At 46.5% G+C, this 1,153,433-nt stretch overlaps 4 protein-coding genes, 4 long non-coding RNA genes, 1 other non-coding gene and 2 pseudogenes across 11 annotated transcripts; 3 read left to right on the top strand and 8 right to left on the bottom strand.

The window, feature by feature from the left end:
• Positions 1 to 79,143: 79,143 nt before the first annotated feature.
• On the bottom strand, positions 79,144 to 83,473 carry LOC126528284 (DNA-binding protein inhibitor ID-1-like). The gene is made up of 2 exons (XM_050176175.3): positions 82,887 to 83,473; positions 79,144 to 80,755 (listed from the first exon to the last, which is right to left on the bottom strand). The coding sequence occupies exons 1-2, from the start codon at positions 83,250 to 83,252 to the stop codon at positions 80,672 to 80,674; spliced, it is 450 nt and encodes a 149-aa protein (XP_050032132.1). The 5' UTR covers positions 83,253 to 83,473; the 3' UTR covers positions 79,144 to 80,671.
• A 106,710-nt stretch (positions 83,474 to 190,183) lies between these two features.
• LOC129384105 (calcium-activated chloride channel regulator 1-like) lies at positions 190,184 to 738,897 on the top strand. The gene is made up of 17 exons (XM_055069245.1): positions 190,184 to 190,323; positions 314,402 to 314,494; positions 383,487 to 383,579; positions 414,368 to 414,537; positions 424,416 to 424,704; positions 473,998 to 474,107; positions 514,972 to 515,154; positions 528,176 to 528,303; positions 531,062 to 531,176; positions 549,199 to 549,426; positions 575,911 to 576,180; positions 634,654 to 634,761; positions 674,173 to 674,391; positions 679,686 to 679,956; positions 683,979 to 684,146; positions 698,837 to 699,127; positions 738,256 to 738,897. Exons 4-17 carry the CDS (start codon positions 414,376 to 414,378, stop codon positions 738,816 to 738,818), a joined length of 3,105 nt encoding a protein of 1,034 aa, XP_054925220.1. The 5' UTR covers positions 190,184 to 190,323; positions 314,402 to 314,494; positions 383,487 to 383,579; positions 414,368 to 414,375; the 3' UTR covers positions 738,819 to 738,897.
• TRNAS-UGA (transfer RNA serine (anticodon UGA)) lies at positions 231,594 to 231,666 on the top strand. Its single transcript has one exon. It is a non-coding gene; the product is annotated as a tRNA-Ser (tRNA).
• On the bottom strand, positions 275,398 to 278,686 carry LOC126528283 (uncharacterized). Of its 2 annotated transcripts, none has more exons than XM_072284224.1 (4): positions 278,207 to 278,686; positions 276,450 to 276,732; positions 276,209 to 276,315; positions 275,398 to 275,644 (listed from the first exon to the last, which is right to left on the bottom strand). In XM_072284224.1, the coding sequence occupies exons 1-2, from the start codon at positions 278,499 to 278,501 to the stop codon at positions 276,638 to 276,640; spliced, it is 390 nt and encodes a 129-aa protein (XP_072140325.1). In that variant the 5' UTR covers positions 278,502 to 278,686; the 3' UTR covers positions 275,398 to 275,644; positions 276,209 to 276,315; positions 276,450 to 276,637. The 2 variants fall into 2 exon arrangements, with proteins under 2 accessions (XP_072140325.1, XP_072140326.1); XM_072284225.1 differs by having other exon boundaries at positions 276,466 to 276,732.
• Positions 297,505 to 308,661, bottom strand: LOC126528618 (uncharacterized). 2 transcript variants are annotated; one of them, XR_008611884.2, is made up of 5 exons: positions 308,520 to 308,661; positions 308,245 to 308,465; positions 302,653 to 302,748; positions 300,396 to 300,481; positions 297,505 to 297,590 (listed from the first exon to the last, which is right to left on the bottom strand). It is a non-coding gene; the product is annotated as an uncharacterized lncRNA (long non-coding RNA). The 2 variants fall into 2 exon arrangements; XR_007599058.3 differs by having other exon boundaries at positions 308,245 to 308,652.
• LOC126527828 (uncharacterized) lies at positions 611,303 to 613,526 on the top strand (annotated as a pseudogene).
• LOC129384107 (uncharacterized) lies at positions 659,317 to 661,372 on the bottom strand. Its single transcript, XR_008611885.2, has 2 exons — positions 661,105 to 661,372; positions 659,317 to 659,449 (listed from the first exon to the last, which is right to left on the bottom strand). It is a non-coding gene; the product is annotated as an uncharacterized lncRNA (long non-coding RNA).
• Positions 738,898 to 902,686: 163,789 nt separating the features above from the next.
• Positions 902,687 to 926,906, bottom strand: LOC126527827 (uncharacterized). Its single transcript, XM_072284552.1, has 5 exons — positions 926,785 to 926,906; positions 923,833 to 923,947; positions 906,882 to 907,109; positions 904,954 to 905,112; positions 902,687 to 902,794 (listed from the first exon to the last, which is right to left on the bottom strand). Exons 1-5 carry the CDS (start codon positions 926,850 to 926,852, stop codon positions 902,687 to 902,689), a joined length of 678 nt encoding a protein of 225 aa, XP_072140653.1. The 5' UTR covers positions 926,853 to 926,906.
• A 4,622-nt stretch (positions 926,907 to 931,528) lies between these two features.
• Positions 931,529 to 971,275, bottom strand: LOC140213220 (uncharacterized). Its single transcript, XR_011890161.1, has 3 exons — positions 971,001 to 971,275; positions 957,120 to 957,229; positions 931,529 to 931,708 (listed from the first exon to the last, which is right to left on the bottom strand). It is a non-coding gene; the product is annotated as an uncharacterized lncRNA (long non-coding RNA).
• A 65,313-nt stretch (positions 971,276 to 1,036,588) lies between these two features.
• Positions 1,036,589 to 1,069,024, bottom strand: LOC129384104 (uncharacterized). The gene is made up of 4 exons (XR_011890160.1): positions 1,068,859 to 1,069,024; positions 1,048,889 to 1,048,964; positions 1,040,159 to 1,040,355; positions 1,036,589 to 1,037,027 (listed from the first exon to the last, which is right to left on the bottom strand). It is a non-coding gene; the product is annotated as an uncharacterized lncRNA (long non-coding RNA).
• A 55,439-nt stretch (positions 1,069,025 to 1,124,463) lies between these two features.
• LOC126528661 (U2 spliceosomal RNA) lies at positions 1,124,464 to 1,124,681 on the bottom strand (annotated as a pseudogene).
• Between the last annotated feature and the right edge of the window lie 28,752 nt (positions 1,124,682 to 1,153,433).

The following is a 1,153,433-nucleotide window of genomic DNA, read 5'->3' as shown; positions in this document are numbered from 1 at the left end:
CTTGCAGAAACGTAGAATATAGCCGACGAGCGTCGTGAATGTTCTGCGTGCTTCCGTGAAATGCTTTATCACGATACCTGTCAGTATATATACTGCTGCTCGAGTGCACGCGTTTTCGCATTTCATACTTCTACTCCAATACCGATTGCTTGGCAAGAGCTGTATGCTAGTCAGCTCTAGAAGTACGTTTTGGTTCTTGTAGCACGCGCAGAGTGCACCATGTATGCGTAAAATTTTGCAGAATTTCCTGGGCAATGCAGTACAATCCATCGCGTTAATTAATTGAGCTTGTGACTCTAGACACCTGTGCTACTTAATTACTTGTGAATCAAGACACGTTAGTTCAAGAAACGTAGCTCCACCACGGTATAGGCAGGAGTTCCTTTTCCTTCCTTTTTTTTTCTTGAGGAACGATAGCAACAGTCGAGAAAACGCAAGGGCGCTGTAGACACCTAAGAAGGGCTTGTAAGAGCAGAAGCCGGCCATCATTTCGCATGAGACGCGCTTCCATATGCTTCTCATCTCCTGTCGGCGTGTAGTGAAAGAATAAATAAAAAAAACGAAGCGAAAGAAAGGGCAGAACGGGAGGACCTTCGTCCAATCAGACCCAGATAGAAGAAAGCTGGCCTGCGCATTGCCTCCGGGTGTGTACGCACCCGTCCTGCTGGGCAGAGGCTGCTGTCTTCTATCGCTGCTAGAGCGCAGAGACAGCTCAGAGGAACCGGCGTGCCCGGGCAAATCCGTGTCTCGCCCGTGCCAGACGCGCCAGAACACGCGACCGCACCCGCAATCATCTGGAGACGCAGATGCCTACAATATCGCTCGCTATGCGCGCCTTGCTCGCCGAAAGCCACGCCGGGCACGGGTAAGGCCAACGCCTGCGGCGGGAATGGAAACCACGGGTTTCCGAGAGACGCGTCTGGATCGTGTAGGGCCGGCCGCGGCAATCAGCTGGAGCCGCTTACGGCGTCGACCCACATGGATGGCGACACCGCCGCGAGAAAGGACGGCGAAAACAAGGACGCACATGTGAGACGGCATCTAAAACTGAGCAGGCATGCTCGAACGGACGCTCCAACACTCATCGCGAGCACAGCTCGTGTGCGCATGAGGTGGTGGAACCGTCCGGGCTCTCGCTGCTGTTATAGTACTCTTGTAGAGTATGAGTTAATCACCCTTTTACAGTGCTATGAAATTTCTGTTTTGAAACCTTTCGAGGAAGCAGTGTCTACAAAGAGACGTATTTTAGCGAAGTCGGCATTTATAAGTAAAGAATTCTGCCACTTGAATTCTCTTGTCATGCTACGCTCCGCCGTAGCATGAAAAGAGAATTGAAGAAACAACAAGAGAAAAGACAGAATAACTAAACAATCGTCAACAAAGCGGAAAACTTTCTGCCACTTATCATCAAGAATTCCAACCAATTTTCTATTGACCCTACCAAATAAAATCTCGCTCAACATAGCAGCCACTCTGTATCGAATAATTATCTTTTCCTTTTCGTGTACAGCTTTCCAACGTATTCAACAAAGGCGAACCTGACGTGGAGGGGCAGGATCTCTATATATGTCTCGTCAGAAACACTGTAGCGAGAACAGAAGGCACACTTGTTATTACGCTCGCAGGTATACTACAAGACGGAGAAAATTAGTTTCCTTTTGCAAAGGCGAATAGAACATATCCTGAACATCAACGATGGTAGAATGGCTGCCCCTTGGATTATGGTTGTGTGCAAACTGCGCCACCGCTTCGGAATAGCTAAGTGCTGCTGCAAATACCCGTACCAGAATCGTTGCCAAACATACTTTTTTTTCCACTGGCGCTAGCCTCCAATGGAATAGCGAGCTTCTGGATCTATAGTGGAAAAATATTTCCAAAACATTTCCTCCGTTTCCTTTCTTGAATTTAACTGAATTCTAGGGCTTTACATGCAAAAACCACGATTTTATTATGAGGCACGCCGTAGTGGGAGATTCCGGAACAATTTTGACCACCAGGGGATTTTTAACGTTGCACCAATGGACATTTTTTTCAAGTTGGCATCCTATTGTCACAATTAATTTCACTGCGTTTCATTAGCATGCAAGCCAACATCTTTTAGTGTTCAAGGCATGTCCTGTTTTTACTTCCTTCGGTCATTGTTCCAGTAGCGCTGCCGCCATCTAATGAACGTTCAACAATTCGCCAAGTTTTCTATTGTGATTCTTCACTGCTGGGATTCGCACTTCATTCAGAGGCTCTGAACTTCCCATACGAAGTGCCCCCAAACGAAAAAAAAAAAAAAAAAACGCATCGTAATGAAGTCACCATGCCATATCAGGCACCACACGTAAAGGTCTTCCTGGAGCATGAATGCGAACATGAACAGTTAGTTGGTCGTAAAATTGCAGCACTGCTCGTTTGATCATAAATTTATTCTATGTGTGTTGTTTAAATGTTTTTTCAGCTACTATAGCATTTTAATGCACTCAGGAATTTGATTTGTCGGCATGGATGCATCATGCATGCAACCTTCGAGCGAAATGAAGGTCAATGAGTTGCTCGTGAACCATCGCCAGTTTACTTGTGCGTACATTTACGATATAGCAGTATTATTGGAGACGGTGGCAAGACTACGTGCGCAACTTGTAGATACTACGATATAGCAAGAAATTGAGGACATAGACCTCCTGGTAAACATGTCGAAATTCGAAGTTGCCCTGCCGCGGATTAAGTAACTCCGACGCATTGTCAGACCCTAACAGAGACTCTGTCAGAACCACCTAAGCCGAAACGGGAACTGAGGATTGTGCTCTGGCTTCTCAACTGCTTTGAGACTATGTGCCTAACTATTCAACACTCGTCTTGCCACTGACAGGACCACGCAATGAACAAACTGGTTTCAAGTACACTGCCATAGAAACTCCGAAGTACAGGTTGCACTCACGAAGGCCATCGCGACCGCTATTGGGTTGACAGGGCCCGACCGCTAAGAATGCATTAGAAATGACAGTTGACGCTTGCCTCTCACAAAATGTAAGTGCAATTGAGCGACCAGTCACACTTAGGAGTATGTAGCTGAGCACGTCGCAACATGAATTATCCCCAATTCAACGGCAGGCGTTCGCAATAATGTGGGTGCTAAAAATTTTGGGCGACTGACCATTGGAAACGGAGGTCAAAATAATGACTGACCGTGACACGCTGACTACATTGACTCGCTCGACACCCTCGAGTGCTACGCTAACAAGTGAGGTGCTGGCGATCCAAAAATATGGCCTCAAAATTGTTCTGCTGAATAAGGCTTCTGATGCGCTTTCGCGACACGAAAGAGTATTCGGGTTGTGCAGATCACATTTCTTTTGTTATTATGGCGTAGTGTTTGACTAAGCCAGGTTTATTACTTGATCTTCAGCTGTCGCATTATTTGCCCCTCATCCCATGGTCCTGTAAGACTTCGTGTTGCACGTTTCCATGTATGCGTGAAGTATTATGTGCTCGGTTTCAGTTTAGCTAAAACAGAGCAAAATGCACTTTAGGCGTGCTATGTTCTCAACGCTGAGTTTGCGTAGAAATGATAGACAGCACGAAGGACAATTAGCTCGTTGCTGCTGCCGCGATTCCTCACAGTGTATTCACAGCTAGTTTACGCGGTAATCGAGAGAGATATGTTCATGTTTACCTGTGCGCGCGTGACACCATGATCGTTAATTTAATTAGTAAGCAAATGTTTACAAGTTCATACGGCAGACAAAACTATTATCCTTACTTCGTATAGCTATCTACTCATTTGCTATCGCAATCGATGCTTCTCCTTTCGGGAGAAACTGCGACCTTTCATTTTTTATTGACGCCACGAGAAAAAAATAGAAACCATAAGTTTTGCTTTATAGTTAACTTGACGAGGACATCAATATCAGATGACGCCAAGAGTGGATTTTGGCGAATTGGGACCACTTGAGGGCAGCAGCGAGGTAACGGGCTCTGAAAGTCTTGGGTCAAGCGAACAAGCATTGCAATCACCGTTTACAATTCAAATAACATGTGCCAGCTCTCAAAACGTTTGTTTTGTGTTCATTTCACCTGCGTCTCTTGGTTTCCGGAGGTAGGTTCACGAAAGGCCTGTCCTTGGCGGACTGTCATAGAGCTGCTTGTCAGGAGCCGTGGGCGTCGACAATCCACCCGCTCTGACTTCACGGAAACACCGATCGGCCATGGTTCTCTGAACCGCGTTTCAATCAAGCGGCTTACGGGCTTAGTTCTAGCTGGTGATTGATGGGCGCGGATTAGCGACAGGGCGTGCCTCTTTCGCTTAGCCGCTATCGTTACACGTGTTGCTAGGAAGGTCGGCACAACGACACCTGTTTGACGCTCCATAAGCGTTCTTTAAGTTTGCCAGGTGAGTGGTGCGCAGCACTATCAAAGCACGATGTTTTCTTCCTCTGGCCAAATCACAAGCCTCTCTCGAAACCGCGATAGCGAGCACTTATTTTCTGGGATCTCTCGTTGTTTATTCAGAAAAAGAAATGTCTGTCATCTTTGATCAGAAATCTCCGAGACTAGGTCACTAGCTCCGCGTATAATGAAAGGTTATATTTAAATGAAGATGTCCCATTTGGTATTCATGAGTGAAGCTGGAAACTTCGCTGCAAGATATGCGGCCACACGGATGTGATCGAAATTTTAATGTGGCCTATATGCCATTAATTGTCACAATTTAGTTGTCGGCTGGCGTTTGATGGTGGGACGATTATTGCGGACGTGAATCCCATTTTGCGTCCTAATTGTATGGCTGTGACAAGGAAGCCAATAAGCACGCTTCGCAGTAGACGAGCGTGAGATCTCCAAGGCTGAAAAGCACGGTCGGGCTAGCAAAGAGATGGTTTCTTTTCCATCAAAATTCGTGGACCTCCGCACCGCGACTCTGTATACGCCATACAGCAAGACTAATTAGTGATTGAGCAAAAGTCAGGCAAGGGGCTTCTCTTTGATGTCAATCGTGTCATTCAAGAATCCGGTATGCTACAAGTCGCCACGATGATTAAGAGCACAATTTTAATGCATGTCTACAGTAGTTTTCGTATTGAAAAGCCTGCAACTTCTTTCTATAGTTGTATAAATTTGCTGCATAGCCAGGTCTGCTCATTTCAAGCTGCTGACGAGGTCCTCTGTAGTCCGCATAAGATATTCGACAGGTTTCGAGAAGAGAGTTGATTTAATGTTGCGCATAGTGCAAAATTTATTGCTACAGATAGCGCCACAGAATGAGAGAGAGAGAGAGAGAAACAACTTTATTCGGTCCACTATAGACGTAAGCAAGCTCCACGTCACCTGGCTAGGCCCACTCGGGGACCATCAGGTGAAACCTGACGGCCCTCTCGCGAGCCCTCTGGACTGCCAGGATTTGAGAGGTGTGATCCTGGGCTTTAATTAACCTCATCATTTCCTCTTGAGTTAAAGGGGGACCGGCAGAGGCGCAGCCCCACAGGACATGTTCGAAGTCCGCATAATCACCACAGAGAGGGCAGTCCGGGCTTGGGAACCGTTCGGGGTACATTGTGTGCAGCGCCGCGGGGCTCGGGTAAGTGCTTGTTTGCAGAAGCCTTAGAGTGACTGCCTGGGCCCTGCACAGCGAGGAGTGCGGCGAAGGTAGGAGTCTTCTTGACATATAATTATGTTTGCAGATTTCGTTGTACGAGTAGAGAGGCTCGGGTCTCCCAGGAGAGGACGCGTTGCCCAGCGCACGGTCAGTCAAACCTCGTGCAGCCGAGTGCGCCTCCTCGTTGGGGTTGATCGAGGCACCCTCAATGGTTCCAAGGTGCGCAGGGAACCAGGCCAAAGAGTGATGTTTCATGTCTTTGGCACTTTGGATGATACGTAGGGCCTGGGGAGCCACCATTCCCATCTGAAAGGCCCTGACAGCGGCCTTGGAATCAGAATAAATCGTGTCGTGTACACTGTCCGTTAATGCAAGAGCAATAGCAACCTGCTCTGCAACGCTGGAATTAGAAGTGCGGACGGTAGCGCAGCTAAGGATTTTAGAATCCCCGTCGATGACCACTGAGGAGAAGGCCTCTTCTTGAACATACGAAGCAGCGTCTACGAAGCATGTTCGGTCCTTGTTCAAGCGGGCACTGGCGAGCAGAGCTTTACCCCTGGCTCGTCTTCGTCCTTCGTTGTAGGTGGGATGCATATTTCGTGGCAACCGGTGTATGTAAATCTTGGACCTTACGTCGCTAGGCAGCTTCACAGCGTCGAGACTGACGACCGTGGGGTTACGTCCCAGCTTGCCAAGTATGGCTCGGCCCGCTGGCGTACCGGAAAGTCTGACAAACTGCGAAAATTCTTGGGCTTCAATGATTTCTTCGAACGTGTTGTGAATTCCCAAATTGAGGAGGTCTTTTGTGTGCGTTCGGATGGGAAGGCCGAGGGCAAGCTTGAAGACTCTTCTGATTAGGGCATTGATCTTGTTGCGCTCCGATACAAGCCAGTTGTGCATAGCCCCTGAATAAGCGAGGTGGCATAACACGAAGGCGTGGATAATCCGGATCAGATTGTCTTCCTTGATTCCGCGGTACCTGTTGGCGATTCTTCGGATCAGGCCGAGGGCGCTTTCGGTCTTGGAGCAAATGCGTTTGAGGGCGGCTCCATTGGCCCCGTTCGACTCGATGAACATTCCTAGGACCCTGATAGTGTCTACCCGCGGTACTGGGGAGCCCTTACCGGTGAGTAACGTAATGCGGCTCTCTGTTGCTGGCTTCCAGGACCGGTGTGAACCGCCTCTGGGCCTCTTCTTGTAGAGCAAGAGCTCGGATTTAGCGGGCGAGCACCTTAGCCCGGTGGGGATAAGATACCGCTCCGTCACATCGATGGCCTCTTGCAAAGCACCCTCGACCTGCCCTTCACATCCACTGGAGCACCAGATGGTGATGTCATCCGCGTAGATCGTGTGGTTAATGTTCGGGATTTTGTTCAAGGCCCTCGACAGGTTGATCAGGGAGATGTTGAACAGCGTCGGAGAGATCACTGCCCCCTGAGGTGTTCCCTTTGGCCCAAGCTGGATTTCGTGGGTCAAAAACTCGTCAATCTTGAGTCTAGTGGACCTTGAGGAAAGGAAGGAGCGCACGAAATTGTACGCCCGTTTGCCAACGTTACACTCTGTCAGGCTCTTGAGAATAAAGGCGTGCGATATGTTGTCAAAAGCCTTTTCCAGATCCAAGCCGAGAATTGCCTTAGTGTCGGCGGAGGTAGAGTCAATGATCTGGTGCTTGATCAGTCTCATGGCGTCCTGAGTCGAAAGCCCCGACCGAAAGCCAATCATGTTGTGTGTATAGCATTCGTTAGACTCGAGATGGTCAGTGAGGCGGTTAAGCATGGCGTGCTCGGCCATCTTTCCAACACACGACGTCAGGGAGATGGGCCTGAGATTGTCGATGCTCGGCGCCTTACCTGGCTTCGGTATGAGTACTGTGTGGGCTGCTTTCCAGCTCTTGGGAATGAGGCCGCTGCACCAGATATCATTCATCTTGTGCGTAAGGAACTCGATTGAGGCGTCGTCGAGATGCTTGAGCATTTTGTTGGTGATCCCGTCGGGCCCAGGGGCAGATCTGCCGTTGAGGGATGCGAGAACTCGCTTGACCTCAGCCACGGTAAAATCCTCGTCCATAGATGGTACGTCACGCCCTTCGTACTCGGGAAACTGGGGGGGCACCGGATCGTCCGTGGCCTCCAGGTACTTCTCTATGAGGTGCTCCGTGACTGCCTCATCTGGAGTCGAGTCGGTCGCCAAATGGACAGCTTTCGCCAAAGCTCTCTTCTGGTTGGACTTGGTGTTGCCATCGTGCAGTAGGTGCCTAAGGAGACCCCAGCTTTTACCGTTCTTGAGCTGGCCCTCCACCGAGTCGCACAGTTCGTCCCATTGCTGCTTGCATAGCACCTTGCAATGAGCCTCTATCATCTTGTTTATATCGGAAATTTTCTTGCGTAGTCTTCTGTTATGGCGCTGAGTCTTCCATCTCGCGAGCAGTGCCTGCTTGGCTTCCAATAGATGCGCCAGCCTACTGTCCATCCTGTCCACCTCCAGATCGGTTGTCACCTCCTTGGTGGCTCTAGCCGCATCCTTCTTTATCTCGTCGCACCAAGAGTCTAAGTCCATATCATCGTTAAGGACGCGCTCGGAGCGGTTGGCTCGGAACAAGTCCCAGTCAGTGAACCTAAAGGTCCTCGTTTTGTTACGGGCAGCCTTTATCACCGCTTCGATGATGCAATGATCGCTACCGAGGTCCATGGCTGTGTTGGTCCACTTGACGTTTTCCAGGTTCTTGACAAAAGTAAGATCCGGAGTCGTATCTCGGCACACCGAGTTCCCTCTCCTGGTTGGGAAGTCTTTATTGGTTATCAGCGTAAGATCTTCCTCCGTTGCCGCGTCCCATATGTCTCTACCCTTCTTGGTATTGGTACAATAGCCCCACGCCTGATGCTGAGCATTAAAATCCCCCATGACGACTAGAGGCTGACAGCCGGCCAAATGCACGGCCTTCTTGAGAATACCACCAGGCCTGGCTCTGTGAACGCTGGGTCTGCAGTAAACATTCAGTATGAAGATACTGTTTCTTCTTAAGCGCTGCGTAGGGGGGTCGACAAGGAGTTCGGCCATGACGTACTCGATCCCATTGTCCGCGGGACCAAGGTCTCGCTGAAGGCACGTGAACTTTTTACAGACCAGGATGAGAGACAATTGCCAAGTTTCGATATACGACATCCTCTGCTTTGTACCGAATTCCGAGAATTCTGTACAAAAAAAAGTTATTTAAACACAGGCCAATCTATTGTTCCTTTAAAATCACTTATGAAAGACGCACGCCACGAAGACTTTTCGTCCACACTGGAAATTCAGATCGCCAGGGCTATGCAAGATGCTATGTGTTCATTTCGGCCATTGGACCACACGAACAACTAATATTCCATATTACAGAGACGTTGCAACATATAAGTGAAGCAGGCCATGAGATAACCTTTCAGTGGCTTCCAAGTCACTGCGGGATTATCGGCAATGAACGGGCGGATCACGCTGCCCGCTCAGCCCATACTGAGGAGCGCCACGTCCCAATTCCTCATTCTAGAACTGACGCAGCACGGAAGCTCCGCCTACTTGCTCGGCAGTGCACCGCGTCGCAATGGAATGAGCCACATTTAAGAAACACGCGACTGTACTCACTTGATCCAACACTAAGTCTTCGAGCGCCATCACAGCTTCGCCGTAGAGACGCCACGCTTCTATATCGACTTTGGTTGGGCGTTGCCTTTACTAAAGCCTATGCATTCCGCATAGGGATGACCGACAGCCCAACCTGTGACCACTGCGGCCATGAGGAATCAATTGGCCATATATTGTGTGCCTGCCCGCAGTACAGTACACAGAGGGCACGCCTTCGCCACGAACTTGACCAACTGGACGACCAAGCGTTATCCGAAAAACGAATTCTACAACATCGAAAAGACCTACCGTCACAGAACAAGGCCGTGCAAGCGCTATTGCGCTTTTTGCGATCTACCGGCCTGTGTGAACGACTTTAACTGGAACGCCTTTTGTGTGTGTGTGCCTCCATGTGTGCGTGTTTTTGTTTTTCCTTTTTTTTTGCGTTTTCCTCTCTGTCATCTTTCTAACCCCTATCCCCCATCCCCAGTGTAGGGTAGCAAACCGGAGACTCATATCTGGTTAACCTCCCTGCCTTTCCTTTTTATTCTCTCTCTCGGCCATTGGAGAAATACGCAGATTTTGATGCGGAAACATGGAGCCTCCATGAAATCCACCATCGAGCGGAGCTACGGTACAGAGGGACTAAACCGGTTTACTACTTGAGAGGCGAGACACATTCAAAAGAAAATTCAGCATCGCCTCCTTGTACTGCAATATCAACGCTGGAAATCTTTTTGTGAGTCTCTCGATCCACGTAAACCTCTGTCGGTTGTCTGGAGAAAAGTCCGCGGACTTCTAACTGTTCCTAAACAGCGTCGTCCATTTAAATCACCATCCCTTCATCGAGGACGCTGAGAAGATGACGCAGTCGAAGATTAATGCTCAAGAATCGCGGGTCCTTCGTTCCAGCCATGCACACCTATTCCTATTGTCCCCCCTTGCTCCCGAGATCCTCGTGTGGACGCTCTTTTCCCCATCCAAGAACTGAAGGCCGAACTTGTGAGCGCAGGCGATCTTCGTCTCCAGCACCCAATTCCATCACATATTCTGCGTTTGAAAACTTTGGTCAAGAGGCCAGAAATTCACTTCTTCGCCCACACAACGCATCATGGCGTGATGGCCTGGTCCCTACCACGTGAAAATCCAGTCGCCTTGCTTTACTCCTCAAGCCTGGCGAATTTTTCTTGCAATTGTCATCTTACCGTCCCTGGCCAGCTGTGTCGGCAAGGTGATGGAGAGAATGGTCCTTACGGTTGGGATTTTACTCGGAATTTTACAACGTCTATCCAGACGTAATGGCTGGCATTCGACGCGGACGCTCGCCAATAGAAAGCGTTATTGACCGTGTAACATATCATTGCTACGTCATACAGCACCAGAAACATCTGAAACGAATCGCCTCGACCTCATTTTTTTTTATGTTATATGTGCGTACGACAATGTAGATCATCATGCAATAGTGGCCGCCTTAAAAGCTGTAGGGATTGGTGGACCCGCCTTTCGCTGGATACGCAGCTATTCAAATGGAATATCTTCCTTTATTTTGACGGAAGATTGACAAACGCCGTCTAGTTGCGCCAGTCGCGGTTTATCGCAAGGCTGAGTACTGAGCCCGGCCCTGTTAAACCTGGTGCTCGTTGGTCTCGATGATTCGTTAGCGCAATCCGCACAGCTTTCCTTATAGGCAGGCGGCATTTGCATATGGACTTCAGGAGTGACACGTGTACATGTCCGTGCATGACTTCAGAAGGCTTCAATGGCCGTGTCAACATACTTAAGAAGGCAAGGCCTGAATCTTTCATTTGAGAAATGTGCACTCATTGCGTTTACTCGCAAAGCGATGGCCCTGTGCGCTTTGCGGAATAATGACCAAACTGTACGACACAGGCGAAAGCACCGATTTTTTGGCGTCATTATTGATCGCGACTTATCATGGAGCCCTCACGTCTCGCACATGACAAAGCGTTTGGCCGCCATTCTGGACCTTCTCGCTTTTCTCGGTAGGAAGTCCTGGGGCGCAACAGTACCATCAATGTTGCAACTATATAAAACACTGTAGTTTCGGGCTTCTTTCGGTACAGCTTGCCTGTAGTAGGAAATACTTGCACTACAAATATCCGCAAACTCAGACTCTGCAAGCACAAGCGCTCAGAACCTGTCTCGGTCTCTTACAAACTACGTCATCTTTTGCGACAGTAGCCTTTTACAGAGAGGCTCTGTTGACAGTCTACATTGCTACAGATGTCATGAGAACACACATCCGACACTTGACTCGGATTCCCTTACAACACCTAGCTTGCTTGCTTGACAACAAAGAGGCCACATTCAACCTTTTCCAACAGTATTCTAAGACATCAGGTATACTTGCCATCACAATTTACGCCTGCTAAACGATTATCAGACCCATTGTGGTGTTTGCACCAGCCGCAAGTGCAACTTAAAAATCCAGGCATCAGAAATAAAGCTGGAGCGCCGTTGCAAGCTTCGAAGCAAGCAACTTTGGAACACATTCGCAACGTGCACAGATTCCGGCATCATGTCTATACCCATGGTTCGGTAAAACTCAACAGCTCTGCTGCTGCAGTCACTATCCCGGCAAAGTCTGAAGGAATAAAATTAAAAACTTGATGTGTGACCACATCGACGAGTGCAGAACTTGCGTCACTCTGTACTGCACTTCATTTCATTATTCAGAAACCTGTACAACAACGGACAGTCCTTAGTTACTCCAAGGCAGCCATTCAGTGTATACAAAGCCCAATGCACCGCGGACCCAATAAACAACTGGCCTCACAAATGCGACAGATATATCATCGCAGCCATGACAAGTGACACAACTTAATTTTTCAATGGCTTCCAGGAAAATGCAGCGTCAACGGGAATGAGCACGCCGACGAAGCCGCCCGATCTGCACATGAAAGAGAACAAACGCTGTGGCTGGATTGCGATCGATGTGCCGTGAGTGTACTTAGCCCCTGTGGGACTAGAGTTTTTTCACCATGTGTCGTTTGTGTTCTTTGTCCGGGACATACGGATTCACCTACCACCTGGTCACCACGATGTGAACAGAGCATGCCGTGCCCTCTTTGGCTAGGCGTTTGCATTTACGAACTCACATGCTTTCTTTATTGGAGTGGCCAACAGGCCCACGTGCGACACGTGCAACGGCGATCAGACGCTCGCACACATTATCTCTGTCTGCACGCGATATAGTGCCGAGAGACAGATGAGGTGCAGAGTACTGGACCAGTTGGACAATCGTCCACTATCAGAACTAAAAGCTTTAGGTCAGTGCTCCCAAAGGACATCCGCGCTGAAGGCCTTACTCGCATCAGTAAGGTTCCAGTGGTCTACGAGCCTTCACGACAGACTTTAAGAACGCCGCCCCTACCGCTCTATAGTGCATGCGGTTTGTTCGAGCTAGTCTCTCTTTCTTTCTGTCTACCTCCCCCTTCCATTCTGTTTCTCTTTTTATCCCCCTTAACCCTTCCCATCCAGCCAACCGGAACTAGCTCTGGTTAACCTCCCTGCCTTTCAACGTATCCTTCTCTGTCTCCCTCGTGAATTTATTTTGTCGCACGTCGCAGGCGATAATCTACACCTGGTAGGAACATGGCTGCGCGTGAATGTCTATGGAACCTGACGTATACGTATGCAGTTCACATGGCATCAAAAGCCGCTCACGAGAAGAGCAGTTTTTAGAAGCCACCTTCTATAAAGTACACCGTATAATAGCAAGCCGCATACATCGAACACGTCTACCGTGGTTTTGCGGAAAAAGAAGCACAAGCGGCAATATTATGTTCAGTTACTTTTCGTCGCATTAGATGGGGACAAAAATTTTCACACACACGGCGTATAGGGACACGTGCGTAGGGTTGTCTGCGGCTGATCCCCTTTTCTTGCCTCCCCTGTCTGTTACTGATTTTTCATCGTCATGTACATTTATAGCGGTGCTCGGGAAAGTAAACTTCACTTGTTAGTTCAGCGCTGTGCGCGTCCGCTTTCTTGTCTCTGTCTGATACGGTCAAAAATATCTCTATAATGCAGAGCAATCTCGCCTAACGATCAGCTTTGGAAATATTTTGTTCCGCGATGAGAGAATCGTTCCGTTGCTGCTCTCCTCACCGGTATAGCTACGAAGAAACTTCTGCGTGAACTTTCCTCCGTTATTTCCCTGTTCCCCCACCATCGACCTTAGGTCTCCATTTTCCGAATAAGTGTATTAATTCACTCGTTCATTTCTGCATTCATTCGCGCCCCAACGGCATGGGCGCGGCATCAGGTTCCGTTTTCTATTTCAATTCTTCTTTAGCGATTCACGTATAAGACGTCCGCGCATATTACTGGGTGCGCATAAAGTGGCTTGATAGACTGGTAATTTCGACCACTTGGTACGTGTTCAAGTTAAATACAGTAAAAACGCTTGATTCAGGATGAATATGACAAAACTGACGACGCGCTGCGTCTCTTTCCTTCTGTTCGTCGCGTCTCGTACGCTCTTCTCTGTTCAAAGGCTCTGCATATGCTCTTAGCATCGTGACAATATAACCTCGCGAAAATGCACCGCCACAGTGACGAGTTTCCCACCTTTAAGTGTGAGATCTAAGTGAGATCCCCCTTACTACTGCTGAAGCATTTCCTAACGCCATGGCAAATACGATAACTCTTAAATGTGTAAATTCTTCTACTGCACAGACCTATGATATATGCTTTTGTCCTGCTACAGGTAGCAGGTGCGGTGCCAGCTCCATGCGCTTAAAGTTAGCAGAGAAACCCATGTACTATTCGCACCGATGGGCATGAGGCCATTAATCATGCTCTTAAAGACTACGTTCGTATATAATTGGGCGCAGCACCGCTTAAGATTGTTAAACTACCAGGCACTATAGAATCCAAAATCTCGCACGCAGGGCTATTCAGACACGAAACTTCCTTGCTACAGGCAGCTACTCTAGTCATCTCCTTGCATAGATTTCCTTGTACTTTAGCAAGTAATTGAGAAGACTTCCTCTCTACCGGCTAAAACGGAAGAAAATAGCGTTATCCAGTCCTACTCTACTGTCGGTGTCGCCTGTTTCTTTCTCGCCTGCCTGCCAGCGAACTAAAAAAAAAAAAGAAAACACGGAGATGAATGCAAGCGCTGCAACTGTCTTGAACACAAAAGTTACCGAAGCGTATGTATGAAAAAGTGACATCAATTGATTCGTCTTGTGCTAAGCCTAGACGGCAAAGCTTCCGCTCTCGAATCTTCGTGTTCTTTCTCGGGTTACGCCACCTCGTTGCATCGCTAACGGAGCTCAGTCATAAGACGACTTTGTAGACAACTAAGAAGCTGCAGAAACGAAGTCTTTCATGTTTCATGATGCTGGTGGATGCAAGTCGGACCAGCGGGAACACATTGTCTGGCTCTCGATGAGTAAGCGCATTGACAGTTTTTTGAAAAAAAATAAACAAAAGAAGCAATCTACTCTTGATTGGCACATATATCCCTTTATACCAACGCTAAAGCTTTGAGTCTCGCGATATTTTTAGACGTCAGTCGTTTCGGTCAAGCGAACGTAACAGCCACACTTTCGCTCATTAATCAGCGGCAAGAATTAGAAGGCCACTAGCTGCCCGTCAGCAGAACATTTGGGATAAACGCGGAGAAGGAGAGGGAAGATCAAACCCACAACTACCGGAACAATACGCACATCTGCACAGCGCCATACGGTACACAACGGCCCCCTCCCTCGCAACCTGGCGGCTACGTCACCGTTTTTTTTCGTCCCCCCGCCCCGTCCACACAAACTCCGGCTGCCTCCGCCGAGAGGCAGGGTCTGAACCCAGCGCCCGAACGCCAGCCGGCCAACGGCTACGGCACGACTCCGCGCAGCTTGCGCGCACGCGGTCTCCCTGCTTCGTTCTACGCGTCGGCCACGAGACCGAGAACTGCGCCGAACGTATCGCAGCTGCGTCCCATCCAGATAGGTGGCGTTGCTTCGGATCGCTGCGCTTCGACGTGTAGGGGTTGGGTCACACGTGGACCACCCGTCCGCGCTCCCGGTGGGCCGGTCGGTCGGCTGCAGACCGCGCGCGCGCTCTTTCGCGGGGAACCCGCGCCGAAGCAGCTGGGTGCCAAAACCGCGCGCGGTGCGCTGAACGCGCTGGCAGCGGCGCCGTTGCGCCCATTGAACAAGCGCAGCGGCGCTTGGACGAGACAGCTGACGCGGCGGGGCTCACGCCCGCACGAGCAGCACAGTCTGCCTTCTGTTCGCTGTGCTCCCACCGCTAGACTACGCGCAAACTGCCGACTCGATGATGCTTTAATGTGCCCTAATAGCGAGGCCGCGTGCGGACAGCTCGTGAATGGTCCTGGCCCGAAATGCGTGCCGCTACAGATAGTTATCGAAACAGCGTGCTAACGAGAAGAAAAATGGACACAGTACAAATAGCCAAAAAAGTGTTCCTAAATGTATTTTTTTTTTCTTTTTGCAGCCAATGTATCAAGTACTGCAGGCTTTTTCACTGTACTGCAAGATAATTTTTTGCACAAAGCCGTGACAATAACGCAAGAACAAAAGTATCCCAGAATTTTTGACGCCCTACTTATATCAAGAAAAGATATTTATGTAAGCTTAACCTATGCTCTGCTACGCACTGGCATACCGAGACGAACCACTCTCTGAAATCGTTCGTATTGACTTTCAAGATAATATATCTTGCTGATCAGCTGTCGTTAACGCTTTCTCTGCAGAATCGTTGCTGGCGACAACTGAGGACTCCATGCTTGTGATTGAGTTTGACGTTTCGCTATTTAACGGCTCATTTTGAACCTTTTCGGACAAGACGTCAAGCTATGAAAAATACATATGTTGACACGGAACATAAGAAGACGGACAGGACAGTCGGTACTGCACAGTCGCTGTCATGCAGAATGGCCCCGCATCGCACACTTGCTGCCTCGTGCTTCTCGGCCACGTTGTTCTTTTACCTTTTTCTCCGCCATTCCAGCAGCACTCTCGCATTTGAAGGTTTGCGTACAAATGTAATTTTAGCTGTGCCGTACGGAGAAAGGCCTTCATCGGCGAATCACAGATGTCATTCCCAGTTTTCGTTGTGTTAAATGCGCAACGAAAACCTCCACAGAAATAAGTGGTTATTAAAGTAAAGTGTGCGCCGAAGCGCGTTGTAGTCGTGCTTCATCCGCACAAAAGTGTCCTCAACAATAAATAATCATTGTCACCGTCGCAATTATCACCATTATCATTACACTGATGACATTGATGAACACTGACGAACACTGATGAACGAACATTGATGAACACTGACACTGATGAACAACCTCATTTGTGAGCGACTTTTACCGCCACGCCCCGAGGCATTATTGTACAAGCGTGTGTCGTCTACAAAGTGAATAACCTATGCCAGCACATAAGCTATACACTGTACAGTAACACAAGCTTTGTCCTAAGCATCGTAACCGAACTACACATGCTCTCGATTAAAGCCAAAGTCGTTATTTTCACCTTCGCCGTAGAATACCACTAGTAAATACTGCCTCCCAACACCCAGTACACTCAGGTATCTGGTGTCACGTCTTCAGTACCTTCTGTCCAAGGAAACAAAATATTTTATATAACGCAACGTCTTTACAAGGAGCATCGGGTGGTATGAAGTTGCAGAAGAAATAATAATTTTTAAGCGTTACATCAGCGACAATATTTCAATGTAACGCGACAGACTAATTTCAGAATCTAACTCTGACTTACTGTGTTCGTTGAAGAAATCGAAAATATTTACTTATACGAAATCTTCAACCGATACATATAGGCTACATACTAGTCGTTACACAGCACCGTTACAATGTACACATTTGATGCGGTGCAATATGGCTGGCTCTCCCATCATTAATATCCGAAACTCCATCTACTTCGCTCCCTTTTGACTAGCGAGCGTTACTAACAAGCCCTCATACGTTCGCACCCCTGTGTTACTAATTCCTTCTCCGCAACCTTTGCTGACTGACCGAAGTTTATTTTGGGAAGTTTTGTACTGGAGCTGCCCTTACGCTAGTTGTCAACTCTGCTCGGGCGTCGGCAAGCTAAAATGTTTAACGAGTGCTAGGGGCTCCATTTGTGCGCCTGCGGCTAACTCTCATCACTTGATTTGACTGCGTCCAGGTCCTGGCGATATCAACTGGGTATAATGCGTCCACAATCTCCCAAGTGATGTAAGCCTACGGTTTTAGAGTATTTAGCCTATTACCGAAACGCCAAATTCACAATGTCATAGTCGCAGCACCTGCATTACACAGGGCTGCTTGAGTTTATTTGTTGCCTTTTTTTTTTCAATGCTCCGTATGCCTTGAGGCTGAATCCCCTAAATTAAAGCACGGAGAAAAAATTTACGATGTGCATGACGTTTAGCGCTATTCATAGGTGCCCGACGTCTGTTGTACTTGCACAGGCATTGAAAGTCGCAGAGATATCAGACCTTAGTATTTCTCCTTTTCAAAAATAATTATGTTATTCCTACGGGACGACCAACGTAGGAAGTGAAAGAAAGAACCGGACCTTCTCTCACATCTTTCGTTGACCGTCGGAGTGCTAACGAAAAAGGCCAGATTACCAGCTTGCGTGTTCTTCCACCCTTTCGATATTTTTTATTTCTTTCTTCATTATACATTTTCTGTTACGCAAAAGCTCGATGTTGCAGTGGGCGATGTAAGCGGCGGTGTGAAGCACGTGTAAAGCTTAATTTCCTTAATTAAGATGTCGGTTTGGATTGTGCAGATCCGCAAAGCTTTTGGTGCCTTACTTTCTATGACCTCGCCTACGAGCCCCATTGCGGTTTTCTTACAAACAGCTACTCAAAAAAAAAAAGACCAGATTGTACTAAGTACTCGAATAACTGCAAATTGAAGAGTGACATGTGAAGTGATTCCACAGCCGCATCCGACGATAACTTTGGTGAAACACACGAGGTGGTTTGAGGAGTGATGTCACTTCAGTAGTGAAAGTGCCTGATGGTTCCGGGAGGACGTGCGTGTGATATGCGTGACTGCACGGATGAGCACAAGCCCCGAAACTGCGCCGATACGAAAAGAAAATTGCGGCAGAACCAATCTCGTGATGCCTGCCGACGATAATGCGCTTGCATTGAATCGATATAGTGGTACAACATATTGATACCATCGAAAGAATTTATGTATGAGGCGCGCACTACAGCGGGACTCTTCTTTCGCGCTTGCCTAAGAGCACTTGACGCTATCAGGCGCCGCTGATTGCACGTGCCTGCACGTGAAACGAGTCATGCGGCACCTTGGCTACTCGCTCGCGCTTTCTCCGGACACGCTGCGCCATCTAGTGGCACTGCCGAGAAGTCTGCGGGTGGCCTCCGAGACGAGAAGCGTGGCATGCAAGTGCCTGCGAACAATGAGAAGGGTTCCCTCGCTGGCCCCACTCTGAGTGTCGCATAGTGGGCGACCCAATTTAGTGAGAGGTTCATTGAAGAACAGCACATAGGCCAGTGCATTCATGGCGCAGCTCGCTAAAGCGTTGTCGTGAAAGGGTTTCATTGAAAGCGTCACATACCGAGTGAACTTGTGGCGCAGCCTGCTACTGTGTCGGGTTGTTGTCCTTTGGGACAACAACCCGAGGGGGTTCGATTAGTGATATCTTTGTTATATAGTTCGTCATGGTAGACCAGCACATAACAAATGGCAATTAACAGTTACCCTCGATGGCGTCAAACACGTTCATCTAAAGATGGCGCGCATCTTCTGGCTCATAGCCATTGACACATATTCGCATCAGACAGGCTAAGTGAAGGCCACCATGGGCCGAACGGTGCTTACCCATTCCGCCAAGTCGGCGCCAAAGAGTTTCTTCGAACAGCGGTGCCTACCAAGTCCCCGGTCTACAGCGAACCATGTCAACTTGAAAGGTTCGTTGAAGAGTGGGGCGCATGCACACATTGGCACATACAGACAAAAGTTGGCGCGATGGTTGGTTTCGAACCATGTTACCTCAGCACAGCAACCCGATGCGCTAACTTTTCGACCACTTACTACCTAGTGTCCAAGGTAAGCGGGATAACGGTTACATACATACATACATACATACATACATACATACATACATACATACATACATACATACATACATACATACATACATACATACATACATACATACATACATACATACATACATACATACATACATACATACATACATACATACAAAGCCTCCTGGAAATGCGTGAAGCGTTTACAGCCGCCATCTAATCTGGAACAACTTCATTGCTTAGCACGCAACGCCGTCATTGTCCGCTGCAGTCTTGTGCCCGGTGGCCTTGGAAGTATATGCCCGGATGTCACCCCGCTAAGCGTCCGCTTGATGCACAACACCCAGTACAATGTGTCCAAATGCGCAATGTGCATTACAATGTGCAATGAAGCATCCGTAGCATGCTGCCTACCATCTAAGTATATGCACATTCAAGTAGGTGTGTTAGTTCAATCCCCATGATCGACGGTGAGTAAACGTTTCCTTTTCTTGGACATATGCGTACAGTGATACATTGGATGTATAGTGATACATAGGCAGGAAGTGCCTTGTAAACGACGACTGAGCAATCCAAGAACTGAGTTTTCTGCTAAATTAACTAGAGAGACAGGCAGGTCGGAAGTTGATTCACGCTGACCTTTAAGCTGTTCTATCATAATTAATGTGCCCATCTCTATAGTTGAAAATTATCAGTGCTTTCGCACGAACTTGGCAGATGCGTATTTCTGGCGTTGACTTTTTGCTTGATGCGTGTGTCAGGAGAAAGGTTCTAGGCCTAACTAAAACATTATTACGTCTTTAAGTGTGATAGTTAAAAAACTCTACATCTCGCGATGCCTAACGTAGAGTGCTTGACACCTCCAAGAGACGAGCAATGTCACGCATAGATGTACTCGACGTAGAATCATGAACGAAAGGTATGCGGGACCAGAAGGCTTCGATGAAAACATCGAAATCAAAAGATACTTCAGTGCAGTTAAATAAAGATCCCTCACGGAAATTCAAATCGCTTTCGGGGGAAAGATCGAATTATTCGTATGACATGCATCTACGAAAGTATTTCATTTCTTGAGATCGTTTTCTTGCTCCGAGTCGTGTTCCAATGAGCAAGGAGCAGCCGCCGAGGCAGCTGACACGGGCAGCCGTCACAGCCGGTGGGGATGCCTGCGCCTGCCAGCCGGCTGTAAACAGCTGTTCTTCGAAGCTGCTCTCACACTTGAAAATGATTTCATTTGGGGACGCAGATGGGGTAAATGATGAGAGACCGGTCAAACGTATCTTGTCATGAGCACGTAAACAGTGTAACTATGGCCATAGGCGCCACTACGATGCGCAGTCACTACAATGTACGTAGTACGCTGATTCATAAGCATTTACACAATGGAATATGTTCACATATATACTTAGTATATAAAAATGCTGTTTCGCACGAAATATCCCATATTATTGTTTTTTTCCTTTTTTTGTATCGGCTAGCCCCAATTTTATCGTGAGATTGAACAAACGCATCACTTGAGCCTGAGTTGTCTAGAAGTGAAGATCACACTGCCTAAGAAATCAAACTACTATCATTAAACAAAAGTCAGCTCTTCAAGAGTAACAGGTTATCTTATAAAATGCAGAATCCAAGCAAGTGAGTGCCGCGGACGCATCAATTTATTTATAAATTCTTGCGAAAGCACTACGTATTTTTTGCTTTACATCCATAAATACCAAGCACGTACTTCTGTTAAACGTAAGAATTTCCTCAAGTTTCTTCCTGCTACATTGGGCGTTGAAACTACGAGGAACTGCAATATATTTCGCACTTTCACAGAAATATTAGGCATTTTCTCGGGGCATTCGTTGTTATTTGTCTCTTCTTTTGCAGTGTAACCACCATCTGCTTGTTTCGAATACCGCGTCTAGTTCTGCCTGCGCTACTAAAATGCAGTAAGCAGTACTATGCTAACGTAAAGCTATGCTATGCTATGTACGTTACTAACGTAATGCGCCTTAGTATTCTTCATAAATGAAAGAGAAATGAAGGTCAAAGCAAATAATACCTAACTTGTTTGATGTTCCAGTCATTCATTAAGTGTAGCCAGTGACCGCAGCTTCACAAAAATTTCTGAAAAAGTTATGACATGCTTTATTTTTATTTTTCTTACTTTCCGAGATAGTATCGCGAAGCGCAGGCATTGAAGACAATAAACAAAGCCGAACGACGAGAGGCTTGAACAGCTGATAAGTCACGTTCATCGCTTCCAAACAACCATCGCCGAGCACCGCAACCGGATACGTTTATGGTAGCTTGGGCTTCGCCGTTCATTCATTTAAGCGGGAAGTGTTCATTCTTTAGCGGGCATGCGGGCGCGTACACACAGACACGCCCGGCCTTACGTCACACGCCCCTCCGCGTTGTCCACTCTCATTCTCGCTTCCCTGTGAAGGAAAGAAAGAGAAAGGGCACAAGTCTCTTCGCGCTCGTAATCGCACCACTCACGCACATTTCACGCCACAAAGGTGGCGAGGACGACGAGTCTGTTTAAAAGAAGGGAAGGGGGCGCGGGGGGGGGGGGGGGGGAGGGAGGCGGTCTCCAATGTTCACTCTCACGCACGTACAGCTCGATAGGGCAGATGACACCGAAAAAAAAAGAAAGGGATGTGCGGAGAAAGCTCGACACAAAGGAAAGAAGGTTTGGAAAGAGAGAGAGAGAGAGAGAGAAAACGCGCGGCGAGAAAGAGGGGAGCGATTGAAGGAAACCGAACGTTACGCTGGTTGTTTCGTTCATCCATTCATTCCGCGAGCACGTGCTCGGTAGTAGCTGACGCAAACTTGCCGCGTCCAGTAGCAGCAGGCGACGCACACAAAAAAAGAAAAAAAAGAATCAGCGCGGTGAGGACGCGACGTCGACACCGGCTGCCTCCGGAGACCTAAGCCCGGTGTTTCGCCATCAGCGGCCTCGCGACTTTTTGGGTCTTGGGCAGCCGGCGCGCGCGTTTATACCGAGATCCCGCGCGTCAGGACAGCTGCTAATTGGGAGCCCTCTCTCCCCTTCACGCAACCGGTGCAGCACAGAAGGCACGACGGTTGGTAGGGGAGAGGGGGGGTCGCCGAACGAAGGGGAGGATGGGAGCGTGGGGAAGGCCTGCGGGAGCGAGACTCCCCCTTTTCGTGCAGCCGACATCGGCAGCAGCGGGTGGGGTCAGCTGCCGCCGCGTAGTCGATACGTTCGTTCGGCTTCCGGGGGCCACGACCGCCGGTGCAAGCGGGACGACAAGAGGTTTTTTGAAACAGCAGCCTACGGAGAAGGGAGGGGGGATGCGACGTAGGGGGGTTTGCGATGGGACCACGGCAGCCGGCTGGCCGTACGCGCAGATGAGCCGCGCCGCAGCCTTGAATGCGCCGAGAACGGCACCGATGCAGACGGCGTGGACGGGCGCGTTTGGAACGCAGCTGAACGCAATCGCCCACCGCTGCTTGGGACCTGGTGACATCTGCAGCCCAAGCGGCTGTTCAAGCCCTGCTCAAACACGTGGACGTTATACCCCGGCAAGAACGACCGTTACTGTACTTTTATTATGAGTACTTGGAACATTAGCTGACTCATTTGATTCTTCAGTACAGGCCTAAATGTACACTTCTCCGATGACGCCTCAGGCGGCTATTAATGCGAAGCATTCTCCGCCACATTCCGTGCACTTTGCCGGAGGCCGCTAAGTAGGTCGGCAAGTAGGCATTTCATGTCTCGCCACACTTCTGCCCACTGTACAGAAAGAAATTCGTGACCGACAGGGGAATGGAATCTCTGCCTTCGAGCACAGCAGCCCACTGTACTAATCGCTGGGCCGCGATCGCACACATAGGTGCCAAAGCTGACTAGCTTTTTGAAACGTTTGTAGTGTTCGTCAGCGCATGCGTCACGCGCCAGTTTCTGGTGTTTTTTACGAATGAGGGCTCGTGCCCTGAGACACTGTGTTAGGTTTAACCATCTCAGGAATTGGCCTAAATTCCCCAGCACTGGTAGCAGCTAATACTACATAGGAACTAGTCGTAGAAACTGGGCGAATCTTTGCCGCCTTCACGATGGCAAATACAACAGGTTTTAACGCTTCGTCGCCAGAGCAAGGTCAGCTCCACATGGTCGCGAAGCTTTGGATGAAAAGCGTTCCAGAACCAATTGAGTGTGACTCCGCCAAGGGTGCTTAAGGGAGCTTAAATTAAAATGCGACTAGTTGAGGGGGGGAGGGGGAGTAAACGCTATTAAGAAGAAAACTGCTTTCGAAATAAAAAAAAACGTGCAAGCTTTATTTTAGTCAAACAAAGTGTAATTCTTAAACAGCTTTAAATTCAATACATGTTATGCGCAAAGAAGAGGTGATTGCGTTTTATTTGAGTCTTATTAAAAAATTATTTAAAAATACATTTTCCTCAATGCTCCTGGAGGAAAATAGGGGCGTTCACGCCGCTGTGGAAAAACACGCTCGCAAATTTCATCTGCTACGGTAAGCACCCCATGTTTTGCATTTCGCTGCTCCGTGAGGTTTCTTGATTCTGTCCTTCCGGTGGCGCAAATTTTACGCTTGCTGAGCGTGGTGTTTCTGAGGAGTGTTGCATCGTGAGTCATAGTGTTCAGTGAACAGTTTTTCCGTGAAGTGAATAAGACACATCGAACAAGTGTGGGCGTCAGCGACCATCGGGCAAATGCTGAAACCGATGGGCTCGAGCCTGGGGAGCATCTGGGGTTATCCAGGGTACGAAGAGTCACGTTCAAGTGGCGAGTTTCCCCACTGGCGAGGTTTTAGCACATCCATATAGAATTGATTGTTTTCTCGTACGCTCCGTGTTTTCTGCCCTCGTCATGACACGTTTCATGTGATTGATTGATTGATTGATTGATTGATTGATTGATTGATTGATTGATTGATTGATTGATTGATTGATTGATTGATTGATTGATTGATTGATTGATTGATTGATTGATTGATTGATTGATTGATTGATTGATTGTGTCACAGTCACCTTGTCACTCTGCATTAAAATGTTCTCAAACGCGCAGCAGGTTGTGGGGTATGCACAACACTAGATAATCTACTAATTTATGTCCGCGCCAAGGTTAGCCTGCGTGGGACTCTGCTGCCATCCTGGAAAAAGCCAGAGGTTACAGCGCTCTATGTTGGTGGAAACACACATCCATTTTTTTTAACAAACGGTGCAACTAACTCTTGAGTGGAAGCTTATCATTGAAAAGAAAGGTGCACAGTCATTGCATTTTACTGGTGCTGACACATGGGGCAGAGACTTGGAGACTGACAGTGAAGCTTGAGAACAAGTTAAGGGCCGAGCAAAGAGCGATGGAACGAAGAATGCTAGACATAACGTTAAGAGAAGAAAAAGAGAGCGGTGTCGATCAGAGGAAACCAACACAAGCTCAAACTATCATATGTATATTTGAAGCCAGCAGCGCAAAAAAAAAAAGAAATATTCGCAAGTTCTATCTTCTTGCGCTGATTGCCTCAAGAATGGATATACCAACCCTTTCAGCCAACTATTCTTTTGTCGTATACAGGATGCTTCAGCTAACTTCGATTGTTTTTGAAAATGGCCTCTGGCAGATAGCGCAATTCTAGCCCATGAGCTGGTTTACTCTAAGAGGCGGACATTACTTTTACAAACTATTGAAATGCATAATCGACTAATGAACAAAAGTTCCCTAACACAGTTTTTAACTAATTGCCTTGGCACGTATTGCAATTTACAACTTCTAGCTGGTGAAACTGCAAGGCATATCCACTTGACAAGAATTGTGTGGGTGACGCCATTTACGAGATATGCGCCGTTAAACTTGCGGTAAGAATGCACTGTCATTCCCCTTACTTTCTTAACAAAACGTCGTCTTATGCATTGAAGCAAGAAAGTAACTGCAACGCCAATGCATTTCTCCCCAAAGTTCAAGAATTAATATCACGAAACTGGTGTCATCCTGGGAATTCGTTCGAAGTGAATCCGCCTTGCCAACTCCCCGGCTAGAATTTGTAAACTGCAATATGTGCCATAAGGCAATCAGTTACAAACCTAATTACTATTTTTTCTTGATTAGTCGTATATGTATTTTCTTTTTGTGCAAGAAATGTCGGCCTGTTCGAGCAGGTCAGCTCATGGACTAGAATTGGGCTATCTGCCACAGGCAATTAAAAAAAAAATTGAAAGTGTTCGCTCAAGTATCCGGTATGTAGTTGCTGAAGGGGTGTGCTGAAGCCACGGTGAGTGGGAACATCGTATACTCCGTCATCCTGAAATATCAGTTTCTTGCGCATCTTCTTATTATCTTCGTTTCTTGATTCACTGGTACAACTATTCACGTGTTTCGGATATAGCACCTTTTTTTTGTATCCTATTGTTTATTATAGGTGTATTGCTATTTCAGGTAAAAAAATACGAACATCTACGGGACTCAAATCGGGACCTGTGCTTCTTTGCACTACAGCCGTTGGTTCACTATATGTGGGCTAACTATATCGAGGCTCTCTACTCTATGCAAAATCCGTGTCAGAATGCATGACTCACCTACGGCTCGATTTCTTTATTCGTTGACTGATTACCCCTATGACTGATTGAACAAGTGATTGACTCGTTGATTGCGGCACCTCGAATAAGGATGCCGACGGCAAAGCTCTGACGGCGCGCGAACAAAAGCGCGACTCCCTCTCCTTATACGAAGGTGAGCGGCGACCATCTGTCGCGGCGGCTTACGACAACCAAAGAAAACGATCAAGGGGTTCGGCGCGTTGGGGATCTAGAAGGCGGGAGGCGCTTACTTCGCTCGCGTTACGCAAAAATGCCCGGCGGTGCGGCAGCCGGGTCTGGGAAATGCACGTGCAAATGGAGACCGCGTGAACCTCACGTGCCTTTGACGCGACTCGGAGAGGGACTCGCGATGGCAAAGGGCAGGAGTACCACGCAAGAACGTGGTTCGGTTGCGCAGGCGTCCTCCCGTAGTGAGCGGGACTCTGCAACGGAAGAGGGTGAGTGCGATACCGCTAACACATCGATCACGAGAGATCGCCTCCGGCTACGGTGGAAGTCTACGCTGAACTGAACATTGATGGGGCGATGCGGCAGTGCATGTGACAGCGAGTTTTCCTCACTTTCTACCGTTTTTTCTTGGGTTTTTCTTTCTCTCTGTCTACGGCTTGGCCACATAATTTGTAGCCGGCTGAGCTACACGGAACAACTACATCATCATCATCATCATCATCATCATCATCATCATCATCCTGATTGTTTGCACTGCTTACATTCGAAACACGCTATTGTACAAGGAGGTCATTCTGACGGAGTAATCTTCTACTAGGTTTATTTACCTGTCACACATGAACGTGGGAGCTCCGCTACGTCGTTCTTTACGCACAAAGCGCCGTTTCTACTCTATAATACGCTTTGGTGCCTGTGGAGGCTTTGTTTTTGTCAGTCTTGAGAAACTGCCAGTTTGCAATTGAGAAGACGCTGCGAAGGCCGTGAACAATGGCGGGAAGAGAAACGTAAGCAGAGCGCAAGAATACAAAACATTTTTTTCGCTATAATACCGGTCGTCGATTGGCTCTTGTGTGAAGCACTACACTGAGTACGTCATACAACTCTTACACCCGGCCGAACGTTTGCCGCCGGCTAGTGTCCTTCTACATAGGAGTACTATGTATACAATGTGTATACATAGGAGTACGTGTATACAATTTCCATGTTTGGCCGGATCCTTATCACATGACACAATAATCGTTAGCGTGGCCTTCTATACTACTTGGCTTCTTAAAAACAAAGTTTTCAAGAATTATTAGCTTTTGCCACAAACTTTAATTTTACCGCTTTACTGCCTTACTTAAGAGAGAGAAAAAGCTCTTCATTGAAACACAGATGATTGTGCTAGCGTATAAGAAGGCGCCTCCACACTACTCTGCATACGGGAGGGCTCAGGGACAGAACGTACCTAGGAGGAGGAGGGCAATAAAGAAAAGAAAACGAGAAAAAATGCAATCATGGGTCTTACACGTGAGACAAAGACGATCCGTGCTAGAGATTGCCAAGCTAGAACTTCTCAATTAAACCTATGTCATCAAGAAAGACAAAATAAAATTCTAAAGTTTACCGTTGCTTTGTAGGAGAAAGCAAATGTGACCTAGTATTCTTGCTAAATCTAGTGATTGTGGGGAAGCAGAGACTGCTCCAACGAAATAACTAATTCCCTAGTTTCTGTAATTTCGACATTCCAACAAAATTTGTTCCGCAGTTTCTCATGCAGCACAGTTATCACAATACGGATTGGCGGTGAGTTAGTTCAAGAGGTAACAGGTTCTTATTGGTGAATGCGGCACTCAGACGAAGTCGATGATATATAGTCTCAAGGTGACAGTGAAACTGATGTGGAAGTCTGAATTTTAGAACGGGGTGTATTTAGCGGAGAAAGGCATGTTGAAGCGATGAGCTACCTAGGTATTACTTCATAATTAAAACCAAAGAACAGGTAGCAGGTCACGGTGACACGCTGAAAGCGTCACGTCATTGCCGTGCACGTATTGTCCCGAAGGGGAGTTCAGAAGCGCAAAACCGAGAAAAAAACGCAGGTTCTAAAGGAGCTAATGTAGTTCCCGATACATATTTTTGTGGCTCAATCCGTGCTACATAAAAGTGTTTTTTTCCGAGGATAAAGACTCCCGCGAATACACGCGAAGTGCCTCGATCAGCCAGTCGCGCGGCAGTTTTTCGTGCATTTGCGGGCTGCTTTCACGCTGGGAAAACACTTTTATGTAGCACGTATTGAACAGCAGAAAGCTGTATCGGGGGCTTTTTACGTCCCTCTACAATTTCCTCATTGACACTTTACATCTAATTCTAATATTTGAGATGTTGATAAATTATTTAAGAATAATGATATACTTAGGCGGAATGAAAAAAAAAGATAATTGATTATCTCCAAGCGACTGCAAAGAACATTACCTCGGTTCTGCACAGCTACGTGGCATTCGCATATGTTTAAACTCTGACTAAGGTTAGCCGGTACATTCTGTATAGCGACAAGTAACAGAGCCTCCTCCAAAGTGCGGGCTCTGTGACGCTCACCCGAACACTCCGTACACACTATGGCACTGCGGGCCCCCATTCCGAACACTCCCCAATGGCTCCACTCCCACCCTACCTCCTACAGCCACGAGGCTCAGTGCAGTCACCACGCAAGATGACCAAGTGATCCTGCTGCCTACACCGACTCTGCATTCGTGCAGGTGAGCAGCGGGCCCCTGGATTGAGGGCCCAGTTCAATGCACAATTTTCTTTTTTCCCCTAATAATGTTTAAAAAAAATTAAATTATGGGGCTTTACGTGCCAAAACCACTTTCTGATTATGAGGCACGCCGTAGTGGAGGACTCCGGAAATTTTGACCACCTGGGGTTCTTTAACGTGCACCTAAATCTAAGTACACGGGTGTTTTCGCATTTTGCCCCCACCGAAATGCGGCCGCCATGGCCGGCTAATAATGTTTACTACTACTACTACTACTACCACTACTACTACTACTACTACTACTACTACTACTACTACTACTACTACTACTACTACTACTACTACTACTACCCGACGTCCCTCCAGAGAAGCGCTGCAGATAACCTAGATCAAATAAGCCCAGTTAATTTCAGTTTAATTCAGGCTCCTACTATTAGGTCATTATGCTTCACGGACTCGAGGTTTTCTTCTCAACGCGTTACATGAAATGCTCAACTCAATTCCTATATAATTGCGATAGCAATTGCATAGGAATGGGCATGCATAACCCGCGTTCATAAAGTGAAATGTCACTGTAATTTTTTTCCGCTTACCCTCTTCGAAATAAATAAATATTTGGTTGGATTGTTCAATTATTGATCTATCGATTTACTAAATTAGTATTTATTTTATTAGTTCCTGCGTTAACGTAAAGAAAATACTCGAAGAAAACAGAACAAAAATGTCCACACGTACGCTCTCAAATAAGTTCCCACAGGAACTGCGACATTGTTGAACGTTGGGTCGGCAAACCTTTTGTGATGCTGGGACTCGTTTTTAACACTCGCTCATTGGGGGACAGCACCCTCAGGAGAGGGCAAAAATAAGTTGCTAGAAAGACAACAAGCAATAGGGAGATGCCACGATGCCCTGTTCATGTTGTAATGTGGTTTAGCGAGAAGCTTTAGACACGGCGTGATCTATACAGACACAAATGCATGATGACGCAGCGTTGTCAGAAGAGGTATTTCTTTTTTCTAAATGGAGAGAATACAATAAAGCGCGTATACTATTAATTAAAATTAGTGTCATGAAGAACTCCGTCATGCATAGCAATGCAATTGTCACCGCTATGTTTGCACTGATTGAAAGCAGATAATTGCTAACATCGTTAACTAATTTCTCATGAAAGCAGTTCATCCGAAGAGTCGAAGTTTGCTGCGCAGAGAGAGCGAGAAAACCTTAGTGATACGAAATGGTGAGAGATCAGGCTGAGCCACACTACTCTATAGCTATAGCTGTAATCATGAGTGTGAGTTAACGCTCGACATTGAGAAGAAATTTGGGTCCACAAAAAGCGATTCAAATAAGAGCGCCTGTAAACATTAGGATGGCAGTATAATAATCCTAAGTAACTCCTACTTTCTTACATTACATACGCTTCAAACTTTCTTTATTGTTTATTTTCGGTTTTCGATTGTACAAGTCAATCATTACGAGCACCTATGAACGACAAGAACAATGTGCTTGCATTGCTGAATGTTTTATTTGAGATAAAAATGACACGAATCGTGGAACTGACTTCAAAGCTTAAGGACAAGAAGAGTTGAAACGACTTCTGAAACAACTTTGTATATTGCCATTATGAAAGGGTGAAGGAATAAAAAACGTATTTGTAAAAAATGAAGGCAGAATGATTCCCTTCATATCTGTAGTGGAGGATGGAGATCAAATGGAAGTCTTTGTGAGCTAAGTCTCGTAAAGTGAGAACGACCACTTAGAAGAGACTGCTTGCCAATGTCGATCGCCGGAGTGAACAGCTGTAGTGATCAGATAAACTTTCTAATTTCGCGTCTCTTTCGAAGAGGGTATGTTTCGTTATCTGAAGTCTGATATTTAAAGCGGATCGCCTGAGTGGCACTAAAAAAAATTAAATTATGGGGTTTTACGTGCCAAAACTACTTTCTGATTATGAAGCGCGCCATAGTAGGTGACTCTGGATTAATTTTTACCAACTGGGGTTCTTTAACGTGCACCTAAATTAAAGCACACGGCTGTTTTAGCATATCGCCCCCATCGAAATGCGGCCGCCGTGGCCGGGATTCGAATCCGCGATCTTGTGCTTAGGAGCCCAACGCCATAGCCACTAGGCAACCATGGCGGGTCCAGAGCGGTACTGCACGCAGGCCTCGCCCCTTGCTCCTTCGTGTAGCACTACAGACTAGGACCCGCATTCAGAAAAAATTCTTAATTACGCTGGAGCTCTTCGTGAGAGTGGGCCTATCGCGATGCCGGGTGTAATATTAGCAAAGGCGGCCGGCCAATTGGCGCTAGCAGCCATGTTTTCGCAGGGACTACGAGATCAGGCGTATGAACGGTCGTGATAGGCCTCGGCCAGTGCTTATCGCATGCTTGCTGCCAGCGTTCGCTCTCTAACAGCTGTCACATATTAAACCTGCAGTCACTGCACATGCTGGGCCGACCGATTTTGAGTGTGGTTGAAATTATGCGCGCTCGCTCTAAAGGCGGCTGTGAGAGTAAAACCACTCTTAATTGTCTCCATCTATCGCTGTGCTGACGGGTGTGCTTCGGTTGTAGGAGATCATCCACTGCTCAGCCATATCGGGCTCGCGACATGGCCCTGCGTATCAAAACAACTCCAACTAAGGTCGTTTGAAAATAGGACACCAAGAAAACGTGGGAAGAAGGGACGAGATTATATGGTACAAGGAGCCGTGGCAAATCGATCAACCGGGAGCATTTATTAGTACAAAAGCACTTCTCGCCCATCGAATAGGTGCTGTGGCTGACGAAGAAATAAGCTTTGTTGATGTTACGGGGCAAATTTTACTAAATAACGTCTTTTTAACAGGAACATGGCAGAACTGGGACAAAAAAAAAAAGAAAGACAAAATGGACAGCGCTGACTTATTGTTTAAGTTCACGCGATTTGCGTATCAAGAATATTTGAGAAAAAGAAACTGTCCCCGGACCTTCGCGTTCATTCACCACTGGCCTCCCATAGGATCACAAAGCTTCAAGATTGTCACGCGATGTGCCACGTTGTCCCCAGTACCCAATCTTGCGTCACGAGCTCGGGCGCGAACAGAGCTATACGTTAGCGGCATCTGCGGCCGGGTCCTCCGCTGCGATCACCGGCTGGCCCCGAGGGTCTTCCCACCGGAAGCAGGCTGCGGGACCGCGTCGTCCGCCGATCGAACAGCGAGCCGGTAATAAAAGAAAAACAGGCAGCGCGAGGGAGCGAGTTCGGCGGGCGCGGACCATCGGTGCACGTGTTCGCGGACCAGCCGCCTCTCTTCCTGCGCCGTCACCAGCCGCAGCGGTCCGCATTAAACGTCGCACACACACACGCGGGCGCACACACACGAACGCGCGCTGCCACCCTCCTGTCCAGGTGGGCCGATATAACCGTTCCCACACGCGGTCACATATGCGCAGTCTATAGTCGCCGCGTAGGGGGCAGCACCGGCGCGCCTCGCAGTCGTCGCCTTCTTTCCTGTGTGTTCTTTTTGTTTGTTAGCGCGCTTTCTCTCTCTTTCCCTACGCCTTCGGGTTTCGCTTTCCCGCTTTCTCCCCTCGCAGCTCCCTTTTCCATTTCAGGCTCCCTTGCCGTACGGCTCCCTCCCCCTTGTTCCTTTTTTCACGGTCCTTTACGCTTGTGTCTGGGCTTCTCCTCGTCCCATGTTGTCATCTGCGTCTGCTGCGCCAGCTCGCCACGTAATCGAAAGTCGGGCAACATTTCTCCCCAATTTCCCCCAATAAAAAGTTTCCCGCTCTTTCTTCTTTGCTGTCGCTCCAGCTTGGGAATTTTGGGAATGATCATCTTCGTTTTTTTTAGTATTTGTAGGTTCTGTGTGTTCTGCGAGCACCTTTGGCAACATAAATGTGTGCTTGCGTTTCTGCATGTGTGTGGGCACATATCTGCTGATCTAAGCAAATGAACAATGAACGCACGTGCTCATTTCTGTGTGTGTTTGTGGGCGCGCTAGTAGACGGAAAATGCCCCAAAACTATAACGGAATGATATCGTTTCGGTTGCGCAGAATACCATCGCTTGGCAAGATTGGAGAAGGGTATGTGGTGCGTCAGTGTTGGTGCACTAATATTGCACTCTGGCGTAGCAAGGTGCTTGTGGTTGAGCTATTCGTGAACAAAAATATCAAGCTTTAAGAAACATTAAAATGCCCAAGTATTAGTTTTGGTATAATGACTTTTGACGACTACGACGACGATTACTATTATTGAAAGCATTCTAAAGAAGTTGTGCATTTATCTCCCTCATGTTAGCTATAGCTCTCTGATCTGTCCATCTTTTTGCTATCCCTTCTGTCGGAAATCACGTCACCAGCTCTATTAACGAGCAGATTTCACAGGGCCTGCTTCGTCGGCGCGAAGCCAACCATCTTCCTGATTCTTCAAACCACCGTTAGGCGGAGAACCTACAACTGTGAACGCCAACAATGCGCATCACACGCCAAAGCACCTGAGCAAGTAATGCTTGAAACGCTTCGCATGCATCTTAGAGCCGTTTACAATTGAAGTTGTGTTTCGTGTTTGAAACTATGTGTAATGTTTCAGTAAGACGAGTTGGAAGGTAGAGAGATGGGTGCTCGCTCTCAGTGTCAGTATCTCGCGTAATGGTTTCGCTTCTTTCATTATTTTTCTCAGGGTGCTTCACATCAGGCATGTCTTTCAAGGGGGAGGGCAACATGTCTTGTTTTCAGTGTACACACATGAAGTCGGCTTTCTCCCATCTGTCGCACCTATAGGGATGGGAACGCGCACGGAATTCAAGTTCTTTAAACTACTCAAACGCTAACTGAAAATCTGACCATTCTTCATCTGCCCTGCAAGCGTACACATTTCATGGATTCTGAAGGTGCTAGAAATACGCCGCAACTAAATTTTCAACGGACATAATCATTGGCACCTGAAAGGGTTAGACTTTACGGTTATGCTTCACTTTCCCTTGTAACCCAACTGTGTCCTTCCTTTTGCTCATTAATACAAACATGGCACTGCCAGTATTCGCAGATTCGTTGGATTCATGCAGCAAACGTGCTCCTCCTTAGCCGGACAATGCCGGTACTGTTGCTGTTGCCTAAACGCAGTTCGAATGGTGCTTCCCTGCTCCTACGGCTCCTTCCGTTCCGACAGCGGAGAGCCGTGCAGGAGGCCGCAAAGAAGGTTTCAAAAAGCGGGGTTTTCAATGGGGAGTAAGCTCGTCGTGAACTGGCTGGGTGCGCGCACGCGTTGGGTGGCATTTGCACTCTTGACTGCACTCGCCGTCCCGCATGTCCATCTGCTGACGGGGACGTGCTGACAGACCACACCCATAAGCGAAATACAAAGCGAGAACGAAGGTCTGGCTTTTCTCGATCCCGGTACTGCTGAGCTTTTTCTTTTTTTCTTGGGGGGGGGGGGGGGGGAGAGTTTAGTAATTCGCTCGTGGTGATGCTTACGGCTTTGAGCATGTACGAGTGTGTGGAGGAAGAAGAAACATGCGGCGAATGACAGCTCCGCGTAGCTATTCCAGACTTCCTTTCACGAATGGCATGTTCAGAGTTTACATAATCATTAACGCACCATACAAGTGTTGACGAACAAACATTTATTTCAACAATGACTTAGAAGGTTTTGGCTAGTCGCTTTTCTATAATGTTAAGTGGGGCAGCGTGAAGAATTACAGAAAGACACAGAAACGATGTGGACGAGCACTTCGCCGTGTTACTGCGCTCGTCCTCTTCTTTTCTGGGTGCCTCTGTCCTGTTTCGCGCTGCACCACTAAAACATCAACAATGGCAGATGGTGGCGAGTTTAACTATGGTTTCGCGAACTTAACGAGGAACAATAGTGCGTCAATAACTAAACGCGATATAAGCAAATTGAACTGAAAATGACGGTTAGTTTTTGTTATGCTGGGCATAGATTGGTTCATATGTCAGAAACCCACTATACCCGCCGCGGTGGCTCGGCGGCTATCGTGTTGCGCTGCTAAGCACGATGTCACGGGATAAAATTACGGCCGCGGCGATCGCATATAGATGGAGGCGAAATGCGAGAATGCCCGTGTCTCGTGCATTGAGGGCACGTTAAAGATCCCCTGGTGGTCAAAATTACCTGGAGTCCCCCACTACGGCGTGTCTCATAATTAACTCGTCGTTTTGGCACGTAAAACCCCAGAATTCATTCATTCACTTAAGAAACCAACTAAAAGATACCTATAATTGCTGAAAAGGATTATTCATGCGTTCCTTATTCTATCCTGATTACTTGGCAAGATTTTTGCTTTCTCAAGGCAAAATTTTCTCCTTTCTATTCTGAAGTGTAAGGTAGGGATGACTGCATAGAGGACAAGCAAGGAAGACAAGACCGTACACTTCAACTTCTGGCAAAACTAAGGTCTTTGGTTTGTTAGCGCTCGTGATGTCCGAGGGATGTCTTATACCTAGGTGCGAGTCTACTTCCACCTGGTAATGTAAACCTGTGAACTTGTGCATATTTATAGAATCAGAAGTTTCACCAGCATAGACATGCTGCTTTCTTCCAAACATTGTGGACACCCTCCCCCTGCAAAATACAGGCTCAATGAATAATAGTAGAGTACTTTCAATAGGCTCGAGAAACGTCGGTACCCAAAAACTGTATGCCAATCAGTGTCGCTCTCACGGGTTGTGCCCGCATTTCAGACATGTACTGTGCGCTAGCAGCAAATACGCAAGCTTTTATTGGCGCACAATACAGCAATCTGGCTCTCTTTCCATCATAGATGCCGGAAATAAGATCCTTTCTTGTGAACGTGAAAGAAGCCCGCGAACACGCGCGAAATTTCTGCGCGACTGGCAGCTCGAGGCACTTTGCGTGTATTCGCGGGCTTCTTTGACGCTCGAAAAAACACTTTAAGTAGGACGTATTGAGCAACAGAACGCTGTATCTGTAGTTTTCGTGTCACTCTCCAACGTTCTCATTGGCACTTTTCATTAATTTTAATATTTGAGAAGTTAATTAATTAATTAAGACTAATTATATAACTAGGCGGAATGAAAAAGATAGTCTGAGTATCTCCAAGCGAGAGCAAACAACTTTTCCTTTGTTCTGTCCCGCGACGTAGCATTCGCATATTTTAAACTCCGGTTAATGTGAGCTGGAACACCCTGTATAGTATGTTAAAGCAGCAATAAGGGTAATTTATACGAGGTGATTACTTCTTAAGATTTCCTGTATCTTTAATAGTGCCTGTGGTAGAAAGCATAATTCTTGTCCTTGAGCTGCATTATTCGAAGAGATCGACATTACTAGCCCAAGAAGTGAAAACGCATATTAAACGAATTAACAAAACCTCACTAATTATGTACTGTACGCACAATATTGCCATTTACGAATTCCAGCAGGTGAGTGCGCAAGACGTTTCCAGTTGACATGATTCGGTAGGATGACACCAGTTTCGATATATTATTTCCCAAAGTGATACACAAGATACATTGTCGTTCCAGTTACTTTATGTTTCAACATAAAAGAGGGAAAACACGAGAAAGGCGGGAGATGGAAATTCAAGACGACGAGCACAACGAGAACAAGGTAAAAGCAGGAGACAACGCTTCCACGAAACGACTTGTCTTTTTGAAAAAAGAAAACAAGTCGTTGGCTCCCGCTTTTAGTTGTTCTCATTTTGCTAATGCATAAAAGAGCGCATCGAGAAAAAAAGTAAGTAGACCAACAGTGCATATTTACGGCAAGTTTTATGGTGCATATCTCCAAACTGGCGTCATTGTGGAAGTTCATGCTAAATGCATACGTCTTGCAAACTCTCCGGCTATAATTCGTAAATTGCATTATGTGTCGTACAGTAATTAATTGGGAATTTCAAAAGTGAATCTTAGTTATTAGTGGAATATGTGTTTCTGTTTGTCGTGCAAGTCATGCCCACCACTCTGACTAATCCAGCTCAAGGACTAGAATTGTGTTGTCTGCAAATGTCGATTTTTAAAGAATACCGAAAAATTGGCAATGCCAAATGGGCACCCAATGCCAAATTGCCCATCTTTTACTGTACGGACACAAGAAAATTTAGCTAAATAAGGAACAACAATCATTGGAAAAATGTTATTTGATAACACGCCCATAATTTCACTTTCTTGAGATGAAAATTTAAATTTCCACCAACTTTTCCTTAAGACACGAAAGAAAGTTACAGTGACGTTTCCGAACATTTTTCTTTTATTAGGAAGCAGTTTCACAAAATACTTTAATGTTCTTTGACCCTTATTACCACGGTGATAGTGTCCAAATAATAACGTTTTCGGGAAATTTTTCAAAAGATATAGTATGTGAAGAAAAGCTGGAATTATTTTTATACAACTATATCTAAAACGTACTATGTTCTAAAATGTTACTTATGCCAGTATGCGGCGCTCAGGCTATGAATTAAATGCCTGACATTGGCAAAAAACGCCATTCTGGCCCATGTTTTGACGTTGGTAACACACTAAGGCGGTCCATGGAAAAATATGCTGAAAGCAGAAATAATTGAGAAGCACAATTATTTTCGCCGGGGATATTTTAATCGAAGCAATTTGCCTTTTCATCGAGGAAAAGAACTTTGAATTTTAGTCTCACAATTGCAATATTTTGCATCGGCTTCGACTTCACCATATGTCACATTGGCGAGAAATACAAACCAGCGTGGTGCGGCTGTTGGTGTGTGCGGAAAAGAATAGAAGCTGCGATCGCCAGAAGTTCGTAATAATTTAAATCCTGAAAGTATTCCTGCTGACGGATAGATTGACATTGCCCAAATCCGTGATTGCTGAATAGATAGATAGATAGATAGATAGATAGATAGATAGATAGATAGATAGATAGATAGATAGATAGATAGATAGATAGATAGATAGATAGATAGATAGATAGATAGATAGATAGATAGATAGATAGATAGATAGATAGATAGATAGATAGATAGATAGATAGATAGATAGATAGATAGATAGATAGATAGATAGATAGATAGATAGATAGATATGCGGCTGCCTACGCACGAAGTGGTAGAGCGGGCCACAAATTGCTTTCGTGAGCTCGAAATGGGAGCACTACTTCCACCACACTCGTACCATGCCATACCCCTCATACCGACACTCCCACTAGTAACCGTAAAACCGGTGAAAAACGACGAATACACTTGGTGAATACTGTTGATATGCAGCTTTATTGCACATATTTCACTATTTCCGTGGCATGTTTCTACAATTATTCCAGCGACTTGGGGCCCGATAGGCAGTAGTAGACAAAGTTTTGGTTGGGACACGCAGCACAGGGCCCTTGTGACGCCAATCCTGAAGAAACCAATAGGAAAAGCTGTTTAACATTGGTGGCATTGTGGCATGTGGTGGATGAACCGTGTGGAACTTTGGGTAGTGCACCGCGGCGTGTTTCGTATGGTCTCAGGTGACTCAAGTTGTACGGGCGAGTTCTGCGCTGTTTCCAGGGGCAACGATAACTTTCGAAAGCAAAAGACACTAGTAGCGGAACAATGGTAAGTACGTACGTCATCAGCCATGCCGACTGTTTCAGCTGACAGTGCGCTGTTCTATTCAGCATGTGAATCCAGTTCGGTCCAAGTTCACACTACTCCTTCATTCACGTTTTTTTCAAGTGCATGGGCTAGTTGGGGATCAATCGCTGGTGCCGCATCCAGGAACGCTGACGCACCGTAGGAAACATGACACAGTGCAGACATGTTTGAGTCAGTGTGTCCTTACAGTTGAGCACTGCAACAATAAAAATGATCTGTTTGCAATATGTGTACCGTGCGCAACGCATAGGAGTACCTGCATCATGCAAGACCTATGCATGCAGCCGTGTATACCAGGATTGCTTCGACGCCTGCGTTAGAAGCAGCGCGTACATATTCAATGAAACTGTTATTGACTTTTGATCTATTTCTTTATTTTTGTAAAGAGCAGATGGTGTGAGTGCATTACCGGGAAGGTGAAAAGGCGTCATCAGTGTCTTGTGCAGTCGGCACGCCTAAACTGCCAAAATCTCTTCAGCTTCAATTCAAGTGTTTCTCGCTGCGATACTGTAAACTGTAGTCACGAAAAAGATAAGCTCAAAACCAACCTCCTAATGCATCTCCAAAGAATGCGTCTGATTAACAAGTTAACACTGCAACATTATGCCGATTTACAGCATATGCGGTGGAAATGAATACATTCCGCAAAGGTGAAAGGCTGGGCCTACAGTAACAAACTTTGTGGTAGCTCTGCAAAAAGTGTTGCCATGCGTATCAGTCACAACAAAACTGTTGTGTGTCCAACCTACTTGCTCGGAGGCAACCCTATCAAGTCTGTTCGGGCCGTTCCCATTCTGAGTCTAACATTCCGACCTTCTCTCGACTTTTCTGCATATGTCACTGGCGCTGTATCTAAGGGCCGTTGCATTCTTGGGTATGTGTCCCATGTCTGCCTTACCGGTGCCCCTGAGGTTTTCCGAGCACTCTGTCACTTCTATCATTCTATCATTCTGTCACGCCTTGAGTACTGCTCATCAGGGTAGTCCCTGTACCAAACTCACGTCGCTGACAAAAGTGAGCTTATTCAGCGCCGGGACAAGACACCCTCCACTTCCGTCTATTCGGTCGTCGCAAGCTCATGCCAGCCTACGAGGATTACTTCAAAGCCCTCAAGTGGCACACCCTGCAATACCATCGCACCATTGCACTAATCTGTCTATTCTGCAGAGTGTTTGACGGCTAAATGAAGAATAGCACTCATTTTTCTTCTTCAGTCCGTCTGAACAAGCGGTCAGCACAGCCTGAGCCCCATCATGCCTGTACGGCCGGACACCACAACTTCATGCTTACATTTGGCATACAGAGCTTTCTCCCCATTTCCCTGGCCATTTGGACTCCCATTCCTTGCGACTGCAATGAACTGGCGCTCCTACGTGGTGTGCGCTCGTCGACATTGTGCGTGTGTGTGCCGTGCTCTGCGATTGAGCAAGTGTGTGTGTGTGTGTACGCGGAGGGGTCTCCAGCATCCTGGAAATTGCTGCTCTAGATGGCTGGCTATCAGACGCTCTAGCGTACAGGCATCAGCCTTTCTTTAGCCTTGCGAGCTGTCTAGTTTGCCATGTTACCACGAAGATTATTATTATTATTATTATTATTATTATTATTATTATTATTATTATTATTATTATTATTATTATTATTATTATTATTATTATTATTATTATTATTATTATTATTATTGTTGTTGTTGTTGTTGGAATTATCACTCCGACCACATTGAATGTGTTGAAGCCAGCGTGACATGTAATTCAAAATATTTCTGGAGCTTCATGCGCTCTCACTCTTCGAAAGAGAGCGCCAAAGATGTTTGTCTTCTTGATGAAAACGGTGATGTTGTCTCGAACACTGCTGATCCCCTTGCAGAGCATTTCTTCTCTGTATATGGCGTAAAAGATGCTTCAAGTAACCTTCCTTCTCAGCTTGGCACGGTGTGTACGCTGTAAGTCAATGAAGACGTTGTTATCAAGTGTATGAAGCGCCTCAAACCTTCCCTTTTTTGGGGTACGGACGGTATTCCTCATGCAGTCACCCTTTCAGATGCTGTGTACGAAATTGTGCACAGCAAGATAATGCATCAACAGCAAAACCACTGATGAAGGTAACGATATTTAAAATGTATTGCATGCATCCTGAAACCATTAGTATTGGGGCTGTGCTACAATTTTGAATAACGCGCAGAATGTTTTAGCAAAATGAGCGGAAACGTAGATAGTTGCGTGTTCTTACTCGGCGTCAGTATGTTTTTCATGATTTCATGCACCAGGCATAATTTTCAATTGGCTGAATTAATGATTTTCAAGTTTTTAAAAACCCGAAAGAGTTTATGTACTCATATTTGATGTTCCCTTGTTGAGTTTTCGCATGGAGTCAACATTCTGTGAACTTGACAAAACTCAACAAACAATTGACAATTCTTAAGCTTTTCTGCAGCTTTACACTTTCTATGATTCTGAAGATGCAAGAAATGTGGTGTAAGCAAGTCTTCCATCAATGGGATAAAGTGGTGTCTGAAAGAGTTAAGATGCATGGAAGCGTACATGTACCCTGTTCTCACAAGAATATTCAATAGTTCCCTAAGGTCTAGTACATTTCCTAGCACTCGGAAGGTAGCATGCATATTGCCCGTGCACAAATCAGGTGCTAGAGGTACACTTATTAACTGCCAAAACTATTTGAATTGGTATTGCATTCCTTGCTTTCTCTTAGCGTTAAGAACATTTCAATAAATGAACAGCGTGACTTCGTGTGCCGACGACTTAAAGCTATTCGAGACTGTCGACAGTGTTCACCACTGCATCGACCTCCAAAAATAAATGTTTTCTATGCATCCAGAATAAATATTCAAGCATCACATTTGCCGTTCTGGCAACCACAGTTCAGCCGTCTCGAATACACCTAAACTCGCACCTCTAGACTCGAGACTTAATTTATCAGACCTTGTGTTCCTACATGAGGTGTTCCATGGAATCATACATTCCCAAAAGCTTCTTGATCATATGCAATTTTTCGTGCTGCTGCCATGTACCAGGGAGCATTCTGCACTCTCGGCCTGCACCTACTTAATTAAAGACTGTGTTATGTATGACTCGACTCCAGAAAACAGGTAATAAGAATTTTGGGTGGATTGAGATATTTCTGTGTTCATTTCGTGTTTTATTTATATGTCGATAATCATGTTGCATGATGAACTTCCTTTTACGCTTCCTCGTTTTTTCTCGTTATTTGCTTCTCTTTCTCGCATTGTTTTGTATACCACATTTGTGTTCTCTGTACATCTTGGCTCACATGTTGCTTTTTGAGTGCCCCAGTACGAAGGCTCTCTCATTGGTTTATGGGCACTATAATAAACATTGCTTGATTGAGTATTGTAGTATAATATAGTGTATTTAATTATGTATTAGTACATTATTTCAGTACAGTACCTTTTTGCAATATTGCTAAAATGTGATAATTAAAAAAGAAAGCATCAATTAAGAAAGTGCAATAAAATGCTATGTGCCTGATCACATGCACTGTGGTATTAATTTCTTCTAAAGTTTAATAGCTATTGGCTACCGTAGCCAGTGCTGTGCGATAAAATAACATGCCACGGTAATTACTGCATGCCTGGCAGAACAAATTGAATGTAGTTCTCATTCAAAATATCATAGTAGGATATATATATATATATATATATATATATATATATATATATATCACGGAAATGAGCGGCCCCCATGCATTTGAATAATTTCTTCAACAGTACGACTCGGCAAACCAACAGAAGAGAAAGGAGGTCTTGTTCTATTATCCCATGCAAACGACTCGGCAAACCCTCTTATTCTCAAGGTTGTATTTTCTGACGTTACGCCATTTCATTATAATCGAGAAAGACAGACTTGACATGTTGAAACCAGTTACACTAGAACATGGCCTTTGCAGAGTGGAAATTTTTCTAGCAATACACTCAATGCCACTCAATCTGAAGGCCTCCCGATGTGGTTTTGATGCTCCAAAACAACCTAGAAAAATAAATGAGGTCTTCCGTGGGCAAGATTAGGCAGAAAAAAGATGCGGGAGGAGAAAAGCTACGATTTACGTAATCTCTCGCTGTTCTAGATGTTTTTTGTGAACGCTGCAGGTGTTTCAATTCCTCTCGCTGATTTTCTCTGAACCCAATTTTTCACGTTTATTTCGTACACCAAGCATAATAATATTGACGCGCATACTTCTTTCTCTGCATCCGGTGACCATAATTTAACCGGCTAACAAATGTTAAACGTTAGAGCTCGGCTCAGCATGTGTCTGCACATATAGGAAGTTTCGCGAATGTGAACGATGGTTCTATCCGTTGTATCTTGTCGACGAACCTTGCATAATCTGATTTCACACGTGACACGAATGGCGTAGTAGTTTCTAGAAGGCGCGCGGGCACTGGCGACTACGCTGGAACTTTCGACGATTGACGTATGCAGATCAGATTGACCTGCAGATCAGATTTCCGACTATCACCGTCTTTGCTCGCCGCTTTCGTTGCGATTGAGCGTTACTTGTTTTTCTGTGCACAAGTTCGCCCAATAAAGTGTTAAATCAGTAAATCCCAGTTGTAACTCTGCATCGTTCTTCGCCGTCACAACGTGGCAGTATTTCTAGTACAGATTTTTCAATGATACTTTGCGCGTCTAATTCTTACATAGTTTGCTGTGCAAGAGTGACCAAAAATGAAATCGGTTGACATCTTCTGACATGAGATGAAATAAAAGGTGGTGGTGGTTTTTCAAGGCAATCTTGCCGACAGACGACGACGCGAGCGCAAGCGCTGATGTCGATATTTTCTGCGGTATTGTTCCGGCAGTCACAGGTAAAAAGAAACAATTGCTGCAGCCGTGCATTCATTAACCAAACCTGTTTCTTCTACCTGAAAGAGCATGCACATCGCTAGCATATTGTTTGAAGCTCAGTTTAGAGCAGGCTCTATTAGGCCGCACATTGACGGATGAAGACAAAATAGTCCAGCAACACCGAGCCGCAGCCGAGGAGCGAGCGTCTGCCCGCGTCATAGCTTGTGCCCAGTGGTTGCTTGCCTTTTTCCTCCTATCGACGCGTAGCGACGCGTTCGCTTGTCGGCGCGTGCCGAAGCTTACCAACGCATGCCTGTGGTTGGGCCTTTAGGGGCCCGTTGCTGGATTGAGCCTCAGCGTCCCTCGGCGTAACCTCGCGAACGCGCTCTTGCCACTCCTCGCGCGTTCGTCGTCGACTTCTTCAACAGCTGGCTGCGATGCCGCATATCATGCCAGCTATGCACACAACCGCACTTGGATATCGCATTAGGGAGTATCGTAATCGTGGGACATTTATTTTTTGTTCTTTGGCGTATTTCTTAGGGCTTACTGACGAAAATAGAGAACGGCTTTGGTGTCGTACATCAGTCAATATTTACGCAACCTTAAAATTGTGCATGGTTAGCGATTAGCGACATTTTCGAGACATTTGCGCGAGAGGGAAGCTCGGTTGCAGTGCACGCGTACTTGGGTAGTCGTCGTAGAGATGTTCTCAGATATTACATTTTAAGGCGAAGCCTTATAATATCTCATTCTATGGTATCCTTCAACTACTTTGTGGGCAGGAATTGTCACATTTATTATATCCGCGAACAGTTAGCCGCGAACCTTCCACTTTAATTAAGCAATAACAGCTGTTCTTTTCCCGTTATTCAGGATGTTGAAATAAAGTTTGGTGTTACCAGTGAAAAGTTCTCTGCCAGCTTATCAGCACAGGGAAATAACCACTGTTTAGGTGATCAACTTTGAAAAAATTGTGAAAAAAGTTGTGCTCTTGTTCTTGCTGATAGAAAAGAGGCTTGCATCTGAGTGTGTAAATATCGCCTGTAACAGACCTAGCAATTCTTTGTCGACAAACATTACGTGAACAAACCAAGTTAGTGCACTCGGAGCACTTGTCGTCGCCGTAAAAAAGCCTTCGATAAGCAGGACACTTGTACCCTCGTAAACCTCTACTTGAAGTAATGGAAAACACCAGTTAACAACGCTCACTGCATCTGGGATCATTGCCTTGGTTGCGCTGCGTGTTGCTCTGTTTCGCGCCTCTCAACAAAGATCAGTTCGGGTTTCAGTTTAAAGGGCAACTCCGGCAATTTTTCGGAGTCAGTGGATGTCGATGAAATTCGCTGGGTATGTTCCCCTGAACACTTTCGCCATGTCCTCAAAAAAAAAAGTAGGTTTGATAGTTGCACGCATTTTTTACTAATGAATTTAATTAATTACCTCGAACGCCCTACGTTACCTGCTCCTATGTTACAGGCCACATTATGCATGAGGTCAGGAGTGTTTTATGCTCAGCATGCCGGGATCACAGACGACAGCGACGAGAGCGTCGAGGAGTCGATGATCGTGAGCTAGCGCATAGCGCGAGAAGTTGCGTTCCCTGTAGACAGGCACAAGATAGACATGTAGCGCATGGCCGCTCGCTCTCATTGTGGCGGGTCGAATGCGAACGACCATCTATAGCTATTGAATTCGTCAGAGTCATAACAGTCAATATTTGACTGATCCGAAGAACTGATGCGGCTGACATTGTCACCCAAATGTCCGGCGCGGTCGCGAATCAGCTGAGCTGGTGCTCGTCTCTGGTTTCGTTCGCATAGCGGGCGATACCGGCATGCCTTGCGTGCCTTCCTCCCTTGGGGACACTCCAGACGTCACATGATCAGATTCGCTAGGCTGCTTGGTCAGGTTCCTGTTGTGTTCTCGCGCTTTCTTTTGCATATTTAAAATTATTTTCGAATTCGCGGTACCATTCTATACTATCAGACATGTGACACGAGGGGTCTCGGTAACTACTTTCGTGAGGAGGCCAACCGAATACGAAATACAATACGCCTCTGTACCGGTTTGATACCGGGCCCGTAGGATATTGCTGTAGAACCACGACAAGACTCACTTACAAACAATGGGGTGCAACCCATACATGAGTAACTTTATGCGAAATACATTGTATAAGCAAAGCTAGCTAGACCTGCGGCCTCAAATGAGAATATACAACACATTTCTAAATGCACTGTACTCTCAGTCAGGAAGATCCATACGCTGTACAGGACATTATCAAATGAGCTGCTGTCTTAGAATACGGCACACAAAAAAAAGTTTCCTGCACAATTTGTCTACATTACCATCCCCATGCTTAGCAGCTCATCTGGTAACCTCTGACATATAAGTGCAGGCGTTTTGTGCCAGAAATGCGTTTGCTGGCCAGTAATGCGGCGAACATTTGTCTTTGATCATAGTGTCCATACTTTGTGAGTTTGCACACGTTATTTCTACGCTTAACTTCCCATTGTAAAATTTTGAAAAGAAGGATCGAATTGAAATAAAAGGATATTTCTACACAGTAGTACTGATGAAACTTTAGAGAATACACTTATGTTTTATTACAAGATGTGTTCTAAACTTCATGGGCATCATTGTAATCTGATTTTATGTATTTGTCAGTATGTTTCTCAAATTATTATTCAGTTTGCCTTGTGACTGATCAATAAAGATTTTCACCTTTTAAGAGAGAAAATGTTTCATTTGAGTAACTCCGCGCCTATAGATTACATCCCATTCACCAAGCATAAGTGTAGAAGCTCCTTATGAAGGAATAAAACGTTCCCCACATCTAAGCAATTCGAATCCCTTCAAACGTGACCGTGGATCTACATCGTGCTTTCAGACTATTGAAAAGAGTACTAGCACTCTGTTTGGGGAGTAGAAACACTCGGCTTGCAGGAGTAGAAGTACTCCGTTTGGAGGAGTAGGAGTACTCGGTCTGGGGGAGTATTATTACCCCTGTGGGGAGAGTATGAGCACTCTGCGGAAGAATACTAGCACTCCCTGTGGGGAAAGTATTAGCACACTGCGGAAGAGTACTAGCACTCCCTGTGGGTAAAGTGTTAGCACACTGCGGAAGAGTACTAGCACTCCTTTGCGGTGGAGTAACAAAACTCTGTCGGGAGGAGTTGACCTACTCTCTCTCAAAGAGGGTCGATCTACTCTCGAAAAGAGAGTGAAATATGGGACAAGCAATTACTCCCTCTAAGAGAGTTCCCGGAATTTTCTTTCTTTTTTGAGTGTAGCTTCAGGAAAGCATGCGGGCATGGGTGAATACGCTGGAACTTTCGACGATTGACGTATGAAAGCAGACGCGCTTGACCCGAAGATCAGATTTTCGAAGATCGCCGACTTTGCTTGCCGCTTTCGTTGCGATTGAGCGTTACTTGTTTTGCTGGGCACAAGTTCACCCAATAAAGTGTTAACTTATTAAATACCAGTTGTGACTTCGCCGTCATTACAAAGTGACAGTATTTCTAATGCAGATTTTCAATGATAATTTGCACGAGTATTTATGAGACTGTTGGCTGTGCAAGAGTTACCAAAAATGAAATCGTTCGACAGCTTCTGATACGAGATGACATGGTCGTGCTGGTTTTTGCAAAGCGATCTTGTCGACAGATGACGGCGCGAATGCAAGCGCTGATGTCGATATTTCGTGCGGTATTGTTACGTCAGTCAAAGGTAAAAAGAAACCGTTGCTCGTGACGTGCATTCACATAATCAAACCTGTTTCTTATACCTGAAAGAGCATGCACATCACTAGCATATTGTTTGAAGCTCAGTTTAGAGCAGGCTCTATTAGGCCGCACATTGACGGATGAAGACAAAATAGTCCAGCAACACTGAGCCGCAGCCGAGGAGCGAGCGTCTGCCCGCGTCATAGCTTGTGCCCAGTGGTTGCTTGCCTTTTTTCTCCTATCGACGCGTAGCGACGCGTTCGCTTGTCGGCGCGTGCCGAAGCTTACCGACGCATGCCTGTGGTTGGGCCTTTAGGTGCCCGTTGCTGGATTGAGCCTCAGCGTCCCTCGGCGTAACCTCGCGAACCCGCTCTTGCCACTCCTCGTTCGTTCGCCGTCGACTTCTTCAACAGCTGGCTGCGATACCGCATATCATGCCAGCTATGCACACAACTGCACTTGAATATCGCATTAGGGAGTATCGTAATCGTGGGACATTTATTGTTTGTTCTTTTCCTTATTTCTTAGGGCTTACTGACGAAAATAGAGAACGGCTTTGGTGTCGTACATGAGTCAATACTTACGCAACCTTAAAATTGTGCATGGTTAGCGATTAGCGACATTTTCGAGACATTTGCGCGAGAGGGAAGCTCGGTTGCAGTGCACACGTACTTGGGTAGTCGTCGTAGAGAGGTTCTCAAATATTACATTTTAAGGCGAAGCCTTATAATATCTCATTCGATGGTATCCTTCAACGTCTTTCTGGCCCGGAATCGTCATATTTACTATATCCGCGAACAGTTAGCCGCGAACCTTCTACTTTAATTAAGCAATAACAGCTGTTCTTTTCCCGTTATTCAGGACCTTGAAATAAAGTTTGGTGGTACCAGTGAAAAGTTCTCTGCGAGCTTATCAGCCCAGGGAAATAAGCACTGTTTAGGTGATCAACTTTGAAAAAAATTGCTGAAAGAAGTTGTGCTATTGTTCTTGCTGATAGAAAAGAGGCCTACATCTGAGTGTGTAAATATCGCCTGCGATAGACCTCGCAATTCTTTCGCAACAAATTTTACTTGAACAAACCAAGTTAGTGCACTCGGAGCACTTGTGATCGCCGTAAACAAGCCTTCCAAAAGCAGGACACTTGTACCCTCGTAAACCTCTACTTGAAGTAATGGAACACACCAGTTAACAAAGCTCATTGCATCTGTGATCATTGCCTTGGTTGCGCTGCATGTTGCTCTGTTTCGCGCCTCTCGACAAAGATCAGTTCGGGTTTCAGTTTAAAGGGCAACTCCGGCAATTTTTCGGAGTCAGTGGATGTCGATGAAATTCGCTGGGTACCTTCCTCTGAACTCTTTCGCCATGTCCTAAAAAAAAAAGTAGGTTTGAGAGTTGCACGCATTTTTTACAAATGAATTTAATTAACTACCTCGAACGCCCTACCTTACCTGCTCCTCTGTTACAGGCCACATTATGCATGACGTCAGGAGTGTTTCATGCTGAGCATGCCGGGATCACAGACGACAGCGACGAGAGCGTCGAGGAGTCGACCATCGTGAGCTAGCGCATAGCGCGAGAAGTTGCTGTTGCGAGAAGTTGCGTTCCCTGTAGACGGGCACGAGATAGATATGTTTCGCATCGGCGCTCGCTCTCGTTGTGGCGGGACGAATGCGAACGACCATCTGTGGATATTGAATTCGTCAGAGTCATAACTGGCAATATTTGACAGATCCTAAGAACTGATGCAGCTGACGTTGCCACCCGTAGGTGCGGCGCGGTCGCGAATCAGCTGAGCGGGTGCTCTTCTCTGGTTTCGTTCGCATAGCGGGTGATACCGGCATGCCTTGCGTGCCTTCCTCCCTTGGGGACAAACGAAGGCGCGAGTGCAAGCGCTGATGTCGATATTTCGTGCGGTATTGTTACGTCAGTCAAAGGTAAAATGAAACCGTTGCTGCAGGCGTGCATTCATATAATCAAACCTGTTTCTTATACCTAAAAGAGGATGTACATCACTAACACATTGTTTGAAGCGATTGCTGCTCTCCTCCTCTGCTGCAGGAAGGAAGGAAGGAAGGAAGGAAATCAACTTTCTTCGAAGTCCTGCAGGCCACGAGAGCTTTGGGCTCTCATGGAGTGGGCGTCTCCCACGACGGAACCGGGAGGCTGAGTTTCCCGGCGGCGTAGTGGACCTGCTAGGCAGCCCCAAGTTGGGGAGCTAGCTCTTTTCTCCGGAAGCTGAAGGAACCCGTCATAGCTGAAGGAACCCTTCGCGTATTTCCGCATCAGGGAAGTACTATAGCAGTCATGTCTACTTGTAGACAAGAGCGTAGGCCCGAAACGAAGGATAAAAATTATGGGGTTTTACGTGCCAAAACCACTTTCTGATTATGAGGCACGCCGTAGTGGGGGACTCCGGAAATTTCGACCACCTGGGGTTCTTTAACGTGCACCTAAATCTAAATACACGGGTGTTTTCGCATTTCGCCCCCATCGAAATGCGGCCGCCGTGGCCGGGATTCGATCCCGCGACCTCGTGCTCAGCAGCCTAACACCATAGCCACTGAGCAACCACGGCGGGTGAAACGAAGGATATTTGTCACTTGCAATATTAAAGTGAAGATGTCTAACATTCAAACCTGCATGGTTTAAATAAAATTGCTGTGATTAGTGTAGCATGTAACTACATAAAACTGCCATTCAGAGAACAGCCAAAGTCGCAGGAGCTGCAGAAAAAAAAACACAAAAGGCGAAGCATATGTTCTCAAATGACTTTGGCGGGAAAACAGATGTTGGGCAGATAAACAGGGCATGATGATGCCGAAAGAAATGCCGTAACGCAGAATTTGAGCAACAACTCGGCATTTAGTTGTTAGAGCTAATCATTCGAGGATTTCTAAGAATACAGTGCCCAAAGGAAAAAACATACATCGTATTACCATTACCAAGCTCTTTCATAAGGCAACGAGTCTTCACGTAATCTTGTGTGTCCGTGCGTGTGCGCGATAACCTAAACATTTTTTTTTCTTCCCTGACTGCCTGCCTCTCCTTGTGTTTGCAAAATTCACCGTCTCCCCTGTCACCGGGCACACACCGACGTCGCAATCAACCAGATTCACTTGCTTTCCCCCTTCTTCGTTCTTTTCAAGCGGATCTCCTAAAGCCCGGATCGCACTGGCTGCGCAGCGAGCACCCAGCAAACCGTCATTCAATCGTGGACGCCAGCTGCCCATGGCCAGGCTCTTTCTGGGAAGCGGAATGCGGGCTAGCGTCCCCCCGAGAGTTCGAGACTCTTGGGAAAGAGTGCACGTGCCACCGACCACCAAAGAACTCGAGCTCTGGAACCCGGTCCAGGGAAAGGGCATCTGGGGCCAGGTATAGTACGTTGGGGAGCGGGGAATCAATGAATGGGCAGTGGTGGAGTTTTTTTTTTTTTTTTTTTAACCACGCACCTGCCTCTGAACCGAGAACCACGTGGTCCACTTCGCCGTTTCCGTGTGTGACGGGCCACACCCCGCTTTTTCCCAGCAACTGCTGCCGCCTCGATTTCTTTTTATTTATCGTCTCTTATTATTTTTTTGAAATCTTTATGCCATTCATTGTAGCAGAAGAAAGAACTGAGTGCTGGTTGACGGTAAAAAGAATATCGAAGGGGACCCACGACGTGACCTGCGATGCTGTTTATTATTTATTTTTCCCTCTTTTCTTTATTTATGTTGGACGAGCTATAATAATAATATAGAAAATTGCGGCACACTCGACGACGTTTAGCATGGACAGGGGACCACGGACACACCTCGACACGTGTTTCATTCTTTTTTCGTGTCTAGAGAACGACAGCTGTGCAACGCGGCTGTACGGGTGAGGGCTCACTGTAAGTGCACCTCCAGTTGGTCTGCTCGGCTCCTTAATACATGCTAGACGCTTACTTGTCCCCGTTGTCATATCTTTAAGGTGAGCGTGTCACGCCGCGTGTGTGTCGATATGCCGAAATTCCTTATTGACGAGGGCTCATTTCGACGCATGTACAGCGCTCAGGAATTCTGACGAGTCTCTCGAAGCGCGTGGCTGACGACAACCTCTGCGGCAGTCGTGCGCTCGGGACCCGGTGCTTAATATTTGGAAGAGTCCAGATATATCTGGAAGAGTCCAGCGCCTACCGGTTGGCGCTGGACTCTTCGAGGTGATGCATTGTGGTTTTGACGAGAGGGAGAGATTTTTTTTCGTTACGCATTGTGAAGTCACCGGAACCCCGAGCGATCACCCACGCAGAGCGTAACCGCGGCGTAAGAAGCACTATAGCTGGCCGCGTTGCGGTCCTCTTTGAATAGCTGTGCACTAACCCTCATCATTTATTTCAATATTAGTGATACTGATTATCTCTACCGTACTCGCAGTGCTCGCAGCATATCTTACTGTGATGCTTATTGCTGTTCTGTGACTGAAATCTCGACACTGCAATGATGGGCTCAAAATTTCAATGGGGGCCAAGTGCGAAAACACCCACGTACTTGTTAGATTCAAGTGCACTTTAAAGAGACCCAGGTGGTCCAAATTTCCGGAGTCCCCCAGTACGGCGTGCCTCATAATCAGATCGTGGATTTCGCACGTAAAACCCTATAATTTATATTTTTCCAATGATGGCCTCCTCCGCAGAGGCTCGTTTACATTCTGGGTGTGAGGTGCACCCCTCCACCGTTGTCATGCGTGCTATTCAGCACGCGTTTACAATTTCGACACTTTGTAACAAAATAATCTGGCCAGGGTGGAGAGCGGTCGCCACGCAACTTTTTGTGACAGACAATAATTTTCCACGCGTGCGCACTCTTGCGTTCCCGAGCCCACGTGCTTTCCTAGAATAAGTAGAAAGTGGCCACTTCGTTCCTATGACAGGTACGCGGCTTCTATTATTCTGCATAGGCGCCTATAATTGCCTCGCGTTTTCTAATGCGTCCATTCGGGCGAATAGCAATGGCAGCGGTCCTTTTTTTCTATTTTTCTTTGTTTCCCAGCTCCAATATTACAAAACGTGTGTTGTCATTAGCTTTTTCTGACGCATCCCTCGTACTTATTGCGTAAAAATTTCGCGCTTAATCTGCCGGTCATCTGCAATCCGTATAACAAGGCTTTTTTTTTTTTTTTTTTTTTTTTTTTTTTTTTTTTTTACACAGCCCCTTAAGACGTGATGCTCCCACGTGCAACTCGGCACAGTGCTATAGCACCGTCATGCCGGCCATATGTCAGGCCAGCATTGTCTTAGAAGTGGGTGCCCAAGACATGGATTACTGTCCCTGACGCATGTCCTTCAAAAATACATACCAGGGCATTGCAACTTATCTTTCTTCTCATTTGCAGTCTGTTGATATGCATAGTTATATCATCTTTTTTCCTCTTATAAATATGATACTTGTGAGCCAGCGCATGTCTCGCGAATTTCTTCTATGTTGTCCTCGTTTCTGATGAGCGCTACACGAACGACAAAGTGAGCGTGACGTAAGAGGAAACATCGGCATATTTATTTATTTTTTATGTATCGCGCATGGTGCTCTGACATTTGGTCAACACGAATAACCCGATGCCGCATTCCGTTTCTTCACTCGCCCTAATGCAGCTGCCTGAATTATCCATTGGGGACACTTCCCAAGCAGCGTGGTGTCCAAGGCTTCCGCCAGGGGGCTAAGAGCGGTATACAGGGCGAAGCTTTCACCTGCGTATACGCATGCCTACATTTCCATGCGATGCAGTCTTAGCGCCTTCTCATATATATATATATATATATATATATATATATATATATATATATATATATATATATATATATATATATATATATATATATATATATATATATATATATATATGTATAGGTGTGTGTGCGTGCGTGCGTGCGCGCGCGCGTGCGTGTGTGTGTGTGTGCGTGTGTGTGTGCGTGTGTGTGTGTGTGCGTGTGTGTGTGTGTGTGTCTGACGGCATTCCAACGATACCTAAAAACCTAGCGCGGAATTAGTACGTGGAATTGTTTTTACACGCTGGTGCTCGAGCGTTCTGACATCACGGTGAACAGACAGCCGTGCCCTCCCATCGAAGCCCATCACCTGCCTCGTCCGCGTACACAAAGGGAGCGACGTGCGCGAGCCACCCCCTCGACCTTTTCCTTTAGCGCAGGTCAACGAGGCGAGACGCGAGCGGTCGCAGCGCCAGTCGAAGTACACGTTATACTCCTCCACCATGTTAAGTGTACTCGCAGCTCCATTGACTGACTCGAACGCCAGGGCGTTCCGCTTCTTTAGGAAAGAAGGAAGAAAGAACGCGCGCAGAAAACAGGTGCACGAGGCGGCCCGCGAGGTGCGTACTGCGAAAGACGGATTTAACGAAAAAACCCCGCAAACAACGAAAAAAAGTAAAGAGGGTGTTTGACGAAGCGGCGAGGCGAGATGGAAGGTTGCCAACTGGCGGCATGCGGCGGGCACGAACTCGCGCTCGCCGCGCATCTCAAACGCGCTCTCTCGCTTCGCCCCCAAGGTGGTGGTGGTACAGTGGTGGTGCGCTGTTTGAACAGCTGCGCACGTCGTTCCTAGCCAGCGCACGCTGGACGCCGCCGCGCCCAGCGGTCTTGAGGCGGCGGCACCGCCTGCATAGCTGCGCCAGGCGCGCAGATTGCGATATTGCCTCGTCGTCGGCTCCGCCGCAAAAGACGCCCGTTTTTGTGTGTGTGTGTGTCTGTGTCTGTTTGTGTGCTCATACCCCCCCCCCCCTCCCGTCGAGATATATTGGCCTTATATTGCTGGCCGGATGGCGGAGAACTCCGCTCGCAAATAAGGGAACGTGCGCGCTTGCTCGCGCTGCGACAAATTGCTCTCTCGGACACACACAGACCCCCGGTGCTCGGTGGCGGAGGTGACAACAGGAATGGCTTATGAGGCGGCGTAAGTACCCTAAAAAATTTGCGGTCACCGCCTTTGTACTCAAGCTGCTGCAGCAACTTCTTCACTGTAAAGCAGGATGAGCAATAAATATTCGTGGCGAGCCCTTCGATTAGTGCGTGTTCATACAATTGTAGCTGGCTGTAAAACAAGGAAGAAATGTGAGCATGTGATTTGAGTCCCCTCTACCCATGTCTTTTTCCATATATATAGGTCCAATAGCGAACTCAATATTTACTATGTCTTTTCTGTGCATAACGGCGAAACCTTTCTGACTTTTAAATCCGTATTTTATATTTTTTCTAATAAAGTAAAAAAGAGACAGAAGGATTCAGCATCAGTGCACAAGGAATTTGTGTCTACAGCCCTAAGCACAGCATCTACTTCGGGACATTCATGTGGTGTCAAATGTGGAACCGATGGGGTGTCGAAGCATTCCACAGGATTAACCGCCATACATTACGGCGAAGCTTCGTGTATGTCGTTTACGTGCTTTGTTTCGTAACCTAATAGGATCATATATAGCATTTCTCATGAACAGTGATCAATTAACGTATAATAAAGTTGTTCCTACTGGTGTTTCCCAGGGTAGCATATTGAACCAATTACGTTTTGAGCTATACACCAAGGGCATTGGGAACGTAAGCGACAAAATCATTTTTCGTTACATGCAAACACGACACCAGCCTCTGTTTTAGAAGAACATGTGTGTTGGACATTCGAAATCAAGGTGATGTCCGTCTATGCTTCTTACGCCATTAGTCCCTCTACAACTCGCTCCCATTAAATGCCAACAAAAGAAAAGTGCTTTTTGCACCCCGGAGCATAGTTATTGACTCTTCTGCTACTGTTCGTAAAACTGGATCTCCCGTTACAGAAACTGCACCTTGTTTTAAGAGCTTGGATGTACTCTTAGGAACACCTACAGGGAAGTGGTCACGTTGATTCTGTCACAGCAAATATTTTAAGCACCGTGGGAATCCTTTCAAAGTGCAGGTATTGATATCTTGGGCGTGTTTCTTTCTTTGTTGTTTTATTCTGTTATACCTATTAATTTCTGGTGTGTGGCACGACTCCTTTTCCCAGCACAAACGCATACAATACAAATACCTTCTATATGCAATATCGTCAGTGTTGTGTTCGATTCACCCTCCGAACCTGCCGGGGTTGCTTAGTGGCAATGGTATTGAGCTGCTAAGCACAAGGTCGCGGGATCGAATCCCGGTCGTGGCGGCCGCATTTCGATGGGGGCGAAATGCAAAAACGCCTGTGTAGCGTGCACTGGGTGGACGGTAAGGAACCCCAGATGGTCAAAATTGATCCCAAGTCCCTCACTACGGCATGTCTCATAATCAAATCGTGGTTCTTGCACGTAAAACCCCAGAATGTTTTTACAGCAAAGCTGTACATGGCTGGGGTTCCATGCATATTTGTTCTCCGTGGGCAAACACTATCATCATCAATGGCTCATACCCCCGTAATCATTCATACTCCCATAAGCAAGCAAAAAATGCAATGGCTCATAGCCCCGTACGCAGAGCCTGAAAGCCATCAGCAAAGTCACGCGAACACTGCTTAAATTCTTTCTAATAAAGCATACAACATACAGAACAGCATATCGAAAACTATCGTTATCAGTGGCGCATACCGCCGTGAGCAATGGCTCATACTAAGCAAGCAAAAAATGCAATGACCCATAGTCCCGTAAGGTTCATGGCTACTCACATTGCGTGAATTAGCGGCGATGACACTAACCCTGTTTTCGTTGTCGATGATTTCAATGTGGAACTGTCGGGATCGAAAAGGGAGCGGTTTACGCGTTCATTGTTGCAGTCATATCCCTTGCGATGCCACACCGATCCGGTCCAACCGACCGCCCAGCGGCGTACGTGCATCGATTTGACATTATCAAAGAATGTAATTGCAGTGTCGAGTGAAATAGTGACCACCGATCAAGACAATAAATGAGTTAGTACCTTTGTCCAAAATTATGTGTCACTTCCGTGTCGTGTGCTAAACAGCTTCGCTGGTACACCACCTTCACAGAGTGGAATGGCTCATGATTATTTTTATTCACCCTCCGAAGCTATTTCTGAGGTACTTACCATAATGTCCGTAATGTAATTGTGCAATTATGTGCTGCCTTAAATATAATAATTAAGCTTTAATCAAACTGCGTTTCTTGTTGTGCTATCTGAGGTAAAGCATATAATGCAAACGTACGATCCCGGAGCAGATGGAGTTTATTAATTCATACCGAAAATACGTACAATCCAAAGCATGCAAATGCCTTTTATTGATTACCCCTTTCTATCAAATTCATCCAATATTTCTGTCCTTTCAAAGTGATTTCTGCTTCTTTTTGTCTGTACAGTCTACAACCTATATTGACATCTTGTAAGAGGCTTTTCTGTTAAATTTTTCTTGCTGAATTGTTCTTTGTTGCTGCTACATAAACTACGACATTGTAGTCACTGTTGTGTGCGTATGTATAAGCGATGTTCTTGTTGGGGGAGGGGGGCCGGGTTGCGCATCCTCTCGGCAAGCCTGTGAAAGACTCATCCTAATAATATAAATAAACGTTTGTGGCTGGCTGGCTGCCGGTCTTGGAGTATTGATGGTGTTATAACGAGTATTATGGTTTTAGGTTTCAAAGACCCCCAATACTCTTAATCACTCGCGAGGCAATACAAGCCAATATCCGCACTTAATGAGGGCTAAATCTAATCTTCCTTTGAGAAATAAAAATAGTGCACCACTAGCATCTACTCATCAGTGATACAGCCACATTTTAGAGGTGATCCACCGGTTAACCTTTTATGTTTCATTAGCCTCTCATTGGAATGAAGGGAGAGGAATGAAGATTCGCGTCTTATGGTCGAGGCATAGCATACCAATAATGGTGCAAGAGCGTGTATGAGTCAGCCTTCGATTGCCTTATATAAGGAAGAGATGAAATGCCTTAACAGTTATTTCTCTCGTAGACCGGCACGTGCACCCGATTGATACGAGGTGCTACCATTCCAAAGCATGCACAGATGAGTTTTGTGTCTTCTTTTGCCTCAGTGCTTCCTTCAGGTGATAGTCGGCGTTCGTGCTGTCCACTTCTCTTCTCTTGTGTCCTTGTCTGCACGCCTTACCCCATCTTTGCATTATGAATCCTCCCCAACTATCTCAGCTTTCTGTTGTTCTAAAATGTTTACGATATGCGCGGAATCATTTCTTTGTTTTCGCGTAGAACACCTACTAACTATGGCCATCGAATTATCGCATATATATTGCCTATTATTTTAAACCACCAGCATTGTTTACTGTAGTGCTGTGATAGCGTTTTTTTTTCTTGATGTCATGAAGACAAAGTACAGTATTTCCTTTTCAGTCCTAGAATTTTAGTACTATATTTCAAGTGTATTCTTTTTGTCGTTATATCCTTGTCGCATATGAACATTTCCTTAATTTTGCCCCTGTAAAAGTGCAATTATCAGGCACAGACCCCGTGAATTCTTCTGGGGCTTTTAGTCTGTCCCCAGCATTTTTGTTCTTGCTATACATGTAGCATAATGCCGAAAAAGAATTAATGGAAAATGAATGAATGAATGAATTAATTTTACCAACATGGTTACACATTGAACATCTTCAGCGACGTTTCATTTGCATCCTGTACGATAGATTTCTGGGACGCCGTGTATATTATGCCTATGAGCCTGTACTGCAAATGTTTAATATTTCTCCTAGAAATAAGCCGGAAATATCGTGTTCCCTTAGACTAGCGTAAACTAATTTACAACCACATCTCCTGACCGCGGATACTGTGGGCTGTACCGTTCGGCGGACCTCGCTCAAACATGCGTACTCCCAGCACCTTCCACGGAAATTCATGCTTGCGCCCCTAACGCTTTAACACATCTTGTAACACAACAAAGTAGCTTACGTTATGATCTTGGGATTCTCAGCTCTTGTATTATTTGCTCTTTGTCTGACTTTCTTCGATTTAATTAAACTTCTTTTGTCACGCACCACTGTTCTTTCTGGTTTTCTGTTTTGTTTTCCGAGGAACACAAGTGCACCGATACTAAGGCGTAGAGCTGGTCTTGGGCACTTTCAGAAATACTCAAAATGAAACAGCTATCACGGCTATGTCGACGGACGGCGTAAAAGAGCGCCGCGCATGGCCTGGTTGCTTGGCTCGGCACTGGATGGCTTATCTCCGAATAGCCACGGGAGCCCGCAAATGCAACGCAGGGGCACTCCCTTAGACGCACATAGATAACAGTTAACAAAAATAAAAAAGAAAAGAATGTCGCGTTGACCTATCCCGGGCAGAATGCAGGAAAGCACGCAGGCTGTTGCGGGCAGGTGCCCATGCCTTAGTGAGCTATTGGCCTAACCAGAGGTGCTCGTCCTCGCAGTTTTTGTCTCCGCAATGAAAGAGGCGCAGTTTGGCACGTTCCAAGGCAAATCAAGTGCAGAAGTGCGCCCATGCGTAGCTCACTTCTGAATGAATTCGCAATTACGATGAGGTATCTAGGTTCAATGGGGGAAAAGTCAAGACAATTTCTTGTACTTATTGCTTTCACACTTCTTAACTATCCTCTAACATCCACCTGCGTCAAAATTTTAATTCCGAATGATATTTTTTTATTGTTGTTTAGAGAACGTACGGTTAAGAATGACATTCAATGACTTTGCTGGAACACACGGTATATACCAAATATTTAGGTCTGATAGCACGGGAAGTCCGAAAACTATGTAAACATATAATTCCCATGGGAACAGCCAAAAGTGCACAGTAACCGTTGATGTCCGAGCACCACATACTATGGCAGCTAAAGAAGATGACCAAAACGAGAACATGGTAAGAGCGGGAGCCAGCGTTTGGGCAAGTGGAGTTGTCATTTTCAACACACACACACACACACACACCATGAAAAAGACAAGTCCACTTGTCGAAACGTTGGCTCCCGTTTTTAGCTTGTTCTCTCTTTGTTCATCATATCGAATTTACATCTCCCTCCCTCCCTGTGTTATCGTGTCTAAAGTTAGATATCTGACAACTAGGTGTAAATGCCCTCTTGAAATGTTAGCCATCAGAAGAAAAAAAAAAGAAAAAACTGCATGAAACGCTGCAAGATACAGAGGCATCCACACCAAGCGGTCTTCCGAAATCGTCGAACTGCGCGGACTCGCCTAAATGCGGAGTCATCCCGAACGCAGGGGCGACGCACGGCGAACGGCATAACGCACACAGGGGGCCAGCCGCGCAACACTAGCAACCACTTTGTCACTGCCTCGTCGGCGAAGCCTGGCGCGAGACCGTCACGCGTGGGCTCACGGGCCGGGGTCGCCAACGGAGCGGTTCGTATTCTATACGTCCGCGAGAAGGACGAACGCGCAGTCGCGGTTGGGGGAGGGGAGGGGGGACAGCGGCCGAGTGGAAGAAGAAGCGCCGCTGCAACAGCGCTGGTAGCACGGCAAAGGCGGAAGACGCAGAAGGACGCGCGCCTTCGTCCTCACCACGGGAGGAAACACACGGGCACGTCGCGTACGTCACCCGAACGCACGAACAAATAGAGGCGCGGACACACGCACGCAAGCAGGATGCGGGACCACGGCGGTGGCGTCAAGAGACAGCGCGAAGATGAACGAGAAAGTGCCGCTGTCGCTTGGCAGGCGGTGCGGTAGAAAATAACAGCGCCAGCGTTAAAGCGGGAGCAGGAACTGCGCCCCTTACATCCACGCACGCACACACACACGCACGCACGCACGAACACCGACACCGACGATGACGTTGGCATTTCGGTGTCGGCTCGTTTCATCTGAGCTCTGGGGCCGCTTTTAGCGCCCGGCTGTTGCGGAAATGAACCTTCTTGTTTCGCAGTTTCGGGGGGCGTAGCGCACGGCTACTGATGAGCATTGCACCGCTTCGAGGCAGCACCCTTGCCAGGTGCTCCATTGCAAGATATGCGTTGCGTGTTGTTGGCAACGGCTGCGGTTGTTGCGGAGGCTGGTGCGCCTCAGTTAATGCGAGCGTCAAAATACGCAGTTTGTCCTGGCGTCTCATTACGAGCGAGATTAGGAAACAAAGTGAGCTTGGCAGTTAGAATCTATGTGTGTTGCGCATTTTAGCACAGTACAAAAAACACTGCCACCCTAAACTATAGCTGTTACAAACTGACTAAAAATTTGTCCCGTTTTTATTTCATGTTTTTTTTTTTCGTGGATATCTGTCGACGGAGTAGTTACGCTCTGAAGCCTCAAGATTGCAACAATAAATTACGTCCGTTCAAAAAGTTCGCCAGGTGGAGCACGGCTCCGTTCGTGAAAAAAAAAAAAAAAAAAAAACGTACGCCCACGTCGCCGAAGCCAGAAGTGGCCGTCTTGTGAAACGAAACATTACTAACGCACTCACGCACACACTACGACGCTATGAATACGAGCCGAAAGTTGACTCCATTCAGCATGCGACGGGGCACCAAGACAAACGTGTTTCTCTGCATTTTTTTAACATGACCGCACTGTCGCAAGGGCCAGTGTGAAAGCTTCCGGCGACACTGTCATTGTGCGGCTTTCAACCACTACACCAGGCTGACTAGTGCACCTATGAATTGTTACTGACACCACGCCACCACCGTCTTCACTTTCGATGAGGACAATATGTACAGCCTCCCCTTTCGCGTCCGAAGCCGCACTGCATGCACTGTGCGAACGTTCTGAATGGGTTGCATTACAGAGGCTGCTGTTCAATATACGAGGGCGAATTAGTCTTTTCCTCTATTTTTTTTAGCCCAATTACGGCTGTAAATGCGAAGTCAACATATCCATTCCCAGCGGTGGACCTTTCTTGGACCAGCCCGGCAATATCTGCCGGCAGCTCCGCGGCACGGCGCTGCTGTCAGTTGTTCAAAATGGCATTTGTGCTTCACAGGTCCATGGGGAACACATATGTCAATGAGAACCGCCGACAAGCTCAATTCATTTCACCGGGAGAGCCTGGACCACCCACCGCACACTCCGGTACTCGCCGCTATTGATTTCCACGTTTTCGATCCGCTGAAGAAGTTCCTGGCAGGACAGCGATACAGATGAAACGATGAAGCCAAGACAGCAGTTCGACGGGGCATCTCAGATTTTGTGCTGCGATGGGACAAATGTCTGAACCGGTGTGGGAGCTACGTAGAAAAACAGTTCAAGGTACGCGAATTGTACCTATATTTGTAATTACATCTATGTACCTTATTTGGCTAATAAAAAATAGGGGCAAGGACGTGACGGCACCGCCCTGGTCCCGCGCCCTGCTTGCGCCTGCTTGTGTGTGCGTGTGTTCGCGCCTCTATGTGCTCGTGGGTATGTATGTCGCGCTCTCGAGGAACTGAGTGTTTACGGTAATGCCAGTGCGGACCGCTGCCTGGAAAAGTAGGGGGGAGGAGGGGAAAGCGGGGCACAGAAGGCTCGTGCCGGTACTTCATTGAGGAAAATGCTAACGAAGAGCGCTTCTGCTCAAGGACACCCCGAGGAAAATAACGTTCGCACGGGCACCCATTGTATTTCTTTCTTCTTTCCTTCTTCTTTATTCAATACTGCAAACCTTGTACAGGTGCAAGCAGGGTGGGTTAAATGGCAACAAAACAATAAACAATAATAACAAAGTAAAAAAAAAACATCAAAGTGTGCGTGGAGAACGAGGAGTTTACCAGAGGACATCATCTCAATAAATGAGGAGGTTCGATGAATTAACTTGACTAACTGGCTGGCTGACAATAAATTGCTTTGTTCACTTATTAATTTGACTGACTGACTGACTGACTGACGACTGACTGACTGACTGACCGAACGACCGACTGGCTGGCTGATTGAATTTTTTTAATTTTTTTTCTTATGCATAGCTCAGCCTGGGCAGTAGGATAAGCCCCAGAGCAGCCTCTGGATATCGAGTATGGTATGACTGGTAACAAAAAGACTTGCACATACGGCGTATTTCTCATTTATCATTGCCCTGCATCTTGGCATTACTATTGTGCTGCTAGATAATCGAGCAGTCCAAGCCTTTCTGCTGCTGAGCCCTTAGTCGTAGTCCCGATAGTTGGCGGTAATATAGGCTTGGAATGTTCCTTTACCGCAACTCTAGGTTTGCAGCGTGGTTGTACTCGTCTCGTAACCCGGGTTTACAATCCCTGCACATGCCACGATTTCATATCTCTACACGCACTTCCTCAAAGCTGGCTCCGTTTGCTACTGGAGGCATCGGAAAGGCTTTGTAGCGGGTAAAAGTTTTAGCGCGATAGCGTGAACGACCCCACGTCCAGGGTCGAACGTCTTATGAGTGATAAGTCATTCCGAACCACGTATACCCAACCACGCAGACCCTCCGTGTACCGCAGGGATGTTACTAAACTGATTGAATTTCTCAAAGTAAAAAGCATCAGAAAAATCGTAAGTATGACTTACACATAACACACCGACACGACAGCGTCGAACAGTAATTTGAATATGTGAGAAAAGTTAATTCTGTTAGGCGGAAACCTAAACACAAACCCCATTTATAGAGCATTCATAGAGCAACGCGACCAGTTCCTTGCAACACCATCACATGGCGCTCACCTCCGTGCATCCGCGGCGCACACAAGATGCCGCGTTTCTGCCAGAAAGCTCGCATTGCCTTCCCCACCATGCAGCGTTTCCAGCTAAACAATCAAGGCTACACAAGCTGCAGTTGCCGGGAAGCGTGAGAAGCAGTCAAGGATCTTCGAATATTATCGCCTTCCACTCTTAAAGGCGAAGCTTAAGCGCGCTTCAAACTTTTGAGATTGACTTACGATACCAGTAAAGCCACGCGGCTACCCTAGAATTGCATTCCCTCGGCGCGCGCGCCACTACCTTCCGACCGTGGCCGTGCATTTCCACCTTTTCCTTCAGTGAGTAGCGTAAACTTCCCGGGGCCGCCACTGCCGAGCTTTCTCCTGCGCGCACACAGAGCGAAAGAGTGCCTTGCGCCTATTTTACGCTTCAGGTAAGAAAGAATCACATAAGCACCATACATCACGTGCGAAGGATAAGCGGCCCGCCTGTGTACCGCAGATGACTGGCCGTTTTCTCCGACAAGATTCTGCCGCGAGGCGCTTTCATTCAAATTTCGTCACTCACTTCGTCACGGGGTGTTTCCGCCTGACGTAACAAAGCGGTCTACGCTGCCGGCGTGCTGGGTTTCTGGATTGCCTGGATTTGGCCTTTAGTTTCGAAGGACGAATATCTCTAGTTTCGTGCGACTTCTTGGAACTCTAAGGGGAAAAAAAGGGTATGCCATAACTTGTGACACCTCAGAAGTTTTCCATACAAAGAACCGTCTTCATGTTAATAATAAGAGCTTCCTTTATTCTTGTTTTTCCGGGACTCTGGTGCGAGTTAGTCGGTTCATGATCTTGAAGCAAACTTTGACCAGCTGGAGGAAAACGGGTCGAAAGACGAGGAACACGAGGTAACACAGACGAGCACTGCGAACCGCGTTCGTCTGTGTTCCTTCGTGTTCTTTTGTCTTTCGAACCAAAATATCCGAGCTAGTCCAATGTTTCCATAAGAACATTTTCGTTAATTAGTGTTTTCAGGGTATGTTGGGCAGTATTTCCGCCTCACCGGTGAGCTCGGCTGCGAAGACAAGTGTCTCACGGTCATAGCTTTTTTTATAAAATCCTGTGTTGTAAAAAAAAAAAAAAACACCCTGTGTATACACTGGCACGGCTGTGCAGTTAGAACACTGTCACGAGCATTTCACGAGCAACGCCAAACCTTGCTATCGCTGTCGGTGCTTCGCCCTTCTCGCGAAACTTTCAATTTTTCACTGGAAGGAAATGCGGTGTCTGTGCTCACTACTTTCAGCTCCACGAGTCTAATGTTATCAATGCTTAAGCTGAAACTTTCCGCCGAGGACCACCTTCCATGCCCGCTATTCAAATAAATGTGAAACCCTGAAATGCTTTTATACGGGGTGTTTCTACGAAGACTTTTAAGTGATATTGAAAAATAGTCGTTTTGAAATAAAAGGACGGTTCCTTCGGAGACATAACGTCAATGATGGCGACGACGGGGTGACGGGTGATACGGCGTAATTAGTTTCTAATTAACGAAACATCTAATAATTAATTTTTAAGCTTTTAGCTTCAGCGGTATCATCGTATTTCGGAAATTAAAGCGAGCCTACATACAAGCCATGTCAACTGTTGGATCTGGAAAACACCGATTACCCGCGGAGCGTGGCACGAAGAGTTTCGGCTATCAGAGGGCGTGATACCGAAACTGGGAAGCTGCAGCGAGCGCGAAGCCTCGCCCTTCGAGGCGACGTTTTTTGCTACGTCAACCAGCAGGGAGCAGCCAGCGCATTCCGGCTCCGAGCTCTTCGCGGTCACAGCGTGTTGGCTCCCCGCTGCTCGGTCACATAAGGTACATGTTTAACAATTAATAATTGAGTTTGTTAATTATCGCTAATAACTCAGAATCACCCGCCAATCGTGGTCGCCGCTACATGTCAACGAATGGACCACCCTTTTATTTCAAAACAGCCTTTTTCTAAATATTACTAAGTGTCTTCGTAAAACGCCCAGTCTAGTACCCCCCCCCCCCCGCACCCCTCGACCAATATGAATAGAATTTGTTCTATTTGAATGCGAAAATTAAATTATAATGTCTAGCAAGCAGTGCTGTGATTCAGGGCCAGGAATGTGTTACGAAATTTCCCGAAAATTTTGTAGCTAAAAAAAAAATAAAAGCCCGAATTTTACAAATGTGCAGCCCTGCACTAAAAGAGTTATCGCACTTCCGTGCCCTACATCTGTTTAAACATCTCAAGCGGACATCTCATACACTTAAATTTACAACTTGTGCGAATTTGTTACAATGCTTACGTGGTTTTACTAAAGTCGTACCCATATATTAGCGGTATTATAGTCAGAGGTGTGCACAATACATAAATGTTTCCCCACTTATGTGCATTATTATATGCATTTTTACAGAATCATGACGCATGTTTCCTTGCTGAGCTACAGAGTTTCAAACAAGAGAGCTTCGTCGATGTAATTGCTTTTAAAAAGTTTGTAATTTTCAACAACATTTATTCAGAAATTTGCGGCTTAAGTTATATTGTGCTTTCTACACTCACTTTATGTTACATGATTCATTCAAATCCGACGAACGTTGTCAAATTCGGTGCAGTGCTTGCCGAGAAAAACAATTTCTCTGCACCCATGTATGTAAGCTTCTTCTTAAGGGAGGTAACTCTACATGTTCATCAGCTAGTATGAGAATGCAAAGGACTCAATACGTTCCAGTAAATGTAGCAGCTGAAGGAAGCTACTTCATTGGAGAACAGAAATCGACCACGTACTAACGTCAAAGAGACCCGTAACTTACTATGGAGCTTCGCTTGTCAAGCTGCCAGAGTGAGCTGTATTTAGTTTATTTTCCCCTTGCTCACTTCCCCAAGTAGTTCTACAGCCATCATTTAAGCATATTATCTATCTTTTTGTTAACACCTGAAGTCATGAAGGGAGCGATAAGACGCAGACAAATTTGTCTCTGATCAGTTGCGTTGTCTCAAGTATGTCCCCGCGGGTTTCGCTATTGACTCTTAATTACCATTGCGAGTTGGTTGTAGTGCGATGTATCGTCTCGACTGACCACGCCCTTACAAAAATGACTTTAGACTGTCTATAGAAAGTCTATAGACTTCTCATAGACGACCTTTCCTTTCTATAGATTTGGGCTTTTGTTGATACAAAGTCTATAGACTGTCTATAGACGAAAGTCGATAAAGGTTCTATTTCTTTTTGTCTATTCGCAGTCTATAGACGGTCTATAGAAAAAAAGTTAATAAGGTGTTCGTTTCCTTTTTGTCTGCTTCCCCTCTATAGAATACCTACAGACGACAGTCGACACAGTCTCTATCTATATTTTTCCATACTTTGTCTATAGACTTTCTATAGACGAAAGTCGATAGGGTTTCTATTTCTTTTTGTCTACTCGCAGTCTATAGACGGTCTATAGAAAAAAAGTCGATAAGGTGTTTGTTTCTTTTTTGTCTACTTCCCCTCTATGCACTACCTATAGACGAAAGTCGATACAGTTTCTATCCATTTTGTCCATACTTTGTCTATAGACTTTCTATAGACGAAAGTCGATAAGGTTTCTATTTATTTTTGTCTACTCGCTGTCTATAGACGGTCTATAGAAAAAGTCGATAAGGTGTTTGTTTCTTCTTTGCCTATTTCCCCTCTATATGGACTACCTGTAGACGAAAGCCGATACAGTTTCTATTTATTTTTGTCCATACTTTGTCTATAGACTCTCTATATTATGGACAATAGTCGACAAGGTTTCTATTTCTTTTTCTCTACTCCCGGTGTATTGAATTTCTATAGAAGAAAGTCGATAATGTGTAATTCCGAGTTCCCATACCCCCCGCCCTCTGCGAACACGATGATATGGCGCTGGTTCATGCACGACGGCACCGCAACCCCGGCGCGGCGGGAAAACCGTGCAGACTGCTAGTCTGCGTTCGGTGCAGCTGCGCCGAACGAGTATCGCGGCGGAGCAGGCACCGTCCGAGTTACCAAGGTCTTCCAGGCACCCGAAGGCCCTAAACCTGGCTGCTTCCCGGACGCACACTTCGCGAAGACCAGGTGGTGAAGGTCAGATGGTGATGATGTGGCAAAGGTGGTGAATAAGTGGCGAAAGCCGGCAGACCAGGTGGTGAATTCACCACCTGGTCTGCCTCTGAGTTGTCGTGGTCTTGCATGTCTATAGATTAACAATAGACAAACTTCGTTAATCTGGGCCCAACCCGTGTACGCTGTAACCAAGCGCAGGTACCGGTGGATAATACGTAGCTGCGTTTGATATAAGCCACTGAAGTTGTATACTGCTGAGATTACTGTACACTGTAAACGGAAATAACTCTGAGGTGGGAGTATAATGCTTGTCCTCTAGCGACGCCCCGGTTCGGAGTTTATTATACTCCGTATGATCGGAGTAGAATTTTTACTCCGTGCGAGCGAAATTCTTGCGTGGAATTATGGGAGTTTTTTCTGTCTTTTCTGTATTTATTGCTTTGCAATGGATGGAGTTTTTTCGACGTGCAACGGGAGTATAAAAAGAGGCATCGCGTGAGTTTGCGCGAACATTTTTACATACAGTGGCTGCTTTCTGTCTTTTCTGTATTTATTGCTTTGCAATGGATGGAGTTTTTTCGACGTGCAACGGGAGTATAAAAAGAGGCATCGCGTGAGTTTGCGCGAACATTTTTACATACAGTGGCTGCTGATCAAATTTGGAAATATGCACACGAGACCGCGTCAAATTCGACGAAACAAGTCAATGAAAGCACATATATCATGACATACATAAACACCTCAGAAACGCCCAATGCAGAAATTTGAAAGACATCCCACGTACACGCGATACTCAAGAAGCAACGGTGCCAGTATATATAGCCACGATACTGTTTGCCCCGAAACCGCCTAGGGAGCAGCTGTGCTGTTTTCAGAATTACGACTCACATGCTCGTTCATACGAAATCGGCCTCTCTGAAATCAACAGAATACCTTAATCAACACAAAACTCTTAATTCAGAATAGTGAGAGAAAAGAGTTAATGACGTAATTTTTCAAAATTAACATGCCATTCGGTGAGTGCTGAAGCGACTTCTCACACTGCCGGCGTTCGCGACCAAAAAGTAGTGCGTTAGTTACAGTAAGCAAAAAAAAATGTAAGTGTGTGCGCTTCATAGCAAAATTAAATTTTTGCGATATAGTGGTAGCGTAGCAAGAAATTATTACCTGTTAGCATGACCCGCAGCAGCCGACGTAACACCGAAATATGCGCAGTCATACATTTTGTACACCGCACTACTTACTCTTCGTCCAAGCAATCTCTCTCGGTTGTGAAAAGGAGCTACATCGCTGATCTGTGGAGTGAATCCTTAAACTCGGAGCCAGCAGGCATGCGTCTAAATCAGTGTCTTGGATAGAGCGTAATGTTAATGCAATATCGGAAGCAACGACGTGACCAAAACCTATATGCGCGATAACAATTCGATTCACATCGCTCAATAAGAAGCTTTATTTACAGTACGCATACTTATGTCCTACCGTTTTTCTTCGGGCGAAAATATCCGTTCACAGATAAATACGGTTGCTTGCACTCCGGTCTTTCTCACTGGCAACGCAGCACCGCAACGAACATGGGGTACGCCATTCATGTGCGACTAGCACGGACGTCGTCGCTCGAACAGTGGCTGCTGTTGCCATTGCTACGCGGTCCTTTCAAACATTACACCGGACGTTGTCAGCACGCACCCAAAGGACATAAAACTCGTATTTCGCGTACTGAAGAACACAAGCCAGGGTCACGCAGCACGAAAACAGTCAGAACCTGAGCCGACATCACGAGCCAGTGAGTAGCTTCGAGGTATACCAAAGCCTTCTTCCGCACTTGAAAACGTTGCTCTTGCATTCATCGTTGTCAGCAAAGTGATCAGAGCTAACGTACTTGAAGCTGAGATACAGTGAGCTTCAGGCATGCCTATAACACTTTTTGGAAGGAAATACGTGAAACAAATTGACGAAACGCTGTCACGGAACGACGCTTCAGAGATGTAAACAAACCCTCAGCCATGAGCACTGCCGACTCCGCCGAACGCGCCCCAATTTCTTTCTCTATGCGCGCCCGGTCGCTGCCGAGGCGCACAGCCTCATGGGAAGCGCTACGTGACCAACCTGTTTCGGCGGAGGGGAGTTTTGTAAAACTCCCCGTCGGAGTTTCACGGGAGAACAAGATGTTTAAGCGGAGTAAAATCGCGTCATGTCGCCCTAATACTCCTGCAGCTAGCCAGCGGAGTGAAACGAGGGAATGGCGCTGTTTTGCTCCCTTACATCGGAGTAAATATTTGAGGAGGGGGGTTTTTAGGGCACATCACCTGTTAAAAACTCCCAGGTGGGTTTATTTTCGTTTACAATGTAGAGCCTATTTCTAGACATTAGTATACACATAGTGTATACCTCCGCATTTGTTGACCCCATGATATGATCTACGTAGTCGCTCTCGGCAATCCCAAGACAGTCTTCACAGTTGTCGCATCACTTTTGCGGCAGTAGAATAAAGAAAGCAAAACGCCGGTCCAATTGTTACAACAGATGTTATGAACGCCAGCTTCAGCTACAAGTGGATTCCAGACAGGCATCGAGCTAACAGCAAAGACACTCGTAATGTTTGTAGCTGACAACGCGGACATTGTGAATGTGCGATGAACCGATGTCGCGCATGTGGTGTTCGCGTTGTGTGTCGTCCGATTCTCGGATACTTTTCACATTGTCTTCATATCTCGGCTGCGTCACTAACATTGGGCGGTTTTTTGTTGATTGATATCCTGCACTATAAGCTCATCAAAGTTTCTCATTCACTTAAAATAGGTGCCAAATTCTCTGAGCCCACCCACTATTTCGCCGGCGGTATGCCTGCGCAGCCACGCACATGAGTACCTCAATGCTGTACTGATTGCTTTGACCTATCATCGGAACAGAATGCGGGCATCACATTTGGCGGTACCCTGGAAGATATGCTACAAGTACGCTGTATTACTAATCGACGCTGGCAATAATGCGTCTGAAACGTCTGAAGACCCCTGTAACGGCTTTTACAAACAGCGCATTCATGTTAGCGTTCCAGTCTCATACGATAGCCCACAGCGTTTGTCATACAACCTGCCAGCGCATTTCCTTCGTCCATGAAAAAAGATGAATAATGGTGATAAAGATGAATAAGCCACCCGTTCCGGCACGCAGAGAGAGAGAGAGAAAGAGACAAAAAAAAAAAATGAAGGAGGAAAAGGCGCTCTCACTCCTCCGAGCGCGCACGCCCTCGCGCGAGGAGCTCCTGCGCATGCTCGGAGCCCTTGCGCATGCGCGGCGGTGCGCCGTCTCAACGAGTTCGCCAGGCACGTAAACGCTTGTACCGGTGTGCGGTGTCTGCCTGAACGTTGGTGTCTGTGTATGCGTGTCTTCTTTGTGGCATCACACGTCAACTACACTGAACGGTAAGCTTTAGCAAATATGTTTTGCGTCAATAGCTCATGATTATGTTAGCGCATTTCGCAACGCGAAGCGGCTGCATGTAGCGCAGGCGACTCGGGTATAGTGTCGGTTTGTCGTTGACATGGTTTGATAACGCGCTCTTGTTCTCGCTTCTACTATACGGAATGTTTTACGGCGAGCGATCGCTCGGGCTTGTTCATTTTAGCATTATATCTTAGGTGCGTAAAGAAGGAAGTACACAATGCTTTAACTTGATACTGAGCTACCACTAAGCGGATTGTGTATGTTGGGCAGCCAGTGTGGTAGATCTCATTTCGTGGCGCTTGATCCGGCCGCGATGAATGCTGCGCCGCATGTGTAGTGAAATTCTCGTGACACGCTTTACGTATATATCTCGAAATTGTGTTAGCATCAAGAATGTTCAGACAGACACGTATAGTTGAATAACTGCTAACGTACTCGGATGAAAGGCCGTGTTAGCGGGGCATGCATCAGCAGTGTGTGCGCTGCCGTTTCCGCATTGTTTAAAAGTAGCAGTATCTTTAAGGTTCCTGGCAACCAATCTAAATAATTTTGGGAAGTTACCGCAAGCAAAACACGACACTTGAAGAAATATCAAGCAGAAATCTCTAGATTCACCCAATCTATTTATATGCAACCACAAACGCTTTTGGAGCATGAAACCTGTGATAAGCTCAGTCACTCGCAGCTTCGCAACTTAGCCGAAAAAATTGGAGAACAATAATTTAGTCGCTCCGGGAAGCACCTTTACACGTTTCAAACTGAAGGCATTGCGTTTGACGGTAGTTGGAAGATTTGTTTTTTGTCTCTTTTAAACAGTTTAGCAGCAGAAGTTATCTTACGCGCTATATGAAGAGCGTTAAGCGCCTTTCGATGCTTCGGCGTTATGCAGTTTACGTGCTCTTAATCACTAGGCAGCTGCTGGCGCAGATTCGCATTGTGCCAGTCGTGCATGGTATGAAGCCTTTGTCGTGCGTAATAAGTGTTCCGGTTTTCATTACTGTTGCATGTAGTGCCGTCGTCTTGGACAGACTGCATACTATATGCGCTGTACAAAAGAAAAGAGGCAGATTATCAATTTGGTGTTCTTTTCTGAGTAGATAACGCACATATTATTCAAATAATTCAGTGGACATTGCATTTGTTCTACCCTTATCAACACACCTAAGAGATCGTAACATGTTTTAGTTGATAAGTAACCTGATCAGTACGCCCCCATTCATGTGCATTCTACTGAAAGTGTGGCAAATGTATTCATCTCGAAGTATGAGAAAAGCGACATTGCAGACTGTTCTAAGCGGAAATAAATTAAAATGTTAACGTGATTGTTCAAAACTGCAGTCAGTATGTTGAGCATGTTCGTTCGGCACGGGCATATTGCATTAACACCTGAAAAATGTGCGCAGTCCCGCCGGGTATCTTTGTTTCAACAATTATTATTATAGGAATTGTTTGGGATTCTCGCATTTCCTTTATTTTTATAAGTACACTGTGTGTCACGTGAACCTGTCTTGAAACGAAACGTACAGTTGCTGGCACCGGCGACCATTACGGTTGTCTAACTGCTTATCATACTGTAATATAACGAAACATCATAATGGTACTGATTAATATTGCCATATAGTCTTTAGTCAGAGGTAAACAAAGTTAACTAGAGGCATGATGAGAGCAAATTATATAGAAAACTACTATTGAACCGTAAAAATAACTCATTGTATAGTTTTCCCTCACATTGTTGCATTTCTTTTACGTGTGTCTGTGTCTTCCGTGCTGTACTCATGTGGCCATCAATTAGCCCTTGTCAGCTTTATTAAAGGGACACTAAAGGTTACTATTAAGTCAACGTGGACTGTTGAAATACCATCACAGGAACCTTGAAACGCTTGTTTCGTGCCAAGGAGAGACTTATTTTAAGAGAAAATGCGTTCTGAAGCGTCCGCGTACCTCTAGCGCAGTTCAAATCACCCGCCCTCCGATCGAGGAGTACTGACATCATGGTCTCATAGTGACGTTGCGCCATCGGTGAGTAGAACGGCGTCCGCAGACGGCGCTGCGGCTTTTCTGCGCAAAACGCAAACGCGCGGCCAGAAACAGAGCCAAGACAGAGCCGACAGCAGAGCGAAAGCGCGAGTATGGTGGCTAGCGGAAGGAGAAGCGAATTACGTCCCACATTACGTCCCACGGCACACGGAGAGTCCGCTTTCGTTAAACTATAGGCTGCGGCGAGCTCGCAGCGTGGTTGGCGTGGTCTGTGAGAAGTGACGAGCCTTTTCGCACTCGCAACAGGGCAGAAAAAAGTGCGAATCGAAGCAAAACTCGGCCTAGAAACGTGCTTCGCCACAACCAGGGCTCAATACGACCCAAGCCCCCAAGCTGGCACGACCCAGATGTCGTTTCTCGCACCGCCACCAGGCGCCGCTACTATACCTCAAACTCCAGCGCAAGACGCCCATAAGCTGGTACTTCATCCTATGACGCAAACTTCGACGCTCGTCGCAATGGACCCTGACACCGACAGATTGGCTCGCGATGGTGGGCTCAACTTCAGCGATTTGAGCACCGACGAGCGCGACCTGCTGCTGTGGGCTCGCACTGCCGGCGTCGTTGCGTACTACGACGGCGGCCTCGACACCGGCTCTCCGGAGCGGGAAAGCAACGAGGGCTTCCCACGACATCACATGGACGTGGCATTCTCGCTGCTTGTTTGAAATGAAAGTTTCGCGAGCCAGCAGAACCCTCACAGCACGACGCGATAACGAAACTACTGAAACTCCAAAGCGTGCGCGGCGCAGAGTCGAGCGAAAACGAAACCTTTCGAACACCCATATTACTGAAGGGTAATATGGGGTAACGTCAAAATGTTATTTTTTCTTAGAATCGAATAGACGTAGACAAGTAGCATTTTTTCCCTCTTATAATCGAATGAAATGATATTTTTAATACGAGTAGTTGAGTATTAGTAAAACAAATTATGAGGAGTGCTTTCGTCATCGGGCTAGTACCGGAATGTCGCTGGGGGGTCTCAAATCGTGTCATGCATTTACCTCAATTTCTCGGTTACTAAAGCTCTGTTCGCGATTATATTGACGCCTTAGACATTCTAGAACATTGCTCTACCACTTTAACTTGAGTTTCTGGTAACCTTTAGTGTCCCTTTAAACAAGGGATTCAAGTCAGTTGCATCTAATACTACATGTCAAGTGACTGACGTGTTATTCGTTATATCTAAATATTATGAACTGGCAGTACTTGGCAAGCATTAAACCACAATATTTTTTTATTGCACTTAAGCTGCAGGCGTCATAGATTGCCAGAAAATTTTCATGAAGACAGCCAGGGAAGGTTTGGAAAAAGATCGGGAAATTTTAAAATGGCCACATAGGTATGCTGTCTTGTTATATGTCATACAAAGTTTCCAGAGAATCTCTGTGTTAAATATATTTTTTAAACGTTTCACTTCATAAAAATTGTGGGAAATTGGTTCTATCTATTGAAAAAAAAAAGAAGGTCAACCATACTGACAGGCCATTTCTTACTCAATATGTTTTTTTTTTCGTTAACTAAACGTCCTGAACCTCGATAGCCTAGAAAAAGTTTTCATCTTTCAAAGCACCTTAAATAATTTACTGTGATGGAATTCATTCGAACTATACTATCAGTTCTGTTTCCTAGGAGGTGCATATCTGTCGTGCCATGACACAAAGTGCTCGTGTGGTATTTCGGGTGCTCATGTGGTATACCTAACTTGGAAACCTGTTAGCATGCCCAAGAGGCCTCATTACCTGTAAGAAATTAAGTGACCATATCAAAACAATCTGTTATGTTATGGCCAATGACCCACTCATTTAAAAGTATGAGAAAGACATTTAAATGTGTATTCAGCAAAATATATTACACATCTTAGGCATGATACTCTGAATATTCCAGTCACGTCTTCTGAAAATATTCCTCTGCACGGGCATACTTAACTACCAGCCAAAAAAAAAATGTACAGACAGCCCAACCGGGTAACGTTTCAGCAATAAATATAGAGACCATTTGGGATAAGTACATTAATGCATCATATATGAACTTGTCATAAAAGGGAACATACTGTTGCTGGCACGAGAAGCAGTTGTGACTGTTTAATTGTTCACCCTACCATGCAATAAAACATTGTATAAAGGTACTGATTTGTATTGACAAGCAGCCATTAGTCATAGTTAAACCGTATTAAGTATTGACTTAGATGGTTTGAGCAAATATATTAAGCTGCTTAATGAACATACAAAGAATGCACACTTGTTATTTTTGACTCATATTGCTGCATCTACTTATTTGCAGCATACACCTGCAGCACCTTTGGGACTAATGACACAAAGGTCAAGGCCAGCCTGGCGACCATGCTTGCCAAGGAGTAGCGTAAATATTTAATCTGTTTCCATTATAGCACAAGACATGAATTTAAGGAATTCATCTATTATATCGAGCAATAGAAACGGTTAATGCATTGCCGGTGCATTTGTTTTATTTTTTGCACTGCATGATTCAACACTATATTAATTCTTTCTGTTTATGCAACATATATGAAAGTATATACAGCTGGTTCAGGAGCATTATTAATCTACTAACGGTAATGCATAAGTGCAGATGAAAAGGAACAGGTGCACATGCATAACTACATTCAAAACGTTTTGCTACCGCATGTAAAGAAAAATTTAAACTAACTTGTAGATAGCCGCTATGGAGTTATGGCCTTATACACTCTTTGCAGACTTGTCTATAAAATGTCTGTCTATAGAGTGTCTATAGATTAATGAAAATTCATGTTTGTTGACAAATGTCTGCAGAATGTCATAGAAAAAGTGTATCGGATTATAAAGTTCTGTTTTTTTAGACTGAAGTCTATAGAATATATATAGACTATCTATATACATTTGTCTATAGACATTCCATAGACTTCAGTCTACAAAAGTAGAACTGTATATATAGTTCTACTTTTGTAGACTGAAGTGTATAAAATGTCTACAGACAAATGTCATCTACAGACATTCTATAGACTTCAGTCTACAAAAGTAGAACTGTAAGCCTATACACTTGTCCATAGACATTCTGCAGACAACTGTCTACAAACATGAATTTTAATTAATCCATAGACACTCTATAGACTCAGACTTTTTATAGACTAGTCCATAAAAAGTGTATGGCCATAAGTCTATAGACAGTCTATAGACTCAGACTTTGTATAGACTAGTCTATAAAATCTGTATGGCCATAAGTCTATGGACTGTCTATGGATAGTGTATAGACAGTCCATAGACTCATACTTCTTATAGACCGTTTCATCGGGCGAGGAGGATACGGCGCGCGGAGAGCCTTTCCTCCTCTCTGGCTTGGGCGATCCGGCGCGGCGCTGCTTGAAAGTATTGCTGTCGCGTGCAGCGGAACGATTTCGAGATGTTTTAGACCTTACTTTGTGAAATTTACGCCATGTTCGTTCATATAAGGTCGTCAGGGAAGCCTTTCGGTGCATCGGTAACTACTGTAGGCAGAAATATGTCTTGTGGGCGCAAAAATGTGACGCGCATAATCAGCCGCGGTGTACGCGCATATCAGTCGCGGTGCGTGTATGCGTTGTTTACTATATTGCTTATATCGATTTTAATTCAACAAAGAAAACCGGCGTATCTGTATTAGCAGCATTAAATGGTAAATCAGCTCACTGTCTGATCGATTGGCGTAGGGAGTAAAACATAAAACATAAGAGCGCATGCTCGTGCACGGCCAACCTAAGGCAACCACGAAACGTCTAAGCGGCAGGCGCTATCAAATATTTGTGATACACTGGCATCGTTCTCACGCATTTCAAGTGTAGTATGCTTGAAATTACCATATGTCTACGCTAGCCTTGCTGCATGAGGCCCGTGGCGCTGCTCAACACAGCGATCACGGCGGTTGGTGAGCCAGCACGATACATATATAAGCTGTGTGCTTCGGCATTGCCTTTTTGGCCTGTATACAGCCATAATATATGAGAGTGTTCGCATAAAAAGAATGTGATGGCTATTTTTGAGCGCGAAATTTCCGTAATACGTGTGAGTACGTCGTAGAGAACTGAACGAACACAACCGAAAAAAAAAAAAAATCGGTTAGCATCCTCTTTCTCTAAAAAGCAAGAGAAAACGGGCTAACGTCTCACAACGTTTATAAATATATAACCGCTGATACCGTATGCTTGGACCATGCGCTATATAGAAAAAAGATATCTGTAATCCAGCACCTACTACTGCTTAGGACGCTCGCGCAGTTCGTAAACGGTCGCTTTGCTGGACAAGCTTAATTCAGACTGTATAAGGTATGCTGCTATTACTAGCCAAAACTATTTTATTCATGGGTGGAAACCTCATCCATCCAACCCAGTAGTCACGCAATGTAACCTGCAGCGAATAGTTTGAATGCTGTCAAAGTATAATAGCACAGCTCCTATCGCAGCAGAACGGTACCCACGCTGTTACGATCGTCGCGTATGTTTCATGGCTCCTAAACCGCAGCTTAGAAATAGAGGATAATACTGTAATAAGGTCACATTACTGATTGGAACATTCGGAAATACACAATTGATCTCCGAGGCTGATTGTAGGCTCAAGTATGCGCGCACACATCGCGCTGCGTGTTCCGTCCACCTCAACGCCAGCAGAAATTCCGGCCATGACGCCTTAAACCACTTCAGCAAGTCTCACAGAACCGTTTACCGTGTAGAAGACGCGCGTCATACTAAACAGACCGCACGACCGCGAAAACAAACGCCAGAACTTGCCGCCGAGCGTATACCTGCCATTCAAAAGACCGCTTTCACCCAAGCCAGTATGGCGCTGCTCATAGGCGGCGCCACTGCGTTCACAATATGGCGGCGCCTACAAAAAAACGGTCTATAGACTAGTCTATAAAAAGTGTATGGCCATAAGTCTATAGACAGTCTATAGACAATCTATAGACTCAGACTTTTCTTAGACTAGTCTATAAAAAGTATGGCCATAAGTCTATAGACAGTCTATAGACTTCATAGACAAATGTCTATAGACTGTCTATGGACTTTCTATAAAATTTTTTGTAAGGGCACGTACTGCCAATACTTGGAAGTTCCAGTATGTGGGAAAATATGAACGGAATACAAAAAAAGAATTATTTGGCAGAGCGTTTATTGATGTAGGACTATCACATGAATAAATATGGGCACACCAAACCTATACGGCATCGCAGTCTACTAATGCACTGAAGATTAGATGACAGGAAAACTTACGTGTTCAGGACCTAAGAATTGCAAACAAGACAAAGGGCCACGGAAATTGGATACCTCAAGTGATTAATTAGCAGCAGTCATAAGATTGCGAAGCCTGGAAACAGCACGAGGGCTTCCCTTGTTCAGCCATTACTGACCATTGAAGTACATTACCCAGTATTACAGAAATCATCAAAGCCCAATAAGTTTTGTGACGTTTCCCGAGCAAAGTGTTAAAACTTTCCGTGCCTATAGAACGTACTTACCTAGGTTTTATGATGCTCGTTGAACAGTGTGGGCGCCGGATTTTCGCTGAGTGATTTCAGCGTCAAATTTATGCAGTCTCGTTCAAAAGCGGCGGCACAAGCCTTCTCAAAACATTACCGTATTGGTGACGGAAAGGATCGAGAGGTGATGTACAGCGCAGAGCTCGCAAATGGGGCCGCGAAACATTCCTGAAATTGTCTGCCCCGGGAGTACTCCGTGGCTGTTGTATTCTGTGGTTAAGGGCGATTTTGCGGACTCGAATCCCTCCCACGGCGCCCACATATACGTGGGACCAAATAGCAAGTTCGCTCCTCGGGTACGTAGATTTGGGTGCATGTTAACGAAACGCGGATGTTAGAACTTAAAATGAACAGCTTTACACCAAGGCGTTTCTCAGAGGCACATACCTTCAGTGTTACTTTGGCAGGTTATGCCCCATGAACAAGTTCTTAATAGGAGTTATAGAAATAGCCTCTACAAGTGGTTTCACGCAACAAAGGAAAAGCCGATGGAGAAGTGCGTGCCTCGGAACTCAATATGAGAATGTCGGTTCTGCACGTTGGAGAGCGCCTCGCCGCGCCCGTGCGATGCACAACAAGCGTGTAACCTGTCCCCTAAACAAACTGCATGCTGGAAAAGAGAGCTGTAGAGAAAGTTGTCAAGCCTGCATAAAGAGGCTTCGCCTTTTTCCTTTTTTTTTTAAGAACGAGACAATCTCTGCAGGCCAAACAACAGCAGCCGTCCCTGTCGCTCGAGAAAGAAAGGCAACCTCGCCTGCCTGAAGACAATGCTATCGTTGCTTGGCGGGCATCCAGCAATCTAATCGAGCGTGGCTTCTGGGAGGAGGTTAGAAGTAAAGGATAAACGCTTGCGGTACGCATACAACAGCGGAGGCCATTGTCTTTACTGCCACTCTCGGCCTGCAGGAAAAACGCGCCGGCCGCTCCCCGCAGCTGCCAAGAGCTCGTCGGCGCGTGATTTCCAGACAGATAACGTGAGACGGTCGCTCGCGCAGAAGACGGGGCGCTTATCTGACAGCGAAGCGGGTTATCGCTCCGCCACCCACGCTGCAGCAAATGTAGTCCGCTGGACAAGCACGATTTCTCACGACCAAGCGGCAGATTTTCTAAGTTGGCTGCGTTTAAAGGGCACCGACTATTCCGGAGACATAAAAAGTATATCTCATTATTTAACATCCAAACGTGACTCTGCCACGATTGGAAGACCGCTATCATTTGTAAATGTCAAAAGAACGCAAAGCTATAATTTTATAGGTTACAATTCCTACAACAACGCTATTTCGGCAAAAGTGAAATTTAGAATTGACACAAATTTCCATTAAACCTGTTCCTTGGCGAATCTTCTGGCCCATTTTGTTTCTTTACACTATTTGTTCCTACGCCGGCCAAAACTAGCGAAGGTGCATCAACAAACGCGTTGTGCTGTTGGTAAATGAAGTTCAACGCCCAAACTTGGGGGCGCCTTGTTTAATATGGCAGCAGCCGGTTGCGAGGTTTCGTGGACGAGGCAGTGTTCGGCAAGGCCTAGCTTGCACAGTTCAACAACGCAACATTCGTGAAGCTGATTTGTTTACCTCCAAAGTAAGCTAGAAGAGCGAACTGGGATGCCTTCTACTTGATCAAGTGAGCATTTTCGCTACGTCATGGTCATTACGATTTCAGGCGTTAATACCTGAGCTGCTCTACGGGTGCACTTAAGCACTGAACTAAACCTTCTTTGTATGAGCGCGGAGGCTGTTTTTGCATGCAACTGTAGGCTGGAGGTGCTCAAGAAAGTTGACACGTTTTCGGAACAATATTGCGAGACTCTGAGGGAGCCTAGAGAACGAAATTGAAGACTCTGGGCGAAATTCTTCGCTGTTTAAATGTCTATAACAACAAAAAATTTTTTTTCTTTTATGTTACGTGGAATTCACGTCGTGATATTATAGAATATGGGAAAAGGAGAAAAAATGACAACATTTGCACAGGAAAGTGAACTTCAATACCTTTTTTTTATTATCGAAGACATTGCTTCTCGAAGACGGTTTTATCACAACAACGCAAAAGTATAGGCTTCTCTCATCTTGTAGGAGGCTCTCTGTACAAATAATATAATTACAATTGGTAGGAAAGAAGCGTGTAAAACAATAATGTGTGTATAATGTGACGAAAGGTAGACAACTGGCACGATTATATTGAGTAGACCCACCGGTACACACCAATCTCGCAAGGATGGCAGTCTCCTATGAAGCATCTAGATTCCTAAAAATGGTCCACAATTTTTTAGGAATTTTTTTGAAATGAAACGTAGGTTTAAGTAGGTTGGTTCAGATCAAAAGAACACATCACAGGCACGTTATTATTTATCGAGGAACGGTGCAATTACCGCACCTGCAGACCATTCTATAAGTAATACCAATGTGAAGGCATAGGAGCGAACGTGCAGCGTCAACTACCAGTAAAATTAGAACGCAAGTTGCAGGGTCATTGAGCATATCTCAAACGCCACCAGACTAGCTGTAGAAAGTGTGCTTGTAGAGCATATATCTAATGCCAATTGCCTTCCTCGCGCAATGTTTATCTGTATATTTGAATCTGTTTGTACTGTTAAGATGTGGGAGGGAAAAATATGTTATAAATAAAAAAACCGGAGATCCCCAGAAAATGCTACTCAAATAAGATGCCGCAGAAGTAGGTATAAACCACTACACACACCTCGCACACTACTCACTCCGGCACACACGCACGGAAGAAAAAACATACATTTGATTGCACATGATCAGCAAATGAGCAAGAAATTGCTGCATTCTGGCTTTCTACATTTGGTAGGGGCGACATCCGTCTCCGTACTTCACGCGCTTGTGACGTCATACATGGGCAAGATAAACACAGTTCTAATTGTAATACTGCGCTGGTCCATAGAGCTCACGCTAAAAGGTCAACTGCCGGCAAGACGTGGTCGCTGGCAAGACGAAAAGCTGGTGGCATGTGTCCGAAACAGCCTGCAAAAGGCCAGAAGCCCTTTTTTGGCGCTTCTCTTAAGCTTGCCGGAGGGTAGCCGACACGCCTGGTGATGCTGTTACGCGAAATACGATAGGCCAGAGCGCGGATTCTGAAAGCAGCTGGGGCAACAGCGTGGTCTTTGCTAAACGTGACTCTCTGCTGTATAAACCGCGGAATTGTGCACCAGTCTGCGGCAGGATCCGCAGCTCGGCGTTCTTGTCCGAGACGGTTCCGCGCTTTGCCAGATGCGTCATCGCAGGTTCTGTACACGATGGTTGCTTGATGCGACGTGGGATGGGACGCATATCTGCTGGAACCTGAACGGCCCGGCGGTGTTCAGAGATGAAGGCGCCGTCACGCCGTCTTTTCCCGGGATTGCTCGTGGAAACGAACGACTAGCGTGGGACCCGGGCATGGGGAGGGGCGCTTCTTTCGAAGTGAACAGCGTCAGGGATGTACATAAACGAAACACGACAATGCACGAGACAGTACCCACTCGTCCAGATGTCTCACAAGTCCTAGCACGAGACCGGGCGCGAAGGCGGTACCACTGTAGACATTATGTCGGCAAGGTGACTTGGGATCTTGTCTGTGTGAGTCGCCTGCAAAAAGAAGGAAGGAGGCATAAGCGGAGTCGCACTTGACAAGCATGCAATGCACGCAGTATTACGCAAAAGTGCCCTCCATAGCAGGCAATGCAGTCTGAAACCAATCCGCTTCATGAAGAACCACTATATTACTTCAGTACCTTTCAAGCGACACTACATTTCGCCGACTCTTAACGCAGATAAGTGCCCCGAAGGGTTTATTTTCAAGGTATCCACATATTAACAATGTGGGCTACAATGCTCTATTACAGTTTAATAGTTGTATTAATGCTAATTATGGTTGCCCCACAAGACCACCACATACTTTCGACAGATTTCCCCATCGACTCAAGAACGAAGTAGACACGATGCTGATATGGTACTTATGTATGTTTACCACGGCATCGTCAGCACCACGCCCTTCAACGTACCGTAGCTTACATCCGGCATAATTTCCGAGCCTGTCAGCAGAACACGAATAAATATTCGTCAAAAGAGGACCTTCGCCGCGGAACTTGAAACGGAAGAGCTTAAACAGGAATGCGCTCGAGATCGAAAGCCCGTGGCAAGGACAGAAAGTACGCCACGGCAGGCGCCCATCCGATGAATATGTATTGGTCGCTCCCCGAACAACATCGCCCACCAAGAACCTTGCCAAGACACGCACGGCTCGCAAAAGCCAGCACGTGCGTCTTCCAGCGCTAAGGGATGCGTCAGCGAGCCGTGGAAAGGCGCGCTAGAGACAAGCAGGCAGCCAGCAGAGGAAGGTAAAAAAGCGGGGTCCTTCGGACGCGGCGGGGACGTTAGCGTTACAACACAACGGTGGCCTGACCCACATCGCCATCCAGGCAGCGGCCCCTGCGAGCGCCATCGTCGGGGAGGCCGCAGAGAAAACCAGTTCTACGGCGCTGCCGTCAAGGAAGTCAAACACCTCCTCGCTTCGGCGAAGTCTTTCTTTCTTACTTCTTTCCTCAGGGACCACTCGCTCAAGGGAACATGCACCTGCAGCTCGACGTAGAGACATTGCACGTCACAGGGCTAGAGAGGCAAACAATTGCAGAAAAGCGTACGAGCAGATCCGAGGTGCGCCCCTTCTGGCCTTTTCGGCGAGGGTTGAACGCTCGCGCCGTGCTGTGATCGCTATCGCGGTAACAGCTAGCAAGCAAGCAAGCGCGAGACTGCAGCGCTAGATCCGGCTGGGGAAACCGGCCGCTGAGCGAGCCATGATTGCGGAGCCAGACAGCCACGTCAGCAGCGGACCATCGCTGTGGAAGAAAACAACGCCGCAGACACCGCGTCGGCAAAGAACGGAGGGTGCAGAGTCCTTCTGAGGCCTCTACACTGCAGGTGCAAAGCATGGACAGTTAACTGTAATCTGGCAGGAGGCTTGTCTCCACCGGCCGACAAGCGCCGATGTGAACAAGCGCACGGCCAGAGAAGTCAGCACAGCTCGTATCTCAAAAGCTGAAGCTGGACGCAGGTCCTTATCGCTTTTCAACAAGGCCTATGGTCTGCAAACGTAGGAACTAAAACGGGATTATAGTAGCGGCAGTTCGTGAAATGGCCGAGGAGCGCAGTAGCAATTCATTCCAAGCCATGCACCAACCGGCGGCGAAGCCAATTATGGGACGAGATTGCGTGACTGCGCTTCAACCGCAGGCAGCGGTGCGAGACGGCACGTGATGGCTGTGGAAAAACGCCACCACACGCATTCCGAAAACTCTGCCGCCGCCGTGCCCCGTAGCGACGTAGATAGTGCAGGAGACACCTGCAGGGGAGCCCTACGGCGACGATGTTTCGCACGCGTAAGTGGCTCAAGAATGTAGCAGCTCCGAACGTGACGTTCGTCCGATGTCGTCATGATGAGGAAGTTTACGAACGTCGGCAGGCCTCGAACGAAAGACAGCCGCATATTAAATCGAGTTGTACGCACGCAAAGCTTGCAACATGCAATGCACAATGCCGTGAACGTCAGCCAATGCCGTAGGTGCACGATACAAAAAATTAAAAAAAAACCTGCCTACTTTATTGTAGCGCGCTTACTCCATCCGCCGCGTTCGTCACGGCCAAGTCAGAAATACAAAGACGCTTCGTCCTACTATTCACAGTGCTAGAACGTACGCAGGAAAATGACACCAACACATACCTCCTGTGCCGAGCAAGTGTTGGCCACGGCGTTCGCGGAGGGGGGTAGGACTCCCAAGGGTTGCCGCGCCGGACTCGTGCTAGAGCCCGCCGGATGTGACGACGAGCGGTTGGCGGGGTGCGTCTCGAGGGCTATCTGCAGGTCGAGGATGTAGTCGATCACGTTCTGGATGATCTCGAGCTTGGAGACCTTCTTGTTGCGGGGCATGTTGGGCACAAGTTCCTTCAACTTGGCCAGCAGCGACTGCATTTCTTCGTGGTTCAGGTCCCGCTCCTTGCGGCCATTGCGACCGACACGGCCTTCGGCCACCTTGGCGAGGCACCGGCTGATCGCTTGCTGTTGCTCGTTCTGCGCCTTCATCGTCATTTAATCCTCGTGCGGTGGCGGCACTTTGGTAGCGATGAACCGGTAATCCACGAGGCGGGGAGGGTGAGGTGTTAACACCCTTTGGAGATTGCGTCGCTTGTGCACCACACGATCAACAGCGATCGCCACGTAGTTTCGAAGCTCTCGACGTACACGAAAGTTCAGTTGCGATCGAAACACTACCTTCTGCGAGCGCACGAAGTGGGCAGGGAAATGACTTGCGAGCGAGGGAACTCGCTTTTTATACCACCATGAGGCTGCACGCCCAATGGTCGAAGCCGTGGGAGGAGCGTCGAGCAAAGGGCGGCAACCAATGCGAAACCAAAGGAGACGGCCTCGCTAGTTGCGCTCTCAGACGCCAGAGGGCGCCACCGACTGGCCCTGGGTAGAACGACGCGCGCGCACACGATCACCAGTCGGTCGCGCGTCGCGCTCGCGTCGGCTCGCAGCTGCGTCGTCGCCGCGCATGTCCCGTCCGCGTCTATTTTTGCTTTCCTTCCGGCCGCTCTCCCTCTCCCCTGTTTCCCACACGGGACGTTTCTCCTCCTCGCCGGTGCGCGCGAGCCAGCTGTCCCAGGCGGTGAAAGCGCGTGCCTTCTACCCGGAGCCCCGGCTGACTCGGCTCCCCCATCACCTCCGTTGCACCTGTGCTGGCGGCGCGGCTCCCTTTTGCTAAACGGCGCCGTGCGACCTCGCGCCGCGTGGCTTGTTGGCTCATCGCGGAGCTCTTCGCCCAGAGGGGTCTCAACGCTGCGCCCTTCCCCTCTTTGCCACCCCCCTTATTTGCCTTCGCGTCATTCTTTCTCTCTCGATGAATGCCTTCCTCCTCCCTCTCAAGCGCTCTCTCCGCGCTCGCCGAAATCGGGGTTCAGGTGGCCCGCTCCCCGCGCACTGGTTACGTTTTGCCGATTTGTGTTACATGCTTGTTTCTGCCTTCCTTCCTTTCGTCTTATTTATTTATTTGTTTCTCTCTGGGCCCCGTTCAGGGGTTGGCGGGGTTGCCCGAGTACGAGCCTGAGCATCGCAGAGGAGCCAGTATGCCGGCAGCTGCCGTGGAATATGGTTCGCGAGCACGTACCCTCGCGGTGTCCGTACTTTTTCTTTCTTTTTTTTTTCTTCAATTCAATTTTGTGCTGCTTGAGGTCTGTTTTCCGCAGATTGTTTTCTCTTAATTTCTGTAATAAGCGGAAGTGTAGCTATATATATATATATATATATATATATATATATATATATATATATATATATATATATATATATATATATATATATATATATATATAGCATTTATTGATAGGAAAGACAGAGAGGTCGACCTGAGCTAGTGCGCTCTAGTCTGCTACTCTGCACTGGGGAAGAGGGAAGGGGAGTGAAAGTATTGGGATGGATGATGATGATAAAAGAAGTGGTGAGTGCTTATGTACATGAGACAGTTGCCTCGCTAGAGCCGCTCGTCGAGCTTGGTGTCCTGCAGGAACTTCAACAAAACTTTTGTTGCACGCACTGAAATTGCAGTGTCAGGCCATGGGCCGAGGATAGCTTCCTCCGACAGTAGTTGTCTGCCAACGCTGGCTAGAAAACTGTCTAATGTCCTTCGCTCCAGCATATATGCTGGGCAGTCGCACAGTACGTGTTGCAGTGTTTCGGGCATCTGGCAGTGTACACAATCAGGGTTGTTCGATTGGCCGATGAGGTGTGCGTAGCGACGGGTGAAAGCAACGCCGAGCCGAATCCTGTGTAGCAATGATGTTTTGTTCCGTGTAAGCTTCGGGGACAAACAGAATTTACCGTCTGGGTCAATCGTATGTAGACGTCTGTGAATATTATCAGAGTGGGCTCTATAAGCCTTTGTAAGGTCCTGCATGAGTGCCTTGATCATGGAGTTGGTGTCAGGTCGCCAGTAGGCAATCCGTACTTCATTAGAGGAAGAGGAGGCCGATCTTGCCTCACTGTCAGCGAGTTCATTACCAAAGACACCACAATGGCTAGGCATCCATTGAAAGGTGATCACGTGGCCACTTAACTTGGCACTGTGATAAAGCTCGACGATTTCCAGCACGAGCAGATAGTATGGTCCTTTAAAAAGTATTTTAGCGCCTGTAGCGCTGATTTGGCATCGCACAATATCGTCCATTTATGGGGTGTCTGCGTTCTCATAAAACGGACAGCCTCTCGTATTCCCGCAAGTTCTGCAGCCGTAGTTGTCGATTTGTGGTCTAATCGAAGTCGTTGAGTAATTCCAAGTTGTGGGATGACAAATGCGGCCGTTGTGGCAGATGGCGTGACCGAACCATCGGTATATACTTGTACAGTCCCACTATATGATGTAAATATATGGGACAGGGTGAGCTGCTTCAAGCCAATGGAGGAAACGTGAGATTTCTTCCGAATTCCGGGTATCTGAAGCCTCACTAGTGGTCTTGGCAATGTCCATGGAGGTGTCACGGGGATGTCGGTGGCCTGGAATCTTGCAGGTACAATGCTTGCGTGACATGCAATAGCTTTAGAAAAAGCACAGTCAAGGTTGGTGCTTGGAAGTGTTGACAGTGGATGGTGTGAGTGTCTGGTTAGCAGGCGAAGATAGGTTCGCACAGGTTCACAAGACCTGTATATGTCGATAGGACAAGCCCGTGCTTCCGCTATTGTGCCCTTAGTTGACGTGCAGCGTGGCAAGCCAAGACATATTCGTAGTGCTTGTGCCTGAAGGCTCTCCAGAGTGCGTATACAAGATGACCCCATGTTAGATAACACAGGCATGCTGTAGCGTATGTAGCCCACAAAAAGTGCCTGGTACACTTGGAGCAAACTTCGCTCAGAGGGGCCCCATCTCAGTCCTGATATTACGCGAAGAACGTGTATGAAGTTGGTCAGTTTAGCCCTAAGCGCAGTAACATGTTTGGTCCAAGAAAGGCTGCGGTCTATTATCACGCCGAGATATCTCTCAGTACTATGGAAAGCATTCTAATGCCTTTTTTTTTTTTTAAATCTCTGTTATGATTTCCTTATGATTTTGAATGGCTCCGTGGGTATTTTTATGTGCGTTGTGACGGAACTCTTCAAAAATTTCGCTGCTAAATTATGGGGTTTTAAGTACCAAAAACACGATTTCATTATGAGGCACGCGCTGTAGTGGGGGACTCCGGAATAATCTAAACCACCATAGGTGTTTTTAACGTCCACCTAAATCTTCGTACACGGGTGTTTTCGTATTAGGAAAAAAATAATTTCGGGGTTACTTGTGTAAGACGTGCACAACAAAAGTCACTAAATATAGCATTGTGCATCAAGCATCCCTCATTCCCGAAGAACATCAAAAAGGGGCCTTTTCCGCCCTCTTATCCGGGCTTATTTATGCTGGTTCGAAATGAATCCATTTTAAATGAGGGAACGGTATATAGATCTATCCGTGAATTGGATCACGTACAGAAAAGCGCTGATAACGCCGTCATTAAAGGTTAACCTTCGCAACGGCCATTGACGTATAGAATGGCTATAAAAAATTGCTAGAATTTATAAAGTTTTCTCTTTCTTGGCCTTAGGTTCAATTGTGGACGTGTGCTTAGCGCCTTTGAATCTTTAGACTTCTTACTCAAATAGTACGTTCTGACGCGCGAATGTCAAATAAAACGTAATACCGCTTTTTACGATAGATATGCATGAAACTACAAACATGCCAATGAAGAGATAAGCGTGCCAGGAAATTTCCTAGTGAACGAAAAGCACGTCCGTTCCCTTTGTGAAAAGAGGACAAATAGGAAATAAAAACTGAAAGGCTCATCGCACACATGCATAGAGAGAATATAGCGCTCCAGCGCAGAATGGGGGGAATCACGTAGTCAATATTAATTGTATTGCAGCTTTGCAAGCCTGATCTTTTGGTAATGTCAAATCAATGAACCTAACTTATGAAGCAGAGAACCACTAAGACGTGCGTTTATTCAAATATAACCATGTGCACGAAAAGTATTTAAGCACTTTCTTTTCCTTCGCTAAGTGACTTCTGATTTTAATTCAAATGTGCTTGTTGGTATATTTACATACAGTAGACTGTCATGACTACCACAATGATCTGCAAAGGTTTCCAATTTATATTGATATGAAACTTACCTTCATTTCCTTACACAGATCCCGAATACATAGATTTATAAGTGGCGTAAAAGTGGGATAGGTCCACGCATCAGATTATGAGATATTAAAAATAAAATGTCACAACAGTGCAAGAAAACACTGATGCGGTAGCAGAGGGTTATTGCAGATGTCTAAACTCTATCTTAGTTCCTCTGCATAAGCACCGTAAGTACCGAAGTACTGTAACGGGTCATCATTGGCACATTTAAGGGCTGTTTTCGCTGCCTTACTTCATGTCGGGACTTCGTGTCGACACGATGACGTCATACTGGCCTATCATATGTCCTGATATGTAACAGACTTAACGTTCTATAGAGCATACCTCTCCTTTTGATCATACATATTGAATCGCCCGCAAATATAAGAAAATAAAACACAACGACCAGAAACTTCAGTGAGTCTTCAACGCAATGGCATACTTCTAACTCTGAACAAGGTTGAGCAGTGGTTCGTGCTGCATGAAGCTATGCGTAGTTGGCGAGTGACGTCACAGTTGTCCCGGCTGCCAGTGTCGACGGCTGAGGCTGCATGTCCATAAATTACTGCAGCCGACACGTCGATGAAAATTATGTCGTGGCTGCAGAGAATGAGAGGGCACAAACGCGCTCGCGTGTGTGTTCGTGCACGTGCATGCATGTGTGGGTGTGTGCGTTCTCATCGAAACCACTGCACGGCTTAACAAGGTGGCCCCTAAAGCATGTTAGTACTGTATTATCGATGGTTCACCAACACGGAAACAACACTTCACTTCGTCCCTTCGTGTCTGATGTAGCTCACCATCGACGCCCCATTGCACCTGCACATTCTCCTGCAATTCTAAGACCCCTTTTTACAACGTTCCCGTAGTAATCACGTAGTAACGCGTCCATAGCTTGCCTCAGCTTTTTCCGTTGCCTACGTGTTCACACTGGATGAGCATGACTACCTGTGCCGCTCAGCATACCTGTGCTTCGGCGGATGTTGTAGACGATGACTGGGTGAACGACAGGAAGCTTCAACCACAGCTTCAGAGGACGTGTAAGCACTTTCTGAGCTCATTACGCCTTGTCCAAACCGCGCGAACCGCACATACGATGCTCGTATTAAAAGTGCGGATAGAAGCGTATTTTAAGCTGTCGAAACTTTCCGCTTCTTTATTAAATCGGGATCTGTGTGTTGGGCCCTTCTTCCTTTATATGGCGAACTCTTTGAAGCAGCTGGTTGCCATGTTTTTGACTCAAGTTCCTCGCTGCGGTCGCTATCTGTTTATTTTCTGCCTAATCACTCGCGCGTATGCCCAGCTGTCGATAGAGTTGATTGTGCTGTGCACAGTGCTTGGAACATATATGTTCTGCGCATCGTAGTAGCTTGTAGCCAGGACGAATTATCGCTAGTCACTCGTTTACTCGGTGGACCGTCACGAAAAGCTCAGCTTCGAACATCCGTGTGCTGTCGTTGTAGACGCCGTCACCCATGCTTCGGTGCATTGACTCAAGCGTGGGTCCCATTTACTTATTCCTGTAACGTTGGCGATAGAGTGGGCGTAAGTTTGCATGTGAGTTAAATGTGTGTAGAGAACGTTCGAGAAACTTACTATGTCAGGAAGCTACGCTACTCCCTTTTTCATTCTGTAACGAGCACTCCTCATTCTTGCCGACGTTCCGGGGCTGAATCCCCCCCCTTTTTTTTTTTAAAGTTCACGATGCAACACTGGTGCATGAGTGAATTTCTTTATCCCCGAGGAAAGCCACACATCTCGAAGCGTCAGTAACACGGGCAATTGCAGCAGCGGTTCGTGACCTTGACCGCTATAATTCATTCAATGTCTGCCCTTCACTACTTTTGCAGTGAACTACTGCAGACGTCTTCCCTCTAGCGCTCCGCATTTTGCAGCATGAATGGTGCACAGGGCACTAGCGAATGCCCAGTTGTATTTCCGATAGCTCACCGCACAGTAGCACAAAAGAAGCTGTAATGGCTTCGTGTTCATGCGCTTCCGCGTGAGCAATGTGCGGCGCGCTAGCGAAATTGCCATCTTGTTGCTCTGTAGCAAACTGCTCCGGGAACAGAGTCTGTAGCCTGCCGTAACTCGATTTAATGCCTTGTGAGAATATTTTGTTTCGTTTTCTTAAGAACTATTTTATGCTACTTGCCTGCATGAACGTATCCTGGCGCGTTTTCCTCATACATGGCTTCATCGAACTGCCGAACGAAGACAAAATATCTAGCTGTTTAGTGTGACCTTCTATACAGCAAAATGGCTATGCTAGCTCGTGCTGGGTGGAACACGTAGTTGGATGAGCCTTGGCGTAGTGGACGTACTGTAACTTCTCCATTGGACTTCATTATTTACTCACGGGGTGCATGGTTACACTACGCGCACATGAGAGCGGCGTTCTTCTCTCTGAACAGAAGGTTTACCTTGCTCCGAAACCGTTGGCTTGTGACCATGGTAGACATAAGCATTGGGACGTTACCTAAATTAAAATGTTGGAAGCCCTTGTTATAACGAAGTCGTTGGGACAAGAAATGAACCTTTTGATAGATGGCACATACAGCTCAATACACAGATGCCTTAGCAGTGTCATCATCAAAAGGTAGGACAATTGAGGACTCTGGCCAAACTGTCGCTGAATGGGCGCTATCTCCGCTGGCTTGAGAGCTTGCAAAAAGAGTACTCACACTTAACACCGCCCAATAGCGGTGAAATGACAACGACAAAGTTGGGCGGCATCTGTCTTCTGTACCGATCGTAATTGCAGTGTGCCCGCTACGTTTACAATAGCCATAAGCTCGGGCCAAGTCCGGTTCATGTTAACGCTATAGCGGGTCGGGGTGAGTTCTTTCAAACTGTCTGCAGGGGTATCGGCTCACTCACCCAACCCCCCGACAAGAGAGGGAGAGAGAGCGATAGATCAAGGAGAAGAAAGGCAGTGAGTTAAACCAGACGACCGCCCAGTTTGCTACCTACACTGGGGGTAACAGAAAGGGGAATTGAAAGAGGAAAAGAGTGAAAAAGTGAGCATTAAGAGCACTTGGGATGATATACAGGGACAAGAGACATATAAACATGGGCGGGTCAAGCTTGATCAGCTCGACTTCCGGCTCGACTTTGTCGTGTCGAGTTGATGTAAACGAAGGAACATTGAGTCACCAGTATATTCCACCACGGGTCGGGGGATCTTTCAAAGCGTTGTTTCCCATAGCAGAATGATAGGAAGGAAAGCGAAGCGTCATTTTTTTTTTTTTACATATAGGGTTCCCTTGCAAATTTTCAGCTTCGTCTCAAGTGCATCCAAGTACCAGTCCATGAGAAATAATCAGGCCTGGACAATTTGGCGCCACAGTCGAAATCAAAAAAAAAAAAAAAACCTTCGAATGAAGCGATCATTAACCGAATAAGGTGATATTGTTATAAGATGGGTTCGATGTAGTAAATGTGCAATGGAGCTCATTGCCAAGGTTTAAGTGATACAGTTCCTGAAATGTCCCCAATATCTATTTCTGCTGTTGAATACGTGCTACATAAAAGTTTTTCCAAGCGATAAAGAAGGCCCACAAAATACGAAGAACTGCCCCGTGACTGGACGCACGGCATATTTTACGTGCTTCTGCGGGCTCCTTTCAGCACTGGAAAAAACTTTTATGTAGCATTTATTTGGCAGTACAAAGATAGATCGGGAATTTCTCACGATGGTCTAAAATGTTCTGATTGACAATTTTGCTCTCATTATAATATTGGAGAAGTTAATTATTTAATTTAATAAGTTGTTACAATTAGGCGAAATAAAAACAATAGTCCTACTTGCTGCAAGCGACAGCAAACAACTTCACATTGGTGCTGTTCAACCACATTAAACTCGCTTATTTTTAAATTCTGGTACAAATTACGTGGGACACCCTTTATGTATTCTGTCATCTCCCGTGAAAAAAAAAAATACACGATCTGATTTAGAGACACACGGTTAAGGGACTCAATATTAATTTTGACCACCGATGTATCCGATGTATGAAGGTGGACTGAATGCCGATAGGTAGTTGTAGACGCTGCGTTTTGATTGAGGACAGGACAATTCCGCAGTGGGATAGTTGGTTGGACATATTTAACGCTGTTGCGCTGAGCGACGAAGGGATAGGAATTGAGCGAGAAAACAACACACGTCACCTGAGCGCAAAAAGGCGTCGTGTGTTATTTTCCCGCTCAACTCCTGTCCCTTCGTCGCTCTGCGCAACAGTGTTAGGTATTGTTAAGAATGGCCATACGGGGTGGCAACGTGCCAGCTTTCAGCCCGCTGCACGTGTTCCAAGCACACCAGTCGGGGCGCCCTTCCGAGAGCTGCGAACGGCCGGCAGCCACGAGGCGCGTGATCAACTCCGGAAATTGGTACTTGGCCGCACCACCCGGGACAAAGCAGTTCTACGAGGCCCTCTGACGTCGGCACTGAAAGCTGGGCAGTACCGAGAACTGCGGATGACCGGCAGCCACGTGGCGCGCGGTCAGTTCAGGAATGTGGCACTCCGCCGCGCCACACCATACGGAGCACAGTTCTACGAAGCCCTCGGTCGTCGACTCCGGAGCCTTTGTGTGTATGGGTTCGCACCTGTGTGTTTGCGTGTGTGTGGGCGTAAACGATACTGCGGAACGACTCCCCTCGGTCGTTGACTCCGGAGCCTTAGTGCGGGGCGGCGGCAAGTTTACAATGCTTGGACGAACCTTCCCGACCATTCCTGCTCCGTCCTCGTCCGAACGATGACGTCGAACTATGACGTCAAGCGGAGAGCTTATAAGCAGCGTTTGCCGGCTGCTCGTGGGTGCTCGTGTCGTGATCGTTGTCGGGAGCTGAGTGCTCTGTCATACTAGAAATGTACTAGTGAGCTGTGTGCTCGTAAACTGTTTGCTGTATGTTAGTTTTGCGGGCTCCATATGGGAGTCGCGCTAGTCTGCCAATGTATCTTGCTTAAAACTGTTAATATGTAAATAAATCCTGTTCACCGAGTTCCTGTCTACGACCTTCATCTCCTTCAAATGGTGGCAGCGGCGAGATAGTCCGACGACTCCTACATCTGGTCGACAGCGGTAGGACCGTCCGACGAATCTGACAGTATGTGTAAAGACACGCTATTCCTTGCGAAACGGATTACGGGACATCAATCATTTGGAGTCCCTTGGAGACCTTGGCCTGTGCAAAAAAAAAAAAAAAAGCGAGAAGGATCTTAGGGCAGAATTGTTCGTTAGAAAAGGAGGAGCAAAAGAAAGATGGAGTGGTAGGGAGGTCAACCAGACACACGTCCTGTTTGCTACGCCACACGGGGCAAGGGGTTTAAGGGATGAATAGAAAGAAAGGGCAGGAAGGGAAGAATGTACTCTCAGTGTGAACACGTGAGGTTGTCCATGCATCACTTCACGCCTATAATCGGACACTGAGGCGGGTCAGTTTGATGAATCATAGAAATTCCAGCGTCGCTTTGCAAGCCCGTGGCGCCTGGAGCCATTGTCCGAGGATCTTAGTCTCTAAAAATGGTATGCTGTCTAATCGATTCAACACACTCCGAAGAATGCCGCGTGCGATGTCATAGAGATGAGAAAAACAGAAACACGTGCTCGACCGTATCTTCACAGTTTTGTGTGTTGCAGATCGGTGTGTCGGACATTCCCGTAAGGAATGAGTAGGCTTTTCAGAAAAGCCAACCGTAACCAGAGCCGGCCCAATAAAGTTCGATAACGTGTCGTTAGAGAAAATTCCCGACTACACATATGAACTTAAAACTTTGTGAATTCAACTCATGTAATCGAAACGTGGCACATTTTATTTGGCATAAAATGAAGGTCCGTCAATGTCATAGTACTAACTCACCTTCAGTGCACATTAATGTACAGGCTTGTCTCCCCTTCTCCCCCCCTTTTTTTTTCAAGCATCCCTGCAGGAACATGCAGTTTCTGATGAAGAAATTTAGAAGTTGCACTTCTTTCGTGAATGGCATTGCCAAGATGAACGTTTTTTAATGCGAGCAGCAGTCAAATGCGCCTTTTGTAACAGCAACGCAAACACGCACCAGAACTGTGAAGACACCTTCGCAGAATAAAGTGAAGAAAATTTCGCGAATTGATCGATGTATAGCCTACCCGCCACGCCACCGTATTTTTCGTATACCTGCGCTCCGATGCGCGTTCTTGCTCTCTGCCTATGTGATTGTTGTTACATAGGCCTTTTCTTTACAGCCTCTGCTTCACGGTTCGAATTCAAAAGTATAGTGCGCGCACGCTGTATTTCAAAAGTGCGAGTACGAAAGATACTGGCGGAAAAGCTTTTTCACGTGGACTGAACACTTCGGTCATAATCTTGCAAAATGCCGTCGAGTTCAAAATACTCAGAGGCGAGACGCTGTCCATGGCTAGGGTCACGTGCTTCAATATTCGCAGCAGACGTTGCTGCCATTTGGTGCCGACTTTACCGTAGTCGAGCTTTCCTTTTGTTACTTATTTTTCTTGTCAGCGGTGCCTGTAGCACAGGTAACCTAGCCGAATAAATGGGTGATTTAGAAATACCTGTTTTCTGTGCAGGGGTAGTGGTTGCTGTGCATGCTACAGAATCATAGTGTTCACTTCTGCCCACGGTGTGCTGAGAAGGTAACCTAATTTTTTAACGCACTGTTCCTGCTACGGGTGCAATGCCAACGTCGTCGCCTGACGGGAGCGCGACAGACGGGAAGTCCTCACCTGCGTGTGTCACGTGGTGGCACGAACATGCACGTCAACTTAGCCGGTGAACGACTTGCGTCTCGCTGTGCTACGCGGGTGGGCAGCGCACAATAATTTCACTGAAGGGAGAGCGTGCAGCAGAAAACGCAAACAGCTGCACGCATTTTTTTTTTTTTTCACTTCAAGCTTTTACCACAGTAAGAAAAAATTGCGAGCCGAAACAATCCAGGCGCGGAGAAAGAAAAACACTGGTAAATACTTACGAAGGATTTTCCGACGGGTGCTCCCTGAGCATCGCCATGATGGCTCCGGGACTGCTGCCAATACGCGTGAGACCCACTCAGAAGACAGCTTTAGTTACACGTACGTAGAGGCTTCACGTACGCAAACGTGAAAAGCCTACGTACCTTACGTGCACGCCATCTGAAGCGCTTTTAGCTACACGTACGCGACGCACGCCAAGAGGGACCCCGTAGCTGCATCTATCGGGAAATGTCAACACGGCGGTAGCCAATTCAATCCTGTCGCCGTGTTTCGATGCGAGCCGTCTGCGCGCGCGCGGCCCGCTATCGCTTGTTCGTGATCTTGCGGAACTCCCGCGCGAAGCTGTCTACGCGCGCAAGAAACGCACGCAAAGAATTGAATCTCACGTACGTCCGTGAGACGCGCGCGCGCGCCCGCTACGTTCTACGCATGCGCACTGCTCACACGTAGAAGCTCTACGTACGCAAAGCCTCTACGTACGTGTAACTAAAATTGTCTAAAAGCACTTGAGAAGCCACAACACGCGCCTTTGAAATCAGGCGCAACCGTCCACAGACGGAATGTTTCATTTGCATCTGTGTCAGAGGACGACGCTGTGCCCAGGCAAGATGCGGGTGCGGCTGCGCGCAATGCAAGTTTGGAAGGAAGATTGCGGCTTGGAGGTAATTTTTTTTTATCTGTTACATAACTGTTCTGGCACAGCGTGGCGTGATTTAATTTCAAGAAAGGCTTGCGGAATGTGTATCGTGGCCCGTCGCGTCGGCTCAGAGGCAATGGTGTTGCGCTGCGAAGCACGAGGTCGCGGGATCGAATCCCGGCTGCGGCGGCCGCATTTCGATGGGGGCGGGGAAACACCCGTGTACTTAGGTTGAGGCCCGAATTTCTAGAGTCCCCCAATACGGCGTGCCTCATAATCAAGTCGTGGTTTCGGCACGTAAAGCCCCAGCATTTTTTTCTTTTTTTGCTTCCTGAGCTGCATTACTCTCCGAGGCAAACGCTATTTGCGTGAGAAATCAAAAGTATTATTTGAGTCGTTAACAATGTTTCGCTAATAAAGTTCTAAACAAATTACTTTACTGCACATATTGCAATTTACGAATTGTAGCTGGTTACTATGAAAGTAATATCCCCTTGGAACGAATTCTGAGGACGATATCAATTTCGTGATATGCGTTTCCAAAGTTTCAGGCGAAATGCATTGGTGTTCTAGTCACTTTTGAGATTGAGTGCATAAAAAGAAGTTTTAATTTAAAAAAATAAGTGGTACAACAGTGCATTTTCACTCAAAGTTGAAGATCTTCATTTCAAAACTGGTGCTAGTTTCAAAACTTGTTCCAAGTGGATGGGCCCTGTGGATTCACTGACCTCAATTTGTGTATTGCAATGTGTGTGCTAAAGTAATAATTTAAAAAACATCTTTTAAGAATGTTGGGCAATATATATACGCATTCACATTTCCAGTGTGTGTAGAGTCCACCCCTATGAGTAATTCAGCTCAATGAGTAGATTTGCGTTATATGCCACAGCCTGATGTCCAAAAATTACATTAACGTTAATAAACCACCCGGTATGTTTGGCGGTTCTGTACTGGAACGTGAGCACGAGCAAATGCACAATAGGGTCTCTGATTGTTCAGATAGCAGCTAAATACTATTTAGTGCGCTTACTCATCTCCTACATGCAATAACGAAGGCGGACGCGTACCTTGCTTAGTGAAACTCAAAACTGCCTTTGGCCTCCGGTACTGCCCCCTTCTCTTCCTACTCCATCCCACCCCCCTTCCCTTTAAGTTACCACGTGCAAGTCGCACCTCAATTGCGCCATCGTTCTCCTTTGACAAATGAGTGGGTGTGACGTCAACCGCATTCAGGTCACGAATGCACACATTTCGCCCAGTAGCACCTGCGCCGTCACCTCTAATCAGCCACTTTCAATTAACAAAGGCCCCGCGCGAAGGAACCCACGCCGCGAATTAAACACCACCTGTCAACTCCTGCGCGGAAACTGCGTAACGAACCAGCCGTGCTGAGCACGCCCACAAGAGTGGTTGTATAGAATGAGGAAATGGCAAAGTCCACAGTTTCGAAAATACTTGACGCAAGGGGTGCTGCCAAACTACCTTGAAGCAGGGCAACCTCATTTCTGGTTATAATAAATCAATGGCACCAAACAGACGAGGTCACGAACACACGCATAGCCACGAGCGCCATCTTCCGTCTGGCTTCCAACTTCAAATCGCTTGTATAGTGCACGTTTTCTGTTCCTTCGTATCCTTGTCTGTTTCTTGCAATGGCATCTATCAAAACTATGTGCCCACTATAGCCCACGCCTCAGGACTACTGCATTATAACATTACTGATGACTATAATAATTGCATGCATGTTTCGGAAACCAAATAAAATTATTCTTCTTTTGTATACCTATTTTTTTTTCATCGAATCAAATATATGCAAAGAGGTGTCGGTGCCATTAAAATACGTAGGTGCCGGTTGCAATTTGTCTTACCTGTGACACAAACAAGAAGAGGAAAGCATTAGAACTTGAAGAACGCCATCGCAGCTTTGAGAAAACAGCTGGGCAAGACCTCATGTGACGAGTCAAAAAATAAAATCGTTGATAAGGAATTTTTTTCTTTTTTTACTTTGATTCCTTTCGGCATATTGCTTCAGCAAGGCCACCGTAGACAGATTTTGGGAAAACTGTGGGCCCTTTATTTGCCATAGTAGACTGAACCAGAAACAAAATGCGATGGCATGTTTCAGGATGTAACAGCACCCCTAAATAGACGGGATACATTTCGATTTACCGCATGTATTGCTCCCACACGGCTCTTACCGGTCGGGCCCGATGAACGGTTGACACCGCTCACGTGCTCCCTAGAGCAAACAAACAAAAAAAGCATCAACTGTGTAATGGAAGCTCACCTACAGAGCGAAAGCTGAATATGCCCTTCTTATTGACTGCTTTTATGCATAAATTCAGCTTCCGTTGCTTTACACGTGCCTTCGAACGGCGAAACACTTTGCTTTCCGGTTGTACACAGTGGTCCACTGTTAAAGGCAACGTTTAAGTGCCGAGCACGTTCACATTTTGCTCTCTCGCAAGAGTACAATGGCGTAGACTTGCAGCAGATACCTTGTGGTTGGCAGCTTTGACTCCTTTAGATACACCTGTGCAGTGCACGGACACTGCTTCCACGGTCACTTGCAGCTGGGGCGCCAGCCAAGTAAGAACCGCTCATTTGAGTGTTTCCTTGAACAATGGACCGCACTGCACAATGAAAGGCATGTCACTGTTCCAAGTTTTAACAAGATCTATACGTTGAATGCCTTCAACCAATATCCTCAGATTTTTTGGGCATGGACTCCCTCTTTCGTTGATGGTTTCATTGACCCACTGCAATGCGTTTATATGGAGCTTTTCACGCTGAAAAATTACACGTCTGGCCGCAAGCTGCCAGAAATAAATGACCTCTTTTAAAAGAAAGGAACTACACGAGATATAAACTATCCGTAGTGCCACACTGCCAGTTTACCACCAAAGACAAATGACACTTACGGCCCGCTGTTTTCTTAGAGCGCATTTTTCTTATACAACGTACGAGAGAGAGAAAGAGAGGGATGTTTCATGCTTGCTGCGTAGGCGTTTCAATATTTCCTGCGTGTTTCCTTTTATATTATTCGGCTGGCTTCTTACCACGTCACGAGAGAGAGAGAGAGAGAGAGATAGGAAAGACGAAATGGTTACTACGTAGGCGTTTCAATATTTGCTGCGTAACAGTTGCTCCTACTGCATGGCGTCCCTACCTGCAAACGTGCTACCGAGGTGCGCCGACGTACGTGGAAGAGAATATGGCCCCGGCACGACGCTTCGCCGTGGGAAGTCATCGCGTGAGGGAACCTCGGAGATGAAACGGGGACAGACCGCGAAGTGACGCGGGTGACATTTTCGGGTCAACCGCTCCGTGGCCAGCGGCAGCGCGGCGCCTGCATGCACGGGACAAAACCTGCGGGCCCCACGCTCGCTGGCGTCTACACCTTCCCCGTTGGTTTGGAGCGTAATATGCGGGAAATGGAAGCTGTCGTGCGACTCTGTGGGCGCGAGGCGGACGGCTCGCGGCCATGTGGACAGCCACGCTGCTTCTGGCTGCTGCCGGGGCTCGGTTGATCACTTCGACCCTTTGATGGCTGGGGTATTGCATATGCTGCGCTGAAACTTGTTATTTAAGTGCGGTGACGTTATTGTATAGCCCAGCTTCTATAGCCTAGCTTGTATAGTCTAGCTTTCTTATGCTTGAGCGAGTTTTCGGTTCTGGATAGTTCGAACTACCAAATGATAAATTATTCTTTACTTTATTAGGTTATAACAAACAGAATATTCGACTTTCTTTCTTGAAAGATGGGAAATACTGTTGGGACACGACTTTCTATAGATCCTTGATGCACAACTGTGTTCGGGCATTACAGGGTTGAAGGAACGAATTAACAGCAAACAGTTTAGATATCTGAACATTTGTTCCCGAAACTACAGTTCTCTTCATTTGGAGGGAAAATGCTGATTGTTAGAAAAGATAGCGAAGGCGAGACTTTGGTTTTTGTTTTAACTTTACTGTTTGCACCACAGTACCGTACGTCGATGCGACAGGCCACACCAATAATTGGAAAGTTTCTCGTCATTCATATCTCGTTTTAATGCGAGAAAACGAATGAGATCTTGATCGTTTGAGCCCATTGTTAGTTAAGGATGCACTATATCTTTATTTGTCGAGGAAATGGTCGCTAGACAAATCTAGAACGCCGTGAAAATTCATGATATCGCAGTGAGCTGATGACAGAACATTAGAGCAGCTCTCAGAAATCCGTTCCATTAGTATATTATTCCTTGGAACTGCTCGCATATCTTGTTTTTTTTTTTTCTGAATACTAATACTAGTGCTGTATTCATATTAGATATGCTTTAAAGATTGCCCGCAGGAATATACCGGTACGCGCCCCTTTTTAGCGAACTTTCTCGGAAAAGCTGTCATTTATTTTAACGAGAAATTAGATGGTTAAGCAAAGTAACTCTTTAGTTGGTAACTTTATGGCTCACGTGACAACTGAGCTACTGAGCCCGAGCCTTATTTAAGCTGCATCACTTTCGCATAAATCCCAGGAAATGGCAGCAGTCCTCGTTCTTCATTGTCCGCCTTTGCACTGTTTACCTATATACTTACGCGGTTCATCAACTATCCCTGTCCACCGCATTGGCAAGAGATTGCATACATGTGGACATAACAGTTAGGATCGCTATATGGCCGTAGTTGGCGACTCATTTTGGTAAATGAGAGAGAAGGCTAAGGGCATCAGAGGGGCTTGAATTTTGGTAAGTCTTCACCATACAAAAAACAAAAATGCAAAACAGTAAACAAACAATGAAGCCAGAGAAAGCATATGAGAAACTATGTGTTGAGCTTTTTTAAACGTTTCGAAACAATATTGTAAAAGCGAGCGAAGTGAACGAAAAGATAATAAATTAAACTACCCTGACGGTCATGTTCCTGTCCACAAGTAAAGAAATGCTCAAGAAACTGGACTGGAAGATGGCAGGCGCGGCAGCTAATTTTGTAAACCACCGCACAGGTATCATGAAGGAGAAGATGCAGCAATATGTCTTCTCGCACCCTTTCTTCTTCCTTTCACCTTAGAATTTCCAAATTTCAATCAAACCTGTCGATTATTTCTCCATATCCTTTCTTTGACCTCACTGCATGTCTCTGCATATCGAAGTAAGTGTACAACGGAAATCAGTACAAATCCTAAATGATGTGGAGTCGTCACTTCACTAAAGTGTCAGAGGCCATGCTGTTTTGCAGACAGGGTAAACCAGTCGAATTAGAAGTGTTAGCCTTCGCGCTTTACCGGGTTAGTTGGTAACCTATTTCCATGCAACCGCGCACCAACGGACGGCGGAATAAGACAGAGAGAGAAAAGAAAATGTGGAGTTTCACGTGTCAAATAACGATATTCTATCCAAAGGAAATAAAATTGATTGATTGATTGATTGATTGATTGATTGATTCGCACGCCGTAGTAGGGTACTTCGAATTCATTTTGACCACCTGGTGTTCTTTAACGCACACGCATCGTACGGTACCCGCGGGCGGTCTTGCACTTCGCAACCACCAAAATGTGACTGCCATGGTCGGGATTCAATCCCGACCGTGGCTACGGCTTACCTACGCTGCTAAGCTACTACGGCTTACCGTAGTAGCTTAGTAGCGCAACGCCAAAGTGGCTACTCCTCCACGGCAGGTAGAGGGAGAGAGAGGGAGGGAGAAAAAAAAAAACAGGGCTTATATTAATCTTTTATTTCTCTCCTCCGTGCGTTGGTACGAAGTTGGTTACAACGTATCGTTCTTACTGCAGACCTATACTTGGGGCCGCAACGACCTCGAAAATCGTATAGAGAAATTGCTGCCTACTTAAGTTGCCGCTGGAGACAGTTGCGAGTCAACCGCAGCCTTCCTTCTTTCTTCTTTTTCTTTTTCTGAAGATAATTTCTGGTATTTAGCGTTGTTGGTGTGTATACCTGCAGCAGCTCGGACGGAACGACGCCCAACTTTTGCGTCCCGAATCGGTAACATACTACAGCTACAGGGCCACACTCGCTGGGCACAAACGAAGCTCGAGAGGACACCTGCATCGGGCGGTCTCTCACAAACGGGCACGCCGTGACCGCGCGAGTGGCTCTCCAAGGGTGCGCTACTCGCGGGAAGCGTGGGAAAGTTCAACAAGACACGAGAGCTCGTTTCCTCCCCTCACCGCGATATCTGAGAGCCAACCACCACGGCGATATGGGAACGTGTGTAACGGGCCGCCTCCGCCCCGATAACGGCGGTGAACCTGCGAAGAGAGGTGGTGATATCATCGGCCACGGTCTCCTCGCGACGTGTTTCGTCCGGCTCTATCAGGTGCGGGGAGAGAGCGAGAAAACAGAGGGAGCAGCATGAACTTTTCTCTCAGATGGACACACTCTGTTCACCTGTGTTGCTACCTTGTAGTGTTCGAGAAATTTGTGGCGTGCCATTTCATCCTGCGCATTTCTTTCGCATGGCAGTGCCTGTACGGCACCTGCAGTGCTCGTTACACTTTTGATGAGTCATATTATAGTGTGTGTGGTTTTACCTTTGGAACCAATTAATTCTTTGAGGCCAATTTAGGCCAATTCTTTGAAGTCAATTTAGACAAACAAAGTCTATCAACGAACCTCTATTTTTGCTAATGTCGCGCTAAGCGGTCGATTATTACATGATAAATCTAATAAAGTTCAAAATAGAATTTCTTTTTCTATATTTTGCGCTAACATAGGTTATGTCCTGCAAATGACCCCTAGTTAAGGAAAAATACACATGACCATAATGAAACCCCAGCTCCCGTACGTCAGTGGGACATCACAGATTGAATATATATATCATCATCACCAACCACTACCATCATCATCATCAGCCTGACTACGCCCACTGCAGGGCAAAGGCCTCGCCCATACTTCTCCAACTACCCCGGTCATGTGCTAATTGTGGCCATGTTGTCCCTGCAAACTTAGTCTCATCCGTCCACCTAACTTTCTGCCGCCCCCTGCTACGCTTCCCTTCTCTTGGAATCCAGTCTGTAACCCTTAATGACCATCGGTTATCGTCCCTCCTCATCACATGCCCTGCCCATGCCCAATTCTTTTTCTTGATTTCAACTGAGATGTCGTTAACTCGCGTTTGTTGGTGGTGTATTTCGTGTAACTTTAAGGGATACTTAACGTTACACCCATCATTCTTCTTTCTATAGCTGGTTGCGTCGTCCTCAATTTAAGTAGAACCCTTTTAGTAAGCCTCCAGGTTTCTGCCCCGTAGGTGAGTACTGGTAAGACACAGCTGTTACGCACTTTTCTCTTGAGGGATAATGTCAACCTGTTGTTCATGATCTGAGAATGCCTGCCAAACACACCCCAGCCCATCCTTATTCTTCTGATTATTTCAGTCTGATGATCCGGATCCGCGGTCACTAAATGCCCTAAGTATATGTATTTCCTTACACTTCCAGTGCGTCGCTACCTATAGTAAACTGCTGTTCTCCTCCGAGACTGTTAAATATTACTTTAGTTTTCTGCAGATTAATTTTTAGACCCACCCTTCTGCTTTGCCCGTCCAGGTCAGTGAGCATGCATTGCAATTGGTTCCCTGAGTTACTAAGCAAGGCAATATCATCAGCAAATCGCATGTTACTAAAGTATTCTCCATTAACTCTTATCCCCAATTCTGCCCAATTCTTTCCAAGAAACAGAGGCACTTCGTCTCGGACGCGAGAAGTAGTTAAACAGGCGTTCTGGCATACGGCATGCTCTCTGTTACTTTACCATGGCGCAGTCGATGCACCCACGTAACGTTATAAACAATGCCAACAAAGAAAGCGTATCGGGAATTAGTTCTTTGTTTAACTGAAATGTATGAAGTATAAATAAATTAAATTGCCTGAAAATTAACAGGCCATCGACGGCATACGAACACAGGTATTCGCATTACGCGTGCGATGCTCGTACCAAATGAGCTACCACGGCACCCTATTCCCGTCCACTTTCACGGGTATTTACGTATGAGTACTAACCCTGGGAGTGTTAGCCAGAGAAACCGCTCACAGTCTTGGCGGTGGATGTACGTGAAACGTTATTTTCTGCCGCAAATTCTGACCAGGTGCGTGAACTTGGCAGAGGGCAATCGGGCAATGAACTCTCATATGCCGTATGCATGAAGTATCCCAGCTGCGGCCAGTTGTGCTTTAGTTCACTTCTGATTGTCATGTAATATAATATCTACAGATCTAATAAATTACAAAGTAAGTTTCCTTGTGTTTTCACCGTTTACATGGTCTGTTGGAATTCTGTGTTTAAAACCGTGCCCCTCAGTAATTCTTCTGTTCATCAATAAACATATTTGAAGAAATCCAATTTGAATAAATTCAGCGTGGATTTCTTCATATAACTACACAGTGATTAAGAGCCCCTAACTATATATATATATATATATATATATATATATATATATACACAGAGAGAGAGAGAGAGCAGTCCTTGTTTGTTTGGTCACAGACTGAAGTCCAGCTTAACTGAGAAATATTATTTGCGTTATTATTTCTATTCTAAGTGTTAGAATGTCTCCAAAACAGGACAGTAGTTGTCATTGCTTGCTTATTTAAAGAAATAACTCAAGGAAAATGAATGGGAAGCACTTTCTGCTGACCGCGTTGGGACGGTCTTGGACAGTCTGCTGGCACCTGAACGGTGGTCAGCGGAGACAGGGCGGGGTGGGGGGGGGTAGAGTAAAAGGACAGAGAGAGAGGATTAATAAAGGGAAAGTCAGACATCCACCCATTCGTACGAATTGCTACACATGAGACTCATACGGGTTCGTCGAAAGAAAAGCCTTGCAGTTGAAGAAAAATTCGTCCTGGTCCGGGACTCGAACCCGGGGCCACCGCATTTTCGGGGCAGCCGCTCTACCATCTGAGCTAACCAGGCGGCTAGCAGATGGCAGGGTGAAGTCGAATTTGTCAACAACTCGAAGCAAAGGCAAGAGTTTGACGTAACAGTTCTACGGAAACCCGCAAGATGGAAGGAAGCAATTAATACAGAGAAAATCGGACATCCACATCCGGAGGCAAGAGTTTGACGCAAAGGTTCTACGGAAACCCGCATGGTGGAAGGAAGTAATTAATAAAGGGAAAATACATCCACACGGATGTGTGTCGGATTTTCCCTTTATTAATTACTTCCCTCCACCTTGCGGGTTTCCGTAGAACGATTACGTCAAACTCTTGCCTTTTCTTCTGAGTTGTTGACAAATTCAACTTCGCCCTGCCATCTGCAAGCCGCCTGGTTAGCTCAGATGGTAGAGCGGCTGCCCCGAAAATGCGGTGGTCTCGGGTTCGAGTCCCGGACCAGGACGAATACTTTTTTCAACTGCGAGGTCTCTCTTTCAAGAAACCCATACGGGTTTCATATGTATCAATTGCTACGAACGGGCGGATGTCTGATTTTCCCTTTATTAATTACTTCTCTCCACCTTGCGGGCTTCCGCAGAACTATTACGCCAGAGAGAGAGAGGATAACCGAGAGTAAGAGAAGGCAACTATTTACGACTGAGAGACTAGGTCTGTTTCGCTTGGATTGCCTCACGAGAGTGCGCCTCTTTGTCCCACACGCTTGTGCTGTTACGTGTCGTAGAGCAGCCATGCGGGGAAGCACGACTGCTCGAGGAAGTCGCACCGTGATTTGTAAGCTCTGCTGTACACGTTGTGAAAGGGGTCTAGGCACAGCCAAATGCGCGGCGAAACAGCATTATTTCCTCAGTGCAGTTGCTGGATGATAACGCAGGCCATCCGTTCGATCGTTTTTTTTTATTATTTTTTGTCGCTAAATTGAACGCGACTTGCGGAATGCTCCACAGGAAATACTTGGGCTTGACTTAATGCCCTTGGTTGTTCAATGTGATCTAAAATGTGGGCGCACAGGGTTTATGAAACTCATTACGGACAAATTTACGAATGAATGCAAGCTGTTTTTTGCCAGAAAGCCTACCATTGCGTGTGGCTGGCCCTGAAGCAGCGTGGCGGAACTGTGCGAACACAAAAATTTGTGGAAAAAACGGAACAGGGGTAGGGGGTCACCTTAACTATCGCAAAAGAGGGGAAAAAAATGTTACGCGAAAAAGGAAGTGGCGCTGTACACTTCGAAGGTTGCAAGCGTCGTAAATCAAACACACAAGGGGGGGGAGGGCAGGTTACGGCCAGAAGCTTCCCCCGAATGCGTCCGTTTTGCCCCTGGTTCCGGGCTGACAAACAAAACTAGACCCGCCCTCGCCTCTTCCTCCTTTCTCAGCTCCCTTTCTCCCTGCGCGTTACACTCCATTTCCTCTCCTCCGCTTCCAGCGCATGGCGGAAATGCCCATTCCGGCTTCTCAATTTTCTCTTGTGGTTAGCCGTCGGCCGACAAGCAGCGGCCCCCAAGGCTGGGGCAATTCGTCGCCCGGCCGGCCGTTCCTCAGGTAGGAGGTGAACGCGGCTTCGCTCGGTCGGGACACGGCACAGGCGGGCTCGAGCGGACGGGGTGCAAAGGGGCAGAAATGAAAAGGAGCGGGAGAGGCAGAAGAGGTGTGTAATAGGCGTCGACGCCGCTTTCAGTTAGACTGGCGCCGCTCAACTGGTCCGATCGGCGTACCTCTACGTCGGTGCTGCTCGTAGTGGTGTAGTGACCGCACTCGGCCCTCCAGAAAGCACGGCTTTCCCACTTCCCTTCTTTCTCTCTCTTCCTTTTTCTTTTTTTTTACTTTCTTACCCTCGTTTAAAGCGACAAGAGAAGGCTGCGCCAGCGAGAGGATTGAAAGGGGGGCGGAGCAGTTAGCGGGAAAAGTTATGATTGTGTGTGTTCGTGTTTGCTTGCTGGCGGTGCCAGCGCTTGTGCGTTCGCGTTTGAGCCTATTTGTGTTCGTGGGGGTCGAGGGGAGTGAGAGTGTACGTACGTACACGCACGACTCTTAGGCAGCAATAAAGGAGACCTGTGAAGGGAGGGAGGGAAGGTGGAATGGTTGTTATGGCGCCAAATGGACACCGTGAAAAAAGGAGGGGAGTTGAGGAAAACCGCCGGTGGCTTTTGTGAACCGAGTGCCGAAGAAGGAGACACAGCATGAAGAAGAGAATGAGCGAAAGACGGGAGGGGGGCGGGTCCTTTTGTGGAGCCCGCGTTTTTAGACACGATTCGCAAAAGGGAAAACCGACTGGCGCCACACTATACACCTTCGCGTTCCCGGCGCCGTCGTGGCCAGGAAGCGCGCGGCTAGACGCAAAAGAATGCAGAGCGGTGGTCGCTTCCTTTGTAGAGCTCTGGAGCGCCGGCGCCAGTCGTTCGATGACGGCGGCCGAGTAGCTAAACGGGAAATGCCCTGCGGGGGTTTTTCGGAGAGTTGCCTTTGGGGGCTGCGGCGTCGTGCGCGCATCGCGTATCTGTTTGTTTTTGTTTTGTTCTTGTTTGTTTCTTCGGTGCTGCGCTTACGCTGGCTGTGTCCTTCGATCCCTGATCTTCCGGAACGAACCGGACGCAACGCGGCGGCAAGTGTGACGCCAATTCGTCGAAGACGACCTCATCAGCCGCGGTTCACTCTGTTCCCGGTGCCGGTAGTTTGTTGGCCGGGATTGCACTCTTACATAGCTTTTTTTTTTTGTATTCGTTCGGCAAGCACCTGCCTCTGTTTGAGAGGTTGATGAGTCAGATTATTTTCCAAGAGAGTTGGCGGACCGGATACCGCTGCGGAAAGACTTATCAAAAGTCACGCTCGTGGTATTCGGTTGCGTCCCGTTGTGTGTGGCAGTTTGACCTCCGCACGTTAAAGATAGAAAAAAAAAAGCTTGTATTTTGAAGTAAAGCTTTGAATACTCTGAATTGTAATACTCTGAATTGTAGAACTCTGAATTGTATTTTGACCATTTCCAAAGAGGCAGTCGAGTTATAGTTTAGAATAATGGTGTACTCTTTTACTGTTATGGGCTTCGAATTGACCTCAAATGTCATGGTTATAAATAAATAAATAAATAAATAAATAAATAAATAAATAAATAAATAAATCACACTTACGCCATATAACCATGCACATTGGTGAAGAAAGGGTAGAAAAGCTGCACGACAGCAGCCTCACAATTAAGGCACCAGCCATCCCCGCCGAAATTTATTTCTTCTCTCGAGGGACGATTAAACGTATTGCAGACTCACCTTGATGATGTCATGTCCACAGCTCGTGCTTTCGTGCTGAAAACGGTTTCACAATTGTTACGCGATCATTCGGAGGAGCGATATGGAGAAATTTTACCGAGGTTTTGTAGCTAACGCTTAGGCGTCCTTCTAGCCAGATGGATTTGATTAGCAGCAATTAGGTACTCCGTTTGTCGTTTCGCGTGAACCTTCGCATATGCGCGAATGGTGAGGGTTTAGTTCATTTTCTTTCCGCCCTTCTATTTCCGGTATGGCGCATACTTTCTGAACACATTCGCATTTGGTGCTGTATCGTCTCTTATGCACGTACAAAGGTTCTCACGCCGTTTATGTTTTGGGACTCGTAGGTGACGAAGGGCGTGGAGCTGTAAACGACTCGTTTCTTAATCTAGCTTTTTCTCGATTGTTCTTGTTATTCGCGAAAGCTTTTGGCATCAGGAAGATAGGCGAACCATCCCACACGGGCACAACCAAAAAAAGCCTACGTCTAGCATATTAGCCGTAATAAACATGAGAAGCTAAACCACTTCCGATTTGTACGTACCATGTATTGCGAGCCCATTTAAAGTTATAGAAGATAACGAACTTCAGTACGTGGTAAAACGCCTTAGCGTGCTCTTTAGGGCAACAGTGTCGTTATGTATTACAGGTAAGTGGTTAAATGACGTCTCGTCGTCGCTGCACCATTTAAGTTTTATAATTTTATTCATATGAATTCAAAACGACAATAACTGTTCATTATTCTGAGCAGCATCCTACGCTATTACTGTGCACTTAGCAGCTAATATAACAGACAGGTAAACAGCATGCTTCGAAAGATTTCGTAAGCTTTAAAAAACATCCCGATGTTACTGCAGTGAAAATGCAGCTTATGCTCCGCATGTATGTCTCATTTAGTCGGCGTTTTGTTTTTAACTCTCGTTTAACCACAATTCTTGGTTGCTACGTTTTGTCAAACGCTCTCATACCGACACATACGTGCAAACACATCAACGGCGCACACACACGTTTCAATCGGAGACAAAAGAACACGCCAAGAAAACTTTCTGACCAGGAGTTCACCTATAGAAAAGCTTACTGTAAAACAACCTTTCTCCTTTTATAAGTACGGACACCGTTATGCGGGAAAAATGATCATACCGCTACATCTGATCGCAGGAAAACTCTGTATTAGTTGGCCCACCGAGTCACCGAAGCAATAAACTTATCAATACGAAACCTTGACCAAAGTTCACGGAGTGAAAGATTTATCACCCTGAAATTCACACTATCAGGAAACTTACCGGACTAAAGATCATGGCTATAGATTTGCTCAAAATACCGCACACAGACCAAAAGTCCTTCCCTCTGCGAGTAGTATTAAAATGGAGTATTTGTAGCCGTTTAGTAAACGCTTTCTTCATCAGCGTGTCACATGACCCACGGTGGCTGAAGCACCGGCCCGGTGCTGATTAGGAGGCGGTCGAGTGATACGACTTGAGACGCACGACGTGGACCACGTCAGAGCGATGGTGAGCCACGGTTGGGTCAAGAGGGGCGATTTAGTACATGACGTCATTATCTACACGCAAGACACGGTAAGGGCCAGAGTAGCGTGACAGTAACTTCTCCGAGAGGCCAACGCGTCGCGATGGTGACCAAAGGAGAACCAGGGCGCACGGTGTGTAATGGACGTCACGATCGCGGGCGTCATATAAGCGCCGCTGATTTTCCTGCGACTCCACAAGTCGACGTCGGGCAATATGGCGCGTTTCCTGGGTTTTGAGTATGGCTTCATGCGCGTACTCTGATGTGAAATTCAGTCTAGCAGGCAGAACGACGTCGAAAGGTAGCGAAGGGTGGTGGCCAAACAAGACGAAGAATGGAGAGAAGCCTGCCGTATCATGGCGAGAAGAATTATAGGCGAAAGCAACGAAAGGCAATGCGACGGCCCTGTCACGATGGTCAGCGGAGACGTACATAGACAGCACATCAGTAAGATTTCGGTTGAGACGCCCGGTTAGACCGTTCGTTTGTGGATGGGGAGAAGTAGCAAGCTTGTGTTTAGTCGCGCACGAGTGAAGAAGGTCATTGACAACTTCAGAAAGGAAGTAGCGACCTGGGTCGGTGAGGAGCTGTTGAGGGGCACCATGGGGAAGAATGACGCTCGCTAGGAGGAAGTCGGCGATATTAGTTTCATAGCTTGTCGGAAGAGTCCGTGTTATTACATATCAGGTGGCGTAGTCTGTTTCTACAGCAATCCAATTGTTTCCCGAAGCATTCGGATGGTACGTCAAGGGTTTAAAGAGGACCAACAGGGAGTGTGGTCGGCTTTTTGTGTCGTTGACAAAGGTCACACGCACCGATATAACGGCAGACGTTGTGGTATAGGCCAGGCCAAAAGAAGCACCGACGAACACGGTCATAAGTCCGTGACACGTCAAGGTGACCGGCAGTCGGTACATCATGAAGCTGGGCGAGAACAGTCTGACGCAGATGCTCGGGCACAACGAAGAGTCGGTCAGGACTGTACAGGCGCATGTCAGAGCGGTACAATATGCCATCGTGAAGTTCAAACATGCGAATGTAAGGATCGGGCGTCGTTAAAATCAGCCGTTGAATAAGATCTTGTAAGGAGGCGTCCTGACGTTGTTCGGCTTCAATATCCAAAAATCAGCCAGAAAGAGAACGGTGAAAGGTATGCCGGTCGCAGAAACGTCAAGTGGGTCGACAGGATGGCACGACAAGCAGTCCGCATCTTGATGTAACGGGCCGCTCTTGTATGCAACTGAATGGTTGTATTCTTGAAAGCGCACAACCAAGCGGCCAAGGCGCCCTAAAGCATCTTTCAGGGACGAAAGCCAACACAGCGCGTGGTGATCAGTGGTGACTGTGAATTGCTGGCCGTACAAATAGGGGCGAAATTTACCCACTGCCCAAAAGAGAGCCAGACATTCGCGTTCGGTGAGAGAGAGAGAGAGAGAAGAATACAGGAAGGCAGGGATGTTAACCAGTCAATAGTCTGGTTACTTGCGCTCAGGAGGGGAAAGAAGGTGGCTGGAGGAGGCAATAACATGTTCTCGGCCTGGTTGTTTCTGGACCAAGGAAGTTCCAATGCTGTGGCCCCTGGCATCGGTAAGGACTACTGTTGGAGCGGAGGGGAGATGGGAGGGGAGGTAAGCAGCCAGATCAGCTCGGTGAAATCACCAGCTTGCTCAGGGCTCCAAATGAAGGCAGCGTCTTTCTTGAGGAGCTGATTAAGGGGGCGCCCAACGTCCGCAAAATTTCAGACAAACCGAAGGAAGTAGGAGCAAAGGTCCAAGAACCTGCGAACGTCCTTGGCACATGTTGGTACGGAAAAGTCCTTCACTGTCCCTATCGACGAGATATCCCTATCGACGAGATGTCCGAGCACAGAAATTCCATGACGACCGAAGTGGTATTTGGATGGATTTATCTGTAGCCCCGCCTGACGGAAAACATATAGGATCGTCGATAGGCGTTCGAGGTGTGTCGCAAAAGTCGGCGAAAAAACGATCACGTCGTTCAGGTAACAGAGGCAGATGGACCACTTGAAACCGTCTAGGAGGGCGCCCATTATTCGTTCAAATGTGGCCGGGGCATTGCATAAACCGAAAGGCGTCACTTTTAACTCATAAAGGCCATCGGGAGTAATAAAACCGTCTTCTCGCGGTCAATGTCATCGACGTCAATTTTCTAGTAGCCGGATCGAAGGTTTATGGACGAAAAATATTGTGCTCCATGCAGGCAATCCAGGGCATCGCCAATGCGTGGTAGCGGATAGACGTCCCTCTTTGTTACCTTGTTGAGGAGCCAATAATCCACGCAAAATTGCCAACTGTTTTCCTTGTTATTGACTAATACAACAGGGGATGCCCTTGAGCTGCAAGAAGATTCAGTGATGTTACGAGAAGCCATCTTCTCAACGTCGTGTTGGATAATGTGTCGCTCAGTAGGCGAGACGCGGTATGGTCGCCGATGGATCGGGATCGCATAATCGGTGTTTCTTCAATGTTTGACAACAGTTGTTTTTCCCAGAGGGTGCTCTCCAAGGTCAAATATGTCCCAGTATGAGTCAAGGAGGCAACGTAGTTTTGAGCACGCTGGGGTGGAAGGTCGGGAGCAATCATTTTCATTTCCACATTCAAACCTGCATGAAGGGGCAGGAGTCGAAGCAAGAATTGCACACGAGGGGCTGTCATAAGTTGAAGCCGATATGGGGTAGTCTCGGGCCGGTGTGATTTGCGCCAGTGAAATTCCGCGCGGAAGTACTTGTGTGCAAAGTCCAAAGTTCACAAGCCGAAGGCAGGACGTGTTGTCCGTAATGGTAATGACGGTGTGAGGAAAAGCGACGTTATGCGAGAGCAGGACATCCGGATTGGGGGATACGATGTAGCCACCGTCTGGTACAGGTGGAACGGGTGAAACATATATGTAGGTAATGGCACGCTGAAGGAGGCGAATATGGTCTGCGGAACATAACCGTATCGGAGCACTATCGGGAGGTTCAATAGCATCAATAATAAGTACTATCGTAGCCAAGCGAAGTACGAACAAGCCAGGGCTAGGAAGAACGCTATCTTTCGGCTCTGCCTTCGGCAGTAAGCATAGAATCTACAAGATTTCGGCTTGTAGATTTCGGCGTGAGAACTGTACGATCCATGGGGACTGGGTATGCAGCAGTGCGTTGACATAGCTTTCTCTGATTATACATGAAGATAGTATTTTACTTTGCACTCCTGTGCTCGACCATTATTTTGTGATGATATTACCTAGTCTCCAGAACGCTGACCTAACCTGGTCTAATGCAAACATACAGGATGCAACACAGCCTAACTGTATCTTTGACAAACTTAAGTATCTCTTATTATTACACGAAACATTTGTTCGGAGCGCTCTTTTTTGTTTTGCCTTAAAGATGGCGATGCATTCTCCAACATTTAACATTTAACAAGTAACATTTCGTGGCTATATCGATAGTTATTCGGTGAAAATCTTATTGTTTTGACATAGGCATTGCAGAGAGAACATTTCTTGTTTGTCCTCGAGGTATTTCCAGAGCCACTGCTAGTACAACTGAAGAACGTAGGGACGAATAGATGGAATGAATTAATAAATAAAATCATCATGTAACGAACAGTCACTTGCTCGCGCCTCCGGAGTACATCGCTGGGATCTTTCAGGCGGGAACAAATTGAGCAATTACAGACCCCTGTCCAGGTCCCGGTTCCGACGGTTTTCGCTCTGGGGATACTGTCCAGTAGGCGCCAAAACCGAGAAGCCGCAGTCGAAAGAGGTGTCCAAATCTTCGCTAAACAAGAAAAACAAAACGAATTAAGCGATGATTTAGCGGTAAATGCGAGAGAAATGCGCTATGTCGCACATATATGGTGTTCCGGATTCATGATTAACACCAACCACGTTGATCACATCCCAAAGTGTCACTCAGGAGCTCACTCGTCACATGTCCGGCCTCCTTGAGCAGCAAAATGCAATAGACGGCGCTCCGCAGCTGACCAAGGTCAATTGCAACATAGGTACATATAACATACATACATACATGCATACATACATACATACATACATACATACATACATACATACATACATACATACATACACACATTGCGGCTGAAAGTATATCAAAAAGTGTCACGTGTGGGAAGCTGATCGCATATATATATATATATATATATATATATATATATATATACTTTTACCATGTGAGCAGCTTCCCACACATACACTTTTTTCCCGCTCTGACAATCCTAATGCTAACGGATTAAAAAAAAGACAGCAAAAAAGACACAAGCCTCCGTCCAGGTGTATGGTGGTCCCACTAGCAAAGAAGGACGCCACGATTATTCGCCTTGCAAAGGGAATTCCACCGCCGGCTACCCAGGACGCTCTCCTTCTTAGTTCACGCGTTTTTTCTTCGTCCAAGGAGAAGAATACTGGCGGCAGCGGGCACAGAAAGGGCAGAAAAGAGAAGCGAGGCAGCCCAACAAGAACGAAGCGAACGCCGATCCGGTCTTCGCTGCGAAGGCATCCCGGCCGGCGCCGCGGAGGCGGTTGCCAAGGCGACGCCCCGCCGATGCTCCTGCCGGTTCTCTTGGTTCTTCAGCCGGGACGTCCTGCGTGTGGTCGATTGAAACGGTCCTCGCAGGGTTGCATTTGTGGCAACGGAGCGGGCTCCCGCAGCATACCGCGAATGCTGACGGCGAAAGAAAACATATGTAGGATGCCTACCACACCTTTGGAGCATGGCAGACAGAATTGGTCTTTATTCACTGGGCATGCGCTAGCGTCAGGAACTTTGAGCTATACTTATATTTATTGTCTACTAGCTCAAATTACCACGCGCTCTTTCATTCAGCTTGGGCAAATCGCCGCACTTTTCATGCACTTATGGAGACGATGACCATTTGCGGGAGTTCTATAGACTACACGACCACACAATCATTGTGATGATGACGATAAGCTGAGCCTTCTCGTGTAACGTAGCTTTTGACGTATGCCGTCAAGCGTAATATTTAGACATTTCTTGTGATTTGTGATCTTCAAATGTGAAATCCATTTAGGTGCACCGCCAATCGCCAATTAGTTTTTTAGTCCACGGTTGTCGACCGAATGTATTACTTACGGTACTTAAAGTCTAGCGCGGGAGTGAAACTACTGTTTGCGCAGTTATCGTTGGACAGCTGGCTAACCGTGTTCTGATAAGAACATCACCATCATCATGCATACTATTAGTATTGCTTTCGTAGTGGGCTGGCGACAAAAGTTCACCTAGCCTGCTAGCACATAAAGCTGGGGCTCCATCTGGGCGGGACGCGGTACGAATACAATACGATAGAAAGACGTCACGGATTTACGAATGCGGCATGTTGGCGTGGGTTGGTAAAGTTGCCTGGTTACGGATAAACAGCGCGCAGAACGGTGGGAGAAATCATCTAAGGAGAAATAAAGCAACCAGAAATCAAAGCAACTACAAAAGAAAAAGAAACAAAAAAGAACTAACATAATCACAAATATAGGTGTCGCGCAGACGCCGGCGCACATTTTAGGGTCAGCTGACAAGGAGCAACGTCAACAGTGTGACAGATAGCAAACGACACAGTCGCCCACACACCTCTAAACGTCTTTTTAAATTTTAATATACATGAAAAATTTATACTAGTTATTTAGCGTTCAAGTACGCCGTGCCATCTTGCAGGGACTGCATGCAAGGCTGGCTTACGTACGGACGGCTGGCTCTCCCGTCCAGGCGCTTCGCGACGTTTATCGGTATCCTCGAGTTACACAGCACGGTATCTTGCAGCAAAGCTTATGGCCGTTGATGGATGGGTCACCGCGGACACAACGCCGCAGCTGACACTTCGCAGGGGAGCCATTCTGTAAGAGTCCACCTAGTGGACATGTCAATTTTCTCTGCTGTTGAAGCTCTGATTGGCTGGGCTGGCCTGCGCGTCCCCAGCAGCGAGGTGCCACAGCCAAGCAGAACTTCAGCAGCAGACGAAATGGACATGTGCATTAGGTGGACTATTACAGGATGCCTGCCCTGCATTCCCACACCTTCGAAGGGGGCAGCAAAAACTAAAAAGCACAGGAACGCTATCAAGACCATGGAAATGCCAAATTTTATTGCCGCTCTTTCCTCACACATAGAGAAACGTCAAAATGCATTTCTTTTGAAATTGTGCCTATAAGTATATTCCTTCTTTCGTGATATCGTGAACCTGTCACAAAAGGGGTTACAGGGTCTTTTTAGCGGACTTCTACTCGCTTCCACAAGAAAGAAAAAGACGAAGAAAGGAACGGTATGATATCTGGACGGCAAAGTGTACAACAATTCAACATTACAAATTGGATTTCCGTGAAAGCAAGTGACCGTTTAGTCCACAAGTAAGCATCACTTACCGGGCGTATGCTTTGTTGTTTTGCTTTATTTATGACAGAGTTAGGAAATGACGGAACATGGCCGGTAAATTGTTTATTTTATGCTATTATAATGCGTCGTTCGCCTTCAGCGTGAGCTGACTCTCAAGGGTGCTCTCTGCCATCATACACGTAAGAGGGGATCGGTGACGTGCCTTTGAAAAAGAAAATGCAGTAATGGTCTCACCTGTACAGCTCCTATCCATGTGGCACCAACTCCGGCTCAGTGATTAGCCCATTTAGGGCCGCACTGGACAAACATCCAGTGTTCGTCCGGTGCTGCAGTCGTCCCAGAAAGAGGTATTACCATCAGCTTTAGGACTGACCACCCAACGACATCTACATCTGCAGAACTAGCTGCTCTTCGAGCTGCACTTTGTTTTGTCAATCGGGAACCACCTCGACAATGGTCAATTTTCAGCGACTCAAAGGCAGCCCTACAATCTGTACTATCAGCTCTGCGTCGCGGGCCATCTGAACAGCTCGTATTCGATATTAGATGCCTACTTCATACATCACATGAGAAAGGACATCACGTGACGTTTCAGTGGCTGCCAAGTCACTGCGGCGTCATCGGAAATGAAGACGCCGATAAAGCCGCTCGGACAGCTCTTGAAGACACACAGGAAGAGGCCATACCACTTTCACGTTCCGACGCAGCCAGCAGACTTCAAGTGCTTGCACAGGAGATCACGCTCTCTCTATGGTGCACACCAAGCAGCCAGACCAACCGCAGCGATCATCAACACGACCTGCCCTCCTTGATGCATCTCTGTATGCCAACCGGACTCCGCCGAAGTGAGGCCACCCTGCTTTATCGCTTATGGCTAGGGGTGGCCTTCACGAAATCTTACTCGTTTCGCATTGGAATGGCCGACAACGCTCTCTGCAATGCCTGTCTTTGCGAGGAGACGCTGGAACATATTCTGTGCGACTGTCCTGAATATAATGTTCAGAGACAGTCCATGGCGTCCGTTCTAGCGCACCTTGACAGTAGACCATTGTCAGTTGCAACCATTTTCACATATCGCCGACTGAAGACATCGCAGCTGAAGGCGACGAAGGGACTACTTCGGTTTATGAAGGATACGGGCTTGGACAAGCGACTGTGACAGTGATGTCACGTACCACACAAGAGTGACAGACTGTAACCAACGATGTGTGTGCCGTGTTATGTGCCCTCTATCTCTTCTCCCCATCTTTCATCCCCCCCATCCCCCTCCCATGTGTAGGGTAGCAAACCGGTTAGGCAAAACTGGTTAACCTCCCTGCCTTCCTTCTCCACTTTTTCCTTTCCTTCCTCCTACTTAGCTAAAAGGGTGAGTCTACAAAGTCACCTTATATTTTTGCTGGATTGCATTTCGTCTCCTGCGGCGCACCGTGATGGCTTAGCGACTTAGGCGTTGCTCTGCTAAACAAAGAGGTCGCGGGTTGAACTCCCAGCCGCGGTGGCCGTACATCGATGGGGGCAAATTCATAAACGCAAGTGTATCGTTCATTGGGGGCAGAAAAAAAGGAAAAAAAAAACAGGGGTGAAAATTAATGCATAGTTCCCGACTACGCCGTGCCGCGTAATCATTCGTGGTTTGGTTACGTATCACATTCTGAAACGTGGTGATTTTCTCCTCCGCTGTGGACCTGCAAGGGCGAAGCCGTGCCACCATGACCGCGGCCTTACTCAAGGTGGCCGTCACAAAATGAGTCACAAATGATAAGTAAAGAGCCTTCGTTTTAAGACATGTTAAGAAATACGATGTCCGACCGGCAAGCATTGTAGGATATTTTTACGGTGTACATTGGTCTCGGTGTACACTGAGGCGCGGACTCAGTGTACACCGAGACCATGCGGTCTGCACCCCGATAAAGGATGCCGAAGAAAAGGTTACAAATTGAACCGTTGTGTAGCCTGAATGCCTAATAAAAGTACATTATAGTTTAATCTTGAAGATGAATATCTTTCTTTTCACGAATTCACGAGAAATGAATTATTTCCAAGCGATTTCAACGCGTTGCCATGGTGTTAGTGTTGTAGTGACTATGAAGCAAGCATTCGTTATAGTTGAAGCAGGTGAATGCATTAGACATATTCTCTATAATAATAATAATTCAATGGTCAATGTCGATACAACGCCCTTTTTCAACCACTGTTTAGCTCTTGAAGTGTCAAACTTCTTGCCGACCTCTTCTTTTCCGTATATATGTTCGCTCCATGGTTAGATAGTTCATAACAGATTGAGCAGAAATCCATCTCACCAGAATGTACACTGTAATGTGTGATTAGCACTGTAGTAACGTGGCGACCTACCACAATGCCACGCCAGAGACGCGTCGGGGGAGAGGGGCGCATGCGGGCTGCTCCCTCGCGCTTCCTTCCCGACACACGGTACCATCTAGTGGCGCGGCCATGATTTTTGCGCGTGGTGCATGTGTGAGTGTACATATTTTAATTGTGTAGTTTTTTTACAAATTTGAACAGCCCCACATACCCAGTGACCCAAGTATGCCTCAAAAGGTTCACTGAAGAACGGCATATAGCGATTACCCAAGCACATCAGCGTAAAACAGGTAATACTAAAAGATACGGCAAAAGCATGAAATGCAAGCACACCCACGTACTTATACTTAGGTGTATGTTAAAGGATCCCAGGTGGTCCAGATTATTCGGGAGCCCCCTCTAGGGCATGCCTCATGATCAGGTAGTGGTTTTGGCACGTGAAACCCCATAATTTAATTTTTTTTCAAGACAAAAGCGTGAGCGAAATGTGGTATAATTGAAATTGTATTGTTATGCGCAGACGCATCATTGTGTCGTGATAAAGCGGCCATAGCCAAGGGCAGTGTCACAATTCTTGCCACCTGCAGCTGAGCTTTTCAACGGCTGGCTCAATGGACCGTTCCACCTGCCATTCTTCTCACGTAATTTTAAAGTGCGGAGTGGTTTAGCTGCGATGATTTATTAAGAACGTACTTATTCAATGCGACATGGTTGGTTGCTCAATAACTGTGGTTCTTCGGCTGCAGGTGCTACAAAATCAATTATTAGAAAAAGAGACTTCAGTGATTCTTTCAGCTATGAACTTAATGTGGGGTCAGCAGCAGGCTTTTCAAAGCGGATGCGCCATTGTTTTCGCTGCTGTGGAGTAAGAATATGGCTCATAGGCATGAGAGAGATGTTTTAAGAAAACGAGTAACAGCGCGGAACAACGGCACGTGACTGAGACAGGCGAAGTGCTGTCTCAGTCAAGTCCGAATGCTGACGCAGCGCTTCGTCTGTCTCAGTCACGTCCCCGTTATTCAGCGCTGTTACTCGTTTTCTTCAGACATGCACTAACCAGCACAAGCTTGCACGTTAATGAGACAAATGTAGACAGAACGATGTAATAACGTCCGAGAGCGAGGAAGAATAAACAATGCGAAACATTCGGAGACACAATGAATAGAGCAATCTCACCAAGTCAAAAAGTGTGCACCATAGGGCCCGCATTCATTTAAATGTGCAACATTCCCGGAAGCACGAATGAAGTTTCGGTGCGCTGATAAAACAGTCCCGTGGTCAGAGTAGTGGTGGTGTAGTGAACTAAAGTATGCGACCGAGAGATGTCGCTGACAAAATCACAGCTAATATCATCACCGTTAGGTATAGTGAGCAATATGGCCGCTGCAGCAGTGGCTGCTGGGGCTCGTCGCGCTGCTCGGTCGCTGGTTTTGGGACGTTTTGTTACCGCTTCCAAGGCGGTATTCATGTGTGCGGTACTCTAGCGTGACTACATATATATTTATTATATGGCCAGCTTACTGAGAGGCCTTAACCGGCCAGAAAGAAATGAAAAATAGTTCTGCACAACTATTACGTCCAATTTATAGACTAAATATTTAGCCCCGTTGAGCGCCCCTGGCAGACAAATTACGAATTAAAGGGCCCCCTGAAACGGTTCGGACAAATTTTGTAGACGCGGGGGGTACAGCTTAAGTAGAACATTCGCACCACAATTTAAGTGAAGCGTTACGTATTAATGGAGCTGCAAGCGATTACAAGTTACTCTCCTCCCTAGCCACGCTTTTCCTCCTCAACTCGTTCGCCGAGCGATCGGGGCTAAGCTCCGCCTTCACTGGTCCTGCGTCACGATGCGACGTCACATCGTCCATTTCCGGTTGTTTTGGAGCCCGCCCCCACCCGCGAGAAACCTCTCCGCTAGCCGTTTGGCCGTCGACCCCAAGCGAGAGCTATCGAAGCAGCGTGCGTTGCGAGCATTCTGTCGTAGCGCCGAACGTGTCTGGTATTCCGGTAATCACACACTATCTGAATATTTCGACGGAACGATGGAGGCATAAACTCAAGTTGATGAAGGAACTTTAGCATAGACGTACGTGAGCTGCCTTATCGGTCTCCACGGTCTAGCCCCCCGCTGGCGCAGAGCTTAACCAGTCAAAGAAAGAGCTAATATTGCTCTAACCAAGTGCAAAACATTCTAAACATTTACAAAAACAACGTGTTAACGATTACACTCCTGCGAAAAATTTACACCAGCAGCCAAGAAGATTACACTTTGTTACTGCTACTGTGTGTGGTTGAGCTCTATGCCACCAGGTGGCTGCACCGTGCAGACCATTCACATTTGCGCTTCTGTTGCATCCCCTGAAACCACACGCAAGGGGACACGGCCAGGCCCTGTCCCCTTGCACTTGCGTTTACCCTAATACCGGACTCGCGAAACCCTATTGCGTTAGTAATCTTCCGGTGTAAAGTGACAGCCGCAATCCCACAAATCCTGGCGCCGATCGGATAGCGGCAGTCCGATGCGCTGCAGCCAGTCCGCTCGTTTACTGGCTTGCAGAGGGACACGATGTCGCAGCTTGACATATTGCCAGTCGCTACGTTTGCAGTCCACAACGCAACAAAGTCGAATCATAGCGCTCGCGAAAACACAAACCGACACTGACGGCGGAGCTCTCGTCAAAGACAGAGCACGTTGTAACACAAGCAGACGACACTTGCTGTGTGCCGGAAGTGCTTAAGTGTACTGAAAAATTGTTCTTGTGCATTCTCTTTATGTTACTTTCTTGTTATAAAAACAAATGAACTAACATTCCAACTATTACGAAGATCGTTTGTTTACCATAAAGTTGGAAAAATTATTGATCACGCGCCCTGGTCAGCCAATCGGATAGCTCGCCCCACTGACGTCATATGGGTGATTTTCGTCATATGGGTAGGGGCGGCTTTAAATTGCGCCGAGAAGTGTGCTGCGATCGGCAGCGATGTGCATTTTAAAGCCTTATAATAAATTACACGCTTTACGCGGAGCACTTAGATGTGTCAATTAGTGATCAGAAGGACCTACTCTAACGACTCAGTACGGTTGTAGAAAATCGTCAAAATCGTTTCAGGGTCGCCTTGAAGTAAACGACCAGATTACAGTAGCTCCACTTACGCGCTTCATGGTGCAACGTGCCGCGGTTGATTCCTTGCCCTCTATGGCGATCGCTGGAACTTTGAGAGTGTGCGGGGCCTGGTTAAACCTCGTAATCGAACGAACGAGCACAGCGATAGATTGAAGCGAACGCGGAGCGCTGCGGGCGATGAAATAAGAACCCACAAGGAGGAAAGTGGAGGAGGAGGCTACTGTGGAAGCACGAGGCAGAAAGCGGAGGAGGAGCGGAGGGGAGACGGCCGGCGCATGTTCTGAGCTGCCAGCGGCCACAGCATCTGCAGCCACTTGGATGTTTTTCTCCACCGAAGGAAGAGAGGCGGTGTAACGAAAAAAAAAAATAATAAATAACGGCGGTGAACCCGTACCGCACAGCCAGTTTTCAACCTTTAACGCCCATCACGCCAAAACATCTTTCACACTAATGACTCATTACGAATTGTAAGCACTGTAGATTTCGCGGTGTCAGCGCGATATTCCATAGGCGTTTCATAAATGGTTCCTGAAATGGTTTTTGTCGTACGCCTAGACACGGAGACTATCTCCGAAGGAATGCTATCTCACAGTAGTTTCTTGTGAGCGGGCTATGATAAAACAGGTACGTTTGGTTAAGCATTGCCATTCTGTCATGCCACGGCCTACCCCCTCAACTTTTAACCATCCGACCAGCGTTATGTCCCGTCTCTTTCAAGCAACGAGAAAAACTGTCTACTTCAGCTTAAATTAAAAAGAGTGTGTTCTTGCGTCGCTTTCCTACGCAGTTCCACTCATTACGCCTGAATTTCAAGGAGCGTATACTTGGACACGCGGCAGCACGACGCTCAGTGGCTGGCTTTCGTTACGTGAAGCGAAAAGAGGCGGACGCCGCCGCAGTCGTTCTCCGCAATGTGCAAACTACAAAGTAGCATGTTTGCGGCATTATTACGTACATATTTAATAATACGCCCATATTCGGTGGTCTCTGTATTACACTCTCAAGATTTCTCTGAAGTCGTAAGCGGAGGAAGGGGGGGGAGGGGGGGAGCGCTGCCGCAGCTGGACTCGGGTTGCCGCTAACTTGGGAATGTATTAGTACAAACTATTTCTAACATTTCCTCTAGTATTGAATTACAAAAAAGTGCGTCGACATTGGGGAATTGAACACACATTCTCTGCGTGGGAGGCGCAGAGGGTACCACTACATCTAGCTCAAGATGGGGCTTTCTGACGGGCGTTTTGATAGTTTTAACACATGTGTAAGACATGTTCAGTTGCCCTTCGCAACGTTTATTTTTTTTCGCATCTCGCCTTGTTATAACGGTTTTCTGCTATCACTCTGGACAAATGTTAAACCAAATTTTAGTCTCTGACAACTCCGGTGTCTGCGGTTGCCGCTGAAAGCATCTTTCTCTTCAAAAGCGTGGGTGATCGCTGTGCTGAACGAGGAGGATTCTGTTGACATAAACGTGCAGCACTCGCGTTTTCTACAACGTGCAGTTGCTGCAGTTTACTCTCTCTACAGACGTTGATGTGCAAGGCGAGCGTAATACAGCGCCGGTACCACTTATGTTCCTGCCGCCAAAGATGACATCGCTGCTCCTATTTCCGTGCGAGAACCCCTTCACGTCCCATGGGCTGCCATCGCCAGAGCTGTGGCAGACGATCCGCATTTTCAGTCAGAAGTGGGCCATTGGTCAGAAGAAACCATACATATTGCATTTAGGCACTTACTTTAAGAGCGCGCAAATTACCATGCATACGTATGCAATTAAATATAAGCTCAATGAGCGGAATGTTTCTGTAATTCCCGATGACCTAACGTGGGTAGCTAATAGCATCGCTCACCCGAGTGACATCACTCTCCGACTCTACGTAGCGTTGGCAGGCGCGGCTGAAAACGCAGGGGTGCGGTGAAACTGCGATCTTTTGCGATACAGATATTGAAGCCCGATTGAAAACCATTTGAAAGAAATATTGAAATTTCCCGCCTGGCGTGCAGCGTTCAAATCACTCTCTTAATGATCAGAACGACCTAACCTACCGGCTCTGTGCATTTGTACACAATGGTAAAAATCATTTCGCCGTCCCTTTAAAGAGAGTATTGCCGATGTCGGACATTCCACTGCGTGTTTTCTTGATGTAAATGAAGCACGCAGCACAGCGCAAAGAAAGAGGGAAACAGAAGAAAGGGGAAAGACAGGAAGGTTAACCAGATGGGTAGATCCGGTTTGCTACCCTACACTGGGGAGAGAGGGGAAGGGGAGGTAAAGTGATAGCAAATAGAGATAAAGAAAAAAAGGATCATAGACATAAAATCACAGTCAAATAACTTCACCGTATACCGCCACCACACAGCACAGCACTTGCAGCACTATAAACATCTATTCAGGCTATAGCCGCTTGTTCAATTCTGTTCTTCGAGGTGTATAAGCAAGTGACGTTTGCTGTTGTATAGTGTACATTTGCCCATAGTGCTCGTAACGACAAGCCTATTATGGTAAAATGCATCGAACAAGAAGGTTGCGGAACTCGCCTTCGTAACGCGAAAGATAACACCGAGGACATGAGTTCCGGTCGTCAAGTTTAATTCGCTGCCTATTATGCGTTGTCAAACCAGAATCCCGCATATAGCTCGTATACCCTGACAACGTGATAGTTCATATGGTTTCAGCAACCCATTCATTAGGCTTCGCCGCTAGGCCCATCACGTCGACGAAAGGACGACAGCCCGTATCTGAAGCATCTATGATCAAAAAATTTCAGCTGCATAGGCAATTGTTCGGGCAGAATGAAGGAGTTCCGTCGAGAGCCAGACCCCTGCAAAATAGCACGGCGCTTTGATACACGGCGTGTTCTTGATGGGCATAGAGGCACGAAAGGAGGCGTGGCCGCCTTTTTCCCGAGCTCGGACATAGCGCACCCATAGCAGGCGCATATGGTGGACGTCTCACAAGGCTCGGCGTAGGCATCGCCCACGATTCGCTGTAATTGCGCGATTCGAGATCATCTGGGTGTCCACCCACTTGACGTCGGGGGTTCCTCCCACATCAGCTGATGCCGAACTTCCAGGGGCTCGCTGTTCATCTGGGCAATACACATCATTTTTCTTGTCGTTGTTGTTGCTTTTCTGCCACTGGTACGACGGCGTGGCGGCGATGCGCCGAGAAGTGGGCGCAGCCGGTAGTTACACTGCCGCTTCTGCGCCCCAAGCACCCGTATACGGCGTGCAAGAGCCGTACATTAAAGAAGGACGTCTACCGCGTGTTCTGGGTGCGCTCGCACGCGCGCGTGCCCGGATCGTATTCGCGCCCGTGGCGAGCGAGTGATATACAAGGGAAGCGTTTAATTTCTTCTCCCACGCGCCCACGTATTCGCGGCAACCTAGTCGGCGAGGTGTGGCTGGAAACAAAGTGCCGAATTGTTTCGCGGATCCCATTAGTAACTGGAGCGGGCGGCTTCCTTGCGAGGCAGCGCCACTATACGCAGATAGGCGTGGCTCAGAGAGGCCCCGAGGCGATGCGCAGAAGCTGCAGGGACGGCAGCGCACGCTTTCTTCGGGTTGAATAGCGCGGGCGGGGTCGCCGGCCCTTCAACGGCCAACATTGGTAATTCGAAATTTTCGCGAGAGGCTCGCTCCTACGATGTGACGAAGGCAGATGGGAAAAAATCGAAAAGAGAGGAAGCGTAAGAAAATAAAAACGTACTTTAAAGAACGACCAGCACACTTCTAAACGTGGTGAAAAAAAAAAAAAAAAAGATTTACCGACGATTACGATACTGCCTAATGCGAAATTTGAGCGCAGCTCTATACGTGCTTTCATTTCCCGATATATTGGCTGGCGCCGACAATCTGTCTCGTGGGGCACGTTGCAAATGGAGCGATGCGTTGCAAAACAAGTAACACTCAAGCACAACGATAGCGGCGAGTACAGTCGGTGATAGTCGAAAATCTGACCTGCGGGTCAAGCGCGTCGGCTTTTATCGGTGAATCATCGAAGGTACCAGTGTAATCGAGTGGCTCCCAGAAAGAACTACACAATTCGCGTCGCGGGTACAATTACATTGCAAATACTATATATTGCGCCATCTGTCGTAGTCTCGTGCAGCACTCTCACCGATCTCGGCGACTTTCGTTCCCGAGGTAGAAATGAGGGACGTAAAACGGCACCATAGACATGATTTGATCACACGGAAAAATCCCCAGAAGAAAACAAAAACTAACAGCGCTCGATAAACACTAAAATATGAATAAAGCACAAGATGTTCTAAACAAACCACAAATGCAGCTAACAATTGATTGTACCGTTCTTTTTGTCAACCACGTTTTCTTTTTTTTAATTATGGGGTTTTACGTGCCAAAACCACTTCCTGATTATGATGCACGCCGTAGTGGAGGACTCCGGAAATTTCGACCACCTGGGGTTCTTTAACATGCACCTAAATCAAAGTACACGGGTGTTTTCGCATTTCGCCCCCATCGAAATGCGGCCGCCGTGGCCGGGATTTGATCCCGCGACCTCGTGCTCAGCAGCCCAACACCATAGCCACTGAGCAACCATGGCGGGTCGTCAACCACGTTGATTCTAGTCCGTAGTTCTCGCAGCTATCTGACCATCCCAGCCTCCCTGGCTGCGCCGCTGCACGAAAGGAATGTTCTTACTTTCTTTCACCCGTATGTGTTGCCTCAAAGTCCGGGCTTGGCCGCATCTCGTCCATGGTCGGTACTCGCGACGGTCCTGTAGATGCTGGAAACATATGGGTCCCGTAACTAGGGAACCACCCCATCTGGTGCCTGCGTGCACCACCGATTTATTTCGGGCCCAGTAAATGTTGCTTCATCATCATCATCCTGTAGATGCCGTCGCCTGTGTATCACAGTCGGACCATCCACCTGTCTCCGATGCTATTGTCCCGGTCGTCGTCGATGACGTGGCAGTGAGGCTTAAGTTAGTAAAAGCAAGACGCAGAAGACCAGGACTCAAGAAGAACACAAACGACAGGACCGCTGGTCCTGTCGTTTGTGTTTTTCTTGAGTCGTGGTCTTCTGCGCCTTGCCTTTACTAATTCAAGCATGAACCAACTAGCCCAAGAAATAGTTTTACTTGAGGTTTAAGTTGTTAGGCCTAGCGACGGGTTTGGCCGCCGTTACCGTCCAGTGCCTTGTTCAAGTGACGACGAGGCGCCCGGGGGACTGTCTTACGTGGCGTTGCTGGCCTGCCTTCGAAGCGGAATTGCTGTTGCACTATCTGGGACTACCGTGGGAGGCTGCAGCAAGTCCGAGGATCCTCGCTCAAGCGTCGCCAAGGTCGACGGCCACGCCTTGGAATGCCAGCGTCACTGCCTCTGGAACCGAACACAAGTTGCTCCCGTCGCCAGTAAGGTGCTGGCGAGACAACGTTGTTCAGTCAGAGCCATGCAGGCAGTGCCAGCTCAACGTTGCTTTTCTCCCGATCACGGCTCGGGTCACGCGCCTCCAGCCAGAGGAACCTTCCTTTCAGGTGCTCGTGCTCATTCGAACGCTTTCCTGTCGTCGTCGTCGTCATTGCGCGCAGCACGTCTATTACCCATGACAGGCTCTCTGCTTTCCTCCTCAGCCTTTCGCCATATTCTCTTCCTCCACTTTCCGCCTCATGCTTTCAGTGTAGCCTCCTTCTCAGCTTTCCTCCTCGCGTTTCCTTCTTTCATCTCTCGCGGCGACCCGCGTTCGCTTTCATGTTTCCCTGTGATCGCTCGCTCGGTTACACCGAAGACCGACGCCCAGGCGCGCCGAGTCCAGCGCTGGAACGGGCGCCTTAGAGTTGTGCTCCAAAATTTGCATTCACCAGAAAATAATAACGTGAACACTCCGAGAAATAAACGAGAATTGATCCCTTACAAATACAAGAAAATCAGACAGAAATGTTCTCGAAAAAAGACGCTCAAGCTTCTCTACAATATTATTGAATACCCCGCTCGCCATATCTTCATGTTAGTAGGTATGAACATTTGCCGAATTGCTTTTTGGTAATGTTGGGGGCCTAATTTCATTAGTGATAATGCACAGCCATCGCCAGACTAGCGAAACTAAGCTGGCTAAGCAAGGGCAGCAGCCAACTGAGCTGCATTGTTTATTAACCAAAGAGAAATTCGCAGATTGCTATGGAAGCGTTACATTTATGTATAACAAATGTAGAGGCTGCGAAAAAGGTATTCTTTAGAATTTATGGAAACACATAAATCTGGTAATAATTTCACAAATACATTTTCCTGTGGCTCGTAAATCGACGGCATGTTCATAATAAATTGTGAATGGTTCCCGACTGTTTTCAGATATGGCATAGAAGGGACGGCGCCAGACCGAACTTGTGCTGATATAAATTCAATGGTGGAACATGGCAGTGCAATATTGTGAGGGTGATTTCCAGATTACATGACTGACACGTTTAGTCATCTCATGCAAAAAGCAGATAATTAAAGTCTGTTATTGTATTAATAAATTTTGCAGATGCTTGACGGAGAGAAATTTTCCAAAACCAAGCCGCGTGTCGCTGAGCCGAAGTCGACACAACAGCCACGAGTGGTCCATCAATGCAAAGGTGCGTAGGTGTGCCGGCTATTACGCTTCAAAGCAAGCCACGGTGATGTGGCATGGATATGAAGCGTATGAGACTTAAATTAAAAAAAAAAGAAAGAAAGATGGTGATGATTCTAATATATACAAAACGGTGCCGAGGAGGAGGCCAGTGATTTGGACAGTGTCGGGCACACGTGACAGTCGCTACAGCTGTTGTGGAAACATAGATTGAAAGCTTACAGATTGCTGAAATATCAGTAACAGGTCTACCTGATGGATAAGACGAGAATAGTAGAGGCTGTAGGAACGATAGCGTAGACCAGCTTGGTCTCTTTGGTATCAATGAAAGATAACGATAGAGAAGAAGGCCCAGCGATAGTGGACAAAGGAGTGCCACGCACGCTCGCCTATGGGTGCGTGCAATCAGCATTGCTTGCAATAAACTCAAAGTGGCATTGCTAACTACATTTAGGTAAACATTCAGTGGATACAGTCACAATCTGTTCGTGTGACATTCCTGAGGAGTTGCAACGTATAGTATACCTAGAACCGTTTTTGAGCTACACTCTAGAAAAACAGTTGCACTTTTTCGCGTGTATGTTTGTCGCGCAACAATAGTCGCCATCTGTCTTGCTCGCGCTTTCTTTCTTGAAAACTTGGCGCTCGCTACTTTGCTGTCGAGAATGCTATGTGAAGCTGATAACGTGCAAGCCGTTCCTGACTTGGAAGTACCGGGCTCGCAGTGTTAAAGAAAGGAAAGACAGGCAAGAGAGATGACGATTATTGTTGCGGGACAAGATAAGCCAAAAAGGGTGTAAATATTTTAAGAAGTGTAACTCGTGCAGAGTGTAAAAAAAAGTCATATGTGCTTTACGAGAATCCAACAAACTTTGTATTGCTACCTTACTTTCTTCTTGAGCGACTCAGACTATTTTATTACAATGAGCTTAGGTAATTATATAACGATGATTAGTCAACCAACCGTTAGAGTACTGCTGTAAACGCAAAATCTTGAATGGAGAAGGTGTAGAACCTCTTGAAATATGTCTATAGCCTATCTTTTCTGGTTGATAGCGGCTGTAGTTATAATTTTTCTGGGCTGCAAAGAAAGTGCGCGAGATCTGAAAAAAAAAAGAAGCAGCACGTCGTTAGGCACTAACGCGCAGACATATCAGTGCCTCTCAGACAACTTGCTACCAACGAACGACCGTTGCTGCACGCAAGCCATAAGCAGGAATAGGATGCGAGGAAAAATCATAGGCGATGGCCACAACCGTCATCTCACATTGACATGCACCCCCGAAACACCTTCGCTCTTTACTCCGTTTGTCAGCACTAATAACCCTTACAGACAGACCTTCCAGATTTGCCACGCGTCATTTGCCGCATAGCGAATGGCAACGTTTGCGTCACTGTTTCCACGGACAATATATCTTGGGAAAAGCGGAAGCCCAGTCAATTGTATTCAAGGCATCTCCCACCAATTAGGTTTGCGTGCGGCATCGATGATAAGTTCGTATCACGTCTGAGGACACTGATTCAGCTGCATGCGGGAGCATAGTCACGTGGCGACATTTTCAAATCTTGCACTCTTTCTTTGCATACGCGGTTGTATTAGAACCACCGCAGCTATCACAATGGATGGATATTACTTGGATATTTCTCAATAAGCTCTGCAGCTTATCTGTTGAAGATTTTGCGTTTGGAACAACAGCTTGAAAGTGTGAAAATATTATTGCTAGTTATTATATACGCCCATTCTCAATAACATTGAGTTCTTCAAGATGACCGTGAAGATTACGAAGTTTGTTGCATTCGCGTAACTCCCACATAAATTTTTGAAATCTTGACACGAGGTGTAGTTAAAACACCCTGTGTGTGACTTCTGTCGTTACTTGTCAGGGAGAAAGTCTACTTGCCAGGGAAAAAATCTAGATATGATGTTCGACCTCAAAGGTGTGGGACATTCTAAGGAAAAACAAAGTGGTTACTTTTCTTTAGTCAACATGCCCTAAAGGGACCATGCGATCAATATTTTCATCTTGATTGACATGTCAGGCTGTACGATCCTTAAGGCGACATGGCAAAAAAATGTGAGCGCATTCAGTGCGGTACAATATTTGTACGTGATATTTTAGTACTATAGTTTAGACATCAGTAGCCGAGAAAACTAACGGGTGATGAAATAAAATTCGCATATAGTGACTGCGCCCTCGGAGTAACGCCAGCCAATCTGGAAGGCGTTGCTGTGTGAAGTGCAAGCATCAGAAGCGATTGTAGCAGCCGGAAATACGTCATGGTCACCATGCCTGGCTTCGTTGTCACATGAATAAGTGTTTCGCAGATCAGCTTGACAGTTTTTAGAGACGTTCTCTGGTTTGTGCAACCTTTATCTAGTGAGGGAAACAGTTACGGGTGCAGTGCACCGACCAAAGAATTCAGCAGCTGAGGTTCCCTTCGAAAGGAGAGTTTCCGCATTTACACTTGCACAGCTGCGCACATGCGCCACCTCAGTATTGCGCACATGTTTTTCGGGAATTATGTTGAGCAAAGGACCTAGAGATCTTCCAGCACTTCATGACGTCACACAACACACGCCAAAGTGATGATCGCTGTTGGTGGAAGGGGCTTAGAGGCGCCATTTGAAATGGAATTTATCAGCTGCAATGTGCGCTGACAACCCAGTTTTTCGTATGATTCATCATAATTCGCACCCTGGTCTCTGTTACAATGATACACTGATATCAGTTGGATTTCGGCCAACATATCACAAGGACCCTTTGTGAACCGTTCGAATGGGGAAGCGTGTGTGTTAGGATGCATCGAATGATCAATTTGCCTCCTCACTACGTATATCATGGCAACTATTAAGTGTTTATTATGCTACACAAGACGTGCTAGCATATATAGAATCTTAGCTAGCACGACTAACCACCTAAATTATACAAGCGAGGTACAAGAAGCATGGAAACGATAAAAATTTTAATTTGAGCGAAAGGTATGTAGTTCACGGGGTGGAAATGGCAATGAGCGTCTGTTAAATCTATTTAATTTTGGCTACAGGCCCTACACTTAGGCGTCCTCCGGAACTTGTTGCCCTGAAATGACGCTCAGAAAAATAGGGTAATATTATAAAAAAACAACTTGTCTCTTTTCAAAATGAAAAATAAAGAAAAGGTCAGTTCGCGATGTGAAAATTGATGTAGGTTTACTGATTAAAATATTTGCTTACATGAACCATTAAAAAATTGGTTACTGAGAACAGCTAATTGATCGTGTTTTCCTCTGAAAGGGGGGGGGGGGGGGGGGCATCTTGATCAATGAAACAGCGTCTCAACTGTCTTCTCAGCAAAGAGGCCTTGTCGCTGGAAGTCCAAAGAGCCAGCGCTGTGGCAAGGCGCAATATGAACAGGTATTTGTATTTATCGAAGTTCGTAAATATGAAGGTTTACCTAGGTAAAATATTTAAGTTTGTATTATTGATAGCGCACGTCTGTGGACAATGTAAAAGTGGAATTGTCGAGACTGTGCTCCAGCTATCAGTTGTTCAACTTGAGCATAAGGTGCGTTGTTTTCATTTCATTGTTTTAGCACTATTTAACGTGTGAGCTCGCTGTTTCCATTTTTATGAGCTTATTCTCCCTTAAAGTACCATTCACTCACTGCTTTTTCACCATGAGTACTAGAGCAATGAGCTCTTCTTTGTTCCTGAAAGGTCAAGATGTTTGGAAGCATCAGAATCAGAAAAATTTCACCTGACACAAATATCTTTGATGGTTTGGGTAGAAACTCTCTATGTTTCATTAGTGAATATGAACAAGAGAAATGTCAAGAAATTGCGAGCTTGCTTGAAGAAAACTTGTTGATGAAAGGGAAAAAGCCACCACATATAGCGACTAATGGGAACATAATTTTTATTTCTCTTTTGCAGCGTCGGGTAGCTTAGATAACTCTTGAGTGATAGATCACCCCATTTCACGGCCTTCAGAGGTTGATATCATGATTATCTATCGAGGCGAGCCTGCTCAGAGTCACATCCGCTAATAGGCGTGCGGCGTTCAATTGCAGTTTGCTTTAATTTAAACTTTTTGTTCAAATATGTATTCATCCTAGCTGACACTGTTCCATTCAGTAATTGGCAAATACTTTATGTCGAAACGTTGAAAAGGGTATTTCCCTCAAAAGGTCTCCACTGCAGGCAACATAGTTTTCGGTCTTAACAACAAAGCTTTCTCAGAGTATTCATTAACTCCAATTCTGCCGCGTTCAGAAAGAACATTTCCGGAAAATAAAATTGAATTATCCAGAATACACTTTGAGAGCCATGCAACAACAACACGAAAGGATCGCGCACATAACAATCACATGTTGTTATAAGCGGAAGTAAGCTGCACATTTTATGTAGAAGTGGAAGGGTACCTCTGTTAACTGAAAATGACGTTTCTCAATTTAAGTAACCTACCTCGAATGTTTTGTAAACTAAAATAAACGGTTATCTTGTTCTCTTGAAGCGCTTATCGAGAGTGAGTCGACAGATTTGCGACGTTTAACTTTGTCACCCAGACGAGACGTTTCAAGTTCTTCGAAAGGTTTTAGTTTTGTTTGTATTGTGATAAGCAGTTTCAAAGCCTGAGCGGAAATCATCTTTCCGTCGGTTATTCTTAAAAATTTGACATTTCCTTCAAGTGTCAGAAATATTGTTTCGTATGTTTCGAGGTTGCTTGATAAGGTTCTTTTTGTTGTTCGCACAAATTCACAAGGAAGACAAAGTTCCAGTCCATCAAATGTAAAGTTTTCTCACTATGCAGGAGAGACCTCAAAGCTTGCGTGGTTCTCTTAAGGTTTTCTCAGATTCTTTGGAGCATGGGCGTAGTGTTTGAAGGAGTCATCTATTCAAAATAACTTTCATAGACAACGCCCGTGGCGGATGTAATATACAGGTGAATAGCTTTCTTTGGAGGTTTCACCTTCTATTGTGGTTGAATGGTGGTCGGTGAGCGGTGGTCGATGGTCCGACTCGTAGAAGAAAATGACCGTTCATTTTCTCGTTCCCTCGTTCATACATTCGCTCGTTCTTTTGTTTATTAGTACGTTAGCTTGGTTACTCGCTCATTCTTCCGTTCGTTCGGGCTATTCACCTACAATTACAATCACCTTCATCGGTTAGAGCAAGGCTTTTTTTTTGTTGGTTGAGTTTAGCCATAATCGTTTATATCGCATGGCCAGAAGCTTGCAGCCCGCCATTCATCGAATGTGCCGGCAGCACCTGCGTTGCAATCCGTCCCGCTGGCTAGTCGACCTCGCCTGCAAGGCACTCGGAGACCGTGGGAAAGCGCCCACTAAAGATTGTTTATGCAGTGCCCAGAGTCCAGGTGCTATTACGTTGCTCGCTCTTGTTATGACGTCTAGGCTGCAGGTGAAAAGCACGCTTTCCCACCCAGCCGTCACTTCGCTAAGGAAAGCTTTCCCCCGGATTATCTGGATCTTTGGATTATCTTTGGAAGCACTTGCTACAGTTTACAAATACTGGATAAATTTAGCGTGTACCCTGTTCAGGTACACGCAATGGTGCTTGTGCAATACTGGGTTACCGGACAGTGGCAGCGAAATCCCGTGATGCTTCGTCTAAGCACACGCTTTATAGACGCGTTTATGTGTTCTACAACGTACTTCAGCTGACGTTAGCCAACCTGTTCAATGAAAAAAAGAATACGAAAGAATTACTCTCACCATGGCTGTCGACTGTAATCCGAATAGCAATCAAGGAATGTAGCGACAGACGATATTCCTCAAGTGACGTTTATTTAACACGTGTAGTGGTAATTGTGCGGCTTTCGTTGCTCTGGTGACGTCACTACGAAGGCGTGATGACGATGTCATGACGAGAGTAAGAAATCGCGGAGATCGAACGGGAATGGAACGGCCACAACTCAAGACCAGGAGCACATACTTAGTGGCCCAAGCAGGTAGACCACTTGGGCCACTGGGTCGGCATAAGAGGATGGATAGATAGATAGATAGATAGATAGATAGATAGATAGATAGACAGATAGATAGACAGATAGATAGATAGACAGATAGATAGATAGATAGATAGATAGATAGATAGATAGATAGATAGATAGATAGATAGATAGATAGATAGATAGATAGATAGATAGATAGCCTCAAAAGGCTGAAGTAGCCAAAGAACGATTATTCTCATTATAAAAGATTAAAAAAAACACATAGTGCACGATACAAGCTCGAGACCTACGGTGTTTAGTCGTCAGAAGTATGATAACAAAACTCTGCAGATGTTTCGATCGTATCTAGCGCCATGTTTCTTAAAATTATGTTTCGTTTCACAGAACAGTTTGGTTAACGTTAGCTGGGACGCACAGGTATAGGTTTCCTTTTGGAAAAAAAAGCATTTAAAAATGCAGCGGGTATATGATTACGCCATCGCCGAAAACTTGCAGCAAAAGCGAAGTAGAATACAGTTGTTTAGGGCGATAAAAGCTCTTTATTTGCCCAGTTGAGCTCTGAGACAAGAGGAGGTTCCACCAACCACTCACGTTTACGCCTGCCGGAACGTGGGAACCTGCAAACGCTAAGCAAAGGACGGACAGCCTGTCTATTGTTATCATACAGTATGATTGTTCCCACGGGACAGATGACGCCACCAATTCAGCTATTGTCATCTTTCTAATAACTGCAAAGTTAAATTTCATGACGCCCGTTTCATGCCCTGGGCCGCTATTTTGTAGCGATGCCTTATGCCTTATTCTATGCTATTCTTATCATCCACCACACACGGCTGTCCGATCCCGTTGATAATGTGGGCAGACCGTCGCTCTGACTACTGGCCAAGCGCGAAAAGCTTGAAAAAGCATAGAATCGGAAAAGGCATCGCTACAAAATACCGGCCCTGCAGCTTCTCTACCTCGTTCCCGAGGTAGAGAAGCAGTGGGGAAGAGACAATTTGCGAAGGATAGAAAGAACATTCTCAGAAATCGCGGACTTTATTAAAGCTCCACACGCTCGTGAGAATATGGTAGCTCACATAGAAGAAGAATTTTGAGATTGCTGCCTCGGATGTTGTTTACGGTAGATGTAAAAAATTTTTGCATTATTTAGTTTGGCTCATTTGATGTACCAAGTGCTTTCTGTACAGTCCATCCGCTATCGCATATTAATACGTTGCATTCGTTGCCTAGATGCCCGGATGTAAAGGCGACTGTGTCCGTTTAAATAAATTTTTAACGATATATTACGGGCTAGCTTGATTCCCACCTTTCCTATCCGAGAAAAGCACTGATTAGCTGTGCATAAAGGTGGTGCTTTTTGAAACCATCACCCTTCCCGGATAATTCATACCAATTACATGTCCTGATTGGAAACGCGTTTCGTGAACAGTTGCCATAATCGATTATTATTGAAAATTTGTGATCCTGCTCCATCAACACTTTTATTTCATCTTATTGTACTTATTTTCGTGTACTTTACTCTGCACCCTTCATTGACGCGTTCATGTTTAATGCGCCATATTATTTCGGCATTCGCTATTCGCTGTCTTAAATTATGCTAACGCGCAGTTCTCGTCTGTAATGTGGTGGCTTGGCTGTGCAAAATCATTAGCATTGTTTGCTGGAAGGTTTACTTTCTCTGGGCAACCTTTAGTATTTAAGACTTCATAAAAATGATGAACCCTTCCTCTTTGACTCAAAAATATTATTGGAGTGATACACCGACTTACCATTTTATAGCGCGATCCAAGTTTTATGAGCTGACTGCTGCTCGAAGAATGCCGTACGTTCAGCTCAGTGCAGTAAGCCCCAGCAATGACCTCAAAGCGCACGTAAGAACGGCTCAATTTTCCGAGACGGTATGCAGCTGCGTGCGTTCTCTTCTTTTTCCTAAAACATCTGCTGAGGCAGTTTCGAGGGCATACTGCTATTAACAGCTGCGTGATGGTCAAGACGCAGTCGGAGCGTGGGAACGTTTCTTCGATTCCATTCAACGCCAAGGTCTTGCATTCCTGATCGTTTCGCTGATATTTTCCTCGTTCAAGCCACTCGACATGTCCTGACTTGCAAGGATGTTAGGACGCCCAGTGGCAGTAGTCGAGCGGCCGTTGGCTTTCTTGCTTCTTTTTCACGCTGTAATGGCTGATAAGAAAAATAATTCTTATAGCTTTAATTTATACAAGCACGAAATAATGCAAATATAGCGTGGAGTGGAATAGAGGAAATGTAGCTTGAAGTGCGATATGCAGTGATCACTTCGGTATCAAGAAATCGTCGCTTCTGTCGCCATCAGAAAACGTTATTATTTTGTCACAACAATGAACACATCCAGGTACAGTAATCGCAACAAGAAACGGCACCGAAGAATATCTGGCGGCTCTCCGTTCTCAAGACACTTAGTTATATTACATATCTAAGCGCTTAGTCATTAAAGACGGCAGTGGCATGCAAGCGTGCAAAAGACAACAAAGTAAATAATTTAACTTCATTTAGGGAATACTTGCAACAAGTGCGTTTCACATATGTTTACATCTCATAAGGAGAAAGGCAAACAAAGGGGGAAAAATGACTACTGAAAGTTTCACCACGAATACAGAAAGAAATAACATTTAAGGTCCTCTCTCATGACAATGGCGAAAAGTGTAAACGTATGCCTAACACGTGCCACCTGCCTAGTTCGTTCACAGTTTAAGCTTAAGAAAAGCGCAAGGACATCACACGATGGCTACGAGTCTGTAACACGAATGTTTATACGTTTGCTGTGATGTGAGAGCAAATAACATTTTGCAGATGTTTTCAGTGTCTGTGGATTTATTTATTGCAACGTAGCAATGGCGACGTTGTGATTGGTAAAGGGAGTTAGCGCCTGGCGAGGCAAAGACAGTACAGAGCGATCGATCTCGGACAGCAACAACTTGCCCACTGAGCATTTTTATATATATCAAGGGGCAGTGCAGAAAGTGTTGGCTGAATGCCTTGGTTGCAGGCTCTGTCTTCATTTGTGCCACTGCTTGCCGATCCCCTCGTGGCTCGAACCAAAGGTCCCTCATGTCCCTGTCGCTTCGCTTCTGCTTCTACGGCTCGGACCGATTAACTCTCTCACTTACGTCGCGTTGAAGCTTGGATGTTGACTGCACGGTACGCAATTTTTGCTGAGCTAGGCTTTCGCACTTTGGGAACCTAAAGGTCCGGCTTCCATCATGACACATTGAGCATAAAGAAAGCATAAAGCGTAAAGAAAGAGTATAAAGAAAGAGCGAGGCAACTGCCGCGCTCCTGCTGGTGCGCACTCGATGAAATAGGTCGGTTCTGCCACCCGGGATAGGTAAGGGATGGGCTGAGGCCAACGCCATCTAGTGGTATAACCAGGAACCGGGATTTGCGTGACCTTAAAAAGCTGTCTTCGCTTATCTTCTGGCCTACCGTCTCTCTCCTCGCGTGCGGATGACAACGATGCCGCGGAATGGATCGAGTAACGGCGTAATAAAAACTAACGCTTTAAAGACATCAGCAAGAACAGGAAAACCATTAACGTACACCAAAGTAAGCATCGCCAGCGTACATTAGGACAGACAGACACCGACACACGCACACAAACACACACACACACGCACACACCCGCACACGCCCGCACACACACACACACACACACACACACACACACACACACACACACACACACACACACACACACACACACACACACACACACACACACACACACACACACACACGCACACGCCCATACACACGCACACACGCGCACACACGCCCATACACACACACACACGCACACACACACACGCGCACACGCGCACACGCGCACACGCGCACACGCGCACACACACACACACACACACACACACACACACGCACACACGCACACACGCACACACACACACACACGCACACGCACGCACACACGCACACACACGATGGTTTACAGAAAGTGATAGCTATACTTCTGCTCATTGCGATAAAGGGTTACGGAAGAAAAACTGGCACACTGCGTGCCTTCATTTCTTGATGAGAAGTGGCTCCACTGCTTTTCGGGAAACTGGTAACGCATCTTCCACATAATCACTCTGCCCACAAAAGGCTGTGGACAAGGGCACATACCACATTGTAAAAAGACAAAAAGTGACATCTCCCACCCTCCTCCACTAAAAAAAAAAAATTGCTGACGATTACGATGCTTCCTAATGCGAAATTCGAGTGCACCTCTGTTTGCATCTTCATTTCGCGATATATTGGTCGGCACGGGCAACCCGTCTCGTCCGGCACGTTGTAAACGGAGGGAAGTGTTGGAAAACAGCTAACATTCAAGCAAAACGATAGCGGCGAGGGGAGTCGGCGATAGTCGAAAATGTTATCTGCGGGTCAAGTGCGTCGGCTTTTATACATGACTTTTAGAAATAGTTATAGGCGCAAAAAATAGGACACGGACAACAGAATAAAGGACACGGACAGGCGCACACTCGCAACTGTTATACATGACTCGTCGAAGGTTCCAGTGCAATCGCGGGACTTAAAAAAGTACTACACAATTCGCGTCGCGCATGCAGTCAAAATACATATGCTATGGCGCCATCTCGTTGTCTCAAGCGGCACTCTGTTTCCCTCTTTCTCTTACGCCATACTCTCCTCCTCCGCTTTCCTCCTCGGGCTGTCTTCTCTCATCTCCCGCTGCGCTTCATCTCCCGTATTCGTTTTCATCTTTCGCTGCTCTCGTACGCGCGTATTTCCAATTGCTAGTAGGTACAGCGGGGCGTGGCACTTGCGGCGACGACGGACGTTTGCGCGCATGCGCCAGTAACAGCGGGTGCGAGAGAAAAAAATGTGGGGACTTTTGCTCCTTGAATATACGACTCTGCCTAGGTACTACAGAGGAGTTTCTTGGCGCGCGTTGTATGCATTTGTCCTTAGGCGTGACGCCAGAAGTCGCGGGGCTCGGTAGTACTGAACTTAAAATCGCAAGTTGGCGGCTCGATGCAATTATATTTATTAGTCATGTTTTTAGTAATGAAGACAACGTGTCATTATTTCGCATTATTGGCGGTGCCTCCAGGACACCAAAGCGGCAACGGGGACATCAAAGCTGGAACGCGGACTGGTCCGTGGGTTGGGGCTCGCAGAGGCCTGCGCGTGCCAGGGGTGTATAAGATCGGCTGTTCGCTATCGCGGACAGCCAATTTTGTATGCTAGCGCTTGGGTGCCCCGGAGATCCTGCGCCGCCTGCTTTTACCCTAACATTAACTGGCCTCTGCTTTCTGTAACCAACACGTCACCGTTATCCGAAGCTAAACAATTTATTGATCTTATGCTAGACTTCAGCCTACATCAGGTGATATCATGTCCTACAAGAGGGGATAACACCCTTGACCTTATGCTCACATCTTGCCCCGATAGCTTAAGTAGCGTTACCACACTACCCGGTCTTAGCGATCACAACCTCATACATATCTGCATGACAATAGCGCTTAAGAAAAAGTCACCCACAACGAAAATAATAAAAGATTACAAAAGGGCGGACTTTGACGCCATAAATAACGAACTCCAAAATTTTTTTAATGATTTTCAGCAGTCTTACTTATCAAGAACTGTCGATAGCAACTGGCAACTTTATAAGAATGTATTGCTCAACCTGGAAGCTAGATATATACCAACAGTTCTCGTGAAATCCGACTCTAACAATGAATGGTTTAATAAACGACTGAAAGCTCACCTTGCTAAAAAGAAAAGGCTTTACCGAAAAGCCAAACTTACAAATAACTCAGAAACATGGGAAAAATACGAACTGTGCGCTAACCAATATATTCAGGAGCTGACAATAGCCAAAGATAACTTCTTTAATCATGACCTTCTGAAGATTCTACGATCAAACCCCAATAAATTCTGGCGCTTGCTTTCACTAAAGACAGCTTCTAGACAGATTGAACTAACAGATCCGGGTGGTAATCTCATTAATTCTGAGAAATGCGCGTCAGCTCTTAACGACTACTTCATCTCAGTTTTCTCCAACACTAATGACACTCCCATTGAACCAATACCACCACTCCCAATAAACTTAATGCCAGACATCAAGATCAACCCTGATGGCATATGTAGCCTCATTAATTCACTCAAACTAACCACCTCAGCCTGGTGTGATGGAATTAACGCGAAAATACTAGTTAACACCAGTAACATTTCTAGCCAGGTACTACATCTAATATTTACGCAATCCTTAAAGACTGAAAGCTTGCCCGACGACTGGAAAAAGGCCCATGTCGTACCAATCTTCAAGACTGGCGACCGCTCCCGTGCTATAAATTATCGGCCAATTTCACTGACCAGCATTCCTTCTAAACTTCTAGAACATATAATCTCATCCAACCTAATGTCTCACCTGGAATCTATCAACTTCTTTTACCCTCACCAGCACGGCTTCAGAAAACTATTTTCATGCGAGACCCAACTCGCCGAGTTCACCCATGACATTCTACATTTCATAGACCTTCATTTGCAGATTGATGCCATTTTCTTGGATTACTCAAAAGCATTCGACCGCGTTTCCCACAATCACCTACTTCAAAAACTTGCATCTATCGGAATCCCAAATAGCTTGCTTACCTGGCTTGAACACTTCTTAAAAGGGCGCACACAGTTTACCTCTGCAAATAACCATAATTCATCTCTTAGCAGCGTAACATCGGGTGTGCCACAGGGCGCTGGTTTATCGTCTCTACTTTTCCTCATCTACATCAATGACTTACCTGCTAACATTAAGAATAAATTACGTCTTTTCGCGGATGACTGTGTCCTATATTCCCCAATCAAAGGCTCGAATAAAATCGCCGCTCTACAACAGGATCTCGATTCCATCGCAGTATGGTGCGAGAAGTGGCACATGCCGCTTAACCTTACTAAATGCAAAGCTCTGTCGTTCACCCGCAACCACAGCTTAACCAGTCACACCTACACAATAAGTTCAGCTCCTATCAATCATGCCCCGTCTTACAAATATCTCGGCGTTCACATGACATCGACACTATCATGGGCAACTCACATTGACACCATCTGTTCTAATGCTTCACGCACCCTTGGATACTTAAAACGCAACCTGAAAGCCGCATCACCAGAAATAAAAAAAGCTAGCATATCTAACATTCGTACGTCCGCAGTTAGAATATGCGTCATCTATCTGGCACCCTTCCCAATCATATCTAACCTATGACATAGAAGCAATACAAGATCGCGCTGCTCGGTTTATAACTTCCAATTACTCTCGTGATACCAGCATAACCGCACTAAAACGTACACTTGAACTACCGTCACTTGCTTCCCGCCGGATCATCTCTCGTCTCTGCTTGCTTCACACCTTTTATTACCATCCACACTCCAGGCATTCCCTGTTAAATCCACCCTTACGCACATCCTCTCGCTTAAGCCACAGTCGTCCCATAGCAAACATTAACACCCGATCATCTGCCATGAACACTTCATTCTTTCCCGACGCTATAACCCATTGGAACCATTTTCCAGAAGATATCGTGACATGCACTGACCGTAAAACGTTCCGCGAAATGTTAAATAACCACACTGCTTAATTGCCGATCCCACCAACCCTTACTCTAACACGATGTTCCCTTCTTTTTTCACAATTGTTCCTGAGTTGTATTTGTTTATTGTTGTTCTTTACAGTTCTGTACATTTCTTCTAACATTGTTACAAGGATTAAAGCCCTCCCTTATGTAATGCCTCCGGGCCTTTACGGTGAAAATAAATGAAATGAAAGGAAATATAACCTCAGGTGCTCTCCTGAGGCCTCCGTTTGCCGGTTACATGTGCCCTCCTGGAGCAGTGCTTGTAAAGAATCCGATCTATCGTGGCGACGAAAAATGCGACCCGCGACTTAACCAGTCCGAATATTGCCGCTTCAGACACAGCGATCACCAAGCGGCGTCCGCACCCACTGCCTCACCGCGCGGGCAGCCAGCGGCGGAGCGCATAATCCAACTCGACCGCACTCAGCAAAGCCGGCATGTCTAGGGGACAAACGAATACAACGTGCGCCATGAAACCTCCTCCGTAGTGCCTAGGCAGACTCACATATTCAAGGAGCAAAAGCCGCCAGATTTTCTCTCTCACCCCCGCTCTTGCTCGCGCCTGCGCAGAAACATCGAGCACTGTCAAAAGCGCCAAGCCCCGTTGTACCTACTAGCAATTCTAAATACGCGGCCTAGCCTCTAAGAGCTGCGCTCTAAAAAAGCTTAGTGTTTGGACAGGTGCACATCGCACATCAAATGCCCGTGAAGGAGATGGTTCTAATCGCTGCTTTTGTTTAGAATGTAGGGTAATAAAGTGTGTCCGTGCGGCACAATATGTTTTTATGACGCGATTAACTCGCGATGACTGTCATGTAAGCTTTAAGGGAAGAGACAATGCGTCATGCCTCCCTTCAATAAATGGGGGGGGGGGGGCTCATAGGGTAGCTTCCCCCAGCATAGCGCGCACATCGCACAATTTTGTACAGTGTGTCCAAACCATCATGCACAATGATTTATAGTTACGCAAATGCCACGCAGCTGGACAGATCCAGGGTAATGTTGTTTGTCGTCGCTTGGGCATACTCAGATTATTTTTTATTTACATTCCGCCTAATTACATGATTAGCCCTAATTACTTATTGAACTTCTCAAATCTCATATACATATATGAAAAGCGTCAATGAGAAAATTGTAAAGCAACCTGAAAAACTCTCGATACAACTTTCTGTTCCTCCATACGGTTAACATAAGAGCGTTTTTCCGACCATGAAAGAAGCCTACGAATACACGCAAAACCGCCGCGCGACTGGCCACTCCAGACAATTTAAGTAGATTCGCGGACTTCTTTTACGTTCCGAAAAACCATTTTATGTAGCACGTATTGAGTAACAAAAAGCTCTATCGGGAGTTTTTCTTGTTGCTCTACAATTTTCTCATTGACAGTTTTTATCCATTATAATATATGAGTTGATTTTTTGATTAATTAAGACTAATTATGCAATTAAGCGGAATGCAAAAAATAATGTAAGTATCTCCAAACAACGGCAAAACGTGACCTTGGTTCTGTCTTTCTACGTAGCATTTCCATATCATTACATCTTGGTGCATGCTAATTCGCACCCCCGTATATCATGTGAAGCGTTAAATTTCAGAATCTAGCAGAGAAACAGGTCTGCCAATAATTTTTCTCGAACAAGGGTGGTGACCGTAATGTGCAGTGTCTCATGGGAATGCATGCAGCAGTAGGAAAACACCTGCTTTCCTGTTACGCATGCCACATCAACCGACTAATCGCGATTACATCATTAACCCAATAATTAGAGAGCTACAAGTGCCCCGGACAAGGCACTACTGGCAACAAAATCACCTCCAGAGCTCATCGGATGGGTGCCGCAGTGATGCAATTGACCTGCCAAGGGAGGGCTGAGCCCCTCTTTAAAAAAAATAGAGGGGGGGGGGGGGGGGGCGCGCCAACTCCCGGGCCCCGCGTACTTTAGGCACTGGGAAGAGAATGAGAAAGTATATGGTGGCGACATAATTTCGATATGCTAATCCTCTTACGGTAGCGGTAACTCTTGTCGCAGCACTTAAGAGGCGATAGTGCAACGCGGTTATAGAATGATGAAATTAGTAGAGGGCACCTGCCACGACACATATTGATCAAGAATTCTACCCGCCACAGCTCCTTAGTCTATATCTCTAATAGTATGTTGCTCTTTGTCATAAAATTGCGCCTTGGTTAATAACGTTCAAGAACAACAACAACTACAACAAGAGCAATCCTGACTCCTGCTTAATCCGTTAGTTATCGTCATGTTATACGGGAAGAGTGCGTACAAGTATGTAACATACACCCGTGAGCAAAAGTATGCGGATCACAGGGTCACCGAAGAAACTGAATTTGTTGGTAATTAACAAACGCAAACTGGAATTAATGAGTACACTGAAACGTTCGCAATGCCAAGTTTGCACTCAAGTCCTCAATTTCAAGGTGCGTTCGCAGGCAAAGGGAAAAAGAAAGACGGCTTTATCGCGCAACCCCTGGTCCGTATACTTTTGCTCATGGGTGCACATAAATACAGATGAAAACACACCTTTCTTTTGTTACTTGCATCTTTAAGCAGTTGACTGTAAAATTAATGCTGATAAATAAGAATGCCGTCTTTCCCAGCACTGTAAAAATCAAGGGATTGCGGCTTACCGTAAAATTTACTTTTGTCTGATCACTAAGGAAACTGCGGGTTGTCAAGAAATACACGTGGCAAAAAGCCCAGGCGAAGGTCAATTCTGGCATTTCTGAAGTATTTTGTGTTGTGTAATATTTACTTATACCCTCGCTACCGATAGGGAAAGTTGTTTCTCATAGCTTTCGTCATAGTGAGTTCCCATATCGTCTTTTGTCTGGATCTTGGAATGGCCTAGTGTGTGTAATTGTGTAGAAGACTGTGTTTGCCTATTTATGCATTATTTCGACAAATATTTAGCCACATTGCGCTTGCATCCGGTCAAAGCAATGTTCTGCGTTGCACACTTTACTATTTCAACATTTGATGACCTGTTGTCCCTGAATTGCGTGACCGTCATTCGCGCGGCGCGCTAGAGACGGCCGCTTAGTTGTTTCTCACTTGCGAGCTCCTCAATTGACCGTACAGACAGTTTGCAATGGCGTTACGTAAATGAAATTATGTAAATGACTCGTTTCTGTATTTTCTTCAGAAAACAAGTTTCGCGCGAACTGAACATTTCACTGTGTTTAAAAATGAGATTATAGACTGTGTGTGATTGAATGTTAAACGGTAGTTTTTTTTCTCTCCAAAATGTGGGTATTCTAATGGCCATGAAAACATTCTTATGAAAATACCCGCAGTAATTTTAACAAGAAAGGCGAGGAACACTTTTCTGTTTGGCTGGCTGTAACATTTCATACTCTTTAGAGAAACTTGTACACAAACAATATAATATATATATATATATATATATATATATATATATATATATATATATATATATATATATATATATATATATATATATATATATAGTGTGTGTGTGTGTGAGTGTGTGGTGTCACAATATAATGAATATATCAACACATAATATTGTCCATGCACAAGTCCACGTGTCAATATCTTAAAAGGACCTGAAAAATAGGAAAGGCACGGGCGAACAAGGAACAGGAAAGACCGTAAAAGAACTGTCATTGCCTGCGCTTGTTGGCAAGCAAGCGCCCAGAACGAATGATAGTGACGAAAAAGTACGTTTTTTATTAGAAATAATGGCGTTGTGATTGAAGCCAGGGAAGCAACCTATTTGAGGCCCCTTCTCGAAATATTTCTCAATAGTAACATTGCCCCCCCCCCCCCCCTTCCTTGATAACGCACGCGCAGAAAACGAACGACTAATTTGTTTCTTTCTGAATGAAGTGAATCAGTCGTCGGTCAGCGCCTGAGCTGTTCGATCTGTCAACGCTTCATTTTCTTGCAGTCTGTTGACTTTTTATTATATTGAGCCAACTTGCCTAACAACACATCTTGTTAGGCCATTTGATTCTGCTTATAGGCAATGTGCTTGCGCCGGAAATCTTGCCTCAGTGACTCGGCCGACGTAAAACTGAAAATATCTTTCTTTATGCGCAGTTTCACGAAAATAAGTGCCTAGCGTGAACTAAACAGCCGAATGTTATGCTTTATTCTGTCGTGCTCCTTTGAAAATATCCAACGCTCGTGCAGCAGCGTTTATTGAATAGGCAGGTTTCCCCCTACTAATATAAGGGTATGCGTTTTCTCCAAAGCGAATGCAACCCGGTGTCCTCGGCGCATAGAGTAGGCTGGTAAAATTGAACTTTTATTCAAGTGTGAGAGTTTATGCACGTACGGGGGAAGGCATACGCGTATCCGCGGCGCTACACCCCGAAGACACTCCAAGCACGCTCCCTCCTGCACTGCATACCGAACGTCGGCGTGCCGCCAGAGATCGCCCTCGACAAGGTCACAGCTCGTACGAACGCCGGTCGCCGATCGCGAATCAGCGTCGTTGTCGCCGTCGTCATCGTCGCATCGGCTCCCCCCGACAAGCACGCCCGGGGCGTCCTTCTCCTTACTTCGTCAGCTGCGGCGACACGTAACAACGTTCGACCAATCGCCGACCGTGGGAACGGGAGCCTAATCGAAGTTGTCTCGCATGTCTCTTATCGGACGACGCGTAAACAGTGGCCTGCTGGCTGCGCTGTGCTCCATGCTCTATGCGCTGCGACTCATCTATGACCCCCCCCCCCCCCCCCTCTTCCCTCTCTATCTGTGATCGTGTGGGTATGTGGCTGCAGTGCAAGTCATACCATCATCGGCAAGGCTAGGCTGCGTGCGCTGAACGAGTGGATAATGGGCTTGCGACTGCCTTGGGGCCGCCGGCTTTCTTGTGAAGTGGCGGCGGTGCTCTACATCGGCGCAGGTGTTCTCACTGTTTATGCGTCTCCGTTTCTTCTTTTTTTTTCCCACTTGACTTGATCTCGACACAGCCCGAGGTTTCTACTTGTTCCTTTCTTTGTTGAGTATTACAAGATGTCCATATTGGGAGCAACGTTAGCTAGCCTTTTCTATGCGCTAAATATGCATGTTATGGTGGCAGTGCAGGATGTCTCTGACCAAAGCACATAGTATCGAATTCCCAAACGACTTTATCGGGCCTTTTTGCGCACGATGACATGACGGAAATAATAAACATGTGACATTTTAAACAACTGTTTCAAATTAAGGGCCTTCTTTTATTTGTAGTGATGTCGGACGGACAGCTTGAAAACTTGCAGGCTGTGAAGCCTCGTTCGAGTGCCAGGCCGTCAATTATCTTTTTTGATATTTAATTATCAGCGAGCACCAAAGGAACCTCTCTTCTTTGGACAAAAAACGAAACGAAGTACTAACTTTATCAACGGTTCAGGGAGTCTATTTCTCGGCAATCATGTTTTCTTCCTGTCCGAGAGAGTAATACGTTTGTTTTGAAGCGCCTTATTCCTGCGTGGTTCGGCCGGAAAAGAGGATTAAAGTCATCAATGCATTCGGTATCAGTGATGGAGAAACGTGTTTTGACATATTTAGGTCATGTCTCTAATAGGCCAGATACGGTTATCCATTGTATTAAATGTGTCGATGGCGCTTGTTTATGCTTCATAGCTCTGCAGGGCTACTCCATTATGGATGTAGGTTCAAAATAATATGCTGACAAATATGTCGATTGGAATAACTCTTCAGGCCTCACAATGTTCCTTTTCTAAAGAAACTGGCAGTTTCGTAGATAAAGTTTATTTAGCACATCTCAATTTTGCTTTAAAGGGCCCCTCACCAGGACTTATAGCAAATTTTGATAATGCGCTGAAACTCGTTACGTGTCCCCTAAGGAGTGTTCTACAGCAACAAGCTTTAAAATTAGTTCATTAATACCAGAGATAGAAATATTTGAAGTGCCACGAGCACATGTATTAAGGATGGGAGCGTCACCGCCAACATAGACACTCTCCCCACTTGTCCGGTCTAGCCTCTGCAAGCGAAATTCCTTCCCTGCGTCCTCCCATACCCAAGCCGGAAGATCACGTGACGAATACGTCATGGGGCCCCGCCTTCTTTTTCTTTTCTCTCTTGCGTTTTTGCCGAGTTGCGCACTTCCGGTGGCGGTCTCGCGTTTGTCGCAGATCGCGCAGCCGGCGATTTCGAGCGCTCTGCACGAGAACTCCTGATTAGCGGAATAAGTCAGGACCACAAACGCGAGCGCTGAGGTCGGTGCTCGCGATAAGCCAGTGCTACAAGAACACTGAGGCAGACACAAGCTGATAAAAGAGCATCATCGCGTCCTGATACACGGTAGAAAATGACATATTACGTTCTCAGCGCGCGCAACTGCCCGACGTGGAAAAAGCAGATGAAGCAGAATTACATCTCTCTTGCTACGGTACGAAAAAAAAAAAATGCGCAGTCATTCGGTTTGCATGTTTTATTATTGCTGTAAACTTTAATTCGTCTACTGAAGCAACAGATTAAACAAATCTGTTGTTGCTTTGAATATTTCTCGTAGTGACGCGTCACTATGAGCGACGTCACAGCACTGCTATGTACGTAGGCGCACTTTCACGACATTCATTCATTCATTCATTCATTCATTCATTCATTCATTTTATTTCGGCATTACGGTACATTACAGTTTGTACAAAAATGCTGGGGGCACAGACTAAAAGCAAGAAGCTTGACAGGGTCCGTACCCGACAGTTGCACTTTCATAGGGGCAACAGGAAACGTTCGTATGCAACAAGCTTACAATGCCAAAACGATATGTTCCAAAAATCAAAACTAAAACTGTTGAAATCAAAATTGAAAACTGAAATTATTTACTTTGATGCACGATATTAAAGTTTATGAAAACTTGGAGAAACATTCCAATACAATATCAAAACTTAACAGCAGCAGCATTACAGAAAACAATTCTGGTTGTTTAAAAGAGTAGGTAATGTATATGCGATCATTTGTTGGCCATATTTAGTACGGGTCCGTGGCGTAAACCAAAAAGTGATTTCGAGCGTGTGATCAACATGCATTCTTTCAGTCAAATTAGCAAGTTCTTTCAAGCACAGATTGGTTGTTTTAATGCCTTGTTTATAGCGTGCCATTAGTAAAGAATCGTACAAGTCGACAACAGGTATTACGTTTAGGTTTCTACACATGGGCCCTGTGTGTTCGGTATACGGAGCATTGACAATCAACCAGACAGCCTTTTTCTGTAATATAGAAAGCCTCAGAATGTTGTAAATTGTGATGGTTCCACAGACAAGATAGCAATAGCACAGTTTTGAAAGGAAAAGTGAATTATACAACAACAGTTTTACTTTCTCAGCCAAAAGAAAACGTGTGCGTGATAATATACCAACCGAGCGAGAAAGGCTGGAACAAACAGAATCACACTGCGAATCCCAAGACATGTTTTCATGAAAGAGTACGCCAAGACATTTCACTGCAGGAACCACCTCAATTTTTTATGTACCGAGAGAAAGCGCTAAATCAAAGTTGACTTTCTTGTTTTTAGCTCTAAATAATATCGCTTTTGTTTTTGACGTACTTATAGTTAGCGAGTTGTTCAAACTCCAGGTGTGCAGTTTCGAGAGTGCGTTATTTGCTCTGGATTGAATTTCCAATAAATCTGATCCTAAAAAGATAAGTCAGTATAGTCAGCATAAACTATAAATTGAGTATTTTAATCTATTCGTACTACGTCATTAATATATATACGTTAAAAAGTAGAGGCCCTAGGATGCTTCCCTGTGGTACTTCGCTGTTTAGGGATCGAAAGCTTGATTTATAGATATTAAGTTGTAGCTGCTGCTGGCGACCACTCAAGTAGCTTTGCATAAGTGTGTAAAATGCCCCACGGAATCCGTAATGCTCTAGCTTTTTTAAAAGTGTGGTATGATTAATACTATCAAAAGCTTTTGAATAGTCGATGAATACTCCATGCAAGTATGTAAAGTTGACGCTCGAAACCTTCTAATATGATTTCTTTTTGAAGAAGTAACGCGGATTCCGTGGAACGTTTTTAACTAAAACCAAATTGAAACGGCGTTATCACGTTATGGCGACTCAAAAACCTATTCATTCTTATGTGAATCAACTTTTCAATAACTTTGGGAAAAATGGGCAGTATGGAAATAGGCCTGTAGTTTGATACATTATATTTGTCACCGCCTTTGAATATAACGGTGACTTTAGCAACTTGTAACTGTCTCGGGAAATCGCCAGAAGAAAAGATTAGATTGATCACGTTTGTTAGGGCTGGGGATGATGTCAAGCACGTACTTGACCAGTTTGTAGCTATGTTATTAGCTACGATTGTGTACGTTTTTTTCCTTTGCTTTTTTATACGTGTCCTCACTCAGTTTCTTGCTTATTTTTCGCTTATTCCAGTCTTTGTTTCCCTGCTCTGCATCCCGCTTTATTTTTTTTATATAACAATTAGTCAAGAGTTCTGGTGCAGTCTCTGGCTATGGGACTGTCGTCTACTTATCATTACTTGTAACTAATTGTATGAGCGAATGATAAACTGAAACTGAAACTGAATGCCGTGTTCTAATTCATATCCAGCTTTTCTGAAGATGATGAAGATTATTTATTGACATCCCCTTTGGGACGGGGTGAGGACAAATTGACACTTAGCCCACTTGAGTTACTCAGGTATGCTGTCACTGCTTTTTCTTCCTTCTAGCCTTCTTATACACATATCCTTATGCTTCTCTATCTACTTTGTACCGCTGCCTATGCCTGTAATGAATCCGGTAGTATCAATCACTTCCATGATTTTTTCCACCAATACTCTAAATGTCTCTTGCTTATCTCGACTCCTCACCGGTTCATATTTTCGTCTACTTTAAATCCACGCGCTTCTGGAAGTTGTAGGTTACGTACTGGTCTGGCTGGGTGAATCCCTTTGCATTCCTTTAGCATGTGTTGAGCGGACTCCGGGTTTTTTGCTACAGCATACACATGCCTTATCTAATTGCGAATATTTGCTCCGGTACGTTTTTGTCCTTAGGCAACCAGCTCGAGCTTCAAATAGCAAGCGACTTCCCTTATTGTTATACTACATACTTTCCATTCTAATTTCTTTTTTCTCATTCTTCTAAATCTTCATGGCCTTTTTCGTTTCAATTTTTTGCATCCAATTCGCTGTGTCTGTTTCTTTCACTTTGTTTGATTACTCATGGTTGCCTGTCTACACTTTCAATTACCTTGTACTTAGTTGCCACCTTTCTTGACCTCTTCCTCAATTCTGTGTCCATGCTTTTTAGGTACAGATACCTGTGCCCTTTAGCCGGGCATTTAGTTTGATCCATGTTCCTGAGTCTTTCTTCAAAACTAATTTTGCTCTGTGCTTCTCCGACTTCAAAGGAGGCCCATCCCATGTTCCCTTGCACTGCTTCATTTGTGGTTTTTCCGTGGGCTCCCAAAGCCAACCGACCCACCGATCTTCGGTTCCATTCCGACCCCGACAAGATATCCAAATTTTAGTCACAGAATGGCATTTGTGAAGGTCATCGTTGACACTTTTGGGGAGCGACGCTGAGTTGGTACTTGTCAGCGTTGCTCTCCAAGCGGCCGCGCCGCGAAGCAAGCGCGTTTTCAATGGAACGAGCGGGGTTATCGCGAATAAATAAAAGTACAGGTAGATTATCTACAAATTACAGGGTTTCTTAAGACCTATCTGACGAAGTGAACGGCGACAGCCTACTCTTCCTCTTATCATTCGTCGCTTTCAGTCATTATTAGACATTACTGCTCACTACTAAGCATTTTTAGTCATTTTTAATCAATAGTGGTCATTAGAAGCAGTCGTTAGAAGTGTTGGTGATATCATAGTCATTAGTAGTCATTACTTTTCATTACTAAGCATTTCTAGTTTTTTCTAACGAGTTGCAGTCGCTACAAGTTGTCGTTAGACATATTGGTCATTTTGTAGTCATTAGTCATTACAAGTAATTTCAGTCATTGTTAATCATTACTGCTCACTACTAAGCATTCTTAATAATATGTGATAAATTCTGGTCATTACAAGCCATCGTTAGACATGTTGATCATATAGTCACCAGTAGTCACTACAAGTCATTTCAGTCGTTATTAGTTATTACGGTCCATTACAAGCATTTTTAGTCATTTCTAATCAATTGTAGTCGTCACAATTCGTCGTTAGGCATATTGGTCATGTCGTAACCATCAGTAGTCATTACAAGTCATTTCAGCCATTATTAGTCATTACTTTTCATTACTAAGCATATTTAGTCATTTCTAATCAATTGTCGTAACAGCTTGTCGTTAGAAATATTGGTTATTTCATAGTCATTACTAGTCATTACAAGTCCTTTCAGTCATTATTAGTCATTTGTAATCAATTGTGGTCATTGGAAGCCGTCGTTAGATATAATGGTAATTTCGTAGTCATTACAAGTCATCAGTAGTCATTTTAGTCATTGCTACTAATTACTAGACATTTCTAGTCATTTCTAATCAATTGCGCTCATTACAAGCTGTCATTTGACATATTAATAATTTTGTAGTCGTTAGTAGTCAATACAAGTCATTAGTCATTATTAGTCATTACTAGTAGTTATTAGCCTCTACCCATCTCTAATATAACGTTATCATTCACTAACTCTAACTATCAATCATTTTCCATTCTTTAATCTGTCTTTGATCTGTCTCCATATGGCGTGATGACGCTTCGGCGGACACTACGGCGGTCAGGTCTGCTGACACAAACTTCACCATGAGCCTAGAAAGGCTTTCGCCTTAAAAGGCAGGTACACAGAAGTTCTAGAAGACAAGCCACACGAGACAAATTCAGTGATTATGCTGTGGAAAGCGAGAATATTGTTCCCAGAACGTTTAATTATTCAGGCATAGAAGCCTACAGAAACGAGGAAAACTTGTACCCGATTTTCGAGACAAAAACGGACACTGTCAAAAAAGTACGCCGGCTATAGTTATAGCTGGTGTATTTGTACGTAGCACGAAGACAGAGCTTTCGATCATTGCCTATCTTGACTCTGCATACATAGTGTAACACTCTTCCTAAAAGCGATTTTTAAACACAGTCGGGGCAAGGGCACATGATATCCTGGTAAACACAAGCGTATCAATGCTGTGTCGTTGGAGCAGTAACCGAGTGTTTTAATCGCACGCACCCATAGTCCCATGTCATGTCGGAAGCGGTTCAATACCGTATCATGGGATGAAAGCAACATAGGACTTAGCTCCACAGTCTGCCATCAGAAGGTAGGAACAGAAAACTCAAGCTTTGGTAGCTAGTAGGAAAATTTATTTGTGTGAAATACAATGTGGCTGAAGCTGGTGCCATGTATTAAATTCCTTATCAGTACAAAGCGAAGAAGACTAACCCAAAGCGCATCAGAATGGTATCAGCAAGGTTTAAAGCACCCCATTTATTTATATGTAAACGAAAAATCTAACGTTTCGATTAAGCTGGCAAAAACGCATTTCGCCTGACTACATACAAACAAAACACGTCTTTCAGGCTCCCAACATCAAAGCTCTGAAGAGTGGTCCCGCACCACAACGACGAATTGTTCTATACTGTAAAGATTGATACAAGCGCTTCGAAACATTATACACGCGATCTCTCCATGCTCTGGGATAACCAAATGTAGCAGCAAGTTTGGATTTCTCTAAATAGGTGCCCGGCCGTGTTGTAGGGCGTACGCAGCTATTCCTTTAACTGTGTCGTTTAATTGCAGAAATTGCAGTGGATTACTTATTCTACCTCTGCAAAGCACTATACAAATGAAGCACGCATGTCTTGACGCTGTTTCTTAAGAACGGAATGTGACAGCACGTGTAAATATACATAAAACGAAAGACATGCTACGGGTAACATGCGGACAAACCGAGCGTAGTTTATTGCACGATAAACAAATGTAAATACAACGCATGAAAAAAAAGAACAACTGCACTGACATTTTCGATCTAATCCTGCAAGGTTGCTCAGTTATGAACTGTTCCCACTTTTTAAGGTGAAAGGATTAACGGCTCATTGCAATGGCTCCTACCCAAAAAACGCATGCGTCGTCCGGTCCGATGGTACAAGGAATGGCTCATATCCAAAAAGCACGTCATCCTCTCCAATGGTACGAAACCTATCATCATCAGCAGTAGCTCATACCTCCTTAAGCAAGCAAAGAATGCAAGACTCAACGCTCTCGTAATGCAGAGGCTGAAAGCACTCAGCAAACCGACGCGTGCAGTGCATACGCATGCAATGCATACAACAATCACGCATACAACGCATTTAAGAGTGTCACTGCAAACAGGGGAACCTGCGTAGGGAAAGGCTTTACCGCCTTTTGTCGCAGTTCCCTCTTTCATCTTTGAAGGAAAATAAACCTCAACCTCAACCTTTTCGGCACTGTCGGCGGCGCATTGGCTAAGTTTGGTTTCGGGATGCCCTTTGGAGCCTTACGCAAGGATGCGAAGCGAAGGCCGTCGGGCGCCGATTTTCTCACCTACGACATGAAAACACGATGATGGCGTATGCAACGTTGCGACTCCCCACTCCAGGGCGTGCGATTCTGGGCGCGATTTTCTTCTAAATTAAGTCTTGTCGTGGTTCAAAACGAGCGCTGCGAGGTTTCTGGAGTGGTATGTTAAAATGTCCCTGAAGCGGGTATGGGACGAATTGTGTAGATGCGTAGGGCACAGCGACAGTAAAAGATTCGTCCCGTAATTTCGGTAAAACATCTCATATTAAAGCGGCACTGACACAAAAAATTTGGATCTTGTCGTTCCTGCTAAGATAAGGAGACAATGACCCGGTTATGACGGAACGAAACTTCGTTTGCTACAGCGCGCGACGGTTAATTATTTAGAACCTTGTTTATAGCGAGTGGGCCAAGCTTCAATTTGAGAGAGGAACGAAAGGGGATAGTAACTTTGCAAACACAGCTGGTCACGTGATCGCAGAAAAGTGTGACGCGGTGCGTGCGCGCGAGATTGGTTGTTGCTAGTTGTTTTTCTCCATCTACGTACATGCCACGCGCTGTCCTCGCCGATTTCGTCGTCCTCGTCGTCCTCCTTATTTTATCGTCAAGCGGCGACAATCTTCTGCTCGCACTCATACCAGACGTGGCATGTCACCTTTAGCCGTAGGCATCTTAAAACCAACCACTTTTACCACGTGACAACCCTGCTAGAACGACTCAGTTCCATGCTAGCGCCGTTTTGACAATAGCTGGCTTCCCCTAGATAAAGGCAAATTCACATTGTTGTCTGAAGGACCAACCAAATAAGAGTGCCATGTGTGATTATGAGCCACCCGGACGATAAAGTGCAATCTTTCTGCAAATTTCCAGTAGGCCAAAGCAGAGGTAAGCTTATACTTTTTTAGAGCGCAGCTCTTTGGCGTCCGTTCCTGGGTTTCGCGTCGTCGTCGGCGTTGTCGTCGGCCTCGTAACCAGCTCCGCCCCCCTTTCATCCCCCCAGCGCTAGCAGCGACCGACTGATACCGCTGGATGCCGCTGACGCCGCTAGAGAGTCAAGATAACGTGACTGCATAGAACACCGTCGCCGCCACGCAGAAAGAGGAGGAAAGGGTCCCCCCTCCCCCTGTTCTTGTGTGGCGGATAGGGTGCTCTTCAGTTGCCGACGCGCCGGTTATTTCACGTAGGCCCCGGCACGTCGACGAATACGTGACCACCTTCCCACGGCTAGACCTGGTTCTTAGCGCTGCGGAAGCGAGGGTATCGTATTGTTTGTGTCGGCATCGGCGGCGTTGTCCCTGAAACCAACTCCGCAGCTGGGGTTGACTCACTATCGGCGTCAGCGGCATCAGTCAGTCGCTGCTATCTCTTCCCTCCTCCCTTTATCGTGTTGTCCGCTTGCTGCGCGCTTCTGCCCCCATCGTTTGCCGCTGGGTGTACACGCCGCCCCCCTCCCCCCTCTTCCTGCGAGTCTCCGGTTGTCAAAGCGCCGGCTCGAACTTAATTCCTTTCTTCGCTCCTCCTCCAATGCAACCCCTGTGCGGTGGCAATCAGAGAGCCAGATCGGTGGCGGCGGATCTGTATATGTGCACCGCCCGAGCCGAAATTGCCGCTGCCGTTCGCCCTGTGCGGTGGCAATCAGAGAGCCAGATCGGTGGCGGCGGATCTGTATATGTGCACCGCCCGAGCCGAAATTGCCGCTGCCGTTCGCCACTGCGAAATTATCTTGCTGGTAGTAGCTGCCTACTTCGCCCCTACCGCACTCACGAAAGACGTCGTGCACTTCCTGCAACTCGCATTAACCGTCCATCGATCCACACCGATGTTAGTAGTGGGGGACTTTAATGTTGACATAAAGACAAACAGCAATTTCCTAACACTTATGCGGGAGAACATCCCGTTCCTCTCGCTCGTAACGCGTCCCACGGCTGTGACAACCTCGCGAGGCACTTGTATAGATCTCGTCTTTGAGAATCAAGCATTGGTGTACCAAGTCGAACATATATCAGTCTATTTCTCCGACCACAAAGCTTCCTTCATGACTGTCAAGAACTGTTAGTGGAGTCTTTGTTAAAGGAATACGTGTGAAAAATAAAAAAAAAATTCTGTGATAGCGCATACATGTGTTGCTCGATTTCTTTGCCTCAATCTATCGAAAAGGTGAAACAGCTTATTTGCTGCGCTCAAATTTCGCATTAGGAAGTAACGTAATTGTCGGTAATTTTTTTTTTCTGCGATCGAATTTATGTGGGCGAATGTGGCTGCTCTTCAGCAGTGTCCCCTCTTTGCGTCGAGTGGGGCTCAGGAACTCGATCCACTTCTGCCACTGAAGGCCGTTGCGGGAAATTCTATGCACGACTATGCCCGGCCCTGGATGTGTTGTGCAGAAGTCGACGACTCAATACGCATCCGACCTCGCATTTTGTGCGTAGTCATTGCAGCACAATCTGCGCAGGTAGTGCGGGAAATATCAATGGACACGACAAAACCAGCTACAGCTACACATCACACTACGACTGAAAACCGAGGAAGACTGGAAGAACAGCGGTGAAGGGCTAGGTCGTGAGACGAGCAAGAGCGCGTAGAAGGAGCATGATGACCAACGCAATACCGCGACGTAGCGCTGTTGTTGTTATGCTAGTTTGCTCTGAACGAAAATTGGTTCGCCGAACTATCGTGGTTGAAATCCGTCTAAATTTGATCTACATCATGATCTTATGTCGCGTCGTCTGCCCCCGCTGTCTTGGAACCAGCGCACGAAGCCTCTCCGACCTCTCCGCTAGCCGCCTGGCCGTCGATCCCCAGAGAGAGTTATTTAAGCAGCGTGCGTTGGGAGCATTTCTGCCGCAGTGCCAAGCGTGTCAGGCATTCCGGTAAACGCTCGCAAGCTGGGCGTTCTGACGGATGGGCGGAGCGTATAGCTCAACCAGCCGAGTTCAGAGCTAATGCTACTGTAACCAAGTGTAAAGCCTTTCAGATGTAAAAAAAAAAAAAAGACAACGTGTTCAAGATTACAATGCTGCCAAAAATTTACACCAGCAACAAAGTAAAAAACACATTTTGTTAATTACGTAATTACTTAACTACTGCTATAGTAGCTCTGCGTTCGTCTGGTTAAACTCTGTGCCACCGAGTAGCTGCACCCTCTAGCTGGTTCACGTTTGCGCCTTCGCTCACCAGCAAAACCCCCAGTGCGCCTGCATTCAGCGGAATACCGGACGCGACAAACCTCTCCGATGTGGTAGTGATTCTCCAGCATGAATTGGCCGCTTCAGCCGCGTAGGTCCTTGCGTCCGTGGTATACCAACTGCCCAAGGCGTTGCATCCTCTCCGTTTGCCTGTCGCCTTGCTGGACACGATGCCGCAGCTTGCATGTCGCCATTCGCTAGATTTTCCAGCCACAACACAACAAGCATAATTCATGGTCCTCACGAAAAGAAACGTTGAGACCAACGTTGACCGAGAAGCTCCCATGAACACGAAGCAGGGTGTAACACAAGCAGACGGCACTTGCAGCGTGCCGGAAATGCTTGACCGTAGTGATAACTTGTCGCGTATTCGATTTAAGTAACTTTTTTTTACAGAAGCAAATTAACCAACATTCCAACTATTACGAGCGACATTTGTGTACCATAATGTTGGAAAACTTATCGATGACGGAATGTGAGCAGCCAATCGGGAGCCTTACCTGACTGACATCACGCGTGCCCGCTACGTACATGGACACGGAGGCCGGTTCAAAACTCCGAGGAGCGGCGCTTCTGCTATTGGAAGCGATACACATTTGTAGAACCATATAATAAATTACAGGTTTCATGCAGAGCGCTAAATGTGTCATTTAACTGAAGGACCTACCCTAACGACAGAGTACGTTTGTGCAATATAGTCAAAATCGCTTCAGGGTCACTTTAATAGTATATGTTAACTAATATTTGCCTTTACTGTATCTTCAAAGCTTGTGGCTTTGCTTAATTGCCGAGTAACCAATGCTAACTTCCCTCTGCATTAGTGAAGATTTACTTGTTTATATCCTAGCGTTCGTTGAGTGCCAGTTTTCAACCATAGTTGACTACGTTGTGATAAGTGGCTCTGCTCGTTTCTTTCGCCCATCCAGTGACGTCACGCTTTGCCAAATCCGTTCAGGAAAGTAGAATAACAATAAGAGAAAAGTTGAAAGCTCGGCTTTCTTTGTTCATCGCACCTAGGATGAGCAGCAGGCGATGGCACTGCTGTTCCGGCGAAGCTATCAGATTTCCTTTTATCATTCATCATCATGTTCATATAAAGCATACAGACTTTTTTGAAATTCTTTCTAGTGAAACCACTAGACATCGTCATTCAATGTTTATTCGTCCCCCTGTTATACATACCGATTGTTTCAAGTACAGCTTTTTTCCAAGAGCTATCAAAGAATGGAACTCTCTGTCGGAAGAAGCCGTTTCATCCTCATCAATTGATTTTTTCGCAAAACGCATTGGAAATATTCTAGCTTGTAAATATTATACTTAACTTTGTGTCCTTGTTATCTTCAGCGGTTTACGCTGTTACCTCTTGGTGTTATTAATTTTAATTTATTGTCCCTTTTTGTGTTTCAATGTACAATTTACCATGTACAAAATATGTGATTTATAATTGTTCGTATTCCTCTCCTGCTATAGCCCTGTGTAAGGGCTGGCAGTATCTGTAAATAAATAAATAAATAAATAAATAAATAAATAAATAAATAAATGTCCTTATTTCTAGATTCTCTACCTACTCGACCCTCCTCACTTTCTAGCCAACCTCAGCTGGACCCGGTCCCTAACGCTTCTGTGCGCCTAGACCCGGGTCCGCACCGCGATCGACTGTAGTATCGAAGCGAAACTTCAGCCGAGGGTTAAAGTTTCTCCCAGTGCTGCCCCCATATCCAAGTGATACTTGATACTTGAGGGCGTGAGACTTGATGCAGGACGTCAACATGAGCGCAGCCATCCCTAACGACATCCTGAACAAATGAAACGCAACGCGGCTTCAGCGAAGATTCGAGGTCAATATTCATGACAGTGGAGAGAAGGTAGCCGGAAGAGACATCGACTGTGAGACACTCGCCTATTGTGGGAATCTACCGCTCTTGCAGGGGTTAGGACCAAGAGCAAAGAAAGTGATATTGCGTCGCTGTATGTATATACCTAGCTAAAGAAATGAAGCCATTAAGCTTGCTAGTTTGTTGCATGCTTCCGAAAATTAAAATCTGTTGTAAGCGACGGCGAGCCGAAACCACACTTTTGATGAGAGAAGCCATTGTTCAAAAATCCTTTGTTGATTTTGACCACACAGTGCGCATGAAAATATTTCAAACTGTAGCTTAACAGCGATAGCTGCTGAAGTTTATTCAGTTTTGGTGAAGTTTATCATAGCTATCATAAAACGTACTTACCACAAAAATAGCCGAAACAGAAAACTTCATTTGGCCCTATAAACGTTTCGATCTCACACCTTAATAAATGTTTGCTGCATTTGGGGTTTATCATGGCCTCACACAATAATAGGCTATCTTGCGTTAACGATGTACTTCCGGTTCTTCCATGTAACCAACGTCAGGCGCATTATCAGCGCGGCACTGCGTTCTTGTCATAAAAGTACTGAGTGCAGGGTGTTAAAGAAAGGAAACACAAGACAGGCAAATGACGAATAATGCTTGGGAGGAAGTTAGGCCCCAAACGGTGTGAAGTTCTTTTTATATTTGCGTCCCTTAAAGCATGATTGTCACAGCCATAGAACAAATCAAGAGCCATGTATTATATGCCCTCAAGGATTTCAACGATTTTAGTGTCAATAGCACCCCGCATAACGAATCCCTAGGGACAACAAACTCTATGTGGGAGTTATCGCGCGAGGTCAGCTTGACGGGAAGGCTACGAGTGCTTTTGTTCGCTCAATTCATTTCTCCTCACGCGCTGCCTCTACTGCTTAGGCCGCTGAGCCATACTTGTGATTAAAGCTCATTCTTCTTCTTATCGTGTCCAGCCAGCGCCCACGAATTAGCCCATAGCTGCACGACTGTGCCAATCCGAAAAGCGGCGCCAATTTGTTTGTCCGTGTTCCTAGCGAGAAAGACGTACGCAGCGATCACACGAAGAAGCGGGGTGGGCGCGCAAATTACGGGGGCGCTGAACGAACGTGTCTCACACCCACCTCAACTTGGTCCGGGAAAAAAACAGCTAACGTTGCAGGTAAGCAAAACGAAAACAGAAAATGCCCTGCATCTTTGAAGGGAGTGCTTGACCGCTGCCGCCGACGTTCGTCCTCGTTTTTGGGACCCGGGCCTACGCACACGGCCTGCTGGTCAGTTGATGAGAGAAGGCGTCAGTGCAACAGCCTCCCCGTGAACGAAAGCACTTCTTTTCACGGGAAGGCTGCGTTATATTTATATAAGGTTGCGACGTTCGGAATTCTGTTGTCTGGCGTTTGAAACGACGGTGCTTCAGCGCCTAAGGTTGACGGAGCGACATCCCGTTGATTCCAAGAGATGGCGAAGGATACGAATGATGCGGCGTTGATGTGGATTGCCAGTCACGTGCGTAAAGCGTGCTTGCACGAAAGGCTGCGGACGTCATTTGTGTCAATAAGTGTGGGCGCAAATTAAGATTACTATCATCATGTCTTATAGATCAAGGGTGTAAAAGAGCGGAAGAATTAGTTGGGGAATGGTAATTATGCCATTTTTGCATTATCGAGAACACTTCAGATCTCTTGTAGTGCCGAATCGCAGTGACGTAGACATGAGTGATACTTTAGTTATATAATATAAAGCAAAGCGGCTCCTTGCGCATACTGAACTCAATGTCAGTCATTAGTATAAGGGCAGCGCTTGTACGAATAAAGCTTCATATACACACACTGCTTGGCCTAGCTAGACAGTAAGGTCAAGGCTAAAAATACAGAGGCCCTAGTCTTTCATGAAAAGCTTATATTTAATAAATTGACTGCCAATATTTTGAATCTGTTGGCGTTGATTCCAAGACGGAAAAGACAGGTAGATGAAGAGGATGGCAACTTTTAGTTGTCAGTCGCCAGCAACCTTTCTGCAGGTGATCGGAAAGGCAGCCAATGCACTGGGCGCTTTTTCCAATTACTCCAGCCAGTGAAATATGTAATATTTAAAGCCGAACTATCTCATTTACCTTCACTTTCTAGTCTTTTATCACAATATTAAGTTCCAATGAAATTCATGCTGCACAATTATATGCAGGGCATATACGGAGGCAAACATCCGGCCTAAGTATCAGTGCGTCTCCTTCTTCAATGTCACACTGAGAGTTGCCGTTTCACTCTTCACCGCATCCCCGATCGCCTGCTCCTTCCGACAACTCGCCTTATATTGGCAGCCTATAGCTACCTTACACCCGACGACGAAGTTAGTGGCCACTGGCAAGTATCCTCATGCCTGTTGGACATTTATTGAAGCAAAGCTTTCTTTGCGTCTTCTTCCGACTTTCCGGGCGCTGCTGTTGCTGCTATGCATGGTCCTGCCGCGCGTGGCGCTCGGTTTCTTGCAACGCCACCAGATGGCGCTCGCCTCCGTGCATCCCAGCCGACACCGCTGCGGGCAGGAATGCATAGTATATGCGTACGGCACGTGCAGTGCTCGCTTTCATACGTGACAAAAATGAGGTGCTGGTCTGTGATAGCGTAAACAGTACAGTCGTCGATAGCCCGAGGAGAGCGCTTGGTGCTGGCATCTCTACAGCGTGCTGGCGACGTATGCAGAAGGAGCACGTAAGCACGAGTCAGCAAAACGGCTCCATAGCGTGCACTCAGCTTCGAGGACACCTAGGACTGAAAGAAGCGTCGCACGGAACAGGAGTGTCTTCGCTACGCAGCGAAACATGGTGCAAACGGCGAATGTATGTAAACAATACATACATGCAGTTATATAAGTTTATTTACGTACAGCCCCATAGTTCAATTAAAATTTCACACTTCCATAACGATTCGATGTGCCATGTGAGGCAACGATTATGCTCAACCCTCTCAGGCATTATGAACAACGCCGCGCAAGAACACCTCAAGATAACACGTCTTCCGGTGCGTTCTGCGGTCTACGCAGACAAACAGCAGTGGTGCACGCCAGGCAATGTGTAACATCAACTTACAAATTTCGTATTGGGCTAAACGCTGAAGAAATCACTCCTTCGCAGCCAACGTCGCTGCTAATTATCGTCAATCAAAGCAATGAGCATACAAAGCTTCGCTTACATCGATTCCCACAATGCGTGGGATCCGCCGATTTATTATGTACGGCTTTTCGGTGAAGCTGTAGAAGTGAGACAAACGCTCACATAATGCGAGGCAAATATCCTTCTCCCTAGCTGTCTTCTTACTTACACACCATCCTTCCCTACTGCTACCGTGCTCTCTTTTTTGTTATGCTCACCCTCAAATATGTAGAAAGCCAGTAGCGTTACGGCAGGCAGTTACATCTTCGGACTGTGCGAGACAACTGCGAAGAGAAGGGCGGTTATCGTCTCCGATTTGAGGCCTCGCTTATCGCTGCCGCGATCACGGCACCCATAATGATCCCCTCGAGGTGTGCATCAAGATGCCCCACACGAAATCCAGCAGTCGTTCTCGCGCCTCAAACAACCTTCCCTTCCCACGCCAAACGCTGCAATACGTAGCAGGCAGAGGCGAAAACGCTATCACGAGCCACAGAAACGAATCGCGTTCTGCAGGCATAGAGCAGGACTAATTATAGTACAGCAGCCCCGAAGGCGCATCTCGCACGTCCATATACGGGCGCAAAAGATGCCGCGCGCGTTCACATGTGTTTCTCTTCCAAGGGCCGATTAGCGACGCCCTAGTCCGTGTCATGCCGGCGCCCTGTACCACCTCTGCTCGCGCGACTGATCGTACTGCGTACGAAGCGCGGCTCGCTGTTCGTGTTGTTCGACGACCTGTCCCGACGACGAGGAGGCGGCACTTCCAGGGTACGCGCCGCGTCGCTGTCGGTGCCACTGACCGACGGCGATTGGCACGTGGGCGAAGACGCCGACGAGACGCGCTCGGTCACTCCGCTGTGGATGAAGGATGCCAGAGCGCACACCAACGCCTCTCGAGAAGCTCGAGTAGCCCCCGTGCGGCCGTGTGGGTGTCCCACTCCCCTGTGCCGCGTGTATTCACGCGGGGTGCTTGACCGTGTCCCGACCTGCCGGCGGGTGGCGCCGGCGTCGCCTACTCGTCCGGCTGTCCAGAAGCCAAGCCCAGTATACGTGGAAGAGTCGACCGTTCACTAGCCGTCACCTTAGCCATCTGCTGTGGATGGACGATGTCCCCAGTTTTGCGGAACATGTAGTGCACGAGCTGGTATGCGCGGGGACACATTTCATTCGATCCTGTTCGTTTATTATCACCCACCGTTAAGGGGGCGGAGCGCCGCTCGCGACACCTTGACGAAGTTGGCAGGAAGAAAGGAGACATTTGAATGAAGACGCGCCACTAGGGTAGACTGAATTACATGGTCTATATGTTTGCATCACATGGTATGCTTAAAGAAATGGGTTGACATTTGAGAGAATAATGTGTGCTCCGGGATTAAAAAAGGGCACAATCTTCCCGACCTCCCCTCTGATGGCAACGTGCTACATTCAACATTCAATGGACAGTGTGTAGAGGTATGACAGCAAAGCTGAAGAGTAAGCTTTCGTGTTCTTCAAAAACTTTGCGTTAATTGCATCACCATCACATGAGGACGAAATATATAGTTTGTAAAATAACATAGCTATTACAGCAAAATCGACTACCATAGTCTCCATTGGAAAGAAATCGTGATTACGCACCTATGGCATGACAACGACAGTTGACTATGTAAATACGCTTGCGATGACTTCATTCAGAACAGTACAATATTAATCACTGCACTGCACGTCTCCAGCAAAGTGAACAAGTCAAATGGCATGACTATTTGGAGATTTAACAACGTTCCAAAATTTGGAAGGATTTGTGGAAAGAAGGAACAGAAGCGAGTGCATTCTTCAGAAAGAATTCTTTGTGTCTTTGATAGAGAGAGAAACATATCAGGCACGTTACATTTAAATAGTACTTTGACACCGCATATGTAATGTTGAAGTAAAATCTCAAGGCGGGTGTTCCGCACACAGAAATTACGAAATAAATAATTATACCATCAGCAAATGTTTTTATGGGTAACGAATTCTTGTCGGCGAAGTGGCTAGGTGGAGATATTAGTCAGTGCGCAAGAACTTGGTAACCACCTCTATGCAGCAAGAGCATGACTGTGCAGCAAGAAAGAACACGTTTTGAGTGATATTCGGTCAAGAGGTCCGCGTAGCGCTTAGGTGATCGCGTGTCCTGACAGCCGTAGCGAGTGAGCCAGCTAGAAGGTGCATTAACATCGGCACCATTGTGGAAAGTTTAGCGCACACTAAGCGAAGTCAAGACTGGTGCCTACTGACAACTAACTTTTATTCCTAAAAACAGCACATACATACCCTCGAGAACCATATCATGATCACCGTGCATGGGTTCTGTTGCTAGTTGCCACGGGCTCTGTTGCCCGTGCGCGGGGATCATAAGATGGTTCTCAAGGGGTTTTAATATGTGCAGTTTTTAGGAATAAAAGTTCAGTTGTCAGTCTGCGCTGGCCTTTGTGTTGTTTTCTTGTTGTCTTGGCTTAGTATGCGCAAAGCTTTCCACAACGAACTGAAACAAACTAACCCACCTTTCAATTTTGTACCATCGGCATGGTAGCCTGGAAATTCGACAATTTTCCCGCGCTCTCCAGATGCGCGGAGGGTAGTATGTAGCAGAGCTACCGGGGGGGGGGGGGGGGGGGCATCCTTACAGCAGCAGGTGATTCTTCGCATTCAACTAAAATGAAAACGAGCTATCTTGACGGTACTTCTTTTTTTTCTTGCTCGGAATTGAAAAATATGCGAATATTTATTTTGGCGAGGTGTGGAGCAATGACACCGCCATGTTAAAGAGTGCAAATTGTAAGACGCACTCTTTCGTGTTGTATCAAGGCAAAGATTTTGGTGTTCTTTTTAGTTATTTATTTATTTAAAGGTATAACACAGGCTGTGGTCGGAGAATTGAGTCACGGGGGTATTGTACAATAAAATAAGTGGTGAGCCTGAACAGGAACAACAAAAAGTATCCGTAAGCAGAAAAAAAGCAAAAGGGCATTATTATACAGTCTCAGTACGTAAAATGCACATACAAATGCTCGCGGAAACGTTCGCGGTTAGTGATTGTGACAATGGTATCTGCAAGATTGTCCCAAAGTGCGACGGCTTGTGGCAAGGCCCAAGAATTGAAAGCTTTAGTTTTACCGAATATGCGCTTGATGCTGAGGTGATTATGAAGGCGCCTGCTTTGTAAAGTGGCATTGAAGATTTCGTATATATGAATATATTTATATATAAAGCACAAAAGAGCAACAGAAAGACGATTACTTAACGTTTCGAGTGGAAGATCTAGCCTAATTTTTGTTATAGTGGAACGGACGTTGTAAATACATGGAATGAATCAAGCGGCTCTACTTTGTACGGCTTCCAGTGTTGCCTTCAAATACTCTGGATGAGGTGACCAGATGCACGAAACAAATTCAAGCTGTGGGTGGACGAAGGTTAATATGCCAATTTGCGCGTATGAGCTGAGCATTGAGGCAAATTTTGATGTACGTAACCCAGTGTTAGTGACGCTTTAGTGCATATGTTGGTGATATGCAATTTCCATGAAAGTTCGGATGTAAGGTGCAAGCCTAAGTACTTATATGACACCGCACGGGGCAGTGAAATGTTGTTTGTAGAATACACGAAGTTAGAACGTGACTATTTGCGAGTAAAGAAAATTGTTTTGCATTTAGCCGAGTTCAACGTCATAAGCCAGTTACCACATCAGGCATAAACAAGGTTAAGGTCCTTTTGGAGGTTGAGGGGGTCATCATGACATTGAATAGTGCGGTATACGATGCAGTCGTCAGCAAATAGTCGCATGCAAGAGGAAATGTTAGAAGGCAGGTCTTAATGTCAATAAGAAAAAGTAAAGGTCCTAGCACGCACCTTTCTGGAACACTGGAGCTGACCTCTGAAAAAGAAGCAATATTATTGGCGACTTTCGAAAAGACAGAAAGTTACGAAGCCAAGCCAGCGTTAGTGGGTAAAGTATAAAAGAAGATAGCTTTGTGATGAGGCGGCAGTGGGCAACGCAATCAAATGCTTTCGAATAGTCAAGAAAGATGCAATTAGTATGAAGGTTAATATCCGTGGTAAAGTGCAAGTCAGTGCCGAATTCTAGTAACTGCGTATCACACGAAAAAGATTTTCGGAAATCATATTCATTATTAAAAATACGTTATGAAACTCGAGGTGGGTATAAATATTTTATGCAATAATAGGTTCAAGCATTTTTGCAACAAATGCAAGTCAGTGATATAGGGCCGTAGTTATCCGCGATACTTCTGTTACCGCTCTTAAACACTGGAATTACTTTTCAAACTTTCCAGTCAAGTGGAAGATGTCCTGTTGATAAAGATTGTGTGACAATCTGGTATGATATTTTATTAGAGATGACAATGTATTCTTCAATATTTTAGAGCACATGTTATCGGGACTACCAGAGGAAGATGCTTTAAGGTTTCTGATGAGGCGTGCGATTCCTTCGATTGTGATGGCAATGGGCTCCATGAATCGAAGTTCACGATCAGGAATAATCGGCTCTTTGGAATTATCATCAGCAGTAAATATAGTTGAAAGGAACCTATTCAATTCCGATACGCTCGCTTGATCTGACAGCTCGATTTGGTGATCATTTTGTAGCGATGTGAGCAATCATTCGCCTAAACGTTCTAGCATTAGAGCTATTAATGAAAGTAGGTCGCGTGAGTAGTATTTGTCCTTAGCAGAGGTTACTTCAGCGCAATACTTCTTAAGCACTTTTTATAATGAGCCCATAAATGTGGATTGCGCGATTTTTGGCACGTTTGCATAAGGTTCTTTTTTTTTGTTACATAGACTACGAATATATTTATTACCCCAAGGCTTATATTTATCATTTCTTCTTGTAACTAGAGAAACGTACACAATAATTAAATCTGAAAGGGCGTCGTAAAAGATTATCCAGTTATCGTTATTGCTACGACTTGGGAAGGACGACACGAAGGCTTCACTAAAGAACACATACAGGTCAGTATTCATTTTTCGCATAGTTAGCCTTCTTATAATCGCGAATCTGTTTAACCGTGGCTCCCATAAATTTTCAATGCACCTTAATTTGTAACCGCAGCAGTTTATAGTCCCTAAAACCATCGACGTAGGAAACTGGACCGACTGTTCGATGAACGTTAGTTAATATTAGGTCTAGAACATCGCTTCCTCTAGTGATCTCTCTTAAAATACGAAACAAGTTGAAATCTAAAGTTGGGATAATGGACTCACCCGAATTGTCACAAGGGGGGGGTGGGGATATATGAGGCCAATCAATGTTCCGTAATTTAAATGTCTCCGAGTATGTAAACATTATCAGCAGAATTTTTTTTTGTAGCGTTGTCAATACTGTAACGTTATTGTTCTACAAAGGATTGGTCATAATTAGCAGGACGACAGCTAGAACCATTTAATAATTTGACAGATGAGGATGAGCATGCGACCCAGATAATGTCAACTGCTGAGTTAGTGTCAATGATATACGATGAAATAGTTCGTTTAACAGCGACTAAGACGCCACCTCCTCTTTTTTTTTTGTGCGGTTGTGCCTATATACGCTGTACGAAGGGCAACCGTGAAAAACTTTTTTTACATTTCCGGCCACAGCCAAGTCTCTGTTAAAACGATAATGTCGGAATGACATAAATAGTTCCTAGTGATTATATAGAACGAATATATAGTTATAATAGTTGACGATTGTCTATTTGGCTCGTACTCTGCACAAGTATTGCTTCTCTGTAGCGTAGCGCGGACGGATACAGATAATCTGTGCAAGCGTCTCATCACAGTTGCATGTGTCGCACATGAGGCTGTTGGAAGAACTTGTAAATGCGACGTCTACTCACAGATGGTGCAGCATGGTCTGTTCTTGTAGTGGTAATCCATGCAGTAGCTGTATCCTTTTATACGGAAACAATGAACGCAAACGACGCATGAGAAAAACATTCGAGACCCGCAGGGGGAACATATATTCACGTACATCAATCGCAGCCTGCTGCTTATGTTTGCGAAAGCAGGAATTGACCATTTCCATTGACCACATTGACCATTTTCACGTGCAGATCGGGTGACTTCGTCGGCGTGGGCATTTACGCTGCTATTGCAATGTCCTGAAAGGCAGTGAACAATTATGTTGTGTTCCTTGTCATGGCTTCGATGATGTGTCGAATTTCTGAGGCCATTTGTTCGTTGGGTCAGTGGCGCAAGTCAGTGGTTTTGTTTGCTCTCAAGGCCTGCCTCAGGATTACAAAAGGCTGGCCATTGTTGTGGTGGTTTCTGAGTAATGAAATAAAGTGCAGCACAGAGTGCAGCAAGCTATGCACCCGTTTATTAAGAATTTAACATAAAAAATTTTTCAGATTTTGGCGGAATTTATGACTCCTCCAACAGAGCTGTTGAGATTTACCGAACTATCTGTGTATACATGTTCCCGGAATCTGTGCAGGCTGTAAATCTGTTCCAAAGTTGCATTTGTGGTTTACCGCAAGGCGAAGTAATTAGCCCTACACTGTTCAGCCTGGAGCTCGTTAGCATCGGCGATTCATTGCCGCAAAGCCTACAGCTCTCCGTATAGGTTGACATCTTTTCTCGCTTGGGTTGCCACGCGGTATACCGTCAGTATGAAACTAAATATAATCCTGTAGGCCCGTTTCGTAAAGACACTTAATACTGACTTATAAAATATCTTGTCCGCAATCCATTTTTCATAGTCTTCAGCTGGATGACCGTTCGATTTTAGATCTTTCAGCAGATTAACCCGAATTGTTTTTGCCTCAGGGCCTGTCCAAAGAACAAGGCGGGCATCTGCTGCGGGCACAGGAGTGCAGCACTTCCGACCCTGGATAATTTGTTCGTATGGTTGATCGCAGCCACTGGACCGTAGTCTCCGGAGAGACGCTATACTCCGGAGAAAGATTGTGGGGAGGGCAGCAGACACGCGGGCGGAGGGGGCACACGTGTACCGCCGGAGGATGGATTTTCGGGCTATGAAAAAAGATAGTGAGATTCAGAAGGAAGGGAAAGATGAGGAGCTGCGAGTGCCGAGAAAGCGCGAACAGCGCAAAGTCATTGTTGTGGTCATGACCATGTACCTGCACCCAGTGCACAGTAATGTTCACACGTGTTGAATTGGGAATGTTTGGATCTGCTCACAAGTACGCAAGGGCGGTGCCCCATGTACAAAAGTGGCGCGGTGTTTTACACGTCCTATCAGTAACCACTCTTGCACTTAGGCTCACAACGCGTTGACACGATGAATGAGTGCATGTCGAAAGTCCTGTTGGGAGTGGGTAGTTTGATAACTTTTGGCAGACATTGCCAAAACGCACGTAGGAGCAGTTGTCAACGGCGACTGACAACCGAATAGGGCCTGTGGAGCCTGCTTCGAGAACACCGACTCAGACGTCGTGGAAGGTAGCTGCGCCAATCAAAATTTCTCAGTTTGGTAACTGGCTTGTTTTCATAAACGTTGTCTTGCACAGGTCGTCGCAGCGAGGCACAAAAGACAGTCCTCACAGCAGAAGTAGTGGCTATACGTAACACTGCACTCCCAAAGTGGCCGGTTTTTTTCACAGAAAACTGCCGTCTTGGCTGAGGTTTTGTTGGATTTGACAGTGTGAAGCCGATATTATGAGCTTTCAAAAGAAAAAAAAATTGGGCGAGCAGACGGTATACCTCGTCCGCACCCCCCCCCCCCCTCCCTCCACACACACACGCACTTTTGACAGCGAGCGAGCAAGTCACTGCCTCCTTCAGAGGCCACTTGACCCCTGGGAAGCCAAAAGACATGCTAGGTGAACAAAATCAACCCGAAGATCCGTACATGGTGTCTCTACAAGTCTGTGGGTTAATTTTAAACGTTAAGCCCCATATAGACTTCTATATCTCCATTATAAGGCTTGAATACGCCCGTCTACTTGCTTACCAACGAGCACTATAGTTTGACAAGTTTATTACCTGCGGAGTGCACGGTGGCATACAAGAGTGCTTCCCAAGCCCTCACTTGCGACGTCATGTTATAGGAAGCCGTATCATTGTTTCCATCAACAATTTGGAAGCGTGTGCTGTGACCTACTCAACATGGAAGCCTATGCTCCCAGTGGCTTCGTGAGTGCCTAGGTCGCTCGGTGCTGCTAAGGCGCTCCGGGACCATATGTCTCCGTTCTAACACATATCATATCATCACATATTATCATCACACATCATCATCACATATCATCACCCGATTTTTGAGAAGCTTTGTTAGTGGAGCCTAGCGAATCTGAATGTCTTAAAGCTGATATAACAAGATTATTATTCAGCAGAAGCTATATTTATTAATCTGGCATAAAATGAGAGACTGTTTGAACTGGTGAGGTAGTTAGTGCCAAATTTTGCACAACGGGAGCACTACAGTGGTACAGAAAAAACAATACATAAACACGAAAGACAGCCCCTTGCAACTGAGGTTAATTAAAAAAAAATGAACGAGTTCTATCGTGGATGCACTGACACCTTTTTTTTATAACAAGGCCAACATGTTATAGGGGTGTTAGTATGGAGATGAATGCGATAACTTTGTTATAATGCAACCTGCATTGCATTTACCTCGATGCCTATCTGAACGCCCCTCCTTCTGTTGCTATTTTATTCGCGTATCTCAATCACATTCACAATGTGACTCAATTGCAATACAAAATTTAATATGTTCAATATCTGCATATTTTGCTGCTACTCGAAGAGATAAGTTAATTTTTACGTTTGAGCCAAAAAAAAAGGCCAGGTTCCGCTGTCCTAACTGGTAGAGAATGCGAAACAGCAAGAGTGTTGGTGCACGGCAATAACCGTAGTATTCCGTTTAAGCGAAGCGACAGGCAAACCGCAGTGATGTGGCTTGCGAGTTTCCCGTCTTAGCCGAGCACGTCTTCTCATCCGCTGCGCGAATTGGACAGGACGAAATAACGAGGCTCTAAATGCACGAGATAAAAAGATAATTTATGCTGCGCTGCAAACCGATTTGCACCCTTAACTCTATTTTCTGTCTAAACTCACGCCCCTACAGCCCTTGCCGGTGCAAGGATGTGAGCTACAGATCAGTTTGCACTGTTCAGGACCCTTAAGCGTGTAAACGGCTTTACAGTGTGAGAAGTAAGAGAAACAACTTACCGTGAAAACCAGCAGCCGGCATGCGGGGTGTTGAAGCCAACCGGGCAGCTGCAACGTGGGCTGCGTGCGGATTCAAGCTGGTGGCCAAAGACACGTATGGATTGTTCGCGGAAAGCTACGACGATCATGCTTTAGTGGGTGGATGGGAAAGGGACCGCCCTTGAAATCGGAAGGACGCAGACCGTGTTAGGCGAAGTGGTGATTCATCTGGCTGCTACTAGTTGGGCCGCGAAACGGCTTCAGGGGCCAGTCTTTATCAAATAGGATATCAGTGGTTCCCGTGTGTTTCCATGCGATTGCGGTGCCCTTAATTCCTTAAAGACGCATGCATTCAGCGGGCGGAATTTTCAGAAGGACCGAAGGTGCTGGAAGAAGGGATCTTGCACATTCTGCTTGCGTTCCTAGATGACGTGGGTATCGAGCACTCATGCGGGTCAATTTTCGGGTTGATTTTGAGCGACAGAGACATGCAAACTGCTGATGAAGATTCCCTAAATGAAACGCCCGCCTGCTAAACTACGCCGCCATCTCCAAAATGAAAAGGTAGTCACTGCAGTATTGATTAATTGCTTAATAACGTTCAACGCACGTTCAACGCATTCCTGGAAACCTCCGATGAACGTTAGCATGAAACCTTACTACTCCAAGCTAATTTACTGTTCGGCCCCCCTTTGGCTTCATCAGGACGTGGGTAGCGGCTGCCACTCGCTAACACGCAGCTTCGAGCGTCTCGCTGGTCAGGACCAAGAAACACGCGGGCACAAAGTAATCACGAGACAAGTATAATCTTCGTGAATGGAGCTTTCCCACGACACGAGGGGCCGCGACAGCGGCCACCACCTGGAGGCAGGTGTTGGCGTCGCTCTCCCTAGGTCCCTCCCTGCACTCCGTGGGAAGGACGGCACAGGTGTTGTTCAACTCGGGCAAAGGAGAGACCCGCGGGATTCCACGGAGTGCTTCTCGCCGGTCTCGTATTGCCGCTGGAAGCCGCACTGGGCGAAGCCGTTGTCGGTTACCGTTTTTCTCGAGGGGAAAGCGCCGAAGTCGACCCCGACTCCGTCACCTGCCTCAGGAGACGATGATGACGCAACCAGCCCGGTGGTCACCTCCAGGGGTCTTGCACTCCGCGGGACCGTGAGAACCCATTGTATTTCGGTGCGGCGGTCATTAGCGTGTAATTTTCGGACGCGACAGTAGCGGTGGCCGCGACGGGCATTTGCGTCTTGTAAAACTTCTGACCAGTTAAAGCCATATGGCGAGGCAAGCGTCTGCACGGCAGATGCTCTCATTCGTCCGATTAGTGCAATGTATTGAAGTGTCGGAGGTGTCCGCAGAAGTATTTCCCGCGACCTCATTATTTTTTTTTTTTTTTTGAAGTGGCAAGCGGCAATTTTCGGTCAGCACCTAGAATTGGCATTTAGCTAATTCTATAATGCGTACGAATGTGTCTTTAGCAAATGGTGTCTCATGTATTTCTCTTCAGTGCTAACATTGATATACCATGCTGTGTTTACTGGGAACATATATTTATATTGCTTAATGCTTGTATTGTGATCTGTCCAACACTATCAGGGCCGGAGCCATTGTGAAGCTGCTTGTAAGTGGCTTCCTGCTACATTTCCTGCATTCTGTCTGTCAACATTGTAGGAAGTGACTGAAAAATAAATAATTTCAATATGAAATCAGCACGTTTCAGGATTAGCGGGGGTTTACAAGTTATATCTGAAGTTAGTAAAACATAAAGAATTCTTGATTGATATCCCTCAACCGCCTTACTTCCGTTTTGTTTCCCCAACGAATGTGCTTCACACATTAAAGAACACCGTTTCATCGACAGTGAAAACACAGTCTCGCCTGAAAAGGCTCCACACTATCATGTTACACTGAAATTTAAATAGTAAAGGACGTCTGCGTTGCCGATCAACAGGTGAGGCAAGTATTATTGCTGAACTGTGTTTTCAATTGCTGATAATTAGCGGACGATCTGTTGTTACCTGCCTACACAGTGTGCATGAAGATTCATGCACCCTCTCATGCATTCGCATTTTCGACGCGTTGAAAATTACATGTTTCAGATTCACTCACTCTTAAGTATCAAAAATCGTGCAGGCGCCTATATATTATGGACACGCCCCACTTCAGCACGGTTGTCTGTTCATTCATGAGATGTTTGCTTACACTAGAGCTTAGTTGCTTTTGCTCTCAGCAGCCCGTGTACCCAGAGGTAGAGCAATAGAAACCTCAGTGCTGGTTACTAACTACACAAAGCAGCCGCACCCAGCATCGCTCAACATGTAACTTTCGTTTTTCACATTCATTAGAAGTCCTCCTGCAGAGCTACATAGGCAGGGCAGCATCACTTGAATTGTAGCGGAATAGCGCAAACTGCACATCAAGATGTGAAGTACAACACGTGATCACGACGCCGGAACGCGTCACGGTTGAAGTGCTTCCGCGATTCGCGAGAGGACCCACGGGTTTTTAAGAAGGCGTTGACCGCGCCATTCCCAAGGTAGGCACGGAAGCGCATCGGCGTGTACACGCACCCCATGAATGAAGGTGACAGCTTGAATGAAATTGCCGGAAGCTTGTAGTAAACGTGCGCGCACATCTGAGCGCTGGCAATGAACCCCGCTGGATAGTCGCTTTTGGACCGGGCCAGCAACGAGAGTGCAGTTGAGCTTGCCGAAATTTTGAGACGCTGGCTAACTTTTGGCGATAAGTACTTTACTTTAAGGAAGCTTACACAGCACAATAACTGCATCCTGACATTAGACATGTAGTTGTACGTATGAAGGCGCGAGTCGTGTGTGGGGCGCACAGGCTATCTCCGTATTGAGTTGTCCTATAGTTATCAAAAGGCGTGTAGGATCTAGCCTGGCTGAACGCTTAGCGATGTCGTCATAGTTTTAGGCCTGCTAGCTGCGCAAGCGATTGCAGGAATCTGCCAAAGATACGCCGTGTGTTTTGGCAATGGTAAGAAATTTTGGCATTGGTAATCTTGCCTTCAGAGCAGAGATTTAGCGCCGTGCGGATGGGAAGACGAAAAAAAAAAGCAACACACACTTTAGAGCATGCAAAGAACGGCCCACGTGCAAATATTCACGTGCTTTCTTTGGTTCTCTTTCTGTTGTCTTTGTCCGCTCGTCTAGCATAGGATAGCCAACTGAATTGTTTTCTGGCTTAAGGTCCACGGTTTCTCTCTTTCTTTTTTGTCTCTCTCCTGGCACCAGATCTGTTGATTTCACAAGGGCGATCACTTATCAATATTTCGCATTACGTTACCTGCTGTACGCCTAAACAGTTCTAATCTCAGCTAGCCTATAACATACCTTAATTATTCTCAAATAGCCAATTATCCTGGTAATTACAGCAGCAGTAATTAATGTTCATATATACAATAATTAATTTACTACGGTTCGAAAATTGCTAAATTAAACAGAATCGACATTCTCAGCAAGTGAAAATATACCGTCAGCGGCTCAGTAACACCAATTGGTTTGACACTTGAACGTGTCCGGGAGCGCAGAAGCCAGCTACTCTGCCGAGTATCCGGCGAAAGCTAACAGGATGTCTATGTTTTTGTGCGAGTGCTTTGTGTAACAACAAGCTGGTCTCCTTTTGTTCCGAGGGTACTCTTGCGACGAGTCGGTTGAGCTTGCTGTTGCGACGGCGCTAGCGGCTTCGTCAGCGCGACACCGGAAGACGGTTCACCTTCCCACGATCCCACGCTGTGTTCAAGCAGAAGAGTGAGCCGTTCTCTTGTTCTCGTCCACATATTTTTGGTGCCGCGATGTTCCGCAATGAATTAAGTGCCCCCCCCCCCCTCCCCCTGAAATTACGCATTCGGTAGGAGACTGGGTAGGGTTGGCGTACGTAGTCTACAGAAAATATTGCAGGCTCTAATGTTTTCAAGTCTATGACCAAAGAAATGAGACTGGCAAGTAGACGACAAAGCATTCGGTATTGGGTACGTACCTACGACTAACCATGGATGGTTTCTTCATTGGAAGCGTACGAGATTGGAATATTATCTTTCTTTTTGTCTCTTCATTTGTTGGATAGCTTCAACACCCCTCTACGTTTCGAGGTGGCTGCGTATCGTTGCCACACGAGCCAAATGTCGATGTTGCGGTGGTAAGCCCTTGATATGCCATGCAACGGGTTGGCCTGGGCCGCATCGCCGCCAAGTTGTTCCATAGCTGTCGCGAAATGAAACCACCTCTGAGCAGAAAATTGAGAGAACTTTGTGAAGAACTACGGGAGAGGCCTTTGCCCTGCAGCGGGCATAGCCAGGCTGATGATGATGATGATGATGATGATGATGATGATGATGATGATGATGATCTGTGGTGTTCATCGCGTTCAATGATTTTCGTTCTCACAGAATCAACTTATATTGCTTCAGGACTGCCCACACAGTAAAACCTCATGCATTAGACCACAGCGTGAACAAGAAATGCCCCTATTTCATAACATTTGATAAGCTAGGCTTGGACCACACCAGCTGATGTCGGTCCTGTGGGCCAGACTTCGTCACTGTCAAACGTCACGAAACCTTTGACGCTATAAAAGAACGTGTTTTCACGTAGGCCGTGTTTATTCGTTTGTGCAATACCAACGGAGCCAGTGTGCTTTTCTCGCCGCCACAACTACATATATATATATATATATATATATATATATATATATATATATATATATATATATATATATATATATATGTATGTATGTATCCCAAGGACAGCTTTCTAGCGCAGTTTTGACTAACCATAGAACGTTTCTGCAAAATATGTTCGTTATCGAAGGTTGCAGTTGGTTCTACTGTTTGACTAGAAGACTTAAAAAAGATGATTTACGATTACTTCAGTTGTACAAGTCTATTGGGAAAGTGTTTGAGGGTACCAGTGATATCCTGCAGTAGCAGAAAAGAAGGTCCTGGGCACGTTATTGTTTGTATTGCAGAAATTATTATGCAAAGCATCCCAGTCAGGCTAGTTTAGCTTGATTTTGTGAAGTCAGCACACCAGTTTTCTTCAATAAATGAATTGGTGAATGGGATAGGCCATATGCTTAAAAGATAAATTTTATTGCATGTCTTTGCACTTGTTCCAGTATGGTAATACGTTGTTCTGACACCAAATATAAACAAACTTTATACCGATATTAAGAATTTAGTGACAATTATTACCATTTACTTGGTTCTATAAAACGCGATTATTACCAAATAGGCTGATTTTCATATGTCACTAAGAAGGGAAATCATCATTCTACGTGAGAGATAAAACAGTGTCGAAGACACGGCCTTGGCGCACTCATTATGGCACTGGAAATAAATTGGCGGGTTCACAGTTAATTTGTACAAACTTTGACTGGTTAGCCGGGCTGCTTTCAATCGATAGGTCTATGTGGACTGCACTTTGTGGTCTCCTAATGTCGACTGAGATCCTTTTTGTTTCAATTAGTTTCATTTTCTGTGGCACACAATGAACGGCCTTAGAAAAGAGTAGCCACATTTTGTCCGTTCTTTCTAGAATCTATTTTGATGCATGTCGCGTGTTATTTACGTTAGGGGCATGCCATTTTTTTATCGAAATGAAAATAAAAGAAAGAGACGTAGTCACCTTATAATGGTGACGGCTACTCCTTTTTTCGTAGCGGAAACAACAATATAAAATATCTGCAGGAAAATAAACAGAAACCACTTCACACGGTCAGAAATCCACAGCAGTCCTGTACATCCATGAACATAGCAGTGTGTGTGTATATATATATATATATATATATATATATATATATATATATATATATGACACTGAGGAGTCCGTCAAAGGTCTGTTGTACGTGTGCCTCCATTAGGAGGGTCGGTGCCTTCTACTGCAAGTTATTTTGTACCACACAGGCTAAAGTACATGCATTCTCAATGGCATAGGTTCCAAGTCCCGGACCACAAATGTCTCCGTGTGACCGCTACCGCGCTTCCTTAGGTCTTCCTTAGGTCTACCGCGCTTCCATGGTATTGCGCTGTAAGCACAAGGTCGTGGAACGGAATCCCGACCGCGGCGTGCCGGATTTCGATGGGGGCCAAATGCTAAAACGCTCGTGTCCCGTACACTGGAGCCACGTTAGATATTTCCTGGAGGTCGAAGTTGTGCCGGAGTCCCACACTACGGCGTGCCTTATATATATATATATATATATATATATATATATATATATATATATAGCCTGTGTGGTACAAAATAACTTGCAGTAGAAGGCACCGACCCTCCTAATGGAGTCACACGTACAACAGACCTTTGACGGACTCCTCAGTGTCTTGTCAGTCGCATGAATGCGGAATGAGAAGCTTTTTTAACCGGTACTCCAAGACGCAAGTAACACGAAGATCTCGAATTGCAGCGAAGCAAGTGCTTATAGCAGACAGGTATTTGAGGAATGATTGACAATGCACCGGCAACAACAGTTGGAGTGTAGCAGATGCATCCGTCAATCAGAACCGTGATACGAGCATGTGCACTGAATTATCTTGCAGTCTTGCACTGAACTGAAGCTACTGTCAAAATACAGTAGCAGACAGACCGGGAGGTGCAGTGCAAGTGAGGTTTGTTATGCCGCAGTTAGCCGAGTGCAGCTAAATATCTTAGCTGGAGTTAACTGATAAAAACCCAGAAAGAATACTTTTCTGAATTGAATTGTGAAGTTAGCTGACGTAAGTTTGTTTGCTCCTTTGCAGATATCTGAAAGCGCGTCATACATGCTGGCTCCTTCAATTATGCGTTAGGGGGATTCTGCAATGACGTTGATTGGGGAGACGGACACCCAGAAAAATTGGGGAGCCAGTTTGCTTCAACACATTACTCGGTTCCTAACGTGCCGCTATAAGTAAGCGAAATGCATTTTCTCAGGTAAAAGCTTGTACGCTAGATAATTGTTTGCGTAATGCGTCAATTTGCATCTTGTCGTGCAAGTATCAGCCACATTTCTTTTTGTTAGAGTTGGCATATTCTTAGTTTATATTATATTCAACCTGAAGCCGAAATAAACACATCAGATCTATGCCGACTATAAAGGCAACAGTAGCTCTAGAGAGTAGCGGAAGTGACAAAATTGCGCCGCCTTTTAGCAGATAAGTCCCTCTCAAGATTTGAGTATTGTGAGCCAATCAGCAGCTGCACTCCGCAATGTCATGCGAGCTGCCAAAGATTCCATTAGCGCGACGACCATCTCGCTCTGTTCTGATAGCTCCCCATGCCAACCTTCCAGATATTGTTAGCGCGAATTCGCGTTGGCGACAATGGTGTAATCTTCGGGCACTCACCTATTGGCTGTCTCACTTGCGTCACATCAACGCCTGCAAGATCGGAGGTCGTAGGTGCGCGCAGAATTCCTGGCCTGACCACCCCACTTCTTCTTATTGCTGGTGCGCAAACAACAGAAGGCAAATAAAAACATAGCCAAAAGGCAGGCTCGTCTTAACGCACCGCTTCTGAAGAGGTGATACCCACTGTTGAAGTGGCCGCAAAAGTCCGAAGCTCTTCACAAGGTCGCACGAGATATTGGAAAAGCCGTGGAAGTTTTGAGTGTTGCATGCTTCGGGATCCTTTTCCAAATATTTTCAGCTGTCTGTACAGAGATCTATGGCTGAATGATCAGGCTGTTTTTCTACTGTTTCATTATATATCTACTGTTTCCTCAGAAATAGGTGTGCACCTGGCTATTCCACGCGACATGCTACTATATGGGTCCAGATGCAACAGTGTGGGCAGACACTTGGATTTTTATCTTTGGCTTGGCGCTTTTTGGCCATACCTGGCCCTTGCGACAACAAGATCCATACATCACCATCACACTTAGGGTTTTGCGCTTCACAGTTGTTCAGTATAAACGTTGTCTTTCTTCTCGTTGGTCGCGCTCTAGTATATTACGACTCTAGAATAACGTGTCTCACCGACGGGTGCCTACCTCAGCACAAGATGAAGCACAAGCATACACCTACAGCTGGATGAAAACATGTTGTCAGTGCAAAGAGGCTGAAACTGTACAAATTTCATTTATTGATTTGACAGTACTGCCACTGATTTTTTCTTTTGGGCAACCAGACCAAGGGTGATGCATCGAAAAGAAAACGGGACCCTTTAAAAGCAAGGATAACGTCGAAATAAAATTTTAACATAGCAAGGTCATACATAGTCGAACACGGAATACACTTATGCGCAATGATGATATTCAAGCTGAGTAAGGAATTCCAGCGAGCTCGAGTAAGTTGCGTGGCCATAGATACAGCGTCTTTCTTTTGAGGAGCTAGCATTTCAAAATATTTCTATCAGAATAACCGTCGTTATGAAACTCGCCAATTCACAGTTCGAATAACAAACAGGTGGTTCATTACTATGGCAGGATGAACACAGAATGGTGAGCCGGAATATCCTCTGGTTAAGCTTCCGGTATTTACTTTTTTTCTCACACTTAAAAAAAATGACGGGAGGAAAACATGTGAATGCTATAGGATGCCAATAAAATAAAGAGAATAAAACCTTTGCGACCACGGCCACCAAGTGAACTTATCGTACCGATGTTCTCCCAGCGAATTGTTATCAGTCCTCGGGGTATGATTTCCTGTAACCACTGAGCGTGCTCTCATGTACTAGGCGATTTTGACGAATAGAGCAAGAAGATTAGTCGTTGCCGATTTCCGCTAGTAACGGGGCTGCCTATTTCTTACCAGAGGCGAGAGATACGCGGAAGCCGCGATGCAGCGGCGGCGATATGTCTATTACTGGTGGCAGTAATTGGGCCATTTTGGAACGGCTGGGTGCCCACCTACATCTTTGCCCACCTACGCCTCTGGTCACTCACTCTCAGTAAGCAGGAGGGTTATTAGGGGCCACTTCTCTATTTATTGTTTAAGGTATTCCGCCATCCGCCCGCGTACACCACCGGCAGGTACCGATAGAAGATAGGAGCGCTGTTAGGCACCGCTTCTCCATTCAATCTTTACGTCCTTCACTCGCTTACCCCTTTCCAAATGTAGAGTAGCGCAATAAAGGACACCAGCTCGTGTAGACTTCTCTGTTTGTCCTGTAAATAAAGCATCTCTCTCCCCCAACGACACATGTACATGGCTGGCACGTACCTATACGAGGAGGCGTGAGCGCTGCGAGTGCAGCAACTTGCGCACCCGGCGCCAGTCTTACTTCTAGGGCAGCACCACGCCAAGTGCTATGGGGCTGCGCCTTTTAAACAACCTGTCGTGTGTTCCGGCTGCGCCGCTGAAGGTGCAAATGGCCGGATCGCAATCGCGTTTCGCAGGCAGGGCCGCGGGTAATATAAGCTGGCAATTTGGGCTGGCACGCGTCGATGAGTTCGCGGGCTTTGGCAAGGGAGGTGCGGCGCAGGAGCAACTGCTGGATCGTTTTGCGACTCGCGCTACAAAATGCCAGCGCGCTCCTTTCTTACCCGTTGTTGCTCGAAAGGGCGTACAGCATGCCCGCGTAGGGTGCAGGATGATGCATTGAAGCTACGGGATGGGCTGCGAGGGCTTGTTGGTAACGCTTACATTGTGGAATTTTGGTAGCGTCCAAACGTAAGGGGGTGCGCACGTAGGAGAATGAGTGGTAGCGTTTCCCTGTGTTGCGAACACTACGAGGACGGTGCTCCGAAGGGCTGCCAATAATTTTGATCAACCGTGTTTTATCGAGTGCGCTCGACTTGACTTACCAAAGCATTTCGACACGCGCGCACGTACGCACGCACGCACGCACGCACGCACGCACGCACGCACGCACGCACGCACGCACGCACGCACGCACGCACGCAATTATCCTGCACCAAGATTTCAAGATATGCAAATGTCACGTAGCTGGGCAGAACCAAGGTCATGTTATTTGCCGTTGATTGGAGATATGATCATTTTTTGCTTTCCGCCTAATTACATAACTAGTCCTAATTATTTAACCAACTGCTCAAATATTATAATTAGATGAAAAGTGTTTATGAGAAAATTGTAGCGTAATATGAAAAACTCCCAATGCAGCTTTCTGCTGCTCAATATGTGCTACATAATAGTTTTTTTAGAGGGTGAAAGAAGCCCGCTAATACACGCAAAATTGCCCAGCTCGAGGCATTTCGCGTCTATTCGTGGGGTTCTTTCACGCTCATAAAAACTCTCTATTGTAGCACGTATTGAACAACCAAAAGGTGTATCGAGAGTTTTTCACGGTGCTCTAAATTTTCTACAAATTTCATCGAATGATAGTATTTCAGAAGTTGATTAATTAATTAAGACGAGGTAAGTAATTAGGCGGAATGCAAAAAAAATATAATCTGAGTATTTCCAAGCGACGGCAAGCTACATTACTTTGGGTCTGCCCAGGTACGTGGCATTTGCGTATTTCTAAATCCTCGTGCATGAGAGTTGTGGAATACCCTGTATTATACGTATTTATGTATTTATGTCTTTTGACACGCCTATTTCTTTACTTTTATCCGGTGACCGCGTTTCACCGACCAAGAAATCTTGAAAGAGCGCGAGACGTGCCTGCACCATTTACAACTTACTAAACTGCTATCGTTGATTCTATGTGTTGTCTACTTGTTTTCCTTCCCAACAAAGCTTCCCAACAAAGAGTTCAATTCGTAACTCAAAATTTTGACACTGCGTCGTTCTTCATCGTCGCTACAATGTGACACTATATATAATGAAAGGCGCGATTTTCAACCTACCCTATGGAAAAGGGGATTAAAAGGGAAAAGGATGAAAGGAAGAAAAACATAAGAAATAACAAAAATAAAGAGAACGAAGATTGATGCCCACCCTTTGCGACTGTACATAAACAACGCAAACAGTCACACAGGTTTACTGACTTCAGAAACTGCAGCAATAAGTGTGACGCTTTCCTTCGGTTCAAATACCATCGATGGTAAGAGTTTTGATAAATTTAGGTGCAACTAACCCAGTGCCAGTGCATCATGGCCGAGACATGTAAAGATCCGTTAGAAGTAGTCCTAACAACCACAGCTGACATAGGTAGTAGTTCCCCAGTTTTATTCAAAAAAAAAAAACAAAAAACGAAGCGATTAAGCGATTAAGGCAACAATGTTGCTTAGAAGCGGGAGTGCCCTTGTCGTAGTTACAGCATGAGTGATGGATTGAGAGTGCCGGTGGCAGCCAGATTGCAGTTTTGTCAGTTCAAGGAAGCCGCAAGCGTCTGTCAGGATATGCACGCGAATGTGGCGAATGTGGCGAATCGGGCCTGCTGGCACATAGTTCAAGCGGCGGCCACGCAGAAAAGACACGGACGGAGAAAAGACGACAAAGACGAGCGCTGAACTTCCAACAAAATTTTTCTGTTAGTACAGAGGCGAAGAATGTCAACGGACGCTGCTGCTTCGAAACCTTCCAATTTAACAACGGCTAAGCATTTTGCACCAAAAAATGTGCATTGGGCAGCTTGGGTAAGTTAAATAAAAATATTTTAACGTGCATCGCCCCGTTGTGGCACAACGGGTATGTAGTAAAGATGCTTATTATGTAGCACTTACATATCCAAAATAGAAGGATAGTAGAATGCATAGAAAAAGCTGTACAACATTTCACTGACAACACTCGAGCAATCGTCTTTCGCCAACCGTCGTTAAACAGGCAACAGCAAATCTTTAATCGCATAGTTTGCAAGGGCGGAATAGGATTTTAAGATAGCATGAATATGCTGTGTCGGGGTGTTCCAGCATACGGCTTAGAAAATTAATATCCCATTTACATAAATCGCTCTATGCGACTTCTAGCTTAAAGTTTTTACAACTGTTTGCTTGAAGGCATAGGCTAGCACTTTTAGGCCATGACGATGTGGACAGAGTATGAGGAAGGCAGTTTATTTATTTATTTATTTATTTATTTATTTATTTATTTATTTATTTATTTATTTATTTATTTAAAATACTTTCAAGGCCCAAAGGCACGACAGGAATGAGTGGGGGATAATGGCAAGGCGTGAAGCAAAAAAAAAAAATATATATATATATATATTACAAGGCGTCTTGTAAAGCGATTTAGAACTTGTAGTCATCAGTTATGCTGGCGATTGTAGAGGGAAGGGGGTTCCATGCGACACTTGTTCTAGGAACAAAAGATTTTGTGCGACAAGACGGTAGACCCACCTTGAAGCGATGATCGGTCCTTGAAGATATACAATGAGGTGGATGAAAGAGAACGTCCTTCAGCTCGTTGTTGTAATAGATTTTATGAAAAAGGTTAGGGCAAGATGGCTTTCGACGCAACGAACGGTCACGGAAGTTTAGCGCTTTCTTCATAGGTGTGACACTGGAATGGCGTGAATAATTCGATAGGATGAAACGTGCTCCGCGATTCTGAATGGCTTCAAGAGTTTGAGTGAGTGTAGTCGGAGTAGGATCCCATACGGCACATGCGTACTCTAATTTTGAGCGTACCAATGTTTTGTAAAGTGCCCACATAAACTGAGTTTATGTGAGCATGCAACCCAGAAATTTCGCACTGATGCAGTACGTATATCCAGATGTTTTGATGTCAGACTGTATCACTATGGGAGAGGTTTTCCAGATGGCTAAAAGAGCGCGGGCTTGTTTATTTCTTCCGAGATCTGCAATCACGTTGCTCAGTTCGAGGACAGGCGGCCGCAAACATCTGCGACTTGTTTGACAAATTGTGGAAAAGTTCGTGCGACTGCGTCAGACACCGAGGTCGCTTCTTTCCTGACTTTTTTTTTTTCCTTCTCCAGACGTGCTACATGTCTCGACTTGTAGGTACGTGTCGTTGCGCACACTACCAGAAGGTGCCGTCTCTGTTGTAAATTAAAAATCACTATGAAGTTTCTTTCATTTACACTGGGAATAATTTCAAATCAGTGTTAATAAAGTGCTTCGACCCTTGAAACAATGTGCTTGTTTAACATTCAGCTGACCGTGCCTCGGTACAGAACCTACTGCCTCGGATGGCACGACGGAAAACAAAGTAAAATAGAAAAGCAAAATTCACTATGCGTGTCGCTTGTAAGACATCTTTATATTGGCTGGCAACCTTAGCTAATTTCTTTTCCAATGTCAGGATTAGTTAGAATTTGTTCGTGAGAACAAATGTAGCGAAGTAAATTTTACAGCAGAGTGGTTTTTCTCTCGAGGTTTCCTTCACACTCCGGTTGGACGGAGAGTACGCCATTGTCTGACATGGCAGCAACTGGCCTGCTGGCTTCATACCAAACGGCACGAAGCTACGATCAAGCTACCGATAAGTTTTTACTACCTTTGTGCCCTCAGGTGAAGTGAATTGCGTTGTAGACTTTAGCCGCCAATCATCGCACCTCGGCAGCGAGGTTCTGGCTTTGACTTGGCGGTCTCCTTGAGATCGATTTTTGACAATGAGGAAATAATGAAAGCCTAGTACATGGTGCAACACAGGCGGTCGGCATTGTCGCTGTCTTTGATAGGCGTAGATGCAGGTTCGAGCACCCACTCTCCATTCGTGGGTGCTCGAGCCTTGAAACTTTCGAAACATACAGTGGCGTAGGCAAAGACCCGGAAGCGTCAAAAGGCCAGATTTCAAAAGTTTGGGTGGTTCGAAATAAGGAAGTATAAAACCAACGTACCCGTTTCAAGGCCCCGCCTTACAATTTCTAAGTGCTTAAAGGGACACTAAAGCGAAACAATAAATCAATTTAGACTAATGAAGGATTGTTTGAGAACCCGGCAGGCAGTCATTTCAAAAAAACTGTTGGATGATTAGATGAGAAAATGAAGGTCCAAGTATCAGTATTTGAATTTCGCGCCGAAACCCTAGCGCCGGTACGTCAGCATGACGTCAGGGATTCCAAAGTATGTTTTCGCATTTGGGCCGCGTTGGCTGAATAAAGGTTCGCAAAACTTGCCATGTTTAATGTTTGGTTCTTTCGAACACAATGTAGATAATCTGTACCGCTATATAAAATTCGTAGACCTTAGAAGATGCCATCAAAATTCAAGACGTCACAGCGAACAGTTGGGTGTTGAAAAAAAGTTGAAAAAAAGCGGCAGAATCCATCTCATGATGACATGTCGACGGTAATGCGTTAGCGCTGAATCAATACAGCCGCAGAAAGTATTGCCACCGTCGGAACGAGTGACGTGTGAGGCGCGTTCTGAATCCGGACTCCTCTTTCGCGCTTCTCTAAGAACAATCGGCGCCATCTAGCGCCACCGCTGCAAAGCCTGGGATAACATCCAAAATGCACAGCACACCGGTGCGAGCGAATGCTTAGAAACTCGTTATGCCGCAACGGGGCTCCCCTCTTGCTATTATATTTTGGATACGCTGCGCCCTCTAGTGGCGCTGTCGATAAATCCGTGCGTGGCCCCCGAGACGTGAAGCGTGGCACGCCGAGCCTGCGAACACTGAGAATTGTTCCCTCGCTTACACCACACTCAGTGACTCATTGCGAGCGACCCAAGTTGGCGAAATGTTAATTGAACAGGGGTACATACCTAGTGCATTCATATCGCAGCTCGCTAAAGCCTTGGCTTGAAAGGCGTTCATTTAGCAGTGACGCATACCCAGTGCATTGGTGGTACGGCCTGCTAATGCTTCTGATTTGCTTGAGAAAGCTTAGCTTGGCTCACAGTTGAAGGAAAGAAGTCACAAAAGACTAGAAGAGAGGTTCGCGCTACAACGACTGGACTATCAACTGAGCATTTATCCAGTCGTTGTGGTGTGAACCTATCTTTTTGTCTTTTGTGACTGGTTTTTTCCTTCAACTATGTACCAACAGGCCCGTATCTCAACTCTTCTGCAAAGCTTGGTCCAGTTTCGTTCTTTTCCAACACCAGGTTTGCCTGTGTTAATTGATTGTTCCGCTATATTTACTTCTTGAACACTATCGCATACCGAGTGGCACATACTCAGTGACCCATGTGGACAGTAACATGGTTTATTGAAGACCAGCACAGACCGTATGGCACACGCCCAGTGCTTCAAGTAGGGGTCAAAAAGTTTCATTAAACAGCAGTTCATTGAATACCAGAACGCATGCACACATTACCACATACTCAGTGCCCCAAGCTGGTCTGATTGGTTTTGAACTCTGTTACCTCAGCGCAGTAGCACGGTGCGCTAACCAATTGACCACGAACTACCAAGTGACTCAGGTAGGCGGGAAAATGGTTAGACATGAACATGCCAACAAATAAAGGTAGACAGGTGGCAATGGAAAGTGCGTGAAGTACCCAAAGAATGCTAACCCATTAAAATGGAATGGCGAAAAAGGAATGCCGTCGATGGATCGACGAAGGTAGTGTGACGACGGTGGCATGATGACAATGGAATGACGTACTGATGTGATCACGATGGTGCGATGATAGCGTGCCGACGATGGCATGATGACAACGGTATGCCGACGGCGGTGAGGACGATGGCTCCCGACGATGGCAAGAAGAGAGCCATATGTCGAAGTTACAATGGCGGTGATGTAATGACTGTGACAGCATCACGACGACGATACGGAAACAAATGCAAGAAGAGGACGGTATGACGACGGTGCAATAACGACGAGGGCGTCACAACGACATATGGATAATGGCTGGGTGAACAGTGTATGATGACAACGGTGTAATGATCACTGTATCATCTAAACTGTATGACGCAGTTGCCGCGACAACTAACGCATGACGAGATTCGAATGATAAAGCTAGTGTGATAATGAATTGCACAACCACGACGGCATGACGACGAAGGTCCTAAACGGATTCATGACAGCAACTGTCTTTCGGTAGCCTCATGACAAGGGCGGCATAATCACGATTGAATGGCGACACCATGATTGTGATGGCATGACGGGAAAAGAATGACATCGATGAAACGACGAAAGCGGTATGACGACGACGGCATGACAACAGAGTCATGACATTACTTAAGGAATAACAGTCATAAAACGACAGCGTGACAACGATATGACGACGATTGTGTGGCAGCGACTGCGTGTGACGACAGCATGACGGGAGTTTGATGACAAAGCTGAACTGACAAGAATACAACGAGCACGGCCGCATCACAATCACGAAAACATGCCTAGTGGCTCAAGCAATAGACAACTTGGAACACTGGGCCGTACTAGAAGGCATAATGATGACAGAATGACAAAAGACAGACCACAGCGGTATCACCATCACAGTGTAACAAGGAATGTATGGCCACTGTATGACGACGATGGCGTGAGCAGAGTCGAATGAAAAAAACTCGAATGATGACGTTGTAAACAGCACGGCGCCATCATGATAGCGAGTCCATACATAGTTGCCCATGCTATTAAACAACTTGGGTCACTGGGGCGGCGTAGAAAACATGATAATGACAATGGAACGACAACGACGTCACTGAGACAACTAGCACATACCTAATGGCCCACGTGAGAGAGTAGACTTGGCCCACATGACAACGACGTCACTGAGACGACGAGCACATACCTAATGGCCCAAGTAAGAACGAAGACTTCGCCCACACGACAACGACGTCACTGAGACAATGAGCACATTCCTAATGGCCCACATAAGAGAGTAGACTTGGCCTACATGACAACGACATCACTGAGACAATGAGCAGATAATTAATGGCCCACGTAAGAAACAAGACTTGGCCCACCCGACAACGACGCCACTGAGACAACGAGCACATACCTGATGGCCCAAGTAAGAGAGTTGACTTGGCGCACACGACAACGACGCCACTGAGACAACGAGCACATACCTAATGGCCCAAGTAAGAAAGAAGACTTGGCCCACACGACAACGACCTCAGTTAGACAATGAGCACATACCTAATGGCCCATGTAAGAGAGTAGACTTCGCCTACACGACAATGACATCACTGAGACAATGAGCACATACCTAATGGCCCTAGACTTGGCCCACACGACAACGACAGCATGAGACAATGAGCACATACCTAATGACCCAAGTAAGAGAGTGGACTTGGCCCACACGACAACGACATCAGTGAGACAATGAGCACATACCTAATGGCCCACGTAAGAGAGTAGACTTCGCCTACACGACAACGACATCACTGAGACAATGAGCGCATACCTAATGGCCCTAGACTTGGCCCACACGACAACGACATCAGTGAGACAATGAGCACATACCTAATGGCCCAAGTAACAGAGTAGACTTGGCCCACACGCCAACGACATCAGTGATACAATGAGCACATACCTAATGGCCTAAGTAAGAAGACTTGGCCCACACGACGACGACCTCAGTGAGACAATGAGCACATACCTAATGGCCCACGTAATAGAGTAGACTTGGCCTACACGACAACGACATCACTGAGACAATGAGCACATACCTAATGGCCCTAGACTTGGCCCACACGACAACGACATCAGTGAGACAATGAGCACATACCTAATGACCCAAGTAAGAGAGTAGACTTGGCCCACACGACAACGACAACGACATCAGCGAGACAATGAGCACATACCTAATGGCCCACGTAAGAGAGTAGACTTGGCCTACACGACAACGACATCACTGAGACAATGAGCAGATACCTAATGGCCCACGTAACAGAGTAGACTTGGCCCACACGACAACGACGTCACTGAGACAACGAGCACATACCTCATGGCCCAAGTAAGAAACAAGACGTGGCCCACCCGACAACGACGCCACTGAGACAACGAGACATACCTGATGGCCCTAGTAAGAGAGTTGACTTGGCCCACACGACAACGACGCCACTGAGACAACGAGCACATACCTAATGGCCCAAGTAAGAGAGTAGAATTGGGCCACACGACAACGACATCCGTGAGACAATGAGCACATACCTAATGGCCCACGTAAGAGAGTAGATGTGGCCCACACGACAACGACGTCACTGAGACAACGAGCACATACCTGATGGCCCAAGTAAGAAAGAATACTTGGCCCAATCGACAACGACGCCACTGAGACAACGAGCACATACCTAATGGCCCAAGTAAGAGAGTAGACTTGGCCCACACGACAACGACATCAGTGAGACAATGAGCACATACCGAATGGCCCACGTAAGAGAGTAGACTTGGCCCACACGACAACGACATCAGTGAGACAATGAGCACACACCTAAAGGCCCAAGTAAGAAAGAAGACTTGGCCCACACGACAACGACATCAGTGAGACAATGAGCACATACCTAATGGCCCACATAAGAGAGTAGACTTGGCCCACACGACAACGACATCAGTGAGACAATGAGCACATACCTAATGGCCCACGTAAGTGAGTAGACTTGGCCTACACGACAACGACGTGACTGAGACAACGAGCACATACCTAATGGCCCAAGTAAGAGAGTTGACTTGGGCCCCACGACAACGACGCCACTGAGACAACGAGCACATACCTAATGGCCCAAGTAAGAGAGTTCACTTGGCCCACACGACAACGACGCCACTGAGACAACGAGCACATACCTAATCGCTCAAGTAAGAAAGTAGGCTTGGGCCCCACGACAACGACGCCACTGAGACAACGAGCACATACCTAATGGCCCAAGTAAGAAAGAAGACTTGGCCCACCCGACAACGACGTCACTGACACCACGAGCCCATACCTAATCGCTCAAGTAAGAAAGTAGGCTTGGCCCACTGGGCAAAGCTAGCTAGATACCTAGACAGCTTGCGAGATAGATAGATAGATAGATAGATAGATAGATAGATAGATAGATAGATAGATAGATAGATAGATAGATAGATAGATAGATAGATAGATAGATAGATCGTCTTAGCCTTGGTTATAGGGCTGCGTAGACGTTCTCACACTGCGTCCACCTGATACGTTGTTCGCATTTCGGCAAGGCTTGCGAGCGGTGCAGCGCACGAACGTGAAAACTGCGTGTAATGGAAGGTGTCACCTTCATCATTGATAAGCATAAGCATATGCATAAGCATAAGCATAAGCATGAAGTTGCATGCTGCGTAGGATGTAAGCAAACGCGATTGTACGCATCACTGTTAGTTCTATATGATTTAGCCTAATGTGCATCACTTGACAATCTAGCTACGCTTCACGTGAATTCAAAAATGCACCTTTTATGTGCCGTGTTTTTTTTTTCTCCGGAGCAATGCGAATGTACATACATTTAGCAACTCGCTAAATGTATTGTTTCGCTTCTTAAATCTGTTTTCTTGCCGCGAACTTCAATGCTGCATTCCCGAAGAATATACTGGTTTCTCGCTCAACTGCTCATTTCTACTTGTTACGCTTTCCACCCACTCGAGACGCTTCGATTGAGACATTTCAGGAGACATTTCACTCACGCCGTAACGCCGACGCCACTGTCGCCGATTAAGCGAGATACTTCCCGCTCAAGGTATTGCTTAAGTTTGCTGATTGCATCCTGCTTTGAGATTTCCTGCGGTCTCACCACATGGAGACAAAAGTGTTGCTTTGCGCGCAGCACCCGAATTACGCTCCGGCGTGCGCCGCATCGCAAGTAAACACCGCCATCTCGCTGGAAATCGCCCGAACGAAGGTCGCAGCCGCAGCGAGTGTCGCCAGCCGCCGCGAATGAGCGTCGGCGGCGTCGAGTCACCCGGGCCCCGCAGCCGTCGCGTCCCCTTCCCCTTCTCTCGTCAGCTGCACTCGCGGCGACGTGTAAAACAGCGTTCGACCAATCGCCGACCGTGGGAACGGGAGAGGCTAATCGAAGTCGCTTCGCGCGTCTCTTATCGGTGGAGCGCGTAAACAGTGGCCGCTACCAGCGCTGCTAACAGCAGTGCACGCGGCGTCCTCTCCGTCCACGTGTGCCTGCGTATGTGAGCGCACTGCGAAAACGCTCTTGACAAGAATGTGTCTGTGTATCTTCGCCTCCGGTCTTTCCAGCGAAGCGTCGGCCGTGCTCCACATCGACGCAGGTGTTTCGGCTCCTTGAGTTCTTGCCTCCGGCAATCTCTCTGTGTCTTTCCTTGACATAGCTACGCTTTCAAGTAGCGGCAGCGGCAGCAATGCTTGCGCTTTCTTGGAATCCGCATTGAAAAGAAAAACATGGGGGAGAGGGGGGAGGGTAACGTCGCTTAGAAAGTGTAAGAAGGGTGTCCTAGTTCAGTGCGCTCATGCCAAGGAGTAATCGTTTGATTACCCATTGAGGCAGACTTGATCCGTGACAGAACGAACTTAATGCGTTTAAGTTTCTATGGAGACATTACATGTTTCCAGTTTCTCCGCTTGTGCGTCGCCTATTTCACCCAGTGACCTAAGTTGTCGACAAGACTGGGCCGCAGGCACATGTTGACTGCTTTCTCGCCGAGCAGACAACTTGAGTTAGTGGGTAGACGACCGAATGGACAACTTGCTGCTGGCTACTGTCTAGTCTTAGAGCTAGCATGGGTAACTGGGTACGCTCCACTGAGCGTGTGGCCGAACGGACAACTTCGGCTCTGTTTAGGTGATACTGGTAGGTGCTCTTCCTTGGCCAGTCCCCCAGAATGGATGTGCTAAACTGACACAAGGCTTCAAATATATAGCGATAGCCCACCATCCACAACAGACACCTCCGTTTCGAGCGTGACCGCTTGATGGATAGCAACCGCAACGAACTTGCAGACAGCACACTAGTCATTGGTACGAAGGGGAGCTTCAACCAAGGCGCGGTGATTACATCAAGATATACTGTGTAGTAGTAGTTAGTATTCGGCAATGAGGTTGTCAAAGAGACTGCCACTTCGTAAGTGTGCGGATGTGTCCATAAGGTTTTGTGATTCACGCATGGCTTGGGGATACAATGATCACCATAAAACATACAATAATCACCACATAAAAATATAATCACTAATTACACACTCATCATAAAAAACATATTCGCATGAGTCACCAATTATCTCGAAAGAATGAATGCGGCGGAAGATGTTTAGTAACACAATTGAACAATCAACCGACTGCTAAATAAGATCATGTACGACGAAACACACCAGTAAATTCTATATTTCGCTTGTGCGCATGAAGCTCTAGTTAATATGCAGGTCATTTAGGAATCTGTTTTCTCTTGGGTGCCACAATATTCGCTACCATGGAGTTTAATAAAAAATAAATTTTACAGACCCCACGTACTACGCGAATAAAAGCTATGCGAAGCATTCTACAGATAACTGTCTTTCCAGTGTACACTATGGGGTTCTGCAGAGCAGGCCACATGGACCAGCATGTTTGCGTAAGGCGAGAAATGCTGCGGTGACGTGAGCGGCAGTGTGACTTTAGTGACACGATGACGGGGACGACGATAGCACGATGACGATGGCGAGGACAACAGACTTTTATTCTCCATTCAAGAAACATTACAACACGTTCCAATACGGCATGGGTCGATCCTGAAGAGGTGCGCTATGGGTAATAAAGGGTAAAGCACTGGTGAATGTTAGCCGATCCCGAAGGCTGCGCGTTTTAATACGGCGCATGGAAGCACTAGCTCTTACGAGAAAAGATTGGTAGAACGTGGCCCCGTATAGCTTTTTGATAATCAACCTGTTGCTAGCTGATGCGACGCACGAAAAAGGCGTAGTAGGCCGTTGCACGTTTAATCACTGAAATTGTGCCCTAACGGAAACTGACGCCGACCCACGCCCTCTGCGACGTGGCACACGCGCCAATCGTCGCAAAGACAACTTTCTGTGGAAGCTCAGTCAAAGCTACGCGCACGCTTTCGCATATGTTTATGTTTTGCATATTCCTATGCGTTCGCATATGCCTATGTTTTGTGCTGCAATGCACAGCACTGCTTTTTACAAAGAATTTTGTTATCTTATTTCAGTGTTTATTTGGAAAATTGAAAATCTCTGCCTGTCTACTGTACTCTCAGGTTGATTAAGGGGGCAGGACCTCTGTCAAGCTTACGAGCTTTTAGTCTTGTCTCCTTCTCTGTCCAAGAGAAAAATAAGCACTGAATTGAATTGAATATGCGGAGCTTCTGCTCTAGCGTTACTACGAAAAGTAGTGTCGGCGTTTTGCTTGCGGTTTTGGTTTTACGAGCACATTCAGCACATTAGCGTTTTGTTTTTTTAGTGCTTTCATGTGAGCTCACTCGGGGAATAATTATTATACGTGAATTAGTGTCAAGGAAAATTGGAAGGTGTACCGTTGTCCAAAAGCGAACATAAATGTTGATATAATTTGTGAATGTCGCACTGCAGCAAATAGATATGAGCCCTTTACCAAAACACGTACGTCGCTTCTTATTTTACGCTAAGGCGAGTACTATTGAACCAAACGTCCAAACTTTGAAATGCGCCGCAATATGTAGTTTGAATGATATAGCTTCTCTATTTGTTATAAAATAAACCTTCAGCAACAACAAGAAAGTCACAGGCCTGCGCGGCACTCGTAGAACAGCCACAGCGTAAGCTGGAGGAGCGGTTCGATAGGAGCTCCATTTTCGGCAGCACGCACTAGAAGGTCTTCGCGGCGAAGGCTTTTTGCGTCGTCTTCACAAGAACAAACTGAACGGTGCGGCCGGCGTCGACGGCGGACTACGGCTTGTTATTCTCTCTGCACAGTGTTTTGCTGAGCCCGGCGTTGCCTGGGTGCAGCTGTCCGTTAGATCTACGATTCGCTTCTTCAGCAGCGGTTCGTACCTTGCGACGAGGGGCCGTAACGTCTACCGAAGAGTAAACACCGGTATCGAAACTACGCGGCGCATATGTTCACATACCTTGACACGTGGCACGATGCTATGCAACTGCTACATGCCCTAATGCATGGCGGTATGAAACGCGACCGCAATGTAAAGTTCGCACGTATCGACGCTGCGCAGCACGCATCTCCCGTCGCGTGACAAGTGGCACGATACGATGCTGCTGCTGAAGATTATAAAAATGATTTATGAGGTGCCCTTTCACACTGGGCGGGGACGAATAGTCACTTAGCCTACAGTTAATCGGGTATGCTATACATGTTATTAATTCTAGTATTTTTGTATCCATCACCTTACCCCCGTATTCATAAATGCATCTTAACTTGAAGCCCACGCTTGACTTGATTTAAATGACTCCTGCCGTGAACACACCAAAGGTGTGTTCACGGCAGTGTCATTTATATCAAGTCAAGCATGGAATTCAAGTTAAGATGCATTTCTGAATAAGGGGGTAAATCTTTTTCTTCCTCGATACTTCCTTATCTATGTTGTAGGGCTAACTACGCAACTTCTACATGTCGTGACGCCTGGTGCTAAAATATGTAACTGAAGTGCACAGTGTGCGCGTATGGGTGCGCATCTCACATCGCGTGACTCTCCGCGCGCTAGGACGCATGCATAGGGCATGTTTCCGCACCCACTAACAAACGCTGACGTGGCGCAGTCGTAGAGAAGCTGACTCCCGCGCAGAGGGGCCGGGCTCGATCCCTCTAGGAACTGAGTACCTTTTTCTCATTCCTGGCGATATTTGCAACGGACACCAAATGCGGCGGCAGTGGACAACATCGCCAACCAATACGGCTATCAGAATTAGCCCATAACAGCTTACGCTGGGAAAGAATAATAATTTGTACGTTCCGTTTTGCGCTGCGTAGCTTCCAGTTGCCTACATTCCCGGACTACGTGCAGATACGCAACGAAGTAGAAATTCATCGACGCTTACGATACTCCCTAATGCGAGTTTTGAGCCCAGGTATTTAGGTGTTTTGAATTCGCGATATATTGTGACAAAGAATTTGATTCCGGACGACTGGGTTCTCTGCTCGGGCAGCTTGTTTAGCAGCAGCGGCAGACGAAGCATTTCCCCCGATTGCGTTGAGCATGTCACAAACCTGTACACGTGGCGATGCGATGCAGCTCCTACATGTCATGATGCCTGACGTAATAAACCGCAACTGCAATGCAAAGTTTACACGTATCGACGCTACTCGGCGCTTATCTCGCATCGCGTGACAAGTGTCACGATAGGATGGTGCTGCTGATGATGACGATAATGATGATTTATGGCATCCCCTTTGAAAGAAAGCATGAATGCGGGACCGCGTTGCTCGCGCGGGGCCCATTCTCTAGCGGCGGTGGTGCTGGCGTAGTAGTGCCTGTGCAGTGGGTCCGAGGTCCTCGCCAGCGCTTTGATCCATATATGGTATCGGTGGACGAGCTCGCCGCATGCCTGGTCGCCGATGCTCAGCACGTGTCGTGCGGCCCTCTGCTTTCCTCCTCACCCTTTCGGCATACTCTCCTCCTCCACTTCCCTCCTCATGCTTTCGCTGCACTAGGCCTTCTCCACTGTCTACCTAACGCTCTCTTCGCTATCACCGTCTTTCTTCCCCCGTTGCGTTCCGCGTTCGCAACTTCATCCTTGGCCGTGCTCATTCGCCCGGTTACACCGACGCTTAGAACGACAGAAAGCTGAGCTAGTTGGTAATGGATTCATTACGCAAAAAGAGCTGAGGCGTGCAGACAGGACAAGAGTAGAGGAATGACCACGAACGCCGACTATCAGCAGAAGGAAGCACTGAGGCGAAAAAAGAAAGAAGACACAGAACTCATCTGCGCAAGCTTTGGAATGGTATCGCCACGTGTCAGTCGGGTACATGTGCCGGTCTACGTGAGAGATAACTGTTAAGGCACTTAATCTCTTCCTTATGTACAGTTTACTTTACATAACTTTTACTTGCAGAGATGAGTTTTGTGTCTTCTTTCTTTTTTCGCACCAGAGCTCCCTTCATTTGATAGTCGGCGTTCGTGTTGTCCACTTCTCTACTCTTATGTCCTGAATGCACGCCTCACCTCTTTTTTCGATAATACGCCGACGCTCATTGCAGGAACGGGCGCCTAAGAGGAGCGCTCTAAAAAACGCGTGTTTCGGCTCCGTAGCTTTGGCCGCAGAAAGCAGTCGCCGGGTACAATTACCGCAGGCACGACAGGATAGTACGTGACTTGCCGAGAGTGCCTTGGTTTCCGGCGCGGGGCGTAGCCATCGGTTCCAGGCATGTTGGCTAACGTAAGGTTTGTGAGAACACCTGTCAAAGATAAACTGCGATATAACGCCCCCCCCCCCCCCCCCCTTCCACACCGTAGGCCTACTAAATAAACAAAGAAGAGGGCTCCCTGCCGATACACAAGCACTAGAGGGGAAGAAATTTCGACGTCGCGGGATATTTACGATACATGAGTGGTCACCGCAATCTTTATGATTCTTTTTCTGGTACTCAGCTGGCCTACAGAGCAACAAGATGGAGTAGTTACAACCTTGAATCACCTCTCCTGAAAAAACAAAAAAAATGTCGTACACAGGAACGATGCGCACGCATGTCACTGCTGGAGACGCTGATCACCTTGCGGGGGTTTGCGCCATCATATTGCATCAATACCTCAATGTGAATTGCTTTTTCAGTCGTATAATAAAGCAGTAACTCAATGAATTCATTTTCAAATTCGAGGAACGGAGAAGTTACCGTGCTCTGTAGCATGATGTTAAGCATTCATTTCATGTAATGTGGTGCCTCATTCTCCTATGAAGGCACTTTTACTAATTCACCAAATTGCCCATCATAAAGAGAGTGTCCGTAAACCTAAATTTACTTCCACGTTCTGTGTCACCTGCAATGCGTGGCAAGCGTTGGAATGTTTAGAAACCACACACGCTTGAAGTAGGGAGGATCTCGTCGTACCAAGGCCTCAATATATACAATTTCTTTCTACTTGTCCTATTTACAAACCCTATCGAAAAATTGTCCATAAGGAAGGTTCCTTGCGATGGCGCTTGTTCTGTGTGTACCTTCTCTTGAGCCGTTTAAGGTGGGCATGCGAAACCTCCAAGTATGCGCTAACTATAACCAAGCAACAAGCTCTGTTAGGGCGCTCAGGAACCTGCCGGCTATAAGAAAAAAAAATGCATACGCAGCCTTTTGAGGGCCCTATTAAGTTATTAGGCATAATAAATGCGCTAACTGCATTAGAGCTGTTGATATAAAAGTTATTCATAACCTTATGCTCAACCGTGGCCGCCAATATTTACCGAGCAAAGAAACAGGTACGTGCACGCTATGTTCAAGAGCTTCACCGGCCTTTCATACTCTCCGATTATCTTACTTTTTACGTTTAACGACGCAAGCGCTGCTGATTAAGGCGAACATTGCGTACAGTGGTAATAAGCTGCTCTAGGCAGAATCCTGACGTTCTAAAAGCCGCTCGCACCCTTTTATTTGGGACCATTCGCATCGGGCCTGCGATCGCGGCACCCATAAAGAACCGCCGGAGGTGAGGACCAACAGGTGCAACACGAACGATACCATCGTTTGGGGCGTCAAACCACCACTCATCCCAAATCGGTTTACTGGTGTATAGGCGAGAACGCGAACTCCGACAACAGAAAAAAAAAATGGGCAGTCTATGGTAACGTGTAGGGATAATCAGACGGCACAGGCTGTAATCCTTCATACAGATATTTATATGAGGTGTGTGTGGAAACACGGTGCTTGCGAAGGTGGTGCTGCTCTTAGTGGCGATAAGTGACGCCCTCCCCCTAAAGTTTCTGTGGCGTGCGCCGCCTTGGCTTGCGAATCTTATCGTGTTATGTAAGCAGCGCTGTGCAAAGTGTTCTTGCGTGACCGCTCCTGGCTCAGTGGCGGCTTCTCTCGAACACAGACGCCGCCGGTGCCACTGACCGGCGGCGATTGGAACGTGGGCGACCGCACGGACAGGACGCGGGCGCTGTAATTCGGCGATATCCAAGATGCAGAGTGCACGCCCGACACGGCTCCTCAGAGGTGTTAGCCGCCTCTTTGTGTCGTAGGTGTCGCCCACTCCCAGTTTCGCGCGTGTGCGCGGTGTCTGAGAGGGGGGTATACCTGCACGTGTATATGCCTTTGAGTGAATGAGTGCAAGTCTCTCTCTCTGTGTGTGTGTGTGTGTGTCTGTGGGCGGGCGTATTTTTGTTTGTATTTGGGGCCAAATTATATAAGTGAGGTGGTTGACTTCGACTTACAGAGTGCACCAGAATAACCTAGACACCCAACCGGATACTGCCTGGAGGCATGCGGCGCCTGTCGTAGCCCACTCCTTCCGTTGTGCTCATACCATCCCCAGTCGAAATGACTCCCGCCTTCTAGGTGGCGCCTCTGCGATGTTTTTTGCTTAAAGGAAGGCTTTCTGTCCAAGACCGAACACAGCCACATTACTCGCAGCGAGATCACACCCATGTGTATCATGTGCGCGAATGTAACACTACGAGGATACATGTGCAGTTTAGGAAAAAAAAAAAAAACAAGACTCAAGCAAACAGGACGGGTTGTTCCTTAAGACAATGCTGCTAACCATTATGCCACGCGTGAACGAACGTGCTACAGCATACTTGGAAATACATTGTCGTTAAGCTTAGTTATCTCAAAATCTCCACCGCAATGCTACCTTCTTTGAGAGATTAGCAACTAAGACGAAGTTCTTTGTACTGTGACTCTTACTGTGCAATAATATGCGAGATGCCACATCTTGGGGAAGACAATAGCGCGCCTCCTAGTACGGTATACATATCTGTCATCAGGCTATCATTGGCAATTACGGTTCTTCTGATTCACTCACCGTTTGACGACTGATTCATCGATTTAAGGCATTAAACGTCGCGAAGTAGAACACACGAGAAAGACAAGAATGAAGTGGTATTGTTTATCTTGTGACCAGCCGGGGTCCCTGAAAAGCACTAAAGGTCTGTCCGTGGCTGTTTTGGCATATTGTTCTCATCATAATCCTGCAATCACCGGTGCAAGAAATAAAAAGCTTTAATTTTGTGCAGAGAAGAGAAACATATGCGCACAATTAGCCCTTTAATGACGGCTCATATATATACCCCCTCTCCCTCTGTCGCCAAATGTTCATTTGTTATTTAAGTGTGCAAAACACATCGAGAAACAGCATGAACAACGAAAAAACATACTTTGTAGAAGTTTTTTCAGTGATAGGATAGAACTACAGGCAGGAAACTGGAAGTGGGCTTAACCCCAGCTACGTATGGCTTCATTTAGAATTTGTACAGACATCTCTCGTGGTATGTGAACCACAGTCGTACATTTCATTTGCATTACATCACGTATGCGACACTCCCGGAGATCTTGCAGCGGTCTGTCTCGTCTGAGCGCGATTCGAAAAGAAAACGAGTCACGTGCCAAACTTCATCTTCCTTCTCCTTTGTTTCTGCCCTAAATGGCGCTTGCTGCCTGTCTTTCAGTATTGTATTGGCCAATGTCGTTTATGCTGAACCATCCTACGTATTACTGAAACTCCGGAACAAAAAACTATTTTATGGCATGTTGCCTATAGGCAATACTCGTCGATAAAGTGTTAAAGATTGATGTACCAAAAGAGACAATATGATGCGTCATGTTGTCGGTCCGATATTATAACCAAACAAATAACCGTAGACAGATGGCCTGTTTGAGAAATCATGTATATATTCCAAACAATACCTTCATGGCGACAGCAGTTGTCAAAAAGGGTATACACAATACAACACACGTGATATTCCCCTTGACAGGACTCGTCTTTAGGTGTGCATTTGAAAAAATAGAGCTCCTGTGTGAGTGTTTAAAATTTTTGACAGCTGTGCTACAGTCTTGCACACATTCATGCAGAAAAGTGTGTAGGCAGCGCTCACCGACAAAATGATCAATTGCGCCATTGCCTCTGCATGTAAATTTCCACCGGACACGGCCTATTTATTGTCCTCGCTCAATCATTGTAGTGCATCACTCATTTTCCTGTTGCACAAAAAGAATTACATGAAATTGTAATGTTCTCGCATCACGCGCGGTCCACAATTTTTTTCCCTCTGGCTATACAAGAACGGCATGAAAGTTACTTTGTCTATCCTGATGAAGACCTACGTTATGATTCTGAAGAAACCGTCCTCTCTCAAAGCATTCCAAGAAAAGATCGCCAATCTACACATATTTTCATTGTTGGTCGTGGAGGTGATAAAAGTAAGCCGAGAATAAACATTGAAGCATACGAAGTTGGCTCAAGCTAGTTTGCACACTTCTGATCTAAAGAGCGCGAAAGATGGGGCAATTAGGCAAGAAACACGAACGACAAAGCGCTAACCTTCCACTAGCGTTTATTAGATGTTGTACACGGAATATAAATGCACAAAAGGGAAATGGAACCTTGATACTAACGCAATGCAATAATTCGCGCTCGTGTTTCTAGCCTACTTACCCGTCTGTCGCGCTGATGAGAATCAAAAACGTGAAGCATCCTCATAACATTAACAACAGAGGGGACACGGCGCGCGCGAGGGCGTATACAACAACAAGAAGCATTTTAGGCTGCAAGTGCACAAGTAGATAATATGTTGCAGATTCACCCGACTCCTATCACATACGGATTATGGTCGATTCGATGCTAGTATCTCTTCAAGGATATTGGCAGTCGACTGCTCAAAAGCGCAAACATTTCGTTTAATATCCGCAAGGACACTCCGCATCAACCAGCATCCACTCCTAAGATCCGAGCCAACGACAACAAAACGAGTCAGGGATATGCTACTCTCTTATCGCGCGTAAGCTTTAAAGCGATGGAATTGGCGTCGCGAATACAGCTGGCAGCAGCTGCGACTTGTAGGAGTGTGCACTTTGTGTACGATGTGTATCTCCAGAAAATGCACATGTGAACTAGTCGCTTGCTTATCACAGCGAAGGAAGATAGCACATACTGACAACAACACTACTGGCCTCCAGAACATGAGCGTTCAAGTGTTTTGTTAAAATTATGATCTTAGTAAAGCAGCAGCAAAGTTAATGGCTGAAGTGCGTTGTTGATGACAACGCGTGGCAAACGCGGACCTTTTTGGACTAAGCTTCCTTCGATAACAAAAAATGCGATCCGGGCAATACAAAATGGCATAGCTTAGTTCTACTGAGGAGCTTTTCTGTAATGGAGTAAAAATTATGCAGTCCTGCGCAAGTAAAAGCCGCAAGGAAACTGCATTTACCAGTGCAAAACAACAGGATAAAAAGAGGTAGACAAGAAGCTAAATCAATAAACCAATGAAAACGTACATTTATGAAGAATCTTTTTGAAGAACCTCGTGCACCGATGGAGCTAATACGATGAAACAAAAGAAACGTGTGCTTGAGAAACCTTGCACACTCCAATCAGATCAATTTTCCTTTTTTACACAAGAAATATTTTCAGAATTTTTTCGTAAATGTTCTACCATTGAACTGCAGTGCGAGTGCTTCTCTCAGCGGTCTTTGTTTCGTACCCGGAATGACTCATGGAGCCTCTAACTCTTTCATTAACTTCTTTCAATATTTGATCACTGGTGAATTTGACCAGCTTTAATGTAATGGAATATTCTGGCAATATTCTTGTGGAAAAAATCGAAATCGTCTAATGAAAAATAATTCTGGGGCATAACGAGCTAAAACTGCGATCTGTTTATGAGGCACACCGTAATGGGAGACTGCGGATTAATTTCAAGCACCTAATTTTTGTTAACGTGCCTCCAACGCATGGGACATGGCGTATTTGCGTTTCGCTCCCATCTAAGTGTGGCCGCTGCGGTCCCGATTAGATCCCGCGAACTCTTGATTACAAAGCCACACCATAGCCGCTAATCCACGGTGGCGGGTCGTCGGATACACGTGCAAATGCAGTTCCATAAATTCGACCACTTCTAATTATTCTTAGGTTACAGTTATTACCAGTTGAAACCGAAAAATATTGAATTGGTTTGTAAAGTTTCAGAGTGAACGTTTTTGCTTAAGTGTACCATAACTTTAATAAAAGATGAAGTTTGCTTCAGTCTATTTTTTATTTAAGGAGAGTCACATCTTGTAGTACCACATGCTTGGATTCGCAAAACTTGTAATCATAGACCTCTAATTTGATTCCAACATAAATTTACCACCATGACCCATAATACCCAAACAGAAATTTTCCTGTCAGTACATTTGTTGTTAAAAGCAGAACGAGCTTATTCCTTTGAATTATACGTATTTTGTTCTCTTTCTTTTATTGTATGCTTCTTTTATTCTGTGGCAAACAATCATGCAAGTAGTTGGTTTTGGGGCGCAGTAATCAAGAATTAAAATTGTCAATTTCTTTTAATCATGGTTTTAAACCTTTGCATTTGCCATATTCGTCCCAGGAGTCCTATGACATACTCTCACCCACCAGGAGCTCCTGAAAGGAAAGGACAGTGCTATCAGGGTTGAAGAAAGCAAATTCGCACAATATTGATGTTCACTGTGGCAGAACAACATTACGCTCTATTGGGTATGCAATTTTAATTAGTTTAAACCGTATAATGAAGCTTGGAAATATTGTGAAGAGAAAAACTTTGCAAGCGACTTCGAGGGCGTAAACAAGAATTCAGCGATGAACAGACAAAATTAGAAGATGCATTTCATTGTTTTCTGAACAGGATTTTGTTTTGTCTCATCGTTAGAATTATTCTTAACTAAGAACGGCAACGTTTAAAACATCTAAGCCCGCGAACCTACCCGAATATCATAAGGAGCGGCACTCAGTGTAATCAGTGCGGCAATAAATGCAAAGAAAATGCAATAGAATATCAAGATACGTATCTTTTATGCCATCAATAATACTATTACATAAGTTGTGGTGTCTAACCTTAAGTACAAGTTAGAATATAGCCACGATGGAATGGCTAATAACAAGTAAGTTTCCTTTACTTGGAATGAACCAAACTTTCCAGAATGACAATAAATGAAAGCGCATTAGGTACTGACTACAACAGCTTTAGCTGGCATGACACGTAAAACCGGAATTGTGCAATGGCGAAGGTTCAACGATGGCAGTACGATTATTACATCGACACAGAAGGACAGAGAGCGACAACGGGATGTTGACGATGGCAGTGAAGATGACCAGACCAGCACTACTTCGATTGTTTTACGGGACCACACGAGCACTACTACGATCGTTTTACGAGCTGTGGAAACTTCTTGCAACCCTTGGTATGCGAAAGAAGCGTTTCTTTTACTTCGAACCTCGTGCCAAGACATATGATAATCGCACTTATTAAACCGAATTTTCACAAGAAGTTACACAACAGCGCTCATTGATCGTTCATAGGCTATTTGAGAGCCCAGCCGCCTTTAGAAAATTGGCACAGGCTTCTGCTATCCTTCGGTGCTGTTGACGTTTGAGTGCGTGGTTCAAACATGTCTTCTTCTGTGAGCGCTCTGTCGTCCAGTAGGCTTAAAGGTGTGCCCTCAAACATACTTTCATTATCATTGAAAGAGCGAAGTTATGCGGGTCTGTACACCGGTCTTCTGGTAATTAAAAGTTAGCGAGAGCCACAGCCCATCACTCCGATCCGAAAACAATAGGCGTTCGCAAGGGCGAAGCCCAGCCATACGTGTCATAATAGGGCGGCATGGCATTGAGATAGACCAGACGGCTGTCCAAGGCACGATAAGGGTAAAAAAAGTTCATCCTCGTCTGGGCACATATTCTGACTTCCGGCGCTCTGCTGCACTGCAACGAGCAGGTATCATTCACAGCTAAGTACTATTAAAGAACTCGCTGCTCCAGACAACCCAGAGTGTTTTCAAAAGGCGCTTACGAAAGATCTTCGGACACCTCTAAAAAAAGAAAAACATAAGAAGCGTGTTTGTTCGTCACACATGCGCCCTCGTTACTAGGGCAGACCATCACGTTGAGCAAAGCGGATCCCCATGTTTTCGACCTTGGCCGTGACACATGTTGCGGCTGCATCAGCGGCCCGCGTCCTGCTATGAAGTCATCGTTTTTGGCACCGAGATAGTTGGTCAAGGCTGCTCTAGAAAGACAGAGAGTATAAAAGAGGGGGGGGGGGGGGGGCTGCAGGAGAATGGAACACTTTCACGTTGCATGGGACGTAAGAAGGATATTTTGATTTGCTTTTGCTGCACCAGTTGTGCTCCAGGCTGATGGCTCGGCATTTCACCGTTAGGCCATTTCCCTTACTTTGCCCTCCATGGTTCAAATGTTTCTTTTTTTTCCCGATTGGCCTTTAGGTCCAGGACGCAAGATTCGTTTTGAGCAGATTATATATGTGGGCTGACCTCGCGTTGATTACGGTATTTTCAGCGGAAACAAATAGGTCAAATGAAAGGGAAAATACAATACCGGCTAGCAGTGTTTGAGGACATTTATTCTGCAGGAAATGGAATATGTATCCATCTTTCACAGACATACCATGGCGCGTCTTGTAACGTCGCACCAAACTTGAACATTTGCTCCTACGTTAAGCTTACAAGGTAAAGTGGTTGCCTGAGTATTTTTGTTTTAGCTGTGTAGAAACTGGAAAGCTTGAGGAGTAGTACATTTATGTGAAATTTGACATTAGACTTGGCGAATATCTTTTGAGGAACTTGATATAATAAAACAGCAGTTGACAACATATCTTGAAGGGCGGCGTCAACGCCTGAAAGGAGGAAGTGCTTCAAAAAATAAGCCTTAATGTAATGCGTGTTAAAATGTCTCCAGAAAGGCTTTATGTAGCTACATAAATTTTTATATACCCTCAAGGTATCAATCTTCGTGAGCTCCCACTAGAAGGCTAATATGTGCGTAGGCAACACCAAGTAAAACTAATGCAACGTCTTTGGTTAGCAATGAGGAGGGAAGCGCTGTCTTCCTTATCTTAAACTAAGAAAAGTAATGCTGACATTTCTTGATGACTCGCGACATCTTGCATTTATCTCGTCGTGCGCGTAGGCTTAGGCGTTCTAAACGAACTAACGATCCCATAAACCTGGACTGGTTTCACAAGGCAAAAGATGGACTTGATTTCAAAATGCAAACGGCCAAAGATCGTTCAACTGCCTCGTCTGTGAAGAACTAACACTCGTAAATGTTGGTCCTTTATTTTACCTCGCGATGCTTCACACACTTCATTCAAAATTGATAATGTCGTCATCAGTGATCCGTCAGCAATATCGGATGCTTTTAACAAGTATTTTCAGTCCGCTTTTGCACCCGGTAACAAATTCATTCCTTCTATCCACAATATAGTTTTTTTTTTCTGAAGAAATCATTGACCTAAAGAATGAAGGCATTCTCAACCCCGTAATAAACGTGGATACCAGGAAATGCGCTGGTCTGAACGCGATACACAATGCATTCTTAGTTCGCTATTCCTTGTGTTCACCAAGGTATCTGAAGGTAATATATAAGAAATCTTTATCATCTGCGACTGTTCCATCCTCATGGAAGTTAGCTATAAAGTGCTTCCTATCTATAAATTCCTCTTTATAAGCAGTCTTTATCGAACTACAGGCCAATTTCAATAATATCACAGTCATGCAAAATCGTAGAACATATCATTCATAAACACATAGTACTTTTCCTGCAATCTGAAGACTTCTCTGAAGCATTTGACGCAGTATTGCGTTCTAAACTCCTTGCTAAACTTAACGCTGTACTAAATAACCCTGAACTAGTTGACTGGATTTCAACCTTTATTTCACTTCGTTCCCAGTTCGTCTCTCATAGCTCGACCGAATCTACTGCTATATGTGACATATGCAGTTCCTCAAGGCTCCTTTCTTGGACCACTGCTTTTTTAAATTTACAAAAATAATTTACCGGTTAACATCCCTTTTAACATTCCTCTTTATGCCGATGATTGTGTTCTATATGAAGTTATTAACTCATCTGATGATCATTACCGCCTCCAAAAGTCATTTGCTTGGTTTTGCATTTGGTGCAACACCTGGCATATGAAAATTAACTTTGATAAAACCGTTATGTCCTTCCGTAAAAAATTTCCTTTTTCATTACTCCTTCTCTAACCGCGCTGTGTATAGCGTATCTGAGTATAAGTATGTCGGTGTCATTTTTACACATAACACGTCATGGTCTAATCACATTGATTACATTTGTAACGAAGCACTAAAAAATTAGGTTAGCTACGTCGTACACTATCCCGCTCTCTAAAAGATACTAAGCTACTGTTTTATAAATCGCTAATTCGTCCTGTTGTCGACTACGCATCTATCGTTTGGAACCCTTATAAGCAGTGTGCAATTAGCAGGCTAGAAGCAATCCAGCAAAAAGCTGTAAGATTTATTTGTCACTGTTGTGTCGTGACTTTTCACCATCTTTTGCACTTAGTTCCTTGAATTTAACTTCGCTCTACTCACGTCGCCGCATAGCACCGTTGGATTTCAAGCACAGAGTCGTCAATTCTTCTGTTAGGCTTTCAAAAAATATACTAACCTCGCGCCAGTCCTCAACGAGACATCACTACTTGAACTTGATGCCCTAATTTGCATGCCACTAATACGTTTAAATTCAGCTTTTTCCCTCATTCCATAGAAGATTGGAATTCCTTAGCTGGGTCTATTCGCTCGCGCTCACCCCGAAGTTTTGTATCTGCCATCCAGGATGAACGGTCCTAGCACATCACCCTCATCGTTGTATCGTACTCCTCTCTTTATAGTTCTCCTCTGTTATCCACTCCTGCAATAGCGCTTATTGCGCTGCAGCACATACAAATAAATAAATAAATAAACAAACAAACAAACAAACAAACAAATAAATAAATAAAAAATAAATAAATAAATAAATAAATAAATAAAAAACAAACAAACAAATAAACAAATAAATAAATAAATAAACAAATAAATAAATAAATAAATAAATAAATAAATAAATAAATAAATAAATAAATAAATAAATAAATAAATCAGGAGAATATCCACACGTCACCGCTTGTAAGAGACTGTCTAGCTAGCCAATAAAGCACCGAATACGACATTGAGCTAGAGAAGCTTCGTGCAATTCGTCGTCGGGCAGAGCGAAGATACAGGCGCACGAAGTCTGTACATGACTTGAGGTTGGCCAGAAGAACTCAAAAGAAAATTCAGCGTCGCATGGACAAACTTGCATCACAAAGATGGAAATCATTCTGCGAATCTTTGGATCCACGAAAACCATTGTCTCACATATGGAGAACTGTTCGTGGTCTCCGTGGAACCCCTCAGCAGCGCCACCCTTTTAAGTCTATGGCCCTTCACCAACAATGCAGCGAGATTGACGTAGCGGAAGCTTTCTGCAGGAGGATTGCTGGCGAAAGTAGTTGCGCTGGAACATCGACGCTCCGCCACTCACCAATTTCACGCGACTCCCGCATGGATAGTCCTTTCTCCATGGACGAGCTCGAAGCTGCACTGGCCTTGTGCAAGCGTTCATCTTCACCAGGACCCGACGGTATAACCTACCGTGCCCTGTGTAATCTTGGCGATGAGGCTCGAAAAGTGCTCCTGCTCCTGTTCAACAGCTCCTGGCAGACAGGTACGGTTCCCCAAGAATGGAAGACCAGTCGCCTAATTCCACTGCTCAAGCCTGGCAAGTCACCTGTAGACATTGCATCATACCGACCAATTGCGCTTGCCAGTTGCATCGGAAAACTAATGGAGAGGATGGTTCTAGCACGGTGTTGGAATCGCACCGCTGGCCCGAGTTGTTGGGGTCTCGGTGCTGACGCCCGATATTGCCAATGGGTCGCAAGCCCCAAGGGTAGCGTTGGCCTGGCGGCCTGGGGCACTGGAAGCATCCGAAGGTCCCGGCAAAGCAAGAGAAGACTGGTAACAGAACAACTTGTTTATTCTAACATAGCAAAAGAGCGGCCGGTCAGATCGACCGAAGTGGAGAGACGGGAGAGCACGTAACTCAACAGTACAAATCGGAGCCTCTCTCTTGGCGTCCGGGGGCAGCTGCTCTTATACTCCCGGCGTCGCGGTCCAAAAGGGAAGGAGGGAAGGTCACGGGATGAAGGTCACGGGACGGCGCAGCAGGAGCCCACGACGGCGCGAACTGTCGGGCCGAGAGACCTGCTGAACCGAGTGTAGTGACGCATCGCCAACCCTCACCCACACGACGGCGCGAACAGTTGAGCCGAGAGACCTCCAGGCTCCTCATTCGGGGAACTCCGCTCCCCGGCTGCCGCGCTTTGACAAGCGAGGGCACACACACACACACGCACACACGAAGACACGTGGCACTGAAACACGCCTGGGCACGCTTGGCGGGTAGGCGTTGCGGCGGCGTCGGACGGGCCAAAATGTCCGCCGCTTTGAACAAAGCCCCGGCGTCCGTTGCATCCGCGCCGGCATTACCGCGCGTTGTAGGCGAAACGTAACAGACCGCCCCGCCGGGGGAAGGAGATCCCGATGGTCAGGGGACTGCATCCGCTGTCCGGAGGGATGTCGCTCGATGATGCTCATAACCGAAGTTGGGCGTCCTTGGGCGTTTCTTGAGCGCAGCGCACAGAGAAGGCCTCGTTCTCACGTTCAGGTGCACACAGGACACTGCAAAGTGACTTCGGGAGAGTTGACATTTTTGTTCTCGTTTCCGGCAAGCGTTAGAACCACGCCAAAAGTCAACCGCTCAGTCAGCAAGCACGGCACAACCCTCACTAAGCCCTGCCAGGCTCTTTCCCCTTTTATACTGCTGCCTAGTTCCTTACAGTAGTTTAGCAGCACTCAGAACGCGTCCACAAATCGGAAAAATTGCACTAAAAAGCACATCATCACTTTGAAACACTACACAAAAGCAATAGGTTAAAAATCCTGCCTCAGGAAGAAAAACATCAGTAACAAGCAATTTTGAGGCTGATTCCCACGTTAGGGGCTTCGACTTAAGCCATCGGCGTTACCGTTGAGACTCCCCTTTTTGTAACGCACCTCAAAGGAATATTGTTGCAAAGCGAGGCTCCAGCGCAGGAGGCGGCCGTTTTTGGGAGAGATGGTCTGCAGCCATTGGAGAGGGCAGTGATCCGTTTCAATGATAAACCTCGAGCCAGCTAGGTAACATGACAATTTTTGAACGGCCCACACGATACACGCACACTCTTTCTCGGTGGCGCTATACGCCTGCTCACGACTCGTCAGCTTACGACTAGCATACAGGACGGGGTGTTCTACTTCTCCATTTTCCCGTTGGCACAGTACAACGCCCATGCCTCGCTCACTAGCATCACACTGAACAACGAACCCTTTTGTGTAGTCGGGCGATCGTAGCACAGGCTGGCTTGTTAGGGCGCTCTTTAGGGCGCTAAAAGCTCTTTCCTTCGTCTCATCCCAGACGACTGTTTGCGGCTCTGTCTTTCTTAGAGCATCCGTCAAGGGAGCCGCGATATCAGAGTACCTGGGGATGTACCTCTGATAGTAGCCGGCGACACCTAAGAACGACCGAATATCGGTCTTCGTGCGCGGTTGCGGGAAGTCTCGCACAGCGGCCACTTTTATTTCAGAGGGGCGGCGACGACCCCGACCAATCACGTGTCCGAGGTAGACAACCTCGGCCTGTGCTAACTGGCACTTGGGAGCCTTGACTGTCAAGCCCGCATCGCGCAGGCGGGTTAGCACTGCCCGCAAGTGCGCCATATGTTCCGGCCAGGATGCGGAGAATATCGCTACGTCGTCTAGATACGGTAAAGCGAATTCTTGCTGTCCCCGCAACACTTTATCCATGAGGCTTGAAAAGCAGTATGGCGCGTTCTTCAAACCAAAACTCAAAACTTTAGGACGGAATGTCCCCATGGGTGAAATGAACGCCGCATACCTACTAGCCTCTTCTGTAAGTGGAACCTGCCAATAACCCCTGACAAGATCTAGGGTGGAAATAAACTGAGCGCTACTCACTCTCTCAAGGCGCTCCTCGATGTTAGGGATCGGATAAATTTGATCCTTAGTGATGGAATTAAGCCTGCGGTAGTCGACGCAAGGACGAGGTTCCTTGCCCGGTACCTCAACCAAAATCAAAGGGGAGGTATAATCACTCTCACCCGCTTCAATAACACCGAGCTGTAGCATTTTCGTTACCTCAGCCTCCATAATATCGCTCTGGCGGGGTGACACCCGGTACGCCTTAGATCGTACTGGCTCTGGGGAGGTAAGTTCTATGTCATGAGTAAGGACAGAAGTCCTACCAGGCCTCTCAGAGAACAGACCTTGAAACTCTTGTAAGAGCTGGTGTAGTTCTGTTTTCTGCTCAGGCGACAGCGATGCTTTCCTTATTAAGTCACTAATGACTTGATCGGTGTCTTTCCTGTTCGTCACTGAGCCTAGTCCCGGAAGCTCGACCGGAAGCTCTTCGGGCACGTTTACCATCATGCACACCACTGCTTCCCGTTGCTTATAGGGTTTGAGCAGATTACAGTGGTAAACTTGCTGTGCTTTCCGCTTTCCTGGCAGACTCACCACGTAGTTAACGTCCGACAGTTTTTGAACAATCCGTGCTGGGCCCTCCCACTGCACGTCGAGTTTGTTCTTTAGCGATGTGCGCAATATCATGACCTCATCGCCCACCTCAAAACTACGGGCCCTGGCTGTCCGATCATAATAAACCTTGGCCCTCTGCTGGGCCTCTGCCATTGCTTCACCTGACAACTCCTGTGCCCTTCTTAAGCGTTCGAGGAGCTTAAGCACGTACTCTACCACGACTGGGTCGTCGCCCCTGCCTTCCCATGATTCTCGAAGCATGCGAAGCGGAGATCGCAGCGAGCGACCGTACACCAGCTCAGCTGGCGAGAACCCCGTAGCCGCATGCGGCGCGGTCCTTAATGCAAACATCACTCCAGGCAGACACAGCTCCCAGTCAGTTTGATGTTCAAAACACAATGCTCTCAACACGCGCTTCATGACGGAGTGGAGCTTCTCAACGGAATTCGACTGGGGGTGGTGCACTGAGCTGTGTAACAGCCTTACCCCGCACCTTTCGAGAAAGGCTGTCGTCAAAGCGCTAGTAAACACTGTACCCTGATCTGACTGGATTTCTGCAGGAAAACCAACTCGCGCAAATATGGACAGTAGTGCATTGACTATCTCAACTGAGCTGAGTTCTTTAAGCGGCACTGCTTCAGGGAACTTTGTCGCTGGGCAGATCACAGTCAAAATGTGTCGGTACCCCGTGGCTGTTACCGGCAGAGGTCCCACTGTATCAATAACGAGCCGTCTAAAAGGCTCCGTAATGATAGGTACCAACTTCAACGGCGCCCTCGATTTGTCCCCTGGCTTGCCCACCCGCTGACAGGTGTCGCATGTCTTCACAAAGTGGTCTGCGTCCCGAAAACACCCTGGCCAATAGTACTCCTGCAAGAGACGGTCCTTAGTTTTCTTAACTCCTAGGTGTCCGGACCACGAACCCCCATGCGACAAGCGCAACAGATCCTGACGATAGCATTGAGGCACGATCAGCTGATCGAACTCCACTCCTCTGCGGTCTAGATACTTCCGGTACAGGACCCCACCTCTTTCCACAAAGCGAGCATTTTTCTTGGCGATACCTTCCTTGATAATGCAGCGTATGTTTTCTAGGCTGCCATCCTTCTTTTGCTCGGCTATCAAAGCCGAGCGGCTGACTTTTAGCAACCTGTTAAGTCCGTCTGACGTAGGCGCGATGAGCAAATCTGGAGACAGCTCTTCTAACTTTCCCGTGTCGGGAATTTCCTCTCCAGTATCTGCTGCCTTTAACGCTACAGGCTCAATTTTATTCTGTTCGGGCGTGCTCTGAATACCAGCTTGCTGCGCCTCTGACCCTTTCTCATCGTTCAACAACGTCGGCCCCGCAACTACCGCCTTTGCAGCGAGCTCTCGAACCTTCGATCTGGTTAAGGCCTGAACGCTAGCCTCACCAAACAAAAGCCCCTTCTCGCGCAGGAGGTGATCGGACCTGTTCGAAAATAGGTACGGGTACTGGGGGGGCAGCATAGATGACACTGCGGCCTCCGTCTCAAGTGCTCCGAAAGGTCCTTCAATAAGCACTTTTGCTACCGGCAGACACACGCTATGAGCTTCCACTGCTTGCTTGATCCATGCGCACTCGCCCGTTAACATTTCGGGTTCTACGTAAGAGGGGTGAACTACATCCATTGTAGCTGCGGAATCGCGAAGCACTCGGCACTCTTTCCCGTTCACGAGGAGGTCTCGCATGTAAGGCTCGAGAAGCTTCATGTTCTCGTCAGTGCTGCATATAGACAAAAACACGACTTGTGTTTTTGTTTCTGGACACTGCGCCGAAAAGTGACCCGGCTTCTGGCACGTATAACAAACGCGCGCTTGCCTCGTCTCGAACCGCTTTCTGCGTTCGGCTTCGGTTGCCGCCGTCTCCTTACGTTCGGTCGGACTGCTTTCACTCGCATCCGCACTACGTGTATCCCCCTTTGCTCTCATGGGCGTGAACTTTGGCCTCTCAAACTTGGAGCCAAATTCACCCTTTTGACCGTCCTTAGCTCCACGAGCCCGACGCGTCACAAACTCCTCGGCTAACTCAGCGGCTCTAGCCACCGTACTAACGTCTGGCCTATCCAAGACCCAGTACCGCACGTTCTCAGGTAACCGACTATAAAACTGTTCTAGCCCGAAACACTGCAGAACTTTCTCGTGGTCACCAAACGCTTTCTCTTCTTTGAGCCACTCCTGCATGTTTGACATAAGCCTGTACGCAAACTCTGTATATGACTCACTTTTGCCTTTCTCATTTTCCCGAAACTTCCGACGGAACGCCTCCGCTGACAGCCGGTACTTTTTTAGCAGACTCGATTTCACTTTGTCGAAATCCTCTGCCTCCTCTCTCTCCAAGCGAGCGACTACGTCGGCCGCCTCGCCGGGTAGCAAAGTGAGCAAGCGCTGTGGCCACGTTTCCCGAGAGAACCCCTGCTTCTCGCACGTTCGCTCAAAGTTAACCAGGAACAAACCAATGTCCTCTCCAAGCTTAAACGGCCGCATCAGGTCAGTCATTTTGAACAATACTCGTTCTCCTGCACCGTGTGCCTGACTTCCATTACGAGCGCGTTCCATCTCTAACTCGAGACGCTTCATTTCCAAAGCGTGTTGACGGTCGCGCTCTCTTTCTTTCTCTTGTTGCTCTTTACGTTCGCGCTCATCTTTCTCTTTCTGTTCTTTAAGTTCGCGCTCCTGTTTCTCTTTTTGTTCTTTAAGTTCGCGCTCCTGTTTCTCTTTTTGTTCTTTAAGTTCGCGCTCCTGTTTCTCTTTTTGCTCCTCCCTCTCCTCAATGGTCTCAAGGCATTCCGACAGCTCGTCATCCTCAGCTTCTAACTCAAGAATAGCCCTTAGCAGTTCTGGTTTTCTGAGTTTGTCTGAGACATCCAGACCCAACTCTCTCGCAAGCTCCAGCAATTTCGGTTTGCGCAACGACTTCAAATCCATGGCTGCTCTGAATGCTGCTTTCTCTACTGCCTACTATTGTCTTGCCGCAAACTAACCCGGCAGCAACGACAACCCCAATTACCAGCTCTGTTTCTAACACTAACAAAAGCCTGGCAAAACTCAGAAGAAGAAAGTCCCGCACTCACCAAACCTTGCAGCCAAGACTTCAGCGCAGTCGTTCCGCTGCAGGCAACCAGTCATCACACAGGGCTCGTTGCGCTGCTCCCGGATGGTCGTTGTGCTGCTCAGCATACAGTCAACCGCATCTCTTCGCTGCTGGCCTCCGTTGTCGCGATCTCACCGCTGGCAACCAGATGTTGGAATCGCACCGCTGGCCCGAGTTGTTGGGGTCTCGGTGCTGACGCCCGATATTGCCAATGGGTCGCAAGCCCCAAGGGTAGCGTTGGCCTGGCGGCCTGGGGCACTGGAAGCATCCGAAGGTCCCGGCAAAGCAAGAGAAGACTGGTAACAGAACAACTTGTTTATTCTAACATAGCAAAAGAGCGGCCGGTCAGATCGCCCGAAGTGGAGAGACGGGAGAGCACGTAACTCAACAGTACAAATCGGAGCCTCTCTCTTGGCGTCCGGGGGCAGCTGCTCTTATACTCCCGGCGTCGCGGTCCAAAAGGGAAGGAGGGAAGGTCACGGGATGAAGGTCACGGGACGGCGCAGCAGGAGCCCACGACGGCGCGAACTGTCGGGCCGAGAGACCTGCTGAACCGAGTGTAGTGACGCATCGCCAACCCTCACCCACACGACGGCGCGAACAGTTGAGCCGAGAGACCTCCAGGCTCCTCATTCGGGGAACTCCGCTCCCCGGCTGCCGCGCTTTGACAAGCGAGGGCACACACACACACACGCACACACGAAGACACGTGGCACTGAAACACGCCTGGGCACGCTTGGCGGGTAGGCGTTGCGGCGGCGTCGGACGGGCCAAAATGTCCGCCGCTTTGAACAAAGCCCCGGCGTCCGTTGCATCCGCGCCGGCATTACCGCGCGTTGTAGGCGAAACGTAACAACGGCTAGAATGGTACCTCGAACATTACCAGGTATATCCAGATGCAGTGGCCGGTTTCAGGCGTGGCCGTTCTTCCATAGACAACGTCATCGACTTGGTGACGTACGTCGAGCACCAGAAGTCCTGCAAAAGATTATCTGCTGCTCTGTTTCTGGATGTCAAAGGAGCGTACGATAACGTAACGCACGAAGCGATTTTCAACGCGTTAGAGGCAGTAGGACTTGGCGGCAAAGTATATTTGTGGATAAGTAGCTATCTACATAAGAGATCCTTTTTCGTACTTACCGAGGATGGCCCGACCTCCCAGCATTACAGTAACCGTGGGGTGCCTCAGGGCGGAGTACTCAGCCCAACGCTCTTCAGTCTAACACTCATTGGACTCACCGACATCCTGCCAGGCACCGTTAGGCTCTCCATCTATGCCGACGACATTTGCATTTGGACGTCGGCTGTGACGCGACTGCAGCTTCGCGCGCGGCTTCAAAAGTCAGCTACTTTAACATCATCCTACCTTAGAGAACAAGGACTTCGTATATCATACGAGAAGTGCGCAGCGGTGGCATTTACCAGGAAATCAATGTCACCATACGTGTTATCCGTCGACAGACACATGATCTCGTACAGCACGAGTCACAGATTTTTGGGGGTGGTCCTTGACAAAAATCTCTCCTGGACCCCTCATGTGAATTATGTAAAAATCGCCTGACAGGAATTTGCCATATGTTTAAGTTCCTTGCAGGAAAGACCTGGGGAGTGCCAATACACTCTATGCTGCAACTGTACAGGGTCCTCTTTATTGGATTCCTGCGGTACAGCCTACCGGTCATGTCCAACACCTGCAGAACTAACCTGAACACAATCCAAAGCATCCAAGCCCAAGCACTCAAGATATGTCTCGGTCTACCGCGGAGTGCGTCAACGACTGAAGTTATTGCAGTCGCTCAAGATTTCACTATTAGAACGCACATTAACATTGAAACAATGCGTGTGCACATAAGACACTTCGCCCGGACCCCTACCCACCACCTAGCAAGTCTCCCAGTAGATAGGCCCCACACGACATTCAGTGCGACTGTCTTCGCGCACCGTGCCTCTTTCAGGTCAGGTTACACACCTGCGGCCAGGCCTTCTATTCCTCCATGGTGCATGCGCCGTACTCAAGTGAACCTTACAGTCCCAGGACTTCAGAAAAAGTCCGACTTGCCATCATCAGCGCTCAAGCAACTAACTTTACTTCTCTTGTACGAGAAATACAGTGACTGCACACACGTCTACACTGATGGATCAACTACATCAACCAGTTCCGGCGGCGCTGTAGTTATACCAGCAATGGGAATAACCAAGCGGTTCAGGACTTCCCATATCACTACGTCTACAGCTGCAGAGCTCGCGGCTCTCCGCGACGCGCTTCAAGTGATAAATACTGAAAGTCCTAGTAAATGGGCAGTCTTCTGCGATTCAAGGCCGGCCTTGCAATGTGTACATTCATTTCTCCGACATGGAACTCACGATCAGCTCACGTGCGAAATCGCGGAACTTGTCCATCACTTAAGAGAAAAAGGCCATGATATCTCTTTTCAGTGGATACCAGGTCATTGCGGTATCATTGGTAATGATGACGCCGATAAGGCAGCTCGGACGTCAAACCAAGAAGACCGCTGCGTCCCCATTCCGCTCTCAAGGACCGACGCCGCGAGACAACTTGGCATTCTGGCAAGCACTATCTCCTTAGCAGAGTGGAATACCGTACATACAAGGCGCACAAGACTGCACCGACTAAACCCGTCACTTCAACTCAGACCTCCAGCCGGTGTGCACCGGCGTGAAGCGTCTCTTCTGTGTCGGTTATGGCTTGGAGTGGCCTTCACAAATGCCTACTCAGCACTAATTGGAATGGATGATAGTCCTGCATGTGATGTTTGCGCATGCGAGGAGAACATTGACCACATATTGTGCCATTGTCCTCAATTTCAAGCACAAAGACAGTATTTGTCCGACACATTGAGGAAACTAGACGATCGTCCTCTGAGTGAACAGACAATATTAGAGCACCGTCCCGACCGATCATCGGCTCAGAAGGCAGTGAAGGCACTTTTGTGTTTTCTCAGAACTTCTGGTTTGCTCGAGCGACTTTAACTGAAGTGCTATCCGTACACGTACCTACACCTTCTCTCTCCCTTCTTTCTCTTCGCCTTCTCCCTTCCCCCAGTGTAGGGTAGCCAACCAGACTATTGACTGGTTAACATCCCTGCCTTCCTGTATTCTTATCTCTCTCTCTCTCTATCTCTAGCCAAAAAATTGATGCTACTGCTCCTGAACCTTTATGGTCGCAGTGGACAGTGGGCACGGCGGGCTTCATCGGCGCCTTTTTTCTAGAACTACAAAAATAAAATCTTAAGGCTGGCTTGTAGCGCTACACAGAAATAGTTTAGAAGAAAGCAAATTCGAGCGGTTCTCCACTGCGGTATTAGTCACAACTCTCCGAAGGATATTTTTCTGAAGGTGTCAGCAGGTGTCTTTGCATAGATACAGGACAGTGCTGTCTGAAACGTAATATATATATATATACATATATATAATATATAAATACATATATATATATATATATATATATATATATATATATATATATATATATATATATATATATATATGCAAATTTTTTTGGCAGAATACCAATATAGTACCAAATGATACAATCTGTACAAGAAAGTGTCAAGAAGGTGTTGTATTGAACGTATGTAGGAGTGAAATGAAAAAGGAGTGAAAATGAGAAAAGTACATAAAAACAAAAAACAGGGCACACGATCTGAAGACAGGCCGAATATTCGCCCACACGCAGTCTCCGAATAAATAAACTTAAGATTTATATATTGCGTGTTTTTAGTTTATTTAGTTACCAATTTATTCATTTAGACACCACCCACACAAAAAATAAACATATCTTTTATTCGATTCTGAATTAGAAGGAAGCGCCGGATATGAAAGTAACGACGCAGAGATTGCAAAGTAAAAGAAAACAACAAGGTATTTTATACAGAATGAAAAATTTTCGCCTCATTATATATGTATACTCTTACACGAATTATTGGTGTATTAGCGAGAAATGAGCGCGTCTCGTGCAGTACGTATTCCGCAGGACAATGGACTAAGGAAACTTCCATAAGTGCTTTGACAAAGCTTGTTTGTTACTCATTCACCGTCATTTTTTTTAGCAGTTCGTTCCTTTCTTTATCAATGACAATATAGCCGAACCACTCACACTACTGTTGATTAAATGAGTGCCAAAAGAGATGTAAACTGACAACTAGCGGTGACAAGGAATAACGCCGCCTGCTTTGCCTAGCGAGCCAGAACTGCTTTCAAGATGTGACCGATGCTACGTATCAGTAGAATGTGACGTCCTGTACTTAAATGGCGGGCTTCCACTGCCTTCTTTGTGCTTTCAATCTTTTTTTTGTTTGTGCAATTTCCACAGGTGTCCTTAAATGTGCGTGGCAACGCTCAGTCTGCACTGGGACAACTGGTTGCTGCTTAGAATCCATGCGCGAATAGAAACATTTATATAGAAAAGAATCCGACTGCGTTTTGCTTTGCACGCTTCTCGACCGCTAAATTGCCATGCCCGACGCCGGGATCTTCGAGCGTGTGCACAGACCAGAAAGCACAAGTGGTTGTAGGGGCACGAAAAAGAGAGCCGTGCGATGACCTGGCAATGACCATATGTAACAGCAACAGACGGCATCCATATGGTGCCAACGTCGCCCGCCGGGAAGGCATGCTGGTTTCACAACGTGGCTGCCCATCAGCGAATGCCACGATTCTCGTATGTCCACGCGAAGGACACGTGTTCATAAGTGGATTTAGTTTGTGAGTGCTAAACTATGCCTTTCTCACTTCATCGACGCGTTGGCGCCTGTACGACTTCGAACAACTGGGTCACATGCCCTCGTTGTCGACAGCTTTAACCGAATTGTCTCAGAAACCAGTACCAGTGCTTTCGTACGCTAAATGACACATCCCATCCTTCTTTACCTACAATGCGCCGTCTGGACACCTTCACCCTGGCGATAACGTGGCCATTGCGTATTCTTAGGCAATGACGAAGTTGAAAACGAGTAGAAAGTGAAAGCGATCATTAGAAAAAATTAGTGCTGAGCACGTATATTTTTTTACGTGTCTTTAAACTATGATGTATATCTTCTGTTCGCCACACACATTGCACCTTGCGCAAGCGGTATCACTTATTTCAGAAGGGTTCCTCTCGGGATTAGTCTGTTGCGCTACAACATAAAGCTATTCCAAACTTTTCTATTCCAATTCTGCAATCAGCCCCCTATGATTGGTCAAAAAATTTTCGCGCCACCACCCGCTGCGCCTGTCTGTCACACGACGTCAAGAAAACCGTGAAAATACCTAATCTGATATGATATGTCCACACTGATTATGCAGGAATACGCCGAATGAAATAAAAATAATTTCTCATTCGGCGTCTTTTTCGCCATTAGCGAGAAAGGCGTCATTTGATCAATTGCTATAGGTCAAACTTTTCGGGCTGGGCCTACTTTGCCTGTCTGTCACGCGACGTCACAAAATCGCGAAAGCTCACCGCGTCAAAGGGACGTGTACGCGTTAAAGGCGCATTAATGTGCCGAAGAAAACTGAAAAATTTTCTGAATAGCCGGAGACTGTCCCATTCCGAAAGGAATAAAAGATGGCTGCTCGCCGACCGCTGTGGCTACTGTGGCACTGGCTACTCGGAGGTGCTGGGGTGCATGAATTTATTTGCATAAGAGATTTTGCGTGGCAGTATAAAGTTATCGAGACCTTTCAGCACGCATACGACATTGCTCTGCCTATTCTTCACGCTGAGGATCCGTTTTAGCGACATTTTTAACCTTCCCTTGCAGGGCGCCGCGATTTTCAAACAGGCACTGCAAGTTAACGGGAAGCGGACCAATCGTAGATGTCGGCACCACCCTCCTCGTCCGCTTAATCTATTTCATTGTGCGGGATCGGCCCGATCGAAATTCTCTCTACTTGAGCGTGGTCCTCGTCTCCTCGCAGCCAGTTATATAAGAAAAACTGTTCAATATGGGAGAAGCTATTCGCTTTAAAAGCAAAAGAAAATAACATCCTATAACAGAGAAGCCAGCTTGATTGCGCTTTTCAAACAACGCTGCGGGTTACCATCCTATGCTTGTCTCGGTGGTTACGTGAATTTAACGTCAGGAGATTGGAGTAAAAAGAGATCGGAATAGTTTTACATTATAGGGCCCCTGGTTGCGAAAAGTGCTTGCAGCAAATAAAGAAATATTTGAAGTTACAGTGGAACATGTGCGCTGCTCCTTTTCTGTGCATACCAATGTTCTCTCTGCGCCACACTAAAGTCTTTCGGGAGTGGCAATGCAAACGTAAAAAAATTTAGTGATGCAGTGGCACTGAGAGTGTACCGAAAAATCATGTTAACACCCACGATGCCATGACACTGACTGTTCCTTTAATAAATCACGTAAGACTCGCTATTTCTGCCTACAAAAATGCAGGGATAGACATCTTGTGCTTCCGCTATCCCTCAAGATCGCAGACGCTGCAAATCACTGTTCCTTCAACTTTCCACGTTTTTCATGTTTTCGCAACTTATACGGGTGTGTGGACATTTCTGGCGCAACTTTGTGGTTAATAATCTTCACATATGTTATTTTTGTACTGGCACTATGTTTGAATTCAGCGAATTTTAGGAGAAGGAAGAGAGTAGGTGGCTAAGTATATTAAGAGTGGTAACACAAACAATGGTCTATTAGCTAAACAAATTTAGGAAAATGTGTTTATTTCTTGCCTGCTGCACTTAAGACGGCAGCACAATTGCACAGTACATTGTCCCTGACTATATTTCACTAGTCAATATGAATTCCGAGATTCGAGAGTATGTGTTAGAAAGTGCGCCGTCTAAGACTCCAGCTCATGTAGTCACAAACGGGCCTCGGCTACAAACCTTGCCTCGCTAAAAAAAAAGCAGTGCCGCTTCTCGGCAGACTAACACAGTGCAGCTAAAGAAAACTTCTTGCTTCCACCGACAAAGAACTGATTGAGAAATACAGTTTCAATCCACTGCGGGATCACCGGGCTACAAAATATTTGCTCAGAAAACGCCGTAGGCTATAATTCAAGCCCAGTCGAGATCAAGGAGTCCACTTTTTTAAGTCGATGTGAGTTCTATAGAGTGAAGGAACATTCTATAACACGGTGCTAAAAATAGCGAGATTGTCGTATTTTCTTCTCACGTTGTTTCTTACTGGTAAATTTTGTCACGTTGATGTCCTTTCTAACATAATATCGCTTCTTAAAGGAAGTTCGTCGGTTTCCCCGCTCCGCAGTAATGTGGGTATATAGAGGGCCCATATGCGAGGTACAAGCCGTTTAATGAATGCAGGTTCAGATACAGTGCATCTGGGAAATACCAGAACTTTAGTTACGCGTTGTCCTCCCACTGTTTCTATTTACTGTCCTCTTGTTCGCAAATTCACATCTTCCTTGCGGCTTGGCCGATACAAAAATGTAATACATAACCTTTCACATACTAACATGCTGATGAATTCCAGGTTCTACCACGTGGAGTTTGCTTAGCGGATCAGTAAAAGACGGCTCTCTGTCCATGCCCGGCAAGTGGCCGCCTCTTATGTGAAAAATAACACGTTCTTCAACCTTGGTCGACCAAGTCCTGTTTTTAGCTAAAAGTAACTCGGCAAACATACCCATTGCACACCTCAAACTTGTTCCAGAGTCTGACGTGTTTCTGGTCATCTCCAAGGTTCGAGGCACTCGACACATCGTTCGCTTCGAAAGCGCCGCCTCGCGCCAGTCTCTCTCTCCATCACGGTGCACAGAGGCAGGCCTTGAGTTGAACTTACAATACATAATGTGCAAGTTAAGATACCGCGATGCTCTGCTCTTGGGCGAAAGACAATCGATGGAAACTGTCCGACCTAACGACACACTACTCTATCGCACAAGGATAGAACTTATAATGAGAAGAAAAAACGCGGACTACAGATGCATGGAAATTTCTTTGCGACATTTCTTGTGTGTCAGACAATACTGGGAATTGGAGCGCGTTTAATTTGGTGTTGTTAAATGAAAAACAAGCAGCGCAGCAATATGTCTACAGCTGCTACATTTTTTTTTACTTCACCAATGTCTCCTCTGGCTGAGAATAGCGAGTTCGAACAGATCTCCTAAGTGAGGACTCAGAAAAAAATCAACGTGGGAAAAATGCATTTTAAAGCTTGTGCACTTGCATATAGGTGCCCATTAAAGCACCCAGGTGGTCGAAGTTAATCCAAAGTCTTTTGCTGTGCCATAACTTATAACCTACGGTGCTCAATTCGGGAACATAAACTGCAAACTGTAATATACTATATACAGGGTGTTTCAGGAAACAATACTAAAATTTTTTTAAAGTTGCCTGTGGGAGATATGGTAGATAGTTCAATCCTAGTTTATGAGTCGGTCTACTCGAAACGGCGGACACTACTCTCACAAAAAATTGAAATGCAAAATAAACTAATTTACAAGAATTCGCTAATTAACGTTTTAACTAATTACACCCACATTGCTATCCACAAATTCTAGCAGTGGACTTCACAAGGCGGATCTATTTGGAACGAATTCTCAGGACGACACCAGTTTCGAGATATAAGTTCCCGAACTGTGCGGAGAAATGCATTGGCGTTCCAGTTGTGTGCTTCAGTGCATGAAAGAACGCTTTGTCAACAAATGAACTGGAACGCCAATGCATTTCCCCGCAAAGTCTGCTAATTTATGTCTCTAAACTGGTATGGTATGGTATGGTATGGTATGGTATGGTATGGTAAAACTTTAATGAAGTCCTGCAGGTCGTTAGTCCTCACGTAGCGGGCCGCTCCCACGTGGGAACCGGAAGGCCGAGCCTCTCGGCCGCATCGTGGACCTGCTGGACAGCCCAGAGTTGGTCAGCCAGAGGAGGGCTGCAGAGAACCGCCTCCCATCTGGCTGAGCTGTTATCGATGATAGAGTGTGACCGGGCACACCGCCAGAGCATGTGGTCTAATGTGGCTATTTCTCCACAATCGTGGCAGGTAGCAGTGGTGTAAGTATCCGGATAGATGTTATGTAAGAGCGACGGATTGGGATAGGTATTCGTTTGTAGTAGACGGAGCGTTAATGATATTGGAAATCCGTTCCATGTGGAGCCACCTTGCGAACTCCACGGCTAGAATTTGTACTGCAATATGGGTCATAATGTGATTAGTTAGAAATTTAATTAGTGAATTTCTATTAATGAGTGGATTTTGCATCTCATGTTTTTTGCAAGTATTGTCCGCCGCTTCGAGTAGACCAGCTCATGAACTAAAATTGTGATATCTGCCACACGCAACTTCTAAAGATTTTTTAAAGTGTTCGCTGAAACACCCTGTATATGCAGGGTGTCCAACGTAACTTTAGACAAAGCTTAAAAATATGCGAACGCCACATAGCTGGACAGAACCAAGGTAATGTTGTTTGCCGTCGCTTGGAGATATTAAGATTATTTTTTTATTCTACCTAATTACATAAAATGTCCTAATTAATTAATCAACTTCTCAAATATTATAACTAAATGAATAATGTCAATGAGAAAATTGTAGAGCAACATGAAGAACTTCCGATACAACTTCCTGTTCCTCAATACGTTCTACATGAAAGTGTTTTTCCGAGCGTGAAATATGTAGAACATATTGAGGAACAGAAAGTTCTATCGGAAGTTCTTCATGTTGCTCTACAATTTTCTCGTTGGCACTTTTAATCTAATTATAATGTTTGAGAAGTTGATTAACTAATTATATATAATTATCTAATTAGGTGGAATGACGGAATCAAAAATAAATTGAGTATCTACAAGCGACGGTAAACAACGTTTCCATTGTTCTGTCCAGCTACGTGGTATTTGCATATTTTTAATGTTTGGCTAAAATTACGTGGGACACCCTGTGTATCATATATATAATCATATCATAAGAGGCCAACAAACATTGACACCAAGGAAAACACAGGGGAAATTACTTCTACTTACTATGTAAGTACACGTAATGTGCCCTACTATAGGTTCTCCTTGGTGTGAATGTTTGTTGGCTTCTGATCATATGATAATTGTACTACTGTTTGTACCTACTGATGAAAATAAATTCATCTAGAATTAAAAATCGGGCTCCTTGGTTAACCCCCTTTGTTTCGTATATATATACGCACCACTGCTAATACAATGTCTGCCAAAGCCACGAAATGCTTGGTCGCCAGCGGATGGTACGCCGAAGAACGATTGAGGGGTTGCTGTACACATAGAAATGATAATGTTAAGAAACGCCCTTACGAAAACTACGATAAAAGCGTAACGATAATGAACAAATACCAAATAATACCACATAATTACAGCACTCGATAAGAGAGACACTGTTCGGGCGTATTTATGGCTAGAAGGGAGGATTTCGTGGCTGCCTCTTTACTCCCACCAAAATCCAAGAAGCTCAGAAGGAAAATCTAACGAAAGACGAACTTTCTGAGGCCTTATAGAAGTCTCAGGAGAAGGAGACTCGCGAGAAGGAACGAGCTCAAATCATGTAGGAACTTAACATGTGACCTTCGGTTCCCGTATAGAGGGTAAACAACCTTGGCAAAAGAAAGAATAACAGAAGTTTATCGCTGGCAGTTGCGTCTACAAAGGTGCTGCCACGAGAACAATTTTCTTTTGCGACAGCGGAACCTCCGACTTCTCCTCCATCTCTGCGAGATCATAGCGCCTAAGAACGTCTTCTCCTTCCGGTCCCTACAGCTTCCATTCGGAACGCGGAATTCTTATACCGGCCTCGGCCAGTTCCGGAACGATAGCTGAATGAGGCCAGTTCCTCATATTTAGCAATTCTTACGGCCGGCGTTCTTCCTTTTCACCCACTGACACGGAATTGCGCGTCAGCGGGAGATTTCGCGGTCCCAAAATGCAAACACTTTGGCGAAAAACCCTAGTGCCAAGGTCTTCGGCCTTCATTCAGTGTCGAGCACCGACTTCCACTTCCGCCGAATTCCTCTCTCAAAGCTCGTTTCCGTGTGCTGCCGTCGAACGTAGGAGCCACCTTGACTTCCAGCCCGCGTCGTTCCCACGCGTCGGCACTCCCGGAACAAGACGACTCGTCGCAGGATGTGAGATCATATACCTTCCGCGTCTACGGCTGGCGGAAGCGAAAACTGCCTGCTCGGGGAAAGGAGAATTGCGCCCAAACGCACGAGAGACAAGATCGAGCGCGAAATCAAAAATCTCCACGACGTCCTTGAAATGAAATCAACCACCGGCGTAGAGGAGAACGCTTTCTCGCAACTATTTCCCGGGCACGTTTCCTTGTCCTTCGAAAACGCTGCGTAAGAAAGAACGAAAGAAAAAAAAGAGAGGGAGAAAAATTTGAAACTGCAAACAGCCAGAGGGAAGCCAATAACAACGGTTCTGACCTTGCGAGCATTGCGACCGTCCCTGAGCTAAGGGCACGCGGAGGGGGTGCCGGGGGGGGGGGGGCGGAGAGAAAAAGTAATTCCGCAACAGTAGGGGGTGCGGGCGACGACGTAACCTCGTCGTAACGCCAAAGCACCCTACGCGCTTTCTTCCGTACATTCAGCTTTCCCGGGACCCTCCGCGCCGTCGCAGCAAGGTTTACTCAAGCTCCCTTCACGTTCTTCCGGCGTCTATGCCGGAGTCCCGCAAAACGTGTACGCGACCGCGTGCGAAAGAAAACATTTAAAAAGGGAGCAGCGGGAGCGAAGGAAAAGTGGGCCTCCCCACTCCCCACGAATACCGTGCGGAATGAAAAGGCCTCCCTGCCGGCGTCCACAACGCGCTTAATGTTAGGCGCGCAGGTATGAGAGTGAGTGGGTGCGGAGAGAGCTTAGAAGGGAGGGTGACCGTGGAGCAAGGTTACGCGGACTCGACCGAGTGGTTGGGTAACTTCTCGGAACTCTCCCCTCAGCTACCGTAACGCCGTGTTACCACTGGATAAAGAAACTATGCGAAAAGCGACAAAGAAGCTCCCAGCCGGAGCCCAGTCTTACTTCCCCGGCTTTCCCTACCTCTCCACATACTTTGGGCGACAGGGGAGTGAATCTGTGGGAACGGCGACCGGCCGCATGCAAAGCAGACACTTCCAGGTGTCGTGTTCACCTGCCTCATGCCGACCGCCGCTGGCAGAGAAGCCGAATTTGATGAGTTCCGTACCGAAAGTGCGTGGTGTCTCTGTATACATGCTGCGAGAAGAATAGGATATTGAGAGGCAAGTCGACTAGGAGTGACGCTCGATGTTCCTGTATGTGCAAGATTTAGGCGTTTCAACTTTCCTGCTCGCTTCTATTGGTAATGCTTTCGTAATCAAGAATTCTAGTGCGCAATTTATGCTGTCATGTTCACAGCGGGCCTTTTTTCTCGCTGCGAATTTATTTTCGTTCCCTCTTGACTTCCTCCTGTAGGCAAATTTTGGAGATTTTTATGTAGTCACACATAACGCAATACAATTAAAAATAGACACGGGCGCTATAAACGCTTTTATTTATTTATTTACAAAACGCGATGCACTTTGAGACACGCTCAGAGTAGTTGAATAGGTGTTTTACACTGATGAAAACATGTCACTAGAAATAATCATCGCCACCTGAAGAAGGCAAACTGAGGCGCCTGACTTGTTATTCACCACCCATAGAGACTTGCGTCATCCTGGAGCAAGTCTGTTATGCACGCAAGCTAAAGGGCCTACCTGTCACCTTCCTAACTACTAGCTCAATTACAAAACGTAACCAAGGCCTACATCTAAGGCCATTGTAAGGAATGTATCGTGGTGAGCTGCATCATCGCGTCATGAAGAAACCAACACGTTCACCGAATTCAGGAAATGCGTAAATTTTGTATCTCGTTTTACCATAACTGATACAGCAGCCTGCGTGTGTTCATATATAAGACCATGCAAGAAAATATGTGCAGATATTGAGCCAATAACCTTAACTGCAGGATTACACCTTGTCTACTTAGAGATCTGCGAGTCCCCTACACCACGTATTTTAGCCAGTAAGTGATGCAATAATTGACATTACTGTAAAGGCACAACAGCAGCTTCTCGCACGCGCGTGTAATTCGTTTTGGCGGACATCAGAACTGGGTGATAACAGAAATCAGCTTCTTACTTGCTCGATTTGATGGGATAACAATTTTTCTGTACATACTGAAAGTGGGGCATTCAAGCATTGCAGTCTACAAGGCACGATTATAGTAGTAGCATGGACTTACAAATATCAAAAGGTCGTTCAAGAAACTTGTTGGAAATGAATCATGCTCTACCATTCCATCTCTCTGACTTGGTGATGCGGGAAAGTGGACTGCAGAAATAAAATTCATATTTTTTGACAAAAAAAAGAACCTCGAATATAGAGTCAAGCAAGGAAAATTTTTTTTAATTTTAAATGCAGTAAACAAAGGTTCTATGCCAACTAGGTTTAAATTTAAGCGTTTAAAAAGCCTTATAAGAGTGATAAATATTGTGATTGTCAAATTTTCTGAACAATTTTAAGTGAAGAAATAATAACATGGAATTGCACACTTTTTGGTCATATAAGAAATGAGGGAGCTACGTAAAATGTCTCTGACCGTGGTTCAAATCATAGAACACATTTTGGTTTGCAGCCACATCAGTAGATGGAAATGTTCCCAAGGCACCGCAGATAACTTAATTGAGGCAAATAGGACAGACAAATTTACAGATGAAACCTAGTGAGCCTTTGGAAAAAAATGAGTGCAATTTTCACTATATCTTCATTTATCGGAAGGTTGCTTGATGTAACGCGAGAGCTTAGCATTATTTTATTATAATCCTTTGGAGAGTGACCGATGTCTGTACACACCAAAAAAAAGATTGCTTGATGAGCAAGATCATCATTCTGACTTTCGTTTTTATGGTCCACTGCTGGACGAAATGATTTCCCTACGATTTCCGCTTACTAATGAACGCAATCTTCGGTGACATCAAAGTCTAGGCCTTACAGCCTGTCACGTATCTTCACAGGCACACAGAAAAGCAAAATCATCGCGGTAAAGGAACATAATTGGTGAGTAGATCCAGTGCTGACAGAACGGTGAAATGGCAGGATAGTTCGGTACGACTGACAAGCTCTAAGTTATTAAAAGTTGAAATCGACATTCTTAGGTACAGCGACAGGGTGCCGTGGCAAGCCAGCGGTGAGCGTCATCAAAGTCGCTAATGATCTCTGTGCAAATATATGCTGACAATTTTTTGACACTGCTACTTTAGGAAATAAATATAATTCAAAATACTTGCGGGCCCTTCGGAGAGCGCTCTCAACAACGGACGCTGTTCTTGGCGTCTGGCTATAGGCTACTACATTGATGCAAACATTTCAAGGACGTTTCTGCATTTTTTCCAGAAAATACGTCTACGAAAAAAGAAAAGATGCGTACTGACTCAAACAAGTGTACCGAGTTTAATGAGCCATCTCGAGCTTAAATTATAAGTAGTTTATTTTACTTACTGAACTTTAGTTAAGGCTTAACTATCATTAACGAGTGTGGTGCTTTGGGTACGCTTGACTAAGTGTTGTACAACATTTCTTCTGGAAGAGGAGGCATGCAGCTTACCCACATGTCTTTCCTTACCTTTTCACTTTCGGTACCCTGAACTACCTGCCCACTATAGAATCTCCAAATATATTTCCTCTTTTCAGTGACGAAAACCGCTCTAGCGTAGCAAGAAGAAAGAACAAGGAAAGTTCCCCCATTTTTTGCCAACCACAGCCTCTGACTAGCATGTTTTTTTTTTTGAATAAAGCGGGCACCAACCCCTGCTAAATCAAGCGCTTTTCGTTGTTTTTCGTTGCGTAGTCTAGAAAAGAAAAAACTGCAAGCGAAATAACAAAATTAAAAATGCGTACTCGATAACAAACGGAGAAGGGCTATATGACCCACACGACAAAGATCACACACACCCACAAAAAAAAAAAGAAACCTATTGTCGCGGCCCACATAGTGAATTTAGGACGGGACGCGGGAATTCACACAATCGCAACGTGGACGACCTCTCGCAGACAGCGTTGCGTGTTCTCCACGACTCCAAAAAATGGAATCGGGAGGTTTAGTCGTGTAGGCAACACGCGAAAGTTTTCCGGCTTTTATTATATCTCTGCGCAGTCCTTTCGCCCACGTGGATTCCAAAACGTTTTTGATTGCCTAACATTATTTTAATACCACAAGCTATAGCACTGCAAGGTCCCGGGATGGCCCGAAAGCGGGCCCGGCCGGGCTGGTTAAAGCGACATTTGGAGTATCCAGGCTACTATCCAGTTCCGTTTACTGAGGAACGTATAAGTCCGAGTTTCCAGCACATGTGGGAGCTTTGCGTAGATCCAACGCATTGTGCGCAATGCAAAAGTGACAAGTTGGAAAAACTGGCTGTGGATTACATTGGCAAAAAGTAATAAAAAAGAGAGTTGCACTTTTCTTAACCTTTTGTTCCAAAACGTGGTCTAACTTTTTTTTTTGTTGCTACAAAAACAAGCTTGCTTGTCACGCTCAGCTCCGAAATGCTCCTGGTACGGTCCGACTGCTACTAATTTTGGGGAGTGCACTATTTTATCACTTTCTAAGTAACATTATTCTATTGAAATTCCGTCATTTTACCAATGTTTATTTATTCTACCGCATATCTGGTTGCTTTAGCGTAACCACAGTACACGTCGATGACTCCCACCTGCATAGAATTCGCCGTGTTCTTCATGGACCTTAAAATGATGCACCAGAATTTCCTTCATCGTCTGCCTAGCAGGGTTGATATGGCCGTGCATATCCCGCCTTAATTGTTTTCGTGCCCAAGTTAGATTAGGCGGGTTTGAAGTTTCAGCTACTTTTGCACCTAATATAACTTAAGGCCTTGCAGCAGGAACTATTTACTTCAGCCATTTTATTGCGATAGCCCTTAGGACACCCAAGCTGCGCTGGCGCCGCAGCTGTCGTGCTGTCAGGGCATCGACGTGCACGAAGGGCCTGCGCATGCAAGATTACACGGAGTGAGTTTAGCTGCAAAATCGTCGAAGCCAAGCCATCCCTCACACAGTGCGTAAGACCGCGGGTAGCTGGCAGGCGCTCCATTTTGTTCCGCACCGTGTCACAAGATTAATCACAGTCACGCTACGCTCAATGAGATCTCCCTGTAGCCGGACAGCGTTCTGACTTCCGCAACTGGCCTGGACATTTTGCTCTCGCAGATTAGCCTACTGACCGAGCAGCACGTCTGCGACGATGAAGCTAAATCTTGCTCGTCCAGACGCTGAAAGCTTTCCCAGTTTTCCGTCAGTCTCGTTCCGTACACCATTGGGATGCAATGCCGGTAATACCATTGCGGACATTTCTCAAGCGACAACGTAGTGGTATGGGAGGTGTTTTCCAGGGTACATTTGACACGGCACAGCAGCGGCGCAAGTTCACCCGTTTCGAACCGTCGTGTCCCTACGCCTACTGTAAGAACACCGTGCGAAGAGCTAGAGCGCAGCGCTAGACCTCGTAGTTGTCGTCAGTGCTACGCGACGGGCGATGACTGCCACTTACATTACAAGCGCGTATAATTCCTGGGGTTTGCAACATTGAGGTACCCCGGCCTCACTCCGCATACGAGAGTGTTAAATGAAATGCCTTGCCAAAACCTTTCCGCCCAGGTTTTAGTTGTGTCGGCCTTCTCATGTTTCAGGAACACGCGCCCTGTCAAAAAAAGAAAAAAAGACTTCTGTAATCTTCTGTTGTCACTGCATGCAGTTTAATTCTAATGTCTTGACACGCACCACGTAAGCGAAGACAGTTTTAAGGCATTGCCTGTGTTCCTCCTGCGGGCCTGGACAGGGCACATTCATATGTTCACGGGCTGATGCTTGGACATTCCACACGGGCTGAGGCCAGACTTCATACGGTAGGCCGGTGCCGGGTCGAAAAATTCCGCTCACACAGCGCCTTGCTCCAAGCACTCTCGCGCGAGTTAATTGAAGCATGTGAAATAATGACAAGTCTTGAGTCAGTAGCTCATCAAACGTGCTGCGCACGTCTCAGCCATGCTTCTTTTTTATTATCAAAGACGTTCAACTTGGATCGCATCCGCTTTTCAGAGGCCGTTCATTTCCTTTTGTTTGAGTTTTTTCGACACTTGTAGTCTACATCGGATGACGCAGTGCAATAATCAAGTGGAAAAAACCCGGATTTAGTATGAGCAAAAAGTTAGCCACTGCTAGGGACAGTCTATTACGCGGTCGCGATGACCGCCTGGATTCCGCGTCTTGATGATGTGCCGGGCCGGCACGTTGTCGCTTTAATGATAAACAATTTGCCGAAAATGGGCAGTTTTATAGCATCCAATCATTCCTTCACAAAAGCTTCGCTTGAAATAGATTACTGAATGGGCGTCACATCTGCATAATTCCTTTACAATTTCATCATCATAGAGATCACCTTCCTGTATGCTTCAGGACTAAGTTATATTGATTAGTATTTCTGGTACAAGCGGGAGCCATGGTTATTTTTGTGATGTAGAAATTAATCTTTTCGTGAGAAAGCTCAGCGAACGAAGCTTCGGGCTGGCCTAGAAACAGTTGAAGTGATGACATTTAAAAGTGTTTATTCGACCAAGCGGGCAGTGGCCGTGGGAGTTGCTATAAGTATGAAAATAAGGAGCCGGTAGCTTCAGCGATCAGCAACGAAGAAAGCTACGACAAGACGTCCAATCTTGTGTAACGACGCAAGGAAGGGAGTGCTTCCTGTCAAATTGTCACCCGCTTGCAAATCTCGTCGTCGACAAGCCCCGACGTGTCGGGCGCAGGTGTTCTTGAGTGGCGACAGGGTCATCTGTCGCGCTCTTAACGAAGCCGGCGTGTGGGCTGCCAAGGGAGACGAAAAATAAGACGAGACCTCATTGGCGACGTCGTTGTCCCTTCTTCATCACGGAAGCCTTCCAGACAATGTCGTCAAGCAATATAAGTGCTTTTCCGTGAACGCTACCTCCGTCATTTTGCAACCACCTGCGCTTCTGATAACACGGGCCCAAGTATTCGGCTTTTCAAGTACCATAATTTACACGTAAACATAGGGCACACATAGGAAATAGGACATTAATACTAAAATAGCAAAAACGAAAATTTGGGAAAGGCATCAGAGCATTCAAGTACCACTGCAGCAGCGAAAGTCAAAACGCCGCATCTATAGTTAAGTTTCCAAATTTTCCGCCGTAATAGCCTGCCAACCACATCACTGGTGTGGATAACGCTCGTGTATTTAGTCCTTGCGTGGACTTTTTATTTAAATCATAGCAGAGTAGCCTTTTTTATTTTTTAACGTATCTCTCTCATCCCCCTCCCCCCTTTGAGTTACGTTAATTCTGCATAGCATACATCCATAGGACACTTCCACTTCCATTACTTGCGCTTAATGAATTAAATAAAAAAAAACGATAAATTACGCGAAATATCAATGTTTCATTAGTCATATCAGTCATACACGAAATGCGAAGGTTGTGGGATCGCTCCCCACCTGCGGCAAGTTGTTTATTCATCCACTTTAATTTCCATTAATTGATAGTTTCTTTGTTTCATTTATTAGGCACAAGTAATTTCCCCTGTGTTGTCCTTGGTGTCAGTGTTTGTTGGCTTCTTATGATATGACTCATAAAAAGTGAGCCCTTCGGTTAACCCCCTTTCTTCTCGTTTATTACATAACGAGGGTCCCCAATCTGGCAACATTAATGCCTTGAGGTAGGATGTGTGGGTTTATTGACCGGTTGCCTTCACCCAAAAAGATCACGTTACGTGACGCCTGCGTCAGAAAGGATGTTCCACATCCGCCGCCAAGGTCTGTGAGTGGTGGCGCTGGCTAACACTCCCAGGGTTCTACTAGGAAACATGAATACCGAAGAAAGTGGATGGGGAAACGGCGCCGCTGTAGCTCAATTGGTAGAGCATTGCACGTGAAATGCGAAGGTTGTGGGATCGGTTCCCACCTGCGGCAAGTTGTTTTTTCATGCCCTTTTATTTCCATTGATTTATCGCTTCTTTATTTCATTTGTTAAGCAGAAGTAATTTCCCCTATGTTGTCCATGGTGTCATGTTGTTGGCTTCTTGTAATATGACTAATAAAAATCGGGCCCCTCCGTTAACCCCCTTTCTTCTCGTGTACGCGTTAAAGGTGCATTAATATGCCGAACAAAACTGAATTTTCTCCTGAATAGCCCATCCTGCCCCGTTCCGAAAGGAATAAAAGATAGCTGCCGCCCATCACTCAGGCACTGGCTACTCGCACCTGCTGGACAGCATGGGTTTATTTGCGTATAATAAAGCTTTCTGCGTGGCCGTGTAACATTTTCAAGCACTTTCGGCACGTTTACGACCTCGTTCTGTCAACTCTTCATTGCTGAGAATTGCATCATTATTTAAGCTTCCGTTGCATGCCGCCGCGATTTTCGACCAGCCACCGCAAGCTATGTAAGAGAAGGCGGACCAATCGCAGACGCCGGCACCATCCGCTTCGTCCGGTTATCTATATTCAGTGCAGTGGCTCGGTCCCATCGAATCCCTCCCCGCGCGAGCGTGATCCTCGCCTATATTGTCAGCCATTTAGATAAGACAAGCGGCATCAGTGTAGGCAATGTTATTCGTTTTTCAAGCAGACAGAAGTGACCTCCTATGAACGAGGAGAGCGTTTGATTGGTCTGCTGAGGCAACCATACGGGTCACCGCGTGATGCTTGCGTCGGCGGTTACGCAAATTTGACGTCAGGAGATTGGAATAAAAACATGTCGGAATAGTTTTACGTTATAGGACCCTTGTTCGCGTTGTTTCTGGTTTTAAAGCAGTTCGTATACCACTTTTTCGTACCAGAGTAGATTATAGTAGATAAATTTTTGGTTAGGCACATAATAATCTCGCAGCCATTATCAGCATTGGTGCATCGGAATTTGGGCTTCAAGTCCACAGCATTAATTTAGCTTCGAGTATCGTCCAGTGTTCACAGATTTATTTCCTGGAGCACGATTTTATTTGCGCTGACTCCGTTCTGCGTTCAAACGTGCTTTCGTTCGAAAAAAAAAAAAACGAAAATCGGCGCGTCGGCTCTAACATATGCTACGACACGAGCAATTATACTTCGCCTACGGCTGTTCGTTATAAATAAATCATTAAGGGATTCAGAAAGGAATACGCACGAGCGGGCATTTCTATCACTTGTGTGAGACAAAAAGAATCAAGGAGTAGACGCAGAGGGCGGGAATCCACATTGGAATGCAGTAAATTTGAATTGCAATCCCCACCTATGTTCAAACACAATCTATTCAGCGGGCATAACAGAGTCATTGCTCCCACAAGGTGGAAAAGGCGTCAACATTAACGTCAGGTGATCGGTACACAATCGCAAGAAGATTGGATTGAAGTGTAAGTGTTTCGTATAGTGTGGTGTGGTTGTTGAAAGATAATTGACAAAATCACGTGACAGTCACTCTGAAGACATCTGCATCCCTCCCGCGCTACGACGATGGGATCTATGAATAAGCTTTGATAACCCAGACACGAAAAAAATATCTTGACAACGGCGCCATATCAGACTTACGATTATTAGTTCAAACCGGAAAGTGAATTGGTTAATAAGGGCTAATATGTGATCCGGTTTATTACAGGCAGGCTGTGGGAGCCGAAGTGCAAGAAGACAAGATAGTAAGCATAACCAGGATGAAAAAGGTCGCGTGCTCTGGCCATCGGGTAAGAGAAGGCCTAAACAAGTTTAAGTGACAATTAAAAAATATTCGCACAATTTCGCTAACTCTGTCTCACACGCAATTTGAACAACATAAAATGCCTCCGATCGGCCCACGAAGACTTTCCCGCCCTTTACCCATGCAAAGCGCCATTTCATTTCCTTTGTCTTTGCGATTGTCACGCAGAGCGATTTTGTGAGTTTGGACAGAAATCGGGGGAGGGGCTCGTTCACGAAGACAGGCTGCTTAGAAGATAAACCAATCTCTTCCTCGCTGAACCTTGCTTTTCATCCATTTTCAATCACTGCATCTCGTTTCGTAAGGCGGCGAAATGGGTTGAGAATGTCTTGACCAGCATCAGGATTCCGTAGTGGAACATAATGACAGAGGCCTATTTCTTGCTCAATTATTGGCACGCCAAGCACTTCTCCAACTTTCTCACCATGCGTCCTTAACGTCCTCTTTTTGCAAGCAAGCAATGTCTTTCAGTTTGATATCCTTATTTCTGGAATATTGGTCCTATGTTGTTATCTTCAGTATTGCAACGTTGCATCTGTAGGTAAAGAATCAATAGCAATATGCCGACGCAAACCCACGTGCTCAGCTTTTAATTTCGCATGCTGTGTTATCTATACACCGCAAATTATGCAAAAGCTGGTCTAAAAATTAGTTATTTAAAGAAGCCATCTCTACATGACCTGCGTAAGGCAAGGCATACTTATTTTTTCCGCCTTTGTGTTTTTAGTCTTCGCGTTGAAATTACATTCGGGACTTCTCATTTCTCACTTTAAGTTAAGAGCCTCACTTCGAAATCCTAGAAAATATACTGCGAAGCCTCAGTGTGCGCAAAGTAATTTGCTATATTAGCTTTTTTACAAGCCTCTTTCGATTTTGGTTTAAAAAACGTGCATGTGTCGTGACGTCATGTCATCTAAGCAGGTGACCTAGAAGCAGAACGCCATAGTTTGGCCCACTACCGTCAGCGCTCGGTTGTCTGCTGTGCTGCTAATCCGGCCACGTGAAGAGGAGCACCGTAGCAGACGGCCGACCGATCTTGAGCAAGTACCAAAACTTAACGATGTCCTGTGGTCACGTGTCAGCCTACTGCGTCATGATGACACGACAAACATGCCTCCTGGGAAATGAAACTGAAACTGCTTCCTAGAAAATTTATTATACTAAGTCACGTTGGCCGCACTAGGTCTTGCCAGTATTTGTTCAAGGGTTTGCAGGTCTAGGGCGTACACTTAGGGCACAAAAATTAGAACTCTAAACTGTCACGTGAGTAAGTCTTTTAAGCAGTAAACTTTCTATTCTACTATTCTGCTTTCCTAGGCTTCGACGTTCTCGGTAGGCAAATAGGAGGCCAGTTGGCACATGTTAGCATAACCTTGTGCGATTCTTCAGCAATATTCGTTTCATGAAAGGGTACTTTTTAAGAAGAAGGAGCTATACTGGAAGTTGCATGCTGTTCAGGTTGGAGATGCGGGTCGGAAAACTGCCCACCGAATACTTGACGCACCACTGCATCGAGCGATAAGCTGTAGAGTGGAAGACAGAAAGCCAGTCAGATCGCTGGCAATCCTTATGATGCTATTGTCAGGTACAGCATTCGAAAGACATAGTATTCCTAATGAAAATCACACCCAGGGCAGCGTATCCATACACGCAATTTCATTTTACCAAGCGAAAAAAAAAACATTTTATCACTTGCTCGCTTAACGGAACAATGAAACATTCTTGTGATGCATTGCAATATGTTATTTGATTGCAATTAGGCGCGAGTATGAAAAAAAGATATATTTCTTTCGCCAGCATTTTGTATGTTTCATCCTGGTATTTTGTTAACTGAAGGAACTGTACCTGCTAGTTTATCTATGAATTCGCTGAGGCTGACATGCGTGTGCGTCGTTGTTTGCGTATGTGTGCGTTCTATCGCTAATTATACGCCGTCTTACTGACGTAGCCTCTTATCATAGCTGTAGCGAATAACTCCAAGTAATTACACAGATACAGTATTAGAAATGTTTAAAGTTTAAGTGCCCATCTCGCCCAACAAGCGAAAGTAAACCTCATGCAACCATAGGGTCGACAAGAGAAATGGAACGTTTAAGAATGTCGATCCTACTGTAGTTTTCAGAGAATCTGTCATATGTCAAATCTCGCCTTTATGAAAGGATACTTTGAACAACCACTCACGCGCTCACGCACAACTATCGAGTGCGCTTGCCAATCGGGACGACACGTTGAAATTAGGATCCACCAGAAAAGTATTGGCTCGACTCGATACGCTACTCCCGCACTCGCTCTCGCCCACGATAGACCTCTGCTCCACATCTTGCGGAAACAAATGAACTCTCCGACAGCAGACGGTGGCACGACGCCGATTAAAGCTAGGGGCTCGTCTGGGCTAGGCTTGGCTTTTTCGGAGACTCAGATGAGTAGGCGACGCCGGCGCCACCGCCTCCAGGCTGGGTCCCGGTCAAGCACCCAGCGTGCACGCACGGTCCATGTGGGCGACCGGCGCGGCGCGCAGGTATACTGCTAGCTCTTTATGAAAAGGCCGTTGGTGCGGCCCCTGCGTCCTTCTGCGCAGCGGAGTTGACTGCGCGTGTCTCGTTGTCGCCCACGTATACGAATCGCTGCCGGTCAGTGCCACCGAAAGCGGCGCGGCGCCTACGAGAATTACCGCGGTCGCGTCGGGAGCGGTCGGCCAACACTTCGCCGCCAGAAGGCTGTACACACACAACGCGATAAGCTGCGCCAGCTGACGGTACCGGTCGCCGGCATCGGCGAGGCGAGGTGCGCTAATCGACGCCTCTAGCAGAGCCATCTTGGCCGGCGGCTCCTTTGCGCTCGTGGAAGCAAGAAAGATCACTGCGCGTGTTGTCCTATGATTAGACTCACGCTGTTCTCGGAGACGATTCGTTTCTCCGCCACCTGATCGCGCTCCCGCCTCCCCTTTAATAAAAACGCGTTGCGTGGGACGATCACTTCTTCGGCCGTATGAGCGATGGCGAATGCAGTGTTATGGAGGGCTGATCACGTCGTCTTGGGGGTCATTATACGGGCGCTCCGATCCCTATTGAGATAGGAAGGAGCGCCGTGCGAGGTAGATGTTGGAGCGATATCTTCAGAACGATGAACGCCACTGTGGAAATTGGACTTCAGTACAAGCATTTATGATGACAATAAAGTTATAAAAGTTGCGCGCTTATGGGTGGCGGTATATCTCGTGTCTAACACCCTGGAGGAGGTCGAACGCAGTTTTGTTTTCCTTTCTTTCATATTTTTTGTTGTGGGAAAGAAACCCGGCTACACAAATACAGATGGCACAATAACTGCACGAAAAAAACTTTATTAGCTATCACTGACTTGTGTTAGATGTTTCGGTGCTCACCACATGGTCTTATTATTACATATTTTCCAACTGCGGCTTCTTTCATCGCGGCCGTAAGTCGAACTTGCTGTCCTGCATCGTATTTTTTACAACAACAACATTAAGGGTAAGCGTGTAAACAAGCACCATGAAGGGTGTAAACCAGCACTTTTCAGGGCGCGAGGATGTTTCTGTGCCGTCTTGTTATCGATACCACCAGAGAGTAATTTGGCGCAAGGTTTCAGGTGTTCCACTCAAAAGAACTTAACATAGACAACATCGAACCTTGATATCACTAGACAAGCCCCACTGATAATCACGACATGCTATAAACATGAGATCGGAATCGAATGAATTGAAACAATTTCAAAGGCATGCGATGGGTCTATGGGCTATGAATGCAGTCATACATTGAGAAACGTTAAGAAAGCATGATGCTTGCCCATGTGTTGGGGCCAATAATACAGAGAACTACGAACATGCGCTCAGGATGTGTACATAGCCGTGTGCTGTTCGGCAGGGACACTTCCCTTAGAATAAATGAATGTTGACATAAAAGCCGCAGTTCCACACGGAAGGAGAAAATTCAATAGCGATGGCGAAATATTACACGAATGCGCGAAGTAAGCTTCGTCAATTGATAGGCCGTATGCATTGCAGTGCACATTGGCCTACAATCTAAACAAACATGTTATAACGCGCGCACAAGTGATCGTGGGCAGACCACAGTCAATGACCGCAAACACTCGCTCTCAAAACGCTGGCGTTATCAAGAGCAGTAACACTTCTTTTGGGCCTAGTTGGTACATAGTTGGTCAAGAGCGCCGGCCGCAGAAAGCGATCGCTACGCGCTGCCTCTCACTACACCATTTCAACCATGCTGCGTCTCCGAAACGCAGAATACGTGAGCTCCAACACTATAGGCACAGTTAAAGACAGAGCGCATTCTGCTCCACGTCAGCTCGCTCACACGCGTGACGCGCGGGCTGCGTATGTGCTCAGCCACGGCCGGGCGAGAGGAGGAGACGAGCGCTCTGCTGCCCCAGCGCACATTCGATCAGGTGCCCTTTCCAAATTGGGCGAGTGGGAAGACGCCGCGCGTGAAACTGCCATACTTCTAAGCTGAGCCTCGATTGCCTGCCCTCGCAGCCGCAGCATGCGGCGCACGGTCTGCTCACTGGTATCCTACTTGAAGTTATGCCGAACATAACGAGTACGGCGACGGCGAAGATTCGATTGGAGTGTGAATATAATTGCTATACAAACAAAATATGTGTCGGGTCTCGCATAATTCGGTGGAGCATGCGTACCGATCAAACAACGAGAACGTGTAACAATAATGTTTATTACCAACTTCCACATTTCGAATGTTGTTTGTAACTCAGTGTATTCATCCGAACCTCCTGCACAGGTCGCCTTTTAAGGGGCGTATACCCACCTGTGTTCTTTGTGCGAATTGCCAAAGATGGTAGTGCGCATGTATGTCTTCACAACAACATCACTCATACGGGTGTTGGTCGCTTAACACTAAGCGGAAATAAGGAATTAGACTGAAACTATGCAATACAAATAATCAGCGAGCCATCCGCGGATCACTTAAATTTAGGGCACTGCACGTGTATGTTTCACGGCAAGGAACGAATCCTCAGGAAATAATGTTCTGCGAACTCACATCCTACAACCTGTATTTGTCTTCAGACGTCGTACCTATTTTTTGCCTTCGAATTTCCTTCGTGCAGAGCAGCAAGCAAGAGTAGTCCCCTGAGGACAGGATCTGCCTTTTTAACAATAAAGTTTTTTTTTCTTCCCCATCAATGATTACTCACGTAAAACAAGAGTAAGATACCGCTACGCATTCACATGCGCACGCTATCCGTAACATATGGATACTGCAGTCGTAACAGATGTGCATAGATTTAACGATCGGCAGTGAACAGGGTGTCAATTAAAACATTATAGGTTGTCATACTGCGCTAATATTCGGGCTGAACTAGATAGTTTTTGAATAAGAAAGACACTCTTGTCGGAAACCACCCTAATAGGTCAATGCCCACTGTGTTTAGTTGCTCACCACGACGTCGCATGTTCGGTGCCTGCCGCAATGATCCCGTTCCGAAGGGGGTGATGCGTAAAAGCACTCGTGTTCCCTGCATTGGGTGCACCTTAAAGTACCTCACGCAGCGAAAATCAACTCTAACTTCTCCACTACTGCGTGACTCGTAATGAGGTCGCCAGAATTTATGTCAAATGTCGTCGGGTAGGAGAAGACTGCTTTCTACGGGGTCAGTACGCAGGCCCCCGAACCTTCCTGCGTAGGCAGGTGCCGCTGCGAAGCGTAGGAACGTCGGGAGCAGCGGTCAAGCACACCGTCCACTCGGCTTCGCGCGTTCGCCTTGCCTCCTATATATTTGTCTGCATGAAGACAGCTTCCGTGGGCGCAACGTGTACAGGCGCGACCCCCTAATTTGAGCCGCCTTCGCACGGCTGTTACGGATTGCGCGCGGCGTGGGCTGACAAAGAGAAGGGCGCGCCGCTCACGTTACGGAGGGTGGTGTCCGGAACGCAAGTCACGGTGCTAAATAAAACCCTTTAGTCAATTTTGTCGCCTACATATTACCAGGTTCTTCCCTTTCTACAGAAGAACCCATTGATACCGCCTCTGCCGTATCCTTTCATTCACGAATTCTTTGGTGAGATCACAACGAACATGCGGGAAACTATCGACTCATCTTCTGAGAAACATGGCGTGTACCACGTTTAACTCCTGTTTAGCGAGTATTAGAGATTTGTGGTGCTAACCAGCAGAACAGGTAGAGTGTGGTTGAACGCGAGCGCAGGAGGCCTACGGCTTTTGAGAAATCTGTCGATTCTCTGAAGCAGATGAGCGAAAAAAAAAAAAAAACAATGCCTTAGGAATGATTGCGGCAGACATAATGGCGAGCGCATAAATCTCGTAGCTCACTGCTAACACAAAGTAAGAGGACAGAGAACGAAAAAGAGCTTTGGCACTTTAGCTCAGTTGTAACTAGTCTACTATATAAAAATAAAATACCGGGAGCAGAACTCCGCACATGAACATCAGCAGTTAGATGACAGGACAGTCGAAAGTTGTCTTGACGGGCTAGGAGTGATGAAGTATACGAAGTCATTAACTGAGTAACCCAAAGAAAGACGAAAGAATAGCCCCACGAGCGAATGAAGCCAGTTACATGCATAATCAATGCCTCATCAAAACGCAGTTAGATCTGCGCTAACGCGTGCTTAAAGACAATGCTACTTGTTAAATAAAACGCAATGCGTAGAACTTAGACATTTTGCTCGTTCCACAGTAGTACGCGGTTGATGATTGCAGCTTGTTTCCACTAGTGAAAACATGCACTGACTGTATGAAATGAGGCAAACATCTCAATCGCAGAATTTTTCGATGGACGCTTATTTAGACAGAGGACGACAAAAATTTACACAGATGAACTGAAAAGGTACGCTGTGCACAAATGCCTCACAAATCGTTAAATGCGTAGGAAGGAAATCGGTGATTTTCTTCCGTTTTTATCGTCACACATGTGCATATAACATTCTTCACTGTTTTTGTGCCGTACGTGATATACGTTTGAGCAAAAGTAAAGAGGTCCATTCGAAATAACGTGGTACAGCTTGCCAATCGAATCTACGGAAATTCAATGCAATGCACAAAACTCCGTCAACAATCCGCAGAAAACATTTGTAGGTGAGGCACACGCTAGCACCAGTTTAAGAGTGGTCTCGTGCAGAGGTACCGTACATAAAAGTGAGCACTTACATCATCGTACGACCGAAAGATATCACTGCGCAGAAAACGTTTCAGGGCCAATAACCACCGTGCCCTTAACCATGACGCCCACGCTAGAATGTAAGAGCGGACCATACACATCCCAATGTGGTTTGGTACACTGCGTACGCAAAATACGCAGTGAAAGCGGACGCCCAAGAATATCCCACTCTTTCGCGACTTCTACATTCTTAACCTTTTGCAGTCGGGTGTGGGAGAACAGGGACCGAATTGAAAAGCTTTTCGTTTGTAAGTGTTCTTTATCACCGGCTGGCCGGCTCCGCTAATGATGTACGTCCAACATCAGGAGTGGCACACCGTAAAACTATTCCTTTATATATTCTAATTGGCTGAAACTTTATCGTACGAAAATCATAACGTGAGAGCTTCTTGTGAATGTGGGCTTAGTCATAGAGACACTTAAATACGTTTAAAACAATGTTGCCCTTGGAAAACCGTAGGAGGCGGCCTACACGTACCTAACAAGCGTGACCTCCTACCCCCTATACTACCCCGCGCAGCTCGTTCAAAACTTTTTTCTCTTACTGACCTCTCTAGTATTTTTTTTCCTTTATTGTTCTTAGCCGGTGCTGAGGTAGCCGCGGCAAATAGAAATTTATCCAAGCGCTGACCAGGCATTATGCTGTTGTGAACAAAAAGTCCAGTTTGTAGGGTTACGAGGGCTGCGTTTAATCAGAACAACTATCAGTTAAAGTGGTTAACTTAAAGCACTCTTCTTGCTTCTTGGCTATCCATAGACCAAAAAAGAGCAAGGTACTTAAGTAGGTAAGCTTTGTTTACAGCACATCTAAGGAGTTTGTTTTGATTTTAGCAATGGATGTGGTCATTACGCCATAGCTAGGAACATTTCTTCGTGATCTGCAAAAAGATGTAATTACAATCCCAAAGTTTTTGCACACGTGAGTGCGGCTCATGTCTGTTTATTTGCTCAAATATAATTTTATCGCATAACGGATTATCGCATATCAATGCTTCCATGCGTCCTGTTTAATAAGTTAAAAGGCCGAATAAAATGAAATTGAAATATTTACGAAAACAGTTCAATAACGGCGAACTCGTTACAGTAGCGTTATAGTGCTATAGTGTTATAGTTATATCGTTTTGTGCATAATCAAAGTGCAGTCATCGTAGTACATTTACCGTTTCTCCAATAAATACGATAACAAGATACCGTCACGAGCGAGATAACTCCAATAGAGCGATTATCATGTAATGCGGGCACCGAAGCGTTTCAGATCGCCCACGCCACGCACCACACGCGGGCAGTGCATTAAAACGCCGACGTACGGAATCGGCCACTAATGGCCTGCCTGCGCGAGATGCAGCGGTGAAGATAGCAACGGAGAAGCATTCGGCGGAAGCCACGCCGGTCGAGGACCTCTGGCGGGTGCGTAGGAAGAGTGAGTAGGAGGCCTATCTTTATGCCCTAGTAATAACAGCCACTTCTCGCGGAAAGAAATAACTAGGATTCGGAGTGTTGAGAAGTCGCAGGGCGAAGTGAAAATCAACGACGCATGAGAAATAGGAGGCACGGATAAAAAAAAAAAAAAGACACTGAGTAGTCTCTGACCCATTCGGCGTCATATTACTCGCCATGCTCTTGCATCTGGGTTTTCGAATGATAAAAGTGATCCGACCTCGTTAGGATATTTTGTTTTTCTTGTTTCTCGGGACTGGTTATGTAGAGTATGATAAGCAAGGCAGTGCGAATATCTTGCGCCATATGTCTCAGTAAATTTCTCAAACCTACTTTTTCACGGAATTATGTGCTATCACTGCTTGGCAAAGCGGAAAGTCGCGGTATCAATTAGCTAAGAACGCGAGAAAATGCGAGACTGACCCTATAATCCTAATGGACGTTGGTCATGTCGAGTTATGTGGCGTCTCACTGCTGGACAGACCGGCCCCTTTCGTTAAATGCGGGCTTGTAATTTTTGTTCAGACGGCTATTTAATAATCTACAAAACTTTCGGGCGTATTGTTTCCCGAATACAGGAAAGAGAGATAGACTCAGTGTACCTGATGCGGGCCCCGTCACCGGTGCAGTTTTGTCTAAATGGGAAAAGTCGGACAGTGACTAATACGAGTTCGTCAATACTAAGATGGCAAATTGTCTATTAGCTGCCCTCGCTGCCGTCAAACCGATAAGCGCGTGGCCACACAACACAAGCCATGCCCTTGCTGTACGTTGCTGTAAGTATTATAGGTCGTCAAGCCGCCTCAACCACTGTCAGCATGCAAGACAAAAACACCCACCCGCCGAGATGTCTAACCGACACCACATAACGCACGCTCTTGTCCCAATCTGGAAGGCCGGTTTGGACCCCTAGCTGTGAACGCGCCTCAGTGGCGTTTAATGTGGGCTTCGAGCCCAGTTTCTGTGTGTGTGTGTGTGTGTGTGTGTGTGTGTGTGTGTGTGCGTGCGTGCGTGCGTGCGTGCGTGCGTGCGTGCGTGTGTGCTTACCCATACTGAATACTCTAATTAACAAGGACAAACTGATAATAGTTGAACGACTACGCCATGCCTATTTTAACGAGTGCCCTATAAAGGGTTATGCTCGGCCAAGGTTTCAAGTGGTTGAGCCATATGCACACCATGTTTTAAAGTATGGCGGTTTAAATACAGGCAACTGAAGCTCTTATCGCAAATGCTCGAAAGAAACAGCGTCACTCGAAATCCGGGGTCGAATTCACAAAGATTTTTGTTCGTAAGTGTCGTTCGCCATTGGCCGGCCGCATTTGTTAATGATATGTCCAGCATCACCATTGGCTAGCATCGGCTTTTATGAAATGTTTTGGCGTAAGAACTTTTTGTGAATGCGGGCCCCGTTTTTGAACGGACAAAGTTGGACAAGCCTGTTGTCTTTATTTCATTTGTATACACCAATATTGAAGATCAAGATTCGGCAGCTTGCACGTCGTAGAACATGAAACTGACAGGAAGCCCTGAGGCCAATAGTTGGGTGTAAAGACGTTCGTGCCACCACAAACTCACATCGGCCTCCTATTCAGCACGCATAATCTTACCGAAAGCATCTTACGAGTGCTATCATATTTTTTTTGCGTTCTGAAAGATGATGTTCTGTGTCTTCATAGGCGACTTGACAAAAGCAGACATAGCCTACCGGTGTATTGCTTCCAATTTCCTTGTACGAAACAGCGGCATTGTGGGCCCATTATTCGACTAAGACAAAGGGAGGTAGTAGCCCGCGCAGCCTACCGGCACCAGCGTCTCCTTAAACGTTGATGCCAAACAAACAACGATACGCGACGCTGAGCGACGCTGTGTGTGTGCGAATCAAACTTTTCCCACGACACTGAGAGCAGGGATGGTGTCCAATTTATGGTGGCAGGTGCCGGCAGCAACTCCCCTAAAGTGTTTTTCACGAACTTCATGCCGTGCATAGGGCACAGGTGTATATGAGCTGGAGCGCACGAAACACTGCGCTGTACGCCTTTCGGCGCCGTTCCGCGCGCGCATGGAAGCAGGGCCAAGGAGGGGCCGTTGTTTCTTCTCGGTTCTCGCTTTCTGAAAGGAAGTGGGAAACGACTGTGCCTCTGTCACCTGCTGCCGCTGGAGCACGGCGCAGCCGACAAAGGGGGCTCAGCTCGTGTGAGGCCCAGGAAACCGTGGGAACCCATTGTCTCAGTGCGCGGGGCCATTGTCGTGGAAGTCGTCCGGTGCGCGGTAATTTTCCTGCGCGACGCCAGAGGCTGACGAATGTGCGCCACTTCCCTCCTGTCGTCGGTTGTCGCGAAGAAGGTGAAGTTACACACGAAATTGTGATGTTCGGTGTTGTCATATCTTGAGCTCCTTTTTCCTGCGTCAACATTAGGCAGCGATAGCAAGGGCGGAAATCCCTAAAAAATTAAGATGCAAACGCAGCAATTCTCCCATTGTGAGCCTGCTAAACCGGTACTTGTTTCTTTGTTTTGTTGACGGTTGGGTGGCGCAAGTCCAAACCGTGGTGGATGATAGGCTCATTAAGATGTCCAAAGCTACCGTGAAGCCACAAGGTAATGCATAACGGAGGGTTTCGGAACATTCGTGAATGCCCGAGTTTCTTAAAGATGCCAAATATGGATACAAGAACATTTTCGCACTGTGAGTTGATTGCATGTAGCCGCCTCTGCCAGTGGTCCAATCCTGTACGTTACATTGAGCATCAGAATAGCTTAGCTGTGTGGAACTATGCTCAAAATACACATTTCGTCGACAGAGGCAATGAGATCGTTTTCTAAATGCGCGGGTTCAATACGCAGGTATGCTTCGAGAACTATAGGGAACCTGCAACACATACAGGGGTCGCAGCGGCGTGCTGCGTCAGCACCACCAACGGCCAGTCAGGTGTTACACCGCGTGCTACTACGCGCCCCATAGCTGAGGGGCCTTACACGCGTTACCCAGTGGCAAACCGTCCGTTTTTCCCTGCGCGCTCGCGACTGTGGCGTTGGCAATCAATGCGTATGCCGTGTTTACACAGCATGGACCTAAAGAAGTTAAACTGGTCATAATGAAAGAAGATATCCGGGAAAATAAAACACGTTGCTTGCTGAAATCTTTTTATCTGCGGGTAGCATTTGCTGCTTAAGAATGATCCTATTGCTTTTTAACGCTGGCAGTAAATACTTGAGGTAAGGTTATAACGTTGTCAGTTTCGGGTGAATCAAGCCTGGCATACATGCGATATGTGAACATTAAACTGCGACTACCTTGGCATTATAATAGCGCAAGTCGGCGCACCGTGTAAATGTATACTGAGAAAACAACTGTGCATATCGCAATGTTTGCGGCACAGATATTACATAGCGTCGACGTCAAGGCGTGTGTGAACTGCTCCCGTAGTTTTATTCGACTGTGCTCGCTTATTCCGCATCGGTCGTGGACCACAGGGACTATGCCATACAATAAAATATTGAGTATACCTCTTCAGAATAATGGCTGACCGGGCTTGTTGGCACGAACATATACTTCAGCAAACAGCGCAAATATATGGACGCGGAAAAGGGGCACACCCTACAGGCGAGACGACACGGGCCTTCTCCGTCAGTGTAAAAGACCATTACTGTTCGCTGCCCCACTCACTTCTTTTTGAAGTCGTAAACGAAGGCATTGTGGCATACGGGAGCGCGCACTTTCAAAGCGAGTGCGGAACAAGTGTAGACAGGTTCGTCGACTTGCTAGTGTTGTATCGGCGCTTACTAGCTCGTCGGTTAGCAAGAAGAGGTTATGCAACCTGTGATCAATAAATGCGGTGAATGGTAGACTTCATTATTTATTTCCAGGAGAGGTGGCACGTGTATGCACGAATACAGCTGATTGCCCTTTAAAATTATCGCGTTCTATGGTTATTCATTTTGGGGAGCACGTGCGGTGGTATCGTATACTTTGTGCGAAGGCAGCTTGTGTGATACGATTGAGTTCAGTCTTAACAAGCCTACCTGGCATTGCGCGTCCTTGAAACTCACCCGACTGTCACGGAAACGCTCGTATTGCTCGTACAAAGTACACAAACTTTTTTGACAAAACACTATTTTCATGCACCTGGCCCAGCACTTCGTGACATTCCCCTTGGCATCCTCTCAAGTTTGACACAGTTCATGTTTGTACGTTTCCCCATTACACCTTTAACATAACGCTGCAATACACCTTGCAGACTAGACAGAGATTGACGTGAACTTCTGAACATCTCGAACAGCTTCTCGAACGGTAACTGAGAGTCGTCGAGCTTCACTGACCTGACTATCGACCAGTAGTACCAACAACACCTGATGCGAGAAATTTGTTCGCTATATATATTGATCGCAAGTTGCATACTCCCATTTGCTGCTTTAATGCGAAAGCATTAAAAGGCTCATGAGGCGGAAAATCCGGCATTGTCGGCGTGACCAAACGATGGTCCAAAAACGTTACGAACCCTTGACCTTTGGTGAGAGTTGTACCCGTGACCTTTCGTGTTAAATAAAGCTATGCACGGTGGACCTTTGGTGGCCGTCCAGCCCATGACCATTGGTCCTAAGGCAATGTTAATTAGGGCGCAATTAATTAAGATATAGGTAATCAATGCACTCGATCCCATGGCCATTGGTGGAAGTCGAACTCAAGACTCTGGGTGTTAATTAAGCCATATTTAATTAAGGTACAGTTAATTAAGGCACTCGAACCCGTGGCCTGTGGTGGAAGTATAACCCATGACCATGGGTATTAATCAAGGCACAGTTGATTAAGAAAGAATTATACGGGTCACTCGGACCCACGAGCTTCGGTGGAAGTCGAACCCGCGACCTTGGGGGTTAATTAAGGCACATTGTGGAACATTAAGGCTCCGATTGTGGAAGATTTGGAAAGAACAGACACAAAAGTCTGCAGGGCTGAGAGCTTTAACTTGTAGCTTCAACTCTGGGCGAGAATGAGCGCTTCCGTGAGATATTTCTTTGGGGCGGGTCGCTTGAGTGTGTGATAAGGCATTCTGCTTGCTTCATATAGTAGGAACAGCAGCTAACATAACCAAACCATTCAGGCCTTGTCGAGGCTGATGCACCGCTAAGCGGGCGCGCAATTTCCGGGCCTCTTTCACGGTGACCACAACTGTGCGCACCCATGCCAACAACTTCCGGCAATCGTTTAGAGACCGTCTTTGTTATTGCGCATGTGTTCCACAGCAGTGTTAGTTCACATCGCGTTCAGCAATGCTAGCAAGAGCGGTACCCTGTGCATCCCGTTTATGCAGCAGAGAAACAATGACGTCGGCGACACTGGCGGGCTGTCTACGTTCCCACGATGCAGCGATGCAGCGAACTGGTTCGCAACGCCCACCAGGAGTGCAAGCAAACCTGGGGCCCTATAACGTAAAACTATTCCAATATGTTTTTATTCCAATCTCCTGACGTCAAATTTGCGTAGGCACCGACGCAAGCACTAGGCGGTCACCCGCAAGGTCGTCTCAACAGACCAATCAAACGCTCTCCTCGTTCATAGGAGGTAACTTTTGCTTACTTGAAAAACGAATAACATTGCCGACACTGCGCAGCTTGTCTTACCTAATAGGCTGACAAGAGGCGAGCAGCACGCTCAAGTGGAGAGGGATTCGATAGGGCCGAGCCACTGCACTGAAAGTCGATAGCCGGAAGAAGATTGTGGTGCCGCGGTCAGCGATTGGTCAGCTTTCCCTTACTTAGCTTGCGGTCGCTGGTCGAAAATCGCGGCGGCATGCAACGGAAGTTTAAGAATGACGCTAAAACGGAGCCTTGGCAAAAAAGAGTTGGTCGAATGAGGTCGTAAACGTGCCGAAAGTGCTAGAAAACGTTACATACACACGCAAGAAGCTTCATTATACGCAAATAAACTCATGCTCTCCGGCAGGTGCGAGTACCCAGCGCCTGAGCGATCGGCGGCAGCCATCTTTTATTCCTTTCGGAACGGGGCAGCCTGCAGCTATTCAGAAGAAAATTCAGTTTTGTTCGGCATATTAATGCGTCTTTAATGCGTACACGTCACTTTGACGCGGTGAGTTTTCGCGGTTTTGTGACGTCGCGTGGCAGGCAGGAGAAGTGGGTGCAACCCGTAAACTTTTGACCAATAGCCGGGGGCTCATGGGGAAAAGGCGTCGAATCAGAAATAAATATTTTTCTTTTTTCGGTCAAGCCATGCATAATCAGTGTGCACAAGTCATTTCAGATGGAGAGCTATCGCGGTTGTCGTGACGTCGCGTGACTGACAGGTGAAGCGAGGGTGGTCCAAAAAGTTTTTGGCCAATCGCGGAGAGCTGATTACAGAATTGGGATGGAAAAGTTTGGAATTGTTTTACGTTATAGCGCCCCTGTAAGCAGATTGATGAAATTGACGTGCAGCGCGTCTGCAATGAGCAGGAAGGGTAGACGAGATTGAGAATGAGCTAAAAATATGTAAATGATTCACAAAATCTAACACGCGCATAAAGTTGGCGTTACGGAAGTCGAAAAAAAAAAAGGAAAGGCAGTTGCCCCACGCAGAAAAAATAACTGTGCTTACAGAATGCTCGCAAGAAAAAGTAAGGGACAGTGAACTTTCTTTAAAACGCTCAAGGGCGATGCAGGAAGGCGAGCGGAGAGACAGGGTCAAGGGAGTAAGAATGAAGGAAGCGAAGCGAGACGCGTATCCATTTCCCCCCCGTGTGGTTCTTTGACGTGAGACGTTGTGAGGTGCGTCTCCGTGGGAAGCGAGCAAGAGAGGCAGCGGTGCTTTTCGCAGTCACTGCTCTAAAACGAAGCTGCACCTGCCGAATTTCTCGCCTATCGCTATTCTACGAAGGACACTCGCTGGGTTATACAGATTTAGTAGAAAGCTACAAGCGGAAGAACCAAGCGGGCAAAACCCGCGGTTGTTTATGATGTATAGCAAAATAATGTCCATGGAAGAATGGTCCGGTGAGTTTCGGACACCGAAGATTTTTGATAAAAAAATATGAAACCCAGCTGTATATTAGACAGCTTTTTTACATATTTAGCGCACGTCGAAGACACAAAGCCGCGATGGCATGTTTCAGCAGTGATGTAGGGACGCTGCTCTTTTTGCACCAGTTTAACTTGAAGAAACAGTAAGGGCCGCGGGTAAAAATGGATGCCCGGCTAAAGAAAGTGCTTACGCATCTGCACCTGAGAAGTGTAGGCACAGAATGGAGGAGGAGATCAAGAAAATTTATGATCAAGTACAATGTAATTGAAAGTGTAAATAGACAACCAGGAGTGATCGAAAAGAAAGTGAGAAAAACCACGAACAGTAAATTGGATGCAAATAATGGAAACAAAAAAAAAAGCCATGAGGATTTACAAGGATGACGGAAAATAAATTAAATGGAAAATATGTATGATAACACAAATGGCAGTGCCTTGCTATTTGACGCTCGACCTGGTTGCCTAAGAACAACAACATGCCGGTGCAGATATCGGCAAGAAGGTGAGCCATGCGTATGCTGTAGCAAAAATCCGGAGCACTTACTAATGGAATGTGAAGGGATTCATCCGGTAAGATCTGTAAGTAACGCACACCTTCCAGAAACATTTGAATTTAAAGTACGTGGATGAATCAACCAGTCAGCAGTCGAGATAATCAAGAAACGTGTAGACTATTAAAGAAAAAAAAAAGCAGGCAAGATATTGATACGACGGGATCCGTTAGGGGCATAGGTAGCGGTACGGGGTAGACGTTTTAATGAAGAATACAAATATCAGGGAAATGTATACAGTGCTAGAATAAAAGGTATGTTTACCATACCTGATTAATTCGATTAATTACTTCTGCATTCAGTACGCAACATAACAATTTCTTGTATTTTCTTAAAGATATTGCTACGCTCATTGAAGCCCATTCGGAATCTGATCAGCTTTGTACCAAGTCGTTGCCATTGCTACTGGCAGCAGCGCAAATAATAGTAGGTGGCTGCTCTACCAGAAGCATCCCATATAATAAGGCAACGCCTACAAAACTTTATCTAACGGAACATCAAGGTTTGAAGCCAACACTTTTGCCAACACCATGCCTTCGTATTTTCACCTCGTTTCGCTTCTACGTTATGTTTCACAGCAGCAGGCAAGACACATCCAAGCAACGCAAGATAGCTGAACTTTATATAAGCATTCTAAATTCTACAAACTCTCCCATTTCGACGATATCTTGAGTGAAAGCGGTAATGTTGCTGGCTGGCAAAACCGGCCAGCAACAATACTCTTTTATTTGGAAGGTTGCTTAACCTGTATTTAAATGCCTCACTAAAGAAAAGAAAGCATCGACTTCAGTGGAAGAGCGCTCGGTAGTACTGCCAGCTGACGTTAGCATTAAAGCCATATCTGCTAAAATAAAAAATCTGATGGGGTAGTACTCAACACTGCTGACGTCGTCCGCTGCCTTGGCAATATTCTAAGCGTGATAAATGGCTACTCTTCGTAGCTAAGTATTTCCAAATGCGTTTCTCTTGCCCAAACGGCAAACTGCACGTTTTTTTTAAATATATAAATTCTTATTACGATGACTTTTAAGAGTCTGAGTAGTATCGAAAAAGTTTTTTGAAGACGATGGTATATACTATTTTATTACAGGTTAGGATAGATGCGAAAAATTGTAAGATATTTTTTTTATATAGTGAGATGGTCTGCATGTTAAATCTCAAAAAAAAATTTTGTCAGACATCAAATCTTGTTTAATTGCATAATAGCCGTACAATTCTTAAATCTTGTTAGGCGGAGCTAGCATTACTGAATCAAAATTACCCACACAAACAAAACGTCAGAATACTGCTGGTCGTAATGATTAAAGATCTACACTTTCATCCTCTTTGTATATATTAAAAACCCATAAAAATGGGCGTTAATACAACAGCTCACGTCTTAGCACAACAAAAACAGGGTCCGCTGAACGTAAAGGAAGTCAAGTTATATGGAACAACAATGTCAGTCAAGTCGGAGTCGTCAACCCTTGGGCAATCGATCAAGTTTGTATTACACTTAATTAAAGCGAACCTCAGATCCCAGCATCAGTCATAAAAAAACGTGCTGTCACCACACAACTGCTTACCCTAATAATGAAAGGGGGAAACCAATATGAATGTGCCTGCGGTGATCCATCATGTCCGAAAGGGCCTAAGATGTTTGTGTCTTGCTTTTCTGCTTGAAGCATACCTGTGCTGTTTGCTTTTCAAATAGTGAGAAGAAGAGTCGCTTCAGGGCCCTATCACAAGCCATAGCAGGCTTTGAAAACGGTATGCCTTTGTTGATATATATTTAAATACACTCTATTCGATTAGTTACACCCTTCTTGGTTGAAGATGTATCGCGGTCACTGACGTAGACAAGGAGTTTTAGGGGAGCACCACTGGATCCCGAAGCGTTAAATATCCATTTAAATAATAAAAAGAAGCAATCTCCATACGCAGACAATGAAAAATTGGGAGTTATGATTGTACCGTGAACTTTCTGCATCAGTGGCCTTCAATGGGGTCGTTGATATGGGCTTTGCGACCACGCATAGTAGCTATCGTATACGGAGAAGAGTTGGGTTGAACTTATGAAAATATTTTTGCAGTCATCTCATTAAATGCATGAAATAGGTCTGCAGAGTCAGGCTTAAAGTTGATAGATTGAACCGTAAAGTGATGCAACCGACGTTAGGATGGCCAAAGGAGGACTCCAGGGAGCGACGACGAGCAATCCCGCTAAATATCCACATCTGCCCTTATAGTGGCCTGCCAGGTAACCTAATTGGTAGGCTGGTAGCACCTTTCTGTTCCCGTATTAAAATTTGCATTAGTGCAGCATAGTCCTTTGTTCGCCTCATAAGGGCGCTGATCTCACTCCATACAAACAATTTTTATGGGCGATCTGGGCTTAAAGAATATGCTCGATTAACTCTTCTTATTGTGGTACGACTGTGTTGCTGAACACCAATGTATGATGCATATGGAACTGCCAACGACCACGCAACTCGTTGACGTTTCTTTGTCTTCTAGTGTGTGGTCTGGTCCAAGTGATGCGGTCTCGTACCACTTATTTCTGACTGCGCCATTGGCATAATTTTAGTCTTATTCATCACACACTGAGTAGCTTGGAGTTAATTTCCTTTCCTTTTATCCTCTGGTAGCTTCAACGCTAGACAAGTAGGGAAGGTGTTGAAGGTCCGAAGTCGGCGCCCCTCGATGATTCGAGTGCACGGTGGCAGCGCGAAGGAAGAGCCGTTGTCCGATAAAGGGACGCTTTATTCAATCGCCAAGGCGTCTGTCCGAGTCCAAGCCCGAAGCTCCGCTTCAGATCGGGCCGTCTACCCTTTTGTTCCGAGCGAGGGTGCAGATGTAGCGCCTTTTCTACGGCGCAGCCACTAATCCGTTTTCTCTCCACGCGTGAGTGCTTCCCGCGTGCCCTCTTCGCGGAACCCACTGCGTGTTTCGTTTCCGATTATTGGCCGATACATCAGGTGCGAACTGGTCCTGCGCTCTGCCGTAGTCGCCTAACTGGGCCACGAAATAACAGCAAGGTCAAGTCCCTAATCTCAAACTGACTCTTGGATCAGCCAGAATGATCCCAGCAAGTGCTCTCCATGAAATCCTTTAGACGTGAAGTAATAAAAGAAAGCATAAGGCGAATCCCGTCAGACGCAACTGCCACATTCGGAACTGTTATGGGGCATTCGTAAGCGTAGAAAAATATAAATTTACGAAGTTACCTCAGGGTTCCCCGTCTATACTACGCAATATGGTTTCACGCGCTTCTTATACACACTGCGTGGGCATATCCAAATTCGGGAAAAGCATGAAGAAAGTGCTTTCGATTGGTGAGTCAGTTGGTGCGAAGTATCCCGAGATCTAATTACATCGGTCATGTTTATATAATCATACCATGTAGTAATCGTAATCCTACTCGCCTGTCTCGAAACAGGACCTTGTATCAAGAAAAGGGGAAGTTATTCCTGTGCTACGAAATTAAAGCTCCCTACTCTTCAATAAGGCCTCCTAAGTTTGAATGAGTAGTGGGTGCCAAAAGCAGTGCAGCACCTTCCAAGTTCGCAGGTCGAAATTCAGACAGCACCACCAAAAATGTCGACAACGCTGTGTGCGCATTTTTTCGTCTTTAATCCTCTGTTCAAGGCGGAATCCCAGTCTACTTGCATTTTTGTTCCGACAAGCGTTCTAGCCTTTCTAGATGAAAGCTCAAGAACGGCAAATATAGCGCAGTCTCTGCTCGGAAAGACATCTCCAAAGTAATTTTTCCGACTGCCCATATTTGAATCTTCGTTTTGTAGTGCTTCGAAATATGAATTGTCGGCACTTTCATGGTTACGGAAGCGTAGAGGGACAAAGAGGACTCAAGATGAAAGCACACGAACATTTCGGTGTTCTTTCGTCGTCTTTGTCTCCTCGCGCATTCCTAACCATTTTTCCAGACCAATTCACCCAGTTGGCCATTTTGTCGGCGCTTTCGCATAATGCCGACAAGTGGTCGAAAAAAAAAAGACAGAGGAGGAAAAAAAACACATTTGCTTTTCCCTCAAACGTCCTTGTTGGAAATCGACGTTTTCGTACAAGATGGGCCCATCTAGGCAACCTTGGCATTAACAAATGACTTTGCTGATTCAGCGCTGTCCAACAGCGAACACCCACTTTGTGTTTGGAGCTACCATTGCATGAAATGTGATCTGTACTGAATGCTGACCGACGTGTAAAACGAGGGTAGACAAATAGTCGGTGCGCTCTTAAAGGGTGATCCGAAGCAGGTTCAAGGTGATTGGCTGAGGGCTTGCTGAAATAATATCAGCCAAAGCAAAAAAAAAAAAAAAAAACGCCTCGTAGAGATAATAGCGTCAGTAACCATATTTTCGCAAGAAATTGTCCATATATTTGATTCACTTGTCGCGGTGAAAGTGAAGTCAGGTGACGCTATGTAATGTTCATTTGAATGGCGTCGGACTTGATGAAGGTCCACGTTTTGGATTCCGTGACTATTCCCACAGAAATTACGGTTACAACACATTAGTATTGACGTTCTCTCTCTTTGTGAGTGAGGTGGATTGTAATGCCTAATAAATTATTTGTGGAATTTGTACTATCTTGTTTGATCTATAAGGATGAATATATACGCATTTTCGAGTAAATGTAAGCGTTATAACAAGGCATGAGCGTTCAAGCAAGAGTGCGTGAGCTATGCGGGGTCGTTACTTGAAATAAATGCATGTTCATTGCTAATTGACTCACGAATTCCTTTTGATCCGCCAGAAACTGTTTTCCATAGATGTCAGTGCCATATAACTATAGTTAAAAGTGGGGTAAAGTATTTACATTTACTTATTGACCTTACAATCGAAATCTGTATTCGAACATGATTTTATTGCGCTTAGTGTTACACCGCAGGAACTAGTGCACTAAAATAAGGAACAAAACGCGGATGTACTTGTGTGACGTATAAGACCGCGTTTGGTTCCTTAAGTTCGTCCACTAGTTCCGTCACTGCAACACTAAGCGCTATACACTCATGAACGTCCACCAACTAGCCCCGTTCTTTTCCTAGAATTTCCATGTGTATGTATGTATATGTTATGTGTATAAATGCATAAATAAATAAATAAATAAATAAATAAATAAGACCTATTAAACAAATAAATACATATTTACCTTAAATGTTTACACTCGGTCTGATACCCGCTCACATGCCTCAAGGACGAATACATTGCGCAATGGCTGGTAAAAACTTTCCCTGACAGTTCATTCCTACTGTGCAGTGCAGCGTCGCACTTGGGCAAATATCGACTTTCGCGCGCAAACTCCGCATTTGAAATTGCAAGGGCTGCGCAACGTTTTCCCCGCAGACCCTTAGCGAATTCCTGCGCACCGTTTGCCAGAGCGAGCAAAGAGTTGCTACTATCTTTCTTTTTTTTTTTAAGCTTTACTTTCCTTTTTCTCATCCCCCCCGCAAGCTGCAGATGTTGAACCTGAATGCGGTCGTCGCTCGCAGCGCGTGGGAACGCGTAGATTGTGAGGGAGCGACCCGTTAGCGCGAGCCTACGGCAGCTGCGTGGCTCCCGACCCGAATAGCGATCCCCTCGGCGGCCGCGAAAAGCCGACGACTCCCGAGCGTCCCGGAATACTCTCCGGCGGCGCGCTCGCGATGGTCGCCGAATAACCGGAAACACACGTGCAAGCGCTCGTGCGGAGACGGCCGCACTCGGAGGGAGCTCGTCTCTCGACGCGATGGTTGTCCGCGGTCACACGGCGGTGAGTCGACAGCGCCCGCGAGAGGGCCAACTCGTCCCTTGGAGATGGTCCAGCCACGCTACGCAACGTCGAAGCCTGTGCGCTTTATTTTAAAATGCGAAGCGTTCTTGCAGACTTCCGCCCAGTTTTGTGTTGCGGGTATCTAGCCGGTTTCAAGCTGTTTTCGAGGGGCGATCTCGAAGCTAGTGCAGTCTAAAATGCTGGCCGATATGCCATTGGAACCACAGGGCGCGGGGCGTTTGATGTGCGCGCTCTTCAATGGGGCTATATGGGACCCAGTTAGGTCTCTCTCTGTCTACGAAAGGCTTATGTAGATAGCATATTACACTGAATGTAGCCGCACGTATCGTCCAATTGCGATGAGACACGCCAGTAGATTGTTTACTCCATTGAGATGGTCAACCATATCACCTAGAGTTGACTTTGCTGAGGTTATTGTTCTTTTTCCAAATTGGTAGCACACGAAAAAGGCGAGACCTCAACCAATGGGCGTAGCGGCCAAGGGAACAATGAGGAAACCCGGAGAAATTCTCCTCGTTCCACTACCAATGAGATCAAAGTCCTCCAGACGTGTGCTGCTGTACGATGGAGTATACGTGCCGCGCGGCTACTACCCGCATGATCGTCACGCTGTAGACAAGAGTACGAGGTACTTGAATTCATGCAGAGTCTGCTTTAGAGTCGTGGCGCTTGCGTGGAACAAGACGCAAAGCTGAGCGTTGCCGATGTTTCTAAAGGAAACAGAGTGCGTTACATATCTCCTATTTGCATAGGCAGAACAATCATCTAGTAAAATCAAACATTTTGCGATTCAGGCTGGGTGAAGCAACGGCAATGTTTATGCTTATTTGAGGCAGGATTTTTCACGCCTGCTGTGGCGCCGACATCTCCGATCCTGCCTAGCGGCGCATGCGCAAATTGTCAGTGAATAGCTATAAATTCTCCATGATTGCAGACTCCTCACAATTATTCATGCGTAGCAGGAAGCGAGGACATGTCAGCATTCACAACAACATTGCGAATAGCCATTTATACATGACCGTGCGGACCACTTACCTTGACAGCCAAAACCAAGGACGGCCTTTGTACGCTTTATAGGTAAGTGCTCTTTGGATGCGGGCGCATGACGCAAACGAAAAAGGATGTCCGGCCTTGGCTGACCCGCTGCTCACTCTTAACTAAACGCAAACAAGTCGCCACTACAACTAAGCCGAGTGGATCGCACGTGATGATGACTCGCTTTGTCTTACGTCCTTGGCGGACGGCCTGTCGTAACACGCTTCTGGAGCTTCACCTAGCGTGACTTTGTTTCCTCCCGAAGTGTTTCTTTGTGTCTTTTGTTTGTTGGCATGAAACTGTGTTCGAGAAAAGGTAGAGTGGCTTCCGGAGGGCAAGAAATGTAAGTATGATTGGCGTCGGGCGGAAGGATTAACAGTGAACCATATATCGAGGTCAGCTATGTTAAAAGAATTCAGAGTCCTGAATATGCGTTTCATATTTCATGTTTCACAGTTTCATGTGCCTCCCGCACATGAAGCAAAAATTTAATGCCAATTCATCATTGCTCAAATCTCATCTATGAGAAATTTCGTGACAATAACTATTTATTCATCATAATTAAAAAAAAAACAGAAATGTTCGAAAGGAGGAATTAAGGGAAAGCTCTTGAAGGCTTTGAAAGTACGAAATTGCCACACGGAAGGCGCAGGGAATCTAGCGGTTTGTGAATCTGGAATTTGCTGCATTCTAGGTGAAATCGAGCATGACAGAAAACTTAATCGCTACACCATTCTCCATAGTCACTTAAAAAACAAATGCGTATTCGTTAAGTTTACGTATCTTTAACGCGCCAATCGCACCACTCACCCTCGCTTACCTCCTTGTAATTACCGCCTATAAATAAAAAGAAAAGATAATGCTGTGAGTTATCGAAGAAAGCATTCCACAGTAAGTTAAGCAGAACGTTCGTCACTTCAAGTAGCTTGAGTCCTGTGATCCGCTTCATTGTTTCTGCCGATGAATGCAAAAAAGAAAGAAATCCACCTGCAATTAAAAATTACTAGCGAGAAAACTGAATTTTCTCGTAGAAATGTAAAATGTCCATGTACTATAAAGCAAATCATCTAAAAATAAAGAAAAAAAAAACATCCCGTACTTATCACAACGGCAGTCCGTAAAAAAACAAGCACTTGAAGCCAACTATTCAATGAACTCACCACGAGCTCCATACACTGTTGTGTATGGAGGGTTGCAAAAGTCGTTGAGCAGTTCCTGATAGCATCGCATGCCTCAAGGCTGAGACCGCAGACCGTGGCCTATTGGCACAAAATTCGTACAGTGGGACAGCCGCATCGCAGTGCGCCGCGGCGGGTTTCTCAGTTCACGGCCATAATTTGAAGGACGCATTCCAAGGTCTTCCTTTTGGCCAGTTCGAAACTTCCGACTTCCTCTGTGTCGCCAAATACCCGTCTCCATTCGTCGTTGTTACACTTCCGTTCAGGATATAGGGATGTTTCCCCTGCACGCACATACGTGCACCTTAACCGCAGAGTTCCCACGGGTCGTCACCTCCCGGAAGAATACGAAACGGTGTAGGAAGTGCAGATGAACACTCCGTGCTCACTGTGCGCAGATGCGGAAAGCGACGGCGATATGAAACGAACGAAAGGCTGGTGCCGACAGCGGTCGTAATGCAGCAACGTCAGTGCACGCTGATCTCGCCCTTGAATGAAAATCCAACCCACTCAAAGAAGAGCCCAACAGCCTTTTTCGACATTGGTATCTTTCGTTGTATGTAATGCTGAATGTTAAAAAAAAAAACACGAAGAGCACTAAAAAGAAACGTCATAAACGAATCAAAGAGGGAGACCAGAAGACAACTGTGGCGCGCTTTGGCCTTGTCAGCACGCCGCATTCTACTACGCCGGTTGCGGAAGTTTAGCGGGGTGCTGGCGACGTAACCTTGTCGTAACACGGAAGCGGTAAACATGGCCGCGACACGCTAGTTGCCCCGCACATCCGGGTTTCAACAGCGGTTTGTAGTTCGCAGAGTTTCACCTTCTTCCGGCGTCTCCTCTCGGCACCTCGACACCAGCCGGCAAGAAACCTAAAAAGAGCCAATGTGATACACCTAGGGGAAATAGAGAAAGGTCTTTCTCCCCGCTCCCAGCGCACATTCACTGAATGTGAAGAAAGTTGGGGGTCCGTCTCCCCGTCTCGGCCGCGGGGTGCCAGAAAAGAAAAGCATCTGCAAAAGGGAGGGGCAAAAGTGAGCGCGGATTGCGCAAAGCAGCACCGTCATGAGTGAGTGGTTAGGTAACTTCTAAGAACTCTCCCCTTCCCGCATCGAGTAACATCGTGCTCAGCAACACAAGAGGACTCGCACAATGTGATAAGCACGCTGCTTTCCTTAGTTCACTCCCCTCCGTGCCTTCCCACTTTTTTTCTTTATTCTGTTCCCAGTCTTCCTTATTAGGACTGCCAGACGAGCTTGCGCTATGGGAAAGCTGTGAGACTCTTGCACAAATTCTCGATTTCCGCAAGATCACCTGCCCCGTGTTGTGAAAGTTAACTGGAAATGCATCAAAGGGTCCCTGGTCCCCGGGTCTGCTCTGAGAAACTCTGAAGGAATGTTACTGCTAAATTTGAAAATCAGTATGCTAGATCTGGCCGCTTCATATGCTTTAAGCGACGGTGCTTGCAGACTTGCTGTCTCTCGTGGCGTGAAACGATTGCAGAGTTAGAGGCATGGTACTTTACTTTTGGTTCTTCCCGAACAGCAGGTGTGGAGCACTCAATGGGCTGCATATTTCCGGTCTTTTAACGAAAACTTCGAACCATTGGAATGTAAAAAAATGTTCAGGGGTTTTGCACGCTAACGGGGCGTGCCGTCGTCGGGAAATCCAAAATAATTTTGACCAGGTGACATTCTTTACCGTGCATCTTAATTTAAGCAACAGAACGCGAAGACACGCACGCACGCACGCACGCACGCACGCACGCACGCACACGCGCACACACACACACACACACACACACACACACACACACACACACACACACACACACACACACACACACACACACACACACACACACACACACACACACACACACACACACACACACACGCACGCACGCACGCACGCACGCGCGCGCACACGCACACGCACGCGCACGCACACACACACACACACACACACACACACACTCTCTAGTAGGACTGAACAAGTTTTGTGAAGTTCAATGTAGGGCCAGGGATGACTATAAAAAAGCATGAAGCCAACTCGTGCTCTCAGCGCTGTATGTCACGGTAAAAAAAATTGAAAGAAAAGGACAGAAAAAGGAAACGTTCCATAAGCGAAGCAACTGGTATATCAAAGACAGCGAAGCTTAAAAGCACTTTTTGTTGGGCTAGTTAGTAGCTGTTCATTACAAAATATAGAGAGACCAAATAAACGGACACACACAAGAGAAGAGAATGGGACAGGGTGCCACTCGCAACTGCGGTGCCCTGTCCCGTTCTCTTCTCTTGTGTGTGTCTGTTTATTTGGCGTCTTTATATTTTATAAAGGACAGCGAAGCTGTTGAAGGGAGTCCACACGCCTTTCGGAAGTCGTACTGGTCTTTTTTAACAGCGCTAGAAATCTACCTGACTTTGCAAACTCTACAATATCCTACCCTAATTCTTCGCTGTATCAAAGCTTCTCGTCACAGACCTGCATTCTTTATTTATTATGATGATTATCAGACAACCGGTACAGCAAGAACTTACCGCCAACAAAAGCTGATTGTAGCCAAATGGTTCAGACACGAGACCCTTAATATATTTGTCAATTTCAGGACCCTCTTAGAAGACCTGCAATGTGGAGCCGGTTAAACGTGCCGTGAAAAAAAAATTGTGACTTTAAAACAAACGAAGGAAAGAAGTGGTCTAATAGTGTGAAGTGCACGCGAGAGAACTTTAATTCTGCAATCTGTATAACTTTTTGTAATTACGTTTGAAAACTAATTAGGGTGCTCCAACGCAGCCTATGTTACTGGCTGTTCGTTGACACTTCACGTCGAGCAGGCCGCCCAATGCCGCCGCCGGCATTCATCCCCACCGTGTAGGAACAGCTACGCAACTCTGCATAAAAACGCTTGATCGTTCTCCTAATCCTGTTACAAATAAACTCTAAAAAGTGTGCGAATATATTCCAAGTAGTTGGTGAAGCTATGTCGAATGAGAGGAAGAAGTTGCTATTAGTGAAACTGATGTGCAACACCAATAAGCGTGATACACAGTAACAGCGGCAAGAAGCTCGAACAAAAAAAGAGGCGACGCTCTAGGACATTTTCGCTTCATAAGTTGCACTTTCGAAAGTGATTGAGAAGAACCTTGATCCTTATACTGTGCGTCTTCTTGTTCCACACTCGAAACTATAGCCCTTATATTACACCGGAAGTAAAGAAGGCACGACGAACAAAGTGCTGCCGGAAAGTACATTGTCCGCCTTGCCCGTCTTCCGGTCTAATTTTAGAGCTGTAGTTTCGAAAATGCTAAGTAGAGCGTTTTTGCAGATACGTTACACTTATTCATTAGAAACTATATGGAATGAGATTAAGAGTGAAGGGAAGGCGCTTGCCAATAAAGCGGAAGCTTTACAGACAGAGTCGCGAACTTTGCATTGACTGATTCAGGCTGAAAAGGCAGAATCCGAAAAAGAAGCGCCCCATGTTCGAGGTTACCGTGACTAGCAGGGTACGTGGAAGATTGCCGGGACGGTCTCGGAGCGTATTTCTGAGTCTCAGGCGCATGAAAACTTTTCGCAGTAATTGAGTTAAAGGAATCGCAGAATTGCTCGAGCCTACGCATGTCGGCAGTCAGATTGTCTCTCATTTGCGAGTAAACTGTGGCGCTCGACTACACGACGAAAGTAAAAGGCGCAGCGTCCCTTTCAAAAGCGGATTTTTATTCACGCAAGCACTGAATATGTAGCTGTTTTATCCATCGAAAAAAAGGAACTGCAAAACGTGCTTGTGTCCAATGGAACAATTCTAGTCATTCAGCTGGATCTCTCAAAACAGGGCGATAACCTGCTCAAGAAAGCTTGTACTTATGACAACCAAAATAGGCCTAGTGATTGCTCTTGTATTTCTTCATGGTCGTGGCAAGATGCTACAAAATCCAGCCCTATGTGTACGTATGGCAGTCATCAACAGGGCGCAATTGTTTTCCTCATACCGCGATAGCGATGTGCATCTCAAAAAAAAAAAAAAAGGAAGGACAACGGACTTCAGCGATTTCTTTGAGTCTAAAGTCATTTAATGCTATGGCAGCATTCTAACACAGTGAAAAGCACCATGTCTGCTTGTTTGTTTTGGCTACGCGCTTCTTTCTCAAATATTGTGCAAAATCCTTACAGCGAACTGAGGAAGAACCAGGCGTTTATCGGGCTCTTAGGATGGAAGGGTGCGGTCGTACAAAAACGCTCATCTTCAAGTAAGAAGTTAGAAAAAGAAATATTTATTTTATTGGTGAAGGGTAAATATAATTTCATGGTAGTTCGGGCGCGGACTGACAAATTTTGAGCTTCCCTTCGCTGTGCTGTACACAACTTACTTTCTTATGACATAATGTTGTGGCACTCGCACCAAGTACATGGAAATAATTTAGCACTCACAGACTCGTGCTATATAAACAGGCCACATTTATTTAGTTAACATGGATGGCTTTAGAGGAAATTTTATTCACAGTTGCTTGGCCAAGAGGCTTGGCTAACCTTTTCTTTTTCCGCAGTAGTTTGCATTTGACAAATAATTATACATTTTACTCACTTAAATTTGGTACATCATGTTGATTTTTATTTCTTTTTTGTAAACGCCGCCTTTCTTTGCTTCAATGGTTCAGTAGGACAATATCTAAGCACACACCTTTCCAACGGGACTGCAGCTTTGCATCTGAGCTGACCTGAGATATTTAAATTTCCTTAGGCAACTGTTAAATTAAAATTTTGCACACATCAGTCTTGAGGCCACAGGTGAGGAGGTAGTAGCTGTGTTAAAGGCTTCATGCTTTTAAGATTGAATGATCCGTTTCTTTAATCACGTCTGCATAGGAAATCCAAATAGAATATGCGCCGAAACCTTCTACTACTATTGATGTCACAAGCGAAATGAGGCAATGTCAGCTACGACATTAGAACTATTTCGTTTTCTCCGCAAATTCGCAGTGCTAATATTTAGGACACCTGACACCTGTGAATATTGTGAACTACTTTGTAAATTACGAGGCGCTGTCGCTGAGAAGTCGTTGTTGGCATTGACGTTGTCGATGCTTTTAACGTTATTTTCCACGAATAACTCTTATTCACGGTGAATTTTTTCTGGGTACGGGCCATGTTTGAGAATTACCATCATCATTGTCATGCCAGCCTTGCTTGGGCTGACTACACTGTTTTGATCACTATGCCAAAGAATTGTACTCAAACTCACCGCCAACCCATAAACAACAATATTTATGCTATGCACATCATGCAATCCTAATGCATAACATTCTTTTTCATGGCCTCTGAAATGCATGCACATATGCTACTACTCGCAGAGTCTGTGTCGAGCTCACAGTCATCCAATAATTGCCCAGCATTGTTATTGCACGATAGGTGAGTGGCCACTCGCTCGAATGCCAAATGCGCATTTCTTCACAGGTATTCGTTGGTTGAAATCATAGTTGAGGTGGTTGTGGACAAGTTTTATTTTTATTGACGCTGGGGTAACGACGATGCTTGGCTTGATGACGTGACCTAACAACGAAAAAAAAAATGCTGTCCGTCGTGCATGATGAGAACGGTCCCCTTCATCGTAACAGAATGGACGAACAGACAGACGTGCCTGACACATCAAGTTTCGAGCGCCGAAGTGTTTACGCAGTAAAAGTCAGCATACGCAAGCACCTCGGAGCAACAATTTCATGATATTTAATTTAAATACGCATATTGACGATCCTTCGACGTACTGGTACACTGGCTACGAGGTCGTGCCAGACGACATTACACAATCATAGCGTTGCCGCGCATGACCTCAAGTCATCCGCGTAGTGTGTCTCTAGCCATTCCATCTGCGTTGACCAACTTTTGTACTTTATTTTTCTGTTGTTTAGTTATTTTGCTTTAGAATGTTCGTTTTTCTGTTCTGTTTCTGTCTGGTGATACGTTCGTAGCATCGGTACAATGCTTTTTAGAAGGGAGCGCGCTGGTATACGTATAAATTGTTTATATTTTCCATAAACATTTCTCACGAGTAAATCTGAGTTGCAAAGTTATCGCTAAGCGTAAGACGCGTGTTTCTGCGTATGAAGTATCTCGAATGATATCGCTAGTTGTATACATTGTGTGTTGTCACCAAACCTTGTGCATCTGACTGGTACGAATATTGCTGTACTTTCTGGGAGGCACGCTGGCGCTAGCGATCACGCTGGAATCTTCGACAAGTCAGTTATAAAAGCCGACACGCAGATCATATTTCGACGGTCGACGACCATGCTCGTCAGTATCGTTCTGCCGGAGCGTAAGTTCATTTTGTGGGCACAGGTTCGCTCACTAACAGTTAGTTTTGTAACTCGGCGTTGTGCTATCGTCAGTTCTTAAACGTCCCTACAAAGCGATATTACTAAACTTTATAGTGCAAAGTAATTAAAAGAAGTAATGCGTTCTGTGGAGAAACCTGCGGAAGAGTGGTGAAGCGATTAAACTGCTGCTCACTAAATCTTGGTTCAGCCCATGTTTGAGTAAGCAGCCGTGTTGCGATATCTTACGACAGAAAAGAGCACCAATGCATCGTAAAACGTTAAGACGAAACGAATTAATCGTAAAGCGCGCGAGTGTATAATTATCTGAGATTCATCGCTTATAGTTGCTGCGAAGGCAAGCCGCGCAAAGGAAGATTATTAGACTGAAGCTACTCTGTAGGCTCTGACTATACTCCAGCGATTACGTTCAAGCCGACGGCAATAAGCGAACTGGCAAAAAACATGACGTGATGCCTAGCGACTACTTTTCTCACAGCTCATATCTTGTCAGCAGCTACAGACCCGTCATCATCTAGCGTCGAATCTCTGCTTACTAAAAACTGAGGCATATAATAATAATAATAATAATAATAATAATAATAATAATAATAATAATAATAATAATAATAATAATAATAATAATAATAATATTAATAATAATAATAAACAAATACACTTGCTTGTGAAAGTGCATTTTCAAAGTTTTCGAGTGCTGCTCCTGTCTTTTAGCTATGTTCTGCTGTGGAATACCGTACACTTGAACACACGCATGATCACTTACAGGCAGCATTGTTGGTGCTTAATTATTCCTGTCCTCTGTCAAATAAAGTCATGCACGAATTTTTAAGGCGAAGTGCTCTCTTTGTATTTTAGGTCATTTTCGTGGTAGGTCAGTGCGTGGTCTATGGTAGGCGATCAGACACGGCAAGGAGAACAATCTGTAACTCTCTCTGTGTTTGTTTCTCCTTCTCCCTCTCTCAATATTTTACTCTCCCTCTCGCTGTCTGGCTCGTGCTATTCTTTCGTTCGGAGTATTCGTTTACATTGACAATCATTGTCGATGGTTTCCGCCCATTTTTAACGCGAAATCGTTAAGGGCCTCCTGTAGCAGAAAATGGCGTCGGCGTCGGCGGAGTTGTCCGTGAACCAAAATTTCCGTACATATATGTATATATACGTGTATATTTGAATATATATGTGTACATTCATATATATATATATATATATATATATATATATATATATATATATATATATATATGTATATATATATATATATGAATACGTGTAAATTGGAGAAGTATGGGAGAGGCTTTTGCCCTGCAGTGGGCGTAACCAGGCTGATGATTATGATGATGACGTGTATATTTATATGCCATGCCTAGCTATATAATATGCGGTATATGCGGGTTATATTGCCAGACCCTTCTATTACTCAAGTTGCTCATACCATGTCTTAGATTTTTGACAAATTTATTCCACGGGATTTTGAGTTTGTAAGCCCGCAAATACATGTCAGCAATCAAAACACCGACAGCGCATGTCTTTTGTGTTACATCTTGTCAGATTTGAGTATTAAAAGTGCGAAACAGTAACACTAGCCTGAATATGATATAATTTTTTAGGCGCGGCTGTGCACTACTTCCAAGATCGGCCCACGCACGAGGCCGCGTTTTTACGAGAAGGCTCGCCTTCGTGCATAAAGGTCGCCGCTAACATTTCCTGTTAAACATTACGGTTACATAAGCTGCGATTGCCGGGAAACGTGAGAAGCAGTCAGGGCTCTTTAAATGCTATCGCGGTTCGCTCTTAAAGGCGAAACTTAAGCGTCCCCCGAATTTTCGCCCTCCTTTTCTTCACTTCACTTCACTTTATTACCTTAAAGGCCTCCGGGGTTGGGGGTGTTACATAAGGGGTGGGTTACGTGTATAAATCATAATAAACAAAGAAAACACGTAATGAACATAAATTATTCGCTGTTAAATATAGTAGTTATACAATTCAGAAATTTGGATGTACAGATGATTGCGGCGATGTCGTGTGGAAGGCCGTTCCAGTCCGGGGCTGAGCGTGGAAAGAATGAAGATGCGAAAGTAGCAGTGCGCGTACGAAGCCGTGCAACTTGAAGGGGATGACCAATGCGGGGGGAGATACGTGCCGGCGGATTGATGTAGGGCGGATGACGAAGTGAGCTGTAATAAAGTTTATGAAACAAGCACATACTAGTAATACGACGCCTACAAGCTAGAGATGTTAAACCTGCCTCTGCTTTTAATGATGATATACTGACGTTATATGAATAGCATGAATATATGAATCTTGTGGTTCGACTTTGTACTGATTCTAGGGAAATTGTTAGATAATTTTGGTTAGGGCTCCAAATAGCAGAGGCGTATTCTAATTTAGGACGGACAAGTGATTTGTAGGCAAGTAGTTTTACGTTTTGTGGGGCATGTCGTAGATGACGTTTTAAGAATACAAGGGTTCTGTTAGCGGATGATATGATTTTTGTGACATGTGCGTTCCAGGTTAGATCATTGGACAATGTTACGCCGAGGTATTTATAAGTGTGAGTTAATTCTACCGTGGCATGCGAGATTTTGTATGAGAAGAGGAGAGGATTACGTTTTCGGTTAAAAGACACGAGTTTACATTTATTGGGGTTTAGTTCCATGAGCCATTGGTTACACCAGTCCTGTACGCTGTTTAAGTCATTCTGGAGGGCGAGCTGATCAGAGGTGTTATTGATTGTGCGATAGATGACACAGTCGTCGGCGAAAATACGGATGTTACAAGAGACATGCGTTGGTAGGTCATTAATGTATATTAAAAATAATAGCGGGCCAAGGACTGATCCTTGCGGGACACCTGATGTTACGGGAAGAGGACTAGAGGCTTGATTATTAACGTAAACATACTGGGTGCGGTTAGCAAGGAATTCACTTATCCACTGTAAAATGTTAGGATGAAGGTTTAACCATGAAAGTTTTAGTAACAAGCGTTGGTGGGGTACTTTGTCAAACGCTTTCGCGAAGTCCAGGAATATTGGATCAGTTTGAAGGTTACAGTCAAGGTTCATATGCAAGTCATGGATGAAAATAGCCAATTGTGTATCACAGGATAGGTTTCCACGGAAGCCATGTTGAGCAGGATGAAAAAAAATTAATAGTGTCAAGAAAATTAATTATGTGGGAATAAATGACATGTTCCATGATTTTGCACGGCACGCTTGTTAAAGAGATGGGGCGGTAGTTAAGGGGTGATTCTTTGTTACCTGATTTGAAGACCGGAACAACCTTTCCCACCCTCCAATCGCTGGGAATGCTACCTGTGGAAAGTGATTGTGCAAAAAGTTTTGATAGATACGGTGCGGAAGCATGGCCAGTATTTTTGAGGAACTTGGGGGTGATTTCATCAGCACCCGCTGAAGATGACATCTTGATATTTTCTATAATACATATAATGCCGTGCGCAGAAAACGTCATTGAAGGCATAGGCAAACTTAGGTTGGTAGTTGCGGTAGAAAGTGGCATATCGGTTTCGTGTGTGAAGACGGATGAGAAAGCGGTGTTAAAAATATTTGCACAGTCAATGTCACTTGTCATCTCGCCAAGTGGGTTAGCTAGTGTGATGATCGGAGCCTGTTGAGGATTTAGTACTTTCCAGAACTTCCTCGGGTTATTTGTTAGGATCTTGGGGAGGTCAGTTTGGAAAAAAATCGCGTTTGGCATTACGGATAGATTGCAGGTATGTTGATTCGGCTGTGTAATATTTCTCCCAGGCGCATGCGCTTGGGTTGCGTTTTGCTGCACGGAAAAGTCTCTTTTTTTTTGTTCTCGAGTGTCTTCAAGAGCTTTGAAAACCATGGTTTGTTGTGACTTGCACGAAATGTGATAGTGGGAATAAACTTCGCGGTGAGTTCGGCAATTTTAGTTTTGAAAGTGAGCCAATTATCCTCCAGGGATCGATCATCGAAACCCGTCTCAAAGTTTGGAAATGACGCCGTCAGGTGATTATTAATTTCTTCGTAATTCCCTCTGTCATAAAGGCGAATTGTTTTGTGGAAAGTTTGACGCGATTCAGGGGTGACGGTGAAAGTAGCGTGTAAAACTTTGTGGTCGCTGATTTCGCGGAGGTAAGTAAGCGATGATAAACTTTCTGGGTGGTTAGTTAGAATAAGGTCCAAGATGTTAGAGGATTCATGTGTGACTCGTGTGGGTTCAGTTACTAACTGGGTGAGATTGAAATTCAAACAAACGTCAACGAAGTTAGTTACTTCGGTGTTGCCTGTTGGTGTTAGGTTCAGCCAGTCAATGGAGGGGTAATTAAGATCACCAAAAAGAATAATGCGCGCGTTGGGATATTTGCCAGTTATTTGATTCAGACTATCGTTTAACTGCGAAGAAAAGATTGGATTACTGGAGGGGGGTCTGTAGCAGACGCCTAGTATGACGATTTGTGGTATAGAACGACAGATTACCCATAGTATTTCAAGCTCCGATTGGATGTTAATAACAGAACAAGGCAACAGCTGGTTAGTGGCAATAAGAACACCTCCTCCTCGTGAGCTCTTGCGGTCCTTGCGAAAAACGTTAAATTGCGGCAAATCAGCCAAAACTTCCGGATCGGTGACGTCGTCTGTTAGCCACGTTTCTGTTAGTACGAGTATATTGCTGGCAGATGAAGAAACAAGATTACAGAGGTGTTCACACTTTGGGAGGAAGCTACGTATGTTGGTAAAGATAATAGAAAAAGAAAGATTTGGCAGTTTACCGCGAAGGCTTTTAGAAGGAGGATTAGTAGTGCGGCGATAAGTCGTATGCTATGAGATTTCATGTACAGATTGTAATGGCTCGTCGAATGCATAACGTTTAGTACCGATACACAAGGTTTTATAGCGCAAGGAAAATTTAGTGTTAGTAGCTTTGGCAAACTTTACAAGGTGCTCTCGCGCTTCTCGGACAGGGCGTGAAAAGTCCTCTCCTATGCTGTAATCGGTACCCTTTAACTTACGGCCGTTTGAAAGAATCAGCTCCTTGGTTTTATAAAATGTAAATTTGACTATTATGGGTCGTATGCGATTAGCAGAATGGCGCCCGAGACGGTGAGCCCTTTCAATTTCTTTGGGGTCAATGGATAAGTTTAAGTGATCACGGCACAGGCGGAGGACTGTTTCTTCAGATTCGGGGTATGTTTCGGATGCATTCTCATCTTTAATGTTGTAAAAAATTAAATTGTTACGTCGTGAGCGATTTTCGGCATCATCCAAACGGGCTTCTATACCTCGGATTTCTTTGGTTGTTTGGGTGGTGTTAGCGCAAATGGTGTTTATGTCGGTGCGTAGGGTTACAACATCTTGATAATTAGTTTCCAAGGCGGATAACCTGTTACTCAGATCAGAAATAGCTTGTACCGTAGTAGTAAGTTGATTTCTAAGTCCTTGGACCTCGGCGATTAAATGTGACTGTCCATCAGACAGTTTCTTTGTCCGAACATTTACTGACTTGCGAGCAGTGGTTTAAGAATACCTGATAGTTTTACACATATCAGATTGTTGTTTTTTGCGGAGGTCGTTTCTGACTTTCCTATCGCATTGACATCCCGTTTTCTCCTCAGGCGGATATCACCTGCTTTGGCTTTTACTGATGCAGGCGGCAGCTAATGCTCTAAACAGGCAATCAAACAACCAAATGAATAAATAAATAATCAGCTTAACTAATAATTAATTAATTAATTAATTAATTAATTAGGTCTTTCACGAGAATTTCAATTATAGTGCAGCAAGTACATCAATGTTTAATTGACAAATTATCGCTACTTGCTCTTTCAGTTGTCCTTTCAACTTTTTTTCGGTTCTTTATTCCTACAGGAGGTTCTTTATGTACTCGTTCATACACACGCCCACGTACAAACACAGGTGTGTGCGTGTGTTTGCTATTCGCTTGAAGCGTCTGTTGTGCCGCTGGATTAAAAAAATATTAATAATTTCCTTAAACCAAGAAATTTTTAGACAAGCTCAGCGGCTGTCTCACTATAGCATATATGCGTTTCAATTATATGGGGAAAGCTACAGACCAAGGAATAAAACATATACTTTCAAGGTGGTATGGTGATACGAGCCTCTGATCGGTGGGCAGTGGTCGACCACGAAATATGTTTGCATGCGTGTCAATGCAAAAAAATTAGGCCCGTTCTGCTCCTATTACATTGTTGCAACAAAAGCGACATTACCTCCTCTTCAAGGCCTCAGCAGAAACATGGTAACACTTGAGTGCTCCCGCACTGAGAGCCAGAAAATTACGCCTACGATTTCCCAACACACACTGCCGCTCCATAACGTAATTTCATTCGGCCTTTTTTTTTTTTCTGCGTATAGTTGACGTGTAGTTCTAGCGATAGTTGACTTGAGGGAAAGTTCGTTCATGACCGCCGAAAAGAGGCGCTTGAAGACGGGGTAGGATGGAAGGAGCACAGAGACACTGCCCTATGTGTGCCTTCTCCTTCCTATCTTGTCTTCTAGGGCTGCTTTAGTCTGTATTTCTATCCTCCCTACGGTACGTGTTGAACCAGCTACCTAAAACACGCAAGCCACTTGGAACAAGGCGGTATGGCCAATAGCCAGGCACGAAATTTTCAAGTCCGTTAGTGAAGCTGCAAATTCATCGCTCTTCTGAGTTTGTCCGCTGTAACAGCAGCACGAACAATGAAGTCCGTACATCACGTGCTGAAATAGCGCCAGAGGAGCTGAACGCGCCGCTTCCATTAGCGCAAGTGATAAAACCACCTCTCTCTCGAGGGCAGACGTTCTCGAGAACGACGGTCCTGACGAGAACAAATCGGTTGTGCTCTTTTGTGGCTCGGTGTGAGCCGCCAGAGCGTCCATTAGTGCACTCACGGCTACTTTTTCCTTCAGTCGGTGAGCAGTTGCCGTCCCATCGTTCGTGTTTGCTCCGTTTCTTTTTCGGTAGCGACAATGCGGTATTTTCCCTCTGTACTTGAAGGACCAGGGAGTCGCGCAGAGGCGCATATACAAGCCGGAATGCACCAAAGGAATGGAAGATCACGATTGTGCTGCCGCCTATCTCTTGCTTAAGTGTTTGTTGAGCTGGTCCACCTGAACTGTGCAGCGGAAAAGCAGACATTGAATTCTTGTAATTCATTGAACTTAAGACTGACATTTTTGTTGAGCACGAAAAACCAGTGAAAAAAAAAAAAATGTTTGCTCCTCGTGAGAGACCAGTAATTGCTAATGTCGCTCGAAATAAAGAGAAAGCCACTGAGCCACACTGAGGTTTTTGGAGAAGTCGAATGTTTGCGTTAAAGGTTTTGGTCCAATAGGCAGAGTCTACCGCAAAGAGAGAGAGAATGAAGAGGAAAGGCAGGGAGGTTAACCAGATATGAGTCTCCGGTTTGCTACCCTACACAGGGGATGGGGGATAGGGGTTAGAAAGATGACAGAGAGGAAAACGCAAAAAAAGAAAAAAAAAACACGCACACATGGAGGCACACACACACACAAAAGGCGTTCCAGTTAAAGTCGTTCACACAGGCCGGTAGATCGCAAAAAGCGCAATAGCGCTTGCACGGCCTTCTTCTGTGACGGTAGGTCCTTTAGATGTTGTAGAATTCTTTTTTCGGATAGCGCTTGGTCGTCCAGTTGGTCAAGTTCGTGGCGAAGGCATGCCCTCTGTGTACTGTACTGCGGGCAGGCACACAAAATATGGCCAATTGATTCTTCATGGCCGCAGTGGTCACAGGTTGGGCTGTCGGTCATCCCTATGCGGAATGCATAGGCTTTAGTAAAGGCAACGCCCAACCAAAGTCGATATAAAAGCGTGGCGTCTCTACGGCGAAGCTGTGATGGCGCTCGAAGACTTAGTGTTGGATCAAGTGAGTACAGTCGCGTGTTTCTTAAACGTGGCCAGTGTGTGCCAAACGGCCTGTCATACAAAATTTCACGGCGCGTCATCTGCTATCGAGAGCAGAACTAGGTTAGAAAGGTCTCCTCGTCTTGTTTGTAGTCGTGTCAGTTTTCTTGCTCGGCTCGAGGGTTTTATAATTTTTTTTCCGTTTTCTCACGCAGCGTGCTCTTTGACAACCATCGCGGTGCGTTTGTCAGGAAGGCTAGACCACGAGCGGGAGTGATACAAAAATGCGCCGCAAACAGTCCCGGTTGACGACCCGTAGATAGGTGCCATGGCCTGCGTAGTGCATTTTGCAAACGTTTATCTGATGACGATAAACGTATCTGATCAATAAACGAAGAGAAGCTTTAATGTCTTGAAGCATATAGTTTTTGAAGGCATAGAAATATAAAGACGAAGAGGAGTGCAAATAACACAAGCAAAATTTAGATGTACTTTGTGTTTTCCTTCATCGACAGACTGCCATATATGATACAGCGAGACGCTGCAGCCCAGTATGCCAAGCAACTCACTGACATCTATTCTTATTCATGCTTTTCTCGCTTATGGCTGCCGTCAATTTGTGTAAGCTGAAATTAGGCCACCTTTCTAATCCTCGTTCCCAGGAGCCCTCTGATAACGCCCGCAAGTATGCGCTGAAACCACACCGACTGCGCCGTAGACTGAACCTCGATATAGTTCCTTTACGCATTGCACAGAAAGCAATACGCCATGGTTGATCTTCTGAAACTTACGTACATTTTTTATAGGGATCATATATAGAATCCACAGAACAGGGCGTGCCAAAATAAAATAAAATGTTGTTCTCAATATCTCTTTTTAGAAAAAAAAAAAAAGGGAAAGTCTGATTGGGAGGGCACAGAGAAAGCGTCCGTGAAATGTCTTCACAGGACCGTTTTCCGACACGTTACAGAAGAAACAGAAACATGACAAAAGAAATGCACTTTGCACAATAATGTACTGGCATGTTCGTTTAACACAGTGTAATAAATACTGAAAGGTTAATTGCTCAAGCAATATACAAAAGTGTGTGGTACTTCAAACCTTTTAGCAATGTTTACTGCATCGTCTGTTGCTAGTAGCTCTTTCGTGTAATGGACATGGTCTATCGGTTATTGTTACGGGTGTCAAAAAAAAAAAATTGTGTTTAGGGTTGTATGGTGCCTAGTGTTCACGGCACTGTTTTTCACGCTCACCTTACAGCGCTCTATCAATAAAGAAAACTATATGTCTGGGACGAGAAGGCGGTCCAGTTGCTCTAAAATAGCCTTAGTAGGCAATCACTTAACGGTTGGCAAGAATCGATTTCTCTTCTAAGCGATGATATTTCTTTATAGAGCCGAGTTGGGATAGAACGGAGGTCTTTATTGAAAAAATACTGTTCATTATTGTGAAAATTCCTTATAATTATAGTTCTCCAAAAAACTACCAATAACGAACATAACAATACGCACGAGAGCCGTTTTGTTCGCAACAGATGGAGCGCACTGTGCTTAATCTGGCAGAAACGTCCTTCCACCATGCCTTCAACATTTTTGTTCTGTCTTGAAGTGATCTTCGCGACATGCCCTTGACTGGCAGATTCACAATGTCATCAATGCCATAGATTTCGAGAATTCATATTTGTTACATACGTAACCATTCTTAGCATCAACGTGGAGCACTTAAATTGCATCTTTAGTGCCTGTGTCAATAGCTTTTCGGTAATTTCACGTGGACGTGCCTTCCAACAAAGCTACTCAAGCATGACATAAAAACAAAAAAGAACAAACAAACAAAAAGAAATTACTTGCAGGCACTAAAAGTGGAAAGCCGGTTTGGCTTCAGAACTGCGGCGAGAACTCGTGCTGGCCAAACGTGAATAAATTAATAACTTCAGCCGATACACTTGGAACTGCGTACGTGTGGGAATGCTAATTATACCGTTTGACGACCGCGGAGTGTCGTTAACGGGCTTATTGTGTACACTCTTCACATGGCACCGCGTCCTACCTATTGGCTGTGACATGAGGTGCCCAACCACGCACGCACTAGACCACACCTTTAGTCAGCAAGAACTGTCAAGCCGCGGCGGCGTTCCGGAAGCGCAATGGGGCATATAATGCTTTCGCATTAATAACTGGATCAAAAAATCAAGCATGGCGCTGCGGTAATTGGCTGCGTTCCATCACATGAGCTCCGAGGTGTCATGCAGCCTTCCTGCTCTACTCCAGCTTTAACAAGGGTACCAGGGATCTAGAAGGGGCACGTCAATCATAACGCCACTTGTTACGTGGGCCAATGAATTTTTGTCGCTAGCAGACTTGAGTGGGAAAGCGAACGTCCGTTCTTTGACTTTAGCAAAGGATCTGCCAAAGTACCCCATGTAAACCCGCACCTCGAATAAAAAATCTGAGTGCTTCCCATTGATATTATTCGATGGATTTAAGATTATTTTTATTAGGCTGCAGGTATTAGTTCCCCTAGATATGAGGCACAAAACGTTTTTTCAGGCGCCCCTCTCTGAAGTGGCGAGAGCCTTTATCGATCTTAATCTATGTAAATGACTGGGCGTGCATGGTTCTTGTTGATGCGACTATGAGGTTATTTGCTAATGACTGGATTATATCCGAAATAATTTCAAAGCAGCGCGAACATATCGCATATTGCAGAGTTCTGTTTCTGCTAATAAAGCGCTGGGTAAGCGATGTGGCCTATGGCTTAAAAAAACACTTAATAAACTGTGTTGATGTGATAACACTGACAAAAGTTTCCGGAGCTTCTTCCTATCCAATACAAGGTAAAAGCATTTCAGAAGTTGAAAAACATAAAAGCATTGGCAGGATAACGGACAATAAATTAAGCGTATCTACTCACTTATTTGTCATTCGTGTGCACGCCCTTCGTTAAAATACCACCGGAAAGGAAGGCGAAAAGAGCGGCATCAAGTGTTTAACTTCTAGATTTAACGCACGTCTAAAAACCAGGCTGAATGCACATCTTTTGTGCGGGACTGTACTTATTAGAAATGATAAGAGTCGTGAATGCAGTTAGAGAACAAAAACCTGTTGCCCTCTTCGGTCATTAGAAAACGAAATACTAGTCCTTTCGCATAATGCAAAAAAAAAAAAAAAAAAAAAAAATTCGTCGACTCTGGAAGCTCGACGAAAAGCTGGCTGTCACATGTTTCTTTGTTTTTCTACGTAAAGCACAAATGGAATACCCTCGAATATCTCGAAGCCTTGAAAATCCGTGATCTCTTCAATGTCACTCGTTAGTTACCATTGTTACCATAACATTTATCAGCATTTTCTTTCTGCGATCTTTCGAAGAACCCAGACGACGTTGAAGCTTATAGCCTTACAGCTGCCCTTGAACGCCCCATTTTTCTCCGTGCCGTCATGTTGCTGCTGCGCCATGTCGTTACTCACGATCTCTTTTCGGATCAGTTGTAATCCTATGTGCTATTAAAACCTTGTGCTTGAGCCGTCTCCTAGCGTGCGGTATACAAAAATAGGAAAATGAATAATATATGTTTGCTCCCTATCAATGCTTCCCTTTAAAAAAAGAGGACATGTTCCACAAAAAAGAAAGCAACATATTTACAATGAAGAATCTTTATTCACAGAAGTAGCCATTCAGCCTTCCTTTTCATATCAGCAGAGGTGTCGTCTGCTTTGCCATTCGCTCATTGCGAGATTGCACACAATCTTGAATCATTCGTCTTCCATGCGCTTTTTAGCGCTGTTCCTTTTGAACAAGCAGCCATTAGAACAACGCTTGCTTCTTCATCTGTACCTGTAATTTCCACTCTAGTCACTACCACCTTCGTTCTCTTTGGTCCATGCCTGCAAGGTACATAGGGATAGACAAATTAGGTGCTGTTTGAACATGGTTTCTTCGCCATATCTTATGATGCGCGCTGGTGTGGTATTTGTAGATTAGCAAGTAACGTACTTAGCTTACCATGGAAAAGTAGTCTAGTCTTAATCTAAATGTAAAGAAATATTTCATGTGGAATTGCGTAAAATATTCCAGTGTTCAATTATCACTTGCCCCAACGGGAACAGCGGTGTTTAGATTTAGATGTTTATAAATAAAGGACGCGTATTCTCCGAGCACTGTATAAAACAAACAGTAATATACTTCTCGCAGAGGAAAAATTATTCTTTTTATAAATATCGTCAAAACGGTAGTGCCGGGAACATCCATTTCTCTAGGCTAAATTTGTGCAGAAGGAAATAGTTAGAGTTAGAGGCAGTCTTCGTACGACTTCGCCTTGCAGTGTGAGAAGCTTGCGCTGTGCTTAGCTGATGAAGTAATTGTTCCTCGCGTCTTTCACTCACGGAGCGCGGCATCTTAGAAATCACAGAACGAAATGAACAGGCCCATCGCGTTCAGCATTTACTAACCTTTAAAGGGCCTTGCGAGCTTGTCAGTCTCAATATACGGAAATACGTATGTCTGACAAAGGTAAGCATGCAAGCCCTCGTCCACGATACCTTGCTCGTCCTCGGTTCTGTGGAGGAAAAAAATAGAACAATTCAAGTAGCCCTCTTAACAAAAGCACTTGCCTTGTGCAGTGGTTGCACATATGATATACTGAAGGTTGATGATGTGAAAAAAAAAATTCACAACTAGAGTGACACAAACCTATTCAGTGCTGTACCATTCAAGCAGAGGCGGTTTCAGTGGCTCAGATCAAATGGCTTGTGATGCAGCGAAATGACGCTCGCTAGATTTCTTGCGATTCGGGCTGGGGGAAGGCCTGAAAAGGGCTTCGGCACGAACCTTCAGCATTGTCTGTTGATAGAGACACTAGTCACAGTGCCTCAAACGATTCAGCACTTCACGTTGCTTTTAGAGTTCGTTGCCGCAGGTCTCACAGGGAGTGCCGGCTTCACTTCCGTATGGCCTTTGTCTTTTTGTGGTTTGCCTGCGAGGTAAAAAAAAAAATATTGCGTCAACTCAGGGTAGATTGCGGAGGACACTGGAAGGTCAAAGAGCGCCATCGTGTGTCATAGAAGCAAAGCAGTGGAGTGTTATCGCGGCATAAAATTGATTCAAACACTTATTGTGTCTGTTTTACCAGAATACTTCTCACCAGAATTTACGCCTAGTTTTCGGCAGTATTGTTCAAATATCACCATGGCTATCCTCATATTTGTCGTTAGCAGAAAATCTCACCAAAAATAAACCTAGTTCTCCCCAATCAGGATACGAGGGAGCTATCAGCTTAACGTTGCAGCTAGGCACCTTTCTTTTAACTGCACATTTCACACACTCTCTATTGCTACCTGCTCGACTAGCCTGCCCGAAGAAATACACTGAGATGGTATGGCGCTTAGTGCCCTGCCCAGTCAAAATCCGCATTGTGAGTATATTGTATACAAATATCCAGTTTCTAGAATAATTTTCATTACAAGCATAATTCAAGCGGGTGAAATGCACATGGCCCATGTGCAACGTGTGTTTAGTCAGCGCAACATCTTTTTAAGGGGTAAGGTCAGATGGCTGGCAATCATTCATTCTACACTTGCTGTGCGGGTCTTTTTATATTAGCTTTATGGACGAGCAAAGTAATCACTCTCTACTGTACGAAAGTCTTCACAAGATACGTTTAATAAGTTACGCAATAATTGCTGTGAATTGCCCTGTTCTTTTATAAAGTTCTTGTACTCTATTTCGTTTAGGCATGAGCGCTTTTTGTTGTTGCCTGGAACGTTGCTTAGGAGCGCTGTGCACCTAAGACTAAATAATGGAACATCTCGCAAGGAAATTAATTTATCATTATCCCATCTTTGAAAATTTTCGCTTTACTCCTGCACCCCGAAATTACTGCTGCGAGCGTAGCGCCCATTTTCTTTTCTCATGTTTAAATTTTCGTGTTCTTTTCTGCATTCAAAATAAGTGGACTGAATGTTTTCACTGTGTTGGAACACCCGGTTGAAATGAATCGGCAGTGCAGCTCCAGGGGCATACCGACGAGGAAGATTTTAACTGTCCAGGTGTCTACCCCCCCCCCCCCCTCACCCCCTTCCCCTGAAGTTAAATTGGAGTTGAGCAAGCACGCTAGCGCACCCTCGTATTCAAGCACGCCCATCTGCACCCTCGCCTTACCCACCACACACACATCACACACGCACACATGCGCGCGCGCGCGCGCGTTTTGTGTTTTCTTTGAATTGCAAGCATCCCGAGACGCCCTTACGCAAGCGTCAGGAGGTTTTTTTGGTGCCACTCAGAGGATTGCAAAAATACGACAGCAGCTCTTAATCAAGCAGCTTCATTAAAAATGGTTTGACTGGTGCCAGGGCCGCAAGTGCGGCTGTACATATCAGTGAACACGCAAATATAGCCACGTACGACGAGCCTAGTGCACAGGAAAGAGGGCTGAGCGCGACACGTACCTGTTATGAGGAGGAAGTCCCGGCGGCAGCAATGCCTGACGGACGCCACTGGTGTAGAGGCGTGGGCTGCGGAGTGCGCCTCGAGGGCGGTCTCGAGGTGCACGATGTAGTCGATCACGCTCAGTATTATCTCCAGCTTGCTGAGCCTCTTGTTTCGTGGCATGCTGGGCACCAGCTGTTGCAGTTTGGCGAGGAGCGACCTCATCTCGGCGCGGTTCAAGCCGCGCGCCCTGCGGCTCGCACGACCTTGGGTTGCTTTATTGGTCATGCCGCGACTCAACGCTTGACGTTCCATGACCCAAGCCCAAGCGGACGCTTTTGAACTAGGCCTTCCGGAAAATAACAATAAAAAAGGCTACCACTTAAAACACGCGCTTCTGGAATAAACGGCAACTAATTTGGCAGAGCCTTCGAAATTAATGAAAGTGAGCGAACAGGCGAGCTCTCCACGCTGAGAATACGCGCAACTGTTAGGGCGCTGAGCGAGCTTCGCGGTTTTATACCCCGACGAGAGAAAGGATGAAGGAAGAGGGGAGGAGGGCTCGTAGTTTGTTCTGCACTCAGACCCCAGGTGGCGCCACATCCTTGTCCTTGTTTGAAAGCCTACTTGCATGAAAACTCGCTAGATGGAGCTCGCGCAATAGCGGAAACTCGCCAGGAAGCGCTTCGCGCGCCTTCGCGTTCTTCCCCAATGAAAGCTCGCTTTGCTATCCTGCTGGGTTTAGCGCAGCTGCTAATGGTACAGGACAATATTACACTATATATACGAGTATAGATATACAGGTTGTGCAAGCTGTTATGCACGCAGCGTAGAAAAAAAAGAACAGCCTGATCATTATGTGCGAATAAAACCAAGTGCATGCTTTTTGGAGTCCAGTTGGGAAACCGAGAAGTTAGGACACTCAGTAAGTTAATGACGTAACTCGTAATTGCTACTATAATTGTGGAGAAATATATTAGTGGCTTGTAGACAAACATGACAGGCATCTACATAAGGTATTTTCAAGAAGACATACATCGCGTGTGTAATTTTTACGACGAAGATAAAAAGGCCGCGAAGTATGAAAAGAAAACTTGTGTCTATGCGATGGATCTCACGAGGTAGCTGGCTCAGTGAACATTCTCACGGAGTCTCATCATGTGGTACTTTCGGAGGGGCGGTGATAACTGCCCGAAAGTGTTCTCCAAGTAGGGAGCCCGAAACATGTGCGGAGGCGTGAGTTCTCGTTGGCTTAATTCCCTGTGGCATTATGATCGTCATCGTCATCCGCCTAATTTTATGCCCACTGCCCAGCGCGAAGACTTTTCCCAGAGGTCTTCAAGTACCCCTGTCTTGCGCTAGCGGATGCCAAGTTATGCCAGCGAATTTCCTAATTTTATCAAACCACTTAATTTTCTAGTGCAATTGTCTACTCTTCCAGTTCCTTGGTGCCCGTAATGTCACTCAAATATATCACCGGTTGCCTCTTCTACGTATTACATGTGGCATGCAAGTTCGCATGACGTCGACCACTTATTATCCGTGCGCTAAGCCTGGACACTGAAGAAAATAAAACATAAAACGAGTAGAACAGTTCTTACGGAGACAAAAAAAAAGTCGATCTTACTACAGAGTGTAATTTAGAAGAAAAAGCATGGAGCAATTACTCAGTACGAGAAACAGCTCCTTCTGGGTAAGATATTATAAGGATTATATAATCAAGGAACATAAAGATAAGATGCCTGTCCGCACTCTTTATTCTCTTCAATGCCACATTTGGCAAACAATCACTAACATTTCTTGGAAGTGTGGAACTCTGGCTGTCTTACAGTTATTTTAAGCAATCGTTACAATCTGCCACTGTTTTCCAACTTTCAAAGAATGCTAAAGTGATTTCAGTACACAAACATGGCGACAAACATTTAGTTTGCAATTATAGGCTAATCTCCTTGATGTCAATTGTTTTTAACTGTTGGAGCACATAATTAGCAAAGTTATGATCGAATACCTAACCGAACATAATATTTTGGCAAATGTACAACATGGTTTTCGTGTTGGTTTTTCTACCTCGTCCCAACCAACCGATTTCCCCCATGATATTGGCTTGGTGTTTAATATGCGATTATAAATGGACGACATATATATAGACTATTGAAAGGCGTATGACAGCATATGTCACCACATACTCTTTCCTCCGTCTTTTCATTTTTTCCGTATACATCAAAGTTGCGCTTTCCTCACCAAGAATCTCAACAAACTAGCCCAACTTCATGTCTTGATCCTTCGTGAGCTCAGCTCCCATATTACTGGCTTTAAACTGTTAGATTGGCTAACTGATTATTTGCACTCAACGACTCCATTGTTAGCTTCAATTCTAACCTCGGGAGATCCCCGAGGCTCAGTGCTATGCGTATTGTCACCCATTGTTTATATTAACGATGGCGTTGAGCCTATTCGAACGCTTCCGGATAGAATAAGGTTACACGCCGATGATTGAGTGCTTTACTATAGTGTCTCGAACCATAGTGATCCAGAATACTTAAATAAGGTACTTCGAAGTCCCTTTAGTGCGACTGGCGTGGAAAATGTAAAATAAGTTTCAGCTTCAAAAAAAAAATGAATCTAGTAATGTTTTACTAATGTAACAATACCCGAATACAGCTACAGGGTTAACTGTACTAATTTAACTCGCGTTATTAAGTTCAAATACCTAGGGCTAATTTTCACACTGAGTCTAAGGTGCGCAGGCATATAGAAATAATCTATGTAAAAGCTCAGCGAAAACTCGCCTACTTAAAGCGCCGTCTGAGAGGCGCATCAAAGGAATGCAAGTTAGTTGCTTGTAAAGCCGTACCAAGGCCCCTACTTGAATACGCATCAGTTATGTGGTCACCCCATCATCCATGCGATGTTCAAAAACTTGATAGCGTCCATATGAATGTCATTAGATTCATTTTTCGCAGATATGGCCGCTATTTTGCACATTAATTACACGAAAATAATCTGCCACTTCGTAGCCTAGCCTACAAACACAATATTCAGTGCATTATTAGGCTGTGTCAGATTGTTCATGGAACTTCATCGATAAAAGCTTCCGTTTATGTTGTAAAGCGTACGTACTGCGCCGCGTACTAGAGGGGCCCACTCCCTAAATACCGTTCCTCTTAGGTCATGCGTAGATTGTTTTAAGTTTTCTTTTTTTCTCAAGCACTATTAAGCAGTGGCATAATCTTTAAGGTTCTGTTACTGACATGCGTCTCTGTGAGTTTATAAACTATGTTGATGTTGCATGACTGTTTATTACTCTTTGTCCTCGTTACGTAAACGGCAGCACAATTTATATTTTGTCTAATGTATGCTGTCTCATGTCTCATATGTATAAGACGAAGGTTTCTTTTCTTCATTATCTTTGTTGATATATATATATATATATATATATATATATATATATATATATATATATATATATATATATATATATATGTATGTATGTATACACACTCCATTAGTCTGAACTGATTTATTGTTTCGCTTTAGTGTCCCTTTAAGAAATCAACGTATCAAATATTGTCATTAGATGAAACGTGACAGCGAGAAAATTGTAGAGCAACATGAAAAACTCCTGACACAGCTTTCCGTTGCTCAAATCGTGATACATAAAAATGTTCTCTCGGGCATGAAAGAAGCGCCGAATATACACAAGTTGCCTGGATCGGCTAGTCGCGCGGTAATTTTGCGTGTATTAGCGGGCTTCTTTCACGGCTGTAAACACACTCTTACTTAACACTTATTGAGCAAGAGAAAGCTGTATCGGTAGCTTTTCATGTTGCTCTACAATTTTCTCCTTGACACTTTTCATCTAATTACAATATTTGATAACTTGATTATTTACTTGAAGCTAATTATGTAATTAGGGTTAATGCGAAAATGTTTTCTGAGTATCTCCAAGCGACGCCAAACAATATCACCTTCGTTCTGTCCAGCTGCACGGCACTTGCATATTTTTAAATCTTGGTGCGTGATATTTGGGACACCCTGTATATAATCGAGTTGGGCGTTATTGAACTGCTCTGGACACCAACTGCGTCTATCGGCTTCTTTGCTGTGAATCGCCGTCCATTGGCACTATCAATAAGCATTGATTTCAGTTCCACCAGCATGTCGATCTTAGGTTGTCGAAACCCGCGGCTTAATTCGGATAACATCGAGTCATCCACCCTTGGGCCCTTCGCTTCTCCGGTTATCCAACGTCAGGCTTGACGCGCTCTGTTAACGCGGTGTGGCGCGCGGGAGCAATGAAGCCGCTTCTACTGTATGCGACGTGTGGGGGTTTCGTACGTTTCATGGGCTATACATGCCGAAAGGCAGCTATTATTAGGGTTACTCCACGTACTTCTGTTTTTTTGGTGTAACTGGGCGACGTTCCTTTGTAGAACAATTACGCAATTGGCGTTGATATTGGGTATGCCCTGCGTAAAGGTAAGGGAAGCTGTAGGTTAGGGAAGAGGGGACGGAGCACTTCCCCCCGCCCTCCCTCCGTTCCCTGGGGCCATCGGGAGTCAAACCCCTGACGAATAGCTTCCTTAACGTGGCCAGTGGCGTAGCTAGGTCGTCCGGCACCCAGGGCCCATAGGTCTTCTGTCACCCCCCCCCCCCCCACCCACCCGGGGTGCAGCCGGCGGAAAGAGGGGTGTCTTCAGACGTATATGACACTACCCCCCCCCCCCCCCCCCCCCCCCACTGGCCCCTTGCACCCGGGGCCCACGGCCCCCCGGCCCCCCCTGTTGCTACGCCACTGAACGTGGCACAACGCATTCACAACGCGACATGGCATACCTGACAGGAAAGTACCGAGCGCAGAGTTTTCAGGAATGGGAAAGAATATGTATTACGAATATTTCACTCTAACAAAAGTTGGCCCTATGTGGAGAGCGTCATGTCCCCATAGGATAACTCTCAACCGCCTTACTTGTGTTTCCTGTCTTGAAAACTCAGCTTTCACTGTTTTCCAGACAGAGGTGTCATGTCACGGGGATAATAGCCACGCAGATTGAGTTTTACAAGTTCCTTGCGCCCAGCGTTAAAAACAGAGGAGCCATGCAAGATAGCGGACCATTGTAGATAGCGTGGGAAACCTTACATCAGAATTTGTTTCCGGCTACTTCAATTCCTTCCACCACATGCAGCCAGGAAATGCACTTAAGAACAATTGACTGTTGCGCTAGTTCATCTTGCACTTATGCTTGGCAAAGTTAGCTCAACAAAAAGACAGTGCGCCCAGGAAGGCTTGAGAAAAACACGCTTTTCTTGGCCTTCCGTTTCTTTGTGCGTTGCCTTTTCCTTGCCTTTATTTTCCTCATCAGCACAGCCTTTATGATCCGACACCTTTAATCGGCATGGCGTCGCCGCTGGGCCGTGGCTTTGGACACCACCTATTATTTGGGTAGAGGCTAAGCCGCAAAGCATGCAAACTTTTTGAAGGATGTGTTCGAGGCCAGGATACGTACAAAATGTTTTACACTTTCGCCAGAGTGTAGAATCGTCGCTGGTGCCCTGCAAAGAAACATTAAAAAAAGTTACTCTTTGAGGCATATATTATCCCTCTACAATAATCGCCATCTGTCTCGCTTACGCTTACCATTGGTGGTTGCTTAGTGGTTATGCTGCTGGGCTGTTAAGCAGCAGGTCGCGGGATCGATTCCCGGCGACCGCGTTTCGATGGGGGCGAAATACGATAACGCCCTTGTAGTTAGCTTTAAGTGCACGTGAAAGAACCCAAGGTGTTGCAAATTATTGCGGTGACCCCCCGCTACGACGTGCCTTCTAATTCATCGTGGTTTTGGCACGCAAAACCCAATTAATTGATTTTTCTCTTGCTTACGCGTTTTTTTCTCATTTACTTAAGCAAGAGGCGCGTCATTTCCGCGTCTTTTACTTACGCGACCTATTTCACGCATTTTTACTACGCCACGTGCACATCTACGCTTTTGTTATGCCACAGGGAGCATGGAAGTATGCTTCTTTTTAATTTGAAACGCGAGCAGATATATTTGTACACACTTTAGCGAGGAGCGCGCCGTCCGCCTGCGCTCCCCACTGGTACGCCCAAGTAAAACTCGCCACAGGGTGGCCGCGCCATCTGCTGATAACTAAGAACACCGTTTCTGCAGATATAATGGCCTCTAAGATTTGCATTTAGGCCTTCCAGGTTACGAATATGCCCTGTCCAACCACCTTGGTAGTGTCACGTTTCCGAGCCGTCCCACTCCAGGCTGTCCTCTGCGGATCGATCGGAGTACGCACTAGTTCGACCGCAAGCCGCTATGTGAGCGGTCCACCGAAGCATCGCATCACATTCGTTGGACGTCGGTTACCGAAAATCAGCTTTTGCGCAATACAGCACTGTTATGCGGCGAAGCAGTTGTACACGCATGCGCTGAGAGACTGCTGTGCGGCGAAACACCAACGAAACGATCGAACTCGGATGAAAAGAGATACCCAACAAAACAGTAAATTAAGCGGATAAGATACGGGAACGACGTCATCAGCGACACTGACTTAATTCAACAGGCTTTTGTAGAGTATAACAATGAACTGCTGGCACAGAAACCTAAGGTGGATGAAGAATTTGACGGTGAAGTCCTTGGACTTATGCGGAACTCACAGCATGTAGCACTGATGTACTTGAAGTGCTTATTACGTTGCAAGAGATAGAGAGAATGATAGGTGCACTCGGAATCGCCAAGACGCCTGCGCTAGATGGAATAGGAGGGGCTTTTTATAAGGCTTTCAAGGAAGATGTAGCGACTTCTCTGCACTGCGTAATCTTGCTAGTATTCGACGAAAAGCGTCTTTTTGGATAAGGCATGTTGTACTTTCCTCAAAACAGAATATGCTCAACTGCCGGTAATATCGTATAAACCAGTCAGTTTGACGAACGTTGACTGCAAAATTTTCACCAAACTTTTAGCGAGAATATTACAAAGAGTGATGAATCAAATCGTGGCACCGCATCAGACGTGCGGGATTAAAGGCCGATCAATTTTCACAAATGTTCATGTAGCCCGAAGTGTCTTAAAGTGTGGCGACGCATTGTTGTTGCTATGATATAACGAGATCTAGAGAAGGCCTTCGATCGCGTGGTACATGAAATTCTGTTCAATATCTTAGAACAGGTTAATGTCGGCTCAATAGTATTAGAAGGAGTTAATATGGCATATGTAGAGTGTTTTACAATTCTAGTCGTAAATAAGGTTTTGACAACACCGTTTCAAGTGCTCACATCATTGCAACAAGGATGCCCGCTATCTCCATTGCTGTTCGCTAGAGACATAGAAAACTTTTGTTTAAGGTCAGAGTGAACAAGGGGGGTAATTTTGCATAAGGGCGAGTCAAATTGCAATATTAGTGCATGCAGGCGACATAGCTGGTTTCTGTAGAGAGAGGGAGAACGTCATTGAAACAGTTAACATTGCTAACAAATTTTCTCGAATGTTCGCAAGCGCCGTTAATTGAGACAAACGCTTAGGTTTATAGCACGGGAGCTGGGAAACCAAACCACCTTTGTTTCAAAACATACAGTCGACTGATGAGACGCCAGTAAAATCCCTAGGTGTACCTCTGCATCAGTACAAAAATGCTACTGAGTACTGGAATGGAAAAACTGCTTTAGTGCGAGAGCAAACGTTTAGCTAGGATGGACGCAGTGGTGTAGCAACGAGGGAGGGGGGGACCATGGACCCCCTCCCCCCAGTGGGGGGAGGAGGGGGTGTCATATACGTATGAAGACACCCCTCTTACCACTGGCTACCCCCGGGGGGGTGACAGAAGATCTATGGGCCCCGGGTGCCAGACGACCTAGCTGCGCCACTGGGTGGACGTGAACTGTCGATGTTCGCACGGTCAAAGCTGTGCAGTTTGCTTTTTGTTTCGAAAATTTGGTACGAGCTTCAAGATTTGTGCGTGAAGAGAGTCAATGTACAGAAGCTGCACGGAGTTTTCGCAGTCCCTGTGTGGGGCTCAACTTCGGAGCGAACAAGCCGGAACAATTGCTTCCCTCTGTGAGAGAGGGAGGTCTGGGACTAGCCCATTTGTTCCTTCGATAGGTGGTGTCTAGGTTCCCTTTTTTACGCATTCAAAGCGACCCTTTTTGCGAGCTGTAGTAAAGGTAAAGCTAAGTGGAGGGTTACCTGATTTTGTTGTGTCTAGGAACGATGCAAGATGCATAAGTGTTGGTGGTTTCTTACGAGAGGTTGTTTCAACTTTCCAGCTTTTGAATATCGATTTTCTTCGGAGTACTTGTTTAGAGTTAATAGAAGAAAAATGTACAAAGGTGCATGTGATTTGATGCTACCAGTGCCTTTGTACCGGTCCATATACGGTGCATGTCCAGAAGGTGGCCTTCTAGAAAGACTGCAAAATATGCCAATTCGTTCTTCAGCAAAAACTTCCTTTTTGCAGCTTCACAACAATACGTTGCCAATTAAGCCCTGACTTGTAGAAAAAAGCTGTTTTGTTCCGGAGTCTGCTGACTGCCTTTTGTGCAAAAGACCGGGACTATTGAATATATGTCTTCCTCGAATGCTTGGATGGTGAATTCCTCAGGGACATGCTCCAACGAACCGAAAAATGGACCTCCCATTGTCACATCGAGGCATCCAGTTTTTACCTGTCCCAAATTTCGGAAACATACCTCTGGATATGGTCATGTTACTGGACCTGCAAAGTCAATGGAAAGTGTTAAGGCAGTCCGGAATGCTGATATAGATGCTCGCTCTGCAAGGCAGTGCTTTATTGATAGCATCTTATATGTTAGAGCAGCCCTGAAGAGTCGAAGTGATTCTCCAGAGGGGGTCAGTACGATGGATGAACTTGGTAAGTTGAAGCGTTTTTAACGGGCCTTCTACCCAATGGTGGTGGGTGTCTTTCAAAACATTTAATGTACAGTGTTATCTCTTGTTTTTTTTCGACAAATCGGTAATAAAGGAAAATAAAAACGAGCGGCGGTTTCTTGGTGGCTGTGGTGCTGGGCTGTTCAGCACCAGGTCGCGGGATCGAATCCCGGCGATGGCGGCCGCGTTTCAATGGGGGCGAAATGCGAAAACGCCTATGTACTTAGAGTTGGGTGCACGTTAAAGAAACCGAGGTGGTCCAAAGTATTCCGGAGTCCCCCCACTAAGGCGTGCTACCTAATCAGAGCCTGGTTTTGGCATGTAAAGTCCAATAATTGCATTTTGTCGTGCTTACGCTTCATCTGTCGTAGTCTGATTCTAAATCAAACATACTTCACAAATTCTTACTATGTCGTGTTCACATCTACGCCTTTGTGATACTACGAGAAGCATTGAGGCATGCTCCGTTTTACTTTGAAACGCTAGCTACTAAATTTAACAAGTGCTGAAAGCACTGTAGCGAGGAGTGCGGTGTCCGCCTGCGCTCCCCACTGGTACGCCCCAGTAGAACTCGGACGGATGGTTAGGTGGATGTATGTTACAAGAGAGAGAGAGAAAATAATGCAGAGAAAGGCAGGGAGGTTAACCAGAGGTAGTTCCGGTTGGCTACCCTGCGCAGGGGGAAGGGTTAAGAGGGATAAAAAGAGAAATAGAGTGGAAGGGGGAGATAGAAAGAAAGGGAGACAAGCACGAACAAAGCGCGTACACTACAGAACGGTAGGGGGCGGCATTCTTAGAGTCTGTCGTGAAGCCCCGTAGACCGCAAGAACGTTAATAGCGCGAGTAAGGCCTTCAACGCGGATGTTCTTTCGGAGCATTGGCCTAAAGCTTTTAGTTCTGAAAGTGGACGATTGTCTAGCTGGTCCAGTACCCTGCACATCACTTGTCTCTCAGCACTGTATCGCGGGTAGACACAGATAATGTGTGCGAGCGTCTCGTCGATGTTACATGTGTCGCACGTGGGGCTGTTGGCCATTCCTATGAGGAAAGCATAGGCGTTTGTAAAGGCAACGCCTAGCCACAGACGGTAAAGCATGGTCTGTTCACGTCGTGGTAATCCAGGCGGGAGGTGCATCCGTATGTCCGGAGACAACGAACGCAACCGACACATGGTGAAAACATTTGAGTCCCACAGGGGCAAAGTACACTCACGGGACATCAATCGCAGCCCAGCCGCAGCGTCTGTTCGCGAAAGCGGAATGAAAACTCGTTGACCACTTTCATGTGCCGATCGGGCGGCTTCGTCGGCTTGGTCATTCCCGCTGATGTTACAATGTCCTGGAAGCCACTGAAAGATTATGTTGTGACCCTTATCATAGCTTTGATTATATATGTGCCGAATTTCTGAGGCCAGTTGTTCATTGGGTCCGTGGCGCATTGGGCTTCGTATGCACTGAAGGGCTGCCTTGGAGTCACTGAAGACTGTCCATTGTTGCGGTAGTTTCTGCTTAATGAAATCAAGTGCAGCACGGAGCGCCGCGAGTTCTGCACCCGTCGATGTGGTCACACATGAAGTTCTTAATTTGATTTCCTCAGATTGTGCCGGGGTGATGACTGCAGCAGCAGCGCTGTTGAGTTTTACTGAGCCATATGTGTATATATGTTTCCAGAATCTGTGCACGTTGTGAATGTGCTCCAAAGTTGCTTGCTTCAAAGCTTGTAATGGCGCTCCAGCTTTCTTTCTGACTCCTGGAATTGTCAGTTGCACTTGCGGCCGGTGCAGACACCACAATGGATCTGACAATCGTGAAGCGGGCGTAAATTCTGATGGCAAGTACGACTGATGTCTTACAATAGTTTTAGCAAAAGTTGAAAGTGGCCTTTTTGCTGGCAAGCAAGCAATATGGTGTGAGGGAATCCGAGTCAGGTGTCGGATGTGCGCTCTCAGGACATCTGTATCAATGTAGACTGTCAAAGGCGCGTCTCTGGCTATGGCCACTGTCGCAATCGATGACGTTGTTTTGGGAAGACCGAGACAAGTCCTGAGTGCTTGGGCTTGCACGCTCTGGAGTTTGCGAATATTTGTAGTACAAGTATTACCTATTACAGGTAGGCTGTACCGCAGGAAGCCCAAAAACAGTGCTTGATATAGTTGCAACATTGACGGTACTGTTGCGCCCCAGGACTTCCCGCCGAGAAACGCAAGAAGGTCCACAATGGCGGCCAAACGCTTTGTCATGTACGAGATGTGAGGGCTCCAAGACAAGTCTCTATCAATGATGACGCCAAGAAATCGGTGCGTTCGTCTATATCGTATGATTTGGTCATTAATCCGCAAAGCGTACGGGGACATCGATTTACGAGTAAAAGCAACGACTGCACATTTCTCAGCAGAAAGCTCCAGGCCTTGTCTTTTTAGGTATCTTGAAACAGCCGTTGAGGCTTTCTGAAGTCGTGCGCGGACTTGTACACGTGTCACGCCTGAAGCCCATATGCAAATGTCGTCTGCATATACGGAGAGCTGTACAGTTTGCGGTAACGAATCAGCGAGACCAACGAGCACCAGGTTGAAAAGGGTAGGGCTGAGTACTCCGCCTTGCGGTACACCACGACTGGTATAGCTAGATGGCGTTGGTCCGTCTTCAGTCAAAATAAAGAAAGATCTTCCATGCAAATAGTTGAATATCCAGCGAAAGGTGCGTCCACCAATCCCTACAGCTTCTAAGGCGTCCAGAATTGCCTGATGATCTACATTGTCGTACGCACCTTTAACATCAAGGAATAGGGCCGCAGTGATTCGTTGCAGATGTTTCTGGTGTTGTACGTATGTTACCAGGTCGATAACGCTATCTATTGACGAGCGGCCACGTCGAAAACCAGCCATTACCTCTGGATAGACGTTGTAGAATTCCAAGTACCATTCTAGCCGTGCAAGTATCATTCTTTCCATTACCTTGCCGACACAGCTGGCCAGTGCTATTGGACGGTAAGATGACAATTCCAACGGGGATTCGCCAGCCTTGAGGAGTGGAACAAGCCGGCTGGATTTCCACGTTGTAGGGACCAAGCCGTCACGCCATGATGCGTTGTATAGGACAAGAAGGGCATCTCTGGCCTCTTGACGAAGGTTTACAAGCGCAGAGTATGTGATGCCATCGTGTCCTGGTGACGAAGATCGCCTGCAACCAGCAAGTGTGGCCTCCAGTTCTTCGATGGAGAAAGCAGCGTCCATACGAAGATCCCGGGAGCAAGGGGGCACAATGGGAATAGGTGCGCAAGGCGAATACGTGAGCGCCGGACCCGCGATCCTTGCGCAGTAATCTTCGGCCACCTCGACTTCTCGGCGTCCTTGATGTAGGGCTAGAGACTTAAATGGACGACGCTGTTGAGGAGCTGTTCGAAGACCACGGATTGTTCTCCAGACAACCGACAGAGGTTTACGTGGGTCGAGAGACTCACAAAACGACTTCCAGCGTTGATTGTGCAGTACAGCAAGACGACGCTGAATTTTCTTTTGAATGCGTCTGGCCTCTCTAAGGTCGTAGAGTGATTTAGTCCGTCGGTACCGTCGCTCCGCTCGCCGGCGGACTGCACGGAGGCTCTGTATTTCCGAATCAAAATCTGTGTATTTTTCTAATGGCCGAAATGAGCGCATAGCATCCTGCATAGCCTTGGCGATCTCAAATTCTAGTGTGGACGAAATGCCTTCGTGGCATGCGTCTTCCATAAGGGATTTAAACACGGGCCAATCTATTGTTTGTTTAAAATTTGATGGAACGGATTTGGTGAGGCCTTTTATCTGCAGGTAGGTAGGAATGTGGTCGCTTCCGTGGGTTTCTATATCTGCGAACCAATGGACGCAGCGAGTGAGGCATCGCGAAACAAATGCTAAGTCTAAACAACTACTGTATGTCCGGCCGCACAGAAACGTGGGACTGCCATCATTTAGACAACAAAGTTCATGGTCGCAAGCAAAGGACACGAGGTTTCTTCCTTTCGAATTTATCTTGTTGCTTCCCCAAAGTGAATGATGCGCGTTGAAGTCCCCAACAACAATCCATGGACCAGGTGTCGCATCTATAATGTCACTCAGTCTCTGCCTATCAAAACGACTTGATGGAGAAAGGTAAGCGCCCACTAAAGTAAACGTAAGGTTTTGTTGTTTCACGGTCAAACACACATACTGATTAGTGTCATGTGGCCGCACTGGATGAACAACATAAGTCAATTCACACCGTATGTAGATGGTCACTTTGCTAATGTCAGTACAAGTCGATGACACATGAGGTTCATAGCCTGGGATCCGGACGGGTGTCTGTAGCTTCGGTTCACAGACAACAACAATGGGGAATCGATTGGTGAAAACGTAATGGCGAAAATCACTGCGGGATTTCAGGCCACGGGCATTCCATTGCATAATAGATGCTTCCTTGACTTGTCTGAAGAACGGCTGATGCGGTAGAGCCATTGTGCTTGCTACTCGAGGCTCGCAAGAAACGGATCCAGGCCGTCCAGCACTTGTAGTGCACCTCGAGCAGATGGCGTCTGCATGTCGTTTAACAACACGCGAATGACATTCATTAGAGATCTTATTATGGCGATGACTTGCTTGTCTTGACCTCGCACGTGATCTGTGCCCTCATTGGTTCGTCGGTAGTCCACCGTCGACCTTTGTTGGGCTGGAGGACTTAATGTCGGAAGTGCAGGCCAGTCGTTTGCAGTAGAGTTATTCACTGCGTCATCAGACACCGTGTTGTTAGTGTGGGTGAGCGCCTTGGGAGCACCAGCCTCAGGAAGTATCGGCTTTCTTGCGACGGTATCAGCATTTCTAGTAGACGAGGATCGTCTACGGTGACGGCGGACACAACGCCGTCGTACTTTGGCGGCGGCCGCTCTTTGAGTTGAGTTGTCTCTCACCATTTGTTTGAGGACTTTCCGCTCTGTCTTGTGTCTCGGGCAGTCTTTCGACGATGCTTCATGGGGACCGGAGCAATTGGCACATTTGAAGTGAGTCGCACGGCAAGCATCTGCACTGTGCTGCTCAGAACATCTCGCGCACACGGTCGAATTTTTGCATATGCCGCTGACATGCCCGATCTTCAAACAATTACGACACTGAAGTGGTCTTGGAACGAACGGTCGCACTGGATGACGAAAAAATCCAACTTTCACGTGGGACGGCAAGCTACCTCCCTTGAAAGTTATCCTCACACAGCGTGAATCTCCTAGGCGACGGATTTCAATAATAGGAACGTCTGCTGTGGCGGGTTTGACCAAAATAGGCAGATCGTTGTCGTCGATTGACTCATCGACATCATAAATCACACCTGATATAGTATTGCTGTCCTGTGGTATTATGGTGCGAACATTTATCTTGCCCAGCATTTTCACTGTACTCAAGATATCCAATGCTGCTCTGTTCTTGACATCAACCGCGAGAATGTTCTTACGGGTGTTAACTCTCATATCCGTGATCTCATTTGGAACAACAGCCTCTAGTGTTACAGATACGGCTTGCCTGTTTAGCCGATTCAGGTTGTCGGTCGGCGTCACGGGTAAGAAGAGGATGGTATGAGCCGTGTCATGGGCCTTTGCTGCCGCCGTCGTCCTTGTTGAAGACGAGGAGGCAGTGACGATTCTCCTCTTTCCTTTTTGCCTCACAACTGTCAAGTGGTCGCCGTCATCCGACAGATCTTCTGAAGCAGAGTAGTACAGTAGGGTGTCCTCGCTGCCTGTGTCGCTCATCAGCTGATTGCGCTTCCTCGGAGCGCTCGACGCTGTGACGTCGGTCTCCTCCGGACGTCTAGCTGACTCCGCTTCCATCGCCGAAGGTCTCGGAAGCGGCGCCTCCCGAAAACACGCAAAAATACTCGCAAAATGAGAACAGTAGAAAACGGGGTTCCACACAAGAGCCACTTCTTCGTCTTCGTCCGTATGTTACAAGACTCCCCTTTGGTGCGGTGTGGTGAGTTGCGTCACCAAGCTGTTGCTATTGTACTGCTTAATGTCCTACCTAGGTTAAAAAAAAGAAAAAAAAACCACGATGAATTCTCATAACCAATTTGCTGACCCCCTATAGGGAACTTCGTCTTTTCACATCTCCGATGTTCGTCCTTTACCTACTATTGTTCCGCCAATCTTACAATCGCCTCTTACTAATCTCTATTGCGGACACGTTTACTTTCGCCCTGCTCTCGCTGAACCTAAGGGTTTCAAGGAGGCCAGCGGTGCCCAAATCGACCGCTGGCCAGATATTTTCACTTTCTAATAAAACATGCTCGATCGTTTCCCTAGCTTTACCGCATCCAGCACATATTTATCCTTCTTTCTTATATTCCGCTTTATAAGTGTGTGTGGTAAGGCATCCCGATCTCGCTTCGAAATATAATCAGCTTCCCTTCGAGTTATCATGAGTTGTTTCCTTAATGACATTGTTTTTTTCCTCTTAAGCAGTTACTCATGGCAGGATGCTTTTCCATTGCTGCCACCCATGAGATTATCTCAGCCTTTCTGACATTTCGCCTGACGTTCCTTGTTGCTGTGTTGCTCATCATTGCCCAACTCGCCGCAGGGTAGCCCCGCCATCTATTTACAACTAACGACACTGTTGCTGCCGATATAATGGCCTCCAAGATCTGAGTTAAAGCCTTCCAGGTTAACAACATGTGGTGTCCAACCTCGTTGGCGGTGTCTAATTCCTCCGCCGTCCCACTCGAGGCTGTCCTCAGCGGATCGAGTGCAGTATGCACTCGTTAGACCGCATGAGCTGTCCACCGAAGCATCGCATTACGTTCTTTGAACGTCGGGTTACCTAAATCAGCTTTCACGCAATACAGTGCTGTTATGCGGCAAAACATACAATATGTACTGCGGGAAACACAGTTCACTTTGCAGCCATATCATCTTGGAATACATTACAATTTGTCGTAAAATTCCAGAAATTCCTCGATTTTGCCATGAGCTGAAAGTTTTCGTTATGTGATAAGTAAGATATACAGGACACTGTATAACGAAATTTTCATTGTAGACCTACCATTCTTATAGTTGAACCTGTTGCTTAAGTCTTTTTCATTTCTTTCTTCTTTTTATTCCTTTTCCTCCACTTCTATGTTAATTTTAACTTGTTTGATGATATCACTTAATGCAAATAGATTGTTGCATAGTATTATCTTCATTTGCTTACACATGCATTTCGTTATTTATCATTTTCGTAGTCGTACTGATTCAGCTGCTGCGTCTCGCCGTTGTAACTTTTACGGCAACCATCAACAGGAGGTCCAAATTCAGATCTTACTATGGGAATTCCTTCTGAGTACCTCTATCTGTACAGTAGCTTTGCGAAAGTATAAAAATTGATTGAGTGATTGGTTGATCCATTGATTGATTGAAGTGAACGTGTGACTCTTATGTCGATTTCATCAACGACACTTGCGAGCACTTAATGCACTAAATATAGGTGCAGCTTGCTTGTCGTTAGTAAGTGTTGCAAACATGTAACACAACCATAACACAATAAAGACATGTATGATTGTTGTACCTCCTCACTGTTTATTTGTGAAACTCAATTTTTAGTGTCGTCCGGTGGTAAGCGATCATAAAAAATTAAATTATGGGGTTTTGCGTGCAAACACCACTTTCTGATTATGAGGCACGCCGTAGTGGAGGATTCCGGAAACTTCGACCACCTGAGATTCTTTAACGGGCATCTAAATCTAAGTACACGGGTGTTTTCGCATTTCGCCTTCTTTGAAATGCAGCCGCCGTGGCCGGGATTCGATCCCGCGACCTCGTGCTCAGCAGCCCAACACCATAGCCACTGAGGGTAAGCGATCATCTAACCACACACCGTCACTGGGCCTCCGCGGTGGCTTCTCGACATTCAGAGACATAACCATGGCCTTATGACCTGTAAAGTAGCAGCAGATATACTGTAACTTCTTAATGGTATCGTGTTTGTGGAACACCAAGCCTATGCACGCTCCCTTGCTTGTAGTGACACTCTTGCACACGTTGTATGCGTGATTCTAACGAATTTATGCACTGCATGCTTCACTTTACGGAGCGCTTGTAGTATTTGCATTACGAGAGGGATGAGGCTTGCGTTTTTGGCTTGCTTAGGGCGGTATGAGACAATGCTGATAATGGTACTGTTTGTACCAATGGAGGGAACGAGGTGTTTTTGGGTATGAGCCATAGTTTTTGTACTATGGGACCGGACGGCGAGTTCTTTGGGCATGAGCCATTGCAATGAGCTACTTAGGACTTTCGCCTTAACAACAACAACAACAAGAAATCTTGTTTATGTGAAACCACTCCGAAGAGCGCCTTTGCTTAATATTCCTCACGGACGCTAGCTCAGCTGAACCGTTGAGCTCGTCTGAATGTATATGATGGCGCCAGCAGTAGAGATGTGAGAGCTCGGAAAAAATGGAAAATGCTCCAGATATTGTTTTCTCTTTCTTTTTTTCCTAAGGCAGAAAAATGCGAGAGGTCAAAACCTACTTAGCAAAGTGCAGTACGATGATGTAAACATGCCAAATTTATCTTGGTGTCACTTTGTGAGTCCAAGCATTGGATGACATTTCATCCTGTTGCTGTGAATTATTTCATCGTGGTGATGAGCTCTACCTCCACATTTTTTTGCTCATAGACGTAACTTCGGCATGCGTCGTTTGTTGCGCGACAGTTCTACCTTTTACGGTTGAAAAATGACAAGCAGACGGCGCTCCAATTAATTCGCAATGATTCGTCCCAAAGAACACAATCGCATCTTGAAGAAATCATGAGGATCTACAGCTGGGTACTTTAAGACGCCTGCAGGACATGCCCGCATGACCCTCAAAACATTCAGTAAAGGAAAAACATGAGCCATTCCACTCTGCCAAGGTGGATGACCAGCGAAGCTGTGTAGCGCACGACAAAGAGATGACGCAGAATTTGGAACATAGGTACGAACACATCTATTGTCTTGATCGCAGGTCATCGAGACGAAAGGTGGACACACATATTTATTTTTATACAACCGCGTTCATTCGTGTTACACATTCGTTATATAGATTCGTGTTTTCATTTCGCAATACATTCAGGCAAACAGTTTGAGACCGAAATCACCGCAGCGAATGGAAGTGGGCCAGTGCCGCCAGCGCCTTCGCAGAGGTAGGGGCAGTATGGGAACGGTCGCATGATGAGCCACATCGGAGCCAGCTGTAGAAGAACACGACGACGACGAACGCGCGAGCAGGGGCACGAGCCATTGCTCATAACGATACATTTTTCTCGCACAGATTTGTTCGTGGACATGAAAAATGCACTGCACCCTAGGAATATACAGCTCCGATGTAATTGATTTTTGTAATGGAATAACATGGTGAAGATCGAAAAAATTGCGATAGCTCTTCACGAGGTTCCCAACCCGTTTGCAGCAGGCAACCGGCAGGAAGCGAATGACATTCTGATTGAATAACAAAGAAACTTTTGTTGAACTTGTATAGTATACAATAATAATAACATCACTAAGAACACTGCATTTTCTTCGTAAACTGCGTAAGTTGTCGAAAGCCAAAAGAAAGATGTGCTTAACTTTTTTATGTGGTGTGAAAACAATTGTCGCAAAAGTAATCGGTAGGAAATCATACTTATCTCAGCTTTCCTAACTTACGGGAATTTCGAGCCCATTTCACGGAAATCTCGTAGTGTAAAACAATATTACGACTGGGAACTTTGCTTGAGGTACGCCACAGGAAACTTTTCGAATTGTTCCCTTGCACGTAGTTACTTGCACACACGGCTTGCGTGCATGCAATATACAGATCATGGCGTGATAAGGATAACCGAGAAAACGTTTAGTAAGCTCAAAGCAAATCTTTCAAGATAAGAAAATTGGCCATGCTGCGCTTGCTGGAACAGCACTAACTCATTCGTTCTCAAGTGTAATCCCGGATTGCACCGGGTTGCTTGTACTTAGTACACTCGCAAATGGCGACGCCATGTGGATCGCTGTTGAAGTGGTTTCGTTTTTTTTAATTCGAAGAATTTTCTTTGATTTTATGTACAAATTCGGTGTTAGTAAATAAGTGCTGATAGATCAACACGATATGTGCCTGCTCAAAAGAACAAGAAGCCGACACTTTGTTACTACAGTCTGGTCATACACAAAACATCTAAATATATTATGAGATGAAAAATAACCACTTTGATGCATGTGATCTCATCTCATGCACATAAAAGGCACGTACATACGCCCACCAGGAACATTATCTGCTGTGCCTGTACCCGTGTATGCACGGGCCTCTTTGTATTGTGTGGATTGTCATGCCATCAATTGGCATGTGCGTCACAATCAATACAACAAATACAATCTAATTCACGTTAGTACTGAGAGATCCGTGGTTCTTTACGATGCGTCATGTTCCCAATTCTTACCGGGTCTCTTCAGGCCGTAGGTTTGTCCAGGTGGTTTCAAGCTGTGCTGGAGTCATCGTCGTTTCGTTGGTGGTTGTCGTCATGCCGGGTCCTTGAACGCCATTGTGAAGCACTATAGGGAGAGTTACACGACACCTTTCAATGTATTTGCGACGAGGTACGCGTTAACACAAACATATCTTGTTCCTTGTTGCTACAATATGATAAGCGCACTTCATGAGCCGGAGGTAGACGTGCAATCCCCGCCAATCCTACGCCGTTCGTTTGACCTAGAGCATTTCAATATACTCGTTTCACCAGAAATAGGATGTGTACTGTTGTGAAGCAATTCTTGATGCTCGGAATTTTAAGGGCCACCAAAAGGCAAAATGTGGGAGCTTTCCCAGTCATCACTTTCAGTAGTGGAGCGCATTCAAGAATCATGGCACGGAAATTTCTACATTAAAATTTAGAAGTAAATCAGGTTTGTGTAGCTTCCTACTATGCGCCATTAGCTCTGCCGGAATTAATTAATTTTCAAGGATTTTTTAGCAATGCGGAAGGTTACAAAATAACGTGTCCTTGAAATAATAGCCCTTGAAAACCAGTTACCTGATATCGTGCAGCAAAGCAAGCAAAACACTTTCATGCTCTTACAGCAGTCCGCTAACTTCCTTACTTCTTAACCTACACAAGTTTACAAATTTTGCAAGCATACTGGTCACATGCAATCTAACTTAGATCAAGTCATTTAAGATATTTATTTGCGCTTCTTTGTAGACCTCTACACGGCATTTCTTTTGAGGGTTGGCAGGTGAAACAGGATGGGAACGCTTACAACATAGCCAACTTAGTGAAAATGTTCACCGTAAAGCACCTCTTTTACGGTATCTTTGAAAAGTACATTTGAAGCAATGCAGTCTATTCAAAAGAACATTCAAAAGACCACTTACAGTATTTCCTAGAGAAGCAATGAACACTAACAGTCATAAGATGCTTCCTTTTTAAAGATACCCCCGCACTTTTAAAACTCAAAGCCCAGTATGCTCTCGATAGCACTTGAACAAATGGGCGTAATCAAGTCATTTGAGTTCAGCAGTGTAGGAGCACTAAAAAAATCAGTCATTAGATTCCGCTTAGTTTCGGTTCTTTTAAGGTTAGATTAGGTCAGGTGAGGCACCTTGCGATATTCGTGGCATGCCGTAGTGAAGAACTGCGAAAATTTACACCAACTGCGGCTCTTTAACCTGCACTTCAATCTAAGTACACGGGCGTTTTCGCATTTCGCCCCCATCGAAATACGGCCGCCGTGGCAGGAATTCGTTCCCGCAACCTTTCGCTTAGGCACCCAACACCAAAGCCACTAAGCAAATATGGCAGGTAACAACAACAACAACAACAACAACAACAACAATTCTTATTTCTAAAGTACATTGTACATGCGTCAGTCCTGCGAAAGCCACAATTGGGCTTGTATAAGACATGCAGACATGTACACACATACGTCTTCACAAGCACATCTGGCGCTTACAATTATCACCGTGCCACACAATTACTTTTACATTGCACAATAGAACGGAGTACATGATTGTAAACGAGGAAATTATTTAACGAACTAAAAATCCAATGAAAGCTTTGCTGAAAGGAATTTTCTGATCACATTTTTACCAAAGCCACTGTGTAGGTGTATACAGAAGGAGATAAGGGAGGTCTATTTGTCTTACAGCCGCTTAAATAAGCACGTTTTAGTGTTTTCTTGAGCCTAAATTTGGTGTGGACTGCCGCAGATTACAGGGTAAATAGTTAAACAAAGCTAGAACAAAGTACTCACTATTTCTTTACGGTATTTTATTGCTCAACATGGTATATATATCGTCATTTCAGTCTAAGGCAACGGGAAGTTACACAAGGCATTTTAAAACGATTGTTCGAGAAATGTCTCGGGACTATTGCATGCAGTAAAAATAACGAAATACCTTAAAATATCGGTGTTGCCTTCGAGACACAAGTCATAATCTATAGTGTTCAGAAGTGAGCGCATTAGTGAATTTTCACCAACGACGAGCACAATGACCGCAGGCAATAATTACTGGAAAATTGCTTTATGACAAGATGCGATTAATTATTGCTGTCAAAACGAGCTTGACGTAGCTGTGTTTCTTTGAAGCTGAATGGCGGAGGTGGCATGCGTCACTACAGACTTGTTGAGATTAAGAGTAAAACGAAATGATTTTCAGTCACAATAAGTCAGCCGTGATACGTAGGCAGATTGCCGGTTGCCCCTTTTTATTGTACATTGTTCGGGTTCTTTTCTTGTGACACCTCATAGACTAAAATAGGTTAAAATCATTTGCTATACTCTGGCTAGCAAATAAATGTGGGAAAGGGAGTTGGTATTGTTAAATAATTTTTTACCAGTAGTCTCTGAAGCCATTCATTAGGAACCAGATTTTACGTCTATCAAACCGTGCATCTGTAAACTTGTTGCGAATGTGATTGCGTTTAGCGAGTCGGTAGCTGCATTATCTTGGTTTCGAGAAAGGATAAACCAAGTATGTCCCAGTTAGAGCCTCGGCGACACAGGCTGACAAGCATGTATTTCGTCGTATTGCACCAAAGTATTCCGCTGACATCTAACCATCATTAGCGTTGCGCTATTTAAGTGTTTAAATTCGATATTCTCTCCTAAATTTATCATAAAGAGCAACAAATCTACAAATTTACGGAGCGGGCACAGTTTATAGAAAACTGCTGATTATACCCTTGCATTTGCCTATCGAAGAACCCTGAAATTTTATGCCGTTTTTAAAATAAAAATTTCGTGAAAAATTCTTTAATATATTTTCTTTTTCATAAACTCATAAATATTTGCCGAGCTACCGCAATAGCATCGCTAAACATCTGGTAAGAGCATTACCTTTTTTGATGTAGATAATCAATGCCAGGACGAAACGAAGCCCTCTAAGGATGCACGTCGTCAATATGGTCATTCAGGGCCTGTTCCTGCACCGTCATTAGGTATAAGTAGGTTAGTCACTGTTACAAGGCATCTCTATTAAAAGTGCCGTAGAAAACATCTTTCATGCGCCCGCCCACATCACTCAATAAATCATCGTAACGTTGGTGCTTTTTGATGCGAAAGCATCAAGTCACCGAATAAGCAAAAAAAAAAAAGCCAGCGTCTATAGAAGCATCTGTAGCAACTTGGCACGGGCTCAAAGATCCTGCAATATTTGCTTCCGGCATGTACCTATGGCTTCACAAACATCTTTTGGGTTTTTACACTCAGATTATTTGTCGCACAGGAAACGCCCGACGCCCTCAAAAACAAAACAAAAAAAAAAGAACAGAACACGTCGAGACAGAGCGCAACTACGGACGAAGGATGATTTTTCTTCACCACTATTTGATACGCTAGCATGGAGCCATGCGCAAATAATTTGGTTTTAAAAAGTTCCTTAGCGCCAAGTTTAATAGATGGGATGATCGTGCACTTGGTCCTAATATCGAAATATTTTCAGCCTCAATGATTTCTGTTGGAGCCGTGTCATGCATGAAACACAGAATGGTGTATGTGCTGAGAAATGGTTCACATCCACGTTATTTACAATGACACTGACTAAAATCATGTGAACATTAATTAGCAGCTAGATAACATAGCCAGTCAAACCGACTGATAGAGACACGCTATTTTTCGCAGGTGCACACTTAAACTGCTCAAGCCTGGCTCGAAAATCTTCGGCATCCGCGAAGCCCAGAACAGCCTCCAGCGGAACCAAGAAAGGGAGCTGTTATACCGTGTTACAGTGTGATAGCTCACAACCAAGAAACAGTAGCATACCAATAAAAAAATGTAGTTTTTCAGCCCCTTGGAAACTTCTTTAGCTCTGCCAACGTTAAGACGGCAATAGGAGCCAGAAAGGATGAAAAGTAACAAAATCGTCTTCGTTCTCTGCACGGACAATGTCATTTATAGATTTGCCCTCTCTTGTGGTAATCAGTGTATCGGGCAGATGGGCAGGTGCTTGAACGATGAAACACAACTATGTCAAAAATGTACGTTTTGGTTGGCTCGCTACTTATTGTAAATCCTGTGGATGTGAATCATTGTTCAACTTATGCCCTATCGTATGTTTTATGCATGACAAGCTCACAAGAAAAATCAGCGGGGCTGAAAATATTTCGATAGGTCATGAGAGCATAAGCACCTCATCTGTTAGCGTTTCTGATAAGGAACTTGTTTTTCTTACAATTTTTTGCATCTACCAGTGTATAAAATTTTGGTCAGGAAAAATAAACATTTTTTGTTACTTGCGCTCTGTGTCATCATAGTCCTTTTCCTATACTGTTGTCATTCGATTTGCGCTATACAGTCCGAAGATCACGAAAAAGCAAGCCCAAATTTCCACTATATTGGTGTTTTACCAGTGCGATATGTGAAGGCACTTTTATTTTTCATTACTGCAATCATTCCCCTTACCGAGCGTGAGGCAGATTTGCAAGGATATTTAACGGAAGCAGAGTAAAGCCGAAGGAATATACAAATCATAGTGTCATACAGCTCACTGAGAAAATGTTTAGTAAGATGAAAGCAAATCTTACAAATAAAGACCATTGGCTACGTAAAGCAATTGTACCTGCTGCGCTTGCACAAACCGCAATACTTTTTTTTCCTGAAGCATCGCTCCGGGCAGCACTGGATCCCTCTAACCAAGCGCACTAGTAAACGCACATCGCGTGGATTGCTGTTGAATTTGTTTCATTTTTTTTTTTCGAAGATGAGTATTCTTGGATTTTATATAGAAATACGACGTTAGTGGATAACCGCTCATAGATGAACACAAAATGCGCCCGTTAAAGAAAGCAATGCGCAGACACTCTCTCGTCATAATATGGCATACATCAAACTTCTTAAATATATTCTGACAGGAAAAATAAACACTTTGATGCGCGTGATCGCATCTCATGCACGAAATAGGCACATACATACACACATCTAGACACATATAGACACATGTAGACAACACTGTGTGTTGTGCATGCGCCCCTGTATTGATGGGCCTCTGTGTTATGTGCATTATCATGCCATGCCACACCAGCCACGATATAATTCGCGTTATTATTTATAGCTCCGTGGTTCCCCCTTTACGATGCGCAATATTTCCAATTCTCACCGGGTCTCTCAGGGGCGCGGGTAGTCGCCGTCGTAGTTTTGAGTTTTACTGTTGTGGTCGTTGCTGTCTTGTTGGCAGTGGATGTCCGACCGGGTCCTTGAAGACAATTGTGAAGCAATATAGAAAGAGCTATGTGACACCTTTAGATATATTTGCAACCAGATACGCGTCAAGATAAGCATATTTTGTCTCTTCTTCCTACAAGATGACAAGCTCACTTCATGGAGCGGAGGTAGACCTGCAATCCCCGCGAATCAGAGCGCAGTACCTCCTAATCCCACACCATTCCTTTGACTTCGAGCACTTCTATATTTCCGTTTCGCAAGAAGGATGGTCTATTCGATCGTCAACAAATTCTTGAAGCGGGAACATTAAGGCCAAATAAAAGGCAAAATATAGCAGCTTTACCAGTCATAAATTCTGTAGGGGGCATCTTCTGCAAGCCTGGCACAGAAATTTATAAAATAAATTCAGAAATAAATCACGCGTGTGTAGATTCCTACTATGCGCCATTATCTGTGCCGGAATACAGTAACTTTCGGGAATTTTTTTAGCAATGCGAGGATTTATGAAATAAAATGTCTCTTTGAAATAGCCCTTGAAAATCAGCCGCCTAGTATTGCCTGGATAAACATGCGTAAAACTTTCATGCTATCGCAGTCGTCCGCTTCCTTTATTACTTTTTGTTATATACATATTTAGAAATCTTTCAAAAATACTGGTCACATGCCGTCTAACATAGATCAAGGCCTTTCCATTTTTTATTGGCGCTTCTTTCCAGACCTCAGGACCGCATTCCTTTAGGAGGTGGCAGTTGTTACAGGAGGCGAACGCTTGCAGGATTCCTAGTTTACTGAAAATATTCACCGTTAAACATCTCATTTCCAGCATCTTTTCAATGTACATTTGAAACGCTGCAGCGATATTCACAAGAAGACCGTCAAATGAATTTACTGCCATGCCATACTGGCCTGACATGACATACTGGCATGAGGATGAGACTAAGGCACCTGACGACGAACCAACTGTGTCATGGGCAGAATTGCCACCAGTACAAGATCGCCGACCGTCAATGGAACCTGGATCGATGTACAAGGCCGCTAAGAAGCGTCCAGCGCCATCTGACAATCCATTGCCCTCGGGAAAGGAGGCTCGGGTTCCCAAAGTGTCGAAGTTGACAAAACCGCTCCGGGGAACACCTACTCCGGCAGATGTCCCTAAGATTTCCTAGAGAAAAAGGAACACTAACGTTGCTCTAAGATGTCCCCTTTGTAAAGGTACCCCATGTTTTTAAAACAAGCCGCTCTAGCTCTCGAAAGCATTTGTAAGGAAAGAACACATGGGCGTAATCCAGTCTTTCGGGCTTTGTATTGTAGGAGCATTAAAACAATTTTAGCCATTCCATTTGGCTAAGTATAGGTTAAGTTTAGGTTTAGCTAAGTTTGGACACCTTGCGATATTACTTTTATGCTCTTAACGCCTGTCGCCGACCTGCGGGCCACTACAGATTTCTCTCAGTGCTTGAATGCTCAGCCAACCGCTGCTGTGGATTGGTGTCCTCAGCACTGGGCAATTACTCGAATTACGTAAATTTACTTGTCCCACTCTGAAGCGTTGAAAGTTAGATAAGAACGTAATTCAACGTACAAATCACGCGCCACGCGAGCTTTGTTTGAAGCTAATCACCAGACATATTAACTATAGGTGTACGAGGTATCCCTGAACACACGCCTATATTGCAAATCTGCACGGGAGGGAAACCTCATCTTTGTAAAGATACACCTGCCTTCATAAAACCCTACCCATTCAGCACTTTTGAAGGTATTCGTAAGCGTCGAGTATTAGCGTTATCCAGTCATTTTCGCATATTGTGGCACAAATTCATGTGCGGAAATTTATGACAGTATGCCAAATGAAACGCTGTACAGTGAATTCTATCCTTCCCCCGTACCTCTCAGTCGATGCCTGCATAATGCCACCAAGAAGTCGCAAATCGCCAGGGCTTCGATGAACAGCGCGAAGACCATGCACGCCATGTATTATGCATGCATCAACGCCGTAAATCTAGCCGCCGTCTCTCACGTACCGACAGAATCGCTGTGGATCATTGAACTAAAGAAACCAATCACAACAGTTAGGGAAGCGGAGATGCAGCAACCTCATTCGTAAAACACTGGCGATTTTTATTGATGTTAGTGGTGCCAGGGCCAGCTATGGCAAAAGAGCGCCAAGGCAAAGGCCATGAGCTGTCAATGCATCATCAACATCATCATCATCATCATCATCATCATCCTGGTTACGTCCACAGCAGGGCAAAGGCCTCTCCCATACTACCCCGGTCAGGTTCTAATTGTGGCCATGTTGTCCCTGCAAATTTCTTAATCTCATCCGCCCACCTAAATTTCTGCCGCCCCCTGCTACGCTTCCCTTCCCTCCTTGGAATCCAGTCCGTAACCCTTAATAACCATCGGTTCTCTTCCCTCCTCATTACATTCCCTGCCCATGCCCATTTCTTTTTCTTGATTACAACTAAGGTGTCACTAACTCGCGTTTGTTCCCTCACCCAATCAGCTCTTTTCTTATCCCTTAACGTTACACCCATCATTATTCTTTCCATAGCTGGTTGCGCCGTCCTCAATTTAAGTAGAACCCTTTTCGTAAGCCTCCAGGTTTCTGCCCCGTACGTGAGTACTGCTAAGACACAGCAGCGGGGGTATTCTGTAAGAGTCCACCTAGTGGACTATCCATTTCGGCCGCTGCTGATTGGGCGCAGCTGTACGAGAGAGGAGGAGACGAGCAGCCCTAGCCAATCAGCAGCGGCTGAAATGGACAGTCCACTAGGTGGACTCTTACAGAATACCCTTCCTGGTATACACTTTTCTCTTGAGGGATAATGGCAACCTGCTGTTCATGATCTGAGAATGCCTTCCAAATGCTGCATCGACTGAGTTTCAAAGGGTAGGCGTAACACGGCTATATAGAGGCCTGGGGCCGAATAACGTAAAACTTTTCCAATATGTTTTTACTCGAATCTCCTGAAGTCAAATTTGCGTAAACATCGATGCAAGCATCAGGCGGTGACCCGCAGGGTTGTCTGAACAGACTAATCAAATGCTCTCCTCTTTCTAAGAGGTCACTTTTGTTTGCTTGAAAAACGAATAACATTGCCGACACTGAGCGGCTTGTCCTGTCTGATTGGCTGACAAGAGGCGAGGTGCAAGCTCAAGTGGAGAGGCTTTTGATGGGACCGACCCAGTGCACTGAAAATTGATAACCAGATAAGCACGTGCTGCTGGCGTCGGCGATTGGTCCGCTTTCTCTTCGCTTGCGGTGGTTGGTCGAAAATCACGGCGGCATGCAACGGAAGCTTAATGATGACGCTAAAACGGATCCTCAGCAAAGAATTGGCAGAACGAGGTCGTAAACGTGGCGAATGTGCTCGAAAACGTTACACGGAAACACAAAAAGTTTCATTATACGCTAGTAAAACCATGCTCTCAGGCAGGTGCGAGTAGCCAGTGCATGAGCGATCGGAGGCAGCCATCTTTTATTCCTTTCTGAACGGGGAAGCCGGCGGCTATTCAAAAGAAAATTTAGTTTCGTTCGGCATATTAATGCATCTTTAACGCGTACACGTCACTTTGACGCGGTGAGTTCTTGCGGTTTTGTGACGTCGCATGACAGGCAGGTGAAGTGGCTGCATATATGATAGATAGATAGATAGATAGATAGATAGATAGATAGATAGATAGATAGATAGATAGATAGATAGATAGATAGATAGATAGATAGATAGATAGATAGATAGATAGATCTAACGGCGACTATCCACAATATTGCGATTACATTTGAGAAATGGTGTGACACGCCGTAAATTAGCTGATGTGACTGGCACTAGAGTCGACACGGCACACTAAAAAGGCCGCAAGGACAAGCGCCCAGCGTCTCACATCCTGCCTAAGTTAGCGGTTGAAAGATATATTTGTATATACCTACCAGGCCCCTAGGGTGATTACGTAACGGGTGGACGTGTACAAAAGATTTCAAGGAATAATTGTACACGAAGAAAAAGCTAGTCGTAGCAAATCAATACACGAGCAACAACAAAATGAAAGAAACACACAATATACATAATCCCTTACATAAAACCGTTACAACAGACGCAAAGAGGAGCTATTTGCCAAGTAAAAAAATTACAGGGTCTCTTAAGATCTCTCTTAAGAGGTGAATGACGAATGCCTACTTTTCCTCATTATTCACCTCATTAGTAAGCATATTGAGTCATTTGTAATCAGTTGTAGTCGTTAGAATTCGTCGTTAGACATACTGGTAATTAGTAGTCATTACTAGTCATTACAAGTTATTTCAGTGATTATTAGTCATTACTGGTCATTACTAAGCATTTTTAGTCAATTGTAATTAATTGTAGTCATCACAAGCCGTCCTTTGACATATTGGTCATTAGTAGTCATTACAATTCATTAGAGGTCATTTAGTCAATACTACTCATTACTAGAGATTTCTACTCATTTCTAATCAATTCTGGTCATTCAAGCCGTCGTTAGACATATTGGTCATTTTGGAGTCATTAGTAGTCATTACAAGTCATTAGTAGTCATTAGTAATCATGAGTCATTATTAACCTCTACGAATTATAACGTTATCATTTGCTAACTGTCACTGTCAACGATTTTCCATTCTTTAATCTATCTTCATTAGCGTCCACTCCGGTGGTCATGCCTGCTGACACAAACTTCCCCATGAGCATAGAAAGGCTTTCGTCTTAAAAAATGCGCGCGCTTGCATTGTAACAAATTTAAGTAATGCTAGTGGCTCAAGTAGGCTAATCTCATAAAATTTTTCATCTACCGGGCACTATAGCTAAGACGATAATTTAAGCCCACACAGGTGTCTCAGAAAGAAGGCTTCGCAGTTAAGATACGTTCATTTTTCGGCGGTCGAACGTCCGGGGATTGCGTTTTAGATCTGTACTGTATTTTGATTTGTTGAATAGGTGTGCCACCGGGCGGTCGGTTTGCATCCTGGTTATCTCAGACGGTAACAATTTCTTAGACACGCCAGCCCTTGTGGAAAACCCCCGCATTTTTTTAAGTATGCTCAATGAAGAAACACCAGGGAATACCATGCTGCAGACAAGCAATAAGACGATTCCACAAGGCTATAAGTAACAACTATCATTAAAAATAACAGTATAAAACTTCCGGCACTCGCCTGAAAACCATGAGAAAAAAGTATTTTTTTCACATTATCTTGCCTGAGTAAGCTGTGTTTTTCTTGTCCTAGACACAAACTATGCATGCATTTCCAAATCAAAAAAATTTTGGCAATTTTGTCTACATGAGGCGTTTCACCTGGGTTCCGTCAGGATACTAGGCCCACTTAGCGTTTACTCTTCTTCTCAAAGGAACGCCCCGATAAAGAAGTTGAAAACACTCTGCTCTCGGCAAAGATATTAAGCGACTAAGAAATATGTTCACAAAGGACGCCTGAGTAAATAACCTAGGACAAAATAACAGCTCTTTACGAGAAGCTTCAAATAACAGCATAAGTATTATTGCAAAAAAGTGTTACCGGGTGAAAAGACGAGGAGTATCGATGCTCTGGGACTTGCGCAGAAGTTGACGATTACAGACGCTGGTGTAGCGTCGTCCAGGCCGTGACGATCAACGCCGGTGAAGCCTCAAGCTCGAAGCGGACTGGCAGCCGTAAGGCGTTCCCCCGACGAGGCTTGGGCACGGGGCTGGAGACGCTGGGTGGGCCCATGGTAACGCCCTTGCGACGTTCGCCAACCGCTGCACAAAGGTGCCGATGTGGTGCCTAATTATAGGTGGGAGCCTGAAGCGAACCTGAGCCGGGAACCCTGGCTTCCACCCGGCCCTGGACGAAACCTTCTCCCTCGTCTGCCACGCTGGCCGCGTTCTCCGAATATTGTCTCGCGCACCTTGCTCGCTCAGACCGGCGCGCGCAACGCCGCCCTTAATGCCACTTTGTCGTCGTCGTCTGTGTGCTCATAACCATGGTTATGTGACTGGGCCGTTTCGCTTCTGAGCACGGGGTCACTAGCTCGCTTCCCGGCAGCAGCATTTCGCACACAAAATATAGACATATAGGGTTTTTCGTGCCAAACCGCCATCTGAGTATAAGGCGCATCGTAGTGGGGGACTGCGGCACAATTTGGACTACCTGGGGTTCTCTAATGTTCAGCTAAATGTAAGTACACCGGGGTTAGCGGATTTAGGCCACAACGATTTGCAGCCGCCGTGGCCGGGATTTCATCCCGCGACCTCACGCTCGGCAACCCAACACCACTAGCAACCACGGCGAGTATTTCGCTAACATCGAAATGCAAGACGCTTGTTTACTCAAAACTGGGAGGTTGTAAAGAAAATCAAATGGCTCAAGTAGCCCACAGCATTCATGGCGCGTCAGTTTGGCTCGCCCCAAGCTGGAGTGACGGCGGATAATCTCGCCAGGATGTTTCGTGTCACAAATGATATGTCGGTAAACGAGGCTGTACCGATGCCTTGAGTCTTCAAAAGCCTCCGCGTTCAGGGACAGAGCCAATGCTTCGTACGACACATGTGCACCGGGAACATGTGCAGTTGCTGTGGGAAAAGCCTCACGTCGATCAAGTTCATCGCGAACTATTTCTTGCACATTCAATGCAAGATTGCTTGAGAGGGGCTCACGTCAGTGGTCGCAACATTAATGACGTTAGTGAGTCTATGGAACTTTGATGCGATGTGGCGAGCTTCAAGAGCTTCAAACGATCGACAATGTCTAGTGATGTCAGTTGCAGACTCTAAGTTCTCCTTGCCTGGAAGGTTGCGTGAAACGTCTTCAGCAATTAATTTGAGATGTCCAACCTTATTTTCTTCTGTCACATATGACTTCACATATTTGCCCAGCTTCAGTACCCCCGTAACATATATTGCGCAGCTCTCACCTGGTACTTGAGCTCGCTGCGCCGGCGTCGCCTACGCGCGTTTCTTTTTCTTTGCGAAACTTCCCACCGGGTTCCCGTAACACGTCCACGCGATTCCTTTGAAGGAGAATGGGACGTTGGCCAGCTGGCTGGTGGCATTACAGTGATGATATAGGCTCACCCGGAGATGGGGGTTCAGCCATTTCTCGGCGTCCTCTCCCGCTTTTCCAGCAAATGTCCGCTGCTCCATGTAACGTTGCCCAGGAGCAACGGAAGATGACTGCGTGTTGTCACCTTCAGGGTCCATGGCCGCATGTGGAAGGCCGGCGAGCCTGCGGCTTTGGCAAAGCTCCAGAAGCTCAACCTTGTTGTGGTTCTTTGGGGTTCTGCTGCCGTATCCTGCACTTTCCACCAATACTGTTACAATGAAACGTGTTTATTTACAAATGCGAGGATGAACAATTATAGAGGAAGGTTTAGCTCGGAGATCCACTGAAAGTTTGGTTTGTAGTTGTTCCCTATCGGATAATTAGTAAAGAAAGGCAGGAAATATTGCAACATATAATGCAGACTAAATTTCCGAATATTTAGGGACTTAGCGCCTCTAGAACATGAAATTATCTGTTAAAATCAGTAAAATGAGATCAAATGAAGAATAATCGTTTTAAAGGATAGTCTGGTGTTCTAGCTTGTGGGCTCATTCCTTCACTACAGGTCCTTACCCACTGCGGCCAAGAAGCTGGTGGTCAAAAGTTAACGTAAATCGGGAGCGAGAAAGACCTAAACGTAATAACAGACTTGCGCTAGTAGCTTGCTGGCTTGATGCAGCATTGTTATAACAGCTTGTTTTCTTGACAGGACACAGAAAAAATGTGCACAGGACAGGCGACGCACTCGGCGTCTGTCCTGCGTGCATTTTTTCTGTGTCCTGCCCTGAAAACGCGCGGTTATAACCATGATCCATCAATCTAAAAGAAATAATAAGCCAGTGGGAGCTACAACGTTTAAGATAATTATTAGATATAGATTTACCTGGCTAACACAGAAATAAGATAACTGTAATTAGACCTGAAGAGCCCATTTTTTCGTATTTCTGGGGATATTAGAATAACTTAGAACAAGAAATAAGCGTTTATTTACCTATCCAATTATTGATTACGAGGAAGAACGTGGTAACCTTCTTGTGTTACGGAGAAAGCCTCAAACGGCCACAGCAGAAGTCCCGAAGGAGTGGGTATTAATTTCATTTAAACAGATACCCAACCTTAAACTGACTATAAGTATTCTCGCTCCTTGTTTTTAAGCAAGGGGAGCATTCCTGCAAGTTTAAATTCACGAGGGCACCAGGTACTCATGAGAGAATAAGGTATATTAGACAGGTCTTCTGAGGGAAGGTCCAGCAATGCTTTCAACATACCTGATGTAATGCCATCTGAACCCGGAGCTGTGCCTAGGGAGCACTGGAAACGCGCTCAAGCTTTTCCATTGCTACCTGTATGACATCATCAGAAGCATCAGTGGCTATTCTATTGCCTGTTTTCAGGCGAGAACCGTTATCTGTTATAAGCTCATTTAAATATTGGTATGGCATTAGTTTAGCATTTGAAGGGAAGTATCATCTAATTCTATCTGGTGACTTGGATGGGCCTGTTGGTTGAATACGTTGTACTTGCACATTCAACAGTTTTGACTTTGCCTGTACAACTACAATCTGAGGTGTGCGTAGTCGTGGCTAATTGTTATTAAAGCATCAAGTTGATTCAATATTCGAAACACGCAGGTGTTCTTTAGGAGAATCATAAATTTGTACGTACCTTTGGATTGCCAGGATCCTGAATTTACTTTTTAAACATACTATTCTCGCTTTCATATATACAACGGTGTTTGGAGCAAAGTTAGGGAACCCAAAGCACAATCGCACAGCTTCCAATTCTAATAAAACCACAGGCTGCATTTTATAAGCTGCGCTGCTTGAAAACAAGAGACCCAAATTCCATGATTGGTCGGACATACATTTTCTATATTAAAATAATGTATATCTTCGCAACCTATATCGTCATTTGCTGATCTAACACAACCATCCCACGGCACTAGTTGCCTTAGATGAGACTTTTCAATATGGCTTTTCCAGTTTAGTGTCCTATTATACGCGATTCTCCGGTATTTAAGAAAATCCACCTGGGCAATGAACTCTTCACGATACGTGAGTGAAATGTGAACGGGAACATATAAAGGAACGAGAACTGCACTTTTAGTGGCGTTCAGGGACGTGTACCTTCCCTATCCAAGTTTCAAGAGGTTAAAGAGTACATAATTTTGTAACGATTGATGAAGAAAATGTAGATCATCATTCCATGAAAAAAGCGATGTCATCGGAATAAACGTATACCTGAATTTCCTGAAGCAAAGGAATGGCGCTTACAAATATATTAAATAAAACAAGAGATAACACTCCCCGTTGCGGTACCCCGTGTTTCTGCTTATACCTGGAGGTTGAAGGTCCGCTGTGAAAACAGAAGAAATCTCTTTCCCTTAAAAATTCTGAAACCCATGCCGTGATGTATTTCGGGAACCTGTCATGCTCTAGTATCTTTATCAGTATGCCGTGCTTCACAGAATTATAAGTATAGCTATAGAGCTAGGGACACTAATGCTCAAAAAGGCGCACAACCCAAACCAACCTCGTTCACTTTCTGTCGTCGGCCAATTGGACGCGCTAAGGTACATGGCGTTTCAGCGAATACATTAAAAAATGAATAAACTTTGCCTGTGGCAGTTAGCACAATTTTTTGAGTGGCGAACATTACTTGCTCAAAAAATTGAATGCATAATCGAAATATTAAGAAAAATTTGCTAATTAACTTTTTAACTAACGAAATTTAGATGCATATTGCAATCTACAAATTGAAGCTTTGGGGTTTGCGAGGCGGATCCCCTTTTAAAGAATACTCAGGATGAGAATTGTTTCGAAATACTAATTCCTGAACTTTCCGGAGAAATGCATTGGTGTGCCAGCTACTACTTGCTTGAATGCATAAAACTACGTTTTGTTAAGAAAATACCTGGAACCTCAATCGTTTTCTCACCGGCGCATAAAGTAACCTACGCGGACACCGCTTGCGGCAGAGACGGGGCTATGGTATCGACGGTTGTTGATGGCAACGGGTGCGTTAAGATAGCGTGCGCCACGTGCACCAGGGACGCCTGTACAAGCCGAGGAGGTTGCAGTAGCAGTCGCTTGAGCTGGTACAAAAGCGGGGGTTATGCGATAGAAAACTACCTATCCTCAATTTTAGGAGAGGGAGAATCTTGGAAAAGGCCCTCCAAATTCAACGCAAAAACCGTCCTAGGAGGGACGCAACATTATTTGGGTTCCGGCCCATGAAGAACTCCCAGGTAACGATGCCGCCCACGAGTTCGCCTGAGCACTCTACCGCCGGGCAACTCTAGAGCAGCCAGTTCCAGGGATCAAAGATAGCATCATCACGTACAGGAAAATTGTAGATCATTACAATGGCAAAAGAAGAGTCTTTCCACCTCCGCATCCGCCTCTCTCTCTGGAGGACGCTCGCATTTGGCGGTGCCCCCAGGAAAACAATTATACATCACCATATTGGATCTCTTAACCCAGACGAAGGACTAAAATGACGCCCTGTGAAAAATTGTTAAGGAGAAAGGTACGCTAGACCACGTAATAAGGGAGTGCGCTGGCCCCCCAGGGGCCAAGGAACAGATTGAGAGTAGTGATGCCTGGGAGGCCTTGCCCCAGAGCCAGGCTGAAGACGACCAGAGTCGAGCAATCCCTCTGGCCTTTCAGGCTGCGAAGACTCACCGACCTCAACGCGCAGGGGCTGCTTCGTCCTCTTACCCTACACGCAGGTAGGGTAAGAGGAGGGCGCCCCAGCTCGGTGGAATAATAATGTTTTCAATCAATCAATCCGCAAAGTTTGGGAAGTAATATGTCGAAACTGGGGTCACCCTGAGAATTTGTTGCAATTCTATCCGCCTTCTGAACTTCATGGCTACAATTTGTAAATATCATTATGGGCCATAAGGTTATTAGATAAAATAATTTGTGGGTTATTGGTAATTAGTCCATAATACGTTCCTATTTTTTGTGCAAATAGTGTCCGCCGCATAGAGTCGACCACTTCATGAACTAGAACGCAACCTTTAGAAAATTTAGAATTATATGGGATTTAGAAATTGGAATTTCGAATGTGTTCGCTGAAGCATCCTGCTCATAGCATTCATATATTTGCTTTATATGGCATATCCCTTAAGCGTATTATTAGCATCAAATGTTTGGCCAATTCCGTGCAGTAAGTGTGCGTCATTGCCTCTGCTTCTTCCTTCTGCGGATGGCACGCACTCACGTGGGGGGATTGGCTATGGCTCGCAGTGAAAACACCGCGAGCGTCTTTTAAAGAAAAACGACGAGGACCAGGGCAGTTGCGCGAGCACCGCGCGCCACTCGCATCTGGTTTTCCGAGCTCGAGGCAGGAAGGCTCTTCGATCGGTCAGCGTTCTTCGTTCGAGCTGAGCACCGGGTAATATTTTATTCTGTTTGGTTGTTCGTTCTTCCCTCGTTGAGTCCTTTTACTGACGTACATATTGGGCGCCACCGGGCTTCCGCGTGTTGCCTTCAGTCTTTGAGCAGACCTCGCCTGCGTGGGTTTCGTTCTTACCTCGGGTTTGGCTTTTCAGGTTCATGTTGTTTTAAATGCTTTTCGTGTGATCTTTCGTGTGAAGTGCATTGCTGTGACTCTGGCACCTTCTAACTTAACTATTATCTGGGTGCAGATCCCGTAGGCGACAGGGCTGTGAGCCTCCCAAGGTGACCGTCCAGACCCCTACCAGAACTTCACCCGGCATCTTCATTCAGCTGTGAAACCGGTGAGCTACTTTAATTTTGAGAGACAAATCTCATGCGAAAGCGTAGTCCGCTGGGTTGACTCCACTCTTCACCGTTCATGTATGTCTATTTTTAATATATCTATAATATCATATAATAAAAACAGCCGTCTTCATATCATTATTCATACCATATACGAGACCAGTTTTATAGTCTGCTGAAGAATAGTCTTGTTTGTTGCGACCACTAACAAGCGAATTTGCGTATTTACTAGTAGTCAACAAAATGGAATATTTATTTATAGCGGAAGAACTCGTACAATATTTACTAGTTTTCAGTGGTATTTCATCTGTTCTGAAGACGGTGTATACCAATGTAAGGTTCTAGTACTAGGTGCAGAGACTGTGCTAATATTTTTTCCGATGCATGCTGCACTGTAAATGCAATTGTTTTATCCAATAACTATTATGGGAGAATGCTTTTAAACGGAGAAAATACGTCAACAGCACATCCGTAGCGTACGCGTAATATGTGGGGGTGCGCACACAAATCTTGCGGAAAAATTTAGCTACAAGCTTTGTTCGTATTCTTTGATTCTTTTACACACCCACACACATCTGTACACACGGCCACACTCGTGCACACAAGCACATACCATCCTATGCAAGCTCTCCAGCACAGAATTCCCGCGGCTCTAACCATTAGGCCACGCATTCATGTGTGTATGTATGGAATAAAATACATCTACGATTTTTTTGTGTGCAAGCCATTGCTTTGAAATTCTTAGGATGTTTAGAGCGCGTTAAAATAGCAATTTATTTCTGAAAAGTAGGCACGTTAATTTTTAGCTGACAATGCAGAGGAAAATTTCTAATTAGAGTTTTTACAACATGATTAAGCAAGCAAATCGTTTGTTGTGATTCTACACTTTACTTTCATCTGTTGAAAAAAAAAGAAAATTTTATGACAGTAGAAGTACGGTGGCTTCGGGCGCGTTCTTCAATGAGATCTGCAGTGCACCCCATGCCCTAATGCAGAAGTTACCGCATAGAAATACAGCAGTCATGATTGCTTTTCAAGGGTTTTTTTAATGCGAAGCATCACTTAACCGTATCCGTTCAGAGCAGGGTAACTCGCTAGGAGACGCCAGTTTTTGCGTCGATAACTTCGCCGACCCAGGTTAAATAGCGTATAGTGCGAACTGAGGTGACCTGTGGCGGAACGTAATGCACGCAAGCACAGGCTTTATCTCTAACAGCAAACAGCTGTCTTCATGCTTTCGTGATCATTCCGTCTTGGTCATTTCATTGTCTTGATGTTGATTATTATTTTTATTTTGCTCTCATCTAATGTCATCCTTCCATGTCGCCGTCATTGCATTGTCATAATTCCGTTGTCGTCATGCTACTGTCGATCTCGCGTCGTTCTCTCATAGTCACGGCAGTGCCACCGCGCTCATTAAATTGTCTTTTTGTGGCAGAAATTGCACTGGTGTCAACCCACGGTCGTCATATCATTCTCTTCACGCTATCGTCGCAAATATTTGTCGGGCCATTGCCTCTAGAATATCATCCCATCGGCATTACTCGTCTTCTTGTTACCGTCACACAATCATCGTCATAACGTTATCGTAATCCCAATGTCATATTTCCTGGGAGTCACGCGATGGTTGTCACTCTTTTGGAGTTGTACCATCGTTGTCACTATTCGTGCACGTTTGAACCACACAGATGGTTCACATTACGTAGATAATCATTAGGTACATTTCCATGCCTTCAATATTTAATGTATAATGAACTCTTCTTGAGAAGCATGATATAGTTAGAAGTTGAAAAAGACTGCCGTTATGATACTACAGGCAACAGACGGAGAAGGCATTTGACGAAGAGTAAAAGTGTTGTCAACTTTATTATGGCAATGAAGAATTGCAAAATATGCAGTATCATGAGACGAACCTTGATAATCAAATGTGGCAATCTGTAAATCAACTGAAAGGGTGCCCATTCTGGAGTTTAGCGATATATATGGGCGAGCACAAGTGGGGTTCCTGGTGTTTATATGCCAGACATGTATTTCTTTTAAATATTTCCTCAGGGTCATTGCCTATGTTATTTATGCTCGTTATGGTGCTTGCCTGAGCCCTATACTGAGCCACGCCTGATTGTAGCGAATTACCCCCGTTCTATTCCCACTTCAGGCAGGCTATGCTACACAAGGATATATTGTAAAGTAAGCGCAAATACATTATTTACTGAGCCGTAGGCCCTAACGAAACGTCGGCGTGTTGTCTCCGGCTATGTTACTAAATAAATGAGCGCGAGCAGGACTGCCAGACAAAAATAACAAGAGCGTTTACAAACAACTCTATTTCTTTCAATAAAAAGCTAGAGCTTGTCGAAGCGATACCCCTACCTAGCTTTATTATCGAAATAGAAACAATGCATAATGCTTGAATAGGTTAAAGAAATAATTATCGGGGTTTTTCAACTAAAAAGAAAACGTGCAACATGCGTTAGCCAGGCATAGCTTTCACTACGATATGAATAGCTTGCGTTCGTATTATGCACTCTAGTCTCTAATATTTTTTTAGCTACTGTCACACCTTTCTTCTTTACCTATCGTGATTTATGTACTCTGTGTACGTTTCTTGTAAAAAGTAATTTTGTGGTAACTGCCGGGGCTGCGCTCCATGTTTCCTTTTTGGTCTACGTCATTTCAGGTGAATTAGTCAATGGTCCTTCTTCACCGGTTAAGTTTCTTCAAACCGACGCGGCGCCACAGTACACTTTTGAACCTAAAGCGCGCTGCTGGGCCATCTCGGCTGCGCTTTGTCTTGTTGCTTCATACAGCGTATATCAGAACCATGAGCCATATTACTAGTTTGATCGGAATTAAATGACTCCTATCGGCTCATGCTCGTTATGCTCCCAGGAACGGAGGAAGCCTAAAAGCCGTGAAGAAGGTACTAGGAATAGGCAAGAGTCAGATGCATGCGGTCAGAGACAAAGCCGGCAATATCATTACCAATATATGCATAAGATAGTTCAAGTAGCTGAGGAGTTCTATAGAGACTTTTTATACAGTACCAGTGGCACCCGCGACGGTCATGGAAAAGAGAATAGCCTAGAGGAATTTGAAATCCCACAAGTATCGCCAGAAGAAGTAAAGAACGCCTTGGGATCTGTGCAAAGGGGGAAGGCAGCTGGGGAAGATCAGGCAAGAGCAAATTTGTTGAAGGATGGTGGGCAGATTGTTGTAGAAAAGCTAGCCAGCCTGTATACGCAATGCCTCATGACCTCGAGAGTACGGGAATTTTGGAAGAACGCTAACATAATCGTAATCCATAAAAAAGGGGGCGCCAAAAATTTGAAAATTTATAGACTGATCAGCTTACTGTGCGTTGCCTAGAAAGTATTTACTAAGGTAATCGCAAATAGAATCAGAAACACCTTAGACTTCTGTCGAGCAAAGGACCAGGCAGGATTCCGTAAAGGCTACTCAACAATAGACCATATTCACCCTATCAATCAGGTGATAGAGAAATGTGCGAAATATAACCAACCCTTATATATAGCTTTCGTTGATTAAGAGAAAGCTTTTGATTCAGTCGAAACTTCAACAGTCATGGAGGAATTACAGAATCAGGATGTAGACGAACCGTATGTAAAAATACTTAGATATCTATAGCGGCTCCACAGCCACCGTAGTCCTACATAAAGAAAGCAACAAAATCCCAAAAAGAAAAGGCGTCAGGCAGGGAGATACGATTTCTCCAATGCTGTTCACAACGTGTTTACAGGAGGTATTCAGAGACCTGGATTGGGTAGAATTGGGAATAAGAATTAATGGAGAATATCTTAGTAACTTGCGATTCGCTGATGATATTGCCTTGCTTAGTAACTCAGGGGCCAATTGCAATGCATGCTCACTGACCTGGCGAGAAAAAGCAGAAGGGTGGGTCTAAAACTTAATCTGCAGAAACGGAAGGAATGGTGAACAGTCTCGGAAGTGGACAGCAGTTTACGATAGGTAGCGAGGCACTGGAAGTGGTAAGGGAATACATCTGCTTAGGGGAGGTAGTGACCGCGGATCCGGATCATGACACTGAAATAATCAGAAGAATAAGAATGGGCTGGGGTGTGTTTGGCAGGCATTCCCAGATCATGAACAGCAGGTTGCCATTATTCCTCAAGATTAAAGTGTATAACAGCTCTGTCTTACCAGTACTCACGTAAGGTGCAGAAACCTGGAGGCTTACCAAAAGGGTTCTACTTTAATTGAGGACGATGCAACGAGCTATGGGAAGAAGAATGATGGGTGTAACGTTAAGGGATAAGAAAAGAGCAGATTGGGTGACGGAACAAACTCTAGTTAATGACGTCTTAGTTGAAATCAAGAAAAAGAAATGGGCATGGGCAGGAGATGCAATAAGATAACCGACGGTCATTAGGGGTTACGGACTGGATTCCAAGGGAAGGGAAGCGTAGCAGGGGGCGGCAGAAAGTTGGGTGGGCGGATGAGATTAAGAAGTTTTGCAGCGACAACATGGCCACAATTAGTACATGACCGGTGTAGTTGGAGAAGCATGGGAGAGGCCTTTGCCCTGCAGTGGGCGTAACCAGGCTGCTGCTGTTGCTGCTGCTGATGATGATGAGGATGATTGGCTCACTACCATTTTTCAGCACGTGTCTGGCAAAACATGCATGCACTATGAATCAAACATAATCGACTTCACAGTATGCCATCACAAAACACTTGGGAAGCAAAGCCAAACGTGCCAACCACTTCTCGGAATTCATGACGCTGCGGGCGCTTCGTCCGCTTCGAGTGAAGTACGTGACGCAAAGCTTCATTGTCGCTAACGCCAGCAGATGGTGCTGCCCTGAATGCTAGACTGCAACATATGCTAAAGTTCTATTAATATAGTGAAAGTTCATAAGCCTAAGCACGCTAGGTGAAATTCGAAGAAGATGCCATTAAAAATCACCCCCACTATCATCACGCACAGAAGAGAACAGGGAGGACTTACTTATTGTGTCCGCAGTACGCGCCACCATAAACACATTTTAGTGTGTTTGCGTGTGGCCAACGCAACGCACCACTTCTCATGAACAGGAATTAGGGACATTTCGTTAAGTTTCCTTTTTTCGCCATCGCGTGGCGTATCAACGGTAAAGATTTAGAAAATCGCGCCTTGACGTGTGCCATGACGCAGAACTAAAGAAAACACAATAAAAAGAAGCACACCCCGAGACTGTCGCTTTTCCTCGGTACATGGAAATGAGTGCGCGTATGTATCAGCGCTATCTCGAAGACGGATAACTTGCATACTGGCAATGAATTACCATTTTGCTAGGCACCCGGACAGACAGCACATCGGCATTCTGGAGAGATGTTCGGCCGACATAGTGGCTCTCGCAAGTTGCCGTTGAATATGTTTTCCTTGAGCGTTTCTTTTTAATTTCTGCAACACGCTGGTCATGGTCTTGCGAATACGTAACGTTTCTGTTTCATGGATTTCTATAGAACCGTTGTCCCGCATTGTGTGGGGAGCTTTAGCTTGAGCCTATCTCCGAGGCTCGCTGTATGTAATAGGCCGGAATGCTTTTATGAGAAAATCGGTAAACCGTTTTGAATCAAATTTGTTGCATTTAAGAAATAAAATTGCATTGCAGAGTGCAGCAAATACCATTTTTATTTAGACAACGGATATTTTCACAAAAGTTGCAGGTAATCAGTAAACTTGAAGAAAAGAGTAGAAACGTGAAGTTTACAAATACGCAGCTGAGACATGCGCATTCTACTAATACAAAAGCCATAAAAATACGCATTTCGATAAACTGCATCCGTTGGAGCATGGAAAGCGAACAAATTTTTTATGCACGAATTTACAACTCATGCTAATTTGTTAGAATGTTTGGAGGGTGTGGCTAATGCAAAATTTAGAAATATATATTGGTATATTTCAGCGTAGCGTATAATAAATTACTGCTCTCTGCTTTAGATGTATTGTTAAGCGCAGTTTGAAGAATTGCGATATCGTTTTAATAAGTGAAGTACAGTTGTACACGTGTAGCTCGGTTTCTTGAAATTTTGTGATATTAGGATTCTTAAAGTTTGCGTAAAGAAAGTAGACTTTCTGAAATCACAACATTTTAACTTCTTTAAAATTCAACATAATTCATAACATTTAGTGCAGTGGTTTTTCTGAAAAGCGATTGCAGATTTCGTTTGTGTGTAGATAGGAGCCCGCGAGCTGAAACGGTAAATGACTGCTTGCTGCGGTACGCCACATCTGCAGGTAGTCGACTCCAAGCAGCAATTATTGTTGAAAAAAAAATGAATATTTAAAAATCTTACCGCACAACTCATCTCATGATGACAGTCGATAATAATGCCCAGCATTCAAGCCTGTAGCAAAGCCGCATATTTCTGATGTCGCATTTGTTTACCATTCGTAGTTGTCATTCTCAGACTTTGTTGGTTTGGTTATGTGTGGCCTCATCCGGTATCCTCTCCTATTGGTGTAGCATTCACTTGCCATAGTGACGCTTGAAGATGGGGGCGTGACGACGAATGTGTGATGGCGACACAGTAATGACTATGGAATCAGAGAAGGAATGGATGTCAATGGAATTGCAAAGTCGGTATGACGACAACGGCATGATTACAATCATATGAGCATTCTTAAATGATGACGTTGGTTTAATGACGACAGAGTGATGACTCCAACATCAGGACAGCTAAATGATGATGGGCGCATGACGACTATGGCGTGACGGCGATGGCATGATGACAACCGAATGAGAACAATGGCATGACGAGGACGGCATGATAGTGACTCTGTGACCACGATTTCGTGACAACATTGGCACGACAACCCTGGCGTTATCACGATTGAAGGACGACAGCGTAATTACGATAGAATTACGAAGACGGATTGGCGTCGCTGAAAGGACGAAAGCATTATGAGGATGACGGAAGGACAAAGGGAAGACGTTACTGAAGTGATTACAATGGAGAAACTACAGCGCGAAGAAGCCGGCATGACTACAACGGTATGACGACGACTGTGTGACGACGCGGCATCACGAGAGCTGGATGACGATGTTAGAAAGAAGACGATAGAACGACCGCGATGGCATCACGGCCGCGGTATGAGTACCAGTGCATGGTGAAGACTGTATAATGACGACACAATGACGTCGATGGCACGAAAAGGAGAGGACGATCGGGCGACCCCGAGTGTATGACAACAATGGCATAACGGCGACTGTATCAAGAAGCCTCTACGACAACGATGGCCTGATAACGGCGACAGGACGAGAGGTGGTCGACGGAGCTGGAATGATGATGATGCAATCACCAACACGGAATTACCACACGAGTACATACCTAGCGGCCCAAGCTTTTCTGACAACTTGGCCCTCTGGCTGAGTGTCAAAGGCGTGACGACGGCATGACTGTAGTCAAATAACAAAGGTTAAATTAGGATAATTGAATCACTATGACGGCATCACGGCCATGACTTGATGTCCCGAGCTGCTAGACAACTTTGTCCATTGTGTCGGCGAAGGAGTCTAGACAGGTAGATACGATAGATAGGCTCAACACGCCTGAAGTAGGCAAATAATGCTATCGTATCAAAATATTTGTACTGCACAGATACGTCCAAACTTTCAGTTCATGTTCCGTACGCAAGGAAACAAATGCGGAGCTTTAAAATTTAGCACACTGCACGAGCAGGGGCTCGCGCGACAGCCCAGGCTCATCCCGGCCTGTCGGCCGGGCCATGTCCGAGTAAGCAATTGCTGAAACGGGCCCGGGCCGTTCTCGGACCGAGGAGCTTCGGGCCGGGTTCGGTTTGGTTATTGGTTAGGCCTGGACATGCTCTTTGGAACTCTAAAAACTAATGACTATAAAAACTGCACGCTTAAGACTGTGATGACTAAAAATGTACGCTGCAATGATCAGTGCGCATTAGTGGCGCTCTTCGCGCTCGGACAAAATGGCATAATGCAGTGATCAACCGCGCCCACTTTCAATGCAATCGGCGTTCTTTGCCTATTTTAGGCATGTTTATCTATCTATCTCTCTATCTATCTATCTATCTATCTATCTATCTATCTATCTATCTATCTATCTATCTATCTATCTATCTATCTATCTATCTATCTGTCTATCTGTCTATCTATCTATCTATCTATCTATCTATCTATCTATCTATCTATCTATCTATCTATCTATCTATCTATCTATATCTATCTATCTATCTATCTATCTATCTATCTATCTATCTATCTATCTATCTATCTATCTATCTATCTATCTATCTATCTATCTATCTATCTATCTATCTATCTATCTAATGCCGTGCGCACAGCTCAATTGTTTTCTACAACGTTGAGACACTACGCGTGCCCTCGAAGTCATAGTAGCTCCATGATTATTGTACAGTCAACATGATTGTTTTATTCATGTAGTTCTTGTAACGCTGTCCTACCATAATCATCATTTCAGAAATGTTATCAAATTGTCGTCATACTGATCGTCATACCACCTTAGCATTTCTATCGACGTCACTCCATTGTAATCATACAGTCGTCATTCAATCGTGATTATGCCGCGGTTGTAATGCCATCGTCGTCATTGCAACGTCCACATACGGTCATTGCCGCATTTTTTTTAATACCATAGTCTTGATACCTTCGTCGTCGTCCCATCGTTGCTATTCCAGCTTCGTCATCTGATTATCCTCATGTCGGCGTCCCGCTATCTTCGTCATACAGTCGTCGTTCCGCTGTCATCATCGTAGACTTGTAATTTCACTGTTGCCAGGCCGACGTCGTCACGCTGTCGTCGCACCGTTGTTATCATTACAGAAATGCCATACAATTGTTGTCATGCCGTCGTCATCATACCGCCTTTGTATTTCTGTCGACATATTTTCTGCTTTTTTCTGTGATAATTGTGCAATCAATCAATCTGGAATATACAATCATCATCATCATTGTAATCATGTCGTCGTACTGATAATGCCTTCATCGTTGTATCGACGTCATTATTTTTTCGTAATTCTATCGTTGTGACTGCATGCGCCGTCGGCATGTGGTCCTCGTCCTACAGTCCTGAGGTATCCTTGGCGAGCAATGGTCCTAAAAAAGCAGACCCATCACCGGTACAGTGTGTGTTGCATAAGGCCACATCACTTGAAATCTCAAAAGGATTAGTGCAGATTGTAAATAAATGTATCCTAGTCAATGCGGTGAGTCGCTGAGCTAGTTGTGCCTACATTGCGTGAATGATTTACGCATGAACTTCTGAGTCCTATCAAGATGGGTTCTGCTGAAAGTCTTCTGTCTTCGCAACACTAAAAAGCTCTAACTTCGTTTCACAAGCTGTTTGTAGAGCTCTGGAAGGTAGGTGCCGCATAGCCAACAGGGTAGAGCGCGTCAGAAAATTGTGCTCCTACACGCGTGTCGCCCCTGCTATAATAATTACATTGGATCCTTCTATTTTAAAAGAAGTGTACTAATATTTAGCTTATTTTTGTAGCAGGAAGTGATGGTGTCTATTCGATCATTTTTTGTTTGCTTCTTGGACGGGCGGCGCCCATTGCGAAGGGACTGACCTCATTTATTTTTCTACCCAGAAGCAGGCAAATTAATCCGGAGCCATCCACTAGGGCGTCTGCCATAGCTAATTGGAGACGTTCTCGTTCTCATTTTCGCTGCTCTCACTGCAACAGTACTTCTTGATCTAGATTGTGTGCAAACAAGAAGTGAATCAAGCTACCCATTAGTTACCCGTTCATCGTCTTCGTCACGACTGAGCTTAGCACCGCTGGTTGTTCCGCCTTCCAGGTTGATCACAGCAGCAGGACCTTGGTCAACAGCATCGTCGAATATGTGGTCCAGTTTTCTAATTTTCCCGATTGAGAACATGCTCCACATAACTCTTCCACGCAGTCGGTAGCGTGTCGTCCTCTTCGAAACGCTGCACCACCTTGGCGAGAGTCGGAATCTCCCCTCTCTGGAAGTAGCTGTGCACCACCCCTCGCAACACGTTAATGTCAAAATCGCCCAGCTCATTTGTCCGTTCACTATCTTTTCCACCACAACAATTTTTTTGTGACACTACTCTGCCCGCCTTCGCCGTCTCGGTTGTCCACTCGTAGAGCATTCGCTCACTAATCTGGATGAGTTTTGCAGTCCTCTTGATAAGCGGATTCAAGCTTGAACTGCCTCCGCACTCGACGCAAAGCCCTTCAAGAACCTTTAAAGCTATCTGCTTCGCCAGCTTGGGTAAACAGCGCACATTCGACGGACGGCACGCATGGGACACAACCGGATCGGGCGACACCATGTTGCCGAAAGTCGGCGCATCACCCACTTGTAACAGCCCTCCGAGGAGCTGTGTTCGTGCGGGTCAGTGCTATCAGTTTCGCGACTGATTGAAAGCGCTCTCAATACTTTAAAATGGTGTAACTCCAAACTGTTCTAAATTTTTACGTTTAATGTTTTAAATTTAGTCCTAAACTGCTCAAACATTTGAAGGACTATTTGCTGTGCTTCTGTAGCCTTATTGGCTAAGGATTCTCTACCTTCCACAGCGCTGCAAACAGATTAAAAAACGAAGTGTAGTCAACATTGTTCCCAGGTTATTCGACGTAAAAATTTTAGAGGTGATCATGCTCAGGCGTGAGAGGGACGACCTGACGTTCGATGGACGTAGCGCTGTGAGCTTGACAGCGGCCCAGCCTATCAACAAGGAGACGCGCAATGGGGTCTTTTGGAGTGGCGGCGAAAGGCAAACTAGTAGTACGGCTAGACATCACCAAGTCAAATCAAACAACATGACGAATAGTTAGATATTTACGTTGCAATAGTACTAAGGAGGGCGGAAACTATAGGATTGTTGCTAGAATCGCTGAAAAAAGAAAATTCACTGGAATATCTTAAGCTATCCAAACATTTTTCAAAAGCGCAAGACATTCTATAGAGTCAGCGTGGTCTGCAATATGTTGTTGCCGCCAGCATGTAACAAGTGAAAGCTAAAGCCTGCTGCACACTTGAAGTGCCACCTCGCATTGTCGCGTCGCTGCTTTCGCCGTCTGCGGCTTCATGCGCTCGTAAAGCAGGGTCAGAGCCGCGCCACCGACATTTCTCTTTTCACTTTATGTTGTATCCTCTCAGCAGGTGATTAGAACTTACGCTGTTCTTTGTATTGTATGGGTGGTTTCAGTGAATGTAAGCATTGTTGAGTTCACTTTGCTGAGCGCTTGTAGCCTCCGCCTAAGGGGGGTATGAATTACTGCATTTTTTGCTTTCGTACAGGGATATGAGCCCTTGAGAAGGCCACGTCGTTTTCTTGTCCCCCTTGACGAGACGCCGCGTTTCTGTACGTTGTACGCGTGATTCCAACAAATGCATGTACATTGCCTTTCAGTTTTATGAGTGCTTGTAGCCTCTGCATGCCGAAAGGGTTGAACCATTGAATCTTTTGCTTGCTCGGGGGTATGATCCATTGTTAATGATGATAGTTTTTGTACCATTGTAACGGACGACGTGTTTGTTTTTCACGGCCACCTGATGTGCAGCGGTCACTGATGTGCCGTTCTACACTGCCTCTGTGTGATCACTTCATTGAAAAAACAAAACTAATATGAATTTTCAGCGAGTTCTTAGAGTACTTAAGTGGTAGCAAATAGACTCCGGAAAGTTCATTTATAACTTGTTTTATTTATGCCTTAGGCATAGAGAAACTCACTACTGGTTTCTATTATTTTTCTTGATTGTTTCAAGCCAGTTGAACATTCTGCCGTAATTTATCGTACAATTAGTCGAATTAATTCAAATTAGACTTTAATGTGTTTCTTGTTATAAACACTTCCAGCCTACCCGGATGCTGCAGAGTTTTTCAACATTGGTGAGGGGATGTGGAAAAGAAAACAGAGCGCAGAATATTTATTGTCTCAGTGAATTTTTAATGACATTTCCACGCGCTAAGTTGCTCAACGCTCGAGTTCGCAGTGTTTTTTTTTTTTCTAGCACTGGCTCGGTTACTTGCGAATTTACATGTACGAACAAGATCATGGACCAATCTGACGCGAAAAAATATACGTTGCCTACGTTGTACATGCACTGTACGAAAACAAGCGTAGACAGTCCAAATTCTCAAACCCAAAAATAGACAGTAAAAATTTGCATATATTTCGAAAGAGGGGTGCCTAAATTGTCTACTAAAAACTAACACCTTTATAATGAAGCAGAGTAAAGCAATAAAAGTGTTATGTTATTTGTGAAAATATGATTGCACATGAGCGTTAGCCTTCCAGATCACCAATTTCTGTTTAATGAAAAAAATGGTGGCCCTTTATTATGATATTCCTGAAAGCCCATAGGGCAGAGTATTCAAATATACATGCGCGCGAAATTTATTGCCCGGAGTTCAATCACTGTACATACCAATATTTATCTGAGATTGAAAAATGTCAGATGAAATGGCTGGCGTCGTGTACAAGAGTGTTCACCTATGTCTTCGCTATAGTGTATACTGCCACAAAACTATTAAAAAAATTTGTACGACCATTCTTACCCCAATTTAAGGCACGTGCATCAACGGATGTGCGTTGCTACATTTTTCTCCCAAGATGTAAGTACGCGTTGCGTCACTCCTTGTGGCTGTTGCCAGCCTGATCTTTCCATATTTTCCTGTCTTTTGTATATGTGGGTTTTCATACCAAACATCAATACAATAATCTGTCTAGGTTCTGCTAGCAGTCAAATGAAATCAAATGCTGTTTTCAAGCATAGCTAAAATAGCCAGCAAGAGTTGACGCAGAGCAAGAAGGTGCTTTGATGCCTTTTGAAGACCACCCGACACTCGTTGATCGCATGACAGTGTCTTCACAGTAACCGAGAACTCGACCTAGCTTGGTATAGCCTCAAGGGCTAATGGCGAATAGAACCGGGCCAGGCCGGGTTGAGCCGGGCCGCAATATTTTGGGCCCGCGTCTAGTACGGGTCAGTTTTTAAAACAGCAGGCAGGGCTCGGGCTGCCCAACGCATGATACTTTCGGGCTGGGCCCAGGCCCAGGGCTGAAAAACCGCCTCGTGCAGTGCTCTACTTTGGATAGACTGATGAGCATCATATTCTCATTTGATTATTGAAGTTTCAGTAACACAGCTTAAGGGGCATAACCTGCATCTTTGTTCAAGCAAAATAATCCAGTCAGGTTCTTTTGCAGTGAAGCTGCATGTGGCTAGTCCATTTGTCCCATCCGTCGTTCGTCCGTCCGTGTGTCGCCTGTACGCAGAAAACTCCTCTGCCGTAATGCTGCGCCGTCCATTCGTCCATCCGTGTGTCGCCTGTACGCAGAAAACTCCTCCGCCGTAATGCTGTGCGCATGCGCGAAAAATAAAAGTGATGCTGGGTGCTCTGAATGTTATCATCTTATCGACCATGTTATGAGGCATGACTTTAATGGCCATATGAAAAACGTAGGATGGCGGTGCTCCTTCGCTCCCACTGGACCGTAGAAAAGCATACGAAAACACAATAGTGCGCCCACCAACCCTCGACTTTAACGTCGACCTAGCGCACCCCGATGGGCAAGTGGATTGTATCCTTCCTGTTGAAACAGTTTGGAATTGAGTGCTATATGGACGTCAATGTGCGGCGCGACGCGTCATCGGTCGTGTATAGAGGTGACCTTTCGCAAGTACTTGTCTAGCATAACAGTACAACCGATCGCGGTGTACCACAGCGGCCACAAAGCTACCGTCACTGTGGACAAGAACTTCGAAGTTACGTGTATGTGGCTTTATTCATTCAATATATCAATCCAATAGTAATCAGTGTAAATCAATATACTCATCCCAATAGACCTTCGTTGGTTATCCTTCTTCACAGAGTGGAAGGGCAATATTTTATTTCCTTGCTCTTAAACTTAAAAAGTGGTTGTAGGCCCTCAGGACGAACCTTGCCACGACAGGTATGATTTTTTTCTAGTGCATTATTACCCATCAGAAAATGAATCCCATACAGGGCAACCCTACTCCTTAATTGGTAAGACTTGTTCATACGGCGCTTGTTTTAGGTAATGCTTACGTGGTTGAAACGTTGTTGTAAGAAGCCAGGGTCACGCCCTGCACTTCTACCTACGGTATTACCTGTTATAACCTAGGGCCTTCCTCTGACAGCATAACATCTAAATGTTTGACTGATGAGTTATTTTTTTTGTGTGTGGACCTAACCAGTACCTATATCTGATTTTATTATATTTTCTAGGAAAGCTAGCGTGCACACACTTATTCATGTTCAGGGACATGTTATTAGTGACACTATTCTTCAACGCGCTTCAGGTCGGCCGCCAATGGAAATGCCTTATTGGATGCCCTTGCACACAGGGCACAATCTTCAGCAAAAACTGTATCTCGGTTTGTGTAATATCAAGTGTGATAAATAAATACAAGAAAGAGAATCAGCCTCAGCACGAAGCCCTCCGGCACACCAGACGTAGAACCAACATAATCTCAGCAACTCCCATTCAGAACAGCTCTTCGACGTAGTTACTTTGGAACACTGCGTTGGAGCCTGTAGATTCATAAAAGCATTTACGCATTAATATGACCGTTCGCCTTACTTGGTCAACCTATATCGACATTAGTAACAACGCAAAAAAAAAAAAAAGAATCGAACTTTGGGTTATATGCTCCGGTACATTTACAATGCCACCATCCTCTCTGAAATTATTACTGTAGAAAACACTTGTTCGAACGAAATTATGGTATGCATCAGCCTTGTAGGATTTCAGTACCTTAATTAGCTCAATAGAACTTCCGAAAATTACTGCGCTCGTTTTGTATTTTCACCTTATGATCGAATAGACTCTAACCACAAATAAAGGCAACCTTGAATTTCGAACTCATCACTGATATCTCCTTCGCAAAATATACCGAATCGTATTGATTACCTTTACAAATCAGGTATCAAATCTAGCCACATTATGTTTCTTAAGCTCTTTTTGTCCTTGGATGGATTCGGCTTCCCAAAGAAATCCGAAAGAATACTAACAAACGAAAGTTTCATGGAACGTTAACTGTAGCTTATGTTTTGTGATTTCAGCTTGATTACTGATTGTTATTCTATAATTTATTGCAATGTCAGGTAATATTGTGTAACTGTGAAGCTGCCTTCGTCATGTCAAAGTTCGGAAGTAACGCTTTAATCATTGCATTATTTCTTGGTCCTTCACCACTCACTCCTTTCTGCAATGCCTCCGAGCGCTGATGGCGTAAATAAATAACTAAATTGTAAAAAAATATTTCTTGTATGAGGGGCGGTCACCTTCGGTGATGTATTATCATCGGCATCATCATCATTGTCGTCAGAAGCAGCAGTAGCAGTCGCTTGCGAATTAGTGGTCGCTCTTAGAACCTTATTTTGTCTGTGCATGAAAGTTTTTAGTCTTCATTACTGAAATAACAACCATAAGGAACGAGAACTTGAAAGTTGTAGCGCATTTGCGGATTATCTCTGAAAACAAACTGCCTTTGTATTTCTGGACTCATGCGCTAAAATAACAAAAAATGCGATGTTTCATAAATGAAGTGGATGAAACAAACATGCTGCGAAATGACAAAGCCGTACTTGTGATGTCCATTTCATGCCTAAAGACAGGAAGTTTATGCGAACAAACGAATGTGTATTACGACATTTTCAAGCACCTATTATATTTTTCGTACAAGTGGAGAAGCCAGTTTAACTTTGGATTGATTCTCAATTCGACTTATTTGTGTTCGCGCCATATAAATGATGGAGAAATATGTGCATGAGCAATAGGAACAAATGTTAAAGGACAAGATTCCTATGAATTTTTGCGAAATTTAACTGTGTTTACCATCTAAACAGGACACTTTTACCGATGAACAGATGAGAAATTGAAACGATTCACATGCATCGAAGTTTGTCTTGCGAGTATGATGAAGTACACTTTCAGTATTTTTTCATGTAATTTACAGTATATGACAGTTGATGTGAATTTCACTACAATTTCCTGTTTTTACGTATAGGCTACTGACCCTGTACAAACTACTTTTTTTTCCTAATACGCAAAACAGGCTGCAGAGTTAGTTTCATGTACACATCGGGACAATGACGAGTAATTTGTCGATCAGTTTCTGGCCATGTCTAAGATAGGAGCCGCTTTCTCGTTTACGTATGTCTTGGTTCAGAACATGCGTGTTAGAAGCGGTCATTGTCCGCGCTTTCTGTGCAGCCACGGAAGTCATTGTGAAAAACTTTCGGTGTTGACAGCTCGCGCCAACGTAGTGGGTTTTTTCGTGAAGCTGTGATGGTTCGCGCTTTAGAAACTACTTTTTTTCCGCGACATGACATACGTTATCAGGGCAGGTTTACAAATATGAAAGCCATGAATCAGGCGGTGGTACCTAGGCGAAAATTAGTATGCCCGAGAAAGGTGGACTTATACAGTCACGTTTCTGGGAAGCGATGATAACATTGTAATTTAAGACAGAACAGAACTTCATACACAGTGCTTTTCCAAATAGCCTATTAGAAGGCTAAGAAGGCCTATTATTATTAAATACAAATTTTTATCGGAGACACTCTTGGTTGACTTTATTATATGCAATAAGCGGCTCCGTAATTTTGACCGTGACTTAACGTAGGTAACTTGACGTACTCCATGTTATAATACCAGTCAGCCTACTCACACTTTCAGCATTAATAATCCCATCTACCACAGCCTCGGCTACATCTCAAGAAGCAGCCACTTACCTCGCTCGGCGTAAGACAGGTAGTCAGTCGTAAGGCAAGCCAAAATTCTAATAGAAATGCGCAGTACTGAATTAGTATGGAATCTTCAGCGATATAAAACCTATGCAGTCCCTATTGCAAAAACCAGCGCCACTGGGACCCAGTGCGCCGGATTATGGGCCCAGTGCAGCGCGCTGGACGCTGGGGCGCTGGGAAGGCACTGGGAAGGCGCGGCGTACTGGGAGGCACTGGCTACTCGTGCGAAAAACAGCTCTAGCGCGTTAAATATGCGGTGCCTGGGCACCGTATATATTTTATTGAATACAGAAAGCAAGAAAGAGCGCTTTAGTGCAATAAAAAAAGAAAAAAAAAACGTAAAAAGTAAAACTGCTCCGACAAGGATTCGAACGTCCGACCTGCAGATCCCAAGCCCGTCACCTTACCACTACGCCACACCATCAGACGGAAATGCCCGGATAATTTGGTATGTTAAAGCCGAGAAGCAGTTTGTTTCGCAGAGCTACGTCTGGTACAGACATGGTTGATGCGCTATCGCCCAGCAACTAAAACTCACGTCTGTACCAGCAAGAAAAAGTTGCTGTCCGTATTCAGCAGTATGCTTGGAAGTGCCATGCCATCGATTTTCACTTGCGATTGCTATTTTAATTTCGAAAAGAAGTCCTAAATGAACCGCCGACCCGGGATGGTGTATGGCCTGTTACTGCCGATTTCGACAGCCATTTCTTGTTCTTCACGCAAAGGATATGCACCGTTTCCTTAGTTCAGTGATGCCTTTCAGTCAACACGCATGTCTAGTCATAGATATTCGTCAGAGAAGCGCGGGCTAGTGCTGGGAGCCTTCGGCGATAGCACACATACCTGTGTTTATGACGCGTCACATCTGCGGTCACCGCTTCTTGTGCTGGCACTGTAGACATGAAAAAATCCTTTATTTAAGAACATCGATGCGAGAGCTGAAATATAGAGTGATTTATCCGTGTTAGATTTCTTGATTTCTGCGCCTAGACACGCCAAGAGGACGGACTCGGCGGATTCGCTAGGCCTAAGCTTCGGTGGGGAGCGATCTCGGCGCGGGTAGTTAAAATAGCAATCGCAAGCGAAAATCGATGGTGTGGCACTTCCAAGCATACTGCTGAATACGGACAGCAACTTTTTATTTCTGGTACAGGCGTGAGTTCTAGTTGCTGGGCGATAGAGCATCAATCACGTATGTACGAGACGTATCTCTGCGAAACAAACTGCTTCTCAGCTTCGACATGCCAAATTATCCGCGTATTTCAGACTGATGGCGTGGCGTGGTGGTAAGGTGACGGGCTTCGGATCTGCAGGTCGGACGTTCGAATCCTTGTCGGAGCAGTTTTATTTTTTTTTACGTTTTTTTTCTTTTTTTTATTGCACTAAAGCGCTCTTTCTTGCTTTCTGTATTCAAAAAAATATATACGGTGTCCAGGCACCGTATATTTAACGCGCTAGAGCTGTTTTTCGCACGAGTAGCCAGTGCCTCCCAGTACGCCGCGCCTTCCCAGTGCCTTTCCAGCGCCCCAGCGTCCAGCGCGCTGCACTGGGCCCATAATCCGGCGCACTGGGTCCCAGTGGCGCTGGTTTTTGCAATAGGGGTACGCACGAGCCTGTACAGTATCAGATGAGAACATTTATTTACTCTGTCCATTCACCACCCGTGCCAATAAACAAAAAGCAAGCTGAGTTTCTATCCCTAGGTTTGCGTCCTGAAGTCGCCTGACCTAGCTTAAGTTCTACCCTTCTACCCTCAGATATTCCATCACCAAGAGAGCGTGTAAGTCAAAAAGCAGCCTCGCCTTCATAACGTATAGTCAGCGTCAAAAGCTTACGGAGCACGAAATCTAAAAAGAAAAGGGTTGTAGTTCTGCTCTTTAGGCACGCGGCGTGGTATTCGAATTTTTAGCACGCACTGGTCTACAGTAACCAAGCGTTCTGAATAATTTTACTAGCTGCGGGCTTAGCTGCGTTGAAAATGAACTTATTCGCAGAACCTCGCCCTCGCCGTTTAAGCTTTTGACGGCGACTGTGCCAATGGCAACCTGTATTTTCTTTATTCTGCATACATTCTAATGATGGCCTTCCAGCCAACGTCATGCAGTGCTTTTGTCTGGTTAATCTTAGAACAGTCATCGCAAACATGACGTATTGAGTAAAAGAACTCAACTCGCACGTACATTATTATTAGCAGAAATTAGGTTTAATAAGTAGGTAAAAAAAACAGGGATAATAAAATTGCCCATATTATTTTACTAAAACATCAGTACTGCTACAAAACTGCACGAGCTCACCTCGAGCACCTTCGTAAGCTTTGCCGGACACTGAACGGATGACATTCAAGGACCAAATTGACGTGTCTTGCGGCAGCATGGCAGAAGAGGGAATGTCTTGCTTAGTGAGACCCAAGGAAAGGCTCGACGACTTGAGGAACTCGACTTGAGGAACTCCATTCCCTTCGACCATTCACTGATAGCGCGGACCTTCGTCTCCCTTTGGCCATTGACTTGCACATGCTGATGTGTGTCATTGTTTGTGAATAAGTTCACGCGCGCTGCTCTTCTGGCACTCCGGAAAAGACCGTTTCTTCTTTACCAACTGGCTTGCGCGACATAGTAAGCAAGAGCTCACGTCCGCTTCGCGTCTACCATGCTGCGACGGTCCCTGCAATCGCCAGGTACCAACGCATGCCAACATTGCGGTGCTCTCTCCACTGATTGCGACCCCTCTGCCTACACTAGAAGATTACGCGCCACTGGCATCGTTGTCACTGCCATTGTGTGCACAGCGTTACTACTTCCCTCCGCTTACCGCCAGACCCATTTGCTATAAGGCACATCTCCCGAATTTGTCGAAGGCTTCAGCAGGATGACCAGCCTGGCTTTGCTCCTGAGGAACGTACAGGAGTACGTCCAGCAACGACCTGTCGGCGCATGTCCTGCTGGTCTTCCTATGACCAGTCACGTTCTCATCCCTACCCTGTGAATTCTCTTGAATCTCACAGAAGGTAACCTCCTCCATGTCGTCGTTCAGTGTCGCCTCTTGAGGCTGCTTCTCGTGTCACGAACGCCCGCTTGAAAAACTCCCTGATGCAGTTTTAGCAGGGGGAACTACATCCAGCGGACCGCTTACATTCTCCTAGAGCAACCGGCAAACTTGTCAATGTTGTACAAGGTGTATACGCGTTGAGGCTCTCGTTGAAACGGGCACTGCTGTTTCGATTATTCGTGCCGTCTTTTGTGTTCGTCTCCGAAAACATACACGCCTTACTGCGGCCCTAATCGTTGTGGAGCGACAAACCTTAGCATAATTCCAATCGTGCAGTGTACTGTTCGCGTCTCCACAGACGGAATTCGCCAACAAATTGTTTTTGCTGTATTTCGTGAGTGTGCCCACGAACTCATCTTGGGTTGGAACTTCTTTACTTTTGCGTCGGCTTATATTTCGTGTCATCAGCGTCCCATACAGATGGATGCCACCGGTTGTTCTCTGACTTGCCATGAAGACTCCATTCACCTCGTCAGCTGCTCCGATTACGGTCATTAGTCATCTGGTGATGGATATATAACGGTCAACTTCGGCAAGATTGTGGATGGCAACATACTCATGTTACGCTATCTCGATTAATTCTATAACCCCTGGCCTTAGTAGCTCCTCTTAAGGGTCTACTTTGCTGACCGCCTTAAACCAAAGTTCCGAACCCCAACTGTTGCCCCGTGGATCAACTGCCACAACTACTGTTGACACACATTTAATGCAATCGTCGTCCTTCCGACGGTTCCACCAGAGCAACGATTGCAGCCAAGTAATGCCTCTTCTACACTTACGTCGGCAACCATAAGCCTTGACCTGACGCCTGCCCAGAGGCAAGATCTCGTCGCCATGTTGAATAAGCACCATTCCTTGTTCGACGTCATTGCAGCCGTCCTCAGTACGACTACCATCGCTACTCACTGCATAAACAGTGACGGCTCCCGTATTCTTCACTTGTGCCCATATCGCGTGTCTCTTACAGAGAGAAAAATCACAGGGAAATGCGTCTGATATGCTTACCCGAAATATCATACGTCCTTCCTCGAATCCCTGGTATTCTCCAGTTGTTCTAGTGTAGAATTAAGACGGTTCGGCGCATTCTTGCGTCGATTACCATTCACGGAACAACATTACGTGCAAAGATCATTACCTCCTGTCACGGATCAACAATACAGTAGGTTAGGTGCACAGCGCAGAATATTTTTCCAGCCTTGACCTTAGATCAGGCTACTTGCGAAACCCGTGGTCCGAATCCGAGGAACAAAAAGGATATTTGCTACGTCAGATGGGCTATGTCGAGTTTAATGTGACGCATTTTGTAATGCGAAATACGCCTGCCACCTTCGAAGGCATCATCGATAATGCCTGGAGTGGTTTAAAATGGAAAACATGTATCCGCTGTGTCGACGAGTTCGTAGTGTATTGAACGGCGTTCTAACAACATTCGCAGCGTCTTGATGAAGTTCTTGAAGGGATCATCGATAATGCCTGGAGTGGTTTAAAATGGAAAACATGTATCCGCTGTGTCGACGAGTTCGTAGTGTATTGAACGGCGGTCTAACAACATTCGCAGCGTCTTGATGGAGTTCTTGCCTCTCTTGAAAACGCTGGCCTACCACTCAACTAAAAAAATGCAGTTTCACCGCTAAAGCCCTCAATGTTCTGTGGCACTTAATCGGCAAACAAGATATTTGACAGGACCCTGATAAGCTTGCCGGAGTCCTCGAATTTCCCCGTCCACTGCGTCAAAAAGACATGTGCAGTTTTCTCGGACGTCCTTCTTACTTCCGGGGCATCATACGCAACGTCGCAGCTCCTGCATCCCCACTACATCTCCTCATCGCAAGTAACGTGCCCTTCGTTTGAATGCGAATGCGCTTTCGTGTCTTTGAAACACGCTTTTACCTCATGATCGGTGTGTACCACTTCGATTTACACTGGCGCTAGCGGTCAGTCTCGGGGCCGTTCCCTTACAACGAGACAATACCTTCCGCGAACAATAATTGCTTACGCTTGTCGTACTCTAGCCGTTAGAGAAAAGAATTACTCCGTAACCGAGCAGGAGGGCCTTTCTGTTGGGGCAGTAACGAAATTTCGCTCATATCGTCAGGATCGCCATTATAGAGTTGTTACCGACCGCAAACCATTGTGCTGTATTTCATCGATAAAGAACTTATCCGGTCGCCGCCGTTGCTTGGTGCTTGGCTTACAGGAGTGAGATTTCGATGTCACCTACATGACTTGAAAAAAGCATCAAGACGCCACTTCACTATGGTGAAATGGCGCCCCAGCAGCATGTCTTTGTACGAGCGTACGTCCCGAGTACTCTTTCTTGGGTTTACCCACCCAAGCGCTCGATTCACTAAAACCCTACCGCCCATCTGTCCTTGTATGCCAAATACGGGTCGACCCATACAGCGGAACTATTTTCCAATGGATGGAAAGTTTTTCTTCACCTCCGAACGCCCCACCTTGTCGACAACATAATCAAACAAGCTACACAGTTGGGCCTTACGTCGCTACATTTATAACGTCCATGAGAACGAAGTGACACCTATCATACCACGTTGTCTAGAACAAGATGTGCTGGAAGCCCTTCACGATAATCCGACGGCTGGTCATCTTGGTTACCAAAAGACATACGACGGAATACGAGGCGGCTGCTCCTGGCCTAGTGTCTTTTCAGCCGTTAGAAAGTAGGTCGCATCCTGCGTTCATTGTGAAAGCCACAAACGACCAACAAAAGCTCCTTCTGGCTTTTTGCGACCCCTTCTTTATACCGCTTCGTCTTTCTTAGTCCTTGAATAGGCTTGTACAGCACTAGTCCGACAATCTCAAATGGCAATCGTTGGATTGCGACAGCCGTTGACCATCTAACACGTTACGCAGAGATAGCCTCTATACATTCCGGGAATGCGGTTGAAGTTGCTCATTTCTTTCTATGCAAACCAGATATTTTGGGCCAAGAAGTCCCTGGCGTTCTCCTCGGCACCCGCTGCGAAGTGTTCCACTCTTCTATCCTTACTGAAGTTCTGCACGCCTCAGACACTATTCACAAGGCGAGTTCCAATTGCCTTATGTAGACCAACCGGTTGACAGAGAATTTTAGTAATACCCGCTCAGATATTACTGCTATGTACATCCGCCCCGGTCAGGCGAACTGAACTGTAACCTTTCCCTTCATTACATTCTCTTATATCACGGCTACGAAACGTACCACCGGCTCTTTGTCTCTTTCTACTTGTCCATGGTTTCTCACCAATCTATCCTTCCTTTCGACTCATCTACCCCGCGTAACTCCTTTCCAACAGTTTTCGACTCGTCTCGCGGACTGCCGCCACCTCGCTAGCATGACCACCGCCATATCTCAGGACGCTCGAAAATCACTCCACAAATCGACCCACCCTGCTGTCATTTTTTCGCCTGGCAACGAAGTTCATCTTTGGACTCCTGTGTGCGTTCTCGCCATATGCGAAAAATTCCACGCTCGATTTATTTGACCCTACATCTTCATTGCGCCGACAGCTGCTATTAACGCGTTTCGGCCGTGAGAACGCCGTTCGATCACAGTTGCCTAGGTCAGAGACACTGCACGTCTTTCGTTTAATAAAAGCATATACTCGACGAATTTTATAATATTCCCGTCCGGCCAGGCGGCCGCTTCCCTATCGAGAAGGAATTAGTGTGAGCACAACACATGCCTGACTCATCATCTCTATATATCACCAACCATTGGACATCTTCCTACCGTGTAGATATCATCATCAGTTACACAGCTTGATCTTCGTGGTGCCAGCCCGACCTCGGCTGGAATAAATCAGTTCCTTATAAAATATATTACGGCTTGAGAAACAATACGTACAGGCACGTGCATATTTCACCCAAAGCATTCGAAAAAAGAATTTAGCGCTTACCGCTGCACTGTTCATGCTCAGTTTATGCCGAGGTACCAGATTTTGAACTATACGTCGTTCACTATAAAACTTGGCGCAGTTAACTGCACGTTTTTAAAGCAAAAAGTAAAAAGAAATGATGCGGTTTTACGTGCCAAAACCCCCATCTGATTTTCAAACACGCCATGGTGGGGGACTCAGAAATTTGGACCAAGTGAGGCGCTTTAACGTACACCTAAACCTATGTACACGGGTAGTTTCTCGTTTTGCCCCCATGTAAATGCGGCCGCCGTGGCCTGGATTCATTCCCGCGACTTCGTGCTTAGCAGTCCATCATCATAGCTACTAAGCAACCGTGGCGGAAATCTGCTATACCACTCTGTAGAGGTGGATCACCAGTGAAGCTGTGTATTTGGGCACCTTAATGGCGAACTCTCCACTGTCGTGCGGCAAATGCCGTATGCCCATAAATGCAAGGCAAGGCGCGCCTTAGACCTCCTTGGCGATGTTGAGCTGCGGAGGATGATGAGGCACTGTGGGTTATACATACTCATGTATTGTTGCGAAACATGCGACGATACCTTTTACGAGTGAATCCCGGCACGTAGAACAAACGTACACCTCACCGCATTCCGGGGGCGCCGCATACATCACCGCAGCCCATACCATCATGCGTTGGTCGACGGCCTACAGTTGAGGAACGGTTATGAGGTCACTCGAAAATCACAATCGGTGGCACAAAAGACAGGCCACACTAAATTGGTTCCACACAAACTCCCTCTGAAACCTAGCCGTTGCTCCGGCGAAAAGTTCCAAGTTAGGGGAATCGGCGCCATATGGACGGTCCGCATTTCTTTCCGCCTCGCGGTACTGGCGGGCAGACTGCTTACGGGACTGCCACCGCTGTAGAGCGGAAGGAAAGGGGAGGATATACTTATGCGCTTAAAACGGCGAAACCAGAGGACGGGGACGGCGTGGATCAAAGTGTAGTATTTCTGATCAGCTTAACATCGTATATGTTGGACTTGAAATTTTAAACTTATCTTTGCAAGTTGCAGAGTGCTTCAGACCTGCTTCACTTTTGCCGAGGCTCGGCCCGGTATTGCACAATTTTTGAGATTGGCCCATGTGTGGGGAGAAATTCACGATCGACACGGCTCGCTAAAGGCACGCAATTTTTTCCAGCTATATGCAGCTTCGCAGTAAAATACGGAAAGTTGCCTTCGCTATGGAGATGCAAGATGCTGCCGCAACGCCGAAATCGTAAACTTGGGCGCCAGCAGGCGGTGACACAAGCTTATGCTTGTCTCAGCGCGGTAGAAACACGCATTCCTATAACCGAAGTCGTCTTAGCGCTTATTCCTTAAAAGCTACACAACTACCTGTGTCAAGTTTACAGTAAACGACGTATACTAAGAAATGCGATATTTTGTGAAATTTCAGGAAGAACAGCTCAGCGGTGAGCACAAGGGCATTTTTAGAAGACTTTAAGCAAAATGCACACGTCCTCCACTCTTAGCACGGTCACATTTATTAACGGGGCATATTCTCACAGATTTGTGCACCTTTAGTTTATAAGTTAAACATCAACCTTTACAAATTTGGCTTCTATTAAAGGTAAGTAGGCGTGCACCTAAACTAGAGGTTACAATATTTTAACCTCTAGTATAGGCATACAGTATTGGAGTGCCTTTGCCTAAATATAGAGGTTACTTGCTACAGTATACCGCTTGAACCATTAAAATGTTTACACAAAGCGGCTTGTTGGAGGTCTCAGATGGACACCGCGCTGCGCATGCTCCATATAGCCGGTGTCGCCTAGCAACGGGGACGCTGCTCTTCTTTCTTTCAGGATTCTTTCTGCTTGCGCCTCTTCTTTCTTACGCGCTTCTTTCTGCGGCCGTATTAGGCAGCCTACGATAATGCGCGGAGAAATGTGCGCTCCCGCGGAGGACGCCCCTCGGCCCAACGTTGCGTCGGCCAATCCTTTTCGGAGGCTGCCTTTGCACGCGCTTGCGCTTCGAAATAGTTCACGCGTCCACCTCGTGCGGTTTTCAGGGCAAAGTGTGTTCCTGCGTCCTTCTCAGCCTAAGAAAAAAAAAAAAGAAACGTTGCGTTTTGCAGGCAACTTAGACCTTACGCGTACCGCAGCATCTCCTGTTCGACCTCCAGGATATGAAGACAAAATAATGCCACCTACTCCCCCTAAAGGCGCAACAAAGGTGAGCGCGGGAGCCACAGAAATTTCTTTACTTTCGAATTGTATATTGTAATTGACAGACTCATATCCTTTGGGTAACAATTGTGCAGCTGCTCACCAATAAATGAGGCAAATTTTCGCTTTGCCAACGTCAACTATTGCGACTGTTGGCTCGCGCTGTTGCTGTTTTTCTTCTCCGGCATTTGTGCATTGGCTGCATTTGTGTTTACTCGGTGGAGTGCTCGTAAGGTATCGTTTAGCATGCGAAAATGAAAAATAAAAACAATGAATTTCAGCTGACTTATTTTCTTTTTTTATTTTGGCATGCTGAATGATACCTTTGGAACAATCCACACAGTAAACGTAAATCCATACGCAAGAGGAGAAAAACAGCGACAGCACGGGTCAAGGGTCTGTACGCTTCACGTTGTTACGGGCAAAGCAAACATTTCCTTTATTTATTAATCGCTTAACAGCTACACAATTCTACCCAAAAAGAGTATGCGTATGTCACTTACTATGCTATTCGTAAGTAAAGATCTGTTCGCCCGTGCTCACCTTTGTTGTGCTTTTTGAGGATTAGAGAGAATTTTTTCACTACATATCCTTGCGGTCGATGAGGAGGTGCTACGGCTTGTGTAAACTCTAAGTTGCCAGCAAAACGGATCTTTTTCTTTTTTTTTGCTTAGGCTGAGAGACACAGGGACAGCCTTTGCTGTGGAAACCACACGAGGTGGACAGGTGAACTATTTCAAAGCGCAAGCGCGATGAAGAGACAGTCTACAAAAATAACTGGCCGAGTGGCGTCCTCCGCGCAAGCTCACAATACTCCGCGCAAAGTTGTAGTCTGCTTAATCTTGCCGCCGAAAGAAGGGCGCAAGAAAGAAGAGGCACAAGCAAAGAGAAGCGCGAAAGAAGGAAATGACGTACCTATGTTCTTTGGCGAGAGCTGGCTAGGTGTACCATGCGCGGATTTGGCCTTTCTGGTACAAAACCCAAGAGGTGGCGCGTCCCCGTAGCTATGCCGCACCCGGCTCGGCAGACCATATAAAGAACGGGGCACATATAAAATTATCTGCAAAAAAACTGCTCAGCTGAAAGGGGCAACAAAAGGTTAGTTCCATTTAAATCACTTAAATCGTTTTATATCAGCCAGCAAAGTGCTACTGCTAGTATCCTTTCGTATATCTGACGAAATGAAACTCCCCGTGAGATAGTCTATTGCTCAACATTTCAGCAAATATGTAACGGTAATGTTCCCAACAATACAGTTCAAAACACAATATGAAGGCTTGAGTAGAAGGTACAGTTAGCTTGTATAAATATTTCGATTATAAACAGACAGTTCCACAACTATAATATAGGCTTGTTTAGAATGCAATATCTTTATTTGAAAATACAGCATAGGATGCACCACAAATACAGCAGGCCTTGATGGCACATGACTAGATTTGAAACTTCAAAACGAATAGTATCACTTCCATAATATCTCAGGAAATCACTTGTATCACATCACGGTGTTTGAGCCATGCATGTCGTCATTAAATCCGTGTTAACTGTCTATGCAACAGTTTGTACTGCAGTCAGGAAGCAAGGAAACAATGCAAAGGTTAAGTATATGAGATTGCGAGCGCTACGGCATGAATTGGACACTTGTGTTCAGATCCACCTTGGACACTACCGAAAAAAGGAAGCTTTACGCATCATGTACAGCTTTAGAGCAGGACAATAAAGACGCTCCCAATGTAGTGTAGCAAATGCAAAAAATATACAGAGTTTCGGCTATGGTGACACCTCAAAAAGAAGACGGGGCTATAAAGCCATGCATGCTTCCAAACCAATATAAATGTAAATTGGCATCAAGACCAAAAACCAGTCTTACAGCCTACGTCTCCACAACGATAACCTTAGAAACAAATTTTGAAATTAAAGCTCTATACATGTCCATTTAAGCACTGGAGGAAGCATTTTCTCTGTGCATGTGAGCCATAAGTATCTCTCAAAGGTAGTAACATTTGCATCATAATACACTATGAGCTATACATGACATCAGTGAAATGCTGTTAACTGCCTGCGTAAGTTTGCACTGAGGTTAGCAAACAAGAAAGCGCGGAAAATTTGAGCTGCGCCATGACGTTACAGGCAGAACAGCAGGAATGGGACAATTGTTGTTATATCACCTTTGAAGACCACACAAATATTGTTGCACACCCTGGTGTACATAAAGAATATGGTTCCAAAGACACTCCAACTGCAATACAGCAAATGCAAAAATGCAAGATTTTCAATGTTTGATTATGGGTAACATCTGAAAAAGAAACACTACCATAGAGCCATGTACAGTGCTTCCAAGTCAATATTATAGGGAAAGCGAGAGGGAGACAAAAAAGCAGCCTTTCATGCTGTAATTGAGCAAGAATAAAATTAAGAACGGATGTTGCAATTACACGTCTGTACATGTTCATGCAAGTAGTACAAGCAAAGATTGCATACATGTGACCTAATATTAATATCTTAGCAACTATACCAGACGAATATTTCAAACATGCTGACGAATGTGTAGCAGTGTAAAATATTAGTAAAATCATCACACTTCAATTGTGGTACTTGTATGATACAACACACACACCACCACAAATATCAATATCACCTTAATAAAAGTATAGCTCACTAGTTAACATTTGTAGGTGTTTAAAGTAAATGCTCATATTGCAAATGGAAAATCAAGCCTACTGAGTTTGATAACGTTGTTATATACATTTCTATTGCTAGCACCAGAAGTAGTCGCTTTCAAAGTCTACTTTAAAGCACCCTGATCTTGTTACACAGGCTATCGTCTAAGCTTGATAGGTTTTCGCTGTGTTTTCCTGCGACAATGTATCAGGATCACAGAAGGCCATGTGACACTAACAGGACACGTGTGGCATCTATAGATGCTATGTTCGTTCGTACGCGGACAGTTTGGGAGCTCAAGGTTGCTCTCCTTTTTTTTTTCTTCACGGCCATGAAGCAATAATGAAAAAGACTTTCGAGCACAGCGCTGCGTGGCAGAACACATTTATTGCTACAGCAGCACCCGGAATGATACAAATGGACACAAATATTGAAGGTTCGTGTGAAATATGTCTAAATAGAAATACATATGTTTTATACTATCATAAGGAAGACGATCTCAGCCATGTTGAGCGCCAATCATGTCTGTTTGCGGCCAGTATGTAAGCTGTTAATTCTCCGATCTCCAGTGGAGCCTACAAGAACAGAATAGTAATCTCAAACTCTTATATTTACGTGTTTAAGTCGCACTGCAAACAGCTATCAACATGTAATGAAATATGCACAAGTTAACCACAAACAGATAAAATATTACCACAGAACATAAAGTTAAACACGCAAAATTTAAGTATGTTCTATCAAGGATATTTCGGTAACAATAAAAATTCAAGGTTATATACTAAAAATATTATTCAATTCAAAGTAGTCATACAAATTGATTTCTAAGTCAGCTCATGCTCCTCTTAAGTACAAAAAACAACACCAGAAGAATGTGACAGTTTAACAGTAAAAACGCCATATCAAGGGATTACGAAATGAACTACTGCAATTATTATTCTTTAATTAGGGATAGATTACAATTCATTTGTAAACATATGACCATATCACCACAATACACCAGTTCCGTGCATGAGGTCTAATGCTGGGTGTACGCACAAAGATGCAACATGTACTCGAGCTTAAGAATAAGCTTAAGAATAACCAACACGGTGACTCATAGAGATAAAAAAAACGTGTTTATGAAGCGAGCGAGTAGTGCGCTTCAATAAAACTCAGTAGCCTAAGCATGAGCATGAATTGACAGTGAAATATACGACACACACACACCAGCAAATAAATAATTGAACAAGAGGCATTGCTTACCTGGGTCACATTTATTGCTGTCTTCAGTATTCGTTACAGCAGTCACAGCACAAGCGATGCTCATTACTCTCGCGTAAGCGAAGAATTTTTATCTTATTCCATCGGCAATGCGGCTCCTTGCAGCGGCCAGTGCCACGCAGCGCGCCAATATGTCGCTGCTCCACGGCGGCAGTGCTTCTTTTCAGCGGTTCACGTATCTTTAGGAGTATTTTTGGTAACTGTACCACGCGTCACGAGCGACTCAGACACACAACACCCTTGGTAAGCGTACACCACGATATCGGAGGGCGTTTAAACGTGGTTAAAGCGATGAAACAAAGCGCGACACGACCGTTTCAAAAACGCCGCATCGGCGATACTCTTCTCGGCATGCTTCTTGAGAGCTACACAACGCAGAGGAGATATGACTGTGCTCGCGTTTGGCTGAAGCTGAAGCGCGTTTGATTACGGCGTCCATCTACAGAGAGCAAATAAAAACAATAATCAAGCTACAGTTCCGCCAAACTGTCACATAACAGTATATCAAGATTCTAATATTCTATACTTTAAAGATGTTGCTGTTCGTTCGTATTTGTATATTTTCTCTCTGCTCATTTGGCCGGCCGCCATTGTGGCCTTATACTGTGAGTGCCCGTTCATCTCTCTGCGAGACCTTACTGGAGCGGCGGTCGCCCGCTGTCATGTGAATGTAGCGGCGTCATTATCGCGTGTTAGCGAGTGAGCAAAATCGGTGCCTTTCTGGCGTTCTCTATAAGGAGCCCGACATTTGATGCAGTTTAAGAACGACCTCCTATTATGCGTTATAAAGGAAAAAAATAAAAGAAACACACCGGCATATTACATTCTGTTGCAGTATAGAAAACATTTTTCTCCCCCACAGAATAGTTATTGGGCCTGCTCGACGCATTCATTCTATCGGTCGTCATGCTTTTAGAGTATTCCAGCGTGCGCCCGCGTGCACCTTTCACTGTGCGCCCTGCTGTCCAAGGGTATCGTGTTTCAGGAGAAGACTACAAACGCGACTAAAGGAAGCGTTGATGCTCAAATAAAAAAAAAATTATTGGGTACAAATGTACATTCGATCACCATAATGCATCTGCGTTTAGTTTTCCTGCAGGCAGGTTTTATACCACAGCATAAAATGCGTGCAGTGATAGTGGTAGGCTTTCCACCACACTGAACCGTAATTGCAATGTAGGCCACAGCATCGTTGCCACGATACTCTCCGATGTATGTTTAATGTTTCTGTGGCTTGCTTTTACAATATAATGGCACGTATGCAGTATATAAAAATGGTCACTTAATTGCTGCCGCCGGTTGACTTGAGCATGCGCTCCTGAAAGATTTAAGCTTTTTTTGTATTGCGAAAACAAACATTCCGACTGGCACCAATAAGATCTTAATTTCGCCCAACCTGCCTCTGTTCTGCGGCCGCACACCACATTTTACACGTTAGTCCTGGCTGAAAATATCATATCAGGGTCGCCAATGCGACACAATAATCAGCAAACTTCCAATCCTTAGAATAGGTCCCCTGAGCCATGAATTACAGCTTTCTTCATATAAGTTACAATCTAAAGGTTACCAGACATTTGGCGTTGGAGTAACATTTAAGATAGCATACTTCGACACATGTAACTTCTAGCCGCGACTGAAATTAACAAAAAACACTAATATCAAGTTGGTTTAGTAACCTCGTTCCCTTTATGTTATAGGTTACTAGGAAATAAAGGTAAACTTAAACGTTGCCATTTCAACACCAACTCCACCCCACTCACACATTCTCGTTGACGCCTTGGTCGAATTTACGTACTGCGTGGCTGTCGCTGTAGAAGCACTAACTTATAGTTTCGCACAACGGAAAAAAGCATTAAAAGCTTTAGCACTTTTTATCGTTCCAATGAACCTCCTTGGATCTTGGCCCAGCAATACAAGTTTCGAGATGAACTGCTTGGTGATGAGTGGCAAAAAATTAACTGGTAGTTGGGCACCCGCATAGAAAGATGTCGATCTAACTACAGCCGAAGTCAAGCCTTTAACTAACAAAAGCGTTCCCTATTGATTGCCAATATGAAGCGGCGGTGTATCGCAACAATGAGAAAAACACCAGAGCCGATTAAAGGAACTTTTAGCATCATTGCTCTTCGGTGAGCTTGCGACTAGCCCGGGAAATACGATGCACAGCCGAACAGCAACGTATGAGTAGGTTTAAGCCTGCACCCCCCACATGAGCTGCTGCATGAAATAGGGTGGCCGCTCATTCAGATAGGATCCCCATAGCAGAGTCCGTGTGTCTTGCCTATAGCACACGTCGTAAGGAATTCTGAAAAATGAAGAGATATTTCTCCAATCCCAGCAGCTCCACTCCACCAGTACAGTGTCGCATCGCCACAAGGTCTTTTTATAATGCAGCGAGTTCACCGGCACAAAATTTGTATACCTTCATGCGAGTCCAGTGAAGGGATGTTAAGTTGAATATGGGCACTGTAGCAGACTAGTCTGTCGTCAGCCCTGCCATGTTTCATGAGATCTGTCGCAACTTTCTTATAACGTTGCTACGAAGTCGCCACTACGGTCTTAATGGCAGTCGACTGAACAATGCTTCCGTAGCTTGCTAAAACTATTAACAGGACGGCCATCAATGCATCGTTGATTTGCACGTCATGTAGATAATATACACAAGCTTTTTGGAATACATGCGTTCAACCACCTTGACCTGGGGCCCTATTACGTAAAACTATTCCAATATGTTTTTATTCCAATTTCCTGACGTCAAATTTGCGTAACGCAAGCATCGGGCGGTTACCGGCAGGGATGTATGAACAGACCAATTAAACGCTCTCCTCGTTCATAGGTGGTCACTTTTGTTTGTTTGAAAAACAAATAAAATTACCTCACGGAGCAGTTTGTCGTATTTAATTGGCTGACGAGAGGCGAGGAGCACGCTCAAGTGGAGAGGGAATAGATAGGGCAGAGCCAGTACAGTGAAAATCGATAGCCAGATGAAGAGGGTGGTGCCGGCGTCTGCGATTGGTCCGCTTTCTCTTACTCAGCTTGCGGTGGCTTGTCGAAAATTGCGGCGGCATGAAACGGAAGCTTAAGAATGACGCTAAACGGATCCTCAGCAAAGAGCTGGCAGAATGAGGTCGCAAACGTGCCGAAATGGCTCGAAAATGATAGACGGCCACGCAAGAAGTTTTATTATACGCAAATAAGCCCATGCTCTCCGGCAGATGCGAGTAGCCAGCGCCTGAGCAATCGGCAGTAACCATCTTTTATTCCTTTCGGAACGGGGCAGCCTGCGGCTCTTCTGAAGAAAATTCAGTTTTGTTCGGCATATTATTGCATTATCAATACGTAAACGTCACTCTGACGCGGTGAGTTCTCGTGGTTTTGTGACGTCGCGTGACAGGCATGTGAAGTGCGTGCAGCCCGAAAACTTTTGACCAATAGCCGGGGGCTAATGGCAAAAAGGCCTCGAATCAGAAAAAAAAAACTGTTTTTCTTTTGTCGGTCAAATCACGCATAATCAGTGTGTACGCGTCACATCAGATGGGCAGGCATCGCAGTTTTCGTGACTTCGCGTGACAGACATGTGAAGTGCGGGTGGTCCAAAAAAGTTTTTGACCAATCGCGGAGCGCTGATCGCAGAATTGGAATAGAAAAGTTGGGAATAGCTTTACGTTATAGCACCCGTGTTGCACTTGATTGACTACCTGATACTCTCCACGTCCAGAACAACTTGCCCGACGTATTTACAGGTTTCGGAATGCTTCAAGGTCACGATCGAAAAAAATATGGTTATGCTTACGGTTTAGCTTATGGTTATGCTTCATGATTTAGCCTATGGTTATGCTTATGGTTTCGCTTATGGATATGCTTTGGTTAGCTTATGGTTATGCTATACGTGTGCCTTGTGTAGTTATGCAAATTGCTTTTCAATGATATGTACCGTAAGTTATGCGGGATTATTAAACTTATTTATTCATAATTGTTGGGCAATTGAGCAATGCAGCTCTCTGTATCGGTAGTATCACTCTCTTCTCCTTTCACATTGAATGCGCATGCCTATTCTCTGGCAAGAGGGTATATAGTCGGCCTCCGCGAAAAACATGCGCTTGCGGCGAACGTCAAACGATGACGCATAGCACGCGGCAGTGGCGACCTGCGCCATAGGATAAAGAACAACTTTAGAGAAGGGAAACTGTACCTTCCGCAGTGGTTCGAAAATAAGCAGCGGCAGCGCATGGAACTTACCTAGGTGGACGCCAGATGACGCTGCTAAATCAGGAAGCAGAAATGCGCATTTTTTTAGAGCATTATCCAATATGGACAGAACGTGCGACTTTATTGGCAGAAGACAAGCCGTGTACACTCTCGTGCAATAGCAGAATTAAGATTTGTATGTAGAGATACGCTGGAATATGACGCGAGCTCCTAAGCGACTCACCATCGTCGTCGCACATGGCGGTCTAGTAACGAGCGACAACCAGCGGCGCAAGCAGATTGGACAGAGTGGCCCGCCTGTTTGCAGCAGCAGTCGCCGTTAAAGATGAGCAACTCGCACTGCGAAGCAATCGGGTGAACCAGGCATCTGCTGCCTCAGCCAACGCAGCGACATGGACTACCTGGCATTTTAGCCTTAACTCCTTTCCAACCTGCACGTTACTTTTCTTTCGGGGCCGCTAATGTGTGGCTCGCACTTGGTGTCCCATATTGTTTCAATATGGACAAGTCGCTTTCGTGGGCATCACTTTGATCAGCCACTTTTTCGGGCCTTTCCACCCAACTTCATGTACGTCCGACCATGTAAGCACGTATTCTGGTCTCCGTTCGTGCTTAATCGCGGCCGAGAAAGGCCAGAGGCACAATTTGCCCATGGCTGCAGCAGGAAAGGGTGAACGGGGAGCACGAATCACGGTGTGTAAATTGGGAGTCTATGTCGCTGTGCACATTGCAGGAGCAAATGCTTACTTCGAGAGACTGCTTCCCAGTGCAACCGACCAGGCCGCAATATTCTAAAAACATAACACTGCGACCGCCGCCAAGTGACATAACAGCAAAATTAAACAGCAGTCAATCACATCACCACATAAAGTTCAGACAATACATTATACATTGGCTACGAACCATATGGCAACAGTGAGCATTCACATACACGGGTCTCTTAGGATACATTCAGCCGCCTACTTACAGGCATAATGCTTGCCTTTGTCGCATGTGGTGGTCTGGTAACGAGTGACAACCAGCAGCAGAAACAGATTGGACAGAAAGTCGCACCTGTTTGCAGCGACAGTCGCCATTAAAGATGAGCAACTTTCCTTGCGAAACAATCGGGTGATGCAGGCATCTGCTGCTGCAGCCTACACAGCGGCATGGACTACCCAGAATTTTAGCATTGACTCCTTTCCAACATGCACATTTTTCTTTCGGGGGCCGCTAATGTGTGGCTCACACTTGGTGTCCTCCATTGTCTCAATATGAACAAGTCGCTTTCGCGGGCATCACCTTCATCAGCCACTTTTGCGGGCCTTTCCACCGAACTTCATACACGTCGGACCGTGTAAGCATGTGTGCTAGTCTCCGTTCGTGCTTAATCGCAGCCGGGAAAGGCCACAGGCACAATTTGTCCATGGCTGCAGCAGGAAAGGCTGAACGCAAAGCATGAATCACGGTGTGTGGAAATTAGAAGCCACTGTCGCTGTGTGGACTGGAGGAGCAAATGCTTACTTCGAGAGAATGCTTTCCAATGCAACTGACCTGGCCGCCATATTCGAAAAATATAACACGGCGACCGTAACCAAGTAAGATAACAGCGAAATTAAAACAGCAATCAATCAATGCATGGGGTTCGGAGCATAGATTATACATTGGCTACGAGCCATATGACAACAATGAGCATTTACATACACGGGTCTCTTAGGATACACTCAGCCGCCTACTTACAGGCATAAGGCTTGCCTTCGTCGCATGTGGTGGTCTGGTAACGAGCGACAACCAGCAGTACAAACAGGTTGGACAGAGCGTCGCACCTGTTTGAACCGACGGTTGCCGTTGAAGATGAGCAACTTCTATTGCGAAGCAATCAGGTGATGCAGGCATCGGCTGCCGCAACCAACACAGCGAGATGGACAATCCGGCAATCCAACCTGCATGTTTGTTTTCTGTCGAGGGCCGCTAATGTGTGGCTCACATTTGGTGTCCCACTTTGTCTCAATATGAACAAGTCGCTTTCCTGGGCATCACCTTCGGCAGCCGTATTTGCGTGCCTTTCCACCCATGTTGCTATCAACTTCAAACACGTCGAACAATGTAAGCACGTAGGCTGGTCTCCGTTCATGCTTAATCGCGGCCGAGAAAGGCCGCAGGCACAATTTGCCCATGGCTGCAGCAGTAAAGGCTGAACGGGGAACACGAATCCCGGTGTGTAAATTGGGAGCCTATGTCGATGTGCAGATTGCAGGAGCAAATGCTTTCTTCAAGAGACCGCTTTCCATTGCAACTGCCCAGGCCCCCACATCCAATAAGCATAATACGGCGACCGTAACCAAGTGAGATAACAGCAAAAATAACTGGCAATCATTTACCGCATAGTGTTCAGAGAATACATTATACATTGGCTACGAACCATATGGCAACAGTGAGCATTCACATACACGGGTCTGTTAGGATACATTCAGCCGCCTACTTACAGGCATAATGCTTGCCTTCGTCGCATGTGGTGGTCTGGTAACAAGCGACAACCAGCAGTACAAACAGATTGGATAGAGCGTCGCACCTGTTTGAACCGACAGTTGCCGTTTAAGATGAGCAATTTCCATTGCTAAGCAATCAGGTGACGCAGGCATCTGCTGCCGCAACCAACACAGCGAAATGGACTATCTGGCATTTTAGCGTTAACTCTTTTCCAACCTGCACATTTCTTTTCTGTCGAGGGTCGCTAATGTGTGGCTCACACTTGGTGTCCCACATTGTCTCAATATGGACAAGTTGCTTTCGTGGGCATCACCTTCGGCAGCCATTTTCGCGGGCCTTTCCACCCATACGGCTATAAACTTCATATTCGAACCATGTAAGCACATATGCTGGTCTCCGTGCTGAGCAAATCATGGCCGAGGTAGGCCACAAGTACAATTTGCCCACGGCTGCAGCAGGAAAGAACGAACGGGAGCACCAGTTACGGTGCGTCTATATTGGGAGTCTATATTCACTGTGCGGACTGCAGGAGCAAATGCTTACCTCGAGAGACTGCTAACCTATGCAACTGACCAGGCCCCCACATCCGAGAAATGTAACACGGCGACCAGAACCAAGTGGGGCAGCAAAACCAGATTCTGCAATCAATCATTCTGTGTAGCTTGCACAAAGACCCGGGCTATCGAGGAAGAAGAGCAATCATCAACGAGACTAGGAATATGAAAAATGAGAAAGCTTGCATTCAAGAGAGAAGCCACTCTGCTCTGCAAGCATTGAAGGCCAAAACATAAAGAAAAGTAAAATGGTGTATAGCAAATGGTGCGTAGGTCAATGCAAGACACATGTCAATGTTGCATCAGATATTTCAGGAGAGGAATTGTGCATGACGACATACACTCAAAGGTACTGCTACAGATATGTTATGCTGCTAGAAAGTGACTGGTATTAAATATCAGCGAAGAATCGGTTGACCTTTATGTTTGGATGAGGATGAATGATTTCTAACGAGAATGGGCAATGAAAAAGCTTGCATTTATAGAAGAAAAATTACACTTGACACAAATGGAATTGACATGGCCAGGAAGCTGATTAAGGGCAAACTGACGGAACTCTTTCGGCAAGCGTCGTCCTTGCTTGATCAGAAGTTGCACGTGCATCTGAGGACGAAGAATTTCTATAAAGTCCTTTTTGAGTTACTTGGATGACTCAGCCAATTTGTCCGTGCTGGTGGAATGGTGGCTGAAGCTCTTTTCAGTCTTGACACAGTGATCTGCAGACTTGATATCTCATGCAAATTCTTCTGTATGCGCTTCTTTGTTCGTGGTGTAAAAGCCTTGCAAATTCGGCTCCAGCCCCTTTCTGTTGGTGTGGATAGTAGCTCCTGTGATGACCAAGATGTGCTTGGCGTGGACTCTGTTGGGGCAGAACTGTGACACATGAGATACAGCACAGATTAGCCAAACTCATGTGTGTTTTCTTTTATGTTCGAACCAATTGTACTGAACCCTAAACATGAACAAACATTCGTTTCTGCAGTAAACAAATGACATGTATCTCGAGACTAGCAAGCCAATACATCATATATCAGGCATATTTATTTCTGAACCACATGTTTACCTTGTAGAAGCAGCCAATGTCCACACAATGGCCTTGTTGTAGCAGGCAGCAGCTTCTGTTAAGTGTGTGGAGTGTGTTGCTTTATACTGGTGCCATCCTCATTACTGCATGTCTGGAACAGAAATATTGACTAAATCTGAAATTGAAAAAGCACAATTTTGCAATATGAAATGCAAAAAGGTGTGACATATATATTGTAATGGTTTGCGACTACAGAACACATGCAACTGTACCCTGTCTGTCCTAGGGTGCTTAAGCAGCACGTTAAATAAATATTGCTATTGTCAATAAATTTGTCTGCCTAACTATACAATGCATGTAAACAGCTTAAGTATTATTAAGATCACAAATGAGAACATTTGTGCGTTCATTAATATACGGGTAGAGATCACACTGCTGGTTCCACAAGCAAATGCGTGAAATTCCTGAAGCTGTTAGAACTGATGCATTATTTTTCTGCACGAAACTGATGCACTGCTTCACTAGTGCAAAAATAAATGCCCTACGGTAAACCAAACTGAACAGCAAGAACATTTGGAACCAACAAATACGAAATATGAGAATTATCACGCTTGCAACTGTTTAATACATTAAATTGTGTACTTTCACTTCATTTTACCAAAGGATTATTCGGTTTTGTGAACGAAAGAAGTTGCCGGCGGATTCGAAAAAAAAGTTTTATATGTATATTGTTAAGGCTACCAGTCAGTCACCTATGGCCACGGCTACAATTAGATGAAAAATGAGACGCGTGTTTCGATATTGCTCTTTCTTTCCCGATTGTGTGTGTATAACGACAGCCTCGCAAGTAACGGCTTATTTAGGAAACAGCAACGGAGGATCTCGACTGCCGTATGTTGTGCAGGATCTAGTTCGTTAACTTGTCTCCGCCTGTAAGGTAATGAGACGAATAATATATAACATTTAAAGCAGCGGTGTTAAACGACTCACCGTTATTGCCGCTGTTAGCCGCACCAGAATCCAGCTCCTGTTTCGATGCAGACGTGTTCCGAATGGCTCATGACCGACACCCGTCTTTCAGGCTTGCATGTCCGCTTGCAAACACGTCACTTCACCCCAGGTTAAATAAAGCGAGACATAGCGCAATAAACTAGTTTTAGCAAAAAAGACGCAACCAGTCTGAGTGCACGAACGAATGAATCCGTGCCGCCATGCACTCGAAAATACCGGTAAAAATTTTAAATCCAAGCCAGAGGTCACGTGAAAGATCGATGATGCTGAATGCTATTTGCGTTTACAGTGACAAAGAAACAATAAACTTACTTACAAAGAGTACAATGTCTAATTAGCAATGATAATTTCGCCCTCTTTTTTATGTAATAAAATGCTTCGGTAATTGTAAGAGAAAGTTTGCAAGACAAAATTGCGCTTATTACGGCGCATCTTGCGGAAAACGTTCAAACTAACGTAAGCATCCCGAAGTGATGCTACTATGCTGGTTTTGTTAGCAGCAGCGCGCGGTCAATTTTTCGCCCTCTGTGGCCATTTGTTGAACTTGAGAGTGTGCGGGGCCAGCCTGCGCCGACTCCGAACACGCTTACGGAGCCAATAGGCAAGAACGGCACCACGAGCGGCGCTGCTGCGCCGGCGTTGAGAGCGCCGCATGTGGTGCAAAATTCCACTAGCGGGTGATACGGCTCTCCCATCTCTCGTTCGCGCCGCCTTGATTGCTTCTTGCACTGCGCGTGTTTGGGCACGTTTCGTACTGCGCGCGGTGTGTGCCTACGTGTGTGTGCGTAGATGTTTTATTCGAAGGACGATGTACAGTCTGTTTCACACTCAAGGCAAAACTCGGAGCGCAATGCATAGGGATGCGGCAAGCGCTTGAGTCAGACGGCGGCAGCGGCTCGCGCACGCGCAGGTGCTCGAGGGGCGGGGTCTTGAGCGGCGTCGTTTGCTACGGTGGCGCACACTGGGCCGCATTGTCGGGAAGTGTTTTGTTGTCAGTTGCAGTGCGCCGATCTCGTCGTTACTGCGTGAAATGAGCCGGTATTCTTTACTAAGCGTTGTGCGACGGCCACTGATACGCCTCGCAGGTAAGTTCATCACTGAGAGGCGCAGGGCAGTCACAGACGACGTACTGATTCCATACATTCTTGACGGCCCGTTCCTGGAAGGCGACTATATATTATAACACGATTGGCAGCCAATCCACAATGCTCGTGTTCAAGAACTGCTGGAAGAGCGCGCCGTCACTCTCTTGGAGTGGCCGCCTCAATCATCGGGCGCCAACATCATTTAAAATGTCTGGGGCTCGTTGAAAGTATCGCTGGCGCACGATCCCCTCTTCAGTCACCCGACGATAGGCTTCGATCCACCATTGTCAGCGACTGAGACGTGCTGCGCATGAACACGTCCCCGATCAAGTCACTCTACACTTCACTGCCTTCCAGGATGAGCGGTGTCATCGCTGCTGCTGGGTTCATGACGAGATACTAACTCAAGTTCGGAGCGTGACGTGTCCAATTCCCCGTCGGCGGGCAGGGTTTGTCTGGTGTAGTGAATGATTTTCGAGAAAAATCGCTTCCAGCTCAATCTCTTAAACTAAAACATTCCGTTAATCGTATCCGTTTGTTTCATCGTGTTCAACCCACATCGCTATCATTGTTGAGTGCTTTGTTTCCTTTCGAGTCAAAGACTGAGCACGTTGCGCGGACATCTTGGTGCCTCTTGTCGCCGCTTATTAAGATAGCTTACACAGTGAAGAAATATACGTGCGCGCGCTCAGTACCCCGCCCTTTCGAAAGAACAAACGAAGCATGCTGTCACAAGAAGTTTGTCAAACTCCATTATCGCCAATGAAGGCTCACAGTTTGCCGTCGCACAACGTTTAGGAAAGAATATCAGCTCAGTTCCCGCAGTACCGATGAAATCGGTGCACAGCCCCTGACTAGCACGCTTCCCGACAATGCGTCCAGCGCGCGCCGCCGTAGCAGACGACGCAGATCACGACTCCGCTCCTCGAGCGTCTGCGCCTGCTCGAGCTGCTGCCGCCGCACGACTCCATTGCTTTCCGTATCGCGATGCAATACGTTCCGAGTTTTCCCCTGTGTGTAAAACAGACTGTACACGCTGTTTGCCTTTAAGACGATAGGTACGCTTGACGATTATTTTTATGGCTGCAATGCGGCGAAAAGGCAGCGTCTGCTCAGCCATGTAAGTGACGCTGAGCAGGTAATTGGAAACGACATCGTATGTGCCGCCGGAAAAATCGGCGGCACGTACGATGCGGCACATACATACGGCACTTACGAGCCAAAGTCATTTTTGCAGTTTCTCACAATATGTTTGCTACAAATCCGTGTTGTCTCTGATGGCGACAACGGATTTTCATCGACACTGTGCGAAAATAAAATATACCGCTACATAGCACAAGCACGACATGCGCACACAACCTTAACTAGTACGTCGCCTACAATATAGAATAGAGGCAGCAATGTAAATAGCCGGGCCATTTTTTAACAGTGCTCAAGAGACGGAAGTTGAAAATATTGGTAATCATTTATGCTTCAGCAATGCCGGCGCGACCAAGACGCGGGCGTGTATCGTCCAGTAACTCGATTGATCGGTGCAGTGGAGATGCAGGAATGAACTCCGGTCATGTGCAATGCATCGTGCACATATTCAATTTCTCGGCACGCGTGAACTTCGGCTACTGCTAGCGCATACAACAGAAGTGGTTTCCATTCTTGGGCAGCGCACACACAAACGAAACGCGAGAAAGAAGGGCTGGTTGAACAACTGAAAATTTTTGCATGAATGAAAGTATTATATACCGAATAATTAATAAATTCATGTGGATTACATGTAAACACTGTCATACACTCAGGAGCGATCAATGAACGAGCTCGCTTCGTTTGCCAGTTGTTTACTTCGTTCGGCGCACCGCAGTAATCCATGTCTGTCGTCTGATTTTTTCGTACCATTTTCTTGTGAATCGGCAGTATTTCACGGGTGGCATCAACCCTTTCATGTTTACATTGCTGTCGAGATAGTTAACAACAAAACCATACTTTCCGGTCATCCGAAGAGGCGCCGTCGCAAACAAGAGACGTTTCGCGGGCAGCGCGAACTGAACGCGGGCGCGATCTTGAAAGGAAGCGGCGGCGGAAACCTACACCCGTTGGAGGTGAAATCGTTCCGCCATGGGAGAAACGAGCGCTGGCGTCTAGGATGAAACTTGGCCTGCGGACGTCCATTCCGACATATGCCGGCTCGCGCGAAGCGCGGTGTTGACTAGCGTAGTGAAGCTTTTTGCTTCAAAACATTTCTTCCGTAGGCATCACCTGGTAATGCGCCACTGCCTCTCTTCGAACACATGAAGATGAAGTTACAGCTTATGAAAAACATCAGTGCCAAACCGGCAGTAACACAGCCTACACCTTGGTAGGCACCGATGGTTGCCGTACGAAAGTCATCGAAAGAACGCCGGATCAGCACTCGTGTGATCTAGCTAAACCCGTCGTCCCTACAACAGTCCACAAATGTCAAGTCAGCAGTAAAGCAGACACTAGGACGAACCCTCGCGCTCAACAATCGACGCGAACTCAGGATTGTCGGAAATCCCGCTGAGCGAACGAATAAAAAAAGTGACCAACCTAATCAGTATTTAGGGTTAATGGTACATAGCCTGCAACAATTCAGAAGCATCTCAGCACCAGAATACTTCCAGAGATGAATCCCTGAATTTTTGGAGTGCCATGGTATAGCAATTCGCATAGACAATGTCAATTGGCGCTCCATCAGGCTATAACAGAGCCATCTACCACTTACGGTTACTGAAATAGTGAAGGTTAATCAAATTGTAGCAGTTGTGCGGTACAGTTTAGGTGAAGACCAAAAGGTGAAGGCCAAAAGGCCTGACGAGGCCGTCGCCCTGTAATCTGCCGTAGCATTAGACACAAAACACTTCGGAAAGCCGGGGTCACACGAAGGAATGATAAGCACAAGCTTGAATAGACAAAACTTGCGTTCTTACATTACGTACTAAAGAACTAGAAGGAATACCCCGATGAAAGGAAGCTAGAAACAATAAAGATACCCAGACCAAGCTCGTTCATCTCCGGCCCATTAAAGGCTTCGCCAAAGACCTGGCAAGTGTTGTGCCCCACGTGTCCAAATTTCTGCCCCTTCGACTGAGTGCATTATTGACAAAATTAAATTTTGTTCAATATACATCGCCAGAACAAAACCCTGCCGACTGGAAAAACGCCCTTCTGTGAGGTCCTCTGAAGGCCCTGCACTCGCGAGTCAAAGCGATGCGTTTTACGGCAGATGCCTTTTCCCATGTATTCATAATATTCTACAGCAGAAATAATGCAAACGAATCTACGAAGGAATGATAAGCACAAGCTTGAATAGACAAAACTTGCGTTCTTACATTACGTACTAAAGAACTAGAAGGAATACCCCGGTGAAAGGAAGCTAGAAACAATAAAGATACCCAGACCAAGCTCGTTCATCTCCGGCCCATCAAAGGCTTCGCCAAAGACCTGGCAAGTGTTGTGCCCCACGTGTCCAAATTTCTGCCCCTTCGACTGAGTGCATTATTGACAAAATTAAATATTGTTCAAGATACATCGCCAGAACAAAACCCTGCCGACTGGAAAAACGCCCTTCTGTGAGGTCCTCTGAAGGCCCTCTACTCGCGAGTCAAAGCGATGCGTTTTACGGCAGATGCCTTTTCGCATGTATTCATAATATTCTACAGCAGAAATAGTGCAAACGAATCTACGCAGCAGTCGTGTAAAATTTCATTGTTCTGCCTAAGTCACACCGATGCCACGACAAGATAAGAAATGAAAGCCTTGCCTCCCGTGGGAGACCGAAAATGTCTACAACTACCTACTGCTGCGATCTTTTCTGCCATTGATGAATCACAGACCACCCATTTATCTGCTTGGATCCAAGCCAATTGGAGGTTTCACACCACTGCTAATGCGAGTGCGTATAGAGCTGATGTACTAGTTATGGTTAGCGACTCCAAAGCAGCCACACATAACTTCGGAGCAGGCAGGGTCTTTAAGCCAGCCCTGTCCCTCCTCGTGGCCCATCCTTTCCAACAAACTGTGGCATTAATCTGGACTCCCGCGCATGCAGGCCTAGCCGGAAACGAGGCGGCTCATGCCAGTGCCCGAGGATTTAGAGTCCGGGCTCAGGCATCAGATGTGTCGGACCTCGCCACGGAGGAGGCGCCGTTTACAGCGCGGGATCGACTTAGTACCTACCATGACATATGCACACACTACCGATTAGTCCGTTTAACCTTTCCGCCACTCATGGGCAAATCCCCGCGCAGGTGTAAAGTTCTGTGGCGACAGCTGCAGACTCACACATTTATATCCCCTTAACTCCTCCACCGCATTTATCCCTCCATTTGCCTTTCTCCCTCTTGTAAATTCTGCGTCTCTCCCAAAACAGACTTAAACTACATCATGTGGGGGTGCCCTGATCACCCCCTTCCCCCTTTCCTCAAGCAAATAATATCTAGTGAGGAACAGTGGGAGATTGCCTTGCGCAGCTCGAGGCCCAACTTTCAGGAGGCCATCCTGGAGTGGGCTGAGATGATAGAGGAGGCCTACTTCAAGTAGTTCCTCCCCCCACCCTCCATTCCGTTGCCCCCTTCCCTTTCAAGAGGGATAAAGTTTTTCATCATCGTCATCGCTATATCTGATGGTCTTTAAATTTCATTGGTTGGCTGGGCACATTTAGACTTGTCGGGAGCAATCTGAGGTCGCCCTGCGCAAGCGTTGCCCGGATTACCTGTTTTAGACTCTTCAATCGAGCCGCTAAAGCAAAAGCAGCATACCGACGTCATTTGTTCCCCCAATGCAGGCATGCGCTAATTTAAGTTGACGATCAAATCGAGACTTCGATATGATGCACAGATAGGACTGGCTTCACATGGACTGCATTGCGCAAAGAAATGGTAACTTGATATTAGCTTCACACATCATTGTACAGGCAGTAGGCATCATCGTACTGCTCAATTCCACTGAAGACATCGGAGGAGAGGACAACAAACGAAATTGGCCTACCTTTATTCGTTCCATCCTACAGCGCTGATACCTACGGTGGTTTAAAGACTCTTATAAACTGAGCCGATTCCACGCCCTGGTACATATACAGCTTCATATGCGTCATCCCACTGTGAAAACTGCAGCATCGCAGATTTTTTTCCATAAAAATGGAAGATATGCTCCTTATGTCATTTTTTTTCGGCCGCTCAGTCACTAAGCCTCATATACTAAAATGAATAAAGCTCCAGCCGAGGTAATTGCATTATAAACAATGGTACTTTTCGCAGAAAACAGACTGCGGGCCATGCGACCGACAACAATGTGGTTTACACAGTCTCCAGGATGATTCACGGTTTAATTACCTTTTTTTCTGAATTCTTCCTGTTAGCCGCGCTTAGACAGACGACATGAAAGAAACGTTGATTTAATGTGGAACATGTGTCACTGAAGAATAGTATTGATACTATACCATCAGAATCAGGGGCGGAATTTACTTAATTGCGCTGTTCATACATAACTTTTTAGCCAAAATGTTCTTGCACATTGATAAGGGTGCAAAAGAACTGGCAGCGCATTTAACTTGTAGCGTCGGATGCAAGCGAGAAGGAATAATAGCTCGGATTAACCCTTTCCCACTGTAGGGAAAACTTATTTTTTATAGATAACGCTAGGTATATTTTTCTGAATAACTACTGCAGAATGAATGCCCTTCTCCCGCTTAAGAAATGTCATAGATATAAATTGCTAGAATCGACATTATGCGATAAAATTTAGCAAAGTTCAAAAGACACGCTTATGCCTACTAAGAAAATTGTAATCAAGAATATGAGATATACATGTATTGCCGTCCTACAGGCGCTGTCTCCGAAATGGTCAACATTTTTTGTTGAACAGCTATTGTAGTTCAAAAATTTTACTGCAAGAGCTACCCAGGTGGGCCTGCTTGGCCGAGGCAGCCGATGTTCCGGGCTGCCTTGCGTGGTCGCCTTCACTTTCTTAACAAAATGTCGTTTTATGCATTCAAGCACAAAAGCAACTGGAACGCTAATCTATTTCTCCGCAAACTTCAGGAATTACTTATTCAAACTATAGTGCCATCCTGAGAATGCGTGTCACGTGGATTGGCCTTGCGAACACCACGGGTAGAATTGGTTCATTGCAGTATGGGCCACAGGGAAGTTAGTTAAAACTTAATTAGTGAATTTTTTATTAATTAGTCCATTTTGCATTTCAATTGTTGTGCTGGTTGGGACCACTCCTTCGAGTAGAGAACCTCATGGACTATAATTGTGCTTTCTGCCAAAGGCAATGGCTAAAAATTTCTGAAAGCGTTCGCAGAAATACCCTGCATATTTTGTATCTACATCGTGTTTCTTTGTAACAAATATCAGAAATTAGAGTTTGAATGCATGTTAAGTGACCAACACCAGCGTGCCGCTGGCATATCTTTTTTCTTTTTTGAAGTGGGTGAGCGTGTTCCAGTCTTAATTGGCAATCAGTCGCCCCCCCCCCCCCCCTTCCCCTCCCGCCCTTTCTAACAGAGCGCATCGCACCCTTGGCTCAAACCGTATACCAGAAGCGTGCTTTACATCGGCCGTTCTCCGGAGGGAGAGCAAATATTAAAGGCGATATTCTACAGATATCACTTTCGCTTATAAGATCACCTTCAAGAGACACCACACCAGATACATCAAAGTAGACGGCTGTAAGCGTTCCATTCTCGTTGCAAAGGTAATGAACTTGGCACGGCGAAAGGAACATAGCTGCATTGTTTCACCAGCCCGGCGAGCTCCACCTTTTGTATGAGCCGCGTGTAATGACACAAAGCAGCTTACCACGTTCGCGGGACAATTGCAATTCGGGAATGCTCTGGAGCTGCTTTCGCCAGCTTGGCCTTGGTGATGTCTATCCAAGGACGCAGCCACCTTGGGAAGCTCAAAGCTGTACCGCCTTTTTGTTCTGCATCATACCCCTTCCATTGGCACGTACGAAAGTCACAAGTATAGAGTGGAGATTAGTGCACAAATACAGGTAATATAAACATAACGCTCATGTCGAAACGAAACTACAAGTGGAAAAGCACGTCATTCGCCGCTGGTGCCGCCCCTGAGAGAGAATGAAGGACAGGCTCCACCACCGAGTCTGGCTACCTCAATACGGTCTTACAGAAAAAGAACTAGGAGTGGTGCATGAACGAACGCGAAACCGGAAGCAAACACTGGAGAAGTATTTTACCAAAACGAGAAGCCTTGTCACATTGAGGAACCAGTCTTATCCGAGCATGGGCTAGTGCGACCAATATGGCCCCCGACGCGTTGTCGTCGTGCAATGGTGATGCTGTTCCTTTCCTAGAACAATGGCACACACCCACAGCGAAAGGCATAGGTCGGCAATCGGATGGTATTTTAAAAACAAAGACATATATGAAAATAATTCAAATGATATTAGAATCGAAACAAGATTAGACACCATTATAAAGCAAGCGAACTGACATATTTATTTCAGCAAACAGAGCAAAAATAAAAAAAAATTAAAATATGGTGTTTACGTGCCAAAACCACTTTCTGATTATGAGGCACGCCGTAGTGGAAGACTCCGGAAATTTTGACCACCTGTGGTTTTTTAACGTGCACCTAAATCTATGTACACGGGTGCTTTCGCATTTCGCCCACATCGAAATGCAGCCGCCGTGGCTGGGATTCGATCCCGCGACCTCGTGCTCAGTAACCCAACACCATAGCCACTGAGCAGCGCAACAATGCGACACAGGGAAGGAGCAAGGACACCGCGCCTGTGTCGTGTGCTTCATTTCTGTGTCCCGTTTTTGCATTGTTTGCTGAAGTATTTGTTGGTATGAGCACGTGCACCAAGCCACCATTTCGAAGTTCAACAAATATATGAAGTTAAGAGAAAATAAAGGAAAGGTGATGTAAATGCTTTATCATACAAATTCAAGTCAGTCTATATTTTTCATATAGGAGGTTGTGGCCAAGTACTGCACCAGGGTGGCCAATCCTGCTCTGGTGAGAGAGTGCGTTACCGGTTCTGGTCATCGGGATCAGGCCGCACTCCAGGCCTGTTTGTGCAATTTTCTCAACACACGGTTCTGTTTTTTTGTATTTTCCGGTGGAGAATTGCGCGGCACCGGGATTTGAACCACTGTCCTCTTGCACGGGAGGCGGATACTCTACCGTCCCCGCAGGAGTTAAATACAAAATTAAATTATGGGGTTTTACGTGATAAAACCACTTTCTGATTATGAGGCACGCCGCGGTGGAGGACTCCGGAAATTTCGACCACCTGGGGTTCTTTAACGTGCACCTAAATCTAAGTACACGGGTGTTTTCGCATTTCGTCCCCATCGAAATGCGGCCGCCGTGGCCGGGATCCGATCCCGCGACCTCGTGCTCAGCTGTCTAACACCATAGCCACTGAGCAACCACGGCGGGTCCCGCAGGAGTTGTACGCCTCATTTAACCTACAGTGGTGCCTTATTTGATCAGTCAAGGTTGACCAATCTAAGCTCGGGTATCCCGGACGGAGGCACTGGTATTTATGACCTGCACATGTGTGGCCATACATAATTGCGGATATATATGTATATATATATATATTTTAGGAGGGTTCCCGTACAGTGATAAAATTTAAAAAAAAAGGAAGAGAACAAGTGATTTGAACTCGTGACCCTTTAATGTTGTCCGGAAAGATAGCTCAGTCGGTTGGTTCGACAGGCCCCAGGTTACCTTGAAGCGCCATACCTCCTGCTCCGAGCCTCACAATTACGTGGAAAGAGACTCATGTTGTCCGCGATAGTCGATTTGGTTGGAAGGCATACTTTCTTGGAAAAATGGCCGCCCGTGGAGAAGAGCGAACTCGAGCGGCTTTAGAGACTACGAAAAAGCTTGATCACGTGCTCGGCGAGCGCGTGATCGAATGCGCGTGCTATTGCTTTGTCTCTGCGTGTAGTAGTTAAGAGAGCTAGTTTAAGGGAGGAGAAAAAGGAAGGAAAGGAAAGTCTCTGAAGCAAAATTGCAGCGCCGTGGTTTTAAAGCGCACCCATGTTAGAGAAACGGAAGGCGATATAAGCGTACGTGGCCATGATACGCACACGACAAACTGCCTTAATATATTTAGACTTGAGGGAAAGCTTCGTCAACAAACGATAACACGGCAATCAGCACTCGAATACGAGGAGAGACATTGAGACATGGAAAATTCCCTTGAAATAAGTGTGGTTTGCGAGACAAATGCTTGTAAGTATTGAACCTTTTAAAAGATGAGGGGAAACATGCGCTCACCGAGAGGGCAGCGTCCGCACGAGACCACCTCCAGGCACCTTATTGAGATGTGGAGGGCTTTGCGGCCGGAAAAAAAGCCTCCCTTCTCCGTCGGCCAAGAGTAGAAAACGTGTTTTCCGATCGCTCAAGGTTGCGCGTACATAGTATAACTCTAGCGTCTAGGAAAAGCTTAAACAGGGGCGAGAGCGGCACGCATAGTGTGGGAAGCTAGCCGTCAGAGTAACCATCTCAAGGACTGCTGCTGGCGAGGGCGAAATACCTTTGTGTAATTATAATAACTCTAATAGAACTACTTTCGAGAAAAAAAAACTGAAACGGCCCAGCGGGCTATATTACGAGAGCTATGACTGATAATTTTCTATATATATATATATATATATATATATTCATCTCATCTGTGGGATCGAATGCAGACAGGCCGGCATTGGAATCTGAACCTGGCAACGTTTAACGTTAGAACGTTATCTAGTGAGGCGAGTCCCAGTAAATGGGATATAATAGGGCTCAGTGAGGTTAGGAGGACAAAAGAAGCATATACAGTGCTGAAAAGCGGGCACGTACTGTGCTACCGGGGCTTAGCGGAGAGACGAGAACTAGGAGTCGGATTCCTGATTAATAAGGAAATAGCTGGTAACGTACAGGAATTCTATAGCATTAACGAGAGGGTGGCAGGTCTTGTTGTGAAACTTAGTAAGAGGTACAAATTGAAGGTAGTACAAGTCTATGCCTCTACATGCAGCCATGATGACCAGGAAGTCGAAAGCTTTTATGAAGACGTGGAATCGGCGATAGGTAAAGTCAAAACAAAATACACTATACTAATGGGCGACCTTAATGCCAAGGTAGGCAAGAAGCACGCTGGAGACAAGGCAGTGGGGGAATATGGCATAGGCACTAGGAATAAGAGGGGAGAGTTTGCGGAACAGAATAATATGAGGATAATGAATACCTTCTTCCGCAAGCGGGATAGCCGAAAGTGGATGTGGAGGAGCCCGAACGGCGAGACTAGAAATGAAATAGACATCATACTCTGCGCTAACCCTGGCATCATACAAGATGTGGACGTGCTCGGCAAGGTGCGCTGCAGTGACCACAGGATGGTAAGAACTCGAATTAGCCTAGACCTGAGGAGGGAACGGAAGAACCTGGTACATAAGAAGCCGATTAATGAGTTAGCGGTAAGAGGAAAAATAGAGGAATTCCAGATCAAGCTACAGAACAGGTATTCGGCTTTAACTCAGGAAGAGGACCTTAATGTTGAAGCAATGAACGACAATCTTATGGGCATCATTAAGGAGTGCGCAATAGAAGTCGGTGGTAACGCCGTTAAACAGGAAACCAGTTAGCTATCGCAGGAGACGAAAGATCTGATCAAGAAACGCCAATGTATGAAAGCCTCTAACCCTACAGCTAGAATAGAACTCGCACAGCTTTCTAAGTTAATCAACAAGCGTAAGACAGTGGACATAAGGAACTATAATATGGATAGAATTCGACAGGCTCTCAGGAACGGAGGAAGCCTAAAAGCAGTGAAGAAGAAACTAGGAATAGGCAAGAATCAGATGTGTGCGTTAAGAGACAAAGCCGGCAATATCGTTACAAATATTGATGTGATAGTTCAAGTGGCTGAAGAGTTCTATAGAGATTTATACAATACCAGTGGCACCCACGAAGATAGTGGAAGAGAGAATAGCCTAGAGGAATTCCAAATCCTACAGGTAACGCCAGAAGAAGTAAATAAAGCCTTAGGAGCTATGCAAAGGGGGAAGGCAGCTGGGGAGGATCACGTAACAGCAGATTCCTTGAAGGATGGTGGAAACACTGTCCTAGAAAGATTGGCCGCCCTATATACACAATGCCTCATGACCTCGAACGTACCGGAATCTTGGAAGAACGCTAACATAATCCTAATCCATAAGAAAGGGGACGCCAAAGACTTGAAAAATTATAGACCGATCAGCTTACTGTCCGTTGCCTACAAAATATTTACTAAGGTAATCGCAAATAGAATCAGGAACACCTTAGACTTCTGTCAACCAAAGGACCAGGCAGGATTCCGTAAAGGCTACTCAACAATAGACCATATTCACACTATCAATCAAGTGATAGAGAAATGTGCAGAATATAACCAACCCGTATATATAGCTTTCATTGATTACGAGAAAGCGTTTGATTCAGTCGAAACCTCAGCAGTCATGGAGGCATTACGGAATCCGGGTGTAGATGAGCCATATGTTAAAATACTGGAAGATATCTATAGCGGCTCCACAGCCACCGTAGTCCTCCACAAAGAAGCAACAAAATCTTAATAAAGAAAGGCGTCAGACAGGGAGATACGATCTCTCCAATGCTATTCACAGCATGTTTAGAGGAGGTATTGAGAGACCTGGAGTGGGAAGAATTGGGGATAAAAGTTGATGGAGAATACCTCAGCAACTTGCGATTCGCTGATGATATTGCCTTGCTTAGTAACTCAGGAAACCAATTGCAATGCATGCTCACTGACCAGGAGAGGCAAAGCAGAAGGGTGGGTCTGAAAATTAATCTGCAGAAAACTAAAGTAATGTTTAACAGTCCCGGAAGAGAACAGCAGTTTACGATAGCTAGCGAGGCACTGGAAGTGGTAAGGGAATACATCTACTTAGGGCAGGTAGTGACCACGGATCCGGATCATGACACTGAAATAACCAGAAGAATAAGAATGGGCTGGGGTGCGTTTGGCAGGCATTCTCAAATCATGAACAGCAGGATGCCACTATCCCTCAAAAGGAAATTGTATAACAGCTGTGTGTTACCAGTACTCACATATGGGGCAGAAACCTGGAGGCTTACGAAAAGGGTTCTGCTGAAATTGAGGACGACGCAACGAGCTATGGAAAGAAGAATGATGGGTGTAACGTTAAGGGATAAGAAAAGAGCAGATTGGGTGAGGGAACAAACGCGGGTAAATGACATCTTAGTTGAACTCAACAAAAAGAAATGGGCAAGGGACGGACATGTAATCAGGAGGGAAGATAACCGATGGTCATTAAGGGTTACGAACTGGATTCCAAGGGAAGGGAGGCGTAGCAGGGGGAGGCAGAAGGTTAGGTGGGCGGATGACATTAAGACGTTTGCAGGGACAACTTGGGCACAATTAGTACATGACCGGGGTAGTTGGAGAAGTATGGGAGAGGCCTTTGCCCTGCAGTGGGCGTAACTAGGCTTATGATGATGATGATGATGATGATGATGATGATGGTTATGATGATATTTTTCAACTCCAAATAACGTGATGTTACCGTTGAACATGAAATAAATTGTGGAAACATACCCAATGTAATACTTTTGTCTCGCTGAGGTAATCAGACACGTTTATGGAAATTTCCCTATTGCTGTAGTCTAGCACACATGCTCCAATTAAAAATTCATGTTGCTTTAGTCCGTCGATTCCATTTATTGGAAAGCAAGTATGGGAAAATGCGCGATCAATCATTTCTACAGGTTGGGAATGGTCGTATTGAGGAGATATTGCCAGAAGACAAGTCATGATATTTGACAGCTTTGCAAGAAAAAGAAAACTGGAACGTGCAACATGTCTAAGAAGTCAACATTTCCTCTAGATGTAGTGCAATAATCTTATACTCGGCAGGTGAAACTCGGTATGAGCTCTGCCTGATTGCCAGGGTCGATCCATTATCAATTGCATGGGAAGTACGTGCAGGTGGTACAGAAGCTTGGTGACCTTTCTTAGTTAAGTAAAATACGGACACACATTTGGAGAAGATGCTATTCAAGTCGAACCACTTGTCTGTCGTAGTCATATCATGAGAAGCCAACAAACACTGACATCAACGACAACATAGGGGAAATTGTGCTTAATAAATGAAATAAGGTAACGATAAATTAATAGAAATTAAAGTGGATGAAAAAACAACTTGCCGCAGGTGGGAACCGAACCCACAACCTTCGCTTCTCGTTAATTACATAACGAGGGTCTCGAATCCGGCAACATTGATGCCTTCAGGTAGCATATGTGGGTTTATTGACCAGTTGCCTTTACCCAAAACGATCACGTTCTCGTGACGCCTGCGGCAAGAAGGGCGTTCCACGTCCACCGCCAAGGTCTGAGTGGTGGCGCTGGATAACACCCCCAGGGTTCTACTAGTACACAAATACCCAAGAAAGTGGATGGGGAAACGCCGCCGCGGTAGCTCAATTGGTAGGCATCGGACGCGAAATGCGAAGGTTGTGGGTTCGGTTCCCACCTGCGACAAGTTGTTTTTTCATCCACTTTAATTTCCATTAATTTATCATTACCTTATTTCATTTATTAAGCACAAGTAATTTCCCCTATGTTGTCCTTGATGTCAGTGTTTGTTGGCTTCTCATGATATGACTAATAAAAATCGGGCCCCTCGGTTAACCCCCTTTCTTCTTGTCTGTCGTAGGACACTTATTAACCATGCTCAGACACATGGTGTCACCTGGGCCGGTAAGTTAGGAGGCATCGTCGTTCTCAGTAGTTATCACTGCAATGGTACTGCTAGTGCCCCACTCAAATAAGGCCAGTCGTATTCTCTTGCGCAGTACTACAGGTTCAAAAAACATTTATGTTCATGACTACATCGAAGTCTGTCCACGGCAGGTGAACGGACAATAATCATACGATGTGGACTTGCGCGACCGACCACCCACCGCAACGGCTCACTATTTTAAGTACCAAGGATTAGAAGGGTACTCTGGTCATCTCGGACTCGACCAACAACATCGGGGCGTCCTGCGGGCTGAGCAGGCCGGCAGGAAGTGCGGGCTCCAGACTGCTCACATACCTTTTCATCCTTGATGACAATGAAGTTTTATGAACGAACAAAACTCCTAATATGGTTCCTACTTTCCTCGCTGAAAGCTCATAACGCGGTACCAGTACGTACTTCTTTGCACAGTGCATACGGATCGGCTAGACTAGAACATCACAGGGATAAGCGTCAAAACCACAGATACGAGCAGGCATTCATGCTATGGACGGCGCGAATGCCTGCTTGTAGCGGAGCAAGTGGACACTCCATTCGCTCCACGAAACGGAGCGCACTTGTCTCAAAAATACTTTTTCACCGAATCAGGCCTTGACGCACAACTCTTAACAGAAGGAATGGCTCCGGTGAAGATTAAAGCTGATCTGGGAACTTCATCTATGCGAAGATAAACCTTATTCTGTAACACGTAAACTAGTGGAGGCAGTGTGCGTGCAGTGAATTATGTCAAGAGTCATCTCCATCGGCCTCGCTGGTTAGTTACCCGGCGGAGGAGAGGTAGCAGGTCCGTGGCCTGGTGATGTTATAGACTGGCTCTGGCAGGATGTAGGTGGCATCAAACTCAGCCCAGAGGCAGGCGAATCACTGCGCAACTTCTGTGGGAAGTCCTCCCGACAGTAGATATTTGGAGGCCAGCGATAATTCTTGCACTTTTTGTGCACCGAGCGAAAGCTGGTGGTCTTTCATACTGTGGTATCGAGACACGACGGGGCTAGGAGCAGACGGGGGATGTAAGTCCATGGACACCTGACAAAAAGAACATGGGCGCTTCACGTACCGCACCACATTTTCCATGTGGCTGATCATATATGAAGGGCTCTCGCCCAGCTGGGGCGACGGCGGATGATCTTGTCAGGTTATTTCGTGTCTCAATGATATATCGGAAAAGCAGGCTGTACCGGTGCCTTTGAGTCTTCAAATCCCTCCGCATTCACGGACACAGCCAATGGTTCGTACGACGGATGTGCACCGCGAACATGCGCAGTTGCTGTGGGAACAGCCTCACGTCGATCAATGCCATCGCGGGCTATTTCCTGCACATTCAATAAAAGATCGCTTGAGAGGGACTCACGTCAGTTCTCGCAACGGTAATGATGTTGGCCAGTCGACGTAAATTTCATGCGATGCGGCGAGCTTTAACAGCCTCAAATGATCAAACGTATTAGGTTGCGGTGAACGTCCTCAGCAACCCATCTGAGAAGTCCGACCTGATGTTTTTCTGTCGTATGTGACTGCACTAATTTGCCCAGCTTCAGTACCTTCGTAATATATATTGCGGAGGTCTCATCTGATACTAGAGCTCGCTGCGCCAGCATCTCCTACGATCGTTTCTTCTTCTTTGCGAAACTACCCTCCTGGCTCCCGTAACAAGTCAACGCGTTTAATTGGAGGAAGAATTGGACGTTGGTGGGCGGGCTGGTGGCATTACAGTAATCGTGTAGGCTCACCCGGGGGTGGTGGTTCAGCCATTTCTCTGCGTCCTCTCCCGCTTGTCCCTGCAAATGTCCGCGGCTCCATGTGACGTTGCCCAGGAGCAACGGAAGACGGCTGCGTGCTGTCACCTTCAGGGCCCAAGGCCGTAGGTTGAAGGCCGGCGAACCTGCGGCTTCGGCAAAGATTCAGAGGTCACACTACCGTTGTAGTCTTTCGGTGTTCTGCAGCGGTATCCTGCACCTTCTAGGAATACTGTTACAATGAAACATACTTTTTCACAAATGCGAGGATGAAGGAATATAGCGGAAGGCCTAGCTAGAGCAGCCATAGAGAGTGGGTTGTTGCTGCCTATCGTGGGATTGGCAAAGCAATGCAGGAACTATTCCAATATATAATGAATAAATGTCCGCAAATTCAGGGACTTGGCGCCTGTACAACGTGAAATTATCTGTTAGTCAGTAAAGAGAGATCGAATGAGGAATAATTATTTATTATTTATTTATTTACATTTACCTTACAAGCCTTCGAGAAGGGATTGTGTAAGGGTGAAATTCGGTAACATGTTAGTGTGGAATCGAAAAAAAAAAGAACATCCGTACAATGAAAGGAGTAGTCACGTGGAAAATTAATATGAAATTAGCAAATACAATATGAAGAGCAATCACAAAACAGTAAACACACTAACATAATAGCATAACAACATTTTATAACATTTTTGCATGTATACGGTAAAAAGTATAGTAAAAAATTAGGATCAGTGAAATTATTTTATTAACTTGTGGAAAAATGCAGGAAAGAAATTAAAAGAAGGCAAGACGTGCTAAACAGTTGAAATGGCATATTGATCGATGCACTGTGCTTGGACTGGCAAGTGTCGTTATCTGGTAGAGTGTTAAACGGACCGCACGGGGCAAAGCTGATAAATTAGAAGCGTGTGTATTGCCATGAATTCGCGTGTGAATTCGAGGATAATTTCTTCAGGTTTGATAAGGTTAGGCCAACTGTGTGAGTGAATCTATGAAAGAATATTAGAAGGGAAATATCAGGGCGAGTAATAAGATGTTGCAACGAAAGATCTACTTTTATTTGCATTACATTTTACTGGTCATACTAATTTTCTGAAATGAGACGGCTCGCTGTATTCTGGATACTCTCCAGGAGTTTGATGTGGTATTTTTGATGAGGAGACCATATACAAGAGGGGTAGTCAATTTGTGGCCGTACAATAGTTACGTAAGCTAGTTTTCTTACTGGTGAATGCACAGTTCTTAAGTTGTGGCGCAGAAATCCTAATGAACTGGAGGCGTTAGCTGAAATGGAGGTGATGTGATTAGTTCATGAAAAATTGTGCGTAAGGAGCACTCCTAAGTACTTATATTCTGTGGTGTAGTTAACTATGTTAGAATCAAAATGATAAGAAAAGTTAGAGTTAACAGTTTTTCGAGAAAAAGAAACTAGTTTGCACTCCGAAACGTTTAGGGAGATAAGCCGCGTAGCACACCAATCACTGATATGTGCAAGATCATTAGGGAGTGCCGCCTCGTCAGCCGAACCGTTAATGGAACGGTATACAATGCAGTGATCAGAAGATAATCGTAAAGAGGATATATTATTCGGTAAGTCGTTAGTGAAAATCAAAAGAGAAGAGGTCCGAGTACACTACCTTGAGTACACCGAAGAGGCGACGTCAGGCAGAGCAGAGGAAAAGCTAGCAACAACAGTGAACTGTTCCCAATTAGAAAGAAAATTACGAATCCATGATAGGGTTAGTGTGTGAAGTTTTTTTGCAGAGAGCTTTGATATCAGGCGACTATGGACTACACAATCGAATGCTTCCGAGAAGTCCAAAATGATGCAGTCAATTTGCTTACTACAGTTCATATGAAAGTGTTAGTCTGACCTTAATTCTGGTAGTTGAGTTTCGCAATAAAATCCTTTGCGGAAACGATGCTGTTTCTGGATAAAAAAGTTATTATATTCAAGACGAGAATATATATGGGATAAGATAATGGGTTCTAACATTTTGCAGCTAATGCACGTTGGCTATATGGGACGGTAATTTTCACTAGAACTCTTGTTTCCTTTCTTAAAGACAGGCACTACTTTTGTTATCTTCCAGTGCGTACGAAGCATACCAGTTGTCAAGGGACTGGTTAGATAGATGTAGCAGAATATTGCTCGATAATGGTATTGTGCTGTTTAGTATTTTAGAATTTACACCAACTATTCTAATGGATGAAGACATTCTAAGGTTATCTATAAGATCGACAAAGCCTTTTAAACGGACGCTAAAGGCGAATATTAGGTCAAGCTAAGATGATAGATTAGTGCTCGAGAATCTCTAAGGCGCCAATATTATCGCTGACAGAGCGTTAATATTTTAGAGAGTCACGTAAATGCAGGTCATGAATAGAGACTTCCCGGGATCTTTAAGTACTTGCCCGATGACAAAAGCGCTCCTCGGTCAAATTCTGCCACTAGTACTCAACCAGTCGTTGAAAAAGCATTCTTGCATTGTATGATAAGATGAAATAAAATGCTACTTGTTCAGGTCTATTTCATTCTTAGTAAGAAGCACTCACTGAAATTACCCTTGACAACTACGCGGGTGGTCGAAAGGTTTCATTTTCCCTCGACTCTACGTTGTTCACGTTTTCGCGTTTCAATTTATTTTCGTCATCGCGTAGTACTGGGCTGGTTTTTCCGGCTCACAAAACTCGCACGAATTGCAAGTAGCAGCGAGTTCAACTTCCATGTGATGTCGCGGGATGCCCGAACGGGCTATCTATGAAAGTGTTCTGTGGGTTTATACCACTTTACCAAAAAGCAGCTGCAGCGGCGAATCCACCGGTCTGTCTTGGCTGGGTAGCGCCGTCTCTCTGGTGCCGTTTCATTCACCGACCGCAGCAAAGGGTGATGATGGCGTATGCAACGTCACCTCTCCTCCAGTTGGGCGGCGGGAAGTTTGAATTCCGGTAAAGGTATTCGGACCCTTAAGGTGCAATTTTCTCGCAAACGAAGTCTTTTCTTGACATGAAAGAAGCGCTGCGAGGTTTCTGGAAAGGTGTCTGACCAGTCCACGCCGAATGAGTATTTCATTTTAGTGTCCCTTTAAAGTGATAGGGATGGGAGTCATGTCCTGGAAATGAAAATCGGGTACAAAAGGTATGTTAGAACTATCTTCTCTTGTAAAGACGGATGTGAAGAAGGAGTTGGATGCTGTCGGACACTGAATGTTAGGAATATGCGAGTTGTTTTTATCCTGCAATTAAGTATAAGAGCACTTATTACTAGGATTAACCATGTTCAGGAATTTTTTTGGATTGCTCGTAAGGATTCCCGGTAGGCCTTTTGAAAACAATTTATCCTTGGCGACCAATAAAGCTGTGCAGTACTCTTAGATAGTCTTTGTATTTATCCCAAGCCAATGTTGTTTTAACGTGCTTCGCGTTTTCACATAGGTGTTTTTTCTTGTTTCTCATTCTGGGAAAAGTTTTAGTACACCATAGGTTGGAATTATCGTTAGCTGTAAGAACAAGAGGGATGTGCTTTTCAATTAACGCAGACAACTTATCTCTGAATAGAACCCAACTTTCATTTACAGATCTGCTGCAAAAGGATGGCTTCAATACAGCAATAAAAGTGTTCTAGTTATGAGTTAATGATACTATACCTAGCTTTATTGTAGTCTCTAACTTTCCTCGTTGTGAAACCAGTGGATGCGCACGGAATGTCGATGGTCACTTGAAGTAGCTGATGATCACTGAATCCATCTAAGTAAGTATATGCGCGACAGTTTCTGGAGCTGTTAATAAAATGAGTTCAAAAAGAGTCGAATTACGAGTCGGTTGATTATCAACTTGAAGAAGGTTAAAATCTAATGTTAAAGAAAGAAAGGGTGTGCACATATGACACGATGCATCAGGTTAAATCAACCCAGTGAATTAAATGAAGATTGAAATCTCCGAATATATACGTTATATCTGCCTGACATAGACCAATTACCTCATTAATACTATCAGGTAATGCAGTTAGGAAGGAAAAATCAGAATCCGTCGCACGGTAACATTTACAAAGCAGTACGTTCACAGTTGATGGAGAGCAGGGTACCCAAATGCGATATTCTTTTTTATCCATAATAAGGCACCGCCCCTCATTTCTTATCACGGTCAGGGTCGCACCTGTATATGTTGTAAGTCGTGTTACTGGGGAATATTTCGTTGTCAGTTATTCCACGGTTTAAACTGCTTTCGGTAAAAGCAAGAGCATCCGAATTGCAGTCGTCAAGCAAAGAAGAAACAATTTCGCGCTCTGACATAATACTACGAATGTTAGAAAACCATAATGATATATATGTGGAAGTAAACGTTTGATCCAGTTTTTGTTTATTGTGTGCATGCCTATTGTGTGGGAGCTATCTATCTGTTGACCATGACAACTGCATCAGTTGTGACATCGTAGGTGTAATTCGGCCGACATGCAACTTACACGGCTTGTTTTCATTCTTAGCAAAACTATTTGATTTCCGCTTCGTTTGTCGCATTGCGTGTGAAAAGTCCTCGCGGATTGAATACCTTGATTTCTTAAATTTAGACGCCGAAGTCATGATATGCTTTTTGTCTTTTAAACGAGTGACCTATGCTATAAATGGTATGCGCTTTTCTTGAGAATGCTTACCCAAACGGTGCATGCGCTCGAGTTGTTGATCCTATCATGGTAACGCCAAATTTTTCCTAGCAATACTTGATACTTTTTTGCTCGGACGCAGCGCAATCTTCTTTAGGATGATCATCTATTCCAAGATATAAGATCTGAGCGGCGTAGTCTATCTTCAGCGTCTTTCCTGCTTGAAGATGATGCTGCCGATTGCTTGGAAACATTGCTTACAGCATGAGAATTTCTCCCGGCTTCGGCAGTGCAACACGAAGAAGCCCTCCAGAGCCCGCAGCCTGCGCCCTGTTAGCATCAGGCGAGACGCCAGCAGTATTCGCAGAAACTGTCGCCCACACCTATTGTCCGACTTTGGGCCAGCACCGCCTCCGTTAATTGTTCAAAACTCCCTTCCCGCGGACGCAGGCACGCCGCCTACGCTCTCCGACATCGAGGGTATGCACGCTGTCTTCTCTATGGCGGAACGTTTAGCGGCAATAGAGCTGTCGAAGCCATGCAAGGCACCAGGACCGGATGGCATACCGTATGAACTTATTTATACACGGAAGGCAAGGTTCCCGAAGTGCTGTTGGGGGCCATAAACAAAGCTTGGGCTACAGGAGTCATCCCCGATTCTTGGCGGCATGCAGAAATGGTCCCTATTCCGAAACCCGGAAAGCCCCAAGATAATATCGCTCATATGCGCCCAATAGCACTAACCTCAACGTTAGGCAAGCTGATGGAGCATATGCTCGCGACACGTATTACATGGTGGCTCGAGCGGTACTCATGGTATCGTCCTGGCCAAATCGGGTTCCGTGCTCATCTAGGCGCAGAGGATGGCCTTGCGTAACTATCTTCTATGGTTCTCATCGGAGGCCGCTCCCGAAGAATTCACACGATTCTGGCAATGGATATTCGTAAAGCGTACGACCATGTGAGTCACGAAGCAATTGTCGGAATTCTCCATTGCCTTCAGTTCCCTTGCCGTGTCTGCAGATTCGTCGAAGCCTTCCAGTGCGCTCGCGCCTTCTCCATTCGCCTGGCTGGGCAAGCAGCAGGTCAGTTCGTCGCACATCGGGGTATCCCAGAAGGATCTGTGCTCGCACCAGTGCTTTTCAATATTGCTTTCCTTCCACTAGCTTAGAAGCTAGCCATGATACCTAGCGCACAGTACATAATGTGCGCAGATGACATCACTGTCTGGTCAGTTGATCCTGAAACCTGTCACGAAGAACAAGCACTCCAAGAGGTCCTAAACGTGACGCACAACTGGTGTGCTCAGATAGGGCTTGACATTTCCAAGGACACGACGACGTACATGTCAGTAGCGAACAAGTATGGGCGCCGTCTACAGGCACTCCGATCTCTTCAGTTAACTCTGGATCAGAAACCATTACACGAGGCTTCAACTCTCCATGTACTCGGCCTTGAAATAGATTCCCTCGGATCTACTGGACCATGGGTCAAGAATGCAAAGAAAAAGGCCGCAGAAACGACACAGTTGATACGTCGGATTGCGAAGAAATCTGGTGGAGGAAGCACCAACATGGGCCGCCTTCTTGTCCATTCTGTATCGCAACCATGACTCGTCTACAGAGCCCAGTTTCATCATCTCACGAAGGCACAATGGGCTCGCCTTGAGGCAAATAATAAACCAGCAGAACGTTTTGTTGGGCTAGTTGGTGCACCTTACTGAAGTACTAAAGCGCCAAACAGACGACACGAGAAGAGACACGGACGAGCGCTTACTAACAACTGATGCTTTATTGACGGAAACACACAATATATATACGCAAATTTGGCGGCGCAACTCGCGCATTGTCAAACATCACACGGTAACCAGGCAAAAAGCGATAGAACGATTGTGAAGGTGACGTTCGTGAAGATGACACGTGGTGTACAGGGCCAAATGGCTATAAATAATAATGGTTACGCGATACACAAACACCGCCGTAAGGGAGTACCCCGTAGAAACGAAAAGATTAGGAATTTTCACCTAGCGCAGGCGGCGCAGCAACATGCTCAGTTCTAACTAAGGGCTTCTAAAAATGACATTTCACTTTTATACAGATTTTTTGATGGTTCGCTCACGCATTGAAGGCCCTTCCTTTTAATGTGTAAGGCTTCCTTCAGCTCACGGGAAACGCTGTCGCGACTGCTGTCCAGAACGATGGTATCTCTTAGGCGAGGCTTGCACCCGCACTCCTTGCATTGGATGGCCATATTAGAACCAGTTCCTTTTTCCTGTGAGCGTTCGTGTTCTTTTAGCCTTTCATTTAAACACCGCCCCGTTTGTCCAATGTAAACCTTTTTGCATGAGAGCAGAATTTGATAAACTACCCCTTCCTGGCAACTGACAAGCTTCTCGATACTCTCAACTTATCATTCGCACAGACTCTACTCAAGACATCCACGACATACGTAGGGTACCTCGGTCCACTCAGACAGCATTCACCGTCTTGCTGCCGCTACGAATACCCTTATAGTCGTCCAGTGGGTGCCTCGAGCAGCCCTGCCGGGTCTCTTTGAAGCAGATATGGCAACCCACCCACAGATTATAACATACTCGCTTCCACATTTTCCTGAAGACGCCTGTGGACGACTGATCCGGGAAAAGAGAAACCTCCGACGTACCACACGAGCTCTCATACCTCCGTGTGGGTCACACCTCCCTGGTGGGTTAAGCCGCCGAGAGGAAGTTACGTTATGGAGGCTACGTGTCGGGGTCGCGTTCACGCCGTCTATGACCGCTCTCTGGCCCGAACAGTACCATGGTCCTTACGGCTCATCGTGCCATTTTCTAACATAAATCGAAAATGTGACAGTAACATACCTATTATGAACGTGCCCAGGACTCTATCTAAGCCGTCTCCGCCACCTCTGGGCAACAGGCCTTCGGCCTGGCCGCCCACCCGACCTTGAACGTTGGATTCATGAACCACATAATCGTTCACTCCTAGATTTTTGCACAAGTCGAATCTGTTCGTGTACTTTTAAAATCCTTTGTATTATGCCTGACGGCATGCTTTCGAATTAAAAAAATATGAAGATGTGGCAGATTCCGATTTTCGGATTTTTTCACAGAGCAGCTCAACTTCGTTTTGTGCTGCCTCTTGCTTTTGTTTCGTCTCCTTGAGTTGTGCAATTAAAGCAGCCTGACCATTTTCAAGCTTTTGAATGGATTCTAAAGCCTGGGCAACTGTATCAGCTTCAGTTTTGGACATTGGACAAGGATTTGGTTCAAGGTCTCCAGAAAGTATTAGCATAAGAGCAGATAAAGGACTGTGAATGTGAGAATACAACGGTTTGCGCATGCTGTATCGAGGGTAGTAATCGCACGTTCGGGTTGCCAGCTGGTGAAGCAAGTTTCGTCCAGAACCGGCTTCCAGCACTGTGATGCACATAGCGGTGCCGGTAACTTGACACCATATTGCTCGTTGGGATGAACAAGTTAAGAACAAACCGCCCAGGAGATAGCGCCCTGTAACACCAACCAGCGTGAGCGTGCCATTCCCGACGAGCTGTCACGCCCAAGGTGCGCTGCTGATGGCTGGCACTTCAGGCTTCCGCACGCTGTGTCGAGGGTGGTCGTTGCACGTCCCTGTTGCCAACTGGTGATGCAAGCTTCGTACAGAACCGCCTTCCAGCACTGTGATGCGCAAAGTGGTGCCGATAATTTGACAGTATAGTGTTGGTTGGGATGAACAAGTTAAGAACAAACCGCCCAGGAGATAGCGTCCTGTAACACCACACGGCGTGAGCGTGCCATTCCCGACGAGCTGTCGTGCCCAAGGTGCGCTGTCGATGGTTGGCACTTCAGGCTTCCGCACGCTGTGTCGAGGGTAGTCGTCGCACGTCCGGGTTGCCAACTGGTGAAGCAAGTCTCGTCCAGAACCGGCTTCCAGCGCTTTTATACGCACAGTGGTGTCGATAACTTGACACCATAGCTTTGGTTTTTATGAACAAGTCAAGAGCATACCGCCCATGAGATAGCGCCCTGTAACACGAACCAGCGTGAACGTGCCATTCCCGACGAGCTGTCGCGCCCAAGGTGCTCTGTCGATGGCTGGCACTTAAGGCTTCCGCACGATGTGTCGAGGGTTGTCGCTGCACGTCCCTGTTGCCAGCTGGTGATGCAAGCTTCGTCCAGAACCGCCTTCCAGCACTGTGATGCGCACAGTGGTGCCGATAATTTGACAGTATAGTGTCGGTTGGGATGAGCAAGTTAAGAACAAACCGCCCAGCAGATAGCGCTCTGTAACACCAACCAGCGTAAGCGTGCAATTCCCGAAGAGCTGTCGTGCCCAAGGTGCGCTGTTGATGGCTGGCAGTTACGGCTTCCGCACGCTGTGTCGAAAGTAGTCGTCGCACGTCCGGGTTGCTAGCTGGTGGAACAAGTTTCGTCCAGAACCGTCTTCCACCACTGTGATGCACACAGTGGTGCCGATAACTTGACACCAAAGTGTTGGTTTGGATGAACAAGTCAAGAACAGACCGCCCAGGAGAGAGCGCCCTGTACACGAACCAGTGTGAGCGCGTCATTCCCGATGGGCTGTCGTGCCGAAGGTGCGCTGTCGATGGCTGGCATTAAAGCTTCCGCACGCTGTGTCGAGGGTAGTCGACGCACGTCCGAGTTGTGAGCTGGTGATGCAAGCTTCGTCCAGAATCGGCTTCCAGCACTTTGATGCAGATAGTGGTGCCGATAACTGGACGCCAGAGTGTTGATTTGGATGAACAAGCCAAGAACAGATGGCCCAGGAGATAGCTCCCTATCACATGAACCAGCGTGAGCGTGCAATTTCTGATGCACTGTCGGGCATTTAAAGGGTATTCCGGAGTTCTAGCTAGCTGGCGTATTCCTTTACTTCTGGTTCTTACCCACTACGGCATAGCAGCCGGTTGTTAAAGGTTAAGGGAAGCTGGAGCGAGAAAAAAACTAAATCATAAGTCAAGGTGAGCGACAACATTTCGGATAACTGAGAAATGTCACATACATAATTACGCAACTAACTGAACGTAAACACACTGCCGTGAAGGACACCAATATTTATTCCAGTAGAAACAGAGGTGCTGAATGTCTGGGGATGGTATCAGCCCTATTATTTACTTAAATCATTCTGCAAACAAAATTTTCTGTATCTCGATGCACTGATGTAAGCTGTACCCGGTACACCAAGAATCAGAGGTCCACTTATAGGCTTTCTGGCTACTACATCTGCCATTTCATTGAAGTATAAAGTGCGGTGGCGGATAAGCCACCGCGAATTTTAGGGTCTAAATTTAGAAGCATACGTAAGATTGCTGTATTCGTTGCCGTGGAAAGCGACACACATGCCGATACAAAATCTGTAACTACGAGAGCTGACGATTAATTAGCGGGAAGCTTGCGCAGCTCTAGGTCAAAAGCCAACAATTATATGATGAAAATAGGCTTGTAATCTGGAAGGTCTATAGAAAAAGGACCAACAGACAGGAGGAGAGAAAATGCCTACGCCAGCATTCTCTTCACACAGTGAAGCACGCGTGGCTACTATATTGCTTGCTTCCAGGTGAGAAAGGCAATCTAGTAATGCGTCACTTCAATATTGGTATGAGATTAATTTATCATTTCAGGAGCAAATATCGTCAAATTCTATCTGGTGACTTGGATTGACCTGTTGGTTGAATACGTTGAATTTGTACATTCAACGGTTTTGACTTTCCCTGAACAAATACAATCTGAGTTATGCGTCGTCGCGGCTAATTAATACTAAGACATGAACTTGGTTCATTAATATAAGCACACATTTATTTTTTAGGAGAATCTTCAATTTGTAGGTATGTTCCGCTTGTGAAGGTCATGAATCTACTTTTAAACATGCCATTCTCGCTTTCACATACAGAACGGTATTTGCAACAAAGTTAGCGTGTCCTAATGACAATATCCCAGCTTCTCTTACTAATAAACCAGAGGTTGCATTTGATAAGCTGGTCTGTCGGAAAACAAGACATCTATACTACATGGCAGCTCGGACAAACATGTTACATATCATAATTATTGTATTTCTTCGCAACCCATTTCATCGATTACTGATCTTACACAACCATCCCACGGCACGAATTGCCTTAGACGAGACTACTTCTGTCGCTCTTCCAGTGGAATGTGGCTTTTCCAGTTGAATGTCACATTATACGCGATTTCTAGGTATTTAAGAGAATTAGCCTGGAGAATGAACTCTTGAGTAAACATGAGTGAAATGTGAACGGGAACATCTAAGGGAACGAGGAGTTTAGAAGGACAGAAAGCTGAGCTAGTTGGTACGGAATTAAAGGGTAAGGCCTGCAGCCATCATAAGTGCAGCCATCCTGCACGCCTATGTTAGATGAATGCGTGATATTGTACAGGCATAGGAATGAAGATACGCGTATTATGGTCGAGGCATGACCTATTAATAGTGGTGGAAGTGCCTGCATGAGTCAGCCTTTGATTCGCTTCCATCTGTAACAGATTAAATCCCTTAATAGTTACCTCTCACGTAGTCCGGCTCGTGTGCCCGCCTGACACTAATGCCATATGAATATTCAAATTATTCCATTCCAGAGCATGCGCAGGTGAGTTTTGTGTCGTCCTTTTTTCGCCTCAGGGTTTCCTTCAGTTGATAGTCAGCGTTCCTGTTATCCACTTCGCTTGTGTCCGTGTCTGCACGCCTTACCCCTTCTTTGCATTATGAACGAGAAGCTCACTTTTATTGACGTTCAGAGGCATATTTATGTTCCCTATCCAAGTTTCAACAGGTTCAAGAGTAAATAAGTAATTTTATAATGATTCATAAAGTAAATGTATATCATAATTCCATGAAAAAAGCGATGTCATTAGCATAAACGTATACCTGAATGTCCTGGAGAAAACGGATGGACCTTAAAAACATATTAAAGAGGAGATAACACTGACCTTTGTGGTACCCTGCGTTTCTGCTTATACCTAGACGATGAACATCCTCTGTGAAAACAGCAGAGTTCTCTTTACCTCAAAAATTCTGAAACTAATGCCGTGTTGTATTTCTGAAACCTGCAATTCTTTAGTACGTTTATCAGTCTGCCATGCTCCACAGAATCATAAGTATAACTAGATCTAGGGTCACTAATGCTCCATATGGCACAGAGCACAAACCAGCCTGGTTCACTCGTCGACCAGTTTGACGTGTTAATATGCAGGGTTTTTCAGCAAATACTTTCGAAAATTCATAAACGTTTCCTGTGGCAGATAGCGCAATTTGTCTTCATGAGGTGGTCGACTCGAAGTGGCGGACATTTCTTGCTGATTATGATACGTGCTGTTTAATGGCGCAGAGGTCAGGTATGGCCAAAGAGCGCCATGCCAAATGGTAATTTTAACAATGTAATGTGAATGGCGTGGACAGTGAATTCATCATGGTAGATGGGACATGGCTGTAAAAACACCTAAGAACTGTCGCTGTAAATGGCGTAAAATACATAGCTACTAAAATGGTGACACTGATTAGTTAAAAGAGATGGGGACATTTCTTGCTCAAAATACTGAACGCATAATCGAAAGATTAACGAAAATTTGCTAATCAACATTTTAACTACCACACTTTAGCCCCATATTGCAATGTACAAATTCGAGTCATGTAGTTCGCAAGGCGGATCCAATTCGAACGAATTCTCAGGATGAAACCAGTGTCGAGATTTTAATTCGTCAACTCTGCGGAGAAACATATGGGCATTCCACTTATTTTTGTACTTGAATGCATAAAAATGACATTTTGTTAAGAAAGTAACTGGAACGTGACAGCCTTTCTACGCAAAGTTCGGGAAATATTATGTCGAAATGGATGTCACCCTGAGAATTCGTTCCAAGTGAACCCGCCTTGTGAACTTCTGGCTAGAATTTGTAAATTGCAATATTGGCGGTAAGGTCATTAGTTAAAAAGCATTTAACGACTTTTGTTATTCATTCAATGATGCGTTCGGATTTTTTGAGCAAGTAGTTTCCACCGCTTCGAGTTGATCACCTCGTGAACTAGAACTACAGGCTACCCTTAGAAAATTCCGAATGTGTTCGCTGAAGCATCCTGCTCATAGCATTCATATATTTCCTTTACATGGCATATCCCTTAAGCATATTAGCATCAAATGTTTGGCCAATTCCGCGCAGTAAGTGTGCGTCATTGCCTCTTCTTCTTCCTTCTGCGGATGGCACGTACCCTCGGGGGGGGATTGGCTATGGCTCGCAGTGAAAACACCGCGAGCGTCTTTTAAAGAAAAACGACGAGGACGAGGGCAGTTGCGCGAGCACCACGCGCCGCTCGCACCTGGTTTTCCGTGCTCGAGGCAGGAAGGCTCTTCGATCGGTCAACGTTCTTCGTTCGAGCTGAGTACCGGGTAATATTTTATTCTGTTTGGTTGTTCGTTCTTCCCTCGCTGAGTCCTTTTACTGACGCACATATTGGACGCCACCGGGCTTCCGTGTGTTGCCTTCAGTCTTTGAGTCGAGCAGACCTCGCCTGCGTGGGTTTCGTTCTTACCTCGGGTTTGGCTTTTCAGGTTCATGTTGTTTGAAATGCTTTTCGTGTGATCTTTCGTGTGAAGTGCATTACTGTGACTCTGGCACCTTCTAACTTAACTATTATCTGGATGCAGACCCCGTAGGCGACAGGGCTGTGAGCCTCCCTATGTGACCGTCCAGACCCCTACCTGAACTTCACCCGGCATCTCCATTCAGCTGTGAAACCGGTGAGCTACTTCATGTTGAAAGCACAGTGCGCTGGGCTGACTCAACTCTTCGCCGTTCATATATATCTATTTTTAATATATCTATGATAGCATATAATAGAGCTGTCTTCATATAATTATTCATACCGCATACGAGACCAGTTTTATAGTCTGCTTAAGGATAGTCTTGTTTGTTGCGACCACTAACAAGCGAATTTGCGTATTTACTAGTATTCAACAAAAAGGAATATTTATTTAGTGCGGAAGAACTCGTGCAATATTTCCTAGCTTTCAGTAGTATCTCATCTGTTCTGAAGACGTGTGTATATTAGTGTAAGGTTCTAGCTGTAGGCGGAGACCGTGCTAATAGTTTCCGACATCGTATCCGATGTCTGCTGCACTGTCAATGCACTTGTTTCATCCAATATTTGTTATCGGAGAATGGTTTTAAACTGTGGAAATACGTCAACAGCACATGCTTGTTTTCCGTAGCGTACGCGTAATTTGTCAGGATGCACGCACAACTCTTGCGGAAGGATTTAGTTGCAAAGTTTCCTAAAATTCTTTGATTGGCACACCCACACACACACCCACACTCGCACACGCACGCAAATACCATCTTATGCAGGTTTCTCCAGCATAGAAACCCGCGGGTCTTGTCACTAGACAACGCACGCATGGGTGTATGTATGAAATAAAACACATTTACGAATGAATTTTTCTTGTGCAAGCCATTGCTGTGAAATGCTTGACATGTTAGGCGCGCCCTATAGCAGCAACGTATTTCTGAAACGTAAGGACGTGAATTTTTATCACACAATAGAGCGAAATATTTTTATTATTAGAAGACGATGAAATAAATCACGTGTTGTGAGTGAACACTTTCAGTAGTTAAAAAAGTTTTTTTTTTCTGACAGGTGAAATATACTGGCATAGGGAGCCTTCTTCAGTGAGATGTGCAGTGCACCCACTGTCGTTACGCAGAAGCTATCGCTTAGAAGCACGTCAGCCCACGATTCCTTTTCAGGGGTTTCAGCATGGCCTAGCCTAGCCTTATACAAGTTCAAAGCAAGGTGGCAGGCAAGGAGGCGCCAGTTACGACTCTGATAACTGGGCTGATCCCGGTTATAGTGAAGCTCGGAAAGACACGAGACATCGTGTAAACAAAAGCCGTAAATAGTGAGAATTCAGCCGCCCCGTGGCAGAAGGTACTGCACGCAAGCGCAGACTTTATCAAGGAATAGCCGTCGGTTTCACGCTTTCGTGGTCATTCCGTCTTTGTTATTTCATTGCCTTCACGTTCTCATGTAACTTCCTAAATCCGCTGTTTTTATTCTGCTGCTGTCGTAGCATTGTCATGCCGTCATCACGCCGTCTTGAAGCCGTTGTCGTCATAGCGTTGTCGAAATTCTGTCGTCGACAGCCATTGTCGACCTCGCGTCGTTGTCTCAAAGTCATGGCAATTCCGCCGTGCTCATTACATTTTTTTTGTGGTAGAAATTGCACTGTCGTCAAGCCATAGTCGTCATATTATTCTCTTCACGCTGTCGTTGTAAATAGTCGTCGTCCCATTGACTTGTGATTTCTTCCCATCGACATCACACGTCTCGTTTTTCTCTTCACGCAATCATCGTGGTAAAATTGTCGTCGTCCCCATGTCGTTGATTCCTGAGAGTCACGCAGTCATTGTCCCTCTATCGTAGTTAAGCCATCTTTGCCACTATTTTCACATGTTTACTTCGTCTATATCTTTCAGAAATGGTCCACATCACGTAGATAATTATTTCCATTTCCATTCCTTCACTTCTTTAATGTAGCATGAAGTCCTCTTGAGAAGCACGATATAGTTACGAGTTGTAAAAAAGAATACCGTTATGTTGCTACAGGCATTAGCCTGAGAATGCATTTGACGAAGAGTACAAGTGCAGTATCAGAAGATGTACCTTGATCAGCAAATGTGTCAATGTGCAAATCAACTGGAGGGATGCGCTTTGTGCAGTTTAGTGATATATATGGGAAAGCACAAGAGGGGACCCTGGTTTTTATAAGCCTGACATATATTTCTTTAAATTTTTTCGTCACGGTCATTACCAATGTTACTTATGCTCGTTATGGCACATCCCTGAGCACCATATACTCCTACCCATGATTGTAGCGCATAACACCCACTCAGATGCCACCTTAGGCAGACTATGCTACACTGGGATACATTGTAAAGTAAGCGCAAATATATTATTTTCTGTGCCGCATATCCTAACGAAGCCTAGGCACGTTGTCTTCAGCCATGTTACTGAAAAAAATGAGCACGAAGAGGACTGCCAGACCAAAATAAGAAGAGCGCTTACGAACAACTCTAGTCATTTCAATAAAAGACCTAGTTCTTGTTGACGCGGCAACACCACCTAGCTTTATAATCGAAATGTTTTACCTACAAGGGTAGGTAAAAAAAAGAATTATAGAGGTTTTCCAAATCCACAAAGAACGTGCAACATTCGTTAGCCACGCACGACTTACACTACGACATAAAGAGTTTGTGTCCTCATTGTGCACTCTAGTTTCTAATCTTTATTAAGCTGGTATCCCACCTTTCTGCTTTACCTATCGGGAAATATATACTCGGTGTTTTTACTTCTTTCTTCAAGTAATTCTGAGCTAAGTGGCGGGGTTGCTGTAGGTTTTTTGTTCCTTTACGCCCTTTCAACTGGATTAGTCGATTCTTCTCCAGCTGTATAGTTTTCTTTGTACTGATACAGCGCCACACTGGACGTTCGAACTTACAGCGCGCCGCTCGGTCATTTCGGGAGCACGCTGCCTTGTTGCTTCAAGTACTCTATATGGGAACCATGTACCATGTTGTTAGTTTGCTCCTGAATTAAACGAATGCGATCGGCTCACCACCCTCTTCCAGCACTTTTCTGGCAAAAGATGCATGCACTATTAATCATGTTGCAAAAAACGCGGAGACGTACTTGTGAGGCGTCTTTATTCCATCTGGCCTACAGGCTACGTCGGAGCAACGTAGAAAACTCTCACCTCACATCGCACTTGCGCGAGGCAAACGCTCAAGTCTACCAGTCACTGTCGTGGCGCAGTATCGCGCCGCGTTGGATCATACTCTACCAAGCGTTCGACGAAACGCTACCGCGCGTTCGCTGTAACACTCCTTGTCTCCTATTTTACGAGTGGCTATTACCCAAACGGTCCGGAGGCCGTTGCTTTCGGCAGCTTTTTCTGACGGTGATCGCTCGGGAACTGTCAGGGGTGGGTGCTGCTCCTGCTCGTTGATGCACATGTCGGGCATCCGGTGGTTCTGCTGAGCTTGGCTCAAGCACTTTTCCAGAATGCGGCAAATCGATTTCATGATGCTCAGACTTCTCGTCTGTTTCCAGAAAAGACCTTCTCAAATTATCAGCATGTATGTATCGCACACGGGTTGCGACAAGTACCAAATATGTACATGGCGATTTCACACGTGTCAGTTTTCCGGGCAACCTTCCAATAAGTTCACCTCGCACCGAGCGCACCACAACAGAATCACCGACATAAAAAGAGCGCGACATACCCCACCAATTGTCTGCGGACAGTTTCACTCTCTCCGCCCTGTCTAGCAGTTCACTCCTAACATATGGTTGGAGCAATATTTGCCAAGTTCACAGTTCAAGAACTCGGCAAACGAGTTCAGCGGGCGCTTTACAAAGAGTTCAGCGGGCGTTCTACACGTGAAATTATCAGGCATCGTGCAATAAGAAAAGAAAATGTTGTCAATTTTGTGCTGCAACGATCTGCTTTCTCATTTCTCTTAATTTATAGTAGCTTCTTAAGAATTGATTTCTTTGTAGTTTGTACAGCTAGTTCCGCCGCCCAGTTTGATTGTGCGTGGTACGGTGGCGTGGGCGTACATTTCACACCGTTAGCTTTCAAGAAGAGTTCAAATTCTTCATCAACGAACTGAATGCCGTGATTGGTAACAATCCCATCTGGAAGCCCATGCGACGCAAACTGAGGACGTACAATTTGCACAGTTTTCGAGCCTGTGTATAATTTTCATTTCAAGCCAATTTGAATATGCATTCACTGCGATCAATAATATATTTCCTTCTTTAGAGGCAAAATCTACGTTCATGTACTCTTTCCCATGGGCAATCGCTCCCTGTTCACCGGCACAAAGGTACAGGTTGAAACGAAGGAAACACAGATTGGCAAGATTTACATTGGTGTGCTACTTGTTCTATAGCTTATCGATGTCTGGCCACTACACCACTGAACGCGCCACTGTCGTCATTAGGGTGATTCCCAAATTCTGCTAGAAAAAGCTATAACCTTTGTTTGCCAACTTTTAGGCACTACAACCCTTTTGGTCCAAACAATGCAGCCATTGTCAACTGCATGCTTGAACCGACGAACCCAAAATGGTTGTAGCTCATTTGAAACACTTTTTGGACAACGGTGCGAGATCATGTTTCCAAGGCTTGTTGGAAGCCTGTCACAGTCTGTTGCACGTTCAATATCTTTGGCAGCGAACAGCAGGTCACTGAGAATAGAAAGGTACGAATTTTTTTCAGCGAGCTCTTCCGTGTCAGATAACGGCAGATAACAGCATGAGTACTTGCTCTTCCTAGCCCGTGCGCTATTAGGTGTCGATAGTTAGCCAAGAAGGTGAACCATTTATGCACTCTCGCTACAGCAACAGCGCTTCCCTGCCTCTTTAGGCCGAACAGTACTATCAGTGGATGTTGGTTTGTTACTACGGTAAAGGTTTTTCCATGCAGGTATTTATGAATTTTTTACGCCAAAGACGATACTCAGGGTTCCTTTCTCAACGTGGCCGTAGTTGCACCCTGGCGCCGTGAGATTGTGAGGCAAAGGCGGCGATTGGTAACAATCCCATCTGGAAGCCCATGCGACGTAAACTGAGGACGTACAGTTTCCACAGTACCTTCCAACGCCTTCCAACGTCATTCTCCACATGTGAAAGTAGTTATCCGACGCCATAATCCGGGGCATCATATGGGATTTGATTGTCTTTGCGAACAGCGTATCACTCAAGATTTTCGTCAGTCGCCAGCGCCTTGCATTTATTGAACGCATCGGCACAGTGTCGTGACCAGCGCTTCTTGGTCTCTTTGCGTAGCAGCTCATGTAAGGGTTCCAAAGCCAGTTCCAAATTTGGAAGGAATTTGAAATAAAAATTTACCAAACCAAGAAAGCGTCCAGCTGCGTCACATTGACCGATTTCGGTGCCTTTTTTGTGGCTAGTACCTTATCCACAAAGGATGCAACCGGTGCGTGTGAATTTTGCGATCCAGATAAATTAATTTCTAGAAGAGCTTCTACTTTTCGGCGTTGACCTTTTTACCGTGGTTACTTAGGCTTATGAGCACTTCCTCGACTCCATTCTCGGCACTGCTCGTAGTTCTCGCCAGATATTATGATACCGTCCAAGTAGCAGGCGGTTGCCCAGGATCTGATTCATTACTGCTTGCAATACGGCAGGCGCGCATGCAACGCCATAAGGCAAACGCTCTAACCTGAAAGGGCCCACGTGCATATTAAACTACTATAGAGGGCAGAGAATCAAATATCCTCCGCCACACACACTACTTACACAACAGGAAGCAGCCGACTGGAGAAGGCTACAAACCGGAACTTTCTATAATCTACACATACTAAGTAAAATGTACCCGACACAATACAGAAACTCCTGCCCATGGTGCGGAGAAATACCAACTCTTTACCACATAACATGGGAATGTAAGCATAACTACACATTCCATAAACATAAAAACCTGAGTGCGGAGGGATGGGAGGGCCTGCTCACCAGCAGCGAGCTCACCGCCCAAAGGGCAATGGTGCAGCACGCGTGCGAAGTGGCCAGGCTCAGTGGAGCCCTGGAATAGGGGCACACCCGTGCTGAAGAGCCAGGCAGCAAGCGCAAGACGGCTCACCGCTAAACCCCTTGATAGTATCAATAAAGTTTTTCTCTCTCTCTCTCTCTCTCTCTCGCGCACTCAGATTACAGAGAGCAAAATCATGGAGCAATATGTGTGAGACATGCTTCGGCGAAATAGCATACGCCCTTCGTCTGGTCCCTGGTCTTCCGCAGTTGTTCTAGTGTAGAAGAAAGACGGTTCCGTTCGTTCTTGCGTCAATTACCATGAACGGAACAAAATCTTGTGCACTGATGTTTACCTTGTGCCACAGGTCGACGATACACTAGGTTCGGTCCTGATTCTAGAAAGAATAAAAGGCATTTGCCAGCACAGACGCGTTGTGTTGACTATAATGTGATGCGTTTTCTAATATGCAATGCGCCTGCCTCCTTCGAAGGCATTATCAATAATGTCTTAAGTGGTTCGAAATAGAAAACCTGTATGCATTGTCTCAGCGAGTTTGGAGCGTTTTCAACGAAGTTCTCACAACACTTCCAACTTCATGAAATTCTTGCCTCTCTTGAAAACGCTGGACCATAGCTAAAGACTAAAAATGCAGTTTCGCTAGCAAGGCCATGAATGCTCTTAATCGGCATACAAAATATTTGACCGTACCCTGAGAATCTTGCCGCAGTCATCGAATTTCTCCGTCCGCTGCGTCAAAAAGACCTGCGCTGCTTTCTCGGACTTGCTTCGCACTTGCGGCGCTTCATACGCAACTTCGCTGCACCTGCATCCTGACTTCATTTGCTCCTCGCAAGTAGCGCGCCTTTTGTTTGTTCCCACAAATGTGAAAGCACTTTCATGACTTTGAAATATGTTTTGACGTCCGACCCAGTGCTACGCCACTTCGATCCCAGCGCGCCCGATATCCTTCACACTGTGCTAGCAGTCATGCTCTTGGAGACGTTCTCCTGCAACGAGACAATACCTCCCGCCAACAAGTAATTGCTCACGCTAGTCGTACTCTAACCACTCCAGAAAAGAATTACTCCGTAACCGAGCACGAGCGCCTTGTTGTTTAGGCGCTGCCAAAATTTCGCCCATATCTTCAAGGCTGCCATTATAAAGTCGTTACCGACCATAAATCAGTGTGCTGTATTTCACTGATAAAGAACTTATCCAGTCGCTGTGGCTGCGTGCTTGGCTTACAGGAGTGCGATTTCGATGTCACCTACATGGGGCTTTACAACGTAACACTATTGCAATGTTTTCATTCTAATCTCCTAAGGTAAAATTTGCGTAACCGCCGACGCAAGCGTCGGGCGGTGACCCGCAGGTTTGTCTGAACAGACCAATGAAACGCTGTTCTCATTTATGGGAGGTCACTTTTGTTCGCTTGAAAAATGAATAACATTGCTTACACTGAGCGGCTTGTCTTCTCTAATGCGATGAGAGAGGCGAGGAGCACACTCAAGTGGAGAGGGACTCGATGGGGCTTAGCCAGTGCACTGAAAATTGATAACCGGAAGAAGAGGGTGGGGCCGGTGTTTGCGATTTGCCCGCTTTCTCTTACTTGGATGGTGGTGGCTGGTCAAACATCATGGCGGTAAGCAACTACAGCTTAAGAATGCCGTTAAACCGGTCCCCAGTAAACAAGAGTTGGCAAAGCGAGGTCGTTAACGTGCTGAAAGTGCTTGATAATTTTACACTGCCACGCAAAATGTTTTATTCCTTTCGCAACGGGGCAGTGTTCGGCTATTCAGAAGAACATTCATTTTTGTTCGGCGTATTAATGCATCATTTGCGCGTGCACGACACTTTGACGCGGTGAGTTTTCGCGGTTTTGTGACGTCGAGCGACAAGCAGGTGATGTGGGTCCAGCCCGAAAACTTTTGACCAATAGCCGAGGTCTAACGGCGAAAAGCCATTGAATCAGAAATAACTATTTTTCTTTCGTTCGGTCCAGTCATGCATAATCAATGTGCACGCGTCATATCAGATGGCGAGCTATCGCGGGTTTCGTGACATGGCGTGACAGACAGGCGAAGTGGGGCTGAACCAAAAAAGTTCTTGACCAGCGGCGGAGGGCTGATTGCGGAATTGGAATAGAAAAGTTTGGAATATCTTTACGTTGTAGCACCCATGGTTTGAAAGAAGCGCCCAGACACCAGTGCTCTATCTTGGTGTCCTCTGCCGAACCATGGCGCCTCAGCATCACGTCTTCGTACTAGCGTACATCCCGAGTTCTCTTTTAGGGCTTTGCCCATTAGAACGTTGGATTAGCTAAAACCAGAGAGTCCATTTGTTCTTCTATGCCACCAACGTATCGCCCATAATGTCGAGCTATATTCGAGCGCATGGAAGGTTCTACTTCACTTGCGAACGCCCGACTTCGTCGACAACATAACCAATTCAAGCTGCACCGTGGTGCCTTACATCGCTACATTTATAACGTGGATGGCAACGAATCGGTACGGATCATACCGCGTTGTCCTCGGCCAGAGGTGCTGGAAGCCTTTCACGATCATCTGAAGGCTGGTCATCTAGGCTACCACAAGACATACGACAGAGTACGAATTCGCTACTCCTCGCCTGGCCTCTTTTCAGCCGTTGGCAGGTACGTCGCATCCTGCGTTCATTGTCAAAACGCGAATGACCAACAGCTCCTTCTGGTTTTTTGCAACCTCTTCTTTCTACCGCTTCGTCTTTCGTAGTCCTTGGAATAGATTTGACCAGCCATCTTCCCAAAATTTTAAATGGCAATCGTTGTATTGTGACAGCTGTTGACCATTTACCACGTTACGCGGAAATAGCCTCTCTACATTCGGGGACTGCGGTTGAGGTTGCCAATTTCTTTCTACGCAAGTTTTTTACGCCATGGAGTCCCTCGCGTTCTCCTCAGAAACCACTGCAAGGTCTTCCTCTCTTCTATCCTTACTGAAGGTATTAGTGCCTCAGACACTATACACAAAACGAGTTCCGGTTACCTTCCGCAGACCAACCGCTTGACGGAGAGTTTTAATCTACCTACTCCGATATTATTGCAAGCGTACATCCGCCTCGACCAGGCGAATTGGGATGCAATATTTCCGTTCATGACATTCGCCTATTACATGGCTACGCAACATACCACTGGCTTTTCTGTTTTTTTCTCGCCTACGGTTTCTCACCAAGTTTCGTACTGGATGTATCTTTCCTTTCGACCGATGTAACCCCAGTAGCTCCTTTACGAGAAGTTTTTGCCTCGCCTCGCGGACTGCCGCCACCTCGCCCGCATGAACACCGCCATCTCTCAGGACACTCGGTAGTCCCTTCACGACCCGACTCAACATGCTGTCACTTTTTCTCCTGGCAACGAAGTTATTTTTTGGACTCCTGTGCGTGTTCGCGTCATACGCGTAAAATTCCTCACTCGATTTATTCGACGCGGCATGATCATTGAGCAGACAGCCCCTATTAATGCGTCTACGCACTCAGAACGCCGTCCGATCATAGTTGCCCAGGGCAGAGACAGTTCAGTTCTCTCATTTAAAGGCATATACTGGACGCACTTCATGTTACCCTCGCGCGGTAAGGCGACTGCTTCCACATCGAGAGGGAAATAGTGTGAGCGAAACACATGCCTGACTCATCATCATCTCTACATATCACCATCCAGTGTACTTCTTCTTCCCTTGTATATATCACCATTATCTGCACAGCTTCATATTTGTTGTATCAGCACGAGCCCGGCTGGAATAAAGCAGTTCCGTATAAAATATATTTCAGTCTGAAAAACAATACGTACAGACACGTGCATATTTCACCCAAAGTATTCGAAAAAAAGAATTTAGCGCTTACCGCTGCACTGTTATTTCTCAGGTTTTGCAGAAGTATCACATCTTGAACTATACCTCGTTCACTATAGCACCTGGCAGAGTTAACTGCACGTTTCTAAAGAAAAAAATCTGCGTTAGCACGCTGTAAAGGAGGATCCCCAGCGAAGCTTTGTATGTGGGTCCCTCAATGGCAGACTCTCCATTGCCGTGCGACAAACGCCGTATGCCCATAAATAGAAGGCAAGGCACGCCCATGCCCTTGTGCACAATGTTGAGCCTTGGCGGATGATGAGGGACTACGGGTTATACATACTCATGTATTGTTGCAAAACACGGCACGATACCTTTTGCGAGTGAATCCCGGCACGCAGAACACACGCACACCTCACCGCATTGCGAGGGTACCCACTACTTCACCGTAGCCCATGCGATCGTGGGTTAGTCGACGTCCTACAGTTGAGGAATGGCTATGAGGTCACTCGAAAAGCACAAGCGGTGACATACAAGACAGGCCACACAAAATTGGTTCCCCACGAACTCCCTCTGAAACCTGTCCGTTGCTACGGTGAAATGTTCGAAGTTTCCAGCGTCGGCGCCACATGGACCGCTCGCATTTCTTTACGCCTCGCGATCGTGGCGGGCAGCACGTGTACGGGACTGCCGCCACGGTTGAGCGGAAGGAAAGGGAAGGAGATACTCAAGCGCTTAAAACGCCAAAAAGGGAGGACGGTGCGAACGTAGACACTGCCGGTGCGGGTAAAAGTGTAGTATCCATTCTTACCAGCAGAGTATTGTACATGCTGGACCGAAGATATTAAATTTATCTTTGAAAGCTGGCACAATGCTTCAAACCTGCCTTACTTCCGCCGCGTTTCGGCCCGCTATTGCAATATTTTGGAGATCGGTCCACGTATGGGGAAAAATTATCGATCTACATGGCATGGTAAATGTATGCCATTTTTCCCAGAACCTAGCCATATACAGCTTCGCTGTAAAATATGGAAACCTGTCTTCGTTACGGAGATACACGCTGCTGCCGCGCCGGCAAAATTGTAAAATTGTGTGCCACCAGGGGAAACACAAGCTTATGCTTGTGCCAGTGCGGCAGAAATTAGCATTCCCAAAAACGAAGGCGACTTTGCTCTTTTTTGTTGAAACAACACAACTACCTCTGCCAAGCTCGCCGTGGAACCCGTATACTAAAAACACGGTATCTTGCTAAATTTGGGCTAGAACATTGCACCGGTAAGCGGAAATTCTTTTTAGGAGACTTTAGGCAAAATACGCTGGTCGTTGTAGGCACCACAAGCATTATAAACGAGTTGTCACACGCTGCGATAGTAGGATGGGTTTATTTGCTCGTTTTTGTTTATGATACTTCATCACGGACGCCACCCCACTTACGCATTCTCGTTGAATTAAGCACAGCGCTGCTGTCGCAGTAGAAGTACCAACCGTAATGAAGCAGACGCGCGTCGTGTTTCCGATTGCAGCTCGGAGACAACGACGACGACCCGCGCTGTGATTTGCAGGAGAGCTCGGGCTGTTCGCTGCTACTAGGCTGCTGTTTATCTGCTGGTTCTACCATTAAATGAACATCATTACATTTGGTGGAGATGGCTGAAATCGCTCGAATCAACGTGGAGCTCCGCAATCGTACGTAGCACACCGTCACCATGATTGATGCGCCCAACGCACCGACTGTACCCCTGGCTGCCCCTGTGAATTGCGCCGGCGTTCTCCTTTAGTGCGTCCCGACCATCTTTCCCGGAACCGCAGCACATGACGTCGAAGACTTGCTGTGCTCCTATGAACGTGTAAGGGCTCACAATAAGTGCAACGACAAGTGTAAACTGAACGTCATGTTTTGCCTTGCTGACATCGCAAATCTATGGTTTGAGAATCACGAATCTGACATTAATAGTTGGTCCTCACTCAACACTCATCTCGCCGAAGTGTTTGACCGCCCCACTGTCCGCAAGCTACGCACCGAACAGCGTCTACGCCAGCGAGCACAGCAACCAGGCGCGACTTTCTCCAGTTAAATTGATGTCTTGGATCTCTGCAGCCGTGTTAATCCAACGATGGCGGAGGGCGAGAAGATCAACCGAATTCTGAAGGGCATTGAGGACGATGCGTTTCAAAAGGTGCTGGCCATTAGTGCAAGAAGCGTCGCCGTACTCTTCAACCTGTGTCACAGTTGCGACGAATTGCGCCGCCAACGTAACATCGACCGCCAAAACGTCCCACAGGCTGACTCGGTCTCGGCCATTCCACTTGCCGCTGGCCATACCGATCCTTCTGCTCTCGTCCTTCAGCTCAAGGATTTCATTTGCGAGGAAGCGGCCCGCCAGCTGTCGCTGCTCCTCACAGCCAGGAGCCTGCCCCAACACTGACTCCGGCCGTGCAGCAAGCGATCTATGTCCGACGCACTCATATCTGAGTGCGTCAGATATCAAATATCTGACGCACTCACCCCGTTCCGCACGGCCACCCCCACCGTCATATTCCGTCCCACCACCAACGCACCGGGTTCCCGTTCCACGGCATTCACCCTAGCTTCTTCATCGAGCCGACACGTGGCGCACGCCAGAAAACAGGGCTATTTACATCGCCTGTGGCATTGCTGGCCACGTTGCGCGCATATGTCGTCGTAACATGCCCTCGCACCTTGACGCCTTGGACCAGTTTCCCTACGTGCCATAACATACCGCCGATATACGCTGCCAAGATGTCGCTAACTCACCGCAGAGCCCTTTCGATCGCGACCGCCGTTCACACAGTCACAATTCTCCTCCTCCACGTCGACGGTCGCTGTCATCTAAGCGTCGTCGGCCACCTACTGCTGAGGGAAACTGATTAGCGCAGCTTCGGAGGCAGGAACTGCAAGCTCATCGAAGTTTCTAAGGCCTGCAAAATGCAAAATGCCAGAAAAGCTAAGGCTACCCACACTCCCAAAATATGACAGAAAACTTCACTACGTAAGTTTCGCTGCCCCTAAAAGTTTAACATGTTCACCGCCTTTAACGCTTCTTCTTGGGTTCTCTTCTGCTGATAAAACACGATGACACCTCGCAGAAGGTGAAAAGCTTGTTCTACCTCCGTAGCCGGCCACATTCCGACAGTGGTCAAATGCACAAAGGCGCCTTCAAATCAATTTTGGAAACCGATAATAAGTAATGTGTTGTTGATGTCAGCGCTTGGAATCGCTAACTACCTGCGTGTTATAGTCCAAGTGGAATCTCATAGAAGTCCAGGCTATTCAGTCAACATCATCACATTGATCAGCACTAACGCTTCCACAAATAAACTAGCCGAGTAAGAATGCACGTTCAGGTGCACGTCAGAGTGCTGCACACCAAGTTTCAGGAAGCACATGGAGGTTCAACATTCTAGAAGGTTGGGATGAAATCGGTTCAAGTGGTTGATCTTGTCAGACTGACGCACTTCGTTCGGAGCAGTCGCAGCACATTTAGTACGAGGCCAACGTTGGGTTGGTGATATGCAAGCAGCACCCAACGCAATTCTGTAAAAATGCAAAAGTGGCTTTGCAGAACGAAGCGAACTACGACTCAACAGCAGCATTCAGTTAAATTTCCGGACGAATTACGGGTGCTGAAAAGCGTCATCAGCAAATTTTTATACTCACTGCAGGATAAAAGGCTCTCCTTCTGACCTCTAATTACCGTTGATCTGCGCTAGCTAATTCCAAGGTATTCCTGAAAATTTCCTTATTTCATTACCCCACCTAATTTTATGCCGTCCACAACAGCGCTCTTTTTGCCCCAACACTTCCCGCCCTACGAATTACTCGGCCAGCCAAGCGTAAACTTTTCTTGTTAATTTCGACTACCGCTACCCCGTTTTGCTCTGTGATCCACACCGACCTGTTCCTCTCTCTTAGAGTTAGGCGTAACATATTTTGTTCCATCGGTTCCTTTAGTGATCGCTGTTTTCACGCTACATTGTTAACCTACAAGTTTCTGCCTCAGATGATAATACTAGAAAAACTGAATGATTGCACACATTATTTTCAACGACAGCGGTTAGCGTCCAGCCACGATTTAGTAACGCGAGCTGTATATGCTCCGCCCTATTTTCATTCTGTAAAGTTGCATCTCATTGTCGAAGCTACCTGTCCGTAATTGACATTATAGACCTTATTCCTGTACATCCTCTGGAGGCTGAACGCCGATCATGAATTTTTGTTTGGTTGACAGGATATTCGACATTACCTCTGAATTCTGCATTGTTGGAAACTCAGCGCTGACGCCCGTTGTTGCAAATGGGTCGCAAGCCCCAAGGGTAGCGTTGGCCTGGCGGCCTGGGGCACAACTGGAAGCATCCGAAGGTCCCGGCAAAGCATGAGTCGACTGGTAACAGAACAACTTGTTTATTCTAACATCGCAAAAGAGCGGGCGGTCAGGTCGACCGAAGTGGAGAGACGGGCGAGCACGTAACTCAACAGAAGAAATCGGAGCCTCCCTCGGCGTCCGGGGGCAGCTGCTTTTATAGTCTCGGAGTCGAGGGCAAGAGGGAACGCCTGATAGAGGACCACGTGACGCGCGGCACGGGCAGGCTGAGAGACACGTTGGGACGAGTGTAGTGACGCATCCGCCGGCCGGGCGCCGGTCAGACCTCCTCGCTTCACACTTGGGGAGCTCCTCTCCCCGGCTGCCGCGCTTTGACAAGCGTGGGCACACACGCACACACGCACACACGAAGACACGTGGCACTGAAACACGCCTGGACGCGCTTGGCGGGGAGGCTTTGCGGCAGCTCCGAACGGGCCAAAATGTCCGCCGCTTTGAACGAAGCCCCGGCGTCCGTTGCATCCGCGCCGGCTATACCGCGCGTCGTAGGCGAAACTTCAACAGACCGCCCCGCCGGGGGAAGGAGATCCCGATGGTCAGGGGACTGCATCCGCTGTCCGGAGGGATGTCGCTTGATGATGCTCATAACCGAAGTCGGTCGTCCTTCGGCGTTTCTTGAGCGCAGCGCACAGAGAATGGAATCGTTCTCTCGTTCAGTTTCACCCAGGACACTGCAAAGTGACTTCAGGAGAGTTGCCATTTTTCTCTCGTTCCCGGCAAGCGTTAGAACTACGCCGAAACTCAACCGCTCAGTCAGCAAGCACGAAACAACCCTCACCAAGTCCTGCCAGGCTCTTTCCCCTTTTATACCACTGCCTAGTTCCTTACAGTAGTCTAGCAGCACTCAGAACGCGTCCACAAATTGGAAAATTGCACTAGAAAGCACGTCATCACTTTGAAACACTACACAAAAGCAATATGTTAAAAATCCTGCCTCAGGAAGAAAAACATCAGTAACAAACAATTTCGAGGCTGATTCTTACGTTAGGGGCTTCGACTTAAGCCATCGGCGTTACCGTTGAGACTCCCCTTTTTGTAACGCACCTCAAAGGAATGTTGTTGCAAAGCGAGGCTCCTGCGCAGGAGGCGGCCATTTGTGGAAGAGATGGTCTGCAGTCATTGGAGAGGGCAGTGATCCGTCTCGAAGCATGCGAAGCGGAGATCGCAGCGAGCGACCGTACACTAGCTCAGCTGGCGAAAACTCCGTAGCCGCATGCGGCGCGGTCTTTAATGCCAACGTCACCCCAGGCAGACACAGCTCCCAGTCAGTTTGTTGTTCAAACCACAATGCTCTCAACACGCGCTTCATGACGGAATGGAGCTTCTCAACGGAATTCGACTATGGGTGGTACACTGAGCTGTCTAACAGCTTTACCCCACACCTTTCGAGAAAGGCTGTCGTCAAAGGGCTAGCAAACACTGTGTCCTGATCTGACTGGATTTCCGCAGGAAAACCAACTCGCGCAAATATGGACAGTAGTGCATTGACTATCTCAACTGAGCTGAGTTCTTTAAGCGGCACTGCTTCAGGGAACTTTGTCGCTGGGCAGATCAGTCAAAATGTGTCTGTACCCCGTGGCTGTTACCGGCAGAGGTTCCACTGTATCAATAACGAGCCGTCTAAAAGGCTCCGTAATGATAGGTACCAACTTCTACGGCGCCCTCGATTTGTCCCCTGGTTTGCCCACCCGCTGACAGGTGTCGCATGTCTTCACAAAGTGGTCTGTGTCCCGAAAACACCCTGGCCAATAGTACTCTCGCAAGAGACGGTCCTTAGTTTTCTTAACTCCTAGGTGTCCGGACCACGAACTCCCATGCGACAAGCGCAACAGATCCTGACGGTAGCACTGAGGCACGATCAGCTGATCGAACTCCACTCCCCTGCGGTCTAGATACTTCCGGTACAGGACCCCACCTCTTTCCACAAAGCGAGCATTGTTCTTGGCGATACCTTCCTTGACAATGCAGCGTATGTTTTCTAGGCTGCCATCCTTCTTTAGCTCGGCTATCAAAGCCGACCGGCTGACTTTTAGCAACCTATTAAGTCCGTCTCCCGTAGGCGCGATGAGCAAATCTGCAGATAGCTCTTCTAACTTTCCCGTGTCGGGCATTTCCTCTCCAGTATCTGGTGCCTTTAACGCTACAGGCTCAATTTTATTCAGTTCGGGCGTGCTCTGAATATCAGCTTGCTGCGCCTGTGACCCTTTCTCATTGTTCGACAACGTCGGTCCCGCAACTACCGCCTTTGCAGCGAGCTCCCGAACCTTCGATCTGGTTAAGGCCTGAACGCTAGCCTCACCAAACAAAAGCCCCTTCTCGCGCAGGAGGTGATCGGACCTGTTCGAAAATAGGTACGGGTACTGGGGGGGCACCATAGATGACACTGCGGCCTCCGTCTCAAGTGCTCCGAAAGGTCCTTCAATAAGCACTTTTGCTACGGGCAGACACACGCTATGAGCTTCCACGGCTTGCTTGATCCATGCACACTCGCCCGTGAACATATCGGGTTCTACGTAAGAGGGGTGAACTACATCCATTGTAGCTGCGGAATCGCGAAGCACTCGGCACTCTTTCCCGTTCACGAGGAGGTCTCGCATGTAAGGCTCGAGAAGCTTCATGTTCTCGTCAGTGCTGCATAATGACAAAAACACGACGTTTGTTTTTGTTTCTGGACACTGCGCCGAAAAGTGACCCGGCTTCTGGCACGTATAACAAACGCGCGCTTGCCTCGTCTCGAACCGCTTTCTGCGTTCGGCTTCGGCTGCCGCCGTCTCCTTACGTTCGGTCGGACTGCTTTCACTCGCATCCGCACTACGTGTGTCCCCCTTTGCTCTCATGGGCGTGAACTTCGGCCTCTCAAACTTGGAGCCAAATTCACCCTTTTGACCGTCCTTAGCTCCGCGAGCCCGACGCGTCACAAACTCCTCGGCTAGCTCAGCGGCTCTAGCCACCGTACTAACGTCTGGCCTATCCAAGACCCAGTACCGCACGTTCTCAGGTAACCGACTATAAAACTGTTCCAGCCCGAAACACTGCAGAACTTTCTCGTGGTCACCAAACGCTTTCTTTTCTTTGAGCCACTCCGGCATGTTTGACATAAGCCTGTACGCAAACTCTGTATAGGACTCACTTCTGCCTTTCTCATTTTGCCGAAACTTCCGACTGAACGCCTCCGCTGACAGCCTGTACTTTTTTAGCAGACTCGATTTCACTTTGTCGAAATCCTCTGCCTCCTCTCTCTTCAAGCGAGCGACTACGTCGGCCGCCTCGCCGGGTAACAGAGTGAGCAAGCGCTGTGGCCACGTTTCCCGAGAGAACCCCTGCTTCTCGCACGTTCGCTCAAAGTTAACCAGGAACAAACCAATGTCCTCTCCAAGCTTAAACGGCCGCATCAGGTCAGTCATTTTGAACAATACTCGTTCTCCTGCACCGTGTGCCTGACTTCCAATACGAGCGCGTTCCATCTCTACCTCGAGACGCTTCATTTCCAAAGCGTGGTCGCGCTCTTCTTTTTCTTTCTCTTTTTGTTCTTTTCGTTCGCGCTCCTGTTTCTCTTTCTGTTCTTTACGTTCGCGCTCATCTTTCCCTTTCTGTTCTTTAAGTTCGCGCTCCTGTTTCTCTTTTTGCTCTTTAAGGTCGCGCTCCTGTCGTTTTGCCCTCTCCTCAATGGTCTCAAGGCATTCCGACAGCTCGTCGTCCTCAGCTTCTAACTCAAGAATAGCCCTCAGCAGTTCTGGTTTTCTGAGTTTGTCTGAGACATCCAGACCCAACTCTCTTGCAAGCAGCAGCAATTTCGGTTTGCGCAACGACTTCAAATCCATGGCTGCTCTGAATGCTGCTTTCTCTACTGCCTACTATTGTCTTGCCGCAAACTAACCCGGCAGAACGACAACCACAATTACCAGCTCTGTTTCTGACACTAACAAAAGCCTGGCAAAACTCAGAAGAAGAAAGTCCCGCACTCACCAAACCTCGCAGTCAAGAATTCAACGTAGTCGTTCCGCTGCAGGCAACCAGTCATCACACAGGGCTCGTTGCACTGCTCCCGGATGGTCGTTGTGCTGCTCAGCATACAGTCAACCGCATATCTTCGCTGCTGGGCTCCGTTGTCGCGATCTCACCGCTGGCAGGCAGTTGTTGGAAACTCAGCGCTGACGCCCGTTGTTGCAAATGGGTCGCAAGCCCCAAGGGTAGCGTTGGCCTGGCGGCCTGGGGCACAACTGGAAGCATCCGAAGGTCCCGGCAAAGCATGAGTCGACTGGTAAACAGAACAACTTGTTTATTCTAACATCGCGAAAGAGCGGGCGGTCAGGTCGACCGAAGTGGAGAGACGGGAGAGCACGTAACTCAACAGAAGAAATCGGAGCCTCCCTCGCCGTCCGGGGGCAGCTGCTTTTATAGTCTCGGAGTCGAGGGCAAGAGGGAACGCCTGATAGAGGCCCACATGACGCGCGGCACGGACAGGCTGAGAGACACGTTGGGACGAGTGTAGTGACGCATCCGCCGGCCGTGCGCCGGTCAGACCTTCTCGTTTCACACTTGGGGAGCTCCTCTCCCCGGCTGCCGCGCTTTGACAAGCGTGGGCACACACACACACACACGCACACACGAAGACACGTGGCACTGAAACACGCCTGGACGCGCTTGGCGGGGAGGCTTTGCGGCAGCTCCGAACGGGCCAAAATGTCCGCCGCTTTGAACGAAGCCCCGGCGTCCGTTGCATTCGCGCCGGCTATACTGCGCGTCGTAGGCGAAACGTAACAGCATATTATTCTTCAACCTGCTCTTACACTTTCTCGTTTAAGGCACTCAATGAATTGTTCCAGTGCGTCCCTAGCGTTGCTTAACAAAACAATTGGCGAGCTGAAGGCTGTTGAGATATTCGCAATAGATCGTCGCTCCTCGTTCATCCCTGTCTAACAGTTTGAATATTTCTGTTAATCTCAATGAATATCATTGGAAAAATTGTCTTTTTGCCCGACACTCTCTAGATAAGTATTTTTGCACTTTTCTTGCGCATAATTTAAACATGTCAAGCTGGAGCTGTCAGTGAGGCCGAGTCGAAGCCTGAGAAGCTGCGGGTGCGTGCGCTGTGGCTGAACGTAAATATGGAAGTTACACATAACGTGGTCATCCGGGCGTAGAAGCACTTGTTCATCCCGTCGCAGAATCCCCGCCCTTGTTCCGCTCCAGGATCGATAGTGCCGCTTGTGACGCTCCCCTGCCTTGCGAATATTCTGATGGGGGACTTAAAGTGCCAGCGCTGCGAGAGTTCTTAAATTGCGCGAAATATGGCACCGAAGAGGCGGATTGTCACTAGCGAAGGAACGAGCGAGAGCTGTGACAGAGCGAAAAGGAGGGCCCGCGTTTGAAACAAGACGCACAGCGGAGATGCGTCTTGTCGCGAGGAGGCTCGAGAGCGCCAGAAAGACGAGGGTGTTAGGGCAGAACCTTCCCGTCACGTCCTCGAGTTCGAAAAGGATGTTGCGCGACGGCGCGCCCAGGGCGAGCGTGCCGAGAACATTGGAGACTCAGAGAGCCTGCCGAGATCGCACGCAGCATCGGTGGAACCTCGTCTCGCAGGAGTGAGCCTTGCTAAGGCTTGTGTCCAACACAAATCATCGCTTTTGCCTGAGCCCTTGGGTGCCCGGGAATTCAAAGCGAACGAGGGGCCGGTGCTTCTGTAATCAGGTGGTGTATTGGGTGACGATGGTTAGAGGCTGGCCACGAGAAACGTCAGACACCCAGGCAAGTTCTGCCGACATCGCAGACCGAGAAGCGATGACCTGTGTGGCTCGGAGGACGCGGGCGAGTTACCGTACGATACAGGAGTACGACGTTATAGAGCGCTGGTAAACTCCAGCAAGTGAGGAACAGACCATGAATCAGAACGACACAGTTCGTGACGGCAGAGGCGTCGACCGAACTAAGCTGTCCCGGTGCATCGCTCGTCACTACGAAGGACGGCGCACTCCATATCATGAGCATATCTTTGGCACATGCTACTGAGCTGCGCGCTTCAGAGGACGTAGGTGGTCATGCGCTGCGCAAGGCGGGCACTGGACAAAGGTCACTGTACCCTAATCAAGCAGCCAAAGATAGGCGGCCGGGGCCCGAAATGTCATGCCACAGCGAATGGGGATTGTGTTTCGCTTCCGTTGCATCGCGACCATTCGAGGGAGAGCAGGAATGCGACCCCAGGGAGAACGATTGGAGAGAACCTGATATTCAGAAGGGCAGCCGGCGCTGATTTGATATTTTCGTTTTGTTGATATTGCTATGTAAATTTTTATATTGCATGGCGTCTGTTAACTGTTCGATTTTCATAGCCTTTATTTTATGTATATCTCTGTTTTCTTATTTTCTTTAATATGATGAATGTTGTGTGTCGAGCGCCCGTACCTGTTTTACTGTAGTGCGGTGCCGTGATTTTCGCTGATACGCTTACACGGGGAAGTAGAACACATTTTGTGTGGCGATCATTTCATTGATTTTGAGCCCTTGCTTTTCAGGCGTTGTTGTTTTATTTTGCATTTAAGTTGTGTTGTGGGTTACGCTGCCTGGTTGAGAGCGTGGCGGCGAGGTACTTGACAAAGTGATTTGTTCGAGTACTTGCACGAACCGTGATCAACATGACGAGGTGATTGTGCGCCCGACCTTGGAGTCCACAAGGAGCACGGATTTCTTCAGGTGCGCGTGCCCGACTGCGTGGTGGATTTTCAAATATTTTTCGAATAATGTTCTTGTCGTCGGAGTGGTCACAAAGTGCGTAGGCGCGTTCCTCTCTACATGGCGACCTTACCCGCCGCAGCCACTTCGCTGCTGATGCGGCGGTAGGGAGGGAAGCTCTCCGCTCTTCTTGAACTCGCCTAACTTGCGGATCACTTGGGACGCCGGTGCGTGACGAGGGTCGGGGTAGCCACGGCGAGAAGGTAGAGTGGTTCGAAAGACGGAGTGGCGTTGTGGTGCACTAAGAAAAAGCTGAAGATGGGTCGCCAGGCTTCGGCGGTAGACCGACAGACGGTGCAAACCATAAGGATCTATGGCAGCGAGGTGCCAGCAGCCCAAGACTTCTTTAAATCGGGATCTCGGCAAGCATGCCACAAATAAGCCTTGCGTTCCAACCGGCTCTCAGAACTTTCCGCCGAATTCTTTTTTTTTTTCAGTGGTGTTTCGTCTTTCATTTATTTTTACCATCGTGTGTTACGTTTCGTATATTCTGTTAGTGCAGTATTTACCGCTTTTAATGACGCGTGCATTTTGATTGGCCTCGCGTATCTTTTCTATTATTGCGCGAGTCTTAAATTTTCACGTGGTGGCGTTTGTGTTGCGCGTCGCGTCAGAGATTGGGGTATGTGACCAGCACGCCTTCAGCGAAACTTTGTACATTACTGCGTGTAGTTTGACTAAACTTTTTTAATGCATCTGCATTGATTTTGTTTTATTAAACTGAGTAGTTGTTTCTCCAAGTCGCCTCCCGTCTGCGGCCTCAGGTCCATGGCCGACCAGGCTTGAGCCTTATCACAGGTCAGCAGTGGAACTATCCGTAAATTCACGTGCGTTGGGTTTGTTGTCCCCGCATCCCCTCAGTTTCCGAGAGTACAAATAGTTGTACCAGAATCTTTCACATGCACAGACAATAAGATACTCTTTAGTGCTTCGAAAACTATGTAATTCAGACGCGCAAAATATACAACATACAATGTTAGCACAATCTTCGTGATGCTGCCTTAAATACAGTCAGTGAAATGAACAAAAAAATTGGTCTGTTTGGACAAAGCACGAAGATTCAGTTAACAAATTAGTCGCATGTAAAAGAAAGCGTCTTTTATGCTCTAGGCATTGTTAGTCTGTCTACACTGTAGGGCTGAAGAAAGTAGCATGAATTGCACCGTCTTATTGCCTTTCTGACACATTCTTCTACTATATACCCTCCACTGAAAGAACACGCGTCTGTAGTCTCAGAGGAACATTTAAATCTAATTCGCACCAGAAGACTTAACATTTATTTGCAAGTACTGCTTTTGTCATAATGGTGACCATAGCGAAACCCTTTAAGATGTATGTTGACGGGCTTCTCTAAAATCAAGTATTGAATCAGATGTTTTCTTCCATTATTAGGTGGTTGATGACTCTACTTTGGTCGATGTTACGCGATCGTTGATAATGTTTAGTGTCAGAAAAGTAAATCTGGTGGCATTCGACTCTTCTTGTGTGACCTCGTTTCAGTAGTCATTGTGTTGTGGGCCGACTTCAATATTGGCCCAGCTGAGAAATGTAGTGCCTGAATGACATATCTCCCAGTTCCCAGTACTGTATATGGTCAGATAATTATGTGGTACGTAGCTCACTTTGACGCAGGTGTCCTTGTATTATTTTTCCCTATTTGCTTTTGTACTTCACATGGAACATTTCACGTTGTTCTGTCGCATGTCTTTTATCTACATTGTGTCGCCTGTATCTTTTCACTATACATTTACCGCTGCACTGAGCACTATATTAGACCTTGGATTAGTTGAATAATTGCTTTATTGATGGATCATACATTTATACAGAAGCCTATACTTGCAATAAATTTGGGTAGGGCATCTGCATTTCCATATTATGTTGGACGTCTGCTGAATCTATATTTAAAGCTGGAATAAAAAATACAGATGCCACCCAACTGAATTACCCAGCGTACTTCTCAAATGGGTAAAAGAGCAGGTTACACACTGATTCCGAGGACTTGAACGAATAGAAAGTTAGGAAAATGATTCCCTTAACAGATTGTGATTTGACGGTACCATGAACTATATTGTCGCGTAGTAGTGACGGTGAGGAAAACAGAAATACTGGGAATGACGAAAATATCGTTTTAGTGGGTGAACTTGTGCCCTCAAAAACAAGCTACACGTGAAGAACGGAAACAGCGACGAACACAGTCGGGCGATCATCGAAAATCTTTTCAGCTGATCAAGTGCGTCGGCTTTTATACATCAGTCGTCGAATGTTCCAGAGTAATCGCTGGGACCCGCGTACCTTCCACGAAGTTCTACATTATTCGCGTCGCGCACACATTCAATCGGATTACACAAGGTTTGGTCCCGGACAGCGGATGGAACCATCAATAACATTCCAGAAACTTCCGATACATGCAAGCGCGTCCTGCGCTGTGGGATAACATTTGTTAGGCGGTGAAACGAGTCTCTCTATAAAAACAAGTACACGTGTCAATACCCCCCTCTTAAATAGCATCGACCCGGTGCTGCAAATAAACGAAAGTAATGAAGAAAAACACCCGTAGTAAAGAAAACAACAAAATAAGGAAGTTCCTCAGTGTGCGTAAAAGGGTTTAGGACACACCACGTGGATCACTTCAGATGATGCGCGGCGCCGCTGTGAATGCGAAATGCCGTCTGGCACGACCTTATAGTCCAGTGCGCCAATAGGTCTGACAACGTTGTAGGGTCCAAAAGAGCGTCGCAATAGTTTCTCACTCCGTCCTCATCGGAGTATCGGGGGCCAAACCCAAATACGGTCACTGGGCTGGTACTCGACGTAGCGTCGTCGGAGGTTGTAGTGTAGGCTTTCGGTACGCTGCTGGTTCTTGATCCGTAGGCGGGCGAGCTGCCGGACTTCGTCGGCGCGCTGGAGATAAGTAGCGACGTCAAGATTCCCTTCGTCAGTGACGTGCGGCAGCATGGCGTCGAGCGTCGTCGTCGGGTTTGTTCCGTAAACCAGCTTAAACGGCGTGAACTGTGTTGTTTCTTGCACCTCCATGTTGTAAGCGAAGGGTACGTACGGCATAACGGCAGAACGGCATCCCAGGTCCTGTGTTCGACATTGACGTACATTGCTAGCATATGGACGAGGGTCTTATTCAAGCGCACCGTGAGACCATTCGTCAGCGGGTGGTAGCCAGTTGTCTTCCTGTGGCTTGTCTGGCTGTATTGCAGAATGGCTTGGGTTAGCCCTGTCGGTTATGAGGACTTTCGGGGCACCATATCGCAGGAGGAAGCTCTCGACGAAAAATTTTGCCACTTCGGCTGCGCTAACTTTCTGCAGAGCTTTGGTTTCAGCGAAGCGGGTGAGGTAGTCCGCCGCCACGACAATCCACTTATTTTCGAATGTTGACATCGGAAACGGTCCACACAAGTCCATCCCGATCTGCTGGAAAGGTCGACAAGGAGGCTTTGATCGGCTGTAGTAATCCCGCTGGCCTAGTCGGTGGTGTCTTGCGTCGCTGACAGTCTCGGCATGTCTTGACGTAACGGGCGACGTCGGCAGTTCGGCGCGGCCAGTAATACCTTTTTTGCATCCTCGATAGTGTCCGGGAGAAACAGAGGTGTCCAGCGGTCGGATCGTCATCTAGGGCGTGCAGTACTTCTGGACGCAGCGCTGAAGCAACAACAAGAAGGTAGTTGGCGCGGACTGGAGAGAAGATTTCACGAGTAGGTTTTGAAGCGTCAACAAAGACAATCTGCGCTTAAGCGATCTAGGGACAAGGTCGGCATTCCCTTCTAAATACTCAACGAGGCCTGTCAGCTCCGGGTCCGTTCGTTGCTGTTCAACGAAGTCTTCCGCGCTTACTATTCCAAGGAAGGCATCGTCATCCTCGTCGTCTTGCGGCGGCGGGTCAATGGAGGCGCGTGATAGGCAGTCGGCATCAGAGCGCTTTCGTGTGGACTTGTAGATTACAGTTACGTCATATTATTGCAGTCTGAGGCTCCACCGCGCTAGCCGTCCTGAAGCGTCCTTTAAAGTGGCTAGCGCGGTGGAGTCCTGAAGGGGCCTTTAAACAACGCGTGATGGTCGATGACGACTTTGAATGGCCTGCCATATGGGTAAGAGCGGAATTTGCTGTAGCCCAAATGATGGCGAGGCAATCCTTCTCAGTCGTAGAATAACTGCCTTCCGCTTTCACCCGTTATATCACCCGTTCAAGTCCGTTTTTCCTCTGAGCTAGGACGGCACCGAGGCCTAGGCTACTGGCGTCCGTGTGGATTTCGGTATCGGCGTCCTCGTCGAAGTGCGCCAGTACCGGCGGCGACTACATGCGTCTTTTGAGTTCTTGAAATGCGTTGGCCTGAGGCGTTTCCCACTTAAAACTCGACATCACATATGGTTAGATGTGCGAGCGGCTCAGCGATGCGTGAGAAGTCCTTGACATAGCGCCTATAATATGCACACATGCCAATGAGTCTATGCACTGCCCTCTTGTCGATGGACTTCGGAAACTTTGGTGGCAGGTGTTCTTGGCCGGTCGGGGCGGATACCAGATTTCCTGATTACGTGGCCTAGGAACGGAAGCTCATCGTAAGTGAAGTGGCACTTTTCCGGCTTCAGAGTGAGCCCTGATAACTTGATGGCCTCCACTACTGTCGCAAGCCGCCTAATTGATCGTCGAAATTTCCGACGAAGAAGACAACGTCATCCAAGTAAACGAGACAGGTCTGCCACTTCAATCCTGCTAAAACCGTTTCCATCGCCCGCTGGAACTTTGCAGCCGCCGAGCACCGTCCAAATGGCATAACCTTGAACTTGTAGAGGTCGTCTGGCGAGATGAAGGCGGTCTTTCCGAGATCTCTTTTGTCGACTTCTTTTACCAGTAGCTAGACTTGATGTCCATCAACGAGAAGTATTCAGCGTTGCAGAGCCGAACCAATGCCTCGTCTATCCGTGGGAGGGGGTATACTAATTCTTCGGGAACTTGTTCAGACGACGATAATCGACGCAGAAACGCAAGGTTCCATCCTTTTTCTTGACCAAGACTATAGGAGCTGCCCACGGGCTTTTCGATGGCTGGATGATGTCGTCGCGCCGCATTTCCTCGACTTGGTGCCTTATGGCTTCATGTTTTCGCGTCGAAACTCGGTAAGGGCTCTGGCGAAGTGGTCGAGCGCACTCTTCGGTTATTATGCGATGCTTTGCGACTGGTGTTTATCGAATCATCGATGACATCGAAAAGTACTCTTTGTATTGTCGGAGAAGAGTCCTGAGCTATTGCTGCTTGCTCATGGCGAGACTTGGATTGATGTGGAAGTTTGGTTCGGGAACAATGGCCGACGATGTTGATGCGGCAGAATCTGAGAGGACAAACGCATTGCAGGTTTCCACAATTTCCTCGATGTCTGCGATTGTCGTGCCCTTGTTGTCATGATTGAACTCATGGCTGAAGTTAATTAGCATCACTTCCGCTTTCCCTCCTTGCAATCGAGTGATCCCTCTTGCAACGCAAATTTCATGGTCGAGCAGTAGACGTTTTTCACCCTCGATGTCACTTTCTACGTCAGCGGGTGTTTCGGTGCCGATGGAACTAATAATGCTGGTGCGCGGTGGGGGGGGGGGGGGATGCTCACTTGACCTTCGAGCACACTCAAGGCGTGGTGACAACGAGAGCTCTCCGGTGGTATCACCTGATCTTCCGACAGCGTTATCGATTTCGACTTCAGGTCGTTGATTGCACCGTGTTGGTTCGGGAAGACCATGCCGAGAATGACGTCTCCTGAACGCTGTTGGAGGATAACGAAGGTGGCAGGGTAAGTCCGGTCATGAACGGCAATTCGTGGCGTGCAGATTCCAGTCGGCGTAATGAGGTGTCCTCCAACGGTCTGAATTTGAGGGCCTTCTCATGCAGTCTCAACTTTCTTCAACTGGGCAGCGATGTGTCCCCTCATTATCGAGTAATCGGTCCCTGTGTCAACTAAGGCGGTGACTGCGTGGCTGTCGAGAAGCACGACGAGGTGGGTGATTCTTTGTCTTGCGTTAGTTATGTGTTGGCGTTGGGTCACGGCTGCGTCGCGTTGACCTGCGACTGGTACGTGGCGTCGTCAAGTCGTCTATCGTCGGCGTATTCGTTGCTTCCAGAATTCGTCGGGACGGCGGCGTTTCGTTGTTATGTCGTCGAGATAGTCTCTTCGGCGTCTTCGTCGGCGCCGGAGGATCTTCATCAGTTCGACGAACAGCAACCGCACTTCCATCGGTTGCTGCTATTAGTTTTCCGGATATGGGTTCGTAGAACGGCCCCGGGCTGGGCCAGTGTATGGTCGGCGCTGCGGCGACACGTAGCGGCCTTGGGATGGCGAAGGGGAGGGTCGTCGAGGACTCCACTGAGTCGCGACGATGTCATGCGGGCGCTCTCTAAGCTGTGGACGCGGCGCGTTGACGGTGAACCCCCTCAATCCCAACTAGTAGCGGTATGGGCATCGGCAGCACACATGGCCAGCCTCTCCGCAGCGATAGCAGAGCGGGCGGTTGTCCGGGGCTCACCAAATGTGCGTCTTCCTCGCGTAGCTGCGCTGGGCGACGGATGGGCATGTTGGCGGCAGCGGTGGTGGATGACGGAATTGCAGCGTTACAGGATCCTAGTGCCATCGCGGAGGGGGACCTTGACGGCGGGCGATGGTGGCGTAGGACATCGCTTCTGGCTGAGGTTTTGGAAATTGTGGTTTTAGCTCCGGAACCCCAAGCAATCGCTGAACCTCTTCTTTGACGATTTCGGCGAGTAAATCCACTTGAGACTGCGATCTTGGGTAGAACTTCTGCATATCCTCCCGTAAGACTGCTCTGATAGTCTCACGTAGATCGGTGGCCAGTGATTGAACTCCGGCGTAGTTTGTAGAGTTGGTGCGGCGGTTGAATTGCCGGTTCCCCATCTCCACTGTCTTTTCGATGCTGGTGGCCTCGCGAAGAAACTACTCGACGGTATTCCATCGGCTTCATACCATTTCGGCGAAAAGCTCCTCCTTCAGACCCCGCATCAGTTGGCGGACTTTCTTCGCTTCAGACGTTTCCGGGTCGGCGTGGCAGAATAGAGGGCTCATTTTCTCCGTGAGGATCGCAGTGGTCTCCTCTAGGCGGCTGCACCGGCGTTTCTAATAGCGCTTGGGCTCGTTCTCGGCGTACGACGCTTGTGAATGTCTGCAGGAGGCTGATTCGGAAACGGTCCCAAGTCATTAAGATGGCTTCTCGGTTCTCGAACGACGTTCTGGCAGCGTCTTCCAATGCGAAAAAGATATGTCGCAGTTTGTCGTCACTGTTCCAACTGTTAAATGTTTCCGGGTCCTCGAACGTTGAACGACAGAAAGTCGAGGCTCTCTGAGCTGCTGCAGCACGATGGGGGACGCTGAGGCTGCTATTGGGGTTGATTTGGAGAAGCTTCCTGCTCGTCTCCGGCAAAAGTCCAAACTCCGGGGGCTGTTCTTGCAGCCTGCGGCTAGCGCGCGGGTTCTTGTTGAAGTTGGTGTTGTCATCCGCGTTCTGGCTTTGGCCACGTCTTTGTAGGGGCGTCCTGTTCATGAACGCAAAGCACCTCCGCCAGATGTCACTTAGTAATGACGATGAGGAAAGCAGCAATATTGGGAATGACGAAGCTAGCGTTTGATCGGGCGAGCTTGTGCCCTCAAAAACAGGCTGCACTTAAAGAACGGAGACAGCGGCGAACACAGTCCGAGCGATCGTCGAAAATCTGATCAGCGGGTCAAGCGCGTCGGCTTTTATACATCAGTCGTCGAATATTCCAGAGTAATCGTCGGGACCCGCGTGCCTTCCCACGGAGATCTACATTATTCACGTCGCACAGACATGCAACCAGATTACACAAGGTCTGGTCCCAGAAAGCGGATGGAACCATCGATAACATTGCAGAAACATCCGATACATGTAGGCGCGTCCTGCGCTGTGCGATAATATTTGTTAGGCGGTGAAACATGTCACCCAATGATAACAAGTACATGTGTCAATATCAACATTTCGTTAGCTTGCACTCTTAAACTTATCGAACCGGAGATCTCGGAGTACAATGGCCTGCTACTACCAAAAAAAAAAAAACTTTGGTTCCTGAGCGGCCTACTTGCAATGAGGCAACATAACATGTTCAGACATTGGCTGATGTTGCATAGATTATCGAACTCTCAATTTTGAACTATTGCAATAGGTGTTCATGAGTTTTGTCGGGTGCTTGCCGTGTTTGCTATGAAAACAGATATTTAGCACGTTCGCATAATTTGAGTTAGGCCAGTTTCTCAGTGGAATAGCAGATATTCATTCAGCCATCACCAGGAGACACAATAGAGCGAACATGTTTTTGGTACGGTAAGCGTCAAATCCGGCACATCTCTACGATCCGTCTCAGCACTGATGTTATCTTTGATGTTTACAAATGGTCGGAACAGAAATATACACAAATATCGGGCTGTTTACAGGTAATTGAAATTTGTTGAATGAAGCAAAGACAATAGTAATCACTGAGCTCAGTAGTGCACTGCATTATCTAGCGCATTCTACCGGCTTCATGGTTTGCTCAATCGTATTGTCAATAACAAAAAAGGAACAAGCTTATCATTCTCTTGCGAATTGAACGTTATGTTCGGTAATGCACGCAAGCACAAATATTTACTGGTATAATCTCCTTCAATCTCAATTGGAAAGTGCACCTGGATAACATAGTGGTGGGAGCCATTAAGAAAATTCTTCAAGGTAAAGGTACTCTACGCAGACCATCAAACTAAGTTTTTACCATGCGTCCATATATCGGACAGATTCTAAAATACGTTAATATACTGTGGGTCCCATTCACAAGTTGTGGTACCAACAAGCTTGGAGAGGTTCAGGGGAAAGCGGTTAGATTCATTTTAAATCGCAATCAGTACTTGAATTTCCCCGAGAAATTGTAGTGCATCGTTACCTAGATTATAAAGTCGAGCTAAACATAATCTTCGTAGGTTTTTTACATATGCTACTCCACATCGCATCTGAGATAAACAACAGAAGTTTATTTTAACTATGGAAACAATGTAAACACATTATACACGAGCTTTCACAATGCAAGCATATTCCAGCAACAGAAACACATTTTATTGTTACATTTTCTAAGATTCATACCAGAATTAAAAATTAAATTATGGGGTTTTATGTGCCAAAGCCACTTCCTGATTATGAGGCTCGTCGTACTGGAGGACTTCGAAAATTTCGGCCACCTGGGGTTCTTTAACGTGCACCTAAATATAAGTACACGGGTGTTTTCGCAATAGGGCCGCCGTGGGTGGGATTTGATCCCGCGATCTCGTGCTCAGCAGCCCAACACCATAGTCACGGAGCAACCACGACGGGTTGCTCCGTGAAATGATGAATGAGATGATGAATGAAATGATTTTGGCTGGCATATATGAAAATTGCGTAAAGTAAAACTTTCTAGAGCTTCTTTGAAATCCTGTAACAACTCTCCTTTAGTTCAGACATCCTAATGAGACTGTAGAAGTATCGTATTTCTTTCCTCTATCATGTTTGCTTTGATACGACATGCTCTTCACTGAAGTATTTAGTTTCAATATTGTTATTTCTCTGCTTCAGGAGGGTGTTATTCTTGGGTGAACTTCTATGTTCACACTAGTACTACACATTGTGCATGCTCTCGCTTCGTTTTTAGTGTCTATTTTTGGCACTTTTAGCCAAATGGTTTCATTGTCCTGCCAATTATTCTTGTTTATTTTGTTTTGAGAACTCTACCCCTGTAAAGAAACTACCAAGGGTATCTCTGTGAGACAAAAGGAATATACTTTCATATCTTATTGTTTGCATATTTTCGCTCGATGTACCAAAGGTATATAACGACTTTAACCGTAACGGTAGTTACAGATAAAATCCCAGCTGCATGATTAGCATACAGTTAATTGAGCTTGCTTGTAAGGATTACACTAAAAATAGCTCGGTAAATACATAATGAAAATGTTCATTTTACTCATGTTTTCTCGCTTCCGTTACAGAAGCAGTCATGGTTACGTTGTGGCCTCTGCTTTTGACAATAGGATTCTTTGAGCATCTTTACAATGCAAATGCAATTCGGTTGGATGAAACAGACGGGGGCTATATGGACTTGTTAGTCGGTATCCACCCCGACGTACCTCCGAACGAAACCCTGGTCGAAAACTTGAAGGCAAGTAGGAGATTCTACACTTTATCTTACGCTAGTCGTAAAGTGATGTGCTCTGATGTAGTAAATCAGTGTCATTTGACCGAAAATGCCAAATTTCTCGCGAGCTTCCTGTAGCTGCCACGCCTTGAACTTAACACCTGTTTATGCCCGTGCTAACACATTCAAGTACCATTCTTTTGTACGTACAATAGAGATTTGGAATTCTCTACCCGGTAACATTCGTTTACTATCAATAAAAGTTTTCATAGCTACCACTGGTAAGCACTTCGCTAACATCGTTTCTTTTCGATCATTCATCTTTTTGTATTTATGTGTCTTTTTATAGCGCAATGTATAGTAATATATAACGTTCCCGCTCCAGCTTTAGCCATCTATTAGGCGGTAGTTTACATGAATAAATAAACAAAAATTGTCTTGTTGCGTTTTTATCCATCGTGCCATCTTAAAACCTCCCAATCGACGGGGAAAAGATAGAGAGACACACATGGCACCGATGAAGGAAGCACTAACGTAAAGAATATTGATGACCGAAGCATGATATATATCTACAATACAAGTGCGTGCGTGGAAAGTGAAGCAAACAAAGCGTCTTATCCATCAGCAGGATGTACATTTCACTTGCCACACGTGAGCACTTCAGAAGCCACGTGTACAGTGCTCACGGAATGAAAACCGTCACTTCAGGGCTAACTAATGCCCATACTTCTGTGTCCACCGGCTGCAGTTCGTGTCAAATCGACGTAATTTTGGCACGTACACTTAGATCAGTGTCCGCTTCACGTTTGCTGACCAGATGCTTAGCGATATGACATGGTACTCACGAGTACTTTGCACATATGCAGGGTTATACTGAATGCTCCCTGCAGCATTTCATTCCGTGAGTACTTTACAATGTTTCGAAGTGGTTTAGATAGGTAATTATCTCCTGGCGTCAGCGCGATGGATGGCGAACAATCGTACGAACTATCAAAATTTATAATCTAGTGCAGTTGTGCAGTTTAGCTCGTTAACTGTGGGCTGTGCTTTGTGCTATCCACGCAATGATAAAAACTTCCGGCAGAATCGATCTCACGATGTCACAGTGACTGTAGATGTGCAGTATAGCGACACTACGTATTGCTGGCTTCGATAAGAGTAATGTGCGAGGCGTGTACTTCAGCAGGACTCCTCTTTCGTTCTTCCCTATGGACACTCGGTGCCATTTTCGGTGGCCGCAGCGAAGCCTGCCTATGGCCTCTGAAATGCATGGCTTGCAGGTGCGGGCGAAGGCTGAGAAACGCGTAGTAGGGCAAGCGGACGCTTCTCTCTGAATTCTCTCTGAACGCGCAGCGCCATCCATTGGAACTGCCAAGAAATCTGCGTGTGGCAACTGAGACAAGATGCATGGCGCGCCCATGTCTGCGAACGCTGATAGATTTCTCGCTTGGCCGCACACTCCGTGCACGTACTCAGTTACCAAAGAATATAGCCTAGAGGTTATTTGAAGAGTAGCACATGCCCAGTGCATTAATGGCGCAGCTCATTGAAGCGTTGGTGTGAGAAGCCTTCACTAAAAAGCGCCACATACCCAGTGTATTTCAGGTGCAGCCTTCTAATGTCTTGGTTTACTCTCCTTGAGGAACTCTTGTGACGTGGCTATGTTCGCGCGTCCCGCCAGAGAAACTTAAGGCATACCTTTCGTTATTGTAGACCCAGTTACCCAAGTTGGCGTCAAAAACGTTCATTGGAGACCAGCACATTTTGAGTGGCGCATACTCAGTACTCCAAGTCGACGTCAAAGGCTGTCTTCGAATAGCAGTACCTACCATTGTCCCACGTATACACTGACACATGTCGGTGTGAAAGAGACTCGTTGAGAAGTGTCACTTATGCTCACATTCCTGCAAACTCAGTGACCCAAGTTGTTTTTATGGTTGGTTTCGAACCCTGTTACCTCAGCGCAGCTGCCCGATACGCTACCGATTCGGCAAACTCCTACTCAGTGATTGAGGTACGTGGGAAAAAGATGCAAACATGCATAGATGGTTGCAGCACCCCGAAATGTGAGCGTAATATTAACAAAAAAAAAAAAATGCTATCGCATTAAAAGGGGCACACAGCCGAAGTCACGACAGGGGATTCCCTAGTGGCACTGAACCATATTTTGTAATTTCGGTGTTTTAAGACGATTGTTAACGCAACTCCCAGTTTTTCCTACGCATTGAACTATGTATTCAGCAATGATTCTTAGCAGAATAACAAGTTTTAGCGAACAATGCAATATCATTCACTGCGCGCAGTGTGGCTTCTGGAATGATCGATAAACGGAAATGGCACTGCTAGAACAAAAAGAATTTATCTGCGATCGCTCGAAAAGAAACGAGTTGCCCTGTGAATACACGTCGATTTTACAAACGCTTTCAAATATTTAAATCACTTCACCCTGTTAAATAAACTTGAAATATACGGATTTTGCGGAACGGCTCTATCGCTTCTCACGTCCTACCTTAGTGAGTGCAAGCAGTACCCGTATTTCAATGGCTGCTCTTCTAATATATTACCCATATCTGACGGCGTACTCTAAGGGAGCATTCTGGACCCATTTCTCTTTACCTTATATCTGAATGACATTGTTTACGTCGATCCAATGGTGAAATTTGACATTTACGTTGACGATGCGACACTGTTATTCTCTGCAGGAAGTACGGATGAGCTAATTATGAGAGCGAACAGAACGCTTGTGGAATTAGATACATGGACGCAACTTGACAAATTAAGTGTAAACATTACCAAAACGAAATCTGTCATATACCTTGCGAAATACAAGACGGTTAACATTACCTCAGGCATTGCACAACTTAAAGATACAAATAGTAAGCGCATTTAAAATACTCATTCTGTTTCAGTGAAAATATGATCTGGGACATTATTATAGAGCACGTTGTTTAAGAACTGTCTCCCATTGTTGGACTAATGTACGCCAACAGATATTCTGCCGCCAACGGTTAAGCTTTTATTGTATAATGCCATATTCTTCTCACATAAGAAATATTGCCAATCAGTTTCGGAGAACACAACAAAAAGTTATTTGCAAAGAATCATGACATTGCAGAAAAAGATGTTAAGAAATATTGAAAGCGTCCCCAGGAGCCACCCTACCCACCCTTTCTTCTTAAAGTACTGTATAATGAAAATAGAGACGATATGTCCGCATTGCTTGTGTTCCCCGCATGAAATAAAAAATAAGTTATACCCTACTACAGTTGGCATCGCTTTCTAAAAGGACCTTGCGAGAGACGAAGCACACAGCCATGGCTAATAAAAACATGCAGGACAGGATACGGACGACAAATGGTAAACAGAACGCTACCGCATTTCTTAAATTTCCTCCATAACAACGGATTCACTCCACAAACAGCATCGAATCAGGAACTGAACTTGTTTTTATGTGGCAAAACTCATTTCTCACAAAAGAATTTCATATGGCTTTTCATCTCTATATATGTATGCTATACGGACTGGAAAGTAACAATGTGCTGTTCATACTACAGAACGTGTGCCATTTTTTCATTTCTTTCACTATATATCGCTTTTTAGTTGTACTTTTTGCATCGTTATGCGTTTCCTTTAACATTGTTCGTTCACACAGTTTAAAAACTTCTTATTTCTCGACTCATCTATTCTCACTATTGTGGACAAGTTATTGTTGGGTTAATATTTGTTTGTGGTTTGCATGTTGCTATGCCAAAATGTTTTCTTTGTTCTATTTCGTACTCCAGGGAGCTGGTAACTAGTCAAGCTGACTTGTCGGCTTTTTTCCCGCGCCCCTCACTCCATGAGTGAAACAAAGGATACTGTTATTATAATTATTATTATTATTAACATTATTATTATTAATATTATTATTATTATTATTATTAACATTATTATTATTAATATTATTATTATTATTACTATTACTATTGCTTCCCGTGAGATAGCGGGATTAAATTAACAATGGCCATGACGTAGGGCACAAGGCGCGTTTCGTGCTCCACAAGACATGAACTGAGGTCTGGCTCCTGGAGCATTCACGAACTTGAAAGGTTCAATAGCTTTCGTGGGGTGCAAGAAAAAGCATTTTGACGCCAGCACACGGCGCAACTGTTTTCACCTGATGTGATACGTTGTCGAGATCATGTGGAAGCGAAGCAAGCCGGTTATCTTTAACTGGCGTCACTGAGCTTGTAGACAACGCCTTATCTGCTTCAGAAGCTTTTTGTTATAACTTGAATTAACGCGCCCGGCTGACCAGCGCTTGATAGGCGGCTGACCTGAGATTCGAAACCTTGCTGCATTGCGTGCGAACACGACTGCCTGAGAGCGTTGACAATGATGACGTTCAGAATGCCAGTTCTAACAAATTGCGATTGAGCTTACTGGAAATGCAGAAGCGGCTTTCCACTGCTCAGTTCACGTTACCAGCGTAGTGTCATCTTGAAAGCTCACCTTAAGTTCAAGTATCCTAAGGAATTATTCACAAGAAGCTTGCGCATCATTTGAACGACTCCTGGTGTTTTTTAAGTGCGTCTAGAATTCAAGAAACAGCCAGATCAAAATAGTTATCGGAATATTCAATGAGCATATAACAGCTATGAACGAACCCGCACACCTTACCAACGAAACTCTACTACTGCAAGACCCTACTGCGAGACCCAACGAGACCCTACTGCGGCTGCGTCGTACCCCCTCATTGAGCGGTATGAGGTAAATACAAGGCATAAATCGTAGTTAAGGCGCAAAATCATGGCAGCGGAATACATTAGAAAGTTTGATCGACCGTACGATTGTCCCCCGTTAATGGTGCTGACACCAAGCGAGATTGCCTACGTAAAGCAGTTCTGAAGGCTACACATGGGCTTTGTGAACCGTTACCATGTGGTAAGATATGTCCATGCTAGTGTTGCGCAAGGCGGTTCCCTTGCTTTATTCTTCTATTGGGCCTCTCTCTGTAACATATCTATATAGGGTCTCCCAGCTGCCATGCAACAATTAAAAAAATAACTAAAGACTTGTCTGCCGATGAAACCAAATGCAGTGAATAACTTCAGAGCATTCCGCCTCTCCAGACATCATGGATTGATGGATGTTATGAGCGTCCCCTTTGGAACGGGATGTTTGGTTGCGCTACCAAGCTCTTCTTACTTTATTGCCGAATTTCCTACTTAAGATAAAAAAGAAAACAAAAGAATCGAAAAAAACATGAATTCCCATAAACAAAGTTCGCTTAACTTTGTTTTTTGTACGTCTCCGTTTGCTGTTTCTTCACTTTTCCTCCGCCAATTCTCAAATCGCCTCACACTAATCTCTTTTGCGGACATGTTTACTTCCCCTTGCTCTTGTTGAACCCAAGGGCTTCAACGAGGCCACTGAATCCCCTAGCTCGACCCCTGGGCAGATATCTTCACATTCTTATAGAACACGCTCCTTCGTTTCCCAAGCTTTACCGCAGCAAGCACTTGCTTGTTGTTCATTCTTTTTATCTCGCTTTATAAGTGTGTGTTCTAAGGCATCCTAATCTCGCTTCGAAAATTAATGGGCTTCCGTTTGACGTATATTTCTTTCCTGATTTAGTTTTTTCCTCTTCAATAGTTACTCAGGGCAGGTTTGCTTTCCATTGCCACCAGTCATGACATTATCTCAGTCTCGGACTTTCCGCCTGACGTTTACTGGTGCTGTGGTGCCGCATAATCAATGTTATTCCTGTACAAATACCTGGACACTCTCCGAGCCCATTTACTTTCTTCCGTATTCTTCTGTAGTTCTTCATAATTAATTTTAGTGTCAGCTTCACTCACTTAAAAATTGTGCAGCCCATATCACTCTGCACAGCTTCATTTGTAGTATTCCCATGAGGGCCCAATGCGAGGCATCCTACTGAGTCCTGATAGTACCTCTGATTTCAAGGAAACAGCCGCATTTCCAAATGTAGGAGCTGGAACTATTGCACACTTCCACACACGCCGGAGCAGCTCGTACCTATCGCATCTATTGCATCAGCACCACTATGTGCAGTGCTATCTACCGGGAGAAATTCAATGTACATCTATGTCTTGGTGCCATCACAGTAAGCATAGCAGCGTAAAATGATCAGTAGATGTAAATAATAAAAACAGTAGGTACCAAATGCATTCTCCTCAGCGTGAGGATGGATTAGGTAGTAGCTCATATTGCCGTTTCTTTCTCGTTGTGAGGCCGGAGAGGCAGTCACAAGCTCGAATTCATATTGAAGTGGGGTGTCTCAGCCACTTGCGAGCTGCCATTTCGTTACGTCAACAAGCCAGTGGTAGGCTACACAAATAGAGTGTAGGAACGTTTAGTTGGCATGTGGGCCGCATGCGTACGTAGTACAGGATGCGTTGCTCACACTGCAAAGCAATCGCGCCACAACACTTTTACTTTGCTGTTTGCTCTGTTGATCTGTTTTGCTCAGTTAACAAGTTATATACAAGGTGTAAGCTTTTTATTACGATAGCATGTATATGACACTCGAAGCGCATTTCTGCCGTCACGGTGACGTTCTGCATAAAGTCTAAACGCAGTAACATTCTACGATAAATAGTAAAATAACATAAATACGACAACGTAATAAAGGGAAGGATGCAGTCGCAGTTGTTGTGGGCAGCGGAAGCCTACATGTGAGCATGTTGCCGAGAGTAGGATTAAAGCGTTCAGTCATACAACTGATTTGTGGATGATAGGCGCTTGTAGTTCTGTGGACAAAATTGCATTCGAAAAGGTGGGTTCTGCAACTTCGTAGAGGACTGAACGACCACAGTCACTCGCTAGCTCGCGAAGCGCACGATGTCGAAGAACAAGCTTACAAAGGATGAACAAGCCGACCTCACGGTGCTGTTGCGCCGGGGGTGCTGAAGTTCGGCGTAGCGCGTGAGAAGGTCCATGGCAATAATGACCCAGCGGTAGCCATCTGAGGCGTATGGTAGATGGCCGTACAAGTCAATGCCGATACGGTCGAAAGGCCGGGAAGGACAAGGTTATGGTTGGAGCGGCCCTATGAGCTTGTGACCTCTTGCGGCCGTTGGCACTTAGAGCACGAGTGGACGTACTGCCGAACGAAGCCGTACATTCCTCGCTAGTAGTATCGAAACTGTAGGCGTGCATACGTCTTTAATACGCCGCCAGCGGCACATTGCGGATCCGCATAAAAAGACGCACAGATGTCTGAACGTAGATGACGAGGAATCACTAGGAAACATTTACGGCCATGAGGTAGGTAGCTGCGGTGGTACAGAAGCACTTCACTGATGGCAAAGTGGGGAGCAGTGCGGCGAAACGAGTGGTCGGTGCGGCGTGGTGATGGTAAAGACAAATATTCTAGAAGAGAGGCTATCCAAGGATCATGGCGAATGTAAGAGACGAAGGATCGTAGCTGGAGACAGACTGCTGTTCGCGCAGCTCGTTGTAGCTCTGGCAGTACTGAACGACGTCCGTGAGAGCTTGGGGATGTTGGGCAATGATCCTCTCGAAGGCGTCGTCTTCGATCCCCTTGATGATGTGTCTGATTTTATCAGCTTCGGATATAGCAGGATTGATACGACGGCAGAGGTCGACAATATCTTCAATGTAGAACGTTAAGTTCTCGCTGGATTGCTAGGCGCGACGGCGTAAGCGCTCGTTCTGCACGAAACTTGCGAACAGTGGGTCAGTCGAAGACTTCCGCAAAGCTCGTTTTAAAGCACGGCCAGTTGGCAATATTAGATTCGTGGTTGTGGAACCACAGCTGAGCCACACCCACCAGGTAAAAGTTGATGTTGCTCAGTTTGTTGCCGTCATCCTACTTATTCTGGGCCCCTACCCGCTCATACAAAGTGAGCTAGTCCTCGACGTCATGCTCCTCGGTGCTGTTAAAAAAGACTGGGTCTCACTGTCTTAGTACGCCTGAGCCGGTGACCACCGGTGATGTCGTAGCACCTTGCTGTGACACGTCGGTAGGCTTTGCCGAAGCTGGGGGTAGAGTCCGGGTACCGAGGTGCAGGATGAAACATGGAAGCAGCACGCTCCACAAATAGACAGTATGCGTTTAGTTGCGCTCGACGTTTTGTATTATTGCACAGATACAGGCAAGGGCCGAGCGGAACGAGCGCGAGCACCAACAACCACCGTCTGATTTGTCTTCTGCTGGCGACCGTATTTCTCACTCTCTCAAAACAGAAGATGAACAGTACAGCCTTTTGCTAAGTGAAAACCCGACAAAAGATGTCCCTGAAAACATCTCGCTTCTTCCTAAGTGCGATACAGCGGGACAAAAATTAGCATGAACACAGGCACCACTGTTTAAATGCACGACAGCTGATTGGACCAAGCTTAAGGACAACGCTGGAAAGGTAGAGCACGCTCAGGCGTTTGGGGAGGTTTCAAGGCGAGAAGGCTGGCAACTCCACTAATTGGGGTGGTAAGCTCAAGTCAGGCCTTGAAAATTTTCTGTCATTGATCAGGCGCCCCAGCCTTTCTCTGTGTTTCAAGGCATCGAATTTGAAGGGGAAAGGTCACGCGCAGTTGTAGAAAGCCACTCATACGTGCCTGCGAGCTTGTGAGGCCAGGCGCTACTATAAAATACCACGTAGCAAACAACCTCGAATTGCCCGGCAACCATGTGCGCCTATTCCTACCCAAAAGGCACCATGCACAAGGCTTCGCAGAGCAGTTGGCTTGCCGAGGAGGTTGGCTTGACGAGGCTAGGGGAATCACCTGACACTCCCTCTTGGTATTTTGTCTTCCTGCATGGCTGTATGGATTGTTTAAATTTTGCTTGCGTGTCACGCAGCAAGCCTCTGGATACGCTGGCATCTTAGAACGCGCGTACACACGCATCCCTGAAAGAGACGTGTTCCATTCTGCGCATGCGCACTTCTCTCATCTTGCCTTGGAGCATACGCAGGCTTGTTACGTACGTCTAACTAAACGTGTCTAGCTTTAGTGCTTGATAAGTCGCCTACGTAAGAGTGCTACGCTCTGCATTGTCCGCACGCGGAGAACGCAACACGAACGCTACGTGACGGGTATTTAGCCACCGAGTACGCACGCACATCAGACTCGCGCGTGTACGTGGAGGCCCTCGCGTGGTGCTCTCATAGTTCTAGTTTGTTTTTTGCACAACGGTGGCTACTGTGCAGTAATATGGCTAGGAATTCGGCTAGCACGTTTATATTGGCCTGCTTGACTAGGTTTACGCACGGGATCACTTCTATGTAGTAAATTCACTCTCGTTATCGTCATGCCGCAGTGCTAAAGCTGTAGAATTTACCTAGAGGCCCTAGGGTATCACAGATCGTGGTAATGCGTCACGTATAACGCGAAGTTAAACTGACGAAAACTGTCTAGTGCGGACAATAAACGAATCGGTACGTCCGGAAGTGCAAGAATATTGCATGTGTACACGTCGTACCTTTTGGCAGCGCTGTGGACAGTCGGGCCACGATCCCAGACGTCAAGGTTTCTCCAGCATTGAAGGGTGTCATCCTTGTCCGTGTTTAGCCACCCTAAAAGCGGGGTCAGCCGGTATTTCGTGCCGTGCCATTTCGAATGAATCTCTGTGGTCGCGAATCATGGCCGCTGACTAGTGATGAACAGCCGCGTTTATTGCGGTAGCTGACTTCTCCATGGACGTGGGTGTAGTTAAGGAAGCTGAGGAATCTTGCAATGACATTTGTTTTGTCGGTAGCTAAGCTTGCTTGCTGCTGCATGCCGAGCCTATTTTGTCGTTCTCGCCAGTGCTGGTCATGGCTTCACGGTCATGTTACGCTGGCTCTCTAGGCCACAGCACAATAACAGTATTCAGTTTAGCTCTGTACTTGTCTTTAAGCGCCTTTCTAGAATAAAATATTTCTGCAAACATGCAGGTGTTGCTGAGATCGTCGTCGATCTTTCTTCATAATGCTACTTTTGGGCGGGTCTTCTTCAAGCAAGTCTTTGTGCAGTTTCCAAAAACATGGCCACAACGCAAAAATGCCCGAAGCGCGCCGAATTGTTGCTTCTCAAAGAATGACGTACGTGTTCAAGTCATGAAAGCAGATCAAGGGGACCCCTTCAGCACAACACAAATACGGGGCTGCGGGGAGCCAGGAGACTTCATTCAACTGTCGTCTCATGTACTCAAGGAGCTAAACAAGCAAGAGTCTGCAGTGGCAAGTAAGTAAATTTTGAAGCAATTATTGTAATTATTGTTAACGTCATTGTTATTACTATGACAAATAATGTAGTAGGATTTAATATTTGTTTCAAGCACCCACGAACAACACTAACCTACTAGGGTCGGCACTCGCATACAAATACGAAATGGAGATTATGAGTGAAGAAAGATAGTGTAACGGGAAATTGGGTTCAACGACCCCCCCCCCCCCCCTTTTGCAACCTTAGATTCGTGAAGGCGCTGTGACAGGTCTCTGTCAAGTTTGGCTAAAAACAGATTACTTAGCACTGGTGCTAGGCAAGAACATATACACACTCCTTGTTTCTGCAGATACAGGGTACCTTTGTCGTCGATAAACGTAGATGACACATAAAACCTAAGTAATTCAAAAAAATTGTCAATGGATGTACCTGTTTCCGTGCGAAACCTAACGGCACCATATGTATCTATGCAACTGTCAATACAGGTTTTACAGTCAATACAGCGCCTTCACGAACCTAAGGTTGCAAAAGTTTTTAGATATGTTGACGACATTTTAGTTGTAATTGACTGTTCATCCGCTTGTTTTGCTAATGAATGTGCTCCTGTTTTTACCACTATTCGTGACTGTCTAAATCTACTAGAAGTGACCTTTGAAATGCCATGTGACGGGAGGATTAGATTCCCTGACATCAAGTTTGTGCTCACCGATAACGAAACATGCTGGTGTTACGAACTTAGGGCAAGTAAGCCACTTTTACCATTTTATTCCGTGCATACAAAGCTTGTGAAGAGGGGAATCGCGAAGATGTGTTTCAGCGAAGCACTGAAAAAAATCATGCCAACACCTAATGCACGGTAGTTTCGAACGGCAAGCCTCGCGTTTAAGCTGCGCTGGTTACCCGAGCTACGTGCTTGTGTCAGTCGCAGGACTGCTTAAGAAGGCGCAGCAAAGCAGTTCGGAGCAGGTGCACGTGTCGAGCACTGACATGAATAAAAGAAAGGTTGCCGTCATCCCCTATATACACGGGTTCTCCCATGGAATAAAGAAGATTGCTGGAAGGAGCGGCATCAACGTCGTAATAATAATATATGGGGTTTTACGTGCCAAAACCACTTTCTGATTATGAGGCACGCCGTAGTGGGGGACTCCGAAAATTTTGACCACCTAGGGTTCTTTAACGTGCACCTAAATTTAAGTACACAGGTGTTTTCGCATTTCGCCCCCATTGAAATGCGGCCGCCGTGGCCGGGATTCGATCCCACGACCTCGTGCTCAGCAGCCTAACACCATAGCCACTGAGCAACCATGGCGGGTCGGCATCAACGTTGTGTTTTCGGCACCTAATAAATTGGTCAGCCTCTGTAAAAACACAAGGCCATAAAGAATCCGACGTAGCGTATGCGAACAAGAACATAAAAACAAATTCGTTTATTGCATCACCGGTGTGGTATACCGTATTCCTCTCGGGTGTGGACAATCCTACATCGGTCAAACAGGCAGATGGATAAACTACAGGCTACGAGAACACAGTAACAAAGTTAACAACGTGGACGCTGACGGCTTTCATGCCATCCATTGCCAGAGATGCAAGTGCAAACCAAGATTTAAAGAAACAGTCACCATGAGTAGAAGCAGATGTGAAATGACGCGCTTGATAATAGAAGCCAGGCACATATCACCATTCGGTGACGCATGCGTCAGTAAAACTTCCATTTCATTATCTTCAAAAGAGCTGAATTATCTTTGTTCGCGTTGAACGTGCCCATGTCTGTGAATATGTGAGTCAAGAAACTGCCTACGTGTGGTTCCCAGTTTATATTTTTTTGTTGATTTTTCCAAAAATGTTACACATGCTGTATGACGGGTCGAGGGTGTATATATAGCGACGAGAACGAGAAATAAATCTGTTGTTGAAAGTAGCGCTGTGTGTGTCAGATGTGCCTTTTGTTGTCCATGTCAAGCTTGCGCTATAACAAAATAAGATATGCCGTACCAACAAGCCCCCACTCCTCATCGGCTTGTCGGAGATAACCCCTGGACCGGTTTTAATGAAGTTTTTCACATTTTAAAGAGAACGCAACATTTTTGTGACCGAAGCCGAATTTCGATTTAGGGCCTGATGTACTTAAAAAAATTTTTAAGAATTTGCAAGCTCCAAATCGAAGCACGAAATTTAAATTCGTAGCTCCGCACCAAGAACAGATATCGCAGTTCTGTCAAATGTAAAATGTATCCATTAGATCATCCAAAGCGAACAAATTTGTTGTGTGAATTTTTATCTTATGTGAATTTGTTACTTCGTTTACAAGGATTTTGCAAAACCTCCACTCGCATAATACTCGTCTTAATAAATGTATTCTAAAACTTTGTCCGCTCTTGATCTACTATTAAGTGTAATTTAGAGCGCTTTTATATCATTTTTATTGATAAGCTACTGACTTGTAAACATGATAATTTCGTTTTGTGAAAACTTGCAATTTCTGCCATTTCTGCCAGAATTCGCGATCAAAATCAGTATATTTTAACTTTTCCATTTAAATGCAACAAATCTTATATACCTTATATCGCCGTTAAAAACGATTTCTCCCTTTCTATTTATTTTTATAGGAGCCCCTGAGCCTAAGCTTCCCCTAACAACCCAGCCTGACGTACTAATTTTACGGGAAACCTGGTTTAGTCATTAGAAATGTTTTCATAATAAGGATTTTTGATGTTATTGCTAAAGTCGCTTTTTTCTAGGAAGCTCTTAACGATACTCTGGTAAACTCAATCTCGTCATACGGCAAAATATATTTCCAGGTCCACAGAATGTGGAATTTTGAAATGGGCGTTAGCATTACAGTTTACCTTCCATTTTATATTATATTGGCTTATATATTGGATGATATTTGAATTAGAGAGTTTTTTTGTCTAAGTGCAAAAATGAAGTCATGCTTTGGTGCTTTCAACTCGTATCACGTTTCATGGATATTCACAATGGATGCTTGAGGTACGCGTGTATGGGACAGGAGCATAGATAAAGATTTCAGCAGGAACACGACACAACCTTCTTTTGTTCATGGGTAATCTCGCTCAGCGTTAGATCTGTCATTTCCTTGAGCAAGCTTTGCTATGGCAACACGGGCCACAATTACCCAATCGCTAAAGTTGGGTAAGAACATTCCGATTATCTATTTAAACGAAAACAAACTCGCATTATTTGATTACCTTGGTTGAAGGAAGAAACTTCCTTTAACGAAACTCCTAAATTGGTAATGTTTGTAGGCTGAATAGATTGCACCACGCATAAGATACAGGAGTCCTTAGAAGTATTGGCTAGGTGATAGAAAAACGGCTTTACAGAGCACCTTGGAACTTCTGTTTTTGCTCCAACTTTGTCGCACTACAGTGTTAACCTCTTCGTAACTAGTCCAGGTCATGTTAAGAATATAAACTTCACCATCTGGCTAGGACGGAATATTGCACTGTTGTTTCAAAAGCATTCAGCTGATATTTTTAGAAGTTACCCTACTCTTTTACTGATGCATAGATATCCCACGAACGGAAAATCGCCAAAATTATTCTGTTTAAAAAGCAAGAACCAGGTGACATTATCGACAGCATACGACCAAATCTCTTAAAATCAAATGTAGTAAGTCTATGAAAATGGTACTTCATGTGCATATAAGCGATTTAAAAGTGAACCTCTCTGGTTTATTTGTGAGGACTGGACAACGTGGGCACAACGTTTAAAAAAATAAACGCGGTTTTATGCTAAAAAAACACGACAGAATTACAGTGGTGGTGGACACGCACCAAACGCGGCTACGAAAGTGAACTCCTGCTTGCGCAACATGTGACATAAGGTTGCCAGAATACGTGAAGGCTCACATCCCACCCCGCTTTGCTAAAGTCCGTGATGGGCTTTCACTGTCACACCCCACCGCTCTTCTTAAAAGTCATAATATTGCAGCCACTGAGGTTTCTGAACGAGACGCCGAGGCCGGTCACGACAGTGTAGTGCGGCGTAGTCATTGTAACTTGGAGCAGGGTGTGACAGCTCAATTGCGGGTCCTTTGTCTTTCTTGATTACTGAAGAATCCATCACTGGTTCGCTCGGCTTGCAATTCTTAACAAATAGCAGCGTTTGATTGTCTATCTGAAGTGCTAGGCCTGACATGGAAACGTGCAAGATAAACATATGAATGATGAAATGGATTCAGTTGGCTGATATGAGCAACCTTTTCATCGGCTGTCGAAGGACGTTTCATGTTAGCATTGACACGGCGGATCATAAAAGTAGTAGAAGATTTCTGTCTTATGATCTTGTATTGGCCTGTAAATGTTGGAGCCAGCTTTGTTGTAGCATCAGTAATAGGCTCTTGGCGTTGGAGTTACACATACTGACCGACATGAAAGGTCACGTCACCATGCGTTTTATCATAATGACTTTCGCGACTATGCTGTGCCTTTGCGGTGTTTTGTCGTGCTGCAGCACGAGTTCTTGCGCGATATAGAAGTCTTGTTTCGAGGGTCTCATCTCTTGGACGATGGAACCCTTGTGTTGGTAGCTTTCTAATATACCTGTGGAGCAGTCCAAAAGGCGAGAATCGTAAGCTTGTGTTCTGGCTTGTGTTCACGGCAAACGCAGCAGCACAGAGTTTCTTTTCCCAAAGAGATGGATGCGAGCTTCACATCTTCTTAAGTACCGAGAGGAGTGTTTCATTGCTTCTCTCTACCAGCCCATTACTTGCTGCATGATAGGTGATTGAAAAGTGATGATGAATGCCATGACGTGCAAGAAAGCGCTTGAATTCGGTCGACTTAAAGCCCGACCGTGGACTGACAGGCAATGGTCTGGAACACCGTAGCGATAACACACGGAGTATAAATGCTGAATTATCTTGCGGAAGTTGAGGAGACTGCAGCTGGAACCATAAAGCACGTGACAGTCTATAACATTAAGTATGTACACGGTCGTCCACTTCCAATTTGAACACGGCTCCGGGCGGCCGGCGAGGCCGGGGCTCCGCGGAGCGCCGCTCGTGGGTGCCGGGGTAACTAACGCGCCGGCGCACTGGCAGCCCCAAGCGTGGCCGCAGCCGCGTCGTCTGCTACAGCGTGCGTGCACTAGTGTGTGCTGGCGGCTGAGGCCGCGCCTGTGGCTGCCAGTGCGCCGGCGCGTTAGTTACCCAGGCGCCCACGAGCGGCGCTCCGCGGAGCGCCGGCCTCGCCGGCCGCCTGGAGCCGTGTTCAAATTGGAAGTGGACGACCGTGTACCTGCTGATGTCGGTACAGGGCAGTGTAACGTGATCCAGAGCGATTGTCGAGAATGGAACCTCCGATGACGACATGAATCCAAATTTACCGACATTGTTGGTCACTGGTCGATTGTTTGTTTGGCAAGTCTGACATCCACAAAGCTACTGTATTATCATAGAGCTCATTTTTGGCCACCAGTAGCGTTCTTTACATGCGCGCTTTTTGTCGGTATGACAACCATTATAATGTGCCAGCTCTAGTACGAACTGCCGCAACTTATGTGGGGCAACAATAGTGTTCAAGCTGGGAGATGTACGATGGTGTAGTATGTTGTCTATGAAAATAAAATCTTGAGGTGGGGGCATCAGTGTCATCTAGCAGCTGGCGTATGTATGGCAGAGCGCTCCTCACCTTGCTCTTGAAGCTGGTACAGTGTGGTCATGGGCTCAGACGCACTATAAGCAAGACGTGACAACACATCGCCACTTACGCTCTGCTTGCCAGGCTTCTGCTGCACAGTGATGTCAGACTCGACCAGATTCATTAGCATACTGGTAATGCGCCGCGATGGTTTCAGTTTTGTGGGAAGACATGCTACAGTATAACTATCTGTGAGAAGAGAAAACCTCTTGTTGAGAAGATATTGCGGAATTCGTGGCAGATTGCCCAATATATGGCCAGGCGCTCCCATACACTGCTGTGCAGCTTCTTTTAAGCAAGGGTCAATACTCTGCTGGCATACTCAAGCAGCACATAAGCATATTCAAGCAGCTCTGAAATAGAACAAGCATGATCTTTTAAAATGTCACAGGGACATGTTTAAGTCCAAATGGCATACGCGTCGATTGAAACGTGCCACGATGTGTAATGATGTTTTCGGTTGACCCTGTACACGCACTCTGACTTGCCCATAAGCAACCTTCATTCGAGCCACGGGAACAGTGAGCAACCGACAATATCGTCCATGATATCATCAGCACGCGGAAGGGGCTGTGCGACACTGATTGCTTGCTTGTCATGTGTTATATAATTTACACTGAATCGCTTCTTTGTAAGTTGAAAACAACGACTGGGAAAGCACAAGGGCTCGAGGATGGCACAATCATACATTACGCAAGAAGTTCTTGACACTGGCTCTCAATGAAGCCACGGTCCTCTTTGCCGTATCTCTAAGGTTGACGGACATATGGTAATGTCCGTCAACCAAGGAACAAGGGACAAGGTCAATAGAATGTTCATTACCTTTGTAAAGACACAGATCGTTGTCGTAGGTGGCGAAGAGGACATCTGGCGCAAGACGTCTTGAACTGCATTGACTTTTTCTAGCTGTAACTGAGCATTGGGCAGCTGTGGGCATTGACGTTAAAGCTTGCCATCATTCCTGAAAAGTTGTATCTCCGGGTAACGTGGTACTATTTCAGGTAACTCTTCATGCTGGTCAAGGGATAACCATGTCGGTTGGTGTTGTCCGGCAACGGTGGAAATAGCAGGCAGCCTGTAGATGACGTTACTTCTGTGAAAGGAGAAATTGTGCTACTGGGGCAGCACAAAGAATTGGACATCCTTGGTAGCACTTTCTCTCGCCACCGCATCACAACACCCGTGCTAGGATGGTGGATTTCCATTGGATGAAGTGGCCGTACAAGAAGCTCAGCATGAGCTGCCTCAAACGAGTCCTCCGCAGGAAGCAAACGCAAGGGGTTTCCAGCCAGAACTAGAATTTCGAGTACTTCAGAAACAGGACCAACATTGATTCGAGTACATAATGTACCAGCTGGCATGACGGTACGGCCACATACAAAAAATATGCGAGGTTTGGTCCATGGTAACAGGTTGGCAGAGCCAATGATACTGAGCGAGAGTATGGTCTGTTTAGAACCATTGTCTGGAAAGGCATCTGCAGTGCCTACGACTGAAATATCTGCTTGAATTACAGCACACTAAAACCAGTCATGGCTGCTCGACGGCGGACGGTTGTCGGCAATGTCGGCAAGCAACCGTTCGATCATCTCGTCCTTCGAACCGGTGGTCTCCAGGTTACGACGCGATAGTTCATGACGAATATAGTCGGTTGTGGAACGATAGAGGTCTTCCGCGGTGGCTTCGTTCCAATTTATGAGTGACATGTGGAGGACGAGCAGGTAGGCAAGCTCGAATGGGGCTAGGGCAGCCAAAGGTGCAAAGCGGGTGGCGAGCTGCAATTACCAACTCAGGCGAAGCGGACGGGTGACTCTGGGTTCGCCGGCATGGTTGGTCTTCGACTGTGCCAAATGTGAGTACTAGGCAACGTGGATACAACGTTTAAGAGAATTAATGTGGTTTTATGGGCAATAGAACACGGAAAAATTAGTGATGGTGCATGCGCGCCGAACGCGGCTACGAAAGAGAGCTCCTGCTTGCGCAACATGCGACACAGGGTTGCCAGAATACGTGCAGGCTTTCATAGTCCTTGACAAATTGGATTTTTATTTGGCTATTCAATGTGACATGTGCACGTGGATCTTAAAGATCGCGTTAGCATCACCCGGCACAATAACAGTATGCGGCTTTAGTTACCTTGTATATATGAGAAGCCTTTGGCTGTGTTAAACATGCAATTTTAATCGGCAACAGAATCACAAGCTTGCTGGATATATTGCAGCGTTCACGAAGGAACTTTTAGGAGAGAGAGAATTCCTTTGTTTAATAAGAGGCTCTTCTTCTGAACACAAGCAATCAAGAGGTCTGCCTCAAGATCCCGAGCTTTCACAAGTAGTGTTTATTAATTAACTGCGCAGAAGCTCAGTTAACCAAGGTGCGAGTACCTACATTTATGCTGACCCGAGTTCTTTTCTCTTAGGGCAAGGAAAATTCATTCATGTTATCAAAGTTTGCGATGTTATATGAGCGAACTGGAATTCTAGCCGGATACCTTACGTTTGAACCTGAATGCTAATGAGTACCCCATTCCTTTTTTTCTTGTTCAAAACAAAGTACACATAAGACTATTGGCTATGAGATGGAAAATATCCAAGAGATAGTCGGTGAAGTACCTTGGAGGCTGCTATAGTGGATCTCGGTCCTAATTGGTGCCCACGTGTTTAATTGACTGCGACAGTGGGAGTGCGTAGAATGAGCACTTTGCCAGAGCTGAGGAGCCGAAAATCAGGTTTTTGATATGTAATACGTACGTTTGTCCAGTGCTATAATTTGACGGCAGTGTGAGAGCCGAACTTCGAGTCAGTGCTCCAGCATACAGCGTCAGGTCACTAGCTCTATTAGAAACGAGGCGCATTGCATTTGTGCCTAAGATTTCTAAAATACGTTTCCAATGCCGTATTTCCCTGAAATCGCGAATGTCAACCTGGAAATCTCATTTTATGGTTGTATCGACTTTTTTAAGGGTAAATGAACCACGAATAAAGCATTCTATAGGTATTTTCATCTTCGATGCAGAATTTTATTTTCGGATCATTAGCCAAGGTTTTATACAAGAAACAATATTTGTGCCAACAACAGTTCAGCCAATAAATGTGCAAATTTGCAATCTTTTTCCCGTTAAATCTACGTGTAGCCACCAGGAAATGTTGATCGATAACATTATTCTGAATCCACGAGAAAGTACTACGTTGCGTCATCTTAAAGTATTAAATGATTATTTTATGACGCCACGAGCAAAAGTCATTGCGGCGTAAACATTAGAGTGCAATGAAAGGACGGGAATTGAGATATTCTGCCTGCACTCGCCCTGTAATTTTCGTAAAAGTTGCCAGATTGTATGCCTATTTTAGGGCGCAGCTCTTAACGGCCCGTTTCAATGGCAAGCGTCGACGGTGGTGGTGGCGGGGCAACCGGGCGAACAACCACAATAGCGAAAGCTGGAAGAACGAACACGGAACGGCAGATGAAAGACGCGAGCCGGGAACGGTGGAAACGAATGACAGCGGCCGTTTCAGGCACTTCCGCGTGCGAAACCGCTTTCATGCGGACCCGCCTGCCCGCTCGTTTCGTACTATCGTCTACTCGCGCTTGTTTAGTTTGCTTCGTATGGTCTGGTTCGTGCTCGTTTCGATTGTCTTGGTTTGCGATTGCTTTGTAATCAGATTGTATGCGCGATACGAACGGTCTGAAAGCCAAGCGGTGCCAGCGATTGCACTGAAGCCTTCGGCAATTCATGTATGAAAGCCAACGCGCTTGACCCACAGATCAGAATTTCGGGTACTGCCGACTCTGCTACTTGTCTCTTTCAAATTATTTGCCTTATTATATCGCGAAATGAAAATACGTATATAACTGCGCTAGAATTTCGCATTGGGAAGTATTGTAATCTTCAGGCAATTTTCCATTGGCTCAGTTTATGGCAGTACTGTAGCTTTAGATCGCTTTATGGTTCAGTCCTTCCTGTTCCACCACTGACAGTATGCATGAATGTGGCTAGATGTTGGATGCATTCATTAATAAAAGCCTTATAATATGAAGCACCAAGTTCCAGATTATAGGTCTCTGGTGTTTCCTTGGAGTAGCGAATTCTGCTACACACACATGCTTGAGGTGTCCTGCAGAAACTACGTTCCCGCATCACCTCCCTGAACATCTAACAACCAAGGTATGATTTGGTCCCTCGCCGCTCTTCTTTATTAACGAACTGTCAACTGAGCAATTTCTGCTATATTTTTCGCCGCTTTACTGTGGCATGAAAAAGAAAGCTATTTGAAGTGCCTCTTCGAAGATCTAACATGTCATTAACGAAAGTTATTTCATTTCAAACCTCCAGTATCCGGTTCAGCCACAGGGATATTTGCACTGCTGTAGAAGCGTCTATAGTATCCAACCAGCCCTGTTAAAATAGTACATTTTGCTCTTTTCTTTCTGCAACGTTCAATTACAGATTATTCGATGTTCTTATTGCAATTGGTTCTATATTAAAAGGCAATTCTAACTTCGGCGGCACTAAGTCAGACAAAACATGAAATGCTGTTTCTTTATTAAAACTTCGAATAATCAGCCCTTTTGTTGATAAATACGTCTTAATCGTTAGTAGCCACGTGTTCTTTAGACAACAACAGCAACAAAACACCATAATGGCATTGACAAGGAAATTGCATCAACAATTTGCTGGGTTCTAGAGGGTTCCAGGAAGCACGCAGAATTTTTCATACCTTTGGCCAATATCTCCGCTTGTTGTTTGTGGAATGCTGAGTGTACGCGTTACTATTGAAAAAGAGAAGCCGCTTCAAGATTTTCCAAAATCAGTGCGCTACAGATTGTAAAAATTATGTATGATGCGGATGTATTTAAATTGTTGTAAATGGAGGCAAATATTACGATTATCCGTTGAAGAAAAAAGCAAGCATGCTCTGTTTGCATTCCTTCGGGGTAGAAAGGTGCTACCAACAGCCTTAACATCAGATTCAATCGGTTTGATCCAGTAATAAATAGCGCCTCCCCAGAAGACATAGGTTTAGAAAATTAATTTGCCAGCTCGCTTTAAGCTATCTTTCTTTAAATAGATCCTTCGGATGGCTTCGCGTGATTTTCATGATCTGAGCTAGATCAGACTGCACTATCCTTGCGGTATATAGCCCCTGGCCCAGTCACAACTACAATGTTAAAAATATGGTTACAAGAATCGCCTAACATTTCTATTAGATATGGTAAATTTTTTCATGAGAAATGCTTGGCATCCGTTGCAAGGAAAGCTTGCCCAAGCAATAATGATGCATAGGAAAACAAGGGAAAGGTAAACTGTGGTTACCATTAGGTCCATTGCGCTGTAGTCATAGTCAAATTATTTGAGATGATGCTGCCCCTTGATATCATGGAATGTTCATGATAATTGAATTTTTCCTCCCTGTTATATAGGTACCAGGGCCTGCTGCTCCATGTAGCATGCGCACGACAACATAGAAAGCCGCATGCAACTCGCTAGAAGCCATAAGCAACATGCTGCTTTAGTGACCCGTGATATTGACACGTGGAGTTGTTTATCTTTTTCGGGTGAGCGTTTTTCACCGTTTCACAAATGATATCGCTCAGCGTGGGACGCGCCTGCATGTATCGGAAGTTTCTGGAATGATATCGATGGCTCTATCCGCTTTCTGCTGTCACCCAGCCTTGTGTAATCTGATTGTATGTATGCGTGGCGCGAATGGTGTAGAATTTTCGAAGACACGCGGGCATCAGAGAGTCCTCTGGAACAATCGATGGCTCGTGTATAAATACCGACGCACTTGATGAGCATATCATATTTTCGACGATTGCCAACCGTGTGCGCCGCTATTGCTGCGCTTTGAGTGTAACTTGCTCTTGTAGGCATAGGTTCGCCCAATAAGAAATCAATTTCGTCATTCCCAGTTTTTCCGCTTTCTTCACCCTCACCAATACGGCACATCTGGTGGAGGTGCTTTGCTTTCATCTACCGGGCGCCTCCACAAGGCCGTGACCGAAGCCCGAACGCGGAAGAAAACACCAACATCGCCAAGAACCACCGAGGTAACCGCAGGCTGCAAGGACTGCCCCCGGAGCACGGACTTTTGCCTCAGACGACCAGGAACTTCGCCGCCAAGTCAACCCCAATGGCAGCCCCAGCGTCCACCACCGTGCTGCAGCAGCCCAGGGAGCCACTGACGTTCTGCCGTTCAACATTAAAAGCTGTCTGGAGGCGTATGGGAGGGTAGCTTCGTTTAACAGCTGCAACAGCTTCAGCAAGCTGCGGCATGTCTATGTCGCGTTGGAAGACGTTGACAGGACGTGGTTTGAGTATTCGGAAGCTATCTTAAAACGTGAGACCTGTTCCGAAGTGGCTTCCTGCTGTCGTTAACAAGCGCCTTACGCAAAGATGAAGCCCAAGCTCTACCAAAAACCCGAGTGCAGCTGCACAATGAGACTATCGCGATCTTTACAGAGATGAGCAGTCTCTTCCGCCTCGCCGACGAGGAAATGTCTGAGGAGAAGAATGTCCACCTACTCATGCATGGTGTGAAGGGGCATGCATGATGTGAAGCTGAAACTTTTCGCCGCAATGGTACGAAGGCCGCCTAAGACCGTCCACGAATTCCTGCACGAGGCCACCAGCACCGAGAAGACACTGGAAATGCGGAACGGGCAATTCAGTTTCCGCACCAACTCAACAAACTATGCCAGAGTTCAATCTCTGTAATCGGCGATCTTCGCAACACTATCAAAGCGCTCGTGCGGGAGCGGCTTCAGAAGCTGTTCCTTTCATCGCAGCCTCAAGTGGATTCGATTGGTGACGTCATACGCGAGCAGCTCCAACAATCACTCCCAGTAACCGAGGTAGACGGACATATAGCGCGCCCTCGGCCACCGCATGCTCTGCTAGCACTTCGGGGAAGCCGGACATGCCCACCGCGGATGCCCGTACCACGAAATGGGACTACGACGCCCTCGCTATATCGCCGACTACCTCGCCGCCACTCAGTGGAGCCCTCGACGACCGTCCCGTTCACCGTCACCGTTCGCCGCCGCCGCAGAACCATCCATAAACTGGTCCCGCCCGAGGTTGGTCTGTCAGCCCATATCCGGAAAACTAAAAGCAGCAACCTATGGAGGTGCGGTCGCTTTTCATCGAAGTGGCGAAGAGCCTCCTCCGCCGACTTAGGCACCGAAGAGACTGTCTCGAGGACACCATAACACGCCGGCATCCCGATGAAGCCTGGAAGCAAAGAATGCACCGGCGAAAGACCTGACAGCGTGACGTACCAGCCACACGTCAACACGACGCAGTCATGATCTGACGGCAAAACCTAAGTGCTACGCAAGACAAAGAACAACCGACCTCGACCTGTTCTCGACGGCCACGCAGCCACCGCCTTAGTCGACATATGCGCCGACCACTCCGTCATCAGTGGATTATTCGCCGCCAAGCTGAAGAGAGCTGGAATTTGGAGAGCTGGAAGACGCCTCATAACGCCGATGGGAATCTGCACAGCGAGAATTGCAGTTCTAGGCCGGGCCTACCCTGCAACAGTGCTCAATAGAGATAATTCTCGGCATTGACTTCCTGAACCTAACGGCGCGATCATCGACCTGGGGTTGAAGCCGGTAACACTGTCCACAGACCAAGGGATACCAACAAACACGCCTTCCAGTCAGCGTGCCTGAAGTGTATTTGATGACCATGTCAGCATTCCGCCTCAATCCAGCATTGTCATTTCTGTCGGCAGCGAAACACCCGCAGTCGTAGAAGGCGTCATCTAGGGTGGGAAACGTCTACAGCTCGACCTTGCAATTAGCTTCGCAAGAGGTATCGCTCGACTGCACGGAAGGAAAGGGAAATTGATGCTAACCAGCTTCAGCCAGGAGTTCAACCGCATGAACAAGGGCACAACGATTGCATATATCTAGGAAATTGTGGAAACCAGCCATGCGTTTGTCCTCTCGGATTTTGCCGCATCTACCCCAGCGACCAAAGTCTCGAACCAGACTTCGATATGAATCCAAGTCTTCCCATGAACACGCAGCAAAAGCTAAGGACTCTTCTCCGACAATAGAAAGAGTGATTTTCGACACGTCATCGAGGATTCGACGAACACCAGTCCCAAAGCATCGCATAATAAACGAAGAGTGCGCTCGACCACTCTACCAGAGCCTTTATTGAGTTCCGACGCCAGAGCATGACATTATTGCACAGCAAGTCGACGAAACGCTACACGACGACATCATCAAGCCGTCGAAAAGCCCGTGGGCATGACCTGTAGTCTCAGTGAAGAAAAAGGACAGAACTCTACCTTTCCGCGTCGATTATCGTCGACTGATTAAGATCACGAAGAAGGACGTATACTCCCTCCCACGCATAAACGACGCATTGGATGTGCTCCTCAACGTTAAGATCTTGTCGATGGACATCAAGTCTGGCTACTTACAAATAGAAGTTGACGAAAGAGGTTGCGAAAAGACCGCCTTCATCATGCCAGACGGCCTCTATGAGCTGAAGGTTATACCATTTGGACTTTGCTTGGCGCCTGCAGCGTTCCAGCAGGTCATGGACACCGTATTAGCAGGATTGAATTGGCAGACCTATCATGTTTACTAGCATGACGTCGTCGTCGCCGGAAATTTCGACAATCACCTTAGGCGGATTGCGACAGTACTAGAGTCCATCAATCACAAGCGCTCATGCTGAGGCCGGAAAAGTCTCTTCGTATACGATGAGTTTCTGTTCCTGGGCCACGTCAGCAGCAACTCTGGAGTCCGCCCCGACTCGCAGAAGACAGCGCATCGTCAAGTAGGCAGTTCGTGGATTCGACGGTTTTTTATCGATTCTGTACCGACGAGGACGCCGATACAGAAATCCACACTGATGTCCGTAGCCTAGACCTCGTTGCGGGCCTAGTTCAGAGGAAAGGCAGATTTGATCGAGTGATTGCTTACGCTAGCCGGTCGCTGTGAAGAGCGGAAGGCAATTATTTTACGAGTGAAAAGTGATGCCTCGCCATCATTTGGGCTACAGCAAAATTTCGCTCTTAACTATAAGGCAGGCCATTCAAAATCATCAGCGACCATCACGGCTAGCTAATTTAAAGGACCGTTCAGGACTGCTGACGCGGCGGAGCCTCCGGCTGCAAGAATAGTCCATCACTGTAATCTACAAGTGTGGTAGAAAACACTCTGAAGCTGATTGCCTATCGCACACTTACATTGACCCGCCGCCGCAAGCTTACGAGGATGACGACGCCTTCCTTGGAATAATAAGCGCGGAAGATTTCGCTGAATGACAACGAGGAGACCTGGAGCTCAAAAGCCTTGTCGAGTATTTGGAAGGGCACATTGACGTTGTCCCTAGGGCATTTGCGCGACGATTGTCCAGTCCGAGCCAATTGCCTTCTTGTTCTTCCCAAGGCGCTACGTCCAGAAGTACTGCACGTCCTGCATGACGATCCTACGGCCGGTCACCTCGGATTCTTTACGACGCTATCGAGGATACAGGAAAAGTGTTACTGACTGCGCTTGACCGCCGACGTCGCCCGTTACGTCAGGACATGCCGAAACCGCCAGCGACGCAAGACACCAGAGACAAGGTCATCAGGGTTATTACAGCCGATCGAGCCTCTTTGCGGACCATTTGGACTGGCTCAGACCCTTTGCGACGTCAACATCCGGAAATAAGTGGATCGCCGTGGCCACGCACTACCTCACCCGCTTCGTTGAAACGAAAGCTCTGCCGAAAAAGCGCAGCCGAAGTGGCGAAATTCTTCTCCGAGAACACCCTGTCGCGACATAGCACCCCAGAACTCTCCTCATGGCTGACAGAGGAACGGCCTTTACAGCGGAACTCATCCAAGCTATTTTGCAATGCAGCCCGACGAACCACAGGAGGACAACTGCCTACCACTCGCGGACAAATGGTTTTACGGAGCGCCTGAATAAGACCCTCGCCGACATGCTAGCTAGGTGCGTCGACGTCGAACACGATACCTGGGATGCCTTCCTGCCATACGTAAACTTCGCTTACATTACGGTGGCACAAGAAACAGATCACGCCGTTCAGTCTGGTTTACGGCAGGAACCCGACGACGATTCTCGACGCACGCCGTGCTACCGCATGTCACCGATGAAGAGAATCGTCACGTTGCCACCCATCTGCAGCGCGCGGAAGAAGCATGACAGCTTGCCCACCTGCGGATCAGGAACCAACGGAGGACCGGCAGCAGACTCTACAGCCTTCGACGACGCTACGGCGAGTACCTGCCCAGCGACCATTTTTGTATTTGGACCCCCATACGCTGAAGAGGGCTTGGTGGTAAGCTTAAATGCCGCTATTCCAGACCTACATGATCATCCGTCGCATTGGCGCACTCGACTATGAGGTCGTACTAGACATTGTTTCGCTATCAAATCGGCGCTACTCACGACCTGAAATAGTCCACGCCGTGCGACATAAGCCGTTCTACCAGCGCTAAGGAACTTTGGGAGTTCGTGTAGCTGACATACGCACTTTTTTTCGGACTGTGTTACTTTGGACTTCGTTCCTCTAAGCCATTTTAACTTTCACTCTCCTGTTGTGTTTGTGGCATAGGGTCGATGCTTTCTGAGAGGGGGGCATTGACACTTGGTTTTATTTATCGTTGTTCGGCTGAGCGCTTTTCACAGTCTAATTTTATCACTCAGCGCGCAGGCGCCTAGATATCATCGAAAGTTTCTGTAATGTTATGGATGGCACTATCTGCTGTCTGTTGTCACCGAACCTTGTGTAATCTTACTGTATGTTTGCGTGGCGCGAATGGTGTAGAATTTTCTGGAAGACGTGGCGGCACGAGACATTACTCTGGAACTGTCGATGCTTCGTGTATAAAAACCGACGCACTTAACGGGCAGATGATAGTTTTGACGATTGCCGACCGTTTTGGCCACTATTTCTGCATTTTGAGTGTAACATGGCTTTGTGGGCACAAGTTGGCAAAATAACAAGCCAGTTTCGCCATTTACAGTTTTACAGCTGTGTTACTCCCCGTCCCTACGACGTGGCAATATCGCTAAACCATATGAAACCGTGGGGCGCACTGTTTTAGTATACCGGTTAACAACGTGTGGAGTTCCCAGATAAAAAGTAGAGTGGTTTTACTCATTTTCCGGTGAAAGAGTATTCTATTGCTACAATAGCGGCTTTATTTTTTTATACATAGACAAAACGAGAGAATTACCGCAAGGTTGAGATTTTTCACCAGTGCTTTTTGACATTTCTATGAGCGTAATTCCCCGTCATGAAAAAGTAGCTACTCACTCTTACGCAGGCGATATTGCGTTTGTCCATCTTCAAACGTCATGCGCACACTGTCTGCAAACTTGTCTTTATGCCCTAGAGTGGTTGTTAGATGTTAATCTGTTTTGTTCCATGCAAGAAAATGATATTCTTGTTTTTATTATACATGGCCTACTGCATATCACTGTCTGGCCATGTTTAAGACATACCAGAGGTAGAGTGTAATAAATACGCCTTCCTCAATTGCCGCCAACACATAAATTATGTGACTGCCAAAGGTACCCGTGCAAATGGCATATTGTGTAGTAGGCTGAACAATCGTAGAATAGGACTCGGAAGGCATACACTTTTCTAATGACATATTGTATGTCCGTTTGTCCTCTATTAGGATTCGGTTGCCTATTCTTCTCTGGAACTCCAGCCTACAAGTTGCCACCCTCTCATCCTATTAGAAATAGCAGCATTACGTTTGTGTCTAGGGATTCCTAAATCACATGCAAATTTAGTTTTTCGTCTGGAATCCCGAGTTCCTCCTCTTGCACGCAGGTCCAGAGATTCTTCAGAATTTCTGAATGACCGCTGCGACGTTCTCAATCATTATGCATTTCACAGCCTGTGTTGCTTTTTGAGTCAAGAGGCCACGATTACATACGAATAACATTCGTGCAACAAAACTTCACTTTTTGGACGTGTGCCTCTCTGATGTAATTACGATTCCCGACGGATCTGTTGCCGTTGATATTGCCGCGCGTGTTCTCCGATGAAGAAGATGGCAATGGCAGTATGCATGAACGTTTTTATGACAGCTCAATGAATAAGTCGCGGTGGCGCTCACTCTTAAAAAGGCGACCTGCCGCTGTGCCTTCGAATAATGCTCCACGACCCGTCTTTTTGACATTGGGACACTGGTGAAGGTGCTAGAGCCTCATCATCACACGGGCAACCCGTATCCGGACCCGTTCACCCGGTCTCGAAGCTTCACCTCTCGTAACGATTCCAGTGCACCGTTTCAGTCGGCGCCTGCTCGGCCAGAGCCCGGACTCCCCTGCCACTGCGACGCACACCATCGTGGCTACATGATCGGTGCTTCTCCCTCCTTCATAGACGGCGACTAGCCTTTCCCAGGTCACTTGGACACCCTCTCATCCGAAAATGTGTACGGCGATGCTTTCGAAGATATCTAGGACCGGCTTGACGAGCGCGAACGCGTCGCTCTGGTGAATCACTGGAACGAACAACAAAAACTCGTCCATGCATATTTCGCGCTAGTGAATATCGCTCGTACATGACATGCGAATTGTGAAGCGAGCTTCCTAACGTGGGGCAATTTTCGTCTTCAGCTGCTCGATACATTCCCGAGCTCGGACCGGGGTGATTACGCGCAAGAACTTATTGAGGCTCGGGTACTGAAACCCAATAAAAGCGTCGTCATGTTCGCGATGGATATGGCCCGTCTGTTTCACTGAGCAAACCCCCATATGACCGAGGCAATTAAACTGTGCCATCTTGTGCAGGCAATTAGGAACCGCCGTTTGCCGGCCTTGTACAAGACCAGCCAACAACGGTCGAAGAATTCATCAAACGACTGTCATCGAATGGCCACTTCAGCACCATTGCCGCCACTTTGACCGCCGGCCCAACAACACACCAACAAGCTCCGCAGCTCAGATTATTGACCAGATATTGACCTTTATGGAGCATGGATAGAGACATCCTGCTTGAACAGCTGCGAGCCTTCGGCGTTCCTCCTAAGGAGTCACCAGTCGTTTCTATTGCCGAAGTCGTGGGCCAGGAGTTGCCGCAAGCTTTTTCCTCCCCAGCCCCATGTCTAAAGACACGTCCGCTCACCTATGCTGACATGGTCCGACGTTGTCCCCCTTCTCCGTCGGTAGCGCCATTTCAGCCACGGCCCATTTCCTTACCGTGGTGACAACGGGAATCTGTGAGACGACCTCCAGTTTGGGTTGCCAACTTGTGGCGCTCGGCCGGCCATCGACCACTCTTGCTTCCACTGTGGGGAACTAGGACACATTGCCCGTTACTGTCCCCATCTAGATGCTGAAATCGGCCCCTTTTCCCCTGCAGATTCTTCACACTTCGACGCCCTGAACAGTGATAAGCTGTTGCCCAGCCCAGCAGCTTCACCACTTCATCGCTGGCAGCCCCGTCACCTTATATTTCACTTACATTACAGGCAGTACACTTTCCAAGCCGCCAGAGTTTCGCCACAGACGTTGGCAGGGATGGTAGTCCGCCTAGTCCGCGCCGGGGAAACTACGGCAGCGACCTCTGGGAAGCAGGTTGCCCTATATCGAGACGCGAGAAATATCCCCCCCACTCCCAACGAAGACGATATGACGACGATAAATATTAACGCCAGCGAAGACGCTTTGACGAGGACGACTGCTCACGCTGATGACGTTGTCCGTGTCAATCTCAGATTTTTGGTGGATGGACATCACGCCACTGCACTTTTTGACACTGGCGCAGACCTCTCTATTATGCGGGAAGAGTTGGCGAACCGTATTCGGAAAGTGAAGGCGCCGTCGACAGGGTCCCGCATAAGAAGTGCCGGGTGTCAGCTAAACGGCACCAACGGGAACACGCCCCGTCTGAATCCGCCCTGTTGATTCTAGCTTCACGGCCATTTTCGTAATTCTCGCCGACTGCTGCGAAGACCTCATCGTGGAGATGGGGTTTCTGCAAGATCACGGCGTATTCATGAACATTTTAGAAGGTAGGCGGACGTTTTCTGACAGCCCATATGCCGACACCATGAATGACGGGCAACATGAGCGTTTACGAATTGCCGACAATGTAACCATTCAGCCGCGATTTCGTCGCCTCGTATCTCTGTCCTGCAAGGAGCTCTACCACGGGGATGCGACGGCGGAGCAAATCGTTGCGCTATCACTCACGCGAAGCGTTTTCATTGCTAGAGGTTACTCGATATGACTTACCGGCATGCGGCAGTCCTCACGAGCTTCAGCAACGGATGCCGTGAGATCCAGAAGGGTGCCGCAATTGCGTACTGTACCGTCATCACCCGTGTAAAAGATTGTTTAGCTCTACACCAAACGATTGTCCCGCTCTGGGCACCTTAGTCTGTCGACGTCTACTCCAGGCTGTCGTCTTACGAGCGGCAGTGCCTATTGTAGATCATACACAGATTCGAAGATAGCCTTTCGACTACATCAAAGGTCAACTAAACACAACCGACCATGCACCATATCATCACGGTAATACTACGTGGCCGATTAGACAAAATATATACCGCGTAGCTCCAAAGGAAGGTGGATGTTCAAAAGCAAGTGAAGAAGATGCTTAAGGGTGATCCTTAGAAAAGTCGTTGGGCGTCATTCAAAAAAACAGACGAAAGTTTGCGATTCTGCGTAGATTACTGCAGGTTAAACAACCTCACGAAGGAGGAGGTCTATCCGCTCTGTGGCTGCAGATAGACGTCATTCTTTTGTAGGCTGCGACATGCACGTTATTTTTTATCATTAGATCTGCGAGACGGGTATTGAGATACAGGTCGATGAGAGAGATCATGAGAAAGAGAACTGCCTTCAGGACTACAGACTGTCCTTCTTTTCGGTTCGTGCCCAGCCCCTGCCACTTTTCAGCGTCTAATGGACACCATAATATCAGGCCTGGCGAGACAAACATGCTTGATCTATCTAGACGACGTCATAGTGTTCTCAGATAAATTCGAGGAGCACCTGTGCCGTTTACTCTCTATTTATTCTCCAAGTCACATGCTCGGCTGGCCTGACACTAAAGCTCGAGAAATTTGATTTTGGTTTAAGTGAACTGCGCTCCCTCGGCCTCATCTTCAGTCACGAGGGTAAACGACCTGACCCAGACAAAGAAGCTGTGGCAAAGCTCCCCACACCCTCAGACATGAAGTCGGTGAGGCGCTTCTTGGGGTTATGCGCCTATTAATAAAGATTTCTTTGCGAACTCCTCATGTATTAATGCACCGTTAGCATGCCTAACACGAGACAATGTTCGATTTCTGTGGGGTGAAAATGATCAAGTATCATTTAACGAACTACGCCAACGCCTGCAAACGCATCCTGTTGTGCTCACTTCGACCTGGAGGTTGCTACAGCACTTCACAGTGATCCGCGCAATGTTGGTTTGGGTGCCAATCTGGTGCAGTGTCAAGACAGCTCCGAAAAAGTAACCGTCTACGTCGGCCGAGCTCTATCTCATACAGATGATAACTACTTTAATACAAAGAAAGAGTGCCTCGCCGTGGTGTGGGCGGTTATCAAATTTCGCCGGCATTTGTACGGCCCTTTATTCAAGGTTGTCAACCATCATCATTCTCTTTGTTTGATGACTAACTTGAAAAACCCATCTGGCCGTCTGGCGCCTGGAGTCTTAGGCTTCATGAGTTCGACGTGGCCTTTTACAAATCAGGGTAGAAGCACATCATCACCGACTGCCTTTCGCAGAAACCCATCGAGCTCGCAGGTACCGATGATGCGGACGTGGACGCTGCTTTTGTAGGCGTCGTCCACGCCGTCACCATTTCACAAGAGCAGCGCCACGATCCAGAGCAGCTCCCACTCATTAATTTTTTGGAAGGCTAGACTAAGTACCATCTGCGAATCTATGGCAGGGGACAGCCGTCGTTTGGTCTGCGGAACAATTTTTTCTATGAGATGAAATTTTCTGTCAGCGGCAGCACCTGCTATGTTGCCGTACCCGAATCTCTTTGAAAAGAAATCCTAAACGCATGCCACAATGAAGCCACCGCTAGTCATCTCGGTCACACGAGAACATTGTCCCGACTCCGACGCGACTACTATTAGACAAAGCTTCCCGCTGCTGTAAAACATTATGTACAAACTGGTGCTGACTGCCAAAGACGCCAAGCATCTCCCGGCAAGCCTGCAGCTCTCTTACATATAGTCGAGGTACCAGGCCAGCCATTCGCCCCAGTTAGAATGGATTTCCTGGGCCCATTTCAAACTTACAGCTAGTAGTACTTAAATCATTGTTGCCACCGATTGCCTGACGCGCTACGCAGATGGGAAAGCTACAAAGCGGGGTACAACAGCCGAATCAGCTCATGATAGCTATAGGGGCTTGTTGGTACAAGATATCTTATTTTATTGTAGCGCAAGCTGAACAAGGACAACAGAAAGGGACATCTGACACACACAGCGCTATTTTTTAGCGTTGCGTGTGTCAGATGGGCCTTTCTGTTGTCCTTGTTCAGCTTGCGTTAGAACAAAATAAGAAAAAAGAAAAGCAGCTCATTTTTCTTCGAAAACGTCATCCTTCGGCATGGGGCCCCAAAAGTAGTCATCACAGGCAGGGGAACTGCCTTCACTGCCAAAGTCTTCGAATCGGTTAGGAGAATAAGCGATACAAGCCAGCGTAAAACAAACGGATAACATCGCCAGAACAACGGACTAACAAAGCGTATTAGTAACACCCTTGCAGACATATGCATGTATGTCGAAGTGGAAAATAGAAACCGGGATCAGATTTTGCCTTACGAAACATTCGCCTACAATACCCCTCGACAAACTATTCGAACGCCCTTCAGCTTAGTCAAGGATCGCGAAGCCACGACGACGTTCTAGGACATGTTGTTGCACATACCTACCGATGTCGAAGAATTTACTCAAAGCGCCGAAGGAGCCAGATAGCTTCTCCGCGTACGTATCTGCCTTCCGCAAGACCACGATGCCAAATGATACGATCTTCGACACAGGTCTGTTTTCTACATTCCCAGCGATAAAGTATGGTTGTGGATGTCCATTACGCTGTCATGGCCTTCCGAAAAGCTACTAAGACGGTACTTTTGGACGTACAGAGTGATCAGCCACCTGCGTGACGTGAATTACGAGGTCCTTGTTGACAGTGACAATAGCTACAGTCGCCACAAGCGCTTACCTGAAGTGGTCCATCTGGTATGGATGAAGCCATAGCTTTCGAAGAAATTTTTGGTTTTTTCTTGCGTGTGTTTCTCTTTGACATTGTACATCGCCTTCATACGCCCAAATTGCACATTGGGACAACGATTTCTTCAGAAGGACGGAAATGCCGCGCCTCTACTCCAATGAAGAAGACAACGCGAGTATGCATGGGAGCTGTTATCATGGCGCAGTGAAGAAGTCGCGGTTGCGCTGAGTAAAGAAAGGCGACCTGCCGCTGTGCCCCTAAACTGTGCTCTACGACTTTTGTTTTTAACATTGCGACAATATTCAATTCGATGAAGTTTCTTACAATAATGGCAAAATGGCTTCCACGTCATATTCTAGACGGTCCTTTACAAGATCATGTGCAGAGCCGTCAAACAAATCGTAATATCGGTGGATGCTCCGCAATGTGAAAAGTCAGGAGTAAGTATATGTTCCCCAATTCATGTTTGGATATTCTCTCTTCGGCTGCCAGATTATATACCCATCTTAATGGTAGAATTCATGGCACTGGTACTGTCTCTATACGTAAATTAGGCCCATCAGTTACTTTACCGAACCGTGATGATTCGTTATCATTGTGTTCATCCCTTACTGCTCTTGACTCGCGCAATGGGGACGTTTGTTTCATTGATACGTGATATTTCAGAAATGTGCGTTTAAGTTGGCCGCCTCTCAATAAAGGACGAAATATAAATGAATTTGCACGTTTTCTAGACAAGGCATCGAGGAGCGGCCGTATGCTACCCGTATTGTCCTGTGAATGCTCATGTCACGGCTTCTATATTTCGCAAGAGTCTCATTATGCCGCCAGCGTCAGACTCCGCAATAAGTGCGTGGATTACCGATATCTCGATTGCCGACCACTGCGCATTCCTAATAGATTGCGAAGGGATTCACCCAGCAAGAGTCGTACACAACACGCACCTTCGAGCACCGCTTTGATTTCAAGTAGATGGAAACATCAACCGGTCGGCAGTCGAGATAAGCAAGATACGTTTAGTGTAGAGATGGAAAAAATTGACCGACGATTACGATACTCCCTAATGCGAAATTTGAGCGCAGCTGTACACGTATTTTCATTTCGCGTGTCAATATTTTGCATAATGATTAAATACATATATATTAGGAAGAAAACGCTGTAACTAGCGTGCTTTCTTTCCATACAGACGACTCCCGCTACTGTCGTAGCCATCGTTGCTGCACAGCCAGTCTTGCGCGGCACTGCATTTTTCTTCTCATGCTTTCGTTGCACCAATGACGACGACAGTGGCCCTTCGTCGGGGGGAAAGCGTGCCACCAGTGTCAGCGGTGACAACACCCAAGAGAGCATTACATCGAGGTTTACTCCTTAGCTGTTCAGAATCGCGTCCATGCGGAAGAAGTGACACATGCCACGCCTACTGGTATCGCGAATGACCTCAGCAGCTGTACACACCCTGCCCCCCCCCCCCCCCCCCCTCTAACCCTCGGAGGCGCAGATGAGACCGCCACGTGGCGGCGGATGCCGTGGCCGCCGGCAACTCAGCGCAAGTATTCCGTTTCCCCTCCGCTCTTGCTGAACTTCCCGCTTCATGCTTTCCCTGTTGGCTCCTTCTCCACTTTCGTCGTCGCGCGCTCTTTTTCATCTACGCCTGCGTTCAGCGTCTTTTTCATCTGTCGCATGTCCTCGTTCGCTCGGTTACTAAGTATAACGTCGCCGACACAAGCCGACTCTCAACGTCGACACAGGCGCTTAAGAGCTGGGCTCTCAAATTAGAAGTGTCCATCATGAGGCTGCGCTGCAGCAGACCTACAGCAAACGTCTATCTATCCACATCTAGTGTGGTCACTTCATCAGTAAGCGGCTTTCGTGGCGAACCGGAGAGAATACACCATTTCTTCTTGGCTAGTAAGCGTCTTTCTGTAATAAGAAAGAAAAATGTTACTGGAAATCGCACTTCACAACATTGGTCTAGATTTACTTGTGCCTGTGATATTCTTTTTTGGAACTTGTATCGCTGGGTTCATCGACAGAAATGTTTGCTTGGAGGTTCAAATATACCTGATCGAATCAATTACCCTCCTCCTCACTACAGTTTTCTTTAATTCGTTCATTTACGTATCAGTAGCTTTTATTTATAAACATCTCTTCCTACACGCGGCGGAGACTAAGCGCCCCTCACACGCAGTTATATCTTTAGGGGAGCAGATGTTCTGGGGAAAAATTCAAGGGAATTCGTGCTGAGAACCTATGGATCGCTAAAACAGTGTTTGCTCTGTTTCCCTGTTATTTCAGATAAAGCAGAGAGGGGGACAGAAAAGCTCTGGGTGGGCAAGGCTTACTACTGATACCATTGAAGTGTACATGCTGGAGAAAGGCATTAGCGAACAGATTTGCCGCACCTGAGAGAGAATGATTAAAGTCAGCGCAACCTTAGTCCTGAGAAGGTGTACTTAATACTGTCCAGCTTACTCCACATAAAGCTCTATACTGATGGCGGAAAACAAACGCCTTGGCGGAGAATTGAGTTTATGTGTGCATAAACAGGAATCGGCTTGACATAGTCATTTGCATAGTGGTGAAGCCCTGCATGTCAGACGATACGAAGGTTAGGCGTGCTCACGAAACGAGCAATCACCCGTAATCTGTGAATCGTAAGGCCAAATCATAAGCCGCACTCAGTTAGCAATATTAGGTGCTACTTATGCCTTTCTCCATCAGCGTACTGAAATGAAAAAGAAAACCTCGTTAATGGCATGAGAAGGAGGCCATGGAATAGAATTCAATGAATTTAACTCTGTGATACTTAGCCACCTCCAACAAGAACACAACTGTAGGATCCCAATTTGGTTTATCACATTCCATGTAAAGCCAGAAGATAATGAATGCAAAAAAAGCATGGAATATTTGCGGCCGGAATAATAACCAGAGAAGCCAGAGGAGAAATATAAGCCAGAGGAAAATAAAATTGAACACAAAACATCTTGCCACTGTTGGGGTATGAATCTACATTGTCGGAGGCATTCGCTTCGCGGAAAAGCTCCTCCGTCTAGGAAAGTGCCCTCCAAGCACAAAGCCATTTGTGGTTTCAGTTTAGGTCGCTAATAAAACTGTGGCACGAAAAGACCCGTACAATATGAGTGAAAAGAGATATGATTGAAGAAGGAGTTGGCAAGATGGTGGGACACTAACAACATTAGACCCTCTGCCTGACCGCTTGCATCGCATATATATATCGCTCCCAAGGAAGATGTAACTTTCCGGCTTTGTACTGTTTTTCTTGTATTGAACTTTATAAGGGTGTTTCGCCATTGGGACAGAAAAAATATCCAGCCTGATTTCAAAAGATAGTGAGGATACTTTGAAACCATAAATAGGTACCTTCTGCTACATCTAAATAGATCTTTCTCAAGTTCTGAACGCCCTCAGCCAAGTGTAGCTGCAGGTCAGCTTCATAGAAAGCCTATTTTTTAAAGAAATGAAATGCTTTTCGGCCGGGATGGTTCAGCTAAAAAGCAGGCAGGAGGATTGGGTTCACAGGATTCCCATGTTTGTGAATTCGTGCGAGGTTCAGTCTCACAATTTATACGGTTGGATGGACATTTCAGGCTTTCTATAAATTACTATGCAATAAAGAATAAATGTCTTGCACGTTTGATGCAATATGACGTGCCTTTCAATTAGGATCCGGAGTGTGAATGAGCCTATAGAGAACTTGTGAAACTGCCATGTTCAAATTCCGTCCACCGTACACCATTAATTTTTCCATCGCGTTTGACGCCACCGCATCACAATACGCAACGGGTGCATTGCCTTATGAGAAGCCTTAACAGCAATCTGATAATCAGAAGCACAATGTAGTCGGTTATTACAGTTAAAAATTACCCGCCATGTTAAGAATACTTTCACAGTTTTCAGAAAAAGCATTTTCAAGCATACCTGTAGAAACGGCTGTTCATTGCTTGTACCGATCGTCAAGCTTTGAGACATCCCGTAGGCATAGCACAACAAAAGGCACGAATTACTATGTATTTAAACTCCCTACAACACTATCATTAGGGCATATCGTATTGCCCTGCCTGACTGCTGGCACATGCTGACGTCCACATTACTTGTTCACCAAAAAAGTGAACACATAGAAGAAATAAATTACGTGCAGCTGTGGCAGTACACCGTGTAAATCTTATTCGTTTACGGAAAATATAATGTCCCACTGACAATAATTTGCAAGGTACATTACCATAATAGCGCAGAGTGGTGGGGACATGACGGCTTTTAGCACACTTAAAGCGAACTTCTTCAAACAGTTTCACGTGGCCAAGTGTGAAATACTTGATTCGCACTTGCCGACTATCCCAAATGACCAACGTGGCATTCAAGCACGCAACGTATGTAACGATAGCGCCAAATCACTTATGCACCCCCTTTGAAGTCATCCATATGGAGTTCGTAAAATCAAAAAGGCGGAAGATACGAAGAAAACAGAAGCCTTCTTAAGGTTTCCAAGAAGGACATGGTTGAGGGAGGTAAGGAAGGCGCCAACTAGGCAAATGGTCTTCAAGCCAAAGGCTTCACAAATGCAGCTATCATATTGTGCACAACGGATGTGCCTTGCGGAGCGCAAGGTTAATGAAGCGGGCACGAAATCGTTTCATGACCCGATTATATTGCTCATGGTACCATCCTGCAGGAGACAGCCTTGCTGAAAGTGCCATTTACGACCGCGTAGTGCATGAAAGTATACTGCAAATTGCAGAATGACTGCGATTGCGACTCCCTCGAGCCTGCTGCAAGACATCACAGTTGCTCATAGGCCATTCGCTTAAGGTGCAGTTGCTCTTGCCGCCTATGGTCTGGTGCCTGTTCTTCCTACTGATTGCGAACTCGCCCTCTTCGAGAAGCTTAGTCTCACGGGAGTGAAGAAAACTGATAGCCAAGAAGAGGTCTACAAGCATAGGAGCATGGAGACAAACTTTGAAAGGAGACGCAACAGCGAGACCTACCTGGCCTACCTACCTACCTGACCTACCTACCAGGTCCTAAGTAGGAAAGGAATGCGAACTGTCGGCGATAAGCTTTATGAAGTCTTGTTGTAGTTAAAAAGGCAACTCTGAACAGCATTTCTGAAAGCTTCCTGGTACATAGGAGCCTATGATTAAACTGAATTCTCCCTCGAAAAAATTGTTGAAATAAAACTCAAGCAGGTGCGATAAAGAAAAGCGGGGCCACGCTAAGTCTGCTGCAATTCGCACATGAAGGACGGGAGAAGTCCTGAAGAAATAGTGTGGTACGCGCAGAAAATTCGCAGAATAACTAATGGCGGATGAAGCTCGCCTTACCGAAATAATACTTTCGTTAAATGGTTGAGCCAGGACCGCTACATATATTTCAACCACGTCACCCATTAAACACATATGTCGTCGAAATGTAATTCACAGGGGTAGCTGAATGGGTACGTTGGAAACTTTGCACCTTTGACTAGCAGCGCGACGATATACATGGAAAGTGAGAGAAGTAAAAGGAGAGAGCGCTGGCTTGCTCAGGCCTAAATAGCATGCTAGGGCACAAAAGAATATACGGAAGGGTGACACGTGTCTCAAACTTTGCTTCCAAGGAACGATATAGATATAACCGGTCTAAATATTGCACTTCTTTATCGCACATTGACAATGAAGGCGCACTTACACAGCGTTCTCCAGACTTGAATTGTATGAGCTTCAATAATCTCGAACAACACCTATAGTCGGGCGAGATGGTGCTTTGTAGGTCGACGGAAAATAAGCGCATAGGGAGACACAGGAACAGCCGAGAAAGACATAGGACGCGCGCTAATTTACATGTAATTTATCTGCAGCCATGCTAGCAAATGTATGCGGAAAGGATGACAAGCGCTGTGCATAACAATGGAAGAACAGTGACAACGCAACCGCAATAAATGAAACTGCAAAACGCGTTCAAGAAACACGACTTCTGCCCTGAAGAGCCTCAAAGACGTATCGCTCACACATTTATCTCCCGTTTTCCTGATATAAAAGGCTTCCAATTTTTAACGCGCAGACTTATAGCGACCTTTGCGTAGGATTCTTATGCCACTCAGTAGCGGTTTACGCGGGGTGCAGTTGGCGCAATGAAAAGCAAAATTTGTCCCACCTCCCCTAATAGTTCTCGAATGTTCCCTGGCTGGTCATTAACGAAGCGCCCAGTCTGGCCTATGTAAGCCGTCCAACAGGTCAACGTGCTCTCGTACAAGACACTCGTATTGCAGCTAACTGCTAGCTATGCTTTTTTCTGCTTCCGCTCAGATTTCCATTACGCGAACTGTGTGAGCACGGCAGGGCGAGCTGCTTCGGAGCAGAGAACACTACAGGTACGCCATGTGGGTTCGCCACTTTCTTCACGTGGTGGACCACCTTGTGAAAATACGGAACCACACAACATCTCTGCTACTCCATAGTTACGAAGTGCCCGTCTAAGCAGCTTTTTAACAACAAATCGAATGCGAGGAGACCCCTTATTCTCAGATTTGAAGAAATTTGCCAGGAATTAGGTATTCTAGACACACTGCCAGATGTTGCCCAGAGACCCGAACCACTACCACCTTGGCACACCTTTCCCAGTGTAGGTGACTACACACTGACACAATTTCATAAAAAGCAAACTCCACGTGAACATATATTACAAGAATTCTTGGCGCTAGACAAAAAGTACAAAGAACACACAGCATTTTATACTGACGGTTCTAAAACATCACTTTACGTCGGAAGTGCTGTAGTGCAAGATAAATGGGAAAAGGTAGTCAGGTTGCCTCAGTGCGCGTCAATTTTCTCAGCCGAATGTCATGCCATTTCGGTGGCTGTATCAAAAATAGTCGAGATGAACATTCAAAACAGCATTATCTACACGGACTCGCTAAGTGTAATCACAGCACTGAAAGCCAGAAACGTAAGGGAACCTTTAATAGGAAATATCATCCATAACATAATAACTGCTCAAACGCAAGGACACGAAATTAAGCTTTGTTGGATACCAAGCCATCAAGGAATTAGAGGCAACGAGAGAGCTGACGCGTGCGCCGCTCAAGCCTGCCATAAGGATGTGAGTACTGTAAATATACCCTATGCAGATTGCATGAAGTTAGTAAAAAACAAGCTTAAAGAAAAATGGCAGCGTACATGGAATAGCGAAGAAAATGACAAACTACATTTAGTAAAACCAATTCTAGGAGAATGGAGATCATGCAGGCATCAGGAAAGTTTCATAGAAGTAATTTTATGCCGCCTGCGCATCGGACACACACACCTAACACAACTTTCTACTGACAAAACAAGACAAACCCGTATGTGAGAAATGTGGAGATGAACTCACTCTAAATCACATTTTATTCTCGTGCACACAACTAGAATGGCTAAGGAAACAATATTTTACTGTATTTTACAAAGAACGCATTCCCTTTCATCCCAGTCTGCTGTTAGGAGATAACCCGCTAGTAGAAACTTCATCTGTTTTGAGTTTTTTGAAAGACGCAGCGATCCTAAACAAAATATATCACAGAACTACTAATTCTAAAAATTATTACCCAGTTTTTTCAAGCATCTTATGATGCACCTCACCCATTTTCTCAGTCCTGAGAAGAAGGCTGAGGTCTTCAATTGGTTTGTTAGGCTCCTCAGAGTCCTTGTCTGGACAAGGACCTTCGCTGAGGATACCCAATTTTTGAAATAAATTATACCAAGTGTTTGGCGCATGATAGCCTGAGTTGCTTATGCGCCATAAAACCCAATACAATACAATACAATACAATACAATACAATACAATACAACAGGTTTAATCGGACTCTTCTCACGCACGGTCTCCTTCTCAAACATGGCTTGCAGCGCTTTTCATAAAAGGCTTCCGTCACAGACACAATGATGGAGCAGGGGTAATCAGCAGACACTATCCGGATTATTTGCTTATTAAAACTATACTGCCCTACATGCGGGCATGAGTTCGTGAGGGCAGACCCCAGGCATTGGTATGTGATGGCTCTTTTCACTGTTTTCGAATGTGCCGAAAGGTTAGATAAAATTTCCTTTTGTGCCCACGGAGCATACTCCCAACACACATAACCATTCGCTAAGGTAATGTTAATATTGATAAATTATGGGGTTTTACGTGTCAAAACCACTTTCTGATTATAAGGCACGCCGTAGTGGAGGACTCCGGAAATTTCGACCACCTGGGATTCTTTAATGTGCACCTAAATCTAACTACACGGGTGTTTTCGCATTTCTCTCCCATCGAAATGCGGCCGCCGTGGCCGGGGTTCAATCCCGCGACCTCGTGCTCAGCAGCCCAATGCCATAGCCACTGAGCAACCACGGCGGGTAATGTTAATATCTTAAAACTGCAACGAACGCTGCGAAGGCAGTCCGTGCGTAAACTCTAAACCCCTCCCATTCTTTTGAAAGATGGCAATAATGCTACTCACCGAGTTAGTGTTCGTCAAAATTTGTAGATTCTTAAGAATAACCTGAATCCAGAATTTCTGAATCCAGTAAAATCCAGCGCCACTAGAGTGAAGTGCAAGGCGGTTGATTTGTGAAAGACTTGCAGCTGGACTGGTTATTGAATGCTATTGTGGATACAAGGTGCAGTGCCCTGTCTGTGTTTCTTATGGCCAAAACCCATAAGCCGAATGTTCCTTTTAGGTCTGTTAGTGAAAAACGGTACTCTGCAGGATGTTCTGAGCAAGCACCTGCAGAAACACGTAAAATCCCTGCAGATTCATGATCCCTTTAAAACTAAGAACTCAAACCAAGTCGCGAATTTTCTTGAGATGTAGGAAATGTGTGGACTCTCACAGGACGCCAAATGGTTCATTGCATGCACAAGGGCCTTGTGGTCAGTCAAGGCAGTAAATGCACGGCCTTCTGGAAATGGCGAAAATGTTTGATATCCAGGTAAACGGCGAGTAATTCACGGCGCAACGCACTGTAGCGAGACTGCGCAGGCTTCAGTTTCTTGGAGAATAAGGTGAGTGGATGTCACGCATTGTGAATGTATTACTCCAGAACCGCACCAACGGCGGTGTTCGAAGCGTCGGTCATGATGGCAGTGGACGCTTCTGCCTTTGGGTGTCTAAGCAGCGTGGCATCGGCGAGGGCGGACCTGACTTGTGAAAGCGTCGGTGGCCTCTTCAATCCACTGACGCACTCGTTTACGTTCGTTTACCAGGAGAGTGTCTAGCGGAACCACAAGTCGTGTGCAATCGGGAATGAATCGGCTGTAGAAGTTGACGAATCCGAGAAATTGGCGAAGCTTCGTGAATGTGGTCGGTCGGGGAAGATTTTTGATGACGCGAATCTTGGACGGCAGTAGTGGAATGCCGTTAGCGTCGACAATATGACCGAGAAAATCGAGTTCGGTTTGACCGAATTTGCTGTTGGTGGCATTGATGACAATTCTTTTACTGTCAAGGCGTAAAAACAGCAACCGGAAGTGGTGAAGATGTTCTTCTGCGGAAGAGCTTGCGACGAGAAGATCGTCATTGTATGAAAAAACGAAAGCAAACCTCGGGTGACGGAATCGATGAAACGCTGAAAGCATCGGCCCGCGTTCCGTAAGCCGAGAGGCATACGGAGAAATTCAAAAAGACCAAAGGGTGTGGTGATTGTGGTCTTGGGAATGTCTTATTCAGCGACCGGTAGTTGATGATAGGCGCGAATGAGATCGATCTTAGAAAATATCGTCGCACCGTGCAACGCTGCCGTGAAGTCCTGAATGTTCGGTAGAAAGTATCGATCAGGAACTGTAACGTTGTTTAAAGCACGGTAATCACCGCAAGGGCGCCAGTCTCCCGTCTTAGGCACCATTTGAAGCGGTGATGCCTAGTTACTGGAGGAAGCGCGCACGATGCCAAGTTGCAGCATATGTTCGAACTCCGCGCGAGCAATCTTGAATTCCTACGGGGAGAAATGCCGGGGTCGGAAATACTGGTGGGCCGGAGGTGTCGATGTGCTCGTACACGTCATGCTGCACCGGTTTCGTCCAGGTTCGGCAGGCGCTTAGTTGCGCGGCGAAAGGTTCGTCGAACATGGCAGAAATAGGCGCGATTGGCAATGTTCCTGATGATGGAACGCCGGGAACGGATAGCTAGGTCACGGAGTCGATGAGGCGGCGTCATTGGACGTCGACAAGGAGTCTACAGCTGTGCAAGAAGTCTGCTCCAATGAATGCACGACGGATGTCTGAAACCAGGAAAATCCAGCGGAACGCTTCTCGAAGGCAAAGTTTAGCCTGACGGAGCGTGACGAGAAAACTGGAATCCTGGTGCCGTTGACGGCTAGCAAAAACGACACAGGTGTAGCTTTTCGGCCGGAGTGGTGGGCGGGGAGAATGCTGACGTCAGCTCTTGTGTCGACTAAGAATTGTTGTCCCGTAACTGTGTCCGTCACGTAGAAAAGCGACTTGTGTATTGCGCTGGACCACTCGTCGCCGTTAGAGGTCGGCCGGCCTATTTCCCTGCCAAGCGCAGGGATGCGGACAGTGACAAGCGTCGATTCCAAAATGGCGGTGGTAGTAGCAAACGCCAGATGTTGTGGTTGATGTTTCATTGCGGGTGCAGCTGCGTCTTGATTTGGTGGAACTACGGCTGCGTGGGCGACGAGATGACGAGCGGCAATGTTCTATTCCACAGATGATGCGTTCCATGCCACTCACACAAGGTGTCAAGCGGAGATTGCGCTGCTGAAAGCAGGGTAGGGTTGGCAGGGCGGTTGTATTATCACCCGGAGATGATGCCGTGGCTGCGATTGCTGGGGTGGCTGCTTCCATGATTTTGTCTGCCAAAGTGGCAAGCCCGGTATTGTCCACGGTAGAGGCTGTTGCCAGGATCATCTGCACGTTAGCCGGGAATGATTGGAAAAACAATTCGCGCCACAGCGCTTCGTCGATGGATTTCGCGTTGTTTCCGAGCAGCAGCCTCATTCGGCGAAGAAGTTGACTAGGGCGTCGGTCGCCGAGTTCTTGAGCGGACAGAAGCTGCTGGATGCGAGAACGCTGTGAAGCTGCTGTGCGCTGTAGCAGGGCTGCCTTGTAATCGTCGTAGGCGGCGGTAGACAATGGGGAGTTCAACAACGGCGCTGCAACGGCGTAATAAATCTTTGAGGCTTGAGACTGGATACCAGTGACTCGAAATTGCGATTCCGCCTGAAGAAACCACGCCAAGGGATGCTGGCCCCACTACTGTGGGAGTTGGACAGCGATGGCCGAACAGGAGGGCTCACCGCGTTCCTCGGCAGAGTTTTGGCTTTGAGCTCTCGTAGCGTTGGTCTGGTACATCGTCGTCTATACCACATCAGCGTATGGCAGTATCATGTCCGCGGTCACCAAACTGTGGTGGCGAGCGACTACGTAGAACGGTAAGGTCTCGGGCTCTCGCGGGAGAGGAATACCGACACTGGATCTCTTAGCGTAGCATTTTTTTGTCCCTTTCAGAATGATAGCCCGCGCCGGAGCGTGTTAGCCGCTCGTGCCTCGTGTAGACGCAAGCGTCTACGTAATTCTCATGCGACGCCGATGCTGCTGCCGTTACAGTATAATTCCAGAACTCTAGTGGTCTGACACTGAATTATTTTATGCGGGTACTGGAGTTTTATCTTAATGTTACATTTATCTCTTTTGAAAACAGATTTTATCGTCAGAGACAAAGGATCTGTATTAGATCCTGCGTAGCGCCGATTCTTTGTGATGTCTTTTTGGAACGCACCATTGAACACAGCTTTAGGGGGATGGGTGTGTTAATGGTGTTCAGGAATGTAGATGATTATCTGACTATTCTTAAAACTACAAATTGTGACCTACACTAACTCGGTGGATAGCATTATTGAGACCTTTCAAAAGAAAGGGAGGGGTTTAGTGTTTGCGCATGAACTGCCTTCTCAACGTTCGTTGCAGTTTCAGATATTTACATTACTGAATGATTGTGTGTTGGGAGTACGCTCCGCGGGCACAGAAGGAACTTTTACCCTAGCTGTCGGCACATTCAAATACAGTGAAGAGAGCCATCGCTTACTAATGCCTGGGGTCTGCCCTCACGAAGTCATGCCCGCATGTAGGGCAGTATAGCTTTATAAACAAACAATCCGGTTAGTGTCAGCTGATTACCCATGCGTGGTCATTGTGCCTGTGACGGAAGCCCTGTTACAAAAAAGCAACTTGGCCATGGTTGGGTAAGGTACGGTAGAAGAATCCGGTTAAACCTGTTGTGGTTCCGTATTTTCACAAGGTGGCCCACCACGTGAACAATGTGGTGAGCCGACCTGGCGTGTCTGCGGTGTTTTCTGCTCCGAAGGAGCTCGCCCAGGTGCTGTGCTCACGTACTTCGCGTGATGTAAAGCATAGCGTATGGAGAAAAAAGCATACCATAGCGTATGGAGAAAAAAGCATACCATAGCGTATGGAGAAAAAAGCATACCAAGCAGTTTAAGTGCTGTACGGGGGTCGTGTACGAGATCCCGTTGGCCTGTCGGATGGCTTACATAGGCGAGACGGCGCTGCATTAATGGCCGGACCGGGAATCGTTCGAGGGCTATTAGGGGAGGTGGGACAAATTTGGCTGATCATTGCACCAACTGCACAGTGCGTGAACCGTGACTGAGTGGCATGCGAATCCTAGGCAAAGGTCGCGATAAGACTGAGCGTGAATTGTTGTAAGCCTTTTATATCAAGAAAAGGGGAGCTATACGTCTGTGGAGGCTCTTCGGGGAAGAAATCGAGTTTTTTGAATGTGTGTTGTAGTTTTATTCATTTGGGTTGCCTTGTCAATATGTTTTTCTATAGTTGGTATGCACTGCACATGTCATTCCTTCCGCTTATATTTGCTCGCGTGGCTGCAAATCAATTAGATGTGATTTAGCGCCTGTTGTGGTTCTTTCTCGGCTGTTCGTGTGTGTCTTCCTGTGCGCTTATTTTCCGTCGATCCAAATAATCTCCCTAGTTTATATAGCTTTGTGGTGATTAATATGTGTGCCTTCAGATATGTTTCCGCGATGATGGCATTGTCAATGGATGCGGAGATGACCAGAGAGGGAGTCACACACAAGATTGTCGCACCCCTGCAATCGTTCTTTGCAAGCGGGTCCCGTCTGACCAATTTATTCGCGGCTGCAAGTGTATTGTAAGCAGCTGCTGCAACGTACTCACCACGAGGTGGCCCAGCTGAACGGGCGTGCTCCTTTTCGTCTCTGACAGTCACGTTCTTAATTCTGTTCCATTGGCCTTAGGGTTTGAAAGTCGCATCGACCGTGGCGATGGATGACCCAGAAGCAGCTTTCAATGTTCCCTGACCCGAGGACATGGAGTTACATCCGTCTGAAGACGCTCTCACGCCAGAGGATGCGCTAACCCTAACTAGCACCTCGACCGATGACATGGTAGACACCGCAGCTTCGAGAAAGACGCCGCTGCTGTGCAGACGTTAATACATTCGCTCCACTTGCTGATCCTGAGCTACCAATGGAAAGCAAACACAAGTGGCGGTGATTTACTCATCTCAAATCTACTCATCGTACCCATCGCCAACCACTTGCAGAAACGGGCACGCGGAACCCAGCCCGCAATAGGTGCAGCTGCAGCAACTAAAGGCGAAGCTGCGTTTCGTAAGGGCTTCTCTCGCTACAACGGCAACGCGACACCAGACTTTCACTCGTATAACACGGACTCGGCGGCTGCTCAAGAAGGTGATAGTGAACAAGGAGCATGGAAGACCGTCACATATAAATGCCGAAGTGCAGGGAAGAAACAAGCAAACGCACGTGTGCAATGCCATTCATACGCTCATACTGTGAGCCTAAAAACTCAAGAGGCATGAAGAATCATGGATGAAAAGTTAATTATCTACGAGGCAATCTGTAATCAAATTAACCACGCTCCCCCAACGCATGGAAGGGAAGCTGTCCCGATCGTTGAGATAAGATACTTGGGCAGGAGTAATCAAAGAGCGGTTGACTGTGATGATCGCGACACGCGAAATGCCCTTCTGACTTTAATACAGCTTCCGATAAATGGGAAGCCAACTGCATTTCAAGCATAAGGGGCCATACAAACGGATCAAATCGTGGGAATTATCGGCAAGGCATTGGGAATGACTTCCGAGCAGCTTATGATGAACCTGCGCTGCCGAAAGTGCGACATTGTCAGCGCTCGTCCCATTAGGAGAAAGGCACAGCTGCAGTCACCATTAAAGGGACTAGCCTTCCGCACTAAACTGAGAAATTCTTTCACAAAACGAGTCTACCAGTTCAAGTCGCAGGTCTAGGCTTGTGAGACTTGCCACAAATTGGGACACGCAAAACAGCATTGTCCGAGCTTAACAGCCCGCGCTGCGCCACATGTGGTGGAAAGCAGCATGGCAATGACAAGGTCTGTGCCAAACCGAAATACCGCAATCGCGGGGCTTGCGGCATTTCTGGCGACGGCTCGAGACTGCCTCCAGTGCATAACGATAAGACAAAAACTTGCGCGTGAACTCAAAACACCCTCAGAAGCGAAGGCAAAGCTCCAAGAGGTATCAGCTGCGAGTTCAGGAGCGCCCTCAAAAGACAGTGACTATGAGACACAACTTTTACACTGGACCTCCCCGTGCTCCATCAACATCAACTCCTGCGATGCTGTCGGAAACTAAACCGCTTTTCGACCACGGCAAGCATACCTTTGCTAATGTCGTCAAAATCACTCATAGCGAAGCGTTAGAAGAAGCGAAAGCGAGTCGCGCCAAAATTACAGGTCAGCCTGTGGCCGCCTGACTCTCAGCAAATGAAGGGGAACATGTTCGCGGACAAGCCAACGAAACTACCTCTCGGGCCCTCACTGTCGGTGCACTAAGGCAGAACCAGAATAAGCTGCTAGAAACGTAGCCAAAACCACACTCAGTCAGATTACAAGGCCATCGTCTTTGCATGCTTGGCACAAATGGCACACAACATAATGTCAAGGGTACAAGCGATGATAGAAGAAGCTATCGAAACATGCTTCCGCACCTCATGGAGCGCCTAAGTCTCAATGGAACGCTCTCCTTCGGTCTTACCACCACCGCATCAGTTAATACGGCCAGTGCAGACGCCTCCGATGCAGATGGCCCACACACAACACGGCTCAACTAAGCACTCACGTTAATGTTCGCAGTCATGGTCGGGATGGGGGGAGGGAGCCATCCCGACCTGTATTCAATGAAACTGCCACTCCCTCTAGAAGAAAGACGCGGACGTGATTTTAAGTTGAAGCCTGTTGCATAAAAGTCTCAGACCCGCCGTCCTGGCATTGCAGGAAGTGAACTACTTCACGCCAGGCTTACCATGCTCCGAGGGCTATGGCTTCTGCGAAGACACCGACACACCTTCGTGCACAGCTGTGTATGTGGATCGAAGGTTCACCCACACAAAGCTTGACACTTAGCCCTGGTGTTCGAATATTGCTGGTGTTACTGGATGCCGGATTCAACTCGCTCCCGAAAGAATAATTGTTTTTTCCATGTACACGCGTCCAGAAAACGTACGAAGGAAGACTAAGCGCGCCTTGGTAGACTAACGGCTACATACAACATTTACGGAAGATCGATCCCAAAGATACAATACTAATCTGTGGAGACTTCGATGCTCAACACCTACCTTGTAAATAAACTAAGTGCAGCCGACGCGGTAGTCGTATCACGGAAGAGTTTGAACATTATGGACTAGCGCTCCTGAATCTGCCGCAATGCCATACGAGGCTTGGATAGGACACAAGGCAAGCAGACACGACGCCAGACCTAAGATGGTCCTTGAGGCCCAGAAACTGCCAATGTAAACGTCTGGAGGACCCTCTTGGCAGTGACCATCTTCCAATTCCATGACAGAACAACAGATTCCTCGTGCCGCCCGTCGTCTTACAAGCGAGATTGTATGATTAGGGACAGGGACAAATATCAAATGCTGCTAGACGAAAACGACCAAATTAATAATCTTGACTCCTTAACCCAAGCTATGACGCGTGTCAAGCGAAACAGCAAATAAGGCGCTGCGGGTTTCTCCAGACCAACAAAGATCTGAATAGGCATTTCTTCATCTATGACAACCCCAGGCACAGACTTTTGTCTCCTTATCGAACGAAGGGGCGCCCCCGGGCACTACAAACTAAACTGCGCTCTTTACAAGAAGAAATTGTGAAATATATGGGCGAGTTAGCTTCCGAGCATTGTATGCAGGTGTGCCAGTAAATCAATGAATCGGCCAATTCAGGCACGGCGTGGGCTATATTGAGATCGCTTCTTGGGCACCTTAACACCTCGGACAGCACAGCCCGCGTTGCCTTGAAAGAAGACGTCACCAATGCCGAACTGCCGAAAGAAAAAGCGGCAGACATCTTTTTCCCCAGTAAAATACTACCATCAATAGAACATAGGCGAGAGAAAATGCCTAAGACGGAAACGATGATCTAAACGAACCCTTCACGGCTAGCGAGCTCGAAGACTCTATACGCAGAATCAAGCGCGCCAAGCGTTCATGAAATCGCGGCAGCGCAAATCAATAACCTTATCGAAGGATGCAAAAATTGCTCTTCTGGCAGAGCATAACAGTATATGGACAGAAGGCACTCTCCCACAAGAATGGCGCCACTCGATTTGCGAGTCTACTCCGATACCAAACAAGCCACCGAACTGCCCGGGAAGCTTAAAGCCCAGACTAAACAAGTACGCTTGCGGACGCGCGGAAGCTCGTGTCCGTGCTCCTGCGCATGCGCAGACGGTGCGGCATGGATCGTACGCGTCGAAACGTGGCGCGATCTCGGGAAACAGCTCCTTTCTGTTATCGCGCGCTTAGGCTGCCTCGCGTCGGCGCGCCTGGCTACGCAGCTTGGCCGCGGAGCATTCAATTCTCAGTGAAGCAGTTTTATATCATGCAACGAAGTGATTATTTCCTTTTTATGCTCATCTAATAGCAATACAAATATAACAATTGCGTGTATAGATATCGAAGCATTTTGAAAACTGTCAAAACAAAGTACGAAGCAGCGTCTGCCAAGGCGTCTATAAGTTAGCCCAGTGAGCGCGCGCAGTGGCACGTCTTAGCGGATGCAGACCACCATTCGTTGCGAGGCGCGGCAGGCGCAAGGCGCGCGGACGCGAGCTTGCACGCGTCCGAGCGGTCACGGCTTAAGAACAGTTTCGCTCACGTCATATCTGGGCAAACTTTTAGAGAGCATGGTGAACGCAAGGTTAACATGGTGGTTCGAGTTAAATTGCGTTTTGCCTCACACTAAGTATGGATTCTGTTTTGGTCTGTCTACTCAGCATATTGCGTTCCACCTATAGGAGGACGTGCCCGATGCGTCGCCCTTGTGTACTCGCATAGTTGTTTGCGTGGGCGTTAGGAAAGCTTTCGATAGCCTTACCCACGCCTCTATCATGCAGGCGATACAAGAAATGGGCAACAAAGGTAACATGCAAAACTTTATTGCTGCGTCGCTGCAGGAGCGAACATTTCAAGTTCAAGTAGGCAGCGACCACAGCTCCTATCATCGCAGCGGGGTTGGAGTCCCACAGGGCGGTGTAATCTTACAAACAATATTTATTATAGTCTGAGCAGTTCTTCCTGCAAAAGTAGAGCAGATCACAGACATGGAGCCCGCTATTTACGCTCATGATGTCACGCTTTAGACTACACGAGGTTCCCTGGGAAACAAGAGGAGGCCCTACAGAGGGCGTTAAATAACATCGAGAGCCTTACGAGGCAGATAAAGCTTACGCTAGCATCGGAGAAGACCGAGTTTGTCGTTATCCATGGTGGGAAAGGGGCAAACGCGAAGGACGAGGAAAAAGCCAGCGTCCATCTCTCGATCGGACAGACACCCATTCTCAGGAAGCGGGTCATCCGCATACTCTGGATGTTCATAGACGAGTAGTGTATATCCATAACATGCTACAACCAAACAGTTAAGGCCACCAAGCAAGCCACCTAAATCCTCCGCAGGATTGCCAAGCGTACGAAGGTCTGAGGAGCGCTGTGCAAGTGTCGCTTCATTCTGAGTGTGCGATAAAGAAGTGAAATGTTTTCAGGGTGTCTACCAACCGGGAAAACCGGGAAAACCGGGAATTCTCAGGGAATTTGAACAGTCTAGAAAAAGTCAGGGAAAACTCAGGGAATTTGTGCTTCTATCAGGGAAAATTAGCTGTAACTTTATAGAAAGGGAACGAAAGTCGTGTTAATGGTGGCTCCAGTAACAGAGGAATCGCAACGAATCGTCATTGACGCCGTGTCATCGGCACGATGTAGTGCCAGAGTAGTTAACGACCGATTTTCTAACGCCCGATTTTTCGGACATGCCCGATAATTTGCACGGCTTTGAGGCACCACCACGTACTCCATATAGTCAATGTGCATTGCCCTGACTGCAGGTCTGAAATGGCATTAATCAAAGCCGCCACCGCCGCTATTTTGATTATCTCGCCGCCTCGAACCGGCACTCTCGCAGGCAGATCCGCTTGCAGCCGTAACCACCACCGCGGCAACGCTAGGCCTAGCTGCTTCTATGTTCGCTATTAAGCTTCTTGCCGTGCGGTGCCGTGTTTTTCATTGAAAGAATTCGCCGCTATCACCAATGGCACCGACTCCGTCTTTGTAATCCTCGCGATTGGCTTTGAAGCTTCAGAGCACAGCGCGTTGCGTAATGCCAGTCTCCGAAAGTTAGCTTCGCCTTAGTACATTATTGTTAGGCGGTGAAGCATAACAAGCGTGGGAAGGGGGCAATTGTCACGGGACACATTATGTATTCCTTAATTACATATGCGTGCACACCGTCTCCTGTCACAGTACAAGCCCTGATATGCCTAACAAGCGTACTGGCAGGCCTTCAGAGCTTTTTCAGACGTGCCTGTGGTAATTTTAGCCCTTAAAGGCAGTTAAAGACATGCATTAATTTTTTTTCAGACTGCCCGTTTTTTTTTTCAATTTTTTTTTGCGGCTCCTCGGAAGTCCGAAAAATCAAATGTTGACTGTACAACTGAACAAGAGGATGCTTCAGATGATCCATGTGGTGAGAGCACGGTAGAAGGAGGATGAGAACAGAAAGGACCGACGCACTGAGGAATTAACGGGAAAGGAAGGGTGCGGCCGCCTTTTTGAAGGAGCTTGAGCTAAAAAAACTAAGTGTTGGCTGACGCTGAGACACAGGTGTCCCTCATCCAAACCAAAATAAATTATTTAAGCAGTGAAACCCAACACTGAGATGCTGTGTACGGGCTGAGAGTATGTCAGGACAGTTGAGATTGACTTCCCAGCTGCTAAGAGAGAACCTTAGTTGTGACAAAGTTCAGGACCTCATACAGATGAGCTTGCTATCAGTTGATAGAAATAGCTGATATTAAAAAATATTTACTTATGTATGCATCTCCTTTTCATTCGTATTTGAAAACGTTCGGCCACCTGCGTAGAAACCTACGTTAGTGCCAGGGGCCTCACCTGCTCGATGGAGAAGTCCGAGCTCCTAAGGGTGTGGCGAGGCAAACAAAATCGAACGGTCCCTACAAGCGATGAGCTCAACCTCAACGTATACCTCGCGGGACAACGCATTCCGGAGAAGACCACCATTCGGATGCTGGGGATGTGGCTTCAGTTCAATCAACGGTGCAACCATACTCTGACACTGCTGAAGACTGCCACCATGCAGGTAGCTCGTATGATCAACAGAGTATCTAGCAAGAGACACGGTATGAAGGAGAGCGACACACTTAGGCTAGTCACGAGCCTCGTTGTTAGCAGAGTGGTGTATAGCCTTCCCTACCACAAATGCATCAAGCAAGAAGAAGAACAAGCGGACGCCATACTGCGAAAGGCGTACAAAACTGCGCTTCACCTGCCGCAGTGCACATCGACCGAGAAACTGCTGGCCCTGGGACTGCACAATACCTTCAGTGAACTAAGAGAACCACTACTATGCTCTCAAGCACGTAGGTTGATGCAGACCCCCACGGGAAGGGTGCTCCTGCGAAGATACGGCGGCGGCAACATGATCCAAGAGATCGAGCGTACCGAGGCCATTCCGGACAAGTATCGCAGTACACTGCGAGTCGCACCGATACCCAAGAATATGGACCGGAACCTGCACAAGGCGCGTAGAGAAGCAAGAGCGGAGTACGTGCAGAGAACCTTGGCGAACAAGGACAACACAAGGTATACGGACGCGGCAACGTTCGTCAAAGACGGAAGACACAACAGCAGAGCAGTGGCGTCGGTGGTTAATTCGGACCTCAAGGAGATCACCAGCGCATGCCTACAGGACTGCACGGTAGTCGAGGCCGAAGATGCAGCTGTGGCTCCGGCAGCACTGGAGGGCTATCGATCTGGCAGGTCCGTAACAATAATAACAGACTCTCAAGCAGCATGCCGTAATTATACAAACGGCAGAATTGGGCGCACAGCACGCCACATACTCTGCTCATGCGACCCGGGAAACAAAGTTCAGCATACCATAATCTGGGTACCAGGGCACACTGGCATAACAGGGAACCAAGAGGCGGATAGGATAGCTCGAGGGCATACCAACCGGGCGTCCGACACATCCAGCCTTGAAGAACCCGAGTCAGTGCCCATGGGCTACTCAGATATCCTAAATTATTATAAAGGGGTCAGACCGAAGTTCCCACCCCCGGATAAGGATCTAAGCAGAGAGGATGCTGTTGCATGGCGACAACTGCAGACGGGTACTTTCCCGAATCTAAACATTCTCAACAAAATTTTCCCTACACAATATGAGGCTAAGTGCCCATGGTGCGGAGAGAAACCACATCTATACCATATATCATGGGCCTGTCCAAATATAGAGTCCCCAACTATCTATAAAATTAAAAACCCGAGTGCGGAACAGTGGGAGAGTATGCTTTCCAGCGTAAGCTTGAACGGCCAAAAGCGCCTAGTAGAGCGAGCTCGCGAGCTGGCCATACTCAGTGGAGCCTTGGACTAGGGCACCAACCCTGTGATTGCAGACAGAAGAATCCATCAGAAGATGGAAGAGGCCGTCTGAAGCCGCGAAAATCTCTTTTCTAGAGCCTAATAAATGTTTTCCGATCCGATCCGACTCAATTTGGAATGGGCTTTACCATTTCTTTCGCTGTGCATTTTACTAACACCTTCCTTCTGTTTGTTTTTTTAAATAACATAGATATTACTCCTTACTATTCAAACTGGATGAAGTCATTTTTTTGTTTCAGCATGCTTACTAGAGAGTGACAGCATCGGGCATCGTGGTGTCAGCCTGTCTTGACATAAAACAAAGTTCTGGCTCATTCAGGGAATTTCACAAAGGTGCTCAGGGAAAACCTGGAAAACTCAGGGAATTTGGAAATGTCAACTTGGTATACACCCTGCTGTTTTAAACACATGATCTGTATGCCATTTGTTGAAAACAAAGCACAGAACACGTATCACCCATCTGTACTTCTTGCGATGCTTTACTGCGGTATTTAATCCTGGTTTATGTGCGCAGCAAAATTGCTGTAAATCACCGCTTTTTTTCTGTCAATTCTCTTACTTCCCATGTAGAGCGTGGTGCTTCTAACCAACGATATGAACACTTGCCTGATTTTTGTCACTCCACAAGTGCTATCGTTTATGCCTTTTTCACAAAGTTCTTAAAATACAAGAGCGTTTTTTTAAAAAGAAGCCCTTGTCGCCCCTCTATTTTATATTTGGTCCCTCACCGACCGCAGCTCGAAAATCTGGGGGCGAATTTGGCATAAATAATTTCATACTTTCGAGTTTATCCCTAAGAAAAGCACGCACTGGAATAACAAGACAAGCGTAAACTGCCACTGGAAGTCGACACTCTTCGCCGACACAGATAACTACAAGACCACTGTATTTATGTTAATATTGTCAGGTAGGAGTGGTGGTGAATCAAGCAGCAACACTGTTACTAAAGGAACTAGCGTATTATTGGGCTAACTTGTGCCGAATGCATTTTCCTTTTGTTTTGTACCCCTACTCCTTTCTGTCACGCCTTCAAGCCCTAACTGTATGTGAAGCATATAAATATAACAAATAAGCAGTGTATATATATATATATATATATATATATATATATACACTGCTTATTTGTTATATTTATATGCGTATATATATATATATATATATATATATATATATATATATTTCAAGTAATGTTCACCACGTCAATACGCGACACAGTGATACATTGTCGCTTGGTCAGTACTTAATGGTTATGAATGTAGGCATAGTTGATATGTTTTTATGTTGAAGATGTGCCTTCGAACTGCTAAATGGGTTGGAATGTAGCTATTTAGATATCGCTTGTATTAAAGGGACAGTAAAGAGAAATACTATTCGACACCACGCAATGCTTGTTCCGTACCAAGAAATCGCAATTAAAATATCCCACCATCCAATCGCGGAATGGTGACGTTGCATGCGTCATCTCCACCCTTTGCTGCCCTTTGCTGCCTTTAATGAGTTAAACGACGCCGGACAGATGGCGATATGCATTTTTACACAAAAAACAAATGCACGAACATAGAAAACCGAGTCAAGACGGAGCGGTGCGTTTGCCGCTGCACCCGCTTTTGGTCTACTGGGGTGAACAGTTCGGTCATCCCGCGAAATCACATGGAAGTGGAATTGTCTGCTACTTGCAGTTTGTGCGAGTTTCGTGAGTCAGCAAAACTAGGGCAGCACTACGAGATAACGAGTGGCCCGGAGTCGAGCGCAAAAAAAAAAAAAACACATTTCGACCACCCGCGTAGTTGTCACTAGTAATCCTAATGAGCTCTTCTTTTAGAAGAAATAGAACTGGGCAAGTAGCATTTTCACTCGCCTTATAATGCTATACAATGTTGTATTATAACGAGTGGTTGAGTACTACTGACAGAGTTTAAATGACGAGTGTCTTCGTCATCGGGCAAGTACATGAATGTTCCGGGGTAGTCTCTAGTCGTGTCCTTCGTTTACCTCAATTTCTCAATTACTAAGGCTCTGTTCGAGGTAATACTGACGCCATAGAGCTTTTCAAGCACTAATCTATCAGTTTAGCTTAACTTACCATTTGCCTTTCGTGTCTCTTTGAAGGAGTAATTTCTTTTAAAACATGGCCGCCATCCTGGCCGTCTACAAGGGTAATAAGCTCCTGTGCCTTAAGATATCTTGCGGTTCAACACAGTTCGCGTGTAAGGACGCCGAAATTCCTGATTGCTTCCTGATGCTTTTCTGTTCTTTTTTCTCTAGAGGACTTCTTAGAAGCGTCCCAGTTTGGTGACGCTGCGGCGGGTCACACCATTTTCACGCTTGTACTGTCCTTTGAACATGCGCATGGCCCCTCAGGCGACTTGTCCCCGGACGTCTAACCGAGCAGTTTCGCAGCATACCTACGTATCATCCCTTTGCGTATAACCATGCCTTCTAGTAGCCACCGGTGTGCTGCTAATGCTGCGAAGCAGGAGGGGCCTCGCGTGCATGCTGTCGCTATCATTGGTGTCACTGACATCACTGTCACTAACACTGTTTTACCCTACACGCGCAACTGTAATTATTAAAACACTGTGTGTATTTGGGGATTTCTATCGTGAACTTGCAACAAAGCTGCCCACCGGTTCTTACAACAGCAGTTTCAATATCTTGTTACGACCAATTCCAAGGAAAATAGAAATCAACGAAGCTTTCATTTATGTATCCATTTACGTATTTATTTATTTATAGGTAGTTCTATCTCCGTCAAGAGATCATAACAAGGTAGTACATTGTTTACTATGGAAAAGAAAACGAAAGAACAGCATATGTGACAAGAAAGTAGTTTGCTTAGATAAATACACATATCAGAACTGTATTTGGATCACAGAAGTTGAGTGTCTGATTTGGCTAACACCTTCATTATTAAGTTTATTCGAGGCGGTGGCGATTCTTAGAAAATGGAATAATTTAGCAGTTGTTTCTTTGGGTTAAGGGTATAGTGGAGAATGTAGCTCTCTTGTCTTGTAAAAACTTAAGTGATCAATTCCTATGTCATCACTTCAATGGCGATATTAGCTGGCGGAATGTTTGTCGACGTATTTAAGTTCTGTCTTTAATTAACGATTATACACATTTATTTACGAGAGCACTGATTGATGTACGACGATATCAGTTCAAGCGACTGGTACTGCTCCTGTTGGTATTAGGTGTGCTTTATTATTGTTAATATTACTACAAGGGTGGAAACTTAGGCGCAGCAAAGATAGAACACGTGAAGAAAAGGCAGGTAACATATTGTTATAGGGAAGAATTACTACATACGGCGTGAGTAGTTTCAACACACACGCTGGACAGAATTCTCAGAATGTTACTCAGGCAAAGGTTTCCATAAATTCATTGAAACATATAATTTTGGTAATGCATATACAAGACAATCTATGCTGATAAACCGCAGAAACAAAACCGTTTATAGCACGGTAAACAAAGAGCGAATGTCTATGTTTTAGTGATTATCTTACAAACCGTTTTCTACTCGTAACCGACGTTTGTCTTTGACGCATACTCGTGTTTTGCGCAGTGCGTATGCATGCGAAGTATTTGGCCAATGCTGCCAATGAAAAAAAAAAAACAATGAAGCACGTCGAACTAAAGAGACATACGGTGGTTGCAAACATTAAGAAATTTAGATGCCTACAAATTGTTGTTGTCCTGTCTTTACTACATGTAGACGAACCTATGGAGTGACGGGCGCGCCAGAGGTCATTTGGTATGACATGACGGCGTTGACCATATATTGTCAACGGCTACAACGTTTTGAGAATATCACTGCAGCTAGTGCTCACTGTTCACAAATAGCGCCACGGCTAATAAAAATATCGTTTTTTTTAATAATTGTATTTCGATAAGGTTTCAGTTGTTCAACTTCCAACGAGGTCACTCCTTAAACCACGTAGGAGAGTTAGGTTATCTATCCTGTCGCAAGGAACCGCCTGCAGAAAGGAGGTACTGCACTCTGATGCATCACCTAATGTGATCGCCATTCCGGAATATGTCCCTAATTGAGAAGGACCTTTGGCGCGCACATGTGGGAGGTGTACTAAGGCTTTAACTTTCATCGATGCATAAGAAAACAAAGATACATATTCTATAAAGGCGCCTTTATACTGAGAAATTTATCTCCTGAGAGAGAGTGAAATCTGTGTCACTGACAAAATAGCAGAATTGCATCAAAATTAGCGTGTAGTGCGCCGAATTTCTCAGCCTACTAATTTGATATGATGCACTGCGCAAGTGCAGATGCTACTCATAGTTGCTGGGCAACTTATGCCATGTTTGTTCCTAATTTATGGTTACTTACATAGTATTTTTTACGTTTATTTGTGAAAGATGCAAAACCACATTACCGACGACGCGGCAGTCATTATATTAGGTCAAAGATTTCATGAAAAACTTTCATAGTAACCGAAAATCGATTTAACCATGTTTCGCACCATGATCCTTTAGAGTCACCAACGCTAGTCCATAAATTGCAACGGAATGCTAGTTAACCGCCTCTGTCCATTCACGGTGTTTCCATAAAACGGAACTGACGGTTTCTGCTACATAACCTACTATGCGCAGTAGGCCGCGCTCAGATGTTCCATATCACTATATTTACATATACATAATGCGAAACAAATTATGCTCCTACTTAGGGACCAACGCATTCAACAATGAGCTAGAATGGTCAAATCAAATTTCTAGAGAGCAGCACCACGCAGAAAGACAGTGCTACGTACCCATGTCCAGAGCCCTATTCTGTCGGTAGCAGCACTGCAATGCATTCCCACGTCCACTTTACTTCTCTTTTAAATTAAACATTTATATGTACAACGCAGATATGTTCTGAAGATTTGTTTTCGCAATACGCTCAGACCATATTCACAAAACGATGTAAACTATGTAAACGGAAGAAACGAGAATGCTATCCTGAACGCAGCAACGTCTACGCCATCTTGGAAAACAGCTAACCGGATACTTGGAAGCAATCTTGACTTGCACCTTCATGCTGGCCTTTTCTGGCGCTCTCACATTTCCATTTACTTGTGGCAAGGGAACCTTTTTTCTCGTACGAATAAAATGGGTCTCGCGCTAATCGAAGCGATGCGCAATTTTATGATATCTCCATCACCGACGCGGCTTCCTAGATAGGCAATTCATGTCGGCAACCGATGATTACGTGCCTGATGGAACAATACGACCTTATAAATGCTGTTGAATTCGTACTTTCAACACGAACGTAAGCGATCTTCGCATGTCGGTAGATGGTTATTCTTTCAGGTCATGTATGCCGGAAGAACGCTTCTTTGGTGAGAAAGTGTTGTTGCGATCGGATGCCGCTCCAATTGCGCTCATCGTATACATTTGTTCGGAAGCTTCAATAAAAGGAATATGGTTATTGGTGAACATTTATGCTGTCTTCTCTTTCAGCGTACGCCTTTGTGAATCAGTGGGCGCAGTATCGTTATGGCGTCTTTTATGAGCATGGGCGCCAGGGACACCCAAAGTACCCAATCCTGTACTGCCGAGATGCTTATAAGGTAAGCTCTAAGCATTTAATTTCTTTCTGCAGCATAGTTCAACTCAAGTGATCCTTAACTACAAAATATAGAAGAGTGAAACAATCTGTCAAAATGTAGACCTGTCTAGGCACAAGCGTGTGATGACACCAGGTTACCATGGGCAGACACGGTTGTTTCACTGACGTCTATTGACTTTTCCTCTTACAAGTGCTTCAGGCTGCAATACTCATGCATACTGTTACAGCGTTTCCAATTCCTGATCCTAACTTCCGGCAACTCGTACATCGCATCTGCGATTTCTCTGTCGTGCATAGCCTCCTGAATTTTCCGACGGGAAGAGGGGGGGGGGGGGTTGCATTTTTTTGTCGCGTATGACGGTTCGGCGTTTTAAACGTTAGTTACCCTCAAGCCATGCGCGAACCGGCGCCCCTAGTTGCCGATCCACACGTCTTCTAAGCAGAAAAACCTTATTAAGGCGACAGCGTTTAGGGCACCCTGACACAGAAAATTGAGTATCGGTGTCAGCGCCGGTCGCGTTAACCGTGAGCGAAAATTTCTCTATATATTTAGGTAAATGTATAAGCCATTTCTTGCTATATGTCATACGGTATGTGCACATTGTAGGGCTATATCCTTATATCCCTAAAGTTGCTCATACCTTGTCTCAGACTGTTGACAAAGTTATTCCTCTGAGTTTTGTGGATGACAGCCCAAAACAAATGTCCCGAAACATGCCTGTGACAGCAAATGCCTTTTATTGTCAATGTTCTTAGACTTAAATATTAAAAGTGCGAAACAATAACAAAAGCCTGAAAATCGCGTAATTTTTTTGGCGATACCGGGATCCGCCTACGCAAGAGGCCGCGTTTCTGTGAGAAAGCTAGCCTTCGAGGATCGTGCTCGGCGCCAGTGTTTCCGGGTAATGGTTGCGGTCACATAAGCTGTAGCTGCCGGAAGGCGTGAGAAGCAGCCAAGGAAGTTTGAATGCTATCGCGTTCTACTCTTAAACGCGAAGCTTAAGCGCCCTGCAAATTGTTCGCCTATGTGATCACTTTAATAAAACTTTAGTGATACAGTAGTTGGTACAACTGCGGTGCAACATAAGTTCCGTGAGTTCGAATGCCGCATGGACCCAAAATGCTTGAGGACGCGACTTGTGGACGAGCGGATTAGCAGCGCATCAGCTCTGCCCACTTTCGGCTAAAGCCACGAAATTTCGACCGGAACCCTACCAAAAGAGCTGCAACTGTTTTGGTGAAATTGAGTGCTACCTGTGGGCACCACTCGCAACCAGGTGGGAATATTTTCCGCTCTTTAGGGCCGATCTTCACTTGTCTCTTGGCAGCGGCGCTCGGCCTCACGGCTGCACCGACGCCCGGTCGCAAGTGAGTCGCCCTACCGCGAAAACATGGCTTCCTAAGAGTTAAAGCGCCGCCCCGACTCGGGTGCAATATCTTGGGCCGAGATTCCTGCAGCTTCAACACCAGATAGCCCGGATTCTACTCCCATGGAGAACGAGATACTTCTCAGGTTAGTCGAACGCCGCTCCTGCAAGCGGAATTGCAACTCCAAGAGGGTAGTCGCCATGACGACAGGCCGCTCAGCAGTGCAAAGTGCTGTTGCGCGCGCTGCAGCGCTTCACGGCAGGCCCGCACGTATGCCCGGAGCGCTTTGGAAACCAAAGTAGCTTCTGTGGCTTCAGCCCGATAACATTAGCATCCTAAAGCTCCGGGTGATCGTAGCTCTCAAGGATATATAGCGACATGGCGAGCTCCGAGCAGCGTTCGCGGCCTACCTGGCAACCCAGGCCGCAGCATCACTCACCCTGCTCCCTACATGGAAGCAAAACCTCATCGTCGCACGCACCCGAGACTCTGACGTCACGGACAAGCTTCTGCGTGACTTTCAACATTACTCATCAAAAGACCGGCTCCTCGTGCGCGGCCACTTCAAGCTCACTGGCACTGTGTGCCGCGGCGTCATCACCGTAACCAATCACGGGAATCCTCAGTCTTCCAAAATAAGATCCAGTGGCATTCCTGAGGGCCTGCCGATATCCGCAAGCTTGGCAATTCCAACGTTGCGGCGCTCACCTTTGTAGGGAAAGTGGTGCCGCGATTTTAGCATTATAACTCAGAGGTGACCCTTGTGCGTGTGTGCACGAGAACTGTCCCGGCCTGCGGGCGGTACGGCACTGTGGGCCACCGGGCGGACACACACGCACTAGCCCGGAAAGCGACAAATGTGGCCTGCGTGGCCAAATGGTGCCGACCACCGATGGAGTCACGGCACCTGATGAAAGCCACCTGTGCAGTCTGCGGGCAAGCCCAAGCAACCAACTCCCACCACTGCACGGGAAACTTCCGTCATGAAAACGTTCCCGGCCACACAGCCAAATGCCCTTAAGCCCCCAGCAACCCTGCGACCCAGCAGGTCATCCCGTCATCCGACTTCGGAAGCCATCGCCGGAGCGCTGCGCGTTGCTAACGACGCCGACCTCAAAACACTGTCGCCCCCTCCCCGGCCGGTGAGGTCAACGCAAGGGAAGAAGACGGCGCCCCCACCAACCCCACCAAGCGGCAAGGACACGCGCCACTTCTCGGCCCTCAAGGCAAATGACACTGTCGGCGCCACGGCATCAACACCTCAACACGGGAAACAGGTGAGCAGCCGGGCATGAGTCGCCTCCTCACCTCGCGCAGTCTGCAAGCACGACACAGAATACAAACAGATCGACGTGCTCCGGGCGTGAAATGAGCATTTGCTCAAAAAAATTAAAAAGTTCGAGTCGAAATTGACGCCCGCCACTCCGAGCCCCCCGAACTCGTATGTGATGGAGAACGACGCGAAACTCTCGGCTGCCATCGTTGCAATCATCTCCGCGTTGGAGGAGCGCCTTACCTCCAAATTGAAATCTATGATCGAGATCACCATGGACGAGGTCTTGACCAAGGTCATGACTGCCGTTCCTGCGATGACATCAAAACACGTCCTCGAAAACCGCCACCTGTTCCGCCGGTTGGGGCCCGTTAAGGACGTATCCCGTGCTTCGAAATTCAACTGTCTGGTCAATGATTAGGAGAATGAGAACAGCTACCCCGCTCATACTGTCATCACCTCCTGGGTGATGCACACAGCTGGCTCTGGGGCAGCCACTTCCTTCTCCTTCCCCTACAAAATTTTAACCGGGGCGAGACACCTTAGCCAACGGCAAAACCTTTGGTTAATGTGTTCATCTGGGCATTTCAACATTTATAACACAATTGAATTGTAGAAGCTTTAACGACCACACTAAGCGGACCAATTGTCTGTAACAGCTGTGGTTGTCCTTCAAGAGAAGAATTCACGTTGCATTTACAACCTACATGATGTTCCAAGAGGATCGCGCGTCTTCTCTTCTCGTACACAGCTAGCGTAGTGGATCTCGAATTACAACTCGAGTGTGCCTATGTAATGGTAACTATCCTACCACTCTGCCGCAGGGACCCTTCACTGCATGCCCTCAACGTGTAGCCTTCTCTCAAACTCAAGCGAGTGAATATTGCAGACTTACCTAGTCGCCCACGAAGGGTAGTGGGTCTCGATCCCCCCCCCCTGATTGTGGGAATTTTGACGCTCCCAGTCAACTGCAGGAGTATCACAAAAAAGGAGCTGCGCGGACGTAAGCTGGCAAAACTTGCGTCAACGTTGTACCTCACTCTCCACATGGACCCCGTTTACCCGACCCGACTAGGAAACTCTGTGACACGCGATACGTGTTAGGACATAACTTTCGCTAGCAACATAGGACCCGCCGACTGGCTCAACACCGAGGCAACCCTCGGCAGCGACCGCTGCGTCCTTAACACTACACTATGCATGCGCCCCCTCAAGCGTTTCACAATGCGAGCCCGTAACCCAGATTGCCACAATTTCAGGCAATGTTTGGCACACTAGATAACACACCCATTTCCGAGAAGGGTTCCTGAGCATGGTCCCAACACTTGCTGACACACCTTCGCTCGCATGGAAGTCGGATCCAGCTGTCAGAAGCATTAGCGGACGTGGCTAACCTCTCCAACACTTCTGGGAAGCCGGTCGTGGCCGCGTCCGTCGCTGGCGACGTCAGAAACATAACCGAATGCTTAAAGCTCGAATTACCCAGCTGACCCAGAGAGCGGCCACGTACTCCGCCTGGGTGGATAGATGCAATACCGCCCTCACCAACATTCTCACCACTCCACCTATACTAGCCCCCTTTGGCCCATCCACTCCTACAGGGTGCGAACCGACGTCTGTGGTCACGGTATCGGAGCCGTCTTAGCCCAGCGCAACTAGGGTCAAGATCGATGTTATCGCCTACGCTAGCCCCTTCCTCAGAGCAGCGGAGCGCAACTATTCGATTACAGATCGTGAATGCCAGGCTTTGGTCTGGGCGGTTTCCAAATTCCGCCCGTACTTTTGACACGCGCTTCTCTGTCATCGCGGACCACCACGCGCTCTGCTGGCTTTCCTCACTCAAGGATCCTACCGGCCGGCTAGGTCGCTGGGCTCTGTGGCTGCAAGAATAGTCGCGCCGATTACATCAGGACGCAGACTGCTTATCATGCTACCCAGTGGACGAACCACCCGCCGACCCTGACCCCGACGCCGACGCTTGCGCTTTCTCAGTTTCTCAGCTCCTACACGTTGCCAACGAGTAACGCCGTGATGCCAGTTTGCGTGCCATCATTGATGACTTGGAATCTTCGTCTTCTGATTCGTCCCTTCACCTGTTTGTTCTCCAGGACGGTGTATTACACCGCCACAATGTACACATCGACGGTCCTGCCCTACTCCACGTCATTCCTAAGCACCTTTGGTCAGCTGTTCTCTAAGAACTTCACGATTTACCAACGGCAGGTCACCTTGGCGTCTCCCGCACCTACGACCAGATTCGCCGACGTTTCTTTTGGCCAGGCCTTGCCCGCTCTGTCGGGAAATACGTTGCGGCATGCGAGAAATTAGAGTGTTGAAAAACACCATCGACGGTGCCTGCCGGGTGCCTTCAACAGCTCGACTTTCCTTCGGAGCCGTTCCTTTGCATTGGCTTGAAATTACTTGGTGCTTTCCCTGTATCCACGTCTGGCAACATGTGGGTCGCTGTGGCAACAGATTACGCCACAAGCTACGCTATATCACCAGAGCCCTTTAAATAAGCTGCGCCACAGATGTCGCCGATTTTCTTTTATACGACGTGATTCTGCAGCATGCCGCTCCACCCCAACTGCTCACTGGCCGTGGACGGACATTTTCTAAAGTCATCGCCGACATCTTGCAGTCCTGCTCATCTAAGCACAAGCTCACTACGTCTTGCCATCCACAGACTAATGGTCTCACGGAGCGTCTGAATCGCACCCTAACAGACATGCTTGCCAAGTATGCCTCGTCCGACTACACTCCTTGTGACCTTGCCCTATCTTATGTCGCTTTTGCATATAATTATTCGCGTCACGACACTGCTGGTTATTGCCCCTTCTTTCTGTTGTTCGGCCGAGAACCCACATTGCCACTGGATGCATCCCTTCCCTCAACCGCAGCAGAGACTTGACTTGACACCATCACTTGCACTTGACAGCATCACCAGGGAAGCCCAAGCACGCGAAATTGCCCGCGCTCGCCTCCTGACCTCGCAAGAAAAAAATCAACGCCATTTGTACGATCGCCAAAATAAAGACGTCCACTTTTCCACTAGATCTCTGGTACTCCTGTGGTTCCCTACTCGTCATATTCGCCTGTCACAACAACTCCTGTCTCGATACAGAGGCCCCTATCGAGTGCTGCGTGCCGAGACTCCATTTACCAACGAAATCGCCCCAGTTAGTATCAGTGCCTCATCTGCCCCGAATCCCACTGACGTTGTGCAAACCATAATACTGTCCTGTTATCACGGATATTTACACGCACCCGAACGATGTTTGCGCCGCCGGGGATGATACATGCATATTGCGTGTTCCTTGTGGCTGATGCACGCGGGCGCACCGACGAAGACAACGAACGCTCCCTGGTTCTCGAGCTGTAGGCGGAACGTTCCAGCACTCTTGGTGTAAGTACACTTTGTATATAGTCTCCAGTTGTTAATCCTTCATTCGCTTAACAATAAAATAATGCATTACCGCGTATGCTTATTAGTGACGAGATTGCGAAAGAAACTACTAAGTTGTTCCTAATACTTCCTTTTTTGCTTTTAGGAAAACGTAATTTATAATATTTGCGCGACTATAGAAACTTGTAAGGTCTTGTATACCAGAATCGGATAATTGTCTGATATTAGTGGTAAAGGCTGTAACATACATAAAATTGTATTACATATATTCAATATAACAAATATCTATTCCATTCTGACACTGCTCTACTGTATTTGATTCGTTCTCAAGAAGTTAGTGACGCTTCAATTCGTGAGCACGGATTACGCGCGGGCGTGTGGACGACACGAACACACACAAAGAGCAGCGCAGCGTTGAAGCACAAACTGAAAGGACGCGAACGCAGTCAGGGACGCTACATTTTGCTGCACATGCAAAGAAGAGACGCCGCGAACATGCACAGCATGCACCGTGGCATCGAAACACAAATGAAAAGGGCGCGAAGGCACTCGCATACGCTACATATAGCTACACATGTAAAGGAGAGGCAAGTCTGGGTGGTGCACTCAGTCTAGGCCTCCACTGGCTCTTACGGCTCGCTGAGCTTGGTGCAGGGGGGCCAAATGGCTGCCCGGGTCCTCGCTTAGGAGCAGTGCCTCCCACTGCCGTACGAAGTCCGTGACTCATAGAAAACGTAAGTTCACGTTTCTTGGCTGAGCCGTACATTCCCACGTTATGTGGGTTAGCGCGGGTTCTTCGCCGCACCACGGTTCTTCGAAGCCACCTGTGTAATAAGTCGGGTGCTTCTTGTGTAAGAGGTTTAGGTGTGGGTATGAATGAGTTTGTATGCGACGCCAGTCTTGGGCTTGTCTTCTACTTAGTTCGGGTGCGGAGGGCCGTAGGTCCGTTTCTCCCTCCTCTGAATCTTTAAATATGTCTGGCCGCCGCTTGGTCGTTGCTTCTTCGAGCTAAGTGGTCTGCCCTTTCGGTCCCGCCCAGTCCGTTGTGTGCGGGGCACCACGTAATGCCGTGGTCCAAGTCCAAGTGTAAGCCGAGTATTCTTTGGGCGCTGCGCGGTAGCATTCCCCACATTTACAGTCGACACGCTGCCTGCAAGTCTGTACGCACATCAGCCGACTGACCCCTAAAGTCGGTATCTCGTATCGCCAGCGTTATTGCCGCTGCCTCTTCTGTGCATACCAAGGTAGTCTTAACCGTAGCGGTTGTAGTGGTGACTCTGTTGGTTGCGGCGATCGCCTAGAAGTCCCTGCGAGTGGTTGCACTCGCGCCCGTGTTGTAGGCGGCTGGATCCTTGCGGAATCGCTCCTGCAGAGACCTCGTCCTGACCTGTATGCGGCCTGCGTGGTACCTGGCACTGATATTTCTTCGTATGGGTAAGACATGGACGTGCTTCATAAAATCTCGAGAAAACAAGTCTGTTTCGTCTCCCCAGAACAGGGGTCGAGTGTTATATCCCAGTCTTCGGAGAATAGAGAAGCCCTGAAACGTACAGCTCAGCCTTTCCCTCTGCGATATCAGAACTACAGAGGCATGTTCTTCATATTTGTTGTAAACACCCAACCGCTCCAGGCATTCCGCGCTGGCTGCGTTAGGGTGTCCCAGAGCAGATTTATATGTCGCTCTGATAAGGGTGTCCATCTTCATTTCAGTCAAGTTTTTGGAACGGGAGTCCGTAAGTGATGTGGCTAATCGCAAATGCTTGCATCACGTAATATTTTCACGAGGCTGGCTTCAAAGGCAGCAATTGAAGTGTGAGGCAAGGCACCAAGGCAACCAGTAGGCACTTTCCCAAGGAAGTAAGGACCCAATAAAGAAACGACAAAAAATGAAAGTGTCCTACTCAAGAGATAGAATTCGCGGAACTGTCAACACATCCACAAAGGGAAAATAAGTGATATTAGAGATTATAACGTGAGAAACGCTAAGAAACCGTTAAAAATGGGCGCAGCCTGAAATCAGCGAGAAGAAAACTTGGCATCGGACAAACCTATGATAATGAAAGATAAACCTATGAAACCTATGAAACCTATGAAAGATAAACAGGGTAATATCAGCAATCTCGAAAGTATAATAAGAGCAGCGGAAGAATTCTATAATGACATTTGCAGTACCCAGAGGACTCTAGAGCACTCTATTCGAAACAATAACAGTATACACAAGCTCCTCGGGTAACTAGAGATGAGGTCAGAAGGGCCTTGGACGGCAGGAAATGGGAAAAAGCGGCAGGAGAGGATGGAATAACAGTCGATTTCATCAAAGATGGAGGAGACATAATGCTAGGAAAACTGGCGGCTCCCTATACGAAGTGTTGATCGACTGTAAGGGTCCTAGAAAACTGGAAGAATGCAAACATTATACTAGTCCGCAAGAAGTGCGACGGTAAAGAAGTGAAAAATTATAGGCCCATTAGCTTACTCTCAGTACTATATAAAATATTTACCAAAATAATCTCCAATAGAATGAGGGCAACATTGGACTTTAGTCAACCAAGGTAGCGGGCTGGCTGCAGGAAAGGTTACCCTACAATGGATGAAATCAATGTCACTAATCAGATTATCGATAAATCCGCAGGATACAATAAGCCTCTCTATATGGCTTTCATAGATCATGAAAAAGCATTTGATTCAGTAGGGATACTAGCAGTCATAGAGGCATTGAGTAATCAAGGAGTACAGACCGCTTACGTAAATACCGTGGAAAATATCTACAGAGATTCCACAGCCCCCTTAATTCTACGCATGAAAAGTAGGAAGATACCTATAAAGAAAGGGGTCAGACAAGGAAACACAATCTCTTGAATGCTATTCACTGCGTGCTTGGAAAAAGTATTCAAGCTATGAAACTGGAAAGGTTTAGGAGTAGGGATCAACGGCGAATACCTCAGCAACTTTTGGTTTGTCGATGAGATTGTTCTATTCAGACACTGCGGACGAGTTACAACAAATGATTGAGGACCTTAACAGGAAGAGTGTAAGAGTGGGACAGAAGATTAATATGCAGAAGACAAAGATAATAATAAATAATCTGGCAACGGAACAAGAGCTCAAGATTGCAAGTCAGCCTCTAGAGTCTGTGGAGGAGTACGTTTACCTAGGTCAACTAATCACAATGAACACTGACCATGAGAAGGAAATTCACAGAAGAATCAAAATGGGTTGGATCGCATACGGCAGACATTGTGAACTCCTGACTGAGAGCTTACCGTTATCATTGAAAAGGAAAGTATACAATCAGTGCATTTTATCCGTGCTGACACGCGGCACAGAGACTGACAAAGAAGCTTGATAACAAGTTGAGGACCACGCAAAGAGCGATAGAACGAACAATGCTAGGCATTACTTTAAGAGACAGAAATGGAGCGGTTTGTATCAGAGAGCAAACGGTTATAGGCGCTATTCTAAGAGACATTAAGAGAAAAGATGGCGCTGGGCAGGTCATGTAACGCGCAGATTAGATAACCGTTGGACCATTAGGGTGACAGAATGGGTACCGAGAGAAGGGAAGCGCAGTAGAGCACGGCAGAAGACTAGATGGTGCGACGAAATTAGGAAATTTGCGGCTGCTAGTTGGAATCTGTTGGCTCAGGAAAGGGGTAATTGGGGATGGCAGGGAGAGAGGCCTTCATCCTGCAGTGGACAAAATAGGCTGCTGCTGCTGATGATGATGATGAATATTTTCCTCTTCCGCAAGCTCGTCGCGGCTGCGTTGCACTTGCCATATCATACGTACCACACTCTTAACGGTTGGTTTTAAGCTCCAAATTGTGGCATTGACATTGCCGTTCTCTTGGATAAGTAAGCCAAGTACTCTCATTTGGGTGACTTCACGAATGGTCTGGCATTCGACATGTAAGTCTATTCTTGGTGTGGCAGCTTTCTTATGACGGTTGCTGTGTACTCGTATGAACATTGATTATTCGGGTGCGCACGTCATAGATTCGTGCTTGGTGAAGTTTACCACCTTGTCTATGGCCTCCTGTATAGGTCTTCTTTTTATCCATAGGAACCCCGGTGTGCCCACAACGTTATGTCATCGGCGTACATTGTACATCAGAGCTCTCGTTCCTTCTCGGCGTCATAGGGCCAGTCGCCTAATCCCGACGTCGAAAAAAAGCGTTGACGAAATTGAACCCTCCGGAGTCCCTGAGTTGGGCATTTCAAATATGTCAGATCGCGTGCTGTCTAACCAATCGTTGCCTTCCCATCGCGAAGGAAGGTAAGGACGTACCAAAACACCCTTCTTCCGCAACCTATGTCTTCTAGTCCTTCGAAGATTTTTCTTCCCGTGAGATCGATGTCAAATGCTTTTTGATCGAGTGCCACGAGCGCGGCAACTGTCCTGGCTTTTTTGCTTCGTGGCGGGTTCAAAACATCGTGGGGAAGCATAAGAAAGGCGTCATTAGTGACGCGTATAGCCTGAAGACGAGCATAGAGCAGGGAAAAAGTTCATTGCACTCCATATAGTTGCTCACTCGAGTTTGGATCATCTTCTTAAGAAGCTTCCGTGCACACGACGTGGGCGATATTGGTCTCATGTTGTGCCAGTCTAGGTTTAGCCGTTTCAATATGAGTATGACAGTAGCCGTTGTCGATATTTCCTGTGTAGTGCTTCTGTGTATTCTCCTGATGAATTCTTTTGTCCATTCTGTAGCACTATTCCGCGACGTGGTCTGCCTTTACTTCCCTCTATAAGCTGCCCCATCTGTTATGGTGGTGTTTCCTAATCTATGGTGAACCCGCGTCGTGGTAACTGAGACACTAATCCTGCAGTCATCACTGCCGAGGTCTTCCCCTAGGTTGGTACAAGTGACAGCTCTGTCACTGTTGCGGAAAGTAAGGTCAGGTGTGGTGTCTCTTCACTACGCTGTTTCCCGTTCTGGTTGGTTCACCCAGTTACGTCAGCAGGACTAACTCATTCTCCTCTGCGAGGTCGGATAGCCTTTAGCCATTATGTCTGCCTCGATCATAGCCCTAATCAGAGTGCGGAGCTTTAAAGTCCCCTAGGATAATTGCTCGGTCATTGCTTTTCACTTTGCGCAGTGCGGCCGTCACTAGCTCATCTAACCTTGCCTTCCTGTCTCTATGTTGTCTGTGGACGTTAGCATTAACTGTTTTTGGTTTGCAGCGTCTGCTTGGCCAGACCGTGAGGACATGACGTTGGACACCGTAGCTAGGATGTAGTCCACACTCACCGCTTTCTCTGCCCGTGTGAGTGCTGCTATCTGAGGATTGCCACGGTTCGTGTGCATCTTGTATTCTCTGAGGTTCGGTGTCCGCTTCCCTGCTTACTTTGTGCATATGAGATCCGGGGGAACAGGCGTCGCATCTATAAAACTTGAAAGTGCGCCGTGTTTAGTTCTACGAGTCCTGCAGTCTAAGAATCCTGCAGTTCCACTGCCAGACCTCTATGTTTTCGGCTACTCTCGTGTGGCGATTAGCCATCTACATTAGTTTCGTTGTCGGTCAGCTCTCTCGCTTTAGGCCTACGTGTAGGAGTTCCTGGGCTGGCACTTTTTCGTTTGTTCGCTCCCTCTTTCGTGATTTGGAGTGTCCTCGATGTTTCGTTTGAAACTGTACAGCTCTCTGAAAAGAAGTTGGATTTGTCGCACTACGGTATCCAGTTTGTCATATTTTCCTGTCAACTGCGGGTCGTGTTCTTAGTTTTTCCTGGCATTTCTTTGTTTATGTGGGGCTCATTTTGTTTGAAATCAGTTAGCTCCCTTCGGATTTCTGCAAGACTGCCTTTTAAAATTCTGTTCTCCTCTAAAATCTTCTGATGGGCTGGACTTTGAGTTACTGGACTGGCATTGGGACACAGTACTCGCGCCCAGCTTACATGTTGTGTAGCGGTGGCCGCCCTCTGATGTTTAGCCTGCGGAGCCCTCTCCTGTTTGGAGCCTTGAGGCTGCACATTGCGTGCTGAGGACGCTAACCTAGATCTCTGAAAACTCCATCGTCTGATAGGCGATCTCCATCTGGATCTCAATCTTCTTGTTTGCCTGGGTTTGGAGGCTGTCCCCTCTTCTCCTTGAGGGGAGCTCTGGCAAATGGCTGAGCTGCAATTCTTCTTCTGTTGCACAGAACCGGGCTCGGTGTTGTTGAGCAGCTTTGTGCTATCCGCTCCTCGGTCGACCTTGTGATAGTCTTTGCTTTAGGCGTTTTTTGCAGCTTCGGTCGCCCGTGAGGTGATGCCCCCCGCATGTGGCCCATGGCGGCGAGCACTCGTGTCCTTCTTCGGGCTGGAACGTCCAAAGATTACACACGCTCTTGTGTCCGGTCGCGGGCAAACGTCCGTGCGGTGGCCGACGCTGTGACAAATTTTGCAAACCTGCACCGAGTTGCGGTATGGATGGCATGCCATTTCCCCACCGCACTAGTAGACGAAACGCAGTAGGACCGTTCCGAGAAAAGTGATGGCTGCGCTCTTCGAGTCCCCTAGCATTCTTGCCTGAATTATCTCGATGCCCTGGGTGCGGACCCAGGGGTTTACCTTGATTGTCTCTTTGGGTGTGTGCGGCGTGAGTCCATGAATGACACCCCTGACGGCGCCTTCTCCTGTGGCAGCGTACGCATTCAGCGCGTGCGTCTTGACTGTGAGAGCTGTGATCTTTCGCAAGATCACCGCTGCGACGTGCGGTGTTTGAGCGCTGTTTTATTCGCAGTATGAAGTGCTCACGATTTGTTGTGGCCCGCCGCGGTCACTGCTTCTGCGAGCTTCAGGCTGGTCAGGGTTTTCAACTAGAGTCCTTGGTGCGGGTGGTGAATGACCTTGAATCATCCCGCAGCAGTAGTGGTAGCTTGTTCCATCGCACCCTACGTCGGTAAATGTGGGGCGAACTCTTGTGTTCCTTGTGCGAAGGCTCGTTCCGTTTCGCCTAGAGGCGTTCCTTCGCTTGCTGTTGTTTTTTGGCAGAGCGTGAGCACCGTCTGCCATCCCGCTTCGTCGGGTACCCTCGTAAACCACCACAGTTCCTCAGCGTCTCTGAGAAGCGTTGGAGTAGTTTCATCTTTACGAGATGTTAAGGCTTAATAGTCCATGACGTCGTCCTCTGTGGGGGTTTTGTTTGGGAGGGCGCGCCACGTGAGGCGCCCTCCGCAACAGAAGACATTTCTGGAGACGCCTTTTGCGTCGGTGTTGTGTGCAGACGCCGCACCGACGCGACGTAGCCATAAAGAAAGACTTAGCACTAATGCATGCTAGCTCCTACGCCGTGTATCTGGTAGCTTCTTGAAATTGTGGAGTCACCGGAAACTGGTATATGTCCAAGCGGATGGTGTCCCTGGGTTCCGTAGAGGTCCATGGTTCAGGTGATACAAACTTTTGGTCGGTTACTAAAACTATAACCAACGAAAAACATGGATATTGCGCAGCTCGAAGCGGGTGCTGCTGTATACGACGACGCCGCTTATCGAACCCTGCAAAGAAGAGACGCCGCGAACATGCACAGCAAGCACCGCAGCACTGAAGCAGAAACGGAAGGGTCGCGGACGCGGTGATTCTCTTCTCTTCCTCCACGGTCATTGCTCCTGCTGCGTTCGCGTTCTACGCGGCTACCAAGTTTCGCTGATTTAACAAACGGGCCACATAAGCTTGCGCGTAAAAGTACATTGCGTGCACCCCCAACTAAAAACACCTGTTGCCGACCGCTCTACAATCGAAAGAACGCACTATGCGAAGAACTGCCAGATGGCTAGAGCATTTGTAAACTCTTGTATCAGTGCGCTTGCGCGCTGGAATAGCCTTGCTTTCAATCATGTTTCCAAATGATGGGGGCCAGGTACTTTACAGAAATAGAGAGAGAGAGAGAGAATGCTTTCATGGGGGAAAAAAGGAATGCTTGCTGAAGGGTGAATAACGGTCACATTAGAAGCGTGTGAAGATGCGAAAGGGCGAATGATTAAAGAGCTACGTATAAGAAGGAAGAGAGCCCATGGACCTAGAAACCATGAATGAAGGGGCAAAGAAACTAGAAGGGTACATGACGTCACTCAGGTAGCCTCAGCAAGCCAAATCCTTTACGACGACCCTTTCTCAGGGGGCTCATGTGCGCGGCGGCTTTTGTGAAGGAATCGACTGATGAGGTTGCTGGAGCATTGAACATTGCTTGGTTCGTGGTAACTTTTCGCATGCTTTTACGATGTGACCGCCACCTGCTTCGCTTCCTGCAAGTTGTCATCCGGCACTCTTTTTTTCTGTAGTTGCTAACAAATACATTTATTTGGTTTAGGCTTGAGTTAAGATGCCTTACAGCAAAGTATTAGTGACCACTGGGTGCTGTTTTTGAGTTAGCGCCCCAGTTTCTTTGCCCGTTAGGCTTCCCAAGAACGGCTCACGTAGCTCCGAGATTGTTCAGTGACCGCGCCAAGCCAATTGCACTGTCAGATCTCAGGCGCCGTTCCATACGAAAGTTTGCTCCAATGATAAACGGGGCCGAAGTCTTCGCGAAGTGTAAATTGCGATTTAGAAAAGGGGCGCAGGGGCGCAGTGGCGCATTTCTTTCTGTCCGCAAGTGCGCGACCACCGGTCGCCATTTGCTTCAAATGCAGTGGCAACCATGCAGTGGTGCTATTAAATAGACTAAATGCATATGAGCAGCGTTACATCCTACCAAAATCAGCTAATCTGAGCGGCCGAGCTTTGCAAAGGACTCTCATGCACTGCTCAGTTCGGTAGCGGGTTCTCGCGTTTGCTGCCGTATTGTTGCTTCCCACTTCTTGTGTGCGTATCATATCAAGTGAAGAGTAATTCATATAACTCCAGTATGGTCATAACTGAATTGCACTTACCCCGCGAACGCATTATCGTCATGTTTAATTGATAGCCGACTTCTAAAAGAGGCCATTAAGATAAGAGATCTCAAAGGGGCAGAACAGCACCTGCAACATACCAAGGCGCGAGCTCATGAGCCATCCCATCCTCATCTTCTTCTGGGAGGAAGTGGCCCAAGAGGGTGGCGCAAGCGCGTGTCATTACCCCTGCTCCCAGGTGAGCATCGACTCTATGCTAAACAAATCGTTGACGGGGGGAAAGACTTGTCCCAGGGCCATAGCAGTGGTACCCAGCACCATGACTATTATGGTGAGTGATATGCTTTTAACCGCACGACGTTCACAATCTCGGGCCGCTGTTGTCGGCGGAGTGTTAGCTGGGTGCCATCCATAAGAACTTCATAGTTGAGATCACTCACTCGCCGAAGCATTTTGTAAGGACCGAAGTACCGACTAAGAAGTTTGTCCGCAAGGCCTTTACGGTGGAAGGGCGTCGAAACTAACACTTGGTCACCCGGTTGGTAGTCAACTTGTCGGCGGCTGAGGTTGTAGTGTTGCGCGTCAATACACTGCGGTCTCGTGATGTTCACGCGAGCCATTTGGTGTGCTTCCTCGGCACGCTGCACAAAACTATCGGTGTCTTCATCAAGCCTGTCAAAATCGTGACACGGTAACATGGATTCTAACATCGTCTCAACTTAACGACCGTAAGCAAGAGAAAACGGCGGGATGGGGCGAAGAATCGAAGCTCCGAAACGCTTACTTCAGCCTTTTGAATGGTGCTCACACGTGGTTCCAGAACCACATAAGTGTTCTGACATCATGGCGATAGTTCTGTTACAGCCTCTTGGATACGAACGCCAGCTCCGATCACCGGGAACGAACAGAATGGGTCCTCCAATGAGAGCGCGGCTATGTACGTGGAAGACATGATGCGTCTCCAGGTGAGCTGACCCTACCATGCCTGAAGACAAGAAGCTGCGTCAATTGATGCGAGGCCTGAAAGAGCAGCTTTTTGGTGGACTCATTCGTAGCCCGCACAAAACGGTTGCAGAGTTTCTGACTGAAGTCCTCACCATGGAGAAAGTCCTGCACCAGCGCTGGCATCAGTACGATCAGAAAGTGAATCTCGCCTCTGCTCTCAGTGTACTAGAAGTTCTCACGGATGACGTCGGGTCGCTTGGCGAGATAATTCGATCGATCGTTTGTGATGCGCTGCGACAGCTGCATCAGGGGGCAGCAGCCTTCAGCCTGCTTAATAGCTAGCGCCTTGCGTGACCAAGTGCAGTGTGCGCTCGGTGTACCACGTTACGAAGAATCACTTAAGGCCGCTCCACCACTTCAGGCATTGCCAACTGAAACACGACGCACAATATACACTCACGTTTTAAGAGACACCAATCCGTCGCCGGCGACACCTTCTACCGTGAGCGAATACCGGCGTGCGACTTATGCCGACGCACTCGGGCACTCTATCCCTGCACCAGTGCCGCTAACTACGGTCACCCCACAATGACATGCTTCAGTCAGAGCAGGCGGTTCGTTATTTTGTCGAGGCTCGACTAGCCGTACGTAAATCGGACATTCGGCGCATGCCTGACCGACGACTACGCTGTTAACACTGCGGTGAGGCGGGCCATGTCTACCGAGAGCGCCAGTACCACCGCCTTGGACTACAGGGGTTTCCTGTTAATTCACCTCTAACCCGTTTCGGATAACGGCCAGCTGAGATTGAAAACTTTATCGACCGACAGCAAAGGCCACCGTCATCAAGGCGCTTGTCCCGGTCGCTGTCACCACGTGAATTCTGTTCGAGAGGTGCAAGTCGGATGTTGCGAGGACGATCCTTCCGGTAACATCCGAGTGTACATGCGAAGGCGAAGTACTCGGAGAGTGGAACGTCTCCCTTCTACTTGCCCTCTGAATCATTGATGTTAAGGATCGCCAAGCTAACGTCTGGATCACTAGCTTCACAACTAAGCATCGACACCCTTTCCGTGGCACTGCCGTCACTTACTTTGAAGCATTGGAGGATGTCGTTGAGTGTTTCGCTTGTGAGGAAAGCGGCAGGCGACGAAGACATTACAAACATGGACATAAACAACGAGGTGTAGGAGTACAATAAGGAGGCACTGCGAGGACTGTTTTGTGAATTCAAGGACTGCTTCGCTCGATCATCTGAAGTCAGTCAGACGCCAATCACGCAGCACAGGATAACTACTTACAAGATGCACGTCATACTCACCAGCAGTCGTATCGTGTTTCGTAGAAAGAACGCGAAACAATTCAACAACAAGTCAAGGAGATGATTGACGATGGCGTCATGCAACCTTCGTACAGTCAGTGGTAGTCACCGGTTGTCCTGCTGAAGAAGCACAGCCCTTACCGCTTTTTTGTTGATTAAAGAAAACTGAATAACGTCACAAGACGTCTGTCCTTGGCCGGTCATAGATGACTCTCGAGCGGCTACAGCGAGCCAAGTATTTTTCTCCCTTGATTTGAAAATGTATGTAGACGATTGAGGTAGACGAATGCGACTGGAAGAAAACAGTCTTTGTCACCCCGGATGGACTTTGAGTTTCGAGTACTTCCGTTCAGGTTGTGCTCTGCAGCAGCAACTTTCTAACGGATGATGGACAATGTGCTAGCCTGTCTCGCATACCTGGATGATGTGGTCCTATATTCAGACAGCTTCTCCGGACATCTTGAGTGACTGAGGCAAGTGCTCAAGGCAATCCGATCGGTCAACCTCCCCCCAAAGCTCAGAAATGTCACTTCGCTTATGAAGAACTGAAGTTCCTTGGGCGTGTCCTGAGCGCGTAAGGCGTCTGTCCCTATGCTGAGAAAACTTCCGCTGTAGCTGCTTTCCCGACCCCTACCGACACGAAAAGCGTCGGACGTTTCCTGGAGCTGTGCGTGTACTACTGGCGTTTATACGCAATTTTTCTAAAATTGCCGAACCACGTACTCATCTCGCTAGAGACGACTCGCCGTTCATCTAAAGCTCTGAACAGAAAACGGCGTTCCTTGAGCTTCGAGACCAACTGGCATCGCCCCCTGTTCTTGGGCATTTCGACGAGGTAGCCGAAACGGAAATTCAAACCATCGAGAGTAACGTCAGTCTCGGTGCGGTGTTCGTACAATGTCAGCAGAACGGCGGAAGGGTCATAGCTTACACCAGTCTCACCCTATCACGACCTGAGTACGATTACACTACCACAGAGAAAGAGTGTCTTGCCGTCGTATCGGCACTTGCAAAGTTCCGACCTTATCTCTATGGCCGCCCATTCCGCGTCGTGACGGATCATCACTCTTTATGCTGCCTGGCAAACTGAAGAGACCGTTCTGCATGACTGGCACGGTGGAGCTTGCACCTGCAGGAATACGACATGGCCATGGTGTACAAGTCAGGCCGCACAAACGCAGAAGCCGACACACTGTCGCGCGTGCCTGTTGAACCTGCCGATCTACACACCGAAGATGACAGCGCTTTCCTCGGCGCCATAAGCGAGGCAGACGTATCTACACGGCAGCGAGCAGATTCTGAATGGCGACCTATCAATGAACACCTAGAATGCTGCAACGTACGTTTTCCCCGACAAATTGCTTGCGGATTGTCGTCGTTTCGTGTGCGACAGGGAATCTTATACAAAAGGAATCCTGCTGCCAGCAACGAAACCTACCTTTTGGTCATATCAGCAGAGCTTCGTGAAGAAATCCTGTTCGCATGCCATCTCGAGCATCCGTCCGGCTACTTGGGTTTCACTCTGTGATGTGTCCTGCGCGACATGGTGCGGTGGTCGGAACGGACGGGAGCAGACGACAAGGAGTGCGCGCGCCGAGGTGAATTCCGTGCTGGGAGGAGGAAGAAGACGACGCCGAAGAGCGTCCGGCGCGTGAACGCGCGGCGCAAGAAAAGGAACTAAAAGAAGAAAAGCCAACCAATTAGGAAAGACCACGGGGCGTCAGGCAGCCAATCGGAAAATAGCGAATCGGCCAGAGTGAGAGAAAAGGCGAGGCACGCTGGCAGCACCGGAGAGACGCCGGAGAGACGCCGGGAGAATTACAGGAAGCGACGCCAGGAGGAGGTCAACCACCGGACCGGGAGTTGAAGACGGGCCGTCGGGTGTCGGACCCGAGAAACCAGGACTTCACCCGTCCGGGGCCTCCTGCCAACCCGTTCCTGTCCATCGCCAGTGTACCCGAGTGTGCCGCCAGCTGCTCAAGACCGGTGAGCTTCTGCGCCCGTGGGCAGGACGAGACTAGTCGGGCTACGGGCCCGAGTTCTACACCCAGCTGCCCGGCCAGAACACCGCCGCCGTCTGCTCGTGCCGCCATGCCGCCTGCATTACCTCTCCAAGCCAGAGCGGGCGCGCTCCGGTCGCCCGGTCTGCGATTCCACACCCCGACCTTTGGTGAGACCGGCGCAACTCCTTTTGCCTTTTCGCCGTGTCTCCGCTTCGAGACTGTTATGCGTCCCTGCCGTCATGGCAAGCCCTGACTCGCGCACTAGTTAGCTTCACACTAGCCCCAAATGTGTCTTACTAGCGTGATTTCTATTAGAGTGTTTATTTTATTATTCTTATTTCTTTCTATCATTTATTTTATGCTTCTAGTTGGATTAAAATATTTGTGTGTGTGCTTTTCAAACCAACGGCTTTGTCCTCAATTGGGTTCTCGGAGGCTCCGCCTAAGAGAACCATTAAAACCTTTGAGTTACGAACCTTTGTCCCCATATTGGGGCATCACACACTCGAGTCCTTGCTAGGGTACGGAAATCGTATTGCTGGCCGAAAATCGCCAACTGCAATAAAAGATACGTCCAAGCCTGGCATGAATGCCAGCGCCGAAAGTCACTCAGTGCGAAACCTGGGTGATTGCTGAATCCTATCAAGGTGCCTCGAGGGCCCTTCGATCAAGTCAGCATGGACCACCTGGACTACGTCATAGCGCCCCAACCATTACAAACGGAGGGGTGGCGTTTACCGCAATATTGCTTGAAGAAATTTACAACTGAGTTACACCACGCACCGAAAGACGACCGCCTATCATCCGCAAGCAAATGGCTTGGCGGATAGGCTTAAGAAAACGATGACTTACATGCTGTAGAAGTACAAGGATGTGCAGCCTAGGTCATAGAACGACGTACTGCCGCACGTCACGCTTGCGTAGAATACCGCTATGCAACAGGCCACACGCTTCACGCCATTTTCTCTTGTTTACGGTCGGGAAGTTCACGCGATGTTAGAATCCATGTTACTCTGTGACAATATCAGTATCGTGTCGGCCTGCGGAGACGGTCTTTTACAGGCATGAAAGAGACAAATAGGCGATGCTCGTTCTGATGCCGTACCCTTCGCACTATGCTACAAGCGCTTTATAGAAGCATATGAAGGAACGCTGCATGCCTGGCGCACGACCATAGAGATTCCACTGCGTCACTTCAACTTACACCGATTGTTAGTGGTGAGGAGAGGTTTATTTGCGGCCCCTGATGCAAAAGAATGGCGACAGGCAACGGTGAGATAGCCCAAAGCACTGTCCGAAAAATTCGCGGACGCTTAGGCTTCGCCTTCAACAGTGTAACGCGATAGCGTTATCGCACCCCGTTCACACCGCCCACTCATTAGCTTGGCATGCTCTTGAGTCACAAAAAGACATAGTTTTCATATACAACACTTCTAAGTCCACAGCAGAACTTTGGGGCATCCTCGCACCGGTCCCCGCACGGCCCCAATGCGCTCAAACGAGATAAGGGGAGAAGCTGGCGAGGGGCGCGCCACCTGGCGGGGCAGCGCCGTACATTGCGAGGGGGGGGGGGTCTTGTCTGTTTGCCGCAAGATGGCTCTGCGTGTGCGCCAAGCGCAGAAGAAGTGAAGTGGAAACGTACTTCGCTACTCGTTTAACTGCTATTTCTGTAATTTACATGCTCATAATTACCGATATACAGCGCAGTATAACTCTCTACAGCACGTTTCTAAGGCAATACCGCATCCACTAGAGGCGCTTTTGTCCCGCTTGCAACCATCGAACTAATGGCTGAGTGGTAGCGTTTATGTCTCACACTCCGGAGGCCCTGGTTCGATTCCCACCCAGCCAATCTTGCAAGTTGTTTTTATTTATGAATTGCCTTCCAGGATTTTTTACTCACGGCCAACTCCACCGACGCCAACGACACCGGCTTTTCAGCGACACGAGCTCCTTAACGCTGTCGAGTTGAGACTCCAACAATTAAGAGTGCGAGCCGAGCCGCGCGTTTGAGATGCAGCTGTGCCGCGAGACTCGTCTTCTTCTTCACAAAATCCCACCGGACAATATGAACCGCCCTGGCGCCTTAAGATTCGGGAGGCAGAGGGTCATGGTAGGGCTTGAGACGCGAGACGTGGACAATGTCACGCCGGAGCAAGTCCTCAGGTGGTGACAGTGGCTGAATGAGAAAATTAAGGCCCTTCGAATTTTTGGATGAGTTTTGAGGAAAGCCCCGGCATTTGGAAAGAGACAGACAGCCACACAAGAACGCCTTGAGCGTAGGTGGTGTCTGGAAGTGAGTCGGTGCGGTTTTCTTTCTGGCGCTGCTGTTGCTCTGCCGTAACGAAGCGCGCTAGGAAGCGGCATTCTTTGGCTTGTCATGCGACGCCGGACACAGAGGTAGACACTCGGAGGTGTCAGGACGGTATGGAAGGAGCGTGTCAATGGCATGCATAGGCTCGCCACCATACAGGAGGAACAAGGGTGAAAATCTCGTTGTGGCCGGGATCGCGGTGTTGTACGCGAACGTGCTGAATGGGAGGATGCGGTCCCAGTTATCGTGATCAGATGCCACGTCCATCGAGAGCATGTCTCCAAGTGTGCGGGTAAATCACTCTGCGAGCCCGTTAGTCTGGGGATGCTATGCCGTGCTTGTCCGATGAATAATGTGGCATTCCGAAAGCAAACCTTCGTCGACTTCGGAGAGGAAGGCGCGGCCTCGATCGCTGAGGGGTTCTCGAGGTGCGCCATGTTGAAGACCGTAGCGATGTAGGACGAAAGAGGCTACATCCCACGGTGTAGCACTTGGTAAAGCAGCAGTTTCTGCGTAGCGTGTCAAATGGTCAACCGCAACTACAATCCACCCATTGCCGTCTGGTGTCATAGGAAGTGGGCCGTATAGGTCGATGCCAACAAAATCGAAGGGTGTGGCAGTGCACGGGAACGGCTGCAAGGCACCAGACGGGCGTAAAGGCGGCGATTTGCAACGTTGACAGTCAAGACAGCACCGACCAAACTTTTGTACAAAATTCTACATGCCACGCCAGTAGTAGCGGTGGCGAATTTGTTCGTATGCGTTGAAAACTCTGGCGTGGCCACACTGTGGATCGTTGTGGAAAGAGGCACAGGTTTGTGACCTTAAGCTGCGGGGAATCACCAGAAGCCACCGACGGCCTTCAGCAGCGTAATTGCGTCGGTGAAGCAGCTGGTCACGAATGGCGAAACGAACTGCTTGGCGTCGGAGGTTTCGAAATACAAGGATGGTCGATGATCCAGATAGATAGCCGAAAAGAGAAGCGAACCACGGGTCACGAGGTTGTGCAGTGTCAAAGGAGTCCATGTTGAGTGATGACACGGAGTGTGCGGAAGTTGTTCCGCAGGCCGAGTTTGAAGGTAAGGGTGAAGGAGACTGGGCGTCTACGACTGAGTGTGTGCGCCCGCTGCGGTATACGACGGGAATATCGTACTCCTGGATGCGTAGTGCCCAATGGGCCAGGTGGTCAGTGGGATATTTCAAGTTGGCCAGCCAACAAAGCGCCTGGTGATCTGTGACCAAGTGGAATGGGCGCCCGTACAGGTATGGTCGAAACTTGCCAAGTGCCCATACTAAAACTAAGAACTCTTTTTCGGTGACGCTGTAATTGGCATCAGGCTTCGTCAGCGTGAGACTCGCATAGGCGACTACATATTCGGGGTAGCCGGGCTTTCGCTGTGCGGGGACGGCGCCGAGACCGACCCCGCTGGCGTCTGTATGTACCTCAGTTGCAGCTGACGGGTCCAAATGGCGAAGAATAGGTGGGAAGTGAGAAGACGACGCAAAGTAGCAAAGGCGGAGTCACATGCAGGGGACCTGGAGAGGGCGGCGTCACCGCGTTGAAGCTGAGTCAATGGCGCCGTGATCGATGCGAAATTATGAACAAAGCGCCGGAACTATGAGAATAGGCCTACAAAGCTTCGAAGTTATTTGATGGTCTTAGGCTTCGGAAATTCAGCGACTGCTGGAATTTTTGCAGAATCTCGTAGAACGCTGTGCTTCGACACAACGTGGCCAATGACGATGGGCTCTTGTGTGGCGAAGAGGCACTTTTTGAGGTTGAATTTGAGGCCAGCGCTCGTAAGACAGGTAAAAACATGTCTGAGGCAGAGCACGTAGTTCGGAAAATCAGGCGAGAAAACCACGACGTCATCGAAGTAACACACACAGATCACTTGGGGCCACCCAGCGCGTTGTCCACGAGTCGTTCAAACGTCGCAGGGGAGTTACAAAGCCCGACAAGCATCACGTTAAATTCATATAAGCCGTCAGGCGTAATGAATGCGGTTTTCTGGCGATCGGCCGCAGCCATCGGGACATGCCAGTACCCTGAACGCTAGTCGAAGGACGAGAAGAATTATGCTCCCTCAAGACTGTCGAGGGCGTCGTCGATGCGCAGCAAATGATAGACGTCTATGCGAGTTACTTTATTTAACCAACGGTAGTCGACGCAAAGGCCAATAGACCGGTCCTTCTTGCGAACGAGAACGACAGGATATGCCCAGGGACTGTGCGAAGGTTGAACAACATCGCGGCGCAGCATATCTTTGAATTCGGTGGTAATTACACGACGCTCTTCGGCAGAGACGTGGTACGGTCGTTGACGTAACGGCTTATGCGAACCGGTGTCAATGTAATGGTGCACTTCCAACGTGCGGCCCAGTTGAGGTTCTGAAACATCGAATGAACTTCTAAAGTGGTGCAGGAAATCAAGGTCGGCGCGTTCGGCAAGTGTAAGGGTATCAGTTATAGCACTCGAGAACGCATTCCTGGACGTCTCCTCAAGCGCAGAAATCGAAGATGGTTGGCCGGAGTCCCGTCAACCGAAGACGAGGAGTCGAGGAGTTCTACGAAGCCAAGGCATTCACAAACGAGCAACGTAATAGGCGCACAGAGGGGATTGCAGAAGTATATATTGCTGCAGCTGCCGGCAATGTCAAGCGTTGCGCAGGATAGTGGGAGAGATTTGTGGCTCATGAAGACGCCAGATGGTGGGAAGAGGACCGTTGCATCACTGATGACATCGAAAGAGACGGGTACGAGGGCGAAGCAGCCAGGCGGAATACCCGTGTCCTAGCGCACGGTAAGTTCAGAAGGGTGATCACGATCTTCGTGCAATGGTGTGTTACACAAAGGGGAAGATTCTACTTCGACACATGCGCAGTCGATCACGGCGTTATGACGGGATAAGAAGTCCCATCCTAGGATGACGTCATGCGAGCAGGCGGCAAGAACAATACACTCGACGACATAAACAATGCCGTGAATATGCACACGTAGAGTACAGGCTGCGTGCCGAGGGACGTGCTGCGCGCTTGCCGTACGAAGCGACTGTTCAGAAAGAGACGTGGTCACCTTGCGCAGTGAACGGCCTAGTTTGGCGGCTATAGCAGGAACGGCTGAGCCGGTATTTACAAGAGCGAATGCAGGAACACTGCCTGCAGAAATTTCGACCACGTTAGCAGGACAGCCGCGAGGACTTAGACAGTTCAAATGGGGCACAATTATTGCCTCTTGAACGGCGACGTTCAGGTTTATTGGTCAGATGGTGCGGGACGCCGACGCATTGGGGAGAGCAAGCGTCGGCGAGGGGATGGTGAGCAACGCGACGGAAATTCTGGGATGTTAGCACGAGCATACGGTTGGGGGGAATGAGTGGCGTATTGACAAAAGGTCTGGCTAGCGTACTGAAAGGGCCGAGAGGCATCGCCGAACGCTTGAGGGCGCCGGCGACAATATCGGGCGACGTGTCCGGGAATGCAGCAAGAAAAACAGATAGGACGATTGTCAGGCGCCCTCCAAGGATTAGTTCTCGGTGCGGTCCATGATGCAGCATAGGCTCGCGGTGGCACCTTTTGGGACTGGGTCGAGAAAGACGCCGGCGGAGGCAAGCGCATACGTAAGAGGCGCAGCCTCATGCAGGACTGGCTGCACATTGGTGAGAGGCAGTGAGACAGACTGCACTGTTAGCGCAGAGTTGAGATTCGCGGCTGCAGGCGGCTGATGGTGTGCGGAAGAGAAAACTTGTGCGACCTTTTGAAGAATGAGGGTGCGAAGCGTGTTTGGAAGACGGGAGGTGGGCTCCTGAGTGAAGGGGACTAAGGAAAGCTGGCGGCCAACTTCCTCACGCACGGAGTCTTTGACCCGCAGAAAGAATGAGGATCGGTCGTACGTGCTGTCAAGGCTCGCCAACAAGTCGTCGTTTCCCATAGCACGCCGAGCAGAAGCACGTTGTTTGCTGAACTCATCATAATTTTGGCATAGGCTGACGACTTCGGAAATGGTGCGGATTCCTGGCTAGGAGCCCCTGTAATGCGCAGTCATCGATGCGTTTCAGAGTATGGTGAGTTCGCTCTGCTTCGGGCATGGTGGCGTTGACCCGTTTACAAAGATCCACGACGTCTTCAGTGTAGCTCGTGAACGTTTCAGCCGTCTGCTGTGCTCGGGCGCGCAAGCGTTGTTCAGCGTGCAGCTTGCGAACAGCGGGTCGGCAGAACACTTCCGTAAAGGGTGAAAAGACCATGTGAGTACGGCACTTTCGTGGTTGTGAAACCCAAGTTGTGCAACAGCAGTCAGATAAAAGATGACGTGGGTTAACTTCACTGGGTCATCGCGCTTGTTGTGCGCACTCACCCGTTCGTATGGCGCGAACCAGTCTTCTACATGTTCATCATCTGCACCGGCGAAGATCTTGGGGTCCCGTTGTCGTGGAACGCCGGTACAGGTGACGGACTGTGGCGTGGGAGCCGTTTGGGATGAGCTGTTGGTTATGGCGTGCGGTAGAGTTCCTGATCGCAGCTCCAGGGTTTCAAGCGACGGGGTTTGAATCCTAGCACCTCCACCAATTAGGAAGAGGTTTATTTGCGGCTCCTTACGCCAAAGCACAGCGACAGGGAACGGCGAGACAGCCCAAAGCACTGTCCAAAAACACGCCAGCAATCAACAGCGCGCGCCGAGCCACGCGTAGGCGATGTGGCTGTGCTGCGACATGGGTCTTCTTCACAGTGGAATCGCTAGGGCTGTCGCCTCGGAACCCGCGCAGAACGAAGGAGCGTGGTTAACTCACATGACATCAGCCACAACTTCCCTTGAATTACCGTGAGTATTAAAGCGAAATTTTCTTTACAAACACTACCTGTTTTGCTTGGAGATGGTTCTACGACGCCTGCAACAGAATACCTACAGCGGTTGAAAAAAAATGAAGCATGGCTGCAGCATTCACAAGACAGATTTCTCCATTAATCTTGGCTCGTGGCCAATAAAATTCGATTGCCTGAGACAATAAACTTCATATTCATTCATATTTATAAAAATTCATATACTATTCCATATGCTCGCATGGATGTTTCGCGCTCCTTCTTGTGGTGTAAATCCGAGTGGGGGGAGACGAGGGCACCCTAGTTGGCTGAGGCAGACCTCCGTAGAAGTGGAATGCTTAATAGCAGTAGCATCATGTAGCATCAAAGTTCATTTAAACGCTTCGAAAACGTTGCGTCATCGCTGATGCCACGCAGGCACCCAGGACCAGCGCAATTTTAGTGATAAGCATTCTTTGTCTACATCAGGTGTTCTATCTATCTATCTATCTATCTATCTATCTATCTATCTATCTATCTATCTATCTATCTATCTATCTATCTATCTATCTATCTATATCTATCTATCTATCTATCTATCTATCTATCTATATCTATCTATCTATCTATCTATCTATCTATCTATCTATCTATCTATCTATCTATCTATCTATCTATCTATCTATCTATCTATCTATCTATCTATCTATCTATCTATCTATCTATCTATCTATCTATCTATCTATCTATCTGTCTGTCTGTCTGTCTGTCTGTCTGTCTGTCTGTCTGTCTGTCTGTCTGTCTGTCTGTCTGTCTGTCTGTCTGTCTGTCTGTCTGTCTGTCTGTCTGTCTGTCTGTCTGTCTGTCTGTCTGTCTGTCTGTCTGTCTGTCTGTCTGTCTGTCTGTCTGTCTGTCTGTCTGTCTGTCTGTCTGTCTGTCTTTCTTTCTGTCTGTCTGTGTCTGTCTTTCTTTCTGTCTGTCTGTCTGTCTGTTTGCCTGTCTGTCTGTCTGTCTGTCTGTCTGTTTGCCTGTCTGTCCGTCCGTCATTCCATCCGTCCTTTCTCTCACGCCAACCCAGTAGCCCAAATTGTCTAGTAGTTTACCTGATAGTTATGTGGTCGTGGCGGTGATGCGGTGGAGATGGTCTCATCGTCGACATTCCAACTGTGTAGCCGCAGTGTTTGCTTGGTAGCTATGGTGTTGCTTGCGGCGGCCACCTTTCGATGGGGGAAATAGCACCCGTGTACTTAAATATAGGTGCACGTTAAAGAGCCCCAGTTGGTTCCGACTATGGCGTGCCTCACAATTGGATCGTTATTTTAGTAAACAAAACGCCATATTTTTTTTCCGACTTCGCAATCTCAGTCTCGTCATGCCGTTCTCGTCACGCCTTGTACGACCTCTCATTGTCTGAAGTTGCGAAATGGTTTGAGCCACTAGATGTGCGCTCGTGGTCGTAACGCTGTCGTGCTTGTTGCATCCTCATCATTTTAGCTTTGTCATCCAGCACTCGTCGCCCATGTTACACCGTCACTGTGAAGTTATCACGATAAAGCCGTCACCACACCATTGCAGTCCTACTCTCGTATTCACCTATTGCCACGTGGTAGTGACGGCGAAGACCGAAAAACTGCATGACCAAACTACCGTTTTATTGGGCGAACCTGTGCCCTCAAAACCAAGTTACCAGAACAGCGATAGCGGCGAACACAGTCGGCGATCGTCGAAAGTCGGATAAGTGGGTCAAGCGCGTCGGCTTTTATACATCGGGTATCGAAGGTATTGTTGGTGCCCGCGTGTCTTCCAGAAACTTCTACACCATTGCCGTCGCGCGTACATGAAATCTGATTACACAGGGTTCGATGACAACAGAGAGCGGATAGAACGACTGATAACCTTCTAGAAACTTCAGATACATGCAGGCGCATAGTGCTCTGTGCGGTGACATTTGTTAGGCGGCTAAACGTGATTACGCGATAAACAGGTACACTGGCCAATACAGCCCTCCTAAAAAGTATCGTTCCGATGCTAAAAACATAACACGACAGCGAAACACAAAAGGATAATTAATATAGAAACCACATCCCCCCAAAGTAAGACAGTCCAAAAAAAGAAGTCATAGTCACCTACGGAAAGTCATTCGCACTGGTAGAGCGGCTTAAGACACACAACGTGGACTATTTCCAGTCGTGAGCGGTGCAGCTGTGATGGCGAAATGCAGTCTGGCACGACCTCATAGTCGAGGGCGCCAATGCGTCGGATGAACTTGTAGGGTCCAAAATACTAGCACAAACGCTTCTCGCTGCGTCGTCGTCGGCGTATTGGCGTTCAAACCTAAACACGGTCTACACTTAAAGCTAAACAAACCTAAACTCGACGTTAGCGCCATCGAAGGTTGTCGTGTCGGCTGTGGGTCCTCTGCTGGTTTTTGATCCGCAGCCGGGCAAGCTGTCGCGCTTCTTCGGCGCACTGGAGATATATCGCGACGTTAAAATTCTCTTCGCCGGTGATGTGCGGTACCGTGGCGTGCGTCGAGACTGGTCGTCAGGTTCCTACCGTGAGCTAGACTGAACGGCGTGATCCGTGTCGTTTCTTGCGCCAGCGTGTTGCAAGTGAAGTTTATGTACGGTAGGACGGCGATCCAGGTCTTAAGTTCAACGTCGGCGTGCATCGCTAGCATGTCGGCGAGGATCTTATTCAGGCGCTCCGTAAGACCATTCATCTGCGGGTGGTAGGCAGTTGCCCTCCTGTTGATTCTCTGGTTGTACTTCAGGATGGCTTGGATGAGCCATTCGAAAATACAGTACCTTTTGGGCGCCATGTCACAGCAGGGCCGGTATTCTGAAACGTTCGCCTTCCGCGAAACTATCGCCTTGGCTACGCCTCCGCCAACGGCGCGCCTTAATTGGCTGTTTTAACGGAACCGGAAAATAAGCAGTGCCTTCTAGTAGTTCCTGCCTACGTAATTTTAACGTCATGGTGTCGATGGCTGCTCTCGCCATAAATTGAATAAACCAACACGTCCTTTGTCGTCTTTTGGCGTTCGGTTGGTGGTGGAGCGTACTAGAGATAAGATAGGTGGTAGTTTATAGTAGTCTTCTTCGTGGCGTCTTACATGCGTTGTTTCGCGGCAATATTTGCTGGTTAATTTAAAATAAAACATTTTACACTTCTTTATTCAACTTATTTTACCTAAAGCGGTCGTAACCAATTACAGTCAGTGCGCAGAACCCGTACTGCGGCCACAACACTCGACAACAACACACCCGAGCCGCTCTGTGCTCGCACGGTGCGTTCTCGCATGCGATGTGAAGCGTTGGACACCATGTCTTGGTAGTGCACGTTGACGTCACGGCTAAGCAGTCGCTTGATTTATCGAACGTAAGTTTCGCTGCGGCGAAACTTTCGCGGAAGGCGAACGTTTCAGAATACGGCCCCAGGATTTTCTCGAGGAAGAATTTGGCCACTTCGGAGGCGCTACCTTTCGGCAGTGCTTTCGTTTCAGCGAAGCGGGTGAGGTAGTTCATCGTCACGACGATCCACTTATTTCCGGAAGTCCACCCCGTTCTCCAGAAATGGCTGCCAAGGAGGCTCGATCGGCTATAGTAATCCCGCTGGCCTTCGTGGTGGTGGCTTGCGTCGGCGAGTCTCAGTATGTCTTGACGTAACGGGCGACGTCGGCAGCCGGGCGTAGCCAGTAACATTTTCCCTGTATTTGCGATAGCGTCCAGGAGAACACGAGGTGCCGAGTCGTCGGATTGTCATGTAGGGTGTGCAGTACTTCTAGACTTTCTGGACGCAACGCTGAGGGAACAAGAATGTACTTGGCGCGGACTGGTGAGTTCTTCTTTACGAGTAAGTTTCTTTTGAATCGAGAACAAAGACAATCCCCGCCTAAATGCCCCAAGGACAACGTCGGTGTCCCTTGCAGATACTAGACGACGCTTTATAGCTCACGGTGTGCTCGTTGCTGTTCAGCGAAATCTTTCGCGCTTATTATTCCAAGGAAAGCGTTGTCATCCTCGTCGTCTTGCGGCGGCGAGTCAATGGGGGCGCGTTATAGGCAATCTTCATCAGAGTGTTTTAGTCCGGGCTTGCAGGCTACAGTGATGTCCTATTCTTGCAATCTGAGGCTCCACCGCGCCATCCGTCCTGAAGGGTCCTTTAAATTCGGTAGCGGACACAAGGCGTGATGATCACTGACGACTTTGAATGGCCTGCCATATAAATAAGGGCAAAATTTTGCTGCGTCCGAAACGATGGCGAAGCATTCGTTTCCGGTCGTTAAATAATTGCCTTCTGATTTTGACAGCCGACCGGCTATCGTAAGCTATCATTCGTTCAAATCCGTGTTTCCTCTGGACTAGGACGGCAACGAGGCCTAGGCTACTGGCATCAGTGTGGATATGTGTCGGTGTCCTCGTCAATGTGCGTAAGTACCGGTGGCGACTGCTTGCGTCGTTTCAGTTCTTGAAATGCATCGGCCTGTGGCGTTTCCCACTTGAACTAAACATCACATTTAGTCATATGTGTTAGCGGCTCAGCGGTGCGTGAAAAGTCCTTGACAAACGCCTGTAGTAGGCAGCCATGCCAAGGAATCTACTCACTGCCTTCTTGTCGATGGACTGCTGGAACTTTTCTATTGCAGCTCTCTTCTGCGGGTCGGGGCGGATTGAAGCTTTGCTGATCACGTGGCGCACGAACAGGAGCTCATCGTACGCGAAGCGGAACTTCAGAGTGAGCCCTGATGACTTTATCGCCTCTAGTACAGTCAAAAGTCGCCCAAGGTGATCGTCGTAATTTCCGGCAAAGACGACGACGTCATCCAAGTAAACAAGACTGGTTTGACACCTCAGTCCTGCTAAAGCCATGTCCATTAGGCGCTGGAACGCTGCAGCCGTTGAGCGCAGTCTGAATGACATGACCTTGAACTCGCAGAGGCCCTCTCGCGTGATGAAAGCGGCCTTTTCGCGATTTCTCTTCGATTTTTATTTGCCAGTAGCCAGACCTGAACCGTACGCAAAAACATACGGTTCCGTAGTCTTTCTTCACCAAGACAACAGGTGATACCCACGGGCTTTTCAACGGATGGATGATGTCGCCGCGCAAAATTTCGTCGACTTGTTGTCTTGTTGTCGTCGATTTGTTGACACGCTGTCGCGTAGAAACTCGGGAAGGTGTTTATCGAATCATCGATGACGTCGAAAAGCAGCCTTTCTATCGTCGGAGAAGACTTCTGAGCTGTTGAATTTTAATCATGGGGATACTTGGATTTATGTCCCCACGGTCGTCGGGGTGGATGCGGCAGAATCCGGGATTACAAACGCATTGCTGGTTTCCAGAATTTTATTGATGGATGGCATCGTCGTGCCCTTTATGTGCTTAAACTCATGGATGATGTTTGTCAACAAGACTTTCGTTTTTCCTCCGTGCAGTCGAGCGATCTCTCTAGCCACACAAATTTCATGGTCGATTAGAAGACGTTGGTGACCCTCGATGAAGCCTTCTACGTCTTCAGATGCTTTGGTGCCGACGGAAATGACAATGCTGGAGCGGGGTGGCATGATGACTTAATCTTCGAGCACACTCAAGGCGTGGGGACTACGACAGCTCTCCGGCGGTGTTTCTTGATCTTCCGACATCGTTATGGACTGTGTTGGTTGGTTGTGTTGGCTGAGGAAGTCCATGCCGAGAATGACGTCTCGTGAACACTGTTGGAGGATAACGAAGGTGGTAGGGTAGGTCCGGTCTTGAACAGTGATTCTTGCGGTGCCAATTCCAGTCGGTGTTATTCGGTGCCCTCCAGCGGTCCGAATTGAAGAGCCTTCCCATGCAGTCTTTCCACTGGGCGGCGATGGGTGCACTCATGACGGAGTAGTCGGCTCCTGTGTCCACTAAAGTGGCGACTGCGTGGCCGCTGAGGAGCACGTCTAGAGCATTTTGAGAACATCCTCTCAAGCTGCTCTCGCACGACCGATCTGATGGTCTCGCGTAGGTCGGCTGTGCCCAATTAATAAATTTTGGCGCAGTTTGCTAGGATTGTGCAGCGGTTGAATTGGCGGTTCCACATTTCTAGTGTTTTCTAGATGCTGGTAGATTGGCGAAGAAACTCTTCAACGGTCTTCGGTGGGTTTCGTATGGTTCCTGCGAAAAGTTCTTGCTGTACACCAGTCACTAGCAGGCAAACGTTCTTCTCCGCGGACATTTCTGGGTCAGTGTGGTGGAAGAGATGGCTCATTTTTTTCTGTAGAGGTGGAAACGTTCTCGTTTGGTAGGTACAATCGGGTTTCCAATGGAACTTCGGCCCTCTCTTTCCGGAAAACGCTCAGGAATTTACAGGTTGTAATGATGGATTCCCGATTCTCAAAGCATGTCCTCGCGGCATCTTTCAAGGAGAAGTATACATTGCGCAGCTTATCTTCAGAAGCCCATGTTGTTGAAGGCTGAAATCCCTTCAAAGGTTTTGAGCCAGATTTACGGATTGTCCGCCGAAGCTCCACGGAATGCAGTTGGCACCCTGGGTTTCGGAAGCCCCATGGGGGACACTGAAGCTGCCGCTGTTCTTGACTTGGCGAGGTTCTTTCTGGTCGGCTCGGATAGAAGACCTTGCTCTTGGGGCATGTTTTGTAGTCTGCGGCTTGCTCCATGGTCCGGGGCGACGCTGATGCTGTCTTCCGTGTTGGGGCTTGGATTACTGCTTTGCGGGGGCGCTTGGTACATGAACGCACTTGCACCTCCACCAGATGTCACGTGGTAGTGACGATGAAGAAGGCAGCTTTGGGGAACTTGTGCCCTCAAGGCAAATTACACTCAAAGAACTGCTACAGTAGCGAACACAGTCAGCGATCGTCCAAAGTCTGATCAGCGGGTCAAACGCGTCGGCTTTTATACATCAGTCATCGAAGGTTCCAGAGTAATTGCTGCTGCCCGCGAGTGTTCCAGAAAATTCTGCACCATTCGCGTCGCGCATACATGATATCCGACTTAACAAGGTTCGATGAGAACAGACCGCAGATAGAAGCACCGATAACTTTCGATAAACTTCTGATACACGCAGGCGCCTACTGTTATATGTGATAAACCTTGTCAGGAAGTGAAGCGTGGCCGTCGACGAAAATAAACAAGTAGACGTGTCACGATTGTCCTCATACCATTATCATGCCATCGTCGTCGTACAGTGGGTGTCGCGCATTCGTCGTCATACCGCCGTCGTGGTGCCGTGGCGGTCGTTTCATCCGATTCGCCACTTCAGTTTTGTCATCTGACTGTGGGCATGCCACCGTTATGCCACCGCCGTCGCCACGCTGTCGTTGTGCTATCGTTATAACTTCAGTTATAACGCCATCGCATTGTCGTCAGGCGGTTGTCGTCATACCGACTTCTTCATTCGAGCGACGGCAATCCTACTTCGCCATTCAAACATAATCATGCCATCGTCTTTCAGTGGTAATTATACCCAATTGTCATGCCAATCAATCAATCACTGCATTGATCATTCAGTGAAGGAATCAGTGGATAAGATGTTTATCTTCAACATAACTGTGCGTCGCCCCAGGCTAAAAGCCGCGAAATGCAGTTTGAAAGGTGCCTTTGGGCCCGTACACAAGGCAGCATACACAAACAAATTTATCGATAACGTGCAAAGTATGCTCCCATTGTTTTAATTTTATGTCATTTATTTTAAAACAAGCATGATTTAAAACAAGCATGTTTAGACTAGTATAGAAAAATAAATGACATAAAATTAAAACAATGGGGTTTTACGCGCTAAAACAACTTTCTGATTATGAGGCACGCCGTTATGGAGGACTCCGGAAGTTTCGACCACCTGGGGTTTTTTATCGCGAACCTAACTCTATGTACGCGACTGCTTTCGCATTTTGCACCCATTGAAATGCGGCCACCGTGGACGGGACTCGATCCCCCGACCCTGTGTTCAGAAGCCTAACACTATAGCCACTGATTAACCACGGCGGATGACATAAAATGTTGATAAAACATAACCGATACATACATTTCAAGTTAGTCGTGTTACTGCAAGTAACAAACTTTATAATGACACCACGTGATTATACCACATCAGTAATTGGTAAAACACAAGAAAATAATTATAAAAGAACACATATGGTACTTAAATATGTCATGCAAAAGAAAGAAAGAAAAAGAAAGATGGCAATCAGGTAAAGTACATGAAACTGTAGGGGTAGGGAAATGGATGGGAACGCTCAGTATTGTTTTGAAACAAAATATTTGCGCAACTGTTTTTGAGAAATGTGTTAGTTGATCCCGTTCTGCTGATATTTGTTCAAAAGATATGGGACACTGGAAGTCAGGGAGTGTTGGCCATACGATGTGCGCCATCGCTATACCAGCCATCTCTAGTGGCCTCTAGTTCGAGGATCGCCTATTTGTTTTTCCAGCCTGGAATGAATGTTCGAAAAAATTAGGGTTTTGTTTGAAAATAAATGGGAGTGGAGTATGCGGTACTGATAAATTAGCGAGGCGTTTATGATTAATAACGGAGAAAGAGTTCTCTGGTAGAATGGGCTTACGAAACGTTTGCAACGCATCGTATCGCTTTCTTCTGGAGCAAAACAATTCTGCGCAGATTGGTCAGCGTAGTTGTAGCCCATTCAAGTGCGCAGCAGTCTACGCGAGCGGTGAAACAATGCATCATATATTTGCATTTTGTCCTTGCTAGGAATGAAATGGCGGCACCGCGACAGAGCTCCCGCAGCTGAAGAAAGTTATTTAGCAAGATAGTCAATATGAGCTGTCCACGTCATATCATCAGGAAAGATGACGCCTAGTGATTTATGCGTTGGCACAATGTCGATTGGAGTACGGCCATCTGCTGGCAGAATGGCGTGTTTGTGCTTAGCACTAAATAAGATGGCTTTTGTTTTACAAGCGTTGATTTTGATTCATTCATTCATTCATTCTTTATTTACAACATATTTTACAATATACGAAAGCATTACTGGACCCATAGCCATTGGCTAGTTCCGGGTCCATAGTGAACTTAGGCTATAAAACGCAACAGGCGAGCACACAAAAGCAGCAGATATATTACATAATAGTAATATAAACATAGATAACTCAGACACGCAGGTAAATATAACTCAGTGTTCTTTCATCCTCAACGCGCGCGAGCAACAAAACAGGCATAATACTTAACAATGACATTGACTTGCACAACTTGAGCAATTGACATGTACAACTTAGACAGGAATCTAAATTTAAAGAAGTGTCCTTTTATCGACAGTATTTTTCAAAAAAGTATTTTCTCACAGCAGACCTAAAGTTACGGGCTTCTTTTATATATATTGGCAAAGAATTCCAAATAAGTACGCCGTTAAATTCCACGAACCTTTTCCCGTACAGATTTTGACATGGGGGCAAATTAAAACACTGATTACTTGCAGCTCTCGTATTTCGTAACGGGGTTTTAAACAAGGTAATTGGAAGTGGATTATTGTTTTCGATACTACTATGAATTACCTCAGCAATTTTCAATTTATACAATGCCTGCACTGGCAATACATGCAGTGAGCTATACAAGTACGTACTGTATTGTGTACACCTAGAAGAGGTGATAATTCTTAATGCACGTGTTTGCAGACGGAATACAGGCTCAAGGTAAGTTATAAAGTGTTTCCCCATGAGTCAATACAATACGATATGTGGCTCTGAATGAAGAAGTACAGAATGCGTAGGATAGGATATCCGAAACATTCACGAGCCTTAAGAAGAATATAACATCCGTAAGCAAGCTTGGAACAAAGGTGTTTAATGTGAGTTTTCCAGTGCATGTCTGAATCAAAGAAAATGCCTAAATATTTGTAGGAGACAACTTGTTGTAGTTTTATGCCACGTAATGATATGTCCAGTATTTCAGTATTGAGCTTTTTTCTTCCTGTAATGAAAAACTGTATACTTAGTCTTACTAAGAATAAGGGTCAGTTCATTGGACGTGAACCATTTAAAAACATTATCTAATTCTGCATTTATTTTATCCTGTATATCGGGCAGACTGTCTCCAGTAAATAGAATAGCGGTGTCGTCAGCATACATCGAAGCCTATGAATGCCTAAGCGTTGCAGGGAAATCATTTATGTAAAGTGAGAACAGCATGGGCCCAAGAACGGAACCCTGTGGCACACCTGTTAGTACAGTTTGTAAAGTAGACGTATAATGTTTAAGTATTACTTGCTGCTTGCGGTTACTGAGGTAGCTTCGAAGCAGGTTCAGGATTTTGCCCCTAAACCCTAGATTGTTAATCTTGTTCAGTAATATCTGATGCTCAACTGTATCGAAGGCCTTTTTTATGTCGAGATAGACAACTACCGCAATTTTATTCTGCTGGAGAGCCGTATTAGGTAGGTGCGTCAGGGTGAAAACAGCGGAGGAAGTTGATTTCTGAGGTCTGAAACCGTGTTGGTGGGGGCTCAGTATATTGTATTTGGATATGAATTTGTTTATGTGCACAGAGAGTATCTTTTCAAACACTGTGTTGATCACGCTAGTAAAAGAAATCGGCCGATAACTTGATGGACTAGAGCGATCTCCGTCCTTATAAATCGGAATTACTTTTGCTATTTTTAATTCTGAGGGATATGTTTCGGAATCAAGGGAATGATTAAATAGGTGAAGGAGGGGACCCGCTAATATGTCAATGTTGTCCTTAATTAGCTTTACAGGTATTTTAAGAGCGTTTTACTCGACCATTTCCAAATATTTGAAAGCGCTGCTTGAGCTTTCTTGAAAACTTCATTTATCTTCCGACCGGTTACGAACAGACTTGTGTCGTCCGTATACATTACAATGGAAATGTTGTGATTTACTTGAGTAACATCGTTTGCGTACACATTGAAGAGAAGAGGGGCCAGGAGGCTTCCCTGCCGAAATCCTTGGGAAACATTTTTAGAAGAGGACAAGTAATTATTAATCGTGACACATTCTTGGCGATTATTCAAATAGGTCTCAAACAAGAAATAAGCTCCTCCACGTACGCCATAGCAGTACAATGTTTTAATAGTGTTGTGGTTGAATAATCAGACGCTTTTGTTGAATCTATAAAACAGGAAGAGTTAGTTTTCTTCGATATTGCGATGAATTATTTTTTTCTGTGTTAATAATGCTGTTTCCGTTGATTTTCCCTGGCTAAGTCCATGCGGGCAATCAGAAATTATACTGTGTTGGGTGAAGAAATTGTTTAGACAGTAAAGAAATATTTTTTTTCAGTACCCTTTGAGAATACTGGGAGGATTGATATAGGCCTGTAGTTAGTTATCTTGTTCCTTTCACCGCCTCTATATATAACAGTTACTTTTGCAGGCTTCATCGCAGTCGGGAAACAACCACTTGCTGATACTTGATTTATTGTATATGCAGGGGGGATGAGAAATGTCAATAATATATTTTACGGGTCCTATCGGCATATTATCAACATCTGCCATATTACTATTCTTTAAGCCATGAACACCTGACAAATTTCAAGTTCATCGGTGGGCGCAATCAAAATACTCTTTACAAAAATGATTCACGCTGACGTAAGACGAATAGTGTGATGGCTTTGTTATATTTACAAAGTGGGAATTGAAGTGCTCGGCCAGTGCAGATTCCGAGAGCAGTTTGTTATCGATTGTTAGCTCTGTTATCCTATCGTTGCTGTTTCCATGTTTCAAAACTAGATTGGTCACCTTTCACGCTTTTACAGGGTGCTTATGCGATAAACCAGAGATGTTATCGTAATACAACCCTTTCGCCTTTCTTAGCTCCGAGTTTAATAGGTTACCATACTTTTTAAATGCTACTAGCAGGCACAGTTTTCTTGACAACAAAAATTGCTTAAAAAGTCTATTTTTGTTTTTCATCATTTTGATATGTTCTGGTCTAATGCACGGTTTCCTACGGATTTCTTTCGTTTGAAACATTTATATGGAAAAGAAACGTCATAAATTTGCAAAAGTATGGACGAAATTCAGCGCAGGCGTCAGAAGCACTGGTCTTGGTATGCACCGCAGACTAATCGTTTTTGGTGTTTCGGACCCGAAAGGAGTCTAAGTTTTGCTTAGATAGACACCTGTATCTTACAAACGTTTCGGGAACATCATCTCGTGGCCTAGGTGTTCAGTAGGCGATTACAATAGGGCAATGGTCGCTTATGTCTGAGCATATAGTACCAACACTGTGCACACAAACATCTAAATTTACAATGAAGGTATCAAGTCCGGATTTTCTATCTTCTGTTATGCGTGTAGCTGTGGTAACGACGCTCTGAAAACCGCGGGCTCGGATTCCACTTACCAGCTCGGCAGAGTGCACATTCGTGCCAAGGGAGTTTGTTAAAGTCACCTCAATAAGCATGGTTCCTTGGCTGAGCGTGGTGAATTCTAACATTTCGTCTAAAAGATCTAAGAAAACAGCTATCTGTCCTCTGGCAAAGATAACTGCTGAAAGAGAGAAATGTGCGTTTATTGCGCCTTCTTTTACTCAGCTTGTTTCTGAGCGCTCAGCCACCGCGAGTCACTATGTATCAACAAGCCAACATCGACGCCCCTGTCATGCCAACGTCAGCAATGCGTCATCATCATCACTATGTCGCTATCATGTATCTGTTGCCTTACCGCGGTGGCAATGCCGTTGTGGTTGTGCCATTATCGTCACTACAGCTTGGTCATCCAACTATCCCCATGCTGTCGTCGCCATACCGCCTTTGTTGATCTGTCGCAATCAGATTCTTGTAATTCAATTGCCACTATGCCACAACATTCATGGCGTCGCGTTAATCGCGTCGTCTTGAAACAGTCTTTATCAAGCTTCCGTTGTCATTCCCTAGGCGTCATGCCATCATGCTCGTGCCGTTGTCGTTACCCCAGGTTCATCATCCGACCCTCGTCATGCAGTCCACGCGATGCCATTGTCGTCAAATAGGTTTCGTAATACAGTGATCATATGGTGACTTTTGTCAAGGACTCATCGTCATTCTTTCCTCCTCATACCGTGGTCATGCCATTGTTGTCATTGCTGCGTCATCGTACATGCATTGTGATATCGTCATCATAGTAGTCGCTCCTTCGTCACCATTTTAACTTCGTGTGCGGACTCTCTTGAAGCCGTCATGCCCCTCGTCTTGCGTCACGCTGTTCTGTGACCATCGTCATCATTTAAGTAACATCCCATTGGGCCCATGGCCTCGTCGTCATACCTCCATCGACGTCGTTGCTTCGCCGTCCTATTGTAATCATGCTCATTTATTATTGGTTATGTGCTGTTGTCATGCCATCATCGTCCTTGGGTCACCGTCAGTCACTATCATAACGTCCTTTATCATACTGCCGCGATCGTGCTGCAATGGTTGCGCCATCGTCGTAATCGCATCCTCATCTCCTGGTTTTGTCATACTGTCGTCGTAATCCCATCACTGTCATTAAATCGTAATCATTCCATTTTGCTATTTTGCTCGTGTCACCGCCATCACGTTGTGATCGTTGTAACTAATCATCATTAGGTATCGTCATCTCATTGTGGTAATGCGGCCATAGGCATCATTCCATTTGCGTCATTGTGTAGGGGACATAATAGTCATATTTAAGCCATTCTAATTGGCGACCTTGGCAAGCGATTGCCATAGCAAAGTTTCACGATACTGGATAATTCCCACAATGACCCACAGATATTAAAACAACCAGACTTCACAAATATGATTTGTTGATACATTCCTCGTGAGCTAATCGCATTACCAGCAATGGTAATCGTGAGATGAGTTCTGGCAAAACATCTTTCCAACCAGTTTTCAAGCCGCTATATTCCCACTTTCTAATGTCTGAGGAATGACGCTACCGAAGCAGAAGCGTGTAGAGGCCACGAAAGCGTCGCGACTAAAAGTCACCGCTTACGCATCACGTGACCAGGGCCTATTTATCGGCTTCGAGGTTGTTGCACGGCGCTCGTTTTCCTTTACCTTCATGATAGCAGCTTTGCGTGGCAGAAGTTACCACGACTGCAACAAAGAGTTCGGCGCCGGAGCGCAGTGTAAGCGAGGCACGCACGCAGGCATTGTCGTTCTGAACATAGAAAGCCTCCACAGTCTTACTTAAACTCATAACTTATTTTATAGCCCTCGTGTAGTTTTATTTTCGCGTAAAGTTGCTGTCAAGCGGCACGTTATTAGCGCGTATCAGCAGTCATGTATTTCAGATATGTATCGTACTTTTTGGGCCCTTGGAGGAAAAGTAATGCTCGCGATACGGATAACCTTGCCTACACAACAGTGATGCTTGATATTAGTTTCGCAAACAATTCCGAATGCTTCAGCTGTAAAGAAAGAGTAAAACAAAGTGCTGAGAGAATGCCGCTACCACTAGACAACCCAGAGTATTGTGGCGTAGTGTTCACCATTACTGCAACAATCTACTAGGCAATAGGCAATGGCTGATAGATTTTTCCCGTAAATTTCTGTGGGTTGTTCTATTGCTTAACATGTAAGCAGAAGCATTTTTCTCTGCTTTATTCACGAGCCTATTTCCAGCAATGCCTTAATTTATGAGTTGGTATGCAGACTAAGGATCTGAGAACTTGTCAGCGCTTTAGAACATTATCTGATCAACCTGTATTTATTTCTTCTAGACAACAGTCCTCAAGAACACATGCTCCGACAAGCTGATGGTGTCCTTTCATGAGGAAAGTTTGGAAGGTGGATGCCACATCGACCACGAATGTCATCTTACTGAAAGGTGCCAGGTGGAGGTCCATCAGTCAGGCACAGCTGTTTCAAAATCTTCGATCATGTTCGGAGTTCGTGTCCCTAAAGTAAGATTTTATTCCGTTACTTTTGTAATCTTTCATGTTGCCTTCACAGCATGTGTACTAATAGTTATGGGTACTAAAACATGGAAGATCTATTGTGAAAGTGACAACAGAGGAACAATACGTTATCTTTGTGTTTCTGTCGGTTTGCATTTCCCGGCTTAGTCTAGCGCGAGAAGGCCCGAAACGCTGAGAAATCCCGCATATGCTGTTCGGTCAGTTTCCTTTTATTTATTTCATAAGCAGTAAACATGCTTACATAAGTATACAGAAGCAGGTCCCGAGGCATGTAGCTTAAAGGGCAATATATTTGTGCAAGTATATAACATAAAAGAGCAAGGTAGTAAGCATAAAATGGAATATTATGCAAATTAAGCGGTGTACTAACTGCAAATACCATGAAAGCAACAACTAGCAATACAATTAAAACACTAGTTAAGGTGTTCAAGCACAAACAAACCAAAATGTTTAAAAACTGTACAATTGAAAAACATAAAAAGGAAAAACGAAAGAGAAGTTTGCAGGAGGGAAGTGATTTTGGTTATGTAGTAGAAAACTAAATAATGTTTCTTTGAAGAGACTGAAAGAAGTAAAGCTCCTGCCATCTAGTGGGAGGCTGTTCCAGGTAAGGCGGGGAAATTCCAAGACTAGTTATCATAATTAGTACGTATTAGTGGCAATAAGTGATTGTTAGCTGCCAATTTTGCGCGGTTTAACACAAGTAGCCTCAGAAAATATGTTTAATTGCGGAGGATTACTTGTTATTTTAACTAAGCTAGCAGGCTAACATATATTTAACTAGATTATTTGCTGAAGTTGCACTGGGGTTGTGAAGCATATTATAACCGCTGCAGTGGAATGATTACAACGATATTTCGATGGCCTGATTCTGCAAATACTGTACAGTGCTATGCGTGTTAGTTATGTGTTGCCCCGCATATTAACAAAATAATTTAGGAATGTCTGTATAACAGAATAGTACAGGCTTAGCATTTCTAGTTCTATAAAATAATACCAAGCTTTAAGCAAAATTCTAATACGAGGAGCAAGTTTTCGCTTCACTAGGCGATAGACTTTGCAATAAGATTGTCTAGAATTACACCAAAGCATGAGCATGAAGGAAATCAGCTATACGTAACCAATTATTTCTACTGCCCGAAATGCTAGCACCTTTTCTGCGTACGCATGGTGTCGCGTGCATCACCAAAACGCTGGTCAAACTGCGTTGTCAACTATGATTCCAAACATTGCCGAACTCCACGTCTGCAGTGCCCTGCCTGCAGAGCACCCCCCCTTCCCACCCGCGCACACGCTTTCTTAGTCTCTCAAATATGGTCATCTGCAAGAAGGCTGCCTCCCTCGCAATGAACAAAACTATGCATGATTACCATGGTGTGGAACTTTTTCTTAGATGCACGTAGTCCACCAGCACGCGAAAGCAGTTCAATGCAAGCATGAAGTTACCTGCAATAGGCAGTGGCTGCTGCTTTAGAAAGCCTCCATGTGCCAATGTTTAGGCCATCATGCAGAAGTCGTCCACGGCTTCATCCTCTACTGGTTGACCAATCCTATATCTTGTTGCCGAGTCCCTTATTTCAAGCATCACAGACCCGTGCGCTGGCGGTGCTTGCCACCATTTAACGATGCAGCAAGCATGTCGGCAAAGTGACTGAATTTCGCGCTTCGAATATTGCCACTGGACACGTTTCTTCCATCAGCGGTAGCACGGCCCATGTACGACGCACGTTGCGTCGAGAAGCAAGCTCTTTACATTCACCAGGCGTCCAACGCTCCCCTCTTTACCTCGCAAGGCAGCTAGCGACGCATGCATGCTGGTGCGACGCCTTCCCGACACTCCGATGATGTATCAGCGACTCAAAACCCATCCCTGCCATGTCATTCTTTCACTCAGTTTAGTCTTGCAGACCAAGGCAGAACGTAGCGGGCACGCCGCTTTATCGTGTAGCAAGTTTAAAGGGAAGCGAGAGATAAAAGCCTTGCTGCAACACACGGCTGCAACGCACTGGCGCGCCACCTTTATAATCTCAGAAGCAAAGCAATCTTCGAGACAATGCAAAAGACTGCGTGCGTACGCACGCGGGGCTGCTAGCGTGTGCACGGCTGCAGCACACGCTTTAGACATGACGCGTTTCCGTTTTTTACTAACTTGCATAGTCATCGTGGATCAGTACTGGTCAGGTTATATTCTTAGAACGTTTGTAATATGCAGCCATTGAGCAAGTTATGAAACTCGCTTCAAATCTTGAAATTTTTTGCCAGGATACAATTTCCTTCAGTTTTTCTGCCTGTAGGCATGCGGGGCGACTTATTTTTTGAGGATACGCAGGCATCTTAAAGCTTATAAAAGCCTATTACTGCGAGAATAAATGTATGAATTTTTCTGGCGAATTCTCTCCATTGGCGTTGGCGCGCTGTGATATATATATATATATATATATATATATATATATATATATATATATATATATATATATATATATATATATATATATATATATATATATATATAGAGAGAGAGAGAGAGAGAGATCAGAATACTTCTGGTGAATTTTTTGCCAGGATATATGCATATGTATCTCTACATAAGCAGATATAAAATTGTCCGAAAGCCGGATTCTCACAAAGGATCTCTGGCACAAAAGCGCGCTACCTAACAATTTGTCCCCGGACGCTTGCTACTCTAGGCATAACAGAGTAGCAATTAGAATTGCCTGTGTCCAGGGGACGTTAGCTGCCAGGATGCTGTTGCTTCTACCCAGCAGGAGTTGCCTTACGTACTACCGGTCGTTGCCGCATAGTGGCATTGACGTTGCGCAGCTCTATCCCGAGGGTACGCGATCACATCGCTGCCGCGGATGAAAACGTCAAAAAAAGCAGGGAAGAGATTGAAACAACAGGACCCATTACAAACATAGGTAGTGGTGCAAGGTAGACAAAAAAGTTTTGATTAAGAGAAGAAAGATTGAAGGGATGTATACAAAATGCTAGAATGAAAAGCATGTGTAGCATACCTGAATACCTCAAGCAGGCTAGGTGAATATTTGTCACAGCCTCGTTTCATAGGGGATGCCAATAAATCGTTAACATCACAGATCAATCGCGGCTGCTGAATTTCAACGTAGAGTGAACGCAAAACGCCCGTGTGCTGTGCACGAAGTGCGTGTGAAAGAGCCACCCGGTGTTCCAAATTCATAAGGAGTTTTCCTACTACGGTGCGCTTCATAATCATAGCGTGGTCATTGGATGTCATCGCTGAAGTATGCTTTTCGCCTTCCCGCGTGCTGTGTCGCCCAAATGTGCTATATATGCCAATAGCTTTCACATCATTCCAGGAGTCACGTTGTCACCCATCCAACTCGTCGCTCATGTGGACTTTGAGGGATTTCCCAAGAAGTGGATAGATCATTCGATGCTCCAAGAACTAATAAACGTACAAGACAATTATAGAACAAGTGCTCTTGGCGGGCGAAATTACATGTTAAATTGAAAATAATAAGAGCGGCTGGAATAAATGATCCATTATTGAAGAAAATACGCACGAAAGAAAACATGCCAATTAACAAGAACATTTGGTTGGCCTCTATTAAAGGTTCCTCGACTGCGCAGCTACCATCCCTGTGTTTGTCCCAGAGATTTGAAGCGCAGCGCTAAATATTCCTATCAGAGTCAGTGCTTCTCCCTTCGTGTGGACCTTTCACTATTTTGAGTATGCTTACGTCTCAGAGATAATAATGAAACTTCGTTGCATTAGACTGCAAAAATGAATAGCCACTGCAGTCATTTCAATTGGTTGCTCTTTGTAGTTATGTGGTCCAAGATGGTAAAATTATGTATGAGAAAGGAGAGGTATAGACGACGAAACGCAGGCTCGCATTGTAGACAGGAGAGTAGCTAGTTTTTGTGGGTATGGCGTTCGCATGAGCACATGTAAAGAAATTCTAGGGTCGTTACGCAGTGCCATTTCATAATGGCCGTCAGATGGGCATACGTGCGCGATTGCGTTTAAGTTATGTAAGCATCACCGCGTCGGTATAACAGATATGGCGTAGGGATCCGCTTTTTCGCTGATGTACGCATAAATCTTGCCGTTGCTTATGTGATAGTATTCATTTTTTTGGCAACATGGTAAAAAAAAAAAAATTCCGCCGTGGTTGCTCAGTGGCTATGGTGTTGGGCTGCTGAGCACGAGGTCGCGGGATCTAATCCCGGCCGTAGCGGCCGCATTTCGATGGCAGCGAAACGCGAAAACACCCGTGTACTTGGATTTAGGTGTACGTTAAAGAAACCGAGGCGGTCGAAATTTCCGGAGTCCACAACTACGGCGTGCCTCGTAATCAGAAAGTGGTTTTGGCACGTTAAATCCCAGAATTTTTTTTAATGGCCAAAAAATATAGATAGGTTTGACAGATTCGTCTACGATAGCTGCAGCCAGATTAGTGTTTTTTTCGGTATTGCGACCGTGAAAAAAATTCGAGCAAATGGCTTAAGCAAGTAACCTTCTACTAAGGGAAAAAGGGCACAAGAATAAAATGTACTATCGGCCAAAAAAGTAAGCAGACCACCGCTCAGGTGGCCGGAGCGGCTGCGGGGCCACACCAGGGCGCTGCTGTCTCGCTCCGCGCGCTGACGGCGAGAGTGCCCCGGCTGACGCCAGACTTCGCCCTCACTCTGACGCGGTGCTTTGTCACGCTTGATAAATTTCTAGTGCACCGTTCGGTTGCTCTACTGCTGGCGGTCGCGAAGAAGGAAACAAGGCGAGTAAGCCAAGTCATCGTGGTCGACGGCAACTTTTCATCGCACTGAGGACCCCTTCAAGCGACGGAATGTTTCCATGAATGAACTTTCATGACTAACTATGGTTATTCTTATTCGTCTTCCCAATTATCTCTTCGTGGCCGTACTTTTGTAAAGTTTCATTATGGCCTACGCATTGTTGTATCTATTTAAAGCAGTTTTCAGAGGCGTCGCTGATGGTAATATTAAACGTAGTACTGAAGACAATGACGGAAAAGTGATCTCGACATATAAGCCGTGCCCGCAGTAAACCTTGCCGCCTGCGACTATCGCGCCGGCGTGAAAGAGCGTGCGTCACCGTACCCGCCGTTGCGGCTACTTGTGCGATGTTGCCTAAAATCGAGCAGCGGTGGACGCCGGCGACATGCACTAATATAAAAGATAAGGTGAATATAAACAAAACAACAATCAGAACGGGTCTCCATTCCTTCTCAGTGCCGCGGTTTGTTGTCCGGCTGTCGTCTGCCCCTGTGCGACAGCGCCATGTGCTGGACTACCGGCGATGCAAGGTTTCCTTCGTCGAAACCACCAGCAGTAAAGCAAACGAACGGTGCACTAGAAATTTATCAAGCGTGACAAGGCTCCGCGTGAGAGTGAGGGCGAAGTCTGGCGTCACCCGGGGCACTCTCGCCGTCAGCGCGCGGAGCGAGATAGCAGCGCCCCGGTGTGGCCCCGCAGCCACTCCGGTCACCTAAGCCGTGGTCCGTTTACTTTTTTGGCCGATAGTACATTTGCCAAGGTGAAATAAAACTTACATTCACCTTCTTGGCTCGCAATACACGAATTCCAATGGCCTTTATAATGATACTGACACGTGTACTTGTTTGTCTTTATCGGGCGACACGTTTCACCGCCTAACAAATGTTATCGCACAGCGCAGGACGTGTCTGCATGTATCGGAAGCTTCTCGAATGTTATCGACGCTTCCATCCGCTGTCTGTGACCGAACCATGTGTAATCTGATCGCATGTGTGCGCGACGCGAACAAATTTGTGGAAGGCACGTGGGTCCCAGCGATTATTCTGGAACATCCGACGACTGATGTATAAAAGCCGATGCGCTTGACCCGCTGATCAGATTTTTGACGATCGCCGACCGTGTACGCCGCTATCGTTGTGCTATAAGAGTAGCCTGTTTTTGTGGGCACAGGTTCGCCGAATAAAAGTTAGTTTTAAGTTTTGCTACTGTAATCTTCAACGTCACCACCACGTGACATCTGGTGGAGGTGCTTTTCGTTCTTGTACCGGACGCCCCCGACAAGCCGTGATCCAAGCCCGGACCGTAAGAGAACACCAGCGCAGTCCCGGACCATCGAGCAAGCCACCGTCTTGAACAGCTGCCCCCGGAGCACGGACTTCTACCTGAGAAGACCAAGAAGATTGTGGCCAAGGCAACCCCAATGGCAGCACCAGCGTCCCCCGTCGTCCTGCAGCAGCCCAGGGAGCCTCCGACGTTCCGCGGTTCAACATTCGAGGACCCGGAAACCTGGCTTGAGACGTATCAGACGGTCGCTGCATTTAACAGCTGGAACAGTGACGACAAACTGCGACATGTCTTCTTTGCATTGGAAGACGCTGCCAGGACGTGGTTCGAGAACCGAGAAGCCACCCTAACGACCTAGGACCTTTTCCGAAGCGGCTTCTTGCAGACATTCATCAGCGTCGTACGCCGAGAACGAGCCCAAGCACTACTAGAAACCCGAGTGCAGTTGCCTAATGAGACAACCGCAATTTTTTACAGAAGAAATGAGCCGCCTATTCCGCCACGCCGACACGGAAATGTCCGAGGAAAAGAAAGCCCGCCAACTGATGCGTGGTGTAAAGGAGGAACTTTTCGCCGGATCTGTACTGCATGAAGCCGACCGAACACTGTCGACGAGTTTCTTCGCCAGGCCACTAGCATCGAGAACACACTGCAAATGCGGAACCAGCAATTCAACCGCCGCATGAACTTGGCAAGCTACGCCGAAGTTCAGTCACTGGCCGCCGACGACCTGCGCGAGACTATCCGAGCGGTCATGCGGGAGGAGCTACTAAAGCTGTTCCATTCATTGCAGCCTCAAGTGGCTTCGATTGCCGACGCCGTAGGTGAGGAGCTCCAACAACAACTCGGAGTAGCCCCTGAATCGCCGCAGCCTCCACCGCAAGCGATGACATACGCCGCTGTAGCCTGCCGTGACGTTCCCTGTCCGCGCCCACGGCAGGGCCCAGTGAAGACACAGTTGGGCCGTCCACCACCACCCCCGCCACCAGCACGCCAACTCGTCACCCCACGCGGCATTCCAAGGAAGACTGATGTTTGGCGCACCCTGACAACCGTTCGCTTTGCTATCACTGCGGAGAAGCCGGGCACATCTACCGCCGATGCGTATACCGGGAGATGGGACTCCGAGGCTTCCTCATTAACGTGCCGCGACCACAGATTTGCGAACGACATCGCAATATCGCCGACTACCTCGCCGTCACTCAGTGGAGCCCTCGACGACCGTCCCGTTCGCCGTCACCAGGCCGCTACTTGTCACCGCAGCACCGACCATACACCGGCCCAGCCCGGCGCCGCACTGCGAGCCCATATCCGGAAAAATAAAAGCAGCAACCGATGGAGGTGCGGTTGCTGTTCGTCGAACTGACGAAGATCCTCCGCCGCCGACCAAAACGACGAAGAGACCATCTCGACGACATAATAACGACACGCCACCGTCCCGACGAAGTCGGGAAGCCAAGACTACACCGACGAAAGACGACTTGACGACGCGACGTTCCAGCGTCAGTTCAACACGACGCAACCGTGAACCGGCGCCAAGACCTAACTGCTACACCAAACAAAGAATCGCCGACCTCGACGTGCTTGTCGACGGCCACGGAGCTACCGCCTTAATGGACACAGGGGCCGATTACTCCGTAATATGTGGACACATCGGCGGCCAGTTGAAGAAGGTTAAAACTGCATGGGAAGGCCCTCAAATTCAAACCGTTGGAGGACACCTCATTGCGCCGACTGGAATCTGCACTGCAAGAATTACCGTTCATGACCGGACTTAACCTGCCACCTTGGTTATCCTCCAACAGTGTTCACGAGACGTCATTCTCGGCAGGGACTTCCTGAACCAACACGGCGCAATCATGGACCTGAAGTCAAAATCCATAACGTTGTCGGAATATCAAGCGATGCCGCCGCAGAACTCTCGTAGTTACCACGCCTTGAGTGTGCTCGAAGATCAAGTGAGCATCCCGCCGCGCCGCAGCATTATTATTTCCGTCGGCACCTAAACACCCGTTGACGTAGAAGGCGTCGTCGTGGGCGACCAACATCTATTGCTGCTAGACCGTGAAATTTGCGTCGCAAGAGGGATCGCTCGACTCCACAAAGAGAAAACGGAAGTTACACTAACCAACCTCAGCGAAGAGTTCAATCACACCAACAATCGCGTACATCGAGGAAATTATGGAAACCAGTAATGCCTCCGTCCTCTCGGATTCTGCTGCATCTGCCCCGATGAGCATAGTCCCCGAACCAGACTTCCACGTAAATGCAAGTCTTGCTATGAGTAAGTAGCAACAGATCAGAAGTTTTTTCCGACGATACAAAGACTGCTTTTCGACGTCATCGAGCATTCGACAAACACCTGTTGCGAAACATCGCGTAATAACCGAAGAGTGCGCTCGACCACTCCGCCAGAGCCCTTACCGAGTTTCGACACGAGAACGTGAAGCTATTAGGCAACAAGTCGACGAAATGCTGCGCGACGATATCATCCAGCCGTCGAAAAGCCCGTGAGCATCTCTTGTAGTCCTGGTGAAGAAAAAGACTGAACACTACGCTTCTGCGTCGATTATCACCGCCTGAACAAGATTGCAAAGAAGGGCGTGTACCCCCTTCCACGGATAGACAGCGCCATGGATCGGCTCTGCAACGCTAGATACTTCTCGTCGATGGACCTCAGGTTTGACTACTGGAAAATTGAAGTCGACGATAGAGATAGCGAAAAGACCACCTTCATCGCGCCAGACGGCTTCTACGAGTTCAAGGTCATGCCATTCGGATTGTGCTCAGCGCCTGCAACGTTTCAGCGCGTCATGGACACGGTGTTAGCAGGAATGAAGTGGCAGACGTGTCTTGTTTAATTGGATGACGTTGTTTTCTTCGGCGGAAATTTCGACGATCACCTTAGGCGGCATGCGACAGTATTAAAGGCCATCAAGTCATCACGGCTCACTCTGAAGCCAGAAAAGTGCCGCTTCGCTTACGATGATGAGCTTCTATTCCTAGGCCACGTCATCAGCAAATCTGGAGTGCGCCCTGACCCGCAGAAGACGGCTGCCATCGCAAAGTTCGCGCAGCCAGTCGACAAAAAGGCAGTGCGCAGATTCCTTGGCATGTGTGCGTACTATCGGCGCTTTGTCAAGGACTTTTCACGCATCGCAGAGCCGCTAACACATCTAACAAATGTGATGTCGAGTTCAAGTGGTATACGCCACAGGCCGACGCATTTCAAGAACTCAAACGACGCATGCAGTCGCCGCCGGTACTTGCGCACTTCGACGAGGACGCCGATACCGAAATCCACACTGACGCCAGTAGCTCAGGCCTCGGTGCCATCCTAGTCCAGATGAAAGGGGGACTTGAGCGGGTGATACCTTATGCTAGCCCGTCACTGTCAAAAGCGGAAGGCAATTATTCTACGACTGAGAAGGAATGCCTCGCGATCATTTAGGATACAGCGAAATTCTGCCCTTACCTCTATGGCAAGCAATTCAAAGTCGTCAGCGACCATCACGCGTTGTGTTGGCTAGCTAACTTAAAGGACGCTTCAGGACGGCTAGCGCGGTGGAGCCTCAGACTGCAAGAATACGACGTCAACATAATATACAAGTCCGGAAGAAAACACTCTGACGCCGACTGCTTCTCACGCGCCCTCATCGATCCCCCGCCACAAGATGACGAGGACGACGACGACTTCCTTGGAATAATAGGCGTGGAAGACTTCAGTAAACAGCAGCGAGCAGACGCGGAGCTAAAAGGCCTCGTCGAGTATTTGGAAGGGAACACCGACGTTATCCCTAGGGCTCATGAAGAACTTCTCACGTGCTCGTGAAGAACTTCTCACCAGTCCACGCCAGCTACCTTCTTGTTGTACTGTCAGCGCTGCGTCCAGAAGTGCACGCCCTACACGACGATCCAACCGCTGGTCACCTCGGATTCTCCCGGACACTGTCGCGGATACAGGAAATATATTACTGGTCGCATCTGACCGCCGACGTCCCCCGTTACGTCAAGACATGCCGAGACTGTCAGCGACGCAAGACACCACCGACAAGGCCAGCAGGATTACTACAGCCGATCGAACCTCCTCGCCGACATTCCAGCAGATTGGGATGGATTTGTTGGGGCCGTTTCCGACGTCAACATCCGGGAATGAGTGCATCGTCGTGGCGACGGACTATCTCACCCGGTTCGCTGAAACTAAAGCTCTACCAAAAGGCAGCGCAGCTGAAGTGGCCAAATTTTTCGTCGAGAACATCCTGCTGCGACACGGTGCCTCAGAAGCCCTCATCACCGACAGAGGAACGGCTTTTACAGCAGAGCTCATCCAAGCCATTCTGCAATACAGCCAGACAAGCCACAGGAGGACAACTGCCTAACATCCACAAGCGAATGGTCTCACGGAGCGCCTGAACAGGACCCTCGCCGACATGCTAGCAATGTACGTCGACGTCGAGCACAAGACGTGCGACGCGGTCCTGCCGTATGTAACGTTCGCTTACAACACGGCGGTGCAAGAAGCAACACAGATCACGCCGTTCAAGTTGGTTTACGGCAGGAGCCCGACGACGACGCTCGACGCCATGCTGCCGCACGTCACTGGCGAGGAGAATCTTGACGTCGCTACCAATCTCCAGCGCGCCAAAGAAGTCCGACAGCTCGTCCGCCTACGGATCAAGAACCAGCAGCGTACTGACAGCCGACATTACAACCTCCGACGACGCTTCGTCGAGTACCAGCCCGGCGACCGTGTTTGGGTATGGACCGCGATACGCCGACGAGGACTGAGTGAGAAACTATTGCGACGCTGGTTCGGACCCTAGAAGGTCATCCAACCTATTGGCGCGCTAGACTGAGGTCGTGCCAGACGGCTTTTCGCATTCACAGCGGCGCCGTGCACGATCCGACGGGGTCCACGTGGTGCGTCTTAAACCATGTTACGGACGCTGACGAACTTTCCTTATTTTGTTTTCTTTGCTACGAGTGCTTTTCTTTATTGCTTTCGCTTGTTTGCAGCATCGGGTCGATGCTTATTAAGAGGGGGGGGGGGGTATTGACATGTGTATTTGTTTGTCTTAATCGGGCGACACGTTTCACCGCCTAATAAATGTTATCGCACAGCGCAGGACGCGCCTGCATGTATCGGAAGCTTCTGGATTGTTATCGACGCTTCCATCCGCTGTCTGTGAGCAAACCTTGTGTAATCTGTGCGCATGTGTGCGCGACGCGAATAATGAACTTTTTGGAAGGCACGCGGGTCCCAGCAATTACTCTGGAACATTCGACGACTGATGTATAAAAGCCGACGCACTTGACCCGCTGATCAGATTTTCGACGATCGCCGACCGTGTTCGCCGCTATCGTTGTGTTAGAAGTGTAGCCTGTTTTTCTGGACGCAGGTTCGCCCAATAAAAGTTAGTTTTGTCTTTCACAGTATTGCTACTGTGTTCTCCAACGTCACCACTACGTGACAATATTTGAAGGGTGGTCATTCTCCACTACACGAATGACTACCAAGCCGCATGTCTCAACTTTGCGGATAACGTCTTTGGTTTCAGAAGACCATTGCATCTTGTCAGAAAATATTAGCGACATTGCGGCTTGTTAACACTGGATACCCCGTGGGTCATTTAACATAGAACATGAACAATCGTCGCATGTGTGTCTGCGTGGCGCAGTTTCCTTGCTTGACTCTGATTCGACATGTTTAGGCGCTTAAATGGGTGTGCGGTATGTGCAGACGACCAAAGTTATTGCCTATGGGTCCGCTAAAGAACGCTAAGTGTGTGAGCGCACTAAACACTTTTTTAAGATGCCATACACACAAGCACGCATTGCAACTTTAGGGGTTCGTCGTACATTCACCACCGATACAAATGCGGCCGTGCAGCAGCACGTGCTCTCGCGCAACCAAATTATGCTCCACGTTCAGCCCAGACTATCTACTTCGTATTAGGGACACGTGTGCTGTCTCGCGAAACCTTTGGGACTGATGAAACTGTATACAGGATTTATGCAATCAAACACGCCAATAATTCTATACTATACTACACTATACAAAAATCCCAACCAAGCTTATCATTTATTTAATGAAAGAGTGAACAACCATTTTCTTTGTGAGAAGGATGGCTCATAGGCCTAACTCGGGAAGAAGCGGGGAAGGAAGAAAAAAAGGGCGTTAGAGCATTTCGACAATGCCGGTCTCTCGCAAATTTATAGAGGTCCATGAGACGATGCTGAATCTCAACTTGCGGATTAGTAGGCTCGCGCAGCGTTGGCATAGTGACTGCGTACCTCTGGCGAGCACTGCAGAAAACACAGCCCCATACCAGGTGACGTATGTTCGGTCTCGTTAGCATTTTCACATTGCACTAAGCCCAGTCAAGCACAGGGTCTGGCACCTGATTAGTACAGTCGTCGTCTTCGCAGGCTTCCCCCGTGTCTGCGCTTGCCAGCGGGTAATGACGTGGAAGCCAGGGCAAAACAAATGATCAATTTGTGTACCAACACTTGGCACCCAAGCGGCAAGGTTTAAAGAAGAGGAGATATGCTGGCCCTGAAGGACTTGCGCTGTTCTAGCCATGGTGTGGAGGGAATGCTATTCTTGGTCTGTAGTGGTGAAGGAGACACGGCAGACTTTGGGAGGCTTCAGGGGGTAGATAAAATTGCGTATGGCAGCCTGTGCGTTTGCTCTGTGCTAGGGATTTCACACTATATGGCGAGCATTTATCTGGAAGCCATCAGCTTACATTCGCTCAGGTTGCCAATCTTCGTCCATGGTTTGTGAAAGCTTTTATTGGCCCAAGGCAACAAAAGAAAACACCCATTTTAGTCGGATGAAAAGCGAGAACTGGAACTTAATTGTTAGTGAAATAATAATTTGGTTGGCTACATATCTACAAATGCCTATTTCCATTTATACTGAGAAGCATTACTTGCTTTACAGGTAACTCATTTTTGTGACTCGGAAGCGGGAGAGCTTCAACACAACTCCTTCGCACCGAACATGCAGAACGACATGTGCAAGGGCGCGTCCACCTGGGATGTCATCATGCGGCACAAAGACTTCAGGCGGTACGTGTACTTTGCTATTGTCCAGATCAATGACGTCCCAGAAATCCTACTTGAGCACAATGCTCTGTGTGATGTTGTGGTGTAACACTATACTATAACCGTAAGCGCATAAACTTGTAGGTTTGTCAGGAAAAACTTAAAGGCACGCATAATTATATTGCTCGTATTAACGATAAATACGGTCAACATAAGGTGGCCCAGCTATTTTGCACAAAGCTGCACGTTTCAATGTTTAAACAGAAAAAAAAAAATTTCAATAAACGCTCATTCCTCCTCCTCCCTCTCGTCAACCAGGCAGGGTTGTTGAATGGGGACGTGTCAAGAAGGCGGCACGTTTTCGCTGGCAGAGGCCGCTCTTCCCTGCACGCATTCGCCTAGCGAACCAGGCGCTGCGGTACGCGACGCGAAGGCGGCGCGCTACCTTGCGGGAGTGCGCAGTAGTGTCTTCAGGGCGTTTAGTTTTATTGAGGCAGGGAAACTATAATATTTGCCAGGCATTATGGGTAATATGCAACATATTTCTACTGAATGTTATGTGCCGGGCATGAAAAACTCTGTTGTAATCCAGCAAATCTTTGTATAAGGCCTGCATGATGCTGGGGACGCTGGCGTAAGTAATCGTCCGTAAAGGCTGGAATTAACTGACACTCATGCCAGACGTTCTTTTTTTTCTTCACGCGACGTTACAAATAAACAATGCAGTGATTATGCGAACAGCACAAGATACAGCGCGTGGAAAGTAACGCATGACATACGCTCGGAGCATGTGACGCCAATACGTGCTCAGAAATTCAGTGCGTGGATCTTTGTTGAGTTTTCAAACCCAACTATTCAATCCACACTATCCAATGGGTAACGAGCTCGTTAGACTTTAGGGGTATTGTGATTTTCCTGCACCAGATAAAACTGCTATTCTGCTCCTGTTGCCTGCTTGCTCAGTAAAAGGCAAGAACGTTAAAGGGACGCTGAAGAAGTTTTAGAATTGGTAGATTTGCGTTGGTTTCGAAGGCTGCCTAGTATAATTCAACTCCTGAAGTTATTTTCTCGATTGTGCACGTAGCAGCGCTGCAATCGCCGTTCAAATTTTTGTTGAAACTCCGCCCCTCCCCCTCGCCTTGCGGCCAAGCGTAGCGGTGCAAGCCGGGGCGCGAGGATGACGTCAATACAGGGGTAAGGTGAGTGCTCTATTCGACTCACGCAACCCGCCGACACCTAAGACGACGTCACGATCGTCTTAGCCATCAGAGCCCGTCAACCCACGCACGGCATCTGCCACAGACGCTGCGGCTTGTTTTTGCTAAATAAAGCGAATAGCTGTGAATCGTGGCCTGTTAAACTATGATTTTCGTATTGAGGGAGTAAAAAACTTCCATAATTCGCTGAGAGCTCAGTTTTTTTAGAAGCGCTTCAGGTGCCCATTAAATGCGTAGCCTAACTATCGGCTTTGTTCCTAATAGTTCCAGCATTCATGTGATGGAAAGAAAAGCAAGAAAGAGAAGTAGTTTTCGCCAGCTGCCGTCAAAGGCAGGAACTGGACAATGTTGGCGGCATCACGACTACAACAATGCCGGCAACATTACGACTGTTCCAGTGCCACAAACCCTTGATAAAACTCTGGAGAGGAAACTACATCGCATTTTGTCCTCTGGCTACATCTTTCTATGAAGCGTAATGATAGCTGCAAAGTGCGATACGGAAAAAGCAATGAAAGCTCACAGTATTTCCACAAAAATAGTATGAACAAAATTTCCTTTCGCAATTTTAAGCAGCTGCGGCTTTAGGTTTTCTGAGCGTGTAGTGGTGGACCTAACTACTGGCCACGGGCGAGCACACTTCGTTGAAGATGGATGAGACGGGCCTTGAATACGTAGATTCAAGAGCATGTTGCAACAGCTTAGGCGGCCAAAATTAATTAGCAGCCCTTGAAAACGATGTCACGGTAGCGCATTCTTTTCTGCTGTTTTCGTATGTTAATTGCAGGTAATCTGTCGAAGTAGTAAACCGCATTTGCTCGCACTGAGTGCATTACTGCTTTCCCAACGAAATCTTGAATACTCTCGCCTTAGAAATAATACCCTTACGTGTGGCGAAAAAGAAAACAGTACGTTTGCTTAGGTGAAACTGCCCTATCATGAGCACTTTTCAGATTTTGACACCCTGCAGGATGTTCTGATTTTATGCTGCCATGAATGGTCAATCTACTTCTCATAAGATGGGGCTTTGCTCACAAGGTCGATAAAGTCCCGTGCATGTTGCTTAATTCAATTACCAGTGCTCAGACGACAAGACGACAAACATATATAAATTGATAATGGAAAAGTAGTGTTCCTATATCATCTTCTGTGATTGCATAAGAGTGTGCTACCTGTACGGAAAATACAATCAACCTCCGATTACTGTTATGGGCAAAAAGTAAGTACGGAGCGGTAAAAGAAGAAATTAAATAGCGTGAAGAAGTTATGTCTAGTACAGTCTCACTGTTGTAAAAATGACACAAGACCACGAAAATGCTGTTAGCGAAGTAGACGAGCACAAATGGATATCATCGACTGACGTTACCTTCCATTATATGCAGTCTCTTACGCTAATCTCTCGATTCTCGCTTAACACAACATAAAAAACAAAACAAATATGCCTTCGTGTTTGCCCGTACACTGGGCCTATCTTCTCTTCTGTTGGCGCATGGCATTAGTCTGTATTAGGAGTATATATATATTTTGTAAGTGGCAACTTGCTTTTTCTCATACCTTGTGTTCAGGCTGCCTGCTCCAGATATGTCGAAGCCGATCCAGGTGGACATCATAGAACTCCAGCAAAAACCAAGCGAGGTCCGACGAGCTGTTCTTGCTTTAGACGTATCCGGCAGCATGAGTGTAAGAACCTTTTGCTTCCTGCGCTCTTTATTATTAATAACTTGCTGGGATATTCAACCAATAGGCATAAATGCAGTCGCAACTTCCATGTGGTACCTTATGTTGTGAAGCAATCACTGAGCACCGATCCCTATATTTACAATACCCTAATAGAATTCCAGCTCAAATAGACAAGTAACGTCTTTACGCGCACCTGAGCCATGCTCATTACGCTAGAAAGAGATGAAGCACTGATAGCTCTTTTTTTCCGATTGTCAGTTACCGTGTGTTCTCATTATAAAATATTAAGAGAAGCACACGCACACACAAGAGAAGATAACGGGACAGGGCGCCCTGTCCCGTTCTCTTCTCTTGTGTGTGTCCGTTTATTTGGCGTCTGGGTGATTCCACGAGAGATCAACACGGGTAAAAAAATTCATATTTTAGATATCATTGAATATTTTATATTTTATGCACATATCACTCGGTAGCACTAAAGTGAACGTGGCTCCTTTATTTAAATAAATATTTTAGGAGGAAAAAAATAACTAGATTCTTCAGTGTGGAGGTGCCTATATTATGCCCAAGGCATTTTCACAAATTCACAACGATGTGAAATACATTATGTTACAGCTACAAGGAATACATTCTTGTGTGTAAAACGTAGACGTAAAGAAGGGTCAGCTAGCACTGTTTGAGCCTTCCGTGTAAAACGCAAGTGTTTTAGAAAAATTCCTTAATTTGGTACAATCTTCAAAAGTTGCTATATTTACGATTTTTTCTCAACTAAACCAATCCATGTAACCTTTTGAAATTCGCTGGACTGTGAGACGCTGTATCACAAATAACCATTTCTAAGATTCGCTTCAAATTTGAAGTTTTGACAAAAATAAACGCTATTTATGAATCAAAATAAAAAAAAATCCATCGTAAATTTTTTCTCAAAATGTCGTAAACAACTGTTTACAAGCACGTGGAAAGGAATATTAAAAAACATGTCTAATTATTTTGTTTGTAATCACAATACAGCTGGCAGAAATGAGAGCTTTGCCAGAATGCAGCAAGGTGCTAAGAGAAAGGGACATTAGGGTAAAAAGAGCGTGCATAAGGCTCTGACTTGCCTAAACTTGACCGTGATTGCGACGTAAAGGCAGTTATGACCTCATAATTAATAGTTCTGCATAAAAGTGCGTTTAGTACACTACATATTCGCTTGAATGGGAATAAAGTAGCTTCAACATAACTATTACGTGACTTATTTTATTTAACGGCAAGTGCCTGCACCTTGTAGCGTAGATAAGTTGTGCCTTCTGTTAATGTAGGTTTGCATTTATTTGTCTGCTACAGAATTAACGGTTAACTCTGTGTGAATGTACACAGCTAACAGACTGTACAGCAGGTAAATGCCTCTGAAAATGTCGTACTGGTCATTACATGAACGTCATTATAAAACCTAAGAGGCGGTGGTGGGAGTAGCGATAGTGGTTAAGGCAGGGTTAGCCGGCAGATAGTGCCAGCGATTGCTTATTTTACCGGCTCTGAAGAAAAAGAAAAAGGAACTGTTAGATCGCTATATAATGAAAAGTTCACAGTCCCTAAGGATCACCACTTGTCGGAAAGTTCAGTTTCTTAGAAAAACTGGAAAGAAGCACGACACTTCCTCTTTCAGATACTTGGGTCTTTTGGGAAACATTACCTGTTGCGCGCACTCATAAGGAAATTGCCTTCTGCGCAAAACCTCAAGTAGAGCATTTATTTCTTCATTGAAGTATTGGCAGGACCAGATGAACTCTCGGCCAAACTTGCTGGTATACAATGCATAGGATAGTTGAAGCACCACTGACGAATCCTAAACGATGATAGCGTGCTGAGAACACGTCTTCAGTTTACGAAGCACTGCAGTACTGGCAGCTATTTCCACATTTTTTTGTAGGACCAACTGATCCAGAGGGCCAAATCACGCAGTTGTAATGGAGCGAATCCAATACGCAGTGGCACAGTTGCTTGCCTCTTGACTTACTGACCCATCAGTGTACACTGACGCATATGCCGCATTGAAGTGCTCTAACATGGAGGCAGGTAGAGGGCACAAGGAACTTCGGGCATGGCCGATGTATACGCTCAGAAAGGCTTGATCCTTTTTCAATTACCTGCAGCAGTGCGAGACACTAATACAACGCGATCGAAATTGCTGGCTTCGGGCTCGCTTAACCAAATGTGCCAAGACCGTATGCCTGGAACACGTGGCAAAGATTTCCGCTGGTTCTTTTTGAGGCGGCGAAAGTTCTCTACTTCATCCGCATCTGCATAGAGCAGTTTTACGTTTTTTAGCGTTGTGGTCATCTGCACCACCATTTCCAGAGGCTGACCTAATGACTGTAGTGCTGCCTGCTCTGAGATTGTAGAGTGAGGCTTGGTGCTTTACTAAGCCACCAACGCCATCGCAAGCGTTTTTGCCATATCCTGTGGCCGAAAAAAGCCACTTCGTTGACGCGTGCTCCTTCTCTGACAGCTCGTAGAGCTGATACTTGTTTTTGAAATGGCTACTGGCGTCGTCAGACACGAATGTAACATGTTTGTCAAGCTGAAGTTCTTCCTTCATGCACTCATAGATTTTTTCCAGTTCAAAGCAAGCGTGTGCAGCATCATGACATACGTCATCACTGATGACAGCAAGACATTGAGTGGGTCCTCTACTCGTGACGACACTCGTAAATAGCGAGACCTGTCTTTAGTGCCAATGGTATGATTGTACCTCGTTGGGTACAACAGCGGTCAAATTCTCTGCAAAGTCAAAGTGAAAGACACGGGATCCGTGCTGTTGATTCCGTTTGGCGTCGTGTATTGCTGATGCTTGGATGCCCCTTATGTAATCATGGGTGATCCACTTGACAAGCCATACTCCAAGCTCCCGCAGAAAGGTAGTAGCCTGTGCTGTCTTTATTACGAGGGTGCCATTTTCCCATACCGCATAGTTTACCTATGTCTCTTCAGGGATTCCCAAACTTGTAGTAGTTAAAACATCCTCATTTGCACAATAATCACAATGGCCAAGGAAACAATCAGTCGTGGGCGAGGTGCAAAGACAGGGCTCTTGGAGGTGGGTAATTGTGTAGGCACCTTCAGTGAGCTTTTCTAGCGCGGAAACACACTGTGTGGCATTGGCACAATATATGCAAAGGCACACTTCTTGTTGTGGAGCAAGAAGAACCCATTTTGGCCGGAGAGAATGAAACTTTGAGAGCCCAATAGATGTATCTGGATTGGCTTCCTTAAAGACACGATATGTCTCCCGCACCGAGCGGGTCATGAACCTCTTGGCAGCATACTGTTTGTTCCCATCAATCGAAACAGATACTACATCCTTTTTTGTTGGCACTTTGCCGAGAACATCCATGCTCATCTTTGGTATAGTATTCCGCAGCGGTCTGGACGTCTGTTGGTTTCAACCGTGATCTCTCAGGTGCGTCTGGTGCGTCTGGTGCAGACCTTATTCCACGCTTGTCGCGCCAACGTCGGGATTTGTATATCATGTAGGCTGACAAATTTGGAATGAGAGCTTGAACTTTTCGGCGCTCCAGTTGGCTTGGCAGCAGTCAACAAGCGCATCCGCTCTTGATACGAAGAGCACATGTCATAGGCTTTTTTAAAGTTGGTGAACCCTTCGATGCACACGCCGCATTTCGTACCTGAGGGGTCCAAATGGCGCTTGCACTCTACGAAGTGACATTTCGACCTTGCAGTGCCAGCGAGTTGAATTTGCTTTAGCACCGGGCGAAAGTTCCATAGTCGCGAATCCGACTTCTGCTGATGAACGGGAGGCAAAGTTTGAAGTGCATGTAGGCACTCCTGTCCACCTCCCAGTTCGTCTTCTTCTGGTAAGAATTCATCGGCTGTTTCAGCAGGGGAAGCATCGGAAAAATAGAGCATTTCTCTTAGTCACCGGAAGCAATTTTGGCATATCTGGTCGTCATGCTGTGCATGGCGGGCAGCTCGCGGCAAGAGTTTTTGCAGTGCAGATACACCAATGTCTCCAACCTTGCGCAAATTTCTTTGAAGCAGTATTTTTTTTTTGTGCACCTTCAAGTAATCTGCAAAAAAGACGCTATCACCGCTGTAACAGTGAGCCACCGCACCTCTACTCACACCTCAAAACTACTGCGAACACTGTTAGCGCTTGTCTATGATGAATGACGACTGTGCGCAGAACCCTCAGCACAAAACTGGCCTGTCGTCTGTTTCGAGGTCGTTCACGCCTGATACAAGCAGACGTCAAAATAAGAGCTCCTACCTGAATGAAGTGGAGGCGAAAATTAAGGTGTACTAGATTGACTCCGTAGCTAATCTAAATGCCTTTTTTTATAATAAGTATAACTGTGCCATCAGCTATAGGTGGTGTTTAATGGATGGTACCTACGACATATTACTGGCTCCCCGATTGCTTCCGGCGGTTGCAATCAGCAAGAGCATGACGTTCGATATTAGGTTGTGTTACCCAAAGAGCGCCATCGCTGGGGCAATAACTTGTACGCCAACTATACCTGAAAAAGCTTAAACTAAATCATTGCTTCCAAAACGGGGAACACGGTGTCTAATATCGGAGTTGTCGAGCAGAAGGCAGCTCTTGAGTAGACGGCCGACGGCAGCGCATCCGAACCAACGGGAGTGTACGTAGCTTATTCTGTTTAAGGCGGCGGCCGCACTGCCATAAAATTTCAACGTATTTTACTTCACTTGATCCTTCTACCAACACCTCCCGTGTATTCACTACCTATTCTGCTAAACCCTACCAACACGATCAAAAGAGACTGTTTTTACAGCCGCCGCATCTGAAAGCATGAACTAAATATAGGCGCCAATGATGGCCGATGAGAAGCATAACTCCAGGAATTTATGTCGGAAATCCCGACATTTTAGAACGGCGTGGTTGAAATAATTCCAGTTTACCACCAAAACTGCCTTTACGTAGCAATTACGATCAAGTTTAGGCAAGTAAGAGCCTTATGCACGTTTCTTTTACCCCGATGTCCCTTTTTCTTAGCACCTTGCTGCATTCTGGCAAAACGCTCATTTCTACCAGCTGTATTGTGATTACAAGTAAAATTATGCAACATGTTTTTAACATTCTTTTCCACGTGCCTGTGAACAGTTGTTTACGAGATTTTGAGAAAAATTTACGATGGGGTTTTCTTTATTTTGACTTTTCAATACCGTTCGTTTTTGTCAAAACTTCAAATTTGAGGCGAATTCTAGAAGTGGTAATTTGTGATACAGCAAGAATATTCAGCACAATTATTGAATAAGTCAAGGTCTCCCAGTCTAGCGAATTTCAATGGGCTACATGAATTGGTTTAGGTGATAAAAAATCGTAAATGTAGCAACTTTTGAAGATTGTACCAAATTAGGGAATTTTTCTTAAACACTTCCGTTTTGCACGGAAGGCTCAAACAGTGCTAGCTGACCCTTCTTTACGTCTGTTTTACACACAAGAATGTATCCTTCGTAGCTGTAACATATTGTATTTCACATCGTTGTGAATTTGTGAAAATGCCTTGGGCATAAAATAGGCACCTCCACACTGAAGAATGTGGTTATTTTTTTTCCTCCTAAAATATTCATATAAAAAAAGGAGCCACGTTCCCTTTAGTGCTACCAAGTGATAAGCGCATAAAATATAAAATATTCAATGAAATCTCAAATACGAATTTTTTTTACCCGTGTTGATCTCTCGTGGAATCACCCGTCTTCATATTTTATATTTAACAGCTACCAACTAGCCTAACAAGAAGTGCTTTTAGCGTGTGGTCTCACTGTGATGGTCACAGTGATCCCTAGTGACGTGGTCTTGTCTAGGGGTTCACGCAGGGCAAATAGCAACGCAGGCCTCGTCATAGGGGTGCAGTATAGTTCACTGCAACCTAAGCGCAAGTAATGATAATAATAATTATCAATAATTGTAGGAATTTGATACGTTTATGTGGATGTCTTATTTTTTATTAACAATTGTTATAGTCAATCAATCAATTAAAGCTGTTTGTTAAAGTGCTCAGGAGCAACAGCGAGAGTCTTTGTGCTGGCGCACTCAAAAAACGATGCTCAGCAAAACAGAGTGCAAGCGCACACACAACGAAAGATTATTTCGCGAATACAGATTTTAACAGAGCATAAAATGCGTACACGAATAAAATACGAAACAAAAATGGAAACATAAAAAATTACAGCATGACGCAACACACAACAAACGAGAGTTTTTGCTCAGTTATTAAAATTCCTCTCCAACAACTTTCAGGAAAATATTCAATCCAGGTCTGTCGATATCCAGACAGTGGGCGTTATCTGTCGCCTGCCCTGTAGATACAGGGTCACAAAAATGGAAAGGCTGAAAGGGCCGCTGTTTTCTTGTGCCTTTTTTTCATTTAAATGCGTAAATTACAAAGCAACTGCCATAGGCAGGTTTTTTCATCTATTATAATTGTGGGGGAAAAAAAAACATCACAATATTTGTGTCTACAGGTGAAGCTAGGTAACGTTTGTGTCTCTGTTAGCTCTATGGAGATGGAACGCTTGTAGCAGAATCGTTGTTCAAATATAGGTGTGAACTTTCTTCGCAAACGCTGTTCAAATATAGATGTGAACTTTCTTCGCAAGCTTTCGAGAAGTTCAGAATCTGACCTTCAAATGCCGTTCCAATTGACGCAGGCGTACTGAAAAAGTGGAAGTCATACGCTCTTATATAAATTTACAAATGACCCAGGTTGTTTGAACTACCTCGTTACCCGGTATACTGTCACGTGAGTTCGAAGTGCACGCTGCCTCGTCTTTTGAGCATTGTGCGAGAAACTCGGTGAGCTATCCAAGTACACTCCAAGGTCTTTTCTTCCCTGTGCTCTTGGCAGGACAACGTCTTCAACGCTTTTGACAAATAAGATCCTGTTAGTTTTCCGCGCGAAGCTAACAATTTTGGTTTTTGATGCGTTTATGACCAGTTTGTTTACAGCGCACCATGACGCGAAATTCGCGTTGTTCTCCCGAAGAGCGGCACAATCATTAACATTTTTACAACTTAGAAGGATTCTCGTCATCAGCATATAACGAACGTGAATAATTCTGAGTGACAGCTCAAACGTCGTTAATGAAGAGCGAGAAAAGAAGAGCGCCCATGGCAGACAATTGGAGAACTCCACTTGTAGCACCATAAAGTTTGGACGACTGACCATTTACGCTAACGTACAGTATTGGTCGCGTAAGAAGCTCCTTGTTAGCTCTCTGACAGAGTAGGACAGATGGTGTGCCAACTTTTCAAGAAGTATTTTGTGGAACACAACACCAAACTCAGGTCAACCTAAATGACATGCAGTGACCATATCTTATATACTGGTTGAGAGGCGTGCATCATGAAGCTGGCGAGTTTGGTGGTAGTGGAGCGTCCCGATATGAAACTATACATTTGAGGACTTATAATATTTTAGTACAAGCTTAAATTCTTCAGTGCGCATTTAACTCGAATAATTTTGATGCTGTTTATAGGAGAGAAATACAACTGTAGTTACTCACAGCAGTTTTTACCTCTGACGGTAACCACCAGCGATGTTTTCAAAGCCTTTGGAAATGTGTAAACCAGAATTAAACATTTTTCTTTAAGACGCACGGGGCATACGTCTTAATCAAAGCAGGTGGAATGTCATCAGGAGCACACGAAAAAGAGTTTTAACAGTTTGATGCTCGTGAAAACAAGTTCCTTTCAGACCGATAGACTTGAGACCGGGCAAGGGTGGTTGGAAAGCTGTCTAGCTCCGTCACTGTACCCTTCACTGTAGACAGACCCGAAATGTAGGGCGAAGGCGCCTGCTACATCTGGAACAGGTTCGCTTTCGCCGCTAAGTAGACAGATATCTTGCTTCCTATGCTGGATGACTCTACCCGAAAGTGTGTCAAGAAAGAAAATAAATCAGTCAACCATATTTATTTAACGTGCCTAGGAACAACCCTAAGGTCAGAGTGCTGGCACACACACAATAAAATCCAAAAACAAAACAAAAACACCGCATATGAGTATAATTGAAAAAAACAACGAATAAAAAGAATGGTTGTGAAAAGTACAGAACAGAAACAACAAGGCGGCATGTAAATAGAAAAGGAAAGGGAGAGGAGGGCCGTTTAACAACGCATGAAACTGACACAACAAGGCAAAGATCAGAAAGGAACGATGACAACGAGTTATGGAAAATATCCAGATCATGAAAATAAGCGTTATAACGACACTTTATTATGTGGACTGGTGTGTGTTATTGACGGCTGGCAGTGACATGGAAAGGTCTATGTTCTCTAGTGATATTGTGCAGAATAGGAAGCATACTACAAGTGAGGAGTTTGGGACAGATGAGGATAACATGAAGGAGTCTGAAGTGAAAGGAAAGGTCAGCGCCATTAGGTCGGGAGCGAAGTAAAGACAATGACAATAGTCCAACAGTGTAAGAACAAGGTGCAAAGTCGTTGGCGAAGCGGTGGTGATGTATGCTTAGAAAGTTGTTCTGGACGCAATCCATAATGTCACTGTTGTATCTGTAAAAGCCATTCCAGACGACCGACGCATATTCAAGTTCAGGAAGACAGCGATCTGTGTATAATTTGCGGAACTGTGTAGGATACAAATTCCCTCGATAGTCGTCAGAGATAAGAGAGCACATACCTCGACATAGAAACGCGTTTAGTGTGAGCAGAAAAAGTGTAAGATTGTATTAGAAAGTATGCCAATATCACTGACCTCAGGGACCTTACACAACGGTACAGAATCTACAGAATTAGAAAAAGGAATGCTTTCTCTTTTGCGTGTGAAAGTTATGACATTGTCCTTAGCTGCGTTCAAGAAGAGGTTATTATTTTGCATCATTTAGAAAAAGAAAGCAGGTCCGACTGAAGGGTGCGACAGTCACCAACAGTGTGAATTTTCTTTGAAATGTTGATGTCATTGGCATATAGAACAAGAGTTGCGAATAACAGAATGAGGGTTATTAATAAAACAAAGGAGTCGTCCTTGAGGGGGTGCCTCTAGTTGTCACGTAAAAGAAGACGTTTGGCCATTGACGTTAACATAACATCATCTGTCAAGAAGATAACCGCGCAAGAGACTGAGCACTGACATATCAACACCACTGTGCGTAAGCTTCATCAGAAGCAGTGAGTGGCAGACTGCATCAAAGACTTTGCTGAGGTCACAGTAAGCGATGTCAAGTTGTCCCCTTTGAAGTACCGGCGCGGAGACCTCTGTCATGAAAGTTGCGAGATTTGTCATAGTGGAGTGGCCGCTGAGAAATTCATGCTAATTTAGAATGAGAGTTCTTCACATAAAAGACAATATGTGGGAAAGAGCCAAGCTCAGAAATTTTACACGAGGCACAGAGACGAGAAATAGTGCGATAATTTGCGACATCGGTTTTACAGCCAAACTTAAACAGAGAAAAACGCGAGCACGTTTTCTCATTTGAGGGTAAGTGGAAGTAGTCAGAGTTGTTAAATATAGATGTCAATACTGGAGCAAATATACTGCAGTAAGCTTTAAGAATGGCGGAAGACATGCCAACGGGGCCGCGGGACAGGGAAGGCTTCAAGCGCTTTACGCATTCATGAAGGAACTTTTCTTCATACAACACAGCACTAGATGTATGAATCGCCCTCTGTTGCTGATTGACTCCAGCGTTGAGACCTGAAGCTTTATATAATGGTGACTATTGGGCAGCCAAGCAAACCGCGACTGCTTGGACTTCTCCTCTAGAGTGAAGCAGGCTGAAATGCTCTCCAGGTATATTATAGCGCTTACGTATTTACTTCCAAAATACCACAGGCCGGTCAAAGGCACTCTTTTCCAAAAGAATAATTGGCGCTCTTTGGCCATATTTGGCCCTTGCGCCACAAAACACCACATTAATCATCATCATCTTCTAAGAATGCAATATATGAATCTTGATTCCGCTTATAGAGGCGTTTACAAAGAGTCGGGAAAGAGCGCATTCCTGTCTACTCACTAGGCACATGTATTCTAGATTTACAGTGTGCGCGATCGTTATGTATTAGGGCGTATATAAGTTCTGACGAGAATCAGTGGGTATATTTAGAGCGTTTACGTCCGTACTGGGCAATGTATTCGCGCATTCTGCACAAAACAAGCTTCGTAAACTGATCTACTCGGTCATCCACATTGATGTTTTTCTGAAACCAATGAGGAATCGGTTAGGGACAATAAATTATTTAACCCAAGATAATCACCACGCTTGAAAATAAAGTGAGATTATTCATTTTTGCCACTGGAGGAGCTCTGCCTCAGGGCTGACACAGAGGCAGTAATCTCAAAGGTTCGTGCGAGAACGAGATCCATTTAAAACTTGAACATTCAAGATGTAAAGGTCTCGAAGTTGCGACAGGAATTGGCAATCAATTTATGCTACTTAAGAGAGCCGAACGAAAGTCCAACAACATGCTTAATTTTGTTCTCTATGTAATTATTGGAAATAGAACATCCAAGCTTGTTCCATTCAATTCCAGGTGTACCAAAATCACCGAGAACGATTACTCTCTGCTTGCTATGGAAAGATATTACGCGATCAATAGAAGAGATCACCTCATCAAACAAAAGAGTGGTAATATTGGGCTTTGAATGGAAATATCCAACGAAAAATTTTTCGCAGCACGCTAGGCTGACTTTTAGCCAAATCGAGTCCTCTACGCTTTCCATGTCGTTGCGCCGAATACACCTGAGTTAGTTGTCAATAGCAACCAGTACACCGCCACCTTTTGAGGTCCACTGAAGTCTCTACCAATGTGAAATATGTTGCAATGCGGTGGAAAGAAGCTCCAAGAGGAAATTTCACTGCAGAATCAAGTTTCAGTAGTAATAAAAATAAGAAAAGAAGGCAAAATGGCATTACAGAAAAATTCAGCTGCTTTGGTGCGAAATACAAGATCGCTTTGGTAAAAGACGTCCAAATCACACGCCACGTTGACGCTTGTGAGTTATCTCGGAATGAATAAGAATGCCCCGGTGAAGCACCACACGGAACGGTTTGAACAGGCATCCCATTGGCCATATTGACGGGTCATTGAGACGCTTAAGGGCTTCATTGTCAACGTCTCCATGAAAGGAGACGTTCGTTCGTTGTCATTAGGCATAGCAGCCTGCTGTCACACAAATTGCAGCAAAAGGAGTGCGATCAGGAATTCAAAAGCTGCACTTGGTCATCTGGCCAGTTACACACTTCGTATTCTTACGTTTTTAACACTTTCTCAGCGATGGAACTGCTATTTCCCCCCAAAAAAGGGTCCGAGCAAAGCATGCATGCGCCCTTGCTGGGCGTCGTGCTAATAATAATAATAATAATAATAATAATAATAATAATAATAATAATAATTAATAGTAGTAGTAGTAGTAGTAGTAGTAGTAGTAGTATTGTGCAGAGGTTTCAGGCTCTCAGCGATGTGAAGCGAGCAGTGCCTACATCGTTGTTGTTGTTGAATGGTGTCGTTTAAATCATTTAATTGTAAACCCTCTTAAAACTCAGTTCATGTTATTTAAAACAAAGCAGAAGATCGTGCCGTTTTTCCCCCGAGTAACTCTCGACAGTCACCTTATTTCTGCAGCGGACTGTGTTTTGTTCCTTGGCATAAAATTAGATCCTCACTTGAAATTTACTAATCATATTGCGTTTATTAAACAGAAAACAGCTTTCGGCATAAGAGCTCTCATAAAATCACGTGCATTCTTTTCAGAACACGCATTATTATCTTTATACTTTGCGTTCATTCACAGTCATATCACCTATGGTATTGCTTCCTGGGGAAATACGTATAACTGCCACCTCTCGTCTATTCAACACATACAGAACCAGGCTATTCGCATTATCACCAACAGTTCCTTTAACTCAACTGCTCTCCCGCTACTCCAGGCAAACTTTATACTACCTGTATCTGGCTTGTTTAAGTATCATCTAAGCGTTTTCTTTTTTAAGTTACTTAACAAACAGCTTCCTTACGAATTTGTGGCCTACAAATTACTCACTAATACCAACCACACTAGGTTTGCGCATAATTACAACTTCTTATTACCTAAATGTAACACTAACTATGGGAAAATGGCATCCTCGTTTTCAGCTTTAAGAATATGGAATGACCTACCCCATTCACTTAAACTAACGTCATCTTTGAATATATTCAAACATGAGTTAAGATGCTTTATTTCTTATTGTAAATAGTTTCATGTCCTATATTATGTTCTCTGTATAATTATGCTTTTTGATATATGTACTTTTTCGTTTGTTGTCTCTTACTAATGTATTGCATTACGCGCATTCATTTGTTTTCCTTGTACTCTTTTATATTTGCTGCTTTAACCTACGTTTTGTATACATCTTTCTTTTTTTATTTTTAGAACCGAGAGTCCCGTTGCAGTCATTGACTTTGGGACCCTCGTCTGCATACTATTTGTTGTTTACTTATTGTTTTTGGAATGACGAATAAAACTGAAACTGAAACTGAATCTTTGGAATCAGGCATACAGCGTATAGGACAGCGTGTGTTTCAATAAAGAACAAGCACAGAGAGCTTATGAGCAGGAAAGAAGCATCCGAATCGAAAAATTGGTAATAAGTTGCTTGTGGCAACAATATCAAGCACGTAGCGTTTTCGGCATACGTTTGCTGGTAAGGATTACAGTTCCGCAGGCTGCTGGGGCGACGACAGCTAGCACGGCCATGTGGGGAGTGAGGTCCCTAGCCTTTCGTGTATAAGGGAACCAGCCTAGCTGCTGATTTCAAAAGTGTTTCAGTAAAACTATGGGTGGTGCCGTGCTGTCAAAATTGTCATTGCTACCATTACTATCAACTATTAAAGCATTGCGTGCACGTTTTAGCAGCTGTAGTGGCGGTTTTCAACAGTTTCGCAAGACATGCACTTTCGCAGGGCGGGATGGTGCCTCAATATTTTACTTGAGTTTTCGTATAATTTCTTTGCAAGATGTCGTCTAGTGCAGATATTGAGATTTCGAGCTTCTAGCCATTTTACGCCAAACAGCAGTTTTATTGCTATATTTCAAGCAAAAGCTTGAACACGTGAAGTGTGTTGTTGAACAGCCTGTTGAGAACCTTGGGCTTCAGAAGTCTGGTAGTGCTGGTCTGTCGAGCGACCTGTGCCAGAACGCCGACGTTCCAGCGGTCAGGCCTAGCGTTGCCAGCAAATCGGCCACTTCCCCATCGGCGATCCCTCGACGGGCGTTCCTCTAATCGGGATTGGTTCCGAGACGGTAGGTGAGATAGCTGTCTTCCGTGGCCTTGTCCTGCGGACGTTCCAGGCAATATCTATCGTAAGCGATGAAATGGCCCGGCTGCGCAGTGACAACGAGTGTCCTCGTAGGGAAAGCGCGCTGACATCGCACAGCAGCCTATGGGTGTGCTACGGGTCGAGGTGGGCTTTCTGCGTTATGAGCTTCGCACTGAGTACAAGGCGTCTTGGCTCATTTCTCGTGCCGGTGCACCCGTCCAAGACAACGTATGCTGCTACCATCCGGATTCCTGCGCCGAAGGCTGCCACTATTGACAAGTTATCCAAGGCTACATGGAGAGAAGGTTGACTTGCCTGCCTCGGAGCTGGGGAGAGCAGGATATATAGGTGGTTAAAATGGTCCCGGGACCGAAAGCCGTTTTTGGGTCCACACTCTCTCCGGAAAGCTCCTTTACTGAACTGGCTGCGCACCTCTCAAGCGTTGCCAACTGCCCGCAAACGCCCCAAGAGATAGCAGGATTCGTATGCCTTGTTCCACGTCTACGCCAATGAAGGAAGATTTTTGCCCCGGCAGGACCCCTTTTTCTTACCGAAACTGCTTATTTGAGCAATTTGAAGGGCCACTCCGCGGCAGTATAGCTTCACACAATTGAGTCAGAAAGCCTTAGCAATGATAAATATGAATAGCAATTCTAATTTTTACTATAAAATGTTCCCAGTCTGAGGAAGAAAAATAGTAATTCTGCAGCAATTTCTTTTCATTCGCTTCTATATTAGCTTCGACAGACACGTTGCTTCCTTCCGATATGTCATCATCAGGTCATTTTCCACCTAACTATAACGTCTAGCGCACAGATCACGACAGCAGTAGCGGCAAGAACATCGGAGAAGGAGCCTTGATTGCTGTTCGCACGGACTGGTACCCGTAGCCGAGTCTCTACACGTAGAGTAGTCTCTACATGCCCTGCAGGGGGGGGGGGGGGGGGGGAGCACATACTATTAGGGGCATTTTACATTCACCCTCAACGAATCCATCTTTATCCCATGAGCGCCTACAATCATAACCTTACAATACTTTGGAGATGTTAACGTATGTGGAATACAGTGGGGCAACCTGTCCACATTTTACCTTTACAACTATATTTGACAGAGAAGAATTCTTGATTCAATTGCTTTGACCAATCTTTTACCGTTAAACTACGTGCCGAACTCTCATGGCAACATATTGGACTTAAGCTTTTCGAACATGGAAAGCGTGCGTCTCTCCTGTGAATACAGAAAATTGGTTTCAATAGACAATTATCACCATTCTTTAAATTGTGACAACAATTGGACAAGACTTGAAAGAAAATGCGCCGAGGGTGCCAGATTCATCGCAGTGTATATAATTTTGCCGCATGCGATAACATAAGTTTTTACCAATAGTTTTCTAAGCAGACCTGTCCCCTATATTAAAGTGAAATAATTCAAATTATCAAGTGCATTATTTCATTAAAATTTTGCGGGTCGGAACGCGTACCGACGCTGCCATAAAACAGATTCGTATTTCACGCTCCACATTTTGATTTTCGACTGAGCTTCACAAATCACTGAAATGCAAAAACCGCGCCCGCGAATGAGCGAAGAGAGAATTTGAAAAAATGTAAAGCTATCTTCAAGGAGCACCAATATATTAGTCAAAAACTGTACGACCGGGATCATATTAATTATATTAACACAGTCAAAAATATTCGCAAACCCTTCAAACCTCTCCAATATGTGCAAGTAAGGCCGATGCCAAGTGAAACAGATGCTACCTCTTTGTTAACAAGCACTCATTAAACTATTGAGAACGTATCAGGTGCGCTTGCACGGTGCTTTCCATTATAGTTATTCACGTTTCAGCGCAAAATATACAAAAACGCACACAGTGGCACAAACAGAACAGGCTCCTATCTTCCAACTAAACCACATGTGCCGATGGTGTTGTGTATCAATGGCCGCCAACGTGCGGCAGAATGTACGTAGGGCAGATGTAACGCTGCCTAAATGAGCGGTTAAAGGAGCACCTCAGGAATGTTACAAGGGGCACCGGGACACTTAGTGTTACGCTGCCGTGACGGTGCGTGTGCTTCGCATATTTAGAATATTCGTCTCGTTCAGCGACAAAGACCGTTGCACGCCCGAGATTATGGAACCTGCAGTAGTGAAAAGCAATATTAATGAGTGCGTCAGTACGCCGTCCTTTCTCGTTATCTCCAAAAAAAAATGCAATTTCTTGAATACAGCTGTTAACAAGCTCTTATAAACGCACACGTATTGGTGTGATCAAGTGGTTCCTTATGTTTTCTCTCTTATTTTTGTCTCATGTTTTCTGTTTTTCAGTATATATCTAAGATATCTGCAATTAAACGTTAGTTGGAAGTTAGCACCTGTTTTGTTCATGTTTCTTAGTGATTTTCGTAGATTCTACGTTAAAACATTAATAAGCATGGATTACGGCCTAGCCAGAACCAATGCTTTGCTCCTTTCAATCAATTTTCTGCAGAAGCGGTGGTCCCACTTCGTCCGACCTTGTACTGCAGAGTGGTGATGCGCCAGCCACTGCGTCTATTAGTGAAGAACTTATCCCAAAAAGCATTCACAGCGCAAAACCATAGCTGTCATGTGGCCGGGATGGTATTCCTATGGCTTTAATTTACCTGTTCAGTGATGTGCTCAGTCGAATCCCAACTCTATTATGCAACACGTGCTGCAGAACACGTGACGCTCCCTCTACCATGGGAAATATCACGTGTCACTCCCATCCAGAAATCTGGCTCGAAAAGGGGCCCACAAAGCTGCAAACCTTTTTCCCAGCTATGCTCCACTTCAAAAATATTTGAGCCTGTCCTGCACACATTATTCGCTTGTAGCGTATAAACGTGCCTGATACCTAATGAACATGAATTTCTATCGGACCATTCAACAGCAACAAACTTCGTCAGGCCATGCATCACAAGCTGTCGACAACACCAATTAACTTGAAACTCTTCTGCACCACTGACTCTTTCCTGCAGGACTACCTGTTAGATGTACAGGGATATGTCACGTGCTACCGAGAGTCCCCAACCACGTACATTGGTACCAGGGGTGTGCCACAGCCCAGTTTTATTCGACATTAGCCCTTGAGCCTATACGAAGCTAGGTCGATTTCTCGGTTACTGTGAACATACTGTCATGTAATCGACGGGTCTCGGGTGGTGTTCAAGTAGCATCAAAGCACCTGTTTGCCCTGCGTCAACTATTGCTGGCTATTTTAGCTATGCGTGAAAAAAAAAACATTTCATTTCATTACAAGCCGAACATGGAGAGTTTATTACGTAACTGTTTGGTATGAAAACTCACACATACGCTGGGCAGTTAGAAAAATAGAGATGGACCAGGCAGGCAACAGCCACCTCGAGTGACAGTGCCTGCTTACATTTAGGGAGAAAGATATAGCAACGCACAGCCGTTGACCACCATGATCGTGCATTAAATTGGGCTAAGAACGGCCGTACAACAATTTTTAATAGTTTTGTGGCACTATATAACATAGCGAAGTCATAGGGGAACACTCCTGTACAAGCCGCAAGCCATTTAATCTTGCTTTCTTGAATCTCGCATAGGTATTCTGATGTACAGTGTTCGAACTCCAGGCAGGTAATTTGGCGCAAATGCACATTTAAATACGCTGGTCTCTTGGCTTTCCCTAATGCCATAATGCATGGCCACTAGAAGTTTCTTTTTGTTATTAAACAGAAATCGGTGATCTGCAAGGCTAACTTTCATGGGCAATAATATTTTCACGATGAACATGGCATTCTTGCTCTTTATTCGGCTTCATTATAAAGGTGTTAGCTCTTCAGTTGACAATTTAGGCACCCTTCTTTCAAAATATACGGAAATTAGGTGCCTTTCTATTTGTTTTAGTAGAGGGCATGTAGGACGTAGGCAACGTATGTTTTTTTTTTCCTGTCAGATTGGAATATTATCTGCTTGTTCCTTCATGTAAATTCGCAGGGAACCAACCCAGTGCTAGAAAAACATATAATGGCTGAGAACTGGAGAGTTGGGCAACTTAACGCGTGAAAATAGCATTCAAAAGAAAAAAAACTCACTGAGCCATTATATTTTCTGCATTCTGTTTCTTTTTCGCATCCTCTCACCAATGTTGACAAATTTTGCAGTACGTAGGTACGCTTAAAGTGTTTATCTTGAACAAGGTACACTTGAAAGTCCAAATTGAACAAGTTGCACTAATTGTGTGATAAACTTCGGCAGATTGTTCAACTCGTTGAAAATTCTCATTGAACAACTCCTTGAACTTGTTGAAAATGTGTTGTATTTTTGTTTTTATATTAAAGTTATCATTTACTGGGAGTGCAGAGAAGCACATCAGATGGCCGTGAGAAACGAATGCGTCGTCCGTTAATATGGAACAAAAATTGCCATCATCAGCAATGGGTTAACACCCCCCCCCGTGCAAGGAAAAAATACATTGGCTCACCCTCTCGTAATGCCGAGGATAAAAGCACTCATTACACTGAAACGTAAAGTGCATGTATTAGTTGGAATCACGCATACAACGTACTGAAACGCGGCGTCCAGTCGAGTTATGCAAAAAAAACCACGTGACCTTCTCAATGTCGCCATAGCATAACCATGCTATGGCGACATCTTATAGCACCGTATTCAAAATTATTACCCTCGCCTGCCAAGAATAGCACATGTTCTGAACTAATCTGTACTTCATCTCATCTCGTCCATATTGCAGGACCACATGCGACTGGAAACAATGAAGGGTGCTGTTGATGCCTTCCTCTTGTGCTTACTCCCTGACACTGTCCATCTGGCTATTGTCAGTTTCAGCGAAAACGCACATGTAGAGCATTCCATGGAGCCTGTCAACATGGGAACTCTCGAAGGATTTCGAGATGCTGTGAAGAAGATGCAGACGAGATCAGCGACGTGTATCGGCTGTGCTCTGAGAAAGGCCTGTCAGGTACGCATTTTCACTGACTTTAATCACCAATGATTAAAAAATCAAATAGGAGAAATCGCGCTTGAAGAAGGAATCTTCTAGCGTTTTTTTTGCACACGCATTGAATATATGTCTATGGACAGGCGTACTGGTTCGCGTTTATTGAGTGACCGCGTTTGACCGCTTAACAAATGTTACAGCCTAGCGAAGCACCCGCCTGCATATATTGGAACTTTCTCCAATGATATCGATAGTTCTAGCCTTTGTCTGTTGTCATCGAAAATTTTGTAATCTGATCGCATGTGTGCGCGACGCGAATTGTGTAGTACTTTCTAGAAAACTCGCCGGATCCAGCGATTGAAATGGAACCTTCTATGACCCATGTATAAAAGCCGTCGCGCTTTTCCCGCTGATCAGATTTCCGAAGGTTCCGAGCTGGGTTCACCGCTTTCGTAGTGGTTTCACTGTCACTTGTTTTCTAGGCACAAGGTCTCCCAACGAACGTTAGTTTTCCTATTGCCTTCTTGACGGTCGCTACAACGTGACATCTGGTGGACGTGCTTGTGCATTGATGTACTAAATTCTCTTGCAAAGCGGCAATCGAAGCCGGAAGCCCGGATCATCGAGCTAACCTCTGGCTTCGAAACTTGACCTCCTAGCGCAGACTTCTTCCCGAGAAGAGAAGGAAGTATAAGGCCACAATAGTCGCCATGACAGCTACAGCTCCACCTAAGCTGATCGTGTCCGCCTAAACCGAGCAGGCACAGGCCAGCAGGCACTGTGCCTGCTGGCCTCGCAGGGAACCAAGGACCTCCCACGAATCGTCATTTGAAGACACGGAAACCGTGCTGCAAACGTATGAGAGTCGTTACGTTCAACAACTTGAACAACGATGACCAGTTGCGCCATATTTACTTCTGCTTGAAAGACGCCGCCAGGACGCGGTGTGAGAACTGTGTGTCCTACCTTACAACGTGGAAGTTTGAAGTGACTGTCCATCCCTATGTTGTCCCCACTACACGGAAAGATATTTTACCTAGCCTTTTGAATCATTGCCCCTGCTCCTCACTCAAGCGGCTCCCCGACTACGGCGCCACCCCAGGCACTAGGAAAACATGGTTTTACTTGTAAATACATCCAGTCAAATGTCCATTCTGAATCCGTCAAAATGCGTATTTATTGCTTTCCCTAAAAAGACCTCCTAACAAGTGGTGACCTAGGAGACTCGCGTTTTTTTTTCTAACACTAGCCATGGGCGACGCTGCCTCTACTCCGACTGGCGAACCCCACGATTACGTCACCTGTCATCGCCGCAGATTTTGCGCTTCCCACCCTTTGGCCGAAGAATACTCGCGTTTGGTTTATTCAAAAGAAGCTTGTTTTCAACACTGGCGCATCATTTAACAGACGGCAAAGTAACTGGACGTCGTCGCCTCGCTACCCTCCGACATCGCCGATGCCATAGACTACTTGCTAGCGGGTACGCCTTCGGCCACCGCATAGGACGACCTGAAACACTCCGTCCTGCAGGGCCTCGAGCGATCGCAACAGCGTAGGCTCCAACAGCTGCTCACTGGGGAACTCCGCGACCAGCGACCGTCATAACTGCTGCACCGGATGAGTCCCGTTACTGGGTGAGCACTCCGCAAACGAGAGCCAGCTTCCAATTTTGCGGAAGTTGTTCTTACAGCCTCTCACGCAGTCTGCGCGCCTGGTGCTTGCGGTTTCCGACGAGAAGTCTCTCGATCAGCTAGCTGCACTCGCTGACCGCACATGCAACTGCTCGTCTTCGGCATAGCTACCTATTGCCGTTGCGAGAGTCTCGCAGACTGAAGACCGTGGTAACATGGGCGACCAACTTCTGCGCAACCATTCGCCTACACAGTTTAGCAGCGCACGTAGAGACTCGCTGCGGCAGTCGTGCTGGTATCACCGTAGCTCTCGCCAATAAGTAGGTGCATTCACCCCTTTTCTTGGACGGGAAAAGCAACACCCAGTCGCAATGAAGGCATGCGAAATCGGCCCTCGAGCAAGTCACTTTTTCTTTGTAGTCGGCCGCCTCATCAGCACCCGCCTCCTCGTCAAAACCGCAGCCGAGCTGTATATCGTCCGCAGATCTCCCACGTGGCAAGTTCCCACCCACGCTCCACGCACTAAACAACACTGCTAAGCGTCATATGGGCTCCAGTCAATAACGCTAGACAGTGGCCTCTGGCACTTGCACACATGGGTGTTTGCCGGGGCGTAGCCAAGGAGGGGGGGGGGGGCTATAGGGCTTCAGCTCCCCCCCCCCCCAAGAAAAAAATTGTTCGTGCTGTCATGCGCCGTGGACCAAAACAACTCCCGGCGCCGGAAACCATGCTAGATTTTGTCTCGAACGTTCTTTTCACGCTCGAGAACACATTTTAGCACGAACATTGCAAAAGCGGGCTGGATTTCGCGGTATCGCCCATGCATCGGGAGACACATATCGTAACGCAAGGAGCCCCACTGAACACAAAGCTTCAAGGGCGTTTTGATGGCGAGCGGGCTCGTGACGGCATATCGTGGAGGCCGCGGGATCTACGGAGCGCTTGGATTTAAATTCTGAAATTTTATGGGTATAACGTTCTCATAACCTTTTGATGCGAAAGGTACATTGACATTTACAAAGTCGTGCTTTAGATTTTCAATGCCGGAACTTTGTGGGTTTAATGCTGGTATAAACATTTGAGGCCAAGCTGCATTGACTTTTCTAAAGTCGTACGTCGGACCATACAAACAAACACGCCAAATCAATACACTGTCACACAAGTTCACATAGCACGCAGCGAGGTCCGATGAGACGAAGCGTTGTGGTGGTTCATTTGTGCCTTCATGTCACAGAAAAGAATATCAACATTTTTCCCCGGCGCCAAAGCATCCTTGTGAAGACAGTAAAGCCAGCAAGGGAAACTAAATTCCTATTTATTTTTCTACTTGGACCTTTATTCGCGAGGACACATTGAGCCTCTTTTTCTTCTTCTCCTTTTATTTTTATTCTTGCTACCAGCGGGCTGCTGATCCAGCCAGAGCCCATGCATTTTTCTCATGCTGCATCGACCACTGCGCGGCGCACTTTGATGGCGCGTTCGTTTTTCTCTCGCCGACTAAATTTTCGCCTGGGAGAGCATTTGACACTTTCTGGCTAGCAGACGAGAAAAAGAAACAATGCATAGTCGCTCGCCGCCAGCACTGCGGGGACTCGACGGATAGCGACCCGTTCGCTTGAGCGCAACCTCTCCGAAAAATTTTTTCTCACCGGTGTAGGATACCGAGCACTATGCGTGTGGATGTCTGTGGCAAAGCGTTTCACGTTTTCTTCGATATTCCTTCGGTAGCCACATTAGGTGCCCAAAGTAGGCATTCCATTGTGGCCAACATGCTTTTATTTGCGCTTTTTATTTCCGTGCCGCCGCCCCCACAAAAGAGAGAGAGAGAGTGAACTTTAATGAGCACCAGCAGTTCAGTCGGCTGGGCCTAGGCCTCCCACGAAAGGACGTCGAGGTCTTGCCTCTTCACCGCTTCGTAGGCCTGCTGGGTCGCCCAGAGTTGGTCGTCGAGATGGGAGCTGCGCAGGGCGGCGTGCCATCTCGACGAGAGGGTCACAGGATTAAGGTCTCGGTATTGATGTTTGCACTCCCATAGCATGTGGGGGAGTGTTGCCGATTCAGTTTTACAGACCTTGCACGTCTGGCTCGGGTAGATGTCGGGGTATATAGTGTAATAGCGTGTGAGGGAGGGGTATGTATTCATCTGTAACACGAGAAGGGTGGTTGCCTGTGCCCTGTTTAACTTGCGGTGAGGAGTGGGGAAGGTTCTTCTTGCGAGGTAAAATGACTTCACAAGGTCGTTGTATCTTGTAAGGCGGTCGCGTCTGCGGGTGCACCTGCGCCGTCTCCAGCACGGTTGACTAGTCCTCGTGCTACGGAGTGTGTAACCTCGTTGAGGTTGGTGAGGTACGGGTGGACAACGCCGGCGTGTGCTGGGATGCAGACGAGGGTGACTTGATTTTCAGACGAATGCGGGGCTTGTCGTAAGATACGGAGTGATTGCTGAGAAATACGACCTTTGATGTAGTTGTTGATTGCTGCGCGGGAATCGCTCAGTATGGTGTGACAGGCTGGGTCAAGAGTGGCCAGGGCGATGGCAACTTCCTCGGCCGTCTCGGCATTTTTGGTAACGATGCTGGTAGCATGTCAGAGCAAGCCGCCTGCTGTGGCAACCGCCGCAAAGCGCCGTCCATCTTGGTACTCGGCTGCGTCGACGAAGGTGACGCCCGCGGTGTTGGCATAAGCTTTGATGAGAGAAGTAGCTCGTGCCTTCCTGCGTTATTTGTTGTAGTCTGGGCGCATGTTTTTCGGAATAGGGTCGGCGTGTATCCATTGCTGAATGTCGCGTGGTATTGGGTGTTTTTCTCCATGTTGACGGTGGTAGGTGATATTAAGTTTGTTTAGAATGTAGCGGCCCGTTTCCGGGAGGGTAAGCCGCTCTAGTTGAGATCGACGTTGGGCTTCGAATAACTCGTCTATCGTGTTGTGGATACCTAATTGTAGTAGAAGTTCCGTGCTGGTGTGGTTGGGTAGTCCTAAGGCCTGCTTATAGGCTCCTCTGATGATGATTTCCAGTTTAGTCTTTTCAGCTTTGTACCAGTTGAGAAAGGGTGCAACGTAAGTAATGTGACAGACGATAAAAGATTTGACAAGGCGGATGAGGCTTTCTTCCTTCATACCCCCTCGCCGGTTGGTCACTCGTTTCAGCAGTCTGGATGTATTAGCCGTCTGTCGAAAGATCTTGGAGATAGCCGTAGAGTTAGCTCCGTTGGCTTCTATGGTCATACCAAGAAGATGCTAGGAACCACGGGTATAGGTCTGCCATCCCTCAGGTTGAGCTCTATTTCCTCGTATTGGCGTTTAATCGTGGAGCCCCGCGGTGGGCGACCACGGAGTGTGGGGCGGTATAGGAGAAGCTCCGAATTCTCAGGAGAACAGCGGAATCCCGCGCCTTCAAGATAATTTTTCTACGACGTGAATGACGTCTTGTAGGGCAGTTTCGATTTGGCCGTCACAGCCCTTTGCTGCCCAGATTGTAATATCGTCGTCGTATATGGTGTGTTCAATGCCGTCGAGGTTTTTGTAGTTCTTGTGCTAATCCGAGCATAACCAAATTAAACAGTATTGGGGAAATGACAGAGCCTTGCGGTGTACCCGTACTGCGGAGGAAGAATTCCTCCGATCGAATGTCTCCGACCGACAGGAAGGCCTTCCGATTGAAAAGAAAGTCTCTTACGTAGTTGTAAGTGCGTTCTCCAAGGTTGAGCAAGGAGATGCGTTCGAGAATGGTCGAGTGCCTTATGTTATCGAAGGCGCGCTCGAGGTCGAGGCCCAAGGTCGCCTTCGTGTGACGGGAATGCCATCTAGGATTTGATGCTGAAGTTGGAGCATAGCGTCTTGGGTGGAAAGATGCTGTCTAAAGCCAATTATCGATTGGGGGTAAGCACATGTCTTCCAGGTGAGTGTTTACACGGGTTAGGAGTGCGTGCTCCATGACCTTGCCTACACATGATGTTAGCGATATGGGCAGGAGATTGGCGAGGCTAGATGGCTTACCGGGCTTGGGGATAAGAATTACTTTGGCCGTTTTCCATGTCGGGGGAATGGATCCATGGCGCCAGCAGTTGTTGTTGATGTATTCGGTGAGTTATTGCACCGAGGGGTCATCTAGATTTCTTAGTGTTTTATTCGTAACACTATCTGGGCCTGGCGCCGAACGGCTGTTCAGCTTATGCAGGGCAGCATGAATCTCTGCCACGCTGAAATCTTCATCAAGGGCAGGGTTGGAGGTCCCTGTGTATGGCCCGTGAGGTTGAGTGGGCCCCGATGGTATGTACCTTTGACATAAGCTATTATTAACGTGATCCTGGCTATGCGTCTTGCTTTCTGTGAATAAAAGCTTGGTGAGGCGATCTTGTTGATATGAGTGGGTGGTGGTGCTATCAATCAAATGTTTGAAGATTTTCCACGACGGGGGTGGTGAAGTTGCCCGTCTAGAGAATGACAGAGCTCTGTCCGTTGCTGTTGACTTAGAACGCGGCAGTGTGCTTCAATTTCCTTGTTGAGAAGTGCGACCTTCCTTCTGAGTCTTCTATTGAGCCGTTGTCCCTTCCATCTGGAGAGGATGGATGATTTGGCATCGATAAAGTCGGCGAGTCTACTGTCCATGCGCTCAGTCGGGGCGTCTGTTGTGATATGCGGGTGGCCGATTTAGTATCAGACAGTAGATCGCACGACCATGATTCTGTGTCGGTAATGGGAGTGTCCGTCGTTACTGTTACACGGCGTTTACGGAACGCATCCCAGTCCGTCCAAGTAAAGTCCCTTGTTTTTCTCATAACGGCTGTTAGGTGTGGGAGAGTAATTTCGATGACAGAGTGATCACTCCCGAGGTCGTGTTGGGTGTTGCGCCAATGGGCGTTGTCTGCGTTTTTGGTGAAAGTGAGGTCTGGTGTCGTGTGTCGTTCAGTAGAAGTGCCGAGGCAAATGGGCAAGGCTGGGTCACTAATGAGTGTAAGCCCGAGATCATGAGAGTCTTGCCATAAGTTACGATTTGCAGCAGAGCTGTGTCTGTAACCCCATCCTGTGTGCGGGAGATAGAAGTCACCTCCGATGATAAGGGGGCTGCTGCCTGCGATGTTAAGGGCCTTTTTGAAGAGGGCTAGAAATTGACTATGGCGTTGAGATGGAGTATTGTAGATATTGAGGATAAATATTCCTTCCTATCGTTTTCTGTGCGGGATGAGCTCAAAGAAGAGGTGTTCGATGCGCCGATCGTTGAGATCTTGTTCGATTGCGGTAATTATTTTTCGAACGAGTGTGGAGACTCCGTGTGGAGCGTTGTTCATAGAGAAAGGCTGATATCCTGGAAGGTTGACCGGAATATCGTGCGTTTCCTGGAGTAAGATTACATCGGGTTGTCATGAAGTAGTAGGGAGGTGTTGACGGAGAACGGGTTGTTTATGGAGGTAGCCTCGGCAGTTCCACTGCCACAATGTTGTGTCAGTGTTAGTGTGGGCCATGATGAAGGATAGGGGATGCCACAAGTGGCAGGGTGGCGGCGATGGTTTCTGTGGTGTCCATGGCTATGGCTTGAGAGGTGGGAGCGGTTTGTGAGAAAACGGTTTGAATATTAGCTTCCATGGCAGTGACTTCGTGCATAAGGGCGATTAGAGAATTCTGTAAAGTTTCCACCGTACTTTGGAGTGTTACGAGCATATCCTTTACTTCGGAGCGTACTTGGCCCTGAGCTTCTTCTGAGAGGGCTCGCTTTTTTGGGGCTGGTCTTAAGAGTTTTTCGGTTTGGCTGTATGTAGCGGGTTCTAGGGTGTGTGTGGGTCGGGTTTCGGGTTGTTTGAGGCTGTGAACCTCCTGGTTAAGCTTTTGGATTACATCACGCATAACTGCGTTTTTTTTATTAAGGTGTTCGATATCTGTGTTGTCTGTGTTGGGTTTCGGCAGTTGGATGAGGGGATTTTACGTGACCCTCTCGCGAGACGCCCGTCTGGGCCTCTGCGAAGCTCACCTTTTCTGAGGTATATCTAGCTCGTGGAGTCGACGTGGATCTTGATCTGGAACTACCTCGGTCCGACCTCGGTCTGGAGAGGGAGTGGGACCGGGACCGGTGCTTGGTCTCCATGGACGGGAAATCTTCTGATTGAAGAGCTGAATTCTGCGCTACTCGGCATTCTCCGAGGCGTCTTCGTATAACGTACGGCGTTTTGTACCTGGCAGTACACGCTTTGTCCACAGTGGGGTGGTGTCCTCCATACAACGTGCACTTGGGTGTACACTGATGATCTTGATCTGGGTTGCGAGCTCTGCAGCCCCAGCAGATCTTGCATTTCTAATGTACGAGAGCGAGACGAATGAAAGTGAGCCAACCCACCCCGCGCAATAATGGTTCGGCTCATTATTTGCGAAGCATGCGCATAGCACATAGGCATCTCATTTACAAAAGTGACATGCAGGGTAGAGGATAAATGTTCTGTAATGCTCTCATACACTGGGTTGAACGTGATTGCGTGACACAATGGACACTCCAAAAGTTGAACAACATGGTGTGGTGGGGTTTCTGACAGATGACCTAAACATAAACCTAAACCTAAACGTACTCAGCAAAATTTATCCCACACAATACAATGACAAATGCCCCTGGTGCCACGAAACACCCACGTGGGCATGCCAGAAGATAGACGTGGTACCCGTTATACCAAACCCGACTGCGGAGCAATGGGAGGGAGTGCTCTCCAGCGATCGCCAGGTCGACCAAGAAGGTCTGATTCGGCGAGCACAACTGGCAGCAGCGTCCAGCGGAGCCCTGGACTAAGGGCAACCGAACGTTGAGCTAGAAGATGGACGAAGTCATCTGAACGCAAAAGACCAGCGTACCTAGAGCTGATAAAGTTTTTCACTCACTCACACTCGCCGTATGGCTGCCGTCTGCATTGTACATTGTACTTAATTGGCCATGTATTGCTATTCTATTGGCCACTTAATTGGCCATCATCACAGACTGATGATGATGATGATGATGATGATGATGATGATGATGGCCACTGTGAAGCGTTGGATCATATGGTTCAAAGAAGGACGTGAAAGTTGTAAAGACGATCCATGGCCTGGTCAAAGCCACCGTACAATCACCCCCAAAACAATTGCAGAGCCTGATTAGACAAGAACGGAGGATGAGCATCGATGAATTGGCAGGGCGTGTGAACATCAGTCACGGTTTGGTTAACACCATAATTCATTAACATCTCGGTTAGCGACGCTTGTGTGAGCAATATATACCCAAGATTTTGAACCATCGCCAGAAGACGGAGAAGTCTGCCGTGACTCATCTAATCCGGTATCACGATGAGGGTGACGACCTTTTGTCTGCAAATGTGACCGGGCACAAGTCATGGTGCCGCTGCTACTAGCCTGAAATACTAGGGCAACGCTTACACTGGAAACATTTGATTTTACCACCCCAAGGAAAGCAAAGGCCGTCATTTCTGCCGGAAAGTTGTTGTCTTTCTTTTTATTGTCCGGGGCCATTATTGATTGAATTTGCTAAACCTGGACAGAATATCAAGTGCTACCGACAATGTGAAACGTTGGATTGGCTGCATGTCGCAATGAACAACAAACGACGCGGCAAATTGAGCAATGGGATCATCTTCCTCCCCGACATTGCCCAACCCCACGTCGCTGATGTGGGGTTGGGGTTGTTGGACAAAACTGGCAATGGCAAACTTCAAGCGGGAAATGCGTCAACATCCGCCATACAGCCAAGACCTGTCGCCTTGGGACATCCACATTTGGGAGTATTTGAAAAAAACTGCTCAAGGGAACCAGATTAGTGTCGGACGATGACGTAGAGACAATTAGATTTTTGAAGCAGCAGCCCAAGGAGTTTGATGAGACGGGAATTACGCGACTCGTTAGTCAGTGAGAAAACTGTCTAAATGCTCATGGAGACTATTTTAAATAAAGTACCTGGTTGGTCATATATTCGCATTGGCTCACTTTCATTTGGCTCGCCCTCGTATATTTTGCAGAAGTCCTGCTTTGTATATGTGCTATTTCTTTCGACTATAATTTCGGAGCAATTACTCGCAGTACACGACCGGTGACAGCTGCTCCTGCGCAATAAATTCTCACAAAGGACAGTGTCATTGAGATTTTTCCCTGGTCGTTGCATATGAACAAAAATTTAAACACGGTTCTTCAATGACAGACAGAGAGAGAGAGATGCAAATCAGAGAAAGGCAAGGGGGCTAAGAAAATTTTATTAAAATATTTGTCCTGAACTTGTTCATTTCATGGCCTTTACATTTTGCATATAAGCGGCATGCGGTACTTTGCTGGTTTCAAACTGATATAGTTCTGAAGTTCATGTGGTTTAGTTCTAAAGTTCGTGCTTTACTTATCAAATAGGGAGAAAACATGGAAGAATTGATATCAGTTATTTCGGGCACAATATTGGGACATAGGAGTGTTTTCTTTTGTGAAAAAGTACATACTTTACTTCTTTGGGAGTGCGTAGCGTTCAAGAATTCGTTTGCAGCATCTTTTGCAATAGCAACGCAGTTATTAGTAATGTGTAATGTATTTGATCCCTCTATTATTTCTATACGGAGGAGCCCGAGCTACAAAGTGAGCCTCCCCCCCCCCCCCCCCCCCCCGAACGAAATTTCTGTCCACGCCACTGGGTGTTTGTGATCGACGACGATAGCTTTGCCACGCTAGGATCGATCTTCCACAGCCATTTAAACCGAGATATGAGTGATCGCTTCCATGATTGCACATCCCTCGATATACTTGGCCTGGAGTCCAACCTCATCCTATCTGGCATCCATACGTTTTGGCTGGTCTCAACGTTCGCAAGATAATTGCTGAGTACCCGCAACTCACGAAACCCCTAAATGATGCTAGAATAGCAGTTTGGGCTTGTTAGTTTGCGCCACTTTGTCTTTCACGGGCAGCGCATCATTTCGTCCTGGTGTTAACAGCGCAAAACGTACACGAGACACGAGACGAGAAGACGGCACCACAAGCGCTGACTTTCAACAACGTTTATTTGAAAGAAACACGGCTTCTTATACCATTGCCCACACGTGTCGCAGTCACGTGATCGCACATCATGTGAAACACGTACTTTTTCTTTTCTTTTTGCACTCAATATAGTGGTTGTATGTGCAGAAGCTCAATTTCATTTTTTTTGTCAGTAACAAGGGCGGCGTGCTAACGCATTGGCCACGAAGTCTGGCAATCTCGTCTGCGTCAATTATCTTCCGGATCAGCTGGTCACTGTGTGTCTTCAGCACTTCACTGCATCGAGCCGTCTCTTTCGACGAGCCGTCTGAATTCGGCGGCGCAAGCTTTAAAGGCGCAATCTCTGACATAGATACCTAGATTCCTGTTAGCCGGCTCGACGCTATAAGGAGCCGTGTTTCTTTTAAATAAACCTTGTTGAAAGTCAGCGCTTGTGGTGTCGCCTTCTCGTCTCGTGTCTCTCTAGGTTTTGCGCTGTTAGCACCAGGACGAAATGATGCGCTTTCCGTGAAAGACAAAGTGGCGCATTATATCACCACCACGGGCCCACCTGTTGGCGCCCTACCACGGAGGTTCCCACGACGAAGGTTGGAGTTCGCCCACCGTGTCTGCAAACAGATGCTTCAGCTCGGCTTTATTCGTCTTCCTCCAGCAAGTGGTCTTAGCCTTTGCATCCGGTCCCGAAGTAGGACAGTGGGGACTGGCAGCCTTGTGGTAATTACCGAGCTATGAATGCCGTCACCACTCCGGATCAATATTCCCTTCCACGCATACATGACTTGGGCGCCCGTATCGCAGGAAGCAAAATATACAGCAATATTGATTTGATGAGCGCGTACCACCAAATTCTGTCGAACCCAGCGACACTCCGAAAATAGAACCTCTATTTCACTTGTCATATTTGAGCTTTCGTGCATGCCTTATGGTGTGAAGAATGTCGCATAAACTTTTTTAAGGTGCATGGACGATGTTACATGGGAACTTCCGTTCATTTTCGTCTACATCGACGACATTTTCGCTGTAAAAGTCACAGACGAAAAGCACAACAAGCACCTCCGGCTTCGTTTTGGGTGACTAGATCAGCGCCGGCTGGACCAAAAGCCCAAGAAATGCATATTCAGGGTCAAAGGCCTGGATTTTCTCGGACATCGCTTTTCCCTCTAAGGTATCAAGTCACTGGAATCACGGGTGCGGGCAATTGACTACTTCCCCTCTCCAACCTCCTTCCGAAAGTTACGCGAGTTTCTGGGGCTAACAAGTTTTCACAGTCGCTTCATATTATCCTTTGCGCAAATTGCTCAGCCGCTTACGGTCCCACTGTGTCGCGCCTACAATAAACCGCGTAACTAGCTTCCTACTTACTACTTCTGCCGCTTTGTAGGGGACCGCTTTGTAGCTAGCTTCCTACTTGTGCCGCTTTGTACGAGACCTCGCCACCATCGCCGCTCCTCTTCTCAATCTTGTGACTTTGAGCGCGTTTTTTTGCGGTTGGACGAGTGTGACGCCGCCTTCGAGGCCCTCAAAGGATTTTTCAATGAGGACCAGTGCTCCTTCATTTCGATACAACTGCCTCTACTATTTCACGCACTGATGCAAGTGGGTATAGAATTGGTGCGGTCCTACTGCAGTGCTATCAAAGTCTGAAGGACAAGTCGTGGCTTATGCAAGTCATACTTTTTCCTACCGAGGGCCACTATACTATTACAAAACCTCGCAGTCGTATGCTCAACACAAAACTTTCGGCTCTATCTATACGGCCACCATTTCACAATTGTGACCGACCATCATGTCCCTGGAAATCACATGTGGACGCCTCGACCAACGGGTACTGCGTTTGCAGGAGTGTGGCTTCACTGTCACGTATAAGTCCGGCAAACAAAATACAGATGCCGATGCTTTGTTGCGCTGGCCGCTCTCGCCAGACGGCTATGCTTCACCTTCGGTCCGCACTTTACCATCTAGTCAAACGTCCAGCGACACGCTCAAAAGCCTCGTACAGTCATTGCCTCAGTTGACTTTTTTTGCGTCTACTGACCTCGTCTGGCTCCAGCGTACTGATCCATACTGCTGTACGCTGACCGACCGTATCATTGGCTTAGAACGACCCTCCAACAGTCGCTTAAGGCAACGTTCATGTTTTACACTTCACGGTGGACCGTTATTACGATTAATTTACGATCATTCTGGTAAGTGATAGGTGCCAGCCATACCCCGCTCATTTAAACCTTTAGAAGCATTCCACGACGACACGAAGGCTGGCCACTTGGGCTTTCGCAAGACATGCGACCGCATCAAAATGCCATATTTATGGCCTTGGCTTTCCATCTCGGTCGTCTAATACATTGGCTCCTCCGCGTCATGCCAAGAGGGAAACCACTCGACAACCTTTCCAACCGGTACTCTGCAGCCTCTATCATGCCCGATAACACAAGCCAACCCTTGCGTGGGGAGTAGAAGCGTCGGGTTGCTTAGGAAATTTTATTACTCCATATTTTTTGGACGATACACACATTTCCCAGACTGCACAATGTTGTGGATTGGTCATATTTCTTTAGGGTGCAATATCTTCCACATCGGCTCACGAAAATGCTTCAAATCAATATACTTGGAACGCAAGAAGTTAGAGGACGCCGTTAGTTGAGACAATCTCTTCAAAAAACCTTTTATCTCCTCAATTTACTAGACGCTAGCTTTCACAGGGAGTTTTGACTATTGCATGAATACTCTGTGTGAAAGCTGTGATAGTGGATAAAAACGGTAGCATAGGAAGAAACAGCACAGTCTAAAGTACAAATAAATCAAGGTGGTTGTCTGCAGTACACACTGTCTCTAAGTCTTCTGCGTATGATTCACATATACGGCGCGCCTCATCGTTTCGCCTCCCCCCTACACTTCTGTGGCTTCTTGGCATCCTTCAGAGTGGTCGTACTAAATTTGGTACAAGCGTAGCGTATACGTAGTGATCAGCCGTTTAGTCAAATTCTCTATCGCGCGTGTCCCTAAACCTAGGCAGAAAAGTCATAAAATGCTCGCGAAGTATTGCTCGTATATGCGGCTCAAATGGTGGAAGCTCTCGAGTGAATTTTCTACAATGCGCAATTACAAAAGTAATATGCATAACCCGAATGCATAAACGTTTCACGTGCTTCCTGTGTCCTTGAAGCTGCGGAATAAACAGAGAAATTGCCTTAATGGTTGTAGACAACTTATATTTTGCAAATGTTTTAGAAGACGCTGCCTAATGACAGCTGAAATGCCGTGCCCACAAGATTTGAAGGTGAAAAATCTGTCGTGGTCAAAAACACACCTCAATCGATGAGCGCGGGCTCTAGCTGTCGAAATGATGGTGTGAGCATGAGAGGTTGCAGCAGCCTGCGAGTTGACCTTCGTTCTGCCTTTGGCTTCAAGGTTAACTAAGCTGCGAGACCTCAGTGTACACGAAGCTATGAGCTCTCGGCGCAACTGGACCCTGCATTCAACACAGATCGCCGTCAGGATCGGACCCGAGTGGCAGCGCTCCGCCTGCTGTACAGCCAGTTTTGGTGGCTTTGGTGTAGCTTTTTCCTAGCAAAGTGCGTTTCAAACATAAACCGCAAATAACTTTCTCAAATTAGAACTGGGTCAAATATCGTCAAATAAACGAATCACTGACTAGTGACGTATTTTAGCGGCATATTCTAGTGACATAGCTAAATAGCTGGACATCTTGTTGGCATAAATTATAAAAGGTCGCTAAATCGGACGAATAATTGTTAAAGGGGAATGCATGGTCACAATAAATCGTTACGCGCTATTTTTCTTTGTGTTCGTGCGTTACACTTGACCTTATTCGCTACTTTCACGTGCAATCGCGGTGACAAACAGAACACTACCAAAATTGTGAGTTATCAACGTAACTTTTTTATTAAAGAACTCGTACCAAGAAAGCCGTGTGTCACTCAGAGTCGGCCATTGTGGAAATTAAGTGTGAGGTTCAAGTACATATACATGACTTATGGCACGTTTTAGTGTAATCGCTTGTGCTCGCTAACATTCCCGAAGACACACCACTATTCACGCAGAGCACCGCAATATGGTTAGATAGTATACCTGTGGAATAGAATCGGAGGCAACATTCCAGAATGTTGCCTCCGATTGCTTTGTAACAGTGGTCAGCGGCAAACCGTTCCGTGGAAAAAGAAGACAATATACACGTATAAATATGACTGACCAACATTTCGGCATTACTGCCCTCGTCCAGGACAGCTCCTAGATACTCATTCATTTACAAAGTGGTGGCTGTGGCAGACATTTTGTCAGCACAGCTCTGCTCTCTATGCACACGGACCTCAGGCAGGGGAGCTCTTGTGTTCTGTTGCCATGAAATGCAACAATTAGTGTGCCCTATCTTTGCTATCAACTCCGCGTACGGTGCATGTACACCCTCAGATTTTTTTCCTTATAGACCACAACGATGTGCGCGTGGAAATAATAAAACTTTTCCAATTCATTGTAATTCCGATGAGCTGCGGCTTCTATATAGCCATCCCCTCCCCTCCTTATTGCAATAATCCGCTATTTCGCAGACCTCTCAGCATATAGGACATAATTTATTTGCACAAGGTTGCTCCAGTTTTCAGTAAACTATCCACGCACATTTATCTTCTGCATTCTGGTGGCTTAGTGCCTGTGAGGCCGCGCTGCTAAACCAAAATTGCAGGGCCGATTCCCGTCTGTGGCCGCCACGTCTTAATGCGCACGAAATGAAAAACAAAGCGAACGCATTCAAAAACGCACGCATACCTTGCATTGGGTGACACCATGCAGGCGCTCTTCTGAGTCTCCTGCCACGGTATGCTTAATAATCAGATCATAGATTTGATACATCAAGCTCAGAAACCAAGACAAACTATTAGTCTCTGTGGGAGGTACTGACTTCAATTGGCGACAAACCAGCCAAGATAACTACTCGAAATACTAGGAGCGGCAAATAAAGCTTCGTTAAAAGAGAAATTGGGACCTTGAAAATCTTGTGGTAGGATTAGTTGTTTAAAAGTGCGATATTTATTAGACAAACACAGCTTGTCATGGGAACTTTGTAGTGGTAATGCAAATAGCTGTATTAGCCTACTCATACCTTATGGCTTGTTGCGACCATAGAGTCTTTCTTTTCATAGAGCTGCTTCACGATGGTCACTGTTTTGTATGGCAGATGAATGGTTAAATGAATAAGATATTTCAAAAGCATCCTTCTTTTACCGGTGAAACTACTTCTAACCTTTGCTTAACTGTCACGATTCTAAGTGTTCTAGGAACTTGGGAATCGGAGCCAGCAGTCCAAGAAGTGCAGGAGCAAATGACTCGTGAGCGCGCACGGCTGGGTACTCTTGGGCGCGGCCGGCCAAGAATTGGTCACTCTGTGGTGGAATAGCAGTAAGCGGGGTAAGCCTGCTGGCTGGGGCTAAGAGACCGCGCCGATCCCGCACTGACGCCCGTAACGCGGGGCTCCAGCTGCCTCATGATCGTGAGAGAGGTGGAAGGCACCCATTCCATGGCCAGTAGCCGCGTCTACCTGGCCTGGTGCGTGATCATCTCAGTTGTGCGAGCTGCAGCTGTGGCATTCACCAAGGAGCGTTTCTGCCGACTGCTGCTCTGTCACCGTTATCGGGGGTATATTGAGACACTGGGGCGCAGCGGACTCTCACGTTCTGCTGAAGCTACTAGCACCACCGTTGGAGAAAAGACCTGCCGGCACGGCTACTGCATCAGCGCGGCACAGTACTGCTTCAATGCGACTTTTCCAAGCACGGAGACCACGCGTGGCTCCAAACTCAGCGACGCTCTCGCGTCGCCCAACTAGGAGACGTCGGAGAGCAACGGCTACTAGATCGTTAACGGTAAGCAAGTCGGCAAGGCACGCAAAGGCAAGCTTTCTAAGATAGCTGCTCGGAAGAACCGCTGCTCGGGTAGCGAAGCCGAGAATAAGAGCGGCGCGTCGTGCTCGTCTTCGCACGAGGAGAGTGAAGTCTCTGACTCTGGCGGCGGTACCTCGGCGCCGGCCGTGGGTAGCGACAGCGAAGACGACGATGACGTTGATTCCGAAGAGGAGTTCAACAATGGCTACGACGAGAACATTAAGGGCGCTTGAAGTCAGTTGCCAACAGTATAGTCGAAGCTCGCACCGTTCGAGGGACGCTCATCATCACCTGCGACCTGGGAACGATGCCGTGTGGTCACTCTGTGGTGGAATGGCAGTAAGCGGGGTAGCGCAACTTCCGGTGAGCTGCTGCGTACACTCATAAGAAAGAGGTCGGACCCAGGAAGCTGAGGGAAGGGTTTAGTGCCTTCTGGTTCCTACAAGACCTCGACAAGTCGGAGGCTCCACCACTTGGTCTGCCGCGTGTTCGCGAAGCGTACGTCCGGGATGCCAGCCACGTTTAGGGCCTTCGGATGTGGAAGACCCTCGTAACTAGGACGCTGCCTGCTGCGCCAATCCTTGTTCGTTCTAGCAGCCTGCAAGGTTCGCTAGCCGCCGGGGGTCGGTGCCGTCGCTGCAATCCACCATGTGCCAGTGCCATCATCAGCTTCGCAGAGGGAGAGGAAGTATGGTAACTCGGGCATCGAGGAGAAATCGAATCGAAGATATCGAGGAGAAAGTGAGTCTAGAGTGCGAGCTGTGGTTCGAGGATCTGCTGGGCGCTCTTGGGAGCAGGCCGCCATGACTGTAGACTGCTAATGTGGACTGAGGGACTATGCCGTACGCACAGCGCACTCCAAATTTAGAAAAGAGTATAGCTCGTTAGAGGTAAAAAAGATGTACTTTTATACTTATGGTCGATCTTTAGCATATCAGAATTTTCAGCAGCATGTGGGTAAGCCAGCCTCGATGATGTTTCTGAAATAGAACTTCTCACACCTAAATAGTCAACCGTCGAGAGTGCCTGAACCTGTAGGTAGCATACTTCCCAACATACCCTAGTCGGAGCAATGAACGCTACTAAGCAGCGCCACTCGCGGCAGCAGATGAGAAGGTTGTCAGGCGGCACTGTGGAAGGCATATTATGTAGGAGTTCAAGATCTTAGACTGTCTCCTGTGCATTTTTTCCAAATGCCTACCGTTCAATGCCGCAGCAGCCTCAAAAAGACGAAGGGCCGACATCCACCTGTGAAATTCTAGAAATTCTATATATAACCGGATAAGTATTGCTAAAATGTGGATACAAGCATGCACCGTGGCGGCTGTTGGCCGAGAACAGTATCCAAAGGATGTTTAACTGAGCTAGTTGGTTCATTCTGCGATATTTATAGCGGCAGAATATTGTAGAACATGGACACTAAAACAGACGAACATACATCCACATAGACCTACTGTCAAATGATGTCTTTAGGGAAGATACCGCGCTTTTTATTTCGCCGCCATAGCTCGTCCCTTTTATCTATACGAGGCTACTTGTTTGCTAAGCGACTTCTTTTCTAGTAAAGACCGCTGACGGTGTGCTTAGACATTGTACTACTCTTTGACTAATCTCCCATGACTCAAAAATCTCCAGAGTTAACCTGTCGTCATCCTTTTGAGGACGTGTACATCATGCAATTTAGGGGAGCATGTGGGCACTTGTTTCTCTTTTTCTTTTTGTTTATCTTCCAATGATTACAGTGCAAAGCAAGACTGCTGCCAGGAGTCCCCGACACTGATGATGCGTGCTCTCTTGTCCAGTCATTCAGGCATCTTTTATTCTCAATATGTATTGTTTTCCACAGGACATGGGGATAGTATGTACTGCTTAAACTTTTGACCCAGCCACAGTCTCGTGTCTGGTGTGCGATCTGGGATCTGGATTTTCCTTCTTCACTTCTGCACACATACTTTTTGCCTGTTCGAGTCGTAGAGGTACACATGAAGCTGCAGCCAGATGACACCAGGCTCAGCAGAGAGCAGCACAAGCTGCAGGTTTTAGTCTTAACTTCTTTTCGGTGTAATTTTCAGGTCTCACTTTTTTATTGCGATAGAAAGCATAAGGACACTCCAGGCGCTATTATGCCATCGGCGTCACCTTCGCCGTGATGTTCCGTATAAAGCCCAAGGGCAACACCACCATTACTGTGTGCCGTTCGCTGTGTGTGGGAGTGAAATAAAGCGAGGGGCGCCGAATATCGCGGCCCCATGTGCCGCTATCGATGGAGGAAAGCGCAGAACAAACACGCAGCCTTCTGTCGCGTGAAAGGTCGTGGAGGAATTTGGGGATGGAGGGGGCATGACGTTGCGCTCCGGCATCACCTGGGTATTTTTCGACCGCGCGCGAGGGGAATTAACGATCGCGGCTCCATCTTGCGCAAGAGAGGAAAGTGGGGAGGCAATGCGGGTGAGTGGCGGCGCAGCTTCTACTAAGCTCCTTAAACTTCGTAAAGTAGCGACACTCTCCTCCTCCGCCTTCACTCCTCCTCGTTTCTTCTCTCTATCAAGCTCCCTCCTCGACCGTGGCGCCGCCTAGGCTGCTCGAGCGTAGCAACGGCACCAACATGCGCTCCTCGCCACTCCGTAGACGCTTCTCGAGTAAAAATGGCGCTGATGCACGGCGCGAGGGCCCACGTGATGCTATTAGGCCATTAGCGACGCGACGTTGGCCTCGTCCAGAGCGCGCCAGGAGGAGGCGGTATGCTTCAAAGCGTGGCAGTACTTTACGAAGTTTAAGGGGCTTTAGCTTCTACTCGTATCACGTCAGTAACTACGTAGTTTTCGCGATCGTGGGCGTCGTATCCTGAAAGTGGTCTGCAGAGGGCTCATACCTTTGTACGTACGTGCTGTGTTCTTGCCGCTCAGTCTGCGTTGAAGCGAGGGACAGCACGAATAAATTTGCTCGCTGCTGCGGCCGCACATGCTCACGCGAGCGATCAGAGTGAGTGTCCGCTGTCATCGAATGTGGTGTGTTCATGTTTGCTTGTGCGTGCTGACATCATGCTTGTTAATTTAGTTTATAAGCGAACGTTTCCATGTTTATACAGCCGATAAAGCTACTCTTCTTATTTCGCATAATTGGTTACTAATTTGGCGCCGCAAACTATGCTTAGCCTTTAAAGCGAAAGTGCGAATTTTTCGTGTGTCGCGCAGCCCTGCTACCCACTTTTTATGTCATTAAGCATACCTAAGTGTTTTTCAATACATGTTTGTAAACAAAACAATACTTTCCGTATATCAGTACTTGCAGTGAGCGTCTTAAAAATTATCGGGTTTAACTTGCCAAAACCACGATCTCGTTATGAGGCACGCTGCGGTGGAGGACCTCGGAATAAGTTCGACCAATTTGGCTTCTTTACCATGCATAGATATTTCCATATTTCATCCCCAATGAAATGTGGCTGCCGTGTCCATAATTTGATCCCGCGACGTCGTGCTTAGCAGCGCAATATCATAGCCACTAAGCAAACAGGGTGGGTTCAGTAACCTTTTTCAAACAGTTTACGACAGGCTCCCATGGAGCCGCTCCTCGAACTTAACGATATGACTATGATGCGTGTCGCATGTTGGCCTGTGACATTTTAGTGTCATAGCGCACCCTCTACTGGCTATCTAATAGGAAGAACACTCTGGCAAGTTCAACGTGTGTTTTAAAGAGGCACGTTTATGCAGGTAAAAGAGTTTACTTGAAAAAGGGAAAATTACCATTGTGGCAAAAATGTAACCACAACATGCGCTACGATGGACGAATGCTCTAGGTTTTGACATAGAACATTTGCTAGGGCGCATTGTCAATATTTTATTGAAAACAACTCCTGAGGACGCACACAAATAACGGTAAATTTAAAGCCACACATTCATATTCGCACCTGTGCTGTTTTTTCATAACCACTCGTGAGGCCAAAATATTCATATATATATATATATATATATTCATATTGACACGTGTACTTATCTTTATCGGGCGACCACGTTTCACCGCTTAACAAATGTAATCGCACAGCGAGGGACGCGCCTGCATGTATCCGACGTTTCTGGAAAGTTATCGATGCTTCTACCCGGCTGTCTGTTTCGCCGAACCTTGTGTTATCTGATTTCATCGCGTAACGCGAATGGTGTAGAACTTTGTGGAAGGCACGCGGGTCCGAACGATTAGTCTGGAACATTCGACGACTGCTCTATAAAAGCCGACGGGCTTGACCCGCTGATCACATTTCCGACAATCGCCGACCGTGTTCGCCGCTATCGTTGTGCTATAAGTGTAGCCTGTTTTTGTGGGCACAGGTTCGCCCAATAAAAGCTATTTTTGTATTTCACCGTATTGCTTCTTTCTTCACCGTCACTACCACGTGACATCTGGTGGAGGTGCTTTTCGTTCATGTACGGGACGCCCCCGACAAGCCGTGATCCCAGCCCAGACCGCAAACAGAACACCAACGTAGTCCCGGACCACCGAGCAAGCCGCCGTCTGCAAGGACTGCCCCCCGAGCACGGACTTCTACCTGAGACGAGCAGGAAGATTGCCACCAAGTCCACCCCAATGGCAGCCCCAGCATCCCCCGTCGTGCTGCAGCAGCCCAGGGAGCCCCCCACGTTCCGCGGTTCAACATTCGAGGACCCGGAAACCTGGCTCGAGACGTACGAGAGGGTCGCTGCATTTAACAGCTGGAACAGCGACGACAAACTGCGACATGTCTTCTTCGCATTGGAAGACGCTGCCAGGACGTGGTTCGAGAACAGAGAAGCCACCTTAACAACCTGGGACCTCTTCCGAAGCGGCTTCCTGCAAACATTTCAAAGCGTCGTGCGAAAAGAGCGAGCCCAAGCTCTACTGCAGACAAGAGCGCAGCTGCCGAATGAGACTATCGCGATTTTCACTGAGGAAATGAGCCGTCTGTCCCGCCACGCCGACCCAGAAATGTCCGAGGAGAAGAAAGTACGTCTACTGATGCGTGGTGTAAAGGAGGAACTTTACGCCGGTATGGTAAGAAGCCCACCGAAGACCGTCGACGAGTTTCTTCGTGAGGTGACGAGCATCGAGAAGACACTGGAATTGCGGAACCGGCAATTCGACCGACGCACCAAGCCAACAAGCTACTCCGGAATTCAATCACTGGCCACGGACGATCTGTGCGAGACCATCAGGACCACTGTGCGCGAAGAACTGCGCAAGGTCTTGCCATCGTCGCAGCCTCAAGTGGCCTCGATCGCCGACATCGTGAAAGAAGAGGTGCACCGATCGCTAGGAGTTCCTGAGCTGCAACCACAATTACCGCAGCCCCAGCCAGAAGCGATGACATACGCCGCCGTCGCACGCCGTCCAGGTCCCCCTCCGCGACCGCGCCAGGGCCCTGCAACGACCCAATTCCGTCGTCCACCGCCGCCCCCGCCAGCACGCCCACCCGTCGCCCAGCGCACCTACGCGAGGAAGACGGACATTTGGCGCGCCCCCGACCACCGCCCGCTCTGCTACCACTGCGGCGAAGCCGGCCATGTGTACCGCCCATGCCCATACCGCGACCTGGGATTGCGAGGCTTCGCCGTCAACGCACAGCGCCCGAGGAAAGGTGAACGACCTCATGACATCGCCGACTACCTCGCCGCTATTCAGTAGAGCCCTCGACGACCATCGCGTTCGCCATCACCAGGCCGCTACCTGTCGCCGCAGCGCCGACCATACACTGGCCCAGCCCGGGGCCGGTCAGCGAGCCCATATCCGGAAAACTAAAAGCAGCAACCGATGGAGGTGCGGTTGCTGTTCGTCGAAGTGACGAAGATCCTCCGCCGCCGACGAAGACGATGAAGAAACGATCTCGACGACATAACGACACGCCGCCGTCCCGACGAAGTCAGGAACGCAAGACTACACCGACGAACGACGACTTGACGACGCGACGTTCCAACTTCAGTTCAACCCGACGCAGCCGTGATCCAACGCCACGACCTTACTGCAACGCCAGACAAAGAACCACCGACCTCGACGTGCTTCTCGACGACCACGCAGTCACTGCCTTAGTCGACACAGGGGCCGATTACTCCGTAATGAGTGGACACATCGCCGCCCAGTTGAAGAAGGTTAAGACTGCATGGGAGGGCCCCCAAATTCGGACCGCTGGAGGACACCTCATTACGCCGACTGGAATCTGCACGGCAAGAATTACCATTGATGACCGGACTTACCCTGCCACCTTCGTTATCCTCCAACTGTGTTCACGAGACGTCATTCTCGGCATGGACTTCCTGAATCAACATGGCGCAGTCATCGACCTGAAGTCGAAATCGATAACGCTGTCACAAGATCAAGTGATACCGCCGGAGAGCTGTCGTAGTCACCCCGCCTTGAGTGTGCTCGAAGATCAAGTGAGCATCCCGCCGCGTTCCAGCATTATTATTTCAGGCGGCACTGAAACACCCGCTGACGTAGAAGGCGTCATCGAGGGCGACCAACATCTACTGCTCGACCGTGAAATTTGTGTCGCAAGAGGGATCGCTCGACTCCACGGAGGGCAAGTGGAAGTTATGTTAACCAACTTCAGCCAAGAGTTCAAGCACGTCAACAAGGGCACGACAATCGCATACGTCGAGGAAATTGTGGAAACCAGCAATGCCTTTGTCCTCTCGGATTCAGCCGCATCTAGCCCGATGAGCATTATCCTCGAACCAGACTTCACCGTGAATCCAAGTCTTCCTATGAGTAAGCAGCAACAGATCAGAAGTCTTCTCCGACGATACAAAGACTGCTTTTCGACGTCATCGAGGATTCGACAAACACCAGTTGCAAAGCATCGCATAATAACCGAAGAGAGCGCTCGACCACTCCGCCAGAGCCCTTACCGAGTTTCGATGCGAGAACGTGAAGCTATTAGGCAACAAGTCGACGAAATGCTGCGCGACGACATCATCCAGCCGTCGAAAAGCCCGTGGGCCTCTCCTGTAGTCCTGGTAAAGAAAAAGGACGGAACCCTACGCTTCTGCGTCAATTATCGTCGACTGAACAAGATCACGAAGAAGGATGTGTACCCCCTTCCACGGATAGACGACGCATTGGATCGGCTCTGCAACGCTAAATACTCAAATCTGGCTACTGGCAAATAGAAGTCGACGAGAGAGATCGCTAAAAGACTGCCTTCATCACGCCAGACGGCCTCCACGAGTTCAAGGTCATGCCATTCGGACTGTGCTCGGCGCCTGCAACGTTTCAGCGCGTCATGGACACGGTGTTAGCCGGACTGAAGTGGCAGACGTGCCTTGTTTACCTGGATGACGTCGTTGTCTTCGCCGGAAATTTCGACGATCACCTTAGGCGGCTTGCGACAGTGTTAGAAGCCATCAAGTCATCTGGGCTCACTCTGAAGCCGGAAAAGTGCCGTTTCGCTTACGATGAGCTTTTGTTCCTAGGCCACGTGATCAGCAAATCAGGAGTACGCCCCGACCCACAGAAGACAGCTGCCATCGCAAAGTTCCCGCAGCCAACCGACAAGAAGGCAGTGCGCAGATTCCTTGGCATGTGTGCCTACTATAGGCGCTTTGTCAAGGACTTTTCACGCATCGCGGAGCCGCTAACACATCTAACCAAATGTGATGTCGCGTTCAAGTGGGAAGCGCCTCAGGCCAAGGCATTTCAAGAACTCAAACGACGCATGCAGTCGCCGCCGGTACTTGCACACTTCGACGAGGACGCCGATACCGAAATCCACACTGACGCCAGTAGCCTAGGCCTCGGTGCCGTCCTAGTCCAGAGAAAAGAAGGACTTGAAAGGGTGATATCGTATGCTAGCCGGTCGCTGTCAAAAGCGGAAAGCAACTATTCTACGACTGAAAAGGAATGCCTCGCAATCATTTGGGCTACAGCTAAATTCCGCCCTTACCTCTATGGCAGGCCATTCAAAGTCGTCAGTGACCATCACGCATTGTGTTGGCTAGCTAACTTAAAGGACCCTTCAGGACGGCTGGCGCGGTGGAGCCTCAGACTACAAGAATATGACGTCACGGTAATATACAAGTCCGGAAGAAAACACTCCGACGCCGACTGCTTATCGCGCGCCCCCATCGATCCCCCGCCGCAAGACGACGAGGACGACGACGCCTTCCTTGGGATAATAAGCGCGGAAGACTTCACTAAACAGCAACGAGCCGACCCGGAGCTAAAAGGCCTCGTCGAGTATTTGGAAGGGAACACCGACGTTGTCCATAGGGCATTTAAGCGCGCGTTGTCTTCGTTCACGCTACAAAACAACCTGCTCGTGAAGAACTTCTCACCAGTCCGCGCCAGCTACCTTCTTGTTGTACCGTCAGCGCTGCGTCCAGAAATACTGCACGCCCTACACGACGATCAAACCGCTGGGCACCTCGGATTCTCCCGGACGCTGTCGAGAATACAGGAAAGGTATTACTGGCCGCGTCTGACCGCCGACGTCGCCCATTACGTCAAGACATGCCGAGACTGTCAACGACGCAAGACACCACCGACAAGGCCAGCAGGATTACTACAGCCGATCGAACCTCCTCGGCGACCATTCCAGCAGATTGGGATGGATTTGTTGGGGCCGTTTCCGATATCAACATCCGGGAATAAGTGGATCGTCGTGGCGACGGACTATCTCACCCGTTTTGCTGAAACTAAAGCTCTACCAAAAGGCAGCGCAGCCGAAGTGGCGAAATTTTTCGTGGAGAACATCCTGCTGCGACATGGTGCCCCACAAGTCCTCATCACCGACAGAGGAACGGCTTGTACAGCAGAACTCACCCAAGCCATTCTGCAGTACAGCCAGACAAGCCACAGGAGGACAACTGCCTACCATCCGCAGACGAATGGTCTCACGGAGCGCCTGAACAAGACCCTCGCTGACATGCTAGCAATGTACGTCGACGTCGAACACAAGACATGGGACGCGGTCCTGCCGTACGTAACCTTTGCGTACAACACGGCGGTGCAAGAAACAGCACAGATCACGCCATTTAAGCTGGTTTACGGCAGGAACCCGACGACGACGCTTGACGCCATGCTGCCGCACGTAACTGACGAAGAGAATGTTGACGTCGCTAGCTATCTCCAGCGCGCCGAAGAAGCCCGACAGCTCGCCCGCCTGCGAATCAAGAGCCAGCAGAGGACCGAGAGCCGACACAACCTCCGACGACGCTTCGTCGAGTACCAACCTGGCGACCGTGTTTGGGTCTGGACCCCGATACGCCGACGAGGACTCAGTGAGAAACTACACCGACGCTATTTCGGACCCTACAAGGTCATCCGACGTATTGGCGCTCTGGACTATGAGGTCGTGCCAGACGGCATTTCGCATTCACAGCGGCGCCGCGCACGATCTGAAGTAGTCCGCGTGGTGCGCCTTACACCCTTTTACGGACGCTGACAAAGTTCGCCATTTTTGTTCTTTTCTTTGCTACGAGTGCTTTTGTTTATTACCTTCGTTTGTTTGCAGCATCGGGTCGATGCTTTTTAAGAGGGGGGGTATTGACACGTGTACTTTATCGGGCGACCACGTTTCGCCGCTTAACAAATGTAATCGCACAGCGAGGGACGCGCCTGCATGTATCCGGCGTTTTTGGAAAGTTATCGATGCTTCTACCCGGCTGTCTGTTTTGCCGAACCTTGTGTTATCTGATTTCATCGCGTAACGCGAATGGTGTAGAACTTTGTGGAAGGCACGCGGGTCCGAACGATTAGTCTGGAACATTCGACGACTGCTCTATAAAAGCCGACGCGCTTGACCCGCTGATCACATTTCCGACGATGGCCGACCGCGTTCGCCGCTATCGTTGTGCTATAAGTGTAGCCTGTTTTTGTGGGCACAGGTTCGCCCAATAAAAGCTAGTTTTGTATTTCACCGTATTGCTTCTTTCTTCACCGTCACTACCACGTGAGAATATATATATTCATATATTCCGCGTTATTACTAATCTTAATACATGCCTCGTATGATTTTTATTTAATACTTGCAGTTGCTGGGTTCTTCAAAGCACAATCCAGTAGGTGGAACTATTCTGCTTTTCACCGACGGCGGGGAGAATGTGGAGCCCAAAATTGACAAGGTCCTACCGGAACTGTTAGAGGCAAGGGTGGAAGTTCTGGCTATGGCGATGGGAAGCGAAGCGGAGGACAAGCTGGATCAACTTGCTGAACAAACAAAAGGGAGATCCTTCCTTTTTCCAGACCGTCACGGGAACACATCTACGGACTACATCGCAGCCATCACTAGCCGCAGTCGGTCGGTCAGTACCTTATCTTCGAATACACCTTGTAAATTAAACCATGTGATATCTCCAGTAGCTTCAACGCCTTCGTGCAGCGTGTTCGCCGTAGCCTAGAGCTCTATTTCTTCGTGGAAGTTCATATGCCACTGGGGCTGTTCTATAAAACTAGATATATGTTGTCGTGTCCTGAGGAGAAGACTCAACGAAGCACCAAGCTTACATTTGGAAGTTATGAGAGACGGGGAAAAATGAGTTATATTACGCGCTCTGATTGAAGTGTTTCGTTCATTTGGCGAGAAAGCAGAAATTTTCTATCAATTATCTGTCATTTAGCGAATAAGAAGAAACTATCTGTCAAGGGTTCCTGGGTAAAGACGCTACATGAAATGGGCAAAATGTTTTCTGTGGTTCGGCAGAACTTGTGGCAGCGATATTAAAGGCGGTCGTTTAGAGCCACGGGCGCTACTGACGATCAGAGCAATTTCCTCCAAGGGAACAACGCGCTTGAATTGGATGCGACTACTGAATCCCAAACAGATAACCATATTCTTCTTGTGCACTCGCATCAATGTGAATAGTTCCCCTCGTGGATGACTTGCGTATGTTTCATGTTTTGCGTGCAACTGACCCTAGCAAAAAGCAAGTAATATTGTACACCCACGACGGTTTCATCAGCCCTCCTGCCTATTAATGCCTAGGTTTCTGTCGTCATATGCACGGTTTCATGCATATTCTAATGACAGAATAAACTGGGGAGATGTTGCAGTAATTCTTCTGGCGGTACTAAAGGTAACACCAGAAGTAAAGAAAGCCTTAGGAGATATGCAAAGGGGAAGGCAGCTGGGGAGGATCAGGTAACAGCAGATTTGTTGCAGGATGGTGGGCAGATTGTTCTAGAGAAACTGGCCAGCCTGTATACGCAATGCCTCAAGACCTCGAGCGTACCGGAATCTTGGAAGAACGCTAACATAATCCTAATCCATAAGAAAGGGGACGCCAAAGACTTGAAAAATTATAGACCGATCAGCTTACTGTCCGTTGCCTAAAAAGTGTTTACTAAGGTAATTGCAAATAGAATCAGGAACACCTTAGACTTCCGTCAACCAAAGGACCAGGCAGGATTCCGTAAAGGCTACTCAACAATAGACCATATTCACACTATCAATCAGGTGATAGAAAAAATGTGCGGAATATAACCAACCCTTGTATATAACTTTCATTGATTACGAGAAAGCGTTGGATTCAGTCGAAACCTCAGCAGTCATGGAGGCATTGCGGAATCAGGGTGTAGACGAGCCGTATGTAGAAATACTGAAAGATATCATTAGCGGCTCCACAGCCACCGTAGTCCTCCATAAAGAAAGCAACAAAATCCCAATAAAGAATGGCGTCAGGCAGGGAGATACGATCTCTCCAATGCTATTCACAGCGTGTTTACAGGAGGTATTCAGAGACCTGGATTGGGAAGAATTGGGGATAAAAGTTAATGGAGAATACCTTAGTAACTTGCGATTCGCTGATGATATTGCCTTGCTTAGTAACTCAGGGGACCAATTGCAATGCATGCTCACTGACCAGGAGAGGCAAAGCAGAAGAGTCGGTCTAAGAATTAATCTGCAGAAAACTAAAGTAATGTTTAACACTCTCGGAAGAGGACAGCAATTTACAATAGGCAGCGAGGCACTGGAAATCGTAAGGGAATACACCTACTTAGGGCAGGTAGTGACGGCGGATCCGGATCACGAGACGGAAACAATCAGAAGAATAAGAATGGGCTGGGGTGCGTTTGGCAGGCATTCTCCGATAATGAACAGCAGGTTGCCATTATCCCTCAAAAGAAAAGTGTATAATAGCTGTGTCTTACCAGTACTCACCTACGGGGCAGAAACCAGGAGGCCTACGAAAAGGGTTCTACTCAAATTGAGAACGACGCAACGAGCTATAGGAAGAAGAATGATGACTATGGGAAGAAGAATGATGGTGTAACGTTAAGGGATAAGAAAAGAGCAGATTGGGTGAGGGAACAAACGCGAGTTAATGACATCTTAGTTGAAATCAAGAAAAAGAAATGGGCATGGGCAGGACATGTAATGAGGAGGGAAGATAACCGATGGTCATTAAGGGTTACGGACTGGATCCCGAGGGAAGGGAAGCGTAGCAGGGGGCGGCAGAAAGTTAGGTGGGCGGATGAGATTAAGAAGTTTGCAGGGACGGCATGGCCACAATTAGTACATGACCGGGGTTCTTGGAGAAGTATGGGAGAGGCCTTTGCCCTGCAGTGGGCGTAACCAGGCTGATGATGATGATGATGATGATGATCATGATGATGACGATGATGGCGTGTGCTCGCCCGCCAAGGAGCAGACACCGCCAACTCGATTTGCCACGTCCCCTTGGCATGTGTTAAGTGAATGTAAACCCGCCACAGCTGCTGTTCGCGGAAAGCCTGCTGCCACGTCTTAGCTAGCTGAGTCATTGTAAGGATTACAGGTTCGCCTGTGGAAAAAACTATTCAGGTGAAGTTTCTCAAGCCAAGAATCCAAGACGTAGAATATTTATTTCAGATATTGCCTTGAATGAACAGTGGAAATATTCTAGTAAATATGTAATCTTGGCTTGAGTGAAGAGCAATTTTGCACTGCACGGGCAGTAAATAAATATTCTGAATACGTTCTATTTGACAGGGCTGCAATACGCTACTAGGCGTTCGTAAAGCCTTTGTTTAACATGAATTTGCCACATTCGCACTAAATTGAGCACGAAAGTCTCCGTTTACCAGGAAGCACCATGAACTCGGCGACACAATGGAACAGTATTTAATGGCACCTCGAACACTGGATGCTTCGTATATTTGAACAAGCACCAAATGTGTGATTGCTCTGTTGTTGGATTAGGAAACCCTGCTCTCTTCAAATCCCTAGAAATAGATATAAGCCCTGCGCTAGAGTGGGCAGCGTCGAAGTTGAGACCAAAAAACATCACCACTACAAGACAAAGGAGTTAGTGCGCCGGTACCTAGAAATCGTTAAGAGCTCGGCGAAGCAAAAGGCGAATACTATTAGAAAGCCCCCGAAACAGTTAGCGAAACATGACATGCCTTTACTGGGCAAGGTATTCAGTTGCAACAGGCAGCCATACATTAAAGGGCCCCTGAAAGGGTTAGGACAAATTTTGTAGACGCGTAAGGGATTATTCGCATGCAGCAGCGGCAACGGGCGCGTGCTTCAACGTCGCCTAATTTTTGCCACACTACTCTGGAGAACCATCCGCTGTGTTATCACCGTCGTCTGATCTTCGGGCGGGATAAGAAGCTACTGGCTCGGCGACAACTGCATGGCACCGCCAATATCCACAATGGAAGCTGGCAGCGTATAAAGAAACAGATCACCGGGGGCCCTAAATTTTCCCCTGCAACAGCAGCAAAGGGCGCACGCTTCAACGCCGCCTAATTTTTTCCCAACTACATTGCAGAACCATCTGCTGCGTCATCACCATCGCCTGATCTACGGGCAGGGTAAGAAGCTACTGGCTCGGCGACAATTGCATGGCACCGCCAATATCCACGAAGGAAGCTGGCAGCGTATAAAGGAACCGATCACGGAGGCTCTTTATAGTCCCACGCAGCAGCCGCAACGGGCGCACGCTTCAACGTCGCCTAATTTTTTACCAACTATTTTGGAGAACCGTCTGCCGCACCATCACCATCGGCTGATCTACGGGCGGGATAAGAAGCTACTGGCTCGGCGACAATTGTATGGCACCGCCAATATCCACGACGGAAGCTGGCAGCGTATAAAGGAAAGGATCACGGAGGCCCTTATATTTCCCACGCAGCAGCCGCAACGGGCGCACGCTTCAACGTCGCCTAAATTTCCCAACTACTTTGGAGAACCATCTGCTGCGTCATCACCATCGCCTGATCTACGGGCGGGATAAGAGGCTACTGGCTCGGCGACAACTGCATGGCACCGCCCATATCCACGATGGAAGCTGGCAGCGAAAAAAGGAACGGATCACCAGGGGCCCAAAAATTTTTCGTGCAACAGCAGTAACGGGCGCACGCTTCAAGGTCGCCCCAATTTTTCCAAACTACTTTGGAGAACCATCTGCTGCGTCATCACCACCGCCTGATCTACGGGCGGGATAAGAAGCTACTGTTTCAGCGACAATTGCATGGCACCGGCATTATCCACGATGGAAGCTGGCAGCGTATAAGGGAACGGATCACCGGAGGCCCTTCAATTTTCCACGCAGCAGCCGCAATGGGCGCACGCTTCAACGTCGCCTAATTTTTTCCCAAGTACATTGGAGAACCATCTGCTGCGTCATCACCATCGCCTGATCTACGGGCGGGATAAGAAGCTACTGGCTCGGCGACAACTGCATGGCACCGCCAATATCCACGATGGAAGCTGGCAGCGTATAAAGAAACAGATCACCGGGGGCCCTTACATTTCCCACGCAGCAGCTGCAATGGGCGCACGCTTCCACGTCGCCTAATTTTTCCCAACTACTTTGGAGAACCATATCCAGCGTCATCACCATCGCATCATCTACGGCCGGGATAACAAGCTACTGGCTCGGCGACAACTGCATGGCACCGCCAATATCCACAATGGAAGCTGGCAGCGTATAAAGGAACAGATCACCGGGGGCCCTAAATTTTCCCCTGCAACAGCAGCAAAGGGCGCACGCTTCAACGTCGACTAATTTTTTCCCAACTACTTTGGAGAACCATCTGCTTCCTCATCACCATCGCCTGATCTACGGGCGGGATAAGAAGCTACTGGCTCGGCGACAACTACATGGCACCGCCAATATCTACAATGGAAGCTGGCAGCGTATAAAGGAACGGATCGCCGGAGGCCCTTAAATTTCCCACGCAGCAGCCGCAATGGGCGCACGCTTCAACGTCGCCTAATTTTTTCCCAAGTACATTGGAGAACCATCTGCTGCGTCATCACCATCGCCTGATCTACTTACGCGATCAGAAGCTACTGGCTCGGCGACAACTGCATGGCACCGGCAATATCTACCATGGAAGCTGGCAGCGCATATAGGAACGGATCACCGGGGGCCCTTAAATTTCCCACACACAAGCCGCAACGGACGCACGCTTCGACATCGCCTAATTTTTTCCCAACTACTTTGGAGAACCGTCTGCCATACCATCACTATCGGCTGATCTACAGGCGGGATAAGAAGCTACTGGCTCGACGACAACTGCATAGCACCGCCAATACCTACGATGGAAGCTGGCAGCGTATAAAGGAATGGATCACGGAGGCCCTTAAATTTCCCACGCGGTATCCGCAACGGGCGCACGCTTCAATGTCGCCCAATTTTTTCCAAGCTGCTTTGGAGAACCAACTGCCGCACCATCACCATCGGCTGATCTACGGGCGGGATAAGAAGCTACTGGCTCGGCGACAAATGCATGGCACCGCCAATATCCACGATGGAAGCTGGCAGAGTATAAAGGAACGGATCACCGGAGGCCCTTCAATTTTCCCACGCAGCAGCCGCAATGGGCGCACGCTTCAACGTCGCCTAATTTTTTCCCAAGTACATTGGAGAACCATCTGCTGCGTCATCACCATCGCCTGATCTACGGGCGGGATAAGAAGCTACTGGCTCGGCGACAACTACATGGCACCGCCAATATCCACGATGGAAGCTGGCAGCGTATAAAGAAACAGATCACCGGTGGCCCTTACATTTCCCACGCAGCAGCCGCAATGGGCGCACGCTTCAACGTCGCCTAATTTTTTCCCAACTACTTTGGACAACCATCTGCTGCGTCATCACCATCGCCTGATCTACGGGCGGGATAACAAGCTACTGGCTCGGCGACAACTGCATGACACCGCCAATATCCACGATGGAAGCTGGCAGCGTGTAAAGGAACGGATCACCGGAGGCCCTAAAATACCCCACACAGCATCCGCAACGGGCGCACACTTCAACGTCGCCAAATTTTTTCCTATGTACTTTGGAGAACCCTCTGCCGTACCATCACCATCGGCTGATCTACGGGCGGAATAAGAAGCTACTGTTTCAGCGACAACTGCATGGCACCGGCAATATCCACGATGGAAGCTGGCAGCGTATAAAGGAACGGAACACCGGGGGCTGTTAAATTTTCCACGCAGCAGCCGCAACGGGCGCACGCTTCAACGTCGCCAAATTTTTTCCCAATTACTATGGAGAACCATCTGCCGCACCATCACCATCGGCTCATCTACGGGCGGGATAAGAAGCTACTGTTTCAGCGAACTCTGCATGGCACCGGCAATATCCACGATGGAAGCTGGCAGCGTGTAAAGGAACGGATCACCGGAGGCCCTAAAATACCCCACACAGCATCCGCAACGGGCGCACGCTTCAACGTCGCCAAATTTTTTCCTATGTGCTTTGGAGAACCCTCTGCCGTACCATCACCATCGGCTCATCTACGGGCGGGATAAGAAGCTACTGTTTCAGCGACAACTGCATGGCACCGGCAATATCCACGATGGAAGCTGGCAGCGTGTAAAGGAACGGATCACCGGAGGCCCTAAAATACCCCACACAGCATCCGCAACGGGCGCACGGTTCAACGTCGCCTAATTTTTTCCCAACTACTTTGGAGAACCATCTGCTGCGTCATCACCATCGCCTCATCTACGGGCGGGATAACAAGCTACTGGCTCGGCGACAACTGCATGGCACCGCCAATATCCACGATGGAAGCTGGCAGCGTATAAAGGAACAGATCACCGGTGGCACTAAATTTTCCCCTGCAACAGGAGCAACGGGCGCACGCTTCAACGTCGCCTAATTTTTTCCCAACTACTTTGGAGAACCATCTGCTGCCTCATCACCATCGCCTGATCTACGGGCGGGATAAGAAGCTACTGGCTCGGCGACAACTACATGGCACCGCCAATATCCACAATGGAAGCTGGCAGCGTATAAAGGAACGGATCGCCGGAGGCCCTTAAATTTCCCACGCAGCAGCCGCAATGGGCGCACGCTTCAACGTCGCCTAATTTTTTCCCAAGTACATTGGAGAACCATCTGCTGCGTCATCACCATTGCCTGATCTACGGGCGGGATAAGAAGCTACTGGCTCGGCGACAACTGCATGGCACCGGCAATATTCACGATGGAAGCTGGTAGCGTATAAAGGAACGGATCGCCGGAGGCCCTTAAATTTCCCACGCAGCAGCCGCAACGGGCGCACGCTTCAAAGTCGCCTAATTTTTTCCCAACTACTTTAGAGAACCATCTGCTGCGTCATCACCATCGCCTGATCTACGGGCGGGAAAAGAAGCTACTGGCTCGGCGACAACTACATGGCACCGCCAATATCCACGATAGAAGCTGGCAGCGTATAAAGGAACGGATCACCGGAGGCCCTTAAATTTCCCACGCAGCAGCCGCAACGGGTGCACGCTTCAACGTCACCTAATTTTTTCCCAACTACTTTGGAGAACCATCTGCTGCCTCATCACCATCGCCTGATCTACGGGCGGGATAAGAAGCTACTGGCTCGGCGACAACTACATGGCACCGCCAATATCCACGATGGAAGCTGGCAGCGTATAAAGGAACGGATCGCCGGAGGCCCTTAAATTTCCCACGCAGCAGCCGCAATGGGCGCACGCTTCAACGTCGCCTAATTTTTTCCCAAGTACATTGGAGAACCATCTGCTGCGTCATCACCATTGCCTGATCTACGGGCGGGATAAGAAGCTACTGGCTCGGCGACAACTGCATGGCACCGGCAATATCTACCATGGAAGCTGGCAGCGCATATAGGAACGGATCACCGGGGCCCTTAAATTTCCCACACACAAGCCGCAACGGACGCACGCTTCGAGATCGCCTAATTTTTTCCCAACTACTTTGGAGAACCGTCTGCCATACCATCACTATCGGCTGATCTACAGGCGGGATAAGAAGCTACTGGCTCGACGACAACTGCATAGCACCGCCAATACCTACGATGGAAGCTGGCAGCGTATAAAGGAACGGATCACCGGGGGCCCTAAATTTTCTCATGCAACAGCAGTAACGGGCGCACTCTTCAAGGTCGCTCCAATTTTTCCAAACTACTTTGGAGAACCATCTGCCGCGTCATCACCATCGCCTGATCTACGGGCGGGATAAGAAGCTACTGGCTCGGTGACAACTGCATGACACCGTCAATATCCACGATGGAAGCTGGCAGCGTATAAAGGAACGGATCACCGGACGCCCTAAAATTTCCCACGTAGCAGCGGCAAGGGCGCACGCTTCAACGTCGCCTAATTTTTGGACACTACTTTGCAGAACCATGCACTGCGTTGTCGCCGTCGCCTGCTCTACGGACCGGATAAGAAGCTGCTGTTTCGGCGACAATTGCATGGCACCGGCATTATCGACGATGGAAGCTTGGAGCGTGTAAAGGAACGGATCACCGGAGGCCCTAAAATTTCCCACGCAGCATCCGCAACGGGCGCACGCTTCAACGTCGCCTAATTTTTTCCCAACTACTTTGGAGAACCATCTGCTGCGTCATCACCATAGCCGGATCTACGGGCGGTATAAGAAGCTACTGGCTCGGCGACAACTGCATTGCACCGCCAATATCCACGATGGAAGCTGGCAGCGCATAAAGGAACGAATCACCGGGGGCCCTTAAATTTCCCAAGCAGCAGCCGCAATGGGAGCACGCTTCAGCGTCGCCGAATTTTTTCACAACTACTTTGGAGAACCATTTGCTGCGTCATCACCATCGCCTGATCTACGGGCGGGATAAGAAGCTACTGGCACGGCGACAACTGCATGGCACCGGCAATATCTACCATGGAAGCTGGCAGCGCATAAAGGAACGGATCACCGGGGGCCCTTAAATTTCCCACGCAGCAGCCGCAATGGGCGCACGCTTCGACGTCACCTAATTTTTTCCCAACTACTTTGGAGAACCGTCTGCCGTACCATCACTATCGGCTGATGTACGTGCGGGATAAGAAGCTGCTGGCTCGGCTACAACTGCATGGCATCGGCTATATCCGCGATACAAGCTGACAGCGTATAAAGGAACGGAGCACCGGAGGTCCTTAAATTTCCCACGCAGCAGCCGCAACGGGCGCACGCTTCAACGTCGCCTAATTTTTTTCCCAACTACTTTCGAGAACCAACTGCCGCACCATCACCATCGGCTGATCTACGGGCGGGATAAGAAGCTACTCGCTCAGCAACAACTGCATGGCACCGGCAATATCCAAGATGGAAGCTGGCGGCGTGTAAAGGAACGGATCACCGGAGGCCCTGAAATTTCCCACGAAGCATTCGCAACCGGCGCACGCTTCAACGTCGCCTAATTTTTTCACAAGTACTTTGGAGAACAATCTGCTGCGTCATCACCATCGCCTGATCTACGGGCGGGATAAGAAGCTTCTGGCTCGGCGACAACTGCATGGCACCGCCAATATCCACAATGTAAGCTGGCAGCGTATAAAGGAACTGATAACGGAGGCCCTTAAATTTCCCACGTAGTAGCCGCAACGGGCGCACGCTTCAACGTCGCCTAATTTTTTCCCAACTACTTTGGAGAACCATCTGCTGCGTCATCACCATCGCCTGATCTACGGGCGGGATAAGAAGCTACTGGTTCGGCGACAACTGCATTGCACCGCCAATATCCACGATGGAAGCTGGCAGCGTATAAAGGAACGGATCACCGGACGCCCTTACATTTCCCACGCAGCAGCCGCAACGGCCGCACACTTCAACGTCGCCTAATGTTTTCCCAACTACTTTGGAGAACCGTCTGCCGTACCATCACTATCGGCTGATCTACGGGCGGGATAAGAAGCTACTGGCTCGGCGACAACTGCATGGCACCGCCAATATCCATGATGGAAGCTGGCAGCGCAGAAAGGAACGGATCACCGCGGGCCATAAATTTCCCATGCAACAGCCGCAACGGGCGCACGCTTCAACGTCGCCTAATTTTTTCCCAAGTACTTTGGAGAACCATCTGCTGCGTCATCACCATCGCCTGATCTACGGGCGGGAGAAGAAGCTACTGGCTCGGCGACAACTGCATGGCACCGCCAATATCCACGATGGAAGCTGGAAGCGAAAAAAGGAACGGATCACCGGATGCCCTAAAATTTCCCACGTAGCAGCGGCAAGGGTGCACGCTTCAACGTCGCCTAATTTTTGGACACTACTTTGCAGAACCATCTGCTGCGTCATCACCATTGCCTGATCTACGGGCGGGATAAGAAGCTGCTGGCTCGGCGACAATTGCATGGCAGCGGCAGCATCGACAATGGAAGCTGGGAGCGCACAAAGAAAGGGATCACCGGAGGCCCTGAAATTTCCCACGCGGTATCTGCAACGGGCGCACGCTTCAACGTCGCCTAATTTTTTCCTAAGTACTTTGGAGAACCATCCGCCGTACCATCACCATCGGCTGATCTACGGACGGGATAAGAAGCTACTGTTTCAACGACAACTGCATGGCACCGGCCATATCCACGATGGAAGCTGGCAGCGTATAAAGGAACGGAACACCGGGGCCCCTAAATTTTCCACGCAGCAGCCGCAACGGGCGCACGCTTCAACGTCGCCAAATTTTTTCCCAAGTTCTTTGGAGAACCATCTGCCGCACCATCACCATCGGCTGATCTGCGGGTGGGATAAGAAGCTACTGTTTCAGCGACAACTGCATGACACCGGCCATATCCACGATGGAAGCTGGCAGCGTATAAAGGAACGGAACACCGGGGGCCCTTAAATTTTCCACGCAGCAGCCGCAACGGGCGCACGCTTCAACGACGCCAAAGTTTTTCCCAAGTACTGTGGAGAACCATCTGCCGCACCATCACCATCGGCTGATCGGCGGGTGGGATAAGAAGCTACTGTTTCAGCGACAACTGCATAGCACCGGCAATATCCACGATGGAAGCTTGCAGCGTGTAAAGGAACGGATCACCGGAGGCCCTAAAATCTCCCTCGTAGCAGCGGCAAGGGCGCACGCTTCAACGTCGCCTAATTTTTGACACTACTTTGGAGAACCATCCGCTGCGCTATCACCATCGCCTGATCTACGGACGGGATAAGAAGCTACTGGCTCGGCGACAATTGCATGGCGCCGGTAGTATCGACGATGGACGCTGGGACCGTAATATGCCCCAATCAGTTGCACGCGTCGGCAAGCTTTGGCGGGCGCCGACAAGCGAACGCTTTACTTCGCTTTGGTCGGAGGAAGAGGGCCGCAACCACTGGACAGAAGCTCTGACGCGCGCTGAAGCTCGCTCTTCTTCTGCGGCGCACTCTTGCTTGACTATTTTGTTTTTATCCGTCAAAGTCCTGCTTAAAACAGGCTGCTGTACACTAAGCTTGAAACAATTATGTATCTGTATGCGCTTTTAGATATAAAAACATGTTTGGATAATGAATCTACGCCTGCCGCTACAGTCTGTTTTTGTTTTTGAAGCAACAATAGTGCACAAGATATCGACATCAATGCGCTCGCGCGTCGTCTGTCTGCAAGATGGCTTTGCGAACATCTGCACGACGATGCCATATCATATGGAAAACTGTTGTACCATTTCATTTTTTGGTAGCTCATTGCGCCGCCAACTATGTAAGAATTAAGCGTGCAAAGTATCACTGAAAAAATCTGTTGGAAATATTGCCACATAGAAGTGACGGTAAATAAACAGTGCCGACTCAATCGCAACGATAGCGGCGAGAAATCTCGGCAATCGTCGGAAATCTCATCAGCGGGTCAAGCGCATGGGTTTGCATACATCAGCTGCCGAAAGTCACAGCCCATTTGCTGGTGCCCGCGCGCCTTCCAGAAACTACTACACAATTCGTGTCGCGTATGCAATCGGATTAACAAGGTTCGTCGACGACAGACCAGAACAATCTATAACATCCCGCTGAAATACGGTAACCGGATACAGAAAGCATCCGTGTAAATATAATTATGCTTGCTGGTGCACGAAAAAAGGTGAAAATGTGGGTTCTGAGAAAATCAGCAAAAAAAGAATTGAAACACCTGCAGCACTCACAAAAAAACTAGAATAGCTAAAATTTAAGTAATTCGTAGCATGCCTCCCACCGATTCTTGATTCTGTCAAATCTAGCCCATGGAGCACCTCTATTATTTTAGGTGGTTTTAATGCATCAACACCGCATCCGGGGGCCTTCACATTGAGTTTATTGCTACAAAACATTTTCACAGTGTAAGGGCCATGTTCTATTGTAACTACTTTCCACATGTCAAGTTTGTCTTTCTTTACATTAATGGAATGACATACCGTTAGATAATACAAGCTTGACAATTGGAGGGTTTTAATAGGGGTCTTTCGTTGGCCTTTGCCAAGTCGTACTATTGAAGCGCTTATTGGAATGTATGGGAGCAGCTCATTTGCATAGTATAAGAAGTATATAAACAGGTTATTTTCACAATTTATATATTTCGTCACCACAAAAAAATTGCAGTTTATTGTTTTTAGCCTGGTATGATGCTTTGATTGAGAAAGATACAATAAATTTGTTCTGCGTGCGTCTGTGCGGCACGTAATAATTGCTGTGGCATATTATTTAGTTGCACAACACTGGATACAGTTGCCAGCTATCATTAAAACTCAGAAGAAATCAATAGCACAATGCATATGATCATGCACATAGCATATTATAATTGCACTTTCTTAGTTCATGCCCTTTCTTTAATTGCAGAAAAGCTACTGCACTGAAATAGTATACTAGTACGTGCTTCAAAAGCACGATTTTATACTACGATAATCATCAATCATTCAAATATTTATTGTAGTGCCCAGGAACAGCTAGGGAGCCTTTGTACTGGTGCACAATGGTGTACTGGTGTACGAACACTACGTGAGACAAAATGTACAGAAAACATGAATGTGCTAGACAAAAAAGTGCAAAATAGAGAAACAAATTGGGAAAAAAGGAAACGATGAAAAGTAAAAGGGTGTTAATCCTACCTGATTATCTACAGATACACAAAACAATGGAAATGAACCCTGTAGTATGTTCTGGAGTCTATTCTTGTATAGCACAATCTTGCAACAAGGCCAGGCAACGAATGCGGAATGCTATCTGGTATACTGTTGCGGCATGAACAAATGCATACGATCAAGAAGGTTTGGGGAATGTATAATATTATGGACCACTTTATGCAGGAACAAAAGGTGTGATTAATTAAGTCTTGAATCTAGAGGTGCTAGTTGAAGTGTATTTGAGAAGGCTCAACTGTGGTCGCAAGAATGGCAAAATTGGTGCTTTAAGGTAGATATCAATCTGTTCTGGATGCGTTCATTGAGTTCAGAATTAGATTTGCTCATTGCACCACCTCATATAGAGGCATACTCTAGTAGTTGGAGGCACACAGCAGAATTTCAGAAACACAGCAGGTGAGTGGAAATCATGCAATATACGGCAATCAATTCCAAGAGCGTGAAGGGCATGATGTGCAGTTATCTATGTGAAGAGAAGCTTAGCATTTTGTCGAAGTACACACCAAGATCTTGCATTTCATCGACCCTATGGAGTGGAGGATCACGTAGGGTGTATCAAAATTTCACATGATGCGTTTTCTGCATATAACTTAACGCCGTAGTATTGGAAGCGTTTAAGAGTACTTATTGTTTCTGCACCAGTTTGAGAATCAAAAAATGTCTTTTTGGAATACGATGCAGTGGTGAACACTGTGGACAGTCTCAAATACTTTTAAGTTGTCGGCACACAATATCATGCGGTTCATTTATTAAAATGCTCTTAGCACTAACAGAAAGCAAGGAATCCGATATCGACTCAAACACTTTTGACGCACTGCAGAGGGTAGCTATAGGCCGGCAGTTAGTAACTGCACATCCAGCACTTGATTTGTGCATGGGCAATGTCCATGCTACCTTCCGAGTGCTAGAAAAGCTACTAGACATTAGGGAACTATTGAAGATGCTTGTCAGAACAGGGAACAAGTATGCTTCCATACGTCTTAAGTTCTGCGGAAGAAACACCATCAACACCACAACAAAGGGAAGGTTTAAGGCACTTCATACACTTGAAAACAAGGTTTTCATTGACTGACAGCGTACACACTGTGCCAAACTGAGAAGGAAGGCTACTTTAAGCATATTTCACACCATATAGCAAATAGAATTGTTTTGCAAAGGCATCAGCAGTGTTCGAGACAACACCACTATTTTCATGAAGAAGACGTACATCTTTGGCACTCTTTTTAGGAGAGTGAGTGCGCACAAAGCTCCACAAATATTTTGAATTATGTGTCACGCTGGCTTCAACACAATCGTTGTGGTCGTAGTGATGATTCTAATATTAATAATAATAATAATAATAATAATAATAATAATAATAATAATAATAATAATAATAATCTTAGTGGTAACTTTGCACTCTAGACTAAAAAAGAAGGCTGATGCCTGTATGTTATAGCGTCTGATAGCCAGCCATTTAGAGCAGGAATTTGCAGGATGCAGAAGACACGTCCTTCCCATTCGCGTTCACACACATGCACGCACACACACTTCCTCAATAACACCGCACGGCACACACGCACACATTCGACGGGTGCACAACACACAGGAGTGCCAAGGGCGGTGGAGAGAAAGCTCTGTATGCCAGATATAATCATGGAGTTGTGGTGTCGGGAAATACAGGCGTGATGAGGACTGAGGCTGCGCTCAATTGTTCAGACGAACTGAAAGATTAGCGCTGTTCAGAGAGGCATCAAGCACCCTGCAGTATAGACTAGTGCAATGTTGCGCTGGTATAGCAGGGTGTGCTACTTCAGGGGTTTGAGGCAATCCTCGTAGGCTGGTATGAGCTTGCGACAACCGAAAAGACGGGAGGAGAGGGTGCGTGTTGTGCGGCGCTGAACAAGCTTAAATTTGTTAGCGTCACGAGTTTGGTACGGGAACTATACTGATGAGCAGTACTCAAGTAGTGATAGAATGATAGAAGCGTAGAATGCTCGGAAACCCTTACGTCATCACGGAAGAGAGACACGAGACGCAAACCAAAGAATGGGCCGATGCTTACAGTGCTGGTGACATATGCGGAAAAGTTGAGAGGAGAGCTAAATGTTACACCCAGAATAGGAATGGCCCGAACCGTCTTTACAGAGGTGCCTCCAAGGAAGTAGGTTGGACGTGCAGCAGTTTTGTTGTGGCTGATACGCATGGCAGCAATTTTTGCATTGCTTCTACAAAGTTTGTTATTGTAGGCGCATTCGTTCACCTTTAGGAAACGTATTTATTGCAAGCACATATGCTGAGCATCGGCATATTGTTGTCGAAGTGTTAACTTGTTAATCAAACGCATTCTTCGCAGATGCATTAGTAACTTCGTTTTGAGTAGACCTTTGTCATTACTACAATTTATAGTATCGAAGCAAGAAACATTTTAATAGAAGCTGAAGGGATTCCAGCAGTTTAAGCATACCGACCGCACAAAACAGTGATGATGACACTTAGTCACCTTCCCCGCAATGCACTCACACCATCTACACTTTCCATAAACAAAAAGTGACACAAAAAATCAATTACAGTTTGACTCAGTACTTGCTGCTTTTGAAGCAGGTATCGAAGCAATCATGGTATACGCTTTTATACATACGTCTTGCATGATAGAGGTCCTGCTGTGCACTGCACACGGGGCACATGTTCCAAGCAGATAATTTCTCTTTGCAGTGCTCAAGTATAAGGACACACTGACTCAAACATGACTGCGTTGTCACGTATGCTTCAGTGCGTCAGTGTTGTTGATTGCTACACGAGTGATTTATCCCCAACTAGCCCAAAAGACGGATGCACTTGAAAGAAGTGAGTGGAGGAGTACAGTGAATTTGTACTGAACTGGATTGACACGCCGAATAGAAGAGCGCAGTGTCAGCTGAAACCGGCGGCATGGATGATTATGTAAGTACTTCCCACAGTTCGGCTACAAGTGTCTTTCGCTTTCGAAACTTATCTTTGCCACTGGAAACTTGAATCACCCGACATCAAACGAAACACGCCCTAGTTGACCACCCCAAGTTCCACAGGGTTCATTCACTACATCGCACCAAGTCAGCAGTGCCATTTTTAAAACACTGCAGCACCAAACGGACCTGAAAATTCATTTTCTTCGACAAAGTTTTTCAGCTGGGTTCGTTCACTCGCCAGGTATGAACTCGATGGACGCGCTAAGCCTACGCGTAACGTAAACGACATCGGCGATAGGCGAGAGCTAATTATCCAGACTTCGGAGCTACGGACGTTACGGAAATTGTGATTCGGTTGGCTGTTTTAGCCGACGATTGCACTGAGCCCGGCGGAACCCAGTGGGCAGGTTGGATTAGTCGGCGTTGTTTGAAGCCGCTTCGGATCCATGTCGCCGTGCCACAACCCACGGTCGTCGGTGGTCGGTCGTGTCGTTGTTGGCCTACTATTACATTACTGTCTTTCTCGGAACACAGTCGCGCGCGTCGTGCGTCCAAAGAACTCGGACGATCGTTGGTACCGGCGCGTTCGCACGGGCGGCCATTATAGGCATAGAAGCCGGAGGCTTCTCAGCCTCCGATTGGTTGACACTTGCAGTGCGTCGCAGCCTCTCATTGGTGCACGCCGGCGCAGCTTCGCCTCGCGAAAAAAAAAAAACATCATCGGCAGTGGACATAATCTCTGCGCGTCGTCACGCTTCGCCGTGTTCTCGACCGACGCTTTTGACGCTTCGCCGCGTGCCGAAGCTTTGCGACGCGTGCCAGTAGTTGGGGCATAAAGGAACGCCTCATGGAGGCCCTTAAATTTCGCACGTAGCAACGGCAACAGGCGCACGCCTCAACGTCGCCTAATTTTTGCCCAACTACTTTGGAGAACCATCCGCTGCGCTATCACCATCGCCTGATCTGCGGGCGGGATAAGAAGATACTGGCTCGGAGACAACGGCATGGCACCTGCAGTATCGACGATGGACGCTGGGAGCGTATAAAGGAACGGATCACCGGATTCCCTTAAATTTCCCACGCAGCAGTGGCAACGGGCGCACGCTTCAACGTCACCTAATTTTTGCCCATCTACTTTGGAGAACCATCCGCTGCGCTATTACGGTCGCCTGATCTACGGACGGCATAAGAAGCTACTGGCTCGGCGACAATTTCATCGCACCGGCATTATCGACGATGGACGCTGGGAGCCTATAAAGGAACGGGTCACCGGAGGCACTGACATTTGTGAAGTGATTTTTTTTAAAGAGAAATGGAAGAGATAAGTGCAGTGCCGTAACTGTCTCTCACAGGAGGACACCTCAACAGCACTGCACGGGGAAAGGGGTGTGGGGAGAAAAAGATGGAGATAGTGACCGGAAGTAAAAAAGAGAGAGAGACCGGAATAGCAAAAAAGAAAAGGCGACAATGTAGCTAAGCGTTTGCGGGGCCGTACAGCCGCGCTCTGAGGTGTGTTGCTTCACAGAATTCCATCAATGCCGAAAATGCACGCTTGGTGATGGAACTGTGAGCATTGGGGAAGAGTAGGCACTGCAGGGTGGTGGATGGCAAGCCACATCGGCGGTAGGAGGCGTACAGAGCCTCCCTCTCGGTCTCCAAGGCCGGGCAGTGAAGCAGAAGGTGTTCCAGTGTCTCCACGTCGTCGCAGTTACCACACACGGGGCTGCCGGTTCCCGTGAGCCTGTGTGCGCGCCGCTGTTTTGTAGCAGCCGATGCGCAGGCGGAGAAGGAAGGCGCAGTCAGCCCGAGAGAGGCCCGCACGCGGGAGCAGGCGCGGGGGCGTTCCCGCCGGACGCGCCGATCGGGGTGCTGCGCAGTGAGGCTGCGCAGAACCGCTGTCTTGGCCGCGTCGAAGCTCGTCACCAAGTGGGTGAGGGGAAAGCGCTCACCGTGCGCCGCCTTGGCGTGGGAGTCAGCCTCCTCGTTGCCTGGCAATCCTATGTGTGCGGGTATCCATTGGAGCGCCAGATCGCAGCCTTGATTCACGATGTATCGCAGCTTGCAGCCAACTCGAACAACAAGGGGCACCCCGCCGTAGTCCCTGGCCAGCATGCAGCGCGCCGCACGAGTCAGTGAGAATGGCCGCTGACACAATGTTCGGATGTTCCAAAAGGAGGTCGGCAGCGAGATCGATGGCAGCGAGTTCGGCCACTGTCGATGACGCGGCAAAGCGCAGTCGGCACTGGCGCGTTTCCGAGATGTCCGGTGCCGTGCAAGCCGCAGCACCAGACCCGTCCGGCGTCACCGAGCCATCGGTGTAGATGAGAAGTCGTCCTGCCAGTCGCTCGTGCAGTAGGGAGGTGGTCTCCTGCCTCATGGCGCACACCGCAGTTCGGCGCTTTGATGCGACGCCAGGCACCGCGATGTTCACGTCGAGCAGACTGGAGTAGTACGGCAGGGAGACGAACTGTGGCGACGACCCGATGAGCTTTGAGAACTCGGTGGCGCACTTGCCCATTCCCGAGTTCGGCAGGGAGTGGAGTCTGCAGACGAGCCGCTGGCCCTGTGATGAGCGCTGCAGGCGCTCAATGTGGTGGAGCGCCTGCTTTCGTGCACGAAGCGATGGCGGCCAGTTGCCCAGTTCCGCGAGTGTCGCCCCTACTTGGGAGGAGCGGGGAAGGCCGTATAGTTCTCGCACCGCCGTACGGTGCGCCATGTCAATGGCATTCCAATTCGCCGCTCGAGCGTTGGTGGTGGGGAGGGCGTAGAGTGCCCTCGATGTGGCCACAGAGTTGTAAACGCGCAGTGCGAGTTGCGGCGTGCATCCGTGTCCACGCGCGAGAAGAGAGCGCGCGGCGCTGGCGACTTTCCTTGATTGCTTGCAGATGTGGGAGACGGCCGCATTGAAGTTGACTCGGCAGTCGATCTGCAGGCCGAGGTAACGGACGCTCTTGCGCCACGGGAGAGGGCAACGGCGCGAGTCAGCGGTGGCGCTTCGGAACGTGCTCGCGTTCCTCGCGGGTGTACCAGTAGTGCCTCTGTTTTGGTCACCGACAGCTGGAGCCCGATGCTTCCCATGTACTGGTCCACCGCGTCAATTGCAGTCTGGACAGATGCACGCACCTGATAGCCGACTTGAGTAGGGCCAGTCGCAAAGAGGGCGATGTCGTCAGCGTAGATTGCAACCCGTACTTCGTGCGACATCGCTTTTGGGATGTAGTCCGGAAGTCGCGCGAGGGCAAGATTAAACAAAAAGGGGCTCAAAACACTGCCCTGCGGAACACCAGAAAACACACTGCGCGGCCGGCTGAGCGCACCTCCAGCCCGCACCCGAAGCGTGCGATCAGACAAGAAGGCTTGCACGTAGTCGAGTAGCCGGTCGGTGATGCCGAGCTCGTGCAGCGCACTGATGATCGTAGAATGCGGCAGCCCATCGAAGGCGCCCTGTACATCAAGCATGACGAGGTAGCCGGCCTCGCGACGGCTCGCCGCCTGCTCGAGAGTAGCGACAACCTCGGCCAGGGCGTCAGCCGTCGCGCGCAGCCGGCGGAAGCCGCTCTGCTCGGGAGCGAATGCGTCGAGTGCCGCCGCAATCCACTCCAGACGACGAAGTGCCATAGCTTCGAATGTCTTACCGGCGACAGACGTGAGTGAAACCGGGCGGTAGGAGCTCACGCTGCTTAGCGGTTTGCCACTCTTGAGGAGAGGTACCACGGTTGCTTCTTTCCACTCGGGAGGGACGACGCCGGTGCGCCAGCCGCGGTTGTACACCTCCAACAGCGATGGGAGCTGCTCGTCGTCGATGTTTCGCAACGTCTGGTAGGTGATTCCATCCGCGCCCGGCGCAGAACGTCGCCTACGAGCGTTGAGCTCGATGCGAAGCTCGCTCAAGGTGAAGTCCTCCGTGCACAGCGCCTTCACCTGCTGCAGAATTCCGTTCGTCGGGAAGTAGCGAAGCGGCGCGAGGAGAGCGGCTTTGTTGTGCTCAGGAAGATCGGGAAGCTCGAAAACTGGGCCATCCGGCGGAAGCAACGGCGGCGGCGGTGCAAAGGCGGAGGCGAACGCGTCCGCGAGCTGCTCCGCGCTCAAGCCCTGTGCGACCGCGATGGAAAGCGCAGGACAGCGAGGGACCTTTGGTCGACGGAGAGCGCCGAGAATGCGCCACGGGCGCGATCTGTTGCGCGTATCGTCGAGCGACACACACAAACTGCTCCAGCTCTGATTGCGCCACTGCCTGGCATGACGGCGGCACGCGGCATCAAGGCGATTGTAGAGAGTCCAATCCTCTCTCCTGTCACTCTTGATAGCTCGATGTTCAGCGCGGCGCCGGATAGCTCGAAGGTTAAGCAGCTTGATGTCGGGCACCGTCGTTCCCGCAGGCACAGAACAGCATTTCGTGGCGGCGTCGACACAACGTGTCACGTGAGTCAGGAAATCCGTGTTCGCAGTAGGGGGCGTGGCACAGAGTTTCCGAAACTGTGTCCAGTCGGTAACACGATAGGAGCGCCGCGGTCCATGGGCTGGAGCGTGCGGCTCGAGGGAGATCGGGTAATGATCGGAGCCCTGAGTGTTGGGGCTGCGTCGCCACTCGTAGTGGCAACCCTCGCTCACAAGCGACAAGTCGATGGCGCTCTTCAGCGCACCCCGGCGCACGAATGTGGGACTGCCGGTGTTGAGAAGTAGGAGGCCCGCAGAGAGGATGGAGTTCAGCAAGTCCCCACCTCGCGGCTCGGTGTGTGGGCACCCCCATGTTGTGTGGTGACTGTTGAAGTCACCCAACACCACACAGTCACCTCCGATGCGAACGACAAGCGCAACCACGAACGAGGTGTCCCACCGACGCACGGGCCGAACATAAACACTGGCGACACAGGTGTCGGCACCCCCAACAGGCACAGTCACGGCCACGCACTCGATTCCACTGGTCACGATGTCGGTGACATTTACGTCGGCTTGCGCGAGACATGCGCGAACATACAGAGATGCGCGGGACCGTCCAGGCGAATGCAGCGGGTCGCAGCAATGAGTCTTGTTGCAGGTCTGCGACTGGCATTCGGTGGCACTGTGATAGGCCACAAATCCGGGGAGGTTAAACTCGCCGGGACGCGCGTAAGTTTCTTGTAGCGCGAGCACATCGTATTCGTGTAGTGAGAGGTGCTCGGCGAGTTCAGCGTGACGGCAGCGCATCGAGCGCACATTCCACTGGAGGATGCGCGGCCGACGTTTCGGAGATCGCCTATCCGTGCTGGGGCAGGGCTTGCTGGGCTGCAAGTGCCGCGACGCACATTTGCCGAGTGGTGTCGTCCATCGCTGCTGTCTCTATGAGAACGCGCAGTGCTGCTGCGAGGGCCGCAATAACTGCATCCTTTGGATCGGAGGTGGCGGTGGTAGTGGGCTGTTCCGTCTGCGCTTGCTCCGCCGGCTGGGCGCCGCGACCGCTGAGCGCGTCTCTGAATGACAACCCAGGTTGTACGACCGCGGAAGGACGGGTGGCTGCTCCTTGCTTCCGTCGGATGACGTCTGATGAGGCGCGAGCTTTAGCGATCGCCTGCTGTCGCGTGAGAGGCTCTGGCGACAGTGACAACAGTACGGCAGCCTTCCTCTCCATTTGCCAGTTGGGGCAGCGCGGATCCGAGGTTGCGTGATTCCCGCTGCAGTTAATGCAGCGCGGCCTCTACTCGGTGCAGTCGGCGGTGGCGTGCGATTCTCCGCAACGGAGGCAGCGGGCATCGCGCGAACATGTTGCGCCGGCGTGACCAAACAAGCCGCATCGATCCCACTGGAGTGGCCGCGGGAGTCTGGGACGAACCGTGTGACGCTGCTTGAAGAGGAGCACTTCGGCTGGAACGGCGTTGCCGGCGAATCGCACCGCTATGTGGTGGCCCCTGCGCTCGCATGAGAGGACGGTCACGGAGGCTTCAAGGTGGTCTCTTATTGTGTCCGCGTCGAACGAGCGGTCGACACCGAAGATGGTGCCAGCACAGGTGTTTTTTGTGAGAGCTTTCGCCCTCACTGGCACATCGCCGACGGTGCGGACTTGTAGGAGATGTGACAGTTCTGCCCCCGGGAGCGCGTCCACGGCGACAACATTCCGTCGAAAGTTCACCCGCACGCGGTGTGCTCCCTGAATAGCTGAGAGCTGTGCGGCCATAGATTCTTGCGTCAGTCTCAGGAAGTTGCCTTTCTTCCCTTGGGGACGAAACAGGACCGTGTCAGCGCGTTCTCCTGGAGCTGCGCCGTCGACCGAGGGTGTATGTGGGATCATCTCGAGAGGCCTGTAGCGCGGCTTCCTTTTCCCGGCCCTCTTGGGTAGTGAGGGGTGGTTAGCGCTGTGTTTATTAGCCTGCTCGCTTGAATCCCTGGCGGAGATGAGTGCTGGGCGACGTTCTGGCTCGGTGTGGGGCTGTTGCTGCTGGCTGCTTTGCGGAGCGAGCGGCTGGAGCGGCCCGAGAACACAGCTGGGGCGCGGGTGCGCCGAGCTAGCTGGGTCGGTTGAGGAGTGCATGCCTTTTTCCCCCATTGCCTTTTTCACTTCGGCGCCGTCGTTGCTCATACCTTGAGAGCTTGTCGCAGGTGCGGCCCCGGCGTGAGTCATTGGCGAGGGAGACTGACCCTCTCCCTTTCGCTCTGTCGGGCGCGGACGAGTGGGTGGCTCTGCCAGTGGGGGCTTTTGTTGTTCCCCGTTCGACTTGTCGGCGCTTTCTTGGAGAGCTGGCCCGTTCTGCGAATGCTCGGCAACCGCTGCCACGTGGAGGGCTAGGGAAGGTGACGCCGGGTGGCTTTCATGGCGCCGGCGGGAATCGTTCGCTTGTTTTTCGCCATGTTGCGGAGCTTCGACAAATGGCGGTGGGCTGCTTTCCGTCGCTGCCGCGGTCGTAGTTTCGTTGTCAACGCGAGTCAGCGGTGAGGCAGGCAATGATGCAGACGACGAACGATCAGACCTCGCGGGATTAGAGGTTGGTGACCCGCTACACGAGGCGCTGAGCGATGGCGACGACTCCGTGCTGTCAGAGCTGGTGGCCGGCGAGGAGGAGATCGTGCTGCTACTCGGAGACGTAGGCGCTGAGGCATTGCTGTCGCTTTCCAACTCGGCGAGAGATGCGGCGGCAGTGGTGTTGGCGGCCTCTCGGCGATGGCGGTTGCCACGTGCGTGGCGGTTGGCGTTCTTGCGGCCGGCGTTCTTACGGGTTGTCGGTGACAGGCGCTTTGGCATCCCTTCCGAACCTAGCATACGGCGGGCCTCCAAAAGTAGCAAGTCCAGTGCTCGCGAGCGAGGCTGTGGTGTGCCGAGACGAAACCCGGGCACTGTATCCTGGGTGTCATCCATGTCAGGGTCCAACCAAGGGCCGGAACGGCCGGCTACAGGTTCATACCTTCTCCCCTGGGAGCCCTAAAAAGGGCTACGCTCAAGAGCGCTGTCGTGGGAGAAGGTTAACAAGTAGCTAGGGTTAGGGATAAAAAAAAACTCTCACAACGAGGGCTGTAGCGAGTGCCGTGGTCGTCGGAGCGAGGGGGAATGCGACCGCTCGCTACGAGTGTCCGGGAGCGTCTCGCACTGACATTTTGCATGCAGCAGTGGCAACGGGCGCATGCTTCAACGTCGCCTAATTTTTGGTCAGCTACTTTGCAGGTTGTTTTCTATACTATAAGTTATTTCTCGCGCTACCGTAGCTGCTGCTGCTGCCGCCGCTGCTGTTTTCTCTGCGATGTCTAAGGAAAGCTTCATAGAGTGCTTAAAGTATCATGGCCAAGTGTCTGAGGGTGATATGTTTATAACCTGTGCTTCCTTTGATTACCCTTACCACCATGAAGATTGCGGTGGCCTTAGAGCCTCTAAATTCCGCAAACAAAATGACTCTTTGAAAGCTTCTTGGAACTGGGCACCCTGTGTAGTGGCTAGTAGCAGAAGCCCATTTGTTCATAGTGAATCAAATGTCTCCAACATTTAGCGCAATCTAACTGAGCTTAATGATAACTTTTTCATGCTCCTTCCGCTTGTCGCAAAAGTAGACGCCCTTCCTGAACTAGTCACGAAAGTGACCGGCATTCAATCGTCCCTCGCTCTTATCTCTGAAAAGTACTGCCAAATAATGGACAAACTTAACCAACAAGAGAAGTATGTTACTTCCCAGAAGAGGGTAGAACACCTTGAATCGGTTAATTCGCCAGTAGTTGAGCAAATGAAGCATCAACTCGATGACCTGGAGAAGTAGAGCCGACGCCAGAACATTGAAATTCACGGTATTGTAAAAACTGAAATGTAAACTTGCTTGAAAACATTAACGACCCAGCCCGAACATTGGGACTGCGCGAGAAAACGAGCTCCGACGCTGACGCCCTTCACCGACTGCCAGCACGGCCCGGTAAGGAATCTGTTTTAATTACGCGGTTTTGTTCAACCCCCCTTAAGGAAGCGTGGTTATAGAGTCGCTCTGTTCTTAAGATAAAAAAGCCCAACATGCGTATCTTTGAGAACATGGCTGCTTTCAACAAACATCTCCTGTGGCTTGCGCGAAAGAAGCTGGAAGAAAAATGCTACCGTTTTGTGTGGCAAAAGAATGGGCATGTGCTTGTCCTTGAAGGCGAAGGAGATGGCGTCACTCGTATCGGTAACGAACGTGACCTCGAAAAAATGGTATTGGTGGTTAAGCCTCCGTTCTTAAATGCGATAGTGATTTCCGATGCCCATCGCAAAGGATTCCTGCCGCTATCCTGATATCGCGTCTTTCCGCAGCGTTGTATCTGTGCAACAGAAGCAATATTTTTTTTCTTATTACCGTTTAAATGCGCAGAGCTTAAGGAATAAAGAGGAAGAACTGCACTCTTTTTTAGTCTTCTGTACGCCATCATTTGGATGTACTGGCGTTTAGTGAAGCGTGGTTTACTTGGGACTGGGATGCCGCACAGCTCGATGGCTACGATTGCGACGCACTATGTAGAAAAAAAAAACAGAAGGGATGGTGGCATGGCTCTTTATGTCAAAAATGAATTTTCGTATAATGTTACACACGAATACTCTGTTCTTGACCCAGATTTTGAGTCCCTTTTGGTCACAACTAACGTATTCACACTTCGAAGTTATCTATCGCCCACCCTCTGGACCCTTAGAATATTACCGCTTTTTTTAACGATGTTGGAATGTTTTTTTATATTATAAATTGGCAGTTATTATTATAGGTGATTTCAAGATAAACATTTTAAATCAAACTGATTTAGTTGCAGAATTTGTCGATAATATATCGTTAAATGGTTTCTCGAATGTTATTGACGTTCCCACAAGCATAACGGCCACTTCTGAGACTCTGACTTATGCCTCACAAATCTTGATAAAAAAACTATTAATGCTGGTGTACTTACCACCGCTTTCAGTGATCGTATAGTGACCACAAAATAGAAAATCCGAGTGCGGAGCAGTGGGGAGCGTGCTCACTACCGGAGACCCTAGCCTCCAACGGAGGCTGGCGGATCATGCCCGACGAGCAGCCACGCTCAGTGGTGCCTGGCATAGCGGCGCCAACCATGCAAGCCGGAGATCATCGTCAACCAATAGAAGATGAAGACATTCGGCCTGACCGCTGAATTACTCTTTCTAGAGCAACAAAGTTTACTTCCTCCTCCTCCGACACGCTCGGTGCTTAGGGTGACACCCAAAGCTACAAGCATTAATGTTAGGGCTATAACATCGAGTTTTATTGATCATTTTCGACAACTTGTATCGTTTATAGACGGGGGTAGATTAATGCAAGAGACCAATTCTAATGACCTCTATGATGCATTTCTTGATAAAATTATAGTAGCATATGATGGTGTGTTTCCGATCAAAATAACTAGGAAGTGTAAGGAAGCAAGAAAACCTTGGATAACCCGAGAGCTATTGCGTCGAATAAAAGAAAAAAATAGTATAAACTCTTCCATAAATTTACAGAACACAGGGACTTGGCAATGCTTATTGAATTTAAAAAGATCAGAAATAAGCTGAGCTCTGATATTAAGAAGTCCCGAATTTCTTATATGAATAAATTTTCCGAAATATATTATGACCCTCAGAAAACCTGGTGCACTAGCAAAGATTTACTACGAAAAACACGAGCTGACGGCCCTCAAGAAATGAAAATATATAGGCAGAGATTAAGTGGTAAGGCTCTCGCCATTGAGTTTAACCACCACCTTTTGACGTTTGGAGCTTCGAAAAGGACCACCTGTGAGGAATTGGAAACATATATAGAACAGAATTTGCCACAAGCTTTATTTCTTTACCCGGTTACGCAAGTTGAAGTTGCTGGTAAAATTAAGTCTCAAAAGTAATGCTTTGTGTGGTTTCGATGGCATCAAAACAGCCCGAATTTAAGCGGTCTCAGATTTGCTTTCCGACGTACTTTGCCATTTAATGAATACTATTTTGTTGACAGCAATATTTCCGGATAAAATGACAGTTGCTAGGGTTTCAGTTCTGCATAAAGGTGGTTCTTTTGACTGTATTTAAAACTACAGAGCCATATCAGTACTTCTGTTATTTTCAAAAATAGCAGAAAAAGTTATAAATTCTAGAATTTCTTAGCATTTATGTAAGCACAACATAATATGCCAATATCAGTACGGATTTCAGCAAGGCAAATCGACTGAATCAGAATTATTAAACATCAGAGAAAAAATTGTCACTACTATAGAAAATCAAGTGTACTCAATATGTATTTTCTTGGATTTTAACAAAGCCTTCGATTCTATTAAACATCCCATAATGTTTGCAAAGTTACCGTACTATGGAATAGGAAGACTTCCACTTAACTTACTACGTAATTATCTGAGTGACCGCAGTCAGTTCGTTGTAGTTAATAATGTACACTGGTATACTGAATTCAAAAGTTAGGGAGTTACGCAAGGATCTATATTAGCACGAACAATATCCTTGCTGTATATAAACGATATTGTCAAGATCCCCTTGACCGCAGACATCGTCCTTTACGCATATAATACAAATGTTTTTTTTTTTTTCACATCTAATAAACTTTCCTCTCTCACTTGTACTGTTAATTTATGGCTTCAAAATTTGTCCTGCTGGTTAGATGCAAATAAACTCTTATTGAATGTTAGAAAAACCAAATACATTGTCTTCTCATCTGTTACTAAACCAGTTCACCGTGATAGTTCTATAACGTTTTGAGCAGGCTTCAGAATACAAGTTTTAGGGCTACTATTTCATGAAAATCTTCGATGTACAAGTCACGTGAGTTTTATGAAAGGTATCATTGCTACGATCTCTCCAATGCTATTCACAGCGTGTTTACAGGAGGTATTCAGAGACGTGGATTGGAAAGAATTGGGGATAAAAGTTAATGGAGAATACCTTAGTAACTTGCGATTCGCTGATATTGCCTTGCTTAGTAACTCAGGGTACCAATTGCAACGCATGCTCACTGACCTGGAGAGGCAAAGTAGAAGAGTGGGTCTAAAAATTAATCTGCAGAAAACTAATGTTTAACAGTCTCTGAAGAGAACAGCAATTTACAATAGGCAGCGAGGCACTGGAAGTCGTAAGGGAATACATCTACTTAGTGCAGGTAGTGACGGCGGATCCGGATCATGAGACGGAAATAATCAGAAGAATAAGAATGGGCTGGGGTGCGTTTGGCAGGCATTCTCAGATCATGAACAGCAGGTTGCCATTATCCCTCAAGAGAAAAGTGTATAATAGTTGTGTCTTACCAGTACTCACCTACGGGGTTGAAACCTGGAGGCTTACGAAAAGGGTTCTACTCAAATTGAGGACGACGCAACGAGCTATGGAAAGAGATATGCTCAAGTAAAACTCTTGCTTGGGCTAGTTGGTTCATGTTTGAAGTAGGGATGGAAAGAAGAATGAGAATGATACTATGGAAAGAAGAATGATACGTGTAACGTTAAGGGATAAGAAAAGAGCAGATTGGGTGAGGGAACAAACGTGAGTTAATGACATCTTAGTTGAAATCAAGAAAAAGAAATGGGCATGGGCAGGACATGGAATGAGGAGGGAAGATAACCGATGGTCATTAAGGGTTACGGACTGGATTCCATGGGAAAGGAAGCGTAGCAGGGGGCGGCAGAACGTTAGGTGGGTGGACATTACCGGGGTTGTTGGAGAAGCATGGGAGAGGCCTTTGCCCTGCAGTGGGCCTAACCAGGCTGATGATGATGATGATGGTGATGATGATGATCATTGCTAAATCAATTGAAATGCTAAATAGAATTCGGATTTCGGACGTTGCTGCCAGTAGCGCTGCTCCGCCAACACAGGAGACGGAACGATCGACTCCAAGGTGTGTGCCTCCCAGGGTCTCGTCAGCCGAGGCGAGGAAACGAAGGCGTACAAACCGCTCCTATGAGCCGATGACCAACGGCGCTTAAGAGGTGATAGACATCTAGCCAGATGGCGATACAAGTGTCTATGGAGCGGTGGGAATCTGTCGGCTACTCAAAAAAGAAAATGATAGTCCACATCACAGGGCCCGAAAAGGGCTGTGTAGGTAAAGTCAGCTTTCATACATTAGACATACAGCACGAGTCTTTTCTGCAAAATGGGCACAGAATATTGCAATGAAATATCAGGGAACTTATATGCAATCCAGATTATATTAAATAACATCTGCATAAATTAAGTAGAAAAGTACTGTGTATCCTGGAAACACCTAAAATCTATACACAATTTGTGATACATTATGTTATTTTTTTTTGGAAAGACCACGACAAGTCTGACGTCTCATTCGGCCGCGTAGCCCTAGTCATCTACAAGTGTGGCTTGCCAACACTTGCTCCCCCAACACCCATTGAGGCATTGTCAGTGTAGCGAACTTTGGTTACTGTCTTCTCTCTATATAGACCAGCCAACTACCAACCCAGAAAAACGTATCTCTGTAGCCTCACAGAGCAACTGCGGAGCCCTAAATTCTCCTGGGTGATTTACATGCTGATAAATATTTGTGGGGAGACCCCCGTTGTGATACGAAAGGTCGAATCACTGAAGCTTCTTTCGGACTTCTGGTGCGTGCCTATTTAATACGAAGGAACCCACGTATTACAACCTCCAACACAAATCGTATTGATCGATAGATCTAGAAAAGTAGCTCTTTTGCCTTACCTGGAATGGGATGCCATCAACAATCCCTTTATCAGCTTATTTATCACGTGATTTCATAAACAGTTTAGTTATAAATACTGCTGTCGCATACTTTACGCTTTTATTTTTGACGCAGCCGAAAAGCTTATTCTAAAAACGAATGGTGTTTGACATAAAAGGCGAAAGAGACAATAAATCTTGGGCCGCACTGCGTAGATCGCCAAGTCCGAAAAATCTCGTAGCATTTAAGCACTATAAATCGCAGGGCAATGCGGACCCGTCGTCAGGCAAAGAGAAAACTGGGTTGGGATTCTTCCGGGTATACGTTCATACATACAGGAGTGCAGAATTGCTTATGAAAGTTAAAGGGGCAGGAAATTCATCCGTTACCTCTGGCGAACAACCAAGGGAACACCTTAAAAGAGGAGGCAGACGCTACTGGGGAGTACGATGAGCATGGGCCAAGCTCAATCCGCTACACACAATCGTTCCTGAAGTATAAATAAATATAAGAATGTAAGTAAGTGTTCGTAAATTTCAACAAAACGAGCCATATAACTGTGCTTTTAGTATTGCCGTTTTCAGGGCTCGCTTGATTGCATGGAAGAGCTATGGACCGGCACCTGACAGGGTCATGTCCGTCATGATTAAAGCACACACAGTGACAGGCGAGTGAAAGCACTCGCACTTTTCAACACTATTTCGGCTTCAAATACTCTCAACCCGCATGGAAAGAAGCGATTCTGGTCACATTTCTGAAGCAGGGTAAAGACCCTTCATCGGCGGCAAGTTATCGCCTGACAGCTATTCGAAAGGAAAAAGATGAATTGGCGACTAACGCACTTCTTTTAACTGAACAAAATCCTCAATCCCTATCACTGTGGTGTCAGAATAGGACGTTCCAGAACTTTTGGTTTCATTTCTCCTTATTACCTTAAGGACCTCTTGCGGGGTATAACATATGGATGGGCATAGAAATAATTTTACAGAAGGTTGTCCACGAGGTTGTTCTACAGAACACTTGTTACCTCTTCCACGAAGCAGATGAAGTTGTGATGACGGTTATGTGACGACGAAACCTTTTCCAGTCCAGCTGCGCGATGAAGAAAATGACGAACAGGCAACGGTGCTTGCACTAGGGCGAGTGACATTTAGTGGATGGCCTGTGCGCAAAGATATACACGAAGAAGGTGAAATGTAAGGTGCGTGGTGAAGCGAACTGGTGTAAGCCTATGGAATAATGATCAGCTCGCGATACGGCAACGGCACACTAACGTATCCAAACCAGAGTTTACTTCTAATCGTGAAACGCTGATTTGAGTATGAGGAGTGAATTTGTTATGGCGCGATTTTCTATGGATTCTAATGCGTGGCTGAGGTAAATCTGGAGAGGGTGCCACACAGGTGATTCATATTCGACTTTCAGCCTAAACAGTGTTTCATATACTAGTAATTTTACCTGTTGAGGAGTAGTGCGGAGGTTGTCTTTAGGAAATCCCAAGGTATTGTTAGGACATGATATGATTTTAGTAACAAGCGAGCGCCATTTTAGGTAATCCGTGATCGTAATGCCTAGGTTCTCGGTTGAGTCCACAGTGTTGATGGAGATGTCATGTTTGTTTGGGGAAAACGACACCAATTACGGCTTCAGGAAATTTACATACATTTACAATTACTAGCTTTTAATATCATTAACCCGTGTTCCCACCAGTATGCTGCTCTGGTCCGGTCATTCTGCATAGAAGTCATCGTTACTCTTAGTGATAGATCCATAGGCAACGCAATTGTAAGCTAACCTACAAATGTGGAAGGAAACATGCCATTGTAGATCGGTACTGCATATTAGGAACACGAGGGGACCTAAAACGGAACCAAGGGGGGGCGCCTGTTACGAGAAGAAATTCTGAAGTAGTAGTATTATTGCTGACTAACTACAGTAGGTTACTGAGAAATTCTTTTGATCAATGTTAGCACGTTACGGTGGAAGTGCAAGTGAGAATTTTAATAAGTGTTGTTGAGCTGCCCTACCGCAGCTTTACAAAATTTAGATGACATCGGTTACAGTGTTAGTATCGAGATCTGAGTATAGGCAATAGAGGAATGTAGTTAATTGAATGTCACACGAAACCTTTGCGTAAGTCGTGTCGCGACGGATGGAAAAAGTCATTACTGCCTAGGAAATTCATTACGTGTGACTATATGACATGTTCCATGATTTTGCAAGGGACACCAGTTGTCGATGTGGGGCGAAATGTTTAAGGGTGAATTACAATGACCAGCATTGTAGACTGGAACCACCTTGTTCTTTCTCCACTCATTCGGGAGGGTACCTGATGATAATGACTTAGAAAAGAGCACGGTTAGCTACGTCGCAGATAGGCCATTCGTGTTTTAAGAGCTTTTAGCAGATTTCGTTAACACCGACTGATGAGGATATTTGTCATTAGCAATGAGTGCGGATATTCCATGTGGTGAAAAAAATATCCCGCATTTGACACATGGTCCAGATAGAGAAAGCAGGAAGGGGTGCCTGTGGCTCGACAATGAAAACTGATGAAAAAGCCCTAGTAAACAGTTTGGCACAGTCAATGACACGTAAAATTTTACCATCTGCCGCGACTCTGATACGAAAGGATGACTGGAAATTTATTACTTGCCAGGATATTTTGCGGTTATTGCTGAGCACCCGGGGTAGGTCTGAATGAAAGAATGAGTGCTTCTGCTGCCGCAGGGCTATAGACCTTTGCACCGGAAGCCTCGAACCAGAGAATCGGAAACGGATACCAGGCCCCCGGTAGCGAGAGTAGCTAGCGTCTCATAGTTGCCCTCTCTTGCTGGACTGTCACGCGCGCTGTTCCCGCATTGACTGCACCAAGTTCTCGCGAAATTAAGCTTAACCGCACAGGCTATGCAAACGTCCGGGCAGCACTGCGCTGTGTACGGTTGTTCGAACAACCAGAAGCGCAATGCAGCAAGAAACGTACAGTGCAGCACGCACAATGTTCTGCAAGAGGACTGCGGCTGCAACATATACCTGTTGCATCGGTTTCCTGCCGACGCGGTACTGAAGCATCGCTGGATTAGCGCTGTAAATCGTAAGGGATTCGTCCCTACGGAGTCGTCGCGCGTCTGCTCGGTTCATTTTGTCGACGGGAAGCGGACATCTGAGAATCCGGAGCCAATGCTTCAGCTCGGATACGCGAGGAAGGTAAGATGCGCTGTGTGTGTCTCCATCGTCAGCCCCTAACGTTTAGATGGGCTATAAATATGCAAATATGAGCCAACAAGGTCAAATTATGGGCAATCGTCATGACAGTGGTCGTTTTCTAATTAATCGTAGGTCTTGAAGGGGCGGCGGCGCATCACGAAACAAGATGTCCAAGTGCCGAAGAAGGTAGGCTCGCACGTTGTGTTCGCGATAACATCGGTAATAAGCGTTCCCCTTTCATTTCCAGAGAGCAAAAGAAAATCTTGTGCCACAGGCGGCCCCGTCTCCCAGTCCTCATCTGACGAATGTATGCGCGACTGTCAGACTGATCTCTCGAAACGCACCGAAGCGCGTTTGATATCTGTTTGTGTTCACCTTCAAGTACTAAACATATCGAAATGCATTTTTCGCAGGTACAACGCAGCAATTACAGTTGCAATGCTGGCTTGCAACTGCTTTGCTCTGCTGCTTTATCCGAGGTATGTGCCCACAGTTTATTAACAATGCTGTAAAATTCAAATGGCATCTGTGCCACTGGACTCGCCGAGGTGACTAACTGGCCATATCGTTTGACTGCTGTGCTCAAGGACGTGGAATCGAATCTCGTCCGTAGCGGCCGCGTATTGATGGAGGTCACTGTTGTGCTAAGTCGTATGGTAGAAATAAACCGCATCCCTCCGCTATGGCGTCCCTCGCAATGCATGCGCGGTTTTGGGACGTTAAACCGCTTCATAAGATCTGCGCTGCTGCCTGCACCGAGAATTTTCCGAAACAAGGCAGGCCAAACTTTGCTCTGTACAGCGCTTGCACGTACTAAGATTCTATAATGGGATCTAAAGTGAATGCCCTAGCTAATTTGACTTGCCATATTGTACACAATCACCTGAGCTCATACTCTGTTTAATTCATTTCTGAGGACTACATTATTGACATTGACTTTGGCTCCAGTGATTTTTTTAATTGCCACAGATAAAATCATTGAGGATGTTGTTACTGTATCTGCACTGCAGCTAATAGTTTGCTCAACTACAATAACATGACGCTTGAAAAAAAAAAAGGATGACCAATGAAGCCATGCAATTGGTTCTTATTCTATGTCTCAAAGCTGCATTGCTTTTCTACCTCAAAGCAGAAACCAGTCCTTATCGTTAAGTGCTATGTACTTGTTTTTTGTTTTTACCATTCTGAAGTGTGCTAATTAGCACATGAAAGCATGAGTATCCACAACAGCTGCACCGGTAGTCATCGTAGTCGTCCACAAAGAGTCACAAAATTCCACAAAAAAAGCAGGGCATCGGGTAGAGAGGTGTACAAAATATTTCCAATAATTTTTTATACATGTTTACCAGACATATTTAAATGCTTGGGCTAGTGATAAAATTAATGGAGAATGATTTAGTTATCTGTGGTATTGCCGATTAGATTGCCCTGCTAAGTAATGCAGATGAATTGCAAAGCACGATTGACGACACAGGCAAAGCAGAATGATAGGTATAAATGTACAGAAAATTGATGTTCCACAGCCCCAGCAGGAAATGACAGTTTACGGTGGCTAGCGAAAGCATTGGAAGTGGCAAAGGTGATTTAATTAGGGCACGATGTGTCTGCAGGTCCAAATCATGACAGCAAAATTGAAGACTACGAGTGGGCTGGAGTGCATATGGCAGGTACTATCCGATCATGAATGGTACTAGAGGAAATTATGTAACAGGTGTACCTTACCGGTACTCACCTATGGGGCAGAAACATTGAGGCTAACGGAGCCTTGTTGCACCCAAACTGAGGACAATGCTCTGAGCTTTGGAAAGGAAAATGATACATGCAGCCTTAAGAGACAGGATGAGAGCAGAGTGATCAAGAACTAATGCAAGTTAATGACATCCTAGTTAGTCCAAAATTAAGACTAAGAAATGGGTGTGGGTAGGGCTTGTAATGCGAAGGTAAGAATTTGTTCGTCATTAGGAGTATCGCCCTGGATTTCAAGATAAGCAACGCATGCATGACAGGGGGCAGCAGAAAGTCCGGTGGGCAGATGGCACTGAGAAGCTTATGGGTACGAGTTTGCCATAGCTGGCACAGTACAGTGTTAAGTGGAGAGAAATTGGAAAGGTCTGTGCCCTGCAGGGAGTGTAGTTTGGCTGGGTAAGATAATGATGATGATCGAACAAGTGTGGCAAAAATATACATTTATTACCATTGCACTTTACAGGGATATGAAGACAGGTTGAAAGAAAAAAAGAAAGGAGCAGCCACGGTCAGAACTGGCAGCGTATAACAGTAACTGCAGTTAAACATGTGAATCTGCATGACTTCATTACACTGTGGTAGCACGCAAACATACAATATTTCGTCTCCTGAGGAAGGACCTGAGGAGGCACAGCTTAACACGCAGCATAGTTAATAGCGACTTGACAGTCTAGAATCCGCAGAATTTTTATCCTTACACTGTACTATGAAAAGCAATTTTTTTTACTGCAAGGTCCTCATATCATGCTGATTACTTTCAGGTCACACAGACGAAGGGCAGTTCTGTTGCCTGTATACCGCAGACAAAGGCGTGCTTCGAGACAGCCAAAGTGAGTTCAGTAATGGCTGCATGAGTGCACTTGCACTCCCAGATTTGGGGGCTATATTTCACATGGGCCATATTTCTGTGCTGTGATAGTAATAACAAGTTCTCTGTTCCTACAGACGAAAAACTCGTTGTTTTACTTATTTCAGAGGGTACAAACACCTAGTACTAGCGTTAATGCAGAAGCAGGATTGCCACCAACACACCATGACAAGGTGAGGGGGACAATTGCACCATTTCATTCATATTTGTTTGTCGTATAATGGTGGTTAAGCATTCATGTATCAAATGTGACTTCAGACAACACAGACCATGGCTGCTGCTGACTCCAATATCACCGCAAGACCTCAAGTACAGTGTACAAGCAGTGTGAGTGAAACATTGCTTGCCACACTTAACTGACATCATTTAGTAAATGTAGTGTCTTCACAACCATTTTTGGTTTTGGTCCCATCTGGTAAATGTAAAAGTGACCAACTGTTACATTTAACACTTTTCAACAGTAATGTGGTGCGCAAAAGCTCGCGCACCTTTGTCAGATTTCAGTGCAGCCTACATCGTACCAAAAACAAAAACTTTGCACAATTCCTTTGTCACACACACTGGTTCCTAAGGACCATGCCTGCTGCTTGCAAAAAAAAAAATTCCTGTAAAAAGTAAAGATTTCAATGTACCATTTTTATTTGCCCTTAACATTGAACTAAAATTTCCTAAGTTGTGGAATGGATGTGGAGTAACATACCAAAATATGCCATGTGTGTATAGCCATTTCAGAACTGATTTAATTCAGGTCGTAGTGCGAGAGACCACACAAACATTAAAGACCACCTGGCTTAGTACACAAGTGCATGCGTTTCAACCATGCTCCGATTTACTGTTCACTAAGATGCTAATCGCTTGCATTCAGCTCTTCTGAGTATGGTTGAACGACTCAAAACACAAAGCTTGGTGCCTTGACTCTGACATCCTACCTTTTATTTCTTTAGGTTCGAAAACACAAGTCAACACAGTGGGAGAATGTGAACTATGAGGACCACTGTTATCCGCAACTTCCCAAGATTGCGCTACACAAAACTTCATTTGTGGAGAAGTTTTCTGCTGATGACAATTTGTTTTATACGGGCATCTTGCAAACAGCTTTCAACAATCTTGTGAAAGCAGTGTCGACATTGGCCAAAAAGGCAAGCATATTGTCACGTGCTGACCAGCTAATGATGTGCCTTATGAGGCTTCGTCTTGGTCTTCTGTACGGACATTTAGGGAGAATTTTCCAGATGTCAGTTTCTGCTGTGGGGATCAACATTCGCTACATGTTTCAAAAGCTGTGCAAGGTAATGAAGTGAGTTGTCAACTGGTTGCCAAGAGAAGACATCAAGGACGGCATGCCAGCGTCCTTCACGGAGAGTGGATATGGTTCCACAACGTGCATTCTTGATTGCACTGAAGTTATGTTGCAGTGCCCAAAGAAGCTGATGGTCAGGGCACAGACGTTTAGTAGCTACAAAGCACACAACACTATAAAGTTCCTCGTGGCTATTGCCCCTAACGGGCACATCATGTTTGTATCTAAGGCATATGGTGGACGTGCTTCGGACAAGCTCATCACAAGGGAGAGTGGCATTGGAGATTACTTCATGAGAGGTGATGAAGTAATGGCGGACAGAGGTTTCTCCCTTGACGACGAGCTACTTGTGCAAGGTGTTCGGCTAAATACACCAGACTTCACGAAAGATATTTTTTGATGCAACTGGCATAGTTTTCAGCAAATACAATGTCACATTTTGTTTTGCAGGAAAAAAGCAGTTGACTGAAAAGGGGACCACCACAACAAGGCGCATTGCATCTATCCGCATTCATGTGGAACGTGCAATCAACCGGATCAAGACCTACAGAATCTTCAAACAGGCACTCCCAATCAAATCAAAACAAACAATTAGCGATATGGTTTTTGTCTGTGCAGGGTTATGCAACCTTAAACCTGCTCTCATTCAACAGGGTGTCTAGTCCCCAGAAAACATAAAATAGACAAGGAAATCAAGGAATTAATAGAATACCATTAAAAAGCATAACTTTCTGTACATGACTTCCTGCTGGATCAATTGAAGTATAGGGTCTGTTATCGTTGGTTGCAATGTTTTTTTTTTTTTGCCCTTCACTTGTAAAGAAATTTCCATTGGCTCAGTGTGAGACATTTAAATGAGTAGTTTGCTTCACATCCTGTTAAATTCAGAGAGTTGAAGGAACAATGCTGTCAGCTTCACAGTAAAAATAGTGCAGTTGTGGTACTTTGCAATAAAGTGCTTTATTTTGAAGGTTTACTCCAGTTCCTTTTTTATCAAGAAGCACCTGGAGTATTCATATATTTTCATCACTCTGTTACACTAGAATCTAATTTTCCAACTTCAGTTTCAGGGCACCCCTGTGAACAGCAGTCCTAATCTCAATGTGCCAGGGACCTTCGCCAACATTTGAAAGTTGAGCATGAAGCTCGTCTATACAATTAAGCAACAAAGGCACACAAATTACGGTACATTTGTCAGAGAGGAGGAAATGCACAAAAACACAATTGGCATCAACTAAGATGCTCAATAATTTGTCAGAAAATCTGCACATAACTTTAGGATATAACTTCATCAGCAAGGCAAAAAGGCATAAATGACTGAAAAGGAATTCACTGATTTGTCCTTGTGTTAAGTAATTGGTACACATTTTTGTTTCATATAAGGTGAACCTTATGCATGACTGTAATGGGCACCATACACGCCACCATACTGGGCACTGGTGCGAGAATTTTATCTCGTTTGCACATGGTTCAAAAACGTTTACCGCGGCTAATTTCTTCTAAAACCTGAAGTAATCATTTTACAGTTGCTTACATCAGTTCATCGACAGGCTCGACTATAAACACTTATTTTGCCATATTTGTGAAGCAGCTTATGTGAATGTACTGGTACCGAGTGAACTGTCATGGTACCTTACTGTACGGTGTTCAACAAATGAAACGCGAACAGTAAAACAAGATTTCAACTCGGGCAGACTGAATAATTAGTATTGGGTTGTCAGCTTCACGGCATGTGGACCGGCGGGTGGAACTGCTAACAAAAGTAGCTTCTATTAATTTTCCAGTAGCTATTATTTTGGCCTCCTTAAGATTGTCTGTTTTCTTTGTATTTCATTTGTTAAGGACGGCACTTCCAACGCAACCTTCTGCTTGAAAAGCATGCTAACAACGGGGTCTGATTGCCCTACCTGCCAACCCTCCCAATTCGCCCAGGAGACTCCCGATTTTTTACTGAACTTTCCAATTGTACGATCACTGCCTCATATCTCCCGAAAAGCGGTCTCTGTTCGCGCAATAATGGTTTTTGCGAAACCGGCACTGCGGAATCTACAGCCACATCTGCACTAGCACCATCGGTATCATCAATTAAGCAGCCAATTACGGTGCTTAGAAAGCCAACCAAAGCCAAAGCCAATGTCGCTCTTGCATTTCATGTATGCCTGTTCATGCCTTCCTCCATTGTGCATCTTGTTATTGCTACGTATGTGTCACAGTGTGTGATTAGTGTTGGCTATGCCGTCTGTGTGCGGTGCAGCGTGTAAAGGTATTGTGTGCCTGATACCATGGTGCTACCAAAGCCCAAGAAAAGGTATCTGCAGAAGTGTTTGGGGTCATATACTTCCAAATTTCCGTTCTTTTTGGCATCAAGAAAACATTTTGCATTTTGCACAACGTGTGGATGCGATGCCATCATGTCGCACGGTGGCAAAGGCGACGTGAAACTTCATGTTTCCACGAAGCATCAAAGCTATGTTCGCAACGCTGAGCAGCAAGGCAACATGGTGAACTTCCTTCGGAACAATTGCGATGACAGTGTCATACGTGCGGAGGGCCTGTTTACGGAATTCCTCGTCGAACACAACCTGCCCCTTAGTGTCAGCGACCACGTCGGGCCTCTTCTACGGAAAATGTTTCCGAAATGCGACGAGGCGAAGCATTATGGATGCGGACGTAAGAAGGCAAGCGCAATTGTAGGAGAAATGGCATCAGATGTGCAGAGCACGATGCTGGAGACCATCAAGCACCGTGTTTTTGCTGTTGCGGTCGACGGCAGCAACGAAACTACTGCACAGCTGTACCCGATTGTGGGGACGTACTACGTCCAGGAATGCTCGCGCATTGAAAGTATGTTATTCAGCATTCAGGAACTCCACGGGGAGGCGACGGGACGAAAAATCAGGAACGTCGTGTTGAAGGCAATGGAGACCTGTGACGTACCCCGTGTCAAACTGCATTGCGTTTTGTGCCGACAACGCAAATGTTATGCTAGGGAAAAAAGACGGCATCGCCGCAGCCTTAAAGGAGGCACAAGAAAACTTGGTTGTGATTGGCTGCCCATGCCATCTAATTAACCTTGCTGCTGAGAAGGAGCCACGTGCTTGCCGGCTACGTTTGGTGAGGTTCTTGTGGACATCTTTTATTACTTGGAGAAAAGCTCTAAACGCCAGGACAAGCTGTCTGAATTTCAAGAGATGCACAATGTAGAAATGCAAAAAATGTTGAAGCATGTACCGACTCGTTGGTTGTGACTAGGCAAGTGCCTGACAAGAATTCTTGACCAGTGGCAACCTCTGGTTAAACCTCTTTAAAGAAATCAAATCAAAGAAGCAGTACCCATCCATTTTAGAGTCATATCAGATTCCTCGTAGGCCTGAACCATCAGGAGGTGCAAAGTCCGACGAAGCCAGTCGCAGGCGTAAAGCACCAACCGAGAAGGATGCCCCAGCTACAACAAAAAAGCCAGAATGTTAACAGAGTCTGCAAGACAAGAAATTGTTCCGACTCGTGAAAGGCTGCTTCACTTTTTGACCTCTGACATTAACTTGGCTTTTGGATTTTTTTTAAGTGTGATCCCGCTTTTTGAGAAAGCCAATTGCCAGCTACAGTCACAGGCACCTCAAATACATATTCTGCAGTCGGTTCTGCTCCAACTCCTCACTGAGCTTTTGACTAGGTTTGTCTTGCCAACTGCTGTAAAGGGTGCTACTTCTCCGCTTGAACTTCTATATCAAGATATCCGCAATCAGAAGGCAGACAGTGATCTGGTCATTGGGTACAGTTCGGTACAGCAGCATTGTTAGCGAAACTTAGTTCACATGATCAGATCAATTTTTCACTTGTGTCCGCTCTTACTTTATCACTGCGTGCGATTTCATGAGGAACATATTCCGACTTGAAAATGCAACTCTGAAGAATGCGGAGGTTGCCAACCTAAAATTTACTTCAGAGGCATCGCTCTCGAGTCTTCGTTACTTTATTCAGAGTTTCCCTCAGCTGCTGCCCCGAGATTCCAATGAATCTGCTGAAGATGCTTTAGATGCTCTTGAAGCCGAGTTTGCAACACTACAAGCGTACAGTTTTCCAGAGGACATTCTGAATGAAGAAAGGTGCGACGTGCAGTGGTCTATGATTCGAAAGATGAAAAAAACTAACGGAAAACAGATGTTTCACCGAGTTGCCAAGGTGATGCTGAATTTACTCTAGATACCGCACAGCAATGCAGAGTGTGAGAGGGTTTTTAGCAGGGTGCGAAAAACTAGGACCGAGTTCCACTCATCAGTGCAACACAACCCTCCAAAACCTGCTGCTAGAGAAGGGCCATCAGTCTGGACCATGTTTCGAGCAGAGCTACTCCGTGAAAGTTTTGAAGCGAGCAAAGTCTGCTACTGCAAGGTCCCTGCAAAAGGACTCATCGAACACTGCTTGAAAGTTTGAACAACCCCTCCCTCCCTCAACCCCCCCCCCCCCCGGTCCCACCGGACGTTGGAGCAGTGAATGGCCCGCCCCCTCCGTTGCCGCAAATAAAGTCTCCCGATTTGTTATCGCGCCAGGTTGGCAGGTATGGATTGCAGAACGTGACTGAGAAGCTAGACAGGCTAAGCAAACTGGTGACTCTAAATATTAATATGTAGAAGATTAATGTAATCTTCAACACCCTCTAAAGGGAACCACAGTTTACGTTCCTGCAAAACATTGGAAGTGGTAAAGAGAGTATGTCTAATTATGGCAGGAAATGACCGCATATTCGGACCATGTGAGCGAAATAAACAGAATAAGAATGATATGGAGTGAACTTAGGAGACACTCTGATCACGAACAGCAGATTACCAGTATCCCTTGAGAGGAACATTTATAATTGCTGTACTTTACCTGTACTCGCTTCTGAGGCAGAAATGTGGATGCTAGCAAAATGGACAATGCATTGAGCTGTGAAAAGGAAAATTATAGGGGGCAACATTAAGAGACAGGAAGAGAGCAGAGTGGTTCAGGGAACGAACACAACATAATGGTACCCTAGCTCAACCAAGAAAAAAATGGGCATGGCATGTAATTCCAAGGCAACACGTTCAATGGTCCCTTAGAGGTAAAGCAGTCTAAGCGAAGTGAATGGTAGCAGGGTTAGGCAGATAATCAGGCAGATGAGATTAGGAAGTTTGCACGGGTAAACTGGCTGCAGCTGGCATAGCATAGGATTGATTTGTGGGATATGCCTTTGTCCTGCAGTGGACACACTTGATAATGTCAATTAATATCGAAATGATGCCATAAAAGGGAAGAGCATTTCCTTGCTGCAAAAAGACGAAACTTGGTGAAACACATCACCAATTAAGCACGGCCTGCAAAAGTGTGTGAGAGTGAACAATTTGGGTTGTGACTGTCACTGTCCTCGAAAGAAAAAAATAACTGAAGTGATGGTCTGACACTTAAAGAATATATATGTCCCCACATGCCTGGTTTTATGAATGGCAGTTTACCAATATCCCTCAAGAAGAAATTATATAACAGCTGCTTCTTACCGGTGCTCACCTATGGGGCCGAACCCTGGGGGCTTACTAAAAGGGTTCAACTCAAATTGAGGACTACACAGCGAGCCACGGAAAGAAAAATGATAGGTGTAACGTTAAGGGACAAAAAGAGGGCTGAGCGGGTCCAGGAACAAATGCGAGTCAATGACATCCTCATCAAAATAAAGAACAAATGGACATGAGCAGGGCATGTAATGAGAAGGCAATATAAACGGTCCTTAAAGGTACCTGACTGGATTCCAAGAGAAGGCAAGCGTAGCAGGAGGCGGCAGAAAATTGGATGGGCAGATGAGATTAAGAAGTTTGTAGGGATAACATGGTCGCGAATAGCACAGGACCGGATTAATTGGAGTGATATGACAGAGGCCTTTGCCCTGCAGTGGGCGTGATCAAGCTGAATATGATGATGCCTTGTTTTACACATGCTACGACAATGTGCATATTCAACTATAATGAGCAAATGTGCTTATATCGATGAAGTATATCCATTTTGCCACTGGTGTGTAAATCTAACAAGCGAGGAAGTAGCTCTGAAAAATAGAATTTTTTCAGACGTGGTAAAGTCTGCGACACATACTTGGGATCAAAAGGCACTTGAACAATGACATCATTTTCCACACTCCATACATAAAAAAAGCATATCTGGGTCTTGGTGCAGAGCATCTGAAACTGGATCTGGCTGTAATAGCCATTTGGCCCACTCTCTTGAAGTACAAGTTCGGCATCTTTGTTTAGCCGTACATCATACTTGCCACTACTGATAAGTGGCACACAGTCATTCATGTTGGGACATTTGATTTCAAGAATGGCATCCATTCCTTCAATAATTCCATCAGCACTAGCTGAAAGCCACGGCAGCTCAGTGTTCACCACTGTTCCTATTTGGTTTAGAGTAAGCCCAGTCTTTTTTGAAAACTGCTTTCGGGCAACAGGCTCCATGTGTTTGCCATACTTGGTGGCAGCATTGCCAGAAAAGCTGGGGGAAAGCATCCCCATGGCTGCTTTCTCGCATCCCGTAGTGTCTCTTTTTGGTACCTTGTTGACATTTGAGGCGGTCAAACGTAGCTTCCGCGAAAAAAACCACAGTGGCGTTGCTTGGCTTGCAGTTTCTGACTGAAGCACCTCAGCACCACGGTGTGACAATGCCACATACTTTTCATAAAACGTAGTGCACACCGCACAGCTTTCGTTTCCGTGGTCGCCATGCTCATTCCCATCATTGGCTGGTGGTGGAGGCACTTGCCGCTGCATGCTTGGATGGAACGTCTCATAGATAAGAGTGCCTGCATAAAATATAAGACATCACAAATCAATTATGTACAACATGTTTCATCCCCTTGCTGGTTAAGCCTTAAAACAAACGAAAGGTGAGCTAGGATTGATTGGTTGGCTTATGGGGTTTAACGTCCCAAAGCGACTCAGGCCACCTGGGGTTCTTTAACGTGCATTGACATCGCACAGTACATGGGCCTCAACATTTCGCCTCCATCGAAATGCAGCTGAGATCGAACCCGCATATTTTGGGTCAGCAGCCGAGTACCATAACCACTGGACCACCGCGGCATTGCGCGAACCGCAATTGTAAAAAGGCACCTATGTGCTATGCATTGTTCATGCACATAAACATATCTGTGTGGCTGAAATTATTCTGCAGCCTTGCACTACAGCCCCCTTTCTGTCTTCCTTTCCCTCCCTATCCATCCTGTCTCTTAAGGCACGGGACAGTGAACTAGTTTGAGTGTCTTTCCCCGAAACTAATTTTTAATGAACCAACGCTTCAGGCTTAATTCACACATTTTACACATTGTTCTACTAGTGTTTTGTACTTCTTAGCTTGCAGTGAAGTGCATGTTTCTCCTGCCGTATTACGTTAAAATGAAACTAGTGGAAGCATTCATTTACATAACAGTCCTGAAAGAAGCTTAACTGTTTTCACACCACAGACATCGGTCTATAACTGAACCAGCAACTCTATTAAAGCTTAACGTGCTGTCAGTGTTCAGCTTCTATGATGGCCAGAGATATAAAAGGGGCTCAAAACATGGATATAAGGTCTAATGCTTGCACTTTTGTCTTTTTGAGTATCACTCAGCAGTGCTCTAGCCTTTTATTTGTAAGACTGTTTAGAGACATGCCAAATAATGATAGTAATTTGAGGAAGTGTTAAAGCTATTTAGGATATAGTCAATTCCATTTACCTGGGGTATCAAATAGGTATGGAAATGGTGACTCCGCATGAAATTTGCGGATTTCTTCTCGGGTCATTGGCACAAATGATGGTCTTTACCGCTTTGGGGGGGGGGGGATCATCCACAACCTGCTTCTGCACCTTGAAAGTTACTTCTTCAAGCGTGGCTGGTTCAACATTGCGTTTTGTGCCACTGTTCCACAATGCAGCCCTGTCTGTGCAAGAAGTTGTAGTGTAGCCTTTTGCCACAGCCATTTCTATTTTCCATACGATTGCACCGACGTGGCTACAGGCTTTTGTTTGCCCTGCCATGCAAGTGCATCCGGCTGTGACAACTTCTCCGTGTTGTTTCACGCACGTCCAAGCAGTCGTTGGTGTTGCATTAAGGGACTGAGATGGGCTTACCGTGCCCTTCACGTAACATAAGTCACTGGATATCTTCTGAGTGAAAACATTCCCCACCCACCCACTTTGCACGTAGTTATAGGACTCGAGGGCCCTGAAGTTTTTCATCTGTTGAAAATCACATGCCTTGGAGTTCACAAGGTAAAATATAATATCTGCCGCATTGAGACTTGGCCACTCCCGCATATCTTCACACCAAGCAGTGACTCCATTTGGGTGGCTGTATGTGCTATTGTCTGAAACAAACCAAAACAAATGTATGCAATTTTAGTCGGTTTCAGTCTTTAATACAAGAATACACAAAAGAGTGCTCACAGGGAAGCCAATTTGGATGCAGGGAAACACGCGCACGCATGCAAACGTGCACACAAGCACACAAAAACAATCGAGTGATAATTCGGCTGACGTTAACATCTAAGAATCTCATCTGCGTGCCCTTAAACGTAACAGTACATCATGCCTTATAAAGAAGGCATATACGCCAGGTAACTGTACTCGACGTTTCCCTGCGTTGGCAGTTTACCTTGAGTAAGTGCGTATGCTATCCGGACAGCGGTGTTCGGGAGAACTTGCATCCACAGGCTGAATGCAGTTTCGCGCGCTCTCTGCACATAAGCTAGGAATGGACGGCCGATCGGCATTAAACGCATAAGTGTGTTTTTATAGCTTTGGTAAATTACCTTACAGCACGGAAATGCATCCGGTACGTAATGTACGTAATCGGCTACCTAGAAACCAAGCACTTATCGCATAGGCACAAGCTAGCGTTTTCGCTAGCGAAAGCACCCCTTCGCTTTTTCCTGTATTTAAACCACCAAGTAATTTGTAACATACAACAAATTAGAGCAGTTTCCTTAGGCGTCACACACAGTGGGCGAAACAGGATCCTGATCGCTTTTTGCGAGCATAGATTCCAGCAGCTCATCGCGAATGAGTATCGTGCAATGACAAAGCTTCGAAAGCCAGTCGTTACTGTCTCGTACAAATTTAAAAGATCCTCGGTGCACTATCCGCATTTCGAATGGTACCATTGCACGGCACGATGTTGACTGCATTCAACGTCATGAACTGCGCACACTTAGCCGTGACTAGGTGGCCTAAACAATTACTTACCTCCGATATCGACGGGTGCTTCAGAATCAGGCGGCAAGCCGACAGTGGCTGATGTCGACGCCATTCCGCAATCGCACGGACTGATTCGCAGCCACGGGTGCTCACAACAGGAAAGTATTCGCCTTAATAATGCTAAACCGACACCTCTCAACACTGGTGATACTTGGACTAAAGGTCCAAAGCGACGCTGAGGAGAATTAAGCCACAGAGAATCGTCGGTGAAGGCAGCTGCAGCGCTGAGCTGACGCTTGCCGGCGCCATCCGGCAGTCGCGCGCAGTCGTACCGCCGCTGCCAGCAGGAAAGTTTTCGTCTCGATGCGTAGCCGATGCCTCTCGACACTGATCGGAATAGCACGAAAGTGGCAAGACGACTCTGTGAAGGCCGAAGACACGGAGAAACACAGATGTGGAAAGCAACAAACGTTTTTAGCCCTGCTCGTTGATAGCAACAGCAGCGATACGCCGGCGGAGGCTGAGCAACAACAGTCCAATATGGCGTCGCCGCCAAGCAGACGCTAGACGGCGCCAGTAGTCTAAATATGGTGGCGCCCATGGAAGCCTCAGTGCAAAGGTCTATATACTGATCATATTTTCCACATGTTGTGTGGGGAAAACGACACCAATTACAGCTTCAGAAAATTTACAATTATTAGCTATTAATATTATTAGCCCGTGTTCCCACCAGTGTGCTGTGCTGGTCCGGTCATTCTGCATAGAAGTATCATCGTTACTCTTAGTGAGAGATCCATAAACAGTGACGACAAACGGGACGGTTGTCGAGGGTTCCACTGAATGGCGGTAAGCTAATCGGTGATACCTTGAGGTCGTTCGCCAAGCTGTGGCCACGGTGCGTTAACGCCGTATCCGCGTAGTCCGATTTCGCGGTTTCGGCTCCGGCGGTTGACGTGGTCTGCTTCTCCACAGCAGTGGCACCCGCCGTGGTGGCTCAGTGGCTAAGGTGTTGGGCTGCTGAGCACGAGGTCGCGGGATCGAATCCCGGCCACGGCGGCCGCATTTCGATGGGGGCGAAATGCGAAAATACCCGTGTGCTTAGATTTAGGTGCACGTTAAAGAACCCCAGGAGGTCAAAATTTCCGGAGTCCTCCACTACGGCGTGCCTCATAATCAGAAAGTGGTTTTGGCACGTAAAACCCCAAATATTATTATATTATTACAGCAGTAGCATGGCAATCGGTGGTAAGGAGCACGCCAGACACTTGGAGTGCTCCTTACCAGAAAAATCAAAAAGTCTTCCTTGGGTGGTTGCGCTGCACGACGGGTGGGCGAGCTGGCGGCGGCGGCGGACAATGGAACTGCGTCGTTACGGCGCCCCGGCTGGATCCTTGGCGCATTTGTATATAAACAGTTTTTCTTATGGATATTCCTCGATGTGGAGAAGGCATACGATACAACGTGGCGTAACAGTCTTCAGGGACTTGTCAAGAACGGGCATCGTGGCAATACGCTAACCCTAATAGAAAACGATTTATCTAAGCTTACCTTTGTCGTCAAAATAGGCAACATATTGTCACGTCTCTTTATACAAGAAATTAGAGTACCTCAGGCAGGCGTATTTTCTTATATATTTTTATAATAGCCAGGCGTATATTTTATTATGTATACGTAGACGATGTAGATTTGCAGCGTATGGATTTCCGTATGGGCGTCTTCATCGAAGTGCGCAAGTACCGGTGGTGACTGCATGAGTCGTTTGTGCTCTTCAAATGCATCGGCCTCCGGCGTTTTCTACTTGCACACTACATTACATTTCGTAAGATGTGGAAGCGGCACAGGAATTCGTGAAAAGTACTTGACCAAGCTGATCTAGTAGGTGCACATTCCAAGGAATCCACGCACTACCAACCTGTCGACGGGATGCTGAGACTTTGCGATGGGAGCATCTTTCTACGGGTCGGGGCCCACTCCAGATATCATGGTGCGTCGCAGGAACAGTAGTTCTTCGTACGCAAAGCCATCCGGTTTCATAGTGAATTCAGAAGAATGTCTTTAGCACTGTTTTGTGGCGTTTGGAGTGCTCTCGAAACTTGCAGAAAGAACGACGACGCCATCCAAGTAGACGAGGCAGGTCTGTCACTTCATCCCTGCTAACACCGTGTCCATCACTCGTTAGAACGTAGCAGGCCCCGAGAAAACTCCGAATGGCATGACATTGAACTCAGAGGCCATCTGGCGTGATGAAGGCGCTCTCTTCGTGATCCCGCTCGTGGACTTCTACTTGCCAGTGGCCAGCCTTGAGATCCATGGACGAGAAGTATTTATCGTTTCAGAGCCGATCCAATGGTGTGATTCGGTTCTTTTTATTCATCAAGACTACTGAAGATGCCCATGGGCTTTCCTAGGGTTGGATGGTGTCGTCACGCAGCATTTCCATGACTTATTGCTCTAAGCTACACGTTCTCGCGTCGAAGTTCGGTAAGGGCTCTGGCAGAGTGGCTGAGCACATTCTTCGGGTATTATGTGATGCTTTGCAACTGGTGTTTGTCAAATTCTCGATGACGTCGAAAAGCACTCTTGCTACCGTCGAAGACCTTTGAGCTCTTTGTGCGCAGTGACGGCGAGACTTGTATTTATCGTTTCAGCGCTGATCCAATGGTGTGGTTCCGTTTAACTCTGCAAGCGCTGTGTCACGCTTATGTATTTTTTAAAATACGGCGTAGAATTGAGCCTGTGACTATAGAATAACAAGAACTGCCACAAAATCAAGCTCGGTAAATTCAGCCGAGGAGACGTAGGCGCATTAGGAAGTGGGCTTCTGAAATTATATGCGACCGGGTGTGTTATTATTTTTGCGATGCATTCATGGGGAATGGGAGCAAAAGCCTTTGGCGCCAGTATCTGGAATGTTTTATGGCGTCTTGATCAACCGTACCCGATAGAGTTAGTATTGTGTGTGAATTTTGGCCGGTCTTGAGTAATCTGTTGGGAAAGTATACAGCTGACGCCTGTAATACGAGCTCTGCCACTAAGTAGTGCAAAAATATTTTCGAAAAATTTTATTTCCTTAACACATAGGGTGCTTGACCGCTATCCTCGGAGAAGTGATTGTGGCAGTAACTTCATGTTCTGTAGAAAGTGTGGGCAGGTTACGTCTGATTATTGTACGATGTCCGATAGTTAAACTTGTGATGATGGTACAGCCAGTGTGTGTGCGACAGCACGGTGTATGAAGCGCATGTTTACATTGCATGTGGATTCCCGTGCGCGAGACGCAAATCCGCAGCCGATTTTTCTTCACAATGAACTTAAATGCAACGAATGTGTACAGGTGTACCCAGGCCTGGTGCTCAGATACATGTAGGGTTTGGCACGACGAAAGGGGCGCAACAGAGGTTATATGGGTCACCTTTGAGCACCACTTCTCCACCCACCGGCTGTTGTTGCAGAACACCCGCCGTAGTTGCGGGAGGCAGACTAGAGCTGCAGTCTGATACATTCCGATAAAATTGGTACACGCGCGCTGCCTTTCAGGTATTAGGCGAGGATGAGACTTCCATGTTTCGAAGGGATGCGTTCCCCCAAACCAATCGCGGCCCCAGCTAATTGGTGCATTGAAACTCCACACACGAAATGGCCGCACTGAAGCGGCCCAAATCCCCTTTATTTTGGGATGTGTGCGCGTGGGGAGGCACGGGGGGACCTGGAGGTAATGAGGGTTTTGGCAGGATTTTAACGGCGCAGGCACCTTTCCTAAACAGTAGGGCCTGGAGAAAGCCGAGAGCCAGTCAACGGGTGCGCTTATGCCCACTTTTGAGAAGCCAGTGGGTGCCCGGCGATAATAAAGATCGAACACACGACCTCTTCCAGGCGGGGCCAGCTGTAAGCCCCACATTTCAAGAGGTTCGCAGCGAGACCACCAAAAACCACATAAATGGCTTAACAGAAGTGATAGTTGGTGATAGGAAAGCATGAAGAAAATGGAAACCGAAATTGCTTAAAGGTGAGCGTAAAAAATTACCGACGATTACGTTACTTCCTAATGCGAAATTTGAGCGCAGCAAATAAGCTGTTTCACCTTTTCGATAGATTGAGGCAAAGAAATCGAGCAACACATGTATGCGCTATCACAGATTTTTTTTTTATTTTTCACACGTATTCCTTTAACAAAGACTCCACTAACAGTTCTTGACAGTCATGAAGGAAGCTTTGTGGTCGGAGAAATAGACTGATATATGTTCGACTTGGTACACCAATGCTTGATTCTCAAAGACGAGATCTATACAAGTGCCTCGCGAGGTTGTCACAGCCGTGGGACGCGTTACGAGCGAGAGGAACGGGATGTTCTCCCGCATAAGTGTTAGGAAATTGCTGTTTGTCTTTATGTCAACATTAAAGTCCCCCACTACTAACATCGGTGTGGATCGATGGACGGTTAATGCGAGTTGCAGGAAGTGCATGACGTCTTTCGTGAGTGCGGTAGGGGCGAAGTAGGCAGCTACTACCAGCAAGATAATTTCGCAGTGGCGAACGGCAGCGGCAATTTCGGCTCGGGCGGTGCACATATACAGATCCGCCGCCACCGATCTGGCTCTCTGATTGCCACCGCACAGGGCGAACGGCAGCGGCAATTTCGGCTCGGGCGGTGCACATATACACATCCGCCGCCACCGATCTGGCTCTCTGATTGCCACCGCACAGGGGTTGCATTGGAGGAGGAGCGAAGAAAGGAATTAAGTTCGAGCCGGCGCTTTGACAACCGGAGACTCGCAGGAAGAGGGGGGAGGGGGCGGCGTGTACACGCAGCGGCAAACGATGGGGGCAGAAGCGCGCGCAGCAAGCGGACAACACGATAAAGGGAGGAGGGAAGAGATAGCAGCGACTGACTGATGCCGCTGACGCCGATAGTGAGTCAACCCCAGCTGCGGAGTTGGTTTCAGGGACAACGCCGCCGATGCCGACACAAACAATATGATACCCTCGCTTCCGCAGCGCTAAGAACCAGGTCTAGCCGTGGGAAGGTGGTCACGTATTCGTCGACGTGCCGGGGCCTACGTGAAATAACGGGCGCGTCGGCAACTGAAGAGCACCCTATCCGCCACACAAGAACAGGGGGGGGGACCCTTTCCTCCTCTTTCTGCATGGCGGCGACGGTGTTCTATGCAGTCACGTTATCTTGACTCTCTAGCGGCGTCAGCGGCATCCAGCGGTATCAGTCGGTCGCTGCTAGCGCTGGGGGGATGAAAGGGGGGCGGAGCTGGTTACGAGGCCGACGACAACGCCGACGACGACGCGAAACCCAGGAACGGACGCCAAAGAGCTGCGCTCTAAAATTTACTCATGATTACAATATTCCCAATGCGAAATTTGAGCGCAGCTTTACACGAGTTTCATTTCACGACATAATGGCTAGCGCGGACGATCTGTCTCGTGTGGCACGTTGCAAAGGGAGCGAAATGTGGCGCGACTGCCTCGTTAATCGGGACATCACGACAGGTAGCGTCTGGGTGACGCGTGACGCGATTCCCAGCCACTGCTGCAGATCTCCGCTTATGCAGCGCTTTGTTTGGATATAGACGACGGGCGCTACTACGGCGCTTTCTCGTTCACTCTAAAAACAAAGAGTTCCGAAAACTCTCTCTGGGGGAATATTGGCTTGTCTCATATTTAACTTTTTGTTTTAGAGAAAGATCGATCCCTTTGATAGAGAGTAGAATACCTCCCTCGGACAGAATGTTATTACTTCACCACCATGGAGTGCTAATACTCTTCAGCAGAGTGCTAATACTCTCTTCCCACAAGAGTAATAGTACTTAACCAAAGTGTTCGTACTCGCCCAGACCGAGTGCTTCTACTCATCCAAACCCAGTACTTCTACTCCTACAAATCGAGTATTTCTATACCTCCAAACAGAGTGCTTGTACTCCTCCTAATAGAAACTTCTTGCTCCTTCAGAAGAGAGTGCTAGTACTCTTCCCATTAGTGTGAAAGCACTCAGGATGTACAAGAAAGCGTTTGATTCAGTCGAAATCTCAGCAGTCATGTAGGCATTACGGAATCAGGGTGTAGACGATCTGTATGTAAAAATACTGAAAAATATCTATAGCGGCTCCACAGCCACCGTAGTCCTCCATAAAGAAAGCAACAAAATCCCAATGAAGAAAGGCGTCAGACAGGGAGATACCATCTCTCCTCCCCGCAGGGGCGTCTGCGTAAGCAGGCGTTTGATGTGTTGCGAAACCACGTACCCGAGCACATGGGGGTTGGAGCCTCCCGCGTGTAGCCGTGCGCGGCTTAGCCGTGTCCGGGGAAAAGGCGATCCTGGGGGTTGAGCCGATGCCGGGTGTTCGGACTGTTAAGCCCCCCCCCCCCCCCCCCCCCCCTGTGGAGGCAACAGACCTCTTTGGCCTCGGCTTCACGTAGACGGCACCCCCGGACTGACCCATCCGGGGGAAATCGATAGTTGCCGTTTCCTCTACCCCTCTCCATTCTGCGTGTTTCTCTCTTCTTTTCAATCTTTCCTGTGTTCTCCTCTCTTCTATTAACTTCCGACTTTTCTGGCAGGGAGGGTTAACCTTGTGTGGGTGGCCAACCTTGGGTACTCCAGATTGGGTTATAGTAGCACCGTACAACCGGCGAGCGCCGGTATTACTCGTAAGACTTGCTCCGTCCCCATGTTGGGCTCGGTGGTGGGCGGTTGGCGCTGCTACCGAACTCAAGACTCCTATATGGCTTCTGGCAAACCACTTTCCTTTGATCGCCCTCTAAAAAGAGGGAGCACCGATGCAACGTTCCAATTCTGTTTGAAGAACAATCAAGAACACTTCCCTAAGTACCAAGTAATCCACAGTGAAGGCAAGAAGAGCGTGCGTAAATTCTCCCCCTACTTGGTGGCGAAATGCCTCGCAAACACTATAGGACCTGGCTACAAAGCCACAAAGATGTCCAATGGAGACCTGCTTCTTGAATTGAAGGATAAAACTCAACATGATAAAATTAATGACTTGAAATGCATTGGCGATGTAGCAGTCACTGTGTCGCCACATCGAACCATGAACACGAGCCGTGGAGTAATTTCTGGAGAGGACTTCTTGGACCTTAGTAACGAAAAGTTGCTTGAAGGTTCCCAGGACCAAAATGTGATCAAGGTAGAAAGAATCTTAATCCGCAGGAACAATGAACAACTTCCAACAAAGCACATTGTACTAACCTTTGGTACCAGTGTGTTGCCTAGTACAGTGGATGCAGGCTATATCAAAGTACGTGTTAGGCCGTACATCACAAATCCTCGACGGTGCTTTAAGTGCCAGAGGTATGGACATGGATCTCATACATGCCGAGAAAAGCAGACTTGCGCGAAATGCAGCTCAAACGATCATCCATCAGACCCTTGTGACTTATCTTCACATTACGTGAACTGTGATGGAAGCCATCCAGCTTACTCCAGGACGTGCCGTAAATGAAAAAAAGAAAAAGAGATCATTGCATTAAAAGTCAAAGAAAATATAACATTTCAAGAAGCAAGGAAACGTCTTTCGTACTTAGATCACACGAGCTTTTCCGAGGTGGCGCGATGGGGACCTGCGTCACAAGCACCTCGGTAGTCTACCGCGGTCACTGATAGTGGTCCGGTAATCACTCCGCCTGCCCCTCTGGTGGCAACAGCAGGTGCTGCTCCATCAACTTCGAAGGTGAGCCTGCAGACTTCGGTTCCGCAGGCTCCAAAGCTAAACCGAACTCCACGGCCTGGGACTCAAGTCTCAGCGCCTAGTTAACGATCCTCCAGCGCCTCCGAGAAGGTTATGGAGGTCGATCAAAAATCCCCGGTGTCATCGACGCCGAAAGATCAGCGCTCTCAGGAGCGCGCTAGGAGAGAGCAAATTCCTGTAACTGCTCAAAGAAAGGGACCGGTAACCTAAACGGTTACCGCCCTTGTATACATATCCATCTATCTTTACCGCGTGCTCTTGAACACAGACAACAAAAGTCTTCCGCGATATGGCTACGCAATTCAGTGGGATGCCAGGTGCCTATTTCGCAATCTAGATGATGTCATAGATCTACTAGAGGAATATCAGCCACGACTATTCTGTGTTCAAGAAACACATTAAAAGTGTACACACAAGAAATTCTTAAGACAGTACATAGTTTTCCATAAACATCGAAATAATGGTAACTCTTCTTTAGGCGGTGTCTCAATTATAGCCCAAAAGTGAGTAGCATGCCAGCATGTATCGCTCCAGAGTTCATCTGAGGCAGTGGCTGTTCGGGCTGTATTGTTCAATCAACTTATAACTATTTGCTCCATATACATACAGCCTGATGAACGGTTTGACGCAGCAGAATTTGAAAAGCTGACTGACCAGCTTCCCAAACCCTATATAGTAATCGGAGACTTCAATTCTCACAGCACATTCTGGGGTTACTCAAGATGTGATGCGAGAGGACGGGCAATATAAAACTTCCTTCTTTCCTCTGGAGCCTGTCTATTTAACAAGGCAGAGCCAACCTTTTACAGTTCCGCACACAACACGTATTCATGTATAGATGTAGGCATAGGGTCAGCATCACTTCTTCCATACCTGGAATGGAGAGTTATCAGTAATCCATATGGGAGCGATCATTTCCCAACACTCCTAGAAACAACAAAGTGGCACGATGGGCCAGCTTACCCCCAAAAATGAAAACTTCATAGTGCAGAATGGTCAAAATTTAGCAACATAAGTAAACTGTCCCTAAAGGATGTGGAGCACCTAGGTGTAGAGGAACTGACCACCTACATCACTGAACATATCCGCTGTTCTGCTAAAAACTGCATACCTCAGTCCTGCACAGATAAAGTCAATCCGAAACCGTGGTGGAACAAAGACTATGAATCTGCAAAGAAACGCCCGAACAGAGCATGGAGTAGATTTTCACGCTACCCAACTACAGAAAATCCTATAGAATTTAAGCGGTGCAAAGCAAATGGCCACCGTATCCGCCGAATATCCAAAAGGGGAAGCTGGACACGCTACGTATTATTAATAAACTCATACACAGATGTTAGCAAAGTATACAGCACGGTACGTATACTAAAAGGACAACGTCCAAATCCTTTTCCTGTCACCCCTGGCTCTGGCGATACAATAGAAGATCAAGCAAACAGTCTTGGTGAGCACTTTCAGAGGGTATCAAGCTCCGAAAATTATACCGTAAGGTTCTTACACCATAAAAAAGCTAAAAATGTTCCTCTGCGTCCAAAGAAGTCGTTATCAGAAGGATACAACAAACCACTAACATTACATGAACTAAAGCTTGCCCATGCTCTTGTAGCAGTTCGGCTCCAAGCTCTGACACTAACTTATGAAATAATCAACAATCTGCCTGGAGAGACCCTAACCTGCATCTTAGGTCTGTACAATAGGATTTTCGCAACTGCTCATATACCTTCATCTTGGAAGGAGGCAATAGTGCTACCAATACTGAAACACGGCAAGGACCCTACCTTAGTTAACAATTACAGACCAATTGCACTCACTAGCTGTTTACTTAAAATATTTGAAAATATGATTAACCATCGTCTTGTGTTCTTTTTAGAATATCATAGTATCTTGGACCCTCACCAATCTGGCTACCGAAGAGCAAGGTCTACAACCGATGATCTTGTTGTCCTTGAGTCATATATACGTGATGCATTTGTACACAGCCAATACTGCCTATCTGTATTCTTTGATATTGAGAAGGCATATGATACTGCCTGGCGATACGGTATGCTGCAAGACCTGTCGTCCTATGAAATTTGTGGTTATATGCTGAACATCTTGCAAAATTACCTCTCTGAAAGGAATTTCCGCGTAAGAATGGGCAATGTACTATCGCGCACTTTTCTTCAAGAAAACGGCGTACCACAGGGAGGAGTGCTAAGTTACACACTTTTCCTCATTAAAATGAACTCTCTGCACTCTACTATGCCACCCATAGTGTCTTATTCTATGTGGACGACATTCAAGTCAGTTTTAAATCTTGCAATATGTCCATATGTGAATACCAGATACAGTTAAGTGTTAATCGGCTTGCGAAATGGGCGGACGAAAACGGGTTCCGATTCAATGCAGACAAGACTACCTGTGTGCTGTTTTCCAGACGAAGAGGGATATGTCCTGACCCAAGCATTAGGATGAATGGGAGAAGCCTGGTAATTAGAAAAGAACAAAAATTTCTGGGCGTAATCTTCGATAGTAAGCTAACATTCATGCAGCATATAAAACAGTTGAAGCTTAAATGTCTTAAAACCATGAACCTTTTAAAGATATTATCTTACAAGTCATGGAGAACAGATAGGTATTGCCTGGTATCTCTATTTAAAAGCCTAGTGTTGTCACTCATAGACTATGGATGTATTATTTACCAGTCAGCTTCAAAGACAACAATTAAGCTACTGGATCCTCTCTATCACCTAGGTAACCGCCTAGCACTTGGTGCCTTTCGTACGAGCCACGTCGAAAGTTTATATGCAGAATCGCATCAGTGGCCGCTGGATTATCAGCGTACGTATCTGGGAGTCACCTATGCAATGAGAACCTTGTCGCTAAGAGAAGATCCATGCAAAGCACTCATAGGTGATCAGTCCACAAATGAGTTGTATTTTAACAGGCCTTCACAAGCTCCGCCGCTCCCGTTAGGAGTAAAATCTGTCGCGGAAAAACTCGGTATCGTTTTCGCAGATCTGCAGGAAAGCGACTATGCTGAACCCATCCCACCTTGGGAGCAATGTACAGTTACCTGTGACTTGTCCTTTAGAGAACTTGTCCAAAAAGAACTTTTCCAAAAGAGTTGTCCAAGTGCAATCATCCAGCAACATTTCTTGGCCCTTGAAGACAAGTATAGATCGATGGCATTTTTCACTGATGCTTCGAAGTCTGCAACTTCGGTATCATGTGCAGCCCATGGCCCAAACTTCTCCCACACTAAAACCTTGCACACCCATAGCAGCATTTTTACAGCCGAAACGTACGGTATCCTGATCACTGTTGAGTACATAGTACAGCACAAGATACAAAAGTCCATAATATACACATATTCTTTAAGCGTTGTCACAGCCCTGTCCTGTGGCAAAGCAAGCCGAAACCCTGTAATTAACCAGCTCCTTAAACACATTGACGTAGCGTATAAACAAAACCTGGCTCTTGTTGTATGCTGGGTGCCAGGCCACTCTGGGATCGCAGGCAATGAAATGGCGGGCAAAAATGCTGGACAAGCGGCTCATCGGGATACAATTGATATAAGCTGGGTACCTGCTGTGGATATAAAACCTGTGGTAAGAAAGGCGCTCCGTAATCATTGGCAAACGGAATGGGGCAATGAAGTAGAAAATAAGCTGCACCTGCTCAAACCGCAGTTAACGAAATCTTTTCCATTGAAGCTTGATAGACACACCGAAGTCACCCTGGCACGACTCAGAATAGAACACACTTATGGCACACACAAACACCTCTTCACAGCAACTGACCCACCGACGTGCACACGCTGCGGTGAGAACCTAACCGTCTTACGTGTCCTCATTCAATGTCCTGACCTTCACCGACACCGATTGGCTCATTTTAGAGAACTCTACTCACACCATATACCACCGATCCCTCGATGTTCTTATCAGAGGATGCAATTTTTAACTATGAAAGAGTGCTTAATTATCTTGCAGAAGTTAGCTTCCTCGACATTACCTCATACCATCCTAACCTTCAGATTGTGCCTCACAGGTGAGGTACAATCTGATGCACAAAAGTATGTCCGAGCTCTTGCACTTCTTGCGTAAGCAAGGATTTACAGCAAGGGACTCGGGCAATCCGCTATAATGTACTATGTGTGCCCATAACCAATGCATTTAAGGCTTTATATTTATCTTCGTAGGTATTTTAGAATGCAGTTACTACTATTTATTGATTTGTCTTACGTGTAGGCCTCTATACAGCCTCTATGTCATAGCCCTAAACACAATTTTACTAAACCAAAACACATGTCATGGCGCTCTTTGGCCTTAAATGCCCTTGCGCCAATTAACTTCAGTCATCATCACGATCTCTCCAAAGCTGTTCACAGCGTGTTTAGAGGAGGTATTCAAAGACCTGGATTGGGAAGAATTGGGGATAAGAGTTAATGGAGAATACCTAAGTAACTTGCGATTCGCTGATAATATTGCCTTGCTTAGTATAAACTCAGGGGACCAATTGCAATGCTTGCTCACTGACCTGGAGAGGCAAAGCGGAAGGGTGGGTCTAAAAATTAATCTGCAGAAAACTAAAGTAATGTTTATTAGTCTCGGAAGTGAATGGCAGTTTGCGATAGGTAGCGAGGCACTGGAAGTGGCAAGGGAATACATCTAGTTAGGGCAGGTAGTGACCGCGGATCGGGATCATGAGACTGAAATAATCAAAAGAATAAGAATGGGCTGGGGTGCGTTTGGCAGAGATTCTCAGATCAGGAACAGCAGGTTGCCATAATCTTTCAAGAGAAAAGCGTATAACAGCTGTGTCTTACCAGTACTCACGTACAGGGCAGAAACCTAGAGGCTTACGAAAAGGGTTCTTCTTAAATTCAGGACAACGCAACGAGCTATGGAAACAAGAATGATGGGTTTAACGTTAAGGGATCAGAAAAGAGCAGATTGGCTGAGGGAACAAACGCGAGGTAATGACATCTTAGTTGAAATCAAGAAAAAGAAATGGGCATGGGCAGGGCATGTAATGAGGAGGGAAGATAACCGATGGTCATAAGGGATACGGACTTGATTCCAAGGGAAGGGAAGCGTAGCAGGGGGCGGCAGAAAGTTAGGTGGGTGGATGAGATTAAGGAGTTTGCAGGCACGACACGGCCACAATTAGTACATGACCTGGGTAGCTTGAGAAACATAGGAGAGGCCTTTAACCTGCAGTGGGCGTAACCAGGCTGATGATGATGACTCAGGATGTAGTACCATGATCACGTTAGAAGGGATTCACAATACTTAAATGTGGGAAATATTTGATTCCTTCATAAGCAGCTCCTGCAATTACGCTTGGTGTTTTGGGTGTAATCTTGAGTCGCAGAGTTACTCAAATGAAACATTTTTTTCTCCTAAAAGGTGAAAATCTTTATTGATCCGTTGTTGAACTTCCAGCTCGACAACAACAAGTGCTTCCAGGACTACGGATACAGCGCGAGTACCGGCATGCACAAGACTCTTGGGGATTCCATGAGGACTGACCACGACGCTGGTCCAATAGATGTGAGTATGCGCTTTATGCCGCATAGGAAAAATATTCGCAGATGCACGTTAAGCTTCCGCGCCAATATAACCACCTGTTTATTTTCATTAAGAGGAAATACCTTACTGCTCTTTGCAGAGTGAGAAGTAGATGAGTATTGGGTTTTTACCTGTTTTGAAGTGGAAGCAGTCATTAAGATACCATTGCTTGTAAATAAGTTGTCTTTGCAGTTATGGTGTAACAAAATTTAAGAATATTTAATGCTACTTCTTATTTTGTAATCAGAGTTTCGTTCAAGCTTAGCTTAAAACACAGGTATTTCACCTTTTACCAATCTCCTACCTCGTGTCATCAGAATTAGCCTGCACTCCAGGTTTATAGTTCGAATACCGGATCGAAGGCCAAGCCATCCTTAAGAAGTCCTTCGACTTCACATTGTTACGCAGGTAAAGTATGAGTCATTTTCTGCTAAATCTACCCAGTGAACGATTAGTTTCTTTCACGAACTTTTATCGTGAAATTCGTAGAAGTTAATTGGCAATTAGCGATACTGCATGACACTGACGATTAATAGTAAATTCAGCAAAAAATTTTCGATCCACTTTCTTACAACTGGTCTTTTGGCACGAGAACTGTTCCTTTAGGTCAAGTGCATCATCGGGCTATAAGGAAAGCGCTAGACTAACAGTTCCTTTCGGCACCGTGTCCAGATTTGTGAACGCGACCAGTGGCGTAGCAACGGGGCGGGGGGGGGGGGGGGGGGGGCGTAGACCCCAGGTGCATGGAGCCAGTGGGGGGGCGGGTGTCATATATGTATGTATGAAGACATCCCTCTTTCCGCCGGTTACACCCGGAGGGGGGGGGAGGTGTGACAGCAGACCTATGGGCCCCGGGCGCCAGACGACCTTGCTACGCCATTGAACGCGACTGTTGTTCTTTTTAAGCGCAAGGGTAACTGGCCTGAGCGCCACTTCGGCAACTATATGTCTGAAGCCGCGAAGTATGCGACCGAGGAAGGCGCCTGGAGGTGACGAAAATCATGCGCCAAGGAAAGCACGTAGGAGCGCGAGCGCGCTATATATAGGGAGCCTCTATAGATGATGGATGGAGGTTATGACCGTCCCCATTGGAACGGGACAGTTGGTTTCGCTACCAAGCTCTTGTTATTTTATTTACTAATGTGCTACCTATGTTAAAGAAGGAAAATACGAAAAGGAAAAAAAAACACGATGAATTCCCATAACGAAAGTTTCTGAACCACTATCGTGAACTTTGGTTTTGTACACCTCCGTTGTTTGTCGCTTCCCTACTTCCAGAAATCTTCCAATTTCCTGTTACTAATTTCTATTGTGGACATATTTACTTTCCCCGTGCTCTTGCTGAACCCAGGGGCGCCATGGACGAAACGTTAATTTTAGGCATCGCCTGACGTTTGTTTGCAGGCGCGAGAGAGAGAATCTGTGGCCTTTTGCACCTTGAACATATGACTCTGCCTAGGTACAACGGAGAGGACATGGTGTATCTCTCATCTTAGCATTTTAGCAAATGCTTTGTGCGTTTGTCCTCTAGATATGCCGGCATTGCGGAGTGAAGTCGAATTTGTTTACGCTTAGGCGCTGGCTCCTGGCGCGGTGAAATAGGTGAAGCAGCGGACACCGACGCCCCATTCCGCGACTGCTGTGTCGGACAGACTGTCTCGCACCTGCGACGCTGGTGATGAGTGAGTCATTTGCTTGCCCTTCACGGCGCTGTACTGTAAAAAAAACTTCACTGATTTTACCGAGGGAGGAGTAGGGGTCGTAGCAGGGGCAGGTGCGTCTTATGGGGCTTCGGCCCCTCCATGAAATTTTTTCGTCTGTCATGCACCCATACCCAGAAAATCTGGACATACGTTTAGTGTCTTTTTCCTCCACCACGTGGTGTATCGACCTTAAATATTTGAAATTTGCGCCGTGGCGTATGCCATGGCGCAAAACTAAGGAAAACATAATAAAAAGACGAACACCCTGAGACTGTTGCTTCACGTCGGTACGAGCGCGCTTATGTATCAGACTTATCTTGAAGACAACCTGCTACTTGCTCGACTGGCAATGAATCTATGATTTTGCTAGACTCCTTGCCCGACAGCTCATCGGCATTCTGGGTGAGATGTCTGGCCGAGATAACGGCTCCCGCAAACCTTCTGTTGGGTTCCTTTTCTTCATTGTTTCTTTTTTTCTTATTATTTGTTAACCACTGCGGCCGCGGGCTTCCGTAATAGCGTTATGTTTCGTGGGTTTCCTATAGAACCGGTGCGATGCAATAAAAGGAAGCTTTAGCTCGAGCTTTCTTCGATGCCGGCTGCTCAAATATATGTAAAACGCATAAATAAGAGATATGTCTGCAACATGGAAAGTGTAAACCGCTCCCTTTTCGCTACCCCCACATCCACATAGAAATAGCCGACAACTACAACCGAGGTAGTGCCATTATAGCTAATTCACGCAAAGTGAGTATTTCACTTGCAACTGTAATCTCATTCTTTGATACTGTCAAATCGATGCACTTACGCCGCTGGGTGGTCGGCTGGGCCGACTTGCTGTGGCACCGCAAGGACTATGTGTGCTACACGGAACGCGTAAACCATTCCCTTTTCGGTACCGACACATACACATTGAAATCACCAACAAGGACAACAGAGGTAGTGTCATCGAAGCTAATTCATGCAAAGTGAGTAGCCAAGAACCTTACGGGAGTATGAGTCATTGTATTTTTTGCTTGCTTACGGCGGTATGAGCATTTGCTCACGGGGGTATGAGCCATTGGTGTTGACATTTTTCGGCATGCTGTTCTGTATGTTATATGCGTGATTAGAAATAAGTTAATAAGCACTGTTCGCTTCACTTTGCTGAGTGCTTGTAACCTCTGCCTTACGGTGCTATGAGGCATTGCATTTTTGCTTGTTTACGGGAGCATGAATGCTTACGGAGGTATGAACCATCGATGATAGTTTTTGTTCACGGAAAACAAAAATGCCCGTAACTGTATCCATATAGAGCTTGCAGTGAAAGCGAAATGGTGTGTTGGGCTTTGAGCGTTACTTCGTTTTCAGAGGATAAGTGCGCGAAATATGGAGTTAGATTCACGACTAACAATTTTGGAATTTTCTTTGTTCTTCACTATCACTTCTATGTGACAGTAAAAACATGCTGCATTTTCATTTAGTGAATTCGCGTAAAAAAACCGTGCACTTTTGCCCCCGCAGGGGCGTCTGCGTCAGCAGGCGTTTGGTGTGTTGCGACACCACGTGCCCGAGCACACGAGGGTTGGGCCCTCCCGCGTGTAGCCGTGCGCGCCTTAGCCGTGTCCGGGGAAAGGGGGATCCTGGAGGTTGAGCAACACACCTCTTCGGCCTCTGCTTCACGTAGACGGCACCCCCAGACTGACTCACCCGGGGGAAATCGAAATCGGCAGTCGCCTTTCCCTGTCCTTCCCTCCAATCTTCGTCTTTCTCTCTCGCCTTTCCCATCTTTCCTTTCTTCTCATCACTTCTCCTCACTTCCTAGTTTTCGGGCAGCAAGGGTTAACCTTGTGTAGCTGGCCAGCCTTGGTTATGCTGTATTTGGTTATAGCAGCGATGTACGGCTGGCGTTGGCAGGGTTTTTCTAGCAGGAACTTCTGTCACGTCCCCCCGTTGGGCACCATGGTGGGTGGTCGGCATCGTGGCCCAAAACCCAACTGTACCTATGGAAAACGCTTTTCCTAAACTCCCTGATCGCCCTCAGGAACGAGGGCGCACCGAAGAGGTCTTTCAGTTTTTCGGACGCCAAGTCCGCAATTTTCCTCGTTTTCACGTGATCCACGCAGAAAAACCAGCTAAACAAGTGCGAACAAAACCACCGTTCCTTGTATCGAAGTCTCTTACCGAAGTTTTTGGTCCAGGATATAAGGTGTCGAGGATGGCTAGCGGTGACCTCCTCTTGGAGCTCCGCGATCAGAAGCAATTTGAGCAACGGCCTCACGTAGTATCATTTGTGGAGACCCAAGTAGTAGTAACCGCGCACCGCACGATGAATACCTCCCACGGCGTTGTCTCGGACGATCATTTGCTGGAGCTCACTGAGGCTGAGCTCTTGGAGGACTTCAGTGAACAAAATGTTATAAATGTCAGAAGAATTAAGATGAGGCGAGATGGAAAAAAAATCCAAACGAAAGACTTGATAATCAACTTCGAATCGAGTGTCCTGCCCGACTCAATCGAGGCCGGGTACATCAAGGTCCGTGTCAGGCCGTAGGTGCCAAATCCACTCCGATGTTCCGAATGCCAGCGCTTCGGTCACAGCTCGCAGAGCTGCCGAGGCCGCCAAACGTGTGCAAAATGCAGTGCTCAAGAGCACACCTCTGAAGCTTGTGAGAACGCTCTCCACTGTGTAAACTGTGACGGGGAGCACGCCGCATACTCGCGGTCGTGTCCCTCCTGGAAGAAACAAAAAGAAATCGTAACGATCAAAGTAAAGAGAATATCTCATTTAAGGAGGCACGCAGGCGGGTATCGTACCTGCCCAAGAAAACCTTTGCCGATGTGGCGCGTCAGGGGGCAGCGTCACAACGGCCTCCGGCGGCTGTCCGACCCACAAGTAGTGAGTCGGCAGCTACACCATCTGCCCCCGCGGCGGTTGCAGCTAGCGCTGCTCCACCAACCCAGCAGACGGGCCCACCGACCCCGAAGATGGGCGCAGCCGAGGCTGCCCCAACCTCCGAAGCCCCTTCCAGCGCTGGCAACAGCCAGCGCAGCCAAATCTCTCAGGGAGCCCCATCGACCTCCGGGCTGGTGGGCGCAGGGGTCTTGCCTTCCGGGGCAGGACCCTCTCGGAAAACCTCTCGCTTGTCCGGCGCTTGTCCGGCGTCTCACAGGAGGCAATGGACACTACACCTGTACTCAAGGCGCACCAAACGCCTAGAGAGCGCCGAGACTCGCTCGAACACTTCAGAAAGGGCAAAACCCCTATTAGAGGGCCTCGAAAGGACTCTGTAATCTAAGGCATCGCTTCCGTTTCCGTAAACACAGCACCAATTTTCTTTAAATATGGATACACAAATCATTCAATGGAATGTCAGAGGTATTCTTAGGAATCTTGATGATGTGCAAGAACTCATCCATAAACACAATCCAAAAGTGCTGTATTGACAGGAAACACACTTAAAATCAAAATACACTAACTTTCTTCGACATTATGTTACTTTTCGCAAAGATCGCGATGATGCTGTCGCATCATCGGGCGGTGTTGCAATTGCAATTCAAAAAAGCATAGCGTGTCAACGTTTACAGCTACGAACGGCCCTTAAGGCAGTGGCAGTTCGAGTTGTTCTGCTAAACAAACTTATCACTACTTCCTCGCTTTATATACCCCCCATTACAAAGTAAGCAAATATGAATTTCAGTCCTTTATAGATGAATTGCCAGAACCCTATGTTGTATATGACCCAAGTGGCAACGAAACCGGGGAACTCGGCGGAGAACCCCTGGACTAGAGGACGCAGCCGCAGTCGGGGATCACCCGGGGATCGCCGCCAGACTGACCGGAGTCGCTCCAAGGGCCACTCCAAGGGCCGGACTCCCAGTACCAGCCGTTCAAGGGACCGCGGCCATAAAGGAGATGGATCTGCCAAGAAGCAAGCGGTAAGCTGGGCAGCGCAGTTCCCACCTCTGTCTCCCTCTCCACATCTCCACACCCCTTCAGTCACACAACGCGTTAGACCTAAACCCACGCCGCAACCCATGGTGACCGACAATGAGCCGCATCTTAATGACTCTACACAAACCTCTCCCACCAACTACTGTACACAACAAGCACTGAACGAAATGGCCGTCTCTCTAAAGACAGAATTGGTTGCCATAATGCAGGCAGAAATGCAAAAATGAAGGAGCTCATTATGCCGTAAGTCACAGTGCCACTTCAACAGCTAATATAACAGGCCCTGCAACCTGCTGTCCAGCAGATAGTGGCCGATATTAAACAACAAATAGCGGCTTCACTTGGCCAACTTTCGATCCCTCCGCCTTCATCCAAACGCTCCCTGTCCCCTTCACGTGAAACACAAAGATCACATCCTTCGTCCTGCCCGATTACCGTCACCGGACCGAAAACCCGCCTCACTGGGCCCGGAGCACTCACTTCCCGGCACCTCCCAGGCTGTTGAGCCGCCACCGGGACAGTCCCCGGGTATAAACCACAAACAAATAATACATGATCAAGGCCAGAAACCGTAAGGGGACACGCGCTACCCCCCAACTCCTAAGCGTGTGGCAATGGAATTGCAAGGGCTACCGCCGGAAACGCGAATCCCTTACGCAATTCATTGCCACACAGCCCCATCCCCCCGATGTAATAGCGTTGCAGGAAGTGCATTGTACTCCTACACTTCGCGGCTACAACACACACAGGTGCAATAAATAGCAACACACCACACCTCACAGTCACTTTAGTGTCCAAACATTTGACCGTTATCGAACACACCCTTTAACCTCACCCATACCGCACGTACTTCTGGAATTGGTGCCGTGCTCTCGCTTCCATGGCAACCTCTTTGTGCTTAATATCTACAGCGCACCTAATGCGAGGAAGCATGAGTTCGGACATCTTTTTGCACACCTATGCAAGGTGGCTAAACAGATGGTCGGTGTAGGCGACTTCAATGCCCCGCACCCGACCTGGGGTTACAAAACAAACATCGAAAGGACGCCGGCTTCCTCAAGTTCTTGCGTTACATCGCATGACTCTGCTGACAGAACCCGATCAACCAACACGATTAGGCAACAGCGTGAGCACAGACAAGTGCCCTGATCTCACTATGGTGAGAGGGGTAGGTCAACACTCTTGGCGCAATTTCGTGGAGAACTTGGGCAGCGACCATTACATTCCAGCTACTTAACTGCAGGTACAACCAACACGCACTCCTGAACGTACTGTTAAGCTAATCAATTGGGATAAATTTAGGCGTAATCGGTCCTCCCTAGCTCCCCAGGACACCCTCTCCCTTCAGGAATGGATCAAACTCCAAACTGATCTAAAAAGGGAAACTCAACACACCACTGCGACAACAGAGACACCCGATGTGGATCTCCATCTGCTCCATCTCTGGGAGGCCCGTAGAGGCCTGACTCGGCGGTGGCGGCGGCAAAAACATAATCGGAAACTTCGTCTGGGTATTGCCCGCTTACTACGGAGGCAGATGACTACGCGAACACCCTCACTAATAACAATTGGCATAGCCTTTGCGATCGCCTCAGCGGCACGCTAAGCACACCTCGGGCCTGGTCGCTACTCCACGCATTATTAAACCCTACGCAAACCAAAATACGCACTAGCAACAGAGTCCGCACCATCCTCCACAAATCAGGCCTCGATGACACTACTCTACTTCACACTCTACAGCAACGCTACATTGCTACAGGCACCCGCCCCACCTACAGAGACTACCCACACATAGACGCCACCTCCCTAGAGGCCGATATTACAGAAGCCGAGGTTAGGGCGGCCTTACAGGGTATTAGGCGCAACACTGCACCCGGGGCTGATGGGATTCAATACACACTCCTACGCCACCTAGATGATGGGGCCTATAAAGACTTAACTGCATTCTACAATGACCACTGGAGGAATGGCACGCTTCCACAGGAATGGCGCCATGCGGACATCATGCTAATTCCTAAGCAAGGCAAGCCACTGTCCCTCCACAATCTCCGACCTATATCCTTAACTTCATGTGCAGGTAAACTCTTCGAGCGCGTTGTACTTTCGCGGCTACAACCCTTTCTCGAAGACAGCCAATTCTTTCCGGATACACTCTTCGGCTACCGCCCTAACCTCTCTGCGCAGGACATTTTGCTGCAGCTTAAGGAGGACGTTGTGGATGGCCCCACTACGGCACAAACCAGAGCTATTCTGGCCCTCGACCTCAAAGGGGCTTTCGACAACCTCTCCCACGATCCAATTCTCGACAATCTGGCTTCTTCCCAATGCGGCACACGTACTTATAACTACGTCAGAGCTTTCCTGTCGGACCGCACAGCCACTATTGGCATAGGAGAGCGCCGGTCGGACGTCATCGCACTCACAGGTAGAGGAACACCACAGGGCTCGATCTTATCGCCCACCCTCTTCAACGTGGCTATGGCTAAGCTGCCCCCCTTGCTAGACCAGATACCCAACATCCGGCACGCTCTCTATGCCGACGACGTTACGATCTGGGCAACCCAGGGATCCGACGGGGCCATCCAGGATGCTCTCCAGGAAGCTGTACGTGTCATGCAGAACTATGCAGCCACGGGAGGCCTTTCCTGTGCAGCCGAAAAGTCCGAATTACTCCTCGTGCACAAGCGGCGCCGCAGAACCGACGAATCCCCTAATATCTCCCTGTTCTTACACGGCAGCCCCATCCCTCAGGTAGCTAGACTCCGCATCTTGGGCCTCCACATTCAGTCGGATGGCAAAGCCTCGCACACTACGCACCTTTTGGGTCAGCAGATAGCACAAGTCACAGATATGATAAACCGCATTACTAATCGTAGAAGAGGCCTTCGCGAGAAAGACGTCCTCCACATAGTACAGGCTCTGATAATCAGCCGGCTCACATATCACCACCCCTATCACAACCTCACCCTCACTCAAACTCAGAAGATGGATGCCCTTTTGCGGAAGGCAGTGAAAGCGGCTCTTGGGCTGCCTCCACATGCTTCCACAAAACGGCTTCTTTAGCTTGGTATCCACAACACCATAGGCGAGCTTTTGGAGGCTCATCGCAATGGTCAGCTCCAACGTCTCACACGCAGCCGTCAGGGCTACGCTATACTTTCTCGCCTTGGATACCCTGTCCCTGAGACACCCACACACGTCCCACAATATCGCCTCGCTCCTGCTCTACGCGCTAGCATACAAGTAGCTCCAATTCCCCGCAATATGCATCCCCAGCGACACGCCGGTCGTAGACGCGCCGGAACTCAGGCCCTGGCACGCATTTTTGGAGACCGCACCACAATTACACCGGTTTTGTACACGGACGCGGCCTGCTACCCAGAGAGGCGGGCCATGTGTTCAGCTGTAACTGACAATACAGACGCGCTTAGGGTGTGTGCCACAGTTCTAACAACGCACAGCTGCTCAGCAGAGGAAGGGGCAATAGCCCTGGCCATTGTCCATGCCTCGACCCTCTCCGCACAAGACACCCCCATCACCATAGTGACAGACTCGCAGGCTGCCTGCCAGGCCTTCGCCCAAGGACTCGTGACTGCACACACACATCGAATTATCTCCTCTGTCCCGCCTCCCACGTTACACAGGGTGCGTATCGTCTGGACTCCTGGACACGTCTCTCTACATGGTAATGAACGCGTTAATGCGGTAGCCCGAGGTCTGACTCGCCGGGCACCATCGGAAGAGCTGTCCAACCCAGACGACGCACCGACAGAGCCCCTACAGTACACTGAGACGCTCGAGTACTACCGACAAAGTCGTCATACCTATCCACCTCCTCATCCTTCGCTTAATAGAGCAGATGCCGCTGTCTGGCGGCAACTGCAGACCAATTCATTTCCTTGTCTCTACATGCTACCTATCTTTCATCCCACCCTGTACCCTTCCTATTGTCCCCATTGTGGGATCAAACCGATGGTGTATCAAGCCATATGGGAATTCCCTAACCCTTCAGGTGTTCCTCCTTTACCCAACCCTACCGTTTCCTCTTGGGAGTCTGCGCTGCTCAGCACAAGCCAGCAGGAACAGCAACGGCTGATCCAGCGGGCTCGCGAAGTCGCGCATGGCAATGGAGCCCTGGACTGAGGGCCCCACTCATCGATGAAATTTTCTACTTGCTTTACGAAATAAATGTTTATTCTCTCGCACTCTCTCTCTCTCTCTCTCTCTCTCTCCACAAGCTCCTAGGTGGAAGATAGACACAGCCGACTGGGAGAAATTTTGAACTCTCACTAGCATCTCATGGGCTGACATGTCTTCTTTAGAAATTGATGCTGCGGTGGAGTATCTTACAACATTCATAATAGATGCCGCATCAAAATGCATATCCGAAGTGAGTGGTTTGGCATGCAAACGACGTGTACCGTGGTGGAACAGCGAATGTAGGATCGCCCGTAAGAATCAGAACAAGGCGTGGGCGTTGCTACGCGCTTCTCCCACTGCTGAGAATCTTGTCAACATTAAAAAAATAAAGTCCCAAGGCAGGCGAACCCGCCGACAGGCCAGAAGAGAAAGTTGGCACAAGTTTTATCGAGTATTAACTCGTTTAGAGATGAGGCGAAAGCCTGGAACAGGGCTAATAGGATTAGAGGACGGCAAAGTTGTTCACTCCCTCTGGTAAACACACAGGGCGATACACTGCAAGACCAGGCAGACTCACTTGGGGAGTATTTTGAGAGCGTGTGTAGTCCAACAAATAATCCTTTCTGAAATACAAACAAACAGAAGAACGTAAGCCATTTACAAGAAAAAGTCGAGAGAACGAGGCTTACAACCGTCCCTTTAGTATTACCGAGCTGAGAGCTGCCTTGATCACATGCAAGAGCTCTGCACCAGGACCTGATAGAATTATGTACGACATAATTAAGAACGTACACACTGACACACAACTGACTTTACTTGCACTTTTCAACACTATTTGAGCTGTTGGATATCTTCCACTTGCATGGAGAGAAGCAATTGTGATTCCCATTCTGAAGCAAGGTAAAGATCCTTCGTTGGCATCAAGTTACCGCCCGATAGCCCTCACAAGTTGCATTTGTAAGCTATTTGAGAAAATGATTAATCGGCGACTCATACATTTCCTCGAATTAAACCAAATGCTTGATCCCTTTCAGTGTGGCTTCAGAGAAGAGGGGTCCACAATCGATCACCTTGTGCGCATTGAGGGAAAGATTCGCGACACCTTTCTACATAAACATTTCCTATCCGTATTCCTCGATATGGAGAAGGCTTACGACACAACGTGGCGCTACGGCATATTGAGAGACTTGTCGGGAATGGGCATCCGTGGCAATGTGCTCGCCCTAATACAAAGCTATGTGTCCAACCGTACATTCCGCGTGAAAGTCGGGAGTGTACTTTCACGTCCATTTATACAGGAAACTGGTGTACCCCAAGGAGGTGTGCTCAGCTGCACCCTCTTTATAGTTAAGATGAACACACTGCGCGCTTCATTACCACCAGCTATTTTTTATTCCGTCTACGTAGATGACATACAAATAGGTTTTAAATCCTGTAACCTTGCAGTGTGCGAAAGACAAGTACAGCAGGGATTGAACAAGATATCTAAGTGGGCAGACGAAGACGGGTTTAAAATTAACCCCCACAAAAGTTCTTGTGTTCTCTTTACTAGAAAGAGAGGCCTGGTTCCCTATCCTTGTGTTCAACTGTGTGTACATCAAATGCCTATCAACAAAGAACACAAATTTTTAGGTATTATACTTGACTCCAAGCTTACTTTTATGCAGCACATTAAATATCTTAAAGAAAAATGTCTACGGACAATGAACTTGCTTAAAATTCTATCCCACTCAACATGGGGTAGCGACATGAAGTGTCTGATGAATGTTTATAAGAGCCTAATTCGATCACGATTGGACTATGGTGCCGTCGTATGTAACTATGCCGCTCCAAGCGCACTAAAGATCCTAGATCCTGTCCACCATTTAGGTATCCGTTTAGCCACTGGCGCTTTCAGAACAATCCCGATTGAAAGCTTATACGCGGAATCAAATGAATGGTCCCTCCAACTACAGAGAACTTACACCAGCCTTACATATTTCCTAAATATACACTCCAATCATCAACATCAATGTTTTAACGCTGTTAACGATATGACCTGCACTACATTTTTCCATAATCGTCCCTCTGTAATAAAGCCTTTCTTGCTTCGAGTGAGGGACCTTAGTGATGAGATACATGTCCCACTCCTCGAGCTTCGCCTAATGCATCCAACCAAGTTGTTACCGCCTTGGGAGTGGCAGGTCATAGAATGTGACATATCCTTTTTCGAAGTAACAAAACACGCACCAGAGATCAAAATACGAACTCATTTCCTAGAACTCCAGCACAAGCACCCCTGCGCAGAGTTCTACACAGACGCTTCGAAGTCTAAGGCCGGGGTGTCGTATGCTGCCGTCGGCCCATCCTTCTCAGAATCCGATGTACTACATCCGGAAACGAGTATATTTATGGCCGAGGCATACGCATTACTGTCTGCTGTGAAGCATATAAGAAAATCAAAACTTCAAAAGTCAGAGATATATACAGACTCCCTAAGTGTCGTGAAGGCCCTGATGTCACTCTATACACACAAAAATCCAGTACTTAATGAACTATATTCCATCTTGTGTAAAGCGTACAGATCTAACCAGCATATCATTATATGCTGGGTGCCTGGCCATAGGAGCATCGAGGGTAACGTTCTGGCGGACGAGATGGCCACGTCAATTGCATCGCAAGCTGTTAACCCTACCGCTGCGGTGCCTGTCACAGATCTGAGGCCTTTCTTGCGAAGGAGATTGCGAGACCACTGGCAACGCATGTGGGACGCGGAAACGGATAATAAGCTCCACCTCATAAAATCACAGTTAGGATCTGGCCCTCTACTACAATATCGCGCCGAATAGATGTCATATTCTGTCGTCTCAGAATAGGACACACGTTTGGCACCCATAATTTCATACTCACTGGAAGTGAGCCTCCAACCTGTGGTAGATGCGGGGAGAGGCTGACCGTACTCCACGTCTTCCTGGAGTGTCGGGAAGCCGAATCTGAGAGGGGACATTTTTCCTTAGCACACCGACAGGACATTCCTCTTCATCCTGCTATGTTCCTTGGTCCAGAACCGCTCTTTAATACAGACACAGTCCTAGGTTTCCTCAGAGATATGGTCTTACATGTTATTAGTCCCATGTATTTGTAGCGCCTCCTCTGTCCAGAGGATGCCACTGCGATAATTTTTGCATAGCACATGCCTCCAAGCCCTTGTTTCAAGGGCTCTAAGGACGCAGTAGTGCTTTAGCATTTCTTATAATCTGATATATTTTACCTATCATGTCATTCTTTTCAAATGCATCTAAATGTTCATAGTACAAGTCATACGTCATCGCCATAATATTATTATACAGATTTTACGCATTTTAGAGCGTATATTTTAAGGCCCCTTACAGCCACGTTACACCAAATTCATAGTAATCATAATTACACTGCAAACTCATTAGCACAGGCATGGCGCTCTTTGGCCACACCTGGCCCTTGCGCCGTAAAACCCCATACATGATCATCATCATCATGCACTTTTGCGCCGCTTGCGTTTGCTCTTCGAACACAATATTTTGTAAATCACAGCCAAATTTTTCCTCTAACAGATTGCCAAACAGAGGAACATGGATATGCCTCAAGAGAAAATAAGATTTGATTGCTTATTATTCAGGTTTCACCGGACGGCACAAAAAGAAAATTGATGAAAAGGAAAGATGAAAAGTGAGGGAACGACAAACAAAAGAAAGAACAACAATTGAAGGGATTGCCAGAGTGGACAAACTCCAAGAGTAATGACCGCTAACAGTCGCAAGCGTTCGTATATAGTAAGCAGTCGTTTTCGAGAAGCACAGTTGGTCATTGTGGCCTTGACTATTTATTAGTACTAAGGATAAGTTCCCGAGACATTTTCCTCCGAGCGCAGCCTGCCATCCAAGCGGCTAATACTGAGCTCCTGGAGCCGAGCGAGGAGCGTCAGAGGTTGAGCATGCAGCCTCCGTAGATCTAACGAGACGCATCGGCCTAGAAACTACAGGATGGTTGCTAATGCATTTTGATGACTCGGATATGTTTGTCAGGTGACCCAAGACACGACCCTGTCTTCTAACGCCTTATTACGCTGGCGTTCCTGTACAGTAAAATCAGTTCTGAAGGGAGGCGCATCGTAACATGCGGTAGTGTTGCTTACGTTTAACATATGTAACGTATCTTTCCTACGTATGTAAGCTGAGATACGCTACTCGAAACTACCTGCTTAAAATAGCGTTTCACTGAACCCATATTGTTAGTATTCCCACAATCACAAGAGTCGAAAGTGTGACCTGTTCTTTAAGTTGTAAGTTGTCACATGGAGTTGTAATGCACGGCGCCTGCCTCTAAAAAATACGTAATCGAGTTTGGCCGCTGACGAAAATATTGCCAAGAATCCTATTCAGGAGGCGTTTATTACCATGAACTGCGGGGCGCCTATACCACTGCAAAGGACGGATGTTAGGTGGTGACTGCAATCGTTTGCTCGCCATATGACACATATACACTGGAATTCAACTGGATTCACCAACGCCCTCTTGTATTCTCTAGACCATTAATTGGGACTTCGCCTGCCACCAGGATTCTTCTTTTTTTTTTTTTATCTTGATGTGACTCGCCCCTTTGGCAACGTGCTAAGACTTGCTTCTCCCGGTACTCGGTACGACATTTTAACGCGACAGCGTTAAGGAACTCGTGTTGCAGAAAAGCCGGTGTCGGTCGTCGGCGTCGGCCGTGAGCGACAGATGGCAGAAGGCAATTCATAAATAAAAACAACTTGCAAGATGAGCTGGGTGGGAATCGAACGAGGGTCTCCGGAGTGTGAGGGAGTGTGAGATGAAGACGCTACCCCTCAGCTATGAGTTCGATGGTTCAAAGTGAATGCGGTGAAAAGTGAATGCGGTGTTGCCTTAGAAACGTGCCGTAGAAAGTTATACTGCGGTGCATATCGGTAATTATGAGCATATAAATTACAGAAGTCACAGTTAAACGAGTAGTGAAGTAGGTTTCCGCTACATTTCTTCTGCGCTTGGCGCACACGCAGAGCCATCTTGCGGCAAACACTGAAGACCCCCTCCTCGCAATGTACGGCGCTGCCCCGGCTGGTGGCGCGCCACTCGCTCGCTTCTCCCCTTCGTCTCGTTTGAGCGCATTGGGGCCGTGCGGGGACCGGTGCGAGGATGCCCCAATACCGTTGCATTTAATAAGTTTTCTTGCTCTATACCCTTCCATCTTCCAGCGTGCGTCACGCGAACCCTCGTGTTTAGCCGACGCGGCTCCTCTTACCGCTCACAGCGCGATTCCTAGGTGCGACGTCCGATGCGGGCCGCCTCTGACGTGATCACTGCGCCGTAGTCTGGTCGGAAAGCGTCCCCTGCGATGTGTGCAGTGCTGCTGGCGAGGAGCCCCATGATCGCCTCCGCCTTCATGGCACAGCGGCCCGGCTGTCCGTGCCGATCACGACGTTTGGCTCGCGTAGATCGTTTCTTCCTCCGAGACACCGAGTTCCTTGGTTCGTTCCGCTTGCTCAAGCGCAAGTTTCATTGCCGCGCCGAACGCTGCGTTGTTCGGCGCTCATCGCATGATTGGTGAATGAGTGGGTGGTGCAAACGGGGTGCGATAACGCTGTCGCGTTCCACTCTTGAAGGCGAAGCTTAAGCGTCTTCCAATTATTGTTTATAATTTAATGAATAAATGATTAATTATTCATTACTAATTAATAAATAATCAATAAATATTTGATGCAGCAAATAGCGCCTCTTCATTTCCGTAATAACCGTCTCTCTCACGTGGACTCTGTGTATATTTGTGGCAACGCAGCGACAAACCTACGCCTTAGCTTTGCACCGAGAAATCCAGAATTGTGATATTTAAAGGGACACTAAAGTGAACAAGGATTTCTTCTGCTTCAGTAAATTACCGTTCTACAACACCAAAAACACCACTCTTACAACAATAAAACGTTTGGTAAGCCAGAAAAAGCGCAAGGAAAAACGGGTGGCGACGCCTACTTAAGTTTCCGCACCTTCAGAGCGAATACGTTATTAACAACGCTAACCGTATGTTAGGCTACGTGAGCCGCAACTTCGCCACCTCACAATCCAACCCAAACACCTACCAGGATGCGCCCTAAATTAGAATACGCTACTTCTGCATGGAATCCTGGCCAACGGCTTTTAGAACTAGTCCAAAATACCTCAGTCCCATTTATCTTTCCTAATTGTAACAGAGCTGCGAGCGTTTCCTCCATGAAAGATAATCTTAAACTTCCTTTGTTGTCTCTTCGACGTAGATTTTCACTGCTAGCAATCTTTCACATGATTTATCATTATGCGGCACTGCACACGCGATTCTTTACAAGACCCCATTATGTATCACAACGTGTTGATCATTGTCATAAAGTTGCGACCTATCTGTGCAACAGAAAGCATTTTTCCCAGCCCTTTTTCCCTCGCACATGTATGGATTGGAACAACCTTCCCGATGATATCGTAAATACTACTGACAACCTTTTTCGTGAAACTTTAGCTAACATTGTATGACCAGGAACTTCTTTTTGTGACAGAGTAGCTAACATTGTATAGAAAGAAACCGCTTGTATTCTAGTACTATGTCTTATTCATATTATTCTCTGCGTTATGTTTACTTTCTATGTTCCACATGTTGTTTTGTACCACTCCCCTCTATAATGCCTCTAGCCCTGAGGGTACGGTAAATAATACCTAAAAAATTAAGGCACTCGAACCCACAATCTTAGTTGAGATAACAACACTGGACCCAGGGTGGGAGTCGAACCCACGGACTTGCGTTGTGGTATGTCTAAACATCGCGGTGATCGCAATACTTTCGCATTCATCTATGTAGGGATAACGAAGTGCCCCTTGAATTTTTTTCGGACAGGCCGATATGTCGACAGCGTATCGGTCCTGGGGAGAAATGAACGTCGTGGTTGCGGCTGTCGTACGTCGTGTTCTGTGTAACTTGTGAGCCTCTGGTAGTTCTCTAAGTAGGTGTAAGCATTGTGCCAGTTGCTCAACTCTGCGCAGTGTGGTGTCATTACTATTATGTATTTTACCCGACCAGTAAAAGCCCTTATCTACACTCATGGAATCTTCGATCACACGCCTCTTTGAGGGTGATTTTACCGTTTCTGCGCAACTTATCCGAGAGACGCGAGTCGCGTAGGCCGACAACGAATCTGTCTGGTACTCGCGTTTCTTTAAGTGCATTTGAGTGGTAGGCGCAGCGCTTTATCACGCTGCATAGTTTTGTGTAATAAATATTGACGTTCTTGTCTCGTTGCTGTACACGTCGGTGGAAACAGGACAACTCGTATAGCTCATTACTCGGATGCACGAAGTGCTCGGTAAACCTATGAGGTAGGGAGCCGTGAGCAGGCAATGCGGCGAGCTGCGTGATTCCGGTTGAAGCTGTCGCAGGTACAGTCAGTTGGAATGGCCATGGATGGATGGAATGTGTCGAAGGACAAAGTTGGGTCGCGGCCGAGCAGCAGATAAGGACAAAAAATGACCATCCCTTCCCCTACCCAAAAATTGGGGTAAGCGAAGCTTGCCCTGCGTGCACTTGACCTTCGTCACAGTTAAGTAAGCCACAGGATACCGTGAAGGATTGCTTCGTCCTTCTGGTGCCTGAGCTCGATATCTCGTTGCTATCGGATTGTGTGGGCTGGGGCGGCTCTAACGGGAGGATCGGCGTGCCGGCTGCGAGCCTATCACGCGCGAGTTCTCACCGTCCCTCATCGAACACTGGCTTTACCTCGGGGGAATGCACAACACGTACCCGTCCCATGCGTTTTGCGAGACTGAGCTGAACCGAAATGAATCCGGCGCAGCGCGCACGTAACCTTTTCCTGCCTGGTCCGTCCCCGGCTGAAGCGAAACGGCTCTGATTGGGTGCGCACATCACGTGAGCGCGCGGCTGTGCTACTGGAATCCTTCCTAATGACTCAGTCTCCGGCGCCGGCGCAGCTGTAAGCTCATCAGACCCCCTTTCCCGTAGCTGCTCTGCTCTGTGAGCAAGTGGGTTTTAGTGCGTTAGCAATTATATGGACACTCTAGGCGCATTTCTGCTGTCGGCGTCGCCAGCGCCGTGAGAGAGAGAGAGAGAGAGTAAACGTTTATTGTAATAGAGGCTGTTAGGTTATGGTGGGTGGAGCCCCTCCTCCAGGGCCCCACTGGTCACAGCGGCTCGCCGGGCCTGGTCAACGGTCGCCAGTTGGCTTCCCAATTCCACTTCCGCGAGTCGCGCCTCCCACGACCAGTTATGTAGAATGTTGTCTAGCAGCGGCGAGGTGGCAGCCGCCGGACGTGACGCGCACTGGAATGTGATGTGTTCCAATGTCAGTGTTCCTTCGCACCACGGGCATGTGTTGCTGTATTTGTCTGGGTACATTTTGTGTAGCCTGTATAAATGTGGAAAAAGTGTTTGTTTGCAGGCGGCGCCAGTCCCGTGCTTGCCTCCTGTCTAGGTCTGGGTGAGGAAGGGCTTTGGTTCGCCTACTTAGCCGTTGTAATTCGAGGATTTCTCTTGGCGCACCGGGTGTAGAGGTGTTCTCTCGGGCGGTGTGGCCCGCGGCTCGGCCTGTCATGCCTCGAGCCAAGCGGTCCGCCCGTTCGTTCACCGCTATCCCTGTGTGCGCCGGGCACCAGGTCACGCAATGATCCATGGAGAGTTCCGTTCCTAGGATGCGGAAGACGCAGCCCGGTAATGACCCCCCAAGGAAGAGGCGGCAGGCGTCCTGCGAGTCTGTCAGCACGTAGGCCGATTGGACCTTAGCTGCCGCGGCGCGTATACCCAGGGCTATGGCCACAGCTTTGGCCGTTGCAACCGATTTCTTGTGTATAGATGCTGCTCGGTTGTTCGTCCTTGGCTAGTCACGACTGCTGCAAATGTATTGAGGGTGCCTGTATTCTTGTGATACGAACTCGCGTCTGTAAAGTAAGTATCCGGATCGCTTCGCCGCCTTAGTAAGGTGGCCACCCGCGCGCGTCTCCGTGCCGCATGATGGACTGGGTGCATGTGACGGAGGATCGGCGCCACGTGCATCCGCTCTCGGATTTCAGATGGCAGTAGGATTGTTTCGTCGCCACAATATTGTGGTGTCAGTGGATAGTGAAGTCTTTGTAAAACCGAGCGTCCCTGGGGTGTCGTGTTTAGCCGTTCACGCTGCGCCATTAGAGTGGCCGATGCATATTCCTCGAATCATTCCTAATTCGTTCAGTCGGATCGTGCTTGTGCTTTCAGGCAGGCCGAGTGCTGCTTTACAGGCGATTCTTATGAGCTTATCCGCGTGTTCGATGTCGTTACGCCGCGTGGTCTGGAAAGGCAGAGCGTACGTTAGACGGCTAATGACGAAGGCGTTTACTAGTTGCATGGTGTCTGCTTCGGTCATGCCTTCTCGGCTGCGTGCAACTCTGCTAATAAGCACAGTTGCGCTCCGAACAGTGCGTCTGAGATTGGAGAGCGCTATGCTAACGCTGCCCGTTTCTTGAATGCACATTCCCAGTACGCGCAGGTGGAATGCCCTCTTGATGGGCTCTCCCTCTAAGGTGAGCTGCAGATGCGGAGCCCTGGTCGCTAGGGTATGTCTAGGTCTAATATGAATATACTCCGATTTCGCTGGAGCGCACCTCATGCCTGCTCGCCTCATATAGTTTTCAATGGTGCTGATGGCCTGTTGAAGCGTGTCTTGTCGGTTTCCGTAGGACCCTTTGCAGGCCCAGAGTGTAATGTCGTCTGCATATAGGGCGCAGCCAAGGTCCTGGTTCTTCTGTAAGTCCAGGGCCATTCTACGTAAGCCGATGTTAAAACAAACGCTTCGCTTTTGAAACTGGTTCGTTCATTTTCAACAAGGGGGAAATTTGTTTTTTTTTTTCATTTCCAGCTAAGTTGTGTAAGCACAGGTTTAGAATTATAGCCAGCGTAAACAAAAAAGAGTCCGTTCGCATTGTCTTTGTCGGGTTTTGTCATCTGCCAGAAAGTCACGCGGTAATTTTTTAAAGGAATGGAAATAGGTCAGCAATTTGCGCTGCAAGCATTCGGGGCAATTTGGCAATTTACACTTGCAGATAAAGTATGGTGCTACGTCGTCTGTTACGCAGGCAATCACAGAAAGAATAGTACGTTTCTATTGAATGGCTATTATGAAGAAAGAAAAGAAAGAATAAAAAATTGGAGGCTTATCAAGGTTAAGCGCAGTGGATGCGAAGCGTGTTAAGCAGCTGCCTCAGTGTGGATGGGGCTAAGTAACGAAGACGTGGTTTTAGGTTAATCGTCGTACTTTATTCTTTGCAGCCCGACAAACACACTCTTATGGTCCGTAAATGCATGACTCTTGGTTTGCACGTCACTTATTCTGCATTGTCTTTGAGTATTTCTACACAACACCAAGTCTAAACTGTTTCCCCACTGAGTCCCGGCGCAAAGACGCTGGCGCGGTTGCGGGCACAGAGACTGACGCGGCGGTGGGCGCGCGCCGCTTCATCCCTCGCGTGACGTCACATATCACGTGATGCAGCGATGGTGGCGCCGCCACCACGTCGCGCGCGACGGCGCGAACCGAAGCGTGGAGGCCAACGCCGGGCGACGTCCGACGGCGCGATATGAGGCCCCATCTGCAGCCGGTGTGACGTCATCACGTGACGTCACATCATGTGATCTCACTTCAGGGTCAATGGTGGCCACCGCCGGGAGGCGACCAACGGCGCGATATGAGGCCCCATCTGCAGCCGGTGTGTCGTCATCACGTGATGTCATGTCACGTGACCTCCTTGAAGGTCACTTGAAGGTCAATGGTGGCCACCGCCGGGAGGCGACCGACGGCGCGATATGAGGCCCCACCTGCAGTGGGGTCATGTTACGTGACCCCACTTCAGGGTCAATGGTGGCCACCGCCGGGCGTCGCGCGAAGGCCCGAAACCTACCTTAATATGCTTCGCATAAAAAGAAGTGGTGATAATATGGATCCTTGAGGAGTGCCCTTATCTGGTAGGCGATACAGGGCAGAACGTGCTGAACCTAGTCCTATTTTCGCGGAGCGGCTGCTCAGGAAGTCTTGAACGTAATGAAATACTCTTTCTCCACACCCGACATCTCGTAGTCCGTCTAGTATTGTAGTGTGTGAGATGTTATCAAATGCCTTATGGACGTCGAGTGCTAGCAGGATTCTGTCCATACTGCCTGGAGGAGGAGCCTCACCAAACGCTGGAAGCGGCAGCGGCGTAATCGCAAACTTAGGCGCCGAATAGCCCTGCTGGCAAACGAAGCTAACACCTATGCAAAGGAGCTGAATAATCAAAATTGGCGCAGCTTCTGCGCCTCTCTCAGAGGCACCCTCAGCACCAAGAAGACCTGGGCCATTCTTCGGTGCATGTTAGACCCAACTACCACGCGCACCGAGACGTCTAACGTCATGCGACGGCTCTTAGGAGAATACAAGGGCTGAGAACAAGAACTACTCGAGCACCTAAAACGCACCTACACCGGCGCTGCCCAGACATCTTCACACGTTATGAGAGAATACCAAGGACAGGATAACTCGAGCTTGGACGCCCCCATCACCTTCTCAGAGCTCTACGCAGCGGCACAAACCTTCAAGAACAGGGCTCCTGGACCCGACCAAATCACCAACGCAATGCTGCGCAACCTTAGTGATGTAGCCCTACAGCACTTAGCCGACTTCTTCAATGAACAGGTCTGGCGACCGGACGGAAGACTACCGCGAGAATGGAAGGAGGCAGACATCGTGCTTATACCAAAACCGGGCAAGCCGCGCGAGCTGAACCATCTCAGGCCCATATCGCTCACGTCTTGCATGGGCAAGCTCTTTGAACGAGTAATTCTAACCCGACTCGAAGCCCACATCGAAGGAAACTCAGTCTTCCCTGAATCCATGTTCGGTTTCCGCAGGAGAATCTGCGCACAGGACGTCTTTCTTCTATTAAGAGATGAGGTGCTCGATCCTCCTCCGGGCAGTATGGACAGAATCCTGCTAGCACTCGACGTCCATAAGGCATTTGATAACATCTCACACACTACAATACTAGACGGACTACGAGATGTCGGGTGTGGTGAAAGAGTATTTCATTACGTTCAAGACTTCCTGAGCAGCCGCTCCGCGAAAATAGGACTGGGTTCAGCACGTTCTGCCCTGTATCGCCTACCAGATAAGGGCACTCCTCAAGGATCCATATTGTCACCACTTCTTTTTAACATCGGCTTACGTAGAATGATCCTGGACTTACAGAAGAACCGGGACCTTGGCTGCGCCATATATGCAGACGACATTACACTCTGGGCCTGCAAAGGGTCCTACGGAAACCGACAGGACATGCTTCAACAGGCCATAAACACCATTGAAAGCTATATGAGGCGAGCAGGCATGAGGTGCGCTCCAGAGAAATCGGAGTATATTCATATTAGACCTAGACATACCCTAGCGACCAGGGCTCCGGATCTGCAACTCACCTTGGAGGGAGAGCCCATCAAGAGGGCATCCCACCTGCGCGTACTGGGAATGTACATTCAAGAAACGGGCAGCGTTAGCATAGCGCTTTCCAATCTCCGACGCACTGTTCGGAGCGTAACTGGGCTTGTTAGCAGAGTTGCACGCAGCCGAGAAGGCATGGCCGAAGCAGACACCATGCAACTAGTAAACGCCTTCGTCATTAGTCGTCTAACGTACGCTCTGCCTTTCCAAACCACGCGGCGTAACGACATCGAACAAGCGGATAAGCTCATAAGAATCGCCTGTAAAGCAGCACTCGGCCTTCCTCAAAGCACAAGTACGATCCGACTGAACGAATTAGGAATGATGAACACTTTCGAGGAATATGCAGCGGCCACCCTAATGGCGGAGCCTGAACGGCTAAACACGACACCTCAGGGACGCTCGGTTTTACAGACTTCACTATCCGCTGACACCACAATATTGCGGCGACGAAACAATACTACTGCCATCTGAAATCCGAGAGCGAATCCACGTGACGCCAATCCCCCGTCACATGCACCCAGTTCATCATGCGGCACGGAGACGCGCACGGGCAGCCACCTTACTAAGGCGGCGAAGCGATCCGGATACTTACTTTACAGACGTGAGTTCATATCACAAGAATGCAGCCACCCTCAATACATTTGCAGCAGTCGTGACTAGCCAAGGACGAACAACCGTAGCAGCATCCATACACACGACATCGGTTGCAACAGCCGAAGCTGTGGCCATAGCCGTAGCCATACGCGCCGCGGAAGCTAAGGGCCAATCGGCCTACGTGCTGACAGACTCGCAGGACGCCTGCCGCCTCTTCCTTGGGGGGGCTTTACCGGGCTGTGTCTTCCGCATCCTAGGAACGGAACTCACCCTGGATCATTGCGTGACCTGGTGCCCGGCGCACACAGGGATAGCGGGGAACGATCGGGCGGACCGCTTGGCTCGAGGCATGACAGGCCGAGCCGCGGGCCACACCGCCCGAGAGAACACCTCGACACCCAGTGCGCCAAGAGAAATCCTCGAATTACAACGACGAAGTAGGCGAACCAAAGCCCTTCCTCACCCAGACCTAGACAGGAGGCAAGCACGGGACTGGCGTCGCCTGCAAACAAACACTTTCCCACATTTATACAGGCTACACAAAATGTACCCAGACAAATAGAGCAACACATGCCCGTGGTGCGAAGGAACACCGACATTGGAACACATAACATTCCAGTGCGCGTTACGTCCGGCGGCTGCCACCTCGCCGCTGCTAGACAACACTCTACATAACTGGTCGTGGGAGGCGCGACTCGCGGAAGTGGAATTGGGAAGCCAACTGGCGACCCTTGACCAGGCCCGGCGAGCCGCTGTAACCAGTGGGGCCCTGGAGGAGGGGCTCCACCCACCATAACCAAACAACCTCTATTGCAATAAACGTTTACTCTCTCTCTCTCTGCTGTAGTGTCAGGACTGTCTGCCAGTCGTCGTCCGTCCGCTGGCGTTCCGCGGCGTTGTGGCGAGCGGAGCCTGTTATTTCGTCTTCTGTTCTGTGTACATTTGTTACATCCATGTTCTCTGCTGGTGTTGTCTCACCTTGCATTGTCGTCGTCATCTGAAGTTCGCTAAGCGTTCCCGTAGCCATGCCCAGGCAGAACGGTTGCTGCCGTTCGCGTTCCTCACGCGTCGGAGCAGCACCGGCTGCTGCGCTGAGCTGGCGTCGGGGTTATCGACGCTGCCCTGTAGTCCGGGTTTGTAGGATCGCTGGGCTTCACGAGCTTCACCGAGGGTCACGTGGGCAGCACACCCGTGTTCCTTGTATCCTCACTAGTCGACTGGTATCTCGGTACCGTGGGTGGAAGCACTAGTCTACCAAAAACACATCGAAACGCAGAGCGCGATGCAAGCAGTACTCGCTAGCGCCGTGAGGTTCCGTATGAGCGAAAGCATCTGAGCGTGAGCCCATAGAGAAAGAAATTTCAACAAGAGCGGACACTCCCATAGAGCCCAGCGGCCGAATTGACTGTAGCACCCCAAGCGGATGTTGTTGACTTCTCCCGGTTTCGGTTTTGGGCGCGCGCGTTTTGAACACCACCTGGTACCCGCTGCGCTGGCTCCGCTGCTCGGCGCGGCATAATTTTTTTTATTTTTTTCGCTTCTGCTGAACCTCGCGTGGCCTTGGCGTGGAGTCGTTTCATTAACAAGTAGAAACGATTGCGATTGACCTTTACAAGAATGCGCCGAATCTGTCAGGTGCAATTTCATAAAGAAAACGAAAGACGTCTTCTGAAATGATGAAATGTTTATTTTGCTCTATATGAATGCTCGTTCCGGGCTTCTTCTGCACTCATCCAAAGTTGTGGCACCAGGTAAGCAGCAGTCGTTGCCGTACGATGCTCCACCGGATGCCATCAGCTGAAAGAAAGTAAATTACAAGCATGTATCATTTCGGTACATTGACCTAACAGGAGTATTGCGTGTAGAGGCGAAACGTGCGTAAGTTGTGAATGAGCGGCATTACAGATAAATTCACTTTTACGTACATTTCGCAGCAAAGACAATGCCATAAAATCTGAACATCCGATTTTCAAGCACCCCTCCTTTCCCGGGCATTATTTCCTGCACTTTAAGTGCACAAATACACGGGTGAGTGCGCGTTTCCAAAACAACTTGGCCTTAGTCGACACGATGGTAAGCCAAGTACACAAAGGTGGCTGCAACACAGGCTCAGCCAGACCATGTTACACGCTCGCAGAATGCCTTCTAATCGCACTCAAGTCAGACTCGTAGGTACAAAGCCTGTTTTCAGTCGCTCAGAACACGTGTTATGTTCTTGAGCTCCTCCGTGTTATCTTCTACGCGTCCTGCCGGCGCATGCAACACTCCCGTGTTATCGCTCGGCAATCGCTCGTAGCGTTTTCGAGAAGCGTGAGTACCGAAATAAGGTATATCTTGTTGCAGGGCTATCAAATGCGTCACAAACTTGTCCCACTAAAATTCAGTACATGCAAAACTAACTCATTACGGCCGGCTTGCTTTTTTGCTAACAGTTTCACAACCCCAGGCGCGGCGAGGAAGCCTCAAGATATCCCGAAAAGTTACCAAATAAATTACAATACTTTTTCGGGTCAGAGAATGCGTCACGAACTTCTACCAGTAAGATTCAGTACACGCGAAACTAACTGCGGCACACAGCCGAGCTGCTTTTCGCTAACTGCGTCAATAAGCCGGGCGCGGCAACCGTGCTTCTAAACTACCCCAAATATAACGAGGCTAGTTACAATAATGTTGGGGGCCACAGAATGCGCGAAAACTTGTCTGTCTTAGGCGCTACGACGTAGTACACGCATGTACAGTCGCGATCAATTTGAAGGTGATCGCTCGAGCGACGACCAAAACTAGGAGCAGCGCCACGTTACGTCATCACTGTCGGTCGAGAGGGAAACATCAGATATCTCCCCTCTCTCTCCTTTGGTGTTCCCTGAAAAGCTGTCACTCCCGTTACCGTTCGCGGCATAACCTGCGAATTTATTTTGATTGCGTTATGAGCTTTTGCACAGAGGCGTCATTGTTAGCCAAACAATGCATTAGGAAGCGACGCACACAGATCATTGCCATGAATGGGAAACAAACACAAAAATGTGGCGAGTTGGTCTTGGGGGTGATGGTTGCCGGCTGGAAGGGCATAATAGGGGAAGAAGGCAGCGCAATTTTTATCTTCGCAGTTCCGAAATCGGCCGCTATGCTGCTTGGAAGGCCCGCCGGTCGATGCTCGCACGATCACCTTCAAATTGATCGCGACTGTACACGCGCAACTGCGTCACACGGCCGAGCCGGTTTTCGCTTACTGCGTCAATAAGCCGGGCGCGGGAAGCGTGCCCAAAAACTACCGAAATAAGTTACAGTAATGTTGGGGCTCATAGAAAGCGTCGCAAACATCTCCCGGGACGAGGCATTAACTCAAATTAACTGCGTCAGGACGGTGGAGCTGTTTTTCGCTAACTGCGCCACTCGAACTAAGCCTAAATGTGCTTAAAATACGCCGCACACTGTCAAACACAATTTCTCACCTTGCCGTAGTCCAGTGTCGAAATGCAGACGATACGCAAGAGAAGCATAGAGAAGGCCGGGAGCCCCCCAAAAAATGGGCTATATCCAAAACAGACGGGTCGCCGAGCACGCGAGCTTCGCACGTACGACCGGCCTCGCTCACTCCTGCGGCTTGTCTGGCGCATGACGTATGCGCGCGTCTGGCGTGCCGCTAGCTTGTTGCTAGGCAACGCAACAAAAAGTTGCAAAGTATAAGTTCATTTACACGCAAAACTTTTTCACTTTTAGTGGGAAGGTATAAAAAAAATAAAACGTTGTCTGGAAGATTATTTCGCATTCTTTTTTTCTGATGCTCGCGTCAACTAACGGATGTTGTTGAAACTAGGCGTGACGTGTTTCCTGTTGCCAGTTTTTGAAGAGTGTCCCCTCTTGTTGAATTTCTTTCTCTATGGTGAGCCGGTGAACGCGCTTTATTCTAGGGGCGTCTGCGTCAGCAGGCGTTTGCTGTTTTGCGACACCACGTACCCGAGCACACGAGGGTTGGCCCCTCCCGCCTTCTCCTTTCCTCTCCATCTTTACCACCCTGCAACCCATTCCCTGTGCAGTGCTGTTGAGGTGTCCTCCTCTTAGAGACAGTTACGGCACTGCTCTTATCTCTTCCTTTCTCTTTAAAATCACTTAATCTAGCGTGCGCGAGCGAATAACGCGGCTGGGATGCGGGCCCTCTCTTGGGGCGCGCGAGGCAAGGCATTGGGCAAGGGTGGTCAGGGGAAGGAGGAGGGGTGTTCATTTCTGGGGGCTGCCAGGGTGTCTTGATGTCCTCCTCGCCCGCCGTTGCACACATAGTGCAGACAAACGCGGCGTCTACTACTGCGTTGGCCTCGCGAATCGCGGACGCCGTCATAGACGCCTTTGGCGAACGCCGCAGGGACGTGTTGCCAGCGCTCGTGTGTCTTGAAAGCAATCTGCGACATGGCCAAAGTGCGTGCCCGCACGATCGTCATCTTCAAAGCGATCCGAGAGAGAGAGAAAAATGACTGTGGCTTAGCTAAGGTTAAGCCCAGGATGCGAAGCATACTAGCCTTTATTTTAACGCGACAGCGTTAAGGAGCTCGTGTCGCAGAAAAGCCGGTGTCGTCGGCAGTGGCGTAGCAAAAGGGGGGCCGGGGGGCCGTGGGCCCCGGGTGCAAGGGGCCTGTGAAGGGGGGGAGGTGTCATATACGTCTGAAGACACCCCTCTTTCCGCCGGCTACACCCGGGGGGGGGGGGGTGACAGAAGACCTATGGGCCCCGGGTGCAAGACGACTTAGCTACGCCACTGGTCGTCGGCGTCGGCTCAGGCGTGCGTCGCTTTCTCAGGCGCACATTTCGTTGTCGCGCCGAACGCTGCGTTGCTCGACGCTCACCGCATCCGATGCGGGGCGCGTAGTCGCTGCGGCGTAGCCCATTGTCTTACACCCCTTGGCGGGTCGACGGGAACGCTCTTGAAGGCGAAGCTTAAGCGTCCGCTTTGCAGCTGTTATGACGTCATATGGTAGCTACGCGGCCGCGCGCGGCGCAGCAAGGAAGAGCGTGGTTGTGCGGCTAGTATGCTTCGCATAAAACTTTATTTTCATGTTGGTTAGTATGTTGGAAAGGCCCTCAGTCTAGAGCCTCGCTTGCGGCATTCTTCAGTGCAGCACTGATAAACGCCGCAAGGTACCGTTGGTCATCGGCGCTGGCTGCTTCTGTCAGCCACCCGGCATGGGGTTTAGGGGAAAGGTTTGTGGGGGCAGGAAGGGGAGGTGGGGGTGGTTCACAGGACCAGAGGATATGGGATGTGTTCGGATGTTCTCCACAATATCGGCAGGGTGGGGGATCTTCAGTTAAGAGACCGCGGAGGAGGTGCATTCGCGCTGGTGTAGGGAGTGTTTCTGTCTGGGCCTGACGAATCAGTACACCCTGTTCACAGGTGAGCACTTTGCTGAGCTTGGGGAACTTGCTTCTTGCCTCTTGATATGGCCGCAGAAGCAGGGGAGCCCACCTTTTCGTCTGGGCTGGTCGCGGAATGCAGGGTGCCTGGTTCGAAGTCTCGCAGGCGAGCTGATTAGCTCTTTCATTTCCCGGCAGTCCATCATGACCAGGTATCCAGATGATTTCCAGAGGAGCCTGAAGGTGCTCTTGAATAAATGTCGAAATGTGGGCCGGGAGATCGTTGTGCAACAATTTCCTGCAAGCCGCCATGGAGTCGGTAAATATGATTCTTGGGTAGGCTGAGTTACTAGGGGCATGTGTTTGATCGCGGTTGCGATGGCTGTCAGTTCCGCTAAGGTCGGATCTGTCTCTGGGTGTAACTCAGTATGTACAGTTTGGAGGTCGTTATTCACGACTGCTATAGCGGAGCCCCGTGCACCAACGCTAGCATCATCGTAGAAGTATATGCCGTCAGGGTGTCTTGCCGTGTACCTCTTGAAGTAGGCAAATCGCTGTCGTCGCCTCTCCTTGCCTCGTTCTGGATTCATATGGCGTGGCAGTGGAGCTATGGTTAGGAGTTCGCGTTGTTTCGGTGGTAGTGGGCGCGTGTTCAGAAGGGGCGCAGCTTCTGGATGATGACCGATACTATGGAGCCTATGCGTGCCTTGACACGTGCGCTGCAAACGCACTTCTTGGCGACGACGATGAATGCCGATTAGTTCCGCCACCGTGTTATGGCAACCGATGTCAAGGAGGAGCTTAGTGCTGGCACTAAACGGGATGCCGTTGGCCAGCTTTGTCGCCTTGCGGATGAGCGCATCAAGGCGATTGATATCGTGCTGATGGAGATTGGTATAGGGCAGGTGATAACGCAGGCGCGACATAATTAGTGTGTTTCTTAGTTGAAGCATATCTGCCTCTTTAACTCCATTTGCTCGGTTGGAGACCCTACGCATCATGTGCAGCACCTGTTCTCCTTGCCTGAGCAGGTGATGCACCGTCGCAGCGGGACCTCCATCTTTCTGGATATGGAGACCGAGGATCTTAATACATTTTGGTTGGGAAATCAGCACGCCTTCGTTTACAATTTGTATGGTGGGCGGTCTCCATCTTTTGTGATCGACCAGTAGCAACTCAGATTTTTCCGGCGCACATCTAAGGCCAATAGTTTGAGCAGACTCATGCACCCTGTTCATAGCCTGTTGGAGAGTTTCTTGGATATGCCCTAGCGAACCCGTGCTGATCCAGATGGTGATGTCATCTGCGTAAATCGCATATTTGATGTCAGGGATGTCTCGTAGCGCTCTATGGACTACGCACATGGCAAGATTAAAGAGTGTGGGTGAGATCACGGAACCCTGCGGGATACCTCTCTGCGGATGGGGATACTGTTGTGAGGTGATGTCGCCTACTCGTAGCGTGTACGTGCGACCCCGTAAGAAGTTCCTAATATAGGTATAAAGCTTGGTTCCGCAGCCAGTAGCTTCGAGCTCTTGCAGCATAGCATCGTGGTCAACATAGTCAAAAGCTTTCTTGAGGTCTATGGCAAGAATATCTCTAAGTTGAGCGCTGCTTGTTTCCTTCGTGATTTCTTCGTGTAGCTGCAGCAGAACGTCTTGAGTAGATAAGTGATGTCTGTATCCAATCAAATTATGGGGTAGGTGTTGTGATTGTTCAAGATGACTAAGAAGTCTGTTAAGCACGATGCGCTCCATTAGCTTACCCACGCATGATGTTAGCGTTATTGGACGCAGATTCACTATGGCTTGGGGCTTGCCAGGCTTCGGAATGAAAATTATTCTGGCTGTCTTCCACTCTTCTGGCAAGCTGCCCGTGTCCCACACATTGTTAATTTGCTGAAGTAAGAATGCATGATCGGCTTCTGTAAGGTTGCGGAGCTGTGTTGTCGTAATTTGGCCTGGTCCTGGCGCTTTATTCGGCTTTGCTTCTGCTAAGGCACGCCGTAGTTCCGCTAATGTGATTGGGCCGGTCAGACCCTCATTTTCTGGCTCTGCGCTTTTGTAGTCGGCATACTGTGGTTGCGCCGGATCCGCAATGTGTGTTGTTATAATTTCGTTGAATAGGTCGTCGGTATGCTCAAATGTTTCGAGCAGCTTTCGCATATTATGGGACGTTTCCGTCTTTGTCTTGGTTGGGTCAATGAGTGATCGGATGAGATTCCACGTGGAGCTCATATTCAATGTGTCATTGAGCTTGTTGCACGTATCGTACCACTGCTCACGAGTGAGATGTTCAGTGTAGTGGATGATCTGCTCGTTGAGCGTGTTGATGCGTGAGCGTAGTTTTTGATTGAGCTTATTTCTTTTCCATCTCTTAATGAGGGCATGTCGTGCCTCCCAGAGATGAAGAAGATGCTTGTCCATGCTTGGTTGCTCCCACTTCCCTATTATTTCCTTCGTGTGTGACTGGATTCGTTGCCTGACCATCTCTACCCAATCTTTCAAGTGCATGTTTTGGAAGTCTCCTTCATATGTCTTGCGGAACTCATTCCAATCCATGAGGCGATGCTTGCGCTGGCGTTTTGGGAATCCTTTGATTTGCAGAAATATCTGTATGACAGTGTGATCACTCGTTAAAGTATCGTGGGTGTTAGCCCATTGCGCTGACAGTCGTCCTTTAATGAAGGCGAGATCCTGCGTGGTATCCCTTTCTACGGAGTTTCCGTGCCGCGTCGGGGAGTCGGCCTCGTTAAGGAGAGTTAGCTGGGCCTGTTGCATATGGTATAGTAGGGCGGATCCTTTGGAGGAGTTTTTTGTGTATCCCCATGAAGTGTGTGGCGCGTTGAAGTCGCCTGCTATTAGATGATCAAAATACTTCGTTGGCCGCAGATTCGCAACCTCCTTGAAGAAGTCTACTTTCAGTTTTGGCGGGCTATAAACATTCTTGATGAATAAGTGGGGCTGTGCCTTGCTCTTGACAATTTTAGTTGGAAAGACGCGTACAGTGAGGCTCTGTTCCGTGCTGCGGACAACATCTGCCGCTATATCTTTACAAATAACAATGGCCAATGTCGAATTACGGCTACACGCCGTATAGCCTGCCAGATGAGGTGTTTGGTTAGTTTCCTGGAGTAGGAGGATGTCGGGTCGATGATCTGGAGCGGCTATGTACTGTGTGAGAAGGCCCCGTTTTCGAGCAATCCCTCTACAGTTCCACTGCCACACCACCAGATTAGTCGCCATTGTTCTAGTGATGATTTTGCGGGGCGCCCGCTGTAGGGTAAGGAGTGGGTCGCGTTACGCTGGTAGATCGACGTGCTTTGGGTCGTTCGCACTCTTCCTGGCGCGGTAATGCGACCATCGCAGCCTGCACTTGTGTAGAGACCATCGCCTCTGCCTAGCTGCTGAGGAGCTCGTTGAACAGGGAGCGAATTTGGCTCATTATTTGTTGAGTGTATGTTTTTAGCGCCTCCTCAACTTGAGCAGCAACCTGTTGAGCTATCTTGGCCTCTAGATTGGTTTGTATTTCTTTCATTTCGTCCCTTAGTTGTTTAAAATCTGATTCAAGGTGCTGTAGGGCTGTTGTGTGGTATCTCGCCTTTTTCACTGCCGGTTGCAATGACGCTGGTTCTACTTCCTGTACTAAGGGTTGCACTATATCACCCAATGGCGTAGCTTCAGGTGCGTGTGCCTCTGCTTGCATGTCCATGTCTTCGGTAGGCTCTAGTGATTGTGACTATAGTGTTGACATTTGATTAGGTCTGCGGGTTTGAAGTAGAGCGTTCTTATCATCCTTGGCTACTTTTTGAGCGCGTGTTTGAACTTGATATGCATAGGTCACGGGGGGGAAAGGGGAGTTGCCGGGTGACTGACTCACGTTTCGCTGGTTGGTGGGTTGCTCGTCTTGTTGACCTCGGTAATGGTTGTGATCCGGAGACTGGCTGCCACCTCCGGGCCGGTTGCAGTCCCCGGACTGGCCGCCGCTCCCGGAATGGCCGCTGCTGCCGGACTGGCTTTGGCCCCCGAAGTGGTCCCGGCCCCAGGAATGGCCGCGTCCCCTAAATCGGCTGCGGCCCCTGGATCGGCTCCTGCCTCTGGAGTGGCTGCGGCCCCTGGACTGCTGACGGCTTCTGGAGCTACTTCTGTCTCTCGATGTGTTGTCGGAGTTGCGTTTTGGGCTTGGGCTTCGGCTTGCGATGGTGACTGTTTTCATTTGCTTGTTGTCCTTTCGTTGTTTCAAACGCTTCAGGTAGGCCGCTTCTCTGACCGCTTTATCAGCGGCTCGTCGCACTTCACAAGTTGGGTCATCGGCCTTGTGGTCCTTGCCACAATTAGGGCAGCCTGGTTTGCAGTCATGATCCCCTACAGGATCTCCGACAGACTTTCCACATGTTCTGCACCTTTGTTTTCCATTGTCGCGAAAAACATCTGATCGGTGTCCTGTAGCAAAGCATGTTGAGCAAAATTGCGCCTTGGGTCGGTGAGGGGCGCAGCGGTATATACCTCCGCCGAAGATGACCTGACGAGGTACATGCGAGCCCTTCAAAGTTATGATTGCAGTGGCTGTTTACCCATCATACGAGCCGCAATAATTTCATAATTTGGGGCTCTGAGTTCACGCATCAATTCTTCGGTGGGGGTGTTCAATTCCACGTTGTGGATCACACCTCTACACGAGTTGTGGGGCGAAGCGATATAGATGTGGACAGGGTAAGTTTTGCCATTAAGAGTCGTTTCGTTAATGCGCTGGAGCTTTTCTGTCACCGAGGAGTCATCACTGGTTATTATGGCCAAGTTCTTTTCTTTTTTGATGTCTACTGTAGCGGCGCTAGCCTCTGCAGCAGTCAGGGCTGCTGAGGCGTTTAGCGCGTCGTGGAGCGTTCGTGGGCTCCACTGAGGTAGGAAAAGGCCAGTTGGCGGATGCAAAATGAGCGTTGCAACGTGCTGCGTACCTTGGGAATGTTTTGATACTCAAGTGGTCCATCCATCAGCGTCGGTGACGAATTTCGGGGCCATTGCTGCTACAGGAGTGCTGGCCATTGGCGTACTTGACGGTAGGCCTACTCTCCCACCCGTTAGGGCTAGCTGGGCGCCCTGCCAGGTCCGCGACAAAAGCACAGAAACTCACAGTACGTTGGTCCGATCACAGCAGAAGTTGGCCAGAATGTTGGGATGATGTTCTAGAGGAGCCGACTCGTGTCTGAGGACTGGCCCTTGTCGAATAAGTTGGCATGCGGGTCTTTCCTGTGGAGCGATGCGAAGGCACGTATGCTCGGACAGGAGCTACGCTCGCGCCTCCAAAAGCGATCCGAGATGTTTGCAGAGTGCGCGTAGCGTTGGCAGCTTGGTATGCGCTGTGCTTCCGACGTTTCCTTCGTGTTCACGCCACAGATGCACGGAGGTCAATTGGCTCGCGGCTCCTGCTGCGATTCCTAGCTCCAGCGAGAAGGGTTCTTGTTTACCTGTGCGCGCGTGGCAAATTGCTAGTTAATTTAGTTAAGACATGTTGACGGGCTAGTTGGTTTGAATCCATGATAGAATGGGTTAGCGCGACTGAACAAGGACGTACAGAGAAGCAGACAAAGACAGCCCTGTGTCTGTGTTTGTTTCTTTCTACGTGCTCGTTGAGTCACGCTTACAAACTGTATCATTGTTGACTTAGTAAGCGAATGTTTACAAGTTTATACGGCCGATAAAGCTGCTGTCCTTACTTCGTACTGTTACCTACTAATTTGCTATCGCAATCGGCCCTTCGCCTTACTGGCGGAACAGCGATTTTTTGTGTGACCACATCAACGTCACTTCTGAGTCAATACAAGTTCTAGAATAGCAGCGGTCTCATAACGGCAGCAATTACATGCAGAGGTTATGTAGGGCAACATTTCGTCCCAAACATCGTGGTCCGGATAAATGTACATGGATCGCATCATCATCAAAGTCCGGTTGAGTCGCTCGGTTCAATCGCTGAGTAAGTCCATTGGTCTGCGGGTAATAAGCTATGGATAGCTTGTGCACGGCTGAACAGGAACGTAGAATATATTTGACAACGTGGAACAAGAAGGCGCATCCGCGATCAGTGAGCAGATTACTTCTGCGCACTGTAATGTGCTATGACATCAAACAGAAGGAAATCCTCAACCTCCGTAGGGTAGCTTGTCGGCAATGCTTGCTTAGAGGAGCCAAGCTGGAACCACATGGCGCGCTTTTCGCTAGCGAAAACACTCGGCAAACGCCCGCATTATTGCTGACCCGTCGGCACGCGCAAGAGTACGGCGGGTACGCGCCAGCCACGACTTTGGACGCCTACGCCCTATCGATGTCCGTTCCGAACCATTCTTTATCATCGACATTGAGTTCCTAGGCCCTTTATTTATGCCTAAAACCGGCAACAAGTGGGTCGCTGCCGTGAATAACTACACGACTCTTTATACATCTGGTCCCTTGAGCCGTTGACAGAGTGCGCTGGCAGCAACGTAAGCGGCCGGACGGAGTCATTGCAGAAGGATAACTATTATTTTTTTGCAGGAGGATAACTATTACCGAAAGGTTATATTTCATAGTAACTAATTGACAGCAAGTTGTACTGTATGTGAAAAATCATTTGGGACGAATATAACGTGAAATGGCCTGTACAGCTGGCGACAAAATTGCAAAAATGGTAGTGTTAGCCTATGTTTAGTCGTAAGTTTGACATTGAGGTGGTCGGGGTAAAATATGCTAAATAGTGTATTTATTGGAAACACTCATTGTCTACATACTGAGAAACTTTGACCAAATTATTCTTTGTTGTAAGCAAGAAAAACATTTCTGAATTTGCGTTATACCGGTCTGTGTGCTTGCACGTGCTTCCATTCGTAGGAAAGCGCCCTAGACAAGACTTCCGCAAGTTTACACTCTGATCTTCAATTATGAAATACCTAGAACATATCTAGATGCTTTCAGGGGAGCACGTAACAAAGACGATAATTTCTGATATTATGCCCAAGAAATAGCGACACATTTCCCCTTTGTGACTCATGTCCTGCAGAAAAGGTTAAGTGTATACGCAAGACGGTGTACGTACAGTGCTCGCGGCTCTTCCTGAGAACTTGCAGCCTACCGTGCTGACCTCTTATATCTTCAGCGACATCATGGCATCGCACTTTCAACCGCAATTATCAATGCTAAGTTTAAAACGGCCGAGGCCGTCCTTTAGAAAGGCAAGAAGACTGGCTGCTCTAGTTCATCCAAGATCTCGGCATAGTGCCCCACTTCGAGATTCTCATTAGCGAGTGACACGTTATCACCGTCATTCCGAATCGGTAGTCAAGCAAATTTTTCAGCTGCTGTTCAGATTTTTGCCAGTCAGTAAACTCATTTTCATTTTCATTTTTTTGGTTATCAAACCAAACGCTCGCCGTGCATTGCAAGTAGAACATCAGATTGACCAACATTACTTTTGCATTCCTTCTGCTGTGGATACTCACGCGCTCATACATGACAATACATTTTCCAATTCGAGGTTCTACATTCCTGGATCTATCGGATACGCCAAAAGAACGGTTGAAGTTGTCGGCACTGGCCGAGGCTCCTCATGGCCATGCTTTGATTAAAACGCGCATTCCGTATGCCATTTTGTTTTTCACATTACTTATGTTAAGGTGAAATTTAATAGGACGATCATATTCCACACCTAAATAGGTGCAATGGTCAAATGCAGTGATTAGGTGATTGTTGATTAAATAGATTGAAGGCGCTCAGGTGATCGCTGACGTGAGGGAAAGGCGACAAGATTGGTCTTATTATGATTATTCTGCAGCTTGTTAAGTTGACATGTGGAAATTTTCATGAAATTTTCGATTAGCTAACGTGTTAGCGTTGATATACAGTTGCCAAAACTAAATATATTAGTATCATCGGCGTACAGGGGATATGGTTTGTACATTTCGCGCGTGGAAGCAATTGACGGCCCTTTTCTCGCCGCCTTTGCAATACAATTCATCAATACTATCTCAATACTCCTTCATAATTTCTAGAATTACCCCATGACCATCAGTCCCCAGCAGCCGCGGAGCTCCTGACCAACGTGGCGGTCAGACCCATAACACAGCAGAGGCTGCTAAGAACCTGTGGACCAGGATAGGCCGCCAATGGAAACTGATCACGGCAACCTTTAACACACAAACTCTGTCGAGTGACGTTAGTTTAGCGGGACTCTTTGAGGAACTATCAAACATAGTTTGGTATATCAGTGACCTTAGCGATATTAAAACTGGTGAGGCTTATACAGTGCTGACTAACGGCCATGTCCTCTGCTATAGAGGTCTCCCAGATAACAAGCAATACGGGATAACATCCTAACCCAAAAGGACATAGCGGGCAACATTGACGAATTCTACAGCAATAATCAGAGGGTAGCAGTAGTCATAATGATACTTAATAATAGTGATAGATTAAGGATAGTACAAGCCTATGTTCCCACATCCAGTCACGATGATGAATTATCAGTTTTATGAAGATGTTGAATGAGCGACGAGAAAAGTGCGAACTCAGTATACTGTAGTAACGGGCGACTTCAATGAAAGAGTGGGGAAAAGCAGGCTGGTGAACGAGCAATCGCCTACTACGGCGTCAATTCTGGGAACGCTAGTGGACACGTACTGGTAGAATTCGCCGAAAGGAATAAGCTTGGAATGAACACCTTTTTGAGGAAGCGTAGCAAACAAAAGTGGAGCCGAAAACCCCTTATCGTGAAACAAGAACTGAAATTCATTTCATACTTTCGGCAGATCCCAACATAGCCCAGGATGTAGAAGTGCTATGTAGGGTAAAGTGCAGTGATTATCGGTTAATGAGGGCTAGGATTCACCTCAATTTGAAGAGAGAAAGAGTGAAATTTGTCAAAAAGAAACAACTCAACCTAGGGGCAGTAAAGGTGACAGGCAAATTCAGACTGGCAACAGAGAGATGAAGATGACATAGAAGTAATAAATGAAACCGTAACTAGGCTTGCTACAGAGGCAGCAATTGAATTCGGAGACAAAGCACCAAGGCAACCAGTAGGCGAACTCTCCCAAGTAACAAAGCACCTAATAAAGAAACGACAAAGAATGAAAGTGTCCAACTCAAGGGATAAGATAGAATTAGGGGAACTGTCAAAACTGATCAACAAAGTGAAAATAAGTGATATTCGAAATTATAACGTTAGAAAGACATCCGCTCATGCAGCGCTTTGTCTCCGTGCAGACGACACGTGCTACCCTTGCGCCATATTGTAGCCATCGTCACCGCACTGCCCGTCTTGCGCATGCCTACGCTTTTCTTCTCACGCTCAGTTTCCATTAACGACGAGAGCGGTCCTTCATTGCGGAGAAATCGGGTAACCAGTGCCAGCAGTGCCAACACCCAAGGGAGCGCCACATCGAGCCTTACTCGTAGCCGCTCGCCATCGCCTCTCGCAGGAACAATGGTTCCCGTTACGTACGCTGGTATCGCGGACAGCAGCTGACCCGGCGGGTGAGCGCAGCAGGCGCGTAGCTGAGTGTGGGAAGGGGCACCTAAGAGCTGCGCTCTAATAGAAATAAGAGGCTGAGGCATGATAATGTTCTAAGGCCATAGGATGCGATATATACACCTTCGTGTTTGAAGGACCCATTCACAGGTTTCACTCTAGGCCTGCGTGATAGATTTTACGTAATGCCTCCCTAAATTGAAATGTCCAGCTTAGAGCACACCAGCATTTTTTTTTTTCATTAAACAGCTTCTTGTTAAATCTTGATAACGAAGAGAGCGATGTCTGCCGTTATGTCATACAGGACACGACGGACTAGTATACGTGGTCAACTGCGACAGGTGCCTTGCATACATCTCGGTTTGGTGAGTCTGCGCACTGGGTGCGAAGGAAATACTGTCGCGCTAACGAAACCTGTAGTTTACCCACTGGGGCGATACGCTGAAAACCGTGCTCCTCCTTGCTACACTTTAAACTGCGGCAAGATGGTGTGTATTACAAATGAGGTAGCATAGTTAAGCCACAATTAAGTGCCTGCACTGTGTGCATGAAAAGTTCTAGAAAACTTTGTAAGCATGAACCGAGAGCTGTTAGTCTTCAAACTGCTGAGTTCCATGCACTTACTTGTATCTGGCCTGTAATACTGAACGCCCCGAAAGCACACTTCAACAGGCGGCATAGATCGTTCTTTCTCGTAGGCAAGCCAGCGCATTTTTTCACATTACACACAGTTATTTATTACTACTATTTTTACATCCCAACGCCCTTACTAGAAACGGAGTTATCAGAAATTACATTTGGGTTCATCGCCGGTGTAGTGCTACCGCTCTCTCTTCCGGAGCTTGCACCGTGGAGGCTTTGGCCGAAACGGGTAGTGCCCACAACGCTCCGTCCAATTAAATTTACGGTGGTGCGCAGTGTAAATGGTAAAGGAGGCTGCACAACAAAGGAGACTGCCGCTGAATATCGGAAGTGTAAAACTAGGTTTTATGTGCCCACTTTGATTACAGTGGAATTTCGTAAATTTGTATTACGTAAAGTATCATATACATTCCTACCACTGCGGACACTTTTGTGGTCGTGGATAAGGTTATGCTTGCTCGTGATGTTTCCACACATCTATCTCATTGTCCCATGAAGGCTCCACGGCGTCATTATGTGCAGTTTAGATAGTTGGGTTTGACGGTACCATGCGGAAAGCTTGACCGGCATTTCATTTCATAAAATTCAGGAATATTTGTCACAGAGGTCCTTAAAAGTTTTCTCTAGCGTCTACTATGATTTACTCACAACGCCTAAATGTGTTGCCGGGCTATGTAAGTGAACCCAAGGTAGGTTGATAATCTAACTACAGAGTGAAAAGTTTGACACGTATTCTTCTGTGAGAATGAAATGTACAATTCGAGGTGATAATAAACTGTGCTGTTACTTTTACATGCTTTAATAAACGGTATGTATTTAGTGCGCTTTTATTCAGATTTGTGTGTTTATTTTTGTTTGGTGATACTGATGTGATCTTGCTGGTATCGTCATTTCTTCAGACAGAGGTGGAGGTGTTGTGAATTTTTTCAAACATATCTGAGCGGCACCTTCTTTCCCGCGGTCTCTTCCATTCTTTTCACGGAAAGAAGATTTTATTGCAATGAATTGGGCTGTAAAAAACTTGGAGTCCTTATCTTTTCCAGGTAACGGCCCAAGTGAAAATCTTCACGGGAACTCTCGAAGAAAACTTCATTATTGACGATGACCTGGGTAACAACACAATCATCACCGTGACCCAAGTCTCCACTGAAAACTCCTCACTGGTGGTGTTCCTCGTTGACCCCACAGGAAAGAGGTGTCGAAACTGTCGAGAGGTTATAAGCTACCAACGAAAAATTATTACCATTCCCAGTCCCGCCACGGTAAGGCTATATACTGAGAAACGAAGAGTGGCCTAATGTTACGATTAGTCTTGATTCATTTTATTCGTGTGCGAAAATGACAATAATAGCAGTCCTAAGTGCATTGTTTCGCCCATGTACACACATCGTTATCTGAATATCGCTCTTAAATTGACCTGCTAACTTATTTGCTATCTCTGCGCTCATTTGGTGCATAAATACAACAGCCAATACTTGTGGCACAAATATACAGTATTGCCATGTGTACTAGCTTTCATTTACCCGGTGACAAGTTTTCACCGACTAACAATTCTGAGAAAGCCTTATACGTCTCATGAAACGCAGAAAGTAGCCGTCGTCCAGCAACACGCAATGACCTCAGTGGCATCGTGTCTTACCCATATGCGAATATCCACGCAATAATTTTGATGGCATGCGGGCCATCGTCGTCGTCCTGTTCTATGAGTAAGCAAACAACGCTCACGCAACAATTTAGATGGTTCGTGAGCTTATGCTGGAGTCAAACTCACTACCTGTGGCATATTTCAATGTTAATTTAGGCACAGTTAATTATTAGAGAGCTAAGGCACTCGATCCGAAAACCTTAGGTGGGAGTCGAACCCACGTCCTTTAATGTTATTTAGGGCGAAGTTACTAAACACAATTAGATAACCTCAATAATTGCACTCACAGCCGCGACATTTCGTCGTAAAGAACAAATATTAAGAAGTAACAACGCATTTGAATGAGAACATCAAGTAACTTAAAGAAGGTCTCTTGAGCGTGCAGGCTTTAGCCTTCGCCCTCTTTGGTGTATGGTAAGGTCGCTGTCAATTATTTATCGCTCTGCGCAAGACGCGGCTGCGTGTTTCCGAAAATTCGTGTAGCCGATTCTATTCGTTGTATGACTCGTCGTCAGACCTCTTGTAATCAGATTGCATGCGTGACACAGCGTATCGTACATATTAGAACTTGTGCAAGCATCACCCATTAGTTGAATCGTTTGGTCAGTCAAGTGCAAATAGCCGACGTGTCCGACGTGCAGGTCTCATTTCGACAATGGACGCAAGTACTATTATTATGATGATTATTATTATTATTGTTATTATTCGGATTTACGTGCTAAAGCCACGATCTGATTATGACACATGCCGTAGTCGGGGACTCCGTAAATTTGGACCACCTGGGGCTCTTTAACGCGCACTACATCTAAGTATAAGGGTGTCCTTGCATTTCGCCCCCATCGATATGCTGCCGCCACGGCCGGGATTTAATCCCGCGACTTCGTGCTTAGCTGCTCAACACCATAGCCGCTAAGGAACCACGTCGGGTAATTGACGTATGAGATCTGTTGGAAAAGTATCCGACCTTTGGCCAAAGAAGAAAAACTGGCCTAACTGTAATGCTGGAAACTTAATCACTCTCAAAGTAGTCTTCTTGGAACTCCACACACTTCTCCCAGCGGTGCTGCAATTGTCGGAAGCATTCTGAGAAGACTTCTTTCGGAATGGAGTTTAGCTCAGCTGTCGTTGCAGCCATAATGTACTCTCTTGTGTGAAATCGCGCTCCTTTCAGTGGCCTCTTGATTTTGGGAAACAGCCAGAAGTCGCAGGGGGCCCTATCAGGAGAGTAAGTGGCCTGTTGAACTACAGGAGTCTGGTGTTTCGCCAAAAAAGCTGAATCAAATGCGGGGAATGTGCAGGAGCATTGTCGTGATGGATGCGCCAATTTCCTGTTGGCCCCAGCTCCGGTCTCTTGCGCCGCACAGCATCACGTAGGCGACGGAGGGCATCCCTGTACTACTCTTCGGTGACGGTTTTACCCTATGGTGTGTACTCGTGGTGTACCACACAGCAGGAGTCAAAGAAAACAGTCAGCATAACTTTTACGTTGCTGCGCACTTGGCGCGCCTTTTTTGGTCTTGGTGACGTGGAATGCTGCCACTGAGACGAGTGGGATTTGGTTTCCGGGTCTCACCCCCGTACAACCAAGACTCGTCACCAGTGAGTATGGTGTTCATGAAGTCTGGTTCACTGTTTGTGGAATTCAGCATGGCCTGTGAGGCTTCAACACGAAGTTGCTTTTGCTCCACCGTGAGCAGCTTCGGCCCGAATTTTGCCGCAACTCTCTTTATCGCCAAATGTTTGGTCATAATAAAATGTGCAGAAAAAGTGCTGATGCCCACCTCTTCCGCAATTTGTCGGATAGTCGCACGACGGTCCCGCATCACCACAGCGTTCACTTCGGCAATGACCTAGTCACTTCTGCGTATTGATGGCCGACCGGAGCGTGGCTCGCTCTCCACCGATGTGCGGCGGTGTTTGAACCGATTTTACCACTCCTTAATCTGTGTGCTGCTCATAGCATCGTCACCGAAAGCCGTGTGAATCTTACGAATGGTTTCCACTTGTCTGTCGCCCAGTTTCTGGCAAAATTTGATGCAGTAGCGCTACTCCACTCGCTCCGCCATTTTCCTTGCAATAAAAAAAAACACGACGAGAGCATTGCGCACTACCTCACTCAAACGCTGCGTCCCAGCGACTGACGCTGTCAGCAGGCGGGAAAAAATTTGCGCATGCGCATGAAGGTTCAAGGTCGGCTGATTCAAGCGCCCTTCTTTCATATCCATCAGGTGCTCACGAAGACGTAATTAGGTCGGATAATTTTCTAACAGACCTCGTATGTGCTCTTCACCATCGTTCTGCTATTATTCTGCCTGAGGGAAGTATATGTGTATCACTGAGTACATGTACCCCTCTGCGACGCTGCCTCTGCCATGAATATGTAACGCTACTGCGTGTGCGGCTGTAGTGGCTGTAGTAGCTGTAGGGAGCGACTTCTCCGAGTTCAGCGAGTTGATTGACCGCTTACCTTAGAGGTAGCCGGCATGCGGCCATAGGGAGAGGGCCGTTAGTGAGCAGCCGTGAGCAGGCAGTTTCTTGAACCTTGGAGGAGAGCGGAACCTGCATCGGAAGTCGGCCAATGTTGTGGCTTCCGATGGCTTAGTTTCTCGAAGCCGAGGCATACTTACAAACTGCGCGAGACCGCTCCCGTTTGCGGCAGTGGCATGCTATCAGGCAACAGCAGCCCGGCGCTTTTTCAGTTCGGACGTTTCCACGCGGTACTCCGCACTTTAACAATTCTCAGAAGTTCCCGCAGGATTTTGGTTATTCGCCTTGAACAGCACGTGTATGTGTAATTTCACGCAGTTGTTTTCCTTTTTTATACAGTCTTTGATTATAGAGTTTGTTGCGTATTGATGACGTATCGTTTTTTTTGTCACGCATTCTTTCTAGTGGGAAGCTATATGTGACTAGCCGATTCGTCCATCCGTCCGTCCGCCCGTCCGTCAGTCGCCTGTACGCCGAAAACTCCTGGAGAACCCCATGTACATGCCCAAGCAAAAAAAAAAGAGGCACGCGATTAGGCTACACCACTTAGATGGCAGAAGGCCTGTTTGCTCCGATGCATGACGTCGCGCTATCTGGCCTGAAATTTCCATTGAAAAGGCTGGCGGTGTGAAAGCGGTGATGTCAAAATCACTGTTGCCTATTGCCTACTCGGGAGTATCCCCACTAGATTCTATGGCATTCAGGCTAACTAACAAGACGTCATGGGTCGGAGTCAAAAGGGCTTGTGCTATCTAGGTTGTGTTGGATTAGCTGCGCGACTAGTGACGTCTTTTCCCCTACGTCACAGCCAAGCACGCGTGCAGCAGTTTCTCCGAAATGAGTGGGTCACGCGTCATACGCGCTCCTGTGTAGTCGGCTGCTTTCGATCAGCAACGCCATGAGCAGAACCGGGAACGAGCTCGTCTATGCCGTGCCAATGCTGGAGCCCATGTACAAGAACAGGCTCGTGCAGTTGATCGTAAGCAACAACTGTGTACCGAGGATCCGGCAGCCTACCAATTCGTCGTGTATGAAACCGTCAGTATTAACCCAGTGATAACACCGGGGAGGCACGTTTCAGCTTAGCTGGTAAACCACCTGTACGGAGTGCTTGGGCGGTCATATTTTATGCATTTCTTAGCAGTCGTGAACGAAGGATCAAAATTTGTTTCTTCAGATTTTCTGGTTGTGTTTACTGACTTTTCTAAATTACATTATTTCTTCGTTCTTCGGTTGAGACCTCACAGATTTGTTATCTGTCATTTCTTAATTATATGCATTTTGCTGAGATTCAATTAAGGTAAAGTGTAATTGTCGTGTGATCTCCAATTTCTGTATCTATACCAAGGCCAGCGCTATAAGCCGCATACTAGAATGCATCTTCTTATGTTTATAATCAACGGTACATTCGATTGCCAAAAATGGAATGACAGAAACGGTTGCTGGTTTCTTTATGTACTGCTGTTGTCTACATATGTCTCCTCTACAGCAATAATAGCTGAAGTTTCTCGCTCACACGGCTCTGTGTATAGGACTGTGATGGTGACCTTATCTCTTACATTTGGCATGTTATTTCATAATGCATTACTTGCTGATTGTCTGATGCATATTTACATCGTCTTTTTAATGTGTATATATCACTCATAAAATCTGGCAGAAAGTCTTCTGTGGAATTGCAATATAGCGCGTAGCGTTCTTTCAAGCGAACTATTGGGCTTATTCAAATTCCGTAGTTGAATTGCCTGCATTCGCAATTCTTCTGTGTAGGCCCTGCGTTCGGTGCGCGATGCCCTGCTTGATTCTGACTACTACTTTCCTCGACACTTTGCCGATTACAATTGCGCACCATAGTCAAGAATTGTCGTAGAGAAGTAGTAGAAGCGATGGACTCACCAAGAAAGTTTGTTTTCTTTTTCCTGCCTGGCTTATGAAGTGACGCCAGCCCTCCAATCACCCCGATGCCCAGTGTACTGGGCGTTTGATGAAAAAGCAGCGGCTCTGTGAAATACTTTGTATGGATATGTGTCGACATCTCTTGGTGTCGTAACGAAATATAGCAAGTGCGTGAGAGTTTCGGGCGCTCACGAATAAATAGTGCTAGGTTTAGACAAGTGCGTTTATTCGCAGGTAAAAGTTGAGGCTTATGTTCCCGGACGTGGATGGCTTTACTGGTTTTTCGCTACAGAAAACGACAGGAACGCAAACGAAGGAGAAATGGGGCACCCAGGCCAGTAATTAAGCTCATCTAAAGCGCAAATATTGCGTCTTATATGATTGGGCTTTCGCATGCAGCCATCACACTGCATTCTATCTGTTCCATTGACTGATTGATTGACGGACTGAATAAGTGAGTGATTGAGTGATTTGTGTAATAATACTTATTATTATTATTAGACTGACCTGCTGCACTCTTCTGTGTTAAAGGCGGGCACATGGAAGGTTCAAGTGGAGAGCACAAGCAAGAACCAAGTCGTGGTCTCCATCCTTGTCACGTCCCAAGCCAGAAGCCTGACCAAGAAACCGATAGTGGCTTCGTGCGAAGTGTTGAAAGTGGAGGTTTCTAACCCGAAAGACTTGGTCATACTGGTTAATGTTAAGAAAGGGGAGCGTGTTGTCATCGATGCAAACGTAACGGCACTGGTCATCAACGAGAATGGGCTTGCGTGCCCTGTCCGACTGCTTGACGATGGCAAGGGTAAGGACGATCGGAAATTACTCGTTCTAGTTCAACTAGGCAGAGAGCTTCACGCTTTCAGAAGATGCTGTAGGTAATACACGTGTTGACCCCCTTAAACAGGAGCGAGACATGTCATAATTAACGCAGGAGGAACCAAGCCTGCCCGTTTTGCACACAGACTATGCTCTGTGAAATTCCATCTTTACTAGGCGCATACAAAGAAGTCGAAAAAGTAAAGAATGATGGTGGCCTTGCAGACCACTAAGAAGAGTTTAGCTTGTTCACTGCTTTATTCTTGTTTGCTCCGGCATTAAAAGCCATCTGTGAATAGACGTACGCTTCTTCCTTCGGGTAAACATACTTACATATAGCACGTCCCATATATATTTCTTGTTGAAATTGTCAGTGCTTTCCATAGTGTCGTGTTGGACTCGTGGTGTTTATAATGCATTGGTTTCTTCCGGTGCAATTGCGCATCAAAACCCGCCAAGCGTCTCAACGCGCTGCTTTACCTGCGAGAAAAGGTGTTCAATGTCTCATGTCCATGAATACGGCCGTGGCGTAAAGGTTGCAATATCAGCCCTGTGTGATAAATGTCCTGTCTTAGAGCCCTGTCATGGCACAGTCATACTAATGTTTATATAAATATTTACAGCACAGCACTTTATTGAAAAAAAGATGAGTTTTCAAAGTCAAAAAGCAGTTTCAAAGCAAAAGCAGGACGTTTACTCCAATCCATGTTGTAACCTCCGATCCCATGCTAGTTGAGTCACCCGGCTTGCAGCTCCTGTGAACACTAGCGTCACTGTTCTCCACTGTTGTCTGTAGTAACTGTATGAAACTGCATGCTTGAACCTTTCAACTCGTAAAGCACTTCTTTGCTGCACTGTTGCCAGATAGCGCCATCGCGTTAATCACGTTCAGCGTTAGAGGCCAGGTGCGCTACAAAAAAGTGTTGGAACTCGGAAAGAAAGCTTCGCATTAAAATACTGTGCTGCCTACAGCAGCCCTCATAAATGTTTGCTGCACAAATTCTTATAAAATATGGAGCGAAAATTAGGCACACTCGACTGTAGCTAACGTCTACATACGGGGAAGCACAAATGATTTATAGGGAATGCTTGCACAAATATTGTAAATGTTAAGGAGCGAACAGTTGTGTAGAAAAAAAAAACATGTTGTGCAGGATAAATTTATTATTGGTGAAATAGCATGTTTGCAGTTACAAGTTATAAGATAGAAAGCAACGCGTACGGCACAATACCAATGGCTCCAGGGTATCGTACCTACTGGTCCATACTCAGTTTTCTTAATAGAAGATGCAAACCGAGTGGTCGTAGCGTGCACACACTGTGCAGATGCCTATTGCCCATACACAGCCAAACCAGGGGCAGTTGGGTTTAGACCGTACTACTACGGGTTCAGCTTACAAAAGTCACCAGATCGGCGGCGCTACCACCGGGATAAACCCACGAAAATTATTCAATAATAACGCCAACCCGCCTTCTAGAAAGTGGCTGCCCTCGACAAGAATGCTTCACAATTTAAAAAAAAACGGCCTACCTCACCGAAAATGAGTATCAAAATATCAGAGTGGGGTTTATCCAAAAAGAAATGGGGTGTTCTATGTACGCTATGTACACCTACATTGTTGGTATGCAAGAGTCGTGCTCTAGTAGATGGTTCTTCACATGTGCTTGTGTCGTCGATTGCGCGGGAGGCGTTGTGAATGGCAACGTGCAGGGGCTCGCCTACATAGAAATAACTTGTACACTTGGTAGGTCAAAATCCCTAAAAAACTCGATATACATGTTGCCGTCGATAGTTCAGGTGCGCGTGAGCATAATTTCGTTTCCAGCTTTCTTTACACCAAGCTTACCTCATGTATATTGAGAACTGAGTGTTTTCGTGCTTGAACACGCCAATGTAGGAGTCGCCGCAGGTACCTAGGGGCATTTTAAGCTCGGCGAAGTTGTCATAGCTCGGTAAGACTTCCGTTTTCACAAATTCATGTATGTAGACACGAAATTGTTGATCATTTCTCCGTGGATGGCAAGATACTAGGCCGACACAGCGGCCTTCTAGTGCCTACTATGCATTTCATCGGTAGCCAGCTTTGGAACGCTGATGATCGCGCTGCTGTTATTCCTCGTAGGTGCGTGCCTTCTTGGAGCTGGCCATCTTGCTACGTTGGCTGCCTATTCAGACAAGAGACGGCGCCATGAAGTGACAACGCCTATGCTCACAAACTAAAGCAGACTGAAGTAGCGACACAAGTTATTTTGTTTTATAAATCGCATGATACTATGTGCAACAAAGGCGGCGCTAGATTTCCTAACATCACTAACATAAAATCCCCCCGCATACTCCTAGGGTGAAGCAAGCGCAATGAGTATAATACATTGCGTTACTGTCTCATAAGAAGATTTCATAACTCAGGGCTCTTTATAAGCTCCCATCAAACTACGCGATCTTCAGGATCTGCCATGTTTTTTTCATTTAAGTTTGATAACCAGAAGCAAGGCTGGTGTATCAGTATCAGGAATTCTATATCAATTTTGTGCAGAGCTCGTCTACGATGACTGTCCTAATAAAAGGAAAACCGAATGTCGGTTACATAACGTAACATAATGTCAAGGCCGCCGTAGCAGGCTAAGGTTTTTTTTTTGAAAGACCGATGTGGCTAGACGAGAACAGCACAGCAGCACAAACGAATGTGCGTGTTAACAGTCATCCGTATGGCGGCGATTTTACTGGGTTCTTCTTTTTTTAAATGGGTCACTCTGAGCTGTTCAGAAGCGATCTGAGGGGCATTGTCAACTCACGCTATGGCAATGCAGAAGTACGTAGTGGATGAGCTCAGACTAGCACGAATTAAACTGTCAAGAGGAGTAGAAGAAAACAAAAAAGGCTCGTGTTCATAGGGAAAGGCGGTGAAGAGGTGCTATTGTTAAGTTTAGGCGAGTAATATATCAATAACAGGGGAGAAAGTAGCATCCCAATCACAGTGGTTGGCGGAAACGCACATTGGCAATATGAATACTCTCAATACGACCTGGGTGCTCAGAAAGAAGTGGATATCGGAGCACGCATTAGAATTGCGGTGTGTAAGCGTGGTGAGTAAGCGACTGTTGGAAGAGATGGTGGCGAGGCGGTTCCAGGCGGACGCTGCCTTGGAAAGGAGTTCGAGTGAAGGCTTGTACGCCATCTAAGATCTGGGCCTCGTATATGTGGTCTACGAAAAGTGAAATGTAGTAAATTTACTTATACCGAAACTACAATATAACGCCGTTTCATGATTGGCGACATTAATTTGATGAGCAGTGAAGGAGCATAGTGACATACCGTGTTGCCACTCTGTGTATACTTCATGTATAAGGCCTCTACTGGAGCCAGGTTCGTCTCTTGCGCCTGAACAAATAAAAGAGCATATGCATGTTTTATTGCCGATTATGGATTTGCAAAGACACAACGCAAACCGAAATCAGGAGGCCAATGTTTAGGCACACGACACATGCTCACAATTTCTATGCTGGCCGAGCTGTCATGATTGTAGCTCCCGCAGACAATGGCATTTCAGTTCCTTCAAGTGTTATTTCTATCAAACTGCGCATTCTGCGCGCCACTCGTGTCTCTTCAGGCCCTCCAAATTATGTGGTTGGAAACGTAAACACCAGTTCTTTCGCTCTACCGTCCTAAACTTATCACTGTCGTATCTACAGAGTACGACATGGCTTTCAAGTTTAGGGAAGCTTGCTGCTCATATGCCGTCCACACTGAGCCATCACGAGCGCAGCTATAATAGTTGCATGAAAATGAATTCTCCAGTAGTTTCTGTAATAGCTACCGCAATAAAAAATCAAGTAATTGAGCTATATAAGTGCGCACATTAAGCAACCGAAAATTCCCTGTCGTTGTGGCACGACATGAGTAATATTGTGCCGCAAACGATGTCTTACATCTAAAATTTACTTATTAGTTTTTGCATAGCTCTGCGGTTTCCATTGACGCATCGGCACCTCTGGCTCCTAATTTTGCAGATCCGGATATCTGGGGAAACGACGGGACATACAGCGGCTATTTTGTGGAGCTCAGTGGAAAAGGTCGTTACTCGGTGACGGCTTATGTTCATGGTGACGGCAAGGCAAGACATGCGGACCGAGTAAAAGGCTTCCCCACGGACATGCGTGCGGGAGGGAAACCACGGAGTGAGTTAATCCGACGTGCATTTGTGTCATTACATGTCTTAAACGCTTAAGCGATCGAAACCAGTAAAGGACCACACATACGTTATCATAACTAAACAATTTTGCGTCTATTGATCTTTGATGTAGTATGGTTTTCTATGTATTGAAAGTACAATAATCAGGGCTTACAAACAAAAGTTGTTTTACTCACACATGTAAACAAGAAAAAGCACATACACCGCTATAAACATGTTCTTTTAATCTCTTAGCCGGTGTTTATTGAGCCGTAGGCGATTCTACTAGCAGCTTGGCCATGTTATTTTGCAGCACACAAAAAGAAAACACGATAATGTGTATACATTTATTGTTCTACACCACCCGTAAAGAAAGCGAAACAGTATCGTAGTATTATGAAGTATGAAACAGCGCAATTCTCAGCGCATCAACGAGACAAATCAGCCCGAGCCATAGTTTGCGACTAACAAGTGCAACCCTCGCATTGCCGAACATTGAAGGGTACTTTGATCAAGAATTTTCAATCCGCTGCATTTCTTGGCGAACATTGTCTGTCTGTCTGTCTGTCTGTCTGTCTGTCTGTCTGTCTGTCTGTCTGTCTGTCTGTCTGTCTGTCTGTCTGTCGCTAGCTAGCTAGCTAGCTAGCTAGCTAGCTAACGACCATGAAAGCATCAAGACCTATGCAGCTAGCGAGCTGCATAGGTTTTGATGCTCTCATGATTGTTTCGTTAAGTTGGTAATTACCAACATTTGAATAGTATGACGAGAGTGTATGACGACCATAAATGATCCCTCACGATATGAATATCATGAAATTTGTGTCATGTAGGTCATGAAAAGTGAGGGGCGCCATGTCTTGGCGCTCCGATGGTCGTTTCGTTAATGTGGTAGGTACCAAAATTGGCATACTATGACGAAGAGTGTATGACGAACACAAATGATCAGTCATGACATGAATATCAGGAAGTGTATGTTATGTGGGTCATCTGAGAACCGCCTCCTTCTTCGTACTCTCATGGTTGTTTCGTTAACTTGATAGGTTTCGCATAACATCGATTCCCACATATCTTGAGATCTGCCGGCTTTATTGTTCTTCTGTACCATTGCATAAATTGTCTATACGGCAGATACATAACAATTTACTTTCGGTAACACGCGCAGAGGAACAGTGGAGAAGGATTGCGAATGTGTGCTTTAGGCAACAAAATTAGGGGCAAGAAATGAAGGAGAAAAAGTCCAGTCATAACATCTTGCCGACCCCCTGCCGCACTTTAAGTCTGGTCCATGCATCATTAACACATTTAAAGTCGCAATAGCTTTAGGTAATAAGGGAGTATTTTAATATTACGGTTGCCTGAGTTCAATTTGGCCCTGAAGAAATCCCAACAGTACTAAACAAAGAAAGATGATGAAATGCGCTTGCCATAAGATTCGATACCTATGCTGAAATGCGAAAATGTTCCTTTGCTTCAAAATGCTGAAAGCCTCAAAGCTGGCTTTTTCAGCAGGGCCGCGATTAAGGCTTTTACTGAACTAGATGTCTGGAAAGTGAAGTGCTCAGAGAGCGGCGTTCCTACTCCTACTGACAAATACGACACCACAATTACGTCTCATGCAATCGCCACAGAGTTTCACCTTCACAGCTTTTGGCCCAAGAATTCACCTCAGCTCTAAAACAGTGCCGATGCCATCGACCCCTTGCTAGCGGATACGCCTTCGGACGCAGCTATTCAACGCAGTGTGAACACTTGTAGTTCAAATTGAGCAACAGATGTTCAAAATTTAAGGGCTCAAGCTATTCTATGAGCGACAGTTTTTCCCAACTAATTAGTGACATTAGAAGGAAGCTATAGCAAAGGACAAAAGGCAAGCGTGACCACCGCGACACGGTTAGATTAATTTACGATAAAGTTTGCAGAAAGCGTCGCCTTTTCACGTGGGACAATGAACAAAACGACATAGCTGAAGCTGAAAAAAATGACTAAAAAAAGAGGTCAACAACGCGCAATACTCGTAATTGTCAACGCTGAAAATTCTGAATATAAATTGTCGCAGTATTTTCAATAAAACGCACAAACTCGAAGCTGTTCCCCTTGCTTATCAGCCAGATATAGTAGCACTTGCTGAAACGTGGCTGCACTCTGATATCTTGTACCGCGAAATTGTACCGCCAGGGTGTGCAGTTGTTCGCAAGGACAGGAAACTAATAAGCTAATAAACTAATATAATAAGCTAATAAACTAATATATATATATATATATATATATATATATATATATATATATATATATATATATATATATATATATATATATATATATTCCATCTTTATATTCAATCGTTACAGGCGGACGGATTCCCCAAGCTATATGCTTGGGGAATCTAGCCGAGCCAAAGTGTACAGGCTAAAATTCTTGTATTTATTGCTAAACCATCGTTGCCGGCTAAATCCCAATGACCGATGACTGTGTTAAAGAAAGGCACGAAATATTCTACACACTTATGCGTGTGTATCCTGATATTGAAGTAGTATTGTGTAAGCTCCATGAGAAGAATGAAATAGCATTTGTCATTGCTATCGACAGACCACCTGATGCTGAAATACCATATCTAGAAACACTTTACGATTATATGCACGTGCACATACCCCGGCGTAAAAAAATGTTTATAGCAGGCGATTTTAATTTGCCTGAGTTAAACTGGCACTCGCTTAGTCCGGCGACAGCGACTACCAACATAATTACCGACATCGTGTTCACATTTAAGTTGTTAGAGTTCCAACACGTAATCAAAGCTCTTCGAATTCAGTCCGGGATCTTGTTTTTTATCAGTGGTCACTTTTGAAAACGCACTTTGCATGTAGAAACAGTACAAGGCTTGTCTGACCACGATATTGGTTTTTGTTCCTTAAAATATGGAAGTCCAATTCTTACACAAAGTACACCGAAACGGGTACCTGCATGTAAAAGAGCATATATCTTGCTCATGAGTTTCCCACCTTACACCTTTCGTGAGGCGAACACTCGTCGGTAGATGTGATATGGACAACATTTACAAGTATTGCTAAGCACTTCTTAGTTACATTTATTCCAAAACTAAACAAACGGTTAGAAAGCACAATCCATGGATCAAGGATGAAATAATCCACATGAAACGCCAAATGAAGAGGCTTAGAACGGATAGAAAAGCTCGCTCGGGCAGCAGTATTGGGTAACAAATCTCTGTGCTGTCAAGGACCCTGAAAAGTAAAATAAGCCTGGCTAAAGGACACTTCCTAAATCCCTCTCTACACAGCTTCATTAGAACAGCTCTGCATAAGTTGTGGCGACACATAAGTGTAAAGCGTAATAACCAAGCACCTGCGCCTACCTAAGGCGGAAACCAGAAAGCCAATTTTTTAACACCTGCTTTCACCCCATTTACACTGTTAATAACGGCCTTTTACAATGTTACCCATGCATATCAAGTAGCCAAGGCAAGCCTTTACAACACACCCTTCATATCGCAGACGGGCGCGTTTTCACTTTACTAAACATTTACCAGAAGAAACGCTCGGGTCTAGATAACATTCCAAGTGTCCTTTTAAAACGATACGCTGAACCCGTTAGTAAACTCCTCCAGCTTATATATTTAAAATCGCTTCGCGTTGGTCGCCTTCCAGCTGAATGAAAAATTGCTAAAGTCATTCTTGTGCATAAGTAAGGTGATACTCCTTCCTCCGCTGACTACAAGCCCATCTCACTCGCATGTACCTCATGTAAAATGCTTCAATATGTCATCCTAAATTACCTTACAGAATACGTCGAATCTGACAAAATACTGCATTCTAATCAGCATGGTTTTCATAGTGCCCTATCCAGTGTTGCCCAATTAGTTGAAACACTACATGACTTTGCCAAAGATACTAACAGCCAAGAAAAAAGCGACGCGATCTGTTATGGATTTTTCCAATGACTATATATCAAAAACCGTTCGCGTTCTATCTGGCGTACCGCAGGGTTCGCTTCTGGCACAACTGGTCTTCTTGTTGTACACAAATTATATAACTAATCACATTGACGTAAGCTTTAGACTCTTTACCGATGACTGTGTTAAAAACCACATATTTAAAACTCGCGACGGCAAAATAAAAGTTGACAATTCCATGAACGTATAGCCCAGTAGTGCACAAATTGGCAAACGGTATTAAACGTGGAGAAAAAAGTTTATATGACCATAACAAACAAGAAATCAACCCTTTTCTATCCCTACAGCATTATTTACCTCCTACTAGAGAATGTTTCACAGTATAAATACCTCGGAGCATTGGTAAGAGGGGACGAGTTGCTGACTGGTTTTTCTCTGGTTGTCTGTTGCATCGCCTGCTTGCGGAAATTTATCGATGTGCATTTTGATTGTGTATTCACTTTTACCCCTGTAATATTCTCTGTGAGGGATTGACAGTACTTCAAAATAAAATAAATAAAATAAAATTTCAACCTAGGCGTGAGTTTTCGCGATTGGTGCATAAATAATGTTCCATCCCTTGTTGTTTCGGCCTGTAGTCCAACGTCATCTCATCTAGCATCCGTACGTTTCTTCTCGTCTCAACGCACAAGATACTTGCTAAGTGCCCGCCACTCATGAAGCTCCGAAAGATGCGCTGCTCGTGTAACACAAAGTGATGCGTCATATTGCTACCTACGGCCCACCTGACACCACCCAGCCACGGACGCTCGCTGGACAGAAGTTGGAAAATTCGTGCCGTGAGTTTGGTACACAAGGTTCAATTTGCCGTTATTCGTCCGGCCTCCAGCGATTGGTCTTCACCACTTTATCTTGTTCTAAAGAAGGACAGGGCAACCGGTGATATTGTGGGGATTACTGAGCTTTAGCTTTAAATGCTGTCTCTACTGCGCATCAATATTCCCTTCCACACAAGCATGACTTCGGCGCGCGACTCACAGGAACCAAAATAGACAGCGAGATTGATTTGATTAGCGTGTACCACCAAATTCCTGTCGAACCGAGTGACATTACGAGGACAGAAATGAATACTCCGTTTCGCCTATCCTAGTTTGTCCGTATGCCTTACGGCTTGAAGAAGGCAAACTTTTCAAAGGTTCATGGACGAAGTTACACGCGGACTCTCGGTCATTTTCGTCTGCCTCGACGACATTCTCATTGAAAGTCGCACAGACGAAGAGCACAAAGAGCGAGCTAAGGCCAAGTTAACGAACATTCAATTAACATATAATTAAGACAATCTAAGCCACGACGTTTAGCGGGAGTCCGACCCACGACCTTCAGTGTTAATGCAGTTTTATAATAATTTGGGCACTCCAGACACTCCAACCCATGCCCATTGGTTGTAGCCGAACCCACGTCCTTTGGTGTTTCTATAGTAAAATCAATTCCGTCACTGTCACTGTCAATTGGCAATTATAAGCTCTAATCAACGACCTATGGTGGTAGTCGAGCCCTCGACCTTTGGTGAGAGTCGAATCCACAACATTTGGTCTTAAGATAAGCAAAGTAAATAAGGTAGAGTTAATTAAGATAGGAATAATTAAAGGAAAACACGTAATCACAAGTAAAGACGCATTGAAACGATGATCTCGATTAATATTAAATGCCTCGTCAGCGCGCAGGCTTTCGCCTTCATCCTCTACAGCGCATGCCAAAACACTGTCACCTTTTTCTCAACTTTCCTCAAACACTACCAGAATCTCTCTTTTGCTGTAAATGGAACATCGGTTACGTTGTCTGCTCTCTAAACCACACAGATCTCTCTCTTTCCCTTAAGGTGACGCCTAAGATTTTTGGTTTCGTTAGTTTCTGCGGGGTCCTTCACCTGCTCTCAAGCTTTTTGTTAGCCTCAAAGTGTGAGCCCCATATGTTAGCATCATATGTTAGCACCGGTGGAGTCATTGTGCACGTTTCTTTTCAACGATAACGACAGTGGTAAGCATTTAGACAGGATTTGATAATGCCTGCCAACACACTCCAAACAATGTTTATTCTACTCTAAATTTCTTTCTTCTGATCAGTCTCCCATCTGTAAATATGCCAGATAAATCTACTCCTGTACAGACATTACAGACGGCGTGGCGATCGCAACTTCTTGCTCCCTTGCCAGTCTATTCAACATTACTTTTGCCTTCTGGGTATTATTCTTCAACCACACTTTTACACCTTCGTTCATGTACTCAATGTTATAAATGTAATTTGCCCAGCTCTTGCCGATGCTGGACAATACCATTATTCCCATTGAATAGCGTTCGATACGACGTGGGTAGCGGCATGCGTTTGTTGGTTAGCCATCATAAAATGGTATCTGTTATAGTGAAGCAAAACAAGAACACAGGAAGAAGCGGCAGAGGGGCACCAGTGCTTGTGTTCGTCTGTCATTTCGTCTTGTGTTCAAGTTTCACTGCGCTGTACCAGATACCATCCCAAGACAGCATTGGAGAGATTGTGCCTCCTTGCCTGGCCCTTCTTCATTAGTAACTTTCAACTTTTTTTTGTGCGGAAGCACGGTAGCTGTGGATCTTTTCAGATATTTCCCAAGATATTCACGTATGCCTCGTGTACGCCTTCATTACGTATTGCGAATATTAGTGCTTGTATCTCAACTTATAAAAATGCCTTTTCATAATCGAAGGAAGCCATGTAGAGAGGTTGATTATACTCTGCAGATTTGTCACTTACCTGATTGACGACACCGATCCGATGCGTTATCCCTCGCGCAAGCCAGCCTGTTCTCTCGCTTGATTGAAGTGCTGTCCTGATTTTATTGGAAATTTTCCTTGTGAATATTTCATAGAACACAGAAAGCAAGCTCAGGGGCCAATAATTCACCAAATATTTACCGTCTCCACTATTATGGATTTTCATTATGTTGGAATGCTTCCTGCTAACTGGTGCACTAGAAGTCGTGAGGCATTGCGTATACATAGCCGAAAGCTTTACAAATATTATCGTTCCTTTATCTTTGACTAAATGTATTGATATTATCTTCTCCGACCGCGTTTTCCCGAGGCCGTGTTTTGCAAAGCCTTTCTAAGTTAATCGCTAGTTATAGAAGGAGCCTTTGTATTCTTTTCCACGCTACATCAAATGAAGGCATGGCTGTTCTGGATGATGTACTGGTCAGTTTTAGTTTCTGCTGCTGCTTTTACTGCATCATCAAAATTGCTGATGACAACTCCCTGCTTATCTTTCAGTGCATACAGCTTGTTTTTTTCCTACGCAAAACTTTTTCTCACTGATTTCATGCTGCGGCCATTTTTACTGTTTAAATTTTCCCAATTTATAATTTGAATGTCCCTTTATTTCTTCTTCATCAGTTTTCACAGTTCAGAAAATTCTCTATGATATGCAGAGTTCGACACTTTCATGCATTATCGTTTCTTAGGTCCTTTGTTACTAGCCCTGGTGCCCTTCCTCCCACTTCAGTTGCTGCTTATGAAAGCGGCCATTTTTACTTCTTCAATTTGCCCAATTTATAATTTGAATATCCCTTTATTTCTTCTTCTTGATCAGTTTTGACAGTTCAGAAAATTCTCTATGATATGCAGAGTTCGACACTTTAATGCATTATCGTTTCTCAGGTCCTGTGTTACTAGTCCTGCTGCCTTACCTCCCGCTTCAGTTGCTGCCTATGAAAGCAGCCAAGTTACGGTTTGATTCACTACCTTCATGTTAACTTCATCTTCCTGCTCTAAACTTCCATACCGTTGGCGAGCACCGGGCTGAATACATCTGCTCTGGCCCTTACTGTGTCTAAGTTGGCCGTTTCTTTTTGACTAATTTGTACTGATTGTCTCTTCAAATTGATAAATCGTATACCTCATCAACCTATAGTCACTGCAATTTATCCTGCCAAGAACTTCTACAACCGGAATTATGCTGGAATCGGCACAGTGTATGAAATCTTTTTCATACCCTGTTTCTCCATGAGGGCTTTTTGATTAGCACTTCTTGTGAGTGATTGCTGAACGAGGGTACTCATTATACGGAGCTTATTGCTTTCCGAAAATACTACCAGCATCTCTCTTCTGCTGTAAATAGAATCGATGCTCTAGTTGCCAATTTCTTGTTGGGCAGCCTTCATTTTGCCCACTTTCGTATTGAAGTCCTGCTTGACTACAGTACACTGAGTTTGCACCTTTCTCATTGCTAATCGAGTGTAACCTTTGTTATTTGCTAAGATGAACGTGCGAGCATCGACCACACTAGGACACCATAAATTTATCTCAACCGGAATAAAGAGAACTTGACCGGATTAAAATCCGGGCTGCCTCAGTGCTCTGTAATGGCACCAATTTTATTCCAGCTGTACCTCCAGATCAGAAATATTATTAAATTTATACCAAGACAATTTGCGGATTGTTGCATAATTTACAGATGAATAATCATCTCGTCCGATACTGACACTTCGCACTCTGAGCTGGCGAAAATTGTCGGTTGCTCTGAACAGTGGCAAATGGAAATAAATATTTCGGAAACTAAGAGCACAGCTTTCTTCAGACCTAGTAACCCCAGGGTTACCCATTGCTTGACGAACGCCACTAGTATTGCACATGTACGCACAATAAAATACTTAGGAATTCACTATTCTGCAAACGTTTCATGGAATCCATATATCGAAGCGATTACTAGTAGCGCGTGTAAAGCTATATTAGGTCAAACCGCTCGGCAAACAGGTGCACTAAATTACCAGCCTACGCGACAGTGGTTCGTTCAGAACTGGAGTGCGCGTCCTTTATTTCGAATCTGTATCACTCATTCATGATAAACAAGCCCAAGGCGGTCCAAAACAAAGCAGCCCACCCATCGAATCTTTCCGCGCCTTGATCATCCCTTTAAAGTGCAGGCCGTTCTTACGCGCATAAACGTCTTGAGTCACTCACTCCTCTTTTTCGTGATATATTACTGGAATATGTTACCAAATCAAATCGTGTTATGATGATTTCTTACGAAAACTAACACTATTTTAACGAACTCACGTCTTGCTTATTCGTTCAAAGCATCAGTGTGTTCTCGTGCTTACTTTTTTTCCCTCACCATATTTTGATGTTCCTCGTGCAAATGGCTTTGTTGTAGGTTAGCACCGAGTTCCTTGTACTGCATCAATTTTTTTCTGGTTGTTTCTTCCTTTATTATTACATGCAGTATCTGCTGGCATGTTTGCCTATTTTACCAAGCATTGTCCTTGTATGAAGTAACCAAGTAGCGTTAATTTTGACTAACAGGTTTTTAACAGGTTTATTGTTTTTCCCGTTTTTATGTTTGTGTTCTTGTTTTTATTTTAACAAGCATTGTCTGTTTAAATACGTGTTATGTAACTATCACTGATTTACTCTAACACCTCTATGCAATTCCCGTATGGTCTTTTAGTGTACTCGAATAAAAAAATTGGCCGAGTCTATGAAGGTAATCCTCCTAAGTAAATACGAGCACAAAGGTATTGGAGTGGCAGAGCTAACCAAAAAACTACAACCCCCCCCTTGCAGCACATAGCTCCACCGATAGTGTTACGAGCGAGTATACAGATAACTTCCGTAACATAGTAGACATATCGGAGAGCTACAATCCCGATGAAGTTGATCTCCTCAAACGTAGCGCAATGCTTTGTCCCGCGAACAGCGCAGTAAATGAGCATGAACTACACAAAGATATTCAGCACGTGAACACTGATAGCCTAATCGTGCCCAGGCACTAAGATACACATAAAGCTAATCTCAAAGTAAATTCTACAGTCCACGCATCATTTCCGCAAGCGCAAAATTTGTCCGTCGCTCAGCACCAAATTCCTAAAACCCCCCAGAAACAATGGACGTTGCAACAAAACCAGTAGATAAAAGCGGCCGTATCTTAATCTGGCCAATAGAAAACTATCAAATGAGGCCTTGGACAAATAATTTATCACGCCCATTACGGAAAACTTGACATTAACCCAACGTCGGTATACAACAACCTAGTGCAAAGTACAATAGCGTAGCTCCTCTCCCAGGAACGAATCACCCAGTCTGAATATCGCTTCATGATGCCAGATAACAAAGAAGCCGGCCGCTTTCCCTTTCTTACTAAAATATAGAAGGTTCGCATAGAAGTACTCGCAGCAGAAATTCCAAGCAAGCCTATAGTGTCTAGTAACAACGCATATACCGTGTCACAATCTAAATTCTTAAATCACAATCTGCCAGACATCCCTACCACTCCGCAATCTCTTGTATAAGATACGCTCCTCATCCTTCGAGATATTGACTCGATTAACGTCAATCAAGTCCACTCCGACCACGCTATTATAATAACCCTAGGTCTTTCTGCTTTTAACACTAACAAGCGCATGCGTCACGGAATTGAAGTCGTGTCGAATTTCCTCGTAGTCAATCCTGAAGCGTACGCTCCTGATGTTTGCTGTTACGTTTTGAGCGACTCCTCACGCTCAACTATTTCCAGTTATACACTATTCGCTACCCACAAGCTTTCGGCCCATGCATGGGAACACCATTCGCTCCCACGTATGCCAACATTGTCAGGGGACAGTTTGAAGTAAACGTGACAAAATAATGCTATATAAAACCCCACAACCTCCTGCGCCACATTTTTGACATATTGATACAAAGCAGAAAAACAGTTCAACAACGCGCGCAGGTTCGTGCGCCCCCCTCGCCCCCCCCTCCTGAGGAAAACGGCGCATTGGAAGAAAAGACGAAATAATGGCACGTATTTTCGCCGCACGCACTCGCATCGCAGGTTGCCGTTGTCGGCGTCTACAAGAAGACGAGGTGACGCGACGCTCGAGAGAGAAGGCCTTCCTGACCTCCCATTTAGAACGCGGCAGTGCTTTTTATTTACCCCCAGGGCACAAGTTAGACCACGATCAATAGTTGCATCTGGACTCCCTTAATTCTCCGTTACACTATCATTAATATGGGAACATGCCACAAACGCGCTAACCTACCTAATCGGCCATTAATGACTGACACTTGATTTCACGAAGTGACGACGACGCTCGAATTACTTCGTTAAATCTGGAAGTTCGTAAATTTGAGAAAAAATTTTTTCGGTCCTTCGAAATCTAAAATGCAATGTAGCGACACGAAAAAGCTACCGCGATATTTTCGTATGATCTGCCTCATAAACCATGACATTACGAAAGTAACCACCGCCGCCTCTATCGAGGCGCTATTGAATCGGCTGTTCTGTTCAAGGGAGCGGCGTGCGGCCTCGTCAAAATAGAGCGAGGCATGTGAACATGGCGCCTAGATGTTTTAACGCGATAGTTTTAGAGTGCACGCTGGGAGGAGCCGTCTGTGTCAAGATGAGAAAGAAATGACAACATATTTACGTAGCTATTTTAGGAAAAAGTTCGTTAATTGAGTTCGGCCAAGTTAGTCGGGTTGATTATAACATTAAACCCTAAGGGTACTTGCCAGCGAAAGGAAATTTCTCCGTTATATCGGGAACTTATTAAAAGAGGGTTTCGTAAGATGGTGTTTTCACTGTAAGCGCTTTCACCTGGGTATTATTTTTACAGATCACCACTTTCCTATTCGAGTCAACTTCCCCAACACGGCAGTTTACATAGAAAAGGGAACACTGAGAACGGCACCTTCCCGGAAGCCCACGGATATCCAGGAGTACGCCAGTCATCACCCTTGACACTGCGATCCAGGAATTTGTTTCCGACAAGCGAAATGAATAAGACAAATCTGTAGTGAAGGCAACGATTGTATCCACCACTTAAATTACTTTCGAATAATGCAAGCGGAAAGAATTTATCCCCTAATTCCTCTCGGCTGGCTGAGGAAGTCGCGCGAATATTACCGAGGGAGAAGCAATTACCTTTGAAAGAACCTACACCATAATCTCGCAGATCTCAGAATCTTAATAACAAAATATCTTAACGCCCTCCCAAACATAAACACCCTATGAAAATACCACTAAATATTATCAAGTAACAAGCGTCTGAGAAAAGCGTTCCAGGATGAACCAAGGGTTATCTGTCGCTTCAACAGAAGCTACAAAGACATGCTAGTGCATGCAAAAATCAGTCAACATTATTCCCCCGTAATCAAGGCTTGTTCTCGCCTCAAGCGCGAAACGTCCAAGCACCTTCAAAAAACCACAAATAGTTATACACACGAAGTTAAAACCAACATGTACAATTTCGGATGCGATTTATACGTTTTAGTGTTCCTTCTTTCAGAAGCACTATATCGGTGAAACGGGACAACCGAGGAACCATAGGTAAAACAGACATCGCGCGGAAGCAGATAAAAAGCTTCGCAAAACCATCGCCGAGCATTTCAATGAACCAGGTCAAAGCTTCTTTCTGTATGCTTCTGTATTCTGTATGTGCCAGTAACTCTGCGTACTACTGTCAAATTTACGTTCTGCATGAGGCTGAAAACACTTAAATTAGCTCATTCATAAATAGCTCATTCATAAGTTCAAGACATTGCAACAAATAGGCATCAGATAGATAGACCGAAAGATTTATTTCTCTCAAAACAAAGTACAGAAATGAGAGAGCACACAAGGAAAGAAGCTGCCAAATGCAGCTTGAGGACTCCCTACGCCCCACGAAGCAGCAGTGTGGTGAAACAACGGCAATGCGATAGTTTGCAAACTATACACAACTGAAGAATTCGAATTAGCGAAAGCATTCTCAATACCCATAATTACATCATTGTAATTTTACCCTTAATATATCGCATATTTGTGATTTTACACAATCAACGCAATTACACAATTTCGTGCTAATTCCCGTTACAAAATCCTAACCCCAACGCAGACAATAATACAGATAAATATAATTTATTCAAGTCCCTTACAATGCATTGTCAAACAGTTACGCAGGTGAGCTATTCGGTGGAAGGTTCAGAATGATTTATCGATTCCATAAAAGTTTGTGTAGAAAAAAACATAACAGAAAAACGGTTATCTTCGGGCAGATTTAAATACTTCGGCAGATTGTACGATAAAGACTGTGCGGTAATTGGTGCGACTTAACGGTAGTGTCCATGCTGTACAGTCACGTACTTCATATGTAGGTTCATGACGTACTAGGTGAAACATTGTTACCATAAGGCTATTGTTCCTTGCTACAGCAGTTTTGTAAATGCAAAGCAGTCTGAACACATACAAGCTAGTTATTCTCACAAAATTGAAATGCCTGAAAAATTGTCTGGTATGAGCATTCGACGGTACATTAGCTGTCAGTCTTATTGCACGCTTTTGTGCAATGAGAAGGCGCTTTTTATTGCGCTGTTTCATTGTGCACCAAGCTGTGTGGCAGTAAGTGATCACTGGCGCTATAAATGAATGATAAATGAGGAGTTTAATCTGTGTAGGAAGGGTTAACCAAGGTTTGCATACCACGCCATTTAACCTGTTCATTTTAGCACGAATATACTCAATTTGTAGGTCCCAATTGAGCATCTGAAAGAATACAACACAGATATTATACTGGGCACGATATAAATCTTGTCATTACCTAATAATAGTTCGATATTACCACTTACTGCTTTATTTTGTGTCCTGTATACCACAGCTTTTGTTTTAGAAACGGAGCTCAGAATCTGTTCACCATGCAAAATCTTAAAATATAGGAGACAGCACCTATTGTTTTGTTATGGGGTTGGCAATCATTCTGTTTTTTCCCATGAGCACCATTTTCTGTCGCTGCATTTATTCTTTTCTTTCAGACAGACGATCTTCACTAAGGGCCAGCAGATCAAATAATCCCCAGCCCCCTTCGTCCAGGCCCCTTACACGAAAAGAGGAACCTATAGAGATGCGTCAACCTCCTGACACACGTCTCTTCCTCACATTCCTCTGTCTACTTTCAGTAGCACACCTTTTTTTTTCAATTTTACACACTCCGACTTACATACCCTCTGTCGTTGCCTCGCCCACCCGCCTTAGCCTCTCTCCACTTCAGAAAAACCGTATCTACGTATACTGTGCAGAGGAGAGTGTATACCGCTTTGAAAAAGACAAGTGCTCTCATCGAAACCTTTCCTCTTGCTTTCACATTGATGTCGTTTTGCTCATCGTCTTGAATTTCCATCTCTTGCATTTCCCGTGTTTTCAATGAAGTGAAAGAAGGCATTCAAGAAGAATCTAGGTGCCAAGCTCTTTCCCATTGACAGTAAAATGTGCTGCATGTGTTGGCACAGAAAGTTAAACCTCTGCACAGCAAACATGATTCCTCTCTGAATAAGCACTGTCGTGTCATGTTAGCCACTTCATCGGCCTTTCCCTCGGTGCAGTACAATAACTGCGGTTATCTCTTCCAATAAAAAAAAAGTGCATCCATGGTAATTTCTAGTATTGATTTCTGGCGTGAAGTAAGAATTGAAGAGAAAAGTCTATATTATATTTCTATTGAATATTTAAACGATAATCCCCGCCCTAAATATTTGACGGGACTCAAAAAAGAAAAGGGCTCACAAAGGGGTACACAAGAGAAATGAAGCAATACGCTACAAACATTGTGTCCACTGTGAACAGCGTTAAAATGAGCCGTAACTCACTCATTATTCAACATGCGCATTTTAGAATTCTCTTTACTGATGTTCAGCGCACACTGCGACGTCAAATCGTTATTCAGAGTCGAGAGCGGTTTTCTGTAAACTTCCGTCTCGACTGCTGTGCCCTAATTTTTCTCGGTATTTACACTGTCTTTATGTGGTTTGCAGAAGGGTGGACTGTTGTAGCAGGTCCGACACGTAGAAAGCCCGTCAAGCAGTCCGTAAAGCCGACGCCGACCAAATACGACTCTCTCCTAAAGGACATCCAGCCAGTGGCGCCGTTCCAAAGAGTGACGGCCAGTGCTTTATTCAAGGTCACGGAAAACTTGAAGCTTGCTGATGTTCCGCCGGGGGAAATCAAAGACCTTCGGGTTGTCACAGGGAACATAGAGCCTGATGGAACACCAACTGTGACACTTACCTGGACGTGGCCCGGAGCCCACATGAAACAAGGAACAGGTGAGTATTGTTACGAACGTGCATCTCATACTCGACAAAAAAATTACGTCAGAATACTCAACAGGAGCAATATGGCTGCCAGAAATATTTTTATTGCAAAAACTATATGCGCAGTCCAAGCGTATTCCTGCCGTCAGTGTCACCGTGATGTTCATCATAAAGTACAAGGGTGATAATACCGTCGCCCCACGTCCTATGCTGTATGTGCCAGTGTGATAACACGCCAGACAAGCCAACAATCGCAGCTCACTGTGGCACGCGCGAAGGAAAAAGCGGAGACCAAACGCGCCGTCTTCCATCGCGTGAAAGAAAGGGCATGAGGGGACGGGAGGGAGCGGCGTTTTGCTCCGGCAGCAAGTGCGCATTTCGCGACCGGACGCAAGAGGAACTGACGGTCACGAACACATAAAAATTGGATTTAATCGCTCTTTCTGCACACGCGTAAGGAGCACTGGTTGGGAGTAGAAAATGTGGGGACTTTCGGACCTTGAGATTTATCTTCGCCTAGGTACTACTAGGGAGAACATAGTGTGCTACGTTAATGCTTAGCTGAGCTAACAGCACAGAATCGACATAATGCGTGGCGAGGAAGGCGTGTCAGAGGTGCGTTTACCACGTTTCTTTTTTTGCGACGGTAGCATATAAGGTTCCGATAATCACGGAGGGATACATTGGGAAGTCAGGTGTCTCCTCAGATGACTTTAATGGCATCGTGCCAATGCATTGTTCATTGTGACGTTGAGCGTACCGCACACTTAAGGAGATTCGCGCGGGAACGGATACAGTTTAGGAGTTCAACTATTTGTATGTGAAAGTAAGAAAACTAAATGTCGCTAAGCATTTTACTAGCCCCTGATAATTCTCACAGCTGTACCGCAACACTCGGAAAGCATTAAGCCGCGCCGAGGCTTCTATGAATTGGAACACATGTTGTATCCTGTAAAAGTGCGAAAAATGGACGTCGCCATGAAATGTTTCATAGCTGTATATAGGCCATTGTCAAAGCTGTACAGCAATACTGATCGGCTACGCGGTACATGTTCGTAGCTTCTCTGAGGTGCGTGTGCGCTTGTATATAATTAAGGAGCGCGTACCGAATTCCCGTTACAGTCTTGTATACAGAGCGTGCTAGGTTGGCGACACAAGCGCTCACACCACCACGGCTTGTTCCGAAATACCTTTCAAAGCCTGCCAGTACATTTATTACGTACCTATGAGTTTGTACTGTGGCAGGAGACGAGACGGCGAGCTCCGCGAGTATCGCTCTATATCCATTGACAGTGGCCCCTTTAGACTATTGGTATGGTGCACCGCAATACATTATCTATGCTTGACCGCGTAGCAACAGTGCACTGCGACGAAGCTCACAGCATGGTATAGCACTCGAGCCTTCTCGGTGACTGCTGATGGAAAACACAAACACGTTCAATAGCTATTCATCGATCTTTACACCTGTTAGGATCCCGTACGCCTGTGTCCGTTAGCAAAAGATTGATACAATTCTGGGCACCTGCAGTGTGTAAAAAATAGGAAACGTTGTTAATGCAGACGTTATGCTCCAGTAGGAAACGGCAATTCAGTGGTAACTCTGTGCAGCTGGATCCGGTCCTATGGAAACAGACCCGGCTCATGAATCCTAAAGTAGGAGCTGAAAGGAATACTCTAATGCTGGTATATACACCTCTTTATAGTTAGTCAGTGTCAAAGGCATTGCACTGAACTTTGAGACGATGTATTAATACGCAGCGCTTTTGTGGCGAATAGGAGAACAATAGCTGAGACCGATGGTTTGAGATGAGGCAGCACTGCCTTCACATGTGCATTGAAATTGTATTGATTATTTGTGTAACGTCAGTGCACTCACTTTCTTTAGCCTGACGTTACTGCAGCTTACAGCTTTTGTAGGTGAAGGTGGTTCTTTACTGGAAACAAGCTTTGATTTATCAAATAAAGTTGCCATGTGGTAGTTTTGCAAGCTTGCCTCTGGTCTTTGTATTTTTTGAATCTGGAATATCGGGCAGAATGCATGTGTTTCAGAGTTTGACCTCCATCAGATTAATGGTAGATTTCACCTCGAGGTAGCTTCCTAAACCACAGGATAATAGACATGAATTTCAAGTGAGCACTTCGAATTCAACTCTTTTTATGAGGCACTTGACTCCTCCGTCTGCTCTATCTTCCTACTAGTGCATTCTCCAGCAGCTACTGTACTTGTTTCTGTGCACGTGTATCCTCGTGCAGTGACAAGTGCCAGAACAATTATTTTCTCTCAGTTGGCACAAACACTTGGTACATCGCAGACTAGTGTGAGCAAAAGGACATAATGGCAATTCCTTCCTTTCATGCCATAAAACACTGTGCCAGGCAGGTATGACATAATTTACACTGTATAGATGCACTTAGCCAAAGCAGCAAAGTTGACAGGCGAGTTCCTGGTATTAGTCCCTCCTGGTATCGAAATCGGGCCTCCCCTTGCACACAAATATATTCGCGAGCACAGTCTCTCTGCCTACTATACCAAGTGTAACCTTGTGATATTTTAGTAATCTTCATTACTGTATGAAAGTCAATTTCTGTACAACGCAGAATAATACTAGACCTTTATTTTGACACTGTAGGTCACCATATAAAGCAAAAGCACTTGAGCCGAAAAAAAGTTTATCGCAGAAATGTTAACATGCTTCAATAGGAAGTGCAGTGCATATTATTTTTACAATGATATACCCCATTGGTCATATGCTTGCACTATAATATGCACAAACTGAACAGCATCTACAAAGAAATGGCTACCACAACACAGTTATGTCGGGTCTCGCACTATTTGAATTCGGACAATTTATATATGGGGCGGATGATGGCATCCCGGCTCATCATATCACACTTCTAGGGGCAGCAATTATGCTATTTATGTATACAGGAAGAGCAGTTTTATTGGACTGTGGCGTTTTACATGCACCTATCTTCAAGCACACATATGTCTTTGCACACCGCCTGTGCCGTTGGGAAGCCGGTACAGCTGGTTAGCAATGTGCATGCACAAGACACCTGCTTCGTCCCTTTCGGAAGCCATCTTCATAGTGCACAACGTAGCGAAGGTGAAGGCCTCTAAAGCAATGTCTATATGTGTGTTTTTATTTGCCTTTCACCTACTTTTGCTAAGAGAAATGCCGTCTTCGGTTAAGCCAGACCAGTGAACATTCCACGGCAGTGTCGGGCAACCTTTCATAATCTTCATCATAAAATTCTAGGAAACTTTCTGGTATGCATACATGCAATCAACAGGAACGCAAACTGGACAGGCTAAAGGCTGGCTGATTGTACAGCTCTACATAGCATACCAGGCAACACTCAGAACAGGCAAGTCACATTGGTCATGGGACCTATAGCAGATAATATAGCAAGCAAATAGATATAGTTGTTACCTGTAGTATATTATGCATGTGTGTAAACTTCTTATGAAAAATATCTTCAGTCACCTTTTATTAAATATACCTTGTCAGGACCTTCATAATCACTTAAATTGTTTGGTCTTCAAGTAAAAAAAGTGAACACTTTCTGCATACTAACATTCATTCTCATGAAATATCTAGTGGTCCTGACCTGTAGAAGAGTACACAATACCGAAATTATTGAAGTATTTGAGCCTAATCTTCAAAAGATGATAAAGTTTGGTAGGCACAAACGGGGCTGTGCCTCCCAAATAATAGGGTATTTGCAAAAAACTTTCTTGATGGCCTAGTTCCTAAAAGGTATTTTAGAACGAAAACAGTGCAAAATTATTGGAAAAGGAAACGAGAGAGACACGGCAGTGACTTATGACCTAACATTTATATTGTGTGTGACAAAATATTTTATTTTGTGTGTGAGAAGATATACTCACGGAAACGATGTGGTTCAAGGCAGGGGCAACAAGAAAACATAATGTGAGGTCGAATATGGGGCAGGAGTGAAATGTCTAAACCAAGGCAGCAAGCTCACTTCGAAACAATAAACAGAACAGGAACGTTAGGGAAGCTGCCGTGCCCGTCAGAAATGCAAAAACCACTAATGTTGAAGTACCTTTTCAATATCCTGTTAGTTTCCGCTATTTTGATTCTAAATGGACAAATGCTTTCCCAGTCATTTGTTAGAAAACACGCGTTCCACCAAAAGACAAAGCCTACTATTGCTAGTAACTTTCTAGGTCAATGAAACAAGATAGCATCTGGTTTATTCAGTATTGAAGTAAGCTTCTAATCGCTCCCACCATAAATAGTTCACTTGTTCACTTTGACCAAGCCAGTTATCCGCTGGTATATGCCAGGATTTGTTTATCATGTACCGCTGATGACCTGCTGATCCTGGTGATAATGTAGCGAGAATGCCGTTACATCATCATCATCATCAGCCTGGTTACGCCTACTGCAGGGCAAAGCCCTCTCCCATACTTCTCCAAGTACCCCGGTCATGTACTAATTGTGGCCATGTTGTCCCTGCAAACTTCTTAATGTCATCCGCCCACCTAACTTTGTGCCGCCCGCTGCTACGCTTCCCTTTCCTTGGAATCCAGTCCGTAACCTTTAATGACCATCGGTTATCTTCCCTCCTCATTACATGTCCTGCCCGTGTCCAATTCTTTTTCTCTTTTTCAACTAAGATGTCATTTACCCGCGTTTGTTCTCTCACCCATTCTGCTCTTTCCTTATCCCTTAACGTTACACCCATCATTCTTCTTCCCAAAGCTCGTTGCGTCGGTCTCAATAGAGAGTTTTAGCCCAGCGGGTTTACGGCCAGCGGAGCGGAGCGGGCGAGCGGAGACGCGACTGCGCACGCGCACCACGCTGAGGCGGCCAGCGGTTTTACGGAGCAGCGTTTACGCCCGCTGGAAAGCACTCCCCAGCGGAGGGTATACGCAACGCGCGAGCGTGCGTAAACGCGCGCGGGCGTGTATGGGAAATGCAAGATGGCAGCCGCGAACATGAACGCCGGCAGTTCTGCATCGACGACGGCGACTGCGGCGCTGACCCGTACATTAGTACTCAGTGCATTATTAACAAATAATGTACTGAGAACATGTAATATATCTTTATTCAACATTTCTTGCATAATAAAAGCAAGCGTAATTCAAATTCATTTCTCAGTAACTCCTATTCGGACCACTAGGTGGGGCAGCAGAGCGCCCCGCTCTTTACCCCGCTCGAGCGGGTGAGTGATCCGCCGGCACGGAGGAAGGAAACTAAGGAGAGGCCCTACCCCCTCCGCGCAGCGTGCGTCTATTTGTCGTACAAAAATCCCTCACGTGACCTGATCCTAGGTGCCTAGGGACAGCATCGTTTAGGGATTTTTTAGAAGGCGCGATGCTGGCGCCGAGCGACGCCGTGGCGTGTTCGTCCTCGGCGTGATAGTTCTCTGGACCGCACGTTGTTCAACATTGCTCATGTGGTTGTTACGTGCGTTGCTTGTGTGTTGGTTGTAGGTTCTCTGTTATTGGCGGAAAGCCGTGAGTAGTGGTGGTGCGGCAGCGCGGCTTTGGCCTCGGTGAGCTCTGGCAGTACAGAATCTGCCTTGTGTGACCCGTGCTTTCTTGAGAACCCGGCGGTGGTGACAATTGAAATAATTAAGTGGCCTAGCGCCTTGGCAGCGAACCGCGATGTGGCGTCGCCGTGTCCGACTTTGCTTAGCGGACACCGAGTTATGTGCTGCTCGCTGCAAGTCATATAAATGCAACTGCGTCGACCGCCCACTGTTAAGCGCTGAATGTGTGTTTGGTGTGCTGTGCTTGAAACGAGTGGTGCAGCCGTGCAGAGGGGGTGGCGGAGTAGCAGAGTGGCTTAGGGGCTCCGTTTGCGAATTCACAGACATGTGCTCCCGTCTTGGTCTCATTAGCTGCTGTCGCGGGATTGTGGTGTGCTAGCTCCTTGCCTAGTATGAAGTGATGTGATAGCACAATTTTTATTAAGTGGACAAGATGCTGCCGAGATGGTTGCAGCACAGCGTTTTTTTTTCTTCCAGGCACCTTTTCTACTTGAAGCTTCCGTTGCAGTGTTTCGAGCCTCATTGAACCAGCACGTAGTGTATATAAAAATTGGACACTGATTGGGAATATCACCTAAGTTCATGCCTATATATAGTAAAAAGATGTAGCACGACCAGACAAAATAAAAGAAGGGGGTGGGCTGCAGCAATGCTAAGTGTTAAATGGTGCTTTATCCTTTCCCTAAGTTTTCTGTTTTTGTGCTTTTTATGGATCCTCCGCAGTAACCACGCGAGTGCCGAACTTGAGCTTATTGGTTTCAAGTCTCATGGTTGTTACTAACAGAACAGTGTGATAAACAAACAAGGGCTTCGAGGCATCCGTTCACCTTGCTTGCCTTATGGTGCTGCTTCATAAGCACCGTGAGCATCCAGGCCAACTAGGAAAGGAGCTTTGTTGCAATCGCTTCTGAACTGTATTGCCACCAAACCAACAGTGCTCGAAATGACAGCTTTTGGACAGTAGAATGCTTGCACCCAGCAAAATAGTAAGAAGGAAGCATTCAGGATGTGCAAAGTGGGCTTTTGAAGCTGGCAGCATTACTGAAGGGGCTTTGCCCATCTGCCCTCTTTATGGATGCACAAAAATGATTTCCTCTTTAAGAGAGATTGTTTCAGAGGTCGTTACATGCAACAGTGTTGGGTGTTTAGTAGCTTGTCTTTGCCCACTGTTAATAATCTGTTCCTTCTCCAGTGCCCCGGTGAAGTGCCTACTTTTTGGACACAATGTGCTCTCCATGCATGCATGCATGTTTAGCTTGTAAAGACGTCTATTACCCCTTGCCTCAAGCTGGTCCGTGCTGATGTCACCCAAAAAGCGATCGGGGAGTATGGCAATGTACACTTACAAAACACTGTTGATACCAGTGAAACCAAATTAATGGAGCTGCTGTTCTTTTTTTGTCCACTCCATCCTCGTTAGTTACAATGAGCAATGTCCGAACAGAAGGCATATGTAGTTGGTCATGCATAGCCTGCGCACTAAGACTTGTTGGCATGTTATGGCCTTAGCACAGTGTTTGGATGTAAAAACCGTCTGACTTGTTGATGACTTCCTTCTCTTTATCATACTTTACCTGATGGAGCCAGCAAGTGGGTCAACCTGATGTTCAACAGGCTTCCCACTAGTTTTCCCAGAGTCTCCTTTACCAAGGTGCTGCTCATAGATATGTTTTCTTGACCTTGCACTGCACTTCAACCATGGCCACACCTGCTAAACCTGTAGCATGCAATCAAAAAAGTGCTATAAAGCATGTTCCTCCAAACTCGTGACATGTGCTACAAGGCCTTGAGGAACACCCTCATCATACTGTACGAAGCTTCGCATGATAAGTGCGACAATTAACATCTGCTGGTTTTTCAGTGTTATTCCTGTCCAGCTTGCTGAAAGCTATCCTGAGTGCTTCAAAAGCAAACGACTGCTGCTGGACAAGAAGTGCTTAAAACAAGGGTCGCTATAACCACATATGTCACACGATATGAAGAAGGCCACTGAGTATACAGGCGGTTTACTTCATATCCAACAAGCTTGGTTTTCCCTTTGCTAGTGAGTAAACTCAACTTGCCCCGAATACATGGCCTGTGACAAACTATGTGCCAGATGCTGTGTCCCCTGCAAAGCTGAATATGTGTATGAGATCCTGACACCCTGCAGCGGCTTCTACACTGGGCAACCAGGCTACTATAAAAACGACTGCCTTTACTAATATGCTAATAACATGAAAACGGGCAGAAATTTTGCTATTAATTGGACCCAACTGCAGGTGCAAGCCACTCTTCCACCAGATGTGCGTTGTTCACAGAAACTGGAGCTCTATAAATGCAGATAAAAACAATGATGTTTGAAAGTAGCAGAGTTGAACTATATTCTGCACAAGCAGTGCTACCTGCAGTGCTGGTACCTTATAGCCACAATTCATGGCTGCATCACCATGAAAAGGCACTATTCTTGAATTATTAACTTCTATTATATTTATGGTGGCCATATATAGCAATTACATATAATCCACATTGTGTGCAATATGGTTAAATGTCAATTATGATAGCCATTCCTAATCTGAAATGCAACAAAAGAGCAAATATAGGCAACAAATTGCAATTCAAAGAGAACCAGTGCACAGGATAAGTGACAGACTTCCTTTTATTGAAAAAGAAATGTCAAATGAGTCATGCCACCAGCAGTGGGTAGCAATCTTTCAAGCTTGGGTGACAGAGGCAAAACTTAGCAAAATGCTACAATCACGCTGTAAAACGGCCTTGGACACAAAAAAAAACGACGTCATATTGTACAGAATGAAAGGGCAAGACTCCATCTAAGAACAGTCTATGGCACCACATACTTGACATGGTGTAAAATATGTTGACATGCCCTACCCATAATGAAAAAGCAACAAACACAGAAAACACGCCTTAAATGCAATGTGCAGAGTCTGAAACCAAGAATAAACAACCCGAAAAAGGCTTCGTTAAGGCTTTCAGCGATTAAAATTGTCAAACTGTCTCATCACTTCTTAATGAATCTGCACAGGTGAAAATGAAGGAAAGCCCAATAGCAGGGCTGCAGAAAATGTCACCGAATAAATATACTTTGCTTACCAACGATACCTGTGGTTTAGTTGTGGTCTGACTTTGCACAATAATTGTGTATAAACTTTTCTTGTTTAGAATATTTAGCGGATAGGGAAAAAATGACCATAAAAGCACCAGGTGTATGCATAGTCTACGCACGAAAAGCCACTGCTTTCTTACTTTTTTTTCTCTCTACTACTATGCATGAGTATTTAAGTGCCATAATAGCACTGCTAACATCCTACTGCAAAACACAAAAGTGGGCAAGTTGTGGCATAAAGAAAATTGCAGTTTCACTCGTAATGTGAAACTATGATGCAGTAGCTGGTGAAATATGCACAGGAAGCTTACTTGCAGCGTTTGTTGAACAATTGCCAATGCAAGTCGGTAATCTTCAAAAGTAAAATAAGTAAGAGTCGTATTTATTTGTGGGAGTTGTTCCTCCCAGTGTTGAATTGGAAAGACTCGGCTTTTCTTCCTCCTCTTTCATATCCGGACTTGGCCACTGCTCTACACCGAAACAATCCTTTAGCTTCTTACTGCTGAATTCATTTTGGTGTTCTCAAATATATATTTGGGCTACCCATTGCTAGGTCTCGTGCTTAAAGAATGAATCAATGAAATGAATCATTTCTCAAAGAGCATGTGCAGTCCAGCCAAAAGCAGGGCAAGAATCCGCATTGTGCTCCTGCATTGAAGGTGAATAACACGTACCATAATGGCGAATGTGCTTTAGTAAGCTTCCCTGCAATATTAATTTGTAATGTACAAAGAATTGTCAATGAAGCTTACCACGAGCATAGATGCACTTGCAAATTATGTCACAACTGAAAATAATGAGCACAGTGTAAACCTATGTGCCCCTTCCACTCTTAGTATGCTTTACTGCATGATGCTTATTTACACCCCTGTACTGCGGTGTAGCAAGCTACAAAAGAAACGTTGCATAATTAGGCTTTTTACGATTATCTTTCTCGCAATACACTAATATTTCGCGGTGAAGCCTAAGCAATGTACTGCGGTGAAACATACTAAAAGTGAAAAGGGGCCACTGTCACTGGACATAATAAGAGTTCTGTAATTATACACTCGCGCACCCGCGGCCTCTGAGGTCGCCTAAGTGGACATACTATGCTGGCTGATAGCGGCCCCCTCCCACTTTTAGTATGCTTCACCGCGTAACTAAAATGCACTCCGGCGAAGCAGCCGTACATCTTTATTGAGTGAATAAACAAGTGGTTTTTACAACAGTACAGCAATAAAATCGCACTATGCATCAGTCTACCACACGGAAGAGCGTCGCAACATACGGTAGCTGATTCACACAGACACGTGTTTATGTTTACGTTCGCACTCCTTGCGTAATAAGACTCCCAGAACTTCCATAATAGAACGTAATTTACAACACACAAACGCAAATAACACAGACATACGTCTCGTTTTCAACTCGGCCGTCATGCAAATGACATATAGCGCGGAAAAACGTGAACATGCTGTGTGTTAGCGTCGTAAACTTCATACTACGCAAGGAGCTAGCACACCACAATCCCGCGACAGCCGCTGAGACGAAGACGGGAGCACATGTCTGTGAACACGCAAACGGAGCCCCTAAACCACTCTGCTCCTCCACCACCCCCGCTGCACGGCTGCACCACTCGTTTCAAGCACAGCACACCAGACATGCATTCAGCGCTGAACAGTGGGCGGTCGACGCATTTACATTAACATGACTTGCAGCGAGCAGCACATCCCTCTATGTCCGTTAAGCAAAGTCGGACACGGCGACGCCACATCGCGGTTCGCAGAACTTCGCTGCCGAAGCGCTAGGCCACTTCGATATTTCAATTGTCACCACCGCCGGGTTCTCTAGAAAGCACGGTTCACACAACGCAGATTCTGTACTACCAGAGGTCACCGAGGCCAAAGCCGCACTGCCGCACCGCCACTACTCACGGCTTTCCGCCAAGTAACACAGAACCTACAACCAACACACAAGCAACGCCTTCTCAAAATCCCTAAACAATGCTGTCCCTAGGCACCTAGGATCAGGTCACGTGAGGGATTTTTGTACGACAAATAGACGCACGCCTCCGCGCACTAGGAGAAAAGTGTGTCGGAAATGACGTAGTAGGTTCTCATTTTTTTGCTGCTTTTTCATTTTTTTTGTTGTATGGCCACGCCTTTTGGGCCACAATGGCGGCGTTGTTATGGTTTTGAGCGCTCACACGTGTTGCTCTGGTAGGTTTCGGGCCGTGGCAAAGGCGCTGAGTGGGCGGGTTTGCGTTAGTCACCGTGTCTTGTTGCGCTGTGTTACCTGCACCGTGCTCTGCCAGATGTTGCGCGAGCGCGCGACACCACGCGCAGCGCGGCGTGGTTTCGCGAAAGACGTAAACAAGAGAGGAGGGTGGCCCAAAAGGCGGAGCATCGCCATGAGCAACGCCAAATTCCGGCTTCACTTTTGCTTCACAAAGAGTGACGTCAGGGCCTCTCCTTAGTTTCCTTCCTCCGTGTCCGCCGGGCTAAAATTCTTTTTTCGCGAGCCACTCCGCTGGCGCAACGGTGGCGACCGCGAGCGGAGCGAAACGTAAACCCGCTGAGCTAAAAGTCTCTAATTTAGGCAGAACCCTTTTCGTAAGACTCCAGGTTTCTGCTCCATACGTGAGTACTGGTATCGTAAACTGCTGTTCTCATCCAAGACTGTTAAGCATTACTTTAGTTTCCTGCAGATTAATTTTCAGACCCACCCTTCTGCTTTGCCTCTCCAGGTCAGTGAGCATGCATTGCATGGTCTCCTGAGGTACTAAGCAAGGCAATATCATGAGCGAATCGCAAGTTGCTAAGGTGTTCTCCATCAACTTTTATCCCCAATTGTTCCCACTCCAGGTCTCTGAATACCTCCTGTAAACACTCTGTGAATATCATTGGAGAGATCATATCTCCCTGTCTGACGCCTTTCTTTATTGGGATTTTGTTGCTTTCTTTATGGAGAACTACGGTGGCTGTGGAGCCGCAATAGATATCTTTCAGTATTTTTACATAGGGCTCATCTACACCCTGGTTTCGTTATGCCTCCATGACTGCTGAGGTTTCGACTGAATCAAATGTTTTCTTGTAATGAATGAAAGGTATATATAAGGGTTGGTTATATTCCGCACATTTCTCTATCACCTGATTGATAGTGTGAATATGGTGTATTGCTGAGTAGCCTTTGCGGCATCCTGCCTGGTCCTTTGATTGACAGAAGTCGAAGGTGTTCTTGATTCTATTTGCGATTACCTTAATAAATACTTTGTAGGCAACGGCCAGTAAGCAGATCGGTCTATAATTTTTCAAGTCTTTGGCGTCCCCTTTCTTATGGACTAGGATTATGTTAGCGTTCTTCCAAGATTCGGGTACGCTCGAGGTTATGAGGCATTGAGTTGCGTATATAGGGTGGCCAGTCTTTCTAGGACAATGTTCCTGTCATCCTTCAACAAATCTGCTGGTAACTGATCCTCCCCAGCTGCCTTCTCCCTTTGCATAGCTCCCAAGGCGTTCTTTACTTCTTCCGGCGTTGCTTGTGGGATTTCAAGTTATCGTCGTGGGTGCTACTGGTACGGTGTAAATCTCTATAGAACTCCTCAGCCACTTGAACTATCTCATCAATATTAGTAACGATATTGCCGGCTTTGTCTCTTAGCGCATACATCTGATTCTTGCCTATTCCTAGTTTCTTCACTGATTTTAGGCTTCCTCCGTTCCTGAGAGCATGTTCAATTCTATCCATACTATAGTTCCTTATGTCAGCTGTCTTACGCTTGTTGATTAACTTAGGAAGTTCTGCCAGTTCTGTTTTAGCTGTAGGGTTAGAGGCTTTCATACATTGGCGTTTCTTGATTAGATCTTTCGTCTCCTGCGATACCTTACTGGTATCCTGTCTTACGGAGTTACCACCGACTTCTATTGCACACTCCTTAATGATGCCCATAATATTGTCGTTCATTGCTTCCAACACTAAGGTCCTCTTCCTGAGTTAAAGCCCAATACCTGTTCTGTAGCTTGATACGGAATTCCTCTAGTTTCCCTCTTACCGCTAACTCATTGATTGGCTTCTTATGTACCAGTTTCTTCCGTTCCCTCCTCAAGTCTAGGATAATTCTAGTTCTATACCGTCCTATGGTCACTGCAGCGCACCTTGCCGAGCACGTCCGCATCTTTTATGATTCCAGGGTTAGCGCAGAGTATGAAGTCTATTTCATTTCTAGTCTCGCCATTCGGGCTCCTCCACGTCCACTTTCGGCTAACCCGCTTGCGGAAGAAGGTATTCATTCTCCGCATATTATTCTGTCCTGCAAATTGTACTAATAACTCTCTCCTGCTATTCCTAGAGCCTATGCCATAATCCCCCTTGCCTTGTATCCAGCCTGCTTCTTGCCTACCTTGGTATTAAGGTCGCCCATTAGTATAGTGTATTTTGTTTTGACTTTACCCATCGCTGATTCCACGTCGTCATAAAAGCTTTCGACTTCCTCGTCATCATGACTGGATGTAGGGGCGTAGACCTGTACTACCTTCCATTTGTACCTCTTATTATGTTTCACAACAAGACCTGCTACCCTCCCGTTAATGCTATAGAATTCGTGTATGTTACCAGCTATATCCTTATTAATCAGGAATCCGACTCCTAGTTCTCGTCTCTCCGCTAAGCCCCGGTAGCACAGTACGTGCCCGCTTTTTAGCACTGTATATGCTTCTTTCGTCCTCTTAACCTCACTGAGCTCTATTACATCCCATTTACTACCCTCTAATTCCTCCAATAACACTGCTAGACACGCCTCACTAGATAACGTTCTAACGTTAAACGTTGCCAGGTTCAGATGCCAATGGCGGCCTGTCCAGAGCCAGGTATTTTTAGCACCCTCTGCTGCGTCACAAATTTGACCGTCGCCGTGGTCAGTTGCGTGGTTAGGGCCGGGGTTTGATTATTTTATTCATATAGGAGGTTGCTGCCAAGTACTGCACCAGGGTGGCCAATCGTGCTCTGGTGAGAGAGTGCGTTACCAGTTCTGGTCACCGGGATCAGGCCGCACTCCAGGCCTGTTTGTGCAATGTTCTCAACACATAGTTATATTTTCGGTGGAAAATTCCACCGAAATATAACGTGCAAGAGGACCGGGATTCGAACCCCGGTCCTCTTGCACGCGAGGCGGATACTCTACCGCCACCGCAGGAGTTGTACGCATCATTTAACCTACAGTGGTGCCTTCTTTGATGAGTCAAGGTGGACCAATCTGAGCTCGGTTAAACCACACAGGTGGCACTCAACTAGAGAAACCTGGCATTTATGACCTGCACATGTGTGCCCATACATATTAGAGAAATTTTTTTACGGGTGTCTCCGTGCAGTGATAAACTACAAGACATATAAAAAAAAGGAACACAACAGAGGATTTGAACTCGTGGCGCTTTAGTGTTGCCCGGAAAGATAGCTCGGTTGGTTGGTCTGTCAGGCCCAAGGTTACATTGAAGCGCCATAGCTCCAGAGCCTCCTACTTACGTGGTAAGAGACTGATGCCGTCCACGATACTTCTTCTTGGCATACGTCTTGGAAAAATGACCGCCCATGGATAAAACCGAACTCAAGCGGTTCTAGAGACTAGGAAAAGCTTGATCAGGTGCTAGGTGAGCGTGGCACGCTTAGCGTGGGAAGCTAGCCCGAGTAACTATCTCAAGGACTGCAGCTTACGAGTGCGAAATACCTTTGTGTAATTATTATAACTCGAATAAGACTACTTTCGAAAAGAGAACCGCCCAGAGGGCTGTACTACGAGTGGTATGACTGATAATTATATATATATATATATATATATATATATATATATATATATATATATATATATATATATATATATATATATATATATTTCATGCTGGGAGTGATTGGAACCTAACCTCAATCTGACTCAACAGCATCATGAAGCTCTCGGTTATACAGTAGAATGCGCTTAGAGCAATTTCTGCTGTGCCACATAACACGTCCTGAACCACTGTTTACCACATGTTCTGTTACGATATTTTACAGCTACATAAATCAGATTGAACACGGCATATTATTTTTATCCGAAGTTGCTAACCTCCACACCAGCATTCACTACTACCCTACACAACACCATGAATACTGGTATTTGTCTGACCAACGTATGAACTATAATTTTCAAACTCTAAAATATACTTTGCCTTTTGTACTAAACAGGCTTGACTTATCTTGCACCTCGATCTATACAATTCCTTATAATTCCCTTTGAGACATCTTTAGCAATCTTTTTTTTTCTCTTGTGTATTGCCCTGCCACCATTTCTCTCTTATTTGGATTAAATGTCTACAAAGAGATGTTATTGTATCTGTTGTATGGTTCGTTTTAGGCTGCACCACGAGTTGTTCCTTTTTAAGCCTTCCTCGTAAATAGATTTGCCTTGTGCTGTCTGTTTTTGTGCGTGTAGCTGCGCCAATGCACCCATGGGGAAGGAAAGCTGCAAATTAGTGGCTTTCCTCAGTCATGTACCTACGTATGCATGTCCGGAAAAAGGCTCTGAGGAAATGACGCTTGATACAATTAAATGAATATTTTCGTCTGCAAGATTTGTGAGTGGTTGTAACGGCGCTCGCAATAACAGCAACAGCGCTCGCATTCGATCCCATAGATGAAAAGAAAAAGCACACATACACATATATATGTTTTTTTACATACATATGCATACATATAGATATATATATATATATATATATATTCTTCCCTTGTCTTGTCCATTTATTATTTCACTTTTTCTGTATTGTGTTCGGCTGGCTATTATAGTTTAACACAATGAAAATCAATGAGTTACAACAGCAACAACAGCAGCCTGGACTGGTTATAATAAGCAAGAGTACCTGGGGAACAGAAACTACAAATCCAACACTCGCGTCATCTACTTTTGGACTAAAGCGAGGCTGACCGCCAAATGTGTTGTCTCTTTCCATTTACTCACTCTGTCAGTAACCATTGCACACGCATGCTCAACATCTTGCTTCCATGTGCAGAGATATCTTGAAGACGAGAAAGCTCGAAGGCTGTGTTCATTACAAATGTTCTGAAAAATTGCTACTTTATTCTCCAAGGTATAAATGGGGGGCCACTTATTTTATGGTAATGTATCAAAGAAAACTTTCCCAGTAATGAGTGAACTCTGCATGATTCACGGCTGCATGTAATTTATTAGTTGTTTCATACAACAGGTGCAATAAATCTTGGAAGTTAAGAGACAAGTAATAAAGCAAGGGCTCCTGCTCATTTAACTCCTGCCGAAATATACAAACCAAGATGTTCATGCAGCAGCGCTGAGAATTTTTGTATTTCAGTGCCTGAAACTGCAGAAAATTCAAAATTCCGCAATAAAGTCGCAAGGAAAACATCAAGTTCAATTGTTTGTTGGACATAGCAGATAAATATAAATGCTATATAAATGAAGTGACGTCACTGGGTGTACATATGGTTATAATTTCTCTGAAGAAACTTTCTGGTCACTATTTGTCTTGCCGTGCAAAGAAGGCTATGTCCTAATGCAGGTTGCATTCAGTGTTCCGAAAGGCTAGCCAAATTTCATGTTTGGCAATTTTGCACAGGCATTGTTCACGGCTGCAAATGTCTTGTGGACTTTTGTATGTTGACCGAATTGCTCATTGTGGTAATGCGTAGGTAAAGAAACCACTTATCATCTTTGAATGCTTTTGGAGAAAGTATCAGCGCATAAGAGGAAATGCGAAAGCCATCTAAACAAAGAGCTACTGCTTAGTCAGCACAACCAGAACACAATGGAAATATTGAAGACCTTATATTAAAAGGGAAGAGGACAACTACACTAGCAATCCACCAGCTGCATTTAGTAGAAAATAATTGTGGCATATGGAAGAGCACACTTTGCTTTAGCTTGATTCCTCTCGAGAAGTTTTTCTGTTTGCTAGTTTTTGCTTCAGTTCTGTTACTCTTTACAAGGCACCTTCCACGCCAAAAAACATGGGCCATATTGAGAAGCATCATAGGCTCCACAAACACAAGAGTGGTGGTGAATACCACCTTCCAAAAAATAAGCAATAAAAGGGAACAGACGTGGAACTCGTAGAACAGCTTCAAAATGCTTATTTGAAGACAGAACAGACATCACATACAGACACCGCGTCACGGACGTACTGGTGCGTCAAAAATGAGAAACTTGCTAGCCGCGTAACGGTGGCAGATGTTTATGCCGCGGCAGTAATTCAAAAAGAACACGGCCCCAGGTAGTGATCAAATCACGAACGCTATCATTTGCAACTTAAATTACAACACATTAGCTCAACTAACAGATTTTTTAACAAATATTGTATGGCACCCTGGTACAGTGTCACGGGAATGGAAGAAAGCTAACATTTTTCTCGTACCGAAACCAGCAAAACTTAAACACATCCAAAATTTACGGCCTATATCACTCACTTCATGCATAGGAAAACTTTTCGGCGAGGTGGTACAAACGTGCCTTAGCAAGCATATTAAAGATTTCGGAATGTTTGCACACTCCATGTTCGGCGTTCTACCACACATTTCAGAGCAAGAGTTCTTCCTACCCTTAGAAGAGAAAACGCCTAACCCATCAAACGCACGCGAGGAAAGTATCATCCTAGCACTAGAAATCAGAAATGCTTTCTATACTATCTCCCATCTAACTATTCTCAAACAACTTCAGAAAACTGGATGCGTGCGGAGAACGAACATACAATTACACAGGATCTTATCAAAAATAAAAGCAATGATTGGTATAGGGTCAACGAGATCCGCACACATTATACTAACCAACAAAGGAACTCCGCAAGGCGTCATCCTATCCCCACTCCTCTTCAATATAGGAATGCAGAAATTGGCGTTTGCTTTGAGAGTTTACGGAGCCGTTGGATACCCATCGCTCTGTTTCACTTTCACTATAGGCAACCAGAGGCTCAGACGCAGGAAAAAGAGTGCACACTGCAGAACACGATTGAGCAAGTGGAACACTTTTCTCGAGAGGCAGGCGTGAAGTGCGCACCGGAAAAGTCGACGTATATAGGAGTGGAATCCATAAACTTGAGGAGGACTAAGCACCCGGAGTGAAGCTCAATAATGTATATACAGCCAAGTGGAGAGGTACAACTGAGAATACTCGGCATATCGATACCAAAGAACGGCAAGTTATCACACATGCTATAAATAACAAATGTGGTGCAAATGATTCACAGTGTCACAAAACATAGAAAAGGCTTCAAAGAAGCAGAGACGATCAGACTCATACAAGCATTCGTTAGAGGCAGGTAGACCAATAGCTACCCCTTTCAAAAAGTAAATAATGCCCAAACGACCAAAGTGAACTCCATAATCAGGACAGCGTGTAAGGCTGCCCTGGGGTAAACAAAAAACACAAGTACCGAGAGGCTGGAGACTCTTGTTACTTACGACACATACGAAGAACACGCCACTGTGGTAGTTGTGGCACAGAGAGAACGTCTGAATTCGACAGAACAAGGAACAGCCCCGGTGCAAAAGGTGGGAGATCTCGTGAGAGCGCAGTACGGCGGGGAACAAACAGTTTTGCTACCCAGACAAACACGACAGAAAATTCTAGCTTCACCAGTCCCAAATAATACGAGCACGGAACACCAAACGAGAAGAAAAGCGTGGTCAAAGGCTTTACAAAACAAATATGGAAGCAATCCAGACATACACTACATGGAAGCGCCTAGAGTAGCAACAAATTCACAAAAGCGGCCCTCAATCAGTCCACATCAATAATGGCCTCTATTCGGGCCCCTTTGACCTGCACCTTGAGGCAGTAGCCATAGCACCAGCCCTTCACGATGCAGAGGCAAAAGAATACTCTGCGTTGGTTATGACGGACTCCCAAGCCGCATGCCGTTTATTCATGACGGGCACCACCCCACACAAAATTCAGAGAAGACTAGGCACCATCCTAGAATTGTACCATGCGATGATGTGGTGCATGGTACAACTGGTGCAACGACTGGTACTTGGATGCTTACGAATAAGCATCCAAGCACCAGTCGGTCTTGTCGAAGAGCCCTCGCTCCACCCACACATCCTCGAAAACTAACGAAAATACAGACAAAATACAACCGGCCATACGCCTACCATACGGGAGTACAGGCCTAGGACTGGCGCCGTATACAGACTAATATATATCTATGCCTCCAAATACTCATAACAGAAGCCAACAAGGACACCAAGGACACCATAGGGCAACTACTTGTACTTACTAATTGAGTTAAAGAAATGATAGATTCATGGAAGGGAAAGTGGATGAAAGAACAAAAGTCTGCAGCTGGGAAACAAACCCACATTTTCGCATTACGTGTGCGATGCTCTTAGCAATCGAGTTACCGCGGCACCGTTTTCACAACCACTTGCTAGGATATTTGTTTTACTCTGGTACTAACCCTGGGAGTGTCAACCAGCGCCACCACATAAAAACATTGACGGCATATGTGGAACATCCTTTCTGCCTCAGGCGTCACGAGTACGGGATCTCTTGGATGAAGGAAACTGGTCAGTAAACACACGCATGCTACCTGAAGGCATTATTATTGCCCGATTCAGAACCCTCGTATTGTCATGAAAGAGAAGAAAGGGAACCGAGGAGCCCGGTTCTTGTTTTTCATGCGAGAACCCTTCCACATCCCGGTTACAGCGGCATATGGGATGTAAAGGGGTTCTCTCATGAAAAATAGATGTAGTAATACAAATCTTTTTTGTAGCACAAACATGAATGGTACTAGCACTATGCCGTGTTCATTTTCTTGCATTCCAGACGCGTGCAGGGAATAAGCTGCAGCAACTGCAAATTGTTGAGGCCGCCATCATTACAGTAGCGAGATGAAATGTGAAAGAGATGCGGATACAAAGTTCAAATCAACCGCATAACAAACTTGAACACATGACATGTGTCTTAGGAGGCAGGACATGGCCATAGCCTCAAGGTAAAAACTGGCAGGGGAATGCCATGGCTTGAGAGTAGAGCAAATTTATGCAACTGTAGGCTCTAGGCGATATACTCTCTATGTATAGGCTAAAAACCATTTCAGGGGCACTTCACGTTTGACAAACCTTGTCTCTTTGAATAGGGGTATGTAGGGCCTGCTCACTTGTTACAAGCATGCTCAAAAAGAAAGGAAGCCTTTCAATGCATAAGTCTCTAAAGAAAGAAGAATGAAGTTTTAGTGCATGAGAAAATCTACAAAATGCATAGGTGTAAAATGGGAGTAAATCCTATTTTGAAGCATCGGGAAGATCAGTCTTGGACACCATTGTGAAGTCGGAAAGTCCAAGCGGCCAAAATGGTGCCATGGTTGGGGCTGTGCCACATGCCAGGCGAAAGTTAGGTCCAAAGCGGCACCCCATAGATGACAAAAAGGTGTATTACAGATTTACATGAATCGCAAGAAGGGCTCTATGGCTCACTACATGTCAGTCTTTTGATGTCTGAACCTATCCCACAATACTCCAGCTCTGCTTTTTATCCAGTTAATTTCCCCCTTGCACTCGTCGAGGGCGTTCACTTTTCTTCTTCTTGGTCAATCAAAACTGTTGAACCGTTTGTAAAATACCGCCCATGACGTCGCACTATTCCGCCAAACTCCGCCTTTAACGTTGCAAGATCGCCCCCTCATACGAGGCAACCACGTGGCAATATGAGCACCTGGAGCTTATGCAGTTCTCACAGAGAGAGAAACTTTTATTGGCTTAAACGATTTACGTGCAGTAGTCGTAGACCCTTTAGTCCAAGGCCCCGCTGGCCTCGGCCGCCCGCTTGACCTGTCTTATGAAGGACTGTTGTCCGGCCAGGTCTGAGCTGGTTAGCTGTGCCTCCCATTGCTCCATTGTGTGGTGTGTTTTATCAAACGGGTATGATTCACAATCCCAAGTAATGTGTTGTAATGTTGGTATGCCTCCGCACCATGGGCAGTCGGGCCTGTAGCGAGTGGGGAACACGGCATTCCAGAAGTCGTCGACAATGGCACCTTTAATCACGCAATGGGATCTCCATGACGGCCAGCTTGTCAGCCCTGGGTGACAGAACAGCCGAACGTACAAACATAACTGCCTGACCAATTAATCTCGGGTAACGCTGATCCAGATGCCAGCGCCCTGGCTTTGAGAAAAATACGAAGTGCGAATAGTGCGCTCCACCGCTGCACGTGTGCCGGTCAAGCACACTTTGTCCCAAGGAACCACCAGGCACAACGCAGAGATCGTGTGTGTTTAGTCAACATCATTTAATCAATTGCATCTGTTCATTTAGCGATATACATAATATTTCTTATTTCTTACTGCAATATTATCAGCCCTTCGAATTCACAGCTTATCTTTCTTGTGGATTAGAAACTTATTATTATGTCGCATTCAATCCACAGTCAAAAATAACGTTTCTTCTTACCTCTGTGACGTAATAAAGGGTGTACCACGAGGTAGTGTCCCAGGCCCCTTGCTGCTTTAGTTTACAATAATGGCATTTGCACTAAGATAACTTCCAGTATAAGGATTTTTGCCGATTAATACACTGTCTACCAGGTTATTAAACGAGATAATTTCAGTTCAATTTATTTCACCATACATATGGTCGGAGCTCTTGGGAAAAAACCTGTGTCAAACAGCTTGTCTGGGCCCAAGAGACCACATCAAGATAGAGCAGCGTGACGATGTAAACATCAGTAAAAAGTTAAATTAAACAGCATCTTAATGACCATCTTACCCTTCAAAATGATCTTAGCGCTATTAAATCCTGGTGTGAAAATGGCTAATGATCCTTAACTAAAAGCCAGGTAATTTCGTTGAGACGTAAGTACTCTACCTCTAGATTCCCTTGTTCTGGAAATAATACAATGTTACCTCGTGCTTCTTGATAAACCTACCCAGGATAACTCCTACCCTTTCCTGGGTGGAGCACATAACCACCACTTGCCCTAAGGCATCTAAGCACTTGCCTATGTTCATCATAATTTGCATAATTCCAACTCATGTACGTTAATTATCCTATATAACTTTCGTTTGCCCGCAGCTAGAATTTCCTTCAGCAGCTTGGTTTCATCAGCTGCACTTGTTAAGAACGTAGAGTGCATTTAAAATAGGGCCACTTGATTTATATAATCTAACTACCACCGCCATTTCAGTATTACTAACCTTAAACAAGAACTTCACCTACAGCCGTTGGATACCCATCACTCTGTTTCACTTTTATGTCTTCGGTGTAAATACGTTCATATCCAACCGTCTCGTCACTTACCAATTCACCCTACCATGTCCACATCACGATGTCTACATAATAACCAGAGAATCAAACGCATTTATGGAAGCTCTCAAGCTTTTATTTTAATAATTTTAATTTGTATGATGTGCTCGTCTGACGAGCGTGACTCGATCTCGTGCGCCATATATAGATGAAAGCGGAGAGGCTGCACAAGAGGGAGCGAAGGAGGAGGGGGCGCCATTGACTGCGCAAATAAGTGGGTACTTTGTACGGCCGCGGCAACGTAAGAACGTGAAATGGATCTGCAGACGGCTCATACCTTTTTGCGCGCTGTGTTCACTCTGCTCTTGCGTCGAATCGATAGACGGCTCGGTCACTTCGCTCACTGCTGCTGCTGCGCTTGCTCACACCAGCGTTCAGCGTTTTGCGGCGAGTGTCCGCGCTAATGGAGTGTGATGTGTTCATGCTTGCTTGTACGCTCCGACATCGTGCTTGTTAATTAAGTTACTAAGCGAATGTATCGAAGTTTACATGGCAAATAAAACTACTCTCCTTACTTCGTATAGCTATCCACTAATTTGCTATCGCAATCGATGCTTCGCCTTCCTGGGGAAACTGCGACTTTTTCTGCACGTTTTCTTGCGCCCTCTACAAAACGCGAATAATGCAAGGTGACAGATTCCCGACAAGAATCACTAAAAACTTCAATTGCTTTCAACTAAGCTAAGTGTGGAGTTGCTTTTGTTTTTTTGTCCAGGACACGCGTTCATAGCCACTATAGCGTGCAGGGTGCACGGAATGCAAGACTCTTGACCCGATTTTTTATAGCCATATTACGGCTTGTAATGCCAAATGAGCAAATCCAGTCCCAGCGGTGGGCCTGCCTTGGCCCGTCCCGGCCCTATCTGCCGATAGCTCCGCGGCACGGCCCTATGGTAAGTTCTTAAATATGGCGGTTGTGCTTCACAAATCCGCGGCGCCCGAGCAAGGAACTGTGATTATTTTCTATTGAGCAAGGGACAAGCGCCCATCGAAATCTGCAGGGAAGTGCAGCCTACGTATGTAGAAAGTTCTCTCGCTTTGAGAAATGCCAGGTGTTGGGTGTTGTGAGTTTGCAAACGGCCGTGAACACTTGAATAAAAACTAAAGTTCGAGGAGACGCGTGCGTTACTGACTGACATTTCCAGCATAGATGCAACGAAAAAAACGGATGGGCGTGTGCATTTCAAGGATATTTTCCGGGACATTTCGTATAGGTGCGTTTACGACATCGTTCACGGGTCTTTAGGGTACCGTAAGGTTTCATGTCGGCGGGTGCCTAAGCATTCGGACGACATAATAAAAGGCACGTGAATTATTGCTTCACTGCATCAGGTGCAACGAAATGGCAAGGAGGTTGAAAGTTTCCTGGACCACACTGCTACTTGCGATGACACGTGGATCTCGAATTTCACGCCGGAATCGAAGCAGCAGAGCCTGGTGTGCAAACATCCAGGTTCGCCTGTGAAAAAAAAAAAAAAATTCCGCTCTCATCTGTTGGACAAGTAATGGCAATGGTGTTCTACGATCGCCGAGATCCGCTCCAGTGGATTTTATACCACGAGGGGCAACCATGAATGCCACGATTATTGTTCCACACTGACATGCCTTCAGGCTGCTATGAGGCAAAAACGCCGAGGCCTTCTCGATGTCGACAACCCGGTTATCATCCAGGACAATTCCAGGCCACTCAAGGCAATCAGCTTTGATGAGACGGCCATTTCAATCGGAGAATCTGGACCACCCACCATACAGTCAGGACCTCGCCCCTGGTGATATACACGTTTTATGCCCGCTGAAGTAGTTCCTGGCATGACAGCTATTCACGTGCAACGATGAAGCTAAGACAGCAGTCCGACGGTAGTTCCACAGTCAGCCGGACGAATGTCACTAAAGTGGTATCTCAAATTTAGAGCTGTGACAGGATAAATGTCTGAACCAGTGGGGCGTCCTTGTGGCAAATTAGTGCAAGACACGTACAACAGTAGGTATATTTGAAATTACCCGTATGTGCGTTAATTTGGCTAACAAAAATAGGGTCAAAGGCTTTCTGACTCGCCCTCATAGCCCACTTGGCTTCCATAAGAAACGTCATAAAAGATTTAATTCATAGTAATGCCTCAACAACATGGGAGCGAGAAAAAAAAAACAATGCTATGAAAAACGCTCAAGTTGATTTTTTGTATCGCAGTGGTTAGAGCATCATCCTGTGCGTATGAAACATGAACTTTTTTTGTAGTCAAATATCTTAGTTTGTTTATGGGCATAGTGCACCAGTAAGTAAAGTAGTCTGGAAATGTTTTGCTGACTATGAAAAAAAGATTGTTTTCTTAAGAGGTAGCTTTAGCTCGAATGGTCCTATCTAAATACATGTAAAAGGAAAATTCATTTTTCTCGGCAACCACTGCACCAAAGTTGACGAAGTTTGTTGCATTTAAAAGAAAACTTAAAATCTAGTGACTGTTGGTTTTGAATTTTTGAGTTAGGTTGTGAATTTTTTAATAAAATCGGCAAAAATGGAAAATTTCCAAGAACGCAACTATCAAGCTTACGGAGTTTACTCAACAACAAAAAAGCATAATACAATTCTATGAATTGCATCTAATAGTACATGTAAAGCGGACAAAATTGAGATGTTACAGAGTTTACGGAGTTTGCTCAACAACAAAAAATGATAATACTATAATTGCATCTAAGCGTACATTTAAAGCGGAAAAAATTGAGATGTTACACATGAATATAAAAAAAATTTAGTAATACGGAAATACAGCTCTTGCAGAACCCTTATAACCAACGTAACAATTTCACGTAAGATGTAAAGTGACGTATCAAATTTGTCCGCTTTGAATGGTCTAGTGGATGCCGTTTACAGAACCACGATATCTGTTCTTGATGCAGAGCTATGAATTTGTAAACTTCATGCTTCTATTCTTTTCAAACGGTCGAATATTTGGAAATCTTTGTAACAAAATTCAGGCCCTAAATCGAACTTCTGCTTCCAACAGTCACTAGAACTTAACTTTCTCTCTCAAATCAAAGAAATTTCATTAAAATCGGTCCAGGGGTTATCTCAGAAAATGGTTTTTGCGTTTTACATGTATTTGAATAGCCGCGTCGGAGTTGGGCCCGAGCTAAAGCTTCCTCTTAAGGGTAAACTTGTTATTGCGTAGCCCCGTCATAACAGACAGCAGGCATAGCATGCCCTAGCCGGTCTGCGACTTTTTTATTTCATTTATTGTACAGCCCTAAATGCCCGAAGGCATCACGTAGGAGAGGTGCAAATACGGGGTAGTACGACTATGTTCGTAAAGGCAATACACGGGATGAAAAAATACAGGGATTGCTACGGTAATTCTATAAGAGCAAACTTATAACTCAAGCACATAACAACAATTCAAAAATTCATAGTGCGGGATTGTGAATTCATAACGTAATTTTTCCATTAAAACAGGTAGATGCACTATTGTGCGTTTTAGCAATTTAAAGGCATTCATTGAAGAAAGAATCAAGAAATGACCATCGTTATGTTCTGATAAAGGTGACTGCATAGCGATTGTGTGAAACAAGTTTGCTCGCAGCACCAGGCGGTGCTGTCAGGAAGGGGGTTTCGCAAGTCTATAGCATTGAGAATGAGTCGCTTATTGCTGACGTGCGTCCACGAATGTGTACTCTTGGATGAATGTGGTTAAGACGTGATGTTGTTGGCAGTGTCTTGAGCAATCGTTACAGAAACTGCGTGTCGTAAAAAAGGAGGGCAAAGGACAAATGTGTACATTGATCAGAGGTGCGCGAATAGCGCTTTTTGAGGCTGACTTGAATATGAATGCTATACTGCCAAAAGCAAATCCATTTGAACATCGAAGTGTTTGCTAATAGTGGTAAGCTGTTATGAACACTTATATAAAACATGCCCAGTTAGCAAGTTTCTACAATTACTCAGTGCGTAATGAAGCGGTTTTTATTAAGATCTCAAGTGGTGCCTTAGGGGCAAACACGTATTTCTTTGCGTGCACAGGGCTATTCAAAGAGTGCGAATGATCGTTTTGTAGCCTGTAATGTGTGGATACCTTAGCAACGTAACCTGCTTCACTGCGCAAGTTCACATGCATTACGTCTATACTATGCCCGCTAGGGTGAAAATTTACTACACTATTGTTCTAACTGTACTAACTTGAAGATTTGAAATATTCGAAAAGTATTCGAAAATTGTTCGTACTTACGAACAGTGACTATAAGATTGGAAGGCCGAATTGAACAACGCAATTTGGTTCGTTTTCCGAAAATCTCGATTATTCGCACACCCTTTAAAATGATTCGACGGGGCTGAAGTTACGATCTAATGGATGTCGTCTTATACTTTTTGAACGCCTTCAGGGCAGGTGGTGGCACAGTCAACACAGTCGTGAAAGAACAGCGCGAATTATGTTTTTATGCATTTGGGAAGGTCATTCATGTAAACTAGGAACAATAATGGTGATAGCCCAACGCCTTTAGGTACACCAGAGGTAATGTTAGCCCGTAGGGAATATAAGTTGTTCACAGACGTTAAGGTGGACACGCCCTATACGAATGTGCTCCAGTGAAGTCAATAAATTGCCGCCCAAACCTAGGTGTGAGTTTAGTGAGCAGATTGTTATGTGATATGCGGTCGAAATACTTGTAAAATTCGAGAAAGACGCGTCTATTGATGCGTTGTCCTTGGATTTCAAGCTATTGCGCCTACAATAAGCGAGCTGAGATTTACTGGATAGACTTTTCCTAAATCCGTGCTGCCGCTTGTAACGGAAGTTAATAGATTCTCAGTGGCGCATTAGGCCATTTACAATCTAGTAGGCGCTCGAGTGCTTTCAACGGCAAACTCGTCAATGTTAATGGGTGATAGTTAGTTGTAGTGGAAGGGTTGACTGACTAGGTAATTGGGATGTTTTTCGCCATTTTCCCATCGTGGAGTACGACACCGTGGCAATGTCTGCACAAACAGGAGACAGCAATTTGCTTGGGATTGCTGTTGATGTGTCCACATGAGACAGATGAGAACGCAAGGGAATATGCAGCGATAGGTACAGCGTAACGCAACAACTTAGTTTGATTTAAAATTGCCGGTGGTAGTTTATTCAATAACATATAACGCCAACAGAGAACAAGCCGCGCTTGACTACGTTCTCCTTTACCCGACACGCGGCTGCAGGTAAATACTCCGGAATAAGCTGTGTCTCCACTTGTGTATTGTAGCGCAGTGGTCGCAGCACTGCGCTTGTGCTTGTACACGTCGTAATTGAAGTCACCTGTTCGCCTGCTTTTTGTTTATTTATACTGCATTATTATGTTTCCCGTAAATCAATAACTGTGCGGTTGTTCTTGTGTGTGTTGTGTGCGTGGTTTAGGATGATATTTCCGCGAGATAATTTATTGTATAAGAGCTGCTTGTGTGCATCATTCCCCGTCTGCATTATTAGAGGAGAAACCTGTGCTGTATGTGACGTACCTGCAGAGTTTTGATGACTGTGCAGAATGAGTTGTATTGGCCTTACGTTCGATGCGGATGCACCGACATGAAATGCTTGTATGCACAGCGTGCTCGTTATTTATTGCGTTTTGGATAAAAACTACAAATTAAAAATGTAACTTTTTAAGCCTACGTCGTAATATTGTGGATATTATACACTCTCATCATAACGGATACGTTGCCATGAAGAAAGCAATCGCATGAAACTATAGCCACATAATGTAATAACTCCACAAAGTGACTGCGTGCATTACGTGCGCGCATTTCCACCAGGTGGAACTGCTCCATTTCTTTTCGCGTTTATTTTTGTCCCCTTTACAACTACACTTCGCATTACATTCCCATAACAATAAACACCAAGATCACAGGAGCGACCAGAATGGTTCTTAGAAACCACAGTGTGGGCGTATGCAACTACTTTAGCCCCCTCCATAAAAAAAAAAAAAAAAAAAAAAAAAAAAAAACTGGCTACGCTTCTGTAAGGAGGGCACGCCCACACTGATCGCGACCGGGTTTTCGCATTTGATATGGTTCAATCACTTCTCTCTCTCGTATTTCGTGTCTCCCCTACCAACAATACGAACCAGCCCACCTACTAAATCATACGTTTCACGTTAGTTTAGGGAGACATTGACACAACGTCCCATCTGCCCGATATACACCCTTATGCGAAAGAGAAGATTCGTACTACATTTCTCAAATTTAGTAGCATAGTGAGAAGTGGATATGCTCTTAGGGTTCCCATTTTAACGCGACAGCGTTAAAGGGCCCCTCAGCAGGTCTAGCAATCTTGAGCTGAGCGTGCATACAATGGACGCTCACGATCGCTTCTGCTAAGAATTAAAACTATACGCGCCGCGGAAAGAGCTGACATTGCACACTATACGCCACTCGCACTTCTCGCGGCCTAAGCGCTCGAAAAAGGTGAGGGGCGGAGGGGGTATGACGGATGTCAGCAAGTGTCCTTACGTAAATGTATATGCTGTGACGCTGCTCGTATCGACACGTGATACTTCGAGGATTATTCAAGGCAACATCTGTTTGTATAATCTGATGCCTCAATACACTACTTAAAGTTCAGAGTAATAACAAAATACACAAACCGGATGTTTGCGTGTTTTTGAGTTACTTGCTACTGCAGCAAGAGAGATATACCTCCCTTTCTTTTGCTCTTTCGCACGTCGTGCCAGTCGCGCGCGCCGAGAGCAAAGCTTTCATCTTCCCTGTTCCAGCGCGGGATCATATGTGATTCGCTAGCGTCTGCCTCAGTGTTCGTCTATTAGTGTGTTGTCCTTCGACTTCAAGCTATTGTGCCTACAATAAGCGAGCTGAGATTTACTGGATAGACATTTCCTAAATCCGTGCTGCTGCTTGTAACGGAATAGATTCTCAGTGGCCCATTAGGCCACTTACAATCTAGGAGGCGCTCGAGTGCTTTCGACGGCGAGCTCGTCAATGATAATGGGTGATAGTTGCACTGCAAGGGTTGACTGACTAGATAATTGGGATGCTTTTCGCCATTTTCCCATCGTGGAGTACGACATCGTGGCGGTGTCTGCTCAAACAGGAAACAGTAATTAACTTGGGATTGCTGCTGATGTGTCCACATGTGACAGATGAGAACGTAAGGGAATATGCAGCGATAGATACAGAATAAGGTAACAAGTTAGCTTCAACAAGTTCAATTTTTTTGGCTACCTGTCGTATTGACCCAAGGTGGAAGTCAGGCTCCAGTCGTCGCGATGTAAAAAAACCGTTTATTCAACACACACACACACACACACGCACACGCACGCGCGCACACGCACGCGCGCACGCGCACACGCACACGCACACACACACACACTGATGTAGAGAAGCGCCCCCTGGGGAATAAAGAACTCTGATGAATAACGAAACTAAATACAACGTACTCCCTCCCGTATTTTAGTGATTAGTTGTTAGTAAGTATTAGTACGGAAACCCCCAAGGCATGCACACTGTACTTATTTACACATATTTACAAACTATGTACACAACGTCAGACCGCCAACTTTTTGGTCTCCCGATGTGCTGCAGCCTGCACTGCTACAGCCGCCTTCTTCCAGGACGCAGGCGCGGTCTCCTGGCATACCGCAGCAGCAGTCTACGAGCCGAGCGCCGGCCACCGGCCTGCGCTCTCGGGTCTGCCGCTTTGGACGTCGCACTGGCGACGATGGCGAGGAGGTCGTAGACTGCTGCTTCTGTATGCCAGGAGACCGCGCCTGCGTCCTGGAAGAAGGCGGCTGTAGCAGGGCAGGCTGCAGCACATCGGGAGACTGCGGCTGCGGCGTGGCAGGCTGGCCTGGTTCCCAGATGCCCCTCTCCGGAACCCTGGAAAGCATGGAGGCATTCCACGTACGGCCGTCTCCAAGTCGGAAAGAGCTGGTCCTCTGTTCTCGATCACTTTAGTTGGTGCAGAAAAGGCGCAGTTACCCTTGAAACGATCGGACGGCTTTTTGATGCGGACAAAATCGCCTACGGCTATCTTCGTCTTCTTGGTGGCTCTCCTTTTGTCCGCTCTGCTGTTTACGGCGAACCCTTTGATGAAGTCGCGCCAACTCCTTGACTGGGTCTTCCGCAAATGCTGGTGCTGAGAAACCCACGACATCCAGCCTGGTTCGGAGCATTCTACCATGCTGCAGAACTGCTGGAGTGACACCGGTGGTGGAGTGCGGAGGGCAGCGGCAAATGGCAAGATATTCTGTGACAGCTTGCCGGAGTGGTCGTCTTTGTAGGGGCGAGATGAATGAAATTTTTCAATGTGCGATTGAAACGTTCTATTTGCCCATTGGCTTGGGGGCAGTATACCGAACAATGTGAAAGACTGACGCCTCTGGTTTGCAGGAAAGTGATGAGCTCACGCGAAGTGAACCTAGGTCCATTGTCACAAACTATCTCTTCTCGGTAGCCATCACGGGCAAGAACACTTCTTAAAAAGTCTTTCACGGTGCTCGTGGACACTTCGGTGCAAAAATACACCTCTGGCCTTTTAGAATCGTAGTCAAGAAGCGTTACAGCAAATCTACTGTTGTGAGCTGCATGCTCCAAAGGACCAACAATGTCTAGGCCAAGCTTATGCCACGGTAGCTCAGGCTATTCAACAGGTTTCAATGTTGCTGGTGATGTCTTGGCGGACTTATCTGCCTCCAGGCAGATTTGGCAGTTCTTTACTGCCGTTACCACTTGATTATCTATTCGTGGCCACCAGAACCGCTCACGCAGTCGCGCTTTCGCTCGCGTGATACTCGGATGTGTCTCGTGCGCGATGCCCATGATCTGAGCCATGAAGGAGGACGGAACAACGAAGCACTTTCCACGCAGTAGCAGATTATCGACAACAGAAAATTCTTCCCGGATGGTGTACAATGGTTTCGCCTCTTCTGGTATGGACTTCTTCAACGGCCAGTAACTCAGCATGAATGACTTAATGGTTTCCAGGCAACTGTCGTCGAGGGTGGCCTGCCTGAACTTCTTTGTCACGCAGGCTGGCTGAATAAACGAGACAATTTCTTCTTCCTTAGCAATCTCTGTCTCCGAGGTAGGTGCTGGCAGCCGAGAAAGTACATCTGTTACAGTGTTTGTGGCCCCCTGCGGTATTCAACAGTGAAATTGTAGCAAATCAGTTGTGCACTCCAGCGTGCGATTCGGAGTGGGCATCTTCCATGTCCTTGTGACGACAGCAAGGACGCCAGTGCCTCGTGGTCTGTTCGAATTGTGAAATGGCGACCCCAAAGGTACGTGTGCCATCGCTCACATGCCCAAGTACATGCAAAAGCTTCTCGTTCACCGACTGAATATTTTCTCTCCGCAGGCTACAGTGTACGAGATCCGAAAGCGACTGTGCGGAGCTCGTGGCCAGCTTGTTGCTGCAGGACTGCTCCCAGCCCACAGTCGGACGCGTCGGTCGACACAATAACTGGCTGTGATGGATGGAACATCTGGAGGACTGTACTCGACGAAAGCATTTCCTTGACCCTCCTGAAACTGCTGTCTGCTTCAGCAGACCAGATGAATGGCTCAATTTTGCGAATTAAGGATTTCATAGGCTCAACCACTTGTGCCAAGTGTGGAACAAACTTGGAGTAGTATTCTACGAGACCCAGGAAAGAACGAACGGTGGCAACATCACTTGGCACTGGTGTGTTAACTATGGTGTCTACCTTCTCTGGAAGTGGCGAGATGCCACGTGCGGTGACCTTGTGCCCTAGAAACGCAAGTTCTGGAACGTCGAAGAGGCATATGTTCTGCAGTTTCAGACCTACGTTCTTGATCTTTTGCAGCGCGGTCTTCAAGTTCGAAAGGTGTTCTTCTGCGGTCTTGCTAAAAATGATGACGTCAACAATGTAGAACAAAACGCCAGGGCAGCGGTCAAGGACTGTCGCCATCATCTTCTGAAATGCCGTTGGGGCAGAAACCAGCCCAAACGAAACTCTTTTAAAACGGAAAAGGCCTTCATGAGTGAAGAAAGCTGTCAAATCCCTTCTGTCAGGGTGCAAGAGAACCTGGTGGTAAGCGGAAGCCAAGTCAAGTTTTGAGATGTGTGTAGCGTTTACCAAAGCGTGAAGCAGCTCCTCTGTGTGGGGCAACGGGAAGTTGCCTGGAACAATAGCTTTGTTCGGCTCTCGAAGGTCTACACATATCCGGATGCTACCATCCTTCTTGTTAACAATAACAATGGGGGACACCGATTCAGAAGCATCGATGCTTTCGATGATGTCAAGGCTCAGCAACCTCGAAGTTCATTTGATACTGGTGACCGGAGCGAGTACGGCAGAAGGCGAAGCTTCGAAGTGACAGGCTGCACGCCTACCCGCGTCTTGATGTGATGAGTGAACCCATTAGCAAGACCCAACTGGGGACTGAAAAGTGAACTGAACTTTTGTGCTAAGGCTGGCGGAAGAGCTTTGTTACGGGGCTGCGTGCTTGACGGTATGGAAATGGAACAGGATAGCGGGTCAACGACAGTCGGCATCGGAGCAACGGACGTGTATAAGCGCTTCAGAGCAGTACCCTCAATGCAAAGATCCAAGGCTTTGATGCCGTCAAGACCGATCAGGCAAGTTCCTCGGTGAACAACATAAAAACGTAGCGACGCTGCGCGGCCTTTAAACCGAACGTCTGCCTCGAAGCAACATAGCACGGGAATCGGCCGTTGAGAGTAGTCAAACACAGTAACATGCGGAGCAGGCAGGAGCAGAACGCTGTGAAAATATCGGCTGAATTCTTGCTCCGACAGGATTGACAGACAACCCTGAATCAACAAGGAATGTGAAAGTGACATTCGCGACTTGCACTTGAATGTGAATTCCGCTACGCGCCGAACGTTGCAAAGTCAAAACTTGCTTAGCGCTGCTAGATGATGAAACATCCTCATAAAATTCAAGTTCATGGACTCGGCCTTGCATTTGAGTTAGTTTGCGGTTGCAACCACTTTGAAAGTGGCCCTTGCGACAGCAAAACGCAGTCTTGCCATGCGCTGGGCACTGCGCCGCTGACGCGATGTGGTCCCGCAAGCCGCATCGGAAACAATGGCGAACCGGAGCGGCTACTCTGTTCTCGGTTCCGCTCAGGGCGGTTCCGCTGCGGTGCACGTGAGCCGCCCGCGCTCCTCGTTGAATTCTCCGCAAAGGTGGCTGCCGGTTGTGAATTCCTTTTAACGCGCGAGCGTTAAGGAGCTCGTGTCGCAGAAAAGCCGGTGTCGTCGGTGTCGGCGGCGTAGGCCCTGAGCGATAAATCCTGAGAGGCACTTCATGAATAAAAAACAACTTGCAAGATGGGGCGGGTGGGAATCGCACCAGGGTCTCCGGAGTGTGAGACGGAGACGCTACCACTCAGCCACAAGTTCGATGCTTCAAAGCGGTACAAAAGCGCCTCTAGTGAATGCGGTTTTGCCTTCGAAACGAGCCGTAGAAAGTTATACTGCCATGTGTATCGGTAGTTATGAACCTGTAACTTACAGAAGTCGCAGTTACACGAGTAGCGAAGTGCGTTTCCGCTACATTTCTTCTGCGCTTTCCGCACACGCAGATTCATCTTGCGGCAAACACAGAAGACCCCTCCTCTCAATGTACGGCGTTGCCCCGACAGCTGGCGCGCCACGCGCGCATTGGGGCTGTGCGGGGACCGGTGCGAGGCCCGTCGCGGCCCGGACTGCCTCTCCGCTGACGACGCTTCGCGGTGCTCCCTCACGGGTTGCAGAATGAAGCGTCCTTCCTTTCTTTAGATCGCTATCTGTCCATCTCTCTCCCCGTGCCGATCACGACGTTTGGCTGGCGTACATCGTTTCCCCCTCCGAGACACCGAGTTCTTTGGTTCGTTCCGCTTGCTGAGGCGCACGCTTCGTTGCCGCGCCGAACGCTGCGTTGCTCGACGCTCATCGCGTGATTGGTGGGTGCAAAGTCCGATGCAGGGCGTCTCGTAAGTGATCGCTGCGCCGTAGCGCATTGTCTTACACCCCTCGGCGGGTCGACGGGAACGCTGTCGCGTTCCACTCTTGAAGGCGAAGCTTAAGCGTCCTCAAATTTTTTTTTCGAGGAATGCCAGAATGGTTTACGACGCTGCCGCAATAAAATTGCTTCGACCGAAGCAGGAAGCTCCCTTAGCTCATCAGCCGTCTGCTCACACTGAAGTGCAATTCGAACTGTATTCTTGTATGAAAGTGTGGAACCCTCGAGCAGTAACCGCTCACGTACGCGATCGGAAGCTACGCCGGCAACGAATTGATCCCGCAGGGTATCAACTTGCGAGGCAAATAAACAATGGGACGCTAGCTCCCGTAGAGCGGCAACAAAGCCATGAACGGACTCGCCTTTGTTTTGGCTGCGCTGGTGAAAGCGATGACGCTCGAGGATAACGTTGCATGACGTCGCAAACTGGTGCCGTAATGCGGCGAGTGCAGAGTCGTATTCATCAGGAGGGGCCACGACAGACTTGTCATCGGCGAGTGCTGCGGCACTTGGCTCTGCCGGTGCTGGGGCGCTGGTCCCTGCATGTAGCGTCTGATAAGTACGCTGGCCCTCCGCCCCCAAACGATGCAAAAGAATAGCTTTGCGTTGCTCCGGCTTGAATGCGGCGGCTGCGGATGCCTGCAATTACACGTTGAACATCTGCTCCCACTGCTTCCATGGCGATGACGAACGGCGTTTATTCAACATATACAACCATATATATATAATGAACAAAAGCGCCCCCTGAGGAATAAAGAACTCAAATCAATAACGAAACTAAATACAACACTACCGCGTTTAGAATGTTATCAGAAAAGCCAGCCGCGTTTAGAAGCTGAATCTGCCCATGAAAACTTCGGTCATCAAAACTACGGAATGAGACGTCAGACTGGGCCCTCAACGAAAGGAAAACGGCCTGGATATCGCCATACGACAGCGGGAGCGATTAGGTGTTCCCGTGCACAGCGCCCAAAATCGTGAGCTGCGCGGAATGAAACAAATGCAACCGACGCGACCGGTCGCGCGCGCTACCGTCAGCGGAAGTGCGTCAAAGGGAAGTAATTTTGCTTGCGCAGGCTTGATGGAGCAAGTAGAGAAAGTGTCGTTGTTGGGCGTGACGCTTCCCTTCTGAAATAATTGGTGCGCGGCCCCGAATATTTGTATCTTTGCTATTAATTAGCCAATTTGAAAAATTCAATTGGTAGAACGCTCCCAAGATAGCACAACTTCCATCGTGTAACCAAAATTTGACATGGGACTCGGTGAGGGGCCCTTTAAGGGCCCCGTGTCGCCAAAAATCCGGAGTCGGTGGGGCATCGGCGGAGTTGTCTGTGAGTGAAAACTTCCTTATATATTTAGGTATATGTAAAAGCCAGGTCTTGCTACATGACATGCGCTATATGCATGTTATATTGCCGCCCTATTCTATCACTAAGGTGTCTCATACTTTGTTTTACATCACTGACAAAATTATTCCTCGGCATTGCGACAATGACAGCCCACAAACAAATGACATGATACAAAACACCGACAACCGCATGCCTTTTATGATAAACCTTCCCTGACATAAATACTGAAAGTGCGGAACAATAACACAAACCAGAAACTGATGCCGTTTTTTTTTTTGTGTGTGTGGTTGGGGGAGGGGGGTGCTGTTGTCCACGACTTCGGGGAACAGCCCATGCAAGACCGGGTTTTTGCCAGAAAGCTAGCCCACGTGCGCAGCGTTCGCCGCCAGTGTTTCCCGGTAAAGATTACGGTTACATAAGTTGCAGTTGCGTGGAAGCGTGAGATGTAGGCAGGTCTCTTTCAATGCTATTGCGTTCCACTCTTCAAAGTTAAGCTTAAGCGTCCTTCAGTTTTTTTTCAATTGTTGCACAAATATTCCTGTTCTTTCTTTTTTCAACCAGTTCAAATTTTTTTTTCGGCTACCGCCTTTAGAATGTTATCAGAATAGCCAGCCTCGTTTAGAAGCTGAATCTGCTCATCAAAACTTCGTTCATCAAAACTGCGGATTGAGGCGTCAGATTGGACCCTCAACGAAAGGAAAACTGCCTGGATATCGCCATACGACAGTGGGCGCGATCAAACGGCCGTAACCTAATACAGCCCAGATGGCGCGTGGACTTACCTGCCACAAAGTCGGCGCTTTCGGCGAGCCTGTTCCTCACTGGTCCCTTCACCCCGACCGAAGCATTCGTATTTATGGCCGCTGACAGCTTAACAAACATCAGGTACAATTTGTCTTTCACATGAAATAGTAACTAACGAAGTAAAAGTATTTCTTCACTGCGCCTGTTGTGCCAAGCACGTACGAAATCGGGAGCCGCCCTGCGAGAGCAGTTCACCGCCGGCACGCAGCACACACAGCCTTCTCAGCAAGGCGTCTCCCTTGGTTTGCACGTTTGTTCTTTGTAATGGCGGTGTCGAGCAAAAGAATCGTTCTTGTTTAAGCTTGGCATAATTCTAGTAACGGTAGTCGTGCCGGAAAAAGTTTGCAGTCTAAGACGAGAAGGAGCTGGCTCGCAAGTTGTGTCGGCCACGCGTCCAGGGAGCTTTGACTAGCGCCTCTGTCGCCGCGGAGCCGTGAGTGGATCGCGCGCCGCTTTCGCTGCTTGCGCAGGCCTGCTATTATTGACGATGTTCGTATAAAACAAGGCAACCTCGTCCAAAGCTGTATCTTTCACACCTACACGCGAGCACGTGGTCTAGGCGTCGGACAAACCGCTCGCCCTTTCATACGCTTGCCCCGTGTGTCCTGAATCGGCGTATGAGCATTATGGCACACAGAAAAAAAAGCGTGGTATAGCACTATCTCTTATATATGTACAACCTTACTGATTACGCGGCTCACTGCAGTATCACTGTGTAGAAAAAAAAAAAAACGATTATTCGATCACGGAGATTCTTCGTGCACAGATGGCACCATTGTCGCGCCACTCTTGACAACAGCGCAGAGAAATATTGCCAAGGACACGGTGTAAAGCACGGCATAACTCGGTCTCTCATTGGTCGATGCGAGCGCGAGCAGTCACCTTACTATAGAGCTCCCCTGAGCCATCGTAGGTATTAGTCTTTCCATTCAAACTAGTGCTCATCGTGACTTATCAGGCTTACAAGTGCTTAATCAATTTTGTTTAGAAAAATTACGCTTGATAGGATGTGGTGTAGCAGTTTTCAATACGCAGGGACCAGCAATAGCGATAGTGACGCCGGCAGCTACAGAGAGGGTTGCCAGTGCTCCTATTTATACACGCATCAACAAACACCCACTACTTGCATCACAAGATAAGGGAATATGTTTTGTATTCTATGAACAGATGTCATGCTTTTTGCATTGGTATTGTTCCGCAGAGAAAAGCAGCCGTAACCGTAGAATGGGTGGTGTGCGCAGACACTGCAGTTGTCGCGCTGCCGGGAATAAGGCTATTCATGCCAAATATTGGCTAGAACGTATCGCTCCGAGAAAGGTAGCTTTGCAGTACATTTGTCCATCCCTGCAGTAAAGGAAGCGTTAGATAGATTTCAGTATGCTTTAGTAGGTGTAATATTTAGAACTTACACTGGTGCTCATCAGGCGTTCTAAGGCCTACCAGTGTGGAGTTTGTTGCAGAAAGTTATGGCTTGCTCTGCCATTGCACCCCTGCGTCCAACACGTGGGTTCCCAAAATGGCGTGAAGAAACTCGGGCAGCAAGATAGAGGATATCCAACTTTTCTGACCATGGCGGAAGGTGTCCGTCTCAATACGCAACAAACGCGCCGGATACTGAGGCAAGCGCAGCAGTCCCAACCATCTACCAGTGCAGCAGGCTCGAGCAGGGCAGTCAGTCTAGGGTGGCAACTAGGGGTGTGCGAATATTCCAACCTTTTGACTAACGTATCGACTAGTGTCCTATTCGATTTGGTCTTCGAATCGAAGTCAGTAGTAGTAAATGTGAATATTCTCCGAATACCTTTGGAATAATTTCAAAATGTCAACTGCGCCGAATTAAACATCACGTTTGACCGAAAGTACGGTAAAATGCCCCTCCCCCCCCCTCTTGACGTAGCATCCACATCAAAAATGAGGATGCATGCAGAATACCAGGGAACGTCGCTTTGCCAGCCACACTTTGAAAGCAATCATTCGCCCTTTCTGAAGAATCCTGTGCACGCGAAGAACTTGCGTCTTTGCTGATAATGCTCCATTTGTGCTTTCAATAAATAAGGCTTCGTAATGTGCAATGAAGTCACACAAACTACCTAGGTTTAGGAATGCTTGGGTTCGAAGACCGCTTAATGTCAGTTGTGATAGAGGCTGTTCATTATTCAAAAACTATTGGAAACTATTGGATATTCGGTTCGATTCTGGGACTATGAAATTCGTATTGAATTCGTTCTCACAAATCACTATTCGCACCGCCCTTGTGCCAACAGTAGGCGGTCGTTTGTTTACTTGGCCGCTGAAATGCCTTCTGTAAAACAAAGAGGCTCAGTAGGAACAGGGAGCAAGCACAATTGCGATATTACACTGCAAGACCCCAGTATTTGCAGCATATTTGTTAAGCATTCAGGCATTTCACCGCATGAAATAATGTAGGCTGTGGATTTCGTCACATAATTTCTATACCCTAGTATTTATGCAGCGTCTGCAGCACGCGCATGATTTGTCACGCACTCCGCTGCCCCTATGTGCGTGAAAGGAATCCGGCTTCATGCACCACTCATAAATGACGCATTTAGGCTGTAAAAATGCCATGTGTAGATGCTTTGATTCATGGCAAATTTACGACATTACCAGCGACGTTAATCGTTGGTTGAGTTTTCCCGCGATATCATTTTTATTTTGGTGAGCTTTCTTTTACTCTTGAAAAAGAACCACGATGCGCAAAAGCAGACGCGAAGAATAATTCATATTTTCGACATCGATATATTAGATATTAGACCTAAGTGCTATAAATAAGCAACTAGTAGATGATCATAACAGAATAAAGATTTTTTAAGTACACAATATATAGGATAGGCTTCTTCAGATTGTTGTTAAAAGCGCAAAACTGCTTTCGCCGGCATATAAGCTTGCGCTTTTTTTTTAATTGGTTAGTGAATGCTTGAACATATTGTATATATATACTGTCCTTTTGACTCCATGGTGTTGCTTACTAACTGCTATCAATCTAACTCGTGGGTCAGCAAGCGAGCAGATGCAAGCTCTTTCTGAAGCTCAACGCGAGTGTAATGGCATGTGCCAGCGTTATTATCTTTCTTTTCGATTGCAGCTTCGGCCGTAGAGATCCGAGGAGGCAGAGACTTCGACGCGGTTCGATCAAGCTTCGATAGCCAAGAGGAGATATCCAAAGTGATGAAAGGCACCCTGACCCCCCTTTCTGCTGGTTCTGAACACGCGGTGACTCTTGCTCTTCCCCACCAGTGGGTGGTTACGTCAAGTAATGGCACCGGCTCCAACCTCACCGCGTACGTGGCAGCGCAGGTGATTAATGAGGATGGCCTCAAGTCTGAAACGTCAAGGGTTATTGAGATACTGCTCATAAAGCCAAGCAGTTTGGAAGAGTCACCTTCACCGGGAAGGCCTCCCAAACAGGGAACGACGCCGGCAAAGGCTGAAACCCCCTTTGATGACGGAACAATACCTACTCCGGAGGCGGATGGGGACAGCAGAGAACACAGCATGTCCATTCTGATGTGGATCTCATTGGGGATTGTAGGAGCGGCCGTGGTTATTACCATCGTCGCCTTTCTCCTGCTCAAGAACAAGGCGCACATCCCTGACGAGAACGAGATCCTGGCCAATAAGGGGGACAACACCATGGCGCCAAGCTGAAGATCCGCGTATCTTGGCCTTGTCACAAATAAACTATCAGGCACAGCTGGCGATGCCAGTCAAAATTTTAACCACTGGATAGCAGGTGCTTGTTTCTTTTGCTAGATTTGCAATACCTTCTTAGAGCCATAAGTTATTTCATTATTCAGTTCGACATTGTCAAATATAGCCCAGTGGTATTTCTTATGTTACTGTTCTACAACACACAAGGTAAACAAATGGTGCTTAGTTTTCTTGGATCGAAGAAGGGGAGTGTCAGTTGCGGTTTAGCCGTAGCGGTATGCGTGGTTCGGAATGAACTTTCGCAAGGCGGTCGACGCTTTATGCCGCATGCAGGATTAGTGCACTCATTAGTGGAGCCGTTAGGGCGCGGCGTCAACATAGTGTTCCTTCCGCCAAGAACGCATTGCCTGATCGGGAACTCTGATCACTTTAGCAAGCATATTGCGAAAGCAGCAATGAATGCTGTCTGTACAAAACGCATATCGTTCACAGGAGCAGAACCACAAATTTTGAAATATTCATATCTTGTATTAGTCATAGTCGTTCACATATGAACTATTCACCGTATTCCCTGGAAAAACATTCTGAAATGATGTGTTAAAGTGCGGCTTATTATACCATCAGTCCTAAAATTGGCACGTGGAATCTAGTGCCTGCGCCACATTTCCTTATAAGCAGGAATGCTTTGAACACTGACTTATTTTAAATATGAAAACATATGTGAGCGACATAAATAAAATGTAAATGGCGATATGAGTAATATTCATCGGACCATCTGTCCTTGCTGCATTTTTTCAAAACTAAAAACGAAGCCCCTCTGCAAATATTTGGAGCGTGCGTTATTTTCACCTTGAGTGGAAGGCGATAGCGCTCAAAGATTCCCGACTGCTTCTCACGCTCCACGACAACTGCAGCTTGTATAAGCGGAATCTTTACCGGGAAGCGCGGCTTCTTGCATCGACCGATATGCGCCGGAGCGAGCGCCCTCTGGAGGTGTTGCAAGAAACCAGGCGCGCCGTTCTATGAATGGTAGGAGCACTGGAAAATGGGTTTGTGCTTGAGTTGCCGCGTAACAGAATTACGTTCTCTCGTAAATTCAATATAATCCGACGATAACATGCCTGTGCGTTGTGTGTAAGCCGTACTTTCTTCTGGCGCATTTTACCTTGAGAAAATGAATTTGTTCAGTGGTTGAGTTCAGTAAAGAAAACACAGAGGGCCTGCTTGGTTGGGTATACGTCGTTCAGAACATCTTGAGAGAAGGCGGTTGATGCGGGATGCCGACGCCGAATTTTCTGCGACACGGGGCCCTCAACGCTATTGCGTTAAAAGTAAAGGTAAGTTGTTCATGATATCGCCGAGAACGCGTTCTTCTTTTTCGTTCTTTTTTTTCGACCCATGCTGCATTCAATGAAATGTAAGCTTTACCAATGAAATGCTGCACGTACCTCCAGAATACATCCGGAGACGTTGATTCGCCTTAAGCCAAATGAATACCTTATTTCTCGGTTCGATACGTATGTCTTTGTATATAAACCAACAATAAAGGTAATATCCAGTCATGCCAGTGTTAGGCCTTTACCGCAATTGGTGAGTAGAGCAAAGGAGAGCGCAGGGTGGCAGGAGGACCATTGGGTTTTGTGGCAGCTGTACTTTTTGCAGCTCTATACTGATGCCTTTCTTCGGCTACGGATAGCCCTTGGTAAGCGTTCGCTTACGGTGGTGGCAACGCGGCTGCTAATAGAAGAATGCCCTGGCTAACTAAATAATTTCTTGGCCTAATTTGTTTCGCAACAAAACGTGCCTCGTCCTCAATTTTAAAGCTAAGATGTCCTTGCCTGCTCCGACTCCTCCACTGCTGCTGCTGATGCGGCTCCCTGGTGTCCCGTCGGCAGGTGGTTGCGAACGTGAATAATATGCACGGCATAGTCACGCAAGAGAGGTCTATAGACAAGCCCACATTCTCCGCCGATGACAACGCTTGTCAGGCCCCTATCGGAGCAAGGCGAACGTTCTCGGGTGTGCACGCCCATCTCCGCCTCCTATCGCCCCGCTAGCTGCATCCTATTACGACTTTGAGGTGGTCCCGTAGCGCTCGTCACCCGTTTCGTGACAGAGCGTTGGTAGCGAAGACTCCGAGGCAGGCGTCGGTGAGAATAATAAAAGGGACTTTATACACTATATACAGGTCATTATACAGGACAAGATCGGATCGGCACTGGGGCCGAGAGCTCACAGCAAGCGCGACCGTTCCCGCACGGCGACGTCCGGCGAGACTCCAACGCGTGACACATCTCACTCCACTCGAGAGCGGCACTCGGCTCCCGGTGGTTCGGTGGATCCGGTTCTCCAGGCGGCAGCGTCGGGGCTTATAAAGCCCCGAGAAACGATTGTTACTCAAATGGCCCAATACAAAGCCAGCAGGCGACGGTCGTCCGAGAGGTCCAACCAGCGACAGCGCTGGCCACCCGCTTCAAAGTTGCCGTGTGCGATGACCTCCAGGGAAAAGGAAATACGGCGCCGGGCTGTCTAGCACTTTGTTGCACGTTTGGACATGTCGCTTGCCGATGCTTCTCCTTAGGACGCCCCTGCCTCACGGCTCAGCATCTTGACTTGTCAGGGGAGAGTTTAGGGCGCTGTGCCTTTCGGCGCAGCGCCGGGTTTGTCCAAAGGGCGTTCGCAGGATAAATTCTGCGTCTTGTAGATTCGGATTCCGGCTGGTGGTACGGGCACAATCCCCCTCGTGGTGCACGTGGCCTCTTCTTTATTCAATTTACGCGAAAAATTGTCTTCGATTGATGAAGGCGCATCTCTTAAGCCATAGGAGTTGTCTTCTTCGAGGCAACTGCTAGGGAGGTTCGATGGAAACGCCGCTGTTAAATTACTAAGTCTATGTGTAGAGTATGACGACAGAAGTCAAAATACTGAAAAACGAGAACACTTCGCTGTGTTAGCTCAAAAAAGTGCGTAGAGGGCCGGGGGGCGTACGGGGTGAACGGGGTGGTGCAGCTGACTTCAAGTTTTAGTAGAAACACGGGTAAGCAGGTCCTATAACTGTTGGGGTCCTAATTTTTCTTGCAAACAGGAAGAAAAGGTGCACTGTTTTGACAGTTACAAAATGAGCAATAAAAAAATAGAAAGGTAAGCGAAAATGACTTTTTCAATAGGCACACATTTGAATTGCTTGTTTCAATTGAAATTCGCTTTACTTACACAATCCGCTCTTTGGCGAATGCGTTGCTTTGCTTAGCACGAGGCCGTGTATTCGACCACCGGCCATGGCGGCCGCATTCGGAGATATTTAATGCAATCAAGATATTATGCAATCAAGAGCAATGTGTCGTGCAGATAAAAACGTAGGCTTATGATGCACATATTTTTTTTTCATGACTTGCTCCGTGCTGCTGATGTAACGACGGATGGCTAGCTCTGTTTGGCGACGATCGAAAGGTGAATTTGGCTGTTTGACCTTGATTCAGATCACATGGTGTCGATTTCCTTCGACAGGAAGCACTTCTGGCAGACTGTCGCCTTAGAGCTAAGGCACGTAATCCGGCGCACACAGGAAATCGCAGGAAATCGTGCTTTGCCATTACAATTACCCTGAGCCACTCAGCGAAACAGGGGAATACCACGTGCCACCTCCCCCCCCCCCCCTGACATCGCATATTTTTCATGTGCAAGCATTATAGGACTATTTACTTCCGAACTCAGTCCGTTCGTCCGTCTTCCGGCCGTAACGCATGACACGATGCGCCTCACATGTATACGTGGAATCTTATGGTGGTATATGTACATAAACAATGTTTATTGCAGCAGTACCGAGGGAGGTAGTGGCGGTATAGTGCATGAGGGAGACGAATTGCTGTTCTGATGAGAGAGTGACGTTGTTGAAGCTTGGTGGTGCTTCTCCATTTAGGTGCACCCGTTCGGCAGACATCGTGAGCTCCTGACTGGGAGCTTACTGGTATGATTGAAAAGGAAAGTATACAATCAGTGCATTTTACCGGTGCTGACATACGGCGCAGAGACTTGTCGACTAACAGAGGAGCTTGAGAACAAGTTAAGGACCGCGCAAAGCGCGATGGAACCAATAATGCTAGGCATTAAGAGAGAGAAAGAGAGAGAGAAAGAGACTAGATAATCGTTGGACCATTAGGTTGACAGAATGGGTACCAAGAGAAGGGAAGCGCAGTAGAGGACGGCAGAAGAGTAGATATTGCAACGAAATTAGGAAATTTTAGGGTGCTAGTTGGAATCGGTTGGCGCAGGGCACGGGTAATTGGAGATTGCAGGGAGAGGGCTTCTATTGCAGTGGACTTAAATAGGCTGATGATCATGATGCTGATGTACTAGTATAGCTCAACTGGCTCTCAGAAATCTTTTCACCGATGTCAGGTGCCACACGAAGCCTGACCTTGCAGTGGAACGAATGCAGGATTGAACTTACGACCTTCAGGTGAGAAGTATCTGCACTGATGACGCAGCTGCCTCATTTCTCCAGAGGAAAAGTAGAAAGAGTTACCTATAAAGAAGGGGGTGAGGCAACAAGACAAATTCTCAAATTTTATTCACTGCATCATTAGAAATCAAGCGATTATACTCTCTACTTCTACGAGATCAAGGGTTCTGAAGTGACCACAAAAATAATTGCATCGCAAGAACGAATTTGACGTCGCATCAGAAACATTCTATCGCGACGACCAAGGGCTTTCTAAAGTAGCAACAGAAATATCCTATAGCGGCAACAAGTGCTGAACTCGCAAGAAAAGCGCTCTATTGCCACAATGATTCCACCGTCGAAACAGGAAATTTCTTTTGCGACGACGAACTCTTTATGTCACGGTGTTACAAATGTTACACTTTCTCTCGCAACCGCACACATTCTGGTGTAGTGCCAAAAGCGTTTTCCTTCACGACGCTTTAAAATTTTAGGCCTGTTTTACATTGGTGGTTTACCCTTTCTATTTTAAGCGGTATTCAAAGCTGCGTTCTCTGAATGCGACAATGCTGATAGAACCAACAACGGCATTAAAGTCGGCGTTACCAATTGTCGTAATTGTGACACAAATGATAGCCCTACCTGGTTCCTCAACCTCGCCCATTGGCCGAAATCATCGCATATGCGGCAACAGCTGCGTATCCACTTTTAAGGCTCTTTTTGGCGTAAGCAGAAATATTGCACAAGAATATGTTTTGGGTTGTTCGACAAAGCTGCGTCAAAATGTGCATCGCTCAGACGTCATTATTCTAGCGTGAGAAAAACGGCACGCTGTCCAAATGAGCTCTTAAACATGGGCATAAAATGCTCGCGGACAACTTTCTCTGGCTATCAAGGGAAAGCTACAGGCGAGTGGCTGCTGCACACAGGTTACCGCTGCAAGTTGTCGGGCAGTGTTTGATACTGTTTTGGCTACTCGGAAAAGACCCTGAATTGACGCAGGCAGGGAAAAGCCGCCAAATAAGTAAACTTTAAACTCGGTGCTGCATTCGGTCTTATTTACCTGTTGCTGATAAGGTGTTTGTTTTGTGTTCCCATGACTAAGCTAACGTGGATTAAACTTGGGACTTTTTTCAGAAGCGCTCTCATGCCTGCGCGCTTTGTTTCCGTTGCTTTTTCTCCATGGCCATCGAATGTTGCCCGCGAGTATAAGTAAATGAACAAGATGGGTAACTCGATGACCGAGGAAACTCGCTGTCAAAGCCCTGCAGCGAGGAAACGAGGCAGCAGCAGCGAGCTAAATGACCTTCCTGCAGTCACTCACATCAACACGAACTAGGCTTTGAAAACAAAGCCCAGCGCGGCCTCTCTACTTGTTGTTGATGGCTTTCAAGATAGAGGCCCGGCCTTGCGCGCGAAGCCGCGTGCGTCACCCGGAGTAGAACGTCGCCGCCTTCCGCCGCGCCCCTCGAAGTCTCGCGTGTGACGGAAGGCGGCTCGCTTCCTGTCCGCTTTCCGCCGTTGCGTGCGCGAGATTGAGCAGCGATTGTCGGCTCACTCTCGCACGCTTTCACTCGCACATACAGCATACGGCACGTCACCACGATTTTATCCCCCGTGAACTTTATACGGAACGTCACGGCGACGCCGACGGCTGCAATGCGCGTGGAGTGTCCATATAATCGTTATCGCAATAGTATGACCGATGGCGCATAAGAGTACACACGCGTCACAAATGCGGCGATGACACAACTTTCTCAGTGAGGTTCCGGTCAACGAAGGAAATCAGTGGCGATGGAAACAGACTTGCAGATGTAGGTCTGGTTGGGAATCGAGCTTTCCTGACGTTACGGTCGCACCACGGCACGGCCTGAATAAAGGTGTGCCTAGTGCGTGCGTTGTTGAACACATCACTTCCGAGCAATCTGGCTGGCTGCCTAGTACGTACTTCAGTTGGCACGTGACGGCGCAGCCAATGGCGAGGGGTTGGCGCCACGTCATGGTTGGCGCCACGTCATGGTTGGCGCCACGTCATGGTTGGCGCCACGTCATGGTTGGCGCAACGTCATGGCGCCACGTCAAATGAGCGCGCTGCCTTCTACGTGTCACTTGCTCTTCAGAAAATACGCAGGCACAAACACTGAATCAGCACAAAGCACCCTAAAGGGCCACTCACCTGCTCACATAGAAAATTCACGTTACCAGCTGGAAGTTATTCGCGCCCTCTGGGGAGTTCTCAGCAGCAAGACTTTCGAAATTTAGTTCCTTAATAGCCAAGAAATAAATATTTCAGTGCCGTGAACCCATGATTTCACGAGGCGAGGGCCACTGCCAAGAGAGACACTCTCTCCACTTGCCCTATCCAGCTTCCGCAAGCGAAATTTCTTCCCTGTGTTCTCCATACCGTAGCTCGAGGATCATGTGACGCACATGTCTCGGGTCCCGTCTTCATTTTTGTGTTCTATTTTTTGCTTCGCGGCGCACTTCTGATGTTGGCGTCGGGCGCGCGCTGTTGCATTTCTCTCGTTTTACGAACACAATTTTCCGCGCTGTGCACGAAAAAGAAATACATTTTGGGGTTCTACGTGACCAAACCACTTTCCGATAATGAGGCACGCCGTAGGGGGGGGGGGGGGGGGAGGGGCTCCGGACATGTTGTCCACCTGGGGTTCCTTAACCTGCACCTAAATCTAAGCACACGAGTGTTTTCGCATTTCGCCCCCATGGAAACGCGGCCGCCGTGGTTGGGATTCAATCGCGCTGTGCACGGGAACACCTGACTTGCAGCATAAGTCACTGCTACGCGAATACTGAGGCAGACATGAGCGAGTCACAGAGCATGATCGCGCGCTGGAACACGGTAGAAAATGACACTCTTTCGTTGTGTGCACGCGACTGCACGACGTGGGAACATGCAGAACAAATGGAAGCACACCTCTTGTGCTATGGTACGAAGCAAAAAAAATAAAAAATACAAGAACACGTGGACATTGAGCTTGTGTTATTATTTCTACAAACTTTAATTGGTCGGTTGATGCGACAGATTACACAAATAACAGATATTGCCTGAAATAATTCTCGAAATCACATGTCATGAGCGACGTCACAGCACTGCCATGTACTACGCCGTCACACTTGTTCGATATGCCTCGACTCGCCGGCAGAGAGTGCGGCGGCCGCGAGGAGAAAAGAAAGAGGCGTTCGGTTAGAAATTTACTCATGTAAGACTTTGCAGACATGACCGTTTGCGCGCATTGTATCACGCCGCCTGTCAGCTCAAGATAGCCAGACCTGGTGGGGGGCGCTTTAATGCATGTCGGAAACATCAATCGAAAATATTTCACCAAACGATTCTAATGCTTTCGCATTCCCACACGTAGGCAGTCTTAAGTGTCTCTGCCCAGTTTTTTTTTTGTTTAGTTTCTTAGCGCTCCATGAAATTAAATGTTCAATCCTGGTTTGCTACCGTGTACTCGCCTGAACGGCCTGAACAATAAAAAATGTGGTGTCATCTATATGGTGCAGAGAAAGCCAAGAATTTCATAAATCCGCGATGCCGATTATTAGTATACCGACGACGGAGAAATAAGCACCACTCTTCCAGTTCTGTTGTCGCTGTGTGCGCAGCGCAGAACTCAGCACATCCTAATGGAATGGGAAGGGATTCACGCAGTGAGAACCGTAGGTACCAGAAGCACTTGGGTTTAAAGTGGATAGAACCGTCAGCCGGTCAGCGGTTGAGATAAACAAAAGACGTTTAGAGTATTGGTGAAAAAAAAAGTAGGGAAGAGATTGACACGGCCGGATCTCTTAAAATGTTAGATAAAAAACATCTGTAGCATACCTGATTAAATCATACAATCTAGGCGACTATTTGTCACCACCCCGTTTCAAAGGCGATGGCATTAATTGATCATCAATAACCAGCGGGAAACTTGCACAAAACACCGCAATAAGGGCCTCCTGCTTTTGTGTAGCTTTAACGACAATGACCGTGGCAAAACGCAGTCTTCGAATCGGCTTGCAATTCTTTCGCCTGAAATTTCCAGTGAGAGTACGATTTCTAGATGACGGAAAAAAAACTATGATGCCTGTTTTTTATGGTTGAGCTCAAGCAAAAGGTCAATAACTGCTTTTCCCTGAATTTCTGGTTTGGCAGGACACCATGTCTGGAAGAATTCTGCCCGAACAACATGAGTTGCGCGACGCCTTGTGCAGGGTAGTGAGGTAGAGCTAAGGCACTTCGCCTCATTTCACACTCTGCTTCTTGGATGACATTGTTCTTCGCATGGCTCAGTGCAATGTCACTTGTTATTTTGCTGTTTAAAGTCATTAAAATTGGTCGGAGGGGATCGAATGCTGCGTTGTTGATGGGGAACTACAATGCCAAAATGCTGAAAAAGGCGGTCTTCAGGCCCTCGTACATGTTCTGGACTGGTAGCGGAAGGCCAAGACCAGAGAAAGCATCGGTGGGAATTTCTAGCTTTAGGAGCAGCTACCGCCAGATATGCGACAACACACTATTTACGTATAATGGCGCGTCTACATCCGTGCAACCACACGATAGGGCTGTGCAGACGGCACGGCCACAGCTGCATACGCCATGAGTCGTCGAGCTTCGGTGGGCTCCACTCATCTTCCAGCGAGGGCATGTCGGCCGGCTGGGATTTGTAACTGGCGATGCCGAACTGGTCCTAGTTAAGGCTCTAATTATTCCGTCCGGGTCACCACTGTCGAGTATCGAGGGGTTGCAGCGGAGAGCCAGAACAGGACAGTTAGTAGGTTTTTGTAAAGGGGCACTACGTCTCGTGCTGGCGGCGCCAGCACGCGACGCCCAACTTTATTGTTCTCTTCTACTACAGCCAGCAATAAGGCGGCTGAAGAGAGCACCGACCTTAGCGTCCCCGCCTTTGCGGCGTCGGTGAGCGCTACAACATCCAACTTTAGGAATACTTGGATTCGAAGCCCGCTTTATATCAATTGTGAAAGAGGCTGTTGATTATTTCAAAATTACTCGGTATTAGATTCCTATTCTACCATCATTATATTCGTATTCCATTTGGTTTCAAAATTGACTATTCGTGCAGCCCTAGTGGCAACAGTAGGTGGTCCGTTGTTTACCTTGCTAGTGAAACGCAGTCTGCAAAACAAACAGGCCCACTAGGTACAGACCCGCAGCACCGTCTGTGCAAGCAGACGTTTGGTGCGTTGTTATATCATGCACCAGAGAAAATGGGGGTCGGACCGTCCCGCGTCTTGCCGTGCGTGGTTTAGCCGTGTCCATGGGAATGGGAATCCCGGGTGTTCTGCCGATGCCAGGTACTTGGAAACTTAAGGCTCGCCGGCGGAAGCAGCCCACCTCTTCAGCCTCTGCTTCAGGTAGACGGCACTTTTGGACTGAACCACCCAGAAAAATCGGAAGTCGCCTTTTTCCGTCTCCCTCTTAAACCTTTATCTTTCCCTTACACTATTCTATCTGTCCTGTCTTCTGATCACTTCATATCATTTTCAAGTTTCTTGGCGGCCAGGGTTAACCATGTGGGCATGGCCTTCCTGGGTCATGCTTATATGGTTATAGCAGTTACGGATGACAGGTGCTTTTAAAACACTCCCACATTGGGCTCAATAATGGGAGGCCATCTTTGCTGCCGAACATCTACAAATTTATATGGTTAAAACTCCCTCTTTAGCAAACCCTGATCAGAAACCGAAAAGTCATCGGACCGAGGCAATAAATTTTACTAAATCTGGTGATAGTTTCATGAAGACGTTTGTGATCGCATGTGAAAGTGAACGAAAAATTCAAGACATGTTCACCATTCTTAACGCCAAAGCACTCAGTGAGTGTATCGGACAGACCTACAAAACAAGGGAAAATGAATTCTGAAGACCGCTTGTTCTAAGTTTTGACAGCTTAGCGCAGCAGAGAGCTTAAGAAACTTCAGAAGATTGGTGAGAACACTGTGTCCGTCAAGGAACAATATACACTGAACTATGCTAAGAGTGTAATCTCAGATACAGAACTCTTAAAGTAGACGTGGGAATCGAAGAAGCTCCGAATGATCAGGGTGTTCTAGCTGCATGAAGACTAAAGTTTAGGAAAAATCACAACGAAATTCCGAACAAACATGCTGCGCTGGCTTTCAACACTACAACGCTTCCAGTGTCGTTAATGCTGCTAACCTGTACCTTGATGTGAGACTATATTTGGCCAATGCCCGCCTGTGCTTTCGGCGTGAGAAATATGGGTGTGGATCCCAGTCACGTAGACGAAGTGCAACGTGTGCTAAATGCGGTCATGCAGACCATGGCGTTGAAACGTGCCCAAACAAGTATTGTGTATATCGCGAGGGTCAGCGTGCGCCCTTTTCCAGATCTTGTCCTGAGTAGAAAGAAAGGAAAAGAAGTGATTGAATTGAAGGTGTGGCAGGGCATATCACTAATTGAAGATGGAAAGAGTCGCCCTTGCCCATAGACACACCTACGCAGAGGCTGTACGTAAATGAGCCGGTAATGGTGTCAGTTAGCAACTTCGTGGAGCTGCTGGACAAAATTTCAGCGCTCCGGCCCTCGCCCCAAGAAAAAAGAAACAGATACACGTCACACATCCTTCCCAAGAAGGCCGGAGGATTCTTCCGGGCCTGGCGGCAGCCAGTGCCCGGTTAAGGGCATGCAAGTCTCAAAGTCGGTGCCGAAGGACCGATTTGTTTCCTTCAAAACGCCACCTTCATCAAGCACCAGTGAAAGCCCACAGGGCACTGAGGTGGTGGAGCTGTGTCCTCCGGACACGGATAAAACTAAAGAGCCTACACCTGGTAAACAAACAAAGCATTCCGCAATTCTCCCTGGAAAACAGAAAAGAGGTAGACTTTCTGTCACTGCCCCTCCTAAGGACACGTGATGTGAAAGAAATTTACACAAACTTTCTGTTCATTTACGCGTCATCTTTGTGAATTTCTACACAGAACTTCTTCAAAAACTACTTAATAATCTACATCCAATATGGCTACTTTTGTGCACTGGAACTGCCGTGGTTTAAGTGCCAATATTGATTATATTTACGATTTTTTGATTGAAGTGAGGCTTATTTCAGGTATTTGCAAAAAACTGCTTTTCAAGTGTGCTTAAGCTAATTCTGTGTCGATATAGCAGCTTTCTGAAAGATAGGGAGCAGTCCTCAGTCGCGTCTGGAAGAGTCGCTATAGTTGCTACTAAAGGAGTTCCAGTGGGCAAGGTTAAGCTTGAAATAAATTTAGAAGCTGTTGCTCTAGATGTTCAGATAGAAAAAAAACAATCACTGTATGCTTTGTCTACTTACCACCAGATAAAATTATCGCAACAAACGAGCTTGAAAATCTTGTAAAGGAACTTCCACAACGCTTTCTTTTATTTCATGATCTTAATCTTCATCACAGCATGTGGGGCACTAGCCACACCGACACTAGGGGAATCATAATAGAACAATTTTATTCAACTGCAATGTATACCTATTTAACGATGGAAAGCCAACATGTTTTATAGCAAAAAAAAAACACGATCTACTAGAAGCATTGACCTCTGCAGCGGCACACCGCCACTTCCTACGTTTTTCAGTTTTTCTTTTTTGCGGATAGTGGAGGGAAGGGGGTGTTAGGGAAAACCTATGAGGCAGCGACCTCCACGCTATAATACTGAAACCTATTGACGTGCCTCCAACAATGCGAGTGCAAGGACAAGAGATGGAAGCTCGGTAAAGCAGGCTGGTGTCTTTTTTTAAAGCTCTGAAATAAAGATTGACGATGTCATCACACTCAATATTGACGCCTTATTTGATTTGATAACAAAACAACGTTTAGAACCAACTGAAAACTCAATACCACTGTCACAAAAGAAGCTTCCACGTAGACCAAAACCGTGGTGAAATGATGCACGTGATAAAGCCCGCAACAAACAAAACTGTGCGGAACTCTCAACTAACCAGATATGCAACTTCCGACAGTTTGTTGTTTTTTAACCAAAAGCGCAGTGAGGCTAGGAGGTAAAGACGAATAACAATAAGATCATCAAGGTTGGAATACATAAGCTGTGTAAACCCTCATACAAGAAGCGAAGTAGTCAGGGAAGAAGTGAGAAATATTGACGGTGTTCATAGAGACTACACACTCTCTGTATTTGACGACAAAGTGGATCTTAAAGGACAAGCATATATACTTGGAGAGTACCCCACTAGAATTTGGAGCGATGCTCACTACCATCCTTAGTTTCTTAAGATAAAAGCCACTGCAGAAAAGAACAATCTTCGTATATCACTGATAGCAGTGTACCGTATAATTGTAGTGTGTAGTGTGATAGCAGTGTACCGTATAATTGAAAAAAAAAAAACTTACAGCAAAAATCATTACAAGAATTCTGTACATTGCAATAGACATATTCCCTGATCCGCACAAGCCGTACAGAGCATTCCAACGAAAAAAGCTTCACAAAATTTCAATATATTTTAAAATACTGATATTCGCTGAATCGCAAAAGCTGTACAGAGCATATTGATAATAACAAGGAGTCGCATACATACTGGTATGCTGAAAGACATCTCGCATGCTTGGTAGGTTGAGCAGCCAAAAATCTACAAATAGTAATGACAAGCAAGCGATAATAGCACTTGCATATATTGTAAATCAAACAGCAGAAAGAAAAATTACGTTTATACATACATACATATGCTACATAGAACATCAAGTCTAAGTGCAATTCAGTTGGTTGCAGAATGACTGGACGCTCGGGCATTCCACTGTACTGGCAGAGAGCGCATTCCACTCACCTATCGTCCGAGGAAAAAATGTTTTTAAATACATTTGTTCTGCAAGAAAATTCCTTTATTTTCTTCTGATGATTAGATCGTGTTGCACGCCTCGTGACTAAAGTAACATACATATCCTTATCTATCCCCAGCATATCATGGTAAAGTAAATGCATGTATTTCAGACGGTCCCTATATCGCCTTAATTTTAATGTTTCCAGGTTAGTGTTGTTAATAAGAACAGTCGGAGATACGTGCCAGCTATATCAGTTAAATAAGAATTAACAGATTTTCTTTGAATGTTTTCCAATTGAGTAATGTTCTTCAGCGTGTACGGGTCCCATACTACCGAGGCGTACTCGAGAGTTGGCCTAATATACGTTTTGTACGCTAAAAGACGGATTTCGTGTGTGGACTGTCGAAGCGATCTTCTCAAGTAACCAAGTTTGCGCATTGCCTTTTTTGAAATTGGAGATATGTGATCGTTCCTTCTAAGGCCGGATAGAATTACGAGGCCTAAGTGTTTGTAGCTACCAAGCGTAGATATATTATTACCACTGAAACTGTAAGAAATCTTTGAGGGGTGGCGTTTTCGTATTACTTACATAGGAACCGTTTTCCTTGCATTAATATTCATTTGCCATGTGGCAGACCACGCTTCCACCTTGGCTGGTGAAGAATTCAAATGGACTTGATCATTTACGCTATTAACTTCTTGATATAGTATACAGTCGTCTGCAAATAAACGTATTTTCACATTTGCTTCTTTTATTAGGTCATTGACAAAGATTAGAAAGAAAAGAGGCCCAAGGACGGACCCCTGTGGAATGCCTGATCGAACCGGTGCCGATCCAGAACGCGCGCCGTCGATAAACACATTTTGCCGCCTTAACGACAGATATGCTGAAATCCATGAAATCAAAGAATCACTTTCAAGTATTGTTTGTAGCTTTAACAGCAGTTTAGTGTGAGACACACGGTCGAATGCTTTTTCGAAAAATGAATAATAAATCAGTTTGGCCCTGCTCATCTAGAACTGCTGCGAGTTCGTGGATAGTTTCCAGTAGCTGTGCTGTTGTAGGCAGTCCCTCCCGAAACCCATGCCGCCTGGGATCAATTATATTAATGTCATTTAGAAAGACCGAAATATGTTTAAATATAATAAGCTCAAGGGTTTTTGCAGATGTGGGTAACAATAAAATTGGTCTGTAAGCAGTGATAAGCGACCTGTTTTCTGATTTGGGTATCGGGGTGACCTTTGCGTACTTCCAGTCATCCGGAACTTCTGCACGCGATAAAGACTTGCTAAATATGATGCACAGAAATTTTGAGCACCACTCGGCATATCTCACGAGAAAAGCAGTAGGTATGCCGTCCATTCCAGGTGATTTCTTTGTATTCAAATTTAACAAGGAAGATAAAATGCCTTCTTCAGTCCGAGAGATATTTTCAATTGGCGAGCAATCAACTGGAAGGTCGGGCCATTAACTAGAACGAAGTCGGTTTAACCGCTAACTAGGGGTGTGCGAATATTCGAAATTTTGAATACGAATCGAATATTTTCCTTATTCGAAGCGTATTCGATTCGAGAAATGCATATTTGGAAATTTCCTAATATTCGAAGAGGGCCGAATAACGATAGAAACGACGAATATTCTGACAGACGGAATAATTGAGCAAGTAACGAATTATGTGCTTGCTCCGCATTCTCCTCAGAACATGTTTATTCACTGAGAACTTCACATGACCGTCTCTTTATTTGTATGCTCTGTTTCAGTCTATCTGCATGACGCACGTGGGACACGATCAGTTTCAGTTTCTTCTTACAAAGCTGTATTCTATGGCTCTTTCATAACCATATATGACGTCCTTTAGGGCTCTGTAAATATATGTAATAAAATATATATCCCAAAAGTTTTACCTGGACAATCTTTAGATGTTTGGAAATTAAAAAGAAAAGAATATGTCCGAGGAGAACGTTGCATCGCCATCGACGACTCCCGTCTTGCGTTCCCGCTTTTCTCACGTAAGCGCCGGCTCTTTGCTACCTGCTATGCTGCTTTTCCGTGAGACAAACGGAAAACACGCTAACTTCGCCACTGCGCTATTTGCAACAGTCTCAGTGCTGATACAGCCCTCGATCAGGTGTGTTCTCCAAGAATGGCATCAACTGCAGATGAGGAGCCACCGAGCAAGCAAGAAAAGAAAGACGGAAGAAGTTTCCTTTGGCGGCACTACAGAAAGCTCTCGCCGCCGACAGCTCGGTGCAAGTCGTGTGATCATGCTCTTGAAATGTTAACGGGAATGACCGCTACTGTTGAAAATCACATGAAACAGCACCCTTTGTTGATGGAAGAGTACAAAAAAGAGGCTGCCGGAAACGCTTCGTTGAAGAATCAACCGACACTGGATGATATACTTCAGCAGAGACAGCATTCATTGTCTCAGAAGAAAGAAAACACACTTCACCAGAATGTGGCAGCCATTCATTTCCTCACCATTTCGGCCACATCAGTTCAAAGCACTGGTCGAAGCAGCTGTACAGTCGTGCTGCAGTCAGCCATCGCAAACAAAATTGTCACGTGTGCTCGTCCCGCGCATGTACAATGACATAAGAGCAAAGGTACGACACGAGCCGCGAAAAGCACTTGAACACGGAACAAACACACTCGCTATTCTTAGTGATATCTGGACGTCGCGTGCCAACGAGGCTTTTGTAAGCCTCTCGCGTCATTTTCCTGCGGTGAAGGTCGACATGAAAAGTTCACTTTGAACACGCGACATATGCCGGAGTCGCACAGCTGTGAACATAGCTGCATCATTGGAGCAGCTATTCACCGACTGGGAGATACCAATCGACTGCGTGAAGTACATCGGGACGAACAGCGGCCGCAATATCTGAGCGGCTGCCAGGAGACTGCCTTGGCTCCAGCGAGCCTGCTTTGCGCACACTCTGCACCTAGTGATCAGCAATGAAATGTCGTGTACTCCGGCACTCAATAGACTCTGCAAGAAGGCGAAAGCGATCGCAGTGCATTACAAGCATAGCCATAGTGCACAGAAAAGACTGAACGATCTGCAGACGTAGCTTATCAAAGACGTGCTCTATGTTGTGCAGGATGTTCACACAAGATGAAACAGTCATGACCCCATGCTGTCAAGGCTCCTTAAGCTCTAAGAGTCCATCAGACTTGAGCTCACCCTTTCGGGCACGAGCTTAGATACCTTTAACTCTGCAAAGTGAAGAGATGCAGTGGAGTTTTTGGAGGCATTGAAGACCTTATTTGACTCAACTATGACCTTAAGTGCTGGAAAGTACCCCTCATTCTCCTGTCAAATTCCACTTATTTTTGGGATGCTGCACTGCCTCGAAGATTGTAAAGGCAACTCAGCGTTTGCTAGCAATCTCGCAACATGTGTCAAGACTCGTTTTGCTGAGTGCGAATTTGATGAAGTGGCCAACCTGGCCATGTTTCTTGATGCACGCTTTAAGGACACAGTTCATCAGGCGTCTGGCTAGATGATCTGGCTGAAAGAAATTGTAACAAGGGAGCTCCACGCAGCTGGCGTAGAGCCCAGTGAGGACACTGCCATGCCAGCGTTGAGTTCGTGTCCGCTGGTGGTATCCACTGTATGGAAAGCTTTCGACGGTCTAATGATGAACAAGGAGAACGCACATTTGGTATCTGCCTCTGAGAGGGAAGTTACAGACTATGCGGAAAAGCATCTTCTCGAAAGGGGCAAGGATCCTTGTGAGTGGTGGCAGTCCATTGGTCGCTTCACGTACCCGATTTTAAGTACACTCGCCCAGAAGTACTTCGCTATCGCTGCCACTTCAATTCCAAGTGAAAGTCTTTTCTACCGTTTGAAATGTTGCCACAGTGAATATAGAGCGTTTACTTTCTGAACATGTTGAGCAGTTAATTTTCCTTCATGATTATCACTAAAAAGTGCATTACTTAATTGAGAGCCTTACCTGTCATTACCTGAGCGCGTTATCTGTAATGAGTCTCTTTTTAAGCAGCAGTTAAACCAAGCCTGGTAAAATGCAATATTATTTTTAACAAGGGTTATAAAGCTATTGTTACCACATTTTGCAACTTTTTAATGCTACATACATATTCAATATTCGATTCGACATTCGAAGACAATTTTTTGCTTTATTCGTATTCCATTCGTATTCGAAAATTTAAATATTCGCACACCCCTACCGCTAACCCGTTGTAAGATCTTTTAAAGTTTTCCTTCTTTTCGACGTTCGCTGCTTGGGGTGATAGAGAGAAAGCGTATGCATTGGCTCCTGCCTTGTGCCTCTCTTCAGTGACCTAGATCATGCTCATTACGATATGATTCTGTGCTCTAGCTTGAAAGCATTAGAGGTTGCAAAAGTTTTTAGGTATGTCGATGATTATCCTGTATTTCTCCAATGTGACAATGAATATTTGGCTTCTGATACGTCTGCTGTTTAAGTTTGTCTCCAGTGTCTCCAACCTCTTATTTTGTGATGTGAGGAGCCTGCTAATGGCTCAATTCTGCTTTTAGATTTCGCACGTTTTTCTCAGTCATGTGTTTCGTGGGTTGAGTCCCGAGGGAAGAAAGTCATTAAACGATTTTCATCAACGCATTGCAAACTAATTAAGCAGAGTATCATTAACCTTTGCTTTAAAAATTCTCTTCAAATATCCTGCCATCACCTCGTATACAGAAGCTTCGAAAACCAAGTTTGCTGAAACTATGCTGACAGCCATGGCTGGTAGAACGTTAAGAAAAAGAGATGATCACGCGGATTCCGTGGTACAGCAGAGCACAGGTAGAAAAGAGATGGTAATGCCGTAGTTGCTCCAAGCTAGCGATAATCTGAAGAAAATTGGGAATCGTATTAGTGTCGACGTCGTCTTTACAGAGGATTTGAAAATCTCTGGCTTGTGTGCGAAAGTTAACAATACTACAAAGAGGCGCCACGACTGCAATAAAAACGGTGGAACGAGTTTGTGCATAGAAAGAGTGGTGTACTGTATTTCTTTAGACTGCGGATGTGAATACGTTGGTCAGATGGGAAGGTGCCTTAATGATGGCTTGCGGGAACGTTCGAACAATGTCAATAATCTGATAAAGACTATACTCCTCTAGCCACGCACTGCTTGCGCTGTGGCTGTAAACCCTTATTTTACAAATTACAGTTGATATATCGAAACCCAGCTCAAGTGACTAGGGAGATCATTGAGGCGTTCGAAATGATTAGAAGTGACAACTGTGTAAGTTGCCCATCTCTTTTGCTTTGAAAAAGTGAAATCTTGTTCATGGCGCAGTAGCTGCCTATGGTGGATAATTTACCGAAAATAAATCTACGTTGTGACAGTGACCTTTGTTTTCTTCCAGTAGCACATTGGTGTATATGTGGTAACAAAGTGCAATACATATTCAGTTGTGAGTAGCGCTGTGTCTTCCTTCTCTTCTGTTGTACTGCCTGCTATATTGTGCTTTGCCTCAAGTTTACAACATGTAGAGTAGGATTCTTCAGATTTCTGCCAACAACGTACAATTGTTTTCACTTACAAAGAAGCGTTTTCTTTATTTAAATAGGTCAGTGAATACTGGGACATGATATATATGCGTCCTGTCTTTTTGACTCGATGACGTTCATCTGTAGCAGCTGTCAATCTATCTTGTGGTTAAGCAAGCGTGCAAATGCAAGTTAACGACTTTTTCTCAAACTACAGTGTACTAAAATGGACTAGTGTGTTCAGGGGTGGAAGGCGTCATGCATTGCCGTGAGGCCGAAAGTGCGGAAAGGTCCGGCAATTGGATGCCAGCGCATGCGAAAGCAGCGCCGCCACCAACACCCATAGGGTTTACAGTCGCTCATTTCTGCTGTTCTCAGTTGCGCTGGTTGCGCGCCGCTACTGTGTGGGTCCAAATTTGTATTGTTGGTGATTTCTTTTTCTAATTTATGTAGTTCAAACAACACATTCCTTTAAAGTAAAGGCTTACTTTTGCCCTGAGATAAAGCATATAAAGTATTCAATTACTTTAGATTATCGAAATTTGAAAGAAGGCATGTAAGTGAAACCTATAATTATGAAATAATGAATTAATCTCAAACAATACAACTAGTTAATTAGCTAATCGATTAGTTAAAGCAAACATTGCTGTTGGTTTACTTCACTCATTTCATTAAAATAATTAGGTAATGAGGTAAATAATTATTTTGCTACTGTTTATCTTGCTATTTCCAATAGAGTGTTGACCTTGGCAGTTTTAGAAATTAAGTAGCCAGCCTCCTTACAGGATGCCGATGTATTGTTTAAGTCATATCTGTATACGAAGGAGTAGTTTGCATTCATACATTTTTCATGTGTGACACGTAATTGTGAAAATCACATGTGCATTTGGGGTCTTGTCTATTTCCTGCAGCCTAAAGATATATGAGCAACAATTGTGTCTTCTACGTTTAACTGTTGTATATTACTTGATTTAATATTGCCAAATTTTAACTAACAAGCTGACTAGCCTTCCTTTAAAATATGTTGAGCCTTTCTTAGACGCCCTCACGCCCTCGAAGCATACCTTGGATAACCTTGAATACGAAAAATGAAGCTGCAAACATTTACAAGCGCGACCGGGGCAACGTGTAACGGTTGCAGAGCACGTCAGAGGAAAGAAAGCGGCTTTCATCCAGCCCGTGTTGATGTGGAGCCACCTGTTGATACCTGCAAAAGGAGCCTCAGCCACAGGTCCTCCCTGAACACACTACCCCCTTCTAGTGCACTGTACCCCAACTGAATGCGAGCTTCATTGCGTCCGCCAGCTTTGTTATCTCTATCTTTAATTACAGCTGCCGCAATAGAGATCCGAGGCGGCACGGATTTTCACGCGCTTGTTTCGGGGTTCGACACCCAAGAGGTTATATCCAACGTCGTCAAAGGCAACCTCGACCCTCTCCCTGCTGGTTCCGAACACATCGTCACCATTGCTCTTCCCCGCCACTGGATGGTTACGTCAAATCCTGACATTGAGTTCAACTTGACTGGGTACCTAGCAGCGCGCGTGCTTAATGCGGACGGACTCAAGTCAGAAACGTCAAGGGTTATTATAATACAATACGCAAACCCAAGCAGTCCCATCGCATCCCCTGCAGAAGCACCTACCATTGTTACACCGGCAAGGCCGCCCATGAAGACTGACCCAGTGAAAATCCCGAAAACCCCCAGTGCGGACGGGGCTGATGCGAGCCAAATGTCCATCTTCATGTGGGTTATGCTGGGGATACTAGCCGCAGTCGTTATGTCCATCGTGATTTGTGTGCTGCTCTGCAACAAGGCGAACAACCTTAACGTAAACGAGACCACGTCGTGAAGATGAAACCACCACACTGCCAAGCTGGTAACGCGCATGGCCCGGCCTGGCGAAAATAAAGCATTAGGCACAACTGGCGATGCCAGGCAATATTTGAATCGCTGGCTAGCAGGCGCATGGTGTTTTTTTTTCTTTACAAGATTTGCAATTGCTTATTTTGGGAGAGCAATGATGTGGATACTCCTAGCACATTTTCGCTGTCTCAGTCGGTGTCACCGTGGTTTAACGGCGATAACAGCCGCGCCGCACACAGTATGTTTTATGTGCGAGTGAAAGCGCGCAAAGGGAGGCAACGATAGCGGCTCCCCTCCTGTTCCGCGCGGAACAGAATTCGTCTTCCCTACGCAAGCAAAATGTGGCACAGACCGCGAATGTATGTATGCACGGTGAACATACAATTGTAACAATAATTTGAATTCTCTAAAGCCCCTTAATTCAATTAAATCTTAACACTACTACCACGACGCGAAGTGCCACGTGAGGCGATGGTAATGATCAACCCTAACACAGGTTATGAACAAAGTTTCAAAGTTCAAAGTTTCAAAGTTTATTTGTCAATACAGCATACAAATACATAAATTCTGACCTGCCTAAGCATGTTGTGCTTGTTGGCTGGTCAGGCAGCAGGTGGAGAGTCTTCTAAAATACTAACTTCATATACATGCGATTCATGTTATACACGACATTGCCGATACATCTGACAGCACAGGATCGCGTACAAATCAAGTAAAACTACACAAGGCAGTAAATTTACGCACCACTCAATGACGCCCAACAACGCCTCAAATAAACATATCTCCCTCTGCGTTCTATGGACTACTTAAACAGCAGTAGTACACCCAACGTAACGCCTTACATCAACTCACCACTTCCGCATTCGACTAAACGCTCATGAAATTACACATTGGCTGCCTACATCACCGCTACTTATCGTCGGTCAAATCAAACAGCACACACAGTTTCGCTTGCATCGATTCCAACAGTACGGGGGATCTGCCAATCCGAAATGCGAAGCACTTATTGGTGAACATTCTCCACTTTTAATCTATCTATCTATCTATCTATCTATCTATCTATCTATCTATCTATCTATCTATCTATCTATCTATCTATCTATCTATCTATCTATCTATCTATCTATCTATCTATCTAATAATTATATTAGCGCAGGGAATACTCTCCACTAGTGCTGACGTTCTCGAAAGAGTGAAAATGCAGGCGTTGTACCTATGTGGTGCATGATGTTACATCACCCTCCGTGGTTGCTCAGTGGCTGCGGTGTTAGGCTGCTGAGCACGAGGCCGCGGCATCGAATTACGGCTACGGCGGCAGCATTTTGATGTAGGCGAAATGCGAAAACACTCGTGTACTTAGATTTAGGTGCACGTCAAAGAACCCCAGGCGGTCAAAATTTCCGGAGTCATCCACTAAGGCGTGCCTCATAATCATAAAGTGGTTTTGGCACGTAAAACCCCATAATTAAAATTTTCCAATGAAGTTACATTAAAAAATTTCTAAAATATCTAAACAAAAATGCATAGCAGTACTACAAATATATTTCCGCTTCTTTAGCACTAAGTGAATGCAAATAATAATTGTAAGCAGATGACAATTAACGCAAACCACTAAAATTAAACATAGATGTTTCGGCTCCCACATGAGATCCTTCTTCACGATGATTGTGAATAAAGCTGCAGTTGAACCATCCCTTATATATATATTTTTTTTTTTCAATTTTTAGGGTTGGCGTTCAGGTTTAAACTAATTAGCTTGCCTTTTTCGACCAGACCAGACGTGTTTCCGTCGAACTTTCATTTATATCAATGCAAAGAATTAGACACGGGTAAATATCACAATTTTCTGATAGGACTAGTAAGTGTCGAGTTGTCGAACGTAGATGCATATATTTACAGCACGCACGTATATCTTGTAATTAGGTGCCATGCTTGTACTGCCTAGTAAGAAAAAGTCTCATAACTATCAGGGAATATTGGGATTATTTTTAAACACAAGTTCACTGATAATCTTTCATAAAACTGCACAAACGGCCTCTAAAAATGTTTAGGGCCTGGCGGCAGCCAGTGCCCGGTTAAGGGCATGCAAGTCTCAAAGTCGGTGCCGAAGGACCGATTTGTTTCCTTCAAAACGCCACCTTCATCAAGCACCAGTGAAAGCCCACAGGGCACTGAGGTGGTGGAGCTGTGTCCTCCGGACCCGGATAAAACTAAAGAGCCTACACCTGGTAAACAAACAAAGCATTCCGCAATTCTCCCTGGAAAACAGAAAAGAGGTAGACTTTCTGTCACTGCCCCTCCTAAAGACACGTGATGTGAACGAAATTTACACAAACTTTCTGTACATTTACGCGTCATCTTTGTGAATTTCTACACCGAACTTCTTCAAAAACTACTTAATAATCTACATCCAATATGGCTACTTTTGTGCACTGGAACTGCCGTGGTTTAAGTGCCAATATTGATTATATTTACAATTTTTTGATTGAAGTGAGGCTTATTTCAGGTATTTGCAAAAAACTGCTTTTCAAGTGTGCTTAAGCTAATTCTGTGTCGATATAGCAGCTTTCTGAAAGATAGGGAGCAGTCCTCAGTCGCGTCTGGAAGAGTCGCTATAGTTGCTACTAAAGGAGTTCCAGTGGGCAAGGTTAAGCTTGAAATAAATTTAGAAGCTGTTGCTCCAGATGTTCAGATAGAAAAAAAAAACAATCACTGTATGCTCTGTCTACTTACCACCAGATAAAATTACCGCAACAAACGAGCTTGAAAATATTGTAAAGGAACTTCCACAACGCTTTCTTTTATTTAATGATCTTAATCTTCATCACAGCATGTGGGGCAGTAGCCACACCGACACTAGGGGAATCATAATAGAACAATTTTATTCAACTGCAATGTATACCTATTTAACGATGGAAAGCCAACATGTTTTATAGCAAAAAAAAAAAAAAAAACACGATCTACTAGAAGCATTGACCTCTGCGGCGGCACACCGCCACTTCCTACGTTTTTCAGTTTTTCTTTTTTGCGGATAGTGGAGGGAAGGGGGTGTTAGGGAAAACCTATGAGGCAGCGACCTCCACGCTATAATACTGAAACCTATTGACGTGCCTCCAACAATGCGAGTGCAAGGACAAGAGATGGAAGCTCGGTAAAGCAGGCTGGTGTCTTTTTTTAAAGCTCTGAAATAAAGATTGACGATGTCATCACACTCAATATTGACGCCTTATTTGATTTGATAACAAAACAACGTTTAGAACCAACTGAAAACTCAATACCACTGTCACAAAAGAAGCTTCCACGTAGACCAAAACCGTGGTGAAATGATGCACGTGATAAAGCCCGCAACAAACAAAACTGTGCGGAACTCTCAACTAACCAGATATGCAACTTCCGACAGTTTGTTGTTTTTTAACCAAAAGCGCAGTGAGGCTACGAGGTAAAGACGAATAACAATAAGATCATCAAGGTTGGAATACATAAGCTGTGTAAACCCTCATACAAGAAGCGAAGTAGTCAGGGAAGAAGTGAGAAATATTGACGGTGTTCATAGAGACTACACACTCTCTGTATTTGACGACAAAGTGGATCTTAAAGGACAAGCATATATACTTGGAGAGTACCCCACTAGAATTTGGAGCGATGCTCACTACCATCCTTAGTTTCTTAAGATAAAAGCCACCGCAGAAAAGAACAATCTTCGTATATCACTGATAGCAGTGTACCGTATAATTGTAGTGTGTAGTGTGATAGCAGTGTACCGTATAATTGAAAAAAAAAAAACTTACAGCAAAAATCATTACAAGAATTCTGTACATTGCAATAGACATATTCCCTGATCCGCACAAGCCGTACAGAGCATTCCAACGAAAAAAGCTTCACAAAATTTCAATATATTTTAAAATACTGATATTCGCTGAATCGCAAAAGCTGTACAGAGCATATTGATAATAACAAGGAGTCGCATACATACTGGTATGCTGAAAGACATCTCGCATGCTTGGTAGGTTGAGCAGCCAAAAATCTACAAATAGTAATGACAAGCAAGCGATAATAGCACTTGCATATATTGTAAATCAAACAGCAGAAAGAAAAATTACGTTTATACATACAGACATATGCTACATAGAACATCAAGTCTAAGTGCAATTCAGTTGGTTGCAGAATGACTGGACGCTCGGGCATTCCACTGTACTGGCAGAGAGCGCATTCCACTCACCTATCGTCCGAGGAAAAAATGTTTTTAAATACATTTGTTCTGCAAGAAAATTCCTTTATTTTCTTCTGATGATTAGATCGTGTTGCACGCCTCGTGACTAAAGTAACATACATATCCTTATCTATCCCCAGCATATCATGGTAAAGTAAATGCATGTATTTCAGACGGTCCCTATATCGCCTTAATTTTAATGTTTCCAGGTTAGTGTTGTTAATAAGAACAGTCGGAGATACGTGCCAGCTATATCAGTTAAATAAGAATTAACAGATTTTCTTTGAATGTTTTCCAATTGAGTAATGTTCTTCAGCGTGTACGGGTCCCATACTACCGAGGCGTACTCGAGAGTTGGCCTAATATACGTTTTGTACGCTAAAAGACGGATTTCTTGTGTGGACTGTCGAAGCGATCTTCTCAAGTAACCAAGTTTGCGCATTGCCTTTTTTGAAATTGGAGATATGTGATCGTTCCTTCTAAGGCCGGATAGAATTACGAGGCCTAAGTGTTTGTAGCTACCAAGCGTAGATATATTATTACCACTGAAACTGTAAGAAATCTTTGAGGGGTGGCGTTTTCGTATTACTTACATAGGAACCGTTTTCCTTGTATTAATATTCATTTGCCATGTGGCAGACCACGCTTCCACCTTGGCTGGTGAAGAATTCAAATGGACTTGATCATTTACGCTATTAACTTCTTGATATAGTATACAGTCGTCTGCAAATAAACGTATTTTCACATTTGCTTCTTTTATTAGGTCATTGACAAAGATTAGAAAGAAAAGAGGCCCAAGGACGGACCCCTGTGGAATGCCTGATCGAACCGGTGCCGATCCAGAACGCGCGCCGTCGATAAACACATTTTGCCGCCTTAACGACAGATATGCTGAAATCCATGAAATCAAAGAATCACTTTCAAGTATTGTTTGTAGCTTTAACAGCAGTTTAGTGTGAGACACACGGTCGAATGCTTTTTCGAAAAATGAATAATAAATCAGTTTGGCCCTGCTCATCTAGAACTGCTGCGAGTTCGTGGATAGTTTCCAGTAGCTGTGCTGTTGTAGGCAGTCCCTCCCGAAACCCATGCCGCCTGGGATCAATTATATTAATGTCATTTAGAAAGACCGAAATATGTTTAAATATAATAAGCTCAAGGGTTTTTGCAGATGTGGGTAACAATAAAATTGGTCTGTAAGCAGTGATAAGCGACCTGTTTTCTGATTTGGGTATCGGGGTGACCTTTGCGTACTTCCAGTCATCCGGAACTTCTGCACGCGATAAAGACTTGCTAAATATGATGCACAGAAATTTTGAGCACCACTCGGCATATCTCACGAGAAAAGCAGTAGGTATGCCGTCCATTCCAGGTGATTTCTTTGTATTCAAATTTAACAAGGAAGATAAAATGCCTTCTTCAGTCCGAGAGATATTTTCAATTGGCGAGCAATCAACTGGAAGGTCGGGCCATTAACTAGAACGAAGTCGGCTTAACCGCTAACTAGGGGTGTGCGAATATTCGAAATTTTGAATACGAATCGAAAATTTTCCTTATTCGAAGCGTATTCGATTCGAGAAATGCATATTTGGAAATTTCCTAATATTCGAAGAGGGCCGAATAACGATAGAAACGACGAATATTCTGACAGACGGAATAATTGAGCAAGTAACGAATTATGTGCTTGCTCCGCATTCTCCTCAGAACATGTTTATTCACTGAGAACTTCACATGACCGTCTCTTTATTTGTATGCTCTGTTTCAGTCTATCTGCATGACGCACGTGGGACACGATCAGTTTCAGTTTCTTCTTACAAAGCTGTATTCTATGGCTCTTTCATAACCATATATGACGTCCTTTAGGGCTCTGTAAATATATGTAATAAAATATATATCCCAAAAGTTTTACCTGGACAATCTTTAGATGTTTGGAAATTAAAAAGAAAAGAATATGTCCGAGGAGAACGTTGCATCGCCATCGACGACTCCCGTCTTGCGTTCCCGCTTTTCTCACGTAAGCGCCGGCTCTTTGCTACCTGCTATGCTGCTTTTCCGTGAGACAAACGGAAAACACGCTAACTTCGCCACTGCGCTATTTGCAACAGTCTCAGTGCTGATACAGCCCTCGATCAGGTGTGTTCTCCAAGAATGGCATCAACTGCAGATGAGGAGCCACCGAGCAAGCAAGAAAAGAAAGACGGAAGAAGTTTCCTTTGGCGGCACTACAGAAAGCTCTCGCCGCCGACAGCTCGGTGCAAGTCGTGTGATCATGCTCTTGAAATGTTAACGGGAATGACCGCTACTGTTGAAAATCACATGAAACAGCACCCTTTGTTGATGGAAGAGTACAAAAAAGAGGCTGCCGGAAACGCTTCGTTGAAGAATCAACCGACACTGGATGATATACTTCAGCAGAGACAGCATTCTTTGTCTCAGAAGAAAGAAAACACACTTCACCAGAATGTGGCAGCCATTCATTTCCTCACCATTTCGGCCACATCAGTTCAAAGCACTGGTCGAAGCAGCTGTACAGTCGTGCTGCAGTCAGCCATCGCAAACAAAATTGTCACGTGTGCTCGTCCCGCGCATGTACAATGACATAAGAGCAAAGGTACGACACGAGCCGCGAAAAGCACTTGAACACGGAACAAACACACTCGCTATTCTTAGTGATATCTGGACGTCGCGTGCCAACGAGGCTTTTGTAAGCCTCTCGCGTCATTTTCCCGCGGTGAAGGTCGACATGAAAAGTTCACTTTGAACACGCGACATATGCCGGAGTCGCACAGCTGTGAACATAGCTGCATCATTGGAGCAGCTATTCACCGACTGGGAGATACCAATCGACTGCGTGAAGTACATCGGGACGAACAGCGGCCGCAATATCTGAGCGGCTGCCAGGAGACTGCCTTGGCTCCAGCGAGCCTGCTTTGAGCACACTCTGCACCTAGTGATCAGCAATGAAATGTCGTGTACTCCGGCACTCAATAGACTCTGCAAGAAGGCGAAAGCGATCGCAGTGCATTACAAGCATAGCCATAGTGCACAGAAAAGACTGAACGATCTGCAGACGTAGCTTATCAAAGACGTGCTCTATGTTGTGCAGGATGTTCACACAAGATGAAACAGTCATGACCCCATGCTGTCAAGGCTCCTTAAGCTCTAAGAGTCCATCAGACTTGAGCTCACCCTTTCGGACACGAGCTTAGATACCTTTAACTCTGCAAAGTGAAGAGATGCAGTGGAGTTTTTGGAGGCATTGAAGACCTTATTTGACTCAACTATGACCTTAAGTGCTGGAAAGTACCCCTCATTCTCCTGTCAAATTCCACTTATTTTTGGGATGCTGCACTGCCTCGAAGATTGTAAAGGCAACTCAGCGTTTGCTAGCAATCTCGCAACATGTGTCAAGACTCGTTTTGCTGAGTGCGAATTTGATGAAGTGGCCAACCTGGCCATGTTTCTTGATGCACGCTTTAAGGACACAGTTCATCAGGCGTCTGGCTAGATGATCTGGCTGAAAGAAATTGTAACAAGGGAGCTCCACGCAGCTGGCGTAGAGCCCAGTGAGGACACTGCCATGCCAGCGTTGAGTTCGTGTCCGCTGGTGGTATCCACTGTATGGAAAGCTTTCGACGGTCTAATGATGAACAAGGAGAACGCACATTTGGTATCTGCCTCTGAGAGGGAAGTTACAGACTATGCGGAAAAGCATCTTCTCGAAAGGGGCAAGGATCCTTGTGAGTGGTGGCAGTCCATTGGTCGCTTCACGTACCCGATTTTAAGTACACTCGCCCAGAAGTACTTCGCTATCGCTGCCACTTCAATTCCAAGTGAAAGTCTTTTCTACCGTTTGAAATGTTGCCACAGTGAATATAGAGCGTTTACTTTCTGAACATGTTGAGCAGTTAATTTTCCTTCATGATTATCACTAAAAAGTGCATTACTTAATTGAGAGCCTTACCTGTCATTACCTGAGCGCAATATCTGTAATGAGTCTCTTTTTAAGCAGCAGTTAAACCAAGCCTGGTAAAATGCAATATTATTTTTAACAAGGGTTATAAAGCTATTGTTACCACATTTTGCAACTTTTTAATGCTACATACATATTCAATATTCGATTCGACATTCGAAGACAATTTTTTGCTTTATTCGTATTCCATTCGTATTCGAAAATTTAAATATTCGCACACCCCTACCGCTAACCCGTTGTAAGATCTTTTAAAGTTTTCCTTCTTTTCGACGTTCGCTGCTTGGGGTGATAGAGAGAAAGCGTATGCATTGGCTCCTGCCTTGTGCCTCTCTTCAGTGACCTAGATCATGCTCATTACGATATGATTCTGTGCTCTAGCTTGAAAGCATTAGAGGTTGCAAAAGTTTTTAGGTATGTCGATGATTATCCTGTATTTCTCCAATGTGACAATGAATATTTGGCTTCTGATACGTCTGCTGTTTAAGTTTGTCTCCAGTGTCTCCAACCTCTTATTTTGTGATGTGAGGAGCCTGCTAATGGCTCAATTCTGCTTTTAGATTTCGCACGTTTTTCTCAGTCATGTGTTTCGTGGGCTGAGTCCCGAGGGAAGAAAGTCATTAAACGATTTTCATCAACGCATTGCAAACTAATTAAGCAGAGTATCATTAACCTTTGCTTTAAAAATTCTCTTCAAATATCCTGCCATCACCTCGTATACAGAAGCTTCGAAAACCAAGTTTGCTGATACTATGCTGACAGCCATGGCTGGTAGAACGTTAAGAAAAAGAGATGATCACGCGGATTCCGTGGTACAGCAGAGCACAGGTAGAAAAGAGATGGTAATGCCGTAGTTGCTCCAAGCTAGCGATAATCTGAAGAAAATTGGGAATCGTATTAGTGTCGACGTCGTCTTTACAGAGGATTTGAAAATCTCTGGCTTGTGTGCGAAAGTTAACAATACTACAAAGAGGCGCCACGACTGCAATAAAAACGGTGGAACGAGTTTGTGCATAGAAAGAGTGGTGTACTGTATTTCTTTAGACTGCGGATGTGAATACGTTGGTCAGATGGGAAGGTGCCTTAATGATGGCTTGCGGGAACGTTCGAACAATGTCAATAATCTGATAAAGACTATACTCCTCTAGCCACGCACTGCTTGCGCTGTGGCTGTAAACCCTTATTTTACAAATTACAGTTGATATATCGAAACCCAGCTCAAGTGACTAGGGAGATCATTGAGGCGTTCGAAATGATTAGAAATGACAACTGTGTAAGTTGCCCATCTCTTTTGCTTTGAAAAAGTGAAATCTTGTTCATGTCGCAGTAGCTGCCTATGGTGGATAATTTACCGAAAATAAATCTACGTTGTGACAGTGACCTTTGTTTTCTTCCAGTAGCACATTGGTGTATATGTGGTAACAAAGTGCAATACATATTCAGTTGTGAGTAGCGCTGTGTCTTCCTTCTCTTCTGTTGTACTGCCTGCTATATTGTGCTTTGCCTCAAGTTTACAACATGTACAGTAGGATTCTTCAGATTTCTGCCAACAACGTACAATTGTTTTCACTTACAAAGAAGCGTTTTCTTTATTTAAATAGGTCAGTGAATACTGGGACATGATATATATGCGTCCTGTCTTTTTGACTCGATGACGTTCATCTGTAGCAGCTGTCAATCTATCTTGTTGTTAAGCAAGCGTGCAAATGCAAGTTAACGACTTATTCTCAAACTACAGTGTACTAAAAGGGACTAGTGTGTTCAGGGGTGGCCGGCGTCATGCATTGCCGTGAGGCCGAAAGTGCGGAAAGGTCCGGCAATTGGATGCCAGCGCATGCGAAAGCAGCGCCGCCACCAACACCCATAGGGTTTCCTGTCGCTCGTTCCTGCTGTTGTCAGTTGCGCTGGTTGCGCGCCGCTAGCGTGTGCGTCCAAATTTGTATTGTTGGTGATTTCTTTTTCTAATTTATGTAGTTCAACCAACACATTCCTTTAAAGTGAAGGCTTGCTTTTGCCTGAGATAAAGTATATAAAGTATTCAATTACCTTAAATTATCGAAATTTGAAAGAAGGCATGCAAGTGAAACCTATAATTGTGAAGTAATGAATTAATCTCAAACAAAACAACTAGTTAATTAGCTAATCGATTAGTTAAAGCAAACATTGCTTTTGGTTTACTTCACTCATTTTATTAAAATAATTAGGTTATGAGGTATATAATCATTTTGCTACTGTTTATCTTGCTATCTCCAATAGAGTGTGGACCATGGCAGTTTTAGAAATTAAGTAGCCAGTCTCCTTACAGGATGCCGTTGTATTGTTTACGTGATATCTGTATACGAAGGAGTAGTTTGCATTCATACATTTTTCATGTGTGACACGTAATTGTGAAAATCACATGTGCATTTGGGGACTTGTTTATTTCCTGCAGCCTAAAGATATATGAGCAACAATTGTGTCTTCTACGTTTAACTGTTGTATATTACTTGATTTATTATTGCCAAATTTCAACTAACAAGCTGACTAGCCTTCCTTTAAGCATACCTTGGATAACCTTGAATACGAAAAATCAAGCTGCAAACATTTACAAGCGCGACCGGGGCAACGTGTAACGGTTGCAGAGCACGTCAGAGGAAAGAAAGCGGCTTCCATCCAGCCCGTGATGATGTGGAGCCACCTGTTGACACCTGCAAAAGGAGCCTCAGCCACGGGTCCTCCCTGAACACACTACCCCCTTCTAGTGCACTGTACCCCAACTCAATGCGAGCTTCATGGCGTCCACCAGCTTTGTTATCTCTATCTTTAATTACAGCTGCCGCAATAGAGATCCGAGGCGGCACGGATTTTCACGCGCTTCTTTCGGGGTTCGACAGCCAAGAGGTTATATCCAACGTCGTCAAAGGCAACCTCGACCCTCTCCCTGCTGGTTCCGAACACATCGTCACCATTGCTCTTCCCCGCCACTGGATGGTTACGTCAAATCATGACATTGAGTTCATCTTGACTGGGTACCTAGCAGCGCGCGTGCTTAATGCGGACGGGCTCAAGTCAGAAACGTCAAGGGTTATTTTAATACAGTACGCAAACCCAAGCAGTCTTGTCGCATCCCCTGCAGAAGCACCTACCATTGCTACACCGGCAAGGCCGCCCATGAAGACTGACCCAGCGAAAATCCCGAAAACCCCCAGTGCGGACGGGGCTGATGCGAGCCAAATGTCCATCTTCATGTGGGTTATGCTGGGGATACTAGCCGCAGTCGTTATGTCCATCGTGATTTGTGTGCTGCTCTGCAACAAGGCGAACAACCTTAACGTAAACGAGACCACGTCGTGAAGACGAAACCACCACACTGCCAAGCTGGTAACGCGCATGGCCCGGCCTGGCGAAAATAAAGCATTAGGCACAACTGGCGATGCCAGGCAATATTTGAATCGCTGGCTAGCAGGCGCATGGTGTTTTTTTTCTTTACAAGATTTGCAATTGCTTATTTTGGGAGAGCAATGATGTGGATACTCCTAGCACATTTTCGCCGTCTCAGTCGGTGTCACCGTGGTTTAACGGCGATAACAGCCGCGCCGCACACAGTATGTTTTATGTGCGAGTAAAAGCGCGCAAAGGGAGGCAACGATAGCGACTCCCCTCCTGTTCCGCGCGGAACAGAATTCGTCTTCGCTACGCAAGCAAAATGTGGCACAGACCGCGAATGTATGTATGCACGGTGAACATACAATCGTAACAATAATTTGAATTCTCTAAAGCCCCTTAATTCAATTAAATCTTAACACTACTACCACGACGCGAAGTGCCACGTGAGGCGATGGTAATGATCAACCCTAACACAGGTTATGAACAAAGTTTCAAAGTTCAAAGTTTCAATGTTTATTTGTCAATACAGCATACAAATACATAAATTCTGACCTGCCTAAGCATGTTTTGCTTGTTGGCTGGTCAGGCAGCAGGTGGAGAGTCTTCTAAAATAATAACTTCATATACATGCGATTCATGTTATACACGACATTGCCGATACATCTGACAGCACAGGATAGCGTACAAATCAAGTAAAACTATACACAAGGCAGTAAATTTACGCACCACTCAATGACGCCCAACAACGCCTCAAATAAACATATCTCGCTCTGCGTTCTATGGACTACTTAAACAGCAGTAGTACACCCAACGTAACGCCTTACATCAACTCACCACTTCCGCATTCGACTAAACGCTCATGAAATTACACATTGGCTGCCTACATCACCGCTACTTATCGTCGGTCAAATCAAACAGCACACACAGTTTCGCTTGCATCGATTCCAACAGTACGGGGGATCTGCCAATCCGAAATGCGAAGCACTTATTGGTGAACATTCGCCACTTTTAATCTATCTATCTATCTATCTATCTATCTATCTATCTATCTATCTATCTATCTATCTATCTATCTATCTATCTATCTATCTATCTATCTATCTATCTATCTATCTATCTATCTATCTATCTATCTATCTATCCATCCATCCATCCATCCATCCATCCATCCATCCATCCATCCATCCTTCCATCCATCCATCCATCCATCCATCCATCCATCCATCCATCCATCCATCCATCCATCCATCCATCCATCCATCCATCCATCCATCTATCTATCTATCTATCTATCTATCTATCTATCTATCTATCTATCTATCTATCTATCTATCTATCTATCTATCTATCTATCTATCTATCTATCTATCTATCTATCTATCTATCTATCTATCTATCTATCTAATAATTATATTAGCGCAGGGAATACTCTCCACTAGTGCTGACGTTCTCGAAAGAGTGAAAATGTAGGCGTTGTACCTTTGTGGTGCATGATGTTACATCACCCTCCGTGGTTGCTCAGTGGCTGCGGTGTTAGGCTGCTGAGCACGAGGCCGCGGCATCGAATTACGGCTACGGCGGCAGCATTTTGATGTAGGCGAAATGCGAAAACACTCGTGTACTTAGATTTAGGTGCACGTCAAAGAACCCCAGGCGGTCAAAATTTCCGGAGTCATCCACTAAGGCGTGCCTCATAATCATAAAGTGGTTTTGGCACGTAAAACCCCATAATTAAAATTTTCCAAAGAAGTTACATTAAAAAATTTCTAAAATATCTAAACAAAAATGCATAGCAGTACTACACATATATTTCCGCTTCTTTAGCACTAAGTGAATGCAAATAATAATTGTAAGCAGATGACAATTAACGCAAACCACTAAAATTAAACATAGATGTTTCGGCTCCCACATGAGATCCTTCTTCACGATGATTGTGAATAAAGCTGCAGTTGAACCATCCCTTATATATTTTTTTTTTCAATTTTTAGGGTTGGCGTTCAGGTTTAAACTAATTAGCTTGCCTTTTTCGACCAGACCAGACGTGTTTCCGTCGAACTTTCATTTATATCAATGCAAACAATTAGACACGGGTAAATATCACAATTTTCTGATAGGACTAGTAAGTGTCGAGTTGTCGAACGTAGATGCATATATTTGCAGCACGCACGTATATCTTGTAATTAGGTGCCATGCTTGTACTGCCTAGTAAGAAAAAGTCTCATAACTATCAGGGAATATTGGGATTATTTTTAAACACAAGTTCACTGATAATCTTTCATAAAACTGCACAAACGGCCTCTAAAAATGTTTAGGGCCTGGCGGCGAACAACGTTTCCAAGAATAACTGCTATATGACTTGCAATAGAAAGTGCTGAATAAATGGTGACCGAAAAAGAAATCAGAAGTTCTGAAAACTGAAAGCATAAGCTGCTGAAGGATCTGTTTGCTGTAAAGACATGTGAGAGGACATGCTGCGTGAAAAAAATAACTGATTATGAAAATTTATATGACTAGACTGCCAACAATATTAAAAGATGGACTCTAAGCAAAAAACGGGGTTGTTACTTGTCCTTGCGCTACGAAACCAAGAACAAAGCTGGCATTGCCTATTTTCTTTCTGCTTGCTTCGAAAAGATTTGTTGTTTAATGTCTGATAATATGCGATATTGTGATAGCAAATGAAGCACAGCAGCAACTTTAGCACTCGCCTATTGTGAAATATTTGGCTAACCTAATGTTATCAGAAATCCTCAGAAATTATTCATTTTACAATACAATACGGTAGCGTGTAATACTCAATTAAAAGTATAAACTTCAGATATTCGTACAACCTTACGAATATGAGTGCTTTTCTCAGTGTTCGACCCGCGTCGAACCAATATGAACCGTGACTATACGTATTCAGGCGGTGGCTAGTATGGCAACGCCGCTCGGACCGTACCTCGAAAGCGATCTGCGATGCCGACAAACACTGCCGACTGCTCATAGCTTCGCACGCTGTGTTCTTGCCACTTCGCGTTGAAGAGAGATGCGCGGGCCCGTACCTTGGAAGCTGTTTAAAATTAAATTATGGGGTTTAACGTGCCAAAACCACTTCCTGATTATGAGGCACGCCGTAGTGGAGGACTCCGGAAATTTCGACCACCTGGGGCTCTTTAACGTGCACCTAAGTCTAAGTACACGGGTGTTTTCGCATTTCGCCCCCATCCAAATGCGGCCGCCGCGGCCGGGATTCGATCCCGTGACCTCGTGCTTGGAAGCTATTTGCGAAAGTGGCAGTGTGCTGCATTTGCTGAGAGCTCCGTGAGCGCTGTGTTCTCGCCGCGTCATTGGCGTTGAAGTGAGAGGCGGCACGAAGGTGAATTTAGTCGCGGCTGCGGGCGCCATCTTGAAAGCGGTCATCTTACGGAACGGAGGGATCGATAACGGTTTTCGTTGCGGGCAAGCATATAGCAGTTGCCAGTTGCACGCACAGAATAATAAGATTTAACGCTGTATGCGTGTATATATATATATATATATATATATATATATATATATATATATATATATATATATATATATATATATATATATATATATATATATATATACATATATATATATATTGTTACGGAAGGATGAAAGAAGAGAGAGGACGAAGAAGATCCCAGACGCTGGCTGCTGCTTGTTGTTGGTAGTCAGCCATGTTAACAATTCTGACTCAGCCTGTATATATATTGTGAATATAGTCTTTCTATACTTGCAACCTCCCCGCAACATATTGGTGGGAGGTGCGGGGTACCGCGGCTGGAAACCGAGCTCCGCAGTGGACGTCGCATCACCGTCCGCACCATGAATGACAGGGAGCACCCTGGATCAACGTCGTTGCCGCTTCCAACGTCACTGTCGCCAGCTACATCGCTGTCACCTTCGGTTGTGGTTGTGCAACCCAAGGTTCCTGGAACTTTCTGCGGGACCGATGGCGCCGATATCGAAGGGTAGGTGGCTATGTACGAACGCGTCAGCGGAATCAAAAGATGGGACTCAACGCTAATGCTGGCTAACGCCAAAGGTGTGGTGCGAAAACCACGATGAGGCGCTAACCAGTGGGGAACAATGCAAACAGAAGTTGACAGAGTTGTTTGGCAAACCATCCGGCCGTGATATTGCCGCAAAGCAGGAACTGGCCTCCCGTGCCGAATCCTCCACGGAGTGCTATGTCTCGTAGATCCAGAACGTGCTGGCACTTTTTCGTCAAGCCGATCAGGACATGAGAGAAGCTAGGAAGGTCGGGCACGTACTTAAGGGCATTACTGAACACGCCTTTAATCTGCTCATGCGCAAAAGCTGCTCTACAGTTAATTCATTCATTCAAATAACTTTATTTCGTGCCCTGCGATTTGGTGGGGTGGGCCTGGACCCCGCCTAGCTTTCAGCCAAGGGTTGTTGGCCCTTGGCAGCTTCCTCGGCTCGCTGGACGGCCCAGAGTTGGTGCTGCAGGTCTGAGCTGAGCAACGCAGACTCCCAGCGTGCGCGGAGACTGTCGCTGTTTGAGCCTGCATCCACGTTACCCTGTATTACAGCCGTACATTCCCATAGGATGTGCTCCAGGGTGGCTCTAGAGTTGCAATGTGTGCACTTGTCGGATGGGTATAAATATGGGTGTATTAGGTGCATGATAGCTGGACTCGGATAGGATCTGGTCTGTAACTGCCGCCATTCTACAGACAGTTGCAGTTACATTCTACAGTTGATGTATCATTAAAGAGTGCCGACAGTTCGAGCAGGCCACAAGCCGACGCGTCTTGCACCCATTCGCCAGACTTCCCAATACTGCCACAACTTCAACCTGTGAAGATCAACCCGCACAGCAGCATCGTCGCCATCAGAGGACGTGGTGCAAATGGTTCGACGTGAACTGCATGCGATGGCGCCCGCAGCTTTCTGTTCGCGTATCCCTGATGCAACCACTTTTTCCGTTCCTCTCGTACAAGCCATCGTTCGCCAGAAACTTGAAAACATTGGTTTACATTCTGTATGTGCTGTCGCCAATACCAGAGCTAACGCACGCCCTTCCACACTTCTCTCCGCGTTATCGCAACCCGACTGACCTGAGAACTGTGGAGGATCAGCCGATCTGTTACACCTGTCGCCACATTGGTCATGTCGCCCGATACTGTGGCAACTCTTGACCCTCAACACCTCGCACGCCGACCAACCTGAGCCGTTTTGATGCAAATGGCCGCAATGTTTCGCCCACCACCGAGTCTAAGAGCGCCGAAAACTCTGCTAGGAACACATGTACAGTTGCTCACCATCGGCGCACGGACACAAAACTCGTTCACCACAAAGACATCGTCCATCTTCCCGTTCACCGCAGCCATGTCACCTTTCGTCTCATGTGGCATTTGGGCACAACCTTTCGGAAAACTAAGAAATGCAGCCCTCGGAGGTGCTGCTGCATTGCCTACTACCGCAGCAAATCCTCTGTCTGTGCCCACAAGGAGAAGTGTACTATATATTAAAATAGACGGCGTACCTGTCCAAGCACTCGTCGATACTGGAGCCCACGTATCTGTGATTTATGCTAGCCTACGTAGACGTTTAAAAAAGGTCCTCACCCCAGCAGCTGCCCGAGTGTTTCGCGTGGCCGATGGCGGGGTGCTTGTTGCTCTTGGAATGTGTACTGCGCGTTTAATTATACCCGGCCGCCCTACTTCTGTTCTCTTTGCTATGGTCGACAACTGCCCTGACGACGTTATCCTTGGATTGGACTTATTATCCAATCATTCTGCTCTCATCGACTGCCCGACCGGCGTTCTTCAGTTAGCGCTGCCTCAACTCGCCGATGCTCTGAGTACCGCCCGAACGCGCTTGTGCTCGTTTGAAGATGTGCGTTTGTCATCCGAGCATCTTACTTAAGTCACTTCGACCGCGAAGTCACAGGTTCCTGACGGTCAATATGTGCCTAACCCCATCATCCACGTGCTTTTAAACCGGAACGTTGCCGTTCCGCACACGTTGGTCACGGTTGCTAATAACGACATCGTTCTACCGCTTCTGAATTTCAACCTGTGCCCTCAAGTGCTTCAGGCCGGCATGTTCTTGGCCAGCGTTTCTAGTGGTTGCGAATTTGACATTGAGAGTCTGAATGCCGAGAGTAGCTTACTAGCGCCAATTGCAGCTGACAGTTCTGGTTCCTTAACGGAGGACTTCGCGAAAATGATTGCACCTGACCTCTCCTCTGCGCAGGCCACTGATATACGTCACCTACTTGAATCGTACAGTGACGTCTTTGATTTCGGCGACAGGCCCTTAGGCCAAACATCTGTTGTTCACCAATGTATAAACACTGGAGACACGAACCCTATACGTCGGCGTCCCAATCGGGTATCGCATGCTGAACGTCGAGTCATGCAATCAGAAGTGAACAAGTTACTGTGCAAAGGGGTTGTCAAGTCATCAGCAATCCCTTGCGCTTCGCCTGTCGTCCCTGTGGAACAGAAAGATGGTTCCTGGCGTATTTGCGACGATTATCACCACTTCAAGAAAATCACCCGAAAAGACGTCTACCCCCACCACGCAATGATGACGCCTGCGACTGCTTGCCCAGAGCTAAATACTTCTCATCCATCGATCTTCGATCCGGCTACTGGCAGAATTCAACTGAGTAAATGGACCGCCAGAAGACGGCTTTCATCATACTAGATGGCTTATATCAGTTCAAAGTCATGCCCTTTGGTCTATGCAATGCTCCTGCAACATTTGAACGTGTGATGGACTCTGTTCTATGAGGCTACAAGTGGACCACCTGTCTTTGTTAACTTGACGCAGTTATTGTTTTTCCTCCGACGTTCGGCAGTCACCTTACCCGACTCACGGCAATTCTTGCGGTCTTCCGGAAAGATGGCCTTCAAGTAAACTCCACGAAGTGTCAATTCGGGCGCCGCGAGATTACCCTGTTGGGACACCTCGTTGACGCGTCCGGTGTCCAACGAGATCCGGAAAATGTTCATGCCATACGCACTTTCCCTGTGCCACGTTTTGCTTCTGACGTGCGCTGCTTCGCCGGCCTGTGTTCTTACTTTCGCCGTTTCGTCAAAAATATCACCGACGTTGCTCGGCCTTTGACAGATCTTTTAAAGAAGAACATGCCATTTTCATGGGGCCCGGAGCAGGCTCACGCGTTCGCCGCTCTCATCGCGTTTCTGACCACCCCTCCCATACTTGCCCACTTTGATCCGTCTGCACCGACCGAAGTCCACACTGGCGCAAGCGGCTGTGGCATCGTCGCTGTTCTCGCCCAACACCAGAATGGTACCGAGTGCGTGATAGCTTACGCCAGCCGCCTGCTGTCAGCGACCGAGAGAAATTACTCCATCGCCAAGCGGGAGTGCTTGGCTTTAGTTTGGGCTGTGGCCATGTTCCGGCCATATTTGTAGGGCCGCACGTTTTCGGTCGTCACACACCATCACGCACTCTGCTGCCTGTCGTCCCTTCGGCACCCGACTGGACGACTTTGTCGCTGAGTTTTGCGGCTCCAGGAATTTTCATTTAGTGTCCATTACAAGACTGGAGCAGACCTGGAGCGCAGCGGTGGCGTAGAGGTAGAGCACCCGCCTCGCGTGCAACAGTTCCGTGGTTCGAATCCCGGTGCCGCGCAAATTTCCACCGGATTTTTAAAAAATCCGCGTGTTGATAGAACTGCATAAACAGGCCTGGAGTGTGGCCTGATCCCGGTGACCAGAACCGGTAACGCACTCCCTCACCAGAGCAGGATTGGCCACCCTGCTGTAGTACTTGGCCACAACCTCCTATATGAACACAACAATAAAACCCCGGCCCTCAGTCCCCAGCAGCTGCGAATCAACTGACCACGGCGGCGGTCAGGCCTGCGACGCAGCAGAGGGTGTTAAGAATCCCTGGCTCCGAACAGGCCGCCATTGGAATATGAACCTGGCAACGTTTAACGCTCAAACGGTATCTAGTGAGGCGAGTCTCGCAGTACCATTGCAGGAATTAGAGGACAGTAAATTGGATATAATAGGGCTCAGTGAAGTTAGGAGGCCAGAAGGAGCATATACAGTGCTAAAAAGCGGGCACGTACGGTGCTACCGGGGCTTAGCGGAGAGACGAGAAATAGAAGTCGGATTCCTGATTAATAAGAACTCTACAGCATTAACGAGAGGGTGGCAGGTCTTGTTGTGAAACTTTATAAGAGGTACAAATTGAAGGTCGTACAGGTCCAGTCATGATGACCAGGAAGTCGAAACCTTCTATGAAGACGTGGACTCGGCGATTGGTAAGGTCAAAACAAAATACACTGTACTGATGGGCGACTTCAATGCCAAGATAGGCAAGAAGCAGGCTGGAGACAAGGCAGTGGGGGAGTGTGGCATAGGCACTAGGAATAGCAGGGGAGAGTTATTAGTAGAGTTTGCGGCAAAAGAATAATATGCGGATAATGAATACCTTCTTCCGCAAGCGGGATAGTTCCAGATCAAGCTACAGAACAGGTATTCGGCTTTAACTCAGGAAGAGGACCTTAGTGTTGAAGCAATGAACGACAATCTTGTGGGCATCATCAAGGAATGAGCAATAGAAGTCGGTGGTAACTCCGCTAGACAGGATCCCAGTAAGCTATCGCAGGAGACGAAAGATCTGATCAAGGAACGCCAATGTATGAAAGCCTCTAACCCTGCAGCTAGAATAGAACTGGCAGAACTTTCCAAGTTAATCAACAAGGATAGAATTGAACATGCTCTCAGGAAAGGAGGAAGCCTAAAAGCAGTGAAGAAGAAACTAGGAATTGGCAAGAATCACATGTGTGCGTTAAGAGACAAAGCCGACAATATCATTACTAATATGGATGAGATAGTTCAAGTAGCTGAGGAGTTCTATAGAGATTTATACAGCACCGGTGGCAGCCACGACGATAACGGAAGAGAGAATTGTATAGAGGAATTCGAAATCCCACAGGTAACGCCGGAAGAAGTAAAGGAAGCCTTGGGAGCTATGCAAAGGGGGAAGGCAGCTGGGGAGGATCAGGTAACCTCAGATTGTTCTAGAGAAACAGTCAAGCCTGTACACGCAATGTCTCATGACTTCGAGCGTACCGGAATCTTGGAAAAACGCTAACATAATCCTAATCCATAAGAAAGGGGACGCCAAAGACTTGAAAAATTATAGACGGATCAGCTTACTGTCCGTTGCCTACAAAGTATTTACTAAGGTAATTGCAATTAGGATCAGGAACACCTTAGACTTCCGTCCACCAAAGGACCAGGCAGGATTCCGTAAAGGATACCCAACAATAGACCATATTCATACTATCAATCAGGTGATAGAAAAATGTGCGGAATATAACCAACCTTTATATATAGCTTTCATTGATTACGAGAAAGCGTTTGATTCAGTCGAAACTTCCGCAGTCATGGAGGCATTGCGGAATCAGGCTGTAGACTAGCCGTATGTAAACATACTGAAAGATATCTATAGCGGCTCCACAGCCACCGTAGTCCTCCATAAAGAAAGCAACAAAATCCCTATAAAGAGGCGTCAGGCAGGGAGATACGATCTCAACAATGGTATTCACAGCGTGTTTACAGGAAGTATTCAGAGACCTGGATTGCAAAAAATTGGCGATAAGAGTTAATGGAGAATACCTTAGTAACTTGCGATTCGCTGATCATATTGCCTTGCTTAGTAACTCAGGGGACCAACTGCAGTGCATGCTCACTTACCTGGAGAGGCAAAGCCGGAGGGTGGGTCTAAAAATTAATCTGCAGAAAACTAAAGTAATGTTTAACAGTCTTGGAAGAGAACAGCAGTTTACGATAGGTAGTGAGGCACTGGAAGTGGTAAGGGAATACATCTACTAAGGGCAGGTAGTGACTGCGGATCTGGATCATGAGACAGGAATAATAAGAAGAATAAGAATGGGCAGGGGTGCGTTTGCCAGGCATTCTCAGATCATGAACAGCAGCTTACCATTATCTCTGAAGAGAAAGGTTTATGACACCTGTGTCTTACCAGTGCTCACGTACGGGGCAGAAACTTGGAGGCTTACGAAAAGGGTTCTACTTAAATTGAGGACGACGCAACGAGCTATGGAAAGAAGAATGATAGGTGTAACGTTAAGGGATAAGAAAAGAGCAGATTGGGTGAGGGAACAAACGCGAGTTAATGATATCTTAATTGAAATCAAGAAAAAGAAATGGGCATGGGCAGGACACGTAATGAGGAGGGAAGATAACCGATGGTCATTAAGAGTTACGGAATGGATTCCAAGGGAAGGAAGCGTAGCAGGGGGCGGCAGAAAGTTAGGTGGGCGGATGAGATTAATGAAGTTCGCAAGGACAACATGGCCACAATTAGCACATGACCGGGGTAGTTGGAGAAGTATGAGAGAGGCCTTTGCCCTGCAGTGGGCGTAGCCAGGCTGATGATGATGACAAGACTGGATGCCTCCACAAGGACGTTGACTGCCTCTCGCATCACTCCTTGGATCCTCGCGATCCTGTTTCGCAAGATCTGGTGACCTGCGTGATTGCTTTGACTGACATGACCGAAGTACGCGCTTAACAACAACGCGACGCATCGTTAGATTCCATCATCGCCGGAATGCAATCTGGCCGCTCCGACGACACGTGCCGCAAGTTCGTGCTGCATGACGGCATCTTGTAGCGCCGCTATACCAATACTGACGGCCTTGAGTTGCTCCTTGTCCTTCCTCGTCGTCTGCGATCCGTCGATCTCGACCAACTTCATGATGCACCGACCCCGGGGCACCTTGGAGTTTTGCGTACATACAATCGCGTACGACGCCGGTTCTTCTGGCCGGGTCTCTGCCGCTTTGTGCATCGTTATGTCGCAACTTGCGAATTCTGTCAGTGCCGGAAGAAATCTCCCCTGGCACCTGCCGGACTACTCCATCCAATTTAAGTTCCCTCTGAACCGTTCTTTCACGTAGGCCTTGACCTGCTTGACCCTTTTCCGACGACGACTAGAGGGAATAAGTGGATCGCCGTGGCTACTGATTAGGCGACATGCTACACGATAACACATTCGTTGCCGACTAATTACGTAACAGACGTCGCCGATTTTCTCCTCCACGACATGAATATCCACAACGGTGCACCTCAAGAGTTACAGACTGCGGCCGCTCGTTCTTATCTCGAGTTGTCGACGACCTCCTCCGCTCTTGTGCGACTGAGCACAAGCTATCCACCGCCTACAACCCGCAAACGAATGGTCTTAGAGTACGTCTCAGCCGAACAATCACAGAGATGGTGTCGATGTACGTCTCCAACGATCACCGCGACGGGGACGCCACGCTAGTTTACGCGCCGTTCGCGTATAACTCGTCCCGACATAACAGCGCAAGGTATTCGCCCTTTTATTTTTTGTATGGTCGCGACCCCACATTGCCCTTTGACACCATCCTCCCTTGTGTGCCGTGTGTTGGAACTGAGTACGCTCGTGAAGTCATCGGTTGCGCTCACATGGGACGTGAAGTTGCGTGATCTCGTTTATTAACCTCGCAGCATATACAAAAAGAGCGTTACGACGGCTGCCATCGCGATGTTAAGTATAGCCCACGTCCTTGGCTGCTCCTCTGGTCCCCATGTCGTCGGGGTGATCTCTCTCAGAAGCTTCTCTCTCGCTACACAGGGCCTTGTAAAGTCCTACGCCCAGTTAATGACGTAAATTACGAGATTTCGTCGCTACAATTTGATGGATCCTCAAGTCAGACGCCTGTTGACGTCGTGCATGTTTCGCGGCTGGAGCCTTACTTCGCTCGCAATTCTTCGCCTGCCATGCGCCGATGATGATGATGAAAAACTTTATTTATCCCTCTTTAAAGGGAAGGGGGCAATTGAGTAGACGGTGGGGGGACGAACTTCTTGAAATAGGCCTTCTTTATCCTCTCAGCCCACTCCAGGATGGCCTCCTGAAGAACGGGCCTGGAGCTACGCAAGGCAGCCTCCCACTGCTCCTCACTAGATATTAATTGCTTGAGGAAAAGGAGAAGGGGGTGCTTAGGGCACCCCCACATGACGTGGTTTAAGTTTGCTTTGGGAGAGACACAGAATTTACAAGAGGGAGAAAGGTAAATGGCGGGATGAATGCGGTGGAGGAGTTAAGGGGCGGAAAGGTGCGAGTCTGGAGCTGTCTCAACAGACCTTCACACCTACGCGGGGATTTGCCCATGAGTGCAGGAAAGGTTAAGTGGTCTAATCGGTAGTGTGTGCAGATGTCGTGGTAAGTAAGTCGATCCCGCGCTGTAAACGGCGCCTCCTCCATGGCGAGGTTCGCCACGTCTGATGCCTGAGCCCGGACTGTAAATCCTCGGGCACGGGCATGAGCCGCCTCGTTTCCGGCAAGGCACGCATGCGCGGGAGTCCAGATCAGTGCCACAGTTTGATGGAAAGGATGGGCCAAGAGGACAGAAAGGGCTGGCTTAGAGACCCTACCCGCTCCGACGTTATGTATGGCTGCTTTGGAGTCGCTAACGATAACTGATGAATTTGGGATTGTGAGGGCCAGGGCTATGGCCGCTTCCTCAGCCTCCTCCGAGAAAGAGCTAAGAATGGAGGCGGCCGCAGTGACCTGGCCGTGAGAGTTAATGACTGATATTGCGTAATGATTTCTGTTCCCATATTTGGCGGCATCAACATAGAGCACGTCTTTTCAGGTGGAGAATTGTTTTTGGAGAGCCTTTGCTCGCAACCTCCTGCGCTGTTTGTGGTGCACAGGGTACATGTTTTTAGGAAGTTGGGGGATGCAGAGGTTTTCGTGTATGTCATGTGGAATGGTGTATTTAGTCTTGATGATGGGTGCCGGAGTGATAGAAAGAGTTTCTAGATTGTGTCGACCTGTTGTGGTGTTAGAAAGTGCCGAAACGGCGGCGCCACCCGGGGGTCCTGTTACAGCCTGATGGAAGTGTGAGGACGAAGAAGACCGGAGATGCCGGCTGCTGCTTGTTGTTAAGGCCGACACTGTTGACACTGTCGATGGTAAGGCCGACACTGTTGATACAAGTGTCGGCCTTACCATCGCTTCGTTTGTGGAAGCCGAGAATGCGAGTTGTTTTGCCCGTTGGAATTGGTTCATTTTCAATTCGGTGACGGATGAGGTTGTGGTAGTGGCTTGCTGAGTGGCCTCTTTGGTTCGCAACTACAATATATTCTGACTTTTCCGGTGAGATGGATAGACCAGTGTCTTTGAGATTGGATTGTATAACGTTAATGAAGCGCAAAAAGGAGTTACACCGGAAAACGCATCGGTACTAAATCGCGGTGCTGTCATGTTGCCAGGGCTTCAGCTGGGTATTTCGCGCTCGTGATTATTCGGACTTATAGTCGGTCCTCGAAGAGCTCGAATTGTTAGCCACTGAAGTATAGATGTGAATTTCGATTAGGCTATTTCAGTCATGCGTACTATGCACGTCTGCTGACCACAGCGGCAATTTGGCACATTTGGCACAGAATCCGGAGTCCCTCGGGTGAAATCAGGAAGATTAAAGAGAAAAAAAACCATTTTACGTCTTTTGCCACTGCTTTAACATCATGTTTACAACATTTAAGAAGTTGACTATCGATCGCAGGAGTCACGGTCATTCAACACAACTAAGCAGTAAAGGAGCCATATGTCTCAAGGCAAGAAATGCTCATCTACTCCCACATTGCGTGGAATTCATAGAGTTTGATTTGAATACACTAGCACGCCAGGTATTAGGGAGCTGTTTAATATTTTTATTTCGAAATACCATCACTTCATCTATTTAGCTAGTGAAGTGCCGTTGTATAGTTGTAATTGCCAGCTGGTTTGGCCGTCAGCAGGTCGCCATCTTGTACACACTCGGCCTTTTTCTCGGAGGTTTGCAGCTGCTTGGCCGCTGCTTCCTCCATGTTCCTGCACAAACCCGCGAACATCAAATCGCACAGAGAAACACAATTGCGTTTCTATTAAGTGTTTAAACAAACTTTACCCGGATTTTAGGTGAAGCGAGATTCATCAATTTGCTTCTAACATTTTAAGCATATATTTAAACGCATGGAGTGCTCACGCCTATTTTGGCATTTGTAATAGCTGTGCTGCAGAGGCCCTATAACATAAAACTATTCCAGTATGTTTTTATTCCAATCTCCTGACGTCAAATTTGCGTAGTCGCCAACGCAAGCATCGGGCGGTGACCCACAGGGTTGTGTGAACAGACCAATCAAATGCTCTCCTCGTTCATAGGAGGTCACTTTTTTTTGCTTGAAAAACGAATAACATTGTCTACATTGAGCAGCTTGTCTTATCCAATTGGCTGACAAGAGGCGAGGAGCACGCTCAAGTGGAGAGGGAGGCGATGGGGCTGAGCCACTGCACTGAATATTGATAACCGGAAGAAGAAGGTGCTGCCGATGTCTGCGATTGGTCCACTTTCCCTGACTTAGCTTGCAGTGCCTGGTCAAAAATCGCGGCGGCATGCAACGGAAGCTTGAGAATGACACTAAAACAGACTCCAACAACGAAGAGTTGGCAGAACGAGGTCGTAAATGGGCCGAAAGTGCTCGAAAACGTTATACGGCCTTGCAAACAGCATTATCATACGCATATAAACCCAGGCTCTTCGGCAGGTGCGAGTACCGAGTGCCTGAGCGATCGGCGGCAGCAATCTTTTGTTTCTTTCGGAGCGGGCCAGCCTGCGGCTATTCAGAAGAAAATTCAGTTTTCTTCGGCATATTAATGCATCTTTAGCGCGGGCACGTCACTTTGACGCCATGATTTTTTTCGGTCTTGTGACGTCGCGTCACAGGCAGTGGAAGTGGGTGCAACCCGAAAACTTTTGACCAATAGCCAAAGGCTAATGGCAAAAAGGCGTCGAATTAGAAATAACTATTTTTCTTTTGCTAGGTCGGCTTCGCCTGAGCATGGTAGTAGGTCACACGTGGACGCATTACTTAAGGAAGTTAAGGAGCTTAGAGAGGAGGTACGCCGACTCAAAGCCACCAAGGCAAACCCAAATTCCAATGAAATAGAGGCGAGTGACCAGACGCCACAGGTAGTCGAACATATACTCCGCGTAGGACTAGTGCACTAAAGCAAAGCGTAAGGCGCCCCTTCCGAACGACGAGAGCGACTCGGAATCGTCTGAGAGAGAGGTCCAGCAAAGAAAGATGCTGGAGGAACTGGTTAGGATAAGTAGAGAAAATAAGGAAAGCGTAATGCTTTTGGTCCAAAGAGTGACCATACTAGAAAATAAGGCGGCGATTAAGGCCAAAGCCAAGGTCCGAGCGCAAAGCAAGGCAGTGAATCACTCCGAGGTTGCTCTGGCTGTGGAGCAAGGTATGTTGTTGTAGCATCATGGCGGGCGATCACAAAGAGCTGGTAATATGGCAGTGGAACTGCGCTAGTTTTCAAAAGCAAAAGGCTCCGCTACGGCAACTTTTGGAGAATAAGGTGGAAAAGCCGCAGATTTTGTTAATACAGGAGACACTATGTGACGACCCTACCCTCTCTGGCTTCAACACTGTGTCGGTCAGGAACGAGGGAGGCAGAGGACTAGCTACGATGATCAAAAAAAAATCTAGCCTTTATTGAACATCCAATCCAATCTAGACGGGGTAAGATGGAGGCCCTTTTCGTGGTGGTTATACCGCACGGGCGTGTCAAGCAGAGCGTCTTTGTGCATAATGTCTATAGCCCGCCGTCGGACCAGAGACAGACGTTTAACTCCCTGCTTAGGAAGGCGACGTCGATAGCCAAACACTCTCCTCTGATAGTCGCCGGGGTCTTTAACGTCCCTCATAATGCATGGGGCAACGTCAGACGGACTGTAAAAGGAGAGAACCTGGCGAGGATCCTGGATGATCTTGCGTTTTCGGTAATCACGGAACCAGGGTTCCCCACTAGGCTGGGCACGTCAGTTGCGCGAGACACAACGCCTGATTTGGCCTGTGTAAGGAACGTAGGTAACGTAACGTGGGCCAATAGGCAGGAGAACCTGGGCAGTGACCACTTCATAGTAGCGGTAACATTAACGGTGGACGCCCGACCGGCCAGGGTATTTCGAGCCACGGACTGGGAGGAGTTCAGGAAACTTAGGAAGGAGCGACCGAGCACATTTTCCTCGTTCGACGAGGCTATCGAATCGCTAACGGAGGACGTCAAAAGGGCTACTAAGGTAGTACAAACAGAAGCGGAGGTCCTAAGAATGGATCCGCACCTAGCGCATCTGTTGGAGGCGAAATCGTCAATTCTGATGAGGTGGAAAACACAAAGGTTAAATCGTAGGCTCAGGAAAAAGGTTGCGGAGCTTAATAGAGAGATTGAGGGATATTGCGCGGAGCTCAATAGGCTACAATGGGACGAGGTCTGCGCGGCAGTAGACGGGTCCATGCGCTCAGGAGGGAAGTGGAACCTCCTCAAGCACCTCCTGGGTGACGCGCAGACAAAGCATAATCAAAGGCAAACACTTAGTAAAGTCATACAACGGCAAAAACAGGGGGGAGGTACTGAAGACTCACTTTTGAATGCGATCGCGGATAGATACCTTCCTGTAGGGCCGACGCAGGAAGAAGATTATCCGCAGATCGAGTCCGCGACGGTAAAGGAACTGGACGCGCCTTTCACAGAATCGGAGATCAGGGTGGTGATCTACAATTTAAACAGCAGATCGGCTCCGGGTCCGGATAGAGTTTCTAACAGGCTATTACGAAACCTGGACGATAAAGCAGTGGAACTACTAACTAAGGAGGTCAACAGAGTATGGGAGAAAGGACAGCTGCCTGCCGGATGGAGGTCGGCTATAGTGACACTCATCCCTAAACCAAGAAAACCCCTTTATTTGGACAACATGAGGCCAATATCAGTAACCTTGTGCATAGGCAACGTAGCGGAGCACGCGATCTTGAACAGGGTTTCCGGGTACATAGAGCGCAGAAACCTCTTCCCACATAATATGGTTGGTTTTCGGCCCGGCCTATCGATGCAGGAGGTTATGCTAATGCTAAGGAAGCAAATCTTTGATAGCGGCACCCGGGACGTCAGAGGGATTCTCGCCGTGGATCTCACTAAGGCGTTCGACACAGTGTTTCATAGATACATTCTGCAAGCCACGGCCGGAATAGGCCTGGGAGTCAAATTCCAGGCCTTTGTCAGGTCTTTTTTCATGAACTGCTACTATTCAGGTGGGGCAGATTCGGTCGAGCGTGTACGGATTGGGAGCTCGGGGTACCCGTGAGGGATCAGTCATCTCGCCACTGCTCTCCCAATATAGTCATGGAGGGTCTATCAGATAGGCTGGGCGGCCTCCAGGGCATAGGTCACGCACTTTACGCAGATGACATCACGATCGGGTTCCCAGGGGGCTCCCTAGCTGAAATTGAGCAAGCTCTACAAGCGGCCTTGGATGAGACGGAGGCTTCCCTCGTGGACACGGGTCTCAAGCTGTCTACGAGTAAATCGGAGCTGTTGCTTTACAGACCCGCAAGGCAAGGGGTTCGGGGTCTGACACCCCTCAACCAGCTACCCGTGGTATTATACGCGAATAATGGGCAGAAAATTCCTAGAGTTGACTAAGTTAAGATCCTAGGCCTGCTCATAGACGCGAGGGGCTGTAATACCAGGACAATTACCCACGTTAGAGCCAAAACGGAGAATATGTTGCGGGTAATTGCTAGGGCGTCCAACCGAAAGAAGGGGTTAGGTGAAGACAACCTCCTTCGGATGTACAACGCGTTCCTCATGAGCCATAATAACTATGTGGCGCAGCTCTAGTGTGGACAAAAACGGAAAAGAACAAATTAAATACACTCATGCGCAAGAGCCTCAAGAAAGTGCTAGGCTTGCCTATTGCCACGAGCTCCAACTGGCTAGATCAACTCGGTATGCACCATAGCATAGACGAGATCATATAGGCACAGGTCACTGCCCAGGTGGTTAGGCTATTCTCGACGAGGTCGGCATGGCTCCTAGGATAATGGAGGACCGGCGTATAACGTTTACACCAGAAACGAGGGCGAGCTACCTGGGGAGGCCCTTCCTGCGGAACGTACATCCGCAGCATAACGAGGGTAGACGTAAAGCCCGTGCAAGAGCCATATTGAAGAAAGTTAGAGATGACAGACACTCTGTGGTCTTTGTCGATGCGGCGCAGTACGGGAACAGGAGAGTGTTCGCGTTGTCGGTTCTAGACCTTTTATGAGTTTTACATGAGTAAATTTCTAGCCGAACGCCTCTTTCCTTTCTCCTCGCGGCCGCCGCACTCTCTGTCGGCAAGTCGAGGCATATCCAACAAGTGCGACGGCGTAGTACATGGCAGTGCTGTGACGTCGCTCATGACACGTGATTTCGAGAATTATTTCAGGCAATATCTGTTATTTGTGTAATCTGTCGCATCAACAGACGAATCAAAGTTTGTAGAAATAATAAAACAAACTGAATGTCCACGAGTGTTTTTTTCTTTTTTTGCTTCGCACCACAGCACAAGAGGTGTGCTTCCGTTTGGTCTGCATGTTCCCACGTCGTGTAGTCGTGCGCACACAACGAAAGAGTGTCATTTTCTACCGTGTTCCAGCACGCGAGCATGCTCTGTGACTCGCTCATGTCTGCCTCAGTAGTCGCTTAGCACTGACTTATACTGCCAATCAGGTGTTCTCGTGCACAGCGCGATTGAATCCCAACCACGGCGGCCGCATTTCGACGGGGGCAAAATGCGAAAACACTCGTGTACTTAGATTTAGATGCAGGTTAAGGAACCCCAGGTGGACAACATGTCCGGAGTCCCACCCCTACGGCGTGCCTCTTTATCAGAAAGTGGCTTGGGCACGTAGAACCCCATAATGTATTTTGTTTTTCGTGCACAGCGCGCAAAATCGTGTGCTGCGTAAAACGAGAGAAACCCAACAGCTCGCGCCCGACGCCAGCATCAGAAGTGCGCCGCAAAACAAAAAGGAGAAAACAAAAATGAAGACGGGACCCGTGACATGTGCGTCACATGATCCTCGAGCTACGGGATGGAGAACACAGGGAAGAAATTTCGCTTGCGGAAGCTAGATAGGGCAAGTGGAGAGAGTGTCTCTCTTGGCAGTGGCCCTCGCCTCGTGAAATCATGGGTTCACGGCACGGAAATATTTATTACTTGTCTATTAACGAACTAAATTTCGAAATGCTTGCTGCAGAACGCTCCCCAGACGGCGCGAATAACTTCCAGCTGGTAACGTGAATTTTCTATGTGACCAGGTGAGTGGCCCTTTAGGGTACTTTGTGCTGATTCAGTGTTTGTGCCTGCGTATTCTCCGAAGAGCAAGTGACGCGTAGAAGGCGGCGCGCTCATTTTACAAACTCATGACGTGGCGCCAACCCCTCGCCATTGGCTGCGCCGTCACGTGCCAACTGAAGTACGTACTAGGCCACCAGCCAGATTGCTCGGAAGTGATGTGTTCAATAACGCACGCACTAGGCACACCTTTATTCAGGCCGTACCGTGGTGTGAGCGTGACGTCAGGAAAGCTCGATTCCCACCCCGACCTTCATCTGCAACTCTGTTTTCATCGCCACTGATTTACTTCGTTGACCGGAACATCACTGAGAAAGTTGTTTCATCGCCGAGTTTGTGACGCGTGTCTACTCATATGCTTCATCGGCCATACTATTGCGATAACAATTATATGGACACTCCACGCGCATTTCAGCCGTCGGCGCTGCCGTGAGGTTCCGTATAAAGTGCACGGGTGATAAAATTGTGGTCACGTGCCGTATGCTGTATGCGCGAGTGAAAGTGTTCGAGAGTGAGCCGACAATCGCTACTCAATCTCGCGCACGCAACGGCGGAAAGCGGACAGGAAGGGAGCCGCCTTCCGTCACAGGCGAGACTTCGAGGGGCGCAGCGGAAGGCGGCAACGTTATATTCCGGGCGGCGCACGCCGCTTCGCGCGCAAGGCCGGGCATCTATCTTGAAAGCCATCAACAACCAGTAGAGAGGCCGCGCTGGGCTGTGTTTTCAAAGCTCAGTTCGTGTTGATGTGAGTGACTGCCAGAAGGTTATTTAGCTCGCTGCTCCTGCCTCGTTGCCTCGCTGCAGGGCTTTGACAGCGAGTTCCCGCGGTCATCGAGTTATCCATCTTGTTCATTTAGTTATACTCGCGGGCAACATTCTGTGGACAAGGAGGAAAAGCAAAGGAAACAAAGCGCGCAGACGTGAGAGCGCTTCTGAAAAAAGTCCCACGTTTAATCCACGTTAGCTTAGTCATGGGAACTCAAAAGAAACACCTTATTAGCAACAGGTAAATAAGCCAAATCAAGCACAGAGTTTAAAATTTACTTATTTGACGGCTTTTCCCTGCCTGCGTAAATTCAGGGTCTTTTCTGAGTAGCCAAAACAGTATCAAACACCGCCGGACAACTTGCTGCGGTAACATGTGTGCAGGAGCCACTCGCCTGTAGCTTTCCCTTGATAGCCAGAGAAAGTTGTCCGCGGGTATTGTATGCCCATGTTTAAGAGCTCATTTGGACAACGTGCCGTTTTTCTCACGCTAGAATAATGACGTCTGAGCGATGCACATTCTGACGCAGCTTTGTGGTGCAACACAAAACATATTTTTGTGCAATATTTCTGCTTATGCAAAATGAAAAAGCCTTAAAACTGGATACGCAGCCGTTGCCGCATATGCGATGATTTCGGCCATTGGGCGAGGTTGAGGAACCAGGTAGGGCTATCGCTTGTGTTACAATTACGACAATTGGCCACGCCGACTTTAATACCGGTGTCGGTTCTATCAGCATTGTCGGATTCAGAGAACGCAGCTTTGAATACCGCTTAAGATAGAAAGGGTAAACCGCCAATGTAGAACTGGCCTAAAATTTTAAAGCGTCGCGAAGGAAAACGCTTTTGTCACTACATCAGAACGTGTGTGGTTGCGAGACAAAGTGTAACATTTGTAACGCCGTGACAAAAAGAGTTTGTCGTCGCGACAGAAATTTCCTGTTTCGACGGTGGAATCATTGCGGCGATAGAGCGCTTTTCTTGCGAGTTCAGCACTTGTTGCCACTATAGGATATTTCTGTTGCCACTTTAGAGCCTTTGGTTGTCGCGACAGAATGTTTCTGATGCTACGTCAAATTCGTTCTTGCAATGCAATGATTTTCGTGGTCACTTCAGAACCCTTGATCTCGAAAGTCTTGCCAGTATAATCGCTTGATTTCTAAGCATGCAGTGAATAAAATTTGAGAATTTGTCTCGTCGCCTCACCCCCTTCTTGATAGGTAACTTTCTGTTTTTCCTCCGGAGGAATGAGGCAGCTGCGGGATCTTTGTAGATATCTCCCATCTGAAGGTCGTAAGTTCAAACCTGCATTCAGTCCACTGCAAGGTCAGGCTAGGTGTGACGCCTGACACCGGCGAAAAGAATTCTGAGAGCCATTTGGGCTATACTAGTACATCAGCATCATCATCATCAGCCTATTTATGTCCACTGCAATAGAATGCTTCTCCCTGCGATTCCAATTACCCGTGCCCTGCGCCAACCGATTCCAACTAGCACCCGAACATTTCCTAATTTCGTTGCACTATCTACCCTTCTGCCGTCCTCTACTGCGCTTCCCTTCTCTTGGTACCCATTCTGTCACCCTAATGGTCCAACGATTATCGAATCTGCGCATTACATGATTTGCCCAGCGCCATTTTTTTCTCTTAATGTCTATTGAATATCGTCCATACCCGTTTGCTCTCTGATCCAAACCGCTCTTTCTCTCTGTTAATGCCTAGCATTCTTCGTTCCATCGCTCTTTGCGCGGTCCTTAACTTGTTCTCAAGCTCCTCTGTCAGTCTCCACGTCTCTGCGCCGTATGTCAGCACTGGCAAAATGCACTGATTGTATACTTTCCTTTTCAATCATACCAGTAAGCTCCCAGTGAGAAGCTCAGGATGTCTGCCGTACGGGTGCACCTAAATTGGGAAGCCCTACCAAGCTTGAACCACCTCACTCCCTCACCAGAACAGCAATTCGTCTCCCTCATGCACTATTCGGCCACTGCCTCCCTCGTTACTTCTGCAATAAACGTTGTTTATGTGTATATACCGCATAAGATTCCACGCATATATGTGAGGCGCATCGTGTAACGCCTTACAGGCAGGGAGACAGACGGACGGACTGAGTTGCGAAGTAAATAGTCCTATAATGCTTCCACATGAAAAATAGGCAATGGTCAGGGATGGCGGGGGTGGGGGAGGCCAGCGCTCGGTATTCTTCCGTTTCGCTGAGTGGCTTAGGCTAACTGTAATGGAAAACACGATTACCTGCGATTTCCTGTGTGCGCCGGATTAGATGGCTTGTCTCTAAGGCGACAGTCTGCCAGAAGTGCTTCCTGTCGAAGGAAATCGACACCATGTGATATGAATCAAGGTCAAACAGCCAAATTCACCTTTGGAGCGTCGCCAAACACAGCTAGCCATCCGTCGCTAAATTAGCGGCATGGAGCAAGTCACGAAAAAAAATGTGTTACGTCGGATGCTGCATCCAAAGCCTCCGTATTTATCTTCACCACGCGTTGCTCTCGATTGATTATCCTCAGCATGGCACAGGAGAACTTCTTGCATTAAATATCTACTAAAGCGGCCACCATGGCCGGTGCTCGAATCCATGGCCTCGTGCTAAGCCGAGCAACGCATTCGCCAAAGAGCAAGCGGATTGTGCAAGTAGAGCGAATTTCAATTGAAAAAAGGAATTCAAATGTGTGCCTATTGAAAAAGCCACTTACGCTTACCTTTTTATTTTTTTATTGCTCAATTTGTAAGTGTCTAAACAGTGCACCTTTTCTTCCTGTTTTCAACAATGATTAGTACCCCGAGAGTGATAGGGCCTGCTTACCCGTGAAGATTAGTTTATTTCGTAATTCTCCAAAAACTTAGTCAGCTGCACCCCTCCCCCCCCGCTTCACCCCGTACCCTCCCTCTCCCCCTACACACCTTGTTTATAGAGCTAACACAGCAAAGCGCTCTCGTTTATTAGTATTTTGACTTCTGTCGTCATACTCTACACATCGACTTAGTAATTTAACAGCGGCGTTTCCATCGAAGTTCCCTAGCAGTTTCCTCGAAGAAGACAACTCCTATACGCCTTCATCTATCGAAGACAATTTACGCGTAAATTGAATAAAGAAGAGGCCACGTGCCCCGCGAAGGGGATGCAGCTAGCGGGGCGATAAGAGGCGGCGATGGGCGTGCACACCCGAGAACGTTCGCCTTGCTCCGATAGGGGCCTGACAAGCGCTGGCATCGGCGGAGAATGTGGGCTTGTCTATAGACCTCTCTTGCGTGACCATGCCGTGCATATCTCACGTTCGCAACCACCTGCCGACGGGACGTGCCAGGGAGACGCATCAGCAGCAGCAGTGGAGGAGTCGGAGGAGGCAAGGAAATCTTAGCTTTAAAATTCAGGACGAGGCACGTTTTGTTGCAAAACAAATTAGGCCCAGAAATGATTTAGTTAGCCAGGGAATTCTTCTATGAGCAGCCGCGTTGCCACCACCGTAAGCGAACGCCTACCAAGGGCTCTCCGTGGCCGAGGAAAGGCACCAGTATAGAGCTGCAATAACATACAGCTCCCACAAAACCCAATGGTCCTCCTGCGATCCTGTGCTCTCCTTCGCTCCACTCTCTAATGACGGTAAAGACCTAAAACTGGCATGACTGGACATTAGCTTTATTGTTGATCAATGTACAAAGACATGCATATCAAACCGTCTTTGTGTGTCTTCCTTTTGTGTGTGTTAAATTGCGGCAAAAACATGTCTTTTAGCAAGCACCAACTAGGCTAACAAGCAGTTGCACACCGAGAAATTGAGCATTGATTTGGATCTAGGCAAATCAACGTCTCCTGATGTATTCTGGAGGTACATGCATAGGCAAAGCTTGCATTTCATTGAATGCAGCGTGGGTCGAAAAAAAAAAAAACGAAAAAGAACGCGTTCTCGGCGATATCATGCGCAACTTACCTTTACTTTTAACGCAATAGCGTTGAGGGCCCCGTGTCGTAGAAAATGCGGCATTGGCGTCCAGCGTCCCGCATCAACCACCTTCTTTCGAATATCACTCCGAACGCCGCCTACCCAACCAAGCAGGCCCTCTGTATTTCCTTTACTGAACTCATCTACTGAAATAATTGAATTTCTTAAGGTAAAATGTGCCAGAAGAAAGCACGACTTACACATAACGCACAGGCATGTTAGCGTCGGAATATTTTGAATTTATGAGAAAACATATGTCTGTTACGCGGAAACTCAAACACAAACCCATTTTCCAGCGCTTCTACCGTTCATAAAACGGCGCTGGCCATTCATAAAATGGCGCTCGCTCCTGCGCATAGCGGTCCATGCCAGGGGCCGCGCTTCGCGGTAAAGAGTCTGGTTACATAAGCTGCAGTTGTCGTGGAGCGTGAGAAGCAGTCAGGAACCTTTGGGTGCTATCGCGTTCCACTCTTCAAGGTGAAACTAATGCACGCTCCAAATTTTTGCAGAGGGGCTTCGTTTTTAGTTTCGCAACAATGCAGCAAGGGCAGATGGTTCGATTAATGGCAGCGGCGGCAGCAACGTGTCTACATCGGGGCGTGGAACCGGCGACATGGCGGGAGCGCTTACCGGTTTTCTTCTGGTTACGCAGGTCGTCACATCGAGCGTATCGCTTGCAGGAGCCCCTTCAGTGCCCACGTCGGATGACGAGGTGTGCTTGATGAATGTGACTGAGGCACTGCAATGTTCGTCGAGCGAGGATTTCTGGACGTGCCAAGTACCAACCGAGTACGGACTTTTTTTTACTTCGAGTGTGCAACACTGTGTTCTGGGCGGCAACGGTGGTGACTTACGGCTACAAATTCATCGTAGCGGCACTTCGTCGGCGGGGCGTGGAACCGGCGACATGGCGGGAGCGCTTACCGGTTTTCTTCTGGTTACGCAGGTCGTCACATCGAGCGTATCGCTTGCAGGAGCCCCTTCAGTGCCCACGTCGGATGACGAGGTGTGCTTGATGAATGTGACTGAGGCACTGCAATGTTCGTCGAGCGAGGATTTCTGGACGTGCCAAGTACCAACCGAGTACGGACTTTTTTTTACTTCGAGTGTGCAACACTGTGTTCTGGGCGGCAACGGTGGTGACTTACGGCTACAAATTCATCGTAGCGGCACTTCGTCGGCGGGGCGTGGAACCGGCGACATGGCGGGAGCGCTTACCGGTTTTCTTCTGGTTACGCAGGTTGGTCCTGTCACTAATTGTCTAAAGCGGCAGTATCTTGTTTTGCCGGTTCCACCCCAAACTTTGTTTACCGTACTATGCTCTCGTCAATCCGGAACTGACCCGACAAAGGCACAAAACAAACGAAAATTTGCTCTTTTACGGAGACCCGCCTTCTACCTGCTGCTTTTATTATTGTGTGGAGGGGATATAGAATTAAATCCAGGGCCTACTGAACAACTGCGCAGTTACTTGAAGGGCAAAATGCTATCATGGCAAAACTAACGTCCATGGAAGAAAAACAGAATAAGCTCACTCTTGATGTAACAGATTTGAAAGCTCGTTTTCTTTCGTTGGAACTAAAAGCTGCGAAAATTGATGGCATGAGTACTGCTTTAACAGCTATTGAAGTTCAGCAGCGGCAGGATCACGAAGCACTGGCGACAATTACCAAAAAGATTGACGACGCTGAAAATAGGGAACGACGCAACAATTTAGTGTTTTATGGTTTTACGGACGCAGTTGCAGCTGAGACAGCTGTAAAATCTGAGGAACTTGTCGCAAATTTGTGTGCCTCAAGGCTTGAGCTTACTGATGTCAGCATTGAACGTGCGCATCGAATAGGGCCGTATCGTGAAGGCATAGCACGTCCAATAATTGTTAGATTTTCTTCTTTTAAGGCTCGTCAATCTGTGCTGTCAAGAGCACATAAGTTAAAGGGAACAGATTATAGCATATCGGAAGATTTTTCGCGTTTTGTTCGGGACAAGAGAAAGAAATTGTGGGAGTTTGCAAGGGAGCATAAGCAGCAAGGAAAGAAGGTTATCTTAAAGTTCGATACGCTGCACTTAGACGGTAAACGGTATCAAGTACATAGCACCACAGGGTGCGTAGTCCAACAATGACCACTTTGTACACCTAGAGTTGCGCAGCCGCTTACCGTTATGGTTATCAACTGTCAGAGCGTAAAGAACAAAATCGACGATTTCTTTATGGTGGTTCGATCGATACGACCCTCAATCATTTTGGGCACAGAGTCGTGGCTTGATTCTGCAATTGCTGATTCTGAAGTTTTTCCTCCTGGGTATCAATGCTTTCGTCGCGACCGTAGTGCAAGAGGAGGAGGGGTGTTTATACTTGTAAGTTCAGATATACCTAGTATATTGTTGGATTGTTCTGTTACTGATATTGAATGTGTTTTTTGTAGAATAAGGCTCCAGAATGGGAAAGGTGTAGTCGGTTCATATTATAGGCCTCCTAGCACAACGTGCGAACAGTTATTCAAATTGTCTGAGTGTCTTGAAACGATTAAAGCGGATCATATTTTGATCGGGGGTGACTTTAACCTTCCACATATTAATTGGTCAAGCAATGAACCAAGGTATACTGCCGGAGGCCGATTATATGCGACTTTTTTTGATATTCTGGACGAGTACACATTTACACAGTACGTCCGTGAGGCATCTCGAAATGACGGTACAGGTCATGTTCTTGACTTGCTTCTTTGTAATATGCCTAATATTGTATCGAATGTCCATGTTTTACCCGGCGTTAGCGACCACAATATAGTTGTGGCTGATGTAAATGTTGAGACTATACCTGTTCCCAAAAAAGCTGCCAGAAAGGTGTACGCGTACACTAGAGCAAATTATGATGCAATTAATTCGGCATTTGAAACCTATTTTCCCACTTTTGATACACTAGCAGCCGAACTGAATACTGAACAGTTATGGAACGTGTTTAAAGAAAAACTATTTCATCTGCGTGAAACTTTCGTTCCCACTCGAATCTTGTCAACTAAACGCACTAGAGATAAACCATGGTTTAACACTCTGCTGCGTACTCTACTGCGACGTATAAGGCGAATGTACAGGAAATGTAAAAAAAATAATTCTGTAGAAAACAAGTGTGAGCTGAAAAGAATGAAACTTAACTTTTAAAGTCTAACTAAAGTAGCTAAGAATTCTTACTTCTCGAGTCTTGGTAAGAAGCTAGTGGAGGACTCGACACAGTTTTGGAAATACGTTCGTCTCAATGGTAAAGATAATACATCTGTTCCTCCTCTAAAATATTCTCACACAATCGTTGACGATGATGCGTCTAAGGCAGCCATCTTTAGCAATTATTTTTCGTCCGTGTTTAGTCCAAGTTTTTCACGCGTTGTTAACATGGTTTCTCAAACTGAGGCAGAAGTGATGCCCGAGGTCACTTTTAGTGTGCCTGGTATTCGAAAATTGTTAGAAAATCTCAAACCAGCAAAAGCGTGTGGCCCAGATGATATACCAGCGGCGATATTAAAGAACTGTTCGGCAACGTTATCGTTGTACTTTCACCGTCTATTTCAGAAGTGCTTAGTTGAGAAAGAACTACCTTGTGATTGGAAGTTAGCACGTGTTACACCTATTCATAAGAATGGGCCAAGAAATGACGTTGAGAACTACAGGCCGGTGTCGTTAACCAGTATACCATGTAAGATATTTGAACATGTCCTTTATAGTTGTATAATGACACATTTGGTTAAACATAATCTTCTGCATTCTAGTCAACACGGTTTTCGGCAAGGTTTTTCTTGCTCAACACAGCTTGTTGAGTTCACGCATGAATTGGCTCTAGCAATAGATAAGCGTAAAGTAGTTGACTGTATTTTCTTGGACTTCAAAAAAGCGTTCGATGTTGTTCCCCATGACCTTCTTATTAGTAAATTACGGGGCTATAAACTGAATGAATCAGTTATTGCATGGATAGCCGAGTATCTCTCTCTAAGACAGCAGTCGGTAGTTCTCAACGGTTGTTCCTCCGGATATGTTCCCGTGACCTCAGGAGTTCCTCAGGGCTCAGTTCTGGGCCCGCTATTGTTTCTGATGTATATAAATGATATTACTATTGGCCTCAAATCTTCGTTCAGAATGTTCGCGGATGACTGTGTAGTTTACAGGATTATAGAGAATGAACGTGATTCCGAATACCTGCAGCATGATTTGAATGTGATATCATCCTGGTGTGCCCATTCAGAAATGTCGTTGAATGTTAAAAAGTGTGTTCACGTCACCTTTACGAGGAAACGTTCATACCAGTTTAATTCGTATACCATAAACAGCGCTACTTTAAGCACGGCCAGGGAATATAAATATCTAGGAGTTTATTTAACGAGTGATTTGAGGTGGTCTAAGCACGTTCACCACATCAAAGTAAAGGCTGCACGTGTTTTGGGTTTCTTAAGGCGAAATTTCAGCGAACTTCCATTTAATTTAAAAGAACAACTGTATTTCACTCATGTGCGCTCATTGCTGGAGTACGCATGCGTTTGCTGGGATCCGTATACCAAAGAGCTGATCGATACGCTTGAAAAAATACAGAATAGGGCAGTGCGATTCGTTCTAGGTAATTGGGATCGTCAACTTAGCATGAGAGAATGCAAACGTAAACTTAAATGGGAAGAATTGAAAGATCGTAGACGAAACCTCAGGTTGAAATTTTCCCATAATATCTACCATTCTAAAACTGGAATCAATAAGGAGAAGTACATTCAAGAGCCGTCCTATATATCCCAAAGAAGGGACCACAGTCTCAAAGTGAATGAATTTTCCTTTAAAGGTGACGTCTTCCGCTATTCATTTTTTGTTAGATGTATAAGAGAGTGGAATGATCTTCCGCCTATGATTGTATCCAATGTGTCGAATGATGCTTTTTACCGCGCTTTGTGTAATTAGTTTCTTTATTGGTGTCAAATATGATGGTTATTTTTATGTACCCCCCTGCTGTAATGCCTGCAAAGGCGAAGCAGGTATCAAATAAAAAAAAAAAAAAAAAAAAAAACGGCGAAACTGCTCCTGTTGCAGATCCTACTTCACCTCCCTGAGGCCTCCTGCGACCGGGAATCTGGAAATCGGACAGTTCTGCTGCTGGGATCCTACGCCATTCTTGAAGCCATCACCACCGAGCTTGATCATCGAATGCCAGGCGTGCTACTGTCTGCGCAATCTGCCGCCAGCGCGCTGCCGTAAGCCCTGAGACAATCTGCGCAGGCGCCAACTGGAAGCCCGCACAAGATAAAACGCGAGCACTTGGACCGTTCGGCTACTTGGCAGCGGCGGCAGCAACGTGTCTACATCGCTAACGGCGAAACTGCTCCTGTTGCAGATCGTACTTCACCTTCCTGAGGCCTCCTGCGACCGGGAATCTGGAAATCGGACAGTTCTGCTGCTGGGATCCTACGCCATTCTTGAAGCCATCACCACCGAGCTTGATCATCGAATGCCAGGCGTGCTACTGTCTGCGCAATCTGCCGCCAGTGCGCTGCCGTAAGCCCTGAGACAATCTGCGCAGGCGCCAACTGGAAGCCCGCACAAGATAAAACGCGAGCACTTGGACCGTTCGGCTACTTGGCAGCGGCGGCAGCAACGTGTCTACATCGCTAACGGCGAAACTGCTCCTGTTGCAGATCGTACTTCACCTTCCTGAGGCCTCCTGCGACCGGGAATCTGGAAATCGGACAGTTCTGCTGCTGGGATCCTACGCCATTCTTGAAGCCATCACCACCGAGCTTGATCATCGAATGCCAGGCGTGCTACTGTCTGCGCAATCTGCCGCCAGCGCGCTGCCGTAAGCCCTGAGACAATCTGCGCAGGCGCCAACTGGAAGCCCGCACAAGATAAAACGCGAGCACTTGGACCGTTCGGCTACTTGGCAGCGGCGGCAGCAACGTGTCTACATCGCTAACGGCGAAACTGCTCCTGTTGCAGGTTAGTGCAATACTACTCAAAGTTAAACTGGATTGTGCCAAAAGCCGCTGCTGCCTCCTCTGCTGTTATTGATTGCTTGTCTAAGCTCGGCAGCGGTGCCTCGAAAGACGCGCAAGTTAAGGGATCTTGCTTTGCTTTACAGGTGAGACATTTGTTTCACAAACATCTTTTGGTGTTATTTGCTTTCTGCGCACTGCTGCCGAGCTTAGCGCAAAGTGTCTGTAAAACTGTCTGTAAAAGTGTTTTGTAAGAGTGTTTGCGATGGCAAAGAGAGTTGCAAAAGACGCCGGTGGCGATTCTGAAAAAGATGCGTTGGATATAAAAGACCTCCGGGAATTAGTGAGAGCATTTGACATTTTTAAACGAGACTACAGATCAGATATGAGGGAACTGAAGGACAGCGTATCCTTCTGTACGGACATTTGCAGTGACGTAAAAGGCATAGCAGATGACATAAAACAGCTCTGGAAGGAAATGCATGACATTGTAAACCAAAATAGCGCACTGAAAGCGGAAAACGAAAGGCTCGTGAAGAACTGGAGCAATACCAGCGCCTCAATAATGTAGAAATAAAAGGAGCACTATCGGGAGAAGATCCAGTGAACACAATAAAAAAAATTGGGAAGAGCGTGGGTGAAATTGTCGAAGAAGCCGATCTTGATACGTGTCATTGGGTACGTGGCTCGCAGCAGGGTGCACAGAGCATTATTGCTCGTTTTGTGCGACGGAGCAAACGCAACGCGTTCTTGTCTAAATGCAGAAAACAAAGGATAGACAGTTCAGTGCTTGGAAGTACGGCGAAGACGCCTGTTTACGTAAACGAGAATCTCACGCAAGCTAATAAGGCGCTGCTTTCAGCCGCAATCCAAAAAAAGAAAGCTGCAAACTGGAAATTTGTCTGGACAAACGGCGGGAAAATTTTGGCAAGAAGGGATGAAGGCTCGCCTGTAATCCGTGTCGCCACACAAGCAGATCTGAGTAAGATATCTGCTGATACGGCTGCGCATTCATAGTGGCTTACGTTCGAGCGTAGCGTCATCTGAACATTTTTGGCCCTCATTCTTGCCATGGCCGTGCTAGAAGAGGAGATTAATTATTACACGATTGATGCTTTTAATTCTAAATTCTCTCTCTCCAAAAATAATTTTTGCTTTCTGCATATCAATAGCAGGAGCATCAGCAATAAAGTTGATGACATTAACCACTTTCTAGGCTCCTGTACTGTATCATTTGACGTGATAATGTTCACAGAGACTTGGATTCACGGAAATGAAGTACCGTGTCTACCTGGGTACCATTCTGAGCATTTGTGCCGTAGCGTAAGGAAGGGAGGGGGCCTTGCTATATATTTTAAGGACACACTTAGACGTGAGAAGCTGCCCCACCTATCCGTCATGAATGATGATGTGGAATGTTTAGCCTTACTCGTTGGCAAGATACTAACAGTAGTTGTTTATAGGCCACCGTTAGGAAAAAAAGAAAATTTTCTTCATTTCTTTGAGACACTGTTATGTGACAATGCTTTCAGTAGGGGCACATTTGTCATTATGGGCGACATAAATATTGACCTGAAATCCTCAGACCCGTACTCTAGAGAATTTACGACCTTGTTGTCAACGTATTCCTGTCAAAATTATATAGATATACCCACTAGAATCACAACACACAGTGCTACGTTATTGGATGTCTGTATAACAAACCTCAGTGCAGATTATATAAAACCGGGTGTTTTTTCTTCCGACATTAGTGACCATCTGCCACTCTTTCTTCTAACTACTCGATATAAATATGAGGCTGATGAGCCGGTATCATTTCTACGAAACTTCAGTGATAGCTCACGCGAGGCATTCGTTAACCTAGTTCAAGAGCAGGACTGGAGCGTTATATTAGAGCATAGCGATGTCGACATTGCATATGATATGTTTTTTCACATGGTCTATAGCTGTTTTGATAAAGCATTTCCATTCAAGAGAATCGTGGTGCGTAAAAATAAAAAATACAGAAAACCTTGGATAAACAAAAATCTATACCAACGTATAAAGGATAAGAATAAATTATACCACGAATTCCTTGGCTGCCGGGATCCTGAAGTGTTTCGTAGATACAAAAAAATCCGAAATTCTCTGAACAATGATTTAAGAAAAGCTAAAAATAATTACTACACAGCAAAATTTGAGAACATTTATGACAACCCTAAGAAGGTGTGGGAAATGGTAAATGCATTAACAAATAGAAAAAAACAGTTTGGTGATATAAAGGAAATGACTATAAATGGTAGAACTACTTGTGGTCAGGATCTGGCTAACTCAATGAATGCCCACTTCATAAATGCAGGATGTTATGAAGAGCCTAATGCCACTGATTGTGAGACTAATATTACAGCTATACCCATGTTAGAACAAACAATATTCATGCAACCAACATCTCCTACCGAAGTGGAAGCGTCCATAAGGCTGCTGAAAAATAACGTCGCCCCTGGAATTGACGAAATTGGCTCCAAAGAATTAAAGCAAATATCTCGCTTTGTTTCGGGGACAATTGCTCACATTATTAATCTCATGCTAACAACCGGTGTTTTCCCACATAAACTTAAGATAGCACGAGTAAGAGCTATATTTAAAGGAGGTGATAGAAATAATTTATCAAATTACCGACCGATATCGGTGGTCCCCATTTTGTCCAAAATCTTTGAAAGTGTGATTAACCAACGGCTAATTTCTTTTTTTGACAAACACAAAATCTTGTCTAGTAGCCAATATGGATTTCAAAAAATAGATCAACCGAAGAAGCGTTGTGCAATATTAAAGATAGCATACTTACTAACATTGACAGTAAAAAGTTAACACTTGGTCTATTTCTCGACATAAAGAAAGCATTTGATTCAATAAAATACGATATCTTACTGCACAAATTGTCTAGATATGGTGTGCGGGGAGTTGTATTAGAGCTCGTTAAAAACTACTTAAGTGACCGCTATCAGATCGTGCAAATAAAAGACGCCACATCATCACAGCTAAAGTTAACGCAAGGCGTTCCACAGGGGTCAATATTAGGACCGTTTTTATTTCTTGTTTACATTAATGACATTGTAGCTATACCCAACTCTCCTGAACTTATTATGTATGCCGATGATACTAATCTTTTTTAATTCCACAGATTTAAGATTTAGAAAGACGGGCCAACACTTACCTTGCATCCCTCGCGGCTTGGCTCCGGGAAAATAGCCTGCAGCTTAACACAACAAAAACAAAGTACATAATATTTCGTGCACTTAACAAACTACTAAGTAGAGAAATAGTTTTAACTTTTGAAGGGCAACAGATAACCAGGGTTAAAGAGCAAAAGTTTCTTGGTGTTTGGTTCCAAGAGCACCTTTCATGGAATGTACACATTAATAATTTAGCTACCGAACTCTCCCGATCTGTTGGATGCTTGTATAAAATTGCACACTTAATACCTATTTGGCTGAAACAAAATCTATATACTTCACTGTTCTACTCCAGATTATCGTACGGCGTATTGGTATGGGGTACCACAACAAAAGCTAACTACAACAGGCTCATTATTCTACAAAAGAAAATATTGCGCATTTACGAAAACTATCAGGGACCATGTCATGAACTAAGCACATTACCATTATTTTTTAAATACCGAATGCTTAAAGCTAACGACGTTTACGATTTTAAACTACTGCAGTATATATATAAAAATGCACTCTATATACGCGAAAACATTAATGAAGCTCCTTACGATATGAGACTAAAAAGAAAACGGACCCTAAACACAAGGACCAAGTATGGTAAACAAACAACCAGGTACCAAGTACTAACAATCCTAAATAAGCTAGAAGATAACATTGATTTCAGTATGGCAAGAAACGCCTTCAAAAACCATGTGAAGGAATTTTTACTAACACAGTGTTTGAGAGAGTGATTATTGCTACATAAGTATATTATAACCCGCTTTTTTTCCTGTTTTTCTGTTTTACGTGGATACGTACATGTCCATGGTTTATATGCTGCACTTTAGTGTACTATGGTGTACTATTATTATCTATATTAGTAAACAAACTGTAACCCAAAAATTTATGTTATTTCTGTTCTCAGTTTGTGTAAACTCGTGCATGTGTTAAAATATGTAACGCTGTGTGTGTCCGCTCACTGCCAATCAACTACCACTAAATAATGTATAATAACAACTTATATTGGGGGTACAGGGGCCCCTGTCAGGCGCTGTGCGCCTTTTGCCCCTGCACCTTTCTTGAAAGTGAAAGTGTACTCATATCGCCGTTTACTTTTCATTTATTTCGCTGACATATGATTTCGTTTTTAGGATATGTCAGTGATCAAAACATTCCAGCTTATAAGGAAATGTAACAAAGGCAACATATTACACGTACCATATTTAGGACTGATGGTATAATAAGCCAGACTTTAACGCATCATCATTTCAGAATGTCTTCCCAAGGGAAACGATGAATAGTTCATGTATGAACGACTATGACTGATACAAGGCGCGAATATTTGAACATTTGTGGTTGTGCTCCTCTGTCAACGATGTGCGTTTCTTTATAGACAGTAATTATTGCTGTTTTCGCAATATGCTTGCTACAGTGATCAGCGTTCCCAATAAGGCAATGCGTTATTAACATATTGGTCGCTGTTTACGCGCAGGCGATTTATTCTTGGCGGAAGGGACACTGTATGTTAACGCCGTGCCACAACGGCTCCCCTAATGTGCGCAGTAATCCTGCGTACGGCGTCTCGCGTCGACCGCCTTCTTGCGAAAGATCATACCAAACTGCGCATACCGTTACGGCTAAACGGCAACTTAAACTCCCCTTCTTCGATCCAAGAAAAGTAAGCACCATTTGTTTACCTTGTGTGTTGTAGAACAGTTCCACAAGAGATGCCACTGGGCTATATTTGACGATTTGTCGAAATGAATAATGAAATAACTTATGCCTCTAAGAAGGTAGTGCAAATCTCGCAAAAGAAAGAAGCACCTGCTATCTAGTGGTTCAAATTCTGACTGGCTTCGCCAGTTGTGCAAAATGCTTTATTTTTGCCAGGCCAGGGTACGCGGATTTTCAGTTTGGCACCGCAGTGTTTTCCATCCTAATGGCGGGCATCTCGTTTCCGTCAAGGTTGCTCGCCTTGCTCCTGAGCAGGAGACAGCTGACGATGGCAATAACAGTGATCGCTGCTGCAATTGCCAAGGGGATCCACATGACGATGAACGTACTGTCTTTTGTGCTATCACTATATGCCTCCGCAGTGGGGGTCGTTGCGTCATCAAGCGCTGGTTCAGCCTTGGCCGGCGTTGTCTTCTTGGGAGGCCTTGTCGGTACAGGTAATGCTGCGAAAGGGCTTTGGTTTACGTACATTATCTGAATAACCCTTGACGTTTCAGACTTGAGCCCAGCCGCATTAATCACCCGCGCTGCCACGTACCCGGTGTAGTTGAAGGCGGCACCGTCATTTGTCGTAACCACCCAGTGGCGGGGAAGGGCAATGGTGACGACGTGTTCAGAACCAGCAGGGAGGGGGTCTAGGTCGCCTTTGACGATTTTGGATATAACTTCTTGGCTGTCGAAGCCCGAATGAACCGCGTAAATGTCCGTGCCACCTCGGATCTCTATTGCAGCAGCTGCAATTGAAATAGAGATAACGCTGGCACACGCGATGACACTCGCGTTGAGCTTGAGAAAGAGCTTGCATCTGCTCGCTTGCTGAGCTACCAGAGAGATTGACAGCACTAATTAAGCAACCCCATGCAGTCAAAAGGACGGTATATATACAATATATTCAAGAATTCACTGACAAATTAAAAAAAGCGAAAGCTTATATGCACGTAAAAGCAGTTTTGCGTGCTTAACAACAATCTGAAGAAGCCTGTCCTATATATAGTTTTCCCAAAAAATGTTAATTCTGTTGTGATCATCTACTAGTTGCGTATTTATAGCACTTAGGTCTAATATGAAGTTGATCGATGTCAAAAACATGAATTATTCTTCGCGTCTCCTTTTGCATATCGTGGATCTTCTTTCTCTAGAGCAATAGAAAGCCCGCCAAAATAAGAATGAAATCGCGGGAAAACTCAACTAACGAATAATGTCGATGTTAATGTCACAAATGTGCCATGAATCAAAGCATCGGAACATGGCATTGTCACGGCATAAATGTGTCATTTATGAGTGGTGTATGAAGCCGAATTCCTATCTCACGCTTTCCTTTGCACACGCTGGTTCATTTGGCGTCGCTGGCGGAGAGAGTAGGCGTGGCGCCATTTTTTAAATATATGTACACTCGGACAAGTTTGTCGACACAGGGGCAGTGGAGTGCGTGAGAAATCTTGCGCGTGCTCCAGACGCTGCATAAATACTAGGGTATAGAAATTATGTGACGACATCCACAACCCACATTATATCATGCGGTAAAATGTCTGAATCATTAACCTATATGCCGCAAATGGTGGCGTCTTACAGTGTAATATTGCAATTGTGCTTGCTCCCTGTTGCTAGTGAGCCTGTTTCTTTTACATAGGGCATTTCAGCAGCCAAGTAAGTAAACGACCACCTACGGTTGCCACAAAGGTGGTGCGAATAGTGATTTGTGAGAACGAATTCAACACGAACTTCATAGTCCCAGAATCGAATCGAATATCGAATATATTTTCCAATAGTTTTGGAATAATGAACAGCCTCTATCCCAATTGACATTAAGCCGTCTTCGACCCCAAGCATTCCTGAAGCTAGGTAGTTTGTGTGACTTCATTACACGGTACGACGCGTTATTTATTGAAAGCACAAATTAAGCATTATCAGATACCAAGCAAGTTCTTGTGCACAGGATTCTTCAGAAAGGGCGAATGATTGCTGTTAAAGTATGGCTGACAAAGCGACATTGCCTGGTCCTCTACATGCATCCTCATTTTTTATGTCGATATTATGTCACCAGGGGAGACATTTTACCGTAATTTCGGTCCAATGTTATGTTTAATTCGGCGCAGTTGACGTTTTGAAATTATTCCAAAGGTATTCGAGAAATATTCGCAATTACTACTGCTGACTTGGATTGGAAGACCAAATCAAATAGTTCACTATTCGATACGTTAGTCGAAAGGCTGGAATATTGGCACGCCCCTAGTTGCCACCCAAGAATGACTACAGTGCTCAAGCCTGCTGCACTCGTAGATGGTTGGGGCTGCTGCGCTTGCATAAATGTCCGGCGCTTGTGTTGCGTATTGAGACGGACACCTTCTGCCACGGTCAGAAGAGTTGGATATCCTGTCTTGCTGCCCGAATTTCTTCACGCCATTTTAGGACCCTACGTATAGGACGTAGGGGTGCTATAGCCGAACAATCGTTAATTTTCGGCAACAAAGTCCACACTTGTAGGCCTTATAACTAGAGATAAGCACCAGTGTAAGATTTATATATTATACCTACTAAAGCATAGTCAACGCTATCGAACGCTTCCTTTCCTGCAGGGAAGGACAAATGTACTGCCAAGCTACGTTTCCCGGAGCGATACATTGTAGGCTATATTTGGCAGGAATAGCCTTTTGGGAGCGCGACAACTGCAGTGTCTGCGCACACTACCCATTCTACTGTTACAGTTGCTTTTCTCTGCACAACAATACCAATGCGAAAATCATTAAATCTATGGATGGAATAAAAAACTTACTGCCTTCTATTGTGATGCAAGTAGTGGGCGTCTAGAGTGTTCACTTGCGATTCTACAACCTTCCTATTCGTAGCTGACTCCCTATTCTTACTGGTGTTTGTTGGTGCGTGTACAAACAGCAGCACTGGCAACTCTCTCTCTAGTTGCCGGCGTGACTATCGCTATTTCTGGTCCCTGCGTGTTGAACACTGGTGCACAATATTCTAGCAAGGGTATTTTTCTCAACAAAATTGATTAAACACTTGTAAGCCTGATAAGTCACTATGAGCACTAGTTTGAATGGAAAGACTGATACCTACGATGGCTCAGGGGAGCTCTATAATAAGGAGACTGCTACTGCTCGCATCGACGAATTAGAGACCGAGTTATGCCGCACTTTACGCCACGTTCGAGGACGAATTTATCTCCGCTGTTGTCACGAGTGGCGCGACAATGGTGCCATCTGGGCACGAAGTATCTCCATGATCGAGTAATCGTTTTTCTTTCTACACAGTGATACTGCAGTGAGCCGCGTAAACAGTAAGGCTGTAAAGATATAAGTGATAGTGGTATACCATGTTTCTTTTTTTTCTGTGCGCCATAATCCTGCATACGCCGATTCAGGACACATGGGGCAAGCGCGTGAAAGGGCTAGTGGTGCGTCCGACGCCTAGACCTCGTGTTCGCTGCAGGTGCGAAAGATACAGCTTTGGACAACGTTGCCTTGTTTTATACGAACATCGTCAATAAAAGCATGCCAGCGCGAGCGACAAAAGCGGTGCGCAATCCACTCAAGGCTCCGCGGTGACAGAGGCGGTAGTCAAAGCTCGCTGGACGCGCGGCCGACAGAAATTTCGAGTCAGCTCCATCTCGTCTTAGAGTGGAAATGTTTGCTGGCAAGACTACCGTTTGTAGAATTGTCAAGCTTAAACAAGATCGATTTTGTTGCTCGACACTGCCATTACAAAGAGCAAACGTGCAAACCAAGGGAGACGCCTCGCTGACAAGGCCATGTGTGCTGTGTGCCTGCGAACTGCTCTGGCACGGCGGCTCCCGATTTCGCCCGTGCTTGGCACAATAGGTGCAGTGCAGAAATACTTTTACTTCGTTAGTTACTACTTCATGCCAGAAACAAATTGTACCTGATTTTTGTCAAGCTGTCAGCGGCGATAAATCGGAAAGCTTCGGTCGGGGTGAGCGGACCCGTAAAGGCCGATCCACACGACGGACCAAATTGCTCTTTTGGACCGCGGTCCGCGCATCACGTGATAGGACGTCACCAGTTCGTGCGTATCGTCGTTGGCCCGCGCAAGACCGCGGCCCTCGCGGTCCAACAAATCACCGAGGCTTTTCCCGCTTCAGTTTTGGCGGCAGACCGCATGCAAACCGTAGCGATTTTGGCGTAGCCAACGAATGTTGTCCGGCAACAGAGTGTCCTCAGCCAAATCCAATCTAGTTTTCAGCTCAGCAAAAGCCAGTCAAGGCAGTCGTTTCATGTCCGCCGTTCCGCCTACGCGTGCGTGCAGCAGATATATTTTTTAAACACCGTGTCCTTTTGGAGTGACGAGGAGGTTTTTATTTTGTATCCCTCGTTGAGCAGTTCCCGGCTGTGTGGGACTCGAGCCGGAATGATAACAATGATAACACTCTGGCAGAGAGTGTAGCTGGTTGGTCTGCTCTGCCGTCTGCTATGGCGGTCCGCCGTGTGGATGTGCTCTGCGCCGGACCGGACCGCGGCGGGCCGTGACGTCGCATCACGTGACCGAGAGGCCCGCGGACTTGATCCGTCGTGTGGATCTGCCTTGAGGAACAGGCACGCCGAAGGCGCCGACTATGTGGCAGGTAAGTCCACGCGTCACCTACGCTGTATTTGGCTGCGACCGTCTGATCGCTCCCGCTTTCGTACGGCGATATCCAGGCAGTTTTCCTTTCGCTGAGGGTCCAATCTGACGCCTCATGCGGTCGTTTTCATGACTTATTTTTTGATGAGCAGATTCAGCTTCTAAACGTGGCTGGCTTTTCTAATAACATTCTAAAGGCGGTAGCCGAAAAAGAACTGAACTGGTTAAAAAAAAAAGAAAAACGGCCGCTGCTTAGCTTGGTTAAGCCTGGTGATTGCAAAGCAATAGTGTGTAGCCGAGCTGCATACTGGGCACGCCGCTTAGAAAGTCGTTCTTCTTCCGTCTCCGTAGCTCGCTGATGCTTCCTCTTTGCATTCTGCCGAGTTGCCTTGTTCGGGAGTTAGGCCGCTTTCAAGAGTGGAACGCGATAGCGTTATCGCACCCCGTTCGCACCGCCTACTCAAACACGCTACGCCAGCCAAACGTCGCGATCGGCAAAGATAGCCGGGCCCCGACGCGCCATGAAGGCGGACGCTATCATGGGGCGAGTGGTGCACCACGTGTCGGGGCAGCTCCGTACATTGCGAGGAGGGTGTCTTCTGTGTTTGCCCCAAGATGGCTCTGCGTGTGCGCAGAGCGCACAAGAAATGTAGTGGAAAGGTACTTCGCTACTCGTGAAACTGCGACTTCTGTAAGTTACGCGGTCATAATTACCGATATATACCGCAGTATAACTTTCTACGGCAAGTTTCTAAGGCAACACCGCATTCACTAGGGGCGATTGTGTCCCGTTTTGAAGTAGCGAAATCGTGGCTCAGTGTTAGCATCTCCGTTTCGCACTCCGGAGACCCTGGTTCGATTCCCACCAGCTCAGCTTACAAGATGTTTTTCAATTATGAAATGACGTTATTTATGTGACGTCACTCTAGGTCACGTGGTGTGACGTCACGCAGCGAGGTCACGCTAAAGGTCAATGGTGCCTACCACCGCCTCGCCACGGAACGGGCTGAAGTGCGACCTAAAGTAGTATTGCTTCGCAATAAAAGTACAGAAATAATTGCGCTATGATTGAAAAACTTGAAGTACGCTTAAGCTTAGCTTTAAAGAAACCTGACTGCTTCACACGCTTGCAGGACAACTGCAACTTATGTAACCATAATCCACTGACGGCGAAAGCAGAGCTTTCTGGCAAAAAAGCAGTCTTGCGTGGGCTCTTCCTCAAGGTCGTGGACAATAGCGCAGTGGGACCGAGAACATGTAAATCACCAGGGGCGAAGTCCTGATTGTATGGTATCTCATCGGCGCTTCTAATTGCCTCGCGTGGCCTGGCATTGTCGTGGATGATAACCGCGTTGTCGACATCGAGAATGCCTCGGCGTTTTGACCTCATGGCAGCCTGAAGGCTTGACAGTGTGGAACAATAGTTGTTGGCATTGATGGTTGTCCCTCGTGGCATAAAATCAGCTGCAGCAGACCTCGGTGATCGCAAAGACCGCTGCCATTACTTTCCCAAGAAATGGCAGTGAATGTTTTTTATCAAAGGCGAACCTAGATGTTTCCACACCATGCTCTGCAGCTTCGATTCCGGCGTGAAATGCAAGATCCACGTGTCATTACAACTAGCAGTGTGGTCCAGGAAACTTTCAACCTCCTTGCCATTCCGTTGCACCTGGCGCAGTGAAGCAATGATTCGATTGCCTTTGTGTCCTCCAAATACTTAGGAGCCCACCGGCATGAAACCTTATGGTGCCCTAAAGACCCGTGAACGATGTCGTAAACGCACCCATACGACATGTCAAACTCCCGGAAAATATCCTCGGAGTGGACAAGCCGCTCCGCTTTCCTCGTTGCATCCATGCAGGAAATGTCAGTCAGTAACGCACGTGTCTCTTCGAACGCTAGTTATGATGCAAGTCTTCACGGCCTTTTGCAAACTCACAACACCAACACCTCGCATTTCTCAAAGCGAGACAACTTTATACATACGTAGGCTGCACTTCCCTCCGGATCGCGATGGGCGCTTATCCATTGCTCAGTAGAAAATTAATCACACTTTCTTGCTCGTACACCGCGGATTTGTGAAGCACAACCGCCATTTTCACGAACTTACCATAGCACCGTGCCGCGGAGCTACCGGCAGATAGGGCCGGGACGGAACAATGAAGGTCCACCGCTGGGACTGGATTTGCTCATTTGGCATCACAAGCCGTAATTTGGCTATAAAAAATCGGGCCGGACTTTCTTATTGCCCATCGAACAAAATTTTAAACAAGAAAACGGTGTTTCAAAAAGGCTAGTCAAGAGTTTTGCATCCCGTGCACCCTGTAGTGGCTATGAACTCGTGTCCTGGACAAAAAAAGCAACTCCACACTTAACATAGTTGAAGGTAACTGAAATTTTTAGCGTGTCTTGTCCGGAATCGGCCCCCTTGCATTATTTGCGTGTTGTAGAGGGCGCAAGAAATCAAGTGCAACAAAAGTCGCAGTTTCACCCGGAAGGCGAAGCATAGATTGCGATAGCAAGTTAGTGCATAGCTATACGAAGTAAGGACAGTAGTTTTATTGGCCGTGTAAATTTCGAAACATTGGCTTAGTAACTAAATGAACAAACATGATGTTGGCGCGTACAGTCAAACATGAACACATCACACTCCATAAGCGCGGACACTCGCCGCAAAACGCTGGACGCTGGGGCGAACAAGCGCGGCAGCGGCAGCGAGCGAAGTGTCCGAGCCGTCTATCGATTGAACGCAAGAGCAGAGTGAACACAGCATGCACAAAGGTATGAGCCGTCTGCAGAGATCCATTTGACGCGCTTGTACGCACTTGTTTGCGCAGTCAAAGCCGCCACCTCCCCCCTCACTCCCTCCTGTGCTGCCTCTCCGCTTTCATATATATATGGTGCGCGAGATCGAGCCACGGTCGTCAGACGAGCACATCATTAAAATTAAAATCATGAAATTAAAACCTTCAGTGGTCCCAGAAATGCGTTTGATGCTCTGGTTTTTATGTAGACGTAATGTGTGCAAGTGGGATGGTGAATTGGTAAGTGACGAGACGGTAGGATATGAATGTATTTGTACAGAACACATAAAAGTGAAACAAAGCGATGGCTATCCAACGGCTATATGTCAAGTTCTTCTTTAAGGTTAGTAATACTGAAATGGCGGTCGTAGTTAATTATATAAATTGAGTGGCTCCATTTGGATACACTCTAAATTCTCAACAAGGGCTGCTGATGGGGAGACCAGGCTGCTGAAGCAAATTCCAGCTGCGGGCAAACAAGTTATATAAGCTAATTTAGGTGCGCATGAGTTAGAATTATGCAAGTTATGGTGAAAATAGGCACGTGATTACATGCCATACCGCTAGTGGTGGTTATATGCTACTCCCAGGAGAGGGTAGTAGTTATCCTAGGTAAGTGTATGAAGAAGCATGAGGTAACATTGCAATATTTCTAGAACAAGAGAATCTAGATGCAGAGTACTTACGTCTCAACGAAATTACCTTGCTTTTAGTTAAAGATCATTAGCCATATTTTACACCAGGAGTTAATAGCGCTAAGACCGTTTTAAAGGGTACGATAGTCATTAAGATGCTGTTTAATTTAGTATTTTACAGATGTTTACATTGTCACGATGCTCTACATTAATCTGGTCTCTTGGGCCCAGACAAGCAGTTTCACACAGGATTTTGCCCAAGACTTCCGACCATGTGTATGGTGAAATAAATTGAATTTAAAGTGAAATGAATTTGTTTAATAACCTGGTAGAGAATGTATTCATCATCAAAATGTCTTATACTGGAAGTTATGTTAGTGCTAATGGCATTCTTGTAAATTAAAAACAACAAGGGGCCCAGGACACTACCCTGTGGTATACCCTTTATTACCTTATAGAGGTAAGAAGAAACATTATTTGTGACGGTGGATTGAAGGCGACAAGATAAAAGATTTCTACTTCACAATAAAGTTAAGCTGTGAATTCCAAAGGCTGATAATTTTGCAATAAGAAATAAGCAATAATATGGATATGGCCAAGTGAACAGATGCAATAGAATAAATGATGTTGAGTAAACACACATGACCTCTCCGTTGTGCCTGGTGGTCCCTTGGGACGAAGTGTGCTCGACCGGCAGACGTGCAGTGGTGGAGCACTATTCGCACTTCGTAGTTTTCTCAAAGCCAGGGCGCTGGCAACTGAATCAGCGTTACCCGACATTAATTGGTCAGGTAGTTACGTTTGTACCTTCTACTGTTCCGCCACCCAGAGCTGACTAGCTGGTCATGATGGAGAGCACATTATTTAATTAAAGGGGCCATTGTCGACGACTTCTGTGGGAACTACATAGGCTCGAGGTGCTCAAATTGCCGCGTGGTTGCCTCGTATGAGGGGGCGATCTCGCAACGTTAAAGGCGGAGTTTGGAGGAATAGCGCGACGTCATGGGCGGGATTTTACAAATGGTTTAACAGTTGTTATTGACAAAGAAGAATACCAGTGAAAGCCATCAACGTGTGCAAGGGGGAAATGAACCGGATAAAAAGCAGAGCTGGAGTATTGCGGGAGAGGTTCAGACATGAAAAGACTGACATGTAGTGAGCCATAGAGCCCTTCCTGCGATTCATGTCAATTTGTATATACACCCTTTTTGTTATCTATGGGGTTCCGCTCTGGACCTCACTTTCGCCTGGCATGTGGCACAGTACCAACCATGGCACCTTTGTGGCCGCTTGGACCTTCCGACTTCACAATGGTGTGATAGACTGATCTTCCCGATGCTTCAAAATAGCATTTACTCCCACTTCACATCTATGCATTTTGTTGATTTTCTCATGCACTAAAAACTGCATTCTTCTTTCTTTAGAGACTTATGAATTGAAAGGCTAGCTTTATGTTTGAGCATGCTTGTAACAAGTGAGCAGGCCCTACATACCCCTATTCAAAGAGACAAGATTTGTCAAACCTAAGCGCCCCTGAAATGGTTTTTGGCCTATACATAGAGTATATCGCCTAGAGCCTACAGCTACATAAATTTGCCCTACTCTCAAGCCATGGAATTCCCCTGCCAGCTTTTACCTTGAGGCTATGGCCATGACCTGCCTCTTTATACACATGTCATATGTTCAAGTTTGTTATGCGGTTGATTTGAACTTTGTGTCCCCGCATCTCTCTCTCATACATTTCATCTCGCTACTGTAATGATGGCAGCCTCAACAAGTTGCAGTCGATGCAGCTTATTCCCTGCACGCGTCAGCTATGAAAGAAGATGAACACTGCATGGTGCTGGTACCATTCATGTTTCTGCTACCAAAAAATATTTGTATTACTACACCTATTTTTCATGTGAGAACCCCTCCACATGCCATATGCTGCTATAACCGGGATGTGGAGGGGTTCTCGCGTGAAAAACAGGAACCAGGCTCCTCGGTTCTCTTTCTTCTCGTTTGTTACAATAGGAGGCTTCTGAATCCGGCAATATTGATGCTTTCAGGTGGCACGCGTGTGTTTACTGCCAGTTTCCTTCATCCAAGAGATCCTGTACTCGTGACGTCTGAGGCAGAAAACATGTTCCACATATGCCGCCAAGGTTTGTAAGAGGTGGCGCTGGTTGATACTCCCAGGGTTAGTACCAGGAGTAAAACTTAAATATCCTAGCAAGTGGATGTGAAAAGAGCGCTAGCGCCGCGGTAATTCAACTGGCAAGATCATCACACACGTAATGCAAGAATCTGGGTTTCCGTACCAGCTGCGGCGATTTGTTCTTTCGTCCACTTTCATTTCCATGAATTTATCATTTCGTTAGCTCTATTAGTAAGTACAAGTAGTTTCCCATATGTTGTACTTGGTGTCCTTGTTTGTTGGCTTCTTTTGATATGAGTATTTGGAGCATGGATATATGTTAGTCTGTATACGGCGCCAGTCCCTGGCCTGTTCTTCTGTAAGGTAGGCGTATGGCCAGTTGTATTTTGTCCGTCTTTTCTTTAGTTTTCGAGGATGTTGTGCGGGTGGATAGGGGGCTCTTCGACAGGACCGACTGGTGCTTGGATACTCATTCCTCAAGCAGTTTGGTCCGTCCTCTCGTTTCCTTCGACTCCAGAGTGCACCAGGCGCCACATCATCGCGTGCTCCAATTCCAGGGTGGGGCCTAGTGTTCTGTGAATTTTGTGTGGAGTGGTGCCCATCATGAACAAACGGCATGCTGCTTTGGAGTCTGTCATGACCAACGCAGAGTGTTCTTTGGCGTCTGCATCTTGAAGGGTCGGTGCTATGGCTACTGCTTTAACGGTGCAGGTCAAATGGGTCCGAATGGAGGTTATTATTGATGTGGACTGATTGAGGGCCGCTACTGTGAATTTGTCTTGCCACTATAGGCGCGTTCATGTCGTGTATGTCGGGATTGCTTCCATATTTGTTTTGTAAAGCCTCTGACCACGCTTTTCTTCTGTTTTGGTGTTGTTCCTCGCTGGTATTATTTGGGATTGGTGAAGCTGGAATTTTCTCTCGTTTTTGTCTGGGTAGCAAAACTTTGTTCCCCACCGTACTGTGCTCTCAGGATATCTCCCACCTGTTCTCTGGAATTCAGATGTTCTCTCTGTGCCAAAACCACCACAGTGGCGTGTTCTTCGTATGTGTTGTAAGTAACAAGAGTCTCCAGCCTCTTGGTGCTTGTGTTTTTAGGTTACCCCAGGGCAGCCTTATACGCTGACTTATACTTTGGCCGTTTCGGCATTATTTAGTTTTTGAAAGGAGTGGCTATTGGTCACCCTGCCTATAACGAATTCTTGCATGAGTCTGACCGTCTCGGCTTCTTTGAAGCATTTTCGTTGTTTTGCGACATTGTGGAGTATTTGCACCACATTTGTAATAGTTTATTTTAATGTCTATAGCATGTGTGATAACTTGCCGTTGTTTTGTATCGACATGCCTAGTATTCTGAGTTTTTGTACCTCTCGCATTGGCTGTCCATGCATTATTGAGCTTCATTCCGGGCGTTTAGCCTTCCTCAAGTATATGGATTCCACTCGTATATATTTCGACCCTTCCGGTGCGCATTTCATGCCTGCCTATCGAGAAAAGTGTTCCAGTTGCTCAATCGTCTTCTGCAGTGTGCACTCTTTTTCCTCCGTCTGAGCCTCTTGTTGCCCCTAGTGTGATGTCGCATGCGTATATGACGAGCTCTAGGCCTCAGTTCTCCCCGAGAGCAAACGCCAGTCTCTGCATTCCTATATTAAAGAGGAGCGGGGATAGGATGGCGCCTTGTGGAGTTCTTTTATTGGTTAGTATGATGTGTGCGGACCTCGTTGATCCTATACCTATCGTTGCTTTTGTGTTCGATATGATCCTGCGTAATTGTATGTTCGTTCTCCACATTCACTTTTCTCAAATTGTTCGAGAATATTTAGATGGAAGATAGTATCGAAAGCTTTCATGATTTCTAGTGTTAGGGTTATACTTTCCTCGCGTACATTTGATGGGTTAAGTGTCTTCTCTTTTAAGGGTACGAAGACCTCTTGCTCTGAAATGTGTGGTAGAAAGCCGAACATGGAGTGTGAAAACACTCCAATATATTTAATATGTTTGCTATGGCACGTTTTGACTACCTTCTCGAAAAGTTTTCTATGCATAAAGTAAGTGATATAGGTGGTAGATTTTGGATCTTCTTAGGTTTTGCTAGTTTCGGTACGAGAAAGCTGTTAGCTTCCTTTTATTCCCGTGACACTGTACCAGGGTTCCATACAATATTTGTTAAAAGTCTGTTAGGTGAGCTAATGTGTTGTGATTTAAGTTGCAAATGATAGCGTTTGTTATTTGAGTACTACCTGGAGTGGTGTTCCTTTTGAATGACTGCCGCGCATAAACATCTGCCACCGTTACGGGGTGAGCGAGTTTGTCATTTTTGATGCACCAGAATGTCCGTGACGCAGTGTCTGTATGTGATGTCTGTTCTGTGTTTAAATAAGCATTATTGAGGTGTTATACGAGTCCCGCGCGTCTGTTCGCTCTTATTACTTATTTTTGGAGGGTGGTGTTCACTACCAGTTTGGTTTTTGTGGAGCCCATCATGCTTCTCGAGATGGCCCATGTTTTTTGGTCGGGAAGGTGCCTTGTAAAGGGTCACAGAGCGGGAGCAAAATAACTAGTAAACAGAAAAATTTCTCGAGACTAATCAAGCTAAAGGAAAGTGTGCTTTTGCATAAGCCACACTTATTCTCTACTAAATGCAGCGGGTGGCTTGCTAGTGTACTTATCCTCTTCCCTTTTAATATAAGGTCTTCATTATTTCTATTGTGTTCTGGTTGTGCTGACTAAAGAAAAGCAGTATCTCTCTGTTTAGATGGCATTCACATTTCCTCTTATGCGTTGATACTTGCTGCAAAAGCATTCAAGGATGATAACTATTTCTTTAACTGCGCATTACCACAATGAGCAATTGGTGAACATACACAAATCCACAAGACATTGCCCGCCGTAAAGAATGCCTTTTGAAAATTGCCAAACATCAAATTTGGCTAGCCTCTCGGAACATAGAATGCAACCTGCATTAGGACATAGCCTTCTTTGCACGGCAAGGTAAAAAGTGACCAGAAAGTTTCTTCAGAGAAATTATAACCATATGCACACCCAGTGACGTCACTTCATTTTCCGGCACCCGGGAAGCTGCTGAATCTGCCCCTCCCTTCTTCTTTTTCTTGCCACTCCCTCACAATTTCTAACGCACATACTTTAGAGCGAAAATGAAAAACCTAAAAGGCAACACTTCAATTCTTGCCTGTAATTAAGCATTTACATTTATCTGTTATGTCCTACAAAAAATTCAACTTGCTGTTTTCCTTCCGACTTTATTGCGGAATTTTGCGTTTTCTCCAGTTGCAGGCATTTGCAACAATAATCAGCGCTGCTGCATGAGCATCTTGCTTTGTATATTTCGGCAGGAGTAAAATGAGTAGGAGCCCCTTCTTTATTACTTGTCCCTTAATTTCCAAGAGTTATTGCACCTGTTGTGTGAAACAACTAATAAATTATATGCAGTCGTCAATCACGCAGAGTTCACTAGTTACAGGGTAAATTTTCTTTTATACATTACCATACAATAAATCGCCCACCATTTGTACCTTTGAGAATGAAGTAACAGTTTTTCAGAACTTTTGTAATTAATGCAGCCTTCAAGCTTTCTCGTCTTCAAGACATCTCTGCTCATGGAAGGACGATTTTCAGCATGTGTATGCAATGGTTAGTGACAGAGTGAGCAAATAGAAAGAGACAACACATTTGAAGGTCAGCATCGCTTTAGCCCAAAAGTAGATGACAATAGAGTGTTGGATTTGTAGTTTCTGTTCCCCAGGTGCTTTTATTTATTATAACCAGTCCAGGGTGATGTCAGTTTTGAGTGGAAGTGCTGTTGTAACTCAGTGATTTTCATAGTGTTAAACTGTAATAGCCGGGCCCAACACAATACAGTAAAAGTAAAATAATAAATGGACAGGACAAGGGAAGAGTGGTTCATTACAATGGGAGGAGGGGGACATCTCTTAGACAAGTTGCACTCTTTGTCTTTTAATATTTGTCTTAGAAATTCTAACAAAACTAAAGCCACACTTTTCAGAGGTAAAAATCAAGCTCTTTCTGACAGCGCAACTCTTACCCGAGGAGCACACGCCATAGCAATTACAAGCACAGTCAAAATAATGGCAGCGCATTCCAACAAACTTATGTTATGGGATGCTCCCACTGAGCATCTGCAATGTAAGCCTTCTCGTGTAGATGGAATCATGAGAAATTTTCAGTATTTATTACCTGTTAAAGCAAAGCTTGTGTTATACCATGCATTATTTGAATTGCAATTCAAATACTGAATTCTGGTGTGACGCCTGAAACAATTCGACAAATATTTTAGTCTTCAAGCTTAATGAGTGGTCGTGACGGCATTCTATCTACATCATCAGCAGGATTAGTGGGTCATCAGTGGTAAATGATAAATAAATCCTGACGTTATACCAGCCAATAAGTGCCTTTCTCAAGGTACACAAACGAACTATTTCATGGTAGGAGTGATTGGAACTTTACCTCAGTACTGACTCAACAGCATCATGAAGCTCTCGCTTATACAGAGAACGCGCTTAGAGCAATTTGTGCTGTGCCTTATAGAACACATTCTGGACCAATATTTAGCACCTATCATATCGTGCGCTTAACCAATAGGTACTGCTACCATATTTTACAGTTATACAAATCAGGCTGAACACGGCATACTATTTTTATCCTGAGTTGCTTACCTCCACACCAACATTCACTACTACCCTACACGACACCATGAATACTGGTATGTCTCACCAACACATTAACTACGATTTTCAAACTCTAAAATATACTCTGCCTTTTGTACTAAACAGGCTTGACTTATCTTACACCTTGATCTGTGCAATTTCTTATAATTCACTTTGAGGCATCTTTCGTCAATTCTTTTCTCGTGTATGTCGCCGTACCACTATTTCTGTCTTATTTGGATTAAATGTCTACAATGACATGGTTTTGTATCTGTTGTATGGTTCGTTTTATGCTGCACCGCGTGTTGTTTCTTTTTGAGTCTTGCTTGTAAGTAGATTTCCCTTGTGCTGTCTGTTTATGTGCGTGCTGTTGCACCAATGCGCACATGGGGAAGGAAACACAGTCAAGCGGCGAATTAGGGACTTTTTTTCCCTTCTCTTTAGTCATGGACCTACTTATGCGTGTCTGGAATAAAGACTCAAACTCGGAGGAACTGACGCCTGAAACAATTAAATAAATATTTTCGTCTTCAAGATTTGTGAGTGGTCGTAACGGCATTCTAGCTACATTATCACCAGGATCAGCAGGTCATGAGAGCTAAATGATAAACAAATCCTGACATTATACCAGCTAATAACTGTCTTTGTCAAGGTGAACAACTCAACTATTTTATGGTGGGAGTGATTAGAAGCTTACTTCAATACTGGCTGAACCAGATGTTATCTTGTTTCATTGACCTAGATAGAACTAGTAATAGTAGGCTTTGTCTTTTCGTGGACTGCATGTTTTTTCATAAATGACTGGGGATGCATTTGCCCAGTTAGAATCACAATAGCGGAAACTAACGGGACATTCAAAAGGTACTTCAACATTAAAGTGGTTGTTGCACTTATGACGGGCACGGCAGCTTCCCTAACATTCGTGTTCTGTTTATTGTTTCCATTTTAGCTTGCTGGCTTGGTTTAGACATTTCACTCCTACCGCATATTCAACCTCACATTATGTTTTCTTGTTGCTCCTGCCTTGAACCCCATCCTTTCCTTGAGTATATTTTGTTACACACAAAATAAAAATTAAGTGACAAGTCAGTGCCGTGTCTCTCTTGTTTCCTTTTCCAATAAGTTTGTACTGTTTCGTTCTAGAGTGCCTCTTAGGAACTAGGCCATCAAGAAAATTTTTTGCAAATACCCAATTATTTCTGAGGCACAGTCCAGTTAGTGCCTAGCTAAATTTATCATCTTTTGAACATTCTGCTTAAGTGCTTCAATAATTTTGGTATTGTATACTCTTCTACATGTCAGGACCACTGCACATTTCATGTGAATGAATGTTACTATGCAGAAAGTGTTCACTTGTTTTACTTGAAGACCGAACAACTCAAGTGGTTATGCAGGTCCTGACAAGGTTAACCTAACAAAAACTTACTAAAGATATTTTTCAAGATAAGTTTATCTACACACATAATATACTACAGGTAACAACTACATCTATGTGCTTGCCACTGCTACAGACCGTTTCATCGGGCGAGGAGGATAGGGCGCGCGGAAAGCCTTTCCTCCTCTCTGGCTTGGGCGATCCGGCGCGGCGCTGCTTGGAAGTATTGCTCTCGCGTGCTGCGGAACGATTTCTAGATGTTTTAGATCGTACTTTGTCAAACTTACGCCATGTCCGTTCCTATAAGGTCGTCAGGGCAGCCTTTGGGTGCATCGGTAAGTACAGTAGGCGTAAATACCTCTTGGGGGCGCAAAAATGTGACGCGCCTTATCAGCCGTGGTGTACGCATATAATTGGTCGCGGTGTGTGTATGTGTTGTGAACTATTTTGTTTTATATTGGTTTTAATTTAACAAACAAAACCAGCATGAAATGGCAAATCTGCTCACTATCTGATCGCTTGGCGTAGGGAGCAAAACATAAAGCATAAGAACGCATGCTCGTGCACGGCCAACCTAAGGCAACCACGAGGTTCCTGGTTCCTGTGTGTCAGAGTAAAGAGCTTTCGCTATCCCTTATCAAGCATTGCTATATGTTTATAGCTGTTTGTATAAGGAGTGCTTTCTTTGAGTATGTATCCTCCTTTCCACCCCTGTTATAGCCCAGATGAGGCTGACAGTATAATAAAATGAAAATGAATGAAATGAAACATCTAAGCGGCAGGCGCTATCAAATATTTGTGATGCACCGGCATCGTTCTCGCGGATTTCAAGTCTAGTAAGCTTCAAATTACCATATGGCTACGATAGCCTTCCTGCATGAGGCCCATAGCGCTGCTCAACACAGCGATCACTGCGGTTGGTGAACCAGCACGATACATGTGTAAGCTGTGCGCTTCGGCATTGCCTTTTTGGCCTGTATAGAGTCATAATATATGAGAGGGATTGCATAAAAAGAATGCGATGCCTATTTTTGAGGGCAAAATTTACGTAATACGTGTGAGTGCGTCTTAAAGAACAGAGCGCACACAACCGAAAAAAAAATTCGGTTATCATCCTCTTTCTGGAAAAAGCAAGAGAAAACGGGCTAATGCCGCAATACGACCTCGCATAGTCACGCCGCACAACGTTTATGAATATATAACCGCTGATGCCGTTTGCTTGGACCATGCGGTATATAGAACGAAGATATCTGTAATCCAGCGCCTACCACTGCTTAGGACGCTCGCGCAGTTCGTAAACAGTCCCTTTGCTGGACAAGTTCAATTCAGAGTGTAAGGCATGCTGCTATTACCTGCCAAAACTATTTTATTCAGGGGCGGAAACCTCGTCCATCGAGCCAAGTAGTCACGCAATGTAACCTGCAGCGAACAGTTTGAACGCTTGTCAAAGTATAACATCACAGCTCCTATCGCAGCAGAACGGTACCCACGCTGTTACGATCGTCGAGTATGTTTCATGACTCCTAAACCGCAGCTTAGAAATAGAGGATAATACTGCAATAAGGTGACATTAGTGATTGGAACATTCACAAATACACAATGGATCTCCGAGGCTAATCGTAGACTCAAATATGCGCGCACACATCGCGCTGCCTGTTCCGTGCACCACAACGCCAAGAGAAATTTCGGCTATGACGCCTTAAACCACTTCAGCACGCCTCACAGAACCGTTTACCAGGTAGAAGACGCGCGTCATACTAAACAGACCGCATGACCGCGAGAACAAACGCCAGAACCTACCGCCGAGCGTATACGTGCCGTGCAAAAGACCGCTTTCACCCAAGCCAGAATGGCGCAGCTCATAGGCGGCGCAACTGCGTTCACAATATGGTGGCGCTTACGAAAAAACGGTCTATAGGTCCCATGACCAATGTGACTTGCCTGTTCTGCTTGTTGCCTGTTATGCTATGTAGAGCTGTACAATCAGCCTGCCTTTGGTCTGTCCAGTTTGCGTTCCTGTTGATTGCATTTATGCAAACGAGAACGCTTCCTAAAGTTTTATGCTGAAGATTATGAAAGGTTGCCCGACACTGCCTTGCAATGTTCACAGGGTCTGGCTTACCAGAAGACAGCATTTCTGTTAGCAAAAGTAGGTGAAAGGTAAATAACAACCCAAATGCAGACTTAGCGTTAAAGGCCTTTACCTTTGCTACATTGTGCACTATAAATATGGCTTCCGAAAGGCACGAAGCCGGTGCCATGTGCATGCACATTGCTCACCAGCTGCAGCGGCTTTACATCGACACAGGCGATGTGCAAAGACATATGTGTGCTTGAAGACATGTGCATGTAAAACACCACAGGCAAATAAAACTTCTCTTTCTGTATACATAAAATAATTGCTGAAACTACAACTGTGATATGATGATCCGGGATGCCGTAATCCATCCCATACATAAACTGTCCCAAATAAATAGCGCGAGACCCGACATAACTGTGATGTGGAAGCCATTTCCTTGTTTGTAGATGCTGTCCAGTTTGTGCATATGATAGTGCAAGCATATGACCAGGGGGGGGGGGGGGGGGGTGAGCATTGTAAAAATAACATGCACTGCATTGCCTATTGAAGCATGTTAACACTTGTGCGATAAAATTTTTGCGCCTCAGTTGCTTTTGCTTTATATGGTGACCTACAGTGTCAAGATAAAGGTCTAGTATTATTCTGCCATGTGGAGAAATTTGCTTTCATACAATAATGAATATTACTAAAAAAATGTTCCATCAACCAGAAGGTTACACTTTGTATAATAGGCAGAGAGACGGTGCTCGCGCATATATTGGTGCGCAAGGGGAGGCCAGATTTCGATACCGCGAGGGACTAAAACCAGGAACTCGCATGCGAACCCTGCAGCTTTGTTTGGCTAAGCGCATATATACAGTGGAAATATGTCATACCTGCCTGGCGCAGTGCTTTATGGCATGAAAGGAAGCAATTGCCATCATGTCTTTTTGCTCACACTAGTCTGTGATGCACCAATTGTTTGTGCCAACTGTGATACAAATTAATTGTTCTGGCACTTGCCAGTGCACGAGGATACGCGTGCACAGAAACAAGTACAGTAGCTGCTGCAGAATGCACTAGCAGCAAGAGTGAGCAGAAGGAGGAGTCAAGTGTCTCATAAAAATCGTTGAATTCCCAGTGGTCAACTGAAATTCATATGTATTATCCTGTGATTTTGGAAGCTACCGCGAGGGGAAATCTACCATTATTTTGATGGAGGACAAACTCTGACACACGTGCATTCTGCCCGACATTCTAGATTCAGAAAACATAAAGACGAGAGGAAAACTTGCAAAACCACAACATGACAACTTTATTTGATAAATCGAAGGTTCTTTCCAGTAAAGAAGCACCTCCACCTACAAAAGCTGTAGGCTGCAGTAAACGTTAGACTAAAGAAACTGAGTGCACTGACGTTACACAAATAATCAATACAATTTCACTACACATGTGAAGGCAGTGCTGCCTCATCTGAAATCATCGTTCTCAGCTACTGCTCTCCTATTCGCCATAAAAGCGCTCCGTATTAATACATCGTCTCAATGTTTAGTGCAATGCCTTTGTCACTGGCTAACTATAAAGAGGTGTATATACTAGCATTAGAGCATTCTTCAAGCTCCTACTTTAAGACTCATGAGCCGGCTCCGTTTCCATAGGGCCGGATCCAGCTCTACAGGGTCACCACTGAATTGCAGTTTCCTACAAGACCATAACGTCTCCGTAAATAACGTTTCCTATTTTTTACACACTGCAAGTGCCCAGAGTTTTTGTCACTCTTTTGCTCACAGACACATGCGTACGGTATCCTTTTCATTCAACTAACAGGTGCAAAGATTGATGAAAAGCTATTGAACGTGTTTGGATTTTGCATCCGCAGTCAACGAGAAAGCTCGAGCGTTGTACCATGCTGTCAGCTTCGTCGCAGCGCACTTGTGTTACGCGGCCAAGCATCAGTAATGTATTGCGGATACTCGCGTTGCTCGCCGTCTTGTCTCCTGTCACAGTATAAACTCATAGGTGCGTAATAAATGCACCGGCAGGCTTTGAGAGATATTCCGGATCCAGCTGTGGTTGTGTCGCCAACCTAGCAGGCTCTGCATACAAGATTGTAGCGGGAATTCTGTACGTGCTCCTTAATTATATACAAGCACGCACGCACCTCAGAGTAACTACGAACCTGTACCGCGCACCCGATCAGTATTGCTATACAGCTTCGACAAAGGTCTATGCACAGCTATCAAACATTGCATCGGGACGTTCATTTTTCTCACTTTTACAAGATACGAAATGTGTTCCAATTCATCGAACGTCGGCGCGGCTTAATGCTTTGCGAGTGTTGCGGTACAGCTGTCAGAATTATCTGGGGCTAGGAAAATGCTTAGCGACGTTCAGTTTTCTTACTTTCACATAGAAACAGTTGAGCTCAAGCTGTTTGCGTTCCTGCGCGAATCTCCTTAAGTATGCAGTACGCTGAACGTCACAACGAACAATGCATTTCCAGGATGCCATTAAACTCATCCGAGGAGACACCTGACTTCCAAACGTGTCCCCGCGTCGTTATCGGAACCTAATATGCTACCGTCGCAAAAAAAAAAAAAAAAAAAAAAAAAAACGCGGCAAACGCACCTCAGACACGGCCTCCTCGCCACGCATTATGTCGATTCTGTGTTGTTAGCTCGGCTAAGGATGAACGGAGCACACAATTTTCTCCCTATTAGTACCTAGGCGAAGACAAATCTCCAGATCTGAAAGTCGCCACATTTCCTTCTCCCAACCAGTGCTCCTCACGCGGGCGCAGAAAGAGCGGTTAAATCCAATTTTCACCTGCTCGTGTCCGTCGGTTCCCCTTGTGCCCGGTCGCGAAAGGCACAGTTGCATTTGTTGCAAAAGCACAGTTTTGCCGGAGCAAAAATCAGTCCCCCCCATGCGGGAACGCCCCATGTCCTTTCACGCGATGGAAGACGGTGCCTTTGCTCTCCGCTTTCTCCTTCTCGCGTGCCACAGTGAGCTGCGATTGTTGGCTTGTCTAGCGTGCTTTCTCGCTGGCACATACAGCATACGACGTGTGGCGACGGTATTATCACCCTTGTACTTTATACCGAACATCACGGCGACACTGACGGTAAAAAAACGCTTGGACTGTCCATATAATTCTCGCAATAAACACATTTCTGGCAGCCATATTGCTCCTATTGTGCATTCTGACGTAATTTTTCCGCCGAGTACGGGATGCGCGTTCGTAAGAATACTCACCTTTTCCTTGGTTCATGTGGGCGCCAGGCCACGTCCACGCAAGTGTCACAATAGGTGTTCCGTCTGCCTCAATCTTGCCCATGACAACCCGAAGGTCTTCGATTCGAGCAGGAGGAACATCCTTCAACTGAAGGTTTTTGGTGACTTTGAAGGTATTACCGCCTGTTATTCTCTGGAAAGGCGCCACGGGCTGGATATCTTTTAGGAGAGAGTCGACGTTGGTCGGCATAGGCTTCGAGGACTGCTTGACGGGCTTTCTACGTATTGGACCGCTTATAACAGTCGACCCTTCTGCAAACCACATAAAGACAGTGTAAATACCGAAATAAATTGGGGCACTACAATCGAAATTGAAATTTACGGAGAACAGCTCTCGACTCTGAATAAGGATTTGACGCCGCTGTGTGCGCTGAACATCCGTAAACAGAATTCTAAAAGGCACGCGTCGAATAATGAGTTAGTTACGGCTCATTTTAACGGTGTTCACAGTGGGCACAATATTTGTAGCGTATTGCTTCATTTTCCTTATGAGCCCCTTTGTGAGCCCTTTGGAGCCCTTTTCTTTTGTGAGCCCCATCAAATATTTAGGGCTGGGATTATCTTCTAAATATTCAATAGAAATATAAAGTAGTCCTTTTTCTTTAATTCTTACTTCACGCCAGAAATCAATACTAGAAATTACCATGGACACGCTTCTCTTTTGTTGGAATAGATAACCGCAGTTATTGTATTGCACCGAGAGAAAGGCCGATGAAGTGGCCAACATGACACGACAGTGCTCTTGAGAGAAGAATCATGCTTGCTGTGGGGAGGTTCAACTTTCTGAGCCAACGCATGCAGCACATTTTACTGCCAGTGGGAAAGGGCTTGGCACCTCGATTCTCCTTGAATGCCTGCTTTCACTTCATAGAAAACACGGGGTATGCAAGAGATGGAAATTCCAGACGATGAGCAAAGCGAGAACAATGTGAAAGCAAGAGGAAGGGTTTCGACGAGCGCACTTGTCTTTTTCTAAGCAACATACGCTCTATTCGGCACAGTATACGTAGATACGGTTTTTCTAAAGTGAAGAGAGGGTAAGGCGGATGGGTGAGGCAACGGCCAAGGGTTTGTTAGTGGAAAGGGGTAAAATTGAAAACTAAGGTAAATTTATGTGTTTTGCGTGTTTGCTTGGAAGTGTTGTATGTAATGGATGACTTAAGATTTAGCTTGGAACGACGGTTTAGCACAAAATACAAGACCTTTAACCTGTGCGCTTTGACTCGGCTAGACAAGTTGAGAGGCCAGCGACTTCCAGCATATCGCTTGGGGAACCCGTTCGCCTTTAACGATTGAACATAAATCGCACGGCTTTCCTTCGTACCCTTCAAGTGTGAGAATGTTGCGCTTTGTCTACGGAAACCACGAAACGCTGGCATGTTCCAATATTGCTCGGATGAGACTAGTGTAAGCAAGAAGCCGTGTTTAATATGTGGAACACATATGCGAAGAAACATTTTCTTTAATGCTTTTTCAGATATTTGTCCAAGATGCGCGTCCCAGCTGAGATCAGGACTTATCAATACTCGTAGGTATTTATATTGTGGAAAATTCTCTTGTAAGAGGTAAATGATGCTGCAGGCATTGAAAAGGGTTGACTTCTTGTTTGTTACGCTCACATAAACTGTTTTCTCCGCGTGTAATACCGTTTGCCACTCTGTGCACCACTGGGTTACTACATTCAGGGAATTGTTAAATTTTGTTTGGTCATCGCGAGTTTTAATTGTGTGAATTAGTACACAGTCACCGGCAAATAGTCTAATGTTTACGTCAGTGGGATTAGTCATATCATTTATGCACAACAAGAAGAGCAGTGTTGCCAGAACACAACCCTCCGGTACGCCAGATAGAACAGGTACGGCTTATGATATATGGTCATTTTGCGGTACATACTGGTAATGGTCCGAAAGATAAGCTTCAATCTAAAGCGTATGGGGACTGTCTTCTACTATGCTTTTTAGTTTAAACCTAGAGTTTAAGGTGAGCAACGCAATCGAAAGCCTTGGAAAAATCCATAAAGATTGCATCGCTTTGTAGTTAGCTGCTAATATCTATGGCAAACTCACGTAGTGTTTCAACTAATTGGGCGACATTGGATAGGACACTGCGATAACCATGCTGATTAGGGTGCAGTATATTGTCATATTCGACGTATTCTGTTAGATAATTTAGGATGATATGTTCAAGCATTTTACATGAGGTACGTGCAAGTGAGATGGGTTCGTAGGCAACGGGAGAATTATCACCTGACTTATGCACAAGAATGACTTTAGCAATTTTTAATTCAGCTGGAAGGCGACCAACGCGAAGCCATTTTAAATATATAAGCTGGATGAACCTACTAACGGGTTCAGCGTATCGTTTTAAAAAGACGTTTGGAATGTTATCTAGACCAGGGCGTTTTTTCTCCTCAATGTTTAGTAAAGGTGAAAACGCGCCCGTCTGCGATATGAAGAGGGTGTTGTAAAGGCTTCCCTTGGCTACTTGATATACATGTGTAACTTTGTAAAAGGCCATTATCAGCAGCGAAAATGGGCTGAAAGTAAGCGCTAAAAAGATTGGCTTTCTGGTTTCCGCCTTAGGTAGGCGCAGGTGCTTGGTTACTACGCTTTACACTTACGCATCGCCACAAGTTATGGAGAGCCGTTCTAATAAAGCTGTGTAGATAGTGACTCAGGAAGCGTTTTTTCGCCACACTTACTTGATTTTCAGGGTCCTCGAGAGCACAGATTTGTTGCCCAATACTACTGCCCGAGCGAGCTTTCCTATCCCTACTAAGCCTCTTTACTTTGCGTCTCATGTGGATTATCTCATGCTTGATCCATGGATTGTGCTTTCTAACCATTTGTTTAATTTCGGAATAAATGTATATATGCAGTGCTTAGAAATAGTTGTAAATGTTGCCCATCATTTCTATCGACGACTGCTCGTCTGACGGAAAGGTCTAAGTTGGGAAATACATGAGCAAGATGGGGGTCATAATAGCAGCGTCATCTGCTCTCTTACATGCAGGTACCCGTTTCGGTGTACCTTGTGTAAGAATTCGACTTGCATATTTTAAGGAACAAAGAGAATATCGTGGTCAGACAAGCCTTGCAATGTTTCTGCATGTAAAGGACATTTTGAAAAGTGATCACTGATAAAAGACAAGATCTCGAACTGAATTCGAAGAGCCTTGATTACGTTGTGGAACTCTAACAACTTGAACAAGGTTAAATGAGAACACGATGTCGATAACTATGTTACTAGTCGCTGTCGCCGGACTAAGCTAGTCCCAGTTTAACTCAGGCAAATTAAAATCGCCTGCTATAAACATTTTTTTTCCTTCGGGGTATGTGCATGTGCGTATAATCATATAGCGTTTCTAGAAATGTTATTCATCATCATCATGTTATTATCATCAGGCTGGTCTGTAGACAGCACTGACAAATGCTATTTCGTTCTTCACATGGAGCTTACCCAATACTGCTTCAATATCAGGAGCTACAGGCATAACTAACTAGGATATTTCGTGCCTAAATAGAAGGGATATGCCTCCATCTCTTGGTTTCCTGTCCTTGCGAACAGCTGCCTACCCTGGCGGTACAACTTCGCGGTCCAAGCTATCAGAGTGCAGCCACGTTTCAGCAGTGCTGCTATATCTGTCTGATAAGCAAGGGGAACAGCTTCGAGTTCGTGCGTTTTATTGAAAATGCTGCGACAATTCATATTCAGAATTTTCATCGTTGACGATTTCGAGTATTGCGCGTTCTTGAGCTCTTTTGTTCGTCGTCTTCTTTCGGCTTCAACTATGTCGTTTTGTTCATTGTCCCAGGTGAAAAGGCCTTATGCGAACTTTATCGTGAATTATTCTAACCTTGTCGTGGTGGTCACGCTTGCCTTTTGTCCTTCGCCATAGCTTCCTTCTGACGTCAATATTTAGTTGGGAGAAATCGTCGCTTATAGAATAGCTTGAGCCCTTCAATTTTGGACAGCTGTTGTACAAGTTGCACAACAAGTGTTCAAAATGCGTTTAACAGCTGTGGCCGAAAGCGTATCCGCTAGCAAGTCGTCGATGGCATCGGGGATGTTTTAGAGCGGAGATGCCTTCTTGGGCGAAAAGCTGTGAAGGAGAGGCTCTGTGGCGTTGACAGGAGACGTATTCGTGGTGTTGTCTTTGTCAGCAGGAGTAGGTACGCCGCATTCTGAGCACTTGACTTTCCAGACATCTACTTCAGTAAATGCATTTATCAAGGCCCTGCTGAAAAAGCCACCTTTTAGACTTTGAGCATTTTTAAGCCAAGGAACATTTTGCCATTTCAGCATAGGTATCGAATCTTATGGCAAGCGCATTTCATCATCTTTCTTTGTTTGGTCCTGTTGGTATTTGTGCAAGGCCAAATTCAACTCAAGCAACCACACATTTCAAATACGCCCTTCTTACCTAAAGCTATTGCGACTTTAAATGCGTTAATGACGCATGGCGTACATTTGAAGTTCGGCTGGCGGTCTGCAAGATATTGTGCGCTGGATTCTTCCCCGTTCAGTTCTTGCCCCTAATTTTGTTGCCTAAAGCACACATTTGCAATCCTTCTCTACCGTTCCTCTGCGCGTGTTATCGAAAGCAAATTGTTATGTATCTGCAGTATAGACAATTTATGCAATGGTACAGAAGAACAATAAAGCCGGCAGATCTCAAGATCTGTGGGAATCGATGTTATGCGAAGCAGTGTGCGGGGAGCCTATCAAGTTACCGAAACAACTATGAGAGTACGAAGACGGAGGCGGCTGTCACATGGCCAACATGACACGCATTTCATGATATTCATGTCATGACTGATCATTTATGTTCATCATACACTCTTGTCATAGTGTGCCAATTTTGGTACCTACCACATAACAAAACGACCGTCGGAGCGCCAAGACATGGCACCTCCCCCCCTTTTCATAACCTACATGACAAACATTTCATGATGTTCATGTTATGAGCGATCATTTATGTTCGTCATACACTATCGTCATATATTCAAATTTTGGTACTTACCAAGTTAACAAAACGACCATGAGAGCATCGAAACCTATGCAGCTAGCTAGCTGCATAGGTCTTGATGCTCTCATAGTCATTAGCGAGCTAGCTAGCTAGCTAACTAGCTAGCTACATACATACATACATACATACATACATACATACATACATACATACATACATACATACATACATACATACATACATACATACATACATACATACATACATACATACATACATACATACATACAGAGCGACAGACAGAAAATGTTCGCCAAGAAATGCAGCAGATTGAAAATTCTTGATATCAAGCACCCTTCAATGTTCGGCAATGCGAGGATTGCACTTGTTAGTCACAAACTATGGCTTGAGATTATTTGTCTCGTTGAGGCGCTGAGAATTGCGCTGTTTTATACTTCACAATACTACGATACTGTTACACTTTTCTTACGGGTGGTGCAGAACAATACAACTATACACATTATCGTGTTTTGTTTTTGTGTGCTGTAAAATAACATGGCCAAGCTGCTAATGGGATCCCCTACAGCTCAAGAAACACAGGCTAAGAGATGAAAAGAACATGCTTATAGCGATGTATGTGCTGTTTGTTGTTTACATGCATGAGTAGAACAACGTTTGTTTGGAAGCCCTGATAATTGTAGTTTCAATTCGTAGAATACGTAGATGCAAAATTGTTTACTTATGATAACGTATGTGTGCTCTTTTACTGGTTTTGATCGGCTTACTGGTTTTGAACGTTTAAGACGCCTGTAATGACGCAAATGCACGTCAGATCAGCTTACCGCGTGGTTTCTCTCCCGCATGCATGTTCAAGGGCAAGCCTTTTATTCGGTCCACGTGTCTTGTCTTGTTGTCTCCATGAACATAAGCAATCACCGAGTATCGACCTTTACCGGTGAACTGGGTGAAATAACCGCTGTATGCCCCGTCGTTTTTCCAGATATCGGGGTCTGCAAAATTAGGAGCCAGAGCTGCGGATGCGTAAATTGGAACCGCAGAGCTATGCAAAAACTAATAAGTAAATTTTAGATGCAAATAGACATCGTTTGCGGTACAACATTACTCATGTCATGCCACAACCACAGGAAATTTTCGGTTGCCTAATGTGCGCACTTATATAGCTTATTTATTTCAGATATTTGAGTGCGGCAATTATTAGAGAAACTACTTGAGGGAAATTTCTTCTCATGGAACCATTATGGATGCCCTCGTGATGGCTCAGTGTGGACGGCATATGCGCAGCAAGCATCCCTAAACTTGAAGGCCATGTAATATGTTGTAGATACGACAGTGATAAGTTTAGGACGTTAGAGCTAAATAACTGGTGTTTAGTTTTCTAACCACATAATTTGGAGGTCCTCAAGAGACACGAGTGGCGCGCAGAATGCACAGTTTGATAGAAATAATACAAGAGGGAACTGCAATTCCATTGTCTGCGGGAACTACAAGCATGACAGCTAGGTCAGCATAGAAATTGTTAACATGCGTCGTGTACCTAAACATCGGCCTCCTTGTTTCGGTTGGCGTTGTCTTTGCAAATCGATAATACAGAGTATATACAGAGTGGAAACATGGTATGTCGCTATACTATTTCACTGCTCATCGAATTAATGTCGACAGTCATGAAATGGCGTTATATTGCAGTTTCGGTATAAGCAAATTTACTACATTTAACTCTTCGTAGACCACAAATACGAGGTCCAGATCTCAGACGGCGTACAAGCCTTCACTCGAACTTCTTTTCTTTCTAAGACAGCGTCCAGCTGGAACCACCTCGCCACCATCTCTTCCAATAGTCGCTTACTCACCACGCTTAAACACCGCAATTCTATTACATGGTCCGATATCCACTTCTTTCTGAACACCATGGTGATATTGAGAGTATTCATATTACCAATGTGCGTTTCCGCCAACCACTGCGATTAGGATGCTACTTTGTCGCCTGTTATTAACCTACAACTCGCCTAAACTTAACAATACCACCTCTTCACCGTCTTTCCCTACGAACACGAGCCTTCTTTTTTGTTGTCTTCTCCTCCTCTTGACAATTTAATTCGTGATAGTCTAAGCTCATCCACTACGTACTTCCGCGTCACCATAGCGCGAGCCGACAACGCTTCTCAGGTTGCTTCTGAACGGCTCAGAGTGACCTATTTTTGAAAAAAAAAAAGCCCCAATAGGATCGCCGCCATAGGGATGACTGTTAACTCGCAGATTTGCTTGTGCTGCTGTGTTATTCCCGTCTTGCGTATCGGTATTTAAAAAAAAGACTTAGCCTGCTACGGTGGCCTTGAGACTATGTTACGTTATGTAACCGACGTTCAGTTTTCCTTTTATCAGGACAGTCATCGTAGAGGAGCTCTGCACAAAATTGATACAGAATTCCTGATACTGATACACCAGCCTTTCTTCTGACTATCTAACTGTTGAATGAAAAAAAAAATATGGCAGATGCTCAAGACCGCGTTGTTTGAAAGTGGGAGCTCATGAAGAGCCCCGAGTTATCAAGCATTGTTATGAGAAAGTAACGGAACGTATTGTTATACTCATTGCGCTTGCTTCACCCTAGGAGTATGCGCAGTGATATTATGTTAGTGATGTTAGGATATCTAGCGCCGCCTTTGTTTCACGTGGTGTCATGTGATTTATAAAGCAGAATAACTTGTATCGCTACTTCAGTCTGCCTTTGTTCATGCGCATAGGCGTTCTCATTCCACAGCGCCGTTTCTTGTCTAAATAGGCAGCCAACGTAGCAAGGTAGCCAGCTCCAAGAAGGCGCGCACCCACGAGGAATAACAGCTGCGCGATCGTCAGCCTTGCAAAGCTGGCTACCACTGAAATGCATAGTTAGCCTAGTATCGTTCCATCCACGAGGAAATTATCAATAATTTGGTGTCTACATTCCCGAATTTGTGAAAACACAAGTCTTACACAGCTGAAAATGCCCTTAGGTACCTGCTGCGACTCCTACATTGACGTGTTCAAGCACGAAAACACTCAGTTCCCACAGTACATGAGGTAAGCTTGGTGTAAAGAAAGCTGGAAACGACATTTTGAACACGCGCACCCGAACTGTCAACGACAACATGTATATCGAATTTTTCAGGAATTTTGCCCCACCAAATGTACAAGTTACTTCTACGTTGACTAGACCCTGCACGCTGCCATTCACAACGCCTCCCACGCCATCGACGACACAAGTACATGTGAAGAACTATCTACTAAAGCACGACTCTTGCATACCAACAATGTAGGTGTACATAGCGTACATAGAACGCCCCATTTCTTTTTGGATAAATCCCGCTCTGAAATTTTTATACTCATTTTCGATGTATGCCGGATTTTTTTTAATGTGAAGCAGTCTTTGTCGAGGGCAGCCACTTTATAGAAGGAGGGTGGGCGTTATTATTAAACATTTTTTGTGGGTTTATCCCGGTGGTAGCGCAGCCAGTCTGGCCACTTTTGTAAGCTGAACCCGTGGTGGTACGGTCTCAACTTAAGTGCCCCTGGGTTGGCTGTGCATCGGCAATGGGCATATCCACAGGGTGTGCACATTGCGGCCACTCAGTATGCATGTTCCTTTAAGAAAACTGAGTATGGACCACTGCGTACGGTGCCAATGGTTATGATACCCTGGAGCCATTGTTTTGTGCCGTATGCGTTGCTTTCTATCTTATAACTTGTCATTACAAACATACTATTTCACCAATAATAAATAATCCTGTACAACATGTTTTCTTTTTCTACACAACCATTCGCTCCTTACCATTTACAATATTTATGCAAGCATTCCCTATAAATCGTTTGTGCTACCCCGTATCAAGACGTCAGTTACAGTTGAGTGTGCCTAACTTTCGCTCCATATTTCATTCAAATTTGTGCAGCAAACATTTTTGAGGGGTGCTGTAGGCCGCACAGTATTAGGATATATATATATATATATATATATATATATATATATATATATATATATATATATATATATATATATATATATATATATATATATGTGTGTGTGCGTGTATACGTCGTGCTATATGTAAATATTCTACGGGAAGGAAGAAGCGTACATCTTTTCACAGATGGCTTTTAATGGTGGAGCAAACATGCATAGGGCTGCGAACAATCTAAACTCTTCTTCGTCGCCTCTAAGGCCACCATCAGCGTTTACTTTTTCCACTACTTTCTATGCGCCTAGTAAAGACAGAAATTTTACAGAGCATAGACTGTGTCCAAAAGGGTACCTGAGGCCTTCGGCTCCTGCGTTATTTATGACATGTCTCGTTCCGGTTTAAGGGGGTCAACACGTGTAATACCTGCAGCATCTTCTGAAAGCGTGAAGCTCTCTGCCGAGTTGAACTAGAATAAGTAATGTCCGATCGTCCTTACCCTTGCCATCGTCAAGCAGTTGGACAGTGCACGCAAACCCATTCTCGCTGATGACCAGTGCCGTTACTTTTGCATCGATGACAACACGCTCCCCTTTCTTAACATCAACCAGTATGACTGCTTCATTTGGATTACCAACCACCTCCTTCGACACTTCGCACGATGCCACTATCGGTTTCTCGGTCAGGTTTCTAGCTTGGGACGTGACAAGGATGTAGACCATGACTTCGTCCTTGCTTGTGCTCTCCACTTGAACCTTCCATGTGCCCGCCTATACAGAAGAGTGTAGCACGTCATTATTAATAATAATATTAAGTGCGATTACACGAATCACTCACTCAATCACTCAATCAATCAATCAATCAATCAATCAATCGAAAAGATAGAAAGCAGTTTGATGTCTGTATGCGAAAACCCAATCATACAAGAAGCATTATTCGCGCTTTAGATGAGCATAGTTCTTGGCCTGGGTGCCCAATTTCTCCTTCGTTTGCGTTCGTGTCGTTTTCTGTAGCGAAAAACCAGTAAAGCCATACATGTTCGCGTAGATAAACCTCAACTGCTATCTGCGAATAAACGCAGTTCTCTAAACCTAACGCCATCTCTTCGTGAGCGCTCGAAACTATCGCGCACTTGCTATATTTCGTTACGACAGCAATAGATGTCGACACACATCCATACGAAGTATCTTACAGAACCGCCTGCTTTCTCGACAAACGTCCAGTACACTGGGCATCGGGGTGATTGGAGGACCGGCGTCGTTTCATTAGCCAGGCAGGAAAGGGACAGAAACTGAACTTTCTTGGTGAGTCCATCGCTTCTACTACTTGTCTACGGCAATTCTTGACTATGGCGTGCAATAGTAATCAGATAAGTGTCGAGAGAAGTAGTAGTCAAAATCAAGTGGGGTACCGCGTACCGAACGCAGGCAATTCAACTACGGAATTTCAATAAAAAATACAGTGCGTACATAGACCATAAGTTTGGTATTTACTGTTGTCAAACACTTAATTCGTGGTGAAAGGGGCACACTGGGGGACCGTCAAAGCATATTTGTTATTTTTATAATTGATACCTCTTATTACGATGCCCTTCTGTTCGCATCGCTGGTTGCAACCAACATAGTGTAAGCCCAATAGTTCACTTGAAAGAATGCTACTCACTATATTACAATTCCACAGTAGATTTCCTGCCCGATTTTAATGAGTGATATATAAACATTTCAAAGGGCGATATAAATACGCATCAGACAATCAGCAAGTAATGCATTATGAAATAACATGCCAAAGGTAAGAGATAAGGTCACCATCAATGTTCTATATACAGAGGCTTGTGAGCGAGAAACTCCAGCTATTATTGCCACAAAGGAGACATATGTAGATAACAGCAATATATTAAGAAACCAACAACCCTTTAATTCATTCCATTTTTTGGCAATCGTATGCATCGGTTGTTATAAACTTAAGAGGACGCATTCTAGTATACGGCTTATAGCCCTGGCCTTGCTATATATAAAGAAGTTGGAGACCACATGACAATTACACTTTAACTTCATTGAGTCTCAGCAAAATGCATATATCAAAGAAATGACAGATAACGCATCTGTGAGGTCTATATCGAAGAACGATTAAAGAATTTAATTTAGAAAAGTCATTAAACACAACCAGAAAATCTAAGAAAAAAAATTTTGATCCTTCGTTGACGACTGCTAAGAAATGCATAAAAAATGTCCGCCCAAGCACTCTCTACAGGTGGTTAACCAGCGAAGCTGAAAATGGCGGCCCCGGTGTTATCACTGGGCTAATCACGACGGTTCATTACACGATGGCTTGGTAGGCTGCCGGATCCTCGGTACGCAGTTGGTGTTTACGATCGACTGCACGAGCCTGTTTTTGTACCCGGGCTCCAGCATGGGCACGGCATAGACGAGCTCGTTCCCGGTTCTGCTCAGGGCGTTGCTGATCCAAAGCAGCCTGCTACATAGGAGTACGTATGACGCGTGACCCATTCATTTCGGAAAAACTGCTGCACGCGTGCTCGGCTGCGAAGTAGGGTAACTACATCACTACTCACGCAGCTAATCCAATACCACCTAGATAGCACAAGGCATTTTGACTCCGACCCATGCGTCTTGTTAGTTGGCCCGAATGCCATAGAATCTAGTGGGGATACGAGTAGTGATTTGACATCACCGCTTTTACACCGCCAGCCTGGTCAATGGAAATTTCAGGCAAGGTAGCGTGGTGTCATGGATCGGAGCAAAGAGGCCTTCTGCTATCTAAGTGGCGTAGCCTAATCGCACGCCTCTCTTTTCTTTCTTGGCCATGCACATGGGGTTCTCTAGGAGGAGTTTTCGACATACAGGCGACTGACAGACGGACGATGGACAGATGGACGAATCAGCTAGTCATATACAGCTTCGCAGTAAAAATAACGTGCACAAATGAAAACGATACGTTGTAAATGCGCGACAAACTCTATAATCAAAGATGTATAAGAAAGGAAAATGACTACGCGAGATTACACATACACGTGTTGTTAAAGGCGAATAAACAAAATCCTGCGGGAACATTTGAGAACTGTTAAATTGCGGAGTACCGCGTCGAAACATCCGAAATGAAGAAGCGCCGGGCTGCTGTTGCCTGATAGTATGCCACTGCCGAAAACGGGAGCGGTCTTAGGCAGTTTGAAGTAGGCTTCGACTTCGAGAAACTAAGCTGTCTGCCACAACAATGGCTGACTTCGGATGCAGGTTCCGCTCTCCTCCATGGTTCCAGAAACTGCCTGCTCACGGCTGCTCACTAACGGCCCTCTTCCTAGCCGAATGCCGGCTAACTCGAAAGTAAGCGGTCAATCAACTCACCGAACTCGAGGAGACTTTGCTCCCTACAGCTACTACAGCCACTACAGCCGCGCACGCAGTGGCATTACATCTTGATGGCAGAGGCGGCGTCGCAGAGGTGTACGTGTACTCAGTGACACGTATATACGTCCCTCATGCAGAACGATAGCAGAACGATGGGGAAGAGCACACACGAGGTCTGTTAGAAAACTATCCAACCTTATTACTTTTTGCGATCACCTGATGGATATGAAACAAGCGCGCTTGCATCAGCCAACCTTGAACCTTTGTGCGCACGCGCGGATTTTTGCCAGCCTGCCGATAGCGTCAGTCACTCGGAGGCAGTGTTTGAGTAAGGTAGTGCGCAATGCTCTCGTCGGTTTTTTATTTCAAGGAAAATGGCGGCGACACTGGAGCAGCGCTACTGCATCAAATCTTGCCAGAAACTGGGCGACAGCCAAGTAGAAACCATTCGCAAGATTGAGACGGCTTTCATTGAAGATGCTGTGAGTAGCACATACATGAAGGAGTGGTACAACCGGTTCAAAGACGGCCGCACATCGGTGGAGAGCGAGCCACGATTCGGTCGGCCATCAACATGCCGAAATGACCAGGTCATTGCCGAAGTGAACGCTGTGGTGATGCGGGGCCTTCGTGTGACTATTCGAGAAATTGCGGAGGAAGTGGGCATCAGCACTTTTCCTGCACATTTCCTTACGACCGAAGATTTGGCCATGAAGAGAGTTGCGGCGAAATTCGTGCCAAAGCTGCTCGCGGTGCGAACTTTGTGTTGAAGACTATCAGGATATGCTGGATTCCACAATTAGTGACCACGACATCATGAACATCATAATCACTGGTGGCGAGCCTTGGGTGTACGGGTACGACCCGGAAAACAAATCCCAATGGTCACTGTTGCAGCATTCTGCGTCACCAAGACCAAAGAAGGCCCATCAAGTAAGTGAGCAGCAAAGTCAAAGTGATACTGACTGCTTTCTTTCACTCCCGCGTTGTGGTACACCACGAGTACGCACCATAAGGTCAAACAGTCACCAACGAGTACTACGGGGATATCCTCCGTCACCTACGTGATGCTGTGCGCTTCACGAGACCGGAGTTGTGGTCAACAGAAAATTCGCGCATCCATCACGACAATGCTCCTGCATATTCCTCGCACTGGATTCAGACTTTTTTGGCGAAACACCAGATTCCTGTAGTTCAATAGGTTCTTTACTCTCCTGATATGGTCCCCTGCGGCTTCTGGCTGTTTCCTAAAATCAAGAGGCCATTGACAGGAGCGCGATTTCACAGAACAGAGGACATTATGACTGCAATGACAGCTGAGCTAAACACCATTCGGAAAGACGTCTTCTCAGAATGCTCACAACAAAGGCAGCACCGCTGGGAGACGTGTGTGGAGTCCCAAGGAGACTACATTGAGGCTGATTTGGTTTCCAATGTTCCAGTTATGCCAATTTTTCTTCTTCGGCCAAAGGTCGGATACTTTTCTAACATACCTCGTACGTCAATTACCCGGCATGATTGCTTAGCGGCTATGGTGTTAAGCAGCTAAGCACGAGGTGGCGGGATGGAATTCCGGCCATGGCGGCAGCATTTCGATGGAGGCGAAATGCGAGGATACCCTTCTACTTTGATGTCGTGCGCGTTAAAGAACCGCAAGTGGTCCAAATTTACGGAGTCCCCGACTAGGGCATGTGTCATAATCAGATCGTGGTTTTGGCACGTAAAGCCCCATAATAATAATAATAATAATAATAACAACAACAACAACAACAGCAACAGTAATAATAATAATAATAATAATAATAATAATAATTGCGTCCATTGTTGAAATTACACCTGCGCGTCGGCCACATCGGCTATTTGCACTTGACTGACCGAACGATTCAACTAATCGGTGGCGCTTGCAAAAGTTATAGTATGTACGGCATTCATTGTGTCACGCATGGAATCTGATTACAAGAGGCCTGGAGACGAGGTATGCAACGAATAGAATCGGCTACAAGAGTTTTCGGAAACACGCAGCCGCGTCTTGCACACAGCGATAAGTAATTGGCAGTCACTTTACCATCCGCCAAAGAGGGCGAAGGCGAAAGCCTGCACTCTCAAGATACATTCCTTAAATTACTTGACGTTCTCATTCAAATGCGTTGTTACTTCCTATTACTTGTTCATTGCAACCAAATGTCGCTGGTGTGAGTGCAATTACTCACGTTGCCTAATTACTTGTGCTTCAGTAACTTCACCTTAATTAACACCAAAGGACGTGGGTTCGACTCCCACCAAAGGTCGTGGGATCGATGGCCTTAGCTCTCTAATAATTAACTGTGCCTAAATTAACATCGAAATAAGCTATAGGTCGTGACTGACTCCCGCATAAGCTCACAAACCATCAAAATTGTTGCGTGATCGTTGTTCGTTTGCTCATAAAACAGGATAACGACGATGGCCCAGACGCCATCAAAATTATTGCATGGACTTTCGCATATGGGTAAGACACGATACCGCTGAGGTCATGTGATTTTTGCATCAGTCGTGTTGGTGGACGACGGTTACTTTCCGCGTGTCGTGGGATGTATAGGCTTTCTCCTTAGAACTGTTAGTCGGTGAAAGGTTGTCACTGGGTAAATGAATGTTAGTACACATGGTAATACTGTATATTTGTGCCGCAAGTATTGGCTGCTCTATTTACGCACCAAATGAGCGCAGAGATAGCAAATAAGTTAGCAGGTCAATTTAAGAGCGATATTCAGATAACGATGTCTGTACATGGGCGAAACAATGCACTTAGGACTGCTATTATTGCCACTGTAGCGCACGAATAAAATGAATCAAGACTAATCTTAACATTAGGCCACTCTTCGTTTCTCAGAATACAGCCTCACCATTGCGGGGCTGGGTATGGTAATAATTTTTCGGGAGTCACTGGTAACATCTTGACAGTTTTGACACCTATTTCCTGTGGGGTCAACGAGGAAGGCCACCGGTGAGGACTGTCCAGTGGAGATTTCGCCCACGGTGACGATTGTATTGTTGCCCAGGTCATCGTCAATAATGAACTTTTCTTCGAGGGTTCCCTTGAAGATTTTCGCTTGATATGTTACCTAGAAAAGTCAAACTCAAAGTCAAAGAGTTTATTCAGACAACGTATAGTACAGTTGCCTAGGGCGCAGACCAAAAGGCAAGTGGATGCCTGACAAGGAGTCTGCGCCCTTCTTGCTCCCATTCGAGAGCACAAGACATTCAGCGCATAAAATAGACACCAAACGAGATGAAAATACAGAATGATTGGTTAACACTGAAACGGGAGTTATTTCATATTGCATGCGGAACTATTACACTGTACTGTTATTTTTTCGGGTTTTCATTACTGTGCAGATGTCTAATTCTGTAGTTGTAAACATGAAGATTGAGTTTTGGATGTTGGACGTGATATACGCTGTAAAATCACAGTTACTTGCGTGAGATTTATTTGGAGCCTCTGATATAAGAAAGTGCTCATTAAGTTTGTCAGCAAGCGACGCCCCTGTGTAAGGCACTTCATTAATAACGAGTTCAGAGAAGCCGCCTCTTTTGTTGTTGGACATTAGCTTGTTTACTGTACTCCATACTTCTTTAGGGTTGTAGCAGATATCAGTAAACTTATGTTTGTAATAACTAGTCCTGGCTTTTTTAATATCAGAGCATAGCTTAGTACGAATTTGTTTGTATTCAGTCAAATAGTCCATATTTTTCGTGCTGATGAAAGAGGCAAATAGAAAAGATACGGACTGCAAGCTCTTTTACAGCACAATTAATTGCAATAAAATCTTTCCGTCAAAAGAATGTAAGAGACCGGGGTCAAGAAGGTGCCGCTCAGAGAGGTTTGAAAGAATTCACAATACTTCCACCTCTGTCCAAAGTAATCGACGATACCAGTAAGACCACATCAATATCACAAAACAAAAATAACCACAGAAATCAGAGTAAAAGTGAACTAAATACATAACATTTATTAAAGCATGTAAAAGTAACAGCACAGTTGGTTATTACTTCAAATTGTATATTTTATTCTCACAGAATAACACATGTCAAACTTTTCGCTCTGTAGTTAGATTATCAACTTACCTTGCGTTTACCTAAAATAACCCGGCAACACAATTAGGCGTTGTAAATAAATCATAGCAGAAGCTAGAGAAAGCTTCTAAGGACATCTGTGACAAATATCCCTGAATTTTATGAATGAAATGCCGGTGAAGCTTTCCCTACGGTGGCGTCAAACCCAGCTATCTAAACTGAACATAATGGCATGGTAGAGCCCTCATGGGGCTATGAGATAGATGTGTGGAAACATGACGAGCAAGCTTAACCTTATCCATGGCCGCAAAAGTGTCTGCAGTGGTAGGAATGTATACGATACTTAACGAAATACAAATTTGCGAAATTCCACTGTGTTCAAAGTGCGCGCATAAAATCTAGTTTTACACTTCCGATATTCAGCGGCAGTCTCTTTTGTTGTGCAGCCTCCTTCGCAGCCAAACATTTTGGCGTCGACGCCGCAACGCGCATCTGCGCATCCCATTGCATCTTTACCTCACTGTGCACAATTCGGGCGCACCTAGATGAACGCAAGCAGGCGCTAAGCGCCAAGCTGGCGGTCGTCGTTCTCGCAATTGTGGAGTTAGCGTGAGGAGTGCGGCACTAGCAGTTTATTCAAACTGAAAGCGATGCTATGTCGTCAGTGTGCAGTTTTTGGCTGCCAAGTGGCAAGAGAAGTGAAATGGACGGCACCTGTTCCAGCCAGGCCACAAGCTTTGACAAGCTAGTCTAGTTTCTACTCTTCCTTAAGCTATGTTTAGCGGCTCATAGGTGCCAAAACCGGAAGTAGCGGCGCCTAGGCAATGATCTAAATTCAAGTTTACCCTGCGCACCACCGTGACGTTCACCACCCATTTTCGCCGAAGCCTCCGCGGTGCAAGCTCCGGAAGAGAGCGGTAGCACTACACCGGCGATGAACCCAACTGTAATTTCTGATAACTCCGTTTCTAGTAAGGGCGTTGGGATGTAAAAATAGTAGTAATAAATAACTGTGCGCAATGTGAAAAAATGCGCTGGCTTGCCTACGACAAAGAACGATCTATGCCGCCTGTCGAAGTGTGCTTTCGGGGAGTTTGGCATTAGAGGCCAGATACAAGTAAGGGCATGGAACTCGGTAGGCAAACTTTGGTTTGAAGGCTAACAGCTTCAAACCTGTTTAGTAAAAAAATGTTGCTGTGTTCTAAGCTGGGCATGACAATTAGCGAGGCATTAAGCAAAATATATCACACAGGCCTTGAGCGAAACCTGTGAACGGGCCATACAGATATGAACGTATATATATCGCATCCTATGGCCTTAGAACATTATCATGCCTCAGCCCCCTATTTCTATGAAAGCGCAGCTCTTAGGTGCCGCTTCCCACGCTTAGCTACGCGCCTGCTGCGCTCACCCGCCGGGTCAGCTGCTGTCCGCGATACCAGCGTACGTAACGGGAACCATTGTTCCTGCGAGAGGCGATGGCGAGCGGCTATGAGTAAGGCTCGATGTGGCGCTCGCTTGGGGGTTGGCACTGCTGGCACTGGTGGGCCGATTTCCCCGCAATGAAGGACGGATCTCGTCGTTGGTGGAAACTAAGCGTGAGAAGAAAAGCGTAGGCGCGCGCAAGACGGGCAGTGCGGCGACGATGGCTACCATATTCCGCAAGGGTAGCACGTGTCGTCTGCACGGAGACAAAGCGCTGCATGAGCGGATGTTTACCTGCGGCGGCTGCTCTGAACCGCACCCAAACGCCACCTACGCGCTGCTTCTCGCAATATCCCGAGTAGCGAGTTAGGCGTGCCACATTTCGCTCCATTTGCGATATACCGCACAAAACACATTGTCTGCGCCACCTATGCTACTCACAGCGTTCTCTTCCAAATATAAACCGTGCACTTATAAATCATAATACAAAATATTGACCAGCAAAATGAAAACTCGTATAGAGCTGTGCTCAAACTTCGCATTAGGGAGTATCGTAAGGGTCAGTGGATTTATCTCTTCCCCTTCCTCCTCAGCAATGTAGCAGGCTAGCTGAATCTCTGGGTTTCTTCAATATGTTCTCTTGTCCCCCAAATAAAGCTTCGCTTCACATATATTCGAGCCATTGTGTTACATCTGTGTCATGATTTTGTAACTGCATGTGGCGTGTTGTACAACATCCGTAATTTGTGCGTGCAGCCGTGCAGCGCAGGAGTTTATGAAACCTGCTCATTACTGCTGCTAATGGAGGTATCCTGACTCCTCTGGCTATTGTACAGGTCGGTATAGAGTTCTTAAACTGCTTTTACTATACCTTCGAGATTCCTGACGATATTACCCTGCTTATCTTTCAGTGCATACATCTTTGTTTGTCCTATGGCAAGTTGTTTTCTCACTGATTTCAGGCTACGTTTATTTTTACGGCTTCTTCAGTAAATAGTTTTAGCTGGGCGATTTCACGGCCAACGGGGCGGAGCGGGCCAGCGGATACACCAGCGGAGAGGCGCGCGAGAAAATAGTTTTAGCCGGGCGGATCGCCCGTCTTCTCGAGCGGAGTAGAGTCACTTGCTCTGCTGCTCCACCTATTGGTCGTCATAATTCGAGTTAGAGTGAAAAGAATATCAATTAAACCTGCTAATAATGCGCTGAAACTGTTTAGTAAAGGTAGGTTCTGTGTTTTTAGTTAATTATTTGGTAAGTGTTGCGTTTTAGATATACAAAAGAGCAGTCTGTTAAACAGAATATGTTCGCCAGAGCTGGCCAAGTCAAGCCGAAACAAAAGAAGTAAGCTGTTTCCGCGCGCATTCGCGAATTGTCGGCTGCTACTGCTGCTTGCATCATGCCGAAGAGCATACTACAGGACCCGCTGCTTCAGTCGCAACTGACCTGGACCGATATTGGAGATGTGCTGTGCCTGGAGGTATTTGGAGAGACACGACGTGAGCCATTTTCAGTGCACGGACTTTTGAACATTGATGCTATGGTCGATGGCGTCTTTAGGACGTATTTTTGTTTCGAGAAGGAGCATATAGGCAGACTTCAGTGTGCCTTGCGCATACCTGATAAGGTCGTAACTGCGCAAAGGGTTGCGGTTGCCGGAAATGAAGCCCTCTGCATTACCCTATGACGGCTGGCATATCCCAACCGGCTGTGTGATCTTGAAGATCTTTTCGGGCGGCACAGTTCAACGTTGTCATCACTGACGAACGAAGTTCTGCGCCACATCGACGAGCGGTTTTTTCATTTGCTCGACGATGTAAATAACCATTCTTGGCTCAATCTCGACACGCTGGAGAAATTCTCGCAGGTAAGTTGCAATTACAGCAGAATCAACGTCAAGGTTGTCAAAATTTGCAATTACAAATTTACACTCAAAATTTCACTTCAAATTTTCAGGCCGTTCACGCAAAAGGTGCCCCGCTGACAAACTGTTGGGGGTTCATCGACGTCTTCCTCAGCTGTGAAACATCTCCGGGCTTTCTTGTAAGCGGGCCTGAGCTGTTGTCGCCGTCGACAACGCAGCAGCGCCGGCGCTTGTGTTGGCGGCTGCCATCTTGAATACCCATACAGGCCCGCGCGCTTTTACGCATGCTCGCGCGCTGTCTATCGCTCCGCTGGAGAGGGCTTCCCAGTGGGCGTAAGCTGCGCTCCGTAAAAACGCTGGCCGGCCCAGCGACGTGCGCATGCGCAGTGGCGTCTGCGCTCGTCCGCTCCGCTCCGCTGGCCGTAAAAACGCTCAAGCTAAAACTCTCCAGTCTTTCTCACGTTATAATTTCGGATATCACATATTTTCGCTATGTTGATCAGTTTTGACAGATCCCCGAATTCTATCTTATCCCTTAAGTTGGACATTTCCATTCTTTGTGATTTCTTTATTAGGTTCTTTGTTACTTGGGAGAGTTTGCCTACTAGTTGCCTTGGGGCTTTGCCTCCGACTTCAATTGCTGGCTCTGGAGCAAGCCCAGTTGCGGTTTCATTCATTTATTACCTCTATGTCATCTTCATCTCTCTGTTACCAGCCTGAATTTGGCTGTTTTTACCTTCACTGCCTGTAGGTTGAGTCGTTTCATCTTGACAAATTTTACTCTTTCTGTCTTCAAATTCGGCTGTATCCTAGTCCTCAATAACCGAAATCATTGCACGTTATCCTACCTATCACTTCTACATTCTGCACTATGGAAAGTATGAAATCAATTTCAGTTCTTCTTTCACGATTAGGGCTTTTCTGGTCCCCTTTTAGTTGCTACGCTTCCTCAAAAATTTGTTCATTCGCAGCTAATTCCTTTCTGCGCATTCTACCAGCATGTGTCCAATAGCGTTACTAGAATCGATGCCGTAGTTGCCAATTGCTCGTTCACCAGCCTGCTTTTCCCCACTCTTTCATTGAACTCGCCCATTACTACAGTATACTGAGTTTGCACTTTTCTCATCGCTAATTCATGATCTTGATAACACTTATCTAATTCATCATCATCGTGACTGGATGTTGGAACGTAGGCGTGTACTACCTTATATCTATACCTATTATTGAATATCATTACGACTACTGCTAGCCTCTCATTAATGCTGTAGAATTCGTCAATGTTGCGCGCTAAGTCCATATTGATTAGGAATGTTATACCATATTGCTTGTTATCTGGGAGACCTTTATAGCAGAGGACGTTGCCGTTAGTCAGCACTGTATTAGCCTCACCAGTTCTAATATAGCTAAAGCCACTGATATCCCAAACTATGTTTGATAGTTCCTCAAGGAGTCCTGCTAAACTAGTGTCACTCGACAGAGTTCGGGTGTTGAAGGTTGCCATGATGAGTTTCCATTGGCGGCCTGTCCTGGTCCAGAGGTTCTTAGCAGCCTCTGCTGTGTTACAGGTCTGACTACCGTTTTGGCCAGCTACTCCGCAGCTGCTCGGGACTGATGGTCATGGGTTAATTGTTTGAATTATAAGGGAGTATTGAGAGAGTATTGAGGAATTGTATTGTAAAAGCGGCGGGAAAAGGGCCGTCAATTGCTTCCACGCGCGAAATGTACAAACCATATCGCCTGTACGCTGATTATACTACTATATTTAGCTCTAACAATTGTACATCAACGCTAGCACGTAAAATAAACAAAGATCTCATGAAAATTTCCACATGGGGTCAACTTAACAAGCTGCACATTAGCCATAACAAGAACAATGTTGTGTTTGCCTCCCGTCAGCAATCGCCTGAGCTCCTTCAATCTATTTCCATCAACAATCACCTAATCACTGCAGTTGATCATTGCACCTATTTAGGTGTGGAATTTGATCGTCATCTTAAATTTCGCCTTCACATAGCTAATGTGAAAAAGAAACTGGCATAGGGGATACGCGTTTTAATCAAAGCACGACCACGAGGAGCCTCGGCCAGCGCCGACAACGCCAATCGTTCTTTTGGCGCATCCGATAGCACCAGGAACGTTATGTGGTACCGATAACCTTGAAGTGGAAAATCTATTGTGATGTATGAGCGCGTGAGTATCCACAGCAGATGGGATGCAAAAGTAATGTTGGCCAATCTGATGTTATACTTACGAGGCACGGCGAGCCATGAAACCATTACAACCATGAAAATGAGTTTACTGGCTGGGAAACATCTAAACAGGAGCTGGAGGACTTGCTTGACCATCTAGTCGGGATGAAGAATGCCACTGAGAAAGATCTAGCGACTCGTTCATAAACGTCTACGGAATCATATGTTGCTTGCATCCACGACGTGCTTGCTCTGTACCGCAACGTTGACACCATAGGCACAGGCACAGGGGGTTGGAGGCTGGAGGGTTCGCTCCCCGCCTTCCGATGATTACCGATGGGGTCAGGGAGCATCATGACCTCTTTTCCACAGTATTGGACAAGTCGACAGAACTACTGCTCCCTAAAAAATAAAAGTGCAGCACAGCCTTAAATTGCCGCGGGTACCTAGATCTGTCTCACATTAACAAAGGAGAAGGATGACAACAGTAAAAGTTTTAGATCCAGTTCACTTTCTATTTTGTTTTCGTAGATGACGATTCCGAGTCGCAAGGGCAGCTCTCCGAACGTCTACTGTCTGAAATTTCTGTGCGAAATCAAATGAACGGCAAATTTCATAAGTGCAGATGTTTCTTTCATGCACATTCTCTTCTGAGATTTTGAAACACACAAATCAACTCTTGACTCAAAACATCAAATATGAACTTGCCTTTAAAAATAAGCCCGCAGAGAAACAAATCATGCTTGATAATAAGAACAAGACGTCCATAGCAAAATTAATTGGACTCTGAGCTCTATCATAAACTCCACAGCATTAACCCATCTTGAGCCAATGACGGAGTGCCGGACACTGGGAATGGTTCAACAAGGTGGTCTTGTGCCGTGCGGGATTTGGTACCAAAAATTTAACACACAGCCACCTCTTAAGCAGGGGTGACTAACTGGTGTGTGAAGAGTGCTCCGAGAGCTGATCATTGGTACATTCCCGTGAGTTTTCCCCACAGTCTCTACGGGAAGCTGCCATATCTCGCACAGATATCCTTTGCCACTGTGGCGTGGCAACTTGTTACGCACAATACACATCGCTTATTCTCCTTGCGCTTCGATTCCGAGAATATATGTCAATCAGACCAACTGAAATTGATTTGAAGCCTGTCGTCAAGGGTCGGAATCGCAACCACCCTGGGACGAACAATCAAGTGCGTCGTCGACACCCGCAATCAACGTGGCCATTAGAACTGCAGACTTGACAACTCTCGGCTGCACATACCATGAGTGATATACGTCTCACTGAGAGGCATGCCAACGTTGTCTCTGGAAGTGACCTATAAGGCCGCTATTGGCAACGCTGGATGTTTTGCGCACGGCCATCGGAGAAAGAGAAAGGTGAGAATTTTCTCGAACTCCTAGGCCCCCGAGCACGTCCCACACCACGGCCTAGGCCCTCCATTCCCGGCAACCTTGACGCCGGAAGGTGCGCACGGACAGACGGTTAGAGAAGGCTCGAGCTCTTTGAAGGAGATAAGGGAGAGAGATTGAGAAGCAACTTGGCCCGCGCGCTGCGGTGCCTACTCCCTTTCTCAGCGCCGCCGCTAGTTGCTTGAATTTTCGTCCCATGTATGTTATGCAAGAGTGAGGTCGGCATGCAGCAGGTCAGGCTTCGAGTAGAGAAGTAGACAACCTCGACTTGTGGCGGAACTCGTGTGAAGTGTAAGCGTCGAGCTCAAGTGTTAATTGTGTCAGCTTTCGTGGCTGAGTGCGAACGTTTTGTTATTTTTGTGTGTTGTGTTACTTTACTATTTTTGATCTGTTAATCAACTCTGTCCGCGACACGTCCCACGCAATATCAGTGTCCGCCTCCAGGTAGGTACCACAGCGAAGAAAGAGCCTTGAACTTTAGTCGACCTATTTGTCCTTTGCACGTAGAGAGTACAGCACTTTTTGCAGGAACAAACAACCGGCGCGCTTTTTATGATTTCATAACGAAGCTGTTTACCGCTAGCCGCCCCGTATTAATGAGCCGCATGTGTGCTCTCGTAATCGAGCTAAATGCGATAGCTAACGCCCACGTCGTGATCAAAAAACACCTTACGGCAAAACCAGCTTTATCGCGAACGCTCTGCAAGAAACGACTGTAACTCTTAATTTATCATATCTATTCCTCCCCAAATATACGACAATTTGCCGCACGGACGACTCTATCATTACTCGGAATTTCATTTATTCTTATTATGAGGTAGTTCACAGTGAAGTTGTAAATGTGTAATTCCCGTCTGCTGTCAATACACGGGTTTCTACGGGACGGAAAGTGGCAGCCGCATGTCTGTCTGCTAGGATAAAGCACCAGCGCTTAGATGTTTTATTAACCTAATTAACTACGAAGTATGCTCAATCGCAAAGTACAAAGAAGCACGCGTTGTTTCATGCACATGTTTGCTTTGCTGTCCAACCACGTTAACACCGTGGATCGGGGGCGAATTTGGAAGCACAACGAAACCTTCACTGGCATTCCACCTTCACAGAATATTGGCCCCATTTTTTTTCTTCAAGCCTTGAACACACTTTTGGCACTTCATTCTTTGCTGTTCTTACCTTACTGGTATTCTGTTTCAGGTAACCAGGAAGAACAATGGACATAAATTTCATCAAGAACAACAGACCTCCCTAAGAAGATGAAAAAATGGCACTGCCATCTACCTGGCATGGGCCTTTCAATGTCCGCTTCTGAACCTACCGAGGTTTGCCTTAGCCGTACAGATTCGACATCCGCCCCTGTAATCATTGCCTCCGCTCGCGTCCGTATTGTTGGTGAGGAGCCACTCCCCAATACAAACGCACCACAGGGACGACATTATCAACCAGCTTGGAAACATTGCAAGAAATGGCTTTTGTATGACGCGCCAGTGGACCAGGTATTGTGAAACATGTCGCACTGCTTCTGAGACGAAAATATTTTCTTACAAATATTTCCAGGGATAAAGATTCTAGCTTGAGGTTTGTGCGAAATTGCTGTTTAGCTGGCAGAATGTCCATAAAAAATTTAAAGATCATGAGGCCTCGAATCTGTACCGAGCGAACATGAGCGTGCGTGAACAGGGGCGTGAATGAAGTAACTCGTAGTCTAATTCTGAAGCAAACCGAAAGGCAAGACGCAAGGAAAGCGGTGATAGCAACGTTATCTTCATTGAAGTACTTGGGAAGCCAAGGATTGGCAGCGTATGGTCATGTCGATGCAGAAAGTAGTTCAGGACAGTTTCTGGAACATCTCGCAAATGACATTCCTGAACTGCAATCACTGCTTTCTCGAACCAAGTACACGTGGCTCTCTCATGACATTTTAAACAAAATGTCGGAAATTTTCCCTCATAATGTTCTCAGGTCACTCACTAATGAGAATCGTGAAGTGGGGCACGATGCCGAGATCTTGGATGAACCAGAGCAGCCAGTCTTTTTGCCTTTCTAAAGCACGGCCTCTGTCGTTTTAATCTTAGCATCGATAATTGCCGTTGGCCATGCAAACATGTCGCGGCAAATATAAGAGGTCAGCGCGGTAGGCGGCAAGTCCTCAGGAAGAGCCGCGAGCACTGTACGTACACCGTCTTGCGTACACATTTAATCTTTTGCTGCAGGACATGAGTTACAAAGGTGAAATGTGTCGCGATTTCTTGGGCATAATATCAGAAATTATAGACTTTGTTACGTGCTCCCCTCAAAGCGCCTAGATATGTTCCAGGTATTTCATACAGAAGATCAGAGCGTAAACTTGTGGAAGTTTTCGCTCACGAAGTGGACACTAATGGCCACTTTTCTGATGTCGATTGTTCAGAAGTATAGCCATCTGATCCCATTTCATCATGGCCTAGTATAAGGAGAACGGAACGACGCCTGAGTCAAAGCTTTTTTGGCGAAGCTATATTGCCAACTAACGGTTCTTTCGTGTGTATAGCAAAAAACTCCCCATGAGTGGGCCGATCCCGAAGATAGTCCAATAACCGGCTGACCCGCGGCGGGGGTGAAGCAGGCGTTAAATACAGTAAGTATTGGGTTGCAGAAAGGAGTGCTGCGATTTCACGACGCAGAAAAAATGGGCAAGGCCTTCAAGGGCGAGTGTTAGCGCACTTGGAAAAGAAGGATTTTGCCGATTTTGGAACAAGGCACACGCAGAGCCGCGTGAATTGCAACCGAATGTTGAGGATAAACTCCTTCGCAAAGGCAAAGACAAAGGAAGAATCCACGATGACATGATGACGGCTATGTACCTCACGTATTTCCTTCGGCCGAGGACATGTACCGCCAGCAGTTCTACGAGGTATTGTGCACAGCAGATCCCGCGCTGGACGACAGGTATCCACCAGAAATGCGGCAACCCATAACGCAGATTCAACGGTTATGGACTGGGAATGGTGGCAGCACGTGCCTGTTAAGATCTGCGCGCAATAATTCGAGCGTCAACGGCTTAACTTTCACCGTAGTATACTCATGGAGATAGCAAAGCAGCGTAATACTCCCTTGAAAACGTTGCGGTATGTTGTAGAGAAGGTTTGGAGCGATAGCTGTGAGCAGCTACGAGGTGTCTTGTGCGAATTGGCTAAGCTTATAAAAATTGCTTTTACTATCCCATCCTGGTCTTGCAAATCTGAGAGATAGTTTTCATGCCTCTGTCGCGTCAAAACGTACTTCAGGTCAACAACGGGACAAGCGCGGTTAAATCACATAGCTCCCTCGCAAAATAAATCTGTGTCCTTGTGGACGAGTTTATTTGGAGATTTACTGTGCGTAGAAACGCATTCTCGAATATGCGGTTGCCTTTGTAAAAAAGACAGTGAACTTCATCAGAGTATGATGCGCCAGTTTTATACAAGCTGTCACAGCCCCTGACGTTTAATTTATCCCCCCCCCCCCCCCATAGTTCACGCATTTCACCAGTTCTCGATTGCAACCTTTGCCCTTGGAGCATTGCTCTAGTCTTTTTGTTTTGTATCGAGTTTGGTAGTTCTCTAAGTTTCAGGGGGGGGGGGGGGGGAGGTGAACAGCTCATGCTGTGTTTTTAGATTTTAAATTGGCAGATTACTGTGGAAATGTTTGTACTGCCCAGTGTTCCTTAGACACGAGGAGTTTAAAACTCTTAATGTAGTTATAATTGTGAGCTTACTGCGAAAATGTTTGTATTGTCCAGTGGTTCTTACCAACACAGGGCTTGTAGTGAGTTTGTAATAGTTGATTTCTTAGTTTGTCGAGGAAATGTTGGCGTTGCTCAGTGCCTTCTCTAACTTTTATTAAGGATATTATGATTATCTGCAAAGAGTTTAGGTCTCTTTCAGCTTCTTTTATCACTTATTTATTTGGTATCCTAAGAACCACGCGGTCATTCTTTCAGCATACTTGCTCGACTTCGGAAACAAATAAAACTGATATTTACATATATTGCCTCTCCGCCTGAGCATCCGCGTGGTGGGAGGGATGAATGAAGGAAGACGGGGCTATTCCAACCGCCCCTTTCAGGTTGAAAACTCGGCGCCTATGGCTGAAAGTAACATGTGCGAGACGGACAAGGTCGAGCATGTTTTGAAGGGCGTCGATGACTATGTTTTCATCTTTATAATGTACAAGAATTGTGTCACAGTCCGCGATGCTATAAAGGAGCACCAACGTTTTCAGCACGCAAAGAGCCGCCGCATTGCAGCGTTGTTCGCCCGCTTGCCGAACACAGCCTCGACTTCCTTACGAGAGAGTTGATAGCAGAATTCAGCGACCACGGACAACAGACGACGTGACACGAATTTTTTGGTGGGAAATTAAAGCACTGCCACCTGCCACAATTTTTCTACGCGTCAGTTACTTCAGTCGGCTTGCCCGCGGCGCCACTTTTTCGGACAATATTTCTACGGAGAACTGCATAATGTAGGAATTCATTGTGTCTGTTCTACTACCACTTCACGACTTTCTGATGGACGCTATCCTTCGCCTAGTCAGCAATACCCTCCAGGCAATCTAAACTCGGCCGAACGGCGAACTACTGATAATCGGCCAATCTCCTTTGCCTGCCATCGAATGGGTCCCATTGTCCGCCGTTGGCCCCGCCGTATCGCCCGCTCACTTCCTCGAGCGACCTATGGTTACTGCCGTTCTAAAGTGAGCTCACGCCATTTGTACCCTGCATTTTACGAGCAACCGCCTAACACCCACGCTACTGCCACATGGAACAGTTTCACACCATGATTCCGCCGTCACCAGTACTGTTCCCCACCAGTTCGTTGGCGGTCATCCTTATCACCTCAAGCTTGCGGCCCGCCGAAAACATGATTGAAGTTATAGTCAATGGCGCACACATTCCGGCGTTGAGCAACACTGGTGCGCAACTGTCTGTGATGAGTGCCCAATGATGTCGCCGCTTGAACAAATTCCTTACACCTGCCGCATCACAAACCCTTCGTGTCGCAGACGGAAGAACGTCCACCTTGCTCGGAATATGCACTGATCGCGTGAGCGTCGCAGAGCACCTTATACCGGTGTCTTGTATGCAGTTTTTTACAGTGCCCTCACGACAATATACTAGGGTTAGAGTGCTTATAATTTCAGTGCGGCCTCTTTGACTGCGCATCCGGTGCGCTTCCTCAACTGCCCCTGAGCTGCGACATTCCACAAGAGATGCAATCGCGCTTATGTTCCCTTGAAGACAACCGCCGGTCAACGCAAGCACCAAGAACGTCACTTTGACCTCATTTCCTCCTCTTCCTGTCGGCATCTATCTGTTGAGGCCGAATGCTTACCTAACGCTTAAATGTCGCCGTTACGCCCACCCTACTGACTGTTACAGAGAACCGGACCACACTCCCTCTCACAAGCTTTTAACTACTTCGCGCAGATTATCCTGAGAAACATGTCGCTAGCCGACATCTCACCTATCGATGATTGCGAGATGTCCGTGTTTGGCACGGAAGTTCCACCCTCATCTGCAGGGAAGTTCGAACAGTCCAATACTGCACCAGCCACACTTAGCAAGATGAGCGTACGTGACCTTCCTACGAAGGCTCCTGGTATTGGTCGCGTCCTGGAGGATTATCGCGACATTATTGTTATGGCTATCTTTTAGGCCAGACGTCAGTGGTCATTCACCGCATGACGCCAATTCTATACGCCGACGTCCGTAACGAACTTCACACAAGCAAGAGGTGGACAAAATGCTGAATAAAGGTGTCATCGAACATTCGTCTGACTCGTGGGCGTCCCTAGTGGTCCTTGTTAAGGAGGATGGCGGGTCACGCTTTTGCGTCGATTACCGACATCTGAATAAGGGCCCGACCAAAGACGTCCACTTGCGGCCAGGGAATTGTCGCCTTGGACTACCTGCATGGAGCGAAATACTTCTCGTACATAGGCCACCATTCTGGGCATGGCAGAACTCTGTGCTTCACATGGACCGCGAAAAAGGCGTTCGTAACACCGGATGGGCTTTTTCAATTTATGTTTATGCCGTTCGGCCTTTGCAGTGCCTCGAAAACGTTCGGGTGAATAACTGGCTTTTTCATGGGTATAAATAGTTCACTTGTCTACGTTATTTAGACAATGTCATAGTTCTTTCGCCAACATTTGGGAGCCACCTTACGCGTCTGTCGGCCATTCTTGCTGTTTTACTACGTGCCGGGCTGCAACGCAACACATTCGAGTGCCGCTTTGAACGCCACCAGATTACTGTTCTCGGCCACGTTGTCAGTGCCGCAGGAGTGTTCAACTTGACCCTGACAAGATACACGCCGTCCGAAACGTTCTCATAGCGTCATCCACGGCAGTTGTCAGAAGCTTTGTTGGGCTATCTTCCTATTTTCATCTCCTCATCAAGCACTTTGCCGACAGGTGGAGAAAAGAGTGGCGCGCCGGGAAGAGTAGAAAAAAGCGCACCGAGCGCGCAGCTATGCGAGGCCATCTAGATGAAAGTATAGGTGGCGTAGAGCAAAGCGGAGCAAAAACGACGCCAAGCGTCGCGCAGGAGGAGAGTATGCGGAGTCCCACTGGGTTGACCCTATTAGATCTCTCAGCATCGGTTAAGTTCTCCGAGCAAAACCCCTAGTTGCCGTTTTCCAATTATTGTGCACAGGTGCGCGTCGACCGTGCTACCAGACTCGGCAAAGAGGCAGGTTATTTTACCCTCGTCCAAGAAACAGCGCCGGGTGGATGTGGCCATCGCGGGGGTAGAGCACAAGGAGTGCCCCCATTGGCCGATCGAGACGCCACATGCATGGGCCGTACGGTTGGATGAAAATGACAACACGTGTGCCAGCTCCATGACTGGCTGAAAATGAGGTGACCTGAATGGACTGAAGGAGTTATAAGCCAGCGCACCAACGGAAAGAAACGTTCATAGACGTTCTCCGTGGCATGGGACATAACACACGATTTGCTGCGGGGCGACGGTGAGTTTTTACATTTATTTTAGATGTTTCTAAGACCTGTACATAATGTAAATAAACCTTCATTTCTCCAAACCCACCTCAATGCCCGCTAACTCCAGCGCCCTAGGGCAAGATAATCTCCAATGGCAGTTGCTACAGGTGCCCTGACCGGTACAGGCTTAGCGGGTTCGTATCGTGATAACATACTGCCCACGAGCCGTTTGCTATATGTGAGAGTGAAAGAGTGCCACAGGCTCAATCTCGCGCGTGCTAGGAACGGGAGCAGAGAGGAAGTGCGCCGTGTTCCAATGGAAAGGGGGGGGGGGGGGGCGGAGTTCTACTCTGGCGCGTGCTTCGTATGGCGCAGCCGTGCGAGCCCTATCTTGAAAGCGATCTGCGATGCTGGCAGTATAGGCACCTAGGCGCACCGAGAGCCGGCAGCATCGCGTGCGCTATAGCACCCACATGCTTGCGCATCACCCGCGTTCACGAAGCGAAACGTCACATTGGCTTTTTAAAGCGAGGCTCTTAGGCGCCCGTTCCTGCGGTGAACGTTGACGTAACGGAGCGAGCTAGTACAGCATAATATGAGAGCGAACGCGGCACGCAGCGGGGAATGAAAAACATGGAGGACGCTTAAGCTTCGCCTTTAAGAGTAGAACGCGATAACGTTATCGCACCCCGTTCGCACCGCCCATTATTAAACGCAAGGGTATTGGGGCATCCTCGCACCGGTCCCCGCACGGCCCACTGCACTCAAACGAGACGAAGGGGAGACGCGGGCGAGTGGCGCGCCACTGTCGGGGCAGCGCCGTACATTGCGAGGAGGGGGTCTTCTGTGTTTGCCGCAGGATGGCTCTGCGTGTGCGTCAAGCGCAGAAGAAATGTGGCGGAAACGTACTTCACTACTCGTATAACTGCGACTTCTGTAATTTACATGCTCATAATTACCGATATACACCGCAGTATACCTTTTTACGGCACGTTTATAAGGCAACACCACATTCACTAGAGGCGCTTTTGTCGCACTTTGGACCATCGAACTCATGGCTGAGTGGTAGCGTCTCCGTCTCACACTCTGGAGGCCCTGGCTCGATTCCTACCCAGCCCATCTTGCGAGTTACTTTTATTTATAAATTGTCTACCAGAATTTTTCGCTCGCGGCCAACGCCGACGACGCCGGTGACACCGGCTTTTCTGCGACTAGAGCTCCTTAATGCTGTCGAGTTAAAGGTATTCTCCATGAGCCTTTAAACAATGGTCCCACTGAGTAACGAGTCGCGTGATTCCCGTGGCATAAAAATACAAGGGTTGCTGCTTAAAAAAGTCAGTAACTGACTCTTTCACGCCATCGACCGACACAAATCTGGTTCCCTGGAGCTGTTTCTTCAACTACCCCAAAATGTCGAAGGCACAAGGCGACAGGTGTGGGCTGTATGGCGGAAGTTGAAGCGTTTCCCACTTGAACTTTCCCCATTTTGTGTCAACCACGCCAGCGATGTGGAGAAGAGTATTGTCGTGGAACAAGATGACCCTATTCGTCAATTTTCCACGTCGTTTGTTGTTGATTCCGACGGGCAGCCGATCCGGCGTTTCACAATGTCGGAAACGATTGATACTCTCTCCAGGTTCAGTAAATTCGATCAGTAATGGCCTCTGACCTGACAATCGAAAAAAAGATAACACCTTCCCGGCTGAAATGACGGCCTTTACATTCTTTCGCGGTGGTGAATTCGAATGTTTCCGCTGTAAGCTTTGCGGTTGTGTTTGATGCTCGTAGTGGTAGCACCATGATTCGTCCGCAGTTACAACTGCAGACAGGAAGTCGTCACCCTCATTGTGATATCGGATCAGATGAGCCATGGCAGTACCGAACCTCTCCGTCTTCTGGCGGTGGTTCAAAATCCTGGGAATTCATTGCGCCTAGAAGAGTGGATAACAGAGATGTTCATGAATTATGGTGTGAACCTAACCGTGACATTTGTTCACACGCTTTGCCGGTTCATCGATGCTCATCCTCGGTTTCTGTCTAATCAGCTTATCATCATTTGCAATTGTGTAGGGTGTGATTGCACAGTGGCTGTGGCCTGGACTTCGATCATCTTTGCAACTTTCACGTCCTTCTTTGAACCGTTTGCTTCAACGCTTCAAACTGGCCAATGAAATGCAATGTTTCCCGTAAATTCGAGATGCCTGTCTGCTACGCGCATGCCTCGCAGACAATGAGCCGAACTATTATTGCGTGGAGTGGATTAGCTCACTTTCATTTGACTCGCCCTCGCACATTAAAAATGCGAAGATACACTGGAATATACAAATGAGAAGCTACAGCCTGATAAAAGTTAGGAAAGTGTCACTGGAAGCAAAACTTACTGCACGCATACACAAAACTTCTTGAACAAGATATTTAAATGTACGTTTATATCTCTAATCAATCTACTAGCTAAACAATTGGCTATACTTAGCTGTACAGTACCCGAAGGTCCCACGATACCTCCATTCGAAGCAGTAATGAACAAGTTGTACAGACTCCTCCTATAACTGGTGATGAGGTTAGAAGGGCCTTGCAAGACATGAAATGGGGAAAAGTGGCAGCAGAAGATGGAAGAACAGTCAATTCTATCAAATCTGGAGGAGACACAACGCTTGAAAAACTGGCGGCTTTCATTACGAAGTGTCTATCGGCTTTAGGGGTCCACGAGAACCGGAAGAATGCAAATAATATACTAATCCACAAAAAGGGAGACGTTAAAGAATTGAAAAAATATAGGCCCATTAGCTTACTCCCAGTATTATATAACATATTCACGTGAATAATTTTCAATAGGAAAAAGGACACAGCGCAAAAAAGACAAGAACTCGAGATAGCGACAAGCACGCAGCGCTGTCTTGCAACAGTTTATTCCTGATGCCATGAAGAAATACAGAGGGTGAATGATCTGCAAAAAACATCGATCATTTGCAACGCTGATAATGGCAGCCACGTGCCTATAAAAGACAAGCAATGCTTCCCGTTCAAACCCTTTGAAGATACGCCATTTCCCGAGATGAAAGTGCAATGGAAGGAGAACTATCTATAACAACATAATGCTCATAACAACATTAAACCCACAATGTTCCGGAATTGAAAGCCTAAAGCACGACTTTGGAAATGTCAATGCATCTTTCGTATCAAAAGTTTATGAGAACTTTATAGCCATAAAAAATTCGGAATTCAAATCCATTCACTCTGTAGATTTCACGGCCTCCACGAGATTCCACAACGAGCAGGCTCACCATCAAAATGCCCTTGAAACTTTGTGCTCGGATGGGGCTCCTCACGTTATGTGACTCCCGGTGCATGGGCGTTGCCACGAAATCCAGTCCGAGTTCGCCGTGTTCACGCTGAAATGCCTTATTGAGCGCGAAGAAGACATTCTAGACAAAATTCAGAATGATTTCCGGCGCCTGGGGTTTTTTGATCGGTGGTGCAGGACAGCAAGACATAAATTACAACGAGGGGTTGAAGCCCCATAAGGCGCACTTCCCCCCCCCCCCCCCCCCATGGCTATGCCCCTGCTACGGGGTAAAGTCAGTGAAGTTTTTTTAAAGCTACAGCGCCGTAAAGGGCAAGCAAATGACTGACTGAGCACCAGCGCCGCCGGTGCGAGACAGTCTGTCCGACACAGCGGTCGCCGTCCATGCTCGCTGTTTCATCTATTTCACCGCGCCGGGAGCCATCGTCTGAGCGTAAACAAAATCGGCTTCACTCCGGAATGCCGGCATATCTAAGGGACAAACGCATACAGCATGTAGTAATAAGCCTCCTCCGTAGTACCTAGGCAGAGTCATGTATTCAAGGAGCAAAAGGCCCCAGATTTTTTCTCTCGCGCCAGCTCTTACCTGCGCCTGCATAGAAACGTTGGGCAATCCCTGAAATGAACGTTTCGTCCTTGACGCGCTTGGGTTCAATGAGAGTAGAGGGAGAGCAAAGATGTCCGCAATAGATATTAGTTAGAGGCGATTGGAAGATTGCTGGAAATAAGGAAACGACATACAACGGAGGCCTACAGAAACAAAGTTCACAATAGGGGTTCAGGAACTTTGGTTATGGATTCATCGTAGTCCTTTTTTTCCTTTTCGCTCTTTTCCCTTCCTTAGCACAAATAGGACATTAGGCAATAAAATAACAAAACCTTGGTGGTGAAACCCACCGTCCGGTTTGAACGGGGACGTTCATATCATGCATCCATCCCCTATGGGGCTCCCTATCGTGCTCGTGCTCCTACGTACTTTCCCCTGGGCATGATTTTCGTCACCTCCAGGCGCCTTCCTCGTTCGCATGCTTCGCGGGTTCAGACATACAGTTGCCGAATTGGCGAGCTGGCCACTTACGCTGGCGCTTAAAAAAAACAATAGCCGCGTTGATAACTCTGGACACGGTGCCGAAAGGAACTGTTAGTCTAGTGGTTTCCTTATAGCCCCATAATGCACTTGGCTTAACGGACCTGTTCTCTTGCCAAAAGACCAGCTGTAAGAAACTGGGTAGATAATTTTTTTGCTGAATTTACTAATAATCGTGCGTGTCATGTGGTGTCGCTAATTGCCAATGAGCTTCTACGAATTTCGCGATAAAAGCTCGCGAGAGAATCTGATCGTTCACAGGGCTAATTTAGTAGAAAATGACTCTCATGCTTGAGATGCGTAGCAATACGAAATCAAAGGACCTCTTAAGGAAAGCTTGACCTTCGGTCCGTTATTGGAACTATAAACCAGGAGTGGAGGCTAATTCTGATTATGCGATGTAGGAGATTTCGTCTACGTTTGTCGTTAAACGGCGAAATACCTGTGTGTTAAGCTATGCTTGAACGAAACTCCAATTACAAAAGAAAGAGCTAGCATTAAATAACGTCTTAAATTTTGTTACACCGTAACTGCAAAAACAAGTTATCGACAAGCCGTGGTATCTTAATGACTGCGTCCACTTTAAAACAGGTAAACATAGCACACTCATCGACTTCTCACTCTGCAAAGTGCAGCAAGGTATTTCCTCTTAATGAAAATAAATAGGTGGTTATATTGGCGCGCAAGCTTAACCTGCCTCTGCGAATATTTTTCCTATGTGGCAGAAAGCGTATACTCACATCTATTGGATCAGCTTCGTGGTCAGTCCTCAAGGCTTCCCCAAGAGACTTGTGCATGCGGAGATTCGCGTGGTATCCGTAGCCCTGTACGCACTTGTTGTTATTGAGCTGGAACATTTCCGGTTTTGTTGCCTGAGCCAGGTAGACTAACTTGTTTCGGCCTTCACGAAGAGAACCTTTGGCATTGGCTTCGAGTGCTTCTGCTTGCGGCAAAAGTTCGCTATTATAAAGGCCCGTGGTATCGTAGCCCGCAAGACTTTCTTCCTTGGCGCTACCTTCCACAGTTTCATTGGCAGTGGCCAAACCCTGCAAGCGATAGATACCGACACAACGCTATCGGTTACTGAGATCGTAGGTATGCTACTGAAGAAATTATTCTAAGTTGGCGTTGAACAAACGCTTCATACTTATAGTTGTCCGTATAAACCCACCGAAAGAAACTTCTCGCAGAAAGAAATGGCAACTGAGCATCGAAGCAATTGATGGTTTGCGCAATAGTAACCGTCACCTGTCGTACAACAAGCAAAGCTTCAGCGCTCTGGTTGCGAGAATTTCTGGTTAGAAAGTGTATTCCCTTTAAGTGCTCTCTGTCATCCAGCTGCTGCTTTAAAACAATAATTTAGGACGACGCCTTTCCGTGCCCGTTTGCGGATACTGCATGGACTTCCAACTTGTTCAAGTGTAATATTTCTTCGACTGTGTTCCAGTGTAATATTTCATTGACTGTCATCTGCACTGAAAAACATTGACCATTCGCCAGGCCCATCGAGGCTGGGCACTGAAAGAAGAATATGTCGAGAACATCAGACTGAATCTGGACACAGGTGATACGCTGGGTCTGCTGCGAGCGACGTGTTCTCCGTCAATGAAGTGTGGAGTCTACGTTCTTTCCGCGTGGTTTGACAAATCAACTGGCAACTTCGTTGGAGCACACTGTCAATGTGTCGCCGGGTGAGCAGACCTTTCCATCTATATCGGTTTCTTGTGCAAGACATGGGGGGCACTACTTTACGATTAGGGGATGCAAGCCGCAACCAAGCTTTCTGAGACACTAACCGCTGGGAGTATGAAAGAAACAAAAGCGAGCACGAAAAAGCACGAAGGGCCAACAATAGAGTTTGCCTTCTTCAACGCTTCTGTGCGGCTTGCGTCCTCTAATATAAAGCTCTGTATCAGAGTTGACTGTTTCATCCACGTGCTGAGCTTTTCTTTGTCGATCTGCGAGTCCTTGCATAGCGAACGAGCTGTCGAAGCGGCAGCCGCCCGCACGGGTTCCTGAGGTTAACTTCATGGAGCCACTGCCAGCTGCTCCATGACACTGTCACCGAAAACTGTCACTCTCGCGAGACAACACAATGCACTACCTGATAAATAGGCAACAAATATCGTTGCGCAAAACTACCTGCAATCCGCAATCAAAAAATAATACCACCATCTCTCTTGTGTCTACTACAATTCACCACTGACAGGCCGCGAAAGGACATGTTCGTTTCTTCCATATTTGTCGGAAGCAACCAACAAAACCCTGACGTAAAGTTGACCTAAACCCCAACTACGAGATGGCGTTAGTTATTTTCCGGTTTAACCGACAATCAGCGCGCGCCGATGGTGAAAGCTTGGTGGAAGCGATGGTATCGCCGAAAGTGATCGTCGCAGAATACATATCCATGTGCTGCCAGTGCAAGTTTTGTGCTGGACAGCCGCTGCGAGGTCGATCTAAATATGTCGCGAAGCGTGCCACCACCTATAGCCAGAGATATCCCGTGGTGGTGAGAGATTGAAGCGTGACTAGGTGAGTGGGGGACAAACACTGAAACTAGAAAACCTATGTGAAAAAAAAAATGTTTCGGAACTTTTTTAATGCTGCCATATGAGTAAATATTCCATTTCAAATATTTTTGCTGTACTAAAGCAACAAATGTATTTTTTTTCCATTTCACGATCATTAGTTCTTGGTGACCCCTACCAACCAGTGATTCTGACACCAGACTTGGCAAGGCTGTACAAAACAGCTACTATGTCGTGCAGAATGGCGTTGCTCACTTCAACGCTGCGGTTTCAACCAAGTTTCTGCATTTTCTTGTGTCTTTGTTCAATGTGTGGCGTGCGCGTCGCTTCAAATTCTGAGTGATCTAGTGCACCGCGATGATTAACGAAACGTTTTGAGTTTTGATAGTTTGTTATCGTGCAAGTTCACGCTGCGGCATCCGACACGCTGTGTCTCGTCTTGACAATAAATACGTAGCTCTTGAGACATTTGGTGGGGGCGCTCAGTCTAATTTTTTTGTATGCTTTCGGTGTGGAACATTGCGCTTGAAGACAATGTCTTAGACCACGCCAACTTTGGGATCATATGACATTCACCGTTGCTTCCTGCGTAGCAGCTAACAAAGCGTATAAGCTATGGAACATTGTACCGCCTTCATAACTAGCCTTTCTGAAGCATGGTATAATACTTCATCGCAGGGGCACAAGTGGCTTCAACCCTTCAACATACAACCAACGACAGATAATTTTTTTTAATCGCAATAATAAATATATCGTACCCTTGCCATCCGTGTTTAGTTGATTATGCAGACGGAAATGCCACATTTTGCTTCAGGGTCCGAGTTTGCTTTTTTCTAATAAAGTTCGCGATGAGCTACTCTCATTTAATAAAAATAAGAAATCGGCTGGCATTTATTGATAACGAATACTTCTTTTGCTTGATTTACGTGTCACCTTATTAAAGAGCGTGGGGTAGTTTTAATAAATTGTTTAAAAATGAAATTGTGTATATGGCCATCAGTTGTTGCTTTAGTGTGTGTGCTGATAACGGCACATTCAGTTTCAAGACGTGAAGAGAGAAGACCCAAAAAGAAGAAAACTTCTGATAAGCTCGTCCATATGATCACAAGATAATCCGCTTCACAATTGATCCAACGAAATAAAAAAAAATTACATCATTGGGTAGAAGAAAATAAACAACCTACCATTCGTCATGTTGTTAACTGTGCATATTCGCGCCTGTAGATAAATGGCTGAGATGCACAAGAATTTTGGAGTTTATCTTTTCTCTGAGATAGATACGCTGGGACACTCGCAGTTCAGCTTGACGGGTAACAGTTCTGCTGTAACAGTAGAAGTGGCAAGTTGCCACACTGCTAGGCGAGAAAATTTATACAACTATGATATTTCTCAAAAATTTGTAATCATCCACAATATCACCACCCACTGAAATGTGATTTCATATTGGCGTCGCGTGCTAGCTACTCAAGGTTTCAGCAACAACTTCTGAAAGTACTAAGCAATGACAGTCCGCAGGAAAGCAAATTCTGGCCCAGAGAACCCTAAGTGGCATTCATCAGCAAAGAACGTATTACCTTACAGTTGCTCTCATCGCGCATGCGCAGTGGCTGCTTAGTGGCTGCGGTGTTGGGCTGCTAAGCCCGAGGTCGCGGCATGGAACCCCGGCCACCGTGGCCGCATTTCGATGGCGGCGAAATGCGGCAACACCCGCGTGCTTAGATTGAGGAGCACGTTAAAGAACCCCAGGTGGTTCAAATTTCCGGAGTCCTGAACTACGGCATTCCTCTTAATGAGAAAGGGATTTAGGCACGTAAGACCCATTTTTTAATTTTATTTTTATAATCAGTATCTTCAAGTGACGGCAAACAACGCTACTTTGGTTCTTCTATCCAGCTACGTGCACTTGCATATTGGACTTGCACTTGCTATGGCACTTGCACTTGCTACGTACATTTGCATATTTTTTTAATCTTGGCGCATGAGAGTTGGAACGCCCTGTATAATTCCGATGGCAATGATATCGGCACTACAGGCGCATTTCTGCACTCGTGGTCTCCACAATGTTCCGTATAAAGCCCAAGGGCCGAAACAGTCCCCGAGGGCTCTATGCTGCATGTGCGAGTGAAAGTGTGCGTTGGTGAGCCGAATCGCGCAATTGGGAGGAAAGCGGGAAGGCAGCGCGGAAGGGAGGGGGGGGGGGCTGCATGTAGTGTTTGAACAGCTGCGTATTTTGCGCACCGACGCGCTTCGTATTTGAAAGCAGTCTCCAGACGGCTGAAACATTTGTGCGCGCAGTGCTCTCGCCGCGCGGTGTGCGTTGAAGCGACAGACAACAGATAGGTTGCTTCGCTCGCTGCTCGTGGAGCGCTTCTCCGCGCCAGCACTCGTAGAACTCGGCCACAATGCTTGGCGACGACTTCGGGGTCGGTCAACTCGCGCTCACCCTGTCGCCGTTTGCGTTGCTGCTCCGTCCTTCTCGCCCAGCGCTCGGCAGTTCGATCAGGCGATGAACCCGGTACTTCCTTCGCGCGCAAAAACCCGTAGCAACTGCCAGATGACGCAAACGCCGCGCGCTTCGTCTATCGTCCTTCTTTGCGATGCTCTGCCTCTATACTTTCCCTATACTTTCACCTATACGTCGCCTATACTTTCCTATAGGTGACGGTGCTCCGCGCGCTCCGACCGCTCCTTCGTACTTTCCCCGGCGCGCAATTCTCTTCTCTACCTTCAGGCGCCTTCCTCCTCCGCTTCCTTCGCGGCTTCACACTACCACTTGTCGGTCCTAGGTGCCCCCAGCCATTTACGCTTGCGTTTAAAAGTTACACTGAAGTTACACTTTGTGAACGCCCGTGACGCGCAAGCGTATGTGTGTATAGCCCAGACAAAGCTATCGGCTATCGGTGCGCCTAGGCATTTCGCATCGTCGATGGCTTCCAACATAGGGCTCGGGCGGCCACGCCGTACGCTGCAGCCGCCGGAGTAAACCCACCTTTCCTCCTCCTCCCGGTAGGAGGAGGAGGAGGAGGTTAATTTTTCTCCCTTGCGCACGCGCAATTAACCTACCATCGTCGGCTCACCATCGCACGCTATCACTCGCCCATGCAACATGCAGCGTGCTGAGACAGCGTTATCACGAAGCGAATCCGCTACGCACACTACACCGATAGCAACTGCCACAGGTGGTCAACCTAGCACGTTTCTGCCCACTCTCCTCCTCCGCGACATTTTGCCGTTTTTATTGCGATAACAATCAATTAGACACTCCAAGCACATTTCTGTACTCGCCGTCTTGTTCCGTGTAAAGTGTACAACATCGTCGCTGTGCGCCGTACGCTGTATGTACTTATGAAAGCTTGCGAGGGTAGCGGGCGATCGCTGCTCATTGCAGCGCGCGCGACGGAGGTGGGCGGAGTGGAAGCACGCCGCCTTTTACATGCGAGGCACGAGGCGGCAGGTGAAGGGGAGGAACAGGGTGATTTACCCTGGATTTACCCCATGCATTCAAATATCGACCACCAACGAGCCCACCTCTCCCCTGTTAAGCTTGTTAATTGAGATGGTAAGCGAATGTTTAGAGCAGTTTACGTAGCTCATAAAACGACTAATTTTGCTTCGTATAGCTGTTTAATAATTTGCTATCGCAACCAATGCTTGCGCTGACTGGCAAAACTATGACATTTTATTTACTTCAGATCAGCAGCACGAGATACTGGCATCGTAGCGAATGCTGTCCTAAATGGCGCTGAAAGGCCAATAGATTAGACATCTCCTCCCCTCTTGGCGAATATCGTATTTCCCACAAAACCGTCGTATGCTCTCCAACGAAGTGGAAATTACAGTTACGTAGCTTTTTTTTTGTCTGGAAAACGAAGTCGACAAAAAATGGATTTAACGCCTCAGTCGCTTGTAGTTCTAAGAATGGAATATTTAGGTGTTTATTATGTTTTCAGACACTTTATGCGTTAATACAGTCTAGCATTTGCGTATGACCCTTTAAGCACTTTGTTCCGTATGAGGTGTTGAGCCTTCACAGGAATGTGTCCACTGTTGGAACCCCAGCGCTGACGCCCGTTGTTGCAAATGGGTCGCAAGCCCCAAGGGTAGCGTTGGCCTGGCGGCCTGGGGCACTGGAAGCATCCGAAGGTCCCGGCAAAGCATGAGTCAACTGGTAACAGAACAACTTGTTTATTCTAACATCGCAAAAGAGCGGCCGGTCAGGTCGACCGAAGTGGAGAGACGGGAGTGCACGTTACTCAACAGAAGAAATCGGAGCCTCTCTCTCGGCGTCCGGGGGCAGCTGCTCTTATACTCTCGGAGTCGAGGGCAAGAGGAAGGCCTCGTGACGAGACCACGTGACGGCGGGGCACGGACACCCTGAGAGACATGTTGAGACGAGTGTAGTGACGCATCCGCCGAACTGGCGCCTGTCAGACCTCCTCGCTTCACACTTGGGGAGCTCCTCTCCCCGGCTGCCGCGCTTTGACAAGCGTGGGCACACACACACACACGCACACACGAAGACACGTGGCACTGAAACACGCCTGGACGCGCTTGGCGGGGAGGCTTTGCGGGAGCTCCGAACGGGCCAAAATGTCCGCCGCTTTGAACGAAGCCCCGGCGTCCGTTGCATCCGCGCCGGCTATACCGCGCGTCGTAGGTGAAACGTAACAGACCGCCCCGCCGGGGGAAGGAGATCCCGATGGTCAGGGGACTGCATCCGCTGTCCGGAGGGATGTCGCTTGATGATGCTCATAACCGAAGTCCGTCGTCCTTCGGCGTTTCTTGAGCGCAGCGCACAGAGAAGGCCTCGTTCTCTCGTTCAGGTTCACACAGGACACTGCAAAGTGACTTCGGGAGAGTTGACATTTTTGTTCTCGTTCCCGGCAAGCGTTAGAACTACGCCGAAACTCAACCGCTCAGTCAGCAATCACGGCACAACCCTCACTAAGCCCTGCCAGGCTCTTTCCCCTTTTATACTACTGCCTAGTTCCTTACAGTAGTTTAGCAGCACTCAGAACGCGTCCACAAATCGGAAAATTGCACTAGAAAGCACATCATCACTTTGAAACACTACACAAAAGCAATATGTTAAAAATCCTGCCTCAGGAAGAAAAACATCAGTAACAAACAATTTTGAGGCTGATTCCCACGTTAGGGGCTTCGACTTAAGCCATCGGCGTTACCGTTGAGACCCCCCTTTTCGTAACGCACCTCAAAGGAATATTGTTGCAAAGCGAGGCTCCAGCGCAGGAGGCGGCCATTTTTGGGAGAGATGGTCTGCAGCCATTGGAGAGGGCAGTGATCCGTCTCAATGATAAACCTCGAGCCGGCTAGGTAGCATGACAATTTCTGAACGGCCCACACGATACACGCACACTCTTTCTCGGTGGCGCTGTACGCCTGCTCACGACTGGTCAGCTTACGACTAGCATACAGGACGGGGTGTTCTACTTCTCCATTTTCCCGTTGGCACAGTACAACGCCCATGCCTCGCTCACTAGCATCGCACTGAACAACGAACCCTTTTGTGTAGTCTGGCGATCGTAGCACAGGCTGGCTTGTTAGGGCGCTCTTTAGGGCGCTAAAAGCTCTTTCCTTTGTCTCGTCCCATACGACTGTTTGGGGCTCTGTTTTTCTTAGAGCATCCGTCAGGGGAGCCGCGATATCAGAGTACCTGGGGATGTACCTCTGATAGTAGCCGGCGACACCTAAGAACGACCGAATATCGGTCTTCGTGCGCGGTTGCGGGAAGACTCGCACAGCGGCCACCTTTATTTCAGAGGGGCGGCGACGACCCCGACCAATCACGTGACCGAGGTAGACAACCTCGGCCTGTGCTAACTGGCACTTGGGAGCCTTGACTGTCAAGCCCGCATCGCGCAGGCGGGTTAGCACTGCCCGCAAGTGGGCCGCTAGAATATCGCAAGAATATCGCTACGTCGTCTAGATACGGTAAAGCGAATTCTTGCTGTCCCCGCAACACTTTATCCATGAGGCTTGAAAAGCAGTATGGCGCGTTCTTCAAAACAAAACTCAAAACTTTAGGACGGAATGTCCCCATTGGTGAAATGAACGCCGCATACCTACTAGCCTCTTCTGTAAGTGGAACCTGCCAATAACCCCTGACAAGATCTAGGGTGGAAATAAACTGAGCGCTACTCACTCTCTCAAGGCGCTCCTCGATGTTAGGGATCGGATAAATTTGATCCTTAGTGATGGAATTAAGCCTGCGGTAGTCGACGCAAGGACGAGGTTCCTTGCCCGGTACCTCAACTAAAATCAAAGGGGAGGTATAATCACTCTCACCCGCCTCAATAACACCGAGCTGTAGCATTTTCTTTACCTCAGCCTCCATAATATCGCTCTGGCGGGGTGACACCCGGTACGCCTTGGATCGTACTGGCTCTGGGGAGGTAAGTTCTATGTCAAGAGTAAGGACAGAAGTCCTACCAGGCCTCTCAGAGAACACACCTTGAAACTCTTGTAAGAGCTGGTGTAGTTCGGTTTTCTGCTCAGGCGACAGCGATGCTTTACTGATTAAGTCACTAATGACTTGATCGGTGTCTTTCCTGTTCGTCACTGAGCCTAGTCCCGGAAGCTCGACCGGAAGCTCTTCGGGAACGTTTACCATCATGCACACCACTGCTTCCCGTTGTTTATAGGGTTTGAGCAGATTACAGTGGTAAACTTGCTGTGCTTTCCGCTTTCCTGGCAGACTCACCACGTAGTTAACGTCCGACAGTTTTTGAACAATCCGTGCTGGGCCCTCCCACTGCACGTCGAGTTTGTTCTTTAGCGACGTGCGCAATATCATGACCTCATCGCCCACCTCAAAACGACGGGCCCTGGCTGTCCGATCATAATAAACCTTGGCCCTCTGCTGGGCCTTTGCCATTGCTTCACCTGACAACTCCTGTGCCCTTCTTAAGCGTTCGAGGAGCCTAAGCACGTACTCCACCACGACTGGGTCGTCGCCCCTGCCTTCCCACGATTCTCGAAGCATGCGAAGCGGAGATCGCAGCGAGCGACCGTACACCAGCTCAGCTGGCGAAAACCCCGTAGCCGCATGCGGCGCGGTCCGTAATGCAAACATCACCCCAGGCAGACACAGCTCCCAGTCAGTTTGATGTTCAAAACACAATGTTCTCAACACGCGCTTCATGACGGAGTGGAGCTTCTCAACGGAATTCGACTGGGGGTGGTGCACTGAGCTGTGTAACAGCTTTACCCCGCACCTTTCGAGAAAGGCTGTCGTCAAAGCGCTAGTAAACACTGTGCCCTGATCTGATTGGATTTCCGCAGGAAAACCAACTCGCGCAAATATGGACAGTAGTGCATTGACTATCTCAAGTGAGCTGAGTTCTTTAAGCGGCACTGCTTCAGGGAACTTTGTCGCTGGGCAGATCACAGTCAAAATGTGTCTGTACCCCGTGGCTGTTACCGGCAGAGGTCCCACTGTATCAATAACGAGCCGTCTAAAAGGCTCCGTAATGATAGGTACCAACTTCAACGGCGCCCTCGATTTGTCCCCTGGTTTGCCCACCCGCTGACAGGTGTCGCATGTCTTCACAAAGTGGTCTGCGTCCCGAAAACACCCTGGCCAATAGTACTCTTGCAAGAGACGGTCCTTAGTTTTCTTAACTCCTAGGTGTCCGGACCACGAACCCCCATGCGACAAGCGCAACAGATCCTGACGGTAGCACTGAGGCACGATCAGCTGATCGAACTTCACTCCTCTGCGGTCGAGATACTTTCGGTACAGGACCCCACTTCTTTCCACAAAGCGAGCATTTTTCTTGGCGACACCTTCCTTGACAATGCAGCGTATGTTTTCTAGGCTGCCATCCTTCTTTTGCTCGGCTATCAAAGCCGACCGGCTGACTTTTAGCAACCTATTAAGTCCGTCTGACGTAGGCGCGATGAGCAAATCTGCAAATAGCTCTTCTAACTTTCCCGCATCGGGAATTTCCTCTCCAGTATCTGGTGCCTTTAACGCTACAGGCTCAATTTTATTCAGTTCGGGCGTGCTCTGAATATCAGCTTGCTGCGCCTCTGACCCTTTCTCATCGTTCGACAACGTCGGCCCCGCAACTACCGCCTTTGCAGCGAGCTCCCGAACCTTTGATCTGGTTAAAGCCTGAACGCTAGCCTCACCAAACAAAAGCCCCTTCTCGCGCAGGAGGTGATCGGACCTGAAAATAGGTACGGGTACTGGGGGGGCAGCATAGATGACACTGCGGCCTCCGTCTCAAGCGCTCCGAAAGGTCCTTCAATAAGCACTTTTGCTACGGGCAGACACACGCTATGAGCTTCCACGGCTTGCTTGATCCATGCGCACTCGCCGGTGAACATATCGGGTTCTACGTAAGAGGGGTGAACTACATCCATCGTAGCTGCGGAATCGCGAAGCACTCGGCACTCTTTCCCGTTCACGAGGAGGTCTCGCATGTAAGGCTCGAGAAGCTTCATGTTCTCGTCAGTGCTGCATAATGACAAAAACACGACTTTTGTTTTTGTTCCCGGACACTGCGCCGAAAAGTGACCCGGCTTCTGGCACGTATAACAAACGCGCGCTTGCCTCGTCTCGAACCGCTTTCTGCGTTCGGCTTCGGCTGCCGCCGTCTCCTTAGGTTCGGTCGGACTGCTTTCACTCGCATCCGCACTACGTGTGTTCCCCCTTGCTCTCATGGGTGTGAACTTCGGCCTCTCAAACTTGGAGCCAAATTCACCCTTTTGACCATGCTTAGCTCCGCGAGCCCGACGCGTCACAAACTCCTCGGCTAGCTCAGCGGCTCGAGCCACCGTACTAACGTCTGGCCTATCCAAGACCCAGTACCGCACGTTCTCAGGTAACCAACTATAAAACTGTTCTAGCCCGAAACACTGCAGAACTTTCTCGTGGTCACCAAACGCTTTCTCTTCTTTGAGCCACTCCTGCATGTTTGACATAAGCCTGTAGGCAAACTCTGTATGTGACTCACTTTTGCCTTTCTCATTTTCCCGAAACTTCCGACGGAACGCCTCCGCGGACAGCCTGTACTTTTTTAGCAGACTCGATTTCACTTGGTCAAAATCCTCTGCCTCCTCTCTCTTCAAGCGAGCGACTACGTCGGCCGCCTCGCCGGGTAACAAAGTCAGCAAGCGCTGTGGCCACGTTTCCCGAGAGAACCCCTGCTTCTCGCACGTTCGCTCAAAGTTAACCAGGAACAAACCAATGTCCTCTCCAAGCTTAAACGGCCGCATCAGGTCAGTCATTTTGAACGATACTCGTTCTCCTGCACCGTGTGCCTGACTTCCATTACGAGCGCGTTCCATCTCTACCTCGAGACGCTTCATTTCCAAAGCGTGTTGACGGTCGCGCTCTTTTTCTTGTTGCTCTCGCTCTTTCTGTTCTTTTCGTTCACGCTCATCTTTCTCTTTCTGTTCTTTACGTTCACGCTCCTGTCTCTCTTTCCGTTCTTTAAGTTCGCGCTCCTGTCTTTTTGCCCGCTCCTCAATGGTCTCAAGGCATTCCGACAGCTCGTCATCCTCAGCTTCTAACTCAAGAATAGCCCTTAGCAGTTCTGGTTTTCTGAGTTTGTCTGAGACATCCAGACCCAACTCTCTTGCAAGCTCCAGCAATATCGGTTTGCGCAACGACTTCAAATCCATGGCTGCTCTGAATGCTGCTTTCTCTACTGCCTACTATTGTCTTGCCGCAATGTAACCCGGCAGCAACGACAACCACAATTACCAGCTCTGTTTCTGACACTAACAAAAGCCTGGCAAAGCTCAGAAGAAGAAAGTCCCGCACTCACCAAACCTCGCAGCCAAGAATTCAGCGCAGTCGTTCCGCTGCAGGCAAGCAGTCATCACACAGGGCTCGTTGCACTGCTCCCGGATGGTCGTTGTGCTGCTCAGCATACAGTCAACCGCATATCTTCGCTGCTGGCCTCCGTTGTCGCGATCTCACCGCTACCAGCCAGTTGTTGGAACCTCAGCGCTGACGCCCGTTGTTGCAAATGGGTCGCAAGCCCCAAGGGTAGCGTTGGCCTGGCGGCCTGGGGCACTGGAAGCATCCGAAGGTCCCGGCAAAACATGAGTCAACTGGTAACAGAACAACTTGTTTATTCTAACATCGCAAAAGAGCGGCCGGTCAGGTCGACCGAAGTAAAGAGACGGGAGTGCACGTTACTCAACAGAAGAAATCGGAGCCTCTCTCTCGGCGTCCGGGGGCAGCTGCTCTTATACTCTCGGAGTCGAGGGCAAGAGGGAGGCCTCGTGACGAGACCACGTGACGGCGGGGCACGGACACGCTGAGAGACATGTTGAGACGAGTGTAGTGACGCATCCGCCGAACTGGCGCCTGTCAGACCTCCTCGCTTCACACTTGGGGAGCTCCTCTCCCCGGCTGCCGCGCCGGGGAGAGGAGCTGGGCAAGCGTGGGCACACACACACACACGCACACACGAAGACACGTGGCACTGAAACACGCCTGGACGCGCTTGGCGGGGAGGCTTTGCGGGAGCTCCGAACGGGCCAAAATGTCCGCCGCTTTGAACGAAGCCCCGGCGTCCGTTGCATCCGCGCCGGCTATACCGCGCGTCGTAGGCGAAACGTAACACCACCCACAACTTTGACCTTAGCTCGTGAGTACCTTGACGTGCGACGAGTAGAAGTTAACTGTGACATCGATGAATAAACGTTTCTGTTTTCTGTTTTCTAAACTTGGAGGATAACCAAAAAGAATTGAGAGCTTTACTTTATCACCTCACTGACATCGGTGGTATATTACCCATAACCCATCTCCGCAATGTGATCATTCTTTTTCATACTGTAAACCTCGCTCCTCCTCGCGGAACAGTTAAAGGGGCCCTGAAACGATTTTTGCGATTTTGTACAAACATATTGTAAAACAATTTGCAAATTGATTGTTTGTAAAATGTTTGTAATTGTTTGTAAATTGATTATTTGTTTGTAAATTGATTTGTAAATTCATTGATTTTGTAAAACAATTTAGTTGTTAGAGCAGCTCCTTCTGGTCATTATTTGACGCATCTAGTGCTTCGCGTAGACGTGTGACATATAAGCTTTTAAAAATGTACATTGCTGCCGATTGCAGCACACAGCTCGGCTGAATTTTCAGCCACCCCTGACCATTTGACGTAAATTGCCCTAATGACGCTAATAGCGCCTGCTCTCCTACTCAGGGAGTGACTGCTCAGGGAGCGTCATTAATAACTTTTGCAACATTATGGTGAACGATTCTTGTTGGTAATAGTTGAAATCTTATTTAATTTCTTTCTATAAAAAGAATGTAACAAAGAATGCAGAAGAACGATTTCTAACTACACTTAAGCACTTCCGGCACACAGAAAGCGTCGTTTGCTTGTGTTACAACGTTCTCCATTTTGACGAGAGCTCCGCGGTCAGAGCCGGTCCCACTGTTTTCCCGAGCACCATGATTGTGGCCACCACCACGTTGTGGGCTGCAAACGTAGCGACTGGCAATAAGTCAAGCTGCGACATCGTGCCCCTCTGCAAGCTAGCAGACGAGCGGAGCGGCTGCAGCACATCGGACACTGGCTATCACATCGGCGCCAGGATTTGCGCGTTTGCGACCGTCACTTCACACCTGAGAATTACTACCACGATAGCGTTTCGCGAGTCCCGTATTCGAATAAACGCACGCGCGAGGGGACAGTGCCAGGCCTGTTTACCATGCCGCATCAAGGGATGAGAAGCAGTGCAAAGGTGAATGGTCTGCACAGTGCAGCCACCTGGTGGCAAAGAGCTCAACCAAACACAATAGCAGTAACGAAGCGTATTCTTCTTAGCTGGCGGCGTAAATTTTTTGCAGGAGTGTGATCGTTAACACGTTGATATTGTAAAGGTTTTAAATGTTTTACACTTGCTTAGAGCAATATTGTCTCTTTATTTGGCTGGTTAAGCCCTGCGCCAACAGGTGGCTGGACCGTGAAGACTGATCTAAAACCCCTCAATCTCCCAAAGTAGCGCCATTCGCTTCCCTCCTCCTCCGCTCGGCGCGGCCTCGACGGTGGCGCCGCCGGTGGTGGGCCTGCCGTAGCAGACGATGGCTAACACGCTACGGGAGGAAATCCGCAGAAAAGTTCGTTCGAGCCCTGCGGAGCAGTTTTTTCAATCGAGATCTTTCTTTTCTTCGTCAGTCGGTAACTGGCCTTTAGAATTTCGTGTTGGAATTGCGGAAGAAATAGAGAAAATGACCATTATTCAAGGCGTATTTAAGGCGTAAAGCGCGCGACGTTGAGAGTTCGTGTTGCTGAAACACGACGCAAGCACGCGGTGTACTCAAACACGCGCGTAATTACCAAAGTTTCAGGTGTTGACAGCGTGAAAGTATGTGTACGTGGTTTCCTAGGCTCATTCACGTACCTGCAGGACACTTTTGTTCGGTCGGCGCGTGAGAGATTCCGGCTGTGTGCGGTCAGCAATGCCTGGCAACAGGGCCGTTTTTTTCATTGTGGGGTGCTTTGATAATCGTGACAATATATTGTTTTTTTTTACAAGTACTGCTCCAGGAGGGCACATGTAATGGCTAATGGAGGCCTCTGAAGAGCACGTAGCCTTACACCAATGCAGGCGTCGCAGGGAGTGTTAGCATACAAAATTGGCTGTCCGCGATCTGATACCCTGTTGCAATCGCACCGCTGGCACGAGTTGTTGCAGCTGGGTCGCAAGCCCCAAGGGTAGCGTTGGCCTGGCGGCCTGGGGCACAACTGGAAGCATCCGAAGGTCCTGGCATGAGTCGACTGCTAACAGAACAACTTGTTTATTCTAGCATCGCAAAAGAGCGGCCGGTCAGGTCGACCGAAGTGGAGAGACGGGAGAGCACGCTACTCAACGGAAGAAATCGGAGCCTCTCTCTTGGCGTCCGGGGGCAGCTGCTTTTATACTCTTGGAGTCGAGGGCAAGAAGGAACGCCTCGTCAGAGGCGCACGTGATGCGGGGCACGGACACGCTGAGAGACACGTTGAGACGAGTAGGTGGCGCATCCGCCGGGCCGGCGCCGGTCAGACCTCCTCGCTTCACAGTTGGGGGAGCTCCTCTCCCCGGCTGCCGCGCTTTGACAAGCGTGGGCACGAACATGCACACACACACACACACACGCACACGCGAAGACACGTGGCATTGAAACATGCCTGGACGCGCATGGCAGGAGGCGTTACGGCAGCGCTGAACGGGCCAAAATGTCCGCCGCTTTGAATGAAGCCCCGGCGTCCGTTGCATCCACGCCGGCTATACCGCGCGTCGTAGGCGAAACGTAACAACCCCCTTGGCATGCACAGGCTTCGGTGAGCCCCATCCAGCCCTGGTTTTAGCTTTGGTGTTCCCGTTGCCGCTTTGGTGCCCTGGAGGCGCCGTCAATAATACGAAATTATGACAAGTTGTTACAACTAGTAAACAAAATTGTATTGAAGAAATACAATCGCGCCGAGGCGCCAACTTCTAAAGCAGCGCTAGCGCGCGAGTATTATGAAACGCCAACGAGGAATTTACCGGCGCACGTACGACTCTACGATCGAAGTGCACGTTAAACATCGCCAGGCGAGCTAGATAAAGTTATCCGAAGCCATCCACTACGACCTCCATCCTAGCTTTAGTCGCTTCGGAACGTTAAAAACGTTAATCACCACAAACTAAATCAATGAATGCGGGCGTACATTCGAAGCTAAAAGACCGCATCGTAAGTCATAGTGAGCCTTGCAAAAGCGTCGAGAATGTGCTAACTTCTGGTGGAGCTCAAAACACACCCTGAATAAAGTCGCTTTTATGTCACAGGCCAGCTGCAGATGCGTGCATTTCACCGCAAGACGAAACTACATGAAACAAAGAGCACATTCGAAAAACAAAAGTCAAACAACGCGCTAAAAACCACGCAGTGCATGAACACACACTTTTTCGAAGCGGAAGGCGTGAACTAGGCTCAAAATAAGAGGTTGTGAGTAGCCGTGGCCCTTACTTCACTAAGCCGTACGTTCTTTGCCACTTCCTCGAAGTCAGCCCGCCGATCCTGCGAATCTACACTTCTTTTTGTGTTGCGCCCGCCGGACGGCAAAGAAAAAAGCTTTTTGCCCTCGCTGTGTCTGTTGCGGCAACCGAAGGCGCAGCAGCATGGCATAGCAATTAAGTTCTCGGCCCTGCACATTCTATTACGCTAACGCACTCCGTCAGTCCGCCTGCCGTACTTTCGTCGCGCAGGCCCAACAATGGAGTGTCGGCGCGCGCTGGAAAGAAAATATATACAAAAGCGCGGCGCCTGATCCGCGCCGGAAAGAAAAAAATATACAAAAGCGTGGCGCCTGCGTCCACGTGACACAGATTGGCCAATGGGGGAGCGGAGGAGGCTGGGGCGACAGGAGGCGTGGAGGAGGACGCGCCAGGGTGAGCAGGGTGGCGGAAATATCTAAGAATGGCGCTTCTTTTGAAAAATTGAGGGGCTTTAGACTGATCAGGTTGCCCACGTCACTCTACGCTAACGTTCCTTCATAAGATTCAGTTGATGCCTCCACCCATCCGTCGAAATGTGCAGCTCGCCTGTGGTTACCGGAATACCAGAAACGTTTGGTACTGCTACAGAATGCTCCCAACGCACACTGCTTGGAAAGCTCTCGCTAGAGGTCGACTGCCAAGCAGCTGGCGGAGAGTTTCGAGACGCTTCGCGCGCTCACTACTAGATAATCGGTAAGAGACGACACGACGTGCCATCATGACAAAGAGCTAGTGAAGGCGGAGCTTAGCCCCGATCACTCGGTGAACGAGTTGAGCAGAAAGCGCATGGCTATGGTATAGGGTAACTTGTTATCGTTCGTAGCTCTCTTAATATGAGACGCTTGAAACAAATTGTGGTGCGAATGATTAACTTTAGCTGTATCCTACGCGTCTACAAAAATTGTCCGTACCGTTTCAGGGGCCCTTTAATGTATGGCTTATTCCACCTGAAAACCTTGCCCAGTAAAGGCATGTCATGTTTCGCAACCTGTTTCGGGTACATTCAAATGGTATCCGCCTTTTACTTCGCCGAGACCTTAAGGATTTCCAGGCACCGGAACTCTTCTGCCATTTACTAGCGATGTTTTTTTCTTGTCTCAACTTAGACACTGCAGACTCTAGCGCAGGGCTTACATCTATTCCTAGAGATTTGAACAGAGCAGGGATTCGTAATCCCATAACAGAGCGATCACAGATTCGGTGCTCGTTCGAATATACCAATTTACAATGAGCATCCATGGTGTTGGGTGCCGCTAAATAAGTGTTCAATTGCGTTGCCGCGTTCGTAGTTCTTCCTGAGAAATGGAGACTTTCGTACTCAACATTTAACTAGTGTGGAAAATTCACGATAAACTTAGATTTTACGAACGCCTGGTAGCATAGTGCAGCCATGTCAATACAACGTGTTCAGAAGATATCCTTACTGCCAATGCAGCATAAAATTGCTCTTCATTTAAGGCAAGATTATATGTGGAATTGCAGATTACTACTGCTTATACAAAGTAATGTCGAAAATAAACATTCTTCGTTCTGGATTCTAGACTTAAGAAACTTCATGTCAATGTTTTTTTTTTTTTCAGAGGCGACCATGTAATCCTCACAATGGTCCAGCTAGGCAAGGCTTGGCAGCAGGCTCTCAGCGAGCAGCGGTTATGGCGGGTTTACGTTGACTTATCACAAGCCAAGAGAACGTGGCAACTGACATTGTCGCATCTGCTCCTTGGCGGGCGAGCACACGCCACGAATCAACAAAAACTCAAAAATCTTCAAGTTTATACGTGTCAATAGAATATGCATGCAACAGTGACTATGACTTCAGCAACGTTGGCAATAATGGACAGGTGGGCTGATAAAACCGTCGTCGGCCTACAATATTACTTGCAATTTGCTAGGGTTAGTACCGCGCAAAACATGAAGCATATGCGAGGAATACGCAAGGCGAACCATTCACGTTGGTGCGACTGAACAAGAAGAATATGATTATCTGTTTGGGATGCGGTAGTCGCGTCTGATTCAAGCATGTTGTTCCCTTGGAGGAAATTGCTCTGACCGTCAGTGGTGCCAGTGGCTCTAAACGACCGCCTATAATATCGCTGCCACAAGTTCTGCCAAACTACTAGGGAAACATTTTGCGCATTTCATGTAACGCATTTACCCAGGAACCGTTGATGGAAAATATCTACTTACTCGCTAAATCATTGCGCGTAATTTAACTCATTTTCCCCCTTCTCTCGTAACATCCATATGTAAGCTTGGTGCTTCGTTGAGTTCTCTCAGGACACGACAACATACATCTAGTTTTATCGAGCAGGCCTAGTGGCACATGAGCCTCCCCGAAGAAAATGCTTTTAGCTGCGGTGAGCACGCTGCACGAAGGCGTTGAAGCAGCTGGAGATATTACATGGTTTAAGTTGCATGGTGTATTCGAAGATAAAGTACTCACCGTCCGACTGCGTCTAGCGATGGCTTCAATGTACGCTCTGGACGTGTTTACATAACGGTCTGGAAGAAACAAGGTTTTCCCATTTGTTGCTCCGGCGAGGTCCTCCAGCTTGTCTTCAGCCTCGCTTCCCATTGCCATAGCCACAACTTCGACCTTTGCCTCTAACAGTTCCGGTAGGACCTCGGCAATCTTGGGTTCCCTATTCTCACTTCCGTCGGTCAAAAGCAGAATAGTTCCACCTACTGGATTGTTCTTAGAAGAACCCAGTACCTGCAAGTATTAAGTAAGAGTGAATATACGAGGAATCTATTCTTCAGATTAGTAATAACAGCGTTGCCTTTTATGCGCGAGATCTACAATATTTTGTCCTCACGAGAGTTAATTAAGGGAAATGAGACATCCGCCCATTCGTAGTAATTGCTACAAAGGAAACTCATACGGGTTCCTTGAATAAAAAGCCTCGCAGCTGAAGAAAAATTCGTCCTGGTCTGGGATTCGAACCCGGGACCACCACGCTTCCGGGGCAGCCGCTCTACCATCTGAGCTAACTAGGCAGCTAGCAGACGGGAAGGCGAAGTCGAATTTTTCAACAACTCTAAGCAAAGGCAAGAGTTTGACGTAATAGTTATTCGGAAACCCGCAAAGTGGAGAGAAGTAATTAAAGGAAATGAGACATCCACCCATTCGTTGCAATTGCTACAAAGGAAACTCATACGAAACCTCCAACCAGGCGGCTAGCAGATGGCAGGGCGAAGTCAAATTTGTCAACAACTCTAAGCAAAGGCAAGAGTTTGACTTAATAGTTCTGCGGAAACCTGCAAGGTGGAGAGAAGTAATTAATTAAAGGAAATGCGATATGCACCCATTCGTAGCAATTGCTAGAAAGGAAACACATACGGGTACTTCTTATGGATGAGGAACCCGTATGGGTTTCCTTTGTAGCAATTGCTACCAATGGGTGGATGTCTCATTTCCCTTAATTACTTCTCGCCACCTTGCGGGTTTGAGCAAAGCTATTACGTCAAAACTCACTAGAGTTTTGACCAGGTCATGAAAAGGTCATGAAAAAACAGCACAGGTGCGAATATGAATCTGTGGCTTTAAATATACCGCCATTATTGTGCGCCCTCAAGAGTGCACTTCACTAAAATATTGACAATGATCACTAGCAGATGTTCTCATTACAAAGCCTAGAGGATTCGTCCTTGATAGCGCATGTTGTGGTTATATTTTTGCCACAAGGAAAATGTTTCCCTCTTTCAAGTAAACTCTTTTACCTGCTGTTACGGTTGGCGTCTGAGACCACGTGGCGAAAGGAATTTCAACCGACCCTCTCACCCTGCCTCGTCGAAATGAGGCGTGACTTCGCCTGCTATTGTGGGCGTCCTGATCCACGTGCAGAAAGAACTTTCTCTCACCGGACCTTTCACCAGGCCTCGTCGAAATGAAGCTTGACTTTCTAATTCGCCATGATCGTTTCGAGTGTGCCTGTCTGCCGGAAGCCCCACAGTGTACAGCCTCTTTTGTGTGTGTTTGTGGGTGTGCGAGTTTAGAGAGGCCCTTTCCTCGAATCGGTCCTAGAAGAGAACTTCCACGAACCCGCAAAGCGCAGAACAGGCGGACAGGCGCCTACAATTCCGGGAGGCGGGACGACTTCTTCCTTCAGCAGGGTCGGTATAGCCAGAGGAGGAGGGGCCCTCTTCCTGTGCCTGTCACGTGACATCGACGGAAGCAAGATCCCGCCCACGATTGCAGAGCCTATTTAAGGGGCTCCGAAATGTACTTTTGATGACTTCATGCTCTTCTCATTTTCCTTCATCTACCTTGGAATAAATCGTGCAAGTTTCGCGCTAGAAAATCGTCTCGCCCTTGCTTGGTAGCCATGGTCTATCGGACGCCTGCAGCCCACCAACAACGCCACGCTACCCAATAAGTAACGTCGGTCGAGCTTCGATGGGCAGGCGCCGCTACTACTCGGCAACACTACGATACGACACCCTGGAGTACGCAACACTGCATATACGTGCTTCTTTAAAACACACGTTGACCTTGCCAGAGTATTTTTCCCATTAGATATCCTGTAGGGGCTGCGCTATGGGACTAAAATGTCACAGGCCAAAGTGCCACACGCAGCACAGTCACCGCATTAAGTTCGAGGAGCGGCTCCATGGAACCTGTCGTTGCTTGAAAACGGTCACTGAACCCGCCGTGATTGCTTAGTAGATATGGTGTTGCGCTGCTAAGCACGACGTCGCGGGATCAAATTGTGGACACGGTGGCCACATTTCGTCGGAGGTGAACTATGGAAACATCCATGCACGGTAAATAACCCAAGGTGGTCGAACTTCTTCCTGGGTCCTCTACTACAGCGTGCCTCATAATGAGATCGTGGTTTTGGCACGTTAAACCCGATAATTTTTTAAGAAGCTCACTGCAAGTACTGACATACAGAAAGCAAAGTTTTATTTGCAAATATGTGTTTACACACACGTAGGTGTGTTTACTGACACGAGGATTGCGTGGCAGGGCTGCGCGGCACAAGAATAAATCGCACATTCGCTTTAAAAGCGAAGCATAGATTGCGAAACTAAATTAGCAACCAGTTATGCGAAATAAGTACAGTTGTTTTATGGGCTGTATAAACTTGGAAACGTTCGATTACTAACTAAATCAACAAACATGATGTCAGCGCGCACGAGCAAGCATGAACACATCACATTCGATGAAAACGGACACTCACTCTCATATCGCTCGCGGGAGGATGTGCGGCCGCAGCAGCGAGCGAAATTATTCGTGCTGTCCCTCGCTTCATCGCAGGCTGAGCGGCAAGAACACAGCGCGTACAAAGCTATGAACCCTCTGCAAACCACTTTGAAGATACGGCGTGCGTGATCGCGAAAAGTACGCAGTTGCTGTCGTAATACGAGAAGAAGCTGCGCCCCCTCTCATTCGCACCGACTCCCCACACTTCCTCTCTGTCGCGCGCAAGATGGAGCCGTGATCGTCACTTCCAAGGTGAGGTCCTACCCTCTCCGCGCGCTAGGAGAAAAGTGTGGAGGAAGTGACGTAGTACGTTCTCCTCTTTTTTGCTGATTTTTTATTTCTTTGTTGGAGAGGCCACGCCTTTAGGGCCACAATGGCGGCTTTGTTTTGGTTCTGTGCGCTCACACGTGTTGCTCCGTAAGTTTCGTACCGTGGCAAAGGCGCCGTGCGGGCCGGTTTGCGTTGGTCTGCGTGTTTTCTTGCGCTACGTTATCTGGTCCGTGCCCTCCCGGATGTTGCTGTGGCCAGGTGGGACAGGAGAAATTAAAGTTCGTGAAATGAACGCGCATGCAACGCCCTACGCAATGTACCGCGCCACTGCAATGGCAACGGACGAAGGGATATCCGCGGGAAATTTTGCCCTCTTTGGCAGAATCATGCTAACGTGCTAACGATTGTTTAGTATTGCTGCGGGGCGCGCGGGTCCGAGCAGCACGGTTGCGCGCAGCGCGGCGTGGTTTCGCGAGAAATGTAAACAAGAGAGGAGAGCAGGCCCGATAGGCGGAGCAACGCCATGAGCAACGCCAACTTCCGGCTTTACTTTAGCTTCACAAAGAGTGACGTCAGGGCCTCTCCTGAGTTTCCTTCCTCCGTGTCAGTTCCCCTTGCACCCGGTCGAAGAATACGCAGCTGCTGCCGGAGCGCAACGCCACGCCCTCTCCATCCCCACATCCCTCCACGGCCTTTCGCGCGACAGAAGGCGGCGCGTTTGCGCTTTCTTGCATCGCTCGCGTCAGATAAAGCCGCGATTGTCGGCACCCCTTGCTTTCTTTCACTCCCACATACAGCGAACGGCGCACGGAGATGGTGTTGTTGCCCTTGGGCTTTATAAGCGGCGAGAATTAAGAGTGGCGCCCTCTCGCGTGTGACGTCACGGCCAGGATGCCGTTCGCTCTGTCTCGCTCGGCGGCCGCGCGCGCTCGTTCCCTTCGTGTATGCTACGGGTATGGGTGGCTCGAGCCGCACTTATTGTAGGGTATGTCGGCTTCTTTCTGCTGTCATGCCTGAACCACAATTCCTTCTCCTAAAGCACGTGAGTAAATAAAATTTGGGGCTTCAATATCGCAAGCTATGTAGCGTTGAACGGGGCTATTGGTTTTACAATGCATATATGCCCCGTGTCTGTCCATAAATTTTGCGTAAAAAGAATGTCTGCAAATTCAATACGCGAAGTTGTGTACGATGCTTGGCTAAACACTTAACATTCCGTTGGTATTTAGCTATGAGAGACATTGCATTTTACATGAAACATCTTGGTAATTGGCATCAGCATGTTATCCGTGTTAGAAAGACATTGCCCAGCGAAGCTGTCATCATGATTCTTATTACTCTGTTGAGTTGTTCTAGCCAAATATGGTCATTTATTAATGCGTAAAAGAAAGAGTTAGGCTCGAATTTTTTATGAAAAAGTTTGCTGCCAGTTTCACCCCTCTCTGAAACAGGCCTCCAAAAAACGAAACGCTCATGGCTGCTAACACGACGGCGCGTCATGTAGAGTATTTACATAGTTAATTCACAAATACCATAGTAGCAATCACCTGAGAGAAAAGTTTCGTTGTTAAGATCGAGCGCCAATCAATTGCAAGCGATGAAACGTTCCATAGTGGCCCTCAGTAGCCTTTGTCAACAATATGGCACACCCATCACGCAACGGTAGCACGAAACGGTAGCAACCGACTGTCGGTATGGCGAGGCACGCTTTGTTCGTCGAACCCATCAGCTCACTACAATTTCGAATTGAAACCATAAAGCATTTTTTACAGCTCCAATTGGAATGGCTAAAATATTCTCGAGCTACTACAGCGCAGCTTATATTGCCTAGAAAAGGAAAATTAAAGCACTTTCTGTCTCAACATGTATCGATGCAGCGTTGTTTAATTATGCAAACGGAGAACTATTCTCTTCGTCGGTACATAAAAGAGAACCTCGCCCAAATGCACGCAAAATAAAGTTTCCTCGAATCCGATCGCAAACATTCATAAAGAAAACACCACAAGACTTACATATATATTCACTTGATTTTTGACCCTCCACAGGGGAATTATATCTTCAATATGTCCCATACTACTAATGATTGACGCTTCGACTTCTTTCTGGCTGCAGCCATACGGCCCCAAAGGCAAATTTCTCTAAAAAATTTGGGCCGAGCAGCCTGTGTCAGTTCACCAAACTAATTCGTCATGTATATTCCTCAAGCAACAAGCACCAGTAAATTTCTCAAGTAAGTTGAACGTGTAGCACAGAAAAGGGAATATATATTCGTACATTCCATATTGTATTCTGTAAATAGACGTAAGCCTTCATTAGCTTTACTTCAAATCACCGCCGCTTAAAATAATCACGTGAAGAAGGGCCTAATTTTAAGAAGCAGTCAAAGAAGCAAGTTGTGATTGTAGAACCTAACTGCAGTATTAGTTAAGTCGTCGTGTTACTGCCGAGCGTTTCTGTGAAGAAACGCAAAAATTCGATATTACACCATGAACTACTCGTCGTGAGCAAACCAGTTTTAACGGATTGTAACCGTTGTAGAAGTCATATATAGCCAGCGTCTGTGACATACTTGTTGCACCGCGGCAGGTATGGTATCATAACTGGATTCTTATTTTCTATATTTTTGCGGTTGTCCATTGAAAAACCCACAATGGGCTGGTCTGCGCTCCTTCGGCTGGCACTGTAGCATTGTCTTCGAGAGCTGCATTGGTCGTCTAAGAAATAAGCTCTTTGAATAAATTTTCGCAAATGAAGACGTCGTAAAAATATATTTGAGACGACCGCCATCAGTATACAAGCAGAGGGAACGAGGGCGAGCAAACGAAAACACCGCAGAAAGCGCCCAGACACCGCCCGAACTGTAGCAGACGGCAGGCGCGAGTCCTTGCCTTTGACGTCACGCGAGCGGCGCTCGCAGTGCCCCTGTAGTTCGTTCTCGGGGCTAATACAGAACATCCCAGAGACGGTGACGCCGACGGCATAAAAGCGCCTGGAGTGTCCTTATAATTTCTATCGCAGTATAAGACTGAGACCTGAAAATTACGTCGAAAAGAAGTTAAGACAAAGGACCTGCAGCTTGTGCTGCTCTCTGCGAAGCAGTCTGCTGAGCCTGGTGCCGTCTGGTTGCCGCTGGGTGTATAGCTCTACGACTTGAACAGAGAAAAAGTATGTGTGCACGAGTGAAGAAGGAAAACAAGAGACCACAATGCCAGATCGCACACCAGACAAGATACTGCATCTGCGTCAAAGGGGTAAGTAGTATATACTATCCCCGTGTCTTGTGGAAAACAATAATAGTGCGAATGGAAGATGCCTGAACGACTGGACAAGAGAGCACGGATCATAAGTATCAGCTAGGGACTCCTGGCAGCCGTCTTGCTTTGCACTGCAATCGTTGCAAAATAAACAAAAAGAAACAAGTGCCCACATGCTCCCCTAAATTGCATGATGTGCAAGTCTTGAAAAGGATGACGACAGGTTAACTCTGGAGATTCTGGAAGCATGGCAGGTTAGTCAAAGAGCATTGCAATGTCTAAGCACACCGTCAGTGGCTTTTACTAGAAAAGAAGTCGTTTTTTTGAAAGTAGCCTAGAATAGATAAAAGGGATGAGAAATGGCGGCGAAATAGAAAGGGCGGAATCTTCAATTAAGACTTCAGTTGACAGTGGCGCTACTACGTCCATGTATGTTCATTCCTCTTAGTGTCCATGTTCTACAATATTCTGCCGTTATAATTCTCCAAGAATGAACCAACTAGCTCAGGTAAACACCCTCTGGATACTTTTCTCAGCCAATAGTCGCAGTGGTGCATGCTTGTATTCACATATTAGCAATACTTATCCGGATATATATAGAATTTCACGGGTAGATGTCGGCCCTTTAACGTTTAGGGGCTGTTGTGACACTGAACGGTAGGCATTTGGTAATAACTACACAGGAGAGAGTCACCCAGATCGTGCACTCGTACGCAATATGACTACCACAGTGCCGCCTGCAACCTTCTCATCTGCTGGCGCGAGCAGCGCTGTTCAGCAGCGTTCATTGCGCCGCTTAGGGTATCTTGGAAGTGTGCTACCTACAGGCTCAGGCACTCTCGACGGATGACTATTTAGGGGTGAGAAGTTTTATTTGAGAAAGATCATCGAGGACTGACTGACGCGCATGCTGCAGCAAATTATGATATGCTAAACGTCGACCATGAGTAAAAAAGTACATCTTTTTTATCTATAACAACGTATATTATTTCATAGATTTGGAGTGCACTGTGGGAACGGCGTAGTCCCTCAGTCCACACTAGGAGGCCAGAACTTTGGCCGGCCGCGCCGAAGAGCGCCCAAGAGATCCTCGAACCAAAGCTTGCGCTCTAGAGTCACTTTGTCTTCCATATCTTCGACTGCTGGCTCCGATGCCACAATCCCATATTGCTCCTCCCTCTGCGAAGCCGATGATGGCACTGGCCCACGGTGGCTTGCAGCGACGGCACCGAGCCCCGGCGGCTGGCAAAGCTTGCAGGCTGCTGCACAGAACAAGGATTGGCGAAGCAGGCAACGTCCTAGTCACCATGGTTTTCCGAATGTGGAGGCCCTAAGCCTGACTGGCTTCACGGACGTACGCTTCGCGAACACGCGGCAGACGAAGTGGTGGAGCCTCCGAGTTGTCGACGTCTGGTCAGAGGCCAGAAGGCTCTAAACCATTCGCTCCGCTCCCTGGGTCCGGTCTTCCTCTTCGACTTCGTTCTTACCAGTGCGCGCAGCAGCTCGCTCGAAGTTGCAGCTGCTCCGCTCACTGCCATTCCACCACAGAGTGACCACACGGCACCGTACTACGCAGTTAACAGGAGGGAAAGGTCGCAGATGATGGTGATCGTCGCTCGAACGGTGCGAGCTTCCACTAGTGTTGGCAACTGACTTCAAGCGCCCTTAATGTTCTTGTCGCAGCCATTGTTGAACTCCTCTTCGGAATCGTCGTCATCGTCGTCTTCGCTGTGCTACCATCGGGCGGTCCCAATGAACCAGAGCCCGAGAATTGGCCGTCCTCGTGCTGAGACGAGGACGAGCGCCACCGTTATCCTCGGCTTCGCTACCCAAGGAATGGTTCGTCCGAGCCACTATCTTCGAAAGCTTGCTTTTACGTGCCTTGGCGGCTCCCTTACCATCAACGCGGTCTAGTAGTTGTCGCTCTCTGACGTCTCCTGGTTGGTAGACGCGACCGCGCCGCTGAGTTGGGCGCCACATGTGGTCTCCGTGCTTGGAGAAGTTGTCGCATTGATGCAGTACTGCACCGCGCTGATGCAGTAACCGTGCCGACAGGTCCCTTCTCCAACAGTGGTGCTAGTAGTTTCACCAGCGAGTGGGAGTGCGCCCCCCCCTCCCCCCCGCGTCCCAATACAGAGCCGATAATGGTGACAGAGCAGCAGCCGGCGTATACGCCCCTCGGTGAATGCCACAGCTGCAGCTCGCACCGCTGAGATGATCACGAACCAGGCCAGGTAGGCGCAGCTAATGGCCGTGGAATGGGTGCCTACCACCTCTCTCACGATCGTGGGGCAACCAGAGCCCCACATTGCGTGGCGTCAGTATGGGAGCGGCGCGGTCTCACAGTCCACGCCAGCAGACCCCAGTCCTGGCCGGCTGGGCCCAAGAGCGCCTAAGCGAGCATCCAACCACCGTTCGGGCTCACGAGTCATTTTGTTCTCCACTTCTTCGCCTGCTAGGTCCGGCGCTAGAGTTCCCATAACACTTAGAATCCTGGCAATTAGGCAAAGGTTAGACGTTGTTTCACTGGTAGAAGGACGCTTCTCAAATATTATTTTGATTTAACCATTCTCCCGCCATACAAAACAGTGACCCTCGTGATGCGGCTCCATGAAAAGAAAGACTGCATGGTCGTAACAAGCCATAAGGTACGAATAGGCTTATATAGCTATCTGCGTTACCACTACAAAGTTCCCATGAGAAGCTGTGTTTATCTCTAAAATTTCACAGTAAAACAACTAATCATGCCACAAGATTTTCAAGCTCTCAATTTCTCTGTTAACGAAGCCTTCTTTCCCTCTCCGAGTATTTCTAGGCGTAATCATGGTTGGTTTGTCGCTGATTGAAGTCAGTTCATCCCACAGAGACTGTAATAGTTTGACTTGGTTTCTGGTCTTGATGCATCATACTGCGATCTGACTATGAAGCCCACTGTGGCAGGGGACTCGGAGGACCACCTGGGGTCACCCAATGCACGGTGCACGAGCTTTTGTTTTTTCATTTCTTGCGCATTAAAATGAGGCGGCGAGAGGCGGGAATCGGCCCTTCAATTCCGGCTTAGCAGCGTGGCGCCACAGGCACTAAGCCACCAGAATGCAGGAGTGAAATCTTGCTTGGATAGTTTACTAAAAACTGGGGGAACCTCGTGCAAGGACATTATGTCCTATATGCTGAGAGATCTGTGAAATAGAGGATTATTGCTATTAGGAGTGGGAGCGGATGTCTATATACAAGCCATAGATCATCGGAATGGCAATGAATTGGACAAGTTTTATAATTTCCACGCACATATCATTGTGATATCGATGCGCGGTACGCGGAGTTGATGGCAAAGATAGGGCACACTAACTGTTGGATTTAATGGCAGCAGAAGACAAGAGCTCCCCTTCCTGAGGTCCTTGTGCATAGAGAGCAGAGCTGTGCTGCTAGAAGGCCTACCATAGCGACTGCCTTGTAATTAGACGAGTATCCAGGAGCTTTGCTGGGCGAGGGCGGCAATGCCGGAATGTTGGTCAGTCATATTTACGCGTGTATATTGCATTATTTTCCCACGGAATGGTTTGCCGCTGACCACTGTTACAAAGCGATAAGAGGCAACAGGCTGAAATGTAGCCTCCGATATTATTCCAAAGCTATAGTAGCTAACCAAATTGCGGTGCTCTGCGCGTATAGGGGTGTGTCTTCTGGAATGTTAGCGAGCACAAGCGAATACACTAAAACGTAAGATGAGTCATGTATATACCGTGACACGCTGACGAAGGTGTTTTAATAATCGTCGGAAGAAGGCGATATTCTGGTCTTCGTGCGCTGTCTACCATCTTGTCAGCTGCTATAATTATTGTAAATATTCTGTAAATACACATCTGACTGTTTTTAACCCCGTAACATATTTTGCTGGAGGTTGCGGGAACACTATCAAGACGGATTTACGCAGCGGGCGCTCTTTGGCTGCATCTATAATGCCAGCTCAAGGCGAGGATGCTTCGGGCCCGTCGGCACCCACGCCCACCGTCATTATAGCACAACCTCGCGACCCAAGAACCTTTTCTGGCAACGAGGACACTGATGTTGAAGACTGGCTTCAACTACATGAGCGGGTGAGCACCAGCCACCACTGGGACCAGACCATCGTGCTCGCGAATCTGATATTTTACCTCATGGGCATGGCACGCGTCTGGTTTCAGACTCACGAGGAGGAACTTACCAGCTGGGACATTTGTAAACAGAAACTCAAAGATTTGTTTGGCAAGCCTGTTGGACGTCAGCGCGCCGCCCAAAAAGACCTCGCTTCGCGTGTCCAGACGTGCACTGAATCCTATCTCACTACATCCAGGACGTGCTTGCTCAGTGCCGCAAAGTGGATCCGAAGATGCCTGAACCTAATAAGGTTGCACATGTCATTAAGGGCATAGCAGATGATGCCTTCTATCTCCTTGTCTTCAAGAATTCTTCCACTGTGCAAGCCATCATTGCCGAATGCCGGCGGTTTGAAGAAGCCAAGAGTCGCCGTATTGCCCGGGCATTTCCCCGCCTTCCCAACATCGCTGCTACGTCCACCTGCGAAGACCTCCGCAGTCCGCCCACACGCAATCGCTCTGATGACATCCTCCATGTCATCCCACGTGAAATAGAAGCCGCATCTCCTGTCACGACCCCAACTCATGGCCTCGACAATTGCCAGGCGACCTTCTCATTGATACAGTCCGTCGTGCGCCAAGAATTGGCCAACGTTGGCTTGACGAACGTGTGCTCAGTTAATCGGCCTGACTACACTCCGTCCAGCACCGGCATGCGCAACCACAGCCTGTATGCCCCAACGTGGTATCGCAACCCGGCCGAATGGCGTACTCCGGACGATAGGCCTATATGCTTCACTTGTGGCCGTATCGACCATATTTCACGTTAATGCCGGTCTTCCTGGAATTCGACCCCCTGGTCCTACCCCCCATCCCACGGCCCCCATGCTGCTCCTCGGTTCACCAGGTAGCCAGCGAATTCTGGCGACGCTTCTCGTCCTACCCGCTCTAGTCGCTTTGCTTCGCCACGTCGCCGCTTCTCCCGATCGCCCCCATCTCGCCGATCACCGTCCCCTAGCTCCTTTCGGCGCTCCCTCCCGGAAAACTAACGCGTGCAGCAGCTGGAGGTGATGCTGTCAAACCGACCCGACGCAAAAATCCTCTTTTGACCTTGCCCACACATCAGAACCTCATTAACGTGAACTTGGATGGTGTACCTAATACGGCTCTGATTTACACTGGCGAGCAGGTACCTGTGATGAATGCTCAGCTTCGGAATCGTCTCAAGAAAGTCCTCACTCCTGCTCCTTTGCCTGTGGTCCAAGTCGCCGACGGTGGAACACCAGCCGTGATTGGTATGTGTCGGGCTCGCGTGAGTGTCGCCGGACATCATACTTCTCCTTTATTTTATGTACTAGAGCATTGGGCCCTCACGACCTCATCCTGGGCCTTGACTTTCTGTCTACACATTCCGCTTTGATAGACTGTTCTGCTGGTGTTGTGCAACTCGTTCTACCTGCTGCTATTGACCCTCCCGATAGTGCTCCAATACGGCTATGTTCCACAGAGCATATTCGCCTCCCTCACCGTGCCGTTACCTACATAGGTGTCTCCCCCGTTCCACCTGTCCCAGAAGGTGACTACATGGTATCTCCTAATCCGGATGTCCTGCTCTCGCATAACGTCGCTTTTCCACACACCGTCGTTACCATTTCGGACAACACGTCCTGCCTTCTGCTTGTGAACTATGGACTCGGTACACAAGTACTCTTTTGCGAAATATCTCTGGCGCAAATAACGCGAGCCTGAGACTACCACATTTCGGCTTTAACATGTGACAGCTCGTGTTCAACTCTTGCTTCGCCCCCTTTCCCTTCAGACTTGAATGCCCTAAAAAAATAAGTTCTCCCGACCTTCCTCCCCAGCGTGCTCAGGAATTACGTTGCCTCCTTGCCTCATACTGGGACATATTCGACCTAGAGAACGCCCTTTAGGACAAACATCTGTCGTAAAGCATCGAATAAACACCGGTGATGCGAGCCGGATCCATCGGCGACCCTACCGCGTCTCGCCTACTGAGCGACATATCATCCAACCCGAAGTTGACAAGATGCTTTCTCGAGACATCATCAAACCTTCTTGCAGCCCATGGGCATCCCCTGTTGTACTAGTTAAAAAGAAGGGCAACAGTTGGTGATTTTGCACCGATTATCGAAACCTCAACAAGGTAACAAAGAAAGACGTCTATCCGCTACCACGCATTGATGATACTCTGGATTGTTTGCATGGAGCACAATATTTTTCGTCCATCGACCTTCGCTCCGGCTACTGGCAAATTGCCGTCGATGACATGTACCGCGAGAAGACAGCTTTTATTACTCCTGATGGCCAGTATCAGTTCAAAGTGATGCCTTTTGGTTTAGTAATGCCAACGCCAGATTTGAACGAATGATGAACGCCCTCCTACACGGTTTCAAGTGGTCCATCTGCCTCTGTTACCTGGACGACGTGATCGTTTTTTCTCCGACTTTTGCGACACACCTCCAGCGCCTGTCGACGATCCTATCTGTTTTCCGTCAGGCGGGGCTACAACTAAATTCGTCGAAGTGCCACTTCGTTCATCGCGAAATTTCTGTGCTCGGGCCTCGCATCGATTCTTCTGGTGTTCGCCCTGATCACGACAAAATACGGGCAGTGAAAGACTTTACCGTGCCAACATGTGCCAAGGACACTTGCAGCTTCTAGGGCCTTTCCTCCTACTTTCGTCGGTTTGTGCAAAATTTTGCGAACGTTGCGCGCCCTCTCAATCAGCTCCTCAAGAAAGACGCTGCATTCATTTGGGGCCCTGAGAAATCTGGTGCTTTCACCGAGCTGATTGGGCTGCGTACGTCGCTGCCCATTCTCGCTCACTTTTATGCGTCAGCTCCAACAGAAGTCCGTACCGATGCCAGTGGCCCCGGTATTGGAGCTATCTTGGCACAGAAACAAGGGCGAGAACGTGTTATTGCCTACGCCAGCCACCTTCTTTCCTCTGCGGAGTCCAATTATTCTATCACCGAACGCGAGTGTCTGGCTCTCGTTTGGGCAGTGGGTAAATTCCGCCCCTATTTGTACGGCCGCCAATTCACAGTAATCACTGATCACGACGCTCTGTGTTGGCTTTCATCCCCCAAAGATCCTTCAGCGCGCCTGGGCCGCTGGGCTCTGCGTCTCCCAGAATACAACTATTCAGTTGTATACAAGACCGGCCGGTTACATCAAGATGCGGACTGCTTGTCGCGCCATCCTGTCGACCCTGCTGAAGTTTCTGCGGCCGGCATACCTGTCACCGTTCTCTCTCTGGCTGCTTTTCGCGACATTGGAGCCGAACAACGTCGGGACGCCTCCTTACAACATCTTAGTCAACGGCTGATTTTAACGACGCCCGATCCTTACATTCGCATGTTTGAACTTCACGATGGCATATTGTACCGCTCTGACATGCGCCTGTGCAGCCCTGACCGATCCTTCGTTGTGCCTGAGCATCTGCGTCAGACTGTTTTCGCCCAGCTTCATGATGTACCGACTGCCAGTGACCTTGACGTGTCACGGACTTATGACCGCGTTCGTCGGCACTTCTTTTGGCCTGGCCTATACCACGACGTCTGCTGTTATATCGATGCGTGTGACCTTTATCAACGACACAAAAAGTCGACCACACTCCCTGCTGGTCGCCTTCAACCGCTTGACGTACCATCAGAACCATTCTTCCGTGTAGGTGTTGATCTTTTAGGCCTTTTTCCTATGTCTCCATCGGGAAACAAGTGGATTGCTGTAGCAACAGACTACGCCACCCGATATGCCACCGCACGGGCTCTTCAGTCAAGCTGTGCAACCGATGTCGCCGACTTCCTCCTAGAGAACGTCATCCTTCACCACGGCGCCCCTCGACAGCTCCGACTAAACACAAACTTGCCACTGCTTACCATCCACAAACGAACGGTCTAACCGAGCGCCTTAACCACACCCTTACTGACATGCTGTCCATGTATATCTCCGATGACCATCGCGACTGTGACATCGCACTGCCGTTCTTTACTTTCGTCTATAATTCGTCTCGCCATGATGCAGCAGGCTTCTCTCCATTCTTCCTCTTGTTTGGCTGCGACCCTACTTTACCTTTCGACACCGTTCTGCCTGCTAGTCTGAATTCCACATACGAGTACGCCCGTGAAGCCATCCTCAAAGCACAAGAAGCACGCCATATTGCTTGACGTCCACTTCCGGAGTCGCAGGACAATCAGCGGCCCTTATATGACGCCCGCCATCGTGACGTCCATTACACACCGGGCGCCCTGGTTCTCCTTTGGTCGCCGTCACGACGCGTTGGCCTTTCAGAGAAGGTACTTTCACGCTACTGCGGCCCTTATCGTGTCTTGCGTCGAGTAACTGACGTCACTTACGAAATCTCCCCTCTTGCGCCAACCGTGGCTCAGCATCGCTCCGACGTGGTACACGTCGCGCGTATTAAGTTGTATCGCTCGCCCGCCTCCTAACCAGCACCGAGCCGGTGCTTCAGCCGGCGGGGGTCATGCTGCATGCAGACGAAGAATATGTTTTAATCATCGTCGGAAGAAGACAATGTTCTGGTCTTCACCTGCTGTCTACCATCTTGTCAGCTGCTATAATTATTGTAAATATTCTGTAAATACACGTCTGACTGTTTTAACCCCGTAACAATATACTTGAACATCAGACTTGACTTCCACGATGGCCGCCTCTACTTTGAGTGACACACAGCTTTCTTGGTACGTGTTCTTTAATAAAAAAATCTACGTTCATAACTCACAATGTTTGTAGTGTCCCGTTTATCACCGTCAGGGCACGTGAAAATAACGAATAAGGTCATGTGTAGCACACTAACACAGAGAAACATAGCACTTAACGATTTATTGCGACCATTTTCCCCAGTTAACAGTTAATCGTCCGATTTAGCGACCTTATATATTTTATGGCGACAAAATCTCGAACTATTTAGCTATGTCACTAAAATATGCCGCTAAAATACGTCACTATTAGGTGAATTGTTTTAGCGAGATGAGAGGGCATTTGACGATATTAGACTCATTTCTAATTTGAGAAAGTTGGTTACCGTTTATCTTTGGAATGCACTTTGGTAGAAAAAAGCTACACCAAGACGACCAAAACTGGCTGTACAGCAGGCGGAGCACTGCCGTTCAGGCCCGATCCTGACGGTGATTTGCGTTGAATTCCAGCTGCGCCGAGAGCTCATAGCTTCGTGTACACTGAGTTCCAGCAGCTCAGTTCATCTTGAAGCCCAAGGCAGAACAAAGGTCAGTTCGCGCGCTGCTGCTGCCTCTTATGCACGCACCCGTATTTCGACAGCGAGAGCCCGCGCTCATCCAGTGAGGCGTGTTTTTCACGGCGATGGATTTTTCGCCTTCAAATCTGGTAAGCACGGCATTTCAGCTGTCATTTGGCAGCGTGTTCTAAAACATTTGTAAAATATAAGGTGTCTACACCATTAAAGCAACTTCCCAGTTTATTTCGCAGCTTCAAGGACAGAGGAAGCACGGGAAACGTTTATGCATTCGGGTTATGCATGGGCGCTATAATGTAAAACTATTCCAAACTTTTCTATTCCAATTCTTCTATCAGCCCTCCACGATTGGTCAAAAACTTTGTCGACCACCCCCGCTTCACCTGTCTGTCACGCGACGTCACGAAAACCGCGATACCTCCCCATCTGATATGATGTGTATACACTGATTATGCATGATTTGACAGAAAAAAGAAAAACAGTTATTTCTGTTTAGACGCCTTTTCGCCATTAGCCTCCGGCTATTGGTCAAAAGTTTTCGGGTTGCACCCACTTCACCTGCCTGTCACGCGACGTCACAAAACCGCGAACACTCACCGCGTCAACGCATTACGTGTACGCATTAAAGATGCATTAATATGCCGAACAAAACTGAATTTTCTTCTGAATAGCCGCAGGCTGCCCCGCTCCGAAAGGAAATAAAAGATGGCTGCCGCCGATCACTCAGGCGCTAGCTACTCGCACATGCCGGAGAGCATGGGTGTATTTGCGCATAATAAAGCTTCTTGCGTGGCCGTGTAACATTTTCGAGCACTTTCGGCATGTTTACCACCTCATTCTGCCAACTCTTCTTTGCTGAGTGTCCCTTTCAGCGTCATTCTTAAGCTTCCGTTGCATGCCGCCGCGATTTTCGACCAGCCACCGTATGTTAAGTAAGGGAAAGCCGACCAATCGCAGACGCCTGCACCACCCTCTTCATCCGGTTATCGAGTTTCAGTGCACTGGCTCTGCCCCAGTGAATCCCTCTCCACTTGAGCGTTCTCCTCGCCTCTTGTCAGCCAATTAGATACAACGAGCCGCTCAGTGCAGGCAATGTTATTCGTATTTCAAGCAAACAAAAGTGACCTCCTATGAACGAGGAGAGCATTTTATTGGTGTGTTCAGACAACCCTGCGGGTGACCTTCGGGTGCTTGCGTCGGTGGTTACGCAAATTTGACGTCAGGAGATTAGAATAGAAACATATCGGAATAGTTTCACGTTATAGGGCCCCATATTACTTTTGTAATCGCGCTCTAAACTCATGCATTGTAGAAAATTCACTCGAGAGCTTCCGCCATTTGAGCGGCATATAGGAACAATACTTAGCGAGCATATCGTGACTTTTCTGCCTAGGTTTAGGGACACGCGCAAAAGAGAACTTGACTAAACGGCTGATCCACTGCGTATACGCTCCGCTTGTTCCAAATTTAGTACGACCGCTCTGAAGGATGCCCAGAAGCCACAGGAAAGGAGGGAGGGGCGTAACCACGAGGCACGCCGGAAATATGAAACATACACAGGAGACTTAGAAATAGTGTGTACTGCAGACAACTACCTTGATTTATTTGTACTTTAGATTGTGCTGTTTCTTCCTATAGTACCGTTTTCATCTGCCATGTGTAAAAATGTGTCGCTTTATTAAGTCAATACTCCCTGTGAAAGCTAGCGCTCAGTAAATTCTTAGGAGTTAAAGGGCTTTTTGAAGAAATTGTCTTAACTACCGACGTCCTCTAACTTTTTGTGTTCCAAGTATATGGATTTCAAGCATTTTCGTGAGCCCATGTGGAAGATATTGCACTCTAAAAAAATATGGCCAATCTCCAAGATTGCGCAGTCTGAAAAATGTGTGCAGCGCCCAAGAAAAGCGGAGTAATAAAATTTCCTGAGCAACCCGACGCTTCTCCTACTCCCCACACGCAAGGGTTGGCTTGGGTTATAGGTGTGCCTTACGTTTTTGGCCTCACACTTCAAGCTGAAGCTAGGGTGAGGCGACCATTGAAGTATCCCTCCTACCCACCTGGTGCCCGCTTCGTTCCAGATATTGGGCGACGACTGTGTTCACGGCTCAAGTTTCTTCGCGGTCGCATGGCGTCAGCAACGGAATAGGACACATGCTCACGAACTGCCCGTTTGTGATGACGGATGACGTCGAACGACGGCGAAAAGGCATGCTGCTGGCCAAGAGCTGCCTATGAGATAAAGAACGCGCTGCTGCTTCCTCGTCGCCAGTCACGATGGAGCCGACCTTGTTGACCGAACGCACGCTTGAGAGCAGCACAATATCACTGCGCAAACGTTCCGTCACGTGGCTTTTTTTCATATTTCGCGGGCTTTCTTTGCCACCCGGAAAAAAAAAAAAGAACTACGTGAGAGGTGTCTTAAAGGAAATAACTCGATCGGCAGTTCCTGAAGGTGCTCTACAAGTCTGCGTATCATACTTGGAGTCCTCAGCCAATAAATAAAAAGTTGGGTAAATAAATTTAATTAGTGAGTTATGGGGAAAACAAAAAAAATTGTTTGCGTTACAACGGGCTATTTCGAATAGTACGCGTTCGGTTCAATTCGCTTATGACGCGCCTTTCATTTTTAAATTCTTGGCTCAAGTTACGTGGGACACCCTGTATATTGCGAGATGTTGCTCGGTGGGATGCCTTTATTTCAGAGCAGCTGCCCGAGACAGAGCCGAAGCACCAAACGAACCAAAAGATGATGATGAGTGGTATGTACAAACGAGGACGACGATATGCACAAATAGCGCTCGCACTAACTAACGAGAGCGGTCAGGAAGATCGCAAGCTAGAAAGTGTAGGTACGGCGAATGTGTGGTTTCAGGCGACGGACAAAGGTTTCTGTAGTGCAGCGGTCACAGTCGGCAGCTGAGTTAACTGGGGTGACGCGATAGTTAATGGCCAAAGCTCTTTGCAAAACGATGGATGGGCCGGGATTTCTATGAAGAAATTCTTCACAGAGCTCCGGTGTGCGAACAAGTGTCCAAAAAAGAACTTCGTCACTTGGGTGGCACGAAGCAGCGTGAGGCGTCACATCATAGCGAACTTTCTTGTCCGGAATGGTAGCGGTGTTGGTGCTGACAATTTCGCAGCAGTGGGCAATGGCAGGAGGAAACTCTTCTGGAATGGACGTGGATGGAGCTGCGGGTGCTGAAAGGAATGTAGTGTCCAAAACGAAAGAGTGTACACGACCGTACACGAGGAAGAAGGGACTGTAATTAGTTGTTTTGGACGGCAGTACTGTAGGCAGGCATGAAAGGTAGAACAGTATCCCATTTTTGCGATCGGACCGAATATACATAGATAGTCGGACAGAGTTCGATTAATACGGCCAGTAAGACAATTTTTTTTGAGGACGGTAATCTGGTGTGGTCTGATTGGTGGCGTCAAAGGCCTGGAGGAGTTCTCGAAGCACATGAGAAAGGCACGTCTGGCTACGGTCACTCAGGAACAAAGAGTTACTTTGGAGGCAGTACCAGAGTGAAGAGCTGCTGTCTCAGCCTAGCGAGTTAGATGGTCCACGATCCGGCAATGAGCAGTGTACGTGAATGGGAGGGGTGCGTATAATTCCGGGCCCACAAATTCGAAAGGGATGGACGGGCATGGTAGAGGCTGCAGAGTACCAGCTGGAAGGGATGTCGAGCGGTTTCTCCGTTGGCATGACGCGTAGAAGAAAATGTGCTAGACGATAGAGGTGGAGAGCGAAGACCATAAATAGGCCATTTCGACGCGGTCGTATGTCCTGTGAAAGCCCACGTGGCCAGCCTTTGTGTCGTCGTGAAATTCTTCTAAACCTTCGAGCTGAAATGAGCGGGGTATGACTGGGTCCTATCAGTTACCGGAACGATCGTAAATTAATCTTAATAAGGCTCCATCGTGAAGTGTAAAACATGAAAGTTGTCTTAGGCGACTGTTGGGGGGTCGTTCTAAGCCAATGCTTTGGTCGGTCAGCGTACGGCAGTATGGATCATTACGCTGGAGCCCTACTCTACTTGAGTCTACTGGAGGTCAGTAGACGCAAGAAAGTCAGCTGAGGCAACGACTGTACCTACCTCCTGAGCGTGTCGCTAGACGTTTGACTAGACGGTAAAGTGCGGACCAAAGGTGAAGCATAGCCGTCTGGCGAGAGCGGCAAGCGTGACAAACATCGGCATTTCTATTTTGTTTACCGAACTTACACGTGACAATGAAGCCACGCTCCTGCAGACGCCGTACCCTACGGACCGAGGCGTCCACACTTTCCCAGGGGCATGATGATCAGTCAAAATTATCCAATGGTGGCCGCAGAGATAGAGCCGAAAATTTTGTACTGACCACATGAGGGTGAGATTCTGTATTAGTACAATTGCCATCCGTAGGAGAAAGTATGACTTGTATAAGCCATGACTTGTTCTTCAGACTTTGATTGCACTGCAGTAGGACTGCGCCAATTATATGCTAATTTGCATCAGTGTGTGGAATAGTAGAGGCAGTTGCATTGAAATAAGGGAGCACTGGCCCTCACGTGAGAAATCGCTTGAGGGCCTTGAAGGCAGAGTCACACTCGTCCGACCACACAAAAAAACGTGCTCACAGTCAGAAGTTTGCGAAGAGGAGCGGCGATGGTGGCGAGGCCGCGTACAAAGCAGCAGAAGTAGGAAGTTAGCCCTAGAAAGATGCGGAGGTTTTTAAGCTTGGTTGGTGGCGGAAATTGCAACACTCCAGCGATATTATCTTGATCAGGCTTAAGGTCAAGCTTACTCATGGCATGGTCCAATGCTTTATGGCTTCGGCTTGCAAATCGATACTACGTAATCAGTTCAGTGACAGATGCAGTTCCTCCATGAACATGTTAGTGACCGAGGCCACCCAAGTTTGCGACAAAGGCAAGATCTTTCAAAGTTCTTCAAGCACAACGGCCCTGATGGTCAGGTTGCGCACTGCGGCGTGAGGACTTGGGAGTTATATCGCCTGGGTTACGTTTCCATTGTTTTCTCGATCGTCGATGTCTCTGTTGAAAACTGAGTTACAGCCTTCGGCAGGTTGCGAATAAGCCCGGCGAAAAGCACTTGCTTCACACCACGCATCAGGAAGCGAACTTTATTTTGCTCAAACATATCTGAGTCGGCATGGCAGAAGAAGCGGGTAATGTCTTCTGTGTAGATTGAAAAGATCTCGCTTGGGAGCTGCGCACGACATTCCAATATTGCCTCAGCCTTCTCTGCACGGACGACATTCGAGAAAGTGTTCAAGCAAATCCCACGAATGAGCTTGTTGGGAGCTCGGTTTAGCGGAAGCAAGGACGTCACCTATTCACAGCTTGAGAAAAGAGTCTACTGGCCTCATTAAAAGTACGAGCAGGTTTGGTGAGTGGCTGTGGTGGCGCCCTAGTTGGAAAGCAGCTTCGATTCCAAGAAATAGCTAGGGGTCGGACGCTTACGTCGATGTAAATTGGCTTTCCGAGAAGCGGGGACAACGTATGGACGGACAGTCGCTACAGGGCTTCCCCCGTAGAATGACGGATGCTTAGGTGTGATTGGCGGAAGGAATTAAGAGCAAATGTTTAAGACAGGCTGTTGTCACGGGTTCGCACGACACTGTCTCTTGTTTGCCGCGAACGTCAATCTTCAAAGTTCTTTTTGAACTTGAAACCACAGGAAAGGAGTTAATGATGGATTGATAAAGTCACGTCGCATAACGACGTGCGTGGTTGTGTCCACTGTCGGGAAACTAAACACAGGTAGCCCGCGGGCGATGCGAGAGGGTAGAGGACCAATGTAGCTAAGTGCTGCACCGCTGCTGGCGGAGTGCCTTGCTGGGTGCTGGAAAACGTGCCGAGAACTCTGGCCAGGGCAGAAAGAGGGAAGCTTTGGAAATGCTTGCCTCAATGAGTAGTTATGCGCAAAAGACAACTGTTCCGCGTCACCCACGTGACAACAAATGCTCCTGCCCCTGTTTGGGCCTTAATGTCTTGTAGGCCGCCTTGAGTACCGGTTGACACACCTGACGAGGTAACTGAAACCTCGGCAAGGAGGAAGAGGTGCCACCAAGTTTAACGCACGTTATCGAAACGGCTCAGTCGTGGTCGAAGCGGCTGCACCGCTGAACATGCGTGCCGGGCCACTTTGAAAGCTTGACAGCCTTGGCAGCTTCTTGCCCACCTTCGACCATCTTTTTTGGTCCCTGGCCAGGCAAAGTGGACTGCGGTAAGTACGTGTGTCGCTCTTATGCCGGGATGGATTAGCCCGTGCAGTGAATCGAACATAGGCCACCGATACTAATGGGGGCACGAATGGCTGATGAGGTGCCTGCAATGTGTCGCACGTGACAAACGTTGTTATGCGGCGAAGCGGCACTTCCGCAAGCTGGAGCGACGAGCATTTTTCCCGCAATTTGCTCAAGTCGGTGTCGTTTCTCTGGGCTTATGCTAGAGCGTGGAAATGCATAAGGCCAGCAGGCACAGTGCTTATCCGCGACAGTGTCAGCTACCTCAATTTCGATCCCGGAGATATGGCGGATGTCCGTAGAAAATTCGGAGATACAGAGAAATGTGGCTGAAACTAACGTTCTGAGTACGAGTAACTGTTCTTGTTAACGAATGGTAACGCCTTGTGGTCGGTCAGAATGTAAAAGCTACAGCTTTCAAGAAAAACAACGAACATGCGTAATGGCACATTAGATGGCCAACACTTCCCTACAGAAGATGCTGTAACAAGCTTCAGTAGGTTTGAGGCGCTTTGAGAAGAAGCCCATCGGCCTCCAGTCTATGGCATCCTGATGCTGGAGTACTGCACCAACTGGCGTGGTTGAGGCGTGTACCATAAGGCGAGTTGGCTCGTCGGGCAACGGATGAATCAGCAACACACTGCGGTCGCCAACCTGGTTTGGGTTCTTGGAGCATTCGCACTCCGAGGACCAGTGGAAGTTAGGCGGTTTATTGTAGCCGCGACACGGTGGGTCCGTAAGCGGCTGAACAATTTGTGCAAATGATGTTATGAAGCGGCTGTGAAAATTTATGAGCCGCAGAAACTCGGCGTAACTTTCGGAACGAGGTTGGAGAGGGAAAGTACTCGATTGCCCTCACCCGTGATTGCAGTGACTTGATGCCTTGAAGTAAAATGCGAAGGCCGAGAAAATCCAGGTCTTTGACTCTGAATGTTCATTTCTTGGGCTCTTGGACAAGGCCGTGTTGATCCAGTCACCCGCATAGAAGCCGAAAGTGCTTGCTATGCTTTTCTTCTGTGATATGCAACGACTATCTCGTCAAGGTAGACGAAAATGATCGGGAGTTCTCGCGCAACATAGTCCATGAACCTTTGAAAAGTTTACGCCACATTCTTCAAACCATACCGCATACAGGGAAGTTCAAATAAGGTAAATTGAATATTGGTTGGTATTTTCGAAGTGTTGCTGGGTTCGACAGAATTTGGTGGTACGCGCTCGTCAAATCAACATTGCTGTATAATTTGCTTCCTGCGTGACGGGCGCGGAAGTCATGTATGCGGGCAAGGGAATATTGATCCGGAGTGGTGACGGCATTCATATCTCGGTAATTCCGACAAGGCCGCCAGTCGCCACTGTCCTGCTTCGGAACCGGATGGAGAGGCGAAGACCAATTCTGGAGGAAGACGACTAACGCCGCTTTGAAGCATGTGTTTGCAGACACCGCGCGCGAACTCCAACCTTCGTCCAGTGAACCTCCATGGCCGGGCGGCGACAGTGGACCGGTGATGGTGATATGATGCGTCACTTTGTGTTTCGCGGGCAGCGCATGGTTTCGGGGGTTCGTGAGTTGCGGGTACTCAGCAAGTATATTGCGTACGTTGAAACCGGCCGAAACGTATGGATGCCAGATGAGGTGAGGTTGAACTCCAGGCCAAGTACATCGAGGGATGTGCGATCATGGAAGCGAACACTCACATATAGGAATAAATGGCTGAGAAAGACCGATCCCAGCTTCGCAAAGGTAATGTCGGCGATCACAAACACCCATGTGAGCGAGCGCCGGAGCCCAGTGCCTAGCGTTATTGACCGGGGCCCATATGAGGCGATAGCAGTGTTGTTCAGTGCGTGGAGCGTGGGTGGGAACTTGCCACGTTAGCGATCTGCCGCCGTGGTGCGAACGACACACAGCTCGGCTCCAGTTTTGACGAGGAGCCGGGTGCCGATGATGCGGTCGACTACAAAGAAAAAGCGACTTGCTTGAGGGCCGATTTCGCATGCCTTCGTTAACAACTGGGTGTTGCCTTTCCCGTCCATGAACAGGGGTGAATGCAGTTACTTACTTATTTGCGAGAGCTATGGTGATAGCAGCACGACTGCCGCAGCGAGTCTCTAGGTACAGTGAAAGACTGTGTAGGCGAATGGTTGCGCCGAAGTTGGTCGCCCATGTTGCCACCCGTCATCAGCTTCTCCAGTGCACTGGTATGGCCGTTGACTGTTTCCTCTATGCGCGAGAGTCGGTCTTCAGGCTCTGAGACTCTCGCAGCGGCAGTAGGTAGCTATGCCAAAGACGAGCAGTCGCATTTTCGGCCAGCGAGTGCAGCTAGTCGATCGAGAGACTTCTCGTCGGAACCCGCCAGCACCAGGAGCGCGGACTGTGTGAGACACTGTAAGAACAACTCCCGCCAAAATAGAATCTGGCTCTCGTTTACGGAGTGCTCACCCGCTAACTGACTCATCCGCTGCAGCAGTTGTGATGGTCGCTGGTCGCCGAGTTCCTCGGGGAGCAGCTGTTAGAGCCTACTCTGTTGCGATGGCTCGAGGCACTGCAGGACGCAGCGTTTCAGGTGGTCGGTCCTATGCGGTGGCCGAAGGCGTACCCGCCAGCGAGTCGTCTAAGGCATCAGCGATGTCGGAGGGTAGCGAGGCGACGACGTCCATTCACTTTGCTGTCTGTGAAATGATGCGCCAGGTTGGAAAACGGGCTTCTATGGAATAAACCAAACTCGGCGATTCTTCGGCCAAAGGGTGGGAAGCGGAAAATCTGCGGCGATGACAGGTGACGTAATCGTGGCGTCGGGTCCGTCAGTCGGAGTAGAAGCAGCGTCGTCCATGTGTAGTGTTCGAAAAAAAACGCAGATGTCCTGGGTCACCACTTGTTCGGAGGTCTGTTTAGCGAAGGCAAAGAATTCGCATTTTGCGGATTCAGAACAGACACTCGACTGGCTTTATTCAGAAGTAAAACCATGTTTTCCGAGTGCCTGGGGTGGCGCCGTTGTCGAGGAGCCGCATCGATTCCAATGAGGAGCAGGGGTAATGACTCCTAAGGCTAGGTAAACTGTCGTTCCGAGAAGTAGGAACAACGTAGGGATGGACGGTCGCTACAAAGTTCCACGTTGTAAGGTAGGACACACAGTTCTCAAACCACGTCCTTGCGGCGTCTCCAAACCAGAAGTAAACATGGCGCAGCTGGTCGCCGTAGTTAAAGTTGTTGAACGCAGCGACTCCCTCATACGTTTCCATCCCGGTTTCGGCGTCTTCAAATGACGATTCGTGGAAGGTCCAAGGTTCCCTGCGCTGCTGCAACACGATCGATTTAGGTGGAGTTGTAGCTGTCGTGGCTACTGTCGTGGCCTTGCTCTTCCTTCTCTTCTCGGAAAGAAGTCCGCGCTCGGGTGTTGAGTTTCAAAGCCTGGAGCTAGCTCGATGACCCGGGGCGATGTTGGTGCTGTCTTCACATTTCGGGCTTAGATTGCAGCTTTGCGGCGGCGTTTAGTACATGAATGCACAAGCACGTCCACCAGATGGCACGTTGTAGCGACCGTCAAGAATACAGTAGGAAAACTAACGTTTGTTGGGCGACCTTGTGCCCACAAGACAAGTGACAGTGAAACCACTACGAAAGCGGCGAACAAAGTTCGGAATCGTCGGAAACCTTTGCGGGAAAAGCGCGACGGTTTTTATAGATGGGCCATCGAAGGTTCCATTTTGATCGGTGGTCCTGGCGTGTGTTTTAGAAAATACTACACAATTCGCGTGCAAACACATGCGATCAGATTACACAAGGTTCAGTGACAACTGACAAAGGGTATAACCATCGATAATATTCGATGATGTTCCATTATACGCAGACGCGTCCTTCGCTAGGTGGTAACTTTTGTTCGGTGGTTAAACGGGGTCACCAGATAAACGTAAATAATTACACGTGTCAATAGACATATATATCCAATGCGTGTGCAAAAAAATGCTAAGGGATTCTTTCTTAAAGCGCCAGTTGTCCTATTTGATTTTTTAATCATTGATGATGAAATTCAGCACAAATGCGCACCTCAAGTGCCTTCCTCAGGGCGCAGCCGATACATGTTGCTGAAGACGTACGCATCTTCTTCACACAATCTCGAAATCCTTTGAGAGTTCTCTTGTTGACAGGCTCCATGGAGTGCTCTACGCGCGCCTTCTCGCTGAAACTGACAATAGCCAGATGGACAGTGTCAGGGAGTAGGCCCAAGAGGAAGTCATCAACAACATCCTTCATTGTTTCCAGTCGCATGTGGTCCTGTAATATGGAAGGTATGAGATGAAGTACAGATAAGTTCAGAATATGTGGTATTCTTGACAGGCGAGGGTAATAATTTTAAATACGGTGCTACACATTGTCGCCACAGCATGGTCATACGCTAAAAAAAGAAAGCGGGGCAAGTCCTCGACTGACCGCATGATGCTAGCTTTTAATAAATAATGGTTTTGTACCATGCGTTGACCCTATCGCTTATCAGGGACGACGGCGCTTCCTTTCTGTGTGCCACCGCCAAGATGCTGAAGCAATGGGAAGCCCTTGCCTAGAGCCTCGGCTGCTCCCTTTGCCATGGTCCCCGCGCACGGTTCCTTCGCACGATCCGCTATTGAAAGCGCTACAACACAATTGCGCATGAGCGCAGTCACGTGGTTTATCTTATATTTAGCGGGCTTGCTTTCAACGCGGCAAAAATTCACCACACAGCATGTACGGTGCCACAAAACAATTGGATAGGCTGAACCCCCTCTGCAATAAAACGCAAAAAAATATTAAACATTTTGGAGAATTCATCTTGGTTAATTAGCTAATTAACCCTTTACTGCACCTTATTGAATTTACGCAACACCGCGTTGAACCGCGGAAGAAACAGAAGCAAATTCCCTTTGGCCTGTACACCTTGTTACTTTACCGCAACATTGGTCTCAAAAACGCACCGCCCTTGTGATGCCATGTGTGCTCATCCTTCGCATATTTAACCAAAACCGACGTGGCGGAGGCTGCGCGCGCCCGCGAGCCGTGATAGGCGTCTCCGAATCGAATCAATAAAAAAGACGAAAAGTTAGATATTCGCATTGCAATAGTGCTAAAGAGAGTGGAAACTATTCGATTAGTGCAAGAATCACTGCGAAAAAATTCACTAGGCTATCTTCAGGTGTCCAGGCTATCCTTCATATAGCAACCACAAGAGGAATCAATGATGAGAGCAGTTGCGGTACAGGTGGTTACATTTTTCAAGAGCACAAGACGTCCCTAGAGGCAGAGTGGTCTGCACTAGGTTGTTGCTATAAAAAACGGCAGCATGTTACACTGCTGGAACAAGTGAAGGCAAAAGCCTGCTGCACACTTGGTAATGTTCCGTCTCGCATCATCACGTTGCTGCTTTCGCAGTCTGCGGCTTCGTGCACTCGTATAGAAGGGTCAGACTCGCACCACCGACATTTCTCTTTTGACTTTACGTTGCATTCTCTCAGCAGGAGATTGAAGTTAATGATGTTCCGTGTATTGAATGGGTGATTTCAATGAATGTATGCACTGTTCGCATCGCTTTCCTTAGCGCTTGTAGCCTCGGCCTTAGTGGGGTACGAACCAATGCATTTTTTGCTTGCTTGCGGCGATATCAGCCATTGAGAAGGCCACGTGGTTTTTTTCGCACCCCTCGACTATACGCCGAGATTCTGTACGTAGCATATGTGATTCGAACTAATGCATGCACTTTATGCTTCAGGTTGATGAGTGCTTTTATCCTCGGCATGACGAGAGGGAGAACCATTGTATTTGTTGCTTGCTCGGGGGGGGGGGGGTTGACCCATTGCTGATGACAGCAGTTTTTGGACCATGTTAACGGACGACGCGTTTGTTTCTCACGGCGATCCGATGTGCAACAGTCACTGATGTGCCGGTCTGCACTCCCTGTAAATGATTACTTTAATGTACAAACAAAAATTCAACACGTTTTCAACGAGTACACCGAGTTGTTCAACGAGAATGTTCAACGAGTTGAACATTCTTCCAATGTTTATCGCACAAATAGTGCAACGTATTAGATTTATACTTTCAAATGTCCCTTGTTCAAGATAAACACTTTAAGCCTACCCGGGTGCTACAAAATTTCTCAACATTGGTGAGCGAATGCGAAAAAGAAACAGAACGCAGAAAATTTAATGGCTCAGTGAGTTTCTTTATGCTTTTGAATGCTATTTGCACGCGTTCATTTGCCCAACTCTCCAGTTCGCAGCCGGTATATGTTGTTCCAGCACTGGGTTGGTTCCCTGCGAATTTACATGAACGAACAAGCAGATCATATTCCAATCTGACGGGAAAAAACATAAGTCGCCTACGTCGTACTTGCCCTGTACTAAAATAGAAGCATAGAGAGTCGTAAGTTCCGTATATTTTAAAATAAGGTGGCCTAAATTCTCCACTAAAGAGCTAACACCTTTATAATGAAACCGAATAAAGCAACGAAAATGCCATGTTCATCGTGAAAATATTATTGCACACGAGCGTTAGCCTTTCGGAACAACAATTTCTGTTTAATAAAAAAAAAAACTTCTAGTGGCCGTGCATTATGGTATTCCTGAAAGCCAATAGAGCAGCGTATTTAAATGTACACTTGCGCCAAATTAATTGCCTGGAGTTCAATCACTGTACATCCAAATAATTATGCGAGATTCAAGAAAGCAAGATGAAATGGCTGGCGGCGTGTACTGAAGTGTTCCCCTATGACTTCGCTATATTGTAACGTAGGTTGGAGACGGAGTGTTACAAAAGAGACGTTTCTCTTTAATGGCGGGCCAGAAGAAGAGCGTGCAACTTCATCGTCTTTCATGGCGCCGACCTTTGCGCGCGCCGTTCTGCGGTGCGGTAGCCCCACATCTTTGTATCAATAGCCCCCATGCGAAAAGCGACCGTCTCGGTCGCGTCACAAAGTTCTTTCAGCGACATAAGAAGTGGAGCTCCTCAGGTGCATCTCGGCGTTCTTATACGTGCATAGTATGGTTTTATGCGCACTACATGAACAACTTCAGCGCGAGGACGACGACAGAGCGAACCGGGGTCAGAACTGCAGGGGACGACTTCGTAGGTCACGTCACTGAGGCGGCGCGTAACCTTGTAGGGACCAAAATACCGGCGGATCAACTTTTCCGAGAGTCCACGACGACGGAAGGGCGTCCAGACCCACACGCAGGCGCCGGTATTGTAATGGACGTCACGTCGACTCTGGTTGTACCGAAGGGTGTCCGTATGCTGTTGGCTCCGGATACGATGCCGAGCAAGCTGGCGTGCCTTTTCGGCTCTTTGTACAAACTCTTCCGCGTGTTCGCTGGTCGGGCTATTATCAGCCAGAGGTAGCACGGCGTCAAGTGTTGACGTGACGTGGCGCTCGTATACAAGTTCGAACGGCGTGAACTGTGTAGTAGCCTGTACAGCAGTGTTATACGCGAAAGTCACATAGGGTAAAATCTCGTCCCACGTCTTGTGCTCTACGTCGACATACATAGAGAGCATATCAGCCAGCGTTCTGTTCAGACGTTCAGTTAATCCATTGGTTTGAGGGTGATACGCAGTGATCTTGCGGTGAGAAGCAATGCGTCAGCTGGAGAACGTCCTGCATAAGTTCCGCTGTAAATGCTGTACCGCGGTCGGTGATGACAACAGACGGTGCACCACGTCGTAGGACGATGTGGCGTAGAAAGAACTTGGCCACTTAATACGAGTTTGCTTGAGGGATAGCTTCGGTTTCGGCGTACCGGGTTAATTAGTCGGTAGCGACGACTATTCATCTGTTGCGTAAAGATGTCAGTGGGAATGGCCCAAGTAGATCCGTTCTTATTTGTTGGAACGGTGCTTGAGGAGGGTCTACAGGATGGAGAAAGCCGGCCGGTTCGACTGGTGGTTTCTTGCGGCGCTGACAATCGCGGCAGGCCTTCACGTACCGTTGTACAGAAGAATAAAGCCGGGGCCAGTAATACTTCTGTCGTATCCTTGCTAATGTCTTAGCGAATCCCAGGTGTCCCGCGCATGGCTCATCATGGCGCGCTTGCAAAATGTCTTGGCGCAGCGCCGACGGCACGACAAGGAGGTACGTATCGGGACCGATTCCGCGGTTTTTCCTGTAAAGGGCGTTGTTGTGCAAGTAGTATGATGATAAGCCACGCACGAGCGAGCGGGGTAAAACACCTTCAACTCCTTGAAAGTGCTCGATCAGCGGCAGCAGCTCAGGGTCAGCACGCTGGTGCTCAGCCATTTTTATAGCGTCGATAACGCCGAGAAATGGCAAGTCATGGTCAGAGTCCGATGACGTCGTAGGGAGTGGTGCGCGTGACAACCAGTCAGCGTCACTGTGCTTCCTTCCAGATCGGTTGACAACTGTATGTCGTACTCTTGTAGGCGCAGGCTCCAACGTGCTAGTCTGCCTGAAGGATCCTTGAGGTTGGCAAGCCAGCACAGTTCGTGGTGGTCACTGACTGCCTTAAAGGGTCTACGTTACAAGTAGGGTCGGAATTTACTAATGGCCCACACAACCGCTAAACATTCTTTTTCAGTGGTTGAGTAGTTTTTCTCAGCCTTGGTGAGACTGCGTCTTGCATAAGCAATGGTGTGTTCCGTACTAGCTTGCCACTGTACAAGAACTGCGCCGAGACCCGCACTGTTGGCGTCAGTATGAATTTCAGTGTCAGCGTCTTCGTCGAAATGAGCAAGTGTTGGGACCTCTTGCAAACGCTTGCGCAATTCATTGAACGACTGCTGCTGCTCGTCCGCCCAAATGAAAGGTACATCGTCGCGTGTGAGCCGTGTCAGAGGTTTAGCAATTCTCGAGAATCCCTCGACGAAACGCCTATAATATGCGCACAAACCAAGGAAGCGTTGGACAGCCCTCTTGTCTGTGGGTGGTGAAAACTCGGCTACGGCGGCTAACTTGTCGGGGTCTGGTCGGACGGCTTCAGGACCAACGACATGGCCAAGAAATTTGAGCTCTTGGAACCCGAAGTAGCATTTTTCAGACTTGATGGTGAGGCCGGCAGTATGGATCGCAGCGAGGACACTCTCGAGTCGTGCGAGATGTTCGTCAAACGTGCTCGAGAACACGATGACATCGTCCAAGTATACGAGGCAGGTTTGCCATTTGAGTTCAGCAAGCACGGTATCCATCATCCGCTGAAAGGTGGCAAGTGCGGAACAGAGACCGAAGGGAAGAACTTTGAACTCATAGAGCCCGTCAGGTGTCACAAACGCTGTTTTTTCACGATCCTGTTCATCAACTTCGATTTGCCAATACCCTGATTTAAGATCCAACGATGAAAAAAACTTGGCATGTTGTAGACGATCCAGTGCGCCGTCGCTGCGTGGCAATGGATAAACATCGCGCTTGGTGACACGGTTCAACTTTCTGTACTAGAGGTACGGGGATCGATACCGCGCACCTCCACCAGAAAAATTTAACGTAGGTTGGAGACGGAGTGTTACAAAAGAGACGTTCCTCTTTAATGGCGGGCCAGAAGAAGAGCGTGCAGCTTACGCACTTCATCGTCTTTCATGGCGCCGACCTTTGCGCGCGCCGTTCTGCGGTGCGGGAGCCCCACATCTTTGTGTCAATTTTATGTATTACCACAAAACTATTAAAAATTGTTGTACGGCAGTTCTTAGTCCAAAGCACGAACATGGTGGTCAAGGGTTGTGCGTTGCTATACCTTTCTCCCTAAATGTATGTAAACATTATGTTATTCGATCTGGCTGTTGCCAGCCTGGTCCCTCCCTATTTTCGTAACTGCCCAGTGTATCTGTAGGCTTTCTTACCAAACATTAACATTAAATTCGGTCCGTGTTCGGCTTGTAAAGAAATGACATGTTTTCTTCCCGCGTAGCTAAAATAGCCAGCAAGCGTTGACGCAGCGCAAAAAGGTGCTTTGATGCCACTTGAAGACCACCCGCCACCCGTTGATTACATGACAGTGTCTTCACAGTAAGAAAGAACTCGACCTAGCTTCGCATAGTCTCAAGGGATAATGGCGAATAGAACCTCCTGTGGCCCACCACTGGTATCTATGTACCTTGTTAGGGACTCTCCCTTGGATGTGACGTATTCCTATGCATCTAACAGGTAGTCCTGCAGGAAAGAGCCAATGGTGTAGAAGAGTTTCAAGTTGACTGCTGTTCGCGACATCTTCTGATGCATCGGCTTAAGAAGTTTGTTGATGTTGAACGGTCGGATAAAAATCCATGCTCATTAGGTATTACGCTCTTCCATACGCTATAAGCGAATAATGTGTGCAGGACAGGCTCAAATATTTTCGAAGTGCAGCATAGCTGGCATAAAGGTTAGTAGCTTTGTAGGCCTCTTTTCGAGCCAGATTTCTGGATGGGAGTGACACGTGATATTTCCCATGGTAGAGGGAGTGTTACGTGTTCTGCAACACGTGTTGCATAATAGAATCGGGATTAGACTGAGCACATCGCAGAATGGGTAAATTAAAACCATAGGAATACCATAATGGCCACATGACAGCGATGGCGTTGCGCTGTCAACGTTTTCTGGGATAAGTTCTTCACTAATAGACGCAGTGTTTGGCGCATCACCACTCTGCAATGCAAGGTCGGACGAAGTGGGGCCACCGCTACTACAGAAAATTGATTGAAAGGAGCAAAGCATTGGTTCTGGCTAGGCCGTAATTCATGCTGAATAATGTTTTAGCATAGAATCTTCAAAAAAAAAACACAAAGAAACACGAAATAAACAGGCGCTAACTTCCAACTAACGTTTATAAGCAGATATCCTCAATACATACTGAAAAACAGACAGAAAGAAACAAAAGTAAAAGAGAAAACATGACGAACCGCTTGATCACATCAACGTGTGTGCGTTAGTAAACGCTTGTTACCAGCTGCCTTCGAGAAATTGCATTTCACCGGGATATAAGGAAAGAGGACGGCGTAATAACGCACTCACAATTATCACTTTTCACTACTGCAGGTTCTATAATCTTGCGCGTGCAACGGTCTTTGTCGCTGAAAAAGACTGCAATATTCTAAATATACGGAGCACACGCACAGTCATGGCAGCGTAACATCAAGTGTCCCGTTGCTCCTTGTCACATTCCTGAGGTGCTCCTTTAACCGCTCATTTAGGCAGCGTTACATCTGCCCTACGTACATTCTGCCGCACGTTAGCCGCAATTGATACACAACACCTTCGGCACACGCAGGTTAGTTGGAAGATAGGAGCCTGTTCCGTTTTTGTCACTGTGTGCGTGTTTGTAGATTTTGCGCTGGAACGTGAATAGCTACAAAGGAAAGCACCGTGCAAGCGCATCTGATATGTCCTCAAAAATTTTATGAGTACTTGCTAACAAAGAGGTAGTATCTGTTTTACTCGACATCGGCCTCACTTGCACATATTGAAATGGATTGTAGGGTTTGCGAATATTTTTGACTGTGTTAATGCACTTATTATGATCACGGTCATACTGTATTTGACTGATATATTGGGACTCCTTGAATTTAGCTTTACATCTTTTTAAATCCTCTCTTCGCTCATTTACGGGCGTGCTCTTTGTATTTTAGTGATGTGCGAAGCTCAGTCGAAAACCAAAATGGGCAGCGTGACGTACGAACATGTTTTAGGGCAGCGTAGGTACGCGTTCCGACCCTCAGAATTTCAATGAAATAATACGCTTGATAATTTGAATTATTTCAGTATAATATAGAGGATAAGTCTGCTTAGAAAACTATTGGTAAAAACTCACGTTATCTCATGCGGACAAGTTATATACACTGAAATTATTCTGGCACGCTTGGCGCATTTGCTTTCAAGCCTTGTCCAATTGTTGTCACAATTGAAAGAATGGTGATACTTGTCTGTTGAAACCAATTTTCTGTCATCACAGGAGACACACACGCCTTCCATGTTCGAAAAGCGTAAGTCCAATATGTTGCCATGAGAGTTCGGCGCGTGGTTTAATTGTAAAATACTGTTGAAAGTAATTGAATCAAGAAGAAAGGATCTTAAAAAAAATTAAATTATGGGGTTTTACGTGCCAAAACCACTTTCTGATTATGAGGCACGCCGTAGTGGAGGGCTCCGGAAATTTCGACCACCTGGGGTTCTTTAACGTGCACCTAAATCTAAGTACACGGGTGTTTTCGCATTTCGCCCCCATCGAAATGCGGCCGCCGTGGCCGGGATTCGATCCCGCGACCTCGTGCTCAGCAGCCTAACACCATAGCCACTGAGCAACCACGGCGGGTAAGAAAGGATCTTCTCTGTGAAATATAGTTGAGGTAAAATGTGCACAGAGTGCCTCACTGTATTCTACATACGTTAAGATCTCTCATGTATTGTAAAATTATGATTGTAGGCACTCATGGGATAACGATGGATTCGTTGAGGGTGATTGTAAAATGCCGCTAATAGTATGTGCTTTCCGCCATCGCAGGACATGTCTGCGCCTAGAGACCCGGCCACGGATGCCAAGTCCGTGCGCTGGAGTCACGCAAGTGTAATGCGAACAGCAATTAAGGCTCGGTCTCCAATGTTCTTCCCGACATTGCTGTCGTGATCGGTGCGGTAGACATTATAGTTAGGTGAAAAATATTCTGATCATGATATATCGGAATAAAGCAACGTCTCTGTGGAAGCTAATATAGAAGTGAATAAAAAGAAATTGCAGCAGAATTACTATTTTTAGTCTTCAGGGTGGGAACATTTTTATAGTAAAAATTGAGATTGCTATTCATAATTATCATTGCTAAGGTTTTCTAACTCAATTGAGGGAAGCTTACTGTGGCGGTGTGGCGCATCAAATTGCTTAAATAAGCAGTTTCGATCACAAGCAGGGGTCTTGCCGGGGCAGAAATGTTCCTTCAATGACGCAGACGTGGAACAAGGCATACGAATCCTCCTCTCTCTTGAGGCGTTTGCAGGCTGTTGGCGATGCCTCAACGCTTAAGAGATGCGAAGTCAGCTCAGTAGAGGAGGTTTCCGGAGAGAGTGCGGTCACAAAAATGACTTTCGGTCCCGGGACCATTTTAACCACCTATATATCCTGCTCTCCCCAGCTCCGCGGCAGGCAGGCCGACCTTCTCTCCGTGTTGCCTTCGATAGCTTGTCAACAGTGGCAGCCTTCGGCGAAGGATTCCGGACGGTAGCAGCATACGTTGTCTTGGGCGGGTGGACTGGCACAGAAGCACCGAGAAATGGGCCAGGACGGCTTGTACTCAGTGCGAAGCTCATAATGCAGAAAACCCACTTCGACCCGTAGCACACCTACAGGCTGCTGTGCGAATGCCAGGGCGCTTTGCCTACGAGGACATTCGTGGTCAGTGCGCAGCCGGGCCATTTCATCTCTGACGAACGATATTCCCTGGAACGTCCGCAGGCCAAGGCCACGGAGGACAGCCATCTCACCTACCGTCTCGGAACCAATCCCGATTAGAGGAACGCCCGTTGAGGGATAGCCGATGGGGAAGCGGCCGATTTGTTGCGATCGCTAGGCCTGACCGCTGGAGCGTCGGCGTTCTGGCACAGGTGGCTCGACAAACCACCACCACCAGACTTCCGAAGCTCGAGGTCCTCGTCAGGCCATGCACACCATGCAACTTGCAAACTTCACGTGTGCAAGTTTTTGCCTGATGTATAGCGATAAAACTGCTGTTTGCCGTAAGAAGGCTAGAAGCTCGAAATACCAATATCTGCACTAGACGACATCTTGCAAAGGAATTATAAGAAAGCCCTAACTACATTAAAAAATTGAGTCACCATCCAGGCCCCGCGAAAGTGCATGTCTAGCGAAACTGTTGAAAACCGCTACTACAGCTTCTAAAAGGGGCACGCAATGATTTATTAATTTATAGTAATGGTAGTAATGGGAGTAGTTACAATTTTGACAGTGCGGCGCCGCCCATAGTTTTACTGAAACATTTCTGAAATCAGCAGCTCGGCTGGTTTTTTTACATACGAAAGGCTAGGGACCACACTTCCCACATCGCCGCGATAGCTGCCGTCGCCGCAGCAGCCTGCGGAACAGTAATCCTTCCGAGGAAACGTAAGGCGGAAACGCTACGTGCTTCATATTGTTCTCACTAGGGAATTTCTATCAATTGTCTTTTCGGATGCTTCTTTCTTGAATGTTCCTTACTGAAATACGCGATGTTCTGTACGCTGTATGCCTGATTCCAAAAGATGTAGGCACTGTTTGCTTCACGTCGCTGAGAGCCTAAAGCCTCCGCATTACGGGTAAGGCATTAGGGGAAGCCTCTGCATTACGCGTCCTGGCCTGCAATGCCGCCAAACTGAAATAATAATAATAATAATATAAGTATTAATAGCAACACTACTGCTACTACTATTACTACTGCTACCACTAATAATAATAATAATAATAACAATAATAACAATTAGCATTGTGCCCAGTAAGCACGCATGGTTGCTTTGCTCGGGCCCTTTTTATCCGAAAACAACAGTTTCTTCACTGCGAAAAGTGTTAAAACGTGCGAGTGCCAAGTGTGTAACTGCCCAGACGGCGAAGTGCAGCTTTTGAAGTCCGCACCGCGCTCCTTTTGCTGCGATTTCTGTGGCAGCAGGGTGTTATGCCTAGCGACAACAAACGGACGGCGTGCTCCCTGCAGCTTTCCCTTTCCCAAACTGTTTCCCCCTCTTGTGCGCCTCTGAGCGATCTTGACGGCGTCGTGGCCGGCCTGCGCCCCCCCCCCCCCCCCCTTCGCGACGCGCTACAGAGAATCCCAACAGCGAGAGGAGAATGAGCGCCTTCGTAAGGACAACTCGCGTGGCGTTGAGCAACAAACCCAAGTCGTCGCCTTCCTTCGAGCGGGGGATAGTTGCCTGCGTGGCAAGCTGCTGCGCCGTGTAACTGCCATGCCGTGGAAGCCACTTGTCGACCCCCGAAGGTCTTCTGCTACTTCGACTCTTGCCTCGACGCGACATGACCTGCCTGTGTTTCTAAGCACTGCAGAACAACGAGCCGCCGTTTCCCCACGTGATATCGCTTCTATCACTGCAAATGTCCTGGAGACTAAACAACAACAAAAAAAGAGAGTCCTGCCTCAATTGGAGCCCTAAAGAATTCGACATTGTAGCTCAACAGTCGGAACGACCTAAGGCTATTTTTGTTTCTACGTTGAGCATTTAAACAACCTCTTCCTACCTGACGAAGCGCTTGAAGGCCTTCAATATTTCTCCCGTGTCCTGCGACGTCCTAAAACGAAATATCTGTCGTATTCTTCTTTTCATGTAGCCGTCAACGATGATCCCTTAAGCGCCTCCACGAGCCGTCAATATGGCCAATGGGATGCCTGTTCAAACCGTTCGTGTGGTGCTACAGGGCATGCTTAATCCTTCCTTGATAACTCACAAGTGTCAACGTGGCGTGATTTGGACGGCTTTTGCGAAAGCGCTCTTGTATTTCGCACCAAAGCAGCTGAATTTTTCTGTAATGCCATTTTGTCGTTTTTTCTTATTTTTGCTATTATTGAAACTTGGTTGTGCAATGAAATTTCCTCTTGGGGCTTGTTTCCACCGCATTACAACATCTTTCGCATTGACAGGGACTTCAGTGGATCTCAACAAAAATATGGTGGCGTACTGGTTGCTATTGACAACTAGCTCAGGTCTGTTCGGCGCAACGACGCTGAAAGCGCACAGGAGTCGATTTGGCTAAAAGTCAGCCTAGCGTGCTGCGAGAAATTTTTGGTTGGATCTTTCTATGCAAAGCCCAATATTTTCTCTCTTTTATTTGATGAGGTGATCTCTTCTATTGATAGTTTACTATCTTCCCATAGCAAGCAGAGAGTAATCCTTCTCGGTGATGTTATTACACCTGGAATTGAATGGAACACGCTTGGATGTTCTAATTACTATAATTACATAGAGAATAAATACAGCATGTTGTTGGATTTCCTCCCCTTCTGCTCTCTTCACTAGCATAAATTGATTGCCAATTTCTTTCGCAACGTTTGACACCTTTACATCTCGAATGTTCAAGCTTTAAATGTCGCTCGTTCTCGCATGTAACTTGTGCGCCCTGGTAAGTTTCATCTGTCACCTAAGATTACTGCCTCTGTGTCAGCCCTGAGGCAGAGCTCCGCCAGTGGCACAAATGAATGATATCACTTGGTGAGAGCATTCAGCGCGGTTATTCAGAGCGTGGTGATTATCTTGGTTTATATAATGTGTCGCCCACCACCGATTGCTCAATGGTTTCGGAAAAAAAAATCAATGTGGATGACCATGTAGATCAGTTTACGGAGCTTGTTTTGAGCAGTATGCGTGAATAGATTCCCCAGTGCAGATGCAAACGCTCTAAATATCCCAATACATAAATATCGCGCACACCGTAAATCTAGAATTCATGTGACTAGTGAGTAGACAGAAATCCGCGGTTTTCCGGCTCTTTGTAAACGCCTCTATAAGCGGGATCAAGACCCTTATATTGTGGCGCTCTTTAGCCATACCTGGCCCTTGTGCCAGTAAAAACCACACATTCATTCATTCAAGACTCTTATATTGCATTCTTAGAAGATGATAATGATTAATGTGGTGTATTGTGGCGCAAAGGCCAAATATGGCCAAATAGCGCCAATTATTCTTGGAAAAGAGCTCTTCTGACCGGCCGGCGGTATTTCGGAAGTACATCCGCAAGCGCTCTAATATACCTGGAGAGTTTTTGAGCCTGCTTGGCTCTAGAGGAGAAGTCCAAGCAGTCGCGGATTTCTTGGCTGCCCAATAGTCATCATTATATAAAACTGCAGGTCTCAACGGTGGAGTCAATCAGCTACACAGGACGGCTAATACATCTAGTGCTGTATTCTTTGACAAAAAATTCATCCATGAATGCGTAAATCGCTTAAAGCCTTCCCTGTTCCGCGGCCACGTTGGCATCCCTTCCACAATTCTTAAAGCTTACTGCAGTATATTCGTTCCAGTATTGACATCTATATTTAACAACTCTGTGACTACTTCCACTTTCCTTCACATGTGAAAACGTGCTAGAGATTTTTCTCTACTTAAGTCTGGCTGCAAAACCAATATCGCAAATTATCGCACAATTTCTCTGCTCTGTGCATCGTTTACAATTGTTGAGCTTGGCTCTTTACCACGTATTGTCTTTTACTGCGAAGAACTCTCATTCCAAATTAGCATAGATTTCTCAGCGGCCGCTCCACTATGACAAATTTCGCAACTTTCATGACAGAGGTCACCGCGCCGTACTTCAAAGGGGTCAAGTTGACACCGCTTACTGTGACCTCAGCAAAGCCTTTGATGCAGTCTGCCACTCACTGTTTCTAATGAAGCTTACACACTGTGGTGTTGATATGTCAGGTCTGAATCTCTTGCGCGGTTATATTCTTGATAGATGATGTTATGTTTACGTCAATGGCTAAACGTATTCTTTTACGTGACAACTAGAGGTATCCCTCAAGGATGAGTAATAGGACCACTCATTTTTCTGTTAATGACCCTCATTCTGTTATTCAGAACTCTTCTTCTATATGCCAATGACACCAAAATTTTAAAGAAAATTCACACTGCTGGTATGACTGTCGCTCCCTTCAGTCAGACCTGCTTTCTTTTTGTAAATGGTGCAAAAATAATATCTTCTTGAACGCAGCTAAGACCAGCTTCATAACTGTCACACGCAAAGCAGCAAGCATTCCTTTTTCTTATTCTGTAGATTCTGTATCATTGTGTAAGGTCCGTGGGGTCAGTGATCTTGGCGTACTTTCTGATACAATCTTATACTTTTCTTCTCATACTAAACGCGTTTCTATGTGGAGGTATGTGCTCTATTGGCTCTGACGACTATCGAAGGAATTCAAGTATCCTACACCGTTCCGCATGTTATACACAGATCGCTGTCTTCCTGAACTTGAATATGCGTCGGTCGTCTGGAATGGCTTTTCCAGATACAACAGTGACATTATGGATCGCGTCCAGAACAAGTTTCTAAGCATACATCATCACCGGTTTGCAAACAAAGACGTTGGACCTTGTTCTAACACTGTTGGACTATTGGCATTGTCTTTACTTCGCTCCCCGTGCACGTAATCGCGCTGACCTTCTCCTCCTCTTCAGACTCTTTCATGGTATCCTCATCTGTTCTGAACTCCTGACTTGTAATATGCTTCGTAGTCCGCACAAGATCACTAGAGAACGTTGACCTTTCCATGTCCCAGAGTGTTGTTATAAGGCTTATTTTCACGATCTTGATATTTTCATAACTCGCTGTCATCGTTTCTTTCTGAGCTTTGCCTTGTGTCAGTTTCATGCGTTGTTATACGGCCCTCCCGTGCGTTTCCTTTTGTATTTACATTTCGCCTTGTTGTTTATGCTTTGTTCTTTTCAGAACCGTTCTTTTTATTCATTGCTTTTTTTAATTATACTCACTTGCAGTGTTTTTGTTTTGTTTTTGGATTTTATTGTGGGCCAGCCTTCAGACCTTAGGGTTGTTCCTAGGCACGCTAAATAAACATGGTTGATTGACTGATTTTATTTCTTGGCACACTTTCGGGTAGAGTCATCAAGCATAGGAAACAAAATATCTTTCTAGTTAGCGGCGAAAGCGACCTGTTCCAGATGTCGCGGGCGGCTTGGCCCTACACTTCGGGTCTGTGTACGGTGAAGGGTACCGTGACGGAGCTAGACCGCTTTCCAACCACCCTTGCCCGGTCTCAAATCTACCGGTCTCAGAGGAACTTGTTTTCGCGGGTATCAAACGCTTAAAACTCTTTCGTGTGCTCCTGATGACATTCCACCTCCTGTGATTAAGACGTACGCCCCATGCGTCTTAAACAAAAATGTTTAATTCTGGTTTAAAGACGAACGCATTCCCAATGGCTTGGCAAACATAGCTGTCGTTCCCGTCAGGGGCAAAATCTGCTGCGGATAACTACAGCCCTATTTTTTTCCTATACACAGCGTCTAAATTATTCGAGTCAAATGCGCACTCAAGAATTTAACCTTGTACTGAAAATACTATCAGTCCTCACAAGCATAGTTTCATATCGGCACGCTCCACTACCACCAACCTCGCCAGCTTCGTGATGCATGCCTCTCAAGCAATATATAAGAAATGGCAACTGGATGTGATTTATGTTGACCTCAGTTTGATGTTGTGTTCCACAAAATACTCCTTGAAAAGTTGACACACCTTCATCTGCACTTCTCTGTCAGAGAGATAACAAGAAGCTTCTTACGCGACCGGTACTGTACGTTAGCGTAAATGGTCAGTCATCAGAGCTTTATGGGGTTAGAAGTGGAGTGCTGCAATTGTCTGCTCTGGGCGCTCTTCTTTTCCCGCTCTCCATTAACGACGTTTCAGCTGTCATTCAGAACTATTCACTTTCGTTATATGCTGACGACGCGAAACTTGTCGAAGTTGTAAAAATATTAATGATTGTGCCGCCTTTCGAGAGAACATCGCGAACTTCGCGTCATGGTGGGCTGTAAACAAACTGGTCGTAAACGCATCAAAAACGGAAATTGTTAGCTTCGCGCGGAACACTAATAGGATCTTATTTGTCAATAGCGTTGAAGACGTTCTCCTGCCAAGAGCTCAGGGAACAAAAGACCTTGGAGCGTACTTAGATAGCTCTCCGGGTTTCTCGCACAATGCTCAAAAGACGAGGCAGCGTGTATTTTGAATTCACGGGAGAGTGTGCCGGGTAATGAAATAACCTGGGTCATTTGTAAAATTACATAAGAGCGTCTGGCTTCCAGTTTTAAAAGTACGCGTCCATCTATTGGAACAGCATTTGAACGTCAGATTGTGAACTTCTAGAACGTTTGCAAAGAAAGTTCACACCTATATTTGAACAACGATTTTGCTACAACCTTTCTATCTCCGTAGAGTTAACACAGACACTCACGTTACCTAGCTTCACCTGTAGACACAAATAATGGAATGTTTTTTTTTCCCGCAATTATAATACATGGAAAAGCCCGCTTCTCGCAGTTGCTTTCTAATGTACGCTTCTAAATAAAAGAAAAGGCACAAGAAAACAGTGGGCCTTTCAGCCTTTCAATTTTTGTGAGCCTGTATCTACAGTGCAGGCGACAGATAACGCCTACTGTCTGGATATTTTCAGACCTGCATTAAATATTTTCCTGAAAGTTGTTGCAGAAGAATTTCAATAACTGAGGAAAAACTGTCGTTTGCTGTGTGTTCCGACTTGCTGTAATTTTTTTTATGTTTACACTTTTGTTTCGTATTTTATTCGTGTACGCATTTTATGCTCTGTTGAAATCTGTTTTCGCGAAATAATATATTTATGTGTGCGCGTGCACTGTATTCTGCTGGGCATCCTTTTTTTTAGTGCGCCAGCACCAAGACTTTCGCTGTTGTTCCCGAGTACTTTATTGAACAGCTTTAATTGGTTGAATGAGTATAACAATCATTAATAAAGAAAAATAAGACAGCCACCCAAACGTAGCAAATTCCTACAATTATTGGTAATTATTATTAATATGTTTGCGTTTCGTTTGCAGTGAAATATACTGCACCACTGCTGCTATTTGCGCAGCGTGAACCGCTAGACAAGACCACAGGATGAGGGCTCACCGTGGCCATCACAGTGAGACCACACGGTAGCTGACAATCGGAAAAGTGAGCTCTCAATGCTTCATCTATTTCTAGCGTAATGGGCATGGCTCACGTGCGTATAAAGACGTTACAGTGATAACCATGACACATACAAAGTTGTGAAACATTGATGGTTTACCTTCCATTGCGGCTATTTATGAGGTGTATGACCTGAGACCTTGTTTGGATTGCACGCGAAATCTAGATGGTCGAATGAACTTGTCTGTTTGAGCTGAAATTCTAGCAGGGTACTGTGTAATAGGGATGGGTGCTAAGTGACCGCTTCACAACATAAGGTACCACATGGAAGTTTCGACTGTAATTATGTCCATTCATTTAGTAATCCAGAATGCTAATAACAAAGAGTGCAGGAAGCAAAAGGGTCTTACATCCATGCTGTAGGAAACGTCTAAAGCAAGAACAGCACGACGGACCAGGCCTGGTTTTTGCTGGAGTTCTATGATTTCCAGCTTGATGGGCTTCGACATATTTGGAGGAGGCAGCCTGAACACAAAGTATGAGAAAAAGCAAGTTGCCACTTACAAAAATATTATACACTCCTAATATAGACTAATGCCATGCGCCAACAGAAGAGAAGATAGGCCCATTGTACGGGCAAACCCGAAGGCATCTTTGCTTTCTTTTTTGTGTTGTATTAAGTGAGAATCAATAGCGTAAGAGAGTGCAGATAATAGAAGGTGACGTCAGCCGACGATATTCATTTGTGCTCACCCACTTCGCCAACAGTATTTTCGTAGTCTTGCGTAATTTTTACAACAGTGTGACTGTACAAGACATAACTTCTGCCCGCTATTTAATTTCTCCTTTTACCGCTCCGTACTTACTTTTTCCCATAACAGTAATCGGAAATTCCTTGTAATTTCCGTAGAGGTAGCACACTCTTATTGCAAGCACAGAAGATGATGTAGGAACACTATACAGTTCCATTATCAATTTCCACATATTTATCGCCTGAGTACTGGTAATTGAATTAAGCAACATGCACGGGACCTTATCGACTTTGCGAGCAAAGCCGCATCGTATCAATATGAGAAGCAAATTAACCATTCATGGCAACACAAAATCAGAACATCCTGCAGGGTGTCAAAATCTGAAAAGTGCACATGATAGGACAGTTTGGCCTAAGGAAACGTACTTTTTCATTTACGCCTTGCGTAAGGGTATTATTTCTAATGCGAGAATATTCAAGATTTTATTGAGAAAGCAGTAATGCACTCAGTGCGAGCAAAAGCAGTGTAAGACTTTGACAGATTACCTGCAATTAAAATCCGAAAGCAGCGGAAACATAATGTGCTACCATGACATCGTTTTCAAGGGCTGCTAATTAATTTTAGCTGCCTAAGCTGGTATAACGTGCTCTTGAATCTACGTATTCAAGGTGCGTCTCATCCATCTTCAACGAAGTGTGCTCGCTGTGGCCAGTAGTTAGGTCCACCACTACACGCTCAGAAAACCGAACACCGCGGCTGCTTAAAAATCGCGGAAGAAAATTTTTTTTCATAATATTTTTGTGAAAATACTGTGAGCTCTCTTTCCTCTTTCCGTATCGCAGTTTGCAGCTATCATTACGTTTCATAGAAAGAAGTAGCCAGAGGACAAAATGCGATGTATTTCCCTCTCCATAATTTTATTAAGGCTTTGTGGTACTGGAACAGTCGTGATGTTGACGGCATTGTCGTAGTCGTGATGCCGCTAACATTCTGCGGTTCCTGCCTTTGACGTCATGCTGGCGAAAACTACTTCTCTTTCTTCCATTTCTTTCCATCACATGAATGTTCGAACAGTTAGGAAGAAAGCCAAGAGTTAGGCTACGCACTCAAGAGGCACCTGAAGCGCTTCTAAAGAAAAAGTAAGCTCTCAGCAAATTATTAAAGCTTTTCACCCCATGAATACGAAAATCATAGTTTAACAGGCCACGATTCACCGCTATTCGCTTTATTTAGCAAAAACAAGCCGCAGCGTGTGTCGGAGAAACCGCTCGTCGGTTGACGGGCTCTGATGGCGAAGACGATCGTGACGTCATCTTAAGCGTCGGCGCGGTGCGTTATTCAGATACAGAGCTCACGTTACTCCTGTATTGAGGTCATCATCACGCCCCATCTTTCGCCGCTGTGCTTGGCCGCGAGAGAAGGGGGGGGGGGGGGAGGGGGCCGGAGCTTCAAGAAAAATTTGAACGGCGATTGCAGCGCTGCTGCGTGCACAATCGAGTAAATAACTTCAGGAGTTGATTTATACTGGGCAGCCTTCGAAACTACCGTCTCTCTTCCACTTATAAAACTTATTCAGCTTCGCCTTAACGTTCTTGTCTTTTACTGAGCAAGAAGGCAACAAGAGCAGAAAAGAGAGATGACTGTGATGGAATTCAAAGCGATGATGTTTGGTCTATACACTCAGAGCGAAGCTCCTCCTTTAATTATAGCAGTTTTATCTGGTGTAGGAAACACACAATAGCCCTAAAGTCTGATGAGCTCGTTACCCATTCGATAGTGCGGATCAAATAGTTGGGTTTGAAATCTCAGCAATGATCCACGCACTGCATTTCTTAGCACGTATTGGCGTCAGATGCTCCGAGCGTGTGGCATATGTTACGCTCTACGCGCTGTATCTTGCGCTGTTCGCATAATCACTGCATTGTTTATTTGCAGTGTCGCGCAAAGAAAACGAAAAAAAAAACACGTGTGGCATGAGTGTCAGTTAATTCCAGCCATTACGGACGATTACTAGCGCCGGCGTCCCCAGCATCGTTCAGGCCTTATACAAAGATTTCCTAGATTACAACAGAATTTTACATGGCCGCCACATAGCATTCAGTAGAAACATGTTGCATATTGCCCATAATGTCTGGCAAAACTTATAGCTTCCCTGCCTGAATAAAACTAAACGCCCTGAAAACAGTACGCTAGTGCGCCGCCTTCGCGTCGCGTGCCCCAGTGCCTGGTTGTCCTCTAGGAAAATACGTGCAGGGAAAGCCGCCTCTTCCAGCGAAAACGTGCTGCCTTCTGGACACCTCCCCATTCAACAACCCTACTTGGTTGAGGAGAGAGAGGAGGAGGAATGACCGTTTATTCAAGAAGAATTTTCTGTTTAAACATTGAAACGTGCAGCCTTGTGCAAAGTAGCTGCGCCACCATGTGTTGGCCGAATTTATCGTTTATACGAGCATTATAAATATGCGTGCCATTAAGTTTTTCCTGACAAACCTACAAGTCTGTGCGCTTACGGTTATAATGTAGTGTTGCACCGCAACATCACAAAGACCATTCTGCTCAATTAGGTTGTCTGGGGCGTCGTTGATCTGGAAAATGACAAAGTACACGTACCGCATGAAGTCTTTGTGCCGCATGATGACATCCCAGGTGGACGCGCCATTGCACAGGTCGTTCTGCATGTTTGGTGCGAACCTGTTGTGTTGAAGGTGTGCCCCGTCCGAGCCACAAAAATGAGTTACCTGGAAAGCAACTAACGCTTCTCAGTATAAATGGAAATAAGCATCTGTAGCTATGTAGCCAACCAAATTATTATTTCACTAACAATTAAGTTCCAGTTCACGCTTTTCGTCCGCGTTAAAATGGGTGTTTTCTTTTGTAGCCTGGGGCGAATAAAAGCTTTCACGAACCATCGACGAAGATTGGCAACCTGAGAGAATGTAACCTGATGGCTTCCAGAAAACTTCTCGCCATGTACTGTGAAATCCCTAGCACAGATGAAACGCACAGGCTGCCGTACGCAATTTTATGTACCCCCTGAAGCGTCCCAAAGCCTTACATGTCTCCTTCACCGCCGCAGACCAAGAATAACATTCCCTCCACTCCACCACATGGCTAGAACAGCGCAAGTCCTTCAGCGCCAGCATACCCACTAACTTTCTTCTCTTCTTTGAAGCTTGCCGCTTGGATGCCAAGCGTTGGTACACAAATCGATCCCTTGCTTTGCCCTGACTTCCATGTCAATGCCCACTGGTAAGCGCAGAGACGGTGAAAGCCTGCGAAGACGACGACTGTACTAATCTGGTGCCAGAGCCTGTGCTTGACTGCGCTTAGTGCAATGTGAAAATGCCAACGAGACCGAACTTACGTCACCTGATACGGGACTGTCCTTTCTGCAGTGCTCGCCACAGGTACACAGCCATCATACCAACGCTGCGCGAGCGTACTAATGCGCAAGTTGAGATTCATCATCGTCTCATGGACCTCTATAAATTTGTGAGAGACCGACATTGTGAGAATGATTTCACGGCTTTTCGTTTTCTTCCCGCTTCTTCCCCAGTTAGGCCTATGAGCCATCCTTCTCACAAAGAAAATGGTTGTTCATTCTTTTGTTAAATAAATGATCAGCTTGGAGGTAAATATTTGTTGCCGTGGGAATTATTCTATAGTATAGTATAGTATAGTATAGTATAGTATAGTATAGTATAGTATAGTATAGTATAGTATATAGTATAGAATTCTCGGCATGTTTGATTGCATAAATCCTGTATACAGTTTCATCTGTCCCAAAGGTTTCGTGGACAGCACATGTGTCCCTAATACGAAGTAGATGGTCGGTGCTGAACGTGCCGCACGATTTGGTTGCGCAAGAGCACGTGCTGCTGCACGGGCGCATTTGTATCTGTGGTGAATGTACGACCAGCCCCAAACGTTGTCATGCGGGCTTGTGCGTATGGCATCTTAAAGAGTGTTTAGCGCGCTCACACGTTTACCGTTGTTTAGCAGACCTATAGGCAATCATTTTGGTCATGTGCACATACAGCACACGCATTTAAACATTTCAACGCCTAAACATGTAGAATCAGAGTCAAGCAAGGAAACTGCGCCGCGCAGACACACATGCGACGCTTGTTCATGTTCTATGTTAAATGACCCACGGGGTATCCGGTGTTAACAAGCCGCAATTTTCCTCATATTTTCTGACAAAATGCAATTGTCTTTGAAACCAAAGACGTTATCCGTAATGTTGAGACATGCGGCTTGGTAGTCATTCGTGTTGTTGAGAATGACCACCCTTAAAATATCATTATAAAGGTCACTGGGATGCGTGTACTGGGAGGCAAGAAAGTGAATGCATGTTTTATTTCACGTTGGCAAATGCACATATTATTCTTCTGCCTCCTTTTCCTGAGTAGAAGGTTACTTGCCTAAGCGATATGCTCGATTTTTTTTTCACTGTCTCATAACCGAAAAAAATACGAATCTGGCAGAAGCTATCGTACACGAATCTGTCAAAGCTATCTATATTTTTTGACCATGTTGCAACAGCATCCTGGCAGCCAACGTCTGCTGGACACAGGCAATTCTAATTACAATTCTCTGATACCTAGAATCTGTCAAAGCTATCTATATTTTTTGCCCATGTTGCAACAGCATCCTGGCAGCCAACGTCTGCTGGACGCAGGCGATTCTAATTACTATTCTCTTATGCCTACAGTAGCAAGCGTCTAGGGACAAATTGTGAGGTAGCGCGCTTTTGTGCTAGAGATCCTTTGTGAGAATCCGGCTTTCGGGCAACCTTATATCTGCCTATAGAGGCGTGTATATATATATATATATATATATATATATATATATATATATATATATACCAACATTCTTTCAGTCACAGCGCACCGCCGCCGACGGCAAAATTTCGCCAGAAGAATTCATATACTTATTGTAGCACTACTATGCTTTTACAAGCTTTAAACAAATTACTGCGTATCTTTAAAAAGTAAGTGGGGCGCATGCATACAGACAGAAAAACTCAAGGAAATTATCTCCTGGCAAAAAATTTCAAGATTTGGAGCAAGTTTCATAACTGGCGCAATAGCCGCGTATTCAAAAGGCTATGAGAATATAGCCTGGCCAGCACAGATCCGCGATGACTATCCACGTTAGTGAAAAGCGGAAACGCGTCATGTATAAAGCGTGTGCTGGAGCCGTGCTGCTTTCTCGCGTTTTCCCTGGTCATGTAGTAGCCCCGCAGTGACGCACGCACACAGTCCTTTGCAGTGTCTCGAAGATTGCTTTGCCTCTGAGATTATAAAGTTGGTGCGCCTGTGCGTTGCAACCGCGTGTTTCGGCAAGGCTCTTATCTCGCGGTTCTCTTTGAACACGCTGCGCGATAAAGCGGCGTGCCCGCTAAGTTCTGCCTTGGTCTGCAAGACTAGATTGAGTGAAAAAATGACATGGCAGCGATGTGTTTTGAGTCGCGGATACATCATTGGAGTGCCGGGAAGGCGTCGCACCCGCTTGCATGCATCGCTAGCTGCCTTGCGAGGTAAAGAAGGAAGCATTTTACACCTGGTGAATGTAAAGAGCATGCTTCTCGACGTAACGTGCGTACTACATTGCCCGTGCTACCACTGATAGAAGAAACGTGTCCAGTGGCAATATTCAAAGCGCCAAATTCAGTCACCAGGCCGACATGCTTGCTGCATCGTTAAATGGTGGCAAGCACCGCCAGCGCAAGGGTCTGTGACGCTTTAAATAAGGGACTCGGCAATAAAATATAAGATTGGTCGACCAGTAGAGCATGAAGCCGTGGACGACTTCTGCATCATGGCCCAAACATTGGCACACGGAGGCTTTCTAAAGCAGCAGCCACTGCCTATTGCGGGTATCTTCATGCTTACACTGAACTGCTTTCGGGTGCTGATAGACTACGTGCGTCTAAGTTCCACACCACGGTAATCATGCATAGTTTTCTTCATCGCGAGGGAGACAGCGTTCTTGCAGATTACCATACTGGAAAGAGTAAGGAGGTGTTTGTAGGGGTGGGAGGGGGGGTGCTCTGCAGGCGGGGTACTGCAGACGTGGCAGTTCGGCAATGTTCGGAGTCATAGGTGACAACGGCGCTTGACCAGCGTTTTGGTAATGCACGAGACACCATGCGTACGCAGAAAAGGTGGTATAGCATTATGGGCAGTAAAAATAATTGTTTACGTGTAGCTCATTTCTTTCATGGTCATGCGTTGGTGTAATCATAGACAATCTTATTGCAAGGTATATCGCCTACTGAAGCGGAAACTTGCTCCTCGTATTAGAATTTTTCTTAACGCTAGGTATTATCTTAGAGAACCAACAACGCTAAGCCGGTACTACTCATTTATTCAGACATACCGCAATTATTTTATTAAAACGCGGGGCAACAGATATCCAACACGCATAGTACCGCTACAGCATTTGCAGAATCATTGCGCCATCCGAATATTATCGTTCTAATCATTCCACTGCGGCGGTTATAATATGCTTCCCAACCACAGTGCAACTTCAGCAAATAATCTAGTTAAATACATGTTAGCCTGCTAGCTGAGTTAAAATAACAAGTAATCCTCCCAAAGTAAATAAATTTTCTGAGGCTACTTAGGTTAAACCGCGCAAGATTCGCAGCTAACAACGATTTCTTATTGCCACTAATACGTACTTATTATGAAAAATAGTCTTGGTATTTCTCCGTCTTACTTGGAACAGCCTCCCACTAAATGCCAGGAGCTTTACTTCTTTGGGTCCCTTCAAAGAAAGATTATTCAGTGTCCTACTACATAACCAAAATCACTTCACTCCTGCTAACTTCTCTTTCGTTTTTCCTTTGTCTGTTTTTCAATTGTCCAGCTTATAAACATTCTTGGCTTGTTTGGGTTTTATTACCTTAACTACTGTCATAATTGTATTGCTAGTTATTGCGTTCGTGTCATTTGCAGTTGGTACACCGTTTACTTTGCATAAAATTCCATCTTATGAGTACTACCTTGCTGTTTTATGCTATATACTTGCACAAATATAATACCCTTTATGCTACATGCCTCGGGACCTACTTCTGTAGACTAATGTAAGCATGTATACCGCTTATGAAATAAATAAAATGAAACTGATAGCACAGCATATGCGGGATTTCTCAGAATTTCAAGCCTTCTTGCCCTAGACTAAGTCGGGAAATGCAAACCAAAGAAACACAAAGATAAGAAATTTTTTCATTTCTTGTCACTTTCAGAATAGATCTTCCATGTTTTATTACCCATAACTATTATTACACATGCTGTACAGGCAAAATGAAATATTACGAAGTAACAGCAGAAAATCTTACGTTAGGGACAGGAATTCCGAACATGATAGAAGATTTTCCAACATGTCCTGCGCTTGACTGAAGGACCTCCACCTGGCACTTTTCAGTAACATGACAGTCCTTGTCGACGTGGCATCCACCTTCCCTTCTTTCCTCATGATAGGACACCACCAGGTCTTTGAAGCATGTGTTCCTATCGAGCATTGTCTAGAAGAAATAAATCCAGGTTGATTAGATATTGTTCTAAAGCGCTGACAAGTTCTGAAATCCTTAGTATGAATACCAACTCCTAAATTAGGGCTTTGCTGGAAATAGGCTCGCGAATAAGGCAGAAAAAAATGCTTCTGCTTAGATGTCAAGCAATGGAACAACCCACAGAAATTTACCTAAAAAATATATCGGCCGTTATCTGTTGCCTAGTATATTGTTGCAGTAATTGTCAACACTACGCTACCATATTCTTTGTTGTCTAGCGGTTGCATTGTCTTATAGTAAGCGCAAGACCGCAAATGTACATATTTAGCAGTTGCGGGATTTACTCAGCATTTTCTTTTACTCTTTCTTTACAGCTGAAGCACTGGTAACTGTTTGCGAAACTCTAATTTCAAGCATCACTGTTGTGTAGGCCAAGGTTATCCATATCGTTGGCATTATTTTTCCTCCAAGGGCCAAAAAAGTACAAGAGATAGCTGAAATACATAACCGCACATTCGCGCTAATAACGTGCTGCTTGCCAGCAACTTTACCAGAAAAGAAAACCACCCGACGGCTATAAAATAACTGGCTTAGAGGGTTGTTATCAGTTTAAGTACAACTGTTGAGGCATTCTATGTTCACGACGACAATGCCTGTGTGGCTGCCTCGCTTATACTGCGCTGCGGCACCGAACTCTTTGTTGCAGTTGTGGTAACTTCTGCCATGCAGAGCCGCTATCTTGAAGGTAAAAAAAAAAAAAAATAGCGCCGTGCAACAATCTCGAAGCCGATAAATAGCCCCTTGTAACGTGATGGGCAAGCGGTAACTTTTAGTCGCCACGGTTTCGTTGCCTCTACACGCGTCTGCTTCGGTAGCGTGATTTCTCCGCTATTACAAAGAGGGAATGTCGCGGTTTGAAAACTTGTTGGAAAGATCTTATGCCAGAACTCATCTCATGATTATCATTGTCGGTAATGCCATTAGCTCACGAGGAATGTATCAACACACCATATTTGGGAAGTCTGGTTGTTTTAATATCTTTCGGTCATTGTGGGAATTCGCTTACTTAGGCTACATGCAACGTACTCCGGTATCGTGAAACTTTACTATGGTAGTCAATTGCCAAGGTCGCCTAATAGAATGGCTTAAAGATGACTGTTATGTCACCGACACAATGACAAAGATGGAATGACGCCTCAGTGACAAAGGCGGTAGACGACGGCCACATTACCACAATGAGGTCATCATCATCATCATCAGCCTGGTTACGCCCACTGCAGGGCAAAGGCCTCTCCCATACTTCTCCAACTACACCGGTCATGTGCTAATTGTGGCCATGTTGTCCCTGCAAACTTCTAATCTCATCCGCCCACCTAACTTTCTGCCGCCCCCTGCTACGCTTCCCTTACCTTGGAATCCAGTCCGTAACCCTTAATGACCATCGGTTACCTTCCCTCCTCATTACATGTCCGACCCATGCCCCCATTTCTTTTTCTTGATTTCAACTAAGATGTCATTTACCCGCGTTTCTTGCCTCACCCAATCTGCTCTTTTCTTATCCCTTAAAGTTACACCCATCATTCGTCTTTCCATAGCTCGTTGCGTCGTCCTCAATTTCAGCAGAACCCTTTTCGTAAGCCTCCAGGTTTCTGCCCCATACGTTAGTACTGGTAAGACACAGCTGTTATACACTTTTCTCTTGAGGGATAGTGGCAACCTGCTGTTCATGATTTCACAATGCCTGCCAAACGCCCCCCAGCACATTCTTATTCTTCTAGTTATTTCAGTCTCATGATCCGCATAAGTGGTCACTACCTGCAATAAGTAGATGTATTCCCTTACAACTTCCAGTGCCTCGCTACTTGTCGTAAAGTACTGTTCTCTTCCGAGACTGTTAAACATTACTTTAGTTTTCTGCAGATTAATTTCCAAACCACCCTTCTGCTTTGCCTCTCCAGGTCAGTCAGCATGCATTGCAATCGGTCTCCTGAGTTACTAAGCAAGGCAATATCATCAGCGAATCTCAAGTTGCTAAGGTATTCTCCATCGACTTTTATCCCTAATTCTTCCCACTCCAGGCCTCTGAATACCTCTGTAAACATGTTTTGAATAGCATTGGAGAGATCCTATCTCCCTGTCTGACGCCTTTCTTTATTGGGATTTTGTTGCTTTCATTGTGGAGGACTACGGTGGCTGTGGAGCCGCTATAGATATCTTCCAGTATTTTTACATATGGCTCATGTACACCCTGGCTCCGTAATGTCTCCCTGACTGCTTGCTGAGGTTTCGACTGAATCGAACGCTTTTTCGTAAACAATGAAGGCTATATATAAGGGTTGGTTATATTCTGCACATTTCTCTATCACTTGATTGATAGTGTGAATATGGTCTATTGTTGAGTAGCCTTTATGGAATCCTGCCTGGTCCTTTGGTTGACAGAAGTCTCAGGTGTTCCTGATTCTATTTGCAATTACCTTAGTAAATAGTTTGTAGACAACGGACAGTAAGCTGATCGGTCTATAATTTTTCAAGTCTTTGGCGTCCCCTTTCTTATGGATTAGGATTATGTTAGCGTTCTTCCAAGATTCCGGTACGCTCGAGGTCATGAGGCCTTGCGTATACAAGGTGGCCAGTTTCTCTAGAACAATCTGCCCACCATCCTTCAGCAAATCTGCTGTTACCTCATCCTCCCCAGCTGCCATTCCCCCTTTGCATAACTCGCAAGGCGTTCTTTACTTCTTCCGGCGTTACTTGTGGGATTTCAAGTTCCTCTAGACTATTCTCTCTGACATTATCGTCGTGGGTGTTACTGGTACTGTACAAATTTCTATAGAACTCCTCAGCCACTTGAACTATCTCATCCATATTAGTAACGATATTGCCGGCTTTGTCTCTTAACGCATACATCTGATTCTTGCCTATTCCTACTTTCTTCTTCACTGCTTTCAGCCTTCCTCCGTTTCTGAGAGCCTGTTCAATTCTATGCATAATATAGTTCCTTATGTCAGCTGTCTTACGCTTGTTGGTTAACTTCGAAAGTTCTGCCAGTTCTATTCTAGCTGTAGGGTTAGAGGCTTTCATACAATGGCGTTTCTTGATCAGATCTTTCGTCTCCTGCGATAGCTTACTGGTCTCCTGTCTAACGGAGTTACCACCTACTTCTATTGCGCACTCCTTAATGATGCCCATAAGATTGTCGTCCATTGCTTCAACACTGACGTCCTCTTCCTGAGTTAAAGCGAATACTTGTTCTGTAACTTGATCCGGAATTCCCCTAGTTTCCCTGTTACCGCTAACTCATTTATTGGCTTCTTATGTACCAGTTTCTTCCATTCCCTCCTCATGTCCAGGCTAATTCGAGTTCTTACCATCCTATGGTCACTGCAGCGCACCTTGCCGAGCTCGTCTACATCTTGTATGATGCCAGGGTTCGCGCATAGTATGAAGTGGATTTAATTTCTAGTCTCACCATTCGGGCTCCTCCAAGCCCACTTTCGGCTAACCCGCTTGCGGAGAAAGATATTCATTATCCGCATATTATATTGTTCTGCAAATTCTACTAATAACTCTCCCCTGCTATTCCTAGAGCCTATGCCATATTCCCCCACTGACTTGTCTCCAGCCTGCTTCTTGCCAACCCTGGCATTGAAGTCGCCCGTCGGTATAGTGTATTTTCTTTTGACTTTACTCATTGCCGATTCCACGTCTTCATAAATGCTTTCGACTTCCTGGTCATCATGACTGGATGTAGGGGCGTAGACCTGTACTACCTTCAATTTGTACCTCTTATTAAGTTTCACAGCAAACGTTGCCACCCTCTCGTTGCTATAGAGTTCCTGTATGTTACCAGCTATATCCTTATTAATCAGGAATCCGACTCCTAGTTCTCGTCTCTCCGCTAAGCCCCGGTAGCACAGTACGTGCTCGCTTTTTTGCACTGTATATGCGTGTTTTTTCCTCCCAACCTCACTGAGCCCTATTATATCCCATTTAGTACCCTGTAATTCCTCCAATAACACTGCTAGACTCGCCTAATTAGATAACGTTCGAACGTTTAACGTTGCCAGGTTCAGATTCCAATGGCGGCCTGTCAGGAGCCAGGTATTCTTAGCACCCTCTGCTGCATCACAGATCTGACCGCCGCCGTGGTCCGTTGCTTCGCGGCTGCTGGGGACTGAGGACCGGGGTTTGATTGTTGTATTCATATAGGAGGTTGTAGCCAAGTACTGCACCAGGGTGGCCAATCCTGCTCGGGTGAAATAGTGCGTTACCGGTTCTGGTCACCGGGATCAGGCTGCTCTCCAGGCCTATTTGTGCAATTGTCTCAACACACGTTTTTTTTTTGTGGAGAATTGTGCGGCACCGGGGTTCGAACCACGGTCCTCTTGCACGCGACGCGGATACTCTACCGCCCGCGCAGGAGTTGTACGCCTCATTTAACCTACAGGGGGCCTTATTTGATCAGTCAAGGTGGGCCAATCTGAGCTCGGTTATACCGCACGGATTGCGCTCAATTAGAGAACCTGGTATTTATGACCTGCACATGTGTGGCCATACAAAATATAGAAGATTTTTTTCCCTTTTTTGAAAACGGGGGGATATTAAAAAGGAGGGAAAAGGGAAAAAATGAAGAGAACAAGTGATTTGAACTCGTGACCCTTGGATGTTGCCCGGAAAGATAGCTGAGTCGGTTGGTCCGTCAGGCTCCAGGTTACATTGAAGCGCCATAGCTCCTGCCCCGAGCCTTATACTTACGTGGAAAGGGACTGATGTTGTCCGCGAGGCATACTTTCATGGAAAAATGGCCGCCCGTGGAGAAGAGCGAACTCGAGCGGGTTTAGAGACTAGGAAAATCTTGATTACGGGCTCGGCGAGCGCGGCACGCTTAGCGTGGGAAGCTGGCCCGTGTAACTATCTCAAGGACTGCTGCTCACGAGGGCGAAATACCTTCGTGTAATTATAATAACACTAATAAGACTACTTTCGAAAAAGGGAACGTCCCAGCAGGCTGTACTACGAGTGCTAGGGCTGATACTTTTATATATATATATATATATATATTCATCTCATCTATGGAATCGAATGCGAGCGCTGTTGCTTTGTCTCTGCGTGTAGTAGTTAAGAGAGCCAGTTTAAGGGAGGAGAAGAAGAAAGGAAAGGAGAGTTTCTGAAGCGAAATTGCAGCGCCGTGGTTTTAAAGCGCACCCGCGGTAGAAAAACGGAAGGCGATATAAGCGTGCGTGGCCATGATGCGCACACGACAAACTGCCTTAAAATATTTAGAGTTAAGGGAAAGCTTCGTTAGCAAACGATAACACGGCAATCAGCACACGAATACGACGAGAGAAATTATTGAGACGAGGAAAGTTCCCTTGAAATAAGTATGGATTGCGAGACAAATGCTTGTAAGTATTGAACTTTTTAAAATATGAGGGGAATATGCACTCACCGAGAGGACAGCATCCGCACGAGACTACCACCAGGCACCTTACTGAGACACGGAGGGCTTTGTGGCCAGAACAAAGCCCCCGTCTCTGCCGACCAAGCGCAGAAAACGTGCGTTCCGATCGCTCAAGGCTTCGCGGACATAGTATAGTTCTAGAGTCTAGGATACGCTTAAAGAGGTGCGAGCGCGGCACTTTTAGCGTGGGAAGCTGGCCCGAGTAATGAGGTGACCACAATGAGGTGACGATACCTAATGATGATTAATTATAACGATCATAACATGATTGCGCTGACATGAGCAAAATGGCACAATGGAATGATCATGAGTGAATGACAGTGATGACATTACGACGACAGTATGACAAAACCAGGTGATGATGCGATTACGACGATGCCGCAAACATTGCAGCACTATGGCTACAGTATGACCAAAGATGTATGATGGCGACTGTCTGAGGGTGACCCAAGGATGACGATGGCATGACAACGGCACATAATGACTAATAAATGAGCACGATTACAATAGGATGGCGAAGCTACAACGTCGATGGAGGTATGACGACGAGGGCATGGGCCCAATGGGATGACGTTACTTAAATGATGACGATGGTCAAAGAACAGCTTGACGAAGACGCAAGATGGGTGGTATGACGATGACAGCAAGACGTAGATGGGCTAACGACGACGGCTTCAAGAGAATCAAAACACGAACTTAGAATGGTGACGAAGGTGACGAGGTCAGTGAGCAATGCATGCTCACTGACCTGGAGAGGCAAAGCCGAAGGGTGGGTCTAAAAATTAATCTCCAGAAAACTAAATTAATGTTAAACAGTCTCGCAAGAGAACAGCAGTTTACGATGGGTAGTGAGCCACTGTAGGTGGTAAGGGAATACATCTACTTAGGACAGGTAGTGACTGCGGATGCGGATCATGAGACAAATAATCAGAAGAATAAGAATGGGCTGGGGTGCGCTTCGCAGGCATTCTCAGATCATAAACAGCAGGTTACTATTATCTCTCAAGAGAAAAGTGTATAACAGCTGCGTCTTACCAGTACTCACGCACGGGGCAGAAACCTGGAGGCTTACGAAAAGGGTTCTACTTAAATTGAGGACGACGCAACGAGCTATGGAAAGAAGAATGATAGGTGTAACGTTAAGGGATAAGAAAAGGGCAGATTGGGTGAGGGAACATCATGATGATGATGATGATGATGATGATGATGAGGAGGAGGGGTTAATGATATCTTAGTTGAAATCAAGAAAAAGAAATGGGGGCATGGGCAGGGCACGTAATGAGGAGGGAAGATAACCGATTGTCATTAAGAGTTAAGGAATGGATTCCAAGGGAAGGGAAGCGTAGTAGAGGGCGGCAGAAAGTTGGGCGGGCGGATGCGATTAAGAAGTTTGCAGGGACAGCATGGCCACAATTAGTACATGACCGGGGTAGTTGGAGAAGTATGGCAGAGGCCTTTGCCTTGCAGTGGGCGTAACCAGGCTGATGATGATGATGAAGGAGTGACTACGACGACGACGATATTACAAAGAATGTAAGATGACGCAGAAATGACAACGATGCCGTGACCACGGTATGATGAAAAAAGGATGAGAACGAGTCCTTGACGAAAGTTACCACATGATCACTGTATTACGAAACCTATTTGACGACAATGGCATCACATGGGCTACATGACAAGGGTCGGATGATGAACCTGGAGTAACGACAATGGTACGAGAATGATGGCATGACGCCTAGGCAATGACAACGGAAACTTGATAAAGACTGTTTGAAGACGACGCGGTGAACACGATGTCATGAATGTGATGGCATAGTGTCAATTGAATTAGGACAATCTGATTGCGACAGATCGACGGAGGCGGTATGACGACAGACAGCACGGGGATAGTTGGATGACCAAGCTGTAGTGACGACAATGGCACGACCACATTGGCCTGACCACGGCGCTAAGACAACGGATACATGATAGCGACTGTCTGACGATGATGACGACGCATTCTGGACGTTGGCATGACAGGGGTGGCGATGTTGGCTTGTTGATACATATTGGCTCAAGGTGGCTGAGCGCTGACAAATACGCTGACTAAAAAAGGCACAATAAACCCACATTTCTATTTAACTTTCAGAAGCTATCTTTGCCAGAGCGAAGATCGCTGTTTTCTTAGATCTTTTAGACGAAATGTTAGAATTTGCCACGCTCAGCCAAGGAACCATGCTTCTTGAGGTGACTGTACTCCCTTGGCACAAATGTGCAGTCTGCTGAGCTCATCAATAGAATCCAAGCCAGCGGTTTTCAGAGCGTCATTACCACAGCTACACGCACAACAGAACATAGCCGATCCGGACTTGATAACTTAATCGTAAATTTAGATGTTTGTGTGCATGGTGTTGGTACGATATGATCAGATATAAGCAACCATTGCCCTATTGTAATCACGTATTCAACTTCTAGGCCATAAGATGATGTTCCCGAAACGTTTATGAAATACAGGTAGGTGTCCATCTAAGCAAAATATGGACTCTTTTCGGGTCCGAAACACCAAACACGATTGGTCTGCTGTGTATACCAAGACCAATGCTTCTGATGCCAACGCTGAATTTGGTCAATATTTTCGGAAATTTATGACGCTTCTTTTTCATATAAATGTTTCAAAAAAAAAGAAATAAATTAGGAAACCGTGGATTAGACCAGAACACATCAAAATGATGAACAAGAAAAATAAATTAAAAAGAAATGTTTTCATCAAGAAAACTGTGCCAGCTAGTAGCACTTAGAAAGTACCGTGACCTATTAATGTCGGAGCTAAGAAAGGCAAAAGCGTTGTATTACGATAACATCTCTGGTTTATCGCGTAAGCACTCTGAAAAAGCGTGGAAGGTGACCAATCAAGTTTTGAAACGCGGAAACAGCAACGATAGGATAACAGAACTAACAATCGATAAAGAACTGCTCTGTAAATCTGCTTTGGCCGAAAACTTAAATTCTCACTCTGTAAATATCGTAAAGCCATCACACTATTTCTGTGACGTCAGCGTGAATATCTTTTGCAAAGTGAGTATTTTCATTGCGCCCATCGATGAACTCGAAATCTGTCAGGTGTTCATGACCTAAAGAATAGTAAAGCTGTGGTTGTTGATAATATACCTATAGGACCCGTAAATATATTATTGATATCATTTCTCACCCCTTTGCATATATATTTAATCATGCATTAGCAACTGGTTGTTTTTCGACCACGATGATGCATGCAAAAGTAACTGTTATATATAAAGGCAGTGAAAGGAACCAGGTTACTAACTATCGACCCATATCAATCCTCCCAGTATGCTCGAAGGGTCCTGAAAAAATTATTCTTTACCTTCTAAGCAATTTCTTTACCCTACACAATCTCTGATTGCCCGCATGCATTTAGCCTTTGAAAATAAACGGAAACAGCATCATTAACACAGAAAGAAATAATTGATCGCAATATCGAAGAAAAAGTAATTCTTGGTGTTTTTCTAGATTACACGAAAGGCTTTGATTATTCAAGCACAACACTCTCTTAAATAAATTGTACTGCGACGGCGTACGTGCAGTAGCTTATTCCTTGTATGAGACTTATTTGAATGATCGCTAGTAATGTGCTTCTATTAATAATTAGATATCCTCTTTTAAAAATGTTGCCTGAAGAGTTCCACAGGGAAGCCTCCTAGCACCACTTCTGTTCATTGTGTATGCAAACGATGTTACTCAAGTAAATAACATTTCCAGTTTATTGTACGCGGACGACACAAATCTGTTCGTAACCGGCTGGAAGATAAACGAAGTTTTCATGAAAGGTCAAGGAGCGCTTTCAGATATTTGGAAAGGGTCGAGTAAAAGCGCTCTTAAAATCAGCGCTTGTAAAACAAAAGCCATCCTATTTAGGGCCAAAGACCAAAACGTCCTTCTATCAGCAGATCTGTGTCTTGACGGGGCCCCAGTCGACATTGTACCAAAGCATAAATCACTAGGCGTCATATTTTCTGCTGATATGACATGGACAGCTCATATTGACTATCTTGCTAAATAACTTTCTTCAATGGCGGGAGCGCTGTCGCGGTGCCGCTATTTCATTCCTAGCAATGTCAAAATGCAAATAGATAATGTACCGTTTCACCGCTCGCGTAAACTTCTGTACACATGTATGGTGTACAACTACGCTGACCAATCTGCAGAACTGTGTTCCTTCAGAAAAAAGCGATACCATGCGTTGCAAACGTTTCGTACGCCCCTTCTACCAGAGAACTCTTCCTCCGTTATCAAGTCATAAACGTCATGCTAATTTATCAGTACCGCCTATTCCACTCCCGTTTCTTTTCAAACAACACCCTAAAATTTTTTGAAGATTCATTTGGGCTGAAAAAAAAATAGGCAATCCTCGAACTAGAGGCCACTACAGATGGCAAGTACCGCGATGGCACACATCTTGTGGCAACACTCACTGGCTTTCAATGTCCCATATCTTTTGAACAAATATCACCAGAACGGAATCGACTTCAGCAACATTTCTAAAAAACAGTTGCGCGAATGTTTTGTTTCAGAACAGTACTGAGCGTTCCCATTCATTTCCCTACCCCCACAGTTTCATTTAATCGTCCTGATTGCCATCTTTCTTTTTTCTTTCTTTTCAATTACACATTTAAGTACCATATGTGTTCTTTTGTAATTATTTTCTTGTCCTTTACCAATTACTACTGTGCTATAACTACGTGGCGTCATCATTTAAGTTTGTTACTTGTAGTAATACGACTCATTTTAAATGTATGTATCGGTTATGTTTTATCAACGATTTATGTCATCCGCCGTGGTTGCTCAGTGGCTATAGTGTTAGGCTGCTGAGCACAGGGTCGGCGGATCGAATCAAGGCCACGGTCGCCATACTTCGATGGGGGCACAATGACAAAACAGTCGTGCACATACATTTAGGTTCACGTTAAAGAACTCCAGGTGGTCGAAATTTCCGGAGTCCTCTACTACAGCGTGCCTCGTAATCAGAAAGTGGTCTTGGCACGTAAAACCACATAGTTTCTTAAAAAACGTTTTATGTCATTTATTTTTCTATACTAATCTAAACATGATTGTTGCTTATGTATGCTTATATACATAAACTAGCATATTTCGCATGTTATCGATAAATTTTTTTGTGTGTATACTGCCTTGTGTATGGGCCACAAGGCACCTTTAAAACTGCATTTTACCACTTTTAACCTGAGGTGACCCATAATAATTATGTTGAAAATAAACATCTTATCCACTGATTCATTGATTGATTGATTGGTTGGCATGACAACTGGGTATAATTACCACTGAAAGACGGCAGGATGACCATGTTTGAATGGCGAAGTAGGATTGCTGCCGCTACCACGAAGAAGCCAGTATGACGACAACAGATCGCGTTATAACTGAAGTTATAACGATAGTACAGCGACAGCGTGACGATGACGGCGGCATAAGGGTGGCATGCCGACAGTCCGATGACAAACTAAAGTGGCGACTCGGATGAAACGATTGCCACGGTACCACGACGATGGTATGACAACGAATTCATGACATCCACTGTACGACGACGATGGTGTGACAATGATATGAGGACAATAGTGGCACGTCTACTTGTTTATTTTTGTCAGTGGCCACGTTTCACTTTCTAACAAATTTTATCACACGGAACACTACGCGCCTGCATGTATCGGTAGTTTCTACAAAGTTATCGATGCTTCTATCTGCTGTCTGTTGTCATAGAACCTTGTGAAATCGGACTGCGTGTGTTCGCGACGCGAATGGTGCAGAATTTTTTGGAAGACACACGGGCACCAGCAAATACTCTGGATCCTTCGATGACTTAGGTTTAAAAGCCGACGCGCTTGACCCGCTGATCAGACTTTGGACGATCGCCGACTGTGTTCACCACTGTCGCTGTTCTTTGAGTGTAACTTGCTTTTGAGGGCACAGGTTCGCTCAGTAAACCGCTAGTTTCTTCATTCAAAGTTTTGCTGCCTTCACCGTCGCTACCACATGACATCTGGTGGAGGTGCAATTACGTGCATGTACCGAACGCCCCCGCAAAGAAGTAATCGAAGCCCGAACCCGGAAGACAGCATCAGCGTGGCCCCGGGCCATCGATCAAGCCGCAGACTACAAAACATGCCCCCGGAGTAAGGTCTTCTATCCGAGCCGACGAGAAGGAACACCTCCAAGTCATGAACAGTGGCAGCTTTAGTGTCTCTCATCGTGCTTCCGTAACCCAGGAAGCCACCTACCTTCCGTGGCGCTTCGGCAGACCATCGAGAATCCTGGCTCAAGACCTTTGAAATGATTTCAGCCTTCAACAACATGGGCTTCTGGGGATAAGCTGCCCCATGTATATTTCTCCTTGAAAGATACCGCGAGGGCATGGTTCGAGAATCGGGAATCCACCATTACAGCGTGTAAATTCCTGAGGACCTCTACAAGCGTTGTTGGGAAAGAAAGGGCCGAAGTTCCGTTGGAAGTCCGATTGCACCTACCAAACGAGAACGTTTCCATCTTTACAGAAGAAATGAGCCATCTTTTCTGCCACATTGACCCGGAAATGTCCGCGGAGAAGAAATTTCGCCTACTAGTATCTGGTGTAAAGCAAGAACTTTTCGCAGAAATGATACGAAACCCACCGAAGACCGTTGAAGAGTTTCTTCGCGAATGCATCAACATCTAGAAAGCTCTAAAAATGCGGAACCGCCGATCCATCCACTGTCCAATCCTAGCAAACTACGCCAACGTTTATTCACTCGGCACCTAAAACCTACGCGAGACCATCAGATCGGTCGTGCGAGAGGAACTTGAGAGGTTGTTCCCGAAATGTTCTCAACGTACTTCTCGGCCGCCACGCAGTCATCGCTTTAGTGGACACCGGAGCCGACTGCTCCGTCATGAGTGGACCCATCGCCACCCAGTTGAAGAAGGTTAAGACTGCATGGAAAGGCTCTTCAAATTCAGACTGCTGGAGGACACCTAATAACATAGACTAGAATCTGCACCGCGAGAATCGCAGTTCAAGACCAGACCTACCCTACCACCTTCGTTATCCTCCAACAGTGCTCACGAGACGTCATTTTCGGCATGTATTTCCTGAAGCCACACAACCAACCAACACAATCCATAACGCTGTCGGAAGATCAAGCGACACCGCCGGAGAGTTGTCGTAGTCACCAAGCTTTGAGTGTGCTCGAAGATCAAATCATCATGTCACCCAGCTCCAGCACTGTCATTTCCGTCGGCACCAATGCACCTGCAGACGTAGAAGGTGTCATCGTGGGTGAATAACGGCTACTAATCGATCGTGAAATTTGTGTCGCTAGAGGGATCGTTTGATTGCACGGAGGAAAAACGAAAGTCTTGTTGACAAATTTCAGCCAGGAGTTTAAGCAGATCAAGGGCACGCAAATCCCATCCGTGGATGAAATTCGGGAAACAAGCAGATAGCGTTTGTCCTCTCGGATTCTGCCGCATCCACCCTGACAACCATGGGGCATAAATGCAAGTCTCCCAATGATTAAGAAGCAATAGCTCAGAAGTCTCTTCGAGGATACAAAGACTGCTTTTCGACGTCATCGAGGATTCGATAAACACCAGTCGCAAATCATCGTAAAATAATCGAAGAGTGCGCTGCACCACTCCGACGAAGCCCTTCCCGAGTTGCTACGCGACAGCGTGTCCTCAAGTCGACGACAACAAGACAAGACGCCGAAATGTTGCGCGGCGACATGATCCCTCCGTCGAAAAGCCCGTGCGCATCACCTGTGGTCTTGGCGAAGAAAGACGACAGAACCGTACGTTTCTGCCTCGGTTATCGTCGACTGAACAAGATCACTAAGAAGTATGTGTACCCCGCGCTATGGATAGACGACGCATCGGATTGGCTTTGCAAAGCAAAATAGTACTTCTCGTCGATAGATCTCAAGTCAGGCTACTGGGAAATAGAAGTCGACGAGAGAGATCGCAAAAAGGTCGCTTTCATCACGAGAGAGGGCCTCTGCGAGTTCAAGGTAATGCCATTCGCACTGTGCTCAACGCTTGCAAAGTTGCAGCGCGTAATTGACACGGTTTTTGGCAGGATTGAGGTAGCAGACTAGTCTTGTTTACTTGGATAACGTCGATTTCTTCGCCTCAAATTTTTACGATCACCTTAGGCGGCTTTTGACAGTGCTAGAAGCCATCAAGTCGTCAGGGCTCACTCTGAAGCCGGAAAAGTGCCGCTTTGCATACGATGAGCTTCTGTTCGCGCGCCACATCATCAGCAAAGGTGCAATCTGTCCCGACCCGCAGAAGACAGCTGCCATCGAAAAGTTCCAGCAGCCCATCGAGAAGAAAGCAGTGCGTAGATTCCTTGGCATGTCTGCCTACTAAAGGCGTTTGTCAAAAACTTTTCACGCACGGCTGAGCCGCTGACACATATCACTAAACGTGATGTCTAATTCAAAATGGAAAACGCCACAGGCCGATGCATTTCAAGAACTGAAACGACGTATGCAGTCGCCACCGGTACTTGCACACATCGATGAGGACGCCGACACAGATGTCCACACTGATGCCAGTAGTCTAGGCCTCGTTGCCGTCCTAGTCCAGAGGAAAGACGGATTAGAACAAATGATAGCTTACGCTAGCCGGTTGCTGTCAAAAGCGGAAGTATTCTACGACCGAAAGCGAATGCTTCGCCATTGTTTCGGCTACAGCAAAATTTCGCCCTTATTTATATGGCAGGCCATTCAAAGCCGTCAGTTACCATCACGCGCTGTGTCCGCTAGCGAACTTAAAGGACCCTTCAGGATGACTGGCGCGGTGGAGCTTAAGATTGCAAGAATAGGACATCACTGTTTTCTATCACGTTTTTTGTCAGTCACGGACTTCGTACGGCAGTGGGAGGCACTGCTCGCAAGCGAGGACAGGGACAGCCAATTGGGCCTCCTGGACCAAGCTCAACGAGCCGCAAGAGCCAGTGGAGCCATGGATTGAGGACACCACCTAAAATATTTACGGGGTTTTACGTGCGAAAACCACTTTCTGAGTATGAGGCACGCCGTAGTGGAGGACTCTGGAAATTTCGACCACCTGGAGTTCTTTAACGTGCATCTAAATATAAGGACACGGGTGTTTTCGCATTTCGCCCCCATCGAAATGCGGCCGTCGCACCGGGATTCGATCCCGCGACCTCGTGCTCAGCAGCCCAACACCATAGCCACTGAGCAACCTCGGCGGGTTAGGGCACTACCCAGATTTGCCCCTTCTTTACATGTGTAGCAATATGTAGCGTACGTGAGTGCCTGCGCGCCCTTTCTATTTGTGTTTCGATGTCACGGTACACGGTGTGCATGTTCGCGGCGTCTCTTCTTTGTATGTGCAGCAAAACGTAGCGTCCCCGACGGCATTCGCATCCTGTCCGTTTGTGCTTCGACGCTGCGCTGCTCATTGGTGCCTTAGAACGACAGAAAGCTGAGCTAGTTGGTAAGGATTCATTATACAAAATCGTCCACACGCCTGCGCGTAATCCGTGCTCACGAAGTGAAATGTCACTAACTTCTCGAGAACGAATCAAATACAGTAGAGCTGCGTCATAATCGAATGGATATTTGTTATATTGAATATTTATTTTAAAGTTCTATGTATGTTACAGCCTTCTTACCACTAATATCAGACAATTATCAGATTGTGGTATACATGAGCTTAGAATTTTTCTGTAGTCGCGCTAATATTACAAATCGCGTTTTGCTAAAAGGAACAACTTAGTAGTTCTTTTCGCAATCTCGTGAATAATAAGCATACGCCGTAATGTATTATTACATGGTTACGCGAACGAATGGTTAACAACTGGAGGCTATTTACAAAATATATTTACAAAAGATAATGCAGCGCTGGCTAGTTCAGCCGACAGCTCGAGAGCCAGGTAGCGTTTGTCGTCTTCGTCGGGGCGCCCACGTGCATCATCCACAAGAAACACGCAATATGCATGTATCATTATCCAAGGCGGCGGAAGCATCGTCCCGTTGCGTCTAAATATCGGTGATCACAGGACAGTAATATGATTTGAGGCGTGCGACATACACAACATCAGTGGAATTCCTGGCAGATGAGGCTCTGGTACTGACTGGCGCAATTTCGTAGGCAACTGGAGTCACGGCACGCAGCACTCGATAGGGGCCTGTGTATCGAAACAGTTTTTCTGACAGGCCAATGTGACGACTAGGGGACCACAGAAGCATCGAGATCCAGGTGAAAAGTGTATGTCCCTGAGTTGGCGATCGTACAAACGCCGTTGCTTCTCTTGCGAGGTCAAGAGGCGAGCGCAGGCAATTTCGCGTGCTTGGGCTGCCCTGCTGATGGCGTCAAGTGCATACTCGCTGGCCTCTGCTGCGGCGGAAAGAAGGGATGCGTCCAGTAGCAATGTGGGTTCTCGTCCGAACAGAAAGAACGCGGTATAATCGGCAGTGTCGTGACGTGAAGAATTATATGCAAAAGTGACATCGGGTAGGGCAAGGTCTCAATCAGTATGGTCGGACGAGACATACTTTGCAAGCATGCCTTTTAGGGTACGATTCAGACACTCCGTGAGACCATTAGTCCGTGGATGGTAAGGCGTAGTCAGCTTGTTCTTGGTTGAGCAGGACTGCAGAATCTCGGCGATTACTTTAGAAAGAAATGTCCGACCAGGGACAGTGAGGAGTTGGGATGGAGCGTCATACTGCAGAAACACATCGCGTAAAAGAAAATCGGCGACACCTGTTGCGCAGCTCGTTGAAAGGTTTCTGGTGACGGCCTAGCGTGTGTAGTAATCTGTCGCCACAGTGACCCACTTGCTTCCAGAGATGAATAGAGGAAAGTACCAAGTAAGTCCAAGCCAACGTGAAAGAGCGTCAGGAACAAAAGGACATCAAGAACAGGTGTGGCGACGCAAACATCAACGGGCACTGGAAAAGATGATAGCAAATCGACGAAAGTCAAGGCTTTAGGCGGCAGGCGGACGAAGGCGGCCGTACTAAAGTTGTTCGCCAGTTCGGCACGAATATGCACGACTAGAGGAAGTTCGAGGCAAAGGGTACCGACAGAACAGTCGATCAAAGCGGAATGCTCCGTAAGAAAGTCGAGTCCGAGAATTAGGTCACGGGGACAATTGGTAAGCACTGTAAAAAGAAGGGGAACGTGGCGGGCGGCGATACTGATACGGGAAGTACACATTCCGATGACGTCAACAGTGCTACCATCGGCCATGCGGCCATGAGTAGTAGGAGGCGTGAGAGCCTTCTTCAGTCGACGACGGAGGTTACAACTCATTATGGCCACTTGGGCTCCAGTATTTATTAACCCCGTGGGCGTGGATGGAACGGTGCAGGACTTGGAGCCTCGAGCTCGCGGCGAACAATGCGTGTGACGTGCTCATTTAAGGATGGTGAAGCAGTAATATCGGCGCAAGACGACGTCGCAGCCTTGTTAGGGAGCCGGGAGAACTGTGGAATGACGCGGCGCCTTTTGCGAGCTCAAAGCGGTGGCATTTCTTGACGATGAAGTCCATGGTGGACACATTGTTGAATACCAACAAGTTGAACGCGTCTACCGCGATCCCTTTGAGTACGTGGCCGACTTTGTGAGCCTCGGCCATTTTGTCGTCGACTTTCCGGCAAAAAACGAGCACGTCTAGTATGTACGAGACATACGATTCAGTAAAAGACTGAACTCGGGTAGCAAGCTCTTTTCTAGCAGCCAGCTGCCGACTGGTGGGATATCCAAAGAGGTCGCGGTCGCAGAGCTTCTCCTAGAAAGCATCCTAGCTGGAGGTCTCGTCCTCATGCGTCCGGAACCAGACACGATGAGTTCCGCCCAAGTAGAATAGGACATTCGTCAGCATAATGGTAGTGCCCCAGCGGTTTTTTGGCTCACACGCTCATACAGGTTGAGCCAGTCCTCAACGTCGGCATTATATTGGCCGGGGACTATGCCATGACCACTGGGGTTGGTAACCGTAAAGTACGCTGTTGGCGGGGTCGCTGGAGTAGAAGCAGACGAGGTGTCGTCACCGGTAGCCATGGTGGAATGCAGGACGGTGCGGCCGCTGCGCAGCTCCGTGGCGAGGACGCGGAACGGAACCCTCCACGAAAATGTTACGCGAACGAAGGAATAACCGGAGACTATTTACAAAGTATATTTACAAACGATAATGCAGCGCTGGCAAGTTCAGCCGACAGCTCGAGAGCTGGAGAGCGTTCGTCGTCTTCGTCGGGGCGCCCGCCCGCATCACCCACAAGAAACACGCAATATGCATGTATCAATATGAAGCTTGAAAGCGAACCTTGTCGGCCTACCAATATCAGAGTGTACATCGGTGAACAAATGAGGAAAGTGTGACGTCTCCTAGATCTGTATAGTACCGGGCAGAGCCCTCTGCCGATTGCCATTTTAAACATAGTTTTTTGAAGTGCTAATATTTAGGCAGAAATATCTGGCTGTGTGAACGGTGCCGCGTGATGTAATAGGCTATATTAACTGTAGAGGTGATGAAAATTATGGCATTCTTGATTAATTTTATGTTTGATCACGCACAGTTGACGATTTGAAGAATCCGAAAACAATTCAGATTTTTCAATTGTTTCTATTCAATTCGACGATCAAATTAAATATTGACTATTCCATTTGAGGCCGCATTCAAATCGGAAAATTTTGGATTTTTATCAAACGCAAATATTTGATTTATGATCCTAAAGGTTCTCAGCTTATCACACCGACACACTTAGGAAAAGAAATGGAATGGTTTTTGGGTGGTAGTGGTAGCCATGGTGGATGACGTCCTGGGCTTGTTCGGCGGGCGGCTAATTATGCCTTCCTAGCAGAGGCGCGAAGTGCAGCTGCACTTCGCTCTGATATGCTGCACAGAGATATACTTAGATCAGCCCGTAAGGGACTGGTCCTAACAAATTCTAGGGGTGGAGCGCCCTAGTTGGGCACCCCAATGGTGGTAGCAGCCACCCGGGCGCGCCCGACTTGGGCTTTTTGGGCCTGTAAATCATGGCAACCGAGCAGGGTCCCCTCCCAGTCTTCCCAGGTTGAGTTGGGGAGGGGGGGGGGAATGGCCGGGCAGGAGGGGCAGGCCCAAACCATGTGGTATGTGTCTGAAGACGCCACACTAAAGTGTGGACAGTTGCCGCTAAACGAGGGGTCAAAATGCTTTAGAACTGCTGGGCATCGCGAAGTATTGGTGAGAAGGCGGAGAGAGAGCGGCTCACTCTCCTCCTTAGGACCTTCACATGGGCCTGGTAAAAGCGATGACTATCTTGAAAGTGCGTTGTAATGTCTTTAAAAGTGTAGGCTGGATTGAAATCGGGTTCCTAATCGGGTGGGGAGGGGAAACAACGCGGTGAGAGGGCGCGCGGGCGGCTGCATTTGCTTCCTCGTTTCCTGCTAACCGCCGATGAGCAAGGCCAAATATAAGGTAACGATGTGCGGGGTCCTTATTCCTGTGCAATTTCTGTCGATTTGTCTGGCTAGAAAGGAGGTGCAGCCTTGTTCGAATCTACGATAGGCCTCTCGACAGTCGGTGGTTATATATTTCGAGTGGGAATGTGAGGCCGCGAGAGTGATGGCAACTTCTCTCACGTCTGTCGCATCTTGCTTGTGTTGTGACTCCATTTGCGACAGGCGTGTGTTATAGTAAGGTGCACTTGCAGGAGCACCTGGAAAGTGTTCACCATCACAAGGGCAATAAGACAGCTGTTGGAAGTAGTGGCGTGGTGGTCCAGGGTACGCTTAAACGTTTTGCGGAGCATGACCTCAAGGGTCTCCTCTCGTTTACGTAGCTGAAGATAGAGAGTCGTACAGAGAATGCGACTGGTCACGAAGGCTTTTGCCAGCCGCAAGACATCCTTACCTCGTAACCCCTCGCGTTTGTTGGAAATCCGGCAGACCATGCAACCGACCTGGTCCCTGGACAGAAATTAGCCAATGTAATATCTGGCCATCAGTGTCTGTACATATAGAACCCGGGTATCTGGCGAGTACGCATCTCGTCAGCTTTCTCTAGGGGACACTACTGTCAAGATACAGAGAAATTTTAGGTGTTCATTTTGACAAGTGGCGGAGGTGCACAAATTCCTATTTTTTGGGGGAACATTGAAGACTGCAGTGGCGGACGTAGCGGCCTTCTATTGTCGCCGCTGTTCGCAGGCTGGTTTTAATGGCCCCTATGCTGCCCCACGTACATGACCCACAGGGCGCTATCGTTGTACAGGGTGTGCTGCACGCGGGAGACACCGCTCAGATGGGCCAGTAGGTGCTTCATGGCCAGATTGAAGAGTAGTGAAGAAAATACTGCGCCTTGGGGGGTTCCCCGCGTACTGAGTTGGTGAGCAATGTGCTCGCTGTCTTGGATGCTGATGTATGAATGTCTATCCATGAAAAATTGGCGTAATATTGAAGTGTGTTGGGGCTGCAGTCGGTCTGATTTAGGGGAGTTGGTATGGTCTTGTGAGTTACGTTGTCAAATGCCCCCGTGGGATCAAAGGCGTGTACTGCTCGGTGATTATGCTCGGTTCGAAAGAGGCAAGGACTTCCCGACTGAGTTGCAGGAGGAAATCCTGTGCGGATCTGTGCAGGCGAAATCCGAACATGGTGTCCGCAAATTCATGTTCGTATTTAAGATATCAAGATAGCTGGTCCCGCACCATCGTCTTATTAGTTTGCCCACAGTGGACGTGAGAGATATGGGGCGGTAGTTACCTGTGTCAAATCGTTTACCTGCTTTAGGAATAAAGGTTACCAGAGCCGTTTTCCAGTCGATTGGCAGGAGGGTTTTGTCAGCGACAAATTGCTTTGCTGTGGTATAGGAGGGACTGGTATGCTGCGTCGGGAAGGTTTTCCAGAAGCTTCATGGTGTTCTTATCCCTTCCCGGGGCAATGCCAAGTTTCGTTTTTGCAACCGCCGCCTGCAGATCATGGATCTTGAACGGTTGATCCAGCTCCGTGATCTCTATATTGGTCCCGGAGTTTTTGTGCCATTTGAGTCGTGTTTACCGGAAAACGTGCATGACTCTCTGCAAATGTTTGTGTCTCGTGTGGTGTTTGGTTTAGATTGATGAGGACTCGCAAGAAGCGCCATGTAATGCGGTTGGACCTTTGCCGCGCTGCCGTGTTGCATCTATCCACCCAGGCGCAGAACGCGGCCGCTCTCTGTGTGCGCTCGGTAATTCAAGCTTTAAGCTTTCTGTTATGTTTCTGGCGTCGCCAGCGGCGGGCGAGGCCGCGACAGGCTTTCCAGAGGTGTTGGAGTGGTTAGCCACGTCCGTTAATGCATCTGATAGCTTGATATGACTTTCATGCGAGCGAAGGTATGTCAGCAAGTGTTGAGACCATGCTGAGGAACCCTTCTCGGAAATGGGTGTGTTAAAGTGTGCTCAAGTTTGTCTGAATTTGGTGCACTCTGGGATACGGGCTCGTATTGTGAAACGCTTAAGGGGCGTGTGCATAGTGTAGTATTAAGGACGGAGCGGTCGCTACCGAGTCTGCGTGTCCTATGTTGCTGGCGAAATTTAAGCCCTGACACGTATTGTGTGTCACGGACTTTCCTACTCGGGTCAGGTAAACAGAGTCAATGTGGAGGGTGAGGTCTAACGTTGACGCAAGTTCTCCTAGCTTACGACCGCGCAACTCCTTTTTTTGCGATACCCCCACAGTTGACTTGGAGCGTAAAATTCACACAGCAAGAAGGGGGGGGGGGCATCTAGACCGACTACACTTCGCGGGCGACTAAATAAATCCGCAAGATTTGCTCGCTTGCGTTTGAGAGAAAACCACACATTGACGGCATGTAGTGGAGGGTACCTGCGGCAGTCTTAGGATAGTCACCATTACATTGGCATACTCCAGTTGTACATTGAGATCCACTACACTGGCTGTATACGAGAAGACAAGACGCGCGATCCTTTTGGAACTTCGTGTAGGTTGTAAACGCAACGTGAATTCCTGTCTCTTGGAAGACAACCACAGCTGGTAGAGACAATTGGCCCACTGAGTGTGGTTGTTAAAGCCTTGACAATCCCATTGTGTTATTAGTGCTGAAATGCCCGCATGGACACCTTAACCAAAGGTGTTGCCGTCGGTTAAGGTGTCTCGCCATGGTTAAACTTTTGTAGGGGGAAGGAGAAGGGAGTGGCTGCCCCAGAGCTAGCTGTATGTACCAACGAGAGGGTGATGAAGGAAAAAGCGGGGTAGCTCTCCTCATTCTCCGAATCATTGATCACACAATTGAATTTCGAAGCGCGGGATACGTCCTTAACGGGCCCGAACCGGAGGACGAGGCGGTGGTTTTCCAGGACGTGTTTTGAGATCATCGCGGAAACGGCAGACATGACCTTGGTCAAGATCTGGTCCACGGTGATCTCGATCATAGATCTCAATTTGGAGGTAAGGCGCTCCTCCAACGCGGAGATGATTGCAACGATGGCATCCGAGAGCTCTGCGTCGTTCTCCGTCACATCCGAGTAGGGGTCAATTTTGATTCTAACTTTTCAATTTTTTTTAGAAAAACTCATTTCCCGCCCGGAGCACGTCGATCTGCTTATTTTTTGTATTCCGTGTCGAGCTTGGAGACTGAGCGAGGTGAGGAGGAGACCCATGACCGGCTGCTCACCCGTTTCCCGTGTTGAGGCGTTGATGCCTGGGTGCCGACAGTGCCATCTACCTTGAGGTCCAAGAAGTGGCGGGTGTTCTTGCCGCTGGGCGGGGTTAGTAGGTGTGCCGCTTTCTACCCTTGCGCTGACCTCACTGGCCGGGGAGGAGGCGACAATGTTTTGAGGTGGGCCGCGTTAGCAAAGCGCGGCACTCCGGCGATGGCTTCCGAAGTCGGATGACGTGGTGGCATGCTAGGTCGTATAGTTGCTGTGGGCTTAAGGGCGTTTGGCTGTGTGGCCGGGCACGTTTCGTTGGCGGAAGTTTCCCGTGCAGTGGTGGGAGTTGGTCGCTTGGGTGTGCCCGCAGACTGCACAGGGTGGATTTTTTTTGATCACGTGTCTTGACTCCATCGGCGGTCGGCACCTTTTGGCCACGCAGGACGCATTTGTCCCTGTCCGGGCTGGAGCGTGTGTCCGCCCGGTGGCCCACAGTGCTGTACCGCCCGCACGCCGGGACGGTTCTGTTGCACACACACACAAGGGTAATAATTCTAAAATCGCGGCACGGTTTTCCCCAGAAAGGTAAGCGCCGCAGCGTTGGAATTGCCAAGCTTGCGGATATAGGCAGGCCCTCCAGAACGTCACTTGATCTCATTTTGGGGAGACTCATGGCTCTCGTGGTTGGTTACAGTGATGACGCCGTGGCACACCACGCCAGTGAGTTTGAAGTGGCCGTGCGCGAGGAGCCGGTCCTTTGATGAGTAAAGTTGAAAGTCACGCAGAAGCTTGTCCTGACGTGGGAGCCTCGGGTGCGTGCGACAATGAGGTTTTGCTTCCGTTTAGGGAGCAGGCTGAGTGATGCTGCGGCCAGGGTTTCCCAGGTAGGCCGCGAACGCGGCTCTGAGCTCGCCATGTTGCTATATATCCTTGAGAGCTATGGTCACCGGAGCTTTAGGATGCTAATGTAATCGGAGGGAAGCAGCAAAAGCTGCTTTGATTTCCAAATGGGTTCGGCCTTACTTGGGGGACTGCCGTGAAGCGCTGCAGCACGCGCAGCAGCGTTTTGCACTGCTGGGAGGCCTGTCGACGTGGCGACTACCCTCTTGGAGTTGGCGTTCCGCTCGCAGAAGCGGCATTCGGCTAACTTGAGAAGTCTCTCGTTTTCTATGGGGGTATAATTCGGGCTATCTGGTGTTGAAGTTGCAGGAATCTCGGCCAAGGATATTGTGTCCGAGACGGGGCAGCGCTTCAGCTCTTAGGAAACCATCTTATCGCGGTAGGGCGACTCACTTGCGACGAGGCGTCGGTGCAGCCACGAGGCCGAGCGCCGCTGCCACGAGACGAATACGAATACGATTTATTTCATGTTTGTACAAAACATGGGGAGATGGAAGAAAAAGTTGCTGAACAGCAGCTTGACAAGCTCCCCCCCTTTTCTTTACATAGGCAACAGCAGTTCATACAAAATGCATATACAGATCAGCATGCAATACGATATACTCAGCTCATACAATATACATATACAGATCAGCATACACGCGCGCACACACACGCACACACGTTTTGATGGATATTTTATACATCACTAAGAAATGGTGAATGACAATTTCCGTAACATATATACAAGTATACGAAACGTAGTGTAAGTATGCATCATTCAGAATACTTCAAATCTTTGAAACAGCAGCAGCTATAAAATCAAACAGAACAAATAACAGGTACACAGAGCACACAGATGAAACCTGAGAACTTTCCATAAAAGGTAGTGCATAGTAGTACATTTGTAGCATTTTAGAAAGAAAAAAAGAAGAAATTACTTCTTCTCAACGCTATTTCTAAACAACTAAAGGAATAAATCTCTGAATTCTGTTTTCTAAAGGCTCATCATATCAATTTCCTTGCGAAAAAAATTACCTAATACACTTGGTACTGTGTGTCGTAACATTTGTTCACCGTAATTAGTGCGGTTACGATGGACTTCCCAGTGCTCAGAATGCCTAGTTGTAGACGCAAGTGAAGATTGGCCCTAAGGAGGGGAAAATAGTCCCAACTGGTTGCGACTGGTGTCCACAGGTAGCACTCACTTTCGCGAGAACAGCTACAGCTCTCTTGGTAGGGTTCCGGTCGAAATTTAGTGGCTTTAGCCAAAAGTGGGCAGAGCCGATGCGCTACAAGTCCGCTCGCTCCGTGCGCTCATCGCGTCCACAAGATTTCGGGTCCATGCGGCATTTGAACTCACGGAATTTATGTTGCGTCGCAGTTGTATCAACTATTGTGCCACAAAAGTTTTATTCAAGCGATCACGTAGGCGAACAATTTGCAGGGCGCTTAAGCTTCGCCTTTAAGAGTAGAACGCGATTGCATTCAAAAATTCTTGACTGCTTCTCACGCCTTCCGGCAGCTACAGCTTATGTACGCGCGACGTTTACCCGGAAGCACTTGCGCCGAACACGATCCACGAAGGCTAGCTTTCTCGCAGAAACGCGACCTCTGGCGTGGGCGGATCCCGGCCTCGCCAAAAAAATTACGCGATTTTCAAGCTTCTGTTTTTGTTTCACACTCCTAATATTTAAGTCTAAGAAGACTGAACATAAAAGGCATTTGCTGTCACAGGTGTGTTTCGGCACAATTGTTTGTGGGTTGTCATCCTCAAAACTCAGAGGAATAACCTTGTCAACAGTCTGAGACAAGATATGAGCAACTTCAGTGATATAATGATGTGGCACTATAATTCGCACATACCTTATGTCATATAGCAAGACATGGCTTATACATTTACCTAAATATATAGCGAAATTTTCGCTCACGGGTAACTCGGCCGACGCTGACTCCGATACTTGATTTTCTGTGACTGGGTGCTCTGAACGCTGCTGCGTTAATAAGATTTATCTGCTTAGAAGGCATGTGGCTCGGCAACTAGAGGCGCCGCTTTGCGCTTCATTCGAGGATAACTAGCGTTTAAAACGTCTTAAAGCCATCCGTGACAACAAAATGCATCGCCACCCCCACAAATGTCAGAAGGCTATGCACGACAGAGAAATCGCAGATGCGACGTCCGAGTTGTCGGGAACAGGGATAAGAAATCGAAAGCACTGTAACTGTATGCACTATAAGCAGCCTGAAACCCTTGTAAAAGGAAATGTCAATAGACGTCAGTGAAACAAGTGTCTGCCCCCGGTAACCTGGTGTCATCACACGCTTGTATCTAGACAGCTCTACATTTTGACAAATTGTCTTACTTCAATATACTTCCTAATAAGGATCACTTGAGTTGAAGTGTGCTGCACAAAGAACTTAAATGCTTACAGCTCACCTTATCCACATCAGTGCAGTATGTTATTGGGTACTTTGGGTGTCCCACGCGCCCATGCTCATAAAAGACGCCGTATCGGAAATGAGCCCACTGTTTCACAAAGGCGTACGCTGAAAGGCAAGAGAGAATAAATGTTCACCAATAACCACGTTCCTCTTATTGAAGCTTTCGAACAAATGTGTACGATGAGAGCAATTGGAGTGGTATCGGATCGCAACTACACTTTCACACTAAAAAACATTCTTCCGGCGTACATGAGCTCAAAGCATAACAATCTACCAACATGCGAAGATCGCTTACATTCGTGTCTAAAGGACGAATTGAACAGCATTTATAAGGTCGTATTGTTCCTTCAGGTGCCTAATCCTCGGTTGCCGACATGAATTGCCGATCTAGGAAGCTGCGTCGGTGATGGCAAAGCCATAAAATTCCGCATCGCTTCGATTTATGCGAGACCCATTTAGCCGTGCGAGAAGAAAGGTTTGCTTGCCACAAGCAAATGGAATGGCGAGAGCACCAGAAAAAGTCGGCATGAAGACGCAAGGCAAGATTGCTTGCAAATATCTAGTTAGCTGTTTTCAAGATGGCGTAGACGTTGCTGCGTCCAGGACAGCATTCTTATTTCTTTTGTTTGCATACTTAACGTAGTTTTTCATATAGTCTGAGTGTATCAAGAAAAATCTTCAGGACATATCTGTTTCGTTCACGGAGATTTTAAATTTAAAAGAGAAGTAAAGTGAAAGTATGAATGCATTGTATTGCTGGTAGCGGCAGGATGGGGCTCCGACCATGGGTACGTAGCATTGTCTTTCACTGTGCTGCTGCTTTCTAGAAATTTAATTTGACCATTCTAGCTCATTGTTAGATGCGTTGGTCTGTAAGTAGCAGCATAATTTGTTTTGCATTAATCATCATCATCATCAGCCTGGTGACGCCCACTGCAGGGTCACGTACTAATTGTGGCCATGTTATCCCTGCAAACTTCTTAATCTCATCCGCCCACCTAACTTTCTGCTGACCCCTGCTACGCTTCCCTTCCCTTGGAATCCAGTCCGTTACCCTTAATGACCATTGGTTATCTTCCGTCGTCATTACATGTCCTGCCCATACCCATTTCTTTTCCTTGATTTCAACTAAGATGCCATTAACTCGCGTTTGTTCCCTCACCCAATCTGCTCTTTTCTTATCCGTTAACGTTACACCCATCATTCTTCTTTCCATAGCTCGTTGCTTCGTCCTCAATTTAAGTAGAACCCTTTTCGTAAGCCTCCAGGTTTCTGCCTCCTACGTGAGTACTGGTAAGACACAGCTGTTGCACACTTTTCTCTTGAGGAATAATGGCAACCTGCTGTTCATGATCTGCGAATGCCTGCCAAACGCACCCCCGCCCATTCTTAGTCTTCTTTTTATTTGTCTCATGATCCGGATCCGCGGTCACTACCTGCCCTAAGTAGATGTATTCCCTTACCACTTCCAGTGCCTCGCTTCCTATCGTAAACTGCTGTTCTCTTTCGAGACTGTTAAATATTACTTTAGTTTTCTGCATAAAAATTTTAGCCCCAACCTACTGCTTTGCCTCTCCTGGTCAGTGAGCATGCATTACAATTGGTCCCCTGAGTTACTAAGCAAGGCAATATCAGCGAATCGCAAGTTACTAAGGTATTCTCCATTAACTTCTATCTCCAATTCTTCCCAATCCAGGTCTCTTAATACCTCCTGTAAACACGCTGTGAATAGCTTTGGATAGATGGTATCTCTCTGCCTGACGCCTTTCTTCATTAAGATTTTCCTGCTTTCTTCATAGAGGACTACGGTGGCTGTGGAGCCGCTATACATATCTTTCAGCATTTTTACATACGGCTCGTCTACAGCCTCATTGCGTAATGCCTCCATGACTGCTGAGGTTTCGCCTGAATCAAACGATTTCTCGTAATCAATGAAAGCTATAAGGGTTGGCTATATTCCGCACATTTCTCTGTCACCTGATTGATAGTGTGAATAGTGTCTATGGTTAAGTAGGTTTTACGGAATCCTGCCTGGTCGTTTGGTTGACAGAAGTCTAAGGTGTCCCTGATTCTATTTGCGATTACATTAGTAAATACTTTGTAGGCAACGCACAGTAAGCTGATCGGTCTATAATTTTTCGAGTCTTTGGCGTCCCCTTTCTTATGGATTAGGATTATTTTAGCGTTCTTCCAAGGTTCCGGTACGCTCGAGGTCATGAGGCATTGCGTATACAGGGTGACCAGTTTTTCTAGAACAATGTGCCCACGAACCTTCTACAAATATGCTGTAACCTGATCCTCCCCAGTGGCCTTCCCCCATTGCATAGCTCCCAAGGCTGTCTTTACTTCTTACGGCGTTACTTGTGGGATTTCAAATTCCTCTAGACTATTCTCTCTTCCATTGTCATCGTGGGTGCCATTGTGCCATTGGTACTGTATAAATCTCTATAGAACTCCTCAGCCACTTAGCATCCTTATTCTCATCCGTGTTCTCATCCGTATTCTATCTTCTCAACTATCTCATGCGTATTAGTAACAATATTGCTAGCTTTGTCTCTTAACGCATACATCTAATTCTTGCCAATTCCTAGTTTCTTGACTGGTTTTGGGCTTCCTGCGTTCCTGAGAGCACGTTCAATTCTATCGATATTATATTTCCTTATGTCAGCTGTCTTACGATTGTTGATTAATTTCGAAAGTTCTGCGAGTTCTATTCTAGCTGTAGGGTTAGAGGCTTTAATACATTGGCGTCTCTTGATTAGATCTTTCTTCTCCTGCGATAGCTTACTGGTATCCTGTCTAACGGAGTTACCACAGATTTCTATTGCACACTCCGTAATGATGCCTATATAATTGTCGTTCATTGTTTCAACACTAAGGTCCTCTTCCTGAGTTAAATCCGAATACCTGCTCTGTAGCTTGATCCGGAATTCCTCTATTTTCCCTCATTGATCGTAGATCGGCTTCGTATGTAGGAGTTTCTTCCGTTCTCTCCTCAAGTATAGGCTAATTCGAGTTCTTACCATCCTATGGTCACTGCAGCACACCTTGCCGACCACGTGCACACCTTGTATGATGCCAGGGTTAGCGCTGAGTATAAGGTCTACTCCATTCGGGCTCATCCCCGTCCACTTCCGGCTATCCGGCTTGCGGAAGGAGGTATTCATTAACCGCATATTATTTTGTTCTGCAAGGTCTACTAATAACTCTCCCCGGCTATTCCTAGTGCCAATGCCATATTCCTCCACTGACTTGCCTCCAGCCTGCTTCTTGCCTACCTTGGCATTGAACTCGCCCATCAGTATAGTGCATTTTGTTTTGATGTCCTCATAGAAGCTTTCGACTTCCTGGTCATCATGACTGGATGTAGGGGCGTAGGCCCGTACGACCTTCATTTTGTGCCTGTTATTACGTTTCACACCAAGACCTCCCACGCTCTAGTTAATGCTATGGGACTCATGTATGTTACCAGCTATATTCTTAATCACCAGGAATCCGGCTCCTCGTTCTCTTCGTTCCGCTAAGCCCCGGTAGTACAGAACGTGCCCGCTTTTTAGCACTGTATATGCTTCATTTGTCCTCCTGACTTCATTGAGGCATATTATATCGCAATTACTGCCCTCTAATTCCTCCAATAGCACGGGTAGACTCGCCTCACTAGATAACGTTCTAGCGTCAAACGTTGCCAGGTTCAGATTACACTGGCCGCCGGTCCGGATCCAGGGAGTCTTAGTGCCCTCTGCTGCGTCATAGGTCTTACAGCCGCCGTGGTCAGTTGCTTCGCAGCTGCTGGAGACTGAGGGCCTGGGTTTGATTGTTGTATTCATATAGGAGGTTGTGGCCAAGTACTGAATCAGGGTGGCCAATCCTGCTCTGGTGAGGGAGTGCGTTACCGGTTCTAGTCACCGGGATCAGGCCACACTCCAGGCCTATTTATGCAATTTTATCAACACGCGGATTTTCTTTTTATCCGGTGGCAAATTGCGCGGCACCGAGATTCGAACCATGGTCCTCTTGCACGCGAGGTGGATGCTCTACCTGTAGGCCACCGCTGCATCAGTGTTTTGGATTATGTATATGTAATTATGACAATATAAAACATGTGAACGTGGCCCACTTTGCATAGTAGGTATGTAGCAGAAACCGTCAGTGCCGTTTTATGCATACACCGGAAATGGAAATAGGCGGTTGACTAGCATTCTGTCGCTGTACTTTATGTACTAGCGTTGGTGACTAAAGGATCACGGTGCGAAACATGGTTAAATCGATTTTCGCTAACTATGAAAGCTTTTCAGGAAATGCTTAACGTAATATAATGGGTGCCGCGTCGGCGGTAATGTGGTTTTGTACATTTCACAAGTAAACGTTAAAAAAATACTATTTAAATAACCATAAATTAGGAACAAACATGACATAAGTTAACCAGCAATCATGAGTAGCATCTGCAGTTTCGCAGTGCATCACATGAAATAAATAGGCTGAGAAATTCGGCGCACGAGACGCTAGTTTTGTTGTAATGCTCCTATTTTGTCACGGACACAGATTTCACTTGCTCGCAGGAGATAAATTTCTTAGTTTAAAGGCGCCTTTATAGAATATGTCTCTGTTTTCTTATGCATCGATGCAAGTTTAAGCCTAAGTACACCTCCCACATGTGCGCGCCAAAGGTCCTTCTCCAGTACTGATATTTCTCAGAATGGTGATCAAATTAGGTGACGCATCACAGTGCAGTATCTCCTTTCTGCAGGCGGTGCCTGGCGGAAGGATAGATAACCTAACTCTCCTACCTGGTTTAAGGAGTAACCTCGTTAGAAGTTCTTGAACAACTGAAACCTTGTCAAAATACAATTATCCAAAAACCAATCTTCTAATTAGCAGTGGTGCTACTTGCCAGTGAACACTATCTGCAGTAATATTCTCAGAACGTTGTAGCCGTTGACACAATATATTGTCGTCGCCGTCATACCATACCAAATGACCTCTAGCGCGCTCGTCACTCCATAGTTTCGTGTACGTGTAGTAAAGACAGGGACACGAAAATTTGTATGCAGCTAAATTTCTCAATGTTTGCAACCCCCGTATGCCTTTTCAGTTCAACATGCTTGATTGTTTTTGTTTTTTTTCATTGCCAGCACTGGCCAAATACTTCGCACGCATACGCGCAGCGCTAAACACGAGTTTGCGTCAAAGACAAACGTCTGTTACGAGTAGAAAATGGTTTGTAAGATAATCACTAAAAAAAATAAACATTCGTTCTTTGTTTACTGTGCCATAAACGGTTTTCTTTCTGGCGTTAATCAGCGAAGATTGCATGGCGTATGCGCTGCGAAATTTATATGTTTAAAAGAATTCATGGAAACCGTTGCCTGAGTATTGTTCTGAAAGTTCTGTCTAGCGTGTTTGTTGAAACTACTAACGCCGCATGTAGTAATTCTTGACTATAACACGTTACCTGCCTTTATTCACCTGTTTTATCTACGCTGTGCCTAAATTTCCATCTTTGCAGTATTAATAACAATAATAAAGCACAGCAATAAAAACAGGAGCAGCACCAGTCGCATGAACTGATGTCCTCGTACATCAATCAGTGCGCTCGTAAACAAATGTGTATAGCCGTTAATGAAAGACAGAACTTATTTTTGTCGACAAGCATTCCGCCAGTGAATAACTCGCCATTGAAGTGATGACATATAGGAATTGATCACTTAAGTGTTTACAAGACAAGAGAGCTACATCTTCAACAACACCCTTAATCCAAAGAAGCAACTGCTAAATTCTCCCATTTTGTAAGAATCGTCACCGCCTCGAATAAACTTAATAACGAAGATGTTAGCCAAATTACACACTCAACTTCTGTGATCGAAGCATAGCTGTGATATTTGTTTTTACCTATGCAAACAACTTTCTTTTCACGTGTGCTGTTCGTCCGTTTCCTTTTCCATAGTAAACAATGTAGTACCTTGCTATGATCTCTTTATGGAAATGGCACTATCTATAAATAAATAAATACTTGAATGAGTGTGGGTACTAGGAGTCATAGTTAAATCCAAAGGGATGATAGGTAGGTGTGCTGCGAAACTGTGCTGTTAGGCGTCCGGGGACAAGTCTGGCGAGAGGCCACGTGCACGTTCAATACAAGCGTGAAAATTGCGTGACCCGACGCAGCGTCACCAAGCAGGAACGGCTGTAAGAAGTCACCCACATGAAGCAATCAGGAATTTCGGCGTTCTAGCACGCCAACTGTGTCGGACCAAAAGATATCTTCAGGCACAGTAGCTTATTGCCCTTGTAGACGGCCAGGATGGCGGCAATGTTTTATAAGAAATCACTCCTTTAAAGAGATACTAAAGGCAAATAGTCATCATCATCATCAGCCTGGTTATGCCCACTGCAGGGCAAAGGCCTCTCCCATGCTTCTCCAACTACCCCGGTCATGTACTAATTCTGGCCATGTTGTCCCTGCAAACTTCTTAATCTCATCCGCCCACCTAACTTTCTGCCGCCCTCTGCTACGCTTTCCTTCCCTTGGAATCCATTCTGTAACTCTTAATGAGCATCGGTTATCTTCCCTCCTCATTACGTGTCCTGCCCATGCCCATTTCTTTTTCATGATTTCAACTAAGACATCATTAACTCGCGTTTGTTCCCTCACCCAATCTGCTCTTTTCTTATCCCTTAACGTTATACCAATCATTCTTCTTTCCATAGCTCGTTGCGTCTTCCTCAATTTAAGTAGAACCCTTTTCGTAAGCCTCCAGGTTTCTGCCCCGCACGTGAGTACTGGTAAGACACAGCTGTTATAAACTTTTCTCTTGAGGGATAATGGCAACCTGCTGTTCATGATCTGAGAATGCCTGCCAAACGCACCCCAGCCCATTCTTATTATTCTGATTATTTCAGCCTCATGATCCGGATCCGCAGTAACTACCTGTCCTAAGTATATGTATTCCCTTACCACTTCCAGTGCCTCACTACCTATTGTATACTGCTGTTCCCTTCCGAGACTGTTAAACATCACTTCAGTTTTCTGCAGATTAATTTTTAAACCCACCCTTCGGCTTTGCCTCGCCAGGTCAGTGAGCATGCATTGCGGTTGGTCCCCTGAGTTACTAAGCAAGGCAATATCAGCGAATCGCAAGTTACTAAGGTGTTCTCCATTAACTCTTATCCCCAATTCTTCCCAATCCAGGTCTCTGAATACCTCCTGTAAACACGCTGTGAATAGCATCGGAGAGATCGTATCTCCCTGCCTGACGCCTTTCTTTATTGGGATTTTGTTGCTTTCTTTATGGAGGACTACGGTGGCTGTGGAGCCGCTATAGATATCGTTCAGTATTTTTACATACGGCTCGTCTACACCCTGATTACGCAATGCCTCCATGACTGCTGAGGTTTCGACTGAATCAAACGCTTTCTCGTAATCAATGAAAGCTATATATAAAGGTTGGTTATATTCCGCACATTTTTCTATCACCTGATTGATAGTGTGAATATGGTCTATTGTTGAGTATTGTTGAGGCAAATAGCAAGTTAAGCTAACTTGATAGATTAGTGCTCGAGAATTTCTAAGGTGTCAGTGTTATCCCGAACACAGCCTTAGCAATCGAGAAATTGAGGTAAATGCAGGACATGACTAAAGACTTTCCCGGATGTTTCATGTACTTGCCAGATGAGGAAGACACTCCTCATTTAAACTCTGTCACTAGTACTCAACGACTCGTTATAAAACCACAATGTATAGCAATATAAGACGAAAGCAAATGCTACTTGCCCAGTTCTATGTCTTCTAAAAAAGAGCTTATTAGCATTACTCGTGACAACGACGCGAATGGTCAATTTTTTTTTGTTTTCGCTCGACTCTGCGCCGCTCGTTATTTCATAGTGCTGCCCTAGTTTTGCTGGCTCGCGCAACTTACAAGAACTGCGAGTAGCAGACAATTCCACTTCCAGCTGATGTCGCGGTATGACCGAACTGTTTGCACCAGTCGACCAAAAGCAGCTGCAGCGGCGAATCCACCGCTCTGTCTAGGCTCGGTTTCTCCATGGCAGGGCGTTTGTGTTTTGTGCAAAAATCCGTATCGCCATCTCTCAGGTGCTGTTTTACTCATTAAAGGCACAAAGGGCAGCAAAGGGTGGAGATTATGCATGCAACGTCCCCACTCCCCGGTTGGATGTGGGAGATTTTAATTGCGATTTCTTGGTTCGGAACAAGCATTGCGTGTTGTCTGGAATACTATTTGTCGTTATTGTCCCTTTAATACAAGTGATATCTAAATACTTTCATTCCAACTTCTAACCCATTTAACAGTTCGAAGGCATATTTTCAACATAAAAAACATATCAACTGTGCCTACATTCATAACTATTAAGTACGCACCAAGCGACAAAGTATCACTGTCTCGCGTATTGGCATGGTGATCATTACTTGAGACACGTACGAGGGTCAGATTTTCGGTGAAGCCTGGCCTTATGCACTTTCATGTGAGTAAATGTCAAAATTAACAACGTCATGTTGTGGTGCACGCCCTCCTAACTTCTGAAACCTGCTGCATGAGCAAGATTTCGCAGCCAATGTGATCGCGCGACGTTCGCTCCTGTGTAACGCTTCTCTCAGCAAGAATCGCCTGCAGTCTTAAACATTTCTTATATATATATATATATATATATATATATATATATATATATATATATATATATATATATATATATATATATATATATATATATATATATATATATAAATATACGCCTATTTGTTATATTTATATGTTTCACCTACAGTTAGGTCGTGAAGGCGTGAGAGAAAGGAGTAGGGGTCAACAACAAAACGAAAATGCATTCGGCACATGTTCGCCCAATAAAACGCTATAATTCCGTTAATCACAGTGTTGCTGCTTGATTCACCGTCACTACTACGTGACAATATTAACAAAAATACAGTGGTCTTGCAGTTGTGTCGGCAAAGAGTTTCGACTTCCAGCACCAGTGTACGCTTGTCTTGTTATTCTAGTGCACGCTTTTATTACGGATGAAGCAGTCAGTGTGAAATCATATTTGCCGAATTCTACACCAGATTTTCGGGCTGTGGTCAGTGAGGGGCCCAATATAAAACAGAGGGGTGGCAAGGGCTTCTTTTTAAAAACACGCTGTTGATTTCAAAAGCTTTGCGAAGAAGGCATAAACGATAGGATTTGTAGAATGTCCAAAATCAGGCAAGTGAAGTGTTCATATCGCTGGTTAGCAGAGCGACGTTCTACATGGTAAGAGAAGTGACAGAAAAAAAGCGGCGATTTATAGCAATTTTTGTTGCGCACATCAACCAGGTTTAAATACCATGCTATGGGGAACCAGCGCTGGATAGGCGGCGCGTCGAAAAGAGTGCGTTGCACGCCGCCCTGGCGACGAAACTCGGCATATTCCAGCCACACAACCAGACGACACACACACATACGCAGCCGTATTATAGTTCGTATGTTTCCGTTTTCGCGCCGCTTCAAGTGGACAGTTTTTGTAAAGAAGCTAGCGCCATCAAGTGAAGAAATGACGAAAGAAGCTTTTTAAGCTTTATATATTTTTCACAGTGCGTCGCGGCGAGCACGTGTGTTTCTTTAACGGTTGCGTCGTGTATCGATGCCATGCTTGCGTGGCTGCCTGCCTCGCAGATCTAGCAGTTATGGCTCCGGTCGTGCTGCGCTATGGTTTCGTAAGTATTAGTTGGCCTGAAGATATTCCATATTTCTCTGGCTAGACACAAAAATTCTGATGTTACTTCGCCACAGCAGTCAATGGAGAAGAAAGCTTTATCGCATCACGACTCGCGCAAGCATGGTTTGAGTGCTCCGCTGCTTGATCCGTAACAATCCTGGCTACATTTGGCACAAATTACATAAACTTGCCGGATGCATCTCAGCGCCGATTCCTCATCCGCATGCGCATTTTTATAAACACATAGGTGGCTTAGTCGCGCGTGTGCCGGCACTATGCGCATACAACTCGTATTACAAGGCAGCTTCCCTCCCACATAATTCTTGGCAATGAATGGATAATTTTTACCTTTCGTATCGTTCACTTGGTGCGGTGGCGTTGGAAGGGGCTTGGCAGTGGCATTGCGAAGGAAAAATGGTACATATGCCGGATGGTGCATGCTATTGCTCATTTTGTTTCCGACGAAATACCGACTGCAGATTCTGCTGTTTGGTACTGTCTGCCATGGCTGACCGTCTTCACTATCGAATAAACCAAGGATACACGCGAAATTTGATTTAGAAACCAGCCCGACACCGCTTGACAGGGCGACAAGACGGGAGCTTACTCCGCTCGCCTGACTGCTTGGATCCAACGCCGCCTCCGTTCTTGTTCGTAGGGTTTAGATGGAAAGACGCAGAAGGATACATCCTCCCTCATCCCGACTTAGTTGTGGCACTTGTATACGCAACAGTATCGTCGGCGCCCTTTTGTTTTCCTTCGACTTTCAGAGCACGCAACGCAATTTTCGTCCGCGGGGGAGGCTGCATTGTGCACGTTCTGACCGCCAGGGCGGCGCTGCAGGCGCCGTGAAAACTCCAGCGCTGGTTCCCCATAGCACCGCAAGAAGTACAGATGGGTGATACGTGTTCTGTACTTTGTTTCCAACAAACGGCATACAGATCATGTGTTTAAAACATTTCACTTCTTTTGTATCGCACAGTCAGAATGAAGCGACACTTACACAGCGCTCTCCAGACCTTCGTACGCTTGGCAATCCTGCAGAGGATTTGGGTGGCTTGCTTGGTGACCTTAACTGTTTGGTTGTACCATGTTATGGATATACACTGCTCGTCTAAAACATCCCGAGTATGCGGATGATCCTCTTCTTGAGAATCGGTGTCTGTCCGATCGAGAGATGGGCGCTGGCTTTTCCCTCGTCCTTCGAGTTTGCCCCTTTCCCACCATGTAGAACGACAAACTCGGTCTTCTCCGATGCTAGCGTAAGCCTTATCTCCCTCGTGAAGCTGGATGGATGGATGGATGGATGGATGGATGGATGGATGGATGGATGGATGGATGCATGGATGGATGGATGGATGGATGTTATGAGCGTCCCCTTTGGAAAGGGGTGGTGGTTTGCGCCACCAAGCTTTTGCTATTATGCTGCCTAATGACCTACCTAGGTTAAACAATGAAAAAGAGAAAAAAAACACTATGAACTACCCCACCCAAATTTTCTGATCTCCCATTTCGAACTGTACTTTTGTACGTCTCCGTTTTCTGTCGTTTCCCTACTTTTCTTCCACCAACCATCTAATCGCCTCTTACTAATGCCTATTGCAGACATGTTTACTTTTCCACTGCACTCGCTGAACCCGAGTGCTTCGAGGAGGCCAGTGGCGCCTAAATCCGCCACTGGGTAAACGTCTTCACATTCTAATAAAACATGTTCCATAGTCTCCCTAGCTTTACCGCAGCAAGACGCCGTCCCACAATTAGCCGGTCCATTCATTTGCTCGCACACCTGCATTGAATGCTCGGAAGCTAACTCGCCCCTATATTTCACGATATATTCTTGTAAAGAGCGTAGTTTAGTTCGTAGTGCCTGTGGGTGCCCCTTCGTTCGATAAGAAGACAAGGTCTGAGCCTGGGGTTCCATAGATGGAGCAAATGCCTATTAAGATCTGGTTGGTTCGGAGAAACCCGCAGTGCCTTAGCTGCTGTGCGCTTGGCACGCGTCCTAGCTTGTGTTAAGGAGTCAGGCTTAACAATTTGGCCGTTTTCTTCTAGCAGCATTCGATATTTGTACCATTGCGTAATCATACAATCTCGCTTGTAAGAGGATGGGCGGCACGAGGAACCTTTTGTTCTAACCGCCATGGCAATTGGAAGATGGCCACTGCTAAGAGGGCCTTCTAGAAGTTTCCACTGGCAGCTTCTGGTTCTCACGGACCATGTTAGGTCTGGCATCGTGTCTGCTTGTGTTGTGTCCTATCCGAGTCTCGTATGGGATTGCGGCAGATTCAGGAGCGCTAGTTCATAATGGTCAAACACTTCCATGCTAAGACTACCGCGTTGGCGGCACTTATTATAGTTACAGCGTATCTGTTGAGCATCTGTCTCCAGAGATTAGCATTGTATCCTTGGGATAGATCTTTCAGGGATGTTGTATGTAACTGAAGTCTACCGATGCTCGCTTAGTCTACCTTCGTGCGTTTCCTGATGTATGTACACGGAAAAAACTATTATTCTTTCGGGAGTGAGTTGAATCCGGCATCCAGTAACATCAGCAATGCTCGAAAACCAGGACTCAGTGTCAAGCTTTGTGCAGGTGAGTCTTCGATCCACATACACAGCCGTGCACGCAGGTGTGTCGGTGCCTTAAGAGAAGCCATAGCGCTCGTAGCACGGTAAGCCTGGCATGAAGCAGTTCACTTCCTGCGATGCCACGACGGCGGGTCTGAGACTTATGCGACAGGCCTGAACGTAAAATCATGTCTGTTTTTTTTCTAGGGAGTGTGGCACTTTCACTGTATCCGGTTCGGGTTGGCTCCCCCCCCCCCTCCCGACCATGACGGCGAATATTAGCTTGAGTGATTATGTCAGCCATGTTGTGTGTGGGCCATGTGTGTCAGAGCTGTCTACACAGACAGCAAATGGGCCATATTAACTTATGCGTTTTTGGTAAGACCTCCGAAGGAGGGCTTTCCATTGAGCATTAGGCGCTCCATGACGGTGCGAACGCATGTTTCGAAAGCTTCTTCTATGATCGTTTGTACCCTTGACATGATGTGTTCCATCTGTGCCAAGCGGGCAGAGACGCAGAGAAGCCAAGCGGCAGAGTTTGTGGTTTTGGCTGCGTTTCTAGCAGCCTATTCAAGCTCCGCTTTGGTGTGCCGACAGTGAGGACTCGAGAGGTGGTGCTGGACGTTAATGAGAGCAGCATTCCGGGCAAGTTGGTAATCCATTGCTTAAATGATATTGCGCGACATATAAACGACACGAACGTGAGAGAAGACGACACACCAAGCGCAATCGTCTGCACTTGGTGTGTCGTCTTCTCTCACGTCCGTGTCGTTTTTATGTCGCGCAATATCATTTAAGCAATGGTTCTAGACCAATGCTGCGAAGTGCGATTTCCAGTAATATTTTTCTTATTACAGTAAGGCGCATACAAGACAAGGAGAAATGGTCTATTCTCTCCGGTTCGCCTAAAAAGAGCATAATGATGAGGGGACCATACAAGACCTGGATAGATAGAAGAGGATAGGACGAGGAACATTCCACCTCCACCACAATCTTACGCGAAGGACGAGTCAGTAAGACGAGCAACCATTTACAGGTTATATTTACAACAGCGGTTGCAGCGCTGACCGGTTAGATTCACAGCGCGAGCCCAGTTCGTTCTTCCTCCTATTTTCTCGAGTGGTGGCGCCCACGCGCCTCTTTCAAACAATGAAATACCACACGCGTGTAGCAATATACTTAAATTATATACTTATGCGGCATCGGTTATACCTTTCAGCGCAGGCCTCGCGCGCTTGCTATCGCTGTCAATGCTGCGCCTTTTGGGCGAAACTGTACATAATAAATGGCTGTGCTCATTTATCGATTTTTTTATTCGACAGTTTTTATTGCATTTGTCACTGCATCTCTAAATAAGGGTTTCACTTGTGCGTCCTTACGGTTGTTCTTCGTACAGGGTGAACCGGTTTTTGTCTTTACACTTTCTATCTTTTTTGACTAATATTCTCCACTTCGTATTTGTTTGTATGCTAGTGCCGACCCTAGTACGTTAGTGTTGTGGGTAGGTGCTTAAAACAAATATTACAATTCTGCTGCATTAGGTATAATAGTAATAACAATAAGGCTAATAATAATTATAATAATTGCTGCAAGATTTTCATACTTGCGGCTTCAAAGTCATCCTTGCTTAGCTCCGTGAGTACTTGGGACGACAGTTGAATAAAGTCTCCGCGTTCCCCGCAGCCCCGTTTTTGCGTTGTGCTGAAGGGATCGCCTTGATCTGCGTTCATGATTTGAACTCGTACGTGACTCTTTGTGAAGCAACATTTGGGCGCGCTTCGGGCTTTGCTGCGTTGTGGCCACGTTTCTGGAAACTGCACCATGACTTGCTTGAAGAAGACACGGCCATATGTGGCGTTATGGAGAAAGAGGGACGACGATCTCAGGAGTACCTGCATGTTGGCAAACAGCGTTTCATTCTGGCAAGGCGCAAGTGAGCGAGTAAGCGCACCAACCGCTCAAAATTATTGTAAGACTGTGGTCGTAAGGTTAGCAATGCGCGCGTCCCTCGTAAAGCCCGTATCATGCGTTACTAGCATTAAGACCGTTAACAGTGCTGGTTGTTCACATTCTCAATTACATTCGTTACGCTTCTTAAGACAGGTCAATCTAAACGTGAGCTGGCCACTTGCGTCTCAGCGGCACACAACCGCACATACACACCATCGACTCTACCAACGCCTCCTACTATAAGCAATCACAGCTGTTGCCCTAACGGGATTCTGGAAGTCGCGTCACCGGAAATTCAGAGACGAAAGTATGGCGTTTGTTGGTCACATCGCGAATGTCGTATCTTTATGAAGCGTGAATGTTGTGGACGTCTCAGCAAATACGCCTGCGTTCGTGACGAGCGTTGTACTCTTAATGCTTCATAAGATTGTTGTATGAACAATTTAGTTGCACTTTTTGCATTCGCGCTGGCGTGTCTTGCGTAATATCTGTACGTTACGTACGCTGTCTGAATGTACCTTAAGTGCTAATCAAATGTAAGCGTAACCGAAGCGCATAGCAACGCGCCAAGTCAGCGTCAAATGCGGATGGAATACAATGACAGACCTCCTGCAGTGCTTAAAAATAAGTGCAGAGCCAAACTGAATACTGTTATGGTGCTGTGGCGTTGGCAGCCAGCGTAATATGACCGTGCAGCCATCACTAGCAGTGGCGAAAACAATAAAATAGGCTCGACACGCAGCAGCAAGCAAGCTTAGCTACCGAAAAAACAATTGTCATGTCAAAATTCCTCAGCTTCCTTCATCGCAGCCACGTCCATGGAGAAGTCCGCTGCCGCACTAAACGCGGCTGCTCATCACCAGTCAGCAGCCATGCGATTTGCGACCACAGACGTTCACTCGAACTGGCATGGCACGAAATACCGGCAAAGCCCCGCTTTTAGCGTGCTTAAGCACGGACAAGTATGGCACCCTTCAATGCTGGACAAACCTTGACGTCTGTGATCGTGGCCAGACTGTCCTGACAGCTCTCGTACATTCTCGGCTTAAGTATGTGCGTATCTTACAAGTATTTCGCAGCGCTGGCAAAAGCGCACCCCTTTTAGGACTAGCCTAAAATAAAGGTAAGAATCTCCTACTTGCCTTCAAGTTTTCGACGAGGGTTTCATTCGGACGAATGTCAGGATGGATAGCGACTAACAAGCCCATGTAGCCTCCATCCCTTTCGTCGACTTGAACTACATATCCGTTGGACAGGTGTTCATAGAAGGCCATTGTGAAAAGGAGAGGCCACAACGAAACCATGGCTGCTTCTGTAAAGGAGGCAAGAAAACATAAGTAAAATGAAGATTTTCATTGTGTATTTACCAAGCTGTTTTAGCGTAATCCCTACAAGCAAGCTGAATCAACTTCACGCTAATCATACAGCTGGGATTTTATCTGTAACTACCGTTGCGGATAAAGTCGTTATAAATCTTTGGTACATCGAGCGAGAAGATGCAAACATATTATATTGCTTTTGTGACACTGCGGGCTCCTTCAGAGATTCTTGACAGGAGCAGAGTTCTCAAAACAAAATAAACAAGAATAATTGCCGCGACAATGAAACCATTTGGCTAAAAGTTCCAAAAATAGATAGACGCTAAAAACGAAGCGAAAGCATGCACACGGCGTAGTACTTGTGTAAGTATAGAAGTTCACCCAATAATGACAAACAACCTCCTAAAGCAGGCAAATTATTACAATAATGAAACCAAATAGTATAGTGAAGAGCATGTCGTACAAAACCAAACATGTTCACAACAATAGAGAAAATAAATACGATACTCCTGCAGTGTCATTAGAACGTATGCACTAAGGGACAGTTGTAACAGGATTTCGAAGCTCTAGAAAGATTTTACTTTACGCAATTTTCATCTATGTCAGTGGAAGTCATTTCATTCTCGTGTGAATCTCGGAAATTGGAACAATAAAATGTGTTGCTGTTGCACAAATATCCTTCCATTGTGCAAGCACGTGCATCACGTGTTTACATTGTTTTCATAGTCTCAACTAAACTTGTGTGGTTTATCTTAGATAAGTTGAGGAGTAGCGTATGTAAAAACTTGCGGAGGTGATGTTTAGCTCGATTTTGTAATCTAGGTAACGATGCACTACAATTTTTCTGGGAATTCAAGTACTGATTGCGATTTAAAATAAATTTAATTGCTTTCCATTGAACCTTTTCAAGCTTGTTGGTACCACAACTTGTGAATGGGGCCCACTATATAATAACATATTTTAGAATCTGTTCAACATAAAAGCTTAGTTTGATGGTCTGCGTAGAGTATCGTTAACTAGAGGGAAAAAAGAACTTCTAAATGACTTCCACCGCTATAGGTACCAGGTGCGCTGTCCATGCGAGATTGAAGGAGATTATACCAGTAAATATTTGTGCTTGACTGCGTTACGGAACACGACGTTGGTAAAGTCGAAAGAAAATGATAAGCTTGTTACATTGTTGTTATTTACAAAACGATTGTGCCCAACATGATGCCCGTCAAATGCGCTAGATTATGAAGTGCAATACTTAGTTGAATTTAATTACAGTTGTCTTCACCTCATTCAACAAATTTAAGTCATCTGTAAGCAGCCCGATGTTAGTGCATATTTCTGTTCCGATCATTTGTAAACATCAAAAATAACATCGGCGCTGAAACCGCTCTTTCAAATATGCCGGATTCGACGCTTATTGTATCAAAAGCATGTTCACTACATTGTGCCAGCTGCTGACGGCTGAAGAAATATCTACTATTCCCATAAGAAAGTGGCCTATCTCCAAGTTTGCGAGCGTGCTAAATATCTGTTTTCATAGGAATTACGGTGAGAACCCCTGAAAAGTGTATGAACACCTATAATAATTGTGCAAATTGAGAGTGCTCATCAATAATCTAAGCAAGATCATGCATTGTCTGAACATGTTCCTTCATTGGAAGTAGGTTGCTCAGGAACCAATGTTTCTTTGGTAGCAGCAAGCCATTGTATAGCGAAAACTTTGCAGTCAATTTAAGAACAATGTCTTCGAGCAGTTTAAGATTTGGTGCAAGTTAACATATTATTGGTAATGTTGGTGGTATTGTCGTATCACAAGATGTATTACTGGGATCCTTTTGGTAACTTTATACTCGAACAAGCTCTCATAATCGCGGATTTATTTGGGAAAATAAGGCGAAGATAGTTTGTAAGTTGCTCTGCTTCCCATTTGAGAAACACGCTCGGTATCTTAGCTGGGCGACAGCTATTTTTTTATTCTAGCTTTAAATACAGGTTCAGCAGGCCTCCAACATAATATGACAATGCAGCTGCCTCAGTGAAATATACTGTAATTATAGGGTTCTGCATAAATGAATGATCAATCAATCAAGCAATTATTCAACCAATCAAAGGTCTAATATAGTGCTCAGTGCAGTGGAAAATCTGTAGTGAAAAGATATACAGGAGACACAATGTACGTAAAAGAAATGTGATAGAACAATGCGTGGTGTCCAATGTGAAGTAGAAAAGGAAATAGGGAGAAATACTAGGACGTTGGCGTAAATGTGAGCTAGGTACCAGATAATTATCTACACATATAAAGAACTGGGAAGGAACTGACAAATATGTCATTACAGGCAAAACATTTGTTAGCTGGGCCAATATGGAAGTCGGCCCATAACACAATGACTACTGAAACGAGGCCACACAAGAAAAGTTGAATGCTGCCTGATATACTTTTGTGGCACGGAACATTATAGTTTTGACCGCGGTATTGTGCAATCAACCACCTAACAATGGAACAAAACATCCTATTCAATATCTCTTAATTTTAGACATGCCAGTCAACATATATCTCAAAGGGTTTCACTATGGTAACCAATGTGGCAAAAGCGGTGCTTGCAAACAAATGCAAGTTTCTTCGGGTTCGAATTAGATTTAAATGTTCCGCCAGAAACTACAGACGCGTGTTCTTTCAGTGGAGGGTATACAGTAGAATACAATGTCAGAAAAGCAATAAGGCGGTGCAATTCATGCTACTTTCTGCAGCGCTACAATATACTCAGACTAACAAAATGTCTATAGCGCAAAAGGCGCTTTGTTTTACATATGACTAATGTATTAAATGAAGCTTCGTGCTTTGTCCAAACACACCAATTTTTTTTGCTCATTTCACTGACCATATGAAAGGCAGCATCAAGAAGAGTGCTAGCAATGCATGTGATGTATTTTTCGCGTCTGAATTACGTCGTTTTTGAAGCACTAAAGAGTATGTTATCATCAGTGCATGGCAAACATTCTGGTATGAGTTTTTAGTTACTCTCCCAAACCGAGCGAATGCTGCAACAACAAACCCAACTCGCGTGAATTTACGGATAGTTCGACTGCTGACCAGTGATAAGGCTCACACCTGGCCCTCCATGGACCAGAGGCAGCAGGCGGGTGGTGACAGGAAGAAATAAATACTGAGTTTAATAAAATAAAATCAATGGAGAGGCACTACAGATGAACTTTAATCAAACTACATGCAATAGAGTGCAAAGCTTCGCTGAAGGCGTGCGGGTCGCAAACCAGAATCTCTGGCGCGACGCGCAAAGCAAAGGCCCCCATATTGGAGTTTAAGTCTCGCGAAATAATAAAAAAGATACGTGAGGCCAATCAAAAGTACACACGTTAATACACGCGGCAAATACTGCACTAACAAGATATACGAAAAGTAACACACGATGGCAAATTAAATGGAAGACGGAACACGATTGAAAAAAAAAAAATCCAGCGGGAAGTTCTGAGAGAAGGTTGGAACACAAGGCTTATCTGTGGCGTGCTTGCTGAGATCCCGATCTGAAGAAGCGTCGGGCTGCTGGCACCTCGCTGCCATATATCCTGACGGATATGCACCGTCTGTTGGTCTACTGCTGAAGACTTCAGCCTGGGGTTTCTGCCTGCCAACCACATCTTATGCTCTTTCTCGGTGCACCAGAACGCCGCTCCGTCTTTGAAACCACTCTACTGGCGCACAAATGTAGCTGCAGAAAGGATGCCACGGAAGCGTTGCGCAGTTGGGGAAGGCAGAAACTCAGGTGCAGTGGTGAAACTTGCAACTTTGCTATCACAAGTGGGAATCAGCTAGCGCAAAACAGGCATGATTGGAGATTGCTGGGAGAGGCGTTCGTCCTGCAGTGGACATAAAATTCGGTTGATGATTATGAAGATAATTTAAATCTCCTATTCTTACCTCACAGACGAAGAGCTATCATCCTGAATTCTCATACTACACTTCCCTCACTTAACTGCAGGCGTAGTCATGCTGTCGTCCTATTTTTATACAAAGTTATTCAATTTACAACTGTCAACTAAGGGTATACCGCAGGGCTTTATAATCCGCCTGCTACTCAGCATACTCAGGTGCTGACTCGCCCGAGCACTAGATGAGATGCCGTGCTTGGTTTACACCCGTCATTCAGACGACATCATTACATCACTGACGAAGAAATTACTGGAGCAGAAAGAACATACAATACAGAAAGTCGCGAATGGTAGTAGGCCAACCCTCTACCACGTTTTGTGGGGGTGTGTGCTAGATACCCGAAGTCTAGGCAATCAAACAATAATAACTACAGAGCTTCGGAAGGCACAGCTTGCCAATTCGGACCTGCGATTGAAATTATCACTTCTGGATCTAATCCTACGGGCACTGGAGGCCAGTGGAGCCTACGACGGACCTCGTCCCCCATAAGACTCCAGGACCCTTTTCCTCTTTTCCTTTGAATATGCTTTTACAGATTCTTTTATTCATTCATTCATTCAAGAAGGAATTACTTGTTGGGATCTACTAGCTTCTGTTTCATTGCAGGAGGAGGCTATCATTAGTATATGTGAAGAGTATCAGTACATGTGCAGATGTATAAAGGAAATATGAGACTAGACGACAGGGCGTGAGCAAGGCACAAAGCTCACAATAAAATGCGAAGCTTCGAACAGAAAGAAGAATCCACGCTTTGAAAGATATCAAGAGGAAGACATCATTTTGTAAAAATTTCGCATTCTGTGGAGAGGTGGGTGAGTGCTGCAAGAAGCTGGGACACAGAAGAGCCTATGTTGTCGGATAGTCTTCTGCCGCAGTCAGATGCTAATAACCCTATGTGAAAGGTATTTTTCAATGGAAGCAGCACAGCTAAACAAGCAGTTATGCTCATAGCCCGAGTGCCGATTGATTCGGGCTACTTTTTACCTTATTGCTTGTTTCAACGATTTTTGCAGCAATAAAGAAAAAATGCGTCTGCATGCATACAAAGAATTTAGAAATGCACTGTAAGCAATTTCTAGGCAACGGGGACTTCAATCATGACTTTCATCCTATTCACAACCCGCCACTTTCTCCGGATGTGTATAAGAGGGCCGCAAGCTACTCCTATGAACGGGATGAAAGATAATGTGAGTCATGCATCAGTCACTTGATAAATTTTTAAATTCATAATCTACAATGGGAGCAGAGCACGGTTGTTCAAAAAGAATAAATGACTACAAGGTCCATATAGTAGTGTCACAGTGTCGTTTGTTCGTGCTTAAGGAATGCATCGCCCTTAAATCTAGACGCCAGCCGTCGACAGAACTATTTTGCGTCGTCGCCATGGCATCTTCGTAGAAGAGTTCGTCTTTCGTTATGATTGTACGTCGTAAAAAAAGCTCACTGACGTGCACAGTACGAAAACTGGCCATTGTGAAGAGTGCGGCACGGATCATGGTCGCCAACGCCATGTTTGCTGCCTAACTAGCGTGACCATGGCGTGGAACATTGCCGACGCAGACGACAAGCTATCCACTACAGGGATTGTTCTTGTGCCGATGGCCGAGGCCCCTGGCGGATGCGAATTGCCTATACTGCGATCGTTTATTTATTTACTCCACACAACGGAACAAACGCCACAAGTAAAGGTACTTGCTGTCTTCTCAACTTTGATCTTGAAAGCATTTAAGGTGCGGTCATTCTAATACCGTTTCAATAACATAATAGTTGGAATTCCAAAATACGACAGCCATCAATAGTGTCTTTAAATGTCAACGTCATCGGCCCAGTGTGTCCTTATTCGTGTAATGCGTGTTTCTATGTTTGTGTGATCAGTGGTACTAATATAATGTGGTTCTAAGGAATAGGCATGAAATCGTGCGTAGACGACTCTGGGTGGCACCTGCCTATAAAAAAAATTATTCTGCATGAAAAATGCTCACTAGGCCGCATAAATTTGAGCCCTTTAGTAAGCCGGACATATTTGATTTGAAATACCCCATAAAGATTTGGCCTTATGCGTGCTCTTTTCCAAGCGGCCTTTCTCTGAAACAGGTGAGGCCGCTTAAATGTGCATCCCACAGGCAAGAACCACATAAGATAGGCCGCATACGCTGTAGGCCGCTTGGAGTGAGCCATTTATGAGCGTCAAAATTTTGATACAGTTTCCACATCATGCGTTTCGTTGAAGCCGGTATTGACTAAGAATGGGCTGTTTGCCTCACCTTTTTATTATGCAGGGTGTTTTCTTTTTTTTAGATGCACCGATTTTTTTTAATATCGCCGATGGCTGATAGCACAATTCAACCCTTGATCTAAATTACTCGATGAGGCAGTCATTACTCCGGCGAAAAATCAAAATCTACAAACGTATAATAACGGTATTCCGCTAATCAAATTCTAGAATAATTACTTACGCCACATATTTCAAGCTGCGAATTATAGCAGTTGAGTTCGCTAGACTTATACAATTGGAAAAATTCTCTGGACAGCACCAGTTCCGAGATATCAATTTTCAAGGTGTCCGTCGAAATGCGCTGGTGTTCCAGTTATCTTGTGCTTCAGTGCATAAAACAGTGGTTTCTTAAAACAAGTTTTATAAACGTTAGGGCTCGAATAAATTTTCTGCCATAATTTCGTTGTGTCGGCAGCCTTAGCTTTTTTTTTTCATTTCTTTTCTAGGGCTGCGTTTATAGCTCTCCATGCCGTTGACCATGATTCCATGCGAAGGGAATTCGCGTTTGGTCGTCGGTTGGCGGTCGAGTACATCTTCGACCTGCAGCTTACATGCGGTGCCCTCGGCTGAGAAAGTAGATGTTCAGACTACGTGCGGCATCCCAACCGCTCCTGCAAGTGCGTGCAGCGCGATCACATACCGTACCAATGAACGCGCACGGATGAGGGGACCATTGACTTCAAGCCATAGGAAGTATGCATTGTGAAGCTGTTTTTCCCTTTCGTAATTAGCATCGAAATAAATACATTTCTTCACTTTGTAGCATGGTGGCGGTGGTGGATATGATGCTGCTACAGGCGGGGTTATGTACTCTGGCCGACCAGGCCCGCAGTAGCTCCACTTGAGCGTCTCTTTCTGCGCAATATACGTCAGCATGTCCGCATCAGTCCAAATATGACAAGAAAGCGCGACACTTCCACATTTATCCTTTTTACGGCAGTGCGGTGAACGGTGTTGTGTGTTGCGCTTGTCCACGCTTTAGCAGACGCCCGGAAAAGGAAGCTACCGAACAAGGCTGTGCAGGTGATTTGCCGGAAGAATATACCCTCAACAACAGATGCACGATGCGCCATCGATCTATCAGTATATCTCCCTTTTTTGTGTTTTATCCTTTAACTCTTTTCATACCACGCCAATTTGGAATCGATAGTCCGCTAACGATAGCTTGAAACGCCGCTTTCGAGACCTTACGCGCCATTCACAGACAAACTGCACTATCGGACGTGAATGAGGAGAACTCTAGTTTTGTTTTCAGAGCAGTCCACGTCTTTTCCACCGGGCAGTTACTTTTAAACGTGCTCCGAAGTTTCGCGACGGTCAAAGCAGAAAGCAAAAATGACCACCCCCAGGAGCCGCCGGCGCACTTCGAAAGATCGCAGATCTCATGATTTCACTACGTCTGCGGCGGATCTTATCGATGGATCGAGCAGCAGAGATCTAAGGATGCTGCCTCTTGGTCGAGCTTTCACCATTGGGTGGACAGTGGGGCCAGTTTCGTATCGCAAAAAGCGCCGCCATGACACTGGTAGCAAAGGAAAATTAAATAGCTTTTGCATATGCAGCTCCATATTTTCAAGCTACGTGACAATAAAGTGAAGTGATTCAATTATGTGAAGAAATAAAATGTGCTTTTGGCAATTTTTTTCTCTCCGCATCTTATATCTTTATTAGGTCCCTTCATTTCATGCGCCAATAGGCGGCGCTTTCATTTCTATCGCTTCTCCGGCTACCATTCGCTTCTTCTGCTCCCGCCGCTGTCTTTGCACGTGCACGCTTTTTCGTATGCCCTGCAGTTTAAAAATTTCTTTCTCTGCCCGAAAATGTTCCGGTAATGTCGAAAAATCTGAGGAAAGCATACAAAGCTTTCTGCGTGGCTGTGTGATGCGGCCTCTCGGGGACCAACACAAGGGCGAAAGCTTTCCGTTTCCCAGGGGACGAGAGGTAAGCACACCTTTTCTGCAGTCGTTATCGTATAAACAAGCGCTATCATATCAAACAACTATAGGACGAAACGAAAGATATTCCGCGCTTGTTTTCAAGTGAATATGTTTTTTGGTTTGGCGCGGTGCATTTTTACGCGGTGTCGTAAGAAAATTAGGCTACATAGCCAATTGATGCTAGCTGACGCGCTGGCGGAAATTTCGCTTCGGGATGTGTTACCGGTTGCTCTTCCTTTTTTCTACGAGTAGAAAACTTGCAATATATATCAGCGAAGGCATTTGAATGCTTGCTACACAAACCGGTTACGCTAAAGAGCATTCCGTTGACCAGTTCACTGTTGTAACATTACCACATTGAATGGCGTTGTCCCGCCTGCAGTTATCTGACACGAAAAAGCTGGCTGATTTTTTGTTTGCTTTTCTACTGTCACTGACGTGCCGTTCACTGCCTCAGATATCGAACGGGAAACAGAACGTGACAGGCTCCTAAAGGCCGATTATGGTGATGGTGAAAGGTGATGTGGCATCACGGCCCGCCGCGGTCCGGTCCAGCGCAGAACACATCCACACGGTAGCTACGCTAAGGCTTTTTAGCGTTATCATTGTAATCATTCCGGCTCGAGTCCCACAAAGCCGACAACTGCTCAACGAGGGCTACAATATAAAAAAAAAAACTCCTCATCACTCCAAGAGGACATGGTGTTTAAAAAATATATCTGCGGCAGGCACGTGTAGTTGAAAAGGCGGGCATGAAACGACTGGCTTTTGCTGAGCCGAAAACTAGACTGGATTTGGTTGAAGACACTCTGTTGCCGGACAACATTCGTTGGCTACGCCAAAACTGCTGCGGTTTGCATGCGGTGCGTCGCCAAAACTGAAGCAGGAAAAGCCTCGGCGATTTGTTGGACCCCACGAGGGTCGCGATCTTGCGCGGGCCAACGGCGGTCCGCACGAACTGGTGCCATCCTATCACGTGATGCGCGCACCGCGGTCCAAAAGAGCAATGTGGTCCGTCGTGTGAATCGGCCTTAAAGCGTTTGAAACATGATCTGGCACCGTTGGCCAAAAAGGGTTCCAAATGAGCTACAGCCATTTTGGGTTCGTCGGTTTGAACTTGCAGCTGACAAAGGCTCCATTGTTTGGCCCAACAGAGTTGTAGTGCCTGAAAGTTTGCAAACAAAGGTTCTAGCTCTTTTGCACGAGCAGCATTTGGAGAATCACCAAAATGAAGGCAGCGGCACGTTCAATGGTGATTTGGCCAGGCATCGATAATGCAATAAAACAATGGTAAGCCAATGTAAAACTCGCCAATCTGTGCTCCCTTCGTTGCAGCCAGTACCTTTTTTCAGTGGCGAGTGAGCGATTGCCCATGGGAAAGTGTACACTTAGAGTTTGCAGTAAAGGAGGCAATATGTTATTGAGCACTGTGGATGCACATTCGAATTGACATGAAGTGAAAATTATGCATTCAAAGACAGCTACGGAAACAGTGGAAGCTGTACGTTCTCTGTTTGCGTCGGATGGGTTTCCAGCTGATAGTTACAAATAATGCCCTCAGTTTGTTGCTGCAGTATCTGAACCCTTCAAAGCGAACGGTGTGAAACATACGCTCACGCCACCGCACCACCTATAATCAAACGGGAAGCCCGTACGAGCAGTACAAACTACAAAGAAACCTTTTCTTAAGCAGCTTGTAGAAGATGAAGCGAAAGGAGAGAGACGATCGTTGCAGCACGAAATTGACGGATTTTTGTTTTCTTACCGCACAACGCCCCATCCTTTCTCGGTTGAAACGACCGCTGGACTTTTTCTGCGACGCAGAGAACTATGCTATTATTGCTCCAACCAAATGTTAGGAGCGAACTGCTGGGCAAGGCGGGGAGAGTGAAAGTGTCTGCAGGCAAGCGGCGGTGCATTTCGCGGTCATTTTCTGTCGGTGATTCTGTTTTGGGGCGCTCAGTGCGAGGTGAAGTTGTTAAATGGTTGCCCAGAAAAGTGGCGCGTATGAAAGCGCTATGCACATATTTTGTATTTGTCGGAAGTTGAGTGCAATACCTACATGCCCATCATCTGAGAAGGTCTTTTTTGGAAACAGAAGAGAACTACGGTCATCGTGAAATTGATTCGCTGCATGCTGCAGAAGTGCTTCAGCCAAGTTAAGCAGAACCACAGGATGCCCCACTGGTACATCAGCAAGCAGAAACAGCACCCAGCCCTGGCAGTTCCCCACCGATAACCGTCAGAAGTTGCCGAGAGCGACAGCCTCGGGACCGTTGGGGTTGCATCCACACACGAGTGTTACATCGAGAGCGCTGCGGCGTTGCATCGTACGCAGCGCAAAACTGCACCGGGACTTTGATTGGTGACTTCATTTAAGTGTTTGTTCTGTGCATGTGCGACATGAGGTGAGAGTTTTCTTCGTTGCTGCGAAGTAGCCTGTAGGCCAGATGGAATAGAGACGTTTCAGAAGTATGTCTCGGCGTATGACGCAACATGATTCATAGCGCATGCATGTTTTGCCGGACAAGTGCTGAAAGAGGGCGGAGAGCCCACAGGAGTCATTTAATTTAGAAGCAAACTAGCAATATGGTACTTGGTTCCCATATAGAGTATTTTAAGCAATAAGGCAGTGCGCTGCTGACATGGCCCAGCAGCGCGCTTTGGTTTCGAACGTGCAGTGTTGCGCTGCATCGTTTAGAAGAAATCTATACAGCTGAAGATTAATCAACGACTAATCCAGTTGAAAGGGCGTAAAGAAAAAAAAAAAAAGCATAGAGCAGCCCCGGCACTTACCTTAGAATTACTTTTTACAAAAAATAAACATCGAGTACATAAATCGCAATAGGTAAAGAAGAAAAATGTGATAGTAGCTACTAAACAAAGATTACAAACTAGAGGGCAAAATAAGAGCGCAAGCTCTTTATCTCTTAGTGAAAGTCATGCCTGGCTAACGCAAGTTGCACGTTTTTATTTTGGAATTGGAAAAACCTGGTAATTCCTTTTTAACCCATCCAAGCGTTATGCATTCTTTCTATTTCAATTATCAATCTTGGTGTTGTCGCTTCGACAAGCACTAACGCTTTTATTGAAGGGATAATAATAATAATATTTGGGGTTTTACGTGCCAAAACCACTTTCTGATTATGAGGCACGCCGTAGTGGAGGACTCCGGAAATTTTGACCACCTGGGGTTCTTTAACGCGCACCTAAATCTAAGCACACGGGTGTTTTCGCATTTCGCCCCCATCGAAATGCGGCCGCCGTGGCCGGGATTCGATCCCGCGACCTCGTGCTCAGCAGCCCAATTTATTGAAGGGAATAGAGTTGTTCGTAAGCGCTCCTGTTATTTTTGTGTGACCCACCCGTTCACGCTCATTTTTTTCAGTAACACAGCTGGCGACAAACCGCCTAGGCTTCGTTAGTGTATACGGCACTGTAAATAAAATATTTGCGCTCACTTTCCAATGTATTCTTGCGTAGCATATAGTCTGCCTAAGATGGCAGTAGAACGAGTGCCTTGCGCTACAATCCGGGATGGCTGAATATAGTGTGCAGGGAAGCACCATAACGAGCATAAGTAACATAGGCAATGACCATCCCCCCCAAAAATAAGACACACATCTCATTCGTATAAGCACTGGGAACCCCATTTGTGTTTTCACATACATATCACTAAACTGGACATTGGGCACCCCTGCAGTTGACTTGCAGATTGCCACATTTGATGATCAAAGCTCATCACCTCATACTGCACATTTTACAATTCTTCACTGCCATAATAAAATTAATCTCACTGTTACTTTTCGTCAACTGCCTTCTCATAATCATCAGGGTAGTGCTTTTACAACTTGTAACTATATCGTGTTTCTCAAGAAGAGATCATGCTACATTAAAGAATGAAGTAATGGAAATGTAACTGATGATTGTATTCGTGCTGTGAACCATTTGTGAAAGTTTTAGACGACGCAAATGTGTGCAAATAGCGATAAAGACGGCATAACTACGATAGAGTGACGAGGACTACGTGAGTCACAAGAGCGACACTGGGATCACGACAATGCTATGACGATGGCGGCGTGAAGATAACAGCAAGACAAGTGATGTCGACGGGATGATATAACGACAATGACACGACGACGATTTACGATGATAGCTTGGACAGAATGGTATCGCGACTGTGGCTCGACGACAGTGCAATTTCTACTCCAAAAAGTTAATGTAATGAGCATGGTGGCATTGCCTTGATTTTGAGACAACGATGCGAGGTCGACAATGGCATGACAACGGAATCATGGCAGCGGTATGACGAAGACGGCTCCAACACGGCGTTATGGCGGTGTGACAGCCCAACGACAGCAATTGAATAAAAACAGCGGAATGAACCTTACATGAGAACGAAAGAAGAATGATCAACATGAAGACAATGGAATAACCAAGACGGTATGACCAGGAAAGCATGAAAACGACGACTATGTTTTGTTAGAGATCGCGTATGCGCCTGCGTGCATTACCTTCCGCCACCGGTCACCTCAATTCGCACTATATGCAGTTTTTTCTTGCACGATGTCCTGTGTCTTTTCGAGCTTCACTATTTCCGGGATCGGCACAGTTTTTGGAGCCAGAACTGATGCATCCTTGCATGTCACCTTGCTCTAAACTTGAATACGGCTAGGCAAGGCCAGGGCCGCTATTTTGTAGCGATGCCTTATTCTATGCTATTCTTATCATCCACCACACACGGCCGCCTGATTCCGTTGATAATGTGGGCAGACCATCGCTCTGACCACTGGCCAAGCGCGAAAAGCCTGAAAAAGCATAGAATCGGAAAAGGCATCTGTACAAAATACCGGCCCAGGCTTCGCCTTTGAAAGCCCCTGATAGCGACTCGTGGGCTGATGTATTTGTGCGCGATAGCCTCTGCGTTACGGCATAGGGTACACTGCAGATCCCATTGAGTAACGCTCCATAAGCCACCATATTTCGCTTGTCAGAAAAATACTCATGTTTTCTCAACAGCGGAACTGGTTGAATCACAACACACAGTTTGCTTCATCTAGTAAAAACTCTCTCTAAAATTTCTCTCTTCATTGTCAGCCAAAAATTCACGTGCTGACTTTTCCGAAATAAATTGCTGCTACAACGCGCGCCCAACATGCCAGCCATTTCAAAGCACTGGCTTGCGCAAGAAAAAATGCGTAATGTGTTTTATTCAGTACACAGACACATACGTTCGTAGCCTAATAGTAAGAGCCGAGGACTTCTATGCTGGACAAACCAGCATAGAAGTGTGCGTGTGCGCGTGCGTGTGCGTGCGTATATGTGTGTGTGTACGTGTCTGTGCATGTGCGTGTGTATATATGCGTGTGCGCGTATGCGAGTGCGCGTACGTGTGTGCGTGCGTGTGTTTGTGTGTGTGTTTGTGTATGTGTGCACGGACGTGTTTATGTATGTGTGCGTGCGGGTGTGTGTGCGCGGGTGCGAGAGTGCGCGTGTGCGAGCGTGTGTCTGCGTGTATCTGCGTGTGCGCGTGCGTGTATGAGTGTGTGCGTGCGTGTGTGTGTGTGTGTGCGAGCGTGTGCGCGCGTGCTTGTGTGCGAGTGTGTGCGCGTGTGTCAATGAATCAAAGAATTGGAAGAAGGCTTGTAACTAAATTTTTCCGCAAGATATGCGCGTGCATCCCTACACATTTCGGATACTCTACGGAAAAAGCATCTGCTGTTGGTATACTTTCTCGGTTTAAAAGCGTTCTCCCAGAACAGTTATTAGATTAACGAAGTGCATTTATAGTGCAGCAGACATTTGAAAAACTATGAGCACAGTATCTGCACCTAGTACTAGGATCGTACACGGCTGTACACTCGGCTTCATAATAGGTGAAATACCACTTAAATCTAGGTGATATTGCCTGAGTTCTTTCGCACAAATAAATATTCCTTTTTCTTAAATATTGGTAAATTCGCTTGTTAGTGGTCGCACCAAACTGAAGGCTCTCTTTAGGCATACTATTAAACCAGTTTCTTACACGGTGTGAATAGTGATATGAAGACGGCTGCTTTTGTGACATATATATATATATTGCCGCGACGCCATCTGCGCCCAACAAAGTTCACGATGAAGACGACGACCTCGTGTGCGCAAGCAAGGGTGCTAGAGAAGAAGCCTAAACTGAACGCTTGTTCTAATTGTCTAGATTAAATACTGCTCTCAGCCTTTGTCTCAAGTGAGCCTTGACACTGGTAGACTTGCTGGGTATCGCATCATCGCCTAATGATAGGAACGACTCCTGCGAGTAGCCCTGCATCCAGCCCTTCGAGACATCATCCACGCGTCGAGACACCTCTGCACCGCGCAAGCCACCGCCTGCAAGGTCTGTGCCCGGAATTCGGCCTCTTGCACGAACCTCACCGACTCAGGAAATGACGCTTGCAAGTCCAACACAGGTGACTGTCCAAAACAATCTAGTCCCCACAAGCTGCCACGGTGACGCGTACGAAGACGCCGAAGACTGGTTGGACCAGTACGAACGCGTAGCTAACGTCAGTCAGTGGCGTCCGGACCAGAAGCTTTCCAATGTGTACTTCGCTTTTCAAGGTAGCGCATGGGCGTGGTTCCAAAACTGCGAGGCACATTTGACAACGTGGGACGAATTTTGCCGTCGGCTACTTGACACCTTCGGAAGCACTGATCGCCGAGATAATGCACAACGCCTTCTCGAGTTTCGCATTCAGAAGCCCAACGAAAGTGTCTCCATGTTTGCCCCGGAGATGTTTCGTTTGTTTCGCCGGGCAGATCCCAACATGCCGGATTCGAAGAAGCTGAGCCATCTCATGCGCGGCGTCAAAGAACAGCTATTCGCTCGTGTCGTGCGTAACCCGCCTACAACAGTGGAAGAGTTCTTTAAGGAAGCCATAGCAATTGAGCGGGCGCTGCAGCAGCGTTGCCGGCAATACGAACGCCTGACTAACGATGCGTCTGCAGGAGCCGCAGTACGGACAGTGACAGACGAGACCTCGCTGCGTGAACTAATAAGAGACATTGTTCGCGAGGATACTGCGAAGCAAACTGTGTCACCGAAGGAGTTTACTGTTGCTTCGGTAGCTGAAGTTGTTCGCCAAGAAATTCGGCAAGCATTAGCATCTCCTGAGCCACTCCCTGAACCGTGTCCCGAGCCACGCGCACATAGCTACGCAGACGCTGTCCATCGCCCGCGTTCTACCGTGCTAGTACAGCAGTACCACCAGCGGCCACCTTTTCCTGCCTGGATACAGAGGGAGCATTTGAGGCGACTCCAGCTTCGCAGGACCGACGTATGGCGCACTGCTGATTGCCGACCATTGTGTTTTCAATGTGGCGAACCAGCGCACATTTATCGTTTTTGCCCTCATCGCCAGGGTGGCATCCAGGAAATGTCACCTGCCACTCCGCGACAGTTTCCAGAAAGACATCGACGCTTCGATGACAGTGCCACTCGGGAACAAGGCCGCCCAGCTAACCTCCGGTCGCGCTCGCCGTCTCCTTTGAGTTAGTCTTCGCTGAACCGTCGCAGTTTCGCCGACGTAGTGTCTGGGGGTTCCACTCTGCGTGCGGCTAGGGCTGAAGGCGAGCTCCGGATCTAGCCCCACGCAGTCGCTTTGTGCTACTCTCCAACCCGTGGCGCGGGAATCGCGGCTACGTCGGGTTCTAACGAATAAGGAAACCAGCGGCGTCAACTGTAAGAACGTTTATTGCTACCGGCAATAAAGAATACTGGCAGAGGGACGTCCTCTCTGTAATAGTAATAAATAGGCTGGCCTCGTTGCCCAGGATAGTCAGGCAAACGTGGTCACTCACGGGTTGCGGCAGGTACTCCAGTCCGGCAGGTTAGGGGTCCGGCGTCAGAGAGAGAGGGTCTCCCCCGGTCGCGCTGCTTTGAACCTTTTTACCTGGGCGAGGGGAATGTCCTCCTCGACCGTCAGCTACCTGCCCCCGAGTTGGGGAGGAAGGGCGCGCGCGCGTCGCGAGACCGAGGCAGAATCGGCAGAGGGCATAGTGCGCCTCTCCCCTGTCTATGCCGGCTCTCGACGCGAAGGCGCAGGGGAAGATGGGGGCGCGTGGAAACTGAAATCGGCGACCTCCGGGGGGAAGGTTGAAAGTCGTCGAACCGCCGAAAGTCCCCCAACATTACAGAGAAACGAGCAGAGCCACCGGAGAAACGGAACGCCAGCGAATTTGTGAGTGCCCACCTACTCTTAACGATTGATAGGCACGACGTGACAGCTTTAGTTGATACCGGCGCAGACTTTTCGATAATGAATGAGCAGTTGGCAGACCGGCTTAAGAAAATCAAAATGCAATGGACGGGCCCTTATATTCGAAATGCCGAGGGCCAGATAATGACACCTACAGGAAAATGTACTGCACGACTCCAGATAGGAAATACAGCTTTTGTCGCCACATTTATGATTTTAAAAGAGTGCTGCAGGTCACTCATCCTTGGAATCGACTTCTTGCGGGAGTACGGTGCCGTGATTAACATACGGCACGGCGAGATAACCTTCTCAACTAGTACAGAGACGAGCCACGACGAAGAGCGCCAACGTACATCATTACCTGTCGCCGACGACGACGTCTGCATACCACCACTATCATGCAGTCTTGTCTCTGTCAGTTGCGGAGAAAAGTTTAACAAGGACGGTGTAGCCGAACAACTAACTGCACTTCTGTTCCATCAAGGTGTTGCCATCTCTCGCGGTATCGTCAGTCTTATCGGTGGTTGCACGGAGGTACTTCTGACAAATCTCACCAATGAACGCCGGCAAATCAGTAAAGACACCGCTGTGGCATACTTTGATGAAAATGACCACGTTCAACAGTACTTTGCTGTAAAAGAGAAATCGACCACCGATACGATGCCACATGCACTCGTCATCGACGTTGACCCAGGATTAGCGCCGCAACAGAAACAAAGTCTCAGGGAACTGCCTGACGATTTTAAGGACTACTTCTCTACAACGTCCCGAGTGCGTCAAACACCACTGACAAAACACCGCATTATTACGGAGGAAACCGCAATACCCATCCGACAGCATAGGTATCGCGTGGCTGAGAAAGAGCGTGGAGCAATGCAGCAGCAAGTCAAGCAAATGCTAGAAGATGATGTCATCCAGCCGCCAAAAAGCCCTTGGGATTCGTCCGTGGTACTCGTTAAGAAGAAGGATGGTAGCCTGCGGTTTTGTATCGATTATCGCAAGCTCTATCCGATTACAAAAAAGGATATGTATCGCTTACCACGCATCGACGATTCCCTCGACAGTTTACAGCATGCACGGTACTTTTCATCGATGGACTTAAAAAGTGGATACTGGCAAATAGAGGTCGATGAGCGGGATCGCGAAAAGACTGCTTTTATAACGCCTGATGGGCTATATGAATTCAAATTTTTCCCTTTTGGTTTGTGTTCCGCCCCAGCCACGTTCCAAAGACTAATGGATACTGTTCTCTCGGACCTTAAGTGGAAGACTTGCTTAGTCTACCTAGACGATGCCATTGTTTATTTTGCCACATTTGATGAACATCTCAGACGGTTACGGTCGGTTCTTCAAGCCATGCTGGGCTTACCATGAAAGCTGAAAAGTGGCACTTTAGCTATGAAGAACTACAGCAAGTCACACAGGTGTCAAACCTGATCCTGAGAAAATCGCAACCGTCGCAAAGTTTTCAAGGCCTACAGACGGAAAAGCAGTCAAACGCTTCCTGGGCTTATGCGCATATTACCGGCGATTTATTGCGGGTTTTGCACGCATCGCCTCACCGCTCACCTGCTTAACTAGAGAAGTCACGTTGGTGTGGGGCGAGGAGCAGGAAACGGCATTTAACGAGTTGCAGCGCCGTTTACAAACTCCGCCTGCTCTCGCCCATTTTGACGTGGATGCGCCGACAATGATCCACACCGATGCCAGCAAGGTAGGTCTTGGCGCGGTCCTTCTTCAGCGACAAGACGGCGCTGAGCGAGTCATCGCTTACGCAAGTAGAACATTGTCATGTGCCCAGTCGAACTACTCCACCACAGAAAAGGAATGCTTGGCTGTATTATGGGCAGTTACCAAGTTCCGCCCGTACATATACGGCCGCCCATTTCAAGTTATAAGTGACCGCCATTCTCTTTGTTGGTTGACCAACATGAAAGATCCATCTGCACGTTTGGAACGCTTGAGCCTGCGGCTTCAAGAGTACGACATGGCAGTGGTCTATAAATCGGGAAGGCAGCACTTAGACGCTGACTGCCTTTCCAGATCGCCGATCGAGTCGTCAGGCGGAGATGATGAAGAATCCGCAGGCTTTTTAGGAGTTTCTTGATGCGGCCACCATCTTTCAACAACAGCAAGAGGGCCACGAAGTCGCGTCAATAATTGATTTCTTAGAAGGCCGCACCACAAACAAGCCCACATTGTTCTCAAGGCACCTGTCATCATCCTGCCTACGCAACAGTGTTCTTTTTAGGAGGAACTTCTCTTTAACAGGGAAGATATATCTACTAGTCGTCCCTAAAACTCTCTGCAATAAAATTTTGCAGGCCTGTCACGATGAAGCTACCTCAGGTCACTTAGGCTACATAAGAACATTAGCACGGATCAAAGAAAAGTATTACTGGCCATGGCTCGCAGCACTGGTGAAGCACTACGTTCGAACGTGCCTTGTCTGTCAGCGACGAAAAGTGCCACTTAAGAAACCTGCCGGACTGTTACACCCGTTCCAGTGCCGGAAACACCGTTTGCACAAATTGGTATGGGCCTTTTGGGCCCACTCCCAATATTTGCTGTCGGAATTAAGTGGATCAAAGTCGCGACAGATTACATCACTCGATATGCTGAAACCAAGGCACTTCCTAGCAGCGCAGCAGCCCAGGCCGCACAGTTCTTCATCGAAAACGTCGTCCTGAGGCACGGTGCTACAGCGGTCATCGTAACCGACAGGGGAACCGCGTTCACGGCTGAACTTTTGCTAACTGTGCTCACCCTCAGTGGCACGGCACACAAAAGGACGAAAGCCTATCACCCGCAAAGCAATCGACTTCCGGAGCGCCTCAACAAGACTCTAGCAGCAGACATGCTGTGCACGTATGTCGATGTGCAACACAAGAACTAGGACTAAATATTACCCTACGTAACGTTTGCTTATAATACGGCTCGGCAAGAAACAACAAGAATGACGCCATTGTCTCCTACACGGCCGAGAAGTAACTAGAACGCTGGATGCTATGCTTCCTCATGATTCCAGCGATTCTGAGACTGACGCCGCAGATTTTACAGAGCGCGCTGCAAAAGCAAGACAGCTCGGGCGCGTTCGCATAGCTAGCCAGCAAGACTGTGATGCCCGACGTTACAATCAACACCATCGATGCGACGTCTACCAGCCCGGCCATAGTCTGGGTTTGGGCTCCAGTACGCTGCCGACGCCTCGCGGAGAAACTTCTGCGCCGATACTTCGGACCGTACAAGGCTCTACGACGCCTTAGCGACGTCAACTATGAAGTCGTCCCTGACAGCCCGTCCTGCTCGAGGCGCCGTCAGGACCTTCCTGAGACTGTGCACGTGCTGCGCATGAAACCTTATTTTTCTGAATTACATGGACACTCTCTGGTTTGCTGGACACCGGATGCTACTCGCCGTGCCTCGGGACGATGCTCCTTCTGGAGGGGGGAAATGCCGCGACGCCATCTATGCGCAACAACGTTGACGATGATGACGACGACCTCGTGTGTGCAAGTGAGGGTGCTAGAGAAGAAGCCTAAACTTAACGCTTCTCTAATTGTCTAGATTAAATACTGCTCGCCACCTTTGTCTCAAGTGAGCCATGACAATATATATATATATATATATATATATATATATATTTGGCGCAGATATGCGTCAGCCCAGCCAATTAGGCTTTCGCTTAAGATTTGTGTTACAATGAAGTAGCTCACCGGCTTCACAGATGAAACTGAGCTTGGCGATGTTCGGTTGCAGCGCCTCAGCCCTCCGCCTCGGCCGGTGCAGCGCACGCAGTCCTACCTTCGCTGAATGGAGACGCTCGGTGAAGCTCTAGAAGGGGGCGCGACGGCCACTTTCGGAGGCTCACAGCTCTGCCGCCTACGGGATCTGCATCCAAATAATAGTTAAGTTAGTAGGCACCACTGCCCCAGCTATATTCTTCACTCAAAAGATCACACGGAAAGCCTATAAAACAAGATGAACCGGAAAAGCAGAGCCCGAGGTAGGAACTAGAGCCATGCAGGTGAGGGCTGCTGCAGTAAAAGACTGATGCTAACACAAGCTAGCCTGGCCGCGTCACATATGTGTGGCGGTAAATGGAGTCAAAGAGGGAAGAACGAACAACCAGAGAGAAATAAAAATTGACTAGTACTCAGTTTGAACGACGAACGTTGAACGGTCGAAGAGCCTTCCTCTCCCGAACACGGAAACGCAGATTATCTATTTTCTACTTTCTCTTCTTTCAAGTTTTTGCATCTACCCACGATGGGGGATTGGCCATGGTTCTCAATGGAAACATAATATGAACTTCTTGCTTCCTGCTAATTTGTTGATCTGTAGAATTTGTTTTTAAATAACAGTAAATGCAAATTATTTCCTGTTTCCGCTCCTTGAATTGTGGTCATGCCAGTTATGACGAACATGCTACATTATGAAAACAACGCGATTCAGGGGTAATATGAGAATGGGCCTAACGTGAGAGTGTCCCATTCGCAATGATGTGCTCATGTAGAATCTGACACACTTCATTTCGGGCTTCGTTAAGGGTACTTGCGCCAAAAGACAAAATGTTAATCAGCGAGGGAGGAAGGCCCATATGAAATAGGGGCTGCACTAAGTTTTTCTTTCTGAATTACATTTTCGGCGAATTTGGAGGAAATGGTCCAGTGATTCTATATCCCCACATGATGCAGAAGGGTTCGATGGTGCCTACCCACACCTACTCATATACAGATTTAGTTGCAGTATTCGTCATCGTAATAGTGCAATGGAAACTTCGCATTGCCGAGAGGGACAAGACCGGACATTCCAGTGGAACGCCAAATGTTAGTAATCGGGTGCAGCGAGGACGGGCTCATATTTTTATACGTAGGAGTTGTCACCTTCAAAATCGTGTTACCGCTAACCGAGCAAGGCTGTGTATAAAGAAACTCACTGGCCCACCAATCGCTGCCTCTGCCAAGCGGTTTGCCATCACGTTAAGTGCTGATCCACAATGTTCAGGTATCCACAAGAAACTGAATTTTTTTAACATGGTGTGTATTAAAAAAGTGTAGTGATCGGTGTAATTGCGAATTACATGTGCCTTCTAGAGAAAAGACGGGGAATGCGGGAGATGGAAATTCAAGACGATGAGCAAAACGTGAACAAGGTGAATGCAGGAGCCAACGTTTCGACAAGTGGACTTGTCTTCTTCAAGAAGACAAGCCTTGAAGAAGACAAGTCCACTTGTCGAAACGTTGGCTACTGCATTCACCTTGTTCATGTGCCTTCTAGTGACATAGCAACTTACAGGCAGTCTGCGAGTAATATTATGCGTGACACGTTTTTCGGAATATTATAAACGGCCACGCATATGGCCATGAATTCGGCCACATAAATTGGAGTGTAATGGGGAAGACGGACAGCAAAGCTCCATGATAGTGTTTTAGAGCAAATGCCTATTGACGTTTCTCATCTCTCAGTGAGGCGTCCGTGGACACAACGTTGTATGAGGGAAATTCTTCCATATACTCATTCAAAAGTCCGACTAGTATCTGGTTATGAATTTAGCATTCATGGGAAAGACTTATCAGACTTACAAGTATTACATGTTTTTATTGAAGTGACACATTGAACTAATCGTAGTTTAACGCTTAGATTAGCTAAATTATCTGCGTAAACACGACTTGGGGGAGCTTGTATCTCGGCCACACAGAATTTAAAAAATACTGCCGGTTGTGCGACGAACACCGGGTAACTTGTCCCAGGAACATGTTCGTTTTCGCTAAGAAAATTTTTTACCGTTAGCAGCAGAAAGGTCGATGCTAAATCTGGCATGTATGCTCCTAAATACAGCACATAGTCCGCAACATACTTAGGTAACTCCAAGACACTGACGTAGGGTCCATTTCTGTATAATAATTAAAGGTTGCAACTTATAATTTGGGGAGCCAAATATCAGCACACAACCAAACCATAGAACGGGTCTTACATAAGCGCGATAAATGTAAGGTAGGGTATCTTTATGCATACCAAACTTCCTCTTGCGATTTCTCGTCAACCGAGCATGAGCGATTTCACCTTTTCTCGCAACGTTTTTTTATATGAGGAAGTAAATCTTCATCGGGATCGTAAGTGAACCCCAGGTGCCTTGTAGTGTCTACTTGGCCAATCATTTGATTCTGATACACAAGTGATAAGAAAACCGATAGATGCGTCGGGATTACAAGGACACTTGTGGTAATGTTAAGGACCATGCGCAAATTATCCAGCCAGACCACAAGAAGATTTAAACACCTTTGATACTTTGGTAGAGCATCTGAATATCTTTAGCGCAAGCAAAGAATGCAATGTCGTCTGCATACACATACACCGTGACATCGTGCAGTACTGGAATATCATGTGGTAGTGCATTAAGGAATAGTTGTGAAAGCACTGAACACTGAGGGGCACCTCTGCTCTGGAAGAACCATTTAGAATGATGCTCTCCATCTGTGGAGAAAATTTTTCTTTCGTGTAAGAAATGCTTAATGCAAGCGATAACATACCTTGAATGGTTCAAGGCAGAAAGTTTATTTAGTAAAATGCTATATTCTACGTTGTCATCAGCTTGTGCAACATATAATGTTACGAGGGCCGAAACTTTTGAGTTTCTTTTAGCTAACCGTATTTTGCTTTCTAAATCAATAAGCGCGGAAAAATAGAGCAACTGTTGCGAAATCCAATCTGAGCGTGGCTTTATGCAATAATTTTACAAATGTGCTCTAATAGACAATTGTAAGCAATGCTTTCCATTAACTTTACCATATTAGAAGTTACAGCGATTGGCCTAATGTTGTTCAAACCAAGCTCTTTTCCGGCGTTGTTTAGAAGCAAGATAATTTTAGCTATCTTCAACTCGTCAGGGAGCCATCTTTCCTCAAGGGAAAAGTTCACAATATTTAGCAAGTTATTTACCAAAAATTTGGGTATGCTAACAGATATATTATCACAACCCATAGCTACTGATCTCATACAAGCTACGGCAGATAGAAGTTCCGACGAGCTCACTTCTTCAAATTCATTGCACTGTGTCACTGCATTCTGAATACATCTGAGCACTGTGCCTTGAATCGCAATGCAAGGCTACCAGCTATGCAATTAAGATTAGCCTTAGCTTCCACTGGGGTAAATAAAACTGAGTTAAACATATCGCTGACCGATTGTTTCTTGTTGTGCTCCTTGAATCTGTATATGGCATTCCTGTTTTCTTGGGTCAGATAAGTGTTTGCATTGGCGTTATAATCATCCCTAGCTTTGGCAGTTGTCTGCTTAAAGGAGACCGCCTAAAATTTGTAACAATTGAATTTAGGGGGCTCTCCGGCAATAATTCTTATACAGACGAAAGGAAAGCCTGGAACAAGGTAAACAAAGTAAAAGGCCGCGAAACTCATCCTCTACCGTTAGTAAATATGCAACCAGAGACTCTTGAGTGCGAGGCTGATTGTCTAGGAGCACATTTCGAGCACGTTTCCAGTACCTCTAATTACACAGATACATTCTTAAAATACCAGCGACAAGCTGAGCCGCCTACTCTGGGTAGGAAAGGCACATCCAATGAAGCAAACAATCGTCCATTTAGAATGGCTGAGTTCGAGGCCTCACTGAACTGTTGCAGCAAGTCCGTTCCAGGAAGTGACAGAGCAATGTATGAGATGATCAGGCACTTACATCCGGAAACCTAAATAAACACTACTGTCACTCTTCAACTCGATGTTCTCTGCCCAATACATTCCAGTCGCCTGGAAAGAAGCAATCGTAATCCCTATTCTCAAAAGCGCATTGACCCTTCCTCACCCCCCAGTTATAGGCCTACAGCTTTGACAAGTTGCCTATGCAAACTGTTTGAGGAAATGAATAACCGTCGCCTCACCCATTTTCTCGAAAGCAACAAAGTACTTTATCCCTTACAGTGCGGTTTCAGGGAGGGTACATCCACAACAGATCACCTTGTTCACATCGAGACAAATATCCGTGTTGTCCTTGCCTATCAACAGTTTTTCTTGTCAGTATTTTTAGATATGGAGAAGGCATACAACAAAACCTAGCGCTTTGGAATCCTCCGTGACATGACTTAAATGGGAGTTCGAAGCAACTCGCTGAACGTGATTCAGAGTTACCTCTTCTATCGTACATTCCGTGTTAGAGTTGGTAACATTTCGTCTCGTCCTTTTACACAGGAGGCTGGGGTTCCACAAGGTGGTGTGTTGAGCTCCACTCTTTTTATTGTCAAAATGAACTCGATCCAGACTGTCATACCACGTACTATGTTTTATTCTGTATATGTGGATGACATCCAGATAGGTTACAAATCATGTAATCTATGTATCTGTCAGCAACAAGTACAGCTTTGCTTAAATAAATTGTCTTAGTGTGCGGACAAAAACTGTTTTAAACTAAACCATCTAAAAGGTACGTGCGTCCTGTTCTCTAACAAGAGAGGTATACTGGAGGACCCCGTATTGATCTCAATGGAGAACGGCTATCTCTGAGCCGTAAACACAAATTTTAGGGATCAGTTTAGAAAGCCAGCTAACTTTTAGACTACACCTGAAGTATCCTAAGGCAATATTCCTCAAGACTCTGGATATTCTGAAGCTCTTGTCAAGCACATCCTGGGAAAGCGACAAGAGATGCCTTATAAAGTTGTACAAAAGTCTTATACTAACGCTCCTTGACTATGGAGCAATAGTCCATAATTCTGCTGGACCTAGTGCTCTGAAAATAATAGATCCTGTCCACCACTTAGGGATCCACCTTGCTTCAGGCGCCTTTAGTTCTAGTCCTCTGCAAAGCCTTTAGTTTGAATCTAACGAACGGTCTCTATAATACCAAAGGACATATTTAAGCTTTTCGTATGCCTTGAAGGTAAAATCAGCTGTGGATCACCCATGTCATTCGAATATTCACTTCTCCATGACCGGGTTGTTTTGTAACCACCCAGCTGTGCGGCTTGCTCTGTGCCTCCGGTTGGAAGCATTGTTGGAAGAAACAGGGGTCCCTCCTTTAGAGAATGTTCTAATGACTCCTACTCGGCTTCCACCGCCTCGGGAGTAGCAAACTATCCAATGTGACATTTTCATAGAAATATCGACACGATAACCTGAGAATCACATACAATCACATTTTCTTGAACTTAAAGAGAAGTATTCCAGTGATGAATTTTACGCCCACGCTTCGAAGGCTCCTGCTGGTGCTGCTTGCGCTGCTCTTAGACCCTCAGTTTCAACATCTAGAGCACTAAACCCACACACCAGTATCTCTGCAGCGGAAGCGTAGGCTATAGTCTCGGGTATTACACACTTAAGGCTCACAAGTGTCGCTAAGGCGCTTTCTTCATAGGCTTATTAAGTGTCCTGAAAGCCCTAATTCACGAAAATATAAGAATACCGTTTTGAATTAGCTGTATAGGTTGTTGTGCTCCGTATGTATGTGCAACCAAGCGATTGTCTTATGCTGGGTAGCAGGCCATAAAGGTATAAAAGGCAACGTAGCTGCTCACGAAAACGCCATGTCAGTGAGTTTTAGCGACAGAGATGGTAATGTGCCCGTACCGGCCACAGATCTAAAGTCTTTTCTGCATCGTAAACTAAGGATTCATTGGCAAGGAGAGTGGGATACGCAAACATGGAATAAAGGTTATAAACAGGGATAAGGTGCCTCAGAAAGGCTGGCCAACGTTTCGATACGAGGACCTGTCTTCATCAAAGGCCGCCTCGTCATCCTCGGCAAGTTAGTTTTAAAGGGTTAGTTCAGTGGGGTCACGTGCGGTTGCTGTCGGTGGCGTCTGGTTGTAAAGGAAAAGACTTCAAAGAGAATCCGCACTGTCGCCTGTCGTCAGTGAGCGTGGTTCCCAAGACGAGAGGACAAGAGTGGGAGAGTGGGAAGGCGGGAAGAAAAAAATTAAAAAAAAGGAGGGGACACCAATAGAAAAAAAAGAACAAGAAAAAGAGGGGCATGGGGGTGTTGGAGAAGCTGGAGGATAGGGAGCATTCAGGGTTATCGTTGGCGGCATGATCTTGCGGCTTTAGAATAGCTGGTCAGGTGGTCAGTGCGCGAGTAACAAAAAACACCCAAAAAGACATCAGTTGAAAGAATGACTTTAGTAGCGTAGCATCAATGCGTCGAGTAATTTTGAAGAACTTAAATGGCGACAAGGAGTCTGTGGTGCAATGCATGGGATAAGTTGAAGGAAGCGGCACGGCCTTTCAAGGGACTTTAGCCCCAGTAGCTCAACGTAGGTGTCGTTACGGGGGTATACAGAAATGGCGATACCGTGTGTGGCTGAGCTGCCCAAAAACGTGTCCTGGCGTCTGGGACTTTCGAATATGTTGGTGAGGGCTTTTAAAAAAGATATATAATAAGAAACAGGGAAAAAAGGGATCGAACCGAAACCGAAATAACAAATAGGAGGGGGACGTGCGCAGAAGCGCGCGTACTTGGAAAAAGCGGCTCTACAGTTGATACTAACGTAAAACATGAAAGAGTATAATAAATTGAGTAGTAGACAGGGAAAAAAATTCGAAACGGAGGAATATGTGAGGTTAAGAATTAAGGTTAGTTGGGGGCATAATGCGTTTTGCGCCTTGGTTGATGCGAGAATTTCAGATTTAAATTACCGTTTTTTAAAGATTCTAAGTTGCCACCAGTCAAATCAATTCCCGCCGTGTGTAGGCAATCATACTTGTGTACGAGGTATGATTCCATATATTTCCTTTCGCGAGGTGAACAGAAATTTGTCTGTGGCATATAGAACCTTGCTTTGTTGAATATATGACCATGTTCATTGAAGTGGCTGGCTACTGCTTTAGGTAAATTGTGTATTGCATCCGCGCAGTGACCGTTGACTGTTGTATCAATTTATTGTACAATCTCGCCTATACATTGCTTGCTACAAGCGGCACATTCTAGACAGTAGACTACGTTGCTTGATGTGCAGGTGAAACCCGAAGTTACGTTGTGTGAAATTCGACGCTGTACTTCTTACTGTAGTAGTAGCTTGAATATGTTTGCAAGTAGAGCACCTGGGGCGGCCACTGGGACCGGTTCCCAACTTCGTCTTTGTCCATAGTTTGGCATTGTTGGAGTTGGAGGACGATCCCACCGCTGTCAACCAGTTGTTGGATCTGGAGGACAAACCCAATTGCTGTCCCCTAGATTTTGGACCTTGCCGTTGGGTGCGGGAGTTGGCCGAAGTTGAGGAGGACTTCGAGATGAAAACTGGAGGTTTATTTACATTATTTACCGAAAGAGTACCAAGAACTTAATAGTCATAAAGTCATTACGGGCCGGCAGCAACTCGGACGCTGCAGCCCGTAACAAGAAGCTCGAAAGAGATGAATGAATGAATGCTATCTTGCTGCTCCCGGTCTCTCGCTTTTAACCCCTTCGTTGTCTCGAAGTCACGTCGCGTTCGGCCAATCGGCGAGCCCGCTAAGGTGTCGTCATTTTCGGCCAATGGTAGGCTCCCGTGCGAGTGTACGTCACATTCGGCTCAGAGGGTCACTCCTTGGGCTCCAATTGTCCAAAGGATTACTTGTCTCCGGTATTGCCTTCCCGGTCTGCAACTGCCTTCACAAAGGCGGATGGGGAGATTGCTGCCAGGGCTCCACGGTGCATTACAGCTGTCTTGCCTCGGGACCTACGTTACCTGGAACAGTGTCAGGCTCTCGCTACACTTTCGGGAAGAGTCAAGCAGTGAATGGCTCCAGATGCGACGCACGAGGTGGGGGACGCCAACTTGTTTGGACCTGCCGCGCCTCGGGAACGTGGTAGATGCGCTGCTGCGCTCCTTGATTAGGTGTGACGCGATTCGATGTGGTCTGGTGAACTCGAAGTAGGCTCAGGAAAGGGTCCCGTATCCAACAGCATGCACAAGAGTATCTTTAACTTGGCGTTGCGTCTGTAGGCTTCTCAGGGTGGGTCGGGAAAAATTTATTAAGTTTCTGGTTGCTGGTGAGAAATGGGTAGTATTGAGAGAGGATGTTGTCCGTGTTTGGGAGTGCGTTTGAGAATTTAGTAGTAAAAAGAGGCGTCCTCTGGCGGCGCTTGAAGACCTCGGGTAGATCAAGTTTGGTTGCAGCGGTGTAGGCTTTTTGAAGGTCACTGTTTCGGTGGTTGCTGTTTGATAGCTTTCTTTAAGTTGATCGAATCTATCTATGTAATCTTCGTTCTCAACGCAAATGCGATGAAGTCGTGTGGCTTGGCCTTTGAAGATGCCTTGTTTGCACTGTCTGGGTTGGTGGCTCGTATATTCTAGATACTGTTGTTTGTCGCAACGTTTCCTATGCAGCGTTTTCTTTAGTGCGATATTGTCAGTGTATATTGTTGTGTCCTTAAAGCTTATGCACTCAGTTGAAGATTCTGATGTGACTTTTATTGTTGGATGAAAACTGTTTAGAAATGCTACATATTTACCTAGACTGTATTGACCATGTCCCCATATTATGAAGATGTCGTCTCTGTATCGTAGGTCTGTGTGGGGCTTGTCAGTGCAGCGCGATGGGAAATCTGTTTCTAGAATCCCCATATATGTTCGCGTAGGTTGGTGCAAAAAGCGTACCCATGCTTGTCCCATGTATCTGTAGGTATTAACTCTCCTTAACTTCTATGTAGTTATGTGTTAGAATTAATTCAAGGAGAGACAAGTCTACTATACACAATATACTTGCCTACACCCGACGGGAATCAATTTGGCACGTGACAACTTAGAATCTTTAAAAGCGGTTACTTAAATCTGAAATTCTCATATCATCAATCAAGGCGCAAAACACATTATGCCACCACCTAACGTTAATTCTTAACCTCACCTATTTTTTATTTCGAAATTGTTTTTCCTGTCTGCTACTCAATTTATTTTACTCCTTCATGCTTTCCCGTTAATATCAACTGTGCGACCCCCTTTTCCCAAGTACACCTGCCACCGCCCGCTTCTGCACACGTCTCCCTCCTATTTGTTACTGCGGTATTGGTTCCCGTCCTTTTTTGCCTGTTTTTCACTATACATCTTTTTGAGACATCCTCACCAACACATTCCAAACTCCCAGACGCCCGGGTAGCTTTTTCGGTGCCTCAGCCAGATATGGTATCGCCATTACTGTATACCGCCGTAACGGCACCTACGTTTAGCTACTGAGGCTAACATCCCTTGAAAGGTCATGCGCTGCCTTCCAGTTAACCCACGCATTGCAGCGAGGACTCCTTGTCGCCATCTTAACTCCTTCAAAATTACTCGACGCATTGCTGCTACGCTACTGAAGTCACTCTTTCAACTGATGTTTTTTTGGATGTTTTTTGTCACTCGCGCACTGACCGCCTGACCGGCTCTTCTAAAGCCGCAAGATCATGCCGCTAAGGAAGCCCATGAATGCTGCCTAACTTCTCGCTTCCCCAACACCCTCCCATGCCTCTCTTTTTCTTTTCCTGTTCTTCTTTTCCTATTGGTGCCCCCCTTCCCCTTTTTTTCTCCCCGCCCTCCCACTCTCCCGCCCTTGTCCCCTTGTCTTGGGAACCATGCTCACAGATGTCAGGCGACAGCGTTCATTCTCTTTGAAGTCTCTCCCTTTACAACCAGCCGCCGCCGACAGCAACCGCGCGTAACGTCATTGTACTAACCCTTTAAAACTAACATGCCGAGGATGACGAGGCCGCCTTTGACGAAAATAGGTCCTCCTATTTAAACGTTGGCCAGCCTTACTGGGGCACCTTATCTCTGTTTAAAACCTTTATACCACAGTGTGCTAATCCATCTGTCAGCCCCTTTTTTGATTAAACATTGAATAAACTACACATCATAAAACCAAAACTAAAGAAGTGGTTATGTGAATAAACAGTACGGTACAAGGGAGCACTTCGCTGATTAAGAATAGGATATACTTACGGTACTCACTCTCGCCTTTTGGGTGGGGGCGATCCTCCGAATCGTAGCAAGAGCGGCAATAGTCTGACAGTTCTCCGTGTTCTTATTCAGTGCCCTGCAATAGAAACAGAGAGGAAAAAGTATTTCCCTCCCGCATATCATGACAATATACCCCTTGAACCTGCATTTTTTCTAAGCGATGAATCGCTTTTTAAGCTGCAAATAGTCTTAGAATTCTTAGCCGAAGCCGACACCATGAAAATAATTTGGCCACGTAATTTTAACACGTGATTAACAGCGCTTGTATGCGAGGGCTGTCTTGATGCTCTAGTGCAATTGGTGTTTCATTTTCGTGTGTTTTACCACAATACAATTGCCATCGCCCACATACCTAACTAATTATTGTCATTATATTAGTACCTATATAAGTTACGCCATTTACAGCGACAGTTTTTAGGCTCCTTTACAGCCTTGTCACACTAACCATGATGGATTCACTGTCCACGCCATTCACAATACATCCTTAAGATTACCATTTGCGGTGGCACTCGTTGGCCATAACTGTCCCTTGCGCAATCAAAAACCAGGTATCATCATCATCGTCGTCATCATCATCATCATCATCAAGGTTACGTGCCCAGTTGGAGCCATGTTTTTGAGCAGGTTATTAAGTGTATATCGTGAGACAAGCGACTGACCTTTATTAGCAACCTCTTCAAAAGGGTGTCCGCATTTTACTTCCCACAGAATGGTCAACAAGTTTCGGTACCACCTTCACGCACTCGCCATGGAACGGGATCCGCCCACCGAACCAGGCAGAGATCATACCGAGTTTCACCGTCCAGATTATTGCACAACAGGTGGCGAAAATGTTGACTAATTAGAAAAGTTCAATTCGCTACCTTTTTTTGCAAAGCTGTCACATATTATGTAATTTATCTGCATGTCGTCTCGCAGTATCGCCTTGATACGACCATGCGCAACCAGCAAAGGTCGATTGATCACGCTTTTCTTTTCCTCATCATTGAACGGAAGCGATCAATGTTATGTTGTCTTGTGGAGCCTTGTACTAAGCAAGAACTTTTAATTGGAGGATGGGTGCTAGGCTAAGAAAACAGGGACAGTTCCGTAAACGTAGGTGATTACCTCAGCGAAACAAGTGTTACATTTGGTAGGTTCTCATATTTTATTCCATGTTGAATGATAACATCAGGTTTCTTTCTGCTTTATCGTATTACGGATTTAAGTTGAACATAAACAAATATAGACTGACTTAAAAAACAAATACACCTTTCTTTATGTTCTCTTAAATTTTTACATTTGTTGATCTTCGAAATGGTGTCTAGCAGCGCTTCTTGGTACTAACATATACTTCAGCAAAGTGTGAAAAAAACTGGACACCGAAAAGGAGCGCACGACACAGGCGCTTTGTCGTGTGCTCCTTTTCTGTGTCCCATTTCTCCGCTGTTTGCTGAAGTACATATTTGCCAGTTACACTGCTTTATTAAGGCGCGTTCTCTTGTTTCCATTCTAATTTCATTTTAATTATTTTCATTTATGTCTTTGTCTTAGAAGCACCATCAGATTGTTGGCCTATGCCCTTCGCAGTGCGTGTGTGCCATTGTTTTAGGAAATTACCAGCATCACCACTGCGCGACGACAACGCATCAGGTGCCATATGGTGCACACCGGTACGACAAAGCTCCTCGTTTTGGTACATCATCATCATCATCATCATCATCATCATCATCATCATCATCATCATCAGCCTAGTTACGCCCACTGCAGGGCAAAGGCCTCTCCCATACTTCTCCAACTACCCCGGTCATGTACTAATTGTGGCCATGTTGTCCCTGCAAACGTCTTAATGTCATCTGCCCACCTAACTTTCTGCCGCCCCCTGCTACGCTTCCCTTCCCTTGGAATCCAGTCCGTAACTCTTAGTGACCATCGGTTATCTTCCCTCCTCATTACATGTCCGGCCCATGCCCATTTCTTTTTCTTGATTTCAACTAAGATGTCGTTTACCCGCGTTTGTTGCCTCACCCAATCTGCTCTTTTCTTATCCCTTAAAGTTACACCCAGCATTCTTCTTTCCATAGATCGTTGCGTCGTCCTCAATTTCAGCAGAACCCTTTTCTTAAGCCTCCAGGTTTCTGCCCCATATGTGAGTACTGGTAACACACAGCTGTTGTACACTTTCCTTTTGAGGGATAGTGGCAACCTACTGTTCATGATTTGAGAATGCCTGCCAAACGCACCCCAACCCATTCTTATTCTTCTGGTTATTTCAGTCTCATGATCCGGATCCGTGGTCACTACCTGCCCTAAGTAGATGTATTCCCTTACCACTTCCAGTGTTTCGCTACCTATCGTAAACTGCTGTTCTCTTACGAGACTGTTAAACAGTACTTTAGTTTTCTGCAGATTAATTTTCAGACCCACCCTTCTGCTTTGCCTCTCCAGGTCAGTGAGCATGCATTGCAATTGGTCTCCTGAGTTACTAAGCAAGGCAATATCATCAGCGAATCCCAAGTTGCTAAGGTATTCTCCATCAACTTTTATCCCCAATTCTTCCCACTCCAGGCCTCTGAATACCTCCTGTAAACATGCTGTCAATAGCATTGGAGATATCGTATCTCCCTGTCTGACGCCTTTCTTTATAGGGATTTTGTTGCTTTCTTTGTGGAGGACTACGGTGGCTGTGGAGCCGCTATAGATATCTTCCAGTATTTTTACATATGGCTCATCTACACCCTGATTCCGTAATGCCTCCATGACTGCTGAGGTTTCGACTGAATCAAATGCTTTCTCGTAATCAATGAAAGCTATATATAAGGGTTGGTTATATTCTGCGCATTTCTCTATCACTTGATTGATAGTGTGAATATGGTCTATTGTTGAGTAGCCTTTACGGAATCCTGCCTGGTCCTTTGGTTGACAGAAGTCTAAGGTGTTCCTGGTTCTATTTGCGATTACCTTAGTAAATACTTTGTAGGCAACGGACAGTAAGCTGATCGGTCTATAATTTTTCAAGTCTTTGGCGTCCCCTTTCTTATGGATTAGGATTATGTTAGCGTTCTTCCAAGATTCCGGTACGCTCGAGGTTATGAGGCATTGCGTATACAGGGTGGCCAGTTTCTCTAGAACAATCTGACCACCATCCTTCAACAAATCTGCTGTTACCTGATCCTCCCCAGCTGCCGTCCCCCTTTGCATAGCTCCTAAGGCTTTCTTTACTTTTTCTGGCGTTACCTGTGGGATTTCGAATTCCTCTAGGCTATTCTCTCTTCCACTATCGTCGTGGGTGCCACTGGTACTGTATAAATCTCTATAGAACTCCTCAGCCACTTGAACTATCTCATCCATATTAGTAACGATATTGCCGGCTTTGTCTCTTAACGCACACATCTGATTCTTGCCTATTCCTAGTTTCTTCTTCACTGTTTTTAGGCTTCCTCCGTTCCTGAGGGCCTGTTCAATTCTATCCATATTATAGTTCCTGATGTCCGCTGTCTTACGCTTGTTGATTAACTTAGAAAGTTCTGCCAGTTCTATTCTAGCTGTAGGATTAGAGGCTTTCATACATTGGCATTTCTTGATCAGATCTTTCGTCTCCTGCGATAGCTTACTGGTTTCCTGTCTAACGGCGTTACCACCGACTTCTATTGCGCACTCCTTAATGATGCCCATGAGATTGTCGTTCATTGCTTCAACACTAAGGTCCTCTTTCTGAGTTAAAGCCGAATACCTGTTCTGTAGTTTGATCCGGAATTCCTCTAGTTTCCCTCTTACCGCTAACTCATTGATTGGCTTCTTGTGTACCAGTTTCTTTCGTTCCCTCCTCAAGTCTAGGCTAATTCGAGTTCTTACCATCCTGTGGTCACTGCAGCGTACCTTGCCGAGCACGTCTACATCTTGAATGATGCCAGGGTTCGCGCAGAGTATGAAGTCGATTTCATTTCTAGTCTCACCATTCGGGCTCCTCCACGTCCACTTTCGGCTAACCCGCTTGCGGAAAAAGGTATTCATTATCCGCATATTATTCTGTTCTGCAAACTCTACTAATAATTCTCCTCTGCTATTCCTAGAGCCTATGCCATATTCCCCCACTGACTTGTCTCCAGCCTGCTTCTTGCCTACCCTGGCATTGAAGTCGCCCATCAGTATAGTGTATTTTGTTTTGACTTTACCCATCGCCGATTCTACGTCTTCATAAAAGCTTTCGACTTCCTGGTCATCATGACTAGATGTAGGAGCGTAGACCTCTACAACCTTCATGTTGTACCTCTTATTAAGTTTCACAACAAGACATGCCACCCTCTCGTTAATGCTATAGAATTCCTGTATGTTACCAGCTATTTCCTTATTAATCAGGAATCCGACTCCTAGTTCTCGTCTCTCCGCTAAGCCCCGGTAACACAGTACATGCCCGCTTTTTAGCACTGTATATGCTTCTTTTGTCCTCCTAACCTCACTGAGCCCTATTATATCCCATTTACTACCCTCTAATTCTTCCAATAACACTGCTAGACTCGCCTCACTAGATAGCGTTCTAACGTTAAACGTTGCCAGGTTCAGATTCCAATGGCGGCCTGTCCGGAGCCAGGTATTCTTAGCACCCTCTGCAGCGTCACAGATCTGACCGACGCCGTGGTCAGTTGCTTCGCGGCTGCTGGGGACTGAGGGCCGGGGTTCGATTGTTGTATTCATATAGGAGGTTGTGGCCAAGTACTGCACCAGGGTGGCCAATCCTGCTCTGGTGAGAGAGTGCGTTACCGGTTCTGGTCACCGGGATCAAGCCGCACTCCAGGCCTGTTTGTGCAATTTTCTCGACACACGGTTTTTTTTTTTTTGTATTTTCCGGTGGAGAATAGCGCGGCACCGGGATTTGAATCACGGTCCTCTTGCACTGGAGACGGCTACTCTACCGTCCCCGTAGGAGTTAAATTAAAAATTAATTTATGGGGTTTTACGTGACAAAACCACTTTCTGATTATGCACGCCGTAGTGGAGGACTCCGAAAATTTCGACCACCTGGGGTTCTTTAACGTGCACCTAATTCTAAGTACACGGGTGTTTTCGCATTTCGCCCCCATCGAAATGCGGCCGCCGTGGTCGGGGTCCGATCCCGCGACCTCGTGTTCAGCAGTCTAACACCATAACCACTGAGCAACCACGGCGGGTCCCGCAGGAGTTGTACGCCTCATTTTACCTACAGTGGTGCCCTATTTGGTCAGTCAAGGTGGACCAATCTGAGCTCGGTTATACCGCATGGATGGCACTCGGCTAGAGAACCTGGTATTTATGACCTGCACATGTGAGTGTGAGGCCATACATATTTGAAGATATATATGTTATATTCAGTTTCGTTATTCATTTCGGTTCTTTATTCCCCAGGGGGCGCTTCTGTTCTTCATTATATATATTGGTTGTATATGTTAAATAAACGGCTTTTACTTCGGGACGGCTGGAGTCTGACTTCCACCTTCGGTCAACACCACATTGGCGACGAGGATGTCGTGAACGTACCCCCAGCCCCGCTGCGCCGTCCGTATCCGCCACCATGAGCTTCACCGGGCTTGCTCCGCCGCCGTTTTTCCTTCCGACGCCCGGCCGTCCCTCATTGCCATGGGAGCAGTGGGAGCAGATGTTCAACGTGTACTTGCTGGCATCCGGAGCCGCCGCATTCAAGCCGGAGCAACGCAAGGCTATTCTTTTGCATTGTTTGGGGGCGGAGGGCCAGCGTATTTATCAGACGCTACATGCAGGGACGAGCGCCGCAGCACCGGCCGCGCCAAGTGCCGCAGCACGCGCCGATGACAAGTCTGCCGTGGCCCCTCCTGACGAATACGACTCTGCACTCGCCGCATTACGGCTACAGTTCTCGACGTCGCGCAACGTTATCATCGAGCGTCATCGCTTTCACCGCCGCAGCCAACACACAGGCGAGTCCGTTCATGACTTTGTTGCCGCTCTACGGGAGCTAGCGTCGCATTGCTCGTTTGCCTCGCAAGATGATGCTTTGCGGGACCAATTCGTTGCCGGCGTAGCTTCCCCTCGCGTGCGTGAGCGGTTACTGCTCGAGGGTTCCACACTTTCATTCGAGAATTCTGTTCGAATTGCACTTCAGTTTGAGCAGGCGGCTGAAGAGCTAAAAGAGCTTTCTGCTTCTGTCGAAGCAATTTCATTGCGGCAGCGTCGAAAACCATCGTCGCATTCTTCGAAAAAAAGGAATTCACGACCGGCAGCCACCGTAGAGCAGAATTTAACGAGGAGCGCGAGCGGCTCACGTGCGCCGCAGCGGAACCGCCCCCCTCAGCGGTACCGAGAACAGAGTAGCCGCCCCGGCTCGCCACATTGTTTCCGATGCGGTTCGCGGGACCACATCGCGTCAGCGCCACAGTGCCCAGCGCATGGCAAGACTTGTTCGTTTTGCGGTCACAAGGGCCACTTTCAAAGGGTATGCAACCGCAAGCTAACCCAAATGCAAGGCCGAGTACGTGAAGTTGAATTTCATGAAGATGTTTCGTCATCCAGCAGTGCTGAGGATGTTTTGACTGTGCTACGTTCCGCGCGTAGCGGAATTCATATTCAATTGCAAGTCGCGAATGTCACTTTGACATTCCTTGTTGATTCAGGGTCGTCTGTTTCAATCCTGTCGGAACAAGAATTCAGTCGATATTTTCAGAGCGTTCAGCTCCTGCCTGCTCCGCATGTTAGCCTGTTTGACTACTCTCAACGGCTGATTCCAGTGCTAGGTTGTTTCCAGGCAGACGTTCGATTTAAAGGCCGCACAGCGTCGCTACGTTTTTATGTTGTTCACCGAGGCACTTCTCTGATCGGTCTAGACGGCATTAAAGCCTTGAATCTTCGCATTGAGGGTTCTGCTCTCAGGTGCTTATACACGTATATTGCTCCGCAGCCGACTGTTGTTGACCCGCTATCCTCGTCTATTTCCACACCGTCAAGCACGCAGCCCCATAACAAAGCTCTTCCGCCAGCCTTAGCACATGAGTTCAGTTCACTTTTCAGTCCCGAGTTGGGTCTTGCTAAGGGGTTCACGCATCGCATCAAGACACGGCAAGGCGTGCAGCCTGTAACTTCGAAGCTTCGCCGTCTGCCGTATTCTCTCCGTTCACCAGTATCAAATGAGCTTCATAGGTTGCTGAGCCTTGACATCATCGAGCGGATCGATGCTTCTGAATGGGTGTCCCCCATTGTTGTTGTTAACAAGAAAGATGGTAGCATCAGGATCTGTGTAGATCTTCGAGAGCCGAACAAAGCTATTGTTCCAGACAGTTTCCCATTGCCCCATACAGAGGAGCTGCTTCACGCTTTGGTAGGCGCTACACACTTCTCCAAACTTGACTTGGCTTCTGCTTACCATCAGGTTCTCTTGCACCCTGACAGCAGGGATCTGACAGCTTTCATCACCCATGATGGCCTTTTCCGTTTTAAAAGAGTTTGCTTTGGGTTGGTTTCTGCCCCAGCGGCATTTCAGAAGATGATGGCGAAAATCCTTGACCGCTGCCCTGGCGTGTTGTTCTACATTGATGATGTCATCATTTTTGGCAAGACCGCGGAACAACACCTTTCAAACTTGAAGACCGTGCTGCAAAAGATCAAGAACGCAGGTCTGAAACTGAACAACAAATGCCTTTTCGACGTTCCAGAACTTGCCTTTCTAGGGCACAAGGTCACTGCACGTGGTATCTCGCCACTTCCAGAGAAAGTAGACTCCATAGCTAACACACCAGTGCCAACTGATGTGGCCGCCCTTCGTTCGTTCCTGGGCCTCGTAGAATACTACTCCAAGTTTGTTCCACACTTGGCACAAGTGGTTGAGCCTATGAGAGTCTTACTTCGCAAACATGAGCCATTCATCTGGTCTGCCGAAGCAGACAGCAGTTTCCGGAGGGTCAAGGAAATGCTTTCGTCAAGTACAGTCCTCCAGATGTTCGATCCGTCATTGCCAGTAATTGTGTCGACCGACGCGTCCGACTGTGGGCTGGGAGCAGTCCTGCAGCAACAAAGTGGCCACGAGCTCCGCACAGTCGCTTTCGCATCTCGTACACTGTCGCCTGCAGAGAGAAAATATTCAGTCGGTGAACGAGAAGCACTTGCGTGCATTTGGGCGTGTGAGCGATGGCACACGTACCTGTGGGGTCGCCATTTCACAATTCGAACAGACCACCAGGCACTGGTGTCCTTGCTGTCGTCACAAGGACATGGAAGACGCCCACTTCGAATCGCACGCTGGAGTGCACGACTGCTTTGCTACAATTTCACTGTTGAATACCGCAAGGGGTCCACAAACACTGTAGCAGATGCACTTTCTCGGCTACCAGCACCTACCTCGGAGGCAGAGATTGCTAAGGAGGAAGAAATTGTCTCGTTCATTGAGCCAGCCTGTGTGACTAAGGAGAAGTTCAGGCAGGCCGCCCTCGACGACAGTTGCCTGGAAACCGTCAAGTCATTCGTGCTGAGTTCCTGGCCGCCAAAGAAGTCCATACCAGAAGAGGCGAAACCATTCTACGCCATTCGGGAAGAACTTTCTGTTGTCGATAACCTGCTACTGCGTGGAGAGCGCCTCGTTGTTCCGTCCTCCCTCACGGCTCAGATCATCGGCATCGCGCACGAGACACATCCGGGTATCACGCGCACGAAGGCGCGACTGCGTGAGCGGTTCTGGTGGCCACGAATGGATAAGCAAGTGGAAACGGCAGTAAATAACTGCCATATCTGCCTGGAGGCCGATAAGTCCGCCAAAACATCACTAGCACCGTTGCAACCTGTTGCATGGCCTGAGCGACCGTGGCAAAAGCTTGGCCTAGACATTGTTGGTCCCTTGGAGCATGCAGCCTACAACAGCAGATTTGCTGTAACGCTTGTTGACTACCATTCGAAATGGCCAGAGGTGTATTTTTGCAGCGAAGTGTCCACGAGCACCGTGAAAGACTTTTTAAGAAGTGTTTTTGCCCGGGAAGGCTACCCGGAAGAGATCGTTTGTGACAATGGACCTCAGTTCACTTCGCGTGAGTTCATAACTTTCCTGCAACACAGAGGCATCAGTCTTTCACATTCTTCAGTATACTACCCCCAAGCCAATGGGCAAATAGAACGTTTCAATCGCACATTGAAAAACTTCATTCAAGTCTCACTCCTCGAAAGACGACCACTCCGGCAAGCTGTCACAGAATACCTTGCCATTTACCGCTGTACTCCGCACGCCACCACCGGAGTCGCCCCAGCAGTTCTGCTGCATGGTAGAATGCCCCGAACCAGGCTGGATATCGTGGGTTTCTCGGCACCAGCATTTGCGGAAGATCCAGCCAAGGAATTGGCGCGACTTCGTCAAAGGGTTCGGCGTCAGCAGCAAAGCAGTAAGCACTACACGGACAAAAGAAGAGCCGCCAAGAAGACGAAGATAGCCGTAGGAGATTTTGTCCGTGTCAAAAAACCGTCCGTTCGGTTCAAGGGAGACTGCGCCTTTTCTTCACCCACTGAGGTGATCAAGAGGAGGGGACCAGCCTCTTTCCGACTTGGAGACGGCCGTACGTGGAATGCCTCCAAGCTTTCCAGGGTTCCGGAGAGGGGCACCTGGGGACCAGGCCCACCTGCCACGCCGCAGCCGCGGTCTCCTGAGGCGCTGCAACCTGCCACGCCGCAGCCGCGGTCTCCTGAGGCGCTGCAACCTGCCACGCCGCAGCCGCGGTCTCCTGAGGCGCTGCAACCTGCCACGCCGCAGCCGCGGTCTCCTGAGGCGCTACAGCCTGCCATGCCGCAGCCGCTGTCTCCCGATGTGCTGCAGCCTGCCGTGCTACAGCCTCCTTCTCCCAGGACGCAGGCACTTTGTCCTGGCATACCGCAGCAGCAGTCAACGAGCCCGTCGCCAGTGCGACGTCCAACGCGGCCGACCCGAGAGCGCCGGCCACCGGCCTGGCTCAAAGACTATCAGACCAATTAGTTCGTGGTCTGTCATTGTGTACATAGGTTGTAAATATGTGTAAATAAGTACAGTGTGCATGCTTTGGGGTTTTCGTTATTAATACTTACTAACAACTAACTACTAAAAATAAGGGAGGGAGTATGTTATATTCAGTTTCGTTATTCATTTCGGTTCTTTATTCCCCAGGGGGCGCTTCTGTTCTTCATTATATATATTGGTTGTATATGTTAAATAAACGGCTTTTACTTCGGGACGGCTGGAGTCTGACTTCCACCTTCGGTCAACACCACAATATATCTATCTTTTTTTTTTTAAGAGGGTTCCCGTACAGTGATAAAATAAAGGAAAAGACATTAAAAGAAAGAAAAAAATAGAAAGAAAGAGGGGCGAAAAAAAAAAAGGAACATAACGGGTGATTTGAACTCGTGACCCTTCGATGTTGCCCGGAAAGATAGCTCAGTGGGTTGGTTCGTCAGGCCCCAGGCTACTTTCAAGCGCCACAGCTCCTGCTCCGAGCCTCACACTTACGTGGAAAGAAAAGTGGTTGGAAGGCATACTTTCTTGGAAAAATGGCTGCCCGAGGAGGAGAGCGAACTCGAGCGGCTTTAGAGACAAGGAAAACTGCCTTAAAATATTTAGTCTTGAGGGAAAGCTTCATTAACAAACTATAACACGGCAATCAGCACTCGAATACGACTAGAGAAATTACTGAGACGTGGAAAATTCTCTTGAAAAAAAATCTGGTTTGCGAGACAAATGCTTGTATGTATCGAACCTCTTAAAAGATGAGGGGGGAAATATGCGCTCACCGAGAGGGCATCGTCAGCACGAGACCTCCACAAGGCACCTTACAGAGATGTGGAGAGCTTCGCGGCCGGAACGAAGCCTCCCTTCTCCGCCGGCCAAGAGGGGAAAACGCGCTTTCCGATCGCTCAAGGTTGCGCGGACAAAGCATAACTCTAGCGTCTAGGAAAAGCTTAACCAGGTGCGATGGCGGCACGCATAGCGTGGGAAGCTAGCCGCCAGAATAACTATACCAAGGACTGCTGCTGATGAGGGCGAAATACCTTCGTGTAATTATAATAACCCTAATAGGACTACTTTCGAAAAAAAAAAAGGAAACGGCCCAGAGGGCTATACTACGAGAGCTATGACTGATAGTTTTCTATATATATATATATATATATATATATATATATATATATATATATATATATATATATATATATATATATATATTCATCTCATCTATGGGATCGCATGCGTGCGCTGTTGCTTTGTCTCTGCGTGTAGTATAGTTAAGAGAGCCAGTTTAAGGGCGGAGAAGAAGAAAGAAAAGAAAAGCAAAAACTGCAGCGCCGTGGTTTTAAAGCGCACCCGTGGTAGAGAAACGGAATGCGATATAAGCGTGCGTAGCCATGATACGCACACAGTAGTGATCAAATGTTTGCTTCCCATTTTCTGTTGATTCATACAATCTTAGTCTTTTTTTTTATAAGACCTTCCTGAGGTAATCAGACTCGCCTCGTGGATCCTCTCCTTCATTCTTTCACAGGGGCGGCCTTCGCTGCGAATGACTTGCTTTTCTACCTAAGACGCCAACAAACACTGACACCAAGGACAACATAGGTGAAGTTACTTGTGCTTAATGAATGAAATAAGGAAACGATAAATTGTGGGAAATGAAAGTGGATAAAAAAACAACTTGCCGCAGGTGGGCACCGAACTCACAACCTTGAAGAAGATAAGTCCACTTGTCGAAATGTTGGCTCCTGCTTTCATCTTGTGCTCGTTTTGCTCATCGTATTTTTTCTTTCGTAGGCTGTAGGTTCGGTCCCCACCTGCGGCAAGTTTCTTTTTTTCATCCACTTTCATTTCGATTAATTTATCGTGTCTTTATTTCATTTATTAAGCACAAGTAATTTCCCGTATTTTTTCCTTGGTGTCAGTGTTTGTTGGCTTCTTATAATATGACTAATAAAAATCGCGACCCTCGGTTAATCCCCTTCCTTCTCGTTTGCTTTTAGACCTGCAGTTTCGTTTCGACATTAGCGTTATGTTTAATTACATATTGTTGTCCACTTATCTCTAATGTATACCTGTGACTCTTGCGCACTAATGGAAGTAATATGATGAAGAACCCGATGGCGGTAGAGCTTTGAGCTTCCCGAGGTCGCTGATACGTCCTTTGCCAGACATCACCAAGAATTATTGATTCAGCGCAGGTGGAATTGTGGAAGGCCCAGCTAGCGAAAGCAACTCCAAAGCATCCCCGTATTGCACTTGCTCTGCGAATGTGGAAAGCCGCTTTGTTTCCTTATACGTGGCTCATACGAAAGACCTAGTTCGCTGGATTGGTGTACCTCTGAACCATATAGCGTGAGATATGCGCCGGGCATGTCGAGGTGTACGGTTGTGTTCCTTTCGCCTTGTCACGTTAGTTATCTTCGCGCAGAGAAGGGAACACTGGTGTGGAGTCTGGCGAAGTTGACCTTATAACCGAAAGTGATAAGCTTTCGAATATCGCCTTTAATATTTGCTCTACCACGACCACTACGGAGAACGGCCCATGTAAAGCACATTTCTCATAAACAGCTTGCGCCAAAGTTGCTATGCGCTCTGTCAAGGGGGAGGCACTGATCGCCATATAAGGTGGGAACATGTACACCGCTTCAAAAAAAAAAAAAAATTCACCGGCATCCTGGGGTTAGTCACCGTGCGTTCAAACAATCAGTTTTGACACTTTGTTACAAAGACAAAAAAGGCGACGTAGAGTCACAATATACAGGGTGTTTCAGCCAATGCCTTCAAAAATTCTTAAAGGCTACCTGTGGCAGATAGCACAAATCTAGTCCATGCAGGTGTCGGCTCGAAGCCGTGGACACTACTGTATTCCTCTAATTAACAAAAATTCACGAATTAAATTTTTAACTAAGGTACCTGTGGCCCATATTGCAATTTACAAATTCTAGCCGTGGAGTTCGCAAGGCGGATCCACGTGCAACGAATTCTCAGGATGACACTAGTTTCGAGATAATTATTCCTGAAAATCGGAGAGAAATGCATTCGCGTTTCAGTTGCTTTTGTACTTCAACGCATAAAACGACGTTTTGTTAAGAGGAAGCTTTAGCTCGGGCCCAACTCTGACGCGGCCTATTCAAATACATGTGAAACGCGAAAACGTTTTACTGAGATAACCCCCTAGACCGATCGTAATGAAATTTGTTGTATTTGAAAGAGAAAGTTGAATTGTAGTGACTGATGGAAGTGGAATATCAATTTAGGGCCTACATTTCGTTACAAGAATTTTCAAATATTGGAAAGTTTGAAGAAAATAGAAGCGCAGAGTTTACAATTTAATACCTCTGCATCAAGAAAAGATATCGCGGTTCTGTAAACAAAATTCATTAGATCGTTGAACGCGAGCAAATGCGATAAGTCATTTTATATCTTATGTTAAGTTCATTATGTAAAAGCGTTCTGAAAAAGCTATATTTCCATGCTACTAAACTTCCTTGAGGTTAATGTGTAACATATCAATTTTGTCTGCTTTCGATGTACTATTAGATGCAGTTCACATAATTGTGGTATCCCTTTTCATTGTTTAGTTAGAGTTGTAAACTTGCTAGTTTCGTTTTCTGGAAATTAGCAATGCTTAAAAGTTTCATGAAAACATTCACAAACTGACGCAAAAATTCGAAACCAACCGTCACTAGATTTTCTATTTTCAGTTTTTCTTTTAAATGCATCAAACCTCGTCAAGTTTGCTGCAGTGGTTGCCGAGAAAACCGAATTCTGCTTTTACGTGTATTAAGATAGGAGCAGCCGAGCTGAAGCTTCCTCTTAAGAAAGCAACATGAACGCCAATGCTTTTCTCCGCAAAGTTAGCGAATTAATGTATCGAAGCTGGTGTCATCCTGAGAATTCGATCGAAGTGGATGCCCCGTGCGAAGTCGAGGGATAGAATTTGTAAATTGCAGTATGGGCCACAACGTAATTAGTTACAAACTTAATTAGTTCATTTCATTGCGATAACAATTATATGGATACTCCAGGCGCATTTCTGCCATCGCCGTCGCCGCGATGTTTTGTATAAAGCGCCAAAGACGATATCACCGGTCGCTGCACGTCGTACGCTGTATGTGCGAGTAAAAGCACGCGAGGGAAGCCGATGATCAAGGATCAATTTGGCGCACAAGAAGGAACGAAGCGAAGAGAAGACGCGCCGTCTTCCCTCGCGCCAAAGTTCGTGGGCAGACGGGAGAAAGGGAGGGTGGGCGGCCTAGTGCCACGCCAGCAACTGCGCATATCGCGAGCGGCACAAGGAGAACTGGCGTTCGCGGCTTAATCTCGCACGCCACATATGGACGAAAGCGCTAAGTCAGCGCGGGAGGGATTGGGTGGCTTCCACGGCGCCAACAAGGGCGTACTTTGCGCGGTCGCACACGCCGAATCGTGAAAGGGATATGCAAACGGCTCATACCTTTGTGTGCATTCTGTTCTCGCCGCTTTTGCGTTGAAGCGATAGATCGTCCGAAGGTTACTTTGTTCGCTGGTGATGCGGCGCTTGCTTACACCAGCGTTTTGACACAGAATGGCCGTGCTAATTGAGTTTGATGTGTTCGTATTTCCTTGTTCGTGCTGAGAGCATGCTTGTTAATTCAGTTAGTAAGCGAATGTTTCCATGTTTATAAGGCCGATAGAACTACTATTCTGACTTCATATAGCTGTCTACTGATTTGGCATCACAATCAATGCTTCGCAATTCGGGAGAAGCGCCGACTTTTGTCTTAATTAATTGATTAAGCATTTCAATTTTTTGCGCGCCAAATGTCCGCCTCTTCGAGTAGACCAGCACAAAAACTGAAATTGTGCTATCTACCAAGGGCAACCTTTCAAATTTTAAGTCTTCGCTGACACTCCAGCATAAGGGGCTGCTCATTTTTTCTAAACTTTTAAAAGCGGCCGCGGCAGTGTTTCTATGACTGCGACTTTACTTCTGAATATGCTCCAGTTGGGTTTCCTGACGCTTAGCTGCACACAGAAAGCATAAATATGAAAGAGAGAAAATCTTCGAGAAAGCCTGCAAGAAAAAAGTTGCAGTTTCGCTCGAAAGCCGAAGTATCAATTGAGATAAAAAATTATTAGACATCTATACGAAATGAGGATACTAGTTTTATGGGCCGTATAACATGCTTTAGATGTTCGCCTACTAACAAAATAACAAACCCGGTGTCATGCGTGCACAGGCAAACATGAACATATCTCACTCGATAGCCGCGGAAACTCGCTGTAAGGACGCTGACGATATGAAGCACGCCAACACTGGCAAGCGAATAGCCATCCGTGCTGCTTCTCGATTCAACGCGAACTCGACACAAGAGAACACACAGCCCACTAAGCCATCCACTATCTCGGGGTTGAGAATCCTTGCACCCACCGCTGACTATGTCCAAGATAGGAGAGACGCAGACGCATGCGGCGCCGTGGCCGGAATAAAAGCGGAGAAGCGCGGTAAGCTGCCCCCTTCAACACCGCCCTCTTCCTGCTAGCGCTAGAAGACCTCCCCGATTCCCTCTCGGCCATCTTGAAGACGGCGTGTAATGTCCCTGGCCTCCTCTCACGCGCGCGCGAGATCAAGCGATAGTACATAGCTCCGCAAACTAGGCCTACATAGCTCCGAAATCGATTGCGTGTTTCTTAACGTTTCCCTTGCCGTCTCATCGAAGCTTCGCTCACACAGATACCTGCAGCGCGGGGGACCTCCTTCTATCTTTGGAACTCAATGCCTGCCCCGGCGGCCACGTGAAAGGCGCGGCGCATCGGTATCGGCGCCGGTCACCGCGAACTGCGTGCTGCTGTTTCCGCGTGAAGCACTCGAAGCTATTGCAGTGCGCAGCCACATTGAGTAGGAGGACAAAGGCATCGGGCAAAGTCTTCGGAGGAACGCGTGGGCCCGCTTCTGTCGCGACGCACGGGCACGTAATCATGCGCCTCTTTTCATATCTGGCTTTATTTTATTAACGCGGGCAGAATAATTACTCGTGGCATAGTACCCTTAAAACAACTGATAACACAATTATAACTTTTATATCAAACTTTGCACGCTCAATTCAGTAATGAATATTTCGTTAATTATTCTAAGCTAATATGGCTTGTTCAGTTATGCGAAAAATACTCCTGGTGTGGTACGTCACCGATGACCGAATACCTTTGGTTACACTCTTGAATACTATATACTTTAAAAGCTTGGCTAACGTTAGCTGGGTCACTCCGCAGAGATTACGGGCAATTTGCTGAGTCTGATTGGTAATTGCGAGATGAATTTGCGTTCGCACACGTTTTATTGGTCCCGCTCTCTGTTTTTTTTTCTACAGAGGCAATTCACGGTAGGCACCATACTTCTTGCTATGGCCATTTTCGCCGTGGCGACGAATGTCAGCGGGCTTAAATCTGACGAGAGGGACGGTGAATATGTTGACTTGCTTGTCGGTATCCATCCGGATGTCCTGCCGAACGAAACGGTCATCGACAATGTAAAGTTTTGTCCGATACTCTTAAATACCTTACATTGCTGAAATCAGGAACGCGCATATGTGTACACGGCATATGTCCGCTCCACTGCACCGCAAACGGCAAAGTGCTCTTATATGTCTTGTTCATATCTTCGACTTCGTAAGGCATTTATGTAAAACTCTTAAAGGTCAAGGCGACGTGCAAAACGAGAACAATGTGAAATCCAGAGCCAACGTTTCAGCAACTGCACTTCTCGTTGTGGGCTCGCCTTGCACAAGACGAGTCTAGTTGTCTAAAAGTTGGCTCCGGCTTTGAGCTTGTTTTCGTTTTCTTCATCATCTTGAATTTCCATCTCCCGCCTTCCCCGTGTTTTCCCTGCACTCCTACAGGATAGGTACTGCACAGCATTTTGTTTTACCGAATCATTCATTGTTAGAGCTATTGCAATGCGTCCATTTTCAACAGTGCAGAAAGAAGTGAAAAAAGAAAGGTACACTTGTGCCACCATGGCAGAATGGTAGCCTATTTTCTTGCAAAGTCGTTTCTTTGCACCAGTTTTGAATTAGCTTATTTATTTCAGCATACTACTGCGCCGGAGGGCTATCGCAGGAGTGGAGAGTAGAAAATACAGAGATGCCAAAGAAGGAAGAGGAAGAGAATAAACGGAGAACGGCATGGATGCATTAAATATCAACGGTTAACTATATAAAAGAGGAACGCCGCAGGTGAACAAGATCGAATATCAGCGGGTAAAGCATTCCAATTATACCGTATTTTTTTAGAAGGTCCGAAATTTTTCAACCTCGCCTGTGTCGGATAGCACAAGTTTAGTCCTTGATCTTCCTTGATCCTTGATTCAATTATTTAGGGCACATATTTCAATCAACGAATTGCAGCTAGTGAGTACACTAGCGTATAAACATGGAATGAATTCTCTAGACAGCACCACTTTCGACATATGTTCTCAATGTCCGACGAAATGAATTGGTGTTCCAGTTAATTTCGTGCTTCAATGCATAAAACAGCGTTTTCTTCAAAGATGTAACTGGTACGCCAATGGATGCGTAAACGGCCTTATCCCTTCCTCATGTTGAACTCATTGCAAACAAGTCTCTAATTCGCCCTAAACTCGAGTAGGCATCAGTAATTTGGAACCCTAATCAAGTTTATCTGGTAAATGCACTAGAGATGATGCAGAATCATGCTACTATAGGTTCATCCTGTCATTGCATTCTGACAATATAAGCATATATTTATTAAAGGAAGACCCATACTCATACCTCACACTTTCGTCCTCTTTTTTTCCACACACCACTGTAGACTGGTACGGCCTTGCCCACGTCATTCCGGCCATCACCAGCCAACATGCCTTCATTGACGCTGTAAGAGATCATTACTTATTTGGAATGGTCAACGTGTCTTCCTTTTCGTACACCCACCCCTTATGTAATACCCCCACGATGGGACCGTTAAGGTAATGAAGTGAAAGTGAAAGTTGAAGTCTCAATTCACTCGCTTGCCCGGGAGGGGTTCATAACTCGAAGGACCGCTCAGCGGCGTTCGATTAGACAGCAATGCTTTGGCATTCACAACTCGTAAGAAATGCTTAGGTGTTCTCGAAATTGTATTGATGCATGCTTCCTTCACATAGATGTGGGCTTTTCCTATGACTATACTAGTTGTACCTCCCAGATGTTAGCAGATGTTCATTTACTTAAAACTAAAGTTACAATCAATTTTTTGGTTGAATACGTATTTCTTTGCAGACATATAAATCGGGCGGGAAGTGATGTAACCTGTAAAGTAATGCCAGCTTTTGATCTTTACAATAGTAAGAGCACGGAGTGCGAGAAAGGCACTGGAGGGAAGAATCAGCGCTGTACATCGTGGGCCCTACCTTTCGAGGATAATTTGATTTTCTTGAGACCTCAATGTCTGGCCACGTTTGTGTCGTCAAATTAAAGGTTACATGACTTCCAAAGCATTTACTACAACAAAAAAATGTGCGGTTCACCCCTCTTACAGAGCAATTGGTAATAGGACAAAAATGAAAGCACTATTCTAAGAAGCAATGCGAGTTTCGTTGCACAGTCAACAAATACATGTTCAGAAATGTGCACAGTACTTTCTTTTGTTTCTCTCCAAGGGTGAAGCAATGTCAGCGTTAGCTAGAACTCGCGCTTCCACGGAGCCTAAACTGCACCCCGTAGAGGCATCATAAGTACATCCGAGGCGACGATGAGAGCGAAATACTTCGTCTTTATATGACCATCCGCGTCACGGGCGCGCGCGATACACATTAAAGAAATATTATACGCAAATGTCATCACACCGACAAACATACCATATCCATGGCGCAAATACGTTGATAAAGCAAACATTTAGAACTTTTATATGCCCGCATTCCTAACGATTTGGTATGGACAATTTTGACGTACGTTCATGGCAACCATTTTCTGTGATGCCCGGATGAAAAGTCGCAAGCCTGCGCGGCACACGCACAACAGTCACAGCGTAAGCGTGCGGAGCGGCTCCAGAGGCGCACCATTTTCGGCAGCACGCACTAGCGAGTCTTCGCGGCGAACTATATTTGCGTAGTTTTCACGAGAACGATCTGAAATGTTCGCCCGGCGTCGACGACGAGCTACGGCTTGTGGTGCTCTCTGCAAAGTGGTCTGCTGAGCCGCACGCTGCCTGGTTGCAGCCGCGCGTTTAGCTGTACGATTCGCTTCTTCAGCAGAGTGGTTCGTGCCTTGCGAGGAGGCGCCATAAGGTGCACCGAAGAGAAAACGCACAAAACACAGGAACTGAGAATACCCGGCGCACATGTGACATCCCTTGTCCAATGGCACGGTACGATGCTGTTGAGGGTGATGATTTATTGGCAGCCCCTTTGATATGGGGCGATTACAAATTGTCACCTAGCCTGCTTGAGTTAGCCAGCTCGAGCTACGTGCAACTCATACATGCAACTGCTATATGCTATACGACACCTGATAGAATACAACTCAACTGCAATGCTAAGTTTGCACGTATCGATGCAATGCGGTGCGCATGTCACATATCGTGAGCAGTGCCACGATACGACGCTAATGCTGCTGCTGGTGATGATGAATTTTGACACCCCAATTGAAACTGGACGGTGACAAACAGTCAACTTGGCTGCTTGATTTAATCAGGTATGTCATACATGCTTTTCTTTCAAGATTTTTTATACATCTCTCTAGTCTTCAATTCCTTCCTCAAGACAATTTAACCATTTCTTGGCCAATGTCCCATTGTGAATTTGCTTGAAAGGTCTACGGGAGGGGGAAGCGAGGACTAATCACCTAGGTGTCTGACAGAAGTCCCCGCTCCCATATACAGGTCGGACAACGGAGATCACGTCTAACTTATACCGGACCACTGTTGCACTACAGCGGTCATATGAAAATGGAAGGAGTCATATTCTACATATATTCACAGATTCAGCACACAGAGCAAGAAGTAGGGGCGCACATACAGGTACATACAACTCGCATAAGATATCTCCGCGTAAGGGCATACAGATCGAGACAAAATAAGCAAAGATGCATTTCAACAACACGATCTTATCTTCTCAAAATTGTTCAAAATTATTGATCACACATAAAATGCAGCATTGTCGTGTGAAGTAAAGACATGATTTTCTTTTCAAATGCGCAAGGCGACCATTTAAACTTAAGGTGTCCTTCAGTGTTGTTTATAAATAGATACTATGACACAGAATTTGTTTGTTTTCCATAGTTCTTAGCTGTGGAGTGTGTACCTGAAAATTTCAGAAAGATTACATGAGAATGTGTTTCTGATCGCTATTATTGTAGAGCATGTTTTCACATATGCATTGCAGTACCTTTACAAGGTAGATGTAATCCGCACGTATCATTGAATATGTCGCAATAGCGGTGCAGTGTATAAGTCCATTATGCGATCATTTTAATTTACATTCAGGCGGGGAATTTTCTTCTGTAGTGTTGTAATTCGCGGATAAATATATTTGATGGTTGTTTTCAATAAATGAGTGCGTTGTAGGCCTGCATGTTCGCAGGAATTCGTACAAAATGTGATATATTGTGTATGCTTCCTACTACAGTTCAGAAATCATGGGAAATGTGTTTCATGTAGCAGTTCCAGGATAGCTCCTCACTTAACCAGAGAATTCAAAACATTCACTCCTTTCTTCTGTTCAGAAGAATTCCATCAAAGCTGATATTTATCTCAGACTTTACTTTTCTCTCTACTGGCTTGAATATGACGTAAGGCGTTTCTGTTGAATTCAATTGAAGTTTACTGGCTTTTGGCCAGATAGATATCGTTTAGAGATAAGCATTTATTGATCCTTTATTCCGACGTGCATATGTCATGCTATGTAAAAAGCCCATTAGTATCGCCTGCATACATTACTATCTCTGGTGAATGAGGAATATTAGCTATATATTTTATGTGGACAAGGCAAAATTGCGGTAGTGGTTGGGAATCTGGCGATAACTGTGGCGGACACCGGTGGTGGCGGGCAACATCGCCAACCAAAGCGGCTATCGAAATGAGCCCATGACAGCGTACGTTGTAAAACAAGTTCCTGGCAAAGAGAAACTGTCAGCCGAATGTTTATACGAAAGGAGATAGGTCGGCTTAACTGTGCAGGAAATATGATAAAAATATGATGTAAAATTAGTAAATGAAAATGAAAAAGCGACAAAGAGGGAGAGAGAGAGAGAGAAGTTTAATGATACGAAATGCTGAGAGGTCGGCCTGAGGTATATTCCTCTAGCCAGCTACTCGGCATTGGGGGAAGGGGAAGAGGGAAAGAAAGAGGGAAGAGGTGCATGATGGGTGACGATGACGATAGAAGGAAGATGTAGAACATATCGCAAGCAATTTGGCATGCTCAAAGTCTGCAATCCAGGCCCGTAGTTTTTAAAAAGTTCAGTAATGCCTGAATGGCCTTGAAACTCGATTGAGCATCTGGCCAAGGGCCTAAAATAACGTCCTCCGACAACGGTGCGCTGTCGAGACGCGTAAGGTCGTTGTCCAACCTTTCACGCTCTTCCACGTACTTAGGGCAGTCACAAAGCACATGACCTATGGTCTCAGTCACATTGCACACCTCACAGTGTGGAGACTCGGTGCGTTGCATGAGGTGCACGTATCCGCGCGTAAACGCTACCCCCAGCGACAAAGAGATCATCAAGATATATTAATCAAATTTATTTATCGAATTATTTCAATCACTATGTAAATATACCTTCTCTCTTTTAGCGTTAATGTGGTTCATTTACGACGGCATTAATGCTTAATACATGAGTACCAGTGATTGTACCTATGATACGGGTAATTCTCGCTTTTTGTGGGCACTGCTGAGGTCGCCCTACAGCCACTGTGGTCTTGTGTGAGCACTGCTTGCCCTAAGCTGCTCGCTGCATTTCCCCAAAGTGTGCGTACGGCATATTTACCTTAACAGTTTTCTGTTTGCGGTGGTGCGCCCTCAACAGGGGTATGGCGCACTGGCTAATTTTTGACTAAGTCGAACGCCCATACAGTGAAGTGCTTAACGCCTCAGAAATCAGTCGTTATATAGGTCACATCATTGTATAGATAGCGTGCGACACACCCCGTAGTAGAACGTGGACAAAATTATTCATTCGCTGTAGAGGCTATTTAATTCAAGAAGCACCCATTGTAGAAGCACTTGAACCTGTGATATACGGATGTCAATTACGCTTCAGCTTGCTCATTTTTCCTACTCTGCGAATAAGTATCGCTGCTTGCGTCGTACATTTTAATATGTTTCCCAGTTGAACAGAACACCGCAAAGTAACGAAATCGTCCCTTTTGTAAGAGCTTAAAGTCTGCAAAATTAAGGAGCCATTCCATTATATGAAGGGGAATGACCAGTGAGGCTGTAGCGGATCACACAGGGTTAGACAAAGATACGGGCAATTATTTTCATTATTTGGTTATGGTAGTGATTACAGTTTTGGGATGGATGGATGGATGGATGGATGGATGGATGGATGGATGGATGGATGGATGGATGGATGGATGGATGGATGGATGGATGGATGGATGGATGGATGGATGGATGGATGGATGGATGGATGGATGGATGGATGGATGGACGGACGGACGGACGGACGGACGGACGGATGGACGGACGGACGGACGGATGGATGGATGGATGGATGGATGGACGGACGGACGGACGGACGGACGGACGGACGGACTTTCTTGAGGTCCGTCGGTGTGCGCGATTAGCGCGCAGCGGGCCGCTCCCACGTCGAGACAGAGGCAATGCCCCTCCACCGCGTCGCCGGTGGGATTACTGTGGTGTACACTGCTTGTTCGGTTACAACCTTAGACAGATTCTTGGTCAAAATTAAATGTATCCGTGACCGTTGTTCAGCAGTTGAGTGACTTGGAGTGGTGTGGCACTCTCAACCAAACTCTTCTAACACAAAGCTAGTCAACCATTCCTTGTCTTGTATTCGCCTCCTATCTGGCTTGCCGCCCCCGCTCCGCATTTTGGGCAGGATCTTCCTTGGTGTTTGCAGCCCGTCACCACTGTCGACAATGCCGTTGCTGTTCCCTGTTGCGTTCCTCTTAGGAACGTTGCCCATCGGGTGCCCTGCTAGTTCACGGCTTCCCAATAGCGAATGCAGAGCGCAAATGGAAGGTCCTTCTCGGCAGCTGATATTTTATATGTGTAAAAGCTGCTACCTCACCCCGGCCCGCGGGGAGACGGGAGGGAGTGATCTGAAGCATATGCACCATTATTTATTTATTACACGAAAAATTAATATTAATATTATATTTTGAGGTGGAGTGCTAGAAGCGTACTGAAGCTCCGCCTCGGGTCGGCCCGGTGTCGCACTTTTATTTTTGACGCACAGACGCGAAATTATATTGAATCCTAGCGGTATACAGCTTCATTCTAGTAGCCCGGTCCCGCCAAATCATGAGGACAGCTAAAATGCATATTCTTCTTCCTTATCGATGATAGATTTGCTACTTCTCAAACTTGGGCATCCGAGATGCGCCGCCAGAGACGGTCTGTCGAAGAGAAGAATACTGCTGCTAAGGATAACGGAGGTAAGTTAGCTGGAGGCTTCTGATGGATGGAAGCAGACACAGAATATACTTGGTAACACTTTGTATTTGCAACTTTTTTGAGGAAACACACGTAGAAAACTGGAACACATACAGCGAGTCCATATCGGCAGAGCCGGTGGTGCATATCACCTCAAGTTGAGCCCAGAACCCTTGGTCGCGGCAACGGTGCCGCGTTTTCTATCCCTTGGTGCACTGTCCCAACTAGTATAGCCGATTTACCCCCACCTGGTTTTTAGGATAGTCTGCCGGCACACCAATCGTCAATCCTGTACGAGGATTGTAGTGTGAGGTGCCTGCCGGCTGTTCAAGTATTGGGCCCATTCTACGGACCCTTTCTTCTGCCTCAGTTTAAGGTGGCTGCTCTTCCTAAAACAGCACACATAAGAAACGCTAAAAGGGAGAGGGTCACAAACGCATAGCAATTGTATACTGCACGACGCCACCGAGCCCAACACAATGGACAGAATAAAAAGCTAGTAAACAGGAATACCTTGCAAAACAAGGCGTTAGGGTGGTTGAGCTACGCGGTTTCGCACCGTCCCCCGTTGGTTACTGCGTACACTCTTTGGGAAAATTGATAGCGTAGTTATTGCGGGCCATACGTCAACTAAAGCTGTGGATTCAGCACTTTAGGCTCAGAGTAAACACTCGCTCAGGAAGGGGTTCCCAGAACAGTCGTAATGGAAACTGTGCGCGCAGTCAATGCTCCGTACGGCGTTCAACCGTCCTCCACTGATGAACCAACTGGCCAGCGCACATCAGGAGTCAGAGGCGGTCAGGAATCTCGTAGCTTTCGCTGTCGGAACGACCGAAGGAGATGAACCTGGTAAAGCACCGATATTCAATCGTCTTGAGGTCAGCTCTGTGCACTGATGGGTGCTCATCGCGTCGTGAGGCATAATTTTCGCGTCGTTTGGCTCTTGATCCGATCATTGTACATATTAATCGGTAAGTCCTCATCAGTCGTTATGAACCTTAGCGGGCTTGATCTGACCCTATCAACCCTCATCGGGCGTTGTCAAACTTACCAGGCATGATCCGACCCTTGTAAACCCTTATGGCAAGTTATCAAGCTCATGAAACTCGATCCGGGGTTATCAGGGGTTATAAACTTTATCGGACGTGATTCCGCCCTTACACCCGCCGTGGTTGCTCAGCGGCTATGGTGTTGCGCTGCTGAGGACGAGGTCACGTGATCGAATCCCGGGCACGGCGGTCGCATTTCGATGGGCGCGAAATGCGAAAACACCCGTGTACTTAGATTTAGGTGCACGTTAAAGAACCCCAGGTGTTCAAAATTTCTGGAGTCGTTAACTATTGTGTGCCTCATAATCAGAAAGTAGTGTTGACACGTAAAACCTAATGATTTAAAGATCTCGCCCTTGCAAGCTTTATCTGCGCTTATCTACCTTATCGTATGCGATTGGACCCTAAAGCTTATCAGGCTTGCTCCGACACTTATGAACCCTTATCAGTAGTTAACAACCTTATCAGGATTTCTCCGACCAATATAGGTCGTTATCGCGCTTTAACATCTTGTCCATCCACGTCGACAGGTTATTACATGTGATAAGACACAAATAACCCTTCATCACTTCCTACAAACTCATTGACTGCGTATCTGTCTGTGTCGCGTATATATGACTTGCACACGTAACACATTCATATCATGCATATTGTGCAAGCGCGGGTGTTTTGCTCATAGAGTATGTCGTTTTTGCACAAGTTGGTTGCATTACTGCAAGTGTGGGTCTTTAGCTCAAGAACATGAAGCAACCCATTTAGCTACACACACTTTCTAGGTACATCTCATGCAAGACTCGATCGGATTATGTATCATTACCTGTCCTCCCATGAATATACTGGTACAATGTGTACCCTGTGTTTTTCAGTGATCATTGTTTGGAGTCTGATGAGTTGGAACTTATGGGAAATCATAACCTGTTACTCTAGCGAAAACCTTTTTCTCAAGCGTGTCCCGAGAATTGTTATCCGAGTATCAAGTTGCAGTTATTTATCTTTCTTTGCGCAGGGGGAGATACTCAAGCAAGTTAAAAAGATAGCTATTGAAGAAGTTTCCATATTGTATTTTCAGAAAAATAATATAGAGTTGTGCAAGTTGCTGCATCAGCTACATGAACTTCAGTGCCTGCATCCTGGCAAGTACATTAATGACCATTAAGACATTACGGCACAAATACAAACAATAGACAGTGAGAGATACAGAGGTGCACTATACTGCGCACGTGTTCGTCGCTATTGTGAGAAAGAGCTTTGTAGTCGTTTGAGTGGTGATGAGCGGCGGCATGCCCTGCCGAAGCAAGTGCTGGAGATAAGAGTATACCGTAGCGTTTTTTAATGACCAGGCGAGAATAATGAAAGCGTTCCCGGATGATTACGAAATATCTTTCAATGTCATAAAATAAATAATAGTGAAGCTGTAACAAATTTTTTTTTTCATTGCTGCCACTGCTCAGTCAAGAAGAACCTGATATGTTCATAGAGACATACGTATCACAGAAGTTCAAACAACCATTACTTCGCTAGCTAAAGGCAAAACTCCTGCGCCTGATGGCTTCTTTGCTAATTTTTATCAGTGCGTGTGCACCATATCGGCTTCCTTTCTCCTTAAAGTGTATGAAGAAGCTTACAGTATTCGATACATAGCCGCCACGCTCTATCAAGGGCACATAGTACCCATCCCAAAAAGCAGTGATACAAGTAAATTGCAGAAAGTCGAAGGATATCGCCCCACATAACTTTACAACGTGGCTTATAAAATACATGCGAAGATATTAGCTAGTCGCTTTCAAGACGTAATTCTATCATTGGCGGGAGACCATTAAACATGTGGCATTACAGGAATATCAATCCAAAGAGATATCCATGTGGCGTGGTCGGCGCTCGAATGTGTAGCAGAGGGTGTAGGTCAGGTCGCTATAGTTTAAGTTAATTTTGCAAAAAGCATTTGATAAAGTTAGTCACTACTTCTTGTTACGTGTGTTAGAGCGCATAAACATTGGGTCTCTTCTTTTAAAGGCATCACTATCTGTTATGCTAATGGCACATCAAGGCTAATAGGTAACGGTTGTCAATCCGAATCTAACTCAGGGCATCGTTAAAGCAAGGTTGTCCCTTGTCCCCTCCATTATTGGCTTTGTACTTGGAACCACTTTTCGCCCGAATGCTGAAGTTTACTACCTTCAGCGGGTTCCAATTGTTATGCAATGAAGCCCGGGTACTTGCCTATGCAGATGAAATGGCCTTCTTCTGTGCTGACACGAAAAGTATACAGACTGCCCTTGCCATACCGCAACAGTTTTGCTCTAGCTTGTGGTGCAACAATAAACTTTGAGAAGAGTTCAAGGTTTTCGCTCGGTGTATGATGTACGGTGCCAACACACTTCTCAGGTTCTCAGCGGATGTAAGACTTCGAGTACTTATTTGTACCCCTCTCTCAATAACGCAATACTAATCTTCACTTGTCAGCGGAAGTTGCAGAAGTACAACGTAAAGTTAACAACTGGTAGAGGTGGCAGTTGTCCACATTTAGCCGAACTGAAACTTGCAATGCGTTCCTAGTAGCTCTCCTTATGTATATCCTGCAGGCATTGCACAGGCACAGCTCGTGCCTTAGGTTGCAATATTTTCATCGTGTGTTTGCTACCTATGTATGGAGCTGACGTGTTTAGGCCATGCGGCATAACAACCTTTTTTTCCTCTTGAGATTGGGGTTCATGGTTTAGTTCACGTTTTACAGCACAAGCTGTTATGGGATCATTCCAAAAGCCGTTTCTGTTGGCGAGGGCATCGACCGCCACATCCGCCACCGGTGTCCGTAGCCGCTATCGCTGGGAATGAGAATCCCTCGTTCTCGCCAGGTTCGAACCCGGGCCCACTCGGTGGGAGTCAGCTTCTCTACCACTCAACGACACCAGCGTTTTGTTTTTCTTTATTGCGTGAAATTATGAGTTATTAGGACTTTATTCTATATGGAGAAGCCGAATAATCGATAGACATGCCGAGCCACTTCACTCAACAAGGTTTGTTTTTCGAGAAGAGAGGGGGTAAAGTGCTGTGGTGTGTTTGCAGCCTTTGATCCCATTCCTGAATGCATTTCGCGTCTGGACACTGGTGTTTGATTGCCCGAATTTTGAACTTTGATTGGACTGTATAGGATGTCTGTATTTGTTTCTCATGTGTGTCCAAATGCACTGCAAGAATTTTGAAATGACACTTTTCTCAGCCCCGTCAGCGCTTGCTAGCAGGCAGCGGGAAAATTCCCTACAAACACGTCCTAGCGCGCGAGGAGACACGCGATGTGACATGCGCGCCGAGTAGCGTTTATGCGTGCATATTTGGCATTTCAGTTTCTTATTACAGTGAACTCTCACTTGAGTGAACTTGAAGGGACCGAAAAAAGATAGTTCACTTAACTGAAAGTTCACTAAACTGAATATTCACTAGACCAACATAAGACATGGCATACAGAGTCAGAAGTTTGAAGTGCAATTCGTGGAGTAAGAGATATGGCATCCATAGTGTTAAAAATGTGTGAAATGGAATTTGCACATATCAATGAAAAACACACCACGTGGGTCGTTTGTGTGCACACGCGGAACCGACGAGACTGGAAAGAAAGAGACGACGACCATGGAACAACTAGCCGGTCGGAAAAAAACGCACCATATGGTTTGTGGTATGAGAGATCGCCGCTTTGCTTTGGCGGGGTTGTAAGCACCAGCGATGTTACTTTGTTGGTGGCCTCCGAGATTACATGCTTGCTCGTTTTGTGCGGGCGATCTCGGAGGCCATGTCTCGTTGCCGTTCGTTTTCCGCGCGGCCGCTTTGCCCCAGGGGCGCTGTAGCACCAACGACGTTACATTGCCGCTGGAGCAGCCGTTTGATGAGGGCGGGCATCGGTTGCGCCTGCACTGCAGTGCAGTGCAAGCCTTGGTCCTCTGAGCGAGTTCGTTAAACTGAAATATTGACTGTTCCGAAATTCGTTTAAGTGAAACATTTTTGCATAGAATCTATAAGAAAACTGCCGGGGATTTTTAAAAAATTCGATATTCTGAAATATTCCGTAAACCGACGTTCGTACAACTGAGAGTTTACTGTATTACACCACGTAGAACGTCATGTAGCAGATGCCCAAGTAGCGGTACAAGACAGATGAGGTTTAAGGAACAAAATGAAGTTGAGGAAGGTGTATACAAAAAAATGCGAAATAACATATATATATATATATATATATATATATATATATATATATATATATATATATACATACATACATACATATATATATATATATATATATATATATTAATATATATATATATATATATATATATATATATATATATTTGATATATTGTGCGCCTGATCATATCAAGCTGGCTAGGTGACTATGTCACCAGCGCGCTTCAAAGCGGAGATGCAAGTAAATGATGATAATCATGATCATTAGCATCGTAATGTGCCACTTGCTTTGCGATGCAGACGGGCGCCCTTTGCATTGCAGTTGCATATTATTGCTCCAAGTGGCATGCCATGTAGAAGTTGCATAGGGGTGGTACAAGGTACATATAGAGAAGTCTTGAGGAAGAAAAAGAGATTGCGAAGATGTATAAAAAATGGTGGATTGAAAAGCATGTTCGCATACTCGCACGGCGGTACGGACACAGCGCTAACGGCTGTAAATCAAGTGCTCGTTGCCGCTGATGCGGGGAAGGCAATATTTGCCAACGATTTCATGTCTCAGGCTCAGTCATGATGTTTGTAGAATGTAATTCATGCTGCTGACTACGCCAACTGTTCTACAAGCTCGAAGAGATCCAGCTAATCGATATTATTGAGGGGAGGCGGCACTCTAGTCGAGGAGCTCTTGCAGAAGTTCAGAGCAGGAAGCAGGGTTCTGTTGGTGTAACAGCCCCTCAGTTACTTGACATGAACTCGTCTATTTCCAAGGCAATTGCAACAGTGTCCGAAAAAGCGATGAAAAAAACATTATAAAATATTCTACTAAACGTATCTGACTCTTTGGATACAGTAATATCCACGCAATTGTCTGGTATGTCTCAGAAAATAACAAACAGCGTACTTAATTTGGCCGCCTTATTTACAAAGTCACTTGAGTGTCAGACACATCTTGTATCCAAAAGTTTTGATTTAGCAAGGTCTTCGACTTCACGCGACGTTCATCGTGAATGCCATTGTGATTTAGACTCTCTAGGAAATCGATATGTGGATATGAACATTCAAGTTCTTAAGCGCACAAGATCGCCTAACAACAAACTGTCTAATTCATCATCACCATCATCAGCCTGGTTACACCCGCTGCAGGGCAAAGGCCTCTCCCATACTTCTCCAACAACCCCGGTCATCTACTGATTGTGGCCATGTCGTCCCTGCAAACTTCTAATCTCATCCGCCCACATAACTTTCTGCCGCCCCCTGCTACGCTTCCCTTCCCTTGGAATCCAGTCCGTAACCCTAAATGACCATCGGTTATCTTCCCTCCTCATCACATGTCCTGCGCCATGCCTATTTCTCTTTCTTGATTTCAAATAAGAAGTCATTAACTTGCGTTTGTTCCCTCACCCAATCTGCTCTTTTCTTATCCCTTAGCGTTACACCCATCATTCTTTCCATAGCTCGTTGCGTCGGCCTCAATTTAAGTAGAACCCTTTTCGTAAGCCTTCAGGTTTCGGCCCTGTTGGTGATAACTGCTAAGACACAGCTATTATACACTTTTCTCTTGAGGGATAATGGCAACCTGCTGTTCATGATCTGAGAATGCCTGCCAAACGCACCCCAGCCCATTCTTATTCTTCTGATTATTTCCGTCTCATGATCCGGATCCGCCGTCACTACCTAAGTAGATGTATTTTCTTACCACTTCCAGTGCCTCGCTACCTATTGTAAATTGCTGTTCTCTTCCGAGACTGTTAAACATTACTTTAGTTTATTGCAGATACATTTTTAGACCCACTCTTCTGCTTTGCCTCTCCAGGTCAGTGCGCATGCATTGCAATTGGTCCTCTGAGTTACTAAGCACGGCAATATCATCATCGAATCGCAAGTTACTAATGTGTTCTCCATTAACTTTTATCCCCAATTCTTCCCAATCCAGGTCTCTGAATACCTCGTGTAAACACGCTGTGAATAGCATTGGAGAGATCGTATCTCCCTGTCTGACGCCTTTCTTTACTGGGATTTTGTTGCTTTCTTTATGAAGGACTACGGTGGCTGTGGAGGCGCTATAGATATTTTTCAGTATTTTTACATACGGCTCGTCTACACCCTAATTTCGTGATGCCTCCGTGACTGCTGAGGTTTCGACAGAATCAAACGGTTTCTCGTAATCAATGAAAGCTATATATAAGGGTTGGCTATATTCCGCACATTTCTCTATCACCTGATTGATAGTGTGAATATGGTCTATTGTTGAGTAGCCTTTACGGAATTCTGCCTGGTCCTTTGCTTGACAGAAGTCTAAGGTGTTCCTAATTCTATTTGCGATTATCTTAGTAAATAGTTTGTAGGCAACTGACAGTAAGCTGATTGGTCTATAATTTTTCAAGTCTTTGGCGTCCCCTTTCTTTTGGATTAGGATTATGTTAGCGTTCTTTCAAGATTCCGGTACGCTCGAGGTCATGGGGCATTGCGTATACAGGGTGGCCAGTTTCTCTAGAAGAATCTACCCACCATCCTTCAACAAATCGGCAGTTACCTGATCCTCCCCAGCTGCCTTCCCCCTTTGCATAGCTCCCAAGGCCTTTACTTCTTCTGGCGTTACCTGTGGGATCTCGAATTCCTCTAGACTATTCTCTCTTCCATTATCGTCGTGGGTGCCACTGGTACTGCATAAATCTCTATAGAACTCCTCAGCCACTTGAACTATCTCATCCCTATTAGTAATGATATTGCCGGCTTTGTCTCTTAACGCATACATCTGATTCTCCCCAATTCCTAGTTTCTTCTTCAATGCTTTTAGGCTTCCTCCGTTCCTGAGAGCATGTTCAATTCTATCCATGTTATACTTCCTAATGTCAGCTGTCTTACGCTTGTTGATTAACTTCGAAAGTGCTGCCAATTCTATTCGAGCTGTAGGGTTAGAGGCTTTCATACATTGGCGTTTCTTGATCAGATCTTTCGTCTCCTGCGATAGCTTTCTGGTATCCTGTCTAACGGAGTTACCACCGACTTCTCTTGTACGCTCCTTAATGATGCCCACAAGACTGTGGTTAATTGCGCCAACACTAAGCTCCTCTTCCTTGTCCTCCTAACTGCCTAATTCTCTTAACTAAAAAAAAATGTGTGCGAAAGAATCACTTACGAGGTCTGACCTTCTGAATGACAGTATGCTGGACGAAGCAGCAGCAGATGCTTGCCTACCGTCAACATAGGGTGTCTAAGAATACTCCAGTGGAACTGCCGATCAATCCTTTCGGCAGCTACAGATGCTTTAGCGCCTGATATAGTTCTTTTTTTCACTGATATCTGTTACATAGTAAATTGTAGAGAATTTCGTCCCATTGATCACGGTTTCACTGAACCTCCTATATAGAAACGCATTTAATAATCGAAAAGTTAAAACAAAATGAAGCGCTCGAAACGCGTAAACAAACACGAGCTTTCACCTACAGGAAAATAGAAATGGGAAAATGAATGTGACTATAAGCAGACATTTTCAACCTATAATTAATTATTAAATAAGAACCTAGAAAAATATATAGGGACTTCAAAATTGGAAACCCTGCAATCCCAGTCTTTTGGAGGGTAACTGTTGTCTAATGAGTTATCAGCATTGTATTACACGAGGTAGGAAGATTGCTGAAGCTATGTACCCTAATTACATCTATATTTGGGCCAGTTGGTGTGCATGAAGAGAGAGAAAAACGACTTACCTTATAAAAAGGTGTCACTGGAACAATTTGAAAAAAAAAACGAAGTTCACACCTTTTCGGTATTGTTAAAGTTCTTCTGCACCTCTTTGTTTACTCGCCGTGGTTGCTCAGTGGCTATGGTGTTGGGCTGCTGAGCACGAGGTCGCAGGATCGAATCCCGGCCACGGTGGCCGCATTTTGGTGACGGCGAAATGCGAAAACACGCGTGTACCTAGATATTTAGGCCCACGTTAAAGAACCCCAGGTGGTCGAAATTTCCGGAGTCCTCCACTACGGCGTGCCTCATAATTAGAAAGTGGTTTCGGCACGTAAAACCCTATAACTTAATTAAATAAGTTTAAACCTCTTTGTTTGTTGTACATTATCTGGGGGGGGGGGCAATGGCATGTGTCTTGTTATCAAATTACTTGTTATGCTGATGCACTGATTTTTCCATAGATGCGTCAATCCAAGAGGAATAGGTAAACTCTGCTGCAGTTTAAAGTGTAAAAGCCGCAGGAGATAGTGCTCAGCACAAATGAAAAACTGAGTTGTTTGCCTTTCCCATGTTAAAGAAGGCTTATGAGTGACAACCTTGTGAAGACAGCGCATTATATTTTGCGCTTATTTTTCTTTCGTCTGGTGTGCTCCCAGTATGCACATGATGACCCTTGCATCCTTTACCAAGTGTGTATAACGCTATTGAAGAATGCCTTAGTCCTCTGCCATTCCTTATTTGTATATTTTTGTTGGAGCTTGTCTTCACATTAAAGCATTTTGTTTCTGTAACATCTAATACGAGAAAATCAGTTCCCTAAAATAGACAATATAGAAGTGCGGGCGACGAAGTTAAGTTTTAAAAACTTTGACGTAAATAAGACTATCCATCCACTCTTTTAGAATATCCATGTGCTTTGTGCAGTGTTCAATGAAGTTGATGAAAGGCTGGAAAGAGAACGAGAATGCGCAGTAACATCCAATATTATCATTGTATCAGCGTTTTCAACGCCGTTTGGCGTACTTCAATAAACTCAATAGCATTCTTGAATTCATACCGAGGAAAAACACCGGCTAATATAGGCGCTTTACACGTCATTCCGAGGAAGAAGAGCAGGCGAATTTAAATTGAATTTGCATAGTCAGTGTGCACAATGCATGCATTGGACATTAGTGGCGATGTAGGCATTGTTATGACTGGTTCACAATTTGAGAAAAAGAAGAAAGACACATTCTACAAAAAACTTTCAAATAAAAATGAACAGTAGGTCATTCCGGGATTTGAAGTGTTAAGAAGAAGCGCCTGGTGAACAGATTCAACAGGTTGCGTACCATTCCCCGTGCAGCAAAATCTTATTTCGCAGTACCTGTTACGAATGGTGAGTAAACATATCTTTACAGATCACCATTATTTTCAAAACAGCTTTTGTGTTATACATGGTGACAAAGTGGCAAGTGTATAATGCTTGGCAGCCAAAAGGACGAAGCAGAATATCCCCCAGGGCATGTTTCTCACGACAATCAGAATGCTTGAGGAATGCTTCCATTTGATACATGACAACCTCTTATCCTGAAAAAACAGGAACAGGAGCAGCCAGCCTCTTCATTTCTGTAAGAGAAAGAAAGAGGCTATATTTATCATTGGTTCGTGTATACTACACAACTACTTCAAGAGAACAGACTGGTGGGCTAGTTGGTAGCTTTGCCTCAATTTACACAGCTCTATTTAGCATCTACATTTTAAACGCTGAAAGGAAACTAGCTGTCCACTTGCCAGAATACTGACAAATTATCTTTCCCTTCTGTGGATCAGAATCAGTCGGCTTAAGAGGAAGCTTTAGCTCGGGTGCTCCTATATACATACATGTAAAAGGAGAATTCGTTTTTCTTGGCAACCACTGCACCAAATTTTATGAGGTTTGTTGCATTTAAAAGAAAAACTTAAAATTTAGTGACTGCTCGTTACGAATTTTCTATTTAGGTCGTAGAACTTTTATGAAAAATTGGCAAAATCTAAAAGTTTTCAAAAAACGAAACTAACAAGTTTACAACTCTGTACCTCACCAACCAAAAATGCTAATGCAATTCTGTGAATTGCATCTAATAGAACATCTAAAGCAGACAAAATTGATATGTTATACAGGAATCTAAAAAAAAACTTTGTAATATGGAAATACAGCTTTTGCAGAACCCTTGTAAACAACGTAACATATTCACGTAAGATGTAAAATTACATATCGAATTTGCCCGCTTTCAATGATGTAATGGATGCCGTTCACAGAACCACGATATCTGTTCTTGATGCAGAGCTATGAGTTTGCAAACTGCGTGCTTATATTTTTCTTGAAACTTTTGCATTTTTTAGAATGTTTGCAACAAATTTAAAGCCCTAAATGGAAATTCCGCTTGCAACAGTCACAAGAATTTAACTTTTTCTCTCAAATGCAACAAATTTTATTAAAATAGATCCAGGCGTTATCTCACAAAAACGTTTTCGCGTTTTACATGTAGTTTAATACGCCGCGTTGGAGTTGGGCCCGAGCTAAGGCTTCCTCTTAATTGAAAGATTCTAGCTCTGATAAATTTGCAAGTGTCAGATTGGCTGATCGTACGCCATGCTTCTCCGAGCATCTCGTTTTACAAAGTGGTCACACGAAAGTACAAACAGCGCGTGAGCCCACAGTGACGCACATATACCACAAAACTGTCGACAATGTTTTGTTATCGCTTATAAACATTAGAAAAAAATCCTACATAATTCACTGCGGGATGAATGTCGGCGTCAGTGTGACTGGATTGAAGCAATGTTGCGACCCGCCGTATTCACAAACCCTTCACATTGGTGACACCAACTTTTCACATTTCTATTACACCACTTATTGACTGAAATACAACTCAACGCTGCTCGGTCCACGCACGTATTGGTGCCATCGTGTTTTTTTTAATTGTTCTGCTGCTCTCGGCTTCATATAATAGGGACGTTTTATGCCAGTAATATCTCTTGGGAAATTCACGTATATTCAGGCGACTATCTCCCTGTCCCCGTATCCCCATCTGGGTCTTTACCAGTTTTCCCGCTGACATACGTCACCTGGTAGTGAACTGTCAAATATGTAGAGCATTGGGATGCTGGCCGAGGGAATGTGGCTGGAGGCCCACGGTCGGAATTACATTACTCGCACGGTATGTGACAATGGGTCCTACCACTCTTCAGTCAACCTCTTTGATAGCATGTGCCCCTGAGAACGTACCGCGCTTCAACAATCTTCTTCGGTTCCAACCAGAGTGGCTCGGGATGAACCACTGTGTATGTACCACTCCTCTACAAACCAACTTGATGACAACTTGGGTCGCTGGGTATGTGCCCATAGGTATGTGGAACCTTTTAATAAAAGTGTAAGATGCCAGCTTTGGTTATGTGCCCCTAAGTTTGTGCCTTTCAACAACTGTGCCACTGATTACGTGCCATTATTTACTCCGCCTCGTAAGTGCCAATTTGTGTAACTAGGTATGCGCCATTCTGTAGGTCGAATTCTTCAATCATAAAAATATCATGTATTATTGCTGATATGCCGGAGGGAATGAAACGCATTTCGTATTTATTTATACAAAATTTTCACCAATATAGTCAAGATGAGCACCGTGCGTTGTAGCTACATCGACGTCTCTGCGCTGAAAGCGGAGCTTGCCCTCCTTCAGCTGTGATCGGTACTGAGTAAACTGTGCTGCTGCGGCGAGTCATTTCCGTGCGTTATATTTCGGCGAAAGTTGGAACGTGCGATGGTGAACCAGCGAATGCGCCTCAATTTCTCGTGCGCGAGCGAGAAAGGCCGGGCGGGAGCGTGCCCTCTGATGTCACGAGCCAGGCACGAGGGGGCGATGATGGAGGTTGTGTGGGGGCCGTTCTTCTCAGGCGGCTGCTTCTTACGGCGGGGCGGCGCGGGTGCGGACCTTGAAAGCGATCTGCCACGATAGCTAAGTGGGCGCCCGCACGGTCCTCGTCTTCGAAGCTATCTGCCATGTTTGCAAAGTGCGCGCAGTGCCAGTAGCTTCGTATGTGCTGCGCTTTCGACTTTACGTTCGCGTTGATACGAGAGCTGAAGGAAGGTCAATGGGCTGGCTTCTGGTGCCGCCCTTACTCGCTCTAGTGTTTTGATAGTTTCTTTCCGCGGTCATCAGGTGAGATATGTTTGTGTTTGCCAGAGCGCGCCTGACACCATGCGTGTTAATTTACTTCGTATGCCTATTCTTACTACTTTATACGACATATAAAAGTACTATCCTTCTTTAGTATAGCAGTCGACTAATTTTCTACCGCAATGGATACTTCGCCTTGCGTTCGAAACTGTGACTTATTTGGAATTATTTCGCTTCGTGAGTTTTATTACATCATTGTTTGCGTCTCTATCCCACTCGTATGTTTTTTTTTCGGGAATAATGGGATAACCTTGTTGTGCTAGCGAAAAATCAGATGCTGGAATAGCAATAACAAGAGATGAATTGGGTGGAGAAAACGCATATATATAATATACAACGTGCACCACCGTCCTACCTTTAAATATCTGAATAACCAAGCATGAGCAGCCTGTCATAGTAGCGAAATTGGCAGTGAAATCAGCAAGCTGAATGACACTTGCTGAGTATTGTCTATGTTCCAGTGCTTCATCTTCGCAGAACTGATTGCTTTGTTATGCTTCGGTAACGCAGTCGAAGAAAGCCGTAATAGTTTGTGTTTCTCACCTTCAGCCTTTTTCATCAGAATATGTATGACAGCCGGTTTCATGTTCTTCGCTTCAAGGTCCTTCTGCTCAAGCACGGCGAAGGCTTTGATGTTCCTGATGCCTACATCCTCCAAGATGGCAACAATTTCGTGAATCTCCTCGTATGTGTAGACTCCGTACTGGCCTAATAGCTCCGAAATTGTCGTCCATAGTTCGCTGAAACAACATGGATGCCAAGTTGAAAGACTGAACAGCAGATTACTACAACGGTAAAATAATTTGAGGTTCACTGTACGTTTTCACCCTTCGGGGCTTATCTTCCCCTGAACAATCATTGTCATCTACGTTGCCTACCTTTACTTTTTTACCACTGTGTGTGGGGCACTTCCATGCCACGAACGGCATGGGTTTCATGATAAACCTTGTGACTGAAAAGTAGTTAACGCACGGTTTTCAAAGAAAGTATAAGCAAGACAGACAACAATTATTGTCTGGAAACATATCACCCAAAGGGTGCAAAGCTTTTTTCGTGCTTAACTAGAGGTCACTAGGGCTGGCGTGCTTTTTCACTCGATCAATACTTTGATACTTTCCTCTGGAATGACATGTATTTTTTTTTATCTGTGCCTACCACCCGCTTCTAAAAGTTAGTTCGAATCAAGTGCGGGATTTTCGACTAGTCAACTGCGTCCCCTTGAGATGCATCACGGCGTGAATGTGTACTTCAAACAACATAGTTGTTCATTTACTTACGAGAATAACTCAGTTTCACTCATTTTATTGAAATCGTCTAGTGGCATCGCATGTTAGGGACTGAACTTTGCTAGCAATTTCCACACTGAAATGAAATTAGCTGAAGACGCAAGTGCAGGCATTCACATCGTGCATTTGTCGAGAAGGGACGGTTGCCTCACCCGTGATATATATATTTTTGGTACACACGTGGTCAAGCGCATTCGATAGAATGCCCTAAAATCAACTGAACTTCAAATGAAAAATACGTTTCATTAGGAAAATTGTGTGAATTCAAGGCACTTTGGAGATTGATGTTTTGTGAGCACATTGTACGTTGCAGGCTCTCCAGCATTAGCATGGTGTTTCACGAAGCCCGATCATATGGACAAACATGTTATCGCAAATCGAGAATTAGTGCGTGCTTCTGACTCAAGGGTGTGAGAGCAGCGAGTTGACGAGTACAGCATGATTGCGACTTCAATGGCTTGAGTACTAATTTATAGCCCTCCGGTGAATAAACGCTAATATCTGTTCCGTTATAACGTAGCTGACCCCGAAGGTGGTGTCATTTTTTTAGAATCACTTTTCTATTTGCTGAGACGCATGCAAAGGGGAATTTGGGTGGACTGTTTACCACACGTGACAGTTATGCGTTCTTTAGTGCGCGTGCTTAGGATGTCCCTTTTTATAATTAAGTAATGGCTATGTGACGCGAAGGCACCCTGCGGTCGTTTAAAATGCTAGTTGGCGTTGGCAAGACAGAGGTATGCGTGTGAACGTGTTCTAAAGGGTAGAGTATTGGGAGTCTCTTCCGGGGGAACTTGGTTGAATCCCTCTATCGACCACGCAAATAAAGGTGAAGAAGAACATGTCTTCTTATACAAAAAAAAACTAAATTATGGGGTTTTAAGTGCCAAACCACTTTCTGATTATGAGGCACGCCGTAGTGGAGCACTCCGGAAATTTCGACCACCTAGGGGTTCTTTAACGTGCACCTAAATCTAAGTACACGGCTGTTTTCGCATTTCGCCCCCATCGAAATGCGGCCGCCGTGGCCGGGATTCGATCTCGCGACCTCGCGCTCAGCAGCCCAACACCATAGCCACTGAGCAACCACGGCTGGTATCTTCCTGTACAACAGTGCTTCCCAGGACAAAAAAAAAAAAAAATACGTGAGTTTCAGGAGTTTTGGGGTTTATGAAGACGAATTTCCTACTATTACTTTAGGAATAAATATTTTCTGCTCAAAGTGAGACGTACGCATTTCCCGCGAAAACATCTGTTGGAGAGGTTGTCGTTTTATTCCGCGATGTACGTTTAAATATTACTGATATGATTGTACTATATTATGTATTTATCTCATAAGATCTTCAAGTAATGAATCAATATACTGCCTCTCACATTCAGTTCTTTAGATATTATTGGACCAGTCATTATCTTATCTATGCATAACATGACCTCAGCAGCTGCATTTTTCTCTCCTATTCTCACCTACTGGTAGGGCAGTGCCGTGGGGGTCTTCGCTGCGGGAGGGGCAGTATGGGAACGCTCGTATGATGAAGTGGCAACGGAACCAGCGATGGAAGAAGACGGCGAACACGCGAACAGTGGCGCGAGCGCGAGGGGTAATGCGGGAATAGTGACATGATGGAGCGGCGTCGGAGCCAGGAGTGGAAGAAGACGACGAACAAGCGAGCCGTGACACAAGTGCGTCTCTGTGGCCACGTAACGTGTTCAATCAGGCACGCACCAGGCACACCTTTAGTAAGCCAGGACAGTGAAGAAGCCGTGGCTCCAAGGCAGCGCTGTCTCTGTGTATCTGTTTACGTATCTACGTTCTCATTCAGTCGCGCTTACACCCTCTATCATGGAATCAAACCAACTAGCCAGACAACGTGTTTTAAGCGAGTTGCAGTTTGGCTGAGGTCGCCGCCAACATAGGCACCTAAGGATATCGCTTTGAAATTTTGGAATAGCTGTAAGTTATAGCAGCCTAGTGTACCTGCTACTCCAGGAAGCCTTCCAATCACTTTTGTGTTGCAGCGAAGCTGCTTGTGACTAGGGTTATTTTCGTGTTCTTAAACAAAACCGTGCGATCAAAAAACTATATCATCATCAGCAATGGCTCGTGCCACTGTTCGCGCGTTCGTCGTCGCCTTCTTCCACAGCTGGCTCTGTTGCCGCTCATTACGCCAGCGTTCTCATGCTGCCCCTCCCCCTGCGAAGGGGCTGACAGCACTGCCCCACTGGTGTCAAATTTTTGGCTCAATATATCACCAAAATAAAAAAAATACGAATCTACATAACGAATGTCTACCACGAATGAATCCGGATGTATAAAAAGCTATCTGCCTTCGAATGTTTCGTAGCCTTGACTACCGATCAAGACAACAAGTATGTTCGTACTTTTGTTCACAATTCTGTGTCACCTCTTTGTCGAGTGCTACACAGCTTCGCGGGACATCCACCTTCACAGAGTGGAATTGCTAATGATTTTGTTTTTTTATGTATTGTTTTTTATTCCGTCAAAAGTTACAGATTCCTTGATATTTCGTCGAGCGCAGTTGGTAACTTCCAAGTTTCTGCCCCGCCTGTTAGTGCCATTAAAGTGTACTGCTTGTGCTGTTTTTTTTTCAAAGACAGCGGCAAGCAACCGTCATGACTCGGCAATACCTACCCTATGCGCTCCCCCTCACTTTCATTGCTATTTGAATTTTCTTCTCATGATCAGGAACACCTGTGACTAATTGGCCTAAATAGACGAAATTTTGCGCAGATTATTGGGATTAACAGCCAATCGTAAATTCTTGTTCTTGTGCCTTGCAGCTGGACATAACCATAACCTTCCGCATATGAATCTTCCAATCTACTCTTGCCCTTTTTCAGCGAAGTTCTAGGGATTACTTTTTACGAGTGGATATATACAAGTGCTGAACAGGCACAAGGTTTTCTGCAAACCGTAGGTTGCTGAAATGCTCCGCATTTTTCCTCGTCAACGATTCTTATAAATATACATGGTAAAAATCGTGTGTTGTTGCCAGCCGCGGATACTTTTAAAGCACTTGACGGTTCAGTGATTTTCGATGAAGCGTTCCTCAAGCTGAAATGTAAGCGGTCTACAATAGTTTAGAAAAAGGCTATCAAGACATATTGCAAGTACTTCCTTCTGCTAATTACCCGTTGCTATCTGTGCTTGCTGGCTGTGTTTCTGGCTTTTTTCGTAGGGAAATCCTGGAGAGTTAGCGCAGTCTAAATGTTTGGGCTATTCTGGTGGATACGTGCAGGCTAAAAACATGAGTCTTCCTTGTGTTTATTTGCTTTCTCAAATTATAGGTTGATCCCGTAGGCAGTGGTTTTAAAGAATTTAAGCAGACCAATGCTCCTAGTTTTCTCATGGTGGGGTTGGCCCTATATGTGCGCTGTGCACAGTGGCTTGGCCCCAGTTTCAAGCCCTGAGGCAAGGGTCCATGTGATTGCGCTGCTTTATAATCACAATTTTTGATCGAGAACAAGCAAAGGTTCAAGAGCCTTCCAACCTAAAAGAAGATATGGTTTGTACATATTCCAGGTAGCATATGCGCAGTAATCACAAGTAGCGTAATTTTCATTAAAGAAGGTTTTGCGGTTTAAAATCGTCTGTTCTATGCTAAACTTTACAAAAAATGCTGGCGGACCTATCTTTTAGAGATGATGGGCGATTTTAATTCCATTTGCAAACAATTCCATGCTTTTGGGTAATTGGTAATCGTATGTATACATATTGATTGTTATCAAAGGAGGCACTTACCCAGTAACACTTGCCTACTGAACCAAAATGACATCAACAAGGCCTACTGAAAATCGGCACATACGGAGTGGCCACACCTTTTCACCAAAGTCGGCGTAAAGAGGTTCATTGAAAGGCACCACCTGCCCACAGTTACATCCCCAGTGACCATGGCAGGTCCGATAGGTGGTTTTGAACCTGGTTTTTCCCGCACAGTAGGTTGGTAATCTACCCCTTTGACCATGCTTTACCTAGTGACTCAAATTTGTTGGAAATGGGTCACGCGCGGATATAACGGCACTGACTGACACCGCAAAATGGGTGAAATTAGCCAAGAAAACCAATAGCAATAGTAGCAATAAAATTCGACAGAATCAATGCCACGACGACTGACGACGGTAAAACATTATCATTGAACCACTATAGCGACAGAGCGTGTTGCAATCTTTGAAACGAGGTATGTATGAGGCGTGTACTGAAGTCGTAATCCTCGTTCGCGCTCCCCTAAGCGCTCCCAGTCTATCGCCGCCACCGCCATGCCTGCGCGTGGTCTCCTAAATACGTGGTGCGCTGGTGCGTGCGATTGTTCAGAAACTGGTTATGCGGTAACCGGGCTTCGGTGAGGATGATCATGATCGTAGCATACTTATAATGATGATGATTTATTAGCGTGTCCTTTGAAACGGGGCGGTGAAAAAAATTCACCAACCGGCTTCATTTATTCCGGCATACTACACGACCTTTTTCTTCTAGCATTTTTGTACACATCCCCATAATCTTGTTTTCAACAAAACTTACCTATCCACCTTGTATCGCTACCTATGCCTGTAACTGATCAGTTCGTATCAATTTCTTCCCTTCTTATTTTTTCGCCATTACTCTAAGCCTATCCTGCTTATCTGGACTTCTTTGTGGACAAGCTGCGCCATCTAGTGGCGCTTCCAATATGTTCGTGCGTGGCATCCGTGACAAAGAGCGTGGCGCGCCGGTGCCTGTGAAAGGTTAGAAATGTTGACTCGCTTGCACTGAATATGTGCCCTGTAGCACATATTCAGTGACCCAAGTTGACGAGAGCTCATCGAAGAGCTGCACATAGCCAGTGCAGTCATGGCGCAGCTCTGAAACGTTGGCGTCAAAGATGCTCATTCAAAAGCGGCACCTACGAAGTAAATTTGTGGCGCAGCCTGCTAAAGCATCTAGATGGTGTTCTTAAGGAACACTTGTGACGTGGATCTCATTCCGCTCAGCACCGAAGTAATCGAAGGGATCCTTTTTGTCATTGTAGAGCGGCACATTCCCAGCAGTTACCCAAAGTTGGCATCAAATACGTTTGTTAAAGAGCGGAACACACCTGGTGGCGTGTACCCAGTGATCCAAGTTGGCGTGAAAGAGGTTAAGTGAAGACTAGCGCAGACCGAGCGGAACATACCCTGTGTTCCAAGTCGACGTAATAGAGTTTCATTTAATAGCGGAACCTACCAAGCCCCGCATCTACAGTGACCCGTGTTAAGAACGGCCAGCTGCAGTGCAAGTTTTGCCGGCCAGTTGCGACTGTGGCGACAACTTTCCTGGAGCGTCGCCGCACACCTCTAGCCACGGCGTGACTAAGTCGACTGTGTGTGAAGAACAATACGTGCGTCCTCGACTCTCCGTCGCTGGAGCCTACTTTGACGAAGTCGCCATTGTGACTAAACGGGCTTGGCGGACCAACTATTGTTACTGAGCCCGCGGACGCCGACCTGGACGCCAAAGAATGGGCAGCCGGCGGGCGCGCTGCAGCTCGGGTCGTCTCCCCTACGGTGCCTGGTCAACTCGCCTACGGTGCCTCGTCGTCTCCCCTATGGAGCTTCGTCTCCTCTACGGTGCCTGGTCAACTCGCCTGCGGTGCTTGGACGGCCGTTTCCGTCACCTAGGTATCGGGGGAGGACCGAGTGTTTAAAAACCGCTGTTGTGCGGCTGCTCAGGACACTCTCTCTCAAGCAGTCATGTTAGACTGACCCCCTGACACCTGGGGTTCCGACCATCTGCCCCTGCTCCTGGCTCCTTTACGAGGCAAATCCCCCAGGAGGAGAGAGTGCCTCACAGTCAACTGGAAGGCCTTCCGTGAGTTCTTCCGGCAGGCGGACAACGACGGGGATCTGTTGCAGATGATCGTGGAGTGCGCCAATGCCGCTACCATACGCTCTACTGTCCCAGAGGGCAAACCACTTCCGGATATACGCCATTTAGAACTGCGAGCTGCTCGGCGCCGTGTGGAACGCAGGGCCCGGCGCAGCATGCTTCCGGAACAATGGACGGCCTACCGCCGCGCGGATGCTGTCTGCCGCCGCCACGCCCGACGACGCAGACGGCAAAGCTGGGAGAGCCTCTGCTCCACCATCAGTCGCAATCCGGATGGTCCTCGAGCTTGGCGCCTGCTAAGGTCACTGATGGATGCTCCAAGCGCGCAACGCCAGTCCTTAACCGCGGCCGTCTTCATGGGCATCAGCGAGCGGGCCCTGGTCAAGCGCCTAGCCGACCGGTTTGCTGAGAAGTCTCCAGTCCCACAGATCCTGCCTGGTCAACTCGCCTACGGTGCCACGTCGTCTCCCCTATGGAGCTTCGTCTCCTCTACGGTGCCTGGTCAACTCGCCTACGGTGCTTGGACGGTCGTTTCCGTCACCTGGGTATCGGGGGAGGACCGAGTGTTTAAAAACCGCTGTTGTGCGGCTGCTCAGGACACTCTCTCTCAAACAGTCATGTTAGACTGATATAAATGCTGTAAATAAACCCATAGTCCTCGTTCTCGATAAGAAGCAGTCCTTCACTTCATCAACGTCCTCAGCGTGGATAAGTTGGACGACGGCATGGGCCAGCTACCTTCTAATTCATGCCCGACTCCAATCTTGACAACGGATCACGAGCGATGGGATTGAACCCCCAATCATAACACCCGTGTCAGCGTGAAAAGTATTTGCGGAAGAGTGGCACCTATTAGTACATCAGGGAAGCAAGTTGGCCCGACTGTTGTTTTCGAAGCCTGTTCCCTCAGAACAGCAACTCAATGTGCAACTCGTTTCACCACCCGCTACCCACTGACACCCAGATAGGCGGAAGAACTCTTGCATACATACATACATACATACATACATACATACATGCATGCATGCATGCATACATACATACATACATACATACATACATACATACATACATACATACATGCATGCATGCATGCATGCATGCATACATGCATACATGCATACATGCATACATGCATACATGCATACATGCATACATGCATACATGCATACATGCATGCATGCATGCATACATGCATACATGCATACATGCATACATACATACATACATACATACATACATATATAGCCTCCGTAAAGTGCTTGAAGTACCGTACTTGTGACGACCCTACGTGGATGTCGCACACCTGTGCATCCTTATTTGATTATTGATTTTCTCCCTCCACTCCAAAAGGAGTACTGCACAAGCATAAAATTTAAACTACATGAAAGTTGTGATCTTCTCGGTGCATTGAAAAAATACTATTCATTACACCGCAATTCTGCATACAATGCAAAGAAGCCCAGTTTTAATTTGTTTATGGACACGCATTTCAGACCACTTTAATAAAGCATAGCTTCAATTAGTCTTCGACGTATCCAGTTGAAGTACAAAATATTTCAGAACGTTTCACCACCACTATTTTCTTTCAATAGGCAGAGCGTGCTACATTTACAAGGATGTCCAATAAATATGCGCCATTTCCCACCACTGAGAATAATATCTAATTGCGTGAAGGGAAACACTTATTTTAGTATCAATAACGTCACGACAATACCAGCTAACATGTGCAGATGAAATAGGTGCCCTTGTATATGAACAAAACATTGATCAGATGAAAACGAAAGCAAGACTAGAAATGCAGGCTGGATATACAGAACGCCACAGCTTTAGGGTTGTGAAGATGGTGGAACCAAATGTGTAAAAAAAACGTCTCTAAAAAGCACCTTAAACGAACTTATGTGGCTGGCGTAATTCTCTACCCTAACACTACGGTGTGTCTTACGGTGTGTCTTTTGGGACGAGAAACCTAAGAAATTTATGGTTTGATAAGCTTCAAAGTTCTCAGAGTTTTTGTCCTTCACATTCACGTACTCAGTTAAACTATAGGCCATTTCTGAAAATTCTACCCAAGGCATTATTCTCGCTTGGTATGTGGATATGTTTTCGAAATGTCGTCCGACGTACTTATGCTGACGTAATATTTTTTGTTCCTCGGTTAAAGGCTCCACGTCCAGCGCTTGTCCCATAGTATGGCACGGTTCTGTGAAAAAAGAGAAAGGGAAATACAAGTACATGTGCTGTGAAATCAAGGGAAGGTCTTTGGAAACCTGTGTTAAAGTCTTTTCTGCGAACTTGATATATGTGAATACCAGAGAATATGCATCGAAATTCATTCATAGCGTTCGACCTGATAGTCATGATGCCTAATAATATATATCGCAATGATTAGCTTGGTTGTTCTTCTTTCTTTACGTTTGCTGGCACAGCCCTTTGAGGATTCGGGCCCGGGCTCAATACAAGGACACAGTACAAAAACTCGTAGTGCAAAAACAAACCGAGCCAAAATAGCCAACAAATATCATCATCATCATAAATTAAATTATTGGGTTTTACGTGCCAAAGCCACTTTCTGATTATGAGGCACGCCGTAGTGGAGGACTCCGGAAATTTCGACCACCTGGGGTTCTTTAACGTGCACCTATATCTAAGTACACGGGTGTTTTCGCATTTCGCCCCCATCGAAATGCGGCCGCCGTGGCCGGGATTCGATCCCGCGCCCTCGTGCTCAGCAGCCCAACACCATAGCCACTGAGCAACCACGGCAGGTATCATCATCATCATCATCATCAGCCTGGTTATGCCCACTGCAGGGCAAAGGCCTGTCCCATACTTCTCCAACTACCCCGGTCATGTACTAATTGTGGCCAAGTTGTCCCTGCAAACTGCTGAATCTCATCCGCTCACCTAACTTTCTGCCGTCCTCTGCTACGCATTCCTTCCCTTGGAATCCATTCCGTAACTCTTAATGACCATCGGTTATCTTCCCTCCTCATTACGTGTCCTGCCCATGCCCATTTCTTTTTCTTGATTTCAACTAAGATATCATTAACTCGCGTTTGTTCCCTCACCCAATCTGCTCTTTTCTTATCCCTTAACGTTATACCAATCATTCTTCTTTCCATAGCTCGTTGCGTCGTCCTCAATTTAAGTAGAACCCTTTCAGTAAGCCTCCAGGTTTCTGCCCTGTACGTGAGTACTGGTAAGACACAGCTGTTATAAACTTTTCTCTTGAGGGATAATGGCAACCTACTGTTCATGATCTGAGAATGCCTGCCAAACGCACCCCAGCCCATTCTTATTCTTCTGATTAGTTGAGTCTCATGATCCGGATCCGCAGTCACTACCTGTCCTAAGTATATGTATTCCCTTACCACTTCCAGTGCCTCACTACCTATTGTAAACTGCTGTTCCCTTCCGAGACTGTTAAACATTACTTTAGTTTTCTGCAGATTAATTTTTAGACCCACCCTTCGGCTTTGCCTCTCCAGGTCAATGAGCATGCATTGCAGTTGGTCCCCTGAGTTACTAAGCAAGGCAATACCATCGGCGAATCGCAAGTTACTAAGGTGTTCTCCATTAACTCTTATCCCCAATTCTTCCCAATCCAGGTCTCTGAATACCTCCTGTAAACACGCTGTGAATAGCATCGGAGATATCGTATCTCCCTGCCTGACGCCTTTCTTTATTGGGATTTTGTTGCTTTCTTTATGGAGGACTACGCTGGCTGTGGAGCCGCTATAGATATCTTTCAGTATGTTTACACACAGCTCGTCTACACCCTGATTACGCAATGCTTCCATGACCGCTGAGGTTTCGACTGAATCAAACGCTTTCTCGTAATAAATGAAAGCTATATATTAAGGTTGGTTATATTCCGAACATTTTCTATCACCTGATTGATAGTGTGAATATGGTCTATTGTTGAGTAGCCTTTACGGAATCTTACCTGGTCCTTTGGTTGACGGAAGCCTAAGGTGTTCCTGATTTATTTGCAATTACCTTAGTAAATACTTTGTAGGCAACGGACAGTAAACTGATCGGTCTATAATTTTTCAAGTCTTTGGCGTCCCCTTTCTTACGGATTAGGATTATGTTAGCGTTCTTCCAAGATTCCGGTACGCTCAAAGTCATGAGGCATTGCGTATACAGGGTGGCCAGTTTCTCTAGAACAATATGGCCACCATCCTTCAACAAATCTGCTGTTACCTGATCCTCCCCAGCTGCCTTTCCCCTTTTCATAGCTCCCAAGGCTTTCTTTACTTCTTCCGGTGTTACCTGTGTTATTTGGAATTCCTCTAGGCTATTCTCTCTTCCATTATCGTCGTGGGTGCCACTGGTACTGTATAAATCTCTATAGAACGCCTCAGCCACTTGAACTATCTCATCCGTATTAGTGATGATATTGCCGGCTTTGTTTCTTAACGCATACATCTGATTCTTGCCAATTCCTAGTTTCTTCTTCACTGCCTTTAGGCTTCCTCCGTTCCTGAGAGCATGTTCAATTCTATCCATATTATACTTCCTTATGCCAGCTGTCTTACGCTTGTTGATTAACTTCGAAAGTTCTGCCACTTCTATTCTAGCTGTAGGGTAAGAGGCTTTCATACATTGGGGCTTCTTGATCAGATCTTTCGTCTCCTGCGATAGCTTACTGGTATCCTGTCTAATGGAGTTACCACCGACTTCTATTGCACTATTGCAACAAATATAAGACGGGCTAAATTAACATGGCAAAGGAATATGCTACTTTACTGTAGAGTACATGGAGAATGAATGAATGTGTTGCAAACAGCGAAAAAGAAAAGCCATAACGTGTTGCTATGACGTGCTTAGTGACAAAACGCAACACAAATTCAGAAAGAGCTACATTACGTGAGTTTTGGGTCAAGAGGGCTACGGTGCTTTTCAAAGTGACTAAATACTTTTGTAGTTTGGTGGCAGACCGGAAAGTACTTTAAAATGGTGTCCTTTAGACAGTGTGGTAATTAACCTTTATTGAAGAGTATTGCCTGCAGGCAACATAGCGGGAAAAAAAATTCTCACGCGCGAACGTAACTGGCCTTGTCTTCAAATCGGTGGTATATGTGTGGGCCCACGAAGGAAGCAAACGAGGAAGGCGCCTGGAGGTGACGAAGAGCACACGCCGGGGAAAGTACGAAGTAGTACGGCCACCTAGACAAATGTGTAGGCAACCTTGAGCGAAGTGGGTTGGAGAAACCAGGCGAAGCGTCGTGGAGGAGGAAGGTGGGTGGATGCGCGCTGGGTTGACCTCCCCTGGCAGTCGCTACTGGTTTTCTTAGCGATGCATCCCTACTGGGTTTCTCGCATGGAGACATCGTCCTCGTGCACCGTACGATGTGTGTGCGAGTGAAAGCGTGCGACGCTGAGCCGACGATGGCGGCTCAATCCCGTGTGTGCAAGCGTAGGAAGCGCGCCATGTTCCGTCGCGCGCAGGGCATCGGGGTAGGGGATGGAGGAGGCGTTGTATTTAGGCCACGCACGGTTGCGCGGGCGTTATCTTGAAAGCGGTCTCCTTTAGGGACACTGTCTAGGTTACCCGAGCGCTCGCAGCTTTGCGTGCGTCATGTTTCACCGCTCAGTCTGCGTTCAAGCGATACACAGCAGGACGGCCACTTCAGTCACTGCTGCTGCCGCGATTTCTCACTCCAGTGTTTTGACAGCGAGTGCCTGCGGTCAGCGAGTGTGGAATCTTCATGTTTGCCTTTGCATGCTCACACCATACTAAGTAATTTAGATATCAGGTGAACGTTTACAACGGCGTGTTCTACTTAGGCAGTCGCTGCATATGGCACGGCCGCACGAGCCCTGTCTTGCATACGATCTGCGATAGGGACCGTGTAGGCGTCAAGGCGCGCCGAGGGCCGATGGCGTAGTGCACGCTATAGCACCCATACGCTTGCGCATCATCTGCGTTCACAAAGTGAAACGTCACTATAACGTTTACTTGCCAAGTTTCAGTATTTATTACGATGTTTCTGGGTAAATGTTTTGGGCTCACACTAAACGGCAGGCAGCTAGCATTGTTTCCTGCTTTAGAGCAGCAACATTGGACGAGGAAAAAGTTTGACTCGCTACTCACTGTCTTTGAAAGCCAGGTCAGAGGATACAGGCCGATGCAAGATATCCAACTGCATTGGTGTCATATGTACAACGTAAAGCTAGGAAAATGTGCACCTATGCTTCGCATTTGATGGGAGCTGTCTAAACAAAATGAAACCGAAGCCTTAGATGGCTGGGGTGAAGCTAACTTCTAGTTTCCTGCCTCCGGTTTCCCCCGTAATTTTTTCTTTTCGTTGACTATGGGTATTTTTATGTGCTTTTCACATTTAGATAGGAAATGAGCCTTTTTTCTGGGTCTTTATATGTCTGGTCCTTAAAGGTTTAAAGCAGCAGGGCATTTCTGAAAGCGTTTGCTACTCAAAACGACATAAAAACAACGCACGGCCAACATCGGAGAGAGATGTGCGCGAAAATCCGTAGATACGACAATACACGTGAACTGCTAACAATTTTCGTGTAACATCTGAATGAGGAAGTAAGAGAGTGATTGTAATGTGTTGAAATTTTGTGTGGTCATTGTAGTAAAGAAAATATATCGAAAGTGTATTTCTCTACCGTTACATTGAGCCAATATATCATCATGATCATCATCCTGTTTTATGTCCACTGCAGGACGAAGGCCTCTCCCTGCGATCTCCAATCACCCCTGTCCTGCGCCAACCGATTCGAACTACCACCCGCGAATTTCACATTTCATCGCTCCACCACCCAGTGTTTTACCATCCTCGTCTGCATTTCCCTTATCTTTGTACAAATTCTGTAGCCTTAATGGACGAACCGTTATCTAACCTGCGCATTGCATGACCTGCCAAGCTCCATTTCTTCCTCTTAATGTCAATTAGAATATCGGCTATACCCGTTTGCTCTATAATTCAAACCACTCTCCTTCTTTCTCTCAACGTTATGCGTAGCATTCTTCGTTTATTTGCTCTTTATGCGGTCCTGAACTTGTTCCCAAGCTTCTTTGCCAGTCTCCATGTCTGTGCCCCATATTTCACCACCGGTAATATACACTGATTATACACCTTCCTTCTCAATGATAAGGATAAGCTTCCAGTCAGGAGCTGACAATGCCCCCCGTATTCGATCCAACCCATTTTTATTCTTCTATGAATTTCCTTCTTATGATCAGGGTTCCCTGTGATTACTTGACCTAGGTAAAATTACACTTTCACAGACTCTAGAGGCTGACTGGCGATCCTAACTCTTGTTTTCTTACTCGGCTATTCATCACTATCTTTGTTTTCTGCATATTAATCTTATACCCCAGTCTTACACTCTCTCGGTTAAGGTCCTCAATCATTTGTTGTAGCTCGCCCGCAGTATTGCTTAACAGAACAATGCCATCGGCAAACCGAAGGTTGCTGAGATATTCGCCGTCGACCCTTACTCCTAAGCCTTCCCAGTTTAATACCTTGAATACTTCTTCCAAACACCCAGTGAATAGCATCAAAGAGATTGTGCCTCCCTATCTGACCCTTTCTTTATTGGTATCTTCCAACGTTTTTGTGTAGAATCAAGGTAGCGGTGGAATATCTGTAGATATTTTCCAAGGTATTTGCGTAAGAGGTCTGTACTCCTTGATTACGTAATTCCTCTATGACTACTGGTATCTATACTTAATCAAATGCTTTTTCGCAATCTATGAAAGCCCTACAGAGAGGCTTATTGAGTTCTGCGGATTTTTGGATTACCTGATTAGTCACAAGGATGTGATCTATTGTGGAGTATCCCTTCCTGAAGCCAGCCTGTACCCTTGGTTGCCTAAAGTCCAGTGTTGCTCTTATTTTATTGCAGATAATTTTGGTGAATATTTTATTTAATACTGCGAGTAAGCTAAGGAGCCTATGATGTTCAATTGTTTAACCTCTCTCTTTTTGTCGATTAGCATAATGCTTCGAATTTTCCACTTTTCTGAGACCCTTAGTAGTCGATAGACACTTTGTATAAAGAGGGGCCTGTTTTCCAAGCAATATGTACCCTCCATCTGTGATTAAATCGACTGTTACTCCAACTTCTCCTGACGCTCTTCCTCGTTTCATGTCTTGCAAGACCCTTCAGACCTCACCGCTAGTTACAGGAGGAGTTTCTGTATCCTATTCGTTACTGGTTGTAATGGAGTTATCCTGACTCCTCTGGGTATTGTTGAGGTCAGTATAGAATTCTTCCGCTTCTTTTATTATATCTTCGAGATTGCTGATGATAATACCCTGCTTATCTTTCAGTGCATACATCTTCGTTTGTCCTATGCCAAGTTTCTTTCTCACCCATTTCAGGTTGCGTTCATTTTTTACGGCTTCTTCAGTTTTTCTGGCGTTATAGTTTCCAATGCCACTTATTTTTGCCTTGTTGATTGGTTTGGTCAGTTCCGCGAATTTTTTTTATCTCTTGAGTTGGATGCTTTCATTCTTTGTCTTTTCTTATTAGGTCTTTTGTTACTTGCGAGAACTTGCCTACTGGTTGCCTTTGTGCCTTGCCTCCCACTTCAATTGCTGCCTCTGAAGCCAGCCTAGGTAGGGTTTCATTCACTACCTCTATGTCATCATCATCTCTCTGTTCCAAGGCTGCATATTTCTTTTCAAATACCGCGCCTGAATTTGTCTGCTTTTACCCTTACTGCCTCTAGGTTAACCTGTTTTTTTTTACTAGTTTTAATCTTTCTCTCTTCAAATTGAGGTGAATCCTAGCCATCACTAACCTATGATCACTGTACTTTACCCTACCTATCACTTCTACATCTTGCATTATACTGGGATCGACAAAAGTATGAAATCGATTTCCTTTTTTGTTCCACCAAGAGGGCTTTTCCAGGTCCACTGTCTGTTGCTACGCTTCCTGAAAATGTGTTCATTACTCTAAGGTTGTTCCTTTCTGCGAATTCTACCAGCATCTCTCTTCTAACGTAGCTAGAATGGATGTCGTAGTTGCCAATTGCTTGTCCACCAGACAGCTTTCCCCCTACTTTTGCGTTGAAGTCGCCCATTACTACAGTATACTGAGTTTCCACTTTTCTCATCGCTAATTCAACAAGTTCATAAAACTGATCTACTTCATCGTCATCGTGGCTGGAGCGCAGCCTTGTACTATCTTTATTATATACATCTTATTAGGTTTGATTACGACTGCTGCTACCCTTTCATTAATGCTTTAGAACTTGCCAATGTTGCCCGCTATGTCCTTATGGATTCGGAATCCTACCCCGTATCGCTTCTTATGTGGGAGAGCTCCATAGGACATGGCCGTTATTCAACAATTCACCAGTGCTTCTAATCTCCCTAAGGCCGATGATATCCCGCACAATGTCTTACAGTTCCTCAAAGAGTACTCCTAAGCTAGCCTCACTCGACAGGGTTCGGTTGTTAAATGTTGACAGGGTCAGTCTGCATTGGTAGCCTGCCCGGACCCAGAGATGTTTAGCATCCTCTGCTGCGTTACAGGTCTGACCACCGCCTTGGTCAGGTGCTCCGCAGCTGCTGGGGACTCAGTGCCATGCGTTAATTGCAGGAATCATTGGAGAGGTGGTGGTCGAATACTGCACCAGGGAGGCCGATTCTTGTTCTGGTGAGGGACTGTCTTTGTTGAAGCTTAGTGGCCCTTCCTAATTTGGTTGTACCTAGATTAGTATATCCCCAATCGCTCTCGGCATTTTTGCCGGTGTCAGGCGTCACTCCAGCCTGCAGATGTAGTGCACTGGAGCAGGTGAAACTCAACTTCAATATCGTCAGCCCTAAAAAAAACTATAGAAGGATTCGCAATTCCGACTATGGCAACCGAGCACTCGACATTGCTCAGTTAGATAATCCCTGATGCGGCGAGGCTACCTTATCACCGAAAAGTACAGCCCAGAGTCCCGCATGACAAAAAACTTGTTTGATTAATCTGCCATAGATGTGCTTTGCTGGCAGCGATGGATAACTCAATATAGAAGGATTTCTAAGCAGTACTGGCCTTGTAGTACCGGAATCTGACGCACGCAGGCGGCCGTGAACTCGGCTAGTCAAACTATACAGGCGTTCCGACGATGACCTCGAACAGCACTAAAACGAGCAGGGTCAAAATAATGGTTGATATGGTTGCTTCTCTCACTCGAAAGGCGACGAGACACGAGTTATTTCCATCTTGTCCTGCGTCGAAAGGGCGAGTCGCCGGAAGTGGATAAGCTGCTTTGTCATATACACATACCTATACATACGCGGCAACTTTCGATCCCGAACGAATCGGAAGACTCGGTCGCCGGGTTCTCTGCGACCCAGAGTCCATACAGCTAGTCGCGTTAAAAATAATAATAACGTGCACGATGCACTCGCTTGGATCACAAAAAGGGGGCACTCTTAGCAGGCACATAACGGCATCGCGCTTCGGAAGACTCGGCAGCCCATTTCGTAAATCTTACATGCCTAAAAAATATAGAATAACGGAATCAATTCATGTAGTTTTGATAAAGAAACTGAAATTCCTTTGGGATTTACCCATTCCTTAAACAATTCTTGCTCCAATTTGGTCAACGCGAAACTTTCCTACGTAATTTACAACACTGAAATATAAGTTACGCATGAAAATATACAAATGCTTACAAATATTTGTGGCATGTTCATAGAGATTTCTGCAGCCTTAAGAATTACATTATTTGGTCATGGGAGACATCATAAACTCACAGATAGAGCCGTTTGACACCATGAGGCGACGACGAAAGCAATCCAGTTTCCTTTAGGTTAGATTACAAACTGTCTGGTCTGTAGCATTTAATAAAATTTACAGAATGGTTACTTAATAGATTAACAAAAGACCCTTTTCAACGTGATAGACATCAACACACTGTGTTTCATAAAATGCATTCGAACATGTCAAAGATACGGAAGGTGTGGCGGTAACTGGATATTTGCTTGAATGGTTTTTGAAAAATGTTCGATGAGGTAATCATAGAATTAACCATAAATTTTGCTACTATTAAAGCTAGACTGTAAAAGCAAACAAAGCAAGGGACTTGGGCAGCCTCCGCTTTTCATCCGAAAGCGATTTTGGCGCATCTGCTCTGAGAATACAAAGTTTGTCCTTATCGCACCCTGATTTTGTATCCAGTTTTATCACTCTGAGACTGGTGGAGGGGCTGGAACCCACCGCTCGAAGCTCGGGACTCCACTGTGGAGGGGCACTTTCAGTCTAAAACCGCACCTATACCTCTCCAAAAATGCATTTGCCGCCGACGAGGCCTAAACTTTGAAGCAACCTCTTCGTATCTAGCCCAGTCAAAGAGCTTCCCGTTTTAACGAAGTGGGAACTGCCAGCCCAACACAGGTGATCAATGAAGATTTCCGGATTCTGGACACTTGCCAGAGTGATGCGGGTGAGGATGTCGCGGCTTCGCTCTTTGTCCTTGCTCTGCAATAGCTTGCGGTTCCTTCTGTCGCCGAAAGTATGCGGCAAGAAGTCAGAAAAGCTTCTTATTTCTAATATTCAATACATAGCCAGTACTCTGTAAACTTCACGTCAGCTGTGCGTCGTCAAAGGTGCGTGACGCGCAACCCGTCCGTCGTTTGCCTCGCCTCTAGTGACCCCGCTGCCCAAGCCACAGTCGATGAGCTCTTCACTTTATATGCCGTCGCAAACCTCGTCATAATACTCACCAATCGGCCATTACTTGTTGTTACCAAGGGGCACCCACCAGTATACTTCCACTTCGTAATAAGACAGACTTGTGCCGCATCCTCGTGTGCCGGCTACTGTGAGTCCATCGAAAACGGCAATTGCCCGTTTCATGACACTGGATACCAGTGCGATGTATATAATTTTTTTTTCGCGCTGTTTTCGAAAACCACTGCGATAGCGACGTTTCCATGGTGTCCCAGCTATTGGCGACAACAAATCTTCAAAGTCGCTCCACGCTACCTCCGCCAAGCTCTCCTCCGCACCATCGCAGCTGCGCTGAAGCAGTTCGGGGCATATCGGCTAGCACACGTCAATGGAAACTGACAGCATTGATATTACGGGAAAAGCTTGCCGCCCAACCAAGTGTTACAACGTCGCGAGCGTAATTACTACAACCGGACAACGCGACGTTTACGGCTCCCCACAAAGCTATTACCGCCGGCATCACCGTTTTTGTAGACGGAGGTTGGCAAACTTTCTCATGAGTATACACACTCAGATAAACTTGCGAGTCCGAGAAGGCCCGGCTGAGGAGAATATTGGTGAGCCTTAGTATGAGTCATAAGGAGGGGAGCTCCGTAGAAGTTTGGCGAGCCTTTGGCTTGGTGACGAGCCCGGCTGAGTAATCGCTTCGTGAGTATTTACAAAAAGGGTTTACAAAAATATATATTTTAGAAGTGAGTGTAGGGAGTTGTGTTTTCGGGCCGATCTCCGAGAAAACAACGAAAGAAAAGTTGCGGCGACGGCGCCAATGCGTTGAGGTGTGAGGCGTTCATCGCGCGAGTGAATAATAATTCAAACATTCTGCGAATGCCACACGCTATGAGAAACGGTTTAGGCGAAGCCCTCATAGGTGTTTGTAAAAGAACGCTGTTCCGCCGTAGCGATAATTAGCAAATGGTGTTCATGTATATGCAAGTAAAGATTGCTGGGCTTCGTTACCAGACCCGTTGGCTACGCTGGGTTGGGTTATACGCAATAGAGAAGGTAGAAGAGAACACAAGCAAAACAAACAATAAAAGAACGTTGATGGGGAGCATCAGAATGGCGATGAGGTCATGCCGTATGTTACTTTTGCATAGTGCACGGCTCAACAAAAGACAACAAGAATGCTACCGTTAAGCCTTCATCACGATCGTGAAGTCGAGACTATGCTAGATTCAATGCTGCCGCTTGAGTGCGATGGCTTCGCGATGAATATTCAGGTCTTCATAGAGCGTGCTGAAGAATCGCGGCAGCTCGAACACGTAGGAATCCACCTCAAGCAGGATTACGACTAGAGGCGCTGTAAGCTTCGCCAACGAGCTATCTCGTACGAGCCCGTAGAAAGCGTCTCGGTGTGGCCTCCTACTCGTCGTCTCTGCCTCTGGAAAACATTGTCGAGACGCTACTTCGGGCTGCATAATGTTCTCCGTTGTCTCGCTGTTGTTACCTCCCGGGTTCTTCCCGATAATAACCACGGTATGCCTAAGAGGGTGTGCATGGGGCCTGGATGAAACATAATATGTCAGACTGACTCAATTGCATCGCAGGCGTTTGAAAGCTCGCACCTCCTGACGCTGTGACTGTGGAGCTTTGAGACCATGTTATCTCGGAAGGGAGGGTAATGCGACATTTCAAAGCCAGGGTGTCGTGGTCAGGAAAGCCAGGGACATCGGCAGCGCTTACCGTTCTTTCAAGGAATACGGAGTTGGCGCGTCAGCTCCATGTTGACTTTGTGACAACGTGATCTTGTCTTTTGTTCAATCTCGTTGCGACAATATGACACTAAGTTTTGACCGACAGTCTGAGGATTTAGCTTAATTCAAGGGTTGAAATGCCCCTCATCTTGAGCTTTTATACATGATTACATACACACCAATTGCTGACGCTCATAACATATACAGCGCTACGAACTGCAGATACTTAGACCCAGAAATGTGAAACTGAACTACCGAAAAAATATAAATGCATCAGAGCATAAATAATACATGAGAATTGCAAATATAATAAAGCCAGCGTCCTCGTTAAACTCTGACCTCGCTTGCTTTGTGCTGGCCCGATTCAACTTCGAATATAATTATATAAAAATTACCTGTGCATATTCGAGAGACACGAAATAAAGTAAGATGGAAGCGATTACCACTCGAAAGAGTTATTTTGCAGAACTGCGTTTCTAGCGCCCAATGCGCCAATACCTGAGCGACATCAATAAGTTTCGGTCATTCAAAAAGAACGATTCGCATTGAGTTAGCCTACAGAATGTGTCTCGATTTAGGCAGGCCAGTGTATATAGCTGCTGAACATTTCAATACCAATACAAGATTGCGCGGCGCTGCACGTTCACATTTCTTGGTTCAGAGATCATAACAGTCTATCCGCGTGTAGTTACGGGCTATTTTTATTGTTTTACTAGTGCTGCTGTAATGGCAGAGACGTAACCGCGGCAGACAATTCTTGTTCTGCCAGCCGCTAAAATGACCACAGGTCTAGACGTGACAAGCAATGAAGCTTGCTAAGACACTTGATGAAGACGACGAGGCAGAATCCGCAGTAAGGCGGCTGGGGAGTATATGAGAATAAATAATAAGTTAGGTATGTCGACTTTAAGAGCAATGTCTCTGTTTATTATGTCTGGCCTTGTTAGTGATTTAGTGCAGCGGGCGACTCGAACTAATATGTGGGTTAGTTTCTTTGTGAAATGCCGCAGCAACTTTTTGCTAGTCAAGAAATCAAGTTGAGGACGAAGTCGTCATTGGCATTCCCGAACACGTCATTACACGTAAGTCTCCGAATCTCATTCTGGATGAAGCCTCTGCGTCGTGAGATCAACTTTTAGAGCAATATTCCGTGAAAGTAAATATTCCAGTGCATCTAAAGGAACTCTCCCGCGTCGGCAAGTTCCATGTGACGAGCTACCGACAGCTATTCGAGCCGTATTAATTCAACAAAAGCTAATTTCCCAGCAAGGCCTCTATCGTTTAGACTCTAGCGTCTGCTTTAATCAAGCGCGAAAACCCATGAGAGAGTACGAATGATACCGATCCGTCTTCTTCACGGACTTGAAGTCACGGCTATAAATATAATGCTGCCGCTTGAGTGCGATTGCACCAAGGTGGATGCCCGGGACTTTACTCAGCATGCTGAAGAAGCCCGCCAGCCTGAACCCGTAAGCATCTATAGCAGAGATGCACAGGTTGCATGAGCCGCAACCTGTGGGAAAGGAGAAAGCACTTCACATTGTGAAGACAGAAGATGACATACTATAATATATGCGAAATTATACGGTTGCGAAGCTATCCTCCAGGTAATAGGTATACCAAGGTTCCCCTCAAACTATATAACACAAGCGCAAAGTGGAGGAAATTTGTCAACCTCACCATAGAAAAGAAAGTAGGCTGAAAGAAGAGCTTGCGAAGATATAGGACGCAGGTGTTATCCGTCAGTATCACTATATGCATCGCCAATAACGGTAGCACTAAAGGAAGATAAAAGCCTCTGACTCTGCACGGACTACCACACACAGCTCATTTCATTCTATATGCCTGGAATACGTAGAATTATTGACGGCACAGATGCGTGTAGTTGTTTTTCTAGGATGTACCTTCATAACGGCTTTTGGCAAGTACCACATGAAAAGGATACAAAGCAGGCTATGGCTTTAATTACTGCGTTTCACAGCCACGAATAGAACCGCCTAGCCTTTAGATGGAAGAACTCGCCAAGCTAGTTTCATAAAATGATGAATGTGGTGCTGGATCCATTCATTGGCCGCTTTTTCAATATACACATAGACGATGTTATTGTGTATTCTAAAAGCGACCGTCTTCATGGACAACAGCTGACACTTTTCCTCTCTTCTTTTGCAGAAGTCAGCCTAAATGTCAATTTTAAGAAGAGTAAGTTTTCAAGAACAACGTAACTTCCTTGGGCAGAGTAATGGATGGCACTAAAAAGAACACAAATGAAGAATTGGTTGCACGCATTGCAAAACTCCTGAACCTCTTGATGTGCGCTCATTTCGCATATTCAGGGGTTGGCAGGACGTTTTAGAGCATTTATCCAAGAATATGCTCTCAAAACTCTGTGTTTGACTAGACTAACACTAAAAGACGTACAATTCTCTTGGCCGGGTGACTGCGAAGTGACGCTTAAAGAGCTGGTACGAGTGATCTCGTCAGACCCAGTGCTCTGACTCCCGGACTTTCCTGCACCATTTGAGCTTCATGTCGATACCCTGCACTACGGAACGGAAGCGATACTATTCCAGCAAGATGCAAGCGAGCCGAATAATCTGCAATAATGTGGCTAAAATAGCTGCACATTTAACAAAGCGGAGGTAAACTTCACGACGACAGAGAAGAAAGATCTAGCCGTTTAAAAGGCAATGAGCTACTTCCGTTCCTACTTGGAAGGTACCAGACTCTAGTTGTACACAGATCACGTACACCCATGTTTTACAAATGGCAGAGTCGAAAGGAAAGCCGCACAGTGTGTAAGCGAGCTTGAGCAGTTCGACTTTGAAGTGATTCACCGTCCAGAAAATTCTGTGGAAGGTGCGGACACTATGTCCCGATTGTGGGTCATATTTGCTGATGTGCCACACGACAAAATAGGTGTCGCCAAAAATTGGGAAGGAACTTGACTTTCCAAGGGACACAAACAGGTAGAATTGCAGTGGCTTCCGCACTGTTTCGTAGTTTTCTGAACTTTTACCTCGATGGTTTTTGGTGGACCTACATGAAACTGACCTTCATATTTCAAGCCTTCATTTGAACGGCATTTTCCTCCGTCTCCTGTTACGCTGTACGGAGATGAAGCAAATAAAGCAATCAGTCAAGTATTATGAAAAGGCAAGGAACTTCGATAAAATAAAAAATACACAGCGATACCACGAACAGACATTGCAGGCTTGGTGCTTGTGAGAAAAGGGCTGTCAAACAGGCTCAAATCAAAGACGGCCATTCACCGTCGTCAAAAAAAAAAAAAAAAAAAAATCTTAGACTGTCTGGTATATAGGCCTCAATGACACCCTTGAGTCAGCTTCTGTAGCAAACGTTTTTAAATACCATCCCAGGAGGAATGAAAACAAAGACGGGGGGAGTAACCTTAGCTCAGGTGGTTGAAAAAGACAGAATCAGCCCCTGAGCCTCCTGTGAGGGGGCTGGGGCGCCGAGAATTTTTAGAAGTTAGAAATGGCCACATGAAAAGTATTCTGCTTTATTATGTGCTGGCTCGCTACTAGAAATAAGATACTATTTAAAATAGTACAATTTGATGATATTGGGTATTTGCTTCGATAGTGGAAGATCGCTGCCTTCATATATTTCTATATGCTTCGATCGGTTGACGTCTTTCAATATTTCTATACTAGAGTTATATCGAATCTTGCGATGATTCCAACACACGATGCTCATTATTATTGCCCCACGCTCTATGCCGGAAATGTGCATGTTGTGACAGACTCATTGCCGCCGGTTGTCAAACCACCTCTGTCGAGGGGGGATAATTCTTGGTACATGGTCTGACACTGCAAATGCCACACCGACCACAAATGCGCTGTCGAAGTTTCTGTACGACATGAAACTAGGCGAGTAGCTCTAGTAGAGCTGCCGTCTAATGAACATAGGCATTCATCCATTCTCTTCTCATCATCGTCATCCGTCTCTAGACTTTCAATCATTCTTCAGCTTCCACAGTGCAGAACGGCACCTTAGAGCACACCAGTTCACGTAGGCACTCTCTGTCTTTCCTGTAAATAAGCTAGCTGTTTCTCTATAGCTCTCCCTCAAACGCCTGCATGTTATTCCTGCTTATATACTCGATATACATTACTGTTCACAGGCACGGTTTCACTCATTTATACACTGAGTAACAAACTAAATAAATTATGTGTTATAAAATAATTACTTGAATAAAAAGGGAAAATATTCGCGGATATAGAAGGAAGAGTGCTCTGGCATGTTAGTGGCGGAGAATTACAGTTTCTTATTAAGAGAGAATTGAACGCAGTAATGTTTATTTTTCTGGATTACACCCACTCAAATGATACCGTTGCTTCAGGGATTGGGACCAGCGAAATCATTCTCGCGGCAAGAAAGGTAATGACATTAATGTGCAGTAGCGAGTGAGACATGACTGCACTTGCAGCGTGCAAGCTAACAGCTTATTGCTTATTTTCGTTTTGTATATAGTGCATGTTGGACCGTGATTCATTTTTAAGCCAAAAAGATAGTGTCCCGAGAGATTCACAATGCGCATCGCACATAAAAAAAACGCTGCATGTACACATCGTTAAGACAGGATCCATAATCTCGCTAAATCTATACCACAGTATATATATATATATATATATATATATATAAGGAACGAGAAGAAAGGGGGTTAACCGAGGGGTCCAATTTTTATTAGTCATATCATAATAAGCCAACAAACACTGACACCAAGGACAACATAGGGGAAATTACTTGCGCTTAATAAGTGAAATAAAGCAACGATATATTAATGGAAATTAAAGTGGATGAAAAAACTTGCCGCAGGTGGGAACCGAACCCACAACCTTCACATTTCGCGTGCGATGCTCTACCAATTGAGCTACCGCGGCGCTGTTTCCCCATCCACTTTCTTGGGTATTTATGTGTCCTAGTAGAACTGGGAGTGTTAGCCAGCGCCACCACTCACAGACCTTCGTGGCGGACGTAGAACGTCCTTCTTGCCGCAGGCGTCACGAGAACGTGATCTTCTTGGGTGAAGGCAACTGGTCAATAAACCCACATATGCTACCTGAAGGCATCAATGTAGCCGGATTCGAGACCCTTGTTATGTAATGAACGAGAAGAGAGGGGGTTAACCGAGGGGCCCAATTTTTATTAGTCATATCATAATAAGCCAACAAACACTGACACCAAGGACAACATAGGGGAAATAACTTGCGCTTAATAAGTGAAATAAAGCAATGATATATTAATGGAAATTAAAGTGGATGAAAAGACTTGCCGCAGGTGGGAACCGAACCCACAACCTTCACATTTCGCGTGCGATGCTCTACCAATTGAGCTACCGCGGCGCTGCTTCCCCATCCACTTTCTTGGGTATTTATGTGTCCTAGTAGAACTGGGAGTGTTAGCCAGCGCCACCACTCACAGACCTTCGTGGCGGACGTAGAACGTCCTTCTTGCCGCAGGCGTCACGAGAACGTGATCTTCTTGGGTGAAGGCAACTGGTCAATAAACCCACATATGCTACCTGAAGGCATCAATGTAGCCGGATTCGAGACCCTTGTTATGTAATGAACGAGAAGAGAGGGGGTTAACCGAGGGGCCCAATTTTTATTAGTCATATCATAATAAGCCAACAAACACTGACACCAAGGACAACATAGGGGAAATTACTTGCGCTTAATAAGTGAAATAAAGCAATGATATATTAATGGAAATTAAAGTGGATGAAAAGACTTGCCGCAGGTGGGAACCGAACCCACAACCTTCACATTTCGCGTGCGATGCTCTACCAATTGAGCTACCGCGGCGCTGCTTCCCCATCCACTTTCTTGGGTATTTATGTGTCCTAGTAGAACTGGGAGTGTTAGCCAGCGCCACCACTCACAGACCTTCGTGGCGGACGTAGAACGTCCTTCTTGCCGCAGGCGTCACGAGAACGTGATCTTCTTGGGTGAAGGCAACTGGTCAATAAACCCACATATGCTACCTGAAGGCATCAATGTAGCCGGATTCGAGACCCTTGTTATGTAATGAACGAGAAGAGAGGGGGTTAACCGAGGGGCCCAATTTTTATTAGTCATATCATAATAAGCCAACAAACACTGACACCAAGGACAACATAGGGGAAATAACTTGCGCTTAATAAATGAAATAAAGGAACGATAAATATATTGGAAATTGAAGTGGATGAAAAAACAACTTGCCGGAGGTGGGAACCGAACCCACAACCTTCGCCTTTCGCGTGCGATGCTTGTTGGCTTTTTATATGAGTTCTTATGATATGACGATATATATGTATATATATACACATTATATATATATATATATATATATATATATATATATATATATATATATATATATATATATATATATATATATATATAATTTCTACTTTGAGACCAATAATGCTACCGCATCAAGAAAATATATGTTACGAAAGTAGGAGGAAGTGATTGCACAAACAAAAAGGACATGAGACGATACCCAAAAGGGGATGCCCTTTGTTACTTCCCACTGCCGTATATAGATAAAATATAGAGAAAGAACGAATGCTGACGTCATCATCACTCGCCGAGAACGGCATCATCATCCGTGACACCCCGAGGTTTGACGTATTAGTTCTGCGGTAATTCGCAAGGAGGGGAGATGTAAGTCAAGGTGGAGAGAAGTAAATTTCTCACTAGCTGACCGCCAGTAAAGACGTCGGGTCGTATATACGTCGCTGATGAGAGAAGATTCGAAGTGTAGTAAATGCGGTTCTTTTACGGCACGATGCACACTCCGCGCGTTCGCGAAGTACATCTGTGTGTGTCTGTTAACCGATCATCTCCATCGTATAAGTTTTTGCTTCCCTGCGTGCTACTCGGCAAGGATTGCACATCCTAGAACGCTTCGTCAGTTTCATATGCGACTCTCCCAGAGCTTTGCCCTAGTTACGTACCCACGCAACTGATTCGTACGAATGCTTCGTCGGCTGTCATCATTTAGCTCGATTAGATATGTGTGCGGCCTCTTGCCACTGACCACATTATAGTTAAGGCACAGTAGCTCATCATTTACATTCACTCCATGGGTGTCTGCCCGTGCCTGTAAGCCAGGTCATCCACCTGGCTTATCCTCAAACGCTCTCGTTCGCGGACATTTTCGTCCCACTCCGGTTTATTCGTTTGGCGTGCTTCATTATCGACGCACACTGCCTCAATTTGCGCTGTAACCTGTATTGTTGAATACTGCTCTTTAGCCTTTGGGCAGTACATCGACGGGCATAAATGTACAAAGGCAGTTTAATTTATTAACTTTATGCAGGCCTTTGGCTTTATGAGTGGCTACATATCATTTAGAAGTTTATCATTGACAGCGCACAATATCTCTAGCTCCCTTTCTTCACAGTGAAAATATACGGGTTTCCGTAGCACTCTGAGCGGAACACGAACTAAAGCGGCCACTGCCTGCTGACCGAATGCCCCCGTCAGTTTTATGTTAGTTCCCGTAGCTTCATATCCCGGAACTACAGATTCGGATGACACTAATCTCTGATCCAGAATCCAGTGCTACCTTTAAGCTCTGACCTGCCGCACGTGAAGTTTATAGCCTAGACAGCATAGAGTATGGGGCTCTCACCGCTTGATACAACATCTCTGCACTGAGCGTACTCTCACGGTCCGAGTTAACCATCCGCACCAGATCTGCTGTGCCCGCCAGCGCACTTGAGCAGTCACGAGCGAAATGTTCCGCAGAATTATAGACAAAGCAGCACTGCCTGCTCATTTTGTTGGTTGTCTTGGTTGCCCCTAGTGAAATCTTGCATGCATCAGGAAATGCTTTCGTTTTTTCACCTCCCGCTACCTCGCCTGAGTTGGTCATTCCCCTCTTGATTTCTTCGAAGCTCTCCGCCGGTTCGGCAATCTCTAGCGGAAGCACTCCGTGTCTCGTTCTGGATCGCTAACGGCCTTCCGAAACTAGAGTGTCGCGAAGCCTGTCTGTTACCTTCGTACTCTTTAATTTGCTAAACACTGCAAACGTTGTCGACATTAAGGTATTAAATCGGGTAATTTTCAAGGCCTACTGCAAATTGTGACCGTGTCTTACTGCTGCGGTTTTTTTATTGAATAAACATTCGGCAATACTCTGCGGAAGATAATCGAAGTCATTTAAGCATGGTTTGTTTCACAACTTTGTAATGTTTGTTTTGTTCTGTACCCAGATGAACGAGAAAGCCAGAGGCAACACCAACCCTACCCTACACTCGTACGGCACTTCGTAAGAATCAAGTGTCGCCTCAACATCACCAAGCCATGTTGGAACGAGCGGTTCGTGAGTAGTCATGGGCACCAACACGTCTTTAAGAAGGCTCGCATACTTTACCCTCCTGCCCTCGTTCCGGCCTTTGTCAATGCTCTTGCGGTGGGCCTTGCACTGTTCTCATTTCTAGTCTCTTCTTTGGCTAGTTACGTTTCCGTAATTCAGAGCTGTAGTTGCATCATTGCTATTTAGTGAGAGCCTGACCCTCCCGCTCTGTTCTGTGACCCTAGCCGTTTTGGCGTTCAAGCCCACATCCATCTGCCCCCACTCTCGTCAGGTTTCCTTCCCCTAACCCCGGCAATACACAAGTTACGACCACTGGTCATAACAAGCTGCAAGCCAATAGCCGAATAAGACACTCACCTGCTCTCCTCGCAGTTCCAGCAGTAGTGGTTTTCTACTGTAGGAGTTACGTGCCACATGATTTCATCACGCGTCAATATCTGTCTGCCCTTCCGCTAAGATGGCTGTCTCCTCCAGTTATTTCAACAGGACATCCTGTCTCCTGCGCTTCCGGCCAAGCCGCCGATCGTCTTGTTCAAGGTTGCGATTATCACACTGTGACTACATCGAAGCGGCAATGTTGGCAGCGAAGTATGGAAGAAGCCCATATGTTCAAAACATGGTGGCTAGTCGGCGGTTCATGGGGCTCAGCGCCATCAGTATGACGAGGGAGCACTTCCGGCGGAACAAAGACATTGGGACGCCATGTCCTTAAAAGACAGAAGTGACGTCCTTTTCGATGTCGAAGCTGTGAAATGCGTTTCCGTGGTTTGCCAACCAGGCTGTATTTTCAAGTGCCTCGAATTTTTCTCTTTGCCCGTTTCAAGCCTTCAGCGCGAAAAGCGATGGAGTAATCCATCAGCCGTATTGGTGTCGAAATGGTGCCCATGCACCCAACATACTTTTCTTCCAGGCCACATAACGCTTTACGTGGTAAACGCAGCCGAATGAAAGTAGCTAATGCAAACTTATATGGTAGTCGTAACACACTACTTTTGACTCAACACGCAGAAAACAACGATGAAATACAGCTCAAAAGCTCCACGCCGCCAGATTCCAGAGAAAGGTTGATGAGCAGAGCAACCAAACGTATGAAGGGGGCGTACAGCAGCAGGTGAACTTTGCGACATTGCCTCTCTGCACACTTGGAAACCTGCATTGTGTTGCTATTGATAGCGGTGTGAACGGCTCATGGCAATTTAAAGCGATCGCGGACAAGACGTATTCATAGTGAATAATAAAGTAAGATGGAGCTGTCTTTTTTTTCTTCGCCTAACCCATTAACGTTGCTTACGAGTTTTATTTTGGTTCAATCAAATCGAACTGTCGTGTTATAACTATAAAACGGTTTTTCTTTCTCAATCATTGTTTCCACCTCACATAGTCACGCTTCATTCGCTTCAGTCACGCTATATCACTTCAGAATCTCCAAGCCCCCTTGCTGATACCGGTGAGAATTGGTTCTGGACCTCTTTCCTCCTGAAGCATCGCTGACCATTAGGATCGAATTTGCTATCAGCGTTCCATATAAGGCAAAACATTATGGCTCGAAATGCAGTGACCCTAACCAGCCCGCCGCTCTTACGCGAAGCGAAACGGCAGTGGCCCAGGTAAACGCTCTGGTCAGGCGAAAAAAATATTTGAAAAACGCCCTTCTAATAACGCAAATACGGCAATCTAACCACTAACGCAATGCTATGTGGGCTTTAGATAAGCTGTTATCTTAGAGAAAAATACCTACTAAACTGTCTTTGTTTCTTGAGAAAGCCATTACCACGTTCAAATGTATGCCGCATGCTACGGTAGGTGAGAAAAAAGGGAAAGCTGGTTAGGTGAGGACAAATATATTGCTTTCGGGATGAGCTATTAGCCCTCAGGCATGAATATATCTGCTTTCCAATTTTGCCTAACCTTATCCATATTTTCCCTATTGGAATAAAACAACCAGAACGCTAAATACAATAAAGAACGTCTGGTGCCGATCTCGCATAGTAAAGGCAAAAAATTCACGCGAGCTTACCCTTACTTGTTCAGAATTCTGAGTAGGATATTTCAGTCACATAGGAAGCACGTAAAAATTGATAGTTGACCTTTAAAAGCGTTCACTATCGCTCAGCGCGGGACGCTTCTAGATGTATCGGAAGTTTCTAGAATGTTATCGATGCTTCTATGCGCTGTCTGTTCTCACCGAACCTTCTGTAATCTGATTGCATGTATGCCTGACGGGACTGGTGTAAAACTTTGTGGAAGGCACACGGGGGCAGCAATTACTCTGGAACATTCTACGACCGATTTATAAAAAGCCGATGCGTTTGACCCGCTGATCAGATTTTCGACGATCGCCGACTGTCAGTCAGTTAGTCAGTTTTTATTTGCAGGAAAATCACATCATCCTGCGGTTGGCAGAGACTAAAGGCATGATTGCCTGACGAGGTCTCTGCCCCCGTAACAAAAGGAGAAGTCTACAGCAGTACAGCAGAGAGCTGGTAACAAAAGAGAAGCGGCGTTACAAATAGTACACACATACAGCCTACACCATACATACATCATACATCCTATACAATATGGGTGTTCTTAAGCACTATGGAGAGTTTATTTGTAAAAATCACTTTGAAGATTCGCTCATATCACAAAAATACTTAAAAGGAAGTCAGCGATTGAAACGGAAATTTACATTTATTATTGTAACTTAACAATTTCAGCGGAAAACAAAATCCACGGAAAACAACACTGACCGCAGTTCACGTTTGAACGTTTTTCTGGGTAGGCAGAAATCCAAAATAGAAGCTCAGTTTTTTAACATGTCTATTACCTCATATTCCAGATCTTGTTTTCCATAATTTGTTCTGACTTTTTTATTTCTGCGTTTGGGGTTACGGATATCATATTGCGCCAAGACAGATGTGTAAATACTGTGGAGTTTCTGTTTATTAATTCGCTGTGCCAGTATCCATAAATAGACTTTATTTGCAGGTAAAACATCAAATCTAGTAAAAAGTGGTTGCGTCGGCAACAAATTAATAGTGCCGGTGTGGTTCACAAAAATCCTGAGGACACGTTTTTGCAGCAGTTGTAGCCTTTCCTAGTCCCCTTTGTCGTTGTCCCCCAGACCAGAATGCCATACAAAAGTTTAGAATAGAACAGGGAGTGCGATTGCTTTAGCCAAAGAGGTTGAAGAGGAGCATTTTTTCTAATACATCCAACAGACTTCGCGAGTTCGGAGAGCAGATGATTGACATGAGGGGTCCAAGACAACTCTTCACTAAACCATACCCCAAGGAACTTTTGCACGCTTACTTGTTCTAAGTTATGTCCTCTGTACCGTAAGTTAATCATTTTTTATGCTTATTGATTGGCTTAAATATCATGTACTTTGTTTTTACTGCACGCAACTGAAGTTTGTTTTGTTGCAACCATGTGGATAAATAATTTAAATACAGATTGGCCAATTCAATGTCACGCAGTGTTCTACCTGTAAAGAATACATTAGTGTCATCTGCAAACATGGTTATTGTGGCTGGTCTTTGTAGTTCCGTAATGTCATTCACATATAAGAGGAAAAGTAACGGGCCTAATATCGAACCTTGCGGGACACCTAGTTTAATGTCAAGCTGTTTTGAAGAACCACAGTCTATTTTAACAAACTGACGCCGAAACGATAAGTAGCTCTTGAGAAGGTCCAATGTGATACCTCGAATTCCATAGCAATCAAATTTTATAGCTAAGGTTTCGTGGTCAACGGAATCAAAAGCTTTGCGCAGATCGAAAAATATTCCTAAGGTAAAGAACTGATCTTCAAAATATCTTATTATTTGTTGCTTGACGGCAAGAAGAGCGCCCTGAGTTGTCTTATTTTTCTGAAAACGATACTGTGAGGGTGATATTATATGATACTTGGTTAGATATTTTGACAGCCTGTTATTGATTGACAATTCGTAAATCTTTGAAAACACCGGCAGCACTGAGATTGGCCGGTAATTCGTAATATCGTCAATTCTACCTCATTTGTGTATTGGAATTACTTTGGCCAGCTTTAATTTATCTGGGAAGACTCCAGTAGAAAATGTGAGACTAATCAGATAGGCTAGGACAGGGCTGATAATTCAGGACACATCGCTTTACAGGTTCAACTTTAATTTCATCATACGCACTTGCGACATTATTTTTACGCGTATTATAAGATCATTGATTTCTCTCTCGGTAACGGCATCCAAAACAAATGAATTTACTCGACGAGAAGGCCAGTAGAGCCCACTTTCTTGAATAGACGGCTGGGGTACGGCTGCATCAATGAAATACTCGTTAATTTCATCTGCTAGCGTCTTGCCTCTTATAGAGTCATTGATTACTATTTGGTCACCCTTAACTGGTGATGGGTTTCTGCCAGTAAGGTAATTTACCTGTCTCCAGATCTTTGCCGGATCCGTTCTTATCCTAGCAAACATTGCTTCATAATATAGAAGTTTGGCTTTCTTGATATCAGCGTTTGATTGGGATATTTTTTAAATTTTTTGAACAAGTCACCGTCTTTGCATTTTATGAATTTGTGGAACATATTATTTTTCTTCTTGATGCGTTTTAGTAGGGCGGTGTCAATCCAGGGCTTTTTAATTTTCCGATTGCATTTCTTATACTGTCCCAGTGGAAATACATCATTGTAGCAACTAAGAAAGACCCGAAGAAAAACCTCATACGCAGAATTTGCATCCTGCTGTAAGTACACATTTGACCAGTCAGCCCGCTCAATTAAACAATGAAAATGGCTTAACGAGGAGTCATTCATCACCCTATGTTCAAGCCTGCTGCGTTTATAGTTCGTGGTTAGGGTGTGTTGTGTGGCAAAGAATATAGGCAGATGGTCACTGCTGTCGCATGATAATGCCCCTGCTTTGAAATCTGATGCATTCAGGTTTGAAACACATATATCTATAGAAGTAGAACTCTGTGAAGGAATTCGGGTTGGCATAGAAATAGCCTTTTCGCACCCATAAGAGGATCAGAGATTCATCAAGTCGCGCGCAGAAGAGTCGTCGGCCAACGTGTCGATGTTTACATCTCCCAAGAGAAAGATCTGCTTATTAGTATTAATACAATAGATCATTACATTTTCTAATTGCTGTAGGAAATGCCGCTTGTATCCAGTCGGTGGTCTCTACAGATCAGCAATTAAAAACGTGCTGGTTTCCACCGTTACGCACTCTATATCCCTATTCATATCTGTGCACTCATCAACAATATGGTATGCATACTTTCGTTGTAGATCAAAAATAAGGCCACCACCTCTACCAGTTCTGTCTAATCGTATTGGCATGTAATCAGTAAAACAAGGGGAAGGCTCATTTTTGCTTAACCGTGTTTCTGTGAACATGAATGCGTAAAAATTAACTTGCAGGGACTTTAGCCAAATGTCCAGCTCATGTTGTTTGTTCCTCATGCTACGGACATTTAAGTGTAATAAGGAAAAACATGGGTGTAAATATCGAAGATTTGATTTTAGTGTGTAAGATTCAGTAATGAAAGAGGCTGAGCTGAGCATCATACTGATTAAATGAAAAACCCGGACCAACACAATGACGTCTAAGATTATTTGATGCGGGCGATATCTTCTTTGTTTGCAATTAGAATGGCATCGGTCTGTTCATCTTTCCGTGCCAAAATTTTACCCGAGCTGACCCAGACGTATTTCCATCTGGCCTTTTTCTTTTCCGCAAGCGCAGCACCAAAAAGTTGCTTGTTCTGTCGTGTTAAGTGCTCATTCACGTAAATGGTAGTGATGCTTGTGCCCTTATATCCCACATCTTCAGATGACAGCTTCTTTTTTTTTTTTTTGACTTGGCAAGGAACGTGTTGCGCTTGGTTCGCGATATGAACCTCACAACGATGTTCTTATCCTCTCGACGGGCCGAGGGCACCCGGTGGCAAATGTCGATATCTCTATCAGTTACCGCTTCACCCACAAGTTCACCAATCTTTTTTATCACCGAGGTCGAGTCGAGCTCCTCTGGCACACCCCTAATTTCCAGGTTATTACTTCGCTGATATTGTTCGAGCTCGTCCACTTTCTTTTCATGTCTCTCGTTTTCCGCTTTGAGATATTGATTCTGAGCTGTTAACGCTTTTATTTCTTCATGTAACGCCTTGATGTCACCAGTAATTGCCTTACCTTCATCACAGGTATCGCTACAGAAGCACAGACTATCTTTTATTTCCCTCATTTCAGCCCGCATTTACCTGCGGAAGTCTGAAAACGCACTTGCGATTTCCTTTTCTTCTTTCGTTGACATCGTGTGCCCACGTCAAAAAGCAGTCAAAATACAATATATATATTTTTTTGGTTGTCCGGCAGCAGTGCAGCAAGCAAGGTAATTGCTATAACGTGTCAAGGTCGTTTGTTCTTGCCTGGAACGATATTAAGGATAACTTAGTCACCCTGCTCGCTGGGTGCACTTCTGCCGGACTGAAGAGCGAAGCAGGGATTCCGGGCTTATGTAGGCAGTCGGGCAGTCTACGCCGTCAGCGTAGGCAGAGACGAGGATGCGCAGTAGGATGCACGGGCGTCACGGTGACCAAAGGGCACAGGCAGCCTGCGTCGTTGATGGCTAGCCGTAGCGTTGATCCAAGGCCCCAGGAAACGTGTGGCTGTAAAGATATATAAGATCACTTATTCGCCCTGCTCGATGGGTGCACTGCTTCCGGACTGTGTTCGCCGCTGTCGCCGTTCTTTAAGTGTAGCCTGTTTTTGTGGGCACAGGGTCGCCCAATAAAAGTTATTTTGTCTTTCACAGCATAGCTACTGTGTTCTTTAACGTCACTGCAACGTGACACTATTATATACTTTGCTCACATTCTCGCACGAGTTTAATGAGGATACGTAACGCATCCGACTTTCTCCTTCGGATATTTGGCGGATACGACTGCCATTCGCTTTGCACCGGTTAAAATTTAATAGATTTTTTTTGTTGGGTAGCGTGAGAAGCTGCTCCATGCTTTGTTCCAGCGTTTCTTTGAGTTTTGAGTCTTTGTTGCACCATGGTTTTCGTTTCACTTTGTCTGTGCAGGACTCAGGTATGTAGTTTTGAGCTAAACAGAGGATATGTTCAGTGATGTAGCTGGTCAATTCCCCTACACCTAGGTGGTCCACATCTTCCAGGCACAGTTTACATACGTTTCAAAATTTTGACCAGTCTGCACTATAAAATCTCCATTTCTTGAGCTTAGCTGGTCAATCGTGCCACTTTGTTGTTTCTAGGAATATTGGGAAGCGATTGCTGCTATATGGATTAGTAATAACCCTCTATTCCAGGTATCGAAGAAGTGAGGCTGACATTACGGCTAAATCTATAGATGAATACTTGTTCTGTGTGGAAATGTGAAAAGTTGGCTCTTGTTAAATTTACAGGCTCCAGATGAAAGCAGCAACTTTTCTGTTGCCCGTTCTCTCGCATCACATCTTGAGTCGCCCGAGAATTTGCTGTGAGCATTATACTCTCCACTTACTATATAGGATTCAGGAAGTTGGTCAATCAGCTTTTTGAATTCTGCTGTGTTAAACCGTTCATCAGGCGATATTGTTACAGTAGAAATAGAGGGCAAGTTTGTCGGCGATGAAGACGCGTACCCCGCACGCTCACCAAAATGTCACGGATATAAAACAGTTTACACGATGTATTTACACGATACGTATATAAACAGCAGCCGAGACTCCGTAGAGGCTGTTGCCACTTCGTCATCTTCACCATCGACAACTTTACGCCTGTCATTACTCGGTTCGTACGAATCGCTGATGATAGCACGGTGACCGTGGTCGGAATGTGTACGGCACGTGTGAGCATTTGCGGCCGCAATACTGTCACCCTTTTTACTGTAATTGATCAATGCCCCCCTAACCTCATACTAGGCCTAGACTTCCTCTCCACCCATTCAGCGTTCATCGATTGTTCCTCAAGTACGGTGCGTCTCGAGCTGCCTCTACTGGACGTTCTTCCAACATCACACGAAATTCGCCTAAGACCGATTGATTTTGTTCACGTTCCACCACAGGTCCTACATACATCGAAATGTCGTCTTCTACGCCAGTTCCAGATGGTGATTGCTTCTCCGCTCCCATAACTTCCATCGTTCTCACCTACAACGTTGCTGTCCCGCATACAATAGTGAAGGTCACAGATGATTGCACGTATCTCCCTGTGGTGAATTTCAGACTCGCTGAGCAAATTCTGCCTAAAAACATCACCCTGGGTACAGGCACTGCTTTCGAAGTTAGTTGCGTTGAGACTTTTGCCGCCGACGCTTCCTGTGAGCCTTTCCGATCTGCCAAATGTACTGACAGTGACAATAGGAAAGTGATCGCCCCGAATCTCACTTCTGCAGAGACTGAGCAGCTCTGCAGTCTACTGCTTTCCTACAAGGATACATTCGACCTGCACAACCGACCCTTAGGGCAGGCGTCACTTGTGAAACATCGTATACATACAGGCGATAATCCGCCCATCCATCAGCGACAATACCGAGTTTCAGCTTCGGAGCGCCACGTCATAAAAACGGAAGTAGACAAGATGCTAGCGAAAGACATCACTGAGTCATCATGTCCCTGGGCGTCCCCGGTCGTGCTGGTCAAAAAGAAGGATGGTTCATGGAGATTCTGCGTCAATTACCGCTACCTCGACTGCATAACGAAGAAGAACGTCTACCCACTGCCTCGTATCGATGATGCCCTCGATTGCCTATACGGGGCATAGTAATTTTCGTCCATCGACCTGCGGTCCGGATATTGGCAAATCGCTGTTGATGATCTAGATCGTGAAAAAGCTCCTTTATATAGCCCGGTTGTCTTTACCAATTCAAAGCTATGCCTTTTGGGTTATGGAACGCTCCGGCTACATTTAAGCGTATGATGGACTCATTACTCCAAAGATTTAAGTGGTCGACGTCTCTCTGCTACCTAAATGATTTTATTTTGTTCTCCCCCTAATGCAGCACACACATTGAGCGCCTTTCAACTGCACTTGCCGTTTTTCGCAATGCCGGTCTACAGCCCAACTCCAAGAAGTGTAAATTCAGTCACCGTGAGGTTACTGTTCTTGGACATGTCGTCAATGTGACTGGCATCCGACCGGACCTAGAGAAAGTTCGCGCCGTAAATGTGCTCCCTGTTCCACGGTCCGCAAGAGATGGCCGAAGTTTCGTGGGCCTTTGCTCTTACTTCCGCCGCTTTGTTAAAGATTTTGCCACCATAGCACTCCCTCTCACAGATCTCCTAAATAAAAGTGTGCCGTTTTCATGAGGATCCTCTTCGGCCACCGCCTTTTCTCGCCTTCGCACCATTCTCACCACCCCACCAACTCTAGGCGACTACACTGCTTGAGCCCTCAGAGAGGTGCGTACCGATGCTAGAGGCCCCGAAATCGGTGCCGTCTTGGCATAACTTCAACATGGCCATGAACGTGTCATCGCGTACGCTAGCTGTCTTTTGAAACCTGCGGAGCGGAACTACCCTATTACCGAGCGCGAATGTTTGGCCGTTGTGTGCGCAGTGGCGAAATTTCGTCCTATTTATACGGCAGGCCCTTTTCTATTGTAACGGGACACCACGCCCTCTGTTGGCTTTCGTCCTTAAAAGATCCCACCGGGAGGCTTGGAGGATGGGCTTTGCGGCTGCAAGAGTATTCCTATTCAGTGGTGTATAGGTCTGGTCGCCTACACAAGGACACCGACTGCTTGTCCCGTTACCCTGTACACATGCCCGCCAACGCCGACGTGGACGCTTTCGCAAGTGTTCTTTTCGTTTCCCAGCTTTTGGACATGACCAGCGAGCAACGCCATGACGCGGCTTTGAGGACCCTCACTGACCCAATGGAATCTGCTCCTACTGATCCATCGTTACGGTAGTTCGTCCTCAATGACGGGATAATGTACCGACGCAGTTTTCATCCTGACGGTTCGCCCCTTCTTCTTGTCGTTCCTCAACGCCTCCGCTCAAGCGTGCTTCAGGAACTTCATGACGCCAAAACTGTCGGGCACCTTGGGTTTCCTCGCACTTACGACAGCGTGCTCCGCCACTTCTACTGGTCCGGCCTCGCACGCTCCATGCGGCGCTATGTAGCTGCTTGCAAGCCCTGTCAACATCGCAAAAACCCAGCAACGCTACCGGCCGGGTACTTACAGCCGATCGACATTCCACCTGAGTCATTCTTTCGCGAGGGTTTGGATCTCCTTGGTCCTTTCCCTGAGTCCAGCTCCGGCAACAGTTGGATCGCTGTCGCTACTGATTACGCGACGCGCTATACCATCAGTCTGGCACTTCCCACGGGTTGCACAACCGACGTCGAGGATTTCCTACTCCGGGATGTCATTTTAGTATATGGCGACCCGTGACAGCTCTTTACTAACCGCGGCCGCGCTTTCCTCTCGCAAGTCATCGCCGATACCCTACGCTTATGGTCTAGCAAGCACGCACTGGCGATCTCCTATCATCCCCAGACCAACGGTCTTACTAAGCGACTTAAAGGGAAGCTGAAAAGTTTTCCAGAAAAAATGAGTGAACATCTGTACATAAAGGTTTTCAACCCTCCGAATTCGAATATCGTATCGAAATTGAGCGAAAGAAAGCGCAAATATATTTTATTTCGACGAACAGTGCAGCAGCGGACACGCCCAGCTCGCGCGTCTCGTTTCCGCCTGTGATTGGTCGGGCGCCTCGTGACGTCAACTCTAGTAACCGACCGCTGCCGCTACACATGAAGCGCGGTGCCAGGTAGTTTGGTGCTGTTTTTCTGAGACGGTAATGGAAAATTTAGAGAGACTGCGTTTTTCTGAGGAGTTCGGCGTTACTCCCTACATGTGCGAGCCGATTGCGAAGAGCCGGCCTCTCGAAGAAGCAAACGATGCTGGTGCGAGCAGTGCTTTCGACGCGAACGAAAGCAAAGTCTTGGGATCTCCTCGTGTTGGAAATGCTCTTTGGTGAGTATGTTTTTTGCAAAGCGATCTAGTGATCTCGCCGATCTTTCGCCGATCTAGTGAGCTCGTTTCCGGTCAAACAACTGTAGTGTTGTGTTCCTGCATGCCTCCTCGTGGAACGTAAGCGGGGATGCGATCGTCGGCATTTGTGCGCTGTCCAAAGCTGTCGGCAATCTACAAAGACGGTTTAAACGCATGAAAAGCTTCCCGGTTAATGCAGTACGTGTAGCGACCTTCATCTGTTGACTACCACGTTGACTACCACTCACGTTGATTACTACTCACATTGACTACCACTCTACATACACGCAGACGCACCAACAAAGGAATGCAGGGTCGATCGAAGCAGATTACGATGGCACGCACGCAGAAACAAGCGCGGTCAGGCACGGTCGCGGACGCTGCGAAGGAACGAAACACTAGAGTTGACGTCACAACACCGCGGTTTCCGGTCCCCGCTCGCATCGTCAGCGTCAGCAGCAGCGCGCGGCATTCGACGGGGGGCGGAGCTACAGCGCAATTTCAACCGACGATTACGTCGCTCCTAAGTGAAAAAAAAACCCTAAAATTTTACCTACATGGTTTATAAGGTTCCCGCATCCGTATATGAGCGTCTTATTGAATTCGACAGACTCTTCAGCTTCCCTTTAATCGGACCGCTATTGACATGCTATCCAAATACGTTTCACCCGACTACAAGGACTGGGATGTGGCTTTATTTATGTCACGTTCGCCTATAATTGATCACGCCACGATATTGCTCGGTATTACCCCTTTTATTCACGAGTTACATATGTTAGAGATGTGAGTACTCGAGCTGAGGTTGTTGACTATTGTGATTCCCAAGTATTTAAACTTGCTGACTTCCACAAGCAGTGTAGAACCTAATTTGTAAACAAACGATAGTTTTAATTTTCTTTTTAGTTATTGACATGAATACTGTTTTACTGGTATTTAATTCTATGCTCAATTGACGACACCACGAAATAATGCTTTGGAGATTAGAGTTGAGGACTAATTGATGTTACCGGCAGTTAATTTCATGATACAGTACACAATCGTCCGCAAATAATGTAATTTGAACCGGAGATTTTTTTCATTTGTAAGGTCATTAGTGTATATCAAGAATAGTAAAGAAGCACAGTACGCCGCTCTGGGGCACTCCACATGATACTGGAAGTTCGTTGGATGAGTGATCACTATTTGAAACAAACTGCATCCGGTTAGTCAGATAAGCAGCCACCCAATTCACTAAGTAGATTGGAAGGTTAATTGATTCTAGTTTGTTAATAAGTTTGCAATGTGATGCGAGACCGGACGCTTTTCTAAAATCTAGAAATATTATATCAGTTCGACCGGTCCTATCAAGAACACTAGCAAAATTGTGCATAACTGTTGTTAATTGTGTCACAGTAAAATAACTCTTACGAAAACACGGTTGGCAAGAAGAAAGTATGTTGTTATCCCTAACTAGCTTATTAATTTGCTTAGCTGTGGTATGTTCAAGTAGTTTGCAACATTATGAAGTCAGTGATAAAGCACGATAACTTGTTACTAGTGTGGCGTCAACTTTCTTCAGTGCAGGTACAACATGTGCCAAGAGCCAATCTCTAGGCAGGGTAGCTGAAGACAAGGACACTTGAAATATAATAACTATAAAAAGTGCGCATACTTCGGCATACCTCCTCAAAAAAACGTTGGGTATGTCATCTGGACCTGGGGAGGATTTAGTTTTAAGGTTGAGTAGCATTGAAAGAATACTGGCAATGACACAATATGAGGTGCAGGGTTGCATGGCGCGCGGTTATGAAGTGTAGTAGTATCAGAGTTAGAAAAGACAGTGTGGAAGTATTCGTGAAAATATTGCTCAATATTGTGATTTTCATTGATGATAATCCCCTCGTGTAGAATATGGCTAATTGCCTTGTTCTTTTTCTTAGAAAGGACCAATATTTTTTAGGTGCGAAGCGAATAAAATTTGGCACTTTATGCTGGAAGTACCGACGCGTAGCATGCCCCAACTTTTGGTTTAAGTTATTCTAGATTTCTTGGATTGTAGAGGCCATTCGTTACATTCAACGTACAGGCTTCGTGCGCGACTTGTCCTGAAGGTGCCAGTAGCAAGGCGGACATTAAAATTTTGGATGATATCTAACATTTTCAAAGCACTAGGCATAGCAGAATTATAGACTGTGGCTCCGTAATCAAGGCATGGTCATATTAGGCGCTTATACAAGCTCATGATATCTCCTGTAGCTACCCCAGGATGTTAGTGACAAAACCTTCAAAATGTTCGTAGTCGTGAGACACTTCCTTTGAAGATACTTCAGATCGAAGATAAATGTTAGTTTATTGTCTAAGATTATACCTCAGAATTTTTGTTCGGACCCGACTGATAGAAGTTCTCCATGAAGCCATATGACGGGGTCTGGTTGTACAAGAGTACGCACGTACTTTTTGGGCGGTTCAGTTTGAAATCGTTCTCATCCGCTCACTTAGACAACTTACTTAAGCCAAGCCGTACTTGTTGATTGCAGATACTAAGATGACGTGATTTGTAACCCACTTAGATGCTATCCGCATATACAGAATAAAACATTCGTCGTGGTATGACAGTTTGGAGCGCACTTGTTTTGACACAATATAAAGTATAGCTCAGCACACCACTTTTTGGTACACCAGCCTCCGGCTTAAATTATCGAGACAGGGCGTTACGAACTCCAACACGCAACGTGCGAAAAGAGAGGTAGGTATGAATCACGTTTACTAAGTAGCCTCGGGCTCCCATTTTCTAAGTCACGGAGAATTCCAAAGCGCTAAGTTGTGTCGTATGCCTTTTAGATATCTAAGAACACTGAGCAGAGAAACTGTATATGCAAAATAGCATCACGGATATTTGTTTTAATGCGGGCAACGTGATGGTATGGATCTACTTACCTTCAAACCGCACCGTATGGGATCGAGTATTCTTGCTTTCAAGGAAATGGATGGGGCGTCGGTTAATCATTTTCGAAAAAATCTACATAGACAACTTGTCAGACCTATACGCCTCTAACTAATGGCCGAATAGGGTTCTTGCCCTCTTTGAGAATAAGAATTACCATTGCTTCTTTCCAGTCGGACGGAATGTAGACGGCAGAGCAATTGAACTTAATGTATGACAGTAGTGTTCCGTGGGTTTCAAGGTGCAAGTTGTTGATCATCTCATAGAATGTGCGGTCACATCATAGACCGGACTTATTACAACAATTAGGGGAAGCCTGCAACTCCGCCATGCGAAATGAACGATTCTATGCTTCATTAGCTGCGCCTTTCCGACCCAGAAGCTGTAGCTCTGCTTGTCTCTGGTATCTTGAAAATGTATCTATGTAATGTGATGCACTGGAAATGTGCTCCTAGACAACCAGCCTGCTCCTCAGAAATGTCACCTTCTTTATTTACTAATGGTAGAGGGAGAGTTTCACGGTCTTTTATTTTGTTTAACCGATTCCAGGGGTTTCTTTCATCTGTATAAGAGATAATCCCGGATCGACGTGTGTGTACAACGCAAAAGACGAGAACTGAAGAACACAACATACGCGCTAACTTCAACTCATCTTTAGTTGCGAAATCCCCAAAACTGTATACATGAGCAAAAAAAAAAATCAAAAACAACTTTTACATTAGGTCACACATGAACCCTACTGCATCACAGCCAGATACTTGATTCGGTTTTCGTGAAGGCAATAGACGGCATACTGATTCAAAGGTCACCCAGCCACTGTACCTTGTCAGCCTGTATGATTTCACGTGGAAGCTTCTTTTTGTGTTTGGAGATTACGACGTAGTTTTCAAATTCAGGGTCACGATGGCAGTCTCCGCAGTGAATGCCAAGATGATCTTTTACGGCGGCGCAAACATTGAAAAAATGCTCTTTCAATCGCTCATTTAAACATCTGCCTGTTCGGCTAACGTATTTCTCTCCGCCAAACAGGCAGATGTTGAAATTAGCGATTGAAATATCATTTTTACAATGTTTATGCCGTCGTAAAAGGTCATCTTGACATTCACTGCGGAGACTGCCATTGTGACCAAGAATTTGAAAACTGCGTCGTAATCTCCAAACAGCGAGAACAGATTACACGTGAAATCATAGAGGCGGACAAGATACAGCGGCGAGGTGACCTTTGCATGAGCAAGCCGTGTATTGCCCTCACCAAAAACGAAATCAAGTATCTCGCTGTGATGCAATAGGGGTTCACGTGTGATATAACGCAAAAGTTGTTTTTCATTACATTTGCTCGTGTATAAAGTTCTGGCGATTTCGCAAATAAAGATAAGTTGAAGTCACCACCTGTGTTATGTTCTTTCTACACTGTTCGTCTTTTGCGCTGTGCACAAATGTAGATATTGGATCACCAACTCGCCCAAGCTTCCTCCTTATCAAGTTAATGACGGAGATGATTTTTTGCCAGCTTTCCCTTTTCGCACCTTCCGTTTCCTTTTTTCCCTTCTACCTTGCTGTTTTATTTTCTTAAAGATGATAAAAATTTCTGTAGTTGGAGAGTCACGGAGGTAATTCCAAGCCTTATTTTGTTTTTTTTCTCGCTTCGCTACATTCATCGTACCACCAAGGCACACGTCGTTTAGAAGGCGCTTCGTTTGTGGCGTAGCACATATCGATGCTACATCGACAAGAAATTCTGTTAAATGTTCTCGCCAACTTTGGTCGCGTGTCACTTATCTCGGGGGCTTGGGGATGTTCGCAGAGATGGAGTCGGGGGACGCGGAGCAGCAAAGCAAACAAATTTTAATTTACCCAAACTCAAAAACTTAAAACAAAACTCATGAGTCTGAAACACCATGAAGAAAAGCCAGCCCCTAAGCCACCTACTTAACAGTGACTAAACATGTCCCCCCCCCCCAATCCAAGTCTTCTGGTGTCCTCGACTGCGCTTCCGTTCTCTTCGTACCCATTCTGTGACTCCAATGGTCCAACGGTTATATAACCTGCGCATTGCATGACGTGGGCAATTCCATTTTTTTCTCCTAATGTCATCTAGAATATCGGCAATACTCGTTTGCTCTCTGATACGAACCGCTCTCTTATTGCCATTAAACGGAATGGCAATATGCCTAGCATTATTCGTTCCATTGCCCTTCGTGCGGTCCTTCACTTGTTCTCAAGCTTTCTTGTTAGCCTCCAAGTCCCTGACCCATATGTAAGCACCGGTAAAATGCACTGATTGTACGCCTTCTTTTTCAATGATGATGATAAGCTTCCAGTCAGGTGCTGAAAACGTCTGCCGTGTGCTATCCAACCCATTTTTATTATTTTATGAATTTCCTTCTCGTGGTCAGGGTTCCCTGTGATTAATTAACCTAGCTAAACGTACTCCTTCACAGACTCTAGAGGCTGAGTGGCGATCTTGAACTCTTGTTTCCTTGCCCGGCTATTCAGAATTATCTATGTCTTATGCATCATAATATCCCCCCCCCCCCAAAGCCACTCTTATACTCTCTCTTTTAACGTCCTCAATCATTTCTTGTAACTCGTCTGCAGTGGTGGTGCATAGAACAATGACATCGGCAAACCGAATGTTGCTGAGATATTCGCCGTCGATCATCTGATCTCAGGTCAAATATTTCAGTTCTTTGAACCGCTGCCAGTGCGCTCAGTCGACTTTCCACTGGGGCACACATGGAGCGCATTCAGCCCCTTTTGTTTAATTTAAAATTATTCGATAATGATCACTACCTTATGTGTCCTTAAGCAGCTTCCATTCAAAGTACGGCATGACTGTACTTGATGCAATGCTTAAATCTATGGATGAAGCTGTTTTGTTTGCGACCCTGTAAAAAGGCTCTTATTTCTTAGCAAACGTACACCTGTAGATAAGATGAAGTGTTCTACAAGGCACCCTTTCGCATCACATCGAGAGTCGCCTCACAAATTACTATGTGCATTTAGGTCGCCAACGACAATGTAGGGGTCCGAAAATTGTTCAATGAAGCTTTGTAATTGTGTTTTACAATATTCATAGCTGGGATGGATGTATAAAGGTATAAATGTCAACAGCTTGCCAAAACGCACTGTCGTTCTGCAACTGTCTCAAGGGCCGTTTGCAGCTGTAAATGTTGGCGGGCGGCATTATTATCGACTACTATGGCAACACCACCCGATGAGGTGATGGCGTCGTCACGGAATTTGTGGTGAATGACATATTGCCGCAGAAAGTTCTACAATTGAGGTGTGTCTCTTGCACAGACAGCACCCTTGTGTTAAGCTTGTCTAGAAGTTCCATTATGTCATCCAAATTGTGGAGTAGACCCCTGACGTTCCAATGGATCACTTCTGTAGCCATATTCAAAGCGTTTTGTGATGTGTGTGACTACAGGCAGATCAACATCGCTCACGTGGCCTTTCCCTTCCCCATGATACTAGATTTCTCTGTTTTGCCGCACGCTCCACAGAACTGCACTTTTCCTGGGCCTCTGCGACACTCGAGGAGGATTGGTTGCATTCATCGCCACATCAGAGGCGGTGAATGAAGCCCACTCGGCGGGCCCATTAAGGGAATTTCGAGCTTCTCTGCGCGGGCTGTGGCCCTAGGACCGGCAGGCCCAGAGGTCTACCAGTCCTTCTTGGCTGGGGCAGAGCCAAGAAGGGCAAAGCCCTTCTTCGCTTTGATGGTGACCGCTGTCCCACTTCGTGTGACAAGTGCGGCCGCCGAATGATGGGGCGCTGCCCCATGTGGCGTCACATTAAGCTACGACGGATTTGGCTGATTGAAGGCAGAAAAACACTTGACCACTTCTGGAAAGGAGATGTATAGTTTCACCTTCAGTTCTATTCTGTCTTTCTTTTTCCCAAGATGGGCATGATCGCGAATAGGCGATCAATTGGCACAGTGAATTCCGGAAGTGCAGATTTTTTAGGAATGGTTTTCAGATGCACATTTTTCGCAAGTAGAGTGCTCTCGGCAGCTTTGCGAGCCATGCCCAAAGCACTGACACTCGAAGGATCGGCGCGTATTTGGGATCTGCGCTCGCACACAGAGCTTACAATACGCGGTTTCAATTCAGTCAGGCAGCTTACTTGCACCAAAGGTAATTACAACGTGATTGGTTGGGATTTCTTTATTGTTGCGCCTTACCTTGATCCTTAGCACTTTTACCATGTTGTCGTCTTGACACCCATCGGACAGCTCACTTTCACTAAGTTCAAGCAGGTGCCCATCAGCGACAACGCTGCGCACAGGGTTCTTTGATCTGTGTGTGCCCACTGAGACAGGAATGTCCCCAAACGACACGTGTTTGGACAGCTTCCTACTGGAGATTGTGACGCACCTCAAAAATAAGGTCGCCACTTTCCAGCTTCGTTACTTTGTAACCTCAGCCAGTTGTTTCTGTAAGACATCTTGCGACCACAAATGGTGATATTGTACGTACAGCCTTCATTTCGCGTAGGCTATGTATCCCATGTTACTTGGGAAATGTTTAATTTAGTTTCATTCGGAAGTTGAATATTTCATCGGTGTCTCTCCGCTTCAGGGAGCGGTCAGGTAGTAGGGGAAAGGAGCGTACCATGAGTGAGTGTGTATTTTTTGGCAGTAACGCCACCCACCCACCATGGAGTTCTAGAAGGGGACGCTGCAGGACCTTTCGAACAGGTTCTGCGTACAGCAGATGTACGTTAGCACTATAATTACATATGACATTACTTGGGTTGGCTGCTTACTATGGGTTAAGCCTCCCTGGCTAGAAAACCGAAAGTAATGCAGAAGGGAGGCGAACACAAGCAGATTCAAAGTTAGGGAGAAAACGATGATTGGAGAGAAGGATAGTAAAAGGTAACTACCGATTTCCCCCGGGAGGGTCAGTCTGGGTGTACCGTCTACGTGAAGCGGAGGCCAACGAGGTGTGTTTTCTCTGCCGAGGGGCCATAAAAGTCCAAACACCCGGCATTGTCTTCACCCCCAGGATCCTCTTTTCCCCAGACAAGGCAAAGCAGTGCACGGCTTGGTGCAGGAGGGTCCATCCCTCGTGCGCTTGGGTCCGTGGTGCCGCAACACACCAAGCGCCTGCTGATGTGGACGCCCGTACGGGGGGGGGGGGGGGGGTGCGGTGTATGTGGGCTCTGGCACAAAGCTTTAAGTAACCAGATTCGATTGCTTCAGGAAGGTAGCTGGTTGGGAAAGATGATTATGTGTTTGGTAGGCACTTCTTTGTCATCTATCCCTATTGTTATACTTTGCTCCTTGACTACGTTCTGCTCCTGCCATTCTTCAAGCAGTTCGCTTTCACAGACTTCAAGAAGGTCATCGTCCGAGATGACACCGCGCTCTGTGTTCATTGACTTGTGTGGGCCTGCTAAAACAGGAACGCGCCCAAATGCTACAAGTTTCGACAGCTGGTCATACTGTATTTTGAAGCGAACTTCAAGATATGGTGAGAACATTCTCACTGTCTTATACCGACGTCACACGGGAGAACTTAAGTGCACTTCGCCGCTAGTGTCATTCATGGGCTGCCACACGGGAACGCTTAGTGAAACTTATTGCAGAGCGCACTTGTTGGAGAAGTGTAGAGCCTCGCTAACAATGAGTAAAAAATAAGCAATATTGAAACCACAGTAGAGAGTAATTTTCATTAAAATTCGTTTAAATTGCTTACGTTATACGGTAAAAACATGTGCCACACTGCAAAAGAAGAAAGAACAGCAAGAACAGGTCCACTTGCTCTCAGGTTGTTTACGGCCACGCCGGGTAAGGGCTGCACAGTTGTATGGCGGAACGCATCGTTTGGAGAAGTACTGGTAAAGTCTTGCCTTGTCTTCGCTCGTGCTGATTAATCTAGTTATTGAGATTGTAATGAATTACTTCACATGCACTTAGTTGAGTGTAAATGGTGTTTCTAACAGTAACAAACTGTTTTTGAGCACGCATTTATACGTTAACAAATATATGCTTTGCATTCTGTCTCTTGATCGCCATCGTCACCAATTTGAAACAACACTTTTCTTTCGAGCGAGCAGTGCGCCGCCATAATGACACTGAGTGCGCTGAAGTGCTCTTGCTCAAAGTGCAGTTTAGTTTGCCCGTGATAGTTTAGTTTGCCCGTTTAGTTGCAACGTGATACTTTGGAAAAGACTGTTTCGGTTGCACAAAAAACAACGCTTCATCGGTGCGCCTCCTCTTCAGGGAGCGACCAGGTAGTGGGGGCAACGTGTTAGCCATATAAACTTAGAATGTTCAGCGGCAGTGGTACCCACCCACTGCCGACTCCAACAATGGGACGTTACAAGGCTGGCAAAATACCTGCAAACGCCATGCATGCATCGCCACTGTAACTTAACATACGAAAAGTTGGATAACTACCTAGGTTAGCCCTTGCCGTCCAGAAATTCGGAGGTAAGACGAAGTGAAAACAGGAGAGCTGGAAATAGAGAAAGAAAGACGAAGAAAAGAGAGAAGGACAGGAAGCGGCAACTACAGATTTCCGGTGCATGGGTCAGTCCGGGGTGCTGGCTACGTGAAGCGGAGGCCAAGAAGGTGTGTTGCCTCTGCGGAGAGGCAATATAGGTCCAAATACCCTTCGTTGGCTCAACTCCGAGTACCCCATTTTTCTCTGACGCGGCTAAGCCGCGCATCGTTAAGCGCGGGAGGGTCCGACAGCATGCGCTCGGGTTCATGGTGTCGCAACACACCAACCGACTGCTCAGGCACACACCCATGCGGGGCCCATGGAGAACATGATTACATGTTAGAAATCGTCACTACCGGAAATGAAATGACCCGCTCACGACTGCTTGTACCTCTTCCAACTTTTCTTCACAACTGTACTATCTATTCACGCGAGAATAAAATAAATAACGAAGCGCGACATAACACTGTCGACAGGATTGGAGCCTGTGCGGGGAGGCCTCAATGGATTTCCAGTCTATCGTATCACCTTAACCATCCGGCCACGACTTCACGTACCCCACGCGGATATTCTACGCCACTGTACTATGCATTCAAGCGAAAGAAAAAAAAAACCGTTGACAGCCACTTTAGCAAAGGTTAAAGGCGAAGAACCTCTCTCCGCGTACTTGACATTTTCATTCGAATGCGTTTTTCTTCCTATTACTGGTTTTCTCCCCCCAAAGTTCGTGCGTTAGAGTGCCTTAATAACCTCTACCCTAATTACCTTCACTTTTATTAACACGAAAAGTAATGGGTTCGACTCTTGACCTTCACAATGCCAGTTGGAATCTAACTTGAAGTCATTACGGGTTCGCCCATATCGCCATGTTGGGTCATAACGCCGGACAACGGATTTTTCGACACATGAGCCGTCTAAGGCCTTCGCCGTAATAAATAAAGCAGCGCTATACATAACGCTATTGTTTTTTTTTTCTTTGCAATGGAACAACATTTAAACTAGAATATAACATAAAAATGCTAAGAACGCAAATCCGTAGCTTGTTGACGTCGCACAACTAAAAACGCCTAATGACATTAGGTAATTAAGTACAGGATACCATGTTGGCTGTTGATCTTGTCTGGACACGGGAGAAATGCCCACGACGCTATGCCTTGCCCCAACCAGCCCCGCGGTTGACACATGTCTGCCCATCAAGCGCGGTCCGGTACAAGCACGAGGAAACAATAGACCACAACCAAGTGTGCGCTCCGAAAGCATTTATTACGTTTGCAACTAACACTTCGAGCGGAGCAGCTAACTATAGTTGACGTCACTGAGGGTTTATTTATTTACATATACGGTCATCTCGCATAGCAATATATTGCAGGAGTGAACGCATACATAAGTAAATCAATTAAAGAATACAGTTTAGTGGCAAAAACGGAACCAAACAATATAACCAAGATCAGGAAGAGCTACTTGGTTAATGAACCTAATTAGACAATAGGTCGGCAAGTTCATCGCTCGATAACTCACGCAAGGAATGGCGCGACAACTCGCGCCATTCCAAATCGCAATTGTATGTGGAGAAAAGGAAAACCTTGAAGAGAATAATACGCTAGGTAAAGGAGGCCTTCCGACTTACCAGCTGGAGATACGGGCGGCCGCGGGGATCACCACGGCAATAACGCCATTGACTAAACATGCGCGGGAAAACGGAAGCGGCGACGGGGACTTCCGCACTCGCCGCTTTCGGGTTTCCAAAGAGCCGGGCGATTAGAGTTACTGTATAGGCTTTTTTCTCTTCAGGCGTGTCCGCACAATAAATCTACGGGCAACGTCAGAGAGATCTAAAGGACACAACCGGTGGCGCTGAGAGCGCTTGCATCTTCCCGTGCGCCGCCCTTGAAGGGAGGGTTTCCCATCTCCCTAACGTGTTTGGCACGCGCGCGCGATACGACGTTCGCCGCACGTGCGACGGCAAAGGGACCAGGCGATTTTCACAATCTTGAGATTTCTACAGATTTCGCATCTTACAATGGGTTCTGAATGTCGGATCGCCATTCTTGTTTTCCAAATACTATGCAGGCTTTATACCATGAACATGTCATAGGGCACTGCCCTTTCATTGTTTACGGGAAGAAAATGCACTTCATGCGGTGTGAGGAGCAAGTCCTTTTTTCAGCGTTCTCAGGAGAAGGTCTCAGTGAAATATTAAATTGTAACATTCCAGGAATACATGCATTACTGTTTCCGGCATGTGGCATAAAAGGCAGTCAACTGACGAGGGAGCAGATAAGCCAAAGCCAAAGTTTCTACAGACGATCGAAGTAGCTTTCCTCTTCCTCTCTTTAAAACGTCCGTACGTAGGCCGAGTGAAAACTTATGTCGATATAAAGGCACGGGAAGCACGACATCACGATCTTTATAAGATCGCCTATTCGATACAATGGTGAGATCATCTAAGGAGAAACCTAGTTTAATAATTTTCAAAGCACTTACAATTTCACGTAGATAACCACACAAAACACCTCCTGTAACGCCACACGATGACACATTGAATTCAGAAATAGCATTGTGCTGTCTCATTGAAGCACAACACGCGAAAAGGGGTCGTGATGGTCCCACAAGAAAACAAGCCTTGAGACAATCTCTATCAGAAAAGGATGAGTTAAGCCAAACCTGAATTTTTGAACATTAGCTCGTGACATTGCGAGGACCTGAAACGCGTACGATTATCGCGCAACATGGAACGCATTGCAAATTGTTGACCTAGTAAATATGGATATTTTTTTCCCACCACGATTTGTGGCTTTCTGGCGCTGTAATGATCTCTTATTTCGAATATTCTGAAGGCTAATCATATCAGCTAAGTGGCTACCCCTAGATATTTTGCAGGTGACACTGTTCACTGTAAGTTTTCAAAGGCAATGCGATTCTCATGCGAGCGTCCGTGTGAAAATTTAACGCGCGTCTCCCAGTTAACGGCACTTCCAAATATTTGCAATAGGTTCGAGCCTCTTTAGCAGTTTCACTAACACTTCTTTTACCCCGCAAACGAAGGCAACACCATCTGCACACGAGATAATTTTGACTTTACTCGCTATTAAACGGCAACCACAAATTTTCTCACTGTCCATAACTTTTAAGAAAGAAGGCTCTAAGTATAGTGCGAAAAGAAGCGACGAAGCCACAAATGTTTATTTTATGATTGTAGAAATAGTATTGTTAAAGAGTTGTTTATTTGCTATTAGGCTTGTGCTATACCCTTCGTATATAATTTTAATCCTTCTAATATAATGGAGCCACCATTCCGCTATTCTAGCATAGAGAAAAACACACTGCACAACACGATCGAATGCCTCCATTGCGACTCTGTCTTCCCAAGCATCGCAACACTGAAGGCTAACTTCTTGCTACATGTATATTATTAAATATCGACCGGCCTCTTATACCCCAAGTTTGGTGCGGGCCTGCTATTGATGTCATCACTGTCCGGAAACTTCTTCCTGCGGCTTTGATTAATACTTTGTAATCTACATCCGGCAAGCCTACGGGAGGATACGACCTTACTGAGAACAGCTCTACAGGGTCGTCGCTTTTGGGAAGCAGCACGGTATGGATTTTTCGGAAAGAAGGCGGCATGTATTTTACATCTTAAGCCTAGGATCAAAGATGTTGTAAAACGGCCGCTACGTCATGCTTAAACGCCCAAAGAAAGCCACCCGAAGCACATCAGGTCAAGGCTATTTTCCAGGTTCTAGTTCGTCAATTGCTGTTTCGATTTCACGCAACGTAATCGTTTCCTCATGAACTGTCTTTACGTCATCATCCAGTCTCAGCATTAAAAGCAAGTATGACATGTAATAGCCCGCTTTTAGAGCTAGAGAACTCTGGGTAGTGTTCGGCGAAGGCACGCTGCATTGTATCAATATTACTGCTACGCATGCTGCCATATTCAATTTATTTTATTGCATACAGTTACATATATCTTTTCTCTTCACTGAAAGCCCGTCTTGCGGTCGTTTCCCCCAGCCACAAATGGTCTCCACGCGCTCGCATTCATGAACCTCTATATCTCTTGATATCAATGATTTGAAGCGCTTTTTTTAACGTTCATTGTATCTGTTGACATATCTCCTGGCTGTGTGCATTCTATCGAGAACAAATAATAGGCTTACTTCATATATTTTGCATTTTCTTTTTCATTGTAGCGTAGCCTACACGCTCCTTTGATAGCTGTTATTTTTAAATGCTGTTTAAACTCTTCCCACATTACCATAAACCCTCCGTATCCACAAGCAAGCATCTCTCGTATGCATTCTTTTACAAACACGGGAAAGGTTGCGTTGTCCAGAAGCTTGACGTTAAATTCTCTTAAGTCCCAATTCAAAGGTCGGTGTTATTTTTGTTTGCCGAGCGAGAACATAAGTAGACTATGGTCGCTGAAAGATATGCGCGCGCCTCACTTCTTACTTTGCGCACAACGGAACCAGTCTCGCTGATACATATGCTCTATCTAATATCGCGTTACCACCCGGTTGTAAATGCATTTCCTTTGCACTGCAGAACATAACACCAACGTCCTCTCTTTACGCTCTCTGGTTGCTGCCAGCAAAAAATGCTCACTGCGATCACGAATCAGCGAGTTGCCATTCTGGTATTCAGTAAACTGAACACAAATGAAGCCTCCCAGCAAGGTGATATAGCGCTCATATTTGAAAGAGACATGTACTTTTTCGAAGAGGTCACGGCGACCTGTTTCATTATTTGGAACGTATATGAAAATTGTGTACCATTCAGTATTTTGCACAGCAAAAACTCATACAGGATCCTTCAAGTTTCATCACTAGTAAATACAGATTGCACAGCAATTTAAAGAGCGTAACCAAAAACAAAGCACACCCACCGGAATTGCCGACAGCGTCGGAAACGCACGCACTATACTGCGCTCCAAAAGGGTCAATCATTCGGTCCACTCATTTTTCACTTTCAATTGTTGTTTTCTGTAGAGCGAAAATGTCCAAATCATCTTCGTGAAATAACTGGCTGACAAGAACTGGCTAACTGGCCTTCTGGCCCCGAGGCCTCGGATATTAGGCGTACCAGTGCCTAGCGCTATGTCACAGTGTGATGCCAAACTTTTTTTGGTGATAGAGAAACCGGCCTCTAGCTTAATACGTCCCTTACGTATTGTTTTTGGCAGAAGGCGAAAAACCCTTTCATACGCAAAAAGCGGCCGAACTATCCCAACGAACATAGCCTGTCCCTCACCTCGTAGAAGAGGTATTGCTGGGCGGCGCCTTCGTTATTACGGGGCGCCTTGGATGCTGTTAGATTGGGATCCGGCGGAACGTGAGGTTTTGGCGTGAAAGATGGACGGCGGTATGGAGTTTCTTTTTTGGGCAGTTCCTGTACCTTCTCGAAGCAATTCCGTCGCCTTCGGAAACTTGCCCGTGGGCCGCTTTGCAAATGAGCTGCTCGTGACAACCATGTCTTCTTGACCGTTACTCGGCGAGGCCGGACTGGCATCAACGACGTCTTTGACGGCGCACCTTTGGGGTGGCGGTTTCATGCTGGACATATGGCGCATCACAATTGTCACTTTGAACATTTTTCACATGAATTCTGCCAGAAGTTTCAACTGCTGCTGACATACGTTGCTGGCCTTGACTCTCGCAGCCTCTGCGGCGTCTACCTCGTCAATGATGTGCTCAATGGGGTCCTCCCGCCTCTTTTGGCTTGTACTGTCGCACACGTCTTAGCGCACTGGCTATCACCACGTCTAAAACGCCAAAAACGCTTCCACCGCGGAACACAGCAGTCTCGGCCAATATACCCTATTCGCTGACACCGCAGGCAAAGTGGCGGTCATCCCGGAACCACCACTGGCACCGTAATGCCGCACTCGTAGCTAGTGTGGCAAGTCTTGCAAAGTCAAGCCAACCTTCAGTTGCAGATTAACCGCCCATGTTGAGGAGTCCTTATCGCTGAGTCTTGGTACACAGCAGTTCTCTCTGCAAACATCCGCCACCTTCCCATACGATGCGAGTGCAGCGCGCACGTGGTCGTCTTGTGGGCGTTAAAGTACCGAATCTAGCCTCAGGTGTACAGTATGGGTACTGGGATCACTCGCGAGGCAGCGGTGATTCTTGACGGTCAGTGACTGCCCGAGAAACTTCTTCATTCTTTTCGCACTCTTGAAAGTCACCGCCCACGCATGGTTCATCTGAAGCTTCCCCCAAGGCAGTCACCTAGGGGAGCACTTAAGGCGTTCCAAAATTTATCGCAGGTCGTCAGCTCCAAAAGGCCTGGCTTTCACGCTGCCGTCAAGGAATACAGTATATTATACAGGCGAGCTTGATGGCAGCTGAGGAAAAATAACGACATAGACCTTAGACTCCTGCGTATATGTCCTGTTACAGCAGTCCTGCTGGGCCGCATTTGCGGTTCCAACGGAGCTAGCTCGACATCACATGAGTGTATCACTGCAGTAGCTCGAAGTAGAATCCACTCAGTCACGACTGCACATAGATCTTCGGAACTTTCTGAAACACTGCACTGTGCATTCACGAGGGAACAAAATAAATGAAGCAGCGCTACATAACGCAGTCGACAGGATTAAAGCCTCTGCGGGTAGACTCGAGGGGATTTTGAGTCCAGCGCTTTAACCAATCGGCCATGGCTGCACAGGCTTCTCCCGGCTTTTCTGTACCGCTATACTACGCATTCACGCGGGCGTAAAATAAATAAAGCAGCACTACATTAGACAGTAGACAGGATTCGAACCTGTGCGCGGAGTCTTAATAGATTTCGATTCCGTCGCTTTAACCACTCTGCGAGGTCTGTTTTTTTTTTGTTGCCAACTTCAACGACCAAGATGAGGGCTTAAAAAGAATAAAACGGGCCAGCCACACTTGGACCAATACGGGACTAAAGTATTTTCAGCGACACCAATTCATCCAGGACAGACATCCATTGTGGTGGAGCAGGCGCTGCTTTTACGTGCTCTCACACATCCAACACTCTGAATGAAGTGCTCAGGAACCCGTCGAAGAACGACGTCTGCATGTTGAAATTGCATTCGAGCTTTCCACTCAGCGTGAAGGCCGAAGACCATAATGAGGTCGTACGGTACATCCTCGGAAGTATCCACCAGCAAGAAGCGTATATTGCATATGGGTCTAAGGGTAACTGTTTCTTCAATGTTTTGTGCAGTACGTCCCAATGAAAGATGGCCCCAGCACACTAGGAATACATGTTCTGTTTCCCGTTGTTTGCGTAAAAAGTAGTCGGTGTTCTAGGGGATAAAAATACCCTTGCCATGAAGCCAGTTCTTAACGGGAAGTGGTTTGGTGTGCAGTTTGAACAAGAAAGATTTAGCCCACCGTCTACTGCAGTTTTCTTCACTCCTTTTAGAACACCCTGTCCTTGGCCTCCGCAGTGTGGAGGATGGTACTAAAGTACAGCAAGCATCGCGTCCACAAGTCCTCTCTTGAGCTTTTTTCGTTGTAACGGTGGACAGATATTGCTGTGAAAAACGAACATTCAGCAACCTATATGACCACACCACTTCACGCAGGTGCCCTGTTATAGATCCCCGCGTATTCCGAAGCGACGAAACTACAAATCCTGGAAGGAGTCTACACAGTCGTACTCGTATCATTGTTCGGAGACAGAGATTACTTAGATCTCGTAAAAACAAAGCGTGACACTACTTGTCGCAGAAATAACTAGATCGACCCCACCTTACTTGACAGGGAGAAACAAATTCGTTCGACTCATCCGCTCTCAGATAGAGACCCAACTAAAGATAGCGAAAATGCGCTGAATATTTTGTACGCTTACCCGAGCAGCACACAACACATTCAGTACATATCGTATCTTGGAAGCTAAAAAAAAAGGTCGGCGACAGTGGCTCTTGAATCCATTGACAACTGCTTTCCTCTCCAACCGTCAGACTTTTCCCTATCACCCGAAACCTGATCGAACCAGTACGTAGGGTTTAGGCTCATGGCAACTTCCGTGAAACACCCCAAGTACTCTGTTGGTATCTTCGGCCAGTTCAATCGATAAAACACCTCCGGCCTCCGGCGTGTCTTTCCAACTGGCATGCTAGAATGAGTGACTTTTATTCCAGTGTGTATAGGCTCCAGTCGAATCACTAAGCTTTTCAACGACGGTAGTTGCCGCTTTAACGCTCGCTTTGTTTGTGTAGAAAATCACGATGTCGTCTGCATACGCCAAAAGTGTTACGTGTGCTGCCTGTAGCCAATAGCCTGGTACGCGTTCACTATTTTTAGTGACCACACAGAATGGCTTGACATCTGCGGCACCCAGAAGGGGTGAAGGCGGGCATCCTTGCGGCACCGACGAGAGCACGTGAAAGCTATCGCTGAGTTCCCCATTCACAATGAATCGCGTTGAGCACTCTTTGTACACTATCTTGATACCTTCAGTTATGCCAATGTTCGCCCGTTCAAGTATGTAGAGCAAGACTTCGTGCGAGACGAGGTCGAAGGCTTTTGCCACATCGTTTCGCATCACTGCCAATCGTGTCGCCACACTCAAGCACACTTCTAGCCACGTGTAAATTTGTTGTGATATTGCGGCCTTTACCTGCACAGGTCTGGTGCGGCCCTACCAATGATTTCGCTAAAGCTGACGTGAATATGTTATAGCCGACGTTGGCAAGAGTTATCGGGTGATATGTCCCAGGCAGCAAACGTTTTTTTTTTCTTTCGACATCACTCCTCGGGATTACCTCTATATGCGAGATTGTGAAGGAGGAGGGCAGTTGTTGGGGTCATACGCTTCACCGATAACTAGAAGAACGTGAGCCAACGCTGACTTTATAGTTTTATAGAAAGTGGCCCCTAAACCAATCAGGCCCAGAAGCTTTACCGATGGCGAACTAGTCCACTAAACACTCTATCAAAGTCAAGGTAATCAACTGTTCAAGCCATGTCCTAAATTCTTCATCGAACTTTGACATAAATGAGAGAAATTCTTTTTGGTATCCATATTTAAGGTCGCGTGGGTGACCTAAAAATGACTTTTAAGGGGATCAACGATCCCATGCTTGACGTCACTATTGTCGTGCGTAATGTCATTGCTTCCGGCCAGGTGGCCGATTTCCTTCCGACATGCGTCCGACATGCGAGAGAGCTTGTTTCGCTGATATTTTCCCTCCCCCGGCTTCTCAGACATTAATCGCACAACTGCCGCTTTGCATTTATCACAAGCTGACCTTTTCAGTTCAGTTTTCACGTCGTGTATTCCGTTAACATACCCAACAGCGTCGGCACTTTCCATGCTGGCCAAAAATGCAGTTGCTGGTGAAGCTTTGGTTCTGCATGTTTCAGGTTGTGCCAAATGACGCTGCTTTTTTCAATGGCCATTGTTTTTATTTTCTCTTTAATTCATTCCTATTGAACTGCGAAGCTCACTGGCCTGCCTGAGACAAGGTTTTCTAATTCCCTCATAACAGCATAGACAAAAACACCGTTATCCAACAAATGCGTGTTCACTTTCCAGAAGTCCCAATTAAAAGTGCGTTTGCTCTGTCTTTCTCCAAAGGTGGCAGTTGCGAAGCATTGATCGCTATATGGTACAGGTTGCACTTGCTATTAATAACACAAGGACACTAATTCTGCTGACACGCACTGTCTAACCGAGCGTGGCTCTCATGCTGTGTGTGCCTAAATTTCGGGCGTGTACCGCTGGAAAAACACTACCGATGTCTTGCGGGCCTTAATAGTGAACCACTGCAGTTATCAATTCGGCACTCTTATCGCAGACGCGTGAATAGTTTCCACGATCATAAGCAGTGCAAACGCAGTTAAAATGACCCAGCAGTAATAGCACCTTGTGAGAGTTTGGTACGCCTCAAAACGTCGAAAAAGATGTCACTGGTCCGTTTCGATATTCGGGGCATCGACACAAATTACATGGTAATCTAAATCGCAAAAGGAAAAATCAGCAACTAAGAGGCGTCCAGATTCACACGGAAACACTGGCTGCACGGTGACTACATGTGGAGCTCCTTCAATATTAATCGCCATGGGTACACGGTAGAATGGTGCTCATCACAGTTACCCAAGGACTAGTGCTCATAACGGTATGCCGATAAGCACGTCGAAGAACACCAAAACAAAGACAAGGCAACTCCACCTCCCGGAAAGTACACTCAAATGTAATTTCGCCCTCGGCCATGTCTGCACGTACCTCTCTCGGCTTTCTGTAACCAATTTACTATGTGTCAATGTGGGAGTAAAATGAAGAAACGACCGCTAAATGAAGCACTCGATAAGATTCGAGCATGTGCTGGGAGACCAAAATGAATTTCGAGTCCATGTTACCCTCTCGGCCATGGCTGCACGTACCTCTCCCGGCTTTTCTGCACCACTGTACTACGCGTTCAGGTTGCAGTAAAATAAACAAACAAGTGCTACATAACACAATCGATGGGATTCGAATCTGTGCGTGTAGACCCCAAGAGAGTTCGAGTCCATTGCATTGATTGCGGATGTTTGACATTGCACAGTGACACAATCTAGAACAAATTTACAAAATACAACTACAAAAAGTTTTGAAAAACATCAAAACCGTCAGTCCTATAGGGACTAGCGTTGCCTAACTAGAATTTCCTCAATGCTGTCAGAGGTTCTATCCTCGACAGCCAATCGGGCACACAGTCTTAGCCTTCTACGCGTATTTTCTGTATATCAATGAAGCGAGACATACTTTCTCGAAAATAAATACGCCCAAGGAAACCCAGCCATCCGAAACCGCCATAAACAGTAAAATCCACTGAGCATTATTAGTCGAAATGGAACCCGTCCTCATTTATTACCGCTAGATACCTGATTCTATGTGGATTCAACCGAAACTACTTAATTCTTCCTTGTAGGACATTCCAGTAGTATACTTCTTCTCAGCAATGCAAAAAAAATATCATGATGTACAGTTTCAGCTTGCATGCAAGTCAAGCAGTGTGATTACCATTGGCATGGTACAAGGCTGCAACATTCGTCCATGAATGTCTGCAGTCAAAGTGTTACTGCGTGTAGCTTAAAGAACGGCTGTTTACCCCAGGAGTCGTAAGCATAATTTTCACCAGTTTAAAGACATCCTGTCCTGGTCCTCCATTGTATACAGCTCGGTACAATGGCACTGAAAAGACAATGTCGGAAACATCTTTACATAATGTTTTCTAATAACACCATGAAGGTAATAGGAAGAAAAATGCACAGGGAAAAAGCGCACGCTATCGACAACTTCTTTAAGATAGTCGCAAACTGTTCCCTGCATGCTTTCGTTATTAACAAAGGTTTCAGGCGCACATAAGTCTACTTACGTGCAATGAATACGAAAGCAGTATAACTCTTCGGCGCGATACTTTTCACTTGGTCATGTGCTCGATTTGAGCAAAGACAATTTTGAAGGTAGGCCACCCAAATTTTGTGGGTGAGCCAAGACAATTTTGGGAGTGGGCCAGGCCTGTTTTGAATGCGGGAAACGTGGGATTATAGAGGTGGGCCATCAAAATTTTGTGAGCGGGTCAAGCAAACTTTAGGAGTGGGCGAGGTCGGTTTTGAACGTGGGTCAACTGAAGCTTCGAATGGTGCAGTCAGTTTTCTTGGGTGCGGGCCAAGGCGTCCGTCGGACGCCATGACCCGCACTGTCTTGTCTTGGCTGGTGGTCGTTACGCCGACCACCGCAATTTGAGAGAAACAGTCCTTTTTCGCGGCATCCTTCTCCGCCGTTGTCGGTGTCGTTGAAGATCCAGTCGCGGGTTTAGGCGACCCATGTTGACCTCCAAGTCTGGTGTCATTGTGGTGGTCCACTTTGTAGATTCGCAGCGTCTCCTGTACGTTTGACTGCCTCTTCGGCCTGAGCCACGTCCACGAAGGTGTCTTGTCACTGTCAGCTGGGCCCACCGCGTAAGACCGCTAACACTTGGCATCAACCTGCCCGAAACGTCTGCAGAGTGAGCCTCGCGACACCTTATAGTCACGGCGTACGTGGCCGTTTCCTCTGCGGCGCAAGCACCGCATTGGCGGGCCAGGGGCGACGACGAGGGCCAGCTCACTGGTGACCCGGATCAGATGATGCAGGTCATCCACGGTGATACCACTCTAAAAGTAGAACAACATAGACTTATGTTAGACATAGACATAGCCATAGACATAGCCATATCGAGACATAACATAGACATAACATAGACATAGCCATATCGAGCCTTTGGGGACGCTCCCGGCTAAGAAGCGGTGGTTTCGACATCACCGCTTTGTCATGCCGGGCTTGACAATGGACACTTCGGTCCAAGTAGCCCGATGTCATAAAGCAGAGTGCACAAGCATGCTATCTAGAGGGCACTGGTTTAGCACAATCGGTAAGACACTCGGCTTCTGAACGTGGGCGCTTAGGTTGGAAACTCACCGCCACTGTTTTTCCTTTTGAATATGTTGTTTCTTTGCATTATTTCTTTTATAGCAATTAGCGAGGCGAAGTTAGAACGCAAGCGTGCGCTCGAGTGCACAAGGAACGCGCAAATAACGCAGGCTTCCGCGAGCGAGGGAGACGTGGCATCGCGATGAAGTACTTTCTCCTGACGCAACACCTGGCGTGCAAGCGCGGCAGCAGGTCTCCCCTTTCCCCCCCCCCCCCCCACTCTATGCTCCGCCGAGTCGATCACGTGACGTGATGTCGCAGCCTGTGGGAATTGAGGTGCCGTTTCGATTCTACAGACACCGGCTTTTTCGCTCAATGGGCCAGTTGATGCTTTCACATAAAAAAATAACACTTCAGACAGAAAATGCAGGAACAGAATGAAAAATAATGGTAGTATCTATTCAAGTAAAAAAGAACGGAACTACGTACAAGACACAACATGGTAGACAACTGACATTTTAAGAAGGAACTATGTAGTATTTCACCAACTACTGTTCGCGTAAACAATATGTCACTTCCAAAGACCAACAACAAAAGTCGGGATAAAAAAAACAGATACCACTGAATATCCAAGAAGTTGCAGACAACAGTCCTACCTAGAGAAGTAAGAGAAACCAATGCAAAACCGAGACGACATTAAGTAACGTGATAAGCGTCATTCACCTTTAAATAACTAGGACGTGTTTCACCTGCGATTGCACGCATACATGATATGTGAGCACCTTCAAGTACTGCGGGCATGAAGGCATGAATACATCTGTTTGGCATTGAAAGTCACTTTATTGAGATAAAGAAATCGTGTTGGCCTTTGGTTTACAGGACGAATGTACTTAGTTCTATTTCTATATTACAGTGAAACAACTAGTAAAATAATTTTATACTCACCCGATATTGTCTAGTCTGCAATCTTTTACGTTGGCTCTTCGTGATAACACTGTTAGTGAGACATTGTGGCTGTATGCAGTTCATATAAATTTTATAGGCTTTCCTTGTATCTTTTTTCATTTTGTCAATGTTAGTTTGTTTTAAAGGGTCCTAGGGAACACACATATTCTACTAGGCATCTGCGTCTAACAAAGGTTTTATACGAGAAGAGCTCGATGTCGTGCGATGATTTACAAAATGTTCTTAAATATTGGATTTGTTTTAGCGCCGTTTTGTTTCTTCTATGTATGTAGTGTGCTTGTTTCATTTCAAATCTGGCGTAAGGTTGACCGAAATATTTCGCGCGTTAAAGCGTAAGTGGTTCCCTACTTGGTATGTAAAAACTACCGTATCTTTGTTTTTCCGGGTTACTGTCATTAATGCGGTCTTCATTGGATTATCTTTCACCTGCCATATTGTGTACCACTGTTCACTTCTATAGCAAAGGTGTGAGCCTCTAGTTGGTCGGGATTTTTCGTGTGCCTGAGCAAAAAAAAAAAAAAAAAGATTAACCAAAGAAACGCGCACATCTCCTTTGGAATAAGGCCTACAAAACACAGATCAGTATTCGATTCAGTGAACAAAAGCACAAAACAAGCGTCAAGACAGCACGATTGATGATAAGGTGCATGTAAACAATGCGAGGCACGTTCTTTCTCCCCGCATGTGTACCCGGTAAAGATAGTGCTTGCATAAGCTGCACCGGTGGGAAAAGGGCAACAGCAGCATACGAATCAGTTAGTGACGTCACCAAATTTCTTATCTAGAAGGGCGACCTGTTTAGCAACACATTCTATTCATTGCAAGACCACTACGGAGTTAAGACTCCCGAAGAGCAACGTGGATATGAAGAATGTCGAAGAGTGCGAATTTGCAATGCTCAACAATGTTGTCGTGCTGAGAATAGGCCGCACAATAAAACATTTCAAATCCCCATCGGCAGCATTTTAGTGGTTTTCTAAAAGCTTCGCTCGCCATCTACTTTCGCAGAGTAGGGATAGCAAGAGTAGGGATAGTAGGGATAGAGTTGATAGGATAAAGTAGGGGTAGTAAAGATGGCTGTAAGATTTACCGGGCTTCAATTTCTCTGTGTTTATAGATTTGATTCGCTGAGGATCTTTTATTTGTATTCTAATTTGCGTGAGTATCGCAGCAAGTATTGTGTGACAGCAGAGCCAAAGCTTAATGTAGCGAGCATGGTCCTGTTGTGCTTGACGAGAGCCGACCTGTTGTGGTTGTGTGAAGAGGCCGAGGTAGACGTAGACGAGGACTTGACCGAAGCAGAAATTCGTAAGACCATTCTCCAAAATGACAATCATTCGAAACTCATCGAGGTACTAGGTTAACGAATTCTAAGCAAAAAACGGGAACGGGAAGCAATTGGTTGCAAGAACAGGAATAATTTAGGCAAGAACAGGAAGAAGCAAAGCAAGAACTGAAAAGAATTTCGCGGGAAGAAAGCCTAACAGAAGTAATGAGGCAGTACGTTGCTGCATTGAACAAATAGATTGAAGGTTCGGAGCAGTTAATCGAATGAAGTCAACAGCGGCTTGAGAAATCTGTAGGCTGGACGCAGCGAAAGTGGGAGGAAGTCGATAGCAGATTTTGGTCGAAAGCTCAGGAAAGGAGTAGCCCCTGCGAGATTAGCAGCACGTTCATAGGTGAACTCGAAGTTCTAGCAGCTAGCGATGTCTTAATGGCAACAGAGGCCGTTAAAGGCCTTAGTGAGAGCGACGAGGTGTTGTGCCAACAGAGCACTGTAGAGACAGCTAGGCCAGCTGCGAATGTATTGGTACAGTTACCGCGTGTGTGCGTCACTTGTAATGTTAGCGAGGTTGTTAACGAAGTAGAGAGCAATGCTGACCCGACAGACGCGAGCACCCATGTCAAGTCAGCTCTGCGTGCCGAAGTGAAGTGCGAGCTGAACGATGAATTTGAGGGCAGTTCGCAGGATTGCGAGCTCCGTAGGTCAAGGGAAGACAACTGCATTGTTCAGGGATCGGTGCAGCTCTCCGCCAGTCTAGATAGCCAAGAGAGGGATGATTTAGTTAAGAATCATTCTGGCTGTGCGGGTGAGATAGTGATCGAGTCCGACGAGCTGTGTGCCGATGCACAGCGTGAGCTGGGCAATGCACTAGAGGGCAGTTCGCAAGAGCGCGAGTTGCATAGCTCGAGTAAAGACTGCTGCATTGTTCCAGAGTCGGTTGAGCTGTCCGCCAGTCGAGGCAAAGAGAGAGTTCATTTAAATGAAAATCACTCAGACTGTGCGGGTAGGAGTGTGATTCGGGCCGACGAAATGTACCGGGCAGCACGAGGCGCGAGAATGCGGCATGAGAAGGAGTTCAAAGAGAAAGCGCCGTATAAAGAAGCGCCGTAAAGATCTGAATGCAGTGAATAATGTGGCGTAGCCAAAGACGGCGACAGTTGCAAAAAGGCCGGGTTCGAGGAAAAGAAAGATGTGGTCGTCGTTGACGACGTGTGCGCATCGAACACGTTCCAGCCACCGGTCAAAAAGAGACCGAGAAGCATTTTCCGCACGGACTCGGACAAAGGGCACGGGGCAGTTATGTTCCTCGTCGTTACGTCGTTCTTTTCGGAGTGCAGCATGTAGTGCGAAGAAGCGCAAGGTGGCAAGAGGAGACGAGGTGATAGGGAGTCGCGACGCGGTCAGTCGAGTTCGTGATGAAAGCGTGGCGCCAGGACGCCAATTGACAGGAGACTGTAACGTCTTGAAGGAGCTGATAGTGTGTCAGCCTTTTTATTGTTCCTGGATAGCCACAATAGCCTTCGAACTGCGCCCTCCTCGAGTACGGCTCAAAAGTATGAGTCAGTCGAATACGTTTGTAACGGGAGGCCAAGAGAGCTTCCCAAGAAGGGAAACGTGTTCTTTTGTTTTATTTTTGAGCACTTGAAAATTTTCGCGATTTAAGACCAAAGTTTCTTTTAATATGTAAGGTATGAGCTTTGTTTATGTTGTCTTTTAGAAGCTCCGAGGTTTGAAATATGCGTTTTATGTAAACATTTAGTTTCGCGATTGCTAATTAATGAGTAGATTGGGTTTCCTTTTCTTGTGAGTAACCGGAAATGTCAAGGTTATCGGTGTGAGGCCTATGGTAACGCGCATGTGTATTAGTTAACCTTCTTTTATAAGTGTTTTTGAATTTTCTAAGTTGAAGCGCGTAGGTTTTCAGTAAATCAGTAATTTGCACAGAAGAGCGTTCTTAGTTCCATTAGCGCATGTCCTGTGCGGCCGGAAGGACGCAGCTTTTTTATGACTGGGGTCGCTCGTGTGTGTTGAGGACGGCGGCGTTCTGACTTCTCTAGTAAGCGTGCGTGGAGCTAGTCATTAGAAGACGCGTTTGTTTAGGGGTTCTGCGGTGTCCGGAAGTTACGGAAGTTTAGTTTATTTATTTATTTATTGTACCCTCAAGGCATACAAGCATTATAGAGCGGAGGGCCCAATCATTCAACATAAATACAGTTATTTGCAGATACACAATTAAAATTTTCAATAATGGCAATGAATGTAACTTCTAATAACAAAAAAAATTCACACTGTCATGCAAGGCTTGTACAATATTTAGGGCCAAGAAAATACTATTGCTGCCGGTTAAGACATTAAAAGATGAAGTTTCCAACCGACATAGAGAACGTTTAAAGAAAAAAAAATATGTTGGAAGGCGGTAAATTGCGCTGGAAAGCGCTTCACGAAAATGGTCACAGTTGGTTATGTTAACTAATGAGGCTACTAAGGAAACTAACGATGGTTCCAGTCAAGGCTGGTTTTCGGCAGGAGAGAGTACGAGTATGTTGCAGTGTTTTGGTGAGGGATATGGACTTTGTGGTGGTGGTCAAGTCGAGATGAAACAAAATTAGCCCGTTTAATCAGTCGGGTCCTAAGAACATGATTATGATGATAGATCTTATGAAACAATGCAAGTCGAGATAGTTTCCGTCTATTTGCAAGCGGGGGCAGATTAAGTATCGATTTCATGTTAGTTATGCTGGAAGTTCGATGGTAGTTACTTAGGATAAAACGTGCTGAGCGATTCTGCATTGCCTCTATGTTATTGGTAAGAGTTGCAAGGCCAGGGTCCCAGATTGACGAGGCATATTCGAGATTAGATCGGACGTAACTGATATATAACTGTCGCTTGTGTGATGAAGGTGCGAGAGATGTTTCTTTTCAGGTAACCAAGCATGCGATTGGCCTTTGATGTTACGTGCTCGATGTGTTATTTCCATGAAAGGTCATTAGTAATATGGACACCGAGGTATTTATATGTAGTTGCGGATTCAAGCGCCGTGCTGTGAGGAAGGTAGTTCGGGCAAGGCATGTTATTACGCGATACTCTCATTGATTTAGATTTAAGAATGCTAAGTTTCATTTTCCACATTTCGCACCAAGCAGAAATATTATTTAGGTCACTTTGAAGGATTATTGTGTCAGTATAATTAGAAATGGTGTGGTAGATAACAGAATCATCAGCAAAAAGACAGACAGAAGAAGCGATGCTAGTAAGTAAATCATTAATGTAAATGAAAAATAGTAATGGGCCTAAAACTGAGCCCTGTGACACTCCGGTTGTGACACTCTAGAGGCTCTGTGACAGGTGCCTCTAGAGAATCGGTTCCATTCACCGTGATGAATTGAGTGCGGTTAGAAAGAAAGTCACGTATCCAGTGTTGTACTAAAGGGTCAGCGTTTAGGCTGGTTAGTTTTAGCATAAGGAGCTCATGGTTTACGCTATCAAAGGGTTTCGCAAAATCCAAGTATATGCAATCAGTGATGAGGCCGGCGTCAAGGAATGCGTGAAGGTCATCAGTAAATGTAAGTAGCTGTGTTTCACAAGAAAAGTGTTTACGAAAACAGTGCTGGGATGGATCAAAAAAGTTATTCGACTTCAAGAAGTTACCTGAGTAAAGACAACATGTTCTAATATTTTGCAGGGTACAGATGTTAGTGATATCGCACGACAATTACTTGGGTTGTGTGCGTCACCAGACTTGCAGAAAGGCACGACCTTGGCTACTTTGCAATCCTTGGGCAACTATCCATCGCTGAGCTATTTGATGAAAATGTAATTCAGTATGATAGAGCTGTACTCATTAGTGTTTCGCAAGAATTTAGCGTTGATGCCATCCCGGTCACAGGAAGATGAACGTTTTAGTCTGTTAATAATAGCACGGATGCCGGCTGGGTCAAGCATGATGGGATCCATTGGTGTAAGATGTGCTCTCGGATACGAAGGAAGAGAGAATATTGGGTGCCAGAACAAGTTGGTAAAGGTGTCAATAAAGGTTGAGGCGCTAAATGCTTCGGAACTGGTTCACCATTGTTATTGAGAGATACGTCGTTGTTGTTGCTGTTTTTCATTGTATTCTAAAAGCGTTTAGGGTTAGTTTTGAGCAAGGACGGAAGCGTTGAATGGAAAAAGGTAAATTTCGCTGTTTTCAGTGCCTCTGAATATGCCGTAGAAATGGATTTGTGTACAACCCACGTCTCCGGGTTAGGCGATTTTTTGGCACTACTAAACAGCCTGCTTTTTTGTTCGATAACCGCTTGAGATATGTTGAGTTGCTCGTTTATGGAACGTGTCCTGTATGGACTAGAGGAACGAACGTGAGTAAGCGTGATGAAACGTACGCAAGTACGCGTTCTGAATAGGGACCACAAAGCAAGCGCGATTGTGATTACGTACCTGTGGGGTTGAGCAGACTGTTCAGTGACACCAGTACGTACGATAAGTACGCCACTGCGATAGGGTAAGAACAGGCTGTTCGTGAAGTTAGCCACCTTAAGTTATGTTCGGGTATTGGTGCGTAAACCTTTACTCTTGTGCAATGCGACGGTCAGGTTTGGTTGAACACAGGGGAAACGTGGACGCTCGCTTTGGCGGCACAAAATTTTGGGGCCAAAATTTTGGACTCCCCAGTTGAGCGGCTTGCATTGAAATTTTGATAGGAAGCCTGGTGGGTTAACAGCTGATTCCGGGCGTTTGCACGCCGAGTGGTATTGTGTTACCGGGATCGACTTTTCTGTGCCGGTGGTTGTGAGATGGTTTAAGGCATTCCAAGGGCGCAGTGTTGCGGAGAGCTAAGCTGTATCCTTGCTCGCCAGCCATTCTCTTCCTGCCCAGCGGTTGTGAGCAGTGGCCAGTCCAGATTTTCCGGGCGTGGAGGAGCTGTTACAATCGGCCCGCAGGGGTACTGCTCTGCAAAGCTGTCTCAGCCCGCTGCAGGCGTTTAGATCGACCCGCGGTGGTGGAGTCCGTCAGAGAACCGGCGAAGACGACAGCGCTAGCCGACCATAAACTTCCTTCGGAGAACTGGAGACTACGGCAACGTTAATCCTCCATGCGCCTTCTTCAGAGAGTCGGCGACGGCAGCAGGGCTGGTCACGTTTGCGGACCAAGTATTGTTGAGGAATTCATGGTCTATTAGCAGCAAGAGAGCTTCTCTTACAAAAGGGTGTTTTGCGGTGAGTTTCCTCGGGCCCCAGCATGCGTCACAGTCTGCTGACACGCGTGGCGACTACCGGAGAAAGCCAGCTCTAGAATTAAGAGGCGCCGGCTGGTGTCAAGCGTGACCACCTGGCTACGAGGACCCACTGAACTCGAGTTCTGGGAATCCAAAGTGTGTATGTGAGTGTGTGAGCCCTCCCCCTCAAAGGCGGGTCAACTATACGCCCCAACGACTGTGGACGGCCCGATTGGACTAAGGTTGGGCAGTAGTTTTCCCTCCCCTAGTGATCTAGGCAGGACAGAGGCTTTTTAAGCAGCAGTTTGTCGGCTGCTAGAGTGTGCTCGTGCTCGACGAGCAGTGTGCTTGGAGTTTGGAGCTCGTGTGCTGTGTGCTGCGTCTTGCGTGCTCCATTTAGTTGTCGTGCTAGACTGTTTAAATGTATCCTTTGTTCTAATGTAAATATCTAAATAAATCCTGTACGCCTAGTTCCTCCCAAGTTCCTCCCTACGACCTCCAACTCTAACACCCCCTCTGTTAGGATCTCTGCTGGGTGAGGTGGGTCTTCACCGCAAAAATCAGGAAACGACGACGAAGCCGGGCATCGTCACGATGAAAAAGAAAGTACAGAAGGTTGTATTCACTTCACTGGTGCATAGATGTGAAACTCATCTGAGTCTCGAGCAGTTCTTATTAACACGTAGGACAGCACGGCCTTAAATATTAGCCTTTGGAGGTCCTGTCGCCGTCGCCGTCTTCTTCCGGAGCCTCTATTTCCTTTTTGGCCATCCTTGGTGTCTGCTCGGGGAAAAGCGTGAAGTTGTCTTGACTTTCGGTTTCTGCTTCTACCCTTTTGGGTCAGCTCGGAGAAAAGCGTGACGTCGTCTTGACGTTCAGCTTCTTCTTCTATCCTTTTGTATCAGCTCGTGGAGAACAAGGTAGCGTCGATTCAAAAAAGAGGGCAATAATGCTAGCCTGGGGAAGCCCGTTTGAATGCTTTCGACACCGGAGAGGTATATCATAGCATCCCATCGAAATGCGGCCACTTCGGCCAGGATTTGATCCCTCGACCTTGGGCTTAGCAGCTGAACGCCAAAGGCACTACGCCACCACGGCAGGTAATCCGGAGTCGCCCACTACGGAGTACCTCGTAATCGTATGTTAGTTTCGGCACCATAATTGAATTGTAAACTATATTTAATTGATTTCGAACTCATTTCGCGAAACACACGCTATATTGACCCTGGAGTTCAAGTTGTGAAACGCAATTTCGTCTATTCTCCTGCCATCACGCTATAATTCAGTGTCACAAAGAATCCACATCAATTAAATGCTATAATCGTATTACAGAACAGCGCTAAGGTATTGTTATATTCCATATGTTCAAAGGAAGAAGGTCTCATGGAAGGTCGACAATTGCGTGGGGCGTTGCTTCTCTAAACGTTTGGCATAACGACGAACACATAGAAGTTCTCTTCCTTCATGCTGCGCTAAAATGCGCTCCAAAACAAGCAAGGTCGCTACTAACGTACGTATTTGGTGAAACACCTATATACGCCGCTGTAGACGCTGAAGGTGACAGTTTGATATATATTTGCGCACAGAATGATATTTCACATCTGGGGGCAGTGATAAGTGTGCTCATGTCTTTTTTTTATGCTAACGAATCTAGAAAGTCCCCGTGACATATTAACTCTGAGGCAGTTTCTGCGCCAATAAATTCGTTTGCTTGTGTGACACGTCTGCCTTGCTACTGAAAAGCCACGTTAGAGGGATCGCAGATACGGTAATGGTAAGTGATCCTTGTCATTCTTTCATTTTTCCGCAGGAACATTTTTGCCACAGTAACGGCGTGGTTATTTATTTATTTTAAGGAAATGTATTTATTTATGAATACCTTCCATGAGGAAGGCGTTGGGTAGGGGTAAAACTACGGTTACACCAACGTAAAACTCGCGTTATGCAGCAAGGCAAAAGAATCCACGTGACAAAAGGTTCATTCGCATAGCCTAACAGCATGCAACATAAATAGAGTCAATAAAAAGTACAATTGAAATGATAGCTAAAACCAGGAAGAAGTATGCGAGGTAAGATACTAGAAAAATATTAGACCAATCCCTTCGCTACAGGAAAATGAGGGTAAGAGAACTTTATCCAGTATGCACCTGACCTTCGTCACGGTTACGCAACCCACAGGTAGAGCTGGGAAGTTATACTTTTCACTTGCATGCAAATACGATTCAAGATACTCGGACAACAAGTATTTGAGATACAGATACAAGACACTACAGGCAATTATTTTATCCGATACGATAATGTTCATTTGAATCTTAAGATACTTCGATACACTCGCAAATTTCTTATTGCAGTGTCACATTCATCATCATCATCATCAGCCTAGTTACGCCCACTGCAGGGCAAAGGCCTCTCCCATACTTCTCCAACTGCCCCGGTCATGTACTAATTGTGGCCATGTTGTCCCTGCAAACGTCTTAATGTCATCTGCCCACCTAACTTTCTGCCGCCCCCTGCTACGCTTCCCTTCTCTTGGAATCCAGTCCGTAGCTCTTAGTGACCATCGGTTATCTTCCCTCCTCATTACATGTCCGGCCCATGCCCATTTCTTTTTCTTGATTTCAACTAAGATGTCGTTTACCCGCGTTTGTTGCCTCACCCAATCTGCTCTTTTCTTATCCCTTAACGTTACACCCATCATTCTTCTTTCCATAGCTCGTTGCGTCGTTCTCAATTTCAGCAGAACCCTTTTCGTAAGCCTCCAGGTTTCTGCCCCATATGTGAGTACTGGTAACACACAGCTGTTGTACACTTTCCTTTTGAGGGATAGTGGCAACCTACTGTTCATGATTTGAGAATGCCTGCCAAACGCACCCCAACCCATTCTTATTCTTCTGGTTATTTCAGTCTCATGATCCGGATCCGTGGTCACTACCTGCCCTAAGTAGATGTATTCCCTTACCACTTCCAGTGTTTCGCTACCTATCGTAAACTGCTGTTCTCTTCCGAGACTGTTAAACAGTACTTTAGTTTTCTGCAGATTAATTTTCAGACCCACCCTTCTGCTTTGTCTCTCCAGGTCAGTGAGCATGCATTGCAATTGGTCTCCTGAGTTACTAAGCAAGGCAATATCATCAGCGAATCGCAAGTTGCTAAGGTATTCTCCATCAACTTTTATCCCCAATTCTTCCCACTCCAGGCCTCTGAATACCTCCTGTAAACATGCTGTGAATAGCATTGGAGATATCGTATCTCCCTGTCTGACGCCTTTCTTTATAGGGATTTTGTTGCTTTCTTTGTGGAGGACTACGGTGGCTGTGGAGCCGCTATAGATATCTTCCAGTATTTTTACATATGGCTCATCTACACCCTGATTCCGTAATGCCTCCATGACTGCTGAGGTTTCGACTGAATCAAACGCTTTCTCGTAATCAATGAAAGCTATATATAAGGGTTGGTTATATTCTGCACATTTCTCTATCACTTGATTGATAGTGTGAATATGGTCTATTGTTGAGTAGCCTTTACGGAATCCTGCCTGGTCCTTTGGTTGACAGAAGTCTAAGGTGTTCCTGATTCTATTTGCGATTACCTTAGTAAATACTTTGTAGGCAGCGGACAGTAAGCTGATCGGTCTATAATTTTTCAAGTCTTTGGCGTCCCCTTTCTTATGGATTAGGATTATGTTAGCGTTCTTCCAAGATTCCGGTACGCTCGAGGTTATGAGGCATTGCGTATACAGGGTGGCCAGTTTCTCTAGAACAATCTGACCACCATCCTTCAACAAATCTGCTGTTACCTGATCCTCCCCAGCTGCCTTCCCCCTTTGCATAGCTCCTAAGGCTTTCTTTACTTCTTCTGGCGTTACCTGTGGGATTTCGAATTCCTCTAGGCTATTCTCTCTTCCACTATCGTCGTGGGTGCCACTGGTACTGTATAAATCTCTATAGAACTCCTCAGCCACTTGAACTATCTCGTCCATATTAGTAACGATATTGCCGGCTTTGTCTCTTAACGCACACATCTGATTCTTGCCTATTCCTAGTTTCTTCTTCACTGTTTTTAGGCTTCCTCCTTTCCTGAGAGCCTGTTCAATTCTATCCATATTATAGTTCCTGATGTCCGCTGTCTTACGCTTGCTGATTAACTTAGAAAGTTCTGCCAGTTCTATTCTAGCTGTAGGATTAGAGGCTTTCATACATTGGCGTTTCTTGATCAGATCTTTCGTCTCCTGCGATAGCTTACTGGTTTCCTGTCTAACGGCGTTACCACCGACTTCTATTGCGCACTCCTTGATGATGCCCATGAGATTGTCGTTCATTGCTTCAACACTAAGGTCCTCTTCCTGAGTTAAAGCCGAATACCTGTTCTGTAGTTTGATCCGGAATTCCTCTAGTTTCCCTCTTACCGCTAACTCATTGATTGGCTTCTTGTGTACCAGTTTCTTTCGTTCCCTCCTCAAGTCTAGGCTAATTCGAGTTCTTACCATCCTGTGGTCACTGCAGCGTACCTTGCCGAGCACGTCTACATCTTGAATGATGCCAGGGTTCGCGCAGAGTATGAAGTCGATTTCATTTCTAGTCTCACCATTCGGGCTCCTCCACGTCCACTTTCGGCTAACCCGCTTGCGGAAAAAGGTATTCATTATACGCATATTATTCTGTTCTGCAAACTCTACTAATAATTCTCCTCTGCTATTCCTAGAGCCTATGCCATATTCCCCCACTGACTTGTCTCCAGCCTGCTTCTTGCCTACCCTGGCATTGAAGTCGCCCATCAGTATAGTGTATTTTGTTTTGACTTTACCCATCGCCGATTCTACGTCTTCATAAAAGGTTTCGACTTCCTGGTCATCATGACTAGATGTAGGAGCGTAGACCTGTACAACCTTCATTTTGCACCTCTTATTAAGTTTCACAACAAGACATGCCACCCTCTCGTTAATGCTATAGAATTCCTGTATGTTACCAGCTATTTCCTTATTAATCAGGAATCCGACTCCTAGTTCTCGTCTCTCCGCTAAGCCCCGGTAACACAGTACATGCCCGCTTTTTAGCACTGTATATGCTTCTTTTGTCCTCCTAACCTCACTGAGTCCTATTATATCCCATTTACTACCCTCTAATTCCTCCAATAACACTGCTAGACTCGCCTCACTAGATAGCGTTCTAACGTTAAACGTTGCCAGGTTCAGATTCCAATGGCGGCCTGTCCGGAGCCAGGTATTCTTAGCACCCTCTGCAGCGTCACAGATCTGACCGCCGCCGTGGTCAGTTGCTTCGCGGCTGCTGGGGACTGAGGGCCGGGGTTCGATTGTTGTATTCATATAGGAGGTTGTGGCCAAGTACTGCACCAGGGTGGCCAATCCTGCTCTGGTGAGAGAGTGCGTTACCGGTTCTGGTCACCGGGATCAGGCCGCACTCCAGGCCTGTTTGTGCAATTTTCTCAACACACGCTTTTTTTTTTTTTTTTTTTTTGTATTTTCCGGTGGAGAATAGCGCGGCACCGGGATTTGAATCACGGTCCTCTTGCACTGGAGACGGATACTCTACCGTCCCCGTAGGAGTTAAATTAAAAATTAATTTATGGGGTTTTACGTGACAAAACCACTTTCTGATTATGCACGCCGTAGTGGAGGACTCCGAAAATTTCGACCACCTGGGGTTCTTTAACGTGCACTTAATTCTAAGTACACGGGTGTTTTCGCATTTCGCCCCCATCGAAATGCGGCCGCCGTGGTCGGGGTCCGATCCCGCGACCTCGTGCTCAGCAGTCTAACACCATAACCACTGAGCAACCACGGCGGGTCCCGCAGGAGTTGTACGCCTCATTTAACCTACAGTGGTGCCCTACTTGGTCAGTCAAGGTGGACCAATCTGAGCTCGGTTATACCGCATGGATGGCACTCGGCTAGAGAACCTCGTATTTATGACCTGCACATGTGAGGCCTTACATATTTGAAGATATATATCTATTTTTTTTTTTTTTTTTTTTTTAGGAGGGTTCCCGTACAGTGATAAAATAAAGGAAAAGACATTAAAAGAAAGAAAAAAAAGAAAGAAAAAGGGGGCGGAAAAAAAAAAAAAAACGGAACATAACAGGTGATTTGAACTCGTGACCCTTCGATGTTGCCCGGAAAGATAGCTCAGTCGGTTGGTTCGTCAGGCCCCAGGCTACTTTCAAGCGCCACAGCTCCTCCTCCGAGCCTCACACTTACGTGGAAAGAGACTCATGTTGTCCGCGATAGTCGGTTTTTGGAAGGCATACTTTCTAGGAAAAATGGCCGCTCAAGGAGAAGAGCGAACTCGAGCGGCTTTAGAGGCTAGGAAAAACTGCCTTAAAATATTTAGACTTGAGGGAAAGCTTCGTTAACAAACTATAACACGGCAATCAGCACTCGAATACGACGAGAGAAATTACTGAGACGTGGAAAATTCCCTTGAAAAAAAAAAATCTGGTTTGCTAGACAAATGCTCGTATGTATTGAACCTCTTAAAAGATGAGGGGTGAAATATGCGCTCACCGAGAGGGCATCTTCGGCGCGAGACATCCACAAGGCACCTTACAGAGATGTGGAGAGCTTCGCGGCCGGAACGAAGCATCCCTTCTCCGCCGGCCAAGAGGGGGAAACGTGCTTTCCGATCGCTCAAGGTTGCGCGGACAACGCATAGCTCTAGCGTCTAGGAAAAGCTTAACCAGGTGCGATGGCGGCACGCATAGCGTGGGAAGCTAGCCGCCAGAATAACTATACCAAGGGCTGCTGCTGATGAGGGCGAAGTACCTTCGTGTAATTATAATAACCCTAATAGGACTACTTTCGAAAAAAAAAAAAAAAAAGGAAACGGCCCAGAGGGCTATACTACGAGAGCTATGACTGATAGTTTTCTATATATATATATATATATATATATATATATATATATATATATATATATATATATATATATATATATATTCATCTCATCTATGGGATCGCATTCGCGCGCTGTTTCTTTGTCTCTGCGTGTAGTTCAGTTAAGAGAGCCAGTTTAAGGGCGGAGAAGATGAAAGAAGAGAAAAGCAAAAACTGCAGCGCCATGGTTTTAAGGCGCACCCGTGGTAGAGAAACGGAATGCGATATAAGCGTGCGTAGCCATGATACGCACACGACAAACTGCCTTAAAATATTTAGACTTGAGGGAAAGCTTCGTTAGCAAACGATAGCACGGCAATCAGCACTCGAATATAATTATAACCCTAATACTAATTGTAAATATTCATCTCATCTATGGGATCTAATGCGCGCGCTGTTTCTTTGTCTCTGCGTGTAGTAGTTGAGAGAGCCAGTTTAAGGGCGGAGAAGAAGAAAGAAGAGAAAAGCAAAAAAAAAAAAAAAACTGCAGCGCCGTGGTTTTAAAGCGCACCCGTGGTAGAGAAACGGAATGCGATATAAGCGTGCGTAGCCATGATACGCACACGACAAACTGCCTTAAAATTTTTAGACTTGAGGGAAAGCTTCGTTAGCAAACGATAGCACGGCAATCAGCACTCGAATATAATTATAACCCTAATACTAATTGTAAATATTCATCTCATCTATGGGATCTAATGCGCGCGCTGTTTCTTTGTCTCTGCGTGTAGTAGTTGAGAGAGCCAGTTTAAGGGCGGAGAAGAAGAAAGAAGAGAAAAGCAAAAAAACTGCAGCGCCGTGGTTTTAAAGCGCACCCGTGGTAGAGAAACGGAATGCGATATAAGCGTGCGTAGCCATGATACGCACACGACAAACTGCCTTAAAATTTTTAGACTTGAGGGAAAGCTTCGTTAGCAAACGATAGCACGGCAATCAGCACTCGAATATAATTATAACCCTAATACTAATTGTAAATATTCATCTCATCTATGGGATCTAATGCGCGCGCTGTTTCTTTGTCTCTGCGTGTAGTAGTTGAGAGAGCCAGTTTAAGGGCGGAGAAGAAGAAAGAAAAGAAAAGCAAAAACTGCAGCGCCGTGGTTTTAAAGCGCAGCCGTGGTAGAGAAACGGAATGCGATATAAGCGTGCGTAGCCACGATACGCACACGACAAACTGCCTTAAAATATTTAGACTTGAGGGAAAGCTTCGTTAACAAACTATAACACGGCAATCAGCACTCGAATACGACGAGAGAAATTACTGAGACGTGGAAAATTCCCTTGAAAAAAAAAAAAAATCTGGTTTGCTAGACAAATGCTGGTATGTATTGAACCTCTTAAAAGATGAGGGGTGAAATATGCGCTCACCGAGAGGGCATCTTCAGCGCGAGACATCCACAAGGCACCTTACAGAGATGTGGAGAGCTTCGCGGCCGGAACGAAGCATCCCTTCTCCGCCGGCCAAGAGGGGGAAACGTGCTTTCCGATCGCTCAAGGTTGCGCGGACAACGCATAGCTCTAGCGTCTAGGAAAAGCTTAACCAGGTGCGATGGCGGCACGCATAGCGTGGGAAGCTAGCCGCCAGAATAACTATACCAAGGACTGCTGCTGATGAGGGCGAAGTACCTTCGTGTAATTATAATAACCCTAATAGGACTACTTTCGAAAAAAAAAAAAAAAAAGGAAACGGCCCAGAGGGCTATACTACGAGAGCTATGACTGATAGTTTTCTATATATATATATATATATATATATATATATATATATATATATATATATATATATATATATATATATTCATCTCATCTATGGGATCGCATTCGCGCGCTGTTTCTTTGTCTCTGCGTGTAGTTCAGTTAAGAGAGCCAGTTTAAGGGCGGAGAAGAAGAAAGAAGAGAAAAGCAAAAACTGCAGCGCCGTGGTTTTAAAGCGCACCCGTGGTAGAGAAACGGAATGCGATATAAGCGTGCGTAGCCATGATACGCACACGACAAACTGCCTTAAAATATTTAGACTTGAGGGAAAGCTTCGTTAGCAAACGATAGCACGGCAATCAGCACTCGAATATAATTATAACCCTAATACTAATTGTAAATATTCATCTCATCTATGGGATCTAATGCGCGCGCTGTTTCTTTGTCTCTGCGTGTAGTAGTTGAGAGAGCCAGTTTAAGGGCGGAGAAGAAGAAAGAAGAGAAAAGCAAAAAAAAAAAAACTGCAGCGCCGTGGTTTTAAAGCGCACCCGTGGTAGAGAAACGGAATGCGATATAAGCGTGCGTAGCCATGATACGCACACGACAAACTGCCTTAAAATTTTTAGACTTGAGGGAAAGCTTCGTTAGCAAACGATAGCACGGCAATCAGCACTCGAATATAATTATAACCCTAATACTAATTGTAAATATTCATCTCATCTATGGGATCTAATGCGCGCGCTGTTTCTTTGTCTCTGCGTGTAGTAGTTGAGAGAGCCAGTTTAAGGGCGGAGAAGAAGAAAGAAGAGAAAAGCAAAAAAACTGCAGCGCCGTGGTTTTAAAGCGCACCCGTGGTAGAGAAACGGAATGCGATATAAGCGTGCGTAGCCATGATACGCACACGACAAACTGCCTTAAAATTTTTAGACTTGAGGGAAAGCTTCGTTAGCAAACGATAGCACGGCAATCAGCACTCGAATATAATTATAACCCTAATACTAATTGTAAATATTCATCTCATCTATGGGATCTAATGCGCGCGCTGTTTCTTTGTCTCTGCGTGTAGTAGTTGAGAGAGCCAGTTTAAGGGCGGAGAAGAAGAAAGAAAAGAAAAGCAAAAACTGCAGCGCCGTGGTTTTAAAGCGCAGCCGTGGTAGAGAAACGGAATGCGATATAAGCGTGCGTAGCCACGATACGCACACGACAAACTGCCTTAAAATATTTAGACTTGAGGGAAAGCTTCGTTAACAAACTATAACACGGCAATCAGCACTCGAATACGACGAGAGAAATTACTGAGACGTGGAAAATTCCCTTGAAAAAAAAAAAAAATCTGGTTTGCTAGACAAATGCTGGTATGTATTGAACCTCTTAAAAGATGAGGGGTGAAATATGCGCTCACCGAGAGGGCATCTTCAGCGCGAGACATCCACAAGGCACCTTACAGAGATGTGGAGAGCTTCGCGGCCGGAACGAAGCATCCCTTCTCCGCCGGCCAAGAGGGGGAAACGTGCTTTCCGATCGCTCAAGGTTGCGCGGACAACGCATAGCTCTAGCGTCTAGGAAAAGCTTAACCAGGTGCGATGGCGGCACGCATAGCGTGGGAAGCTAGCCGCCAGAATAACTATACCAAGGGCTGCTGCTGATGAGGGCGAAGTACCTTCGTGTAATTATAATAACCCTAATAGGACTACTTTCGAAAAAAAAAAAAAAAAAGGAAACGGCCCAGAGGGCTATACTACGAGAGCTATGACTGATAGTTTTCTATATATATATATATATATATATATATATATATATATATATATATATATATTCATCTCATCTATGGGATCGCATTCGCGCGCTGTTTCTTTGTCTCTGCGTGTAGTTCAGTTAAGAGAGCCAGTTTAAGGGCGGAGAAGATGAAAGAAGAGAAAAGCAAAAACTGCAGCGCCATGGTTTTAAGGCGCACCCGTGGTAGAGAAACGGAATGCGATATAAGCGTGCGTAGCCATGATACGCACACGACAAACTGCCTTAAAATATTTAGACTTGAGGGAAAGCTTCGTTAGCAAACGATAGCACGGCAATCAGCACTCGAATATAATTATAACCCTAATACTAATTGTAAATATTCATCTCATCTATGGGATCTAATGCGCGCGCTGTTTCTTTGTCTCTGCGTGTAGTAGTTGAGAGAGCCAGTTTAAGGGCGGAGAAGAAGAAAGAAGAGAAAAGCAAAAAAACTGCAGCGCCGTGGTTTTAAAGCGCACCCGTGGTAGAGAAACGGAATGCGATATAAGCGTGCGTAGCCATGATACGCACACGACAAACTGCCTTAAAATTTTTAGACTTGAGGGAAAGCTTCGTTAGCAAACGATAGCACGGCAATCAGCACTCGAATATAATTATAACCCTAATACTAATTGTAAATATTCATCTCATCTATGGGATCTAATGCGCGCGCTGTTTCTTTGTCTCTGCGTGTAGTAGTTGAGAGAGCCAGTTTAAGGGCGGAGAAGAAGAAAGAAAAGAAAAGCAAAAACTGCAGCGCCGTGGTTTTAAAGCGCAGCCGTGGTAGAGAAACGGAATGCGATATAAGCGTGCGTAGCCACGATACGCACACGACAAACTGCCTTAAAATATTTAGACTTGAGGGAAAGCTTCGTTAACAAACTATAACACGGCAATCAGCACTCGAATACGACGAGAGAAATTACTGAGACGTGGAAAATTCCCTTGAAAAAAAAAAAAAATCTGGTTTGCTAGACAAATGCTGGTATGTATTGAACCTCTTAAAAGATGAGGGGTGAAATATGCGCTCACCGAGAGGGCATCTTCAGCGCGAGACATCCACAAGGCACCTTACAGAGATGTGGAGAGCTTCGCGGCCGGAACGAAGCATCCCTTCTCCGCCGGCCAAGAGGGGGAAACGTGCTTTCCGATCGCTCAAGGTTGCGCGGACAACGCATAGCTCTAGCGTCTAGGAAAAGCTTAACCAGGTGCGATGGCGGCACGCATAGCGTGGGAAGCTAGCCGCCAGAATAACTATACCAAGGGCTGCTGCTGATGAGGGCGAAGTACCTTCGTGTAATTATAATAACCCTAATAGGACTACTTTCGAAAAAAAAAAAAAAAAAGGAAACGGCCCAGAGGGCTATACTACGAGAGCTATGACTGATAGTTTTCTATATATATATATATATATATATATATATATATATATATATATATATATATATATATATATATATATATATTCATCTCATCTATGGGATCGCATTCGCGCGCTGTTTCTTTGTCTCTGCGTGTAGTTCAGTTAAGAGAGCCAGTTTAAGGGCGGAGAAGAAGAAAGAAGAGAAAAGCAAAAACTGCAGCGCCGTGGTTTTAAAGCGCACCCGTGGTAGAGAAACGGAATGCGATATAAGCGTGCGTAGCCATGATACGCACACGACAAACTGCCTTAAAATATTTAGACTTGAGGGAAAGCTTCGTTAGCAAACGATAGCACGGCAATCAGCACTCGAATATAATTATAACCCTAATACTAATTGTAAATATTCATCTCATCTATGGGATCTAATGCGCGCGCTGTTTCTTTGTCTCTGCGTGTAGTAGTTGAGAGAGCCAGTTTAAGGGCGGAGAAGAAGAAAGAAGAGAAAAGCAAAAAAAAAAAAACTGCAGCGCCGTGGTTTTAAAGCGCACCCGTGGTAGAGAAACGGAATGCGATATAAGCGTGCGTAGCCATGATACGCACACGACAAACTGCCTTAAAATTTTTAGACTTGAGGGAAAGCTTCGTTAGCAAACGATAGCACGGCAATCAGCACTCGAATATAATTATAACCCTAATACTAATTGTAAATATTCATCTCATCTATGGGATCTAATGCGCGCGCTGTTTCTTTGTCTCTGCGTGTAGTAGTTGAGAGAGCCAGTTTAAGGGCGGAGAAGAAGAAAGAAGAGAAAAGCAAAAAAACTGCAGCGCCGTGGTTTTAAAGCGCACCCGTGGTAGAGAAACGGAATGCGATATAAGCGTGCGTAGCCATGATACGCACACGACAAACTGCCTTAAAATTTTTAGACTTGAGGGAAAGCTTCGTTAGCAAACGATAGCACGGCAATCAGCACTCGAATATAATTATAACCCTAATACTAATTGTAAATATTCATCTCATCTATGGGATCTAATGCGCGCGCTGTTTCTTTGTCTCTGCGTGTAGTAGTTGAGAGAGCCAGTTTAAGGGCGGAGAAGAAGAAAGAAAAGAAAAGCAAAAACTGCAGCGCCGTGGTTTTAAAGCGCAGCCGTGGTAGAGAAACGGAATGCGATATAAGCGTGCGTAGCCACGATACGCACACGACAAACTGCCTTAAAATATTTAGACTTGAGGGAAAGCTTCGTTAACAAACTATAACACGGCAATCAGCACTCGAATACGACGAGAGAAATTACTGAGACGTGGAAAATTCCCTTGAAAAAAAAAAATCTGGTTTGCTAGACAAATGCTGGTATGTATTGAACCTCTTAAAAGATGAGGGGTGAAATATGCGCTCACCGAGAGGGCATCTTCAGCGCGAGACATCCACAAGGCACCTTACAGAGATGTGGAGAGCTTCGCGGCCGGAACGAAGCATCCCTTCTCCGCCGGCCAAGAGGGGGAAACGTGCTTTCCGATCGCTCAAGGTTGCGCGGACAACGCATAGCTCTAGCGTCTAGGAAAAGCTTAACCAGGTGCGATGGCGGCACGCATAGCGTGGGAAGCTAGCCGCCAGAATAACTATACCAAGGACTGCTGCTGATGAGGGCGAAGTACCTTCGTGTAATTATAATAACCCTAATAGGACTACTTTCGAAAAAAAAAAAAAAAAAAAGGAAACGGCCCAGAGGGCTATACTACGAGAGCTATGACTGATAGTTTTCTATATATATATATATATATATATATATATATATATATATATATATATATATATATATATATATATTCATCTCATCTATGGGATCGCATTCGCGCGCTGTTTCTTTGTCTCTGCGTGTAGTTCAGTTAAGAGAGCCAGTTTAAGGGCGGAGAAGAAGAAAGAAGAGAAAAGCAAAAACTGCAGCGCCGTGGTTTTAAAGCGCACCCGTGGTAGAGAAACGGAATGCGATATAAGCGTGCGTAGCCATGATACGCACACGACAAACTGCCTTAAAATATTTAGACTTGAGGGAAAGCTTCGTTAGCAAACGATAGCACGGCAATCAGCACTCGAATATAATTATAACCCTAATACTAATTGTAAATATTCATCTCATCTATGGGATCTAATGCGCGCGCTGTTTCTTTGTCTCTGCGTGTAGTAGTTGAGAGAGCAGTGTCACATTATATAGCAGCAAATGCGTATGCACACAAATGTGCCTTTCTTCCTTTGAATGAACTGTCTGTTAGTATTTCAACATTTTTGTCTTCTTTGGTCAAAGTATAATGTTTTCGTTCCGAAATAAATTATTGGGCTTGCGTTATACGCTGCGCTGTCAGGGATTCTTGCTCGTCGCTATTGTAATTGATGGTAGTCTTCGCTCTGCTGGCCGACCAGTTAGCGGATCGCCATCTAATTACAAGAACGTTAGCAAGAAGCCTCATCATGATTGCGCAGATACCGCTGTGGAGTTCTACCTCGTCAGTAAACGTATTACCGTTTACGCAATACCGGATCACCGGAAAAGCACACCGCATCAACAACGCTGGTAGCGACATTTTTTTTTTTTTTTTTTTTTTTGCGACGCATAGTGTAAAGAGAGAACACATAAATCTGCAATGGCCTTTGATATTCTATTTATCTGCTGGCATAAAACGTTCGTTAGCAACGTATTCACCCCACACGCATTGGCGTACGCAGCACAGCACGGTGACTACGAGCAAGTGTCATGGCAGCAACGCAACTAAACGGAAAAAAAGAAAAAAACAACAAGAAAGCTACAGAAATTTTGAGAGTTGTCTACTAATGCGTAAGCACTGTTTCGCTCGGCTGTCACTTCCTTTTTCCTTAGGTTTCTTTACTTGCTTTTCCTAGCTTTTGCGCGTCCTCCTATTGCCTTTCCGGTGGCAAAGAATGCTTAGGTTTTAGTAGACAATTGTGGAATTTTCTCGCCGCGTACGACCCCTTTAATTCAATCGTACCAATTGAGCTGGAACGCCGGGCACGAGTGCTTCTCGACGGAGCAGAGCACTCGAAAGGGAACACGAGCTGCTCAGGCGTTGCGTGAGGAGAGGGTGTGCTAAGGTGCGTCCTCACTTGCGGAAATAAGCGCGCGCAAGGCGGCGCGCTTAAAAACGCGCGCCGCGAAAAGCACTTTTGCGGCAAGAACATAGAGTAACATAGTAAACGAAAAGAGTGGACACTCGAGCCGTGTCGCGGCTGAGCTACGGAGCTTCGCCGATTCCGCTAGGTGGCAGAGCACATCAAGAAATGTGCTGCTGTGGCTGCGGCGGCGGCTAGCAGCTTGTTAGGTGGCGAGACCACTGGGCACGTGCGAAGACTAGTCAACAACACGTGCGAAGACTAGTCAGGCTGCGCTACCGGGCTCTTTCTGTAAAATGCACCTGAGGATCGTTGTTGGGTTCTTCTGCCAGCGTCTGGCATTACTGCTTCGTCGCTGTTTCATGGTAAGGCCACAGGAAGTTCTTTTGCACGTTGTTAAAGGCTTATTCTCTTCGTCTTTCGTTGTCACTGTTAGCAGCATTAACGAGCGACGGCGGCTTTGAAGACTTGAACAGCTGCTGCCCATTTGCTACGCTGACTTTCATTTCACATTCTTTTTTTTATGTGCAGCGATGAGCTAGGAAATTCAGTGTTGGCTTTCAGTGGGCTTCACATTGATTGCAAAAGCCACGGCTAAGCATACACCCCCCTCCCTCCCGCCCAAGCGGCTCATTACAGCAGACAATCGTTCAGAAACATTGGATCACAAAGAATTCTATTTCTTAGACATATAATTGGCCGATTCTCCCCCCTAGTTCTTTATTTTGCTTTTTTTCCTTTTTTAACGAAATAAATACATGAATGAATACAAGGTATGGGAACGCGCGCCAGCACCCAGTCAGTAAGAGTGAACAGACACTTGTGCCTCAACATGGCGAGCAGGAATGGTGCGTGTCAAGTCAGTGCTCGCTTTGAGCTTCTGTTCTTCATTTTGATTGAATGAAGTCTCACCTAAGTGAGCGGGGACCGATCCCGGAGGTAGTGTAATACCGGGCCCACCTGCGGCGGAGGTGAAGCAGGCTTCAAGCACTCATCCAACTTCCAAAAATAGGTATAATATCGTGGGTCCACATAGAACCCGTATCAGATATTAAGCTGATAAGAACAGGATTTTTTATTATGCTAATTACAGGACATCAAAACATGGAGTTACAGAACCAAGGAAAAAACGGATAAAAAAGTGTATATTCTAAAAAGGTAAACAAATGGTTAAACATACTAGTTAGTTGTGTTAGTAATAAAAATGCTAAAACTATAAAGGTGTAAAGGGGGCAAAAGCGCTTCTCTAAAAACATAAGAACATTAGGAAGTGCCTATGTGGGCTTTAAAAATTCTTGTGGAAGCGTGGATCGTGTCACTGCTGCACAGGCGTTTCATAGTTTGTAGGTATTGCCTACTACACAGCCTGCGCATCACACGATCGTTCCCCAGATCCGAGGTGCCAAGGCAGCCGACGACAACCGCGTCCACCGTCACGCGTTGGAACCGCCGGAGGAGATGACGCTGTACAGAGGAGTACTTCTCCTCCTTAGCCTTCCGGGCATCCTGGAACGCCTGCAGCCTGTTCTCGAAAGGGCAGCAGACGTCCAGGATCAGTGCCTCCTCTCCACGGGCCAGTACTAGGTCGCGTTTCAGTGATGTAGTGCCGACGACCTGGTTCTCTGCGATGACAGTAAACCTCCCCAAGGCAGCTTTTTTTATTCTTTCGATGATGGTGTTGTGACGCTTCGTCATTGCCCGGCTCTGCGCATGCAATGGCAGAGTACGTGCGGCAGTGTCTCCTCCCCGTAGCCGCAGCGCCTGCGTCATTTGTCGATTGCGGGTGGCCGGACTCTTGTAGCGTTGAGGGAGAGCAGATTCAGCCGCGCTCGATGGACGAAGCGCTCATCGATGAAGCGAGTGTAGCGGCCGGACCTCATGAAGTGGGAGTTTACCGGGTTGCCCGCTACACACATATACATATATATATATATATATATATATATATATATATATATATATATATATATATATATATACACTACTACTACTACTACTACTGGAGCTTTGTCAAGGACGCATCGCTGAGCCGCTGACGCATTTAATTAAATCTGATGTTGAGTTCAGGTGAGAGCGCCGCAGGCCAAGCTTCTCGACCGCCATGCAGTCACCGCCTCAGTGGACACACAAGCCGACTGCTCCGTCATCACTGCATTGTTCGAACGAAGTTGAAGAAGGTCAAGACTGCATAGGACAGCCCTCAAATTCGGACAGTTAAAGAACACCTCATAACGCCGACGTGCCTTAAGTGTACTTGATTGCTAAGTCAGCAGCCCCCTCGCTGCAGCATTGTCATTTCCGTCGGCAGCGAGACACCCGTGGACGTAGAAGGCGTCATCGAGGCCGACCAACGTCTACTGCTAGATTGTAGAATTTGCGTCACAAGGGGGATCGCTCGACTGCAGGGAGGGAAAGCAAGAGTGACGCTGACAAACTTCAGCCAGGAGTTCAAGCACATCAACAAGGGCACGACGATCTCATACATTGAGGAAATAGAAGAACCCAGCAATCCGTTTGTCCTCTCGCATTCTGCCACATCTACCCCGACGACCATAATTCCCGAACCTGACTTTCACATAAATCTAAATCTCACCATGAGTAAGCAGGAACAGCTCAGAAGTCTTCTCCAGCGATACTATGGCTGCTTTTCAACGTCATCGATGACTCGACCAACGCCAGTTGCAAGGCATTGCATATTTACTGAAGAATGTGCTCGATCACTCCGTCAGGGCCCTTAGCGGGCTTCGACGCGAGAACGTGAAGCTATAAGGGAACAAGTCAACGAATTACAGCGCGATTACATCGTCCAGCCGTTGACAAGCCCATGGACATTTCCTGTAGAATTGATGAAGAAAAAGTACGGAACCCTACGTTTATGCGTTGATTATCGTCGACTAAACAAGATCACGAAGAAGGACGTATACCCCCTTCCCACGGATAAAACAGGCATTGCATCGGCTCTGCAATGATAAATCCTTCTCGTCGAGGGATCTCAAGACTGGCCACTGGCAAGTAGAAGTCGACGAGAGATATTGTGAAAAGACCGTCATAGAGGCCAGACGGCCTCTATGAGTTCCAGGTCATGGCATTCGCGCTATGCTCGGCGCCTGCAACGTTCGAGCACGTGATGGATATGGTTTTAGCAGGACTGAAGTGGCGGACCTATCTTGTTTACTCGGATGACGTCATCTTCGCCGAAAATCTCGACGATCATCTTAGGCGGCTTGCAATAGTACTAGAGGCCATCAAGTCATCAGGGCTCACTCTGAAGCCGGGAAAGTGCCGCTTCGCTTACGACAAGCTTCTGTTCCTGGGCCACGTCATCAGCAAATCTGGAGTGCGCCCCGAGCCGCAGAAGACAGCTGTAACCGCAAAGTTCCAGCGGCCCATCGTCATTGTTACCCACAAAATGCGTGTTACCCACACAATGCGTAAATACATTAAATGAGATGAAAATGGAGTATTTTCAAGGATCAGCTTAACTTTAGGTGGCATCGTCTCGCGGAGTTTAGAATGCACGCCGCAAGCCATGTCGCAAACTAATTCGATCGCTGATCTAACAAGGTTCATCTAAATAGGTCGCAAAGCTTGGAACGAAAAGCGTGCCGAAACTTATCGCCAAGGATATCAGTTAGTGGAGCACGATTGAAGCATGACTAGGTGAGGGGTGGACAAACACTGAAACTATAAAACTTATGTGTAAAAATTATGCTTTAAAATATTCAATCAGGATACTAGCCTACGAGTAAAATTTTTGTTTCAGATATGTTTCCTGCCCTAAAAGGACAAATGTTATTTTTTTCTATTTCACAATTTATTAGTTCTTTCTTGCCGACCCCTATCAGCTAGTGATTCGGGCGCAAGACTTGGCAAGGCTGTGCAAGCCAGCTCACTTGAATGCGGCGGCATGCGGCGGTTTCGTCCAAGTTTTTTCTTTATTATTTCTTTGCGTGTTTATTCGAAGTGTGGCGTGCGCTTCATTTCAAATTTTGCGTGACCTAGCAGATGGCATTCGTTGGCGAAAGGTGTGAGTGGAACTTTTTTGTTATCGTGCAAGTTCACGCGGAGGCATTCGACGCGCTTGTCTCGTCGTGACAATAAATGCGGAACGGCCGCGAAGCAACGTCGTGTCTCCGTAACAAAGGCTCTGAGTCTTCGACGTGCAGCAGAATTTGTAAGTGGAATGTATTCTAAATGATAATGTGGGGCAATGTCGTTTTGTTTGATAGTTGTTGGATATGAATACCTGGATTCGCAAGGAATCACAGCCAGGTAGTGGTTGCTACTCCTACGCGATTCCGAAAATATTCCGGCAGAACGCATCTCTCGATGAGATTTCATGGTAATGCTGTTAGCATTGGAGCAATGTACATTAGCCACACGCGTTGTACCCACCCCGAAAACGCGTCATGCATGAGTAGTGCACTGCAGTCGAGTTCGTCTCCCGCGCTTCTGATGATGGTGATAATTTATTGGCATCCCCTTAGAAACGGTGCAGTGACAAATAGTTACCTAGCCTACATGAGTTAATCAGGTATGTTCTACATCCTTTTCATTCCAGCATTTGTGTATGCAACTCCTTAATCTTGTTTTCTCTTCCTCAAACTTTTCTATCTACGTTGTGCCGCTAGATATGCCTGTAACGAAACCAGTGCAATCAATCTCTTTCCTACTTCCTTTTTCTACCAGTACTTTCAACGTACGCTGCTTATCTCGACTGTTTACCGGTTAATGTTTCCGTCCATTTTAAGTTGAAGTGCTTCTGGAACGTGTACGTTCCTTACGGTTGTCACTGAGTGAATCATTGCGCATTCCATGCGAAGGATATGCTTCTCTCTAGACATTCTGCGCCATCTGGCAGCGCTGGTAAGGCGTCGGCGCATGGTCTCCGATATACGTGGCGCACCAATGCATGCGAACACTGAGAATTGTTCCCTAACTGGCTGCATACCTACTGACATATACCCAGCGACCCAAATTGGCGTGCAAGAGGTCCATAGAAGAGTGCCACATGCCAGGGAATTCTTGGCGCAGCTCGCTAAAGCGTTCCGATGAAAGAGGTTCATGGAAGAGCAGGGCACAGGGAGTGCATACATGGCGCAGCTTGCAAAAGCATCAGACTGTGCCCTTGAAGGTCCCGTGCGACCTCGGTTCGATTCTAACACACAAGTGAGAAATTTTAAAGGCTTCCTCTTATATACAAGAGGCTCGAGAGGAAAGCAGTTACCAAGATGTTCGCAGAGAACAAACTACACGAAGTAGCCCAAGGTTGGGGGGGGGGGGGGATGCTAATCGCAAAATATGCCCTGTTGTGAGAGTTTCGCGAATAGATGATATGCCGCGTAACTTCGAGACCGTCTGGTAAAGTGGTTGCGATGGAAAGGGATCTGCGGTTGAGTGAACACAATTTCTGTTCAATACCTCTCGCGGTGCTGTCATTTTGGAATAATAGTGCGCGATTCCTTGGCTCAACAGGCAGCCACTTGTATTCACTTCGTTTTTTTTTACTGTTGACTTTACTTAATTTACGCTATCGTGCGCGCAAATATTTCTTCATTTCATACTTCTAAATTCTTGGAGTTTCATGCTCCGAATATTCTTGGAGGCGTAAGGCCCAGCGACCAAGCCTTCCTGCAGGATATATCAGTGAGCATAACCAGCAAAGCGCGTGATGGTCTGTGACAACGGAAAAGGGTCGGCCATATAAGTATGGGCGGAACTTCGCAACCGCCCAAACTAGGGCCAGACACTCACGCTCAGTGATGGAATAGTTGCGCTCCGAGGGTGAGAGGAGCCTGCTGGCGTAAGCGATAACACGCTCGTTGCAACGCTGGCGTTGGGACAGTACTGCGCCAGTTTTGTTTCGGACGCACGAAGATGAGCTCACCAGTTGGGATTCGCTTAAGCAAAAGCTCCGAGACTTGTTCGGCAACCCATACGGTCACCATCTTTCCGCGCAGAAGGCGTTATCCGGCCGTGTGAAGACGTCAACGGAGCCTTACGTCACGTACATTCAGGACGTCTTGGCTCTGTGCCGCGAAGTTGACGCACACATGACTGAGTCAGACAAGATTTCCCACATCCTCAAAGGCATTGCCGATGTCGCCTTCAACTTACTCGTTTTCAACAACGTGGCGACGGTGGATGCAGCTATAAAAGAGTGCCGCCGCCTGGAACTCGCTAAAAGCCGACGTATTGACCAGCAGTTTGCTCGTCTGCCCAACACCCCAGCGACACCTTCCTGTGCCGACGCTCCTCGTCCCACCAACACTGGCGATGTTACCCGGATCGTCCGGCCTGAGATCGAGGCCGCCTATTCGGCTGCCTTCGACTCCAGCCCCTCCAACGCACCTGCGGTCACGGTTTCCCTGATCTAGGCAGTTGTCCGCCAGGAATTCGCAAATATGGGTCTTCACACCATCTGCTCGGCCGATCGCCCTGATAACCACCCGGCTTCATCAATTCCGCCCCTTCCCGCATCTTATTACCCCGTACCTCCACCAGATATTTTACGTAGGAAGACGCAGATGAAAAGCTATATACAAGTATATTTACAAGGGAATACGCCCCACTTGGCCAAGAGGCAACAGCCCGCGCTAGCATCTAATCGTCGCCGTCTTCTCACTGCTCGCCTCTTCGTCATCGTAAACACTGTTCCGTAGCAATATATTGTTTTAAATGTAACGTGGCAGGAGACACGTGGCGTACTCTCTATGATGGAGGGGAACACAGATGGGTTGCCATGAAGTTTTGATTAATTCGATGACGAAACTTGCCGCTCTACAAAACTTCCAGGTCGAAATGGGAAAGCTACTGGTAAAAAGAAGTTCGCACAGATGTATTGAAAAGGAGAGTCTAGGGAACATACAATTTAGTTATTTATTTATTTATATATTTATTTATTTATTTCAATACATTCAAGGCCCTTGCGGGACGTTACAGAAAGCAATGGAAAGAATCGTCCCAACGTGGGAGCGGCCCGCAGCGCGCTGAGTCGCGTACCTCAGGACCTTTATTAAAGTTTTGCATCCATCCATCCATCCATTCGTAATACAGCAAAAAGAAAGCATTATGTAAAACAGCAATAAAAAAAAGAAGCACAAGTTTACGCAAAACGCAAGAATTGAACAGGTTACCAGGTAAATTATTCAAATACCTAGTTTCGCGCGGCGGTTTTAAACAAGTAAGTGTCAGAAATATCGGCAAAAGACGCTGCGGGCTGGAAATAACAATGATGGCAGTGCACGCCACGCAATGCGCCCCTATATGACGTGCAATGTGACAGACGAACCTGAGCGTATTTGTATGGCAGTAACGAAGGGCAGTGTTTATAAACCGATGCACAAAAACAAAAAAAACTTCGCTAGTGCACCAATGGCCCGCTCGATTTTGTAACGAATGCAATAGATAGATCCGTATCCGCTTGTGGTTGCTCTATCTTTAATACGAACCATTCTTCTCCTAGTCCAGCCACTTTTTTCTCGGGTCGTTCGCGGTGAGGGTGCAGTCTGAAATGATGTGCAACTGGGTTTAAGTTTGCTTTCGAGGGCCACTTTTATTTTTAGTCTACATTAACGACCTGGTTAATGTAGTTCAATCATCTCTCAGGCTATACTCTGATGACTGCATAATTTATCGCATAATATCTTCTGACAATGATATCATCTTGCAGCACATCATCTGACGGCGACGCTATAACTGACTGGTGCAACGCATGGCAAATGCATTTGAACGTTCAAAAGTGGAATGTAATGAGAATCTCCTGAAGAGCATCTGCTTGTAACCGTCCTCTTTATCACGCTGATGGCTCTGTACTAGACGGGGTTACCACGCATAAGTATTTTGGTGTTCACCTGACTGCTACCCTTTTTAGGCGAACCCATGTTTACTACGTCATTGGGAATGCTAATCGCATGTTAGGTTTCTTACGCCGCAACTTTTCAACGGCACCATCTTCTCTTAAGCTAACATTATAGAAAACACTTGTAAGGTATAAGCTCGAATATGCATGCGTTTTGAGGGATCCCAGTAAACAATTTCTTAATGAGCAATTAGAATCAGTACAAAACTGTAAAGCGCGTTTCATTCTGTCAAATTTTCCGGCTTTTCAAGTGCATCGTCGTTGAAACACATATTGATACTTCTTAACTATTCTCTGTGCAGCAAAATATTACGTTTATCCTATTTCATCAGGTTTTTCATAATCCACATCTGAAAAATTAACGTCTTATAGAGCCATCTTATTTGTCTTGTCGTACTAACCACCATCATAAAGTTGAAATCCCTTTTTTGCCATACTAACTTATTTTCCGATTCATTCGTGCCAAAGATATCGAGGGAATAGAACCACCTGCCCACCTCCGTCGTCGCCACGTCAAGTTTTTCGGCATTTAAATCAGCTGTCGACAATTATCATTGTATATACTAGCCGCCAACAATGACAACAATTACGTATTTTTTCCCACTTCCTTCTGTAACACCTTCGGGCATTGAACGTAATGAAATAAATTAATAAATAAATAAAAATCAATACATAAAAAATAAATAAATAAGTAACTCTTATATCTCGCTGTTACAAACACTATATTACTTATAAATATAACCACTACAACCTATCATCTCTACAAAACCGTTCGAAGCATTTCACTTACAATGTTCATACAACCGTTCTCTACAGATCATGCTTCGCTTTACGTAGACGTCAAGTACAATTGTGTCTGACATTTTCTTTTTCAATCGCTGCAAAATAAACTGGAGCGGTGCGTGACAACACTGTACCGAAGAAACAAACCGCATTAAATTGGTAGCACTCGACAGAAATCTCAATCTCCACCACTACAATTATTGGCGACTTGGGACAAGCTGGTGTCATTAATATGCAATAACCTATTTCGAAATCAGCATGGGCTTGGTGGCGACTGCGTATAAATGAATCAAGGCGCCAAATTTCCAACATGCTTGCCTCGGGCTGATGGGGAATATATAACTATTTGCTGCACTAATACTACGCTGATGGTGCAAGATGGTGACATGACATCTGGAATCATTATTGTACTCCTTATTAAATGCTTTAAAGAAGTTTCTAAAGGTATTTTGTTTAGAACTTGGTGAGAAGTCGGTGTGCGTAATTAGAAATCAAATTGCCGAACTTAATATGTGTAAACATATCTTCTCTTGGTAATCTTTCTTAAGAGGAAGCTTTAGCTCGGGCGCAACTCCGACGCGGCCTATTCAAATACATGTAAAACGGAAAAACGTTTTTATGAGATAACCCCTGGACCGATTTTGATGAAATTTGTTGCATTTGAAAGAGAAGGTTAAATTCTAGTGACTGTTGGAAGCGGAATTTCGATTTACGGCTTGAATTTTCTTAAAACGATTTTAAGATATTTCACCGTTTGACAAATATAGAAGCACGAAGTTTACAAATTCATAGCTCTGCATCAAGAACTGATATTGCGGTTCTGTAAACGGCACCCATTAGATCATTCAAAGCGCACAAATTCAATATGTCATTTTACATCTTACGTGAATTTGTTACGTTGGTTACAACGGTGTTGCAAAAGTTGTATTTCCCTGTGATTAAATTTTCTTATATTCATGTGTAACATATCAATTTTGTCCGCTTTAGATGTACTACTAGATGCGATTCACAGAATTGTATTATCATGTTTAGTGGTTGAGTTACAGAGTTGTAAACTTGATAGTTTCGTTTGTTGAAAATTATCGATTTTTGACAATTTTTAATAAAAAATTGACGACCTAACTCAAAAATTCGAAACCAACAGTCGCTATATTTTAAGTTTGTCTTTTAAATGCAACAAACCTCGTCAAATTTGGTGCAGTGGTTGCCGAGAAAAACGAATTCTCCTTTTACATGTATTTAGATAGGAGCACTTGAGCTAAAGCTTCCTGTTAAGGCTATTTATTATGGCTCGGATGAAGACTTCTGTTTTCTGATTTTGGACACCTCATTCGCACCACTTTTCTACTGTTTTGGCTGCAAACATAACTTTACCAAACTTTATCTCACTGCGTGTGTTTATTTCAGACAACGGCCTGCAGATTATCAGCGGTGCACAGATCACCTTCACATAAAAATGGCGTTACCACATTTTGGAAAGTACAGCCAATATTATTGAATATCATTATCATGCTTATACTGGCAACATCGCAAGGTAATGTTACCGCTACAAGTGGGCGTAACAAAATGAATATCCCCAGAAAATATTACGCATTAAAAAAGCGCACTGACCAAGCGTTCTCCCAGTGTGACCAACTGCGCCTTAAGCTGTGGCCGCAGCTAGTGGGAATGCAAGGCAATAATTCCTAATTACGATCACTGATTACACCATGTGTCTTAACTTATTGTTACCTGCAGGTCATTGCATTGCATTAGACGCGCCGATGGCCCGTAGTAAGGTTAAGGCGGTCCTTTTATCTGGAAATCGCCATAGAGTGTGCTAAAAAATTTCCACAGGCCACTCTGACGCTATTGTCTACAAGGGCGGGCAAGTTCTATGTTGGCTTCAGCCAACATAGAAATCATGGTCAGTAGACGGATTCACTTTAATTATTCCTTCTGGCTTCAAACAGATTTGTCGCTTCACAAATCGGTTAGTTCCGAAAAAAAATTACCTTGTAAACGCAACGATCTCTATTGATTACGCATATGCGCAATGAGTTATTGCACATTTTCCTGTTACAAGGCAGATGAGTGACGTCGACTACCAGCTATATTCCTATTAATCAGCAATCCGACTCGTAAGACTCCAGTAGCACAGGAGGTGCCCGTTTTTTATCCCTCTATATGCTTCTTTTGTCTTCCTAATTTCACTGAGCCCTGTTATATCCCATTTACTGCCCGCGAATTCCTCCATTAGCACTGCTAGACTCGCCTCACTAGATAAAGTTCTAGCTTAAACGTTGCCAGGTTCAGATTCCAATGGCGGCCTGTACGGACCCAGAGATTAGTAGCACCCTCTGCTGCGTCACAGGTCTGACCGCCGCCGTGGTGAGTTGCTTCTCAGCTGCTGGGGAATGACGGCCGGGGTTTCATTGCTGTATTGATATAGGAGTGTGCGGCCAAGTTCTGCACCAGGGTGGCCAATCCTGCTCTGGTGAGGGAGTGCGTTGCCGGTCCTGGCCACAGGGATCAGGCCGCACTCCAGGCCTGTTTCTGCAATTAACAACACGTGGATATTTTAATCCGGTGGAAAATTGCGCAGCACTGGGATTCGAGCAACGGTCCTCTTGCAGGCGAGGAGGATGTTCCACCTCTATGCCACCGCTGCTCTTCCATAGTTTCATAGCACGCTCCAGATCTGGGGCCAGCACCGAACCACGTTCCAGCCACGGGTACGCCCCGTGGCCCAAGATACCTTCCGCAGGCCTGGCCAGCGAGGACCACGGCAGGAGAAAGTCGGCCCTTACCTGGATAGACAGGGTTTGTAACAGCAGCGGCGACCAGCTCATGCAATGCGACCCGCCTCCGGAGCATGCTAGTGATGCGGAGGCATCGCGACTGACGAAGGAAAACGCAGAGCTTAAGGAAACGATTAACAGGATGGCCAACGAAATGAAAATTTAAAACGATGCTAATTACGATGCATAGCGATACCGGACATGAAACAAGCGACACGCCGGTACCGGCCCCTGTTGGGGGAGGGACCATGGCACCCAAACGTAGGGCGATAGTGCGTCAGCTTCAGAACACAGAAACTCAGATAGAGGAGATTAAACAAGCGCTGGATACCGTGATGGAGAGCATAAAGATGCTGGCAACAGTGTAGCTAGCCTCACAGTAAGCGTTAGACGGATACAGACTGCGCTCAACGACCCAGTGAAGGGGCTAGGCGGAATGAAGGATCGCATCGTAGCATTCGAAAACCCCTGACACAGCATAAATCTGAACTGCAAGGAGCGTTGGCAAGCAACGTGTAAATGACGGCGCCAGCGTCCATTGATTGGCCGCGTGTCCCTCAGGCAGATGGACAGAATCTTCGAGCAATACTGACCTCCCAGAGAGAACGTGAAAGTAGAATTAATAATGGACAACGATAAGGGGAACCTCCGTATTTGGCAATGGAACTGCAGGGGTTCACTATGCACTGCTGCAGCAGTACATAGATTATTAACGGATAAATTTCATAGTACTGCAATTGACCCTTGTCTCTGCAGCTTCCCTCGCTGGTTAAAGGGCAGTCCCCGGGCAGCCAGGTGGACGAGGGATCTGCACACTTATAGATAAGAAGCTAACACACCTCTCCCACGACCTGAAGCTGATGAGCTGCAAGGTCGAACACGTGATGGTGGAGATTCTGCTTGACACACCACGGCACAACTAACGCAGAAACACTGTCTTTTCCTGAACATTTACGGCAATCCAAGCACAAGCACCAGCAGTTCAATCCGCTGCTCGAGAAGGCAGTGGAACTAGCTGGCCCCCGCCCTCTCGTCGAAGTCGAAGACTTCAATGCCCCACACGGATTATGGGGATACATGTACAAAACAAGCAAGGGTCGGGACCACTGGCCAGATGCCAATGAACTAGACCTCACCCTAATCACCGATAGGCTTTCCCTATGCGAATGGGAAATTCGGTGAGGAGAGTCACGACGCCAGACCTCGCTTTCATCAAGGATGTCGAAAGGCCTACATGGACAAACACGTTCCATGCATTTTGGCAGTGATCACTATGTATTGGGGACAGCAATAATGGTGAATCGCCGCGGGATTATAGAGTTCACGGTGATCAACTGCGATCTCTTTCGAAACATCCGTAGTACAAGGGCCGATGCTCCAGACAACCTAGAGGAATGGACGAAGGAATCCGCAAGGATACCACCGCTGCCACCAAAAAGGTAAAATCGGATCTACAGGTGGACAAGATGGCCAGCAGACTTTCCCACCTGCTATAAGCCAAGGACGCCCTATTCCGAAGATGCAAGGGGCAGAAGCACAATCGTAGGCTGCGGAGAGGATATGAACGTTAAGCAAGGAACAAGAGGAACATTGCAGGACATTGTGCAAACAACAGTGGGACGAGCTCTGCGAGTCCTTCGACGGGCAAATCAGAAACTGCAAATACTGGAAGCTTCTGACGCACCTCTTGGACGAACACAGCACTAAGCCCAACCAGCAACACATCCTAGTCCATGCCCTACATCAGGCCACCGAAGGGCAGGCGGTAGAGGAGCTTGTTGCTCGATTAGTATCCAAGTACCTTGCGGTCGAACATGATGGCGAAGACCGCGTGTTCCCAGAAAACGGCGGCCCCCCTCTACCACAACTAGAGGTAGACTTTTCAGAGACCGAAGTTTGGCGAGTTGTTCCAAATCCCAATCGCAAATCGACTCTTGGGCCGGACAGAATCACCAACAGGACCCTCAGAATCCTCGACGCCGCATCCAAAGAACAACTAACCAGTTTCATCAATGAAGCTTGGAAAACGGGTGAGGTCCCGGAGGACTAGAAGGCAGCCGACACCGTGTTGATCCCCAAGCCAGGGCAGTCACCTAGCGTCGAGAACCCTTGCCCCATCTCCCTCACGTCCTGTGTGGGTAAGGTGGGGGAGCACGCGATCCTCAACAGACTTAACGACTACCTGGAGGAAAATGACATTTATGCACATAACATGATCGGTTCTCGCCCCGGCCTTTCAACGCAGGACACAATGAGGCTCATTAGGCACCAACTCATCGATAGTACTTCATGGAAACCAAGGCCATTCTTGTTTTAGACCTAGAAGAGGCCTTCGACATCGAGCAGTAATTCATCCTGGAGATGGTGGCGAACTGCGAACTTCGGCCCAGGCTGTGCGACTACATTAAATCCTCCCTGTCTCGGAGAAGAGTGAGGCTGCGCATTGGGAACTTCTTCTCTGAAGACATACCGCTCGGACATCAAGGCACGCCCCAGGGATCTGTGATTTCTCCGGTGCTTTTTAATGTCTGCATAATTGGACTTTCCAAGAGACTGACCAGCATAGACGGCATCAAGCATTCCATCTACGCCGACGACATCACGATCTGGTGTGGTGGAGGCAGCGAATGCAGGGTTCGGGATGCCCTGCAGGAGACAATCGTTAAGGTGGAATCGTACTTGCGCCTAACGGGACTCAGATGCTCATCCACAAAGTCGGAGCTTCTACTGCACAGGAAGGAAATGGGGCTCCCGACCCAGGTGATGGAAGCCCGTGGAAGAAAGTGAAATCTTTACACCGGAGATGGAAACGAAATCACGAGGGTAGACACAATCGGGGTGCTCGGCATGTTTATCGAAGCAAAGGGTGGCAGCCGCACCGCTCTGCGAAAGATAGTCGCCAAGACAGACAACGCTTTTCAGCTCGTCAACAGGATCTCCGGGAGACACCGGCGCCTTATTAAGGACGATTTGCTAAGGCTTATCAATGTGTTCGTGCTCTGCCACTTTGCCTACACCGTCGCTATGCACAATTGGCTCAGGCCGGAATGCGGAACTCGACGTTATTATCAGGACGATTGTTAAGAAAGCACTGGGGCTTCCCGTACGCGCACACACCGAGAATCTACTCAAGTTTGGTGTGCACAAGTCTGCGGCTGTGATATCGGAAGTGCAGGAACGCTTTCAGCTGGCCAGATTGTCCACCACTACGACCGGTCGACACATACTTGCGGAATTGGAGTTCAACCCGATGCAAGCGAGAACAAACAGCGAGCGTATATCCAAAAATGTACAGACAAACGTCACCGTTGCTTCTACCCCCGTAACGTTCCCCCCGTGCGTAACGAGAGAAGGCGGTGGGCAAGAGCGACGGCACTACTCAAGGAACTGGGAATCCGTACTACAACTGCAAGCTTGGTCGACGCTGCAGCATATCGAGACGGTAATAAGTTTACGGCGGTGGTCGTCGACCCGACTGGCTCGACTATGAACTGCGCCACACTATGCACACTATGCCTTAGGCTTATTATATACATTCTAGTCCTTCGGGCACGTATTCGAGATTTCCTTACGTCAAAAATATGAAGTGGGGGCTCCCGTTTAAGCACGATTACGTGCGCTCAACGCTTTCATCGTGCCCGGAAATAAATTCACCGACGATAGCGGCACACCCTAATGCGAAATTGGAGCGTAGCGTAATGCAGTGTAATCGCTGTATGCATGCATGTCTTTCAGAAAGTACTACGCAGTCCGCCGCGCTCATACAGATTACGTAAAGTACCGCCCCTTGCAGTCCGCGAGGATGCTCGAACAGCGAAGTTGTGCTAGTTACAATGACTGTTACACCATGCAAGTCAAACATCGCAAGCAGTCTATATTCTAAGTGTTTTTTTTCACCATTCTTCCACCTCATTTGCGCTTTTGTGTGCTTCGCGTGGTGATCATGCTTTAGGAGCGCTGCCATTTAAACTCGGTATCTCTGGCACGCAGCTTGGGGACGGCCCTACGACGACGAGCCCGTTCACGAGCCAACTCTCGCTGACGCTCGCGGTAAGCAGCGTCTTCCTCAGGAATACGCACTACGCGTCGTCTTGCCATAGTTGTAGCTGGGGTGGAATATGCGGAACGCCTAATCCAAGCTCCGTATATTGGACGCATGGCCCACCACTAGAGATGCTGTTTGTCGATTGACACTTCTGCCGGCAATGCTTGCTGGCGCAAGAAGTGCCCGCAGCCACGCACTCGTAGTATCGCGTATCAATTGCTGGGCACTCTTTGTTGGCTGCAAACCGTCAGCAATAAATTTGTTTCTTTCGCGGCAGGGTGGAATCAATCGTCGATAAATTCGATGCCGATCTGCCTCGATAACCGAAAATCGACCGTGTAACAACAGTATACGATTCGCGTATAATATAGCATTCTCACAGGAATAAAGGAGTCACTCCAACCGCTTTACCCCTGTTGAGCTCTTCCTTCTCTCTCCCGCTATGTCACGTGGCCCCTATTTAGCGAAGTCCGACAACGACGGCACAGGGTCCCCATAAACAACCTCGCTGTAAAAGCTTTCTTGACAACAGCCAACGGATAGAGCTATCGATAGCATTCGAGAAACTTCTGATGCTTGCAGGCGCGTCGTGCCTGCGTTTATCGTGCATGTCGTGCCTACGCGTCGAGCGATAACGCCTAACGCTTGTTAGCCGCTGAACACTGGTGACTGAAGAAAGACAAAGGAGTTATCGGCGAACAGACGACGGCAAGCTACGCTGGTGCCATCTCATAGCAGTCGTCGCCGCAGAGCGTCTTGAGCGGCACTCCGCTTTTCTTCACACGCTTTCGCTATACCTTCCTCCTCCGCTTGTCTCCTCGCGCTCTCCTCGCTGGCGCCGCTTTTTTCATCCCGCTCTGCACTCGGCGTTAGCTCTTTCATCCACTGCGCTCGCTCGCTCGGTTACGCCGGGAAACGCTTGACGCAGGTACGGACGCCTAAGAGCTAAGAGCTGCGGAATGTACAGACTAACACCCTTTACAGATCCATTGATGCAGTTGGCTGCTGCTTTCTTTTCATTTTTCTCAGTCACACTTCAAATATACGGGAGCTTAGAAGTGTGATATGAGCGAGTTGGGACCAAAGTAAGCGCAACATTTTCGAATGAGTGGCAGGTGCTCAGCTTTTGTGCTCAAACTTACTTTTCGCGCTGCTTCTGAACATTTTCAGTGCTCGTGGTGTGGTTTTTGTGCGGCTAAGATTATTCCGCGCTAACACTTCTGTGGTAGTGGGTCTGCGCATGCTTTCAGAAACTCGCACATATACTTAATCTGAGAAAAAAAGCAGTCAACTTTGTTGTTCTAGCCAAATTTGGATAAAAGAACGGCATTTGCCCTAAACACCATTACGAAGTTAGACAATCGCGAATATCTCTGGATCACAAATCATAAAATAATGATAACATCAAAACACGGGTATGTGACACGTGTCTGTGCAGTTGCATACTCGTTCGACTCGACGTGTTTTCAAGAGTAGCACGCTGCATTATTATTTTTATTTTCTTGTTCTAGGGAGTCATGCTGGAAGAATTGTATACCCCCGCATAATTGAGGAGCGGAGCACCGTTGGCGAAGTTATTGTTCAGGTTACTAAGGAAATAGTGTTGCAGCTCCATAAATACGAGGCATTTCTCTCCAGACTACGTGTTGACGTCGAAAAAAATGGTACAATCATTCACACAGTCGTAAGTAAAAGAACTTCTATGCTCTTCTATGTATTAATTGCGCGCAAATCGATCCTGTACTACGGAGAGAATACTTTGCTTCCTGCTTTGCGTATCAATATATAAAAATGAGTTAAGACAAACAAACAAGAGACTGGACACTATGCAGTGTGTGGTGGTACATTCATGTGTCAAATGTTACTCTCAGATATTCTGAACGAGGCGTATACCAGTATGTGCCTATGCGAGCACATCAAGTAGTAAGAAAAGTTCTCAAGTGCACCGAACACGAGATACACATAATTAATATGTCTTAGGGCCTAGAAGCTTACACTTTGCAGCTCAGCAGCGTAATGGGAAAAGAACGAAGCTATTGAGAGTATTTCTGACATTTGGCCCGGCGTTATCCTGGTAAACAGTAAAATATATCTTCACAATCAAGGGGGATAGTCGGCACGAGCTACACTTATTCTCATCTTTTGGCTTTCCTCAGGCGGGCTAGTAATTGTAGTCTCAGTGAAATTTACACAGTTAATTCATAACTGTAGCTGCATCAGTAGGAGACACGTTATTTATGACTTCTATAACTGGCGCCACGTACACCTACATTCTTTGTCGGACCTCTGGCTCCTATACATGATAGCTTTAGACTGACAAAAAACACCAAAATTAAATACGCATGGTAAAGAACCCAAGGTTGGCCAAATTATTCCAGTGTCACCCTCTACGGCGTGCCTCACAATCAGATCGTGGTTTTCGTATTTTACCACGTCTAACCCTATAATACGTTACGGGGATGTTGCCAGTATAAAATATTCCATTTACAATATATATATATATATATATATATATATATATATATATATATATATATATATATATATATTGAGTCAGAGTAGTTAAGATGGCTGACCACCAACAACATGCAGCAGCTAGCGTCCCGCGATCTTCTTCTTGCTCTCTGCTTTCATCCTTCGGTTTTTTGAATGTGTAATATTTTCATGAAATAAATATTATTATTATTATTATTATTATTATTATTATTATTATTATTATTATTATTATTATTATTATTATTTACGTAATGAGACCCCCGGGTGGTGAAGCGCCGTCTCGAAGCATGGTAGACGAAGAATTGCGACTGAAGTATAGCTTCAGCCGCGAAACGTGTACGACGCCAGCAGGTGTCCGACTTTAGGATGCATCAAACTGTAGGGGCGGAATCTCGTAATTTACGTCGTTAACTTCACGTAGGACCTAATAAGGCCCTGTGTAGAGAGAGAGAAGATTATGGGAGAGGTCAACCCGACGACATATTTTTTTAAAGCTAAGATAATGATAACAGCGACGCTGTACTGCTATCTAAAGTAATAGCGCGGAGCACGGTAGCAAAACAAAGTACCGGTGTGAACGTTACACTGAAACACAAATGTGCAGTCAACCCCAAAAAGTTTATGGACCACGGGATCTCACAAAACATTCAGTTTTCGATCAGCCTGTAAAAGTAGCCAATAATACCGGACATCAATGTGTTGTTCGCATATACTAGGAGCGGCTGTAAATGCGAACACCAGGCTCCGTTGTGAAGCTTCTGAGATATTAAACTTTTTGTCAGATTCAGTGTTTCGTAAAATATTGTCAGCGACTGCACATTCACAACCCGTTAAAAAAAGAGGGCTATGTGACGCGTAGCTGGAAGATATTGACACTGCTAGTTGGATTGTCAACTGTTGTCAAGAAACTTAGAATATGGCTCTTGTAGCCCTATGACGCCATCGGCCACACCATGCTCAATACGCCAGTTCTCGTCCGTAGCCCGATGACTCAGTGAAAGCAATAAAAAAGAAAAAACAACAATCATGCGTATTCCATGCAACATGAGAATTGGTGTAAGCGAAGCTTTGATAAGCCGGTAAGGCTAAACAGCGCATCATGATAAGAGACACGCCGCCGAGGCACTGAATTTCAGGAATGAACGCGCCTCGTAAAACCGTATTCACACGAGATAACGGATTGGCAACTCAACTAATGGATGCACATATACCACCGGTTCGCGCCACAGAAAAACGACGCAGACAAGCTGTTAGCGGCCCGACTTGTCGCAGTTCCACTCTAAAAACAAAGAGAGTTCTGGGCACTCTCTTTGAGGGAGTATCGGCTTGTCCCATATTTCACTCTTTTCCAGAGTAGATCCATCCTTGTTGAGAGAGAGTAGGAGAACTCCTCCTCACAAGGTTTTGTTACTCCACCGCAAGGGAGTGCTAGTACTCTCCCCACGGGGCAATAATACTCCGCCAGACCATGTGCTTCTACTCCTCTAAACAGAGTACTTCTACTCTCCCAAGCCGAGTGTTTCTACTCACCCAAACAGAGTACTTCTATTCCTCCAAGCCGAGTGCTTCTACTCCTCCAAACAGAGTGCTTGTGCTCCTTCAGAACAGAGTGCTAGTACTCTTCCCTATAGTGTGAAAGCACGATGTAGATCCACGGTCACGTTAGAAGCAATTCACCCAATTAGAACTGTAAGGAACGTTCATCTTCCAGAACCGTATGGTTTGAAGTGGACGGAAGATTCAACCGGTCACCTGTCGACGCGAGCAAGATATGTTTAGAGTTTAGAGTTTAGTTTAGTTTAGTTTAGAGTTTAGCCGACTAGTGCGGTCGTGCAAACATCGGCTCCCGCTTCGATCAATGTTTTTGCGCCGAATTTCTGTGCCACCGCTGAGAACCTGGTGGCGATCGACGCCTCGTGTCACAAGGATTACGTGGATGCCCATTTTTTGCCGGTGGGTCCATTTTTCGCCTCGTTGAAAACTGTTTTCTGCGTGCCACGTAGAAAAGGTGCCAGCCCCTAACTCGCGCTGTAGGGCTAGGCCTCACGCGCACGACGGAGTGTAGGCATGGCCTCCGGCTTAGCTGTTGAAGGCATGGAGATCACCTCGGAGGAAGATATCGGATGGATGACAGCCATCACTCGCCGAAGGAGACGCGCATTAGCCGCTGGCGGGAAATCCGTGGCTATAAAGGATACCAGCCATGGCGGGAAAGGTAGTCGCCGCACGACCACCTCGCAGAACGTGCTTAAGCGCGTCGCTACCGCCTCTAGGATCCCGATGCTACCGAGGGATCACATCAAGATAATTGTCCGCCCCCGTGGCGGCCTCGACGTTAAAAAGTTCAGCCTGGTACATCTCTCCAGAGCGCTGGCCATGGCAGCAGCCTTAGCGCCGGAAGACACGACGGAGGACACGTACTGTCCGAACGGCTGTCAAAACATCTTGGTGGTATCGACTCCGCGGGAGGAAAACGCAAGAGCTTACGCCAAGGTACGCAAAATCCATACGAGGGATGGACCCTTCGAAGTGGCGGCCTACACCGCAGCAGGAGAAGATACATGTAAGGGTGTTGTTCGCGGTATCGACCTGGACATTAGCGACGCGGAACTGAAAACCCTTTTCGTCAATCACCGAAATCCGGGCCTCGTCGAGGTACGTCGGATCAAGCAAACTACGACGGTGGTGGTACTTTTTGAAGGACAAAGAGTGCCAAACCACGTTATTTGTGGTAACGTACTCATGCCCTGTTACCTCTACCGACGACAGATAGATGTGTGCTACGGCTGTGGTGAAATCGGACATAGATCCGACGTGTGTCCCAATCCAGCAAGTGTTAGAAAGTGTAGGGGCTGTGGAATCACTTCCCCACCTGAAGATCATCAGTGCGACCCCAAGTGCGCTATTTGCGGTGGCGCACACCACACTGGGGACCGAAAATGCAGTCGAAGATTCCAGATGCCTTATATTGTGAGGCAAAGGCGTCGAAGGCGCCAACGACAGCAAGCACGCTGTACACAGGTGGCCGACGACATTGAAGACAGCGACAATCCCCAGCGCAAAGGGGTCATGCAAGAAATTGACCCCAACTTGCGCTCTCGCACGAGAGAACGCTCCAGCTCACGAGGGCGCTCCCGCTCCAGAGGGCGTTCTCGATCCAGAGGACAACCCAGCTCTGGAGAATCTTCTAGTGTTGACCAGCAACCCCGAGGACCTGGGGCAAGATCGAGGTCCCGTTCACAGTCGACCCCAAGAGCAACCTGGGCCGATCGAGTCAAGAACGGAGGACTTGGGAAACCAGGACAACCGACAAGGGCAAGGTCTAGGAGTACTAATGGTAGGGCACAGCCGGAACGTGAGTCAAATCCCCGAATATTGGCATTAGAATCAGAAAATCGGAAATTAAGGCAAGAGCTGTCTGAGCTCAGGGAGGCTTTCAAATCCTTTAAAGAGAGGTCCGAAACACCCCGTAGTCAGATGGAGACAACGGCTCCAAAACCCTTGGCCGGCAAACCTAAACGTAAAGCCCCCCACCCCGTTCCCATTAGCGAAACAGAGGAGGAAGATTTAGAAACCTCTGAGGCAGAGGAGATGGGAGAGAGTGAGGCACCCCCCAAACACAAAAAAGTCAGAATAGCCGCAAGGTTAGCCACAATAGACAGGACTCTGGCGAAAATCATGGAGCTCATCACTAATCTAGATGCTCGAGTGGGTCAACTAGAAAGGCCCAAAGTTAAGGCAAAGGCAAGCGCAGCGGCTGCATCGGCAGTCCACGGAGGCACAAACGGTAGCCCGAGCGCGGACTCTAGGGGTTCGGGTAGTCAACCAGTGGTATCATAATGGCTTCAAACGACAACAATAACATTAAAATATGGCAGTGGAATTGTGCGAGTTTCCGAAGGCGCAAGGCTCCCCTGCAGCAGCTCATTAGATCGGCCAAAGTTAAGCCGCACGTTATTCTCTTACAGGAAACACTAGCTAAGGAGGATATCTCTCTACCGGGTTACAACTCCGAAACCTTGACCATTCCAGGGGGTCGGGGAATAGCGACTTTGGTTCGAAAGGGTACCTCCTATGAAACTCACGAGCTTCCCAAGTACAAGGTTGGTCTAGAAGCACAAATGATCGAACTCATCCTGAAGAACAAAAAAGCAGCTAACGTGTACATAGCTAACGTTTATAGCTCTCCGCAAGATAGGAAAAGGGATTTTAAGACCCTCTTGGGCCGCATTTCCAGTAAGGCAGATACAGCCCCACTCGTAGTGGCTGGGGACTTCAACGCTCCCAACAAAGAATGGGGCTATGGTCATCAGAGCATCAAGGGTACTAATTTAGCAACCACGGCAAGTGAATTAAAATTTGCTCTTATTACAGATGCTAACTTCCCCACGAGAACTGGTACCTCCACTACCAGAGATACAACCCCCGATCTTACATTCCTTCGGGGAATTGAAGGCTCATGGGACAATCTGCAGGAGAATTTAGGAAGTGATCACTACATAATTGAAATCATCTTACAGACGCAACCACCACCACTAATTAAATATGAATACGTGGACTGGGATCTCTTCCGTAAGCTGCGTAAGGAAACCAGCATAGATGACGAATCTTATGAGGAGCTTTTAGATCAGCTAAAGGCAACGGTTAAGAAAGCTACTAAAGTAGTCTCAACAGAAATCGAAGTCCCAAAAATGGACTCCAAGCTAGCTCACATGCTGGAAGCGAAAAATGCCCTTCTAACCAGATGGAAGAGTCACAGACTCAATAGAAGACTTAGAGCCAAGGTCGCCCAAGTTAATCGTGATATCGAAACATACGCGGCTCAACTTTCACGTCAACAATGGGACGAAACTTGCTTAGAAACAGACGGAAGATTGCGCAGAGGAGGCAAATGGAACCTATTGAAGAGCCTACTTAATGACAAGCTCTCCAGAGGTACTACAAACCTCGCCATAAACAGGCTCGTCAATAAACAGATAACTATAGGGCGGACAGCAACAGAGGTTGCAAACGACCTCGCACACATGTACCTGCCACTTAAAAATGAATATGAAAACGAAGAAGAAATAAGCGAACCTTACTCCGGAATATCGCAACCGGACTTGGACAGTGACTTCACTGCAGCTGAGATAAGGCATGTACTTTTTAATTTAAATGGGAGATCTGCCCCGGGTCCGGATGGCATCACAAATAAACTTTTGCGAAACCTGGACGATGATGCCATACACATAATCACGGTCAAAATTAATAGTCACTGGAGATCCGGCACTGTCCCACCGGAATGTAGGGAGGCCAAGGTGACGTTTATACCGAAACCCGGCAAACCACTAACAATGGAGAACCTCAGGCCCATATCACTTACATCCTGTATTGGCAAAGTAGCCGAACATGTTATTCATAATAGGATAATAGAACACATAGAAAACCAGGAGCTTTTCAGACACAATCTCATAGGCTTTCGGAAGGCATTATCCACACAGGACGCCATGCTAATGATCAAACGGGCTATTATTGACGACCCTAGCAGGGACGTAAAGGGCCTCCTGGGTCTGGATCTTAACAAAGCATTTGATACGGTTGCACATAAACATATCCTACATGAAATCTCAACCTTGAACCTGGGAAGCAATTTTTACAATTATGTGAGGTCCTTTCTAGCTAATCGGACAGCTCGGGTCAAACTCGGGATAGTCACAGGTGGTCCATACAATTTAGGCAACAACGGCACACCACAAGGTTCAGTATTGTCCCCACTCCTCTTTAACATTGCCATGCACAGGCTCTCGGAGGAATTGTCCAAAATCCCGAGCTTGGGGCACGTCATATATGCTGACGATATCACAGTGTGGGTCCCAAGGGGGTCACTCGCAGCACTAGAGCAGACACTACAGGCAGCGGTAGACACCACAGAATCCTTCCTTAAGGGCACCGGACTCAGGCTATCACCTAGTAAATCTGAGCTGCTGCTCTTCAGACAGGGGAGACAAGGTGTTAGAAACCTTGTGCCTTTAGAAACTCTGCCAATAAAAATCATAGACAACACAGGACGGGTCATACCCAGAGTAGAGCAAATAAAAATTCTGGGTCTTCTCATTGACGCCAGGAGCTGTAACGCTACGGCGCTAAACCGTCTCACAGGTCAGGCCAACAGTACTTTAAAGCTCCTGGGCAGGGTCTCAAACCGAAATGCAGGCCTGAAGGAGGACAATCTCATCAGAGCATATCATGCATTTTTCATCAGTCATGTGACGTACATTGCATCATACCTGAACTGGGGGAAGGGAGAGAAGGCTAAGCTAAACGCACTTATACGCTCCGGACTCAAAAGGGCTCTGGGACTCCCGCACGGAACGAGTACCGAACTCCTCAACAAGTTAGGACTTCATAACACTATAGATGAGCTCATTGAGGCACATTCGATGTCACAAATTGCAAGACTCTCCAACACTAAGCCAGGTTGTAAAATTCTAGATGAAGTCGGAATACTGCCTCGAGGAGGAGACGTCTCTAAGTTCAAAATACCCAAGGAGGTGGAGACACAATTAGTTGTAGACCCCATACCTAGAAATATTCATCCTGTGTACAACAAGGGCAGAAGGGACGCCAGGGCCAAATGCATTCTGGGTAAACTGCACCAACAACACAGCTCAGCTCTTTTTGTCGATGCAACTAGTTATGGATCGGGCAACCGCTACGCTATTGCCGTGGTCGATGAGAGCGGTAAATTAATAAACGCGGCGTCACTAAGAACGACCTCCATTCATGCCGCCGAAGAAGCAAGCATAGCACTTGCAATTACAATGAGGAGAGGCTCCACGATTTTCTCTGATTCCCGTACAGCTATTAGGAATTACTCAGCCGGCTTCATCTCAGTGGAAGCACACAAGTTACTTATACACAGTATTAATACTCATAATTACGACCAACTGGATAGCTCACACCTAGTCTGGTTTCCGGCTCATCAGGGCCACTCGGTCAGCCCCAGTGGCTGCAATCCTAACGAGCAAGCTCACTCTGCTGTGCGAGATCTCACATGCCGCGCATCAGATCAGGAACTGCTCCAGGATGACTGCGGCTCCTACAAAGACCCACTTACTACTTTTCACGAGATCACCTCACACTATAGGGAAGGCAGGAGGTTTTTTCCTCCCCCCCATCAGAAGCTCAACCGAGCTCAGGCAGTCACATTAAGAATGCTTCAAACTAAATCTTATCCCACACCTTTTGTGCTTAACAAAATTGACCGGGATTTTCCCGCGGAATGTAAAAGTTGTGGACACACTTCGTGTCTATTTGATCATATGTTCTGGCTGTGCCCCAACCAAAGGGCTTCGGATCTCAACAGTGAGGAGGACTGGAGTCGGCGCATATCCAGCGAAGTCCTCCAAGATCAACTCCTGGCCGTCCGGAGAGCTCACGACATCGGGAAAGCCTTTGGCCTACCGGTGCCTACGTGGGCGGAGCCACCGACTTAGCCTGGGGGCTTGTGCCCTCGGACCCTAGTTTCTCTGGACTAAAATAAAGTTCTTGCCATGCCATGCCAGGGAAGAGATTGATATGACCGGAACTCTTACAGTCACAGCTAGCGGTACAAGGTAGATGTTGAAGGGAAGCAATTATGCGTGGCTCTGCTATCGCAACCAGGGACCATCGGAGCTGGGAGATGGCCAGTAAAATAGTGCTAAACCGGGCAATCAGTCTATCTTTTGTTGGTCTTCCCCCAGCTCCACTGGTCTGTGGTGTTTGCGATAGCAGATCCACTCACAATTTTTTTTCACTGCGAGAAACAAGACCGCCGATGCAAGCGCGCGGTCCTCGCCTGTGCCCCCGCCGCGCCGTTCCTTCTCTCACGCTAGACTCCACCTACCCTCGCACGTCGCTATGCTGTGCAATGCTATTCTTTTACTCGCAAGGCTCCACCCACCCTCGCCGCGTCGCTATACTGCGCGATGCTATTTTTATACTCTGCTTTTACTCTCTCTCAACTCTCTCTCGCCCAGCTCGGCGAAGCCGCGGAAGTCAAGAGAAACCCAGCGAGGTTCTAACAGCTCCACTGTAAAAAAAGACTAAGGAGACGTATACAAATGTACTACATAAAAGAAACACATATGTAGTCTACCTGATTAAAGAAGCAGGCTGGGTGGCTGTCTGCGCCCCGTTTCAAAGGGGATGCCATTGGTGACGCAACCCACCGCCTCGTTTCAAAGTGGCCGCTCATAGCATCTAATTCTTTTGTTGGGCGTGGATGCGTTCCAAACAAGAAGTGATCTAGAGAACTCGATGACCTTATCCATGATATCCTGTCACCGGAATGGCTTGAAACTAAGCGAAAGCCGTTTAGGCAGTCAGTTGCTACGAACGAAGTGCATTCTGTAAAAACGATGCCCATTCAATTCGAAGCGGGCGTCCGGCACCGCCGCCATTATCTACCCAAACTACGTAAACCACGCAAGGATGGTAATGTTATATCTTAGAAATATTGTGCGTGTGTTTAACGAATGTGAGTCATTTAGCGTTTTGCGCATGAGTATTTCGATCCCGTTATTCTGCTAAGCCCGCCATTAGACTTAACTAAAGCTATCTGCTGGTGCGCCAGCAGATGTACCCTATCACACGCTCCGCTTCGTCGAGGCACGCACGCGATATGGCGACGTAGCCAATGGAATTTAGGTACGTTGCGCTGCTGCAGAAAGCGGATTTTTTGCTCAGTGAGCCATTTGATGCTCTCACATAAAAAATAGCGAGCTTGGTACACCACAAGTTTTCCCGGCCGCATGCTTTCAACGCGTCCGGTGCCGCGTCAAGCTAGATCTGGCCAAAGTCACCATATACCCGAAAGTGATTGCCCAGCAATATCACCTTGGCATTAAAACGCGTTGAAATGCAAGACAGAGCGTTTGCAGAAGCGTGCCACGGCGCCACCACAGTGCATAGTGCCCGGACGTCACAACAAAAGCTTCACTAAACGCAGGATCCCAAATGATTCGTTGCATTGAAATTGCATAATTGAGAATCAACACATCTGGCTTCGAACGAGTGACTATGTGATGGCATGGGCTTTTTTTATCTTCTTTTATCTTTTTATCTATCTTCATTGTCACCTAGAAAGAGAGATAGCAAAGAGAGGAAAGGCAGGGAGGTCAACCAGACGAGCGTCCGGTTTGCTACCCTCCACGGGGGAAGGGAAAGGGGGAACAGAAAGAGGAAAGTGGGATAGAGGGAACACTGTCTGTGCACGCAGCAAAGTGCTTGGAAATCAGTCAAGTCAAAGCAAGTACTCCGTCGATACGTTCATAGCTGGTGATGCAAGTTGAAGGTACCAGTGAAGACCAAGGATCCGGTGGGCGTCAGCAGTACGTTGCAGTGCGTGGCAGTATATCTTTAAGCTAAACCCCAGCCGTTCTGACTTCATAGCATGTTGCTATGCAACGCGATTCAAGCTCATAAGGTCTCAAGGTGCTGTCTTACATGATTGAAGCTGACAAGGGTTTATCCGGGGCTTCTCTGCGTCGATGGCCTGCTGCCTAAAGTTTTGGGCTGCTGCGCTGATAGAACAAGATTTGAAACAAACCACCGAAGATTTTTTTGCAATATAAATTTTATAGACATCCTAGGAGAGCTTTCGCTGTCGTTGTCGACGTCACAGTGAGGTCTCATATTAAGTCCAAGTGCGATAAGATGCTATCGCGTGCTGCGCGCTGTATGCTGTGGGCACGAGGGAAAGCATGCTAGGGTAAACTGAGACCAGGGGTGGCTTGATGCATACCGAACATTGGAGATCACCTGATCAAGCACGCGCAAGGCGGGAGAGGGGGGGGGGGGGGGGAGGGCAGGTGAGCGCTCGTTTCTTTCGCTAGCCTAGTCGTGGCTGCTCATAGCCTAGCGCGCGCCACCCATGCCCTGTCTTAGAGGTAATCTCCGAAGGGTACAAACACTGGACGACTCGCGAAAGTTGGTGCGTTCATGTGCACTGTCTTTCGGCGCGGCTGGTGCTGGACGTCGCCTAATCTAATGTTCCGGAAACGTGTTGAAGCGAGAAGCAGCAGTAGCGCTCGCTCCCCTCTGCGTTCTTCATGAGGCCAGTGTTCCGACAGCGAGCGTTTGCGGTCATCAAGTGAGATTGGTTCAGGTTTGCCTGTGCTTGCTTGACACCATGCTTGTGAATTTTTGCTAAGCGAATGTTTACTATAATTTGTACGGCCGATAGAACTGCGCACCTTACATCGTGTTGCCTGACACTTCGGTATCGCTATCAATACTTCGCATTACGGCCTAGACCGCGACCTTTATAGCGATAGCAATTACATGGACACGCGTGGCACATTTCTGCTGTCGTCGTCGGCGTCGGCTTGATGTTCCACATAAATTCAAAGGGCGATTACATTGTCCCCGAGTGCCGGACGCTGCAGTGCGAGTGAAAACGTGCTAGGGTGAGCCGACGATGGGGGCTTAATCTCGCAGGCGCAAGGGAGGGAAGCGGGGAGGAAGCGCGCTGTCTTTCGCCACGCACAAGGCACCATAGGGAGGGAATGGAGGGCGGGGTGGGGGGCGTTCTATTTCTGCGGCAGCTGCGTATGCGGCGGCCGCGTGGGCCCTATCTAGAAAGCTATCAGCGATGGGGACAGAGTCTACTTTAGGCGCACGTAGGGCCAATAGCTTCGTGTGCGCTCTGTCTTCGCGCTTAGTTCCCGCTGAAGCGAGAAGCAGCACGAAGATAAATTTGCTTGCTGCTGCTGCCGCACTTACTCCTACCAGCGTTTCGACAGCGAATGTCAGCGGTCATCGAGTTATATGTGTTCATATTTGTGCGCGTGTGACACCACGCTTGTTAATTTAGTTAGTAAGCGAATGTTTACAAGCTTATACGGCCGATAAAACTACTGCCTTAACATCGTATAGCTGACTACTAATTTGCTATCGCTATCGATGCTTCTCCTTTTGGGCGACAATGCGACTTCTTTTTTTATTTTGCGACAGCTTCTACTCGGCGAAACAGGTGGCAATGGCAGCAAACACCACCCTGATGACGCCGCCACATTTAATCGAGGGAACTTATGTGAACAAAGCTTTGCTTTTAAGGGCCCTTCACCAGGCCATGTTGAACATTTTGGTTTTACATAGGAAGTTCTTACGTGCCCTCTAGAGAGTATTCTGCAGCAAGAATTTGCCACATTGGTTCATTTTTAACAGATATAGAAATATTTCAAGTGTCCCGAGCCCATGATTTTAGGAGGCGAGCTTCACTGCCAACACCGACACTTTCGCCACTTGCACCGTCTACTCTACACAAGCAAAGTTCTTTCCATTCGTTCTCCCACACCGCAGTAGAAGGATCGTGTCGAGTACAAGACACGGTCCCCGCATTCTTTTTTTAATACGTCAGCTTCTTTGGCGAGCTTTCCAGCCCTGTCACGCGATAAATCTCCACAAAGATGCGTAATGCGCAAAGTTAAGGCACTTAATCGTTATGATAGTGTAAATGCAGACAATTGGTAGCTTTTAGGCGATAAGGTATAATTTAAAGGAAAATAAAAAAAGAGAATGCCACCGCAGCGATACACTCTCCCCTAACGCAACGGCTCACGCGCTGCTGCGGCAGCTTGTGCTCCCTTTCGACCGCTTTGTTCAGTCAAGGCATGAGCGTGCCCGGCGTTGCGGCTTAATTGGTACAATTGCACTGAAGGGGTCGGATGCGGCGAAAAAATCTGGCAATCGTCTACCAAAGCATAAGCATTCTTTGCCACCGGAAAGTCCATGGGTAGACGTGCATAAGCTGGGAAAAGAAAGTCACCAAAACTAAGCTATAATGAAGACACCGCTTAGGCAAACAACGCTTACGCTTTAGTGGACAATTTTCAGAATTTATGTAGCTTTTTTTTCTGGCGTTTTTGTTGTGGAGCACACTTCCGGTGAAGGGCTCGC

The sequence above is a fragment of the Dermacentor andersoni genome, chromosome 9 (assembly GCF_023375885.2).
Source record: "Dermacentor andersoni chromosome 9, qqDerAnde1_hic_scaffold, whole genome shotgun sequence".
NCBI lineage: Eukaryota > Metazoa > Arthropoda > Arachnida > Ixodida > Ixodidae > Dermacentor > Dermacentor andersoni.
Note: the sequence above shows the minus strand (reverse complement) of the source record. Positions and strands in the feature narration are given on the sequence as shown.

Bases quoted from the DNA above. Each gene is read 5' to 3' on its own strand.
- LOC126528284 (XM_050176175.3), bottom strand. From the start codon at position 83,252: ATGACGATGAAGGCGCAGAACGAGCAACAGCAAGCGATCAGCCGGTGC. The intron at 80,756-82,886 runs GTATGTGTTGGT...TTCTTTTTGCAG, and splicing joins ACACTTGCTCGGCACAGGAG to GCGACTCACACAGACAAGAT.
- LOC126528283 (XM_072284224.1), bottom strand. From the start codon at position 278,501: ATGGAACGTCAAGCGTTGAGTCGCGGCATGACCAATAAAGCAACCCAA. The intron at 276,733-278,206 runs GTACGTGTCGCG...TTTACCTCGCAG, and splicing joins GGACTTCCTCCTCATAACAG to GCAAACCACAAAAAGACAAA.
- LOC126527827 (XM_072284552.1), bottom strand. From the start codon at position 926,852: ATGCAGAACGACCTGTGCAATGGCGCGTCCACCTGGGATGTCATCATG. The intron at 907,110-923,832 runs GTAAGACCCTTT...TCCATATTACAG, and splicing joins ACGTTTCCTACAGCATGGAT to GACCACATGCGACTGGAAAC. The intron at 902,795-904,953 runs GTACCTAGAGAC...TTGCCTGGCCAG, and splicing joins CGCCTACACAGTCTTTCACT to GGACCAAAAAAGATGGTCGA.
- LOC129384105 (XM_055069245.1), top strand. From the start codon at position 414,376: ATGGTTACGTTGTGGCCTCTGCTTTTGACAATAGGATTCTTTGAGCAT. The intron at 531,177-549,198 runs GTAAGAACCTTT...TCCATATTGCAG, and splicing joins ACGTATCCGGCAGCATGAGT to GACCACATGCGACTGGAAAC. The intron at 576,181-634,653 runs GTCAGTACCTTA...TTGAACTTCCAG, and splicing joins TCACTAGCCGCAGTCGGTCG to CTCGACAACAACAAGTGCTT.